Source organism: Hemicordylus capensis, chromosome 1 (assembly GCF_027244095.1).
Source record: "Hemicordylus capensis ecotype Gifberg chromosome 1, rHemCap1.1.pri, whole genome shotgun sequence".
Lineage (NCBI taxonomy): Eukaryota > Metazoa > Chordata > Lepidosauria > Squamata > Cordylidae > Hemicordylus > Hemicordylus capensis.
Genome location: NC_069657.1, coordinates 453,593,259 through 454,723,062, shown reverse-complemented (window position 1 = coordinate 454,723,062; position 1,129,804 = coordinate 453,593,259). Strand labels below are relative to the sequence as shown.

Here is a 1,129,804-nt window from a genome sequence, read left to right as displayed (position 1 = left end):
TCTGCTCTGGGCCACCCCTTTCCTCCCAACATGAAGCTATACTTTTGCTAAATCCTCAATTCTTCCCTAAGTGAAAAATCCTATACTTCAAAAATTCACCAAAACCCAGCCTTTTGCCCAATTCCTCTGAAATTTGGGTGGTAGTTTCCACCCATTAGGCACTACCACCCCCACCCACTAGTTTTTCCCTGGGGCCATTTTTTAAAATCCAAAATGTTTTGGATTCGGATTTTGCAATTTTGAACAAAGAACAAAATTGGGGTATTTTGGATTGGCTGGTTTCGAACAAAGAACAAAACGGGTGTATTTCGGATTCGGGCCCAAAACAAAACAAAAGGGGGGGGGAACACAACCCTAGTTCTAGTGTTGTGTGAGAGGGAGGGAGGGAAACAGGAGTCACCACTTTATAATGCACTCTTGATATTCACGTAACAATGTCAATTCTTGTAAGGGATTCATAGCTTTCACTCCACAGGAAAGGGCCAAAAACTTCTCAATCGCAAGAATGACAAATGATGCATTCAAGTACAGAAGTCCTCACTAAGAGTTGGGTTTCCCTTCCATCCTGAGAGTCAAGTGTTGGAGAACTCTTTGCCAAGAGTCAGGAAGCAACCCGTCTCCTGACCTCACTATTCCTGTTCCTTCCGCAGGTTTTTGAGACCCGGCATCATGAGGATCCTTCTGTGGAGCATCTTGTCGTTTTGCTTGCTTGCACACGCACTCAGCGATTGCCGCAGAGACTGCCTGAACTGCCACAGACACTTGTACAGGCATCAGGATGACTTCAGCCTTCTTGTGAGTAGTCTGAGGCAGACAGCTGGTTCATTCACATAGCAGCTGGTTGTTGCCCACGATGTGAATAGAAACAACATCTTGCTGGTATGGCAGGTCCTGGTCTCACCTCCTTCTGTCCCACTCCATCAGAGGAGAACTCTGAAGACTCCAGTGATCCAAGGGAGGATACCAGCTCTTGTGGTAGCAGGCATGAATTGCTGCCTTTGCTAAGCAGGGTCCATCCTGGTTTGTATTTGAATGGGAGACTGCATGTGAACACTGTTAAAAAATCCCCTTGGGGATGGGGCCACCCTGGGAAGAGCAGCTTTTTGCTTGCATGCAGAAGGTTCCAGGTTCCCTCCCTGGCATCTCCATATAGGGCTGGGAGAGACTCCTGCCTGCCTGTCGCCTTGGAGAAGCCGCTGCCAGTCTGTGTAGACCACACTGAGCTACATGAACCAATGGTCTGACTCAGTATGTCGCTATGTTCCTATGATGGGGGAGCTCAGATCTTAAATTGTCTTGGAGCGCAATCAGCATAGGAGCTACTCTGCTGGGAACCTCACAGAGGAGGAACTCCAGTGGACAGTGAGGGCTCCGACCTGTGAGGGCTTCTGGTGGGATAGGTCTCCATCAGGTTCTCCTCAGGAGGACCTTTCTCTACCACTCCACTAAGCCGGAGAGTGAGAAATGAAGGGGTACTGCAGGCATGTAGGAGCCTGTGCCTGAAGGACCGTTTCTCTAACTCCCGAACAGGCTTCATCTAAGAAGGTGGAGCTTTGCACACTGTTTAAACTCTCCATTGGCTCCAGACCATTGCTGGAGGAAGCATCCTTCCAAGCCTTCTGCTTGACAACATAGGCCAAACTAATGTGATACAGAAATTCCAATTATGGACAGAAATATACTTCAAAAAGCAACCATGAGTGGGGGGCAATATGGATCGGGGAAGAGAGGTCTAACCTTTTCCCCCACCCTCACTTCAGCCCCTCATCCAAATTCCCCCTCACACTAAATATACCTTTAGCCAATTATGCCTGTAAGTTTCCCCCTCTGTAGCTAATAGTAGCTTTGTGGGTGTTGATTTAAGTCAGAGAATTAGGACAGGCTGCCCCCACTTCTTCCCCCTGACCACAGCCCTGGTCTAAATGGCCTGCTCCTCCTAGTTGCTTCTGAAAAGGCCATCAGAAGTTCAAGCCAGGGAATCCCACAAAACATCTCATTTGGCCTTGAGTCTCCGATCTGGCTTGTCTTGAAACAGGCAGTCTCGCTGTGAACTCTCCATGGTGCTGACCATCGAATCTGCACCTTGCGATGCTGTGAGTATCAGAATGCCTCTAGGTCAGGAGCTGGCAAATCTGGCCCTCCAGCTGTTGTTGAACTACAACTCCCATCATCCCCAACTCCATGATGGGAATTGTAGTTCAACAGCAGCCGGAGGGCCAAGTTTGCCCACCCCTGCTCTAGGTGCTGCAGCCTGAAACTTGGAAAATGCCTTGCCCGGACCACAGCAGCCCCTACGGCCCCTTGACTGCATGGACCTACTAGCCATGGACGGCCACCCACCATGTGCCTGACAAGCCTCAGGCACAGCAAGCCCTAATTGTTAGTTGAGCTCTTGGCAGTCCGTTTTACACACTGGTAGGCTGAGCTTGGCTTGATGAGTCAAGGAGGGGAGAGCTGGTCTTGTGGTAGCAAGCATGACTTGTCCCCTTAGCTAAGCAGGGTCTGCCCTGGTTGCAGATGAATGGGAGACTAGAAGTGTGAGCACGGTAAGAGATTCCCCTCAGGGGATGGAGCCGCTCTGGGAAGAGCAGAAGGTTCCTAGTTCCCTCCCTGGCAGCATCTCCAAGAGAGGGCTGAGAGAGATTCCTGCCTGCAGCCTCGCAGAAGCTGCTGCCAGTCTGGGTAGACAATACTGAGCTACATGGACCAGTGTTCTGACTCAGTATATGGCAGCTTCCTATGTTTTTATATTCTAGGCAGGGGGGCCATTCTGCAGCCCTAGTGCTATGTTTCCATAGGAACATAAGTAGCTGCCTTCTACTGTGTCAGACCATTGGTCCATCTAGCTCAGTGTTGTCTTCACAGACTGGCAGCGTCTTCCCCAAGTTTGCAGGCAGGAGTCTCTCTCAGCCCTATCTTGGAGATGCCGTCAGGGAGGGAACCTGGAACCCTCTGCATGCAAGCAGGCAGGTGCTCTTCCCAGAGTAGTAGCCCCATCCCCTAAGGGGAATACTTTACTATGCTTACATTGGTAGCCTCCCATTCAAACGCAAGTCAGGGTGGCTCCTGCTTAGCAAAGGGGACAATTCATGCTTTCTCCCACAAGGCCAGCACTCCAGCTTGGAAGGGTCACGACAAGCCAGCGCCCGGGCTGCTGAGCCGAGAGATGAAGCCTCAAATGAGCACCATTCACTAGATTGCACCTTTCTTCCTTCTCTGTTGATCAATGGTGTCGCTTCTCCAAGGGACGTTTCTCCCTTTATTGTTCTTGCTCCTTCTCATTTGATGAGTATTGATTTCCCGCTCCCTACCCTGCCTTGCCTCTGTTTCTCGTTGAGTGGAGCCCAATGGACACATTAGCGCGGCAGTACTTGCTTTCCTCACGGGTCGCGTCACCACCTGAGCTGCCTTGGAAATGCCTTCCGCCAGGACTGATGAGCCCCCTTTTCTTGCTTGTGGCACCCATCTAATCAATCCTCTGCCAAGCAGAAAGTGGAAGCATCAAGCTAGGAAAGGGCACCAAAACTAAGGGACAAAGAAGAGCTCTGATGTTCATTTTCTTCCCTTTGTTAATCTTGTGTCTACTGCTGATGATCAGTTTCATTGGATGCCTCCATGTTCTAGGATTACAAGCAAGGGAGCAAAGTTTCTCTCTCTCCTCTTTCTCTACATATGCATAATTTTTTCAGCCTGTATCATGTCCCCACCCATAGTCATCTTTTTTCCTACACTAAAAAGCCCCGAATGCCCTAGCTGAGAGATTCCCAATCTGTCATACTCCAGATGTTAGGCACATCGGAAGCTGCCATATACTGAGTCAAACCATTGGTCCATCTAGCTCAGTTTTGTCTGCACAGACTGGCAGTGACTTCACCAAGGTTGCAGGCAGGAGTCTCTCCCAGTCCTATCTTGGAGATGCTGCTAGAGAGGGAACTTGGAACCTTCTGCCTGCAAGAAGGCAGATGTTCTTCCCAGAATGGCCCCATCCCCTAAGGGGAAGATCTCACAATGTAGTCTCCCATTCAAATGCAAACCAGGGTGGACCCTACTTAGGAAAGGGGACAATTCATGCTTGCTCCCACAAAACCAGCTCTCCTCCTCTAGCCACAAATTTATTGTGGCTGGGGATGATGGGAATTGTAGTCCAGGAACATCTGGAGGATCACAGGTTAGGACCCCCTGCCATAGCCCAGGGGTTCTCAACCTTGTGTCCCCAGACATTGCTGGATGACAATTCTCATCATCCTGCAATGGTCGAAGGAACACCTGGGGACTCACGTATAAGAACACCTGCCTTAGCCTTTCTTCATAGAGAAGATGCTTCAATCTTTCCTGGTCGTTTTAGTCATTTCCTGTGCCTTTTCTGCCCTGAATCTAGCTCTAAATATTGTTGTTGTTGTTTTTGAGGCAGTGACCAGAATGGTACACTTTGTCCCAAATACAGCTGCCTATTTCTAGGAAGGTATTACAATATCTGCAGTTTTGTTTTTGATCCCTTTTCTAATAATATTTAGCAAGAATTTGCCTTTTTCATAGCTGCCGCACACTGCGCTGATGTTTTCACTGAGCTCTCCCTCAGAACTCCAAGATATCTCTTTTGGTTAGTTACTAACAGCAAAGACCCCATCAGAGTATATGTGAAGCTTTTTTGCCTCAATGTGAATAGCAAGTCATTGTTGTGATGATGATGATGATGATGATGATGATGATGAATTCATACATTGCTTTTCAACCACAACAAAAAGTTCTCAAAGTGCTTTACATAGAAAAGGGAGTAAGATTTTTCCCTGTCAAAGAAGGGCTCACAGTCTAAAAGGAAACACAAAGGGAGATACCAGCCACAGCCACTGGAGGGATGTTGTGCTGGGTCTGGATAGGGCCAGGTGCTCTCCCCCTGTTAAATATAAGAGAGTCACCACTTTGAATGGTGCCTCTTTGCTCAGTTAGCAAAGGTTACTGACACTAAACCTCATTTGCTGCTTCATGGTCTGCTCATCAGAGGTGCACCTAGGTGATTTTGGAGCCTGGGCCTAAAGGCCTTTGGAGCCATCCTTCCCTGCCCACAAGTTAAGCATCATCCCCCTACACACACACACACACACACACACATCATAACACAGGCAGTATTTTTAACACGTGGATTATTGAGGGCACAAACAACAACTGAACTCACAAGTGTGCAAGACTATAAAACAGGTCTATTGATGCCAAGATGCCTTAGCAGAAACATTTCAACACACATCCCACAGATTTTTTTTCCCCACCCCCACCCCCTCTGGGTCCACCCTAGTTACTTATGAAAGGGAGACTAGAAGTGTGAGCACTGTGAGATCTTCCCCTCTGGGGATGGAGCCCCTCTTGGAAGAGCAGAAGGTTCCAAGTTCCTTCCCTGGCAGCATCTCCAAGAAAGGGCTGGGAGAGATTCCTGCCTGCAACCTTGGAGAAGCCGCTGCCAGTTTGTGTAGACAATACTGAGCTAGATGGACCAAGGGTCTGACTCAGTCTATGGCAGCTTCCTCTGTCCCTATGTTCCTCTGTCTCTAAAGCAGAGGTCACGCTTGGCGGCCCATCACAGGTCACGGTCACACTTCGTCACCTGGCATCATGCAGGCCAGCAGTGTGGTGACCACACCACCCGGGACAGACTAAAAGGGATTTGAGGGCCCCCAGAGGGTGTGGAGCCTCTGGACTTTGGCCTGGAAGTCATGGGGTAAGAGCACCTCTGCTGCTCATCCATTTTTGGCAGATCCTTTGGGTACTCTTCACCATTTACTTGCATTTTCATCAGCAAAAGGCAAAGTGAGGCAGTTCCCTGAGTGCCATCCAGAGCAAGGAGGCAGTAAGAGTGCAGCCTAACAGACATCCATAATTTGAATTCTTTATTGGAATTTAGGAGAGCCCTAAAGACCTACCTGTTCGGCCTGGCCTTCCAGTGCTCTTAAATTGTTTTAAAGGGTCTTTGATGTTTGTGAACCGCCCTGATCTATTTTGTAAGAGCGGTCTAAAAATCAAACAAACAAACAAACAAATAACGCAACCTCCCAGCTAACAGCACTGGTGCAGGTGGGAAGCCGCCATTTATGACACCCGCCCCATCCCCAGAAAGCCATCTGAGCCACCCAAACGTCTGTCACTGAGGGTTGCACAACCCTTTTTTGTTGTGCTAGTGCAGCATGAGTCTGGAGGTCAGCCAATTTCAGCCTGCCATCCAGATGGTGAGGTCCCAGAGAAGACTGTTTGCGGAGGCTCTCAGAGAGTATTGTAAAATTCTCATCTCTGGAGACATGTCGAAATGAGGACCCAATGTCCTATAGGAAGCTCAGGCTTTGGGGGAATGTATTTCATCATTGCACTTGTAGCTTGTTCTGATGTGGGGGGCCCAGAGGCCTCTAATCCAAGGGACCAATCGGATTCACATCTGCTCAGCTGCAGTAATTCCTCAACAAAAGCTGCTCCAAGACTTCCACAGAGTCTCAAACTAAGGTTTGCTCATTTGGCTTGGCTTTTGGTGGCCAGAGTTCAGGCAGAGTGAAGTCATTCTTCTGCTCCCATTTATGCAAATGGCTGTCATATCTAGATTATTTAGATATTGTATTCTTTTTCTGCTTCTGTTGTGTTTTCTCATTATCATTCATTCTGAAGCACTAGGGAAGTGGTAATCAAAATGTTAAAAGAGACATTTGGCCTTGGACAGCGCACATTTACTTCCTCCTGCTGTTATGGATGGACAGTGTAGTTTGTGAAGGCTGGAATGGAATGAATGAATGAACCCACAAAATGAACTCTACTTCAGTTCAGTGGGCCAATCTTCTGTGCCCAGTGCTAGCGAAAGCTCTCCTGTACAATTAAACAGTGTGCAATGGACAGGTCATTAAGATTCATTTGGAGAGCAATCCCTGTTCTGTGCCGTGCCGCACGGCCTCCTCATTTCCGCGAGATGACGAATTTCTTCGGTAATGGGCTCCACCTTGAATGTACTCCAAGGGCACTGCAGAAAGAACATGCCCTCTGCAAGCCATCAAGCAAGAGAGCGGAGGCACAAGGGCTGTGCCGGTGGGGGGGGGCGGGCAGAGACATCTGGCTACTCTCAGAATTAGGGGGTGCTGCTGAGAGTCACCTGGGAAGGATCAGTTCCGTGCATGTGCCAATGAATCTCGCTGAGTAGGCAGGCTCATGGACGGCATCTGGTGGAACCACCTCTTTGCACGTCCAAAAAGCTTGCACGAGCCTAATCCACCTGGAACAAAAAATGATCCAGGCAAATACCTTGTTTTATTTTCCTGACTGCAGTGCTAGGCTCACGGCATCAAGTTCCTTATGAAAAGAGAGTGGAGGTGGTGGTGTTTGTGTGAGAGCGGTTGAGCATGCACTGACTCCCATCGAAGACCTGTTGTGCAAAAGCAAGAATGGCTGCCGCTCACCTTTCAAAAGGAAGTGGGGGTGGGGATTAGAAGACAGTCTGGATGAACTCTCACTCTCTTTCTTTATGTTCTAATTGCAGAATTATTCATATTTCGTTCATGCATCCATTTCTAAAGGCAATTCTTTTCTTCTGTTAGCATTAGGGTGAAATCATCTGGACCACTTGTTTTTTGATTCTGCACTCTGTGTGTGTGTGTGTGTGAGAGAGAGAGAGAGAGAGAGAGAGAGAGAGAGAGAGAGAGAGATTTCTTTAAATTCAACCTATGTCAAAAAGAATAAAACAACTTGCAAACAAAAATCTAGCATAGCAGAGAGAAAGAGGAGCTTGGTCTGAAGGCACATGATGCAGCCACCTTGCTGAAGCTAAGCAGGTCTAAGTCAAGTGAATGCCAGGATGGGTGACTGCCTAGGAACTTAGTGTACACTCCCCTGAGCCGCATGATGGAAGAAAAGCAGGATAAACTTGTAATCCAAAGTAATAGGAGGTAATAATGGGGGGCGGGTTACACTGAGGAGCATTAAAAAAATAGTATAAGAGGCAATTTATCTCCCTATATTCTTAAGACATAAGAAGCTGCAAGGTAGTCTGTAGTTCCTACCACTGGATACGTTTCACACAATGCATAATCAACTTGTGGAATTCTCTGCCACAAGATGTGGTGACAGCCAACAACCTGGATGGCTTTAAGAAGGGTTTGGATAACTTCATGGAGGAGAGGTCTATTGACGGCTATTGAGGGCTCTAGGCCACCTCCAGCCTTGGGGGCGGGGTGCCTCTGGGTACCAGTTGTGGGGGAGTAACAGCAGGAGAGAGGGCATGCCCTCAACTCTTGCTGTAGGCTTTCAGTGGCATCTGGTGGGCCACTGTGTGAAACAGGATTCTGGACTAGATGGGCTTCCTTGGGCCTGATCCAGCAGGGCTGTTCTTATGTAAAGGATATTTAGATGCCATGACATATCAAAGATTAGAATAGTTCGGAAAATGGGTTTCCCCATGACACTCTGTGGATGTGAAAGCTGGACTTTGAAAAAGCGAGATAGAAAAAGTATTGTTGCTTTTGAACTTTGGTGCTGGACAAGACTTTTGAGAATACCGTGGACAGCCCGGAAAACAAACAAATGGATCACAGAACAAATCAATCCCAAATTTTCACTCGAGGCACAAATGACCAGGCTCAAACTATCATACTTCGGATACATCATGTGAAGATGCAGCTCCCTTGAGAAGTCCATAATGCTGGGGAAAGTGGAAGGAAAGAGAAGAAGAGGATGACCAGTAGCAAGGTGGACCGACTCGATTCCAACAATGCACCACTGAAAGGCCTTCAAGGCCAAGTTGAAGACAGATCATCCTGGAAAGAATCTATCTATGTGGTTGCTAAGAGCTGACACCAGCTTGACGGCACTTAATCACTCACTCACTCAGTTTGTGAGGAAGAGCCAGAACAGGGTATTGATGGGCAGAAGGAATGTGAAATGTTGCACCGGGAGGGACTTGTCAGGACCGTTTTCTTTGTTTTTTTGTTTGGTATAGTCTATTTTGTTGCTTTCTTTTCTTTTTTTTAGTTTTTGTGTTTAGGATGTCCTCTCAGTTGCTGTGTTTGGCATTTCTTCCCCTTTTCTCTTTACAGAGTCTACATTTTCTTTATAACTCTGAACAGCAACTGTCACCAATTGCCAATGGTTTTCCTTGCTCCCCCACCCTCCCCGCTTCCCCCAATTCTCGCTCTCGTCCTTCTCCCACCAAACTTCCAATATATTGACTGTCCCCTGTTAAGAATGTAAGAACACAAAGAGCCCTGCTGGATCAGGCCCAAGAAGGCCCATCTAGTCCAGCACCCTGTTTCCCACAGGAGCCCACCAGATGCCTCTGGGGAGCCCACAGGCAAGAACCGAGGGTGTGCCTTCTCTCTCTCCTCCTGTTACTCCCCTGCAACTGGCATTTAGAGGCATCTTGCCTCTGAGGCTGGAGGTGGCCTGCAGCCATTGCTAGACCTTGCCTCCATGGGTTTGTCTAAGCCTCGCTTAAAGCTCCACTTGTGATCCTCAAATGCTAGGGTTATGGGAGAGACAGAAAATATTCTTGTTTCTCCAAATGATGAATTTTTGTAACTGTTCCTTTGTCTTCCCTCTACCCTAAAATTCAGCATTACTCATAAGTCTAGACCTTTTAGGGGGGAAATAGGTTGCCTCCCCCACTTAGAAGTCAAGAAAAAATAATTGCATTGGCAACCGCTGGAATGAGCAGAGGCAAAACAATTCATAAAGCCCAATAAAACAGGTATGGTGATCAAGTCAAGGCCATTTGTACATGAGAATATAGACAATTGGCATCTTAACTGCTTGTAATCATCATAATTAAAATGGTTATGAGTTTACAGCGACACTCATTGAAAGAACAGTTGCTGAAACTCCTAATTTTTGGCAGTTGTGCAAATGTTTAAGTGGGGAGCAATAAAAAATAAATATAAAAAACCCCACACTTCAGTTTAACAATCCCTCTTGCCTGTGGGCTCCCCAGTGGCATCTGGTGGGCCACTGTGCGAAACAGGATGCTGGACTAGATGGGCCTCCTTGGGCCTGATCCAGCAGGGCTGCTCTTATGTTCTTATGGATTCTGAGACTTTGTGTTTATGGTCTGGCTTCTTCTTCAACCATTAGTTTAAAAAGAAAAAGAGAGATTATTTTTTAAATAGCCTGCAGCTGATGGGGGGGGCACTTTAATAGCTTTTTGGTAGTTTTTCTCCCCCAGAGAGAGAGAAATGATTAATTTTACTCTTGCCGCGGACTTCTGAAATGAAAGATGCCCTTAATGGTTACTCTTTCCTCCCTGCAGATCTGTGTGATGGAATGTGAAGGGAGGCTCGTCTCCAGCACCACCTGGGAGCTCTGCAGCAAGGCAAGTAGGAAGGCACCTTTGCCTCTAGTTCCCGACAGCCTGGAAGGAGCACTGAATCAGCCCTTGGAGATGTGGGAGGATGGCCTGCTCAGAGGCAGAGGCAACCTCAAACATCTGGGTGACCTAACCGGGATGGTGGGTTTTGGCAAGGCTGAAGATGAGAAGCGAGTGTCCAAAGGGAGCAGCCCTGTCCACCAACTGGAGGCAGAAGATGGTACCAACAATGGAGGCCAAGTCCCAGTGGGGGAATTCCAAGACCAGCTGGATATCCCCAAGGGGTTGGGTGGCTTCCTGAGTGGACCATTCAGTTACGGGCAGATAGAGGAACCTGGAGTGCAAGAGCTCCAGAAACGGTTCGGAGGTTTCATCGGCGCCCGGAAGTCAGCCCGGAAGTGGCACAATCAGAAGAGGTTCAGCGAATTCCTGAAGCAGTACCTCGGGATGTCCCCACGTTCCATTGAGTACGACGGTTTGGCTGACGACCCGAAGGAACAGAATGAGATCTAGACGGATGGACTTCCTCTGGGTGTTTTTTTCGTACCACCACCATGTAGTGAATCAGTTTCAGATCTGTCATGGCTAAAGAAGTCAACCCTGTTTCTTGTCTCCTGCCTTGCCTTCCTCACTGCCCCACTCCAGACACACAACCCTTGCCATCAAAGAGGAGGTGCAGGGTTCATTTCCAGTGCATCCAAAAATTATGTCATATGATAATATTTTGTCATCCTTATTGCCCAGTCCTGAACAGATTTAATCTGAAGTGAGATCCAGTGAGGGCAGAAGACCTGTTCTACACATGCAGAAAACTGAAGTGAGAATGAGGTGGTAGAGGTCATAAGTGGTAGAACTGACTGTACCATAATAGACTTCAGGTAGAGGAATCACATTTTTTAAAGCTTCCTTACATCAAAAGCTCCCTGCAAGAAGAATACTAGCAGGGAGCAGGACTGAGCTAGAATCTTTCTTCTTAATAGAATGATAGTTTGGGAGTTAGGGGGGATTTTCTTTTCTTCTATGGGAGCTTGAAAAAATGGCATTCTCCCCCTTACCGTCTGAAATGGCACAATCCACTCTACCTCCTAAGCATTCTACCACCTGTTGCTGCTATACCCATACTGCAGAATGAGCTGGCAAAATTCTGTCATGTCCCTGGCTTCAAGATCCCTCTCAGTTGGGGAATGAGGTGGACAATTCCAGAGTTGAGACAGAGTGGAAAGACCCTATGGCTCAGGCCCCAGGCAAACCCATGCCATCAGGAGAGCCAGGGTCCACACCCCATCCAGTGTTCCCTCTAACAAGGATTCCCAGATGTTGTGGACTACAATTCCCAATAATCCCCAAGCAAAAGCCATTGCAGCTGGGCATTATGGGAGCTGTAGTCAACAACATCTGGGAATCCCTGTTAGAGGGAACACTGACCCCATCACAACCTTAGGGAGCAGCCCTGCCCTAATCCTCTAATTCAGAAGAGTCCCTTGAGGATTTGCTAGATCAAGTCAAAATCCCCCAGTACTGCCAAAGTCAGCATGTAGGGGGGAAAACTGACAGTCAGTTCCAGGCTTCTGCTGGAGCAACATCCATTATATATAAGTATACCCAACTCTTGCTTCTGTACTGTGAGCTATCCAAGGTGCTGACTCCTTTTTCCTTGGAGCTGTCCAAGGTCTGTATCTTCTGCTAACTGAACAAAGAGGCACCTTTCTAAAGTGGTGATTTTCTATATTTAGCGGGGGGGGGGAAGCAACTGGCCCTATTCATCCCTAGCACAGCATCCCTCCAGTAGCTGTTGCTGGTGTCTATCTTATGTTTCTTTTTAAGATTGTGAGCCCTCTGGGAACAGGGGACCATTTTATTTATTTATATCTATGTAAACCACTTTGGGAACTTTTGTTGAAAAGCAGTTTATAAACATTTGTCGTATTCACGTGTCCCTTCTAGATCCCTGCTTCAGTGGAGAGCCCAACTCAGCCTAGAACAGGATAAATTCTAGATGGGATGACTTCAGAGTGCAGGTAGAGGGGTCATTTCCACACCCCCACCCCATGCTGACCTATGTAAAAGGCTCCCAGGATACAGTAAACTAGTCCTTAAGGGAGAGGACTGCTCTAAATCTTTATCTCTGATATGTTACTCTTCTAGATTGTGGGGGAGGTTTCTGTTTGGGAGCTTTCAAAAATACAGCACCATCCCCACCTGCAGGCTGAATGTCACCACTTCAGTTTGTGGAATGTGTTGATTAGCTCTTACTTCCTCGAAGGTCTGCATGGGACATTTGTAAATAACTAGACATGGAGTTGGACTCTGGGATTCAGGTTTAGGACCTCCTTTTACTGAGAACAGAGATTTCACTTGGACAGAATCAAGAATCCTCTGCTGACGGAACGGAAGGGACAGGATATGTTGCCAAATGGGGTCGACTTCTTTGGCCTGGCAGTGCCATGGTGTTGTGCATTTTTGCTCCAAGTTTCTCCTCCTCCTCTCCCTCTTTCTCTCCCATGGCATGCATTTTGTCCAAGCCACTATCTCTGGGCTGTCACATTCAAAGGTGTATTTTTGTAACTGCCAGGAGGAGAAGCCAAATTGGCTCCCACTGCCGTGCTCCTCTCCACCCTGCCTGATCACGACCCTCAGACACGGCGACGCATGACCAATAATCAGCAATGTAGTTGGGTGGGGTACCTCCTCCTGTTAACTGTCAAGAAGCAAAAACAAAAAACAAAAATGAGAAACAAACCCTAACCCTGTTCTTTTTAATTGTTTCATATGCAAAGAGTTCTCCATTAAACTTGTACAGAGCAAAAAGGAAAAAAAGAGAAAAGATTAATAAATTAGTTTTCTATTTCTACTGTAGCATTGTGATCGGCACACCGTCAATGAGGATGGCGTTACTGTGCAGCCCTGAGTTGGCCCTCCCCACCCTGACTCTGCTGGGCAACCCTGCCCGCTCACCTGCCCCATGGCTGAATGGGAGATATGGGCCACCACTAGTCCCGCCTACAGAGATTCGCAGGCATGGACCTGCAACAAAACATAGCCGTAGATCCCTGGCCAGCGAGCATTGCCCAGGTTTGTGGGTGAGGGTGAAAAACCCAATGTTAGTGACCCAGAGAGGCGCCCCCTCCCCTAATCCGGGTCTTCCTTCATCTGCCATTTTTATTTTGTTCTCTTTCCTGGGGTGGGATTGTGGGGGGCACCCGTCTGGTGCTCAGGCCCAGCTCCTTTTCAGCCAGCCCGAAACTTCCAAGAGTTAATGGATGGTGAACGGGTCAGTGTAATCATCAATAGTTGCTGAGGCGGTAGAGACTGAGGGGGAGTTTGCTTTTGACTGGGGGACGGCAGGTGTGCAAGCACTGAAAGACATTCCCCTTAGGGGGTGGGGCTGCTCTGGGAAGAGCACTTGCATGCAGGAGGTTCCAGGTTCCCTCCTTGGCATCTCCAGATAGGGCTGAGAGACTCTCCTGCCTGGAATCTGGGAGAAGCTGCTGCCAGTCTGGGTAGACAGTATTGAGCTAGATGGACCAAAGGTCTGACTCGGTAGAAGGCAGCTTCCTGTGAATAGGTTCTACCTAATGTTGTTCGTTTTGTGCGTGCGCGTGTGTGTACGCACGCACACACAGGCATGTGCATGTGTGCACTCACATGCATCCAACGATCAGCAGATTAACAGATTCAGTGCACAACTTCCCCTTCATTCCCCAGGTGTGTTCACAAGCATACAGTTGTTTTTAGGTTATGGGGGGTGGGTCTAACCCTCCACACCAAGAGCTTAAATGTGTCAACCCCCTTCCCCTTCGGAAACACAGAAGTATGGCATGGCTGATGAGAAAACTAAAGAGTTTTAGACAACTTTCCCTCTTAGAAGCAGTAGAAAGGACTGTGGCTGTCCTGAGGGAGTATTCTCCAAACTCAGAAATTCCTTGTTCTTTTTGTCCAAGCCCTTCTTCCTCCTCCTCACCACTGGAAATGTGAAAGCCTGGGGGCGGGGGGAACTGGTGGGGAGGGGGACATGTTTTCCAGAAAAAAATGGGGGGGGGCTGTGTGGTTTTTCCCTGGGTTTTTCTTCTTCATTATTTCCCTTCCCCCCCCCCCAGGCCTTCACATCTTTACTCACCTTTGAGTTCCATCAGCTCCACCCACCTGCTTGTATGTTAAGTGTCCTCTGAGTCCACAAACATTCTGCTCCACTGAGTTAAACCCAAACTGCCTCAGTGCTTTTTTGCCCCCATATGCCCCCCCCTCCAGATTTTTGTGAAACCAATGTCACTGTAGGTTACTCCAAGCCTGGCAATACCTCCCTCTCACCCACAGGTGCGCCAGTTCTGTGTCCATAAGGATCACCACAGATATAAGTTCTACAAGGTGGAGTTCCACCTCGGAACCTTTTACGCGGCCGTATCACATTCTTCCACTTCCCTGAGCAGGAGAGAGTTTCGAGGCAACCTTTGGCAGGGTCGGTTTCCAGGTGAGGTGAGAGGACAGGAGACTCACTGGTGTCCGCATATATAGACATCAATTTCAGCAAGAGGGGAAAGCAGGCGAGCACACAGCCGCTGGTCTTCAAACCGAATCAGTCCCCCAAAAGCAACAACATCCCCACGCTTGCTTCATGTCAGCCGGCAGCAAAATGAAAAAAAAATTTCCCCTCTAGCCAAACACAGAACTGCAAAAGCTGTTTCCATCCCTTTCCACACCCCTTCACTCACACAGCTCAGGGAGATGGGGTGTGACACAGAGTAGTTAGCAAGCATCAAAAGCCACAAAGCAAGCGTTTCCTGCCATCAAGTTATGTGGAGACCTAGAGATAAGACGGTATCACCCAGGACGGCTCAGTCTTTTAAAGTCATGGACAATTCTCCCTAAAACAGGGTACATAAGAACATAAGAACAGCCCTGCTGGATCAGGCCCAAGGAAGCCCATCTAGGCCAGCATCCTGTTTCGCACAGTGGCCCACCAGATGCCGCTGGAAGCCTACAGGCAGGAATTGAAAGGGGCAGGCTCTCTCTCCTGCTGTTATTCCCCTGCAACTGCTACTCAGAGGCATCCTGCCACTGAGGCTGGAGGTGGCCTATAACCCTCCGACTAGTAGCCGTTGATGACAGACCTCTCCTCCATGAAGTTATCCAAACCTCTCTTCAAGCGATCCAGGTTGTTGGCTGTCACCACATCCTGTGGCAGAGAGTTCCACAAGTTGATTATGCATTGTGTGAAATAAGGGTAATAAGGAGTGGAGGCCCTTCCCTCGTCACTGAGTAACTCCTGCTGCCCCACACGCTACCACACACAAGTGATGCCAGATTCGGGAGCAGAAGAAATGCATATGGTAACATTTCATGATGGTTTTCAACCAGGACGGAAACCCTGTGTCTGACACCGAATGAACATACAGTGTATATTGGAAGCCCATGCTCTTCCCCTGTTCCTTCTCTCTCTCCGCCCTCCTCTCCTTGCTGTGTTTCCAGTTGTCACTTCTCTTTCTCTCTTGGGTCCTAGAAAGTGGTTAATTCCACTCCTGAAGAAGTTTCCTATTACAAAAGGCAGAGGAAACGCACAAGAGGAATTAAGGAATTGATTAAAAGACTAGCCCATCAGCAAGGGAGGGTTCATCTCCGACAGTTATTAGGCGTTATCTCCTGCAGGCTGACTTGGTGGGATAATAATAATAAAAATAAGAGCTAATGGCACAGCTTTCCCACAGCCAACCCCAATGTGGAGGACCTGTTGAGAAAAGGGTAGTCATGTTTAACCAGAAATCTAGAGAAAGAAAATTACTGAATGGTTCAAGCTGTTCTGAACTTGCAGATGGGCTGACAGAGAAATCCACATAGGAACATAGGAAACTGCCATAGACTGAGTCAGACCATTGGTCTACCTAGCTCAGTATTGTCTTCACAGACTGGCAGCGGCTTCTCCAAGTTCACAGGCAGGAATCTCTCTCAGCCCAATCTTGGAGATGCTGCCAGGGAGGGAACTCGGAACCTTCTGCTCTTCCCAGAGTGGCTCCATCCCCTGAGGGGAATATCTAACAGTGCTCACACATCAAGTCTCCCATTCATATGCAACCAGGGCAGACCCTGCTTAGCTATGGGGACAAGTCATGCTTGCGACCACAAGACCTCTCCCCTCCCGGGGCAATCATTGCAAGAGCTGTGCTGGACCCCTCACTCACTCCACCAGAATCAGAAAGGAGCAAAATGCCTTCTATTCCCACCCAAAGAACAGCGGCTGCCCACTTCTATAAGATGACGGGTTTGCTTCAGCACAAGGTGGATTCCCTTGGTTTTTCCCAGATGAAAAATGAAATTCAATATTTGGAATAAGCTCCTTGCTGAAATAAGAGCATCTCGTTCTTTGTTTGTTTTCAGGAAGAACCTCAAAACCCTCCTGTTCTCTCAGGCCTTTAATTAGAATTAAAATTAATTTTAATAATTTTAAAAAGTGTTTTAATAATTTTATTATATTGTTTTTATTGTCATGTATTTTAATTTGTGACTTTTAAATATTTTAAATTTTGTACACCGCCTAGAGATATGCATATCAGGTGGTATAAAAATATGATAGATAGATAGATAGATATTGGATCTATAGCACCTGCCCAAGGGGTCACCACAATACCCCTCTTTGTGGGCATTTTTAAAAAACTCTCAGCTTTCTGCCTAAAGCAGCTAACAGCATTTTAAAATAATAGTCATATTTTTAAAAATCACACACATTAAAAAATTCTAAAGGAGGCTCAAACTGCAGCAGGAAACACTAGAGAAAATGTAAATGCCTTTTTGCCTGCCACATGAATGCAGTGAGGATGGATGCCTGGCAGAGGCCTGGAACGGGGAATTCTGATGGAAAGGTGCCACCACTGAGAAGACCCTGCTCCACCGACTCACTGCACCTCAGAAGGGGAAGGTGTGATGTGCAAAGCCTCAGAAGAGGCAGTGTTCCCTCTAACAGGGATTTCCAGTTGTTGTTGTCTACAACTCCCAGAATCCCCAGCTAAAATGGCTTTTGTTTGGGGATTATGGGAGTTGTAGTCAACACCATCTGGGAGTTCCTGTTAGAGAGAAAACTGAGAAGAAGTACTCAATAGTTGGGCAGATTTGTGTGGAAGCAAACAGTCCTTGAGGTTCCCAGGACCCAGATTGTTCAGGGCTGTGTAGGTCAAACCAGCACTTAGAACTGCACTCAGAAACAACTGGTCCCCCAGTGTCGGTCTTTGAACCATGGCAGGATATGCTCTTTAGTTAGTTAAGTTTTTTGATTTTTATACTGTCCCATCTAAAAGCTATGGGTGATTTACAGTAATCCTTACTGGCCTCACTTCTGGGCAAGGGCGTAACTATAATAGGGCAAGAGGAGACAGTTGTCTAGCAGCCCACTGCCTTGGGGGCCCCCCCAGAGGCAAGTCACATGACTGACTCCCCCAGCCACGCACCCCCCCCCCTCCGGGGTTCCTTCAGTTGTATTCCTCCTCCGAAACTGATGTGAGTGTTAAGACCTGGAGCTACCAGAACAGCATGTCTTTCTCTAGGACCATTCAATGACTTGCATCGTCCACAATATATATATATATATAAATTTTACTGTGCTTTTTGTTACCACTATTCAGCCTCATTTAAGATTTCTTTGCTTCATGAGCTGAGTTTCGGGGGGGGGGCTTTTAAAAATCTTGTCTCTGGGCCCACTCCAACCTTGCTATGCCCCTGCTTCTGGGTGCTGCTGTTACAGGCTTCTTCTGATGCACTCACTCATCTCTTCCGGACCTGTAGGAGCGACATCTTCTCACAAGAGAGAGAAGAATGCCATACGAACAGGATTCCAAAAAGGACCTGGAAAATGTTATGAAGCCGGTGCTGTTTCATTTATGCATTAACTATCTAGAGTCAGGAGTGAGCCATGAAATCGCCACATTTGGGAATGACACCAAAAAAAATTTTTTAATTTAAAATATGTTTATACTGCCCAAAACTTGCATAACAGAAAAGTTAAAACATTGGTTAAAATAAATGACAGCAAAAACTTAACACATTACAACAATTTAAAATTTTAAAACAATATTTTAAAACAATGTTAAACTAATATTAAAGCGGTATTTAATTAAAAGCCTGGGTGAACAAATGCATCTTGACTGCCCTTTTAAAAGTTGTAAGAGATGGGGAGGCTCTTATTTCAGCAGGAAGCGCATTCCAAAGCCTCAGGGCAGCAATGCAGAAGGCCTGTCCCCAAGTAGCCACCAGAGGAGCCGGTGGCAACTGCAGACAAACCTACCTCTCCTAATGATCTCAATGGGCAGTGTGGTTCATAGCAAAGTTGATGTTCTCTTAAATACCCAGGGCCCAAGCCATTTAGGGCCTATTAATCAGGATCGCGAAAAGCCAAGTGGATTGCAAAGAGCTCCAAAAGGAAGCCTCTAAACTGGATGAATGCCTACAAAATATCAGCCCAAAGGAGTGACCAGAGGGCCCTGAACAAGCCCCACTCTGAGGGACTGCTTGGAAGCTCTGTCCCTGAAGTGAAGAGGGAAATATGGGGGCCATCATAAGGAGCGGTGGGGGGAAACTATGCAGGTACCGAAGCATTGCCCATTGACTCCTGGTGCCATTCACCAACACTGCCTATATTCCCACACTAACCCTCAGAACCAGGAGGACTAGCAACTTACTTTTAAACAGAAATTCAGCTGTAGTTCTTCTAAACTCCAAATTCTACTTCAAACTGCGTGCAGGTGGGGGAGGTGTTTAGCAGCCTGTGCAAAGCTCTCTTTTTCTTTTTTAAAACAATCCTATGTCTTGGATCCGATCCACACATGCCTGTGCAAAGTGCTGGCTTAGGTACTGGAGACACAATGCACCCCGGCCACACCCGTTGAACCAGGTGCAGTGGCCACACCCCTTGCACTGGCCACACCCCCTGATACAGAGGGGCTGGGCCAGCAGGACCAGTCTGACCCCACCGCCCTAGTGTTCCAGCTTCTGCTTCTCCCTTCTCCCCCTACTTACCTTCTGCCCATGCAGGAATCGTATCCCTGCGCAATCAGAAGGCAAGCAGCAGGAGAAGGGCAAAGTAACACACAACACACCACTGAGAACATAAGAACAGCCTGCGTCCTGTTTCCCACAGTGGCCCACCAGATGCCCCTGGGGAGCCCACAGGCAGGAGGTGAGGGCATGCCCCCTCTCCTGCTGTTACTCCCCTGCAACTAATATTCAGAGAAATCATGCCTTTGCTGGAGGTGGCCTGTAGCCCCCAGACTAGTAGCCATTGATAGATCTCTCCTCCATGGATTTGTTTGAAGCCATCCAAGCTGGTGGCCATCACCACATCCCATGGCAAAGAATTCCATAGATTTATTTGTTTGTTTGTTTGTTTTATTAGATTTATATACCGCCCTTCCAAAATGGCTCAGGGCAGTTCACAGCATGGTAAAAACAATTAAAACAAATTAACAATTAAAATCAAACTATTAAAACACAATAAAACAGCTAAAAGCCCTGAAAATCAGGGCAACAATCTAAACAATTTAAAACAGTTAATCATTTAAAACCCTGGAAGGCCAGGCCAAATCAGTAGGTTTTAAGGGCTCTCCTGAAGGACGGCAATGATCTCAGATTACGAATTTCTGCCGGGAGTGCATTCCACAGCCCAGGAGCAGCTACAGAGAAGGCCCACCTCTGCGTCGCCACCAGACGAACCAGTGGCAACTGGAGACAGACCTCCTCAGATGATCTTAACATGCGGTGGGGATCACGTAAAAGAAGGCGCTCTCTTAGATAGATTAATTATGCGCTGTGTGAAAAAGTACTTCCTTTTGTCGGTCCTAAATTTCCCGGGTGCTATTCAGATTACACACTGTTAAGCGGTAGTTTACTTCGGCGTGGCAGGCAGGATCGTCTTGAAACTGTAAATTAAGGGGTGTTGTGCAAAGCCACCAGCAGGTGGGGCAGTCTTTTCTAGCTTGCGTGAACCTCCTATAATGGGGAAATACAACTTCTTCTTTTTTTTACGTTGTAGTACTGTAATGCAAAGAGGGCATCAAAAATGTGAACGGCACCTTCCTGACAGCGCAGGGACTGTGATGTGAAAACACAGGCAGTACGGAAGCACACTTAACAGACTGTTGTAGGATATAATCTGGAAATCGCCATGGCCATCAGTTTCATAGGCACAACCTTGTTCTCTAGAGGGAGAAACATTTATCTCTGTCCACTCTCTCTATTCCATGCATAATTTCATACACCTCTATCATGTCTCCCTGTAGTCGCTTCTTTTCCGAACTAAAAAGCCCCAGGTGTTGTATGTAGCCTTGCCAAATAAGGAAGGTGCTCCAGGCCCCTGATCGTATTGGTCGCCCTCTTCTGCCCCCTTTCCAGTTCTACAATATCCTTCTTAAGGTACAGTGACCAGAACTGTATGCAGTACTCCCAATATGACCTCAGCATAGATTTGGATAAGGGCATTAGAATATTAGCATTTTTACTATCAATCCCCTTCCTAATGATCCCTAGCATGGAATCTGCCTTTTTCACAGCTGCTGCACACTGAGTCAACATTTTCAACGAGCTGTCCACCACGACCCCAAGATCTCTCTCCTTGTCAGTCACTGACAGCTCAGATCCCACCAGCGTATATATTGGGGGTTTTCACCCCAATATGCATCATTACACTTGCTTACACTGAACCACATTTACCATTTTGTCGCCCACTCCCCCAGTTTGGAGAGATCATTTTGGAGCTCCTCACAGTCTCTTCTGGATTTCACTACCCTAACGTGTCATCTGTAAATCTGGCCACTTCGCTGCTTACCCCAACTCCTAGACCATTTGTGAATAAATGAAAAAGCACTGGTCCCAGCACAGATCCGTGGGGACCCCACTTCTTTGTTCCCTCCATTGTGAAACTTTCCACCTTCCCCTTCTCCTTCCTCTCACCCTCTATGTGTGTCAGGATGGGAAATTAAAATCCCAACCCAAGGGGCAGCGTGGGGGGGGTGGCAGTGTGGGGAACAGCAGAGGGCCTCTGAACCCATTTGAATGTCCGGGGGTTCGGCTGGTTCAAAGGTGGGGGGAATCTCTTTAAGGACTGGGGCGGATGCTCTTACCCCCTCCCCCAACTGCGTTCCTCCCACCGGCACTGTCCTTAAAAACGGTCCAGCGGGGCTGCAGCCTTCCTCCTTGCCGCCTCGTTGCATCTCGGACCAGAAGTAACCGGAAGTGCCTGGTGCATGTCACGCTTGCTCGTGCACACGGTGCAATGCCCCGTTTTTAAGGGGCTGTGCCAGCGGGGGAAATGCAGCGGGGGAGAAAAGAGCACCCTGACCAGTCCTCGAAGAGATCCCCACACACACCTTCGGACCGGCAAGCGCCAGTTCCATGCACACCACTCCCTGGCGATGCTGCCAGGGATTGAACCTGGGGCCTTCTGCATCCACTGCAAGTGCTCTGCCCCCAGGAGCTGCAGCCCCATCCTTCTCTCCCTGAGTCCTGAGCAGTGTCACAAGGCTCCTCTTCCAAACTGGTTGCCACCCTAAACAGCAACATGCCTGTTAGGGCTGGATCTATGCCACCGCACTTTCTAGCCGGTCCTCGCTTCTATATGCCAAGCACGAATAGAGCCCTGCTTCACGCCTGCCCTGCCAGGGGCATCCTGTACCTCTCGTCACAGTGCTTTAAGAACCCTGATTCAATTAACCCAGTTTCCACCTCTGAGCTGCCGCTTACCTCCTTCATAACCTCATTAGCTACAAAGCCAATAGGTAATTGAGCCATAGTTTAATTTCGGGGAGAGAAGCCAGCTTGCGTTTTCCAGCACATTGAGCATAAAGAGAAAACCTGACAGGTCTGAAGTCTGCCGCATTAGCAAGATTAGCCCAGAGGTCATCAGCTTGCAGGAAGGAGAATTCCTCCAATTAATATTTCTGCCCACTCAGCACTAGCTGCAGAGTGCCGGAATGAGGCAGCGCTGCTGGGGTGTGGAGAGAGCCTCTTCCCAGCAGACTCTTGGTCCATTTTATCCGTCCATTCACAAGAAAGGTCCTCGTGGTCATGCAGCCGACCCTGTGCCGCCACCGTGCCATTCCAGGAACTTTTGTTGGGAGGCTGACTTCAGCGGACGAGAGGCCATGGATTGTGATGCAAAATGGCTTTCTTTCTCTGTAGGGTTTGAAATGAAATGATTGTATTCGGGGGGGGGGGGGGCTCCAGGAAAATATGCCGCTATTTGCACATAGTGGCTGACATGATGAGGGAAATTACTCAATGTAGTCCCATTGAAATTAAAAGGACAAGTTAGCCTAACTTACAAATACGACGAGTATTTAGCCTAACTTGTCATAGGAACTTAGGAAGCTGCCGTCTACTGAGTCAGGTCCTTGGTCTATCTAGCTCAGGATTGTCTACACTGGCTGCCAGCAGCTTCTCCAAGACTGCAGGCAGGAGTCTCTCCCAGCCTTGCCCGGAGATGCTGCCAGGGAGGGAACCTGGGACCTTCTGCACGGAGGCAGATGCTCTGCCACTGAGCTAGTATGGTTCCATCTCCTAAAGGGAATATGTGGCAACAGATAGCACTCACATGTAGTCACTCATCCAAATACAAACCAGAGCAGACCTTGCTTAGCAAAGGGGACAATTCTCCAGAAAACCAGCTCTCCTCACCCTTTTTAGCCTACTTTCTAGTAGGCTTATGAGATCACCCAGCATTCTGTGTGTCCGTGTATGTGTGTCCCCCCCACCCATCAACTTCGCAACGGCTGAACCAATGTGAACCAAATCATATACAGTTATAGGGACACCTCAACGGTGTAGTTTGTGAAGATGTCATCCACCCTGATCCAAGATGGCGGACATATAAATTTTTGAGGCACAAGTGGGCTAACTTGTGAACCACTTAACCGATTTGAACCAAATTTGCTACAGCAAATACCTGCATAGCCTGCAAATACCTGCAAATACTACCTGCATAGTTTTTCCCCACCCCTCCTTATGATGGCTGTAGGGACACATGACACATGATGGCTGTAGGGACACAGCTGTAGGGACACATAGGGATGCCCCAATGTCATAGTTTGTGATTGTGTCATTCAACACAATTCAAGATAGTGGATGTGTGAATATCTGAGACAAGTGGGCTACCTTGTGGACTTTCTTACCAATTTGAACCAAATAAGGTGCAGTTGTAGTGAGTGACACACAGGAATACCTCAATGGTGTAGTTTGTGATGATGTCATCCACCCCAATTCAAGATGGTGGACATGTAAACTTTTGAGATGCAATTGAGCTAATGTGAACTGCCTAACCAATTTGGGCCAAATTTGCTATGGCTGTAGGGACACATAGGGATGCCCCAATGTCATAGTTTGTGATGGTGTCATTCAACCCGATTCAAGATGGTGGATGCGTGAATATTTGAGACACAACTGGGCTAACTTGTGGACTTTCTAACCAATTTGAACCAAATAAGGTGCAGTTGTAGTGAGTGACACACAGGAATACCTCAATGGTGTAGTTTGTGAAGATGTCATCCACCCCAATCCAAGATGGCAGACGTGTGAACATTTGAGGTGCAAGAGATCTAACTTGTGGACCTCAACTTGAACCATATTTAGTCCAGTTGTAGAGATAGTGAAAGGAAAGTAGGCAGACCAGTTCTTACTAGAACAACTTTTAATTTCAGTGGGACTACTCAGCCATTTCCCTCCTCATGTCAGTCACTGCCTGACATACAGGCAACATTGCACCAGTCTAGTACCAGTGTGTGTTTGAAACTGCATGTTGGCAGTTTGTGAAAATTGTACAATAGGGGTTGTGCAAGAGTAATCCCATTGGAAACAATGGGTTTACTCTTGCACAACATTTGCATTTGTGTGAGCTGCAAGCACGTAGTGTTATTACTAAGCTGATGTAATGTTGCCTAGGATGTCCCACACACAGAGACCTTTAAAATGGGCTCTATGTTCTGAAGGGGCCCCAAAACAGAAGAGAGTTCAAATGAACCCAAAACAACATCAGGTGGAGCCTCCCACACAAAATGGGCTCTATGACCATTTAAATCCTTGGCATGTACTTGTACACCCCTTCTGACAGCCTGAAAGAACCATGCCAGAAACTGCTCTTTGGCTAACAACTGTGAGTGGACGCTGTGCCAACTGATAAACAGTCTTTTGAGATGGGGAATGGGGTCTTTTGATTGGCCTCTGTGGGAAATAGGATCCACATGCCCTCCAGCATTTCACCTATGAAAAGAGGGACATGGCTGTGAATGGGGCGGGAGGGAGCATGGCAAGGCAACCTACTGCATGCGTGCAAAAAATGGAAACTGGATAGCCAAGTACTTCCAGAGCTGGCCTTTTGGTAGCACGCGTGAATTGTCCCCTTTGCTAAGCAGGGTCCAGTCTGGTTTGCATTCAAACGGGAGACCACATGTGAGCACTGTGAGATATTCCCCTTAGGGGATGGGGCCGCTCTGGGAAGCTGGAATGCAGAAGGTCCCAAGTTCCCTCCCTGACAGCATCTCCAAGTAGGGCTGAGAGAGACTCCTGCCTGCAACCTTGGAGAAGCTGCTGCCAGTCTGTGTGTAGACAATACTGAGCTAGATGGACCAAGGGTCTGACTCAATATACGGCAGCTTCCTATGTTCCACATCATTCCAGATGGCCAAAGCAGATGAGCTGAGCCCAGACCCTCCAACATTTCACAGGGGGAAAGGGGGCTACACTTGTACCTACCAGTTCTCACACAAAAGGATGACTGCCCAAGCCCCCCACCCATTAGGACACTGCACTGAAGACTGGATTCCACCCACTCGATGCTGTGCACTGTTTAGTGCCTTCCTATTGAGCAATGGAGCCATGTTCTTCATTGCAGATTCTGTGGGCCAGTGGCAGCTTCCTCCACCCTAAATGCAGCTCCCTAGCTGATTGTTTATTGGGCCTGTGTGAAGTTCCGGCCGAAGCAGAATAACTCTGCACAGTCCTCCAGCACCCTGCTGAGATGACCATTCCCATCGTGCAGTGCTGTGTGTTGCCCCTTCCCGACTCCGGCTCACTCTTTGCACGCTCGCTGTGAAGACAATACTGAGCTAGATAGACCAATGGTTTGACTGGGGAGAAGGCAGCTTCCGAGGTTCCCCCTTAAAAAATAGTGAAGGTTGCTAGAGACACGAGACATTCACTCACCCACTTGAATATTTCATTTCTAGAGACTCCATCTGGTGCTGGATCTTGAAGAATGACCACTCTCACATGTGGGAGAAAAAAATGACCTCAGCATCCCCAAGAGGCAAAAATAGGGACAAAAAAGGGAAAGAGACTGACATTCAGAGAAGGCTGCAAGGATGCACTGGTGCCATGAGACAGCAGCCCAACAGAGGGCTGCATATCCCTCAGGGACATATTTCTGGGTGGCACTGAGGACTTCAGAACAGAAGAACAGCCCTGCTGGATCAGGCCCAAGGAAGCCCATCTAGTCCAGCATCCTGTTTCACACAGTGGCCCACTAGATGCCTCTGAGAAGCCCACAGGCAAGAGCACTGGCCTCTCTCCTGCTGTTGCTCCCCTGCAGCTGGGATTCAGAGGCATCTTACATAGGAAGCTGCCATATGCTGAGTCAGACCATTGGTCTGTCTTGCTCAGTATTATCTACACAGACAGGCAGTGGCTTCTCCAAGGTTGCAGGTGGGTATCTCTCTCAGCCCTATCTTGGAGATGCTGCCAGGGAGGGAACTTTGAACCTTCTTGCTTTTCCCAGAGCGGCACCATCCCCTGAGGGGAATATCTTGCAGTGCTCACACATCAAGTGTCCCATTCAAATGCAACCAGGGCAGACCCTGCTTAGCTAAGGGGACAAGTCATGCTTGCTAACACAAGACCGGCTCTCCTCTCCAGAGGAGAGCAGGTCATCTTGACTCTGAGGCTGGAGGTGGCCTATAGTCACCAGACTGTAGCCACTGATAGACCTGTCCTCCAAGACTTTGTCTAAGCCCCTTTGCAATCCATCCAAGCTGGTGGCCATCACCACATTCCATGGCAAAGAATTCCATAAATTCCATAGAATACCACTAGTGTGGAGACTAGTGAGGGAGCTACCACTGTATGCGCACTGTTGTCAGAAGCACACATGCAGCTGTCGTCAGGATGTCAGCAAATACCGATTATATACAGAATAACATAAACTAATTAATAATAATAAAAACAACAGCAACAATGACAATTTTTAAAAAAAATTTAAAAAATTAATTGTTGTAATGTTTTAAACTTTTTGTTTTTGATTTAACTAATGTTTTACTTTCTGTTTTTATTTTGTTGTAAACCACCCAGAGACATAAGTTTTGGATGGTATAAAAATACGTTAAATAAATAAACAAACAAACAAACAAACGTTATTTGTTAGCCATCCTGAAAAGCCTAGTTCAGAAACAGGTATATGCTCAGTATCCTCTGCCGTGAAGACAGATGCAAAGAACTCATCCAGCTTCTCTGCAACCTCCATATCCTCCTTAATAATCCCTTTCACTCCCTCATTGTCTAATTGTCCAACCGCCTCCCTGGCAGGTTTCCTGCATCTGATGTATTTAAAGAAGTTTTTGTTATTCCCCTTGATGGTTTTAGCTAAATGTTCCTCATACTCTCTTTTCACCTCCCTTATTGTCATTGCATTTCTTTTGCCTTTGTGTTCCTTTCTGTTCTCCTCATTTGGGCAGGCCTTCCCATTTCTGGCTCCTCGCCTCTCCCCAGTTGCCCCCCACCTGGCCTCAAATGGAGAGGCACACAAAGAAAAGAAACAGCACTCCCAAAGGAGACATTTGACTTCTTCTTCAGTCTCCTCAGCAGAGCTGGATGCTGCAGTCATCTCAAGTAGGGTAGCAAGCCTTGGAAAAGGAAAGGGCAGCTACATCTGATGATAAAATACTCCTGGGTTGCATTTTGGAAAGGAAAATGAATTTGCGGGCTGTGGCCTGCTTCGAATCAAGTCCTGACATTGTAAGTAAATGAAGGGAAAGGGAGTATATATTCTTTGTTAGTGTTTCTGTGTGTCACAAGAGCATGGATTCCCTGCAATCCAATTCTCGCCTGGAAGCCTTTCCAAAAGACAAATTATGTTATGCTGCTTTTGCTGGAAGGGAAATATACAGCAGCGAGTAAGCAGAACTGGCAGCCAAGATGAGCTCCATATTATCAGAAGGGCTCAGTGGTCTGGAACGGGTTGATTGTCCCGAACCAGAATCTTCCTGGGCCGGCATTCATAAAACAAGCTCTGGGAAGTACTTAGCACGCTGAATGATATGCCCGTCTTTTGTCAAACCGCAAAAAGGACTCTCATAAAACTCAGTGCCATGGAAAGCGAGCAGAGGGAGAGAAATGAGAATGATGACACTTCACTGTAGTTTGGGGGAAATTTATGTTTTGTGGGGGATGCGAGATGAGCCTGCAGCTGCCAGGTTAGAGGTTAAATTATTTTCTGTCACCAATTTCTTTTTTTTTTTTTTAATTTAACTGAGCAGAACCCATTTCGATCAGAGAAGCAGCAGCAGAGATGCGTCACTGCAGGACCCACGAGTGCCTGTAAGCGGTCTCGTTTGGTTTGGAAACCCTTCCTTTCCTCAAATCCAGAGGAGTACCAGACTAGTAGTGGTTAATGGTGGAGAAGAAAAAGCAAGGCATGCTGGCAGAGCATCTGCTTTGCGTGTAGAAGGTCCCAGATACAATCCTTGGCATCTCCAGGTAGGGCTGGGAGAGACTTCTGCCTGGAACCTTGGAGAGCCACTGCCAGTCAGAGCAGACAATACTGCACTAGATGGGCGAAGGGTCTGACTCAGTAGGCAGCAGCTTCCTGTGTTCCTATGTGAGTGCTCAGGGAACACGACTCCCATGGATATGCTTGCTTCTTTCCCACTGCTTTGGTCCACAATGTGTTGTGTACAGCAGATTAAAGGGATTTGAAACAAACAATGTATCAGTAAAACAAATATATAACAATCAGCAGGAGACAATAGAACATAAAAACACCCTTTGAAACCTGACCTTTTTTCAAAATTTATTATTATTTATTCAATTTTCGATTTTTTTAAAAAAAAATGTAGCTGACCATCTTGTGCCTGGCATCTCCCATGACATTCATTTCAGAATGAATGGGGCCCGAAAAATTCTATTCATTCTAAAGGTGAGTGCACACCTGTAGTATCTGGTGGAATTCCCTCAGAAAGGCACCCCATAACATGGAAGTAACCACTTGGAATAACAATTCCCAGCCTTGGGTCCCCAGAGGCTGCAGCATCTCCAGGGTTACACGCAGGGACGTAACAAGGCTGGAGTGGGCCCAGAGACAACATTTTAAAATGGGCCCCTCGCTGATAGACACACACACACACACTTCACATGTGACTTGCCTCTGGGGGGCCCCTCGAGGCGTGGGGGGTCCCCAGGCAGCCGCCTCCCCTTGCCTAATAGTAGTTACGCCCCTGGTTACACACTGTTCAGCGGTAGTTTACTTTGGCTTGGCAGAATCACACTGAAACCATAAATAAGGGGTGTTGCGCAAAGCCACCAGCAGGGGGAGCAGTCTTTTCTAGCTTGCACGAACCTCCTACAACGGGAAAATACAGCTGCTTTTTTAAAAAAAAAACGTTGTAGGACTGTAATGCAAAGATAGAATCCGAAAGAAGGCATCAGAAATGTGAACGGCACCTTGCACAGGTGCCGTTCAGCACAGGGACAGTGATGTCGTAACACAGGCAGTGCAGAAGCACACTTAACGGACACATAGTTGTACTACTGATTGATTGATTGATTGATTGATTGATTGATTGATTGATTGATTGATTGATTGATTAAGTGCCCTCCAGTCAGTGTTGACTCTTAGTGACCACATAGATGGATTCTCTCCAGGATGGTCTGTCTTCCACTTGGCCTTTAAGATCTCTCAGTGGTGCATTCATGGCTGTCTTAATCGGGTCCACCCACCTTGCTGCTGGTCATCCTCTTCTTCTCTTGCCTTCCACTTTCCCCAGCGTTATGGACTTCTCCAGGGAGCTGGGTCTTCGCATAATGTGTCTGAAGTCTGACAGTTTTACTACTATCTTACATACTACTAGCTGTATATAAATATCTGTACTGCTACAGATATTTATATACTACAGATATTTATATGCCGCTCTTCAACAAAAGTTCTCAAAGCAGTTTACATAGAAAAATACATAAATAAGATGGTCCCCTGTCCCCAAAGAGCTCAAAAATAAACATAAAGGCAGATACCAGCAACAGCCCCTGGAGTGGAGGGATCCTGTGCTGGGGCTGGATAGGGGGTAGTTTGTAGGGTATAATTTAGAAAGCGCCCAGGTTAGGTTGAGAAAAAAAACAGCCTGACACCTTGGAGAGCCGCTGCCAGTCAGAGTGGACAACACTGGGATAGACAGACCGACGGTTTGACTCAGTATAAGGCAGCTGCCGATGTTCCTATGAGGATCAGCCGCAACGGCAGAACTAGCATGCCTCTAAGTAGGGGGAGGGGAGGGTGCACTGCCAGAAGGGGAAGAAAAGTCTTGCCCAGGATGGGGTGAAGAGCCAGCAGCAGGAAGGGAAAGAGCAATGAGCGATAAGAACATAAGAACAGCCCTGCTGGATCAGGCCCAAGGAGGCCCATCTAATCCAGCATCCTGTTTCTCACAGTGGCCCACCAGATGCCGCTGGAAGCCTACAGGCAGGAATTGAAAGGGGCAGGCCCTCTCTCCTGCTGTTATTCCCCTGCAACTGCTACTCAGAGGCATCCTGCTTTTGAGGCTGGAGGTGGCCCACAGCCCTCCGACTAGTAGCCATTGATAGAAGTCATCCAAACCCCTCTTAAAGCCATCCAGGTTGTTGGCTGTCACCACATATTGTGGCAGAGAGTTCCACAAGTGGATCACGCGTTGTGTGAAAAGGTACTTCCGTTTGTTGGTCCTAGACCTCCTGGCAATCAATTTCATGGAGTGACCCCTGGTTCTAGTGTTGTGTGAGAGGGAAAAGAATTTCTCTCTCTCCACTTTCTCCACACCATGCATGATTTTATAGACATCTATCATGTCACCCCGCAGTCATCTTTTTTCTAAACTAAAAAGCCCCAAGTGTTGTAGTCTTGCCTCATAAGAAAAGTGCTCTAGGCCCCTGATCATCTTAGTTGCCCTTTTCTGTACCTTCTCCAGTTCAACAATGTCCTTTTTAAGATGTGGTGACCAGAATTGTACGCAGTACTCCAAGTGTGGTCGCACCATAGTTTTGTATAAGGGCATTATAATGTTAGCCGTTTTATTTTCAACCCCCTTCCTAATGATCCCTAGCATGGAATTGGCCTTTTTCACAGCTGCCGCACATTGAGTCAACACTTTCAACGAGCTGTCAACCACGACCCCAAGATCCCTCTCCTGGTCCATCACTGACAGCTCGGATCCCAACAGCATATACTTGAAGTTGGGGTTTTTTGTCCCAATGTGCATCACTTTACACTTGCTAACATTGAACCGCATTTGCCATTTTGTCACCCACTCCCCCAGTTTGGAGAGATCCTTTTGGAGCTGCTCACAATCCGTTTTGGATTTCACTACCCGGAAGAGTTTGGTATCATCTGCAAATTTGGCCACCTCGCTGCTTACCCCTGCTTCTAGATCATTTATGAATAAATTTAAAAGCACCAGTCCCAGTACAGATCCCTGGGGGACCCCACTTCTTACTTCCCTCCATTGTGAAAACTCTCCATTGATACCTACCCTCTGTTTCCTGTCTTTCAACCAGTTAGCAATCCACACATGTACTTGTCCCCTTATCCCATGACTGCCAAGTTTCCTCAGGAGTCTTTGATGAGGAACTTTGTCAAAAGCTTTTTGGAAGTCCAGGTAGACTATGTCAACTGGATCACCTTGATCCACACACTCGTTGACACTCTCAAAGAAGTCCAAAAATTTGGTCAGGAAAGATTTACCTTTGCAGAAGCCATGCTGGCTCACTCCGAGCAGGGCCTGTTCTTCTAGGTGCTTTACAATTTTATCCTTGAGGATGCTTTCCATCAATTTGCCTGGAATGGACGTTAGTCTAACCGGCCTGTAATTTCCCAGATCGCCCCGGATCCCTTTTTGAAAATTGGTGTTATATTTGCAACTCTCCAGTCCTCTGGTACAGAGCCCGATTTCAGGGATAAGTTAAATATTTTAGCAAGAAGGTCAGCAATTTCACATTTGAGTTCTTTGAGGACTCTTGGATGGATGCCATCCGGCCCTGGTGATTTGTTAGCTTTCATTTTTTCCAGACAGTTTAGAACATCATCCCTTGTCACTTTTATCTGACTCAGCTCTCTAGCCTCCATCCCTAAAAAGCCTGGTTCAGGAACAGGTATATGCTCAGTATCCTCTGCCGTGAAGACAGACACAAATAACTCATTCAGCTTCTCTGCAACCTCCAAATCCTCCTTAATAATCTCTTTCACTCCCTCATTGTCTAATGGTCCAACTGCCTCCCTGGCAGGTTTCTTGCTTCTGATGTACTTAAAGAAGTTTTTGTTATTTCCCTTGATACTTTTGGCTAAATGTTCCTCAAACTCTCTTTTTTGCCTCCCTTATTGTCACCTTGCATTTCTTTTGCCAGAGTTTGTGTTCCTTTCTGTTCTCTTCATTTGGACAGGCCTTCCAATTGCGGAAGGAAGTCTTCTTCCCTTTTATGGCTTCCTTGATGGTACCCATTAGCCATGCTGGCATCCTCCTAGACTTAGTGGTACCTTTCCTCCTTTTGGGTATACAATCTAACTGGGCTTCTAGTTTTGTGGTTTTGAGTAAACTCCACGCACTCTGGAGCGAAGTGACTCTCCTGATTTCCCCCCTCAGCTTTCTTTTCACATTACTCCTCATTTTGGAGAAGTTTCCTCTTCTGAAATTCAAAATGTCCGTGTTAAACGTCCTTGGTGATTCTCTCCCCGCATGTATGCTGAATTTGATGGCACTGTGGTCACTGTTCCCTAAAGGGTCGATGACCCTGACATCATGCACCAGGTCCTGGGTGTCACTCAGAATTAGATCCAAGGTTGCCTTCTCTCTGGTTGGTTCCATGATCAACTGTTCTAGGGCACCATCATTTAGCGTATCTAGAAATTTGACCTCTTTGTCCTGACCTGAATGTGAATTTACCCAGTCTATGTGTGGGTAATTGAAGTCACCCATAATTACAGCCCTGCCTCTCCTTGACGCCTCCCTGATTTCCTCCTGCAACTCCCAGTCACTGTTGGCATTATGATCCGGACGGCGATAGCACCTCCCCAGTAGCACGTTCCCTTTCCGGCCTTGTACAGTCACCCACAGGGTTTCTGTGGAGGACGACAGTCAGCCTAGGTTTTCTAGCTTGTTAGATTCTATCCCTTCTTTAACATACAGTGCTACCCCTCCTCCAAGGCACCCCTTCCTGTCCTTTCTATAGAGTTTATACCCAGGGATAACTGTTTCCCACTAGTTCTCACTGTTCCACCATGTTTCTGTTATGCCCACTATATCTATTTCTGCGTTAGCAACCAAGCACTCCAGCTCACCCATCTTGGCTCGGAGGCTTCTGGCATTGGCATATACGCACCTATATGCGGAATCTCTCCCCTGATGTATGCGATTCTTTTGACTCTTTGACCTGCTGGCACAGGCTCCCGTCTGCTCTTTATGCGGTTCTGCTCTGTCCCCTTCTGTTTTATCTGAATTCTTTGCAGCCTCGCACTTTAAAGGATGGCTTTTGCCAAACGGGATACTGACCAGCTCCCATCGGCTGTTCCCCAGGTGTCATTTTAAAAGCTGCTCTGCAACCTTTTTGTTTTTAAGCGCCAGTAGTCTGGTTCCATCTTGGTTCAAGTGCAGCCCGTCCCTTTTGTACACGCCTTGCTTGCCCCAAAATGTGTCTCAGTGCCTAACAAATCTAAACCCCTCCTCCCGGCACCAACGTCTCATCCACACATTGAAACCCCTCAGCTCTGCCTGTCTCACTGTACCTGCGCGTGGAACAGGTAGCATTTCTGAGAAAGCTACCTTGGGGGTCCTGGACTTCAAAATGCTACCTATCAGCCTAAATTTGGCTTCCAGGACCTCCCGACTACATTTCCCCACATCGTTGGTGCCGACATGCACCATGACAGCTGTCTCCTCCCCAGCTCTGCCTAGGAGCCTAACTAGACGCTGCATGATGTCCGCAACCTTCACACCAGGCAGGCAAGTCACCATGCGGTCAACATGCAGGTCACAAACCCATCTCTCTAATGATCGAATCACCAACTACAAGGAGGCCCCCACCCCCCAGAGGAGTATCCCCTGTGCGAGAGGATATGGGCTCATCATCCACGGAAGGGGTCCCTTCTAAAGGGGCATTTCCCTCTTCCTCAGACTGATGTCCTCCTCGCCCAAGACCTTCATTCTCCCTGACAGCAGAGGAGCTACCAGCCCTGGAGTAGGATGCCTCTATCACATCCCTGAAGGTCTCGTCTACATGCCTCTCTGTCTCTCTGAGCTTCTCCAGATCCGTCACCTTGGTCTTGAGGGAACAGATTTGTTCCCTGAGAGCCAGGAGCTCCTTGCACCGAGCACACACCCATGACTTCTGCCCATGGGGCAAATAGTCGTACATGTGGCAGTCTGTGCAATACACTGGGAAGTGCCCCTTCCCCTGCTGACCTTCTATCTTCATACTGTTTTAGTTGGCTGTTTACAGTATTTAGGGAGCTTATTATCCGTTTATTAGATAGTTTACTAGGATAGGTCTCAGCTGTAATGGTAAACTATTTAACTGTCCAAACAGCCTTTCCCAAGAATATGAGGGATACGAGGGAGGGATATGTACTTACGTTCTCTTTTCCACCAGGCTCCTTGTGATCCTTGTGATTGCAGGGGCTTGTTCCAGGCTCCCCCGCAGACTTCTCGCTAAACTCCTGAAAAACTCCTATGTCCTGTTTGCTATCCCTGTTCGCTATCAACTCCATGCGGTTCCAAGCGAGGTTCAAGAAGGGCTGGGACAGCAGGCTGCTCTAAAGCTGCTCAGCTGGGGCTTAGGAGTTGGTGATGCATCACCCCATCTGGAAGACTCTTTGGTCTAGGAGCAGAGCATCTTCCCAATCCTTGGGGGGGGGGGCTTGCTTCCTGTCCTGATGGAGAGCTCCCTGCCTTTGCCAGTGGAATGGGAAAGGGACACTTGGCTCAGGAAGGATCACCCAGAGGACTTCATGGTGCACCACAGTTTCTAACCCAGCTCTCCTTGCTGTAAGGCTAACCCTCTGGACACTGCACCCTGCTGGCTCCCAGAAATGGGGGCTGCCTTTTGCCTGCTTAACAGGACAAGAGAAATCCCAGGCTTCACCTCTTGAACAGTTCTCCACCATGCTGTCAAGCCCAGCTGCGCAGCTGGGAAACATAGAAGCACAAGCAGTGCCATCTGGTGGTTCGACCATGAAGTGTGTTACAGGTAAGCAAGAGGAAAGTGTGGATAGACATTGCCCTCTAGTGGGTATATGGCTGCAAGACATGCAGGCAAAGAACCAGAGATTCAGGGCTGAGGGAGAGGGCCAGAGTCCAGCAGAAATGAGTGCTAAGAGTTCCAGTCATTTCACCCTGTCTCTTTTTGTTGTATTTTAGCTTATGCACACCGCCTAGGGATGCATATGATACTAGCTGGGTGACTCTAGGACAGTCACTTCTCTCTCAACCTAACCTACTTCATAGGGCTGTTGTGAAAGAGAAACTCAAGTATGTAGTACACCGCTCCGGGCTCCTTGGAGGAAAAGCGGGATATAAATGTAATAGTAGTAGTAGTAGTAATTCAGGACTAGGACCAGGGAGACCCGAGTTCAAATCCCCATTCAGCCATGAGACTTGCTGCGTGACTCTGGGCCAGTCACTTCCCTCTCAGCCTAACCTACCTCACAGGGTTGTTGTGAAGAGAAGCTTAAGTATGTAGTACACCGCTCTGGGCTCCTTGGAGGAAGAGCGGGATATAAATGTAAAAAAAAAAAAAACTTGCTGTTTGCTCCCAGCAAGTGATATCCAGAGGTATACTGCCTTGGAATGTGGAGGGTTCATTTACTGCTGATTTGATGGAGGCTTCATTTACTGGCTAAGAGCTGCTGCCGATAGATCTCTCCTGCTCCACAACATTTGTCTAATACTCCTTTGAAGCCATTGGCCATCACCCCATCAGATGCTTGAGCAACAGCAAACCTTGCATCTGCGAGGGAAGTGAGTTTTCCAGTGCTCTGCAACCACCAGATCCTGCAGCTGCGGGGTGGGGTGAGGTGGGGTGGGGGGACACCAAGCTGAGCTGACTGCATTGCATTTCAGCCCTCTCTTGCACACATCTGTCACAAGGAGAACGGATCTGGCGAATCAGCCGAGAGAGTCTGGCAGCAAAACACACACCCAGTTCCATTGGGAAGCGCTGCCTCCGGGTGCCTGCTGTGGCTTGGCTTCCCTGCTGCCCTTTGAAGCCGGTACTGGCGGCATGTCATTCGATCTGGGCCAGGTAATGAAAGACGAGTTCAAAGCATTTCAGAGGCAACACCTGCATCCAGAGAGTTCTCCAGCCAGCTCCACTGAAGCAGTTGGGTGTAAGTGGATTTCCACCTCAGCCTGAACCCGAGACCTGGACATAAAGGTTTTGTGTTGCTGAATGCCTTCCAGCCGGAGAGGGCAAAGCCAAAATGGTTTCATCAGCAACTGCTACCTATTTACTCTGCCTCCAAAGAACACCTCTCAGAGTTGGCCCCAGGTGGGTCTACTGTGTTAACACTGCACGCAGGCCCCCAGCCGGCCCAAAAGTCCTAAGGTGGGTGAAGATCGCACAAGTGGAGGTGAGCCAATTTGAAGAACAGTTTGCAGCCTGTGGCACTGATGCAGAAATAGTGCAAAAGTCAGCAGAAATGGCAATTTTCTAAATCAAAATCTTGAATAAACAACAAATTTTATAAACCAATATTTAAATAAACAAACACACAACCAATTTAATACACTACAAATTAATAAATCCAATAGAAATTCACATGGTTAAAGCAGTGAGTTGGTCTCCTTAAGCAATTATCATTTATAACAAATGAAATCCACACAGTTTAGAACTGTGGAGTGTTTCCATTAATCAACTACCACAGAGTATTGTTATTTATAAATGATAAAGAGGCACACAAACTGTAAACCCAGCCTAAAAGCATGGCTGCTTGCTGTGTGACCACGGCAGACCGAGGCCCGGTCCAGCCAACTGTCATGGATTCCACAGTCAGCAGCCAGAGAGAGAAGCTGGGATGCTCATCGCTGGCTGGAGAGGGTTGTGGAAGCCCCTTCTCCTGCCCTGCTCCCCTGTAACTGGATCAAGGAACGGATTAGCCAGAAACACCACATTTCCTCCCCCACTCCAAACCCCGCCCCCTTTCTTTTGGTGGTTTTAATTTCACTTTCAAAAATTCATTCTAAGGCTGAGTTTCAAACGCAACAACAGCCGCTTCCAAGGGTCTGAGGGACAGCACAGCATCAGAAACAGACCTCTGCAACATGGCTTGCTTTCTTCCACTTCTGCTCCATTTGGACTAATTGTATGCAATTCCTTTTATGGGCTGCTTTATTCCATTTATTTTATTTTATTCCGCATTTATCTAGCGCCCCATATACAAGTCTTTGGGTGGTTTACAGGCTGAAACATAAATGAAAACACAGTTTAAACCCATTTAAAATAACTATCAATAAAACTTTTTAAAGCTCTGCCCGGAGCTTTGGAATGCACTCCCGGCCAAAGTAAGAGCTTCTCCGTCTCTGGTTGCTTTTAAAAAGACCCTCAAGACACACCTGTTTTCCCAGACTTTTAATTAATTTTAACCTGCTTAATTGTTTTTGTCCTATAAAAGTGTTTTAGTTGTTTGTTTTTGTTCTTATATTGTAATTTGAATTGTGTACACTGCCTAGAAATGTATATATCAGGCAGTATATAAATATCATACATTCATACATATTTGTAGTAGTAGGAGAAGGAGGAGGAGGTAGTAATAATAGCCTGATAAAATGGGTGTGTTTTTCAAACATTGCTCAAAAATAGCCAGAGATGTTTGGGAGCATGTTCTGCTTTAGAGCAGAAGTGGCCAACCTCTGACCCCCAGCTGTTGTTGGACTACAACTCCCATCATCCCCAGCCACCATGGCTGAAGGCTAATTTATTATCATGAGTTGAAACCATTGAAATCAAGTGAGTCTGGATGTCAGTCAAAATATGCAACTGCTTTGAGCATTCAAAGGATTGCATAGAGCTTAGTGTGATGACACAACCCTATAGTTGTGGGCTGTTTTTCCTGCTGGCTTCTCTGAGCAAGGTGGGCAGAACCAGGATCTCATCCTGTCTCACTTCTCTTCCATCCTGGGGCAAATGCCTGCTCAGGCTGCTTAGAGCTTTCCTGTCTTCCCCCTGAGAGATGTGGATTGGCTCACTCCTTGAGCCACCTTAATTGTTTTGCTAAACTGTCACCCACCCCATTCACACGGCCACATATACCTGGGTGCAGTCTTTGACCTGGGTGTGCTTGGTCGTGTGAATGGTGTGTTGTGACTAACTTGCATGGTCAGAGAATCTCTGCCACTATGGTGTCTGATTCACCCCAGCTCTTTGCAAATGACATCCAAACTAAGATGGTGGGATTTGTCAGCCTTGGAGTGGGATGCCTCTATCACATCTCTGAGGGTCCCATCCGCACACCTCTCTGCCTCCCTGAGCTTCTCCAGGTCAGCCACCTTGGCTCTGAGGGAACAAACCTGTTCCCGGAGAGCCAGGAGCTCATTGCACCAAGCGCACACCCAGGGACGAATTAAGCTTTTTCCCGCGCATAGGCGGAAAGGCTTTTGCTGCCCTTTTAGCTTAAACAAAAAAGGTTTGCCTTCTTTTTTAATAAGGCAAAAGGGGGGGAGAGACTTTCTCGTCACCCACTCCACCCTTGCTGCGGCTGTCTCTGCCCACAGAGAGGGGCAGCAAAATTTGAGGAAGGGCAAAATTTGCTGCTCCTCAAATTTTGCCGCCGTAGGCAATTTTGCCACTCTGCCTCTCCGTTGATCCACCGCTGCGCACACCCACAACTTCTGCCCCTCAGGCAACACTCGATGCAATCAGTGATGCACCTATGTACAATTTCGGCACCCGGACTGCTCCTGCCACAAGGCTCCCCCTGCCGTGTGTGACCCTGCCCCTGCCTGTTGAGGGGCCTCCTGTCGCCACCCCACGCCTGCCCCGCCAAGATTTACCTTAATGTTAGCCGCCAATGTGCGAGGCCAAGGGGCGGGGAGTGAGCTGAGCAGGCCTCCTCCCACCCCATGGTGGCGACTGTGGGAGGAGCCTGGGCCTGCCCATCTGGACCAGCAGCCCTTGAAAACTGCGAGGCGCTCCGGCACACCTGAGCAGTTCAGCGCCTCGCAGTTTTCAAGGGCCGCTAGGCCAGACAGGCAGGCCCAGAAGCCGCTCCGCCCACCGCCACGGGGCAGGGGGAGGCCTGCTCAGCTCACCCCCACCCACCCCGGCTGCGCACATCAGCAGCTAAAATTAAGGTAAATTTTGGCAGTTCGGCGCAGTGGGGCAGTGGTAGGGCGGGTGCGGGGTGGCAACAAGAGGCCCTCGGAGCCCCCTTGGACCCTTGGAGGACCCCCACGGACTGGGGCCCCAAGGTCCAGGGGTAAGAACGTCTCTGGGTGCAATACGCTGGGAAGCACCCCCTCCCCTGCTGGCATTCTACCTTCATAACTGGCTTGATTGGCTATTTAGAATGTATAGGGCTTGCAAGCTAGGTCTTCGGAGCAGTTGTCCTTTCCCCTTTGTTTTCTTGTTGGCTGGTTGATGGATTGATTTGCTTGCTTGCTTGTTGGCTTTAGAAATAAATCGTTTGCTGCACCACCACCCCCCGCGCCCACCTCTTGCCTCTAGCCTTTGTGGATAAGAGAACCAACAAAGTTTACTTCACATCAAAGAATCCACACGGAGGAGACACTCATATGAACCCTAAGCTTAGTTCAACAGCTGCAGGTAGCAGGACCTTTTTCATAGTCCCACCCTTTTTCTGAGGAACTCCCTGCCTAAGGTTCAGTGGTGGCATTAATTGCATTTTTTAGCTTGAATGTTTCCAGTAGTTGTAGTGTGTTTTGTGTAACTGCACCCACCCACCCCCGCCAACCAGATCTTTCAAGTTTGGCTGTGTAGTCATTATGTGTATAAATTCTAAATCTGTGTAAATGCTTGGGAGTGTGGAAAACTCTCATCTGAGCACTGCCACATTCTCATGAAATGATCCCACTGGAGTGTAGGGACAGACATGGGACATTTTTATTTATTTTTTATATTTGTAGACCACCCCATGTTTCCGTCTCTGGGCAGTTTACAACAACATAAAACAAACTACAAACCTTGAAACAATGTTAAACCACAATCAAATTAAAAAGCTTGGGTGAAAACATGAGTCTTTAGGGACTTTTAAAAAGAAGTCAGAGATGGGGAGGCTCTTATTTCAGCAGGGAGCATGTTCCAGAGTCTTGGGGCAGCAACAGAGAAGGCCCGTCCCTGTGTGAGACAAACCAGTGGCAACTGCAGACAAGCCTCTCTGGGGTATTTTCTGGACTATGAGATTTGCAATGGGTAAAGCAAAAGCATTGCAAAGTGTGGCGGAATAGTGCAACGATTTAAAACTGAGAGTAAAGCGTTATTCAGTGCTTCGTTGTAGGCTGGTGGCCATTCATATTTTCCATCCATTGCAACTGTGTTTTCAAGGCAGGACTGTCCATATTTTCCTTGAAACGTGTTTATCTGCCCCTCCTCCTGCTCCATTTGGGACAATTGAGTTACGGGGTGGGGGCAGATTGACGTGAAATTTTTTTTTGTAACTTCTCAGCTGCCTTGCACAAATCTGCCAACAGGGGGAAGCACTGTTCCAAAACAAAAGTCTAACTTTGTCTTGCATCATTCCAGTTTTGCACAAGAAAAACCAGGGAAATTTTTTAAAAAGAAAAGGGGAAGTAGGGGGAGTGAGGAGATCCTTTGGAGTGACAAAACAAGGGAACTATTTATTTTGGGGGGGGAGAGCAGAAGGGACTCCTGAGGTGAACCAGGAAGGGGGAAAGACAGGAACTGGCACGCAGCACCTCCAAATAAATAAATAAATAAATAAATAGGAGGGAGGAAGCGGAGGGCTATGAAAACTGTGGGACTGCACAGACGTAAATGAATCATGATTCAGTTCAATGAAGTACTTTTTCACACAACACATAATCCACTTGTGGAATTCTGTGCCACAAGATGTGGTGACAGCCAACAACCTGAATGGCTTTAAGAGGAGTTTGGATAACTTCATGGGGGAGGGGTCTATCATCGGCTACTAGTAGGAGGGCCACCTCCAGCCTCAAAGGCAGGATGCCTCTAACTACCAGTTGCAGGGGAGTAACAGCAGGAGGGAGGGCATGCCCTCAGCTCCTGCCTGTAGGCTTCCAGCGGCATCTGGTGGGCCACTGTGTGAAACAGGATGCTGAACTAGATGGGCCTTCTTAGATATTATTATCTATATAATTAATTCTCTTAGCTGGCATGTGTGTCCAGGATTTGGCGGCGGAACTCTCTTGACACACTGCAAGAGTTCTGGCGAGAGGCCCGGCTGAGTGAGGAGGGAGGAGGAGAGGGGAAAGAAAGTGGCGGCGGGGGGCGGGCGGAGGAGGGGGGAGAGAAAAGCGGAGAAAAGCAGCAGCAGGCAGGGGGAGGGGGGAGAGAAAAGCCACGGCGGTGGCAGGCGGGGGGGGGGGAAACAGCGGTGGCAGGTGGGCGGTGGGGCCCTTTTTGGCCACCAGCCACCTGGTGAGGCTCTGTGCGGGGGGAGGAACAGGAGGGGAGAGGCCTAGAGTGCGCGGGGCTGGAGGGAAGGGGAAGAGAGGAGAGACTGCGGTAGGAGGGGGGAGGGGGAAACAGCCGGCCCCAAAGCACCGCACAGATGCTCTGTGCAGGGTCGGCTAGTTGTTGTTGTTGTTGTTATTTTTATTTTTATTTGCATTTATATCCCATTCTTCCTTCAAGGAGCCCAGAGTGGTGTACTACATACTTAAGTTTCTTGAAGTAGGTTAGGCTGAGAGAGAAGTGACTGGCCCAGAGTCAACCAGCAAGTATCATGGCTGAATGGGGATTTGAACTCGGCTCTCCCTGGTCCTAGTCCAGCACTCTAACCACTACACCACACTGGCTCCAGCAGGGCTGTTCTTATGTTCTTAATGGGCTTCCTTTTAGTAAGTGACTGTTCTCTCTCCTTGCCCTTTGCCTTGTAGTAAGCAAGTGGGATTGCATAGAAGTAAATGTTTTAGTTCAATGGGCTTCCTCTTCAGTAAAATGTGCATGAGAAAGGGCTGGATTCAGAAATCTGCTCAGCTGCAATTCCCTCCCCTTCTGTGTTGACGAACTCAAGTTATATTGGAAGCAAGTGGAGGAGTTCCAAGCAGAGGAGGGAGGAACTCCGTTGCAAGCCTCCCTAGCACACAAAAATACAGCTACTTTCCTGCAATGCAATTAGCATATTATAGGGCCACTAATGTGTATTAAAATTCGAAACAAGGCATTAGAAATGTGGACTGCACCTTGCTGACAGTGCAGTGCCTGTGATGTCAAAACACTGGCAATACAGAGAGGCACTTTTGGGACATGTGGAAGAGTGTAATCTGAAAACACCTGGATGATCTCAATGAACAATGAGGCTTATAGTGAAGAAGATGTTCTCTTAAATACCCAGGCCCTAAGCTGATTAGGGCTTTATAGGTTATAACCAGCACTTTGTATTTTGCCCGGAAACTTATTGGCAACCAGTGCAACTCCTGTAATATAGAAGTAATATGGTCTCTTCGAGATGACCCAGAGACCAACCCGGCTGCCACATTCTGTACCAACTGTAGTTTCCGGACTACGTTGGCAGCCCCACATAGAGGGCACTGCAGTAGTCAAGTCTGGAATAGTCAAGTCTGGAGGTTACCAGCATATGTACTACTGTTTTGAGGTCATTTATCTCAATAAACGGCTGGCATATCATCCAAAGCTGATAGAAAGCACCTCTGGCCATTGTCTCAACCTGAGACACCAGGGAGAGGTTAGGATCCAGAAGCAACGCCAGACTATGTACCTGTTCCTCCTGGGGAAGTGTGATCCCATCCAAAACCAGCAGATCAAAATTGTCTCCTGAGTTCTGACTCTGCACAATAAGCATCTCCGTTTTATCTGGATTTGGTCTCTGTTATCCCTCATCCAGCCCATTACTGCCTCTAGGCAGGCATTTAGGGAGGTTATACTTTCACCTGATGACGTTGTTGACATGGAGAAATAGATTTGGGTGTCATCAGCATACTGCTAACACCCTGCACCAAACCTCCTGATGATCTCTTCCGTCGGTCACTGATTGAGCCAACCATCTTTTGTCATGGAGAGACTATGAGAAGCAGCATGGAAGATGGGAAGGAAGGGTGAGTGGGAGGAGAAGGCACGAGAAGACAAGCATGTGCAAAGCAGAGGAAGCCATGAAGAAGCAGCTGTGGGGTGCGGAGAGAGCTGGATTGCTGAGACCTAGAAACGAAGCCGTGCAAGCGCATGACAGTTGGAATAAGGACTGGAGGGAGGTGAGCAGATCCTAGGGCTGGGAGAGGAAAATATGTTTGGCAACATCAGTCTGAGTTTGGGCCAGGATAAGGGAGGGAGAGAAAGCAGGGGGGAGCACAGCACAGAGGTAGCTGATGCCAAGATCAGAGGTCAATTGAATGCAGGCAGGCGGGCGGTGCCGGGGGGTAGGAGGGTGGGATATCAAACAGCACTTTCCATAGTGGACAGAGGGGGAAATGTAAACATTGCGTTGCCCACAGCGGCTCTTGCCCTCTTCAACCTTGTACTGCAAACCCATAGGAAGCTGTTCAGTGAATGCAATGGCTACATCTTAAAGCAACAGGCAATTCTGGCAAATGCATGTCTGTGCCTGTCTGTGTGTGTGTACATACACACGTGACTGTGGATACTCTATTTACCTGAATCCAAGACTAGGTGTTTTGCAAGTTCTTAGAAATTGTGGGGTGGTCTTAAATTCAGAGTGCTGTTACTTTTGAGTAAATACAGGTACAACCTGTATGTAACCTCTATTTTTAAAGGGGGTTGTCTTAAGTTCAGGGTCGTCTTCTATTCAGGTAAATACAGTATCTTTGTAGACCAGGAACGACTAAAATATTCTAGCACAGGGCTGGCAAACTTGAGACTTTCCTGCTGTTGGAATACAACACTCCTCAGCCCCCACTACAGCTGCTGGAGAGGTGGCCTTATGGTAGCAAGCAGTAATCATCCCCTTTGCTAAGCAGGGTCTGTCCTGGTTTGCATTTGGATGAGTGACTACATGTGAGTGCTGTCGGCTGTAAGATATTCTGCTTAGATGGGGCCTGCAGCTCAGTGGGGAAACATCTACTTGCATGCAGAAGCTTCCTGGCATGCCCTGATAGGGCTGAGACTCCTGCCTGCAACCTTGGAGAACTGCTGCCAGTCAGTGTAGACAATACTGAGCTAGATGGACCAAGGGTCAGACTCAGTAGAAGGCAGCTTCCTTTGATGATGGGAGTTCTGATCAAACAGTGGGAGAGCGGCAGGTCGGCTCCCCTGTTTGAGAACTATTCCTCACTGGATGATGCTACTGCAGAGGCCTCATAGGATTTAGCAGAATGGATGAAGGAATACTGTACACTTGGTCTGTGCTCCTTGGAGCTTTGGGGCAATCTGTGTGCAGTGTGCACTTATTTCATTAAAATGTTTTTATATCCCATCTTTTGTGTTGAATGAAACATGCAAAGCAGCTAGTTAACATAATAGCAGTTTGTTTGATATCCTCACACACTGTCGTGATAAACCCATAGTTTGATGCTGCTGCAGAACTGGTTGAGGTGGGGCCCACTGGTGTGAACCCCTCCTGCCCATCATTAGGGAGCGATGCTCTGTATCAGCCGCCTCTGCTCAAAATGGCCTGTATGGGAGGAGAGCTGGTCTTGTGGTAGCAAGCATGACTTGTCCCCTTAGCTAAGCAGGGTCCACCCCGGTTGCCTATGAATGGGAGACTAGAAGTGTGAGCACTGGAAGAGATTCCCCTCTTAGGGGATGGAGCCACTCTGGGAAGAGCAGAAGGTTCCAAGCTCCCTCCCTGGCTTCTCCAAGACAGGGCTGAGAGAGAGACTCCTGCCTACAACCTTGGAGAAGCCGCTGCCAGTCTGTGAAGACAATACTGAGCTAGATAGACCAAGGGCCTGACTCAGGATATGGCAGCTTCCTATGTTCCAGCTTCAACTGGCAGGAGGAACACCCAGGAGGAGCGAGTACCCAGCTCCCTGTTTAATTAAACTCTTTGGAACATGGCAGGGCGGGGAAGCTACAAGTTTTCCCCCTCTGGGTGATGAGAACTACACCTGCGTGCTTTAGATTCCTGTGAAGTCATAATTCATAGCAATTGAATGTGAGCAGGTGGGAAATTCCTTTCAAGCAGCATCCAACAGATGCCCCACCCAACTCTACCGCCTCCAACTGACTTTATTATTTTTACGTCTCCAGGAGCTCGTTGCCAAGGGCTCAAGGCACATGGCCAAATAGATCTCCTTATCTTTGGGCTGGTGGCAACTGCTCCCATTTCGTGCATGAGGATCAGCATCTGGCTTACCCCAACTCCACTCCAGCTCCTAGAGAAGCTTGTATAGAGACAAGGAGAATGCCAACAGGTTGGGCTAGTGAAAGTTTTGCAAGTGGAAACAATCCCGCGCTTCTTGCATTCTAGTTACCCTTTCCCACTAAGGACGGAATGGAGTAAGAAGCCACTGGGAAAGGAAACAGAAAAGCCCCTGTCTGCAAGTGGACGAGCACCATGACCCTGCCCAGAGGCATTTGGGGTGCACGCTCTTTTAAGGCAGGGGTGCATCACTTGAGATGATAATGATGTACTACATCACCTGAGAGGATGGTGATGTACTACAAGCCCCACCAGCCCCAGATGACTGCCATTGTGGCTGGGGATGATGGGAGCTGTAGTCCAACAGCATCTGGCAACCAGGTCTGAAAACCCCCTGCCTTAAGGAGAGCTTGCACCCAGAACACATTTGGGCAGGATCAAAACCATCCCTGCCGCTTGCATCTGGGGGCTTTTCAGTTGTCTGCTCCTACGGCAGCACCACCCCACCCCACCCCACCACCCACCCACCCCTGAAAAGCCTTCCTAAGGGGCAGGCCTCTACTAGAGCAGCACCCCATGGGGGCAAAGGTGCCCTCTCGGTGGCCATGCAGGCAAGTTTACCATTTGTGCACAGAGCACCTTTTTTGCGTGTGTTATTTTGCGGACTCTCTGGCTTTTCAAAATGTGAGGAACCTCTGCAGTAGGGCCTGGCTTTCCCCCTCATTGCTGCAGGGTTTTGCCTGGGGAAGTCCTTAGCCCAGTGGTAGAACAGCACATGCACCAGGCCCCAGGGTCAGACTCTGGCGCCTCCACTGAAGAGTCTTTGGGGACGGGTGCTAGGAGAGGCCTCTGCCCGAGAGCCGCTTTTGGAGATTGCTCTCCAGCCGCTTTTGGAGATTGCTCTCCAAAGAGAGCTTTTTCACACAATGCATACTCAGCTTGTGGAACTCTCTGCCACAAGATGTGGTGACAGCCAACAACCTGGATGGTTTGAAGAGGGGTTTGGATAACTTCGTGGAGGAGAGGTCTATCATCGGCTACTAGTCGGAGGGCTACCGGCCACCTCGAGCCTCAAAGGCAGGATGCCTCTGAGTCCCAGTTGCAGGAGAGTGACAGCAGGAGAGAGGGCCTGCCCCTTTCAACTCCTGCTGTAGGCTTCCAGCGGCATCTGGTGGGCCACCGTGCGAAACAGGAGGCTAGACTGTAGATGGGCCTCCTTGGGCCTGATCCAGCAGGGCTCTTCTTATGAGTGGCTGCCAGCACAGCACACTCTCTACAGAGAGGGAAGTTGCCATGTGCAGAGTCTGGTCACCGGTCTCCCTACAGCCTTGGCTCTGTACAGGACAGCCTCCCCGTGTGGTGCGCAGGGGCCATCACCCGGCCACAGAGGCCCTGCTGAGCATGCAGAAGGCCCCAGGTTCAATTTCTGGCACCTCCTGCGAAGAGGGACCTCAGAGGGGAGGCTGGGATAGACCCTTCCCTGCCTGCGAGTCAGAAAAATATACCGGGACTGTACAGGAGGAGAGCTGGTCTTGTAGTAGCATACATGAATTGGGCCCCTTGCTAAGCAGGGTCCACCCTGGTTTGCATTGGAATGGGAGACCACATGTGTGAGCACTGTAAGATATTCCCCCTTAGGGGATGATGGGGACGCTCTGGGAGGAACTCCTGCCTGCTTGCATGCAGGAGGTTCCCAGTCCCCTCCCTGGCAGCATCTCCAAATAGGGCTGAGAGAGACTCCTGCCTGCAGCCTTGAAGAAGCCGCTACCAGTCCGGGTAGGCAATACGGAGCGAGATGGACCAAGGGTCTGCATGAGGCAGCTTCCTATGGCCGTCGGTTATGTCCTTGGCATGCGCTCCCCCCACCTTGGATTCTGTCTCAGTGCTTTTTAATGTTGCTCTCCCTGCACAGGCTTTTTTCCTTCCTCCCGAAAGCAGCAGCCTTTTGATCGTCCACGTCATCATCCTAATGACTCTGTGTACGTAGGTTTGCTTCTGCCCACTTTATGCCAAACATCCAGGCTTCAGCTCATGTGCAGAAGTGGTGCCTAAAGGCCCCTTTGGTGTGTGCCTTCCATAGGAACACAGGAAGCTGCCATATACAGTGACTGTTGCTGGTGTGTGTCTTATGTTTCTTTTTAGAATGTGAGCCCTTTGGGGACAGGGAGCCATCTTGTTATTTCTCTTTGTAAACCGCCCTGAGCCATTTTTGGAAGGGCGGTATAGAAATCGAATTATATTATTATTATAATATTATTATATTATATACTGAGTCAGACCACTGGTCCATCTAGCTCAGTATTGTCTACACTGATTGGCAGCAGCATCTCCAAGATTACAGGCAGAAAGCTCTCTCAGCCCTGTCTTGGAGATGCTGCCAGGGAGGGAGCCTGGAACTTTGTTTTGCATGCGAACCAGATGCTCTAAGGAATGTATTAAAATGAATGACAAGGGATGCCCACTGAAATGCCCGGAATTTCTGAATGGCTATTGGCCATCTGGAAATTCAATACATTCCATGGCCATATGGAAGGAGAAACATAGGAAGCTGCCTTATACCGAGTCAGACCCTTGGTCCATCTAGCTCAGTATTGTCTACCCAGACTGGCAGCAGCTTCTCCAAGGTTGCAGGCAGGAGTCTCTCTCAGCCCTATCTTGGAGATGCTGCCAGGGAGGGAACTGGGAACCTTCTGCTCTTCCCAGAGTGGCTCCATTCCCTAACGGGAATATCTTACAGTGCTCACACATCAAGTCTCCCATTCAGATGTGACCAGGGCAGACCCTGCTTAGCTATGGGGACAAGTCATGCTTGCTACCACAAGACCAGCTCTCCTCTCCGCTCTCTGGCGGTTTGGTGCGGCGGGGACCATGGACCATAGGAACAGAGGAAGCTGCCTTCTACTGAGTCAGACCCTTGGTCCATCTAGCTCAGTATTGTCTACACAGACTGGCAGCGGCTCCTCCAATGTTGCAGGCAGGAGTCTCTCTCAGCCCTCTCTTGGAGATGCTGCCAGGGAGGGAACTTGGAACCTGCAGATGCTCTTCCTAAAATGGCTCCATCCCCTGAGGGGAATATTCGACAGGGCTCACACATCTAGTCTCCCATTCAAATGCAACCAGGATGGACCCTGCTTAGCTAAGGGGCCAATTCATGCTTGCGAGCACATAGAGCTGTGAGCCACAGAAGTGGACGTCTTTCCACAGGCTGGCAGCGGCATGAATGGCGCAGCTACAGAAGCAGCAACAAGCATTCTGAGGAAAGGAATCAGAAACACAGGCACAGCCCTGGAGCCAGAGTTCTTGAACTTGCAATCTCCAGATGTTGTTGGCCTTTGGCCAGTGTGGCTGGAGAAGATGAGGGGAGTTGAAGTCCAGCTCCATCTGGGGACCCAAGATGGGGAACCCCAGTTATAGAGGCTTCTCACTTCAGTTTACAGAAAGGGATGGGTGGGGTGTGTGGAAACAGAAACATAGCTGCTTATCAGGCCATATAATTTTATTATAAAATATATTCCATATTGCTGTTGTAAAAATTACATTTCACATTTTTTTTTGTTTACAATAAAAAATAATACTTGGAAGACAATCAAAAAGAAAAGCTCCAATTAGACAGTAACTCACCGATAAGATATATTCCTCCTCACTTGGACTTGATGGTGTGTCACCTTCCAAAGGGCGGCAGTTAGCAAATTACAACCTTTTCCTCCTCCTTCCCCCCACCCCACCCCACTGCACTCTTCCAATTCAAAACATCTAAGGAAGCAGAGTGCTCGAGGGGATTGTCTCCCACCACACTCCCTAGCAACCAAGCCCACAAAACTGTTAAGCTGCATTAACCTAATGGTGGAGATCTCATCACACTGAAGTTAAAGAGGACTAGTAACTTGAACCTCCAGGTTGGCTAGTGTGATTCTCATTTGCTAGCACTGCAGAAGGAAAAGTGAGGTGCTCTGGCCCTGCCTCCCCCCGCCCCCCCCTTCTGTGGCTCTTTTGAAGAAGGGGGAAATGCTGGTGATGAACCTTGCTCCTTCTCCCCACCCCCAAAGCCCCTGCACCAGAGTACATATTTTTACTGAATGTGAGGGGAAGAGGCTTGCATCTGTGCAAACAGAACATGAGCTCATCTTAGAGGCTGAGCTCTGTGTGTGTGTGTGTGTGTACGCGCAGTGCACAACAGGGCATACAACTTGTGCATACACGCACTTACAAACACACATGTGAGCCCTTGGGCATCTCCCACAGCCAATCTCCTGGGGGTGGGAAAGCTGTTTTGCTGTTTTTGCAAGAGGGGCTTAAATGGGTTGGAGTGGGCTAAATAATGTCTGATGGGGGTCAAAAGTGCTGGTTTTCTGCACAATGTAGTTACGTCTTCCCCATTTGGGTTCCAGTCTCCCATCGAACACAAAGTTTAACAGTGCATAGCAAGAATAGAAAAAACAGCCTCCAGTTAGTGCCTAGTAAAAAAGATCTTATATACATGTGCACAAAATCCAACCCCGCCCTCCCCACTGCCCCCCACAAAAGGAAATCAGCCAAAAGTGGTACATGCGAGAGTCTTCAGCTCAAGTTACATTTTCAAGACACAGGTGAAGACTCACGAGTCAGCCTTTTACCCCGAGATAACAGAGAGCAGGATGCAAGAATGATGGTTTGCATCTGCAGCTTGGGTGATGATCTAAAACAGGGGTTCCCAACCTGGGGGGGGGGGGCGCCAGATGTCACTCAACTACAAATCCCATCAGCCCCAGCTGGGACTGATGGGAGTTGTAGTTCGGCAACATCTGGTGCCCCCACCCCCAGGTTGGGAACCTCTGTTCTAGAAAGAAACCAAATGTGCCTGCATCTTTAAAAGGTTAAAAGAAAAGCTCTCTCAGCAGCATGCAATTTGGGTAGCTGTAATCAGGCAGGTGGCTTCTCCAACCTGGACCATGGAGGGATGCATGGAGGTGGGGTACGCGGGGACCTTCTTCCCACTACAGAAAGGCTCAAGTTCTATGCAAGACCAGTGGGAAGAAGCAGAGGAACCACCACATTCAAAGGGGACAGGAAACTCAGGGTGGGAAAGAAAGCCAACCTAAACACGGAGGACAGTTTCCCCTCCTGCCTCACCAAGACAGAGGGAAATTCAGAGGAGTAAAAATTGTTGAAGGTACAGGAGGAGGGAAATGGCAATTCCACCCCCCCCCCATCCCTGTTCAGTTTATTTCCTATGAGGAAATAATGGATAATCTCTGTGTGGCTCAATTATCGACCATCAAATCTGGCGGCTCAGAAATTATGGGTTAAACGGATCTCTCGACATTCCAAAGACGCAAAAACCCGACGTTTTTGAGGAAGGAGTTGGTAGAACGGATGTCTCCTGGCTTCTATCAAGTTAGCGCTGAATAGAAATCCGGGTTAATGTGATCTCCCTCCATCACACGGGATGGTGGAATCCTCTCCCCCTATGCAGAGGATAGCCTGCATTGGGGCCCCCAAGTGGCCAGAAAGAGGGAACGGAGGAATTGGCAATAGCAGCTGGTCCTAATGAGCCAGAGCGGCACTATGGGTCGTGGTGGACAGCTCCTCAATGGAAGTGTTGACTCCATGAGCGGCAGCTGTGAAAAAGGCCAATTCCATGCTAGGGATCATCAGGAAGGGGCCTGAAAATAAAACCACTAATATCATAATTCCCTTAGACTAAACGATGGTGCGGCCACACCTGGAGTACTGCGTACGATTCTGGTCACCACATCTAAAAAAGGACATTATAGAAAATGGAAAAGGTGCAGAAAAGGGCAACCAAGATGATCAGGGGCCTGGAGCACCTTTCTTATGAGGCGAGGCTACAACACCTGGGGCTTTTTCGTTGGGGGTGGTTTATAAAATTATGCATGGTGTGGAGAGAGAGAAATTTTACTGATTGCCAAGAAATTTAGGAGTGACAAAAGGAAGTACTTTTTCATCATTAACCTATGGAATTCTCTGCCACAAGATATGGTGATGGCCACCAACCTGGATGGCTTTAAGAAGGGCTTAGATAAATTCGTGGAGGACAAATCTATCAATGGCTACTAGTCTGAGGGCTATAGGCCACCCCCAGCCAAAGAGGCAAGATGCCTCTAAATACCAGTTGCAGGGGAGGAACAGCAGGAGAGAGGGCATGCCCTCAACTCTTGCCTGCAGGCTTCCAGAGGCATCTGGTGGGCCCTTGTGTGAAACAGGATGCTGGACTAGATGGGTCTTGGGCCTAATCCAGCAGGGCTGTTCTTATGCTCTTGAGTTGCTCCTCTCTCTCTCTCTCTCTCTCTCTCTCTCTCTCTCTCACTCACACACACGCAGCCTGCAGGCTGGCCATTTGTCAGGTAGAGCTGCATGGTTAACCGCATACATCTACCTGATGAATGGCCAGCCTGCAGGCCATCCAAAGGGTAAAGGAGCAACCCAATTTCCCCCATTGGCACACACACACACGGCTCATTAGGACTGATTGCTACTAGGATCAGGCCATGCCAAGCTGCAACCTCCACTCCGTTCCCACCTCTCATCACTTTTCCCTGGTCTCTCATCTCCTGCATTCTGAGATCTAAGGCACACTACCCTCTGCATAGGAGGAGCAGGACTGCACCCCTTAGGTATATAGGCAAAAAAAAAAGATACTTCCTAAAACAACATCCTTCCCAGTTTCACAGGAATAGGGTGACTGTTACCAAAGATTTCCTAAAGCAAGGTATAAAAGACACAGATAAAACCCCTGACATATAATCTCCTGTCTAACTTGTACCACACAGCTCACAAAATGAAGTGTAAAAGGAAGCGGGTAGGGGATCCTTATCCCGTGTATACAAGACCTTTTAAAAATACTGAACAAATATATTTTCCTATGCAAGATTAGCTTTTCTTTTCACTTTCCAAAATTAAGTGCTATAAATTTTGGAACGAGGCATTTGAGCAAAGCTGGGAAGCATCCAGAGCTCTTTGGTGATGCCTTGTCCCCTCGATGTATCACCAAATGGCACGTGCTCCTTAGATAACTCGCTAACTGCAGAATCGCACCATGCCACAACGCACAGCTCAGCAAGGCAACACCAGACCCCACATGCTTCAAACACCGGACTGCTTATTCCAAAGTCCTTTTTACAATTTCTCCCTTTCCCCCCTTGTTAATCATGTTTCTGTGCTTGTCTTTTTAAGCAAACGTTAAAGTTCTCTCTGGACATAATCCAGACCAAGTTAGCCATGACTGCATCCCATTGAAATTAATGAGACTTAAGTAAGTTAGCCATGACTAACATGTCTCATGGATTTCAGTGGTACCTGGCCAGGCTTAACCGGTCTGGATGTGGCCTTCTCCGTTTCAGCACAAAACCCAGGCTTCTGTCAATAGAGAAAGTGACTGGCAAATCATAGACTTATTGGGTTGATCCACTGTGAATTTCTCCTCCAGAGGTTCCAGGGGCACAAAAGGAGGAGGGAGCTTTTTCACAACAGGAGAAAACAAAAGTCATTCAATCTCCACTGTTTTGAATCAGGAATGGAAACCCATAAACCAGGACCTCTTGACCTGGTTCCCTAGATGTTACTGGACTAAGCTCCCATCAGCCCTTCAACTACTGTAGCCTAGAACATCTGGGGAACCAAGGCAGAGAACTTGTCATTCCTCATGGGCAGAGTGTGTGCTCTGACCTGAGGACCGCCCCAGCTGCTTCAAAACTAGGGGACTGTTTATCACAATAGAAAGCAGAAGTTCTTTGAAATGCAGAAATTCAGCAGTAAAACGTGCTACATTTTCAAATCTGAATGTTGCCTTTTGGGACATATACGATTATTATTCATTATTATTTTTCAGCCAAGGGTGTGCGTCAGTGCAAGTCGATGACAAAACTGAACATCCAGGGTCTTGGCTTGGAAAATAAATAGTGTCGAAATAGTGGCAGGGGACTTCCTTTGCCACCCTGTAAAATTACTCCCTCTGCAAAACACAAAGTGGGCAAATCTATGCAAGTCTGACTTGGCATCCTGAAGCTGCACCCCACACACGTTCCACCCTCAGCCTGCCCGCTTTCAGGAGAGGGCCTAGGACCAAGGAGACCACCTTTTGTGGGACGCTGCTTTCCTCTCCCACTGAGCACTGCAGCACCCACTCAGAAGAAGTGGAGTCAGCTGTGGACTGCCATGGTCCTAGGAGAAGATCCCCCTTCCCTTCACGCTGCCCCAGAGGACTGGGGAACAGAAGCAACCACTTAGAGATGTTCATTTGGGAAGAAACGTTGATTCAAAAAGGTGGGGTTGGGAAGAGAAGTCCTGGTCCACTTTGTGCCATCCTACACATGAGGAGGCTGACTGCATCTTTAGAAGATGCCCTTCACCTGGAAGTAGACCAGAAGCGGCTCTTTTGTTTACTTTCCAAATTTGTAGACCACCCCAAACTTCTGTCTCTGGGCGGCTTACAATATAAAACACAGAAAAGCTTAAAACAATTTAAAACCACAATCCAGTTAAAAAGCTCAGGTGGAAAGAATTAGTCTTTAGAGACTTTTAAAAAGTTGTCGGAGATGGGGAGGCTGCTATTTCACAGCAGGGAGTGCATTCCAGAATCTCGGGGCAGCAACAGCTTATCTTTAAACATGAGACAAAAGGGGCCTCGATGCAGGCCAGGAGTGTGGCTCATGAGCTGGGACCTTCCCTCTGCACCACTCAAGCAGCCCTTTGCTCCCAAAGTGGCTACTTGCAGCAAAGACTAAATCCAAGGCCTCTCGCAGCCTGAGCAGACCCCACCAGTGACATCGTGGGCGTGGACCTGCAAGAGGTCTCTGAGCAGGCAGCAGCCCTACAGTACCTGCACCGGATGGGACAGGCTGGGAAATGTGCAGGCCTCCCTCTCATCCCCAGGCCGTGGCTGGATACACAGGCCGTGGCTGGATACTCCCTAAGAGAGGGAAGCAAGAATCCGAGCAAGAAGCCACGGAACCCAGGAGACCCTGCATCTAGCCAAGAGCCTCTCTTCCGCAACTAGTTTTATGGGGAAGGCTGTGCTAAGGAGGGAAGGAAGCCAGTGGACCGAGCCGCTTCTGCAAATTGGGTGGCCAGAAAGTCCTGGAGGCCCAACCCCCAGTAAGCTCCAGTCCACACATCTCTCTCCTGAGGTCTGGAGAAGACCACTGCCTCTCCTCAGAGGGTCAGGTCTGGCTCTGGCGCCTCCAGCTGCCAACCCCGATGGTTTAGAAGCCCTTGGAGTCTGCCTTTGTGGCACACGCAGGGGCACCTCGCCAGCCCCTTATTGCTCTTTCAGGGCACTGAGTGGGGTCTGGCAGGGCAAGCCAAGCGGGGCTTTGCTCCAGAAGTTCCTGTCTCAACATCCCCCAACAGCCCACTGAAATGGAAGAGACGAGGAGCATTCACTGAATGTCAGGGATGGGGAGGAAAGGACAGGATAGCCATTTCTGTCCCAATTGGCAATCTGATGATTTCCCCTAAACTTACAATAGTAAGAAACAGTATTTCGGGGTGGGGGTGCGCATCAGGTTTCCAACGTCATCCTGGAAACAGGATGCTGGACCTTTTCTGGTCTACTTATGAGGAATGGGCACCATCCAGACTAACTTCGCCATGACCAAGCCCCAACGAAAATCATGGGACTTAAGTTAGTCAGGACTAACTTGTCTCATTGATTTCAATGGTGCTTGGTCATAACCAACTGTAATCTGGATGTTGTCCACTGTAATCAAAATCTTACAATTACTGGAAGACCCAAGAATCCTTCCCATACTCATGAAATTTTAAATAGAAGTGTTCACAGAGCCCCAAATTCCACATTCAAAACTCGAACAGCAGAAATCCAAGATCAAATTTTAGCATTCCGATTCACCTGACCTCTAGTCAAAGGCTTAACAAGGTCCATTTGGATTCTACCAGTTTAGAACTCAACAAAAGCCCAGGCTGGGGGGAAACAAAGCTCCAACATACAATGCATTTTATACACAAAGATACAAAAAACAAACAAACGAAAAACCCCACAATTTCAACAAGCACCAAAAATGTACATAAACTCCTTTTTCAACTGCCCTACCCAACCTCATCCCAGTACCCTTAAAGCAAAACAGGGCTCACATTTTTCTAGAAGGAATCCATAACTCCCCAGGCCACATGGTTCAGTTGCTATTTCACAAGGAGAGGTTTGTGTCTTTAGTTTATGGCTCATGATTATCAACACACCGGGGACTCTCCAACAGTTCAAACTCTTCCTAAACTGCCCCTATTCTACCACCATCACCACTGCTACTACTACCTCTGTTGTACACTCTGCACCATATGGATCGGGGGGGTCAGCCTTATGCTGCCCAGCTGTAGTTGGACTACAGCTCCCATCATCCCTAGCTGCAATGGGCAGCCTCAGGTTGGCCACCCCCAATACAGATAATTGTAGCTGCCATTTTAGATTTGGAAAACCAAAGCCAGCCACACAGTATGGCTTTAGGAATTGACAGAGCCGTTTCCCCATCGCTCGAAATGATGGCTCATTAACAAAACGGTGCTGGGTGTATCTGTCTTGACGACAGCCACCAAATGCAATGGCACCCATGAGGTCTTCTGCTGGAGCAGTGTTGCACCCACAACTGGGGGGCATAGCACTTTTATCAAGACTGAGTGCAAACTTCTGCCATGATGCTTGAAGGGCTGGTTTGAATGAGGTCCAACTACGGCACTGCTGAGCGTGGGGGGGATTTGCACTCACCCCACCAACTGCAGAAGCCTGGACCACCTCTGGGCTCACCAGATGTCCACATGTTGGACATAACTTTTGCATGAAGCCTCACTCAGTTGAATTGACTGATTAAATGTGCATGCACTTGCCTGCAAGCAAAGCAATAATTCTGAATTTTAAAGAGCACTCTCTGCTTTTAGATGATGTGCACATTTGCTGCGTGCCTTTTTCTTTTGTTTGTGAGAAAAAAAGGGGTAACGGCATCTTTTAAGATGGTGCATTGCCATAATATTTAGTTTTTATAAATGCTTGCATTAAAAAAGAATTAAAATATGCTGGGGAAAACTGGGGGCACCTTTTTCATCAATCAAAAGCGTGTTGTTGTTTTTAATTTTAAAAAATGGATTAATCACTGCAGCCCTAAAAATCCCAGTGTTGCATAGGCCAAACTGCATAATTGTTAATCTGCAGAAAATCAAAGCAATAACTACTTGATTCAATCCTACATGCATTAGAATTACATTTGTAAACTTGCCATACGCAAGCATTATCACTAAAGCAGGACAAGTGTGGTCAGAATGGGAGGGCAGGCAAGTCCCATCTCTGGCCCTCTCACTGCATATAGGCTGTACGATAGTTAGAGCTCTTTGGAATGAGACATGTAAAAACCCAGAAAAGAAGCCAGGAAAACACAAACACTGCTTTTCCAAGTCCTGAAATGGAAAAACTGGACATTGGACTGGTGTGTGTGTGTGTCTACGATTTTTGTTGTTGTTGTTGCAGAATAAAGAGTAAAATTAGAGTGGAGCTTTCAAAAAATATTGTTACAGCCAATTCACATGTCTCCCTTAGATTCAAATTTCTTAGATGCAAGATGCCAAAGATAGCAATGTGAGCAGTAATAGCACTGCGACTGCATTTTATTTGGTATGCTAAACAAGCAACACTCTTAGGATGACACTGGGATACTATTTTCAAATGGCGCAGAAACATATCTGGACAATACACCTTTATTATAGGCATGTTTATTTTCTGAGTCTTTTCTCTAAAGATATGAGTTTCTTCTGTTTCTGTATGCAAAAATACCACCTCAAAGCTCAGAAAATAAAGAGTTCCTTTTGTTTACTAGAAGGTTGACAGTTTCTTTTTTCAACTTTTATTTCATTCTCTGTGTCCCCAGCTGGTAAAATTAAAAAAGCCAGCTGGTAAAATTAAGTTATACTTAAGTATCTAAGGGGGAAGCATCTCACAGCTCCATCTCTAACTGGATCTATTTGTAGTTTTTGTTTGAATAATATTAAGGGTATGGTTTTATATTTCATAGGTGTTCCACTTTGATATGCAAATACATTTAGGGTTGATAAGAAAGCTGCATATAATTTCATCTCCCCCCTCCAAATGTCTGGGGTTTTTTTCTGAGAAACAATCAGAGCTTTTGCCCCCTATGGCTTCAGATCTTCTGGAAATTTTACATCTCAAATTCAAAACCTGAGGCTACTTTGCACACTACCATGTCCAGCAAGGAGGTTAAACTCCACACCAAACTCACAGTGGTACTGTCAGCATTCGTAGGACACTTCCTCGGTCTTGTCCGGCTGCATGTCTCGAGAGCTCTTTTCTCAGGGCGAGAGACTCTTCGAGCAGCTCACAAAAGAGCAGAGCCAAGAAAGGTCACCCCAAGAAGCCGCCCCTCGTGATGTGGAAGTGTGCTTTGGCCTGCTCTGCCACACTGCAAGGGATCCGGGGCACAGCTCTTGGGTCGCATCCTGCTTGGACGGCTGGTGCAATTGGGCTTCCCTGGAAAAGCCAGCAAGAAGCATTCGGGGCCACGACGATGGCTCTAGTATTTGGCACCACGATTTCTTTGCTCCTCTTGTGATTAGAGCATCCGTGGAGCTGCCAAATAGGCCGTGCACACACAGACAGGCACATTTTTCCTTTTGGAAACCTTTTCCTTTTGACTTTCGGGGGCTAACCAACAAGACACTGTCTTACTCCAAGAAGCAGAGCAGTGCCTCAGGGCCATATTCCTACTCCAGCCCCAGGGCTGCTTCACATGTTATACCTTACAGGTAGCCCTAAAAATAATAATAATAATAATAATAATATGTGCATGCTCCGTTCAGACATGTGGAATGGCTGTGTATCATACTGGGAGCCAGGATCAGCTGCAGAGTTAAACGTGCACTCAGTGGCAAACTATAGTGTGCTGCCATATAATGCAAGGAATGGATCCAAGTGTTACACCAGACCGCTTCAAAAAATAAGAATAGGCACCATGTGTTGCAAGGGAAACCCCCAGGCGGTCCCACTGCACCTCCAACAGGGCAAGTGTGCCTTGCAACACACCAACAAGTCAATCACCCCTAAACTGCTCTGTACAGAAGCCCTCGACTGAATTCACCTTTCATGCCAATTCAAGCAAGTTTTGGTTTTCCTTCCCCAACCCCAACAGTGTCGGCGGGAGGAGCAAAATATTTTTAAAATATTTCAAATATTTTCCTTTCCCCACCACTACAAACAGCAAGTTGGGCGGGGGGGGGGAGTCAGCAAAATAGTTTAAAATTCCAAACATTCATGGTGGTTTCCAGTTTTTAAAAAAGCCCACAAGCACTCATTTGATTGTTGTTTAATGCAAATATGATTGTTTTCCCGACAGTGTCTGTTCAGTTTTTAAAAAGCCTGCACTCATGCACGCATACACACTCAAGGGGTGCAATCTGCTAGTTCCTGTGCTGGTGCGCAAACATCAACAAGTTATTTACTCGCCTACCGCTCCCCTCGTGCCTGAGTTGTGCACTTCCTAGATAGTCAAGCAATTTGGGAGAGGTGGGAGGGACATTCCTAGGCGCCATATTGCAACCCCTGATCCCAAACCCTATCCGCATATAGAGGGGACAGTTCAAAGTTCTTTGGTCCCTGGACCCCCCAAGAAAGAAGTCTATGTGATATATCAAAACAAGAGCTCCTTTCCCCCACGTTGCCTCTCTTATTTACAAATAGAGGCTTTTTGTGTGTTTTTTTAAAAAAGGAACAATGTATAAAAAACATCCCCACAAAACATGGAAAATTAGAAAAACTGGCAGACCCAGCCTGTACAGAGCTCAGGATGAAAGCGTGGCTCTCGAAATCTCCACCGAAGCTCCAGGAGTCACTTCCAAGGCCACTAGCCCCTGATGTGGCAAAGCCGAAGCGTTCTGGCCCCTTGCTCCCGGCCCATGGCAAGGGGGGCGTGTGTGTGTGTCTGGGGACCTTCCTGCTTCAAAGTGCGAGTGTGCGCTCAGTCCAGAAACCGCTGGCATGCTTTTTTCCACCGGCAGGCAGTGCACCACTGATCCCGGTGCTCAATGCCGTACACTTTGCGGCATTTCTTGGCCTCCCCACGGACTTTCCTGAAACAGGAGACATAAGCACATGGGAAGCAGCTTAGTCGCTATTTGTAGCAACGACAAATAACTGAGAGATCCCTGTAGTTATCTGCAGTAACGACAACTACAAACATTCATACACCACTTTTCAACAAAGTTCTCAAAGCGGTTTACAGAGAAATGATAAATAAGATCGTTTCCTGTTCAAAAGGGCTCACAACTAAAGAGAAACAAAAGGAAGACACCAGCAACAGCCACTGGAGGGATGCTGTGCTGGGGCTGAAAAAGGCCAGTTGCTCTCCTCCTGAGAAATATAAAAGAATCACCACTTTTAAAAGGTGCCTCTTTACTCAGTTAGCAGGGACCTAAGTGGGAGGGAGCACAGCTTAGTTTGAAAGAGCATCTGCTTTGCATGCAGAAGATCACAGGTTCCCTCCCTGGCAGCATCTCCAAGTAGGGTTGGAAAAGACCCTGCCTGAAACTTTGAAGAGCTGCTGCCAGTCAGTGTAGACAATGCTGAACTAAGTGGGCCACGGGTCTGACTCAGTATAAGGCAGGTTCCTGTGTACCCCCCTTCTACTATGCTTTCCCTTCGTCTCCCTGCTTGCTGTGTCCTCTTTTCCAGTCAGCTTCCTAGCACTTAACCTCGCCAGCATTCCTGCTTCTTTCCCCATCACCACCACCCACCCCTGGCCCTAGGTTGGCTTTTCTCCTACCACGCTTACATTTCCACAGCAATGCATCATCGGGAGTTGTGCAAGAACACGTTGCGAGGGGGATGGGGTTGCAGCTCAGTGGAGGTGCATCTGCTTTGCACGCAGAAGGTCCAAGGTCCCATCCCAGCATCTCCAAGTAAGAGTGGGAAAGACCCAACTGAAACCCCAGAGAACCATTGCCTGTCAGTGGAAACAAGGCTGAGCTCGGTGGACTACTGGTCTGCTCAATACCAACACCTTCCTCCGTTCCTGCTCTTGCAGTTGCTTCCCAACAGCTCAGGCTCAGAGGTCTTTCCTAACCCTGCTAGGCGAGATCCTTTCGATGACAACCACTATTTATATACCACTTTTCAGCAGTTTACACAGAGAAATAAAAATAAATAAAGAGGGATCCCTGTCCCCAAAGGGCTCCTGATGTGGAAAAGAAACACAAGACAGACACCGGCAGCAGCCACTGGAGGGATGCTGTGCTGGGGTTGGATAGGGCCAGTGGCTCTCCCCCTGCTCAAGAAAGAGAACCACCCCTTTAAAAAGGAGCCTCTTGACTCAGTTAGCAGGGGAATAGGGATCCATCTGCATGCAGGTCATCTGTTGAGCATGACACGGAGCTATGGCATCTCTCCCCCAAGAGATGCGCTCCACAGAGCTTAGAACTTGCAGCGGGACCTATTCTTATGTGGTGTTTGGCACACATAAAGCCAGGACCTAAAAAGCTGCCTTGTGCCGAGGGCAGACCAACAATCCATCCAGCCTAGAATTGTCTACTGTGACTAGCAACCGCTTTCCAAGTCCTCGAGCAGAGTTATATCTCCCGGCCTCTCCACCTGAAATACTTTTTAACTGGAGAAACCAGGGAACTGAAACTGTGGGGATGCAGGGTTGTCTGTTTAGCCACAGAGTGTGCTCAGAACACAAGGATGGAGGCGGCAACCACCACCACCACAACAAGACATTGAGACTGAAGCCAAGGAGTGGGAGGAGCTTGCAGACAACACAGGCAACAATCTCCTAGGTGGATGCAGCCATCCTGTCCCATCAGTCTCTCTAGCTCAGCACGATTCACTTGCACTGGGAGCAGCTCTGCGGGGTCTCGGGCAGAGAAGGGTCTTTTCCCGCCCGCAACTTGGAGATCTCTTTTTTTCCCCAGGCGATGTACAACTGTTACACAGCACCAACACACACACAGGCCAACTTCTAGATTGATGTTGTGCGAGAGGGCCGTATGGCTGTGCAAAGCCACGGGGATGTTTGAAGTTGGGCCCTTATGCAGGAGCAAAACATACCGGAAAGGGTCTCGCAGCAGGAAGTGTGCCACCTTTCTGTGCAAGCAGAAACGTATTTTGTGCAGGCAGCAAGACTAGTCTGGAACACAAGCTCCTGACCTGGTGCATCTGGCTAGCACACATGTCCGCCACAGAAAAGAATAATTTCTTATTTTCCCTTCCCTCTTTTTTACTCTCTTTCTTTTAGTTACAAAAAGTGAAGGGGCTGATGTACTGGGAAGCTGCTGGTACAGTTGGGGGGGGGGGGATGCTGGAATAAACCCTGAACCAAACCTAGGCTCTCCTGCATGAAAAGCAGTTACTCCACCATTGAGGTAATTCCCCCCCACTCCCCCCCGATGAACTAGCAAAAAACGGAGAATAAAAACACCCCAAACATTAAAACAGAGGGCAAAAGCAAGTTGGGGGGAAATGCAACAAGAAAGCAAGGAAGGAAATCAAGCACTTGCAGTCCACTTTCTTGCAGCCCCGCCCCCGACAGCTCAGCCTGCCCCCCCGCAGCTGCTCACCTAGTCCCACTGGGTGCCCGAGGAGGAGATGCCACGATCAGGTGAGATTTCAGGATGGGTGGAGGGGGTGGTGGCAGCGGCTGCTGCTCACTGAAACTCAGGGACCGGCTTCGAACCTGCAAGAAAGGATCTTCTGAGTTCTCTAGGACTGGTTAACCTGTTTTATCACTGTGTGCACATTTTAGACTCCTTGGGGTCCTTTTTGGCCGGAAACAGGTTATACCATTTAACTCCTCACTTTAAAAAAAAAAAGTTTTATTGATTTTTCAGCAACAATACAGAGCACAGTCTAAAAGGACTATCTGCAGAACTGGAAATGCTATTAATACGTACAGTCCCGCTCTGTGACAAGAACAATTTGTCCTGAAAATTGGGATCTTTGTCCTGAAAAACACAATTCCAGGAAGGTTGCCCTCACTTAAAAGCACTGCCACATCAGACCAGAAAGTCCATCCAGCCCAGAAGCCAAGTTCCCCAAATGGCCAAAGAACGCTGAAAAACTGGAATAGGTTCGGAAGAAGGCAACCCACATGGTGGGACAGCTGGAAATCAAGTCCTATGAGGAACCGTTAAAGGAGCTGGATAGGGGTGGGCACCAAACCGGTTTGCCCAGTTCGGTTCAAGGCCGAACTGGAACCGAACCGGGCATGTTCTGTCCCCCGCTCTCAAACAGACACACACTCCCTCAAATTAGAGCCAATTCGGGGGGTTCTATAGGTTTTAAAATAATAAGAATATTTCTTGACAACTCACTGCCTCCAGGGGTGCTGCTGTGGCCACAGGGGTATCTCCGGGAGCTCCCCCCCCCACCAGCCTCCCCCCGCCCCCGGTCTCAAAAACGGCCCAGTTTGGGTCAGGGTAGAGAAAATGGCCCGAACTGAGTGATTTGATACCGGGGGGTGGGGGGAGGCCGGCGGGGGGAGGGGGGCCCGCTGGAGGCGGCCAGTTGCCAGATATGAATAACTTAACCTACAGCCGCCGTAATAGTCCCCCCCGGGACTGCTGTGGACTTCAAAAGCAAGCGCCGACGCTACTCAGGAGCAGCAGATGTGGAAGCAGCATTTCCACAGATCTCGCCCTTCACAACAATGCAGAAACCTGCAGAAGCTGTTTCCTTGCTTTGAAGTGGATTACAGTCCCGGGGTGGACTATTATGGCAATGGGAGGTTGTGCCTATGCCATGCTAAACCCCAAAACAGGACACAGGCCTCATGGTCTTAGTCCATGAACTAGCTGCTCTTTGCCTCCCATCAACAAGTATTCAGGACACTGGCTGACATCAAGATTATGTTACTCACAAGTAGCCCCATTAACTTCAATGGGACCACATGAGGTTAGAATCACAGAGGGTGACGTAATGCACAACCTGTCGCCGCTGTAATAGTTCACATCCACTGCTTCTGAATAGCATCAGAGCTTGCTTTTGAAATCCACAGCAGTCCTGGGGAGGACTATCATGGCAATAGTAGGCTGTCCATCATGTGAGCCGTATCACGTTACAGTGGGAAGGGACCTTGGAAGTCTTCTAGCCTCGCTTTGAAAAACTCCAGCCAAGGAGAGCCCACCACTGTGCAAGGCACTGCTTCCACTGCTCTTACCGTTGAAATTCTTCCCCATGTCTAGCCTACATCTGCTTCCTTGGAACTTCAACCCACTGGTTCTAGTCGTGCCCTCAGGTGCAACCAAGAACAAGCCCATTTCTTCTTCCGTACAACTGCCCTTCAGGTATCTGAAAGCAACTGTCTTGGCTCCCCTTAGCCTAGACATGCCCAGCTCTAGGGATGTGCAAACTAGCTCGACCTTGAGCCGGTTCGCCATTGAACTGGTCCAACTCGAGGTCAAGCTGAACCGCCCGGGCCGGCTCGGGGGCTCTAGAGTACATACATATATAAAATTATTTTAAAACAACTCGCTGCCTCCGGCAGTTCTCCCTCCCCTCCGCCGCCAGCCTCAAACAGCCCAGTTCGGGGCAGCATAGAGAAAACGGCCCCAACTGGGCCATTTGAGACTGGGTGGGGGAGGGAGGGCAGGGCCGGCAGGGGGAACCGCCAGTGGTGGCGAGTGGTTTTTGAAACATTTACTTACTTACTGTAGAGCCCTCGAGCCGGCTCGACCTCGATATTTGAAATACTTGTTGATGGGAGGCAAAGAGCAGCTAGATCATGGGCTAAGAGCACGAGGCCTGTGCCCTGCTTTGGGGCTTAGCATCGCACAGGCACAACCTCCCACCGCCGTACAAGTCCACCCTGGGACGGCTGTGGACTTCAAAGCAAGCTCCGATGCTGTTCAGAAACAACAGATGCAGGAACCGCTTCTGCAGGTTTCTGCAGGGTTGTGAAGGGCGAGAGCTGTGGCAACGCTGCTTCCACATCTACTGCTCCTGTTCTTGCTTTGAAGTCCACAGCAGTCCCAGGGTGGACTATTACGGCAGCGGCAGGTTAAGTTATTCGTATCTGGCTGTTGGCACACGGCCTCTAAACATGGAGTTCCTAGCTAATAATCGTGAGAGACCTCTTTCCTTCCCTGTGAATTTGCCTAACCCATTTTAGAAGCTACCTTATTCAGGGACCCTCACTGCATCTTGTGGCAGCGGGTTCTGTAAGCCAGGGCTTCCCAGATGTTGTTGGGCTACAACGCCAACATCCTCATCCACAAAGGCCTTTGGGGAAGATGCGAGTCATAGCCCAGCAACATCTGAAGACCCAAGTCTGAGAACCCATTTGACTCGCAGAACTTGCAGAATCTGGACTGCCGTTCAGTTAATGAGGTGCTGGGTAACCTTAGTGATCAGGATTTTCTCCAGGTCACCAAAACATGCAGAGTAGCTGCCGCCCACCAACCTCCAGGATGCATTTCTTGAAGAGCCTTCTGAGCTTGCTCAAGATTCCACCCCCCACGCCCATGTAACCAAAAACCCAGACTCACCGGAGACAGGGTGGGGATGGTCGACGTGGCGGCAGCCCAGCTGATGCTGGTGAATATGTGCGGCGATACGGGTATCTGAATGGACGGCAACGCCTGGGAGAATAAATAGGGGTGTATTAAAAAACCTGGTGCATTCCAAAACTACTGTGTGTTTTGCAGATTCTGTTTACAAGATCCAGCATGGTGTGCTGTTCGAAGCATGAGACTTGGACTGGGCAGACCTGGTTTAAAACCCCCACTCAGCTATGAAACTTCCTGGCTGATCTCTAGCCAGCCGCGCTCTCTCAGACGAACCTACCTCACGGGGTTGTTGTGAGGATAAAGGGAGCAATCCCATCCAAGTTCCTTAGAGGAAGGATGGCAGAAACATCCGAGTGGAAAAGACCCAGGTTTTTCAATACTTTGTTTTTTTCTTCACGCAACTGAAGGAGTGCGGAGATTTAAGACAGAAGTCTGTAATTATCATAATTATTGACTGCAAAAAAGTGTTACAACCTGCCTCATTGCCACTGTTCTAAGTGGCATATGAATTAATGCAGCAATCCAAAAGGTTCATCAATCATCATTAAAACATCACAAGAGGACAGCTTTGCTTATTGCAACTAAAAACAATTCATAACCAGGCTATGGAAAGATTCCAAGAGAATCTACAAAGAAACTGGCCTTTCAAGTATTTGGGAGATTCCTATATTGCAGAAACTGGCTTTTCAAATAAAGGGAGCTAAACAATCCAATAGGAAAAGTGACTTTTTGGAAGAGTGCCACCCATTAAATTACACATTTAGAAGCCCACATTGAGTGTTGTAGTTTATAATTATTTTAGAAATAGGTCTTGCATTCCTATATGGTCATGACTTTGTACACCAGAAGAGGTAAGAAACCAGACGTAAAGCTACAAAGCTAGAGGCACCTCAAGTGTTTTGTGGGACGTGAGTGGCTAACAAGCTGTACAAGAGGAGAGCTGGTCTTGTGGTAGCAAGCATGACTTGTCCCCTTAGCTAAGCAGTGTCTGCCCTGGTTGCATATGAATGGGAGACTTGATGTGTGAGCACTGGAAGATATTCCCCTCAGGGGATGGAGCTGCTCTGGGAAGAGCAGAAGGTTCCAAGTTCCCTCCCTGGCAGCATCTCCAAGATCGGGCTGAGAGAGATTCCTGCCTGCAAGATTGGAGAAGCCGCTGCCAGTCTGTGAAGACAAAACTGAGCTAGACAGACCAACGGTCTGACTCAGTATACGGCAGCTTCCTATGCTCTGCAGATCAAGACTTCCCCGGTATGAATCTTGCCCATGCCACGGACTCGCTTAGTGGCCTTAGGCAAGTTGCTCCCTCTCCACCTCAGCTGAATGTGGAGGTAACACTCACCTTACCGCAGAGGTTCTCAAGCTTGGGTCCCCAGGTGTTGCTGGACTTCAACTCCCAGCACCCCCAACCGTAATGGCCAAGATCCTCACGATACTGAATTCCGCACCCAGGGACCATTTCTGTGCTTTTATAGTGCAATCACAGAATCACACAGTACGGTATACAGTACAGTGTACACTAAAAGAGCAGATATGATTAACAGAAATGAGGCTCCCGTTTTCCAGACGGGGAAATAGGCAAGGACTCGGTTGAACTTAGATTTGAACCCAAATCCAATTCCAATACATACTACCTAAGGAGCAGCCCATGCCAGCTCTCACGGCACATAACTCAGCTCCATAATCAGGATGGGGCCGCAGCTCAGGAGCAGAGCATCTGCTTTGCCTGCCGGAGGCTGGTCCCAGGTTCAGCCTCCGGTAGCACCTCCAGGTAAGGCCGGGAGAGACTCCAGCCTGAAACCGTGGAGAGCCGCTGCCAGTCAGTGCGGACAACACTGAGCCAGAGGGACCAAGAGCCTGACTCCGTATAAAGCAGCTTCAGAGGTTGGCAAACTCTCTGTCCAAAGACGGGCATCACTTACCTGGTATGCATGGTCAGCCTGGATGTGCCAAAAGGAGCTGGGGGCCGACTGGCTGAGGGCGCTGGGGGGCAGGTGGGGCTCCAAGGGGACAGCTTGATCCAGAACGAGGGTCTCCGGCTTGGGTGGGGCCTGCTGGATGACAATGGGAGGGGAGCCCGAGGTGGGGCTGGCCGGGGCTCCTGCAGGCTCCGGGGCTGCCGCCGCTGCCGCCTCCTCCTCCTTCACTTGCATTTCGGTGTAGTAGAAGTCTTCTTCCCTCTTCCGCTGGTCAGAGTTGGCGCCGTCTCTGCCGTGGTGGAGGGAGACGGGGATGAGGCAGGGGCTCCCGAGGAGGGAAGCTGCTGGACTACAACTCCCACCATCCTCTGGGGCAGGGTTTCTCAACGTGTGGGTCCCCAGATGTGGCTGGACTTCAACTCCCATAATCCCCAGATCCAGTGACCTTTGATTGGGAATTATGGGAGTTGAAGTCCAGTTACATCTGGGGACCCACACGTTGAGAATCCCTGCTCTGGGGCCTTCTGGCCATTGAGGCGGGGGGCGATGGGGGTTGCAGCCTTAAAACATCCTGGGGACCCAAACTGGAGGGCCCTTGGTGTCAGGAATACGCAGAGCCACCTAAAAAGCTCTGGTCCTGAGTAACTCAAGAGAGTCCCCGTTTTTAACACATCGGTCAAATTAGAAAGGCGGGGGGGGCGGGGGGAGAGGTGGTAGCAGCAGACCCACTGGGGGCAGATGGGAGTCCTGCACTGGCCACCCCAAGGCAGACTTAGGCCAGAGGCCAACCCAGGGGCGTAGCAAGGTTGGAGAGGGCCCAGAGAGGAGATTTTAAAAGGCGCCCCCACCCGCCACTGAAGTTCAGCTCATGAAGTAAAGAAACCCTAAATGAGGCTGAATAGTGGTAACAAAAAGCATAGTAAATTAATTTATACACACACACACACACATATATATATATATATATATAAATTACAACAATGTGCCACAATAGATCATCATCCTAAATTATTTTTTTAAAGGTTTTGTAAATTGTGGACGATGCAAGTCATGCAATGGTACTAGAGCAAGACCTGCTGTTCTGGTAGCTCCCGGTCTTCACACTCACATCAATTTCGGAGGAGGAATACAACTGAAGGAAGCCTGGGCGGGTGCGTGGCTGGGGGAGTCAGTCATGTGACTTGCCCCTGCCCCCCCCACAAGGCAGTGGGCCCCCAGACCACCGTCTCCCCTTGCCCTATGAGAGTTACGCCCCTGGGCCACCAGTGTGCCCCGTGGAAGAGGGCAAGCAGCCAGCCAATGGCATCCTTACGGCAAATGTCTCTTCCGCGGATGCAGGCCTGCCTTTCAGGGCTTGCAAAGAAACCAGCTCTCCCCACAAGAGGGCCCCACAACATCACAGCGGAAGAAACCGAGGACAGCCAGCTTGCTTTTGCACCAGACAAGAGAGGCTGCAGTTCAGCCACCTTCAGAGCAGGAATGAGGGCGGCAATACCCAAATCCCAGTCTGAAAAGGGTGCCCTCCAACCCGCAGGCACTGAGAGGAGGGCCAGCCCCAAAGCAGGAGGCTTCTTCCGAAAAAGGCCTCTGTTGATCAGAGGGGGTGCTTGCATTTCTAGTCAGCAAAGCAGTCTAGCATATGCTCTCATGGCTTCACGGAACGGGATCCCTCTTCGGGGGGCGGGGGAGCAATTTCCTGTGCACTTTAGCCCCATTTGGACCTTGCACCGTACATGCGTCCAGGTGCCTGTACACATGTACATGGCCTTGTGTGCAAGACTGTGTCGAAAATGTACTTCTGTGCATGCGTTCGACATAACATGCGAAGACAACTCCCTGAGACTGGGACCTTTGCCCAATAAGAAGCCCCTGGGGCTGACATGGTGGGTGTCTGGGCCTGAGGCCCCTTCAGGCTGGTCAAGTAACTGGGGTGTGCAGCATGAGCCCCTGCGACAGGCAGGCAAGATACAGCCTCTGGACTGGTCACACCTGGTACACATCCCAGGAGCGCAACGTCCTCCCTTCGCCTGGTCAACAGCCAGAATGTTTTTGGCATGGCCAGCCAGTCTTAAGCATGAATTGTCCCCTTTGCTAAGCAAGGTTGGCCTTGGTTTGTATTTGGATGGGTAACTACATTTAGAAATATTTCGTTTCTAAATACATTTAGAAATATTTTAAAGAATAAATAAATAAATACGTGTGAGTGCTATCTGCTGTAAGATATTCATTCCCCTTAGGGATTGGGGGTGTAGCTCAGTGGAATATAGGAAGCTGCCATATACCGAGTCAGACCATAGGTCCATCTAGCTCAGTATTGTCTTCATAGACTGGCAGCGGCTTCTCCAAGGTTGCAAGTAGGAATCTCTCTCAGCCCCATCTTGGAGAAGCCAGGGAGGGAACTTGGAACCTTCTGCTCTTCCCAGGGCAGCTCCATCCCCTGACGGGAACATCTTACAGGGCTCACACATCAAGTCTCCCCTACATATGCAACCAGGACAGACCCTGCTTAGCTAAGGGGACAAGTCGTGCTTGCTACCACAAGACCAGCAATCCTGTGGTGGGAGAGCATCTGCTTTGCATGCAGAAGGTTCCAAGTTCCCTCCCTGGCAGCATCTCCAGATAGGGCTGTGAGAGACTCCTGCCTGAACCCTTGGAGAAGCCACTGCCAGCCTGGGTAGGCAATACTGAGCTAGGTGGACCAAGGGTCTGACAGGAAGCAAACGTGAAGCAACCTCCTGCATTGCTATGCTCCAGCTTAGTCACAGGCGCCGACTGAAGTCCTAACTTAAGCTCTTCTGCTCAAGCAACTGGTCTCTGGGTTGGAGCCCACATGCATAGATTTGGATATGGGTACAGCCACCTTGAGTCCTGACTCTGATAAGCCTAGACCTAACAGGCTCTCACAGAGAAGGGAGGACTTGCTCTCCGTTGCTCCAGAGAGCAGGGCTAGAAACAGTGGGTTAGAGTTACACGGAAGCCGATTCAGGCTAGACTTCAGGAAGAATTTCCTAACGACAGGAGCAGCTCAACAGCAGAACTGTCTGCCCTGTGCCACGGCAGGCCCTCTTTCATGACATGTTTTCAAACAGAGGCTGGGCAGTGATCTGTCAGGGAGGCTGTAGCGGTTTCCTGCATGCCAGGAACACCCCCCCGAGTCCCATCTTCCTGAACCACCACTTCCCGGGGTTCTCTCGTGCCATTTGTTTCCATGCACGGGAATGCCGCTGAACTAATCCTGGAGACCCCTTACTTACCCCAGGTGCTGAGTCTTCACGTGTCTCTTGATTCCGACGATGGAGCGGAGGACCTTGCCGCAGCCCGGCCACAGGCATTTGTACATCACCTTCACCGAATTCTAGAAGGGCCACAGAACGAGGTCAGTCAGTGGCACCGGCGGCTACTGGGCTCCCCACAGCTGACCAAGGGGGAACCTGGATTCGGACCACAGCAAAGGATGTCAAGGGATCTCCCCCGCCCTGTCCCAGCCCCCAGGAGCCCTACCTTTCTTTTCCGGGGAGCAGGCTCCTCAAAGAGAAAAGGATCCGAATCCGTCTCAAAGCCGTCGTCCGCCCGAGGGGAACTGAAGGCCTCGCTCGAGTACTTGGGGCTGGCCTCGGAGTGGGGGGGCGAAGGGGTGGAGATGCCGCTGCCGCCGCTCCAGTGGCCACTGGTGGTACTGCTCCCCCCGTCAGACATGTCGCCACTTTCCTTCCACACATCGCACCCCGCTTGGGAGGCTGAAGGACCGAAAGACAGACAGGAATCGCCGTGAACCACTGCAAATCCTCCGGCAGGGACGCTCAGCCCTCGCCCACAACAGCACTCCATCGCTTCTTAATATTTACAGCATTCATACGGAGACATGCAAAAACATGCAGACAATGCCAGATAAAATATATCTCAACAAGGGCTGCACGAAACTTCTGGGGGCTAGTGGCCGGCGTCGGGGAAGCTCTTTATTGACCAGCAGAACTTCCAACTCTCCCACATGGCTAACCAGAAACAGAATGAAATGTGAGCAAGCAAATCTGTAAATATAACCCGGTTGTGCTTTTTAAAAAAGCACAGAATATATGCACCATTGGTTAGACCTCTAAAAGTTTAACAACACCCGCAATAATGGCAGCTGCCACCCTTAATCAGACAGACTGATCACATGCAAAAGCTTCGTAAACAAAACGAAAAAGGCATCTGCTGATTAACTGGGCAACATTTTTTATCTATTAAAAGCGGCTTGGGCCTCACTCCCTGAATAACTGCCATGAAACTCCCAGATCAAATCATGAGAAACAGAAACATGCTGGTTTCAGAGGCAGGTTCCAGCTTTCACCCAGACTACCAGAAGAATCTAAAATCCCGGGAAAAGTTCTTAATTTTCTGGAAAATGTGGAGGAACTCTCTCATTTGAAAACACATGGGGAATGATACCTTCTGACAAACTTTGGCAGCTTTCTTTTCTCGGGTCTCTCGCACATGCTAATTTCATTCTCTTGGCACTCAGCTTCACAAATTCACTCACACTTCCATGGTGCAGTAGTCTCCAGAGGAGAAGTGACGACCATAACTAGGGTTGGTCAATTCCAACATGACACCAGGCCACACTGAGCACAAACATGCTTTGCAAGCCTACTTCAAACCACAGTTTTTATGACTACACTACACTGCTTTTCAACCAAGTTCCCAAAGTGGTTCACATAGAAAAATAAAATTAAAAAAAATACATAAGATGGTCCCATTTCCCCAAAGGGCTCACAATCTAAAAAGAAACACATAGTAGGCACCAGCAACAGCCACTGGACAGGTTGGACAGGGCCAGTTGCTCTCCCCCTGCTAAATACAAGAGAATCACCACTTTAAAAGGTGCCTCTTGGCTCTCTCAGCAGGCAGTTTCAGATTCCAGTTTGCCAACCAAATGCAAACCACCATTAGTCAATTCAGACAACACGCCAAACTAGGATTAAGGTTGCTTGACCATAGTTTGCTGTAATGTCTGGATTAGGGTTCTTGGGCGGTGGCGGGGGGGGGGGGGATAAATTCACTGGTGCAATTCAAGCCTGCAGCCTGGGGAGGGGGTGGAATAGAAGAAACCCTCTTGCTCCTAGTTTCCACAGCAATCTCTCCACCTTCAATGTGAGCGTGCCTGTTACGGAGGCCTGTAGGGCTTTGCGTTTCCCACGCTGGCAGAGACCTATTTTTAACGCCCCGTGCCTTGCCAAGATCCAACGTGACTTCTAGAACCTAGGAAGCGCCTCTAAATAAAGACACCAACCCTCCAGTGCTCCCGTGCTCAGCACTCCCATAATAGGCCTGAGCATCCGACCAGACCCGGCAGCAGAGGGTCGGGTTACACGTGTGATGCTCGCGCTCGCTCGCTCTCACTCCGAGAATGTAGACGGCATCCCCGACTCAGCCAGCTGCCTTTTAAGCAGCTGTCTGCCGGCAGGGGTGGGGGCGGGGAGCCAATGCCAACCAACAGCAGCCTCAAGGGATTCAACTCACAGCCTTCTTGCCAATTGTTTTTCAAGGAAAGTTCTCCGCGCTCCGCTGCGTGGTTTGCAGTCGGGGTGAAAACTAGACCATCTGAAGTGAGCCCGGAACTCTCCACCCAGGGTGCACTTACAGAGACAACCTGGGTGCCGGCATATGGGGGCACTGAACACTTTCCCCACTTGCCAACTCTCCCCTGCAAACCCCTGCAGCCATTTAAGAGTCTCCACGCCCAGCAAGAAGCCTGGGAGGGGAAGAGCTGCAGGGAAAGCACCAAGCATGTGCATACACTGCCTTCTCACATGCACCCCAGCAAATGCTTTCCGCCACCCCCATATTATCACCGCATGTCTGCCACTGCCGGCATGACTCACACCAGGAAGGTCTGTGTTCAAATCCCTGCTCCGTCACGAAGTTCATGGTGAGAACATAGGCCTGTCGCTTTAACCCTAGTCAGATATGCGCATGTTGTGTGTGGATGACGGTAAAGGTGAGTTCATTGTAAAAGGGGATCTAGGGTTCCTGTTGTATCAAACATAATGTGGAGTAACTGTACATGCGTACAGAGGCGTATGCACATCCGCTGTAGACAAGAGGGCCAGCTCAGACGATATCTCACCAGCCCATGTGATGGGCTAGGAGGCCTCACTTCCTTGGCCTCCTAGGGGATGATCCAAGAGCGTGCCTCTTGCAACATTCTCCAGGACATCCCGACACTCTCCCAGGATGTCCCTTTTTCACATTTGGGGTCGGGGGGAGAGATGTTAGTTCAAATACCCTCTCTGGTGTGCTCCAAATACCTGTTTACACAAGTATTCGGAGCATGCATAGAGGGGCCATTTGGACATGCCGAGAGGGCCCTGGGATGTCCGCGGAAGATACCCAATCAGCACACTCTCTGCACTTCCCCTTTCTATTTGGCTGTGTTGTTAAGTATCGTCCAAATCGACCCAAGGGCTCAGGAAGGCCAAAGATGATACACAAAGGAACTGGATTTCCCAGATTAGTTTGGATTAAGCTGTCAAATGTCGCTGAGGTCTCTAGCATGCCTTAATAACACAAAAACAGCCCTGCTGGATCAGGCCCATGGCCTATCTAGTCCAGCATGCTGTTTCACACAGTGGCCCACCAAGATGACCCTGAGAAGCCCACAGGCAAGAGCCAAGGGCCTGCCCTCTCTCCTGCTGTTGCTCCCCTGCAACTGGAATTGAGAGGCATCTTGCCTCTGAGGCTGGAGGTGGCCCGTAGCCATCAGACTAGTAGCCACTGATAGACCCGTCTGCCAAAAATCTGTCTAAGCCCCTTTTAAAGCCACCCAAGCTGATGGCCATCACCACATCCCATGGCAGAGAATTCCATAGATTAATTATGTGCTGCGTGGAAAAAGTACTTCCTTTTGTTGGTACTAAATTCCCTTAGTTAACACTGTGCATGGGAGCCAGGCTTCCTTGGCACAGGACACTAAGCTGTCTTAAGGTGCTGAAGCATCAAGCTCACCTGGGATGCTGGCATCACTGTTAGGGGGGCTCTGCACCACAGGGCTACAGGACAGGCTGGTCAGGACCATGGCAGCCATCATCTCATCCATGTCCACAGCAGCATCCGATTTCCTGCAGTGGGAGAGAGGAGGGAGAAACAAGGAGTCCCCTGGAGCTCAACGCGGCAACATGTCCTGGAGAATACAGCACTCGGGTTGCACCTGAGAGAACCCAATTCAGTTCTGTTTTGCACAGCAGATGCTGGCTTTGATGGGTTCACGTAGGAGACTCTGTGGGCGGATTATGCACCCACATAATGTGGGGATGAGGCCATCACTCAGCGGTAAGGCACCTGCTTTGCAGGCAGAAGATGCAAAGGCTCAGTTCCAGCATCCCCAGCAGGGCTGGGAGAGACTCCTGCCTGAAAACACTGGAGGGCCGCTACCAGCCAGTGTCAAGAATACGGAGCTAGATGAACCAAGGGTCTGACTCGGTAGAAGGCCGCTTCATAAGTTCACGATGCTTGCAACTGTTTCCTCGGCTGCTAGGCCCAAATTAAAACTCAACAGTCCTCCGATATTTTTAATAAGCATTTAGGAACAAGCATGAAATCAAGCCCAGCCCAGCCAGACCCCTTTCCAAAATCCCTACGGGCAATGTTGTTGAAGCTGGGATCTGCGCTCCGCTCAGCATTCTTGCCTCTCGCTTCTCCAGGAAAGAGATCCATAAAGGGTGCTTTTAACCGGATGAATTATTTAAACAACCCCCAAGAGCAACGATTTGGAACCTGGAGTACCAGGAAAGCAGCAGACATGGCACTTCACTGTCGATTTTAAAGAAAAGGCATTAGAGGCGTCGAGGAAACGCCTTTCAGATTTCCAGGGGTGTCGACTAGACTGCAGTTGTCTGCCTTTGCATGCGGAAGGACCTAGGTTCCATTCCTGATATTGCAAGGACAGAAGGGTCTTTTAAGCAGCCAGTAGCCCTATTCACATAATGCATTCAGCGCCCACACAATCTACGCACACACATACAGATCAGTGTGTACCAGCGTTCCCTGTAACAGGGATCCCCAGATGTTGTTGACTACAACTCCCATTATCCCCAACTATAGGCCACTGCAGCTGGGGGTGCTGGGAATTGTAGTCAACAACATCTGGGAACCCGTTACAGGGAACGCTGGTATGCATGTACAGTTGTTCACACATTATGCCGAACACATGTACAGCAGTACACTTCCTCCTGCTACCTGTATTTGAGACAGTCTGTATCCCGATTCACTTTTTAAATGAATGCATATACAGCAATTCACACAAACACATAGACATGTGTACAGCCACCTGTGCAACCTAATGTCTGAATAGGGCTATTATGCCAGGCCAGTAGACCTGCTTTGGGTTCTGCTCTTTGGAGATGTTAGGTTAGCCTTCACCAAGAGCAAGGCTTTTTCAGTTGCAGCCCCAGAACCCTGGAATGTCATTTTCCAGGAGATCGACCTGTATTCCTCACTTGCCAGTTTGGGAAGGCGGATGAAGGAGCTTTCATTTTGCCAAACCATTCGGGCTAGGCTTTCAGGATCGCTTTTGCTGGCTTTTTCTGGTTTTGGTATTTATTTATTTATTTATTAGATTTCTATACTGCCCCATCCAAAGGCTCTGGGTGATGCACAAGTAAAATACAAGAACAAACACCATTTAAAACAAACAGGTTAAAATAACATAAAAACAAATTTAACACTGTTCAGAGCGATTTAAAACCAATTAAGAATACTTAAGAACAACTTGGAAACCTTGGAAGCCCAGGCCAAACAAGTCTTTAGGACTCAACTGAAAGCCCACAACGAGCCTAAACTACGGATATCTGCCGGGAGTGCATTCCGAAAGCCAGGATCAGCTACAAAGAAGGCCCGGCTCCGAGTCGCCACCAGACCGGACCTCTCCAGATGACCTGAATGTGCAATGGGGATCATACAGAAGGCGGCACTCTCTAAGCACCTTATGTAGAACTAGCCAACCCCACACAGAGCATCTGTACGGCACTCTGGAGCCGGCTGTTTCCCCCTCCCTCTTCCTCCTGCCTCGGTCTCTCCTCTCTTCCCCTTCCCTCCAGCCTGTACTCTCCAGCCCTCCTCCCCTCCCGTGCCTCCACACACACAGAGCCGCCGTTTTTCCTCGCCCCCATCCGCCTGCCACTGCCCTGGCTTTTCTCTCCCCCCGCCCGTTGCTGCCTCTCTCTCCCCCTGCCCACTTCCCGCCGCCGCCTTTCTCTCCCCCCTCCTCTACCCGGCCACCACCGGCACTTTCTTCCCCCTCTCCTCAGTTCGGAACTCTTGCAGCGTGCCGTGAGAGTTCCGTCGCCAAATCCTGGGCATGCATGTCCCAAGAGAATTAGATACCTGAAGAGGTCACATTACATCCATTTTAAAAGAACTACACCAGCTATCAATACATTTCCGGGCGAAATACAAAGTGCTGGTTATTACCTATAAAGCCCTGAACAGCTTGGGTCCGAGGTATTTAAGAGAAAGCCTTCTTCTTCATGAACCCTGCCACCTGTTAAGATCATCTGGGGAGGTCTGGTTGCAATTGCCACTGGCTCGGTTGTTGGGGTGATTTGAAAACAGGCCTTTTCTAGGGTTGCCCCAGGACTTTGGAATGCACTTCCTAACAAAATCAGAGCCTCCCCTTCTCTAGACGTTTTTAAGAAAGATCTGAAAACGTAACTGTTTAATCGGGCTTTTAGTTTATAGTTTTAAAGTTGAAAGCTTTAGAGTTCTTATCTGTATTCTAAACGGCTTTAATTTTGTTAATGTTTACATTGTTGTGTTTTTAGATTGTGAACTGCCTAGGGTCTTGCATATGGGGCAGTATAAAAATGTGTTTAAAAAGTAAAAATAAAAATAATATTTGTTTTATTGTAAGAACTTACTTGCAGCTGAAAAGCAGCCCGTAAAAATGATGCCTGTAAATAAATCCGAGAATGACAGAAGCAACCCCAACACATACCTTTTTGGCACGTCGATATTCCTAGAAACTGATCTTGGCGCAGATTCCATGGCTGCTGTGGTGGTCGGACTGTGGTCCATTGCCACGGGGACCGCACTGTAGCCCATCGGCATGGGAGCCTCATACTCCATCTCCAGGGCTGGGAGAGGCGATACCTGGGCCTCGGCCAGCCTCACTTCCTTGGCTTTCCTGCAGACATGAAACCCTTGTTCCACGAGGAACACTTTCACTTCGTTATTCACAGGGTCATGGTGGTCCACCAAAGCGGCATTTTCTTGCCCATTGTAGAAGACATAAACCTATACGGGAAACAATGATTGTTATTTATAGTTGCAGACCAGTCTACAACTCAGGTCCAATTTTGTAGCCCTACCTTTCCTTTTTCAACACCACATATCCTGGGTAGGAATGGGCCAGACGCATGGAAGTTGGGTCTACCAATGGCAACAAGCCTTCAAAGTAGAACCTCCATATTCAGAGGCAGTATATACCACTGACTGCCACACAATGAACTGAGGATACCATCAAGCGATCTTCTCAGAGACATCTGCTGCCCATCATTAAGCACAAGGGGCAGAATCCAGACTACGTTAGTCACGACTAAGTCTCATTGATTAATAGAACTTAAGTCAGTCATGATGAAGTTGCCTCATTTACTTCAAAGATGCTTAAACATGACTGACTAACTTAAATTGGAGCCTGACCAAGATGCTGAATCAGAGCAGGGGGCCCATTGCAGCTGCAGATGGTAGGAGTTGTAGTCCACCACCACCTGGGGAGCAATGTTTAAGAGCCCCTGGATTAGAGGCATAACTAGTACTACTACAAATATTTATATACCACTTTTCGAAAAAAGTTCTCAAACATGTTTATACAGAAAAACAACAACTAAAGATGGCTCCCTGTCCCCAAAGGGCTCATAATTTAAAGAGAAACATAAAAATAGACACCAGCAACAACCACCACTGGAGGGATGCTGTGCTGGGGTTGGAATGGGGCAGTTGCTCTCCCCCTGCTACATACAAGAGAATCATCACTTTAAAAAGGTGCCTCTTTGCTCAGTTAGCAGGGGTGATAACTGTTGATACAGCCAGGCAGTTCGGGGGAATCTTAGATAGTTTTTATTGTTTGCAAAGGGTGGTTTCAAAAAAGCAAAACACCTCTCCAAAGACCTGAACAAGGAGAAAAGACCAGGTTCCTATTCACACGGATGTTGCAGGGAACCATGGCAATTTCGACCTACGTGCCCCTTTCATACCCGACATGTGACACATGTATTTTGGACTCTAAGAGCTCAGTGCCCAAGTGAACAAGTATCCTGCTTCCAGCTACTTTTTCCAGAAACTTCAAAGCTGCTCCAGAGCAGGCTTCTCAAGATTCCCCATTAAACCAGTGTTCCCTCTAACAGGGATTCCCAGATGTTATTGACCACAACTCCCAGAATCCCCAGCTGCAATGCCTTTCACTTGGGGATTATGGGAGTTGTAGTCCACAACATCTGGGAATCCCTCTTAGATGAAACACTGCATTACACCCTTCCATGCACAAATGCTCTCATGGTCTCACAAGGCAGAAGATTGTGTATGGCCCGGGAGAAGCGTCTTCATATAACAGCCGGTGCGTTCCCTGCTCCTTGGTGGTGGGAGCACGATAGTCGGGCTCCAAAGGGGTCTTTCCTCTCCACTGTGAGCTAACTGGATATTGCCACTGCCTAACTTCCCCAAGGCTATTTTTATGAACGTAACCGTATCTCTGCTGAGATGTGCACACTTGTGTGAGCTATTCCTAGGGGCTATTTTTAGGGGAACTCCAATTACCGTATGGAAAGATGGGGGGGGTGGTGGCTGGATGCGGGAGAACAAATCCAAACAAGACGGAGGTACGCATTGAAGAGAGATGGGTTAGAGCTCCCTGGTTCTGGGAGGGTTAAGCTCTAGGAAGCTGCCCGGAAAAAGAGGACACAGCAAGCAGGGAGACCAAAGGAAAGCGTAGCAGAACGGATAGCAGAAGTGGGGTACATAGGAAGCTGCCTTATACTGAGTCAGACCCTTGGTCCACTTAGTTCAGCACTGTCTACACTGACTGGCAGCAGCTCTTCAAAGTTTCAGGCAGGGTCTTTTCCAACCCTACTTGGAGATGCTGCCAGGGAAGGAACCTGTGATCTTCTGCATGCAAAACAGATGCTCTTTCCACTAAGCTACGTTCCCTCCCACTTAGGTCCCTGCTAACTGAGCAAAGAGGCACCTTTCAAAGTGGTGTTTCTTTTATATTTCGCAGGAGGGGAACATCTGTCCTTTTATTTATTTATCATATTTCTAGGATATGTACATCTCTAGTCGGTGTACAAAATTTAAAATATTTTAAAGTCACATATTAAAATAAATGACAATAGAAACAATAAAATAGTTATTAAAACAAGTTTTTTAAATTATCAAAAATTCTAATTAAAAGCCGGCAAAAGCAGAAAAGTCATGAGGTTCTTCCTGAAAACAAACAGAGAAGGAGATGCTCTCAGTTCAGCAGGGAGCATATTCCAAAGCCCTGGAGCAGCCACAGAGAAAGCCCAGTCATGGGTCACCACCAAATGAGCCGGTGGCGACCATAACTGAACCTCTCCAGAACATTGTAACAGGCGGCAGGGTTCATAACAAAGGAGGCACTCTCTTAAATAGCCTGGACCTAAGCCATTAAGGGCTTTAAAGGTAATAACTAGCACTTTGTATTTCGCCCAGAAACATATCAGCAACCAGTGCAGTTCTTTCAAAACTGGTGTTATATAGTCCCTTCGTGTTGTCCCAGAGACCAATGTGGCTGCTGCATTCTGTACCAATTGTAGTTTCTGGACTACGTACAAAGGCAGCCCCACATACAGCACATTACAATAGTCAAGCCTGGAGGTGACCAGCATATGTACAATGTTTTAACGTCATTCACCTCTAGAAATGGACGTATCAACCGAAGTTGATAAAAAGCACCACTGGCCACCGCCTCAACCTGAGAAACCAGGGAGAGCTTTGGGTCCAGGAGCATTCCCAAGCTACATACCTGATCTTTCAGGGGGAGTATAACCCCATCCAGAACAGGCAGGTCTAAACCATCTCTCAGGTCCTGGCCCCCCATAGCCAGTACCTCTATCTTATTTGGATTCGACCACAGTTTGTTATCCCTCATCCAACCCTTTACTGCCTCCAGGCAGGCATTTAGAGAAGATATGCCATTTCCTGATTAGGTCGGCATGGAGAAGTAGATCTGAGTGTCATCAGCATATCGATAACACCCAGCACCAAACCTCCTGATGATCTCTCCCAGCGGTTTCATGTAGATGTTAAAGAGCATTGGAAACATATGAACATAGGAAGCTGCCATATACTGAGTCTAACCATTGGTCTATCTGGCTCAGTATTGTCCTCACAGACTGGCAGCAGCTTTTCCAAGGCTGTAGGCAGGAATCTCTCTCAGCCCTATCTTGGAGAGGCCAGGGAGGGAACTTGAAAGCTTCTGCTCTTCCAGTGCCTTGTGGAACTCCACATTTCAGCACTCGCTTATCCAACCCCAGCACAGCATCCCTCCAGTGGCTGTTGCTGGTGTCTACTTTATGTTTCTTTTTTAGTTTGTGAGCCCTCTGTGGACAGGGAGCCGTTTTATTTATATCCATGTAAACCACTTGGGGAACTTTTGTTGAAAAGCGGTATATAAATATTTGTCATATTCATATTTGTCATATAAATATTGCATGAAGCAAGAATACCACTGTGTAGGTGGCAGCTTCCTCCTCTAATTTTTATCTATTTATTTATTTATTTCACAACGGTGTCATTTGGTAGCAAGAGCAGAGGTCATGGCTGCCTGCCCCCAGCCCCGCACAGCCAGGGGCAAATCTAGCAGCAGAGCAAAGCTCCTCCTACTGGCCACCTGTGAGAACTGCAAGCATCTCCAAGCAGGGACGCAAGCCGCCATCAGTGGCAAAGGTCACTGCCTAGGACCGCCCCCAGGACTCCATCTTGCTTCCTGCAGGAACCCAGGAGTACCCTCTCCATGTGATTCGGCTGCCTATTGAAGGACTAACCTTGATCTAGAAACTTTTTCAAAGTTAATTTCCTTGTGTCACTCCAACAGTCAACTAACACGTTTTAATAATTAGCATAAGTATCATACCCAATGGCAATTAAAGAATTAATTTAGGTTTCTATAGTTCCAATAAAATTAATATTTACAAATATATTTGACCAATATTTAACTGGTCCCTTGACCAAACTTATATTTTAATCAAATGCTCAACCTGGCCCGGTCTCCAATTTCCAGTACCTTTTTTTTTTTTTTAATCCACAAGTTAAGTTTTTTATCTCAACCACTAAACCTTGACTTTTCTGTCCACCACTATGCATGGGAAGTTGCACAAACCACTTATGGGGAAGGAAGGAAAGAAAGGTGAGATGGTACCTTCCTATCACCTTTCACAAATGCCCAACCTGAGGCTCTCCAGCTATTGTTGAACTACAACTCCCATCATCCCCAGCCACATTACATTTCAGCTGTGGATGATGGGAGTTGTAGTCCAACAGCTGGAGCACCTTGGGTTGGCCACTCCTGCACTAGTGAGTCTAGGAAAAGTTAAAGCAAAAGCTGGGTCATAACGCCCCCTCCTGCAATCCCCTCCCACAGCACACCACAATAAAATTCTGCCACAACACTGAGCAAAATAGACCAGGGATGCCGATAGCTACTGGAGGGAGGAGTGTTAAATTCCAAACAGGCACACAGAGGACCAGATTTCTGCTCAATACTTCAACACTCCATGGCTCAGTCAGGCTCTCTCACTACTTCACAGGGATGCTGTGGGGGGAACCCATGGATGCTACTCCATATTCTTCGCAAGTAGGGTAAGATACAAACGTGAGAAATAAAGGAGAGTTCTATGTATGACAATGTCAACCACACGGATATTCTAATGCCCTTCCACAAACCTATGGTGTAGCCACATCTGGAGTACTGTGTACAGTTTTGGTCACTGTATCTTAAGAAGGTCATTGTAGAACTGGAAACGTTGCAGAAGAGGGCAACCAAGATGATCAGGGGCCTGGAGCAACTTCCTTATGAGGCTAGGTTACAGCATCCAGGGCTCTTTCCCTTGGAAAAGAGGCGACTAAGGGGAGACATGTATAAAAATATGCATGGAGTAGACAGAGAGAACTTTTTCTCCCTCTCTCACAATACCAGAACTGGGGCCATCCCATGAAACTGAAGGCCAGGAAATTTAGGGTCAACAAGAGGAAGCACTTTTTCACACAGCACATAATTAATCTATGGAATTCTCTGCCCAATGCATGTGGTGATGGCCACTAGCTTGGATGGCTTTAAAAAGGGCTTAGACATATACATGAGGACAGGTCTATCAACGGCTACTAGTCTGGTGGGCTATAGGTCACTTCCAGCCTCAGAGGCAAGATGCCTCTGAATCCCAGTTGCAGGGGAGCAACAGCAGGAGAGAGGGCAGGCCCTCGGCTCTTGCCTGTGGGCTTCTCAGGGTCATCTTGGTGGGCCACTGTGTGAAACAGCATGCTGAACTGGATAGGCCATGGGCCTGATCCAGCAGGGCTGTTCTTATAACCATCCAAGCCGATAGGATCCATTCACAGCACCGGAGTGAGATCCTGTCTGAATGTGAATGGGGACTATAGCAGAAGGTTTAGCTCTGTCCAAATTCAGCAGAAACTGTGCCCGTATTTCTACCAGAAAGCTGGTAATTTGGCCAGGGATTTTCTGTAGTTTGGCCTTCAGTGTATCCAGTAAGCCTTTGGACTCCCTAGAACTGAGTTTCCCTCGAACTGGGATTCCCAGATGTTGACAACTACAACTCCCAGCATCTCCAGATGCAATGGCCTTTGGCCGAGGATTGTGGGAGTTGTAGTCAACAACACCTGGGAATCCCTGTTAGAGGGAACAGTGCTTTGGACCCTGCTAAATGTGCCCTGCCTACTAGATATGGAAACTTTTTGTTTTCGTAGGCCTTTCTAATGGATGCTCTTATGTTCTTTGGTACATCTGCTTGTGTTTTATCTTTTATCTTGCTTGCTGTTCTTGCTATGAGATGTTTGCAGTTACTTTGATTTTTATTGCTATGATTGAGGGATAGATGCCTGTCTTGTGCAACAAAAGATGTAAAGGTGGGCCTTAAATAAATATCTGCAAGATTGGGCTTAGCTACGCCTGTGTCCAGAGTGTGCTAACCCAGGTTCTTCAGCTGGCAACAAAAGGACGCCAAATTAAAAACTAAGCAAGCCTCCTGGAGGAGGAGATTCCACAGACAAGTGCCACTACCAAGAAGGTCCTGTTCTCTCCAGTCGCCACCTGCCTAGTCTCTAAAAGTGGAGGGCATTTAGGGAAGGGTCTCCGATGATTATTTAAGAGGGGAGGGGAGGCAACTCCCAGTTGGCCAAGCTTTCAGGAGTTATTTCTATTCTGTAAAGTAAAGTGTGCCATCAAGTCGATTTCAACTCCTGGCGCCCACAGAGCCCTGTGGTTTTATTTTGGTAGAATACAAGAAGGGGTTACCATTGCCTCCTCCCGCACAGTATGAGATGATGCCTTTCAGCATCTTTTTATATTGATGCTGCCCGATATAAGTGGGGGTTCAAACCAGCAACCTTCTGCTTGTTAGCCAAGCATTTCCCTGCTGCACCACTTAAGGTGACATCTATTCTGTACAGCGCCTAAATACTTTCAGTTGTTACTTACTGAGTTTATGGATGGGTGAATGGTTTTTGTAGTCAGCTCCAGGTGCTGTGCTGTCTGCACAAGACAACTGGGGCTTTTCCACCTGTCCCACATCCTATACCCAGTCACGCATTTTCCCTGCACCAGACAACTTGACACCTAATACTCCTTGACCACACCCTAACCCTTTCCTTGTCAGTCAGCTCTTGCAAACGAAACATGAAATCAGCAGGAACAAAAACATAAGACAAGAAATTTTGTATGCAAAATATGTGTCTGACCACTCCATCGAATTTGGTAAAAACCAGTTAGTAACTTTTGGCGCTTGGATTTTATCGTTTACGGCTAAACTTACACTAATTTAACACAGAGAGACTCCAATTAGCGAAATACATGTTCATGGGAATTTACATTTTGTCTCTTGGGAGTATCAAAGCAGATGAACAGACTATGGGGAAAGTCTGGTCAAATTGCTTCTGGAAAAGTCAGATCATCATCCATTATTTCTAAGCCGACGACGACGACCCGAGTGGTCAAAACACAACTGACAAAATGAAAACTTGTCTATAATTTCAGTATCTTAGGGCAAAGGTTCCCAAATGTAGATCCCCCGATGTTGTTAGACTACAACTGCCATCATCCCCAGCCAGAACGGCCTTCGGCATCATCATGGTAGCTCTATCAAACACCACATCTATCTATTTGGTCAGCAAAAAGCCTTGTAAAAAAATTGTCTTAAAACTGGTGTAATGAAATCTTAACTTTTTATCTTCATTGTCTGGAGTGCTGTATTCATGCATGGATTCTAAAAATCTCCCACAGTGACATGATCTGAGTAAGCTGCTGTATATTTGTAATATAAAAACACTCTAGTTATTTCTTTACCCTGACCTTTATATTTGCGTGTCTATATGAACAAAGGCACCAACAACTGGATTTTGGTTCCTTCAAGTCAACATTCGCTCATGGAGACCACCCAACCCCTGTGAGATCAAACCCCTTTGGTACCTTTTGGCCTGGTTGTAGCACCAGCCAGCTTTGGTTTGGACTGCCAGCCTCTTCCACATGCTCTTTGAAGGGGCCATCCTCCAGTGCAGCCAGGTGAGAAGACCCTTTGCTATGCTCCGAAGGCTGCAAGGGAGGGACCTGGGCCGTCACCAGCATCCCGTCCCCCAGCAAAGGAGGCGCAGAAATGCGGGCACCCAGCAGGGACCGCTTCCCCAACCGCCTGGACAGCACGCTTGCCATCTCGGAGACACTGTCAATGACAGAAGAGAAGAGAGAAGACAATGGGCACTTATTATTTAAGAAATTTATATTCCACCTTTGCACCTCATCATGGAGACGCCCAAGGTGGCCAACAACAATTTAAAAGACAACAGTTACATTTTAAAGAGAAAATATCCAGGTACAGCATCGACACACACACATATCTGCTGGTTCAGGGTACCTGGAGAAGCATCCCTTCTCACATGAACCAGTCCATGTACTAAGGTACTCTTTAGACCCTTCCCTAGCTGCCTTCGCTGTCTGAGATGGGTGGCAATTGAGGAAAGAGGGCCATTTTGGATGTGGTGCCCCGTTCGCGGAATCCAGGTAGGTTTTCCCAGCACCTACATTAATGCCTCTTCGACACCAGAGAAAGACTTCTTATGCACTCAGGCAATGTTATGTTTTTATTGTTTTGTGAACTACCCTAGTAACACCTCCTGAAGTATTATAAACAAAGTTTATCAAATAAATTTAAAAGTCGGGGGCGGGAACGACGACCAAGAAGCAAAAAACTGGCGCATACCAAAAGCATAAAACAGTTCCACAGTCTGGGTCCCATAGCAGAGAAGGTCCTCTCACATGTATCACTGCTTGCAACTCTGCCAGCGGTGGTGCAGGGAACAAGACCTTCCCACGAGCTTCTAAGCAGAAAGAGTGGGTCACAGAGGAGAAAGTGGTCCTTTAAATATCCCAGCCTCAAGCCATTCAGAAGGGTCCACAGCTCACTGCTAAATCATCTGCCTTGAGGCAGACGATCCCAGCTTCAGCCCTTGGCAGAATCTCCAGGTAGCGCTGGGAGAGATTCCTGCGTGAAACTAGCTAGACAATACTGAACTAGATGGGCCAATGGTCTGATTTGATATGAGGCAACTTCCGGTGTTCCTAAGGGGAACGAAGACTTAGTTCAGGCAACTAAATTTGCACATAGTGATCACTAGGGACTTTTGCTAGAAGCTTCATAGGATCGTAGGAAGCTGCCATATACTGAGTCAGACTACGGGTCTATCTAGCTCATTATTGTCTTCACAAACTGGTAGCAGCTTCTCCAAGGTTGCAGGCAGGAGTCTCTCTCAGCCCTATCTTGGAGATGCTGCCAGGGAGGGAATTTGGAACCTTCTGCTCTTCCCAAAGCAGCTCCATCCCCTAAGGGGAATATCTCACAGTGCTCACACTTCTAGTCTCCTATTCATATGCAGCCAGGGCAGATCCTGCTTAGCTAAGGGGACAAACCATGCTTGCTACCACAAGGTCCTAGAGTTAGCTCTTAGAAGAAGCACAACATTGTGCAAGAGAACTTCCAGATTGTGCCTCAGGAGTCTGTTCTGCTTCCTCCCACTCCACCACCCTTCACAGAACCCCCCAAATGCTGCAAACAAAGGGCAGCAACTTCTCTGGGGTGTGCTCCAAAGAAGCTGAAGGATCCATAGCAAGCAGCCTTGATACTGAGCTCTACTAATTCCACCCCCCCCCCCGAATCAAAATCTCAGTTCCAATATGTTTGGCTAATGGGGGGAGGGACCCACTGGCAATATGTATCTTGATCAGGCCCTGCTAGGCCTGACCCAGCAGGGCTGTTCTTGCATCTGAGGGCTATATAGGCCACCTCTCCTCTCAGAGGCAGGATGCCTCTGAATACCAACTGCAAGGCAGCAAGAGATCAGCAGTAGGCGTGTGTGCCTGCACCTCTTGCCTGTGGGCTCCCCAGAGGCATCTGGTGGGCCACTGTGTGAAACAGGATGCTGGACTAGATGGGCCTCCTTGGGCCTGATCCCGCAGGGCTGTTCTTCTGTATGCAACAAGCTAAATTAACATGGTGTGTGGGGTGGTTGTTTTTGCCATTTTGTTTACTAAAGAGAAATCAAATAAACATGCTAAAACAGATCCTAATAAATGTAAGTCATTGGAAACAGTTCCAATTTTTTAAAATGGAAAATCCATCTCACTGACAGCCATACAAATGGAGGCCGTTGTTTCTAATTTCGAAGAGAGAGAGGTGCTGGGGCTGAAACCAGTCTGGAGACCACACCTTGGCCCAGGAAAGCCCTGGCCCCAGATGTGTGTGAGGGCAAGGTGTGTGTTGAAGAGCAAGATTTCATTCTCAGTGGAAGCTTTTTGTCCACAGCCAGAGCAGTGCTCTCTCTAATTTTTTTCATCTGTGTGCGGAATGAGTTTTGTTCTGGGCGGCAGTACCAAGGCAGTGTGTGCATGCATGCATTCAGAGTGGGACCTTCCTGATGCAACCTGAATGGGATCTAAAATTAACTAAGCAGAATTTTTTTTTTTTAATGCATGTGCGCACGCCTTAGAGGGAACACTGAGCCCGAGTTCTAAAACCTGGATCCCCAGAAGTTGTTGGATCACAACGTCTGGACTACAACAGCCTTTGGCCATTGCTGCAGGGGATAATAGGAGCTGTAGTTCATCAGCAAAGTTGAGAACACACAGACACCACATGTTTTACAGAGAGAAAACGTACACCCCGTTCTGCAGGCAGGCATCTACAAATCCACTTGCCAATGGCAAGTGTGCCCAGCCTTTTGGTGAGCACCAGCTATCTCATTTCCACTGCCATTTTTGAAAAGGTAAGAAAGATCAACAATCCCTTCTGAGCCGTCGGAGAGGGCTCCCACCCTCTCTTACCAACTCCATCTCTCAGTGTAAATGCTTCTCTCCCAAGTCCTCCGCCTGTGTGCCAGAAAAGGAAACGAGGGAAGAGAGGGGATTGGTGGCAACCACAAATAATGGCTGGCTAGTGAACCAAGCCTAAATTTGTGGATCCCTGTCTACAGGGCTTGACCAACGGCAGCGGGACAAGGAAGCGGGGGCGGGTGGTGGGGGAGATGTCCTTTGTGCAGATCTGCAGCAAGAGGTTCTGCAACGAAATCCAGGAGAGAAAGAATCTGTTTATTTTGCACTAACCAGAAAGTCTTTTTTTAAAGAGGACTTGGGATGGTAGGCAGGCGAGACCGATGCCCACACATCTCTCAGGGGACAGCATTGGCAGGAAACTAGTTACAAAGATGAGAGATGGCTTTTTCAAACCGGATGAGCCACTGCTGTGTACACAGAAGGCTCACTTCTAATTCAACAACAATTCAGTCTGTTGAAGCAAATAGAGAGCCCATGAACCACCACTGGAGAACCATGTTCCAAGCAGGGCTTAATCTGAGACCACCGCTCAGCTCCAAAGCTTGTAAAGGAACACTCCAGGTGCCTCTGAGGGTGCACAGAGTTCCCAAACCCTACAAAGTACATCTGGAGGAAGATCAACTGTCAAACCTCCATGCCACTTTATACGAAGACGACAAATATTTATACACCACTTTTTAACAATAGTTTCCAAAGCAGTTTACATAGGGGAATATACATCAATAAAATGGCTCCCTGTCCCCAAAGGGCTCACAATCTAAGAAAGAAACATATGATAGACACCAGCAATGGCCATGGGAGGGATGCTGTGCTGGGGATGGATAGGGCCAGTTGCTTTCCCCCTGTTCAATAAAGAGAATCGCCACTTTATAAAGGTGTCTCTTTCCTCTCTTTTAGCAGGGGATTTTGAGGATAAAATGGAGTGAGGCCCATACACACCACCCTGAGTTCCCTGAAGGATGGGTGGGATAAAAATGTAATATAGACAAATATTAGCATTATCCCCATATGAAGTTGAGGTAGCTTGCCTTAAATCACCTGCTAAGTTAATTCCCAAGCTGGAATCTAAGTCAAGGACTGCCGGCTCACACTCTTAACCTTTCTGCTACTTTCTGCCATTAGAACAGCCCTGCTGGTTGAGGCCCAAGGTCTATCTAGTCCAGCATCTTGTTCCACTCAGTGGCCCACCAGATGCCTCTGAGAATCCCTGCAACTGGGATTCAGAGGCATCGTGCCTCTGAGGCTGGAGGTGGCCCATAGCCACCAGACTAGTAGCCACTGATAGACTTGTCCACCATTAATTTGTCTAAGCCCCTTTTAAAGCCATCCAGGCTGATGGCCAGCATCAACACATCCCATGGCAGATAATTCCATAGTTGTGAGTTTTACACACACACACACACACACACACACACACACACACACACACACCTCTACCTGAATTAGGAGGTTTTCCAGAAATGTTTCCCATGGAATTTTTCTCACTTACATAAAAATTTACTACGCAAATGTTCCTGATGCCCTGATCAGTTCTAAACCTGAAGTCTATGGCACTGTTCCCTCTAGGGTGTGAGCATGTGCTTGTGCTCACAAGTTTTCTGATGTCTGCTCAGTTGATTTTATATTCTGCTCAGGTTGAATCAGGAGGGCCCCACTCTGAATGCATGTGCGCACACACTGCCACGATACTCCAGCGCAGAACAAAACTCATTCCGCACAGAGATGGAAAAAATTAGAGGGACCACTGGTCTATGGACTCCCTGAGGGTTTATGGGGTCAGTCCAGGGGGTTCGTGAAAAGTATCTGCTGCACTGAATTTGATTAAATTTCCTGGTGAGCCAGAATAAAGTTATTTTTGAAAAACTGTGTACTCATTTTTGCCTCTAATTTTTACTGGAGTCCTATGAAAATGTGTTACAAGAACAGGGTTGAGGGACAGGGGGGAGGTCCATAGGTGCAGACAGGTTAAGAAGCTCTGCCCTAAATAGACTGTGATCTGATCTGGCATGTTATTTGACCTATATATTTAAGTGTGTGTGTGTGTTTTTAAAAAAAAAACTTTTTTTAAAAAACCCACACACACATTACACTCCTCTTTACAAAGCAGCAAAACATATATGTACCTCTTGCAGACTTCCTAGGGATACTCTCCTGAGAAACACTAATTATAAGACAGCCAGCGTGGTGTAGTGGTTAGAGTGCCGGACTAGGACCAGGGAAACCCGAGTTCAAATCCCCATTCAGCCATGAAACTAGCTGGGTGACTCTGGGCCAATCACTTCTCTCTCAGCCTAACCTACTTCACAGGGTTGTTGTGAAAAAGAAACTCAAGTATGTAGTACACCGCTCTGGGCTCCTTGGAGGAAGAGCGGGATATAAATGTAATAATAATAGTAACAACAACAACTTGAAATTGCCAAGGCTGCTGAATATTGGATTGGCATCCATTTATTGTTGCTAATTAATTTTATGACACAATGTTCACACAACCAAAAACTGGATAGGCCAAGTGTCCTGCCCAGGTTTGGGAACTGTGTGTGCTCCCAATTTTTGGTGGTGTGGGAGCAAACAACTAGGTAGGAGGAGGGAGAGAGAAGTGATTGTGTGGGAGACAGGAACCGAGTAGGACACTGTCATCCTACCCAGCATTTGACCAAGGCAGGAGGAAAAGCTGTCCTATCCAGCTCCTGTCTCCCACACAATCAATCCTCTTAAGAACATAGGAAGCTGCCATATGCTGCCAGGGAGGGAACTTGGAACCTAGATGCTCTTCCCAAAGTGGCTCCAACCCCTAAGGGGAAGATCTTACAATGCTTGCACATCAAGTCTCCCATTCATATGCAACCAGGGCAGACCCTGCTTAGCTAAGGGAACAAGTCATGCTTGCTACCACAAGACCAGCTGGACAGGAATAATACAGAGCATCACTGCCCATAAAATCTGACCTTCAACAAAGGCACAGCAACACCAGCAAAGCCTCTCACAGTTCATATGCAGCCACTCTCCAAGGTATCCTGGCTCTACCCACCAACCTGCTCCAACAACACTTCTGCACAAGCCTCTCTCCAGCTCACCTCAAAGACAAAAAAAAATCTCGATTCTGCATGACCTCTGACAGGCAGGCAGCCTTCCGGCCTCAAAGCATCGCTTTCCACCAGGAGAGATGTTGCAAGCATCAGAGCTAGGACTGCAATGGAAGGCAGACACTGAGAGGCCACCTTCTAGTTCAGCAACCGCTGGAGAGACCAGGTGGCCTGATCTAGAGGCGAAGGGTCAGGCACAGGCTGGCCCGTACAAAGCCTTAACTGAGTCAGACTGGACAGACCCGGGTTCAGATCTCAGCTCAGCAATGCAGGACTGGACAACTTGGCGCAGGGTCCGTTCTTTCAGCCATGCACCCTCGTGTGCAAACAGGATCAGCAGGAGCCCGCTGCAGAGTACCCGTGCCCTGATCAAGGAGGACGACGGCAGTTCTTGCCTCCTCTGCACATCCAGGCAAAGCAAGGCTAAAAACCTTAAGAAAGAGTTGGAGGCCAAGGGACCTGGAGGAAATGGGTCCTGACCTTTTAAAAAACAAAACTCCACACACAAAAGGAAGTCTCGGCAGACAGAATCAACACTGCCAGACAACCAGGAAAACTCCCCGCAGCTACTGGTTATGGGTGCAATCCTGCTCACTCCTCCCAAAGGGTAGGGTACAGAGACCCATGCCTGTGTGGAAGGTGCGGCAAGCCAGAGGAAGAGGCCAGCTGGCCTGCTGCCCATCTGCTGAGCCACTGTGTGAACCAGGTTGCTGGACTCGATAGGGCTGTTCTTATGTTCAGTCTTCACTATCAGTGAGAGCACAGAAGATGAGGGTTGCCTATAGAGGTACCCAAGCGGCCGTCACTGAGGCCTCATCTACACGAACAACGAGGCAGAGTGGACTGAACCACTTCAGTTGGCAAGGGGTGCAGTCCTCTCCCCCCCCCACCCTGCACACCATTACTATACATATTCCTGCAAACAGAACAGTAGCACAGAAGGTAAAGAGCTGGCCTCGACTCTTTCTCCCGGACTGGCTACTCGGAGTGGTGCAGTCCGTTTGATGACCTCATTGTCCTGTATGCCCAGACCCAGTTTCAGTAGAAGTCTACTACGTCTGACCCAGTTCAAATTAAAATGTAACTTTCGTCAGAGACATTTGCAAAACACATTTCAAGAATATGTAACTTGTCTAATGCGTCACAGTATTTAAAATCCTAAGAGTACATGCAAGGAAACCTTAAAACTACAAATGCAGAAATGCACAAGGGGTCTTTAATCATCATTAAACATTATCAAAACTAAAAGGACATAGATGAACTAATGCAGGGGTTCCCCAGATGTGGGATTTCAGTTCCCATCATCCACAGTCACAATGGCCAAAGTTTATCTAGCCTCAAAATGTAGGACACTTCTCATAAATGCCAAATGTGAATTTCAAAACCCAAGCCTCGGTGCCAAAGTTTTATTCCTAACCCTGTCTGCAAATATTGAGTTTTGTCACCCACAAGCAGCTGCCAATGATCTGAAGTTCCACACTGAATGTCTGCCACAAAGTGTATTCCAAGGTTACATTTCCAAAATTCGAATCCCAACATGCAGGAGCTGCAGGGAATTTAAATTTGAGTCTCTGGTACAGAACGTTACCGTGCACATGTATTTTTTAGTTTGGGGGTGGATGGGCTGGTTTCGTTATTTTAAAGCCACCTTATCCAGATGGAATGGGAGGCTTTTCTGGTTGCATAACGCAAGACAGAGAGGGAACGTTATTCCAAAATTATGGTTCTCCCAAGCACCAAGCTACATTCATTCACACTAGTTTCTCATTAGCCAAGTCCAAAGATGAAAGATTGTTGCTCAAGTTAAGGTCTAGAAAGAAAGTACTTGTTAACTAGGCCATAAAATATCACCACTATTACTACTACAACAACAACATTACAATGTTACAACAATAGCTAAGCATCCATTGGTTGTTAAGCACACACCACATACAGGGGTATAGCAAGGTTGGAGTGGGCTCAGAGACAAGATTTTAAAAGTAAAGAAATCTTAAATGAGGCTGAAAAGTGGTAACAAAAAGCATAGTAACAACCTCCTCAATTATTTTTTTTAAGGTTTTGTAAATTGTGGACGATGCAAGTCATTGAATGGTATTAGAGCAAGACATGCTGTTTTGGTAGCTCCAGGTCTTAACACTCACATCAATTTCGGAGGATGAATACAACTGAAGGAAGCCCGGGCGGGTGTGTGGCTGGGGGAGTCAGTCATGTGACCTGCCTCTGGTGGGGGGCCCCAAGGCAGTGGGCCCCCAGACAACTGTCTCCTCTTGCCCTATTATAGTTACGCCCCTGACCACATACACATTAGTCATCCTTTCCACAATATTGCGAGGTGGGCCAGTACCACCATCTCCCCCTCAAGACTGCAAATGGAGCAGCTGACAGATAGTGTGGCTGCCCAGTGAAGTCATGGCTGTGGTGAAATTTGAACTCAGGACTTCTGGCTCATGAGTTGCACCCTTTTGATCCTAGTCATCAGACTTCTTAGTCTCACTGAGTGAGACAGGACTTAGTCCCAAGCAAGCACACAGATTTTAATTTATTTTACATTTATATTCTGCTCTTCCTCCAAGGAGCTTAACTACATAGCTAAGTTTCTCCTCACAACAACCCAGTGAAGTAGGTTAGGCTGAGAGAGAAGTGACTGGCCCAGAGCCACCCAGCTAGTCTCATGGCTGAATCATGGGGATTTGAACTCGGGTCTCCCCGGTCCTAGGCCAGCACTCTGACTGCTACACCACGCTGGCTCGTGACTGGGACCGTGTAGTACAATCCAAGGCTCCTGCTGAGTGCACAGCTGCTGCCGCACGGATAGATTTGCCAAGATAATGCATGCAGCACAACACATGATTTAGTTACGGCAGGGGTTTCCATGCTGTTGAAAAGGGAAAATAAAAATATTGGTAGTTGTAGCCGACTACAGCCCCCATCATCCACAGCCAAAGGTCACTGTGCCTGGGGATGATGTGAGTGGTAATCCTGCAACATCAGGGGACCCGGGGTTGGGAGTGCTTGGGTCAAAGCAAAGTGCTTTCATAGGACTGGTAGCCCTCCTGACTTGCCGCTTCAGTCACTGAATAGCCTCTCGCTTGGAGGGGGTCAGGGAGAGAGAGAAACAGTACAGACGACGCCGACGCGGCATCATGAAAGAATTAACTTTAGAAACTCCAGGAAGGAAAAGGCAAGGATAAGCAGCTTTCTGGAAGGAAAGCTTGTAAACTTAGCTCCGAGATCCTCAGCATATTCCTGCAAAGAGGCAGGGCGGAGATTCTTGCAGGGGGGCGTGGTGGCAATCTTGCCTAGGAGCCCAAATCAGCCTGCAAAGAGCGTCAGAGGAGAGCTGGTCTGGTGGTAGCAAGCATGGCTTGTCCCCATAGCTAAGCAGGGTCTGCCCTGGTTGCATATGAATGGGAGACTTGATGTGTGAGCACTGGAAGAGATTCGCCTTAGGGGAATGGGCTGTTCTGGGAAGAGCAGAAGGTTCCAAGTTCCCTCCCTGGCAGCATCTCCAAGATAGGGCTGAGAGAGATTCCTGCCTGCAACCTTGGAGAAGCTGCTGCCAGTCTGTGTAGACAACACTGAGCTAGATGGGCCAAGGGTCTGACTCAGTATATGGCAGCTTCCTATGTTCCTATGTCAGGGAAGTGCGTGATGGGGGGAGAGGAGGGCCCTGCAAGACACACACACACACACCCCCGGCCTCCTCCCTACAGCCCTTTCCAGCATGGAACCAAGGGCCAGCATGCCACAGGCCTGCCATTTCTAATGCCCCTTTAAAAAGCTTCACCATGCTTTTCTCTTTCTCCCGGCAGTAACAGGGCTGCAAGGCAGAACACTCTTTATGCCCATTCTACAGCTGAGGGGACCGAGGGCAAGATGGGCAAATCGCTCGAAGGCATATCCCGGGCAACTACAAACCTAACGAAAAGCAAGGGTTGGCGCGCTTCTTCTTTCCCCTCCCACGCCACGAGCCTGGCTCCCCATCCCCCCCCCACCTCTGCACAGCAGATGGCAGGCAGCCAAAACATTCGATTTTACCATCCCCACATAGTTCCGACAGTTAGCCCACTATTTAAAGTGCCACTTGTATGTTCATCCCTTTGATCCCAACTCAGTCCCTGTTCTGGGAAAGGGAGACCATGAACGCATGGGAAAAAGCCAATCAGTGGTGTGTGTGTCTGTGTGTGTGTCACTGTGGCAAAGGAGTTTTGAGCATCCTTCTTTTAGGCGGAGTGTGGTTTTCGAAAATGCAAATCAGCGCATACTCCAAGTCTGTTGTGCAAATTTTGCCATGCTCAAGCTGTGCATGGATGCTCTGTAGCTTCTGCAGAGAAATGCAGCCGATCCCCAAAGGGAAGCGTAAGAGGACATGCCCTTGGTCTCTCAGATTCAACTCAACATCTCTCCTGCTCATGGTTCACGGCTGGTCCATTTTGCTACAGAAGAAGGCCACAGAAATGCGGGAAAGGCACAAGAAGGGGTGCCCTAAAGCAGTAAGGGCATCTGATCAAAAGCAAGGAGAATGCACAGACAGGCAGCAGCAGGAACCGCCATCTGTGACCGCTATCTAAGCATGAGCCAATCTACACACACACACAGCTTCTTCACTCCTTGCTCTTCCTGGACGGTACCATTCCATGTCTTAATGCCTGACCACTGAAAACATCTGCCAGCATGTAGAAAACTAGCACGTCAGAGGGAAAGGCTCCGGACTAGCTTTCTGCCTGACATGCTTATTATCTGAGCACAAGGAGGGTTCCTTTCCCTGGCTTCAGGGAGCTTTCAGAGGTGGCATTCCCCACTCCCCCCATCCCTTGCTGTCGGAAATGGTACAACCCAGAGCAAGCGGCATTGCATTCCATGATTCTCCCGCCGTGTGAAGTCCGCCAGTTTCTAGCTCACAAGAATTGCCCACAACACACCCCAGCATCAGCCGCCTGTGGTGCAACAGAACCACCTTCCTGTAAAAGCTCTCGGCCTGGTTTCCTAGGAGGCGGTCCTGATTTGCGACAGGGCTGTTTTATAAGCAGAGGCGCATCCATCAAGCGCGGCCATGGAGAAATCGCAGCACAGGCGGCCACACAGGCACGGTAGCCAGGGACACGGCCTGCCGTTTAACGAAGGCCCGCCACGCAAGGGCGTGGTTGCGTCACGAGCCCGGAGGCAGGCATGGGATGTGACTCCAGAGGGGAGCATTCCCATGCCGCGGAGCCGAGACACCATCCCAGACCGTGCCGCGGGTTTTATGAGGCAGGGGGCTGAAGTCCAGCAAGAGGGGGCGTGGCAGAGGAGGAAGCCAGGCCCACGGGGATTGTGCCAGCAGTGGAACCCAGTGCGCAGAGAGGCTGCAGTCCTTTCCACGCCCGTGAAGCCAGCCGCGAAGACGGGTGGAGAGGGAGTCCGGCCACTCCGCCGCAGGAGAGGGCATGCCGCGTGCCCACACTTGGGCCAGCCTCCCCGCTTCAGTCAAAGCCTGAACAGGCAGCCAGCCAAGGTTGCTTCAGATGAAGGGTCAGCAACTGGAAGTCATGGGGCAAATGCAGAACCCAGCTTCCCCGCAGGAAAGAGGAGAGAGAGAAGTTTCCTCGGACAGGAAAAGGGTTAGATACAGGGCACTTTCAGCTCTGGGATTTGCCAAGCTAATATCCGCTTTCTCTTACAAGTTTCCCCCCAAACCCAATTTCTGCAGCAACCGTGGGTCCCTGGATGCTGTTTGGACTACAGCTCCCATCACCCCAGCCACGAAGGCCATTGTGGATATGGATGATGGGAGCTGTAGTCCAACAACATCCGGAGACCCAAAACTGGGAGCCCCTGCCCTACAAGGTAGTCTTTTCAGTGCTCCTAAAACAAGAGGTGTGGGGACATGGGTGTCCAAAGCATGGCACTTGCCCCCTATGGATCGGGCCAGCATTAATACTGCAAACAACCTGTTGAATTTTGATTTCTATTTGCCTACTTTGTGTATTTTTTTGTCTCACCACGATCCCCGGGGGAAAGCCCTGCTGTCGAGCCTGTCTGGAGGTCAGGAGGGCCCATAACAACCTAAGCTTGTAATCTCCACTCACTTTGTTGCATATAGAGAGGGTTTGTCCATGCTGCAAGCAGCACGGCTTATAAGCAACCTGCAAGGTTCCAGCTGTAATCTTGTGCACTCTTTCCAGGGAGAAAGCCCCATTGAGCTCGGCAGGGTTTACTGTGGAATAAACAAACTTAGGCCTGGACTGCACAGCGGGAAAGATGTTGCACAGCACATGGGAGCCACATCAGCATGCTGCTGCAGCAAGCATAACACAAAAGTAACCACACTGTTGTTACTTTTGCAAGTGTCTCCAGGAGAACATTTCTTGGAAGCGTGCAAGAAAAAAAGAAAGAGAAACGCTTTACAGCAAAGAGAGAATGCTGTGCGGGGAGGGGTGACAGACCGAGCCCCCAGCTCAGGGGGTGGATCACATGCTTGGCCAGCCACAGGATCCAGGTTCAGTTGCCAGCTAAAAGCTGCACAGAACCCAGGAAAGCCTCCCTCGGCTTGAGCATTTAGAGAGCTGCTGCCAGTCAGTGCAAGCTATGCTGGGCTAATTGAACCCATGGTCTGACTCAGTACATGGCAGCTTCGTAGCATTCCAAGCCCTTGTTTTGGGGAGGAGCCAGCTCTCATGCAGAAGATCCCAGGATCAGTTTGGGGCATCTCCAGTTAAAGAGGAACTCAATTAGCAGGGCTAGGAAAGATCTCTGCCCGAAAGAGACTTTGGGGGACTGCTGCCCACCAGAGTAGACCACACGGGTCTGGGTGAACCAATGCCCCTTCCCAATATTTGTAAACATACAAAGCCAATGCATCAGGAGGAGTCAGCCCTTCTGTGGTCAGTACTGTCTAGTGTACACTGACTGGCAGCAACTCTTCAGGGTCTCACTGCTCCCTGAATTCCTTTTCATTGGAGATGCCAAGGATGGCAGCCGGGTCGGGCTTCCTGCATGCAAAGCCTGCGAACTACAGCCTCTCCCTATCTTCCAGATCGTAGCATAAAATCGTTTTCTTAGGCTGCTGGAAGCCGCCTTGTGTCTGCAACTACAAATAAATGCTTATGTTCGGTGGGGAGGGCCGCCGGGGTGCAGGCAGGTCACATGATTTGCATGCAGCGGGGCTGAGTTCCTTCAGCCTCCAGGATCTCCAATAAAAAGCCGCCTGAGTCAGGACCCTGTGCCAGCGCCTGCAGAATTGCTGCCCGCCAGAGCCTGCAAGAGCAGACCAGGTAGTCGAGCCAAAGTTTGCCTCTTCCGCTCGCGGCGTGCCCCGCCAAGGGGAGAAGGGACCTGCTGGGAGAGGCGAGGCCCCAAAGTTCAAGATCTGGGAGGGGAGGACGGGAGGGGAGGGGAGGGGGCGCGACCCAAGCGCAGAGCGGAGGGAGGCAGCGCGTCCTGCCCACAAGGAGCGGGGGAGGGGAGGCGGAGGCGTGGCACCCCCCGCGAGCGCGGAGGGGGCGCAAAGAGGGCACGGAGGCGCGTCGCTGAGCACCGGAGGAGGGGGCGGCAACCAGAAGGAGAGGCTGGGGCGGCCGAAGCCGAAACAACAGCGGGGCTGGGGGAGCGCGAAGAGGCGGGGAGAGCGGAGGCGCTTCGCACTGCTGCTGCTGCTGCCGCCGCCTGGGCCGAAGCGACAACGCCGCCGCGCGAGCGCAGGGGATCCTCGTCTCCAGCAGGAGGCGAGGGAGGGAGGCGTGGCAAACACGCGTTGATCAAAACACAAGCAACCAAGTCCACCGCCGCCGCCACCGCCCCCGGGGGAGCCCGCCAGGGAGGGCAGCGGGATCCCGGGCGAGGACAGCACCCGCAGCCAGCGCTTCGAGAGCGGAGCGCTCCGGCGAAGGCGGCGCGGCGCAGGGATGAGCAGGGGAGGTGCAGGGAGAAAGCCGCCCCCGGGGGTCGGCGTTCTCGCCTGGGGGCCGAGGGGCGCACCAGGCGGCCCCAGCCCGAAAACGGGGAAGGAGGCGCGCTGCTGCTGCTGCGGCTGCACCGGCCCGTGGCGAAGACGACGCGCCGACGGAGCCCGACTCTGGAAGGAGTTGCGCTGCTCGCGCGGAGAGAAGCGCGCCGAGAGGGCGCCTGTAGCCGGCCAGCAGCGCCCCTGCGGCGGGCGCCGTGGGGCAGGCGCGTCCCTCGCGATCCGGTTTTGCACCGACAGCGGTTGCGCGCAGGGCGCATGGAAAGGTGCCCAGGGCTCACGGACAGGCGGCCGGGCTGCGCACACCCACGCCCCCTTCGCTCGCCGCTGCACAGCCGGGCCTGCTGCGACGCCGCCGCTTCTCCGCTTACCTCCCTCCGTTGGCCAGCTCCGCTCGGCTGCGCGCTCCCTCCTTCCCTCGCCAAGCTTGTTTTGAAATCTACCTTCCCCTCCCAGCTGCCCCCTCCCCTCCCGCGCCCGAGCGCGTCCCCTCCTCCTCCTCCTCCCCCTCCAGTCCCCTCCCCTCCGCTGTCCCCGGCACAGCCTGCCTCACGTACACGGCTCCAGGCAGCCCCCGGCCTGGACTCCCGGCTCGGAAGGGAGGCGCTCTCGCTAGCAGAAGCAGCAAGCGCTGCACGTCGAGGGAGGCGCACCAACGCGGCGGTAGCCGGCCGGGTTAGGGCGCCTCTACACGCGCACGCGGAGCTGCCGGGCCCAGGCACAAGAGGAGTGGGAGCCTGGCAGCGGAACCCGGGCGCTAGCCTCCGGAGAAGACAGACGCCGGGGTGCCCGGCTGCGGAAAGCAAGCCCCGAGGTGTCTGGTACTGTCTCCCGCTGTCTACTGGGGGAGGCAGTACCAGAGGCTCAGCCAGGTAATTTTGGAGCCCGGACCAGGTGGGTCACTGGGGCTCCCCTTGCATCCTCCTCCTCCACACTCACTCGCCCCGTAGTTTCACACAGCTTGCCATAAGACCAGGAAGGCAGGCACGGGCTGGGGCAGCGGCACACAGTGTTCTGCCTTGGCCAGCTCCTACTGAAGGATCCACACACCTCCTTGATCAGTCACCACAAGCCCACAGGGGTGTGCCAGAGCGCATTTGTTTTAAAAAGACAACAGTAGAGCCCCCAATGGATTCTTGACCATTCACAAACCAACTGGGACACCACAGGTGCAGTGTTCCCTCTAAGAGGGATTCCCAGATGCTGTTGACAACAATCCCCAACCAAAGGCCACTGCAGCTGGAGATGCTGGGAATTGTAGTGAACAACATTTGGGACTCCCTGCTAGGGGAACAGTGAAGAGGTGTCCCTTGCACCACAGTTCAAACACACACCTGGATCACAAACCGGCTTGGACAGAGTGCATTTGTAAGGAGGGGAAATAAAACCCACAACACGTGCCCCTTGCTTTGCAGTTCTCACTCCAACCTTCTGGATTGCAAACCAACTTAAGAATAGTGCATTTATTTATTTAAAAATATTTTATGTGTATGTTTACAGTTTGCTCCACTTTCAGGAGGTGTGAAGGAGTCTGGATAGAGAGAACTCTTTCTGGCAGCTTTACTTCTATAGGGGGGACATCATTAAAATAAAATTAAAATGACAGATCCACTTCAAATTAAATACACAGAGCCCTTGCACCCTGCCCTACATCTGTGCTCAACATCAAAGCCCTGTGCCAAGCCAGTCCAGGTGATCTAGAGTAGGGCAGAAGGGGAGGTGCTTTTATGACCGCAAAGGGCAGATTATAGGCAGAATGATGGTCCTGGGGGTTTCCGTTCCAGAAGTTTTTGTAATTTTCTGCCACAAAACAAGCCACTTTTAGGACTTTTTTATGTTTTTAGGGGGGAAATTAAGTATCAACAGATTGACCAATCCACTCCAAAATTATTAAACAGAGCCCTCCCACCCTGCCTGACACCTGTGCCTGATATCAAAGCCCTATAGGAAGCCATTCCATCAATATACAAGGGGGAGCATAACCAGCACTCTGGTGGGCAGCCAGCACTGGCCACGATGTGCCCGTAGGCAGCCTGCCAGCCAGCACTGGAGAGCTTCCGAGAGGCCTCTGGGAGTCCCGCCCACCCGCTGAATGAGCAGGTAGTCAGGCGGGAACTGCAGCCAGCAGCCTGCCCCAGCACTTGGGGAGCCTTCCAATGGGAGTCAGGCCTCCCGATCCTAGCTAGCCCCATGCACAGAGGAGGTATCGCAGAGCCCGTGCCCGCTGCAGCGCAGGCAGGCAGCTGTGCTGGGGCCCTCCAAGAAAAAGAGGCTACCAGGCCACAGACCTGCACCCCAAAGTCCGGGCCCAATGGCGCCTCTGAACAGCATGCTGTCTCAATGGCCACCAGAGCCACAGGACTTCCACAAGCAGAGGTACTATACTACTGGAGACCGGATGCTGCTGGGAACAAGCCACGGGGGGGGGGGCCTGAATATGAGCTTCTCAAAGGCATCTGACTGGTCAGTGCTGGAAATGAGGTGGGCGCCTCTGGTCTGATTTAGGAGGGCTGTTCTATTCCCAGACATGTGACCCTTACCCAACAGAGACTAGGGAAGACAGCAAAAGCAGGACTAGGAAAGGAGATGGTCAAAACAACCACACATGATGAGATATCCAATGCAAACAGAGACCGGAGAAAGGGCCAAAACACACACAGAGGGAAATCTATATGCCATAGCTAGGCACAATGCTGTACAGATAAAGGGGACCTCTGAGAAGTCATGGGCATTTTGCAGGATTACTAAATTGCAAATAATCAGGAGTCTTCAGTCATCACTCCACAATGCTGCAGAGTCACTACATTACTGCCACACAAGTTCTGCAAAGGTGTGCAAAACTTAACACTTGAACTGCTCCTAGAGCCCAAGGGTATCTTGACCAGGAGGCATCTTTATTAAGGGGGAAATTCATTTTATCCATAGAAGTTTGCCATCTTCTTCCACCTGGTTTGCAGGATCCACTCTGGGGCAGCGTTCCCTCTAACCGGGATTCCCAGATGTTGTTGACTACAACTCCCAGAATCTCCAGCTGCAATGGCTTTTGCTTGGGGATTCTGGGAGTTGTAGTCAACAACACTGGGAATCCCTCTTAGAGGGAACACTGCTCTGGGGAGATTTCCACTCTGCCCCAGTCCATTACTCCTTCTGGACCTGTGTGTGTGCGCATCACAATAAACCCTTGTACAGCCCTTCTCAAGTGACAGTGCACATGCATTTACTACACAAAGACTGTACCTGTGTGGTGGGTGGGGCAGGGAGAGACCTGTGTTAAATGCACAAATAACTAGGGCTAAATCACACTTGCAGGCACATTATTGGGATTGCTTTAATGAAAGGCGGTATATAAATTTAACAAATAAATAAATTATTCAACCTGCCTCCAGTGCGGCTAGATCTGCGATGGCCCATTCCAGTCACTGGATCTTGCAGTCACCCAGTGAGGGTCCTGTCTATATGATCCAGCCTGCAGTAGCAATTTTAGCTCACACCTGCAATATCAGAGCAGATAACCAAAGGGGCGTGGCCTGGCTTTAACAAGTCCTGAGTGCCTCCCAGGTATTTGCATTGCAAGTTTGTTTGCAGACATTTATTTAGAGAGACACACACCTACAGTGCAAACAGGAGGGTAAGTGCAGCTACAAAAGAGGAAGGGCTGCAGGAATGCCACATGGCAGAAAGCAATGGTTTCCCCTGATTCAGTCACACAATTCATGGCATCTTCACACATTCAAAAACTTAACATTGGGAAGCTCTCCACTTTCATTTTTAAGGGACTCTTCCCCCCCCCCAGTACTCCTGATGGCAAAACATGGAAAGCAAACCCATGGGTCTTCAAAAAAAACCAAGGAAGCTGGAACTTTTTAAAAAATGCTCGTTTGTATGCTTTCTTTTTAAACCCTTAGGTATAATAATTTGATTATCAGAAGGATGGGGAACAGCTGGGAGTTCTGGACAAAACAATCCCAGGCAAGGAATGGAGCGTGTGTGTGGGGGGGGGGGTTTGCATTTTAAATGACAACCTAGCTGAAGTAAGCCAAGCTATCACATGCAAGCAGTGTTTGAATAATCGTGTGAATCACTACTTAGTTGCATGGGGAAAGTTCAAACTCCCCCCCCCCGCCCCTGCCAACATACAGAAGACTAGCTACAACTGTTTTGAGAACTTCTCATCTAGCAGAATACCTGGAAGTTAAGGTGAAGATATTCACTACATCTCCATGGCAGGGTACCCATTTTGCATACCTGAACCTCTGGATTGGAGCCTGGCTACTGGTGTAGTGCTGGGTTCAAGACTCTCATAGGGGAGCTCATACAAATGCCTTCATGTGCTCAGATGTGGCACTGACCTTGTCTGCTCTGTCACTTGCTTCAGTTTCCCCACAAGTGGTGACGAAGAGAGACCAGTTTGGTGGGGGTGTGCATGCAAATTCCTCTAGATCAGTTATAGGGACACTGGTTGGGAGGCTTGCTAGCCTGGAGGCCGAGGATATGGTTCCTTCCCAATACCAAATAGAGATAACTGTGAGGTTAATAGAACGCAAAAGATGGTGTAGGAAAGAGTAGCTAAATGACCAAGGATACTATTCCTAGAAGGAGAACTTTTTAATGGGGGAGGGGGGTGAGCAGCCAACAGAAGAGGAGTGTGATGTAAGGGTTCTGAAATTATTCACAGTGTGAGAAAAGTAAATATTTCTGCCTCTTTCATGACCGAGAACTCAAAGTAATCCAATAAAGTTAACCAGCAAGCGATTCAGGACTGAGAAAAGGAAACATCTATCCAAACAGCATGTAATTAACTTGTGGAACTCACTGCCACAAGATGTGGCAAGAATCACTCAGATGGGTTTCAAAGAGGACTAGACAATTGTGTTGGGCAAGAGATCTATCAGTGGCTATTAGCCACGGGAGTCCAACAGAACCTTCCATGTTCCCTGCTAACTGGGGCAAGAAGCACTTTTTAAAGAGAGCATCTCTCTTATATTCAGCAGGAAGGAGGAGAGAGTAACTGTCTCTGACTGTTCAGCCCAGCAGAGCCTCTTTTGTAGCGCCTGGTGGTGGTGGGGCCCTTGTGCCGCGGTCGTCGTCTTCGTGTTTTAAAACGGTGAGCCCCTTCGGGGCAAGGACCTATTGGCGCCCATCTCTCTGCCGCGCAAACGGTTCTGCAAACTTTTTGTGGCCAAGGCAGCGTGAAAACATTCCAGGCGTAGAGACACGCCCAGAAGCGGCTGCCTCGCTCGCCCTCCCTGCCAGCTGCTGGGGGCAAAGACCGTGGCCCTCTGGGACGCCGTCTAGTCCAAGGCGGAGAGAAGCAGGGGCCGGCGAGAGCGCGCGGGGGGGGGGGGGGCACCGGAGGCTCTCCAGCGGGACGGGAGGAGGGACTCCCGGCGCTTCCATCCCCCCACCCCCTGCAAGTCCTCCAGCCACAGCTGGAGAGCCTCGGGGGCTGGCCAGCGCGGGGCCAGATGGCCCCTTGGCGACGGCGGCGGCGGCAGGGCGCCTGTGCAAGAGCAGCCGCCCCTCCAAGGCGCGCGCGCGTGCACCCCTCCTCCTCCTCCTCCTCCTCCTCGCGCTGGATTTACCTCTCTAGCGGCAGCCACCGCGGGGCCCTCCCATCGCTGCGGCTCCCTGTCCCTCCCTGCAGCCGACTCGCTCGGGCCGGGGGCGGCGCTGCTGCTGCTTTGGCGGCTCCTCCACGTGTTCCCAGCGCCGGGCTTTGCTTCTTGCCGGCCGGGTTCCAGCTCCCCGGGAAGGGCTGTTGTAAACAAGCTGCCCACGTGGGCCGGCCCCTCGGCGCGCATTGGCTGCGCGGCCCTCTTTAAATACACGCCCCCCAGCCCGAGCCCTGCTGCACAAAATAAACAGCCGAGCTCGCCGTGCTGCTGCTCGCTCGCCCGCCCGCGGCACCCGGAGGCTTAGGCGCGCGCACACACACGTGTGCGCAGCCGCGCGCGCTCTCGCTTTCGTCCCCCTCCCCTCCTCCTCCTCCTCTTGCTTTGCCTGCTCCTGCTGCCGCCGCCTTGCAGCTCCTTGCAAAGTGCGGTTGCGACGGCCCCCGCCCCCCCCCCGCGCCGGTCTTTCCTGCGTTGCTCCCCCCCCTGCAAAGGAAGGCCGAATTCCACCACACACACCCCCGAGCCGGAAGAGAGTGGAGTGGAGAGGGAGGGACGCGGCTCAGCGTCGTGGATTTGTTCTCCGGCGCATGATCCAGGGCTCCTCGGCGCCCGCCTGCTTGCATGCCCCCCTCAGAGAGGAGAGAGCGTGCCGCGGAGCCTTGTGGCACCTGGTGGCGAGCGCTCCTGGCGGCCAGGGTCTGTCCTCTCCCCTTTGTCGTGCGCGCCTCCGCCTCTCTCTCACACCTGCGAAATGGGGAGAAAGAGCTCGGGTGAGCTGCTTTTCCGTTCTGGTGCTAGGATCACGGAGAATTGCAGCCTTTAGAAAAGAAAGAAAGAAAAAGTTGGGAGGGACCTTAGAGGTCTTCTAGTCTGGCCCCCTGCTCAGTGCAGAAAACTGGCACAGCTTCTCTGACAGCTGGCCGCCCAGCCTCTGGAAACCTCCAGCGAAGGAGGGACCACCCCCACCCTGCACTAGGCAGACTGTTCTGCTGTTAAACTGCCTTTAGCACCAGGAAATGCCTCCTGCTTTCTTGCCCCAGAGGCACGCTTACCCCTGTACTTTGGGGACACGGTCTGGGGCCGCCACACCCCTTGGGGCCCCCCAAATCACCTTTGGTCTGTCTTGGGTGATGTGATTTGTGCCCTCAAGAACCTACGTGCTAAAATATGATGCTTAACTTGCATGGGTGGGGGGGCTCCAAACGCCTTTAGGCCCAGGCTCCACAATTAGTCTCACCCAGATCTGATTCCTGGTCGGTCATTTAAAGGCTAACCCTACCCAGCTCCAATCACTGCTCCTCATAGGACTTGGTTTCCAGACCCCTCATGTGAAACCTTTTGAACACTCCAAAGTATTAGGTACTTGCTAAATGTTATTAATTGCTTTTCTGCAGCCTGAGGTTGCATATGCAAAAGTCTGCCACATCAGATCAGATGCACTATGAAGTAAGTTCTTGCCTAGGAACACCCTGTGTCTTAAGACAATGTTTCATCTTTGTTTCTACAACCAGGGAGTCAAACCATTAGACATTTAGGTTCAGTTCCAGTTCAGTCACTCCCTTTCAAAAAAGGTTCAGCAATCAAGTCATACACTTTGAACATGTTTTGAACCAGTTTAGATCCATTGTATGCAGGGTAGTTTCAGACAATCGCTTGCAGATGCATGCAATTATAGCTATTTCACTTGAGAAAAAGTATTTATTATTTTCTGAGCTGTTTATTTTGGCATTTTTTGTTGTTTTTACAAGTACATCAGAATTTTTTAAAAAGGTAAATAAAACCACAAATAATCCAATTACAACTACTATACTACTCCGCAGAGGCGCTCTTCTTACCCCTGGCTCACAATCTAAAAAAAGAAAGATGGGAGACAGCAGCAAAGCCACTGGAGGAATGCTGTGCTGGGGTTGGAAAGGGCCAGTTGCTCTCCCCCTGCTAAATATCAGAGAATCACCACTTTAACAAGGTGCCTCTTGGCTCAGTTAGCAGGGGATTACAATTGGACCATATAGGCTGAAGAGATTGTTACCACTTCTTGTGTGGAGGTCAGGAGTTCCCGACTTTGGCACCCTAGAGATATTGCAGGACTGCAACTCCCCAGCTACAAGAAGAAAGATAAAAGTGGTGTTGATGAGGTAATTGTACTAGGTATATATGTTAAAATGTTTCTGATCCAGTCACAAACAAGTGTGCATGTGAAAGTGCCCGTGCATGTGAGGAGTATGTGATATTATTTGCACAGGAGCAAGGGGCAAGATGGAGAGGAGAGGAGAGCTGGTCTTGTGGTAGCAAGCATGACTTGTCCCCATAGCTAAGCAGGGTCTGCCCTGGTTGCATCTGAATGGGAGACTTGATGTGTGAGCACGGTAAGATATTCCCCTCTTAGGGGATGGAGCCGCTCTGGGAAGAGCATCTAGGTTCCAAGTTCCTTCCCTGGCAGCATCTCCAAGATAGGGCTGAGAGACATCCCTGCCTGCAACCTTGGAGAAGCTGCTGCCAGTCTGTGAAGACAATACTGAGCTAGAAGGACCAATGGTCTGACTCAGTATATGGCAGTTTCCTATGTTCCTAAGGGACAAAATCAGAGGAGAGCTGGTCTTGTGGTAGCAAGCATGACTTGTCCCCATAGCTAAGCAGGGTCTGCCCTGGTTGCATCTGAATGGGAGACGATGTGTGAGCACTGCAAGATATTCCCCTCAGGGGATGAAGCCGCTCTGGGAAGAGCATCTAGGTTCCAAGTTCCCTCCCTGGCTTCTCCAAGATAGGGCTGAGAGAGACTCCTGCCTGCAATCTTGGAGAAGCTGCTGCCAGTCTGTGAAGACAATACTGAGCTAGATAGACCAATAGTCTGACTCAGTATATGGCAGTTTCCTATGTTTCAGAAATGTTTTGCTTTTCACCATGTCCTTGCCGTTCTACAGCAAAGACATTTGTGGGGGGGGGGGAGAAGGCAAGGGGTTCAGAAGGGCCCATCTTAACTTCTTATCCCAGGGCAGACAAGGCTGGGTAGCCACCCAGCAGAGACGTACACTGCAGGGACATCTGGCAGCAAAGTTTGAGGTGGGAGGTCAGGTAGCCTCCCCTCATCCATCTGGGCCACAGATGTGGCTGCCCACTGAACTGCATTGCATAAAAGTCAATAGGCATCCTAGGTACCAGCCTGCCTGGCTGGTAATGCTAAAGCAGCAACAGGCATTTGGAGGGGAGAAGTTGTGAGCAGCAGTGCTTAACGCTTCTCTCGACCTGCAGCGTTTCTCCCCAGACTGTTTCTCTCTCGTTTCTTTCCTGCCATGCGGGCCAAGCGAGTGGGGAATAGTCTTGGGGAGGGAGTGGTAGATGGGGAAAGGTGTGTGGCAGCCTCTTCCCATGGGTCAATTCACCCCTGAAAAAGCACACCTGCCTACAGGCACACACACACACACTTTTCACATGAGCAGTACCATGCAGGCCCCGATGTTGAAGCCCGCCTTGCCCTCATACACCTTCTTCTAATATTTAGCATATATAAATATGCAAAATCAGGAATAAATATGGGGCTACAGCTCAGTGGCAGAAGAACCCCTGCTTTGCATGCAAACGGCCCCAGGTTGGGAAAGACCTCCATGCTGGATTGCCTGGGAAGTGCCTGCTGCCCGTCTCCACAGACAGTAGTGAACTGGATGGACCAAGGGTCTGACTCCATCGAAGGCAGCTTTATACGCCCAGCATGTCATTCAGCAACAGACAGAATGCCAAAGCTGACCTCCTGGGGCTGCCCGCAGACGGCATGCAAAAGGAAGCTGCCTGGTGGATGTGTCCTTGTGCACTCTGGCAGGGACCCTTAGAAGGTTCCTGTCCCTCTTTTGGGGGTTGCAAGGCCGTGGCTCCCCTGTGGCGTTCAGTCCACCAGACTGGCTGAGCCAGCTTCCTTGAGTTGACTTGATTCACACACACACACACCCTCCCCTCCCCACCCGATGGCCTCTCAGTCGGCTTGCGGCCCCTCCAAGCCGACCCCTGCAGTGTGCCAGTGCAAGAGTGCATGGAGCATCTTTTGCCTGGGGCGGCTCTGCCTGCCTGCCCGCTCGCAAGCACCATGTGATTCTCCAGTGTGCAGCGGAAAAGCAGGGTGTTCTTGCGTTGCCTCTGGCTGCCCAGGAGGGCTGCACTGGACTAGACAGAGAAAAAGAGCAATACGAGGGAGGGAGGGAGGGGTGGCCCCTGGCTGCTCTCTAGTCCTTGCTGCTTCCTAAAGGGCACTGGCCCAGAAAAGTGCTCTTCTTTACACGTAGGTGTGGGGTGAGCCTGGATTTTGTCCTTCACGGAAAGGAAGAGTAGAAGGACAGGCAGAGGGAGAACAGATGCATCTCTTGAGCCTGCCAGAAGCCTGGCTGGAATCCTGGCTCAACTGCATGGACTTCTTTCCATTTCCAGGCCTCCCAATCCTTAGGGCTCAAGGCAAGTTTATCATTTTGAAGACAACACCTACCCAGACCAAATTAGATACCATACCAAACATTCCCCAGCATAATGTATCTCCTGAGAATCCTTGTGAATTAAAGGCAGGGTTAGGGTATACCTGATTCAAATTTAAAACCTCACATGTTGGGGAAATTGTGCACGTCCTGGAAGCAGAAAAGGACACACTCTTCGTCCAAATCATAATTATTATGGCAACATGTAAACAAAAAGAACTCTCAAAAATCAACTACAATTATATACCTAAGAACCATGACAAGTTTATGAGTTCCCATTCACAAAAGACAGAAGGCCTTCTCTGTAGCCTCTCCTGGCCTGTGGAATGCGCTCTCTGCAGAAATCTGTAATTTGAACTCTTTATTGACTTTCAGGAGAGCCCTTAAGACTTATCTGTTTGGCCTGGCCTTCCAGGATTTTAAAATTGTTGTAAGGGGTTTTTAATGTACTGGGCTTTTTAGGGTTTTAAAATTGTTTTTTAACCGATTGTTTTATGGTATTTTAGGATTTTTGTTTTTGTTGTTGACTGATTTTGACTGTTTTTGTTTTGTTTTGTTTGGGCCAAATTGGGAGGGGCGGTATAAAAACGCAATCAATCAATCAATAAGAAAGATGGAACAGAAGTCCATCCCAGAATTCAATGCATGCATTTTTAAAAGACTACCTTGCATGAAGGCTGCCTGGCCTGCAAGGTATTATAGGATTGCATCCAAGTCTAGTTATATTATGGGCTGGCTTCTAGAGCTGGCAAGTGGGGAGTGCCTCCTCCTTAAAGACTACATGATGAAGAGCAATGACAATTTAACGTATCGACTTTTAATGTTAGAAATTGGCATTAACTACAATGCGGAGGAGGGAATCCTCCATTCGTAGTTAAAGTGCCTTGTGAAGCACCTGTGACTTCAGACTTGGTTCATAACACTGCCCCTCGGCAGCTACCCCAGGCAAACTTCACTTCTCTCTTCCCCCAGACATAGTAATGGTCCCGGCACCTTCTGCTTGTGATGAGCTTTGGTGGGTTTTTGCACACTTTTTATAACGTGCATGTGAAAGATATGTACACAGGGGCCGTGAATTAACAAGGTATGGCAGGAGGAGCAAGGTCCTCAAATAGTCCGAGGATGGTCTTGCCCCTCCCACAGTGTTTGATTAAATGCTTAACCCCGGCTACTGAAAAGGTTAGTGTAAAACAAGGCTACTTTGTTAAGAATGATTGTTAGGGATATAGCAATGACAGGGATTATTGGGAAACCAGTCTATGCATGCAGGTCTTATCACACTATTGCGTAAAGCTGGGATTCACCCACATTTAGAATATTAGGTGCATTTCCAGTCATACACTCACCCTCTAAGAGGGCATAGAACATAAATGTAGAAGATACTGACTAGAACAACTGAAAACAAACCAGGGACGAAGGCATTATGTTTCATATGAAGCATAAATAACGGGTCCCCTATGAATATTTAATTATTATATTTAAATATGTAATTATTATATTTATTTATTTAAATATAAATAAGCATAAATAACTGGGTCCCCTACTTTTAAAGCAGGGGACCCAGATCCAGCAATAATTAATCCTGATTAAAGCTGTAATCTTCTGCACACTTGTTACAGAAGAAGCCCCATTGAACACAATGGACTCATTTCCAAGTAAGCACCTATAGGTCATGGGTTCTCAGACTTGGAAACATAGGAAACATAGGAAACTGCCATATACTGAGTCAGACCATTGGTCTATCTAACTCAGTATTGTCTTCACAGACTGGCAGTGGCTTCTCCAAGGTTGTAGGCGGGAATCTCTCTCAGCCCTATCTTGGAGATGCTGCCAGGGAGGGAACTTGGAACCTTCTGCTCTTCCCAGAGCGGCTCCATCCCCTGAGGGGAATATCTTGCAGTGCTCACACATCAAGTCTCCCATTCAGATGCAACCAGGGCAGACCCTGCTTAGCTATGGGGACAAGTCATGCTTGCTAGCACAAGACCAGCTCTCCTCCTTGGGTTCCCAGATGTTGTTGGACTACAACTCCCATCATCCTGAACAGCCCTGACCTGTGGAAGGAGTAGCTGGAAGAGGTGAAGGGGATGGCTGACCGCATCATTGGCATGTCAGCTGCAGGGGAGCCACAGCAGCAGGAGAGAGGGCATGCCCTTAGCTCTTGCCTTTGGGCTCCCCAGAGGCATCTGGTAGGCTACTGTATGAAACAGGATGCTGGACTAGATGGGCCTCCTTGGGCCTGATCCAGCAGGGCTGTTCTTATATTCTTATCCCCAGGGGTGTGATGGGGACGATAGGAGTTGTAGTCCAACAACCCAAGTCTGAGAATCCCTGACCTATGATAGCAAACCCCGACCTATAGGATTGTTGTGTGAGTTTCAATTAAAAAAGAAGGCTTAAGTTGCAATTTGTGGCTGGGTTGCTCCCACACCAAATACATCCAAAGCAAGAAGAGGAAGAGGAAGGGGTGAGAGAGCAAGAGAACAAGAGAGAGAGAGCTGACATGGCTTTTATGGCCAGGGCTACATGGGGGGAAACCAGAAGTCCAGGGTCAACCCGTATTAACATTTGACCTGATTAAGAACAATAACAAGTTACGTTTCAAAGAATTCATGAAAGGAAGAGATACAGCCCTAACCTTTTCGCGAGGAGGGCAGGACAAGAAGACCAGCCTCCCGGAGGGTTTAGCATCCTGCCACGCCACAGAAAGCTGCTTCAAGGGCTGCTGCTGTGTTAACTCATGTCAGTTATCTAAAGGCAATAAGCATATTCACACAGGCCTTCTCCCTTGCTGCCCCTGGGCTTTGGAATCTCTCACAACTTTTAGAAAGACAATGAAGACACATTTGTGCACTGCCCAGGCTTTTAATTAGACTTATAGTTTTAATACTTTTAATGTTGGGTTTTACATTTTTTTAATGTTAATGATTTTAATGTTTAAATGATTTAATTGTAAACCACCCAGAGACGCATGTTTTGGGTGGTACAGAAATACGTAAAATAAAAATAAATAAATACATAAAATAATAACAGTACTTACTGTTGCAAGTCTCTCTGAGAGCTTCTCTAACTGAAAAGTGGCTAATATACCATGCCTTAAATAAAATAATGGCTTTCAGTTCTGCACATGTCCGACAGAGCACATCTAGTTTAGTGGCAGCTCAGAGAAGCAAATAAGCAAGTCACTGGTGCCACTAACTAAGGTCTTGTGGTAGCAAGCATGACTTGTCCCCTTAGCTAAGCAGAGTCTGCCCTGGTTGCATATGAATGGGAGACTAGAAGTGTGAGCACTATAAGACATTCCCCTCAGGGGATGGAGCTGCTCTGGAAAGAGGAGATGGTTCCAAGTTCCATCTCTGGCATCTCCAAGATAGGGCTGAGAGAGATTCCTGCCTGCAACCTTGGAGAAGCTGCTGCCAGTCTGTGAAGACAATACTGAGCTAGATAGACCAATGGTCTGACTCGGTATATGGCAGCTTCCTATGTTCCTCTGTTCACTCAGCCTCAGCCTCAGCAACTGTGCTCATGCACATGTTCACACACGGACCCACAATATGGGGATAATATTGATTTACCTTGCAGGATTGCTGTAAATATTACAAGACTATAATCGATAAAGAGCACACTAAACGCTCAAAATGCTGAGGAAAAAATAATACCTGTCAAAGCCCATTCATTTATTTTAGGTGGGCTCATGTTTTTAGGATGAGAAGTATTCTGGAAGAACAATAAAGAGTTTTGTGCCACTCTGAAGAAATTTAGTAGGGCAGAAACTTTCATGCCAGGATATACTAACATGAATGGAAGAGAATGACCATTGAAATGCATTGGTGCCTTCCAAATGGCCATAGGAATGAACTGAATTTCCAAATGGTCAATGGTCTTGGTCATTCAGAAATCCAGTGCATTCCTATAGCCACTTGGAAGGCACCAATGCATTTCATTGGTCATTGTCTGCCATTCATTTTAGTATAATCACTAGAGCCACTTTCATCAGATGCATATTATCCTCAATTGGCAAGTGTATGTGTGTACACAAACACATGGGGATAGAAAAATCGAATCAAAGGGCCATATAAGAGGTATAGCCACTACTCAGACATTACGTTGTACATGCATTTGTGTCTATACACATGTACATGAATGTATGAATTACTATACATGCATTCACTTTAAAAGTGAACCTGGGAACAGGCTTTCTCAAATGCAGGGTATGAAGATGTGTACATGTGTACAGATCAGTATGTGCATATGCTGAACACAGATTGTACATGTGTTGAATATAATGTGTTCATAGGGCTACTGTCTGTGTGACAATTCTATGTATGGAGGATATCAGTGTATTGGATAAGCATAAGAATGTCTTCTTCACTATGAACCACATTGCCCATTGAGATCCTCAGGAGAGGTTCGTCTGCAGTTGCCACCGGCTTGTCTGGTAGCTACTCAGGACAGGCCTTCTCCATTGCTGCCCTGAGGCTTTGGAACACACTTCCTGCTGAAATATGAGCTTCCCCATCTCTTACTTTAAAAGGCAGTAAAGAGACACAATTGTTCACCCAGGCTTTTAATTAGATACTGTTTTAACTGTGTTTTTAATAGTTTTAACGTTTTGATTTTTAAATTGTTGTGATGTATTAACCTTTTTATTTGTTGTTTTTATTGTTTTATTGTAAACCAAAGCCCAGAGACTTGCGTTTTGGGCGGAATACAAATGTGTTAAATAAATAATAAATAAATCATACAATATGCATATAGTGACCTGACCATTTACAGTAACTGGTGAGAACACAATTTCCTTGCTTTGCTATGTTCATTAATACCCCCAATGGGAGATGAAACCAAGTGCTGTGGAAAGAGTAAAGAAGGAAACATTATTCATTCTCGAAATATAAAAAATGCAGACTCATCAGATTTAAAATCTGCTGACCCGCGAGTATCTTTGAAAGGAGATAGTCACGTTTGGCTTTTGCAACCAGATAAGACTTTTTGACTTGCCTATCAAAGTCCCCCTGACATGTTTCCCCAAAACACAATTCAGTTGTTGAGCTGCTGCTAAACTTTCAATTCAGAGCCAAGGATTTAAGGCTAGTTAGTCCTGTCACTAAAATGCAGATGTCAGCTTCAGCTCTGCTGAGGTAGAGAACCTACCAATCTTGTTCCAGAGATAAACAAAAGTTTTTAATGAGTTGTTTGAGTTTGTCTATGAGAGGCATTGCTTCCCAAGGTGCCTATTTCTTTTGTCTCACTGTTGTCTCTTGCATGTTTTGAAACAGTATAAATACCTGTACCCCCAGTTTCCCAGAAGCAAATGTGGAATGGGTGGACACACTGCAAGTAGAGACCCCTTATCCAAAACCTTGTTAACTCTCTCTAAAAAAAAAGATTGTCTGTCACCAGCCCTGGACAGACCACTTGTGGACCTCACTGAGGGTGCGGGCAGTTGTCAGTTGGACAAAAGCTCACCAGGCAGGTAGGCTCCTGACAAAATGGCTAGTGAGGAGGAGAGCTAATACTGTGGTAAATGGTAAAGTGTGCCGTCAAGTCAATTTCGACTCCTGGCACCCACAGAGCCCTGTGGTTTTCTTTGGTAGAATACAGGAAGGGCTGATCATTGCCTCCTCCTGCGCAGTATGAGATGGTGCCTTTCAGCATCTTCCTATATCACTGCTGCCCGATGTAGTACCAGCGGAGATTCGAACCAGCAACCTTCTGCTTATTAGTCAAGCATTTCCCCGCTGCGCCACTTAAGTAGCAAGCATGAATTGTCCCCTTTGCTAAGCAGGGTCTACCCTGGTCACATTTGAATGGGAGACGACATGTAAGCACTGTAAGAAATTCCCCTTAGGGGATGGGGAGAAGAGCACCTGCAGGTTCCAAATTCCCTCCCTGGCAGCATCTCCATGATAGGGCTGAGAGGGATTTCTGCCTGCAGCCTTGGAGAAGCCGCTGCCAGTCTGTGTAGACAACACTGAGCTAGATGGACCAATGGTCTGACTTGGTATACGGTAGCTTCCTATGTTGCTATACAAAATCCCAAAGCCACATTTTGGTTACAGCTGGTGTAATGCATTGAGCATGGTTACAGCAAGGCTCCAAAATAGTTCATTGAGCTCTGGGAGTGGCGGGCGGAGGGAGAAAAGCATGTGCAGGCACGGCTGAGGAACTCATGCCAGAAGCGCAAAGCTCCACAGATGAGTGTCCAACCAGCTCTGGGCTACAGTCAGAGGGGAGAAATTCAAATATGACATATGATTACACTCTCCATCTACATGGACGCCTGCAGGAGCCCCCAGATAATATATGGGGTCTGGGGCAGGTATGATGTTGGGGGCCCCTCTAAAAGGATTGCTGGAGGCCACCTTCAATCTCAGAAGCAGGATGCCAGTTGCAGGGGAGCAACAGGAGGAGAGGGAGAGAGCATACCCTCCACTCTTGCCTGTAGGCTTCTTAGAGGCATCTGGTGGACCACTGTGCAAAAAAAGGATGCTGGGCGAGATGGGCCTTCTTGGGCCTGATCCAGCAGGGCTGTTCTTATGCTCTTCTGATTCATGCATGCGTGCTCCAAGTTGGGGGACCATGAGCTGAAGCAGGGTACCCTTGCTCCTCCCCCCGCCCCTGACGCCATCAGGCAGCCCTGGGCTTGTGTCCACTTAGTAGGAGGAGCCACATTCCAAGGCAAATGGCAGGCAAGACTAAATGGCCTTCAGGGTTCCCACCAGCTCCTGAGGGCAATGTTCTGAACAAACCTCCCAGAAGCCAACAAACCTCCCGGAAGCCAAGCATTTCTGGCCCATTACCATTTGCTTCCAGTGATCATATACATGATATAATCAGCAGAAGCAAGTGGTAAAGTTTTTTCTGAAGTGTATCATTTCAGGCTGCAAGAGGGGAGATTGCATGTTAGAGCACTGCACCGCAAAGTGAACTCCCTGCACAAAGAAAATTAGCACATCCGAGAGGAGATGTGGCCCGACATGCTAGTTTTCTACAGGAAGGGAGCTTTTTCATGAGGGGTGTTCCAACATGCAGTCCCCCATCTCACATGGGACCCTTGGGCAAGTGCCAAGGGCAGAGGCGTATCTAGGGGAAATAGCGCCTAGGGCAAGCACTGAAATTGCGCCCCCTGTCCAAACATCTGACACCCATCTTTCAGATAACTTTACCATACTATCAGCTGAAAAATACAAGTCAAGCTCATCAATCAATTAATATTTCAAAAACTATTTATCAGTGGATGTAGCCAGACCAAAAAATGCTGGAAAACTACAAATTTCAGTATGCTGGGGCTCATGAAATACCCAAATACTATGTGGAGGTGTACTTGGAAAACTAAACAGAAGTGCCTGTCTAATTCTCTACTATGCATTGTAGCATCACTATTACATAAGTTTTTAAAATAAATGGAGAATTTGACTTTTCCCAGATACTCTGAAAATAATTAAAGGATATGCAGAGTAAACTGTGTCACTGCTTGGGATATATTCTAGTCTTTCAGAAAGACAGTGAAAATGAGAGAAAGAGAGCAAGAAACTCCCAGTGGCCTTAATACTAAGGATTTCACACTGATTCAAAGACAAACTCACCATTAATAGCCATATTATTAAGACATCACATTTAAGTCACTTATCACAAGAAGCAAAGTAAGAGCAAATGAATCCAATTCTAGCTCATAAGCTTCAGCTCAGTATTCACAAGCCCTGATTCTCTGTACATAGTGCCAATCTGAATATGTGTACAGTGACATATTAAATTTAAAAAATATATTTTTTACCTTTGGCCCCTTTGGGGGGCTTCCTAAAGGTCATGGGGAGTCTGCAAAGGTTCTGCGTCCCCCCGCTGGCCTCTAGGGCCTCACAGGGACCATTTGAGCATGTGCGGTGGCCATTTTTAAAACTTATTTTTTTTAAATGACCGCTGAAAACAAAATGGCCACCGCGCATGCTCAAATGGCCTCTGTGAGGCCTAGCATGGCCTAGGGTCTCACAGAGGACATTTGAGCATGCACTGTGGTCATTTTGTTTTCGGTGGACATTTTAAAAAAAAACCAATTTTAAAAAATTGCGCGCCCCCCCTTCATTCAAGTGGTGCCCAGGGCATGTGCCCTGCCTGCCCTACCCTAGATACGCCCCTGGCCAAGGGGCAGGCCCAGCACCTTGGGAAGACCCATCACCATGACACCTGCACTGCCAGAGGCACTTTTACTCCTGGGCTTCAGGGCCAAGGTCCAGGGCCTCCACAGTCTCTGGGGGCCCCCAAATCCTCTTTAGTCTGTCCTGGGTGTTGTGGTCACCCAGCAGAGCATGATGATGCTTAGTTTGCAGGGGAAGGGGGGCCTCCAAAAGCCTTTAGGTCCAGGCTCCAGAATTACCTAGGTGCACCTCTGTGCACTGTGCCATTGAGTCCTTTCATTGTTTCTCCCTCCTTCCTGCTGGCGTGCTGGAGCAGCTGTTTGAATTCCCCTGCAATGTCCACAGTGGTGTTACATTACAGTCCTCACACCTTGTGGTGTGTGTTGTGGGGCCTTGTGGTGGGGAAATTAAAATGGTTATACCAGCTCTTCAGAGGAGTGCCACGGCTTGCTGCCCAGGAAGCCCACCATAAGTCTAGTTTTGCTGCCTGTCCTGACTAGAGACCATTTCACACAACACATGGGAAGAGAGTTGGTTTTGTGGTAGCAAGCATGAATTGTTCCCTTTGCTAAGCAGGGTCCACCTGGGTTTGCATTTGAATGGGAGACTACATGAGAGCTGGTCTTGTGGTAGCAAGCATGACTTGTCCCCATAGCTAAGCAGTGTCTGCCCTGGTTGCATATGAATGGGAGACTTGATGTGTGAGCACTGCAAGATATTCCCCTCAGGGGATGGAGCCGCTCTGGGAAGAGCAGAAGGTTCCAAGTTCCCTCCCTGGCCTCTCCAAGATAGGGCTGAGAGAGATTCCTGCCTGCAACCTTGGAGAAGCCGCTGCCAGTCTGTGAAGACAATACTGAGCTAGCTGGACCAAGGGTCTGACTCAGTATAGAGCAGCTTCTGATGTTCCGATGAAATCTATAGAATTCTTTGCCATGGGATGTGGTGATGGCCACCATCCTGGATGGCTTTAAAAGGGGCTTAGACAAATTCATGAAGGAGAGGACTAACAATGGCTACTAGACTGGTAGAAGAGCTAGTCTTGTGGTAGCAAGCATGACTTGTCCCCTTAGCTAAGCAGAGTCCACCCCAGTTGCATATGAATGGGAGACTAGAAGTGTGAGCACTGGAAGATATTCTCCTCAGGGAATGGAGCTGCTCTGGGGAGAGCAGAAGGTTCCAAGTCCCCTCCCTGTAGGGTTGCCATAGTCAAACTTCCCAAATCTGGGTGGCCTAATTTGCATATTATGCAGCAACTAATTTGCATTTATTTATTTGTTTGACAGATTTGTATACTTTCCCCTGCTTCTCTGCCTTCCCATGTGATCGGATCCAGAGTAAAATCCAGGCAGCATATTTGAAATCTATGTAAATCCAGGTGGAATTTAGCAGCCGGAGGGAGGAGCCAAAATCCAGGGGCTACCCTTAATTCCCGGGGACATGGCCACCCTTCCTCCCTGGCATCATCTCCAAGATAGGCTGGGAGAGACTCCTGCCTGCAACCTTGGAGAAGCCACTGCCAGTCTGTGTAGACAATACTGAGCTAGATGGACCAATGGTCTGACTCAGTATATGGCAGCTTCTTCTGTCCCTATCTCTTACAACTAACTTTACACATAATTAACTTCTATAATTTTCTATCGGCCAACCTTGGGTCCCCACATGTTGTTGGACTACATCATCCACAGTCACCAGCGGGGATCAAGCCGGTCTTGCAGTAGCTTAGCAAGCATTAGCAAACCCTTTGCTAAGCAGGGTTCACCTTGATGTGCATTTGGGTGCACTGCTGTGAGATATATGTTCCTTAGGGGACAGGACCACCGCTCAGTGGCAGAGCATCTGCTTCGCATGCTGAAGATCCCAGGCTCAGTCCCTGGCTGCATCTCTAGGTAGGGCAGGGAAAGACCCACCAGAAACCCTGGAAAGCTGTAAACGATACTGAGCTAGATGGGTCAATGGTCTGACTCACTAGGAGGCAGCTTCCGAGGTTCCGGGAGTGGGGACTCAAGGCAGGCAAGCCTTGTTTTGCAATGCTCTGTGAGGAAGCTGCCATATGCAGCATCTGCAGGGACTTTTGGCAGTGTGATCACTGCAAAACCGCCCCCCCCCCACACACACACAAACACACAAACACCAGCCTGCCTGGGTCTTTTGCAGGGGTCAACCCCCCACTCTGTGGTGCAACATCACGCTGAAGGAGACCTGAGACCAGAACTAGTCTTGTGTGCAACTTGTTAGCAGAGGCGCTCTTATCCCTGGACTTCAGGGTCGAAGTCCATGGCCTCCACAGCCCTTGGTGGACCCCAAATCCTCTTTAGTCTGCCTCGGATGGTGTGGTCGCCCAGCAGAGCATGATGATGCTTAATTTGCAAGTGGGGGGGTGGCCTCCAAAGGCCTTTAGGTCCAGGCTCCAAAATTACCTAGGTGCACCTCTGCTTGTTAGATCTGGGCCCAAATCCCTGCTCAGCCTGGAGCCTTACTTGCTAGCCATGTAGCACACAGACACCAATGCAAGTTTACTCAGAAGTCAGCCCAACTGCATGAGAGAATGGGCATAGGATGGCAGCCTTAGATCAGAGGCTCCCAACCGTGGTCTTCCAGACGTTGTTGGACTACAACCCCCCTCCTCTCCCCAGTCCCAATGGACATTGGAGCTGCCAAGGATGGGAGCTGTAGTCCAACCACATCTGGGGAAGCAAGTTTGGGATCTGCTGCCCTAGATAAGTCTCGATTGCTCAGCTTAACTGGTGGTGTTGTTATGAGGGGGAAACAAAGCAAGTTCTGAGTTCCTGGAGGAATTACTACCCGTGTGTCTGTCTTTATTAATACAGCCAATGGCCAGAATTACAAAAATAAAATCATTTAGAATTAACAACTTCATTCCGAATAACACCACAAATATAACAGAATTTAGCAACATTGAGTAAGTTCTCCTCTTTACAATCCTTTAAAATTAAATTTAAATAATCAGTTTCAGTTAATCCTGGAAACAGGATAAGTTGAGGTGAAATGTATTTCTTCCTAATATCACTGTAAAATTGGCAATACAAAAGAACATGAGCCGTCGTCTCAACTTCTCCCGATCCACACGGACAAACACGGCAATGATAAGGAATATTTTGGAATCTCCCCTGCAGCACAGCTGTATTCAAGGCGTTACAACGGGCCAAAGTTAAAGCCCTACGAAATTTAGGTACTGTAAGAAGAGATACATATCTGGCTGGGGAATAGCTTACAGTTTCGACATTCAGGAAAACACCCCTAGGAATTAAACTCCTGTCAATCTGAGATTCCATATCGAGAATCCTTTCCTTAAGTCTGCCCCTAGCCTCCTCATAAGGCAAACTAAGGATGGCTGCAGGTGAAAATCCATAGTACTGCAATCTCGCTTCAATAGCTTCCAACCAGGCTGAGCGATAAGAATCTTGAAAAATCAATGAGACAATACCAATAGACCTAAACATCAATTTGAGCCAATAGCTCAAAATGAAAAGCCATGCCCAGGCTTCAACTTTAATCAATCCTGCCTCAAGGCGCAGCACTACTCTGGGCACACAGCCAGGTACTTGAAAGATGTTTTTCAGAAAGGTTGATTGTATTGCCTCAACTTTCTCGAAATTGGAGTATAGCCCCAACTGAACACCATACAGTAGTTGAGCCCTTACCTTTGCATTAAATAGTTTGATGGCTGCTGGGACATACTGAGCACCTCTAGAGCGGAAAAAGGACTGGATCAAATTAGCACTTCTTCTTCCACTCTGGATAACATAATCTCTGTGCAGTAGTCGTGATCCAGTAGCAGAAAAAACAATCCCGAGATATTTGAATTGTTTCACTTGTTCAAGTTGGACTCCATTAAAAAACCAGCGATGTAAAATAGGACGTCTTGCAAATACCACAATTTTAGTTTTGGAACAATTAACTTCCAGCAGATTCAACTTACAATAATCATCAAGGGCACGCATAGCTCTCCTTAAACCCACTTGAGTTCTAGATAAAATTACCGCATCATCAGCATAAAGCAAAATGGACAAATGTCTTGTGCCTAACTTAGGTGGATGGTGATGCAGTTGATTCAAGTGAGCGATCAATGAATTAATATATAGGTTAAACAGCAAGGGAGCCAAAATGCATCCCTGTCTAACTCCTCTAGATACCAGTACTTCCTTAGTAAGATGCCCAACTCTAGAACAACGAACTCTGATCCTGGAATTATTATGAAGCTTGCGAATGAGGCATAGAAGATGACGATCAATTGTGGATTCAGACAGCTTAGACCATAATTTATCACGCGGGATCAGGTCAAATGCAGCCCTAAAATCGATAAAGGCGGCAAAAAGAGCAGCCTTATGAGCAAGCACATATTTCCCAACAAGATGTTGAAGGATTAAAGCCGGATCCAAAACTGATCGATCCGCTCTAAATCCAAATTGCTCATCCGATAGAATGTTTTCTCTATCGCACCAATCCACCAATTTGCCATACAGATGCCTAGCATAGAGTTTAGCAATAGTACTAAGTAAACTAATTGGGCGATAGTGTGAGAATCCAGGGGCATAGCCACCGTTGTACCAGGGGCAGGGGGTAAATGTCCCCAGCCACTGGTGTCCAGGTGCCACCTGGAGGTCCCGTTTCCCCCAGGCACCCCCTCGCCAGCCCTCCAGGGTACCCAGATCAGATGCCTGCTCAGGGTACCAGATGCCAGCTCAGATGCTAGATGCCAGCTCAGGGTACCCAGCTCAGATGCCTGCACCCAGCCAGCATCCATGCCTCAATGCCAGCCACACTCCCTGATCCTGCACATCAGGGGTGTGGCCCGCAGGGGACGCCGACAAGATTTTCAAGGCTGGAGGTCCCAGGGCCACCTACAATCTTGTTACACCTCTGTGAGAACCCATGCAAATACTATCTGGGGCAGGAGGGACTGCTAAAAAAATGCAAACCATAATTCTGTTGAATTATTTGTGAGCTGCTAAGCTCATGTCCAGTCAATATGTCGAAGAAGTGGCCAACCTGAGGCTCTCCAGTTGCTGTTAGAGCACAGCTCCCATTATCCCCAGCCGTAATAACAAATGGCGTTGAACTACAATTCCCGAGCAAAAAATATAGCACACTGGGATCTATACACATAGACCCCTAGTCTTTTTGGTTCTTTTTGTGGCATATGAACTACAATTCCCATCATAAAGGTAAAGTTGGGCCCCCGAGTTGGTGTCGACTCCTGGTGCCCACAGAGCCCTGTAGTTGTCTTTGGCAGAATACAGGAGGGGTTGACCATTGCCTCCTCCCAAGCAGTATGAGTGCCTTTCAGCATCTTCCTATATCGCTGCTGCCCGAAACATAACAGCAGGGATTCGAACCGGCAACCTCTGGCTTGCTAGTCAAGCCATTTCCCCACTGTGCCATTAGACGTCCACTAGCATCATACCCAGCCACAATATACTTTACAGAACTATCATGGCCTCATGTCATAATGTAGTATGAAGTCTCCCTTGCTGGCCATGTAGGGTGCACATCTCGCCATTTTGCATTTCCTTCTTTTAATTTCTCTCCACCATGACTCCTTCTGCATTTCTCCCCACTGCATATGGAGGGTCGGGGGCTCAAATCAGCTCAAATCAGCTACCTTTCCATTCGTTCATCGTTGATGAACGATTCTGTGTGAGTCAAAAATTGCTCTCACCCCTACAGAAACGGGTCCACTGACACTACTATGGATATTTATATAGATGGCTTTTTGACAAAAGATATCACTGTGTCCCTTTATCAGTCTCATTGCCGTTATGAAATAAATGCCCCCCCCCCCGCTTTTTTCTGCATGGAATGGGTTCCCATGACAAAAGTGATACAGTGCTTAAACAAGCAAGGTAAGAACAGCCCTGCTGGATCAGGCCCAAGAAGGCCCACCCAGTCCAGCCTCCTGTTTCCCACAGTGGCCCACCAGAGGCCTCTGGGAAGCCCACAGGCAAGAGAAGAAGGCATGCCCTCTCTCCTGCTGCTGCTCCCCCCTGCAACTGGGATTCAGAGGCATCCTGCCTCTTTGTTAATGAGACCGCAGGGCACAATACACCCAAACTTATTTGGTGTGCTGCTCCCATGCTCTTGCATAGATACCATTCCAGTTCGCACAACAGAATTTCATTTTGTACACAAAATAAAGTAGCGCGCGCACACACACACACACCACTGTTCAAACAACTGCAGCAAATATTTGCAGCAAGTATTAACCCAAGACAGCTTTTATGACTACTGTGTTATCTAACTTAATGATGCCTTAATTACAGATCCAATAATCCTCACATTACACTTCTTCTTTTTTAATGATTTTTGTGCCGTGGCAGCTTCTGCTGCCGCATTGCTAAAGAGTTTCCAGCCTTGGGGCACTTCCGAATGTAATTCTTTTCTGAAGTTATTGCACACAGTTCTGCTCCCTGAAAACTCCATTGGTTTGCTTCTCCCTCCCTCTCTAATTACTCCCCTTTTGTAGTAAGGGACTGTCCCTCATTTCTGCATTCTGCACGGGAGGAGAGGTATAAGCAGACAGGTCATCTTTTACCCAGATTGCCTATTTTAAGCAAAAGCAGCTGCGTGAAGCTACTTTCTGCTGAATTGGACCATGGGCCCTTCTAGCCCACTGCATGGCACTGACTGGCAGCAGCCGATCCTGTAGGGCTTCAGGCTTTCCCAGCCCTAACTGAAGCTGCTGCCACGAACTGAATCTTGAATCCTCTACATGCCAGATGTGCCCTGCCTCTACGTCAGGGGTTCTCCGCCTCTGGCATTGTGGCTGGGGATGATAGACCTTGCAATCCAACAAGGGTTGGGAGGATCCCTTGCTCTAAGTATTGGTTCTGTTGACTGGCAATGGTTCTCCAAGAGGCAGCAGTCATCTTACTCCTTTTTTAACTGGAAATGCTGGGGACTGGAATCTGGGGCCTTCTGCCAGCAAAACATACAGAATCATTGGCCTACAGTTCTGCTGCAAGTTTGAGTGAAGTACTGGGGCTTTTTAACCCATTTCCCAAAGCCATTTTTCCATTCTGTCTCCCCCAGATGCTTTCCTTCCCTCTGGGAAAAATGATTCAAGAAGTAACCATTAATTATACAATAATAATACTTACTATTTCTTGTTTACACAATCAGACAGGTGTTATTGACTGGTTTGTTTTATCCAGACATCATGAGTCCTTCCCAAGGACCTGGGAGGGCTGGATTTTATTATCAATATTGTTCTTCTTGTTTTTATAGATATCGTCGCAGAATATAGGCTGTTCGCAGTAAAGCTGCTTTTTGTAATTGGCTGATGGTGATTTCTGTGGCCCCTATGGTGTTGAGGTGCTCTTCAAGGTCTTTTGGGACTGCACCCAGGACACCAATTACCACTGGGATTATTTTGGTCTTCTTCTGCCACTGCCTTTCCATTTCAATTTGTAGATCTTTGTATTTTGTGATTTTTTTCTATTCCTTTTTCTTCTATTCTGCTATCACCTGGTATTGCTATGTCGATTGTTTTGACTTGTTATTCTTTCTTCTTGACTACAGTTATATCTGGTGTATTGTGTGTGGCAGATGTTTGTCTGTTTGTAGTCGGAAGTCCCCTAATATTTTTGCATCTTCATTTTCTACAACTTTTTCAATGTTATGGTCCCACCAATCTTTGGCTACAGGTAGCTTGTATTTTTTGCAGATGTTCCAGTGTATCATCCCTACTACTTTGTCATGCCTTTGTTTGTAGTCAGTCTGTGCAATCTTTTTACAACAGCTGATTAGGTGGTCCACTGCTTCATCTGCTTCTTTACAAAGGCGGCACTTGCTGTTTGTTGTGGATTTTTCGACTTTTGCTCTTATTGCATTTGTTCTTAGTGCCTGTTCTTGCGCAGCCAGTATTAAACCCTCTGTTTCTTTCTTCAAGTTGCCATTCTTAAGCCATTGCCAGGTCTTGGTGATGTCTGATTTTCCACTTATATTGTGCAAATATTGACCATGCAGTGGCTTATTTTTCCACTTTTCTGCTCGGTTCTTGACTTGTTCTCTCTTGTAGGCCTGCTGTGTTTCATTGGTGTTGAATAGTTTCTCGTTATTGACCATTTGAAGTGCATCTTCTTCACTATCCTTTATATATTCTTCAAGGGCTCTTTTCTCCTCCTCTACTGTTAAGAACATAAGAACAGCCCTGCTGGATCAGGCCCAAGGCCCATCTAGTCCAGCATCCTGTTTCGCACAGTGGCCCACCAGATGCCGCTGGAAGCCACAGACAGGAGTTGAGGGCATGCCCTCTCTCTTGCTGTTACTCCCCTGCAACTGGTAATCAGAGGCCTCCTGCCTTTGAGGCTGGAGGTGGCCACAGCCCTCCGACTAGTAGCCATTGATAGACCTCTCCTCCATGAAGTCATCCAAACCCATCAGCATATACTTGAAGTTGGGGGTTTTCGTCCCAATGTGCATCACTTTACACTTGTTTGATGGACTTTACACTTTTTTGATGGACTTGCAGCATTCCTCTTCCACCTGACCTGCGAGGGAGGTATAGCCGATCTACATTACTGCGGGGGTGCAGAGCATGATTGATGGTCATGATTTTCCTGGTCTTACGATCTAGCATCTCTAGCTCTGCCTGGGTCCAGTCTATTATTCCTGCAGTGTATCTGATAACAGGTATAGCCCAGGTGTTTATGGCTTGTATGGTGTTCCCGCCATTGAGTTTGGACTTGAGGATTTTTCTAACTCTCCTGATGTATTCAATTATTTATTATTCTTGTTTACACAGTCAGACAGGTGTTATTGACTGGTTTGTATTATCCAGACATCGAGTCCTTCCCAAGGACCTGGGATGGCTGAATTTTATTGTCAATTGTTATAGATATTGTCGCAGAATATAGGCTGTTCCCAGTAAAGCTGCTTTTTGTAATTGGCTGATGGTGATTTCTGTGACCCCTATGGTGTTGAGGTGCTTTTCAAGGTCTTTTGGAACTGCACCCAGGGCACCAGTTACCACTGGGATTATTTTGGTCTTTTTCTGCCACAGCCTTTCAATTTCAATTTGTAGATCTTTGTATTTGGTGATTTTTTTCTATTTCTTTTTCTTCTGTTCTGCTATCACCTGGTATTGCTGTGTTGATTATCAGGTGATATAATAACCTGATAATCGACATAGCAATACCAGGTTGTTGTTGTTGTTGTTGTTGTTATTATTATTATTATTATTATTATTATTATTATTATTATTATTTAGTTATGACCCTCCCCTCCAGTACACTGCTGCTCGGGGCGGCTCACAACATTAATAAAATAGATACAATGTAAAATAAGACAAATAAAGTTACACAAGTTAAAAGACCAGGCTAGAACCACATTTAAAATTACCATTTTAAAAAACCATTTCAAAATAAAAGTTATTAATAAAAAGCTAAAAACGGAGAACTATAAAAACTGAAGACCCTACCAGATATAAGCAGCAGATTTTTAATTGTTTTTTAAAAAACAACACAGAGGGAGGGAGCATAGCGGAGCTCTTCAGGGAGGGTGTTCCAAAGCTGAAGGGCCACAACCAAAAAGGCCCTGTCTCTAGCCCCTGCCAACCACATCTCTGTTAGCAGCAGGGCCATGAGCAGGACCTGAGATGATGAGCCCTGGCAGATTCATATGGGCGAATGCACTCTGACAGGTACCCCAGCCCCAAGCCATGTAGGGCTTTAAAGGTCAATACCAGCACCTCGAATCTAGCCCGGAAGTGGACTGGTAGCCAATGAAGCTGATGCAGGATGGGTGTAACACTCGTGAAGCAACTTGTACCCATGAGCATCCTTGCGGCAGCATTCTGAACCAGCTGAAGCTTCCAAACTGTCTTCAAGGGCAGCCCCATGTAGAGTGCATTGCAGTAGTCCAATCTGGACAATACCAAAGCATGAGTGACTGAGGTCAGGTCTGACTTCTCCAAGTAGGGTCGCAGCCGGCGCACCAGCTGTAGCTGGTAAAGGGCACCTCTGCACACCCCTGCCACCTGTGCTTCTAAGGGCAGCGTTGCATCCAGAAATACCCCCAAGTTGCGGACTTTGTCTTTCAGAGGGAGTGTGACCAGATTTACTTTGCTGATCTAAAACCTCACTGATCCAAGACCAGATTTACCTTGCTGCTCAGATGATCAGTTTTACCAACCCAGAGTACTTCTGTCTTATCTGGATAAAGTTTCAGCTTGTTTGCCCACATCCAGTCCAGAATAGCCTCCAAGCCCCGGTTCAGAACATCCACTGCCTCCCTGGTGTCTGCTGGCTTAAAAGATAGGTAGAGCTGGGTGTCATCAACCTATAGAGGCCACCGCAGCCCACACCCACTGATGGCTTCTCCCAGAGGTTTCATGTAGATGTTAAACAGCATGGAGAACAGACTAGATCCCTGTGGCATCCCCTAGGCCAAAGGCCAATGCAGGGAGCAGCACCCCCAGCACTACCTTCTGAGTATGACCCTCAAGGTAGGAGCAGCGTATAACTGTGCCCCCAAGTCCCAACCCAGAGAGACGACCCAGAAGGAGATTGATTGATTGATTGATTGATTGATTGATTTATTGCATGTGTAGACCGCCCATCCAAAGGCTCTGAGTGGTGCACAACAAATTTAAAAAGACATAAAACTAACACCATCTAAAACACGCTGCTTAAAACAATATAAAAACAATTCAAAACCATTTACAACCAATTAAAATACTCCAAAACAATTTTAAAACTTTGGAAGGCCAGGCCAAACAAATAGGTTTTTTAAGGCTCTCTGAAAGGCCGACAGCGAGCCTAAACTGCAGTTATCTGCCAGGAGGGCATTCCATAGGCCAGGAGCAGCTACAGAGAAGGCCCGGCTCCGAGTCGCCACCAGATGTACCGGTGGTAACTAGAGACAGACCTCTCCAGATGACCTCAACGAGTGACGGGGATCATACCATATTATGATAAATGGCATCGAAAGCCGCTGGGAGGTCCAAAATAATCAATGGAGTCACACTCCCTCTGTCTATCTCCCAGCGTAGATCATCCACCAGGGTGGCCAAGGCAGTTTCTTTCCTGTATCCAAGCCAGAAGCCAGACTGGAAAGGATCTAAGTAATCAGATTCATCCAGGGCTGCCTGGAGCTGAGATGTCACCACGCTCACCAGCACCTTGCCCAAGAAGGGGAGGTGAAAAACAGGTCAAATGTTTCTAACGATATTGAGCATGTATATAGCCCATTCCCTTGGATGTTCAAAGGGCTGCATGCACATCCTCTCAAGAATCCCTACAACAGCCCTGTAAAGTTGGCCAGTATTCCCACCCCCCCGCCACACACACATATTTGAGACGGGATGGTTCTTTCATGAGCCGTTGCCTCCGCTGGCAGATTATTGGGACACTGCCAGGGTGGCAAAATGCCCCCTGCCACTGCAATCAGACCGCTGGTCTGGTGGTAGCAAGCATGAGTTGTCCCCTTTCCTAAGCAGGGTCTGCCCTGGTTTTGCTTTTGAATGGGAGACTACATGTAAGCACTGTAAGATATTCCCTTAGGGAATGGGGCCGCTCTGGGAAAAGCAGCTGCATGAAGGTTCCAAATTCCCTCCCTGGCAGCATCTCCAAGATAGGACAAGATTTTTATTTTTTAATAGGACAAGATTTTTTTATTGAACCAACAAACTACCAAAGCATACAGTACGTTTCCAAAGCCAAGATAGGGCTGAGATGCCTGCCTGCCTGCCTGCAACCTTGGAGAAGCCACTGCCAATCTGGGTGGACAATACTGAGCTAGATATGGACCAGTGGTCTGACTTGGTAGCAGGCAGCTTCCTATGTTCCTGACTGTGTTCCAGCTTTTCAGGACAGATGTGAGTCTTGCAGGCTTTGGAAGGAGTGCCTTTCTCTACTTTGCAAATCTTACCAGCAACACAAGGAGGGAAGAGGAGGAGGCTGCTGGCAACCTCCCCCCAGCCCCCAAACCGCCTCTTGTGTCATTTTTCAAAGCTTGCAAGGGTCGGTTTTCAACATGGGTTGACTCCCAGCAGGGGTGTGGAGCAAGGCAGCATCTGAGCCCAGAGCCCAGCACAGCCCAGAGCAGGCTCAATAAGTACTGTGTGTGTTTTAGGAGAGGGACTGTGTTTGCTTTGAAGCAACAATGCAAACAGAAATGGGCGGCAGATTAACTCAGCCAGAGATCAGCTGCAGAAAAGGGAGAAAGTAAGATGTAACTCTCAGAGCCTGCCATCCAGGAAAAAACTCCAACAACCTGGAAATAATTTTTAAATCACTAAATTTGAGATCTGTCCAGGGCACAACACTTGCTAGTTACAGAGGTTTACAGATTTCAGTAATGATAATCTACAACCACATATTTGTTCTGCATGATGTTAACGTGTCTTGCGTTTGGGCTTTGTAATGTGTTCCTCCATTTCCTGCCTTGTTCACACAGTAAGAGTACCTAGAGAACTGGATCACAGAGGGGAGGGAGGGACTAACCTACATTAAGACTGACAGCTAGGTCGCCGATAGGGTTGCCAGACAGTGCTATCCCATAATCTGAATGTGCACTGGCCCCTTTCCATTACTCTAATCTGAGTTCCTTTCCCCCTCTCTTGTTCTTTTTTTGGCAGAATGAAAACCATTTTATGCCAAACAGTTATATGAATCAATCCACTCAATTTGGTAGGCAAAAACTGTGGACATTAGAACACAGCCTGACCTCAAACATAAACAATCCTGAATTGATTGGCAAATGAGACCACTGTGGTGACTTCAGGTAAACTGAACTCTGCTAACTGAGCAAAGAGGCGCCTTTTAAAAGTGGTGATTCTCTTCTATTTAGCAAGGGGAGAGCAACTGGCCCTATCCATCCCCAGCACAGCATCCCTCCAGTAGCTGTTGCTGGTGTCTATCTTATGTTTATTTGTAGATTGTGAGCCCTTTGGGGACAGGGAGACATTTTGTTTATTTATTTATATCTATGTAAACTGCTTTGGAAACTTTTGTTGCAAAACCTGGAACTCCCAGTACTTAAAAAGAAATAGGTAGCACTCAGGGACTAACTGAAAGGATTATACAATGATTTAATATTGCATAGGTTTTTGTGGGTGACAACCCACTTCGTCAGATACTGAGTTGTTACTGAAGAAACACAAGAAAACGGGGAATTGAAATCATTCTAAGATTCTTAAAGAGACAGGGGTTAAAGTGCATCAAGTACAATCCTTATAGTGTGAAACCAACAACATATGGGAATTTCTGTTTCAGGGAACACTGCCTCCAACATTAACATGTAGTTTGGCCTTTAAGCAATATCTTTTCTTGGGCCAAAATGGTGCACCAAAAGTTTTGAACAGACCAATATTGTATTTCCCATGCTAGCAGTAAGAGGGCTGTTTGGGCAGAATAGAGTTTTCTCATCAGGAGCATTAAGCATCAAATAGGAAGAAGGTTACCAGGTCCTGTTTTAAACTATAAGTAAGTCCATCATGATGATAGGTGTTGGAGGTCTGAAGGAGGGCTTCCTTTTTTGTTAATGTCTGCCCCATCCAGACATTATGCATCATGCATTGCAGATGCAGAGATTATCACTGAGAGATTGGATTGGGCAACTGGGCAAAAGCGCCACAAAACCTTTGGTAGTTTTTGTTAATGTCTGCCCCATCCAGACATTATGTTGAACACGCATTCAAGTTCTGTACAGGCATACATATTTTTGTGTGAATGATCACACGTTCACTTTAAAAGTGAACCTGGGTACCGGCCCCCTGAAATGCAGGATGCAGATTGGAAGTGTGCTGCTGTGTGAATATATGTGTGTGTGTGCAAATCTAAATATGCAGTCACTGTGCACAAATTGCACATAAGGTGTTTTGCTACCATACAGCTACCGGGTCTGGAAGTTGTTCATAGATGAGGAACATGAGCAGTTGTCGAATTATAAACACACACAAAACACAGGGGTGTGGAAACAGCTCCGCCTGCCACCCTGGACGCATTTACTCGGGAGGAAGCCCTATCGAATGCAGTGGGGATCGCTTCCGAGGAAAGACAGCTCTCACACGGCGCAGCGGGCAAATCAGGCTGACGGGGGCAAGAGGAAGCAAGCACGTGCAGCAGCCACCAGGTCAAGACACGTGTGTTATGGGTCCCCCGGGCAGCAGAAGGGCTTGCTCGCGCTAGAGACTTCCCCCTCTCTCCCCTTGCAATGCAGATGCAATCGGAGACAGAAAGCGGCAAGAAAAACTCAGCAACAAGAAGCAGCTTCTTCCACTTAAGAGATCCTTCCCCGCCCGCTCAGTTCGGGAGACCTCCTCTATCTCCCCCGCGCCTCCACTTCCCCACGTGACTGTGGGGCTCCTCCTCCCCGGGTGGACTGGGACTGACTACGTGCAGCTCCCCACGTGGAAAGCAGCCACAGCGCGCACGCGCAACGGGAGCCCCTCCCGCTCCCTGCGCCTTCCACAGAGAACAACCCGAGCTGCACGTTCGCGCCTTTACGAGGAGGAGGAAGAGGAGGAGGGCGGAGGTAGTGGCGGCCAACCAGAGCTGCAAGCGCAGGACTCTCTCACCCAATCCCAACCCAAAGTGAGGAGAATAGGAGGAAAAGCAGCCAATCCAAATCCAGAGCCGGGCAAGGCGGTGCCGGGGAAGAGACGTCAAGAAAGGGAGGGAGCCCGGGGGATACCAGAACCAATTAAGAATGAGAACGAAACGGCCGAAGCAGCGAGGATTGACCAATCCTATAACGAGAAAAAAAGGCGGGGAACAAGAAGGCGGGGCTGAGGGAGTGTCACGTGCTCCCCCCCCCGGAGCCTGCTTTGCTTCTTTGGTGGTAGTCACTGACTCCGCACTCCACACAGACGCGCCTCAGGCGTTGGTCGCCGCTTTCCGCCACTCTTTAGGCGTACGGCCTGAGAGGCCTGGCTTCCCTGAGAGGGCCAGCCTCCTGCCTGGATCCGGATTCCGGACAGCAGCACCCGCTTCTGACTCACGGGGTGGTGCGTGCCCGCCTCCGCTTAAAGCGGCCTTTGCCTATAGGCCCTCAGCCTCTTCACCTCAGCGTTTTCTAGAGTCGCCAGCTGACAGGCTATTCTGAGATTCCATCCACGCACATACACCCCTCCAATATTTTCCACAAGACCAAGCCGTTGGAATCAGGGTTTGATTTCAACAGTTACTTGGGATTTTTACACACAGCAGGCTTTCCTGGGAGGCTTTACTGTGAACTCGGAAGTTTCCCCCCAAAACCGACACAAATAGTGGATTTTTTTTAACCCCAGATATAAATTGGGCTACTACACGCTTAACACGAGGTGAAGAACCTGCATTGTGTGTGAACTGCTCCCTGATAATTCACATGGACTTCAGGGTAAATCTGACTGATATGTGAATGCACCCCCCTCCATTCCAGAGGAGATGTGATTATGGAAACTGAATAAATAAAAGGCTTTAAAAGCCTTGTATGACAAACTTCTTGGAGATGGATGCCGATCCAGTTTTCCTCACGTGGCCTTGCTATGGTACAGAGTTGGGACTTCCTTAGCCCAGAGCTTCTTCAAACAGCCACTCAACGAATCCTACATGCATTGGGGCCTGCCACTGGGCATGGGCATCCAACCATGGACTCTAGTCTTTGCAATATTTTGGATTTTGCAAAGCTTGGGGGAACACAACCGTTGTGTGCACATGCTGAAAAATACACAACATGCACATGGGAGAGAGCTGGTAAAGCTAAAGTGTGCCATCGAGTCGATTTTGACTCCTGGCGCCCAGAGTCCTGTGGTTTTCTTTGGTAGAATACAAGAGGGGTTTACCTTGCCTCCTCCCGCACAGTAGGAGATGATGCCTTTCAGCATTTTCCTATATCTCTGTTGCCCGATATAGTACCAGCAGGGATTCAAACCGGCAACCTTCTGCTTGTTAGTCAAGCATTTCCCTGCTTAAGCGATTTTCAGGCTTTTTTCCTGAGACTTCCTTGCACCCATGAATTACCCATGACACAAGTTAATCATTAGGAAAAGGCACTCTGCATGTACTTGGACATTACCTTCTTTAAGTTCACATCATGTGTCTTTGGGTTGAGCTTTGGCATTTGCCAGCTAATTCCAAAACTGCTGTACGACTTGAAGGAGCACACCTTCAACTTATCCAAAGTATTACTGCAAGGCATCCTGCTGCAAGATAGCTTCCAATGGTGAATGAGCAAAACAAAACAAAAAAATAGCATGAAGAAAAACTGCTGTGTGAAATCAAAATAATTTTGTTGAATTCAGAAAGGGCAACAACCTTACAAATCTCTCTTCAAACTAGACCTGAGGGCAAAGGGCCGTTATTATTTTGAAAGGAAAAAAAGCCAGCTTACATAGAGTATTAGGTGAATGTGTGTTTTAATGAAGCTAGAAGTTTAATTGCAGTCAGCATTAAGTTAAATCACAGCAATGTTTGGGGTGGAGGAAGCTATGAGGAGCACTGAAAAAACATAATAAGGAGAACACACTCTCCACAACAACTTTATGCAGATGTGTACACACATTGACAAGTGACAATGGTATTTTCTTCAGTTTTTAACTCTGTTTTGTTCATCTCTTTAAATGTGGTTATTCTTTAATGCAAAATACCACCAGCCGTAGCAAACAAAGCTCAGTTATGTATGTATGTATTTATTTATTTATTCATTCATTCAATTTTTATACCGCCCTTCCGAAATGGCTCAGGGCGGTTTACAATTAAAAACAGAAATCATTAAAAACAATTAAAACAGAAATACAAATATAAACACCAATTTAAAAACATCTTAAAAAATAATTAAACTATCAGAAAAATTAAAACCCTGAAAACCAGGTTAACATTAAAACAATTAAAATTAATTAAAAACCCTGAAAGGCCAGGCCAAGCAGATGGGTTTTAAGGGCTCTCTTGAAAGCCAGTAAGGAATTACGATTACGAATTTCTACTGGGAGTGCATTCCACAGCCCGGGAGCAGCTACAGAGAAGGCCCACCTCTGAGTTGCCACCAAGTGAACCGGTGATAACTGGAGACGGACATCCTCAGATGACCTTAACGTGCGGTGGGGATCGTGTAAAAGAAGGCGCTCTCTAAGATATCTCAGACCCAAGCCGTTCAGGGTTTTAAAGATAATAACCAACACTTTGTGTTTTACCCAGAAACATATCGGCAGCCAGTGTAACTGTTTCAAAACAGGCATCATATGGTCTCTCCGGGTTGCCCCAGAGACCAATCTGGCAGCCGCATTCTGAACTAACTGAAGTTTCCAGACTACGTACAAAGACAGCCCACATAGAGCGCATTGCAATAGTCAAGCTGGGAGGTTACCAGCTGATGCACCACGGTTTTGAGGTCATCCTCTTTAAGGAATGGGTGCAGCTGTCGAATCAGCCGAAGCTGACAGAAAGCACTCCTGGCCATGGCCTCCACCTGAGAAACCAGAGTGAGGCCTGGGTCCAGGAGTACTCCCAAGCTGCGCACCTGCTCCTTCTGGGAGAGTGTAACCCCATCCAGTACAGGAAGATCTAACTCACCCCTCAGATTCCGAGCCCCCACAATGAGCACCTCCATCTTGCTTGGATTCAGCTTCAATTTGTTATCCCTCATCCAGCCCATTACTGCCTTTAGGCAGGCATTTAGAGAATGAGTGCCATTTCCTGAAGATGAAAAGGAGAAGTAGATTAGACCTTCTGATCAAACCAAAGGTCCATCTGGTTCATCATTCTGATTTGCTCAACGGTGAGCTAAATCCCTCCTGAAAGTGCACAAGAAGGCTATGAAGGCAAAAGACTTGTACTGCTGCTGCTTCCCAGAAAGGTATGATCCAATTTCCTCTGCTAACATGGGGTTTTTCAGAATTTGAACCCAGGGCCTCTTGCTCCCATGTTCCCAAGGGTTCCCAACCTTGGGTCCCCAGGTGCTGCTGGACTACAATACCATCATCCACAGCTACAGTGGCTCAAGAGAGATCTGCAGGACAGCAGGCACCAGCAGAGATCTAAGTACAACTAACAAAAATATGGTAAGGCAGTGTACCAAAATTAATTGTTTGACTTTAATTGCTTGACTTTATTTTGCAAATGTATGCACTACCCTGAGCCACTTAATGGCAAAGTGGGGAAGCAACTTGCCTAGAGAGCAGGAGGCTGTTGGTTCGAATCCCCACTGGTGTTTTTCCCAGAATATGGGAAACTCTTATATCGATCAGCAGCAATATTGGAAGGTTATGGCTTGGGGGCTTCTGGCATTGGCATATAAGCACCTATACGCTGAATCTCTTCCGTGATGTCTGCTATCTTTCTTTTGGCTCTTTGACCAGCTAGCACAGCCTTCTGTCTGCTCTTTATGTGGTTCTGCTCCATCCTCTTCTGTTTTATTGGAATCGTTTACACCCTCGAACTTTAAAGGATGGCATTCATTGAACCAGATACTGCCCAGTGCCTGTCGGCTATTCCCCAGGCGTCATTTTAAAAGCTGCTCTGCAACCTTTTTTATTTTAAGCACCAGCAGTCTGGTTCCATCTTGCAGCCTGTCCCTTTTGTACAGGCTTTGCTTGCCCCAAAATGTATTCTAGTGCCTAACAAATCTAAAGCCCTCCTCCCGGCACCAACATCTCATCCATGCAGTGAGACCACTCAGCTCTGCCTGTCTCACTGTACCTGCGCATGGAACAGATAGCATTCTCAATTACACACATATAGATTTGGTAAATTCACAGTCAGGTAATGACAAATAGGTTAAATTTCTAGATATACTGAATGACTGTTCCTAGAACAATTGGTCATGGAACCAACCAGAGAGAAGGCGACCTTGGATTTAATCCTGAATGGCACCCAGGACCTGGTACATGATATCAGTGTGATCGACCCTTTAGGGAACAGTGACCATAGTGCAAACAAATTCAGCATACATGTGAGGAGAAAATCACTGTCTAAAACAGACACTTTGAATTTCAGAAGAGGAAACTTCTCCAAAATGAGTATGGTGAAAATAAAGGTGAAAAGGAAAATCCGGAGAGTTATTTCACTCCAGAATGAATGGAGTTTACTCAAAACCACAATACTAGAAGGCCAGTTAGACTGAATACCCAAAAGGAGGAAAGGTACCACTAAGACGAGGAGGATGCAAACATGGCTAACAGGTAAAGTCAAGGAAGTCATAAAAGAGAAGAAGTCTTCCTTCTGAAATTGGAAGGCCTGTCCAAATGAAGAGAACAAAAAGGAACACAAACTCTGGCAAAAGAAATGCAAGTTGACAATAAGGGAGGTGACAAGGGGGGCGAAGAGAGAGTTTGAGGACCATTTAGCTAAATGCATCAAGAGGAATAACAAAATTTATTTAAATACAACAGATGCAGGAAACCTGTCAGGGAGGCAGTTGGACCATTAGACAATGAGGGAGTGAAAGGGATTATTGAAGATATGGAGGTTGCAGACAAGCTAAATGAGTTCTTTGCATCTGTCTTCACAGCAGAGGATACTGAGCATATCTCCGTTTCCTGAAACAGGCTTTTTGGGGATGGAGGCTAAAGAACCGAGTCAGATAAAAGTGACAAGAGATGATGTTCTAAACCAGGCATCCCCAAACTGCAGCCCTCCAGATGTTGCTGAACTACAACTCCCAGCATCCCGAGCCACAATTTATTGTGGCTGGGTATGCTGGGGGTTGCAGTTCAGCAACATCTGGAGGGCCGCAGTTTGGGGAAGCCTGTTCTAAACTGTCTGAAAAAAATGAAATCTCCAGGGCCGGATGGCATCCATCCAAGAGTCCTCAAAAAACCAAATGTGAAATTGCTGACCTCCTTGCAAAAATATCTAACTTATCCTAGCAATCAGGCTCTGAACTGGAGGGCTGGAAAGAAGCAAATGTAACACCAATTTTTAAAAAGGGATCCAGGGGCAATCCAGGAAATTACAGGCCAGTTAGTTAGTTTAACGTCTGTTCCAGGCAAATTAATGGCAAGCATCCTCAGAGATAAAATTGTAAAGCCCACAGAAGAACAGGAGAGAACCAGCATGGCTTCTGCAAAGGTAAATCTTGCCTCACAAACCTTTTGGAGTTCTTTGAGAGTGTCAACAAGTGTGTTGATAAAGGTGAACCAGTTGACATAGTAATCCTGGACTACCAGAAAGCTTTCCGCAAAGGTCTTCATCAAAGACTCCTGAGGAAACTTAGCAGTCATGGGATAAGAGGACAAGTACATGTATGGATTGCTAACTGGTTGAAGGACAGGAAACAGAGGGTGGTGATAATTTGAGAGTTTTCACAATGGAGGGCAGTAAGAGGAGGAGTCTCCCAGGGATCTATACTGGGACCAGTGCTTTTTAATTTATTCATAAATGATCTAGAAGTAGGGGTAAGCAGCAAGGTGGCCAAATCTGCAGATAATACCAAACTATTTAGGGTAGTGAAATCCAAAACATATTGTGAGGAGCTCCAGAAGGATCTCCAAACTGGGGGAGTTTGCGACAAAATGGCAAACGCGCTTCAATGTTGGCAAGTGTAAAGTGATGCACATTGGGATGAAAATCCCCAACTTCAAGTATACACAGATGGGATCTGAGCTGTTGGTGACTGATCAGGAGAGGGATCTTGGGATTGTGGTGGACAGCTTGTTGAAAGTGTCGACTCAATGTGCAGCAGCTGTGGAAAAGGCCAATTCCATGCTAGGGATCATTAGGAAGGGGATTGAAAATAAAACTGCTAATAATATAATGCCCTTATACAAAACTATGGTGCAGCTATACTTATACATTGTAGAATTGGAAAAGCAGAAGAAGGCAACCAAGATGAACAAGGGCCTAGAGCACCTTCCTTATGAGGCAAGGCTACAACACCTGGGGCTTTTTAGTTTAGAAAAAAGATGACTGTGGGGAGACATGATAGAGGTCTATAAAATCATGCATGGTGTAGAGAATGTAGACAGAGAGAAATTTCTCTCACATACACATAAAACTAGAACCAGGGTTCATCCCATGAAATTGATTGCTGGGAAATTTAGGACCAGCAAACGAAAGTACTTTTTCAGCTTATGCAATTCTCTGACACAATGAGCAGGGTCTCACAATCAGTGAGACCCGGTTTTGGAGGGTGTGCGGGGAGAGCAGGCTAAGCCCGCTCTCCCTGCACACGAGCGGGGAGGGAGCCCTGGCCAGCCGGATCGGCCACCCACACAATTGCTGGCTCCGTGGTGGAGCCGGCGGAGGCTGGGGAGCTCGGGGGCTGCGTGCGCCCCGAAAACTCCAGTATGCCCTGCGCAAGCACGCAGGGCATACTGGGGAAACCCCTGGCGCCTGGAGGCAGCTTTTTGCCTCCCCTCCAGGGGTCTATTTGTGAGTAGGCGCAGAGCCGTGCCGCCACTACTCACGATCAGGAAGCCCAGGTTTGTGGAGCACTCGCTCTGCAAACCCGGGCTTAGGGGAGGGCTACAAAAGTGGGCTGGCCGCTTGTCAGCCACCGGGCTCGCCTGCGAGCCCGGTGGTTTACACGAGCAGCAAAAATCGGGCTAGGCTCTCCTAGCCTGATTTTTGCTGCTCGTGAGACTAGCCCAAAATTGGGGAGACAGCCAACTACCTGGAAGGCTTTAATAGAGGTTTGGCTCACGTCATGGAGGAGAGGTCTACTAACAGCTACTAGTCGGAGGGCTATAGGCCACCTCCAGCCTCCAAGGCAGGATGCCTTTGAGTACTAGTTGCAGGGGAGTAACAGCAGGAGAGAGGGCATGCCCTCAACTCCTGCCCGTGGCTTCCAGTGGCATCTGGTGGGCCACTGTGTGAAACAGGATGCTGGACTAGATGGGCTGCCTTGGGCCTGATCCACCAGGGCTGTTCTTATGTTCTTATCTCCCATGAACAGAGGTTTTAAATGTTGACTACCTTTTCCCATCATATAGTATAATAATTAATAAACACGGGCTGTGTCAAGTGCTAGAGTACCTGTGCACATGTCGAATAATGGCTTACAGGTCTCAGGATCTTCAGCTGAGCAACCAGGGCTAGAGACTGTAGAGCTACTGTAAGAACAAACTCAACTTCGAAAGTATACAGTCGCAGAAAATTGAGCGGCTCTGGAAAAAGAAAACAATAGTGGGGCCAATAGATGTTGGTGCCCTTGGTGCAGTACCAAAAGAACTTGAACACGATCTTGAAACCTTGTGGCATCAATAAAATTACAAGACTTCAATTACAGAAGGCCTCACTACTCGAGACATCACAAATACTACGACGATATCCTTAATTTTTCTTCAGTTACCCTAGTCCTTTGGAAAAGGCCCGATTATTAAAGAACCAAATCCAGTCAATAACATCTGGTAGACTGTATGTAAATAGCATAATAAACAACTTTATTTATTAGCCGCTCCATAACAAATTGTTCTCTGGGCGGTTCACAACAGAGGATTAAAACATACAATAAAAACACATAACACATTAAATCATAACAGACAAAAAAGGATATAAAATAACTTTAAAAACTGTATATGCATATATACTGAGGTTGCTTCCACATAGGAAGCTGCCATTTCCTGAGCCAGACCATAGGTCCATATAGCTCAGTATTGTCTACACAGATCGGAAGCGGCTTCACCAAGGTTGCAGGCAGGAATCTCTCTCAGCCCTATATTGGAGATGCCAGGGAGGGAACTTGGAACCTAGATGCTCTTCCCAGAGTGGCTCCATCCCCTAAGGGGAATATGCGCAAACATCCAGTCTCCCATTCATATGCAACCAGGGTGGGCCCTGCTTAGCTCAGGGGACAAGTCATGCTTGCTACCACAAGACCAGCTCTCCTCAGTGAAAAATAGGAAGCTGACTTTTACCAAGTCAGCTTGGTCCATCTAGCTCAGTATTGTCTACACAGACTGGTAGTGGCTTCTCCAAGGTTGCAGGCTGGAGTGTCTCTCAGCCCTGTCTTGGAGATGCTGCCAGGGAGCGAACCTGAAACTTTCTCCATGCAAGTGCTCTTCCCAGAGTGGCCCATCCCCTGAGGGGAATATCTTATAGTGTTCACATGTAGTCTCCCACTCAAATGCAAACCAGGATGGACCCTGCTTTGAATCTGGTTCAGATTTTAACTGAGCCAGGGAAACTGATTTTGTGCTCACCTCTACAAGAAGCATCTCCAATCTAGAGTGTCTGTCTTGTTAGTGCCATGTATGCAAAACCACACTCTCGTATTCTGAGTTAATTAGTCTGAAATAACAGACACTTCCTGAGTCCATACTCATGCTTCACACCAGAATTTTGCATGGAGCTCCTGGTCACTCACTGGCTGAATTCAGACATAACATGAAACCGGAGTTAAACAGGGCAGAGGTTGGAACTCCACTACATCCAAATTCGTGAAACCATGAGCCAAAACTAACCTGTGGATTGCCTCACCAAACTCCAATTTGAACCTTCCGTTTGCACAAAGGTTCGCCGCTGAGACCTCTGGTTTGGCCACCAAAATGTTACGTGCTATCCTAGACACTGCCATAATTGCAATTTTGTGCCAATTTTCAAACCACAATCATAGATACGGTGGCACAGACCTGCCCAGGAATGCAGCCGCTCTGTGGCTGCAGTACTTTTTGCTGGACGTCTGTCCAAACAGCAGCTCCATCCCTCCTGTCACCTATCCAGCTATGGAGTTTCCAGGCAACAGGGACACCACCACATCCCATCTCAAGCCTGTCAGTTTGTCAAGTGGCACAGTCACATAGGGGCATTCCCTCTCCCCATTCTGCTCCCCCTCACCTGGCAGGCAGGAGGGAAACAGGACAGGATGACAGGAAGGGCACTAAGTGCTTTGCTCCCCGAGAATGAAGCAACAATGATGTATGCTCACAAGAACAGACACTCCAGGTAGCAGCATAAGCAGGGCACCCCATCACTGTGCCAGGAGGGGAACAAATGGTTCGGGGGAGGGGTGACTGGGGTCAGGTTCTAAAGGTAGCCCCAACCAGGGATTCTTGAGCAGCCATGTTCTATTTTTTTCCACAGAAATGTTGGGGAAGGGGGGGAAGCCCCTTCCTCTTGGGGGTTTGCTAGGCTTACTCATGAGCAGGGCCAGTCACCGGGGTCAGTGTTGCTCCAGTCAGAGGAGCGATTTGACATATGTGATGATGACGGATAACACCCTGGACCAGAAAGTGCTCACTCAAGAGAGTGCCAGGCCATGAGGACACCTCCTCACAACTCATGAGAAAAACCATTAGAGGGGAAGGGAGAGGAGAGAATTACTGAGCAAAATATCTAATAATACGTGATGACAAAACAACCACTTCTCCCACAGACTGATCTCTCACGAGAGTGTCAGACCATTGGGGCTTTATATTAAGCCAGGTTGCTGTATGGAGGAAAACCACGGGGACTGGTACCCCAATGACTGCTCTCCCTGTCTTGGTGACTGCCACTTAGTAGCTGTCAAAGCTTTCCCCCTGCCAGCCCATCTGCCCACATGGGCATGTATACCCTTGTTTGTGCCCTGAAATAGCAGCCCCACTTTCCTGGGGCCACTGGAAACTGGGGCACCTCTCTCCCACAATTACCTGTGCTGGCAGATCTGCATATGGTGCAACGCTGGACCAAACCCGGGAATTTTGAATGGGAGTAAAGATCCATTCCCACATCCGGTGTTCCACCGGCCACACACGTAGCCAGGCTGACACATGAAGCACAAAAATCTCCTTGGGGTGAGTGCTAAGCTTCACAGGGAAGAGGGGGGTTGCAGCGCTTCTGTTCTATCTGTACCATGGAGAGTTGGGGGCCCCACACAAGCAGGGGCCCTGTTACTGGTTTAGCTCAATTCATGAGTGTGAAGTCCAGTGGGAGATCTAGGGGTTACAGCCACATGGTCCTCCCCAGTAGACTGGCCTTCTCATGAGAGAGATAGCCCACCAGCAGCAAGCTGCTTGCGGAGCAGGAGTGTACTTTGGTCTGCATGGAGTGCTTTGATGGGGTGATCCCTCACAACAGCATCCTAGGTCATGGCAGTACAGGACACCCCCCCCACACCCAGAATTCTTTGCCCTCCCTCATATACATACCCTCTCCTAGGAAGTCTTCATGTTCCCTTCCCTTTCCTGAGTAACAGGAAAATAGTGCCCCCTCATATCCCACCAACCCACCCAAAATTGTGTTTGTGGTCGACTATTTAGATGCCATCATCACTGTCTGAAGAAGCACTGGCATGGCATTTAAAGTGATTTAAATGCCCTTTCCATGCTGAGGGCGGGTGAAAGGCTCTGAAAATGCACAATCATGCTTGGCATGCCCCCTTTCAGGTTGTGGCCAATTATTATTATTTCTTGTTTACACAGTCAGACAGGTGTTATTGACTGGTTTGTTTTATCCAGACATCGAGTCCTTCCCAAGGATCTGGGATGGCTGAATTTTATTGTCAGTTGTTATAGATATCGTCGCAGAATATAGGCTGTTCCCAGTAAAGCTGCTTTTTGTAATTGGCTGATGGTGATTATTATTTACAATTAATTATTACAAATTACAATTGTGGCTGCTTCACTGCCATGCCAGTGCTTTGGCCATGGTTTAGCCGTGGAGTTTGCTGGGATCAGCCTCAGTGGCTGAACAGCAGGGAGGGGCTCCCCTTTCCTGGAACCAGAGGTTGCCGGACCGCAGTTGGACGAATATCTGCAGAGCAACTTACAGTTTAAAATTGAAACCGCAGGTCCGTCAACCTCCGGTTTTGTGTTACATCTGAATTTGGCCACTATCTGGCATGTAGGATTGTCTGTGGAACTCTCTTTTAACCACTTCACATAAAAAGGCCACAACACTGAAGTCTGTCCTCTGGCAAAATGCAACTTCTGAGTTCCATCTCTAGCAGAATCTGGAGCTTCACCTCCATAATCATTATAGTGGGAAGATTTTGAGCTCCAGAAAAATCATCTCAGAGTAACTCTTTTCTTGACAAGGCAGCTAATTTTAGTCAATTTTGTAACATCTGAAAACTAAAGCATTACAAGCCTACCTTATAAACCAAGAATCACCACATTCTAGGATTGGTTCAATGACCAACTTTCCTCCTCTTGTGCTATTCAATGAGAAATTGATCCTCTGCTAACATTCTGTGCTATAAGTAACAAAACCAACACATGCAAGGCATCTCAGACAGTCCCTGTGTACACCCTATGGTAAAATATTAGATGCCGGCAATAAACAGAAAGTCAGTACAGAGTCAGGCCTTTGCCAAGAGGCATCCAAGGGATAGAAGAGATTCAAACAGTTATTCAACATGGTGAGAAATCCCACATTTGTAGTTTTTAATTTAAAGTTTGTTTGGTAGTTTGCTGTGAAAGTTTGTCTTCTTTTTCCAGAAACTTGCTCAGTCATGTTTGCTGTCTCAGTGAGATATGCTTAGACAAGCCAGTGGTTAGACCAGCTCTATGCAATTGTGTAGCCTAATTTAATTTTTTTAAAAAAATCAACAAAAATCGTGTTGGACTAGGACCAGGGAGACCTAAGTTCAAATCTCCATTCAATCATGAAACTCACTGGGCGACTCTGGGTCAGTCACTTATTTCTCAGTCTAACCTACCTCACAGGGTTCTTGTGAGGATAAACATAACCATGTACACTGCTCTGGGTTTCTTGGAGGAAGAGCGAGATATAAATGTTAAAAATATTTTTTTACAAAGTTAACAGTACACTACACACCCTGCATAATAGAAGTATTTACTGCAGCAGAATAGTGTGTCACCTATAATTCACCTCCTAGCCCTTCCCCTGCTTCTAACACACTCCTAACCGCCCCTGCTTAGAAGAAAGAAAAAATTGGTGCATGTCTTAACTTTGGATGTTATCTGCAATATATTAGAAACAAGCCAACCCCGCACAGAGCATCTGTGCACTCTTTGGGGCCGGCTACCTCTCTCTCTCCACCCCCCGTCTCCGGTGGGGCCGAATGCGGCCAAGTCCCCCCGCCGCTGCCGCCAGTGGGCCGAGTCCCCCCGCTGCAGCTGCCGCCAGCGGGCCAAGTGCCCCCGCCGCCGCCAGCGGGCCGAGTGCCGCCTTAACATCCGCGGCTGGGCCAGGCGTTAATTCTCCTGGGTGCGCCAGCCAATCAGGCACCCCCGCAGCCCAGCCAATCAGCTGGGCTGCCGGGATGCATTTTTCCCTGGCACACCCAGGAGAATTATATATATAGATGTTCATGTATCAAAGATTAAGTACAAGGATGTAGCTAGCCTACACGGAGAACAGGGGGAAAGGGGGCAGAGGGGCCTGCACAGTCACAGTACTAGCCAGAATTTCACAAGCTCAGTCAGAATGTTTCCCTCTTGGGTGGTTGCAGAATTGGAAGATGCAAACCCCAACCAGCTGAGTAATTTTTGCTGTTAGTGTGAATGCATGTGCCGTCATAGGAACATAGGAAGCTGCCATATACCTAGTCAGACCATTGGTCCATCTAGCTCAGTATTGTCTACACAGACTGGCAGCAGCTTCTCCAAGGTTGCAGGCAGTAGTCTCTCTCAGCCCTATCTTGGAGACGCCAGGAAAACTCCTTGGCAACTAGGGAACTTGGAACCTAGATGTTCTTCCCAGAGCGGCTCCATCCCCTAAGGAGAATATCTTATAGTGCTCACACTTCTGGTCTCCCTTTCATATGTAACCAGGGCAGTCCCTGCTTAGCTAAGGAGACAAGTCATGCTTGCTACCACAAGACCAGCTCTTCACCACGTAGCACACACATGCTCACTAAGGCACTGCAAGAGGGCTGTTGGCTACATTTGTACCATAGTACAGTAAGCATGCATACACTGTGAACACTGCAAACAAGAAATTGGATCTGTCCCTTAATATATGTCCTTCACACTTAGAAGTGGCTGTTGTCATTTTGAAGGCTAACGGTTACTAAGAATGTATGTGAAGCACATTGAATGTTCGAAATGTATTACAGAAATGCAATTATTGTTAATAAACAAAACAAAGTAAAGTTATGGCTGCAATGTTTACTTGATCAAATTGGTTAGTGTAATAAATTAAAATTTTTATAGATTACAAAGGTGTTCTTGATTAATCAGCAAATTTGAAAATATATAATTTAATTAAACTACTTATAAAAACTATCTCTTGCAGTTTTTAATTACATTAAAAATAAACTACTTTCATAAATATATGCATTGAAAACAAAATGTTTTTCTATAAAGCAGCTTTCCCCCCTCACATGCATATATATTTAATTGCTCAATCGACTGAAACTAGTATGACTAAGTGACTAAAACTCTTGTAATTGAGAAACAGCCCCTGAAAAAACCCCTAAATCTAGAAACAGCACATTTACTCAAAATGATTAAAAGAGTAAAAAGAGCACCAGACTGACTTTGAAATATCTGCTGAAAGAGATGGATTTTGCTTTTCCTTCCAAAGGCCAACAAGGAAGTGCATCAATACAAATCCTTTAGCAACTTATTCCAACATCTCCCTGATGCTATTCCCTGATCTTAAAAGACAAAAGGGCTGTATTTGTAAATTGAGTGAAATTTCTCTCAGAAAAGGAACATTTTGTTTAAAAAGTCAGAAGAAATCTTCTTAAAACAGAGGTGAAATCCTCATTAAACAACAAGCAAGTAGCAGCCAAACTTTGCTAGTTTCAAAAGAATTGTACATGCAGTGCTCTCTCCTGTAGTGACAACTGAACAAACCATGGTTTGTTTAGTCATGGATGCACCTTGAACTGCTGCTGAGTGCACACACTCCCTCCTCCTGCTCTCCCTACTTCCTCAGTTACTGCATGGAGCTGTGAGGTTTCTCTCCTGGTTTGTTTAAGCCACAACTCTGTGAGGCTGGGGTCTACTCATATGTCGCTGTGACACAGAGCTGCACTGCAGCAGCACACGATCGGTAAAATGAGGTTAGCAGAGCGCTCACTCTGCTAACCTCGTTTAAGGCAGGGAACTTGAGCGGCTAACCGCTAGGAGCCACATGGCTCCTGGCGGTTCCCACGACTGCAGGAAAGCAGGCTGGGCTCCCTTAGCCCTCTTTCCTGCAATTGTTAGAATAGCGTTTGTGATTCTTCCAAAACTGGGAGCTGTTGTTTAACTATGGTTTATAAACCACGATTTGAAATCATGAGGCACTTCACACGATTAGTGAATAATGAGCAGAGCGCTCACCCCGCACATGAGCAGAGCGCTAATTTTGGCTGCGTTGCATTAGCCCTCCTGCAATCGTGTGAATAGCTTCCATGTTTTGTTTGGTTGTCTGAACCAGCCTACCTTGTAAACTCTTTTCAGACTGCAAACCATAGTTTGTTCAATTATTTGAACTGGCCCAGTGCCTCCAATGTGTATTCTGCTGAGCGAAAGCTGTTTTCCAGTCTCAATGCATTCTGCTTCCCTTCTCGTTTGACATGAAGTGCAAATTGCATTTGTCTTTTTCCCTCTCTCTCTCTCTCTTTTTTTTTTTTTTTTGCATCTTTTGCACATTTCAGTACATAAAACTTGTTCCAATAACCTCAGCATAGATTTGGAGGGAAATGTTGTTCCAGCAAGAGCAATCTTTATGTATGGCTAAGGGAACTGGAAGAAGAACACCTGTAATGGTGCTTTATAAAGTACAAGAGTACAGATCCCTGGCCCAAGGAGTTTACAGTCTAAAACTGGGCACAGGGGAGATGACAGAGGAAGAGGAGGAAAATAGAGGCAGAGGTAAACAGGAGAATATGCTTTGACTTTAGTTACACGTATTTAGACTTAGTTACAGTAGGGCATGGGAATTATAAGGGGCTGTACAAAAGGTTTCACATAAAAGGTGGGTTCTGAGGACTGAATATATTTATTTATTTTATTATTTATTTTGCATATTTGTATACCACCCACTACCGAAGTCTCTAGGCAGTTTACATTAAAACAAACCAAGAAACCCTTCATTAACTAATCGAGAATAGATACAATCGCCCTAATATTATCATCCCCCAATACTAGATTCATCTCATTAGCAGATTAAAAGGTAAAGTGTGCCATCGAGTTGGTGTCGACTCCTGGCGACCACAGAGCCCTGTGGTTGAGGCTATTCACACGACTGAAGAAAATTGGGCTAGCCTCCACTAGCCCGATTTTCTTCAGTTGTGAGAACCACCGGGCTCGGCTGCGAGCCCGGTGGTTCTTGAGCGGCTAACCTGCTCAAGTAGCCCGCCCCTTAGCCCGAGTTTGTGGAGCGAGCACTCCGCAAACCCGGGCTATCAGATCGTGAGTAGCCGTGGCACAGCTCCATGGCGTGGCTACTCATGAGGAGACCCCTGGAGGGGAGGCGAAAATCCAGCTCCGGGGGTCTCACCGATCGGCCCCAGCCCCCGCCAGTTCCATCACGGAGCCGGCAATCATGTGGGCGGCCAATCTGGCTGCCCAGGGCTCCCTCCCTGCTCACCGCCCCAAACCGGGACTCACTGATTGTGAGACCCGGTCCGTTGTCGTTGGTAGAATACAGGAGGGGTTTACCATTGCTTTCTCCCTCGCAGAGAACTCCCTCATCCTCACATGAGATGATGAGGCTATTCACACAATGGGAGAAAATCAGGCTAACATAGGCTAGCCCGATTTTCTCCCATCGTGAGAACCACCGGGCCCGGCTGTGAGCCCGGTGGTTCTTTAACGGATAACCCACTAAACTACCCCTGCCCTTAAAACAGTTTTTTAAAAATTGTGTGTTGCTGCTGCAACTCATGAGTAGACCCCCCCCCAACTGGGAGACTTAAAAGCAGCCTCCCGGCTCGGGGGTCTCTCCAGCATGCCCTGCGCACTTGTGCAGGGCATGCTGGAGCTTCCGGGGGTCACACAGCCCTCAAACTCCCAAGCCCCTGCCGGCTCCGTGACAGAGCCGGCAGTCATGTGGGCGGCCAGTTCAGCCGCCCGGAGCAGACTGCTGGGTCATCTGCAGGGAGAGCGGGCTAAGCGTCATTAGGTGGCTATTAGCAGATTAGGATCCCTATTTTATTACAGGCAGCATACACTGAATGAGTGGCGAAGAATCCTTCTCGTCATCACAGTGTAGTCATGGTGATTGCAAGTGTGAGAGTGTATTTAATAGGGATAGCTCAGCCATGATAGGTGGTCTTGTGTATCCTCCCTGATTCACCATTCCTGTGTTTAACAACTGCATTTAAATAAAAGTATTTAAAGTGCAAGAGGCAATTTTGAAAGGATGTGGCCAAAGTCAGTTACATAACCACTGTTTACAGTTTCTTCAAAACACCCTCAGGCACCATTCCCCTCCACATGAGAGATAGAAAACCTTCCATGTTTCATTCAAAGAGACCAAGACGTAAATTCACACAGGGTGGAGCGTTTTCTGTTGGACAGACAGAATGTTCTGGGTCACAGTTTTCAACTTGTACTTTGCAGCCAATGTGTTTTCAATTTTGCAAAGCAGATGTACTGGAACGCGAAATACTGGTAGCCACCTTCAGCTTTAACTCCAGCTAACAAATAGATGGAGGGGTTAGAAAAAGGGAAACTACCTCCCCCACCCACCATTGTTGTTGATGTTAATAGTTTTATTTCACTTAAAACACATTCAGCACAAACCTGTTTTCATTTAAAAGCTCTGGCATCTCCAGACAAAAGGTTAAGTTTGCCAGCTTTTGATTACTAAAATACTAGTCAGAGTAGCATCAAGTGATGGGATTAGAGTTGCCATGCCCCCCGGAATTCCAGGTTCCACCCAGATTTTAAGGATCTCACCCAGATTGCTTAGCCAACCCAGATCCGCCCGGATGTCAGCTTTCATTTAAAAGAAGAAGAAAAGGGCTAAGCTTTAGCCCTTGTAGAAGCGCTGTTATGGAGCAAAACATGCCCCGAAATTATTTTCAAGCCAATTTACATAGTATGCAAATTAGGCACCCGGATTTGGAAAGCCAGAATATGGCAACCCAAGATGGGATGGGATGAGGTCAAGGTGGAAGCTTTAAAGTCAAGGCCAGAGCCTGGTACATATAAGAGCTGGGGCTTTGTTGATACGATTCTAAGTTCATCGGTCTTTCAAGCCCTCCAAAGCTGGTTCAAGCACAAAAAATAGTGGCCGTTTGTCAGCCTACAGAGGTCCCCCTCATAAAAGTGGGCTCAGCCAATGCATTACATCCGTGGGGGAACAATGGGGACTCATCCAAATTTCTGGTCCTGGCACTGTTGGTTCCGTCCCTTAGCTCTAAGCTAGAGGTACAGAAAGCTATGCACTCACAGAAGAGGTAGAGACAGAGAGATGTAAATTCAGGGGGTTTTGATCATCAGTTTCGTTTATTAAGCAGGGAGCTGAACTGAGAGATCTGGTGTCAAGTTACACTCCTCTCAGGGCCAGGCTTGGGGTGGCTGTACCCAAATCCAGATGTGAATCATGTGCTTTCCATCTCCAGATCCATGCTGTCAGTTGCTGAAATGGGAGGAGATTTTAGCCAGAGGCTGAAGAGCAGCAAGTAGAAGTTAATATTCTGTCTTTACACCAGGTCTGGCCCAGTCCCGAATCTCCATGCTGCCTGCCTGCTGGGCCCACATTGCAGTTCCCTATTGCTTTCTATGCATGCAAAGGCTCTGAGGCCTGAGCACATAGTAGGAAGTCCTAGGAAGTTCATTAAAACTAATCCCACTCTGGCAAGCAGCCTGGACAACCTCTACCATCAGCCTCTTGTACTGCATTCTCTGCTTCAGTTTCCCCTTCTGTAAAATGGGTACAGCAGTGGCCTACCTCACGGAGTTATTTTAATTGTCAGGTCCTGGGCACAACTCTAGGTGCTACTGCAGGACTGTCTTGGGCTAGTGTGGGAGGTGCAGGAGGAGGGGGATGGCTCTCCCGCACTCTATTTTCAGATGAAAACATAACTTAAAGACATAAAGAAGCTCTTCTCACGATCGGTGCTTCTCACGAGCACTCACCCGTCACTGGGCAGGCAGATCGGCCACCCAGACGAGCAGCAGCTCTCCCACAGGCTGCCCACGCCTCGCCTCGCTCTGGCACTCCGGGTTTTAGGTGCAGGGAAGCGCCGCCATGCAGCTCCCTGCCCCCCCCGCCGAGCCCCAATAATTACTGGCAGCCCCCCTCCCTCCAAGTGTATCCGCCATGGCTGCAAGCAGCCACACAACCGCAAAGCCTGGTTTGGGGGCATGCTCATGCCCAAAACCTCAGTTAAGCAGCGGGCTACTTAAGCGGGCTCGCCACCATTCTCATGCGCAGCAGGAACCGAGCTGGGCTCCCTTAGCCTGATTTCTGCTGCGCATGTGAATAGCCTCAAAGAGTTCTTAAGAGGGCATGCTGCCAAAGGTCCATCTCGTCCAGCATTCTGTTTCCAATACTGGCCATCCAGATGCCTCTGGAAGCTGGATGGCCAGTGTGTTAACTCCTAGAACTCCAAGTTGTAACAACTCTAATCCATGCTGCAGAAACTTGGGGGTTTTGATTACATGATTTGCACAACACACCTGCCCTGTTGCTCTCTGCAATTCTTATTACATTGTTGGTGAGAAATACACACATTTGAGATTAGTAGACAGACTGGCACACGCACACATTTATTGCCCATTGACTGTAGCATTAAGTGATGATTTGCACGTGTGTAGTCTCAGGGTTTGACCTGAAGCTTGAAGGGTTTTGTCATCTTCTCAGGGCTTCCAAAATAAGAAGTAAAAGCTCAGAGTGAGTGGCCAGAATCAAGGAGATCAAGCTGCTTTCTTCTTGGATTGAATATTTTTGCAAGTATTTATGTATCAGGTTGTGTATATATAGTAAAACTTAAAGTCATTTATCTCTCTTCCAGGACTGCCATTTTACCATCTTAACAAACTGGGATGCAGATTAGACTGAGAAGCAATGCTTTGACAATGCCATCCAACTGATCTTCATAGCTGGCTGAGCAGGGATTTGAACCCAGGTCTTCCCTGCAGCCTAACCCAGGCTGGGGAAACCCAGCCTGTATAATAAGAGCCAGCGTGGTGTAGTGGTTAGAGTGCTGGACTAGGACTGGGGAGAGCCGAGTTCAAATCCCCATTCAGCCATGATGCTAGCTGGGTGACTCTGGGCCAGTCACTTCTCTCTCAGCCTAACCTACTTCACAGGGTTGTTGTGAGGAGAAACTCAAGTATGTAGTATAGTACACCGCTTTGGGCTCCTTGGAGGAAGCGTGGGATAGAAAATGTAAACAAACAAACATTAGGCTGCGTGTGAGAACTGCCAGGTTCAGGCCTGATCCCAGCAAGGCAGCACCGCCTAGCCTGGCTTTTTAGCCCAGTGAGCACTCCCTTCACCCAGACTACCTGCTCATGTGCGAGTTCAAGCTGTTTCCAGCCCAGCCACACACACAGACAGCCATCTAGGGCACCCGTCTCTTGGGGGAATGCCCCAATGCATTGAGCATGTTGCACAGTGCATTGTGGGATTCCCGGAGGTCGGGATGCGTCTCCCCGGCCTCTGAAGCTGCATGCTGCACCACACAGGACTGCTCATATGGGAGCATGGTCCGCACTCCCAAAACAAGAAGTCGCTTGTCTTGGGGGAAGGTGAGTATAACAAGCCTCCCTCACCCACCCCACCCGCCTGCCGCCCCGCCTGGCCATGTGAAGGACCTCACTGTCTTTCATCTACATAGCCATTTCCCGAAGTGCTCAAAGCTCTTCACATCTCTCTCTTCATGTGCCAACTCCAGTTGGGAGCTTCGGTGGCCAGAGCCATCTATCGTGCTCCCTGGAATCACGGATTTTATCTTCTGTGTCCATTTTTAGCCATTCTAACACAGATTATCTTAAGTGTTCTCTCATGATGAGGGACAGCAGCTTGCATAGTCCATCCTTGAGACAGTCCAGTTTTTAGACACAGCAGTTGAAACAAATTGCAGTCCACTGGCCTATATGCAGGAGAAGCATGAATGTTGTTAACGATTGTGATGGCTTTTCTCTTCTAAATTCTATTTGAATTGCCTTCTCCTTTTCCTTAAAGCCACTTTTAAAAAAGAAAGGATGAAAGCATTCTACAATGTGTCTTGAGAACTTTCACCAGCCTTGTGGTTAACAAGAGGAATAGGAACCAAACCCACACAGGCCTTTCTCCCTCTCTCTCTTGCTCCACAGCTGCCAAATATTTTCTAAGCCAGAGAGATCCAGTCTCAGCAGGCTGGATATATAAACGTGATGAGGGAGGGAGGGGAGGGGAGGGGATCTGGGTTGTTTGGCTTGGCTCTCTCTGCAGCAAAGACGCCCACATGGAAGCCAGGAGAGGGGACTGAGCTCTCTTCCCTTAAAGAGACAGTGCCGAAAAGGGATCTGTAAACACATAACCGGCTTTTGGATGATGTCAATGACTGAGCTGTATTTAGCTGGAAGAAAATTCACATTTTTAAATACTAATCACAGCCTACGCTTCCTCCTGGCTTTGCTTTTGAACAGTGGCCTAGACTAGCTGCAACCATTAGGTTGCTGTTTCTTGAAAACAGCAGCACCTTAAAGTCTAAGGGCTCCTAGACTATGGAGGAATTAAGGTAAAAACTGTAATGTTCAGTTTTCTGGACATTACAGTTCTGCAGTTTTCTCAGACTCTACGACAAGTAGTATGTGTCCCATATTAAACAAACAAGGAGTTATCCCTATGGTATTGAACAAATTAAATGAGTGAATCTTTTATAAGGACTTTGGTGATATACTTCAATCAAATTATATTTAATAGTAATTTCAAAATAATATACATGTTCTTTAAACACACATATAGACAAGACACACACAAGTGTGTATTCCTGTGCAGGGCTGGCTCAAGGTTTCAGGGGGCCTGTGGCAAACTACCCATCCATGGCCCCCTACCTGTTTCCACCCACCCACCCACGTTCATGGTAGAGCTTACCTTGGCAGATTGAATGAGATGGGAGAGTGGAGGAGACAAAAGAGCAGCTCTCTCTGCTGAGAGTCGGTCTGCTACCATCATACAAAGGCTATGGATGCAAAAGTGGTCTTCCAGGATGGCCCCTTGGCAGTCGCCCAACGATGCTGACCCCTGATGCCAGCTCTGTCTCTGTGGTCTCCAATGCCTGAACTCTTAAAATACTAAGATGTTCAGAACTTCAGTATTCAGTATGTGCATATATGAACAAACACGCTTTTGAGAGCCAGTTCACTAAGCAGACAAATATTCAAACTCTCTTCAACTAGTCCTGAACAAGAAAAACAAATCTAAAATTTTATGTTTGTCTCTGTATATCCAAAACAATATATATTTGTGTTTTGCATGGCCAGTTTGTAGGGGTGGGTTCCAGCTTTTGTTGAGGATGTGGACCCCAGTGCTCAGGTTTGGGGAGCATAATTTGTGTATTTGGCCAAAAGTGTCCCCCCCGCCCCGCCGCTGTAGCAGCTTCAATATTGCATCTCTACACAATGAGGCTGTTCTCACGCGCAGCCAAGACCAGGCTAAGGCGTCCAAGTCCGGGCTTGACTGCATGTGAGAACTGTCGTCAGCTGCCAGCAGCGCCTCAGCGGCAAACCCACCTGCAGAACTAGCCTCTTAAACAAGGTCAAGGGGGCAAGCGTTCCCTCTGCCCTGTTTCCTGAGTGGCTGCCAGCACCAGCTGCTTTTAGCAGGCGCTGAAGCCGTGATGGGTGTATGCACATCACTGGGCTGGGGGGGGGGTGTCCCCTCAATGCACTGCACATTCACGTGGTGCATTATGGGATTCTCAGGGGAATTCTCTGCACTGCCAGAGGCAGCCCGTGTCTGTCTGGGCAGGTGATCTCCATGCCCAGCATGGACCCAACTATCTTCTGTGGGAAGGGTAAGCTTCAGCAGCCTTCCTCCCTGCATACCCTCCAGCTCTCCTCGCTGATCATAGGAAAGGGCTCAGTATTTCACGAAATATTCTCATGAAGTTCACTGTGACATTTTAGTTTCCCAGTTGTGAAGACAGAGATATCAATTAGTTCTACTGCTATATTCTAGCTGTGCTCTAACTACCTGTTTCTATGCATGGGGCAGGTACTACATCCTGCTCCCCTGGGAATCAGGACTCCACATTGGCCTGGTTCACATAACAGTTCAAACCTAAATTTAATGTGGGTTACTGACGTTAGTGTGATTGTGTGAACACATGATGGAGGTGAATCTCAGATTCATCTCAGACCATAAACTACCTTGGCCTGCGTTCTCACAGTCACACTAATATAGGCAATCCACATTGAATGTTTGAATGATTATGTGAACCAGGCCAAATTCAAGGTCACCTGGAACAGTTGCTTAATCTTGTCAAACACTGGACTCACCTTTAATCCTGACCTGCCATGCTTGGCTTGGTGGTTATCCTCACTGAGCCTCTGAACAAGCTGATACCTGACTTGTTTTATACGGGACCATCTTAGAAGACATGCCTAATAATTCTCACGTTATTTATTTATTTATTTAAGGAGGGATAGCCTAGTTTTATAGCTTTAGGGACTCCCCAAACACCAGACAATATTAATCAAGAAAAACTGCCCAAAGCCTCACGTCTTATGTATTGTATTCTCGCACCCTTTCTCCAAAGAGCTCAGAAGAGTTTGCATGGTTCTCTTGTCTCCCCTTAATTACATCCCTGGGAGGTAGGTTAGGCAGAAAGCCAGTGATTGGCCCATGGGCACCCAGTGAGCCTAATGGTTGAATAGTAACTCCAACCATTCACTAAATAAATAAAAATATAGAAATATAAACAACTTTATTTGTTAGCTGCCCCATAAAAAATTATTCTCTGGGCGGCTTACAACACAACATTAACACATAAGATAAACGCACACAACACATTAAATCTTAACAGATCAAGAAGCGGGGGGAGAAAATACAAAATACAATACAAAACTATTTGAAAGACTTTTTTTTTAATCCATTAAAATCAGATCAAAATTTTAAAAGCCTGAGTGAACAAATAGGTATTCACCTGGCGTCTAAAAGAACAAAATGATGAAGCCAGGCAAACCACGCTGGGGAGGCTAGTCCATATATGGGTGCAACCACCAAAAAGGCCCACTTGCTAGTAGCCACCCGCCTCACCTTGTTTGGCAGGGGCACCTGGAAGAGGGCCTCCAAAGAAGATCTTAAGGTTTGGGTTGGGACATATGGGGCAAAGCCCTCTCTCAATATTGGCATAAACACTGGCATCTACTAGCCCACCCAGTAGATGCTTGATAAGAAGCAGGCCCAGCAGGCATTTCTGGGAAGCAAGTTCCATTTGCCAGCAGGCAGCTAATAATCAGTGTCTACGTTATTACATCGCCTTCCATGCCCACTTTGCACCATGGTCCAGGTTATGCCTATGGCATCATTGCCCCGCCATAGTTACCCTGCTATTTTCTAGGTGTCCCAGTCTTCTGATAATTGCCTAGTTTGGCACTTTAGTGTACAACTAGAAATGCAGAAAGCATTTGTACAAAGATGTACTGTTTTGTCCAAGGTTTTTCACACCCTTCTCCCTAGCCTGTGTATTTAGTCTGCTTTCTCCAGGGATCATATACGTGCAATGTGCAGATGCCTCATGGCATGTGGGAATTGCATACAGGAATAGCACAAGTTTCCCTGCACTTCATAAAAACCCTCCATGACTTCGAATTCTCAAATGTTAGCAACATTTTCTGGATGTTTTTCGATTCAGTGCTAACATTGTGTTCCAGCTTCAGTGCAAGAGTGGATTCTCTAGCTCCTCCCTGCCCCCCTGATTTCCCTGCTGTCCCACTCCCAGCCTGAAAAATCTTGGTTGACCGCCCCCCTCCAGTTTCCTGGCCTGCTTCCTGAATCTTCCCTTGCGGGTTTTCGCTCGGGGACATTTGTTTGCCACATGCTAAATTGATCTCTCTCCAGAGGCTAAATTAACCAACAGCCACTGACACAGTTTCGCAAAACATACACACACAAACACACAATCTTGGATTTCAAAAACAAGGCAGAGTAGGCTGCTGGAAGGAGTCCCTGCCCTACGGCCCAAGAACCTTTTGCATTCCTTTCTTTAGATCACTAGCAACGGAGTGAAAAGGAACCCCTTCCCAATTCATCTTTCCTTTTACAGCAAAAGCAGTCGTGAAATCCTCTTTCTCTGTGGCACTGGGAGCTTTCCCTTTGGCTGTATTCCTGGAATGCTACATTACCAGTCTAGCTACTTCTTCTTTCTGCCTGCCTCTGAACAGTCTCTGCAGAACAGTTGTGGGAGCAAAGCACGCCATGGATTGCAAGACAAGATTTAACTAAAGTTTACAAGGGTTACAGAGAGTGTTTATTCTGGTGCCACCACTGAGCCCTGGGGGAAGGGGGAAGGAAAGGTTTTTGCACTTACAGCTTAAGCACCACTTCTTCTTTTTCTCCAACTACGTTTTTCTTGAAAAGAAAAATCTATTTATACAATATTTTTTAAAGCACATATGAAAATACAACATTTATTATATATTGTGTACTCTGGTACAGCTATCAGAATATAAAGCCAAATGTATGGTGTTGCAATTATTAATGGCATAAAAAGGCATGTGTATAAAAACAAGAATTTTCCCCTTTAAAATACATATGTGTATTCAGTCCTGGGCAACATCTCCAGGTAGGGCTGGGAAAGACCCCTGCTTGAAAACCTGGGGAGCTGCTATCAGTCATAATAAATAGTGCTGAACTACATGGCCCCATGTTCTGACCCAGTATGAGACAGATTCATATGTTCATAGAGGGGTATGTTCATGTTGAGGAGGGGGATGTCTTCCATTCAAGACAATATTCAGATTCAACATCTGCCTAATTAAGGGAGAAACGTTTCTGTAATGCCCTAATGGCAGAGATTCTCAAATGTGGGCCCCAGGTGTTGCTGGACTAAAACTCCCATTGTCCCCTTTAGCCAGTGTGGCAGGAGATTATGGGAGTTGTAGTCCAACCACTTCTGGGGAGCCAAGTTTGAGAACCCCTGCCTTATGTACCCCTCTCAAGTACACATAAAAGGGTATGTATCCTTCTTACTAATTTTAGACCTGCTGAGGACTTGTTGCAGGTAGAAACTGTAATGTATTTATTTAAATATAGATGTTATAACAAAAAAATCTCTCCAAATTCCATCCCCAACCATTTTGGGGATACCAAAAGCCAACCTAAGTAGCAAAGCATTGTAGTGCCCATTTTAATTCATTTATTTGATAAATTTCTGCTCCGCTTTTCTATAGAGAACTATGGTCAAAGTGTACGTATGGAGCTGCCTTATAACAAGTCAAACCATCCAGCTCAGTACCAGCTACACTGGCTGACATCCAGACTAATGCTGCACTACTTCAAACATGTTCCACGACTAGTGCAAGGATGTTGCTCTAGCTAGTTCTGCTTCCTTAGTCCATAAATGTTTCAGGGAATGATGCAAAACTTCCCACTATCCTTGTTGTGCAAGCACAATGGTTGCACACACAGACCACAAAAGATTGTGCAACTTTGAGCATCCACTCAGCTATGCAAACCTTTTGCATGTGTGCATCTTTATAACATTGCACTAGTGCAGCAATAGTTGGAGGTCAGCTAATGATTGGCAACAGCTCTCCAGAGTTTCAGAGAGAGATTTTTCCAGGGCCAGTGTTGGGTTGGTATTGTTGGGCAGCTGCTGAGGGCCCAGGACACAACTGGTTGCACTGAGCCCTGTGGCCAAGTCTCACACTGGACCACTGATCCCCATTGCATCCTGGAGCAATGCAGCTTCTGAACTTTAGGTTTCAGCGGCTGCCTCACATAAGATATATTACAATAATCTAATCCAGAGATAAAAGTCAACAAATGCAATACAAAAATATAGGCTACAGAACACATAGCAGCAGAAAGCAGATAGATTAAACACTTCAGCACAGGAACCAGTAACTAATCAAAGGCCCACTAAAATATGTGCGATTTAAGCGCCTGCCTAACTGAAGGAAGAATGGGAGCCTGCCAGAACTCCTCAGGTAGTGCATGCCTGAGTTGTGGTGGCAGCACTGAAAAGGCCTTGCTTTCATGCCCACCCATCATTATACACATGCTCAGGCTGGAGTGGAACCCCGAGGACAGGGGAGTTATGGAGGTAGCCACCAATAACTGCTCTTGAAGGGCCATTTATATTCTACCTTGGCACACAGCTGATATCATACTGATATGGCACTCTTAGCTGTTCTCAGGAAAGGTAGAGAGGAAAAAGCAATCTCTTGGGTGTTCTCAAGCCCAAACGAATGCCCACACTGTCATTTATTTTGGCCCTGTCACCTCATACTGGATGCAGGATACATCCCTCAAAGAATTTCTCAGAATTTCTTTGCTTATGCATCTTACTCAGAACATGTATTTTGCAAATTGTCCAGTGATACACACAGGGGAAAGGGCACGAGGTTCTCGTGATGTTACATCATCAACTGCCCTGCCTTACGACTTGTCACGTAAGCACTGCTGTGTTCATCAGTGGTCCACCAGGGCAGCTGAAAAAGTGTCTTCAAGTTGACAGCGGTGATGTCTTAAGACCTTTTTTGCTGGCTCAGGATAACAACTTCCTCTTGTGACTAAAAGGAAGGAACACCACAGCTTGTGTGAGTGCGTGTGTGTGTGTTTTGGGAAGGTGGGGGATGCAGGTTCCTTACATGCAGAGAGGGCAAGACACAGACGATTACTCTAACTGCTGCGGAAATTGTGACATACCTTCAGGGCTAGTGGAGGCAAAGTGACTAAACTACGCTGGGATAAGAGATCTTGGAAATTTACAAGCGGCTTGCTCATAGTCTTGTGTCACTCCTACAAGACAGGTACGTGCATTTTTGACCGATCTTCACCCAGGGCTCAAGCCAGCTCTAACTAAAGTCATTGGATACTGGGGGATTATCTGGGTTAACCTTTGTATTACACACATGGGTATTTTCACACACAAGAGCCGCAGCCCTGGTCAGGCTGACCTGGGCTCCAGCCAGACACAAAAAGCACAGAGAAGCTATTTGTGCTATAACTAGAGGGCTACAGCCAAGGATCTGGGTGGATGTTTTGCATGCATGTGTGGCATTTATTTTATGTGTGTATTTAAAGCTATTTCTGTCCTGCCTCTCTAAAGCTCAAGGTGGCTTACAACAAAGATTAAGCCACAGAACAATTTTAATAAACTGCTAAAATACAAATACAAAACTCCCAACAAAACAGAAATAACCACAAAATGTGTATCAGCAACAGCAAGATCTCATTAAAACTGAGTGGTGACTTTAGCACCCTCCTCTGGAAACTAGTGCTTTTTTGCACCCACCCCAGAAGGCTACGGGAGAGGAACAACTCCACACCTCATCAGAGACATCAGTCCACAGACTTGGGGCCATTGCAGTCAAGGCTCTGTACCTCACTGCTGACATCCTCCCTGCAATCCTATACCAGGGAGTTAGCCCCATTGAACACAGGGATTTATTTCTGAGTGAATATGCATAGGCTTCTGCTGCAAGTCTGCATAACTTTGCATATGAGAAAAACAATAACATTCCCCCCCAAGAAAAATGTATATTGCCTTTGATTTTATCTGATGCATGCCTCAGCAGGAACCATCTTGGAAGAGTTTTTCTTTTCTCATACACACCACGGAATGTCACCTGCAGGCTTGTATTAAAAAAAAAATTGCTGACATTCAGCGCAGCTAAATCCAGGGGGTTGAACAGCGCCTGGGCTGCGTTTAGGCCTACAACGCGGCTGGTCCTGGACTTTATATTGCACATGTGCAGTTGTGCAATGCTGCCTCCATTGGAAATAATGGAAGTAGCACTGCGCAAATGTGCTTGCACAATTTAAGGTCCAGCAGAACAGGGCAGTTCCGCTACAGTGCTGGAGGCACAATCAGCAGTGCCGGTGGTGCTCAACAGCTTGTATTTCGCTGTGAACCTAAGAAGCAGCTTGCTGGATCAGGCCCAAGAAGGCCTATCTAGTCCAGCACCCTGTTTCCCACAGTGGCTCACCAGATGCTTCCAAGAAGCCCACAAACCAGGAGATGAAGGCATGCCCCTCTTCTTGCAATAGCAATAGCAATAGCACTTACATTTATATACCGCTCTATAGCCGGAGCTCTCTAAGCAGTTTACAATGATTTAGCATATTGCCCCCAACATTCTGGGTACTCATTTTACCGACCTCGGAAGGATGGAAGGCTGAGTCAACCTTGAGCCCCTGGTCAGGATCGAACTTGTAACCTTCTGGTTACAGGGCGGCAGATTTACCACTGCGACACCAGGGGCTCCTTGCTTCCCTGTAATGTTTTTGGAGGCATCCTACCTCTGAACCTGAGATAGCCTATAGCCACCAAGACCAGCAGCCATTGATAGACCTGTCCTCCATGTGCTGAATGTCACTAACTTTAAAAAAAAATGCCATTGCAACCACTTTTTTAGTTAATCAAAATGGTGTTTTACTCAATTAGGTTATTGACTTAACATTGCAGCCCTACTTACTTTGCATAATTTGTAATAATCATCACATAATAATAGTGTGAACTCCTGTAACTACAATAGCTTCATTGGCTGGCTTCCAGTCTGCTTCTGAGCTCCATTCAAAGTTTCAGCCTTTAAAGCCCTAAAACAGGGGTTCTCATCCTTGAATCCCCAGTTGTTGAACTACAACTTGCATCATCCACAATGACTGGACACTGAAGGCCATTGTGGATTATGGGAGTTGTAGTACATCAACATCCGGGGGGAGACCCAACTTTAGTTTTTAGTTTTTATAATTCTTAGTTTTTAGCTTTAAGATTTTAATTTGGACTTTTAAAAGCTAATTTTGATTGTGGTTTTAGCTTGGATTTTTAACTTGTTTAATTTGGTTATTTTATTAGCCTGATTTTATATTGTAACGGTTTTATAAATGTTGCGAGCTGCCCCAAGTAGTAATGTACTGGAGGGGTGGGGAATGAATTAATTAATGAATGAATGAATAAATAAATAAATAAATAAATAAATAAATAAGGTTGAGAACCCCCCCAAACAAACTGGACCTGGAATGTCTGGGGGACACCAGCTCTTGTATGAAGTTGCACACTGGAAGCTCCTTTCTGCAAGAGGGTCCTTTCTTCACACTCCATCAATATTGGAGGCCTGTCTGAAACAGAGTTGAGGACCTTTTCGATAGTCACTTCCAGACTCTGGAATTATCTCGCCAGCGAAGCTCTTTCTGCTCAGTCCTTGCTGGCTCTCCACTTACATAGTGAAAGTCTGTTTGTTCCAGCAGTTTTTATCTCACCAATTTTAGATTTTATTTGTTTGTTTTTTGTTTTGCCTGACTATTATTAATTTCTTTGTTTTATTTTTTGTTTTTATGTTTTATAGTATTTATATATCTTAAGGCTCTTTGTCAGTCATCTTGATCATTATTTTATCATGGAAAGGCAGGAATACATTTTCATTTAAAAATACTCTTTGTTTCCCCCATGCTGTTTTGTATGGGCTGTGTTCTTGCGACCAGACCAATCTCAGTTAAAACATTAACTGCATTCGGTGCACCCCGTGCACTCCAACAGAGTGTGTGGAACCCGGAATTTCTGGGTAATCCTGGTTAAATTGCTGTGGTTAACCAGCATTTAATCAGGACTGGATTCTGGTTAGCGATCAAAGTGCTGCTGGTTAACCAAATTGTTGTTGATGGGAGGGGCATGGAGAAACTCCCCAACCCAATCACTCGTCTAGCAGCTCAACTGGCTTCTTCACCAGTCTGTATCCCACCCATACTCATTTGAAATCATAAGGACTAGAAAGATGGTATATTTAAAAAAAGAACTTGAACTGAAGCTACTTGTGTATCCTGCAGCTTTTCTGCTCTCCTGCAAAGTCTTTCATTACAGTGGTCCCTCTACTTACGAAATTAATCCGTTCCGAATGCACATTTGTAAGTCGAAAAATTCGTAAGTCGAAAAGCGGTTTCCCATAGGAATGCATTGGGAACGGATTAATGCGTTCCGGAGCCTAGAAAAAAGACCCAGACCCCCAGTAAGGCTTGCAAACTGCACAGGAACATTTCTTTTCAAGAATAAACAGGCAGTAAACAGGCAGGCAAGTCAAGGAAACCACATGTAAAATTTGTAAGTCGAGGAAACCCCATCTAAAAATTTGTAAGTCGAGGAAACCCCATCTAAAAATTTGTAAGTCGAAAAAACCGCATCTAAAACCGGATCTAAAACTGCCGTTTGTAACTCAAAAAATACTTATGTCGAGTAGTTTGTAAGTCGAGGGACCACTGTAGATGCTTTGCTGACTAATAATTCAGGAGTCTACTTCAGGCCAGTTATTACTTTTTCATTAGGCAGTTTGCTGGCTAATAGTTCAGGAGGCCTCATAGTTCAGGAGGCAGGGGATCATTGTGGTGGGGAAGATGAAAGTTGTAGTCCAACAACATCAGGGGACCCAAAGTTGGGAACCATAGTCGCCAACGTGTCCCTATTTTCCCATTCAGGTGAATGAAAGAATAGGGACATGTTGGCAGGTATGGAGAACCATAGTTGTAAGGTCAGCAAATGGTAAAGGGATCATCCTGAAGTATCCTGAATGTGGGGAGTGGAAATGCAAAGAAATGAGTTATTTGCATCTGTCTTCACGGCAGAAGATTCTAAGCATATACCTGTTCCTGAACCAGTCTTTTCAGGGAAGGAGGCTAAAGGACTGAGTCAGATAGAAGTGACAAGAGTTGATGTCTTAAACTGTCTGGAAAAATTGAAGACTAGCAAATTGCCAGGGCCAGATGGCATCCATCCAAGAATCCTTAAAGAACTCAAATGTGAAATTGCAAAAATATCTAACTTATCCCTACAATCACATTCTGTACCAGAGGACTGGAAAATAGCAAATATAACACCGATTTTCAAAAAGAGATCTGGGGTGATCCAGGAAATTACAGTTCAGTTAGCTTAATGTATGTTCCAGGCAAATTGATGGAAAGCATTCTCAAGGATAACATTGTAAAGCGCATAGAACAGGCCCTGCTGGAAGAGAACCAGCATGGCTTCTACAAAGGTAAATCTTGCCTCACCAACCTTTTGGAGTTCTTTGAGAGTGTCAACAAGTGTGTGGATCAAAGTGATCCAGTTGACATCGTATACCTGGACTTCCAAAAAGCTTTCGACAAAGTTCCTCATCAGAGACTCTTGAGAAAACGTAGCAGTCATGGGATAAGGGGACAAGTACATGTGTGGATTGTTAACTGGTGGAAGAACCACTGAGTTTTCAATTGAGTTTTCACAATGGAGGGAAGTAAGAAGTGGGGTCCCCCAGGGATCTGTACTCGGACAGTAGGGTAAACAGTGAGGTGACCAGATTTGCAGATGATACCAAACTCTTTCGGGTAGTGAAATTCAAAACAGATTGTGAGGAGCTTCAAAAGGATCTCTCCAAACTGGGTGAGTGGGCAACAAAATGGCAAATGCAGTTCAATGTTGGCAAGTGTAAAGTGATGCACATTGGGACGAAAAAACCCAACTTCAAGTATACACTGATGGGATCTGAGCTGTCGGTGACTGACCAGGAGAGGGATCTTGGGGTCGTGGTGGACAGCTCATTGAAAATGTCGACACAATGTGCGGCAGCTGTGGAAAAGCCCAATTCCATGCTAGGGATCATTAGAAAGGGGATTGAAAATAAAATGGCTAATATTATAATGCCCTTATACAAAACTATAGTGTGGTCACACCTGGAGTACTGCGTACAATTCTGGTCACCACATCTAGAAAAAGACATTGTAGAACTGGAAAAGATGCAGAAGAGGGCAACCAAGATGATCAGGGGCCTAGAGCACCTTTCTTATGAGGCAAGACTACAACATCTGGGGCTCTTTGGTTTAGGAAAAAGACGACTGCGGGAGACATGATAGAGGTCTATAAAATCATGCATGGTGTGGAGAAAGTGGATAGAGAGAAATTCTCCCTCTCCCATAACAGTAGAACCAGGGGTCATCCCATGAAATTGATTGCCAGGAAATTTAGGACCAGCAAACGGAAGAACTTTTTCACACAACACATAATCAACTTGTAGAATTCTCTGCCACCAGACGTGGTGACAGCCAACAACCTGGATGACTTTAAGAGGGGTTTGGATAACTTCATGGAGGAGAGGTCGATCAACGGCTCCTAGTCGGAGGGCTAAAGGCCACCTCCAGCCTCAAAGATAGGATGCCTCTGAGTACCAGTTGCAGGGGAGTAACAGCAGGAGAGACGGCATGCCCTGAACTCCTGCCTGTGGCTTCCAGAGGCATCTGGTGGGCCACTGTGTGAAACATGGTGTTTATTTATTTTAATTTTATTTATTTTTACATTTAATATCCTGCTCTTCCTCCAAGGAGCCCAGAGCGGTGTACTACTACATCCTTGAGTTTCTCCTCACAACAACCCTGTGAAGTAGGTTAGGCTGAGAGAGAAGTGACTGGCCCAGAGTTGGACTAGTTAGGCCATGCGCCTGATCCAGCAGGGCTGTTCTTATGTTCTAATGGGGCTGGTGGGTCTGAATACGGATATGCATGGGCGTAACTGGGGTAGAGCAGCCAGGGCACGCACCCTAGGTGCCACTGGGGGGGGGCGCCACACCAGGGCCTGCCACCCCCACCCCATTGCCCACCTGCCCAGCCCCAAGGCCCCTCAGCCACTTGCCTGTCCACCTTCTCTCCTGCTTGCCTTGCCCTTTGGAGCAGCCTGCAAACTGGGGCACAGCAGCTCCTTCTCTCCCCGCCTCTCAGCTGATCGGCAGGTAGGCAGGGCTTCCAGAGAGGCCTCAGTGCTGGCCTCCCTGAAGCCTGAACTCCAGTGCCCGGCAGGCAGGCAGCCAGGAAGGAAGAAGGAGGCAGGCCGAGTGGCCATCTCCGGCTGCCTTTTACCCACCACAGTTCTCTCTGCCCAGTACAGACCAGCCTTTGCCTGCTTAATGGAGGTATGATGTGAATTCCTTTTTGTGGTTAAATCCCCCCCCCCGCCACCATATATAGGCATCTGCTTGCTATAGGGCTTTTATTGGGGTGGAGGGAGACTGAGAAGTCTCTGAATATTTAATTTAAAACAGATTGTAAAATTTGCTGGCTTTAAAAACAAAAACTATCTGAAAAGGCCTATAAGTGGCTTGTTTCATGGCAGAAAATTACAAAAACTTCTGGAACAAACAATATTATATTCATTCACTCATTCATTCATTTATAAATGCACTTATGTTCAAGTTGTTTTGCAACCCAGAAGGTCTGAGTGAGAACTGTGAAGCATGTGTTGTGCTTTTATTTTATTTTATTTTTCTTGTGTGTAAACTGCTCCCCAATAATTCGCAGGGACTTTAGGGTAAATCTGGCCAACATGTGAATGCAGTACCTCCATTCCAGAGATGTCTGTTAAAGGGCTTTAAAAGCCTCGTGTGAAAAACCTCCTGGAATCAAACTTTATTGAATTTGTTCAGAATTCTGAGAAAACATACATAGGCTCACACTGCATGGTTGAAAGTCTCCTTTGCTAATCTGCAGCGAGGGGCCCGTTTTAATAATTAGTGTTTCTAGTGTGTTCTAGGCATTAAAAGTAGAACAAATATATAGTATTCGATGTATATCACTATATATTGTGAAGTGTGCGTGTGATATGTAGTGAAGTGTGCATGTGTGTATTCAGTGAAATGTATTTCCAGGCAGCATACTTACTTTGAAATATCAGACTTAAATCCTTGGGGGCCTGGGGTGTGTGGAGGCCCTAGACTTTGAGGGGCTGGTGGCCCATTTTAAAATCTCATCTTGGCCCATTCCAACCTTGCTATGCCCCTGGCGGAATAGATACATATGTATTGATCACTACACATGGGTTTCTGCACAACACCCGCACAGAAGAAACTTCCATGTAGAAAATGTGTCTCTTGTAAACTGACCCTGAATTTTCCATCCATGACTGGGATATCTGAGAGTTAGAGTCAATAATAAAAGAACAGCACACTGCTTGTGACAGGAAGGGGCAAATTACAATGATTTCTTAGTCTGGCAGGGACTGGTTTTGGCCCTGACAGAACTTGGCTGTCTGCTCCTGTTGCAAATTCCTCTGTCTAGTGTGGCAACCTAATGTATCTTCCTGGTGCCAAAGTAAGCACTAGTGTGGTGAATGCATATATACCCCATCATGAACCAACAGTCATCACAAGACAAAGGGTGGCAGGAATCATTCACTGGTTTATAGACTCCCTCCGCCCCGCCACCTTCTTCTTCCCCTATTTTGCTGGTGGCTATTTGGGCAGGTGATCCTCTAGGACAAAGTCATGTTTTTTAAAAAGCATGAGATAAGACAGAAAATGACACTTGGAATCCTCACATAACTCCTGACTATTGTTCTTATTCTTTAACAGAGGTGGCTCATGTTTTCAGGTTTTGATCAACAACCATGTCTAGATGGTACAGTGTTCTAGTCTAGATGGTATGGTGTTCCTTTTAACAGGGATTTCCAGATATTGTTGACTACAAGTCCCATCATCCCTGTTTGGACAGGGGCGCAATTTCAGTGCTTGCCTTGGGTGCTATTTTCCCTAGATACACCCCTGCAAATATGACAAATATTTATATACCGCTTTTCAACAAAAGTTCCCAAAGTGGTTTACATAGATATAAATAAATATATAAATAAAATGGCTCCCTTTCCCCAAAAGGCTCACAATCTAAAAGAAACATAAGATAGACCCCAGCAACAGCCACTGGAGGGATGCTTTGCTGGGGATGGATAGGGCCAGTTGCTCCACTCCCACCCCGAAGAGAATCACCACTTTTAAAAGGTGCCTCTGTTCAGTTCAGTTCAGCAGTGAACTAAAGAAGCAGCCCGAGGCAGACAGCTTCTGAAAGAGACAGACTGAGTTTTGGAGAGATTGATGTGGAGAAGCTGGGCAGAGATTTGAGGTACCTTAGGGTGCAGGGTTCACTTGCTGGGGAAGTGATGTAACCTGTTGCTGTCTTGTAAGAGTGTGCTGTTATTCCAGATCCATCTAATGCTCAACTTCTATATTTGTAAACACATTTACATAAGTAAATGTTGTACAGTGTTCCACAGACACTGTAAGCCTGCAGCGGAAGCCAGAATCCAGGTGGTGCCACACCCCTGCTCTCACCAGTCAGAGAAATGGGGAGTACACTTAACAATAATATTACTTTTAAAATGTGATTTTCGTCATGTTCAGCATTTGGCACAGTGAAGGGTCTGTGTCTTCCAAACACCTAACCCTACCAATAAACTATATACAACACAACGATCTTCTTGTAAACAAGAACGTGTGATGTGCTATGATGTCTTTTTTGCTTCCTGTCCACAATGCACAATTGTACACAGGAACGCCTCAAATGGAGCAGTGCAAATTTGCACCCGGCAGCTGAAACAGCTCACCTAGGCCCACTTCCCCAACTGTGGAGAAAGCAAAGTTAAGAAGATGGTTCATTTTATCACACAGAATGTAAAAGCCCAAAACAGCTTAGGCCAAGGGTATTTAAAAGAATGTCTTCTTCCCCATGTACACCACCATCCATTGAGATCACCCAGAGAGGTTCATCTACAGTTGCCACCAGCTCGTCTGGCGGCTACATAGGGATGGGCCTTCTCTGTTGTTGCCCTCAAACTCTGCACGCCCTGATGAAATAAGAGCCTTCCCATCTTTGAGAACTTTAAAAAAGTCTTTGAAGACTTCTTTCCCACCCAAGTTTTTAAACTGGACTGTGGTTTTAAATTGTTTTATGGTTTTTATTTTTAATTTTTAATGTTGTTTTAAAATTCCTAGAGACGGACGTTTGGGGTGGTATACAGATTTGGGAAATAAATAAATAAAGTGAGTAGGTAAGTAAGTAAATAAAAGTGAAACAAGTTGCAGAAGGGAGGTTCATGCAGATGTACTAAAAACAAAGCACTCAATACATGGATCAGAGTAGCAGGATTCTTGAGCAGAGTTATGTTAAATTAGCAGAATGTTCTGCAAAGCATGGGCAATGGGGGAATTCTGACCTTGCTCATTAGAAAAGACAAGACCAATCAACACAAGGGAGAGATGGGGAACTGGTGCCCCCTTTCATTCTTCCCAGAGCTCTATAGAAGTAGATGGAGGGCCAGTTTTATTTTCCAGGCACTTCTGAGGACTTACGATGGTCGCTCAGTCCAAACATGGAGCTCACCAGGTGACAGGTGTGCAGATTCCCAGGGCCACCAGTTGTGCACCTGTGACTGGGCAGCCGTCATTAAGGCCCTTTTAGCAAACTATATTGGAGCCTACAATAGCTAAAAGTCTTAACCAAGTATGATTCGAATGCATTAAGTTAATTGAATGGCTGCAGTGCACTCAAATGCATGATGTGTTTCTATCATGGTCTGCCAGTAGGAGTTGCTGTTGCTTGTAGATTGACTCTGGTGAGGACCCTTAAAATGGTTCCAAGAACCGTGGGTGCCTTTGGCAGTTTGTTAGCTGAGTACACTTTTTTGTGGAAAAACACACTTTTGGCCCTCCTGTATTGCTTATCAGTGCATTCTTCCTGTGTTTACTTTTGCAGCTAATAGAGCTGCTAAGAGACCTGAACTGGTCATTCAAGGGTTGCTTCTTTTCCTAGGTTGCTCACACAGGGGCATGCCTGTTTTTGGCTAGCTTCTTGTTGCTGGCCTCCATTTTTTGTTCATCTAGAAGACAGTTAACAGGGACAATCCCCTATTCTGAAACAGCTTCTGACAGCTGTACTTTCAAACCACAAACTAGAGTGTCATCCTAGCGGGAAAAACCACACTGTGCACACACAACTGATTAGCTGCAGCACATCAGCACTGGGGTTGGGGAGAGAAAAGCAACTTTTCAAAAAGATAAATCAGGTTTCCATGGACAGGACACACAAGAACTTTAGTTATGAGCACATCAGGAATTGCAGCTGGTTGGAGGGCTTTTAAAATATCCTCCGTTCTGTGAGTTACAGTATGCACCCATATTCTGCAGCAGCAACCTTTGCCCCTCCATGCATGGCATTAGTCTGGATTGCAGCAACAGCAATATTCTGGCACAGTCTCTGCTGTGCTATCCTGTGTTCTGGCGACCTCCCTTTCTTACTGTTATATTGACTCTCCTTATCAGACATTATTCATTTACAACTGGGCAGCCTGATAAAAGTTTGGAATTTCAACCCCATTCAGGTTTTCCATTGCCACAGATGTGGCATACAATGTTGGCGGCAGCAGCATGAAAGGTTTTACAAAAGAACTCCAACTCAAAGCAAACACAGAGCTGTTTGGGGCACAATGGGACATTTTGAAAGACCTCAGGCAGTTTTGCACATGGACTTAAGAAGGTACTCAATATAATATAGGCGATCACATCTATAGAATCTTTAATTTGTAAAATTCTTAACAACTTTGATTGTGTTTTTCCCCATTTGTGGAAGAAACAAAGGAAGAGGAACTGAGCCGAGATATGCCAAAGGCTGCACAATATATTCGTGGCAGACTGGAAAACTGAATCCAGGTTTTACTTATCCAGAACACAACATCCATGGAAGGGATAATAATCAGAAGTGAAACACAGTGAAAAAGTAAACACGCCCACCCCCACATGCACAAAGAGTTAACATCACTTAATAGAAAATTTATATTAATTTGTAGAGACATGAAGCACATTTGCTTATGATAAGTGAGTTAAATGTGATGTCTTAATAATATGGCTATTAATGGTGAGTTTGTCTTTGAATCAGTGTGAAATCCTTAGTATTAAGGCCCACTGGAAGTTTCTTGCTCTCTTTCTCTCATTTTAACTGTCTTTCTGAAAGACTAGAATATATTCCAAGCTGTGACACAGTTTACTCTGTATATCCTTTAATTATTTTCAGAGTATCTGGGAAAAGTCCAATTCTCCATTTAATTTTAAAACTTATGTAATAGCGATGCTACAATGCATAGTAGAGAATTAGACAGGCACTTCTGTTTAGTTTTCCAAGTACACCTCCACATAATATTTGGGTATTTCATGAGCCCCAGCATACAGAAATTTGTAGTTTTCCAGCATTTTTTGGTCTGGCTACGTCCACTGCTAAATAGTTTTTGAAATATTAAAAGATTAATGAGCCTGACTTGTATTTTTGAGCTGATATTATGGTAAAGTTATCTGAAAGTTGGGTGTCAGATGTTTGGACAGGGGGCGCAATTTCAGTGCTTGCCCTAGGCGCTATTTTCCCTAGATACGCCTCTGGAGATGCATCCACACAGCTCAGACATCATGTCTAGTTTGGCCCTGACAAGAGAGAGAGGCAGAGAAGGGAGAAGCGGTAACAGAAGTAAAACAGAGGAAAGCCACCCTCTCTCCAACCATCCAGCAACACACTCCTCCACTCACACTCTTCATCAAGACTTGCTGGCCACAAAGTAAATCATGCTGTGCAGTTCAAAGATATACCACATTGTCTGAGGAACCATGGATTTTAATTTCCATTCCCATGATCTCTTCCCAGACAGCAAATTTACTTCAAAGTTCCCCAGCGGTGGTGGGTGGGTGTTCTCACATGGTGGACGGGATTTACCTCAGAGTCGCTGCGAGGTATTGGGGAGAACTCCATACCTGATTCAGGTTTTTACCTGCACACTGGAGCTTAGCACAAATTCTCCTTATGCTAAGAAGTTCCACTTCCTACTCTGGATTTTTTAGATACTTCTAAGTACCTCAACATTTCTTCTGAGATATATGGAGAGGCCATAGTGATAAAGCAGCAACCTTTTCCTTTGCATTAAAAAAAAATGCTGGGTGATCTTGAGGAACACCAGCAAGACCACCATCTTTGCAGAGTCTGTGGTCTTCCACAATGTTGGAAATTCTCTGTGGTGAGAGAATCCTTTTCTCATTATAGCAGAGTGCACAGAGGCACAACACAGCGGTAGTTTAGTTAGGCATGCGTGTTTGCTGAGAGTAAAGTAACTTGGAGCCAATTCATAGTTTCAAATCAATATATAAGGCATTTGTTAAGGAACTCCATTCTAGATAGGAAAGTGAGGAGTTAGGATCTCTAATCTACAGTATCTATCTAGCTGGATGCAGATGGATTCTGCATCCTCTCCGCACATATGGTGCAGGGAGAGAGGCTTGCCATGTTGCAAGGTAGGCGGGCAGGTAGGAAGAGAGAGAGAGAGAGGAAGGAAGTCCCTGAGATTAGGAATCTACACATCAAAGGGATAGCATCAGAGCAGTGGAGAAGTGATGACAAATGTCTTGACCCTCTAGCCCTCTGACTTACTAGTCTGTCCTCCACTGTCTGAGGCAAAGAGACAGCGCAAAGTCCTTTAACTTCCAACACACAAGACCACGGGAGTGGGGGGGAGATAAAAGAGGAATCAAAAAGGATCCACGTGCCCACCTCCACACTTCTAAGCCCACCTGGCTGGCTGGCTTGCTCTCCCTGCCTCTGCAGCTGCTTTCTGGGCAGGAGAGTGGGCTGGGTTGGGCTGGGAGGGATGGAAGGAGGCTGCCAGCTGGATGATCTTGCAGAAGACCCCCCCCCCACCGCCCCCCAAAAAACACAAGTTGTGTGTGTGTGTTTCATTCATTACAATGAAAGATTTTAGAAGTGCACACTGTGCATGTGCGGTAGGAAAAAAAGGAGGCGCGGTATCCCACCTGCTCTAGAAAGCCATCGGCCAGAGAAAGACCCAGGAGCAAGCAAGCAGTATGACTGGTCCATGGGAAAAATTAAAAGGAAAAGAGGGAACACTGCATCCAAGCAGCCCTATGTGAATGCCCCCAGAATTGTTATTTCAGCTTCAGGTTGTGGCTTCTATGCAACTGATGATTATCCCACGATTAAGCCTGCCATCTGGGAAAGACCCTGGAGGTGGAGCGGAAGCAATAAAACCCGCACAACCTGCAAACAGGAATTGTTTTAATTAAAAGACACAGGATCCCTTAAAAGGCTTTAATAGCACTTTGCCTGTCCACACCGGACAGGCTGGTGTTGCAACTGTGTTTTATTACCAAAAACATTGCCACAAATCAGGTATGAAAAAAGCATGGTGCATAATACAACGGGATGCAGCTGGCCAACCGTGACACCTAAATGCTCCATAAAAAGTGAGTGAACAAAGGATGGCAATCCCCGACCGAAGGGCTAGTGTGCAAACAACCAACGCAGGTGTGGTCAACATTAAGCTCGCCATCTGTTTTTGGACTACAACTCCCATCATCCCCAGCCACAAAATTGCATTCTGGAGGTGATGGGAGTCCAACAACAGCTGGAGAGACACAGGTAGATCGCATCCTTTTCAATTATGTGAAGCAACTGCTGGACCCAGTGAGTAAACAAAAACCAGCTTCTTCAGAACCCTGTAGCCTGCTTAGAATTCACCCCTCCTAAGCATGGTTGCTGGGTATTTTCACCTAGAGATGTTGCCTGCCTCTTTAAACGCTTCACCATCTCCATCATTTGATGGGAAAGGGCCTACCATGGCCAGAGTCATTTTTTAAAAAGAAAAGAAAGAAAACACATGCACTCACATCCCACATGGGAATATAATTTATCACTAATTGACAATAATGCCCCACGATCAAATCCAGCCAATTATGAAAGTACAGAAGGGCAGACTGAGGCTGAAGGCCAGCAGGGCAGTGAACCGTGGATGGACAAGAGAATCACAGGGGGCATCTTTTGATAATGGCCATCGCTTTCACGCCATGTGGTTGCTTCTCAGAGACAGCTTTTGCGCTGCTGCTGTCTTGCAGCCCATACTTTCCCCTCATTAGCTTTGCATCCCAAAGGCTGATCATACCAGCAATATGTAGGGCAATGCCACAAAGTTTGGCTAGTCCCAAACAATTCAGTTTAGTGTGTGTAAAAGGAAGAATAATTTGCGCTCAGAGAAGCCCATGCACTCCCACCCCAGCACACTGACACAAGTGTCCTACCCAGCTTTTGGAGCTGTGCATGCTCCCAGGATTCAACTGTGTGTGAACAAACAACTAGGGAGGAGGAGGAATTGCTCGTCCTGAAGAGAGTTCTCCTGCAAGAGAGAGGAGCTCTCCTGCTCAGTCCTACCCAGCTCCTCTCATATGATCACTCCCCAGTCCTCCTACCGAGTTGTTTGCTCACACGATTGAAAATTGGGTGTGCCCAACTCCTAAGACTGGGTACGATGCTTGTCCTACCCAATTTTTTGATCATGTGAACTGCCTTACTAGTCTGCATAGCCTATTAGCCAGGCACAGTTCTTTAATGGGCTGCCTTGGGAACTTCAGCTGGTACAAAATGCAGCCACTTGGATGCTAGTGGGGACTATACAGCACAAGAGGATAAGATCCATTTTGTACCAACTGTACTGACTGCTCGTTCTTTTCTGGGCCCAATTTAAAGTGGTGGTATTAACCTTTAAAGCCTTTATCAGGGGGGTTGAAACTTGGGTCCACAGAGGGTATTGGACTACAGGGACGACTGTGGGAGTTGTAATCAGTATTCTCTCTAACAGGGGTTTCCAGATGTTATTGACTACAACTCCCAGAATCTCCAAGCAAAAGCCATTGCAGCTGGGGATTCGGGGAGTTGTAGTCAACAACATCTGAGAAACCCTGATAGAGGGAACACTGGTTGTAATCCAGCAACATCTGGGGACTCATGTCTGAGAAACCCTGGCCTATGATGTGGTCTGCAGTCAGTTACCTGAAGGATCTCCTTCTCCCGTTGGAGCTTCCCTTGGCATTGAGAGAGCCTCTCAAGCTCTCCTCTTTGGTCCACCTTTGGTACACATTCAGTGTGTGGGTGCTTTCTCTGCTGTAGCGCTGCAGCCTTGGAATTCCCTCCCCAAGAAAATTCATCAGGCCCCCACCCTGGTAGCTTTTAAAGCTGCTGTTCAGAGTCATCTGTTCCATGTGGCTTTTAGCTGACTGTTTTTGGCAGTAGTCTTAATTTGGCTGCTGTCTGGTTTTATTGCTGCTTTTGATATTGATTTTGCTATGCATGTTATGGTTTTAATTAACTGTGTTTGCTGTGTTGGTCCTGAAAGGCAGGATATACATGATTTTCAAATAAATAAATACAATTTCCCAGCGGCAAGCAAGAAAGCCTGCAGTGGTAACTTTGACAGAGGCACACCAGGAAGTCTCCTCTGAGGAGGAGTAATTCTGCTGGGTGTCTGCATCAGGAAGGATACAAGTGCACCCAGTGCAAAGTTTCCACAGTTTTCTACCTTGAGCAGAGGATGATGGGAAGCACAGTCAGAACAGCCAACCATGCAGAGCTGAAGCAAGACAGCTGCAGACAACAGTACTTGTTGTACAGTTGAACCTTCCGTTGCTTCATCAGTGTCTTCCTCATGGCATGCCAAGTAGTTCTCTCCCAGCCCAAAGAACCGCCCACAGAAGAAACTGCCCATGGTCTCCCTGCACGATACTCTGCTCTGAGCTTGCCTGCCTCCAGTTCTTCTTCCTGCCTCTGAGGATGGGAAATTCAGTTACATCTCTATGTTGGATGTGACTGAATGGTCACTGCCAATGCAGACACAGTTGAAACACATTCCCAGGAGCCTTTTCTTAGCGTGGACACTGTCTGAATCTGCTACACGTGCACAGATCAGGATTGAAGCTATGGTCTCGCTCAGAAGCTAGAGCGAGACCACAGCTTGGCAGAGGGTCAAAGCTGACAGGAAACAGGCATTGTGATATCAACACTCATCTCATGGTCACCTCCAGGAGACCTGGCATCTAGGCTTTGGTACCTACCTTTTCAAAAACCTGCAAACCCTGTTTAACCAGATACAACAGCCGAGGACGAAAGAAATGTGTTTGTATGCCCAAAGCAATGATGCTCTATCATATTACTGCTGACCCTCTTAACACCTAGTCTCCAGCCAACGTTTCTTTTGCTCAATAGCAGCTGATCACCCATCAAGGACCATAACATCTGGATTATCCTGGGGCCCTAAATCTGAATGGCCATCCTTTGTTTCCAGCCCAGGGCCCAGCCAACATAGTCTCCCTTTGTTACTGGCAAAAGAGATAGTAGTCAGCCTTCAGAAAAGCAATTGGAGTGGCGGGGAGGGAATTAGAAGAGAGGGGAATTAGGGCAGAAGACAATGGCCTCATTGATACAGGGGGGTTGGGGGAAGGGCAATGCTGAGGGTGGACAACAGTCTGCAATTTATGGATTCATATTTGATTTCTTAACTGCAGCAGCTGAAAACTCATTATGAATTATTTTGTAAAATTATGAATCAAAGGACAACATCAAACCCGAAACGGTGAAATGTCACACACAAGGGGTAGGCTGCAGTGGTAAAGCACATGTCTTCCATGCAGAAGATCCTGGGTTCAATTCTTGGCATCTCCAGACAGGACTGTCTCACTGGGAGGTGTGTGAGGGGGCAGAGAAAGAAATCTGGCAAGTTGCTGTTTCGACCAGCAGACATTAAGGACTCCTATTGGTTAATCACAATTTTCAGAGACCTACAGACGTGGGGTGATAATATACTCTAGGTGTCTGAAGGTGTCAAACATTTTATGTTCTTGTTTCCCCCTCTGCTCGCTCTCTCAAGGAATAATTGCAATACTTCTACCGGGTTGCAAACTGGAATAGTTTCATTCCCTCTCAGGATGTCCATAGAATGGAGAGAGAAATATGCTGAGTTGTTGATGTTCTAAAAATGTTGCAGCATTCATTTTAAAGCTTTGTGAGCCAAGAATTAATCATGAGAAGGAAACTTTCTCAAAGTGGATGTCATATGTTTGCTGTGCATCTGACTCCTGTGGAAGAAGGGGGAGGTCCCCTGTTCCCATAAACACCAAGGCACAGACCCATGCAATCCTTGAATAGCCATTAATGTCTCAGCATCCCACAGAGCATCCAGCGACAGATCTTCCTCCCACCACCTCCATACAAAATGGCTCCAGGAGTCCCTTGGGCACGGCTCCTGGAATGCTTCCTGTGCCAGATGAAGGCTTGGGGCCTCGCCTCCTCCAAGAAGCCTAGAGGAAGCCTCAACCACTCTAGGGGGCTCCAGTCTGCTTCCAAGTGTGCCCCTTTCCCTCCTCTGCTCATGCATGTGGTGGGGTTAGGACGTCTCATCTCCCTGCAAAAAAGGGGGAGAGGAGAAAGAGTGAGCAAGAAGAGAAGGGGGAAAGTGTAGCCTACAGCTTTCTGTAATGTCTGCTGCTAGTTCTTTACCCAATCTGCCTTATACCAAATCATATATTGGCCCATCTAGCCCAGTGCTGTCTACTCTGCTGGCAGCATCCAATTGGGAAATTAGGGCAAAGGACCTTCCCCAATTTTACTACCAGCCTCTTCCAACTGGAAATGGCAGAGGCTCAACGTTTGTGTGGCTGCACAGGGCCTCTCTCTCTCACTCTCTCAATAGGCCTACTCAGGAGCAGGGGAAGCTATGGCTCCTTCCTTTTGTCTTTGTCCAAGCTACATGGTTTTATGTCGGTCCTATTATGATGGCAGCTTCCCTACACTCATGGCTTGCCACTGCAGAGCACACAGAGCTAAGAAAAGTCCCATTGAAAGTCCAATAGACCCTGAGCAGTCAGAGCATGGAACGCCTCCAACAGTTGCCTCCATGAAAGAGCCCTGGAGTTCGGGGGCGGCGGTGGGGGGGACGGGGACCCAGTGCTCCACAGAGAGGCTCCTGTCCTGTTCCTAGAACCTCCTGCTTCACCCCCAGGAGCAAAGGCAACATCATAGGCTAAGTATTCACCAGGCTGCTTGGGGCCTCCATCCCAATGGGCCTCCCAGTGGAGAGGGAGGCCAGCTCAGGCACCTGATTTGGATCAGTGCCAGGCACCTGAACTCCAGGAAGGGGTCAGCCTCTTGGCTCCTACTGAACCCCATCCATTTGCAGCCAGTCTTAATTATTATTATCTATATATTTAATCCCCGTAGACGTGCCTCAGCCTCTGTGGGGATGCGTCCCGGCAACCCAGCTGATTGGCTGGGCAGCGGAGAGGAGGGACGCACCTGATTGGCTGAGGCGTGTCTGTGGTGGAGGACAGAGGCGGCGGCGGGCCTTGCCGGGCCATGGAGGCCAGGGCGGTGGCGGGCCCGGCGAAGGAGGGGAGGCCGGCGGTGGCGGGGGCCCTGGCCTGGCCGGGGAGGCTGGTGGTGGTGGGCCCGGCCCGGCCGGGGAGGCCGCGGAGGCCAGCGAATGCGGAGGCCGGTGATGGCGGGCCCAGCCCAAATGCGGAGGCCGGCGGCGGCCCAGCCGGAGACTAGTATGGGGGGGAGAGAGGTAGCCGGCCCCCAAAAATGCACAGATGCTCTGTGCGGGGGTCGGCTTGTTATTATTATTTTGCATTTATATCCCGCTCTTCCTCCAAGGAGCCCAGAGCGGTGTACTAAGTTTCTCCTCACAACAACCCTGTGAAGTAGGTTAGGCTGAGAGAGAAGTGACTGGCCCAGAGTTACCCAGCTAGTAACATGGCTGAATGGGGATTTGAACTCAGGTCTCCCCGATCCTAGTCCAGCACTCTAGCCACTACACCACAACAGCTCCTCTTTTGAGCTCTTGTTTCCAGCTGCTGCCTTGTTAGACCTGGGTATAGACACTCAAGCTCAAGGAGGTTCCAGGTTCAGTCCCTACACCTTCTGTGAAAAAGACCTCTCTGTGCCCGAGACCTTAGAGACCTACTGTGAGCCAGTCTTGTTGACCAGAGGTTTGACCTAGTAATACAAGGCAGTTTCTCAGAATTAAGCATCCTACCCCTGTGAAAGCTGAAGACTGGCTCCTGCCCATCTTGACAGCTCACTGAATTTCGCTGAAACTGTCAGCTCCATCCAGCACCGATAACAATCCCACCCCTGTTTCTATCATAGACACTTAATTCTAAATGAAAGACAGGTGAGTAAAAACAAAAACGCAAGATTGCGCCAGGGGCTGTTGAGCCTTTTTGAGCCTTTGAATCACACACTGAGCAACAATCAAAGCAGAGGTTGAAATGAGTTCAGAGGATTAGACATACCCACACTAAACCAGTTTAACAATCATTCCCCCATCTCAGCAAATCCTGGAAACTGTAGTGTGGGATGGGCAAACTACAGAGAATTCTAGTCAAACCAGCAGAGAATTCTCTGTATATACCTCATCAAAACTACAGTTCTCAGGATTCTTTGGGTGGAAGCCATCAGAGTTACAGGCGATATAAAATCAATGTAAATCACATGGAGCCTTATTAGCGTGTCTGTTGTTCACACATGTACATCACATATGATTACTGAACTCTTGATGACTGAAAGCGGAATGTGAACCTGACTCCTTTGGAAAGCATTGAGTATCAATGTGAGACAAGGAGATGTGAAGTTGTTTATCTGTGCAGCAATTTATCTGTACTTGCCCATTCACACATGCAAGATATCACATCAAGCTGCTGCAGCCATGAAATGAAGATGAACCAGCCTTAGGTCTAGGGGCACAGGCTGGCAAGGACACCTACTTGCATCTCTGTACCGATGCTCAGGCTCTCATAGAGGTCCTCAAAACGTTTTTCTGGGATGGGCGGAGGTTCTTCCTCTTCCTCTTCTGTGGGTCTGTCATGGTTTGCAGATTGCAGTGGCTGAGCTGCCTTGGGCTTCTTGCAAACGCGAGCATACATCTCACTCAGCCTCTTCTCCATGGCAGACCCAGGCTGAACGGAAGCCTCTTCTTCCAGTGTCATTTCCTGCAATTGCTGATGCGACTCATTGCACTGTAGAGCTGCAACCAGCTGTGTTGGCATGCCACTAGACCACTCTGGAGTCCTTATCTCCTTCCCACCAGATTCCGCAGACTCTGCAAAGGGATTCCTTGCTCTGGCTGGCAATCTAGGGGCCTCCTTTGGTTCCGAACAACCACTGGTACATATTACCCCCTCTTCAACCTGGATGCTTTCGTACACTTGGCTATCCATGCTCTGAATCAGTGGCTCCATTATAGAGATGTGGGCCTCCTTTGGAGTCATTGGAAGCTTCCTAGACTGCAATGAGCCCGGGGTTGTTGGGTTCGGACATGCCATGTGTGGAGCCAAGCTTCCCAGAGGGTCCAAATCTGACATTCTGGACTTCTCTGTCCTTCGGTGACCTGGACTAGCCGCATTTGTGTCCCTTGGAAAGTTAGAATTTTCTGGCTGAAGGTCTGCAGCAAATCCATTTGTTTGCTTCTCAGCTTGATGATTGGGGAGTGAGCTACCTGTTGAAAGAAAGACTCAGTTTTAATTGCATGCCACTTTACCACTTTTGGTTAAAAAAAAAAAGAGTTGGAAAATATGACTCAAGCTTTACAAATGATAAAAGCATTAACCCTGCTAACTGAGCAAAGAGGCACCTTTTAAAAGCGGTGATTCTCTTTATTTAGCAGAGGGAGAGCAACTGGCCCTATCCAGCCTCAGCACAGCATCCCTCTAGTGGCTGCTGCTGGAGTCTATTTGTCATATTCTTATTTTATAACTAAAAAGTCTAGCTTTCGTGGCGGTGGAGGGGGGATCATCTCAATCCCTTGCAACAAGAATAACCTTGTATTTATTACCCAAGTGAAAACAAGGATAGCCAATGATGTCCTACTGATCCCTGCCAAAAGCATGAAGCCAGACCTGCCCCTTGGCCACTGTGACTGGAGAGATGAGGGGAGTTGTAGTCCAGAAGCACCTGGGGTCCTAGGGACTCAAAGTCGGGAACGCCTGCCCTTAGAGCTGCAGTCACGAGGCTGCTCAGAAAGGAAGCTGTACGATCAGCCACCACTTAGCAGTGGCCTGGTCAACACATGCTGCAGAAGAAGCTGGTACAATCTCAAGGTGGTAGAATGGACTGTACTACGTTGGACTGCGGGGGTCGGGGGGTCGTGTTTTTTAAAACTCCCTTTTGTAAAAACAAAGAACCTTCTTACCAGTAGAAAATTAGTATAGTAGAGAGTAGATTGTGTTAGAATTCTAGTCCCTGATTGGAGCAGCCCTTTCATGTCACAGAGAGCAGAGCTGGTCTTGTGGTAGCAAACATGGCTTGTCCCCCTAGCTAAGCAGGGTCCGCCCTGGTTGCAGTTGAATGGGAGACCACTTGTGAGCACTGTAAGATATTCCCCTTAGAGGGTGGAGCCGCTCTGGGAAGAGCAAAAAGGTCCCAAGTTCCCTCCCTGGCTTCTCCCAGATAGGGCTGAGAGAGATTCCTACCTGCAATCTTGGAGAAGCCGCTGCCAATCTGTGAAGAAAATACTGAGCTAGATAGACCAGTGGTCTGACTCAGTATACGGCAGCTTCCTATGTTCCTATGAAGCAAAGTGAGGCAGCAGTCACCTCAGGCAGCAGATGATTCGGGTGTCATAAGGGCAGCAAGACGCCCTCTGCTCCCACCATTGGAGCAGCTCTTTGGGACCTGCCTGATCCTTGCAAGCATGTCGCCTCTCCTCACACACTCCTTGCAAAACTTGCAAGAAGCACCATGAGAGGAGGAGGCTGCTGACACGTTTCCTCCCCCCTCACCCCCTGTGCCAGTTCCAAAGCTTTCCAGGGTTGGCTTTGAAAGGGGCCCCACCAGGGTTATGAGGGTCACCTCATTATGAGGGTCACCTCAGGCACCACTATACTTTGGGCTGCCCCTGTTGTGCTAATCGTGTTACTTGCAGAGTTTTGCTTTTAAGGGAAGCACCCTCCCACCAGCAGTCTGAAGTGGTACAATCCATACTGCCACCTCAAGTTTCTACCACAGCTCCAGTCACAGACTAGCATCCCCTGAAGAGGTAGAACCAGGGCCAGGGCTAAGCAGATGAAGGGGTGTTTCTATGCAGGTGTCAGGGTGTCTCTATTCTCAATGGCCACCACTGAATTCTATGGAGAAATTAAACAGGCTCTATTCTCAGACACAGTTAATCAAATTATAAAATTATCTCAGACACAGTGGTTATAAAATTAAGATATTTTTTTAAAAAAACCCATTGGGTTAATATGAAAATTAAGAGGCTTACTGTTTTTGCTCATGCTCCAAAAAGCATGGAAATTGCAACTTAAGTTGTCCTATAAGCACTAAAGGTGTCCTGTAAGTAGGACCTATATGTGCTGCAAGCAGTAAAAACTTTGTACAGCTTCATATAGTATCCTGGCTTTGCAGAGTAGGCTGTATGCGTGCACACCTTGAGTCTTTCCAGATAACAAAAAGATGTGGGATGTGCATACCTCCACACATTCCTGCAGGCTTCTGTACTACTTCCCAGCACTATCTCTCCATCTGATGACACTATTCCATATATGTGGGCGGCAAAGAAACATCTCCCACCCCACCACGCGTCTATTGCGTCTGCTCAATGAAGGCCAGTGGAGCTTTTTCGTGTAGCAAAGTTATTGCTTCACACATCCCCCTGCGTAATGGGGGAGGAACCATCTATTGCCCGCTGTGACCAGTTTGCATGCATCACTTTGGAGATAAAGTCGCTCACGTCTGTGCCAATTTGGACACCAGGGTTGTGGCAGTTCTGGCTGACATGCCTCGGGTACCATCCGGTCCTATTGTGTTGGGCTCTTTTCAGTTGGTACAGCCCAAAGTTGTGGATAAGATCCTGAGCAGTGTGCGGGCAACGTCATATGCTCTAGACCCCTGCCCTTCATGGCTAATAAAAACTGCCAGGGAAGGTATGGGCAGTTGGTTGAAGACTACAATCAATGCTTCATTAGAGGGCAGGATGCCATCGTGCCTCAAGGAGAGAGTGGTGAGACCACTATTTTAAAAGCCCTCCTTTGATCTCTCCAACCTGAAAATTACAAGCCTGTTTTGGGGCTCCCCTTTTGGGGCAAGGCGCTAGAGCGTGTGGTGGCGTCTCAGCTGCAGAGGGTCTTGGATGATACGGATTATCTAGATCCCTTTCAATCTGGCTTCTGTCCTGGATTTGGGTCTGAGACTGCCTTGGTTGCCCTAGTGGATGACCTATGCCAGGAGCTTGACAGCAGGAGTTCATCCCTGCTGATTCTGCTGGACCTCTCAGCGGCGTTCGATACCATCAGCCATGGTATCCTTCTGGACCGCCTCTCAAATATGGGGATTGGAGGCACTGCTTTTGAGTGGCTTCAGTCCTTTCTTGTGAGGAGGGTCCAGAAGGTGGTGCTGGGGGACTACTGCTCAACTCCTTGGCCATTGGCTTGTGGGGTCCTGCAGGGTTCGGTCTTGTCCCCCATGCTGTTCAACATCTACATGAAACTGCTGGGAGAGGTCATCTGGGGACTTGGACTGAGTTGTCAGAAATATGCAGATGACACTCAGCTCTACGTCTACTTATCACCTGATCCTAGGGAGGCAGTGGATGACCTGAATCAGGGCTTGGAGGCTGTGATGGGCTGGATGTGGGCTAGTAAACCGAGATTTAATCCAGACAAGACAGAGGTGCTGTTGGTCAGTAGGAGAGACAATTGGGGTGAAGGGATCTGACCAGTTCTGGCTAGGGTTGCACTCTCCTTGAAAGAGCAAGTTCACAGCTTGGGAGTACTGCTGGATCTGGCTCTGCTTTTGGAAGTTCAGGTGGAGGCAGTGGCCAGAGGTGCTTTTGCACAGCTTTGGCTAGTGCATCAGCTGCATCCCTTTCTCGAGAAGGCAGAACTGGTCACATTTACCCACGCCCTAGTCACGTCATGGCTGGATTATTGTAACCCACTCTAAGTGGGGTTGCCCTTGAAGAATATTCAGAAACTGCAGCTAGTGCAAAATGCGGTAGCTAGGATTGTATCTGGAGCTGCCCACTGGGATCATATTACACCCACTCTGAAAGAGCTGCACTGGCTACCAATTTGTTTCTGGATCCAAATCAAGGTGCTGGTTTTGGCCTTTAAAGCCCTTAATGGTTTGGGCCCTGGATATCTGAAGGACTGCCTGCTCCCAAAGGTTGCTGCCTACTTGACCAGATCACCAGAGGGGGCTCTGCTCCGTGTGCTGACAATGAGGGAGGCTCGGGTGTTGTGTACGCAGGACAGGGCCTTCTCAGTCATTGCCCCAGGCTTTGGAATGCTCTTCCAGCTGAAATCCGCTCCTCCGTCTCCTTGACAGTTTTTAGGGGAAAAGTAAAGATGTGGCTCTTCACCCAGGATTTTGAATGAGAGTATGTTTTTACTGCTGCTGCTTTGTGTTATGTATTATTATTATTTTATGGGTTATTAAATTTTTATAGCAAGATTTTTATATTCATATTATCTGTACTTTTGTATTATGTATTTTAATTATCAAGATCATCTGTACCTTTGTATTTTAATTATCTGTTGTTTAAATTGTATTCTAAACCGCTTTGAGATTATTTTAATGAAATGTGGTATATAAATTGAACAATAAATAAATCTTGAGATCAGGGGCCTCACATGATTTTCATATGTCAACTACAAGCCAGCTCTTGCTTTCCAATTACTACTTTTCAGGCAAATGGGGAAAAGGCTTGCTCTTCTTGGAGCGGGCCGGTAGGTGGCTCTGTGGAGATCACACAAGGTCTCTATTCTGCGTCTGAACGAAGTGTCCGCTGATCGTGAGATTGTGATGGGAAGTAGGACGGAAGCCTGTGGGAGTGTGTGGAGGATCAGGAAGCTCACACTTAGCGTTTACACACAGCTTCTCACAGCTTCATGCTACCTGGAAGGACTCTTTGCTTTGGTCTTTCAGCTCAGAGTGAAGCCAGGGGGACAGAGCAGGCCCTACCATAAGGGGAAAGGAGGCTTCCTCCTCAAAACCCCACTCTTTCTCCTGTGCTGCCCCTTAGACATGGGCAACTCTAGTTTGGGGGAGCAAAAGGGTGGCAAAGATTGGAGCGTGAGGATTAACTATACATTAAATACTTATAGAGATACAGTAATTAATGCTGTTAGTTTATTTACCTTATTAATAAAGCTTAAGCCACCTAATGGCGCAGTGGGGAAGTAACTTGCAGAGGGAACAAGAGATTGCTGGTTTGAATCCCCACTGGTATGTTTTCCAGACTATGGAAAACTCCTATATGGGGCAGCGGTGATATAAGGAGAAGCTGAAAGGCATCTTCTCATACTGTGCGGGAGATGGCAATGGTAAACCCCTCCTGTATTCTACCAAAGAAAAACCACAGGGCTCTATGGGCACCAGGAGTCGACACCGACTCGACGGCACAACCTTACCTTTACTTTACTTAACATTTTGAAACTTATTAAGAAAATGGGCCAGATTCCGCTTAGAAAATACAGAGGTTGTTCACACAACCAAAAACTGGGTAGGGCAAGTGTCCCAGCCAGGTTTGGGGGCTGTGCATGCTCCCAATTTTCGGTTGTGTGGGAGGCTGGAGTAAACAACTAGGCATGAGAAGGAGGGAGAAATGATTGTGTGGGAGACAGGAGCTGGGTGGGACATCCTTTCCTCCCACCTTGGTCAAATGTGGTGTATGAAAGCTGGATAGGACAGCACTGTCCTACCCAGCTCCTGTCTCCCACACAATCACTGTTCCCTCCTCCTACCTCTGAATACCAGTTGCAGGGGAGCAACAGCAAGAGAGAGGGCATGCCCTCAACTCCTGCCTGTAGGCTTCCAGCGGCATCTGGTGGACCATTGTGTGAAACAGGATGCTGGACTAGATGGGCTCCCTTGGGCCTGATCCAGCAGGGCTGTTCTTATGTTCTTACGTTCTTACCTAGTTGTTTGCTCCCACAACTGAAAATTGGGAGCGTACACAGCTCCCAAACCTGGGTAGGACGGACAGTCTGTCCTTTTGGATTAGGCCAACCTTGCTGATCTGCTTCCAGGGTAGTTTTCTCTTCCTGTCCAATACCACGGGGTGGGGAGAAAGGGACATTCGGTACCAGGCCCGCTGAAATCTACAGGGGAGATGACCCTGCACACATGGTCTTAGCCAGCTGGCCAGAAAGAAAGCTAAGGGGTCGGCCTGGCTCCTGAGAGGCTGGGGGAGCCTCCCACCTTCTGGCTTCTGCTGCTTGTTCTGGAGCAGAGGAGTGAGTGAATGAGGCTCCTTCAAACAATGGAGGCCTTTAAAATTAATTAATTCAAACGACAGCAACATATATACTGTAACTCAGGAGTGCACAACTTAAATGCCCAGGTGCGCTAGAACAAACCATGACTTGGTCTGCAGGGGCCAAGGTTGATTTTCCGCGCATTAATTATTACATTTAAAGGATTTAAATATTAATTGAAGCAGTTATTAGTTCCTAGTGTTCTGGTTGGCTTAAGGCTGTAATAAAATTGATTCTGATTCTAGTTACTTGTGAATCTTTCCCCCTCCCCACAACTTTAACTAAGAATAGCAGCCAGAAAATAGTCGGTGGGGAGCCTGGAGTGCATGCCAGCCGCCCCCCTCACCGCAATGCCAGGTCCTCCTCTCTCCCCAAGTCGCTGTTACTTTCAGGGTGCAATCCTAAAAGTGCTTACTTGGGAGTCAGTCTCACTGGGGACACCACAGGACACATTTCTGAGCTCATTCACAGGACAGTTCTTTAAGGCAGTTCCAGCTCCTACGTTGCTGCAGGATATTCCCACCTGGGAGCCAGTAATAAAAAGTCCCCGTGGACCAGATTTTGGCCCCTAGGCCTTACATTGTACAGGCCTGCTAGAACTGTATTGTCTGACACTTTGCTGTAACGTTCCAGTCTAGTGGATGATGGAGCAGAAAATATTGGGGGGGGGGGTTGTGCCTGCCACCCCTTAGAGTCACCGCTGCTCTTAGGCCTGGACAAACACCTTTGTGATGATGCCTCTCCAAACCCCTCTCAAACCCCACTTTTCCCAGGAAGCCTGTAGCAACCCCCTTTAGTCCCCACTCAGGGGTCAGCCACCTCTTCCTATAAGCAAGCCTAAAGTATATGACATGACTGCATATCCTTCCCGTTCACCCCCAAGCCTCTTGGTAAAGCATCATGTGTATGGGTGGCACTGTCTAAATAACAAACAATCATGTCAGGCAGCAGGGTGGGGGTGGGGGTGGGCGGACATTTCCCTGCCCCCCACCCGGGCTTCATTTCTGCATGTAAGTGCGTAACACTTAAATAACGAGCCACAGTCCAAATCATGGAGCGGGTGTCATTTTGACTTGTTGCATGTATGCAATTTACCGAAGGCCACTTGGGACGGGGTGGGGTGGGGGGTTTCTCATGGAAGAGCCTGGAAAAAGAGCCTGGGCGCATGATCACTGCAGAAGAAACGGAAGTGCGGGTGCACAATTGGGGGTGGGGGCAGAGGACCAAGGGGATATTTGCAAGGCTTCAGGATAGCTTTTTCCAACCGCCACAGAGAGCAGTAAAGAAGACTTTGATCTCTCGGTTCCCATTCAGGTTTTCTCCAAGGCCCGTGGCAGGCTGCGTGCCCCCTCACCCCAAAGCCTTGAGGGCGTCCCTGGCTCTTGTTTTTTTCCATGCCCCTCTCCATAGGGCACACACACACGTGAGAGTGGGGTGGGGTGGGGTGGTGCAGAATCGGGGCATTAATGCAACTGCTCTCACATTACAGAATCCCAGCCCGTTTGGCAGAACGCCAGCTCTGGTAATAATTTTATTCCTTTTGTCTAAGTGGAGTTTAAGTGAAGGAGCAGCAGGTTCCAACACTGTCTGCAGAAGCCGTTGATTGCTAGCCCTGGCACCGAGACTTGCTCAACAGGTTCTCTCTCCTGAAGATGAAATGAGAGCCTCTGTGTGTGTGTGTGTGTGTGTGTGTGTGTGTGTGTGTTCTTGTGGGCTGGCCCTGAACCAGAAAGGCTTCCCAGGCTGTTCCTGCACTTTCTCCCCATCCAGCTAACAGCAGCTTGGGCGCGGGGGGGGAGGGGGGAGGGGAGGGAGTGATTTAGGTCAGGGAACTGTGCAGGCGGTGGGGGAGGGAGGGCTAACCCCATCCCCCAGTGCCGCCATTGCTCCAGTCAAGAGACAGACACAGGACGCCTCCAACTCCGACTTCTCTACAGCATCAAGGGCCCTCATGGCCTGCGTAGCAGGGATAGCAAACAGAGCCAGTGCAAGGCAATTTGATACCCTAGGCCAGTAACTGAAATGGTAAGATCTCTTCCACTGTTTAGCAAGGGGCACAATGGGCGGGGAAGGTCTCCTGCACAAGCTCCAATAAAACTACTGGGAAACAGGCAAGAGCACTATTGTGCGCTTGCACGACTCCCAAGAATGTCAATGCACCTTGCACAGGAGAACATCCCTGTCCACTGTGCCCCATGGGCCAGATGTCTCTGTCTCTTGCTTGTAGGGACCGTTCCTAGCGGTGAGGTGTGCACGCACACTGAGGCAGGGAGAGTGACCAAAACCAAACATCTTCTGTTGCGCATCAGGGGGAAGGATTCACCAGAAATGATTTGATGCAAATAACACTCTAAAAATAGGCACCCACAACCTAATCTGGCCAGTTAACAACATAAACAGGGCAGGGATGTCCTGGGAGGAAGGAAGGCCAAAGGGCTCAAGCGCTTCCTTGCAGGCAAAGGGATTATTCCGCCTTGTGCTGCTTACAGCTGTCAGTATCAATTCTCTGCGCCTGCTCAGTGAACGAATGTCGTCCGTCCCCCCCCCCCCCCGCAGTGAGCGTGAAGGAAAACCTCTGCTCCAAACTGCTCTGTGGCTGCATGCATGACAATGCTACACATGCATGTGCGTGCAAACACACACACGCATGTACTGAGATTCAAGTTTGCAAAGTTTCAAATGCTGGTGACATTTTAGGATTTGAATCTAACTTTTTAAGTTATGCAGCTGCCTTATTCGAGGCAGGTCCCTAATCCGTCTTGCCCAGAATTGGCTGCATCTGACTGGCAACAGCTGAACAGACTCTCAAACATCCGCTTTCTTGCTCTTGCCCTTTTAAGTAAGGGTGCCAGGCACTGAACCTGGAGAGGAGAGCTGGTCTTGTGGTAGCAAGCATGACTTGTCCCCTTAGCTAAGCAGGGTCCGCCCTGGTGGCATATGAATGGGAGACTTGACGTGTGAGCACTGCAAGATATTTCCCTCAGGGGATGGAGCCGCTCTGCGAAGAGCAGAAGATTCCCAGTTCCCTTTCTGGCTTCTCCAAAGATAGGGCTGAGAGAGATCCCTGCCTGCAACCTTGGAGAAGCCGCTGCCAGTCTGTGAAGACAATACTGAGCTAGATGGACCAAGGGTCTGACTCAGTATATGGCAGCTTCCTAGGTTCCTATGTAACCTGGGACCTTCTGCAAGCAAAGCGGGTGCTCTGCTACTGAACTATGGATCACCCCCACCAAATGAAGTGAAACTGCCTTATACCTGAAACACGCTCTTTCTTGCTCAGTACAGTGTACTCTGACCAGTAGCAGCTCTCTAGGGCATTAAGCAGAGAGAGGGAGGTATTACCCAGCCCTCCTGTCGGCTGATCTTTTTAGCTGGAGATGTTCGGGATTAAACCTGGGCCCCTCCGCATGCAAAGGATGTGCTCTCCCACCAAGCTACAGGCTCTCCCCAGACACAGAGACAATTGCCCAACAGCACTTTGAAGGGATATGTACCCTTCATGATCCAAACAATCCTCTTTGCATTAATAGTTGCAAGATCCACACTGAGAATCAGCCAGAGCCTTCTTTACTCCTCCACTGTCTCAGTCAGCCGGCAGCTTCTGCTCTCTTAAAACCTCCCTGCCTAATCTCCTTTGCTGCCCCTATGCCTGGGAACGCCCTGGCAGAAGACTTATGTGGTGGTGGTGGTGCCTCCTTCCGCTTCTTTAAATCCCTCCTGAAAACTCACGGCTGCTGTGAGATTATTGGCTTAATGCAGAGAGGGCTAACCTAAGGCTCTTCAGCTCTTGGTGGACTACAGCGCCCATCACCGGCAGCCACGCTCTATTTGATGGGCGGGGTAGTCCCACACACAAGCTGAAAAGCCTCAAGTTGGCCACGCCTGGCTTAATGGCTCAGTCTTCATATCCCAACTGAACGGAAGCAGAAGTTCACGTTGCTGCATCGGCTGACACCCACCCCTTGTTAGCCCAGCCTCAGAGCCTCTCCCTCCCTTCCTGTGTTTGTTGCCTCTGCCACTGTCAAAAGTCACACGGAAAGCTCCTTGGGGCAAGGATCGCTCTTGTCTGCTCCTCTTCCAAATCAGTAGTATGCCAGGTACTCTGAAGTCGACTATACTACAACTACTAACACATCTCTTGCAGCAACAACTTTCTTCTCCCCTGCACTATAAGGTCACTTGTGAATGCAGATTTTTCACAGTTTTCTCCCGTATCATTCTGAGTTTTTGTTCTTGCTCTGCAGCCAGGGTGAGGAACTCATGTCAACACACAGCACCAAGTCCAATCAAGGCAGGGCCGTTTGCCCTGAAAGCGCGGCTGTCTTAACTCTCAAAACGACCTGGCATCTTCTCAGCAGAGCTGTTCACAAGCAAACCACAATGACTCATCCCACCCTGCAGAACTCCACTCTTTAGGTGCCTAAATCCACATTCATCCATCCCATGGCTGCACCCTGCAGAGAAACATTACAGCCCCAGCCTCAGGAGTCACAGACTCTCCCACCTCTCTTCCCATTCTCTGCCATGTCCATATGTGCAGGGAGTTTGGTATGAAACCACGGGGCTAAGCCTGTGTTCACACTAGCAGTTTGCAGCTAGGAATACTGCTAGCCGGCTGTGACTCTTCTGTTGCAGGCCTCTCGGACTTGGCCAACAACAGTTTGGTGTTACATTACTGCTGGAAGGCCCAAGGCCCCAAGTGGGGAATCAGCAGCAGAGTAAGAAATTGTTTTATAACTGCTTCCCTCGTAAACACAAAGCAATCTTATGTGGATTCAACTAAGACTTCATAGGGAAAAAACCTTCATTTTCTCCTTCTTCCCCTCCCTTTACTTTCTGACTCCAACCCACACACTTTCTACAGGATCCCCACTGGGAAAACATCCAAACAACAAAACACAAAAGATTACAAGATAGAACACACACACACACACACACACACACACACACACTATAACAACCTGCACTGAACGGATTTAAAATTTGGTGACAAAGACTAGAAGTCTTTTACGTGGTCTCCTGTCATGCACACTTCTCCTGATTCTTGGATTCTCTGGCACAGGAACTGTTTGTAATATTTCTTCTGGTACCAAGGACTGTCCGTTACATTCATCAGCCTCATCTGTAAGGTAGAAACTGGAGGCAAGATCAAAGTCCCCTCCAGTTCCTCTCTTGAGACCAGACTCCCTTCCCTCTTTTCTCACAGTATGCATGCTTACAAGTCTTGAACTGTTCCATTTCTTTCCATCACCCAATATGGCAGTATGCCCTCAGATTTTGATTATTTGTTTTTGTTGGAGATGGAGTTCCAGTGCATCGACCTTTTGCACCAACTATCCTCATGACCACTAGGGGCATTGGGAGTAGAAGTAGTTAGTGAGGGTCTCCTTACCTGTCCCTTCTTGCCTCTACTCTATGACCCCTGCCTTGACTCCTCAGGTACTTCCTGTAGGGAGTCAGTCCTCTTCCTTTCCTCCTAGAAAGAAAATGGAAACATCTCTCTCTCTCCACCTATTCATTATGTAGCTGATAGATAGGCTAGGTCTTTCCTATCCCAGATGTACTTCACCAATAAATCAATTTAGTTAGACTCTACAGTGATATCCATGCATGTTACTTAAACAGCTGTAGCAACTAAACTCTGCACTCTGTAACTGGAGTGGTTGCTTCCTTGGTGCTTTGCTAAAAAAACAAAACCCTAACAGGGTTACGGGCCCAGCAGCCCAAAAGTCTGCAGCAGATTTTTTTTCTTTTAAAATGCAGCTGAGATAGTTAGTAAGACAGCATGGATCCAGAGGTGAATGGTGCTGCCCTCTCCAAGCTGAATGGAAAGAATTACAATCAATGGGTCATGACAATGGAAGCCCTCCCGAAGGCAAAAGTTAATGGAGCCCTCGTTTAATGAAAAAAAGTTAATGGAGCCCTCACAGAACCAAGACCAACAGATGGGGCGGCTGCCCCAAAGGAGTGGGATTCAGAGAATGACAGAGCATATGGCTTGATTCTTCTTTATATAAGTGATGATTTACTAATGCATTTCAAGGAGACTAAAATTGCCTCAGAGGTGTTGAAAAGGCCCAAAAAGCAATATGGGAGAGTCTCTCCCAACGCTGCTGTCCTTTTAAATCAAAGGATTTCCAAAATGCAGCTGGAAAGGGGATCTTTCAACCCATATAAGTGCAATGCAGGAGACTCACATATTACTTTAAAAATATGGATCTACTTTGGATGATCAAGTGTTAATTGTTCACCTCACCGTTCACCTCTGCAGGTTCTCACTCAGCAGAGCTATCCCAGGTTGTGAGGAGTTTAGTCTCTGCTCCTTCTCCTTCAAATCAGTCCCTGGGGTCATTCTGCTGTCACGCTTTTAATGGGTTCTTTGCGAACAAGATCTCCTGTATTCGGGCCAACCTGGACTCCACTATTTCTGCAAGGTCTATGGAGGTGTTCAGCAATCCTTCTTGTAGTATTAGTTTGGACCAGTTTCAGTCTGTGACTCCTGAGGATGTGGACAAGCTGCTTGGAGTGGTGCTGCCTACCACCTGTTTTCTGGATCCTTGCTCGACTTGTCTGCTTCTATCTAGCAGGGAGATTGTTGGAGGTGGCCTAGTTAATATCATAAATGCATTGCTGAGGGAGGGTAGGGTGCCTCCTTGTCTGAAGGAGGCAATGGTTAGACCGCTCCTTAAGAAGCCTTCCTTGGACCCCTTAGCAATGGATAGTTACTGGCCAATCTCCAATCGCCTTTGGTTGGGCAAGGTGATTGAGAGGTGGTGGCCGACCAGCTCCAGGCAGTTTTGGAGGAAACTGATTATCCAGACCCATTTCAAACTGGCTTTAGAGCTGGCTATGGGTTTGAGACAGCCTTGGTGGGCCTGATGAATGACGTTTACTGGGGAACCAACAGAGGGAGTGTGACTCTGCTGGTTCTTCTGGATCTCTTGATGGCATTCGATACCATCAACCATGGTATCAGTTGGCATACCAACCATGGCACTGAGGGCCTTTTTCACCACATTTTGGGCCACTCCAGGTGGTCCTTATGTAGCAGTACATTCAGAAATCCCCCACTGGCAGTCAGAAATGCTAGTTGCTTTTCCCACCACCACCATCTGAACACTCCATCTTCTCCCACCTCATTACCACATTGCAGACAACAAACTGAGCATGAGCCAGCTGTGTGATGCAGCTGATATAAAAATGGATGCAATCTTCAGCTGCCTTAAGAGAAGTGTACTGTCCAGATCACAAGAAGTGTTTGTTCTACTCTATTCTGCGCTGCTCAGACCTCACTTGGAATACTGTTTCCAGTTCTGGATCCTGCATTTAAGAAGCATGTCGATTAAACTAGGATGGGTTCAGAGAAGTGCAACAAAGATGGTGAAGGGTCTGGTTACCAAGTTCCATGAAGAATGGTTGAAGGAGCTGGTTAAGTTTAGCCTGGAGCAAAAAAAAAGACTAAGGGGGGATATGGTCGTTAGCTTATGTGAGAGAGTGCAGACTTGTTCTCTCTTGCTGTTGAGGACAGGACTAGAGCCCATTGGTTGAAATTACAAAGAAGCAGATTTAGGCTAGACATTAGGAATAATTTCCTAATTGTAAGAGCTGTTTGACAGTGGAACGGTTTGCCTTGCACAGTGGTGGGCTCTCCTTTGCTTGAGTTTTTCAAACAGAGGCTGGACAGCCATCTGTCAGGGATGCTGTAGCAGTTTCCAGCACTGAGCAGTGGCTTGGACTAGACTATCAAGGTTCCTTCCAGTTCTATGACTGCGTGAGTCTAATCAGCCAAACAGGTCTCTATGCTGAAAAGCAAGACTGAACGGTAGTAACAGGTGGAATCCCAGGAAGTAAGGGCAACACTAATCTGTGGGTCAGGCCACAGCTAGAAGTGAGCTGCTAGTATTTATAGGTAGCCAGCACAGGTTAACCATCAACAGCAGACTCCAGCAGTCAAGAAATACGCCACGGACTAACACTTGGTAGGGTTGCAATGAAGGCCTTGGAAAAGATATTTAGATGCCGTGATGTGCCTATACCTACAAAGATTAGAATCGTCCGGAAAATGGTTTTTCCCGTGACGCTTTATGGATGTGAAAGCTGGACTTTGAAGAAGCAAGATAGAAAAAGCATTGACGCTTTTGAACTTTGGCGCTGTAGAAGACCTTTGAGGATACCGTGGACAGCCAGGAAAATAAACAGATGGATCATGGAACAAATTAATCCACAATTTTCGCTTGAGGCGCAACTGACCAGGCTCAAACTATCATACTTCAGATACATTATGTGAAAATCCAGCTCCCTAGAGAAGTACATAATGCTGGGAAAAGTTGAAGGAAAGAGAAGAAGAGGACGGACAGCAGCAAGGTGGATGGACTCGATGATGACAGCAATGACTGCACCACTGAGAGACCTTAAAGGCCAAGTTGAAGACAGATCAGCCTGGAGAGAATCTATCGATGTGGTCACTAAGAGTCGACACCGACTTGATGGCATGTAATCAATCAATCAATCACAGGTCAGGAGTTGCCAAGGAGAGAGAAGTCTGGGGCTCAAAAATGTGATGATTATGAACAGGGCACCCAGCGGGTCTTCTTCCAAGGAACAGTGGAGTATCAAGGTTGCAGGCTCAAGACCACTGAGTACTAAAAACACTATGTATGATATGGCTCAGATGGAAAGGGACCCTTTGGTGACAAGAGTACTTGACAAAACGAAGCCATCCTATCCCCGGCTTCCAACAAAGCCTGTTTTGCTTTAGTGCCTGGAGTCAGCTGCATAATTAAGAGGTTTTCTTCTCTGCTCTGTCAGTGTGAACTCAAGCCTGAAGATAATCAAGGGCTCCCTCACCTCCATGGGTGGGGAGATATAAAAGGAAATCCCTTTCTCTGTTCTAGAGGAAACTCCTTCCCCACCCCTACTCTATAGCCTCTGTCATGAAACCAGCATAGCTGGAAAACCCCCAGATGTCCCCTTAAAACCACCATCTCCATCTGGAGGATAATCCATGTTAAATAGATTCCAATCGCCTTATGCACACAGCAGACAGCGGCATTTCAGGATTTAGACCAGGGAGACCCTCAGGGAGAGAGGGACCCCCCATATCACTGGCATTAGAGTCCTCAAGGCCATTAACTCAGTGGGAAGCACCACATTTGGCTTAGCACTACCAGAACCATATAAACCAAAGCAAAGAAGAGCAAAGATAAAAATGGCTGGGATGGTTTAACGGCTTTGTCTAAATATAGGCCGGCTGTGGGCGTTCACAGGAGTTGTTACGCAGCATTCTGAATGGCCACAACACACTTGGTAGCTATTTCAGGGCTCCAGGTTGCCTTGAACCAATCTCAGTCCTAGTGTTGGCCTTAACTACAAAGGCAGAAGGCAACAGTCACCTCAGTCAGCACATTCAGGGTCCCCTTAAAAAGGGGGCAAATAAATTTAGTTTTCAATGGAGCTTATTCCCAAGTAAGTATGCATGGGATTGCAATCATTCATTCATCTATGTAAACTGCTTTGGGAACTTTTCTTGAAAAGCGGTATATACAGTAAATATTCATTGTATTCGCATTTATTGATTGATTTGATTTGATTTTTATACCACCCTTCCAAAATGGCAAATCGGTGGGACTTACTATCAAATAATCATTCACAGGATTGGGCTCTTAGGCAGGTTTTTGGTGGGGTTTTTTAAAAGATGGGAATGGCACCATTTAGATTTTCTGCCTCCGGCATTAAAATATTACAGAAATTGAATCCAGGTACTTGGATTTTTTTAAGGCAAAGTTCTTAGGGATACACCACCCCTCAAGGCTGGCCAAGGAAGAAAGGTTCAGGGCATCAAGCTCCTTCTGTGGCAGATTCCATCCAACAAGGTTCTCTAACTTCTAGGGCTAGTCCTCCCATTGGATAGGCCAGGGATTCCCAACCTTGGGTCCTCAGCTGTTGTTGGATTACAGCTGTAGCAATAGTCAGGCTTGAGGGAGGACTATTATATATATAGACTCAATTAGAGTAACTGCTTGGAGGGTGGGCTTCTCCAAATCCCTGTGACCCAATCCAATATGAGGGGCAGGGTTTATGGACAACAGCCTATAGTGGAGCAGGGGAGGGATGTGTTCGAGTTCAGTTCTTCCCTGGAGGCTTTGGAGTGAGGTCTGATCAGCAGCTACTGTAGGGAAAGGGGAGACTAACAGCCGAGCTGGGAATCAACTGGAAGTTCCTTACCTGGAAGTAAGTAGGAAGGATAGGAACCTGTTTTGCTAAACATGTCAGGGAATTTATCTTTAAGTGCTTGGATCTGACTGTTGATACCTTTATAGTTTCCCTTACCATCCAATTATTATAAATCCTTGTTGTTGTTACTGAGTGTCACTCCTTATTGGGTCCTGCCCTAGTCACATGCTCCTGAAGGCCTGAGACTGCTCAAGCCTTTCTTGTAGGGAGGGGCTTTCCACTTCACTCTCCCAGAATATTGCCCTGGGAGGGTGAATCTGCTTCTATTAAAAAGTGGATGGTGGCAGCCTACCCGGGATTCTTCACTGCTAGAGGAGCGATTTTGTACTCCCCCCCACCTCGATCATTACAACAAATCCCATCATCCTCAGCCTCAATGGCATCTGGCCATCATCCCCAGTCACAGTGACCTACATCAAGTCCCAGATGCAAGCAGTGTGCGCGCATGCTCTCAGTTTTGGATTGCGAGAACCCATAAATGTAGGGCTTCCAGTCATGTCCAGCCCACCTCAACCCTAGAGCAACCACCCCAGATCAATCCTAGGTCACCAATCTGGGGCTGATGTGGACTGGGCACAGTGGCAAGCCAGGTACTCCCAAGACAAAACTGGGAGTGTGCAGGCAGCTTGGAGCGAGGATTCCCACTTCCCCTCCATCATGAGAACGCACCCTTAGCAAACTTTTTCTTAACTCCTCATTAGCTCCTTTGTTAGCAAGCTAAATGGGAGACTCCATGATTAAGCTCTACCAACTGAGTTGTTTGTAGATTGAAATCCGCCAGTCAGCTTTTATAATTGTGAAATGCATTTGCTTTTGGTATACATTATTATCTGAATTAATGAACACATTAAAACATATACCTTTGTTTTTACTTTAATTGTGGGCCGCACAATGGAACTGAGGCCAAGCCTAAACCTCAGCCTTTTCAGTTTTCCAAGGCCAACACGCCTGCTGCTTCCATGCTCACGCCAGAGCTGGAAGGGAAACCTCCACCTCCACAGAGCGTGGCCTACAAGGCATAAAGCTATTCACAGATGGCGAAGCTATTGTTCCAACAGGAAGGCAAGCTTTCCCCTCTGACTGCTGCCCTGCTCTCCCAGCCCAAGGTGAGGGGTGGGGGCAAGCGACAGCAATTTCTCACGCTTAGGGTTGCCAACTCTGACCGAAATGATTCCTGGAAATTCATTTTCCCCAATTTTTTTTTTGAATACTTTGCACAATATCAAGCTCTTAAAATCTCCCGGATTGTTTTCAAGAGTCACCTGGAGATCGATGCCGATTTTAGAAGCTCCGGGTCACTTCTGGAGAGCTGGCAACCCTACTCACGCTCCTGCGGAAAGAAAGAGCACTCAGTCCAGGGCAATTGGGCTCCATTTCAGAACCCAAGAAAAACAGCATCTTTAGGGACAGCACCATCAGCTCTTCAACAGACACTTCCATATGGATTTGCCAAAGGACCGAGAGTTGAGGCGGGGAGATGCTCAGAGGCATCTAACACTTTATTACCATTTCACACATTTTAGGATTGAGGCCTGGCTGGGGTGGGAGATTTCAGGTCCTGCCATTAAGGGCAGGAACCCCAGCAAAGCATCCCTCCAGTGGCTGTGCCTGTTCCTTATGTTTCTTTTTAGATTGTGAGCCTTTTGGGGATAGGCAAGTATCTTATTTATGGGGGGGGGTTGTGTGTGTGTTTTTTCTAAAAGTAAACTGCTTTGAGAAATTTGATTGAAGAGCAGTATGTATATAGTAGTAGTAGTAGTAGTAGGGGTAGCAGAGCATGAAAGAGGCCACTGGGCACAATCTCCTGGAGGTTTTACAGATAGGGCTTTCGCCCCCCGAATCCACTCCTAATTGGAGTGTGCCAGTCCACATATTCACTGGATTTAACCCGACCTCCCTGCAGGCTATCAGGGACCAGGACAGACAGGGCTTTGCTTTTCTCTGAAGGGAGACTGCAAATTCTGGCTTCGCCCGAGGTATGCCCGGGGTAAAAAGAATCCTCTATTTCCAACAGCTTTTGAAAAAAAAAGCTCCGGGGCTTCTGCTTTCTCCAAAGGTGTTGCTGGAGGTTGTTGTTAAAAACCTCCTGGAGATTCAACTGCCCTGTGAGCCGAAGAAGCAGGAACCACAGAAGTGGTTGAAGGGCCTCATTGCCAACTCTTCCAGTTGTTCTATTTAAAAGCCAATCTCCTGGAGGTTTTTCACACATGGCTCTATGCCTCAGGGTATCTGAAGAGCAAACCTGCTTTGCATCAGATTCAGAGAAAGCAGAACCCCCGGAGTGTCCCCCACACACACAAAAAAAAAGCTGCTGGAAATGGAGGGTTTTTTTTACCCCGGACATAACTCAGGCTAAGCCAGAATTCGCAGCCTCCCTTTGGAGAAAAACAAAGCCCTGCCTGTCCTCATCCCTGATAGCCTGCAGGGAGGTAGGGTTAAATCCAGCAAATATATGGACTGGCATACTCCAATCAGGAGTGGGGGGTGGGGAGGGGGCCTGTCTGTAAAACCTCCTGGGAAGTTCTCTCCCCCAAGCCTCACTGCCGTCAGTGAACAGGAACTCTTGCACAGCTCCCATTCATTCCAACAGGGCTTGGGCAGGAGAATGTCAAAAGAGATTGTGGCCCATGTTTGCAGAAGGGTAGCATTTGAATTTTTCATCTCATAGGAAGCTGCCTTATACCGAGTCAGACCCTTGGTCCATCTAACTCAGTATTGTCTACACTGACTGGCAGCGGCTCTCCAAGGTTTCAGGCAAGAATCTTTCCCAATCCTATGTGGCTATCCCAAGGATGGAACCTGAGACTTTCTGCACGGAAGTAGATGCTCTACCACTAAGCTGCCCTATCCTCCGAGCGGAATATCTTATAGCAGACAGTGTTCACATGTAGTCACCCATCCAAATGCAAACCAGGGCAGACCCTGCTTAGGAAAGGGGACAATTCATGCTTGCTACCTAAAGACAAGCTCTTCTCCCACTAAAAGGTATAGTGTGCCATCAAGTCGATTTTGACTCCTGGCGCCCACAGAGCCCTGTAGTTGTCTTTGGTAGAATACAGGAGGGGTTTCCCATTGCCTCCTCCCGCGCAGTACAAGATGACGCCTTTCAGCATCTTCCTATATCGCTGCTGCCCAATATAGTACCAGCGGAGATTCGAACTGGCAACCTTCTGTTTGTTAGTCAAGCATTTCCTGTTGCGCCGCTTAACCCACAAGAACATCAAAATATCCTAGGGGGCAGAAAAGATTTTGACTCAGATTTGAAAGAGTAAAATAAATTTAAAGACGTATCAACTCCCCACTGACTTAATGGCACTGGACATGGCTTCAGATGACTCAAGTAAGTGAGCCACGCCACAGGGTAGCAGAAGCAAAAAAAAGAACCCAACTCACAACCAAAACTTGCTTTGTTACACAGTTAACAGTGAATGCCACACAAACCATCTCACACTCAAAAGGCCAAAAGATCACTCTGTGCTGCCTGCAACAACAGTTGCGCCTCTTTGCTCCATGACCTCCACTCCAGAGTTCATTTGGAGGAAGTCCCAATTACAGCAAAATTCAGACAGAAGCCACAACCTGGGCAGAATGTGACAGTGCCTTCCTAAAAGGGATTACACGAGCTTAACCGAATGCGAGGACAGGTGCTTGGATGCCCAGCCATGAGCAGATATGATCAATCCCGACCCCTTGGCCCAGCTCAGGCCCAGTCCGATTACTGGCTGCTTGGCAGGTGTGGGATCAAGGGTTTGGCCCGTCACGTGACCTGGTAGCAATACAAGTGATCCAGCTGCAGTTGTCAGCATTGTCAGAGACTCATCCCAAAACGGAAGAAGTCTCCCTGCCAGGAAACGCTTGGGAGAAATGTGGCAATTGCACACACATTAGCAAATCTACAAACAGAACGTTAATGTTGCAGAAGGCTGTGGTAAACCTCTTAATCGTCCCTCTGTTTCCGAACAAGGGGAGGGCTGCTTCTTGTCTTCTGGGGCAGCAGCTAGAAAAGGCAGGATCTGTCAGCAAACTGCTCACTGAAAATCAATGTTGATCCACACAACTCTTTCAAATTATCTGATTTGCACTGATGTGGAATGCAGGATTCTGCAATGAGGCGCTTGGACTGCCTTTCTTACCAGGGAAAAGTCAAGAGTTCGGAGCCATTTCATTTAGCAAAATTACAATTAAGTGGGGCGGGGGGATAATACAAGTTTATATAACTACTATGTTCATCATTATAATGATTCACATAGTGCCATCTGTGCACATGGCACTTTTGCAGCAGATGAGAATGAAGATCCCTGCCCCAAGAGGCTTACAATCTAGAAACAGACAGACAAACAGGGAGATGGGGAGGGGGAAGGCTGGGAAAATAGGGGAAAAATGGGTTATTACACATTCTTATTTAAAAGAACGTCTTCTTCGTTATGAACCCCACCGCCCATTGAGATCATCAGGAGAGGTCCGTCTGCAGTTGCCACCAGTTTGTTTGGTGGCTACTCGGGGACAGGCCTTCTCCGCTGCTGCCCCAAAGCTTTGGAACACGCTTCCTGCTGAAATAGGAGCCTCCCCATCTCTTACAGCTTTTAAAAAGGCAGTCAAGACACATCTGTTCACCCAGGCTTTTAACTAAATATTGTTTTAATAGTTTTAACATTGTTTAAAATGTTTTAAGGTTTGAACTGTTGTAGTGTTTTAACTTTTGCTGTATCATTTACTTTGTTTTAACTGGTGTTTTCATTTTTGTTGTCATTTATTTTAACGAATGTTTTAACTTTTCCATTTGTTTGTTTTGTTGTAAACCGTCCAGAGACATGAGTTTTGGGCGGTATAAAAATATGTTAAATTAATAACAACAACAACTACTTCACATACTTAAGCTCAGCGGCAGTAGGTCAGGGGTTCCCAACCTTGAGTCCCCAGATGATGTTGCACTACAACTCCCATCTTCCCCAAGGAGCTGGAGATTGTGGCCATTGTAGCTGGGAATGATGGGAGTTGTAGTCCAACATCTAGGGACCCAAAGTTGGGAGTTGGTGTGAAATTAACCAGAACACCCCTTATGGAGAGAATTTAAATCCATCTGAGAAAGTTAGGCATAGAAACCACCCAGAAATAAATATACCAAGTGTTGGGAGCCCTGCCCTCCTACCTTTGTGCATTTTTCTTCCTTCAACAGGCTTCTCTTCTGGACTCAGCTCAGCTTCTAGTTTAGTCTGTGTAAGAAACCAAACAAGGTTGAAGGCCACAGCGAGGTCTCTCAGACCCTCAAGATAAACCTAAATGGAATATTCAGCTGAAATAAGACCCTTTATTATTTCATTTGGGGGGGAAAGTTCTGTCCTTTCTTTCACGGCAGGTTGCTGTGGCATGTCGTGTTCTAAAAGTATAATAAAATACAAACCAGAGACATTCCTAAAATGGAAAAGAGAGTCGAAATCAGGGGCGTAACTATAATAGGGCAAGGGGAGACAGTTGTCTGGGGGCCCACTGCCTTGGAGGGCCCCCCAGAGGCAAGTCACATGACTGACTCCCCCAGCCGCGCACCCACCCGGGCTTCCTTCAGTTGTATCCATCCTCCGAAATTGATGTGAGTGTTAAGACCTGGGGCAACCAGAAGAGCATGTCTTTCTCTAGTACCATTCAATGACTTGCACAATTTACAAAACCTTTAAAAAAATAATTTAAGATGATGTTCTATTGTGGCACATAGGATATATATTTACTATGCTTTTTATTACCACTATTCAGCCTCATTTAAGATTTCTTTACTTCATGAGCTGAGCTTCAGTGAGGGGAGAGCATTTAAAAATCTTGTCTCTGGGCCCACTCCAACCTTGCTATGCCCCTGGTCGAAATAAAGGCACTACAAGCCATCCATTGGTTCGTTTTTGAAAAAATATCCAATTCAACCATGTGTATTTATCCCTTGTGAATGTGGACCATTGCATGTGTGAACAGGCCACACAGGTTAATCTCCACAGGCAGAACTATCCAAGTCAGCTCAAAACATAATCCTTTCCCACCAAGACAGTTCACACACTTGGCTGAGTGCTTGTCAAGTGATGACCCTATATATACACAACCAACTCCTCACAGAGTCTCCTCTTCTTCCACCGTCCCTTCGCCTTCTGCCATCCCTCTTCCATCAAAGGAAGAGGAAGAGGTCAAACTCCTCCTCTTCCTCTGGCAGCTGTGAAAGTGAAAGGGGGCTCTCTAAGAAATGGAACATATGCATTTAGTCTTCCTAAAAATGGCTGCCATCTTTCAAAATGGCTCCATTCTAGAATAAATGTTCTAGGGAAGCTGAAGTTAATGCCTCCATCAGCTAAGCCTGATGCCATTTTGTCTGGTGAATTGAGAGCTCAGAGGCAACAGCCATGCTGGATCAGACCCAAGGCCCATCCAGTTTCACAGTGGCCCACCAGATGCCTCTGTGATGCCCACAGGCAGGAGGTGAGGGCATGCCCTCTCTCCTGCTGTTGCTCCCCTGCAACAGGGATTTAGAGGGATCTTGCCTCTGCGGATGGAGGTAGCTCATAGCCACCAAACTAGTAGCCACTGATAGACCTCAGACCCCATCAGTGTATATGTGAAGTCGGGGGGGGGTTGCGGTTTGCCCCAGTGTGAATCACTTTACACTTGCTAACAATGAACTGCATCTGGCATTCTGTCGCCCACTCCCCCAGTTTTGAGAGATCCTTTTGGAGCTCCTCACAATCTGTTTTGTATTTCACTACCCTAAATAGTTTTGTTTCATCTGCTAATCTGGCCACCTCCTCACTGCTTACCCCTGCTTCTAGATCATATATGAACAAGTTAAAGAGCACCGGTCCCAGTACAGATCCCTGGGAGACCCCACTTCTTACTCCGCTCCATTGTGAAAACTGTCCATTTATCCCTACCCTCTGTTTCCTGTCCTTCAACCAGTTACCAATCCACACATGAACCTCTCCCCTTATCCCATGACTGCTAGGTTTACTCAGGATCCTTTGGTGGGGAACTTTGTCAAAAGCCTTTTGGAACTCCAAATATACTATGTCAACTAGATCACTTTTATCCGTATGCCTGTTGACACTCTCAAAGAACTCCAAAAGGTTAGTGAGGCAAGACTTGCCCTTGCAGAAACCAGGCTGGTTCTCCTTCAACAAGGCCCAGTCTTCTATGTGTTTAGCCATTTTGCCTTTAATTATGCTTTCCATCAATTTACCCAGCACCAAAGTTAAACTAACTGGCTTGTGATTTCTCAGATCTCTTTTCACACCGGAGTTACATTAACTACTCTTCAGTCCTTTGGTGCAGAGGCTGACTGTAGGGACAAGTTGCATATTTTTGCTAGGAGCTCCACAATTTCACATTTGAGTTCCTTCAAAACTCTCGGGTGGTTGCCGTCTGGCCCTGGAGATTTGTGAATTTTTATTTTTTTCAGAACAGTTTAGAACATTCTCTCCCATCACCTCAGGGTGGCCCAGTTCTGCAGCCTCCAAGCCTGAGAAACTCAGTTCTGGAGTAGGTATATGGTCTCTATCCTCCGCCGCAAAGACAGCTGCAAACAAATCATTCAGTTTCTCTGCAATCTCCTTATCCTCCTTAATAATCCGTTTCACGCCGTCATCATCTAAGGGTCCAACTGCCTCCCTGGCATGTTTCCTTCTGGCATGCTATATTTGCCCTTGCTAACTGGGCAAAGAGTTACCTTTTACTGTGGTGATTCTCTTTATTTAGCAGGGGGAGAGTAACTGGCCCTATCCACCCCCAGCACAGTACTTCCAGTGACTATGGCTGGTGTGTGTCTTACGTTTCTTTTTAGAATGTGAGCCCTTTGGGGACAGGGAGCCATCTTATTTGTTTTATTTCTCTTTGTAAACCACCCTGAGCCATTTTTGGAAGGGCGGTATAGAAATCGAATTAATAATAATAATAATAATAATAATAATAATTGAAAGAAGTTTGTTATTCCCCTTGACACTAATAATAATATTAATATTAATATTAATATTAATAATAATAATAATAATTCAATTTCTATACTACCCTTCCAAAAATGGCTCAGGGCGGTTTACAAAGAGAAATAACAAATAAGATGGCTCCCTGTCCCCAAAGGGCTCACATTCTAAAAAGAAACATAAGACACACATCAGCAACAGTCACTGGAAGTACTGTGCTGGGGGTGGATAGGGCCAGTTACTCTCCCCCTGCTAAATAAAGAGAATCGTCACGGTAAAAGGTGCCTCTTTGCCCAGTTAGCAGGGGTTAGGGTTAAGGTTAGCTATATGCTCCTCAAACTCTCTTTTTACATCCCTTATTGTCTCCTTGCATTTCCTTTGTCAGAGCTTATGTTCTTTCCTGTTCTCTTCATTTGGGCAGGACTTCTATTTTCTGAAGGAAATCTTCTTCCCTCTTGTAGCTTACCTACTTGTTAGCCACGCTGGCGTCCTCCCGAACTTGGTGGTACCTTTCCTCCTTCTTGGTATACATCCAACTGAGCTTCTGTTATTGTGGTTTTAAATAAGTTTCATGCTTTCTGGAGTGATTTGACCTCCTGACTTTCCCTTTCAGCTTCCTTTTTACCAGTCCCCTCATTTTTTAGAAGTTTCCACTTCTGAAGTCCAACACATCTGTCACTATTCCCGGATGGTTCTACAACTCTGATATCATGCACCAGGTCCTGAACACCATGCAGGATTAAATCCAAGGTTGCCTTCTCTCTCTGGCTGGTTTCATGACCAAATGTTCTAAGGCGCAGTCATTTAGCATGTCTAGACACTTGGCTTCTCTGTCAATATACACATGAATTTGCCCATTCTATGTGGCGGTAATTGAAGACACCCATTATTGCAGCCCTGTCTTTCTTTGACATCCCTCTGATTTGCTTCTCCAACTCCAGTTCATTCTCAGCATTTTGATCCAGAGGGCAATAACACGATCCAGAGGGCAATAACACATTTCCTTTCAGACCTCATATTATCAGCCATAATGATTCTGTGGAGGGTTTCTCTCCTAGGTTTTCTAGCTTGTTGGAACCTGTCTCCTGTTTAATGTACAGTGCTACTCTACCCCCAGTCTTCCCCTCCATGTCCTTTCTCTAGTGTTTGTATCCAGGAATAACCGTGTCCCACTGGTTCCCATCGTTCCTCCAGGTTTCCGTTATGCCCACTATATGTTTTCATTAGCAGCCAGCTCTCCAGCTCACCCATCTTGGCTCGGAGGCTTCTGGCATTGATATATACTATAGACACCTATTCGCCAAGTCTCTTACCTGGCGTTGGCGTGTGCTATCTCCCTTGCTGTCACTTGACCTTTTTGACCAGCTGTCCTGTGTTTCCGCCCTGCTCTACTCCTGGTTCTACTCTGTCCCCTGCTGCTTTATCTGGAACGTTTGCACCCTTGCACCTTCGGGGGATTTGGCTTACCGAACCAGATCGCACCCAGTTCCTGTCTGCAGTCCCCCAGGTGTCATTTTAAAAGCTGCTCTGTGACCTTTTTGATTTTAAGCTCCACCATCCAAGATGGTGCCATCTTGGTTGATGTGGAGCCCATCCCTTGGGGCTCCGCTTGCCCCAAAATGTATCCCAGTGCCTAACAAATCTAAACCCCTCCTCCAAGCACCACCATCTCATCCACACACTGCCTAGCGTTGCCAACGTTTCATTGCCAGAATGAGGGACACACTTTGTGGGGGCTGGCTGGGGTGGGGGGCTGGGAGGTCTATGCAGTGGTAATCAAGAGCCTGAGTATCACTGACGTATATTATTATTATTATTATTATTATTATTATTATTATTATTAATTCGATTTCTATACCGCTCTTCCAAAAATGGCTCAGGGCGGTTTACACAGAGAAATAATAAATAAATAAGATGGCTCCCTGTCCCCAAAGGGCTCACATTCTAAAAATAAACACAAGACAGACACCAGCAACAGTCACTGGAGGTCCTGTGTTGGGGGTGGAGAAGGCCAGTTACTCTCCCCATGCCAAATAAAGAGAATCACCTGGTTAACATGGTGCCTCTTTGCCCAGTTAGCAGGGGATTATGTAATTGAATTGTATGCTATTGAATAAATGAGGGACAAATGCTGTCCCTCGAGGGACCAACATTTCATCCCTGAAATGAGAGACGTAATGAGGGCCAGTTGGAAACCCTAGCTCCGCCTGTCTCGCTGGCCCTTCACATGGAACAGGTAAGCACCTCAGAAAATGCTGCCCTGGGGGTACTGGGCTTCAATAAGCTACCTATCAGCCTAAATTTGGCTTCCAGGACCTCCCAACTACATTTCCCAACATCGTTGGTATGGACTTTCTTGGGCTTATTGGAAACATTTGGTGGGCCACTGTGGGAAACAGAATGCTGGACTCAATAGGCCTTTGATGTGATCCAGCAGGGCTTTTCTTGTGACTTTGGGACAGTGTTTGCTGTACCTAAATAAATCACATCCCAAATCAGTCCACCTTGACTTAATTTATGAATTACTGAGCAAAGATTCTACTGGAACCCCCCGCCACCCAAATGAAAATACAACCCAACATAAACAAGCTAGTATATGTTTAATAAAACCCAATAAAGCTATCTAGAACACCTACTCTAATGAATTGTTTCTAAAAGAGTTAAATTAAAATACGTGCATAATTGTATGTTTGTAAAGTAAAGTTCTGCCATTGAGTCGGTGTCGACTTCTGACGACCACAGAGCCCTGTGGTTTGCTTTTGGTAGAATACAGGAGGGGTTTACCATTGCCTCTTCCCACGCAGTATGAGATGATGCCTTTCAGCACCTTCCTATATTGCTGTTGCCCGATATAAGTACAGCAACAATAATCTGGTTGTATGCAGCTCAGTCCAAAGGCAAGAAAGAAGTTCATGCATTAATAAACTTAAATAATAATTAAATCATGCACCGAGTCTATCCAAAGTTATAGCTCAAATCCAAATGAGTAACTTTAAGGCTTCAGACGAATCTTCTCTGTGCTAGTAACTTTCAAAGGTGTGGTTGAATAATCCAAGCTGCCAAAGGTGCCAAACACATTTCAGCCTCTTATTGGTCTTTGTCAGTGGCAATCATATACAGACATATAACTCCTTGCGATCAGTCAAGAGATTTCCAATACTGGATTAATATATGACCAATATTCATTCCTAGTTTTTCTTCTCCCAAGGCAATTATGTTATCAGCCCCCTAGTATCAATTCCCTGTCTGGCCATCAGCTCATGACCACTGTTTCCTCACAGAGTAAATTAATTTACCACCAAACATGAGCTAGGTGTTGCAGATGGGAAATCTCTCACCAATATAAGTCAAACAAGGGATCCTTTCCTCACAAAACGGAGACAGACACATTCCTAACTCTATCATTTTAAAACCACAGTGCTGGAAGACACCTAATCCAATCACCTAGCCTAGCTGCACACACACCCCAAGATAAGACACTCCCAAAGCACGTTTGTATATGTGTGTGTGTGTGATAACATGTCTGGCAAGACCTGTTTCTAACCATAGACCATCAAAAGGAAAAACACGGTTGAGTATCTGCTGCCACCTAATGGGCAAGGATATTTGCAACTTGTGTTTTTAAGGCCCCCGGCTGAAAGCTACTTTTACCAATGGGCTCCTTTCCAGTGGGAGGGGCACAGCACACTTTATGAGGCCCTGCTCTGGGTTATTAAGAGAAAGCGTTTTTGCCTGTTCAGGTTATCAAAGGAATAGCTGAGCTCACTGCTCAGAGATGTTGTGCAGGCACACATTTGCTGCTTTCATTTTATTCTTCCAGCCCTGCCTCCAAAGTTTAAAATAACTTACAAAACTGCACATTTTGGAGCCAGTGTGGTGTAGTGGTTAGAGTGCTGGACTAGGACCAGGGAGACCTGGGTTCAAATCCCCATTCAGCCATGATACTAGCTGGGTGACTCTGGGCCAGTCACTTCTCTCTCAACCTAACCTACTTCACAGGGTTGTTGTGAGGAAAAACCCAAGTATGTAAATATAAATGCATGGAGTGGAAAGAAAAGCACAACAGAACTGAAAGAGAGAAAGAGAACAACTCTCCATAAAGTCCATATCAGGGCTAATGGGGGCGGGGGATATAATAAATAAATTAATTAATTAAATAGATGAACAGCATGGAACTACCATAGCTTTGGGACTGCCATTGAAAGGGCCCCCGCTTGTTCACACAACTGATCCAACTTCTTTTATAGATTGGTTTCTGAGCAAGACTCACTCTGCTCATCTTCTTAACACTTGTAGGACTGAGACTGCAAGAGGTGCTGTTTGAGATATGCAGCTCCCAGTCTCAAGAACAGCCGTGCTGGATCAGGCCCAAGGCCTATCTAGTTCAGCATCCTATTTCACACAGTGGCCCACCAGATGCCTCTGGGAAGCCCACAGGCAAGAAGTGAGGGCAAGCCCTCTCTCTTGCTGTTGCTCCCCTGCAACTGGTATCTGGAGGCATCCTGCCTCTGAGGCTGGAGGTGGCCCATAGACACCAGATGTAGCCATTGGTAGACCTGTCCTCCATGAATTTTTCTAAGCCCCTTTTTAAAGCCATCCAGGCTGGTGGCTGTCCTGTCACCACAACTTGTGTCACAGAATTCCATAGATTAATTGTGCGTTGTGGAAAGAGTACTTCCTTTTGTCAGTTCTAAATTTCCCAACCTTCAGTTCCATGGGATGACCCCTGGTTCTTTTATATGTCTGTGTGAGAGAGAAATTGTCTCTCTGTCACTCTCTCTACTCCATGCATAATTTTATACACCTCTATCCTGTCTCCCCATAGTCACCTCTTTTCCAAACTAAAGAGCCCCAGATGCTGTAGCCTTGCCTCATCAGGAAGGTGCTCCAGGCCCCCCGAGCATCTACTTGGGCTTTAAAGATCAAAACGAGCACTGCAGATCGGGCACAGAAACCTTGACCAGCTGCCCCAGCATGGATTGCAAATGCTCCCGCCTCCTCAACCTCTTAGGAAGCGGGCAATGACATTCTTCCCCAGCTAAAATTCCCCAACTGCCCTCAAAGGAAGCCCCAAGAAAGACTCACCATGCGGATGAGCTCTGATGTGTTCGAGTCCATCTTAAAAGATCTGGTCGACAATTGCCTTCTATTCCTGCAAGAAAGAGATGCAGACATTCATTTGCCTTTTGTCTCAAGGGACTTCGCCACACACTCCTTTCCGTTCCACTGAAGTTTCAATACTAGGTATGAAATTTATTAGCAAGATAAAACAGAAGCATCCCAAGAGATATTCTAAGACAGGGATTCTCGGCCTTGCATACCCAGACGTTGTTGAACTACAGCTCCTATTATCCCCAGACACAATGGTCAAAGCATGATGAAAGGTGTAGTCCAATATCTGGGGATCCAACTTTGAGAACCTATCCTAGGATGTTCAGCAACCAAGCAAGAGGCTATTTATAGGCCAGATCTGCCTCAACACTATAATAAGCCTCTTCACACAAACATCTAAACCTGGACTATCTGCCTCTAATCCAGGCTTGCATGCTCATGTGAACTACGGCAAAACCCCCAAGCCCTGGTCGTCTGAATCTGGGTGAACCTGCTTCTAACACTGGGTCTTGACCCATGTTAGTGCAGAGCAGGGGGCCCGGTACCTGAATGTGTTAATTGTGTGTCCACTTTCTACTTTGTTTGTGGGTCTTGGCAGCTGGCCGCCATGTTTTTTAGAGAGCATTGAGGCTGGAGGCAGAGGCGTAGCTATAATTGAGCGAAAGGGTTCAAAGAACACTGGCCCTCCAGCTCCATCCCTCCCTATTTTCTTCATTATCTCCCTCATTCTGGGGGGCAGCCAGAGAGAGGGGTGAACACAGGCCCCCTATCCCCTAGCTACGCCCCTGGCTATTGGGGCTGTGATTGCTGTGACTGTGACTATGACCGTGCTGCTCTGCACAGCCCACTTTATGATCACTTGCTTGAAATGGCTCGAATGAGGGTTGCCCTGTCTCCATCACCCTTGTGGCCAGAGGGAGGCTGTGATGTAATGAGAACCATTCTAGTGATGACACTAGAACCAGGGATCATCCCATGAAATCGATTGCCAGGAAATCTAGGACCAACCAATGGAAGTACTTTTTCACACAATGCATAATCAACTGTGGAATTTTCTGCCACAAGATGTGGTGACAGCCAACAACCTGGATGGTTTTAAGAAAGGTTTGGATCACTTCATGGAGGAGAGGTCTATCATCGGCTACTAGTCAGAGGGCTGTGGGCCACCTCCAGCCTCAGAGGCAAGATGCCTCTGAATACCAGTTGCAGGGGAGAAACAGCAGCTTCCAGTGGTATCTGGTGGGCCACTGTGTGAAACAGGATGCTGGACTAGATGGGTCTCCTTGGGCCTGATCCAGCAGGGCTGTTCTTATGTAACTAATAGCACACAACAAGGAATACTCCCTGACTGCACCTGCATTACGGAACTACCACAGACACTGAACTGAGCCTTCCAATGTTTCGAAGATGAGGCAAAAGATGATTTCTTTTTTATATTTGCATTTATTTATTTATTTATTCATTCATTCATTCTTTCATTTCATTTATTTCATTTATATCCAGCTCTTCCTCCAAGGAGCCCAGAGCGGTGTACTACATACTTGAGTTTCTCTTTCACAACAACCCTGTGAAGTAGGCTGAGAGAGAAGTGACTGGCCCAGAGTCACCTAGCACGTCTGATGGCTGAATGGGGATTTCAACTCTGGTCTTCCCGGTCCTAGCCCAGCACTCTAACCACTACACCACGCTGGCACTCTTAGAAGATGGTTAAAAGCAGAGTAGCCATATCCTTTGCTCCCACTAACCCTGGACCTCTCCCTGAACATGTACATGGCACAGAGCCTCTGACTACAAATATCTCCTCAAACCTCACCTTTTCTACAAAGCTTTTTGGCTTAGCCAAGGGCTTATCAAGTGTGGGTAGTCAGATCTTGTTGTACTACAAATCCCATAATCCCCAGCCACAGTGGCAATGTTGCTGGGGAATTATAGTCCACCCATATTTGGCCACCCATGCTTGAGAAACCCTGGCTTAGCCCATAGTCCTCACTCCCAAATCCATGAAATTACCTTTCCTGTTTCTCATTCCATCTTCCTTTTGCATTTCTCTTTCTCCCCTCCCTTTGCTGTCTCCCCTACAGTCAAAATGTAGATTGTAAACTCCTTGGGACAGAGAACTCAATGATAATCCACATCAAAAGTACAATTTAAAATCACCGAACCATTATAACCAAAGCCTTATTGTACTGCCTGCCTCTATTCTTAGTTAGTTGTCCACTTGTTTCACTGCAATGTTTTAAGGTTGTGATTTATCACACTAGTGTCTTGGCTTGTTTCGTCCCTGAGTCACACAACTGGATGTCTTTAAACAAGCTGATAAAATCTTTTTAAAACATAGCTAACTCTGATGCTGTCTTAAAGCATTCTGGACTGTCTTGCCAAGGCAAAAGGAAAATTTCAAAGCAATCTGGAGGCGATCTGAAGATCATTGAGCGCCAAAAATTAATGAGACTGTTAAGTGGCTTCACTTTCATTCAAGAAAACAAACACATGAGGAAGAAGTCTTTGAAGCATATTTGGCAGAGATAAAAGGAATATATGAGCCAGACTCATAACGATGGTACCCTTGAGAGGACCTGTAATCTAAGACTAACCTAGCAGCCAAAATGCACCAACTCAAGGACCCCTTTACCATAGCCTCTTAAAGGCACTCAAAGTGGGGGCAACAAGATAAAGAGGCTTGCACATAGGTAAGAGTGGAATGGAGTTCTCCCCTCAGCTGGTGTACCTTCACATAACACCTTCCTCTCATCATAGCCAGGCCGTTTGGACACCTGCAAAGGACTTATGAGAGCTGACTGTCCTTGTGGGGCAGGGCGAACGAGAAAGAGCCTTGAACCTCCGTGACATAAACACCCCCCCAAGAATCTACAGGCCCCTTCCGATAACTGGCCCCTACAGGCAGGAGGGCTGGGAAAGATGCCCACCCAAGCATCTGAAAGGGCCTGCTGTCGGCTGAAGCGGACAGCGCTGGTTAGCCCAGGGATGGCCAACCTGTGCTTCTTCGACTGTTGTTGGACTACAACCCCCATCATCCCTTGCTGCAATGTATAGTGGCAAGTTGTAGTCGAACAACAGCTGGAGAGCCACGGGTTGGTCGCCCCTGCAAGAGTCCCTTTTAGACACAATATGAACACATGGAAGGAGTGGAGTCACACACCCTTGACTGCCACAGGGTGGTAGCAAGGTGTTGACAAAGCACAAGAAGCTCTTTAACAAGGTCTTTGATGGGCCACAGCGGGGCGGGGGGCGGGGGGAAGAAGCCCAATGTGGCTCATTCCCACACATGGTTCCTGCACTGAGCTCTGGGTTGGCATAGAAGATTCCAGGTCCCCGAAGATTCCTGCGCATACTAGGGATGTGCACAGAACCGGGTCCATGCGCTCCCAGGAGGGTGAGGAGGTTCCTTTAAGGGGCAGGAAAGGGTGCCGCCTCTTACCTGCCCATCTCTGCCCCACCACTCTCCCGCCCCTCACTGGCACTCTGCTAAAAAGTGTGGGTGCGGGGCTGCAGCGTTCCTCCTTGCAGCCCTATAGTGTGCATGCGCGTCGGCCATTTGCGTGGTGACCCTGAACGGGGCTGCAAAGAGGAACGCTGCAGCCCTGCATCCATGCTTTAAACCAGGAGAGCCAGCAGGTGAGAAGCAGCAGGGATGGGCAGGTAAGAGGCACCCTCCCTGACCCTTCAAGGAACCCCATCCCCACCTCCGAACCAGCTCAAACGGTGGAATTTTGAACCGGTTCAGCACTCCAGAAAAGGAGCAGCAAACTGGTTCCATGGACATCCCTAGCGCATACCACTATTTTATTTATTTATTACATTTGTACACCACTCCAAAACTTTCATCTCTGGGCAGTTAACAATAGTATAAAACAAGTTAAAATATATACAAAAACTTTAAAACAATTTAACAATTTAAAATCATCCATGAATTAAAACCTTAAAATTTAAAGAACAGAAAAAGCTTGGTGAAGAGGTGGGTTTTCAAATGCTTTCTAAAAATTGTCAGAGATAGGGAGGATCGTATCTCAGTAGGGAGCACATTCCACAGTCTCGCAGCAACCAAGAAAGCCCGTCCCCGAGTGGCCACCAGCCGAGCTGGCGGCAACTGGAGATGGACCTCTCCGGACGACCTCAATGGGCGGTGGGGCTCATAATGACGTTCTCTTAGATACCCAGGGCCTAAGCCATTTAGGGCTTTATAAGTTATGACAAGCACTTTGCATTTTGCCCGGAAACCTATTGGCAGCCAGTATAACTCTATCAACAAAGGAGTGATGTGGTCTCTCCGAGATGACCCAGAGACCAACCTGGCCGCCGCGTTCTGTACCAACTGAAGCTTCCGGACTACGTACAAAGGCAGCCCCACGTAGAGCGCACTGCAGAAGTCCAGTCGGGAGGTTACCAACATATGTACCACTGTTTTGAGGTCATTCATCTCAAGAAACGGGCGCAGCTGGCGCATCAGCTGCAGCTGATAAAAAGCACTCCTGGCCACCACCTCAAGCTGAGAAACCAGGGAGAGGTGTGGATCCAGAAGTACTCCCAGACTGCGAACCTGTTCCTTTTGGGGAAGTGTGTCCCCATCTAGAACAGGCAGATCAAAATCGTCTCTAGAGTTCTTACCCCACACAATAAGTACCTCTGTCTTATCTGGATTCAGTTTCAGTTTATTCTCCACTATAGGTGTGCAGGGCGTTTTCTATGGAATTAAAGTAAAATTAAAGTGTGCCGTCAAGTCGATTTCGACTCCTGGTGCCCACAGAGCCCTGTGGCTTTCTTTGGTAGAATACAGGAGAGGTTTACCATTGCCTCCTCCCGCGCAGTGTGAGATGATGCCTTTCAGCATCTTCCTAGATCGCTGCTGCCCAATATAATAGCAACGGGGATTCGAACCGGCAACCTTCTGCTTGTTAGACCAGCATTTCCCCACTGCACCACTTAAGGTGGCCCCTTCTGTGTAATTAGGACGCCTGAAAAGCAGAGGGCCTATTTGTGAAGCAGTCTCCAGTCCAGTGAGGGCTCTTTCCAGACCTTGTTAGGTACATGCAGAGGCGAGGTACGTGCAGTCCTGCTCCCTCTCCTCCCCACGTGATCAGATGGCTTTGAAAGGGGCCAGGGACAAGGCTTTCAGATGCTGTGTTTTATATGTTCTTGTCTAAGAACCTGAACTATGTGTTGGGGAGTTACTAGCAGTCCCCTGCTTGGAGAGACACTGCCTGATGGCTCCCCTTGGTGGCTTAACTTGCTGGAAAGGATCCCAGACAGAAACAGGCCAGGGCAAAGCAAGGAAATAAGACACTGAACATTAGTTGGGCAAACACACGCTTAACCCATCCCTGCCTGCCCACGGTGTCCTGCAACAAGTCCCCCTTGGCCTTCCCAAGCCCACCACCTACCTTTTTAAGCGGAAGCAGAGAAGCAGTAGAAGGATCATGAGGACCATGAGGACCACAGACCCCACAGCCCCGATGGAAGGGGAAGAAAGCTTCAGGGATGCTTCCAACTCTGCTCTCATTGGCAACGGAGGAGCCATTGATGCAGCGAGGTGAAAGAGCAGCGAAACTGAAAGGAAAACAGAATTTATATTAAAGATAATAGGCTTGGGGGAATTTCAATTTGACAGAAATGCACACCCGCCAACATTTCACAGATGAAAATAGGGACTGTGTGCTTGTGTACTTGAAACCAATGGATTGCTGCCAGAAGCTTCTATCCAACTCTATTAATAACTGCTGGACATGGTTCTCTTGACGCGGTATGCTGAATTCATATATTCTCCAATATCCCATCTAAAAGGAAAGGAGGTCTTTGTACTCCTGGCTAAAATGTGTTCTAGGAAAGCACAACTGATTTTATCAACCACTCAAAGTGAAAAATTATCTGGGCGCTTTCCAGATTAGACCCTGAAAAGGCCTCATGACGAATCTCTGAAGTGTGCTTCCACACTTCCTGTGTTGTGACACCACAGTCCCTACGCTGGCAGCAGGGTGCCGCTCACATTTCCAATGCCTTGTTTCGAATTTAATTGCTGCGATATAGTGCTATGGCATCATGTATCTGACGTAAAGAAGTTGCTGTTTTTTCGGGTTATTCGTTTCCGCGAAACTGCTCCCCCTGCTGTTTACGTTTTGAATGTGATTTGCCTGAACGGAATCATTTTGCTGCTGTTAAGCAGCTAATCTGGAAAGCGCCCAGCTGCAGCATGCAAAATGGGAAGCTGACCATGCCAGCACACACACCTCAGTGTTCACACACACACACACACACACACACACACACACACACACGCACTGCTGTCAAGATGCATCCCTAGAAACTTGCAATAACAAAGATTTTTTAAAGACATTCACCCCCTCCATTCTTCCTCACCACAAATCTTTCAACAAGACAAGTTAGAAACTAAATAAGGACAGTGATTTACTGGAAACAAGCACTAGAAAATTGGAACTGTCCCCAGTAAACTGAAACTTTGACTTCTGCATATGTCTTGTAAAAGGATACACCCTCAAATCCATGCTTCTTTCAAGTGGCCTTTATGGCAAAAGGAAGGTGCAGACAAGCTCAAATGGGTAAATGGGGCTGGGCTCCAAGTATTCCAACAGGCAAGACATTGTAATGATGTCCTACAGCGGGGGTTCTCAGCCTTGGGTCCCCAGATGCTGTTGGACTACAACTTCCATCTTCCCCTGCCACAACAACCGTTGTGGTGGGGTGATGGGAGTTGTAGTCCAACAATATCTAGGGACCCAAGGTTAAGAACCCCATCCTATAGTGCCTACACCTGGGATTAAGGAGCAAAAGCATAGTTTCCAAAACAGCTTGAGCCCCAGTACTCTTTTCTTTCAAAACTGTAATATTCTCCTTGAGTCTATTGATTGATTGATATTTATTGTTATATTTCTATACCGTCTTTTATTAAAATAACTTCAAGACGGTTTAATCTCAAGTCTATGTCTACTGAGAAGTAATAACACAAAAACTAACCACTAGAGGGCATGTATTGCTCTCTCCCAGGAAATAAATTAGTAAATTAGGTTGGCGGCTCACTTTTCTTTCAAGATGACAATAATCAGGAAAATTAATGCTGGAGAAGGAACCTAGGCAAGGCGGCACATACGCAGTGCATTGAGGGAAGCAGCGTTCTTGGGACATTGTCAGCACTTGAGAGAGAAAAGGCGTGGATTCCTTCCTGCAGATGGTAGAATGCCACAAAGGAGCACAATGCAGAGATGAAGCCGCAGGAGTCACCCAAGTAAGTCGCGCCTGCTACAAACGTCAAACACAACAAGCCAGTTTGGGCGAGGCGGAGGGAGCAGGATACGAGTCCCAGCTGCAGCCTGGAGTCATTAATAAGCTCTCCCAGCTCTAGCTGGCTGGAGAGCTCTACTTTAAACAGGAAGAAAAGGAACAGAACAAGGAAGAGCAGCTTCCCAACATGGCTGTGTCCCGCCCCCCCTCCGCCCGGCCTGATGGATGAATCACATTGCTAGCCTTCCTTTATCCCAGAGCAGGTAACCACGTGTGAAACTGTCACCCAATCACTCCCACATCAGTCAAGTGGGTGTCTTAAGCACATGGATGTGCTCAGGGGCTGGGTGGCAAAAGGGGAGAAGGGACAATACCAGAAGAGATCCTGCACATCGAAGGCACCTATTGTTCACACATGGCTTCATGCTGCGGGGTAAATGTTGAGCAAAGCCACTTCGAAGCACACTCGCAGCATTGAGGGAAGCAGCCCCTCCCCTCTGCTCTCGGGTTTTGTTTTGGTGCAAGTTCACATGGCCTGCCTCCGTGTTTTCCTTTTAGCCAATGGGGAGGGGAGTACTAAAGAGCTACATCTGCTTTTCTAAAGAGAGTATCCCTCTTATCATGCTAATGATTCTACTGGCCCACACACCACGCCAGGGCCTGGGACACTAAGGAGGGCCAACTGAGAAGACCTCACAGGACAGGATACAACTGGCCGAGAGAGGCAATCCCAGAGATATACAGGTACTAAACCCAAAAGGTGTTCTGGGTGAGAACCATCCAACCCAGAAGTAAACAGGCAACCAGTGCAGCAACCATAAAAGAGGTGTAACGCTATCATAAATAGTATGCATAAATCTACAGCCACCCATGAGGAGGCAGGCCGCTGCATTCTGGACTAGTTGAAGCTTCCGAATCATTTTCAAAGGCAACCCTAGGTAGAGCATGTTACAGTAATACAAGTGAGAGGTAACAAAGGCATGAGTTACTGTTGCCAGGGCCTGCCAGTTGAGAAAAGGCCGTAACTGGCGAACCAGCCAAAGTTGGCCAAAGGCACCCCTGGCCACAGCCTCCACCTGCTGTTCAAGCAGGAGCTGCAAGTCCAGGAGGACCCCGAGATCACGAACTATCTCTCTCAAGGGAAGCGCAACCCCGTCAAGAGGCAAACTCACACACCGCAACTGGCCAGATTGCAAACTGAAGAAGAGGAACTCAGTCTTGGAGGGATTGAGCCTGAACTTGTTTTGGCCCATCCATGTCCTGACAGCCTCTAGGCACTGAGCCAGCACATGGACGGCATCCCCTGTTTCACCAGGGGTAGAGATATAAAGCTGAGTATCATCAGCATATTGAGGAAAACGTACCCCAAACTGACAGATGACCAGGCCCAGCAGCTTCATGTAGATGTTAAAAAGAATGGGAGCGAGGACTGAGCCCTGTGGAACTCCACCAGAAAGGGGCCAGGATGCAGAACACTCACCCCAAATAGACACTGACTGGACTCGCCCAGTGAGATAGGACCAGAACCCTTGAAGAACAGTGCCTCCAAGGCCCAGCCCACTTAGGCATTCCCAAAGGATAACATGGTTGATAGTATTGAAAGCTGCTGAGAGATCAAGAAGAACCAAGAAAGGTGCACTTCTCACATCAAGTTTAGAATAAAGGCCATCCAACAGGGCGACCAATGCCGTTTCAGTGAGTAAGTAAAATAATAACTACAAACAAAGGCATGACAAGGTAGCAGGGATGATACACTGGAACATCTGCAAAAAATACAAGCTACCTGTAGCCAAAAATTGGTGGGACCATAAAATTGAAAAAGTTGAAGAAAATGAAGATGCAAAAATATTATGGGACTTCCGACGACAAACATCTGCCACACAATACATCAGATATAACTGTGGTTGAGAAGAAAGAAAAACAAATCAAAATAATCAACATAGCAATACCAGGGGATAGAAGAATATAAGAAAAAGAAACAGAAAAAACAACAAAATACAAAGATCTACAAACTGAAATTGAAAGGCTGTGGCAGAAGACCAAAATAATCCCAGTGGTAACTGGCACTCTAGGTGCATTTCCAAAACACCTTGAAGAGCACCTCAACACCATAAGGGCCACAGAGATCACCATCAGCCAATTACAAAAAGCAGCTTTACTGGGAATAGCCTATATTCTGCGATGATATCTATAATAACAACAGCAACAACATTGACAATAAAATTCAGCCATCCCAGGTGAAGGACTCGATGTCTGGATAAAACAAAACAGGCAATAACACCTGTCTGACTGTGTCAATCATCATCATCATCATCATCATCATCATCCCCCAGTGAGGCACTACCTTGGCGTGGTTGTGGGGCTTGCATGCTCTGAGGAAGGTGAGAGCTATGCCAGAGGTCCAACCATACTGGACAGGTCTCACCAGAGGAGCCAGACAAAGAGTGCCTCTCCCATCAACAATATGGTGAGACCTAACTTTAATAAATCTATACCGGATCGGTCGTCACCCGGGTCAACAAGGACCGCGCCAGGTGCAGGAGTCCCTGGACATCTGGTGGCAAGTGGGCAACAGGACTCAGGATCTTCAGTTGAGCAACCAGGGCTGAAGACAGCAAAGTTACTGGAAGAAACGTCGCTTAACCGAAAAAAATATACGAAAAATGCCAACAAGGAAATAATGATCTGCTATTACAAGTCTAGTCCAACTAGAAGAGGTTATTTAAAAAGAATGTACCAGATTTGGAAAGAGAAGCATCCAGATACAGAAATAACAGAACAAAGGCTAGCAGACCAGAGAAGATTCATAATAAGAAATAAAGTATTCACAGGAATTGAGCTGGAAGAACTGCAAAGAGCAACACAGGCTCAAGATATGGAAGAAGAATTACCACCAATTGAAGAAGTTGCTCAGACGCAGGTGGAGGAGGTGTTGGAAATAGAGGATGCCACTGTTGCTGTACTGTTTCAAAATCAAAACCAGGCAACCGCCCCTTTGCCTTCACCTCAAAAACCCGAATGCCATTTAAAAGAAAAGCAACAAGAACTAAAGCAAAAAATAACTGAGCGCATGAACCAAACAACCACCAGGGTTCGACTTCCAGCTCTAAAAACAGTTGCCAAAAAACAACTTGCTCAGGTATTAAAAAGATGTCAATGCTGCACTTGCAGAAATAACAACCAATAATTTGCAAGAAACAAACCAACTAATGTACAGTGCAGCAACAATAACAACACAAGAGATCGGATATAAGATCAATGGACCTGTCAAAAAAGAAAGCAGTACATCACCTAAATGGAAGATTCGATTAGAAAATAAAATCTCCAGGCTTAGATCAGATGCTAGTAAATTGAAAGATATGAAAGACAAGAAGCTGAAGAATGAAAACACCAAACAGTATCTAATCCAAAAATACCACCTAGATTCAAGGAAAATTAGAGAAGTCCTGGAAATAATAAAGCAGCAAATAACAGCATTGTCAAAGAAGATTAGCAGATATGAAGCCAGAACTACACAACACAGGCAGAATCTCCAATTCCAGTCGAATCAGAGACATTTCTACCAAAGCATAGAAGGAGAAACTGCAAGAAACCTAGAAACACCAAATAAAGAAGAACAGTGCAATTCTGGGGGAAATTATGGGACAATCCAATAGATTATAATAAAAAAGCAGTCTGGGTGAAAGAGGTCAAAAAATGTAACCAACAAATGCGAGATCTAATAATAACACCAAAATTAATAAGTGAAAGAGCAAAGAAAATTAAAAATTGGACTGCTCCAGGTGACGATGAACTGCATGGCTTTTGGCTTAAACACCTAACAAGCCTTCATAAACAACTATCAAAACAGTTCAATCACATTTTGCAAGGAGGGGATATTGAACAATGGCTAACAACTGGGAAAACTCATCTCATCATGAAAGACCCAGCAAAAGGTGCAGTTCCAAGTAATTATAGACCGATAACCTGTCTGCCAACCATGTTCAAATTATTAACTGGAATAATAGCAGATGAAGTAATGCAACACTTATTAACTAACAAACAGCTTCCAGTTGAACAGAAAGGAAATTGCCCGAACACTAGAGCCACAAAAGACCAGCTGCTGATTGACAAAATGATTTTAGAAAATTGCAAGATAAGAAAAACCAATCTAAGTGTTGCATGGATTGACTACAAGAAAGCCTTCGATTCATTGCCTCACACATGGATACTAAAATGTTTAGAAACAACTGGTGTCAGCAAAAACATTCAGATGTTTATTTTTTAAAAAGCAATGAGCATGTGGAGTACACAGTTAACAATCAATGGCGAGACACTTGGACAGGTTAGCATTAGAAGAGGCATTTTCCAAGGGGACTCACTATCCCCTCTGTTGTTTGTAATCACCATGACCCCACTTTCACGAATACTAAACAAAACAGGCCTCAGATACCAAACATCTAAAACATCAAGTCAAATCAACCATCTGCTGTACATGGACGATCTGAAGTTGTATGGAAAGTCCCAGTCAGAAATCGAATCGCTGCTAAACACTGTCCGTATATTCAGTAGCGATATAGCAATGGAGTTTGGACGAGACAAGTGTGCTGCATTAATAATGAACAGAGGGAAAATAACAAAAACAGAAGGAATAGAACTGCCCAATGGAAGCAAGATCAAGAACCTGGAAGAGAAAGAACATTACAAATACTTGGGCATTCTCCAGGCTGAAAACATCGCACACACGGCAGTCAAAAGAAAAATTGGAAGTGAATACATCAGGAGAGTTAGAAAAATCCTCAAGTCCAAACTCAATGGCGGGAACACCATACAAGCCATAAACACCTGGGCTATACCTGTTATCAGATACACTGCAGGAATAATAGACTGGACCCAGGCAGAGCTAGAGACACTAGATCATAAGACCAGGAAAATCATGACTATCAATCATGCTCTGCACCCCTGCAGTGATGTCGATAGGCTATACCTCCCTTGCAGCTCAGGTGGAAGAGGAATGCTGCAAGTCCATCAAACAGTAGAGGAGGAGAAAAGAGGCCTTGAAGAATATATCAAGGACAGTGAAGAAGATGCACTTCAAATGGTCAATAACGAGAAACTATTCAACACCAATGAAACAAGCAGGCCTACAAGAAAGAACAAGTCAAGAGCCGAGCACAAAAATGAAGAAATAAGCCCCTGCATGGTCAATATTTGCACAATATAAGTGGAATATTAGACATCACCAAGACCTGGCAATGGCTTAAGAATGGCAACTTGAAGAAAGAAACAAAGGGTTTAATACTGGCTGCACAAGAACAGGCACTAAGAACAAATGCAATAAGAGCCAAAGTTGAAAAATCCACAACAAACAGCAAGTGCCGCCTTTGTAAAGAAGCAGATGAAACAGTGGACCACTTAATCAGCTGTTGTAAGAAGATCGCACAGACTGACTACAAACAAAGGCATGACAAGGTAGCAGGGATGATACACTGGAACATCTGCAAAAAATACAAGCTACCTGTAGCCAAAAATTGGTGGGACCATAAAATTGAAAAAGTTGAAGAAAATGAAGATGTAAAAATATTATGGGACTTCCGACGACAAACAGACAAACATCTGCCACACAATACAGCAGATAGAACTGTAGTCGAGAAGAAAGAAAAACAAGTCAAAACAATCGACATAGCAATACCAGGGGATAGCAGAACAGAAGAAAAAGAAATAGAAAAAAATCACAAAATACAAAGCTCTACAAATTGAAATTGAAAGGCTGTGGCAGAAAAAGACCAAAATAATCCCAGTGGTAATTGGCGCCCTGGGTGCAATTCCAAAAGACCTCGAAGAGCACCTCAACACCATCGGGGCCACAGAAATCACCATCAGCCAATTACAAAAAGCAGCTTTACTGGGAACAGCCTATATTCTGTGACGATATCTATAACAATTGACAATAAAATTCAGCCATCCCAGGTCCTTGGGAAGGACTCGATGTCTGGATAAAACAAACCTGTCAATAACACCTGTCTGACTGTGTAAACAAGATAATAATAAGATATATAAAATCAGACTACATTTATACGCATTTGATTTATCATATAACAATATTTGGCTACAATATGAATAATATCCAAATGAAGATTAGTGAGCAAATAGTTTAAATAAAAATCATCTCCACGGCCCGGAAAATTAATCAAAAGTGGGGCAATTAGTTGGCTTCTTAAGTCTCAGTAATAATCACAGTACAGAAGAACATGAGCAGTTGTTTCAACATTACCAGATCCACAAGGGCATAATCTTGATGCATATGATATACCCTGGAATCTCCCATGGAGCATAGCTGTTGGGAGAGCATTTACACGGGCAAGTGTTAGAGCTCGTCTAAACTTTGGAATTAGGATGCTACTTAAATATGTAGCAGGCTTGAGCTCGATGCTCTGACTTCCTATGTAAATGTTACTCAATAACTTTGCATGTTCCATCTGCAACTCCACATCATGGATACGTTGCACAATTGTTCTTCTAGCCTGGTCGAAACCTAATCTAATAAGATCATCTTGAGAGAATCCGTATAGTAATAATTTTTTTTTGTAATTTCCAATTTCCATTTGGATTTAAAAGAGTCTTCCAAAATTAAATGTACTAAACCGACTTTTGTGAATACCAATTTTAACCAGTAAAGTATAACAAATCTCCAATAACATGATTCGAATCTAACCAAACCCACCTCCCTTCTAATGACAGTATCTGAGACACAGCACAGCAACTGTAATATAGTTCTTATGAACTTAGTTTGAAGTGTTTCTAACAGAGCAAAATTACTAAATGGGCCCAATTGTGCACCATATATAATCTGAGGATACACTTTGGCCAATAGTAGTTTTATTGCAACAGGGATGTACAAACTCCCCATGAGAAATGAAATGATTTTATTAGATTCATTGATATTTGGGTGTTCTAAATAATATGTTTTTGATGCGCAATATGGGAGCCAGATGAATGGAATACAACGCCTAAGTATTTATAAGATTTAACTTGTTCACTTGTATTCCTGTTCATGTGCCAAGTATATCTCTTCAACTGTTTAGCAGACACCAAAACCTTTGTCTTTTGGTGGTTTACCTCTATCATCTCTCTGTTACAAAATAAACTTAATCGTGCCAATGCTCGACATAGTCCTATGGGCATCTGGGATAAAAGCATCATATCGTCTGCATACAGCAGGACTGCAATATATTTCTGTGCCAATCTTGAGGGGTGCACAGACATGTCGGATAAACAGCTCACCACTGAGTTGATATAGATGTTAAATAAAGTAGGTGCCCAAATGCAGCCCTGCCTTACTCTGCTAGTTTGAGTGCTGTGCTGTGGCCTAAAACCCAACTGGCAAGGATCCAGAAAATCAGTTTCCTCCAGGACTCTCATCAGCTGATCACACAGTTTACTCTGCATATCCTTTAATTATTTACAGAGTATACTGAAATTTGTAGTTTTCCAGCATTTTTTGGTCTGGCTAAGTCCACTGCTAAATAGTTTTTGAAATATTAAAAGATTAACAAGCTTGACTTGTATTTTTGAGCTGATATTATGGTAAAGTCATCTCAAAGATGGGTGTCAGATGTTTGGACAGTAGGCGCAATTTCAGTGTTTGCCCTAGGCGCTATTTTCCCTAGATATGCCTCTGTTCAGGGCTAATGGCAGAGGCGGATTAACGTAGTAGCAAATGTAGCATTTGCTACGGGCCCCGCGTTTTTGAGGGCCCCGCATGCCCGGCTTCCAACTGGGAATTAAAGTTAAAACTTTACCTGTTTAATTTGGTCCATATTAGATAAAATATCCCTTTCCTGCTATATATGCCTTTTAAGAGAAGGTCCAGCACAGCATCTGTCCAATGGCTGTTGCTGGTGCCTACCACATTTTTCTTTTTAGAGTGAGAGCCCTTTGGAGACAGAGAAGCATCTATCCACTCTTTATTTTTCTATGTAAACCACTTTGAGAATTTTGATTGAAAAACGGTATATAAATGTTCACTGTTGTTGTAGTAAGTGTGAGTTTGTGGCTTGGTCTCCCATACTCCAAAATACAGCAAATGAAAAAAATTGAATTACTTTACTATGCAAGTAAATAATTTACGTTTTAATATTTATGTGCATTAAAAAAAAAATTACGGCCCCTTTATAACATATGCTACAGGCCCTGCACTGGCTTAATCCAGCCCTGGCTGATGGAACAAACCCCTCCTGAAGAGAGGAATTAACCATCTCCCTAAGCCAGGAAAGAACATTCCCCCTTGCAGCTCTAACAAGTCAGGAGGGACAAGGGTCCAGGCTAGAGGTCGCTGTGCCCATGTTGGTGAGAACCCTGTCCACATCACCAGCCTCAACGAGCTCAAAGCTATCCCAGATAGTATCACAAGACCCAGCCTCTATTACCTCAATAGATACCGAGCAATTGGAGTCCAACTCCGACCAAAGGCGAGCAACTTTGTCAGCAAAAAACCTGGCAAACATGTCACAGCAGCCAGATGGAAGATCACCAGAATCATCCTTTCCCAGCAAAGAGCGGGTGATTCAGAAAAGGGCCACCGGATGGGAATCTGATGATGCAATAAACATGGAGAAATGAGCCATTGTATACTCCTGAACATGGGCAAGCAAATTCTGTCTTAGTATTCCTCCAGTGGCGCTCTAGGCATCTTTTGGCTTGCTTCATCTCTTGAAGTTCCTCAAAGAACCAAGGTAGTCAAAATCCACGAGCCCTAAGAGGTCGCCTAAGAGCAATCTCGTCAAGCGCCCTCATAGCCTCGATGTTCCAGGCCTCAACGAGTAGGGCTAGTGAGTTGCCTGCCAGGTTGCTGGGAAACTCCCCAAGCGCCCTCTGAAAACCATCAGGATCCATAAGAAAATAGGCTGTCCCTAGGCATGCTGGGTCTAAGCCAGTTAGAACCTTATGAATCCATGCCAATGCCTTGAATTGTGCCAACAAGCACTACAAGAACCAGTGCAGGCCCTGGAGCACTGGGCTGAAGAGCATTGCCTTCAGGAGACAGCACAGTGCATCTGACAACTGCTGATGCCACCAAGGGCCGCTCCCTCTAGAAGACACTGCAATAGCCTAGTAGTAGTCACTCCATCGCTGTGGTGCTTGGTGTTCTGAAAGGCCGCAGGTCTCTCAGGTTCAACTGAGAGACCATTCTCGCTATTTCCATCTGTGTGCCAAGGAAGGGATGTCAGTCCCATGGCTGGTGATCTGGCGGAGCGGAGGAGGAAATGGGGTTCTGTGTGGCAGCCTCACCTTTGGGATCAGCACCCAAGGAAGGCCTGGCAAGCCACCTCATCCCCACAAGTAGGTTGTGTTTTGTTTTTTAAAACATTTTGATATTACTTTCTGGTTTTATTGTTAGTGCTTAGTGATTTGAGTTTCCCTGGTGGCGCAGTGGTAAAACTGCCGCCCTGTAACCAGAAGGTTACAAGTTCGATCCTGACCAGGGGCTCAAGGTTGACTCAGCCTTCCATCCTTCCGAGGTCGGTAAAATGAGTACCCAGAATGTTGGGGGCAATATGCTAAATCATTGTAAACTGCTTAGAGAGCTTCCAGCTATAGAGCAGTATATAAATGTAAGTGCTATTGCTATTCCTATTTCTAAATTGCCATCAGTGCTTTTCTCCACTGTGTTTCAGGCATCTGCCCTGGCTGACTCAGGGCCAAACTAAACATTACACAGGAGTTCCATTAACGGAATGCCCAATGACTGTTTCTTTTCCAAAAAGGTGTCATGGAGGTGGGGGTGGGGGGCGGTCAGTTTGGATCAGGGACATGCACAAAGGAGTGGGGTCTTATTGTCCTCCCCACCACCAGTGGTCCCCGTCAAACTTGCTCCTCTGGAGCCTGGGCTGTCAACTCTGGAATTCCTGGAATCCTGCCCCCCCCCTGCCAAATTTCATACGCGATCCAGCCCTTAAAACCTCCAGGATTGCTTCCAAGAGTCACCTGAGGAGAGATGCCATTCTTGGGGGCTCTAGGCCAGTCCACCCAGAGGGTTGGCAGCCCTACCTGAAGCTTCTATGAACCATGGAGAGGGGAAGAATTCAGGGCACAAGTTTTCCTCTCCGTAGCTATGAGCAGCAGGAGAGGGGACAATTTAACTGGCAGGAGTGATGCAGGGGCAAAGAGTGGCACCCCCTTCTCCCAGCACCGCAGTCCCAACCCAAACCCCACATCCTGTGACTGCCATTTGAAGGACAAGCAAATGGAACGCCTGTGTCATGTCCCACAAACACGAAGTATGATACAGGTCCATTCACTGCCCACGAATGATGAATTACTTTGCATCTGACATTGCTGAAAGGCCGTAGCCCTGTTCAGACATGATGTTGTAGGTGCAAGGGCTCCTCGCTAGCTCCGAGGCCACAACTGGGATATCAGGCTTTGCCTAACAGACTGATAATTACCTTAAATTATCTCGCTAACATTATATTGAGCATTCTGAAGGAGATCCTTTTCCCCTGCCACTTGCCAGCTTTGTGGGGATTAATAAAAACAGACCGAAATTAGAGGCAGCAAAATTAGCTTGTCAAATAGCAAGGCCTGGCGATAAAATGCCAAGCAGCAAATAGGGATTACATTCCCCTTTAACTACCTATTCCACTAGGGCTCCTTCCAGACTAGTTGCTCAACAGCAGCGGGCAAGTCGCATTGAAAACTTAAACAGCAGGGGGAGCAGTATCGCAGCTACTAACCACCCGAAAAAAACAGCAACTTCCTTATGCCGGATAGACGACACCCTAGCTCTATATCGCAGCGATTAAATTCGAAACAAGGCATTGGCAATGTGAACAGCACCCTGCTGTTCATGGAGGGACTGCGGTGTCACGATGCAGGGAGTGTGGAAGCACACTTCCAAGATCCAACATGACCCCATTGCAGGGTCTAATCTGGAAAGTGCCCTCTAGGAAAGTACCCCATCAATTTGTATCTAATATACCTGAACACTCCACCCAACAGCTGTTTTCCTGTGCAGCTACCACAGCACAACCTTGTCCAAAGCCCTGGAGATCCACTGCTATCCAGTGTAAGCAATGTTGAGCAGGGTGGACCAAGGGTCTGACTCAGTAGGACAGAGCTCTGTGCTTTGCATGCAGGCATCCTTGGCATCTCCAGTTAAGTATACAAGGTAGCAGGTAACGGGGGAAAGATTGCTTTCCCCCAGTCAGAGTAGATGGCATTGGCTTAGACAGGCTAACAGTATGACTTAATAGAAGGCAATTTCATGCTCAGAGGAGGGGGTAACTCAGTGGCAAAACATCCATTTTGAATGCAGAAGATCCTAGGTGCTATCCCTGACATCTCCAAGCAAGGCTGGGAAAGACTGCTGATTGAAACCATGGAGAGCTGCTGCCAGTCAGAGGAGACCACACTGACTCAGTTGGACCAATAGTCTGACTCAGTATAAGGCAGCTTCTCACGTTCATGTGTGATTATAAATCATTGATGCCGGCTGCTTGGTAGTTTATGCTGCTCAGTTTTTCATTTTGTTGGCTGAAAAGTGGAACATGCATTTTATAAATAAGTGAAAATGATACGTGTCAAAAGGTTTGAAAAATTCCCTTTAAATATTGTAGATGGGATTAACTATCCAGATGGGATAGTGCATCTATTGGATCCACCCTGACAACCACTGTTCCCTCTAACAGGGATTGCCAGATGTTGTTGACTACAACTCCCAGCATCCCCAGTTGCAGTGGCCTTTGGCTGAGGATTATGGGAGTTGTAGTCAGACATGTCTACACCTACAACGATTAGAATCATTCAGACAATGGTTTTCCCTGTGACACTGTATGGATGTGAAAGCTGGACTTTGAAGAAGCAAGATAGAAAAAGCATTGACGCTTTTGAACTTTGGTGCCGGAGAAGACTCTTGAGGAGACCATGGAGAGCCAGGAAAACAAACAAATGGATCACAGAACAAATCAATCCAGAATTTTCACTTGAGGCACAAATGACCAGGCTCAAACTATCATACTTCGGACACATCATGTGAAATGCAGCTCCCTTGAGAAGTACATAATGCTGGGGAAAGTGGAAGGAAAGAGAAGAAGAGGACGACCAGCAGCAAGGTGGATGGACTCGATGATGACAACCATGAACGCACTGCTGAGAGACCTGAAAGGCCAAGCTGAAGACAGATCATCCTAGAGAGAATCTCTCTATGTGTTCGCTAAGAGTTGACACCAATTTGACAGCACTTAATCAATCAATCAAAGTCAACACTATCTGGGAATCCCTGTTAGATGGAACACTGCTGACAACTGCCCCATACAGAAGAGGTGCAAGAACCAAACTATACATTACACTTAGTGTTTTTAAATAGCATGCTTCACACTGGTTAATTTTGCTGGCCACACCTCCTTTTAAGAGAAAGAGGGGGTCAATCAAGGCTGGGACCGCAGCACAGGGTGAGTTTTTTAGCCCTTTCTCCCTGGGCCAATACTTTCCCGTGGAAGGCAACTGACCATCCTGCTACAACTTAGAAGTCCAACAAAGGTATCAACTTCAAATTAACCAAGTGCTGCCTTTTCATGACTGCTTCAGATTCATTTCCAGTATTAATGAGGTTCTTCTCTACACCCATATGTGTTCTCTGGAGACTGAAACAGAACTCCTTAAAGTACTGTATCGAAAAGCTAATGGGCCTGAAGGACACTGGAAAGAGATGGCCAGGTCTCCCAAACTCCCACATACTTCTTCCATCAGAACTGTGATCCCTTCTTCCTTTGAACATCCATTTTTCCTCTGGAATGATCAGAGGTATTTGCCCTTTGGTATCGTATTCTTTTATTTGCACCAAATGGAAATTAGTATCTCCCCACCTTTGCAACACCCGCCTCTACAGGCAACTAAACAAATCCCCCTTTGTGACCCAAATACACTTTGCCACTCTTGCATTCATCACACCAGAATCCCCTATTCACTTCTCCCTTGTCTGAATACTGGCCAGATAGAATACAAGGAGGATCAGCACAGTGCTTAATTTCTATAACAAGAGAAACGTGGGGTTCAAGCCTCCCTGGAAGCCATATGATCCTGCCTGAATGTCTTTAAGAACATAAGAACAGCCCTGCTGGATCAGGCCCAAGGAGGCCCATCTAGTCCAGCATCCCATTTCTTCTCAGTGGCCCACCAGATCCCTCTGAGAAACCCACAGGCAAGAGGTGAGGGCATGCCCTCTCTCCTGCTGTTGCTCCCCTGCAACTGGTATTGAGAGGCATCTTGCCTCTGTGGCTGGAGGTGGCCTATAGCCACCAGACTAGTAGCCATTGAAAGACCTGTCCTCCATGAATTTATCCAAACTCCTCTTAAAGCCATCCAGGCTGTTGGCTGTCACCACATCCTGTGGCAGGGAATTCCATAGGTTGATTATGCATTGTGTGAAAGAGTACTTCCTATTGTTGGCCCTAAATTTATTGGCAGCAGTCAGTTTCATGGGATGACCCCTGGTTCTAGTGTTATGTGAGAGGGGGGAAATTTCTCTCTATCAACTTTCTCTATTGCATGAATGATTTTATACATCTCTATCAATTCTCCCCTTAGACGCCTCTTTTCCAAGGGAAAGAGCCCCAGATGCTGTAGCCTTGCCTCATAAAGAAGGTGCTCCAGGCCCCTGGCTATCTTGGTTCCCCTCTTCTGCATCTTTTCCAGTTCTACAATATCCTTCTTAAGAAGATATGGTGACCAGAAGTGCGTGCAGTACTCTAACTGTGGCCGCACCATAGTTTTATATAACGACATTATAATATTAGCATGTTTATTTTTAATGCCCTTCCTAATGATGCAAAGCATGGAATTTGCCCTTTTCACAGCTACCACGCACTGAGACGACACTTTCAATGAGCTGTCCACCACAACTCTAAGATCTCTCTCCTGGGCAGTCACCAATAGCTCAGACCCTATAAGCATAAATGTGAAGTTGGGGTTTTTTGCCCCAATATGCATCACTCTACACTTGCTTACACTGAACTGCATTTGCCATTTTGTCACCCACTCCCCCAGTATGGAGAGATCCTTTTGGAGCTCCTCACAATCTGTTGTGGATTCCACTACCCTAAATAGTTTAGTGTCATCTGCAAATACGGCCACTTCGCTGCTTACCCCTGCTTCTAGATCATTTATTAACAAAGAGCACCGGTCCCAGTACAGATCCCTGGGGGACCCCACTTCTTACTGCCCTCCATTTAGAGAACTGTCCGTTGATGCCCACCCTCTGTTTCCTGTCTTTCAACCAGTGTCATCTTTCCTAGAGGATGTCAACCTCAGCATCATCCAGGCAGGATGAACCTCTTGGTCGCTGGCATCACACCAGAACTCTGGCATCAGCCACCAGAACTCCCGACAGGCTCTGTTTTTATACTGTGTGTGTGAGAGCCAATTGCTGCAGCGATCTAGTGCAGAAGGAAAGACTTGGCCGGCTCCAATGGGCACAGCAGACCAATACCATTCCCCAGCTTAGCAGGGCTATGGTGGACAAGTGCCTAGTTGGGCCTGGAGGCAGTCTAAAGGGTCAAGGGGGCAGGGGTGCAAAAAAAAGTAGGGGGCAAACAGCTTTCAGGGGGCGGGGGGGAGAAAGGTTAAGGGGGGCTATGGGTCTGGGTTAGGGGGGCACAGTGCAGGGCTGGGGATGGACCCCCAAAGTCCACTCTCTGGAACCATGAAGCTGCCTTCTACTGAGTCGGGCCGTCCAGCTCAGCATCATCTACTCTGACGAGCAGTGACTCTCCCAGGTCTCGGGCAGGAGTCCTTCCCAGTCCAGTCAACTGATATCCTTTTAGCAGGAGATGCCAGGGGCTGAGCCTAGGCCCTTGTGCATACATGCAAAACATGGGTTCTGCTACCGAGCGATGGGTCCTCCTCGGCAGTGCACTACGTGGGAAGCTGCCTTTCGCTGAGTCAGGTCATTGGTCCGTCTAGCCCAGAACTGTATACTCTGACTGGCAGCAGCTCTTCAGTCTCAGAGCAGTCTTTCCCGCTATCAACTGTGTCTTATCTTTGTAGCTAGGATGGAACCTGGGACTTCCTGCTTACAAGGTATGTGCTCTTTTGCTTAGTGATGGCCCCTCCACTTGCTGCTGAATGGCTTTATAAGAACAGCCCTGCTAGATCAGCCTGAAGGCAAATCGAGTCTAGCTTCCTGTTTGCCACAGTGTGACCCACCAGATGCCCCTGAGAAGCCCCCAGGCAGGAGGTGAGGACATGCAATCTCTCCTGCTGTTGCTTCCCTGCAATTGGTATTCAGAGGCATCCTGCCTCTGAGGCTGGAGGTGGCCTATAGCCTCTCCTCCCTGAATCTGTCTAAGCCCCTTTTAAAACTATCCAATCTGGTGGCCATCACCACATCCTGAGGCAGAGAATTCCATAGATTCAGTATGCACTGTGTGAAGAAGTGCTTCCTCTTGTAGGTAATACATTTCCCAGCTTTCAGTTTAATGAGATGACCCCTGGTTCTAGTGTTGTGAGAGGGGGAGAAAAATGTCTCCCTATCCACTCACTCTACTCCATGCATAATTTTATGCACCTCGATCATGTCTCCCCACAGTCACCTCTTTTCTAAACAGCCCCAGATGCTGTAGCCTTGCCTCATAAGGAAGGTGCTCTAGGCCCCTGTTTACCTTGGTTACCCTCTTCTGCACCTTTTCCACTTCTACATGCTGAGAGTGACCTGGGGTTTTCCAGACTACAAGATTTGCAACAGTTAAAGTGTTGCAAAGTGCAGCGGAATTAGGCAGTGGTTTGAAGTCGTGGGCACAGCTGCTTTGATGCAGTTTTCTATGCAACGCAACAGGGTTTTGGCCGTCTGTATTGCCCGCCACTGCAGCAGATTTTCCAGGCAGGAGGTGTCCATATTCCACCTGGATCACATTCACTGTCCCCCCTCCATTTCCAGCCAATAGGGTCGTGGACGGGGTGGGGAACAGCTGCCTGATGCTCAGAAATTTAACAGAGGAAGCTTTTCTCATCACTTTTATCTCCCTGCCAAGAAAAATTTCTCCTACTAGATCTTTGCTGGTTTTAAAAGCAGAGGCGCAAGGCTGGTAAAAAAAGGTGTTCGCCCTTAGTTGAGCACCACCGAGTCCTGCTAACTACCTGGGGGTCTGACTCTGAAAGGTGTTCAAAAGGGTCAAGGAGGAGACGCACAGAGCAGTCTTGAGAAGAACTCTGAAGAAGGGAATGCAGAACTTACTTTAGTCCAGGGTTGCACCCTAAGGCTGGAGTGATATAAACGTTTACTCCAGGAGGAGCAGGTGACTCCATATCTGAGCAAACATTTGACAAACTAATTGTGCCTATTTTAAAGTTATAAGTTAAGAGGCAGTTCACAATATTGCAGTGAAGCCAAAGTCAAACTTACAAGTCATTTCTATGGTGCCTTTAGCATGCAAAGAATTTTTGAATTAATCACATTTCTGAACTACCCAGAAATCACATTTAGATCAATTCCTTGAACCTTTCCTCAAAATCTTTTCTGGTACAATCCTTTAGTCTTCCTACTCTACTCTACTGTAACTCAGCCAAAATAAACAGATGCCTATTCTTCCCTTGTTTATTCCAGCCTCCATTTTCCACCCCTTCCCCTGCTGTCTCCCCTGGGTTCAGATTGAAAGCCCTTCAGGGCAGGGACCTGCCCTCTTGAGACAAAATTAAATTTTGTAGCGTGCAATGCACATGGTAGCACCCCTATACAAATTAATAATAATAATATCACATGTGTCAATGTTACATCATCTCTCTCCACAAAGACTACGCCTTTTCCAGATTCAGTTCACCTGCATGCAGATTGCCATATTTTTTCCTGGGACTTTTACACACAGCAGACTTTACTGCGAGTTTACGGGGAGGCTTTACCGAGAACTAAAAGTTGTCTCAAAAATCCGACACAAATTGTGGGTTCTTTTTACCCCAGATATAAATCGGGGCTTGGGCTCTTAAGACCCATATCTTAAGAAGGATATGGTAGAACTGGGAAAGGTGCAGAAGAAGGCAACCACAATGATCAGGGGCCTGGAGCAACTTCCTTATGAGGCAAGGCTACATCATCTGGGGCTCTTTACTTTGGAAAAGAGGCGACTAAGGGGAGACATAACCGAGGTGTATAAAATTATGCATGGAGAAGAGAGAATGGGCAAAGATAGATTTTTCTCCCTCTCCCAGAACACAAGAACCAAGGGTCATCCCATGAAACGGAAGGTCGGGAAACTTAGGACCGACAAGCAAAAGTACTTTTTTACACAGTGCATAATTAATTTATGGAATTCCTTGCCATGGGATGTGGTAATGGCCACCAGATTGGATGGCTTTAAAAGAGGCCTAGACAGATCAGTGTTGATTAGACAGGCATAATCAACTTGTGGAATTCTCTGCCACAAGATGTGGTGACAGCCAACAACCTGGATGGCTTTAAGAGGGGTTTGGATAACTTCATGGAGGAGAGGTCTATCAACGGCTACTAGTCGGAGGGCTATAGGCCACCTCCAGCCTCAAAGGCAAGATGCCTCTGAGTACCAGTTGCAGGGGAGTAACAGCAGGAGGGAGGGCATGCCCCTTTCAACTCCTGCCTGTGGCGTCCAGCGGCATCTGGTGGGTCACTGTGTGAAACAGGATGCTGGACTAGATGGGCCTTTCAGTCATATTTTTTCTAAACTAAATAGCCCCAGGAGTTGTTGCCTGGCCTCATAAGAAAGGTGCTCTAGGCCCCTAATCATCTTGGTTGCCCTCTTCTGCACCTTTTCCAGTTCTACAATGTACTTTTTTAAACGTGGTGACCAGAATTGTATGCAGTACTCCAGGTGTGGCTGCACCATAGTTTTGTAAAAGGGCATTATAATATTAGAAGTTTTATTTTCAATCTCCCTCCTAATGCTCCCTAGCATGGAATTAGCCTTTTTCACAGCTGCTGCACATTGAGTCAACATTTTCAATGAGCTGTCCACCATGACCCCAAGATCCCTCTCCTGGTCAGTCACCAACAGCTCAGATCCCATCAGTGTATACTTGAAGTTGGGTTTTTTCATCCCAATGTACATCACTTTACACTTGTCAACACTGAACCATTTCATCGCCCACTCACCCAATTTGGAGAGATCCTTTTGGAGCGCCTCACAATCCATTTTGGATTTCACTACCCGAAAGAGTTTGGTATCATCTGCAAATTTGGCCACCTTGCTGCTTACCCCTTCTTCTAGATCATGTATGAATAAATTAAAAAGCACTGGTCCCAGTACAGATCCCTGGGGGACCTCACTTCTTACTTCCCTCCATGGTGAAAACTCTCCATTGATACCTACCCTCTGTTCCCTTTCCTTCAACCAGTTACCAATCCACACATGTACTTGTCCCCTTATCCCATGACCGCTAAGTTTCCTCAGGAGTCTTTGATGAGGAACTTTGTCAAAAGCTTTTTGGAAGTCCAGGTAGACTATGTCAACTGGACCACCTTGATCCACACACTCGTTGACACCCTCAAAGATGTCCAAAAGGTTGGTGAGGCAAGATTTACCTTTGCAGAAGCCGTGCTGGTTCTCTCCCAGCAGGGCCTGTTGTTCTATGTGCTTTACAATTTTATCTTTGAGGATGCTTTCCATCCATTTTCCTGGAACAGACGTTAAGCTAACCGGCCTGTAATTTCCTGGATCGCCCCTGGATCCCTTTTTGAAAATCAGTGTTACACTGGCTACTTTCCAGTCCTCGGGTACAGAGCCCGATTGCAGGGATAAGTTCTATATTTTAGCACGGAGGTTGGCAATTTCACGTTTGAGTTCTTTGAGGATTATTGGATGGATGCCATCCGGCCCTGGCGATTTGCTAGTTTTCAGTTTTTCCAAACAGTTTAGAACATCATCTCTTGTCACTTCTATCTGACTCAGTTCTTTAGCTGCCATCCCCGAAAAGCCTGTTTCAAGAACAGGTATATGCTCAGTAAGTATCCTCTGCCATGAAGACAGATATTGATGAATATCACATTAATATATTGATGAATATGACATTAACATGGCATACTTTTTAGTTGTGTTCAGTGTTCCCTCTAACAGGGATTCCCAGATGTTGTTGGCTACAACTCCCAGAATCTCCAGCTCTCATGGCTTTTGCTTTTGGATTCTGGGAGTTTTAATCAACAACATCTGGGAATCCTTGTTAGAGGGAAAACTGGCTGTGTTTGCTACTTATTATGCTTTGTTTTATTTATGCCCTGCCTTTCCCAACCAAAGTTACCTCAAGGCGGCTTACAGTGAAATACATTGTAATATATACAAACATAACATGAATTCATATAGCAATCCAAGCATTATTAAAATCGCACTAAAAGCACTCAAACAGCACACAGATTAAAAGCCATCATAACTGAGCTGGTAAAATGCCAGACACAATAAAGATGTTTTTAACTTTCGCTTAAGCACCAAGAAAGAGCGAGTCCGACAAATCTCTCTCTAGGGCAGGCAGTCCAGAAAGAGTCACCAAAAGGACTAGTTCTGCTCACCTGTTACATTCAACTGCAACAGATATCACTCTGTACACAAGTAAATTTACTCACATGTCATGTTGAACTCAGGTATAACAGTACACATCCTATCTGTATCCTGCATTTTGGGGGGCCTGTACCCAGGGATACTTTAAGAATGAACACAGTTACATTCATTCATACAAATACAGACACCAATATAATGTCTGGATAGGGCTTGTGTCTCTAGTTCCCACCAACCCAATCTCCCCAAGATTATTATTTATTTATTTATTTTACATTTTATACTCTGCTCTTCCTCCAAGGAGCCCAGAGTGGTGTACTACGTACTTAAGTTTCTCCTCACAACAACCCTGTGAAGTAGGCTAGGCTGAGAGAGATGTGACTGGCCCAGAGTCACCCAGCTAGTATTGTGGCTGATTGGGGATTTGAACTCGGGTCTCCCCGGTCCTAGTCCAGCACTCTAACCACTATACCACTCTGGCTCTCAAGATGTGGACCTGTGAACAGGGCCTCCAAATCCAGATTTTGTTTATTCCTTACACCAGGGTGTCTCAAACATGGCTCCCCAGATTTTGATGGACTACAGCTTCCATCACCCCCAGCCACAATGCCCAATATGGCTTTTAACAAGAACTACATTTTGCAGAAAACAGGTCCACGACTGCTGAAGAGAACCTCCAGGTTCACAAGCAGTATACCCTGAAATACCAGAGATCAGGGACAAACAAGACAGGAGGGTTATTGCCTTCATGCCCCACTTCTGAAAACATCTGGCTGGCCACTGCTGGCAGCAGAATGCCCGACTTGGGGGCCTTTAACTCTGATCCAGCTGGCTAGTTCTTCTTTTAATTGTGGCTCTGGAATAGACATCAGGAAAACTGTAAAGTGCAGGAAGGCAAGGCAGGATTGTCTCAGTGAAGGAGGAACTGTAGTTGTCAGGTAAACTCCAGTATAAAGACACTGGGAGAAGACCAGTACCGTGCCTATGACATATACAATGAGAAGTTCCACAGAGAGGAGGAGGACGACGACAGAGAGAAAGAAATCACTCTGGATAGGAAACACACACACACACACACAGTTTGTCTCTCTAGGGAGAAAGGCCACAGCTGTGATTACCTGGCAGCCTATCTCCCCATTCATTCCAACCCAAACAATCTCCCTGTGCAGGACAGCCAGAAACACTCACCGTAACTGCGAAGAGACTCCTCCAGGCTAGCCAAGCATTTTGCAGGCGCTGGTCTCCGAGCTGGGCTGCAAGCAAGGCGAGGGCCCTTTCTCTAGAGGGCAAAGGCGCGAGAGCCTCCCTGAAACATGCCGGGAGCAGAAGTGGGGGTGGCTGGCTGGCTGGCTGCTTGCTTGCTTGGCCAGGTAGGAAGGCAAATACTTCCTGGTTGCAGCTCCTCCACCTGTCTCGAGACAGGGAAGAGGAGCCTCCCGCTGAACTTTCCCTCATTGTGGGCAGAAGAAATCACCCTCTGCAAAGCCAAGGAGGGAGTTGGTCCCTCTCAAAGAATTCACACCAATGAAGGCTCCTCTGATCCTAAAGCAAACCTCTTGGGAAGAAGGCGGCACTGAAATCAGCGCATGTTCACTCTGAGTAAACACTTAGGAGTAGGGTGCTAAGGGATTTTGCCCTTCACCATGGCTCAGTTCAGAATGACATTCGCTGTCACAGCATCCACCCTGCTCTCAAGAGCGCCTGCTTGTTTTACTGACCTTGAACAGCAACTTGAGACTCGGGAAGTTACACTGGCATGGAGAAAAAGGGATGCAAACGTTTCCCCAGTTTAATGCCTTAGTGTTAGGGTGCTGTTAAAAATGCAGGAGCACCAGCACCAGTGAAAAGGTGGCGTTCCTAGCACTCACGCCTCCTCCAATGTCTGCTTTGGGTTCTTCCCTACGTTTTCCTCTCTCCTTACAGTTACTATTTTCTTTTAGCAGGGTTCTTGTGCTGGGGCAAAACTAATAACGGAGAGAAGAGGACAGCTACTTAACATGCCAAAGTTTAGCCAGTAGCTTCTCCCATAATTTCATCTCCAGCAGCAGGAAAAGCTTTATAAGTAACGTTTCAGGGTGTCAGCCAATTGTAAAAAGCAGAGGAGCTCCATTTGAGAAAAAGGTGGCAACCATTGGCTGTATAAGCCAGGGGTTCCGGACCTCCAGTCTTCATGTGTTGTTGGACTACTATCATCCTCAGCCACCATACAGACCATTTTATTTATTTATTTATTTTTATTTGATTTATGTATCATCCTTTCAAAAATGGCTCAGGATGATGAGATTTGTAGTCCTACAACATAGGAAGCTGCCATATACTGAGTCAGACCATTGGTCTATCTAGCTCAGTATTGTCTTCACAGACTGGCAGCGGCTTCTCCAAGGTTGCAGGCAGGAATCTCTCTCAGCCTGATCTTGGAGATGCAGCCAGGGAGGGAACATGGAACCCTCTGCTCTTCCCAGAGCGGCTCCACCCCCTGAGGGGAAGATCTTACAGTGCTCACACTTCTAGTCTCCCATTCATATGCAACCAGGGTGGGCCCTGCTTAGCTGAGGAGACAAGCCATGCTTGTGACCACAAGACCAGCTCTCCTCTCCTAAGGGGGCCTAAGGCTGAGAACCCCTTGCTGTAGACAATACCGGGCTTGATGATTCAACTGTCTGACACAACATAGGGCAGCTTCATATATTCAACAACAGCTTGATCTGCAAATATTAGCAGCTGCTAATGCTTATTTCTGTGCTGGGAAAAGCTTCATTTAAGCTGCTGTTTAAAGGAACAGGCAGGCCTTGTTTTCAGGTCACTTGACAAGCCTAGGAGCAGGACAACTTAAAATTTTGGCAGCACTAGTAATACACAGGAGTTAGACAATGTCAGAGAATGTTGCATAAGTATGACATTAAGGCCAATGTGGTGGTTCAGTCAGTTAAGACGATGAAACAACTGGTGAGAAGGAGGTTATATACGACAGGCAGGCGCGTAACAATGATAGGGCAAGGGGAGACAGTTGTCTGGGGGCCCCACTGCCTGGAGGAGCACCCCAGAGGCACCTCATGTGACTCCCCATTGCCCCCTGCCCAGCCCCAAGGCCCCTCAGCCACTTGCCCTCTTCGCCGTCTCTCCTGCTTGTTCTGCTGGCCCGCAATGGAAGCAGCAGGCAAGCTGCCAAGAGCTCCTTTTCTCCCGCCTCTCAGCTGATCGGCGGGTGGGCGGGGCTTCCACGGAGGCCTCCGTGTAGGCCGCATTGAAGCCTGAACTCGAGTAGGGCCCAAGCAAGCCAGGAAGGAGGAGGCAGCCAGAGTGTTCTCGGCAGCAGAAGACCCCTTGCTGCCCTGCTCAACCCAGACCAGCATTTGCCAGGTAGAGTGTGAACTCCTTTTTGTGGTTACCTTTCCCGCCCCCCCCCATATAGGGATCTGCTTGCCATAGGGCTTGGATGCGGGGGGGGGGGGGGGCGAGAAGTCTCTGAATATTTATTTTGAAACAGCTTGGAAAATTTGCTGACTTAAAAAAAACTATCTAAAAAGTCCTAGAAGTGGCTTGTTTCATGGCAGAAAATTGCAAAAACTTCTGGAACAGTATTTTATTAATTTTATTTATTCATTCATTCATTTATAAATGCACTTATGTTCAAGTTGTTTTGCAACCCAGAAGGTCTGAGTGAGAACTGTGAAGCATGTGTGGTGCTTTTGTTTTATTTTTCTTGTGTGTGAACTGCTCCCCAATAACTTGCAGGGACTTCAGGGTCAATCTGGCCAACATGTGAATGCAGCACCTCCATTCCAGAGGAGATGTGTCTTAAAGGGCTTTAAAAGCCTCCTGTGAAAAACCTCCTGCAATCAAACTTGACTGCATTTGTTCAGAATTCTGAGAAAACAAACATAGGCTCACCCTGCATGGTTGAAAGTCTCCTTTGCTAATCTGCAGCGAGGGGCCCATTTTAATAATTCATCTTTCTAGTGTGTTCTAGGCATTAAAAGTAATACAAATGTATAGTACTCAATGTATATCACTATATATTGTGATGTGTGTGTGTGTATTCAGTGAAATGTATTTGCAGGCAGCATACTTATTTTGGAATATCAGACTTAAATCCTTGGGGGCCTGGGGTGTGCGGAGGCCCTGGACTTTGGGGGGGGGGGCATTTTAAAATCTTGTCTCTGGGCCCACTCCAACCTTGCTACGCCCCTGACGACAGGAGATGTGAGAAGACAGATGGCCCAGTATGTGACATGGGGGGGCGGGGGGAGAGTTGTGGATTAAAAGGAGTCGCCTATCGAATAACTTGTAACGAGTGTGGGGAGTTTTATACTGGAGAAACAGGAAGAGAGTTAATCACCAGATCTAAAGCACATTTGGCAGATACTAAGTATGTGAAGAGAGAGAGGCCATCATGGTCAGTAAAGGTAAAGTCGTGCTGTTAAGTTGGTGTCGACCACAGAGCCCTATGCTTGTCTTTGGTAGAATGCAGGAGGGCTTTACCATGGCCTCCTCCCACACAATATGAGATGATGCCTTTCAGCATCTTCCTATATCACTGCTGGCCGATACAGGTGTTTCCCATGGTCTGGGAAACATACCAGCGGGGATTCAAATCGGCAACCTTCTGCCTGTTAGTCAAGCATTTCCCCACTGTACCACTTAAGGTAGTATCATGGTCAGTACATGGTCCATACATATGACCAAATATAATGAGGGAATAACAATGCCTATTAAGGTGGATGTATTGGAGGTGGAGTGTTGCTCACTATGAAGAAAAATTAGAGAGGAGATATATATATATACACACACAGAGTGTAAATGGCAAGGGAGAGTTAAAGGGCAAGCATGGTGTAGTGGTTAGAGTGCTGGACTAGGACCGGGGAGACCCGAGTTCAAATCCCCATCCAGCCATAAAACTAGCTGGGTGACTCTGGGCCAGTCACTTCTCTCTCAGCCAAACCTACTTCACAGGGTTGTTGTGAAAGAGAAACTCAAGTATGTAGTACACTGCTCTGGGCTCCTTGGAGGAAGAGCGGGATATAAATGTAATAATGATGATGATGATGATGTGATGCAACACTTATTAACTAACAAACAGCTTCCAGTTGAATAGAAAGGAAATTGCCCGAACACCAGAGGCACAAAAGACCAGCTGCTGATTGACAAAATGATTTTAGAAAATTGCAAGAGAAGAAAAACCAATCTAAGTGTTGCATGGATTGACTACAAGAAAGCCTTTGATTCATTGCCTCACACATGGATACTAAAATGTTTAGAAACAACTGGTGTCAGCAAAAACATTCAGATATTTATTAAAAAAGCAATGAGCATGTGGAGTACACAGTTAACAATCAATGGCGAGACACTTGGACAGGTTAGCATTAGAAGAGGCATTTTCCAAGGAGACTCACTATCCCCTCTGTTGTTTGTAATCGCCATGACCCCACTTTCACGAATACTAAACAAAACAGGCCTCGGAAACCAAACATCTAAAACATCAAGTCAAATCAACCATCTGCTGTACATGGACGATCTGAAGTTGTATGGAAAGTCCCAGTCAGAAATCGAATCACTGCTAAACACTGTCCGTATATTCAGTAGCGATATAGCAATAGAGTTTGGACGAGACAAGTGTGCTGCATTAATAATGAACAGAGGGAAAATAACAAAAACAGACGGAATAGAACTGCCCAATGGAAGCAAGATCAAGAACCTGGAAGAGAAAGAACATTACAAATACTTGGGCATTCTCCAGGCTGATAACATCGCACACACTGAAGTTAAAAAAGAAAAATTGGAAGTGAATACATCAGGAGAGTTAGAAAAATCCTCAAGTCCAAACTCAATGGCGGGAACACCATACAAGCCATAAACACCTGGGCTATACCTGTTATCAGATACATTGCAGGAATAATAGACTGGAACCAGGCAGAGCTAGAGACGCTGGATCGTAAGACCAGGAAAATCATGACCATCAATCCTGCTCTGCACCCCCGCAGTGATGTCAATAGGCTATTCCTCCCTCGCAGCTCAGGTTGAAGAGGAATGCTGCAAGTCCATCAAACAGTAGAGGAAGAGAAAAGAGGCCTTGAAGAATATATCAAGGACAGTGAAGAAGATGCACTTCAAATGGTCAATAACGCAAAACTATTCAACACCAATGAAACAAAGCAGGCCTACAAGAAAGAACAAGTCAAGAACCGAGCAGGAAAATGGAAAAATAAGCCCCTGCATGGTCAATATTTGCACAGTATAAGTGGAAAATCAGACATCACCAAGACATGGCAATGGCTTAAGAATGGCAACTTGAAGAAAGAAACAGAGGGTTTAATACTGGCTGCACAACAACAGGCACTAAGAACAACTGCAATAAGAGCAAAAGTCGAAAAATCCACAACAAACAGCAAGTGCCGCCTTTGTAAAGAAGCAGATGAAACAGTGGACCACCTAATCAGCTGTTGTAAAAAGAGCGCACAGACTGACTACAAACAAAGGCATGACAAGGTAGCAGGGATGATACACTGGAACATCTGCAAAAAATACAAGCTACCTGTAGCCCAAAATTGGTGGGACCATAAAATGGAAAAAGTGGTAGAAAATGAAGATGTAAAAATATTATGGGACTTCCGACTACAAACAGACAAACTTCTGCCACACAATACACCAGATAGAACTGTAGTCGAGAAGAAAGAAAAACAAGTTAAAATAATCGACATAGCAATAGCAGGGGATAGCAGAATAGAAGAAAAAGAAATAGAAAAAATCTAATCACCAAATACAAAGATCTACAAATTGAAATTGAAAGGCTGTGGCAGAAAAAGACCAAAATAATCCCAGTGGTAATTGGCGCCCTGGGTGCAGTTCCAAAAGACCTTGAAGAGCACCTCAACACCATAGGGGCCACAGAAATCACCATCAGCCAATTACAAAAAGCAGCTTTACTGGGAACAGCCTATATTCTGCGACGACATCTATAATAATAACAGCAACAACATTGACAATAAGATTCAGCCATCCCAGGTCCTTGGGAAGGACTCGATGTCTGGATAAAACAAACCAGTTAATAACACCTGTCTTACTGTGTAAACAAGAGAATAATAATAATTAATAGCCTCAGTATATGGCAGCTTCCTATGTTCCTATGAAGTTGGGAAGGTACCACTATGAATATTTATACAGCGCTCTTCATTCTAAGAGGTCAGCATCTCAGCCGCCTGCAGAGAGGCCCTTGCATCCTTTCAACTGCTTCAGCTCCTGCCTGGACACTTCCAGCACACTTCCAGCATAAAATCTCTAATCTCTTCCCAAACAGCTTGCCTGTTCTTTTCACACCTACTTAACACAAACCTTGTAGGCTGGAATGGCTCAACCTAACCAGGGACTTTTACGCACAGCAGGTTTTACCGCCAGTTTACAGGGAGGCTTTACTGCGAACTGGAAGTTGTCCCCCAAAACATACATAAATAGTGGGTTTTAAAACTCTGGATATAAATTGAGTTACACCCTAATGCACAGTGAAAAACCTGAATTGTGTGTGAACTGCTCCTCGATAACTTGCAGGAACTTCGGGGTAAATCTAGCCAATATGTGAAAGCACCCCTTCCATTCCGGTGGAAATGCGAGTTCAAGGGCTTCAGAAGCCCCATGTGAAAAGCTTCCTGGTGGGGAGAGCACCAAAGGAGGCACAGCTAGAACACAGGAAGCTGCCTTCTACCGAGTCAGACCATCTAGTTCAGGATTGTCTACACAGACTGGCAGCAGCTTCTGCAATGTTACAGGCAAGAGTCTCTCTCAGCCCTACCTGGAGATGCCAGGGAGGGGTCTTGGAACCTTCTGCATGCAAGCAGGCAGGTGCTCTTCCCAGAGCAGCCCCATCCTCTCAGGGGAATACCTTGCAGTGCTCACACATGTAGTCCCTCATTGAAATGCAAACCTCGGTTGACCCTGCTTAGCAAAGGGGATAATTCATGCTTGCTGCCATAAGACCAGTGCTGCCTCTCCATCTCGGAGCTCCTCTCTTGCCTATCCCATCCCACCCCAGCATTAATGAGTGCTATGCTGCCTGCAGGCCGGCCATTCATCAGGTAAGAGCTGCAGTTAACTGTCGAGGTCTACCTGATGAATGGCCAGCCTGGGGCAGGAGAGAGAGGAGCAAACAGAACTCAAGAGAGGAGAGGCAGATGTGCCTTCTTTGGGGTCCACTCCCTGGCACGTTAGGACATGTCACTCCTGCTTGTAGGGGAGGAGGGATTCAGTTTAAGAGATTCAGTATATAGGTGCTTATATGCCAATGCTAGAAGCTTTGAAGCCAGGATGGATGATCTAGAGTGCTTGGTTGCTAATGAAAACATATAGTGGGCATAACAGAAACATGGCGGAACAGTGAGAAATAGTAGGACACTGTTATTCCTGGATATAAACTCTACAGAAAAGATAGTGAAGGTCAAATTGGGGGTGGAGTAGCACTGTATATTAAAGAAGGGATAGAATCAAACAAGCTAGAAACCTAGGTGAACCAGAGTCCTAGAACAGGGTTTCTTAACCTTGGGCCCCCAGATGTTGTTGGACTGCAACTCCCAGAATCCCCAGACATGGCCTTTGTGGCTGGGGATTCTGGGAATTGTAGTCCAATGACATCTGGGGGCCCAAGGTTAAGAAACCCTGTCATAGAACATTTGGTATGGAACCAACCAGAGAGAAGGCGACCTTGGACTTAATCCTGAGTGGTGCCCAGGACCTGGTGCAAGATGTCAGTGTCATGGAACTTTTAGAGAACAGTGACCATAGTGCGATCAAATTCAGCATGTATGTGAGGAGAGTCTTGCCAAGGAAGTCCAACACAGACATTTCGAATTTCAGAAGAGCAAACTTCTCTAAAATGAGGTGTTTGGTTATAAGAAAAGTGAAGGGGAAACTCAGGAGAGCCACTTCACTCCAGAATGCATGCAGTTTATTTAAAACCACCATAATAGGATCCCAGTTAGAATGTATACCAAAAAGGAGGAAAGGTATCACCAAGTCTGGGAGGATGCCAGTATGGCTAACAGGTAAAGTCAAGGAAACTATAAAGGGGAAGAAGAATTCCTTCAGTAATTGGAAGTCCTGCCCAAATGAAGAGCATAGAAAGGAACACAAAAGAAATGCAAGGAGACAATCAGGGAGGGGGAGAGAGTTTGAGGAACAAATAAATCTTCAGGACATTATACAACACCCACCATTTCATAACACTATATTTAGTAGTGAGAGAAATCTAAGCAGTATACAGAATATTAGAAGGTGGCCTTTGACAAAAATTACTCTCCTTCTGCCATTGATCTCTACCTGTGAAATGGGTATGATAGTCCCCTTCCTCTCCGGGTTGTTGTGCAAACACAATTGAAGTGTTTTGCCACTTTAAAAGCAGGGGCGTATTTAGGGTAGGGCAGGCAGGGCACATGCCCCGGGCGCCACTTGAAGGGGGGGCGCCATTTTGTGAATTTAAAAATTTTCTTAAAATGGCTGCCGAAAACAAAATGGCCACCGTGCATGCTCAAATGGCCTCTGTGAGGCCCTAGGTCATGCCAGGCCTTGCAGAGGCCATTTGAGCATGCACGGTGGCCATTTTGTTTTCAGTGGCCTTTTAAAAAAAAAAAGATTATTTTTTTAAAATGGCCACTGCACATGCTCAAATGGTACCTGCAAGGCCCTAGAGGCTAGCGGGGTGAGGAGAAACCTTTGCAAAAAAAAATCCACAGCCTTTAGGAAGCCCCACAAAGGGGCTACAGGTAAAAATAATAATAATCCTTACCCATAAAAGCCTTGGGCGTGCGTCCGTGCCGCCCGTGTCTTTTTCGCCCGTTCTGGGCATGCGCGGAGATGGGCGGCCATGTTGGACCCGGCCGCCGGTGGGCGACTGGTCCCGATGGCGGCCGCCGCCGCCACGGGAGACCAGAAGGAGCAGAAGCAGCGGGCGGAGAGTGCGGCCGAGGCGGCGGCGGAGCCGCGGCCTCGGCCAAAGGAGTGCGGGCCAAGGAGGCGGTGGCCGTGGCGGGGCGACTGGTCCGATGGCGGCGGCCGCCGCCACAAGAAACGGCGGGCGGAGAGAGCGCCCGAGGCGGCGGCGGAGGTGTCGGCCCAAGGAGTGCGCCCGAGGCGGCAGCGGGAACCCCCCCCCCACTAGAGCCTGTTATTACAATGGGCTTACACATACTAGTAATAATATAATATAAGACAATGTACACATATTCAGATTGGCACTATGTACAGAGAATCAGGGCTTGTGAATACTGAGCTGACGCTTATGACCTAGGATTGTATTCATTTGCTCTTACTTTGCTTCTTGTGATAAGTGAGTTAAATCTGATGTCTTGCTAATATGGCTATTAATGGTGAGTTTGTCTTTTAATCAGTGTGAAATCCTTAATACTAAGGCCCACTGGGAGTTTCTTGCTCTCTTTCTCTCATTTTAACTGTCTTTCTGAAATACTAGAATATATTCCAAGCAGTGACACAGTTTACTCTGCATATCCTTTAATTATTTACAGAGTATCCAGGAAAAGTCAAATTCTCCATTCATTTTTAAAACTTATGTAATGGTGATGCTACAATGCATAGTAGAGAATTAGACAGGCACTTCTGTTTAGTTTTCCAAGTACATCTCCACATAGTATTTCGGTATTTCATGAGCCCCAGCATACTGAAATTTGTAGTTTTCCAGCATTTTTTGGTCTGGCTACATCCACTGCTAAATAGTTTTTGAAATATTAAAAGATTAATGAGCCTGACTTGTATTTTTCAGCTGATATTATGGTAAAGTTATCTGAAAGATGGGTGTCAGATGCTTGGACGGAGGCGCAATTTCAGTGTTTGCCCTAGGCGCTATTTTCCCTAGATACACCTCTGTTTAAAAGTGCTGAATCAATTATTAGGAGTTGTGTAGTGGAAGCAGAACTGCTCAGTGTGTACAGTGAACAGTTTTGCTTCCAGTTCTAGCCCCAAACCCAACACAGCTGTTGCTGGGCAGAGGGAACCATCTTATTTATTATTCATTCATTTTTCTATGTAAACTGCTTTGGAAACGTTAGTGGAAAAGTGGAATATAACCCCTCCTGTATTCTACCAAAGAAAACCACAGGGCTCAGTGAGCACCAGGAGTTGAAATCAACTTGCCGGCATACTTTACCTTTAGTAGTAGGAAAGGAAAAGAAAGGAAAGGAAAGGTTGTGCCGTCGAATCGGTGTCGACTCCTGGAAACCACAGAGTCCTGTGGTTTTCTTGGTAGAATACAGGAGGGGTTTACCATTGCCATCTCCTGTGCATTGTGAGATGATGCCTTTCAGCACTTTCCTATATCACTGCTTCCCAATATCGGAGTTTCCCATATTCTGGGAAATAAACCAGCAGGAATTCGAACCAACAGCCTCCTGCTCTCTAGGCAAGTTGCTTCCCTTCTGCACCGTTAAGTGGCTAGCAGCAGCATGTTTGAAGAATGAAGGTGGAGAGATCGGGGGTCACAAAGAGCGAGAAGGATGGGAGAAGTGAGTGATGGTAGAGGAACAGCTGGAATGGCCAGATGCAAAAGAGAACAAGGTTCCTCTGCCTAATTTACACAATTGTTAAAAACGGAAGAGCCTAATTTCATTTGGCCTTTGCTCTCCCAAAGTACAGGTAAGAAGATGCAAGGATAGTGTCCAGGGGCTCCGGGAGTTGTAGTCCAACAACATTGACAGGACCAAGTCTGAGAAGTTCTGGATTAGACAAACTCTGGTTTATTAACAGCTATTAGCCATAACAGCCAAGCAGAGCTACCACGTTTAGAGACAGTGTATGTCAGAATACCAGTTTGCTGCAAGGGTGGGCTATTGCTTCAAAGCCCTTCCTGTGGCTTCCCAGAAGCATCGCTTTGGCCATTGTTGGAAGCAGGATGCTGGGCTAGATAGACCCAGTTTGGTGGGACCCTTCAGAGTTCTTCTTATCCGCCAAGGAATGAGTGGAACCTCCACATTCAGAGGGAGTCTACTGCAAAGCACAAGGTAGCGGGACAAGGACTACTGCCTTCAAGCCCTGCTTGTGGGCTTCTCAGAAGTGTCTGCTTTGCCACAGGATGCTGGACTAGATGTATTATTTTATTTATTGAGCTGGGTCTCACGATCAGTGAGACTCAGTTTTGGAGAGTGCGTGAACACGAGCAGGGAGGGAGCCCTGGGCGGCTGGATCGGCCGCCCACACGATTTCCGGCTCCGGATCGGCTGGGAGGATCGGGGGCCACACGGCTCCCGCAAGCTCCAGTATGCCCTGTGCCCTCCGGGGTCTACTCGTGAGTAGCCGCGGCTACTCACGATCTTTAAAACCAGGTTTGCGGAGAGCGCTCGCTCCGCAAACCTGGTTTTAGGGGAGGGGTACTTAGGTGGGTTACCGCCTCCTCTAGCCCAGTTTCGCCCCATCCTGTGAATAGCCTCATTGCATTTATACCCCACCTGTCATCCCTAACAGAGCTCAGGGGGTGGTGCTTAGTCTGAGGGCTATAGGCCCCCTCCAGCCTCAGAGGCAAGATGCCTCTCAATACCAGTTGCAGCGGAGCCACAGCCGGAGAGAGGGCATGAACTCACCTCTTGCCTGTGGGCGTCTCAGAGGGGCACTGTGGGAAACAGGATGCTGGGCTACAGGATGCCTTGGGCCTGATCCAGCAGGGCTGTTCTTACGTTGGTGATTTCCCAGGTGGTCTCTCACCCATGCCCTGACCAGGCACTTTAGCAAGGCTGCTGTACCACATGCTCCCAGACCATGTCTTGGGGTCCCCAGGTCTGTTCCAAGCAGGGCTCTTCGGCCAGAGGCAAAGACGGTTGGATCCTCTGTACCTTTAACAGTTGTGTGTCATGGAGGGAATTACAGCAGATACTGCTTCTTGCCATGACAAGCAGCACACCCTCTATCCATGCCCCTATGGAGCCCTTAAAGAGTTTGCTGTCTTCCTTGGCGTCGGATTCCAGCCAGAGTTAGCTTATGCCAGTCTTGCTTGACCTGGCAGTTTCGTGGGTGTGGTGACTTTATATTCGTCTAATAATAAGTAACTTTGCGCGCATGACAGTTCTTAAGCGTCTTGCTGTGCTGCAAAATACACGAAACTGCTTTCTGTTTGTTTGGATATACTGTAACTATGCATGTTACATCACCACCAGCAAACATTGCACAAGTACAAACACACACTCTGAGTAACATATTCAATATGCAGTCATACAGGTCTACGCGCTTTTGATGTATGGTCTTTGGAAATGGTTTAAAAGGAGATTTGGGCTGTCACCTGATCAAAGTATTTAAAAAATCAGTTCATTGCCTGACTTTTAACAGCCATTAAATAATTAATCCATTAGGGTTAAAGTTTAAGACCTGGGATTTGAAGACTTTTAAAAAATTTAGTACCCAAGAGGTTGATTGTATTACAGGGGAAATCTGTAAATCCCAAATTGATTCAGGTGTGTGTGTGTGTGTGTGTGTGTACACGTACAAATACAAGAGTGGGGAGGTGGGGTGCAAGAGAACAGTTACTCTGCAGCAAAGGAGATATGCAGGATCTCAAGCATAAAGAGATGGGATTAGCCAAACTAATATTACATCGCACCACATGTTTATAGTTTAGCACACTTGGGATAACCTCTTTTGTGCTCAGAACAGACTTGTGAGGTAGATCTGGCGGGGAGAGAGAACGAGAGAGGGAGAGGTTCAAAGTTAACCAGTGAGCTTTGTGGTGCAGTGGGGATTTGAAGCTGGGATTCTCCAGTCCAACCCACTAACTAAGACATACCACAATGCCTCTCTGGAAAATAGTGAATCTGGTGTTCTGTTTTCTTAACTATAAAGCAACAAAGTTTAAACAGAAAAAAACTAAGATTCTTATACACTGCAGGAGGTCAGTGAGGAGAAATCTAATTTTGCCCTAATGGCTTTAGCATAGGAACTTAGGAAGCTGCCATATACTGAGTCAGACCATTGGTCTATCTAGCTCAGTATTGTCTTCACAGACTGGCAGTGGCTTCTCCAAGGTTGCAGGCAGGAGTCTCTCTCAGCCCTATTTTGGAGATGCTGCCAGGGAGGGAACTTGGAACCTTCTGCTCTTCCCAGAACAGCCCATTCCCCTAAGGCGAATATCTTACAGTGCTCACACATGTAGTCTCCCAATCAAATGCAAACCAGGGTGGACCTTGCTTAGCACAGGGAACAATTCATGCTTGCTACCACAAGACCAGCTCTCCTCCTTGGCCACCAGGGTGCTTTCCAGATTAGACCCTGCAATGGGGTCACAACGAATCTCTGCAGTGTGCTTCCACACTTCCTGTGCTGTGACACCGCAGTCCCTACGCTGACAGCAGGGAGCCGTTCATATTTCCAACTCCTTGTTTCGAATTTAACTGCTGCAATATAGTGCTATGACGTTGTATACACGGTGTTAAAAAGTTGCTGTTTTTTCAGGTTGTTCGTTTTCACAAGACTGCTGTTTACGTTTTGAAAGCAATTTGCCTGAACAGAAGCATTTTGCTGCTGTTGAGTGGCTAATTAGGAAAGCACCCAGTTGCAGAGTCTAAATTTCAAGGCATTAGTAGCAGGTAAGCAACTAGTTATTTACACTCCTGTTTATAAATTGATAAGCTGGTGATGCAATTTGCATATTTAAGATGACTCCCAAGTACTCCTTTAAGACTTCAAATTTATTACATAAAAATAGATAATATCTTGTAAAAACATTGTTTAAAATGTTGTTAAAAACAAACATACGTTTTGGTGTCAAACACCAGCCTCAGTGTTGTTCCTTCATCTTCTGTGGATCACCTGCTTATATTGTTCACAACTTTACACACACACTGGCAGTAATTCCAGTCAACAAATGTGGTAAAAAGGTGGGGGTGGGAGGGAGAAGACAAGAGATAAAGGGATTGGAACCAAGATAATGTCTGTATTCCTATGTTACATAGGAACTTAGGAAGCTGCCATATACTGAGTCAGACCATTGGTCTATTAAGCTCAGAATTGTCTTCACAGACTGGCAGCGGCTTCTCCAAGGTTGCAGGCAGGAATCTCTCTCAGCCCTCTCTTGGAGATGCTGCCAGGGAGGGAACTTGGAACCTAGATGCTCTTCCCAGAGTGGTTCCATCCCCTGAGGGGAAGATCTTACAGTGCTCACACACTTTCATATGCAACCAGGGTGGACCCTGCTTAGCTAAGGTGACAAGTCATGTTTGCTACCACAGCAAACTTATTACTTGTTTACACAGTCAGACAGGTGTTATTGACTGGTTTGTTTTATCCAGACATTGAGTCCTTCCCAAGGACCTGGGATGCCAGAATTTTCTCATCAATACTGTTGGTTATTATAGATATCGTCGCAAAATATAGGCTGTTCCCAGTAAAGCTGCTTTTTGTAATTGGCTGATGGTGATTTCTGTGGCCCCTATGGTGTTGAGGTGCTCTTCAAGGTCTTTTGGAACTGCACCCAGGGCGCCAATTACCACTGGGATTATTTTGGTCTTTTTCTGCCACAGCCTTTCAATTTCAATTTGTAGATCTTTGTATTTGGTGATTTTTTCTATTTCTTTTTCTATTCTGCTATCCCCTGGTATTGCTATGTCGGTTATTTTAACTTATTTTCCTTTCTTCTCGACTACAGTGATATCTGGTGTATTGTGTGGCAGATGTTTGTCTGTTTGTAGTCGGAAGTCCCATAATATTTTTACATCTTCATTTTCTTCAACTTTTTCAATTTTATGGTCCCACCAATTCTTGGCTACAGGTAGCTTGTATTTTTTGCAGATGTTCCAGTGTATCATCCCTGCTACTTTGTCATGCCTTTGTTTGTAGTCAGTCTGTGCGCTCTTTTTACAACAGCTGATTAGGTGGTCCACTGTTTCATCTGCTTCTTTACAAAGGCGGCACGTGCTGTTTGTTGTGGATTTTTCAACTTTTGCTCTTATTGCAGTTGTTCTTAGTGCCTGTTGTTGTGCAGCCAGTCTTAAACCTGCTGTTTCTTTCTTCAAGTTGCCATTCTTAAGCCATTGCCAGGTCTTGGTGATGTCTGATTTTCCACTTATACTGTGCAAATATTGACCATGCAGGGGCTTATTTCTCCATTTTTCTGCTTGGTTCTTGACTTGTTCTTTCTTGTAGGCCTGTTTTGTTTCATTGGTGTTGAATAGTTTCACGTTCTTGACCATTTGAAGTGCATCTTCTTCACTGTCCTTTATGTATTCTTCAAGGCCTCTTTCTCCTCCTCTACTGTTTGATGGACTTGCAGCATTCCTCTTCCACCTGAGCTGCGAGGGAGGTATAGCCTATTGACATCACTGCGGGGGTGCAGTGCAGGATTGATGGTCATGATTTTCCTGGTCTTACGATCTAGCGTCTCTAGCTCTGCCTGGGTCCAGTCTATTATTCCTGCAATGTATCTGATGACAGGTATAGCCCAGGTGTTTATGGCTTGTATGGTGTTCCCGCCATTGAGTTTGGACTTGAGGATTTTTCTAACTCTCCTGATAATAATAATAATAATTCACTTCCAATTTTTCTTTTGACTGCAGTGTGTGCGATGTTATCAGCCTGGAGAATGCCCAAGTATTTGTAAGGTTCTTTCTCTTCCAGGTTCTTGATCTTGCTTCCATTGGGCAGTTCTATTCCTTCTGTTTTTGTCATTTTCCCTCTGTTCATTATTAATGCAGCACACTTGTCTAGTCCAAACTCCATTGCTATATCGCTACTGAATATATGGACAGTGTTTAGCAGTGATTCGATTTCCGACTGGGACTTTCCATACAACTTCAGATCGTCCATGTACAGCAGATGGTTGATTTGACTGGATGTTTTAGATGTTTGGTATCCGAAGCCTGTTTTGTTTAGTATTTGTGAAAGTGGGGTCATGGCGATTACAAACAACAGAGGGGATAGTGAGTCCCCTTGGAAAATGCCTCTTCTAATGCTAACCTGGCCAAGTGTCTCGCCATGATTGTTAACTGTGTACTCCACATGCTCATTGCTTTTTAAATAAATATCTGAATGTTTTTGCTGACACCATTTGTTTTTAAACATTTTAGTATCCATGTGTGAGGCAATGAGTCGAAGGCTTTCTTGTAGTCAATCCATGCAACACTTAGATTTGTTTTTCTTCTCTTGCACTTTTCTAAAATCATTTTGTCAATCAGCAGCTGGTCTTTTGTGCCTCTGGTGTTCGGGCAACTTCCTTTCTGTTCAACTGGGAGCTTTTTGTTAGTTAATAAGTGTTGCATCACTTCATCTGCTATTATTCCAGCTATTATTGTTATTATTATTATTATTATTTCATTTATATCCCGCTCTTCCTCCAAGGAGCCCAGAGCGGTGTACTACATACTTGAGTTTTTCTTTCACAACAACCCTGTGAAGTAGGTTAGGCTGAGAGAGAAGTGACTGGCCCAGAGGCTATTCCCACAACCCCTGGAAAGCGGGCAAAGGGAGCTTAGCCCACTTTCCAGGGATCGTGGGAACCACCGGGCTCGCAGGCAAGCCCGGTGCTCCCAAGGCAGCTAGCCCACCTAATTCGTGATAAGAGCTTCATTGAGTCAGACCCTTGGTCCACCTAGCTCAGTATTGTCTGCACAGACTGGCAGCAGCTTCTCCAAGGTTGCAGGCAGGAATCTCTCTCAACCCAATCTTGGAGATGCTGCTAGGGAAGGAAGTTGGAACCTAGATGGTCTTCCCAGAGTGGTTCCATCCCCTGAGGGGAATATCTTACAAATAGCTCACACTTCTAGTCTCCCTTTCATATGCAACCAGGGCAGACCCTGCTTAGCTCAGGGGACAATTCATGCTTGCTACCACATGACCGGCTCTCCTCTCTAAGCTTCATCTAGTAGTGCTTAAGCTGTGTATTTGTGGAAGTAAACCAAACATTGCAAAAGTGCTGCCAGTCTGCAGTGACTCTGCTTCCAAAGGAAACTAGAATCCAGAGCGTGCTTGCAGGGCCTTGGGCCTGGAGCTTCTCAGAGAAGTGGGGCAACTGAGGCAGCATAACATAGATTTCAAATCTGTCAGAGTAGTCTCCCTGTATTTCTGGGCTCTTCCAGATGCTGATTTAGTCCAACTGCAGCAGAAATTACTATGAAAAATATAATGGAAAAGCCACTCAGCAAAAAATAAAAAAATAAAAAAAAATGACATCATGTAGTATCCTTAGTGCCATCTGCTGGCAATCCATGAAACTGGTTTTTTAAATTAAAAGGATTTTTGTAAACGATGATTGTTTTCATGTATTGCCAGCAGATGACGCTAAGAATATTATGTGGTATCCTTCTTTGCAGTGTAAATTTCCCATTTTTCATAATAATTTGTGCTGAATATATCAGTGTCTGGAAGAGCCCTCTGACTGTAACGATTGCTTCATTTCTTAAATGAAGTCTGCAGTTGCCACCAGCTGGTCTGGTGGCTACTCGGGGATGGGCCTTCTCCATTGCTGCCCTGAGGCTTTAGAACATGCTCCCTGCTGAAATAAGAGCCTCTCCATCTCTGACAACTTTTTAAAAAGGTAGTCAAGACACATCTGTTCACCCAGACTTTTAATTCGATACTGTTTTAATGTCTTACGATTTGTATAGTTTGATTATTTTTAGCCTACTTTCCAGTAGGCTTATGAGAGCACCGGGCAGTGTGTGTGTGTGTGTGTGTGTGTGTCCGTGTGTTCCCCCGCTATCAACTTCACAACTCCTGGGCCAATATGAACCAAATTGGGTACAGTTGTAGGGATGCCCTAATGGTGTGGTGTGTGATGATGTCATTGTTGTGATCAGTCAGGAACAGCTTTTCCTTTTTCCCTAAAGAGTGAACTGTCTGAGGGGACTGGGGGTGGCAGTAGCACAAAAAGAATGAAATCTAGCACAAGTAAGCTAACAAACTGTTCCCTGGCTAAACCCTTCAGAAGTCCAGAAGCCCTGGCTTCCTTCCCCCTTGAACTCACCCCAAACTCCAGGAGAGAATTCAAGCTTCCTGCAATCCTGTCTCCCAAGGATCTGCAGATGTCCTTCCATGAGAGAGTTCTTCAGGTTAGCCTTTGTGACCATGAGGCGCAAACTCCATTGCTCTCCACTAAACCTTCTGCCCACCCTCCCTCTCTCCCTCATCTCCTGCCTGGCTCCAACGGAAGGAGAACAAAAAACCTCTTTACTTCCTGCCTCAAGGCCCCTCTAGGTCTTGGTCACCATGTGCTGAGTGGCTGAAACCTAGAGGTCACTGCCTGATGGAGTGCAGTTCCTGGCAAGGGAGATGTTGTTCTTATAGACCACAGCCACTCCACTTCCCTGCCCACATCCCTTCACCTGCTCCTCAACAGAGTACCCTGGAGGGAGAAACTGGGACCAGACGGGGCCACCAGCCTCCCCCAAACAAGTCTCTGTAATTTTTGAGGTGCAAATGCACTAACCTGAGGACTGTCTAACTGATTTGAACCAAATTTAGTCCAGTTGTAGAGACAGAGAAAGGAAAGGAGTCTGATTAGTTTGTAATCTTGTAATCACAAGATTACAACTTGTAATTATTGCAAAAAGCTTCAAATGTTCCCTGTCACTTTTTAAAGTGATTGGGATTAATCCAAATTGGTAAAGTTTGGGGAGGGGAGAGAAATTTGGGCAGTACTACCATTTTTATGGCTGATGTTCTCCCTAACCAAGAGAGATTCAGTCGAGTCCAATTTTTAATATCCTTTTTGATTTGTTGAAAAAGAGGGTCTATGTTTCTTTTCCTTAATTTCTTTAGATCCTTTGGAATAATCACCCTGAGATATTTGAAGCTTGAATATTGTAAGCTTAATATAGACGTCTGCTGCAATATTCTTTGTTATTCCATACCAATGTTGGTGCATATAAGCAGAAGGTTCCAAGTTCCCTCCCTAGCAGCTTCTCCAAGATAGAGCTGAGAGAGATTCCTGCCTGCAACCTTGGAGAAGCTGCTGCCAGTCTGTGAAGACAATACTGAGCTAGATAGACCAATGGTCTATCTGGGGCGGGATTCCATCTCCCTCTGGGTCTTGTGAACAGATTTCATCCCCCCCCCCCATCCTGCACTTGCACATTTCCGGACGCATTTTGCCTGATTCACCACCTGTCTTACCCCCAAAGGCTACTCTGTGAACGAAGGTATTCTGGAGGAGCTGTGTTCAGTGTTCAGATATACCTCATTTGATGAAGCGGTGCAGGTTGTGAGGGGTTGTGGCCCTGGGGCTCTCCTATTGGGAACACCGACCCCAACATTAAACCCAGAATTACCAACCCAGAATTGTGTAGAAATTAGACCTGTGTCTGAATCCCATTTTATTAAGGAATCAATTAATGCTTGAACTCAAGGTGAACTGACCAGTACATGACTTGCCTCTGAGACCGATGGTAATTGCTCTGTGAAGGAAGAGGCAATCCAGCATTGTATTCTCAATGCTTGTGAAATGGGTACTCAAAAGAAATACAATAGCCAGGCTTGGTCTATCCAAATGCTAAAATTTAACTTACTATCAGATAATGGGGCTATTCTCACAATCGGGGGAAATCGGGCTAGGAAAGCCTAGCCCAATTTTTCCCGATTGTAAGAACCACCGGGCTCGGCTGCGAGCCTGGTGGTTCTCGAGCGGGTAACCTGCTTTGGTAGCCCTCCTCTTAGCCCGGGTTTGCGAAGCGAGCGTTCTGCAAACCCAGGCTATCTGGTCGTGGCGCAGCTCCGTACCGTGGCTACTCATGAGGAGACCCCCAGAGGGGAGGTGAAAAGCCACCTCCCGGCTTTGGGGGTCTCACCAGCATGCCCTGTGCGCCCGCGCAGGGCATGTTGGAGCTTGCGGGAGCTGATTGGCCCCTGCTCCCCCCAGCCCCCTCCAGCTCTGGCTACTGCCCCGATCGTCTGCAGGGAGAGTGGGTTTAGCCCAGTCTCCCCACAGTATCATCAAAAACGGGTCTCACTGATCGTGAGACCCGCCTCAATGTCTGTGGTGAGGAGCTGAGCTCCCATTTCCTCCTGCAAGAAGTCTATGTTAATCCTTGTCAATGATTGATCTGCTCTGCCCCAAGGGGATACCTAATTGCTGTCTATAGAAATTCCATTCTAGGTAGATGCACACAAAGAAAACAGATTTAGATTTAACTCTTCTTTTATTAACAGCTTTTAACACCTTCTGGGACCAGGGACCAGAAATCTGGGGACAAGAAAAGATGCCCATTTGCAGCTCAGAGATGCAGATTTGCTTTGGGCAGAATAGAACAGTTTCCTCCCAAAAATAGCAGCTAACAGAAGATGGGATTGAGATCTCCCTGGACTGAGCTAATGTCCTGAACTAATATCAATAATTAAAAGACAATATCCAGAAGGTAACAGCAAATTGTCACGTTTTTGGGATCCAGGAAGGATGATGATATGAGGCTTACTGAACAGAGAGCTAGCAAGCTTTGCCTAACCAGCAGATCTGTGCTCAAGAGCCATCCCAGTGTAGGGATGTGCGTTTCGTTTCGGATACAAAATGTTTTGTGCACAAAACAGGCCATTTCGGCTGTTTTGTAGCCAAAACAAAACACCCAATGCTCAAAACAGAAAATTTTGCAGCCAAAACAAAACGTCCCTGTTTCGGATACAAAACATTTTGTTGTTTCGGCTGTTTTGGAACTCCATTTTGCAATTGCAAAAAGTCTTTCTCCTTCAGTCTCCATTTTGAGTTTTGACATCTGTTCAAATTTCTGGCCCTTCCAGACTGCAGATTGGCCAGCGAAAGCATGGGCTGATCTGCTGGCAATTGCCTCCTTATTCCTTTTAAGCAAATTTAAGGGTAAATTTTACCCTCATTGGCTAGTGGGGCACTGTGCATTTACCCTCATTGGCCAGTGAAGCAGTGTGCATTTCATTGTTGTTGTCACACTGTTGTGTGTAGATCAATTGCATTTCGGGCGGGGGGATGTGGATGTGCATGACCTTTGGAAATCTGCCTGATTTTTTCCAAAGCTCTGCTGTTGTTAATGTGTGATGTTGATGTTATTTGGGGTGGATTCGGGGCAGAAAGGGGGCTTTGGGGGCAGAAGAGTGGTTCAGGGTGGTAGTGTCCCAATGGGTGCTTGCTGCCACTCAGATTCCAAAGGAATTGGGAAAAGGGCTGATTTTTAAAGAATTTCTGAAGTTGACATGTCTTTGGGGCAGAAAGTGGGCCTGAGGGGCAAAACAGTGGGTTGGGTGGCAGTGCCCCAAGGGGTGCCTGCCACAACCCAGATTCCAAAGGAATAGGGCAAAGGGCTGATTTCTTAGGAATTGTTGAAGTTTACACTTCTCTAAGGTCCCCCCCCCAGGGAATAATGGAGGTTTCAGCAGACCCATAACTCCACCTGGGGGGCACTGGGGTGGCTGGGAGCAAATGGTGGTGTAGTGCACATAGGGTGCCAACCACCCCCATGGGTTGCTAACCCATGAGGTGCTGGGTTCTGTTGTTTCTGATCTGAGTGTAGATTCTCTGGTGGCATAGGAGATTTTCAACGACAAACCATGAATCCACTCTCATATGCTGCCAGAGAATCTGAATCTACACTCAAAACATCTCAGAAACAACAGAATCCAGTACCCCATTAGTTAGCAACCCATGGGGGTGGTTGGCACCCTACGTGCTCTACACCACCACTCGCTCTGGGCCGCCCTGGTGCCAAGTGCAGTTATGGGGCAGGAATTATGGAGGTCCATCATTCCCTATGGGGAAGAACTTTACAGATGCGCAAACTCCATTACATCTTTAATAATCAGCCCTCTGCCCAATTCCTTTGAAATAATTCTGGCAGCTTCCTTGCCCCCACTGGGCACTACCACCCAGCCTACTCTGCTCTGGGCCACCCCTTTCCCCCCAACATGAAACTATACTTTTGCTGAAACCTCCATTCTTCCCTATGGGAAAAATCCTATACTTCAATAATTCACCAAAAATCAGCCCTTTGCCCAATTCCTCTGAAATGTGGGTGGTAGTTTCCACCTATTGGGCACTACCACCCCCACCCACTAGTTTTTCCCCGGGGCCATTTTTTAAAATCCAAAACGTTTCCGATTCGGATTTTGCAATTTTGAACAAATAACAAAATTGAGCTGTTTCGGATTGGCTGATTTTGAACAAAGAACAAAATGAGGGTGTTTCTGATTCGGGCCAAAAAAAAAAAAAAACGGGGGGGGAAACACACAACCCTATCCCAGAGTTTGCTGCTAAAGCCGTGGGGCTAAAAGCAGGAACTCTTTCCATGGACAGGAACTGTCTTGACTTCTGCTGCACAGTAAGCAATCAAGACTACCCAGCCATGGTGCTCTCTCTCTCCTTGCTCTGAGCAGCTGCCCCCAGCCTGCTTGACTGCTTGAAGCTTGCACCCCAGGCTCCTGTTCTCCAGCACCCACGTTTCTCCTCCATCTGAAGTCTGCATCGCTCCAGCTCCTGCTCTCCAGCTCCAGAGTCTCTTCTTCAGCTGAAGCCTCACCGCTCTCAAGCCTCTGACCCTGGTAATATGCTGCTTCCACAAGCTTTGGGTCCCTCTTCCCTCCTCCCTACTAATCACTGCCATCCCTCTCCTAAATCCTCCCTTCGTCCTTCTTTCTCTGTATCTCTCTGTTTTATTAGGAATGGTTGGACAGCTGTGATTACTGAGTACACACACATATGTTAGTTAGGCACATTACACTACACCTTGATTAGGAAACATGTTTTTAATTTGGCTGACTTGTTTGAATTTTATCCTGATGAGCAACTTTCTATTTAAAAAGCCCATTGAACTTTCTGAGTGTGTCTCCCTCTATTTCTGTTTGTGTGCCCAGATCCTACATGGTCACCATCTCCAAGAACCAATTCAGTTTGTGTATGATGTGACTTTCCCTCTTTCCCTCTGAGCATATAAAGAGTGCAAAACCAGGTGTAGTTCACAACACTCCTTGCAAAATGTGGCATTAAGTCAGCCTTCCACCTGCTGCCCATTCACCCACGAGATTTCGACCTACTGACTTTGCCTTCAAGGGCCATTTTTATGTGGATAGGGTGCTCCCTATGTGGTGCTCGATTTAATGTGCCACTTTTGAGGCATCTAGCACATGTTTGAAATGGGCTGTGCAGCGTAGGGCTGACTGCCTTGATGACTGACTTTTTGTTGGTTCCCGAGATAGTGGTCGTTGCCACATGCTGTTTGTTTTCCCCCGCTTGACTCAGGAATTAGGGGTTCCCCTTGCTAAGAGAAGACCGAGGAACCACTCTCAAAGGTGGGCATCTTCAGTTTTGGGGTGAGTTTCCGGGGGTGATGGTGTTCTGCCCAATGGCCCCACCAGTGGTTGGAGACTGGGGTGATGAGAGATCTTACCTTCCTGGAATTGTTTCCCATCATTGTGACAGTCCACCAGTGGGCTAAGGAGTTCAGCGGCTCTACAGTCCACTTCTGGTGTGGCAAGGTGGTGAATTCTCAGACTTCCCGTTCTGCTCAGGTGATGGGGTTGTTGTGGGCTTTTGTTGCGGGCTTTTTGCCCAGCATGTTCCTGGACTTCAGAATGACATTGCCAACACTGTGTCTCGTTTTCAGGTATGGCGGTTCAGGGAATTGGCTCCGGAGGCCAAGGTGGAGCCAGAACTGATGCCGGAGGCCCTCTGGAGACTAGGCGAGTAGAAGCCCTCTGGGGTGTCCCTTGCTCCCAGTACCAGGGGTAGCTATGCAAGAAATGTAGCCTCTTTCAGTTCATTGAGGCTGCAGATGGGCATGCAGGAGCACTGACCTGTCCCACCCGATTACCTTATGCGGTATTTGGTGCATCTACACTCCCTGGGGCGGGCGGCTCCTACCCTTTTGGGTTATGTAGCCCCCTTGCCATTTGAGTCTCAGGCCCATGGGGTTCGCGACTGCACTGGGGACAGCAGGGTGTGGCGCATGTTGGAGGGGTGGGCCAGAGAGCTTCCCCCGATTGCAGACCGAAGACAGCCTGTTACACCTGACCTGCTAGAAGCCATCCTGGGGCTTCTCCCCTCTCTGTGTACCTCCGCCTGGAAGGCAACTCTTTTCCAGGCAGGAGTGGCAGTCTTGTTTCTTGGAGCCTTTTGGCCTGCTGAGTTGTTGCCATGCAGTGGGCGTTCCCCTAGTTGTTACCCCTGCAGCGTAGGGACTTTCCCTTTTCTAGTGCAGGGGTGACGCTGCTGCTGCATCATCCTAAGACCGACCAGAGAGTTAGGGGCCAGGAGATTTACCTGGCTCAGTCACCTTATCTGCCCGGGCCAGGCCCTGCACAAATACATAGCCTTGGACCCCCAGCAGTGGACAACTTTGCTACCATCTGCAATTGGTTGCCAGGGGTGGCAATATTGTGGGCAGACTTGTTACAACATAGAGTTTGGAGGGGTGTCCAAAGTGTGAAGGGAGTTGAGAGGGCCAGGAAAAGGGTTAATGTGGCCATGGGTCGTTACGTAACAGCTCAAGGGGGCTGCTTCATCTCGCAGCCTGGAATTGAAGATTCAGATGCTCACTTTTTTCACCCAGATGGAGTCTATTTATTCGTGAAGGGTGGTGACATTTACTTGGCCAACCTGCAGTGGGGGTTTGCTGAATGCTTGGATAGGTGGGGAGGGTAGGCCAAGCTAGGCTGATCTTCCCTTGTGGCAGGTGCAGTGCAGGCTGGGTGGATATTTAGTTGGGTTTGGGTACTGGTGAGCACCCTAGGGTGTTAAAAGAGAGGCTTTGCGACTCAGGGGCTGTGATTGGCCATCACTCCTGTTTGGGGGCTTCACAGATCTTAAAGGCTGTGCGGCTTGGGGGAGGTGAAGCCCTGGAAGTGGCCCTGACTCCACGGGTTGGCCAGGAAGAGAGCTGGTCTTGTGGTAGCAAGCATGACTTGTCCCCTTAAGCTAAGCAGGATCCACCCTGGTTGCATATGAAAGGGAGACTTGATGTGTGAGCACTGTGAGATATTCCCCTCAGGGGGTGGAGCTGCTCTGGGAAGAGCAGAAAGTCCCAAGTCCCTTCCCTGGCAGCATCTCCAAGATAGGGCTGAGAGAGATTCCTGCCTGCAACCTTGTAGAAGCCGCTGCCAATCTGTGTAGACAATACTGAGCAAGATGGACCTATAGTCTGACTCAGTATATGGCAGCTGCCTATGTTCCTATGAGGAGGCAGCAGGTTTGCACTGCTTACACCTTTGAGCCATGGTGTGTCGCCCTGAGGGGGCTTGGGGGAAGACCTAAAAGTCTGACCCCAGCCTTGTTAGGCCCACACTGCAGGGGGTGGAGTTTTCTGTCCACATCCAGTGGCATGGGGGCAATATCCTTTGCGCTCTGGCTAGGCACACTTGTGTCCCCATATGCCACAAAGCTGGAGTCTTGACTTGGTCAAGGAAGCACCAAATAATACATTTCTTTCCCACCAGTGGACCATTCTGGCTTCCTGCTTAGGGGAGAGATGGCAGGCATAAGTAGCTCCTGCCCCATCCAGCAGTACAGACGAGGACCTGGCTGTGTGCTTTTCTGGATTCTGGAACCGTGCTGTCTGAGTGGTCCCTCCTGGTCTCTTTGGAATGACTTTCTGCTGTTTGCCGCCTGAGTATTTTTCTGAGGTAGCCTCCTGGCATGACACCCTGACTGGTGGTGTTCCTCACTTCCACCATGATTGCCTGTGTCCCCTTGGCCAGTCTGCAGGCAGGATCTGCAGCCCCTTCTTTGATACTGACTACCAGGGTGGCTTATATTCCGATAGTTTGCATGTTGGTGGGCACTCTGAACAGCTTGCTCGAAAAGGTTGACTTCAGTTTTAATAACCTTTTAAATTTCTTCAAAGTTGGCTTCCAGCTCCTTCAGCTCATCCAGCAAGGGATTGCTCTCTCTTTTGCTAGGGTGGTATGAAGACTGCACTCCCCTCTGGCTCAGGTTCTGCATGCAGGTGGTGTTGTACAGTTAGAGTTTTCCCAGGTTTAGCCAGTTACAGATAGGGCACTTCCACATTCCTGGTTCTTTTCTCGCTCCCAACTGACAGCCAGGTTTTCAAATAAAAGGTCATCAGTGATCTGGCTGTCCTTTAAATGAGGTTGAATCAAAATCCAGATATTATCACTCTGTCAGGAAGGAGTGGAGTACCATTTTGTAGAAGGGTACGGTCACACTTTAAGCCAATAGCTTGGTCTCATGATCAGTGAGAAACGGTTTTGGGTGGTGAGCGGGGAGGGACCCCTGGGCGGCCAGATTGGCCGTCCACATGATTGCTGACTCCGTGACGGAGCCGGTGGGGGCTAGGGAGCTCGGAGGCCTGCGCAAGCGCGCAGGGCATACTGGAGAGACCCCCGGAGCCGGGAGGTGGCTCTTCACCTCCCCTCTGGGGGTCTACTCACGAGTAGCCGCAGAGCCGCACCGCAGCTACTCACAATCGGATAGCCCGGGATAGCACTCGCTCTGCAAACCCAGACTAAGGGGAGGGGTACTTGAGCGGGTTACCCGCTCTAGAACCACCGGGCTCACAGCCTGGTGGTTCTCACGATCAGCAAAATTCAGGCTAGCAGAGGCTAGCCCAATTTTTGCTGATCATGGGAACAGCCCCGGAGTCTGTTTCTTGTGAAGCAAACAGAATATTTTGTCTCAAATCCATTAGTCAGTCTAGGAAATCCTGGGGTGTGTCTTGGGGTTCTCACACTGCTGTTGACAAGGATAAATACAACTCTGTTGCATCTTTTTTCTGGAGCTTTTACAGACAGGGTCGTTACTGCGAATCTCCTCCAGACAATAGTGTGTGCATTCACACACCAGTCAAACTTACCCCGAAGTCCGTTTGAGATCCTTGGAAGCACTCCACACACAAATTGGGCTTTGTCTTCCGAATTCTAGCTTATCTCGATGTATTTCCAGGTTTTTAAAATGCTGGCTTTAAGAAAGTTTTCTAAAAACGGTGCAGCAAATAGGGAGAGGCACTGATGAAGAATCACTAACATGATAAGAGGGAGGCAACATTGTGTTCCTACCCCAAGGAGCTCTCTCTCTCTCTCTCTCTCTCTCTCTCTCTCTCTCTCTCTCTCTCTCCCCATTGGCTAGAAGGAAACCACGGAGGAATGCAATGTGAACCTGCACCAAAAGAAAACCCGAAAGCGGAGGGAAGGGGCTGCTTCCCTCAGATACCGCGAGTGTACTTCAAAGTGGCTTTGCTCAACATTTACTCCACAGCATGAAGCCACGTGTGAATAACTCCCTGGTGGTAGGAACTCAGTTTTGCTAGGCTGAGATCTCTTTTCCCTTCCAAATAGCTTCTGAGACTAAGTGCAGGGGAAATAGTCTTAATTACAGCGTCTAGTATTTCTGTCTCACTGTAACCATTTTGGATTCAACCCTCAATCTGACAGGCCAAGCTGGTGAAATTCAGTCTGTCCTTTTGCAGAGGGTAACCTATCTATCCAGTTATCTTAAAATCTTTCCTGTTTTGGTTCCACTCCCATGTGCAATTTTCTCTCCTCCAGTTTCCTGTCTATCTCCTCCATTTTTTTCTGGGGCTGATCTTCTAATAGTTTTACATTCTCAAGATATTACTTCTGTAGTTTCCTTCTCTATTAGTTACAGTTCTGAACTCTTCAATCTAATCTTTCACTTTCAAGAAGTGCTGGTTATTGCCTTTAAAGCCCTGAACAGCTTAGGTCCAAGTTACCTTAGAGAGCGCCTTCTTCTGCACGATCTCCACCGCACGTTAAGGTCATCTGAAGAGGTCCGTCTACAGTTACCAACAGCACGTCTGGTGGCGACTCAGAGGCGGGCCTTCTCTGTAGCTGCTCCTGGGCTGTAGAATGCACTCCCAGCAGGAATCCATAATCTGAGTTCATAGTTGGCCTTCAGGGGAGCCCTTAAGACCTCTCTGTTTGGCCTGGCCTTCCAGAGTTTTTAAACTGTTTTTAAACCATAAAGGTTCAACCTGGTTTTCCAGGGTTTTAAAAAACTGTTTTAATTATTTTAATAATGGTTTTATGTTTTTATAGTTTTCAGTTTTAATTGTTAATTGATTTTAGTTTTGTTTTAATGTAAGCCATTTTGGAAGGGTGGTATAGAAATAAAATGCATATATACATACTGTGGATAAGCCCTTGTTTTCTGATTGTCTTTGTTCAGCACTATTCAAATGTTGCACTACCTATTTGAGTAAAGCAAAATGGCTCTTGCTTGCAGTCTTCGAACGACTTGGCCCAGGGATGCCCAAGGAGTCACACACCTTTTAAAACTGCTCCTCCTACAGTTGATACAAAAGTCCTCCCACCTCCATAAGCAGACTTGCTCCATCATTACCAGCCATAATGCCTGTGCAGTCCCTAACAAGGCCCCTCCTGGTGTATTATGGTTTTCAGAAATTCCCTCTTGTAGTACTTGGTCCTCCAGAACTGGATAGCTTCGTCTCTTGGGGGTGAGGTCTGTTAAATTCACCCTCCTGGCTGGCTCGCCAAAATGTTACACCACATTGCAAGGAGATTGGGCGGGTGCAGGTGTGTGTGTGGGGTGGCCAAACTTTTATTGCTTCACAGCTTGGCAGACACTTTTTGCAAGCTTGTTGTTCTCCGTCTAGCCCAACACTAGAACTATTCTGGGGGTTTTCTCTCCCTTTCCCCAGAGCTCTGCTAGGCTTTCCTTTTTAAAGTGACAGTACCATAGTAACAATTAATGCCAACAAAGCCTTAACCAAACTGGATTGCATTTCGATTCCTTGAGGACAGACTGGTCATTCACTCCGGGCATCAGGCAGTTCTCCCGTGATTTATGACAGGGGTGTCATTAACAAGGGACACCGGAGGAGATTTGTCCTGGGCACTTCCTTGCCAAAGCCTCCCAGGTGAAAGCAAGAAAGGGAAGCAAAACAATTGCCAGTCCACCCTTAAGGCATTCATGTTTTCCCAGGCTTTTAATTAAAACCAGTTTTAAACTGTTTAATTGTTTTATTCTGTGATATTGTTTTAATTGTTTTACTCTGTGAGTTGTTTTCAATTTGTGAAAGTTTTTAAATTGTTTTTATTTTTATAGTGTAGGAGGAAAGCTGGTCTTGTGGTAGCAACCATGACTTGTCCCCTTACCTAAGCAGGGTCCACCCTGGTCTCATATGAATGGGAGACTACATGTGTGAACACTGTAAGACAGGGTTTCTTAACCTTGGGCACCCAGATGTTGTTGGACTACAACTCCCATTATCCTCAGCCACAAAGGCCATATCTGGGGATGATGGGAATTGTAGTCCAAACATCTGGGGGCCCAAGGTTAAGAAACCCTGCTGTAAGATATTCCCCTTAAGGGATGGGAAGAGCATCTAGGTTCCAAGGTCCCTCCCTGGCATCTCCAAGATAGGGCTGAGACTGAGAGAGACTCCTGCCTGCAACCTTGGAGAAGCTGCTGCCAGTCTGCATGTAGACAATACTGAGCTAGATGGACCATGAGTCTGACTCAGTATACCGCAGCTTCCTACATTCCCGCAAGTCCAACCCAGCCTCCATATTTCTCTTCCTCCTCCCCCATTTCCCTTACATTACAATAAATCCTGTGGTAGGCCTGTGTTAGGAGCCCTGCTAGGAAGCTGAATATATAACCTTGCAAGTACATCAGCTAAGTTACTGACACCTACATGAAGCCTGAATGGTCAAGGTTCAATGGACAAGACGTTTCTTACAACCCCTTTTTTGGTTTCTTTGACACTTGCTGCACTGCAGTCACAAGTGCATCTCCTTCTGACAGCAGCAATATGGCAGCAGAACTGGCTCAGTATAAAAACCTTCCCAAGCATGGCTAGTCCATTCCTGTAGCACAAGAAATCTCTGTAGAAAGAGGGTAATAATTTTGCTGTCACCTCATTACTGCTCTGTAATTAAAGGCACATGAAACCATTTTAAAAGTTAAAAGCCACCACAGGACACAAAATATATATCAGCAAAACCCCAAGCTAAATCATTTAGGGCTGCGGTTATGGGCAGTAAATTACTGCATGTTATTCAATTTAAAAAGTGAGAGAGAGAACTTCAGAGGCCTCGTAGTTTTCTTCAGAATAGCAAGCTACCCATTTAGCAAGCTTTTATTTCACTAACTGCAACACACTGCATTTATTTTTCATAGCAGAGGCAAAAACCAGTGGTTTATCTCTGTTCAAATAAAGATGTTTATGAGGTTCAGATCTACCTGGAAGCACTTTCTTTAAATTACCTCTGCATCTCTCATTTGGGATGTCTGCTGGTCATATGGGAGTTCACCAGTCAATGGGAGCCTCATTGCACCAAGAACACTACTTCCACCAAGAGATGTTTGCCTCTAGGCTGGCTGCTTTTTCCTGTAGTGCTGTCCCTTATGCTTGCAGCTCTGTCTGAGATTGCCTCCCCTCTTACCGCCTTCAAATCCTTCCTCAAAAACCCCCTTTCTTGAAACTTTCGATATAACCCATTCTGTGCAGTAGCTGAACTTCCCTACAGCAAAAGGCTAAAGTATTCAGGGTCGTCTTTCACTGAGAAACACTCTAAGAATGGAACTAGGGAGATATCTAGATATCACCGCCTAGAGATGTACATGTCAGGCGGTATAAAAATATGATAAATAAATACATAAATATCTGCGGGTGTGCAGGGGGCGTGGCCAAGCAACTTGGGGGAGTGGCAGTTATGACTGCCACCAATGGAAAGCAGGTAAAAAAGGGGCATGTAGAGCACATTGTTGCAGGTTATCCAAGTAGAGGAGCCGAGGCCATACCCTCAAATATTTTGCGGATGAAAAGAGAGTTGCCCTTGTATCAGCCACTTCGCATTCCAAGGACAGCTGTCCAAGCCCCCCGCCCGTTGCTACGCCTTGCTGAAGAGGAGCCCACCTGTGAGTTGCTGTGCACCCACTGACAGGCAGATGCCCTGGGGTGCATCTACCTGCCCCTGCCCCCCCGCCCCTCCTTGGAGACTGAATTTCTGGACACTCTGGGGACAGAGGCCAATTCCATGATAGGGATCTTTAGGAAGGGGATTGGAAATAAAACGGCTAACATTATAATGCCCTTATACCTATAAAATCATGCATGGCGTGGAGAAAGTGGAGAGAGAGAAATTCTTCTCCCTCTCACACAACACTAGAACCAGGGGTCACGCCATGAAATTGAATGCTAGGAGGTCTAGGACCAACAGACCGAAGTACTTTTTCACACAAGGCATGATCCACTTGTGGAACTCTCTGCCACAGGATGTGGTGACAGCCAACAACCTGGATGGCTTTAAGAGGGGTTTGGATGACTTCATGGAGGAGAGGTCTATCAATGGCTACTAGTCAGAGGGTTGTGGGCCACCTCCAGCCTCAAGGGCAGGGTGCCTCTGAGTACCAGTTGCAGGGGAGTAATGGCAGGAGAGAGGGCATGCCCTCAACTCCTGCCTGTAGGCTCCCAATGGCATCTGGTGGGCCACTGTGTGAAACAGGATGCTGGACTAGATGGGCCGCGGGCCTGATCCAGCAGGGCTGTTCTTATGTTCTTATGTTCTTAGAGTATCACATTACTTATGGCACTATAATAATAATGTATTCATTTTAATATGAATCTTATAAAAAGCCATTTCAAGTGCTGGTAGGAAGAAGGAAAGGACGAAAGGTAGAAAAGCTTCTCCTTCTTCTCCCCCCGTTATCACTACTGAGGTTTGCAAGAGGATCGGGTAAAGAATAAAATGAGATCGAAGCATAGTTTTTCCAGTTCTACGGAAGAATCCTCCTCACTACCCCCTAATGGAGGAATCTCCAGAGAAGAAGACGAAAGCCATTACTTCTCTTTGAATTAGGGTTGAGGAAAGGTCTCCTATTTTTCCACAAGATGATGGAGTTCATTTTTACTGAGGCCAAAACTGGGATTTCTCTCATGAAGGAGCAGGGAGAGAGGGAGGGAAGGGGTTGGAGAGGAATGGCTGTTGTCTCCAAAAGGCATCTGAAACCGATTTGCTCGGTTCCACTAACAGCTGAAGGGGGAAGGAAGTGTTTCCAGATGTGCAAGGGAGTTAGAAAGCCAAGGAGCAGAAGAAGCAACAGCATCCCTTCCTATCACCCACCCCCTTCCCCAGCTTGCCGGGAGAGGGAGAGAGAAAAGGAATCCATTTCTTCCAGCAAACACTGTGTATATTAGATACTCTTCTACATAAGAATTCAAGAACAGTCTTCTTGTCTTTGGGCAGACTAGTGGTCCACTGGACACAGCATGCTCTCGAGTGATGTGTGCAGTTTGACTTCTGTTGTTTCAAAGGACTTCAACTGTTTCCTTCCTTTTGCTGTTTTGCTGTTTTCTTCTGCTCAGCGCCCACAATCTGATTAGTGGCAGTAGCAACTTAAAACCCTCCGCTTATCAGCCAGATGGTAGATGCCAAATTTTATTAACAGTCTTACCGGCCCTGTACAGTTTTCTGCACTGGGTGAAAGGATTTTAAAAGACTGAAAATTTATTTTTTTAATAGTTGTAAATAAAGGAACAAAAGTGTATGTTCCTTTCTATCATTTTGCTGGTAAATACTGATAATGAATGAAAGAATGTCTTCATGCAGTATATAATTCATTTACCTATGGCTATTAGTTATGATGGCCCAAGGGAGCCTCCAGGAGAGAAGGTTGTTTCCTTGACAGTGGACGTCCTGGAAGTATTTGCCTGGGCACTGTTGGAAACTGGAGTCTGGAGACTTGATGGACCGATGATCTGATCCAGCAGGACTCTCTTATGTTCTTTACAAACCTTGTGCGACACCCTCAGTTCTCAAAGTAGAGAAGGAGGTTCTCCAACTTGGATCCCCAGATGTTGTTGGGCTGTTGCTACTCCCACCATCCCCAGCCACAATGGCTGAAGGTCCCCAAAGGATGCCTCCAATAGTTAAGGTTTTTCCCAGACAGAAAGCTGAAAGGTGTTACATGTTGCCCAGGACACTCCGGTTGCTAGGAAAATCTGCATAGGGGACGTTTTTATAAAGACAATCAAGACTCGAAATACTGGCCAGCAGCAGCAGACCAAGAAGCACTTGGTGTGGAATTCTGTGACCTCTTCAGTTTTGGACTGGGGAAAGAGGCATTTGCAACGGCATGCACATCTGTGCTTGCATATATATGCAAGCTTCCTTTTCATTTTTTGAGTGTGTGGAAAGTACTAATGGAGAGTAATCACTGTTATGTCCAATAGTGATTATTTTGACAGCTGAGGCTGAATTAAAACTCATAAAGCTCAGACAAACCCTTTCTCTACGGCCTTGGGCAAATCATTTTCTCTTATCTCTGATCCCCCTCTTTTAAAAGGACCAAAATACATAGCTAGCATATTTGACCAGGCCTGGCCTATGGGATAGGGTGGGTTAGACACTGCACAATTAACTATAGAAATAAGTGACCCATCTGGTCATCTTTGGCTTCCCCTGACCAAGTCCTTTTTTCCATCTGGAAATTAAGCACCAGAGACACACATTTATGTGCATGTATTGCATGCTTACAATTCTCCAAAGACCAGTTAGAACAACAGATTGGAATAAAAATAAATTATATTATCATCATCATAATTAATGATCAGCTCTGCAAATGCTGGCTGCAGGCAGAGTTAATGACACCTGGATATAGCTAAACTAGAGGAACTCTAGGGGGGAACTAGAAAGCAAAGTCTGCCCAATGCTGCAAATGTTTCTAAAAAAACAGATTTCCTTGTTTGTCCAAGGTTCCAAGCTCTGAGAAATACATGATATAAGCACATTCTTGAATGAGCAAACCTTGGAAGAACGGTAGTAGAGGGGAGTTGCTTGTCTTTGTTGGGGTGCTGCACAATCAAGCCTACAGAAAGACCTACTTTGTTAACAGGCAGAGGCACTCTTACCCCTAGACCTCTGGGCTGAAGTCCAGGGCCTCCACACCCTCTGGGGACTCCCAAATCCTCTGAAGTCTGTCCTGGGGGGTGTAGGAACAGTCACTGTGCCACCATCGGTGTACATGATGCTTTACAGAAGAACATGTACCAAGTCAGATCCTTTCTCCAAAGGAGAAGAGACGTACAATCTATAGAAAGCAAGGCCAAGTGAAGGGAGAGGCAGGGCTAACAAAGGATGAACCAAGTCATAGGAACGGAGTTTTCTTATGATGAGTCAGACCCTTGATCTGTTTAGTTCAGTGCTGTCTCTACACTAACAGCAGCTTTCCAGGATTTTAGATGGGGTTTCCACCCCAGCCCTACCCAGAGATGCATGCAGAGCTTGCATCCGTCCCCAGCTCACTGAGCAAAGAAGCACCTTTTAAAAGTGGTGATTCTCTTTATTTACCAGGGGGAGAGCAACTGGACCTATCCATCTCCAGCACAGCATCCCTCCAGTGGCTGCTGCTGGTGTCTATTTTATGTTTCTTGTTTGGACTGTGAACCCTTTGGGGACAGGAGGCCATTTTATTTATTTATTTATATCTATGTAAACTGCTTTGGTCACCTTATGTGGCGTAGCAGGGAAATGCTTGACTAACAAGCAGAAGGTTGCCGGTTCGAATCCCTACTGATATGGGAAACACCTATATCCGGCAGCAGCGATATAGGAAGATGCTGAAAGGCATCATCTCAGACTGTGTGGGAGGAGGCAATGGTCAACCCCTCCTGTATTCTACTAAAGAAAACCACAGGGCTCTGTAGGCACCAGGAGTCGAAATCGACTTGACGGCACACCTTATCCTTTATGCTGCCTTGGGAACTTTTGTTGGAAAGCAGTATATAAATAGTCATCATATTCATATTGGTCATAAAAGCTGACACGAGTACTTTGAATTGTGCCCAGAAGCTGGAGGAAGCCCTCTTTTTGGTTCCAAAAATTGTGCCCAGAAGCCCTCTTTTCGGGCTGAGCTCTAGATACTGGTTCTTCATGAGCAAGAGAGGAAGTTTTTTTATGGCTGCTGGAACCTGCAACGTCACTTGGGAAGCATTAGAGCTAGAAGAGCAGAGGTGGTGCTACTGCCTACGGACAACATGTTTACAGAGTGTGCTGGTGGGTGCTGAAGCCAGCCAAGGGACTCTTCTAAGCAAATGCAGCTCCTGGCAAAGTGGGCCAAGCATGCCAGGCATGGACAAAATTCCCTGTGATTTTCCAATCCACAGCAGTGTACTTTGCTGTAGTGCTGCTATGACTATTGACAGTCATAATAAACACGTTTGATTTAGTGTCCCCAGGAATGGAGCACTAAGAATCTATCTATATAATACACTAAGGTCGTACGTGGCAAGCCCTGCCCACACAGTGCTTTACCAAGCGGCAGCCGTAGCACACGCATGCGTAGTACAAAGAAGAGCAGATGAGAGGCTGAGACGGAGACTTCCTCACCAGCTCTTTCTTGAAAGTCATGCCCTGAGGGAGAGGCGGCAGGGGTCTTCTTGACAGCCCTTGCAGTGGAAGAAGACCACAAAGAGGAGGAGGAGGAGAGAGGAGGTATGTGTCTGTGCTGACTCTCCCTCAGACAGAAGAATGGGGGCGACAGTGAGGCCCCAAAACAAAAGCACATGGCCCTCCCCGCACCCTCAAGGGAGGGGGGTTACTGGGGCTGCAGGAGAGCAGCGGAGCTGAGAATGCCACTGCGCCAACTGCCTTCTGAATTATTATTATTATTTATTATTCACTTGATTTCTATACTGCCCTTCCAAAAATGGCTCAGGGCGGTTTAGCAAGAGAAATAACAAACAAATAAGATGGATCCCTGTCCCCAAAGGGCTCACATTCTAAAGACACACACCAGCAAGAGTCACTGGAGGGATGCTGTGCTGGGGGTGGAGAGGGCCAGTTACTCTCCCCCTGCTCAATAAAGAGAATCCCCACGTTAAAAGGTGCCTCTTTGCTACGTTAGCAGGGGTTAACTACGTTCCCTCTCAGCGCTTGCACCAACACAAGCCCCCCTGTGCACTCAGAGGAGGCCTTTGCAATTGCCACTTTTCCAAGCAGCACACTTCCTAGGGGGCTAAAGAGAGCAGACAAACCAGAGAGGTGGGGGGGGGAGAGAAAGATGGGAAGGGAGGGGGAGGAGAGAGGAGGTACCAGACTCTAAGAAACAAGGGAGAGGATGAAAGAGGGGGAGACAGAGGGAAAATAAACGGAAGAGAGAGCCAATGGGGAGTTTGGAGACCTAAAAAAGGAGGAGGAAGGGAAATGTGGAGGCTGCTGGAGTAGGAGAGGGGGCTGAATGGCACATGGAGGCCAGAGCTGTGGGGATGGCATGTTGGAAGCAGCAGAATGGAGGAGGAGGAGCTGGTGGAGCGGGGCTCAGGTGAGGGGGGGGCAGGTCTCTGGGGTAACTTGGGGGCTGTGGTGGCAGGGCCGAGGGGAACAACCGAGTCATAGCCACACGGATGCTCTGTGGAGGTTCCACTAGTTCTTTATTAAAAGGCCGCTAGAGCAACGTAAACCACTCAGCAAACCTTTGTTGAAAGGTGCATTGTATTTGTTGTATGCAGAGCAGGGTCACTGTCCTTACAAGCCCCATCCCATAGCCCACTGTTTCGTTCTCCACACACTTTGGGCTTGTTTCAGCCAGGGATGAAGAGCGGAAAACGGCAGAGATGGCAGAGCTGAAAATGGAATCCCTTCATCTTCTCAGGCTAGGCCTAGAGAGGCCGTACCACATCGGTGTTTCGGGAAGTCTCCCCAACCCTGATTCCCTTCCCCACTCTTACAAATTCACCGGTGGGAAGGTGAATTTCTTAGAATTCTCCTCTTTCCAGACTGCCTGGAAGTAGCTGGGCCACAGCAGTCGAAATGTGTTTTGCCTGCTTTATTTCCATCTCTCACATATTCCAGGCCATGTCAGTCCCAAGCAGAGACAAGCCTGGAAAGGCTGGTCAGTTTGTTTGCGTCTGGTAAGCTTCTTGCAGCCGGCAGAGCACAACGGCTCAGCTGAAGGGGGCTAAGGTCAGGGATGGCATTCAGATGGCTGTGGTTGCTCCTTTGTCTTTTCTGTTGTTTGCAGAGCAGTGTCTTCTCTGTTGGCTCTGCCAAGCTGTGAAGGAGGGAGGAGGAGTTGGTACAAATGGCACGGCTAAGGGCACTCAGGTAGGTTGGAGAAGGGAACTGCCGCTCCTGATGGGCTCTGGAGTCGCAAAACGCTTGGCAGGATGTAGCTGCCCTGCAAAGAGACACAAGAGCCAGACCAGAACCACAGGTAGGAGGAACACACCTGTGGTGACGACGATCCCAGGCCTGATGGTCAGGGAGAAAATGTGGCTTATTAACGTTCAAAGTGTTTACGTTGGTTGATGTTTTTTTAATTGTGTGTCAGTTTCAGCTTCATTTTGTGAGCCACCCAGAGAGCTGTATGAGGCGGCTATATGAAGTTGTTGTTGTTGCTGTTGTTGGTTTTTGAGCGTCCAGAGCCACTGACTCACGAGTTTTGGAACTGGAAAGCTAGACGAGATGGACCTTTGGACTAATCCAGCATGCCAGTTCTTGGGTTCGCAGCATAGACAGCGCCTTACCATAGATCAGTGGAGACATAAAGGAAAGGAAAGGTTGTGCCGTCGAGCCGGTGTCGACTCCTGGCGACCGCAGAATACAGTAGAATACAGGAAGGGTTTACCGTTGCCTTCCTCCCATGCAGTATGAGATGATGCCTTTGCCATTGTCCCTGAGGTGAGCACCTGCCCCCAGCACCTTCCTTTATCACTGCTGCCCAATATGGGTGAGTACAAATACAAAGTCCTACGTTCAACCTCTGGTATTGCCAGTTAAAAGGACCTCAGGTAACAGAGTCGAGAGACACCCCTGTCTAACCCTTGGGAAGCTGCTGGCAGACACGCCAGTGAGCGCCGTCAGTACCGTATAAGGCAGCTTCATACTGCAGGAGCTTCCAAACTTGCATCCCCAGATGATGCTGGACTACAACTCCCATCACCCCAACCACAGTGGGGATGTAGTCCAGCAACATCTGGGGACCTGAGTACGAGAGTGCATATCAGACCACATCTGGAAACAGGGAAAGCGCCAAGGTACTGAGAGAGAGAGTGATTAAAGCAGAAAACATCATTGTTCTAGGAAAAGTCAGTAGATTGAGAACAGCTTTAATAGATGTGGTAAGGCAGAGTTTTATGATTCAGTGCTAAAATGCTGGGTTTCACTGCTGCTCTTTCTTGTTTGGTGGATTTTTATTTTAATGTATTTTATGGAGTAATGTTTTTAATGTGCTATAATATGTTAACTGTCTTGAGACCCTTTTGGCTGGAACAGGGTAATAATAGTGTCAAGACACTGTATATCAGGGTAGCCAACCTTTCCAGCTGCTGTTGGACTACAACTCCCATCATCCCCAACCACAATAAATTGCAGATGGGTGGGCACACCTGTTATATACCATATGTTTAGGATTAGAGTTGGGTTTTTCTCCCTGCTTCATCTGTAGCTAGAGCTCCCTCTAGAGGAGGCACAGAAGACGGACCTTTAAGAAGGATGGACCTTCCCGCTTCTCGCCTCCTCTGCGTGCAAAGGCAGAAAATGGGAAACTTCCCTTTGCAGTTTGTAACAAACTCAGGTTTCCCATCCATTGGTTAGCATGCAAGCCTGAAACTTCTTATGGCTTGTTCTCATTTATTGTGACAAAGTGAACAAATTTTTATTTGCAGCTGCTCCGGCTGATGGCATTATTCTGTGATCAGTTAATGCCCTTCTCCATTCTGAGTGGTGGTCTCAGCTAATGGGTGCAGCTTATAGGAAATAAATGACATTCTCTCATACAGTACATAGGCTAGGCTTAAACAGAAATAGTGATTACCATTGTTCACTACCAGTACGAATACAACAAATATTTATATACTGCTTTTCAGCCAGAGTCCATAAAGTGGTTGACAAAATGAATGGATGAATGAATGGATGGATAAATAAATAAATATGGCTCCCTATCCCCAAAGGGCTCACAATCTAAAACAGAAACATAAGAGAGACACCAGCAACAGCTACTGGAGGGATGCTGTGCTGGGGGTGGACAGGGCCAGTTGCTCTGCCCCTGCTCAGTAAAGAGAATCACCACTTTTAAAAGGTGCCTCTTAGCTCAGTTAGTAGGGAGGATGCTCTGATGCTCTCAGTGGTGCCATGGATCACAATCCTGCACCCTGTGCTCACAGGGTGCAGAGCTTCCTCTAGGATGCGGTGACCAATCTGAGGGTCTCCTGTTGTTGGACTACAACTCCCATGATCCCCAGCTTCTGTTTCTGGGGAGTTGTAGTCAAACAGCAGCTAGAGAGCCACATGTCCATTGTCCCCCCACTCTAGGAGCATCAGGCAGTTTTTTCACTCCTCACGCTGCTATGTGCAACTCTGCTCCCCTTTTCCCTGAAAGCAGCCTGTGCACCAGTGGCTTGCAGAAAACAGGTTGCCAGGTGGTCCTTGGGGAGCAGTGAGGGGCCTCACTTGATTTTAATTACCTAGCTATGTCACAGCGTGTTTGGGATGGTAGTGGTCCATCGGCGAAGGAGAGCTAGTCTTGTGGTAACAAGCATGATTTTTCCCCTTAGCTAAGCAGGGTCTGCCCTGGTTGCATATGACTAGAACTGTGAGCACTGGAAGAGGTTCCTCTCAGGGGATGGAGCCACTCTGGGAAGAGCAGAAGGTTCCAAGTTCCCTCCCTGGCAGCATCTCCAAGATAGGGCTGAGAGAGATTCCTGCCTGCAACCTCGGAGAAGCCACTGCCAGTCTGTGAAGACAATACTGAGCTAGACGGACCAATCATCTGTCTCAGTATATGGCAGCTTCCTATATTCCTATGACTCAGCTGTGGCTTAGCAGCAGAGAGGAAAGTTATTTATTCATTCATTCATTCATTCATTCAATTTCAATGTTTTCAGTTGTAACAGAGATCTTGGCCCGGCCCTGTACCCAGTTCTCTGCCTGTAGCTGTTGGGTTGCTGCTATATGTTCATCATTTTGGTGGACTGTCCATCTGAAAATCCCTTACAGAGAGAATTTGAGATGGTTCAGATGTGCACACCAAACCAAAGTTTGTCATAATGTCTGAAACAACACCATCTCACATGCCACAGTTTTGTGGGTTGACAGCTTGTGGCCAGTTTGCAAACCACAGTTTGGTTTGGCATAACATGGGCTCCAACAAGCCTCAGAAGTGTTGGGGTTTATGTTGACTTCCCTTTCCCTTGACAGTATTCAAGGGGAAGTATTCTAGCAGAGTGATGGGGAAAGATTCCACTCCGGTTACAGAGTGTGGCATCTGGCTGCTGCAGCTATTTAAGGAACATGCATGGAGGTTGCTGCAGAGACTAGATTACTTAACTAGTTTATTGGTGAAGTACATTAGGATAGGAAAAACCTAATCCTATCGACTAGCTACATAATGGATAGATAGGGAGAGAGAGATGTCTCCATCTTCTTCTAGGAGAAAAGAAAGACTCACTACAGGCAGTACCTGAGGAGTCAAAGCAGGGGTCATGGAGCAGAGGTAGGGAGACCCTCACTAACTACCTCTGCTCCCAATGCCCCTAATGGTCATTGGTGCCAATGGTCGATGTCACTGGAACTCCATCTCCAACCAGAAGCTGCTGCTTGGAGTAGCAACCAGGGATTCTCACGGGCGCTGGGGGAAATCACCCAGGCCATGGTTTGCTTGAACATCTGGACTCAGAGCTTGGAGTCGGGACTACAGTTAGTGCAAATTGTGGGTTGGCATTGTTGTGCTGGAAGGGCACGATAGAAGTATTTTAAATAAATAATGTCTGAACTGATGCTTTGTGTCCAAACCAGCTTCAACTAGCCGTACCTTCTGTTTCATAAAAATACAGTTTCTGGAGCTTGAGGGTGGGAATGGACTTTTGGAGGCAGCAGTAAACAGTACCACACGCTCTAAATATTCTAACCTAATGGAAGTATAAGAAACAGAATGCTTACTGCATTTTTGTTTGCCATACCAACTCTGAAAACTGAAATTGCTGTGTAGGAAAATAAAGCATGACCATTAAGCAGGGGTGACCGGTTTTCCAGCTCAACATTTAATTAACATAATTAGAACAATGTGCTCAGCTAATATACTCTGGCACCCTGCTAGTTTTGCCTCACTTTGATGTGGATTATCCATAATTCCTCAGGTTAAAAGCTGACAAACCTAAAAAGACATTCACACAACCAATATTCCATGCAGCCGTCTGGATTGTAGTGGCCCTGTCAGATAGGAAATTAATCATATTTTTCTAGTGAGAAAATATTTGCAGTTTGAACACGGGGGAAATGCGATATCCCTAAAAGAGAGCCATCACTGATGCCAGGAAGCGAGGAGGGCAAAGTGTCATGTCCACAGATAGGACATCATCAACAACAACAAAAATAATAATACAAAACAGAGGTGTTTCTTTGAGAGAAGACGCCTGGATTCTGCACAATAAATTAACAACAGCTTCACATTTGTTGCTAAGGGAATGGAATGTTGTGGAGCAGGGGCGTAACAAGGTTGGAGTGGACCCAGAGACAAAATTTTAAAATGGGCCCCTTCCTAATACACACGCGCGCACACACACTTCACAATATATAGTGAAGTGGGGGATGTAACCCAGCGATCTCATCTCTTGATCCTTCTGGACTTTTCAAATGTGTGGGAAGGAAGGATCATTCAGAATAATGAAGGAAGCTCGGCGGGTGTTGGAGAGTCATGTGACTTGCCTCTTGGGGGGCCCTGGAGGTGTGGGGGCCCCCAAGCAACCGCCTCCCCTTGCCTAATAGTAGTTACGCCCCTGTTGTGGAGTATGTGGGCTCTCGAACAGGAAACTCTAGCAGTGAGCTCCAGGCAGGTACCTTACTCTCCTCCACACTGCTGTGCTGAAGGAGGGAGCTGCTGGCTTTTTCTCTGCTGCACTGCAGGTGCCCAGAGGGTGGTCGTAAAGCCATCAAAGCAGCAGGAATTGGGTACTGCAAGGGGCCCAGTAGGGTGCCATCTAGTCCTATAAAGGACTCCTGAGTCAGAACCACACTGGCACCCTGCCAATTTTGCCTCTTTTTGATGTGGATTATCCATAGTCTGCCCAGTCTGCCCCTGGGTCTAGCAAGGCAGCAGCTGGGGGCAAGAGCTTCAAGGAAGAGCTGTTGAACCAGCAAAGGGTGGCTGCAAATGGAAGGGGCTATCAAGACAAGACCAGGTCCCCAGAGCTCCAGGCTACCTATGAAGGGGTGACTCCGTCAGGTGGTGTAACACGTTCTGGAGGCTCAGGGTCCGTCAGATCAACAGAGTTTTTCTCTGGGCTGAGCTCCTCCTCCTCCTCCTCCTCCAAGAGGGTCTCCTTTGAGTCAATGTCCGGGTGGGCCCCAACACCCTGTTTGCCTCCTGACTCCAGATCCCCAGCCTTTGCACTTGTCTTTTAAATATTCTCCTTAAGCACGTCTTCCTCTGGCTACTTCTGCAGTTTGGGTATTTTTAAATGCATCACATGGTTTACTATTCATGTTTTATCTATATATTTGCATAAATATCTGCCTTTGCATCAGTATTAAGCTACAAGGAAATGGACCAAGAGCAGTTTTATTTGCTTTTTTAAAGTATCATTGTGCTGCTGATCTGCACAGCCCATTCCACATGGCCAAAAGTTTTCAGAAGAGAATGAACAGGTTTGGAGGAGGTGGAGAAACACATGCAGAATGCAGCCCTTTGCCAAAGCATCCTTTTGTACAAGTACCCAAGAGAGTCGCAGACGTGGGAGTGTGCGACGTGAGTGGGACTGAATGGCTAGAGAGAAATGTTCCAGTACAGCTCGGCATGAAAAAAGAAAATAGACAGGACCAGAGAGACATGTCTAGAAATGAAACCATGCTGAAAGATTCAGGACAGACAAGAGGAAGCACTTCTTTACACAATGGATAGTTAACTATGGTATTTGCTGCCACTTGATAAATAATAATAATAATTAATAATAATTAATAAACAACTTTATAAACTTTACCAATTATCTGGGCGGCTTACAACACAACACTAAAACATGAAATAAAAACAGAGAGAGACATTAAATCATAACAGACCAAAGGTGGGGTGGGGGGGGAGAGAGAATACAAAATATAATACAAAGCAATTTTAAAACTCTTTTAAAATCAGTTCAAAAACAAATTTAAGAACTGAAATTGAAAAGGCCTGAGTGAACAAAAATATCTTTACCTGGTGTCTAAAATAAAGTGATGAAGCCAGGCAAACCTCACTGGGGAGGCTATTCCATATAGAGGGTGCCACCACCCAAAAGGCTCTCTCCCTGGTAGCCACCCACCTCACCTCATTTGGCAGGGGCACTTGAAGGAGGGCCTCCAAAGAAGATCTTAAGGTTCGAGTCGGGACACATGGGGCAAGGCTCTCTCTCTGGTAAACCAGACCCAAGCCATTTAGGGCTTTAAAGGTAATAACCAGTACTTTGTATTTTGCCTGGAAACATCTCAGCAGTCAGTGCAACTGAAAACAGGCATAAAATGGTCTCTCCGGGTTGCCCCGGAGACCAATCCAGATGCTGCATTTTGAACTAACTAATGTTTCTGAACTTCGTACAAAGGCAGCCCCACGTAGCGTGCATTACAATAGTCAAGCCTGGAGGTTACCAGCTGATGCACCACTGTTTTGAGATCGTTCTCTTCAAGGAACGGATGCACCTGTCGAATCAGCTGAAGTTGATGGAAAGCGCTCCTGGCATGCCTCTTGAGCCTGTAATGACAATGTTGGATCAAAGAGCACCGGCCAAGCTGTGAACCTAGTCCTTCAGGGGAGTGCAACCCCATCTGGAACAGGCTGAACATTATTCACCTGGGCAGAGGATGTGGTGATGGCCACCCATCTAGATAGCTTTAAAGGGGGATTAGACCAGGGATTCTCAGCATGTTATTGGTCTTCCTCCCATAATCCCCGACTAAAGGCCACTGGGGCTGGGGATCATGGGAGATGAAGTCCAATAACATCTGGGGACCCAACTTTGAGAATCTCTGGATTAGATAGATTCATGGAGGGCAGGGCTACCAATGGCAACTAGCCTGGATAGCTGTATCAGGATCAGAGGGTGCTAGAACACCAGGTGCTAGAGAACACCAATGGGAGGGGGCACTGCCTCCCCCCACACACACACGCACTTGTGGGCTCCCCAGATGCCCTTGATGGGCCACTGTGTGGAGCAGGATGCTGGACTAGCAGGGCCTTTCGCCTGAGCCAGCAGAGCTTTTTCATTATGTTCTTAAACCAGAAAGGAAAAGTACTGAACACTTGCTCTAGGTTTGTGAACCTAGAGCAAGTGTTCTAGGCACAGCCCTCTAGGCACAGCCCTCTTGGCACAGCCCTCAAGCCCCGAAAAACAATGTTGGAAGAAACACCCCAAGACTACATAAAGCTGCTGGCATTTCCACTGCCCCGAAGAGTAACTGTGCAATTCAATGTAAGTGCATAATTCAAGGAAAACCCTCTTATGAATCCACAAAATTGGTAACAAATTGAGTGGGGGAATGTCTACAGGCTGCTGTCCTATGCACACTTGATACTCTTATTTCAGAGTATCCAGCTATGGCTGACATCCAGACTAATGCTGTAGTACTTCAAATATGTTGTAGTAGTGCAAAGATGTTGCACCAGCTAAGTTCTGCTAAGTTGAGAGCTTGCGTTCCAGGCTAGTGTTGCACTGGTGTAATAGGTGTGCTTGAGGAACCTGGAGCAGCACACTTCCTACTTTGAAACCTCTTCCTCAGTCCTTCTATGTTGCAGGGAATGATGCAAAGCCATCCACTTCCTTGTTGCAGAAACACATTGTTTGCACAAGTGGACCAAGAGTGCAAGAGATTGAGCAACCTCGAGCATCCGCTCAGCTATGTGACCTTCTTGCCTGGGCACATCTTTGTTCGTTGAACTAGTGTAACATTCGTCTGGATGTCAGCCTGTATTTTTTCCTCGTAAATATGGTGCTTATTTTTACTAGCAGCCTTAAAATATGATTAATCGGATACCATTACCACTTGTAAATACCACTTGCTAAGTTCTGGTCTCCTCATTTGGATTAAACTTCAGTTTATTCTCCTTCATCCAGCCCATTACCGATTCTAAGCAGGCATTTAGAGAGGTTAAGCCATCTCCTGACAAAGTTGATATGGAGAAATAGATCTGGGTGTCATCAGCATATTGATAGCACCCAGCACCAAATCTCCTGATGATCTCTCCCAGCGGTTTCATGTAGATGTTAGAAAGCATTGGAGATGGAATGGAGCCCTTTGGGACTCCAAATAATAGCTTACACTTTGAAGAGCAACAATCTCCACCATCTGGAATCTACTCGAGAGGTAAGAGCAGAACCACTGCGAAGCAGGACCTCCCATCCCCAACCCCTTCAGGTGGTCCAGAAGGATACTATGGTCGATGATATCCATGGACTCAGCTGTCGAATCAGCCTAGCTTTCTATCTCACCACTTGCCACCACATGTGGAGAAATGGCCCTCTATTCATCCTAACCTTTTGCCTCTGTCACCAAGAAGACTTTTTGTATGACTGAGTCCACTGCAACAAAAATTACCAAAAACCCAAAACCCTTCAAAAATTACCAAAACCCAACACTCTAGTAGTTTGGAAGGGCTTTATAGGCATGGGGTGGAGACAAATCAACCAGCCTCTAATTTTTATATAACAAGTAAGTTTACTTTTAGAGGAAAAATCAGTTCAATTAAAACATTTCTTTTACAACAAAAAACACAAACTCAAAACAATTACTTATAGAGCAGGTCAGGGGAACGAAAAAGCTGGGAAAGTGCTATAGAGCTCTATCTGGCTCTATACTGGTCCCTACTCAGAGTTCTTTGCCCTTTCTTCTCAGCTTCTGGCTTGCTGGGCAATCTCTTATCCTGGTTACAGCACAGGTCTGGGTCTCAATCCAGCCTGGCTCTTCCTTTTCTTCCAGTGATTTCAGCTAGGCTTCTTTCACAACTTCACTTCTGCAAATGGACCAACTGCACGGCAGACAGATTCTTCTTCTTGCTGACTGCTCACTCTTGACTCCTCTGGACTCACTCCCTGCTCTCCTGGACTCACTCTGACTTCCTTCTGCAACCTCCAGCTCTGCTTCTCTCCAGCAGACTACCTCTACTCTCTCTCTCTCTCTCTCTCCCTCTATCTATCTATCTATATATGTACATTTTCAGTTTCTCAGCCCAGCCAATCAGAACAAACAAAAATTCCCTCCATTTTAAAAAATATCTTCCCCTCCAAAAAAACCAACTATCGAACTGCTGAACCAAATGTGAAACTACAGAAAAACAAGAATGAACTGTTGACCCAGCCCCTTCTCCATGCATATGGATTTGCAAGCACAGAAATCCTATTTACAACTTACAGTGATGCAGAGGTTTTAGGAATATAATATAATACAATACATTTATTAGGGCTTATTTACAAGAAGAGGTTTGGGAATATTAATAACAAGGGTTTATTTACAGAAACCCAAAATGTCTAGGCCTTGTTCCTCCACCGTATCGAAAGCCACCAAGAGATCTAAGAAAACTAAAAGGGTCACAATCCCCCTGCTGATTCCCAATTGGAGATCATCCATCAGGCCGAACAAGGCAGTCTCCATCCTATAGCCCATTCAAAAGCCAGTGTGAAATGGGTCAAGATAATCTGCTTCTTCCAAAATTGCCTGGAGCTGAGAAGCCACCACACTCTCAGTCACCTTGCCCAACCATGGAAGATTGGAGACAGGCCTATAATTGCCTAGCTCTAAGGGATCCAGTGCAAGTTTCTTCAAAAGTGTTCTAACAATTGCCTCCTTGAGAGGCATCCTTCCCTCCCTCAGAGAGGCATTGATGATCAGAACCAGATCATCAGACCCTCTCCAATAATTTCCCTGCTAGATTGTATGAGCCATGCAGGGCAAGGGTCACGTGAACAGGTGGCAAGGTGAACTTCTCCAAACAGTTTGTCCATGTCCTCCTGAGTCACAAACTGAAACTGATCCAACCTAACCATACAAGAGGAGTTGCTGGACACCTCCATCATAGACTCTGCAATAAGCGTGGAATTCAGTTCAGCTTTAATCTGAGAGATTTTGTCCACAAAAAAACTCAAGAAAGGTGTCACAGCCAGTCACCGATGGCTCTGAATTCTGATTCAAGGGAGGAGGGGGACATACCAGCCACCTCACAACCCTAGACAACTCTGCTGGATGTGAGCTTGTGGATGCAATACGCACAGAAAAGAACTGCTTCTTTGCTGCACTTATTGCCTGAACATAGAGCTTCATATGCACTCTGTGCTATAATCCGTCGGATTCAAGTTGAGTCTTTCTCCACCTGCACTCTGACCGTTTGCCCTGTTGATTCAGCCCCCGTAGTTCTTCCGGATACCAAGGGGCTAATTCAGAAGCGGGCTGGGAGGGGCACTTAGGAACAATCGTGTCTACTGCCCTAGTTAGTTCATTATACTATTTCTGAACCAGGGCGTCAACAGGATATTATTTGTTTGTTTGTTTATATTTTTACTTTTATTTAACACACTTCTATACCGCCCAAAACTCACATCTCTGGGCAGTTTACAACAAGCATACAAAAAGTTAAAACATTCGTTAAAATAAATGGCACACACACACACTTAATGAGTAGTTAAAACAAAATAAATGACATAGTAAAAGTTAAAACATTACAACAATTTAAAATTTTAAAACCACATTTTAAAACGATGATTAAACTGTTAAAACAATATTTAATTAAAAGCCTGGGTGAACAGGTGTGTCTTTAAAGACTTTTTAAAAGTTGTCAGAGATGGGGAGGCTCTTATTTCAGCAGAGAGCGTATTCCAAAGCTCTAGGGGAGCAGCGGAGAAGGCCCATCCCCAAGTAGCCACCAGACGAGCCAGTGGCAAATGCAGATGGACCTCTCCTGATGATTTCAATGGGTGGTGGGGTTCATAATGAAGAAGACGTTCTCCTAAATACCCAGAGCCCAAGCCATTTAGAGCTTTATAGGTTATAAACAGCACTTTATATTTTGCCCAGAAACTTATCGGCAGCCAGTGTAGATCTTTCAGTACAGGAGTAAGAGCTAGTGCAGCCAACTTCAAAACCCTCCAAGGCTTCTTGGAATCCTATTGGATCCAATAACCTTCTCAGGTGGACCATCCTAATAGGTCCTTCACCCCTGCAGAGATGGGTTGTGGTTGTCAGTCCAACCTTAACCAGGTGGTTTCCCCATTGTCCATGACAATAGGGAAATCACAGGAGTCCCCATCCATGGTCCACCAACCTGTCAAGAGCAGAAGACTAGATCGAGCATGTGACCAGCAATGTGCATCGGTCCCGAGACAATTTGGGACATTACGGGGACCATCATGGCCACTACAAACTCCTGAGCTGCTCCTGACAAAATGGTCCCAAAGTGAACACTGAAGTCCCCAACTACCATCAACCTGGGAGACTCCAATGCCAACTCTGTAACCAAGTCAGTCAGATCAGTTAGGGATTCTGTTGGGCAGTGGGGTGAACGGTACACTGAGAGAAGTCCCAATCTGCCCCTGGTCTCCAGACTTGGGTACAAACATTAAATACAGGCTAATTCCCTGACAGGGATCCTGGTAATGGAGATATTATTCTTATGGCCCACAGCCACTCCACCTCCCCACCCACATCCTCTCACTTGCTCCACAACAGAGTACCCTGGTGGGAGAAGCTGGGATCACTAGCCTCCCCCAACCAGGTCTCTGTGATACACACCAGGTTGGCTCCAACATCCACAATCGAATGGATTATTTCTATCTTATTCGGAAGCAACCTGCCATTACAAAGAAGCAAAGGGTGGTTGTGTGGGTGGCTAGTACTGCTCCCCAAAGTCCAAGAGCTGGCAGAAGAGCTGGAAAGGGTAACAGCTATTAGGTTTCTGATCTTTCTTCCCCTGAAACAGCCTGCTGCCCTGCCAATGCCATATCTCTTTCTGTTCCTCACCACCACTGGTATAGCCACCCCAAGGGCACCGAACACCACCCCCATCTCCCCATCTCCAGATAAGCCAAAACACAGACCTATATCAGGCCCAAACTACATGTAACAGAGGAAGTATAACTGGTGACAGCAGGCAACCCTCAGCCCCACCCCCAAAGGCCACCACCAAAGGGCAGCTCCCTTTGGCAACTGGCTTTGGTGGCCACCTAAGTTGGCCCGCTATTGGCTGCGCTGTCTGCTGCACCCAACTTCCGCTTTTGAAACAATAATAGCTGCAGTAGTCCTTCGCCTCCAACCAACAAGCCCAGTTGGAAAAAGGTCTTGCAATCAACCAGGAGAGGGAGAGGCCACAGACCAGGACAGGAGACACCAACCAAGGACAGAACAGAGTCTGTGTTGCTAACAGGTCTTACAGTTTTCTTGATGTTCCAGCAGGCGAGATAACAAACAGAAAGTGAAAACGAAGTTCCTCCAGCCCTGCTTCCAGTCGTTTCCTCCTCGGCTGGACAGGAGGGAACGAGTGGAAAATATTGGCCATATTCAAACTGAATGCCCTGTTCCTTGTGGTTATTTTTTATTTAACTCTTTCTCACTCCTTCCTACACTATGGTGCTTTCTGAAGCAGAAGAGACATGAGTGGACAATTCGGACTCGCTTTACTGTGGCAGTCCAGTTTTCCCATGAAACGGATTGCCAAGAAATTTAGGACCAATTGCCAAGAAATTTAGGAAGTACATTTTCACAAAATGTATGATCACTTTATGGAATTCTCTGCCACAAGATGTGGTGACAGCCAACAGCCTGGATGGCTTTAAGAGGGGTCTAGATACATTCATGGAGAACAGGTCAATCAAAGGCTACTAGTCTAATGGCTATAGTTGCAGGGGAGCCACAGCAGGAGAATGAGCATGCCCTCAGCTCTTACCTGTGGGCTTCCCGGAGGCATCTGGTGGGCCAAGGTGTGAAGCAGGATGCTGGACTAGATGGGCCTTATCTAGCACTTTTCTTAGGTACCAATTAGAATAGTCATTAATGCAGCCTTCCCTACCACTTATCCTGTTCAGGGCTAAGCTGGAGTCTCTATCAAGGCAGGGATGCCCAGAGGGCCACAGACTGTGGACAGCTCAACGTGCAGGGAGTCTGCAGCTCAGCTAGAGCCAAGCAGGGCCACAGGAGCTAGGTATGGCAATGCCGCATCAGTAGACAGTTCCTCCAGCAGTATCTCAGTACAGACTGCCAGGGTTTTAGGCTACTGCTCCATAGAGTGCCTTAGGACCCCGATTCTTTCCCTAGGGAAGGATCTATTCCTTAAAGAGACCTGCATGGATTCCCGCAGTACTGTGATGGGGGATCTGCTAATATTGGTAATCAGTGTTCTCTCTAATTTTTTCCATCTGTGTGCGGAATGAATTTTGTTCTGGGCAGGAGTGTCAAGGCAGTGTGTGCACACCTGCATTCAGAATCGGGCCTTCCTGATTCAACCTGAGAAGAATCTAAAATTAACTGAGTGGATATCAAAAAATGTGTGAGCGCACGCACACGCGCATGCCTTAGAGAGAACACTGTTGGTAATCCTCAATGAATTCCTCCAAGTTGGAGAACAAAGGCAGCACAGTGTCCTTGGGCTATGGGGTGGGGGTGGGGATTATGATACTTCTAGCACAACTTTAACCAAAATAGCACACACCTTGGCTGTTAAAACACCTTGGCTCTTGCAGAGTAAATGGAGACAGCCGATGGAGCGATGTGCCATGAGGTGCAGGGACCGTGCAAGTGGGGGTGATGGACCCTGATCCTGAGAAAGAGTGCATTACAAGACTATCCCTATTTTTGTCTGTGAAATGCTGGAGGGGAAGGCTTAGCACATAGGTGGAAAAGTCACAGAAGCACCTTTCCTTGAAATGTTAGCGTTTGGGTTGAAATCCATGTTCTAACTAGGCACACTGCATCTTTTATCACTATTTCGTTAATTTAGCCCTTGCCAAATTTGAAGATGGCGTGTTTAACTTTTCCAAAGTCACAAGGATGTTCTGAGGCTGTTTGGAGTTGAACTGGGCTACTAAAGTGGAGCCTGTTGCGATGCTAAATGTTCAGTCAAAGCAAGCTGGCTCCCTTTCAAACATGTCTCCAGGTAGAGGGCAAGGGATGGGGCTGGAGGAGGGGGAAGGTGGCGAGAGAGAGAGAGAGAGAGAGAGAGAGAGGGAGGGAGGGAGGGAGGGAGGGAGGGAGGGAAGGGGTTCTGTGATATTGAAACTAGTTCCGAAAGTTAAAGTGCCTGCCCCAGGTACATGAATTTCTCAGGATCTGTGGACAAGAAGGTGTTTTTAATTTCTCTCAAAGTGTTATCTTGGACACCTTCCAAGGCCTAATCAATCACCAATGTCCTAGAGCTGGGAGGGTCCAAGTATTTAGAAGAGGTTTCTCGACTGAAGGTTTTTTCAAAGGCAAGTAACCTATTATAGAACGAGACAAAAGGAACATGTAGAACTTACAGCACAGGGATGATGCAAGAAAAGAAGACTGGGAAGGGAAGAACATCCAACAAACTCTGTGATGGCTTCCATTTAAATACAGCTCCTTTTTCTTATTTATGTAGATTCTGAACACTAACATCACGCAAACCCCAGGTTGGGTTACAAGGTTTAAAAGAATGTGTATATTTTAGGCCAGGGTTTCCCAATCTTGGGTCCCCAGATGTTGTTGGACTACAACTCCCATCATCCCCAGGCACAATGGCCAAAGATTGATGGGGGTGGTCTTATTGTTAATTTTGACTTTCGTAAGCTGTGGGATAGTAATCTTTTAAATAAACAAGCAAGCATTATTTTAGGATCACATTTGAAAATGTTTCTGTTGCACAACAGCCTCTCCTCAGTGCAGCAAAGGATTGGGCTATAAATGTGAGGTATTTGGACCATCTTCTTCATCGAACCCCGCCTTGGGATTATTTAAACCGCCTTGGGATTATTTTAATGAAAGGCGGTATATAAATTTAACAATAAATAAAAAACTTCTGGCTTTGCATTAACAACATAAAAGAGGGAAAGATAAAGGAAAACATAAGCACCAGGGTTTAGAATTCTGCAGGCATCCCAAATCTGACACTGAACTCTTCTGCAGGCGCATGGTCTTATTCATTGCAAAGGAGGAAAAATAGATGCACACATCAGGAGGAAACACATGTAGGGCAGACCCATCACATCCACTGAAAGGAATTTGGATTGGAAGCCTTTGCAAGACTGCTTTCACAAATGATCCTAAAAGTTCCTCAGTTGATTGTTATCTCATCCAGTACATTCACTGTAATGGTGCTTTTGCTGCATAAGGGGGAGAGGCAAGGTCCCTGCCCACAGGAAGCTTGCAATCTAAAGACAGTGGGGAAAGGAGTGTGCTCTTAGGAACTGAGGAATTGAGGAAGCAGTGTGTGTGTGTGTGTGTGGGGGTGTTTAAGTGGAAGGCCTAAAGAAAAGATGGGAAATGTTATCTGAAAGAAAATAGAATAGCAACCATAGAATGGTGGAGTTGGAAGAAGCCTTCTAGACCAACCCGATGATCAGTGCAGGAAACTGCAAGAGTATCCCTGACAGATGACTGCCTCTGTTTGAAAACACCCAGTCCAGGAAAGCCTTACCACTGTCCAAAGCAAACTTTTCCATTGCCAGACAGCACCCCCAACAGTTAAGGAATCCATCCTAACACCCAAGCCGTATCTGCTTCCTTGTAATTTCAACCAGTAACAGCAGGAGGGAGGGCATGCCCTCAACTCCTGCCTGTGGCTTCCAGTGGCATCTGGTGGGCCACTGTGGGAAACAGGATGCTGGACTGGATGGGCTTCCTTGGGCCTGATCCAGCAGGGCTCTTCTTATGTACTTATCCCATTGATTCTGGCCCTGCCCTCAGGAGCAGCAGCTGCAGCAGAGTCCACTTCTCCTCCTCTATGATGGCCCTTCAGTCTGGAGACAGTTCTCATCTCTCCGCTTGGCCTTCTCTTTTGCAAGCGAAACATACCCAGCCCCTTCCATTCTTTCTTGTAGGACTTGGCTTCCAGACCTCTCTGAACCCCTTCTTGAAATGTGGGGCACAGAACTGGACACCGCTGGATTCCAAGTGAGGTCTGACCAGGGCAGAAGTGGCACTATATCCCCAACTGCCATCACAGAGCGTCCAGGGACCATCTTGCTCCGAGCGGGGAGGAGAGGAGAGGAGAGGAGAGGAGCAAGAGAGAGACACATGGGCTGTGCAGCTGCCAGCATCCAGCCCCCTTGTTCCAGCAGCAGCAGCCCCTCCCTTCCCTAATTGCCCCCCCCCAGCAACCAGCGGCCACCTTCCTCTACAGAGAGGAGAGGAGAAAGAAGTGACCCTAAAGAGCACACCATGTAAAGGTCTAAACATGATGCATTGTTCCTTACGTAAGTTTTTATATAACCCGCTTTCGGAAGTTTGCCTGAAAATTGGTATATAAATGCCAAAAATAAAAACAATTACTTCTTGTATCCAGGCACCAAGGCTGAATTCTCTTTAGAAAGGTAGTGCCATGTAAGAGCTCTAGGAGGGAGTTCCAGCCATAAAGGGAGGCATGGCTTTAGCCTCTCTTGTATCCACGCGTGAATGCCTGCAATGCAGTTTACCAGTTTAAGAGACCAGTTTTCAAGTCAGCTGAGGGAGGTTCAGGAATGCAGGTCTGCAGCTGGAGTCAGCGTGGTGTAGTGGTCAGAGTGCTGGACTAGGACCGGGGAGACCCAAGTTCAAATCCCCATTCAGCCATTAAAAAAAACTAGCTGGGTGACTCTGGGCCAGTCACTTCTCTCTCAGCCTAACCTACTTCACAGGGTTGTTGTGAAAGAGAAACTCAAGTATGTAGTACACAGCTCTGGGCTCCTTGGAGGAAGAGCAGGATATAAATGTAATAATAATAATAATAATAATAATAATAATTTAAACCTCCGTGTGCTTTTTCTGTCATCAGGTCCCTGATTCCTGCCAGCCCCAGTTTAAGTCCACCTCCCTCTGTCTTACGTGTGAGTAGGTGTACTGACAATGGAGCACACATCCTGGGTCTTCCAGTCACCATTATCCCTACAAAGCTGTATAATCTCCTTACTATATTTACTTTATTACATTTGTCTGCCACCTAATGGCACAGCGGGGAAATAACTTGAATAGCAAGTCAGAGGTTGCCGGTTCGAATGCCTGCTGGTATGTTTCCCAGACTATGGGAAACACCTATATTGGGCAGTGGGAATATAAGAAGGTGCTGAAAGGCATCATCTCATACTCCGTGGGAGATGGCAATGGCAAACCTCTCCTGTATTCTACCAAAGACAACCACAGGGCTCTGTGGGCGCCAGGAGTCGACACTAACTCGACGGCACACTCTACCTTTACCAGTTAAATATGAGTGATGCAAATCAGCTGGAGTAGTTGTGATCTAATCAAAGACTTGTTGGCTCAGAGCAATTTAGCTGGGTTCACCAAGGAACGAATGAAGCTGTAGAGGTTCGTCAGTCTAATGAAGCTGCCATATACCAAGCCAGACCATTGGTCCATTGGCATTGGCTCGCCAAGGTCTTGGGCAGAGGTCTTTCCGGGACCAGCTACGTGAGCTCATTTTAACTGGAGATGCTGGAGAGTGGATTGGGGAATTTATACCTGCAAAGCGTGTGCTCTGCCTTTGAACTGTGGCCTCACTCTTGAGCGGGTTCCTTCACGCATCACAGGTGCGAAGGGGTACATTGAATAACACAAAGTATAAAAGCAGCCAATGCAGCTAGGGACTCAGACACCATGCAGGCACACTGGTGAGAGAGCCAGGATTGGTCCAGGGTATGCCAGTTGGCAAATCTGGATTGGCTGCTACATGATACGCGGAACATCCTTCTGAGATGTGTTGTTACCAGGGGGAGGTAAAGAACCCCAAGGGAGGCGAGCTTTGAGTTGCACATTCTGGAACAGGAGCGGGGGGGGGGGGGCATTTGGGTCAGTTTCCCTGCTTGCTGGCTTGTTGCCACTCAGAATTCAGCAAGTGCAGCGAGCCGCTCCATTACTGGACGTTCCGCACACAACAGATAGTTCTGCCTTTGCTGAATCCTAAGCAGAAACTGCTAAGCCAGCAAGAAAACTCATTTTTCATTGTCCTTGGGCTTGCCAGCACTTCTCCAGAGAAGAGATCAGAGCTTCCCAGGGGAGGCCAGCCTCGCCAGCAGAAGTGGGAGCACTGCCGCTACAGAAACCGGGGCGGCGGCGGGGGGGGGAATACAAAGGTATTTCTGAGATGTGAAGTGTTAGATTAACTTGTCATAAGAACAGAGTTGACAGAATCGAGCGGCTGCAACAGCAGTGCCTTTCTGAAGTGGGAGATCAAGTGTAAGAGCCTGTGGAGGGGAATCTTTGGAGCAAGTCCAAACATGTGGGAAGGCTGGCAGGGGGAAGGAAAGAATTTTTGCTCAAAATGTGAGCTGGAGAAAGATGACTGTGAGCCTTACAGTGCCTGGGAAGGGAAGAGGTGGACTGCGGCTGCTTCACATGGTCAGGAAAAAGCACCCTGACATTGCAGACTAGGCTCCTCACGCTAAAAAAACTGACTTGGAATCACACCCAGTGAGATGGGTGCAGCAGTGGGCTGGGCAACGGTGCCATATGGCAAAGCCTGGTGGTAGCCACTGCCAACTGGCAAACAAGAAGGGTGGGGCTGGCCTGACCCCAGCCGTACACAGGCCTATAACAGCCTGAGCCAGCATAAAGGCCACTGTAAGACTTGGCACAAGTGCAGTGGGAGAGTTCCTGCAGTGTGTGGACAGGATTCGGCCCCCGGATCCCAACTGGCAGCCAGTAAACAGCACATTCTATGGTGCATGTGCTGCTGAGTGAAGCCATCACTGCCAACTCTGCATAAGAACATCCCTCCTGGATCAGGCCCAAGAAGGATCATCTAGTCCAGCATCCTGTTTTGAATAGTGGCCCACCAGATGCCACTGGGAAGGCCCCAGGGAAGAGGTATATGCAGGCCCTCGCTCCTGCTGCTGCTCCCATACAACTGGTATTCAGCGGGCATCTTCAGCTCAAGGTTGACTCAGCCTTCCATCCTTCCGAGGTCGGTAAAATGAGTACCCAGAATGTTGTGGGCAATATGCTAAATCATTGTAAACCGCTTAGAGAGCTTCGGCTATAGAGCGGTATATAAATGTAAGTGCTATTGCTATTGCTATCTTGCCTCTGAGGCTGGAGGTGGCCTATAGGCCTCAAACTAGTAGCCATGGATAGACTTGTCCTCCATGAATATATATAAATCCCTCTTAGAGGCCATCCAGGCTGTTGGCTGTCAACACATCTTGTGGCAGATAATTCAATAGGTTGATTATGTGTTGTGTTAAAAAGTACTTCCTTTTCTCAGTCCTAAATTTCTTGGCAACCAATTTCATGGGATGAAACCCTGGTTCTAGAGTTAGGAGAGAAGGATTTCCCTCTATCAAGTCAGAGGGCACAGGAGGCCAGCAAGGTTCAGTGTAGTCCTTTACAGCGGCTGACTCTGGCTGAGCTCCTCCGTCTGAGTAACTTGTTACTCAGGCATAGATTGAGTTGCTCTCAGACTGTCTCCCCTGGATAGCACCTGCCAGGGGTGTAACGAGGCTGGAGTGGGCCCAGAGACAAAATTTTAAAATGGGCCCCTCGCTGATACACACACACTCACTTCACATGTGACTTGCCTCTGGGGGGGCCCTCGAGGCGTGGGGGCCCCCAGGCAGCCGCCTCCCCTTGCCTAATGGTAGTTACGCCCCTGGCACCTGCTTGCCTGCCAACCTAGGCTGCATGGATCATGAATCATCTAGCCATTACTCTCCCATTGATTAATTAATCATTAATTCACTAATTGTCTAACTATACATCACGGAGTCATACAGCAGGATCCATATGAATCTAGTCTTGATTAAGTCCCATCGATATATATAATTCTCGATATATATATAATTCTCTAAGGCGTACCCGTGGCTAATCCTGTGTGTGGCAGCTCTCGCAAGAGTTCTGGCGAGAGAGAGTTGCCAGAAGGGCAGCTGCGGCCGAGGAGAGAGGGAGGTCAAAGTGGAGGCAAAGAAAGAAAGAAGAGACATTGAGCAATGGCATCCATTGCTGCCGAGTCTCCTCGCAAGAAGGATGGCCAAGCTGGGGCATAAGAATGCATTGAAGGCCATCTGTGAAGGCTGAAAGGGAAGCCTCGGGGCCGTTGCTCAATGTCTGAGGGGAGACTGGGTGAGGGGAGATGACTGGCTTTGGGGTGACTGGGTGAGGGGAGATGACTAGCTGAGGGGAGACTGGCTGAGGGGGAGGGGGGACGGTGAGGGGAGATGGCTGGCTGAGGGGGTGAGGGGGACTGGGTGCGGGGAGATGATTAGATGAGGGGAGCCTGGCTGAGGGGAGACTGGCTGAGGGGGTGAGAAGAGTGGGCGGAGACTGGCTGAGGGGAGGGGCTGAGGGGGTGGGAGGGAGACTGGCTGAGGGGATGAGTGAGTGAGCAGTAAAGTCCTAGAGTGTAGATGCTCTGCATGGGATAAGCTAGTTGAAATTAATGTCCATAGGTCCCCCTGCAATCCAACAAGCAATGGTTTCCAAAATGGCTAGAGGCTTTCCCATTGCCAGCCATGAAACGGCTTGTGTGTGCAGGTGACACCGAGAGCCAATTATACATTTGCTGGGTCAGAGCCACAGAAGTTAGGACGACTCTCAATTGCTACAACTTTCTGCAACTTCGGGATTCTTTTGACTTTGAGCCACCCAAGACAAATGCTCACGACGCCTGTAGCTATGCTCTTACGTGCCTAAATTGTCTCCCTCTCTCTTCTCTTTCTCCTTTTCTTAGAGAAGGCGGGGGGGAGAGAGACACGATTTCTCTATATTTTAAACTTGGCCTATGGCCCCACGCCTTTAATTAATGAAGACAAAATTAATTAAGATGACAAACTCCACACTCCCATTCTGTACAGGCGCCACCGGTTTCAATTCAATCTGTTGCCAGATTAAAAGGCAAAATCCGAATCGACATCTGTGTGCTTCATCTGTTGCTCACATTTCTCTACCCTTGTGGGAGTATAGTGTGTGTATGTTGATGGGGGGAAGGAACAATTAAGAGGACCAAGCTTGCTTTAACTTTGCCGTTGATTTGTGATTGTGTCATTATTATCTTCTTGTAGCTAAATGTGAATGTTTTGCAGCCCCGCAGTGGAAAGGGCCCAGACTGAGATTTCAAGCAATGCAAGGAAAAACAGAGCAAAAGCAGCCCTGGTGCAGAGCCCGCCAGAGAGACTTGAAACACGGCCACAGATGGAGCCCAGCTCTTGACAGAGAAGCTGCTGTTCCATTTTTCAGCCACATCACCACTTCCACGATGGATGCTGCCAAGGTCACGGGTGGACCTGAATAGCAGGTTTTCTGAGATCTGGGCCAGGTCCCTGTGAAGCTGCTGGGGTTTGGGGTGGCAGCCTTGCAGCCAGGGATGAGGAACCGAGGGGAACTGTCCTGGACCGCTCAACTACCAGCTCAGTGGCCAACCAGTGGGAGGCCAGAGAAGGTGCCAATCTCTGCTGGGCTCTAGTACCCCAAACATCACTGCACCTGGAGCCAGTGGGCAGAGTCTGGCCCAAGATTTCTCCCCTCTTAAGTAAGTGGGATGGGGCAGTGAGAGAGGACAAGGGCTCAGACCATGCCCTGCAGCAAAAGGTAGAGGGTGGTGCAGAGGAAAAGGGAAAGGCCTGGTGCCACGCTCTGTAGCCCAGCTAACCGATGAGCAGCAAAGGGAGTGGGGATAAACCATGAGGATACGAGCCCCAGAACCATCCCCCCAGGGGCACTTGGGGTAAAGCCTAACCACCCTCCGATTCCCCCCACATAAAGACCATTTGAACAAGCACCCAGCTACAAGGCGCTGATTCATGGAGGGTCCCAGAGACCCTTGTCTTTGAGCCAACCAGTGCAGCTCCTTGGAAAATCCAAGGCCTTCTTGGGCCCAAGGCCCTGGACTGCCTCTTTGCCTTGCTCCACTCCTCCCGACTGTCTCAGGTGGTCCTTCTATATTACACCCACCCCCTCCTATCAGCACAAGGCCTCCCAGTACAGCTCACAGACTAAGCTGCAGACTCTGTCCTGCTGGCTGCTCCTGCTCTCTACATTTGCCTTCCCTGTTCAGACCATCTCTTGAACCAAATATTTTTCACCCTTCAGCCTAATGCTGCACGGAAGGTATAGAATTTTTTTTTTAAATGAACTTCAGCAGTGACTCAGTTCTACTTTTCTCAAACAGCCCCACACCCTCCCCACCATTCTACTGACTGCACCGGCACAAACTCCTTGCATGAGCATCAGTAGATTTTCAGATCCCTCCCATGATCTCCAGGCTGAATGGCACCAGGCAACCTTCAGCCATTGTGTCTGGGGATGATAGGAGTTGTACAGGAGTCTAGCAAGGTTGGAATGGTCCTAGAGAAAGACATGCTGTTCTGGTCGCTCCGGGTCTTGACACTCACATTAGTTTCGGAGGATGGACACAACTGAAGGAAGCCCGGGCAGGTGCACGGCTGGGGGAGTCAGTCATGTGACGCCTCGGGGGGGCACCCCAAGGCAGTGGGCCCCCAGACAACTGTCTCCCCTTGCTCTGTTATAGTTACGTCCCTGGAGTTGTAGTCCAACATCTGATTGGGAACCCTTGGTTTAGACAGCCACCAATTCCTGTAAAAAGATAAGATGTGCATCATTTGCTCTTGAACTTAAAAGTATGTCTCAAAGTATGGTATACGTTTCAGCAAGTCTGAGGACATGGGAGTTGTGGGGTGGGCTATCCATCTTTCATGCCCAAATGTTCACCTTGCTCCCTGCCGCTTATTGTTGCCTTGGTTTGTTCTGAGCTGAGCAGAAAAAATTAACCAGAAGTTAGAAAGTTCTAGACCAGGAGTTAGGCCACAGTGGTTCTCCAGCTGTTGTCGAACTACAACTCCCATCATCCCCAGCCACAATGAGGATGAGGAGCATTGTAGTTCAACAACAGCTGGAGAGCCCAGGTGGCCTAACCCCTGGTCTAGAGCAAGAGTGGAAAGAAAGGAGATCAGGACCCAGATCTAGTAGATCACTAGATGATTTATAGTTGATTGGCAAGGGTACATGACTCCTCATAGTTTAACAATTGCAACCACAAAAAAGGGTTGCCTTCTGCAACAGTTAGGCTGCTGGAAACCCTGATCTGCAGTAACTCAAATGCAGATTTCCACTTGAGTATGCAGGGGATTCCACTGTGTGCTTCGGGGGCACAGGAGGTAATTGGCCCCACTCCCTTGGAGAGGAGGCTTGGCACTCTGGTAAAAACAAAGTAGATCCTACATGCTTGCTCACCCCCTACTCTGTAGCACTTAAAATAAATAAATACATAAATAATAGTCCGAGTGACATCTAGGATCTTAATTTACACGTGCACTCAACGTGTCCAGATTAAGTCTCCCTTGCCTGTGAACGGTGTTGCAGAGCCCACAGCCACAATATGCTTATCCTCGAATTTCTCTCGAATTAGGTCACAGCGAAAAGGATGCTATATCTTTAAATATTACTCCTCCGCTGATCCCAGATTATGATGAGTTACGTAACTAGTTAGGCGAGAGAGGCGTTTTGCCGTTGAGACTTCCAACATGTTGGTTGCCCTTTCAGCCTCACAACAGGAGAGGGCGCTGCGTCTGATTGTTTCCCTGTCTCTCTCCTAAGTAGGGAGAGCACATTTTGAAACGCTGCAACAACCATCTTAGCAAAGGGTTTATTTAAATGTAGACAGCTACTTTTCCTGTAAACCGTGCAAGTCTTACAAATCCTCTGCATTGCCAAAAACTCGCATGAATTATCACAGAATAAGTAGCTGTGGAGATGTAAAACAAAATTAATGGAATTCTACATTAATCTTGGCTAAAAAAAAAAAATACTGTATTTGCACGCTGTAAAAATAAAAAGAGACATAAAAGATACTAAATTGGTGCATTAATATAAAAACAACAACTCCACAACTATGTATGCATTTAAAATATATCATCGCTTAAGAACTTGGGTCCCCAGATGTAGGACTACAATTCCCATCGTCCCCAGCCACAAAAGCCTTTCTGAGAACCCCTGGGCTATCAGGTCAAATCAGTGCCCTGGCCAATACCTTACATCAAACTCAGGGGATCCCACAAAATGTCATGGGCCTTTGTGGTTGGGGATGCTGGGGAAGGTTGTCAAACAACATTTGGGGACCCAAGGCTGGTAACCCACCAGGGGCGTAACTATCATAGGGCAAGGGAACACAGTTGTCTGAGGGGGGCCTGCCTTGGGGGCCCCCCCAGAGGCAAGTCACATGACTGACCCCCCCAGCCGCGCACCCGCCCGGGCTTCCTTCAGTTGTATTCATCCTCCGAAATTGATCTAAGTGTTAAGACCGGGAGCTACCAGAACAGCATGTCTTTCTCTAGTACCATTAAATGACTTGCATCGTCCACCATTTACAAAACCTTTTAAAAAACAATTTAGGATGATGTTCTATTGTAGCACATAGGAGATATATATATACATATAAACTATGCATTTTGTTACCACTATTCAGACTCATTTAAGATTTCTTTACTTCATGAGCTGAGCTGCAGTGAGGGGGGCAGGCATTTAAAAATCTTGTCTCTGGGCCCCCTCCAACCTTGCTACGCCCCTGTAACCCACATCTAACTAATGCTAGCTATAGAGGAGCTTTTCAGCAGCAGAGGTGCATCTGACTGTTGTAGCAGTTCCAAGAGTCAATGCACTGCAAATGGTCAGAATTAATACTCTCATACATTATAAGCAGAATCCAGCCCAAGTCTTATTGATTTCAGTGAAAAGATTTAAACACATGCCTCATCCTCCCACTGAAAGCAACGGGACTTAGAGGGGCTTAACTTTAGCTGGCTTGTACTCCATGACTTTACTATTGGGTGGCAATGCTGAGTTGAAATTGGTTTAACCAGTTTGCAGCAACTATTGTTTGTTTAATTGAATCATAATGTGAATTTTAACTGGGTTTTTAATTTCCTTTTAAACCTATTGTTACCCCCTCCCAACGACTTTGGGGTGGATAACAATAGACCAAAGAGCAAATTAAAGTCCCTGTTAAAATTCACATTGTGATTCCGCTCAACAGCTGAAACATTACCGATAGTACTCCACCCTCTCTAAATGCCTACTTGCTTAATTCCAGACTCTAAAACCCTTCCAAAGAGAAAACTGAAAGTTCTTTCCTGTGTTGAAAGAACTACGCCGGCTGCCGATATGTTTCCAGGCAAAATACAAGGTGCTGGTCATTACCTATAAAGCCCTAAACAGCTTAGGCCCTGGGGATCTAAGAGAGCGTCTTCTTCGCAATGGGCCCCACCACCAATTATTAAGATCATCTGGAGAGGTTCCTTTCCATTTGCCGCCAATTCATCTGGCAGCTACTCGGGTACGAGCCTTCTCCGTTGGGGCCCCTGTACTTTGGAATGTGCTCCCTGTTGAAATAAGATCCTTCCCATCTCTGGCAACTTTTTAAAAGGCACTGAAGACACGTTTATTCATCCAGGCTTTTAATTCAATCTATGGTTTTAAATTTTAATATTGGTTTTAAATGATTTTAACATTTCAATGAGTTTGTTTTGTTTTTATTTTGTTGTAAACCGCCCTGAGCCATTTTTGGAAGAGCAGTATATTAATTAATTAATTAATTAATTAATTAATATAAGTAAATTTTTAGAATGCTTATGAACTCCCTAGTTTTCTACTTGTGGGATTTCTTACTTTACATGGGAAATCATTCAATCATACAATCTCCCACCGTAGTCTGAAATGGTACAATCCTCAAAGGGTTATGTCATTTGATATCTCTGAACATATAGATTGCTTTTAAATGGGGGTATGTGTTAGATGTGGTGTGAAGGACTCATCATTAGGATCTCCTGCATAAAATAATAATAATATTTTGCAACCTGCTTGAATGGCAGGGGATTACAGAGGCCCAGTCCCCTAGCTTTAGTGTCAGTGCTGTTAGCTACAGTTTTAGAAGGCTCTTCCAAGCAGCCATATGGGACTTCTAAGCTGTTAAAAAAAAGTGATACTTCTTGTAAGGCTTGAGGGAGGACTAGGCTTCAATTAGAGTAACTACTTGGAGGGCGGGCATCTCCAAATCCCTGTGGCCTAATCGAGAGTGAGGGGCAGGGTTTACTGTCTGGACAACAACCTATAGAGGAGCAGGGGAGGGGTATGTATGAGTTCAGTTCTTCCTTGGAGTGAGGTCGGATCAGCAACTACTGTAGGGAAAGGGGAGACTAACAGCCTTGGGCTGGGAATCAACTGGTAGTTCCTTATCTGGAAGTAAGTAGGAAGGATAAGGACCAGTTTAGCTAGGCATGTCAGGGAATTTATTTTTGTTTAAGTGCTTGATTCTGACTGCATGGTCCTTGTAGTTTTTCTAGGGAAGAGTTTTTACTTGAATGGAAGCAGCAATTGTTGATGCCTCTATAGTTTTCCCGATTATCCAATTATTAATAAATTGTCATTGTTGTTAGAGATTCATTCCTTATTGGGTCCTGCCCTAGTCACATGCTCTTGAAGGCCTGAGACTGCTCAAACTTTTCTTGTATGGAGGGACTTTCCACTTTACTCTCCCAGAATATTTCCCTGGAAGGGTGAGTCTGCTCATGTAAAAAGTGGACTCTTCACAGCCAGAAGAAGGATTTTGTTTTCCCCCATCACCACTTTTGATCCTCACACTTCCCTGTTACTGATGAAAGATACACCTTTTAAAGTGGTTATTCTCTTATATTTAGCAGGGGGAGAGCAACTGGCTCTATCCCTCCCTTGGCTGTTGCTGGTATCTGCCTTACGTTTCTTTTTAGATTGTGATTATGAGCTCCCTTTGGTGACAGGACCATCTTATTTATGTATTATTTATTTTTCTATGTAAACTGCTTTGTGAACTTTGGGTGAAGAGCAGTAATGTAAATATTCATAGTAGTACAGTAGTAGTAGTAATCATGGATCTCCTGCATCAAGGCACTTACTCAACAGTTTCAAAATGCTTCAGTTCAGGCAAATTGCATTCAAAATGTAAATAGCAAAGTGTCCAGCAGAGGGAGCAGTCTTGCAAAAACTAAGCACATGAAAAAACAGCAACCTTTTTACACCGGACATACAACGTTTTATCAATAAATCGTAGCGATTAAATAGGAAACAAGGCATTGGAAATGTGAGCAGCACCCTGCTGTCAGCGTAGGGACTGCAGTGTCACAACACAGGAAGTGTGGAAACACACTTCAGAGATACGCCGTGACTCCATTGCAGGGTCTAATCTGGAAAGTGCGCATGATTCATTTGGATCACATTTAGCAATGAAACATTAAACTTTCAGGCTACTCCTGAAGCACCCTTACTTAGAAGTAATTCATTTACCACAGGGTTTCTTGAACTTGAGTCCCCAGGTGTTGTTGGGCAACTTTCATCATTCCCAGCCAAAATGGCCATCATCCCCATTGGTCCAATCACATCTGGGGACCCACGTTTGAGAACCTCTGACTTGGTGGCTGCCTTCGAGGATTTTGTAGCATTACAGATCTCTGAGTGGGAAACAGATTAATCTGCTCTATGGGTTCCTGTACAATCCACCAAGAAGTTCTCCCACCCAATCCTTTTTGGAATGAACAGGAGGCACACCTGGGTGCATGGTGCTCTTTCATACTTCCCATTCATTTCATATAGATTTGTGCATGCAGATTTCCCAGTGGATTGTATCCCAGGTTACTTACTGGGATGCCAGCCAGTCCTTCTTCTGCTGCCTTCAGCAGCCAGGAAGGGCAAGGGTTGAATATAAGAACATAAGAGAAAGCCCTGCTGGATCAGCCCAAAGGCCCATCTAGTCTAGTATTCTGGATAGCCAACCAGGTGTATCTGGGAAGCCCACAAGTGGGGAAAAGATACCAATTGCTCAGGGGCGGAGCCACCTTTGGGCCAATGAGTTCAAAGAACCCGGGTCGCCGACCAATCAGGGGCCACGTCTTGCAGCCCTGACATGCCCCCCGCGTCTGACGTCAGATGCGGGCGGGCTAGTTTAGCTCCCGAGTGGGGGCCACGTGGCCCCTTCAGCAGTTAAATTAAGGCTGGTGCTGCTTTCACAGTGCCAGCCAGGAGTGGCTCTTCCCTGCAAAGGCAGGGAACAGCTGCTCCTGGTTGCACACTGCGAACACAGCACTCAAGGCTCCGTTCAGCCAGACCACGCCCCCGCGTCTGACATCAGACAGGGGGCGTGGCTAGCCCCAGTGTCTGATGTCAGACGCGGGAGAGGGGTCAGTAGGGCGGCAGTGGCGGCCTCACACAGGCCGCCAGCAGCCCCGCTCCGCCAGTGCAGTTGCTCTTTCCCTTTGGTGTTCCCTAACACCTGGTGTTCAGGGGTTTGCCACCTCTGATCCTAAGTGCACTTGTGGTCGGCCTTGAGACTTCCAAGGGTCCTTTCCAGGGGTGTAGTGAAGGGGAGGAACGGAGCGCCGGTACTTCTCTGGCTGTTGGGGTGGGCATGGCCTTGGGGGCTGTCATGGAGAACGCCTGCACCTGAATTTGCATCACTGGCCCTCCATATCCTCAGGCGACACCCACTGAAAGGCAACTCTCAAAAGAGAACAGATCGTGGCATTATATTCCTGTGGGAAACTGCTGAATTACTGCTTGTCTTGTATCCCCACACATAAACCAAGTCTACTCTTGCTGATGCAGCTTTTTAAAGCACCTGGAAACCCTTTGATGAAACAAAACAATTTTTTCCTTTTCAAAAGAGTACTGCAGGTTGAAACAGTTTGAACATAATGTCAGATTTCCAAGCTTTGCTTGTTAAGTAGGAGATACCTTTATTCTGAAATAAGTGTTACCTCTTTATTTTAAAGAGTTATTGACTTTTATAGAATTCTTCCAGCTTCTTGCATTCCAGCAACACTCAAATATTGTTTCAAGTCTCTCTGATTCAGGCTGTCACAATCTGATAGCCCTGTAATACAGTTAAAATTGTGGCATTGTTTCTACCTGCATTCCAATCAAAAAACCATCAAGCTGCAACATATAATGTTTCATACTCCCCTACATAAATGCCATGGAAAACCTAAACGCACATTTATTCCATTTGACCAGCCAATATATTATTAGTATTGTGCTTGAACTCAAAACCTGAAAGAGGGAGATATATTCGTCACAATATCAAGTGGCTATATAAAAGAGTTGGGCAGCTCATCATGGAACATCCTGGGGCTAATTTACACATGCATATTAATCAAGCAGTAACTGCAACATCAAGTGATGATCTGCTGCATGTGTGAATGAGTTACTGGAGATCAGAAATAGGTCATACTCGCCTATCATGCAATGATGTGATTGCACCAATATGGAATCATTAAACTTTTCTGTGATGTCAGTTCAAATTTATTTATTTATTTATTTATATTAAAACATTTTTATACCGCCCAAAACTTACGTCTCTGGGCGGTTTACAACAGAATAAAAACAAAATAAAACATTCGTTAAGACAAAAATTGGGGGGGACATTACAACATTTTAATTTTTTAAAAATACTTTCAAACAGCATTAAACCATTAAAACAACATTAATTAAAAGCCTAGGTGAAGAAATGTGTTTTCAAAGACTTTTTAAAAGCTGTCAGAGATGGGGAGGCTCTTATTTCACTAGGGAGCGCATTCCAAAGCCTAGGGGCAGCAGCGGAGAAGGTCCATCCCTGAGTGGCCGCCAGACGAGCCAGTGGCAGCTGCAGACAGAGGCGTATCTAGGGAAAATAGCGCCTAGGGCAAGCACTGAAATGGCACCCCCTATCCAAACATCTGACACCCATCTTTCAGATAACTTTACCATAATATCAGCTCAAAAATACAAGTCAAGCTCCTTAATCTTTTAATATTTTAAAAAATATTTAGCAGTAGACGTAGCCAGACCAAAAAATGCCAGAAAATGACAAATTTAAGTATGCTGGGGCTCATGAAATACCCAAATATTATGTGGAGGTGTACTTGGAAAACTAAACAGAAATGCCTGTCTAATTCTCTACTACGCATTGTAGCATCACTATTACATAAGTTTTAAAAATAAATGGAGAATTTGACTTTTCCCAGATACTCTGAAAATAATTAAAGGATATGCAGAGTAAACTGTGTCACTGCTTGGAATATATTCTAGTATTTCAGAATGACAGTTAAAATGAGAGAAAGAGAGCAAGAAACTCCCAGTGGGTCTTAATACTAAGGATTTCACACTGATTCAAAGACAAACTCACCATTAATAGCCATATTATTAAGACATCACATTTAACTCACTTATCACAAGAAGCAAAGTAGAGCAAATGAATACAATTCTAGCTCATAAGCTTCAGCTCAGTATTCACAAACCCTGATTGTCTGTACATTGTGCCAAACTAAATATGTGTAAAGTGACTTATATTATATTAATTTTTAAAAAATTTAATCTGTAGCCCTAAAGGCTTCCTAAAGGCTGTGGGGGGGGGGTGTCTGCAAAAGTTCCCCCTCCCCTCCTGGTCTCTAGAGCCTCGCAGGGACCATTTGAGCATGTGCGGTGGCCATTTTTAAAAATATTTTTTTAAATGGCCACTGAAAACAAAATGGCCACTGTGCATGCTAAAAGGGCCTCTGTGAGGCCTGGCATGGCCTAGGGCCTCACAGAGGCCATTAGAGCATGTGTGGTGGCCATTTTGTTTTGGTGGCCTTTTTTTTAATTTTTAAAACTGGTGCCCCCCTTCAAGTGGCGCACGGGGCACGTGCCCTGCCTGCCCCACCCTAGATACGCCCCTGGCTGCAGACAGATCTCTCCAGCAGATCTCAGTGGGCGGTGGGGTTCATGACGAAGAAGGCGTTCCCTTAAATACCCAGGGCCCAAAATGTTTAGGGCTTTATAGGTTATAACCAGCAACTTGTATTTTGCCTGGAAACATATCGGCAGCCAGTGTAGCTCCTTCAATACAGGAGTGATATGGTCTCTCCAAGATGACCCAGAGACCAGCCTGGCTGCTGCATTCTGGACCAGCTGTAGTTTCTGGACTACATACAAGGGCAGCCCCACATAGAGTGCATTACAGTAATCCAGTCTGGAGGTTACCAGCAGATATACCACTGTTTTGAGGCCATTCACCTCAAGAAACAGACGCAGCTGGCGTATCAGCCGAAGCTGATAGAAGGCACAAATAGTGAGGAAGGCCATAGCTCAGCTATCTAGTACATGCTTTGCATATTCAGGAGACCATGCTCAAACCCTGGAACCTCCGCGTAAAAGGATCTTAGGTAGCAAAGTTAGGAAAGACATCCACTTAAGATCTTAGAAAGCCCTTGTAGGTTAGAGTAGGCCAGGTCTTGACAAATGTTCTTTGGTTCTAGGAGCCAAACATTGGAAACTTGACAAAACTACAGGACTTAGTGATGGATACTGTGGAAGGGGTGGGTAAATGTGCTATTATTACATAACTCTACCTCTGAATATCCTAGTCTAGGTGCCACAGTTAAATCTCTAGGTCCTATGGCTCCTGGTGTCTGGGATTTGTCACACCCTAGAGTAGACAATAAGGATTTAGCCTTAAAGTGACAGTTCCATTGTGCAGGGATGGTGGACCTATTAAAACCGTTAATCCCTGGATGCTGAATGATGGATCCAGATGGATTCCTGAGTAACTTCAAGAAGTTTCTCATTGGCTGAACACTGGCAAGAGCTCAGTACCAAGTCTTCTCTGTGGTGGTGATGGCAACAGAGGAACAATACTTGTCTGCCACAATTGCATCCTCACAGTGCCGTCTTACAGAGCTGTTAACAACATAAGAACATAAGAACATCCCTGCTGGATCAGACCCAGAGCCCATCTAGTCCAGCATCCTGTTTCACACAGTAGCCCACCAGATGCCCCTGAAGCCTACAGCAGGAGTTGAGGGCCTGCCCTCCCTCCTGCTGTTACTTCCCTGCAACTGGTACTCAGAGGCATCCTGCTTTTGAGGCTGGAGGTGGCCTAAAGCCCTCCGACTAGTAGCCATTGATAGACCTCTCCTCCATGAAGTGATCCAAACCCCACATAAAGCCTTCCAGGTTGTTGGCTGTCACCACATCCTGTGGCAGAGAATTCCACAAGTTGATTATGCGTTGTGCGAAAAAATACTTCTGTTTGCTGGTCCTAAATTTCCCGGCAATCAATTTTATGGGATGACCTCTGGTTCTAGTATTATGTGAGAGGGAGAAGAATTTCTCTCTATCCACTTTCTCCACACCATGCATGATTTTATAGACCTCTATCATGTCTCCCCACAGTTGTTGCCCCAGGTGTTGTAGTCTTGCCTCATAAGAAAGGTGTTTTAGGTCCCTGATCATCTTGGTTGCCCTCTTCTGCACCTTTTCCAGTTCTACAATGTCCTTTTTTAAATGTGGTGACCAGAATTGTACACAGTAGTCCAGATATGGCCGCACTATCGTTTTGTATAATATTAGCAGTTTTATTTTCAATCTACTTCTCTAGCATGGAATTGGCCTTTTTCACAGTTACCGCACATTGAGTCGACACTTTCAACGAGCTGTCCACCACAACCCCAAGATCCCTCTCCCGGTCAGTCACCGACAGCTCAGATCCCATCAACATATACTTGAAGTTGGGGTTTTTTGTCCCAATGTGCATCACTTTATACTTGCCAACACTGAACCGCATTTGCCATTTTGTCGCCCACTCCCCCAGTTTGGAGAGATCCAGTTTGGAGAGATTTTGGCGCTCCTCACAATCCGTTTTGGATCATCTGCAAATTTGGTCACCTTGCTACGTACCCCTACTTCTAGATCATTTATGAATAAATTAAAAAGCACCAGTCCCAGTACAGAACCCTGGTTACCCCACTTCTTACTTCCCTCCATTGTGAAAACTCTCCATTTATCCCTACCCTCTGTTTCCTGTCTTTCAACAAGTTAGCAATCCACACATGTACTTGTCCCTTTATCCCATGACCGCTAAGTTTCCTCAGGAGTCTTTGATGAGGAACTTTGTCAAAAGCTTTTTGGAAGTCCAGGTAGACTATATCAACTGGATCACCTTGATCCACACACTTGTTGACACTCTCAAAGAACTCCAAAAGGTTTGTGAGGCAAGATTTACCTTTGCAGAAGCCATGCTGGTTCTCTCGTGTTCTTCTGTGTGCTTTACAATTTTATCCTTGAGGATGCTTTCCATCAATTTGCCTGGAACGGACGTTAGGCTAACTGGCCTGTAATTTCCCGGATCGCCCCTGGATCCCTTTTTGAAAATCGGTGTTACATTTGCAACTCTCCAGTCCTCTGGTACAGAGCCCGATTTCAGGGATAAGTTAAATATTTTAGTAAGGAGGTCGGCAATTTCACATTTGAGTTCTTTGAGGACTCTTGGATGGATGCCATCTGGCCCTGGAGATGGAGATCTGCTAGTTTTCAGTTTTTCCAGACAATTTAGAACATCTTCTCTTGTCACTGCTATCTGACACAGTTTTTTAGCCTCCATCTCTGAAAAACCTGTTTCAGGAACAGGTATATGCTCAGTATTCTCTGCTGTGAAGCCCAACACAAAGAACTAATTTAGCTTCTCTGCAACTTCCATATCCTCCTTAATAATTCCTTTCACTCCCTCATTGTCTAATGGTCCAACTGCCTCCCTGGCAGGTTTCCTGCTTCTGATGTATTTAAAGAAGTTTTTGTTATTCCCCTTGATGCTTTTAGCTAAATGTTCCTCAAACTCTCTTTTCGCCTCCATTATTGTCACCTTGCATTTCTTTTGCTAGAGTTTGTGTTCCTTTCTGTTCTCCTCATTTGGACAGGCCTTCCAATTTTGGAAGGACTTCTTCCCTTTTATGGCTTCCTTGACATTACCTGTTAGCCATGCTGGCATCCTTCTGGGCTTAGTGGTACCTTTCCTCCTTTTGGGTATACAATCTAACTGGGCTTCTAGTATTGTGGTTTTGAATAAACTCCATGCATTCTGGGGCGAAGTGACTCTCCTGATTTCCCCTTTCAGGTTTCTTTTTACCACACTCCTCATTTTGGAGAAATTTCCTATTCTGAAATTCAAAGTGTCTGTATTAGATTTCTTCGGTGATTCTCTCCCCACATGTATGCTGAATTTGATGGCACTATGGTCACTGTTCCCTAAAGGGTCGATGACACTGACATCCCGCACCAGGTCCTGGGTGCCATTCAGGATTAAATCCAAGGTTGCCTTCTCTCTGGTTGGTTCCAAGACCAACTGTTATAGGGCACAGTCATTAAGCATACCTAGAAATTTGTCATTACCTGACTGTGAAATTACCCAGTCTATGTGTGGGTAATTGAAGTCACCCATTATTACATCCCTGCCTCTCCTTGATGCCTCCCTGATTTTGTTTTGCAACTCCCAGTCACTGTCAGTGTTTTGATCTGGAGAGCGATAGCACATCCCCAATAGCACATTTCCTTTCAGGCCTCATATTGTCACCCACAGGGTTTCTGTGGAGGACTCCGGTCCACCTAGGTTTTCTAGCTTGTTAGATTCAATACCTTCTTTAACATACGGTGCTACTCCACCTACAAGGCGCCCCTCCCTTTCCTTTCTATAAAGTTTATATCCAGGGATAGCAGTGTCCCACTGGTTCTCACTGTTCCACCATGTTTCTGTTATGCACACTATATCTATTTCTGTGTTAGCCACCAAGCACTCCAGCTCACTCATTTTGGCTCGGAGGCTTCTGGCATTGGCATATAAGCACCTATAAGCTACCTCTCACCAGATGAGAGATTTTATCGTCTTTCTTTTGACTCTTTGACCAGCTGGCACAGTCTCCCGTCTGCTCTTTATGTGGTACTGCTGTGTCCCCTTCTGTTTTATCTGAATCCTTTGCACCCTCACACTTTAAAGGATGGCTTTTGCCGAACAAGATACTGCCCAGCTCCCATCGGCTGTTCCCCAGGCGTCATTTTAAAAGCTGCTCTGCAACCTTTTTTATTTTAAGTGCCAGCAGTCTGGTTCCATCTTGGTTCAAGTGCAGCCCATCCCTTTTGTACAGGCCTTGCTTGCCCCAAAATGTATCTCAGTGACTAACAAATCCAAACCCCTCCTCTCGGCACCAACGTCTCATCCACGCATTGAAACCCCTCAGCTCTGCCTGTCTCACTGTACTTGTGCGTGGAGTGGTCCAAGTGGTCACTCCGGCTTGGCTCACAGGGTGATGTGAAGGACCCCTTGACTACCCACTGTGACTGCCTACACTTTGAGAACAAAGTGCCCTGCACTTTGAGAACAATTATGCTTGCACCTCTCAACTCTGACATTATCAACCCTATGGTGCAATCTATAGATGTGTCCTTTGCACCATCTCGTCCTATTTTGTTGAATGAATTTCAGTTGCTGTGGCCTGGCTGAGGGTATGGACAGTGTCTGGTGAAGTGTGGCTGGCCACATCTGCTTGACCCCTTGCCCTCCATGGCTCATCACATCTAGCAGGAGGGGACTGACCAGTTGGATCCAGGTAGCAATTAATATCTCTTTAAGAGAGACTGTGATCCCAACTGCCCTGGAGAGTTGTTAGACTACTCTTAAAAAGCCCTTCTTGGATCCTGAAGATTGCTACAACTATTGGTTGGTCACAAACATCCCCTTCTAGGATTTTGAGCAAATATCCCTGAGCTATGTGATTAAGTAGGTGGTTGTCATGCAACTCGAGGTACTTCAGGATGAAACTGATTTGGTTTCAGTGCAGAAATTGCCTTGGTCATTCAGCTAGATGACCAGTACCAGGAGAAGAACAGGGGAGTACAATCCTGTTTATTCTCCTGAACCTCTTGGTGCTACTATCAATCAAGATATTATTTGGGATAGACTGTGTGGGTTGGTGTTTGGGGACATTGTGCTTCAGTGGTTTTGCTTTTATCTGGATGGCCAATTCCAAGTGGTGGTACTGGTAGACAACTGCTTGATTCTGTGGCACTTATGCTATAGGTGCTTTCTATTCTGTTCCCCAATAACTGTATTAAACCACTGAGTGGAATAATTTTGGGATCTAGGTTGAGGGCACCATCAGTACATGGTGACATCAAGTCTTTCTCTTTTTCATCAGATTCCAATGAGGCAATAGAAATGCTGAATTGGTGTCTGGATGAGGGCCAATAAACTGAAGTTCAATCCAGATAAGACAGAGGAACTGTTGGAAGGTAATTTGTTTGACTGGGGAGGTGTGTGCATTATTTTCTGGACATGATTGCACTATCCAAGGGATGAGGTTTGCATTCAGGGGTTACTGTTCTACTCACGTGGCATCTGTGTTGTGGCATGCCTTTTCTAGCTAAGATTGGTGCTCCAGCTTGACCCTTCCTGGGCAGAGATAATCATAGTTATCTGTGCCCTGCTAAATCTTACTTGGATTACTGCAATGTCTTGTATGTAGGGTTGCCTTTGAAGATTTCTCAGAAGCTTCAGCTAGTATGAAATGCAGAAGGAACTGGATCTGTGTTGCTAGTTTTGAAGCAGCTACAGGTTGATGGCCTGTTTCTAGTCATCATTCAACGTGCTGGTTGTTACTTATAAAGCCCCAAATAGCTTAGGACCAAGTTATTTGAAGGGCCACCTTTCTCCTTTCAAACCTGCCAGAATGCTTCATTCTTCATTTGGATCCCCCCATCATCATTGGAGGTTGGTTGGATGGTGAAGGCAGAAGGTCTTCTTACTTGTGCTACATGGAACACCTTTCCAGAGAATCTTTTCTGGTGCAACTTTGATGCTTTTAGCACCACCACTACTATTACTACTAATATTTATATACCACTTTTCAACAAAAGTTCCCAAAGCAGTTTACATAGAGAAATAAATAAACAATACATAAATAAGCTGCCCCCTGCTAATTGAGTAAAGAGGCACAGTGGGAGAGCAATTGGCCCTATCCAGCTCCAGCACAGCATCCCTCCAGGGCTTGTTGCTGGTGTATGTCTTATGTTTCTTTTTTAGATTGTGAATCCTGTGGGGACAGGAATCCATCTATCCATCCATCCATCCATCCATCCATCCATCCATCTATCTATGTAAATAAGGTGAAGAAAGCTGGAAAAGTTGAAGGAAAGAGAAGAAGAGGGCGAAAAAAGAGGAGAGAGACCTTTAAGGTCTCTCAGTGGTGCATTCATTGCTGTCATAATAATGTCACCACTGAGAGACCTTAAAGGCCAAGCAGAAGACAGATCATCCTGGAGAGAATCTATCTATGTGGTTGCTAAGAGTCAACACCAACTTGGCGGCACTTAATCAATCAATCAAAATGTAAATAGATATATTTGGGAACCTTTGTTGAAAAGCGCTATATAAATATTCGTCATCATCCGAATAAGCACCCAAAGGGCTTACAAACTAAAAAGAAACATAAGATAGACACCAGCAACAGCCACTGGAGGGATGCTGTGCTAGGGAAAGATAGGCCAGACTCTCCTGTTTGTTCAGCAGAGAGTCAAACTGAAGCCAAACTCAAAAACTGGTTCAGAGAGAGGGTTTTTTTTTGGTTTTTCTTCTTCTTCTTTTTGTTTAGAGTAAACTGGATTACTGGAACAAACCCAAACCTAAAACCTGTTGGTTGCCTTGAACCCAAACCAATAAATACCCAAAGTGGTAACAATTCAATGATCAATGTTTGTCCATAAAATCAATGTTTTTATGCTGTTGTATGCATTTTGTTTTTTAAAACCTTTACAAATTCAAACACAGGCTCTCTGTGTGTGTGTCTGTGTGTGTGTGAGAGAGAGAGATGTTGTGCATTCTTCTCCAGCTTCTAATCACATATTTTTGAGGTGGCATTACAAGCCCCAACATTTATAACTATGCTTCAGTCTGGTAAGCTTTGCCTGTATCTCTAATAGGAATTCTAGAGTTCTGTAAACGCTGCCACAAGCAAATACTGCAAATAACTCAACATATTTGATTACAATAAATGAATGTTATCTCTGTTTATCATCTGTCTAAAGGCAGTGTATGGTCTAAGGTACAGAATGCAGCAACCTTGCTAAAGCAAAGCAGATTTGGATCTGGTCTGTGCCTGAAAACAAGACGTGCTGGAAACCTGGGTGGAAAGGAAGACTCATGTAATAAATAAAATCCATCCTTTACCTTATGCCAGGGCCCCAGAGAAATGTGGAACTATATGTTTTCACTTCCATTATGAAGTGTCTCCAAACTGGAGAAAAATGCCTTTCACAATCTGTAATATTTTGGCAAAGACTGAGATGGTGGGTGCAGAATGAGAAAGGAGGCCTGGGATAGTGTTGGGTGGCGTGATCTTGGGTAGGGAAGAAGCCAGTGATGCGGGGACATGGGGAGGGATTATGATTGGTTGCCACCTTCTTCTGGCCCTGTCATTTAACAACTACCTGACACACAACATTAATCAGGTGAAGCCTTTCCTTGGCATGAAGAGATAAGGCATGGCCTTTTGGTTGTGGACCCTTGGCTTGGAACAAACCCCCTGAAGAGCTTTGCCATGCTCCCTCCCTCAGTGTTTTTAAAGAACAACTAAAAATACATCTTTTTAAGGAGGCCTTTTAATGCTCCATCTTTGGTTATATCTGGTAGGTTATTTAGTTTTTATAATTCTTAGTTTTTAGCTTTTAAAATAACCTAATTTGAACTTAATACTGTCTGTAGCTTTTAACCTGACTTTTAAACTTGTTTACACAATTTGGTTGATTTTATTAATGTATATTGTATCTATTTTATTGTTGTGAGCCGCCCCAAGCAGTAGTATACTGGAGGGGTGGGGTATAAATATGTTAAATAAATAAATAAATGGGGGAAGCATCACCTGCTTAATGTTTGCACACCAGATTGCTGCTAATTGCATTGGAGCAGGACCTGAAAAAAGGGAGGCAACCTTAGGCAAGGCTCTTGTACGTTTAATAGCTGAGGGACTGGTTAATTTTTATCTCCATCTCTATGGTAGGAAAGGCTTCACCTGTTATATTTCTGCTTGTCCTGCAGCTGTTAAAGGCACAGTAGCTTTTCCACCAAAAAAAGTGGCAGTCCTAAAGGGAGGGGGAATTGTGGTAGGTGGAATGGATACCTGCACAGTGCACACACCTCATAAACGCCCTCCACCATATACTCACAAGGAAGACACTAGCAGCCACTAATTAGCACACAGTATTTCATTCTTCTGAACATATGTCAGCAGCTATGGGACAGCCTGAGTCCCTTGCTCTAGCCTTTTAATAATAATTCTTAGTGCTCCATTCCTGGGGACATTAAATCAAACGTGTTTATTATGACTGTCAATAGTCATAGCAGCACTACAGCAAAGTACACTGCTGTGGATTGGAAAATCACCTCGCAGGGAATTTTGTCCATGCCTGGCGTGCTTGGCCCACTTTGCCAGGAGCTGCATTTGCTTAGAAGAGTCCCTTGGCTGGCTTCAGCATCCACTAGCACACTCTGTAAACATGTTGTCCGTAGGCAGTAGCACCACCTCTGCTCTCCTAGCTCTAATGCTTCCCAAGTGACGTTGCAGGTTCCAACAGCCATAAAAAAACTGGCTCTCTTGCTCATGAAGAACCAGTATCCAGAGCTCAGCCCCAAAATAGCTCCACTGGTTTCTGGGCACAATTCAAAGTACTCATGTCAACCTTTATTAATATGAATATGATGAATATTTATATACTGCTTTTCAACAAAAGTTCCCAAAGCAGTTTACATAGCTATAAATAAATAAATGAAATGAAATGAAACGGCCTCCTGTCCCCAAAGGGCTCACAATCCATAAAAGAAGCATAAGATGGACCCCAGCAGCAGCCACTGGACTGATGCTGTACTGGGGGTGGAGAGGGCCAGTTGCTCTCCCCCTACTCAATAAAGAGAATCACCACTTTTAAAAAGTGCTTCTTTGCTCAGTTAGCAGTAGGGGAAGTCCTGTATATCTTAGGACCCAGGCATCTGAAGCAAGCTGCGTGACTTCAGGCTCCTGGGATCCAATTGGCTTTTTACTGCAGCCTCTAAGATTCACCAGGACAGCAACGTGCAAAAGAATGGCCCAGAGAGAACAGAACTAGGGGGGGAAATGAATGGACCCAGTTCTTTACTATATCCCATGAGTCATATGCTGGATAACCTGCATATGCAAACACAAATCAACATCTACAGCGCAGAGATTCTAACTCAAAATTTTAAAATTGGCCAGCAGAGCTGCACAAACACCAGATAAAAAGAAGCCAGTTTTACAGGCAGGGAACATGAGGCTAAGAAATTAGCACAAAGCTAGCCATGGCATATGGCTAGAGAGCCCCTGGTGGCGCAGTGGTAAAACTGCTGCCCTGTAACCAGAAGGTTACAAGTTCGATCCTGACCAGGGGCTCAAGGTTGACTCAGCCTTCCATCCTTCCGAGGTCGGTAAAATGAGTACCCAGAATGTTGGGGGGCAATATGCTAAATCATTGTAAACTGCTTAGAGAGCTCTGGCTATAGAGCGGTATATAAATGTAAGTGCTATTGCTATTGCTATATTAGTGGTTGTTATTTGCAATTTGATTTGCTATTGTTAAACTACTGGGAGTCAGAAACCCTAATAAACTTCCTGCAAATGACGTGGAGCTTTTCAAGATTAGACCCTACAATGGGGTTGTGATGTATCTGCTAAGTGTGCTTCTGTACTTCCTGTGTTAGGACACAGCAGACCCTACACTGTCAGCAGGGTGCCGTTCACATTTTGGATGGCTTCTTTCAGATTTAATCACTGCGATATAGTGCTATAAAGTTGCATGTGCGGCACAAAAAAACCAGCTGTATTTTCTGGTTGTGGAGTTTTCGCAAGACTGCTCCCCCTGCTGGTAGCTTTGCACAACAGCCTTTATTTAAGTTTTGAATGTGATCTGCCCAAACTGAAGCATTTTACTGCTGTTAAGCGGGCAATCTGGAAAGTGCCCAGGGAAGTTTGCATGCTGCCAACTTTACCAGCTCTCAGCATCCGGAGAAGACATTTATTTTCTCCAGGATTGGTTCAAGGTTTGAGGGGCCCTTGGCAAAGTGTGTGTCAATGGATCCCCTCCTACATGGATGCACCCCCACCCCACAAGATATGGGGACTTAGTTTGGTGGTGGGGCAGTAGCAGTAAAGATATTTTCAGTAGTTTTCAGTACTGGTGGCTGACATTCTTGTTCTACCCATAATGTCCCTGTCAGAAGGGTCCCAGGCATCTGGGGCACTGTTGGCAAGAGAAAAATAGCAGCTGCCAGAACAATCACTGAAAAGAGTGCTATTATTATTATTATTATTACATGTATATCCCGCTCTTCCTCCAAGGAGCCCAGAGCGGTGTACTACATACTTAGGTTTCTATTTCTCAACAACCCTGTGAAGTAGGCTAGGCTGAGAGAGAAGTGACTGGCCCAGCTAGTTTCATGGCTAAATGGGGATTTGAACTCGGGTCTCCCCGGTCCTAGTCCAGCACTCTAACCACTACACCACTGCAGCCACCACCAGCCTGATGAAAGGGTGGCAGAACCTGCCTTAGTGGTGCGTGGCAGCAGCACCAGCAAGGGGTTTTTTTTGCAGCCACAATGGCAGCCATTTGTTTTTTAACCAGTGATGTCCCCAACACTATATTACCTGAGCATTGTGGGTAAAAAGATGGCTACTCAGAACAGAGCTCCAGGGCCAGCAGTGAGTCAGTGAGGCCACACATTGTCAGTGCTGGGGCCTTGGCAGCTGTCCAAGGATGTCATGTGGCAATGTCTGCTTTTCTCCAGAGATTTCAATTAAAATAGTGATGATGTTTTATGGCTGCTTTCCAAATCTTTGTGTGTTTGGTGGGTGCTATTGTCATTTCCACTTATTTTGTGCAGCTTTTGCTGTTTTATTATGATGCGTTATTGGTTTATATCCCATAAGGTTATGATATTTGTGAGCCACCTTGTGAATTTAGTATATAAATGAAATGACAGGCCATAAATATCCTAAATAAGGACTTGTTTTCAGTCCCAGGCTTATCCTTGGAATTTATAAATTGAGAAGACAGGGTTGTTGGACATGTGTTGAAACCCCTACTAACTAGGGGCATAGAGGCACTCTTTAAAATGATGGGTCTCTTATGTTTAGCAGAGGAAGAGTAATTGTCCCTATGCAGGACCAGCACAGCATCCTTTCCGTGCTTGTTGCTGGTGTCTATCTTGTGTTTCTTTTTAGACAGAGCCCTTTTGGGACAAGGAACTATCTTCTTTTTTCTATGTAAACTGCTTGAAAACTTTTTTGTTATTGAAAAGCAGTATGCAAATATTTTCAATAACTTTCTTCACTATTCAGGAAACAGCTGCCTCCCCTCACAGATAAATTTTCAGGGCTGCTCAACTTAGGCCCCCCTTCAGATGGCTGCTGACCACTGTGTTGGGGATTATGGGAATTGTAGTCAAAAACAGCTGGGGGGAGGGTAAGTTGAGCAGGCCTGGATAAAAGAATAAAATTTTGTAGAGTGCTTTTGACTGTTCAAAGCATTTCTTGTGAATGATCCTTATAATGACCCTGGAAGGTAACTACGTATTATTATTGCAACCAAGGAATTAAGGCTGAGGGGGACTGGCTTGCCTAAGGCCACTAGTAAGCTCATGGCAAATGTGAGATTCAAACTGGGAAAGTCTCAATTCATAGCTCTGACAGACTATTTAATTAAAATAGGGAAGATGTTGCTCCTATGCCGCACCAGCTCTGTCATATGGGGTTAGTGACAGGGGCTTTAGACCAGAGAGAGATATTTGGGGGGTAGCATTTTAATTTTAAAATCAGATCTACAATCCTTGCTGTGTTCTATTGCCCAGCTGGGGCAACAGAATACAGCCAGCCCCCAAGTCCTTGTTACTTTTACTGCCTTGGTCTATCTCCTAGGTCTTCAGGCTCAAGACTTCCTTCAGATTTCAAAGGTAAAGGAGGAACAGAGTAGGTGACTCTCCTCTAGGTAGACTTATTTGTGGCCTTATAAAAAAGCGGTGTTTTCCAATATATCCCCCTTAGTTGGTTTGATTAGAAAAGTTGAGATGTTGTATTTATTATAATCATATAATAATATTAGATAATCATAAATATTAGTGTAATATCTACTGGTACCACAGAATCTCTGCTCCTAGGATTGGATGTGCACAAGTAGTGCCTTAAAATGCATGTATGCTCTCTGGCTTGTATCTGCACACATTTTAAGAGATCAGTATGTGCACACCACTGGTTAAAGCTGTTGCTATAGTATCCTCCAATGAGACTCCCTTTTTGTATCTGGAAAAAAACTGACCTGAAAATCATCTCAGCTTGTGACTGCAAAGCAAAGCTATTCTTGCTCCTTTTAGGATTATTATTTTTAAATAAAAATTAATCCATAATGTTTTGAATAAGTGACAGATTTCTTGCTGAATGTCTACTTTGTCACCTAATGAAACATAGGAAGCTGCCTTCTACTGAGTCAGATCACTGGTTTGTCTAGTTTAGTATTATTTCCTCTGACTGGCAGTAGCTCTCCGGAGTCTCAGGCAAGGGTTTTCCTCAGCCCTGCTGCCAGATATCCTTGTAACTGGAGATGGGAAGATGGTGCATACACAAACATATCGTGCTTTCTCTGATCTATTGGCCTGGGCTATTGTTGCCACAGACCCACCTTTCCAATTTGCAGGAATGATTTATTTGGGGTAAGCAAAAGAGAGTCCTGGATTTTTTCCTGAACTGGTCAGTAAGGTAGCTAAATATGCTTCTTTCATGCATTCAGTTTCGACTGTCACAAACATGTATTTCAGGTAAGAAACACAAAAAGGAAAATCAGGTCTATCTCCAAACCCCAGACAGAACACCACTTGTACTTAAGTGCAAATAATTTATGTATCTTTGCTTAACCCAGAACTTAATTATAACAACTTATCCACAAAAAACTAATAAAAACAAAACACACCCAGGAAAAAGTGGGAGAGAGAGACAGAAGCAAGTAGCTCAGTTATACTGTAGATACACAGTGTAGAACTGACCTCATGTGAAAAAGGCTATTGTTAGCAGTGCTGTTTCATATCCCTACAACAGGTGGTAGTTGGACTCTTTCTCTGTAAAGGAAGTGATGTATTTGTTGTAACTTCTAGCTTGCTAATGAGGTCTTAGTTGTGGATTTGACACCACTGGAAGGACAGTGGAGAAACACTTGCACCTGTTAGAAATCAGGAAAAGGACGGCATATGGTTTTGATTAATGGGGTGGAATTGCCTGGGCTGCTCAGTACTGGAGGATGCAGCACAAGCTCATCATTCATTTCTTATGAGATATGCACCCAACTCGTGTGGAAAAAAAGTAACATGATTAAAGTGCTTCTGTTTGATATCGATATTGTTTTTGAAGTCTATTTCATACTGGTATTAGTTTTGATTCTTTCTTTTGTAAGCTACTTGACTGATTCTTTAATGCTGAAAGGTGGGATACAAACTTCTTTAATAATAAAAGTCATTTATTTTTATTTTTTTACTCCATCTTTCTTTTGTAAAACTAAGTGCAGCTTAAGGAACAATGTATAGAATAACACATAAAATAAAATAAAAATGCTACCAGTTAATTAACAGTAGGAAGGACCATCAAACAAATCAAATGCTGGAAAAAGTCCTAGCTAACGAATACTCCCAGGAGGGGGTTAATCTGATGTCTTGGGGAAGGGAGTTCCTCCAGCAAGGTGTGGGCAGCCACCACAAAGGTCCTCTCTTGTATGACCTTCATATGAGCCTCGAGCAAGCAGAGGTACGTGCAAGAGGGGTTCTCAAAATGTTCTCACAGGGTGGGCAGATTTGTTCTCTTATGAACAGTGGAACTCTGGAAATCAGGCTGAAATGTGTACATCTTGAAAACAGATGTGTGTGGTGCCATATGAGATCTGTGTGATTGAGTGTCTGTATTCTACATCTCCCTTCTTGTGGTTTTCGGAATAGCAGTTCTTAAACCTTGAGCAAAAGTGAGGGAAGAGTTATAGGGATAAAGACCTAGTGGTGGATGGAAAGTATTAGGGTTTCTTGGCACCTCTTATCTGCTTTATTATATATAATTTTTAACTTCTTATTGGCCTGCTCATGTGTAGAAGTTTTTATTGATATGGAAATTGAATGGTGGAATCAGTATGCAAGTTACAGGTTGCTGGTTGGTACCTTAAATGTATGTGTTTTAATATCATACTAGTTGAACCCATACAGAGCAACTGTGCAGCAGTACACTCCCCCTGCCCCCTTCTGCCCCAGTCTCCCCTCCCCCCACCCCCTTCTGCCCCAGTCTCCTCTGCTTTCTTGCTGTCACGATTATTTATCTTCCGCCCGCCTGCTCAGCCATTATTTATTGCCTGCCCGCTCCTCTCCCCCAGCCCCCTTCTGCCCCAGTCTCCCCTCCTTTCTGCCCCAGTCTCCCCTTCCCCCCGCCCCCTTCTGCCCCAGTCTCCTCTGCTTTCTTGCCGTCATGATTATTTATCTTCCGCCCGCCTGCTCAGCCACCATTATTTATCGCCCACCTGCTCCTCCGCCCGCCCCCTTCTGCCCCAGTCTCCTCTCTCCGCCCACCCCCTTCTGCCCCAGTCTCCTCTGCTTTCTCGCTGCCACCGCCATTATTTATCTCCCACCTGCACATAAGCACTTAAGACTGGAGGCCCAACCTACACAAATCTCCTGCTTTGAATATTTGAACCAATTTACTACTGTGTATTTCACAGCATCTGGATTACTCTGGGACAGGGGGTTCCCAACCTTTTCTTTTATGTGCACCACTACATAGTTGTCATTTTTTTGCAGATCACCACAGAAGCAAGGCATTTTAAAGATTTTTAACACAACCTATGCCTGACGGGAGTCAAACTTTTATATCAAGGAGTATTATAAACACGTTTTTTTCTAATCTATGTTCACTCACAAATATAGTGGATTACATTGTGAATAATCATTGAACAGCATTGTATTAAATGATAACACTGGATACAATACATGGATTATTATTATTTACACACACACACCACAGACCACCTGCAGTACCCTCTTGGACCACCAGTGGTCTGTGGATCACAGGTTGGGAACCCAACTGCCCTAGGAAATTGATGCCTACAGCTTTGCAAGCATTAGCTGAATTTGAGTCTAAAGTGTTACTACAATTATTAGGCATCTGCTACTTCTACTAATATTTATATACTGCTCTTCAACAAAAGTTCCCGAAGTGGAAAGATAACAAATAAAATGGTTCCCTGTCCCAAAAGGGCTCCCAGTCTAAAAGGAAATATAAGACAGACGCTAGCAACAACTACTGGAGAGACACTGTGCTGGATCTGGATAGGTAGTTGCTCTTCCCCTGCTAAATATGAGTTGCTACTTCAAAAGCTGCCTCTTTGATCAGTTATCAGGTTAACTCAGACAAAGAAGATGCTAGCTATGTGCTGAATTGCACAAAAAATCAAAATATAGAAGTGTGTGGTGGGCTGTGTAAGGAAAGATACCTTTGAAGTTACTATTGAGAGAAGTTCTCAAGCAGCAGATCTCTCCAAATCCCACACACCACAATTAATGTCTTAACGTATGTGTGTTGGGGATTATGCCTCAGAGTGGGTAGGTTTTTTAAAAAAATATGGGCCACGCTGTGACTTTTGGGGTGGTGTGTTATTTGAAATAGGCATCTCCCACTTGCACTTGTATGCATGGTGAGGAGCAATGTGTGCGCCAAACCATGGAACTCATGTGTGTGAAGCGCATGAGCTTGAGGCTGATCTATGGGCTGTATGCTTATGGGCTGAGCAGCTGTGTGGGCTGAGTTGTGCTTTGCACCAAGAACTGATCAACACATGTTATCCAGGACATGGTCTGAACTTAGGTATGTGATGCAGCAGTTTTGCTAGAACTGAGAAGGTCTTGGTTTGGCCACACTACCTGGGTAGATCACCTTGGATCCCTACATATGCTCACTTGAGGGACATCCTGGAGGAAGGGTGGCATCTAAATGTCATAAAATAAAAACCACTACTCTACAGCAAAACTGCTAACAGTGGGTTGAGTGGTGCCACTATTAATACAAGTTGTACAATTACTCAGCTACAAATACAACTTGCATGTTGTTTGGCAAGGGTATTTGAAATGGCAAACACATTTATAAATGCTCAGCGACAGTAGGGATGTGCATGGATCTGGGCACGGGTGGCTCGATGGCGGGGCTATGTGTCTCACTTTAAGGGTGGGGGCGGGTGCACTTACCTCTCCCTCTGCTTCCCCCCCCATTGCTGGCGCCTGGTATTTTACAGGTCCTACAGGGTGTCAGCGTACTTCCCTCCCACCCCGTTTGCTCTTCGGCTGGAAGTAGCTGGCACACGTGTGCCCGCTGGGTGCGCATATTGCGAGCACATGTGCATGAGCGTGACATGAGCACACGCACCAGCTACTTCCGACCACTTCCAGCCAAAGAGCAAATGGGGTGGCAGGGAAGTATGTTGTTGTCCCGTAGGATCTGTAAAATACTGGGCGCTGGTGGAGGGAAAGCGGAGGGAGGGGTAAGTGCACCCTCCCCCACCCTTAAAGGAAATCTCCCTCCCCCTTTCTGTAAACCGCCTAGAGATTTTTATACTAGGCAGTATATAAATTTAATAAACAAACAAACAAACAAACAAAAGTGAGAAACCCACTAACTTCGAAACCACCCCCCCCCACACACACAGTGTTCGAACCTGTTTGGAGGCCCGTAAAAGGGCCTCCAAACAGGTTCGTGCACAGCCCTACTAGGGGTTGAAACAGTAATGCAACTGGCACAGAGAAAGCAGTTGCCCATGTTAAGTGTGACCTGTTGCATATAAACACACTTGCTATGTGAGCCATGTTTAGAGCTGGTATGCCAGAGACTGGTGGCCCAGTTGTTGTGCTTACACGTGAGTGAGTGTGTGTGTGAGACAAGGCATGTGTGAAATGTTTACGGGGCAAGCACTCTACCAGTGGCCGTTGTCACAGCTGTTTTGGTCATTAGACCTCAAGTGGCATGCTGTAACTGACACATGCGCTAAATAATCTTGCGGTGCAAAATACCTGTTATGATGGTGGGCAGAATTTGAAACTAACAAAATAGAGGTGCTGGGGTAGGGCAAGCCTGCTGAATGAGAGAGGGCTGAAGCCAGGCCTCTCTCCCTGGAAATTAAATTGTCCTTATTCTGTTTTCTTGTTCTTTTTGCTATGTAAACCAATGAGAACATTTTGTTGAAAAGTGGTATATAAATATTTCCTCCAGACTGCTTTGGGGGTGGGGGCAGGGAAGAGGCACTCTTCCTGCAAGTTCTGCTTGCAGCCCAATCGTATGCTGCTGCTTTTGGATTTATTAGTTGTAATGGCGCAGCAGGGAAGTAACCTGCAGGTTAAGAGAGCAGGAGGCTGCTGGTTCTAATCCCTGCTGGTGTGTTTCCCAGAATATGGGAAACTCCTAATTGGGCAGCAGCAAAACAGGAAGGTGCTGAAAGGCATCATCTCAGACTGTGCGGGAGATGGCAATGGGAAACCCCTCCTGTATTCTACCAAGAAAACCACATGGCTCTGTGGTTTCCAGGAGTCGACTTGAGGGCACAACCTTTCCTTTCCCTTGTCTCCTGACTGACTATTTTAGTCTGCTGCTTATATATTGGTTGCTTGGGGTGCTGGTTTAAACATTTTTACAGTATTGATTTTTTTAAAATGTAGTGCTGTTAATTTTCAATTGTTTTTAGTCACTCTGGAGATTAATGGCAAATCATCTAATAAATCTTTTTGCAGATGTAGGCCCCTTTTTAAAATCAGTGGCATGCACTGCAAAGTAAGCATGCCCAGGACGGCATCCTTAGGCTTGCCAGCTTTCCCCGCTTCCTTCTGGCCTTAGGGCTTTGATCAGCAGTGCCAGTGCAGAAATTAAGCAGGTGGCAGCTCCTCCCCCACCCCTCTGCCCCCCATGCATTTTTGTCTGCTTGCCAGGAAAAACTATGTTGATATATTTATTGGACTGTTAATAGTTGCACCTTGTTTTATTGTGTTTTTTTTAAAGTTGATTGTGTTTTGAATTTGTGTGTCAACTTCTTTCAATCTTTGAAGAAAACATGGGATATAAAGTTTAAAAACAATACCATTGTTAGCTTAAACAATGTTTTGTTACTGATAAATTCATCGGGGTTGAACAGATCTCTTGTACGTTTTGATACGCTTATAAAAGCCATATATATATATAGAGAGAGAGAGAGAGTTTGGTATTTTACAAGGGGTGTGTGTGTGCGTTAGCCGCTTTGCGTTTTCGTGGGGGTGGAAAAGTGGGACCTTCCCTCCCTCCCTTAATTCCTCCTCCGACTGACCTACCTCACAGGGTCGTCGTGAGGCTAAAATCGGCGGGGGGGGGGGTTTACAATCCTGCTCAGTGGCGCGTGCTGTGCTCCTGGGAGTAGCCGTGGGATTAAAATATAAGACGCGGACCTGTGCGCCTCTGAACACGAAGCGGGGAACTCTGCCCATGCTCAGAGGGGCTCTTTTTGCTGGGGCTGCCGGGGCCTCCCCTCGCGGCGGCGGGGGTCCAGGAGGAGGTTGGGGGGCGCCCCCCCGCCCCTCCCCCGGGCGGGCCCCCCACCTGCCGCCGCCACCCGCCGGGCTCCCAAGATGGCGGCCGCGCGCGGCTGAGGCGAAGCCGCAGGAGGAGCAGCGCGGCGGGCCACATCGCCTCGGCAACGGCGGAGGGGCGGCCGGCCGGCCTGCCTCAGCCGCCGCCGCTCCTCCGCTCCCCTCCCAGCCGCTTCCTCGGCGGCGGCGGCGGCCGCTCGCTGGGCGCCGCCCCCCGCTCCTCCCCGTCCCCGCCCGAGCCAGCAGCCAGCCAGAGAGCAGCCGAGCAGGAGGACCGAGGAGGAGGAGGAGAAGGAGGACGAGGAGCCCCAGCAGCCGCCGCCGCCGCCAGGGAGGCAGCAGGCAGAGGAGCGCGCAGCCTGCCAGGGGGCCCCGGGCGCCCAGCAGCCCCACCGCGGCAGCCGGGGCCCCAACAGCCGCAGCGGCAGCCCGGCCAGGAGCAGCCCGCCGGGCCAGCCCCCCCCGCGCCTGCCTCGGCTCTCCTGGCAGCGGCCTTGGCCCGGCGGCCTGAGGGAGAGGGAGAGGGAGACGCCGCCGCGGCAGCGAGCGGAAGGGCCAGCCGGCGGCGGAGGAGGAGGCGACTGTGCCAGGTGAGGGCAGCCCGCTCGGGGGCGGCAATGGCGGTGGCGGCAGCAGCTGTCAGGGGCGCCGCCGGGAGGGGCGGGGGGCGAGGGGGCGTGGCGAGGGAGGGGGAGGGGCTGTCCCGTGGGGAGGGCAAGGGGGTGGGGCAAGGGACATTGGGGAGGGGGTCCCTCATGGAAACGAGGGGCCTGCTCGGGGCTGCCCGCAGAAGGAGCAAGGGGTCCCCTAGGGGGCTGAGGGAGGCCCAGGGAAGGGGGAACTGCTGGTGCCTCCCTCAAGGGAAAGGGCTGCTGGGGGGGGGGGGGGTCCCAGCCAGGCAGGGCCCTCAGGAAGGGGCGGGGGCGGCCTGACAGCTGTGGGACCTGGCTGGGGAAGAGCCTAGCCTTGTGCAGACGGCAGGGTGCTGAAGGGGTCCTCCTAACTATGTTACGAAGCCCCCCCCGAAAGGGGGCTGTGGGTGGGTGGGTGGGGGGGTACAGGAATGGAGGTAGAAGCACACTCCCAAATAGAGGGGTGGGAAGCAGAAGGTCCCAGGTGGGAAGGCGAGTCCAGGATGGTGGGGCAAGGTGTGTAGAGGGTCTGTGTGGGGGGTGGGTGGGTGGGGGGCATTGTAAGTTGGGGGTGCCTGCCAGGGGGTGATGAGATGGAGGGTTGGGAAGGGAAGGGAAGGAGCTTGTAAGAAGAAGTGGGAGCGAGGCTTGGGGTAGGAGTGGGTGGGGGGCTTCCCGTCTTCTCCCCTCCCAGCCGGGGAGGCTGATCCCAAGACGAGGATGGGCTGGGGGGGGACCTGATCACCTGGCGGCCTCTCTGGCCTTGGAGGTTGTCTTCTCTCGCACACGCCCTGTTAGTTGGAGATGGCCGTGGACCTGGCCGGCTGTCCTCCTCTGCAGAAGCCTCCCAGGCCAAGGAGGAGGAAGGAGGGGTTGGGCATCTGGTGTTGCCCTGTGTGTGTGTGAGTGGCACTGATGCCTGTGGCATCCCCCTCGCTTCCCAGAGACCAGGGAAGCCTGGCTGCAGAGCTTTGGGGCAAGGGTCCGCCAGGAGGTTTGGTGGTCTCCAGGAGGATGGGCAGGTGAGGGCAGAGGCAGAAAGAGCTGTGCTTTGGGAGGAAGTTTATCGGAGTTCCTGGCAGCCAAACAGGGCTGTGCCTAGTCTGACAAAAAGGGCCTCCTGGGGGGTGCCCCGCTTCTCTCTGGGTGCTGTCCAGGGCCACTCCGCCCTTGTATCCGAGGTGAAGAGCAATGAAGTGACGTTTGGGAGGCAGGAGGTAAACTTGGCCCAAAATGCCCCTCCCCTTGGCTTGCTTAAGGCCCTTGACTTCTGACAGCGTTGGTTGGTTCTTGTTTTATTGAAAAGAAAAAAGAGCAAGTGGAATGGTAACACTGTTGTCCTCCATTGAGAGTGAAGTCTGCTTTGGCTCCTTAAACATGACTGGGGCCGTGTGTGGGGGGAGAATTTGGTGGGTGTGTATTGGGGCAAAGCTGTGCAGGGAGTGGGGTCTTGGTGGTTGCAGAATAACAGGGATTTGCACACTAAGGTCTCCACTGCACAGTGGATGGAGGGGTGGTTGTCCTACTGTGTTGCTTTCAAATAGCTTTTGCGTGCTGCATTTTCTCACCTGTTAGATTTTATTAAATATACCAGTTGCTGTAAACTGTTTTTATCCACACCAATTGTTCACATGTTCCTTTTCTGAGAGCTAGGGGGAAATACATAATATGCTTATGTAGCTTTACTTATTAAAGGAAATCAAGATGGTAATGAGGTATCATATGGCTTCTTGGGTAATTTTGAGCTGAAGAGAAATCTCAATTGTTGAGGGCAAAGGATGAAGCGGTATTTGAATGAAGGCTGTGTGTGAGTGATGGGGGCATCTGACTTGATGCTGTGCTAGCATTTACGTTAAGAAGACTGTCTGTACTGTATTGGCCTCTGCATGGTTTGGCTTCATATAAATTGTTTTTCCAGTTACTCGGAAGATCTGTGCTTGAGTGTCATCAAATTAGCTTAGTGAATGTGTTTATGGATAACATGGTTTAGCATTTACACCTGGTGGCGTTGCTTGGCATTGCTAACTGGCATTGGATTGTATGTTTCCATATGTGTAATCCTGTGCACACGAAAATTGCCAACCGTAAGCATTCAGTCTCCTCTGTAGGTGACTTGAAGTTTCTTAAGCTCACATCCTGACAGCAATACTCCTCCTCTTGAATAAATCCTATGGGTAGGAAAGGAGACGAGTTTTTGTTGAATATGACATTTAGCGTGGAAAGAGAGAGTGGCTGAAAAGAGACCTTTCCACTGTGGGCTGATAAGAAATGCACCTTTCAGTGGGTGTATGCTGATGTTTCGGAAATTGAGAACTGGGTCATTATCCTTATTAAGCTGTACTCTGATTAGTTTATTGATTGATGCTACAAAAAGAGGAAAGCGTGTTGTACGCTTTTGAGTAAGGATACTTCTTGTAATTTAGAGGCAGGCAGGGGCTTTCACTTCCTTAAAACCTTTGCTGGGCAATCCCCAGCCATGAGAGAGGCCCCTGCTAACTGAGCAAAGAGGCACCTTTTCAAAGGGGTGATTCTCTTCTATTTAGCAGGTGGAGAGCAGCTGCCCCTATCCAGCCACAATGCAGCATCCCTCCAGTGGTGGTTGCTGGTGTCTACTTTATTGTGAGCCCTTTTGGGACAGGGAATCATCTGGGGTTCCCCCCCCCGCCCGTGTAAACTGCTTTTAGTACTTTTTGTTGAACAGTGCTATGAATAAACATTCATAGTACTAGCAGAGAGAGCTCTATTTAGGATTTCTGTTCAGGTGCATGTGCTTTTGTATGACTGTATGTGCATTTGTTTTAAAAGCAAACCTGGTACCAGCTCTGTGAAATGCAGGGTACAGATAGCAAATGTACGGCTGTACGTGTGTCCAGCATAACATGTAAATAACTGTGTGCATATAGATATGTGTGCATACACTATACAAAAATTGTATGTCTGTTGAACATAATATATGAATAGGGCTAGAGAGAATGAGTTACTATTTCTTTTTGTGTTTCGTTGTTGCTTTGGTTTCATGTATATTGAGTGGTGTTTGTGTTTTCCATAGTAAGCTGTCTTGGATTGCTTCAGCAAGGTAGGCTGGATACAAATGTATTTAAATAAGTTTTCCTGGACAGGAATAGCTGGATTGACATCAACTTGGTCCCTTTTGAATCCAACCTTTATTCAACTTCATTTCTAACTTTAAGAGCCTTTCTACTTTAAAAGCCACTCAGTAAATTTAAAATCAGTTAGAAAGAAGATCACATTAAAACAATAAAAGACACTAAACATTCCCCAAAATAATAAAAACAGAGGCCAATGGGACCGGCTTGGTTTCAACCCAAATAATTTGGCTTGAGACCAAATTATTTATTCTGTGTTTAAACAGAAATTTTGTGTTGAAACATAAAGAGGAATTGGAAAAGGAAAGTGGACAAGAACTTGAAATGGCTTTATGTTGGGATGTTCCTCTCAACCTGTACACTTCTAGGAAATTTATTGCAGTGTGAAAAATCCTGTGTTGTTGAAGAGAAATATGAAGGAATAGACGGAAGTCATCACAAATCTTGTTGTGTATTTAACAAAGTAAGATTTACTGATCATTTAAGCTTTCCCTCTTAAATGTCCATGATGCATCTCCTTTCTGTTCATCTTAGGAAGTAACTAATCTGATGCTTTTTATGTTTTCCTTCTTGTCTGTTCCCTCATCTGGATTGTGTTGAGTGATTGGTGGTGGTGGGTGCCTAGTTCTGCCTAGGAGAAGGGGTGTGTGTATGCATGTGTACACTTTGGTACCTCCCAGGTCTGCTCCTGTGTGCAGAACCCATCAAGGACTGTAGAGAGATGGACTTTCCTACTTATGGAGTGCTTTTTTGCTAAGCAGCATAGAGGAAAACAGTTTCATACAGGAAAACATGGATGTAGGACCATATTTTGGTGGTGCTGAAACATATTGCTTACTTGAAAAGAATTAGTAGTTGAAAAACTGACATTATTTGCAAATAAGTTCAACAGCTATTGATAGTAGATGATAGAGGATTGTGATTTTTTTGCAGTTTTTCTTGAAGCCAGCTGCCATTGTTTATGGGGAAAATATATTTGGTTTGACTAGATGGATCTTTTCAACTGTGTGGAAGCACATTATCAAATATTGCAATATCACCCTTGCTTCTTCCTCAAGAACTCAGCATGTTGTCTGAAGATTAATTAATGAATAGAGATCTCAGGGCCTTGGTTGAGCCTTGCTTTTTATGCACAACTTTTCTTTTGTGGCAAACAGATGAATATTCATAAGTGTGACTAATTCACAGTTTGTTATGCAAATGTGAATTGTGACTTATTAGAATAACTCTCTTGTTTTTCAACACTGTTTTAGAAATGTGTATATTGCCCCAGTTTCTGGGCATGATGCATTTATAGCGTTTAGTTTTTAGGATTATTATGTGTAAACTACACAAAATATATTTGTAATGAGCTGATTTGGAGAAAAAAGTTGACTGCTGCTGACAGCTGGGAGAATTAATTCATACAGGTGCTCAGGATATTGTCAGAATTTAAGGTGCACATATGAGACATTAAGAACATCCCATCTCTTGTATAAGGAAGACATATCAAGATCTCATTCAGATCTTCTGGAGAGGTTCGTCTAAAGCTTGTTTGGTGGCTAGCTGTGGATGGGCCTTCTCCGTTGCTGCCCTTGGGCTTTGGAATGTGCTCCCTGTTGAAATAAGAGCCTCCTCATCTCTAGCAGTTTTTTAAAAAGGCACTGAAGACGTATTTGTTCACCCAGGCTTTCAATTAGATTTATAGTTTTAATACTATTAATATTGGGTTTAAAATGATTTTAATTGTAAACCGCTCATACACAAGTTTTGGGTGGTATAGAAATTATGTTAAATAAATAAATATCAGTCATGAAGAAAAGGACTTAAAAAAAAGTTATTTCACTTAATATACCATGTTTCCTTGAAGCTGTGAGACTTAGCTCTTTCATCATGATATTTTTTAACATTAGACTGACATTTTGGTTTTTTAAATAGAAGGCTAAACAAAAGTAGTTGAATATTAAGCCAAGATACTGAAGAGGGTAAATGCAGTTTTGATTGGTATGCAGGGGAGCGGCGGGTGGGGGCACTATTTTCTTGTAGCATAAGATTTTGAGTTGGCAGAAAGAAAGATCTAGGGGACTATTTTAATAAGCTGAAATTAGGAATTCTGATCAAGATACTGGCCTAGATGTAATGATGATGTCCAAAATGGAAATTTGAATGAAATATATAATAGAACTGGGAAAGTAGTGGCTAGAACTCTCATGCTCAAATTACTAGAGGTTTTCCATGCAGAAGGTTGTCAGTCTTCAATTAGGCAGATTTTTAAAATAGTTATTCTTATGCTAAAGCTGTTGGATATATCTTCACTTGTCCTGATATTAAAAAAATGAATGTGAAAAGTAACCATAGCATATAAGTTTGGGAATATAACTTTGCAAATTACTTATTTATAGGATTGTGTGCACCAGTATTCGTGCGCCAGGCTGGTTGTTGGACTTGGAGTGACAAGTAAAATTGAGACATCTTAGATTTACATTTACATTTGGGAAGAAGGAGTATTCAAATGAGTTGCCTAATGATCTGACTTTGAATGTATCTTTGTAAATACATTTTGTTGCAATCAGTTCAGACCTGTCCTATGCAGTACTCTTAAGACAGTTCTGCTTCAAAATGTCACCATCTATCCCTTTGTGGTGTACAGTTCTCCTAGTTAGCTTCATTATTGTTCCTTCTTGCATATTTCTTTAACACTTTATGTGTTGATTAATGAGAAGCAGAGATGAACTCTGAAAGGATGGAACTGCTATTTTAAATGAGAGCTTCCTATCAGAGCCCAACTCAGAGCTGGGGCACTGGTCAAATATTGTCAAATATTCCACACACCAAGAATGTCCTTGGCACCATTAGGCTGCCTGCCTTTTTAATGGCATCATGATAAGAGTTCCTGGCTTTTCAGCCTTTCAGAAGTCTTTTCCCTCCAGTTTGTAAACATATGCCATATTTGTATTTATTGTGTTGTGTATAATTATTGTTAACCATCTAGAAAAGAGTCAATCAAATGCCCATTGAAATAAACACCTTAAAATATATTGATACAAAATCTAACAATCTGATTCAAAAAGACGTAATACAAAATTTGCAGGCTTAAATAAAGTCTCTTTAAAAATTCAAAATGTAACTATTCTGAGGCACTCTGAACTCTCTTGTCAATCCTTTGTTCATCTAAAGCTTTGAAGATGAGTCAGATGTGTTTCGACCCGTTATCTTCATCTGTGACTTCTTTACTAGCGCTTCAAATATACAAAGGATTGTAATGCAGGTCCATTTTTTGAAAGGTAGAAAATTTATACTATACATCCTACACAGTGGGAAAATGCTTGACTAACAAGCAGAAGGTTGCCAGTTTGAATCCCGCTGGTATTATATCGGGCAGCTGTGGTATAGGAAGAGGTTGAAAGGCATCATCTCCTACTGAGTGGGAGGAGGCAATGGTCAACCCCTCCTGTATTCTACCAATGAAAACCACAGGGCTCTGTGGGCGCCAGGAGTCGAAATCGACTTCATGGCACACTTTACTTTTACTTCCATTAAAATTAACAGGAGAACTAAACTTGTCCCATTAATTTCAGTGGGAGTAACTTATAATTTAGTTTGTTACTCATAACTTAGTTTGAATGTAAGCCAGTGGCTGAAGTAGCCTTCTCATAACTATCATTTAAATGTGTGTGTGTATACGCGCGCGCACACACACACACACACACACACACACACACAGTACTTGAGCTTAAACCTCTGTGGGGTACACAAGCTCAAGGTTTGTGACAGAAGGGGTACCCTTGTTAAAAAAAGGTTGCAAACCTTTTGATGAACAAAGGATCTACAAGATAGTTAGGAGAACCTCAAAATCTGCCTACATTTTGAAATTTTTTAGAGACTTTATTTAAGCTTGCAAATTTTATATTATGTGATTATGAATTAGATTGTTGGATTTTGGATCAATATCTTTTAAGGTATTTATGTGGGTGGACATATTTATTTTTATTATTTCTCAAATTTGTAGACTGTCCCAAACCTCTGTCTCTGGGCGGTTTAAGACATAATTAAAAATGAAAACCTTAAAACCATTTAAAACCACAGAAGCTAAAAAGATTGGGTGAAAAAATGAGTCTTTAGGGACTTTTTAAAAGTTGTCAGAGATGGGGAGGCTCTTATTTCAGCAGGGAGTACTTTGCAGAGTCTCAGGGCAGTAACAGAGAAGGCCCATTTCTGCATAACCACTAGACAAGTCACCATCATATGACACCTTTCTAATTGATTAACAATATTTATACATAATGCAATTAAAGTTAATTTTTAGTTAATATGTTTGTAGATTACATTCTGGATCTTCTTTGTGTTCCATTTCTGTTGGAATTGGGTATGCATCCTGTTTGTTTTCTTCTTCCACCCTGTAATGCTGGAGTAGAGACCCTGCCTTGCATGAAAATGAGAACTGTATTTATTCTAGGAATGTCAACTGGTAACTGTAGATTGCTCAGTAGATCAAGGACATTCCTGCACAAGCTTCTGTGTTCCAGCTGGACTGGGATGTTTTTCATAAAACGAACTCCTCAGTATTAGCAGTGGGTTCTCATTTTGGTTTGGGGCCACATCAAGATTTACGTTTCTTGTGCAGAAGGTATTTGGGGGAGGGAAAAATGGACAAACGATGGATTGTCCAATATATTGTTTAAACTGGTACTTTAGTTTGCATTATTCACCACCACTACCAACCAGCCTTTCAGCGTGTATAACTCCAGGTAAATAAACAGTTACAGTTGATTTACAATAGGTTATTATAACCAGTAAATATCTTAAAAATAGGTTTCACAATGCTAAACTTATTTAAAACAGTTCAGAATAGTTGTGAATCATACTTGACAAATATCACCCATCCATTTTCTATCCTACTTGACAGTTCTTCCTCACACTGTTTGCTGCTTCTTATTAAGAATGTTTGTAGACCACTTTTGAACAGAGCAGAGTCTCAAAGCAGTATGCAGAGTAAAATATTATATAGGCAGCTGCGTCATATCCAGAGTCAGACCAGTGGTCCCTAAAGCTTGGTGTTCTCTGTGCTGACTGGCAGCAGCTCTCCAGGGTACCAGAGAAGGGTCTGTCTTAGCCTTACCTGCGGAGGCTGAAGGTTTCCACCGGGGGGCCTTTTTATGCAAAGCATGGGCTCTGCTGCTGAGCTGCAGCTATTTCCCCTGCAACCAATGGGAAGATGGTTCCTTGTCCCAAAAGGATTTGCAGCGTAAAAGAAACACAGTGGGGCAACAGTCAGTGGAGGGATGCTACATAGGGACAGTTCAAACCCCCCCAAATATGAAAGGGTCAGCACTGTAAAAAGTACTTTTGCACCAATTTAGCAGGAATATTATAATTCAGTTAACTGTAATGGGGATCAGACCAATGCCCACCATAAATGAATTATATACACTAGTTCTGTTTGTTTTAAAATAGCATTGCACCTGTGAATAATAGATTCCTGATGCCTTGGATGTGAGACACACATACCTCTCGGTAGACCTCTCAAATCCTTGAAAACCATGGTTGAAATTCTGCACACAGTGATGCATTTGAAATCAGTAGTACTTAAACATGTAAAACTTTGTATTATTTAAGGATTTTGCTCAAATGTCTTGGCCAAAAGAGATATTTTGTTGTCTGAATTTTGTTTACTTTCATCCAGTCTAGCATAAAATATGAATGACTTGCACAGCACTTCATTGAGTGTGTGTAAGTTGGTTGTAGTTGCAATGTCACTTTCATTGTGTATGGAGGCAAATCTTCCTAATTCACAGGGGAAATGAGCACCTGAATTCTGCTTTCAAAATAAATATTTAATTTTTAAAATTTGCAAGAAAATGGACCAAATCTCTCTTGTAGCAGGTCTCTTGCTGTTCAGTGTATATATTGTCATAGTAATAAGCAGAGATGTGGGGTAGAAAACTTTCCATGAAAAAATTTCCAAACAGGAAGGTTTTTTTTAAAATTCCCATACTTATTTTTCCATGAAAAAGTTTCTATTTCTAAAATTTCTGTTTGACTGCTTGAAAAGCTTTTGAGATACAGTGAGGGGAACCGTACTGGAGGTGGTTTTTTATACTATAAAAATATATCAAATATTATTATTTATTATTTATTTAGTACATTTATATACTGCCCCATACAAAAAGATCCAAAAAGGTTCACAATATAAAACCATTAAAACATTAACATAATTAAAACAATTTAAAATACAATCAAAGCTCTAAAACCAAAGCTTTAAAACTATAAACTAAAATCCTGACTAAACAGGTATGCCTTTAGGTCATTTTTAAACATTCAGAGAAGGGGAAACTCTAATTTCATTAGGAAGCATGTTCCAGAGTCTCAGGGCAACTCTAGAAAAGGCCTGGTCTCGAGTTGCCACCAACTAAGCCGGTGGCAACCGCAACTGGACCTCCCCAGATTATCTTAACAGGCGGTGAGGTTGATGAAGAAGTAGGTGCTCTCTTAAACACCTCAGACCCAAGCCATTTAGAGTTTTATGGGTAATAACCAGCACTCTGTATTTCGCCCAGAAACTTTTTGGCAGCCAGTGTAGTTGTTTTAAAATGGGTGTAATATGATCTCTTCGAGCCACCATGGAGACCAACCCAGCTGCTGCCTTCTGTACTAACTGCAGTTTCCAAACTGCATACAAAGGCAGCCCAACATAGAGCACGTTGCAGTAGTCAAGCCTGGATGTTACCAGCTGCACCACTATTTTAAGGTCGTTTATCTCCGGAAATGGACATAGCTGGTGAATCGGCCGAAGCTGATAGAAAGCACTCCTGGCCACTGCCTCAGCCTGAGAAATCAGGGAGAGGTTTGGGTCCAGAAGTACTCCCAGACTATATACGTGCTGTTTCTGGGGGAGTGCCACCCTGTCCAGAACAGGCTGATCTAAACCACTTCCTAAGTCTCGACCTTCCACAGTGAGTACCTCCATCTTGCTTGGATTCAGCCTCAGTTTGTTCTCTCTCATCCGACCCATTAGGCAGGCATTAAGGGAAGCTAAGCCATTTCCTGATGAATTTGACATGGAGAAATAGATTTGGATGTCATCAGCGTACTGATAACAACCTGCACCAAATCTCCCAGCGGTTTCATGTAAATGTTAAAAAGCACTGGAGAAAGTATGGAGCCTTGCAGGACTCTGGAGCTCTTGTTTTGAAGAGCGACAGTCCAAGCAACACCATCTGGAACCTACTCAAGAAGTAGGAACAGAACCACTGCAGAGCAGTGCCTTCCACTCCCAACCCCTTTAGGTGTCCCAAAAGGATATCATGGTTGATGGTATCAAAAGCCACTGAGAGATCTAAAAGGATCAACAGAGTCACACTCTCCCTGTCAATTCCTAATTGGAGATTCTCTAACAGGCCAACCAAGGCCGTCTCATCACCATAGCCTGCCCAAAAGCCAGTTTGAAATGGGTCCAGATAATCTGCATCTTCCAAGACAGTCTGGAGCTGAGACGCCACCACCCTCTCGATCACCTTGCCCAACCATGGGCAATAAAATGCCAGATCAGATCACAATCTGTTTAGGGCATCAGGAAAATTTGTGTAGTAGTATTTTTTTAAAGGAAAGGGTTGATGCAAATTTCATGCAAATGAGGCGTGGAAACATTTCTGGAAAATTTTCCAATTCAGATTTTTCTGGAAAACTCGCATTTCTGTTAAAAAAGAAATCTATGATCTCAGTGGCTGACAACCGTAATATTGTTATGCATGCCAAATAATATTTTGCTTCAACGATTGGGCAGGGCTGATTTGCACCAATCTTCCCTTTCATCTGCAGCCCTCTGTGCTACCTGCAAGTATGTCCCTGAGTTGGAAGGCACAGAAGGCTGTAGAAAGAAGGAAGGGTTAGCAAAAAGTCAGTGTCTTCAAAATGAAACTGAAAGTTGAGTATATGTTTTATGTATTTTATTTCAGATTACTTTTTTAGTCCTGCTGTTTTTGTAAGTAGGGAGAATATGCTATTTTCCTGTTCACTATTTGAAGTTGGTCAGTGTATTATAGTGGACCAACTAAAGAGTTGTTGCATTGGTTAGAATATTTAGTCATACTTGCAGTGAAGAATATTTTCCTGATCATAACCAATATCTAAAACTCTGTACTCATTTGTACTCAAGAATAGCATTAGCACTCTTCCACAGAATTCTTAGGAATTTAGAATAAATTTATGCAAATTTCAGATGACTCGATGAGTGATCTACTCCAGCCTTCCATTCTGCATTATTATAAGATATTCATAACTGGAGCATCCCTAGCAGTTCGCCCCGCTAAGTGAGCGAAGAGGCACCTTTTAAAGTAATAACACTCTTTTGTTTAGCAGGAGAAGAGCAACTGTCCCTACTCAACCCCTGCATGTTTTTCCAATGGCTGTTGTCTGTCTTGTGTTCTTAGATTGTGAACCCTTTAGGGATAGGTAACCATCTTTTTTTTCCCCTATGTGAACTGCTTCAAGAACTTCTTTTGTTGAAATGTGGTATGCAAGTGTGCTTATCAAGTGTATTATGCAGGTGTATTCAATAAACTCCATCTCCCAAGAAAGGAGATCCCACAATCTTCCAGTTAAATTCTGAGATCTTGGCCTACTAAATGTGTGTGTTGCCAAATTCAGATTAGGAGGAAGGGATTCTGGAGAAGAAGAGAACATGTGTGTTGTAGGGCAAAGGTGTAGTCCAGATACCAGAGTTGAGTGAATTTCAACCTTTTTGGCTTTAGGGAACCTGTTGTATTCTGGCAAGTGTTCCAGGGTGCACACAGTTCCCCAAGGATGCTACCAGGGCCTCAGTTTTGTGCCCTATGAACTGGGATTGCACACTATAGCACAGGCAACTCTTTCCTGCAGCTGCTCATGAAGAACATTTTTAGATGAATCACGCCCAGATGCCCTGACTCCTCTCTAATGGAATGTGCTTGATTTTGTGGACTAGCTTCTCATAGATTCTGATTGTTTAATTGCAATACTTTAATACTCTATTTCTTGCCACTAATGTGCTAATTATAGCAATATTTGCATGAAGCTGATATTTTGCATGGATCATGTGGTTGCATGTTTGCCCAGTTAACCCCTGCTAACTGGGCAAAGAGGCACCTTTTTAACGTGGTGATTCTCTTTATTGAGCAGGGGGAGAGTAACTGGCCCTATTCACCCCCAGCACAGTACCTCTGGTGACTGTTGCTGGTGTCTATTTTATATTTCTTTTTAGATTGTGAGCCCTTCGGGGACAGGGATCCATCTTGTTTGTTTATTTATTTATTATTTCTCTATGTAAACCACTTTGGGAACTTCTTATGTTTGATAAGCAATATATAAATATTGGTGGTTCTTGTTGTTGTTGTTTTGTATGCGGATTGCTTTATAGTGAAGTATTTTTCAGATCTTCTTGAACCAGGGGCTTTCTGCGAGCTGGTTGGGGTCTTGCTCCCATAGCTACTGCTTCTCCCTTGTGAAAAATATGCCATCTGTACCTGCCTTGTTTCAGTCACTTAGGGCCAGTCTCTCTCGTGCTCGCTCTCTCTCTCTCTCTCTCTCTCTCTCTCTCTCTCTCTCTTTTGCAGGCCTATGCTAATGGAAATCCCTCTTCCTTACCACATTTGGAGCAGCATAATAGCATGTTAAATGATCAAGAGTTGAAAAGGATACTTTATAATTTCTCATTTGAAACATCTGCCACCTATTTATTTCCCCTTACAGCTAAGTCTGTTCTCTAGAGATCTTTTGCATCCTTAGTCATCAGGGGGTACTACCCAGCTGATGACCTGGCTCTGTAAGCCTCCCATCCAAAGTGTAGGCAGTGACTGTCTAAGATATTTGTATAGCTGAGACAAATGGCCCTGGAATTCTGACATTCCAGGCAGCTGCCTAGTGGTGCTTCTCTATGATTGGGCCTGTTCTCTACCCACCCACTTCTCCATGTATGGGTGGTGCCTATTCCTGCTTCATATAGATCTTCCCTGCCTGTCTGCAGTCTCTTGGTGCAACCAAGACGTTATTCCCAGGTCATGATGCCTATTCTGCTGTTTGCTTGCTTGCTCCCCTGGTTCTGTTTGGATTTTGGTCTGCTGTCCAGCCTTGCCTGTTGCTCTGCTTTCCCTTCGTGTGCTGCTTCAGACAGTTTCTACCAGTTGCATCTGTCTATCAGATATGTGTAGGCCCATGGATAAGGCACCTCAGCATGACTGTAGTTCCTGGGAAGGGCTTGTGTATTGCTGCCTCCTCCCCAAGAGTCCTGCAGTGAGATGCTAGATTCTGCTTGATTCTCCCAAACCATGACAGTACTACTAGCAAATATCACATTTCTTGACTGAGTCCACTTTTAATATACCTGGTAATTCCCTATGCTGTTGGCAGGCCTTAGAAAATTCTCTTTGACTTGCTTACAGAAAGAAATAATATAAACTGTTGTTAATTACAGATTGAAGAATACAGTATTAAAGCAGAACATTATTTCCTTCCCCCTCCCCAAGTAAAAATATCTTCTGACTTGCTGCTGACTCAGAGTAGTCACTAAGGCTGCTTGGAGGCTGTAGAAATTGTCAGTCACTGGTGACCCTGTATTTATGAGAGGACCACTTCTCTGGTTGCTCTCCAGCAATGCAAGATGGCAGCTAGCACCCTGGTTTGGAAGCCTTTGGAATAAACACAATTTTTGGGCCTCCTTTTGGGCTACGAGTGGAGCTAAAGCTTTGGTAGGAGTCAGTCAGAAACTTGGCCAGTTGGAGGAGAGAAAGGTAACTGAAGTATTCAGTGTGTTCATGATGGTGTCAGTCATCAGCTGTTTCCTCCTGCTGACTGACTGCATGCATGGTGTTCTCTCTCCTACCCATTCTTTCAGCTCAGCACTTCCTCATATAAGCATGTTTGTGGATTTTAGCAGTATTTACTCCTAGCTTGTATGGTTTTTCCCTTCCCTTCGTCTGTTTGAAGGAAGTTGCTTTTGGTCTTTGGCCTAGCAGTGGTGGTAGTGGTGGGGTCTGAATGATTGAGCACAAACAGATTGTGTGCCTTCTGTTATTCTTAAAATGAAAATGAGTAATCTTAAAATGAAAATGCTTTAACATAAAACTAGTAATGAAGGTAGAAGGCCAGCAGGGGAGAGGGGTGCTTCCCAGTGTATTGCATGGAGTGTTGCATGTATAACTGTCTGCTTGAGGGGCAGAAGCCATGGGTGTGTGCTTGGTGCAAAGAGCTCCTGGCTCTCGGGGAACAAGTTCTTTCCCTCGAAGTTAAGGTGGCTGTTCTGGAGAAGCTTAGAGAGGAATGTGGATGAGACCATCAGGAATGTGATAGAGGCATCCCACTCCAAGGCTGACAGCTCCTCTGCTGTCAAGGCGAATGAAGGTCTCAGGGAAGGAGGACATCAGTCTGAGGAAGAGTGGAATGCTCCTTTTGAAGGAACCCATTCCTTGGGTGATGCGCCCATATCTTATCGCACAGAGGATATTCCTCTGGGGGTTGGGGGCCTCCTAGTAGTGAGCGATTTGATCATCAGGGGCATAGAGAGATGGGTTTATAACTGGTGTGTAGACTGCATGGTACTTGCCTGCCTGTTGTGCAGGTTGCATATATCACACAGCATCTAGATAGGCTGCTAGGCACTGCTGGGGAAGAGTCAGCTGTTGTCGTGCACATCATCACAAACAATGTTGGGAAATACAGTTGGGAGGTCCCAGAAGCCAAATTTAGGCTGCTAGTTATCAGATTGAAGTCCAAGACCCCCAGGTACCGTTCTCTGAAGTGCTACTTGTTCCATGTGAAGGGCCAACAAGACAGGTGGAGCTGAGGGGTCTCAATTCATGGATGAGACAGTGGTGTGGGAGGAAGGGTTTAGATTTGTTAGACACTGGGATACATTTTGGGGCAAGCAAAGCCTGTACAAAGGGGATGGGCTCCACTTGAACCAAGATGGCACCAGATTGCTGGCACTTAAAATAAAAAATGTTGCAGAGCAGCTTTTAAAATGTCACCTGGGGGATTTCCGACGGGAGTTGGGTGCTGTCTGGTTGGGCAGACAAAATCCCCTAAGGTGCAAGGGTGCAAACATTTCAGATAAAGCAGTAGGGGACAGAGTAGAACGAGGATTAGAGCAGATGGAAACACATGCCAGCTGGTCAAAAAAGGTCAAATGACAGTAAGATAGCACATGCCAACGCCTGGTAAGAGATTTGGTGTATAGGTGTCTATATACCAATGCCAGAAGCCTGCAAGCCAAGATGGGGTTGCTGGAGTACTTGGCTGCTATTGAAAACATAGATATAGTGGGCATAACAGAAATGTGGTGGAACAGTGAGAACCAGTGGGACACGGTTATTCCTGGATACAAACTCTAGAGAAAGGTCATGGAGGGGAAGACTGGGGGTAGAGTAGAGTACATTAAAGAAGAGATAGGGTCCAACAAGCTAGAAAACCTAGGAGGACCGGAGTCCTCCCCAGAATCATTATGGGTGACAATACAGGGACTGAAAGGAAATGTGTAGCTAGAGATGTGCTATTGTGCCCTCTAGATCAAAATGCTGAGAGTGAGCTGGAGTTGGAGAAGCAAATCAGAAAGGCACCAAAGAGAGAGACTTCAATTGCCCTCACATAGACCCTCATATAGACTGGCAAATCCATGTGTGAGTATTGACAGAGAGGCCAGATGCTAAATGACTGTACCTTAGTTGGTCACAGAAACAATCAGCGAGAAGGTGACCATGGATTTAATCCTGAGTGGTGCTCAGGATCTCGTGCGAGAGCTGTAGAACCATTGGCCACACCAGTGACCATAGTGTGATCCAATTCTATGTCTGTCTGTCTGTCTGTCTGTCTGTCTATCTATCTCAATTAAACCACTTTGGGAAGGGGAGCATTCTTAAGGAAATCCAATTGCGTTGGACTTCATAAGAGGAAACGTCTCAAAAAAATGAGGGGACTGGTAAAAAGGAAGCTGAAAGGGAAAGTCAAGAGCGTTAAATCCCTTCAGAAAGCATGGAACTTATTCATAGGAACATAGGAAACTGCCATATACTGAGTCAGACCATTGGTCTATCTAGCTCAGTATTGTCTTCACAGACTGGCAGCGGCTTCTCCAAGGTTGCAGGCAGGAACCTCTCTCAGCCCTATCTTGGAGAAGCCAGGGAGGGAACTTGAAACTTTCTGCTCTTCCCAGAGCGGCTCCATCCCCTGAGGGGAATATCTTGCAGTGCTCACACATCAAGTCTCCCATTCAGATGCAACCAGGGCAGACCCTGCTTAGCTATGGGAACAAGTCATGCTTGCTACCACAAGACCAGCTCTCCTCTCCAACTTCTCTCTCTGCTCTTCAAAACCACAATAATAGAAGCTCAGTTGGACTATAAATCAAGAAGGAGGAATGGTACCACCAAGTTCAGGAGGACACCAGCGTGGCTAACAGAGATTGCAAAAAAGCTGAATGAGTTCTTTGCATCTGTCCATGGCAGAGGATACTAACCATATACCAACTCCAGAATTGAGTTTCTTTGGCTCGGAGATTGAAGAACTTGGCCAAATTGAGATGACAAGAGAGGCTGTTCTAAACTGTCTTGGAAAAACTAAAAATTAACCAATTACCAGGCCCAAATGGCATCTACCTAAGAGTTCTGAAGGAATTCAAATGTGAAATTGCTGATCTCCTAGCAAAAATATATCATTTGTCCCTATAGTCAGGTTCTATACCAGAGGACTGGAAAGTAGCTAATGTGACTCCGATTTTCAAAAAGAGATCCAGGATGGTGGGGGGAGCAATAGCAGGAGAGAGGGCATGCCCTCACTTCTTGCCTTCTCAGAGGCATGCAGTGGGCCACTGTGTGTAACAGAATGGTGGACCAAGTAGGCCTTGGGCCTGATCCAGCAGGGCTTTTCTTATGTTTTTAAGTTCTGCTGTGAGAGAGGATAATATTTTTCTGAACAAAAATAAACATATGAATCTACCTTTTACTGATTCAGGCCATTTGTCAATCAGGCCTAATAGTCTTCTCTGACCAGCAGTGGATCTCTGGGGTCTCTAGATGGGTCTGTCTTATTTCGTGCTGTCTGAGATCCTTGAAGCTGGATTGAGATAAATACAAAGAATGTTTTCTGTCACTGAGCAGTGGCTTCTTTCTTCTTTGGGATGATGCTATTTTGCAAATACCACATGAAGGAAGCAGTATTCTGAGATGGTATAATCAGCGAGACAGAGGAAGATGAGCAGCAATGAAAGCAGGCATTGGTACTTAGTTTTAGTACCAATTTTATCACTATAATGGTTTAGCATGGTTTATCACTATAATGGTTTAGAATTCTATCGTTATAATGGTTTGGTTTGGTTTTAGAATGGTTTAGTACCATTCTATCACTATAATGGTGATAGAATGGGAAATTGAGAGAGGGGTTGGTTGTGGCATTTGAAATAACAACTCAAATGGGGTTGCCTTTGAAAACGACTTGGAAGCTTCAGTTGGTCCAGAATGTGGCGGCTTGCCTGCTTATGGGTGCTAGAAGATATGATAGTGTGACACCTCTTCTCACTGGTTACCTATTTGCTTCTGGGTCCAATTCAAAGGGCTGGTTCTTGCCTTTAAAACCCTTCAGGGCTTAGTGCCTGTTTACCCTCAGGACCGCCTCTCCCAGCCAGTCCTGTCCCGTCCTGTGAGATCTTCTCAGGTTGCCCTTCTTTTGGTCCCTGGTCTCAGAGAGGTCCATAGTACTAGGGCCTGTGGAAGGGCTTTCTCTGTTGCCGCCCCTTCACTTTGCGTTTATCTCCCTGGCCAGATTTTGTCTTCCTCCTCCCTTTCAGCCTTTAAAACCTTATTGCAGACATTTCTTTTCCACTAGGCATTTGCCCTTTAAATTGTGAAAATTAAAAAAATCTTGGATGCTGTTCTTGCTTTGTACAACGCCCCGAGTCTCTGGATCGAGCAGTATATTAAAGCTTTTCATAAAATAAATAAAAATAAATTCCTTCTACTGGGCTTCTTCTTCCCCAAGCCTATATTTTCTTTTAGAAACACTTGAAATATGCTCCAACGTGGACTGGCAGCAAACATATTGTAGTGTAGTGGTTGGACTAGGATTGGAGAGATCCAGGTTAAAATCTCCACTCAGCCATGAAACTTTTACTAGTAACTTTGGGCCAGTCTCTCTCTCTCAGCCTAACCTATCTCACAGGGTTGTTGTGAGAATGAAAGGAGAAAGGGAACATAGTGGAACATAGGAAGCTGCCCTATACTGAGTCAGACCATTGGTCTATTTAGCTCAGTGTTGTCTACTCAAACTGGCTTCTCCAAGGTTGCAGGCAGGAATTTCTCTCAGCCCTATCTTGGAGAAGCCAGAGAGAGAAGTTGAAACCTGCTCATCTCAGAGCAGCTCCATCCCCTGAGGGGAATATCTTACAGTGCTCACATGTGGTCTCCCATTCAAATGCAATCGGGGCAGACCCTGCTTAGCTAAGAGGACAAGCCATGCTTGCTACCACAAGACCAACTCTTCTCTCCTTGCATGCTCCTTGAGCTCCTTAGAGGAAGGGCAAGAGTGAGTGAGTGAGAGAGAGAGAGAGAGAGAGAGAGACTTGATTCATGTATCATCATGCAGATGATGCTCTTCGCAAGTTATAGTATATGCCACATGTATTTTCCTAAAGTTACAATATCTGAATGTATAAAAGCATAATGCTGGAAATGTGTGGTGGTGTGTGTATCCAAAAACATGCTGCTGATAGCTGTCTACCATTTATTGCACCTCTTAAATGCCCATCTATGTTTATAGATGTGCATTTGAACTCAGCTCTTTGAAGTAAATATTTCTTAACAATATATTGGTTTTGTTAGATCCTGCAGTTGCATGATGAAATTCAGTTGGTAGCAGTCCTGGAACCGACATCCAGTCATTGGAGGGCGAAACCATGTGCAATAATAAAGTGCTGCTCTTAAGCTCAGGCTCATTAATGCTTGTTAAACAGGCTTGACAACTCTGTTACAAAGGTCAGATGCCAGTGCCTGTGGCTGTTTATTGTCAGAGTCCATGTTCCAACTCTGTTGCTTGCTTTCTTGGTTTGGAGCAGTGGCCCTTAGCTTTTCCGAATCCAGGATTCACCCTTTCTCCGTGACCATATTTTTAATTGTATTGATTGCTATTACCACTTGTCTTTGTCTTTGTTTTCCTCCCACAAGGAAGGAGAAAGACAGTTATAGTGAAACTGTCTCTCTCTGCTGATCTTCCTCCTTTCCACTCTTCAAAAGGTGGTAATAGTGCCACTGATATGACTCACTCCAGCTAAGGCCAAGTCATGCAAACCACCGGTTGAAGATGTCTTGATCAGGTTGTCTGCCTCTGCTTGTGGAATTCCCTGTCTCCTAAAAACGTAGCATGAAGACATTTTCCATTGCTCAGTTTTCTCAGTACTTTTCTTCCTTTTGGTGCAGAGTACTTCTGTGATAAGCTGTTTATGTTCATTCGCAGTGAGATGATAGGCATGTGATAGGCTTACTTCACCTTCGATTCTTCGGTGATAGAAAGTAACCTGTGATAGTAGTTGTAGCAAATAGTGGATTTAAACCCAGCCTTTGTCTCAAAGCAAGTCCACATGGGGCGGGGGGGATGCTGATTCATTCCCTCTATGTTTGCTCAACAAAGGCTATTCCTTTAAAACTGAACCGTTTCTTGGTAATCGCTGCCACCATACCCTAATTACAGAGCTTTAACTCCTCCCTGGATTTGGGTGAATGTCCAGGGAGACTATCTTCATAAGAACAGCCCTGCTGGATCAGGCCCAAGGCCCATCTAGTCCAGCATCCTGTTTCTCACAGTGACCCACCAGATGCCTCTGGAAGCCACAGGCAGGAGTTGAGGGCATGCCCTCTCTCCTGCTGTTACTCCCCTGCAACTGGTACTCAGAGGCATCCTGCCTTTGAGGCTGGAGGTGGCCTGTAGCCCTCGGACTAGTAGCCGATGATAGACCTCTCCTCCATGACGTTATCCAAACCCCTCTTAAAGCCATCCAGCATGTTGGCTGTCACCACATCTCGTGGCAGAGAATTCTACAATTCTTCCTCTTTTATCAATGGAAAAATACAAAAACCCCTCCACGTGAAGCTTCCACGAGGTGGGAAAACTTGGTAGGTTGCTGAACAATTAACCTTGAGACCTGTTTTCACCAGAATAAAACCTCTTTTCCTGAGTTACAAAGAACAATTAACCTTGAGACCTGTTTTCACCAGAATAAAACCTCTTTTCCTGAGTTACAAATCCATTCAGAGGCAAGTAAGATATGAAGAATCAAAAAGAAAAAAAACTTTATTCAAAATACTACAGATTGCTTCAGTCTGGGGCTTTCCCAGCTTTTTATTAGAGGAAACAGAAACACTCCGTACTTGCAAGAATACTTCAAAAAGCACTCCGGGTAGTATTTGGAGTGGCACACTTTAAAATCATGGTTACCCAGTTGCATGGATGATTTAAAAAGCACCTCCAGTTGCAAGGAACCTTTAAAAGCCCATTAAGGCCCATTTAAGGTCTTCTACAATTCCCTAGTTGTAAGGAAAGGGCAGAGGCTCAGTTTCTCTTAGTTTGTTACAAATAAACAAGTTGTTCTAGTTAGAACTAATCAGCCTACTTTCCTCTCACTGTCTCTACAACTGGACTAAATTTGGTTCAAATCGAAGTTCATAGATCTCTTGCACCTCAAATGTTCATGCATCCACCATCTTGGATCAGGGTGGATGACATTATTACATACGATACCATCGAGGTGTCCCTGTGTGTCACTCACTACAACTGTATCAAATTTGGTTCAAATGGGTTAGACAGTCTTCATGTTAGTGCACTTGCACCTCAAAAGTTCACATGTCCACCGTCTTGGATCAAGGTGGATGACATCATCACAAACTACACCATTGGGACATCTGTGTCCATATAGCTGTAAGAAATTTCGTTCATAAGTTAGACTGTCCACAAGTTAGTGCACTTGTGCCTCAAAAGTTTACATGTCTGCCATCTTGAATTGGGTTGGATGACGTTGTCACAGTCTAGGCTGTTGAGGTGTCCCTATGTGTCCCAACAGCTGTAGCGCACACACAGAGAATGCTGGGTGTTCTCATATGCCTACTGGAAAGTAGGCTAAAAAATACATAATAAACCAGTTGTAAGGATTTTCAATAGCCTGAAATCAAAGAAATCTGACACAGGCTACCTAATACACAGTTCCCTGGCTAAACCTTTCCCCGAAGCCAAAGCCCTGGCTTTCCTCCTGAACTCACCAAATCCATGATGGAGCCTTCAATCTTCCTGCAATCCTGTCTCTCAAGGATCTGCAGATGCCCTTCCCCTGAGAGAATTCTTCAGGCTAGTTTATGACCATGAGGCAGAAAAAGCTCCATTGCTGCTCTTCACTAAGCCTTCTGCCCATCCTCTCCCATTTCCTGCCTGGCTGCTTCTCCAAACAAAGACACCCTTCACTTCCTGCCACCAGGCCCTCTAGGTTCCACTCACCGTGTGCTGAGTGGCTGATCCCCAGCGGTCACTGCCTGACAGACAGGACAGGGTTCACTTCCGGTTCACTCTTTAGGGTAAGGGAGGGGCCGATTACTGCAGTAGTTCTGCACATTCAGATAATGGATAAGTCCAATTACTCTATGGGTAGTTAAGACTGTGAGCTTGCACCCAATGTCCATTCCATATAGGTACAAACAGTGGTGGAATGGTTAATTTGATAAATTAATAAATAGTTATTTTTAACAGCGACAAATATCAAAACAAGTGTTGCATTCTTTTCTCAACTTCTGTGAAATTGAGTTTGTCACTTTTTTAACATGACAGTTCTCAAGATTTTAATGTTGTGACTCATTACATTTTCAAAAGAGTTAATTTCATTTTCACAGTAAGTTAATCAATTTGTTTTCATAATTAGTATAAGTTTTAAACCTGTTGAATATAGTAACTTTTTTTTTGTTCTACTAGAGTTAATACTTTCAGAATATTTGGCCAATCCTTGACTGATCAGTTGACCAAATATTTTTTGGCTTTTCAGATTCACAACTCAAGGTACAGGATTCAACTGTTTTACCTCTTCCCCTTTCCATACTTGTAAGGTGATTTTTCTCTGATGGTACTTTGTGGTCCCTATGATCTCCTCCCCTCATACATCAGTCTGAGGCTTGCTGCGATGTGTGTTCATCACAAAAATACTCCTCCTATCCAGGCAAAAATACATCTTCGGAGTGGTTTGCAGCAGGATAGCAACGGTTCCTATTCAGTGCAATATACCATCTATTCAGTGGCTGTATACAAAAATGGTATAAAGATATTTTTAATAGTAATTCAGAAAATTGTGATATCAGTATTCAGCCAAACTTTCAGTATCTGAATAAACATTGTAGAGTAATCTTAATGCATCTGTCATATTTGCAGTATGATAGATAGTTTTCATGCTTCAGTTCAAAACTAATTACAGTCTCCTGAGGTTTATGGTATGTTTTCATTTTGGACCTCAGAGCTGAGCAGATTGCCCAGCCTGAATTTGATCATGTTTATGGGGCCAGCTTTTGTTTCATGTGTGAGAAACTATATGTATAAAAAATGCAGACTGTATTAAATGTTAGCAATGACTTGGCCTTATGTTTGCCCATGTGCCAGTCCTCATTAAAACCCCACTTTCTAGCACTTAATAAGTCTCCACCAGGAAGTAGGTTAGTGTGTCCGTGTGAAGTGTTGAGTTGCCTTCTGCTGAAGTGGTCATCTCTGGTTACTTAAATAAGAGCCGATATTTTGCATGAGCACAACATCAAGAGTTTTGAGATGTAGTGCTTTGGGGTGTGCCCTTTACTCTTAAGTTTATAATAATTGCAGCTCTTGTTTGCCTGAAACTCAGGGATTGGATTGTAGGGGCGGTCACACCCTTGTGTCTGATTTGCTGGACCAAAGTATTTCCTGTTTAGCTACTCTGAATGACAGTGACCAAAATTATCGTTGGCTGTGCTTGGGTGGTTCTAGATAGTTGGCTTTATTTCTAATCCTTGCTTTCTCTTGCTTGGTGTCTTGGATTGGTCCTTGATACTAAGCTGTTGGCAGAAACTATTCTTCTATGATAAACCATGATACACACATTACAATAATGCTTTGTCCATAGGTTTTTGCTAGTGTTACGCATTTGTACTGGAGGCAGGCAGAAAGTGGATTAAAAGGGAGAGATGGAGAGCACCACAGTTGGACTGCTGGAAAGTAGATGAGAGCTGGAAGCAATTGCTGAAGGGTGTAATATAGCAGTCTAGAAGAAAATTTTGTGAAATGGAACCCTCTTAAAAAATCACATAAAATCTAGAAAAAAATCTTATCGCTTGGATTCAGGTTGCAGGAATTCTTCCCTGTACATCATCTTCCTTCCTAAAGATGCATGGGGAAATAAGTCCAGACCACTCTTGCTTTCTTGTAACTTGCATATGAGTCTTTCCACCTCCTTGGGGTCTTGCGTGTTCTCCTTCACAAAACAGAGAGTGGTCAAATTCATTGTTTTCTGAGGAACAGAGATTCTGTGATCAATACTATATTTTCTAGTAGAGCTGTCTTTTTTGTGCTGATCTGGATCAATTCATATTTTTATCAATTAATGTGTGCCTACCATTGAAAGTTACTTCTCTAGATGCTCTGCAGGAAATCTAATTAAAACTAGTCAGAGTCTGTGTCTCTCTTTCTTTACTATTGCATGTGTATGAAACTCCAACTCTTTCCATTCATACTTTTTGTTTTTATGGTTCATCAGTGTTGCTCAGCCCCATGGTCATTCGTTTGTGGGGTTCCACAGGGCTCAGTTTTGTCCCCCTTGCTGTTTAATATCTCCATGAAACCACTGGGGGAGATTTTCAGTGTCAACAATATGCAGATGATAAAGCTCATCTCTATCTCACTATGTCATCTGTTCTCAGGGAGGCAGAGGAGGTTCTGAGCCGTGGTTTGGAAGCCATGCTGAGCTGGATGGGGGTTAATAAACTGAAACTTAATCCTGACAAGATGAAGGTGATGGTGGTTAGTAGAAGGCCTGGGCAAGGTATAAAGTTTCAGTTTATTGTGAATGGGATTGCACTCTCTTGGAAGGAACAAGTTCAAGGCTTGGGGGTTCTCCTGGATCCAGCACTACTCCTTGAAAACCAGGTGGCGGTGGTGGCCAGGAGCGCCTTTGCTCAACTTCGGTTGGTGTGCCAGCTGTGTATTTCAGAGGGCTGATCTGTCCTCTGTCACCCATGCCTTAGTCCTGTCATGCTTGGATGATTGCAATGGGCCCGCCTTTGAAAAGTATTTGGAAACTACGGATGGTGCAGAATGTGGCTGCCAGATTGATTTCTGGGACTGCTCACAGTGCACATATTACTCCAGTCTTGTAGGCACTGCACTGAATGCCAGTCTGTTTCCAGATACAAATCAATATGCTGGTTATTACCTTTGAAAGCTTTAATGACTTGGGCCCCAGGTACCTTAAGGACTGCCTGTTCCCAGCTGAATCTGCCCACTGTCAGGGAGGGCTTTGCTCTGCCTGCTGACACTTCTTGAGGCTCATTTGTCGAGCACTTAGGACAGGGCCTTCTCAGTGATTGCTAGGGATGTTCATGCAATTGACTTTGTGTTTTGTTTCACGCTTGAAATGAAACGTGAAACAGTTGAAACATTTTGTCAAAACAGCAATTGACATGGCTGTTCTGACAAAATAACTTGAAATGTTTCAAGTGTTCTGGCCATAGGGAACAATGGGGAAACCTGTAATACCCTATTGTTCCCCCTGGGTGGCTCCTAGGGATACCAAAGTGGTTTATATGGCAGGGCAGGGCATGATGGGTGCTAACTACCATCCAACCCACAAAAGAAATGGGCAAGCAGGTGATTTTACCTATGTGGGTTTGGGGGAAAGGTTAAAATTTTGTTTGAAATTTTCTGCTTGCCCATTTCTCTTGTGGGTTGGGTGGTAGGTAGCACCCATCATGCCCTACCTCACAACCCACTTTGGTGTCCCTAGGAGCTACCCACAGGGAACAAATGGGGTCTTTCGTGTTCCCCAATTGTTTCCTATGGTTGGAACAAGCTGCACTAATAGAGTGCACACAAGTTTTGCACTGCAATTTGCAGTGCATTGCAGAAGCACACGGTAGAAGGCAATCTGTCCCTCCCAACACAGAACAAACATTTCAAACACAGTCCAAATGGCCAAAAAAGAATCACTACTCCAGAATCCATTGCCAGCCACAGTGTCTGTGCTACAGTAACATCATGGGCACAGGTTGCTCTCTCACACACAATTATGACTCCTTATGTTCCTAGAATTGCAACAGTTGCCACAGCAGCACCCTTTAGCAACAAGCATAGCCATAAGCTCAACTAGAGCAACTTCAGCCCCATTTTGGCTGAGTATACCTTGCAATGCAGATTGCAGAACATTGATTGATTCACAAGTTTGTCTCAAGGCCAAACATGGAGTTCATCACAGCAATCACCAAGAAATATTACACATACACCCCTGCCACTGTCCACTTCTCACAGTACTATCTCACAAACAAAACAAATGACAACTCAAGGAAGGCAAGTACGCAGGTTCTGCCCTTGTCAATCTGAGATCCAGCAAAACAATATAGCAGTAACAGCACAGCATATACTCGGTACTGAAAAAAGAAAATCACAAAATCAAACCTGCCTTCCTCCTCTCCTGATGTATCCTCTTTTTTCAAGAGAGGCACATTATAAGGGCTCTCTCTGCCTCCCAGTCCCTTTGAATACATTTTGAAATTCCCTCCTTTTGTGTTCCCCTTTCCCTCCCCCCAGCCAATGGAGGCAGAGTTGCCCATGACAACACTTGATTTGTACGATGACAAGCCAATCAAGAAGCAAGGAAATTGCAAGCCAGTCGGAAGCCATTGCCAGAAAACCAATCAGCAAGGGAAAAACAGGCCTCCAAAATGGAGCTCAAAACGTTTCAATTGAAACCTCAAAATATTTTGATCGAAACAGGGATGTTTTGTTCCAAGCTCAAAACAGGCCCTTTTAAAGAGGGTGTTCTGTTTTGAGCTCGAAACACACAAAAAGGCACGTTTTGAGTTGAAACATTTCCCTGTTGAAACGTTTCTCACATCCCCAGTGATTGCTCCCAGGCTGTGGAACTTGCTCGCAGCTGAGATCTGCATGGCTCCCTCTCTCCCAGCCTTTAGGAGGAAAGTGAAGACTGCCCTTTCTGCCAGTGAGTTACCCCCTTCTCTCTTTAATTTTTTGGCTGCATTTGTTGTTGAAATTCTATTGGTTTTATCTTGTTAAGAGCCCTGGGCTCCTAAGACAAAGGGTGATATATAAATATAAACAAATAAATTATTGCCGGGTGTTGAATTGGCAACAATGTTCATGTCTCTTTTTTGTCCCTTTATATATGAATCATAACATACTGAAATTCCTTCTTTTAAGTTAGACATACATCATATATGTTATGATTTATACATTATATAAAGTATAATGTATAACTTATTTATGTTCAGTATTCATTGAAGTTATTGTAGATAGCTATTTTGCATAGACCCAAATCTGAACATAGGTCACATGAAATTGCTTGAGAGCCTGTTTTGCACGGCAGAAATCCTGATCTTATATAGACAAGTTGGCCACTCAGGGTTTGCTTTCTTCTTCTGTTTTGCAGTTGAGCAAACTAACTAAGATGAGTGTTTTTCATTCTTCAGGGAGCTAGTAGAAAAGTCTTCATCCTTCTGGGGTGCTTGAGACTGGATTGCCAAACTTTTATTCAAAAACTGTAAGTCAGGCTTCCTGAGAGAATGAGTAGACTTGCTTTTGTTGCTTAGGAAGCTTCACATTGGTTATCCTCTGCAGTAGGTAAAGACAGCTTATTCAGTACGGACAGTCACGTCTTCAGCTTGGTCAGTCACCAAGAGGGCTTAGAAACATCGCTCATATCATAGGCTGGCTGGGAAAGCACACTGTACTATCAAGCAGTAAGATTCACCTGGGAGTTATCCGCACGTGGCTTCATGCTGCGGGGTAAATATTGAGCGATGCCACTTCGAATCACACTCGCAGCTCCTCCCCTCTGCTCTTGGGGGTTTTTTGTGTGCAGGTTCACATTGCATGCCTCCATGTTTTCCTTCTAGCCAATGGGGTGGGGGAAGATTTCTAAAGCCTATATCTGCATTCCTAAAGAGGATTTCCCTCTTATCATGTTAATGATTCTATATCAGTGCCTCTTCCTATTTGCTCCGGAGTTTTCAGAAAAAGTAGCTTAAAACCAGCATTTAAAAAACCCGGAAATACATCAAGATAAGCTAGAATTCGGAAGATAAAGCTCAGTTTGTGTGTGGAGTGCTTCCAAGGATCTCATATGGACTTTGGGGTAAGTTTGGCTGGTGTATGAACGTGCACACTCTCTTCCGAAGGAGATTCCAGGTAACAGCCCTGTCTGTAAAGCCTCCTGGCAGTTGTAGGTAGCAATTGCAGTCTGGTGTGAATGGTCTTGAGGAAGAAGGCTAAAGGAGGAAATAGGGAAGAAATTGAGCTGGGGCTGAAAGCACACACCAGTGGCATTAATTATATATTACATATTTTGAATAATTTGTGTAAATAAAAGTCATACCCTGATTACCTACAGATACTAGGAATGTGTACAAAAACATTTGGTGCTGCCTTTCTGGAGCACTGGACCTGTTCGAATGCCAATATTCGAGCTAGCTTGATGGGGGGCGGTGGTGGCATGTTTTGCCTTTAACGAACGGCTAAGGAGCTCCTTACCTGCTCGCCCCCTCCTTGCCATTTTCCTTCCGACAGCGCTTGTTTTAGAAACAACCACGCGGGACTGCAGTGTTTCTTCCTGCAGCCCCATTCGGGGTCAGCATGCAAATGACCAGTGCACCCTGGTTATTTGCATGCTGGGGCTGCAGGGAGGAATGCTGCAGCCCCGCATGGCTGTTTCTAAAACAAGCGCTGTCGGAAGGAAAGTGGTGGGGAGGGGGCGAGCAGGTAAGGAGCTCCTTAGCTATTTGTTAAAGGCAGCTCTCCCTGCCCTGCAAGGGAGTGCACGAATATGCTCATCTCAATAGCAGGTGTTTTTTTAATGAATAATTAGCTGAATGCACTACTTCTTACAGAATATGTTTGGGGACATGTTTAATTGTTTTTTAAAGTGTGTTTTTTTTAGCAGAAATTCTGAATTAATCACCATATTTTAACTGTTGTTCTTAACAGATTTTTAACACCCAATAACCGGATTAATAATTTCAAAATGACATAATGCCCAAGAAAAGCAGAAGATCTTTCTCAGATTCAAATTTACTGATTCAAATTTACCATATATGGTCATTATACAATAAATGAATAATGTTTGAAGTTGAAATCCTGCAAATTTAACTTCCTTTTACTTCCTTTTTGCAAGCACATCAGTAAAAAAATTCTATTTCAGATATTTAATTTCTTGTACTTTTCTAGAAGTGTAATTTATGTAAAGTGGCTTTGCCTTGTCAACAACAGGCCTCACCTAGTTCAGATGGCTTTGAAAGGAGATTAGGCAATTTTATGGAGGCCAATAGAAGCTTGTCAAGGAAAAGAAGGCTGCCAGGTTCAGGGGCAGGAGGGAAGCGATGGTGAAAGATGGGGCATCCCTTCATCTTCTGCTTGTGGGCTTCCCAGAATCCTCTAGTTGGCCCCTGTGGGAAATGGGCCTTTGGTCTGATCCAGCAGGTCTTTTATCTTTTGCTTTTCTGCTGAAAGCATTCTAAGTGCCTAACAAAATATTAATTACGTACATGAAAGACAAGAAAAGCAGTAAACAGTCCTAAAAGATAACTATTCATGACCTGCCCTGTTAGAAGACCATGAGTGAAGGGGCCAGACAGATCTCCTGGGGTACGGAGTTCCCAATGGCTGGAAAGGCTGTGCTCGATTTACCCACCTGACTATCCTTGGACACGGAGTTGACTTTGGGCAATCTAAAAGTCGGCAGGCTCAACTACCATAGGCGAGGGCAGTCTTTAAGGTACTGAGGTTGCTCTCTGCCAGCCAGTCTCAGAATTGCACCCTGCAGCTGTGTCTGCTCTTCTGAAAGGGGAGGAGGTGTGAGTATGTAAGGTGTGTCCCCTTAGATGCAGCTACTCTGTGTTAGTTAGTTAGTTAGTTAGTTAGTTAGTTAGATTTATATGTCGCCCTACTCCCATAGGACTCGGGGCGGCTTACAAGCAATAACATACAAAGCGACACAGTTCTATAAAATACAACATACATAACATCATAACCACAACCCCATACAGTAGGGGTTAGCAGAAAGCTGTTATGTGAGCGGATAGCAAGGCTGAAAGCAGGTTTGCAAATGTGGTTGCTGTAAATTCCCTGCTGTACCCCTTTACAAGACGTAGTTTTCAATGCTGCTTGCTTTTAAGATGATTGCTATGGTTCTTTGTACCTTAACAAAGCCCCATGGGGTTGGCATACAAAACTCTTAGGGTAGGCGGAGAGCTGTGTGCTTTGTGGTAAAGCCGATTGCTATTGTGATCTGGCTCCCAGGCTTCTTTATAGGCCTCAGGGCCTGGAATGAAGCTTGAGGTTCTCCCAGGCTTAGGCGAGTTCTGTTGCTCTGTTGCTTTCCAGACCTGAAGAGAATACCTCTGTGGGCTATATTTTAAGAATGGCAAATGCCACTCGGTGAAAGCTAAATGATGATGTTGCCATAGGTAAAAAGACTCTTGGAGGCCATTGATAGAAGAGGCTTTCTGCCTATAATGGAAGCAAAAGAGCAAGTCATTTGGACTGGGAGGAGAGCTGGTCTTATGGTAGCAAGCATGACTTGTCTCTTCTGCTATGCAGGTTCCACCCTGGTTGCATATGAATGGGCAGACCACATGTGTGAGCACTGAAAGATATTCCCCTTAAGGAATGGAGCCACTCTGGGAAGAGCATTTAGGTTCCAAATTCCCTCACTGGCAGCATCTCCAAGATCTGGCTGAAAGAGAGGGTGTGCCTGCAACCTTGGAGAAGCCACTGCCAATCTGTGTAGACAGTACTGAGCTAGGTGGACCTATAGTCTGACTCAGTATATGGCAGCTTCCTATGTTCCTATAGCAAAAGAGCCAAGGCTCCAGGGAGGCCCCCCGGGATCTGGATTCTGTTGCAGAGCTTCCCATTACTTTAGGGAACGTAGACCACATGAAAATGTCAGCACTGGGTGGCATACAGAGACTGTGGCCCCATCTGTTGTGGCCTGCTTGAACTGGCTCACAGGATACAAGGCTGTAGCAGACTGAGAGTGGTCCCTGTGAGGACTGGTCCTTTGTGTGGAGGAATAGAAGCATCTGTGTTTCATTCCCTATTACAGTTGTATCTGATTAGAACCACAGGGCTTTTGTAAAATGCGAGCATCGCAAATGGAGATGCCGACTCTTGCAACAGCAGCAGCAGCGATGGAAGTAACAGGCGTTAACAGGGCACGGGCCTGTTAACGCTGCTTGTATTGAAGGAAAAGAGCAAGGTGTGCACTTCATATTTCGGAGTGCATACAAGTTTCTTCTCTCTTTGTGTCATCTTAAAGCGGGAGCCTGGAGAACAGGGGTTGTGCTCTGTTGTGTGGGGATGTTTTGCTGTATTGAACACCATTTTTTGTTTTGTCCTTAATGTTGACTTTCCTTCAGTAGTCACAGGGACTAACTGTTCCCAGGTTGTTACCTTTGTGTAATTGCATAGAAGCAGTTTGTGCTGAGGGAGGAAAGCAAGCCCTTTGACAGAGACAAGAATGAGTAGGGAAAGAGCCTTTTGACATTGATCACCTGCCTGCAGCATAAAAAAAAGTGCAATAAAACAGGAAGTTGTAGGAACAAGTTAGATATGTAAATATTGTCTGATGGTATGTACTTGAATGTGTATAGGGTTTTTAAAATTATCTAGTTTCACAAAGGCCTTGTGAAATGTTCCCTTTTAAAATTCCCATTTTACAGATGAGGAAACCATGGTTTCCAAATAGTTACTTTCCTCATCTAATTTAGCTTTTCCTTTTTGAAAGCAAATTTCCATCCAGTTTTCCTCTCTCCTGATCCACTTCCTATCCCAGCCACACTGACTCCATCTTTTCCAAGAGCACCTACTGAGTTAGATGCTAATTTCAGTTATTTATCTAATTCCAGTTATTTATCTTATGAGTGTTATCCTTACAATCAGAGGTGTAGCTACAAATTTAGAAGTGTGGGTGCTCACCATGACAGCCCTCATAGCCATGCCCGATAGCCCCACCCACCTGGGGGGGTCACACCCTCAGTTTAGAAGCAGTGATTTCTGTGGGTTCTGTTTCAAGGAATCAAAGATAGTTTCCTAATCCTACATATTTTGAATCTTGTAGTCCTGTCCTACTGTTCAGAAAGGATTCCTGCTCTATCTTTCTCAAAAGTGGGAGTGAATATTTGGCCATTTATATGCAGAATTTACAGTTAACATACTGGAAAAAATGAAGTCAGAATTTGTGCTTAGAGATATAGCCTCCCTAAGGCCACCCATGGCTGAACTGAGCTTTGAACCAGGCACTTTCCACCTTGCATGTTTAATCACTGTACTAGCCCTCAGTTCAACAGTAACTTGTACATTCCTCACTGAAACCCACTTAGAATCACAGAATTTTAGTGTTGGAAGGGACCTTGGGGGTCTTCTAATCAAACCCCTGCCTGGTGCAATAATCTGTTACAACATCCCTGACAGATGACCAGCCAGCCTCTGAAATTTAGTAAGCCTCTTTGAAAGCCTCTGAAATTTAGTAAGGTCTGAAGTTCTGATGTTGTCTGCTTGACTCTGTCCCATGAGAGACAAGATACAGGCCAAAGGCATTTTTCAACCCCAGTAACTACCACCACAGTATAAATAGAAACAGAAGCTGTGGCAGAGAACCTCCCTCCTGCACCTCCGCTGCTCAACCAGTCTCCGGTAAGAACAGCTTTGGTGGATCAGAGCAAAATTCCTGGTCTGATCCAGCATGTTTTCTCCATCCATGGTCAGAGAAACCTCAACGGGAACTCACAAGCAAAGTGTGAAGACAGCAGCACGTCCTTGTTACTGGTTTCTCCTTCCCCCACACCCACCGACTGGAACTGCCTCTGAACATGAGGAGGTTCCATTTGACTATCAGTTGTGAATGATTTGCCAGTTGACCAGCCCCATTTTTTGCATTAATTTCTGCAATCCTTTTTTAAAAGCCATTTAAGCAGGCGGCCACATTGCCACAATAGGATAATTCTGCCTATTCCCACTGAGCAGGAGGAGGGTGTGCATTTACTTTTTCTGCACTGTTGAGGAGTATGGAGGTAGGGGAAGTGTGGGTGGGTGGGTGGGTGGGTGTGGGTGGGTGCGCGCATGCGCCAGTTGCAGGCCTGCCCAACCCCCACTACACCCCTGCTTACCATCTCCAAAATATGGGGAAATCAACTAAAGATTTTTAGAGCCCAAATGGAATGCAAGCCAGTTGGCAGGTTACTTTACTAAGTGAATGTTTCCTGTTACAGTTGTATAAAGTTTGTATTATACTATGATAAAGGTGAAGTGTGCCCTCGAGTCAGTGTCAACTCCTGGTGACCCTTGAGCCATGTGGTTTTAGAAAATCCTAAATGCCCCCCCCCAAAAGTGAAATACCAAGTATTACTCTCATTATAAGCTGCATGCCCTGTTACTTTGCTGCTAGTACTATAATTAGGTACCAGAACTATGTGTGGACATCGATCAATTGATCTCACTCTTGTTCATAACTGGAAGCAGCCTTGTAACACCCAAATGAATTTGGCCGTATTTGGGGGGTTTTTTGCCTTCAGGGCGATTTATGCATCTCCCCCACGAGAGCTGGCTCCATACAAGGAGTTCCTGCTTCTCCCCACAGTGTAAGTACAGGATGAATGATTTTCAGTAGTCTGAAAAGGATGCCTCTTGGCATCCCTTAAAATAAACCAGTCTTTCCCAGTTTCATAGCAGAGGGTGTAGCAGTCATTCATGTTAATTCTGTCTGCACATTAGCATCAAATACTGTACTAATGCTGACTTTGTTTAGTTGGCAGCTGCCTTGAGTGATAACTGCTGTTTTCCTACTTAAACATTCATATATGTGTAACCACACTTTTATATGTGCCTGCTGGGGGTTATCACTCCCTTTGGCCAGAAAAGCCCTATTACTTAAAGAGCAGTTGGTGGTAGTGAATTCAACCTACCAGAGATTCTTTTAGTTAATTTAAGACCGGGTCAGCTCACAAGGCACAGGGAGAGGTGACTCAGCTAAAATTGGCTTGGTCCCTTAAAGTTACAATAAAAGTTCTTTGCAGTCCTTTTGCGGCAGTGTGAACTAAGAGCTTCCCCTTGTTCCAGGGCCACTCAAACACTCAGAGATAACATTTAATCAAGAATAAACCAATGTATTATTGTTTTCCAAAAATAAGCATGTTGATGATTTAAAAACTTAATAGTTGCAAATGAGGTTGTTCTCTTAATGGTTACAAAAAAGGGTTGCTGGGTACACAACACAAACGCGCGCGCACACGACACTCCTAACATGGTTCTTACTAACACTTTCCCCAATTTTGACTTCAGAAGCCTCGGCCTGGGCTTCTCCCTTCTCTTGGAACTCACCAGGACCTTGGTGAAACCCACCCAGCCGTCCCTGGCCCTGGGACCGACAGAACTCGCCCGGAGAGAGCCTTACCAATCTCCTTTTCATTTTCTCTCCCTTGGGGCGCACACTCCTTCCCAGAAGCCCCTGGGGAACACGTTAGGACCCACCCATCTTGTCCATAGATTGGTTCTGCGTCAGGGTTCTGCCAATCAGGGGGAAACAGGCTGTTGCACCATTAACCCAGTAGTGGCTGGCTGTTCACTACAGTAAGACTGATAAATTTTAAAGTATGTGATTAGAAAGAGGTTGCAAAATCACCATTCTAGAGTTAGGAGATCTCAGTACTAAGAATTGCTTTGCCATCTTGAACCTGCTGTTTTAATACATTAAAAAAAACCCAAAACATATTGTAATACTGTACATGTTATAGTTTCTGTATATAGCCAAGTGTTAGGCTTGTGTAAAGTTAAACCTCCATATTTGAAAGGTTAGACTTTGAATGGGTGAAGATTCAGAGTCAATTCATGCGCGCATGTGCTGGTGGAGTTGCTGTTTATATTTTCTGTATAGTAAATTTGATAGCATGAAGATGAAGAGTTGGTCATAGGAGCTTATGCAGCTGTCTTCTACCAAGTCAGACCATTGGTCCATCTAGCTCAGTATTGTCTTCACAGACTGGCAGCGGCTTCTCCAAGGTTGTAGGCAGGAATCTCTCTCAGCCTTATCTGGAGATGCCAGTGAGGGAACTTGGAACCTTCTGCAAGCAAGCATGCAGATGCTCTTCCTAGAGTATCCCCATTATCCCCTAAGTACATGTAGTCTCCCATTCACATGCAAACCAGGGTGGACCCTGCTTAGCAAAGTGGACAGTTCATGCTTACTACCACAAGTGGCACAATGGGGAAATGTTTGACTAACAAGGAGAAGGTTGCCGGTTTGAATCCCACGCTGGTACTATATCGGGCAGCAGCGATATAGAAAGATGCTGAAAGGCATCATCTCAAACTGCGCAGGAGGAGGCAATGGCAAACCCCTCCTGTATTCTACCAAAGAAAACCACAGGGCTCTGTGGGCTCCAGGAGTCTAAATTGACTTGACGGCACACTTTACCTTTACCACAAGAACCTGTAGCTTTTTCCCCTGAAGCCCTCTTATAGACTGCCATTTCCCCAAGCATTTGACCCCAGCAACTGGTAATTGTAAGCATTTGCTCTTTTTCTTCTTCTTTTAATACCTTGTAAGTCACTTAATGGCACAGCAGGGAAGTAACTTGCCTAGGGGGCAAGAGGTTTCTGGTTCGAATCCCCGGTGGTATGTTTCCCAGACTATGGTAAACCTATATCCCAGTTTCCCAGACTATGTTTCCCAGACTATGGGAAACACCTATATCAGGCAGCAGCGATATAGGAAGATGCTGAAAGGCATCATCTCATACTGTACAGGAGATGGCAATGGTAAACCCCTCCTACCAAAGAAAACCACAAGGCTCTGTGGTTGCCAGGAGTCAACACCAACTCGACAGCATAACTTTACCTTTAAGCTTTGCACACTGACAAAAAACTTGCATCTTAAAGATCAAGTTAAGGGTCTTGTGTGCAAACCCAATTTCCACTGTAATATATAGATGTTGGACCTTGACACGATCAAGTTTCAATATAGATGTTGGACCTGGAAATCTACCAAAGATACAGAAAGATGTTCAGTGCCTCCGAAAGCAAATGCCTGAGGAACATTCTAGGGATTAAATGGAGCAAATTCATAACAGATGCTGAGATTAATCAATAGGCCGTTATCTTCACAGCCATCCAGAAAAGAGAGAGCATTGTAGCAAATGGCACCAGAGCTTCTGTCACAAAAGGCACATCCTTTGGGTATTAAAAAGAAGAATGTAGAAGGAGCTGATGGAAAGAATCACTTCCTTTGCATAATGCTGGGAGGGATAAAATGTGGGATTTTTCAAAAAAGAACTGGCAACTCTAGGATAGGTGCAGAGGGACATGATCCGGGAGAGAGGCACTTTTCTGGCAGGTATGCTATGCTGGCTGAGGGTGGAGTTGCATCCAAAATTACCTCTCTCAATGCAGCTTCTTGTACTTTAGGCAGGCCTGTGGGCCCAACACAGTTTTATGTGCTCCTGCCTGGCATTCCTAACAAATGTTAATTGATTTTAATCAGGAATCTCTCTCTCTCAGATTCTGAATCCCATTTTCTCATTCCTGCTTGCTGTATAAACTGCTTTGAGACCCTTTTTGTGGAAAGCAGCATATAAATTTATTCCTAATAGTTTTCTGCATTGCTTTTTATTGAGTGTTCTTGCTCTTAAATGCTTTTTCTCAACCCCTAGAAATGGAAATAAAATAAAACCAAGAGTGGTGATTGTAGATTGGGGGCAAAAAAGTAAAAATCCCCACTTCTCTGTAAAGTTGGATTGTGGCCTTGTTCAAAGCCAACATGCTTATCTCACTGCCTTTTGTTTCCTATCAATAAACTCAATTGGGACAGAAGTGCTCTTGGTCAGGAGAATGGCTGATCCAGGGGTAGGGGTTCAGCCTGTTCTGGTTTGGGTTATTATATTCCCCTTGAAGGGCCAGGTTGGCAGTCTGGGAGTACTTTAAGACCCAAGCATTGGGTCTAGATGTTAGATGTTGCCAGGAGTGGTTTTGCCCAACTTGGGTTGGTGCTCCAGCTGTGCCTGTTCCTAAGGAAAGTGCACCTGGTTATGGGACCTTGGTCGCCTTTCATTTGGATTACTGTAATTTCATATTCACCACTGCCTCATTTTAGCTCATGTTAGCCAACACGGCCGACAGCCTGCCACTGACAATAGGGATCCACTGGGATTGTTGTGCAACTTAAAAGGCAGCTGCGATGGTGTAGTGATGACTGGGCTGCTAGCTGAGCAAAGAGGCAGCCTTTAGAAGTGGTGATTCTCTTAGTTTATTGAGCAGGGGGAGAACAACTGGCCCTCTCCATCCCCAGCACAGCATCCCTCCAGTGGCTGTTGCTGGTGTCTATCTTCTGTTTCTTTTTTAGATGTGAACCCTGTGGGGACAGGGAGCCATTTTATTTATTTATATTTCTCTATGTAAACCGCCTTGGGAACTTTGGTTGAAAAGCAGTATATAGATATTCGTAGTAGTAGTAGAATATCTCAAAACCATTTCCCAGCTGCAGCGCAGTGCTCCTCTCCACACAATGGCAAGGGGTGCTGCGCTGCTGTCTGAAGGCTGTTGTTACTGTCAAGAGGTTTGTATTCACATAATTGCTCCTTTATTGATCTTCCTGCCTGGCGGATCACCCAAGTCCTAGGTTGGATATTGGCTGTGACAGATAGGCTGCCACAAGTTACTCTGGGCACTGCAAAATGTCTGTCCTCAGCTGTTAAAATACAGCCCAGTTGATCAGTAGTGGGGGAAGAGGGGGACTCGTTGCTGATGTTTGTTTCTAGGTGGATAGGACTTGCAGTTTGTCTTTTGATTTTATTTAATGTATACTAGCTGGGCTGGGTGCAGAGCATCTGTCCTCCGCTGCACAGCCAGCCCGCTTCTCCCCCACCCCTGCAGCTTCTGACTGGTGCGCCAGCCCGCTTCTTCTCGCCCCCCACCCAGAAAGCTGGCCCGCCAACTCCTCCCGCCTGCCCGCCAATTCTTGGCAGGTGGGCTGGCCCTCCGCTGCCTGCTCCCGCCGGTGTCCAGCATCCCTATTTTCTTGCCCGTTCCTGTTGCTAATCGGCAGCTGCTTGCGAACTCTCGCGAGAGCTGCCACACATGGGATTAGCGACGGGTACGCCTACGAGAAATATATAGATAGATTCTGTGTATAAAAATGTTGTGAATCCTTTGTGTATTGGCTCTTTCTTTCAAATTGTCTTTGACTGTGCCTGTTTTGCTGCACTTATTCTCTCCCCCCCCCCATTTTAATGAATAAGGATGACTGCAGTGGATATAATGGAAGACTCTGCAGAAGCTTCAGTTGGTACAAAATGCTGCTGCTTAAGTTTTGACTGGGGCCAGTTTTTGGAGCATGGGGCAATACAATACAATATAATACAATAATACAATATTGTATTAGCTACATAGAGTTCTGGTCAGTTTCTGAGTGTAATCCAAAGTGTTGATTGTTGCCTTTTAAACCTTTAGACATCAAGGACCAGCTGACCTAAAGGACTGCTTCCTTCATATGAGTCTGCCTTCCCTTTAAGATCTAATGGAAGTGGTCTTATGCTGTCCTTGGAGGTGTGGTTTGAGGACTTGCAGAAAGGCCATTTCTCCACAGTCCTGCCCAGAGATTGGAGCTCCCTGTCCGGGGATGGGTGGGGGGGGGAGCTCTGTGGTGCTCCCAATCTGACTACATTTCACAATTATTTGAAAACTTGGCAATGTCCAGGAGCATTCAGTTAGCTAGTTCTTATTTCATTGGCTCTTTGCTGTTCTTACTTAGTTTTTATGCTGCTCAAAAACGTCTGGTGCTTTTTGTCAGCTGTCCTGAACAGGCTGTTTGGTATGGAAAGGCAAGGTTTTTGATAAGTGTGCATGTGACATTCAAAGGTTTCTGCTGTTTGGTTTAAATAGTGGTTAGAGTGTTGGTCTAGGACCGGGAAGACCCAAGTTCGAATCCCCATTCAACCATGCAACTCACTGGGTGACTCTGGGCCAGTCATGTATCTCTCAGCCTAACCTGCCTCACAGGGTTGTTGTGCGGATAAACATAAACATGTACACTGCTCTGAGCTCCTTGGAGGAAAAGCGAGCTGTGAATATTAAATAAATAAATAAATAAATAAATAATTGTTTCTCGCCCTGCACCACAGAGTCCTTGAGATATGTTATTCTTGCTATACCTCTGTGACTTCTGCTGGACTGATTTATTGGGAGTTGCCCAGGACCCATTCAGTGAGTTTTACGGCAAGGATCTGAAACTGGGTTTCTCTCGGGCAGATTCAACGCTTCCTAGCTGCTGCCAGCTTTCAGGGGCTGAACCTGGTGTGTATGTAATGCTTTCTATCAATGTGTGCTTAACTGTAATGTTAAAGTTAGATAATTTTAGATGCTGTGGAAGATTTGTTAATGAACTGTAGCCATGGGCAGGGGAAGGGAAATCAGTTTATGACTGTGTCATTCAAGTGGCAGACTCCTTATGCCCTCTCTCCCTGCTGAATGGGATCCATGCTGATTTGGGCTGGGACATGGGAGGACCTGGTCAGTGCACTCACACGCTGAAGAAGCCAAAAGCCACTCCAGGCAATAGGCAGCAAAGAAGCAGTTGTTCTTTTCAACCGAAAAATGTAAGGAGGAGGAAATATTGCTTAGGTCTCTGAAAGCAAAGTTTAAATCGAGGCAGCAGGAAGGGTGTGAAGAGCCTGGAGAAATAGAATCGCAGCTTCTGTGGCTGCTGAGTCACGGTCACACATGGAGTGCTGTATGTAAACGACACTCCACACATTTTGCATCTTGTCTCTCCAAGGTGAAGGAGCTTTAGCAGGCTGTCAGAAGTGCGATTTTTCCTGCCTGACGTAAAAAACCCCCAAACATTTAATTTAACTGTTTTGAGGGAGATGAGCATGAGTAAATGTGAACTTTAAAAAGAAATTGAGTGTTTTTAAAAATGCATGACTTTTATGGCTTACTGCTTTTACAAACAAATGAAATAGTGAGAAATAATACATCCAGTTGTGGTGGCAATGCAACAAGATAAGCTTAATTGATTGGCTTTGGGTTTGTGGGAGGAACCCACATGCATGACACCGCGGAACAAAGGAACAGTTGATGTGTGGCTTTTCCGTTTGTGGTTAGACTGTGTTGTGCATGACTTCTATCAGGTGGATCTCATTCATGGCTCAACGAGAAGGTGGCAAGTAGTGGTCCCTCTAACTTTTTCCACCTCTCTGCAGAATTAGCTTTGTTCTGGGCAGCGGTATCAAGGCAGTGTGTGCGCACCTGCATTCAGAATGGGGCTTCTTGATTCAACCTGAGTAGGATCTAAATTAAACTGAGCAAATGTGTGAGCATGTGCATGCGCACTCGCCTTAGAGGGAACAGTGGTGGCAAGCCATGGTTTGGAAAGAGAGGAATTCGGGTTGCTTCATTCATTCATTCATTCATTCAGTTTTATACTGTCTTTCATAAAGCATCCTAAGGCTGTTTACAAAAGTTAAAATGCAATAACATTCCACAAAAATAATTTACAACCTTAAATCGGTTAAACAGTAAAAACCATAAAACAACCACCATAAAAAAGACAACAGAAGCAGGAGAGCTGACAGACCCGGCAGTCCCGAAGGGACAAAAGCCTGAACAAATAAAAAGGTCTTTAGTTATCTTTTTAAAATTAGCCACAGATGTCAAAGAGTGGGGAGAGCATTCCAGAGCCTGGGGGCAATAACAGAAAAGGCCCTGTCCCATGTGCATGACAATTTAGCCTCTCTCAATGTCAGCACATGGAGCAAAGGTCCCCCGGGTAACCTTTTTGGGTGGACAGAAATCCTTGGGAGCAGATGGTCCTTCAGGTATCCAGGGCCCAAACGGCTGAGGGCTTTAAAAGTAATAACCAGCACCTTGAATTGGATCTGGAAACAAATTGGCATCCAGTGCAGCTCTTTCAAAATAGGTGTAATATGCTCCAGGTGAGCAGTTCCAGAGAGAACCCTGGCAGCTGCATTCTGCACCAAATGAAGTTTTTAAATATTCTTCAAGGGCAGTCCCACGTAAAGCACATTTCAGTAATCCAGCTGTGATGTGACTAAGGCATTGGTAACCAGGCCCAGATTTGCCTTCTTGAAAAAGGGATGCAGCTGGCGCACTAGCTGAAGCTGTACAAAGGCAAGCCTGGCCACTGCCCCCACTTGAACATCCAGAAGCACAGCTGGGTCCAGCAACACCCCCAAGCTGCACCTGATGACCTCTCCCAGGGGTTTCTTGTAGATGTTAAACAACATGGGGGACAATACTAAGCCTTGTGGGACCCCATACCGAGCCTTGCAGGACCCCATAGGCCAAGGAAGCCCTCCAACACCACCTTCTGGAACCCCCCCTCCGGAAAGATCTGGAACCACTTCAACCCCCTATCCCTCCCTATACCTGAGAGGCAGTCCAGAAGGATACCATGGTCAGTGGTATCAAATGCTGCTGAGAGGTCCAGCAGAACCAACAGGGATGCACTTCCCTTGTCTAGTTCCCAGCATAGGTCATCCACTAAGGCAGTTTCAATCCAAAATCCGGGGCGAAAGCCAGATTGAAGAGTGTCTAGATGATCCATATCATACAACCCTTTGCAGCTGCACAGACACCACATGCTTTTATCACCTTGCTTAGAGGGAAGATTTGAAACAGGCCGATAGTTATCAAAGTTGGTGGAATCAAGGGAGGGCTTTTTGAATAGTGGTCTTACCACTGCTTGTTGCTTGAGGCTTGATAGCATCTTGCCCTACCTTTAGTGGAGCATTAATAATTGGCTCCAACTACCTACATGTTCCTTCCCTGGCAGATTTTACCAGCCATGAAGGGCAAGAGTCCAGAGAACATAATGTTGCCCGCATACTGCCTAGGATTTTGTCCACTTCCTCAGGCTGCACTAACTAGGGGGGGAAAATCCATCACAATCAAACCAGATGGTTAGAACTGCCAAAAGACTGGAGTCCGAATCAGCATGGATGAGAGCGACTTTATTTACAAAGTGACAAGCAAACTGATCACAGTGGGCTGCTGATGGTTATTCTCCTGTTATACGGGGTCCTGTGTGAAGCAGTGACTTTGCCACACAAAACAGTTCCTTTGACCTACACTGGGCAGACGCAATGGAGGCGGCTTAAAAATGTTTCTTTGCCCCCCTCTCCCATGGAGTAGTCCCTAAAATGGACTCCAGCCTGTGTTTGGTCAGATTCGTTATGGGTCGTCTTCCAGCTTCACTCTAGCTGTCCGAGTTGTTTCATTGCCCTAAGCTTCAAGGAGAACCAAGGAGCAGAACGGGCTTCACCAAGCTGGAGGGGGCATTTAGGAGCAACCTTCAAGCTAGTCCCTCTCCCCTGTATGTTTCTTCAACATGGGGAGTGCTAAATAGGGCTAATCTGTGAGCATTGTTGGTGCAGTTAGATTTGCCACAGAGATTAACAAAAACAGGAATTTGGGGGTCAAATATTATAACTGCAGCATTTCCCAATTCTGGTGGCCATACAGAAATGTGCCCCATTTTCTGCAAATCCATTGTGTGTGTGTTGAACCAGGAAGGCACTGTTGCCATATGTACAGCAAAAAACACGGTGTGTTTTCACAGTATTTAACATGTTTATGTACAGAATCTTCATTTGTATAACATTTTAACCCTTCAATGTCATAACAACATAAGAAAAGCCTTGTTGGATTACGCCAAGGCCCAAGGTGCATCTGGGAATTCTGCAAGCAGGAAAAAGAGGAGCAGTGCCCCCGCCCCATTGGTGTCCCTAGAATCTGGTGTTCAGGGGCACTCACACTCTGATGGAAATATACAGCTGATGGAAATCATCATCAGCTATTCAATCCTATTTCCATCGGCTGGGTGGGTGGGTGCTCAATTTGTTTCAGCAGCACTTAAATTATTTTTAGCTAAATCCTGCCATCGGATGTTGTATGGATCGTAATTGGGTCCGTATGCTAATTTTGCAGCTTTGGAGGTCGTTCAGACAACGTTTTTAAGATCTATTTTGCAGACCCCTAGATGCATCCCAAATGTGATCCTGAGACTGGAAGCTGATATTCCTAAAGTGGAGGCCCGGGTATGGCTTTCCATTTTAAGTTACTGGTTGAAGTTACATCTCTTTCCTACAGCCCTTGCTCATCTTACCCTTATGGATAGTTTTAACTCCCATTGGAAATTGTCAGTTTTTTGTAAACAAAGCCTTTATGGCTTTAGCTTAGATGCCCTGCTGAAGATGGGATTCATCTGTGCGAGGTTGGCACTAAAACAACAGATATATGATATGAAGGTGCAAATTGATCGGTCTTTAATCCCCAAGGAAGTTTTTTTGGGGCTACAGTCCTATAACAACAAACTTGCGTGTTATTTAGATAAATTTACAGTTGCTAAATATCGCAGGATGTTCACATTGGCCCGATTTAATGTATTACCTTTGGCTGATTTGGAGGGTAGATTCAGAAGGATTCCTGTAGAACAGAGACTGTGCCTATGTGATTCTGGAAAACGGGAATTGACTTTTCATATTTTACTTTACTGTTCCCTTTACAGGGACTTTCCTCAACGTTTTATTGCTCCTCTGTTGGTCGATTATTTATTTATTTATTTATTATTTTTTACATTTATATCCCGCTCTTCCTCCAAGGAGCCCAGAGCGGTGTACTACATACTTGAGTTTTTTTTCACAACAACCCTGTGAAGTAGGTTAGGCTGAGAGAGAAGTGACTGGCCCATAGTCACCCAGCTAGTTTCATGGCTGAATGGGGATTTGAACTCAGGTTTCCCCGGTCCTAGTCCAGCACTCTAACTACTACACTGGCTGATTATCCAGAGCATACAGACATATTTTATGTTAATTACTTGCTTTCTGATCAGAAGAAGGAGATAACAACTAATATCGCAAAGTTATGTGTGGTGGCTAGGAAAGTTAGGCATCCGATAGTAGACCAGCTTGTGTAACTTGGGTTTTATTTGTTTTGCTGAGACATTATACCAAACTACTGGAAGCACTGTTGATTCTTATTTGTACATACGTTTTCAATTCTGGTCTTTGACCATAAATAAACTTCACTGACTATGTGAAGTTGGGGTTTCTTGCCCCAATGTGCATCACTTTACACTTATGTATATTGAAATGCATATACAATTTTAAAGCTCATTCACTTAGGTAAGAGATATTCTTTTGGAGTTCTTCACAGTCTTTCTTTTTGTTTGGCTACTTCACTCCTCACCAGTATCTCCAGGCCATTTATGAACAAGTTAAACATCTCTAGTCCCAATTTAGGGGGATCCTTGGGGGATTGCACTTTGCACATCCCTCTGAGAAAATTGTCCATTTATTCCTACTCTCTGCTTTTTTGTTCTCCAACCAGTTAGTTACTAATCCATAAGAGTAGCTGTCCCCTTATCCCATGGCTGGTCATTTGCACAGGAGCCTTTGGTTAGGGACTTTGTCAAAAGCTTTCTGAAAATCCAAGTATACAGTATCTTCTGCATCACCACTATCTATATGCTTGTTGTCTCACTAATCTCCTAGATTTCTTTGAAACTGTCAAGATTTATCCTTGCAGAAGCCATGCTGGTTCATCCTCAGCAAGGTCTGTTTCTTTATGTGCTTAGTAATTTTCTGTTTAATAACATTTTCTTTCAGCTTACCCAGAACAGATATTAAACTAAGGCCTATAAATACTTGCATCCCTTTTTAAAAACTGGAGTTATGTAGACCGCTTTTCAGTCTTCCAGTACAAAGGCCGATTTTAGGAACAAATTACTTATTTTTGTTAGGAGATCCACAATTTCACATTTGATTTATTTAATAACTCATGGGTGGATACTGTCTAGATTATTTTTAATTTACCAATAAGATCTTGATCTCTCATCACCTCTATTTGCCTAAATTTTTTAGATTCCCTTCTTTAAAAGACAATTCCAGGGACAGGTATCTGCCCTACATCTTCAGTAGTGCAGACAGATGCAAAGAATTCATCCAGCTTCTCTGCAATCACCTTATCCTCCTTTAGCACACCTTTTACTCCCTTGTCATCTAATGTTCCAACCCCTTCTCTGGCTGGTTTCTTGCTTCTAATGTGTACTCTCATCTTGCCAATTTTTGTGGACAGTATCTGGTACAACCTAGAGCAAAATATGTGTGCTCGCTGATCAAAAAGTTTATCCTAAAGGCTAGAACCAATGGTGCTGTGCGATCTAGAATGGAATTTGCATGCATGAAGACATCATGAAGACAGCCATTAATTGAAATAACAAATTGACTATGTTGAGGGAATGACATCGTGTATGAGACTGACTGAAATCTGAATAGGCAGATGGATTTTTCTGCAGTTATCTGCTGTCTAGGACTAGGGAAACAGAACTGAAGATGGGGTTCTTTGTGCATACTTTGCATATTGTGAGTTTCATTAGTGGATGCTTGTTATCTAACCATTGCAACCACTTCTGCAAACTTGCTATGTATATAACCAACCTGGCTGGTTTTCCCTTTCAGGAGCTTGCATAATAGAATGCTTTCCTCCTTTAGTAATAACTACTTTGGAGGCAATGCCACCACTTGCTTGAGAAACAAAAGGTTTCAGTGGGTAATGCCAACCCAGAGCAATGAGTTACAATTCTGAACTGCCCAGGTGTCCTTGGGCAAGCTACTGTCTGTGTCAGTGCTCCTTTCTGTGAAATCACAGTGTGGGTGACCACCGGATGCAGATCAGGACAAAGAGTGTAAAGAACTCCAGACATGGACAAAATGTCACATAGTTAAAATTCTGCATATGGGAATCTTTTCATTATCTTCTCCCATTCATCACAGAAGCAGCTGCTACTTACTTATGTCTTTCAGGTGCTCCTATCCAAGCATAGAAAGTATGTGTAGGTGGTACTTTAAAAAGTCAATATAGAAAGTTGGGCCAACTAAAAAAAAGCAACCAAATCTAGAGTGTCCATCACTTTGAAGGACATTTGAGAGGTATTCCACTGCTAATAATTGCTTAATGGCTGGGTGCTTTGTCATATAAATACTTTGAATGAGAATGAATAATATACCTGCCATGCACAAACAGTGCTACATAATCACCTTTGACAGAAGGTGTACATCAGAGCTTTGTAAACTTTCTTTTCTGTATGGCCTCTTCCGCCCCCTCGCCATGTATTAATACCCATACACCACTCAGCTAAGTATGTAATGTTCCATCCTATGGTAAGAATGCTGTGCCATCTTATTTTTAAAAATGGTGTTGGGTTTTGTGATTATTTTAGCAAAGCGCCAACAAAAGAAACTACCCACTCCAGTTACAGAGTAGAGTGCAGAGTTTAGTTGCTGCAGCTATTTAAAGAACACGCATGGAGATTGTTGTACAATCTAAATACTAAGTTGATTTATTGGTGAAGTACATTTGGGATCGGAAAGACCTATCCTATCTATTAGCTACATCATGAATAGGTAGGGAGAGAGAGATATGTTTCCACCTTCTCTCTAAGAAGAAAAGAAGAGGGCTGACTCACCACAGGGAAGTGCCTGAGGAGTCAAGGCAGGGGTAATAGAGTAGAGGCAAGCAGGGACAGGTAAGGAGACCCTCACTAACTACTTCTACTCCCAGTGCCCCTAGTGGTCATTAGAATAGTTGGTGCAAAAGGTCGATGCACTGGAACATCATCTCCAACATCATCCTATGGTAAGAATGCTCCACCATCTTATTGAGTGTTTACACAGATAAATAAAAGGCTTTGAGCACTTTTGTTGAAAAGCACTATAGTAGTGTTGAATGCTTTGATTAGCACATGCCACTGCAATACTTTTAGGACTGGTAGAATGCCCTTGTGAGCTTCTCTACCTAGAATTCCCCAGGCAGCTCAGTTGGAACTGCATAGTTCTTTAAGTTTTGCTTTTTTGATGGTGGGAAAATACGGGGAAAAAAGTAGAATGTAAAGAAGTAACTGCAGAAAATGTGAGAACAATTATGGACATGAAACATGTCAACATGGAATCATACAAATGTAAAGCACATGGCCAAGGCTCTGGCCTGACAGCTGGCTTTCATCTTCTTGGAATGAAGCAAAGATGGTGCTGCCATGTAAAATGTGGTTTGTTTTGCTCTGTGTGTGTGTGTGTGTGTGTGTGTGTTAAATTCATAAGAAGCTCATATCAGCTTTTGTGAAATTGGAAAGAAGGCAGGAAATCAGAGGAAGGCCCTGAGCTAATGGAGCATGTGTCGTGTCACTACAGCTGTGTTTCCAGAGTTTTCTTTTAAGAAGCTGCTATTCTGCCAATAAGTTGTGTGTGTGTGTGTGTGTGTGTTGGGCTGGATTCAGTACCGGTCTCTTTTCCTTAAACAACTGACTTTGCTGCAATTTTAACTTTAGAAAATGACTCTGTGTCTATGGCCCCACTTTCTGGATCAAACACACAGCACCTAGCTGAGTGATTCCCCCATGCAGCTAGGAATATGGGTGTAGCACTGTTAGTTGAATTGGAGTAAAAAATATTTAGCACCCATGTGATCCCCATGTAGTCAGAAAGAGAGTGAGTGGTAAGACATTGTGATACGTTTTCAACGGTTTGTGTCTGCTCAGGGGCAAAGGTGACTTTCCAAGGGGATTCTTGTTTACCTTCCAGTTTAAATAGGATGACTCTTACTTATACCATTTGTCCCAAAGGCTGCAGTTTTGGTCTTCTAGTAGTTAATCATTAAACATTCTTTTGTACAGAACTTAACCAGGCATCTATATAACTTTAAGATTGGTAGGAGTTTGGAACAAGAGTTCTGTATCATTGGGCAACATTTGAACTGTCTGTAGTATTTGATTTTTAAAATATGCACCCTTTATTCCTTAAAAAACAAAACTGTGGTACCTAACAAAATCCATATAAAATATCAGAAAAGTAGAGATTATAAAAGTAGATTAAATTAATTTCTTAAAAGAATATGGCAGTGGAGAAGAAGCATATCAAACCAGTTCTTGGGATGCCCAGGAACTAGGATCCCTGCACATAGGAGAAATGTTCATATGATGGGTATTGTGAATCAGTCACACAGTGGTTTGTGCTGTAATGTGTATAATGTGAGTGTGAGACAGACAGCTACAGCACTGGTCAGGGACTTTCAACCTGTTTCACCTTGAAATAGTTCACTAGGGCACAGTTGCAGCTGAAGAACTCCATCATTCCTTTTCAAAAGGAGTTGTATGCACATTTATGAGATTATATGCTGGTCTACGGTCATTTGCACTATGTACTTTTTGGTGCCTCCTGATGACTTTCCTCCCCTGCTAACATGTACAGTATGGATTATTTCCTAAAAGGCCAAGTGTGGGAAATAACACCAATTCTCCAACTTGTAAATAGTTTGTAACCAAAGCTATGTCATCTTGCAGAACAGTGCTAGAGATCTGGAAAAGGGGAGTCTGTGATAGAGACCCTTTCTGGCTGCCTGTTGTGCTTTAGTGGAGATGTCACTCCAATGCTTTGTTCTGCTAGCAGTTGCTTTTCCTTTCTCCCTCAGAACAAGACTGTGAGGTAGGTTAGGCTGAGAGATAAGTGGCATGCAAGGGGAAAGGGCTTGAGGTTAGTGTTTGCATGTTGGATGTGTGTTTAATGGTGGGTCAGGTATGATGAATTCTCGCTTTATTTTAAAATGGATTTTTTTAATTGGTCTTAGTTCTTTATCTGCTGCCTTAAGCACAGCAGAGGTGCACTTAACATTTTAAAAACAGGAGAGGTGGACTTACACAACGATTGCTAATTAACCAAGCAAATGTGAGATTAGAACATGCTTGGGTTCTAGACACAGAGCTCCTTAGGCCATCGTGTGATAACCACTGATTTATGTTGGAGACTTTCTGTGCAGTTTGTCACTGCAAAGAGATTCCTCCAGACACATTTGACAAGGCCTGTCCCCCTGTGCATGCACCCCCCCCCCCAAGACAGGTGATCTATTCTCAGTAGCTGTCACTTTAAGTAAATGCTTAAGGAGGTTAAATTTCCATCTTTATTGCTGTAATAGCCAAATGCACTATGTAACATGATCCAGCAGTCCCTTCAAAGTGAAGGTAAAGCAGTTGGGGCACCTCTCAGAAACTGCAAAGTGTGTGTGTGTTCCTTTAGTGCAGAAATAACATGGCCTGTTCTTTGCAATTGTAGACTTTAGAAAATGGAAGTTCAGTATGTCCTTTCTCGTGCAGGTTTGAAAGTTGTTACTTGAGTATGACTACAGATTACATGATGGATGCCATCAAAGTAGGGGGGAAATAGGGAATTTGGAGATGAATGAGGTGTAGAAAGTGTGGGTAGTCATAAGAATGTAGTTGTCTTTGTCACACTCTTGCCTTATTTTATCTGTTGCATTTCTTTGCTGCCCCATCTAAAATCTCTGCACTGTTTACAAATTAAAAACACAACAATTAAAACTTTAATTCTATCCAATGAATTAAAATAATCAATAAAACTTTAAAACATTATAAACTAAGGGCCTGATAAAATAGTTGGGTTTTCAAGTGTCTCTTAAAAACAGCCAGAGACGGGGAGGTTCTGGTTTCATTTGGGAGTGCGTTCCAGAGCCCTCTGGCAAACCTAGAGAAGGCCCGGTTTGGAGTCACCACCATAATTGCAGCTGGACCTCCCCCGACTATCTTAACAGGCAGTGGGGTCCGTGAAGAACTCATGCCTAGGGCAGGAATAGAAAGTTGCCTTCAGACCATTTGTACATCAAGCTCAGTGTTGTCTTGACTGGTGGCCTCTTCACCAGGATTTTAGATGAGATCTTTTCCAACCCTACTGGAGATGCTAGGGTCTGAACCTGGGACCATCTGCATCAAAGCAGGGGCTGTGCTACTGAGCGTCTCCTATGAAAGGCAGATGAAGGGGTGCAGCTAAGCACTGGTTCAGTTACCAGAAGCAGCCACTGAGTTTTGTAGAACCAAATCAGCAGGCTGGGCAGGGGCATAACTGGCGGGGGGCAGGCCGCTTCATTCGTGCCCCTTTATTTCCTTCCATGCAAATGAATATGTTTGGTTTTTATATGGGAAAAGTGAAGTGCTGTGCTATGGAATAACGCTGCAGTGCAGCCCCCCTTCCTCCACGCTTTTGTCCCTCCGTTCTTGCAAGAGGTGGGGTTACTCTCCAGTTATCTCTGCTCTGTCTAGCCTTAGCTCTGGCTCTAGGCTTTGCTTCCCCCTGTCGGTTGCCCCTTCTTCCTGCCATGACTGCATTGGTTCACTAGTTGCTGCTTCTCCTTGCTACCCTCACCAGTTACTCTCCACCTCTGGGCAAGGAGAAGAGAGAGAGTGAGGAGGCGGTGGTGGGAGTGAGGAGCAGCAGCAGTGTTTGGGAGCTCTTGGCTGTGAGCTCCCTGCTGCGTGTAGGTCTTTGCAGATGGCTGACCATGCCAGCCTGAGCAGCCAGCCCTGCACTCAGTACAATGACTGCTCCTTTGCTTCTTAGTAAGAGCAGAAGCAGGCTTTGCTTTCTTGTTAATTGCTTTGGCCGCCCATTTGAAGATCGGGAGACAAATGTTGCTGAGCAGGCCGCTTAAACCAGTAAAGCCAGTATCCTTCCCAAGAGAGTGGCAGTTTGCTTTGTAGAAGCAGCAGGGGAATGGCTGCTTGCTTGCTGTGCAGAAATAGTTTGTGTCAAGCTGGGAACCACCATTTATTGTGTACATACCCCACTCCATCCACTGCTACTAGCGGTGTGCTTTTCTAAAAATAAAAATGTCCAGCCCTGTAGGAATAGCCATGTTCACTGCCAAAAAGAGCATAGCCAGGGCTTGACGTTTGAGACCCGCAAAGGGAGCAAGGCTGCTACTGCTACCTCCTTTAAAACTATGTGCAAGTTGGGCCATCACCCGCAGATTGCATGAACATGATCATTATAGGACAGATATGACCCCCCCCCACCCTCCCAGTATTGGCAATGGTAACCGCTGACTTTGTAAACCTGCCTAACGGGGTCATAGTGACTTTCATTTTCCTCCTAAAGCCAAAATGATAGATGAATCAGCCCTTTTGTGTATTGCTGCAGAACCTAGAGACTCCATGCCAATTGCTGTAAATGGGAATATCTACCCAGATCAATACAACTGGTCAGGGTGACCGGTTTCTTATAACTCAGTGACCTTGTTGCAATGTCAGGACTCGAAATCTGCAGGGAGAAGAGAGGAATGGCAGCTTGCACCCGTCCGAGTACACTGACCCCTCTTCCCACCTTGACTCGATGTGGCCCTTCCCAGCCCGGACCATTCCAGGAATGAAACAGGCCACTGTAGCTGGAACCAGTGATTTTTCTTGTATACCTTTATGCTAACAGAACTGTGGCAGTGCATATTGGCTGTTTCAGCTGGGCAGTTATGTAATTGTTACACTGTGATCGCTTAATGGAGTGAAGAGAGACCTGTCCTATTAACCTAGTTAAAAGGCTAACTGCAGGTATAGCAGCTGTGATCCGATCCCTCCGTGGAAATGTTATTCAGAATATCATTGAGTGTGTCTGTTTCTTGTGGGGGTTTTGCTGTCTTCCAAATCCCTGGAAGTAACAACAGCTGTGATAGTTTGTTTGCTTGGGAGAGTCAATTTCCTCACAGTTTACGAAGCATCTTAGCTCATTTCTTTGTGTTCAGTTGTCTCGTGCCTTGTCCTTCCCCCCACCACCTCCTTTTCTTTATCAGGTACTCTTCTCCTTTCAAGTGAAAGGTAGGTGAAGAAGTTCAGTTTTGCTTCCCAGCAAGGAACTCCTTTCCATGGAATATCTGTGGTTACTTTTGCTTCTTGCCATGGCCTGTGCTGTGTGGTGAGGTCCAGTTCCCACATGCAACCCATGCACCAGGGAGAGCCACTTGCAGTGCAGATGTGCCAGCTGCTTCACATGTGGCAGTTGCTTCACTACACAAGAACATAGAACAGCCCTGCTGGATCAGGCCCAAGAAAGCCCATCTAGTCCAGCATCCTGTTTCACACAGTGGCCCACCAGATGCCTCTGGGGAGCCCACAGGCAAGAGGTATGTGCATGCCCTCTCTCCTGCTGTTACTCCCCAGCTGCACAGAAGAGACTTGTCAGGTGGAGCAGCCTGTAGACAGTTGTGTTTAAGTTGGTATGTGTGCAGTGAGCCTTGGGCACAGAGTTGGTGGTGCTGAAAATACTCTCCTCTGCTTTTGTGACCTCATCGTTGTCTTGCTTGTTTTCCACAAACCAACTAAACTGCAGTAGTTGTGTTGGATGGGATCAGACTACACAGATGGCTATAGGGCAGGGTCCACAAATACTGGCTGGCCTTGGTAGCCATTCACATTTTGTGTTTGCCCCTGCCCAGGCTCAGGGCAGAGCTCGCCATAGGTTTGGAGGCTATCAAAAGCAGTATAAAATCTTGCTGCTTCTCCGCACCTCTGAAACTCCACCTCATTACAGGGACCAGCCTTCTTCTTCTTCTCCAGAAATATTTTTATTTATTTTATTTTATTACATTTATATACGACCCACTACCAAAGTCTTGAGGCGATTTACAACAAGAAGCATGGCAAGTATGTTTGTGTACCCCTGGTGGCAAGGCAAGATGAAACTGCTTAAGCAAGGTTTAGAAATTACGTTACATTGAAGAAAGATGTGTTGGAGTCAACTGACCAGGTCGTGTAGGCGAAGAGTGAGATTGCTTGAGAGGGGATTTTGGGTGAGTGGATTTGGAATGGCAGGAAAGTTGTCTTTTTCCCCAGTGGTAGGAGATCCTCATAATGGGTTAGGAACTGTGCATGCCCGAGACAGAACTGGTCATGTGACTCTTTGTAGGCGTAGCTGCCTCCCCAGTTCCAGTTCTGTCTCGCTCGGGACTAGACGTATTGGAGAGAGCTCTTCAATTTCACGATCAGATTGTTCGAGTCTCTGGTCTGTTCTTCTGGTTGCCACTTTTAACTTTGATTCTTTTCTGCTTGAGGCATTCTGCCGCCTTCCTATCTCCTTACTTCTCAATGTTGGAAGCTTCTCAGTTGCCGCAGAACCTGGGCAACGCGTGGGGAAATCACTCCGCTTCGGCAGTAGCTCCCGCTGCGACTGTTATGCCTGTAGTTTCTTCCTTTGCTGCGCCGGTGGTGCTGGCAATAGAACCCTCGACTTCAGAGCAGTTACCAACAAAAGCCCCAAAGAAGTCAAAGCATTTAGGGGAGCAATCTTCCAAAAAGAAGAAGAAGCGCAAAGAGTCCCTAGTAAAGGCGGAGGGACACAAGCGCCTTAGCGAGCGCTTGCTAATTCAGGCGGTTTGCTGCCGCTCTAAGACTAAAACGCTTGGAAATGGCGCCAAAGGCAAAGATTCAAAGAAGCGCTCACAGTCTAAAAGAGCCGATCGGCGCCCGGTGGGCGACTTTCCGGATACGGCTCCTTTGCCTAATGAGGGATTATCTGTTGAAACGACTCAGCCTGCAAGCTCCAAGTTACCGCCACTTGCAGAGGAACCGATTGGTACGACTAATTTGAGTAAAGACCGTTTTCCCCGGGTGCCACTCAGTGGCTGAGAGAATTCTTTAGGCGGGAATTGATGGCGCCTTCTACAGATGTTACAGTAGCTCCTGAGGTGCAAACTGCTGCAGCTCCTCCTGACGTACAACCTTCTATATTGGGACATCAAGGGCAAAGAATTGCTCGCAGGAGGGAGCTCAACTGCCAAGTTTCTGAGCACCTTTCATCCTATTCACCAGACTCTAGTCCTAGATGTAGGGCTATTCCACTATCTGAATGGGGCTTTTTTATACCCAGACCTCTGCCCCAGAGACAGGGGGGGAAGCGCAGATTTTCTCCATCTTCATCTGCTGACAGTGAAGCAGGGAAACATGCTCAACCTAAACGACCGGTCCCTTTACCTCCCACTCACCCAGTTCCACCCTCCCCGCCCCTTCCCAATGTCATTCCTCAACCCGCACCCATAAGACCAGACAATCCCGTGGCTCCGACATGCATCCACTCTTCCTCAGAAGGGGGATCTCCGCATGAGCCGGAAGGGCCCATAGAATCAGACAGGGAGGAGGGGGAACTGTCAGAGGAGGACATAGCCCCAGTGATTCCCAACTCGGCTAGACTGTTCTCCCCACTGGATTTTGAAGTCCTTCTTTCTAAAGCGAAGCATACCATCAATGATATCTCTCCTCAGAACCTGAAGGGCTTAATTTTACGCTTGACCAGCAGGTTTTTCCTGCATCCGAACCAGTCACTCCTGTGGTGCCATTCCCACCGTTATTCTGAAGGGTAATGTGCGCAGAGTGGCAATGTCCAATGGCACCCAAACCCATTGGTAATATTCCCAGGAAGCATTATATGGTACCCACTGATATTACTAAACTACTGGCTAATCCCAAGGTGGATTCCCCGGTGGCCCAGTTGGTCTCGGGAGCAGTAGTACAGGCTGAGGGCCAAAAGCAGCTTAAATCTCAGGAGGATCGGCGCTGTGACACCCTGTTTAAAAAGGTGCATGAAGCAGCAGCGTCGTCCATTAAGATCTCAGCAACCAACTCCATTTTTGCCAGAGCGTCCCTGCTCTGGGCTAAGGAGCTGATCAAACTTGTTCCACCTGAGATACCTAAACTACAGCAGAGCATTAATAAAATGGTCAAGGTGGCTGCCTTAATGGCAGATTCCAGTTTAGATAGTATCCAGCATTCTTCTAGAGCCATGGCGGCGGGAGTGGCTGTTCGCCGGTCCATTTGTCTTAAGACGTGGAATGTGGACTTTAAGTCAAAGTTAGCCATGATATCTACTCCTTTTACGGATGCGGATCTATTTGGTCCGGCCTTAGAACCAGTGTTAGTTGAATCATGGGACAAGAAAAAAGTAATGCCTTCCGCCTGCAAGGGTTTCCGCGGTTCCTTTCGAGCCTCCTCACGTCCTTTTCAGCCATACAGGCACCCTTATAACCAAGCATCCTCATCAAATTACAACCAAGGTTATGGATCCAGGGATGTCCGCTTCTCTAATTTTCGGGGCGCATCCAGGCCACAGTGGAGACAGCATTTCAGGGGCACTTCGAGAGGCTTCTCCTACAAACCGTACAGTTCCTTTCCCAATTATAAGAAACAATGACGCCACTCCAGTGGGTGGCAGGCTGTCGGACTACTGCACCACCTGGATGTCCACAGGGTCTTGGACGTAGTGACCAATGGTTATGACATCGGGCTTTCTTCGTCACCCCCAGATAGCTTCATCCCCACACCAAGGTCTTCCAATCCGGACAAACATCTCCGGATGCTTCAGGCAGTACTACATCTGATCAACATCAAAGCAGTAGAACCGGTATCTCCTGCCCAAAAGTCCAAGGGTACCTACTCCATACTGTTTCTGGTTCCCAAGAAAGACCGCTCGTGGCGAGCTGTACTAGATCTGAAGAGGTTTAACCGATACGTCCGCAAGAGAAAATTCAGAATGGAGTCATTGCACACCATAAAGGAGACTGTACAACCCGGGGATTTCCTGGCCTCAATAGACTTATCAGAGGACTGCCTACATATCCCCATAAGGACCAGCTCACGCAAACATCTATGTTTCGCCTACAACGGAATACACCTCCAATATCGCGCCCTCCCCTTCGGGCTCTCGTCCGCTCCACGTGTATTTACCAAGGTAATGGTCTCCCTGATATCTCCGCCTACAAGGGGTGCACATCCACCTGTATCTTGACGATCTACTCATCAGAGCCCACTCAAGGGAACAGGCCATCAAGGACGTTCACACATCACTAAACTCTCTCAGAGATCACGGGTTCGTAGTCAATTTTTCAAAGAGCCACATAAAACCATCCCAAAAATTGGTTCATCTGGGAGCCCTATTCGACACGGCTCGAGGGGTCATTCGTCTCCCACAGGAAAGAAGGTACAAGATCGGTCAACAGCTGCGCCCTCTACTGTACAAGACATCGGAGGATGTTATGACCCTAGCCCAAGCATTGGGCTCCATGATAGCTTGCCTGATTTGCACTCCCTGGTCCAGATGGCATTCCCATCCTCTACAGTGGCTTCTCCTTCCTTGGCAAGACGACATCATGGCTTGCAAACAGACGAGGGTACCACTTCCTCAGGATGTTCGAACTTCTCTGCTCTGGTGGCTGTCCCCAGCTCTCAGACAGGGTCATCCGTTGGAGGAACCTCCACGTGTGGTGCTCACTACGGATGCCAGTCTATCGGGATGGGGTGCCCATTGTCAGAACCAAGTGGCACAAGGTTCATGGTCTCAGGAGGAGACGGAATGACTGATCAACTGGCTGGAACTCAGAGCGGCCCGTCTGGTACTCATAAAGTTTCGGGATCTGATCCAACACCAACACGTCCTACTCAGAACAGACAACGTCACGGTGAAAGCTCACGTCAACCGGCAGGGGGGCACCAAGTCCAGGATGCTGATGGAGGAATCAAATCTTCTTTTCCAGTGGGCAGAAATCAATCTACTGTCAATATCAGCAGAACACTTGAAAGGGGAGGAGAACGATCTTGCGGATTGGCTCAGTCACAGCCACATCGATCCAGGCGAATGGTCGATCCATCCCGATGTATTCCTCCTAATGACCCATCACCTAGGCTGTCCTCAGGTGGACCTTTTTGCCTCGGACTCGAATCACCAACTTCCTCGTACCACTCTCCACTGGCGGAAGCGATGGACGCTCTTCACTTTCCCTGGCCAACGACCCTTCTCTACGCTTTTCTACCCGTTCTCTTCATGATGAAGTTTCTCAGGAAGGCAGTACAGTAAAGGGCAGAACTCATCCTCATGGCACCTCTCTGGCCCTGCAGGCCATGGTTCTCCAGCATCATAGAACTGGCAATCAGCCCACCTTGGCATCTGCCAACGCGCCCGGACCTCCTCCGTCAAGGCCCTCTTCTTCACTCGGAACCCCAGTGGCTGCAACTCGCCGCCTGGAGATTGAGCGCTCTAAATTAAAGGCACATGGATACTCCGCAGCGGTGCAAAATACTGTCTTGGCATCCAGGTGCCAGTCTACGCATAGAATATACCAGGCTACATGGGCCGCATTTCTCCGATGGGCTAGCAGTGGCAGTATAGATCCACTATTGGCAGGGGTACCTCAAGTGCTGGCTTTTCTTCAGGCCGGTCTGGACATGCAACTACGACCTGCCACCTTACGTCGGCAAGTGTCAGCACTAGCCTCCGTCATAAACCTATCTGACAACCTTCAGTCTCTCCATCCACACCTCTTGAGATTTCTACAGGGCGCTACTAATTTGGCGCCCCCTCCAATTAGACACTTTCCTACATGGAACCTCAAAAAGGTGCTCAATGCCTTAGCCAAGGACCCATTTGAATCCATTTCGACAGTTCCCCTGAAGATTTTGTCGTACAAAGTTTTATTTTTGGTGGCAATAACGTCCGCTCGGCGGGTGTCAGAGCTGGGCGCCCTGTCATCCAGAAAAGAATTCTGTACCTTTCAAAGCGACTCTGTAGTCCTCCACCTGGACCCCACCCTCTTACCAAAGGTGAATTCTCTTTTTCATAGAGCCCAGGTAGTTGTGCTTCCTTCCTTTTGCCCTTCACCTAGCCACACGAAGGAAAGGTTGTGGCATAAGCTAGATGTCCGTAGGGCTCTACGCACGTACTTGAAGAGGACTAGAGACATCCGTAGGACAGATGCCCTTTTCGTCTCCTTCCACCCACCATCATCGGGGAGGAAGGTAGCGGCCTCTACACTGGCAGGCTGGATTAGAGCATGTATTTTTCTAGTTTACTCAGCCCTCAACCTGCCTCCTCCAGGGGGAGTTTCTGCTCACTCAACTAGGAGCACAGCAACATCTGCAGCGTTCTCCGCTCACATACCATTGTCTGAGTTTTGTCGAGCGGCCACCTGGTCCTCGTCAACACCGTTTATTAGGCATTATAAGATTTCAGACTTTTCCGAACAGCAGGCAGCCTTCGGGCGCACGGTACTGAAGCAGGTTCTCTGAAGACATCCTACCCTACCCTGGGACCAGTGTCTTCTGCTTGGGCACGTCCCATTATGAGGATCTCCTACCACCGGGGAAAAAGGAACATTGGTCTTACCGTGAAGGGTTCTTTTTCCTGGTGGTAGGAGATCCTCAGCCCCTCCCTGATGTCTTCGTTGGAATTTCTTGGGGGTAGGGGACAGTGGATAGCAATGTTTTATGAGAGACGTTTCTCTCTGGGTTACAGTTTTTCCAGTGTTGTCGCTGTCCTGTTTTTTCTTGTTACTTACCTTTTCTGTTTTCAGTATTCTACGCTTTCCATCTGATCAGACCATGGGTATGCAGCTCTCTCCAGGTACTCAGGCGTGCCTCACTCTACAGCACTGGAACTGGGGAGGCAGCTACGCCTACAAAGAGTCACATGACCAGTTCTGTCTCGGGCATGCGCAGTTCCTAACCCATTATGAGGATCTCCTACCACCAGGAAAAAGAACCCTTCACGGTAAGACCAATGTTCCTTTCTATGATCCTCAGAATTAGTGCAGAGATAATCTGTTCTGAAGTCCTGAACAGGGGGTTTTATTGGCTGGCCAGCATCTCTACACAGGTAGAGAGCTAATCCCAACTTTAGTTATCCCGGCCTGGTGCAAAGAAGGGCCTTGGTCTCCTCTCAAGCCTAGTGAAATTCAAGTTGTTTACCCTACCAGTCTGTCTATGCCTGCGAACTCTACAACTGATTGGTTCCTTTTGGAATTGGGCACAGACTCTCATGTGGTCCTCTCATGGTTTCCTCACTCTTGCTCTTTCCTCTGTCAGCATCTTCTATAAATACAGGAAGTTGGAGAATGCCAGTGTTTATAGTCTCCCGTTGATTTGAGCTATTTCTGAGTGTGTGGTGTGTCTTTTTCGTCCACCTGCTTTCCCATCCAGGGCCGGACTAGGGGCACTGAGAGGGTGGTGGAATGTATGTGGGGAGGGCACTGGGGTTTGAGCAGAATGGGTACTTAAGGGTGGGAGTATTTACTGCTGCTGAGTACAGCGGGACGCAGGGGCGCCCTGTGGATGGGGCGCACTGGGAATATGCCCTGTTGCCCTGTGGGCCAGTCCGAGCCTGTTTGCATCTCGTGTCTTGTCTGAACTCCTTTGCCTTGGTTCAGCCCCACCACAAAACAACCACCTGTTCTCCAGCCTGTGGCTCTGCACACATGACTCCCAGCTGCTTAGAAACAGAAACTAAAAGCCCAGAAAATTCCAAGAGCAAGAACTGGTAGTTGCTGGATACTGCTGGGCAAACTGGAGCCATTTTTGTCAAACGAAACTGAAATGAATGCCAATGTTTGATTGGTAGGGAGCTCAGTGTCTGCAAGAGTGTCATGAATTCATTTTTAGGAGACTGTATGTGTTGGTGTAGCATGTTTTTTTAAAATGAAATTTAATTTTAACCATGTTTTTTGTATGAGAATATTACTTTATTTACATTTTTAAATACCTGATTTTAAGTAAAATCCATTCATATTTTTTTTAAAAATGATTCACTCTCGTTTTAACCACCACATGTTGATTTAATGCAGTCTTTGACTGACAGAAGCTAACTGACTGGGTCCAAATGTTCCTTTTCAAATTCCAGTAGCAATTAATGCAGTATATGTGTTTGTACATACATATTCTCTAGGCCACATTTCCAAAACACTCAAAGTAGTGTACATAGAGTAAAAATCCAATTAAATAACATCACATAGTATCTAAAAACAAGTCAATAAACTTACAGATAAATTGACCACATGTAGGTTGAACTAAAGCTACATGTGAACATAAAGCAGAAAGAAGACAAAGAGCACTTCTTCACCTTAAGAATCAGAATCTGATTCTGATTCACCTTAATAGGCAGACTATTCTAGGGCTTGGGGCCACAGAGGTCAAGGTTGTGCCACTTGTGGTCATCATTCCAGTCTTGACATAAATAAGGCATACAGATCAAGGCCTGATTTTCCATCCACAATGGCTGATAGCAAAAAATCTCTTTAAGTAGAATAAATATGATTTTTAGTTCTTAAGCTAAGAGATGATGGTAAAAAAAACACCCAGAGAATTCCCTTTATTTTTTTTTTAACCTTTTTGTATTTGTTGATTTAAACTTCAGTAAAGATTAGGAATGATGTCAGTCAGGATACAGCTTGCTGTGTCTGTCACCAGAATGAGATTCCATTGTGTTTGGTAAAATCTCCACATTTATTGGAGACTTTAACAGACTTCCAGTCTGTTTATTGGAAAAGCAAAGTTTAGAAACTCCCAGAGAGCTGCTTGGGAGGTATTAAGAGCCACCTCTGAAGATGAGAAAGAACTGAATTTTGAAGTGGAGCCACTCCACTTTACCATGGTAAGACTTCTTTTCTTTTCTTGCTGGGCCTTTAGTGTCTCAGCACCATTTTTTGCTGTGGCACTAATCGTGTTGAGCCCTGGCAGGTTGGCATGACCTTGTAGTGTAGGTCTTAGTAAGGGTAATGGGACCATGAAGTCTGAATCACTCTCTCTCTCTTTCTCTTTATTTGCAAATATGGACACAGTGGGGTGGACAATATGACACATGAATAGCACATCAAGAAGGCAATGTTATACAGATCACACAGCTGTGAAGATGCACGTTATTGTTAAAAGAGACAACATAATAATGGTTCTGAAGACCCTAGACTGGAGGAATCTCAAGGAAAAAAGTACTTCACAAATGCGAACTGGCTCAAAAAAGTGATGGGGGGGTAAACATCAGCTGCCTCTTTTACAGTAGTATTCGACTTCAATATTTAACAAGGAATGTATATTGTTTTTAATGCATAATTGCTTGAAAGGTGTTTGTTCTGTTGTATTCTTTGCAGTTCTGAAAGATCTTGCCTGTCTTGAATGTTTACAAAATCCCAGGTTGGCCACAAACTTTCATTTGATCCGTGGAGATGTAGTGTTGGAACATGTGCTTGTGATCAGGAGTGGAGCCAGCTTCAGATTGTCCAGTCCTATGTTGTTTAAATTGAATAGGTTGGGCATTTGCGCATATCTTGAAAAGTATTTTGTAATCTTGATATGTGGTTATGGTTCCTCCCTGCTACAATTAAACCAACAAGAGGCTTCAACCTATTGTGTGATTCCTGAATTCCAAATTTTGGTCATATGTGTCTGACAATTAGCGTAGCAGAGATGCTACCTTGTAAGACCTGCTAGTATGGAAATGTATGTCCTAAAGATTTTGTAATAAAACCTATTAACATTGATATATTAGATGGCTCTAGCACTGGAAAAATCTTTCATCTGACTTCATACCATTATTGTGTGATTGCATTTTTTTTAAAGTTCATTAGTTGGTTTCCATTATTTGATTGACTGATCAAATATTCAACCCTGAAATGCCAAGTTGCGAGTTTAAGCACACTTAATGGTTCATATATTTGCGACTTGCTGCTTGAATAAATTTGTTTAGACTTGTGATGTATATTAGCTAAACATTGATACTAATTTTAAAAAGTTTTAGTCTAATGATACCCAAGAGGGCAAACTCATCATCATAGAATCTGTAGTAGCTTTATAAACCTCCTTCTATTAGATATCTGAGGTGTGTGTGTGTGTGTGTGTGTGTGTGTGTGTGTGTGTGTGTGTGTGTGTGAGAGAGAGAGAGAGAGAGAGAGAGAGAGAGAGAGAGGTGGGTGGTGGTACTGAAGGGCATAAAATTTGGATACGCATTGGCTGGAGCTGCACTGTAGACAGCCTCCATAGAGTTCTCCACACAGCAGGCTTTTCCGTGAGTTTTCTGTGAGGCTTTACTGCAAACTCAACGCTATCCAAAAAACTTGATGCAAAAAGTGGATTTTTTTACCTCAGATATAAACCGGGTTGCACTCTAATGAGCAGTGAAAAACACCAATCGTGTGTGAAGTGCTCCCTCATAGCTCGCAGGGACTTTGGGGTAAATCTGCCCAATATGTTAATGCACCTGCTCCAGTCCAGAGGAGATGTGGGCAAAAAGCCGGTTGTGGAAAACCTGCATACACAGAGAATTCTCAAAATAGTAGAATCCTGTTCATATGTGATCAACCCCCTGTGACAGTCTAGAGTGGTCCAGTCTAAAGAGGACTGTACCATGCACTAGTTCTGTACACTTGAACTGGTACTTGGTTTCAACACCTATGATTTCTCGACCCTACTTAAATTCCCTGTCCAAATGCCTAGTCCTCCTATCTTAACCATGACCAGAATCATCTTCATGACATCATTACTCTAAACAGAGGGGTGGTTGCAGTTCTCCCTCTTTTTTTGGTCAGAGGAAACTGGCCTATAGATTGTCCTGTCCTTTCCTTTGCTGCACATTTGCATTAACTTGTGATCCACTTCTGTAAAAGTAAAAAGATTATTAGGCAAGGTACCTATAGCATCAAAATTATTTTTTCATAGAAGATTTTTGTTACTATCCAGCTGAACCATCCAGATCAGTGAGAGTTAAGGTTTGTTTGTTTGTTTATCAAATTTGTACACCGCCCCAAACTTTCATCTCTGGGCGGTTAACAATAGCTTAAAACAAGTTAAAAACCTATACAGAAAATTAAAACAATTGAACAATTTAAAAATCAACCACAAATTAAACCTAATTTTTTTTTTAAGCTGAAAAAGCTTGGGTAAAGAGGTGGGTTTTCAAATGCTTTTTAATATTTGCCTGAGATGGGGAGGATCATATATATGGTCATAATGAAATCAATTTAGCTTACTTGCAGAAATAACTGCGAGAGCAACCAGGGTGAAAAGCACAGAGATGATTACCAGCCTCTCTTAAGGCAGTGTTGGCTGTTGTAGGAGTTAGTCTTTTATTTCAGACATTAATGCAACTGGGCATACTATGTGTATAAGGCACAGTTAAATCCCCCTATATCCGCTCTTTTAAAAAAAGTGCCTGCGGATTCAGAGTGAGAGGGGAGCATGCAGTTGTCCTGCTCCCAGCCCTATTTGTTTGGCTTTAGAGCTCCCACACTAATTAAATATAAAGGCAGTGCAAGTACCTGCGTTCAAGGCTGACTGCATTGAGAGTTCTTATAAAAGATCTACCCTTTGGGGATAGCAAGCCCATGAAACATCCAAAGGAGAAATGAAAGTGCCTCTTGAAGCCAAGAGGATGCTGTTAGTGGCTTATTTGCTTCTAATGTATTTGAGCAAAATATTGCTGACATATTTTGCCTGGTTTAGGGTGATGTAAAACCTTTGCAGAGATTTACCTGCCAAAGACGAAAAGCGGTGAAAATCTGCCCAGGTGTTTCACAGCGCTCTGTATTACTGGGGGAAACAGTCAGATTTGGGTGGGGCAAGTTTGAGGCTTTTAGAATGTTGATGAGTGCAGAAAGAAGAGACATCGCTGCTAATGTTTTGAGATGGTTGTGCACCCTAGGAGAGAATTCCCCACATGTTTCTATCCCACTTGTCCGCACATATCTTTGACCCTTTGAGGCCTTAAAGGAAGGACTAAATATTAGACTAAAACAAACTTAAGGGAATCTCTTTGGTGGTTTTCAGGATATGGATTTTAGGCACAAGGCATGACTTATCAGAACATGTATAAAATCCCAGGAGAAGTATTCCTATGCAGAGGAGCACTAACCCCCACACCTTGGGGATCTGGTCCTCCAAGGTCCGGGGGGGGCGGCCTTGGCAGCCACCCCGGCCTGCCAAACCTCCTCTGTGTGTGGGTTTTTAAAAAAGCTTCTTTCTACGGCTGAGGGGTGGCTGTGTTGGGGAGAGCGGAGCAGTCCTCACCCACTCTCCCGCCAGAGGAGAGAATAGAGGAACACTGGCGAGGCGCGCCTGTGCAGTTTAGAGATTGTCACAAGCCCAAGCTTGCTATGATCTCTAAACTGCGCAGGCAGGCCTCACACTTTGTTAAAGACGCTGGCCCAAATGGACGTGGACAGCGTCCCTCTGGTCTCTACGCCACTGAGGGAGAGGGGAGAAGGGATGAGGAGTGCTCTGCTGCACACACTCCCCCCCCCACCCGCAGCCACCCCTCAGCCATGGTAAGAAGTTTAAAAACAACAAAACAAAACAAAAAACCAGCAGAGATTGGTGGGGTAGGCCCCCCAAAGGAGGTTTCTGGGGGCCTCATGCGCATTGGGTCCGGGTGCCCAAATTATCTTGGTGTTCCTCTGTTCCTATGGCAAGACTTATTTTGGAAGAGAGAAAGAAATGTATCCTCTGGACCCTCTACAGTAGGGGGGTGCACAAAAATGTTTTTGCCCCACCAAACACCCCCCCCCCGTGCAGCTCTGCTTGTATTTGAGGCAATTTAGGGGTTCTAAAGTACTACTACCACCACCACCACCACCACCACTACTACTACAACAAATATTTATATACTGCTCTTCAACCAAAGTTCTCAAAGCGATTTACATAGAAAAATAAATACATAAATTAGGGAGTTAAAAAACCCAAAAACAACACTCACACCTCCGGGGGGTGCTGCTGAGGTTTGTGTGTGTGTTTCTTCAGCAGTTTTCCCTCCCCACCCCGCCGCCTCCTAGTCTCAAATGCTCAGTTCATCCTGTTCCAGGCCACTCTGCGTGATACAGATGCCCAGTGTGCATGCGCAGCGGTCTCCAAAATGACTGCCACCAGCACAGAGAGGCCTGGAACTGGCCGAAAATGGCCCAAACCAGGCCATTTGAGACTGGGGGGAGGTGGTGGGGAGAGGGAATCACGGGAGGTACCCCCCTCCCATGGCCACAGTAGCACCCCCTGGAGGCGGCAAGTGTCTTTAAAAAAGATTTTCCCCTACTTTAGAACCCCCGAACCAGCCCCGAACCGGGCTCAGTCCAGCTCAAGGCTGAGCCCTCGAGCCGGACCGGTTCGATGGTGAACCGGCTCGAGGCTGAGCTGGTTCACACATCCCTACTCTACGGTGTGTTGGCCGTCTTTGTGACCTTCTCTTGGTCCCTCTACTTCTCAGTGTAGTTTTATCCTGTCTTTATTGTGTTTATTTTTGTAAACCTCCTAGGGGCTTTGAAGTCAGGCAGTGTTTAAAATAAATAAATGTATATTGTGCTGCTCAGGCATGTCTTGTCAGCTCCCCCACTTTTTGTCAATAACCCCCCAAGTCCAAATCAGCAATATAAATCCGGAAAGCTGCGACAAATGTATGTCATATGCTGTTTGCCAGAATGGATTCTGGATGTGGCATATGTGTCCTGGTTACAGAATGACGAAACTTTTTTTAGTGCAGAAGGGGCTCTGTGTGTGTGTGTGTGTGTGTGTGTGTGTGTGTGTGTGTGTGTAAAAGTATGGTGTCTCTCTTTCATCCCAAGGTGCTGGGCAGGGGAGGCTAGGCCATTCCGGGCTGCAGAGCTGTCAGTTCCCCACCACCCACCCACCCACCCACCCACACAAAGGAAGAGCCGTGTCCTGCTAGCAGCCACCGAACGTCTCCTGCCGGTTCCCGCTGCTGTGCTGTCTCTTTCGGATTCCCGCAGGGAGGGGGAGGGGGGGGAAGCGTACCGTCATTCCACTCACCAGCCCTGTTGCTTTCTTCATTGCTCTCCTCCTTGCAGAGAGAATCGCATGGCAGGGCTTCTCGCCTGGCTCAGCGGCTTCGCGGTTCCTGCTGCAGGTCTCCCTCCCCGCCGTCTTCAAAAGCTTCAGTCCGCCACTCTAGTCCTTCCAGCAAGTCTTCTCCTGGCCTTTCTACTGTCCTGAAGGGGCTGTGAGGGGGCTGCCCTGTCAGAGCGGTTTGCCTTGGCCTGCTGGTGTGCCTGTGGTGTCAGCTTTTAGAGAGCACCAAGCCGAGCCGAGCCTTCTCCGTTGTGCAGAAGGGCCTTGCGAGAGTCTGAGCAACATGCTTGTTAACCGCCTTGGGTGTCTGCTCTTCTCCATCCAGAGACAGACATCTCTGAGCGTCTTCTGAGTTTAAGGGATTTGCAATTGTGAGTACTCACTCTTTAACTACAATGACAAGAAAAACACTTCCATAGTGTGGAAGGGAAGAGGGAATATTGTACGTGTTGCAGGGAGGAAAAGGGGATGCCTTCCATTATGTTCTTGTTGGTTTTATCCCCACTCTTCTCAAAGTCTTCTCTCTGGTCCTCTAAGTTGTGGCCATTGTAGTTGGCTGATGTTGAAAGAAAGGCACACTGCTCATGCTCAGAGGTTATATTTTTGTGACTGAGCCGTAATATTCAAACCAGGTTTTGGCTCTAAGTGTTGGTGATTCCTGACTGAAACTAACTTCTTTCTTGGGTTAGCTAGAAATACAGATGCTAGAGACAGAATCTGGGAACTGCTAATTTTTTGCGTTGCCAAAGTGGGAATCTGAGAGAACACTTCAGAGTAAATGCTGTTGAAACTAATGGGTCTTGTTTTAGATCGGGGTGCAAAACCCGAATGCCCTGGTGGGCTGGAACCAACCATGACTTGATGTGTGGGGGTTGAGGTGAGTTTTCAGCACATTAATTCTCAGAGTTTCGGGCCCAGGGGAGGTACGTGGGGTCCGGGCTCATGGGGAGGGCCTTCTCTGTTGCAGCCCCCTCCTTATAGGACACTCTGCCTCCTGAGATTATTATTATTTTATTATTTATATAATGCCCCTCTCTTCTGTCCTTTAAGAAGCTCCTGCCAGGCTTTTAGTTTTTAATGTCTGTGTGTATGTGTGTGTGGGGGGGTCTTTTTCTTTTTTCGTTTTCCATCTCCCCCCCCCCTTCTCTCATCTTTGTTGTTGTTTTAATTTATGTAAACCACCTCGAGTCTAAGGAAGTCAGGCGGTCAATAAATTTGCAAAATAAAATAAAATAATTTCTACATTAACATTAATTGTTGAGAGTTAACATTAATTATTAAAAATATTAATGAAAGTTGAGGGGGGCAGAAGGTTGGGGTTGGGGTGAGGGAAGGCAAGGGAGGGGAAGGATGGTGTCAGTGGGCTCCAGCCCAGGGTTGGAGGACATCTGGTCTCAAGCAGCAGCAGCAGCCGCCAATTGCCTTGAGTCCCTGCTGCTCTTCAGCAGGACAGGCCAAGAGCTCTTCTGGGCTCCTGCTGTGGCTGCAGGCTATTCCGACCTGGGGGGGCCAGCAGAAAAGCCCCCGTGGGCCAGCTCTGGCTCCTGGGCCTTAAGTTGTGCAGGTCTGTTCTAGATATACATAGGATCATGCTCCTAATTTGCATTTCTGGCCTAGCATGCCTCTGTGATCAACTATCATTGATCTCTTTATGTAAACAGATTTGAAGAGCTGCCTTGATAAAAAGCTGTATAGAAATAAATAATCTGCAGTTCTTAATTAGTCTGCATGCAAGAACTTTTCTACTGCCATTTTAAGACTGCAAGATTGCAGACAGGGCAACATGCTATGCCTTCTCCCAGAAACATCTCTCTCCCCCACCCCCGCCCTGCCCCTTTTAATTGCATCCAGTCTGAGGACAGTGTTGGCTGTTCAGCAGGGGAGAGAAATGTACTCTGCATACATTAGAAGCAATTTCCTGCCTGTAAAGTCCCAGCTAAGGCTAATGCAGCTAGTGACTGGGTATGTGTGATCCCCGAAGTGGGGTGGAGATGGCTGTGACTATTCACTGGGGGATACTGATGTGTCCAAGAACATACACGAACACAAGGAAGATTCACAGAAGTGCTGAAGTGCTGTGCTCTGTGTACACAAACCATATAAGATGTGCTGAGGTGCTGTGCTCTATGTGTACAAGAAACGCACCTCTACTACATCCCCACTGCCAACTTCAAAATTCACTGGCTGCCACTGCAATTAGGAGATGCTGGTCTACCACAAAAGGGATGTCATATTCAAAGTTAGTACCTTTCTCACCTGAGTGTGGGAGGGATTGTGTAAGCAGAAGCCATGCTCTGTGGAAATTAGTCAATGACATGGGGGTATTCCATGTGGTGAAAGTACTTTTTAAGTATGCACTCTTTTGCAGTAATTTTCATTGTTTGTGCACATAGATTTAATTTTGAGGGCCAAGTGATTGATGGCGGGTTTTATTTTTTAATAGCAGAAGTTTCGTTTTAAGTCAATGTGAGCATCTGTGGGTTTACTGTAAAAATCACTAACAATCTTCTTTTGCTCAGTGGTGAGAATATTAAAGCAAAGGATATTCTTTCACATAACTTTACACTTACATACACACTCTCTTATGTAGTTGTGATGCAAGACCAAACGAGAGAAAGCTCATATAGATACCATTTGTTTGGATTTCTGTCCCACCCTATGCTAGGAGCTCAGTAGGCAAGAGATAAAAATGAACTCTGAGCACATCAGAAACAAGATCCAAACAAGATTAAAATTCCAGCAAATGTCCCCCACTCCTCTGCTGTAATCCCAGACACTCATAGCCAGCCTGCAGTATTCTCGGAAGATGCTGGGTCCTTGACAGGTCTCCAGGTCGAGTCCACAGAACAGACCCACACAACTTGTGACCACCAAGGTTCACATCAGCTATACTTTGTGGCTTGCTGGGTGCTTTAGAGTACTGCCTGCCCCCCTGGGGTGTTGCAGTCCCAAGCAAGCAGCAAAACTGGGAGGTTTATTAAATCCCTGGTGGGTTGCATTGAGTTGGTAGGAGGACCACCATTTATTCAAGCCTGCCGCTGAGTCATCTTTGTAAATGTAGGCCATGGGTGCTATGCTCCAGGAATGGTGGGTCTTGGACTGTTACAGGTTTTAGGAGGGTGCTCTCTGGGGATGTGCAGGCCCAGGTTTTTAAAGATAATAAGGTGTGGAATTGAGCCTTCTCAAACTTTTCATCTCGGAGCTGTGAAACTTGCAAAGAACTAGTACAGCCTCTGGGCTTTATTGGAGTCCATGTATGGAGTAGTACACTTTCTGCTTTAGGGCTGGGAGTACATCAAAGCTTTTGTTGTTTTCATCAGGGGTGGGGTGTGAGAAGGCAATGTTGCTGTCTCTGTAATCCAGGGTGGGCTGCCTTTAATGCCACAGAGCAAAGGGAAAGTAATTTTTTAAGCATCAAAAGCCCCTTTTATCTTACAGCTGCAGGTCTGAGACATACATTGAAGAGTGTTTTGGATTGTGGCCCCTTTAAAAAGGGGGGGAGGGGAAAATCTATCTATCTATCTATCTATCTATCTATCTATCTATCTATCTATCTATCTATCTATCTTTTAAAAGTATGTAGGAGGGATTCCACTTTTGTACTAGAATGTCAGGAGATGTATCATTTAAGTATTACATGAGATATTGTAAGCCTGAGGTGTGGATTCTCTTGAATTTAACTCCAGAATTTTCCCCACGTCAGACATTTGTGGAAATAGGCCTGGATACATCCTGAAATGGACATATATATACAGCTAAACACTGGTGCGAAATGGCTTTGTGGCCCCATGGCAGATGTTTTAACAGCCATTCCTCCCTGGATTCTGACATATTGGCTCCTGAGGGACTTTAATAAATATGATAAATAAATATTAGCAGATCAAAATCAAGAACTTTGATTCGGCCCGTGGTGTACCATCAATAGACTAGTAGTATGCAAATGCAGCTGGTGGAAGCAGTCTGGACTGTGAGCATGTGTGCATGTAGATTATATAACATGCATACAGTGTTAATATTCTTGGCCTGCATTTGTGTTTGGTTTTGGGGAAGGATTTCATATGCCTGCTCAAACCTGTCATTCTGTAAAATATCTTTTCCTCATCTCTTTGAAAGCTGTGACTGAATCATATACAAAAACATATTAGCATACTATCTGATAGATTCACAAATGTTACCCTCAGGTACCCCCAGGGTGGATTTGATTTAAATCAAACTGATTTAAATCACGATTTAAATCACTAGCAGGGTGGATAAAAATAAAAAAATCCGATTTAAATCAAAAAAATCCGATTTTTTTGATTTAAATCGGATTTTTTTTATTTTTATCCACCCTGCTAGTGATTTAAATCGTGATTTAAATCGTGATTTAAATCAAATCCACCCTGGGTACCCCCCAGATTACTCAAAATGTAAAAAGAAGCATAAGGTAGACATCAGCAAAAACCATTGGAGGAATGCTGTGCTAGAGTTGGATAGGAACCATCCAACTCCAGCACCTAGCTGGATAGTTATCTGAGATCAAAGGGAGCTTTCTTCTGCCGAGTCAGACCATTGGTCCATCTAGCTTAGTATTGTCTACACTGACTGGCAGTGGCCTCTCCAAAGTTTCAGCCAGAAGTCTTTCCCAGACTTGCCTGGAGAGGCTGCCAAGGATTGAACGTGGGACCTTTGTCGGTCTGTCTGCCTTTCTGTCTGTCATATTTATATACTGCCTGATATGTGTTTCTCTAGGCGATATACAAAATTAAAACTCAACAAATATAAGATAAAGTAAAAACAATTTCACAGAAATAAAAAAGTTAAAACAGTTTAAAATTAATCTCAGTTAAAAGCTTGAGAAATAGGTATTGAGGGTCTTCCTAAAAGCAAGCAGAGATGGAGATGCTCCTATTTTGACATGGAAGATATTCCAAAGCCCTGGAGCAGCTGCAGAGAAGGCCCTGTCCCGAGTGGCCACCGAATGAGCTGGTAGCAACCATAACCAGACCTCTCCACTGAGCTATGGCCCCATCATCAAAGGTGTCATACATGATTCTCCCATCCAGGCACTTTCCACACCAAGACCTGCTTTGCTTCAGCATGGTGGCTGTATCGTGTGCCCTTAGACCATGCTCTGGGAGCATGCGGGACTCTTTTAGCTAGAGATACTAGGGACATTTTGTATGCAACATATGTGCCCTGCCGCTGAGCCATGATCCTTTTCTACCATAATGTGTGAGTCCTTGCAATGGTAGTTCTGTGAAGCCGCCTTTTACTAAGTCAGACCATTGGTGCATTTATCCCTAATAGCTCTGATAGGCATTGGCTCTCTGGCAAATGTCTTTCCTACTGCCTGCTGTCTGACCCTTTAGTTCAGGGTGCCAGGGATTGAACCTGAAACGTTCTGCACGCAAAGCATGTGCATGAACACCGAATGATGGCCACTTTTGGTTTGAGGAAACTAATATTCCAGTAGCTCCTAGTACCTTTTGAATGACCTTAAAACACCATGCTGCATTTGTCACTTGATAGCAGTGAGGTGAGTTTACTTTTGGTGCCGTGTTTGCGCTGATGATATTTAAGAATGGAGCAGCTTCAGTTCGGTGATTCATTCTGGTCTGGAGTTTGGTGGCACATTGGACCCTGTTGATGATGTGGTTTGATATTTGACTGTCATTTTGTGTCAGATGACATTTTCACATTACAGTGACAGTTTTCCTTTGGCAAAGGTTGGCAGTATCCGTTTTTAATTGCACGTGTGGCATGTGGATTTATAAGTGCTTTAAACAAATGTTTCTGCGTCGGGACTCCTTGGGGGAATATCTGTCTTCCTTGTTATGAAATGGATCTCTCTCCAAGGGTTAGTTTACATAATATCTGATCAGTGATGTTGGAGGACTTTTGTAAATACGATAAGATGCTTACTAAGCAAGTTGTCTCTGCTGTGAAAGCAGACTGGCTGGGAATGCTGGGCTTGTGCAAGAGCAAGGAGGAGTGTAGCGGGGGGGGGGGGGGGGAGGGCTTGCTGGATGCCACTCTTGGCTCTGGGCACCTGGGCTCCGCCAGTAGCTTCCGCCCTGGCGGCAGCTTTCTCGGGCCAAGGCCATAGTTTAATGTGCATTTTGCAGGGTTTTTTAAATCATGTATTTTCAGGCTGAAATGTAGTTTAATGCAATGGAACCCAGAGCTCTGTATGAAGGTCTAATTGATAGCATGGTATCTTTGCTTCTGCAAATTCTTTACTTCTGTCAAACTTCTTGTCATTGATAATGTGAAATGGCCTTTTCAAAGCAGTTCAGTTTAATGTGTTAGCAGCAGCCCATGCAAATGGAAATAGTAGCAATTAGCAATGTAGGGCAGCTTCTTTTGGTTCTCTTCGAAAGGCTGACCTTGTGCGAGTGGTGGAATTTCAATGCTTAATTCATTTCTTTAGCCTTGCTTCAGATCCGTATGCTGTTAATGGCAAGAGTTTGTTGAGAACTGCATTTTGCTGGTTTTCAGAGTTAGCTTTCTCAACTTCACTTTGCTCAAGGGGCACTGAAGAGGGGAACCAAGGGAGCTATTAAAAACCTCGACTTTCCAGTGGATCCTTGTCACAGTCACTGATAAGGGCCGGTTTTTCAGCAGGTTCTGAGAGGCAGCAGTGATCAGCTTCTCCGTTCTTTCCCTTGTTTTCATTCTTTCTGTCTCTCCTTAGCACTGCTTTTAACTCTCCTGCTGGCAACACTGCCTGCTTCTGCTGACTCATGCCAGGCCTTCCTGCAGCACGACAGCCTTTCAAATGCGAATCTAGATTTCCCATAAAAGCTGTTTTTCAGATGTTCCTAATGTTTGGCCCCTGTGAATTTTTTTTTTTTCATTTACACAGCCAAAGCCAGCATAAAAGTAACTTATTGCTGGGTATCAAATCAAAGCAAACTGCTGCAATTGGTCTTCAAAAATTATAATCCCCGATTGCTGTCTCAATTAGAATGCCAACGGGTAAATACTTCAAACCTCTAGCATTTACAGGGGAAAGAATTCAGAGGCCTAGAACACCTTGGGGTTTTTAGTATTTTTAAAAGGGACTGGGGATGCAGGATAGGGGTCTATAAAATTATGCATGGTATGGGGAGAGTGGATAGAGGTAAATTCTCTCTCTCTCTCTCTCTCTCTCTCTCTCTCTCTCTCTCTCTCTCATATAACACTAGAACCAGGGGTCATCCCCAAGCAATTTAGGATCGACAAAAGAAAGTAGTTTTTCACACAACACATAATTAATCTATGCAATTTTCTGCCACAATATGTGGTGACAGCCACCAGCCTGGATGGCTTTAAGAGGGGTTTAGATAAATGCATGGAGGACAGGTCTATCACTGGCTACTAGTCTGAGGGCTTTAGGCCACCTCCAGCCTCAGAGGCAAGATGCCCGCTGGATACCAGTTGCAGGGGAGCAACAGCAGGAGAGAGGGCATGCCCTCGCCTGTGGGCTTCTCAGGGACAACTGGTGGGCCACTGTGTGAAGCAGGATGCTGGACTAGATAGGCCTTGGGCCAGATCCAGAGCAGGGTTGTTCTTATGTTCTAATTGACTTGCTTTTGTTATGTGCTTCTAAGTTTAAAAGCATTTATTGGCCAAATACAGTTTTTATTTTGCTGTTCATTATTGTATTTCTGTAACAGGCACTGTCTTGTATGTAGTATGGCTTTGAAAGTATTTGAACTTGTGATCTTGTGTTACCCACTGAACTGCTTCATTTTTCTATCCTTGAAACAGTATGGACTTTTTTGTAATTTCAGTTTTCTGAAAAGTTTGTTTATTTTCTGTTCAAAATACCATGCGTTCATATTATTTCTGCTGCATCTACCACCTCTTTCAAGTTTTTACAACCCCTCAAAAAACCAATTCCACCATTTTATAAAAATGAGGAAAAATCAAGTTTCTGAGTTACAACAATTGGTTTTCTAGAAGAGTGTACAGTTTTGTTTTACTTCCATGCTTCATAAGTTTGCTTTAGAAACTTATCCAAAAGAGAATAGTGCTCCTCTCCTAGGCGCATTATGCAGTGCCAAGGAAAGGGGCACAATACAAATCACAATAAAATCACCACAGAGCAGTGTTATGGATATGTATATTTGTATATACATACAGATAGAGATGGAAGGAGTATACTGAAAATCTGTACAGAAGGGACGTCAACATCCAAGATACTCTAGAAGATATTCCCTATTTGCAAGAACCTCTAGTATGGGAAAATGAAGTTAGGTCATCACTCCAGTCATTACCAAGTCGGAAGGCTACAGGAATTGATGGAATAGCTACAGAAATATGGCAGGCAACAGAAGAAGAATTAATCAAGGCTCTAACCAAACTATGCCAGCAAATTTGGAGAACACCACAGTGGCCAACAGATTGGAAGAGGTCAGTCTACATACCCATACCAAAGAAAGGAGACTTAAGATTGCGTAAACCATCGCACAATATCCTTAATTTCACATGCTAGCAAAATAATGCTCAGGATAATCCAACGCATATTAGAGCCCTAAGTGGAAAGGGAAGTTCTGGATGTTCAAACTGGTTTCAGAAAAGGCTGAGAGACAAGAGACATCATTGCTGATCCCCGCTGGATAATTGAGTCAAAGAATAATTGATATTGATAATTGATAAGAATAATGGATAACTGAGGTCAAAGAACACCAAAAAGAAGTCAATATGTGCTTTATTGACTGCAGAAAAGCGTTTGATTGCGTCGACCATGTCAAGTTGTGGAATATCCTTAGGAAAACAGGCATCCCAGAACATCTCATTGTTTTCATGAGAAAACTATAAACAAGACAGGAAGCCACAGTCCAGATGGAACATGGTGAAACAGACTGGTTCCAGATCGGCAAAGGAGCAAGAGAAGGCTGTATACTTATTTATTCAACGTATATGCTATGAACATATACTCAGAAAAGATGGATTGGAAGAAGATGAGCATGGTTTTTAAAGTTGGAGGAAGAAACATCAATAACCTGTGCTACACTGACACCACTCATAGCTGAGAATGCAGATGATCTGCAAGCTCTAGTAATGAAAGTCAAGGAGCACAGTGAAAAAATGGGACTACAATTAAATGTAAAGACTAAACTAATGGCAACGGGTACAGCAACCAGCCTCAGAATTGATAATGAAGACATTGAAGTGGTAGATAGCTTCTGCCTTTTAGGATCGACCACCAACAGTAAAGGATCCAGCCATCAATAAATACACCGTGGACTAGCACTTGGTAGGGTTGCAATGAAGGCCTTGAAAAGTATATTTAGATGCCATGACTTATCTATACCTGCAAAGATTTTAGTTCGGACAGTGGTTTTCTCCATGACACTCTATGGATGCGAAAGCTGGACTTTGAAGAAGCAAGATAGAAAAAGCATTGATGCTTTGGTGCTGGAGAAGACTTTTGAGGATAACATGGACATCCAGGAAAACAAACAATGGATCATAGAACAAATCAATCCAGAATTTTCACTCGAGGCACAAATGACCAGGCTCAAACTATCCTACTTTGGACACATGATGCGAAGACCCAGCTCCCTTGAGAAGCCCATAATGCTGGGGAAAGTTGAAGAAAAGAGAAGAGGACGACCAGCAGCAAGGTGGATGGACTCGATTCCGACAGCAATGAATGCACCACTGAGAGACCTTAAAGGCCAAGTTGAAGACAGATCATCCTGGAGAGAATCTATCTAGGTGGTCACTAAGAGTTGACACCGACTTGATGGCACGTAATCAATCAATAAATCAATATACATATACAAATATACTGTGCAGGTATATTTGTATATGTATATAACTTGTAGGAATGTTCCTGTTTTGGTTGTGTGATTTTTATTACTGCTGCCAGTGTGCTAACAAGGTTGCTCTTGGTCAGTCTCTTTGAAAAATATACACTTGTGTTTTAACTTTGCAGGCTGAGTTAAAAGCAAGGTAATGAGCTAACATCTGATAACACTTTCACATTTTAAGAAGACCCTTGCTTTATCAGGCCAAAGGCCCATCCCGCCCATCATCCTGTTTCCCACAATGGCCAGTGTGATGCCTCTGGGGGGTCCATAAGTGAGGCATGAAGGCAAGACCCCCTCACCTGCTCTTGCTTCCTAGCTACTAATACTAAGAGGCAAATTGCCTCTAAACCTGGGATAGCCTTTAGACATCTGGCTAGTAGCCCTTGGTTTGGTCGTGGTGCACATGCCTTACATGCAAACATTCTCTGGTTTAATCCCTAGCATCTCCAGGTAGAGCTGGGAAAGACCCTTCCTGAAATCAGTGTAGCTGGGATTTTTAACCGCACTTGCAACTTGGTAGCCCAGTCACCAAGTTCGGAGAGATCCTTTTGGAGTTCTTTGCAATCAGTTTTGACTTTCAGCACTCTGAATATAGTGATTTATTCCAGGGGGTAGTCGTGTTAGTACATAGGAACATAGGAAGCTGCCATATACTGAGTCAGACCATTGGTCTATCAAGCTCAGTATTGTCTTCACAGACTGGCAGCGACTTCTCCAAGGCTGCAGGCAAGGATCTCTCTCAGCCTTATCTTGGAGATGCTGCCAAGGAGGGAACTTGGAACCTGGATGCTCTTCCCAGAGTGGCTCCGTCCCCTATGGGGAATATCTTACAGTGCTCAGATGTAATCTCCCATTCAAATGTAACCAGGGCAGACCCTGCTTAGCTAAGGGGACAGGTCATGCTTGCTGCAGTAGCAGCCTTGTGGCACCTTAAAGACAAACCAGTCTGGCCACCTAACTGCTCACCTGTATCTCCAGATCAAGGAGGCATCCACATCTTTCTTCTTTTTCCTTGTGAAATATGTCAAATGAATCATAATCTCTGCATCCTGAACTTTAATTTGTTATCATTTTGTAGTGGCACCCACCCTCTTATCCCATGATTACTAAGTTTATTGAAGAGCCTCTGGTAGGGACTTCATCAAACATTTTTGTCCTGTGCATCATCTACTGATTCACCTCTGTCCACATGCTTGTTGACACTTGCAAGGAACTCTACAAAATTAGTGAGCTCAGGACTTTCCTTTGCAGAAACAATCCTTATTCTTCATTGGTAAGACCTGCAGTAAAAACTGGAGTTTGTGTAGAATGCTCTCATTACAGGGGCTGGGAGCACAAATTGGTACTCCTGATGATGGCTGTAATCCAGATGTGCAGGGGCCTGCTGTTTCAGCAAGATTTTGAAACACTTTCTTCATATACCAAGCTTTCTTCATGCTTTTGGGGGTGTTTTTTTTAGTAACCCTTCAAGGGCTTTTTTCTCCAATAATTGCTTAAGGGCTTTAGTTCACATTAGTATTAATGGTCATTAACCATTCCACATATACGTGTTGCTGGATTATATGTATAGATTGCAGTCTTGTCAGCTGGACAGATGTAAGCCTTTTTTAAATCTGCTAAGGCTGCAGTTCCCAACCTTGGAACCCCTCAGATGTTGGTCTACTGTTTGTCCTTTGGCCATTGCGCTGAGCCTGATGGGAGTTGTACTCTCACAACATCTGAGGACCCAAGGTTGGGACCCCCTGCACTAAGGAAAGAGTGACGAGGGCTGCGGACAATTAAAGGTAAAGTGTGCCACTGAGTCGGTTTCGAGTCCTTTGGTAGAATACAGGAGGGGTTTACCATTGCCTCCTCCCGCTCAGTATGAGAGGATGCCTTTCAGCATCTTCCTATATCACTGCTGCCCTATATAGGTATTTCCCATAGTCTGGGAAACATACCAGCGGGGCTTCGAAACAGCAACATCTGGCTTGATAATCAAGTCATTTCCCAGCTGTGCCATTAAGTGGCTCCACAGACAATTAACTGCTCCTAAACGGCCTGCAGCTTTCAGAGCAGTTTTCTGTGGCATGTTTAAGTGACCTTGCTTAGACTCTTGAGAATGGGAGCAATCTATTAAAAATGAAGTCTCTGTTTTTTGTGATTGTTAAGATGAATCTTACTGTGTGCTGTTCTGACTGAAAAGCTTGAGGAAGCTGGCTAGAGATAATTTGGTCCTTGCCCAAAGTTGGCTTTCTGCTTGACGAACCTCTCCCAGCAACACCTCTCTGCAGTTAGCTAGAGTCAAAAACTGGTTTGCATGAAGGGTTGGGGCATTGGGAGGGAGGGAGGGAGGGAGGGACGGGTGTGTGTGTGTGTGTGTGTGTGTGTGTTTGTGTGTGTGTGTGTGTGTGTGTGTGAAATATGCCTCCCTCTGCTGCTTCGAGTCTCTCCCACAAGCATGAGAGAGTGCAGGCAGTTGCTAAGCAACTGCTCATGTGATTTCTTAAGTTTGTCTCTTTGAATAGCCTTCATGCTAGTTGGAGTGTTAAGTCCTAATTAGATATCAAAAGGAGAACCACATCAATAGCTGGTCTCAGAGGGGACTTCTGTGGGCCCCTTATTGGCTATGGGGTCCTATCTGCATGCACCTTTTGCTCAGAAACTGGGCCATGGGTTCTTGTCTTCATGGACAGGAAGTGTGTTCTTTGCAAGTACTATTTATTTTAGAGGGATATAACTGCAGGGCTTAACAAATTCAAGGCACCAGGGAGCCATGGTGCCTAGAAATTTAACCATGGCACCTAAACTAGGATATTCAGATGCAGAGTTGTTTAATAAAATCTTTATTTGCCCCAGGCGATGCAAATGGCCTCTTTGCATGCGTGGAGGTCTGTGTGCAGAGGCCCGAAACAGGCCCGTAGCCTTTCATTTGGAAGGCAGGTGGGCAGGGGCATAGCTAAGGGAGAGAGGGCCTTTGTTCGCCCCCCCTCCCTGACAGCCCCGCGGAGTGAGGGAGATAATGAAGAAATAGGGAGGGGTGGAGCTGGTGGGCCCTCAGGAGCTGGGGGCCCCGGGTACTTTGAACCTATCTGCTCAGTTATAGCTACACCCCTGCCGGCAGGGGTGTTGGAGGAGATCGCCACTGCCTGCTTCTTTTTAAAGGTGTAAAGACGACTACCTTTTTTCTTGCCTTGTCCCTCCTCCCCCCAAATTTCCTTTCAGTAAAGCCCTTTACTTCTAAAGGGGAATCCTTGCCAGATTGCCCATACCAATTATACCCCTCAAGCCGGCTCCGGTGGCTTGATGGCCAGGCCCGGCTCAGTTGAGTCCGAGATTCGAGCCAAACTGGGGAAAGTGGCTCGGTGCACATCACTCGAATATTCCTGCAACAGAAATGCTGTCCTGTGGAAAGATATCTGGAATTCCATGTTTATTGCACAGGGAGAAAAATGCATGGCAAATCTTTAAAGCATTCTCCTCGAGGGTAAAATTAATGTGACTCTTTGGAGTTAGAGTTCTAGGTATATTGGTTGCTTAGGTGCTAGCTGTCTCTGTTGGCAGCAGCCTTTTCAATATTTAAGGCACTGATACCTTCAAGAGAACTTGCTCTTTAGCACGGCATGTATTCAGAAGAACACACTTTCATTTCCAGTCCTTAATACAATGTGAAAATTGAAATTTATTTATTACATTTACATTTATTTATTTCAGCTGATAATTACCTCCAAAACTACTTTTTCTTGGGTCTCATTGGAGGTGCCAAAAACATCATCCCAGATTACTAGCTGCAGCTGGGACTCACAAGATCTTCATTTAAATATACTCATCAGCTTTATGATCAAACTTGCATTTCACACTATGGTTTTCTGGGCTAAACATGTTGCCTATCAGAGCTAAGGCAATGATGGCATGTTGGGGGAGAGAGACCATGGAGAAGTACTCTGTTTTTTAACTTAATAGATTGTGTCACATAGCATGAGCATTGTAAGAAGAAGTCCTCACTTACTGTTTTTAGTTTGTGGACAGGGGGAGATATTGGGGCCAGGGACTTAAGTCAAAAGCAAGTGAGGGCTTTGTACAGGGATCCATACATCTTGGCGTGATGTCATAGTCTATTGTTATTATGAAACCCCTCCTTTTGCTTTCCCAGTGGCTTGCACAGAGGGCAGGAATGGGGTTACGGTCTCACTGCACACCAGAAATTACAGTTAGAAAAGACTGCGACTTTCCTTCTTCAAAGCCCAGCATGAAGTGTGACAGGATCTTTTCCTTCCTCTTGTTTTCTTTGTGTGCCAGAAGTCTCAGAAGTGGGTTGATTCTTCTACCTGGCACAGTGAAATACCCCTCCTCCCAAGTTCTCTGTAATTCACAGATAAATTGGGGGAGGGAATCTTTGTGCTGGACACCCAAAGTGGGGATAGTTGCCAGTGACAATGTGGCAACAAGATTTGTGGGCCTATGGTAAGGTAAAGTGTGCCGTCAAGTCGATTTCGACTCCGTTCCTATGGTAATAACACATTATAACATGATGTGTTGACATATTGAAATCAAATTCATATATAATTTAACCTATGTTGGATAACTTTTAGATCACAATAAAACAACTTTGAAAAACAGAGAGCTTAGCTGGAGTCTGAGATTGTGTTTGTGTGTTCTGAGATACAAGGACTCTTAGTAAAGCCATGCAGCTGTTGGAAGAGAACCACTTTGCATGCGACATTCTTAGCTAGGGCTTCTAAAATAATTATAATTAAAGAAATTGAAAACACATTTTATTTATTGATTATCACAGCTTTGCACAGAAATAGCTATGTTAAGCTTTGTGAATGTACCTACCTCTTTTCGTTAGAGTCAACTTACTCCCTTAGTTCTCTCCTACCATCACACTCTGCCTTTCCTGATACATGGTGCTGTTAACCATAGTGAAGCAAGTCTTGCCTCACTAACGTTTTGGAGTTCTTTGAGAGTGTCAACAGGCATGTGGATAAAGGTGGTTCGGTTGTAGACATTGTAGAATTGGAGAAGGTGCAGAAGAGGACAACCAAGATGATCAGGGACCTGGAGCACCTTCCATATGAGGCAAGGCTACAGCATCTGGGGCTTTTTAGTTTGGAAAAGAGGTAACTAAGGGGAGACATGATTGACATGTATAAAATTATGCATGGAGTAGAAAGTGAACAGAGAGAAATGTTTCTCCCTCTCTCATAACACCAGGGGTCATTCCATGAAACTGAAGGTTGGGAATAGCTTGGATGATGTCAAGGGGGCTTAAACAAATTTGTGGAAGACAGGGCTATCAATGGCTACTAATCTTGATGACTATAGGCTGCTCCCAAACTCCAGGTAGGCTGCCTCTGAATACCGGTTGCAGTTACACTAGGAGACAGGGGCATGTCTTTACCTCTTGCCTCTGGGCTTCCCAGAGGCGTCTGATGGGCCACTATGTGAAACAGGATGTTGAACAAGATGGGGCTGATCCAGCAGGGTTGTTCTTATGTTTTTACATTCATTTACTCAGAGCACTTGGAATTTTCATGAAGGTTCCATGATGTCTTGTTACACTGTCAGTATGTGGGGTCAGGGGTTGATGTTCAAATATAATAAGATGACTGACAACAGCCAGGTTTTTCCTATTTGTGTACGACTCCTTCTGGAGGAGGGGTGGGGGTAGAAAGTATAGTTGTAGGTACAAACCATAAAGTTGTGTGATACAATTCTCTGTGTATATTGAGAAGTTGTTGAAGTGTTGTGTAAGACTGAGTTGCTTCCACAGTGTCCACTACTTTCATTTGTACAGTTTCGTTTCTTTATCATTTGATGCTCTTGTGTGGAGAGTATGTGGAAATCTTCACCTTGTTAATTCTCCTAACACCTCTGTGAAGTGTCATTTTTCTGAACTGAAACTAGGAGGCATAGTAGGAGACTACTCCCAATAGTCCCTTCTGGGCTGAGATTTTGAGTGAGGTGTTTGAGTGTCTAATACCATCTGTTGTACCACAGTAGCCCCTGGCTAGCTTCTCCTGCCCTGTTTGGAAAAACAGGAATCCTTTTGGAAGCCAGAACAGGGTCTAAAAAAAGCTTTCTCCCCTAAATATTGTGTTCCAGTGCCAGTTTAATCTTTGTGTATTATTCCGACATATCCTTGTCCATTGCCAGAAAAATAGCTGATCAAGGGAGTGCGACAGTGGAAAGGTTTGCTGAAGCTGGAAGAGATTTGTTGGTGGGGTAGGTCCCTTACTTCCTTTTAAAAAATGAAGAGAGCTTGCATAAGCATGCCAGTACTGGTTGTGCAGACAAGCACCTGTTCAAGATTCAGCCAATGGAAGTCAAGTGTAATAACAAAATAGGAAATATGAAACCAGAACACTAATGGAAATGAATGGAACTTCAGTGGCTGTGGTCCAGAAATTGTGATGAAGTCCTAATGAAATTGAAGTTAATCAAAATAGAAAACAAATGTCCTTGGTACAAATATGTACAGTTTACTTGAGGTTCTTCATCAGAGGTCCATCTTGTAGCTTACCAACAAGCTAAAATGTGTGGTCACCACTGACTGCTTCTTTCGGAGGCGTGTGTGTGTGTGTTTCCTCTCCCTTGTAGTGAGCCTTGCTGATGCTTTCTGCTAAAGCCCAACAGGAATGGGATTTTGTGTTGGATGTGCGAGAAAGGGAAGAAGTGATTGATGGATGGGGTGGGGGAACTTGCCGCTGAGAAGTAGGCAAGTGGATTTATGATTTTCAGAAATATCTCAAGAAGCAGCTCTAACTTCCAGCTCTGATTTCCAGAGATGTTGCCTCTTCCATGTACACTGTCTTGTTTGTGGATCCCTATCTCCCCATCGTGCATCAATGTAGTCTTTTCACTTTGGAATAGGATCCATAACTTTTTATTGCAGTATTCATCATACACTTATTCACTTAACTACTTAATCACTTTTCAGCACATTTGTTGTTCAGTCACAAACAGCTCTATTTTTCTTGTTAAGAGTGTTTAGCAGTCTGGAAATCATTTAAATGTTCAAGATGTACACCAGCTCCAAAATGTAAAATATTAATTAAGTTCTGCTGCACAAAACCTTTCTTTAAAAATAAAGTAGCTTTATAACTGGTCTGAAAAGGATAATGTAGAATGAGTTTTCCCCCACACTGGAGAACTGTAAAACACATGTTCTGGTGGTGCTTTTTATTTTTGTTTTTTAAATAAGCTTTTTTTATTAGATTAAGCAACGAAAGGATGCTATAAAATGAATGCATGCCAAAAGAATATTGGCACCAGAATTAAACCTCAGAACTCTTCCCCACTTCTGTAATCATCAGTGCACATAAGAAACTAATAGCTTTGGTGGGAGGCAAGGGAAGCAGCCCACTGTCTCTTTAAAGTACCAAACCAACAATTTTTTAAAAAAATTATCAATCGGCTATCTGTGTAAGGTCATCCATGATTTAGAATCTGCGTCTTGTATCTTTCTACTTTCTCATTCTTTTCCATGCGGCGGTCTTGCAAACTAGCAGAAATGGGTACTATGCAAACTAGATTTTTAAACTTCAGCTCTGTTTCTACCTTGGCTTCCCTTTTGGAAAGTACCTGGCAGGTGAACAACTACAAAAATCAACAGGTGTTCTGTACTTCTGAGCTTAGGAAGTTGAAAGGCGCTAGTTAAGTGATTTTATTTTAATAGACTGCATTTGCCATTGTGTGTGTGTCCTTGAAAATGTATCCCTTTTTAAAAAGATGATGGGAAAACATGCTCTTCTTTCCCCACCTTTACAAAAAATATATAGAAAATGCATATCATAAATATGATATTAAAATGTATAGTCTATGCTCAGTGATTTATTTCCTGTTACTCAACCATCCTCTAAAGGAATGTTATTTCGATGCTTTTTTGTGTGTGGTCTGTGTGTCAAGGACTGTTTGGACTGGCACAAGACTACTGAGGGATAGAGAACATGGAAACGGGTATTGTGAGAAATGCAACATTGCTAGTTTTGCAGTCACAGGGTTGCTTGCATTAGCATGGATGATTTTAAGGTTTCTTGATTTTGACTTCTGTGTGGTTTCTTGATAGGCTTATTTGACCACTAGATTGCATCCTGTGTCAATACACTGTTGAAATCTTCTGGGGTGGTGACATTGTTGGGAATGGCTGGCTATTTCTAGACTTGATAGCCTTACTCGGATTTCTCTCCATTTTATCTTCCCACAGCCATCATTTCAATTCTGCACTTTCATTGTGACTGGTGCTGGATAGGAGCCAGCTGTGCAAATGCTCACTTGGAGAAACCCTACAGGCATTTTGTGCTAAAGAAGAAGGGCAAGGCCTGATGCAAAAATTCCAGAATTTCTATCCCAAATGGTATAACTTCCTCTGTGATGCAGGATAGGGTTGGACATTTGAGGTCCAAAAAATTTTGTCACTTGGGCAAGTATTTTTTAGAATATTAACTTTGTGATAACGGTACTCCTGCCCAAATACTTCAATCATCAACAGGTTTGATATTTATGCTAATTACAAAAATAAATTAATTGAGGGTTTCCCACAGTATCTCATGTGTATTATTTGAACCAGTATCTTCCATTTTTATTTCAACAGCTATTATTTCTCGAGAGGAATCTAGTTTCTCACAGGAACTTTACAGAGCACACAGTCAGATCACATGAAGGGGGTACTTCTTGGTTCCTGCAGCAAATAAGATCGACTCATGAGTCTGACTCTTAAGAACATAAGAACAGCCCTACTGGATCAGGCCCAAGGGCCATCTAGTCCAGCCTCCTGTTTCACACAGTAGTCCACTAGATGCCGCTGGAAGCCTACAGGCAGGAGTTGAGGGCATGACCTCTCTCCTGCTGTTGCTCCCCTGCAACTGGTATTCAGAGGCATCCTGGAGGCCTATAGCCCTCCAACTAGTAGCCGTTGATAGACCTCTCCTCCATGAAGTTATCCAAACCCCTCTTAAAGCCATCCAGGTTGTTGGCTGTCATCACATCTTGTGGCAGAGAATTCCTCAAGTTGATTTTGTGTTGTGTGAAAAAGTACTTCTGTTTGTTGGTCCTCAATTTCCTGGCAATCAATTTCATGGGATGACCCCTGGTTCTAGTGTTATGTGAGAGGGAGAAGAATTTCTCTCTATCCACTTTCTCCACACTATGCATGATTTTATAGACCTCTTATCATGTCTCCCCACACTTGTCTTTTTTCTAAACTAAAATAGCCCCAGGTATTGTAGCCTTGCCTCATAAGGAAGGTGCTCTAGGCCCCTGATCATCTTGGTTGCCCTCTTCTGCACTGTCCTCCTTTAGATGTGGTGACCAGAATTGTATGCAGTACTCCAAGTGTCGCTGCACCACACTTGACTCTTGCCATTGACGTCTGCTTGTGTCCCTGGTCCTATGTTGAGATGCCTATAGTTATAGCAGGTGACTAGTAAGAGAAGCTTTGTGATGCTGCTAGATTTGCCCATGACTGCTGCAGAGCTGGTGGGCAAGTAGCCCTCACCTCTGTTCCTGTTAACAAATCTATTGAAAAATTATGCCTGACGAGTAATGTATCAATGTAGCTTGAGGAACTATCTGATGAGTAAAATATTTTGTCTGACTGGTGAACTGACCCATCATTTCTTGACCTTTGGAAATGATGATTTTAAAAAGTACTTGCTCTCTTGGTAGCAATCTTGACTTTTTGGACTGTTTGACAATATTTGCCTATAATTAAAAAGATAATCAGTACTGGTCAGTAGACATTGTATCAACCCTAGTTGAAGGATAAACCTTGCCCAGTCAGTTTCAAGGACCTGATTAAATACAAACTCAAAGTGGGTGGATGGGTGGGATACAGGAAAAAGAAAGGCATGCTTTAGAAATGGAAGCAGAACAGTATCTGTTGGTCAGGTACCAATGTGTTCTAAGCATTGCAAGCCAGAGCTGTTCAGTTATGAGGCTCTCCCTTAGATACAAGATGCTTCTGTCTTTCTGTGTCTGCAAAATGGATGCTAGCTATCCATGTGTTAGTATTTGTGTTTGAAAACCATGCTGAAATTTTGGGCACCTCTTTTAAGGCACTTTCTATGCCAAATTTTGTTGTACCCTGCCCAGAGTCCTTGGATGAGGTGGCTTATAAATTTAATAAATACATAAATTTCACTGGGGTTCAGTCCTGGTGCTGTGTCTGAACTGTGAGCATGCATGGGTTTTGAATGTGCTGTGTTTCTCCAGGAAAGATTGATTGGGGCAAACTCCGTGATGGGGTTATTGGTAAAGGGCTGAGAATAAAACTTTAAATATTGCAATATCTTTATGAGTTTATAGAAGGAAATCCAGGTAGAGGAAAACTTATTCAAGCCTTTCCAGCTCTGTCTGTTTGGTCTCTTCCTTCAGTTTACAGCGTTTCTCATTGAAAGCCGCTTCTTGTTAGCACCTTCAGTATGAATTAGGATTGTTGTTTTTTTAAAAATATGCAGGCATATAATAAAAAGGCACAGGTAATGTGTGTTCTCATAAACACACTAGGGTCATTTAAAACATGTAAACACTTTAGGCTCCCTTTGATGAAGAGGAGCCCGTTGGTATTTTGATGTTGCTTTTGTAGCCTCTTCAGTTCAGACCTCCCAGCTGAGGCTGGAAATGGGACACATAACAGTGTAGCTGTTGGGATGCCACATCTACATGGAAAGGAGGGAGCACAGAATTAGGACGCTGCAGCAGACTGTTCTTATTACCACAACAGAAATTCCTTTCTTCTTCAGAGGAAGACACTGAATGCATGCAAATGGAATAAAAGGTTGGAGGGAGGGAGGAACAGGGCGTCGGGGTGGGGGACTGACTTGCAGATCTTTCAGATTTGGTTTATAGGATTTATGTTATTTCTGATTTGTCTCCTGAACCTGTTTGGTATGTAGACTCTTCTTTTAATCATTGACTTGATGGAGATGTTTGGAAAGCAAAGGATAATACAGATTTGGTGGAGAAAGCTAAAGGGTGACCTTGGATCACAAGTGTCCCTTATTAGGTTAAGACTCAGATCTTGAGTCTCCTGTATCAAGATAAGATCCCCTCAGTTTAATGTCAGCCTTGGATTTCTTTGTGTGATCCAAGTATCATTCCTGGATTGTGACCAGTTCAATGCGGGGAGGTCCAGTTGGGAGGAATAAAGGACGGAGCTGGTTCAAGGAAGTGGCTAAGAAACTGTGATCCAGAAGGCACCCCCCCTGAGTCAAATCTTGCCTCTACCTTGAGCTCAGTAGGCAAGCCACCTTGCTCAGCCTCCAGCTCCAGATATTGGGGGGATGCTATTGGCCTCCCTTCCTGGGCTATTATATGGGTTGCTGGGATAATGTGTGTGAAATTGTGCACAGAATGCACAAAGCACTCTGTAAATCCTCTATAATAAAAGCCTTGATGTCTGTCCGTGGACACCAAGGCGTGTGTTCGTGCCTCCCTGGCCTGTACTGGGCATGCGCGAAGCGCATGCCCAGAACAGTGCAAGGGAGACACGACCGGCGGCCATCTTGGGCGGCCAGAAGCGGCCGCCCCGAAAAGGCTGGGTGTGCAGCGGCGGGGGAAACTGGCCGAGGTGGCGGCAGAGCCGCCACCTCGGCCAAAAAAGACGGAGCAGAGGCCGGCGGCGGCACAGAGGCCGGCGGCGGCCGGCGGTACAGAGCCGACCGCGAATGGCCCAGCCCGGCCGCGGAGGCCGGCAGCGGCGCCCCCAGAGTCTGCCCGGCCGCTGAATGAGGGGGAAAAAGGCGGCGGGGGAAGCCGGTCACGGCTCCACCGCCGCGCCGGAGCCGGGAGGGAGAATTTGGGACCTGAAGCCGGGCAGGGGGGAGAAGCGGAGGGGGAAGCCGGCCGAGGCCTGGCGGCGACGGAGCCAGGCAAGAGGGCGAATATGGGCCCCTTCCCTTCCTAGCGCCTGTTATTCAACGGGCTAAAATTAACTTGTACTAAATATTGTCATAAAGGGGTGGTTGACCTGCCTGGCTGTCCATTTCAAGGAGCTTGAGTGTCTCTGAGCATTAGCAGGACTGTTGCTTCAGCTGGGTGGAGTTTGAGAGCTGTGTAAAGATGCTCAGTAAGTTGTCTATCGGGGCACACGATAGACAGGTGTCACTTGAGCAGATAAAGGGGGCATTTATTTCCAGGCTTATTCAACCTTTGCATCTTGCTCGTGTGGACAGATTCTCAATAGCCTCCATTGTCAAGAAATGCATTAAGAATGACATCTATTATTTATCTTTTTGGTGGCTCTTGCATTCTGCTTTTGGGGGAGGCTGATGCACAGCCTAGGGACTGGGTTTCAGTTGTGGTTTGTGGCTTTTTTTGTAATTGCCTTTGTATTTTATGGTGTTATAATGTGTTAGTAGTTCTGACTGTAAGCCACTTTGGATTGTGTCAGCAAGGAAGGTGGGATAAAGGTCTTTCAAAATCAGATCCAAACTTTCTCTCTCCTTCGCTCCCTTCCACCCTCTGCATTAAGTCCACACTGACGCTGAGTAGCCTGCCGCACACACAGGGCATATGAATGATGTGCCTTTTTCTGGGAGGTGAGCAGAGAATTTTTCTGCTAACACTAGAATCCCCCGTGAAACTGATTGGCAGTAAATCCAGGACTGATTGTGGAAAGTGCTGCTACTTCACACAGCACATAGTTAAACTTATTGGAGTTTGTGGCCACCTGATGTGATGGGCACTGACTTGGGTGGCTTTAAAAGGGAATTTGACTCATTCATGAAGGCCAGGGCTGTCTGTGGATATAAACCACAAGGTAAATGTGCCAGTGTGGTGTAGTGGTTAAAGTGCTGGACTAGGACCAGGGAGACGCGAGTTCAAATCCCCATTCAGCCATCAGACTTGCTGGGTGACTCTGGGCCAGTCACTTCTCTCTCAGCCTAACCTACTTCACAGGGTTGTTGTGAAGAGAAACTTAAGTATGTAGTATACCATTCTGGGCTCCTTGGAGGAAGAGCGGGATATAAATGTAATGTAAAATGTAATTTTATTTTATTTATTTTTATTTATTTTTACATTTTATATCCCGCTAAAATTACATTTTAGTCCAGCACTCTAACCACTACACGACAGACAGATAGATAGATAGAAGTGATGTGTTCAGAAGCAGTAATTCTCCACATACCTGCTGCTGGGGTTGGGGGAAAAACTGGAGGGAAAGGTTATCTCTCAAAAGTGTGTTCCCTGTTGAAATAAGAGCCTCCCCATCTCTTGCAACTTTTAAAAAGGCACATTTATTCACCCAGGCTTTTAGTTAGATTTATGGTTTTAAATTTTTAATGTTGGTTTTAAATGATTTTAATGTTTAAATGATTTGATGTTAATTGTTTTGTTTTGTTTTGTTTTGTTTTTTATGTAAAGCACCCTGAGCCATTTTTGGAAGCGCGGTTTGTTTGTTTGTTTGATAGATAGATAGATAGATAGATAGATAGATAGATAGATAGATAGTGTCTAGCTGGCCACTGTTGGCAACAGGATCTTGGACCCCATGGGTCTTTTTTCTGATGTAGCAGGACTGCTCTTTTGTTCTCCTGCAGGTCTTCCTTGTTTGTTGCCCTGAGCTTCAGAAGGTACACCAGGTCTAACTTTAGGACAGTGCACGAGCATGGAACGAATTGAAGACCATGTTAAGAGCAGGAGGACACAGTTACCCTGCTGGACTGGACCAAACGTATCTTGCTCATTATCTTGTCTCCAGTAGTAGCCAGGAAGATGCCCCAGGTAGCTCACTCTCAGGGTACGATAGGAGTACCATTTGCTGGTTATTCCTGTCATGTGGTAATCGGGGGCATATTGCCACTCGGCATGGAGGTTCTCTTTTGTGGCTGCTGCTAGCTCATAGGTACTTTAGAAAAGTGCATTGTGGGAGAGCGTCAGATATGTTGACCCTCCTCTGGAGCTCATGAGGCTGAGCTTGAGATAGCTGTAGGGGGGGGTGTTGCTGCCGCCGCCGCCTCTGCCTTAATCAGGCTCGAGGCGCCTCTGCTGTCTCTTCTGAGTGAAGGGAGTGTTCCTGAGCAGATGAGAGGGCAGCTCTTTAGAAGCGTCTCTGGAAATGTGCAGTCTTGTACACTCGATTACTTTCCCTTCTCTCAGGACAAGAATGAGCTCAGTTGGCACAAGCTGCTGCTTGTATATGAACAAGAGGCAATTATGATGAAGCAGGTTTGCTTCCAGACTTCAAACACCAGGGAGTTAATTTGCTGTAGCCTGATTGAAAACACAAATAAAACATTTGTAAATGGCTAGCCCTGGGATAGAGAAAATGCAGCCAGTGTGCCGGGCTCTTTTTAAAAGATGCAAATGCTCAGCCATGATTTCCTTCTGCTTCGAGTGTTTGACCCTGCAGAATTTAATGCGCATCTACTCTCTTTGGAAGCAGCTCTTCAGTTGTTGGTTTACGCATTCAGCTGCTAGTTGTCAAAAGCTGGCGCGCCCACACACACACACACACACACACCCTGAGCAGGGATGCTGTATTGCCTGGTTAGGAGCTGGTGCCCCCAGCAAGGTAGTGTGGTGCAGTTGATTGCTGCTGCACCCATTTTGCATACCGTCCCTGACCGCCTTTGAGGGGAAGGATTGGACTTGCAAGCATATGTGACATTACTCCTCCTTTAGCCCCCTGTGTGACTTTTTTTGGGGGGGGGGCAAAGGTAGGGATGCTGGGCTGGTTGATGGGGCAGCCACTCAACCCTGAGCAATTACCCCAGTTGGGAGTGGGAATGCCAAAACCCTGGGGAAGGTTGGTGGTCAGGGTCAGCAAAGCTAAAGTTGCTGGGCTTTTCTGAAGTGAATCTAGTGATTCATAAGAGAGCCCCATGCCCAAGGATGTTTCTGGTGGGTGGGGTCCTGTGCTCTTCCATTCATCAGGATTCATGGAGGCTGTCTGAACAAGCCATACCATGCACACCTTGAGAAGGGACAGCTGTGTGAGGAAGTGGGGAACAAACGAGGAAAAAAGGGTGAGTGAGAAATATCTGCTGCATGCGCCTCATTGCTTGCGCTCTCATCTTGAGGTCCTTCTGTCCCTCCTGGGGTGCAGTGTAACATAGTCTAGCCACCATGACATTTGTGCTTTACTACAGGAGGCTTTGGCAGTGAATCCCATAGATATATATGTGGGCAAACTTCCTGTCCCTGTTCAAAAACCATTGTGCAGACTGAGGCTGGATTCCTGAGGGATTCCATGCACAATATTTTCCCCAGACTGTTTTGATGAGATACAACCAGGGCGCAGGAAGCAACCAACTGGCTGAGCCCTTGTGAGCCTGTGCAGGCCAGATGTTCTGCCAAACCTGAAGATAGCATCTCCTCTTTTAGCAGTTCTCTAATTTGATGGAAGGGAGAACAAGTCAATGAGCACTGCTTATGCAGCGTCAGGGGGCCAGCCAAACTCTCCCTTGCACTGCGGAACCCGCTTCCAGTTGCACGGGCCTGATCCCAGGGCAGAGGGGACTTCGACAGGATGGTGTGGTGTGTCCAGTCCACTCCAGTCCAAGAGCTTTTCAGGACAGTGCAGGCAATGGTCAAATGCCCTTCTTGTAGCTTTTAATTTAAAAGGTCTGCTGCTGCTTTGCAAAATTAATTTGGCATCTTTAACAAAGATGCTTTGCAATTAAACAGACTATTCCTAATGTAGGTGGTGGGATGCCAAAAAGTCTGAATGCTAATAATATGCTCGCTCTGCTTGGCTGGTTGGTCAGAGAAGCTTTGTAGCTTAATGGTATAAAATGCTTCGAGATGGAAGTGGAAAGTTTTATTAGTCTTGCAAAGTGGATCACAGAAGGAGCCCCATCTGCCCTGTCGGTGTTGGGAGAGACTGGAACTGATGCAAATGTTTTTTGCCAGCCGATAGCCCTAAAAGCTTTTAACAGTTGTAAAGCAGCCGAAAGTATAATAGCCTTATTATCATGATGCGAGAGGCCGGCCAAACAGGTCTCAAGTCCTTCCTCCCCACCCCCACCCCACCCTGCCATTTTCTTAATGGCCTTACACATTTCTTATTTAAAGATCAGCTGTTGTCAGCTTAAATGGGACACAGATCCCCTGCTGTCTGTTTCTTTCAGTGATGCTCACGCAGAATACAGAAGTAGGCAGGGGAAGCACCTTACAGGAGAGGTACCGGCTTGCATGGTTGGCTGGGTACTACTGCCATCGTTGTGCCTCCTGTGCTGGTTCTGCTCGCCCCTTTGGACTAGCAGTGACTAGCATAGGAATGGATGCTGTTGCTCTGTGGGTTGCAGGTGGGTTCCAGAGCTCTGGTAGGACTCGGATGTCTTCCTCCTTGGCCCTTTTGCCAACTTTCAGGCTTTGAGAGCTGCTGACCTGATCTGTCTTTCTACGTGTCACCACTGCAGATGGCCAGAGGGTGGTGCTTGCAGCTTCCAGTCCAGCAGCGCTGGGTAACCCTCGGTCCTCGTCTTGCCCTACAAACCTGCAAATTATCCTGGTTGCTCAGGACAGGCCGAGCTACTTACAGACAGGCTCTCTGCTTGACTCTAGGCCGGCTGACCCTTGCAGTGCCTAATGATTGCAGAAGCGTCTGCCTGGAAATACACCAAGGATGTTAGCATTAGACTGTACTTGTCCAGTCCAGATGCAAACAAGTTAAAGAATTGTTTGTTTAGCTTGGAAACATCACGCCAGGTTTGGAGCCACCCCAGCTTTCTTTCTGGAGGACTGAGGGCAGAGGTTGGCCCAGTTATATATGTAGCTTGGTTGGTTTGCCACTTTGATGCTTACGGGGGGGGGGGGGTTGCTGCTTGTCCCAGAGGAGTGATACACTGCAAGCCTTGTTCACTTCAGCATTGTGTAAGATTTGATTTTAACAATGTTTGCCATCATGCGAGGTGTTGCTAGGGTTTTGTAATTTTTCTGTATGTAGAACTGTGTGTCTACGTGTTGGCCTTCTTGACTGCATTAGAGAAACAGAAAAGGCATTTCAAGATAATGTTCGTTTAGTGAAGGCTGCATGAACATAGTTGACTAGGCAAAGAGAGTCCCCAGGCAAAATGCAGGGATGCAGAGACCAGAATTCTGACTTTTCCCCTGATTGCACATGCTGGCAGGTATAATTATTCTGATATATTTTATCCATTTAAAGGGTGCCTGGTTTTTTTTGTTTTTGTTTTTAAAGAAAAAAACAAACAACTTGCAATTTTAGAAGCTATTTTATAAATTCCCTTTGTGTGGTTCTGCTTTGCTTCTTTAATACTTTACATGAAAAACTTTTGAAAGGGTCTTGGATTTTCTGTTTTGATTTGTTTTGGTGCCACTGCCAAATGTTCTCAAGCCTAGATCTCATGTTCCCTCCCCACAGTGTGGCTGTGTTTAATGTGTAAAGGTGAAGTTGTGCCATAGAGTTGGTGTCAACCACAGAGCCCTGTGGTTTTCTTTGGTAGAATACAGGAGGGGTTTACCATTGCCATCTTTCATGCAGTATGACATGATGCCTTTCAGCATCTTCCTATGTCACTGCTGCCCAAGATAAGTGTTTCCCATAGTCTGGGAAACATACCAGTGGGGATTCAAACTAGCAACTTCTTGCTCCCTAGGCAAGTTACTTCTGCACTGCGCCATACTTTAATGTGTACTAAATTCATATTATGCTGGTCATTACATTTCTCATTGTCCTCTTGTGGGAAGGGGGAAGAGGTGGGGCTATGGAAGAGATTTCAAACACATGTCCCCTGTTGCTGGGGCAGCAAGGATGCTCAGCCCAAAGAAGCTTGTTGGAAACTAATTTACACCAATGGGGTAATCATTAGGTCTTCAGTTTAGCACCGGCTGGTTGGTGGTAGACCAGAATGTGTGCCTCAGTCTCTCTGCTCTTATATCCCAATATATTCCTGCCCATTACCTTCTGCTCAAGCTCTATCACCCTCAGTCGTCTGGAGCTCTTCTCAGATACCTCTGCCCTCTTCCTCTTGCTGTTCCTTGTGTCTGAAACTCTCTCCCAGATGTCATGCTGTCTGCTTTTCTTTTCTTGCAATCCTTCTTTTCTTGCAATCATGAGTGGGCTTCCCTGTAAAACTTTTTACTTTAGATCACCAGTAGAGTAAAATGCTGTCGTCACCACCACCCTTTATTGGCAGAGCCGGAACCCCCCTGGGCCTTGTGTGTAATATCCCAGGGAAACTCTCTTTACTTTGCTAACAAGTAAAGTATGGGGAACTTAGTTCCACATGCGTAGGTGGCAAGCGATCTGTGGAGACTGGTTTTGCACCAAAGGAGCACCTGCTCTCTCCCAGAATTAACTAAGCACTCTGTAAGGCTTTAGAAGAAAACAAAACAAGAGGTTTTCTTAAGGGTTGTCTTAAGCTTAGTTTTAGGTTGCATTTAAGAATGCTTTTTCAGTTACTACAGACTGGTTCCGTCTGAGGCTTTTGGCTTGTTAGATAAACTTAAAAATACTTAGTTGGTTACAAGAATACTTCAAAAGCACCCAAAATGATACTGGGGTGGCATCCAGTAAAATCTTAGTTTCTTAGTTGCAAAGAACAGATATTTAGGAAAATGCAAAGCACACACACACACACAAGCAAAATAAATTCCTGACACACAGTCTGACTAAACAAACTGTTCTCTAGTTTAAATTCCTGAAGTCAAAACTCCCGTCTTCTGTTTCTTGACTCACCAAACTCCTGATGAGAATCAAGCCCTTGTCATTCTGTCTCTCAAGAATCTACAGTCGACCTTCAGCTGCAGTAAAGCTCTATTGCCGCATGTCCTCTGCACTCCTCCAACGCAGACTTCCTTTCTTCTTCCCAGGAATACCAGCAACAGCTCTCTAGGTCCCACCCCCTTGGAGTACGGATTGGTTGAACCTTGGAGTTCACCAGCCTGTCAGTCAAGACAAGAGGTCACTTCCTGTTAACTCTTTAGAGAGTGGGGAGACTGGTCACTACAACCTTATTTACCCAAATGGATGACAACTCTGAATTTAAGACGACCCCCTTAAAATAGAGGTTAAATACAGGTTATACCTGCATTTACCCAAAAAGAACATAACCCTGAATTTGAGACAACCTCCTGATTTCTAATATAACAAAAACTTGGAAAAACCTAGTCGTGGATTCAGGTAAATACAGTATTTGTCATGCTCAGCTTTACTGGCATCAGGACTGGAAGCTTACCTCAGTTCTGTAACTTGGGCTCCTAATGGGAATCTGCAAGCTATACAGTTTTGCCAGGGATCACAAGCAGCCTGCTGTGTGACAGAATTATAGAATCTTTCCTCTTTCCCCGTCCTCTTTTGAGGCAGGAGGAGGATGTTCAGCTCACAGAAATGAAAAAGATTGTATGAAAAGTTGTGATATCAAAATGCTCCTCCTCAGCTTCCTTGATTATTGCTTGCTAAGTTTCTGCTGCTTACGCCTGCTCCTTCCTCTTTGGTGCTGAGTCTCCTACCTTGGCTGTTTTCATTTCACCACATTGCACAGTCAGCAGAGGTATGGTTAGCACATAGTTGCTGTCATTATTGAAAAGTTAATTGTGAAGACTGTTCATTTAAATGAATGTGTTTGAGAGGAGGTGACAGCCGAGGTGTATCTTTGCAAATGAATAGCTTGATTGCTGTAAGGTGGGGGAGTGGAGTATGTGAGGAGAGGCTAATATTTTATAACTAGTAGTTGAGGCCTGTCGTTGACTGGGCAAAGTCATTTTCCATAGATGACACTTGCAGTCAAATTCAAGAAATTAAATACATGTAATCGAATGTTTTAGTATTGTGCTGGGGAAAGGGAAGTAATATAAGAACTTGAAATTTGTAGGATTTCAACTTCAAACTTTCATTTCTTGACTAATTACCATATATGGTAAATTTGAATTATAGTAAATTTGAATCAAGAGAAAGATCTTCTCTTAGGCATTATTTTGTTTTTGAATTATTGATCTGATTATCTGAATTATTGTTGTAAAAATCTGCTCAGAACAATAACAACAATTTAAAATCTGTGGATTATATTCATATTTTCTGCTACAATTTTAAAAACAACAACAACAACTTTCTCCCCAGCATATTCCGGTGTAAAAAGTAATTCATTCAGCTAATTTCTATGCAGGATTGTGTATGAAAAATTTGGTATCTGTAGGTCATCAAGAAGTATGACTTTCTTTTGCACAAACAAACCCACAAACTCTTCAAAATACATAATAGGTGTGTTTGCTGACTTTGCCATAATGTCATGGGTCTCCCTGTTGGGTTCGGGCCATGTGCCTGAGAGGTTGTGGCATTGCTGGCTCGTGAAGAAGTGCAGCTGACCATCAGAGAGAGCTGATGATGTCCCAACTATTGCAAAATGCAGGAATCTGCATGGAAAAATAGCCTCCTATCCGGAGGGTGAGACTTCATTTATTCCTTTGCTGTGGGCAGGGGAAGCAGGAAGTCACTCTATGAAGGACACAGGTGGGTGGGGTGAGGATAAAGACAAAACTTGGCCTGCTGTATCAATATGTACGTTTGCTTTAACAAATTAGTCATTTTTCAGCTTACTTACAAATAGAAATACATAATAACCTCAGTCAAAGCAGTACAAAAACATTAGCAGTACTGAAAATCATTTCCTGGGAGCAATTGCATTAGTGAAGATGAATGAAGACAGTCCAGAAATGTCAAGTGATTCAGAAAGTGACTAACAAGGCTCTGATTGAAGCCATTTAGTTGGATCATATTACACCAATAATCTACGACTAGGTCCGCTAGTCTTTGCACCCTTTTTGCTTCTGGGTTTGTAATAATCAAAATGGGGGGAGTGGAATACAAAATCCCTCCTCTAGCTGTGTGAAGTCCAGGATAGGCTGCCACCATTCACTTTTTTATTTGAGCAGATTCACCCTTCCAAGGGAATATTCTGGGAGGGCAAAGTGGAAAATCCCTCCCTACAAGAAAGGCTTGAGCAGTCTTAGGCCTTCAAGAGCATGTGACTAGTGCAGGACCCAATAAGAAGTGACATTCCCCAACAACAACAACAACATTTTATTAATATTTGGATGATCAGGAACACTGTAGAGGCATCAACAATTGATGCTTCTGTTCAAGTAAAGCCCTTCTCCAGGAGCTTCAGGAACCATGCAATCAGATCCAAGCACTTGATGTGTCTAGTTAAACTGGCCCTTTTCTTTGTACTTACTTTCAGGTAAGGAACTTCCTGTTGATTCCCAGTCCAAGGCTGTTAATTTCCCCTTTCCCTGCAGTAGCTGCTGATCGGACCTCACTCCTACTCCTCTATAGGCTGTTGTCCAGTAAACCCTGCCCCACACTCTGGATTGGGCCACAGGGATTTGATTCTCCTGGAAATTCTTGCTTACTCTCATACTGCATGGGAGGAAGCAATGGTAAACCCCTCCTACCAAAAGAAAACCACAGGGCTCTGTGGGCGCCAGGAGTCAAAATCTATTTGATGGCACACTTTACCTTTACCCTCCAAACAATTACTCTAATTAAGGTCTAGTCCTCCCTTAAGCCTGACTGTCACTAGAGGGTTTAATTCTTTTTTTAAAAAACTTAAATTTTTATTGATTTTAACAATATCTTAACATTCACATCACATTAACAAATATTGACTTCCTGCTCACACCTCCTCGTGAAACACCAATTATAGAATTAACCCTTGCTATAATAATAATTCAAAACATATATCTTAAACCTTACAAACTCAATTTTGAACTACCCAACCTGCTAATATTACTAAATTTCAAACCCTGTTGTAAAATCAATATTAGGAAAATAGTTCTTTAAGTATAATAAAAATGGTTTCCAATCTTCTTTAAAGCATTCCAAATTTTGGTCTCTTATCAGTACGGTAAGTTTTGCCATCTCCGCATATTCCAAAATTTTTATCAGCCTAGAGGGTTTAATTCAAAGTACTTCTTTTCAGCTTATAAAAGGCCTGGGAGCCAGTATCTCAACCATCACACACCCACACACCCACACACACATATGAGCCTGCTGGAGAAAACTGTTCTGCTTCAGAGGTCCTCCTCCAGGTCACCTCTGCCATAGGAGGTACAGGCAGTGAGTACCCAGACGGAGCTTTTTCAACAGTGGCACCTCAGATTTGGAGTAACCTGCCACACCTGCTTCTAAACATGCAGTGAAGGCTGTTGTTGTTTTCCATTGAATGTTTTCAGAATGTTCTCATTAATTGTGGTTTGCTACTGTTCTTAGTCTGTGTTCTTGTTTTTCAGATTTTAATGCAATTTCACCTTATATGATATAGTTATTGTGATGTTGTCTTATTACAGTATTGTAAGCCCCCTTGAATACTTTTGTAGGAAAGTGAGATAAAATCAGTAAAGAAATCTCTCTCCATAAAAAAGTATAGTTGGGCAAAGTCAAAGTACTTCTACTGTTGGCAGAAATTGTGGAGAAAGAACCTCATCCCAAGCATGGCTGCTGTGGCAGAAGAGGCCCTGCTTCACCAGTTGCTGCTGGTATTCTTTGGAAATTGGGGGGGGGGAACGGGGGGGGGGTTGTCTGACCCAGGTTCTCTGATTTATTTAGTTTGCTGCAGGAGAGGGCAGAAAAATTCCTAATGTGCTGAGCAGTGCAGTGGCATCTTCAGCTGAGAGTTGAAGCAAGCTGCACATCTGCTTCACGTGCTGCGCCAGAGGAGGAGCTGTGGCCCTCATCGGATTTGGCCCTGAGCTCCCATCTTCTCTTCCCTAGTCCATCTCCTCTCTCTCTCTCTCTCTCTCTCTCTCTCTCTCTCTCTCTCTCTCTCTCCCCCACTCTACTGCCTGTGGTAAGTTTTTTGGGGGGTGAGTTGGGGCCAGGGGCTGCATATTTAGAACACGGGGCAGAGTTTAAAGGGTATGGGTTAATTTTAAAAAACCCAAAAGAAATGAAAACCAACTCAGAATACCTAGTCTATTTAACAAATCAGTGGCTGAAATACCAAAGGTCCAGCAATTTTAACAGCCTCTCAGAACGCTGGATCAGTAAACTCCCTTTTGTAGGATTTGCATCCCAGAGGGAGGTGATGGCAGACAGAGTTCTTAGTCCCCTTACAGCATCAACTCCTGGAGAAAATAGCCTACCCATAGCCTGCTGAGCATGTCCGATCCCACTCTCTCCTATGTATTTGGAGCTTCTCTGAGGAAACCTGTAACTATCTTTTGAGTGGCAATTGCACTGGAAGCTTCATGTTTCGGCCGGGTGGTAGAGTTCAACACATGACAGAATGGACAAGTTCAGCAGACTCATCGAGAGCATCTCCTGATCTGTGCTCTGTCGTTTGGAAATGACTGAGCGTTTGCCTGATGAGTGAAGTCCCACTGGGGCCTCCAGTCTCTTTCTCCTCCTCTCTTCTTCAGATATGTATTTTACACACTGTTTGGCTCTGCTTCAGCCCATGTGCTCTCATTGACTGCCCTTGGAATATAGATTTTTCTTTTAAACTTAAAGCTTGCAGTGCACAGATGTTGGCAGAAATCCTGCTTGTTTGGGGAGCTCCACTGGCTACTTCATCTGTTTCATTTCCCTTTTGAGTAGGTGTTTTTTGTGGGGGTTTTTTAGTTAGGTGTAATTATCTTTTTTAATTCTACACTTTTAATCATACACTGAAGCCTTTCAGTGTTGCTGTGGTGATGTATGGGCTACATTACCTTCACGGAATTATGCAATATCATTGTTTGCCTTGGTGTGTTTAATGGTCACCCTAGGATTATAGTAAACAAGTCTGGTTTGTGTTCATATTCTTTCTGTTTATATATTTTGTCCTTCACATTACTGTATTATCAACTTGTTTTAAAATGTAATTAAATTGCTAGGTGGGGATACAAGAACCAAGATGAACCAACTAAAAACTTCATGTAAAATGTTTACCACACATACTCTTATAACTCAAAAACTGTATCAAGTATACTCCTTTTTCAATAACGGGGTCAAAAGAACTGCTTTGGGGTTGGGGGAGAAATATCATGGCGGGGGTTGGGGGCGGCTTTGAGAGAACCTGCTGGGTGATGCTGGCTTATTCTAACCAGAGTTTTCAGTAGAAACTGAAGCTGGGATAAAATTTCTCCACCCAAAGCAATGCTTTTGACTCCATCATTATTGAAACAAGAGTATATTTGGTACCGCCGTTGAGAATATGAATGGTAAATATTTTGTACCATGCTTTTACTTGGATCGTCCACCCATCCCTACCTAGCAATTTTATTCTGTTTTTAAAAGTTTGATCAGTCTTAGATCTTAGTTTATTTAGAAATTCTGGCTGGACCAGGAGTCTGGTACCACATCCTATCTGATTCAGACCGTAGTGAACAGGATGACATAATAAAGGATACCCTGGGACTCTCTAGAATATGGTCTGTGCATTTCTAACCCTGGGATTCAGCCGAGGCTGCCTGATTGCACAGCCCACCTGTCAGTCTAGTCCTGGACAGCCCCTTTCTTCCTCAGCTTGGTCCCCCCACTTACTTGGGTGAAGTGCAGGCCGACCTGGCCAAGTGTCCCATGGCAAGCAAGGGTTTACTGTGCCTGCTGTTCACTTGGAACTCGCTCCTGTACCCTGGACTTGCTGATGAGTTACAAAGCCCTCCAGAGATTGTTGAATGTGACCAAACGTGGTTGGAGCTGCTTTGGCCATCCACTCTCTCATTGGGGCCAGTGGAAGCGTGTGTGGTGGACGGCCACCCACTCTCTTATTGCGGCCACTGGAAGTGTGTATGGTGACATGCTGAAGGCTTTCTGGGGTGAAGGGTTGCTTGGACTCCATGTGGGTCCCTGGAGGCTAATGGCTGTTGCAGTCCATGCCCCCAAAGCTGCTACTAGGATTGTGTGGGGACTGCAAACCAGCAACAAAACTGATTGTGTGTTGGGCACACCCGCTGGTTCTGGTTATGTTCTCGGGCCAGAAAAGTGGTCATGAGAACCCAGCCTAAATATCCTTGGTTTGCAAGTGCTAAAGCTTCCTGCGAGGAGAGGGTCTACATGCCCTGACCTCCTGCTTTCACTGCCCTGCCCAAGAGAACGTTTAGAGAGCACCTCGTCCAGTGCTGTAGCACCAACTCTCATCACAGCGCAATGTAGGGGAGGCAGGACTTGGTGCCCCAAGTGGGCAGCACTGCATGGCCACTGCGGAGGGTTGTCCTGCTTATGGTTCCTGTGGCATTAGTCTCATGCCCTTGCAGTAGGGCTGGAACCCACTCTTTCCTTGCAGACTGCCAAGTGTTGGTGGCAGAACTCACTGATGTGGCTTGATGTGCTAAGAGGTATTGGAGAGCTACGATGAGATAACATTTTGGCTGGGAAGTTTCCTCTTGCTACTGATGTACTGCAAACCGGTCCTTGTGATGTAGGATCAAGCAGTTTTTAGTGTATAAATAATTGCCTGTAGCAAGGGGTCTTTGCTCTCGATTTGGGTTTGACCCCAATAGCCTATTTTCTGCAAAAATAAACTTTTGGAGCTTTTCCGCTGTGTGCGTGATTGGCGTGTGATTGGCGTTACACCACCCAGACAAGGACCAGTTTGTGGTACATCACTACTCATGAATAAAATGGTTTATTTTGCGATTTGCCATAACACTGGCCAACCTACCAAGGCTTTTAGTTAGTTTTTTGAGACCTAGAGTGGGGACATAGCATAGTTTTCCAGAGAGTTCTTAGTCCTTGAGAGAGCCCTCACTTTCCATAGTGTCCATGTACATGCATGCATTTATCCCACTGCCACCTGCAGACAAACAAATTGTGCAGGTTTTAAAAGTAACACCGATGCTGGAGAAACCTGTTCACCAGTGGCAAAGGTGGGATGAAGGTACATACTCAAAAGCTGCAGCCACTCCTTCAAACTTCCTTCAGCTGTGGAGTGGCAGGGTTGGGGGAAGAGAGGTGGCAGTCCTCAGCCTTATCTGTTCCTAGTTTCCATTTGTCATCAGTTACAGCTGTGTATTAGTCTAATGTACATAATTCTCTTTCTGGGGTAAACTCCTTACAAAACCAATCAGTGGGGAAAGTGCTGTGCAAAATCTGTCCGGCAAACAGTGTGACTTAATCTGACTTGTCCAGTTTTTAACAGGAATGTAAACGCACCACTTGGTTGGAATGTTTTCGAGAGAGCTCTTGCTTGTGCCTGGGGCATCAGAAGGCCAGATTAAGTAACCGAGGACATCTCCTGGAAGTTTTTCACACGGGGCTTTTAAAGCCCTTTAACTCGCATCTCCTCCGGAATGGAGGGTGTGTGTTCACATATCGGCCAGATTTATCCTGAAGTCCTTGCAAATTATTGCGTTCACATATCGGCCAGATTTACCCTGAAGTCCTTGCAAATTATTGCGGAGCATTTCACACACAATTCGGGTTTTTCACTGTGCGTTAGAGTGTAGAGTATAGATTTATATCCGGGGTGAAAATTATTAGCGGCAGTTCTTTGGGACAGCTTCGGGTTCGCAGTTTGCGGTAAAGCCTGCTGTGTGTAAAAGTCCCTGGTGGGGCTAGAAAAGATCTCCTTTTGAATCCCGGGTATAGGCAGTAATGTGCAAGAGAGGCCAAGATCTGACTCAGTAGAAGGCAGCTTCCTATGCTCAGAATAGAGTGCTTGCATTTCAGACCCCCTGCAGTAAAAATATAAGCCAACAGTTGTGTCTGGTAAGTGACAACTAGAATCCTGGGATAATTTGGTTAATGGTTTTAATTCACAGTAGCCACCATTTTTCAGGATTTTAGCACATTATTACAATTATTCTTTCATTTTATTATTGCTGGCTGTGTTGTTGTTTTTAAACCACGTACTACTTCCCATCAAAAGTTATGAATTTTGGCAGGCAGAATGACAGTGACATCTGCTCCAGGCTGTTGGGATTCCTGTTACAAAATATCAGGTCTTAATAGTGGAGGGAGAGGGAAGAATTCCTCTTTAGAGTGCTTTACCATATTTGTAATACAAAATGCAGCTGTTCAGATCCTTAGCAGGTTGAATTTCAACACTGCACATGTAGAGACTGAGGTTTGCATTGCCCTCACCCACCCCATGCCTGTCTCCTGGACATCATTTCTCTCAAGAGAGCAGTTAACACAGCCAGGACTGATTTTCTACTTTCATTAGGTGGTCTTTGTATCCCGCGGGTGTCAAAATGTTGTTTTTTGCACATGAAAGTTGAGAGTATTGGGTAAATTTGTCATTGCAAAACAGCCATGAAGACAGTAGGGGTTATTTTGCTTAGATGTCAACTAATTTGCTTTAATAAAACTATATATTAGAGGAGTCCTGATCCGTTGGATATCGAGTTGATTCAGAGGAGTCTGGCTTCACGTGGCACATCTGCTCTAGGCTCATTGCATGGTCTCAGATTAGTGGAGTAGTCAGAGTTCACCAGGTGGTTTGAAAAAAGGGAATAATTGTGGCTTGGTGTGTGGGGTTGTGGTGAGGCAAAATATAGTATGAGACTATAAAACACTTAGCAAAATTGAAAGCGCTATATAAAATAGTAGTAATTAACTTGTAGTAGGCTAAAGTTCATTTTCTGCCAGAGTCTTGCCTCTTGAAGTAGATGGAAGCAGCTTTAAGATGCCTCTTAAAACCACTCAAGTCCTTCCATGATTGATCACCTCTGCTGAATCGCTTATAGGCAGATGACTCTAGAAGCAGCAGCCTGCAACAGCATTAAGAAAGCAAAGACCTTGGTATCCCTTTATGACTTGTGGTCTAGTAGCAGTATAAAGAAAAATCTGCAGATGACAAAAACATCTTATGACAAATGTGTGGGCCTTGGGCAGGGAAGAGAAATTGAAGCCCAATAGGTGAATTGTCTGTGAGAACCGTTTGTGGGTGTTAATTAGCTTTGGATGGCTGTTGCTTGTATAAGAAGATCTCACTGAGCTCTGTGAGAAGAAGCCTTCCATCTGCCCTGGAGGTTACTGGTCTTGAACTCCATTGGCTGCTCCAACAATCACGGAAATGAGCTGCCCTGCTTTGTTGGTGGAGGGGTGTGTGCTATTGGGTGAGGGAAAGGGAGTTTGCAAATAGCCCCAGTCCTACTCTAAGGGTACTGTTTGCCTGTACAGCACACACCTCTTCGGTGGTCATAGCCTTTCATAACTAGCTCTTTAGGAGCTTTCTGGCAGAGATAGCATATGCTACCCAGTGTTCTTGATTGTAAGGCCTTGGAGGCTGGAGCCAATGGTGGCTTCCATCATCCCTGGGGAAAAACACAAAGATCAGTGGGAAATGGCTCTGATACTGAAGATGGTTCCTGGGGTTTTGTTTGTTTTCCAAAGTGGCTCTTGCTTGAGGAAATAATGGAGATCATTGTGCTAGCCAGTAGGCCTGTGTCAGTACCCTTGGAGTGTGGAATAGCATTTTAAAAATGAAACTTTACACGAATTTGGAATAGTCTAAAGCAGGGATCCCCAGCCTGTGATACTCCAGATATTGCTGAACTACAAATCCCATCATCACCAGCTATAATTTATTGTGCCTGGGGATGATGGGAGTTGTAGCTCAGCAACATCTGGAGAACTACAGGTTGGGAACCCCTGGTCTAAAGCATGGCTCAAGACTTAAACGTTACACTAACTGAAGACTATGCATGCATCCATGCAGCTAGTGTTGTTTTTGTCAATAGGTAGCCTTACAATGTAGCCCTTGGTGGATATTTGTATGAGCTCATAGCTCAGTGATAGAGCATCTGCTTTCCACATATGCTTTCCATGCAGAAGGTCCTGGGTTCAGTCACTGACAGCATCTCCAGGGCTGGAGAGACTCCTGCCTGAAAACTTGGAAAAGCTACTGCCAGTCAGCGTAGACAATTCTGAACTAGATGGACTAAGGGTCTGACTTGGTGTAAAGCAGCTTCTGCTGTTCCTAGCCCATTGTATGGTGTACCTGCCCCCACATCCTAGCGTTTTTCTTGCCCTTTCAGGAGCAAGATCATGCCACTGATGTAAGGGTAGCATAGAGGTCTGCATGATTCACTATTTACAGATAAGACACTAACTTGGTGGAGCCCTGTCCATGTGAAAGTGGTGTTTCTTGGCTAACGTTGTGCCTTGCCTGCTCCACAGCTCTGCATTATTTATTTATTTATTTATTTATTTAGACAGGTGTTATTGACTGGTTTTTTTTATCCAGACATCGAGTCCTTCCCAAGGACCTGGGATGGCTGAATATTTTTTTTAAATTATTATTATTATTATTATTATTATTATTATTATTATACAGTCAGACAGGTGTTATTGACTGGTTTGTTTTATCCAGACATCAAGTCCTTCCCAAGGACCTGGGATGCCAGAATTTTATTGTCAATCTTGTTGCTGTTGTTATAGATATCGTCGCAGAATATAGGCTGTTCCCAGTAAAGTTGCTTTTTGTAATTGGCTGATGGTGATTTCGGTGGTATTATTATTATTATTATTATTATTATTATTATTATTATTATTATTACATTTATATCCCGCTGTTCCTCCAAGGAGCCCAGAGCGGTGTACTACATACTTGAGTTTCTCTTTCACAACAACCCTGTGAAGTAGGTTAGGCCAAGGGAGAAGTGACTGGCCCAGAGTCACCCAGCTAGTTTCATGGCTGAATGGGGATTTGCACTCGTGTCTCCCTGGTCCTAGTCCAGCCCTCTAACCACTCTAATTTATCACAACTCCCAGTGGCAACTGTCCTCATTGCATTCAGGCCCTTGGGCTTTGTAACCCTCAGCAGGCCCATCCCAGTCTTCTACTCATTGGCCAGCTCACTGGAGCAGGAAGTATAAAAGAGACTTCCTGGCTGAGGTAGCCTTGCCTCAGTATCAAGGTTTACCTGGTCTGATATACATCTGCTGCTGACTTCTCCTGACGACTCAGTGTGACTCTTGACCTGCTACAACTCTTGCCTCTTGATCCAGCACTGACCTTTGGCTCCCGTCTCGACCCTCTGCTTGGACAGTCATTCTGGCTTGACCTCCCTGCCGGCCCCTGGATCTTGTTTCCTGCTTTTACCCAGGTTCTGCCTTTCCCTGGCATGACCTTCTTGCACATGCCCAACTCTGGACTGCTTTCTTGGCCCACAGCCCCGGTTCATCAGTCTCTCCAACATCCCACTCCTGGCACTCCCAATCCTGGCTTTTGGAACTACATTCTTGGGAACCGCCGCCTACAGCCTGACAACCCAGAGAGTTACTAACCTTGCTTGCTTGCTTAATTAATTAATTAATTAATTGCTTTATATGCCGCCCTTCCAAAATGGTTCAGGGCGGTTTACAGCACAATGAACAATGTCCTTTTTAAATTGAGTCCCAACAAAAGCAAGGGCTGACCATTTTCTCAGCAAAGGGAATCTGAATATATATTATGGGCTGCATCTAACTTGCGAGTTAAGATCAACACAGTTAATGACTTTTGTATATCACGTTTCATAAACATGGCAGGTAGCAGAATCACACTTATCATGCAGGATTTTTATTCCGAAATTGGTGTTGGCCAAAGCAAAATATTTTTGAGTCTGTTCTGATAAATCTTGAAGTGGAACTTTTTTCTTTCTGCTCTTATTTTTCATCTTTGTTTAACTGATTTCTGCATCTATGAAGGGTAGAAAGTAACAACAAAAGAAATACGCCATCTGCATAATTTTTGCAAGCTCCTCAAGTCTTTACCAAATGAGTCACTATTTACCTACCACTGGTCTTGAAAACACTTAATTGTTTTGAGTGCTTCCAAATGTGAATCTGATTGTACTCCACTTGTCTAAACAGACTAGGGACAGGAAAGAGACTGTGGCTTCCAGATCCAAACTCTCCTGTTTGTCTGGTACCATGCATAGTGTTTCTTATGGAAGGCCTAGATCACCCTGAGCCGGGTTTGAGGAACTGGATAGAGATGCTCACACAAATCTTACTGCTTCATGGAGTTGTATTGGAAGCGGGAGCAGACTTAGGACGGATGCAGAACTGGGGATTTGGCCTGTTGCTGTTTTTCAATATGCATTCTACATTTTCTTCTGCCTACAGAGACGGACCTCTCTCGAAGACCTCAATGTGCAGTGGGGATCATGCAGGTCTTGATCCACCAGTTGAGATGCAGTGGGTTAGCTCGATGATACGATGCCAGATGGATCATTGGCCTGATTGAGTATATGCAGCGTTGTATCATTAGTGTGCAAAAAAGAATGCTCTTTAAGAGCGGTCTTCTCATTGGCCCACAGCTGCTCCTAAAGCATTTCTTTGGCCAGTTGCACCACACATTGTTGAGGGAACTTCTGTGGATAGATTGGGCCCTATGAATGTGGAGGGTGAAAATCATGTTCTGCAATCAGAAGGGGCTTCCCCCTCCCAGAAATTGAGAGCTGCTCCTGTCATTGGCCCTTGCCAAGGCTGCTGCCCAGGAGGCTCTCCTGTTCCTTCACGTAAAGTGAAAGGAACTCTTGCTGTGTCACACCCAAGAGAGCTGAGGACTTGAACTGAGCCAAGCAAAAGAGGGAAGGTTCCAGCTTGGTAGGTTAGGCTGAGAGAGAAGTGACTAGCCCAGAGTCACCCAGCTAGTATCATGGTGGAATGAGGATTTGAACTCAGTCTCCCTGGTCCTAGTCCAGCACTCTAACCACTACACCACGCTGGTATGTGTATTCCTGCATGTGCGTGTGCCTTGATCTCTAAATTAGTAGTTGTGCTTGGTGTCTTGCCAAAATTTGGCTCCCGAACAATTCTTAGAACTGGACTTCTTACGAAATTTTTAAAGCAGGGGTACGTAATGGAAAGACTAATAGGCACATCTGTGTGGCTGGCAGTGTAGTATACTCTGGGAGTACATTTTAGGAGGATTATGAAAACTCCCTAAGAATGCCATATTCAGTAATAAGCAACTAAAACGGATGAGCCTGTTTATTATAAGGTATGGGGCTTATTTCAAAGTAAAGACCTCGGGTGACTGACTTGCTTCTATCTTTCACCTCTGAGACTTCAGGATGCTTAAGCAGTTAGGCTTGGTCTATAGCAACCAAGGAGCAAGCCTGAATCTTCTCGTGGATTCCTCTGCCCATTCTTCCAAGCTCACCAAGTTGTTTCAGCACAACTGTAGCCCTCTTGATGAAACGATCCTCACACCCTTCCTAAAACTTGCCACAAAAGAATATAGTTGGAGTGGGCCTGGCTTTGTTACTATGACCTCTGCCTGTGTTTCAGTCAAGGGCCCCACAGCCAACTGTGAAAGGGGAAAGCTGCCTGCTCTTGCTCTGTTCTCCATTTTGGAGAAGTTCAAGGGTTCCTGAATTGGCCACCTTATATCAAGTTGGACACATGGCCATCTAGCCCAGTCCTGTCTGCCAGGACTGACAGCAGCTCTCCATGGATTCGGATAGGGGTCTTTCCAGCTCGGCTACCTGAGATAAGTGGATGTGGCACACCCATTTACATTTTCTGTGCAAATCATGTGCTCTACCACTGAGCTCCAGCTTTTTGCTGCTTGAATATATTTTCATGTCTGAGCTAAACAATGACTTTTCATCATTGCCTGCAAGTTTAGTCACACACACAAGTGCACAGAGACCTTCCTGGTGACTGCTGCACAGTTGTAGTACTGTCTTTTCCTTGGAGACTTGCCATAGTCCAAGCTTAAGCAGCTTTCAGAAATGTCTTGAGACCCATTTTTGTGTAGGTAGCTTTTGGTGACTGGAGCTAAACTCATTTGAGAGTGATATTTTTAAAGTTAACGTGTTTATTTGGTTTTGAGCTATTTTATGCCCCCCCCCCCGCACATTCTCTGATGGTGCTGGCTTTTTCTTTTTAAAGGAATAGTTTTAATGTTAAATGACATGTTGTGCTCTAATTAGTTATGTCTGCTATCTGCAATGATCCCTATATAAAAACAAATCCTGGCAAGATATCCTCTTTTCAGACAGTTCACTGGCAATACAGTCCCAGCTCATCAAGTGCATGAAGTGAACAGTGAAGGTGCTGGAGGCATGGTATCGAAAGGTATAGACCACAGCTGCACAACTTTGCCCCCCCCCCAACTGCTTTTGGACTACAGCCACCACAGAGTGGCCACCCACCATCCTGCTCTGAGGAAAGGAGAGGAGCGAACACAGGCTGGGGAACTGCCACCATCCAGCCCTCCCCGGACTGCACCCCAGAGCAACCTAAGAACCAGCTTGCTGGGAGGGGAGAAGAAAGGAGTGGCAAAGCCTAAGGTGCTCTGCATATAAACATGTGTGGTTCTTTATTAAAACCTTTATGTAAACTGCTTCAGGAGGTTTGTCATTATTATAAATGCCTAAAATAAACAAACTCCCATCATCCCTGGCTACAGTGGCTAATGAGGATGATGGGAGTTGCCCAACCTCTGCAAGAAGGCCAAAGTTTTGCAGTCCTGGCATATATACCCTTGCTTCTAAATCCTAAAATGCTCAAATAAAACATTTTTATCATGGGAATTTTTTTAAAAGCTTCTCAGGTGTAGCTATTTGAGTTTGTTAGTTCTGTTTGCCATCTCTCCTGAAAACCTTTTATCTCAATCTCAAAGTTTATATAAAGTAGTAATGCTAATGTAGAACTAAGCAAGCTTTGGTTAAAAACAAAAACAACAACAAAACCAGTCTGGATCCATGCTGCTTGTAGCTGGAGGGGAAAAAATACTATGAAGAACCAAGCGCCACCCCACCCCCCCAAAGTGCCAAAAGCCAAATTGGAATAATTCCAAGATATTTTGATAGGAGGAGCACTTTGTTGGGGAGAAGGATATAGATGAACCAGCCACTTTTGCTCAACCTGGAGACTCTACTGCAGGTAGAGAATCACTTGCTAGTCCTCTTCTGTACTTACTGACTGAGTGCGTGATGCCAGCTGACCTTACTGATTTCTGAAATCTGTTAAGCAAAACTTCTTAGCTATAACTCTTAATGTGAACCTTCAAATAGGAATGTGCACAAAACGGATTTTGCATTCTGTTTCTAGCTTGAAACGAAATGCAAAACAGCCAAAATGTTTCATTGAAGCAGTGGTTGAACAGTGGCTGTTTTGGCAAAACAACTTGAAATGTTTTGAGTGTTTTGGCTGTAGGGAACAATGGGGAAATGTGGAACACTCCCATTGTTCCCCATGGGTAGTTCCTAAAGACACCAAAGTGGGTTGTGAGGTAGGGCATGATGGGTGCTGCCTACCACTCAACTCACAAAAGAAATGGGCAAACAGGCAATTGTTAACAAATTTTTAACCTTTCTCCAAAATCCTCATAGGATCCCCTAACAGCCCCCATATGTGGTTTGGGGAAAGGCTAAAAAATTATTGAAAATCACCTGCTTGCCCATTTCTTTTGTGGGTTTGGTGATAAGTAGCATCCATCATGTCCTACCTCACAACCCACTTTGGTGTCCCTGAGAGCTGCCCATGGGGAACAATGTGGTGTTTCAGTTTCCCCATTGTTCCCTATGGCCGGAACAAGCTGCACTCACAGAGTGCACACATGTTTTGCATTGCAATACATTTAGCAACCCTGCCTTGAAAAACACTGCAAAAGCACCCAGTAAAAGAGAGTCTATCCCTCCCAAAACAGAAAACACATTTCAAACACAGTCTAAAAATGGCCAAAAAAGAATCACCGACCCAGAATCCATTGCTAGCCACAGTGCCTGCACTGCAGTAACATCATTGGCAAAGTTGCGCTCTCTGTCACACAATTATGACTCCTTACATTACTTCCTAGCATAGCAAGAGCTGCTACAGCAGCACCCTATTTAGCAGCAAGCATAGCGCAACTTCAGCCACATTTTGACCAAGTACACTTCAGTGAATGAAACACAAATTAGCCTCAAGGCCAGACATGGAGCTCATCACAGCACTCACCAAGATAACAAGCCAACCAAGAAGCAAGGAAATCACAAGCCAGTTGGAAGGCAGTGCCAGAAAACCAATCGGAAAAGGAAAAACAGGCCTCCAAAATGGCACTTGAATTGTTTCAACTGAAATGGGTTTGTTCTACTCTGAGTTTGAAACAGGCCATTTATGTATAGAGTGTAGAGATGTGTTAATTGATTTAACTTGAATCTGAATCGAATCAGCTTGAATTAATCTGAATTGATTCAGCATGTGTGGAGGGGAGAGAGGAGGAGGAGAGCCTCCTTTCAGACGTTTTTAATTTTTTTTTTAAAGAAATAGGTGCCAAGGTGCTGGGAAATTACTTTTACTGTACAGAGCCAGAGCCCACAGTGGGGTGGGGGGAGCTGACCTGACCTGCCATCCCCTGGGGCACCCCAGCCACTGCTTTTAAAAATAAGAGGCATGGAGGTACCTTTGAACCAGTGGTAACGGCAGAGCTTGCAGTGGGGCGGGGAGGTGGTGACCCAACCTGCCATCCCGCATAGAGGCCATTTGAGGGGATAGTTCTCATGCAAAAACACCGGTGTTCTAGCTAAAAGAACACCTTTAAAGGGCTGCTGCACACATGTGCAGAGGACATTTAAAGGGTTAGCCTGGTTCCGTGGGTAGGGATGGCAGGTTGGTTACAGTTGACGCCAATTTGTTTGGTGGCGACTCAGGGCCGGGCCTTCTCTGTGGCTGCTCTGGGGCTAGGGAATATGCTCCCTGCTGAAATAAGAGCATCTCGTTCTCTGTTTTTTAGGAGGACCCTATAGACTTGCCTTTTTTCTCTGGCTTTTAATTGAAATTGAAATTTTAATATGTTTTTTACTCATCATGGTTTGTTTTTTTACTGTTTTTATGAATTGTAACAGTTTTTTTTATTATTTTTATATTGTGTGTTAACATTTACACTGCTTGGAGATTTCTGTATCAGGCGGTATACAAATACGACAAATAAATAAATAAATCTAAGTTGTATGAAGTAAAGAAAGGAGATGACTTTCCAGCTTTGTGATAGGAATATGATTATTACTAAGTACAATGGTTTGTATTGTGTGTTTTGAGTATGCAAGGCACTCTACATGTTTTATTTTGATGTAATCTTTAAAATGGATTTTAAGAGCCAGCGTGGTATAGTGGTTAGAGTGCTGGACTGGGAAGACCTGAGTTCAAATCCCCCTTCAGCCATGATACTTGCTGGGTGACTCTAGGTCATTCACTTCTCTCTCAGCCTAACCTACTTCAAAGGGTTGTTGTGAGGAGAAACTTAAGTATGTAGTAAACCGCTCTGGGCTCCTTGGAGGAAGAGCGGTATATAAATTTTTTTAATTTTTAAACATAATAATAATAATAATAATAATAATAATAATAATAATAATAATAAATAGCCCCCAGTGAGGCACTAACTTGGCGTGGTTGTGGGGCTTGCGTGCTCTGAGGAAGGTGAGAGCTATGCCAGAGGTCCAACCATACTGGACAGGTCTCACCAGAGGAGCCAGACAAAGAGTGCCTCTCCTATCAACAGTATGGTGAGATGTAACTTTAATAAATCTATACCGGATCGGTGTCGCCCGGGTCAACAAGGACTGCGCCAGGTGCTGGAGTCCCTGGACATCTGGTGGCAAGTGGGCAACAGGACTCAGGATCTTCAGTTGAGCAACCAGGACTAGAGACTGCAAGATTACTGGGGGGAAACATCGCTTAACCGAAAAAAATATACGAAAAATGCCAGCAAGGAAATAATGATCTGCTATTACAAGTCTAGTCCAACTAGAAGAGGTTACTTAAAAAGAATGTACCAGATTTGGAAAGAGAAGCATCCAGATACGGAAATAACAGAACAAAGGCTAGCAGACCAGAGAAGATTCATAATAAGAAATAAAGTATTCACAGAAGTTGATCTGGAAGAACTGCAAAGAGCAACACAGGCTCAAGATATGGAAGAAGAATTACTACCAACTGAAGCAGTTGCTCAGGCGCAGGAGGAGGAGGTGTTGGAAACAGAGGATGCCACTGTTGCTGAACTGTTTCAAAATCAAAACCAGGCAACCTGCCTTCACCTCAAAAACCTGAATGCTGTTTAACAGAAAAGCAACAACAACTAAAGCAAAAAATAACTGAGCACATGAACCAAACAACTACCAGGGTTCGACTTCCAGCTCTAAAAACAGTTGCCAAAAAACAACTTGCTCAGGTATTAAAAAGATGTCAATGCTGCACTTGCAGAAATAACAACCAATAATTTGCAAGAAACAAACCAACTCATGTACAGTGCAGCAACAATAACAACACAAGAGCTCGGATATAAGATCAGTGGACCTGTCAAAAAAGAAAGCAGTTCATCACCTAAATGGAAGATTCGATTAGAAAATAAAATCTCCAGGCTTAGATCAGATGCTAGTAAATTGAAAGATATGAAAGACAAGAAGCTGAAGAATGAAAACACCAAACAGTATCTAATCCAAAAATACCACCTAGATTCAAGGAAAATTAGAGAAGTCCTGGAAATAATAAAGCAGCAAATAACAGCATTATCAAATAAGATTAGCAGATACGAAGTCAGAATTACACAACACAGGCAGAATCTCCAATTCCAGTAGAATCAGAGACATAGAAGCATAGAAGGAGAAACTGCAAGAAACGTAGAAACACCAAATAAAGAAGAAACAGTGCAATTCTGGGGGGAATTATGGGACAATCCAATAGATTATAACAAAAAAGGCTGGGTGAAAGAGGTCAAAAAATGTAACCAACAAATGCAAGATCTAATACTAACACTAGAATTAATGTGAAAGAGCAAAGAAAATTAGAAATTGGACTGCACCAGGCGACGATGAACTGCATGGCTTTTGGCTTAAACACCAAACAAGCCTTCATAAACAACTATCAAAACAGTTCAATCACATTTTGCAAGGAGGGGATATTGAACAATGGCTAACAACTGGGAAAACTCATCTCATCATAAAAGACCCAGCAAAAGGTGCAGTTCCAAGTAATTATAGACCGATAACCTGCCTGCCAACCATGTTCAAATTATTAACTGGAATAATAGCAGATGAAGTGATGCAACACTTATTAACTAACAAACAGCTTCCAGTTGCACAGAAAGGAAATTGCCTGAACACCAGAGGCACAAAAGACCAGCTGCTGGTTGACAAAATGATTTTAGAAAATTGCAAGAGAAGAAAAACCAATCTAAGTGTTGCATGGATTGACTACAAGAAAGCCTTCGCTTCATTGCCTCACACATGGATACTAAAATGTTTAGAAACAACTGGTGTCAGCAAAAACATTCAGATATTATTATTTTTTAAAGCAATGAGCATGTGGAGTACACAGTTAACAATCAATGGTGAGACACTTGGACAGGTTAACATTAGAAGAGGTATTTTCCAAGGGGACTCACTATCCCCTCTGTTGTTTGTAATTGCCATGACCCCACTTTCACAAATACTAAACAAAACAGGCCTCGGATACCAGACATCTAAAACATCAAGTAAAATAAACCACCTGCTGTACATAGACGATCTGAAGTTGTATAGAAAGTCCCAGTCAGAAATCGAATCACTGCTAAACACTGTCCGTATATTCAGTAGCGACATAGCAATGGAGTTTGGACTAGACAAGTGTACTGCATTAATAATGAACAGAGGAAAAATAATAAAAATAGAAGGAATAGAACTGCCCGGTGGAAGCAACATCAAGAACCTGGAAGAGAAAGAACATTACAAATACTTGGGCATTCTCCAGGCTGATATCATCGCACACACTGAAGTTAAAAGAGCCCCTGGTGGCGCAGTGGTAAAACTGCCACCCTGTAACCAGAAGGTTACAAGTTCGATCCTGACCAGGGGCTCAAGGTTGACTCAGCCTTCCATCCTTCCGAGGTCGGTAAAATGAGTACCCAGAATGTTGGGGGCAATATGCAAAATCATTGTAAACCGCTTAGAGAGCTCCGGCTATAGAGCGGTATATAAATGTAAGTGCTATTGCTATTGCTATTGCTAAAAGAAAAATTGGAAGTGAATACGTCAGGAGAGTTAGAAAAATCCTCAAGTCCAAACTCAATGGTGGGAACACCATACAAGCCATAAACACCTGGGCTATACCAGTTATCAGATACACTGCAGGAATAATAGACTGGACCCAGGCAGAGCTAGAGACGCTAGATCGTAAGACGAGGAAAATAATGACCATCAATCATGCTCTGCACCCCCGCAGTGATGTCGATAGGCTCTACCTCCCTCGCAGCTCAGGTGGAAGAGGAATGCTGCAAGTCCATCAAACAGTAGAGGAGGAGAAAAGAGGCCTTGAAGAATATATCAAGGACAGTGAAGAAGATGCACTTCAGATGGTCAATAACGCGAAACTATTCAACACCAATGAAAGAAAGCAGGCCTACAAGAAAGAACAAGTCAAGAACCGAGCAGAAAAATGGAGAAATAAGCCACTGCATTGTTAATATTTGCACAATATAACTGGAAAATCAGACATCACCAAGACCTGGCAGTGGCTTAAGAATGGCAACTTGTCGAAAGAAACAGAGGGTTTAATACTGGCTGCACAAGAACAGGCACTAAGAACAAATGCAATAAGAGCCAAAGTCAAAAAATCCACAACAAACAGCAAGTGCTGCCTTTGTAAAGAAGCAAATGAAACTGTGGACCACCTAATCGGCTGTTGTCAAAAGATCGCACAGACTGACTACAAACATGACAAGGTAGCAGGGATGATACACTGGAACATCTGCAAAAAATACAAGCTACCTGTAGCCAAAAATTGGTGGGACCATAAAATTGAAAAAGTTGAAGAAAATGAAGATGTAAAAATATTATGGGACTTCTTACTACAAACAGACAAACATCTGCCACACAATACACCAGATATAACTGTAGTTAAGAAGAAAGAAAAATAAGTTAAAATAATTGACATAGCAATACCAGGGGATAGCAGAATAGAAGAAAAAGAAATAGAAAAAAATAGCAAAATACAAAGATCTACAAATTAAAATTGAAAGGCTGTGGCAGAAAAAGACCAAAATAATCCCAGTGGTAATTGGTGCCCTGGGTGCAGTCCCAAAAGACCTTGAAGAGCACCTCAATGCCATAGGGGCCACAGAAATCACCATCAGCCAATTACAAAAAGCAACTTTACTGGGAACTTTACTATATTTTGCGCCAATATCTATAATAACAGCAACAACACTGATAATAAAATTCAGCCATCCCAGGTCCTTGGGAAGGACTCGATGTCTGGATAAAACAAACCAGTCAATGACACCTGTCTGACTAAGTAAACAAGAAATAATAATAAAATGTCACCTTAAGTGGCACAGCAGGGAAAGCTTGAGAAACAAGCGGAAGGTTGCCGGTTTGAATCCCCGCTGGTATTGTATCGGGCAGCAGCGATCCAGGAAGATGCTGAAAGGCATCATCTCACACTGCATGGGAGATGGCAGTGGTAAACCCTTCCTGTATTCTACCAAAGAAAACCACAGGGCTCTGTGGGAGCCAGGAGTCGAAATCGACTTGACGTTACACTTGACTTTTAATCCTTAAAACAACCCTGCAGGGCTAATATGTTGTTGGTTTGTTCGATTTCTATACCGCCCTTCCAAAAATGGCTCAGTTACACAGAGAAATAATAAATAAATAAGATGGATCCCTGTCCCCAAAGGGCTCACAATCTAAAAAGAAACACAAGACACCAGCCATAGTCACTGGAGGTCCTGTGCTGGGGGTGGATAGGGCCTGTTACTCTTCCTCTGCTAAATAAAGAGAATCACCACATTTAAAAAGGTGCCTCTTTGCCAAGTTAGCAGGGGTGTTTGCCAAGTGAGCAGAGGTGACTGCTAACTGTTGTGTTCTCCCCATGGAGCAGAGGCTGAGAGGGAGTGGCTCACTTAAGGTCACCTCGTGGTTTCATGGCAGAGGTAAATCTGGGGGCGTCCTGCTTCACAACTCGGTCTCTTAGCCAGTATGCTATACCAGTTTACAGAGGATGTAAGCTTTTGAATTACACAACACTTTTTATCAAGCAGAATTGGAAGGTAGCTCATCTTTTGGCTTTAATGAACAAAACTGATTTTCAGCTGCAGATTTATTTATTTATTTTTAAATATGAAGCCTTGTGGTCAGGTATAAACTTTGTTCTTTTGCAGCCTGAAATTCAGCAAAATTTCTGTCCAGTTAAGAAGCTGTATGTGACTTCAGAGCTGGCAGTTCTCTAGTTTTTATAGTTCTCAGTTGTCAGGTTTTTATCAATAACTTTTGATTTGAACCTTTTTTAAAAGAACAGGAATTGTAATTTAAAATGTGGTTTTAGCCTGGTCTTTTAACTTGTTTGACTTTATTACTCTTTTATTTTACATTGTATCTATTTTATTAATGTTGTGACCCGCCCCGAGCAGTAGTGTGCTGGAGTAGCGGGATATAAGTATTCCAAATACATTTTAAAAAGCAGAAGCTGAAACTTTTCCTATTTTTGTTAATCTTAAACCTCAGAAATAAGAAAAGAACGTTGTTAGTATCAGGGCACAAGTTCAAATAAGGCCATTTGTAACTAGACATTTGAGTAATGTGTGTTTACACCTTGCTGAATCATTTAAGAAGATGGCAGTTTATGCTTTATTTGTTTTCCAACTTTGAGACTTGCTGATTCTTCAGTTGGGTACATGTGTATTATTGATCTTTGAAGAAACTTTTCAACCTCTTATTGATGAACATACAGTAGCTTAGACCAGGGGTGGCCCACCTTGGCTCTCCAAGCTTTGCGGAACTACAACTCCCATCATCCTCAGCTGCAATAAACATGTGAAGAAAGCTGACGATTAAGAACCCTAATACTGGATTATGTAGGGTGGTGTGTAGCTTGACTGTCTTCTGGCATCTGAGGCCTTTCTCAGACTCAGTGCAGTTTAGAACAATCCCACTTCTAGGAATCTCAAGAAGAACGCTTATTTATTTATTTATTCATTCAATTTTTATACTGCCCTTCTGGAAAGGCTCAGGGCGATTTACATTAAAACAAAACCAGGTTTTATTGATGTGCTGCAGTGATACAATGTTGCATCTGCATTGCAGGAAAGTAACAGTATTCTTCCATTGTAGGAGGGTTGCAACAATGTTTCCACGGTGTAGCTTCCGCTTAGAAGCTTTTAGTGACCACATAGACTAACCCTAACCTGGCAAAAGTTTTAGGCCAGCAAAAAGGAATGAAGCTGCAGATTTTTGTCCATTGTTGTCAGCAAAAACTTTGTAACCATAATTAGGGGACACGGTGGGAGAGAGTGCTGAAAAGGAGGTGTTAAAAGCCAGTCTGCTAAGCATACCTCAAATTTAATTTCTTCTCTTTTTGGGAGGAAGGAGAGCAGCTGGACTGTCTACAACAGGCTTCATCTGGTGCCTTTGGATTTTTAGTGTTTCTGTTGTTAACCCCAAGGGTCAAGGCTTCTTCTTCAGGCAGCCTTCTTACAACTTCCAATAGTTTGCCAAGTTAATTTCTTGCGAATATATCGATCTTTACAGGGACCTACTGACAGATGGAGTACGTCTTAGCATAGTCTTGTTTCAGTGTTTTCCTTGCAGATGATTCTTTGGTTCCTGAGTGGGGAGGATAAAACCAGTGATTATTTATGGGATACTCTCTGTAATGGATGACTGGAACCAAGATACAAAAGGCTAGTACACCAGGGGAGCCCTGCTTTGGTTACTTTATTTTCTGAATGAACTGTTTGGAGGTCCACTGAACCACCACTGGTGCCAGCTGAATCGTCAGACTTCAGCAGGAGCCTTGCTGGTCATGAAATCGTGTAGGCTTTGCAGCTTACTGACTGCAGGATATAGCTGAAGAACCCCATTGTAATATTCTTGTGCACACAGATTTGTTTTTAAACTTTGTAATTGTAGGCCACCTTGAATGTGTATGTTAATGAAAAGGAAGGATATGAATATCTGCATCTCTTTTGTCTTCAGTGGCCTATGCATCTCTGACTGCTGTGCAGACCGATGCCTTGCCTGTGGCACCAGACTGTCAAGAGCGAATGCTTGGAGCAGTGATCTGTCCAATGTTTAAAGGGAGTTGTCTTGTGGTCACAGTGTTGACAGGCCAGATAGGTCATGAATAAAGCTGATGTTTCAGTTGAAAAGTCCCCTTTAGAAAAAGCTTGGGACCACCAGACTTGGAGGACCTGGCCTCCAAGAGTGTTGTCCTGTATCCCTGCTGTATGATTATTTCATTTTAATTTTGAAATTGGCATATTAGTTGGAGGTAAGAAACTGCTGTATTTTGTACCAGGGTGGATTTGATTTAAATCAAACTGATGTAATTCACGATTTAAATCACGATTTAAATCACTAGTCAGTAAGGCTTGATTTAAATCATAGTTTTCTACATAAAGACTAATTCTTGCTGGTATAACTTTAATATGCAAGTAGATGAAGATTGTTAGAATAACCACTTTTCATATTAGTTTTTTTATCCCCAGTTTAATAGGTTAATCATTCATATTTGGACAACTTTTCTGTTGTATTTAGGAAGGAGAAAAATAATCATTACCTTAATAATAACAATTTAAATAGATTTATTCAACTGAAACAATAACATTACAGCATATGTTATTTGCTTAAACAAACATCCATGTTTGTTAACTAATTTGGCTAAACAAAATATATATATTTTAAGAAACTTAGACTGTCAGCCCAGCCTACACATGAAAAACTTAAATACTGTCCTCTGTAGCTCACTCGTCATCTTCATCATCTTCTTTGTTCATAATCTGGAAAAGAAAAACAAGCTTTCCTGCTTTATCGGGTCCCAAACGATTTCTCAGTTTAGAATGAATGAGTCCAAAGGAAGAGAATATTCTTTCAAAGCCTGCAGAAGAAGCTACTGCTGTTAAAAGTGAAATCATTACTTGAACAGTCTCTAAATCCAAGTGCTTAAGTGACTTCCACCAGTTCACTGGTGTGACTTTCTTTAAAATATCTTCAGCAAACATATATTTCTTGAATGGTTCCCCCTTAGCTTTGAAGTTTATTATGGTTGGCATTACAGATGGATGATTGCTGGATACCCATGTCATAGCTAACTCCTCTTCCTCAGCACTTAAGTTTTGACCCTGGTACTGGATATTGACAATATTTGCCAAAAAATGAGCTGGAGACAGTACTTGTCCCATTCGTTTTTTTAATGCTTGTAATTTAATTCTGTCCATGTGTAGTTCTGTTTTTAAGTGTTCACTCAGTTCCTTCCAAATTTCAACAGCATCAGCAATAAAACAGCTATTTTTCTGTATTTTCTTTAAAGATTCAGAGATGGGTTTCAGGATGCTCAGCATATGTTCAACATTTCTCTTAAGCCCAATGTTGAGGATTTTGGCTGTGACAGTGCCATCTATTTTATCTCGATTTTGTTCACAAACTGTCATCAGAATAGGCCAGTTCTTGATATACTGCTCAAAACAGTCCACCACAGAGTTCCATCTAACATCTTGTGGGAGTGTTAGCTTGGTTCCACCCATCTTTTTCAGAGCTGCTGCAGCAAAGTGATTGTTACAGAAGTATTTAGCAATTTCAACAACATTAGTCTTTATTTCTGGAACACTTAAGTCTTTGGCTAAGAGGTGCAGCAAATGAGCACTGCAACCATATGTTATTAGCTTTGTATTCCCTTCCTGCTCTTCTAAATTTCTTCTCATCTTGGATACATTTGCAGCATTGTCTGTGACCAAACTGCGTACTAGACATTTGAATTTTTGTTCACATGTTATTATAGCTTTTACTGCCACTTCTTGTAAGTATTCTGCTGTGTGTGCATTTCCTGACGTATTAATTGTTTGTGCAAGGAAGACTTTCCTTTCTTCTGTTGTTATACAAGCACATACAATAGGATCATTGTGGACATTACTCCACCCATCAATACTTAGGTTAACAATTCTACCCTCCAGAGCTGTTGCACATTGCTCCATTTCTCTGTCATACACTTTATCCAGCAGTTTCCCTGCAACATCTGCTCTGCTGGGTGGACTGTATCCTGGTCTCAGTGACTGAACCATATTAATGAAATGTGGGTTCTCAGTCAGACGGAAAGAAGAGTTCGTTGCATAAACAAACTGGGCAATTTTTTCATCAATTAACTCTTTTTCTAATCTGCTAGTTTTTATCACAAACTTATCTATGGTGGTTCCAGGAGGGAAGGATTTTTTCTTTCTTTTAGGTGATAGTGATATGTGGCTGTGGGTGTCTGATGATGATGCTAATGAAGCACTATCCTGGATGGATAACTCTGAAACTGTAGAACAGGAGGATGGTGATCTTGAAGGTGGATAGTTTCCAGAATCCATGAATTCCCCTAAACAAAAAAGTCAGTGCTGTTATTTTATTGTTTATACAATTTCTGCTTATTGTACACAGCACTGCCCCAAAAGGAATATTTGCTTTTCTTCATAACTGTACCAAATGACAGTAACATGCAGTAATAATAAGAAATATAATTTTGTTCAAACATGACAGTTCAAGGCAGTCTTTAGAAATATTATATGATTCAATAAAAATGTTTACCAACCTGAAGATCCTGCCTGTTCAAATGTGTTTCTTTGGTCATCTTCATCACAGCACTTCTCATGATGTTGCCTCATTCGGGCCACCAGGCCTTGCATTTCTTTGTTGCAGTGTTTGCATTTTGCACGCATGCCTGCCTTACCGATAGGTAAAGGAACTTCATTAAAATATTGCCAAACTGGGTCTCTTTTACGGCCTGCTGCCATTATAGGTTTTTTCCGCCAAGGAAAGAATGTGATAAACCTCAGGTCATACACACAAAAAGATCCAAAGACTTGTCTGTCTGTGGCTATGCAGTATTGTGCTCAGAAAGTTTCACTTTCATTTTGTACTGCTTGTCTGCTTGCCCCTCCCTCCTCACACTTAGTTTCACTTTCTTCTTGTGCAGATCTATTCCACTCCAAACAATCAGAAAAATAGTGTTTCTATTCTATTTCACTGAACTTCTTGAAACTTAGCACTGAAGGGGTTGATTCTGTATTCATAGGTTTGTAGAACAATAGGATTAAGGTCTTTTTCTCAACTCTGTTCATGTCATAACATTTTTGCTGTGAAGAAGAGGCATGTGATCTCTGCTGAGTCAAATTCAGTTTTGAGAACTGCAAAAGTAAACCAAGCATCTGTGATAATATCTTGTAGGCAGAGAAACTGCCCAATAATCTTACAAAAACCTCTGGAAGAGTATGACATTGTGAATGGATTAATGGAATTTATTTACCAAAAAAATTAAACATATACAGCCTTATTCTACATAATTAACTAATTTTTATTTCATGATGGAATAACCTTTGGATGGTAATATATTTTCCTCAAAAAGCATTTTATTTTAAAAAATCTGATTTAAATCAAAAAAATCCGATTTTTTTTTGATTTTTTTTAAAAAATCATTGATTTTTATCCACCCTGTTTTGTACCAGAATGGATGAGGTGTTGGAGAGCAAGGCAAGCACATCTGTAGCCGCCCTGCTATAATATCCTTCCATCGAGGGACGGCCTTCTATTTGAGGCATGTTTTGTCAGGCAGAGGCCAGCAATGGTTGAAGTGCTGCCTAGGCTTGGACTCAGAAATGCTAAAGAGTCACTTCTGATCTCTGCAGTTGACCTCATCTGGAAATTCCGCAGGTGCTATATTTCTGTTTATAACATAATTAACAAATGTAATGACTAGGCTAGAATTTGAAGACTTGGTCATTGAGCTAATTGGAAGACTTCCATTTTCCTTTCCAGAATCCAATAATCGATGCTTGGCCCTTCATCAGGGGAGTTAATCTGCTCCCTGAAGATATATGCGTGTGTGTGCTGAAGTTCTAGGATTCCTTTGCTCAGCTTATTTGACTTACTGAGGAGCCTGATTTTTCGTTTCCTCATGAATTATCTTCCACCTCAGGCAAGGTAGAGGTAAGTTAAGTTGCTGTTCTCAGATATTGTGTGTGTGTGTGTGTGTGTGAGAGAGAGAGAGAGAGAGAGAGAGAGAGAGAGAGAGAGAGAGAGAGAGAGAACGGGAGAATTGCTTAAACCTGTCAGAGATGCCTTCTGCAGAGACTTCTGTTCATGTGGAACTAATCTCTGGAACTGCCCAAAGCGGGAATCCTTCTCTTTCTTCTTTGCTCTGCATTCTGTGGGTTTGTTTTCAGTGTATTTACTGAACACAGAACCAGGCTATGCTGCATTTGCTGCTACAAAACCTGCCTTCGAAGTGCATTGTAACAAAAGATTAGGCTGGATTTGGTGGGTGTGGAAAACAGGATCGGTTCCTTTCCACAACTGCAGTGCAAATTGCTGCCTGGCATTGAGTTTGAGGAGGCTGAGGTTTACAGGGTTGACTAGAGTGATTAGAGCTCTTGTAACCAGAGAATGGCCTGGTGGAAAGTGCATTTCACAGTAAGGACTGGGAAACCCCACCCTTCCTTTCCCTTGCTGGTAGCTAGTCTTTTATCCATACCAGCGCTTGCTAACTCCTCGTTATTAGAGGCAGCATTCCAAGAGGACAGGGTGTGTGTAGGTACTTCTCTACTCATTCCTTCCTTTTTCCTCACTCCACATGTAACTTATTACATAACTTACTAATACATCTAATAATATACCAAATCTGCCCATCTCCCCTTCAAAGTATCACTTGAACATAGTTAGCTTGCTAGTGGCATTTTCTTTTCTGGAGAGTTGGGAATATTGGTAAAGTTTCACAAATTACGAAACAATGAAAGTGAAATTCGTATCTTAATTCCTTCTATAGTTTCTGGGGGGTTTCTCTAAGTCTGCAATTAACAATTCTAGAATATGTATGTCAGCTAAGGCACTACAGGCTGATGAGTTTTCAGTCCGATTTGCTTTCATTGCATCTTCCTTCTCCTGCCCCTACCCTTCGGCAAGGTAGCTTCCTGAGAATACAGAGCTCATCTCACGGAACTACACAACCATTAAACTATTTAGCTTCATAGTGGATATACCCTAAATTAGGGGTGCCAAATTCAAATGGGATGGAGGGCCATATTTTCTTAAAAGGTTGGCCAGGAGCCAAACCATTATTTTTCACCACAATATCAATTCTACCTACACTTGACACCTCAATGCATTGCTAAGATTGGACAGAATAGAAATGATCCCTGTTGCTTTGTCAGATGCTCTTCTTAAACCTTCCTAGTGTAGGATAACAAGAAGCTGTTAGGTACATATAACATGTTTGCTGCTGTACATATAGCAGACATGAGTGAGTCATCACCTTCTTAGGGCTAGAGATGGCTCTCGATGGAATGTGGCCGGATGGGAGCCATGGCCTGCATCGGCGACATGAGAGCCTCTCTCCCCAGGCTGACATTTGATCCCATGTTTCCCATCCTGGGAAAAGGTGTCTGGGAACTTTGCCCTGAACTACATATACAGAAAGGGAGAGAGTTACAGTGCCCCAAAGTATATGCTGTATTTCCTTCCGAAAGGCAAGTTCTTAGATGTTTTAGAAATACTATTAGAATGGATGGATACATTTGGAGCCAGAGCCATTTGTATTGTATTCATATTTTTCTTGCCTGCTGCCATTATTATTGTCTTAATGTTGTATTCTTATAGTATTTGACTTGTAAACTGCCGTGCTTATTTTTAAGAAAGGGAGGATGAAATATTTTTAAATAAAATGCTTTGGACAATAAAAATGTTTTGCAAGCATGGTCCTGTTTCATTAGTAAGCCCACCAGATGTAGGTAGCCTTGTTCACAGACAGGTCAGACTAAAAGGTAGAGGAATGTCAGCTTTCCATCATCCTTCGGGCTCTTACTCCAGCAGTGTCATCTGCAGAGGTGTTCTTACCCACGGACCTTGGGGCCCCAGTCCCAGGGGACCTCCAAAGGTCCACAGGGGCTTCCGAGGGGCCTCTTGTCACCACCCTGTGCCCACCCCACCGCTGTACTGAACCGCCAAAATTTACCTTAATTTAGCCACCAGAATGTGCAGCTGGGGGGTGGGGAGATGAGGAGTGAGCCGAGCAGGCCTCCCCCTGCCCCGTGGCGGCGGTGGGCAGAGTGGCTGCTGGGCCTGCCCATTTGGCCCAGCGGCCCTTGAAAAACTGTGTGGCGCTGAACTGTGCAGGTGTGCTGGTAAATGGGCAGTATTCCAATCTTGAGCCTTTTCTGTGGCTTGAATAGGTCTAGGAATCATTTGATGTGTTCGTGGTCAGTAGTAGATATGATGATCAGGACTCCCAGGTTTTCATCATCAGCGGCAGCACCACCATCATGTGGTGTATTCCCATCCCTTTTGCAAGCCGTTATATTGTTAAACTGGCTGAATTGTTTTGCATCCTTAGGAAAAGGTTTTTACTGGTAAAAACTAAATAAATCCAGATTTCCCCCTCCCGCTTTCCCTCCTTTCCTTTAAAATTTTACAGGTTTTTTTGTCCTGTGTTTTTCTCTCCTATTGCAGTGACATCAAGAAAATTTATTTTATATCACTTAACTGTAACTTCATTGGGGAATGCTGCCAAATGCAGAAATGAAGCAAAGTTCAAGGATAGACTGCCAGGACAATCACTCATCTGTACCTTCTTGCAGCCTATTTTAATGTGGAGCTAAACTAGCATGCATTGGTATTCCTTGATTACTGTGTGTGTCTGGCTGTGTTCTAGGTGCATCTGTAGTAGGTTTCAGAACCAGTAGGCAAAAGCTCAGATCTGAGGCAAGGGACTTGTCAGGGTCATGCTTGGGGTGAAGGCAGGAGGACCAAGAACAAGACATGCATTGTGGGGAAGCCAGATTAATGGAGCTCAGAGAGCAACTGCTGGAATCTCTCTCTCTCTCGTGTTTGTGTGTGTGTGTAGTGTGTGTGTCTACACTGGAAGTACCATTTTGCTCCCACGGTCGTACACTGGGCAGAGCAAATTGGAGAGAGGATGCAAGTAAAAGGCTTGTCACTTTACCTCTGATGTGAGAACAGAATAAATTGCCCAAAGGCTTTGTTTAGACAACCTTAAGATGTGTTATAAGGTGGATAACAAGACACTTTCTTCTTGGAACAGTCCACAGCTCAGCGGTGAGAATAATTTGGTTAGTATTGAAAATAGCCTCCCTTTTCCTTGTGTGTGTTCATGTCTCATTTATGAGAACTGGAGGTGACTGCTCAGCTTAGATCACAGTAAATACTGGAAAGACTTCAAGGTTGGCAGGAGAAACAACTCTGGGGGTTTCAGTAATCTGACAGAGCGACTTAACACAGTGAAAGGTTTGTTAACTTCCAAAGAATAAGACTTGAGTGAAAAATTTGATTTCAGTTGCAATCCTGGGCATTATGTTTTTGATGTGCAGTGAGAGAGTTCTTGTAACTAATGTGAATCTGTGGGCTTCTGACTCTAATGATGGTCCCATAGTTTGCTTCTGCTAGATATGTGCTTGACTAATTATTCTAGGTGTCTGTGAGATTAAGATACTGTGTTAAACACTTAGTATTAATTTTTGTTTACCATTATTATTCAATGGCCAACTCTAAAAATTTGGCTGGCTGACACATTGCTACCTTGCATATATATTTTATTGCATAAAGGATATTGACCACAGAGTCTTAAAGCTCACTATATTATTTTTATCTGACAAAACTTCCCGATTTGAATAATTTGCTTCACATTTTTCAGCATTCAGACGTGCAGTTACAGATAAAAAGCACCCTAAGAGTGTATTTGATAAAATAGGTTTGTGAACTCTCAAAGCACCTTTCTTTCTCTCTGAGATGATGTAGCAGTCTGTCTCACTGTCGCACCGTCATGTAAGAAAGGCAGAAAAGGACTGTGGATCAAAATGGAATTAAAGGTCTGCCTTGGGTAATAATTATCTCTGTGATCCTAAGCACACAGACTGGGTAGTAAAGGGCTGTCTAATCAGTCAAAACAGCTGCACCACAGAGGTCACTCTAAATTGCTCCTTCTGCCAAATGGCAGCATGGAGAAAGTTGCCTAATCTGTATGGTGAGCCAAAAGCAAGCATTTTAAACATGCTTGGATGGAATAATTGTAGCAAGTGGGAGAATGTTTTTAAAGTTTCAACCTCCCCACTTTTTAGCATTTTAAGGTGTGTTTTCTTGGTCATCATTTTCTGTTCATTTGCTTTTTGAGTTCTAGTAGAAATCAGTGGAACTCCCTTCCCACTTGATGTCAGTACAAGATACTTGGTTCTGTGAACTGTGGTTTTTCAAAGGTGTGCGCCTTGCATGATGACATAGAGGAGTGGTCACAATGTGGCTTGTGTGCTGGGCATGCCTTAATTTAATGGATTGCAAAGGACCTTGAACTGCTGTGTTCCCCTGGAAGGAACTCCGGGGCAACTTGGGGATTTCTAATTGTATGCTGGCCTTTCCAGGTTCAGAAGAAGTAGCAACATGCTTTTAAAAGTATGTGGCTGGAGACGGTCTCTTTGAATGTGTTGGGCCTAAGCCTTTGAAGGCTTTAGGGTTAAACCTAAACTTTGAACGCTTTGCCAAAGGATGCAGGAGATACTGACTATCCACAAGCGCTGACGTCATGCACTTCTGATGTCCTGCCCTTTTAATGTCATGATTGAAAACTGGTTTAGCTTGTTAGCCCATCTCTTTTCTTAAAGTATATGACACATGTGTTGTCAGTGTGCATTCCCTTGCTCATAAAAATGTTTAATGGTTTACGTTTCCCTTCCCCTGAAACCTAGGAAAGTCTAGCTGCCAACAGACTGTTTATAGCACAAGCTTAGAGAAGTTTTTGCCCAGCTGTTTCTCAGTGGTTTTAATGTTCAGGACATGGTTTTAATTCACCAAATGACCGGAGGGGCTTTTATACTGATTTTTCCCAAGGGTTCCTTTCTCTGGGTTGAGAACAAGCATGGGAAATTCTGTCTGATAGGAGGAACTGCGTGTTTCGGTCATTTTTCAGGCCTTTCTGTTCTCTGTAGTCCTGTTTGCCTTTTGAGAAGCACACAACCTAGCTGCAGATCTTGTTTTCTTGAGTTACAGTACAAATTGTAATAAGCATTCATTCTACCTGGCCCTCCCCGCCGCCTACTGTTGGGGATCATTCTGTTCTACATGGTAGAAGCAGGAAGGTAGACAGGTGCTAGTTCTTTCCTTAGCAACAAACATTCAGTACTGTAGCACTTGTAAAGTCTCCTGAGCTCAGTCATGCTTACCTTGTATGTCTCCCCTGCCCCCCTCAACCCCCACCTCAGCATCATATAGGATGGGACACTGCAGTTTCCAGTCTTGCAGAGTAGGGCTGAGGATAAACACCATTTTTTTAAAAAAATTATTATTACATTTATATCCCGCTCTTCCTCCAAGGAGCCCAGAGCGGTGTACTACATACTTAGGTTTCTCCTCACAACAACCCTGTGAAGTAGGTTAGGCTGAGAGAGATGTAACTGGCCCAGAGTCACCCAGCTAGTCTCATGGCTGAATGGGGATTTGAACTCGGGTCTCCCCAGTCCTAGTCCAGCACTCTAACCACAACACCACGCTGGCTCTCACCATGGTGAAAACACCATGACTGAGAAGGGATATAAACCTGTGTTCACAGATCCAAATTATTTATTTCTTCTTCGTGGTCTCTGTGCATCACACATGGGATTTGTGCCTGCGCATAGTTTCCAAGCAGACTCCTATCCAGGCACTGGCCAGACCTTATGGGCTTCAGCAAGTGTCTTCAGATGAAGTAATTCACTGGACCTTTGTAATTCAAAACAGAAGACTTCATCATCATAAGTTTTATTACGGCCATTGGCCAGCAAAAATGGTAAACAGAAGACTTTAAATGCAAACTCTTGACCTAACTGCTGACATGATTAGGCTGGAGCTATCCAAACTATTGTCTTGTTTCTGGTGGCAGTTTCATGATTCTTTCCATTTGGTTATTTCAGATTTTTATTCTGTCACACATGCTAGTCAAATGTGACATAGTCACAACTGGTTTAAGAACAGCCCTGCTGGATCAAGCCCAAGGCCTATCTAGTCCAGCATTCTGTTTCCCACATCAGATGACTCTGGGAAGCCCATACAGACAAGAACTAAGGGCATGCCCTCTCTCCTGCTGTTGCTCCCCTGCAGCTGGTAGTTAAACCTCCCGGCTAGACTATTGCAATGCGCTCTATGTGGGGCTGCCTTTGTATGTAGTTCGGAAACTTCAATTAGTTTAGAATGCAGCAGCCAGACTGGTCTCTGGGGTAACCCGGAGAGACCATATTACGCCTATTTTGAAACAATTGCACTGGCTGCTGATATGTTTCCAGGCAAAATACAAAGTGCTGGTGATTACCTTTAAAGCCCTGAACGGCTTAGTCCTGAGTTACCTCAGAGAGCGCTGCCTTCTGCGTGATACCCACTGCACATTAAGGTCATAAGAAACATAAGAACAGCCCTGCTGGATCAGGCCCAAGGCCCATCTAGTCCAGCATCCTGTTATGCACAGTGGCCCACCAGATGCCGCTGGAAGCCACAGAAAGGAGTTGAGGGCGTGCCCTCTCACCTGACATTACTCCCCTGCAACTGGTACTCAGAGGCATCCTGCCTTTGAGGCTGGAGGTGGCCCACAGCCCTCCGACTAGTAGCCATTGATAGACCTCTCCTCCATGAAGTCATCCAAACCCCTCTTAAAGCCATCCAGGTTGTTGGCTGTCACCACATCCTGTGGCAGAGAGTTCCACAAGTGGATCACGTGTTGTGTGAAAAAGTACTTCCGTTTGCTGGTCCTAGACCTCCTGGCAATCAATTTCATGGCGTGACCCCTGGTTCTAGTGTTGTGTGAGAGGGAAAAGAATTTCTCTCTCCCCACTTTCTCCACACCATGCATGATTTTATAGACCTCTATCATGTCTCCCCACAGTCGTCTTTTTTTCTAAACTAAAAAGCCCCAGGTGTTGTAGTCTTGCCTCATAAGAAAGGTGCTCTAGGCCCCTGATCATCTTGGTTGCCCTCTTCTGTACCTTCTCCAGTTCAACAATGTCCTTTTTAAGATGTGGTGACCAGAATTGTACGCAGTACTCCAAGTGTGGTCCCACCCTAGTTTTGTATAAGGGCATTATAATGTTAGCCGTCTTATTTTCAATCCCCTTTCTAATGATCCCTAGCATGGAATTTGCCTTTTTCACATTGAGTCGACACTTTCAACGAGCTGTCCATCACAACCCCAAGATCCCTCTCCTGGTCCGTCACCGACAGCTCGGATCCCATCAGCATATACTTGAAGTTGGGGTTTTTCGTCCCAATGTGCATCACTTTACACTTGCTAACATTGAACCGCATTTGCCATTTTGTCGCCCACTCCCCCAGTTTGAAGAGATCCTTTTGGAGCTGCTCACAATCCGTTTTGGATTTCACTACCCGGAAGAGTTTGGTATCATCTGCAAATTTGGCCACATCGCTGCTTACCCCTGCTTCTAGATCATTTATGAATAAATTAAAAAGCACCGGTCCCAGTACAGATCCCTGGGGGACCCCACTTCTTACTTCCCTCCATGGTGAAAACTCTCCATTTATACCTACCCTCTTTCAGCCAGTTAGCAATCCACACATGTACTTGTCTCCTTATCCCATGACTGCTAAGTTTCCTCAGGAGTCTTTGATGAGGAACTTTGTCAAAAGCTTTTGGGAAGTCCAGGTAGACTATGTCAACTGGATCACCTTGATCCACACACTCGTTGACACTCTCAAAGAAGTCCAAAAGGTTGGTCAGGAAAGATTTACCTTTGCGGAAGCCGTGCTGGCTCACTCCCAGCAGGGCCTGTTCTTCTAGGTGCTTTACAATTTTATCCTTGAGGATGCTTTCCATCAATTTGCCTGGAACGGACGTTAGGCTATCCGGCCTGTAATTTCCTGGATCGCCCCTGGATCCCTTCTTGAAAATTGGTGTTACATTTGCTACTCTCCAGTCCTCTGGTACAGAGCCCGATTTCAGGGATAAGTTAAATGTTTTAGCAAGGAGGTTGGCATTTTCACATTTGAGTTCTTTGAGGACTCTTGGATGGATGCCATCCGGCCCTGGTGATTTGTTAGCTTTCATTTTTTCCAGACAGTTTAGAACATCATCCCTTGTCACTTCTATCTGACTCAGCTCTCTAGCCTCCATCCCTAAAAAGCCTGGTTCAGGAACAAGAATATGCTCAGTATCCTCTGCCGTGAAGACAGATGCAAACAACTCATTCAGCTTCTCTGCAACCTCCATATCTTCCTTAATAATCCCTTTCACTCCCTCATTGTCTAATGGTCCAACTGCCTCCCTGGCAGGTTTCCTGCTTCTGATGTACTTAAAGAAGTTTTTGTTATTCCCCTTGATACTTTTGGCCACATGTTCCTCAAACTCTCTTTTTGACTCCCTTATTGTCACCTTGCATTTCTTTTGCTAGAGTTTGTGTTCCTTTCTGTTCTCTTCATTTGGACAGGCCTTCCAATTTTGGAAGGAAGTCTTCTTCCCTTTTATGGCTTCCTTGACGGTACCCGTTAGCCATGCTGGCATCCTCCTGGACTTAGTGGTACCTTTCCTCCTTTTGGGTATACAATCTAACTGGGCTTCTAGTATTGTGGTTTTGAGTAAACGCCATGCACTCTGGAGCGAAGTGACTCTCCTGATTTCCCCCCTCAGGTTTCTTTTCACCATACTCCTCATTTTGGAGAAGTTTCCTCTTCTGAAATTCAAAATGTCTGTGTTAGACATCCTTGGTGATTCTCTCCCCGCATGTATGCTGAATTTGATGGCACTGTGGTCACTGTTCCCTAAAGGGTGGATGACACTGACGTCACACACCAGGTCCTGGGTGTCACTCAGAATTAGATCCAAGGTTGCCTTCTCTCTGGTTGGTTCCATGACCAACTGTTCTAGGGCACAGTCATTCAGCGTATCTAGAAATTTGACCTCTTTGCCCTGACTTGAATGTGAATTTACCCAGTCTATGTGTGGGTAATTGAAATCACCCATAATTACAGCCCTGCCTCTCCTTGACGCCTCCCTGATTTCCTCCTGCAACTTCCAGTCACTGTCAGCATTATGATCCAGAGGGCGATAGCACGTCCCCAGTAGCACGTTCCCTTTCCGGCCTTGTATAGTCACCCACAGAGTTTCTGTGGAGGACGACAGTCAGCCTAGGTTTTCTAGCTTGTTAGATTCTATCCCTTCTTTAACATACAGTGCTACCCCTCCTCCAAGGCACCCCTTCCTGTCCTTTCTATAGAATTTATACCCAGGGATAACTGTTTCCCACTAGTTCTCACTGTTCCACCATGTTTCTGTTATGCCCACTATATCTATTTCTGCGTTAGCAACCAAGCACTCCAGCTCACCCATCTTGGCTCGGAGGCTTCTGGCATTGGCATATACGCACCTATATGCTGAATCTCTCCCCTGATGTATGCTATTCTTTTGACTCTTTGACCTGCTGGCACAGGCTCCCGTCTGCTCTTTATACAGTTCTGCTCTGTCCCCTTCTGTTTTATCTGAATTCTTTGCAGCCTCTCACTTTAAAGGATGGCTTTTGCCAAACGGGATACTGCCCAGCTCCCATCGGCTGTTCCCCAGGTGTCATTTTAAAAGCTGCTCTGCAACCTTTTTGTTTTTAAGCGCCAGTAGTCTGGTTCCATCTTGGTTCAAGTGCAGCCCGTCCCTTTTGTACACGCCTTGCTTGCCCCAAAATGTGTGCCAGTGCCTAACAAATCTAAACCCCTCCTCCCGGCACCAACGTCTCATCCACACATTGAAACCCCTCAGCTCTGCCTGTCTCACTGTACTTGCGTGTGGAACAGGTAGCATTTCTGAGAAAGCTACCTTGGGGGTCCTGGACTTCAAAATGCTACCTATCAGCCAAAATTTGGCTTCCAGGACCTCCCGACTGCATTTCCCCACATCGTTGGTGCTGACGTGCACCACAACAGCTGTCTCCTCCCCAGCACTGCCTAGGAGCCTGTCTAGATGCTGCGTAATGTCCGCAACCTTCGCACCAGGCAGGCAAGTCACCGTGCGATCAACACGCGGGTCACAAACCCATCTCTCTATCCCTCTAATGATTGAATCACCAACTACAAGGAGGCCCCCACCCCCCAGAGGAGTATCCCCTGTGCGAGAGGATATGGGCTCATCATCCACGGAAGGGGTCCCTTCTAAAGGAACATTTCCCTCTTCCTCAGACCGATGTCCTCCTTGCCCAAGACCTTTATTCTCCCTGACAGCAGAGGTGCTACCAGCCCTGGAGTGGGATGCCTCTATCACATCCCTGAATGTCTTGTCCACATGCCTCTCTGTCTCTGAGCTTCTCCAGATCTGCCACCTTGGTCTTGAGGGAACAGATTTGTTCCCTGAGAGCCAGGAGCTCCTTGCACCGAGCACACACCCATGACTTCTGCCCATGGGGCAAATAGTCATACATGTGGCACTCTGTGCAATAAACTGGGAAGTGCCCCTTCCCCTGCTGACCTTCTATCTTAAATACTGTTTTTGTTGGCTGTTTACAGTATTTAGGGAGCTTATTGTCCGTTTATTAGATAGTTTATTAGGATAGGCCTCAGCTGTAATGGTCAACTATTTAACTGTCCAAACAGCCTTTCCCAAGAATAAGAGGGAAACGAGGGAGGGATATGTACTTACGTTCTCTTCTCCACCAGGCTCCTTGTGATTGCAGGGGCTTGTTCCAGGCTCCCCTGCACACTTCCCGCTAAACTCCTGCAAAACTCCTACGTCCTGTTTGCTATCCCTGTTCGCTATGCTCTCGGGCCTTCACCTCATATGTAGAGTAGCCTTCCAACTGTCACACAGGATGTGAGTCAAAGGAAAGGAATTTGGGGCCTCTCCCAGCCCTAGCTGACTCCACCCCCTCCAGGCAGCCACTAAGTAAGCAGTGGAGTTAGGTAACCCTAAGAACTCCTAGCCCTGTGATATCTTAATCCTAACAAGTAACACACACACACACACACACACAGAGAGAGAGAGAGAGACTAAGACCTACCCCTTAAAGAGAAACAGCCCCTGCAAAACTCCCCTCTTCCTGTTAGTTTGTTTGAAGGGGAAAAGGCGAGATGTTTAGAAAGGCTTGCTCACCTTCTCAGCTGTGTCTGCTCTGTGTCATCTGAGGAGGTTCATCTCCAGTTACCACCAGCTTGTCTGGTGGCGACTCAGGGACTTCTCTATAGCTGTTCCGGGGCTGTGGAATGCACTCCCTGCGAAAATCTGCAATTTGAATTCTCTATTAGCCTTCAGGAGAGCCCTTAAAACGTATTTGTTTGGCCTGGCTTTCTAGGGTTTTTAAATCTGTTTTAATATTCTAACCCGATTTCGGGGCTTTTAATCACTGTAATTGTTTAATTGTTGTTTTAAAATGTTTTAAAATTGTTTTGTTTTAGCTCTTTACTGTTTTAGTGGTTTGTTTTAATTGTAAACTGCCCTGAGCCATTTTGGAAGGGTGGTATATCAATCAATCAATCAAATAAATAATCTGCAAATTTGCTTGCTGCAACTTCTAGATCATTTTATGAATAAATTTAAAAGCATGGATCCCTGAACAGATACCTGGGGGAACCCACATCTTACTTCCCTCCATTTAGATTGTTTAAAATACTGTACAGTGAATTTAATACTAAAAGCATTGCTAGTCTTCATTTACAGCTTCTTAAAACTGGAAGCTGGATGAAATAGTTGATTTGAAGTCAAGCATGATAAAACTGTAAGACAAATGGGCCAGATTTATTTGTGGTAAATCACCATTATTTGTCAACCAAAGATACATGTGCATTCCATGTCATAGAGGAACACTGTTCTGCTAACAGTTACCCGGCCTTTTCTTCTGAAGAGTAACAATCCTGCATTAACTCTATCTTCAAGTAAGTTATCTTGCTTAGTGTCCTTGGGAGTGTGCAGAGAGTCAAAAACCAGTATGTTTTGTTTTACTCAGCAAACAGTTAGTAAGCATTGTTGAGAAAAAATGTAAGCGGAAAACCTTGATTTGCTTTAAATCACTGATCTAAAATAGCCTTGAGATAAACTGGTCTACCTGTTGACTCTTGACAAGGCTGAGTATGGAGAGGTTGTGAGGAAGGAAGCCCAGCAAGCAGTCTGGGGGCTGACGGAGAGAGCAGGAAGTAGACAGGTAGGTCCAATCCCAAGATCAGGATCCCAAAGAACAAAAGCAGTTGGAGACATGTCTTTCAGAACCTTGGACAGATCACAGGGAGCAGACAAGTTGTTCTGATGAGTGGTTTCAATTGAGCCTTCATATTCCCTGGGCCATACTACCATTTTAGACTCTGCCTCTTTGATGAGGAGATGAGATGCTTAAAATCATCTTTCCTGGAGCAAAGCATTCCATAGTCTCTGAATATGTTATCTGTGTTGGTGAACCGGCCTTGGGGAGCATGAAGCCCTTGTGGGTGAAGATGCTAGCCCTTCAGGCAATCTCTGGCTTAGGTGCTTCAGAGGTTCAGTGCCTTGAACATCTGTGCAGCTGGTCCTTCTGACTTAGCTGGTCCCTGTTTCTCTATGTCAGATGGCTGCTCATACTTGTGATCATGTAAGATTTCCTACATTGTGCTCCAGATCTCCATCAGCTTAATGTTTTAGGAACATTCCCTCAACATTGTGACAAATGTCCTTAGCAGTATGTTGATTGTCCCATTATCCAAAATCCTGTGGAAATACAAAGGCTGGTTCCATTGACACTGCACTGATCATCTCTACAATGGGAAGGTCCTTGTTTTAACCTCCTTGTAAAATATTTCAGGACTGCCTGGGGAAGTAGGACTGTCATGACATCATATTCCATTCAAGCCTCTTTCTGGTACTCCATTGAGTGGTGCATGGTGGTAACAAAACAATATGCTTTGCTTTTGTCTTGGTAGCTTTTCTCTATTTAATTTTTTTCCAGCAGTCTTTTCTGTTTTCACTTTTGTGTGGATATTTTGAATGACATTTTATTGTTGGTTAAGAACCAATCAGTATGATTATCTAAACCCATTTCAGACTGGCTTTAGAGCTGGCTGTGGGGTTGCGACAGCGTTGGTCAGCCTGATGGATTACCTTTACCGGGGAATTGACAGAGGGAGTGTGACTCTGCTGGGTTTTCCGGATCTCTTGGTGGCATTTGATACCATTGACCATGGTATCCTTCTGGATCGCCTGGGGGAGTTGGGGATAGGGGGCACTGCTTTGCAATGATTCCACTCCTATTTCTTGGATAGATGCCAGATGGTGGAGCTTTGTGACAGTTGCTCCTCAAAATGGGAGCTGTTATAAGGAGTCCCTCAGGGCTCCATTCTGTCACCAATGCATTTTAATATCTACGTGAAACTACTGGGTGAGGTCATCAGGAGATTTGGTGCTGGGTGTTATCATTATGCTGATGACACCCAAATCTACTTCTCCTTTTCATCATCCATTATCATCATCATCATCATCATCATGAAATGGTGTTCATTCCCTAAATGCCTGCCTACAGGCAGTAATGGACTGGATGAGGGATAACAAATTGAAACTGAATCCAAGCAAATGGAGATGCTCATTGTAGGGGCTCAGAATCTGAGAGATGAATTAGAGCTTCTTCTGTTGGATGGGGTTGCACTCCCCCTGAAGGAGCAGGTACTCCTAGACCCAGGCTTCACCCTGGTATCTTAGGTGGAGGTTATGGCCAGGAGTGTTTTCTGTCAACTTTGGCTGATTTGACAGTTGCGTCCATTCCTTGAAGAAGATGATCTCAAAACAGTGGTGCATCAGCTGGTAACCTCCAGGCTTGATTATTGCAATGCACTCTACGTGGGGCTGCCTTTGTACGTAGTTTGGAAACTTCACTTAGTTCAAAATGCGGCAGCCAGGTAGGTCTCTGGGGCAGCCTGGAGAGACCATATTATGCCTGTCTTAAAACAGTTGTACTGGCTGCTGCTATGTTTCTGGGCAAAATACAAAGTGCTGGTTATTACCTTTTAAAGCCCTGAATGGCTTAGGTCCGAGTTATTGTAGAGAGTGCCGCCTTCTGCACGATCACTGCATGTTAAGGTCATCTGAGGTCTGTCTTCAGTTACCACCTGTACATCTGGTGGCGACAGAGGTGGGCCTTCTCTGTAGCTGCTCCTGGGCTGTGGAATACACTCCTGGAAGAAATCTGTAATCTTAGTTCATTATTGGCCTTCAGGAGTCCTTAAAACCTATCCATTTGGCCTGGCCTTCCAGGGTTTTTAAATGACTGAAAAATGTTTTAAATTGTTTAAAATGTTTGCCCTAGTTTTCTGTTAGGCCTGACCTTCCAGGGTTTTTAAACTGTTTTTAAATTGTAAATTGTAAATTAAATTGTTTGGCCTGGTTTTTCAGGATTTTAAAAACTGTTTACATTGTTTTAGTAATGGTTTTATGTTGTTTTTACATTTTTCGATTTTAATAGTTAATTGATTTTAGTTTTATTTTAATGTAAAATTGCCCTGAGTCATTTTGGAAGGGTGGTATAGAAATCAATCAAACAAACAAACAAACAAATATGCAATAGAACAGAATATACCAGCTTTTTATACGATTTATAAATGTAATCTTTTTTTAAAAGCCTTGTTAATCTGTTCTGTGTAAGATACATGTTCATCTTAAATGTTTCCAACTTCTGAGTTCTACTTGAATAGTATTTTAACACATCTGAAAAATGCTAAGGATATTGCTGCTGTTTAGCTAACTTAACTCCAAGAGCTCTGGAGCAGCCAGCTAAGCTATGCTTCTATGGGCCCTCTTCACTTGCCACTTGTGCTTGACCTGATGCTTGTGGTTTGCGGGCCGGGGTTGCACTTGTTTGGTGAAAGACCTTGTGACAGAATGTGGCAGAGGAAGGGAATCGCCTGTTTCCTGAACTTGTGCTATCTGAACTTATAGCAATAGGATGAATTCTAACAGTAAACTAACATGAAAGTATTCAGCCATTTTTATTAGTTTGAAACAAAAAACCTTAGCCTTCCCTTGCAGCTTTCAAAGTAGTCCCGAAAGTTTAATGGACCTCTGGGTTATGATCTCATCTATCCTCCCCCCCCCACCGCACGTCCACTTTGATATGATTAGGTGAAGTTATTTTACAGAGCATGAAAGGAACATACTGATGACTCCAAGGGTTTGTGGGTACTCCCCACTCCCCACCGCCCCAATACAGGTATTTCCTACTCCCCCATCCACCAGACTAGAACTTTACAGCAAAGTGTCAGATAATACAGTCATAGTATATCATGGTCCTTTAGCTTGATTTGATTATTTTAAAAGGCTTCCATTGTTTTAAAGAAGCCTCGGTCACTCATTCTTCTACTCCAGAATGAGCTGCAGAAGCCAATGCAGACAGGTGGTAAGGTCAAGACTCCTCCAGCCTCCCAGGAACCAAGTCAATGCCTTTGCTTCCTCGCCAGCCAGGGTATTTAAGAGAACGTCTTCTTTGCTATGAGCCACACCACCCATTGAGATCACCAGGAGAGGTTAGTCTGTAGTTGCCACCATCTTGTCTAGTGGCTACTCAGGGATGGGCCTTCTCCATTGCTGCCCCGAGGCTTTGGAACACACTCCTTGCTGAAGTAAGAGCCTCCCAATCTCTGACAACTGTTAAAAAGGCAGTCAAGACACATCTGTTCACTCAGGCTTTTAAATAGATGCTGTTTTAATTATTGATGTTTTTAAATAGTTTTAACGTTGTTTTAAATTTTAAATTGTTGTAATGTTTTAATACTATTCTTGTTTTTATTGTTTGTTGTAAACCGACCAAAGACTTGGGTTTTGGGTGGTATACAAATATGTCAAACAAACAAACAAACAAACTGGACTGGTTGAGACCATGTGTAGAGGGATTAAGTTTGAAAATGTCAAGCAGCTTCATTAATAAAGTAAATAAATAAACAACAGAAATTACGTTACCTCTGTAAGTATTTAATGTATCACAAAATCCTAACTCCCCTAATAATGTTCTTTGCAACCCAGCATGGTGTAGTGGCTAGAGTGCTGGACTAGGACCGGGGAGACCCAAGTTCAAATCCCCATTCAGCCATGATACTTGCTGGGTGACTCTGGGCCAGTCACTTCTCTCTCAGCCTAACCTACTTCACAGGGTTGTTGTGAGGAAAAAACTTAAGTATGTAGTACACCGCTCTGGGCTCCTTGGAGGAAGAGCAGGATATAAAATGTAAAATAATAATAATAATAATAATAATAATAATAATAATAATAACAACCCCTTTGCTTCCCCAAACTAGTTGTTCTAATCTAGACAATAATCCCTGAAGGAACACCTAATGATAGAAGCATCACAAGCCACAGCTTTGATTGTGTTCTATGCAAATGTCAATTAAAATATACTTGGAGCAGTTGTAAACTAATTTTAATATCAGTGGAAAATATGTTCCCTTGTGCCTTCTGCAATTCACATCAAAACATCACCTGAGAAAGAGACACACGTTCTTATTAGAAGAGGGAACCGCTTGCTAAAAGGGGCTTGGTTTGAGGAACCAAGCCCCCTTTTTATTACATTTATATTGCATTTATTGGGGAGACTGAGGGCCCCAACCTCAGGTTGACTCAAATATTGGGCTGAATAAGAGCATAGGCTAACTAGAGAATTTTAATAACAAAGTCACAGTATATCAGATAGAAAACATCTTTTAGCAGTAGAATATTGAGCTGTGGATTTTGTGCATTTCAGCGCAAGTTCAATATATCCTGAATGAAGCCACTGAAGGCAAAATTGTTCACTTTCTTTGGAATCTGACAGGAATATATTCAAAAGAATTTTCTTCTTAAAGTAAAGGCTCTTTGTGTTTATAACAAAAATGACAAGTGAGAAGCCAAATCCCCCCCCCCAAAGAAACATCGGTTCACAGCTGCAGAGAGCAGCAAAACAAAATTAAGAGGGCAAACAGTGCTTGCCAAAAAATATTCAGGAATGTATAAATATGTCAAGGCTGCAGGATCAGCCATAAACTGGAAATGCAGTTGTGACGTGTTCCAGTTGTCACTAACTGTAGGAAAAGCCGTCTTCGCATTGCTTCTCTGAGCCTGCTCTATTTAGGGCTTGAGGTAGGGGGTGAGGTGGGAGGGGAAGAAAAGGTTCAATAAGCTGGATGTGCCATCATGGGAGACAAATGGAAACATCTCATTGCAAAAGTGCATAGCAAACGAGACCAATAAATCATGACCACCCCTGCACACATACATCCCTTTTGTAGCAGGGAAAAATATTATGTTAGCAATCATGTAAGTGGACTGCAGCCTAGTTTTAATTAAATGAATTCCTGCCGGAAAGAGCCTCTCGGTTTATTACATCGTAAAATTATTGTGTAACTTGCATAGCCCATTGTGGACTGTGTAGATTTTTTGGAGGAGTCTAAACCTTAGCGATAAACAAGAACGATATCCTTAGCTTGGTGGCTGTGTCAGAGTAGCAGTTTTCTAGAAAGTTGTTTTTCTGTAAAGGCAACAGCATTGCATCTTTCTCTTTGGCCTGCAGTGTAACCCCTGTAAGCTCACAGCATGGCCTGAAGGCGCAAGCAGCAGCAAATTTACTTTGTTGAAGCTGAGCAGGCCTGAGTCTGCTCTGTGACTAGATGGGAGGCTGCTTAGGAATCCCGTCCTTTAAATGCTTCTTTGAGTTGCATCATGGATGAAAGGTGGCATATACATGCAGTAAAGAAATGCCTTGGCTTCCTGGCATGGTCTGTGGTAAACAGGGTTTTTTTTAAAGGTGGCCAACATACTGCTCAGCTTTCCCTCTGCCTTGTAGTGAAGGTACACACGAGCGCTCTTGTGCAAACACAGTCGCGTGTTCAACAGCCATTGGCTGTTGATCACACAACTGTGTTTGCACAAGTTCCCATGTTTGTACAAGAACACTCTCGCACAACTGTGTGTATGGTTCGTTACAAGGCAGATGTGCCTTGTGCAGTATGTCAGCTGGTGAGCTTAAATTAGTACATTAATTTAATGGTTGCATTTAATGGTTGCAGAGTGCAGACCTGGGCAATGTACACATTAAAACCTGTCATGAGTGAAGAAGCCCCACAAATGGCAAAAACTGTGATGAAACCAGAATGATCTTTGGTAGCCATGCACATTTTGGTTTTGCCTGCTTGCCTTGCAGCTCTTCCTTGTAGCTTTATGATTTCCGTGGAAACTTGCCAAATGTAAGTAAAGGTAAAGTTGTGCTGTCAAGTTGGTGTTGACTCCTGGCGACCACAGAGCCATGTGGTTTTCTTTGGTAGAATTGGTACCATTGCCTCCTCCCGCGCAGTATGAGATGATGCCTTTCAGCATCTTCCTGTGTTGCTGTTGCCTGATATAGGTGTTCCCCATAGTCTGGGAAACATACCAGTAGGGTGGCTCAAATTACATTTCAAGCAATTTTAGCAGACTCCAGTTACTTTTTCGTCAGGGTATTTCAAAAGCAGGTGGTTCATTTTTTACTCCTTTCCAAAAGAGGAGCGTTGTTGATGATGTATTGTGGGGAGAAACTGAATCAAAGGATGCAATCAGGTACTAGGTAAAGGTGGCCGGCTTTCATTGACAATGTGGTTTTGGAGGGATAATTAGTTAATTCTTTGACCAGGGAGCTCAGTGGGCAACTGCTGGCTGTGCAGAATGTTTCAGTTGGTTGCCAGCTTTAATGTGCTTTAGGGATATTGGTTGATCTTGGTTCTCTTGTTCTGCTCTGTGGAAGATATTGGAGAAACTAGCATTTTTTAATTTATTGACCACCCCCACCCCACTACAAATTTTTAAAACTGCTTCTCAACAGAAAGGTCCCTAAAGCAGTTTACAAAGAAAAAAGAATAATAGGAAGAGGATGCTTCCATGTCCCCAAAGGGCTCACCTTCAAAAAAGAATCATAAGATAGACACCAGCAGCAAGCACTGGAGGAATGCTGTACTGGTGCTGGATAGGGACGGTTGCTGTCCCCTTCTGAATATGAGAGAATCATTATTTTAAAAGGTGCTTCGTGGGGTCACCCCCCACAAGAGTTCGAGGCAGATAACATGTTAATTGGAATATAATCCGATTTTATACAATCTACATTGGTCACCTGATTGACTCTGGGATCATTCCATGGTGCGGAGGGCCAGGGTATCGTAAGAGCCGCCTTCTTCCATATTCCAGGCCCAGTGGATTTGGGGAGCCTTGGCCAAATGTCTTGATGAGTTCCCCCAGGTCCTAAGCGGGGACTTAGCTGTGTCACTGCTGTGCAGCCCTCTGGTCTGCTGCCATCCCTGCAGCCACCCTTGGAAGCACCCACCGTACCTGTAAATCGGCTTCCTTGAGAAGCTCCTGTATCACTCCCCATTTCAAGATGGGGAAGATCCCTGGGAGAGATGATGCTCAGTGGTAGTTTCTTCCTGCGCTCCCCATCTCTGCATGGTTGCTGTGACCCAGGGACCTCTGAAGTAAATCTTCCCATTCAATGAGGAGGAGGACAGGATAGGGCTGCAGTAGTGACTCTTTTTCAGCTGAGGGAGTTCACACCACCGTTGCCATCACACAAAGGTGTGTGTTTGAGTCTTCCAGGGTCAGTCAGGCGGGCCCCCGGACCAGTACCCAACCGATCCCTGAAAGCAGCGCTGCCCGAGGTTTAGACTCTGCCTCAGAGAGGCCCCATCCAGGTTGGTGGAGTTTTGGCAGGCATGCAGGGGCACAAGGAGGAGGGCCTTCTCAGTGATGGTGCCTGCACTGTGGCACATCACTTTGGGGTGATCCTCCGGGCAGGCTCTGGACTCATAATGTTAAGTCCCTGTTCATTATCCTGCTGCTGTAGTCTGAATTTTGCTGTGATTCACTTTGTGATCATTTTAAGATGTTGTTCTTTTTGTTGTTCTCCTTCAGCCTCTTGGAATATAATAAATACAAAACTGGGGTGGTGGTGGTGGTGATGATGAAAAGTTGCCTGAACAATGTGTTACTTTTGTTAGTTTTAAGATTGTCCAGCGTTATGAGGACATTCCACATGTTTCTGAAGATAAATTCCTTGCTTACGTGGGTTTGTGACGTTATCTTGATGGATGCCTTTGTCTGGGTACCGTGCTGCAACAGATAGACCATTTTTGTTTTCTAAGATCTGCATGAAAATTGTACATAATCATTGGGTTGTAATATGCAGAGTGAGTGAAATACTGCTTTAAAGGTTTTAAAAACAATTCTGTATTTATGTTTGGTCTTTCTAAACAAGCCTTGCTTTTTATTTCACTCACCCTGGGTTCGTCTACTCTTGCCACTCATGATGAGTTGTTGGGCCCTTAACTTGCATTATGCTTCATGTGGTACAAGGCATAAGAACACCACTGAATTAAGGTTTGTATTCGAATGCAGGTATGTGTCAGCTGAACACTTTATGATGCGTGGCATCTATCCAGAGTTACTCTGGCATAAAAACCAAAGGTGCAGTCTCACTTTGAGGTTGCTGGAACATTCTGCAGACCGATTCTGAGAATAATAAGCAATGTGGGTCACTCTCATTAGCCTCTGGGCCCATAACAAGTCCAACAACAAGAAGAATGCCCAGAGATAGGGCATTTTTGAAGGAATCTGGCAGCTTGCTCTGTCATATTTCCACTGGAACTTAAAGGATTCTCTTTTGCTTCCCCCTGTTGGTTGGTTTTAATTAAAGGGTGGGAAACAGCATGAGGTAATTGCTGGTTCTAGCATTACTTGAATCTGATAAGCTTGTCTAATTTTTCGCATTGTGTGCTGCATATTGGCGCATTCTTTTATTCCTCTCAACTATTCTTTTAATCCTCTCAACTATTTTTACTTTGTTCTGGTTGATTCTCCATTTGTTTTCTTTAAATTAGGTTCAGGTAATGGCTTGGTCCACAGGCCAATCGTACGCTTTCTGTATGTTAAGTGTATATATACAGATGCAGTGAAAGAATAAGCTTCTTTTTGATGTCTGTTTCTCTGCTCCACCAGCATTTAAAATTGAAACTGTGAATCTAGGGTGGTTTTCTGTACACACACTTAGAATTCAGAGCACTCAGCTCAAGGGTTTTCTCTTAAAGTGGAGAAAGAGAAAGCAGAGAGTGCATGTGAACAAGTGCATGCACACAGAATGGGAGCATATGGGGAAAATTAACTTTGCAGTTCAGTGCATGCTTAATTGAGAGTAAACCCAGTTGAATACAGTGGGTTTTACTTCCAAGTAAACCTGTGTATGATGGGCTGCACAAGTAGATCCCATGGTTTGAAGCTGGGTTCCAGGACTGAAAAGATGAAGGTTTTCTTGTTTAGAGAGGTTGTAAGGTGATCTGGGTTTTGTACAGTTCCCCACAGGCATTGCCATAGCATCGCACCTGCTATCAGCATTCTGTTTTTGTATGACAAGAGTCCTTGGAAGCCATAAGCCGCTGCATTTCTTCACTCTCCATCTCAAGTGTCAGAAGAAAACCACAGCCATAAAAGCTTATGCCAGATTGTATTTGCTGTAAATTACTGACATGTTATTTTAATCCTTTATTGACCAGGAAGTATTAATGCTGCTATCAAGAGCGTACTGCTTGACAAATGTCTATTATTAACACACAGTATTTTGTCTCTCTCTGTTTGCCTTGTCAATAGTTTGTGCGATTACTGTGCGTATTTTAAATCTAGAGAAGGACTCCTCCAATCATTACCCAAGATTAGAGCATTTGATGAGTCAAGTAAGTGAGGCATTAAAAAAAAATCATTCCATTCTGTACTTGCCCATCTATTATCGACGCCAGGCACTGTAAAGTAAATAATTCTAGTGTGCCATTAAAGGCCTTATTTAAACACTTTAACTACCACATCAACCAATTAACAAATACTTAATGGCAGTTATCTAAGTCTGTTTAGACTTCCATGAAACTCTGTCTCTAATGATTTATCAGAGCTCAAAAATGGATTTCATGATGTTGGCCTTTCTGCACATGGTTTCACTTACAGCCGGGGCTAAGTAGAATATTTACTCAATGAAAGTTTGAACTCAGTGTGGCAGTGAAGGTTTTGTAGTCTCTGTGGACCACAATTTCTGGGGTGTGTGGGCAATTTGGAACCCTGGAATACCACCTCCCTTCTACTGGATTTCCCAGGACTTCGAGGAGCTTGTGTGAGCTCCTGGAAGTGAACCCTGTGTATTATGGGGTTTATTGTAAGCTGTTACTGCTCAAGCTTCTAGCAGTCAACTGTTGGTTTGAAATGCTTATACCCCACCCCTCCCATACACTACTGCTTAAGACGGCTCGCAACAATAAAATAAATACAATGTAAAATAAAAGTAGTAAAATTAACCAAATTAAGTAAACAAGTCAGGCTAAAAACAATAATCAATATTAAGTTTCAAATTAAAAGTTATTTTAAAAGCTAAAAATTGAGAGTTATAAAAACTAAATAACCTACCAGATATAACCAAAGATGGAGCATTAAAGAGCCTTGCTTTTAATTGCTTATCCTGTTTTGGCTGTTATTTTTCTCTCTGTATGCCTTTCCCTCAGTATGACAAAGGTTGGTTATCGTCTTCTCCCTCTGCCCCCCACTGACCCAGTGGAGCAGAAGCCAGGATCACTGTGTTGTGGGCTACCATGTTAGTTTTGTTGATGTTTTTCAGAAGGGCCTTTGTAATCCTGTATGGCCTGAGCACACATAAGGCAGCTGCTTCAAGGACACCAAGCTAGAATACATCTTTGTGTCAACAGCATATCCTCTAGTCCAAATGAATTAACAAAGATTGTCCACAGGAAGCACGATACTAGTGCCGCAGTTGTACGATCTGTATAATCCAGAGGGTATCTTCTGTTGATCTTGGTGAGATAAAATGGGAGACAGCAGTAATGGTTTGTTACCTGTGGAAGGAGCAAGCAATTGAGAGCTTTGAAACTGACGAGCCTGTTGGAATAGGTTTGGTACTTGTTTGAAATTGCCAGGAAAAATGGAGGCAGGTAAGAGGAACTGATCTGAATCTTAAGTAGATTTCAGTCCTCCTTCAAAATTAGGACATTTAGCTCTGAGAGAGTCTGAGAATGCCCTGTGGAGCTGGCTAGCCATCTGAAAAAACATGTCTCTAATAAAAATTGTCATCATGATTTTGGCAGTCTTTGCGTTCACTTACCCAGCTGTGACAACTGTAGAAGGTTCACGAAAAGCCTCTGTGTTGTGGTGTGTGTTGCAGTTCATTTCCCCATGAGCTTTAAACAACAGACAGTCTTTTGTGGGTTTGCTGAAACAGACTACCATGGCTACAGCTCTGGAACCCTCAGGTCTAATTCCTTGGCACTCTGAGACATTCCACTTTCATTGTGTTCCCCTCCTATGCTTGCTTCTCCCCCCCACCCTTATTTATTTTACATATTTTTATACCACCCAAAACTTACATCTCTGGGCGGTTTACAACAAAATAAAAACATTAAAACATTAGTTAAAAACAAAAACAAGAAATTTAAAATATGACAATTTAAAATTTCAAAACAATATTCTAAAATAACATTAAAAACAATCAAAACAGTATCAGTTAAAAACCTGGGTGAACAGATGAGTCTTTAAAGACATTTTAAAAATTGTCAAAGATGGGGAGGCTCTTATTTCACTAGGGAGCGCATTCCAAAGCCCCAGGGCAGCAACGGAGAAGGCCCGTCCTTGAGTAGCCACCAGACGAGCCGGTGGCAAGTGCAGACGGACCTCTTCTGATGATCTCAATGGGCGGTGGGGTTCATAATGAAGAAGACATTCTCTCTTTAAGTGTGGGTGAGGGAATAGAAGGATGGGGGAAGGCAAGAAACCTTAGGACAAAGCTGTGTGGTGCCTCTTCACCAGGCGCAAACATCTATCTATCTATCTATCTATCTATCTATCTATCTATCTATCTATCTATCTATCTATCCTTTCCCCAGGGAGATTCTTCTCTGTGCCCATTGCAGAAAGCTGCACATTGCATGGGACCATTTGTGGCTGAGCTCAGGCTGATCCAAGCCGGGAAGAATTGGGTAGTACTGAAGCAGATCAGGCTTGCTAGCTACTGTAAAGCAAAATACCATCTAAAATGGAACTTTGACGACATGGATTGCTCAGGGCTGCTGCCTCTAGCACTTGCTTGCTCAGTTTTAAATGTGTTGCAACAGAATAAGCAACTACTGCATCATAAAATGCTGATGAGATTTGCCTGTCAGAGTTGAGTGCTGTGGCAGAAGCCTGGGCTGCGAGTTGTAGACAGTGTGTTGTCCCCAAAGGCCAAACGGATAGGTTTTAAGGGCTCTCCTGAGTAATGATCTCGAATTACGGATTCCTGCTGGGAGTGCATTCCACATCCCATGAGCCACTACAGAGAAGGCCCGCCTCCAAGTCGCCACCACAGATGACCTCCTCAGATGACCTTAATGTGCGGTGGGTATCATGCAGAAGAAGGCACTCTCTAAGATAACTTGGACCTAAGCCATTCAGGGCTTTAAAGGTAATAACCAGCACTTTGTATTTTGCCCAGAAACATATTGACAGCCAGTGTAAAGGTTTCAAAACAGGCATAATATAGTCTCTCCGGGTTGCCCCAGAGACCAATCTGGCTGCCACATTCTGAACTAACTGAAGTTTCTGGACTATGTACAAAGGCAGCCCTATGTAGAGCACATTGCAATAGTCAAGCCGAGAGGTTACCAGTTGATGCACCACTGTTTTGAGGTCATCCTCTTCCTATGCAGAAGTTACAGATGTATAAATTAAAATAGTATGTAATAATCACAGTAATGAAAACATAAAACAGTACTTTGAAGCATGTGAGTAAACATGTGAGTGTTTATTGTTGGGAGTTCCTTTTATGCCTTCTTCACTACAGCTGCACTTCAGCATGAAGATGGAACCAGACTTCTGGCACTTAAAATCAAGAAAGTCGCAGAGCAGCTTTTAAAATGACGCCTGTGGGATTGTGGGCAGGAACTGGGTAGTATCTGCTTCGGCCAGCAAAATCCCCGAAGGTGTGAAGGTGAACATGTTTCAGATAAACCAGAAGGGGACAGAGCAGAGCCAGGGGTTGAGCAGAAGGGAACACAGGACAATTTGCCAAATAGGTCAAATGATGGTAAGGGGGATAGCACATGCCAACACCAGGTGAGGGCCCCGGTGTATAGGTGACTATATACCAATGCCAGAAGCCTCTGAGCCATAGGAACATAGGAAGCTGCCATATACTGAGTCAGACCATTGGTCTATCTAGCACAGTATTGTCTTCACAGACTGGCAGCAGCTTCTCCAAGGTTGCAGGTGGGAATCTCTTTCAGCCCTATCTTGGAGAAGCCAGGGAGGGAACTTGAAACCTTCTGTTCTTCCCAGAGCAGCTCCATCCCCTGAGGGGAATATACCTTACAGTGTTCACACTTCTAGTCTCCCATTCAAATGCAACCAGGGCAGACCCTGCTTAACTAAGGGGACAAATCATGCTTGCTACCACAAGACCAGCTCTCCTTCCCTGGTCAAGATGGGTAGGCTGGAGTACTTGGTTACTAATGAAAACATAGATATAGTGGGTGTAAGAGAAATGTGGTGGAATGGTGAGAAACAGTGGGACACAATTATTCCTGGACATAAACTCTATAGAAGGGACAGGGAGGGGAGGATTGGGGAAGGAGTGGCACTGTATATTAAAGAAGGGATAGATTCCAATAAGCTAGAAACCTATGTGGACTGGAGTCCTCCACAGAATCATTATGGATAACATTACGAGGACTGAAAGGAAATGTGTTACTAGAGATGTGCTATCGCCGTCCAGATCAAAGCGCTGAGAGTGACGTGGAGTAGGAGAAACAAATAAGAGAGCCATCAAAGAGAGTCAGGGCAGTAATAATGGGTGACTCCAACTACCCACATATAGACTGGGTAAATTCACTTTCAAGTAATGACAGAGGCCAAATTTCTAGATGTGCTAAATGACTGTACCTTAGAACAGTTAGTTGTGGATCCAACCAGAGAGATGCCGACTCTGGATTTAATCCTGAGTGATGCCCAGGTCCTGGTGCGAGATGTCAGATTTGCAGAACCATTGGGTATCAGTGACCATAGTGTGATCCAATTCAGCATATATGCAAGTGGAGAATTGTCAAGGAAAGCATATATGCAAGTGGAGAATTGTCAAGGAAGTGGAGAATTGTCATAGATGCGTCGGACTTCAGAAGAGGAAACTTCTCAGAAATGAGGGGATAAGAAGAAAGTTGAAAGGGAAAGTCAGGAGGGTCAAATAATTCCAGAAAGCAGGGAACTTATTTAAAACCACAGTACTAGAAGCACAGTTGGAACGTATACCAAGAAGGAGGAAAGGTACCACCAAGTTCAGGAGGACGCCAGTGTGGCTAACAAGTAGAGTCAGGGAAGCTATAAAAGGGAATAAGAGTTCCTTCAGAAAATGGAAGTCCTGCCCAAATGAAGAAAACAGGAAGGAATATAAACTCTTACAAAAGAAATGCAAGGAGACAATAAGGGATGAAAAAAGAGAGTTTGAGGAGCATGTAGCTAGAATTGTCAAGGGGAATAACTAAAACTTCTTTAAAAATATCAGAAGTAGAAAACCTGCCAGGGAGGCAATTGGGCTCTTAGATGATGAGGGTGTGAAAGGGGTTATTAAGGAGGATAAGGAGATTGCAGAGAAGCTGAATGAGTTCTTCATGGCGGAGGATACTGACCATATATGCTCTCCAGAATTCAGCTTTTCAGGTTTAGTGGCTGAGGAACTGGGCCAACTTGAAGTGACAAGGGAAGATGTTCTAAACTGTCTTGAAAAACTAAAAATTAACAAATTGCCAGGGCCAGATGGCATCTACTCAAGAGTTCTGAAGAAACTCAAATGTGAAATTGCTTCTCTCCTTGCAAAAATATATAAATTGTCCCTACAATCAGGCTCTGTACCAGAGGACTAGAAAGTAGCCAGTGTGACTCCGATTTTCAAAAAGGGGTCCAGAGGGGATCTGGGAAATTACAGGCAGGTCAGCTTAACTTAGGTGCTGGGTAAATTGATGGAAAGCATACTTAAGGACAAAATTTTTAAGCATGTAAAAGAAAAGGCCTTGTTGAAGGAGAACAAGCATGGCTTCTGCAAGGGAAGGTCTTGCCTCACTAACTTTTGGAGTTCTTTGAGAGTGTCAACAGGCATGTGGATAAAGGTGATCCGGTTGACACAGTATAATTGGACTTCCAAAAAGCTTTTGAAGTTCCTCACCAAAGGCTCTCGAGTAAACTTAGCAGTCATGGAATAAGGGGACAGATTCATGTGTGGATCAGTAACTGGTTGAAGGACAGGAAACAGAGGGTAGGAATAAATGGACAGTTTTCACAAGGGAGGGAGGGAGGAAGTGGGGTCCCCCAGGGAACAGTATTGGGACCAGTGCTCTTTAACTTGTCCATAAACTATCTAGAAGTTGGGGTGACCAGTTAAGTGGCCCCATTTGCAGATGACACTAAACTATTTAGGGTAGTGAAATCCACAATGGATTGTGAGGAACTATTTAGTGAAGTGAAATCCAAAACAGATTGCAAGGATTTCCAAAAGGATCTCTCCAAACTGGGGAAGTGGGCAACAAAATGGCATATGTGGTTCAATGTAAGCAAGTACAAAGTGATGCACATTGGGGCAAAAAACACCAACTTCACATATACATTGATGGGATCTGAGCCGTCGGTGACTGACCAGGAGAGAGATCTTGGGGACCTGGTAGACATCATTGAAAGTGTTGTCTCAGTGCGCAGCAGCTGTGAAAAAGGCTAATTATTAATTCTTGTTTACAGACAGACAGGTGTCATTGACTGGTTTGTTTTATCCAGACATTGAGTCCTTCCCAAGGACCTGGGATGCCAGAATTTTATTATCAGTGTTGTTGCTGTTATTATTATAGATATCGTCGCAGAATATAGGCTATTCCCAGTAAAGTTGCTTTTTGTAATTGGCTGATGGTGATTTTTGTGGCCCCTATGGTGTTGAGGTGCTCTTTAAGGTGTTTTGGAATTGCACCTAGGACTCCAATTACTACTGGGATTATTTTGGTCTTCTTCTGCCACAGCCTTTCAATTTCAATTTGTAGATCTTTGTATTTGGTGATTTTTTTCTATTTCTTTTTCTTCTATTCTGCTATCCCCTGGTATTGCTATGTCGTTTATTTTAACTTAATTTTCTTTCTTCTTAACTACAGTTATATCTGGTGTATTGTGTGGCAGATGTTTGTCTGTTTGCAGTCGGAAGTCCCATAATATTTTTACATCTTCATTTTCTACAACTTTTTCAATTTTATGGTCCCACCAATTTTTGGCTACAAGTAGCTTATATTTTTTGCAGATGTTCCAGTGTATCATCCCTGCTCCCTTGTATAGTCTGTGCAATCTTTTTACAACAGCTGATTAGGTGGTCCACTGTTTCATCTGCTTCTTTACAAAGGCGGCACTTGCTGTTTGTTGTGGATTTTTCTACTTTTGCTCTTATTGATTTGTTTGTTCTTAGTGCCTGTTCTTGTGCAGCCAGTATTAAACCCTCTGTTTCTTTCTACAAGTTGCCATTCTTAAGCCATTGCCAGGTCTTGGTGATGTTTGATTTTCCGCTTATATTGTGCAAAAATTGACCATGCAGTGGCTTATTTCTCCATTTTTCTGCTCGGTTCTTGACTTGTTCTTTCTTGTAGGCCTGCTTTGTTTCATTGGTGTTGAATAGTTTCCCGTTATTGACCATTTTAAGTGCATCTTTATATATTCTTCAAGGCCTCTTTTCTCCTCCTCTACTGTTTGATGGACTTGCAGCATTCCTCTTCCACCTGAGCTGCGAGGGAGGTATAGCCTATCTACATCACTGCGGGGGTGAAGAGCATGATTGATGGTCATTATTTTCCTGGTCTTACAATCTAGCATCTCTAGTTCTGCCTGGATCCATTCTATTATTCCTGCAGTGTATCTGATAACAGGTATAGCCCAGGTGTTTATGGCTTGTATGGTGTTCCTCCCATCGAGTTTGGACTTTAGGATTTTTCTAACTCTCCTGATGTATTCACTTCAAATTATTCTATTTAACTTCAGTGTGTGCAATGTTATCAGCCTGGAGAATACCCAAGTATTTGTAATGTTCTTTCTCTTCTAGGTTCTTGATGTTGCTTCCATTGGGTAGTTCTATTCCTTCTATTTTTGTTATTTTTCCTCTGTTCATTATTAATGCAGTACACTTGTCTAGTCCAAACTCCATTGCTATGTCGCTACTGAATATACGGACAGTGTTTAGCAGTGATTCGATTTCTGACTGGGACTTTCCATACAACTTCAGATCATCCATGTACAGCAGATGGTTGATTTTACTGGATGTTTTAGATGTTTGGTATCCGAGGCCTGTTTTGTTGAGTATTTGTGAAAGTGGGGTCATGGTGATTACAAACAGTAGAGGGGATAGTGAGTCCCCTTGGAAAATGCCTCTTCTAATGCTAACCTGTCCAAGTGTCTCGCCATTGATTGTTAACTGTGCACATGCTCATTGCATTTTTTATAAATATCTGAATGTTTTTGCTGACACCAGTTGTTTCTAAACATTTTAGTATCCATGTGTGAGGCAATGAGTCGAAGGCCTTCTTATAGTCAATCCATGCAACACTTAGATTGGTTTTTCTTCTCTTGCAATTTTCTAAAATCATTTTGTCAATCAGCAGCTGGTCTTTTGGGCCTCTGGTGTTCGGACAATTTCCTTTCTGTGCAACTGTAAGCTGCTTATTAGTTAATAAGTGTTGCATTACTTCATCTGCTATTATTCTAGTTAATAATTTGAACATGGTTGGCAGGCAGGTTATCTGTCTATAATTTCTTGGAACTGCACCTTTTGCTGGGTCTTTCATTATGAGTTTTCCCAGTTGTTAAACCAGTTATTAACCCAGTTGTTAAGTTGTTGTTATTATTCAGGCTAATAATAATTATTATTCCATGCTAGGAATCATTAGGAAGGGGATTGAAAATAAAGAGATGAAAGTTTGGGCGGTATATGAGAGAGAGAGAGAGAGAGATAAATAAATAAATAAATAAATAAATTTATTTAGAAAATGCTAATATTATAATGCCCTTGTACAAATCTATGGTGGAACCACATCTGGAGTACTGCATACAGCTTTGGCCACCATATCTTAAGAAGGATATTGTAGAGCTGGAAAAGGTGCAGAAGAGGGCAACCAAAATGATCAGGGGCCTGGAGCACCTTCCCTATGAGGCTAGACTACAGCATTTGGGGATCTTTACCTTGGAAAAGAGGTGACTAAGCAGAGACATGATTGAGATGTATAATATTATGCATCAAGTAGAGAGGGCAGACAGAGATAAATGTTTCTCCCTTCTCACAACACTAGAACCAGCATATTTAATCTGTGTAATTCTTTGCCACTGGATGTGGAGATGGCCACCAGCTTGGATGGCTTTAAAAGGGGCTTAGACAAATTCATGGAGAACAAGTCTATCAATTGCTACTAGTCTGGTGACTGTGGGCCACCTCCAGCCTCAGAGGCACGATGCTTTGCAATACCAATTGCAGGGGAGCAACAGCAGGAGAGGGGACATGCACAACCCTCTTGCCTGTGGTCTTCCCAGAGGCATCTGGTAGACCACTGTATGAAACAGGATGTTGGACTAGATGGGCCTTGTGCCTGATCCTGCAGGGCTGTTCTTATGTTCTTAAGCAATTAACCTAGGGAGACAGATCTAAGTAAATGTATGTTGGAAAAGAACAGTTTTCACTATCCCAAAAGCAGGCAGCAATACACACTGGCATACCTCCTTGGGGGAGAGTGTTGCAGAATCTGGGTGCCACCACTGAGAAGGTTGTCCCTCTTGTGCCTACCCATCTTCCTTCTGATGGTAGAGGAACTGGAGGAGGACCTCCAAAGCAGCTGGTTCGTACAGGAGGAGGCAGTAACAAACATATTCTGTTCCAAGGCCATTTAGGGATTTATATTTTATGCTAGAGGAAGGAATTTAACCAGCTATTAGATTGAATTGCAATAGCTGATGTGGATCTATTTGAAAATAAAACAGACTTCAAGCACACATTCAGAATAGTTGAGAGGTAGCAGAGAGAGATCGTATGGAGAAAAATGATATTAGGCTGGGTAATCTAAAGAAAACCACAGGGCTCTGTGGGTGTCAGGAGTCGAAATTGACTTGATGGCACACTTTACCTTTTAATCTTAATAGAAAAATTTCTAGAGGAGGAGGTGGGGAACAGTAGCTGCTCTTTCCTCCGTTTCACTGGAGTCACTCTTAATAGGGTTTCTGGAAGGACATCGCCAGTTATTGACCCAAAAGTACTTGTTGTTTTTCTGGAATGTTTTTGTCAGTCTTGTTATCAACCCTCTTCCTTCAACAATTATTTGAAAGCCTGTCCATTGACATTTTCTTTCCAGTGTTGAATTGGCACATTGAATTGACTTCACTTAGGAACATAGGAAACTGCCATATACTGAGTCAGACTATTGGTCTATCTAGCTCAGTATTGTCTTCACAGACTGGCAGCGGCTTTTCCAAGGCTGCAGGCAGGAATCTCTCTCAGCCCTATCTTGGAGAAGCCAGGGAGGGACCTTGAAACCTTCTGCTCTTCCCAGAGCAGCTTCATCCCCTGAGGGGAAGATCTTACAGTGCTCACACTTCTAGTCTCCCATTCATATGCAACCAGGGCAGACCCTGCTTAGCTATGTGGACAAGTCATGCTTGCTACCACAAGACCAGCTCTCCTCTCCTCTCACTTCTACTCTGTGATCTTACACCAAAGCCATACTTGATTGGCCATGCATCATGATCACGACCAATCCATGATGGGGACGTGAACAGTAATGGGGGCGGGGGGAGGTGTTTCAAAGCAGCAGCATCTAGGGAAAATGCCTAGTACCAAGCAGGATTTTTAAAAGGCAAAAGTTTTCACAGTGAAACCATTTTTCAGGAAATACTGTAGTCCCCTCTGTACCAGCTATGGTCAGCAGAATAAATCAGAAGTGAAGGAAACTTAGGTTTGCCAACCTTCCAGGACGCAGAGGATGTGTGTGTTTTATTCCCTAATGCTGATTTCTTTAAACCAGGCAACATTTTCTAGTTAAAAATACTTTATTTTTATTAGTATTGATACACTTCATTTACAACAAAATAAGGCAAAAGTCACCCAATTAAAAATCCACCCTTCTTTCCCCACCCTACTTTACATCTTGCATTATTTTATAAACTCCAGCAGTTTAGATCACATGATAATATAGAATGTTTTTGTGACTCTGTATGAATTTTAATCTCAATTCCTAAATATGTAATCAAAGTTCATCTATTCAGTCTCCCCCCCCCCCCCCCGCACGCCGCCCTTTTGCATTAGTCCATTATCAGGCTATCCCTTAGTTTATGTATGCAACTGGTCTCTTCCAGTGGTCAAGAAGACTTCCATTGTTGCGCTATAAGCAGTGATATAGTAAGAAGCCATCCTTAATGTTGATAAACTTGATCAAACTTGATTGGTTGTAACAAATGTCCTGATGCATATGCATTGTTAAATAATAGGACAAGACACTTTTAAAATTTATATACTGCTTGACTCCAAAGGCTCGAGGTAGTTCACAAAAATAAATACAATAAAGATAAAATAAAACAAACTGTTAAAACAACAATTTAAAACATCCAAAGATTACTAAAAGACAGGCTAAAAAAATGCATTTAAGGGCTCTTTAAAAGCTGGTAAAGATGTTAAACCATGAATGTCTATAGGGAGTGCATTTCACAGCCCAGGAGCAACTACAGAGAAGGTCCACTTCTGAGTCACTGCCAGACAAGCTGATGGCATTGAGAGATGGACCTTTCTTGATGACCATAATGTGCAGTGGGGATTATGCAGAAGAAGGCGTTCTCCCAAGTAATGTGGCCCTAAGCCATTTAGGGGCTTTAAAGGTTATGACCACCACTCTGTATTTTGCCTGGAAACCTATTGGCAGCCAACACAGTTGTTTTAAAACAGGCATAATATGGTTTCTCCAAGAAACCTCAGAGACCAATCTAGCTGCTGCATTTTGGACCAACTGAAGTCTCCGAACTGCATACAAAGGCAGCCCCACGTAGAGTGCATTGCAGTAGTCAAGCCTAGAGGTTACCAGAGTGTGCACCACAGTTCTGAGATCATTAACTTCAAGGAATTGATGCAGCAGTCATATCAACCAGAGCTGACAGAAAGTGCTGCTGGCCAATGCCTCAACCTGAGAAACCAGAGCAAGTGCTTCTGGCCTGGGTCCAGAAGCCCTCCCAAGCTATGTACCGGTTCCTTTGCGGGGAGTGCAGTCCCATCCAGAACAGGAAGATCTATTGTGTCCCTCGAAGTATGACCCCTTACCATGATTACCTCTCTCTTGCTTGGATTGAGCTTCAATTTATTATCCCTCATCCAGTCCATTACTGCTTGTAGGCAGACATTTAATGGGAGTTATGCCATTTCCTGATGATAATGATGATTTCATGGAGAAATAGAATTGGGTGTCATCAACATATTGATAACCCCCTACTTCAAATCTCCTGATGAGCTCACCCAGGGGTTTCATGTAGATATTAAAAAGCATTGGAGATAGGATGGAATCCTGAGGGAACACAATACTATAGCCCTCATTTCAGAGAGCAACTGTCTCCAAGTGATACCATCTGGAATCTGCCAGAGAGATGGGAACAGAACCACAGCAAAGCTGTACCACCTACTCCCAACTCCCCCAGTGATCCAGAAGGATACCATGTTCGATAGTATTGAAAGCCACAGAGAGGTCCAAAAGAACCGACAGAGTTACACTCCCTCTGACCATTCCTTGGTAGAAATCATCCATCAGGCCAAACAAGCCTGTCTCCACCCCATAGCCTGCTCTAAAGCCAGTTTGAAATGGATCTGGATAATCAGTATCTAACAAAACTGTCTGGAATTGATCAGCCACCACCCTCTCAATTACCCTGCCCACCCATGGGAGATTGGAGATTGGCCTATAATTATCCATTACCTTAGTATGTGATTTGAAGGATCCTGCTATGAGCAGGTGTGTTTGCCTGCTTGCCCATAGCAGGAACTTTCAAATCACTCTAAAAGAAAACTCAGTGGTGGAAATGAGCTGAGAGAGTTGCAGGCAATGTGGGAAGAGGCCATGTTTGTCACACATGCAAGACTCTCCTCTGTCTGTGTTCTTTTATTTCCTTTTTTTTTTTTTTTAGTAAACTGATATTCTCCAAGAGAAGGTTGTGTATGACTTCCACTAGTTACAGAGCATTGGGATTTGTGTACTTTACAATTCTTATTCTATGCTTAAAAGCCTATTAGACTGAACACTGCATTTATGTCCAAGTTCTAATGAATGGGTGGGACTAAAAAGGATCCTGACGTTCAAGTTATTGGCTTTCATGGTGCCAAGATGAAAGTCCAACTCCTATGTTACAAAGACTGAATTGCTGATTTGACTTGCAAAAAGGAATAATAATAATAATAATAATAATAATAATAATAATAATAATAAATAATAGGTGGGACCATAAAATTGAAAAAGCTGAAGAAAATGAAGATGTAAAAATATTATGGGACTTCCGACTACAAACAGACAAACATCTGCCACACAATACACCAGATATAACTGTAGCCGAGAAGAAAGAAAAACAAGTTAAAATAATCGACATAGCAATACCAGGGGTTAAAATAATAAAAATAAAATAATAAAACAAGTTATAAAAAATAATAAAAATAAAATAATAAAACAAGTTAAAATAATCGACATAGCAATACCAGCAGAATAGAAGAAAAAGAAATAGAAAAAAAAAACCAAATACAAAGATCTACAAATTGAAATTGAAAGGCTGTGGCAGAAGAAGACCAAAGTAATCCCAGTGGTCATTGGCGCCCTGGGCGCAGTCCCAAAAGACCTTGAAGAGCACCTCCACACCATCGGGGCCACAGAAATCACCATCAGCCAATGACAAAAAGCAGCTTTACTGGGAACAGCCTATATTCTGCGACGATATCTATAACCATTGACAATAAAATTTTGGCATCCCAGGTCCTTGGGAAGGACTCGGTGTCTGGATAAAACAAACCAGTCAATAACACCTGTCTGACTGTGTAAACAAGAAATAATAATAATAATAGCACCATTACTGCAGTTGGCACTCTGCAGAGTAAAATAAACAAGAAAGACCAGTCTGGACCTTGAGGAGCTTTCAGTCTAAAATGGCACTGGGGGAGAGCAGGAAGGGAGAGGCAAGGATAACAAGAATGAATATGAGCAAATGTTCTTAAATCTTGTGGAGGTGAGAGGCAGTGGTTGAAGCCAACAGCTTTGCAGTAAAGGTAAAGGTGTTGCAGACTTAAGAAGGCATTAATGGAGAACAGGGTTGGAAAAAAAATGTCCTTTTTTGGCTGGACCATTTCACCCAGTGTCACTCCACCTGGGTGGAATAAACAGTCTCTACTAACTTCACACCAAAGCTTCCTGTATTCCATTTCCCACCAGATTTCATGACTACAAAGACGTGCTTCCGTTGTCTTTTGCTTTCCTATCTGTGCTGGTTTTCCACTTGTACCCACCTACAATCTGAAGTACAATCCACTCTACTACCTCATTCTTTTGCTTGTATAGACCAGGCCATAGTGACACGGGATGGCTCAAAGTTAGCAGGGGAGTGCAGTCTGAGAGCATCTGAAATCCACTTGTTCATATAGGTAAATTGTAATTTTTCTAGGGCAGTCTGGCATAACAACCTCTAAATTGTAACTTAATAGACAAGCTTCAAGGCAGCTTCTGGAGCCCTTCAATGGAGAGCAGCATGAAACACTAGCTCAATTACCGGTACTTTTATTTACTTTTTTGTTCTGTTCCTTCTCTTACAATAAGACTTGGGCAAAAGCCTTTTTCTTGAGTGTTCTCAGTACAGCATCAAGTGCTCTCTGGATGCTTTGAAGACGTACATTGCCCATACCTGGGAATGAAGTGCTGTGTTAGTAACTGAATAAGCATTGGCATGCCTGGAAAGCTAAGTGAATGCAATATTGCATAATCTCCTCTTTTGTGAAGGGCATATCTGAAGACATATCATTATTAGGAAGTTGTTATGAAGTCTTGGCTCCAGTCTCTGGGTTGTCCTTGTATAGTCTTCCTTAATTAGGTTTTGAAACAGAAGTTGCTTTCCACAAAACTTGCATGAAGTCAAGACTTGGCTAATACAGTGTTTATTCAAACCTGCTCTTTACTAGTAATTACTACAAGAATGCATGGAATGAAAAGCTGGAACTAGCTTGGATTGATTTAAAAAAAATAAATCCCATGTAATGACCTGGATTAACATATATTCCAAGTTGGACTGGAGTAGGACTGTAAAGAAATATGAGCTTCAGCAAAAAAACATAGCTGTATATACAACCCTTGCCTCACCCTACATATTCAGTTTGCAAAGCTTAAATTGCATCTCACATCGCAGTAGTGGAATGCCTTAGATCTGACCTTTCTCCAGTTAAGGCTTCACCTGTTTTTTTCCAAACCTGCAGGGGAGGAGACCTACACAGCTTTTCTAGGCAAATTTGTTCCATTGTCTCACCAAAGTGCAAAATAATGTATTTGGGGAAATGACCAGATTCCGTCCCTAGGCGTGTTCCAAAGAACAAGCTGCTCCACATCAGTTGCTGTAGCAGATTCCGACTCCAAGCAGGGCTGGGACCCCAAGAGGGCCTCCAAAGTCCCTCCCAACTCTGACATTCTGTGTTTGAGTTCTTTGTCTAGGTCAGCGTTTCTTAATCTTGGGCCCGCAGATTATGTTGGACTACAACTCCCATCATCCTCAGCCTCAAAGGCCATGTCTGGGGATGATGGGAGTTGTAGCCCAACAACACCTGGGTGCCCAAGGTTAAGAAACCCTGGTCTAGGTGTACTCCAAGTCTTGATAAATTTTTTTTAGAGCTAAGTGCCAACCCAAAACTTAAGGAGCCAGACGATGGACACTTGGCAAAATGATCAGACTTTGTGGCAGACATTGTGGAGGGGAGGGCGAATGAGCTTCTCTTTGTCCCCTTTACAAGTAACATACTTAGAACAGAAGCAGGGCTGCTATTAAATAATCTACCTCTGAATATCCTAGTCCAGGCGCCATGGTTAAATTTCAAGCTACCATAACTCCCTGGTGCCTAGGATTTGTCAAGCCTTGGTGTATTGACACTTATGGGTTCTCGCCTGTGCAAAGCCTTGTTCGGAAAGTTCTAGAGTTCAATCTTGGTGCAAGCCATTCCTCCTCTCTGTTGCATATGCTAAGATTTCTTCTCTACATTTTATTTCATTTGTGCCTCCCTTCTTTCCCACTACTGTTTCTTGGGCTGTTGTCCAGATCCAAACCATCTGGCCACATCAAGCATACATGACTCCTCAGACTCCTCCCCCTTTCTTCTCACATTATTTCCAGTTTAGCAACACATAATCTGAAACAAGCGGGTACTAACCAGCTTCTGTCTTGACTTGTGAGTTTCATACCTCCCCCTACACACAGAAGCCTCCATCTTCTTTACCCATCTGGGCCTCTCCCTAAATGGAAAAAAGTAATCTCTAAAATTGCATTCACTTCATAGGACTGTTTCTCAACTTCTCTGTGGCCAAAATTTTCCTTCCTATCAACCATTCACTTGTCCAACTTGTGACACATGGTGCATCTCACCCACGTCTGTGCCCTGCCCTTACAATCCAGTGTCACTTTGGACTCAGGTCTGCCATCATGTCTGCGATTCCTTTTTCTTGCCTTCATATGTGCTTGTTATAATGCTGGTTCCCAGATGTTTTCTATCTAGCCTACCACCCTCAATCCAAGACTCTCTGCATCTCAGTAAGAGCCTTACAGTTCCTCTTCTCGTGGCAGTCTCTTTCAGTCTCTTTGTGAGGATATTCTTTGTGGTAGTTGTTTTTCTCATGATCAATACAGATAGTTCTCTCCACAGCTGGGGAGTCCATTTTTGTGCCTTCTGGGGAGTCCATTTTCACACAGTGTCTGCCATGTGGCAAGATCTTTTCAGAGGAAGCACCCATTATTTGGGGGGCTGTTGAGAAAGGAAAGTATTTCCTGAGATGCAGTCTCATGTTTCTAAATTGTAGAACATTCGTGTCTTCTTGAATCATCCTTTCACTTGTCTGTCTTTCTGCTCAATATAGTGTGTCTCATCTTGCCTTGGCTGACTTTGGGAAACTGCAGATTGGGCCTCCTTGTGAGCAAAGCCAGCCCTGCAAAGAGCGTTGCTCAGCTAATCAGTGGTTCCTCCTCCTGCTCAGTGGCTCTTGTGGCAGGATAAGCCAAAATGTTACTTCTGGCAGTCGGTGTGTGCTCCATTCTTGCCTATCCTCTTGGCCGATTTGCAGAGTTCACAGGGTGGGTGTTCACCACAAGGGAAAGTCTTGTGTCTTTTTCCCCCTCCACAAGTTCCCCTTGGGGAAGCACATGTCCTGTGGGTTTTAAAAGCTGAGGCTTATTTGAGCAACTCACTTTCAGTTCTCTTTTTTTTCTTTTCTCGGTCTCCTCCCCCTTTTGGGAGGAGACACAGCAGTTTGGCTCAAGGGAGTGGTGCCCCAAAGAACATTCTCTGGGACTCGCTGCAGGCATGTGACATTTCCAGGCATTGCAGCAGACCATTTGATAAGGTATAGAGGCCCAAATGTTTTGTGCTTAAGAAATCCCCATTTGTTCCTCTTACAGCTAGATCACAGGGCCCAGTTGCAGAGGCAATGTTTTGTTGTGCGTCCCCATTTGGAATGTAGGAGAGGTGGGAATTGGCCTTTTGGAGGCCACAACTTTGCACAGCATCCTGCGGATTTAAGCATTAGAATTCACAGTCAAGATTCAAATGTTGTCATCCTGATGTGACCCTGAGAGGACAGCATTCATTGATGTGGGCAAAGAATTCTGGAATGTTTCATTGCTTGATTCTCTTGGGTCACTCGTGGCTTGGGGTTTTTTTGCCTCCCCTCACTTAATAATTTAAGCCATAATAGATTTCCTTGCAGTTAGAGTCAACATCAGTGAGGGCCATGAAATTTCAGAAGGATACCCTGTCAATCCCCAAGACAACTTCTGTGCCCTTTATGTACCAGTGACAAAGCAACCATTTTGGACTGGAGTACCTTGAGAACCACTTTCTCCCCTGCTAACTGAGCAAAGAGGCACTTTAAAAAAGTTTTTTAAAACTGTCCCTATCCAGCCCCAGCACAGCATCCCTCCAGTGGCTGTTGCTGGTGTCTGACATGTTTCTTCTTTAGATTATGAGCCCTTTTTGTACAGGGAATCGTGTGTGTGTGTGTGTGTGTGTGTGTGTGTGTGTGTGTGTGTGTGTGTAAACTGCTTTGGGAACTTTTGTTGAAAAGCGGTATATAAATATTCATCAGATTTGTATAATTCAAATTGGTTTACCCTGGTATCAGTCCTCCTGCATTCAGATCTTTGGAGACCCTGAGCTCCCTTGGGGAGTTGTCGCAGGCTAGGGGTCAAGGTGCTAGCTAGAGCACTAAGAGGTCCGTGAGGAGGGGATCTTCCACTGCAGCCTGCAACCTGCTGCAGGGAAGACCAGGGTTGATTTGATTTAAATCGAATTGATTTAAACCATGATTTAAATCGCTTCACACAAGAACTCAATTTTAATGACTTAAATCACAATTTATATAACTCTAATCAGGAATATTCGATGTAAGCATCATTTTCTAGAAAAAAGTGCATTCTTGTTCTATAACCTTAACACATATGCAGAGATTTAAGTTACTTTAAAAAAAACATTTATATTCCGCTCTTACTCCAAGGAGCCCAGAGCAATGTACATAGTTTAAGTTTCTTCTCACAACAACCCTGTGAAGTAGGTTAGGCTGAGAGAGAAGTCACTGGCCCAGAGTCAGGTAGGTACACGCTATAATAGGTACACACTTCTCATAATGCTGATTCATTCAGGCAACCAGGCCTTGCATTTCTTTGTTGTGCTGTTTGCATTTCGCACACACGCCTGCCTTACCCACAGGTACAGGAACTTCATTGAAATATTCCCAAATGGGGTCTCTTTTACAGCCTGCTGCCATGATGGGTGTTTCCCTTCTATAATGGAGGATGCACTCAGAAAAGGTTCCCTAAGGATAAGGACTGCATGGATATGTTCTCTTCTCTTTTGGTTTCACTATCTATCCCATTCCCCATCCCTTGCATTTATATCCAGACTCCTCCTCCTTGCTCAGATCTACTCCATCCCCCCAAATTCTCTATTCATTCATTAGCCTTCTTTAGCCTGGTTTAGACATTATGTTGTACAAGTGTACAGGTGTTTGTACACTTGTACACATGTTTCTGTGAATTACTGTTCATTTTAAAGGTGAACCTGGATGTAGGCCCCTCAGATGCATGGTACAGATAGGAGGTTTACTGCTGTAACTGCATTCAGCATAACATGAATGTAAATGTAAGTGAAATACACTTGTTGTATGAGTGTTGAAAATAAATGTGTGAATGGGCCTAATTCACTTTGCACTTTTAGAGAGAGAAAGAAAGGGGCAAGGACTTCACTGTGTGTGTGTGGTGCTGCATGTACAATATAACAGGATTGATCAAGTCTCTTCTCTCTCAGCCCCATATAATGCTGTTAACACGTTCATAGAATATAATTAGAAGTTATGATTAACATTCATGATGATATATTTGACCTAGGTTCTTCTTTAAAAATTGTGTTTTTAACATTCTGATTTCAATTTAAACAAAAAACAGTAAATTTTATCAGTCCTGGGGGAGACAGAATCTCAGTTTGGGACCTTATTTACCAGGTGAGACTTGCCCCTCAGCCGGTTGTCCTTAGTACCTCCAACTCATCCATTCTGCTTTTGCGCCCTCTTACCTCAGGCAGTGCTGAGAGATTCAGGAGGATGTGGTTTGGCTCCCTTGCCAATGCACCACTTAGCCCCATCTCTCTGTTTCCTTTCGTTCTTCAAGGTGGCTGGTCTTTTAAGGCCGATTCAAGGAATATGATTTAACATAGCAGTGGCTTGGCGAAGGCCCTTTCAACATGTCCAAAGGGGACCAGTGGTGTAGGGTCTCTCACACTGCTTAGCCTCCCACCAGGATTGCAGTAGAAGGTGGGAGGGCATTTGCATGGTGTTTTGGTTTAGAGAGAATAATTTGCAAGGATATGAATTAATGAGATTGGAATCTGCAGAGGTCAGGATGACTTATCTGCCTTAATTAAGGGAAGTTTTCCAAAAATTTAACCTGGGAAGACTTTCTTCTGAACACTGGAGGAGTAAAATGCTAAAGCTGACTCCAGTCCAGAGAACAAGAGAGCCAAAGAAAAGATGCCCATGGTCTCTGAGATTTTGACAGATTTTGGTTCTTTAAGCAGGGTTTACTTCAACAACTGCATATGCAGAAAGTCTAGTCTTCGAAAGGTGTTAATGTCTGGAAGGCAACAGTTGATGCTTAATTGGGTGTCATTTCTTTCTTTGGAACATAGTATGGAAATAGGTTTATGATGGAGCAGGGGCTGCAGGCCAAAGCTCTTGCTTCTCACCCTCTACAAGCTGCTTCCCTTCTGTGTCTGTTCTTGCAAGGCCTGCTTTGCAGCATTTTATAGGGTTGACTTATTTGGTTATGCTGATTTATTCATCTATAGAATACAGATGTGACGCAGACTGGTAGCATTTACATTGGTCATGAAGAGGGCCAGAGGTCATACTGTGGACAGTAGGGATGTGCAAAACATTCCAATTTTGAAGCATTTCAACTCAAAATGTTTCGAGCTCGAAAAAAACTACCCTTTAAATAAAGGGCCTGTTTTGAGCTCAGAATAAAATTAACTGTTTCAATTTGAAATGTTTAGAGCGCCATTTTCCAAGCCTGATTTTCCCTTGCTGATTGGTTTTCTGGCACTGGCTTCTGATTGGCTTGTGATCTCCTTGCTTCTTAAGCTTTTGTTAAAAATCAGCTGCTTGCCCATTTCTTTTGTGGTTTGAGTGACAGGTAGCACCCATCATGCCCTACCACCCAACCCACTTTGGTGTCCTTAAGAGCTACCCATGGGTGTTACAATAGGGTGTTTCAAGTTTCCCCATTTTTCCCTATGGCTAAAACACTCAAAACATTTTGAGTTTTGTTTAGTCGAAACAACTGGCTCAACCGCTGTTTCAATGGAGCATTTTAGTCATCTGCATTTTGCTTCGAACTCTAAACAAAACGCAAAATCTATTTCGTGCTCATCCCTAGTGAACAGGGTTTTATAAGAATGACAGTAACTAGGAAAAAGGACATGGTGCCTCACCATTTCAATTTTGTGTTGGCAGATGGCATAGAACAGGTAGATCTGTGTCTAGGAAATGTTTTGTGGATTTTGTGGAGTGAATTGGAGAAGTTAAAGGAGCTGATGATGAGTGAAAAGCAGAAGTCCAACCCAGTCATAGGATGTACTCTGGAAGGCGTCATAGAAGCAAGAGTGGAAGAAAAGGAGCCAATAGATGAAGATGTGCAGAGCTGAGAGGAAATATGAGGGGTGCACAAGAAGAAGGGGGAGATGTTCAGTATTGAATGATGAAGAAGCTGGTGATTGGAGAATTCAGTTTAAATGCAGGAAACTCATATTCAGATGTCTCTTCAGCTGGGAGAAGCTCATATGACAGCTTTGGGCAGGTTGTGATTTCTCAGCCTAAAATACTTTCTAGGGAAGCTGTGAGGCTAAACCACTCTGACTGAGGTCCTTGGAGAAAGGTGAGGCATATGGGGGTAATATGGAGTGCAGATCTTTGTAAATCATGGATGTGAATTTTTTTGTCTGGGGGGTGGGGGAGGGAAGGCATGTGTGTAATATCTCCTCTGTGTTTGTTCCCCCGCTTCTCTGATGCACCACCCACCCATCATTTGCAATACTTGCAGGCAGCACTTGCAGAAAAATGCTATTGTGCATGCTTTATCATCTATGCTGACAGTTTATTTTTTAATTTTCTGAGCTGTTGGAATGTTCATAAATATTTTGTAATACCACATCCACTGAGCCAATGACTATCTGCTAATGTCAGAATTCTTCAGCTGCAAAGACTGATTTGGGGGACTGACTTACTTACTTACTTGTTTGTTTGTTTGTTTATTTATTTGAAACATTTAATATACAGCCCACTCCGAAGACTCCGGGCGGTGCACAAAAACGTGAAAAAAACCCATTAAAAATTACATTCTAAATTAAAAACTAAAGTAACTAACAAAAAACAAATAAACTAAACTACAGGGCAAAAGCCTGGCGAAAAATAAAAGTCGTCAGCAGAGATTTGAAGATCAGTAAGGAAGGGGCTAGACGAATCTGAACAGGAAGAGAGTTCCAAAGAAGTGGGGCAGCAACTGAAAAAGCCCTCTTGCGGGTCCTAGAGCCCCGAACCTTTCGGAAATCAGGGACCGACAAGAGGGCCATCTGAGATGATCTAACCGGATGGGATGTAACTGGGTGGGAGAGGTGGGTCTGCAGGTAGACAGGCGCCAAGCCCCGCAAGGCTTTGAAGGTCAGAACCAGGACCTTAAACTTAACTCGGAAGTGAATGGGCAACCAGTGCATCGACTGCAGGAGAGGTGTTATCCTGTCATATTTTCTGGCACCCATGAGTAGGCAAGCCGCTGCATTCTGGACCCATTGTAGCTTCCCAATTGTCTTCAAAGGTAACCCTAGATAGAGAGCGTTACAATAATCTAAGCGGGAGATAACAAGGGCATGGGTCACTGTCATTAATGCCTGCCGATCAAGGTAAGGGCGTAATTGGCGAACCAGATGGGCAAAAGCACTCTAAGAAGTTGGACGCCGATATATTGACAAGCATGCAAAGTTTTTGCAAATTGGTATGTCATATGTGTTAATCTCTGAGGAGTATATTCAGTGTCCTAACTATCCACAACTGACTTTGACTTTAGATAGCTATACAGGAGAAAATGAGATTGAATCAGTGCAGATACTTAAAGGGAGAGGAAAAACATGTTTGTGTGGATGGAAACATAACCAAGTGAAATAGATGCCTCTGTTGCACAGCCCCACTTAATCTGAAATATCTTAGAACTGCCTCCTATTATGGGCATTAAGGACCTACCTCTCTACACTGGTCCTGACCTTGGGGCTGTTTTCTCTGTTGAAGTATCATTACTGCTCTTAAAATCCAAACTTTCCATCACAGTCCAGAAGGCTTTTGCTGATATAGTACCCAAAATATTGCTTGATTCTTTTGCATTAGCAACGCTTTCAAAAGTACACACATCAGTGAAAGATGACTACAGCGTTGGCTTTGTACAGCCTCCTCTCATTGTCTGGCTGATGTGTTATTCCTAAAAGACTTCAGCGCTCCAGTTTCGCAGATGTCCTTGAAAGCAGGGTTCTGCTGATTCCAGATCTTCAGCCTAAGTTGGTCAGATAAGTGTTGCTATAGTGCAAAAGTATTTTTACTGGCTTTTTTCAAGACGGTAGAGGGCAAAGAGTGAGTTGAACCAATAGACAAGTTTTACAACTCCTTTTTAGGAACATAAGAGCAGCCCTGCGGGATCAGGCCCAAGAGGGCCCATCTAGTCCAGCATCCTGTTTCGCACAGTGGCCCACCAGGTGCCTCTGGGAAGCCCACAGGCAAGCGGTGAGGGCATGCCCTTTCTCTTGCTGTTACCCCCCCCCCCCCCGCAACTGGTATTCAGAGGCATCTTGCCTCTGAGGCTGGAGGTGGCCTGTAGCCATCAGACTAGTAGTCTGATCATCAGACTAATCATTTAAATTATTTTGTTCTGTTACTTCTCCACATACACGTGCCCGGAAAAAGAAAACTGTGCTGTATAAATCAGCAGAATTGATCCATAAAGTATAATGCTTTCCTAATAGCCCTGGCCCTTTCCTCTCCATACTCTACCAGTTCCATCATTTATTTCTTAACCGAAACGACGCCCCCAGACTGAGACAATCAAGCTCTGGAGCCAACTGCTGTGCTTTGTTTGCATAGACATTGGTCTGCCAAAGTACAGTAGGCTGGATATTTCCATCGTCTTCCAAGAACCATATGGAATCTACATCACCTGCAGTTGAGGGGAAAGTAAAATATATTATCTTGCGTTGGCTTCCCATTGCACGTCTTGAGCCTTGCTTTCTTGGCTGACTTCCTGCTTCTCAGTTTCAAACGCAGCCCGTAAAGCATGAACTCATATGTCCAATGTCAATTACAGCAGTGAGTTGTCTCAGTAACTGGACATAATCTAAATCTTAGGTTCCCATATTCTGGAGCTGAGCTTTCTTCTTGATGTGCTAGTCATCAATTTGAAAGAAGTTTTTTGTTTTTTTTCATAAGCAGCATTCACAAATGCACTTCCCCAGCCTGCTGTGGAAGTGGTGTGCAGGAGGGACTCCATGGCAGGAGTTTGCTGCATTTGCATAGCTTGGCTGAGATTCTTGGCTTTTTTCTTTTTCTTTTTCTTTTAAATCTCCCTCTCTTCATGTTCTTGTGAAGCCTGTGTCTTGCCTTGCCTTCGATAGATGTTGCTGAAATTAGCAGGGTGAGTGCGTAGTCTCTCTTGCCGAAACTTGGTTTGCTTTTGTGAAGAAGTTGCATATTTTGTTCCCAGTGATGCTTTGTGCTCTGTTTGCTTTTTGTTGTTGTTTAAAACTAGATATGCTCTGTGTGTGTGTGTGTAGAGGGTGGCACACGTGACCTTCCTATTTGTGGTGTTGTGTAAGCCCCAAGGCGTTCCTGCATTTGACTTTATGTAACCATACTTTGGATAAACTTTGAGGAACTGCAGCAGTTTCACATGTCTTTGTTTGCTCCTTGGTGTATAAACTTGCGGTGGTATCTTTCTCTATTCTGCTGGGTCTTTGTGAAAGTAACAATAACAGCACAAACATTAAATGCTTATTGGTGCTACCTTTGCTTTATATTGAGGAGGACCCAACTCTTGATTTCAGGATACTATTTTATGAGTAGGAGAAGCAGCAGCAGCAGAGGTAGCATAATTTTAATCAGCAGACTAACTTGAGCTGGGAGTGTCTTGTCTTCTCTGGCCATTCAATTCTTTCTGTTTCTGCAGCCCACCTGTTCCATGCACCTTCCACTTCAGACAGTAGGGCTTGTTTGGGCATGTTTCTCAGGAATGACTTGATAGTGTGTTAAAAGTGGGAATTAATGCACTTCAGCTTAAAGGCCTTACTGTGGTTGCATTGGCATTACAGGCAAACACTGAACATTTTTCTAGCAGTAATTGGGGCAGCGGGGAGAGGTGCCATATTTCTGTCCTGCACATACTTTCTGCATAAGAATAAATCTCCTCCCCTGTTTCTCCCACAAGGAAGAGGCTGTTCATGGAAGCCTTCGCTCTGGGAGGACTGCCCAGAATGCACAGGGAGCAGTTGCTGACTCTGTCGTGGGCAGAGGCTTTCCGGGCATGCTGGAGAAGCCTTGCAAAATAGTTCAGGATGGGCTATGCACTCTTCTTTTGCTTTGCGAATACTTTAGAATTGCCTCAATTTAAGTTGTCCTTTTTGCCATTCGGGCAGCAACACAACTACTCCTGTTGAGTTTGCTCTCCCAAAATCCTGCCCAGTTTAACAGTCTCTTTAGGGAGTGTCAGTTTTGTCTCAAAATGCCAGAATAGTTTTACCACTTAGTATGTTGAATCGTGATCTCCAGAAAACAGGGAAATTGCTGGTAAGAACACACATCCCTAGAATGAGGCTTTGGCAGGATTTTAGGGGAACCCACATGCATTTTTCTTTTGCAATATATACCTGGTGCATATCTGTCTGGGAGTGGCAGCTGTTTGTCCCAGAATGCTGATAAATTTCAAGCTTTCATTTCTCTTTTAAAAATCCAATCTTCTTGCTGCAGGGGTTGCAGAGAGGAGGCTGAAAACCGGGACAGAGGGCAGTGCTGCATTGCATATTGTGCGCCTGGCTTGCCCCTCCCCCACCCCCAGTTGCCCTTGCTTCCTCACCAGTTACTGCTGCTGGAACTGAGAAGCTGCACTTCTAAACTCGAAAGTCTAACAAGCAATTGGAGCTGGTGGTGCAAGAGCTGCTGCAGGGAACCGTAGGGGAAAGTGAGGTGGGGGTGGGGATAGCCTCACATTTCAGTTGCTCTTGCAGAATCCTCAAGCACACGTGCACGAGGGGGGGGGGAGAGCCTCTTTAAAACGGCAAACAGAGCTCCACGCAAGTATTATCTGGATCCCAGGAGCATGCAGTTAATCAGAAAGAACAGTATAAATTTCAGTCGTATAAATTCAGCTTCTGGGCTGGATTAAGCTAGTGCCGGGCCTGTAGCATATAAAGGGGCCCTAAATTTTAAAAATGCACATACATATTAAAACATAAATTATTTAATTGCAGAGTAAAGTAATTCACTGAGTCGTGAATGAATGAATAAAGCAAATGAAAACAAATATTCTTGTTCAAATTCATCCCCTGAGTAAATCTTGCTCTGATAAAACAGCAGATGGTTTTTCCTTGGATCGGCTTTTTAAAAAGCTACTGTTTTAATGTGCAAACAGTGGATAAGGCTATTAGCAGCTTTCAGGGTACCGCAGGCGGGGCAGTGGGACATGGGCATCACCATCTCATCCAGCATCGTAATGAATGTGAGTGTGACAGGAAATTTCCAAGAGCCAATGGATAGGCTATTTCCTTCGGGCTGCTGCAAGAGCGCTTTGTTTGGAACACTGCCTGGGCAGCAAAGCAAACTTCCCTTCAACAGGAATGAGTGAAGCTGCGAGGGCTGGGTGACCGGTGAGCACTAAGACCGCAATGGCTCTTTTCCCACCTAGGGTGGATTGCAGAAGCAGAGAGGAGGAAAAATCTCCAGACACAAGAGGAGGTTATAGGAATAGGAGAAAAGCTTGCAAACACATAGAGCGAGGCCCTCGAAAATGTGGGGCCCGTAGCAAATGCTACTTTTGCTACTAGGTTAATCTGACTCAAGGTACAGTTGCTGCAGAGATTGTACCTTTCCTGTAACATCAGAGCAGCTGAAGAAGGTGGAAGCCAAAATGTTTTGCCCGTTATATTTCTATTTGTCAATCAGCAAAGCGCTCTCTCTCTCTCTCTCTCTGTAGGCAGTTGTTCAAAGGAAAATGCTGAGAAATGGTTGTGCGGTAGCCAGATTGGATAGAGAAGGTGAAGAGGGCTGGGAGCAGGAGCCACAGAGCAGGATGTTTGGTCTGGATTCTTCCCCTGAAGGTCTTCTGGAAAGCAAGGAGGGCAGGAACAGTAGAAACAAAACTAACGTCCTTTCATCTCAAAGGATAGTCCAGGCAGGTACTCCAGAAGAACCCAAAGCATCTGGTCGTGGACTAAAAAGGGTCTTATAAGGCTAGAAGAGAGAGCGTGGCCATGTGCTGTAAGCTTTGGGAAGGGCTGTAATTCAGTGCTAGAGCACCTGCTTTGCTTGCAGAGGGTTCCTGATTTTAGTCCATTGTGTCTCAAGTTCAAGGATCTCAGGCTAAGAGAGACTCCTGCCCCAGGCCCTGGTCAGAACAGAGAGGACTGGACTAGGTGCACCAAAGGACTGATTTGTATAAGGCAGCTTCATATGGGGAAGTGAGTTAAGCTAGATGTGGCTTCAGATCTCCATGGTGATGGAAAGGGATGTGTGGATTGCTGTCTTGAGAAATGCTTGCTAGAGGGGCTGGTGCATTCTCCATTTCCTATGCTGCTGCTTCTTTCCTCATCCCTTTTCCACCCACTGCGCGTGACACAGCCTGTTGCCTTGCCAGGCTCTTAATCAGCAAGAGCTAATAACCACATAGATAAGCATGCACTATTTTCTAGTGCCAGTTATTAGATCAGCAGATGCTGTAGGGAGTATTTATTAGAGCATACCATGTTAGTAATCCCAAGGTGTCATTAGACTTGCAGATTCCTCCTGCTTCCAGCATGCTGATAACATGGTCCAGATGTTTAGACAGAGCATGTGTTCATGGTGGTGGTTGGCATATTAAACGTTTTGCATAATCATTCTTATCAGCAAGATTTAGAAATAAGGTGCTGTTATGTAACCAAGCCTTTGGGTTTGGACTTCAGATTGTTTGTGTGGGAATAAATATTGGTCTTTGTAGAATGTGTGAGTGCCATAGTTTAAGTTTCTCCCCACCCTTCCTTGTTACAATCAGTTGGCACTGACCTTTCATCCCCTGTAGTGTGTTCTCTTTAAAGTGCTGTTCTAATTGCTCGCTACTCAAACATCATTAAAATGTTAGGAAATGGCATCCTGCATTCCCTCTCGAATTGGGAGTGTTTGCAAAAGGCTACAACCCTAATTATTTTTCAGTTGGAAAGATTATGATTATTAAATCACTTCTCTGGCACTTTTCTGGCTCCATAGTGCGCGCCATTGTATTTATTTATTTATGGGACTTGTACATTGCTCTTTCTCCAAGGAGTTCAGAGCAACTTCTGTATGCTTCGGGTGGTCTGCCTTCTCTGCAGCTGACAGGACATACAGAACTTCAGCAGTGGAATTGCGTGACAGTCTTTGTACTGTTCCTGACATTTCTCCCTTGGCAATAGTTGGTCTCAAGAATATCTATCTATCTATCTATCTATCTATCTATCTATCTATCTATCTATCTATCTATCTATCTATTTGTTGTTTAACATATTTGTATACTGCCCCAAATGCAACTCCTCTGGGCAGTTTACAACAAAACTATTTTTAAAAAAGTAAAAATGTTAAAACATTACAACAATTTAAAGATTAAAACTATTAAAAATCATCAAACTATTAAAACAGTATCTAATTAAAAGCCTGGGTGAACAAATGTGTCATGACTGCCTTTTTCAAAGTTGTAAGGGATGGGATGAACATAAGAACAGCCCTGCTGGATCAGGCCCATCTAGTCCAGCCTCCTGTTTCCCCCAGTGGCCCACCAGATGCCTCTGGGAAGCCCACAGCCAAGAACTGAGGGCCTGCCCTCTGTCCTGCTGTTGCTCCCCTGCAACTGGTATTGAGAGGCATCTTGCCTCTAGCCCTCCAACTAGTGGCCAGTGATAGACCTGTCCTCCATGAATTTATCTAAACCCCTCTTAAAGCCATCTAGGCTTGTGGCAGATGTTCACCACATCTTGTGGCAGAGAATTCCACAGGTCACTTATGTGTTGTGTGAAAAAGTACTTTATTTTGTCAATCTTAAATTTCTTGGCAATCAGTTTCATGGGATGACCCCTGGTTCTAGTGTGATGTGAGAGGGAGAAAAATTAAATCAACTTTTCCCACACAGTGCGTGATTTTATAGACTCTCCCCTCAGTCGACTATTTTCAAAACTAAAAAGCCCCAGGTGTTGTAGCCCTACCTTATAGGGAAGGTGCTCTAGCCTCCAGATCATCTTGGTTGCCCTTTTCTGCACCTTTTTCTGTTCTACAATGTCCTTCTTAAGTTATGGTGACCAGAAGTGTACACAGTAGTCCAAGTGTGGCCGCACCATAGTTTTGTATAAGGTATAATAGCAGATTTTTTCTTTCAATCGCCTTTCTAATGAGTCCAAGCATGGAATTGGACTTTTTTTTTTTTTTACAACTGTCACACACTTTCAGTGAACTGTCCACCACAACCCAAAGATCCCTCTCCTGGTCAGTCACAGACTGCTTGCAAACACTGAACCGCATTTGCCGTTTTATTGCCCATTCCCCCTGTTGAGAGATATTTTGGAGCTCCTCGCAATCTCTCTTGGATCTCACTACCCTAAATAATTTGGTAGCATCTGCAAATTTGGTCACCTCACTATTTACCCCAACTTCTAGATCATTTATGTATAAATTAAAAAGCACTAGTCTCAGTTGCAGATCCCTGGGAAAACTGTTCATTTATCCCTACCCTCTGTTTCCTGTCCTTTAACCAGTTACCAATCTACACATGTACCTGCCCCCTTATCCCTAAGTTTTATCAAGAGTCTTTGATGAGGATCTTTGTGGAAATCTTTTTGAAAGTCCAGGTATACTATGCCAACTGGATCACTTTTATCCACACACCTGTTGACACTCTCAAAGAACTCCAAAAGATTGGTGAGGCAAGATTTGGCTTTACAGAAACCATGCTGGTTCTGCCTCTGCAGGGACTGTTCTTCTATATCCTTAACAATTTTATCCTTGAGAATGCTTTCCATCAATTTGCCTGGCCGAGGTGTTAAGTGAACCAGCCTGCAATTTCCTTGATCCCCCCTCCCCCGCATGCCTTTTTGAAACCTGTACCTTAAGGATTCTTGGTGGGTGCCATCTAGCCTTGATTTGTTAATTTTTAATTTTTCCAGACAGTTTAGAACATCATCTCTCATCATCTCTATCTGACCCAGTTCTTTAGCCTCTGTCCCTGAGAAGCTCAGTTCAGGCACAGTTATACACTCAGTGTCCTCTGCTGTGAAGACAGATTCAAAGAATTCATTTAGCTTCTCTACAATCTCCATATCTTACTTAATCCCTTTCACTCCCTCATAATCGAATGGACCAACCACCTCCCTGGCAGGTTTCCTGCTTCTGATGTATTGAAAAAAGTGTTTGTGTGTTCCCCTTGATGCTTTTAGCTAAATGTTCCTCAAGCTTTCTTTTCACCTCCCTTTATTGTCACCTAAACCAGTACCCCTGCATCTGATGTCAGATGCTGTGGGTGTGTCAGGGCTGCAAGGCGTGGTGCCTGATTGGCAGTGGATTGGGTTCTTTGAACCCATTCGCCCAATGGTGGCTCCGCCTCTGTGCTCATGTACTTAGAAATGTGATGCTGTTGGTAAGAATTAAAATAGTTTTATCATCTCTATACAGGGTGTAGCACCTTTTAAAAAAAAAATCCCAGCAACTAAGCCTCCGCTGCTCCCACTGCCCAGGGACACGCAGGCTGATAGACCCAGTGCTAAACTGGCGCTGGGCTGATCCGGATGTAACACAGAATTAGTGTGAAGCCTGGTCCTGGGCGACATCTTCAGGCTCAGAAGTGCATGTCCCTCTTCACCCGTCCCCATGTGAGTGTCTGTTTTCAGTTTAGGATAGAATAAACCAAGATCCCTCGTGACATTTGACCCAAACCAATCTCTTTATTCTAGCCCACTTACTTGAAATAAACTGCAATCTGTACCCAAGGTTTGAAGTGAGTTACAGAATGTGATTTATTTCAAGGATGTAGGTTAGAATAAACTGAGATTGGTTGGCTTGGACTGATCCTGACTGAGTGATCCTTGCTGATCTTGGCTTATGTTCTCCTAAATCGGAAATAGATGCTTGTGCAGGCGTCGGAAGGGGACAGTCCTCGCTCCCACTATTGCATGGAACCATGCTTAACCATGGCTCTTCGCGACTCTCAGTAGGCTGGTTCAGATTATTTTCTGTCTAATTGCATGGGAGAGAGCAGGCTTTCCATTGCACAAGTAAAGTGGCAGGTAAGGTTTCATTGTGTGTCACTAGAGAAGCAGAAAAAGTGACAACTTGCTTTGAGTGCTGAAAAAAGTGAGTGGCCACAAGATGGTGCAATCTGATGAGCACTTTGCTGCGTGGTTAACTGTTGTGTGCTTGGATTTAGCTGTGCTCTCAACGCTAATTTTGGCCCTATGTGAGTCAGTCCAAATTTAGAGTGGAGAGGGTGTGGTCTTAGGATATAGACGCTCCAGGCTTCATATGATTTGACTAGTGGGATGTGTCTTGCAATATGTGGTTTACAGACTCCTAGAAAGGCTTGTTGAGATTTGAGTTGAGGCAGAGGTGGCAAGCTATAATCTTAGTATGTGGAGTATTCACAAAACCAAATAGATTGATCGATTTATTTATTTGAAACATTTGATATAACGCCCACTCCAAAAACTCTGGGCGGTGTACAAAAACATAGATAGATAGATAGATAGATAGATAGATAGATAGATAGACAGACAGACTATAAAGTGAGACCATTTGAGACTACAGTGTGAGACAATAGTCCTGTTCAGACTTTATCAAATAAACTGTTCTACACATTGTTAGTGCTGAAGCAGATCGGAAATCCCACCCTGGCGTCTCATCACCCCCTCCAGCTTGCCCCTCATGGTTAAGACTGCGTTTGTGTGAAGAGGGAGTTGCCGTAACGGTGATGGCCAGCTTTTCCATGATCGGCAGCCTGGATCCAGGGGCCCTTGGTGGCCTCTGGGAGCAGGGGAGTTGTGTGCTTTGAACATGTCTATACAATTACAATTATGCTTCTGGAAGGAGAACAACTCTGCAGGTTGTGCCTCTTTGGCAAAACCTGCTGGCTTTAATGGCACCCCATCTCCACTGCCTCTCCTCAGTGCATGGCAGGGCCACCTCTGACCCAAATGCAACCATGGACTATCTTTACCTGCGCTTCTCTCATCTCTTGACTTTTTAATGGGGCGTGCCAAAGAGAATGTAGTTCTCGGTGGAATTAGTCTTCATGGCTACATCTCTAAGACGGTAGAACGCCATGGGTGCAATGCCATGGCAGCCCCTGGCACCCTAGCCACGCCCCCTGCCTCTGACATCAAATGCAGAGGTGTGGCCATATGTGGAAACGGAGCCACGGGGCCCTGTTCACAAGGCGCTTCAGCCAGCCAGTGCCAGGTTTTCAGCAGGGCTGGGCATGCCCTTCCCTGCCTGGAAAACCAGAGACGTGTTGCCAGCCAGGCTGGGAACCCAGTGCTGGCTGCAGCTTCTCACAAATGGAGCTGCGCAGCACCACCAAATGGAGGGTCCCTAGCTCAGTGGCAGAGTGCATGCTTTGCATTCAGAAAGTCCCACGTTCAATCCCTGGCATCTTCAATTAAAATAATCTTAGGCAGCAGGGCTAGGAAAGATCCTGGAAAGTTGCTGCCAGTAGACTGAGCTAATGGTCTGCCTCAGGGGAAAGCTGTTTCATGTATCCCTTGTGTACTGACAGCAGCCTCACTGCAGTGTTGCAAAGCTTGACTCTGTTGGCAAATGTGCCAATGCAAGCATTTATGATCTGGGCGGTAGATCCTGAATCTCTGCACCGTATATGTTATGCAAGTTCCTTGAGTGAGCAATCCTATCAAACAGTCTTTATAAGCAAAGCAATTAGGAATGTTGTTTCAAACCAGTTGAGCTTTTATAAAGGTCAGGTCGAGTGTATTGGCATGGAATTGAAGAGTTGGTAATACTAGCTGAGTGGCATTGCTAAAGGTAGTAATGTTGGTTTGCGAGAAGAGAGGAAGTGAAGGTTTGAAATTGCCATTTGTGAGAATGTGAGCTCATTAAAGAGTGGGAATCTTGACAAGCCAACATATTGAAGCTCCTGTGTTTTCTCTAAAAGAAGAAAAGGCGCCATATGCAGCATGTTATATCTCTAATTATCAGGCAAGATGATAGCTAATTAACAGCTGAAATAACATACTTTTAAAATACATGTTTAAAACCCTTTTTGGCAGTTTCCAAAATTGCTGCTGCTAAGCATTTGAAAGGAACACTTAGCATATAAGCATTTTACAGTTCCTTGCCTTGTTAATTTCTGTATCTGCCTGCAAAACCCGTTGCTGCAATTCCCACTTTACAGACAGAGAGCTGAGGTTAAGTGATAATGACTTGCTAGAAGCCAGGCAGCAAGTCCTGGATTGGCCTGATTGAGCTCTCCCACAACTTCTGCTACTGTGTTTGCCAAAAAGCAACGTCTTAAGATGTGTGGTGGAGGAAGGCAGGTAAATGTGACTTGAGAATGGCCTGTTTGGGTGGTGCCAGCATGGTGTAGTGGCTAGAGTGCTGGACTAGGACCGGGGAGACCTGAGTTCAAATCCCCATTCAGCCGTGAAACTAGCTGGGTGACTCTGGGCCAGTCACTTCTCTCTCAGCCTAACCTACTTCACAGGGTTGTTGTGAAAGAGAAACTCAAGTATGTAGTACACTGCTCTGGGCTCCTTGGAGGAAGAGCGGGATATAAAATGTTAAATAAATAAATAAATATTCAGTGAAACAATCCAGACTAGCTGGGCCTATCTGCACCTCTAGTTCTCCTCCCTCTTTCCCGCCCACCGCTGTCATTTTATTTCCCTCACTGCCCGCCGCCACTGTTTTCTTGCCTGCCCACCTGCCCTCCCGTTTCCGCTGTTGCTATTCCCCCCCCCCCATCTTTCCTGCCTTGGCCACAAGTCTGTCCGCTGCCGGCGACACTTTCCTCTCCCCCTGCTGGTAGCTCACTCACGAACTCTTGTGAGAGCTGCCATGCATAGTATTAGCGACGGGTATCCTGGAGATTGAACCTGGAACCTTGTGTGCAAGGCGTGTGCTCCACCAGTGTGCTGTGGATCCCATTCCATGCTGGCATGACATGGGGATCAGCCTGGACTCTCAGTGTTCCTTGCTACTTGGTTGGTCTACAGAGAGTACAGGCACTTCCTGTGTTGGCAACAAAATACTTACCTCATCAGTGTGTCCGTGTTCCGCCCACCCAGTCCAATGAAGCAGAGACCCCCACTCAGCCACCTGCTTCTTCTGCCCTCCAGCACTGAGTAGTCGCCAAGCACGTGGTTTTACCACCCCCTCCCCAACACCTTGGTCAACAGCAATTAATACATTCACTCTGTCCTCTGGATGCTTTTGCTCTCAGTGTCCCAGTTGCTCTTCACTTGAAAAGTTAGTGGGTTAATTATGCATTGTCTTGCCCAGTGCTACTTACTTTAATCATCCAACAAGTTGTATAGTTGCTCATTGAATTGTTAGGAAGGGGTAACATGTCCACCCTTCCTCCATGCCAAATGTTCCCTATATATATCCCTGATAACTGAGCAAACAGGCACATTTTAAAAGTGTGATTATTTTGATTGAGCCAGGGGGAGAGCAACTGCCCCTATCCATCTCCAGCACAGCATCCCTCCAGTGGCTGTTGCACAGTGTCTCTCTCATGTTTGTTTTTTAGTTTGTGAGCTCTTTGGGGACAGGGAGCCATTTTATTTATATTGATGGGAACTTCTGTTGAAGAGCGGTATATAAATATCCGTTGGATATCCTGTCCCATGCTCACTCTTAAATGTGCTGTTGTCTCTAATTTCTAATTCATTAACATTCCCTATAACATTGGACATAGTAGTGAAACTTTGGCTAGCTTCAGTTTATGTAAAAATGTTCTGATTCACCCTCTCTCACATGAAATTCTGGTTGCCATAGCTGCACTGTCAGAAATATGATGGTAAAATAGTGAGATTTGAAGACTGACTTGAGCAGTTGGCGTTGCACACTAAATTGTATATGAATGCATGGACCCGTGATGATTTGCAGAGGAGATGGGGCTGCTTCCTCTCGTGGGTTCATCTTCCAGGCAGATCCATGGGGCCAGCAGTAAGAATTTATTTGTGGCTCTGAGGTTGCTTCTGTCTCCCCACAATTCAAATGCCCCAGTGGGCTGGAACCAACCATGACTTGGTGTGTGGGGGCGGAGGTAAAGGTTCAGCACATTAATGATTACATTAAAATTAATTATTAAATGTAAATGAAAGCAATTATTTGTTACCCGCAGCATGAGGAGAGGAGGCTGCTAGCAACCTTTCCTCCTCGCTGTGCCTTGTGTATTTTCAAAGCTTGCAAAGATTGGTTCCAAATGGGGCTGACCCAGCCAGGGCCATGGGGCAAGGCCCTGAAAAACACAGAATGTGGCACCTCACCTCAGGTGCTACAAAACTTTGGGCCATTCCTGGGGCCAGCAAAAAAGTCCCCATGGGCCAGATCTGACTCGTGGGCACTAGATTGAACAGGCCTGCCCAAGGAGATACATTGGTTTTTATTTATTTTATTTAAAATATGTATATCCCGCCCCTCCAGGACAGTGCTGCTTGGGGTGGCTCACTACAGTAAAACAATATAAGTAATATAAAATTTAACACAACAAAACCCAATGTAGAATAAAAACAATACAAACAAACTGAATTAAATCCATGAGTGGGATAGGCTTGTAGTAGCAGCAGGAAGAGTTCTTGTTCCTCCTCCTTTCCCCAGAGAGAGGGTCCCACTTTCCTCAGACCTAAGATGCACAGCTTTCTTCCCTTCCTGTGGCTGGTACATTCTGATTAGACAGGCCAGCATCTGTGAGGAAGATGGATTTGGGCTTGCGGGTGTGTGTATCCATTCATTCATATCTCGCCCAATGTCCCAAGACTCCCAATAGAAGGATGAAGTGTGTGTGTGTGGAGGGGGGGATGCTTATATAACCCCTAAATAAATAAATATGTTCTGGATAACCACTCTGAGAACCCCTTTTGTTGAAAAGTATATAAATAATAGTAATAATAGGGTCAGTTCCACACACACCCCTTCAACACATCTTGAAATGCTCCTCCTGCCTCTGGACTATCCATAGCAATAGCAATAGCACTTACATTTATATACCGCTCTATAGCCGGAGCTCTCTAAGCGGTTTACAATGATTTAGCATATTGCCCCCAACTTTCTGGGTACTCATTTTACCGACCTCGGAAGGATGGAAGGCTGAGTCAACCTTGAGCCCCTGGTCAGGATTGAACTTGTAACCTTCTGCTTACAGGGCGGCAGTTTTACCACTGCGCCACCAGGGTCCATGTACAGTACAAGAATGTATATATTAAAAAATAGTAGACAGGTGAGGCACAATGGCCCTCTGCTTTCAGGATCTTTTTCTGATGTAGTTTTTAACCAAAAATACCTAGGTATTTCTGGAACCCGAACCACCCTCACCATGAGCCCCCCCCGAAACCTACTTTGTGGGGGTCCTCCTGCTGTGGCAAACCTACTTTTTTTAAACATATGAGCTGTTGTGTGGCCAAGGGGCAGCTGCTGGGGTGTGTGTGTGAGACCTAAGCAGTCGTCCTCCCCCCACCTCCTCCGGCAGCGGGTGGGGGGAGCAACCACTGGGCCTGGACTTTCGGCCCAGAGGTTGTTGCTAACGGTGAAGTGCACCTGCGCAGTTGGGAGAGATTGTTGCAAGCCTGTGATGTCATGGGCTTGCAGCAATCTCACCCAATTGCGCAGGTGCGCCTTGCTGTTAACAACAGCTGCTGGGCTGAAAGGACAGGCCCAGCGGTTGCTCCAGCCACCGCCCGGCGGTGGGGAGGAGGACGACTGCTTGGCTCCACCCCTCAGCCGCACAGTGGCTGAAATAAAAAACAAAACACCGAAGGTTTGGTGGGGTGGCTGCAGGAGGCCCCCCTGGACCTTGGAGGTCATGGAGTGGGGACCCAAGGTCTGGGGGGTTAGAGTGCCTCTGGCTTTCAGTGTTGAAGTATGTGTGTATAAACTTTTCATTGAACAAGATGCAGTGTTTTGATATACTTCTGTGTTCATGCTGGAGTAACTGCAGGTGGGGAGGAGCACAGGTGACTGGGGAAGGAGGACCAATCTGGTGGGACCCTCCAGGGTTCAGATGGTGCAACTGTTGCAGCTGTTGGCTAGGCTGCAATTTGTGTCTGGCTAATTAGTCCCACGGTGAGAGGTGTGAGTGTGTTTCCATGTGATGGTACCTAGGAAGACAGGAGAGAATTAAAATGCAGGAGCAGTGGGAGAAAAATAGCTCAAGATTGCAGGTTGTGGGGAAAGCAGCAAAAATACAGTTGTGTAGCAACATATTTTTCTCCTGAGCTTGCCAGCAGTCCCAGGTTGGAAGACGGGACACTGCTAATTCATGTAATTCAGTACATGCTAATCTATGTAATTTAATGCAAATTTAAAATAATACCTTTTGCAACTAAAAATAGTAACATTTAAAAAACCTCTCTGTGTAGTGTGTTAGGAGTTTTTACACAATGTACTGAGCAAAACTTTAAGAATGAAAGCATGCTGGCTCAGGGCCTGGATTAGAAAATCCAAATGTCTCCATTGCAGACACTCATTAACATCGTGTTCAAATTATTCCCCAGTGAAAGAGCTTTCTCTCGGGTCATGGCCATTAATGGAACTCAGAAGTCCATTGTTTTAACAACCTCTCCCTTTCTCATGCCACGTTGATTGGTAAATGTGTGTAAGCTTCCATGTGCTGCTATGATGCCATATTTAAGAATATGGATTACAATGTAAGATATAATTATCTACTGTAGCTTTATGTAGGGTTGTACACAACCCTAGGGTGTTTTTATAGGGTGTTTTTGTGCACAAGCTATTGAATTAGAACACAGACTCCTGATATTTCAGAATGTACTGAACAGAAATATAATCGATCATTATTGTGTGTTTTTCAACTGGAGCAGCCATTCCAGAGTTATGTAAGGATAGATAACTGCATTCAGTCAAATGTTGGCTTGGCCAAAGCCAGCTGTTCATTCTGTCATTTTGGCACAAACCGAGTAACAATTTAGCAATTACTGGGTGTTACCTAAAATAGTGTAGCACTCAGCCAGGCTATCTGCTATAAATTTTGATGGCATCTAAGAAACAAAGGGTAACCAAGGAAATGACAGCTGATTTCAAACAGCTTTAAAATAGTTGTTTAGAATTATTATTAATAATAGCAGGAAACTGTCTTAAGGCAGAGTCAGACCACACATAGCTCAGTATCTTTCCCACAGCCTGAGGAGGTCATCCTCCAAAAGTATTGGTTGTGGACCAAGCATGCTCCAAAGAACAGGACCAATCTAGAACCGAAGGCGTGGTTTTTTGGTGGTCTTTTTTAGAGACCTTAGCTGTGGTGGTGGGAACAGCCAGCTGATCCTGAGTGTAGCATTCGTGGTGTGGGGAGTTAGATCAAACACGCTCGGGGGGTGGTGGTGTCATGGCGAAGCCATCTGCCTCTATAATCAGAAAGGGGTCCTTCCAAAAGAGAACCCTCTAGCGGGGCCCCCACATGAGAACACTCCATAGTCTAAACAAAAGAGGCGAAAATTTCACACAACGCATAATCCACTTGTGGAATTCTCTGCCACAAGATGTGGTGACAGAAAACAACCTGGATGGCTTTAAGAAGGGTTTGGATAACTTCATGGAGGAAAGGTCTGTCAACGGCTACTAGTCGGAGGGCTGTGGGCCACCTCTAGGCTCAAAGGCAGGATGCTTCTGAGTCCCAGTTGCAGGGGAGTAACAGCAGGAGAGAGGTCATGCCCTCAACTCCTGCCTGTGGCTTCCAGTGGCATCTGGTGGGCCACTGTGCGGAACAGGATGCTGGACTAGATGGGCTGCCTTGGGCCTGATCCAGCAGGGCTGTTCTTATGTTCTTATGAAAGTAAAGAGAGACGCTGATCAGACCAAATTGACAAAACAAAGGCGTAATTTAGAATTTTTGGAGAGATAATTTTGACTTCTTTCCCCTCACTTGCACAATACTAAGATAGGGAAGGTAAGAGGAATTACAAAGATATGAAAACTAGCCAGCCAAGCTCAATTGAGCAAAAATGTTGCAGAAGCAACTGAACCGGCCTGTTTGTGGAGCAAAAACAGGACCAGAACTGGGGTTTGGTTGCCTCCCACACAGGAAGCTAGCCATGCCTTCTCTTGTAGGATGGTTCTGTCTTAGGAGCATGCTCGGTCCACAACCCATTCTTTGGGAGGATAATCTCCTTGGCTGTGAAAAAGGAACTTTTCACGGTAAGTCCAACATTTCTGTCTACTAGGATAGATTGATTTAAATCAGCAGTTAGCATTACTGAGCAAAAATTTAAACAAATGAAAAAATGCCATTGCTTCCTAAAGTACAGGAAGAAAGTCCTACACTAGTACCCAGTTTAGGGTACTGATTCTGAGCCAGTTGTAGAGATCAGGTAGTTACAAGGCATAAAATAGGAGTAAAGGGTTACACAGTGGAGGACAGCTGTGGTTACTTGCCAGTCCCTGGCCCCCAGCATCTCCCCGTAAGGTAAGTACATCAGAACTATGGTGCTGTATGGGGATTGACGGAGGCATTTCCCCCACAGTTCTTCTTTCACAAGGAAAAACCAACCTTTTATAGGAGAGTTGTATGCTCAGAACTACACCATTATATATTTGCATTATGTTCAGATTTTATTTCTAAAAGAAAAATATACATATGATTCTTCTTGGGACATGATCTTTATTTGTTTTAATCCACCTGTTGATTCTTCTGGCTTGCAGCTGCTCTGCAAGGTCTTTCCCAGCTCTGCTACCTGTATTAATTGGAGGTGCTAGAACTTGAACCTGGGACCTTCTGCATGTCGTGCCACTAGACATTCCCATTGTATATTGATCAATTGACTTGTATCCTGTCTTTCCACAGAATTGTGGCTAACATGCCTTACAATAAATCAAAAATAGAACAAAACAGTTCAATAATGAAGATAATACCTAGCAAATACAACATCAGCATCAGTGTATCAAACAGTTCAGCAGCAAATAAATGCATAGGGAGAAATGTAAGACCACCAAGTCCATTCAAAATTTTATAATTTTCCAATAATATAAATAGTTCAACATCTCAATACAGCTGGAGCCACTCAAGCCAAAGTGATATGGCAATCTCCCTCCCCAGCAGAGCAAACAGGTCTTGTAGGGTGCTTTTCGGAGAGGTGCAGGATGATACAGCAGACATCCTTCAAAGCAAGATAATAGGATTCAGATGTGAAGTTGCCTTAACACCAGGTCAGACCATTAGTCCATCTAGCCAGTGTGTCTTATTGACAGCAGTTCGCAAGGTAGCAAAAGTTCTCCAGCATTACTATGTGTGACCTGAGTCTAACTGAAGATGCCCGGATTGCACCTTGGATCTTCTCCATGCGAAGCATCTGCTTTGTCCCACTGATCTATGGCTTAAAAGTCAGAAGACCCAGCTAGGAGAAGGTGAATGAGACTATTCACAGATGGAATAATGAGACAATTATATTAAATGACAGCAATGTGGATCTAAAACAGCTATCAATAACCATTTCCTAGTTATAGGAGTGGGATGCAGAATAAATATAGGGAATTGTTTTGGTGTTTGGAAGGAAATGTGCCTTTCTAAGGCTTTATTATTTTTATTTATTTATTCAATTTTTATACCACACTTCCAGAATGGCTCAGGGCGGTTTACAATTAAAACAAAACCATTAAAATCAGTTAACAATTAAAACAGAAATTATAAAACAGCATAAAACAACAATTAAAACACTCTGAAAAACCAGGTTGCAATATTAAAACCATTTACAACTATTTAAAAACCCTGGGAAGCCAGGCCAAACAGATAGGTTTTAAGGATTCTCCTGAAGGCCAATAAAGAATTCAATTGCAGATTTCTGCAGGGAGTGCATTCCACAGTCCAGGAGTGGCTACAGAGAAGGCTTGTCTCTGAGTCGCTGTCAGATGCACCAATGGTAACTGGAGACAGACCTCTTCAGATGTCCTTAACGTGAGGTGGGGATCACGCAGAAGAAGGCGCTGTCTTTAAGCATTTGGAAGAATGACTAGTTTGAGGAATAATTAGTTCTCCCCTATATCATTCCCCTTTTCTGGTGTAGTCCTTTGGAGCAGTTCTACATCCTGTGGTTTCTTCACTCTGGAATGCAGTGCTTTTACCCCCTTCTTCTGGATTCAGGGGTCTTGCAGGGTCCCTGTTACATCACAGTGAACACCGTCTGCTTCCCCCAGGGAGCGGGGAGTCCTTTCATGGCTTCCATTCCTCTTAAAAAGGCTCCTTTGCCTCCTGGTAACTTCTCAGCCAGTGCTCTTGAGGCTTTTCTTGGGAGAGTTGGCCCTCTTCTTCCGAGGTTCCTTTTAATCTTCCGCTTTACTGCCCCACCCACCTAAAGTTTGTAAGCAGTCTCCTTCCCCCCACCTTGGTCAGGTGTGCTTGATGAGCCCGAGAGGCAACTGTTCTTCCTTTTTGCATAAAGAGGAAGATAAAAAGGCAGCTGCTTCCAGCCAGGTATCCACCTCACTCCCCCACCCCCCAACAATGGCCTTTTCCATGGGTTGGTATCAGAGGCGTAACTAGGGAAAACGGCTCCCGGGGCAAGCACTGAAATGGCACCCCCCCACCTCCCCCCCCAACATACTACATTATACTTAGGTTTTTCCTCACAAGCGCCCGCCGCCGCCAAGCCAGGCCACTGACTGGCCACCAGGTGCCAGCAAAGCAATGGGGGGGGGCACAGGCGGCGCGGAAGGGACCACTCATGGGGAAGGGGGCACCGACGCGCTCCCTTGACTGCTGCAGCGCTGCTGCACTGAGCAGGAAACATTTGTATTAACAAAAAATTAAAAATTTAAAAAAAATTGGTCATGACGGCGCCCCCCACGTGACCAGAAAAGATGGCGCCCGGGGCACGTGCCCCCCCTGCCCCCCCTATAGTTACGCCTCTGGTTGGTATAGAAGATAACCGAATCTCTGCTTCAATGCCTCTTACATCCCCACCCTGTCTCAGTGGGTGGAGATGGGCTTGGAGAGGCTGCATTGGTTGCATTAAGTTTTTACTGTTATGGAAAAGGCAGGGAAGGTAGAGTTGCTTCTTTCAGAGTATTCATCTGTGCCATAAATGATAACCAGACCAAAGATTTTAATCACTGGGTTGCCTGACTTGTGTAAAACAACCCATCAAATCTAAGCTGTTCTGCCACCGGAGTGTTTAGACTCTAAACTGTGGTGTGTTGCAGGCGCGTCAGCATCTTGGCAGCATTAATAGACTGTCAATCTGATGTCCAATTGAGCATAAAAGTCTACTCCATCTTCCAAAATAAAATAGTAAGCTAATAGGTGGATTGCAAACACTGTCAGTAGTTGCGAGATCTTTCTGGCACACCCTGAACTGCATCCAGACCATAACTCTGAAACAGGTTGTGGCCGTCACCATGATACAAGTGGCATGTGTATTAAAAATTGCTAAAAGAAATGTGATTTCAAGAGACTATTATAAAAACATTTTCAGTGCCCTGCATGGTCCAGAGAGGAGTCTGCTTATAAAATCATGTGTATATCTTGCCCATCTGAGTGGCTGACAGTAAGGTGAAAATCAGCATCTTAGAACTCAACAAATTAAAGCAGACGGAGGAACTAACAGAAATGTGGAATAACGAATAAAAAACAGAGACCAGAAGGGAGTCAGAAAGACCCTCTGCTTTTCTTAGCGGCCTTCCGCAGCTGACCTCAGTCAGTGGACAGGCAGGATTGCAGAGGAGGAGCTGATTCTCTAGGCATCTTAGGGGCTTCAAAGCTTCTGGCTGCCTCCCAAACCAAGAGCAAGGTGGCATTGAGCATGGCCAGATATCATGCGAGGCTGCACCTTGTAATTGGTTTCCAGGTCCAATCATTCATTTCCGGGTCTAATTCAAGGTGCTGGTTTTGACCTTTAAAGCCCTTAACGGTTTGGGCCCAGGGTACTTGAGGGACTGCCTGCTCCCAAGGGTTGCTGCCCGCTTGACAAGGTCATCTGAGGGGGCTCTGCTCCGGGTGCTGACAACGAGGGGGGCTCGGTTGTCATGCACGTGGGACAGGGCCTTCTCTGTTGCTGCCCCCAGACTCTGGATTGCTCTCCCAGTGGCCATTCGCTCCTCTGACTCCATCACAGTTTTTAGAAAGCTTGTTAAATCTTGGCTTTTTATCCAGGCCTTTACATGATTGTTTTATTGCTGCTTCTAAGTGTTTTACTTGCGTATAGTTTTTATGTTTGTTTTTTATAGATTTTAAATTAGATTGGTTTTATACTTTTAGCTTAATATTGTTGTTGTCATTTTTATTGTAAGTTTTTTAAAATTTGTAAACTACCTTGGGATTGTTTTTAATGAAAGGCGGTATATAAGTGTAAAATAAATAAAAAAAATAAAATTGGGGAATGTGTCTGAGAGTCATGCTCACCTTGCAGCTTCATAGTTCAGGTTTTGTGGACAACTGGAGCTTTGGTATTGTTTGTTGTGTAGACAGATTTTTTCAGCAAAATCCCAGAAAACTGTCACAATTGTCTTTATGAAGCCAAAGACAAAACTACTTTGGAGAGCCCAAAAGCCTTTCTAAGCTGCCACCACATTTCTGGTAGCAAAACGAAAGGCAAAATCCACTGGGATGTTTTCTGAAGTAAACATCAGAAGTATGGATATCCTGAAGGAACGTGAAATATGAGATGCATATTAAAAGTTAATAAACAAAATGTACTAACCATTGTGAGGAAGAAAGACTGTATATTCCCCCCCTCCCAGCAAATTATAGTTGCACATCAAGATAGTTTGCAGGGGGCGGGATCAGAATCCATCATTATCATGGAAGATCCAGATTTACAAAAGGGCATTGTCATTTGGGTTTGATTCCCACTGAGTAGTGGCTGAGGAGTAGAGTCTGTCTGTCTTGCGGGGTCATCAGCTGTTATAGGCACCTGTTTCCAGTGACTGTTGGCATCCTAATCCTGGTTGCCATTTCCCCTTTATTTTAGACCATTCACGAGCTACCCTTCAGCATGACACATGGTTTCAAACCAAACAAATACAACAAACTTATCATAAAAACAATAAAACAGATCATTTACACAATCAAAAATTGTGTTCTATCCAGCTTTGGGAGTTGTGTGTGCTCCCAGTTTTTGGTTGTGTGGAAGCAAGGTAGGAGGAAAACCTGGGTAGAAGTGATTTTGTGGGAGCAAAGGAGGAAGAAAAGCAGGGGCGTAATGAAGGTGGAGCAGGCAGGGCACGTGCCCTGGGTGCCATTGCAGGGAGGGCGCAAACTGCCTGCCATGGTCCGCCCCCCCCCAACTGAGGTCCGGAGAGGCACCCGCCCCAGCGAGCACTTGAGTTTATTTTGGCCAGCATTTGCTGGTTGAAAGCGTCTATTCCCCTTTCTCTTGCTCCAGAGAGGGAGCGAAAGGTAGAATAGATGCTTTCAGCCAGCAAGCTCGGACTGAAATGACTCCGAAGAGCTTGCTCATGCTCTTCGGATCTCAAGGCCACGCCCCCTTTGCATGTGGTGTCAAGGGGGCGTGGCCTCAAGCTCCAAAGAGCCAGAACTGGGAGCTTGAGGCCACTCCCCTTTGCATGTGACATCTAAGGGGGCGTGGCCCCAAGCTCCGAAGAGCCTGAGCAAGCTCTTCAGAGTCATTTGAGGGCTTGCTTTCAGGCAGCAAACACTGGCAAGTGCTGGGGAGGGGGAATCCTAGTAACCTGGGCGGGGTTACTTGTTCCCATTTGCAAGCACTGAGGCTGCCTGCCCTGCTGGCTCATCTTATGTTCTTGCTGCAAGTCCTGACCCACCCCAGAGTCCAAAGTAAGTAAATTGCCTGTGCCCCACCTGCTCTCAAGTAGTCTCAAAGAAATTATATCTGACTGGTGCTTTCTCAGGCTGATGCTTCCCCCCTGCCCCCGTGGAGGATGTTTGTTTCTTTTTTTAAATGTATACAATAAAAGAAATGTAAGAGAACTGCAACCAACTAGTTTTTCAGGAGAGGCTGAAAGGGTTAAATAAACAGAGTGTTCATGCCTAGAGAGGTCCAGAAATGTGAATGCTCTCCAGGTTCCATCCTGTCCCGCCTCCTTCTTGTTAAAAAAAACAAACTAGTGTTTGCATTTTCCAACCTGTGAGCAGTTGTGGCTTGCAGTTTGCAACGCAGGAGGTTTTTCAATGGAAATCCTGCAAGAAGAGGGTGAGTTCAAGGAAGAGAAAGGAAGCCTTGACTGTATAGAAGAAGGGAAAACCCATTGCTGGTGGGGAAAAGGAAGGAACAGGGCTGCAGATCGAGTGCTCAGCTGCAAAGGAGGAGAGAGTGCCTTCCTTTTAGCTGTATATGGAGGAAGGGAATTTTGGTAGGTGCAGCTTTTAAACTGAGAAAGTGATTTACATTTTCATTTTTATGAATTCAAAATTCTCTACATCCAACACATTGTACTAAATAGCCATTTAGCTCTAAAAATACAAGATGTTTGCAACTGATGTAAACATTTGCTTCCCTCAAACTGCCAAAAATTTATATTCAGTGAAACAGAATTAAAATTAACTAATTTCCTTTGCTGAATTAGATATTATTCTGAACTTCATATGATTTAAAAAATAATTGAAATGTAAATAGTCATTCAGTTAAATAAAGCCAGCTTTACATTTATATTAATGTAATTTCATTTCAAAGGAGCAGGTTAAAATTAATCTAGATTCAAATTTTGTGTGTTCAATATTAATCCAAGCAAATTGATCTAGATTTAGATTTTGAAAAATAACACACCTAGCTTGCTTCCACTAAGAGTAAAATTCAGTAGAAAGTTATCCATAAACATAGGAGATATTCCAGTAGAACATGACCCTATTCTGGTCATAGGGGAAAGAACTGGGTGTGTGGGGCTCTGCTTCTTAAACACTGTACTTTGCTTATCCTTTAATTAAATATATGTATATCATAAAGTGAAATGACTTGCTTATCCTTTAATTAAATATATGTATATCATAAAGTGAAATGACTTTCAGAGACAGGAATTTCCTTGCAAATATGACAGTTCCTTGCATATAGAACAACATATAAAAGACCTTGCTGTTGCCCAGGGTCTCTGATGCACTTCCTGCTTTATTGTATCCAGCTTTATGCTTACATTGTCTGCGTTTCTTGGTAAATAGAACATCATTTTATTTTATTTATTTAACATATTTTGTACAACCCAAAACTTATGTCTCTGGGAGGTTTACAACAAGATAAAAACAAATATTTTATTTATTTAACATATTTTTATACTGCCCAAATTCTTTTGCCAAATTCTTGTCCATTGCCTATAACCCAGAACTAGTTAATGTGAAGCAAAATTTCCTGTGGGAATGTCATTTTTGTAAGAAACTGTGCAGAATAGATACATATGTATTGATCACTATACATGGGTTTCTGCACAACACCTGCACAGAAGAAACTTCCATGTAGAAAATGTGTCTCTTGTAAATTGACCCTGAATTTTCCATCCATGACTGAGATATCAGAGTTAGGATATCTGAGAGTCAATAATAAAAGAACAGCACACTGCTTGTGACAGGAAGGGGCAAATTACAATGATTTCTTAGTCTGGCAAGGGCTGGTTTTGGCCCTGGCAGAACTTGGCTGTCTGCTCCTGTGGCAAATTCCTCTGTTTAGTGTGGCAAACTAATGTATCCTCCTCCCTCCTGGTGTCAAAGTAAGCACTAGTGTGGTGAATGTACATATACTCCATCACGAGCCAACTGTCATCACAAGACAAAGGCTGTCAGGAATTTGGGCAGGTGATCCTTTAGGACAAAGTCATGGTTTTTAAAAAGCATGAGATGAGACAGAAAATGACACTGGAATCCTCACATAACTCCTGACTGTTGTTCTAAGTCTTTAATAAAAATGGCTCATGTTTTCAGGTTTTGATCAACAACCATGTCTAGATGGTACAGTGTTCCTTTTAACAGGGATTTACAGATGTTGTTGACTACAAGTCCCATCATCCCTGTTTGGACAGGGGTGCAATTTCAGTGCTTGCCCTAGGAGCTATTTTCCCTAGATACACCTCTGAAGAAAAGCTACTCAGGTTTTCCACCTTTCTCCTACCTGGCTTCTATACAACCAAAAACGGATCTCACACAGCTCCCAATCCTGGGTAGAACACAGTTTTTGATTGTGTGAATGATCTCACTGTGTGATAAAGCTTACATGTGTGGTCTTGCATCATACGGAAAATATGACAGCTGGGACCAGGTTGCTAGCAGCCTTTTCAGGCAGCAGAGAAAGGTGCTGGCATTGGAGGTGAGAAGGAATGAAACGCCTTTGAGCCTCCTGTAACAAGACTCAGCAGTGCTGCAAGAAATAGGCCCCGAGACCAAAGTTTGCAAGCTTGGAGGAAAGGCAAGTAGAATCAGAGAGAAGCTTGTGTGTGAAGGTCTCCTGTGGGAGTAGAAGGCAGAGTTCCTCATAAGAACATCAAGGTTAAGTGCCTGTAGAATCCTATCTCTCTCCTGCCTTTTACAAGATTTGGCTATTAATAACCATGAATTAGTTTGTGTTTGCAGCTGTGGCTCTGGTGGCTTCCTTGTCCCAGCCCAAGCTCTTGCCGAAGAATCTTTTTATCCTCTTTGCTCCCTGGGAATGTAAGCTTATCGTTTCTGGGATCATAACTCTTGACACACAGATCTAACAACCTCTCAATTATATGCTGAAGCCAGTGTGGCTGCTTATTCCGGTCTCTGCTTTCAACTGAGAAATATCCGTTAGCTATCTAAAGCCTGCTAGCTGCGCAAGTCTTCCTCAATAAGGAAAGTGCAGCTTGAAGTCAGCCATTTTCCCCAGAAATGTTTCTTAACTTCTGGGAATTTGCAGACTTGGGTAATTGTGCAAGTCAGTATGGGAGTAAAACAACTTTTGTGCTGAACTCTTGACCACAGTGTTGCTGATTTCTCACTGTGCAAATTTGGTATTGAAAGAGATCACTTGCTGCTGGTTTCCTTGTTGGAAACCACAAGCTAGACTAGACACCTGTAGTCTCTGTGGTTATGGGCATGCCATAAATGAACATTTGATGCATTGTGCGGCCCCAGGACAAGTTGTCAAATCAGCTCTGGAGAGAGCGAAACAAAGTAAGACGTTCTGAGATGCATTCATTCATATCCTGCACAGAGTGGTAGACATGGTTATGGTTATCCTTACAACAACCCTGTGAGGTAGATTAGGCCGAGAGATAAGTGACTGGCCCAGAGTCACTCAGTGAGTTTCATGGCTTCTCTGGCCATAATGAGGCAGAAGTGAAAGGGAGCATCAGTGCATGTTTGGATGCCAGGTTCTCCCTTTAACCATGTACCAAGAGATAGTGTGTGTGTGTTGAAGAACTTGAAGGCCTGGTATTCCGTTATAAAGGCACTGTAAGGAAAAGGAAGTTGCATCTGATTGTGTGTTTTAAATATGGCAGAAATTAATTAGATATGAAGTGCAAAGCAAGGGGAAGGTTGTCCTCCAGGACCTCTGTTGGGAATTCGACTGAGAAATAGTAGGGTGGTGGACTGGAGGAGCAATCGAAAGGAGCCACGTTGTCACATGTGCAGGCTTGTCCGCCCTCCTCCCCACCCTCTGCTGCTTTTGGTTGTGCTGTCCTTCAGCAGCTGCTGCTCCTCCTCTTCTTTGTAACTCTTAAGTAGTATATGCTTGTGCCTTTTGAGATCTGTTCCTAGAGTACTAGATGGCATACTATTTTGTGTTTCTTTCTTACATACCTCATTCATGATATTTTCTTGATTAAGTATTTCAAGTTGTTAAATAGCTTTGATTTGCTTCAGGTATGGTCCTGCCAGCCACAAAGTAAGGGTGGTAGTGATGATGATGATGATGATTAATAATATGTTTAATAACAAGCATATGAGATTGCCCAGAGCAGTCTCTGAACTTGTAATGGACTAATCTATTTTTCCAGGTGAATGGTTTTAAACTTACACAACCGGCATGGATTTTTGTAGTACATCTAGATCCCTAACAAATGGCTGTGTTCTCTGAGCTCTCACTTTGGTCACACTGCTCAAAAGACTGCACACAGCTGCTTCCCTGTTCCCAGCAGCCTGCATGTGGCGTGGGCATCCACATGCCATCCACACAGTGGATTGATTGGAGGCTCCCAAATCTGTCTAAAGGATTAATTGAAGCACCCCCTACATGGCGTCAGTGGTAGGGTTTTCTCTATATAGTGTTCTTTCCCCAGCTGGCATCTGTGTATTTCTCTGCATTTCTACATTTTTCTCTGTTGAGAATGCATGTAAGGGTGAAATCTGGACTTTGTCAGAATGGCTGAAGTTTGAACATAATTGAAATGTTAAAAACAAAGCCAGCCTCACAAAGTATTCTGGCTTGCAGAAAATGAGAGATCATGTTCTGTTTATGTGTGTATACTTAAATATAATTAACCTCATTCTTTTTCTAAACTCTAAAGGCTTCCAGTGTGTTCAGCCCTTACAACATGCCTCCACTTGCCACCTCCTGCCAGGCAGAGTTCACCCTTCTCCTCTCACTCAGCTCTTCCGAAAATCTGGCTTGTTGGTTGGCTCGGATTTAATTGTTGTTGGCAGCCCTGCAAATGAGGGACAGGAACATGCATATGCATCTGAATAGTAAAACACCAGCACCTGAAGCCAGAGAGGAGAATGGGGAAACAAAGCTGGGCTGAGTGTTTGGAGTGTGGATTTGCTTTTGCAAACTGGCTCCCCCAGATGATCATATTTTATTGTTAAATGTCATATGAAACTGTCTCCTGATGCTCTTTTGACCAGTTGGTTGTGCAGGAGTGCCTCTGAGGCTGCCCTCTCAAACTAGATTGGTTTACTTTTGGACCTGAGGCGGCTGCTGTGGAGATCAGAGGTGCAGTCCCATGAGGACAGGAGTCCTCAGCAGATGCAGCACCTGGGCCCGAGAGATGTTGGGCAGGAATTTGGGCTGTGTGCCACCACTGAACTCTGGCCAAAGGAGAGATCTCCTGGCAGCCCAGCAAAGAAATCTCTTATTTCCTTTTTATTTTCTGAAATGTTAAGCCTGCCTTTCTGTATAATGCAATCAAATGGGCTTACAGAAAAGATTTTGCATAAAACATATCATCAGAAATGGCTTTTAAAAAAAAATGCTTCTTCAAACTGCAGCAGATTAAATCACAAATCCTGGAGGCAGTCTTCAGTGCCTGTCTCGAGTTGGGCAGTGATGGAGCCAGGGGTTCCTGTTTAGGAAGGTCATTCTGCAACTTGAGTACCACGGCAGAAAAGGCCCCAACTCTTGTGCACCTCGGCTGTACCTCTGGCAGCAGGGAACAGGAAGAACGGCCTCGGTCGTGGAACAGAGTCCTTGGGCAGGCGCAGATAGGCCAGAGTGAGGTCCCGACTTTCTGAAGTCAGTCAGAGCTTCTGGCGCAGCTGTGCTCTCTGAGCAAGAAGGGACTCGGCTGTTGTGTTGTCCCTACCTTCTCCTTCTTTCTGCTCTGCCTTGCCTTGTCTCGGCTTAGACTTGAAGGAAGCTGGAGCTGACATTTCTTCTCCCCTCAGGAAAAGTGGCTTGTGCCCTTGGTTGTGGTAACCGCAGTAAAAAGCTGCTCTAACTGTCAGTCCCCACACTTTGGCAGTGGTGTTGTGAAGCCTCAGCCTGGGTCCTCATCTGGATAGCAATTAAGCCTGGTTACCTAAGCCCGTCTGTTTAGAGAAGAATAACAAGAGAGGTGTGTTGTGGAGAGGGAGAGCAAACCCAGGGCGCCATCTTCATTGTTTTCTCTTGTCACTTAATTGAACCCTGAGGTCTCCTTAGCTAGTCTGCAGGAAGCAAGCTCCTTTCATCACTAGCTTATAATTATTTCTGTTGTCAAACCCCCTCATGAGGCATTAAAATCAAAATAATAAGGGCAGTGAGATATTGATCCCTTGGCAGGGAAGGGCTTGGCGTAAGGCAGGCAGGCGGCTGTTGCTAGATAGCTTTGTTTGTGAGGTGCCTGAGAGTCACCAAGGACTCTTTGTGCTAATGAGAATAATCACCATCATTGCCACTGAGTAGCTGTAGAATTTATGCTGAGCAAAGGTTGGAGAAGGAGCATATAATTGACTCAGACACAAATCTGATGTTTAGAGGGGGAAAGGAAAGTGGGTCTACAATGCCAGGGCAACCCCTATAAAAACCAAACCAACTCCCTATGCTCAGCCTACCGACATTATTAGCTACTTCTGTAGAGAAGGAAGATTTGCCCATGTACTTTGTAACTTTCAAATAATGGGTGGTATGGTCAGTAGTTGCAACTGTAGGCAGTAGTTGAACTGTTATGTTGATGTTGAAGTCAGTAGTTGCATCTGAGCAGGGGGTTGGGCTGGAGGTCTGCAGAGACCTATTCCAGACCTGATGATTCTATGAAAAGCTTCAGTCCTTTGTTCACTCAACATTGATCCGGCGCCCCCGGCAAAGCCAATCTAAAGGGAAATTGATTATGATAACTTGTGAAACATGCTCAGTTGGGCAGCTTTCTGGAGAGGGGGGTTCATAGTTGTGGGGTAGCCACTGTGAATGTGGTGCATGGATGTTCTTGGTAAATGATGTGTTCATTGGAGGGCAGACGAGATGATGAGGGGTCTGGATACCAAATCCTGTGAGGAACGGTTGAGGGTGCTGGGTATATTTAGCCTGGGGAAGAGAAGACTAAGGGGGGTTTGATAGCCATCCTCAAATATCCGAAGGGCTGTCACACAGGAGGAGGAGCGGACTTGTTCTCTGTTGCTTTAAAAATGCAGGACTAGAACCCATGGGTTGAAGTTTTATTCATTCATTCATTCATTCATTTGATTTCTATACTGCCCTTCCAAAAATGGCTCAGGGTGGTTTACACAGAGAAATAATAAATAAATAAGATGGATCCCTGTCCCCAAAAGGCTCACAATCTAAAAGAAACATAAGACAGACACCAGCAACAGTCACTGGAGGTCCTGTACTGGGGGTGGATAGGGCCAGTTACTCTCCCCCTGCTCATTCAAGAGAATCACGACGGTAAAAGGTGCCTCTTTGCCAAGTTAGCAATGACAAGGAAGAAGAGTTAGGCTAGTGATTAGTAAGAATCTCCAAGCTATAACACAGAACACAGTTGTGGGCTCTCCCTCTGGCTGGACAGCCATTTATTCAGGCACATTTTGTGTGCATTTCTGGGAGTTCTACCCCACCTTTCCATATACAGTATTGCCCACATTATTCAGGAGTCTGGAAACCATCAGTCTAAGCCCCTATAAATATTACAGAAACTCTCCTCCCTGCTTCTTTAAATCACAGCAGTACTATTGAGATGTTCTCTGTGGCTGTTCCGTGATTGTGGAATTTCCTTCCCCTGGAGGTCAAAGTATGAACCTGCTCCCCATTCCCCCACCCCCCCACCCCAGAAGAGTTCTAAAATTTTCTTCTTTCAATGGTCAGGGTTAAAAAGGTGTGGAGCAATCTTAATGCAATGTGTAGGTGTGTAACAGCTGTCCTCTTCCAGTCTTAGGAGAGGGTTAGTGTTTGCAGTTGGACTAAATGAATGCATCTATCTTTGCTGTCACAAGTTGACCTTTGAGCAAGTTGCTGTCTCTTCCACCTGCAGTGCAGAAGAATAACAACCCCTTCCTCTAGTGTGTCAGAAGCCATGATATTGTGCTGTTCTACCTGACAAATATAACAATGTTTTGGAATTTCAAGGTATATTATACCTTAGCACTCTAGCCACAAACATTCACAGTGTTGTGTTTGCCAGGTAGCCACATCTGCTATGCAAATGAATTAGTACAAGCACTGTTGCTCCTGCAGTCCATAAGCTGTGTAGGGTGATGGGTGGAGGTGCATGTGCGGCTTTTCCTTCTCTTTCACTGTGACACTTTGCAGCCATACGTGGTTGGTGTTCAGAAGAACATCCACACGAACACTTCCAGATCTTGGTCTAGCACATTTCATCCTTTCCCCCACCACAGTAAGCCCAAGTGCAGTTAGTTCTGCCTCTTGGTAAGAACAAGAGTATACTTCACAAGAGTATAAAAAGGGTGTCTGGCAGCTTCTTCAACTAGGCCCATTGGAAGAGCTTTTTACTTTATGTCCCTTACGTATGTAGTTGAGCAGGTAGCCATTTTTGAGAACTGGCCAGTAGCCTTGTCTCTTTCAAAAACTCAGGGTGCAAATAAATTAGACATCCCAAGGAAAGCGTGTTTTCAGACTGCTGACCAGTGAGTGAAAAACTGCATCGCAACACCAGAAAACAAAAATATGTATGTTTTTCTACTTGGTGGTCTTTAGTACATTGGCCAGTCTTAGTTGTGAAAGCTAGTTTTCTCTCTCTCCTTTGTTGAACCCTCCACCAGATTTCTCTCTTGGACCTTTCTCTTCAGAAACTTGGAATTCTCATTGAGAAGTGGACATCTCATTCCAAGTGGCTGCTGGAGAGGTCTCTGGGTGTTGAACATCTGGGCAACTCTTTACCCTTCAATGTCTGGGCAGACTTGTTTTTCTTTTTCATAGCCTCAATATAAAAGGAAGACAATGTCTGAATAAGTCTCCTTTATTCACCAGACATCGTGGTGGAGAACTGGTACAACTATAGCACTTCTAGACTTGGAACTGAAACCTAAGAGGCTCCATATGTGCGTGTACCTGCCACCTCCATTAAAGTTGTTTGCAGAGGTGTTGCAGAGGGTGAAGAGTTAGAGTTGGCCAGGAGAAGTGTCTGCATTCAGTGGCCAGTGCTAGACCAAGACATTTTGCTGCCCGAAGAGGAGCACCAAATGGCCTGTCTGTCTTTTGTCATACCCCCACTTCTTTCTTTTCAAATCCTCTCCTTTGTTTTCTATTAAAAAATCAGTCTCCTCTTCCTTTATACATGCTATGGTGAGCAAATGTGAAATTCAGGATTTTGATTTGGTTTTCTCTATATACACATAAGGATACTAAGCAAGTTCATTTACAAATGAGTAAGTAGACAAGCATGCCAAATTCAAATAAATTGCCTGGGCCACAGAAACTGTTTATTTCCAATTTGAAAGACTGATTATTTAGGGTAATTATTATTACTGAAGGAGCTGGATGATGCAATAAAGCTAAACCTTGCCTTTCCCATCTGGGAAGCCCTTTTTGACTTGCCCCTTTTGGTCTCAGGGTGTTTTGACACACTATCCTAAACTGGTGTTTGTATTTTCCATATCTGTAATGTCACAGTAATACTTGCAGTGGTAAGATGTACATTTTGATTTTAAAAATGATTCTTCTTCACTTTCTATCAACTAATACACGCGGGGAAATAACATGAGAGAGGCTCAAAGATATGTTCTGTGTTTCAAACACTGTAGGTAGCCTGTCTTTTTGTGTATTTCTTGTGGGATAAGAATGTGGTGCTGCTTCTGTTGAGCATGCTGATACCTTAGCCATCCCTACTGTCTTCAGAGGCTGAGAATATTGGAAAAACCCTCTTGGGTTGAATTGTTTATACAATAAGTGTTGACTTGTTTGTACATCGCCTGGAGATATCAGGCGGTATTTCTATATTGCCCGATATTGAAATCTCCAGGTGGTGTACAAATAATTCAACAATTATTGTATAAAGGTCCATTTAGTCCAATATCCTGTTCCCATATCAGCCACTTAGGCACTGCAGGCCATGAAGGCATTACCCCGTCTTTGTTGTTGCCCCCCTGAAAGTGATACTCAGTGGCATACTGCCTCTAAAGTTCATCTTCGGCTCCATTTCATTGTCATGGTTAATGACAATTTCATGGGGCCTTTCTTCCATGAAATGGCCTAATGGTCCTTAAGCTAAGATCCATCAGCACATCTAATCTTTTTAGGGTTAACTCTATAACTTGATTATTAGGCTAAAGAAACCAAAGTTATTAGCTATCATTTCTTTTGAGATTTTTGCCTAAAATACTGATGAACAAGAGCAGTGGACCGTGGACCAGTACAGGGAAAATCCACCCTTTCCCCTAGAGAGAGGATGAAGACATATTGAGGCAATGGTATTTTCTCCCATACAGCAAATGCAGCTCTGCATGTTTGCACAAGGTGCTGGCAAAGGTTTTACTGAGAGAGGAGAAGCGAGATTAATGCAGTTTATTGAACTAATATTTGCTGGTTAATTTGTGTGATATTTTGATCTCCATTATGCTCCTCTAAGCCTATAATATAGCTGGTGATTTTGCCTCAGCATTTTCAGGACTGTAGGATTCCCCCACCCCCAGGACTTGCTTCCTCTGGAAGATAGTCTTCTAAACATTAAAAAATGGCTTTTCTTGGGGGCCAACTCTTAAGTCTGCTTTCACAAATCATATTCTTCCTTTCCCCCTCCCATGCCATGTCTAACTTAAATTAATTTCTGCATTGATAAATGAGCACATGATTTCAAAATGGTGCTTTTCCATTTTCTTTGCTTTAATAACACCGACAAGGAATAAATTGCATACTAAAAAAAAATTTTTTAATTGAAAATGCTTGAAGAGTCAGCCCTATATAGAGGGCCGTTTTGAGTGGTTCAAGCCAGTTCGTTGACCTGACGGCACAAGCAGTGGGTTCGACTGAACCAGTTCAGGGACACGTGGTTTGGTCAGAATTTGGTTCGAATTCGGATCAAACAGCCTCAACTGGTATGTGCACACCCCCTATATATGTATCTCTGGAGCTTCTTTTCCTTCACAAGATAGAAAGTATGAGCTTCCCAAAAAGTCTCTCAGCCCCCGCCCCTGAGGTTTACAGGAGAATTGATGTTTAAAGTATGCATTCTGAAACGGTAGAGTCCATTCTGCCACCTCAGGAAACTGCCACTATGTTTGACTGTAAGCTTGCACTTCCTAAAGTGCTCAAAAGGAGCTGCAAGGCTGAACAGGAACTGGAGTCTCCATTGCCTCATGGCTAAGACAGGGATTCTCAACGTTGGGTCCCCAGATGTTATTGGACTTCAACTCCCATAATCCCTAGCCCTAGTGGCCTTTGGTTGGGGATTATGGGAGTTGAAGTCCAATTACATCTGGGGACCCACATGTTGAGAATCCCTGGTCTAAGATGAGGGCACTACATCAACCCATTTTGTAGGGGCCGGGGTCTGTACAACTGGGTGAATGTTTGAGCTAAACAGTTAAAAACATAAATGCCAGGCTGCAAATGTTTTGAGTGAAGGCTTGATCTGGGAATCTGGATGTTGAGCCCTTGCATTGAACATCTGGAAGGATAAATGAAGGTTTCTTGCTTCACCGCTGGAGGGGTGGGGTCACGGCTGGGATGAAGAGGCAAGGCTTTTAAGTGAAGTGAGCCCTTTGCCTTTCCTAGACAGTAGTCAGGAGGTTAGAAAACTAGTGGAGAGTGTTGGAAGCTACATGCGCACGAGACAGAGGCCCACTGTTTGGATTAAGAGATGGGGAATCTTGAGGTGGGTTAGGGCCAGCAACTACCATTCCATTGGCTTGGTAAGGAAGATTCTTCTTTTAACAAGCAGATGCACTGAGCCAAGGCCGTGAGTGTGTGTGTGTACACACACATTCCCACACCTTTGCTTTTTGTGTTTCAAGCCAACTCAGCTAGGCAAAAAGCCATTTCGGCAGCACTGTGGTCATTTTGGAAGCAGTTATTCTTGGCAGCCTTCCTTTCTGCAGTCCCTTCTCTGTTCACCATAATCAGCCATGTGGGTGATTGATGAGTGGCAAGCCAGTTTTGGGACAAGGGACTGCGGGCGGGAGCTGGGTCCCTTCCGTTTCCTTGGGCCTTCCAGTCCTGATAATTAATCACCATGCCCGAAGAACAAGACTGAAATGTGAGCTCCATTCACGGTGTCTGTAGTGCATTTCTTCTGTGCCAATCCAGAGCCCCTGCCCTTCCCTGCCATATATCTCTGTGCTGGAATCTCAGGTTTTTAATATCCTTTTCTTTTTAGCAGCATTGTCAACTTTCAACCACTTTTATTATTGCAAAGCTTGTGATATTCTTGGGCGGGGGGTGTGTGTGTGCTTGAAATATGCAATTCCTGCCCCTGAATATTGAGTTTCTGTTTGTTTCCAGAAGATAATTGCTGCCCTTGATTCAGCTCTCCCAGATGGCCTAATAACCTTTTGATACAGGATATTTTTATACAGTGCATGAGATATGAAATGATCCTGCAAGTTGAGGCTCTCAAACTTGTGTCCCCAGATGTTGTTGGACTACTGTTCCAGGTTGAGATTTGCTCAGCTGGTTTAATTTTTTGCAGCTGCCACATGTGTACTGAATGTAATACTCTATTGTGCATGTTTGATTCTTTTGTAAGCCAATCAGGTTACTTGTTATGGCAGGTTATAATGTTTTATTCAATTAATAAGTGGAAGAATGAATTTTTGGCATATTTTATGAGAGCATGCCCCATCAACTTAAAAGGAGCTGTGTACGTTTAACATAGATAATTCTATAACATGGATATACAGTATAGTCCCTTGCGGCGGGGTGCACTGTTCACTCTAAGGCGTGCACATGTGCATCTGCTCACAAGTTTTTGGATGTCTGCTCAGTTCATTTCTAATCTTGCTCAGGTGGAATCAGAAAGGTCCCATTCTGAATGCACATGCGCACACACTGTCTTGATACTGCCGCCCAGAACAAAATGCATTCCACACAGAGTTGAAAAAAATTAGAGGGATCACTGGCAGGTTGGGTTCCTTTTCCAAACATAAGACTTCATCCTGTGCTCAGTTCCTCTCTTTCATTCCAAACAGGATGATGTTTTATGTTTGGAGGAGGAGCCTCTGGTGCAGAGCTCAGAGAGGAGGGGGAAAGCCTGATATGTGGTGGCATACCAGAGCCGATATAGTGTACTGGTTAAGGGTGTGGGCTGTGAACCAGGAATCCTTGGTCCCTACCCCCCTCCCATCATAGCAAGTTAGGGATACCCTCTCTTTACTCCTCCTCTTTTCAGGGCAGTTGTGAAAAGTGCAGTTGTCTTTGGAGATTCTTTGGAGTGAGGCAAGGGGCATTGGAAGAGAAGGCCTTTTTGGTTGTGGTTCCCTTCTTCTGGGGTGGCGAACCTCACACAGACTGCAATTTTCCCCAGTCCAAGACAAAGACCTTTTAATTTTCCTGGGCATTTCACATCTGGTGAGATTTTAATATTTGGTTGTTTTAATGCTGCCTTTTATCCTGCTGTTGCTTGTGTTTTAATGCTTGTTTTACTGTTCTTTGCGAAGTGCCCTGGCAATATCTTTATTGAAGGGCGGTATCCAGATTTGTCAAACAAATAAAAAGTGTTGTACAGCCAGTAAACACTGTCGTGTGTGTGTGTGTGAGAGAGATTCATAGATTTTGGGAGTGGAATCTTTCTCCTGTGGTGGTCTTAGTTCAGCTTCTCCCTAATCAGCACCATTCCACAAGGGGAGAGTGCTGCTGATATTGCAGACCTGTTGGTAGACTTCCCCTTTATCTGGAGTGGAAGAGATGAAAGTCAGTGGAATCTTCCAGGAAGTCATAGAAGCTGGTATCTTAAGTGTAAGGAGGTGAGGTCTCTGTAGAGTACAGAAAGCTGCAGAGAAGCACAGTTTTGCTGCATTCCACAATCAGAATTTAGCAGTTAGGGCCTGGCAGTGGCGACTGGCTCTCCTCTTGTGAAATGCTCTGTTGCTGAAGAGACTGCTAAGATTCTCTTGGCATCTGCTTATCTCTTAGCCATTAAAGAGGCAACAGTAGTGTGTGGGGTTGAAGTGCATCATACACTCTGCTTTTAATGTAGTAAAACCAGGCAACCAATGGCATTAAATAGGCTGATCATACTTTGCTTCTTTTCGGGGGGGTTTTCTGGGGGGGGGATCCTGGAGCAAACTCCTTCACTTGAGTACTCTCTTCCCCAACCCTTCCCCCCCATAGAGCAAAATAGAGAAGTTCAGAACAAAAACTATTTGATATTTGCTAAATACAGTGCCGCTTCAGTCTTCACGAAGGGCACCAAAATGCTGCTTGATTTTCACAACAGATTCCACAGATGTGTGAATTGCAGGAAAGCTTAGGCCATTTTGAGACTCTGCCTCCCCTTTTTCTTGAGTTTTAACCACCACCCCGCTGCTCCAGTTAAAGGCTGTTAGGGAGTAAGCCTGGGAAAGATCTCTCCATTTGGGACCAAGAGTCACTGTAAGCCAGTGCAGACTGTGTTGAGTGAGATGGACGACTGTTCCATATCAAGCAGCTTTCAGATAAACCTACAGTGAGGGGCCATATCTTAATTAAAGCTTCCGTGCTTTCCATGTAAGAGGTCCCAGGTTCTTTTCCAGGAGCTAGTTTGCCTCTGTCGAAGGCAGCTTCAGATGTTCCTATGAAGGAGTGGGTACAGGCTGGATCATATTGGGAAACAGTAATAACCAATGATGTGCTGCCTGGAGACACTTCTGAGACTGTCAATTAACGGGTCGGTCTTTGGCATTCTCTCTTAGTAGGTCTTCACTTAGCTGGCTTCCTTGCATCCAGGTAGCAGTCCCTCCCACTTCCTTGAGTAGTTTAGTGTTACCCCAAAGAGTGTGGGGTTTTCCACAGCTATGCCTGAGCACTCCCTCATTGGCTGTGCCACCAAAAGACTTCCATACCATCTTTCTTCGGCTTAGATCTGTTCTGAGTCATGGATCTCTTGTGGGAAGTTGAGGAGGTGAGGGCTGTGCATTGACCTTCCTGTTTCTTTGCAAGCTTTTCTGGTCACCTTTGAACGTTCATGTGATTTTTTTTTTTTTGATTTTTTTTTTTTACACTTCTGTCCCGCTCTTCCTTCGAGGAGCTCAGAGTGGTGTACATGGTTATTTTTATCCTCACAACAACCCTGTGAGGTAGGTTAGGCTGAGAGATACATGACTGGCCCAGAGTCACCCGGTGAGTTTCATGCACAGAGACCCCTTTTAAAGTAGCGACTTACTTACCAATTTAGTAGGGGAAGAGTAACTATCCCTATCAAATCCCTGCAAAATGTTTTCCCAGTGGCTGTTGCTGATGAGGTGTATGTGTGTGTGTTGTAGATTGCAAGCCCTTTGGGAACTAGGGATTTATCTCTTATTTCTTTTTCTATGTAAAAGAAAACGTTCACTTTGTGAACGTTGCGGTGATATTTGTTAATATTGCATAATGCAAAGGGGCTCCAAACCATGAGAGGATGGGTGGGGCCTCAGAGTGAACAGTGTGCAGAGACCCCTGCAACCTTTTCTTTGTGGAGCTCAGTCCAGCACGCCCCTCTCCTGCCCCACCTTGGAGCAGCTCCTTTGAAACAGGGCTGAGCCCCCAGTGTGCACACACAGCCAAACTTGCATCAAAATAACTTTTCTAGGAATGGCATGGAGTAGTTGTAGTAAACTTTATTTGTTAGCTGCCCCATAGCAAATTGTTCTCTGGGCGACTCACAACAGAGGATTAAAACATATAATAAAAACACATGACACATAAAGGTAAAAAGAAAATACAAAATACAATACAAAACAGCTTAAAAACTCTTTTTAAAATTAATTAAAAACCAGAACAAATCTAAAAACCCAGATTTAAAAACCTGAATTTAAAAGGCCTGGGTGAACAAAACGGCCTATACCTGGCGTCTAAAAGAACAAAGTGATGAAGCCAAGTGAACCTCACTGGGAAGGCTATCTCATAAACAGGGTGCAACCACCCAAAAGGCCCTCTCCCTGGCAGCCGCCCACCTCACCTTGTTTGGCAGGGGCACCCAGAGGAGGGCCTACGAAGAAGATCTTAAGGTTTGGGTAGGGACATATGGGGCAAGGCGCTCTCTCAGGTAACCTGGTCCTAAGCCATTTAGGGCTTTAAGGAGGGGTTTTAAAGGGCTTTTAGGAGTGGGGGGTGTCTCTGGATCCTGACCCCAGAGAACAAAGGCGACAAATTAGAACTGGTTCTAAGGGAACCAGTTCTAATGTGAGATCGAAAGGCCACCCCAGGCTGAGCAAACATATAAGAAGAGGACATGGGGTTGGGTTGTGCTCATCATCATGCTAGACTCCGCTGGCTGCAGGTTCTGAATGGGGCACAGCATGGTCCATCTTTGTGTCTTACTCTATGAGCAGTGTAGATTTTGTAGCCAGACAGGATTAAAATGCTAGATGCCTCTGATACATTGTGGGGCTGGGCTATAATTGTGTTTGATCACGATTGTTTCACGCTTCCTCCAAAGAGTGGAAGACAGCTGAGAGACCTTGACAAGCCTAAAGTCATCCAATGAGGTTTCTTACTGAATGGGGATTTGAACCCAGGTCTTCTGGGTCAAAGTCCGATATTCTATTCATTGTGCTGCGTTCTATCATCTTTGAATATAATAGCTTCTCTCTAGTAGCTGTGATCTGCAGTCACTTTCTGTGCCCATTAATACAACGTGTTTAATCTCTGTTTATTTATTTAACACATTTTACACCACCTATAACTAGGCCTCAAGACTAATAAAGACATCTATAAACTTTAAAATAAACTATTAAAATGTATAAACAAATAAAAATAAAAATTGGGTTTAAATATCAGCTAAAAGCTGACTGAATAGGGGTGTGTTCAGTGCTCTCACTTGTCTTCAGCTGCCAAACTGTTTATCAGTTAAAGCGTAAATCAAGAGCTGAAGTGGGTTGAAGGAACGTTGTAAACCTTCTGGCAGAATTGGGGCCTTCTCTTGAACTGCTGCTTTTTTATCCCAGGAAGATGTTGGATAAACAGCCGTGTTGTTCTCTGATGGGTAGAATTCAGAGCTCCAGAGAAAAACAGGCTGTCTTGGAAATGACCCAAAGGAATTGGCAAGGAACTTGGTACCTGTGTGAAAAGCGGGGGGTGGGGGGGTGGGAGTGAGCAGGAAAACAGCCAGCAGTGAAAGGGTTCAGCATCTTCTCTGGACTCTTTAATCCTTAGCTTAGCAGTTCAGCTTCTTGCAGCAGTATTTTTCTTGGTTGGGGGTGGGTGTCAGGTTTTTGTTTTAGGTTGGAGAAAAGTTACTTGGAAGTTTGCATAACACATCATTTGGTCTTGAAAGTCCTTTTGATTCTTTGTTGGGATGATAACCCCTGAGAACGAAACCTCTGCCTGTCAGGGTTCTGCATCTCCTTGTCCAGAAAGCTCCTCAAACAGCATTTGTAGCCTTGCTTTGGGCAAAAGCTCCCTCCCCCCATTTATTTATCTTTTTAATTTTTTGCAACAAAAGCCGGAGCAGTCTTGCCACATTCCTAAAGCTCACTTCACTTCATTTTTGTCCCTCCTCTCTCCCTGCTACTTGCTGTTTTTGCCTGCAGAGCCTGCAATATTTAACTTTCCCTTAAGTGTTTAGGGGCACAAGGAATGATTTCTTGACTTAGACAAGGAATGGATTGTATATTTATGATTTTAATTATTGTTGTAAGCCTCCCCAAGCACCAAGTTGTTGCCCTGGCTTGCTTAGGGGAGGGACCCATAGCTCAGTGGTGGGGTGCCTGCTTTGCATGCACAGAGTTTCAGGCTCAGTCTCTGGTAAAGCGGTGGCCACCAGAGGCTCTCCAGCTGTTGGACTACAACTTCCATCATCAATGTAGTCCAGCAATGGCTGGACTAACCCCAGTCTGATAGTGTCATGTGGTGCTGTGTCATTTTCTTGAATGCCGCATAAGTTGTTGGAGTCTGCTGGGATAGGCCTAAGTTCCCTCAGCTGTATAAACTTCTGGCTGAATAAGATGGCCCCTGTAATTGTGATGTGGGCTGATGAAAGATATTCTAGAGGATGGAATATCTTTCTTTTTGAGCAACTGGGCTTGGGGCCAGGTAGGCAATGTAAAGCTGATGGGCTGTATCTACTACTACGACTATAGGAACATAGGAAGCTGCCATATACTGAGTCAGAGAGCATTGGTCTATCTAGCTCAGTCTTGTCTTCACAGACTGGCAGCGGCTTCTCCAAGGTTGCAGGCGGGAATCTCTCTCAGCCCTATCTTGGAGATGCCACGGAAGGGAACGTGGAACCTTCTGCTCTTCCAAGAGTGGCGGCTCCATCCCCTGAGGGGAATCTCTTACCGTGCTCACACTTCTAGTCTCCCTTTCATATGCAACCAGGGCAGATCCTGCTTAGCTAAGGGTACCAGTCATGCCTGCTATCACATGACCAGCTCTCCTCTCCTAGGCTACCCGTCAGACTATGGATATTTATATACCACTTTCCAACTAGAGTTCTCTAAGTGGTTTACCCAGATAAATAAATAATACACAAGATGGTTCCCTGTCCCAAAAGGGCTCACAGTCTAACCCTCCCAAGTATTCCTCTGTCCCATTTCTCCAAAGCAAATGGTTTGTGGGTGAGTTGCCATAGGGTCACTCTGGAGAGCTGCACAATTTAGGTGGAATACTGTGGCAGGTCAGAGCATCGGTGGTCCAGCCTTGTCTTAGGGCCAGACAAGATGTCACCTGAGAGACCACTGATTGCCTCTTCTAGTGTCTTTTTTTTTTTAAACCCACTTAAAAGCAGCCATGAGTCTCCCCTAAACTGGATCAAAGCTATGATACAGGGAGGTGGCTGAACCCTTTCCCTCCGCACCATTTTCCCAGCAGATGTTTCCCTTCAATGTTATTAGCTGTAGAACGGGGGTGTAAAGACAGGTAAAGACAGGTCTCAACTCCTGGTGACCACAGAGCCCTGTGGTTGTCTTTGGCAGAATACCTGTAAAGACAGGTATCCATGTTATTATTATACCAGTCTCCCCACACCAAGCTAATAGCAGTGGTGTTGGGTTAATTTAAATAGAAGGAATAGCAATAATTAACATCCCCCCTGCTGTCCGAAATGTTGCACCTCTGATCCAATTTGAGAGCCCTCCATGGCTGTTTGAGATCTTATCACAGTTATCTCATATCTGGTTTGTCCCTTAAAGCAGAATTATAGGAGGCATGGCAGAGACTTATAAAACCACCAATCAGGGGCGTAACAAGGTTGGAGTGGGCCCAGAGACAAGATTTTACAATGCCCCCTGCTCACTGAAGTTCAGCTCATGAAGTATGAGGCTGAATAGTGGTAACAAAAAGCAGAGAGAGAGAGAGAGAGAGAGAGAGAGAGAGAGAGAGAGAGAATATTATATATATAATAACCTATGTGCCACAATAGAACATCATCCTAAGTCATTTTTTAAAAGGTTTTGTCAATTGTGGACGATGCAAGTTATTTAATGGTACTAGAGAAAGACCTGCTGTTCTGGTAGCTCCAGGTCTTAACACTCTCATCAGTTTTGGAGGATGAAGACAACTGAAGGAAGCCCGAGCGGGTGTGCGGCGGGGGGAGTCAGTCATGTGACTTGCCCCTGCCCCCCACAAGGCAGTGGGCCCCCAGACCACTCTCTCCCCTTGCCCTATTATAGTTACGCCCCTGTCACCAATAGTGGGGTGAGAGTAACTGCAAGGAAATCATTCTTTCACTCTACCTTAAAAATATAAAAACTCGATCATCAACTGAAATTGATAGGCAGTAGGTTTAAGACCAAAGGAAGTACTTCTTGCTACAATGAATAATTAACCTGTGGAAGTTGGTTACCATGGGCTGTTGTGATGGCAACTGCTATAAATGGCTTTTTAAAAAGGATTGGATGAATATATGGAAGGGTGGGCTTATTTGTGGTACTAGCCATGATAGCCATGTTAAAAAACAAAACAGTAAACCCCTGAATACCAGGTGCTGGATGCTCATAATAGGATCTGAATTGATGATCCAACCCATTACGAGGAAGAGGGAGAGACTCAAAACAGGGATGGACTTCATGTTGCCTGTAATCTGTAATGCCACCCTCAGTTCCTTGACTTCCCACTGCAGTCTCGGAGCAGTTGAAAGTGGGCATCAGGTGATGGAATGATGTTTGTGTCCCCAGGGGGCCCATCTGGGCCCAGCCGAACCCCTGCAGTTGGAGTCTTGCAGCTGTGAGGGTGGCCTAGCTTATAACCAGAAATGAGCTTAGCTCTGAGGACCAGTGCTGGTCAGCTGAGCTTGGTGATTGACTCTCTGATCCCTTGTCCTTTGGACAACCTATTGTTTTATTTGTAGTTCCCCATTTCTTTAAAATGTCTACCTTACCCCATCCTCTATGCTCAAGTGCTTACAGTATTTTAGGAGGGAAAACTGCACAAACTCTAAATGCAAGGCTAGAAATCATCCCATGCTTATCTCCTGCCTCTGAATGCATTGGAAAAATCTCACCTTTCTCAAAAAGATGTTCCAGTTGAGTTGACTGCATTTCTACGTGCTCCCCTATTGTCAGAGTTGGGTCAAAATGGGACCACAGGGGATTCAGTGACAGCCTTGCCAGAGGAGTTGGGACTGCCATTAGATGGAAGTGCTGGGACAGATCCACAAGAGGGGCTCAGCAAGGTATTTGAAGGCCAGGGTCTGATCCATCTGAAGGAGGAGCGGAGTACTGTGTACAATACAGGTCACTACACCTAAAGAAGGACATTGTAGAACTGGAAAAGGTGCAGAAGAGGGCAACCAAATGATCAGGGGCCTAGAGTACCTTCCTTATGAAGCAATGCTACAACACCTGGGGCTTTTTAGTTTAGGAAAAAGACAACTGATGGGAAACATGATAGAGATCTATTAAATCATGCATATTGTAGAGAAAGCTGATAGAGAGAAAATTTTCTCCCTCTTGCATAACATTAGAACCAGGGGTCATCCCATGAAATTGATTGCCAAGGAATTTAGGACCAACAAAGGGAAGTACTTTTTCATACAGTGCATAATCAACTTGTGGAATTCTCTGCTACAAGATGTGATGACAGCCAACAACCTGGATGACTTTAAGAGGGGTTTGGATAACTTCATGGAGGAGAGGTCTATCAGTGGCTACTCATCTGGTGGCTATTGGCCACCTCCAACTTTGGAGGCACAATGCCCCTCAATACCAGTTGCAGGGAAGTAACAGGGAGAGAAGAGCATGCCCTCAGCTCTTGCTTGTGGGCTTCCCAGAGGCATCTGGTGTGAACTGTGTGAAACAGAATGCTGGACTAGATGAGCCTTGGGCCTGATCCACCAGGGCCGTAGTTATGTTCTTATGTTCACTTTGCAGCCTCAAGCGCCTCACCATAAAGGGCAGTAGCTCCTGGCTGGTCATATAGGAACAAAGGAGCATACATAGGAAGCTACCTTATATACTGAGTCAGACCATTGGTCCATCCAGCTCAGTATTCTACACAGACCGGCAGCAACTTCTCCAGGGTTACAGGCAGGAGTCTCTCTCAGCCCTATCTGGTGATGCTCCCGGGAGGGAACTTGGAATCTGCCGATGCTTTTCCCAGAGCGGGGCTTCATCCCCTAATGGGAATATCTTACAGGGCTCTCACACATAGTCTCGCATTCACATGCAAACCAGGGTGGACGCTGCTTAGCAGAGGGGACCATTCACGCTTGCTACTATAAGACCAGCTCTCCTCCCAAATGTACCCATCAAGAGGCCACCATAAGCACACTCTAGAGAATGCCACAGGAAGTAGTGGGGCATTCTTTATAATTATTTTGTTGTTTAACATGGCTATCATGGCTAGTACCACAAATAGGCCTGACCTTCCATATATTATTCCAATTCTTTTTTAAACGCCATTTATAGCAATTGCCATCACAAGGGCCCATGGTAACCAACTTCCACAGGTTAAGAAGCATGGGGTCCAACATTTGAGGCCTTGATCAGATTTACTCAACATCTTACACTTGTGTGCAACAGACAACGGAAAGTCAGCACAGAAGATTGATGGGACGTGCTCCCAGAGGCTAAGGGCAGAAGGGACCATTTTGGTCCTTCTGTTCCTGGGATTTCGAGTTGCTGCCTTGTATTTGTGGTGCCTCCTCAGCTGAAGGAGGCAGTCACTAGGCCCCTCCTAAAAAAGCCCAGTTGATTTAAATAACTTTCGACCCGTTTCTCATCTCCCATTCTTGGGCAAGGTGTTGGAGAGCATGGTGGCATCTCAGCTCCAGGCAGCCCTGGACAAATCTGATTACTTAGATCCTTTCCAGTCTGGCTTCTGAACTGGATACAGGTGGAAACTGCCTTGGTCACCCTGGTGGATGACCTACAGTGGGAGATAGACAGAGGGAATGTGACTCTTTTGATTCTCCTGGACCTCTCAGCGACTTTCGATACCATCAGCCATGGTATCCTTCTGGGTTGTTTTTTTGGGTTGGGACTTGGGGGCATGGTTGGGATGCCACAAGGATCTATTCTGTCCCCTATGCTGTTTAACATGTACCGGTGTTGTGAACCAAGCCTGATTTGTATACTAGATATGCTCTGGAGCTAGCATATGAAATTAGACTGGCTTCACCAGTGTCACAAAGTGACCAGTTCTTCTATATGGTGGCCATGTATAGTCTGGGCGCAAAGGTAGAAAGAAGATCAAAAACACTCCTAAATGATTCAGTGGGCTTTATTATAGAAAGTTGTTCATCAGGTTAAAATTCAAAACAAGTCATCTAAGTTAAACATGTCTCTTATTCAGTGTGCCTAGCTATCATATGTGTGTGCAATCAATAATTGCAGCTGTCTAATAAATCCTAATAAAGCATTTAGAGAGAAACAGAGAGGAGGAGGAGGAGGAAGAGAGCTGGTCTTGTGGTAGCAAGCATGACTTGTCCCCTTAAGCTAAGCAGAATCTGCCCTGGTTGCATATGAAAGGGAGACTAGAAGTGTGAGCACTATGAGATCTTCCCCTCAGGGGATGGAGCCACTCGGGGAAGAGCAGAAGGTTCCGAGTTCCCTCCCTGGCAGCATCTCCAAGATAGGGCTCAGAGAGATTCTTGCCTGCAACCTTGGAGAAGCTGCTGCCAGTCCGTGTAGACAATACTGAGCTAGATGGACCAATGGTCTGACTCAGTATATGGCAGCTTCCTATGTTCCTATGGCTCAGGAAGGGAATGGCAGTAATTAGTAGGAAGGGGAAAAGCAGGCTGGGCTGTGCGTTGGATGGGCATCTCACCAGATTCTCGAAGAGGGCTTCAAGGGATTTGTCCATTGCTGGAGCTCGAGAGCAATGCAGGCTTCAGCTGCAAGAAGGCTGGTGCTGGATTGCTGGAGCTTGGAAGGGATGCAATCTTCAAGAGGTCAAGCAGGCTGGTGGTCGATTGCTCAGAGCGAAGTGGAGAGTGAGAGCACCATGGCTGGGGAAGTCTTGACCTCTCACTACACAGCAGAGGTCACCAACAGTCTCTGTCCATGGAAAGAGTTCCTGCTTTTAGCCCCGCAGCTTTAGCAGCAAACTCTGGGATGGCTCTTGAGCAATGATCTGCTTGTTAGGCAAAGCTTGCTAATTGCCATGTCCAGAGACTCCCTCCTTATAGTGGTTTCATCCTTTGATGTCCATTGAGTCTCCTGGATCACAAAAGGTGTCCATTCTTGTTATCCTCTGGATATTGTCTTTTAATTATCAAAGTTAGGTGGAGGGTGGTAGCAGTGGATGCTCTGAACTGGGGCTTGGATGCTGTTCTAGACTGGATTGGGGGCAAACAAGCTGAAACTTGATCCAAATAAGACGCACATATTCTGGGTTGGTAAAACTGATCATCTGAGTAGTAAGGTAAATCTGGTCTTGGACGGGGTCATACTCCCTTTGAAAGATAAAATGTGCAGCTCAGTTTCTGGACCTGATGCTGTCATTGGAAGCACAGGTGGCGGCAGTGTGCAGAGGTGCCTTTTACCAGCTCCAGCTGGTACACCAGCTGTGATCCTATTTGGAGAAGTTGGACCTGACCTCAGTCACTCTTGCTTTGGTAACATCCAAATTGGACTACTGCAATGTGCTCTATGTGAAGCTGCCCTCGAAGAGGTCCAGCTGGTCCAGAATGCTGCTGCAAGGATGCTCATGGGCGCAAGTCACTTCATGAGTGTTATACACATCCTACGGCAACTTCATTGCTTACTGGTCTGCTTCCGGGCTAGATACTGGTCTTGACCTTTAAAGCTCTGCACTGCTTGGGGCCAGGGTACGTGTTGGACCACATTTGCCCATATGAACCTACCAGGGCCCTCCGCTCGTCATCTCAGACTATACTTATGGCCCAGCCACTAACAGAGATCTGGTTGGCACGGGACCAGAGACAGGGCCTTTTCAGCTGTGGCCCCTTGGCTTTGGAACACCCTTTCTGAAGAACTCTACCATGCTCCCTCCCTCGGTGTCTTTAAAAAACAATTAAAACATCTTTTTAACGAGGCTCCTTAGTGTTTTATCTGCTGCTTATATCTGGTAGGTTCTTTAATTTTTATAGTTCTCCATTTTTAGCTTTTTATTAAGTTAATTGGAAACTTTTTAGAAATTGTAATTTTAAATGTGGTTTTAGCCTGGTATTTTAACTTGTTTAATTTTATTAATCTTATTTTACATAGTATCTGTTTTATTAATATTGTGAGCTCCCCGAGCATTAGTGTACGGGAGGCATAAATATTTCAAATAAATAAATAAAATATTATTGGATGTTTGTTGCTGGGCAGGGATGTCCTCTGAGTGTGTGCAAATAGAAAAGTGGGATTAAAATAATATGCATTTCATCTAGGCAATCTATATGACTACCCCAGGCAGTGGTGTATGATGCAAAGGTCCTGATGTACGCACCCAGGATTTTTCTTTTGCTTGTTCTTCAGCAGTGTTCTTTACCAGAACTGTGAAAATTTCTAGCAGGGCATAGCATGTCTGTTGGTAAGAAGAGACCAGGCATTATTGTCCATGGTAACTAAGCTAACTGGAGCCTCTTTGTTCAGAGGAAGTGTACCTTTGAATACCAAGTGATGCGCTAAAACCAGATATGACTATTGTCTTAATGCTTTCCATGTGGTGTTCCTGGTAGGGTTGCCAACATTGTGTTGGCCAAAATCAGAACGCAAGAGGGGATGGGGAGTCTTGGGGGTGGGGCCATCTAGGGGTGGGACTTAGCCCCAGGTGGCACGCTTACTGGTGGTTGTCATGCAGCACAGCGGGGATGGCAGGCAAGAGTTCCACACCCGCCTCCCAAACTATGACAGCCCAGCCAGGTGAGGTTGCGGCGTGTGCAGAGGCCTGAAATCAGCCCGATCTGCCTCATTGGGGAGGAAGGCGGGCCCGAGGGAGAAGCTCCCTTGCCGTTGTCTCTCAGTCAGAGAGTCTGCCTGCCAACGCGTTCACCCGCCCGCTGCAACCTCGCCTGTTTGGGCTCTCATGCCTTGGGAGGCGGGCGCGGAGCTCTCACCCACCATCCCCACTGTGCCCCGGCTTCAAAAATTTAAAAAAAGTGGGAGAGATTGAGTTCAGAACGGGATGAGAATTTCTCCCCAGGAAATAGGGATATCCGCTCAATGCAGGACAGTTGGCAACCCTAGTTCCTGGAAGTGTATGGCTGAGTGCTCTTGGCGATTGCATGGTGGACTAGATGGACTCCCAGGGCTGCTCTTAAGACCAGTCTAGTCCAGCCTCCTGTTTCCCACAGTGCAGTGGTGGCTGGTGCAGGCACCGCGGAGGAGCAGCAGGAGACACCTTTTAAGTTTAAATTAGCAGGTGCCTATCTCTCCTACTGAGTGGCGTTCCTGTACCTGGAAGCTCTTAGCAGCAGCGCACCGCCCAGCACCCGCTGAGGGGGAGGACTGGCTCCACCACCCAGCTGGCTTTCACACATGTGTAGAGGCCATTTGCTAGCCAAGCAAATGGCCTCTACCAGCTGAGTGGTGGAGCCAGTCCTCTGCCACAGCGGGTGTGGCTGGTGCGCTGCTGCTGCGAGGAGCCACAGCTGGGTCAGGTGCTTCCAGGAGGACCACACCTCCTTTCATCCCCATGGGTTCTAGCCCTGCCCTTGGAGGCAGCGTCGAGCAAATCAGAGATTCTCTAATTTGTGTCCCCAGATGTTGTTGGACTACAGCTGCCATCATGACTGGTGGTTATGGCTGGGGATGATGGGAGTTGTACTCCAGCATCATCTGAGGATCCCTGTTGTAGAGCCATCATGACAAATAGCCAACTGGCTAACTCTCTCCCCCCCCCCCTGCATTTTAGGTAATCTCCCTTTAAAGCCAGCGAATGTACCAAAAAGCGTGGGTTTTTCATTGTTTGTGGTCACTGTAAGCCGGTGCCCAAATGGTGCTTATTTGAACATGGAAAGGCTGGAGAGAGCAAGTATGAAACTAGTGTGTTGTGGCAGCAGGTTCTGTAAGCCAGCGGTTCTCTGGGCCTGCAGTACTGCCCCTTCATATTCTTGCAGGGAGCCATCCTGGGACCCTAGTTGTAGGTGAAGCAGGAAGGGGGTGTGGGTGCGATGTGCGTGTGCTCCTGGGGCGCCCACCCCCACCCCCGTGGCCTCGTGGGAATCCTCTCACCTGCCACCCATGTGGGCGAGCAAAGGGACTGCCAAGTCCCTCGTGTCTCCAAAGGCGGCCTTGCTTGTGTGCCCCAAGAGAGCGAGACGGGCCCTCAGTAGGCAAGCCCGGTCGCTTGCCGGCGCCCACCGTGGCCTCTGGTGGCGAGCTGTCAGTTGCGCTGACCTCGTGGCCCTCTCCCCCTCCGGGCTGCAGGAGGCAGGTGCCGTGGTGTGGAGGGGCGGAGGAGGAGGTGCTGCTGCTGCGTGGGCAGCGCCGTGCTGCTCCACGCTCGTGTGCCGCCGTCCGTGAGGGTGGCTGGCTTGCACAGGCGGCGGCGGCCCTCTGGAGGAGACCCCTTTCGCATCCTTCTCCTCCTCCTCCCATTCCGAGGAAGCCGCCGAGAGGAAGCGCCCAGAGGACTCGCTTGGCCTCCGCTCGGTGCCCCCCCCCCCGCGGGACGTTGTTGCCAGAGCGCGCGGTCTGCCGCCCAGTTCCCCGGTGCGGCTCCCTCGGCCCCAGCCTGCCAGGTGGCCCCCGCCGCGATTCCGCCAGGAGCAGCGCGGCGCGTGAGTGGCTCTGGCAGCCCGTGCGCGGTTTCATTAGCCAGTCAGCCGGGCTGGGGGCCGCCGCGCAGGAGCTCGGCTCGCATGCCGGAGCCGCCGCCGCTGCCAGGAGGACGCACACGCGGGGGCCAAATGCACTGCGAAGCGCCCGGCGCACATGGAGCTGCCGCCGAGGGTGGGCGAGCGAGCCGCGCCGTGGAGGAAGCATGCTAGGCGCCGGGCTGCCGCGGCACAGTCCCGGAGCAGCAGCTGCACACGTGCCGCCCCGCTGGAGACCGCCCAGGTAAGCCGAGGGGGGGAGGAAGCCCCGCTGGTTTTGGCGGCGTCGTCGTCTCTCCTGGTTCTCCTGGAGTACGCGCGGGAGCTGCGCCTGGGCCACGCCACCCCGCCTCGAGGAGCGGCCTTTGCTCCTCCCGCTTGCCGCTGCCCTGCTTCGCCGCTGCGGTTTCCCGGCAATGCTCGTCTCCCTTGGCTGGAGGCGCGGAGGAGAGGAGCCTCTGGTGCCTGCGCGGGCGGGAGGGCGGGCGCCCTCTCCCTTTATGTAACCGAGCCAAGAGAAGCCCCTCGCTCGCGGCTGCTTCTGGCCCAGAGGCTCGTGCGCTTCCCTCCCGCGTTGGGGCTCCGCCGCGCTCGTTCTTCGGAGGCTGCGCTTTAAATTGGCGTTAGCCTCTCGCCTCTCTTCCCCTCCCTCCCTCCTTCCTTCTTTGCCCTCCGAATTCCATCCGTGGTGCGGCTGCTGGGCAGTTTTTTTGTCCAGTGCCATCGGCCAACTTTTACATCGGCAGTGACCTTGAAAACCCGTCTGTAAATGTTTGAGGTTGGTCCTGCTTGGCTGGGACCTGCCTCTGGACGGCTTGCAGAGGTGGTGGTGGACACAAGGTGGAGTTCCCCGCCTTCCTTTTTAGGGGCGGGGGGGGCGGGGGGGGTGTGAAGTTCTTAAAGGGAAAGAAAGTGAGAGGGGGAAAGGGCTTCGGCTTAATGAAGACAAATGCTGATTGCATAACAGTTGCTAATCATTGACAAGCAGTGAACGCTGCAGAAAAAGTTAATTATTTCAGATGGTTTTCTACTAACAGTCGCACAGTGCATAGGAAGTCTTTGGAGACTGAATTTCTGCCATTTGTATCGGCGAGTTCTGGACGTTGCTGAGTGGGAATACTGGGATCCCGAAATCCTACATTTCAAAATCACAAGGGATCTTTTTCGTTTTCTTCTTTTAATGCGGCCCTCTTGTGTTGAGGGACTTCTGTGGACTTGAGCAGCATACAGAATGTGTTGGCAACACTGACTCTTGCGACTAAGCACAGCATGCCAGCGGAAGCACAGTGGGCAGCTTTCTCCGTAAGGGCCCGTGCGTGCTGCTTGCGTTATGCTAACGTGATTCCGACAGAGTTCCATGTGCTGAGGAAGCAGAATTGGCAGAAATGGCTGTACATAACAGTTGCTGCACAGCATGCAGGGAAGAGCGCAACTCGATATACCTGCGCCGTGGCAATTATTCATTCCAAATTTGGAACTGTAAGCGCCTGCAGTCTGATATGATGCATTAATGCGCGTGTGCCATATTGTGTAGCAGTTTAGCTTGTTCACATCTCAATTCTGCATTAAACTTCCACTCTTCTGATGCAGAATGTAGGTGCCCTGTGTGTGACATCCAGTGATCATGTAACCTCTTGATCCCGTTTAGTGCTCTGCAACCATGTTTTATTCTATTTGCCCCCAAATCTGTTCCACACTAAAAAGGTAAAGACCTTCCTGTGATTGGTCTGGACAGAAGTTACAGAGTTCTTCTCCCTGGCTATTGTTTCCCTCCTACTACTTTATTATTAAAGGTAAAGTGTGCTGTCAAGTCGATTTCGACTCCTGACGGCCCACAAAGCCCTGTGGTTTTCTTTTGGTAGAATACAGGAGGGGTTTACCGTTGCCTCCTCCCATGCAGTATGAGATGATGCCTTTCAGCATTTTCCTATATTGCTGCTTCCCAATAGAGGTGTTCCCATAGTCTGGGAAGCATACCAGCGGGGATTTGAACCAGCAACCTTCTTGTTAGTCAAGCATTTCCCCGCTGTACCGCTTAAGGTGGACTTAATTATTAGAGCTTATTAAAAAAAAAAGTAGTTGTTATTGCACCCTTTTCACAGTAGGTAACTGGCCTGTCTTCTGATTTCTTTTACCATGTATACCTTACTCACATCTCAGGGTTCACCCCCTCCAATCATGGGCACACCATCAAATTACATGTGCTGTACACAGCTGTGCAGAATATGTGGTGGGGGGATGCAAAGGAGCCTGCAGTTCTGGAGGAGGAAGCATGTATGTGTAGGCAGTGCATGGAGATGAGCACAGGGGCAGGAAGGGGCGAAACTGGAAATGACTGTGATCCTATGAAGTTGCCTTATTCTGAATCAAGCTCTTGATTCATGTAGTCCCACACTTTCTAGTGTGACTGGCAGCAGTTCTCCGGGCTCTTGGGGAGAGGTTCCTAGTCCTGCTGTCCAAGATTCTCTCTTTATTGGAGAAGCCAGGGACTGAACTGACCTTCTGCATGCAAAGCAGGATCTTTACCTTAATGCTGATTACTGGAATGTGAAGTTGCTGTATGTGGAGTGGGACTGCTGGATGTTGAAAAAATGGTGTAGACACACCTCAAGTCTCTCCTCCCCTCAGGCTGGCAAGCCAGCCCGGGTTCCACTTCCCCTTATTTTCCGAATTGAGAACTTTAAGAATGGCAAAGCAAGGCTCTTAGTTGCAGTGCCAGCCTTGTGGAGCAGCGGATCACCCTAAGAGGGATTTTGTTTAATTATTTTGGTTTGGTCCCACCTTCCTTCCATCACACAACACAAGGCAGCATATGTCTGCTTCCAGGCCGTCCGCCCTGGCTTTGTCACTGTATGAATTTCACTGCCCGGTCAAAACATTCTGATGGAGGAAGGCTTTTGATGTCACTGACAGGAGCACTTTTGTTTTTACTTGGGATTCGCTGCTGTTCCTGGTGTTGCCGTTGCTGGTTTGTTTTTAAGGAACTGTCACTGGATCCTGGATGTTTTGTGAATTACATGTTTTTAGTACTTCATAGCCAGGGAACACTTGCGTTTTATAAATTGAGGCGAATGATGTTAAAACTGAGCTTGAATTGATGACAAATAATATTTGCTAGAGTGTAGGGGAGGTTCCAGCTGTGGTTGACCACCATACAGATGCCACAGCTTTCCTCAAAGTCGCCTTCGCCATGAACTAGGCACATGCATGGAACCGCGGTGTGGAGGCTCGAAGGCGACGGGGGTGCCGCTTTAAGAGCGGGGGAGGGTGCACTTACCCCTCCCATGCACCCCCGATGGCTTCCATTTCTCTAACAGCTAGTCGGGGTGGCAGCATATCCCCCTGCCGCTCTGTTGGCTGGATATAGCCTTACGTCCCCGACGTGCCTGCACGCGCCTGGAACGTCCAGCCATATCCAGCCAAGGGGGCGGCAGGGAGGTATGCTGCCACCCCTATTAGCTGTTAGAGAAATGGACGCCATCGGGGGGGGGAAGTGGTGGGAGGGGTAAGTGCACCCTCCCCCGCTCTTAAAGCGGCACCCCTGCTGCCGTCGAGCCGGCAGAACCGCCAGCTCCTCGAACCAGTTCAGAGGCCCATAAAGGGCCTCTGAGCCGGTTCCATGCACATCCCTACCATGAACCCCAGAGACTATCTGGAGAGATTTGTCTGCAGTTGCCACTGGCTCATCTAGTGGCTACGCAGGGACGGGCCTTCTCTTTTGTTGCCCTGAGACTCTGGAATATGCTCCCTAGGACTTTTACACATAGCAGGCTTTACTGTGAACTCGCAGTTGTCCCAAAAAACCGACGCAAATAGTGGATTTAAATCAAGCTACATTCTAACACGCAGTGAAAAACCCAAATTGTGTGTGAACTGCTCCCCGATAACTCTCAGGGACTTTGGGGTAAATATGGTGCATATGTGAACGCACTCCTCTGTTCCAGAGGAGATGTGAGTTAAAGGGCTTTAAAAGCCCCGTGTGGAAAACTTTCTGCTGAAATAAAAGCCTCCCCATCTTTGTCAACTTTTTTTTTAAAGACACATTTATTCACATAAGTTTTAATGTGGCCATATTTTGTTCTACTGCAGTATTGTTACAGCAGCGAGTTTTTCTTGATTAATTTTATAATTTTTATTTATTATCCATGGATACTTATGCACTATTTACTTATGCAATTGTATTTTCCTATGTTATGAGATATTTTGTTTATGTCATGTTATGGTGACCTTGGGTCGTAAATAAATAATTCATTCACCCAAGCTTTTTAACTTGACTTTAGCTTTAAATTGTTTTAAGGTTCCCCTTTTTAATTTGTTTTACGTTGTAAACCCCCCCAGAGATGGAAGTTTGTGGTGGTCTACAAATCTGATAGCTAGATCAACAGATAGATCAGATACCCAGCAGAAGCCACCCTAGAGACCAAGGGCATGTTTATACTTTACCACACTTAAAACTGCTTTGATTCAGACTGCTACAGCTCTCAAGATTGCTAACTAGGGAATCCTGGGAACTGTAGTTTTCTAACTGTATGAGGAATCACAAATAATTCTCAGCTGCTTCACGGAACTACAGTTACCAGGGCATTTTGGGAATCATAGCTTGAAACCTGTTTCAAACCAGTTGTACACAAGAGTGGATCCACCATTGAAAGGACAGGTTCAAAGAACACGGGCCACCATCAATCAGGGGCCATGCCTGGTACTCCGGCCACACCACCTGGGTCTGACATCCGACACGGGGTGTGTGGCTTCACTCTCAAATGAAGCCCCATTTGAGGGGAAATACCGGCCAGTGCTGCCTTCCTGTTTGGGAGCAAAGCCACGCCACACTGCATCTGATGGATGCAGGGGGCGTGGTGGTGGGGCTGCCGGTGGGAGGAGCATGGGCCGCCAGCTGGCTTCCTTCTCCAGTGGTTGTACATGCACAATGTGTAGAGAGTCCAAGCAGAGTGTGTGCCTTTGTGTGGCCAGCAGCCAAAAAATCCCACTAAAGCTGGTGTGTGTGTGTGTGTGTGTGTGTGTGTGTGTGTGTGTGTGTGTGTATGTATTAGAGAGAACATGTGTGTATGTCTGCATTTGTGCATTACAAATTGCAATGCTGTGGACTCTTTCTGCCACCCCCTTCAAATTGCTTGCTTGCTTTACTATCTATCTATCTATCTATCTATCTATCTATCTATCTATCTATCTATTTATTTATAATTTCTGTACCACCTGATATAGAAATCTCGAGGCAGTGTACAAATTAAAATCTATATATATAATTCTCTTGGGTGTGCCCAGGAAAAATGCGTCCCGGCAGCCCAGCTGATTGGCTGGGCTGCAGGGGGCGCCTGATTGGCTGGCAGCACACCCAGGAGAATTTGCTTGCTGGGCGGCTGCGGAGGCAAGGCGGTGGGCCCAGGGCCGCGGCGGCGGAGCCCAGCGAGGCGGTGGGCCCAGCAAGGTGGTGGCGGCCCCGGCCGTGAGGCGGGGCGAGGCGGCGGGCCCAGCACGATGGCGGCGGGCCAGGCCATGGTGGCAGGGCCCAGCGAGAGGCGGGGCGAGGCGGCGGGCCTGATGGCGGCACTCTGGGGCTGGCCAGGCCCGCTGGCGGCAGCGGCTGCACTCTGCCCCGCCGGAGACGGGGGGCGGGAGGAGAGAGAGAGGTAGCCTGGCCTGGCCGGGCCCGGCCGCGGAAGCGAGGCGGTGGGACTGGCCGGGCCGTGGAGGCGTGGCAGCGGTGGCTGCACTTGGCCCCCGCAGGGCGGCGGCGGCCGCACGGGTCAGCTAGTATAATATAAAATATAAAACATTTAAAATTCATAACGCAGATAATAATCACAATAGATAAAAACATATTAAAATTTAAATTTCAGTTAAATGCATGGGTAAACAGGTATGTCTTCAGTGTCCTCCTAATAACGAACAGAGAAGGAGATGCTCTTATTTCAGCAGGGAGAGAGTTCCAAAGCCCTGGGACAGCCACAGTGAAGGTCCAGTCCCGAGTTGCCACCAAATGAGTTTGCGGCACCCGTAGTCAGACCTCTCCAGATGATCTTAATAGGCGACAGGGTTCACAACAGAGAAGGCGTTCTCTTAAGTACCCTGTTCACAAGCCATTAAGGACCTTATAGGTAATAACCAGCACTTTGTATTTCGTTCGGAAATATATCGGCAGCCAGTGCAGTTCTTTTAGAATTGGTGTTATATGGTCCTTTTGGGTAAACCCAGAGACCAATCTGGCTGCCGCATTCTGTACCAACTGTAGTTTCCGAACTACGTACAAAGGCAACCCCACATAGAGCGCATTGCAGTAATCCAGTCTGGGTGTCATCAGCATACTGATAGCACCCTGCACCAAATCTCCTGATGATCTCTCCCAGCGGTTTCATGTAGATGTTAAACAACATCGGAGACAATACGGAGCCCTGAGGGACACCATACAAAAGTTCAGATTTTGAAGAACAGCAGTCTCCAAGGGACACCATCTGGAACCTGCCCGAGAGGTAGGGGTGGAACCACTGAAAAGCAGTGCCTCCAACTCCCAACCCCCTCAGATGCTCCAGAAGGATACTATGGTCGATAGTATCGAAAGCCACCGAGAGATCCAAAAGGACCAACAGAGTCACACTTCCTCTGTCAATTGCCGGTTGGAGATCAGGCTGACCAAGGCAGTCTCCACCCCATAGCCAGCCCGGAAGCCAGTTTGAAATGGGTCTAGATAATCCATTTCCTCCAAGACTGTCTGCAGCTGGGAGGCCACCACCTTTTCAATTACCTTGCCCAGCCACGGAAGGTTGGAGACAGGCCTGTAGTTACTCAGCTCCGAGGGATCCAAGGTAGGCTTCTTTAGAAGCGGTCTAATAATTGCCTCCTTAAGACTAGGAGGCATCCTACCTTCCCTCAGAGATGCATTTATGATCTCTACCAGGCCTTCTACAACAACCTCCCTGCTAGATCGAACAAGCCATGTCAGGCAAGGGTAAAGAGGACAGGTGGTGGGCCGCACCGTTCCAATCAGCTTGTCCACATCCTCAGAAGTCACAAGTCAGTAGTGAAGCCTAGAGGTTACAAACATATGTACCACTGTTTATTATAACAATGATATATCTAGGAGGGAATAATTACAACAGGGTTGATCATTTATATACTGCTTGCTGGTTTTCCACAACAAAAAGTTCTCATAGCAATTTCCATAGCAGAAGGTAGGAGAAAATGGTTCCTTGTCCCTGCTAACCTGGCAAAGAGGCGTCTTTTAACGTGGTGATTCTCCTTATTTAGCGGGGGGGGGGGGGAACTGGCCCTCTCCACTCCCAGCACAGCACCTCCAGTGACTGTTGCTGGTGTCTATCTTGTGTTTCTTTTTAGATTGTGAGCCCTTTGGGGGACAGGGATCCACCTTATTTATGTGAGTGTAAACCACCCTGAGAAGAAAGAGAATCACCACGGTAAAAGGTGCCTCTTCGCCCAGTTAACAGGAGTTATTGCCATGTCTTCAGTGGGTTTCATATGACAATTTTGCTGGTGGTTGGTATCTGTTAAAAGCTTCTGGACACTGAGCATTGCACATCTACAGGGAACTTGTATTTGAAGCAGATGTGTAACCAGGTGTCTCTCTGTCACACACACACACACACACGCACGCACGCACATGTAGAATGGGATATTGATTTTTGGGGTGCATGCATGCATGCATGTATGTAAGTGCAATTAAGATGGACCACTTGTTTTCCCCATGTTGCTACAGTGAGACACTTGCTACACCAAAAATGAGTGCCTGAGATCCAGCTGTTGAATGCACTGCCTCATGAGCCTACTCAACGACTTTTTCTAATGTTGGCTGTCGGGCCAACAATTTGTGTCTTGGAATTGCTCTCTGGTTGGTTCCCTGTAGTACCAGTTTGGCTTATTGCTTTTCTGCACTATCTTGATGGCTTCCACATGGCAGTGTGAAAACCATCCTAGGACCAGGTTGTCTCCTCTCCGCTCTTCGAGTGTTTGCGTGTTTCTTCATTTTCTGAACTGTGAGAATATTCTCTGTTTAATTCATTTGATTTCCTTTATTTTTCCAGTGATAACATTGGAACCCAAAGGTTGTCCAAAGGGCATAGGATGATGCAACTGCTGTTTCGCTTTTCTGCCTGCCTTTTAAAACAGGAATCCCTATCCACCATTAGTACTGTTCTTGAAGCCAGATGCCCGAAGATCTTTCCCACTTCGATTAGCAGTTATGCTAATCACATTTTCTGTGGCATGCTGTGGAAATGCTTATTTGATGTTTGCCTAGTATTATGCTGAGCTCCCCTAAGTGTAGTCGTAGCAGCCTCAGTCCGCTTCTTAGAATGCGGAGAAGGTTAAAGCTGATATTAGCTGTGTTACTGGTCTGTAATGAGCTACCACTACTTGTTAGGTGCAGACTTCCTCTCTCCCAAAGTGCTCTTCTAGTGACCCTGGGGCTTTGTTAGCAGGCAGTGTTTGGCGTCACTCAATCTCAATGGGGTGGGGTGGGGGGTAGGGGGAGATCTGGAGACAGACTAGGGATGTGCCTTTTTTAACCTGCCCCTTTATTTTCATGGGGTTTGCAGTTTTGCCTCTCCACCCTCTCAGATAGACACAAAAAGTGTGTGGTGTCAGATATTTTTGTTTTACTGAACAACTTTTGTGCATGTGGGGTCCCAACTGTTGGCTGGTTACTTCAAGGGTGATGGCATTCTACATTTGTCATACATTGACAAATGCATAAGCAACATGGATGGTTGTAGTGATAGCCAAGGCTCAGTTAGAGTGTTTGGAGAGTGGGCTTCTCCAAATAAGGAAGAAAGCCTGGGAGAATCTCATCTCTGGTTGAGAATCAAGCCCCTGCAGTCCTATCTTGCAGGATATGCAGCCAAACTCCATGGCCACATGTTCTGCTTTCACCCCAGCCTGCTGCTTCTAACAAAGGAACTCTTCCTTTCCTCCCAACGGCTCTCTAGGTCCCATCCACCTGGTGTGCTGATTGGCTGATCACTGGAGTTCAGCAGCCTGTCAGTCAGGACAGGGTTCACTTCCGATTAACTCTTTAGGGGAGGGCTGGCTGGTCACAACACATGCATACAGAAGTATATAAGCTCAGGAGTGGCAATTTTACAGCTGAATATACCCTCAGTTTCCAGGCTGGCAATTTAAAATCTGACATCAAGGAGGGAACCCACTCAAAGACATTGTCTCTTGAGGGTCTTGCATTCAAACTAACAGGGAGCTGATGTGGTTTAGTAGCAAGGATGCTAGAATTTGCAGACCAGCATTCAAAGCCAAGTTGATGGACTTCAGTATCTCGAGAGTTGGTTTTGTGGTAGCAAACATGAATTGTCCCCTTTGCTAAGCAGAGTCTGTCCTGGTTTGTCTTTGAATGGGAGACTACATGTATGAGCACTATAAGATATTCTGCAGGGATGGGGCTGCTCTGGGAAGAGCATCTGTGCACTTGCAGGCAGAAGGTTCCAAGCTCCCTCCTTGGCAGCATCTCCAAGATAGGGCTGAGAGATACTCCGGCCTGCAACCTTGGAGAAGCCACTGCCAGTCTATGTAAAACAATACTGAGCTAGATGGACCAATGGTCTGACTCCATATAAGGCAGCTTCCTATGTTCCTGAATCCCAGTTTCCAGTCTGTAAAATGATCTATTGTGAAGATAAAGAAGGGATCCACACTTTGTAGTAAAAACTCTCTGTTCCCTTGTTAACTTAGCATGAAGAACCTCCTTGGTACTGTGTTGTAATATTTAAGTGTTTGACTTACCTATCAGTATGTGAATGGATAATTAACCAGCAATGGTTTTACACATCCATTGCCAGTTTGCCTGACTAGGATGTCTTTTGCGATGTCAGGGTTTATATTGCTGCAATATTTGGAGTAGTATTAAAGTTCTTTTGATGGTGTGCAAAAATTCCATGCCTTGGTGCCTGAAGAGCCACAGCCAGTCCCTACCACGAGTGAAACTGGGAGGTGGGCATCCGGGGAGGATTATGCCCCTCCCTCCACCCCCTCTAAATGAAGGCACTGCAGAGGCTGTTTCCCTTCGGGGCAAATTTAATCTCTCTTAGCAGCAACTTAGGAGCCTGAACAAGTGGCAGAAGAAAACCTGCTAAGCTTCATTCTGAGTCTGTTTTTTCAAGTACTTACTTACTGTACTTAAGTGCTTACTCATTGCATTTGTCACTAATCGGAGGCTTCTATGAGACATTCTTCCTCTGCCACCTGCTTCTAAAGCTAGATATAGATGAAATTGGAATAATTGTAGCAAGTTAAGAATGATCAGTTCCACCGCTGAGACTTTCTCAGACTGGAACTCCGGCAGGCTCCTGCTTGAAGCTGTTGAGTACAGATAATTTGCTTCGCCTCCCACCCAAGCTGTCACTGAACTAGAATGATGGCTGATCACAACACAGCTCAGGTTTAAAATGATGGGATCTGAGTTTTACGAAATGGGCTTTGTGCAGAACCTCATAGCCCATCTATGAGTAATGGACTGATACACACGAGGGGATAACTGAGTGATGGCAACTTCACAGCTGAGTTTTGCTAAATGCAGAAAGTTTTGAGGCAAGCCAAAGTGCCAACAGCACTCACCTGTTTCCCCTCAGAAGTGAAGAGCAATATTGCTGCAATATTTGGAGTAGCATTAAAGTTCTTTTGATGGTGTGTAAAATTGCATGCCATGCTTCCAGTGGAAATAGGCTGGCATCCTGCATTCTGACATATCCATTCACACCTTGCATAATCAACTTGTGGAACTCTCTACCACAGGAGGTGGTGACAGCCAACAACCTGGATGGCTTTAAGAGGGGTTTGGATAACTTCATGGAGAAGAGGTCTACCAACGGCTGCTAGTCGAAGGGCTATAGGCCACCTCCAGCCTCAAAGGCAGGATGCCTCTGAGTCCCAGTTGCAGGGGAGTCACAGCAGGAGGGAGAGCATGCCCTCAACTCCTGCTGTAGGCTTCCAGCGGCATCTGGTGGGCCACTGTGTGAAACAGGATGCTGGACTAGATGGGCTTCCTTGGGCCTGATCCAGCAGGGCTGTTCTTATGTTCTTATGCCTTAGAGTACACAGACAACTTACTGAATATTGTAAGTGGAACCCACCCTTTTCAGTGGCATTCAAATTTTTCAAACATTGTTTTCTTACTGCTGCAGAGACTCTTTCTGTATCGGACCCTATACCTTTAGAAAAGGCCGTCTTAGCACAGTGTTTTTTGTATTTTCACGGTACCAAGAAGATCCTTCTAATGGCATAGGTTCTGTGAGTTCCAAGACTAATATATTCCTACCTGGGGCAAACATTCTTATAGAAATCTACTGAACCAGGCAGAAACGTTAGGGAGCAACAAGTTTGAGAAATTACCAGTATTTGGTTTCAAATTATAGGCAGTGTTTTCATTCGGTTAGAATTTTCATTCAATAAAAAGCCTTTATCTCAAGGTGAACACTAGTATATAGTTTTTGAATGGACACGGAGGGTTCTGCACTTATCGTGTGAACTCTGGCTTTGCAATTTCTGTTACAGATGTATACACCAGTAAGCTGGACAAGTTCTCAGTTTTCCCCATTCCTTGTGCATTGGAGGGAAGCTGTCCAGCTTTTTTTTTTTAAAGGGTGTGTGCATGTGCACACATGTGCACAAATGCACACATTCATCAATAACGTTTTGGGGTAAGGTGGTTTTTAAAAATCCAGATTTCGTGATGATACAAGTGCTAGCCAATAAACACTTGAAGCCATGCAAAAAAACCCAACCCCTACAAAACTGTGTTCCCACACCCCGATCTGGATAAGATTTAAATGTGATTCGTAAAGTAGCTAAATAAAGCACAGGAGTGGGCTCTTGTCCTGAGCATGCTCTCGCTCTGTGCGGGGTGATGGAGAAGCCCAGCAGGGGAATGTGTGCCAGTGCCTTGTGTGTACTGAGTGAGCATTCTAAATACTGCAATATAGAAAGCTGCCTTATATGGAGTCAGACTATTGGTCCATCTAGCTCAGTGTTGTCTGCACTGACTGGCAGCAGCTCTCTAAGGTTTCAGGCAGGAGTCTTTCTCAGCCCTCCCTGGAGATGTAGCCAGGGATTGAACCTGTGACCTCCTGCATGCAAAACAGAAGCTTGACCTCTGAGCTGCAGCCCCAGGCTGAGTTCCTCACTAGACAAATCAATGTGGAAAGAGTGTTCTGTAGGAAATTTTGAAAAATCAGTGACTCTGAAAGGGGATTGCAGGCAGGCATGCTGACCGAGAGTGTGTGCACTTGGAAGTGTCTAAAATAATACAGAAAAGAAAAAGGTGACTGGCTATTGAGGTCTGTAGTAAAAACGATTTCTGCAACATAGCATGGAGGTTGTTTTTGGCATGTATCATGTGCCAACACATGTAGTAGATTATCTTCATGTAGGAAAAATATCACATGTGAAGCCGTTTAATGGAAGAATAGAAAGCAAACTGCAGCCTGTTCTAAGGGTGTTCTAAAGTGTCCAGCCACATATGACATCAGTGATTGGATCTTTTAATTTAAATACTACTACTACTTTAAAACAGGTATGGAGGACTCCAAATTTTATGAAGGCAGTAGTGCTTGGGATGTGGGGCGTCTATACCTTTATACACACACACACACACACACACACACACACACACACACACACACACCATAGACTGTACCTGCTGTTGCCATGTGTAGTGCAGAACCTGATTATCATCATCATCATCATCATCAATTCAATTTCTATACTGCCCTTCCAAAAATGGCTCAGGGCGGTTTACACAGAGAAATAACAAACAAATAAGATGGATCCCTGTCCCCAAAGGGCTCACATTCTAAAAGGAAACATAAGATAGATGCTATCAACAGTCACTGGAAGTACTATGCTAGGGGTGGAGAGGGCCAGTTACTCTCCCCCTGCTAAATAAAGAGAATCACCACGGTAAAAGGTGCCTCTTTGCCCAGTTAGCAGGGGTCATTGTCCTGAATGCTCTGCAACTTAGTAGCTTAGCTTGCCTGGGAATAATAACCTTGACCCTGATGAGGTGTTTAGATGCCAATGGAGGGATCCAGTCTTTGCAAGACTGCTGCCTTTTTAGCCTGCTCTCAACAGTGTATTTATTAATGACACCCCACATTGTAGCCAAGACTGACTTGCCATTACACCCACACAAAGTTTCAAGGTACTATATTTTTATGGTGCATGGCAGAATCTTCTGACCCCTGGCAGTTGGGGTTATAGCCCAGATTTATTTGCTGCTTTACCCAGGTACTTCTACCTGGACCTTTTGCCCTAAAAAGCCCCCCAAGTCGGCTGACAATTTAAAATACAAATAAAAAATTAAATACCTAAAACAAGAATAATAAAGCTTATTGCAACCAAAGAACCAGAGGGCAGAATCCAGACTCTTCCCTTCATAGGCCGGGGCAGATGGAACTGCAGGCTGCCTTGGGGGTGGCCCTCCCATGAGGGGAGGGGAAGCTGTTGCCGCAGGCAGTGGATTCTTGGAGCACCTGCAAGGTGGCAAGATACCCTTCTTCTCCCTGCTTTTAAAAGGCGGGGGGAGAATGGTGTACCCAAAGGGTGGAGCGTATGGCACCCTGTCTCAAGTGTACAGAGGCCTTGGGCAGCCCCTGGACTGGCTGATGGCAAAGATGCCCACCCCACAGAAGCAGCCCTTCCATTGGTCTGCTGAGTCTTCTGGGCCTTCAGCTCCACAAGACTCGATTGGAGAGCAGGTATCCTCCCGAAGTGGCTCTTTCTGCGCTTGTGGATCTGTGTGTGAGCCAAGCTGGGCTGGGGAAGAGGAGCAACCCTGAATGTCTGGAGTGTGTGTGGTAGAAGTCATCCCCCTCAGCAACACTTCACTGACCTGGGGCCTTTGTCTCTGGCATTTTGACATGAAACCAGCAGGAAGGACTGTCTGTGTTGACTATGCAAAGGAAGAAGGCCAGGCTTTTAGGATGTATGTGTACAGTAGGTACACCCACTCCCCTCCTAGACCTGGCCAGTCCAGAGCCTTCACGCTGCTAACCAGTCCTGGGAGCTGTTGTTGCATGCCCCTTTCCCTTGGTGTGTGTAAAGGAGGCTCTGAAGCCTGAGGACCCAGCCCCAGGTGGCCTATTACGCTGAGTCCCAGCCAGCATTAGGCCATGGATTAATTGGTTCAAGCCCTAGCGTCCCTGCCAGTCTGGTCCCTCAGCACTGCCACCTTTAGCTACTGCAGCTGCTGCTTCTCTTGGGTGGGATTCTGTTCTCCTTTGCAGTAATCTAAAAAGCTCACGGTGCTGTGTTTACCTTGCTCCACACACCTGCTTGTTTCCTTTACAGAGCTGACATTTAACTTCTGATGCATTGATATGGCATGTTGGGACACACTGCTGGGAGGGAGCAGAATAGCAACACTGCAAGAATATTTCCTAAGTTTTTGCTTTGGGGGTGGACTAAGAGGAAATGGGGTGGGGCTCAGCATGAAGTCCCTGAAGTTCTTATCAGAATGTATTAACTACTCTGATTATGCAACACTAGATCTATCAAGGAGTCCAATGGGAGCATGTCAGCATTTGCCTGCAGTTCCCATGGTTACATCCTGTTCTCCACAAATGAGGAACAAGTGGGAATTCAATTGTTTTGAACACGGCGGTGCAGCATCACTTATCCAAATGTGTTTTTGGGAGGCTCATAGTGGCCGCAGAGGGAAGGCGGGATCACCAAAAATCTCCTTTTATCCTCCTACGTAAGCAGACGTGTTCCCCACAAGCAACCCTTTGTCTGAACGTTGGCCAATTTGCATAGGGCTGAAGCAGGGGGTTGTGGTTGTGGTTATAGTAACACAATGAACTCTGACTATCCAAGGCTCTACGTCTCCCCCTGCCCCCGCACTTCCTGTGCTCCATATCCTGAAGTCAACTCAAAGGCCTGAGTTCTGGGGATGGACACCATTTTGCTTCCCCAAGCAGCTGTACCACATAGACCCCCAAGTATGCCCTGCTTCCAGGGATGCAGATGACCCTAGAACTCTGATGTCCTGCTGTTTCACTGAGGCCCCTAGGGTACTGCTGTCCAAAGCAATCACTTGGGGTAGCTTGAAGTCAACTCACCTTTACTGTAGTGTGGGCCCAGGATCTCCAAGAAAACAGGTGGAGAGCTGGACTTGGAGGCTGTGACTGACAACAGAGCTTTGCAGTTGGATCTTCCTGGCTTCTTTTCCTAACCTTCCCTCTTTGGTCTGAGTGCTGTAACTCGTTGAGTAGGGGTGGAGCAAATACTACTACTGCTTTCTCTCATGCTTTAGCACACAGCTTTAGACTGCAGTGAGTTTGTAGTATATTTCCTCAACAAGGACTGCCATCTTGAAGATGGCCAGAACGTGAGCTCTCCATTGTGAGCTTTGAGACAGCTCAGTTGCCGTCCTAGAAAGCATGAACATTCCCTTTCTGTAGCCCAGCCTGTGGAACTTGTGACCTGCCCAGCCAAATGTGAGCTTTGGAAAGGGATCAGCAATCATCCAGAATTGGAGAGCCCCATGGGGGCATTTCCTGCAGACAAATCAGGGAAAGAGTACTGAAGGGAGATGATGGTAAAATGCAAAGGCAATAAGGCATGAAAGACAAATATCAGTCTCGCTTGCCTGCAGCCATTCTTGAAAATTAAGTCTTGGCCTGTAAAACTGCTTCTAAGAGCAGGTACTAGCAATGCAAGTCAACAGGAGGCACAAAGAGAAGCCAAAAACAAGACAGCTGGAAGAGGCAAAAGGGGATTGGTCACTTCTTCTGCCTTTTCTTGGCCTTCAGGTCCCCTTTCTGGACTTCCCAGGATGGCTATGAAATCTGTCACCAGATATGAGGTTCTAAACATCCAAAACAAATTTTAGTCTGGCATTTTGTTGGTTCGTATTTAATGGCAGTGGATGATAAATATCCATGTAAGCCTTCAGCCTGCACTTCAGATCCAGAGGTCATAAGTCTCTTTAAAAAAATTCCGGCATGGAAAGTTCCTGCATGGGGTGGGCAGAGGAGTTTGCATATGAGGCAGTGTTCTATTATCCGTCCAGGCTTAGCCCCCACAATTGCTAAAATGAAGTAGAACCTCTGCTTCATGTGTACTGTTGCTGCCATGTGGACCTTTTAAAAAACTGCCCGCAGTTGATGCTAGTTGAATCTAGTTCTAGTCGGTCTGCTAAGCACTTATGAACTGCCAAAGTGGGACCTGCCCATGGAGATGCTTTGCCTTGTGTTGCTGGCTGCCACAGTTAGGGTTGCAAATGGCCATAGGTTCCCCCCAAACGCCCATGGCTAGTGGGGATTCATTGACAATGGCAAGTGAATGTGACTGGCAGTAGGATGGTCAGCAGCAGAAACTGGGGGAGCCAAGTTGAACCCGAGCATCATGGGAGTTTGTCCTGGGGTCCAAAATCCTTTTCAATTTGGTTTGGTCTGGATTATTCATCGCTTGAGAGCTTTGTTTAGTCTTGTGAAATTGTGTTATGGTGGGCTCCTTCAGCAAATCATGCAAAGAATGGGTAGGTGCTTTGGAGGTAGGCAGGAGTGATGCCAGTTGCATGTAGAGGAGCCAAGAAGAAAATAAGACGGGGGCAAATCGAGAGAGAGAGAGAGAGAGAGAGAGAGAGAGAGAGAGAATGCCTTGAAGATAGGAAAGGCTGTACACAATGATTGGCAGGCAGGGGAGGGCACAGGGTGACTTAGGACCCTGAAAAGTTGCCAGGTTGTGGCAGCTTCCCTTGGCTCTGCAGCGGTGTCTTGCACCTCTAAAGGGGTCACAGTCGCAGCTACCACTGGCCACATCTAGCTTTGTGAAAGTGCCCGTGGCGTTCTGTAGATGGAGTTGTGCAGATGAGAACTGCTGTCCCCTCTTCATCCTAGGCAGAGTGTTAGGAAGAAAGCTGCTGCCTACCCCGGGTTTTCTCAGGCTCCTTTTGTCATCTAAATATTAATGCAACTCAATGTATCCGTATCTTAATGCACAGACACCACTCCAGTCTGTCAGGGGGATTTAGTAGCATGGTTTTGACGAGGTACTCTGTTTTATAGTCAACAGGCCAGCCTTGTGATCCTGGTCTTGTGGGGAACAGAGCGGGTGGCCAGAATAGAAGGATATGGTTCCTGCTGGTGTTCAAGCTTTGCTCCATATTGCTGACTGCTTGTGTTTGGTCTCGATTCAGTGACCTTAAAGGGGGAGTTTGGGGCCATTGCTAACTTTTACAAGCTGGGGCACTAGGGGAAAGATAAAAATTAGTGGAGTGATGCACATTTTAAATGATCTCAGCCTAACCTTACTCACCTTTTTGAAAGGAAGTCTTTCTTGCCTACCATTCAGTTTTCAAATTGTTCATTTGTTTCTCTTAACCTTGCTACCAGCTCAACTTCTCCCGAGGATTTTTTCTTTTAAAGGCACGTGATCTCACCTTCAGGGAGACATCAGGGTAAAGTAGCTCTGGCTGTGTTTTGGTCCTAGTTGTTGGAAACAATCAGTGGAGCAATTCAAGGAAAGTCGTAGATGCTGACAGTGTGAGGGAGAGGCTTGAGCAGCACCTTGGGGTCTCATTCGTTTGGTGGAAAGATCACCTTAATTTGATCTGAAACTCCACCTGGAAAGCATGAAGGCAGCGTTGGGGAAACATCTGCAAAGTGGCGCTGGTGCGGTTATTCAAGGTTTTTCTTGTTGGTTGAATGTCTGTCTGAGGTTTTAAAAGACCACTGCCTATAATTGAACATGAGTCATCTAGCAAGGCTCCCATGGCCACCTGGCCCCTGGCCCTCTGAAAGGGGAACTGGTGCTGTGACTTGAGGTTGCCTTGCAGCTTTGATCCCACTGAGCTGACTTGGCCACTCAGATCGAAGATGAAAGAGAGCTGCAAAACAGAGTATGATAAAATGCTGCTTCAGAATGAGTAATTCCTGTTTGGCATCATCTTGAATTGTTCTCTGCAGTGGCTTGTGCTTTGGGATGTTGGTTCCCTCTCTGTCTTTCTCCCTCCCTCCCTTCTTCCCTCTGGCACATGCTTCCCAGTCTGCCATGGTCATACATCTTTTTAGAAATCTTTTTGGTGTGTTTATTTAAGAGATTTAATTAGCCAACTGTCTGTTCTCTTGGGGAAAGTAGCCATTTCTCCCAGGTGACTGATAAGCTCACTTGTAGCCGCATATAGAGCTGCACGGTTCTTTCCAGGCAGGATGCTTACGTTTTGGCATCAAAACTGGATCCCTTCCTGGATCAGAACAAACAGCGTCACTGCTGCTGTACTGCAACTTTCTCCACTGGCCTTATTTTATTTTGGAAGTGGGAAAAGTTATCCAGAGCATCCCTATGGTGTTCTTTCCAGTTCGTGAAAAGGGCATTTTGCCTTTCGACAGACAAGAGATGCTGCTTCTAGATTTTATCTGTAGGAATGTGGGCATTGTTTTTCAAAAGGAGATGCTGGACCCCTCCTCTTGGCCTGGGAGAATAGGGGACTTGTTGGGCATGGGATCAGGTGCATCAGTAGTGGAGGGAAAGGGTGCTGCTTCAGCTTGCTGGGTCAGCCAAAAATCTGAGGGCCACTTCTCCCACTGTGTTTTTCAGGGCTGCACTGCAAATGTGTTATGTGTGCAGCCCAGAATGTGAAGTGCAAATCTAACAAGCGTGCTGGTCAACGCTTCTACCAGATAGTGCCCTTCAGACACCTGCAGTTGGGCGCAATTCTGTGCTGAGTCTACATTCAGTGCCAGGCCTGGGTTTGCCTTTACCAGCCTTGAACAGAAATGGACAGTAATGACAAGATGATGAAAATGGGAGGGAGGGATCTTTGAATAATGATCATCCTGGTTTGCGTGCATGGAGTTGCCATTGGGAAACAACCCACACTGCCTTCCATGAACTGTTGCTAGATATGTTCTGCTTCTTGGCAGTGTAGTGTGCAAGATTTCGTACCTCATGAAAGAAGTCCCAAGTTTTTTCAGTTGCTGATCAGGTCTTGAGAGGAGAGCTGGTCTGGTGGTAGCCAGCATGAATGGTCCCCTTTGCTAAGCAGGGTCTGCTCTGGTTTGCATTTGAATGGCAGACATGTGTGAACACTGTTAGATATTCCCCTCGGGGGATGGGGCCGCTCTAGGAAGAGAAGGTTCTGCATGGAGAAGGTTCCAAGTTCCCTCCCTGGCAGCATCTCCAGATAGGGCTGAGAGAGACTCCTGCCTGTGACTTTGGAGAAGCCGCTGCCAGTCTGTGTAGACAATACTGAGCTAGGTAGACCAATGGTCTGACTCAGTATATGGCAGCTTCCTATGACTTAGTCACACTGTCTCTCTTCCTGGCTATTGTTTCACACATGTTTTAAATTATTAAAACCACTTTTAATCCCACCCCCATAAATTTACATTATTGTATCCCTTTAAACTGCTTAGTAGAAGCTAATAATCTGACTAATCTACCATTCCCAAACCAGGTTACTTCCTGACTGAAGGGGCTCTCCCTGCCTCCTCCTCCTGCTGCTGCTGTACACTGCATCCATTTATTGGAATTGAGTATTGGTGCTTGCATGGGAGGGTGCTTCAACGTGTGTGTGTGTGTGTGTGTGTGTGTGTGTGTGTGTGTGTGTGTAGGAGGGGGTGGGATTCCTAAGCCTGTCATTCTGGGAGGAGAATTGAGTGTACACTGGAAACAGGTGAAGGCTTGTTCGAGGGCAGCAGCTGACAAAATGGGATGGGACTGAAATGGGATGAGAGTCAGTGTAGCCGTCTCTTCCGGTGGTTCTGATGCCAAACCGAATAGAACCCCAGAGGTGCATATCATGCTTTAATGTTACTTTTAACCCAAATCTCTTGTGGATTCCAAACTCAGAATATCATTTCCACTCACTGTGCTTAGTTACTAGCAAAGAATTGTAGGTTGCCTGAGCTGCTGGACAGGCTGAAGTCGGAATAAAAACTAAGAAAGTACCTCTTTGTCTGTAGTGACCTACTCTTGGATCCTGGCCAAGTTGCAGCTGTTGACTCTTCCATACTTAAAAATACAAATCAAACCATTAGTGGTGTAATACTGCATTGCTCCTCCTGTAGTTGCCACATGATCGGAACATCTTTGAGTGCTGCTGTCCAAAGTGCAATGGCTGTTAGGGCTGCAGAGTGGGAGAGGTGGGTAGTGTTTTTGTGCAGCTCCTGTTCGCTCCAGTGATGCTTGGGTGGGAAAGCTCCCTTGTCTGTCAGTGTGAATCAGGTAAGCAGGAACCCTTTGAATGGTTCTGCTTCAGGCACCAAAGTTTCTTGAGCCGCCTTAGCAATGCCACAGAGGTGTCCTGTCCATGAGTTGTGAAGCGCTTAGTTGTGACCAAGATATTACCAGAAAGGTATACTTGTACTGGTCTTTTTTTTTTTTCTGTAGGAATTGGTGGCTTTGAAATATTAGCTTTAGCAAGGTTGATGTTTCTTGTGGGGAGAATTAATACCTGACTTCAGGAAGGAATGTTGCTGTATTCGTCTGAGAGTCCCGGACTAGATAATGAGAGACATCACATTGAACCATTTGGCACTGGCAAAAGAGAGTGCTGGTGGTGGGAAAAGAATCTCAAACTATGCATACACTGGAGGACTTTATTTATTTATTTACTTAATTTATATACCGCCTAGTATAAAAATCTCTAGGTGGTATACAGAATTAAAACATAAAATATAACACATTTAAAATGTATAAAAAGATAAAAATATGTTAACACATTAAAACTTAAAAATTGAATCTCACTTTGACTCTCTGGGAAAACAGGTATGTCTTCAGGGTCCTCCTAAAAGCAAACAGAGATGGAGATGCTCTTATTTCAGCAGGCAGTGCATTCCCAAGCCCTGGGGCAGCCACAGAAAATGCCCGGTCCTGAGTTGCCACCAAACGGGTTTGCGGCACCCGTAGTCGGACCTCTCCAGATGATCTTAATAGGCGACAGGGTTCACAACAGAGAAGGTGCTCTCTTAAACACCCTGGACCTAAACCATTAGGGGCCTTATAGGTAATAACTAGCACTTTGTATTTTGTTCGGAAACCTATCGGCAGCCAGTGCAGTTCTTTTAGAATCGGTGTTATATGGTCCCTTCGGGTAAACCCAGAGACCAATCTGGCTGCCATGTTCTGTACCAATTGTAGTTTCTGAACTATGTACGAAGGCAGCCCCACATAGAGTGCATTACAGTAGTCAAGCCTAGAGGTTACCAGTATATGTACCACTATTTTAAGGTCACTAGTCTCCAAAAATGGACATATCTGGCATATCAGGCGAAGCTGATAAAAAGCCCTCCTGGCCACAGCCTCAGCCTTAGAAACCAGGGAGAGTTTGGGATCCAGGAGCACTCCCAGACTATAAACCTGATCTCTTAGGGGGAGTATAACCCCATCCAGAACAGGCAGATCCAGAGGCGTAACTAGGGAAAACGGCGCCTGGGGCAAGCACTGAAATTGCGCCCCCCCCCTTCCCCCTGGAAATATGGAAATGTGTCACAGTCATAGTCAAATGTGGGTTGTGGGCTGCATCCGTTCAAGTATACTGGGACAGGAAAAAGGAAACATGAGGCTACAAGGCTCTTTAGAAATATATATTTTAAAGAAATGTCTTGCATACTAACAGCCTAAGTTTGCAGTCCTCATGGCCAGAAAATAAATGCTTTTAAACATAGTAATAGGTTTTGTGTCCCAAAATGGAAAAGACAAGACAGGTATTCTAGTCTTTTCCATCATAGATATTCTAGTCTATTCAAGATGTATGCTTATATTATAATAGAGACTTAAATTATAATAGACATATATTCTAGTCTATCATAGATATTCTATGTTTATTAATTCTATAATAATGTCTATTTGTAGCACACTTTACGTTGGTTGTATTCCTGGGAAACTCAATGGCCACATTCAGCCACCATTATTTGAGCCATGATCTCCTCCTCTTTCTGCTTCCCTCTCATACACAGTCTTAATAAATAACCTCCTGGTTTAATTAAATCACCGTTTGCCTATGCACCTGAACAGCAAAACTGAGGTTTGGGCCCTTCATATACCAGAATTGCAAACCACACTGTGTGATCCTAGTTTGGAGGGCTTACTCAGCAGTTTATTGGATGTAAGCTGTGAATGTGAATGCATCCAATTGGACTGAACGTAAGGGCAAGTTATGGTTTGATTACGTAGGAAGCTGTCTACAGAGTCAGATATTGGTCCACCTAGCTCACTATTGCCCACACTGACTGGCAGCAGCTCTCCAAGGTTTCAGGCAGGAGTTTCTCCCAGCCCTACCTGGAGGTAGGGATTGAACCTGGGATCTTCTGCATGTTATTTGCAATTACATCTGACTTGCTTGAAATTACACAGGCAAATCAAAAAGATCATGAATAAGTAGGGGTGAGATTTTTCTTTGTTTTAAAAAAGCCTTCCCAATTTCCTCTTATTTTTAAAACTCTCTCAAAGGAAAATATAAGTTTAATATGTAAAACAAAATACACATTGAATGAAAAACCGTGATTAACTTTTTAAAAACTATTAAGTATGTAATTAGAAGAATTCCATTACATTAAGATACCAATTTCTTTAAAGCCAGAAATAATACCTACTGAAACTTTAATTATTTAAACAAGGAGAGAAAAAGGTATGTTATCTTCCCTAACAAAGATTAAAATCAATTTAATTGGTTCTCCACTGCCTTGACATGATTCTCTCTGTGAGTCAAGCAACCAAAAAGGGAAATTAATATCGCAGCTGTTAATCAAGTGATATTTGTGCACTCTATCTTATTAAAGCTACAGGGGCAGAAAGAAAAACTTCCCATTGCTACTTTTTGGACCAATTTGTTCACACTGTATTAAATGGGATTCCCCCCCCCCTTCAAAAATATAGATGCTGTACTTATGTTTTGGAGACAGAACATACTTATGTTTTGGAGACTGAGATTGAGGAGGAGATTGAGGAGGAGATTTTTTACCGTACTTCCCTCTACCGTATGCCTCAGCTTGCAGCCTGCCACCCCTACCGGTATCGTTACGCCCCTGTCTCTCTCACACACCCCACACACCAGCCCCCCCACACACCCCTACCGGTATCGTATCACCCCACACACACCCCCACACACACCCCTACCGGTATCGTTACGCCCCTGTCTCTCTCACCCCCCACACACACCAGGGGGATAGGGGAAAAGCTTCAGCAAGCAGCCTACTACTGAGCCAGGAGAGATCACCACTATGTCTTATTTTCGGGGTATGGCTTATATTGCACAACTGCTTAGAAATCCTGCTACGGCTTATTTTATGGGTATGTCTTATTTTCGGGGAAACAGGGTAGTACTACTAGTTTCCTTTTGCAATCCCACCTCTGCAAAAGGAAACTCATGCATGCAAGCCAGGAGAGTGACTTGTGGCTCCACTTGCATTGCATGAGTTTCCTTTTGCAGAGGTGGGATTGCAAAAGGAAACTCGGGCAATGCAAGTGGAGCCACAAGTCGCTCTCCTGGCTTGCATTGCGTGAGTTTCCTTTTGCAATCCCACCGGGACTCACACAATGCAAGCCAGAAACTGCAAGCCAGAAACACATTGCAAGCCAGAAACACATTGCAAGCCAGAAACTCACACAATGCAAGCCAGGAGAGCGCCACTGGATCCACTTGCAGGCAGCTACCCTCGGTTTAGGGGTGGGGGGGGGTGAAGCCTGCTATGCAAAGCACAGAAGAGCTAAAAGGAGGACGTTATGCAAGGGAGTAGGGGCATTCTCTCACACACAACACACACAGGGGAGAGAGAGAGATTTGAGCAATGAAACTTACTTTGTTAATGCAGAACAGAAGAATAAAATGCAGCCAGAGGGCAGTGTGGTGGGCAAACGGCAGGCAGGCAGAGTCAAGGAACGTCCCCAGCAGCGGCAGCAGCTCTCGCAAGCTACTCCGCTCCACTCCTCCTGCGTGCAGCAAGGAGGGAGGGAGGAACTGAGACAACCAGCATGGTGGTCATGTGTTCTCCGGCAGCCAATGGGAGCTCCCGCCCACCGGAGATCTCCGTAATGACGGAAAAAAAAATCACACAAAAATTTTTTTTTGCCAAAAGCAGGGGACTGGCAGGGGCACTTTTTGGCGCCCCCTCCCAAGTGGCGCCTGGGGCACGTGCCCCCCCTGCCCCCCCTATCATTACGCCCCTGGGCAGATCTAAACTATATCTCAGATACCGACCCCCTACAGACAGTACCTCCGTCTTGTTTGGATTCAGCTTCAGTCTGTTATCCCTCATCCAGCCCAGCATCGCCTCCAGGCAGGCACTTAGTGGGGTCATGCCATTTCCTGATGAAGTTGGTATAGAGTCTAGTTCAGCGTGAATACAAGATATTTTATCTGCAAAAACGTTGTTAAACACATCACAGTGAGTGATAGATGGTTCCAAATTCAAGGCAGTGGGGGCATGAACTATCCCCTTTACAACCCTAGACAACTCAGCTGGACATGAATTTGCAGAAGCAATGCGGGCGGAGAAGAACCGCTTCTTTGCCGTCTGCACTGCCAGAGCCAGGGGATAGATCCTCAAATGATCTCTGTGTTGCAATCAATCAGATTCATGCCGAGACGTCCTCCACTTGCGCTCTAGACATCTACCTCGCCTCTTCAGTTCCCACAGTTCGTCTGAATACCATGGGGAAGACTTTAAAGCAGGTCAGAGAGGACGCTTAGGTGCGATTATGTCTAATAATGAATAAGTTCATTATTCCATGTTTGCACCAGAGCATCGACAGAATCACTCGCAGAGCCAGCTGGAAACCCTTCCAAGGCTTCTTGGAATCCTATTGGATCCAATAATCTTCTCGGGCGGACCAACCTAATGGGTCCTTCACACCTACAAAGGTGGGTTGTGGCTGCAAGTCTTACCTTAACCAGCTGGTGATCCATCCATGACAGTGGGGAGATAACAGGGGCCCCCACCCACGGAACACCACCCTGATCAGAACCAAAGACCAAGTTGAGCGTGTGACCTGCATCATGAGTTGGTCCAGAAACCACTAGAGATAGGCCCATAGTCATCATGGCCGCTATGAACTCCTGAGCTGCCCCTGACAACCCAGTCCCGAAATGGACATTGAAGTCCCCCACCAACAACAACCTGGTCCACCCCAATGCCAGCTCAGCAACCAGGTCCATCAGCTCAGTTAGGGACTCTGTTGGACAACGAGGTGATCCGTATACCAACAGAAGTCCCAATCTATCCTTGGTCCTTAGACTTAGGAACACACATTCAATATAGGCCAACTCCCTGACTAGGATCCTGGTAAGGGAGATAGTATTCTTATAGACCACAGCCACTCCACCTCTCCGCCCACATTCTCTCACCTGCTCCACCACGGAGTAAGCCATTGGCCTGCAAGTGGAAGAGCAGCAAGGTGGGAAACATTCTTTGTTAACCACTGCATGTGTTTAATGTCGCATTCCTATTTATAACAACTCTGTCATTTCCATAAGCACAACAACTCGGGAGTAATGGAACCATTTGGCATGCTGAAAGGGAAACAGCCGCTGGAAAGGAGTCGATTTGAATCTTCAGTGAATTTCCTAATAAGTAATATGGAATAAGGTGCTCTTCCTAACACAGAGACAAGATGTTTAAGATAGTTCTCAACAGTTAGACTCTGTTCTCCTCAGTGTTAGATGTTTCTGGAAGCTATGTAAAAGACAGAATCTCTAGATTTGAGCTAAGCCATGTGGTTCTAAGCTGAAATAAGTTGGAGCTTTGGTGAAGATCTAGGCATGTGTCATTAGTGACTTTATGGTGCTTTGTCAAAACTATCTTCCTGTGCAGTAATAATAATAAATGAAAGGGCTGCTGTCTTTCCAGCCACGTCGCTAATTTGTAGAACCTGGTGGCTAATCAATACACAGTTCTTTTGTTCTGTTCCTTTGTTGCTCTGCACATGTCATGGTGGCTGGATCAGTTTGTGCTTGCTTGCTTGCTTACTGGACATGCCCTCTGTTTGCAATCCAGAATGTTAATGTGAAGCTTGATTTTTTAAAATGTTAAATTGGGTGGATATGCTAATGTTGACCCAAATTCAGGAGCAGCCTTTTCCAGGTTCTAGTTTTTACATTCAAAACATCAAACGTCCTTTCTGTCTTTGGTTTCTAGGGAGATCACACAGGGCAGATCCTCTGTTACAGACTGTATATCTTTCAAGAGTGCTGGAGAGCTTTATGAGAAAAGCTGATCCAAAATCCAGTGAGATCCAAGCTGTTTCCTTCCTGCTGATTGTACTTGGTTTTACAGACACCAGAGCCATTGTGGGATGCAATTGAGCTCTTGTATTATAGGGGATATAATGCCCCTTTGGATAGACTATGTAAGGCATCGTTTACTGTGTTCTCAAACTCGCAGACTTCATTGCAAACTGTGATTCTTATTATAGTGGAGGGAGGGGCTATAGCTGAGCATTCCATGCGGGAGGACCTATGTTTGATTCCTAGCATCTCCAGGCAAAGGATTTTGGGTATCAGGTTGGGAAAGACTTGCTACCAGTCAGAGAAGTCAATACTGAGCAAGATGGACTGGTATAAAGTAGGTTCATTTCAGAGAATGGGCCATAGATCAGTCAATACAGCACATGCCTTGCTTGCATTAAAGACTGAAGGTTCATTCTATGGTATTTTCACTTTTTTAAAAATTGGATAACAGTTAGGAGAGAGACCTCTTCTTGCCTAGAGAACTGCTGCCAGTTGGAGTAAAGAATACTGGGCTGGAAAGACCAATAATCCAGCTCAGTATAAGACAGCTTCATAAGTTGAACAAAAGTTATTTACTAAATATTTTTCTCTAATACATCTTCCACATATCAGGGGTTAGTTAATGGTGATTCTTCCTTTCTCCCTTCTCTTTCTGCATTTCTTCTGATTTTGAGCAGTTAGTTTCATACAAGAGAGAATGAAGTGAATGCAAGCTGCAAAGAGAAAGGGTGGGGTGGGGGAGAAAACAAAGAGCGAAAGCCGCCCCCATGTCAGGTCCATAGTCAAGGATGAGTGAAGTTGAAACAAAGAACAAAGTAAATGGGGTGGAGACTCAAATAATGCCTCTTAATAACAGAGTGATCTGAAAATCAGCAGAAATGAGAGGAAGCTCAGTGCTAATATTTGGCGGGATCAGTAGTAGAACGGGCCTAACTTCTAAGCCTAAGCTTGTATGACCACTGCCCTCACTCAGATTCATCGCTCGCCTGCCACTCCTTTGTTGTCAACAATTTAGGTTACCCTAAGCATCATGTTTAGTGTGGCACTACATAAATAATAGTACCCTTTCCACATGAATCCCACTGCAGGAGATTCCTAAAGCTAAAGCCATAAATCCTGTGGCCTCTTGCAGTGATGCACAAAGTATAGTTAAGGAATGGGTCACCTTTCCTTATAAGGTGCCTTTTACTGAGTCAGACTCTTGGTCCATCAAGCTCAGTATTGCCTGCACTGACTGGCAGTGGCTCTCCAAGGTTTCAGGCAGGAGCCTCTCCCAGCCCTACTTGGAGATGCTGCCAGGGAGTGAACCTGGGATCTTCTACATGCAAGCAACTGCTCTTCCACTGAGCGACAGTCCCCATCCACTAAGGGGAATATGTTATAGTGCTCACTTGGAGTCACCCATCCAAATGCAAACCAAGGCAGAGCCTGCTTAGCAAAGGGAACAATTCATATTCGCTACCACAACACCAGCTCCCTTCCCCAAGATGGGTCCCTGTTCCACCTGACTGCTCCTTAAGGAGAGATGACACAGCTAGGAGCCACGACCATTCGCCTCTCTCCAGAACTACATTCATCAGCAGCCATTCCAGCTGGCTGCCTTGGAGGGCAGATGCATGAGCCCCCCTCCATTGGCCTGGCTGGAAAGAATGTCCATTTGTTGTTTCAAGCAAAATACAAAGGGTTGGTTACTACCTCTAAAATCCATAACAGCTTGAGCCCACACTATTTAAGAGAACGCCGCCTTCATTATGAACCCTGCTACCTGTTAAGATCTTCAGGGGAGGTTTGTCTGAGGGTGCTGACAGCTTGTCTGGTGGCAGAGCCTTCTCTGTGGTTGCCCCGTGACTGTGGAATGCACTTCCTGCTGAGATTAGAGCTGCTCCATCCCTGTTGGCTTTTAGGAAACAAGGACTCATCTCTTCCAGTCTCTAATTTTTTAGAGCAATTTTTTAGCATCTCTAATTTTTTTCATCTCTGTGCGGAATGCGTTTTGTTCTGAGCGGCAGTATCAAGGCAGCGTGCCCGCACATGTGTTCAGAATGGGACCTTCCTGATTCAACCTGAGCGGGATCTAAAATGAACTGAGCAGACATCCAAAAACTTGTGAGCACACACATGTACGCACGCCTTAGAGGGAACAATGATCTCTTCAGCCAAGCTTTTTAGTTAGTTGGTGTGCTTTTATGGGTATTTTCATTTGATCTTTTATATGTTTTAGCTGTTAAATTCTTGGTTTGTTTGACATTGTAAACCGCCTACAAATTTGCTAAATAAATAAATTTTGGCTTCTCTGCTCCCAGAACTGCCTTCCACAGTGGCCATCCCACCTGATTATGATGCCGTTCGGTGACTTAAAGGAGTTGGTACTTCCCTCCCTATTCCTTTTTCCGTCTTTATCATGCCTTCTACGATACAGTCCGTGGTTATAACATGCCAGCTGCCTTGAGTGCTTTAGCAGGAAGGCAGCATAGAGAGTGAGTGAATACATGATGTCGCTACAGAGAGTGACTTCATTCCCTGCACGCAGACGTCACCTGGGCAGGCCAGGCTCTTTGCTTTGCCTGCCTAGCTTGGTGGCCACCAGTCGAAAGGGACTCTTCAGAAAACAAAGCTCCCTGCTGCATGAAGCAAACAGGACCAGACAGAGCATGGTGGTTGTTAATGCTGAACTTTTAAAATTGCTGTTGGAAAGGTTTTTTTTAAAAAAGGATCTTGCTCTCTTCTCAAGCAACAGCAGTATTTTAGTAGTCACTTCTGCTCATTTCTTGTCTTGAAGCCAGGCAGATACGTCTAACGTCACCACTTAGAATGGTGATCATTTCTGATACACTGAGTCAGATATGGGAATCATCTTGTGAGCAGTCACCTTCTGGGGAAAGGATAGGAGAGCTTACAAGACAGGGTGTTTCAGCAGAAAGCATTAGAGTTGACGCTCCACATTGCTAGTAATTAATCCTGAGCATTGCCTGCCTACAGAGATGAACGCGGAGAGGCTCAGTCGATGAGTGTTCCTTTGAAAGCCTCGTTTGGGGCAGATGGCCGCCTTCTCTGCTCAGAGGGTTTGATTTTTGGAAGTGTGGGATTGGGAGGGTGCCACTACTCCTATTGATTGATTTTTATTTATTTATTTAACATTTTTACACCACCCAAAACTTGCGTCTCTGGGCGTATTACAACAAAGCAAAATAAATGACAACAGAAAAATTAAAACATTCGTGAAAATAAATGACAGTAGAAAAAGTTAACACATTACAACAATTTAAAATTTTAAAACAATATTTTAAAACAATGTTAAAACTATTAAAACAGTATTTAATTAAAAGCCAGAATCCCTAGCTGCAGTGGACTTTGGCTGAGGATGTTGGGAGGTGTAGTCAAGGACATCTGGTATTTTCTGTTAAGAAGGAACACTGCCTGCTTCCCGCATGATATTTACACATGGCCTACTCTTATTCCATAATGTTTGGAACGGCCTGCAGAGAGCATGCCTACATGTGGCATTTTGTGCAGATCAGGTGTGCTCTTTCAGTGCAAGGTATGCCCCATCTACACTGGGTTCCTATTTGCCTATGCTGCTGATTTAGTAATTAATTAAATCTTTATCAGCCCCCCTTCAGTGTAAAAACTCCCAGGAGGGTATGCATAATCATAAAAACAGGAAGAAGAAAAATAAAACCATTTCTTAGAGTGCCATCCTTCAGTATCAGTACAAATTGTCTGCAGGTTTGAAAGCAGCCAGATGACATACTGAAAGGTTTGGCCAAGAGGGGGGGAAAGTCCTCACCTGGTGCCAGGTGAACCTTCTGGGGAGGACATGACACAGATGGGGTCCTCTCCCTGGTCACCACAACCTTCAGAAAGCAGAGGGGGGACCCAGAGAAGAGCCTCTGCTGACGAATGTCACATCCAGTCAGGCTTGTGTGGGAGAAGGCACTCCTGTAGAGAATCCTAGTGGCCGTGTGGGGGGAAGGCGGAGATCTTGCATTCCCTCCTACCTATTCTCGGGAGAATTTCCTCCAGCACATCCAGTTGGCTATTGGTTCGTTCACTATGAGCCCCCTGAGGTCTGGCCAGGCAGGTGTCCCAAACCACCATGCCAGCATGTTTATGTGCAGGCAGGTAGCTTTCGAAAATATTTGGAGGCTGGTAAATCTATAGTTGTCTTCATGACTCTAGTAAGGTATGAGAAACCTTACTGTAGATGCCTTTCAAAAGGAGGAGAACTTAGCTGGATTATTTGGTTCTGGATTGGTGCTGCTTCTGAGACCTGGAGGAGTCCCTCTGAGCAAAGCTCGCTCATTTGCTGAATGTCAGGCAGGATGTCTGCTCTTCAGAGGGGCTTTGTCCACATAGCGGTGCTAATAGCTCCATCTGTCAGCATCACCCTAATACTCAGCCTGGGGCAAAGGGAAGAGCAATGCTGCTTAGACAACTGTTTGATTTTAATCTGGAGCCTGGCGTTAACAATTGGGCCACAATCGGGTAGTGCTTTTCAAACTACAGTCAAGAATCGGCATCCTGTTATACAGCGGGAAGTCTGCATTTGGAAGATGCTGGGATAGGTTGCATGCAGCCGGTGAGATGAAAACACAAGCAGAATTTGGCATGGAGACAGGTGGCTCTCATCCATCCAATGACAGATGGATCCCAGGATTATCCCGGCCTCCCCCAGGCAACGTCATGCTTGTTTTCCTTGGCTGGTAACTTATGTGATTCTCTGGACATGAACTGTTGGCACTTTCCTCTGTGTAAGATGTCAAAGGCAGAAAATTCCACCTACAAAATCAAGTCACAGCCGTGCCCTTTCTGGCTCAGTTGAGGCATTTCGTCAAGAACTTGCTTTTTCTTTCTTTCTTTCAGATTACAGAAACCAATTGTTGGTGTGGCGAGGCGTTACATAAATTTATTATGTGTTGCCTTGCCCTTGCCACACCAACAAGTGGCTTTGGTAATCTGCAAAACCTGAAGAATGGAGACTTAAGTTCCAGGCATGAAGGTTAGTGCCCAGTGGGCTGCTTGTTAGAGGCGCTGAGCAGAGGTGTAACTCTGCCTGCATCCACCCAGTTGGAAGGTATTTGGATGATGGTTACAGGAACAATAATTAACTGTCCAAGAAAACCTTTTTAGTATTGAAAGTGTTAGCAACAGCTTCCTAATGTGGCTTCTCACCACCTGTGGTTGCAGGTTAAATGTTTGTCCTCTCAGTTCTCCCCAGTTCACTGATAAACTAATCTGGGACGTGTCCCTGTGGGCTGTAGCGTTTCCAATGGCCAGCTGCAGCTTGGGGTTAAACTTCAGCCATAGTTTCAAGGATCCCAGGAGAACCAGTTACCCAAGAGTCACTGTAGACAGTTCTGGAGTCCACAATAACCGCTTTTCTTCTCCTGACAGAAACAGTTGCGTAGAGGAACCTTTCGAAGGCAGAGCCCTTCGCACTCCACCGGCTGTTGTATCTGGGTTTAGGACGGAGGAGTTGGCAGCTGAACAGGGCTGTAAAAATCAGACTGGAGCACCTGAGCTCCAGGGAATGGGCTGTCGCTCAGTAGCAGAGCATTTGTGTTTGGTATTTCCAGGTAGGGCTGGGAAAGGCCCTGCTGGAAGTTTTTCACACCCAGCTTTTAGTTCGCATCTCCTCCAGAATGGAGGTATGCATTCACATATCAGCCAGACTTACCCCAAAGTCCCTGTGAGCTATCGGGGAGCACTTCACACACAATTCAGGTTTTTCATTGTGCATTAGAATGTAGCCCAATTTATATCCAGAGTAAACAAAAAAATCCACTTTTTGCGTCAGTTTTTTGTGGCAACTCGCAGAAAACCCTTGGTGACATCTGCTTTCTGGGAAAGTTCTTGGTCTGTGCAGGCAATGCTAGGTGGACCCAACGGTCTGCCTCAGTTGAAGGCAGCTTCCTATGACCCTGTGATCCAAAAGGGAGTTTCCTCTTCTCGCTTCCGGGCCCCAGTCATTTTCTCCTAGCTCAGCTGCCAAAAGCCTCTGAAAACTCAGTACACAGAGAGGGATGAAGTGGAGTGCCTAAGTGAGGAGGGGAAAGCTTCCCTTTAGGTGTCTCTCCCTGCTCAGTTCCTGAGCAACACAAGGGAGTTTGTCGCTGAATGGCTGGAGCATGCGCCTGCCGAGAGGGTTTCTCACTCATCTGTGCACATTGTGGCAAAGGCAAGAGTGCCGCTTCAGCCTATGAAATACCCCACTCCTGGCTCACCCGCTCTATCCTTGCCTCTTTGCACAGCTTGCTCCTGGCCCTGCCCACTGGTTCAGCGGTGGAGCACATGCAGGGCATGCAGAGGGTCTTAGGTCCAGTCCCCAGCTAGTAAAAGGGATCAAGTAGCACATGACGAGGAAAAACTCTGCCTGATGCCCTGGGGCACTATAATCCATGCTGGGCTAGATGGACTGATAGTCCAACGCAGTCTAAGGCAGTTTCATATGTTCCAAGGGGCTGGAATTACAAGGAAGTGGATTCAAGTGGTACATTGGGAAGCATTTCCTAACTGTAAGACAGTGGAAGAGTTTGCTTCATGCTGTCATGGATGTTCCTCACCTGGAGGTTTTCAAACAAGCCGGAGGACCCTTGGTGTCAGGGATGCTGCAGCAGTCTCCTGCTCTGAGCAGGGGGCTGGCCTGGAAGACCTCCAAGGTCCCTTAGGAACATAGGAAACTACCATATACTGAGTCAGACCATTGGTCTATCTAGCTCAGTATTGTCTTCACAGACTGGCAGTGGCTTCTCCAAGGTTGCAGGCAGGAATCTCTCTCAGCCCTATCTTGGAGAAGCCAGGGAGGGAACTTGAAACCTAGATGCTCTTCCCAGAGCGGCTTCATCCCCTGAGAGGAATATCTTGCAGTGCTCACACATCAAGTCTCCCATTCATATGCAACCAGGGCAGACCCTGCTTAGCTATGGGGACAAGTCATGCTTGCTACCACAAGACCAGCTCTCCTCTCCTCTCCCCTTCCAACGTCAACATTCTGTGCTTCATAACTAGGGTAGTACCAAGAGATACACTTTTGAGGTGGACCCCCTGCCTTCTATCTGGGCAGCTGAGATAGAGTATGGTTCCTCATGCCCATATAAATTATTATTATTTATTGAATCCTTGGGTGACTGCAGGCCTCTCGGGTCTTCTGGCTCAGAAAAGGGTTGTTACCAGCCTAGTGGCAGAATGTTGTGTCGTGTGATAAAAGTGACCACAAATTCAGATCCATTCTTGTGGAAGCTGCTTTCAAGACCACCTTTTGGCCTACTAGTTTGCAGTACAGGTAATATCTTCCTTGCTCATCATGTTTCTCATCTTCTGATACATTATGGTTCTGCATTTGCACCATAGCTCACAGAATACCGCTGCTCATGCTACTGCTACATTTTCTCTTCCTCTCACAGTTCTTTGGTGCTAAGCCTCTGTCCATAGACAGTATATGGCAGCTTCCTATGTTCCTATAGACCATACTGGCTGTGGAGCTACTGAGCAAGAGGCGATTTTCAAAGGGCTGATGCCTTTATGTTTAGCGGGGGGGGGGGGGGACAGTGCCCCTTGTGTGACTGTTGCTGGGCTCTACCTTGCATTTCTTTTTAGATTGTGAGCTCTATGGGGACAGGGAACAATCTTATTCAATATTGCTTTGGGCAATATAACAATGTATGTTGGGGTTTCTTTACTTTCCAGTGTATGTGCCTTTTAACAAACATTTTTCAGCCTCTGTGTGGGGAACAGCCTCTGCCCCAAAGCCCCAGTACCCGTGAGGATGGAGAGACAATCTCTCTCCAGGGCAGACTGGAGAAGCCCGGCTATCCGGCAGGGCAAGGTAGGAGGCCATGCCAATGAGAGTGCAGCCGTGGCAGGTGGCGGGAGAGTCTGCAGCGGCATGAACTGATGATGCGGCAAGAGCCGCTACGAACAGAGCAGCCACAGCCTCATAAAGCCCAGTCAATGCCAACAGTCCAGAGCCGGGCTTAGGGAGGAGTGGATGGGGAAGCGGGGGGGGGGGCTCAAGGAGGGATGGCAGAAAGGGGAAATGTGAGCCTCTATGGGGAAATAATAAAGGCTTGGGTGACGGGAAGAGCCGGAACAAGTTAAAGAGCACCAGTCCCAGTACCTATCACTGGGGGACCCCACTTCTTACTTCCCTCAGTTTAGAGAACTGTCCATTTATTCCTACCCTTGGTTTCCTTTTTCCTGTCCTTCAACTAGTCTTGGTTCAGGTTGGCCTCTTCTGCACTTTTTCCAGTTCTACAATATCCTCCTTAAGATATAGTGACCAAAACTGTACTCAGTACTCCAGATGTGGATGCACCATAGGTTTGTAAAAGGGCATTATAATATTAACAGTTTAATTTTTAATCCCCTTCCTAATGATCCCTAGCATGGAATTGGCCTTTTTCACAGCTGCCACGCACTGAATCGACACTGTCAATGAGCTGTCCAGCACGACCCCAAGATCTCTCTCCTGGTCAGTCACCGACAGCTCAGATCTCATCAGTGTATATGTGAAGTTGGTGGTTTTTTGCCCCAGTATGCATCACTTTACACTTGCTTACGCTGAACCGCATTTGCCATTTTGTTGCCCAGTCCCCCAGTTTGGAGAGATCTTTTTGGAGCTCCTCACAATCTTTTATGGATTTCTCTACCCTAAATAGGAACATAGGAAGCTGCCATATACTTAGTCAGACCATACACAGACTGGCAGCGGCTTCTCCAAGGTTGCAGGCAGGAGTCTCTCTCAGCCCTGTCTTGGAGATGCCAGGGAGGGAAGTTCAGTGTCATCTACGAATTTTGCCACTTCGCTGCTTACCCCAACTAGATCATTTATGAACAAGTTAAAGAGCACTGGTCCCAGTACCGATCCCTGGGGGACCGCACTTCTTACTTCCCTCCATTGAGAAAACTCAATTTATTCCTAACCTCTATTTCCTCTCCAGTTACTGATCCACACATCATCATCATCATCATCATCATTATTATTATTAAAAAATTAGATTTATATTCCGCCCTTCCAAAAATGACCCAGGGCGGTTTACACAGAGAAATAATAAATAAATAAACATGACCTTATAAACAGAGCCCCTGGTGGTGCAGTGGTAAAACTGCCGCCCTGTAACCAGAAGGTTACAAGTTCAATCCTGACCAGGGGCTCAAGGTTGACTCAGCCTTCTATCCTTCCGAGGTCGGTAAAATGAGTACCCAGAATGTTGGGGGCAATATGCTAAATCATTGTAAACCGCTTAGAGAGCTCTGGCTATAGAGCGGTATATAAATGTAAGTGCTATTGCTATTGCTAAACATGACCAGAGAAATAATAAATAAATAAACATGACCTTGTCCCCTTATCCTATGACTGCTAAGTTTACTCAAGAGCCTTTGATTAGGAACTTTGTTGAAAGTTTTTGAAAGTCCAGGTACAGTATGTCAACTGGATCACCTTTATCCACATGCTGATATTTTCAAAGAACTCCAAAACGTTGGTGAGTCAAGATTTGCCTTTAAGAAGCCATGCTGGTTCTCCTTCAGCAGGGCCTGTTCTTCTATATGCTTAACAATTTTATCCTTGAGAATGCTTTACATTAAGCTAACCAGCCTGTAATTTCCCGGATCGCCCCTGGATCCCTTTTTGAAAATTGGCGTTACAGTGGCTACTTTCCATCCTCCGGTACAGTGCTTGATTGTAGGGATAAGTTACATATTTTTGGAAGGAAGTCAGCAATTTCACATTTGAGTTCCTTAAGAACTCGGGTGGATGCCATCTGGCCCTGGTGATGTATTTTTTTAAAAAAAAATTCCAGACAGTTTAGAACATCATCTCTCATCACCTCTATCTAACCCAGTTCTTTAGCCTCTGTCCCTGAGAAGCTCAGTTCAGACACAGAAGCTCAGTATCCCCTAGCATGAAAACAGATGCAAAGAACTTGTTTAGCTTCTCTGCAGTCTCCATATCCTCAATAATTCCTTTCACTCCCTCGTCATCTAACGCCTCCCTGGCAGGTTTCCCGCTTCTGATATATTTAAAGAACTTTTTGTTATTCCTCTTGATGCTTTTAGCTAAATCATCTTCAATCTCTCTTTTCACCTCCCTTATTCTCTCCTTGCATTTCTTTTGCCAGAGTTTGTGTTCCTTTCTGTTCTTTTCATTTGGGCAGGCCTTCCAATTTCTGAAAGAAGTCTTCTTCCCTTTTATACTTTACTTGTTAGCCATGCCTTGTCTGTGTGCAAAAAACTCAAGTGCCTCTCTGCCTCCCTCCCACCTTAGGCTACACCACTGCAAGGAGTCACATCACCTCTGCAGTCAGAAGCCTCCTTTGGAGCTCTCGGGGTCACATCATTTTCCAACCGAACCATCAGAGTTATTTTTAGGATGGTTGAAATTGTTTTTGGCTTGTCAGCCTTGGCAAGGGATGTTGCAAAATAAACTGGATTTACAATTAAAACAAAACACAACCTGAACAGATTACATCAAGGGTCTGAATAGAGCCAACGATTTCAGCTAAGCCTGCAGTTCTGTCCATAGCCCTACTTTGTTTTATTGGACATGCAGGCGATCCTGCCAAGGTCACAATCTTCTTCTCTTGGAATGGGGCTTGAGCACGGTGGGGCCACAAATTCTGTGGCCCTGATTCTGGAAAAACTTTCCTTTTGAACAAAGGACCTAGCTTCCATTATGTTTTTCAAGACTTTTATGAATGATTTTGTGGCCTGCGTGATCCTGAAGTCAAGTTTTCACATGAATGTAGTACTTTCTGGTGTGAATTAAAAAAAATTTTTTTGAAGCTGAGCCAAAGCAGGATATAAATAAGTAGCAGATTAAGCAAGCTGGAAACCTCCGAAGGAAATGGGTGAAAAACATGCTAAAGCTAAGTCGTAAGATGAATGCACAGCTCTTGTACCCAGGACAGATGAGTTTTGCAGTCCTCTTTCGAAAGAGCCAGGATTTCCCCCTAATTAAGTTTGCTTTTGCATCGTTTTAGTCTTCAGATGTGCCAAAAAAGAGGAATAAATTTAGATCTGTGGTCATCGCCTGGGTGGCTGGTTCCTGACCAGTGGTTCTCTCATTCTCGATTATTTCTTCCTTCATAAATTAGGGCAGCTGACCATGGACTGGCACAAGGCGGAGAGGCTTATTGACCTGCTAAAAAGATCTCTGGAACAAACTCTTTTGTCTTGATAGCAGTGACTTCAGCATTAACAAAAAAGTGACGAGATGCCGCATAAAGGATCATTTTAGACCAATTAGGTGATTGAAATGTTAAGCATTTAAGCTGAGAGTCTGGAGCCCAGTTATTTGAGCAATGCAAAAGGCACCTCTTGAGATGAGGAGTAACTGAGTTGGCTTTTAGGAATCAACACAAGCTGCCATCCTAAGTTTGCTTACTCAGAAGTAAATTCTAGTGTGGTCTTTGAGATTTGTTTTTAAGTGAAATGTGCTTAGAGTTGGAGTCTTTGTGTCTGCAAGGTCAACTTCTAGTGGGGGAAGATGCAATCATAGCCATACAGGCATCTTACCAGAAATGTGTTGATGATATTGAAAGCAATAGGAGGAGTGTTGTTGAGGAGGTAGTGGGCCTGTTTGCTTTTCCCAGTGTTTTGCATTAAAACAAAAACAAAAACAAATAAAGGTACCAACACTTGAAATTTAGTTTTAACAATGTGTGGATTGCACTAGCTGGAGATGAGGGCTGAAAACAGCATGGAATTCCGCCCTGGGAACAAGTCCACTGCAGTGTTTCCTCTAACAGGGGTTCCCAGATGTTGTTGACTACAACTCCCATGATACCCAAACAAAAGCCATTGCAGCTGGGGATTCTGGGTGTTGTCAACAACATCTGAGAATCCCGGTTAGAGGGATTCACTGGTCCACTGAAGCCGTTTTTTGCTCAGGTTCTGATTGGTTACTTGGGAGATTCTTTCTGCCTCCTTTCCTTGAGTTATTCATGGCCTGACTGACTAGCTGGCATGACCCAGGGCTTTTTCCTCCACAGGGACTATGGTATGGCAGTGCACCTCACTGAACACTGAGATCTGGGTAGAATGGCTATGTCTATGGGAGACTGAGCAGCATTGCTAAGGGCGGGGTGGGGTGGGCTCTCTCTTTATTTTAAAATAATGGAAAGGTGATGAAGGGCTGTTCACCAACCATACCCTTTGTTGCTGGTGAAGGTCAAAGGAAGGGCTTCCTGCAAGTCATTGCTTGTGTTTTTGTGGGAGGCAGCCCAGGGCAGTGTGGCAGGTGCTGGGGTCAGAGGCTCTCATATCCCACCGAGACGTGGCGCAGACTCACTCTCAGGTGCAGAGTTGGGTCACCAGGTGGAGGTCAGGCTGCAGGGGCCAATCTCTGAGAATCACGTTTAGCCGTGGTCAGCAGGCCAAGGTCAGGATCCAGGAAAATCGGAATCTGAGTTGAGCAGGCCAAGGTTAGGAACTGAGGAAGCCACCAAGGAGCAGGCAACAAAAATGTTAAACAGGCCAAGCTCAGGAGCCAGAGAATCAGCTCCATGCAGGAGCAGGACTAGGACAAGTCAGGGCTTCTACAACGATGTTGCTTCAGCAACTGCTCCTTCTAGACTGAGGCCTTATATAGACTTCCCTTCAATATCCAGTCTCGGTCTCCTCCCTCTAGTTCCAGCAGCAGTAGACATTTAAAGGGGCCATGACCTGTTCCTTAACCATAGGCCCCAGCGATGGGATGCTGATTCCCTCCGGCGGAGTTCCCAGGGGGTCCTTGGAATCAGATGATATGGGTAGAGGGGTGTCCTCAGGGCGTGGGGGGGGGATGGTTCTTCCAGCTCAGCTGTCTCACGTGGAGCCTGTTCTTCTGAACCTCCTCTTGGTACCCCAGTACTGATGGCTGTCCTTTTGAGTCCATTGTTGGCCCCTTAGAACTGAGATGTGCTGGTACTGCAAGGGTGTCTGTGATCCACTCTGCATTCTCATCTTCTGAGCGCTCTTCACTTGAGCCAGATGTGTAGGATGGCAGGCTCAGGTTCATGACGGAGACAGATTTGCTTCCCTCCTGACCTTTTGTTGTGTGCTTCAGAAGGTGTGCTAAAGTTTAGCAAAGTTCAGAGGACAGCATAGGGTGTGGGAAACGTTTTGAGTTAAAGCCTGACCAGTGTTTGCTTGCAGTGTACCATAATGACTGCTGAACGAGAGGGAAGGCTGTTGGGCAGTAACTGGCTTCCCCCAAACCCGTGCTGGGTCACTTGAGTCATGTTTCCTGAAGCTGCTGGTGATGATTCATTAATGATCTTCTATCTGCTGTGTGCTGTCATGTTCCTTGATCCTGGTATTTGTTTGCTCCTCAGGTGTGAATTAACTCAACATGAGCGGCCTCGGGAACAGCTCGACAGACCCGGCTAACCCAGATTCCCAGAAGAGGAAGGGGTCGCCTTGTGACACCCTGGCCCAGAGGTAAGGAAGGCTTGGGGGATTTGTTCCTCCTCAGGGGTGGGGGCTGTTCTGCTGTTCTCAGTACACAAACAGATGGGAGCAGATTCCATACACTCAAACAAGTTCCCACTTCCCACCAGGGTTTGGCTCTGTGTCTGAATAGCTACTGTGGAAGACAGAGCACAGCTCCCCTTCTGCTCTTATTCACTCCCTCAAGGCAACAGGTGGCTTGTTGTTGAAGCTGTTTAATTGATTGATTCAGGCTCTAGCGCACTCCACGCTCTACAGTTGACTGGATTATGAAATAAGAAACATTTTAAAAATCCTGTTAAATATAAAGATAAGTAAATCACATCCAAAAGCAAGGCTGCTCAACATTGGCCCTCCGACAGAAGACTATTGGTCACTGTGGATGGGGATTATGGGAATTGTAGTCCAAAAACATCGGGGGGGGGGGCAAAGTTGAGCAGGCCTGTCCTAAAGTCTCACTGCTAATTTAAAAGCTTAGAAAATTAATATTGTTCATCTCCTTAGTATTGCAGGATATATATAATAAAAAACACACATACCCCAGAAGTGATAATTTTGCTTCTACCTGAGAAGGCAATGGTATTCAAATGGCAAATGGAATACAGGAATACTCCTGTAGTCTACCAAAGAAGATCACATGGCTCTGTGGTCGCCAGGAGTCGACACTGACTCTTTGACAGGCGAAAGAGACCATCTCATCCAAGAGTCAGGTTTTTAGCTAGGGCTATAGTGTTAGCTGGATGATGATGATGATTAATTTTACATTTTATATCCTGCTCTTCCTCCAAAGAGCCCAGAGCGGTGTACTTCATACTTAAGTTCCTCCTCACAACAACCCTGTGAAGTAGGTTAGGCTAAGAGAGAAGTGACTGGCCCAGAGTCACCCAGCAAGTCTCATGGCTGAATGGGGATTTGAACTCGGGTCTTCCCGGTCCTAGTCCAGCACTCTAACCACTACACCACGCTGGCTCTAATTGGTTAGATTAATTTATTAAGCATCTTTTGCTCAGTTAAAAAGTTGCCTCCCCAGCTTAATTAAATCACATTTTTATTTTGCATTTTAAAAGGTTGGTTATTTTTAATATAAATATTCTTTTTTTTAAAATCACGATGGGCTGGCACCATTTCAGAAATGGGGATGCTTCCCAAATTCTCCCGACTTTTGGAAAAGGAGCTTCCCTTCGAGACTAGTGCTAATGCATTTGGAATCCACCTTTCTTCGGGATATGATTTCTAGAATTTGCAGAGAAAGCATAAAGCAGAAACAAACCATTGTTTCCTTCTCTCCAGTACTTTCTTTTCCTATTTCCCCTCCCTTTCTGAGTAGTTTAACAGTATTGCCCATGTTTATGCAAGTGATTTATTTTGATAGTAGCATAGCACAGAATAAATCTATCTATCAATCTATCTATCTAATTTGTACAGCACCCCAAACTTTTGACTCTGGGTGGTTAACAATAACATAAAACAAGTTAAAACAGACACAAAAATCTTAAAACAATTTAAACAATCTAAAAGATTAAAATTTAGAAATTGAAAAAGCTTGGGTGAAGAGGTGGGTTTTCAAGTACTTTTTAAAAAATTGTCAGAGATGGGGAGGATTGTATTCCAGAAGGGAGTGCATTCCACTGTCTCCAGGCAGCAATTGAGAAGGCCCGTCCCTGTGTGGCCACAACAACTGGGGACAAACCTTTCCAGACAACCTTCATTGGCAGTGGGATTCTGGAAAAGGACTGGTCCTTTTTCTCCCCAGATGATGTAATCGCTCAGCCTTTGTCTTGTTGTAAATTAATCTGCACTGCAAAAATGGGTTTGGGTTAACCTCCAGGACTTCCCCAGTACCATAATGATGATTATAATAATAAATAATTAAACAACCGCTCCTTTGTTAGCTGCCCCATAACAAATTGTTCTCCGGGCAGCTCACAACACAACATTAAAACATGAAATAAAACCACATAACACATTAAATTATAACAGACCTAAAGGGGGGGGAAAGAAAATACAAAATACAATACAAAGCAATTAAAAACTCTTTTAAAATAAAATTTTAAATCAAAATCAAAAGGCCTAGGTGAACAAAAATGTCTTTACCTGGCATCTAAAAGAACAAAGTGATGAAGCCAAGCAAACCTTGCTGGGGCGGGTATTCCATATATGGGGTGCAACCACTGAAAAGGCCCTTTCCTTAGTAGCCACCCACATCACTTCATTTGGCAGGGGCACTTGGAGCAGGGCCTCCAGAGAAGATCTTAAGGTTTGGGTTGAGACATATGGGGCAAGGCACTCTCTCAGCTAACCCAAGCCATTTAGGACTTGGAAGGTTAAAGCCAACACTTTGAATTGCACCCGGAAATTGGAGCCGGTGAACCAACCTTTCATTGCAGGACCTGAAAACTGATGAGGATCAGTCCACATGACCCCCAGATCTTGCTCAGCATTGACCATTCTTGTTCTGTTTTGTTTGACAGTGGCAGGCAAAGGAGGGAAGCGGTTGCAGGGTTCCACAGAACTGTCCTCTCATGCAGGCTTCTGTTAACATTTGCAACCCTAAAACAAAGAGAGTGCTTTTTCTCCATTTATATCTGTGCCATCCTGATTAAGCAATCAATCAATTAAAACCTGTCCACTTAATCTATAATTTTGTAATGGGTTGTCAGCTGTAATTTTATCTTTTATGTTTTTTACTTTCCCTGCATTGGAGTCTTTAAAAGTGTTAACAGTTGCTGATGATGGTACTCTGGCATAGTAGAAAGATCAGCCCACTGAAATCATCATATTTTTATTATGCTTTCTGTAAGTTAAATTGGCTGTTCTTCCCTCTCCTACAGCTTACATGTTGCCACAGCAACAAGGGCATTGAGTTGTTGGATGTGTTAAATCCCTGCATGAATTCATGTAAATGTTGCCTTGCTGCTTCCCCTCCACTCCACCCCCTTTCTCTGACTTCAGCCAAAATACTTATACCACTCTCCTCAGAAGTACTTGGCCATCCCTTCAATAATCAGAGCATAATAATAATAAACATAATAATCCATCCATCCAAGGGCCTTTGGGGGAGGTGACGCTTAAAACAAACAGATTTGTTTTTCTACAGCCCAAGGAGGTCATCTTCCATTGTATGGGATTATGGACTGAGGCATATTCCAGACGGGACCAATCAGAGAACTGAAGGCGTGGCTAGCTGCCTCTGCAGGTGGCGACCCTGCCCCAGTTCCGGTCCTGTCTTTGCTCCACAAACAGGTCGATTCTTTTGCTCTGGCAAAATCCTTTGATAGTTGGCTTGGCAAGCTAGCTTATCTTCTTTTTTCTGATTCTTAAGTTTCCTCTGTCTAGCATTGTGCGAGGGGGTGGGGAGAAGTTGCTCTTTCTTATCCTAAATTCGTGCCTTTTATTTTGTCCATTGATTCAGCCTCATTATTCAGCGTCTCTCTGTTTTACTTTCATTTTTGCCACTTGTGATTTATGGAGCACTCTCACACGGGCACCTCTCTCGAAGGCTCCCTCTTTGAGGGACCTGCTACTGAACGAAGGGCACTACAACCCTTCTGTGTATCCGCCCCTCCCGGGGACGCCGACACTCCTATCTGTCCTCCAACCAAACACTGTCCCCAGTTACAGACAGCCGTTCCCGCGACTTCCCCTAGTCTCTCAAAACATGACCAGAAGAAGGCTAAGAAAAAGTCTAAACACCTCAAAGAGGAGACGTTTCAGAAGTCCACTGCCACGAAAACGCACTCGGTGCCTGCTTTGGCTGTGTGCCTGAATGAAGAGCTTCTGCTGCAGGCTGTCTGCAAGGACCACCCGCCCCGCCACTTGCCGGACACCGAGTGGGGACAAGCCGACACGCTGCCGAACCAGGGCACGTGGCCCCTATGCTTGTCGCTGATCCCTCTTCCTGCCTTGTTGGAGGAGGTGATCATGCTGACTGGAAGAGAGGCCGAGCACCCTCCTCCCCAACCTTTGGAAGGGGAGATGGAGCTGCTGTTAAAGGAGGCTGCACCCGAGCTACCAAGGACGCCTCTCCCGCCTCCAGCTCTTGAGCCTGCCGACGCGGGAGCGTTCCCCGTCGCGGTGGCCCAGTCTGCCCACACATGCTCCACCAGTGCAGCCCGACTCCCTGCCGGGACCCTCGCTACCAACTGGGGACATGAGTACTACATCAGCCCCCAGCAGTAACTCCTTCCCGCCTGATATCGCGGCTTGGCTGGGGAATTTATTAGCAGACAGTGCACTAATGTTCTAAAGGCTCATGTTCCTGTTCCTGTTCTCCTCCAGCCATTGGTACCTTAGGCCAATTGCCATTACTCACACTCCTCGTCACCAGTCTCATGGTCGGAGAGAGACCCTATTCCTGATAATGAAAAAAGCTGTTTTCAGCCTTGCCGTAGGGCCCTTAGGCGAAAGAAAATACCCAGATCACCTTCTCCTTCATCATCTCTGGAAGGAGCCTCTGCACCAAAACATGCTACCCAACCCCAGCAACCTGGGCCGCCAGCCAGGCCCCTTCCTTCGCCCCACTCCGGCGCCGGTGCAGCCTGTGCTCCACCCCCACCCCCCTCACAGGCCACCAACCCTGCCTCTGATCACGAACTGGGTTTGAGTGGCAGTCATGGCGATAACACTTCCCCATCAGCCACGGAGGAAGGCAAACTCTCAGGTGAGAACACAGGGACCCCGCTCCCATCCTCCTATCACCTATTTTCCTCCTCTGATTTTGAGGTGATACTCTCTAAGGCGAGATGTGTCATTAATGATGTAATGCAGATTGACAATCCTGATGGCTCTCTTTCCCTTGATCATAATGTGTTTCCTTCCAGCTGAGCACCTATGGCAACAGTTCTGTTCCCTCAGCTGTTCAAGGATGTTATGACTGCAGAATAGGCTTCCTCCGCTTCATCTAAGACATTAGGTTTGATACCTAAGAAACACTACAACCTACCACCGGATGTCTTGTATCTCCTGGCAGTTCCCACGGTAGACCCTCCCATGGTGCAGCTAGTGTCACCATCCATAGTAATTTAGGAAGGTGAGCGGCAGCTAAGATCCCCCGAGGACCGTAAGGCAGACATGCTCCTCCGCAAATCACATTCTGCCTCGGCCACAGTTATCTAGGCGGCCACTACAAACTTTATTTTCACCAGGGCATCTATGCTCTAGGTCAGGCTTCCCCAAACTGCGGCCCTCCAGATGTTGCTGAACTACAACTCCCAGCATCCCTAGACACAATTTTATGAGGCTGGGTATGCTGGGAGTTGTAGTTCAGCAACATCTGGAGGGCCGCAGTTTGAGGAAGCCTGCTCTAGGTCAAAGAAATTGCAGCCTTGATCCCTCCCAAGCTGAACAAGGTTCGCTGGGAGTTGAACAAATTAGCAAAAGCTACCACCCTTATGGTGGATTCCAGCCTGGATTGTATCCAGTATGAGGACCGGTCTATGGTGGCGGGGGTAGCAGTCCGCCATTCCTTGTGGCTTAAACACTGGAATGTGGACATTCCGGACTTAACCTTTCAGCCACTTCCTTCACAGGGTCCAACTCTTTGGGGAAGTCTTGGACCCGATTTTGGTAGAAACTAAAGACAAGAAAAAAGCTCTACCCTATTCTCGTCGGGATTTTCATACGCCTTTTCGCTCAAACACTCAGTCCTTTCGTTCCTTCAGGGATAACCAAAGATCCTCCTGGGCCTCACCCAGAGACAATAGGGGTTTTACCTGTCTTTCTTCCTGGTGTAACCAGTGGCAGCAACAGGGAGGGGAATCTGTGAGGGTTCACTCTTCCTGCTCCTTTACCCAGCCCTCCAACACCCCGCCCCCCCGGAAGCAATGACTACCCCCCCCCCCCCGCCGGTGGGTGGCAGGCTTCTTGAGTTATCTGCACAATGGGAAGCCATGACATAAGACCATTGGGTGCTCTCCACCATCAACCATGGGTATTCTATAGACTTCGTTGCCCCTCCGCAGGACCATGTTACCAGAACCCCAAGGTCAACACTCTCAGACAAACATCTTGCTATTCAGCATCTCCTGCAAATCAGCGCCATCGAGGTACTACCCTTGATTGAGTTATGGCACGGCGTCTATTCGCTTTTGTTTTTTGTTCCAAAAAAGGATGGAACCTGGAGAGCGGTCTCTCAATCGCTTCGTACGCAAGTGGAAGTTCCGCATGGAGTCTCTTCACTCCATCAAGGAAGCAGTATCACATCTGGATTTCCTGGTGTTGATCGATTTGTCAGAGGCATACCTCCACGTACCCATTCTCCCAGAACCTGAGGTTCCTCAAGTTCGTGTACGATGGCTCCATTATCAATACAGAGCCCTCTCCTTTGGCCTGTCCTCAGCCCCAAGGGTTTTTACCAAGATAATGGTGGTTCTGGTCGCCCACCTGCAGTCCAATGGAGTCCATGTGTACTCATTTCTGGATGATCTGCTTGTCTGGGCATCTTCCTTTGCTCAAGCCCAGCTTTCTGTGCAGACAACGATCCAAGTCCTCACCACCCATGGGTTCCTGGTGAACCAAAAGAAAAGACATCTGATTCCTTCCCAAACTCTCCAACATCTGGGTGCCCTATTCGATACCCGGGGTCCGTCAGTCTCCCTGCCTCCAGACCGCTGACAAAAGCTGGTGTCTCTTATCAGTCTCCTCCTCCATGTCCCATCAGTGGACCTCATAGTATTGGCTCAGGCACTGGAGTCTATGATCTCATGCCTGGAGTGCATCCCGTGGACTCGCTGGCATTTGCACCTGCTTCAGTGGCTCCTCCTCCCGTTTCAGGACATCATGCCGGCAAACACAAGAACATTACATTGACTCCAGAAGTCCGTTTTTCTCTACAGTGGTGGCTCTCTCCCGCCATGTCAAAAGGTCTTCTGCTAGTCATTTCCCACTGGCTTATAATCACTACAGACACCAGTCTGTCTGGTTGGGGGGGCCACTGCAACGACCAGTACACCCAGGAAGTGTGGTCTATGGAGGAGAGCCAACACAGCATCAATTGGCTAGAGTTAAGGGCGGTTCGACTAGCTCTGCTACATTTTCTCCCTGTAGTCGGGCACACCCACGTCCTGGTGCGCACAGACAATGTGACAGCCAAATCTCATATCAATAGGCAGGGCGGCACCAGGTTCCAGACGCTCATGGCAGAGACCAACAGGCTCTTTTTATGGGTGGAACATCACCTATCTTCTATAGTGGCAGGACATCTTCAGGGCACCTCCAACGTACAGGCCGACTGGCTCAACCGCCAATCAATAGACCCAGCGGAATGGTCCCTGCACCCGGAGATGTTTCAGCAGGTGGTGCATTGTTTCGGCCTATACCTGGTGAATCTGTTCCCCTCAACTTGCAATCATCTTCTCTTCAGATTCTTCACCCGCTTCTTCTCTCCTCAAGCGGAAGCGATGGACGCCCTGGTCTCATCTTGGCCCCTGAGCCTTCTTTTCACCTTTCCCCTGACTCTCGTGCTGGGCAACCTGGTGCAAAAACTACGTCTAGAAAGGGTAGAGCTGATACTGATCGCTCCATTCTTGCAACTCGCTGTCTCCCCTCCATGGCATCTGCCAGCTGGCCGGATCTTCTACTCCAAGGTCCACTCTGACACCCAGAGCCTCAGTGACTCCACTTAGCCACCTGGAAGTTGAATGTGCGTCGTTAGTGAAGAAGGGTTACCCTCTGTCAGTTTAGAACGTGATTCTGGCCTTGCGCTGACCATATACGACGCGTATATACCAGGCCCCATGGGTGGCCTTTTCCAGGTGGGCGTATGGGAAACGTTTCAGTCCCCTGACGGCGGGCATGCCTGAGGTCCTCTCCTTTCTTCAAGTGGGCCTCAACATGGGTTTTCGACCCAGCACCCTTAAATGTCAGACCTCGGCCCTGTCCTCTGTACTCCGCCTACAATCTGGGACATCTTCACATCTCCATCCTCATCTTCGGCAATTCCTAAGGGGGGCGACCAACCTGGCTCCCCGCGTCTATCCACAGATTCCCTACCTTGAACCTAAACAAGGTTCTTAACGCTTTAACCAAAGTCCCCTTTGAGCCTCTCTTGGAGGTGGACCTTCATTGTCTATCTCTTAAAGTCTTTTTCTTGGTACAGATCATTTCCGCTCGTAGAGTTTCGGAACTGGGAGCGCTTTTGGCAATTAAGGAATTCTGTGTCTTTCAATCCGATGCAGTGATTCTGAATCCTGACCCTACCTTTCTTCCAAAAGTTAACACCACCTTCCACCGGTCTCAGGACATCTTTTGTCTTTCTCCTTCCCATCCTAAGGAGAAGCTTTGGCATTCTCTGTATGTCAGATGGGCTCTCTGCATCTATTTGCGCAGGACTATGGCCATCCGGCACTCCTTGACCATAAGGTGTCCAAGGCCACTCTCACCTCCTGGATAAAATGCATTTCGGTGGTCTATGACTCCCTTAACATTCACGTGCCGCCTGGGATCACGGCTCATCCTTCTAGGAACGCGGCTTTCGCAGCAGCTACCTGGTCCTCTATTACACCCTTTATCAAGCATTATAAGATTGCTTCCTTTCACGAACTGCAGGCGGCAGTAGGCCGCACTATCCTGCAAGAAGTGGTTTGATCCACATCCTTTCTGTTCCCACCCAGTGTTCTCCGTCTTAGCTTGGGTATGTCCCATACAATGAAGGATGACCTCCTCGGGCTGTGGAAAAAGAAACATTGGTACTTACCATGAAGGGTTCTTTTTCACAGCCAAGGAGGTCATCCAGCCCACCCGAGAATGTGTTCAGCTTCTTTATTGGTCATCCTTTTTTCAGGGAGGGCACGGCGTGTCTGGGCGGAGGCTACTTCTAGGGCATTTAGCTTTGCAGGCTTTGCGGGGCTCACACTGTTCTGTGACCTTGTTACTTGTTCTAATCTCTCTAAGCCTTTTCTCCTGTTTTGTGAGTGCACTTCAGTCCCGGAACTGGGGCTGGCTTGCCTCCTGCAGAGGGAGCTAGCCATGCCTTCAGTTCTCTGATGGGTCCTGTCTGGAGCATGCTCAGTCCATAATCCCATACAATGGAGGATGACTTCCTCGGCTGTGAAAAAGAACCCTTCACGGTAAGTACCAATGTTTCCTTCTCTTAGCACTATATTGACACTAGCCCTTACCTAGCAGTAGGTGCCAACATTCCAGTGGTGGGGAGCTTTTCTGTGGAAGACTGCTATACTCAGTGTTCAGTGAGCTCAGGTGGCTTCTAGTTTCTGAGCAGGACAGTGTACAACCTTCAAGCAGCCACCCAAAAAGAAGTGAAAAGAATAATGAAATGGCAAGGCTTTGCTGAAGGGTAGGGAAGATCGCCTGGTTGCTGTTGGGGCTTCATTTTTGTAAAGGGGTGAGTACTTTGGTTCTTGAGTGGTGTAGCAGGGAGTGTATGTCAGGGTGGGGCATGAGTTGTGTGTTTGGCACTGGCGCTGTCCAATAGACTGCCGTGACACTTGTGAACCACCCAACACACTCCGTCATAATGGACCCAACTAACGAGGGGAGGGCAAGACTGAATGGAAATGCAAAGATATTGAAGGTAAAAGGCAGCTTAAAAAGGAGATCCTGCAACAGAAGTACAACCTTGGGGAAAGGCATCTGAAGCCTGCTCAGCAACTAACTGTGCAATCATTGCAATGTCTATTTAAAAAAAGCCTCTGGAATATCACTATGAGAGCATTTTGTAAAGTGCAGAAGTGAATAATTGCAGCCAAAGGAAGGTTGCTCACTCTTCATCTGCATAATTTCATGGCATGTTGGATATTTCTTGGACTTGCTTATAAAGCGATTGCTTTAGCAGCTATTGCAAACAGATTGATTGCCTTCCTTTTCTTTTTTCTTTTAATTCACTTCTGCCTTTTAGCTTATTAACTCTGTTTCTTGGCATGCTGCAGTCACAATTTCTTCCCATTGGCAATATGCCGATTTCTTTTTGCCTTTACTGGCTTCCTAATAACTTGATCAACTGCGTGACTGCTGTGCGTTAATAGTCAAATGGATGGCGTGGGAGGAGAGAGCAGCAGCAGCAGCAGCACAAAAGGGAGAGAAAGAGGAGGCCAGGCTGTTGGGAGAGACTCTTGTGTGGCCGTCTGGGCTGTTGCAGCCAAAACACGCTAGATCTCAAGAGCTGACTTAAGAATTAACAGTGGACTCTCATGCACCGCCCCACCCCCGCTCCCAAAGAGCGCAGGATGTGATGATGATAATGAATGTATTACAAATACTTGGTGAGATAGTACTAGCAATAACAATTGTGAAAATAGACATCATCTGTGTTACAAAGAGATCATCTGTTCATGATAAAATGTAACAATAAGAAGTCTACAACATTTTGACATCTGCTAACAATAAGCATGAAAAGCAATCCTACACCTGGAATCCCTCTAAGGATTTTTAAATATATATTCTACCCCTGATTCATACCATATGGAATGGGCTAGCTGACCAGCCTCCTGTTGAATACTGAGCTGTGCAACAGTTGGATATGTGAACTTGCATGTGGATTCTTTGCAATATGTAGACTTTTTATTATTGCATAGTATTATTGCAGTTGTGTATTTCAGGGGAAGGGGAAGGGCCCCCACTATCAAGTCTGCTGACACTGATCTAGCTGTTTTGATTTTGCTGACATTTGTCATGGAACAAGGCTGTGGTTAGGAAGGAGCAGGACCAGATAACCTTGCAGAATTGGTAAATGGAACCTGCCACTATGCCCGTGCCTGTTAAATGTTTGGCTGGATTAGATTGCAAGAAGGATTTCTGCTTAGTGCACCTTCTCACAACCTCCAGTTTCTCAAGAAACGTACATCCTCATTTGGATCATTCTTGGTGTCAAATTTGGATTGTCTTGGATCAAAGTAGGCATGGGCTTTGATTATGGAGAAGGGCAGTAACTAAAATTGGTTTCCTATAACAGCAATGAGAAACGGCGCAGGGAGCAAGAGAACAAATACTTGGAAGAGCTGGCAGAGCTGCTTTCCGCCAATATTGGAGAAATTGACAGCCTGAGTGTCAAACCTGACAAATGCAAGATTCTGAAGAAAACTGTCGACCAGATCCAGCAGATGAAGAGACTCGAGCAAGGTAAATCTTCAAAGCTCTTGGGACTTCTGTTTTTTGAACATACAGTCAGAGGGAGTGGTTTGTAAACTGTGGGGCACACAGTCTTCCTAGGAAGGCACAAAAGAGCTGAAGCAGGAACATGTAGGAAGGGGTAGCGACCTCCCACCAGTCAAGACTTAAGTGTGTTGAATGACCCCTAGCAGAAGACCCATATTGATTGACAATGGACTGGGGCAGGAAGGAGGGTAACCAGGTTCTCAATGACTCATCATCATCCCAATCACATGTAAAGAGGAGAAAACTCGGGAGGAGCTACTGCCTTGTTCTAATGATCCTTCCTTTGTGTGCGGCTTGAGGAGGAAATCAGGCAGGTCTCTCTCCTGCCTCTTCCCCCTTACAAGTAAATATACAATCTGCAAGTCTGCAGAATATTTTTAGAAGTAAAACCATTCGAGCTTATTAGGGAAGAATGGGGATAATTGGAACATTTATCTGTAGATGAGTGTTAAATATGTTCTTGTAAGTGTATAGTGGGTTTCAAAAATGTGGTCAGGAAGCTTTCAAGAGCTTTTCTTAGCAAAAGAGTATACAGTCAACCCCTTTGACATTAGGTTATAGGAAAATATAAATACTACTTTTGTTACTGTTTGGTTTTCATCGTGGTTTGGAGGTTCTGATTATTTTGGTCACCTGCCTTTTTAACAAGAAGGTGGTTTGAATTCCTTGAATACTGTGCAGATTTTTGAATAACATTTAATATGCAATTATTTTTTACTGTATAGATTGTTTAATGTTATGCAGTGCATTTGGACTACAGGTTGCTAAATTATTGTTGTCTTGAATCTGTCTTACAATTGCCTCTGAGTAAGAGATATTCTGTTCTAGCTGAAATGCATCAGGCACAAGCACATTATGTTGGAGCATTTTATAAAAGCCCCACTTTTTCCTGGCACCTTGCGGTTTGCCGGTTTTTCTTGGAAGGTACCTAACCCTCCCCTCATTGCTTACCTCCACCTTGCAAATGTTGAAGGCTGTGCAGAGAAACAGTAAAGTCCTCACACAGCAGAGTATGCTCTGGTGGTAAAGAAGTTCAGGATTATCTGGAGACATTAGGTTGAGTCTTAATAAATCTTTATTCTGAAAACCAAAACATCTCATATAGAGAGAGCCATTGCGCAACATACACAAGCAAAATCTTGCACTAGCAAAATCTCATCATGTCTCTAGTGGCCAGACGAGGTTCCTGCGGGTGCTAAGAGCAATGCTTTAGAATTCTCACTTCTCACACCAATGCCTCCCCGCTCCACAGATGTTTTTAAAAGGAGATTGTGTTTTGTAGGGGTGTCAATAGGTTCAACAAGGGTTCCCTCTCGCCTCCTGAATCCCTTCTACAGATGACACTCTTGGCCTTGCATTCATTTTTTAAAAATATGTTTGTTTATTGAGAAAATAAAAAGTAACATGATTGCATTATCATCTCTTGAACTTCCAGCAGTTACATGTGACATATTACGTTCAAATGTCTTCTGCAAATGGACAGTTGTGGGAAAAGGCATTCGCCAAGCTAAAGCGTGACTCCACCCTGTCACTGTGCTCCTGGGACTCAGTTTAGGATGCTGATGTTCCACTGTGTTTCTAAGAGGTCTGTGAAAAATTGCCTGTGTTCTTGCAACTTGAACATGAAGTTGTGAGAAGAGAGAACTTTCAGGGGTGCTCTCCCATGCTGCGGACAGCTCCTCCGTATTCCTGTGTGTAGGGCAGGCTGAGAGAGTGTGACAAGGAGTCACACATTTGATAAACAAATTCTGGGCCACTTTACACATTACATATTCAGGGGCGGACTTGAAACCTTAGGCAAAATGGAACAAATGCATTATCATACACACACCCTGGTCACCTGTCTCTGATTATCAGCAGCTCCCAGTTGAGTGCATACAGGATGGCGAACCCAGGTGTGTTGTGTGAAATGGCAGAAGTATGTCATCTTCCAGAATCACCTGAGCTTTTCATTCAAGGTTTGGATGCTTAAAACTGCATTGGATAAAGAAGTTGTTGTTTTTTAAAGTGGCATTTAATGTAACTTAAACCTTTTAAAAAATGCTTTCAGTTAGCCAAACTCCCATTTTCCATGTACGTCTTAATAACAAGATCACCTGTTTTTATCTACACTATTCACATAAGCAAGTATGAGGAAGAAGCTTGCTGTCCTGGGAATTAAGTTGCTGAAGGTGTCTCTGTGGTTGTGATGGATTTCCTCCAGGCCACATTTTGTTTTGTTTTGTTCCCATGACTATAAACAGCGCATAAATTAGTTCTGGACATGCAAATTTGGGGTATAGCTTAAAGACTAGAATCCTTTCTTCTGTCAGGGCTTATTTATACTGACCAAGAACTGTAGTGCTGATATCCAACAGATTCACCTCCCAGGATGTCTGGACTCAGGTCATTATTATTTCTTGTTTACACTGTCAGACAGGTGTTATTGACTGGTTTGTTTTATCCAGACATCGAGTCCTTCCCAAGGACTTGGGATGGCTGAATTTTATTGTCAATTGTTATAGATATCATCGCAGAATATAGGCTGTTCCCAGTAAAGCTGCTTTTTGTAACTGGCTGATGGTGATTTCTGTGAGCCCTATGGTGTGGAGGTGCTCTTCAAGGTCTTTTGGAACTGCACCCAGGGTGCCAATTACCACTGGGATTATTTTGGCCTTTTTCTGCCACAGCCTTTCAATTTCAGTTTGTAGATCTTTGTATTTGGTGATTTTTTCTATTTCTTTTTCTTCTGTTCTGCTATCCCCTGGTATTGCTATGTCGATTATTTTAACTTGTTTTTCTTTCTTCTCGACTACAGTTATATGTGGTGTATTGTGTGGCAGATGTTTGTCTGTTTGTAGTTGGAAGTCCCATAATATTTTTATATCTTCATTTTCTTCAACTTTTTCAATGTTATGGTCCCACCAATTCTTGGCTACAGGTAGCTTGTATTTTTTGCAGATGTTCCAGTGTATCATCCCTGCTACCTTGTCATGCCTTTGTTTGTAGTCAGTCTGTGCGATCTTTTGACAACAGCTGATTAGGTGGTCCACAGTTTCATCTGCTTCTTTACAAAGGCGGCACTTGCTGTTTGTTGTGGATTTTTCTGCTTTTGCTCTTATTGCATTTGTTCTTAGTGCCTGTTCTTGTGCAGCCAGTATTAAACCCTCTGTTTCTTTCTTCAAGTTGCCATTCTTAAGCCATTGCCAGGTCTTGGTGATGTCTGATTTTCCACTTATATTGTGCAAATATTGACCATGCAGGGGCTTATTTTTCCATTTTCCTGCTCGGTTCTTGACTTGTTCTTTCTTGTAGGCCTGCTTTGTTTCATTGGTGTTGAATAGTTTCGTGTTATTGACCATCTGAAGTGCATCTTCTTCACTGTCCTTGATATATTCTTCAAGGCCTCTTTTCTCCTCCTCTACCATTTGATGGACTTGCAGCATTCCTCTTCCACCTGAGCTGCGAGGGAGGTATAGCCTATCGACATCACTGCGGGGGTGCAGAGCATGATTGATGGTCATGATTTTCCTGGTCTTACGATCTAGCGTCTCTAGCTCTGCCTGAGTCCAGTCTATTATTCCTGCAGCGTATCTGATAACAGGTATAGCCCAGGTGTTTATGGCTTGTATGGTGTTCCCGCCATTGAGTTTGGACTTGAGGATTTTTCTAACTCTCCTGATAATAATAATAATAATTCACTTCCAATTTTTCTTTTGACTGCAGTGTGTGCGATGTTATCAGCCTGGAGAATGCCCAAGTATTTGTAAGGTTCTTTCTCTTCCAGGTTCTTGATCTTGCTTCCATTGGGTAGTTCTATTCCTTCTGTTTTTGTTATTTTTCCTCTTTTCATTATTAATGCAGCACACTTGTCTCGTCCAAACTCCATTGCTATATCGCTACTGAATATACGGACAGTGTTTAGCAGTGATTCGATTTCTGACTGGGACTTTCCATACAACTTCAGATCGTCCCTGTACAGCAGATGGCTGATTTGACTTGATGTTTTAGATGTTTGGTATCCGAGGCCTGTTTTGTTGAGTATTTGTGAAAGTGGGGTCATGGCGATTACAAACAACAGAGGGGATAGTGAGTCCCCTTGGAAAATGCCTCTTCTAATGCTAACCTGTCCAAGTGTCTCGCCATTGATTGTTAACTGTGTACTCCACATGCTCATGGCTTTTTTTATAAATATCTGAATGTTTTTGCTGACACCAGTTATTTCTAAACATTTTAGTATCCATGTGTGAGGCAATTAATTGAAGGCTTTCTTGTAGTCAATCCATGCAACACTTAGATTGGTTTTTCTTCTCTTGCAGTTTTCTAAAATCATTTTGTCAATCAGCAGCTGGACTTTTGTGCCTCTGGTGTTTGGGCAATTTCCTTTCTGTTCAACTAGAAGCTGTTTGTTAGTTAATAAGTGTTGCATCACTTCATCTGCTATTATTCCAGTTAATAATTTGAACATGGTTGGCAGGCAGGTTATCGGTCTATAATTACTTGGAACTGCACCTTTGGCTGGGTCTTTCATGATGAGATGAGTTTTCCCAGTTGTTAGCCATTGTTCAATATCACCTCCTTGCAAAATGTGATTGAACTGTTTTGATAGTTGTTTATGAAGGCTTGTTAGGTGTTTAAGCCAAAAGCCATGCAGTTCATTGTCGCCTGGTGCAGTCCAATTTTTAATTTTCTTTGCTCTTTCACATTAATTCTGGTGGTGCTATTAGATCTTGCATTTGCTGGTTACATTTTTCGACCTCTTTCATCCAGCCTGCTTTTTTATTATAATCTATTGGATTGTCCCATAATTTCCGCCAGAATTGCACTGTTTCTTCTTTATTTGGTGTTTCTAAGTTTCTTGCAGTTTCTCCTTCTATGCTTTGGTAGAAACGTCTCTGATTCGACTGGAATTGGAGATTCTGCCTGTGTTGTGTGATTCTGGCTTCATGCCTGCTAATCTTCTTTGACAATGCTGTTATTTGCTGCTTTATTATTTCCAGGACTTCTCTAATTTTCCTTGAATCACCGAGCTCTTGTGTTGTTATTGTTGCTGCACTGTACATTAGTTGGTTTGTTTCTTGCAAATTATTGGTTGTTATTTCTGCAAATGCAGCATTGACATCTTTTAATGCCTGAGTAAGTTGTTTTTTGGCAACTGTTTTTAGAGCTGGAAGTCGAACCCTGGTGGTTGTTTGGTTCATGTACTCAGTTATTGTTTGCTTTAGTTCTTGTTGCTTTTCTGTTAAATAGCATTTGGGTTTTTGAGGTGAAGGCAAAGGGGAGGTTGCCTGGTTTTGATTTTGAAACAGTTCAGCAACAGTAGCATCCTCTATTTCCAACACCTCCTCCACCTGCGCCTGAGCAACTGCTTCAGTTGGTGGTAATTCTTCTTCCATATCTTGAGCCTGTGTTGCTCTTTGCAGTTCTTCCAGCTCAACTCCTGTGAATACTTTATTTCTTATTATGAATCTTCTCTGGTCTGCTAGCCTTTGTTCTGTTGTTTCTGTATCTGGATGCTTCTCTTTCCAAATTTGGTACATTCTTTTTAAATAACCTCTTCTAGTTGGACTAGACTTGTAGTAGTAGTAATAATAATAATAATAATAATAATAATAATAATTCAATTTCAATAGCAGATCATTTCCTTGTTGGCATTTTTCGTATATTTTTTTCGGTTAAGCGATGTTTTTTACAGTAACTTTGCTGTCTTCAGCCCTGGTCCTCAACTGAAGATCCTGAGTCCTGTTGCCCACTTGCCACCAGATGTCCAGGGACTCCAGCACCTGGCGCGGTCCTTGTTGACCCGGGCGACGACCGATCCAGTATAGATTTATTAAAGTTACGTCTCACCATATTGTTGATGGGATGTCTGGACTCACATCATCATCATCATCATCATCATCATTATTATTTTACATTTTATATCCCGCTCTTCCTCCAAGGAGCCCAGAGCAGTGTACTACATACTTGAGTTTCTCCTCACAACAACCCTGTGAAGTAGGTTAGGCTGAGAGAGAAGTGACTGGCCCAGAGTCACCCAGCAAGTCTCATGGCTGAATGGGGATTTGAACTCGGGTTTCCCCGGTCCTAGTCCAGCACTCTAACCACTATACCACGCTGGCTCATTGGCACTGCCTGTCCAAGGTGTCTCTCATTGGGGTGACCAGGATGTTGATGGTAATCCTTATGGCTGTGTTGTGCCCGCACCAGCTGAAGCAAAGGGAAGGCTAACACAGGCCTAGAGCAGGAAGATCTCAAAGGCAGAAACACAACTGATGGTTGTGGGAACAGCTGAGGTTGCTGCTCTGGGGTTTAGCAGCCAGTAACTGAAACGCAAGGGACCCAGTCTCTAGTCTTGTCCTATGCTGGACTCTGGGACCGGGTCAGGTGGGTTCCTGACAGACAGTCCCTTATGACAGCTCCTTAAGATGGGCCAGGACTGTCCAATACTATAGACAGTGGGCCAAGGCTGAGAGCAAGTGGCTTGCTAAAGCCCCCTTTGAATTCCCAGCTGAGTTAAGAGTTGAACTGTCAGCCTCACAGATCACAGCTCATTCTCTTAGCCTCTATGCCATAACCAGTTTTATGGCATCATAGAGTTGGAAAGTACCAGCAACCATGTGGTTCTGCATCCAGAGGCAAGACCACTTGTGGTCCACCCACCAGCCTTCAGTAGGTCAGACTGTGTGAACCCAGACCTGAACAAGGGTGTGGACTGCTGGAAAAAGCCTGGAGAGCAAATGAGTGGTATCAGTTGCAGCTCTTTTGGAAGTCAAAAGGCGATGTCATTCTCCTGTTGGCTGGCCAGTTGACGAAGATTCTGCTGAGCATCCCAAGGAAATCTTCCGAGCTGGTTAGACATCAAACATCAAGGAGCCTGGAGGGTAGGCTCATTACTAGGAGCCTATTTTAGCAAGAGGCACTTAAAATCACCTCTGTATTTTTTGCATCTGTAACAAGCAATGTGCAGATGTTAATGTTTTCTCAGTGTTGCACCTGTTGCATCCCTGGAGGGAGAGTCCACATTCTGTGCTTGTCTTTTGGCCCAAAAGGAGATTTTTGGTGATCAGTAATGCACATTTGTCTGTGTCCGTTCATAAGAACAGAACAAAATATCCATCTTTTTCTTTGTAAATAGCCACACTCTGAATTATTATTACTGGAAATTAAATGGCTGTTTTCCATGTTAAAAGCCACATTATTCCTCTTCCAGGTTAAATATAAATGTGCCGGAAACAAAATGTGTTTTGTTACTTGTGAAAGAATCCTAAGATTCTAGCTATCGATATTCAGCACTTCCTTCTACTCTATATTGTAGAGAGTTCACTAATTATTTTTAACAAGTATGTAGCTATATAGCTTTTGACATTTTCTATAAATACTTGCCCACAACATTTTGGAAATCTAGCTCAAGCAAGGCTGTGAACATGAAGGGTTTTAAGTCCACTTTCTGGCCTCTCCAGTTAAAAGATCTCAGGTAACAGGGCTGAGAAAGACCTCTCTTTGCCTAAAATCTTGAAGAGCTGCCTGCTCCTCAGCATGGACAACACTGAGCTTGCCGGATGGCAGCTTTGACTCTCCAGCTGTTATTGAACTACAGCTCCCATCATCCCCAGCCACACTAAATACACACAGGTGTGGGGCAGAGCTTAGGGATGGAGCACGTGCATTGCATGCAGAAGGCTGCAAGCTGAGTGCCTGGAATCTCCCTGTTAATATGCGATTTCTGGCAGCAGAGTTAGGGAAACCTCTCCCTGAGAGAGACCTTGGAAAGCCACTGCCAGTCAATACCCGTCCAGATGGCCTGGTGGAGTGATTCTCTATTAGGCGGCAGCTTTTGAACATTAAGTTATAATCTGCTGTTAATGGTATCAGGTAATGAAGTCTTTCAACTGCTGTCATTGCAAGGCTATGTCACTGCCAAGTTTCACAAAGTTCTTCTTTGGCTTGATGAGGCTTGCATATGAGACAGAGAAACTTTGGAACATTTTTGATTAAGCAATGTAAACTTGTAAGCTTTTTCTAAGTCTTCTCCTAGGGCATCGAAGTAAATTCTGCCTTTTCCTCTGTAACTGTAGGGGATAATGATACTTACATAATAGAATATTTGGGAAAAGACTGAAACAGTCTTGGTTCTCTCTGTTTTCCACAGCTGTTCAGACTAGACCAGTCCATAATATCAGGATGCTAGTTAGAGATGAAAAAGCTCTTTTCTTTCACTGCCTGTGTTCCTGTAGTCACAAGTATCCTCGTTAAAACGTTAATCAGGATCAGCAAGCCCCACAGAGCTGATTGTGAGAATGCAGAATTTCAGGGCAATCCTGCTCAAACTGCTCCAATTAACCAGGATATATAACTATCCTAGTTATCTGTCCTGGTTAAATGCTGGTTACCCAGAGTGGTTTGACCAGGATTACCCTGAGATTTTGCATTCTCACAATCAGCTCTGCAGAGCTTGCTGATCCTAACCACCACTCTGTGGGTGTTGATGTTTCTCTAGAAACGTGAGATCCATGCACCATTTTAAGCTGTATATGGAGGCTCGATTGGTATGGATATCTGTAACTTGCTATTATTTTAGGAGTGATGACTGCAGAACACAAATGCCTTATAGCAGTGATGGGGACAGGGTGGTTTGGAAGCCTCTGCTGAGAGCTGAATGGCATCAGATTCCATCCACTGCATAAATGGGATCATCTGAAGGTGGCTTCCTAGCTGGCCAGAGCTCAGGAGGCTCCCTGCTTCCTGGCATTTGAGCAGTCATTGGTTTTCTTGGCAGTGCATAGCTGAACATTAACTAGGACAAGTGCTACTTCAATGCGTGGTTCCTTGAGCTTTGCTCTCAGTTACCAGCTTATCTGCTTCTGCTGACCATGTTGTTTTTGGGCACGGAGAAAACACCACCCTTTCATTTTCTCTCCATTTATCTCTGGACCATTAGGCATGAGAAGATAGCATACTACAAGTTTCCAAAACCAGTGCCTTTGTGCTAGAGTCAGTGATGCTCTCTGAGCTTCTGCCTTTGTGTAGAGTGTTATGATGTTTGTGTCTGGCTTCCAGGATTTTTTTGTTGTGGGAAACAGAAAATGCTTTCAAGCCATTTGTGCAGTAGGTTTTCAGGCCTGTCTTGTTAGTGGTCTCTGTTATACCTAATGAGGTATAAGTGACCTGTTAGCACATGCGAAGCGGGATCCATCTCGCCCAGTCTTGTCTACTCTGACTGGCAGCAGCTCTCCAAGGTCTTGGGCAGAGAGAGAGGCTTTCCCATCATCTCCTACCTGATCCTTTTGACTGGAGGCAGCTGGGCTCTTCTGCATGCAAAGTGTTTGCTCTTCCTCTGGGCTGTGGTCCCTCTCCTGTCTGCCACAGGTGGCTTTAGCTGAGGATCTGGAAAGGCAAATGTTAGTCTTGGTGGGCGAGTGTCCAGGTGAAGGGCCAGTCAGGGGCGTAGCTGGGGAGAGGGGGCCCGTGTTCATCCCTCTCTCTGGCGGCCCCCCAGAGTGAGGGAGATAATGAAGAAAATAGGGAGGGATGGAGCTGGAGGGCCCTCAGGAGCTGGGGGCCCGTATTCTTTGAACCCTTTCTCTCAGTTATAGCTTTGCCCCTGGGGCCAGTGCCTCTTCCTCCCAGCCCCTTTGCAGTAATCTGCTCAAAAGGCAAAGGCTGTGAAGCCAAGAACTTGTGACTCAGCAGCATCCATCCACGCCCACTCCTGTGTCATGATTTGGGGGCAGTGGGGGAGGGGGAGAAGATTTTTGTTTTAAAGCCCAGATTTATTTAAGAATTTCACAGGAATTTAGCAGATGTGATTGCTTACTGGGGGCACTCTGGGTGTGGTCAGAAGCATTCCCTTACTTGAAAACAGAGACTGGCAGCGGCTTCTCCAAGGCTGCAGGCAGGAATCTCTCTCTCAGCCCTCTCTTGGAGATGCTGCCAGGGAGGGAACTTGGAACCTAGATACTCTTCCCAGGGTGGCTCCATCCCCTGAAGGGAATCCCTCGCAGTGCTCACACATCAAGTCTCCCATTCATATGCAACCAGGGTGGACCCTGCTTAGCTAAGGGGACAAGTCATGCTTGCTCCCACCAGACCAGCTCTCTTCTCTAACTTCCTTAGGAAGAGTCTAAAGGGCTGGTTCCCTGGCACAGAGAGTGCTAATTGGAGCTCTCTGCAAACAGCAAAGTTGTGGAACAGCAGGTGGAAGTGAGCAGTGAATGGAAACGATCCACAGCTAAGCTGTCTCTGGCCAAGTCTTCACTCAGGGCAGTTCCTCCTGTTGACGGATTTCTAAGCTTGCCTCTCCTGAAGATGTGAGAGGCCAGCTCTTCCTCGCCACCCTGAGCATCTCATTTGTTTCTCCCTGTCAAGAGGAGCCCCAGAGCACAGAGGAAGCCTTCTGAATCCGCCCCGCCTGTCCATAGATTAGCCGGCTAGGGGGCCCTCCTTTGCCCCCTTTGGCGCACTGGGCTGCTGTTGTTTAAAAGCATCAAGCGAATGCTTTGAGAGCTGGAGCCCTTCCAGGCCTAGTAATGTACAGTTGGCAGGACATGCTGTTTGCGGCTGTGGCAGCAGCCTGGAGATCATCTGCCAAGGCAGCCAGAGACGCAGCAAAGGAAGAGGCCAGGCAGTCAATTTTTCAGCACTTCACCATCCCAAAAAAATTGCAGGATGATTTTTGAGCCAGTCCTGCACTCTGAATGCTGCTTTTCAAGCACTTGATGCCCAGGAGCGAGAGACAGGAAGAAAAGCTCTCTCGATGAAGTCACCATTTGTTGGGTTTTGTTACAAGTAGATGAGGAAGAAGGATTAAATTAAATCCCTACTTCTCGAGGAAAGTAATGTTAACTTGCCGTTGAACAGTTGGTATAAGACCATTGGAGTGCTTTGCTGGTCCAGGCCAAGATTGGTCTAGTCTGCCATTCTGTTTCCACTGGCAGTCAGGTAGATGCCTTTGGGGTGCTCATGAGCAGGCACAAACATGATGACCTTCCTCTGTTGTGGGTCCCAGCATCTGGCATTCAGAGGTAGACTATCTCAGAGCATGGAGGTTCCATTTAGCTATTATGGCTGGTAGCTGCCACAGGACTCCAAGAGTGGGCAGGCACGCGGATATATAATCTGTAATCAAATGCCACTTTAGGGAAGTGAAATCCAAAAGAGACTGTGAGGAGCTCCAAAAGGATCTCTAAACTGGGGGAGTGGGCAACAAGATGGCAAATTCCATTCAATGTTAACAAGTGTAAAGTGATGCATATTGGGGCAAAAAAACCCAACTTCACATATACACTGATGGGTTCTGAGCTGTCGGTAACTGACCAGGAGAGGGATCTTGGGGTTGTGGTGGACAGCTCATTGAAAGTGTTGACTCAATGTGCGGCAGCTGTGAAAAAGGCCAATTCCATGCTAGGGATCATTAAGAAGGAGTTTGAAAATAAAACGGCTAATAATATAATGCCCTCATACAAAACTATGGTGCAGCCACATTTGGAGTACTGCATACAGTTTGGTAACCATATCTGAAGAAGGACATTGTAGAACTGGAAAAGGTGGAGAAGAGGGCAACCAAGATGATCAGGGGCCTGGAGCACCTTCCTTACGAGGCAAGGTTTCAACACCTGGGGCTTTTTTTTCCCTTCCCCCCCCCCCTTTTTTTTTGCATTTTAAATTTTTCTTGGCTTTTACAATAGCTTTACATTCAAATTACATTCATTCATTTAATTAAGTAAATATTGACTTCCTGCTTACCTATCTGTGCGGTTCACGTTAACTATACATATAAACCATTGCTATAACAATTCAAAACATAGATACTCCACATTACAACTCGATTTTACCCAACCCAACCTGCTGTTATTACTGTATTTCAAACCCTGCTGAAAAGTCCATATTAGAAAAATAGTTCTTTAAGTAAAGTAAAAATTGTTCCCAATCTTCTTTGAAAGATTCCAAATTTTCATCCCTTATAAGTGCTGTAAGCTTTGCCATCTCAGCATATTCTAAACTTTTTATCAACCAGTCTTCTTTTGAGTGCATTTTAGTGTCTGTCCATTTCTGCGCATATAGTATCCTAGCTGCCATGGTAGCATACATAAAAAATGTTAAATTTCTTCTGGAAAACTCTCCTTGGGTTATTCCCAGCAGGAAGGATTCTCGCCTCTTAGGAAATGTCATTTAAAAAATTTTCTTCAACTCATATCATATCCCAAAATGCCTTTGCCTTCTCACGTGACCACCACATATGGAAAAGCGTTCCTTCACATTGTCCACATTTCCAACATTTGTTTGAAACATTTTTATACATTAATGCTAATTTTTTCGATGTCAGATACCACCTATACATCATCTTATAATAATTTTCTTTTAAAGTATAACTTGCGGTAAACTTTAAATCAGTTTTCCATAATTTTTCCCAAGCAGCCATATCTATATTATGACCCACATCTTGAGCCATTTTATCATAGTCGTTTAAACTGCTTCATCTCTTGTCTCCTCCAAAAGCAACAACTTATACATCTTAGAGACTAATCTTTCGTCATTTTTACACAACTCCTTCTTGAATCTCTACATTTGATCCACAAATCCAACTTTAAGATCCTTTTTATAAATTTCATTTAGCTGATGATACTAAAACCAATTACTAACCAAATTTTGTAATGCCTGGGGCTTTTTAGTTTAGAAAAAAGATGACTACAGGGAGACATGATAGAGATCTATAAAATTATCCTTGGTGTGGAGAAGATTGATAGAGACAATTTTTCTTCCTCTTGCATAGCACTGGAACCAAGGGTCGTCCATTTGAACTGATTGCCAAGAAATTTAGGACTGACGGAAGGAAGTACTTTTTCACGCAACCTATAATCAACGCATGGCATTCTCTGCCACAAGATGTGGTGACAGCCAGCAGCCTGGGTGGCTTCAAGAGGGGTAATTCGTGGAGGACAAGGTCTATCAGTGGCTACTAGTCTGAGGGCTAAAGGGCACCTCCAGCCTCAGAGGTGAGATGCCTCTGAATACCAGTTGCAGGGGAGTAGCAGTAAGAGAGAGGGCATGCCCTCACCTCCTGCTTGTGGGCTTCCCAGAGGCATCTGGTGGGCCACTGTATGAAACAGGATGCTGGAATATATGGGCCTTGATCCAGCAGGAATTTTCTTATGTTCTTATGTCATACCTCCCTGAGACGGTCCTCCCTTACATGCCAGTGGGCTTGTTAGGGAAAAGGGGAAGAAGAGAAAATGTCAAAAGGAAAGCTTTGTGTTCTAAAGACACTCTCTAGAGCAGATATTCTCTGCCCTAGTGGCCTTTGGTCGGGGATTATGGGAGTTGAAGTCCAATAACATCTGGGGACCCAATGTTGAGAATTGCTGTTCTAGAGTATCCCTTTCTCTTTACATCTTCTCTTCCACTCCATCCCCCTTCTCATAACAAGCCCAGTGGTATTAGGGAGAACAGTCTCAGGGAGGTAAAGGTCCTAGATCAACAGCTGGCCCTATCCACCCCCAGCACAGTACCTCCAGTGACTGTTACTGTTGTCTCTCTTATGTTTCTATTTAGATTGTGAGCCCTTTGTGGACAGGGATTCTTTCTTTCTTTCTTATTTATTTATTTATTTCTCTCTCTCTCTCTCTCTCTCTCTCTCTCTCTCTGTAAACCACTTTGGAAACTTTTGTTGAAAAGCAGTATATAAGTTGTTGTGGATTTATAGTCATATAGATCAGGCTGCTGCTGGGAACCAGTCAAGTTGACTGAGTGCAGATGGCACTTGCCTGAGTAAGACTCCTCCATGCTGGAGTGTGCATTTTGAAGAAAAGTGCCACTTTGTTGATTCGCGTATCAAATTGGTGTGGTGTCTGCTCTTTGGCACGGTGTCAGCTTTCTGCCATTGAGGACCTTGGAAATGTGTTGCGCAATAGACCCAAAGAATTACAGGTCAAAGAGTGTGTTGCTCAGCCAGAATATTTTTGACAAATCTTGTGTGGGGTCCCCACCCTCTAGGTGTGTCGTGCCCACTGGGTTCCCACCACTGGCCCACATATCAGTGGCTGGAATGCGCAGAAGCAGCCCTCCCTCCAAGCAGTGGCCCTTCCCTCATTGCGCTTGTGCAGGAGAGCAGGCCAGTGGGATGGTGCTCATGTTAACTAGTGTGGTGGGTGGAGGTGCCATTTGGATTTTCCACCTAGGCAACAGAAGTTGTCTTTGCTGGCCCTGGGAATGCCCAGTTCCAAACCTCAAAGATGAGAAACCACCTTGTTAACCAGTTTCTGTCACGATTCCTCCCTGCATTGAATAGGGTGGATGTGTGCATCTCAGCATATATTTGCGGCTTCTTCTCCTCCCCTCTGTTCATGGGAGAGGCCCAGAGGTGATCTTGCCCAGCCTCCAGCCCGAAGGCAGCATTCGCCTGCTATCTCCCATATGGATTAATCCACATCCTCCTAATTAAAGTGGGCCACTGTTTGATTTAATTAAATTTCTAGGACTATTGACAAATTTAAAATCAATCAAATAAAACCAGGCTGAAACAATACACACTGAAATCCTAACCCCTGTAAAAGCTTAACCTTGGCCACTGAATGCCAAGAAGATGACAAAATTGCACCAGTCAGGTTTATAAGACTTGCCCTGCAGGTCCAGACCAAAGGGTCCTCCTGGGCCAACATCCTGTTTCCCAAGGTGGCCTCCAGAGGCTTCTGGGAAGTCCCATGAAGGCCAGGAAAGCAACAGCTTTTGCCTCATGTTTGTCCCCTGCACTCCATGTTCTTTAATATACTATGTAGTCTCAGAGCCTAAGTAATCACAACGGCGACCTTCTGCCTGTCTCCAAGACCCCTTTACAGCTACCTCCCTCTGCTTATCTTCTGATCCATGGGGAATAAAATCCTGTGTGTCTTTTCAGGTGGCTATGAACCCGTTGTCTAATGCAGTGTTCCCTCTAACAAGAATTCTCAGATGTTGACTATAACTCCCATAATCCCCAGCTCAAGGCCATTGCAGCTGGGAATGCTGGGAGTTGTAGTGAACAACATCTGGGGATCCCTGTTAGAGGGAACACAGGTCTCGTGTCTAGAGCAGGCATGCTCAACTTAGGACCCTCCCAGCTGTTTTTGAACTACAGCAGCCATAATCCCCAGTCACAGTGGCCAATAGCCAGAGGTTATGGGAATTGTAGGCCAACATCTGCAGGAGGACCAAAATTGAGCATCCCTGGTCTAGAGCAACGCTTTCTCTTGCTGATTTTGCTTGGCTGCCTTCCTGTCTCTTTCCTCTGGTTTTTACCTTCAGCTCTTCAAGCTGGCCCCTCAGAAACCTGTTTCCCATTGCATTGTATATAAAGAAGATACTTAAATATAGAACATCTCTAGGCTTTCGCCCAACAACACCCCCCACACACACACACACAAACAGATGCTCATGTTGTCTCTGAAAACCAGCATGGGTTTTCCAGCAGTAACTGAACCCCCAACAGCCATGGGTCATGTGTGTACCCTACAGAGTGAGAGTGTATCCACCAGAGTCCCAGCAGTACATTCTTAGCGCATATGTGCCCAGCGTTAAATCAACTGTTCCCCTTTGCTGCCTTTGGAGGAAATGTGTGTGTGGGGGGGGTCATTGTTCTGCAGCCAGCCAGCTACTTTGCATGCAGAAGGCCTGTGTTTGGTTCCCGGCATCTCCAGTTAAAAAGGATCTCAAGCAGCAGGGCTTGGAAATCCCCTGAACATGAGGTCCTGGAGTGCCACCTGCCAAACCGTCCTGGATTCAGTGGGCCAGTGGTCTGATGTGGCACAAGGCGACTCCTTATATATCCGGCATTATATATTCCTCCTTATATATTTTAGGAAGGCCTAAAAGCTTCTGAAAGAAGTAGGCATAAAAGAGAAATGCAGTGTTCGCACACACACGCCCCTATGTGGGGGGGACAGAGCAACCTTTGTAATTCTACTTTTCTTTACTTTTCTTTTTTAAAAGGAAAAAGCGGGGGAGGGAAACCCTCACTCTTGAACTAAGGATGTTTGAATATATCGGATTATTCATTTGGAAAGAATCAAATTTGGGCAGCCAGATAACATCTGACAATTACTTTTCACAGTTGTGGATTTGCATGCAGTTTGTTCAGCAGTGTTAATCCCATTTAAATTCTCTGCTGGAACACAACTGCTTTTGTTAAATTCTGGATTTCACACCTGATCGGTTTTTTGCCAGAGAGAGAGAAAGAGAGAGCACTCTGTGGAAGGAGGCTCTTTGCCTAAGAATGAGCTGAATTTGGAGCTTCAGATTATTCCCAGCTGTGTCTCTGTTCTGCTCAGTGCAGAATTCCCTGGTATTCAGGATAATAGTACATGTGAAAACACCAGTGTTCCCAACTCTGTGGTGTCCCCCCCCCCCGTAGCAAATAGAGGCAGGGCAGGGGACTTAACTCTTACTCTTTTCCTTGGTTCTCCCCTGCAACCCGCCCACCCAACGGCACACACACACACACACACACACACACACGTGCACACAAACTCTCTCTCTCTCTCTCTCTTTCTACTTTGGAACTTTCCTGCCCAAGTAGGCTTTGAAACCAGAACTTCAGCTGGGGAGGAACCTTTGCAGGGGGAAATCCCTGGATGGAGGGGAAGGGTTAAGCACTCTTCTGTCCACTTGCTGCTTTCCCCTTGCAAATGCCCTGCCCCTGTGTTCCCTTTGCTGTGGGCTTGGGCAGTAGTTCCAGCTTCACTTTAGATTGGAAGCACAAGTGGGAATGTGGGGCAGGAGGAGAATTGGACATTGGTGGCTAAAGAAACTGCAGGTGAATGATTTTGTCCTAATGAAAACCCCAGCACAGTGATTATTGCGGTCTCTAATATTTATTTATTTATTTGTTTGTTCGATTTCTATACTGCCCTGCCAAAAATGGATCAGGGCAGTTTACACAGAAAAATAATAAATAAAAATTCATTTATTTATTGTTAAATTTATATACTGCCTTTCATTAAAAACAATCCCAAGGCGGTTTACAAAAGTTAAAACACATATAATAAAAATAACAGTTAAAAGTAATTAAGCTAAAAATATGAAAAACAAATCTGATTTAAAATATATAATATACAAGCACAAAAACTATATATGAATAAAAGCACACAGAAGCAGTAATAAAACAATCATGTAAAGGCCTGGATAAAAAGCCAAGATTTAACCAGCTTTCTAAAAACTGTGATGGAGTCCGAGGAGTGAATGGCCACTAGGAGAGCATTGTCCCCAAATGATTTGAAGCATCTTCCCTCAGGCTCTGAAAAGCAGGGACCCACAGATTGATGCTCGGCTCACTAGCCAGCAGCACAGTCCAGTGGCGTAGCAGGGAAATGATTGACTAACAAGCAGAAGGTTGCCGGTTCGAATCCCCGCTGGTACTATATCAGGCAGCAGCGATGTTGGAAGATGCTGAAAGGCATCATCTCACACTGCGTGGGACGAGGCAATGGTCAACCCCTCCTGTATTCTACCAAAGACAACCACAGGGCTCTGTGGGCACCAGGAGTTGAAATTGACTCGACAGCACACTTTACCTGCCAGCCATTATTTGTGGCACACTGTGCCTGCCAGCCACACTTTACACTTGCCAGCCATTATTTGTGGCCGCCACTGACCCCCCTCTTCCCTCAGATCCTTTTCTGGCATGCAAGCTGAGGTCTTAGGAGAGAAGCAGGTCTTCTGTCTTTTGCACTGGGAGATGGAGAGGGTGAGAAACAGTGGGAGCCCTCTCCTGCTGCTCAAAAATGGCAGTGGAAAGGAGGCCTCCGGTGAGGACTCTGCAGAGTGCTGGCTGTCCTCCTCCCCAGAGGGCCACGGCCACTCTCCACTGGCAACCTGGCACGTGGTTTTGTAAATGCCAGCTGGAAAGGTTACCACTCTTTTCTCTAGAGCAGGGTTTATTCTATCTATCTATCTATCTATCTATCTATCTATCTATCTATCTATCACATTTTCATACTGCCCAAAACGCAAGTTCTCTGGGTGGTTTACAAGACAATAAAAACCAATGAAAAGATTAACACATTAAAATTTAAAATGTTAAAACTATTAAAACACAATTAAAACAGTTAAGACAATATCTAATTAAAAGCCTGGGTGAACAAATGCGTCTTGACTGCCCTTTTAACAGTTGTAAGAGATGGGGAGGCTCTTATTTCAGAAGGAAGCGTGTTCCAAAGCCTCGGGGCAGCAACGGAGAAGGCCCATCCCATCCCTGAGTAGCTGGCCACCAGACAAGCTGGTGGCAACTGCAGATGAACCTCTACAGATGATCTCAGTAGGCAGTGTAATTCATAGTGAAGAAGGAATTCTCTTACAATACCCAGGGCCCAAGCTGTTTAGGGCTTTTTAGGTTATAACCAAAACCTTGTATTTTGCCTGGAAACTTATCAGCAGCCAGCGTAGATCTTTTAAGATGGGAGTGATATGGTCTCTCCGAGATGACCCAGAGACCAATCTGGCTGCCGGATTCTGGACTAACTGCAATTTCCGGGCTACATACAAAGGCAGCCCCACATAGAGCGCATTGCAGTAGTCAAGTCTGGAGGTGACCAGCAGATGTACTGCTGTTCTGAGGTCATTTATCTCAAGAAATGGACGCAGCTGGCGTATCAGCCGAAGCTGATAAAAGGCACTTCTGGCCACTGACTCAACCTGGGAGACCAGGGAGAGCTTTGTGTCCAGAAGCACCCCCAGACTGCATACCTGTTCCTTCTGGGGAAATGAGACCCATCCAGAATGAGCAGATCAAAATCATCTCCCGAGTTCAGACCCCGCACAATAAGTACCTATGGATTCAGCCTCAGCTTGTTACCTCTCATCCAGCCCATCACTACCTCCAGGCAGGCATTTTGGGAGGTTATGCCTTCTCCTGATGATGCTGACATGGAGAAATAGATTTGGGTTCCCAAGCTTGGACTACAACTCCCATCATACCCAGCCACAATGGTCAATTGCTGTCCACTATGTTCATGAAAGAGATTTATGGAAGAGAATTATGAGCACTAAGTGCAAGTGAGAAAGCAGAGTTGTTACAGAACTCTGACTCATGAGTTTAAAGGATTTAGAATGGAATAAAGAATTTTAAATACATACATTCCATGCTGCCACATTAAAGGGTATGTTATATCTAAAATTAGATCATGATCTCATCAAAGCTTGGTTTTCAGCCTATATCTGATCTTGTCTGTTTAGCCACATTGAATTTTAATGGAGTTCCTCTGTTTCCCTGTTGGTTCAAGGGAGATCAAACTCATGAACTAATCAATGCATTTTGTAAGAGGGTACTCAGCACTCCCATGTGTGGAAATGACCTATTGCTATTAATGCTACTTTGTTCCACAAATGTTAGGTGATGCCTAGAGATTCTTTAAAGGGTACTGAGGCTTTTTTTAGCTTTGAAAAGGGAAAAGAGGCTGAGGGAGATGCAACATACACTTAGTTGATATGCACATTATTTTATCTCTCAGAATGCTAGAACTCTGCATCTTCCAATCAAAATGAGGGGTAGAAAGTTCAGATCAAAAACTGAAATAATTCATGCAAAATATCATTAACTTGTGAGGTTAATTGCCACAAGTTGTGAAGAATGCCAACACAAAAAAAGGCAAGTCTATCCATGGCTTTTGACCATAGTAGAGGGAAACAAGCCTCCATGTTCAGAAGTAGTTAGTCATGCAGAAAGCACTCAAGGGAAATTCACAGAATGTAGATTTCCTCACCAGAAGAATGGATTCCCAAAACATACCTAGCGTATTAAAGGCATGGTTGTAACTAGACTTGCTGTGCCTTGTGTAGGCTAAAACCTGTGTGTGCCTCACTTCAGTTTATGGACAAAAATGCCAGTTCAACGCTTTTAGTTTTTTGATGGACCCTGCTACCGTGCACCCCAGCCCAGCCCCAGAGCTGAGTCCCTGGCTGGTGCACTGTCTTAACTGCCTCTCTGATTAAAGATGCCCTCCCCTCGAGCAGCACGAAGGCATCCGGTATTTCATGGAAAGGGCTCCTAGGGCTGAGGGTGTGTCTTTCAGGCAGCCATGAGTCGGCATCTCTCCTTTCAAAAACTGGATGCTAATATGAGCAGCCCTCAGACTGAAGCATGAATGCAAACTGCCCAGGACTTGGGTTTTACCAGCATCTTGGGCTTTGCAAACATATCCTGTTTGTGTAAAGCTCCAGTTGGCAGTTGCTGGCTGTGGCTATGCATTGCGGCTTATCAAGGTGCCACCACCCACCCCATGCAAGCAAGAGACTTCTTGGGTGTGAGAGACTATAAGGCAGATCCTGTGTGACTAAGCCATAGGGATTTTCCCTGGAGTGTACACTCTAGGGAAGTGTTCCTCTCCACCCCTTTCTTCCAGTAGGGCTGAGCTGCTGCCATCTTCCATTAAACTGGTCTCCCAGTAGCCTCACTTTGAATCTTGTTCCTATTGGGGATTGATTTCAGATACCAACGCTCTCGACAGCACTGCCTGGCCATTGCGCTCTGCATGTGTTTATGGAGCTGGAGCCTCCAAAGTCAATACAATTCTAATTCCTTTGCTGACAGTTTCAGTCTGGTTGACAAATATAGAACAAAGGGAAGCTGCAAAGGAGCAAGATTCATAACCCCTGTATTTTCCCTCTTCCAGGCCTGTGGCTGAAAATCCACCGTTCTCCTAAGCAAGGATGAAACCGGATAGATGCTACCAAATAGGGCATTTGGGGGACTTTGTTGTTGTTGAAGCAAAGTTTCTGGTCTTTTCATGGCTGTAATGCAAAAAATTGGAAGCGGCTGGGTGATGTAAATACATATAAATGCTACTGTAAATGTTCAAAGCACTTCACATTCATTAATCATTCTTTCTTACATCTCTGTATATATAGCAATAGCAATAGCACTTACATTTATATACCGCTCTATAGCTGGAAGCTCTCTAATCAATGATTTAGCATATTGCCCCCCAACATTCTGGGTACTCATTTTACTGACCTCAGAAGGATGGAAGGCTGAGTCAACCTTGAGCCCCTTGGTCAGGATCGAACTTGTAACCTTCTGGTTACAGGGCGGCAGTTTTACCACTGCGCCACCAGGGGCTCTGTAAACCAATAGTATCTTCCCCATATTGCGGTGGAGAGGACAACTAGGGCTATCTAGGGAATTTGTGGCTGAGATGAGATGTGAACAGCAGACTCTCATCCACTATGCTACATCACTTCTTGGTCAGGACTGGAGAAGTCCCAGAAACTAGCTGGACTTGATTCCAGCATCCTGTGGGCAAGTTTCAAAACCATGCTCCTCTTCTGTGACATTTGTATGATCATCCCATCAGCCCTGCTTGCCATACAATTTCAATTTCCATATCACTAGGGGTCTTCACTCCTTCCCCTTCATGTTTGGAAGGGAGGCAGGACTTCCCTTTCACACAACACATAATCAACTTGTGGAATTCTCTGCCACAAGATGTGAAGATAGCCAACAACCTGGATGGCTTTAAGAGGGGTTTGGATAACTTCATGGAGGAGAGGTCTATCAATGGTTACTATTCTGAGGACTATAGGCTGCCTCCAGCCTCGGAGGCAAGATGCCTCTGAGTACCAGTTGCAGGGGAGTAACAGCAGGAGAGAGGGCATGCCCTCAACTCCTCCCTGTAGGCTTCTTGGAGGCATCTGGTGGGCCACTATGTGAAATGGGATGGTGAACTAAATGGCCCCTTGGGCCTGATCCAGCAGGGCTGTTCTTACATTCTCTCTTACATTCAGCAGAGGGAGAGCAACAGCCTTTATCCAACCCCAGGACAGCATCCCTCCGTTGGCTGTTGCTGGTGTCTGTCTACCTTATGTTTCTGTTTAGGTTGTGAGTCCTCTGGGGGCAGGGGATGATCTTATTTATTAATTAATTTTCTATGTAAACCACTTAGATAGTATTTGTTGAAAAGTGGTATATAAATATTCAAAGTCACAGTAGCCGTTGTTCCTGCAGTCAGACTACTGGCAGTGACTCTCCAAGGGGTCTCGAATGAAGGCCAGTTTTTCAGTGTAGACAAGCACACCAGTCGTGCTTTCCCCAGCTGGAAAGAGCACCGCATGCAGCCACTGTAGCCCCCTGTGGCTTCCCTTCCTCTTCCTGCTTGCTGGGCTTGAATAAGCACTAGAGAGCTGCTCCAGCTGCTTCTGGCTGGTCCCGGGATACACTCAAAGCTCCAAAGGTGAGCCAGCCCTTCCTGCTGGCTACGGGACATCTGGAGCAAACCTAGGCTGCCTGCAATGGTGCCTCTTTCCCTCTCGGCAAGGACTGAATGGCATTGGTTAACTTGTGGTGGGGACCTTTGAGTAGAGCTTCTAGCTTGAAATGCTGGATGTTTACATTACCCAAGTGGTTTCTTATCGGAGCCGGAAGTAATAATGAAAGGACAGATAACACTGAGGTGACTGAGCTTTGAAATAAAACAAGCTGTGCCTGTTGGAATGCAGGAGGTTGGCTGGGGCCAGGCTGGGACTTGCGACATAGGAAGCTGCCATACACTGAGTCAGACCCTTGGTCCATCTAGCTCAGTGTTGTCTTCACAGACTGGCAGCGGCTTCTCCAAGGTGGCAGGCAGGAATTTCTCTCAGCTCTCAGAAGGCATGCACAGAGTGCTGGGAAGTGCAGCCCTTCCCAAAGCTTCCCCCACAGAGCTCTGAAGAGACGGCTCCATCTCTCTTAAAGGGCCCTTCCAGCACTGAGGAAAGGGCGGTACCGCCTGGTTGGGATGTGCATGGAACCGCAGCGGGGTGGTTCGAAGGCGGGGGGCGGGTGCACTTACTCCTCCTGCCACCTTCCCCCTAGCGATAGTGGGGGGTTTTAAACAGCCCATTGGGGTGGCAGCATACCTCCCTGTCGCCCTCATCTTCCGGATATGACTGGGGCTAGCATGAGTGTGTGTCTGTGATGTGCACGCGCCCATGCTGGCGTGCGCAGGCACGCCAGCAACTTCCGGTCATATCCGGAAGACGAGGGCAACGGGGGGGGGGGCAGGGAGGTACGCTGCCGCCCCGATGGGCTGTTAAAAAAACGACGCCGGCAGGGGGAAATCAGCGGGGGGGGGGAGTGCAGTGTTCGGGCAAGTGCACTCCAGTGCCGTGTTCCCTCTAAGGTGTGTACACACTTACACATTTTTTGGATGTCCGCTCAGGTGATTTTAGGTCCCGCTCAGGTTGCACCAGGAAGGGCCCACTCTGAATGCATGTGTGCACACACTGCCTTGATACTCCCGCCCAGAGCAAAACTCATTCCGCACACAGATGAAAAAAATGGGAAAGAACACTGCTCCTGGCCCTCGCGTCTACTGGGGCCTGCATGGGTCTTCCTCCACCGCACAGACTCCAGGGACCCCAGTGACTTAGCCCTCCCCTCTGAGAAGGTCCCTTCTAGACCAGGCTGTGGTGGGACATGATGGTTGTTACACCCCTTCATTTATCATCGTTCTCTTCTCTTCTTTCAGCATGTCAATGAAATGTGGATGTTGTTGGTTCCCAAACCTTGACAGATCCACAACACCCACGTGGAGTTGTTTTTCTGCCGCTTGCCCTTTTCTGTCGGTTATGCTGTGTTAACAAATTCAGTGTTGGGTGCTAATTAATGGCATGGCTTTTTGTGTCAAGTTCTCAATCGATGGTCACACCAGAGTCTATTACATCTGATTTTAATTAACTAAAAATCAAAGCTCTGCATCAAGGAAGCCGCAGCTGTGTGTGTTCTCTTGTCTCCCCAGTTGCTTGGGGTGAGAAGAAATGCCAGCCCTGGACTAGGGCCTCTGTGATGCCTTGTTTCGGCAGCGGGCGCTGGGAAGGGGGACTACATTGCCTCTCGAGCCCATGCCCGTGCCCAAGGAGGGATGCTTCCATGGATTCTGCTGCCATCTTGTTTCTTGCAGCATCTCCTCCTGTCTGTTTGCTTTCCTTGATTTCAAGAACATTCATTCATCAGCACTTGCCAGTGCCGCCTGGGGTACCTCTCTTGGTATAGGTGTCCAGTCACTGCTGTTCCACATGTCTGTGTGTCTCAGTGTGGCCCAGTTCTCACCAGCAGATACGTTGGCAAGCTTGTCAGAGTGCAGCTGAGGCATATGCATGGTCCCACTCAGAAAGGCAGCAAAGGGGTTAAGAACATAGGAACAGCCCTGCTGGATCAGGCCCAAGGAGGCCCATCTAGTCCAGCATCCTGTTTCGCACAGTGGCCCACCAGATGCCACTGGGAGCCTACAGCAGGAGTTGAGGGCGTGCCCTCTCTCCTGCTGTTACTCCCCTGCAACTGGTATCTAGAGGCATCCTGCCTTTGGGGCTGGAGGTGGCCTGTAGCCCTCGTGACTACAATCTCTGGGTTGGCCTGGCTCCTGAGAGGCAGGGGGAGCCTCCCACCTTCTGGCTTCTGCTGCTTGTTCTGGAGCAGAGGAGGGAATGAATGAACTGAACCTTCAAACCACGGAAGCCTTTAAAAACAATGGATCCAAGCTATAGGAACATAATGTACGATGACTGGATTGTCTGACACCTTGCTACAAAGTTCTGGTGGATGCGGGGAGCAGGACGTATTTTGGCGGGCGGGCCCTCTGCCCCTTGCTATCCTTTGGAGTCCTCCCTGTTTGGATGGCAAGCCTGGCCTCTCCTGCCTGCTGTGCAGGGGAGAAGCAAGCACTTGCTGCTGGGAGAGGGGGCTGGAGTTGGTGCTCCCTGCTCGGGGGGGGGGTCTCCTCCGGTTCTAGGGGCTGCTTCCGCTCAGCGCCTGGAAACAAGTCCCCCTCCTGTCCTGCATGTGACACCCCTGGGGGGTGGGGAGAAGGCTGTGCCTACCAGGAACATAGACTATCCCAGTCGGGCCTCTCGCCCCAAAAAGTGAACGCCTCTGGTCCTAGGCTCAGCTAGGCCAAGGGTAGTCCAGGCAAGCAAAAAATGAAGCAGCAAAAAGAGAAAAAGCAGCTTCGAAACTCAACCACTGACATCATGTCCAGCCACACACTTCATTAGAGGGTTTCAGTCGCAAAAGAAACAGTAGCAAGTGCAGTAAGTGAAAGAAGATACAAGAACAAGCTCCAAAATGCAAAGGATTGCCTCTTCTCCCCTCCCCACAGGGCAGGGATTCTCAACGTGTGGGTCCCCAGATGTAATTGGACTTCAACTCCCATAATTCCCAACCAAAGGCCACTGGGGCTGAGGATTATGGGAGTTGAAGTCCAATAACATCTGGGGACCCACACGTTGAGAAACCCTGCCCCAGGGGGTCTCTAACGGAACAGCTTGCAGAGATGATATTTCCATCCCAGATGTCTCCAAGCCGCCTTGGGATTTTCTTAATGAAAGGCGGGATATAAATTTAACAATAAAAAAATAAGAATTTAACCATAAGCCACATTAGGACTCTAGATTTTTCCCTTCTGCCCCAGCACACTGTTTCGGGCCTTAGTTGAAGGGTTTTGCTCCCGCTCTCCCTCCTCCCAGTTAAAAACAAAAAGCCAAGTGCTGGTGACCTCATTGCTTTGACAGGGAGGGAAGAAGTGAAGGCCATACACAGAGAGGCACAACAACAGGTGTTTGTGCTGCTCTGCTGTTCTCAGCAAAAACAGAGTCTCGCACCACCAAGACTGCACAAAATGGCTCTTCTCGGGGGGGCCCTGCCCATTTTGGATCACACACACACACACACACCCCAAAAATTGACCGCTGTCCAGCACGCTGCTTTCAGGGAAGACTTTTCAAGGGCCGTCTCAGTTTGAATTTTGTGGCTAGTGAGGGGATTTGGAAAGGACAGGATGAAGGAGCAGGGAGCGAGGAGGCTGTGTGGTTTTGATTTATGCTGGAAGTCCTGGGCAAGCCAGCCTCTTTCCTTCTCCTTTGTCACAATCTGAAACAATTTCTCCATAAAGGACCGTGAAGGCAACATGCTGTGTTTCTGGCCGACTCAGAATGAAGCCATTTCCCCCCAAAACACTTCCTTCCACTTTATAGAAGCTTCTTATTTTCCATTCCTTTTCTCAAAAAGCCCCAGGAGAAAAGGACTCCCAGCGCTGGCATACGTCTGGGCTGTCCTCTCTTGGTATTGCCCTGTTGCGATTCATCTGCATTCTCTTCTCCAGAGCCGCTGTACTCAGCCAGGGACATTTTGCCACACACGCTATTCCGGCTGCCCCCTATAGTGGCTGACTTCTAGGTTTCACATCTTGCCCTGCTTCTGCAAAGATGTCCCCGGAGTGACCATGGAACAGTTCAGGTCTTTGGGTTGTGGCTGGGAGTCCCTGCCTATGCTATGGAGATGGCTGTAACATATTTCTTTGTTTCTTTCAACTGCTTTTGTTCCACGTCGTCTGCTCTTTAAGATGGCTTACAAAATAGTAGGATAACAATAAAATGGTATAATCCCAAAAACTCCACCAGCATTTCTTAAAAGGCAGCAAACTTGGCAGAGAAAATAAAAACAATAGAAAAAATAAAGAGATAAAGTTATTGGTAAAAAGCCAACATGATCCTCCTTTCCTTGTCCCCCACCCACTCAATTGCCAATTCTCCTCCAGAAAAAGTGGGCCTGGCACTTCTTATGCAAAGCTAATAGGGAGAGGCCATGACAGATTTCACCTAGGAGGCCATTGCTTAGTCTTGGGGTAACTACTAAAATGGTCTTGCTTCTTAAATGGCAGGGGGCTGTTCTTGAGTCCCCAGAAAGAGAGGCTTGCCATCTTTGCAGGTGCCTCACCAGAGAGAAGACGATTTGTAATCACTCCAACCTAGAGAAGTTTTGTCAAAAAGTATATATCCACTTTTGAAGTTATGTTGGCTGGAACTTTTACAGCTGGCCAAAATGGTCAAAAGGCATAAATGGCAGCTGGAGAGGGAAGCCATAGCGAAGTGGTAAGAGCCCATGCGTTTCATGCAGAAGGTCCCAGGTTCAAGCCCTGCCATCTCCAGCTGTAAGGATCAGGTAGCAAGTGATAAGAAAGACCACTGCCAGAAACTCTGGAGCCATGGTGGCTCGAGGGCTCTGTGCCCCTGAGGCAGGGTGCCAAATGCCATCTCCTTGCATGTACCCTTCTCTCCCTTTTTTAAAAAGTGGAGGGAGGGGGAAAGAAGAGCATCTCGCTGGCGCCCCAGTAATCTGCGGCCTGAGGTGACAGCCTCACCATGCCTCATGGAAGATCCGCCCCTGCTCTGGGTGCTTTCCAGATTACACCCTAGAACAGCAGTAAAATGCTTAGGCTGGGGCAGGATTGTATTGAAAACGATCCCCAGAATCTCAAATCATCCCCAGAATCGCCTACAATGGGAAAATACAGCTATTTTCCTGCAATGGACTTGCAGCGTTGTAGCACTAAATCGCAAAGATAAAATCCGGAAATATGAACGGCACCTTGCTGTCAGTGCAGGGACTGTGGTGTCACAACCCAGGGCGTATGGAAGGAAACTTTGCAAATCCGTAGTGACAGTGTGGTCGGGGTTAGTCTGGAAATTGCCCCGGAGAGCCACTGCCAAGCCGAGTAGGCAGTGTTGAGCTAGATGGACCAATGGAGTGTGGCATCGTGAGAAGCAAAACCCAATCCTGGGGTGCTCTGTATTCTGAGAAGCATTGGGATTCTTTCATTGCTTAAAAAAAATTATCATTTGAATGTGTGAAGCTAAAACAGAGGCCCAAGCTGGGAAGGTGACTGGGGTGCTGCAGTGTTGGCGACTTGTGATTTTAATTCCACTTCAGCAAAGAAACTTCTGTGAATGCTCCCGTGTTCCTGAAGCGGACAAGGGGCTGCGGGCACAGCAGCGGAGGAAGGCCATGGCGCCTCATTCCGCCTGCTAATCCTTGGGAATAATAGGCTTGGAACTGCTGCAAGAAACTATTTTGCTGAAGCTGGAGGAGGATTCCACAGGCCAATTAAAGGATTAGAATGGAAAGCCACTGTGTTACTCGTGAGTCCATGAATGTATGAAGTTGGGGAGGGAGCCGAGAGAGAAATCAATGTTCATCCCAAGGCAGCCTTAGCCTAGATTGTGTTCTTGGCCTGGGGGCTGGCTTTTAGAGAGGCAGCCCTTTTGTTCTCTATCGTGCATTGTGCCTCTGCTCCTTCAGTGTGTTTTCTGCAAACTGCTCTATCCACAGCATGTGCAAAATGCTCCGAGCAGCAGCTGGAAGTTGAGAGTGGCAGTTAGCTGTGCTCTTTATACACGCACGCCACCAAATGATAGATCGGGGAGGCCCCCCCAGCTCCCATCCCGCTGGTTCGTTCTTTCAGCCCCCCACACCTGTGCAGTTCAGTCTACCACATGTAACAGAAAATACATGCAGGTAGGTGGCTTGTGCAGTTGGCCAAACCACATGCTGAAGGAGAAGGTGGAGCTTATATAAGAAACTAGTATTTTTAAGCCTGTTAAAATAACGGGCGCTAGTTGCTGCTGCACCACCACGGGACTGGCTGCTTTCCCTCTTTCTCTCATTTATTAACAGCAGCCACACATATGTACCAATAGCGTGATGGAGGCCCACGTGTGTTTTGCGGGCATTTTTGCACAGACACCTGGTATTAAAAGTGCTTTTAACATTTTGTTTTTTAAAAAAATTCCCAATTCTGTAATGTGAACGTAAAATTAAACAGTGGCTGCTTGAACGTCTGTTCTGCTGAATGGCTCTTCTGTTTCCTATCCCAGCCCCCTGCCAGGGATGTAGCAAAATTGAGCGGATGGGTTTAAATAACCCCGGGGGCCCCAGCTCCTTAGGACACCCCCAGCACCACTCCTCCCAATTTTTCCCCATTATCTTCCTCACTTCAGGGGCAGCCCCTCACTCCGAGTCCGAACACGTCTCCCTCTCCCCTAACTGTGCCTGGTTGCCCCGGCATTCACACATCCACGCAAGTTAGATGGAAGTCTGGAAGCACTTTCCGCGGCCGGCGTGAAAAAGAAGATGATGCTCTTCGCCGCCTGCACATGCCAGCAGGCGATGGCTGATGGGGAAATCCATGCCTGACCCTTCCTCCCCCTTAAAGCGACCTCCCTTGGAACGCCAGAGTTTTACACGTGCTCGCAGGGCGGCTCGTTGTTGCTTACCGTCGCAGTGCCGCGTGGACATCTGCGGGCGGCAGCAGGCACACCTCTCCCTCTCTCTCTCTCTCTCTCTCTCTCTGAGGGAGCTACGGAGGGAGAGGTGTAGCTGTTCGGGTGGCACGTTAGGGGCTGGATCCCAGCAGGCTAGGCTCCCCGAAGGAGGAGCAGCAGGAGGTGTGGAGCTGGCTGTTCGCCGGCTACTGCGGGCAGGCACCACCTGGGAGCCCCTGGAGAAGGACACGGGCAGGGCGCCTGGGGGTGGGGCTGCTAGCTTGCCTTCCTCACTGCGGCTGCGGCCGCTGGCTCCCCTTCCCCACTTCGTCCGCCGGCTCCCTCGTCCGCCGGCTGGCCTCCACTGCTGCTGCGGCCGCCGGCTGGCCGCCGCCGCCGCTGCAGCCGCCAGCTCACCTGCGCTGCCGATGGGGCCGCCGGCTTGTCTCCGCCGCCGATGCGGCCATCGGCTCGTCTCCGCCGCCGCTGTGGCCGCCGGCTCGCCTCCGCCGACTTCCCCTCCTGGCCCCCTCCCGGTTCCCACATGTCGCCATTTGAGCTCCATACGGCGTCTTCAGTGGCAGGGCCGGCCCTGCCGCTGTCGCCTCCGCCCTCCCCGTCCCCGCTTCTCCTCCTTTCGCGCGGAGAGGCAACATGGCTGCCTGGTGCCTGCAGCCGTATCTTTCTCGGATGTTCTGGGCATGCGCTCCGCGCATGCCCAGAATGGCCGAGAAAGACACGGGCACAGAGGCACGGGCACACACCCAAGCCTTTTATTATAGAGGATGTGTTTGTCTTTAAAGTACCACAAGAGTATGTTATGTTTTACAGCAGTGTATTGTGTTTTATAGCTCCAGGCGGACATGGTTGCGCCTCTGGAAAGGCAAAGCGCAGTGGGGAGGTGTAATAATCTAAACCGAATATGTTCCCTTCCAGGTTCCGATTGTGTTGACCAGTCAGGCCCTGAACATGAGCAAAATACCTCCACCCGAACAGTATATGATTGGCTGCATGCTTCTTAGGCCAGCTCCTCATGCTCAATCATGCTCAGTGCCAAGCCATGGCTCCAAAATGTGCCTAGCCCCTCCCTCTCTCCCTCTCCAGCTGGCTTTCCAGTTCCAGGTCCTGCTTCTGTTTGGGGTCCCCCCTGCTCCCCTACTCGAGCGACTTCTGACACACTCCAAGAGCAAGGGGTCTGCTCTTTTTGTTACTAAGCAAGGGCTGCCTCTAACTGTATCTGGATGTCTTTTCCTTCGCTTCAGCCATGTGATGTTCTCCAGGGTTTGTTTTCTCTTTTCTTTGGCATGTTCCTAGTCCTCGGCCTGATTGGCAAAAGTGATTTAAGCATTTGTTCTGCTTTCTCTACATTCTCTACAGAGTATTTGGAACAGTTCAGATGTACTCCAAACTGAAAGTAAACTCTCTTTGGCTAAAAAAGTGCTTCCCCCCCTCCCCTCTGTGTTGCAGAAAAAACAGCTGATGATGATGTCCAGAAGTCTGATATCTCGTCCAGCAGCCAAGGAGTGATCGAAAAGGAATCTCTGGGGCCTCTTCTTTTGGAGGTACATATGAAGGAGGCAGTTTGTTCACGTTGCCTGGAGTAATACACTTTCCTGTGTTTGTAATGCCACAACTTTTTAAATATCAGGAAGAATTGCTCCTTCAAGATTAGCCATAAAGCAGACATCAGGGCTCTCAAATGAAGCCATGTAGATTCAAGTCTTTGGAACCTTCTTTTTTTTCTTTTTTTAATGGGTTGGAAAACATATTTTGAATAAATGGATCAAATATGCCTTAAATATAGGGAACCATTTGTGTGTGCTGCACTTGAGGCAATTCTTGGGTAATTCTTCTTTATGAATCCCAACTCTAATTTTTAAAAAAAAAAAAGTTTCTAGCCTCATGGGGGAGGGAATTTTTTTAAAAATGACAGGGGAAGCCAGGAAATTGCAGGCCCATTAGCCTAATGTCTGTCTGGGTTATTTGGTAGAAAGCATTATTAATGGTAGAATGACTGATCATAGAGAAGAATAAGACTTGCTGAGAAGGAATCAGCATGGCTTCTGCAATAGGAAGTCCTGCCTCAACAGTCATCATTCTGGAGGTCTTTGAGAGGGTCAATAAATATGTAGATAGAGGGGATGCAGTTGACATTGAGGCTGTTCTCACGAGCAGTCAAGACCGGGCTTGGCTGCCCATAAGAACCGTCAGGAGCTCTGTGGCCTCCAGCAGCGCCATGGCGGCAAACCCACCTATGTGGAGCCTGTGGGTTAGCCGAAGTTAAGCTTGAGCATGACCGATTAGTGCAAACATGCCCTTAACTCAGGCTAACTGCTTATATGCAAGTGCCAGCTGCTCCCTTGAGTGGGCTCTCGGCCACCGCTGGGTGGATCCCCACCGTGCACTGTGCATTGTGGGATTTCCAGGGACTGGGACAACATGTCCCAGCGCCCGCACCTCCACGCTGCCTGTGGCAGCAGCAGGCCGTCTGAGCACGTGATCCCTGCACTCAGCAACGTTTTGGTGATTGTCTGTGGGGAAGGTACGGTTATGCAGCCTTCCTCCCCGCCCACCCTCCCAAACAGTCGTGTGAATGGGCCCCTTATTTCATGTTTGCCTTCACCCTAACTAATCGATGCTGTGCGATCTCTGGTGCATCCTCAAGTTACTCACACATTAGCCAGCTGGGCTGTTGGAATTTGTTAATTGGAGATGGTGGGGACTGAACCTTGGATCTACAAAACCTGTGGCCTTCCATTTGCTATGGTTGCCTTCTCTGGGAAACTCTGAATGTGATGTTTTTGCACTTGGGAGCATGGACAAGGTGGAAAGGATTTAGAGAGAACCTGAATGCATTACAGGCCTGAAACGAAGTGTGTATGTTTGAACTCATGGAGAAGTAGAACTAACTGGCACCCAGCTCAGGCTATGCAGGGCACTTGCGTATAAAAACAAGGACTCTGTTCTGGAGGCTGCTCACTGGGCAGTTAAAAAGCCAAAGCCAAAAAGACCGCACAGCTCTCCTGCGCCCCATTATCATTTCAAAAAGAAAGGTCATTCATTTTTGATCAAGTCCTCTGAAGTGGCTTATCCACACTTTCAGAAATATACTGCAGTTGTTTTCCTGGGGACACAATCTGACTGAAGCATAAGTAACTTGCATTAAGATGAAAGCAATCTGCCGTGGAAAGAAAACAAAACATAAACCGCAGTATTGTATATACTGACTTGAAGTGCATTGGCCCAAATATCAGATGCAGACAGACTCAGGTCGGCTGGAAATTGTCATCAGTCTTAGTAGCACTGGCCCTAGACACATTGGTGCCTGAGGCAGAACATCCAAATTGCAGCCCCCTCTGTAGGGACACAACCCAAATCCCCTCCAGAAAGTCCTCCTTTGCAAGCCCCCTTGGAAGGAACATGAGAAGGTGCCTTGTTACCAAGTCAGACCATTGCAGAGGTATTGTGACATGCACCTATTGGATGATGCCCAGGGCATCACTACATCAGAAGGAGCCCCATTTTGTTTTATTTAGTTCGTTATAATTCAATTTCTATACCAATGACGACGAATATTTTTATACTGCTTTTCAACAAAAGTTCCCAAAGCAGTTTACATAGATATAAATAAATAACATGACTCTCTGTCCACAAAGCGCTCACAATCTAAAAGAGAAATATAAGATAGACACCAGCAACAGACATTGGAGGGATGCTGAGCTGGGGCTGGAGAGGGCTAGTTGCTCTCCCCCACTCAGGAAAGAGAATCGCCACTTCTAAAAAGTGCTTCTTTGCTCAGTTAGCTGGGGGACTCCAAGCCTTTCATAAATTAAAAAACAATAAAACTCCGTTAAAATGCACATTACAACATTAAAATCAGGTAAAATAGTCGCCCCGAGCAGTCGTGCACTTGGAGGGGCAAGGTATAAATATTTTAAATAAATAAATAAAAACTTTAAAAACACCAGAAAGCAACAGCCCTTAAAAAAAAGAAAATTAAAAAGACAAGGACAAAGCACTAGGGGTGCAGAGAAACCCGGCAGCCCCGAAGGAGTAAAAGCCTGAACAAATAAAAAGGTCCGTAGTTGTTCTTTAAAAGAAACCACAGACGTCTAAGAGTATTCCAGAGCCTGCGGGCAGCCACAGAGAAGGCTCCGTCCTGTATGCCCGGCAGTTTAGCCCCCCTCAGCCTTGGCATGCAGAGCAAAGCCCCCTCTGACGACCTGTATCGGACAAAGGACCCATCTAGGTCAGCATCCTGTTTCTGTCTGTCCCTCAGCAATGGGGAGACTGAGGTATCCTGCTGCCTCTGAACATGGAGGTTCCCTTGCACTCTCTTGGCTCCTGATCAGTGATGGAGAATTGTCCCTTCTCCTTGAATTTGTCTGATCCCCTTGTAAAAACGGACATTCTTGAGTCATGGCCTCAGTCCCTCCTCCACATATAGAGTGGCCACGCCCCCCCCGGAATGCCGGGTTTCACCTGGATTTTAAGCATCTCACCCAGCTTGCTTAGCCCACCCAGATTCTCCCAGATTTCAGCTTTCTTTAAAAAAAAAAAAAAAAGAAGCTAAACTCTAGCCCTTGTAGAAGTGGGGTTATGGAGCAAAAGGTGCAGTCACTCTTCTCCTCAAAAATTATTTTCAAGCCAATTGGCCTAATATGCAAATTAGGTGCCCGGATTTGGAAAGCCAGAAAATGCAACCCTATCTGCATATCCACGCCATTTTCAACGCTTTGCCAATTTCCTCTGTTGCTTCCCCCGGCCCGGCTTCCTTTTTGTGCACCCCTGCGCTCTCGTCCAGTGCTCAGGCACACAGCTCCTACAGTGTTAAAATTGCATGGCTTCCCTCCCACTAGACAAGGGGCCGCCCGACTGGCAGATCTGGCAAGCCGGATGGAAATTGTGGCCCCCGTGTGGCCGCCTTCTTCTGGGAAAGCCCCGTGGCTCGTTAGCTTGTTGCCTCCGGTGCTCCGTGTCCTTTGCTCACTTGCCTTCTTTTGAAAACCAGCAGGTTTCCCTTATTCTTGATTCTTCTTGCTCTCTGATTTAGGATACTCGGGAGAGAGGTAGGGGCCCGGCTCCTAATTTCCAGGAATGGATCATTCAGCACCACTTGCACGCTGGTTAGGCATCAGGCAGGCTGCGTTAATGGAACTGAGATTGATTTACACCCAGTACTATTTCTTAGCTGCTGATTCACTCTGTTCCCTTTTGCCTGCTTTATTTCCTGCCTGACTTATTCATGCTGCTCCTAAATACCGTTTTTTTAGGGTGTTTGTGTTTCCTTTTTATGGTGGGGCTGGAAGATGTGCTGAAGTGGGCAGAATGTTGCGGGGGGGGTGGTCCACACACACACACAGGAGCCCGCCTGACTCTGTGCTGCAAGTGTGTGGTGTGGAAGCCACCGGTTGCTCAGCAACAGGCAGCGGCAGCAGCAGCTGTGACTCAGGGGACTGGCAGGTCATGGGCCAGTTGCAGGGGGGCGGCGGGGGGGGGGGTGCTGGAGTTGGGTTTGGCTGGAAATGGCTTCCTGTTTCCAACAACTAATGTAGCAGGACGGAGGAAAACACAACTCCAGTGAAAAAGATAAAGAGTGTGAAGCCAAGAAAATGATGTTTGCAAGGCAGTCACTTTTGCAGCAGAGGGGAGCTGGCGTTGCCTGCCAGATAGGCACAGGTGACTGGTTGTGCCCACGCATACACAGTCCTGAATGATGAAGAGGGCCTCCATCAGTCCCTCCAGCCATAGGCAGCACTGAAGCCTCCTTGAGAAGGTGCAGCCATCGGAAATCTGCAGCACCTCTTTCCTTGCCACAGCAGCCCTCGCTCTGATTTCCAGTTGTTCTAGGTCTCCCATCTCACTCCAGAGGCTTCCCGTGTTGCCTATTATGGAAGGGTGCTGTTTGTTTTTTATGTCTGTAGCCCCAGAATATCTTGGGCTGGCCTCATCTAGATCTTTTCTCCGGTCTGAATGCTTGGGGAGTAGATCTGCCTTTTGTTCAAAAAAAAGATGCAAGCTGGAATTGTAAAAAAAAAAAAAAGGATAACAAAAGTCTGTGCTTGAAATCCAAGATCTACCCAATACTGGCTGAAGGTGATTGTGGGGTGGGAGTGCCCTCCCTGGGGGGTCCCATGCACCTGATGGTTGACAGTGCACCAGTCTCAGCAAGACATGTTTCCTCACTCCCCTGGGCGGCATGTTCAGTGTTGCAAGGAAGCATAGTAGCTACGATGGAAGCATTGGCCCAGCCATCGTGAGCAGCAAGGAACAGTCTGGGTGTGATGGAGAAACTGGGAGGTGGGGAGGAGCAAAGGCTTAGCAGGCTAGTTGGGCAGGTTCAGCAGGCCTGGTTCCATGCAGACCAGAGCCATGGGCATCTGCATCCCAAAGCTCCCGTCACTGCCATGGACTGTGGACAGAGTTAAGTAGGAGAAACAAGATGGCCTGGGGAGTTATGCTTTACTGCTCTTGCTGCATCATTATGGCCCACTAATGCACGCACATCCCTCCTTGAAATCAGGGTCGTGGTTAGCATTGGTTCTCCCAGCTGCCCTTTTAAGATGGTGGCCACAGAGCGAAATTGTCACATCTTCTTGCGGGGCCCTGATGGAACCACGATCCCCATGTCTGCTTTCCTTCCTTGTGCCAGCCCCTGATGCTGGTGGCACCATCTGAGGAGGGACGTGGCCACAGTGCCCCGTTGTCCCCAGCATTAAACCGCGCTTGGTCTTGACATTGCTTCTTGGTGTTCTGGGCCCTGCAGGCACTCGACGGCTTCTTCTTTGTGGTGAATCGTGAAGGGCGGGTTGTGTTTGTGTCTGAGAATGTGACCGGCTACTTGGGCTACAATCAGGAGGAGCTGATGAACACGAGCGTCTACAGCATCTTACATGTGGGAGACCATGCGGAGTTTGTCAAGAACTTGCTGCCCAAGTCACTCGGTAAGCCACTTTGCCGTCTCTTGTCTGCTTCCCCAAATGCAGCAGATCAGTCAAGCAGCTGAGGAGGTCAGTGCACTTCGAGTAATGGCGATGCAGTCACACTTCTAGAGGTAAGACGTGCCTGTGCCTTCCTTCAGATAGTTCAGTGACTATCACCGTTTTTCAAGTCGGGGGGGGGCACTTTGGCAAAAACCCTTCTATGTCAGCGTCCTTTCCCACTGTGCTGACCTCCAGGCGGCAGGGATGTGCACGGAGAAGAACCGGTGATTCCACCGGTTCGAAGGCAGTGGGGGTCTCCCTTTAAGAGCGGGGGGAGGGTGCACTTACCCCCCCACTGATTTCCCCCCGCCGGTGTCATTTTTTTTACAGCCCATCGGGGCGGCAGCGTACCTCTCTGCCGCCCCGTTGCCCTCGTCTTCTGGATATGACCGGAAGTTGCTGGTGCGCCTGCGCACGCCGGCACGCACGACTGTGCTGACTCCGGTCATATCCGGTAGATGGGGCGGCAGGGAGGTATGCTGCTGCCCCGATGGGCTGTTAAAAAAATGACGCAGGCGGGGGGAAAGCAGTGGGAGGGGTAAGTGGTCTTGTGGGAGCAAGCATGACTTGTCCCCTTAGCTAAGCAGGGTCTGCCCTGGTTGCATATGAAAGGGAGACTTGATGTGTGAGCATTGCGAGAGATTCCTCCTCAGGGGATGGAGCCACTCTGGGAAGAGCAGAAGGTTCCAAGTTCCCTCCCTGGCAGCATCTCCAAGATTAGGCTGAGAGAGATTCCTGCCTGCAGCCTTGGAGAAGCCGCTGCCAGTCTGTGTAGACAATTCTGAGCTGGATGGACCTATGGTCTGACTCAGTATATGGCAGCTTTCTATGTTCCTATTTGTGCTGTGAACTCCAAAGACCACTTCATCTCAGATGTTTTTAGGGTTTTGGTCTCTTCCAGCTCTTTGAGGCCTCAACTTGTCAGTTTAATGTTATTCAGAAGGTGCAGGAGCGGAGAAGGTACAAGCGACACTCAAGACCCCAAGCGGGCGGCTGGGCGGATTAGGAGGTGGCTCCATTTTGCAAGCAGGATCCAATTTAATCCTGTCGATGACTTGCTAGCTGCCATTCCAAATGTGTGTCATTTAATCTGCATTTAAGCTCATTTTGTTTAAATAATATGCTTACTCAAGAGCATCATAATGTAATTCCAAGTAAGAACCTCCATTGACTATTCAACCAGAAACCCTAACCGCTGTAAAGGTTTTGCCTTCTACTGCTGCAGAGTCCAGGAGGCCAGAAACATTAGCAGCTCACTCACTGCCTGCCGGAGCCTGGGACTGCACGCACCAAGGGTACTCTTGGGACCGGGCCTGACTGCCGTGGCCTGCTGAGCCCACGGCTCGTTTCCATCAAGGGGGCGGTGGCGGCTGCTCTCGAATCAGTGTTTTGTGCAAGGGAGGTGGCCCGCCAACCTTGCCGGTGTTCAGTCGACTCGGCGATGAGGCTCTTTGTGTTCAACACTGCTCTGTTTGTCAGAGTTATGGCCTGAGTTTGTCAGAGTTAGGTTGTTAGCTAAAGCCTTATTAGTTGGCGAGCCACTGACCCAGTAAACTCTTGTGACTGTTACGACTGCCTTGAGGCCGGAAGGGTAGGCATTCCAGGTCTCTGGGGGTGGAGGGAGCAGAACTGTCCACACACCAAGCATGTTGTGTAAAAGGCGTGGGGAGGGAGTCGCGGCCATTTGCAGAGAGCATCTCCATTTCTCTCTGAGCCCTCACTTTCTACCCACCTCACAGAACCCCCAAGCACTGCTGCCGAGTGGATGGAGTGGGAGGGCACAGGCAGGCAAGACCTCCGCCTCGTTACCTCGGCGCCTCTGACCCTCACAGTCATACACGTGCCTGTAGGCACTCCGCTCAGGAATGCGCCCACTCTCTGGCTTGGATGCACCCACGCAGTCACGTTTATTCACATGCATGTATGCACACTGCAGACACACACCTGCCTCTCGTTCTTGCTGAGCAGAAAGAAGCCCAGGGAGAGTGGAGGGCAGCACAGACCTCAGCGAGCAGGAGCAGAGGGGGCTGCCCCTCAGGGAGGGGGAGTGGATGAGCGGCGGAGAGGGCTGGGCTGCTTGGGGCCAGCGGGCATGGCCCCGGGCTCAGGACCATGCAGGAGGAGCTCCTCCTGTGACTGAGATGGCCCAGCGTCCCAGCCCGGGAGGCCCAAGGCATGCGGGAGCAACCGCCAGAGGGAAGGCAGCTTCCCAGAGATCAGTTGAAGCAGCACCCACTCAAGTGGGGGGCAGCCAGCCTCAGCGCAGGGATTGCTGCAGGCCTGTTGGGCTGGCGGGTGCCTGCATGAGGAGCTTCCCCAAGAGGACTCCACTGCTCTACCCTCGGGGACAGAATGACCCACCAAAGGCCTTGTGGCATGGTCGGTAGGAGTCAGTCTGGGGGGGAGTTGTATGAGCTGCTGGAGGGGTCGGAACGTCTGCCCCCCTCCTGCCTGCTGTGTGGCCCGAAAGGCTTGGACAGGGACCCTCCTTCTGGGACTGGAGAAGCTGAGCCTCTCAGGCCGTGCTCCCTCCTCCTCGCCTGCAAGCTGCTCCTTTCCTGGCTGAGTGGGTCATCGGGGCCAGCTGGGCCCTGCTGCTGAGAGCCCTGGGGGGGTGGCTGGCCCAGCTATAAAGCCAGGGCGGTGGCGCAGGCGCTGGCTGCTGGCTCCACCCACCTGCAGGTGGCTGCCGGAGGGGGTCGGCCTTTGGGGCTGAGACTGAGGGCTGGGGCGGGATGTTGGGCTTCTGGATCTGTCCTCAATATATTGTTGATTATGTTAGGTCTTGCCTTGAGACGGCTAAATATATTGTTTCATTTTTTATTGTGATTTTGTTGTGACTTTATTGTGAGTCTGTTAAATTTTGTTAATTTTTGTTGTTTTGTTATGCTTTGTGCTCTGCCCAGTCGTGAGTTGTGCAGTATATAAATGTAATGTAGTAGTAGTAGTAGTAGTAGTAGTAACAACAATAGCAATAATAATCCAAAATTCAGTTTGTATTTGGATGAGGAAAGCTTGGGTTCAAGTCCCAGCTTAGCCATGAAGCCTGCCTGGTGACCTTGGGCCAGTCAAAGATTTTCAGCCTCCCTGTAATTGACTTCCCTCACAGGGTTGTTGGGAGGAGAAATGGACGCTGCCTTCGGGTCTCGGAGGAAAGGCTTGCTTTCTAGTGTGTGGCAATGGCGGTTGCTCCTTCGCCAGCTCACTGAGCCACTAGTGAGCCATGCTCAAGTGACGACTGTCCTGGCAGGTGCTGGGGCTCTGAAGCCGGCTTCTCCATGGGGTGGTGGGTCTTTGGGCAGCCGGGCAGCCTCTTGCAGATGGGGGAGTCCTCCCAAGCGCTCTCTGGCGCACCTCCCCTGTAGGCTCTGTGAGTTCATCTTTTGGAGGCTCTCTTGAGCCAGCCACGCAAAGGGGCTCCGTGGCCTCGGGCCCTTTCAGCTGGACAGGGTCTGAGTGCACACACAACAGCGCCCTTTAACAAATGCTACAGTTTTCAAAATCGATTCAGTTGAGCCAGCGCCAGCCCTCCGCGTACAGCACCTTTGCATTGATTGCAACGTGGCTTTATATCAAATTAGCTCCGTTCAATATAAAATCGACTTGGGCTAATTCAATGCAAGCCAGGCTTAAATCAATATCTCACTTAATCAGGTCTTAAACTGATTTTAGCTTACTGCACTGCAGGCTTGTATGTAGATGTGGATTAATGCTTTGCGAAACGTCCTTTCAGCATTAAAACATAAAAACCTTCCAGTGTTCAACAGAGAATCTTAAAATCTAGGTTTCACTTAACGTTTAAGAGCTGAACCAGATTTCTCTCATGCCTCTGCTTTGGAGAGCGATGCAAAGACTCTTCCATATTTGCCCTAACATGGATTTCTTTTAAACCCGTGAACATAGTTGCCAAGGGAAACCACTGTACTTAATCCAAATGTGACTATCCGTCAGCCCCAAAGGACAGAAGGGAATTGTGGAAGGGCCGTAGCTCAGTGGCACAACACATCCTGTGCCTGCAGATGGTCCAAGATCCTGTCCCTGGCGAAATCCCCCCCTTTAAAAGGGTTTCACGGCGCTGCCAGGAGGGGGACCACAGCTCTGCCCCCGTGTGGTCGAGCACATGCATTGCATGCAGGTGGCCCCAGGTTCATTCTGCAGCATCTCTAGCTAAAAGGATCTCAGGAGGCAATATGTCACTGTATTAGGCAGTTCCAGATATGGGCAAGGCTCACGTGTTAATTGTTGGTTAAATTTAATTTGAGCTCTCCCTACAGAAATAGGGGGAAGGTCCTAGGGCCACGTGCCAAGAATGCTCAGGAGGGCTTCCTAACTCCAGTGGGTCACAACTTGAAGCATTGGACCACTTAAAGCGCTAGATAAATTGCATGATGATCTTGGGAGGCAGGAATTAGTGGTGCTTTTCTGCTAATGTGATCCAGAATAGAAAGAGAGAAAGAAACTAATCAGTTCTGCTGTGGGTTTGAAAGCCCATCAATTTTACCATAAGTTTCACTTCCTCTTTGAACAATATAATCAGTTGACCAGAATGTTGTCATGGCCATAGCTAGACAGAGAAAGGGCTGCAGCTCCGTGGTAAAAGCAGAAAGTGCTAAATTCAGTCCTTGGGCCTTCAGTCACAGCATTGAGAGAGGCCTCCGCCAGTGACCTTGGAAGAGCGGAAAGTGAGAAGAGATAAATGGACCACTGCCCTGACTCCCCTGTGTGAGGCTGCTTCGTATGTTCATAGAATCACAAGGAGAGTTTGTGGGGTAGCCTTGACTCTGAGTCTGTTGAGGTTCCCAGGTGCTGTTTCAATCGGATTCCCTGTTCGTTCCCTCCCTCTGTAGTAAACGGAGTTCCTTGGCCCCAAGAATCCACCAGACGCAACAGCCATACCTTCAACTGCAGAATGCTAATCCGTCCCCCGGACGAGCCAGGTGTGGAGAACCAAGAGGCCCGCCAGCGTTACGAGGTCATGCAGTGCTTCACAGTGTCTCAGCCGAAACTGATCAAGGAGGAAGGCGAAGGTAGGACAAACGGCCGCTTGTCTGGAGAGGGAGAGAGTGCTTGCTCGTGCTGCGTTGCATTTCTGGGGAGGGGGAGCGGCAAATTGTCCTCGGCTGTCCTCTTGCAGGACTTCTCTTGCAAGGGGACTGCAGATCTGGAAGGCTCGATTTCTCCCTGCGGCATTCCCTGCACACTTTGCCGCAGCATCCAGCTCACAAGCTCCTGAGAGAGGTGCCTTTGCTCTTTCCACTGGGAACGACTTGCGCGGAGTGCGGGTGCTTCAGTCCCCCAGTTCCCCGTTCTCTGGTGCCTTGCTTCCAACTTATTTCTGTGTGTACGGCAGCACCAAGTCCTCTGTCCACTTATACTTGGGGTTTACCACCCACGTCTGCCACCTGCGCCGCAGAAGGCTGTCATTGCTAGTACAGTCTTGGCGTTTGTCCTCTGTCGCCAGCAAGACTGTGGCTCAGTTTTGTGGGCGACGCTTTTCCTCTCCAGAGGCTGCCTTCTGGAACAGCACGAGACTGACGGCAAGCGCTGGCACAGGCTGAAGACGCAGGCGGTGGCCTGGAGCCAGACTTTCCCCACCCCCACCCCCCCCAATTCATTCCAGTGCCTTAAAGAAGCCATTTTGTCTTGGCAAACTAGTTTGGCGCCAAATTTCAGGAGGGATGGGGAACTGCCAGCACTGTTCCCTCTCACAGGGATTCCCAGATGTTCACTTCAACTCCCAGCATCCCCAGCTGCAGTGGCCTTTGGCTGGGGATTCTGGGAGTTGTAGTCAACAACATCTGGGAATCCAGGTGAGAGGGCACATTGGTGGCCCCATCCCAATACCCCCTGCGTTTCCCCCCCAGACAGGTTCAAAGTGAAGGGAAGTGGCGTCTTACTAGCCAGTCTGGTTGCTCACCAGCAGGTGATCCGCGGATCTGTCCAGGAGCTTCTCTCTGCTCATTTAATGTTCTGAATTAAATGAGAGAATCCCACTGCGGGCAGCAGGGAGGAAAAACAAACAATAAAAATGTTATTCAGGATAACCTCATGCTGACTTCATCTTGGGCAGAGTGTGGCACATACACACCTCCTCAGATTGCACACATCCAATTCCTGTGGGTATATCACAGGCTGAGTGAAAGGAAAGTTCATGGAGGTCAGGTCTCTCAGTGGCTACTAGTCTGGTGGCTATAGGCCACGTCCAGCCTCAGAGGCGAGGTGCCTCTTCCAGGCAGAATACAAGGTGTGGGTTATCACCTGTTAAGCCCTAAATAGTTTAGGCCCAGAGTACTTAAGAGAACGTCTTCTTCACTATGAGCCCCATTGCCTGTTGTGATCATCTGGAGAGGTTCGTGTGCAGGTGTCAATAGCTCGTCTGGTGGCTTTGCAGGGACGGGCCTTCTCTGTTGCCGCCCAAAGAGTCTGGAAAGCGCCCCCTGCTGAAATAAGAGCCTCCCCATCTCTAAAAATTCTCCAAAGACACATGTATTCACCCAGTCTTTTAACTAGACTTGTTTTAAATTCCCTTGAGGTTTTAATTCCTGTTCTAATTTGTTTTATGTTGATGTAAACTGCCCACAGATGGAAGTTTGGGCACCTTGAATGTATAGATAGATAGGTCTGTCTGTCTGGTGGGCTACTGTGGGAAACAGAGCGCTGGATTAGATAGGCCTTGGGCTGGATCCAGCAAGGCTGTTCTTGTGTTCTTAAAGGAGAACGGGGCAAGTGTAGGAGCGATGCTTCCATAAGAGTCTCTCGTGCCACAGTGTCCCTGCTCCAAAAGGGAGATGCTTCCTGTCCTCTCAATTTAAGGCTTATAACTAAAGTGGGAGTATCAGAAGGTCCAGTGCAGAAGCGCATCTTCCTCTTGCTAGTTGTAAGCAATGGTGTCCTTTGTATCATCCTCAGTATCGGAAGGGACACTAGTATGTTTCCTGATCTTGACAGGCCCCTCGTTCTGGCAGGATACTCACCTATTTGGGGTGAATCGGCCTTTAGAGCTGATTCACACACATTTCGGGTGAATCATATTTTGTGTAAATCAGCTTTCAGAGAAACAAACACACAGTCGGTTTGATCTTCCTGCGAAACAGAATCCTCCCCAGAGATACGAACACAAGCTTGTGATCTGAGACAGCTGAACATGGATTGGGAGGTAGCAAGCACCACCCCCCGATCCCCAGCCCAGTGGCGCTCAGCTGTTTCCCACGCTGCCTCTCCTCTCCTCACTTTTCTCCAGCACCCTTCTCACTCCCGTCTCCAGCTGGCCTGGCACCAGGAGCATTTGATCAATATTGCCGTGCTGAAGTGGGTTAGCCCCTGCCTGGATGCTGTGCATGGGTGCTAGGAGACCAGGATTCAGGACCAGGGTCTTAATACATCTGCACCCTGGCTCAGCCCCATGATGCAAAAGAGACTTTCCAGCAGAACTCTCTGGGCTCATTTCTCCGTAGCTGCCGTTTCGTTCCAGTGCATTAGCTGAATTAATCCATTGCAGCTTACACAGGAGATCATGACTGGAAGGAATAAATCACAGAGGGGTTTATGAGCAGATACTTTGCCTGGAGCTGATAGTTGTTGGCTTTCACTGTTGCCTTTTGTTTTACAATGCTGCCGGATCCAAATGGCCTTGGAATTAATTCTACCAAACAGTAGAACGAACACACACACACCCCTGTGCCAATCCCAGTCCCCCAGGCAAACTTTCAATAGTTTATGGAGTCTTTGCTGTGAAGGGTTTAACTCAACAATGCTGCTTTTCACAGCAAAAACGTAGCAAAGCATTGCTTAAGTGTGGCTGTAGCGATCTGCTTTGAGCCAGGAACAAGCCTGTTTGAGCTCCCCCAGAACTGGCAAAGATGAGCGACTCGGGTGTCCAGTCTTCCTTGCGTTCTGAGACTGGAAGCAGTAAAGTCCAACCCACTGAGAAATTCTGCTGTGCAAATCCCATCTCTGGGCTTCCCCCTCTTACTCCCAAAGCCCCACTTCTCTGATGCTGCGTTGGCCGCCTGTGGGTTGCTGGGAATGCTGGGACACATGCCAGGAAGAGCTCACGCTACTCACACCAGATCCCGGATAGAGTGGCTGCATAGTGCTCAGTTTTCAGGCTGCTTGTGGCGAAAGTGAGTCCCTTGTTAAAGAAGAGTCCCAGGGAGAGCTTGTGCCCCCTTTGGCAAATGTCTGCATCCCCTTTGGAGGGACTCCTTCCCTCGTTGGAGGCTGTGCTTTGCACGCTGTGAAAGGGATGCGAGCTGGCTGGCAAGCAGAGGTGGTGGGGTTAGGGGTGGGTGGCACGAGGCAGAAGCAAGGCCATACCAGTTGCGGGTGGTGGGGTGGGGGGTGAGGAGTTGGGTATGGACGATGCAAGTGAAAAGCGGAAGATTTCCCCCCTCCCGCCCCAACTCGTACAGGTCTGTGTCTCTTCCTCCTTGCTTCTCACCCACCAGAGTGCAGCTCGGGGGGGGGCGGTGTTTTGCATGCTCCCATGTTTAGTCCCTGGCAGGTGCAGAAAGGATCACAAGCAACAGGACTTGGAAGGCCCCCACTGGAGACTCCGGAGAGCCACTGCCAGCAGAGTCCGCAGCACTGAGCTAGGTGGAGGGATGCTTAGACTTACTCGGTCCAAGGCAGCTCCACATGCTCAGGCGATCACTTGGCTGCCCTGTTTCTGTTCACGGCAGATTTGCAATCCTGTCTGATCTGCATCGCGCGGAGGATCCCTCGACCCACAGCCCCCACCACTTCAGAATCCTTCATGACCAAGCAAGATACTACAGGTACCGTTCAGGAGGAGAACCAGGCGTTTGGTCTCAGGGTGCTGGGGGAGTGTTGACCTTCTGCAGGCTGCTTTGTCCCCCTGCATTCATCCACTCTGGAATGGGGAGCCGTTGGTTTCTGGGGGTGAGGTCTAAGAGCCCTCACTTGGGCACAGCTCAAAGCCATGATACATCTGCAGAGCTCTGCATGAGCCGAAGAGCCTCCACTTCCTCCAGAAGAGGAGTAGGCTCCCCGATCACAGTAAAAGAAAGCAGTAAAAGAAATTGGGCAGAATCCTTTACAAGAACGGGATATCTGGGGGCAGCTCAAGGTGATGGGGAGATGAAGCGAGGCTGTAAACTAAACAGGCAAACCAAGATCATGGGCAGAGAGCAGAAAGGTGAGTTGTCTCAGCCGTAGAGGGCTGTTTCTGCTAGATGTAGAGAGCCCACAGACATGCCCCAACGTAGCAATAAACTCTGCTACTGAATCCATTTGTTTTGTTCTTGATCCATGTGGTTTCCCCAGTTCTCACGTGGCCTCTTCCTTTCCTTTTCCTTTCCTCTCCGCTCAGGTAAAATCATCTCCATCGACACCAGTTCCCTGAGAGCGGCAGGCCGGACCGGCTGGGAGGATTTAGTGCGGAAATGCATCTATGCTTTCTTCCAGCCTCAGGGCAGGGAGCCATCGTATGCCAAGCAGCTATTTCAGGAAGGTAAAAAGGCTCCTCTCTTGCACGCACTGCCATTGTTGCTGGATAAGTGCTTTCCGGACTGAAAATAAAAACCCAGCAAAGGAGGCAAAGGCTGCTGCCAAAGGAAACGGCTGAAACCGCCGAGTAATGCCAGTGGCCCGCTGGCTGGCAAGGGGAGCCTGCTTGCCTTGTCAAGAGCATTCCGGCCAGCCACCGAGCCTCCCTCCCCACTGCTGGGGCAACCTGGCTGGGGAGGCACTTGGCCTCTAGTGTGGCGGGAGCGTGCCAAGCCAGAGGCCGCCTTGCAGACCTTCCAGGAAGCAAGGACAAAAGTGAATGAGTCCAGTTGCTCAAGACCGTTGCCCCTGTTGGCCCCAAAGGGTACACAGAGGAGCTCCGAATGCTCCATCAATGGCACCTTTTGCTAAGCGAGCCAGGGCAGTGGAGTGGCTTGAGCATTTGTCCAAGAAGACCCGGCTTCAAATCCCCTTTTAGCCATGAGACTCGTTTGAGTGTGTGGTCCCAAGTCACTGCCTCGCTTTATCTCTCAGCCTCGCCTACTGTATGAGGTTGTTAGGGTAAAATGGGGGAGTGGGGATGATGCCTGCCATCCAAGCTCCTTGGAGGAAGGGAGGGCAGGATGCAAAACAGAGCCCAGAAATGACGAGAATTCTGCGCATTTATATAGCCCTTTTCCAAAGCGTTTGAAACATTTTGCATATGGTGGGAATCCTTACAGCAGCTCTGCAAAGTGGGCCAGTGCTGTCACCACCCCAGATTGCTGAGAAGCTTTGCCTGTCCACGAATCATCGTGTTTTTAGGCAGGTGAACATTTGGCATCTTATGCTGATGAGTTGCTTAGGACACCGGGGGTGGCGGGGGGTGGGGGGGTGGGCAGTCATCTTCCACATCAGTGCTCAAATCCTAAAAGATTGGATCCTTGTCCTCCTTGCCTCTTTCATCTCGTTCGGTCCACTTTGTCTTCGTGGGGAAATAATCTATTTGGGAGCCAGTGTGTTCCACTGGAGAGGGTGGGACATCTGGATTCAAGTGCCTGCTCAGCCTCAAACTCACAATGATAAACTTGGAACCATCACTGCCTGACTCAGTGCTCCCCTTTCTAAAAGGGTAACACCATTCACCACATGCACAGAATTGATGTGAGAATGAAAAACGGGTGAATGGCTGCAAAGCACTGTTGAGTCAAAGGCCTGTTGGAATTATGACTGCAGCTGACAGTAGAGGAGAAAACATCCCGCTCAGTTAAGGCGCCCTCTTCTTTCCCTCCCCAGTGATGACACGGAGCACAGCCTTTAGCCCATCTTATCAGTTCACCCTAAGTGATGGGACGGTGCTGAGCGCCCACACCAAGTGCAAACTCTGCTGCCCTCAAAGCCCGGACATGCAGCCTTTCATCATGGGCATTCACATCATTGAGAGGTGAGTTTGGAAAACTCTTCCATTCCATTGGTTGCTCCTCCCTTTGAGTCTTTGTTCCTCCCCATTCTCCTCGGCTGCCTGTTTTGCCAATGCAACTCCCTTTAAGGCTCCACACACCCTAATGGCATGGTCTGCATAAGTGAGCAAAAACCATGGTTGCCATTTCTGGGCTCCTTTCACAGTTTTCCTATGCAGAGATCATCTCTTGATCGGTAAATAGGGGTTTCCCAGACTTGAGTCCCCAGATGTTGTTGGCCGAAGACCATTGTGGCTGGGAGTGATGGGAACTGTAGTCCAGCAACATCTGGGGAGCCAAGTATGAGAACCCCTGCCATGGTATGTGAACTGTGGTGTAACTGGGATTTGTTTATTGGTTGGTTGGTGCCATGAGTTCGCAGCCGGAGCCTCTGCCTGCATGCACAGCCATGTTGAAAAAGCAGAGGAAGAAAACCGAGGCTTTATGTTTTGGGCTTAGCTGCATGTTGGTTTGGAGAATTGTGTGAAATATGTCTTTCTCCTTCAGGTCCTGAGCAATGGCTCCGTTGCCTCTGAGGAAAAGATCCTTTGGAACAGAATTTCATGTTGAGGTTCAAATAATCTTGACCAAAACCAATGTAGATCTCTCCAAAGAACCATGGAGAGAAACTCTGTAGGAGTTCAACCTTTGTATTATCTCCTCCCACCCACCCACCCAGTCCTTCCAAAATGCCTGCTTTTCTCCTTCCCACTGTTCTGTGGGGCTCCTTTTTCCACCCCAGGGCCCACTGGGTGCCATAAGCGGATGTGCAGGAGCCTGATGAGGACAACAGCTTCTCCCCTTGCCCCAACTTCTTTGCCACTATCTATGGCAAAAAGTATGTGGGTGCGGGGATTTCAAGAAGGGGTGATGACTCTTTTTTCATGTCCACACTCCTTGGCCTTGGCCACAGGTGGCAGCGGGACAAAAGAAATATGTGTGTACACACAGTGGGAAGTCAGTGTGCTCTCATCCATGCTCAGCTGCCTTAAAAGAAGGCCTGCCTCCATTCTAAGAGAAGCAGAGGCCATGTGTTGGGCAGAGGCCCCTGTGGGTTTGGGTGGTGGCTTTCCATCCCTTTGGGGTAGAAGAGAAGTCTGGGAAGGCTGGATTTGAATCAGCCCCTCGTGTAGATTCTGCTTTCAAGATTTCTCGAATCGTGAAAGCAGATTCAGGAACAACGTCAGGCATTCGTTAGGGGAAGCGGCAGCCCGTTGTAAACCTTGAACAGCTTCATGTAGTGGGCTGTAGCCTACCGGTTGTCTTACAGAGGTTTGCAGGTTGGTTTCCTGCCTAAGGCCCCCCCCCCCCCCGCCGACCAGCCAGCCCCTGACAATTGCAGCAGGAGGAGGAGCTGCTGTCCGCACCAGTCCTGGCACCAGGCTTGTTCAGTACATCACTTCCGGGTTTTCTCATGGACAGGAGAGGAATTTCTGTCTTATTAAATGGGTGCAAACTTTCCTGCAGTTGGTCTGGATAGAAATCTCACGCTGTTTGTTTTTCTGGCTGTTGTCCTAACCCGTTTCTTCACAAGCACCACCTTCCACTCTTTTTTCTTACTATTTGTTCTCTGATGAATTTGCACATTGATGACCATTTAATTACGTTGACCATTTAGAGCCCCCCCCCGCCCCGGCCAATTCCTTTTCAAGGAGAAGCTGCCACCACACAGTCTTGGAAATAATCTACTTCATGGTCCCATCTCAGGGTGTCCCCCCCCCCCCCGCACATCCATTTTTGCTGTTGAGCAGGTTCTCACGACCCATTTTTGCTGTTGGGCAGGTTCTCACACCAGGCTGCCCAACCAGGAGTCAGGAGATTCTCACACTGTGCGCATCCCGATTTCCCATCGTAAGAATCTGGAAATTTTCACCAATGTCAGGTTGGCAACGCAACAACCTGACATTTCGCTAGAAATAGAAATCGAATAAATAAATAATTTAACCAGGATCAGCAATCTAGGTTGATGCGGTGCCAACCTGACACCAGCAAAAAAAGTTACGTTTTTACAATTAGAAATTAGAAGGACCCATAGTGTGCAAACCTCCTGATTCCCAGCTGGGCAGCCTTGCATGGGTCATAAGAGCCCACCCATTGCATGCAAAGGCTGGATGGGTGGGGGAGTAAATGAGCGCAACTGTGTCAATCCACCATTATTTAGAAACAAACTGGAGCTAGAAATCCTGGGAGGGGCAGCATGTTTGAATGAGAAAACTTGCCCAGTGTATGTACCAAGGCAGTGAGGGAAACTGAAACAAACATGAGGCTACTATGGACACAGCTTTAAAGAGATACCTTAGAGGCCATGGATTAGGCTCCAAGTTGCGCTCAGTCAAATTTCCTAGACATTATGTAGAACTGCATACAGGCGCAATACCTGTACTATTCTCATACTATATGCATTCATTCACTCATTTAGCACATTCCTAGATCACACCATAGACCAGTCTCTGGGCGCTTTACAATCTACAGCCACCAGGCCCATATTCATCCAAGTTTCCATTGACCAAAGTTCACCTTGGCCTTTGGAGATTCTTCTAACAATGCCCCCACCGGAGTCCTTTTGGAATGATTATCTCAGATGTCCCCACATGAAGAAGAAGAAAACGTGTTGGACTTGGCTTGGATTTTCCTGAGGCTATCACAGAAGCTGCGAAAAACTCTGACCCTGTTTTCTGACCTTCCCCATAAATCCCCATAGAGAGGACTAGTTTTCAGGTCATGCTTTTCACGTGTCTGCCTGCACCCTCACGAAAGTCTATGAAAGGAGAGAGCCAATTCTTAGGCAGGGCCAGAATCTGGCCAGTCTTTTCTGTACCTTGCCACCCACTTCTTTGTTCTCCCCCCGCCCCTTTTCTTTTCTTGCTTCAGAGAACATGGCACCCTCTTGCCTCAAGAGAACACTAGCCCTGGGATGCCTCTTCCTCGCGTCGGTCCTTCGCTGAACCCCACCATGTCTCCGGGACAAGGCATGGCTCTGCCCTCGGCCCTCCCTCACTCCAACGGCAGCCTGCTGACAGCCAGTGGAAACCACCCGCCCGGGTCCGGCCTGCATGGCAGCAGCAATGCCGGTGCTGGCCAAGCCAGTTTTGGATCCGGGAGCCAGGTGGGGGCGAACGTTGCCTTAAGCCAGGGGCAGGCCGGTCCCCAGAACAGTAACCACGCTCTGACCTTCAGCAGCTCCCCCATGAACAGCCCCGGGGTCGCCTCGCCACAGTTCATGTCCCCCAGGCATCGGGTAAGTCCAGGACTGGCCCACAAGCCCAGAGTGCCAAGCAACCCTTTTTCCCCCACCATGCCCGCCACGCACTCCCCCGGGGGCATGGGGGGCAGCTGCAGTGCCAGCAGTGCCATCAGCAACCGGCCTTTCCCAGGCACCCCCCTGAACTCCATGCAGGGGCTGGCGGAAGGGCCCAGCCCCCCGCTGGGCTACCCCACCCCACCTCCTGCCCTGCGGCAGCTGAGCGGCCAGAACTCACCCGGCCGCATGGGCCTGCCGCCCCTGAAAACGGAGCCCAAAGACAGCAAGGAGATCAGCTCCATCCTGTGCAACATGGTCCACTCCGAAGGCGGCCTGGGCGACAGCAAGCCCCTAGACCCCGGCTTGCTGCATGGCAGCGAGAGGCTCTCGGAGGGCGACAGCAAGTCTTCGCAGGTCAGCCACAAGCTAGTCCAGCTCCTGGCCACCACCGCCCAGGAGCAGCTGCGGCACGTGGAGGGAGACGCCGGCTGCAAGGAGCCCTTGTCTTGTACGGGGGCCTCGGGGGCCCCAGCCTCCGGGAACCCCACCGGCAGCGCCTGCCCCTCCTCTCACAGCTCCCTCACAGAGCGGCACAAGATCTTGCACCGGCTCCTCCAGGAGGGCAGCCCTTCTGACCTCACCGCCCCTTCCCTGGAGCAGGACAAGAAAGAGGGCGGGCCTGGCGGAGGAGGCGCTGCTGCCGCCACTGCCGCCCCTCCTCAGAGCCAGGCCCCCGGGACCCCTGACCTCAGGCTGGAGGCGGAGGCGGCGAAGAAGAAGGACTTGAAGGACCACCAACTCCTCCGCTACCTGCTCGACAAGGACGAGAAAGAGCTGGCGTCGAACCCCACCCTGAGCCTGGACGATGTGAAGGTGAAGGAGAAGTCCGACCACATGGACCCCTGCAGCACCGCTCCAGGCCCGCTGACGAAGCCCCCTGCGCAGGAGGAGCTGAAGCTGCAGCCCCAGGGCCAGGTGGGTTGGTTCAGGAGTGGCAGAGTTGCCTCTGTTCCTTGGGCAGTCGGGCTGGGGCTGTGGGCGCGTGCAGCTTCCCAGGTGGAGCTTGAGCAGCTGGCTTAGCACAGCGCTGAGGGATGAGCTGGAAACACAGTGTGGGCTGGACGTTACTCTTCCCATTCCCAAGCGCCATCCTGGCCTCTCTGCTGGAGGAAGCAAATAACTCTGTGAGACCAAAGCTTGTGGGCCCACAGCCACAATGACTTTGGGTTTTTGCAGTGAGATTTTCAGTGCCTTACCAGCATCTCCTCCCTCTCTGGCCTCAGCTACATAAGGAGGGGCCTTTGTCAATGGCAGGGCACCTGCTGTGCATGCAGAAGGTTCAGGCTCAAAGTTCCTCACCTCCCGTTAGAAAGGCACTCAAGGAGCAGGGTTGGGTACCTGAGATCTTGGGGAGAAGTTGGCCATCAGAGAAGATGGTACTTGGCAGGATGGACCAATAGTCTGACTGACTTGGTATAAGGGAGCGTCACATGTTAATCAGAAACCGCGTTAGTAGAGAGAGTGAATCGGTTTTCATTTCACTCACACGCAAACTGTCACAGAGTGGATTTGGCTGGCCAAGAACAGTGGATGGTACACAGAGACAGAAGTTGCCTTCGTAGGCTTACTTGGATAACGTTTATTTTATTTGGTGTGTCTCCTTCACACCACAAGAGGAAAGTTACCAAAACTCAGATCCAAGATAGTGAAATGCACTGATGGCCTAAGAGATGTGTCCCTCTCCTCCTCCCAGGTGGGGTCTCTCCAGTTGGGGGACAGTGGGAGACTGTGAGCTCAGGATGCCGACCGGCTCGGACTTGGCCCTGACGTGGGCCTCTCTTGGTCTGCCTGCCTTAAGGATGCTCAGCAGGCCGTGGTCCTCTGTCCTCCCCTTCTTGATAGATTCAAGCCCCATTTCTGACTTCAGCCATCAGTCCTGGGAGCAGCCCTGCCTGCCCCTTCCCTTCCTTTCCCTTCTTCGCTTTCCTCTTCTTGTTTGGCTTTCTTTCTGCCCAGCCACACCCCGGGGCTCCTCCCTTTTACCAACTGCATAATCCATGGATCCTTTCTTTTCCTGAACTGGGCAACTTTTGCTCTTCTGCCTTTCCCTTGTAGAAACATGGTGCTCGCTCTCTCCCCGCCCCGCCCTGCCCCACATGGACAAAATTTATATCTTGGTGAAGGAGGGTGAACAAAACTGCAGTGTAGATTACAGAAATAAAATAAACTTTAGCCAAGGGTCAAGACAGCTGTGGACTGGAGTGGCCATTTTCTGGGTGTGCTCCAGCACAAGTATCCACAGTGGCTTCCACGATTTCTTATGCTTTGCGTATATGTTGACGCTCCCAGAAGTCCAAAACGCAGCTCCTGGCTCGTGATGTGTTTTGATGCATGCCATGCCCCTAGTTCTGAGTGAAGGTTGCAGCTGATCCATTTATCAGACTTTAAAGCAAAGCGCCTGAAACTGGGATTTCCTTTTGGGCTCAGGTACCATGTACATGGATGGTGCTGTATGAATAATCAAGGCATCTGCATGATGCCAAGGTCATTCTTTGAGGATTTAGATTCAAGGGTGAAGGTTTGGATATTTTCTTCATCCAGTCATTTTATACACTTACACCCTGCCCTTTAATAAAAATATTTCCAGGGTAGCTTGCCGCAATCGATTCTTAAGAAAGAGAAAGGAAAGAAAGAAAGAAAGAAAGAAAGAAAGAAAGAAAGAAAGAAAGAAAGAAAGAAAGAAAACCTCTTAAAGCAGCAAATAAAAACAAGTATAAAGAATAAAACACTGGGTTCATCTAAGACTGAAAGGGGCAGGAAAATAAAAAGGTCTTTGTCTAGCACTGAAAAGACCTCCCGGTGGAACCTCCCGGTGGAAAGTGTCCCTTAAGCAGGGCTGCCCCGTTACTGACATGTCAGACGCTGAAAATTCCCCTTATGATGGCTGTTACTGTTCTTGCTATTGTGTGTTAGGGTTCAAGAGTAACCCTGTAACCAGAAGGTTACAAGTTCGATCCTGACCAGGGGCTCAAGGTTGACTCAGCCTTCCATCCTTCCGAGGTCGGTAAAATGAGTACCCAGAATGTTGGGGGCAATATGCTAAATCATTGTAAACCGCTTAGAGAGCTTCGGCTATAGAGCGGTATATAAATGTAAGTGCTATTGCTATTGCTATTGCTAAGAGCCTTTTCAGAGAGTCTCTGGCAGCAGATGGGGGTTCACTGCCCTTTACACACCCAATAGGGGGCTGCAGCCAGTCCCAGCTCTCTGACAAGCGTGCCTGCACCTGAAAGAGACGTCATGTGTGGAGAGGCCCACTGTGTGGACAGTTTGCTGGGGGGGGGGCGGGGGGGCTGTGCCGTGCATGCTCCTAGCTGTGTGTGTCCCTGTAAGGCAGGCTGCGGGAAGAAGGTTCCTTAGGTGGGGGTAGCATTGCCACGTGTTTTTGCAACGCATGATCCTTCCCCAACATTTGTGCATTTCAAGCCGTGGCATTTTGCTACAGAGCCTGCAAGCTGCAGCCCAGCCCCTAGCCAGCTGGGTTGTAGATCCTGCTGGTGGCGGGGAGGGGAGAGAGAGACCGGTGGGTTTAGAAGCCACCCTCATTTACACCCCCTTGAAAATGCCTGGCGCTTTGGAGGGGCCGCAGCATGTCTGACTCTCAGCAGCTCCATTTCTGCTGCACAAGCCGGTGGAGTGGGCTAAGCACCTCGGAGAGAGTTTCCCGCCTCCTTCCTGTGTCTTGGCTGGGAACTGGCAATGCTAAGGTGCCGTTATCTCTTGGGATAGAGTTATCAAGTGGCAAGAACCGTTTCCTGCAAGGGAGATGTTGGGGCATAAATATTCATTACAAGAGTCTATGAATAGGAGAAGGTGCTTCCCCCTCCCTTTTAAACTGGGGCAGGGAGAGCGAGGGAGGAGGAGGAGAGATGACAACCTAGATAAAGCTGTTAATCCTTTTTATCAAAGAGACCAGGGAGACCTTGACATTCAAGAACAAACGGGAGAGCTCACTTTACAGGCTGGTGTCAGAGCCGGTTGCTGCCTGTGAGCGTCCCAGAGCCCTTTAAACAGCCTCTGGTGGTTTTTATTGAGACGCTTTCTGGCGTGATTTGCTGAGGGATCTCTTCATCTAGGAGAATCCCCCTCTTTCTGACCGCTGCTGCATGGAGACTTTTGCTGCCCTCTTGCCCTTAGGCTGGGGGCGGTTGGAGAGGAAGGCTGCTGCTGAACCAGGGAGGAGGCCCCCAGTCGGTGACTTGGTCCATCCAGCTGCTTCCGGAACAGAGGTGGTGCGTTGGGGAAAGATCTCTGGGGCACCCCGCCCTCATAGCAGGAAGGTTAGCCCTGCTGGTTGCTTTCAGCTGTGGGGACCAGAACGGACCAACGGGCTTGAAATGTGAGGATTAGGAGCACTTTAAACCGCCCCTGAGATTATCTCAACTTGGAAAGGACTAAGGAACTATTCTGTGATTGATTGACTGATTGATTGTTTGAGTTATTTATATACCACCTTTCATAGAATATATCTTTACCATCTGAAATACTACAGAGATACTAAAACAATCACGTTGACTCTGGATATTAAAAACAATAATAAAATCAATAACAAAAACACACCACAATAAAACCATAAATGGCCATTCACAACACAGCACCGGTAATAAAAGTAGCACCCGCTAAAGGCCAAAGGCCTGTCTAAACAACAGCTCTTCATTTCCTTTTTAAGGTAGTGCAGGAGGTTGAGGAGCAGATGTCCATGGGGAGCGTATTTGAAAATCTGAGGGCAGTGGCTGAGAAGGCCCTGTCCCTTGAGCACACCAGTCAAGCCTCTCTCAGCACTGGCACGAAGATGAAAGGCTCTGATGATCTTGTCGAGCAGGCAGACTATATATGCAATCTCTCTCACTCTCTCTCTAAGTTAATCTAATAGATAATGTCTGATTGATAGGGAGTCTCAAATTCCAAAGAAAGTACGGTATTGCATACTCATGCCCGCTCACAACATACATACATTTAACAACTTCGGTTTTACATAGCTTAGTTCAAGTTACCTAAAACTCACAAAAAGAGGTGGCCCTTCCAAGAGTCGAGGTGAGCTGCTCTCCTCAAGTGGCAGAATGTTGGGTTGCCAAGAGGGCAACAAGGTGCCTGCTGCCACCCCACCTGCCTCCCCCCCCCCACCACCTGAGCAGCTCTGCCCTGGGTGGTGCGACAGCCCCCACTTGGCCATTCCTTTCATTCATCTGCCCTCTCCTCGCCACCCCTGCTGCTTGGCACAGGGTGGGAGCACCCTACCCCGTGATTGCCTCCTCTCTCATTTGCTGCTGTGCTGATTATGAGGAGGGGAGAGAGAGCAGAAGAGAAAAGGACAGAAGGGCATTCGAATGCCATAGACTGCCCTTTCCACACAGCACTCTGGATGTTCTGTAGAGGGAATCCAGTATTCTGATGCCCCTTCCTCATTTGCGTCCTCCCACTTGTCATCTAGCCCAGTGGCCAAGAGAGAGGAGGGTGGGTGGGTGGGTGTGAGAGAGAGAGATGGCAGTGGCCATAACTATTGCAGAGGAGGCAGAACTGAGTGTGAGCACACAAGTGTGCCTGAAATCAAGCCGCCGCTATTAGGGATGTGCACAGAACCACACTGGGTGGCTTGATGGCGGTGGGGGGTTACCCTTTAAAGGGGGGGTCCACTTACCCCTCCCTCCAATTTTCCCCTGCCGGCGCCCAGTTTTCCTCAAGTCCCACGGGGTGGCAGCGTACTTCCCTGCTGCCCCGTTGGCTCTTTGGCTGGATGTGGCAGGTGTTTTGTTTGTCTGTTCTTCATTTATTTGTTTATTTAAAATATTTATACCTCACCCCTCCGGTACACTACTGCTCAGGGTGGCTCACAACATTAAAAAAATAGATACAATATAAAGTAAAAATAATTCATAAAATTAAACAAGACAAAAGACCAAACTAAGACCACATTTAAAATTACAAATGTTAAAGGTTTCAGTTTAAAAGATATTGGTAAAAAGCCAAGAACTAAGAACTGAAAAACCTACCAGATATAAGCAGCAGATAAAACATTAAAAAGTCTCCCTAAAAAGATGTCTTTAATTTTTTTTTAAAAAAAAAAAACACCGAGGGAGGGAGCCTGGCGAAGGTCTTTGGGCAGGGCATTCCAAGGCCAAGGGGCTACAACCAAAAAAGCCCTGTCTCTAGTCCCTGCCAGCCAGATCTCCATTTTGTCGGTCTTCTTGGTTATTTTTGTTGTGTTTGGGCTGGTTTTATCTGCAGTCTATATTTTATTAAGTTGGTTGGTTTTAAATGTTTTTTTTAACCTTATTGTTAACCACCTGGGGTACTTTCATAAGCAGGCAGAATAGAAACACCTTAATTATTAAATAAATTATCTCTCTCAGCTGTTCCTGGGTTGGAGTTCACCTTCACCTCTACTCCTTCTTTACTGCTGGGGATGTTTTTAGCTTGCACAAAACCCTGCTGTTACAAAGGGTTGGAGTTGCTGATCTTTGGTCTGCAGTCCAACCCCCTAGACTTTTCTACCTCCTTTTCTAGTTAGTTACGTTTAGTTCAACTTTGAGACAGAGAGACTAGAACTGTGGGCCCTCACTTAAGGTGTAGCTAGCGTGTTGGGGCATCCAGGAGTGGATCCCTCTAGGCACGGCCCATGTCCTTTGTCTTAATGGAAGTGCAAGTCTGGCTGAAGTGGTATCAGTATCCCTGTGTAGAGGGGAGCTTCTGTTGTGCTGCTGCAAAGTGAACAGGCAATTCCAAGGTCATAGTTCTAGCAACATGCAGACTGCCCAGTGACCACAGCTTAGTGTAGCACAGCTGTGATGGTTGTCTCGGGTGGAAATTGCTCTGTGCTTTACTGTTGGACATAATAGAATATTATTGTTTATATACCACTTTTGACAGAAAAATTCTCAAAACGGTTTACAAAGAAAAAAGAATAATTGGAAGAGGATGATTCCCAAAGGGCCTATGTTCTAAAAAGAAACATAAGATAGACACCAGCCACAGCCACTGGATGGATGCTGTGCTGGGGGTGGATAGGGCCATTTGTTCTTCCCCTGCTAAACAGAAGATACCACCATTCTAAAAGGTGCCTCCTTGCCCAGTTAACATGATGTAAACAAACTCTTCTTTCTTAAGATGTAATGGTGTCACTTTCCCCTCTAATCATCTCACTAGATCACTTTTCCATCTAAAAGCACATTTCTCAGACTTCCCTTTTGTTGGGAGATTTGCTAAATTGGGGGACTTGTGTCAGCAAAGAGACAAGGAGGGAGAAAGAGAAGGGATGAAATAATCGAAGCAGACAGGGCTGTCTTTTGCAGTTTTCCCTTCCGCACTTGAATAAATATGGAGAGAAGTATGAACGTTCGATCTCTGAAGAAAGATAACCTTGAATCTGAGCTGATGAGAAAGAGCAGGCCTGCATCAATGCCACTTTAAAGGCTCCTCTTTAGCTGATGAACACTCTGGGAGAGAGAGGGCTTCCGTGGAGGCCAGCAGGTGGAGGGGGCCTGGCCTTCCCGGCCACAGCGAGGTGCTTGTTCTTCTCTTGCTCAAGACCAACAGGAGGGATTAAGCCTCTCCTGTTGGCCAGCCAGGGGATCCTAGCAACGTTGGGTGAGGGCCAGCTCAGGTGCAGAAGCAACCGAAACATTTGCTTGGGGCAGGAGAAGTCCCAGGAGTTCATCCCAGGGGACTCTGTGGTGTGGTGGTTAGAGTGCTGGACTGAGTTCAAATCCCCATTCAACCATGAAACTCACGGGGTGACTCTGGGCCCATCATGTATCTCTCAGCCTAACCTACCTCACAGGGTTGTTTTGAGGAGAAACATAACCATGTACACCACTCTGGGCTCCTTGGAGGATGAGCGGGATATAAATGTAGAAATGAAATGAAACTCTTGGATCTTGTAGCGCAGCTGCTTGGAGCAGGCAAAACATTGAGCTGGCCCCATTTCAGGAGGGAGATTTCTGAAGAGTCTAGTAGGTATTATCTATTTTAATAAATTAGATTTTTAACAATTTATTGTGCACTTAGGTATCAGCAGATACAGAGGAAGCATAGCAGAAACAATATAAATTAAAAATGTGTTAGGGCGAGGCTTCTCCAACAGGGCCCCAGATGTTGCTGGACTACAACTCCCATCACCCTCTGCAACAATGGCCAAAGGCCATCCCTGTGTGAGGGAGATGTCACAGATATTCCTTCATCGAGAACCAGGAGAATGCAAATGTGCCATTTCAGTCAAAGAATTATCCTGAAAGAACCTGTATCCAGGTTTAACCTGGCATCCAAGTTCAGTGGTTTTTGGGAAGCTGAAGAGAACCGTGCTTATTGTTCGTTCACAAAAGCCATTTAGGGTGACTGATTGCCAGGGCTCAGGAAATCCACTAGTCTACAAGTCTGAACCAAGTGAAAAGTGATGCCAGATGAGCTAAGAAAATCTTGACGAGTCCAAACTAGCTTGAGGAACCATCTGGCGAGTAAAATATTTTGTCTGGCTAGTGAACTGAGCCAACATTTCTTGACCCTTGCATATTGCATAGAACGTGTCTGCTTTTGACCATTCCTCTCAGAAGGTGGGGGGGCAGGATAGAATTTGTAGTTTTCCCTTCCACACCTGAATAAATATGGAGAGAAGTATGAAAGATCTGTCCTTGAAGAGACATATAAATAAAACATTAGACTTTTAAAATGTCTTGCATTCATTAATTAGACCTCGTTCCCAGATGAAACTAAACCTAAGCCCATGCCACTATGTTTGGGTGGCTCCGTGTTCTTCGAAACCTCTTGATATGTGGGTATGAGAGCAGAAACCTCTGGTTTCCACCATTTATTATGGCTGGGAAAGATGGGAGTTGTAGTCCATCAGCAGGTGGGGAGCCTCAGGTTGGCTACTCTTGCTCTGTTTTCCCCTTACTGTCAAAAAGTGGATAGTTAAGATCTTCAGGGCAGGAATTTTATTATTATTGTTATTATTTTCCCACACAGTGACTCTGCAAAGCACCATTTACACTGATGCTAGAACAGGAAATTAATTGATTGATTGATTGATTGATTGATTGATTTTTTTAAAAAAATGACCAGCCCATAGATGAGCAATTTGCTACATGTTATGAAACATTATACACAAATACTTTCAACAAAACTTGAATGGCTTTTCTTTTCCTTTGTTAAATAAGTGAAAAGCTTCTTTGGAGTGGCTGATTTAGAGCAGGAAAGGGGTGCCACAGCTCAGCCTGTCATTTATCTGCTCCAAATTGCACCCTCAAATTAAAAGAGGTTCCATATATTACTATACTTAGAATATTTACAGGTGAAACTCGGAAAATTAGAATATCGTGCAAAAGTCCATTAATTTCAGTAATGCAAATTAAACGGTGAAACTGTTATATGAGACAGACGCATTACATGCAAAGCGAGATAAGTCAAGCCTTAATTGGTTATAATTGTGATGATCATGGCGTACAGCTCATGAAAACCCCAAATCCACAATCCCAGAAAATAAGAATATTACATGGAACCAAGAAGACAAGGATTGTAGAATAGAACAATATCAGACCTCTGAAAAGTATACAGTGTACTGTGCTTGATTGGCCAGCAAACTCGCCTGACCTGACCCCATAGAGAATCTATGGGGCATTGCCGAGAGAAGGATGAGAGACATGAGACCAAACAATGCAGAAGAGCTGAAGGCCGCTAATGAAGCATCCTGGTCTTCCATAATACCTCATCAGTGCCACAGGCTGATAGCATCCATGCCACGCCGCATTGAGGCAGTAATTGCTTCAAAAGGGGCCCAAACCAAGTACTGAATACATATGCATGCTTATACTTTTCAGAGGTCCGATATTGTTCTATTCTTCAATCCTTGTCTTCTTGGTTCCATGTAATATTCTAATTTTCTGAGATTGTGGATTTGGGGTTCTCATGAGCTGTACGCCATGATCATCACAATTATAACAAATTAAGGCTTGACTTATCTCGCTTTGCATGTAATGCGTCTGTCTCATATATCAGTTTCACCGTTTAATTTGCATTACTGAAATTAATGGACTTTTGCACGATATTCTAATTTTCCGAGTTTCACCCGTATATACACTTTTCCACAAAAAAAGTCTACAAAGCAACTTCTAAAGCAAAATAAATGGTGGTGCAGGGGGAGAGGGACTGTGTTCTCTCTAAAAAATTTTCATCAGTGTGCAGAATGAGTTTTGTTCTGGGCGGGAATATCAAGGCAGTGTGTGCACGCATGGATTCAGAGTGGGACCTTCCTGATTCAACCTGAGCGGGATCTAAAACTGACTGAGCGGACATTTTAAAAAAAAGTGAACATACGCATGCCTAGAGGGAACACTTGGGTGCGGAGGGGGCTTTTTCCCTGTTCCAAAGGGGCTCACAATCTATATATATATATATATATATATATATATATATATAAGGGAAACACCAGCAAACAGTCACTAGAAAAGCTCTTATGCTGAGAAGAAAAAGGGCCAGTTGCTCTTCCCTTGCAAAATATAAGAGAATCCCCACTTAAAAGGTGCCTCTTTATCCAGTTGGTAGGGGGTAATGCATACGTAAGTTTTCAACATGAAATATTATATGCAAATATTTATAATGAATGAAATAAAACATTCCATGCAGAAGGTGTAATATAACTTTGGAGTTGAGAAGCAGTAGATGAGGGAGAAGCTACCCGCTCCTCCCTCTAAACTGGGACTCTCTCTGCTCAAAGCAAGCTCTTCTCACCTTGCAAATGTTTTCACTCTCAAAACGTTTCTGGGTGTTCACTTTTTTGAGTCGCAGAAGTGCAGCTGCTTTCAGAATGGAACAGGCTGCAACGAGTTGCCCTTATGTACTTTCTCTCTCTGCTGCATTATTATGGCGGGGTTATCTGATTCTTTCCCCAGGCACTGTGTGTACCTGCGACAATGCAGCGCAGTTGCCAAATCCATGCTCTGGATTGTGCTTCGAGTCCGGTAGCACTGGATATCGCGGTTGTAACTGTAGCCCTTAACTCCATCTCTCCAGAATCAGCCTCTTGCAGCACCACTGAAGAAACTGGTTAGGAGCTTTTCTGCCCATCCAGGCAACCACCAAACCAGCGTTGAGTCTTTTGGGGTGTACAGCAGCTTCTAGGTGCCAGTGCACAACTGTAAAAAAACATTTTTACATTAAACGGCATTTGAAATATTGGATGACAGGAAAACCAGAGGTTGCATAAAACCAATGGCTACTAGTCTGGTGGCAGTAGGCCACGTCCAGCTGCAGAGGCACAATGCCTCTAAATACCAGTTGCACGCAGCTTTCCCTCTAAGGGGGGATCCCAGATGTTGTTGACTGCAATTCCCATAATCCCCACATAAAGACTTGCAGTTGGGGATGCTGGGAATTGTAGTCACCAACATCTGGGAATCTCTGTTAGAGGGAACACTGGTTGCATGCCCTCACCTGTGGGCTCCCCAGAGGCATCTAGTGGGCCACTGTGTGAAACAGGATGCTAGACCTGGTCGGCCTTGGGCCTGATCCAGCAGGGCCGTTCTTATGAATGTTCCAGAGGATCAGGATTCTAATAACACCATAATAGGGAGCAGTAGCGGGAGAGTGGCAGGAAACAAACAGGTCCTTTTGGCAGATGAAATGACCCACTGGTGTGTTCACACTGAAGAGGTGTGTTCAGCTCCCCCCTTCTCCAGGAAGAATGATTTCAGTGGGGAATGGACTGGGACCTGGCAGAGTTGCTGCCAATGGGAGAAGACAAAGCCACTCAGCTGGCAACCCATAGCAGGAAAGTGTCATCTCTGGGTAACTGAGCAAGGGCAGCTTGTAAAGGTGGTGGGTTCCCCAGACCCACCGCTTCTGAAGGCACACAGAGGTAACATGAGCTAGAAAGGAGTCAGGGATATTAATTTCACATTACATAAGAACAGCCTTGCGGCATCAGGACTATCTAGTCCAGCATCCCGTTTCACACCATGGCCCACCAGATTATTTATATCTATCTATCTATTTATTTATTTATTTACACAGTCAGGCAGGTGTTCTTGACTGGTTTGTTTTATCCAGACATCAAGTCTTTCCCAAGGACCTGGGATGGCTGAATTTTATTGTCAATGTTGTTGCTGTTGTTATTATAGATATCGTCGCAGAATATAGGCTGTTCCCAGTAAAGCTGCTTTTTGTAACTGGCTGATATTATATTATATTATATTATATTATATTATATTATATTATATTATATTATATTATATTATAATTATACATTCATTCTATTTCTATACTGCCCTTCCAAAAATGGCTCCGGGCGGTTTGCACAGAGAAATAATAAATAAATAAGACGGCTCCCTGTCCCCAAAGGGCTCACAATCTAAAAGAACACAAGATAGACACCAGCAACAGTCACTGGAGGGGTGCTGTGCTGGGGGTGGAGAGGGCCAGTTACTCTCCCTCTGCTAAATAAAGAGAATCACCACGTTAAAAGGTGCCTCTTTGCCCAGTTAGCAGGGCTGGGGAGCCCACAGGCAAGAGGTGTGTGCGTGGCCCTCTCTCCTGCTGTTGCTTCCCTTCAATTGGTATTGAGAGGCATCATGCCTCTGAGGCTGGAGGTGGCCCACAGCCACCAGACTAGTAAATCAGTCCCATGCTTTGGACTTGCTCTGCAAGGTTGGCTTGCCTCTTATCCGAATGGTATTAAGCGGAGTGTTTCTCTTCCATGCCCACTAGCAGTAGCCCATTAATACTGAGTGGGATGGGTTGGGATCTATAGGAGTAGTATCATCAGGTGGGTTGTACAGTATTATGGAGATGAGTGCAGCACAGCTTCTGATTTCTAGTGGCAGCCCCAAGTTCTATCGTGTAGTTTTGGTAAACGGATCTGCCAAGTTCCTATAGTGCTTCCTGCAAAACTGTATTGGACCAGAGATGGTGATGATTATGATGAGACTAAAAAAAGTGTGCCACCTTTAGTTTTCTCTTAGTGCTTCTAAGGCAGAGTTATCCTGTTTTCCCAGTACTCAAAGCACAGATCTTTTGCCACTGAGGGAAAAGGGTTCTTCACTGGTCTTGTGGTAGCAAGCATGACTTGCCCCCTTAAGCTAAGCAGGTTCCGCCCTGGTTGCATACGAAAGCGGGAATAGAAGTGCAAGCGCTGTAAGATATTCCCCTCAGGGGATGGAGCTGCTCTGGGAAGAGCAGAAGGTTTCAAGTTCCCTCCCTGGCAGCATCTCCAAGATAGGGCTGAGAGAGATTCCTGCCTGCAACCTTGGAGAAGCCACTGCCAGTCTGTGTAGAAAATACTGAGCTAGATGAACGTATGGTCTGACTCAGTATATGGCAGCTTCCTATAGTCCTATGTAGAATGTAGTTGCAGCATGCGTCAAGGAGACCTTTTGGGCAGTGCCTGCAATGCTGCTAGTGAGTGACGAGCCACAGAAGTGTTGATTCCATTAGTGGCAGCACCACACCGGGGTCAAAGGGCTGGTGACGACAATACCTTGTTCTGGCTGTAGCAGTCCTCAAAGACTCACCGGCTGACTTGTAACCTCAATTTCTTCCTTCAGTTTGCATCTGACCTTGACCAGATCCTGCCATCGCTGGAGAAAGCAGCCCAGCTGCCTCCTGGCCTATGTGGTCCGGAGACAACGGAAAGTGGGGGCATTTCCATCAAGACCGAGATCCTGACACCATCCCACCATCCCAGTACTGCTGCAAGAACTCCCACGGCAATGAGCTGTACGTACCAGTTCAAAAAAATCCTTTTACTCCTGAGGAGAGTTCCTTATCTTCCCATTTCGCTGGAACTGGAATCCTTTTGACTCTGCTCAATCCACTGTTAATGGTGCTTCCTGTGTTTGCTAAACTGGAGCCTAGTTGCTTTGCATTGATATGCTGAAGGCCAGGCATTGGCTGAGAACAAGTGAAAGTTTTCCTTCCAGATTCTGTGCCTGCCTGCCCCTCCCTGCATAAAAGCAGGTTTGAGTTAGTAACATGTAGGATGGACTCTGCCAGCTTGCTGCTTATGGGTCACTCAAATCCCAATGTAGTTATTGGCTGTTAGTCTGGCAGATGTTAGGCCTCCTCAATCAGGAAAGGGGGTGCCAGAAGCCCAGTGAGGTTTATGAATCACAACTGTGCTGGCACAAGTCCACTCAAAGAGGCAGGTTTTGCCTTCCCACAGTAGTGGGAAGCATCAGGCAGTGTGAAAAGGAGCTGTCAAATCCCTAATTGCACCGATTGACTCTCTCTGATGAATTCCTGCTGAAAACATCAGACAGCTGCTTTTTGCTCAAGCCTATTATTTGCACACTTGAAGAGGCTTATTCCGAAGACTCAGATGCTGCTGCCTTTTATGGATCCTGCCTTTAAGGCCATTCAGAAGGCAGTGACATGTTATGACTTGGCTGATGCTCACGGGAGAAACAAGAGGACATCAGTGAGATAGAAGGTGGCTGTATTGATCCCAGAGAATAAGGATTGCAAGATGAGGAAGTTCTTGTCATGGCCCTTTTGTTTATTAGAGTGTCTTCTGTTGGTAGGAAGCTTGCAAGCTTTTGGGTTAGCATAAAAGTTTTCTGCCCGGCAAAGAACCCTGTGTAACGCAAAAAAAAAAAAAAAAAAACCCTTACACAGCTGTCTTGGAAATTGTCCAGCAAAGAAGATCAGCTTAGCTGTTTTTGGACTTCAAGGTTACAGCAAAAAAGTTTGTAGGAGGTCAAGATAAAACACGTGTCTGAGGCTAGATCTCAACATCTAGTTAGAAACCTCCAAGTAGCTAGTGCATTCAAGTAAACCCAAAGCTCTTACTGATGGCTGCATTTAAAACTTGAATCTGATATGCTGGCTTCTGGGAATTGTCAGATTTTGTGTTTAAACTATGAGACACTTAAAGAACAAAGTAGTAGTAAATTTTGGGTTGTGATTAATTTCTAGGCAATAATGGCAGATATTAACTTGTCCAATGAAATGTCTTGCTTTTTTCTGAAAACTCTAAACAAACACAAACAAATCAAGTTAGAAAGTATAGATTTTTTTGCATTTTTAACCCAGATATGGGTTCAGCAGCTTGTCGTTTCAACAGATCCCTGCATCATAGTTTTAACTGCATGAGCATTCCTATAATTGAAAATTGTAGTGGGTCAGGTTGCCCTTAAATATGTGTGCAAAGCAATCTTTGACAATTCTGTACTTGGCTGACTGAATTTTGAGGAGGGATGGGGAGTGCCCTCTGGTGGATTGCACGGGAAGTCCACCCTAAGGAGGAAGCTTCTGCAGGGCTTGAAGTTTGCCTGTGGTCACCTGAACCATGCAATTGCCCTGTGTTGGTTTGAGCTATTTACTTTAGTAAACAGTATTTAGTAGCCACTGAGTCACTGCCACTCCCCAGCCCCGCCCCACCACTCTTTTTTTCTTACAAGAAAATTTTCAGTGGCAGGGGGTGGGGAGAGAAAACAGCATTGTTTGTCTGGAGTGAGCCATCTAGGCTTTTGTGACTCTAGTGCCAATATGCACAATCTGCTAGCCCCATCTTGATCCCTCCGTGTCTAGTATCCGTGCTTATTACTCCTTTGGGCTACTAAACACCAGGAAAGCTACAGTGATTCTCCTGTACTGACCTCTGAATTCTACTCCTCTGTTACATTTACTGCTTTCTAGCTGTTAACGGCGGGCAAGGGATGCAAGCCGGACGGTCCCCCTTTGAGTTCTGTGACCCCATGGAGCCCGTTCAGCTCAGGACGGCGCCTTTCCCTGTGACGAACGGCAGCAGTCCTCACCCTGGCTTGCCATCCGAGCAGGGCAGAGGAGCAGTACCTGGACCAAACCCTTTCCAGCCTGACACGGGTATGTATTTCCATGAGGATGAACACATGTGCACACACAGGCTCCTCTGAGCAGCTTGAGGCATGGAGGAAGGGTTGATAGCGAAGATTTCTGTGGTACTCTTGGCATCCTCAAAACGTATGTATTCCCCCATCAGCGTTTTGAAACAGATTAGCCTAACGATTTGATTAAGTCCACCCAAGGAGCTTCACAGCTGAATAAGGAGTTGAACCCTGAAGTCGCATTTACTTACGTGATACCCTACCTAAAGCCGCCCTCCCCCAGTTTAACCCATTACATGCTTCACCTGCTAAAGAGCGATCAGCACTGCCAGCCCGTCATTACTTCTGACATGTAAGCAAATGCAGTCTAAACCTGCCAGCTCAGTCTTTCCCCCTAAAGGGGAAGGCACAGGAGAAAATAACAGCCATGCTGAAAGTCACTGGGGAAAGTGTCTTTGCTACGGAACCTAGAAAAGTCAGCTCATATCATTGTCCCAGTGGCAAAATAGGAGGATTTGCACGATAGTGTTGGAAATGGGAGTGTGGAGTTCTAGGAGGAATTATCCCATCTCTGGCAGTTTAGGTGCATTCCAGAGCAAAGCCCCTGGTCTTCTAGCCAGCAACGCCATGCCTGAGATACGGGCACTCCTGTTCTTTGGAACCAACAAGAACTTGTTTTGCATCTAGCACAGCTTCCAGAATTAAAGAGCAGCAGAATGGGTGTCCAATAGAGATGATCTGGCCATTCCACACACTGCAAACCTCATGTTGCCATGAAGATGGTCAAATTTGCACAAACAAATTTGCAGGTTCTGTACCAGAGGCTGGAAAGTAGCCAATGTATATCTCTGATTTTCAAAAAGGGATTGGGGGGCGGGGGGGCAGGGATCCAGGAAATTGCAGGCTGGTTAGCTTAACTTTGGTGCCAAGTAAATTGATGGAAAGCATACTTAAGGGCAAAACTGTTACACACAGATAAGAACAGGCCTTGATGAAGGAGAAGCAGCATGGCTTCTGCAAGGGAAAGTCTTGCCTTACTAAGCTTTTGGAGTTCTTTGTGAGTGTCAACCGGCATGTGGATAAAGGTGATCCAGTTGACATAGTATACCTGGACTTCCAAAATGCTTTTGATAACGTTCCCCACCAAAGGCTCTTGAGTAAACTTAGCAGTCATGGGATAAGGGGACAAGTACATGTGTGGATCAGTAACTGGTTGAAGAAGAGGAAACGGAGGGTAGGAATAAATGGATAGTTTTCACAATGGAGAATGTGGGGTCTCCCAGGGATCAGTACTGGGACCTGTGCTTGTTAACTTGTTCGTAAGTGATCTAGAAGTTGGGGTAAGCTTTGGGGTAATCAGCGAAGTGGTGAAATTCGCAGATGACACTGAACTTCTCTCCCTGGCAGCATCTCCAAGATAAGGCGCTGAGAGAGATTCCTGCCTCCAACCTTGGAGAAGTTGCTGCCAGTCTGTGTAGACAGTACTGAGCTAGATGGACCTATGGTCTGACTCAGTATATGGCAGCTTCCTGTGTTCCTATTCAGGGTAGTGAAACCCACAAAAGATTGTGAGGAACTCTAAAAAGATCTCTCCAAACTGGGCAAGTGGGTGAAAAAATGGCAAATGTTCAATGTAAGCAAGTGTAAAGTGATGCATATTGGGGCAAAACCCAGAAACTTCACATATATGCTTATGGGATCTGAGCTGTCAGTGACTGACCAGGAGAGAGATCTTGGAGTTGTGGTAGACAGCTCATTGAAAGTGTCGACTCAGTGCGTGGCAGCTGCAAAAAAGGCCAGTTCCATGCTAGGAGTAATTAAGAAGGGGATCAAAAACAAAAATGCTAATATTATCATGACCTTTTACAAATCTATGGTGCAACCACATCTGGAGTACTGTGTGCAGTTTTAGTCACAGTATCTTAAGAAGGATATTGTAGAACTGGAAAAAGTGCAGAAGAGAGCAACCTGAACCAAGATGATCAAGGGCCTGGAGCACCTTCCTTATGGGGCAAGGCTACAGCATCTGGGGCTCTTTACTTTGGAAAAGAGGCGACTAAGGGGAGACATGATTGAGGTGTATAAAATTATGCATGGAGAAGAGAGAGTGGGCAAAGATAGATTTTTCTCCCTCTCTCAGAACACGAGAAACAGGGGTCATCCCATGAAACTGAAGGTCGGGAAACTTAGGACCGACATGAGGAAGTACTTTTTCACACAGCCCATAATTAATCTATGGAATTCCTTGCCAAGGGATGTGGCGATGGCCACCGGCTTGGATGGCTTTAAAAGGGGCTTAGACAGATTCGTGGAGCACAGGTCTATCAATGGCTACTAGTCTGGTGGCTGTGGGCCCTCTAGCCTCAGAGGCACGATGACTCTCAATCCCTGCTGCAGGGGAGCAACAGCAGGAGAGAGGGCATGCACATGCCTCTTGCCCGTGGGCTCCCCAGAGGCATCTGGTGGGCCGCTGTGGGAAACAGGATGCTGGTCTAGTTGGGCCTTTGGCCTGATCCAGCAGGGCTGCTCTTAAACTACCACTGTAGAGGCTGAGTCACAATTCTGTTATTCTGTATCTTTAAATACCACAGGACACGTGCTGTAGTGTGAGCTCAAGGAAATACTGGGAGGAGAGCTGGTCTTGTGGTAGCAAGCATGACTTGTCCCCTTAGCTAAGCAGGGTCTGCCCTGGTTGCATATGAAAGGGAGACTAGACGTGTGAGCACTGGAAGATATTCCCCTCAGGGGATTCAAGTTCCCTCCCTGGCTTCTCCAAGATAGGGCTGAGAGAGATTCCTGCCTGCAACCTTGGAGAAGCCGCTGCCAGTTTGTGAAGACAACAATAAGCTAGATAGACCAAGGGTCTGACTCGGTATAAGGCAGCTGCCTATGTTTCTCCTTCCATATGGCCATGGAATGTATTGAATTTCCAGATGGCCAATAGCCAATCAGAAATTCCGGGCATTCCTATGGCCCTTGGGAAGGAATCGGGGCTTTTCAGTGGGCATCCCTTGTCATTCATTTTAATACATTCCTTAGAGCATCTGGTTCGCATGCAAAACAAAGTTCCAGGCCCCCTCCCTGGCAGCATCTCCAAGATAGGGCTGAGAGAGCTTCCTGCCTGCAACCTTGGAGAAGCCGCTGCCAGTCTGTGAAGATAATACTGAGCTAGATGGACCAAGGGTCAGACTCAGTATATGGCAGCTTCCTATGTTCCTAAATACGCACACGGACTTCCGGTTGGACTGCTAACGAGGCTGCATGCTTCCCAATAGGGGAGACCAAGGAGGAGTATTTTGGGGGGTTTTGAGCTTTCATAACCCCCCCCCCTCACCACCCTGGATTAAAGGGTTTGGATCAAGATTGACCACTGCATCCCCCCGGAGCCTGCTCCTTATCTCAAGGCTGCGCTGGAGAGTACAGCTTTGATTTAAGTCGAGCGGTGGGGGCTGGGATTCATCAAGCTACACTCCTTCATCGGAAATCCAATGGACAGAAGCTGGTCTGGCGTCCAATTTCTTTCGGTTTGGATTATAATTAATGGTTAAAGTTCAAGAAGCTCACCTCTCAGCGTGATTAGTGATAAATTGCTGGAATTCTACCTGCTGTTGCTGTAAAGAGTGGACAGATCTCAAGCCGATGCTGTGAAGATGTTGTAAGTCTGCTAACCATAAATTAAGGATGGCTATTCAATCTGTGTATTAAATGTTGGAACTTAAAAATTGAATGATGGCTAAAAGTTTCAAAACTTTAAAAAGCAAAGCAGTAAGAATTATTAGTATTTTTTTTTAGTACCTCTTGAGAGAGTTTAACTTAAGGGACAAGTGATTTGCTGTTTGCTGTTGAATATGTCTATCATGAAGTGCACCAATTAGAGGAAGAAGGCGGATTATTGAACTGTGGGAAAAATTAAACTGGCGGTGATAAGACAGAAGAGTTGCAGTCTGGAGCTGAGTCTATTTGGAAAATAATGGCAGGCCTCTACTTTCTTGGACAGCAAGGAGGCTGAATCTTGCTGTAAGAGCTGTGTTGCTGGAGGAGTTGTAAATAAGGCAAAAGGCAAAGCAGCAGAGCCAAACACAGACCCAAACACAAACTAGGAGACTTTCTGTTCCAAACCCAGGCCTGGGTGAAGGGAAAATGTCTTCAGGGTTAAATGAGACACTAGTTGCTATGAAACAGTTACTAGAAGCTAATACTGGCACTCTCCAACAAGTAAGTCAGGATATACAAACACTTAATAAGAAAACATCAAATATTGAGGAGACAGTGAAAAAATTGGCGGAAGATAACAAAGAAGTTAAAAGAAGGGAGGAAAGCCTGGAGCAAGACGTGGGATCACTAAGAGATGACAGGGGAAAATTATTAGATCAGATGGCTTTGTTGGAACTGAGGCAAAAAGAAGGTTTCCTGAGGTTTAGAGGAATCCCAGAAAAAACTGATCAGGATATTTAAAAAGTGCTTAGGGAGGAACTTGCATTACTTTGGGGAATTTCAAGTGAAGAGATGGAGAACCAGATAGATGCAGTTTTTCGTCTGAATTTGCCACAACAAACAAATTACCTAGGGATTGCATGGTTCAATTTAACTCCAAATCAATTACAGAGCAGACACTGCAAGCACATTTTGCCAAAGCCCTTACCATTGAAGCTCAACAGGTAAAAGTTCTGAAAGAAATACCATCCAGGATTTTAAGGAAACGTAAGGATTACAAATTTTTAACAGATGCTTTAAACGGCAATGGAATACGTTTTAGATGGGAAGTACCTGAGGGGCTCTCCTTTTTCTACAAAGGGAAGAGGAACAGATTTACAGAGCTCCTCAAAGCTCAAGAATTTTGGCGGAAATACAAAAAAACGTTAACCTCTGAGCACCCAGTGCCTTCAACACATAATTCTAACTAGCCAAGATGGATTACAAAATAGCTTCATGGAACGTTAATGGGTTAAATAACAAAATCAAAAGGGCAAAAGTTTTCCATTTTCTTAAAAAACAAAGCTTGGACATTGTATGCTTACAAGAGACACATATTAGAAAACAAGACAGAAAATATTTGGTTAATAAGGCCTTGGGACAAGAATTTGTTTCCTCTGATAAGAAAAAAAAAAAGAGGGTTAGTGTTTTATGTGAAACAATAATTTGAACCCAAGTTGATTTTTAAAGATGAAGAAGGTAGGGTGCTAGCTTTGGAAATCTTAGTTTCCGGAATCAAAACAGTGATCATTGGAATTTATGCACCCAATGAAAAAAAAGTAGAATTTTATAAATATCTAGAACAGAAGATGGCTGAGTTATCAAATGCTAATTTAGTCCTACTGGGAGATTTTAATGGAGTTGACTCTACATCCTTGGATAGAAAATCTGATACGTCTGAAAGGAATCTGCAAGGCAGGCTACCTAAAGCTTTTTTTGATTTAGTAGAACATATGGATCTCTATGACTTGTGGAGAATCAAAAACTCAAATGCAAAGGAATATACATATTTCTCTGAAAGATATAAATCTCATTCAAGGATAGATATGCTCTGGACATCTAAATCTATTACGCCATGTATAAAAAGAATGGATATTTTGCCCAGAACCTTTTCAGATCATAATGCAATTTGCTTTACATGGAAGAAGAAGGGAACGTTTTCCTTTCGCTGGAGACTGAATGAATACTTGCTGAAAAAAGCGGAAGTTGTGGAGAAAGCCAAAAGGAAGTTAAAGGACTATTTTGAATTGAATTTAAACCAAGGAATGGACAATAAAATAGTTTGGGATGCAGGAAAAGCAGTTATGAGAGGGTTTTTTTATACAACAAAATGCATACCTTAAAAAACAAAGGGGACTGAAAAAAGAGGGATTATTGATGGAGATTTCTAAAAAAGAAAGAGAACTTCTATGAGCTAAGGACAAGAAGAAGACTATTCAAGTCATTAAAGTGCTTCAGCAGCAGCTCTCTATGTTATTATTAAATGAAGTTGAACGGAACCTAAAATATGCAAAGCAAAAGTCATTTGAATTTGCAAACAAACCAGGCAAGTTGTTGGCTTGGAAAATTAGAAGTGAGAAAAAGAATAAGTATATATCCAAGATATTAACAAAAAATGGGCTTTCCTATGATGAAAAGGAAATAAAAAGGGAATTCTTTAGATACTATTCTGAATTATATAGCAATAGCACTTACATTTATATACCGCTCTATAGCCGGAGCTCTCTAAGCGGTTTACAATGATTTTAGTATATTGCCCCCCAACATTCTGGGTACTCATTTTACCGACCTCGGAAGGATGGAAGGCTGAGTCAACCTTGAGCCCCTGGTCAGGATCGAACTTGTAACCTTCTGGTTACAGGGCAGCAGTTTTACCACTGCACCACCAGGGGCTCATATAAAGGAAACAAAGCAGAAGATATAAAAATCGACAAATTTCTCAAGACACAAAATATTCCAAAACTTTCTAAGGATCATATAGAAATTATGAAGGCACTGATATCAATAATGGAAATAACAGAAGTAATAAAGCAAAGCAAAGCTAATAAGGCGCCAGGGCCCGATGGGTTACCAGCTTCGTACTACAAATCTTTTAAAGATCAAATATTGCAGCCTTTACAATGGACGATGAATGATATTTTGCAAAGAGGAATTATGCTGGAGTCTTGGAAGTATGCCAATATTGCAGTAATTCCAAAACCGGATCAAGATTTAACACAAGTCAAGAACTACAGGCCAATCTCACTCTTAAATAATGATTATAAACTTTTTGCCGCCTTTTTGGCAAGGAGAATGAAGGTTGTATTAAAATTTTGGAATATGCTGAGATGGCAAAATTTACAGTACCATTCTTACTATACTTAAAGAACTACTTTTCTAATATCGATTTTTCAGCAGGGTTTGAAATTTAGTAATAATAGCAGGTTGGGTAGAGTAAAATCGAGTTTGTAATGTGTAGGATATATGCTTTGAATTATTCTAGCAATGGTTGATTTGTATAGTTAATGAATCGCACAGATTTGTGAGCGGGAAGTCAAGATTTACTTAATTAGATGTAATGGGATTGTTAAGATATTGTAAAAAGCAATAAAATTTAAAAAAGCAAAAAATACGCACACACAAACACACACACACACACCAGGTATTAAGACCTGTGTGTGCAAGCATTATGTAATGATGGGCCTGCTTCTGATAAATCCCACAAGATATCCAAACATTCTGGGGTCTTGGTAAACTGTGTGATCATTTCCCCAAAGGTTTCAAGCCAATATTAGATGACTTCCATTTCATCCGGCTCACTATAGCATACAAATCTCTTGGGGAAAGCTCCAGAATGAAAGGTTCCGTGTGTTTTTGCAGAAGGCTGATGGCCAGTGCATGTAGCAGTGTTCCCCTGCAGCCAGTGAGTGGCCAAGAGCTGCAACGGTGCCTGGGATGCAGGGCCCATCGTTGAGAAGCAGCACCCGCCGACAAGCTTTGGCCTGCAAAATCTCTCCCCGCTAGATGCAGTAACTGCTCGTAGGTACATCGGAAACTGGCCTTATAAGTCAGACCCTTGGCCCTTCTTGCGCAGTCTTGTCTACACTGATTGGCAGCAACTCTCCAAGGTTTCAGGCAGGTGCCTTTCCCAGTCGTGCCTGGAGAGGCTGCCAGGGAGTGGACCTGGAGCCTTCTGCATGCAACAGATGCCCCATCCCCTGGCTTACAGACTGGTGCTCACACAGGGTCACCCATCCAAATGGAAACCAAGGTGGATTCTTCTTCACAAGGGAGACAATACTAGGAGACAGGCTCTCCGCAAGAGAGCTGCTTGTCGAAACAGGATGGACTAGTCTCATGCCCCATCACCTTGTCTGGGTGATGGGTTACTTGGATGGGTTTCACAAAGGAGCAAGCTTTGATCTTCAGAATGTTAGGAATTAGCAACTCCCCTGTTGGCTCGTGAAGCCCAGGAGGGGCTATAGCTCAGTGGCAGAGCTCCAGGCAGCATGGCATTTTGAAAGCCCCAGACTCAATCCCCATCCTCTCGGGTAAAGAGATGCTGGCAAAGGCATAGGAAGCTGCCATATATTGAGTCAGACCCTTGGTCCATCTAGCTCAGTATCGTCTTCACAGACTGGCAGTGGCTTCTCCAAGGTTGCAGGCAGGAATCTCTCTCACCCCAATCTTGGAGATGCTGCCAGGGAGGGAACTGGGAACCTTCTCCAAGCAAGCAGGAAAACCAGTTTGAGGCACATCCCCAGCTCACACATGTAGTCTCCCATCCAAATGCAAACCAGGGTGGAGCCTGTTTAGCAAAGGGGACAATTCAGCTTGGACTACAGAGCCTGCCATCCACAGTCACAATGGCCAAGCCAACAACATCGGGTGACCCAAGTTTCAGGCAAACACACAGTCAGAGTCAACTGGATGAATGTACCTGGACTTACTTAGATTTCCCCCTGCACCACCTTTTCAGCGGCTTACCATGGACATGAGGGGTTTTTTGTTTAAAACAGATTTTTCCATTAATAATAGGCCTTATTAACCCTAGTATAGGCTTGGAAATACTCCTCCTCCCATGTGTAAATTTAAATCCCTTGAGAAAAAGGGAGGTCCCTGAAAAGTAGGGGGCAGGAATCCCCACAGTTCTGTAGTTCTTCACCAGCAGCTCCCGCACAGGACTACTGACGTCATGTCTGTGGTTGTCCTGGATGTCTCTGACCTAAATCCGTGGTGTTGTGTTTAAACTTCTTGTGGTACCACTGCCTGTGGAAAGTGGAGATCTTAGTATATTGGAGTAGTGTGGTCATATTGAAACCACCAGCTCTGAACCATATACATGGCACTGCATACATATTCAGAGAACAAGCATTATTCTTATTAACTGAAAGTAATCAGCCAGAAGTCTCTCCCACTCGGTTGGAGGTCTGTTGGTAGCTATCATTCCCCCCGCCCCGCACACACACGCACACACACACACACCCCTACCTCTCTCTCTCTCTCTCTCTCTCTCTCTCTCTCTCTCTCTCTCTCTCTCAGTGTCCTCACTCTGGTCATGTCACCCCGGCCAAACCTCTTTTTCAGAAGTATTTTTAAGTACTGTATTATACAAAGAAGTGGGGTTTTGTTGACTTGTGAAAATATATATTGTTCAGAGGGATTTATCTGCAGCATCAGATTCAAAATCTGAAGGGATTTATCAGCAGGATTAGATTCAGTCCACTGTTGGTTCCCCCTTGGTCTTTACGAAGACAAGATGTGAAGTTATTCAGCATCACATGTTGGTTTGGTTTATATATTATTATTCTCTATGGTATATTATGCCAATTGACTGCATTGGATTTTATGCATTTATTAATTTATATTCATTGTATTAAAGCTGTTTTTCCTTTCATTATATTTAAAGGGGTTTTTGCATTTTATAGCACTTAGTGTAGTTGACTTGTTTGTGAGATGCAGACATACAAAATCCTCATCCTTGGGTCTACTGGCTCAGAAAATAACGTGTCTGATTATTTCTCCTCCCCTTCTCTCTTTCTCAGGATTGCCCGAACTGGAATTGGGAGTTACAGAACACTCGTTTGGGCAGCCAGCAGTGGGGGAACAAAATCCGTGGGCAGACACCACCATGACTTCCATCAACCGAGGACCTATAAGCAAGCCAGACGAGTAAGTACAAGCCTTGGCTGGGTAGACAAGTGGTGGGGTGTTGTTCTCCACCACCACCCCCAGCTCAGGGGCAAGTTATAGGACCACTCCCCATTGGTTCCACTTCTGGAGAGCTGGCACGGGAAATCTGGAGGATTGCCAAGAGCAAGGGTCCAGGGATCACCAGGAGTAGAGCCAGGCACACCCGACCCATATGCAGCCAGAAAAGCCGGTCAGAAAGCTTTAGGTCTGCTGGCTGGAAACAGGCCCCCAGGAACACAGCCTCAGGATCTGCCAAGTGAGCAAGAACAAGGCCAAGAGTGTGATGGGCAAGGAGAAGAGATGTAGAGGCAAGGTCAGGAGGAGTCTATGGTGGGTGCTGGGAAACTACAGCCAGGCAAGCTCTTGAACCAGCCACTGCTCTGGGCCAGAGCTGAGCTTAAAGGGGAAAGTCAGTCCCCCTCCCCACCTTTTGACTCCTCAGGCTGTCAGCAGTTGCACCTGGTCCTGGCTCTGCTTCTATCGCCCGAGGAGACCCTTCCTCGCGAGGAGGCCCTTTTAGGCTGCCAGGCCACTCATGCTCACAACACTGTTGTCAAGTGTTGACGCTGGCGTCTCTCCCTGGGTTCTGGCAGGGATGAGGGTGGATCTCCCTTGGAGGAGGGTTCCGAGGCCAGCGTCCCTTCCCCCAAGGTGAAGCAGGGAGCAGCAGCTCGACCCCCCTGAGTTCTTCTGCAGGCATGCCCAGGGAGTCGGGCCCAGGGGCTTCCCGGCCAGTAGCAGCCTCCAGCTCTCCATCAAGGGATTCCCTGCCAGACTCAGGGAGGGCTTCACAAGCTGGCCCTGCATTGCCTGCCTTCTGGCCCCTCGTCGGACGATTCATCTTCCCAGGAGACCTGGTAGCCTTGGGGAGGGTCCTCACTGCCAGGCAGAGTGGTGTCAGAAAGAAGCCATCCGTGGCTCTTAATTAATCATTGGTATCCTGGTGGCTTGAGGGTTTGTTTTTAGACGGCTGGTTGGGTTAATTCTTTAATCTATTTATTTACATTTATTTATTTATCACATGTGTACACCGCCCCAAACTTTCGCCTCTGGGCGGTTAACAATAGCATAAAACAAGTTAAAAACATACAAAAAACTTAAAACAATTTAACAGTTTGAAAATTAACCGGAGATTAAAAAAATAGGAAGCTGATCAGCTTGCATGTTGGGGAGGGACTGTAAAATTATGGTTTTACTGTGTTATCCAGTTTTAAATGTGCTGTGCACCACCTCTTGGGTTGTTTTAACAAGAAGCAGTAAGACATAACGGTGTAAATTTAAAGGTAACGGGCGCAGGGTTTTTGTGTGGCCCTTGCAAGGTGTGCAGTTTGGGGGATGGAGTTCCCAGACACAAGTGTGTGTTCTGTAGGCAGCTGAGGCAGACCTTGGGTGCCTCTTCTCGGTCCAAGCCCAGGAGCACCCAGAAGCATGGGTGACTCTGGCCGCAATGGCTTAGGAGTCACCATTCCTTGGCACACTGCGGTTGAAATAGGAGGGTGGGACGCTGGGCTCATGATGAAGGACAGCACAAAATAGGACCTGTGTGTGTGTGTGTGTGTGTGTGTGTGTGTGTGTGTGTGTGTGTGAATGGAGAGAGAGGTGGGGGTGGGGCTAGATAGGCCTCCCACGGGAGGGAGGTCCAGAGTCTGGGTGCTGCATTTGAGAAGGTCCCGTCTGATTTATCCACCTTCAGCTGCTTTTAACATGATGGTGGGATACAGAGCAGGGCCTCCTGTTACTGCAGAAACCTGGAGTCCATGCCGTTATCCAACCCACTGGCTCTCAGCTTGTGTGGTGCAAGAGGCTCCATGGCCCACAGCTTCCAAGGCTGGTTCATTCCAAGGACGGAGGAAAAGGGGACTTCTTCTTCAGCATGCTTTTGTTCCCTAGAACAACGTGTGAGCCATAGTGGCCCTCTCTTACGATCTGCCCAGCTACAACCCAGCCACCTAGAGAAGAGCAGGAGGTTTCTTGTTCCCTCCCTGGCAGCATCTCCAAGATAGGGCTGGGAGAGACTCCTGCCTGCAACCTTGGAGAAGCTGCTGCCAGTCTGGGCAGACAATACTGAGCTGGATAGGCCAAGGGTATATGGCAGCTTCCTTTATTCCTATGTCCATACCTCTGTGTTTGGCTCAGGGTGGATTGGCACATTACTGCTTGATCCCTATTCAGTATGCATGGGTATCTGTGCAGCAGCCGCTATTAACACATGCAACATTGATGCACAAATCTCGCTTGTGAGCTGAAGTTATTGTGGGTTAGAACCATCTCTTCCTGCTGCTGCGGCTGCTGCTTCCCTGTTGCCTTTTTTGTGAGCAGGCAAACAAGTGAGTCAGCCTTCGTAAGGGCAGCCTGTGGACTTGTGTCTCTGTTGTCCTCATGACAGCTCTGCTCGTCATTCTGCTGACTTGGGCCTAGTTCACGCAAAAATCTGGGCGAGGCCCTGAAACTGTCCCTGAACCAGAAGCGTATCTAGGGTGAGGCAGGAAGGGCACATGCCCTAGGCGCCACTTGAAGGGGGGCGTCATTTTTTAAAATGAAAAAAAAAATTAAATGGCCACCGAAGACAAAATGGCCACCACGCATTCTCAAATGGCCTCTGCAATGCCCATGCCAGGCCTCACAGAGGCCATTTGAGCATGCGTGGTAGCCTCCAAAATGGCCACCACACTGATGTTTGCAGGCCCAAACAGGCCTGAAAATCAGCCCGAGATGGGCTGTGGTGGGGAATTAAGAGGCCAGCGGGGGAGGGGGTACCTTTCCAGACCCCCCCCCCAAACAGCCTTTAGGAAGCCCTCCGAAGGGGCTACAGGTAATCTTTTTTTAAAAATTAATATAATATAAGTCACTGTACACATATTCAGTTTGGCACTATGTACAGAGAATCAGGGCTTGTGAATACTGAGCTGAAGCTTATGAGCTAGGATTGTATTCATTTGCTCTTACTTTGCTTCTTGTGATAAGTGAGTTAAATGTGATGTCCTAATAATATGGCTATTAATGGTGAGTTTGTCTTTGAATCAGTGTGAAATCCTTAGTATTAAGGCCCACTGAGAGTTTCTTGCTCTTTCTCTCATTTTAACATGTCTTTCTGAAATACTAGAATATATTCCAAGCAGTGACACAGTTTACTCTGCATATCCTTTAATTATTTTCAGAGTATCTGGGAAAAGCCAAATTCTCCATTCATTTTTAAAACTTATGTAATAGTGATGCTACAATGCATAGTAGAGAATTACACAGGCACTTCTGTTTACTTTTCCAAGTACACCTCCACATAATATTTGGGTATTTCATGAGCCCCAGCATACCGAAATTTGTAGTTTCCCAGCATTTTTTGATCTGGCTACGTCCATTGCTAAATAGTTTTTGAAATATTAAAAGATTAACGACATTGACTTGTATTTTTGAGCTGATAATATGGTAAAGTTATCTGAAAGATGGGTGTCAGATGCTTGGAAAGGGGGCGCAATTTCAGTGCTTGCCCTAGGCGCTATTTCCCCTAGATACGCCTCTGCCCTGAACTCCAGCACTTCACACTGCAGACGAGAGGATTGCGTGTCTAAACTTTCATCAGGAAGGAAGGAAGGAAGGAAGGAAATTGCCTTGCACTTGATACTTTCAACCAGAGGTTGGGACAAGCGGCCTGCCGGGGTGGGGGGCGTGGGCTCTGATGTAGGTACAGAGGGGTGCTGCCCCTTTCTGTGGTGCTGCCACACTCCTTGAGCCAGACTAGATGTCTGTCTTCCATCCACTTAAAAGACTGCCCTCTAGTGCCTGAGGTATTGCAGGGAACAGAACTCTATACTGCTTTTTGTAAACTAATATTGGACTCTGACCCGAATTGTGCCATTACAAAAGATGCTTGTGCAAGCCGCTCTTCTCAAGCCCCTAATTCCATGTTCTTCCCGTTTCTTGTCCCCTCTCATGCCATGCCATGGCCTCCCACCACAGTCCTGCAGAAAAACTCTCCCCGCCGTTTTTGTAACTGCTACAGGAAGTGAGAAGGGGAGGGATTAAGGCAAAGATGCCTGGTGTCTTGGGGTGGCAGGATTTGGAGGACTGACATCTCAGGGGTTGGGGGTGGGTGGGGATTACTTCTGCACATTCAAGCAACATGAACCATTTCCGGATTCCTGCAGGCCCCAGTGAGCGATCTCCGAATGAACGCGGACCTGCTTTCAGGCTTCTGGCCTGCTGCCCCAGTCTTCCACTAGGCAAGCCGCCTTGAAGCTGAATTGGAGCTGGAGACATCAAGCATATTATGGTCCCATTTGTTATTCACTGAGCTTTCCCTAGAGGGCTGTGATTGCTGCTCGCTCACTGCAAGATGTGTGCTGAGCAGGATCTGAGAGAGCGCCTTCCTTCCTTCCTCCGGCGGCGAACTCGAAGGACCAACAGCAGGCCTTCATCCCAAGGGCCTGCTGCAGCAGCCACGTCATGGTCCTTTGGGTCCACTTACAGTGCTGATGATTCTCTTTTTCTCTAGTCTTTGGCTTTTGCGGGAGGGAGGAAGTCAAACTGATGCTGCTGTATTTTGGGGACAAGGGAGTTGTGTAACTGAGACGTGGGAATGTAAGTAGGTAGAGGAAGGAGATGAAACTTGTTTACCATATTTAATTTCACATTCTTTGTAACGTACAGTGTTTAAGTTTCTTGCCATTTTATTTTGTCTGGCCCTTTGAATTAGGGAGCTTTAATTCCCCCAGTTATTCAGGTTGTAAGCACTCATGGTGCAGGAAGGCATTTCTTTGGGAGGTGGGGTTAAAAATAACGCATGCTTTTCTCTGAGCTTATAGGACAGGGTGGGCTATAAAATATAAATCCAGGGCTACACAACTTGGGCTTCTTGCAGAAGTTAGACTACCGCTCCCATCATCCCTGACTACTGAACACTGTGCCTCAGGGTGGTGTGAGTTGTAGTCCAAAAATTGCTGGAGGGCCGAAGTTGTGCAGCCCTGATAGAAATGGGCAGGTCTCTTTGAAGAGCCTGACAACTCTGTGGTCTCGGAGACCAGGAGTGGGTAGGACGTGCTGCTGCACCAGGAGAGAGACCTTCCTGTACAGTGTGTCGCTTGTTGCTCGAGTCAGCCGGGGCTGCTGGCCCTTCGGGCATTCTCTGGCAGTCCACCTCCTCCCTGCCTGTGACGTTTGGTGACCTGCATTGTGTGGGTTTGCCTGCGAAGCCGGGGAGTGGACAGTTGCTCTGGGTCTGCTGTGGCCTCTCTCGGCTTCGAGATCAGGGCTGTGTGTCTTAAAAAGAAAGAACATTCTGCACCAAGGGAAACAGGATTCTGTGGCTGCAGATTTAGGCTCACTCTTGCCTTGCACGGTGTGTTCGGCAGTTTTGACTATTTTGCACATTTTTTTCTATTCATTGCTATTTCCGCTGCACTCTTTACTGATGTCCATTGATCGTATCACGAAGGGCAATGCAGTTGGGGCTGTGGTTTAGCCCTGCCCCCAAGAAAGTGTGTTTGTGGAGGGACTGTCTTGTTAGGGACGAGGCAGAAGTCCTTCTTGCTTTCCCTCTGCCTTTCTTCCCCTTCCTCGAGAGCATTGCCTTTCCCCCTGCCCCTTGAAATGTGTGCATTGGCAAGCATGCATTTGGTTAGATCAGTTCCAGTTACTTCCATGTGGTGCTCATCTGGAGCTGAACGGGCAGACTTGCTGACTCCTCTGGAACTGCTGGCCCAGGGCCACCCTTGTCCTTGTCTGGCTGCTTCCAGTGAGAGCGTGAGGCTGATAGGCCCAGGACCAGCAGTCCCCTGGATTTCAGTTAGGCCTGTCACCAGGATGCGTCTCCTGACACATTCACATGGAGGAGATGGGAAACAGCTCTCCTCTGCTGGTCACGCTTGCTTTTCCCAGGCATCTTTTTAGGCTCTGGCTTCTCTCGTCTCTTTAAATGTTGTTGTTAACATCTCCTGGAGCCAGCTAGGTGTTATCCTGACCATAAAGGCTTCCAAAGAAGCCTGCCCACCCGCTCACAACAGATGACGGAGTAGAGTGGCCATGCCCCCTGGAATTCCGGTCCTCACCCGGACTTTAAGCATCTCACCCAGATGGCTTAGCCCACCCAGATTCGCCTGGAAAGTCAGCTTTCATTTTTTTACAAAGAGCAAGCGAGCTAAGCTCTAGCCCTTGTAGAAGTGGAGTTATGGAGCAAAAGGTGCCGTCACTCTTCTGCTCAGAAATTATTTTCAAGCCGATTGACATAATATGCAAATTAGCCCCCCCCTCCAGATTTGGCAAGCCAGAATATGGCAACCAGAGGGAAGGGAACCCAGGTGCAGAGGGGGGTGAAAGAGCTGGCTAGGTGGGGGGCGCAGGATGCCTGGCAGGGGCCCTTAATTGTGACGGGTGAGGAGGGGGGTTTGGACTCGGGAGAAGCTGTAGGCCGGAGGGGGGACTCTGGGGCGCGCACTCTCTCTCGGTGTGAGGCCCTACTAGGTCAGAGGCAGCCTAGGCTGAGTAGGCAATGCTGGCTCTTAAGTCAGTAAGCCAGCCTCTGGCTCTTGCCAGTGGGATACCGAGAAGGAAAGACTAGGAATCCAGGGGAGCTGCCTTATCCTGAATCGGGTCATCTAGCTCAGTCTTGTGCCCTCTGACTGGCAGAAGCTTTCCAAAGCTGCAGGTAGAAGTCTCTTCCCTACCCCTGTTAGGGTTGATCCTGTAACTGGCGGTGCCAGGGAGTAAACCTGGGTGGGCTTGGTGCGTGCAGAGCATGCCTGCCACTGAGCGGTGGCCCCTCCCCAAGTGGAGGAGGAAGAGCCGGGAAAGGTCCTGTGGGAAGAAGCGGGTTCCGCCTCTCTGCAGCCCCCACCCCATGTGAAGTGGAAGGCTGGACTTCCAAGGCCGTTCTGATGCCCACCAGCCAGACCTCAGCTGGCTGGCGTGTCTTTGGGATACCACCGAAATGTTGGCCGATAACGTTCATTGGTCTCTCTGGAGTAAAGATTTTTAGAAATCTTGTGCTAACTGGGTGTTCCAGAGCACTGGTGCTTTCCCCCACTGGCCCCCCGCAGATGACAGAGAGAGGCGTGTTTGTATCGGCGCGTTTTCTCGGGGCAGGAAACCAGAGCCCAGTGGGTGTCTTCCTCACGCCTTGCCTTTGCGTTGCTGTCCCTGCAGCCAGTGCATCACTTCCCAGCTGGACGAGCTCTTGTGCCCTCCCACGACCCCAGAGGGACGCAACGACGAGAAAGCCCTTCTGGAGCAGCTGGTCTCCTTCCTGAGCGGCAAAGACGAGAACGAGCTGGCGGAGCTGGACCGCGCCCTTGGCATCGACAAACTGGTGCAGGTAGCAAGCTGACTCCTGGCTCTCAGGAGGTCTGTCAGTCCGGTTTGGCTCAGGCCGTGGGCTTCCTTCAGCCTGGGTGAAGAAACGAGCTTATCCCCTTCCCCCCTGCATGGTTTCCCTGCCCAACTTCTCCCTCTCCCCACAGCCCCAAAGCAGCTGTTTGCAGCAGATTTCTGCTCTGAGGCCATATAACTGCCTGGGGAGGGGGACATTTTGGGGGTGGGAAAACGGTGCAAGGGAGAAGATTTGCTTTTGCCTTGTTTGGCGTTTTGTGGGGCAACCCTCCCTGTACGCCGCGGTCCCATTTCCGCTTGTGCCACCGTCACGCAAGACGGCTCTCTTGCATCGAAGGGCTCCCTCCGGTTTGCTTCAAGCAACCGGGCATCAGGGTCTGGGACTCTGTGGGGAGATTCCCGCAGCACCTCCAGCCACGTCAGAGCCGAGAGGAGGGCTGCTGCCACCACTGGAATTCCGCAGCTGCTCTGGAGGAGCTGACACAGTCCCAGGCCACCCTTGGAAGGGACCCCTCCAAGCAGGATTGGCCCTGCAGCATGATGCACCATCATGGTAGGTCTGTGGAACCAAGGAGCTGTGATGCTTCCCTTCGCTAGCATTCAGCTCTATACAGTGGGCAGCATCCTGAGCATTGCTGGTGCAACGTCTGCCCACACCAGGCACCTTCTCGCTCCCTCTGGAAACATCCTGAACGCCCTGGAAAGCCATTGCCAAAGGTTCCCTGCAGCTGCCCACACCCCACACCCCATGCTGTTGCCAAAGGCCCCCTGACCCTCAGCGGCAGCTTCAGGGGGCTTGAGGAGCTTCCGGAGGGAAGAGAGTCGGAGAACGGGCCTTGCGCGGCGGTGCGGTGGGCCTCCAGTCCTGCTGCCCAGCACTGGCAGAGTCAGCAGTTGCTACATCAGGGAACTGCAAAGCTAGTAAAGCCTGAAGAAATAATACGCGATTCTGTTCTATTCTGGGAGGAAGGTCTGCTCGGCTAGTGGCCAGAGGGAGACGCTTTAGGCCCAGCCACCCAGGGAGGACTCCTTGGCCAAGTGGTTAATAGAATAATCGGTTAAAACTGCTGAACTCACATCACTGCTCTGTCTCTCTCTGTGATTCCCTCGCTTACTTAGTCTCAATCCTAATTGTTCTGTCCTCTCCTACTCTGTCTCATTGGCCTCTTTATTTATTCATTCATTCATTCCTTCGTTTGTTCGTTTGTTGAATCTCCCCCACCTCCCTCAGGGTTTATCTTTTCTTTCTTTATTTATTTTTTAACTCCACTCATTTATCAAAAAAATAATAATAATAACTTGCCCTGAATTGCATTACCAAGGAAACCCAAACAAATCCTACCCCCATTCAGGCATTTTCTGCCCTGAGGCCTTGTCAGTGGGCATGCCTCTCCTTGAGCCCAGCGCAGGGCCACCCCTTAGTCCTAATCCCTGCCTGCCAGTCATGCTTCCTCCTCCTCCTCCTCCTCCTCCTCTTCTTCACATAACTCACGGGGAAGTAGTTTCTTCAGATACAGGTGGAGAAGAAAGGCACCCCCTCCAAAACTGAAAAAATGCCCGCATGCCTGGCTACTGATTTCTCTCTCTCTCTCTCTCGCTCACTCACTCACTCCACCGGTTACCACTTTAGGGGCTTGAGGGCTCAGTTCAGGGATAAAGAGATTTCAGGGTCAGATTCAGTTGTGGTCCAGGGACAGAATCTCAGAGCAGCGGGTGGCGCTGGGTTTCGCTGGACTCCTCTTACGCAGCAAGCCTCTGTGCTTGCCAACACTGACCCCGTCCGGCTCCACTCATCCTGGCATCAAGGCTGACTGCTTCTCTCTCCCTTGGTGGTCCACTCGGGGTTTGCTGCTGTCATTCAGTGGCGAAATGGCCTCGAGACTCACGCCAGGAGTGCTTGAGAACCTTGGGGAGCCAAGTCCGAGAAGGGATGGTGACTGTTGCTGATGTCTATTTTATGTTTCTTTTTAGAATGTGAGCCCTTTGGGGACAGGGTTCCATCTTATGTGTTTGTTGTTTCTCTTGTAAACCGCCCTGAGCCATTTTTGGAAGGGCGGTATAGAAATAGAATTATTGTTATTGTTATTGTTGTTATTATTATGGTGTTCCTGTGGCTTTTTAAAAAAGGCTTTTGGCTTGTGTTGATGCTCAGGAGATCTCACGCTCGTTTCCCTCTCTGAACAGGGGGGTGGCCTGGAAGCGCTGACCGAGAGGTTCCAGCCGCAGCAAGTGACGCCGCCCCCTTCGCCTCTGGTGATGGATCAGAAGCCTGGCATGTACCCACAGCCTTATTCCTCGGCCTCCCCCACCACCAACCTCCCCAGCCCCTTCCCAGGCATGGTCAGGCAGAAGCCGTCCTTCGGGCCCATGTCAGTCCAGGTCCCGCCGCCGCCCCGTGGGGCCTTCCCCACCACCATGGGGATGCAGCCGCGGCAGGCGCTCAGCCGGCCTCCGCCAGCGCCCAACCAGTTGCGGCTGCAGCTGCAGCAACGGCTGCAAGGGCAACAGCAGGTGAGTGCCGATGCGGCTTGGCGGGTCTCCCCCTCTCCCCACCCCCTGTGCTTAGCTGCTGGGGTCTTGCTGCCCTCCGTGTGGCTGGGCTATAGAGCCCCAACCTCCTCTGCTGCTCGCCCTCCACCACTCCCCATGCAGAGGCGGAAGGACAGCTTTTGAGTGGTGGTTTCCTCATGAGCCAAGGGCCATCTGGAGAAGCCCTCCACCCACTCTGCTGGATGCAGCGCGGCCCTGCTCCCCTGCCTGAGCTGATCAAGAGGAGCTGCCAGCCTGCTTGGGTGACTGGGCTTTCTCCTGACAAGTAGTAGTCTGGCCTCTCGTGGGCATCTCTTGACCCCAGAAAGGGGGGCCTGGGAGAAAAGAGAGCATCCCATGCAGGAGGAGACCTTGTTTGTTTTTGCTCCACCAGTCCAACATTGCAGGGGAACAGAAGGGCACCCCTCCCTCCCCCCCCCCGCTTCTCCCCACCCCTCGAGATGCTGTTTCTGGCTATGCAGACTGCCAGTGGCTCTCCCGGCATTTGCAACGAGTGCTTTTCGCAAAGGGGGGCGGGGTGTGCAACTGTGCCAAACGCTGCCGTCTGTCGAGCGGTAAGCTCTCCCTCATTGCCTCCTCTCCAGTTGATACACCAAAACCGGCAGGCTCTCCTGAACCAGTTTGCAGCGAACCCCCCAGGTGGCCTCAGCATGAGGGCAGGCATGCAGCAGCAGATCACGGCGCAGGTAAATGTGGTGGGGTGGAGACCCCTTCTGTCACCGAGCTTTCTCCTCCCAGAGGAGAAACTAAACAGCTGGCCTGTCGAGATTGGGCTTCTGCCGACTTTGGTGCCAAGGGCACTTTCTGGGCAAGCAAGTGGGGCCTTGGCTTGGTGGTGCTGGTTTTTTCCCCCTGGTCCTCTTTCAGTGTGGAACTCTGCGGGTTTTGTTCTTGGTGTGGTGGTTTTCCTGCTTACAGAACAGTGGGCTCACCTGCATGTCAAGGATCGTGAGGATCTCTTCTCATCCCAGCCTTGGAGACTCTGCTCCCAAGATCAAATGCAGGGCTGCACAGCGTCGGCCCTCCTGCAGACGTCGGATCACAACTCCCATAATTCCTGACTATTGGCCACAGTGCCTGGGAGATGGTGGCAGTTGTAGTCCAAAAACATCTAGAGGGCCCATGTTGTGCAGTCCTGATCTAACGCATGGGGGCTGATCAGGATGGCTGAGAACCAGTTCACAAGCTCCACACATCGCGCAGTTTGTCTTGGGTCCGCCGGGAGTCCAACACCCCGTGCAGCTGGCCTTGGAGTAGAACAGCCCCCTGGTTGCTCTCTCTTGGGGCCTGGTGGCTTTTCTGTGAGATGAATGGGGATGGAAATGACCTCACTGGGCCTTGAAACCCAGCCTAGTGGGGTGAAGGAGCATGTGGGCTCCTGCTTCCCTCTGTCATCTGCACTGGATTTTGCTACATGCTCGGAATGCACAAAAAGCCGTTTTTGAGAATCCATTTATGGCTTATTTTGGATGTTCCGGGTCTGAACTGAGTCACTGAAAACTTAGTAGGGCCATTCACACAATCAATATCCGGGTGGCAGGCTTCTCCTACCCTAAAGTCGGTCGTGTGAACTGCCCTACTAATCCTACCAGTACTCATTCTAATTCTGCTACTCATTTGGGAGCTCTGCGCACACCTGATTATCGGCCGTGTGTCAGTTAAAAACCAGGTTGGAGGCGGGGAACTTGATTGTGAGCTAAGCCCCCCAGCTGGGTCAGACGAGCAGACCCTCCCCAATTCCATCCCCAGCTTTGGAACGAGGTTGGACAGAAAACCGCCTTACCCAACTGGGGCTTAGCTTATGATCGAGCTTCCTGCCTCCGACCTGGTTTTCAATTGACACGCGATTGAAAATCAGGAGTGTGTTGACCTCCCAAATGTTGATCGTGTGAACCGCCCTCCTGTTGCAGGGTGGAGCCTTGTCTTGGGCCTTAAGCAAACCCTCACGTGTTCTCGCTTGTTTTTTTCTAATTGCAGTCAGTACAGCACAGATTTAATGTCTGCCTTATGGGAGTAGGGGAGCTGCAAGGGGTAAGCGCTTATAGTAGCCTCCGTGACTTTTCCACTTGCTGCCACACTGATTGCTGGGCATCTCCTCCACATTCTTCTGCTGGGGTTCCTTTGGACTCAAAGGTTGATCTTCAAGAATTTGTAGAGGTCTTCACTGCAGGAGCTCCAAGTGCACCTGCAGGCACATGTTGGAGAGCTTTCTGAAGTGTGGGCTAGTGGTTTATACTCCTAGTGGTTTATACCCAGCGAGCATCTCAACGCTCAGTATCACAACTGCTGCGTCAGGGTCCTCGGTGGAATGATCCTCCATGAGCCAGACCTGCCTAAGAGAACTTGCAAGAACAGCTTGATTTCCAGCTAGTCTGGTGTGATCAGCTGTCACAGCAGCAGCGAGAAGAGCCATTGCATTCTCAGGAGTGGCTGGGAAAGGGCTCAGAAATCAAACCACAACGAGGATAATGCCATTCCACACACCTGTGCCTCCGTGTTTAGCATGTTGGTGCAGCCCTGGTTGCTCCTGAGGATATTGTAGGGCCAGGAAGGGTATGGCTAAAGCAAATCAGGCGAAAGGCCACCTTGATGATGGTGAAGAAAGCCTTAGGACAGGGGTTCTCAGACCAGAGTCCCCAGATGCTGTTGGACTACCACTCCCATCATCCCCAGCCACAGTGGCCTTTGGCTGGGATGATGGGGGTTGTAGTCTAACAACATCTGGGAACTCTTGCTTTGAGCAGTTTAGAAAAACGACTGAGGAGCTCTTGAATTTTATGGAGAGCGATGAGGAAAAAAAGTGGATTCAGTCAGAATTCAAAAATGCTGCAAGAAGTTGTGATGCCCACTATCATAATTGTTTGAGGTTTCTTTAGTTTAAATGGATGCATGGAGGATAGAGCCGATTATGTACAGCAGCGGCCAGACCAGAAGAGCAGCCTCCACATGTGGTGACAACCAAGTGGTGGGTGTCACCACCCTGCCTGGCTTGTGGGTGCTGTCCTAGGTGAGGCATCCGTCCGGTTTCCCATTGCTTCTTCCCGTGCAGTATGAGATGATGCCTTTCAGCATCTTCCTATCTCACTGCTGCTGTTGCCCGATAGAGGTGTTTCTTATAGTCTGGGAAACAAACCAGTGGGGATTCACAACCGGCAACCTCTGGCTTGCTAGTCAAGCCATTTCCCCCCTGCGCCATTAGGTAGTTCCTCTGACTCCATATGTATGTCAGCTTAATAAAGTTTGCAAGCCAGGCGTGATGGTAACGGCTTCCTCCTGTTGTCTGGCAACCCTAGAACAGAGGTGCCCTCTCTCAAAATATGGAGGCACCATTGGCCATTATGCCTAGTAGGCGTGTGTTAGATCTGTCCTCTATGCGGGGCAGGAAAGTTTTTGCCTCTCTCCTGCGGCTCAGTCGCTTGGCTGGCTGGATCTCATTGAATTTTTTTAGTACAAGCATCACTTACTTTAATCTTACCTGACTTACTGGAACAAATCAATAATTGTATTAACATTTTACACGCATTGCCTTTCTCCTCCTATGTAAGGGGATGTGCACTTTAACGTGACTGTAATGGGGCTTTCTTGTTTTCGCCTCTCTCTGCATGATGGTTTGGATGAAGAGGTGAGGGAGAATCTATCGAGAGGCAGAGTTCTCTGTAGCTGTCAAGTGCCTGGCTGGCTGGCATTCTGGCAGCCACGGCTCTGAGTAGCCAAAGAGGATTCTCCGGGTTCCCCCGTCCGGAGCAGGAGCCAGGACCTACTCCACAAAGAGTCCCTCCCTGGCATCATGTGGTAGAGCATGCCGGAGGAGACGGGAGCTGAATGCAGAGGCGGGTGGATCACGGGCCCCTGGAGAGTCAGAGGAGAGGCAAAGAAGTCTTCAGTTGCAGGGCGGAGAGGTTTCTGGAAGCAGAAAGGGGGTGTTGTGCTCCCTGCCACTCAGGAGGCCAGCTGCAAGCGCCAGTGCAGGGTAGCGGTCAGTGTCGGACCCAAGAGGCCGAGGTCCAGATCCCTGCAGAGCTGATGGGGCCCATCGCCCTCTCTCAACGCAGCCGACCTCACGGGATGGTTGTATGAGGATCAGATGTGGGGACTATGCAGCTGCCCCCTTTAGCTCCTTGGAGGCACTGCGAGATAAAAAAAGTAGTCATCGTAGAGCCTGTTGTGGCCGAGGAATAACGCCATAGCAGTCGGTAGTTGGAAGGTGAGCAAGACATGCTTTGGCCGAGAGTTGCAGTCCAACGCGGGGTGGCCAGCTCTGCTTTGGGTGGGAGGTCTTCTGTGTCCCTTTCCGCCCCGTGATCCTCTGGGCTGCTCTCTGGTGAGCCTTTCCAGCAGCAGCAGCATGAGGGGCCTGGCCGGCTGCTGCCTCCTGCTGACCCTGCCGTCTTTGTGCTCTTCCTCTGCAGCCGCCCTTGAACGCGCAGATGATGGCTCAGCGCCAGCGGGAACTGTACAGCCAGCAGCACCGGCACCGGCAGCTCATGCAGCAACGAGCCATGCTCATGCGGCAGCAGCAGAGCTTTGGAAACAACCTCCCTCCCTCGGCCGGGGTCCCTGTGCAACTGGGGGCCGGGCGCCTCCCCCAGGCCCCCCCACAGCAGTTCCCTTTCCCTCCCAACTATGGTACGAATCCAGGAAACCCCCCTACCTCCACCAGCCCCTTCTCCCAGCTGGCATCGAACCCCGAGGCAGCACTGGCCAGCCGCGGCAACATGGTGAACAGGGGGATGATGGGAAGCATCGGAGGACAGTTCGGCTCCGGGATGAACCCGCAGATGCAGCAGAACATCTTCCAGTATTCAGGGTCAGGTGCGTGCGCCTTGGGCCTCCCCTGCGGCTGTGTCTGGCTCGGGCGGGGGGGGGAGATAGCCAGGGCCACCAGTGTGGTGGCTCAGTGCTCCCCTGCAGCTTTGGGCAGATAATGTGGGTTGCAAGGCAGTCGCTGGGGGGAAGCCAGCAAAAGAGCGGCTTCTAAGGGTCGGCGGTGGTCACTGTTGCTCTTGATGTCTGCACCTGATTGATTTGATTGATTAAGTGACTCTTAGCGACCACATAGTTAGGTTCTCTCCAGGATGATCTGTCTTCAACTTGGCCTTTGAGGTCTCTCAGTGGTGCATTCATGGCTGTCGTCGAGTCCATCCACCTTTCTGAAGGTCGTCCTCTTCTTCTCTTGCCTTCCACTTTCCCCAGCGTTATGGACTTCTCAAGGGAGCTGGGTTTTCACATAATGTGTCCGAAGTAGGATAGTTGAGCCTAGTAATTTGTGCCTCGAGTGAAAATTCTGGATGGATTTGTTCTAGGATCCATTGGTTTGTTTTCCTGGCTGTCCATGGTCTCCTCAAAAGTCTTCTCCAGCACCCAAGTTCAAAAGCGTCAATGCGTCTGCACCTATTCCACTGTCATCTCTGGCTTTGCATGTTTTTGTGGTCCTTTGAAAACCTGCAGTCTGGCAAGGAATGACAGTGTGGCAAGAGAAATGGGTGTCTGTATCACGGGAAGCACTGCCTCCATCACAGACACTGCCTTCTTCTCTCTCAAAAATGTATCATTTTCTCCAGCCTCTTGTCAATGATTAGCAATGAACGTCCCATGCCCCAGGCTTGAGCCCTGGTGTTAGGATAAGTCCTGCTGAGCCCCCATTACAAGTCCAGGCATGGGTTATGCTGATGGTCTCAACCAGCCAGGCCGCCTGGTGTGTGTCCAGTTTCCCCAGGCGAGCAACAGAGGAATGCAGGGGTTACTGGAACCAGCATGTCTCAGTCAAACTGAACAGAACTTCCAGCCCCTTCAGCTCTCAAGTCCAGCAATGGCCTGCGAGCACCTGCCGTCCTGTAGGTCCACCCTGTGAACCCGCTTTGCTCTCTTGATCCTCAGGAATGGGTCAGCAAGGCGAGGCCACTTTCGCACCTTCGCTCAGTCCCAGCAGCCCCTTGATGTCGCCGCAGATCCCCCCTTCACAGAGTCCCATGCTCCAGTCGGCCCCACCCACGCCTGGGTACCAGTCACCAGATATGAAGACCTGGCAGCAAGGAACCATGGGGAATAGCAGGTAAGCCTAACTCTGGGATGTGGTCACTCAGCAAGGAACTTGTAATGTTTATGTCCCAGATCAGCAAAGCTGGGCGGGCTGAAGAGACACGCAGACCTTGCAACTGAATTATGCTGGAGGGACCATTTAAAGTTTGCGGAGGTGATAGAGGGTGGTGAGCCAAAGTCATCTCCCTTCTCCGAGACAGACCGCTGGCAAGTCCCTGCGCTACTCTGACCACACAGGGTCTCTTGCCTCTGGGTTGCCCCTGAAAAGGGCTTGGAGACAACCCAGAGCGCACCTCTACTGCTGTTGGGAGCCCAGCACAGAGATGGAGGGACTCCCTGGCTGGACCACCTTCCTGGACTGCTAGATGCACTTCTGAGCACAGTTCGAGGTGCTGGTTGTTGACTAGTTGGGGGGCGGGGTCTGACTTGGTGCTCAAAGTCAGCCTGCCCCAGTGTGCAACTCCCCTCTCGTTTTCCGGCCGTAGTGTCTTTGGCCAAGCTGGGCAGACCCAGCCTCCACCGGCCCAGCAGGGGATGTACAACAACATGAGCATCACGGTCTCCATGGCTGGAGGGAACGCCAGCGTCCAGAATATGAACCCGATGGCCGGACAGATGCCGATGAGCTCGCTGCAGATGCCTGCCATGAACCAGCTGTGCTCCGAGCAGGTCAGTGTGTTGCCAACCAGGCCTTCCTGCTCCTCAAGCCATCTGCTCTCACGGACTTCCTGGGGAGGCTAGCTCCTTCTCTGTTCACAGAGAGCAGGAGGGTCACCCTAAGAACATAAGAACAGCCCTGCTGGATTAGGCCCAAGGGAGCCCATCTAGTCCAGCATTCTGTTTCACATAGTGGCCCACCAGATGCAGCTGGAAGCCTACAGCAGGAGTTGAGGGCATGCCCTCTCTCCTGCTGTTACTCCCCTGCAATTGGTATCTAGAGGCATCCTGCCTTTGAGGCTGGAGGTGGCCTATAGCCCTCTGACTAGTAGCCGTTGATAGACCTCTCCTCCGTGAAGTTATCCAAACCCCTCTTAAAGCCATGCAGGTTGTTGGCTGTCACCACATCTTGTGGCAGAGATTTCCACAAGTTGATTATGTGTTGTGTGAAAAAGTACTTCCCTTTGTTGGTTCTGAATTTCCTGGCATTCACCCTGAGAGTGGGTTGGCACCAAGGCTGGGACTATATTTCTGATGGAAACAAAAGCATACGCACACATCCAGAAACGGTCACTAATTAATTACCTTAAGAAGGTCAAGTACTTGTCCTGGAGCCAAACCAAATGATGATGCTCTGTAGTTGTTTTTTAAAAAAATCTAAGGTGGGCAATGCCGTTTGGAGGTGAGAAGGAATACTAGACGGTTCCCCCACCCATCACTCCTGCCCTGGACTTCCCAGCTGCCAGCTAGGGAGAAAGCAGGGGAAGTGGCAGGTGGGGGGAGGGGCCCCCCCCACCATGGCTGCTCCCTTCCAAACCACACACGGGCCCCCTTTCAGTTGCTCAGTGCGGATCTGGGCTCCCAGTTTAGCCCCAAGACCAGGACGGCCACCCATTCAGCATGTCTGAGGTCACTGTTCCTTGGGGCTTTCTTCTTCTGCTTCTTCATAGCTTTGATCCACACCTGGTGGGGTGAGGGAGAGAAAGCGCACTTTGCACCCTGAGGATTCAGGCAGTCCTCACACTTGGTTTTCAGTCCAATTTGCAGTGCCTGTACTGGACAGAGTGCTCGCTCACATTACAAAGCGGCTTACATGAGCATGCAGAAATGGGGCCATTGCTCAGAGGAGGAGCATCTGTTTTGCATGCAGAAGTGGCAGCATCCCCAGGCAGGTCAGGGAAGGATTCCTGCCTGAAACCTCAGAGAAGCCGCTGCCAGTCAGTGTAGACAATGCTGAGCTAGACAGATCAGTGGTCTGACTCGGTAGGAGGCAGCTTCCTATGATCCTTCTAATGAGATCCATGCTTCTTAAAAGGAGGGCTTCCAACCAGACGTCCTGCAAAAGCAGCCACAAGTAATACCAATCCTGACCGGGACTGTGGTGCACAGAGGGAAGCTAGCTTTCCCCCCACATGCTGAAAATCCCCTCCACACACAGTTGCTTTTTGTCCCCCCAAACAGCTGTTTGCTAAGTAACCACTTTCAGACAGAAAACCTATTGGGAGGTAGAGTCTTCCAGTAGGAAAACAGCACACAGGGAGAGAGTTGGCAACTTGCCCTGAGTGCATTGCTGTCCTGATCTGGATTGGGGCCCACTACAGTTTTGCCTGTTTATTTATAGAGAGGCAGTACTTCTTTTTCTTCTTCCCTTTTTTTATTTAATTTTTTATTAGTTTTTACAATATCTTAACAATCCAATTACATTTAATTAAGTAAATATTGACTTCCCACTTACCAGTCTGCGCAGTTCATATTAGCTATACATATAGACCATTGCTATAATAATTCAAAAACATATATACTCCACATTGCAAACTCGATTTTACCCCACCCAACCTGCTGTTATTACTAAATTTCAAACCTTGCTGAAGGGTCCATGTTAGAAAAATAGTTCTTTAAGTAGAGTAAAAATGGTTCCCAATCTTCTTTGAAACATTCCAAGTTTTCATCCCTTATAAGTGCTGTAGGTTTTGCCATCTCAGCGTATTCCAAAATTTTTATCAACTAGTCTTCTTTTGAGGGCATTTCCTTGTCCTCCCATTTCTGCACATATACTACTCTAGCCGCTGTGGTTGCATACATTAAAAATGTTAAGTTTCTTCTGGAGAACTCTTCTTGAGTTATTCCCAGCAGGAAGGATTCTGGCCTCTTAGGAAATGTCATTTTAAAAATTTTCTTCAGCTCATTATATATTATATCCCGAAAGGCCTTTGCCTTCCCGCATGACCACCACATATGAAAAAAAGTCCCTTCACATTGTCCACATTTCCAACATTTGTTTGAAACATTTTTATACATTAATGCTATTTTTTTCAGTGTCAAATACCACCTGTACATCATCTTGTAATAATTTTCTTTTAAAGTATAACTAGTATAACATGCAGTGAACTTTAAATCAGTTTTCCATAATTTTTCCCAAGCTACCATGTCTATATTATGACCCACATCTTGAGCCCATTTTATCATAGTCGTTTTAACCGCTTCATCTCTTGTCTCCTCCAAAAGCAACAACTTATACATCTTAGAGACTAATTTTTCATCATTTTCACACAACTCCTTCTCAAATCTCGACATTTGATCCTCAAATCCAACTTTAAGATCCTTCTTGTAAATTTCGTTTAGCTGATACTGAAACCAGTTACTAACCAAATTTTGTACTTCAATTAAATTTTTAAATTTACAGCCCTTCTCTTGAAAACATAACAAGTCCCTATAGGTACCCCATTCAGATTGCATATTTGTCTCTTTACATTCCAAAGCTTCAATCGGGGATACCCATAATGGAGTTTTAGATTCCAGCCATTTTTTGTATTTTACCCACACTCCCATTAGACTCCTCCTTACATCGTGATTAAGAAAATCTTTATGCACTTTGCTTTTATCGTACCACAGATAGGAATGCCATCCAAACCTTCTATCAAATCCTTCCAGATCAAGTATTCTGGGATTTCTTAATGTTAATCATTCCTTTAACCAGTCAAACAAACAGCATCAAAAGACAACCTTAAATCTGGCAGGGTAAGACCACCTCTTTCTTTAGCATCTGTTAAATTTTTAAATTTAATTCTTGGTCTTTTCCCTTGCCAAACAAATTAAGTTATGTCTTTTTCCCATTGCTTGAAACAGGTTAACGTATTATTCTAGGAATAGTCTGGAAAACAAACAACATTTTAGGTAGAACATTCATCTTCACAACTGAAATTCTTCCCATTAAAGATAAGTTCATTCTAGTCCATCTTTGCATTTCAATTTTTACTGTATTCCATATTTTGATATAATTATTTGAAAACAACAAAGAGTTTTTGTTTGTCAGCCAGATGCCCAAGTATTTAATTTTCTTCTCCACTTTCAATTCACTTATTTCATAAAGTCTATCATTGGATTTCTGGTCCATATTTTTTGTCAACACCTTCCTTTTACTCTTATTTATATAAAACCCAGCCAATTGGCTAAATTGTTCTGTTTTTTCATAGAGCCTTCTGATCTTCTCTAATGGATTTTCTAGAAAAAACACTACATCATCCATCCACAAAGGCTCTAAGTTTATACTCCTGTTTCCCAACTTTTGGGCCTTGTATTTGTTCATCTTCTCTAATATTTCTACAAAGCACTTCCAGAACCAATATAAAAAGTAATGGCATTGGCATTTTGTATTTTACAAAGCCTTTCCCAGTCCCCCTGCCCCCGCCCCCGAGCCCAGCCCTCCCAGAGGCAGAACTTCTTAGTTGGAAACACCTCTTTGAAATGAGTTTGCACACACCTCTGGTTTGACTCTAGGGTTCATGTGCAAAACATCTCCCAGAGGTGGCCATTAGTACATAGGACTGTTCTAGGTTGCTGGGGTCAAGGCCATCTCTACGGGTTATCCTCATCACGTGCTCCAGGGGCAGGACTTAAGTTAATTAGCTGAAGAAAGACCCGGGCTGAGGAGGGTGACCTCGCCCAGTTCTTTCAGTCCTGCGTAGCTCTAGGCAGGCTTTCCTCTTCTCTCCGTGTATTCTAGCCCTTTTCCTTCCACATTCTACTTTCTATTCCTTGTGCCCACTGCTACTTGTTGTCTCCTCTGCCCTCTCTCTCCTACCAAAAAAAAAAAGAGGTTCATTTTTTCCTTGTTTGTCTCCCACTCCACCACCACCCCCGCCCCGTATGGAGCTACCAGGAACGTCTCTAAACATTTGCATTCCTGCGGGGAAGCCAAAGAAGAATTTTCCAAGGGGCACTAGAGCGCCCGGTTCGGCTCTTCCCTCACCGCCACCTGCCGGAGCACTGTCCAGAGGGGAAACGGCCTCAGCCGCAGCGCATCCCACCCTTGGGCACTGGAACTCGCCTCGCGGTAGCTCAGCAGAACTCCTCCTGCCTGGGTGAGACGGCGGAGCCCTTTCCTCCCCGGGTTCTGCGGAGCAACGCAACAGCAGGGCACCTGGTGATCTACACACTACCGCTGTGGAGTGAGAGAAGGGCGACACCAGAGGCCAACATGGAAGCGGCGCCTTCCCCGGTGCTCCAAGATGGCACCCACGTCGAAAAGCCCGCCAAGAATGCGGCTGCTCTGACAGAGGCCCCCTCGGCGCCTACTCTTCTGAATGTGGTGAACTCTGCCCAAGGGGGGGTGCCTCGACCGCGGTTTTTCCGTTTGCTGCATCCTCTGCCTCTATGCCCCCAGAATGGCAGGCATGGCTAAAAAACGCTATGGTGGATACCGTTTTGCAGTTGCACCCCCAAAAGCGTAAAAAACATTCCAGAAAGAGAAAAAGGGACTCTTCCTCTGAGGAGTCCTCTGAGTCTAGCCCCCCCCTCCATTCCCCAAAAAAGCCAAAAGGAAAAAGAAGCACACGAAGGCTTCATCGAAACAATCGAAGTCCTCGCCCCCTCAGGCCACCAGGGCCCACTCATCTGAACTATCAGAGCAGGATTCTGGGGATCCAGACCCCTTAAAGCGTAAGTCCGCATTTCCTTTGCAGTATGCCAGACCTGTAGCCTCTGGCGGGGGCTCTAACATGGAGGAGGTTCAGATGGACTGAGGAGAGGAGGCACAGACGCCAGCTACTCTTTTGGATAAGGAGGAGGGCGAATGGTCGGGGGGCAAAGGGCCTGGACCCTCTCATGTCTCTCAATGCCTGTTTGGCCCAGAGGACTTTAACCCTTTAATGACAAAAATATAGGCTTGCAATCCAAGCTTCAACCTGACTCTACTCGCTCTTCTAAGGGTGACTTAGTGTTTCCCAAGGCAAAACCTAAGGACATGCTTCTCCCCTTGCCTGACTGTTTCATTGAAACCATTAGGGAGGAATGGGCCTTACCCGCCTTGGTGCGCAAGCCCATGGCAGCGGCGGCACGTTTTTACTCTCTTCAACAGCAACCAGCGTCTCTTCTGAAGACTCCAAATACAGATGCGCCAGTAGCTCAGCTGGTCTCGAATTCACTGCTTCCTTGAGATGGAGAAGTCTCCCTCAAAGATCCATCTGACAAGAAAGCAGACATGGCCCTGAAGCGGGTACACGACAACTCTTCTTATGCTACCAGAGTTTTAGCAGCCGCATCCATGGCCGCCAGAGCCAGCCTAATCTGGATTGATGACCTCCTTGCTGCTGACTCCCAGATAGACCCCACCCACCTTAGACAGCAGCTAGTTAAGCTGCAGAAGGCCCAAGCCTTTGTGCCGGACGCCACACTCGATGCCATAAGATTCTCTTCCAGAGCTTTTGCCGCATCGGTCATGGGAAGGAGGCATTTATGGCTAAAAAGCTGGCAAGCGGACGCCACCTCTAAAGCTAATCTATCGGCAGTACCTTACGACGCCAAGAAAATTTTCAGGGAGTCTGCCCTTCAAGAAGTCCTTGTGGAATCCGCTGACAAGCGGAAGACCATGCCTTCCGCTCCCCACAAACAGGACAAGCCAGCATTCAGACGGTCCTCCCAGTCCTTACGGCCCTTTTGCTCCTTTTACAGGCCCTGGGATCGGGACCTCAAGCCGCAGCGAGGGACCTGGAACCGGCAGCATTTCTCCTCCAGAACCCAGGGAAATAGGCAGCCTTCCTCTCAGGCAAAACAGTCCAAGCAAAAGCTATGACTCGGGCCAGGCGCTCCTGAGAGGTCACCTTTCCGCCTTCCTGCACGCCTGGGAGCAGACCACTACAGACAAATGGGTGCTCAATGTGATCGAGCAAGACTACAGAATACACGGCTCTCCTCCCCCCAGGTTCCTACCTACCCCGCGCTCAAACTCTTCTACCAAACACTCAAACCTGACCCGCGCCATCCAACACCTCGTGGATATTGGAGCTGTGGAGCGGGTCCCTCAGGACCAGGTGGGGAGGGGCGTTTATTCTATTCACAGTGCCAAATCCCTCCGAGCGGTGCTGGACCTAAAATTTGTAAACAAGTGGGTGCGGTACAACAGATTTCGGATGGAGACACTCAGAGCCATCACAGAATCCCTCCATCATGGGGATTTTCTCTCATTAGTCGACTTGAAGGAGGCTTATCTCCGTATCCCGATCCACCAAGACAGCAGATCCCTCCTGAGATTCAAGTACGTGGGCATCGATTATCAATACACCGCCCTCCCATTCGGGCTGTCTTCAGCCCCCAGGATTTTCACAAAGGTCCTGGCCCCCCTCCTAGCGAATCTTTGCCTGCGGGGGATCAGGGCCTTCACGTACTTAGACAACCTTCTTCTGCAGTCTCGCTCCAAGGCTCTAGCATCCTTCGATCTGTAGACTACCCTACTCACTATACAGCACCACGGCTTTATTATCAACACTCAAAAAAGCCAACTAGTCCCAGCACACCGACTACGTCATCTTGGAGTGATAATCGACACTCAGCAGGGTCGTTTATTTCTCCCACACGACAGATTTCTAATACTGACTTCAGAAATCCGACAGGCACTGGACTCCCATGCAGTACCCCTGATGTCTCTCACAAGAATCTTGGGTCTTATGGTTGTCACTCTCGAGTCGGTCCCCTGGGCCCGGTTCCATCTTTGAATCCTTCAGTGGTTTCTCCTACCTCACCAGACAGCCATCTCTCTGAAGAGACCAGTCATGCTGATTCTTCCTTCGCTGGCACATCACTCCCTCCTCTGGTGGCTGGCACCCCAGAACGTCCTGAAGGGCAAACGATACATGGAGTATCCGTGCCTGATAGTAACCACGGATGCCAGCACCAGGGGATGGGGAGCCCACTGTCTCCAACACTCCGGTCAGAGTCGATGGTCTCCTTCAGAGTGGAAGCACTCCATCAACTGGATGGAGCTGCCGGCCATTCACTTGGCGCTCACCAGCTTCCAGGACATGGTAGTAGTACTTTATTACAGCCAACGGCCACTCAATACAACACAATAACACACACAACAGTACACAACACATCAGAAACATCAAGAGAAACTGCAATTAAAACAGTACAGTAAAAGTATCATATATGAAGAATTTTGTCTAGATAAAATCAGTTCATCCTCCTACTATACTATGCCCGCATCTAGCCTCTCAACATGTCTTCTGCGGAGTTTACTTGCAATACAAAGAAACTTGGCTACTTTTGTCGAGATGAAATCATCCAAATCTGCAAGTAAAAACTCCACCTTCTCCTGACCTGAGGTCAATCTACGACCTCTTAAAAGGGGAAAAATTAATTCTGTTCTTAGCTCCTTATAGAAACAACAATTCAACAACACATGTTCAGTAGATTCAGCCTCTCCTGCATGACACGGGCACAATCTCTGGCGCTTCCAGGACATAGTTCAGGGAAAGGATGTCCTTGTGAAGACAGACAATATGACAGCAAAGGCCCATGTGAACAGACAGGGAGGCACCCGGTCCAGATCACTACATCAAGAGACAACCCTCCTGCTCTTGTGGGTGGAGGAACACCTCCTCTCCATCATGTCAAAGGCGACCTCAACTCTCTGGCGGACTGGCTCAGCCGAGAGGACCTCCTTCCGGGGAGTGGTCCCTACACCCCCGCGTTTTCGATCAATTGGCACACAGGTGGGAGACTCCGGAGGTCGACCTGTTCGCAACCCCCATCAATGCAAAGCTCCCGAGATTCATCTCAAGGTTTCCATGCACGACCGTGGAGGACACAGACACCCTATCCACAACCTGGCCTCCGGGAGTCCTTTACACGTTTCCACCTATCCCTCTTCTAGAGTGCTTCCTCAGATGCATCAGGACCTTGAAGGCGGAGGTGATACTGGTGGCACCTCACTGGCCTCGTCGCCACTGGTTCGCCGAGCTCCTCCATCTCAGTGTCACGGAACCTTGGCACCTTCCAGTCTCACCCGACCTCCTATCTCAGGGACCAGTAAACCATCCAGATCCAGGTTGGTTTCAGCTAGCCGCATGGAGACTGAGCGGAGGATTCTAGCAGAGGAGGCGCTTCCCCAGAACGTCACCACTACTATTCTGGCCTCACGCAGAGACTCCACTAACAGGATATACCAATGCACCTGGAGAGCCTTCCTACGCTGGTCCTCCCGCCATCATATCAAGACGGGCACGGCCTCTATGACGCATCTTCTACAATTTCTCCGGGAAGGCCTGGATAAGGGGCTCAAGCCCAACACCTTGAAGAGACAAGCGGTGTCGCTGATCAGCTTGATTGCTGGCCACTCTAATAGGTCTATGCTTGGCCATCCTCTCCTTAAGCGTTTCCTCCGTGGAGTGACGCTGCTATAGCCTCCAACATCTCACCATTTTCCCTCTTGGGATTTACACACTGTCCTTAGGGCTCTTCAGCGGGCACCATTCGAACCTATGAAATCAATCTCGCTTAAAATGCTTTCCTTCAAGTTAGCCTTCCTGGTGGCTGTCACTACCGCCAGACGTGTGTCAGAGCTACGGGCCTTGTCGGTTCATGTGTGTTTGCAGAGGACTCCGTTCACCTCATCCCAGACCCCTTTTTCAGACCTAAGGTCTTGTCACAATTCAATCTCTCACAGGATGTGTTCCTGCCTACCTTCTGTCCACGCCTTTTACATGCCTAAGAAAAACTGTGGCATAAGCTGGACATCCAGCGTTGCCTTGAAACATACATAAAGAGGACTACTTCCTTTAGGAAGTCTGAAGCTATGTTCATTTCCTACCTACCTGTCTCCATGGGTGAGGTGGTCACCTCAGCTGCCATCGCTAGATGGATTCGAGCCTGCATCGTCTCAGCATGTGAATCACAGCAACTGCGACCCCCAGCTAGAATCACAGCTCATTCCACTCGAGCGGCGGCGGCTGCATCCGCCGCGTTCTCTACAAACGCTCCTCTACATGAGATATGGAAGGCCACAACTTGGAAGAATCCATTGACTTTCACACGGCACTACAAGCTGGACACTTTCACCTCTGCCCAGGCAGCATTTGGCCGACGTGTCCTTCAGAGCGTTCTCCCCCAGGATTAGTCTAGTCCTGTCCCCCCCGCGAGACATACAGCTTTGGTATGTCCCGTAGAGATGGCCTTGACCCCAGCAACCTAGAACGGAGCATTGGTTCCTTACCGTGAAGGCTTCTTCTGGTTGCTGAGGTCAAGACCATCTCGACCCACCCGTTCTGTTCTGGACTGTGTCTGGGGGAGACATTCCTGATCTCGGCATTGCATGGAGCCGCCACCTGAAGACTTGAACAGTGGGGGTCTCTCCCTTCTCACTGCCTTTTTTCTACTTGTAATACCTTTTCTGCTACATTCTTACTGGGCTTGTAAGAACTGGGCAAGGTCACCCTCCTCAGCCCGGGTCTTTCTTCAGCTAATTAACTTAAGTCTTGCCCCTGGAGCACGTGATGAGGATAACCCGTAGAGATGGCCTTGACCTCAGCAACCAGAAGAAACCTTCACGGTGAGTAACCAATGCTCCGTTCTCTTTCTGCATGGATTGAGAGTTCCAGGCTGTTCTTCCTCACACTGTTGTGCTGATTGTCTCCATTCATTCATGGGTTTTAATGTTAAGCTGTGAATTGCATCCTCCAGCAATAACACACACACATACCTGCTGCTGCTGCTGCTGCTTACATGAGGGTACAGGAGAGACCAGAGCCCCTGACCTTTTCAGGAGGAGTCTGATTCTCTCAACCTGCTTCGACTCTGATTCGCCCCTTGGAAGTGTAAGACTGAAGGAGGGCCAGGTGTGATTATTCCAAATAACTGAGGGTGGAAACAAAGCCTGGAGGAAGAGATCTGTCTGCATCAAGCTGGCTGTAGCCCTTGGAGATTTTTCAGACCACTCCTACAATACGGATAAGGGCATGTCTTGACATTTACATTGGTTTTGTGACCAATTGTGGGTTTCCTCTAAGAATCCTGGAGATCTTGTTTTGGTGAGGATGCTAAGAATTCCTTTGCTAGAGAATCCCAATTCCACCCCGCTTTCAGATCTATAGTTATCTGGGTTTCTGTGAGAAAGGGAGTTGTGACTAAATCCCTCTTCAGTCTACGGTGTATCAGTACCCTCAGTGTTTATGAATGGCAGCTGGGAAGAGGTGGCCCCGAGAAGCCCTGAGGGACCCCGAGAAGCCCTAGGCTGCCCAACGGCAGGACACCCCAGAGGCCAGGAGGAGCCTCTGGCTGGGGTACCCATCAGGGCGTGGGATGCCGAGGCTGCAAGCGGCCTTCGGTCTCTCCTTCAGTGTTTGGCTTTTCGTGGAGCTGCTTGGGAGGGAGAAAGGGGAGATGAAAAGCTGCCGACCAGTCTCTGAAGTCTCTGCCCTGTCTCCCCCCCACCCCTGCCCTCAGGTGAACGACCCAGCTCTCAGACCCTCAGGTCTCTACTGCAACCAGCTCTCCTCCTCTGACCTTTTGAAAACGGAAGCAGACGGCGCACAGGTCAGTAGCACTCTCCTAAGCCTGGGAACCTCCTCAGGTACTCACTCTGGGGAGTCAGGAACAGCTGGCCTGGCTCACCTTGGGAACCCGATGGTTCTTGGCCTACCCTGCAAGTGACTTAGTACAGCTGAGAGCAGTCTGACTGTGAGCAGGTTGGACATTGCTACTGTCCGGAGCAGTGACCCCAAGGCTGGCCCAGAATGTGGACCGGAATGTGAGTGGCGTAGCCCACCTTCGGGGGTATTTGGTTTTGCCATTGAGGCCTGCCTGCCTGAGGTTTTTGTTGGATTCATCAAGCTCCCTGTGTAACAGGCCCTGCAAGTCCATGTGGTGAGAGAGCTGCCACAAGGGGCGCCACACACGCCATGGGGAGCCTCTCTGCTTTCCAGGTAGTGCTTCCTGCACTTAGCATTCAAGGGCCAAAGTGGCCGCGGGGGAAGCTGTGTGCCCTCTAAGACGTGTGCACGCTCACAATTTTTGTTATGTCCGCTCAGTCAATTTTAGATCCCACTCAGGTTGGATCAGGAAGGCCCCACTCTGAAGGCACGTGTGCACACACTGCCTTGATACTGCTGCCCAGATATGAAAAAAATTAGAGAGAACGCTGGCAGGTGGGCTCCTTTGGAGTTGTACCCTTTGCCACTTGCCCTGGGCATGTAGAAAGACCCTCTGAGGGAGTCATTTCGGAATACCTTCAGCTTCTCTTTAACATCAGAGAAAGGGAAGGGCAGGCTGAATGCGGAGATTTTTCCGTCAGGACCTCTTTATCTGCGCAACAATTACAAGCCACCAGATGTTACTGGTTACAAGCAGAGCAGTTTCCGTGTACAGACACTATCTTCAGCTCCTAACACAGATGGAGTATCTCAGCAGTTTAAATTCCTTCCCATGAGATAAGCAATGAGCAGGAGAAACACATCACAGCTGCCAAGGACAGAATAATTAACACAGCTTGCATCGTTCAATGGCCAGGGCCATTTCATCCTTAACATTTATATCTGGTTTTAACTTCTCTATGAACATGCCTCCTTGCTTTTATGCTTCTGCGAGTTTCTTTCCACCGTCTACACAGAAATTTTAGTTCCAACCACTCACCCAGCATGCCTCTCTTTCATATGATAGACCACAGTTTGGCCTGACTCCCATTATATCGCATAGCAGACCAATGCTCCTTATATCCGTCTCTTAAAGGTCTTCCCGTTTCACCTATATCAAAGGAGCATTCCAAACACTGTAGCTTATAAATCATCCCCTGAACACTACACCAACCTTCTCCCCTTTCACAAATCTTTGAACTCACACTTGTTGTCATACTGACCAGTTGGTTTCAACGGTGTGGGTGCGCTACACACTACATCAGCTTTAACCCCACATTTCTCCAGAAGCTTCTGAGTCTGCCAGAAGGAATTTAAATTGCCGAGATACTCCGTCTGTATTAGCAGCTGAAGATAGTGTTTGTACACTGAAACTATTCTGCTTGTAACCTGTAACATCTGGTGGTTTTTTAACTGTGGGCAAATAAAGAGGTCTTGGCAGAAAGAACTGTTTGGAAGTCAATATGTGCGTAGCATTGCCAACTTATCAGCTGAATGTGGAGAGAAGGAGGCACCTCCTGCTTAGCAAAGCTGAACATGTCCTCTCATTCTCCAAACCTCATCCAAGCCCAGTGGCACCAAGCAAGAGAAAATCAGCATGCCGTGTGGCTGGAAACCCAGCCCATGGAGACACAGGTGCCCCAGAAAGGTGCTCAGCAGAACAAGCTGGAGCAGCTCTAAGGTTGCTAGGTCTTCTGTGATTTTGGGTCAAGCTGAGCTGCTTCTGATAGGAGGGGTGGAATGTCCTCTGTGGCTGTGAAAATACCAAATGCATCTGCCCACAGAGCTGTGAAATGGCGCCTTCTGTTTGAAAGCAGTCCCTGCTTGCCCTCCACCGTAACTGTTGTCATAAGAACACTTATATCCCACCTTTATGTTTAAAAAGAAATGTCCCACGCTGCTTTAAAAGCAACCAGTTAGAAAACATAAAAAGAAGACAAGGAGCAGGATATTAGCAGCAGCTGCAGCCAGAGGAGGCCAGCTGACAGACAATTCCGTTCCAGGTGTGCATTGGCCATTCAAGCCGCCCCATTTCCTAGAGCCCCTTCGCTTTGTCCTTCACACTGGGAAGGGCCTCAAAAACAGCACAAACCAATGGCAACATTAGCAAGAATCAGTGCTGTCTGCTAGGATTGTTGGCCTTCCATCGGGACCAGTTTTGGTTCCTGTTCATGGGTTCCATTTGTAGGACAAGATTATTCCCGCCACTTCATCTGGCAATTAGTAGTCACAGATATGACTACCTAGGAGGCCAGGGGTTCTCCAAGGTGGGTCTCCAGATGTTGTCAGACCACAGTTCCTACCATCCCCCCAGACACAGCAGCCAACAGCTTTGGCTATTGTGGCTGGAGAGGGTTGGGGCCCCAACAACATCGGGGACCCACGTTTGAGAACCCCATCCTAGGGCAGTCAGACAGTGCCCAGTCTTCCTAGTTGGCTACTGCAGATCACATGCAACCTCTCCTCATGCCCTTCCAGATCCATGGAGAGCTGGGGAGTGAGGAAGGTGGCTTTCTGTTACACCAGCAAGTGGGAGGAATGCTCTGAGGGTTCATTTTTAGCCAGAAGGTGGATGCTGCTTCTCCACCAATACAATGCTAGGTGATGCCACCTCACCCCCGTAACCAGCCATCAGCCTGGCTGACCCTTCTGCTCAGAATCCCAAAGCTTTGTTTACTTGAGATCCTCCCTTGTGCCACCGTTTCAGAGAAAGAAGGCATAATGGCTGACCAGACACACACACCTGTTCTGCCTGTAAATATGAAGTCAGGGGGTCAGGGGGCAGGGCTGCTAAAAGCATCAGAAAGCCCCACATAATTCAGCCCCACATATAAACAGAGGAGTGGTTTTTATCCGCAACAATCTTTAAAAGCTGGGAGGTGGCTCAGAAGGGGGTCATGCAACTTGGTTTCACTTCACAGCTCTTACTTTCAGCAGAATTCTATCAAGGGTAGCCATTGAGAACCAGATGAAAAAAATTGACTTTAATCATTTGAAGCAAATGTCCAACTTGAGCCTTTAACCTTTCCTTGCAGCGAGAGCAGAATGCTTGACCATTTGGACAAGGAACACGTTGACTCTGGAACTGGAGGGCTACGTACGCAAAGGGAGAGGGGTATATGCATCTTCAAGCCCCCTGCTTAAATCATAGTCTGGGGGCAGTCAGTGTTCATGGGCATCTGCAGAAAACAAGTGGTGCTGTGGGTATGCAAACTCTCCAAGATCAGAGGAAGCAGGCCGGAGTTCTGGAGATAGGCGATATTGTGGAAAGCTGGGAGCTCACCAGAGGGATAGGAGAACTGTGGGTATTGGGAATATCCTGTTTTAGATATCTTTTCCAATTCTTCCAGAGGGGTAGCCGTCTTGTCTGTTGTAGCAAAAACAACTATGGGTCTTGTGGCACTTTCAGGGTTAAACATAGGAACATAGGAAGCTGCCATATACTGAGTCAGACCATTGGTCTATCTAGCTCAGTATTGTCTTCACAGACTGGCAGCGGCTTCTCCGAGGTTGTAGGCAGGAGTCTCTCTCTCAGCCCTATCTTGGAGAGGCCAGGGAGGGAGCTTGGAACCTTCTGCTCTTCCCAGAGCAACTCCATCCCCTAATGGGAATCTCTTACAGTGCTCACACGTCTAGTCTCCCTTTCATATGCAACCAGGGTGGACCCTGCTTAGCTAAGGGGTCAAGTCATGCTTGCTACCACAAGACCAGCTCTCCTCTCCTAAAAAAAAAATGTATTCACATTCTAGGATAACGTGCTTTGGCATAAGAGAGTTGTTTTAGATGTGGGATACCCAACTCTCTAGCTGTTATTGGGAGCTGGAAGATTATGCTGAGGACTCTGAGAAGGCGAGAACTGAGAGAATGGAAGGGGGATGGTTGTGATCTAGTGTCAGAGGTGTGTGTGTGTGTGTGTGTGTGTGTGTGTGTGTGTGTGTGTGTTGGGGTGGGGTGGAGTTGTTTCCAGGAATCTGCACTGAGCTGTTCCTGCTTTCACACTCTGTTGCTGCCGAGGTCTCCCTGCTGCTTCCGCGATAGAAGTCACTTGGCTGCCATTTTGCCATCTCAAGGGTCAGCTGCAGTGAGACCACACCTCTTTGTTCTTACCCCTAGGCGAGAATTTGCAAAAGGGGGGGTGCAGAGCTGTGTGTGTGTGTGTGTGTTGTTTTTTAAGGAGGTAGCAGCTGGGGCTGCTGAGCGCCTTGTTTCAGGATTCCTTCCGGCTGCATTCTTGCCTCATCCATCTTGTCTGCCTGGCAGAAGGGGGAGAGCTTGCCAGTCTCCGGCTCCCATTTTACTGCCCGTGCCTGGAGACTCCGGATTGCCCCCCTCCTTTTCTTAATTAACCTTTCCTAAGCTCCGATCCAAATGAGTGCAGCAGTTTTCTTTTTGTAGGGCAAGAAGACAGAAGAGTTCTTCTCTGTGGTGACTACAGACTAGAGGAATTCTCTCTAGTGAGTTTCCACTTAACCGTAGTACCTGCTCCGTCCGCCAGGGGGCCCCTTCCCGTTCCCGGCTAACTGCCTCTCTCCCCTCTTGTGTCCCGGCAGGTCCAGCAGGTCCAGGTGTTTGCAGATGTGCAGTGTACGGTCAACCTGGTGGGCGGAGACCCTTACCTGAACCAGCCAGGCCCGGTGGGCGCCCAGAAAAGCTCGGCCGGCCCTCAGAACCCTCAAGCCCAGCAGAAAAGCCTCCTTCAGCAGCTACTGACGGAATAACCTGCTTTTCAAAGGAATGTGAAATTTAAATAATAAGACAGAGATATATATAAATATATATATATTATATATTTTTCTGAGATTTTTGATATCTCAAACTTGCAGCCATTCTTCAGCTCTCGTAGTGTTTGGAGCAAAAAGAGTTTTGCTTTTTTTTTTTTTCCCCCCTCCCCTTTCTCTTTTTTTTTAAAGGTGTCGGCAAAGTGACAAGTTGAGCCAAAATTACAGATGATCCTTATTTTTGTAATCAGTTGCTGGCTTCTTATCCCTGATGGAGGTTTACTCGCAGGAGGGCGTTGTGAAAGCAAGGAGAGGCATTGAGTGGGGCAGGGGGAGGAGAAGCCGTGTTCTCAGTTTCAGCTGGATCTGTCACTGATTATTTGCATCTTCAGCGAAGGAGGAATTGGGTGAATAATCACAGGTCTCTCTTCTCTGGGGAAGGGATGTTTCTAGCTATTCTGAAAAACATACACCCTCACCCGCTGTCGCCCTCCCCCCACCCCGCCCCGCCCCAATCCGTTTGTGCAATCAGCTTTTTCTAGCAATCGTGAGTCTGTCAGTTTTAAAGAAAAATAAGAATAATAATGAGAGAGTATTTTGACCCACCATTTTTTCCATATTTTATGCTGGTATATAGACAGCCTCCTTAGTGAGAAAGAGGCTTCTGTGTATATGACACTTGGGTGGGTGGGAGCTCGTACAAAAACTAATATAATAATTTTTGAAAAGAAAACACAAAAGTACCGTTTGGGGGATAATTGCAATATTTTTAGGGTGGGGAGGGAGGGAGAGTCAGCCCCGGGAGCAGTCGACCAAGTCCCACTGCTAGGATTATTTCATTTCCATGGGATTTGGGGAGGGGGACTGCCCCACAAGCCCCATCAACACGAAATGGGGGATGCACTTGCAGAAGCTCTTAGCACGCTGCACCCTTTGGCAATTATTGTAGATAAAAGGAAAACTGATTAAAATTAAGCACTTGGTTCTCTCTGCTTTGATTGTTTAACAGCCAAGGTAGCGTAAAACTATTTAATATTGATTATGATTATTATAATAAAAAGGCGATTCTCTGTGAAACAGGAGACAAGCTCTTCTTCTTTGCCCCCTCAAACCTATCCGTGTAAATAGCTCAAGACCTCTTGTACAAATTGGTTTCCTTCCTTTTTTAGTTGGGGATTGCTCTTAAATAGCATTGCTTTTGGATGGGTAAGGCGGGTTGGGGAGTTGTTATTTCTTTCCTCTCTTTCTCTTTCTGAAATTTTGTTGATGTGTGAAAAACTGTGTAGCTTTTGTTAATTGAATTTGCAAGAGTTTAAAAAACAAAGAGACAAAGTTGGTGGCTAATGTTGCATTATTGCTTCCAAAAGGTAGCAGGGAAGGCAGCACACATGGATGTTTCATGGGCTGGAGCAGATCCATGGGGACGGGAATAAAACAAAACCCTACTTTTTTATTAGACCCGTAAGCTGCACAAGCCAGACCTCAATGCAGAGTCGGGGTGGGGCGAGGCGGCAGCCAAATGCAAGAGGGTGGTTCAGAGGGAGGTGCCAATACTAACTGCATCCCATGGGCCTTACTTTGGGATGACCTGAATATGCACATACTGTATTTACCTGAATCCAAGACTAGGTTTTTTCCAAGTTCTTTCATGTTAGAAATCAGGGGGGTCATCTTAAATTCAGAGTCCTCTTCCTTTTAGGTAAATATAAGTATAACCTGTATTTAAGCTCCTTTTAAAGAGGTTTGTCTTACATTCAGTCATCTTGTATTTGAATAAATACGGTACAGTTGCCACAAATCTGGGATTCACACACAAAACTCTAGAACTGGCCAGCAGAGCTGCACAAAGACCTAGTCAAAAGCAACCAATTAATTCCTCAGGTGGACCAAAAGGAGGAAAGGTACCACCAAGTTCAGGAGGATCCCAGCATGGCTAACAAGTACAGTCAAGGAAGCTATAAAAGGGAAGATTTCCTTCAGAAAAGTCCTGCCCAAATGAAGAGAACAGAAAGGAACAAACTATGGAAAAAGAAATGCAAGGAGACAATAAGGGATGCAAAAAGAGAGTTTGAGGAACATATAACTAGAAGTGTCAAAGAGAATAACAAAAACCTCTTTAAATATATCAGAAGCAGAAAACCTGCCAGGGAGGCAGTTGGTCAGTTAGATCAGGGATTCTCAACGCTGGGTCCCCAGATGTTATTGGACTTCAACTCCCATAATCCCCTGCCCCAGTGGCCTTAGGTTAGGGATTGTGGGAGTTGAAGTCCAATAACATCTGGGGACCCAATGTTGAGAATCCCTGAGTTAGATGATGAGGGCATGAAAGGGATAATTAAAGAGGATAAGGAGATTGCAGAGTTTTTTGCATCTGTCTTCGTGGCAGAGGATACTGACCTTATACCCGCAGCAGAACTGAGCTTCTTAGGCTTGGAGGTTGAAGCACTGGGCCAGTTTGAAGTGACAAGGGAATATGTTGTGTCTTGCAAAATTAAAAAATCATCAGGGCCAGATGGCATCCACCCAAGAGTTCTGAAGGAACTCAAATGTGAAATTGCTAATCTCCTAGCAAAAATATGTAACTTGTCCCTACAATCAGGCCCTGTACCAGAGGACTGGAAAGTAGCTAATGTAATTCCCATTTTCAAAAAGGGATCCGGGGGTGGGTGGGCTGAGAATTTACAAGCTGGTTAGCTAAACCTTTGTGCCAGGTAAATTGCTGAAAAACATACTTAAGGACAAAATTATTCAACTCCTAGAACGGGCCTTGCTGAAGGAGAAGCAGCATGGCTTCTGCAAGGGAAAGTCTTGCCTCACTAACCTTTTGGAGTTCTTTGAGGATGTCAGCAGGCATGTGGATAAGGTGATCCAGTTGACATAGTATACCTGGACTTCCAAAAAGCTTTTGACAAAGTTCTTCACCAAAGACTCTTGAGTAAACTTAGCAGTCATGGGATAAGTGGACAGGTTCATTGTGTGGATCAGTAACTGGCTGAAGGACGGGGAAAGGGTAGGAATAAATGGACAGTTTTCACAATGGAGGTAGGTAGGAAGTGGGGTCTCCAAGGGATCGGTACTGGGACTAGTGGTCTTTGAACTTGTTTATAAATTATCTAGAAGTTGGAGTAAACAGCAAAGTGGCCAAATTTGCAGACAATGCTAAACTATTTAGACCAGTATATTTCAAAGCAGATTGTGGGGAAGTCCAAAAGGTTCTCTCAAAACTGCATGAATGGGTGACAAAAGGGCAAATGTGATTCAGACAAAAGGGCAAATGTGATTCAGTGTAAGCAAATGTAAAGTGATGAATATTGGGGCAAAAAACCCCCAACTTCATATATATGCCGACAGGATCTGAACTGTCGGTGACTGACCAGGAAAGAGATCTTGGGGTTATGGTAGACAGCTCATTGAAAATGTTAACTCAGTGTGCGGCAGCTTTTAAAAAGGCTAATATCATGCTATTTATTTTTATGTATTTAACATATTTCTGTACCACCCAAAACTTGCATCTATGGGTGGTTTACAATTAAAATCATATAAACAAACATTAAAATCATTAAAAAACCCAATATTAATACTATTAAAACTATAAATCTAATGCCTGGGTGAACAAATATGTCTTCAGTGCCTTTTTAAAAATTGCCAGAGATGGGGAGGCTCTTATCTCAACAGTGAGCACATTCCAAAGCCCAGGGGCATCAACAGAGAAGGCCTGTTGCTAAGTAGCCACCAGACGAGCTGGTGGCAACCGTAGAGGATCTCAACCGTAGAAGATCACAACAGGCGATGTGGCTCATGGCAAAGAAGACATTTTCTTTAAAACCTAGGGCCTAAGCTGTTTAGGGCTTTATAGGTAATAACCAGCACCTTGTATTTTGCCCGGAAACCTATCAGCAGCCAGTGTAGCTCTTCCAACACCGGAGTAATATGGTCTGTCCAAGATGACCCAGAGACCAACCTGGCCACTGTATTCTGTACCAACTACAGTTTCTGGACTATGTACAAAGGCAGCCCCACATAGAACGCATTGCAGAAGTCCAGTCTGGAGGTTATCAGCACAGAGGCGTAACTATAGGGGGGGCAGGGGGGCACATGCCCCGGGCGCCATCTTTTCTGGTCACGTGGGGGGGGCGCCGCCATGACCAAATTTTTTTAAAATTTTTGTTAATACAAATGTTTCCTGCTCAGTGCAGCAGTGCTGCAGCAGTCAAGGGAGCGCGTCGGTGCCCCGTTCCCCACGAGCGGTCCCTTCCGCGCCGCCCGCGGCCCCCCCCCCCCATTGCTTTGCTGGCGCCTGGCAGTCAGTCGGTGGCCTGACTTGGCGGCGGCGGCGGGTGCTTGTGAGGAAAAACCTAAGTATAATGTAGTATGTTGGGGGTGCGGCGGGGGGGTGCAGTGGGGGGGTGCCATTTCAGTGCTTGCCCCGGGCGCCGTTTTCCCTAGTTACGCCTCTGTATCAGCATATGTTCCACCATTCTGTGGTCATTCATCTCAAAAGGACGCAGCTGGTGCATCAGCCAAAGCTGATAGAAAGCACCTCTGCCCACTGCCTCTACCTGAAACCATGGAGAGTTTTGGAGCCAGAAGCACCCCCAGACCGTGTTCCTGTTCCTTCCAGGGGAGTGTGACCCCATCCAGAACTGGCAGATCAAAATAGTACCTCCATCTTATCTGTATTCAGCCTCAGTTTGTTATCCCTCATCCAACCCATCACCGCCTCCAGGCAGGCATTTAGGGAGGTCATGCCTTCTCTTGATTAGGCTGACGTGGAAAAATAGATTTGGGTGTCATCCGCATACTGATAACATCCTGCAACAAATCTCCTGATGATCTCTCCCAGCAGCTTCATGTAGATGTTAAACAACATCGGAGACAATATGGAACCCCGAGGGACACCATATGAAAGTTCATATTTTGAAGAACAATAGTCTCCAAGAGATACCACCTGGAATCTGCCCGTGAGGTAGGAGTGGAACCACTGCAAGGCAGTGCCTCCCACCCCCAATCCCCGCAGATGTTCCAGAAGGATACTATGGTCAAGAGTATTGACGGCTGCCAAGAGATCCAAAAGGATCACCCATCAGGCTGACCAAGGCAGTCTGCACCTCATAGCCCGAAAGCCAGTTTGAAATGGGTCTAGATCAGGCCTGCTCAACTTAGTCCCCCATCCCATCTGTTTTTGGACTACAACTCCCATAATCCCCAGCCACAGTGGGGATTATGGTGCTCATAATCCAATAGTCAGGGGTTATGGGAATTGTAGGCCAACATCTGCAGGAAGGCCAAAGTTGAGCAGTCCTGGTCTAAATAATCAGTTTCCTCCAAGACTGCCTGGAGCTGGGAGGCCACCACCTTCAATCCCCTTTCCCAGCCATGGAAGGTTCGAGACAGGCCTGTAGTTGCTCCAAGGGATCCAAGGCAGGCTTCTTCAGAAGAGGTCTAATAATTGCCTCGAGACAAGGAGGCATCCTACCCTCCCTCAGATAAGCATTTATAATCTCTAAGCGGTGCAGCGGGGAAATGCTTGACTAACAAGCAGAAGGTTGCTGATTAAAATCCCCACTGCTACTATATCAGGCAGCAGCAGCATAGGGAGATGCTGAAAGGCATCATCTCAATCTGCGCAGGAGGCGGCCATGGTAAACCTCTCCTGTATTCTACCAAAAGAAAACCACAGGGCTCTATGGGCACCAGGAGTCGACACCGACTCGACGGCACACTTTACCTTTACCAGGCCCTCTACACCAGCCTCCTGACCTGATAGTATAAGCCATGTTGGGCAAGGACCAAGAGGGCAGGAGGTAGGCCTCACCATTCCAAGCAACTTCTCACATCCTCAGGACTGACAAACTGAAACTGATCCAAGGTCACCACATAAGTGGAGCTGCTGGACACCTCAACATCAGACACTCTAACAATTATGGAGTCTGGATCTAAGTTGGCCTGAATACGAGAGATTTTGTCCACAAAAACTCATTAAAAATGTTGCAGCAAGGAATAGTTGGTTCCAAGTACTTGGCTAAGAAGCCTAATGGATCCACAAGCATAATGGATCCACAAGCGAATGTAGCAACTATCTGGACCCTAGGAGGCAATTGAGTACTGGGTGTTTGGGGGGGGGTGTATCTCTCCTCCCCCACCCCCCAGTTTACAGTAGATTCTCTCTCACATTTTTTTGGATACGTGGACCCACCAAAAAAGGTAAAGCAGTACCTTAAAGAAATTGCCTGCCTTTAAGGTTCCCCAGAAAAGGCTACTCAAGCCCCAAAGGAGAGTTGAAGGTTCCTGCTTCAGGGCACACCTGACCTGGCTAACTCTCTTGCCTCACTCAACATTGGTAGTTAGGGAGGTTGCTGGAAGGCTACTGAGCAGGAGCAGGAAGGATCACAGCCGAAGGCCAACCACAAAGCCATTCCTGCCTAGCCCCTTGCATCATAGAAGGTAGTGTGTTGTTTTCTTGCTCGCTCTTGGGTCCCACCACATGTGACCTCGCACAGGTGCAAAGTCATACTGCAAAACCAGGCCCTGAACCTGAGCGTCAGAAGCAAGTCAATCTCGGGACATCAGGTGCGGAAGGCAAGGCAAACGCCACTCTTCTGCGTGTGCCTTGCACAAGAGCCCTCGGAACTCTCTCGCTGGTGGCCAAGGCCATGCTGCAGTGCGGGGGGGCAGGGCAAAGGAGGTGCTCACAGGTGCTGGCGCCCCCCAGGGGCAGGGCCACTCACTCTACCTCCTTGGCCTCTGCTGTGGGAGCAGCTCTGGGAAGTAGCAAGGTGGGCTGTGGGGCACGCTGCACTGGCTGTCCCTGCCCCTGCCCTTCTTGAGCTGCTGCTGCTGCGGTCTGAATAGCACTGGCTGATGGGTGCAGGGAGCCAGCTGGCAGCACAGAGGCCCCCAGATTCCAACAGAAGAGTCACCCACACCCACCATCAGTGCCGATGGCACCACATCCAGGTAGGAGCCTGGCGGCAGGGGCATGGGGGCTGGGTCGAGTGCCTCGATTCCCCCCCTGCAAGGGACACACACACCCCAGTGACTATTCGTAACAGCAACAGGGGTTCCCTACCTTTTAAAACAAATGTACCGTAGCTCGGGTACCCCAGAGAGAGAGAGAGAGAGCATGCACTCTTAAACGTTAGTTATAAGAGGCTAATCCAGTCATTGGCTTACATCCAGACGGAGTTACTCACTGGTCCTCCCACTGAGTTAATGGGCCAAGTTTACTTTTAATTTCAATGGGTGTACCAGTGCTAATTTTCTGAAGCCTGTCAGTCAGGCGGAGGGGAGGGGCATGCCAAGCTTCAGTATGTAGCCAGCCAGTCAGGAGCCAAAGAGGAAGGTCTCCACCCTCCTCCCTCCCCTTCTGCAGTGGACACATCAGCTTCCATCTGGCAATCCTCAGATGGGGAACAAACAGTGCAGCTGCAGCATGGGGAGGCAAGGAGGCTGAGTACCCCCTGGGAGACCTTCAGGTCTCCCCCTAGGGGTACTTGTACCCCCTGCTGGGAACCCTCAAAGGTGATGGACCTTTTCATCTGCTCTAGCAGGACTCTGATGTGCTTCTGAAGAACAGACCACTACCCCACCCCCTGGTTCCTAAGCTTTAGCAAGAACTACTTTCTCCATCCTGCCTCTGTTCCTAGCCCAGCGCTCAACCGTAGTAGTCAAGCTTTGTTTTCAAAACATTTATAGTACTCCCCTCGTGCCCAAGCCTGCACAAGCTAGATTACAATGCGACTGGGCAAAGAAAGCAGGGTCCCTAGCTAATCTACCCTGGGAGAAAGAAATCTTCCTTGCTTGTATGTATGTATTGTTTTTATATTCTGCTTTTCAGCCAAAGTGGGCTCCCAATGCAGCCTACAATTAAATGCACAACTGCCATATTTGCAAGGCATATGGCTTGGCAATTAATACGGTTGTCAGATATTTAGCATGAGTAAAGCTAAGGAAATTTGTTAGGCTCCACACCACACAGAATCTTGCCTCCATTTGTGTTTTATTCCATCTTTAAATCCATCAGGCTGTCCCAAGTGCTGCTGCTTAGTCTAGAGAGTTTTGTGCAAAATGCCAGAACCTCAGCTCTAGATCAGTCTCTACAGAATCTTTAATAGTCAAATCTTTAATCGTCTCTACAGAAGCCCTTCGGCTGAACTGCACAACTGCCAACATCATGCAGTGATGTGAAAGTTCCTGAGCCCGTTCTTGTGCCTTCCCATAGTGCTGCTATACCATGAAGGAATTGTATGGTTCCCAAAATCACAGCTACCGAGTCCCAGGGGAGGCCCTTCTTTCCTAGTCAACCTTGTGCCTGGGCTAGAGAGGAAGCCGGTCATTTCAGCAGTTTGAATTTCTTCAGGTACTGGTGCACTTCCTCCTTGGGGTATGGGCGGAGAGCAAGGCAAGTGATGATGTGCTCTGGCTCTTCTATCCACAGCTTATGGTCAATGCTGTTTTGCTGCAGTGTCGTCGCTAATGTAGCCAAGGCACACTCATCCGGGGCCTAAGGAAGCGGGTGGGGAAAGAAGCCAGATCACAAAGTGGTTCTGCTGCTTTATTACTCCAAACACACAACAAGGTCTATCAGCGAAAGAAGAAGTAAACTTTATTAATCCATCACCAAGCATCGACATAGGAAGCTGCCATATACTGAGTCAGACCATGGGTCCATCTAGCTTAGTATTGTCTTCACAGACTGGCAGCGGCTTCTCCAAGGTTGCAAGCAGAAGTCTCTCCCAGCCCAATCTTAGAGATGCTGCCAGGGAGGGGACTTGGAACCTTCTGCAAGCAAGCAGGCAGGCGCTCTACCACTGAGTTATGACCCCATTCCCTCAGGGGAATATCTGAGTGCTCATACATGTTCCCCATTCAAATGCAAACCAGGATGGACCCTGCTTAGAAAAGGGGACAAGTCATGCTTGCTAGCACAAGACCAGTTCTCCCCTAAGAGGCTTGTGATCAGCTGAGGTGCTCCAGGGCCCATGATCTGCACACCACCACAGGGCACCTCCCCTACGTTCAGCAACAGCTGGAGAGTCTGGATGGCCTATCGCCACACTATGGGAAGAGGTGGCCCACATTTAGGGGGAAAGACAACTCCTGATAGAGGTGGGAGAGGCAGAGAGCAAACATTCCTACTGCTGCAACCACCAAGGAAGCAGGTTTCAAACTGCTTAGCAAGCAGAGGTCTGTATATTCTGGTTAAGAGAAAGTCACAGATGATACGGACCCCACCACTGCAAGGCACTGTGTAAGTGGCCTGGCGCCAGTGCATTTCATATTTCAGCTCTGGGTACTACTACGACTAGTTACATACCTCTCTTTAACCAAAGTTCCCAAAGTGGTTTACATAGAAACATCAATAAGATGGCTCCCTGTCCCCAAAGGGCTCACAATCTAAAAAGAAGCATAAGGTAGACACCAGCAACAGTCACTGGAGGGATGCTGTGCTGGGGTGGAGAGGGCCAGTTGCTCTCCCGCTGCTAAATATAAGAGAATTGCCACTTGAAAAGGTGTCTCCTTGCTCATTACCAGGGCAGAGTGAGCCTGGTCAGTGGTCCCCTTAAGAGGCAAGTTTCCCATATTCACAGGCTGCAGGGGTGCCAAACTGAGTCTCCAGCTGCCAGACAAGTCTAGAATTCCCATCATTCCCCATCCGTTGCAGCTGGGGCTGATGGGAGTTCTAGTCCAATGACTCAGCTTGGCCAACCCTGATATACAAATGCAAGAAATTAAAACGTTAGAACACTGTCATTTACTGGGGCATAGCCATTACCACAGCAGAAGTACAGCAAGCTAGGTCCTCCCACAGGAAAAACAGTCAAAGGCAATTGGTTCAGTTAAGAATACACAAACCGTTTTTTGGGCTCACCACAATCGCAGGGACAGAAAACAGCAGGCAGGGCTAAGCAGGCAATTGTTTCTGGAGGACCTGCCTATTTAAGTCTCACTGTACGGTGGTGTTGCCCACACCAGGGGGAGAATAAGTGGATGTATGTAATTTTATCAATCTAAAATCTCAGGTGTTAGAGGGGAGAGGTTTATTTTACCCCAATTATAGCAGAGCAAGCATGTTTTGATAGTTTGGGTGGCAAGATCCAGGATTCTGTACCCTTTACTGCCTTGGGCATTTCCAACCAGAATCCCTTTTTCACATCTGCAGTTCAGTTTGGTCCTTTTCTAAAAGGGGGATGTAGGCATATGCCTTAGACCTGAACACGCTGACATGCCCCATGCTGGGCTTGTTCCCCTGCCATAATTCATATTATTGTTGAATATGGTGTTGCCTCTGTGGCCACGGCTGGCAGCCAGCTCTGCAGATTGGTGGCATCCTCAGAGTGCTTCTCTTTCCCCAGATCTTGCTTGCCAATCCTGCATCTTGAAGCATCCCTATGGTCAGCTACATCAGGACTGGCAAACAAGTGCGAGGGAGGGAGAAGCAATCCAAAGATGCCACCGACCTGCAGCTACATCTGAATGGGAGAGTACATGTGTGAGCACTGTAAGATTGTCCCCTCAGGGGATGGAGCCGCTCTGGGAAGAGCATCTAGGATCCAAGTTCCCTCCCCAGCAGTATCTCCAAGATAGAGCTGGGAGAGACTCCTGCCTGCAACCTTGGAGAAGCCGCTGCCAGTCTGTGAAGACAATCCTGAGCTAGATGGACCAAGGGTCGGACTCAGTATATGGCCGCTTCCTGTGACCCTAAGCCACTTGGGAGCCCTTCGGGGAAAGGGTTCTGCGCCCCCTCCCTGGCCATCTCCATGGCAGCCAGCCAGTGATCTCTCTCACTGAGATTCCCAGATGTTGATGACTACAACTCCCAGAATCCCCAGGCAAAAGCCCTTGCAGCTGGGGCTTCTGGGAGTTGTAGTCAACAACATCTGGGGACCCCTGTGAGGGGCGGGGACACTGCAGCCAGCCAGCCCGGCCGCCCACCCCCGGGCACCCCCTCACCTCCAGGACGACGGTCCTCATGCTGCCGCCCTGCGCCAGGTAGGCCGCGGTGTCCGGGTGCTGGCGGTGGCTGTGGGTCACGGCCAGGGCCGCGTGGCAGGCCTGCGCCACCAGGGCCCCCAACGGCCACGCCAGCGGCTCGCGCCCCAGGTCCCCCCTCAGCACCACGTACTGCACCAGCACGCGCGCCGCCATCTTGCCGTACGGAAAGGGAGAAGGCTGCGGCGGCAGGCGGCGCCGGAGTGGGGGCGGGGGGCGCGGCTTCGGCAAGCCGACGGGTGCCGCGCCCGCGCGGAAAAGAGGCGGTGTCACTCAGCGGCGAAGGAGGAGGACTCCGACAGAATCAAGGAGGAATCCGGCGTCGGGCGCGGGGCAGGCCGGGAAGGGGAGAGGAGCGCCGCCGGTGCCGTCGATTGCGGATGACGTATTTCCGGGCCGCCGGGAGGCGCGGGAAGTTTGACTGCGCGCTCTGCCGGCCGGCCGGTTGCCCGGGCGACAGCGGTGAGTCCGCGCGAGGCCTTGTTTTCACCTCCCTCCCTCTCGAGAGGGTCGAGGCGGCTCTGCAGGGTGGGCGGTGGTTGGGATCACTTCTTCGGGCTGCTGCTGCTGCCGCCCTCGGACCCGCCCCAGGGATCGTCCTCCGAGGCGCCCCGCTTTGTCTGCTGCTGGAGGCCGCGGGGTGGCCAACCTCGGTCTCTCCCGCTGTCATTGGCCTACCGCGCCCAACATACTGCAGCTGATTATCCCTGGGGATGATGGGAGTTGTAGTCCAACAGCCTCTTAGAGTCGTTCAGGTTGCGTCCCGGGATAAAGGGACAGCCAGGCTCGACATGACAGGAGGAGAGGGGCAGTCTCCATATTGAGAAGCCACCCTCTGCAGCAGGAGGGGCTGTGGATGGAACTGGCCCCAGATGTTGCTGGACTACATCTCCCATCATCCCCAGCTGGGGCGTAACTATAATAGGGCAAGGGGAGACAGTTGTCTGGGAGCCCACTGCCTGGGGGGGGGGTTGCAGAGGCAAGTCACATGACTGACTCCCCCAGCCGCGCACCCGCCCGGGCTTCCTTCAGATGTATTCAAACTCCAAAATTGATGTGATTGCTAAGACCCGGAGCTACCAGAACAGCAGGGGGGGGGGGTTGCATTTTAAAATCTTGTCTCTGGGCCCACTCCAAGCTTCCGGCTGCAGGCTGGAAGTCTCCACATCTGGGGACCCACAACCCCAGTGGGGCAGAGCCTGAGAACCGCTAGCCGGGAAGAGCTGCTGCTGCTGCTTCTTCCAAGGCCCGCCCTCCCTCCTGGCAGGATAAGACCCGTGGTGCCCATCCACTCTGCTTCGTGAGGCGCCCCTGGGTGCTTGTGGCCGAGCCCTCTCTTGTCTCCCTGTTCTAGTTCTGCAGGAACCCGAGGAGGCCGGCCCAAGTCTGAGAACCAGGGAGGGCCGTCTTGCCTTTTGCGCTGCAACTTTTTCCTTCCTCGCCGAAAGTTGGGGGTGAAAATGGAAGGCCCTCCCGCTTCCTCAAGGCAAGGTAGGTTGGCAGCAGTTGGGGTGCTGCCGGTGACTTTTCTCTCCTTGGCACAAGGGCTGAGGAGCGGGATGGTTTCTTCCAGATCTAAAGGCAGCTATCTGAGTTTCTGTACTTCCTATCTGGAGAGGAGATTTGGGAGCTGAGCTCAGTCCTGTGAACTACGGAACTGAACCAGTTAAGGACATGAGAACAGCCCTGCCGGATCAGGCCCAAAGCCTGTCTAGTCCAGCATCCTGTTTCACACCCACCAGATGCCTCTAGGAAGCCCACAGGCAAGAGCTGAGGATATGCCCCCTGCAACTGGTATTCAGAGCTATCTTGTCTCTGAGGCTGGAGGTGGCCTATACCCACCATTGCCATTGCCATAGCCATTGATAGACCTGTCCTCCATGAATTTGTCTAAGTCCCTTTTAAAGCCACCGAAGCTGGTGGCCATCACCACATCCAGTGGCAGAGAATTCCACAGATTAATTATGTGCTGTGTGAAAAAGTCTTCTCTTGGTCCTAAATTTCCAGGCCTTCAGTTCAGCTAGGGATGATCCTTAGTTCTCGTGTTGGGAGAGAGGGAGAAAAATTTCTGTCCACTCTCTCTACTCCGTGCATAATTTTATACACCTTTATCATGTCTCCCCGTAGTCGCCTCTGTAGTTGTAAAGAGCCCCAGGTGCTGTAGCCTTGCCTCATAAGGAAGGTGCTCCAGGCCCCTAATCGTCTTGGTTGTCCTCTTCTGCACCTTTCCCAGTTCTACAATGTTCTTAAGATATTGTGACGGGGGATGATGGGAATTGTAGTCTAATAATGTCCCCTTCACCCACTGTGGCTGGAGCAATGGGTGTTGTAGTCCAATAACATCTGAGGACCCACAGTTAGGGACCCCAGACCTATTCCCATCCTCTGGTTCTTGTGTTTGTAGGCCTCTTAGCATAGTGTGGCTCCCTTGTTAGGGCATACTGGGGACTGGGTTATGCAAGTTAATTGTGCAGGAGGTAGGTTAATAGGTGCCGGATCCTGCCTTGAAACAGGGGATTGGAAATTATCTAGGCTGCTCCGGCCTTCCAAATGTTCTTTCTCTCACTGCCCAGAATTGTTTTTGTTGTTCCTCAGTTTAGTTATTTATGTGCTGGAGAGACATTTACCCTAGAACACTAGTGGTGCTGGAGACCCCTGGGTACATGGTTGATGGATAATTAGTTTGAAACTGGGAAAGGAGGATTTAGGATTGTCACCGTACTGCTGCAGAAACAGGTGAACTGTGGTCTCTGCAGCAGACACGGGCACAGGTTGCCTTTTTGTCTGCTCCCGTTCTTTGTAGGTGTCTTATCCCACCTGGAAAACCTGGAAGCTCATGCCCATAAAGCAGGGTTGAAACAAGGGGAAACCAGAGAACATCAGGAGAATGCAGTCAGGCTGAAAATGAGGATCCAGGAGCTGAGATGCCAGAGAGATGAACTGAGGGCCAAACTGAATATGTGTCGTTCTCAGGTAGGTGTGGCTGTATGCATTTTATTGTTCATCACGCTGAGTGCAATGGTAAAATTTATCTACTTATTTATTTAACATATTTTTATACCGCTCAAAACTTACATCTCTGGGCAGCTTACAACAAAATAAAAACAGAAAGTAAAACATTATTTAAAACAAAAACAAAGAGTTTAAAACATTACAACAATTTTAAAAAAATTTAAACAATATATTTTAAAACAGCATTAAAACCATTAAAACAATATTAATTAAAAGCCTGAGTGAACAGATGCATCTTTAAAGACTTTTAAAAAGCTGTCAGAGATGGGGAGGCTCTTATTTCATTAGGGAGTGCATTCCAAAGCCTTGGGGCAGCAGCAGAGAAGGCCCATCCCTGAGTGGCCACCAGACGAGCCGGTGGCAAATGCAGACAGACCTCTCCAGATGATCTCAGTGGGCGGTGGGGTTCATGACAAAGAAGATGTTCTCTTAAATACCCAGGGCCCAAGCTGTTTAGGGTTTTATAGGTTATAACCAACACCTTGTATGGACAAATATGACGAAAAATATGACAACATGGACAAATATGATGAAAAAAGAAGAACCCACAATTGTCTCTGAAATAACTTGAAACTGACAAACGTAATTGGCACCCATCTTTGTTTATTCCGCATTTAACAAAAATCAGACTTTGCTTTAGAGCTTTGTTGCAACAGAATATTTCAAATAATAACAAAAATGAAAATGGCATGGACAAAAATGATGGGACCCTTAACCTAATATTTTGTTGCACAACCTTTAGAGGTAATCACTGCAAACAAACAATTCCTGTAGCTCTCAATGAGACTTCTGTGCCTGTCAACAAGTAGTGTGGCCCACTCTTCCTGAGCAAACTGCTCCAGTTTTGTCATTAAAAAGCCAGACTGGAATTTGCTAAAATGCATATTGACAAGCCACAATGCTTCTTCAGAATGTCTTTTGGACAGATGAGACGAAACTGGAGCTTTTTGGCAAGTCACATCAGCTCTATGTCCACAGATGAAAAAATGAAGCTTTCAAAGAAAAGAACACCATACCTACAGTGAAACATGGAGGAGGCTCAGTTATGTTTTGGGGCTGCTTTGCTGGATCCGGCATGGGGTGCCTTGAGTCTGTGCAGGGAACAATGAAATCTCAAGACTATCAAGACATTCTGGAGCAAAACGTACTGCCCGGTATCAGAAAGCTCTGTCTCAGTCACATGGATCCTCCAACAGGATAATTATGCAAAACACACAGCTAAAAGCACCCAAGGATGGCTTAGAACAAAACATTGGACTATTCTGAAGTGGCCTTCTATGAGCCGTGGGGGGAATCCAGGCAAATCAGGGGGAAATCCAGGCGCCGGGAGGAGCCCAAATCCGGCAGGCGCTACCTGGAATTCCAGGGGAGATGGCAGTGCTACTGATGATCTCTAGTCCGATGCCTCAACTGTGGTGATCCTTTGCAGTTCTGAAGAACTTTTCTCTTCCTTTCCCTTTCCTTGAGGCATTCGGTGCTGCCACCGCTATTTTGTTATCTAGGTTTGTTTCTTGCTTGTCCCACTGGGCTTAAGATGGCTCATGGCCACGTTAAAACATTTGAGACTAAAAATGTCTGTCAAAAACGAAAAATCTCAAAATGCAATGCCTAGAAGCAGAGCGTTGTGTGGTGAGCTGAAGCCAGCCATATTTCTTTACAATGACGAGGTGGATGGTTTTGTTTTGTTTGTTAAACCCTTGAAGTTTAGCTGATTGCCATAAAGGCAAAATGTGCCGCTGAGTCATTGTCAACTCCTGGCAACCACAAAGCCCTGTGGTTGTCTTTGGTAGAATACAGGAGGGGTTGACCATGGCCTCCTTCCACGCAGTATTGCCATACTTGGTCACAAAGGACTTTCCCCCCTGCATCTGACTAGCTTGTGACCAAATCGGGTGGAGTGCGGTTCAGCCGTTCCATAGAGCTTTTTTTCGTTGCCTATCTGGAGTGGGTCAGTGGATTTGTGAAGAGAAGAGGGCTAGTAGATCAACAGAGGTGCCGGCCTTTGGAGCAGCTGCTTGGAACAGCTAGCTGACTGCTATCTCTTCTGCTTTGTGATTCATTGAGTTCCAGCCTGCAATTTCAGTGCCACAGTCAACCCGTAATATGCTTGTCACCAGCTATCCCAGTTGGCATTGTTAGATAATCGTCTGCCCTTACAACTGGAAATCATCTGAGATGACTCATCACATGGCAGTGGTGGTGCTTGTCAAGTGGTTATATTGGTCACATGAAAACTACAGTAAAGTGTGAATTCTCCTTTAGCTAGGCAATGGGAACATGGTGGCAGTTCTCTAGGGCATTTGGTTGAGTTCTTGAAGGTGGATTTCCCTGGGCACTCTGTCTGCAATTTTCAGACAGAAATCTGGTCCTTGACTGGAAAATGTCACCTTTCTCCCCACACCCCCTGCCCATGGTTGTTGGAGTGTGCCTTATCTGCACTGTCCCAGTGGAGCAGGGAGTTGAGCATGAATTCTTGAATTTATTATTCATACTGCACTTCAAAAAACTGAGCACTCTTCATCAGATGAAACAGATAGCAGCCTTCTCTCTCTCTCCCTTCCCTCCCCCTGCTAAGTCTCTACACTGGCTTCTGTGAGTCTCTGCATCAACTTCGTGCCCAGTCTTTAAAGCTGCCAGCGGCTCTGTCTCCTCTTCCCCCTGCTCTCGTTCTTGCTCTCTCTGTTCTGCGCAGATTCACTTGCTGCCTGCCCCTTGTGCCTCTTTCTCCCAATGTTGTTTCTGCCCAGCAGTCTGCCTTCAGAGGAAGCAGTGATAGTTGAACTGCAGTGTCGACATACCCATATGTAGTAGCCAAGCCCCACCCTTCTTGTCTTCTTGCAGCTCGCCAGGAGCAAAAACACCACCAAAAGTGGCCCACAGACTTCCCAGGCGACAGAGACCAGCAAGCAAGCCCTCTTGGAATGGAAGATGGAGAATGTCAAGGGGCTGCTGCGTGTCTTTCACCTGACAGGTACCTCCCTCAGAGATGTGCAAGACTCTTCTCCTGACCTAGTGGTTAGTGGCCTTGCAGTATCCTCCCCCACAGGCCTTCCATGTACTCTTTGTTTGAGCTAACTCAGCTTTTTGCACATTTGCTGCAAGACATAGGCACTGTAGGGTGGCACAAAACATGACGTTTCCACACCTCTGTTTCCGCACTTGAAGATACGATCACATATCTGGCCCTCAGTGTTGCAGCTGCGAAATACAAAAGAGAGGGTCCACATGAGTCTGGGTGTCTGCTTTCTGTCTCTTTCCCAAGGACAGGGCCTTATGCTGCCCTCTACCCTCATTCTCCTGCACCCACCCACCCCCACCCTCACATTGCACTGATTATATTTTGCAAAAGGTTTCAAATAAACTTGGTGCCGTTTGTCAACGTCTTGTTGTTCTAGAGGGCAAAAAGAGAGAAAATGGCTGGGGATTGAGAGTACATGGGTCATAGTAAACTGCCCTGGGCATTTTACAAAAACATATTATGAGATAAAAATTACTAAAAAAATAAATAGTAGCAAGGATTGGCATGCCTGTGCTCATAAGAGGGAACCAGAAACTCTGTTCTCAGGTTTAATGCTCCTTCTCGCAGAGCCATAGCCCACCTGGGTCCCTTGTCTGCCCTGCTCTGAAGTTCTAATTTTTTTGTTCTGAGGCTGAGTTTAGGATGCCTTTCTGTTCGCCAGGCCTCAGCGGGAAACTGACCAAGCAGGGGGCCTGTCTGTGCATCAGCACCGCCTTTGAAGGCACCTACCTGGATTCCTATTACCTGGACCTCCTTCTGCAGCAGCCAGTCCGGATTCAGCACCACTCAGTCCCGGCCTTCATCCCCTTGGAGCAGATAGCTCAGAAGTATTTGCAGGCAGACATCAAGCGTTTTTGCTCTGTGCTCTCTGACCACCTGAATGCTTTCGCTGGGAGGAAATTCCAGGCAGATCAGTTGCAGGTAGGAGGTCCCAGCAGGGAAAGAGGAGCTGATGTCCTTTGTGTGCCTTTGGGTGAATCAGGAAGGAAGACTTTGGTTTAACTGTGCTCGGAGTGGTCTTCCCAATAGAGGCAATATCGCTGCTGAGAGTCAGGACTGCAGTTATTCTACAGTCTTGGGACATCAAAGAGGCTAAGTGAAAGCTGAAGGACCATGATTGGACACTCCTGGTCAGCAATTAATATTTTGAATTGAGCCAGCAACTTTAACTGAGCCCACAGACCTTGCAAATGCAAGAACTGTTAGTTACTAGTCAGAACAGTGGTTCCCCAGGGGACTGGAAGTAAATGCCTATATTGTTTCGACTGAGGGAGTCACTGTACATTCAACATATATTCTTACCCTCTTCACCATCTCCATTTCCCTCCCCTTCCTCTATTCCCTGGTGACTTTATTCTGGATTGTAAAGCCCCTTAATGATGTGGCGATGGCCATTACCTTAAATGGCTTGAAAAGCAGGTTAGATTTATGGAGCACAAGACTGTCAATGGCTGCTAGTCTTGATGGCTATAGACTGCCTCCAGGTTCAGAGGCAGGATGCCGCTCAATGCCAGTGGCAGGGGAGCAGCAGTAAGAGGGAGGGCATGTCCTCAGCTCTTGCCTGTGGGCTTCCCAGGGGCATCTGCTGTGTGAAACTAAAAGGGCCTTTGGCCTGATCCAGCAGGGCTCTACTTATGTTCATATTTATTCATTAAAAACCTCCGAAGTCCCACACATTTGCTCCCCGTTCGTTCTTTTATTTAGAAAAGCAGGCCGAGATCTAATGTAGTTGACAGTGTGTCATGGACTCGGTTTGAAGAGATATTGGCCTAGTTCAGAAATTGCACAGATTTGCAGAAGGGTGGATATTCTGATTTGTTTTCAAAATCTGATTAGCTCAATATAGGATCTCAAGTCTTCAGACATTACAGTAAAGCCTGGCTTGTTTGAAACTAGAATCAGGAATAGCATCTTGTGTACCTGAGCTGTGTGCTCCCCTGAGGCAAAGTTTGTCGGGTGGGAAGTAAAAGAGTCACTTGCCTGTGTATCTGTTTGAGAGAATGCAGTGGAGGAGCATAAATATAGGTGGGGGGTCTGCAGGAGCTATGCTGGGGCCTGGACGGGAAGCCCTGGATTGGGCCTTGGGCCACCAGTTGCATGTGCCTAGTTGACTCTGTGTGCAGTGGCCCCCTGTGAAGCACTTACAGTGGTAGAAACAGACTCATGTCCCATTTCAAAAGTCACCACCATGTCTACCCATTGTACACTCTTCTTCTGCAACATGGAAAGTGGCCACTGGGTGGCCTGGAGCAAATTAGTAACTTGTCTTAACATCCTCATGCAGAGTTGTTTGTAGGCAAATGAAGATTTGTAAAATGCTTTTAGGCACTGAAATGGTAGTCATGAGGACTATTAATTTATTTAATGACTTTTTGTATGCCGCCCTCCATCCTGGGACCTCGGAGTGGTGAACTGGTTTTAAAAGTCATAAAGAAGATAATGAAAGCATTGCCAAATCAAATAGCAGCAGCCACAGTATAACCCCTTGCCCACAATAGCTGCCTGACTTGAGGATTTGCTTGATCCATGCAGATGGATCAAGCAAGTGAGCCATGCAGCAGGAGAACCAGCAACCCGGTCACTAAACTGGCCTTGGAAAACCACTCCTCCACAATACCAGGATGTTGCAAATCAGTTAGCTCTGATGTGTCAGGCAAAACCCATGCCTGGAGCACACCACCCTCTAGAAAGGATTTTTTTAAAAAAATGTGCTAAAGTATTCTATACAGCCTATTAGGATTAGATGGCACAACTATTATCTTCTTTCCTCACTGACCTCCCCACCGCCACAGGAAAGGCTCTGATTTGCACTGTCTTATGTCTGGTTACAAAAGGGGAACCTCGCACAGGCTCTTCCTACAACACTAGAGACCCCATGAATAAGGGAAGCTGATGCTCTGAGCATGTTTTCCTCTTAAAAGCAGAGCAAGTCACAAATATTGGAAGCAGGACCTTCTGCCTGTCCCAGTGATTGCCCTCTTTGAATGCAAAGGGTCCTATATACAGAGCCAGGCTATGATTTTCTCAAAGTCTGAAAATTACACGGTGACAGGAGTTTCTTGGCTCTTCTACAGTTGTCTCCTTTGCTTGCAGGAGGGTTTTGCTGCTTTTCTTGAAGGACCCTTGCAAGGAAACTCCTTGTACAACCTGCTGGAGTTTAACTACAGTCTGGAAGGAGAGGGCAGGACGTTTCTGTTTACAGCAAAGCTAGTGTATGGAGACCCAGTGCGCATCCTCCCAACTGAGGCTACGGTGACATGTAAAGGTGAGAAAATAGCAGGCTGGGGCTGCTAGAATAGGACATAGAATGGGCCTTTTTTTGTCCTCAGGGGACATTAACCCACCACTAACCCTATAACACGCAAGACATTAAACTAATTGGTCTCCATGGAACATTATACATGCATTCAGAAACAGGACTTTCCCTCCCAGACATGGTTACAGAATTCAGAGCTCCCTGCTTCCTCAAATTTCCTGTGCCTGACCTTGATATCCAGATCCAGCAAGGCAAATTGTAAGTGGCCCTTGACAACGTCTCTTGCTTGCAGAGGAGGCAAATAAATACACATCTTCTTTGCACCCGACCTTATCTACAGCAATGCAAATAATGGTCTCACACCCAAAATCCAGGGGAGAGTTAGAGCGGTGGGGAGCCAACTGTTTTCTCATGGATTGATCTGCTAACTCTTCTCTCCCCCACCCCCTTTTCAGAAACAGATGATGCTCCGGCGGCTGTGTCAGAAATTGCAGCTGCTCATATGGCCTTTTTCCGCGAGAAGCCCCTTCATGAGGCCTTCAGCTCCATCATAGACTTGACAGCAAACCTGAGCCAAGCAGTTTCTCTCGCCTCTCAGCCTCCACCTTCTCTGTAGACCGCCGAACGAGGGACATCTCTCAGTCATGGAGAATAACAGGTTGTTCCTACTCGGCAAACCTCTCTCTCTGCTGTCTGAAGGGCTGCCTTCAGCATGACTGGATGCTCCTTAGGAAGGCTCTCTAGTTCTAAAGTTTACTACTAGCTAGTGAAAAAGTGTCTGTTTTCAAACATTGTACTTGAGGCAAGGACTAGTGAAACTGGTCGGATTAACTCAAGCACAGTCTGTCCAAATGGGGCAAAGTGGGACTGGCCACTTGTTCACATTTGGACCCACATCATGAGAGTGCTCCTTGGGCCTCTTTCTTGCCTGCCAGGATTCCTCTGCAGGGGCTCACAATGGGCATATGCGGCAGCATTTGCTTTGTAAGTGCTTCTGCTTTTCTAGGACTCTTACGATGTCCTGTTATGTTGCTTTTACAATAGAGACTGCCCGTCTTGATTCTGTAGCAATTTGAGAGGGCTCTTGGGCATGGGGGCAGCGATTAGAGCAGCTCTTTTCACAACCTAGGCACTTTATCCACAGAGAACAGGGCTTGAACTGGGACATGCTTAGTCAGAACAGGCGGTTAAAAAGACACCTCCAAAGCAGCTAGTGATGGAGCCAGTTTTAAAGCTAGCAAGACATTGTGGAAAACCTTTATTGTGTGATGTTGGCCTTCAGTCTCTTTATTAAATAATTCTACTAATGTATACATCATAACTTTTAATAGTACATTCAAACACAAATTAAATTGTTTGTATGTTCGTGGGAAGCAATAATAAAAGCAGGTTTAATTGGAAGGCTGGCCATGAACAAATTCATAGCATTAAAGTGTTGCAAAGCACATGCTTATTTACAATGCATTGTTGTTTAGAAAAGTTAATAAGTAGCATCCAAGTTAACTTAGGGAGGGAGGGAATTCTTTATTTGGCTGACTTGCCAGATAATGACTCGGCCGGGGATGTGTCTGTTCCCTAAATGGGGCTTCTGAACTGCCCTCAGGGGCCTGTGTGTCCCCACTGCCACTACCCCAAACCTCTGACCAAGTCTTCCTTCCAAAAGAGTCTGCCGCTTCTTCACAGACTGGGCACAGCTTCTGTGTAACATGCCAGGCTCTCCCCATCACCACCTCCAGGTTCACTTCGGCTGCCTACTGCTGCCACAAGAGTTTAAATGAAGTCCTTGGTGGGGAGGGGGGTGTTTCTCTTCTTGTACTTTCTGCACATTTTGGCTCTCTTTCAAGGTCTGCTGTTTGCTGTTCAATAATACAACTTGATTAAAACTCCAATGATAGTCACGTTAATGTGTTTGCTCTTTGGCCTAAGGTTCTTTTCCACCCAACCACCCTTTACTTACTTCTAGCAAGCGCAAAAAAGTGCTTCCACAAAGGTGGTGTGAGCCGTAGTGGTTCCCCTTGCAATGTCTACATCATTATGAACGTTGCATGTGCTTAAGAGTCTCTTTTTGAATTTGAGCAGGCTTCTGAGTGCATGCTGGGTCTGTCACCACCAGAGCCAACCCTCCCAGCACAAGACAGATCTGGCCGTCAGGCAGGCTTGAGCTCTACTGTCTGTCTCGACAAACTCCAAATGCGTCGGAGTAGGTTCTAAGATGCTGCTCCTCTGTATATCCTACATTTTGTAGAGTTTTTGATCATGTGTGACGAGCGTGGGCCAACTTCAGTTTTGCACAGTTTGTTCTTTATTATTATCCCCTCCCATGGTCCACCAACGTGTGTGAGATTAATCGAGAAAGAGCAAGGCCCATCATTCTGCTGACATACGAGTGTTTACTTATTTGCTTGCAAAGAGTTTCAGGTTCAATCCCTGCCACTGCTAGTTAAAATCATGTGTCCCAGGACTAGAAATGGCCTCTCTCATTGCCTGACCTTGGAGGGCTGCTGCCTGTCTGAGCAGACACATTGGATAACATACAGAGCAAGGATGCGCCAGTGCAGCAGAGAAGTTGCCATGGTTGCTACGGCTTCCCCTTCCCCAGGAAGCACCCTATTGCCACCCAAAAATATGTCCCCGAGGCTTGAGCTGGGCAAGTCCTGATTCAGAGTTCAGTCTCTTCAGCACCATGTTACACCAACTCTCTCATCAACCGTCTGATTTGGTAGAGGCGACTTCATACACACTCGGCATCTCTTAACAGTTAAGACCGAACTGAGGTGTGTCCCATGATCCAGACTATGCACCTTTGCTTAAGGACGGAAGCCGTGCTTGGCTGGCTGAGGGCTCAGTGCAGCAGTCTGAGCCACAACCTCAGAAACAAGCAACACTAAACAGTCCACCTGGAACTGGCCTTTGGCTCATGCTCTTTCTTTGCCCACTCCTGATATATTATACGCTTATAAAATAGCTTTTGAAAAGAGCACCCAGTCGGTCTTTTAGGCTTCACTCTGCCACCATGAGACCTGGAAACCTGTTGCTCTTTAAATGAAAGTTGGAGTGCTCAGGTGACTGCCCTAGCCAGCTGAATTCCTCTCCAAGGGCCTCGGGAATCCCGACTCAGCCCCACCTCCGCAGCATCATTTCAGCCCCCACTTAAGTGACTGGGCTCCCCCCATTTCCCAAGACAAGACATGACACAGTGTAACTCTTTAAAATCCAACTGGTTCTATTTGAGAAACTAGAGAAATAATTACATTTTTTTGTATTTCAATATAACAGATGAAGGCATTTATAAAAACAGTATTTGACCAGACTTTATAAATCTCTTCCTTTAAAGCAACAGCTGAAGTGAGAGCAGCAAAAGTGACAAGGTGCTGTCTCAAAGAGGCACCTTGCTTTCAGAAGTAAGACACGATTAAAAATATAAAGTTAATCTGTATCTTTTTATATATATATATTTATATATATTTATATATTTGAAATAGGACATCTTTTTAGAGTCAGAAAATACATTGCACTCAGTCTTTTTCCTCGTCCCTACTTTTGATGATTTTGTGGCAAAGGTGAGCTCCTTCTGAACTAATTTTTTAAAAACACCCTAGCATGCCCTCGTGTGGCTTTCTCTGCCAGCCCTTCTACCTGCTGTTAATACCCACCCTGAGTTTGCATTTATTTTAGCAGTAAGCTCTACATGGAGGTGATGTCTGTGGAAAATTCAAGCCACAGCACCATCCCCTCACTTGGACTAAAAAGATACGCAGCCAAGGGGACCCCACTGGAGCGAGCAATGCTGCTTTGGGGATTCTGCCTTCCTCTTTCCAGACCCAGATGGGCAAGGGTCCGCGTCTTTGCATGAGAGGCAGGAACTTCCCACCAATATTACTCCCCCCTCCCTCGTCTACATCAAGATGCAAATGCAGATGCTGATATCAAAGGGAGTCCTTTTACACGTAATAAAACTTCAAGAAGATAGAAGCGGGCAAAGGGGTCAATTTCCCGTAAATCTAAACAGTGTACATAGCAATCTCTCGCCCAAAGGTGCTGAAAACGGTGTGTGCCGCTGGGTCTGGCAGAGGTGCCTGCTCTCTTCTGTAACCAATGTGCAGAACCCGAGAGCCATCACGAGCTGTCAACTACCTGGTGGGGCAGAGTCACGGAGGAGCCATTAATGAAAGAGCCTTGCTTCTCACGCCCTTTCATGAAGTAGGTCAGCAGTTCTCCTTTGCCCTTGACAAAGATGGGCCCTCGGCGTACAAAGCGGAAGCCGTACTCCTTCAGGATGAAGTGAGTCTCCTCCACTACCTGCGGAGAGAAGAAACAGCTGCAGCCGTCTGCCACAATCAGGGCTCCAGACGTGGGTGGCTCCCTCAGCCTGCTGTGTCCTGTCTTGGGTCAGTTGCTTGCCCATCTTGTCTCCTAACTGACCAGCCCAGAGTGCACTGTGGGCTTACAGTCAGGCTGCACAACTTCTGCCCTCCAGCTCCCATCATTTCCAGCCACAGCAACCAATAGCCAGATCTAGAGGTCATTTAATTGTAAACCGCCATGAGCCATTTTGGAAGGGCAGTATATTAAATAAACTAACTAACTAACACACACAATCAGAACTGTGTTCTACCTGGGTTTGGGAGCTGTGTGTGCTTCCAGTTTTTGGTTGTATGGAAGCAAGGTAAGAGGAAAACCTGGGTAGAAGGGATTGTGTGGAAGCGAGGTAGGAGGAAAAGCTATTCCGGTTTTCTCCTACTTTGCTTCCACCCACCTGAAAATTGGGAGCACAGACAGCTCCCAAACCTGGATAGAACACTGTTTTTGATTGTGTGAATGACCTCATAATGGGAGTCATGGTCCACTAACAGCTGGGGACCCAAGGCTGAGAACCCCTGCCTTCCATTATGGCATTGTCAGCACACACTCTGTTCACGCAAGGAGCTGTAAGGTCCAACAGGCCTTGCAGGACCTGAGCGTGGGCCCTGGGACCTCCCCTGGAATCCTTTGTAAGACTTGGGAGGTTTTCTGTAGACCAGCCAGTGTGAAAAGTGTCCCCTGAAGGCAGAATGCTTGAAAACCACGGTAGTACTTCTTCCAAAGGCCGGCTAGTCACGCAGTGGCCATCAGCACTTGCTTCCACCTCCATGCCTAGCTTTGGAAGCTAGCATGTGCCCTGCTATGTATGAGCAGCCTTCCCCATTCATGTTAAGGGGGGCAGAAGCCCTCTATGCTCAACCAATGGACATGCCTCCTGCTCTGAAAAGGATGGAGAAGACTCTGCAGGTGGCCTGCACCATGCATGTATGGGAGTGTCCTGGAGCACAAGATCAGAGGCGGCTTCTGACTGCACTGGGGCCTCCGTCTTCCCTCACCCCACCAGCAACTCCAGTCTCCTAGCCATTCTGCTGTCGCTAGGCAGAGAAAGCAGTCATTTCCCCTGCTTCCCTTTCACTTAGTCCATTTTTTCATTTCAGACCGTCTTGCTGACCCCACCTGTATATTTCCCATGACGCCTGTGGACTCCATCCGGCTAGCCACGTTCACGGTGTTCCCCCAGATGTCGTAGTGAGGTTTGCGGGCCCCAATGACCCCTGCCAGCACTGCTCCTTTATTCATACCTGCCAACATGGAATGTGAAAGCACAGAACATGGTCACATTCAATGCTCTGGGTCACTTTCTGCAGGCCAGTCCCTGCCCCCATTTGCAGAGCCAGATTAACATTGGGGAGCGTTTTAAAAGTTCAAGAGACCCCTCTTGGAGCAGCCTAACACTCCATCAATCCAGCCCAGGATTGTGTTTCCCAGTGTGACCAACCAGATGTTTCTAGAAATTCACAAGTAAGCATGAAGGCGCTAGGCCGCTCTTGCTGTTTCAACCCAACCGTGCCTGTGGTATGGGGGCGTAGCTCAGTGGTGGAGCATCTGCCTTGCATGCAGAAGGTTGCAGGTTCAATCCCTGGCATCACCAAGTTGTCTTGAGGGAAACTCCTGCCTGCAACCTTGGAGAGCTGCTGCCAGTCAGTGTAGACAATCCTGAGCGAGATGGATCAATGGTCTGACTCAAGAAGTATTCAGAGGTCTCATGGAGGACCAGTATAACCATAATGACAAACCGTCATTGACTGAGCACTCCTCCTCCTCCATGAACTTGTCTAATCACCTTTTGAAGCCAACCAAAGTCTGAAAATGAGTCACGTTTAAAAGCTGGTTGCCATCACCACATCTTGTTACAGCAAGTTCTACAAATTAACTGTCTGAAGAAGTGCTTCAGTAGAAGTACTTTCTTTTGCCTGTCCTGAATCTATTATCAGTCTTCTAACATTATGGCAGAGGAAGAAAAATCACTTCCCCAATGGCATGGACACCTCCTCTGCTTTCATTTCGAGGGTGCTGGCCAACCAGAGCTAATTCAAATTCCCGCATTCGCACACACCAAGCCCACTTGCCTATTCGCAGCATGAAGTTATTGAAAGATTGGTAGTTAATGTTCATCAGGGTCTGTTTCATGGCCAAGGCAAAGTCAGCCAGATCCGCCAAGTGCTGCCAGCGCTCCTTTTCTGAAAGGTCCTCCTTCTGAGGAGAGCCGGAGACGAAAAGCAGAGAAGTTAAGCATGCCTCCCCTCTCAAATGGCTTCACAGTTTCCCATGTCTGAGCAAAATAATCCACCTCTCTCCAACTCCATCAGTGCAATGAGCTGTTCTGCATATGTTTCAAACTTACTAGGGGACAAACCCTTAAATATAATTCATTCGCTTTATGTACATTCAAAGCCCATTTTGTACTTCAGAGATTTGGATGCAGAGCAACCTGCCTTTTGTGTTTTGTTAGGAACTAATTACGAAGGACCTCCTCTTCCACCTCCTCCATAAATCATGTACACCTATAGAGGAGAAGCTGGAAGAGGTGGTCTTAGTTTCTAAAAGGACACACAAGGCAAGCTGCGCTGAAGTACAAAACAGGCTTTTAAAAATGTGCCAAATTCTAGTATTTAAGGGTATCTCCTTACAGAGGTTGGAACACGGACACATGCACAATATATTAACACTTTGTGGCTCCATCCTCTCTAATAAAAGCCTTGGTGTCCGTCCGTGGACGGACACCAAGGCGTGTGTTCGTGCCTCCCTGGCCTGTTCTGCGCCTGCGCGAAGCGCAGGCGCAGAACAGGGCAAGGGAGACACGCTCGCCGGCACCCGGCAGCCATCTTGGGCGGCCAGAAGCGGCCGCCCCGAAGAAGCTGGAGAGGAGGCGGCGGGAAAGTGACCAAGGCGGCGGCAGAGCCGCCGCCTCGGCCAAAATAGATGGAGGCCGGGGGCGGAGCGGAGGCCATGTAACCTTAACAAAAGATTTACTCCCGCGGCCGCCGCCGCCGACCGCCCACCCTCCCTCCCAGCTGCCGAGTCCCCCTTACCCTGGCCGACTGCTGTCGGCCGAAGACAGCCCTTAATTTAAGAGGCCGAGAGGAGCTCGCAAGCAGAGCTCCTCTCTGTGCAAAGCCTCTTGCCGAACTGCCGCTTTGGGCGCTTGCGTCCCTTGCGCCCAAAGCGGCAGTTCGGCAAGAGGCTTTGCACAGAGAGGAGCTCTGCTTGCGAGCTCCTCTCGGCCTCTTAAATTAAGGGCTGTCTTCGGCCGACAGCAGTCGGCCAGGGTAAGGGGGACTCGGCAGCTGGGAGGGAGGGTGGGCGGTCGGCGGCGGCGGGAGTAAATTTTTTGTTAAGGTTACATGGCCTCTGCTCCGCCCCCGGTCTCCGTCTCCCCGGCCTGGCGGGGGCAAATGCCTGGGCCGATTTGGCCCTTAAAGGTAGGGGGGGAACGGCGGAGGGAGGGGGAATGGCGGCGGGGGTCCAGGAGCGCCGTTACTAGCGCCCGTTATTCAACGGGCCAAAATTCACTTGTGAGATATATAAAATGGCAACACTATCACATAGCTCTGCACAAACATGGTCTCCCACCCCGTGCCTAACGTTGGGCAATATGTCAGCCACCCTTTTTAATTCAGTTGCTACAGAAGCTTTAACATGCCATTGTATAGCTAACCTGCAGCTGTAGTGACTGGATTTGTGAGTTCTTGACTTATAACTTTGTGTACGCATTTAGGTGTCCTGTTTGGGGGGTGGGAATCGGGGAAAGCCAGCTCCATCACTGAGGTGAATGTATCATTAGGAAGAAGCTGGCCATCTGCATGATCCTGCCAACTGATGAGAAGTATCTTACTGCACTTCCAGGGCTGATGGGAAATCTGCGGAAAAGGAGTAGTGTGGAAGTGTTCTAATGCGGCAAGCCACCACTTGGTATACAATTTGTCTGCATTTACCCTCTACTCTAGTGGGTTTCTCCATTTTTCAAGTGGGAGCTACTTTGCCAAAAAACTTTTGAAATGAGACTCATTTCCTACCCAACCTCTGTGCACTTCTGCACTCCTTCCAACACCAGGCAGATGAGAGAGGCTTTAAGAGAACCCAGCCATGTTGAGTCCCTCAGTACTGTCTTGGAAGGTGCACAGGAAAGTGTAGCCCCCATAGAGCTCTAGGAGGAAAGTGCTGGAAAGGACTCCCTCCCAGCACTCCGTGTGTGACTTCCAAGATGGCACTGGGGCTTGAGAGGGCTCTGGTTCCCGGGAAGGAGCCTGCCCCCAGCACTGAGCTGTGGGAATGGCCACCTCTGCATGGTGCTGGAGGCATGTGTGGAGTATCCAGCTTTGGCCACAGCTTCACACAGCCCTAAAGCCGAAGACTCCACTGCACAAGGAGCTGCACAGAGAGTCTGTTATCTGGGAGCCACCACTGGCTTCTGGCCTTGCAGTGAAGGGCATCTGCACTCCTCCATGTAACTTTGCCCTTCAGTTCTCAAGCTGCCACAGACATTTGTGCCAATTTAGTTTGTAAACAACACAATGTTGTTATGCTGTTGCTATGTTGTATTTTTAGACACCGTGGCTTATTTTTCAGAAACGCAACATAATTTTTAAAATAAATAATAGGTGTCAACACACACTTTACTGTACTCTCGTCATTCTGGGAAAGTAGCCGTGTCCGGCTTGTGAGAGAGAAAATATCAGAATTTCCTGCTCTACAGACAGCCTCTGTCCCCAAGTGGTCCATGTACTTTCAATAAAATCTAGGAGTAGCCATATCTGCTTTCAAAATGGCAGCACTCCTAGCAAAATCACATCACTAAATGTAGATTGTTTCACACACGTATTGCAACAAACTGCCTAAACAATGCAAGATGGTGGGATCCATCACAAGCATCCAGCTGTATGTTATTTTAACAGACCACGATGGAAGTGCACTCATCACCTTTTGTACAATTAGACACATTTCTTGTGCTCAGAGTAAATCAATTCTGCATGTCTGCAGCAGAAGCAGCTGTGCACAGCACAGATGGACTAGAACAGGTGTGTCACTAACCTTTTGCTTTTTCCCAAACCATTTTTTCAGTGATTTGAAAACTGCTTCTGCTTTTTGCTTTTTTTTTTTTTTAAATAGAAGAGAGGATGAAGGTGCATTCAGCTGAATAAACATACACGGGGCGCTTAATATTTTTTGATGTTCAAAGCTGAAGTCCATCTTAAGCATGAACTGAACTGAACTTTACAAAACAGACTTCTGAAACGGCATCCTGTTCATTGGTGCTTCTGTTGCATGGTGAAAGCTGAGTTGGGGGAGGAAGGAAGAGCAGCAAGCCTCGTGCAGCAGGTGTGTGTGGGGATATCCTCCAATCCCTACAGCAACATTAACTGTCCCATTCCCATCTTGCTCTACTTACCTTAACAGTGCTGTTGTAACCATTCATGTTGACATCTGGGGTCACTCCAGAAGCTGCCATGTAGGTGCTACCAATGGTTTTGATTTTGGTGATGCATCGGAATTGGGGGTCGTCTAGGAGCTGTGAGAATTGCAAGGCAAAGAGACCACCCCCACCCCCCGCCATGCCCCATCATTATTATCAGGGTCAAAGAACATAGGAAGCTGCCATATACTGAGTCAGAGCATTGGTCTATTTAGCTCAGTATTGTCTTCACAGACTGGCAGCAGCTTCTCCAAGGTTGCAGGCAGGAGTCTCTCTCAGCCCTATCTTGGGAGATGCCAGGAAAACTCCCTGGCATCTAGGGAACTTGGAACTTAGATGCTTTTCCCAGAGCGGCTCCATCCCCTAAGGAGAATATCTGACCATGCTCACACTTCTGGTCTCCCATTCAAATGCAACCAGGGTGGACCCTGCTTAGCTAAGGGGACAAGTCATGCTTGCTACCACCAAACCAGCTCTCCTCTCCCAGACTGAGACTAAGAATGGCAGATGGGGATGCTGGGTTTTTTTTTTGGGGGGGGGTCACCTGCTCACCTGGCCAACAGCCCCCTTCCTGTGGCAGAGGGGTGGGTTTGCCTCCATCTCCCCCTACTCCACCAGGCATATAATGTACCATCAGTTCTTGGAGAGACCGCTAGCACTCTGAGGGAATTTTGTTGCTTTGTCTTGAGTCTCTCTTTTTTCCATTGTTTTACATATTGTAAACCGCCTTGAGTGTATTGGCAGAAAGGCAAGATAAAAATGCAGCACTTACGCAAAACCACCATGAAATGATGTGGGCACCTGGTGTCTGCACTACAGTCGACTCAAAATATCGCCTCTCTTTCACGAGAATGCTTTCTCTGTTGTGATCTCCGCTGCCTACTGAGGTCACCTGGAGAGGACCATCTGCAGTGGTCACATTTGTCTGGTGGCCACTCAGGGAGGGGCTTTCTCCATTGCTGCCCCAAGACTTTGGAATGTGCTCCCTGCCAAAATAAGAGCCTCCCCATTCTGACAGCTTTTTAAAGGGTTGTTAAGACACATTTATTCACACAGGCTTTTAAGTAGACTTGTAGATCTATCATTGTTTTAATGTTTTAACTTTGTTTTTAGTCTTTTGTTTTATTGTAAACTGCACACAGCCACGAGTTTGGGGCGGGTACACAAATATGCTAAATAAATACATTTTCACCATAACATTTTGGGGTGTGTGTGGGAGAGAAATTGTGCATTTTCCTTTGCATTTGGGGAGGTACAATGGCAGGCTTACTGGTGGCAGTAAGTGGTGGCATCTTTCGGAAGGAGAGGGGGAATGCTGGCACCGAGAGAAGTGTTGTGGCCACTGCAACAAAAGAGACAGCAGGCAAAGAACTGTAAGGTGGGCTCACCCTGCTCTATCCCTTTGCCATTCCCAAGCCCACCCAGCTCTCCTTCCCCAAGGGCACCTGGCTCAATCGTGCTGTTGTCATAGCACTGCTGATATCCAACTCCCCACCAGTGTTCTCTCTGGGTTTTTTTAATCTGTGTGTGGAATGAGTTTTGTTCTGGGTGGCAGAATCAAAGCAGCCCTTATACAAAACTATGGTGTGGCCACACCTGGAGTACTACGTACAATTCTGGTCACCACATCTCAAAGGGATATTGTTGAACTGGAAAAGGTGCAGAGGAGGGCAACCAAGATGATCAGGGCCCTAGAGCACCTTCCTTATGAGGCAAGGCTACAACACCTGGGGCTTTTTAGTTTAGAAAAAAAAGATGACTGCGGGGAGACATGATAGCAGTCTATAAAATCATGCATGCTGTGGAGACAGTGGATAGAGAGGAATTCTTCTCCCTCTCACATAACACTAGAACCAGGGGTCACCCCATGAAATTGATTGCCGGGAAATCTAGGACCAACAAATGGAAGTACTTTTTCACACAACGCATAGTCCACTTGTGGAATTCTCTGCCACGAGATGTGGTGACAGCCAACAACCTGGATGGCTTTAAGAAGGGTTTGGATAACTTCATGGAGGAGAGGTCTATCAACGGCTACTAGTTGGAGGGCTATAGGCCACCTCCAGCCTCAAGGCAGGATGCCTCTAGATACCAGTTGCAGGGGAGTAACAGCAGGAGGGAGGGCATGCCCCTTTCAACTCCTGCTGTAGGCTTCCAGTGGCATCTGGTGGGCCACTGTGCGAAACAGGATGCTGGACTAGATGGACCTTGGGCCTGATCCAGCAAGGCTGTTCTTATGTGTGCGCACACCTGCATTCAGAGTGGAGCCTTCCTGATTCAACCTGAGCGGGATCTAAAATTAACTGAAGAGACATCAAAAATGTTGTGAGGCAACACTGCTCCCCACCACCACCTCTGGGGTAGGCAATCTTTGGCCCTCCAATCTGGAGAGGAGAGCTGGTCTTGTGGTAGCAAGCCTGACTTGTCCCCTTAGCTAAGCAGGGTCCACGCTGGTTGCATATGAATGGGAGACTAGAAGTGTCAGCACTACAAGATATTCCCCTCAGCAGGGGATGGAGCCTCTCTGGGAAGAGCATCTAGGTCCCAAGTTCACTCCCTGGCAGCATCTCCAAGATAGGGCTGAGAGAGATTCCTGCCTGCCTGCAACCTTGGAGAAGCCGCTGCCAGTCTGTGAAGACAATACTGAGCGAGATGGACCAAGGGTCTGACTCAGTATAGGGCAGCTTCCTATGTAGCTGTTGTTTGAACTTCAGTTCCCATCGTACCCTGCCTTGCAGGTGGGATTTAGGAAGTGCAGCAGCATAAAAGGAGAGCAGCCTGATGGCTGCAGCACTGCAACAGACGCATCACAGGCCTCTCTCTCCCCTAAGAGCACCCTTGGAACAAGGAGCTGGGGGGGCACTCCGACCCATCTTCCGTGTTGACGAAAGGGACTCACCGCATCAAAATCCGAGATGATCTCGTTGAGGAAGCGCAGGCACTCGATCCCGCCATTGTTGATGCTTTCCTCTGTGTAGAAGTCAGCGAAGTTTGGGAGGGAGGCAAACATGACTCCGATCTCATCGTAAGACTGACTATAGAGCTCCTGCATGGGCAGAGAAGAAGGAGAAAGGCCGGTTCACTCACAGCCAGTTCAGGTGCTGCATTGAAGGAGGCTGAGAACGGCCTGCTAAAAAGCAGATTTTTGCAACTCTGAGACTGGCTCCTCAGCCACGCCCTTCTCTGAACTGTGGAAGACAGAACTCCGTACCTGTGTGCCAGCCCACTGGACATTAGCTTTTTGAACCGGGACTGAACTATGAAGCAGCTTCATGCAAAGTCAGACCACTGATCCCTTTAGCCCAGTGCTGTCTACTCTGACGGGCAGCAGTTCTTCAGGGTCACAGGAGGGGTTCTTTCTCATCATCTGCTAGCCAGTTCTTGAGATACCAGGGGTTCAGCTGGGAGCTTCTGCATGCAAAACATGTGCCCCATCACTGAGCTATGGCATCTCCTTGATGCTGGGCTATGGCTTCAGAAGTGTGAGATCTGCAGCTCCTTCCCTTAAAAACTGCCCAGTATTCTGTTACCATCAGTGGCCAGCCAGATGACAGCCACCCGCTATTGTCTGACCTCAGTCAAATGTATTCAGGTACACTGTGGTAGTACATGGAGGTTCTGTTCAGCTCAGATTCAACTGTAATCTCTCTCATGAAGATGGGACCATTCCTCGCACCAGTGGCCTTCTCTTCGCCCATCAGTACTTGCCTCATCCCGTTTCTTGGACCCAAGGAAGTGCCGAGCGACATGCTCTGGCAGCATGTTGGTGACCAGGGCCTCGTTCCAGCGCCTCATCTCATACACACGCTCTTTCTGGTCGTGGACGTCGATCTTCCACAAGAATAAAGTCCTGGCCAGCTTTTCCACCTGCCACGGGGGGGGGGGGGGGACGACACTACGATTAAAGGGTCTTCTTTAGAAAAGCGGGAATAAAAATAAAGCAAATGGACTGCCAAGCAGCAGCCCATCTCGACACAGGAAGCTGCCTTCCTTCTGCAGAACAGGTGCCCTGTTACCACTAAGCTAAGGGCACTCTGCAAGTTGTTTACTTGCCACTTTCATGACCTTGCCAGTCTCTGTAACCAAAGTCTATTCCTTTCAGTCAAATTCAGAAAAGCAACAGTGCCATGTACCTCCCATAGCACTGAACAACAAGAGAACTGCTTTTTGCAAGCACTTGGGACTGGAGCAAAGTCCCTCCGTTCTTCAGCCATGGAACACCCCCACCCCACCCTTCCTGCTTTCTCGCTGGAAGAAAAGAGCCGGTCCAAAACCAGAGTGCAGCCACGCCGTGGGGTGGGGCCAGCTGCAGCTTCCCAAAGCAGGAGGCCTGTCAGAAAGGGCAATTGCTCTGAGATGCATCAATTGGTTCCACTGGCTAAGGCCTAGTTCTGCCCCCATCAGCACCAGGATCTTCCAGGCACAGTCCAGAGCCCTGAGGCCATGATTCCAAACATGCTTCCCTACTGGAAGATGGCTGGGTTCAGGGCTCTTCAAACACAGATGCAACTGAAAATAAATGTCCCCAAGGACGATGAGGCCACTCACACCAGCAGGGCCAGCCCTATCTTAAGGGATGTTGTTTATCCCTGTCTTAAAGCTCTCATTCCCATCTTAAAGGCCCTTAATTCTTCAGCTGGTCTAGAGTAGGGGCTAAAACGCCCCTCTCTGGGCTTAATAACAGCATGAGGGATGCAATTTTCATCTCAAACACGGCACAAGGGGGAAGGTTTAAGTGCTCCCTCCAGAGGTGCCATGGTCCCAATCCTGATCACTCAAAGATCATCACCATTTACCCTAAAAACGCCAAACACACAGACCAGTGCCACATTTCATATGACCTGTAGTTTGGCCCTATGTATCAGTTCATGGAACTGAAATAAATGCATCTTCCTGCATAGAGAGCCAGCGTGGTGTAGTGGTTAGAGTGCTGGACTAGGACCGGGGAGACCCGAGTTCAAATCCCCATTCAGCCATGATACTAGCTGGGTGACTCTGGGCCAGTCACTTCTCTCTCAGCCTAGCCTACTTCACAGGGTTGTTGTGAGGAGAAACTTAAATATGTCGTATACCGCTCTGGGCTCCCTGGGGGAAGAGCAGGATATAAATGTAAAAATAAATATAAATAAATTCACCCTGCCTCTATTTCTCTCCCCTTCATCATGTCTCCCTTTGTGGATTTCTACACTGCAAACCCCTTGGGACAGGGACCTAGCCTCATATGCTTTGTAGAGTGTTACGGACAGCACTAAATAAATACTTGCATGGCGCGAGAAATAGTAGAAACTGAGCATCATCACAAAGATCATGGCTGTCATGGAATACTTGGATGGAACCAGCGATGACCTGCGGGGAAGAGCAAAATGACCAAGGCTCACAATCCAAGAGCAGGGCATGACTGAGAGCTGATCTGCACATTCAGCCCAAGTCACATGGCCAAATCCTTCTTGGCCTTTACCCTTTCGGTCTGCAAGTGGAGGGCTTGCCCCATGTGAGGAAAATCCCCCTGCATATAGAAAACGAACACATCAGGGCAAAAGGATACAAATCTAATTTTTTAACTCAACAGCTAGTTTTCTAAATTCAGGGGGTTGTTTTCCATATGGGGGAGCATTCACAAATGTGATCCCACACCTACAGTCCAAAATGCTGCTGTCTAAGAAAGCCTCTCTACAACATGGTGGTGTAGTGGTTAGAGTGCTAGACTAGGACCAGGGAGACCCAAGTTCAAATCCCCATTCAGCCATGAGACTAGCTGGGTGACTCTGGGCCAGTCACTTCTCTCTCAGCCTAGCCTACTTCACAGGGTTGTTGTGAGGAGAAACTTAAATATGTAGTACACCACTCTGGGCTCGTTGGAGGAAGAGTGGGATATAAAAGAAGGTTTTAAAAAAATGAATCACTACTGAATGCTTAGCTCAGTTCCAGTGCCAGATAAACAGTTATTTATTATTTTTTAACAGCATCCCAGCTTTGACACATGGCAAGCTGCAAATCCCACTGGAGAGTTCAGGAGCTAAACTGAGTTTTCCAGACTGTCCAAAGTGTCTGAGATTGTGACCTCATCAGCATCCTCCAGGACAGCAGAATCTGGGATTTGGACCTGACCTCCTGGTCCTCTGAGGGGCTGGGTATCCGCACAGCAACCCAGCCTTCAGTTGGCATTTGCATGGGTGTGTCTTTGGAATTTTTTAAAAGAATATTTACCTTTTTAACATTTTAACGCATACTTTTATATTTATAGATATATATATCTATTATATACTTTGTGAACCGCCCAGGGACCTTTTGTATAGGGCAGTATATAAATGCACTGAATGAATGAATGAATGAATTTTAAAATGTTTTGAGGAATTTGTTTATGGGTGTGTTTGTGCAACAGAAAGTCACCTGATTACCTACAGATACCAAATTTTGCACACACAATCCTGCCACTGAGAAATTAGCCAAATGAACTACTTTTTGCACCAGAATAAGCTGCGGGAAAGGTTTAAATTTTTTTTACTCATTCTGAATATACAGTAATCATCAGATGTAACTGTTATTGTCCTGAACAGATTTTTAACACTCAATAATCAGATCAATAATTTAAACATGACATTGTGCATGAGAAACAGAAGATCTTTTTCAGATTCAAATTTAGTATTATTCAAGTTGACGATATATGGTAATTATTCAATAAAACAAAGGATGTTTTAAGTTATCATCCTACAAATTTTAAACTGTTCTTTTGCTTCCCTTTTGCAAGCACATTAATTTTAAAAACTTCTTTTACTTATATAAAACATTGTATCTATTCTATATTTTGAAGATCTTGTGGATTTGTTTGTGCAAAATAAAGTCACACTTCCTGATTACCTACAGAAACCACATTTTGCATAAACAGTCTTGCCACTTAAAGTAGCTGAATGCACTACTTTTTATTTATTTGATTGATTGATTGATTGATTGATTGATTGATTGATATACCACCCTTCCAAAATGGCTCAGGGCGGTTTACAATTAAAACAAACCACTAAAACAATAAGAGCTAAAACAAATTTAAAATAATATAACAACAATTAACAATTTAAAAACATTTTAAAACAACAATTAAACAATTACAGTGATTAAAAGCCCCCAAATCAGGTTAGAACATTAAAACAGATTTAAAAACCCTGGAAGGCCAGGCCCAAACAAATATGTTTTACACCGGAATATGTTGAGGGGAAAGCTGTAAATAACTTTAAAAAAACAACAAAACCACACAAAATGTCTTTGTCTAGCCAACAACAGGCTTCACCTACTGGTTTAGGGTAATTGCTTTTTTCATAAGGTTTACATTTTTCCCCTAGTTTTCCTTATTGATCACAAAACAAAAAACGGGGGGGGGGGTGTCAAATACAGCAGGAAAGATGACATGAAACAGAAACCAGTGTTCAGCTCAAGAAAAGAGTTTGTTCTAAACTGCTACATCAAAAGAAAAACGGATATAACTTACATCTTTGTGGAGGAAACTATTTGTATTTTGCTATAGAAAAACCATTCCCGTTAAGAGATCCCTGCCCACCACCTTTGCTTTAGCAGCTCTGCCACCTCAGGTCTCCGGCCCCGTCTCCCTTGCAACCCTTCATCCGGGAACACCCTCCCAGAACCTCTTCCTGGCAGCACCTCCACTTCTTCCAAGTCCTTCCTCCAGATCCCCTTTCGCTGTGAAGCCTTGGGTTTAGAGTCCCAGGGGTGTCAACAGCAGCCCTCCAACTGTTGCTGGCCTACAACTCCCATCATCCCTGGATACTGGTGATCATCGGGACTGGGTTGCAGGCCAACCACAGCTGAAGGGCCAGCGTTTGACAGCCCTGACGGACTGGTGAAGCGAAGCCTCTGTATGTGCCACTGAACGGAGCACAGATGCTTCCCATTAACCCTTTCCTCTGGTTTCTTCCCCTCTATCCCCTCTGAGTCTGAAGCCTTCCCCTGAACTGAAGTTTAGATAGTCATCTCCTTGGAGCAGAGACCCCACCTTTTTGCTGTGACTCTGCAAAGCACATGCACACATACATGGGTATACTGTATTTGCCTGAGTCCAAGACTCGTTCCCCCTGCCCTCAAGTTATTTGATGTCAGAAATTGGAGCAGGGTGGGGGGTGGGTGTCTCAGATTCAGAGTCTTGTTCCTTTTGGGTCAATACAAATGCAACCTGTATTCAACCTCTCCCCTTAAGGGGGTCATCTTAAATCCAGAGCCATGTTCTATTCAGGTAAATACGTTATAGAGATGACAAGATTACATCCCAAATGGCCTTTGGCAGAGGAGCCACAAATCCCCTCTGAGTGTGCTTCTGCAAGAGTGATGGGCTTTCCCTTCCACTCAAATCCTGGTCTGCGCCACGGACTTCCCACCTCCCCCCCAATTCCCCCACCCCACTCCCGACCCTGAGGCTCTTACATGTTCTCATGGAATCGGTCCTCGTCATACTTATCGAAGATCTGCTGCCAGGCCAGGATGTTGACCATGCCCACTGCCCCAGTGATCATCAGCATGAGGGTGAGCTTGACCATGTGGCTGACCTGCACCAGCATGATGGTTGCAATGAGGGCCAAGACAGCGATGTAGCTGTAGTACTTGGGGTTCTCCACGCAGCTCTGCTGTGACTGTTCCGTACCATTGACAAAAGTGTAATACTGTTGGCAGCTGAGCTGTGGAGACAGGAGACAGGGTGTCAGGATCTCGGCTTGCTTGGGAGACCACTGCTGCCAGGGATGCTGCAGCAGATTCTTGCACTGGGCAAGGGGGCAAAACTGGAAGATCTCCAAGGTCCCTTCCAACACGAACATCCTGCTCTAGGGTTATTCTGCCCAGAATCCTGTCCAGTGAAGAGAAGCATTAGTTTCGGAGCACCCAAAGAGCCTCACTCGACCGAAGACAGCACTCTGATGGGTTTACCAGTGAAGGGAATCTGCAATATTTATCCTGGTGCCTCTGTGCTGTGACTCATTTGGGTTATAAGCAGGCTCAGTTCACCAGCCAGCCAAAAGTTTTACTAGTCAGAGGATTCTTCAAGCTATGATGCTACACACCTGCTATCGGGAAGAAGCTGCAGCAGCCTGCCACAATGCACCCCCCACCCTGCCTCCCGGGTCACGTCTGAAAATGAACAAAGGAACTGTCATTCACACACAGATATGCACGAGTGTACAGACATCTGAACACTCATACCGCATAATGTCTGGATAAGGTTCCTATCTGCAACTGACAGTGAGTGAGTGAGAGAGAGAGAGAGAGAGAGAGAGAGAGAGAGAGAGAGAGAGAGAGAGAGAGAGAGAGAGAGTGTGTGTGTGTGTGTGTGTGTGTGTGTGTGTGTGTGTGTGTGTGTGTGTGTGTGACAAGCTCTCCTTATATATCACAAACTCCTGCCTGGTTTTTTTCCTCCTCTCTCTCTCCTCTCTTCTCCCCTCCCTGAACTCGGCTGTCTACCTGGACTCCCTCTATCCCAAGGAAAGGACATCTATTCAGTTCTACATTTTGTTTCAAGCAGTTCAACTCCTTTGGCGCATAGCAGTGCTTTTGGCAGGAAGGCACCTGCTACTATCAGCACATCTCTGTCTCTCTCACACTCAGAGAGAGCCCAAAGGTAATTGGGGTGTGCAGGAACTCCCCAACCACTGCAACCACCTCCTGTTCCTGCTTAGTCCAGCTTTGCTGGGACTCCTGGATTGCTTCATCAGCCCATCCACGGCCCTCAAGCTCATAAAGAGCAGCAGAGACAATAATTCCTGCCTCCTGCCCTTGACTCCATCCACGTTTCTGCCAGGCTCACCTTGCTGCCTGCTGCAGGTCCTCCCTCTCCACGTTGCTGAACATCCTCCAATGCCCCTTTCTCCTCCACCACCCGTCTCCTCCGCTCTCTGTCTCACTTTCTGCTGCCGCCCCGTCCTCCACTACCCTCCACCCCACTCTGGTCCTCCTCCTCCTCCGCTCTCAGCACGGGGCCCTACAACCAACCCAACTTGCGTGCTCTCTCAACGGTAGCAGTCAGGGCCGGATCAAGGCTTGGCGGGGGGCAGGGCACTTAAGGCAGGTGAGGCTTGCATAAGAGCATAGGTTGATAACAAGAGCCACACAGTATTGATTCAACACTGGTCCCGGGGAAGCCGCTTGCCTAGGGAGCAAGAGGCTGTGAGTTCGAATCCCCGCTGGTGTGCTTCCCAGACTGTGCCTAGTAAATATATATTTGTAATCATGTATATTGGGCAGCAGCGATATAGGAAGATGCTGGAGGCAGAAGCTCACTTCAGTGACAACAGCAAAGGCATCAGCTCATACTGCATGGGAGGAAAGCAATGGTGAAAAAAACCACTCCTGTATTGTTCCCAAGAAAACCACATGGCTCTCTGGGCGCCATGAGTCGACGCCAACTCGACAGCATCATCTTTCCTTTTCCTTTTCTCTCTTTCTTTGTTCAATTATAGCTATGCCCCTGACATATGTATGCCATCTTTTTGCCAAAGCACTTGTGGACTGCTTTTTGGTGGTGATTAAACATGGTGGGTTGAAAAGGGGTGGGAGGAGGCTATGCTACTCATGCAAATTGCCACGGGGAAGCATCGCCTCTCAATGGAGTTGCACTAGGCCTGATATTGCTTCCTCCATGCAGGGACTCCACATGTGGAGGGTTTTTTAGAGTACCCGATCTGGGCCTGAATCTCATAAAAGGCTGGTCACAGCAACTCACTTCATGATGCAATCTAGCTCCCATTGAAGTCAATGGTGAAACATCTGTTAATTATAATGAGTCTCAATTGCAGCCTTGTTTGGAAATATGTTCCCCTTAAATCAGTGGGACTGGCTTCTGCATAATTCTAAGGCTAGAGGTCTAAATCAGTGTTTCTCAACCTTTTTGGAGACAAGGACCGCTAAATTCTTCGTGCAGAGTTTCAAGGACCACTACATTCTTCATGCTCAGGTTCCCAGACCAGCAGTTAGTAAAGGAGTTTCAAGTTTAAGCTTATCTATCTATCTATCTATCTATCTATCTATCTATCTATTTAACAGACTTCTGTACAGCCCAAAACTTGCATCTCTGGGCAGTTTACAATTAAAATAACATAAGCATTAAAATCATTAAATTTGGAATCTTTTGAAAACATGAAATATTAGGGGTTCTCAACCTTGGGTCCCCAGATGTTGGTGGACTTCAACTCCCATAACCCCCAACCACAATGGCATTTGGCCATTATGGCTGGGGATTGTGGGAGTTGAAGTCCACCAACATCTGGGGACCCAAGGTTCAGAACCCCTGAATCTAAAATCCTGGGTGAACAAATTTGTCTCCGGTATGTCTTCAGTATGTGCAGGGTGGGGGTGCCTGTAGTTACTCAACTACCCAATGGAGAGGGGATGTTGGGCCATTAGAAAAATTCAAAAGCTACATGGGGCCAACGAAAACAACACAAAAAAAGCAAGCTTTTGAATTCCCCAAAACTCTTCATCAGGCTGGATGTCAAGCAAAGCAAAAAGGAGGTCAGGAGAGGAGAGCTGAGCAAGTTGTCAGTAGAGCCCGAAGTCTACAGTTTAACCCTTTCATGATGGAGGTGGAGTTTTAGCAGAAATTGTGTAGTTGCAAGGCCGGATCCAGGATGACATTAATTTAGTCATCTCTCATTTGTGTCAATGCTGCTTGGTCATGATCACCTGGCTTGATCTGGATCCTGCTCTTAGATGTGCACTTTGTGAGGCGGTCAGGTGGACCTAATGAAACCCGCGCAGCTCCTCCAAAACTCCTTAAAAACAGTTATGTGCCAGGTGCTGGAATGATTTTTTTTTACTGGTGAAAGAAAATGTGAAGAAGAGCAGTGGGGACCTGGCATTAAAGGGAAGGGGGTGATTCTGAGATGGCGGGGGCATGGGGCGTTGTAGTGGTGGATGCCTCGTCTTCCTCGCTGGGGAGACGAGGCATTGTTCAGGGTGGGCAAGGCAATGGTGCACCAGATCGCGCTCGGAAGGTCGCCTGGGTCCAAGAGGTGCCGCCGCTGTGCTTGCACACCAGAGCGTAGCAGGTGTTCCCCCATCATCTCTCGCAGTGTGTGCCTCTGCACCCCCTCCCAACTCCCCTGTGTGTGCCAATCACACCAGCCTGCCTTTGTGGCCATGCAGCTCACGTGGTCCCACATGCTGCCCGAGCGTTGCTGCGAGACGAGCCAAGGCAGCTCTCCTCCCTCCCTCCACCACTTAGCCCTCACCACAGCATGATCCCGGCCAGAGGCTGTTCCCCCGCCCCGCGCCCAGCGAGGTCATAAAGGGGACCGCCGTCTTCCACCGGCGGTGCAGACCAGGGGGTTATAGGGGGGCCACAACGCCCCACCAATGCAAGAGGGAAATGGCGTTCCCTCTCAAGGTGCCTTGGCAGCAACAGGCAGCTGGTTTTAAATTGGCTGGGATCGGACACGAACCACGCTGGGCATCAAATCTCCAGGATCACTTCATTCCAGTGCCATTCATCCAATGACCCTTTTGCATGAACGCACAAAATGGTCTCTTGCCTCTCCCCCGCAACACGCCGCCTCCCTCCACCACTTAGCCCTCCTTGGTACGCGTGCTTGCTCCCCTTCCCCTGAGGAAGGTCCACCTGCACTCCCTTTCTGCAAAGCCCAAGCCAAGGCGGCCCTCCCTCCACCACTCAGCCCTCACTGTGGCATGATCCCGGCCAGAGGTTTCACCCCCTGGCGAGGTCACAAAGGGGACCGCCGTCTTCCACCAGCAGTGCAGACCAGGGGGTTACAGGGGACCGAGGGTCCACAACGCCCCACCGATGCAAGAGGGAAACAGCGTTCCCTCTCATGGTGCCTCGGCTGCAACAGGCAGCTGGGTTTCAATCCATCAACCTTTGGCTCGCACATCAAGTCTCCCTTTCATATGCAACCAGGGCGGACCCTGCTTAACTAAGGGGACAAATCATGCTTGCTTCCACAAGACCAGCTCTCCTCCCTAGACCATAAGGATCAAGGAAGAGAAAACTCGGAAGCTGAAGGAAAAGGTCATGACACCCCTATTCAAAGAAGAAGCTTGTCAATTAATTAATACACAATCTTTCCAACTGTAAGAGTTTGAAGCCAACTGAAAATCAAGTGTTGCAGTTCTCTCTCTCTCTCTCTCTCTCTCTCTCTCTCTCTCTCTCTCTCTCATTCTTTCCTTTTTTTGAGGTGGAAACCCCAACACACAAAACTCAAGAGGAGAGAGTTATTTGGAGAAATCCCAAATAAAAGAGAAGAGGAAATAAAACTTCCCCTTTTAACACTAGCAATGTCACAGACATCTGGAATTCCCTTTATGTAGCTGAACTGGTGCTGGCAACCCATGCTCAAACCAGTAACAAAATCTGGATTGAGGAGCAGGATAGGCAACAACAGGCAGGGGTGGTGGCGGTGAAAAGAAAAGTTAAAAAGGCAGCCATCCTAAGTATAAGCAATTCTACCTCATCTTAAGACCATTCACTTCCAAACAAGTTCCACTGATTTCAATGACACTTCTTTCCAAACAAAGCCACCTAATGGCGGAGTGGGGAAGCAACCTGCCTAGAGAGCAGGAGGCTGTTGGTTCGCATCCCCACTGGTGTGTTCCCCAGAATATGGGAAACTCCTATATCGGGAAGCAATTATAGAGGAAGGTGCTGAAAGGCATAATCGCTTTCTGCATGGGAGATGGCCATGGTCAACCCTCTTGTATTCTACCAAGAGAACCACATGGCTCTGTGGTTGCCAGGAGCTGGCACAACCTTTCCTTTTCCTTCGCTTTCCAAACAAGTGTGGCTAGGAGTGACTGGGAAGTAAGTTCTACTGAACACTCAGGGTTGCTTACAAGAATCCCACCATCCCCAAATACATGTAGTGGCCAATTCTGGACATGTTTACTCAAAAGTAAGCCCTACTGAGTTTAATAGGACATTCTTCCTGGTAAGTATACTGATGACTGTAGCTGAATAGCAAAGCCTTTTGGATTTCATTTCGATGGAACTAATTTGATTAATTTAAAAATAAACCTGCTGAGACGGAGGGAGAGGAGAGGAGGGGAGTGAGTGGATGGAGGAGGGCTGGGCAGGAGTCACAAGAGTCTCCCACACTCCCACCAGCTGCACCACGGATGGTGGCAATGGGCTTCTCACGTGGTGGCAGACATTCAAGAGGCCTTTTCCAGTGAGCAGACAGGCAGGCTCAAGTGGCCCGCTAGGGATCCGGGGCCTAAGCCACTGAGGGTGTTCAGGGTTATAACCAGCACTTTGAATTGTGCCTAGGAACAGATCTGCAGCTGCTAAAAAGGTTCTGCCGTTGAGTCGGTGTCAACTCCTGGCAACCACAGAGCCATGTTGTTTTCTTGGTAGAATACGGGAGTGGTTTACCATTGTCTTCTCCCGCACAGTTTATGAGATGATTCCTTTCAGCCGGTATAAAAGAGGCATCCGATGTTCCCAGAAACCAGCCAAACCTTAAAACTACTTTAAAACAGTGGTTCCCAACCAGGGTTCTTCCAGATGTTGCTGAACTACAACTCCCATCACCCCCAGCTACAATTTATTGTGGCTGGAGAAACTGGGAGTTGTAGTTCAGCAACTTCTGGAGGAAACCTGGTTGGGAACCACTGCCTTGAACCAACGGAAGTTTCTGGACATTTTTCAAAGGCAGCCCCAAGTACATGGCAGTAACCCAGCCTTGTGTTTGGACACATTATTCCCAGTGTCCCTCCACCCTGGACATGCTGCAGTGTGATGGCTGCAAGAGCCACCCCCCCTCCCCCCGAGGGGAATGACTGGAGCCAATGACCTCTTGGGGTCTCCTTTCACCCATGCAAACCGGTGTCTCCAGGAAGGTACATCTCACACTCAGAGAATTCTTATGAAAGATGGGGAATGCTCAGCAGTATAGTGAAAGATGACCCTTTCGTCGTGGTTTTTACCACAAGCACTAAATTACAGCCTCTTATCAGGCACACATAAGCAGAGGGACAGGAAAGGGAGTCAGGGCCCCACTTCCCACCCACCTCAAGGTTTACCACCATGGAAATGGCAGCCTTTTCCTATCAGCTTCAGTATACAAGGGTTCAAGGTCTGGCCAATTATTAACAGGTTCTAAAAATAATCGGCTGCAGCTGGCCTTCTGCTAATTTCGCTTAATGATCTGCACTGCACAGTTCTGTAAACAATTATCAGCTCGCCCACAAGAAGGGAGGTCAGGTCGGACGTCAGACGCATACCATACAAGAGGGTGTAAAGAAAGAGGCGGCAGGACAAGCTTAGGCCAAGTCGTGTTTTCCTCCAAAGGGACTCGCCGCATGTTTATAGCTGGAGACAGGGTCAAGCTGGATGCGACTCAGAGCTCCATCCATTTTCTCCCCTAGCTTTTTTTTTTTTAATGAATTGAAAGCATTCTTAGAGGGCTGTTATGGGGAATCGGGGCAGCTTGACCCTTTCTCCTCCTGCCATTTGTCTGCTAAGAATCCCCGTCAAGAGCCCAGTGTTCAACATGAAAGACGGGGAGCAGCCAGGCTGAAACAACCAGCCCCAAGCCCTCAGCCAGGCAGGAGAACCCAGAGCCAGAAGCTCCAGAGGGGGAGATCACCAAGCCTCCGAAAAATCAGTGTGGTCCGGTCCACCCTCCTGTTCCACCCACCCCCATCCCGCCTGCACACCAGCAGTGGGCCAGGAGGAAGGTGATGGAACAGAGGAGGATTCCTGATTCATCTAACAGCACATTTAAAAACAAAACAAAACACCCTACTGTCTGCCTTCAGCCTAGATGTGAAACCCTCTCGCCTTCTGGAATGAAGGCTTTTCACAGCGCTTTGGGCGCTACTGCTAAGATGCAGTGGAAACAAGAGGCTTTGTGTTTTTGTTTTAAGGCTTGCTCACCATCTCCACAATGTCTGCCATGGTGAGGATGAAAATGGCTGACATGGCCCACGTGTTCCTGGCCCACCGAGTCCTGTCGATCCAAGTGGAAAAAGCCACCAGCCTTTTAGGGAAGACCTGAAACAAGAGGAAGGTTGAGAGGCACATTTCACGAGTCTCCTACACCTCAGCACTGAGGAAGGGTGGCAAAGGGGGCTCCCACTTGGTTCAAAGATTCCTAGCTGCCATGTTGATCATTGGAGGTGATCTTAATGCTAGGATTGGCCCCAGTGATGAGGAGAGCTGGTCTTGTGGCAGCAAGCATGACTTGTCCCCTTAGCAATAGCAATAGCACTTAGCACTTACATTTATATACCGCTTTATAGCCAGAACTCTCTAAGCGGTTCACAATGATTTAGCATATTGCCCCCAACATTCTGGGTACTCATTTTACCGACCTCGGAAGGATGGAAGGCTGAGTCAACCTTGAGCCCCTGGCCAGGATCGAACTTGTAACCTTCTGGTTACAGGGTGGCAGTTTTACCACTGCGCCACCAGGGGCTCTCTAAGCTAAGCAGGGTCCGCTAAGCAGGGTCCGCCCTGGTTGCATTTGAATGGGAGGCCACATGTGAGAACTGTGTCAGATATTCCCCTCAGGGGATGGAGCCGCTCTGGGAAGAGCATCTAGGCTCCAAGTTCCTTCCCTGGCATCTCCAAGATAAGTCTAAGAGAGATTCCTGCCTGCAACCTTGGAGAAACTGCTGCCAGTCTGTATAAACAATACTGAGCTAGATAGACCAATGGTCTGACTTAGTATATGGCAGCTTTCTGTGTTCCTATGTACCCTGGCAGATAAGTTCCAATACTGTCCACCTGCTATTGAGGGTGGTCATCCTCCCCCCACCACGCCACTCCACTCGGTACTTCTTTGGACCCTTTGGCAAATTTGGCTGGCTTATGTCTCGTTCAAGGCAGCTAACAATTTAAATTTAGTTATCCTTAACGGAGCTGCCCCTGGTGACCACCCTGGTCAATTATCGTTTTGGTCTGGATCTAACTCATCTACTATAGACTATTTGATGGTCTCACGCGATCTGGCTATTAGGATAACTAACTATACTATTATACCAAGGCCTGAAAGTGATCATCTGCCACTTACCCTCTTCTGTGATCTTGGAAACCAATCTGTGAGACGTACTCCCCACACCCACTTAGATTCGCTTGTTGAACCTGGGAGACTTTTAAAATCAAATGGAGTATGCAACTAAATAACATAATCTCTGAATGGGCAAAGGGGGCCAAGAGGAACGGGCAGTGCATGTAGGGAATGTGTTCACGGCTCACCTCAAACTGTGACGTTCTGCAGAGGCTGGACATGTTCTGGAAACTATGCAAGACTCCCACGCTGGGGCTGGCTTCCAGTGGCTGGAGTCAAGTTGATGTTGGGGTGTGGACCTGAGATTCTAACCTTTGCGGCTTATCCATGGGATAAACTATATGGCAGTGATCTTCAGTAACGGATTGGCAGAGCCTTACAGTATGTCCATACTCTTGCCACTGATACCAAGAGGAGCAAAAGGATGTTCGTATCAGTCCTCATGGCTTCTTTTGTCTTTGGCAAGCTTATGTAACTGATCAGTGAATCCACGGCCCAACTGCTTTTTAAACTTTGTGAGACAGTTTTCCAAATACCAGATCAACACTCACAATGCACTATCCAGTCCATGAGTAATGAATTGATGCACATGGGAGGAGGTGATATTCTTTCTGCAACAGGAAAGGAAGAGTGTCCCCACCCCCACACACAAATGAAATCCAGCTAAGTGAGGGAGTGCAGGAAATTGTCCTGTTTCCAATCGGTGAAGTCACAGTCACTATCCAAGAGGGCAAGGGTGGGCAAGCTTGGCCCTCCAGCAGTTTTATTAGCTAAGGAATTTATCAGAGCTGAGGATGATGGAAGCTGCAGTTCAACAACAGGTGGAGGGTCCCACCCCTGCAATAAGGGCCTATGACAGTCATGCCACAATATTCCACGCATAACTCACAGTAGCAATGGAAGCACTAGCTAGGAGAAGTATTACATTTTTCCAGAGGCACAGGCTGTGTGTTGTGGTATAACCACAACAGGACTACCTTGAGAGAGGGACTACTACATGAAATGAGCACATATTGCAAGAAGGAAATAAACCATTGTGAAGAAAGCCCCTTACCCTGGGAAAGATGGCAGCCAGTGAGCAAAGGGTCAGGATGAGGAGAAGGATCTCACCAATAATGAAGGTCATGTAATTTGCCATCAGCCTACAAGGGAGAAGAAAGAGAAAGAAAATACTGTACACTGAACGGTACCAGCAAAGGAGGAAGGAAAAACTTAAATGCTTTCAACCCGGCTTTAGAAGCAGTACAATTCTCTGCTACAAACAAAGTGCTATAACTCACACAGAGATTTTTAGCCTATCAATCTTAGCAGCAAGTTCTACTGCACTGGAAAACAAGCGGAAAGATTCTCAGACTCCACGTCTGAGACTCCAGTTGCACCCACCGTGGATCGATGAAGACCTCCACGAGGAAAGTGAAGAAGAGGACGACACACGAGCAGCTGAAGGCTGCCCCACTCTGCTTCTCCTTCTCCACAGAGTAACGCGTCTCCATCTCGGGGTCAACGAAGCGCATGGACAGGCGGAATGTGGATTTGCCCTTCAGTCTGCCAGAAACACAGGATATATTGGCACCCTCCAGGAGAGATCAGGCTTCTAAACGTCTACATGAGGAGAGACCCCGAGTCTGTTTCATTGAGACCCCAAGCAAAATTTGAGACCATGTGAAGATGCTTTGTATGACCATGTCAAACCTCTGGTCCATCTAACCCAGGCCTGCTCAACTCCGGTCCTCCTGCAGATGTTGGCCTACAACTCCCATAATCTCTGGCTATTGGCCACTGTGGCTTGGAATTATGGGAGTTGTAGTCCAAAAACAGCTGGGGACCCTAAATTGAGCAGGCCTGATCTAACCCAAGCACTCTCTCCTGTGACTAGTGGTGTCCGTACAACCCCAGGGGGGCCTTCCATGAGCAAGGAGTGTTGGCTGCCTTATGCACAGGGACAAGGAGGAGCACAGGGCAACAACCCACTGTGCATCGCCACCAACCTTCCTTCATTTCCTCCTCCTCACGCCACAGAGGTGCAGCCTTTCTCCCTCTCCCCACCAACCTGAGCTAAAAATTGTCCCTGCCTGAGTTACAGTGGTGGCATAGTCTGAGAATGCTCACAGGTTGCTGAGCACCCACCCACAGATGTGGGGTATTTGCATAATACTGTCCTTTGCCTCGGGCAGCAACATGCCTTGCACCTCCCCCCACCCTGCTAAGGAGCATCTTTGACTGGAGATGCTGAGAACTGAACTGCAGAGGGGTCCGGGCACCACCCCTGAGCCCTTGACCCAATGTCTTCACTTCCTGAAAAAACTCCCTCCGCTATAGGCCATGCTGGCAAGAGCACACGGATGAAAGCGGGGTTCTGAATTGATATTATTAGTGTTTTATTAAAGGCCAATTTTTAATATGGCGGAGACCAGAGACAGGGCCTTTTCGGTTGCGGCCCTTCAGCTTTGGAACGCCCTCCCTGAAGAGCTTCGCCATGCTCCCTCCCTAAGTTTTTTTAAAAAACAACTAAAAACACATCTTTTTAAATGCTCCATCTGTGGTTATATCTGGTTAGGTTCTTCAGTTTTTATAATTGTCAATTTTTAGCTTTTAAAATAACTTTTGATTTGAATCTTAATACTGATTGTGGTTTTTAACCTGACTTTTAACTTGTTTACTTAATTTGGTTAATTTTGTTACTTTTATTGTATATTGCATCTATTTTATTGCTGTGAGCCTCCCCAAGCAGTAGTGTACTGGAGGGGCAGGGTATAAATATTTTAAATAAATAAATATTCCTGGTGGCATTTTTTTCATAATCACCAGCAAACTTTCAGCTGAAATTTAAGGAGGGCTATATCAAGGCCCGTGTTTATTCTGAAGTTCTCTGCAGGAACACACTAGGGCGGTGGTAGGAAGCACCATACCAACAGGAACAAAATAAGAAAACAGGAACGGTGCCCTGGCAATTTATTAAAAGGAAGGTCCCAATGCATTTCAAACAGAACTCTTCTTCAAGATGAGAGATTCACGAAGCACGTGAATCTCTTCCCCTGTAGAAGAGTTCTACTCAAAACGTATCGGAACCTGCCTTTTTAAAAACTGCCAGGGCACCGTCCCTGTTTTCTCCTTCTGAAGTTCTGTGCAAACACCAATGGGCAACACAGAACGTGCCTACTGGATACATCTGCTAGGATGACCTGAAATAGCTTTCTCTCCCATGCAAAGTGAGGTGGCAACTTTAGGAGGAGGAGGCAGATCCAGAAGGGGAGGAGCCGTAAACAGGAGTTTGGTATAATTGTGTAGGCAGATACAGTACTGTTCAAAATGGCAGCTAGAGAAAGGAAGAAAGATACCAGTCAGTGGTCAGGGTGAGAATAGATAGATAGATAGATTATTACATTTATATCCCGCTCTTCCTCCAAGGAGCGCAGAGCGGTGTACTACATACTTGAGTTTCTCTTTCACAACAACCCTGTGAAGTAGGTTAGGCTCAGAGAGAAGTGACTGGCCCAGAGTCACCCAGCTAGTTTTATGGCTGAATGGGGATTTGAACTCAGGTCTCCCCGGTCCTAGTCCAGCACTCTAACCACTACAACACGCTGGCGGTGGAGTGGACCCTGCTCACAGCTAAATTCTTGCTTGATTGGCTGACAGCTATCCTTGTTTCGACAACTATCCTTGTCTGATTGGTTGTTTCAACTACTTTAATGTGTTTAAAATATTTTTTTACCAGTTTTAATGTTTGGTTTTAATTCTGCTTTTAATGTCTATTTGTAAACCACCTTGAGACATTTGTATGAGGCAGTATATAAATGTAACAATTAAATAAAACTCAGCACCGAGAGGGGACTTACGCCTGCACGGACTCCCTCTCCAACAAGGCTTCGTTGAGCAATTTATTCAGCTCCTGCTCGTTCTCTGAAGCGTCCACCACTCTCTCTGCCAGGTCACGCAAGCGCAGACGCCGCCGAGGGTTGGGAAAGGAGGGGTTCACCACCTGGGCAGAAGAGAAGAGAACCTGACATTCTCAGCACTGAGGTTTGACAACTGGGGAACGGGAAGGACAGACCGCTCTTGGCCAGCATAGTCGAGAACTGCATTCACCAGCCTCGATTAAGACCTCTGTAGAACACAGATAAAGGAAAGCCACCCGCCGGGATGGGTTTAAGAGGGGCTTAGACAAATTCATGGGGGACAGGTCTATCAATGGCTACTAGTCGTAAGATGCCTCTAAAAAATACAAGTTGCAGGGGAACACAGCAAGAGAGAGGGCATGCCCGCAGATCTTGCCTGTGGGCTTCCCAGAGGCATCTGGTGGACCACTGTGGGAAACAGGATGCTGGATGAGAGGGCTGTGCTTGTTGGGAATTCTCTCTGGTAAGAGATACCCTTCTATTACAGCAGAGTGCAAAGAGACACAACACAGCGGAGTCTGCCTAGGCATGCGTGTATGCTGAGAGTAAAAGAAACTCGGAGCCAGTTCATGGTTTCAGATCAATATAAGGAGCCTTTATTGGTGAACTCCATTCTAGATAGTAAAGTGGAGAGATAGGATCTCTAATCTAGCTAGCTGGCTGAATGCAGAGGGATGGTTTCTGCATCTCTAAACACATGGTGCAGGGAGAGAGGAGCCTGTGTGTTGCAAGGGAGGAGAAAAGGCAAAGAGGAAGCGACAAGGCAGGCAGGAAGGAAGCCCCTGAGAATAGCAATCTACATATCAAAGGGATAGTGTCAGAGCAGTAGAGAAGGGATGGCCAATGACTTGACCCCTCTAGCCCTCTGACTCACTAGTCTGTCCCCCTCTGTCATTGAGACATGAGACAGCACAAAGTCCTTCACTTCCAACAGGTCTTATGTTCTTAAAGGCTGCTCTATGCTCACAAGCGGTTCCTGCTTTGACTCAAGCTGATGGAAAAGGAGGAGAATGAATAGCTTGTCTTTAAACTGGCACTCGATAAGAACTGTGCAGCCCTTTGGATGCTGAAACATGCTGTAAAAGGGGTAGATTATTGTGAACAAGCAGCAAAATCTAGGAGGGTGTCTAATTTGCATACTATGTAAATTCGCCTGAAAATAATTTTTGAGCCAAATAGTGACCACACATTTTGCTCCACAACTCTGCTTCTACAAGGGCTAGAGTGTAGCATTTTTTTAAAAAATGAAAGCTGAAATCCAGGTGAATCTGGGTAGGCGAAGCAATCTGGGTGAAACCCGAAATTCCGGGGGGCACGGCAACTCGACTCTCCCTTGAAGCAGGGTGGATCTTATCTATGGAAAAAGTGGATGGCGCTTACCTTAAATTTCTCAGCCAGCCATGTTGTCAATACTTCCTTTTTGTGTGCCTGCTGCCTCCCTCTGTTGTTCCCTGCTGCACTTGCCTGCAGCTGCTTTAAGAATTGTGAGGTGGGTAACCTCAAAGAACAAATGAAAAGCCCCAGATTTTTAAAAATATCTATATTATATTAATTCTCGTAGACGTGCCTCTGTGGGGATGCATCCGGGCAACCCAGCGGATTAGCTGGGCAGGGGAGGCGCCGGATTGGCTGGGCAGCGGGAGCTCATGCACAGCAGGAGGCCATTGAGTGGAGCTGGGGGGGGGGATGGCGGCGGCCCCAGCCGCACGTGAGCTCCCACCGCCCAGCCAATCCGGCTGCTTATTGGCCAGGCCGCTGTGAGGAGGTGGCGGCCACAGGCCTAGCCCGGCCACAGTTGCGAGCCTCGCGGCAGTAGCCTGGGCTTGGAGGAGGTGGGAGGCAGTGGGACAGACTGGCCCTGGCGGCGCCGGCAGGGGTGAGTGGGGAACAGGCGGTAATGGCGGCGGCAGGGCCCTTTTTGGCCGCCGCCCACCCGGTGATGCTCTGTGGGGGGTGAGGGGGGAGGAACGGAAGAGGGGAGGACTAGAGAATGCAGGGCTGGAGGGAGGGGGGAAGAGGAGAGACCGGGGCAGGAGGGAGAGGGAGGGAGAAACAGCCGGCCCCAAAGAGCACAGATGCTCTGTGCAGGGTCGGCTAGTTGACATTAATAAGGCAGAAGCCAATAAGCATGCCCACTTTTGTTTTTGCAAAGTGGGCAGTCCTAGGACTGCCCATAAACCTATCAGAGAGGGACTAAGCTGATTGACTCCTCAGGCAGCCAATCAGAGTGCCCAGAGGGTGGAGAAGTCTTTTTCTTTTAGCTACTCTGAAGAATCCAATCTCCATTTTGGTAGAGAGCAGGTAGGCTACCTGGCTGTTGGTAAGTCTGATCTTTTGCTGGCATCTTTGCGTTTGGAGAGGAGGAATGCAACCTCTGCTTTCTCGCCCTTGCTCTCTGATCTGATCTGTATGCAAAGCATTATGGCTCATGATGACATAAAACCATGGAAGGAACAGCAAATTGTAAGGCTGGAATAATTAGAGTAGAAACTGGCATAAGAAGCCAGAAAGTGTTTTAATGGCATATGCATAGATTTCTTTCAAATAATTGCAGAAGTGTCTTTCCATGTGGGTGTGGTGTAGAGAAGGAATGGATTCTGTTGGAAGGAAAATAATGTTGAAAATCAATTTGCTATGCAGAGAGGTAACCAGGTTTTTCTCTGGATTGTGGCCAGTATCTGTAACATTAATATGTCCACTGGCAGTTATGGTTCATTGGGCAAGGATTAAGAAAGTGATCTCTATTAAAAAAAACATGTGTTGCTTGCTAAGACAGACACCCAGGCTAACTGGTGAGCACCCAAGGAGGGCAGAGAGAGGTACCCAGGTGTTCAGCAAGCAGGGAGTAGGGAGAGGGTGTCCCCAAACACCTTTGCTTCCTATGGTGTCCTCTAAGTTACAGGCAATGGTTCATAGCTGCAGCAAGCTTCATTGAAAAAACTGTGGTTTTTCTATTATTTATGTATGCATTTTTTAAACAGGCAGGCAGAGCTGCCCTTGTTACTTCAGAAAGCATTTGTTCTCCACTTTTGTAGCTGATCTCTGCTTTACCTGTGGCTTGTATAGATTTATTTACTTTTACATGTTGTCTGTGCTTCCTCCAAGAAGCCCAGAGTGATGCATATGGTTACATTTATCCTCCTAACAGCCCTATGAGGAAGATTATGCTGGGAGATCAGTGACTGTCCCAGAATCACCCAGTGAATTTCATGGCTGAAGGGGGATTTGAACTTGGTTTCCCCCAGTCTAGTCCAGCACACTAACCACTGTACCACTCTGGCCCACAGTTCTTTCTTCTTGTTTATTATTATTAGTATTCATTTTTAAAATAATCAGGTAGACAGAGCTGCCCTGGTGACTTCAGAATGCATTTACTCTCCACAGAAACAGTCTTTTGTAGCTGCTCTGTACTTTACTTGTGGGTTGTACAGTTCTTTTCCTGTGTATGTGCATGCTTGTGTTTTGATCATGCCATGAGGTACAAATCTACACACTACTGCAGTCCTGTTAAGCACTATAAAGCAACTCATGTTTTCCATATTTGGAAATTGTGTCTGTGTTGTGTGAGTCTGTGTGTTGTGTGAGTCTGTGTGCGTGTGTTTTGATCCCACTTGTTAGCTGCACTTTGCCGGTTATTGCTGAGGCACCCGCCTATTCCTGGCTCCACCTCCACAACTGCCCACATTTGGCTCCACCTCTCACTACCTGTGGCTCCACCCATCACCTGCCATGCCTAGTGCCGCCTCAGTACCAGGAACCACCAGCCGCCACTGGCCACAACCACTCATCATCCCATCATCACAACCAACCTACGTTATCGGGTCTGTGGGAATGCACTCATCATCATGCAACTGCATCATACAAGACCATAATTTTGTTTTGGGTCCAGTATCTAAGAAACACTCTAAGAAACTCAGCTTTCATTTAAAAAAAAAACCCACAAGTTTCTAGCCCCTATGGTTTGAAAGCATGTGGTCAATGCTTGCTGCGATCTTAGAAAGTTGTTGGAAGAGAGAGGTTGAGCAGATTGGGGGATGCATCTTCTGTGCCCTGCATTACAATTTTGAACCTAGCAAAAGCAGAACAGATTAAGCAAAAATGTGTAGATATTCACAGTTACTTCTATAATTTACATGAGTCACATAATTCTGTTTTTCTTGAAGCAGGATTTGTGTTACCTTCATGCAGAATTTTAGAACGTAAGAAGAACCTTGCTGGCATCCTGTTTCCCACAGTGGCCCACCATACGCCTCTGGGAAGCACGCAAGCAGGAGATAAAAGCAGGCCCTCTCTCCTGCCATTGCGCCCCTGCAGCTGGTATTTTGCCTTTGAACTTGGAGACAGCATATAGCCATTATTTTGCTTAACTGTTTCCAAAGTTGCTCAGGTATCTATACCCCCTTCCCATAACCCTTCTCTGCTCCTCCACACACATAGACCCTTACCCTGGTGTCCAGTTCCTCTGCCTCATCTGGTGTTGTGCAGGTGGTGTTAATGCTCCCATTGCATTCTTTGGTGTTGATCAGTGGCGGTGAGTTCCCATGGGATGATGAGACAGATAATTTCTGCAGCATAAGACAGAAAGGGGGTCAAGGAGGTCAAGGCAGATGCTGTGAGCTCCTGAGACTTTCCACGACTAGACTGAAGGGGAGGGGGAGGATGAGTTTTGGAAAGAGGGTACCTGATTCTGCACCATCCAGACTGTGACCCTCTCCTTCCTGCTGAAGGCACAAACGACTACTACTACTACAAATATTTATAGTATTCAACTGCTCTTCAACCAAAGTTCACAAAGTAGTTTACAAAGAAAAATACATAAATAAGATGGTCCCCTGTCTCCAAAGGGCTCAAAATCTAAATAGAAACATAAGGCAGATACCAGCAACAACCACTGGAGGAATGCTGTGCTGGGGCTGGATAGGGCCAGTTGCTCTCCCCCTGCTAAATATAAGAGAATCACCACTTTAAAAGGTGTCTCTGCTCAGATAGCAAACACCACCTGAGCTCCATGGATGGCTTGTTAGGACTCCATTTTAGCTCCATTCTGACAGAAGGGTCTATTGGGTAAACTGGATCAGCATTTATTATGTATTTATTATAAAAACATAAATAAATATTCTTGATTTATCTCTGTTAATTGGCCAAAAGGACATCTTTCTAAAGTGGTGGTTCTCTTCTGCTTAGTGCAAGAAAGAATTCCTATCGAGCTCAACATAGCATCTCTCCAGTGGCTGTTGCTAGCTCTCCCTCTCTCTCTCTCTCTCTCTCTCTCTCTCTCTCTTTATATTGTCATCTCTTTGGGGACAAGAACCATTTTCTCATACTTTTTCCTATGTAAACCACTTTGAGAACCTTTTGGTTGAAATGTACTATATACATATTTTTAGTAATTGTTATTTATTTGTTTAGATTTTTCCCTCTTCTCTGCCTACTCTACAAGTTCCAAATTCAGCATTAAGCGGCAAGGGTGGGTCCAAAACGAAAATGCAGTTCACTTGGAATGCCTTGATAGCCAAGCTATTTCAGCCTTTCAGGCAGCTAGAATAACACTCCCTCTCCCCCAGATACAAAAACCAAGACTCCAAGCCAAATTCGATGTTACAGCATCAGACATGCATGTCCAAACTAATATTCCTGGCACATGGGAAGTTAGCATTCCAGGGAGAGCTAGACAAAACCTCTCTGATATGCTCGTCTTCTGTGTGGAGGGAAGCAGATAAAACAGATAAGAGGGAGTGCTGGACAGCAAAAGGAGTTGTGAGACATCAGAAAGCACCTCAGCCCAGAAGTACAATGGTTCAAAAATGTTTTCAGCTGTCAATCCCAAGACCACTTGGGATGGGGTGACATGAACCTCTCAGTGGCGGCAGTTCCAACTGCTGGGTGCCCTCACAGAGAAGGCCCTGTCCTGCAGCTTTGCTTCGCTCGAGTGTGACACACCGAGCAAGACCCTACTCAAAGAGCACAACAAGCAAACAGTCTTATGTGGGAATATGCGATCCTGATAGTACCTAGGGCCCAAACCATTTAGGGCTTGAAGAGTTAATGGCTAGCCCTTTTAATTGCACCCAGAAATGGACCAGCAGGCAGTGAAGTTACTTTAATAGCACCGTCATAATAGCGCAGCTCCCTTCACAAGGCACAGCAAAGCCGGCAAGCCACATTTTGGTACCAGCTGCAGCTTCCAAATATTTTCCATGGGCAGCCCCACGTAGAGCATGCTGCAATATTCTAGCCAGGGTGGTGCACCTTGGAATGGGTGCTAGGGCCGGCTTTAGGCTTCAAGAAGCCCTTGGCCACCTGCCCACCACAGCCCCCCTGCAACCTGGGTGGGCCCCAAGAGAATTTCCCCACCACCTCACACAAAGCCTCTGGGCACAGAGGTGGCCCCAGGCATCTGCAGTGGGCCCTTCAGAGTACCCCAAACCCTTGGCATCTGCCCAGTAGGTGCTGACACCTGATGGCAGCCCTTGGGACTGGGGCCAGATCTGCTTGCCCTAGGAAGAGCCACAACTGGCACACAAGCCAAAGCTCTTCAAAGGCACACCTGGCCACAGCAGCACCTGGCTTTCCAGGAGCAAACCTGGCTCCACTGTCAGCCGGTTCCTTCAAAGGGAGTGCTGCTCCGTCCAGAACAGGCTGAACTCCACCCCGCAGACTGGCTGTCCTGGCTTGACCTCAATCCAAGCACCTCTGTCTTGCTCTGTATCATTTATCTATTTGTGTATTTGTATACCACCCCAAACCTGCATCTCTGGGTGGTTTACAACAAATACAAACATGAATTAAAACAGCAAATAAAACACTAAAAGCAGTTTGAAAACAAACTCACACTACTAATTGAAAAGCTTGAAAGATCATATGTGTTTTAAGAGATTTTTCTTAAAGCTGGCAGAGATGGGGAATAACCAGGGAGTTATTTGCACATGGCTTCATGGTTCAGGGTAAATGTTGAGCGAAGCCACTTCGAACGACACTCACGGCACTGAGGGAAGCAGCCCCTCCCCTCTGCTCTCGGGTTTTTGTTTTTAAACAAGTTCACATGGCATGCCTCCATGTTTTCCTTCTAGCCAATGGGGGGGGGCACGGAGAGAGAGCTTCCTAAAGCACGATATCTGCATTTCTAAAGAGAGCATCCCTCTTATCATGCTAATGATTCTACGTCAATGCCTCTCCTTATTTGCTCCAGCATTTTCAGAAAAAGTAGCTCAAAACCAGCATGTTAAAAATCCGGAAATACATCAAGATAAGCTAGAATTCACATCACAAAGCCCAATTTGTGTGTGGAGCTGGTCTACGAATCTCAAAGGGACTTCGGGGTAGGTTTGGCTTGTGTGTGAACACACACACTCTCTTCTGAAGGAGATTTGGGGTAGAAGCCCTGTGTGTAAAGCCTCAGGGAACACATTCCAAAGCCTCAGGGCAGCAACAGAGAAGGCCTGTCCCTGAACAGCAACCAGACAAGCTGGTGGCATCTGCAGACAGACCTCCCCGGATGATCTCAATAGATGGTTGGGCTCATAATGAAGAAGGCACTCTCTTAAATAGGGCAGGTTTATATGGAAGAGAGCAGTCCTTCAGATACTCAGTTAACACTTAAATAGTAAACTTGGTAGTACTTACCGTGAAGGTTCTTTCTCCCCAGTGTACAGAGGGTATCCATTACAACAGGTGGTCACGCCCACTTGCTCCCAGCAGGCAGGACCGTATGTAAATTCAGAGCAGTCCCATCATGGTGCCCTGGGGGCAGGAACCTCCCAGTTCCGGGACTGTCTGGCAAAAGCTGCAAGTAAGGAAGGCTCCAGAGGCCAAGACAGTAACACCAAGAAGAGAGCCAGCGTGGTGTTGTGGTTAGAGTGCTGGACTAGGACCGGGGAGACCCGAGTTCAACTCCCCATTCAGCCATGAGACTTGCTGGGTGACTCTGGGCCAGTCACTTCTCTCTCAGCCTAACCTACTTCACAGGGTTGTTGTGAAAGAGAAACTCAAGTATGTAGTACACCGCTCTGGGCTCCTTGGAGGAAGAGCGGGATATAAATGTAAAAATAATAAATAATAATAATAACTATGAGGGGGGAAACTGCAACACTGGAGAAGGAACCAACTGTGAACGAGAGGCCATAACAGAGGACAAACAGTAGGTGTTTCGCTATTCAAAAAGGGGGAAGCCAATATGGCCAAATTTCAGTGTATTGTACCTCACCCATAAACCTAGGATGAGTCGGAAACCATCCATACACTGGGGAGAAAAGAACCTTCACAGTAAGTACTACCAATGCTAATTTCTCCCCCAGTGTAGGAGGGTATCCATTGCAATGGGACCTACATACTGTACGAATGCTGTTTGTGCTGAGTGATGTACGTTCAGTTTGTAATGTTTTACAAAAGGGGATACAGAAGACCAAGTAGCAGCTCTGCATATTTCTGAAATAGCAGTATTTCCTAAAAAGGTTGTAGAATGTGTTGTGCTTCTGACTGGCAGACACCATGACAGGGACGCATAAGCAATGGATATGCAAGCTTTTATCCAGCTTTTATCCAGCATGCTAAGGTAGCCTTTGGTGGTTTAGAACCATTGGTGGCAAAGTAAAAGGAGATGAATAAAGCTGGTCTGGTGAAGATCCCAAGTGTGTTTAATACAGATTTTAAGGGCTCTCTTGATGTCGAGAGTATACCAATTTTTCTCTTTTGGACGTTTAGGTGAAGGACCAAACGATAAGGAATTTTGTTCTGATTCCTGTGAAAGGCTGTATCCACTTTCTGGCAGAAAGTGAGGTCTGTTTTTAGCACTACGGAGTCAAGGTGGAAGAGACAGAGATGTTTGCATACTGAGAGGGCTCCTAATTTGGAGACCTTGTAAGCGGATGTGATGGCCACCAGGAATAACATTACAAGGATCAGGGTAATAGTTTAATTGGTGCTGTTTTAAGGGGTTCAAATGAAACCCTGGTGAGCGCATTGAGCACCTTATTTTATTTCCATGATGGGAACCTGTGGCCTATGGGAGGTGCGATATTGATGGGCCCCTTAAGGAATCTTCTGATATCAGGGTGAGCAGCTAGAGATGTCTTGGAGGAAGAGCAAAGCACCAAGGAAAGTGCCAAGGTCTGTCTCCTTACTGGGTCTCAACCCCTTGTCCAAAACAGTCTGAAGGAAGGGCAGAACTTGTGGCATGATGGCCTTAAGGGGTTGCAGCTGTTTTAGTTTGGACCACTTGAGAAAGTGGTCTGGTAAATCCATATTGTACATTGGTGTCAGGAAACCAGGATAGTATCTTGAAGTAGCCCCTGGAGGCTAACAGTGCACACTCAGTCTCCACATGTGAAGATGAAGCTATGATGGCTCTGGGTGATGAAGAGACCCTTTTGTGAGGAGGTCCGGGCGGTCAGGAAGAGGCCAAGGCAGTACTACTAATAGATCCATGAGGTCCGAAAACCATGGCCTCCTGAGCCTGAAAGGGGCTACAAAAATCATGTCGGTTTCTTCTTCCCTGAACTTCTGGATGATTTTCTGTATCAGGGCAAATTGGGGAAAGTATATAGCAGTTCCTGGGGCCAAGGGGATGTTAGTGCATCTACCCCTTCTGCCTGTGGACAGTGGTACCTTCTGAAGAACCTCGGAGTCTAATTGTTCAGTGGGGACAAGCAGAGGTCAAGAATCGGATGTCCGAAGCAGCAAGCTATCCTATCGAAAACTGCAGAGTGTAACTTCCTCTCTGCCTGGTCTATGTTGTGTCTGTTTAAGCAGTCCGCTTCTACATTTTCTATTCCACTGAAGTGTTCCACCGTGATGGATACAGGATGCTTTTCTGCCCAGAGGAAGAGTTTGTTGGCTTCCTCCATCAACAAGCGGGAATGCATGCCCCCTTGGCAGTTAATATGTGCCTTGGTAGCCACATTGTCTATTCTGATTAGTACATGCCAGCCTCTCACCACATCTGTGAACTGGAGGAATGCCAGGAAAGCAGCCCTGGGTTCCAACTAATCTATGCTGTGGTGAGCCTTGGAAGTGGTGCCCTGGGTGATCAAGTTGTTGCCGTGGGCCCCCCACCCCATGTTGCTGGCATCCATCGTGACTTGGATACAGAGGGGCTCTTTGAGGGGCATCTCCTGATCAATAGCTGTTGATGTCCACTATCAGAGCGACTGGCGGAGAGGGTCAGATATTGAGATGTCCATGTGATCCCTGGCCATGATCTGGTCCTGGTGAGGAAGGAGGAGCCATTACAGTGGCCTGGAGTGCCACTGAGACCATGGGATGGTTTCCAGGCATGAAATCATGCACCCCAATAGCTGGGCCAATGTCATGAGGTCTACTGCTGGTAGAGCTTGGATTTGGTGAATTTGAAAACAGAGTTTGGCTTTGCAATAGTGTGAAAGGGTTACTTTCCCATGCCAGGTGTCTACTGCTATGCCTAGATGGTCGATCTGTTGAGAAGGGGTAAGCGAGCTCTTTGATGGATTCAGGAGGAAGCCGTATTCTGATAAGATCGTGATGACGCGGCTTATGTCTGACTTTGCCCTCTGGTATGATGATGACCTGACCAGAAGATCATCTAAATAAGAGTATATGTGCAACCCTTGTATTCTCATGTGTGCTACAAGTGAAACCATTACCTTCATAAACACCCGGGGAGCAGATGACAAGCCGAAGGACAAGGCTTGGTATTGGAAGTGCTTCTGAGCATACGAGATGTGGAGAAACCGACAATGTGTTGGTAATTTAAGGATGTGGAGGTAGGCCTTCGACAGATCGATGGACATGAGGAAGTCATTCATTTGGATTACCCATGCTATGGTAAGTAGAGTTTCCATTGGGAATCTGTGTTTCCTAATGGATTTGTTCAAACGCTTCAAGTCCAACACAGCCCTCCAGGAACCATCTCTTTGGGGCGCCAAGAATAAAATAGAATACACGCCCCGACATCTGTTGGTTGAGGGTACTGGTTCAATTGCTTTGATCTGGAGCAGATGTTGAATGGCCCATGTCATGAGGCGATGTTTCTTGGGGTTCCTGGAGAGGGTTGTTGTCCTGAAGTGTTCTGGTGATATCATTTGAAAGTCTAGGAAGTAGCTATCTCTGTCAGTGGAAATGACCAACTAGTCATGGGTAGATTGTTGCCATGTTGTCAGGAATTTGGCTAGCCCTCCTCCTACAGGAGTGTGTAGTTATATTTGCTGTGACTTCTTTTGGCTGAGGTTCCTGGAGAATTGGGCAGTTCCGTAGGTGTGGTTGGACAGTGTGTGCCAGAAGGGCTGTCTAGGTCTGGAGTTGCAGGCGAGGCACCAAGCTGATCTTGTGAGTCTTTTGTTCCTGGAGCGAGGATATAAGTTCCTGTTAGTACTAAAATTAAACTGGTTAGGCCTATAAAGCATTCTATTATCCCTTCTAGTAGAGGGCATCGCCTTTTTCTTATCCCTGATTTCAACCAGAACAGGGTTTAAGGCTAGCTTAGATCCAATGAAGGTTGAGGAGGCTAAATTGATTTTTGATTTAGAGTCTATGTTAGAGGATTTTAACCAGAGACTCCTCCTCACGGTCATATCTGAAGCTAGAACTCTGGTAGAAAATAGTAAGCTATCAAAACTCACATCAGCCATGAATGTTGCAGCTTTGACTATTATTTATTTATTCGATTTCTATACCACCCTTCCAAAAATGGCTCAGGGCAGTTTACACAGGGAAATAATAGAAAAATAAGATGGATCCCTGTCCCCAAAGGGCTCACAATCTAAAAAGAAACGTAAGACAGACACCAGCAACAGTCACTGGAGGTACTATGCTGGGGTGGATAGGGCCAGTTACTCTCCCCCTGCTAAATAAAGAGAATCACCACGTTAAAAGGTGCCTCTTTGCCAAGTTTGCAGGGGTCTAATTTGTTAAGTCCTTGTTTAAGGTTGGTCTGACCCTTTGGGAGGTCCCTCAGTAATTCTTTTGCACACAAAATAGAAGCCCTTGTAAAGATAGAGGTGGCTGCTGGTGCCTTATTGGAAAGGGTTGAAGCTTTGTGTGATTTATGTAGCAAATAATCACTCTTTCTGTCCTCAGGAAATCTTAGCCGTTCTTCCCCATCTTTGGCTAAGACTGTTCCAGAGACTAGGGAAGCAACAGAAGCATCAACCAGTGGAACTGAAAGCTTGGCTGTTTCATTTGCAGGTAAATAATAAATGCATTTTAGTATGGAGCTGAGACCCCCCAGCCAAGACTGGGGACTTCCATTCATCTTGAAGAACTTCTCTGAAGAGGGAGGGGAAAGGAATGACAGGCTTGGACTGAGTAGATGAAGGGAACACTTCTCAAGCAAATAACTCAGTGGTAGTAGCGCAACGGCTACTTTGCGCGAAGGTAGTAGGGTCAGTAATTTCCAAGATGGTGGAGGTCTCTGGCTGAGGTGGAGTCATGGGTTCCACTGGGGGATGCAAGGCCTTATCCCTGATTGACCCAGATGGTTAGAAGGCCTCTGGGCAGACTCAATTGCACTTCTCACGGCTGGTGTATTTCTCCGAGGTTGGGCCATTTGGTTGCGGTCCCTCTTTCTGGCGCAGTCTCTGCCCCATTCGGTGTCCACCCGCAGGGCCTGCTCTTGGTCAGACAATAAGGTGGTAAGCTCTGTGCATTGCATGGTGTGAAAGTAAGGAAGGAGAAAGCAGGAGTAACTTTTGTTTTTTAGGGAAATGAGAAAGGATTGCAGGATAAGAGAAGAAAGAACGAACAAACCAGAAAAGGGAATAAAGTATGAGGTAAAGACTGGAGCTCTTCCCAGGCCCTGTGCATGGGAGCAAGACGGTCATGGACCTGGGAGGCGCCATGAGACTGCTCTGAATTTACATGCGGTTCATACATATATATGAGAGCAAGTGGGCGCAACAACCTGTTGTAATGTTTACCCTCTTACATTGGGGGGAACAACAGGTTCTCAAACTTGAGTCCCCAGATGCTATTGGACTACAACTTCCATCATCCCCAGCCACAATGGCCAAACCCTTGTTCAGTTCCATGGAATCCCAGCAAGTGCCCAGGCATGTGGGAGGAGGCAACTGTGCAAATTCAGCAGACCCTCTGCTGTGGAGTATGCAGAGAGGGAGGTGAAGCACAAACCCCTGCCTGACATTTAAAGGGGGGCAAATTAGAATGAAGACGCCTCCTCTATAGCCCTGAGAGCAATTAGCCTGCTGGGCCAGGCTATTTTAATTCCCAGCTGAATGGAGGGTTTATTAATTGACCAAGGGGATAGAAATGCAAATGTCCCGCACAAAAAGAATGAGAGGGAGAAACTGGGGCCTCAGCCACTCCTCCAACTCTTGGAACGGTCACGTGGAACAGAAACATCAGACCTGCCAAGTATCCCCCTTTGAGTGAGAGATAAGAGGCTAGAGGGCTGAGCATCCTCCTTCCCTCTTCGAAACATATTTATTTATTTCCGTTATTTTGAGTATGTATATTCTGTCTTTCTGCTCAGGAACCCACAAGGTGACTACGAGATAATCTGAAACCCACCCCCATAATTAAAGCACATTAGTAACCAGTCAAAACGAAAAGCAGAGAACAAAGCTAACAACATACGCAGACATAAAGGCCATTAGTATCCATTAAAAGCCTCCAGGCCTCGCTAATTCCCAAATGCCCGTGGGAAGAGAAAAGCTTTCACTTGGTGACATGCAGGAGGCCAGCAGAGAGGGGCGAGGCATGCTTCCTGTGTGAAGGAGTTCCACAGAGAAAGCCGTCTCTCATGTCCACACTACAGCCAGGCCTTGGGTATCGGCAGGACACAAGGAGGGTGTCTCCAGCAGATCTTAATACACAGGCAAGTTTGTTTGGAAGGAGATAGCCAGCCAGGTCCCAAGCTGTTTAGGGCAGGGACTCTCAACCTTGGGTCCCCAGACGTTGCTGGACTACAACTCCCATCATCCCCAGCCACAATGGCCTTCGGCTTTAAGGCTCAAAGCCAGAACCATGAATCAGGACCTGGAAACAAAGCAGGAGCCAGTGCAGCTGTTGTAACAAGGGAGTTGCATACTCCTGGCCACAGGCTTCTGTCAGGAATCGGCCTCAGTTTCCGTTTCCAAATATTTTCCAACAGCCTCCCGCCCCATATTGTCTGGGTTCCAGTCAATTTTGCCTTCTAATGGCCAACGCCATTAGACATAATGCTGGCTCCCTCTTCACGGTGAATGATGAAGAGGTCAAGAGCCGTCCATGAGAAGAGCAGCCATGTCTAAGACAGGAAATGGATAGAAGGAAAGAGAGGGGAAGAAATCTGCCCAGTTTTGTTCCTGGTTCTTCTGGGGGCTGCCTCTGAGGAGATGAAGACAGTGAGTGCATCTGGACTAACACTGCACTAGTGCCACAAGGATGCCACCTCATAAGCAGGCCGTGTAGCTGAGCGGATGCTCAAAGCCACTCAGTCGCTTGCGATCTGGATCCTCTTGTGTAGCAGGGTCTGGAGCACAAAGAGCTTTGCAGCATTCCCTGCAAAATATACGGACTGAGGAAGAGAAAGGCCCTGTGGCACCAGCACCAGTGCAACACTCGTCTGGAATGCAAACTCCCGACCCAGTGGAACTAGCCAGAGCACCACCCTTGCACCAGGGCAGCGTTACTTATTCATTTATTTTATATTTGTATTTATACCACTCTTCGTCCTAGGACCCCAGGGCAGTTAACAAGAAGATAAAAACAACTCAATGAAAACATGAAAAGTTTTCATGTTCTCATGTTTCAAATGCAGCTGGAAATTAAAAAGAGCAAGCGAGAGTTCATTGGCCAAAAGCCTGGTCAGAAAGGGCATCCAGCGTTAGTTTATGTGCTGCGACAGAATCGGCAGAACTGAAACCCAGAATTCATGAGCAATGTGCTCTGGCACTACTCTTGCAACAAGGCCAGTCTTGGGGGAACTGGACTGGGGAGAAGGAGGGCAGGGCGAGAGTGTAGCGTGGCAGCCAAAGCTGGCTGACATGCTGTCCTGAATTGTCTCTATAAGATCGTAATAAATTTTGATTGATTGATGGTGTCCTGAGAGCGCATGCATAGGAAAGTTATGACACACCCCTTTGGTTGTTGCAGTAAGTGCAAAAATGCTTAACCCAGACAGGGACAAGTGTTGCCCCGATCTGTCAGAGTTTTCCGGAAGATTCTGCTCCTGTACACTGTACAAAGAAGAACCAAAGGAACACTCACCACACCATTGATCCCATTCTTGAGTGGCTGCTTAGGTACCAGTATAAGATAGGTTACAATCCCCTTCTCCTTCAGGTATTCACACCGGGATCCACCATCTCCTGGCTCCACCTCAAACTCTCCCTTCAAGCAGTCCATGGTGTTCTGGGAAATGTGTACGCGCCTACAAGGGCCATATAAAAGGTAGTCAGCCATTACTGGTTCAGAGACTGGAGAAGATCCCCAAATTCACACCAAACCCCTAAAATGATACAGAAATGGAATTTTATCATTAGAGTTTTAAAAACAAGAATCTTTGAAGAGAACTAGAATCTTTTCTGAGCATGGGCATTTATTTAAGAAGACGGAGCATATTTTTAAACAATACATAATTATGTGTGGTCATTGGAGCATTCTCTGGCAACAGTTATAGTTCTTTGCTGACATCCAGACTAACAAAGTGCTGCTCAAGAGCAAGGATGCTGTGCTAGATAGTTGCGCAACGTCAGAAGCTTGCGTTCCAGACTAGAGATGCACAAAAATCCTTGCACGTGCACAAGAAGATGTACAATCTGTGGTGTGCCAGCTGCTGAGAAACTGCTTTCTGGGTCTGTTTATATTGCAGGGAACATTTGAGCATGAAAGCAACTTCAGAATTTTGTGCAGCTGCACAGTTTTCTTTCAAGTACACAACTTTGTTTGTTTCTCAAGTGCTTCGTTAGTATGGATGCCAGCCTTTGTCTTTAAGATTTAATGAAGGATGAAGTCACAAGGCTTTTCGAAAATAGTTTTCCTGTATTTCTTCAGAAACTGGAGTTGGAGTCACCTTTTCCCAATTCATCTTAAAGTTATTTCAGAGTGATCTTCTAGTTTCAGTAACACAAAAAATAGGCTTTCTTATTGTCCCTTTGATAAAGTTATGAAATGAAATAGAACGACACTGTTGGTGCAGAGGTAGTTACATCAACCAGTGGAATTAGTCAGAAAGGAATGAAATCAAGGGAGAAAGGAGGTATTTCCCTGATCAAGAGTAAACCAAGGATTACTGTATAAATTCTCCTTTGCTTCCTCTGATGTTTGGAAATCTCTCACAACACACCCCTATAGTACATTTTCCCTCACTTCAAGCCTTTCTTCAAAACCCATCTTTCTCTGAAATTTCCCTCTCTTTTATTTCTCTGAAATCTCCCTCTCTTTGCCCCTCCTTCTCTTTTTTTATCTCCCTCATTGGCAAAGTTTAGATTGTAAGTGCTTTGGGGCAAAGACTTCTCTCTGTGTGTGTCTTTCTCTCTCATTTAGGTTACATTTGCTCTCTGAAGTGTTAAATACATTGGCACAACTGGAAGAGGAAGAGGGAAAGGAAGAAGAAGGAAAAAAATCAGAGTGACCCAACCCCACAATATGCTTCATGTTTTTGCTCCCTTCCAGCATGCACTGACACCGACATGGAATTCCCCCCAATCTGGCACTTAAGGAAGTCACAATGGGACAAGACTTATTTTTTTAGGGTTGTGGGGGTAGCATTGTGGCTTCTAAAAAAAGCATAGTAATTGTTATCAAAGCCAAACCCCTTTGCCTCAGACGACACAGACCAAGAGCCAAGTCCTTGACCCACTTAGAAGAATGTAGAATTATGAGCTCCCCCTGCTTTCTGGCTGGCTGCGCTTTGCTCATGGGGCTGATCCTTGCACCAAAGCTATCACTTCCGACAAGACCAGACAAAGTGTGCTCAAATTGGTTTGTATTTCATCAGAGCTGCTGGGAGACAGAGAAAGCCCAGTTGAGAAGATAGTCCCTAGCACCAGAAAAAGGCCCTTCCAAGAAAGGTCTTCCAGCTCAGTTCCTATGTGCCCGCCAGGATACATGGGAAATCCATCCAATCCCTTTTTGAAGCAAACTCCATGTTTACAAGCCCATGTTTTGACTCAAGTAGTCGTAACCCAAGCGGAAAGATCAGAAATGGTCCCCTAAATTAGAGCTATCCAGACATTTCTGAAATGATCCCAAATAAATACCCAAAGAATGGACCCTTGTTCCCCTAGAGCAGGGGTAGGCAGCCTTGGCTCTCCAGCTGTCGCTGAACTACAAGTCACATCATCCCCTGCCACTTTTTTGTGGCAGGGGATGATGGGAGTATTAGTTCAGCAGCAGCTGGAGAGCCAGGGCTGCCTACCCCTGCCCTAGAGCCTGAATGGAGGAACAGACAAAACCTGAAACTATGTTCCGTGCGACGTAAGGACACTGCTCAGAACAGCGGCTGACATGCTCCCTGTCAAAGCGCTTGCTTAATGAGCAAAGCTGCACTAGTGTAAGAAGATCCCACAGGTGGGCTACAAAATGGGGATGTCGGCAGAATTGCGCTCTTGGGCAAAGGTTCCACTTGAAACATGTGGAGGGAGCTATAGTTTGCTCAACGACTGTGCAAGGCTAGTCTGGAATGCAAGCTCCAGACTCAGCGTGTCGAATTTGCACTACAACTACATCCTTCTGCAAGCGATTTGTTGGTCAGGATGTGAGGCACTACCCATGTAGGAACAGCCAGAATCTTTGTAACATGCACATAAAGAGCCAGGTTGGATGATACCTTACCAGGGAGTTATCCACACATGGCTTCATGCTTCGGGGTAAACGTTGAGCGAAGTCACTTTGAAGTACACACTCGACAGAGGGAAGCAGCCCCTCCCCTCTGCTCTCAGGTTTGCTTTTGATGCAAGTTCACGTGTTTTCCTTCTAGCCAATGGTGGGCAGTAGGGAGAGGGAGAGAGTACTCAAGAGCTACATCTGCATTTGTAAAGAGAGTATCCCTCTTATCATGCTAATGATTCTACGTCAGTTCCTCTCCCTATTTATTCTGGTGTTTTCAGAAAACGTAGCTTAAAAACAGGATTTTAAAAACCCAGAAATACCTCGAGATCAGCTAGAATTCGCAAGACAAAGCCCAACTTGTGTGTGGAGTGGGTCCAAGGATCTTGAAGGGACCTCGGAGTAAGTTTAGCTGGTATGTGAACGCACTCACTCTCTCCCAAAGGAGATTTGAGGTAGAAGCCCTGTGTGTAAAGCCTCCAATCGACCCTGTTAGAAAGGGGGTGCAATGAAAGCACAGTCATCGTGATCCCGCCCCCACCAAGGAAGTCCCTTTATCGCGTGGGGAGGGCTGTTCATCTGGATGGCCACAGAGCAACCATTTGGATGAGCAGCCCACCCATATGTGATAAAGAGATATGTGGGGTGGATCCGAATGATCATGCTTCCAATGCATCCCCTTTCTAACAGTGTCGGCTGGTAAGGTATCATCCAAACCAGGCCCAAATGAACTTCAAGACAACCCAGTTCCCAAGGAAGCACTCACCCTGGGATGCCACCTGCTTCCATCTTGTTAGCCACCGTCACATCCGTGGACCACACATCATACTGCCAACGCTTCTGTCCAAGGACTCCGCCCAGAACAGTGCCACTATGTACACCCACACGCATGTCCACGTCTGTTTTGGTCTTCTCTCGCACATAGCTTTGAGGGAAGGGGTCAACAGCAACAAACAGTGATACATCCGCATCCTCAGAGACAATCCACCACACCAGTCCGCAGACAATCAGTTCAGAGTGTATTCAAATTATCAAGAGATGTGGATGCTTCTGCTGATTTGTCTGTGTGATATTAAAAGTCTGAAATGGGTTTTTAATTACCACTGCAGCTAATCGGGAAGGACACACAACCCTTGTGAAAATCACCCCCCTTTTGTGTTTATAAAAGGACTTTTGCTTAAGCAAATGGAATGTATCTATCAGGCATGGGAAAGACCTCGGTCTGAGATTCTGGAGAGGTGGTGCCAGCCAGAGTAAGCCAGCCTGACTCAATGGACCACAGTTCTAGCTGCATATGTTACTGGAGGGGACGTGGTGGTTGCTCCCCTGTAGCTGAATTCAACATTTCTCAGGTAATGTTTGAATAACAAGATCATGTCAGAAGTTCCATTGTCAGTGCTGCTGAGGCCCAGGGTGTTGGTATGGTAGCCTGTGATGTGGTGTACCCAGACCACACAACTCTGGAGAAGCAGCAGCCATACCATTCCAATCATATTTGAATTAATCCTCAATATAACCCAGCTCCTTATGTCTTATCAGTAAACTTATGTTGTATTCTGCAACCACGGATAAGATCCAGAAAATCCCCCCTCTCACAATCCAAGTATGGTTAATGTGAAAAAAGGGATGTCCCAGACACCTGTGACATCTTTAGACTTGTCGTCATACTGCTGCCACTTCAAATTTCCTGTCAAGGCTTGGCAAGGGTCAGGCTCCAGGCCCCAAGACTCAGGGACAGTTCGACAGATTCAAGGATGGATCCAAGGCAGCAATCAGGGAAAGGGACCCAAGGCTTAGGCAGTGTCCACACACTACAAGACACGTTGCTCAGACTGAAGAGTAAGCTCTGAGGCCTGGGCTATATAGGGCTTGGTGGGCAGGGATTGGTCCTTTGGGGGTCAGGTGACAGAATGTTCAGTCAGGCTGGTACTGCAGCCTAGATGGCGCCCTTGAACCACAGAGCTCAGCGCCTGCCAGATGTGCAGTGTGGAAGCTGAGCTCTGGTGGCACAGAAGGGGCTAGAGCCGAAGCCTGAAGACCAAGCGTGGATTAATGCATAGGCAATATCGGCACTTGTCTATGGCGGCAAATTTTCAGAGTGGTGTACAAGTTAAGGGCTTGGGGAGGAATTAAATCTTCCTTCTCTACCTTTTAAAAACCGCCACTGCACATCGGGATGGCGGAAGGATGGTGGTGGCGCAGCAGAGATGGCAGCGAGAGCTCCTCCCACAGGCCCACCTGCCTCCCAAATGACAGCTTGGGCTATTTTCGGCCCATTTCAGGGCTCTCTGCGCATGGGGAAAAGATTTAACTCCTCCCACCCAAGCCCTTTACTTGTAAAAGGGAATTCTTGCTGGATTCCCCTTTACAATCAATCAATTTATTACAGCCATTGGCCATACAGAGAACATACAAAGATTAAAACAAGATTAAAAGCAAAATATGCCAACAGTAATATAATACATAATAATCAGGACAAAACAATAGCTCCTAAGCATTAGATCTTAAACAAGATCTTAGTCTAATAGCGACATGAAAGAATTTCGCCACCACCTTAGTAACCTCATTATCTTGATCCTCAAGACAGAAATTCAAATAAAAGGAGTCAGCTCTTCCTGGGAATTGCTCTAACAGAGGGAATATGAGTTCTTTCCTAGTATCAGAATAAAGGGAGCAATATAACAGCACATGAGAAACTGTTTCAGGGAGGCCTGCACCACAAGGGCTTAGGCCAAAGTCTGGCAATCCCTTATTAAATCTTTTTTCCCAAAGGGCTGAAGGCAGCACATTCATACGGGCCCTAGTGAAAGCTATCCTAAACTTTTAAAAGTGTAGGGAAGCTAAATATTTAGCACCTCTATTCCCCAAAGGGGGCATGATACCAAAAAATAGAGGAGAGCAGGTCCTATTTCCCCTAGAAACAAGATTCTGGTGCTCAATGTCATGAAGGCGTTGTATAAGTATAACCTTCGCCTTCTCATTTCCCATGAGTAAAATTTCAGAAGGAGATAGACCCATTTGCAATTTTTTGTTATTGACATATCACAGCCAAGGGCTAGGAAAGGAGTCTCTCCATAGAAACCAAAAATAGGGGGGCTCCTGAATATCCAAGCAAAGTTTAATCCATCTGGTGAAAGTAAGTTCCCATGCTTAAAAAAAAATAGTAAGGGATCCAGATTCCAAACATAATGCTGAATAAGGTACACATCTGGGTACCCCAAAGATAGCCCTAAGGAATAATGATTGAACCGTTTCCATCTCTGATGTTACTCCCTGAATCCAGAGTGGGACGCCATAAAGTAATTGAGCTACAATCTTTGCTCGAAAAACTTGGAGAGCCATGGGTATATACTAGCCTCCTTTGGAGTAGTAGAATCGCAGAAGAGCGTTGAGAGTTTTACGAGCAATAGAGACAGAATACAGATTCCCCTTTACAAGTACAGCTGTCGAGCCCCTCAAGCCAGGGCTGCCAATGTTTGCTTGTCTAGAGGCAGCAAAAAGCTTAATCCGCCCCTGCTGAAGACCCAGATCAAGACCATCACTGTCACCTCATAGTTCCAGGCTGATTTAAGCATGTGGGAAGGCAAGAGAAGTGCCACGGACCCACATTTTGCCCCAGCTACGCTTTGGCTTGCTTTGTACTGAAGCACTGGTTTCAATTATGAATTATATTTCAAGACTTGAATTTCAACTGACAGATTTCTCTAATACTTAAGAGTGTCTTGGATTACATGGATATTACATGTCAACATTCTGTCTGTTATAGATAGTAGTTTGTCTAACCCCTGCTAACTGGGCAAAGAGGCACCTTTTAACGTGGTGATTCTCTTTATTTAGCAGGGGGAGAGTAACTGGCCCTATCCACCCCCAGCACAGTACCTCCAGTGGCTGTTGCTGGTGTCTGTGTTATGTTTCTTTTAGATTGTGAGCCCTTTGGGGGCAGGGAGCCATCTGATTTATTTATTATTTCTCTGTGTAAACCGCCCTGAGTCATTTTTGGAAGGGCGGTATAGAAATCAAAACAAATCAATCAGTCAATCTATTTATTTATGGGGGGAGGGGTTCACATCACGTCCTCTGTTTTGATGGAAAGATAAACCTTGCAGTTGCAGACTTATACAGCAATCGGGGCGACTTAGGCTATAGACATGTCAACTTTACATCTTGCATGGCAATACTTCAGCCATTTTGGAGGATGACGCCATGAAGCCACCTTCTACCAAGGCAGGGGCGTAACTACCATTAGGCAAGGGGAGGCAGTCGTCTTGGGGCCCCACTGCCTCGAGGGGCCCACCAGAGGCACATCACCTGACTCCCCACCCGCCCATGTTGCACCCCCTATGAATTCTGTTGAGTCTCTTGGAGCAGGAGCAGAGAGTAAAAAAACTAGATTCAATGTGAACTAGATATTCTCCATATTCATAATGGGGATGTGAGTGTGAGTGCACTATATATTGTGAAGTGTGTTTGTGTGTGTATATCAGCGAGGGGCCCATTTTAAAATCTTGTCTCTGGGCCCCCTCCAACCTTGCTACGCCCCTGTACCAAGTCAGACCCTTGGTCCATCTAACTCCGTAGTAGCTGACAGCAGTTCACCAGGGTTTTCAGCCAGGGCTCTTTCCTAGCCCCACCTGGTGATCCCAAGGATGGAACCTGCGTGCAAAGCATGCGCTTTACCACTGAATTATAGCCCTTCCACTTCATGCTCCACCCGTTTAAGGGGAGAGCCATTTTCAGACTTTTGGACAACAGACCATTTTCACTTGCTATGTATTTTGGAAGTCACAATTCTGATACTTCTGCCCATCAAAGAAAAAATGGGGCCTAGCATCTTTTTTCTAATATGTGTATATATGGATACCACACAGCAAACAGAGCACCATGGAGTAGCTTTCATGTAGAACTTGCCAGACTCTCTGTTCTCTTTTCTGTACACCTCTTTCGTTTGGTTTGTTGCACTGTGTTTACTTAAGAAGCTGCCTTATCCCAAGTCAGACCATTGGTCCATCTAGTTCATACTGTCTATACACCAGAGCTGCTCAAGTTTGGCCCTCCTGCAGATGTTGGCCTACAGTTCTCATAATCCCTAACTATTAGCCACTGTGGTTGGGGATTATGGGAGTTGTAGTACAAGGCTTCAGGCAGGAATCTTTCCCAGCCCTACCTGGAAATGCTGCCAGGGATTCAATGTGGGACCTTCTATATGCAAAACAAATGCTCTTTCCCTGAGGTACAGTCCTTCCCCCAAAATGGCTGAGGTATGGCCACATCAAGTTAGGGCCAGGAGCACCACTTCTGACCTCCGCTCTGAATACCCTTTTAGCTGCTAGGAACAGCAGAAGGACAAGATTAAGCTGCTAAAACGTTTATGCAGATCTGGCTGACTGGCAAAGCTTATTCCGAATGCAGAAACCTGACTTTATGGCTCAGGTTTCAAAACCGAGCTGGGGAAACTAGGTTCCAGCCCTCCTCTCTCCCCTAGAATATGAACTATAGCTCCTTGTTCCTGTAACTGAGCAAACATGTCAGCTTTCATTTTCAGTAATTTTCCATAAACATCCTCTCTAAGGACCAGATTTTTCCATCCCTGAGACCTCAGCTCAGTATTAATTTTTATTTTAGAAAACTGAAGAAATAATTAGCTGGAGAGTTATTATAATTTGGGCATAATGCTATGCATGAAAAGAAAACTGGGATAGATTTTGTTTTCTTCATTTGAAAAAGGTCACTAGCCACCAATATCTGAAATTCAAGATTAGCCATTATTTAAGGCAGGGGTTCACCTTCAGCCATTCTGTCTGGGAATGATGGAAGTTGTAGTCCAACAGCATCTGGAGACCCAAGGTTGGGAACCCCAGATTTAATGGGAAATGTTCAAACCTTTTTAAATTATGTATTTGCAGATTTATATACTGCTGGTTACTAGTGACTTGAAGCAATACACAACCTCAGAAGAACTATTATATACCGGTAAAAGCATTTGTTCTTGCTCAGAACACTTGCTCAGATCAGGGGACTGTAGAAAGGGACAGAGTAATAACTCTACCAAACAGAGTGCTCCTTTGGAGGAGGTTTCTACCTGTGCGAGATCCATAAACAGCGAATTTAACCAGCCAGATCACAGGATCCAATATATTTCACAAAAGAGCACCCACCCCAAGAAACAAGCCTGGGAGCTCCATGAAAACAATGGTTCTCTGTGGAAAGGTCACAGACATAACCACCAAAAAAGGGCCTCAGGCTCAATGCAAATAAGGATGGAAGAAATGCTTACGAGATTGCCTCCACCATGGCAAGACCCATCATGATGGAGCAAACAGCATGGTCATCGCGATAGTCTGGCAGTCCACAGATGCAGTAGTAACAGTCTCCCAGGATCTTGATACGCAGTTGGTGGTATTTCTGGAAGGAGCAGAATAAAAAAATGTAATGCTGGCATTTTAGAGTTCCCAGGTCATAACTCGGGCATTTGAATTGTAGCTTTGAAATCCACTGTCCAGGCAGAGAGAAGGAGGCCGTGCATCCTCCCACCCATTTTAATGCTGCTCCTTTCACCCATACCCCTCTCCCTGCAGGAAAAGAGGGAGGGGGAGGAGACGTCATCTCCAATTGAAGAGTAAATTGAAAGATGCAAGGCAGACCTCTTGAATGTCACCTGGCAATTCAACAACGTTTCAGGTGGCACCATTGCTCTCTCCTCTCACACACCCATTCCAACAGTAATCCCTGTTAACTTGGCAAAGAGGCACCTTTTAATGTGGTGATTCTCTTTTATTTAGAAGGGGGAGAGTAACTGGCCCTGTCCACCCCCAGCACAGGACCTCCAGTGACTGTTGCTGGTGTTTATCTTATGTTTCTTTTTAGATTGTGAGCCTTTTGGGGACAGGGATCCATCTTATTTATTTATTATTTCTCTGTGTAAACCGTCCTGAGCCATTTTTGGAAGGGCGGTATAGAAATCGAATGAATGAATGAACGAACGAATGAATCAGTGCAGTCTTTTTTTTCCTGTTAAATTTTATACTTTATAGTTATTTACACAGTTGCCACAATAAATATTTCTACATATGAGGAACATACCTACATGTACATTGAAAGTCATGTAACATAAATACAAAACACACACTTAATTAGAAGGGGGAAAGGGTCTAAAACATCAAGATGTTGCAGAACTCCTACACTTGTTTAAACTGAAACTATTTACCAAAAATTAATAGATGCAAACAAGGCAAAACTTTGTGTTTTCTTTCTTCCTCCCCTTACTTGTGCTCATTTAATATTAACAATTCAACCATTTTCCAAATATTGTGCAACCATTTCTTGGATAAGGGGAGTATTAAAGAAGACTTTTCATAAGCTCTAATCATTTTAACCACAGTTTTAAAATTCCATATGATGTTTCAATAATATTGCTTATATAGAGCTATTCATAAAACAGATTATATTTATTGAGTTTAAGAGAATGTCATAACTGATCATCCACTGAATAGCACAGACTACTTTCCCTAAAAAATCTTTTATTTCAGGGCAAACAGTGGGGTTTTTTTTTGGGGGGGGGCTATTTTTGCTTTGTAGTTTGTATTACCTTACATATTTTCATACCAGCAATACAGTTTTTTAAAAGATTTTTTTTTCTGATTAGCAATGGTGGATGTTGCTGAGTCCTTGGTGAAAATGCATTTCCAAATGTCTTCTGGAATATCTATATTAGTCATTATTTCCTCATTTACGCTAATTTAAATCTTATTAAGTCTTCTAATTCTAGTAAACAGGAATATAATTTTGACAAGGGCCCCTTTGTTGATCAAAGTGGTTTCTAGGTTTCCATTTCTTCTACTGCTTTTAATTGGAAAAACTGAAAGCATAAAATATCCTTATTATTCACTTGGTGTCTTCGTTTATTTCAAGAAAAGCTGCTTCCATTCTGAATTATACCCATGAATCTTACAAACCCACATGTAATTCAACTGTCTTTATTTCCCAACAGAACAAAGCTTTAATTAAATACAAAGGAAAGTAACAATGACATTTTGCAGCTCAGTAATTTTTAAAAAATTTATTCCAAGCAAATCATGCTGCTAGCATAACAGCATTATCTCATGAGTTCAAGCAGGATTAAAAAATGCTCTTTAGAACCAAGGCAAGTATTCAAGCGGTACTGGGAGAAGTTCTTACCCCAGTGTTCACCATGGCTTATTCTTATCTGTCATGACATACACAAATATGGATTTCAAACAGTTGGCATAATAATATATCACTACACAAGGAGCAGCAGGGGCAGGAGGCCTAAAGAGCCATCGCTTTCCTGCGCCCAGGTCTCTTTGTCTTCTGACCACAACAGCAGCAGTGACGGATACTTTCCCTCTTCCTTGCAGGCCAGGCTATCCGAGCAGTGGTGGGACCACTGTGCTGCCGCTGCCACTGCCACTGCCACTGCCACTGCCACACCCAGCCGTCCACCTGCCGGAGAGTAGCTGGCAGGCCGGGCCTCTAGGAGAGCGAGAGGCAGCTGGCTTCCAGACTGGGAAAGGTGTTGCCCTCCCATTACACTCCCACTGCTGCTCCCTAACTTGGCTCCTGGTTTGTTGCTGGGGTGATGGAGCCTTAGAGTCCCCCGTCTCTGCGATTTTCTCTTATACACTTACACACACACACACACACACATACACACACACACAGAGCGCCAAAAATGGCGGTACTCTGTCATGTTGGCCTTTGCTGATCCATAGACTAGAGTAATTGCCCCGCTTTGCCAACCCTTGCCAACCTCTGGTGCTGGCCCTATTTTATTTGCAAGTGGTATATAACTGCAATTAGGTAAGTAGGTAGGTAGACAATGTAGGGAAAGAGAGAGAGAGAGTAGGTCAGATGGTCGGTCGGTCGAGCAGGTAGATAGTGTAGATAGATAGATAGATAGATAGATAGATAGATAGATAGATAGATAATAAAAGTAAGCAATTAGAAACAGAAGGTACAATAGAATTTAATAACTGAACCAATCACTTAAAACCAACCAACCACTTAACACCAACAAAACATAACCAACCACATACAAAAAGAGCACACGAACACCAGAAATATGTCAAGTTAAAAACTGAACAGAACAGTAGAGACATAACTTGTTTGTGAAAGAACCACAGAGTTGGGGCTTGGCAAACCTCAAGGGGCAGGGAATTCTTAAGTATAGGAGCCTCCACTGAGAAGTCCCTGTCACGGGTCACACCGAGTCGTATCTTAGAGAGGAGCGAGACCCAGAGCAAGGACCCTCCAGAAGGTATAAATGATCAGTAAGGCACCTGTGGGAGGAGGTGCTCCCTGAGGTACCCTGCCATTTATTCTACCAAAGACACATGATGTGCCGTCAAGTAAGGATGTGCACAGAACTGGCGATTCCACTGGTTCGACAGTGGGGTGTGTCTAGCTTTAAGAGTGGGAGAGGGTGCACTTACCCCTCCCGCCATTCCCCACCCCCCACCACTGGCGTCCATTTTTGTAAAAAGCTCATCAGGGCAGCAGCATACCTCCCTGCCACCCTGTTGCTCCGGTTTTCCGGATACGACCAGAAGTCCCCGACGCACCTGCTCAGGGAGGTACGCTGCCGCCCCTATGAGCTTTTACAAAAATGGACGCCAGTGGAGGGAAAGCGGCGAGAGGGGTAGGTATACCCTCCCCCACTCTTAAAGCTAGACACCCCCCGCTGCGGTTCCGTGCACATCCCTACCTGACGGCACACTTTACCTTAACTTTTCATCCAGATCAGATGTTGTTATTATATAACCGTTGGCTTCAACAAGGAAATGAAAAGCACTATGAAATCTATACTGAACAATTCATCCCGACTAATTCAAAATACAGTTTCTACCATCAAGCTCCATTTCTCCTAGGCACACTGCGGAGAGCAGGGCAGAAAGGAGAATTGAGCAAGGTATACAATCTCCTGAATGCATCTATTAGTATTTGCATTCCTCTGAAATTTTGCTCCAGTTTTCCTAACAGGATCTTTATAAGCAGGAAAATAAAGGGCGTACAAAACAATATCTTCTGTTTTTCTTGAGCCACAAAAACAGACACTGATCTACAGGAATCTATATAGTTAATTCTCCTGGGTGCGCCTTGGAATGTGCGTCCCGGTGCCCAGCTGATTGGCTGGGCAGTGGAGGCACCTGATTGGCTGACACACATCCAGGAGGATTGGTCACCGTGGCGGCGGCAGCCTGGCCGCAGAGGAAAGGCCCGGGGGGGGGGGATAAGGGGGGGCAGAAGTGGCGGTGGGGAGTAGAGGAGGCTGGGCCCGGCACCGGCCGGCCATGGTCAGGAAGTGGAGACTGGGGCAGAAGGTGGGCAGGGGGAAGAGGAAACCGCCAGCCCCAAGGCACAGATGCTCTGCGCGGGGTCTGCTAGTTCATTGATATTTGCTCTCCAACCAGGCAGAGGCTGATCCTCAATTCTGTAAATGCTGTCAAAGGGGACATAAGTCAGATTCAAAGTATAAAGTATCATACTTAAATAGATTGATAAACCAAAGAGAATGGTCAACTTGTCTGAATTTATGACTGTTTAAATCATAATAATCTTATCTTATTTTCAGGCCTTTTAATGTAAAACTCTTGGATCTGTTTTATGCTGAAGTTTTATTGAGATTCTGCTAATGCTGTCGTATTTAAATTACTAATGATGTTATTTATGTTTTTAAACAGCAAGACACTGGAAAAGTCTTTGAACTGAAGAGCAGATTATTATTGTAATAAATAAAATAAAGGAGTACATTGAAACAGCTTCTCTGAAAAACCTAATCCACGGCTTCTTAAACCATCAGATTTTGTTGTTTCAGTTAGATTAATATCCAGCAATTAATGCATCCTGCTTTCTAATGTGAGTATTAATAAATGTGTCCAAAAAACAATATGAGAATCAACCCTAAAGATGTAACTGCAACGTACACCTCAGCCACATACAGCCTTTGGATATCTGTGGGAGAAGTACTTTAAAGCAAAGAAGAAGCAGATGTGCTTATTTCTTCCCCACCAGCTATTTCCCCCTGAAACGACCCACAACCACTGCTTTTACCCCAGCTGGTGTTCCAGATCCATATTTACCCCTTCCCCTCCCTTTCTTACCTGCTTCAATTTGTGCCCCACAGACATTTTGCAAAAGAGACAGGTCTACCAGTGTGTATTTAAGTTGCTTGTCCCAAAGATACTCGGGCTCTCCAGAATAATGGTGGAAGAGACATACAAGAGATAATCAAGGAACATCAAGGCAACAGGTTAAGCAACCAACTTACTGCTGCTAGTTTATCGAAGCGAGCAAAGAGCTCATTCAGAAGCTTCACCAGTTCCTGGGCACTGCAATATGATGATAGCTGAGTGAAACCTACGATGTCAGCAAAGAGGATACTGGGGAAAGAAAGCCACAAGAACCAGTTAAGATGGTAGACTCAAGACTATGGTCAACTAGTATGGTCAACAGCAAAGAAACTACTATACCCGTCTGGGGACAAATCAACTCCCCACCATCAGTGTTCATGTAAAACCGTCACATAATATCACCTGCTACAGAATTCATCATTCTTAGAATCTCAGATCTCATTCTTTTTCAAAATGGGTTCTGAGCATGAGCTTGAACAAGGTGCTTCTACTCTAAAATGTGATGATTCCTAAGTTTCTACCTCTTAGGAATTCAGAAATGAAGTTGAAGGCGTGTGGGCAGGCCCCAAGCCAGAGAAAGGGAGTCATGGTTCAGCCCCACTGAAACCAATGAGGACGGTTAGATGCAATTATTTTCAGTAATGTCAATGAAACTTAAAGTGTGGCTCACTTTATCTGGATTGGAGACCCAGGACTCAAGGTAATGGAACTTCAGTGTTCTGCAACACCCCGCCCCCCTGCTATGCAGAAGGAGAACAAAGTAATCAAAATATGCAAACTGGTTCAATTTGCAAAATCCACCAGCAACTAGTCAGCAGAAGAAAGACAATAAGGACCAATGGCTTGGCTTACTTATTATTTTTTCTGTTCTTATTCTCCTTGATCTTTCATCCGTTGTGACACAGTTGGTCACTCTGCTTCTTGGTCCTCTTCATTATTTGGGTTTGTTTTCTCTTGATTTTGCCACTATCTTCTGAATCATTCTCGTCTCTGTCTTTACAGCTCTTTTTCCTCCGTTTCCTCTTTCAGCTTGGGGTCTCTTAGGGCTCAATCCCTGTCTCTTCATTATTATATGCTTATATGCTTCCACTTGGCCATTCCAGTTTGGAGATGGAGCTGCAGCTCAGTGGCAAAGCATCTGCTTGGCATGCAGAAGGTCCTATCTTCACTCCCTGGCAGCATCTTCAAGCAGGGCTGGGAGAGACTCCTGCCTAAAACCTTGGAGAAGCCACTAGCCAGTCTATGTAGACAATACTGAGCTGGATGGGCCAATGGTCTGACTCAGTCTGTGGCAGCTTCCTATCGTCTTTTGACTTGCAATATAACTCACACTGATGACATCCAGCCTGCTTTTCTCCTTCTGTCCTTTCTGATGTTTCCAGTTGTCTGCCTGGATGTCAGATTCTCTCAACTCAATATGCAGGAGTCAGAACGTATGCCATTTGTGCCTAAATTTTCACGGTCACTTTTTCATTCATTCAATCAGCAACATTCACTCCTTTCACCAAGTTAAGAAGCTTTAGTCCCTCTTTCTCCCTCTGCTCACATGACTGCTCTAGCTGGGGTTTATTGGTTCTTGTTGTTGTTTTTGTTGTTGTTAATTTGATTTCTATACCACCCTTCCAAAAATGGCTCAGGGCGGTTTACACAGAGAAATAATAAATAAATAAGATGGATTCCTATCCCCAAAGGGCTCACAATCTAAAAGTGAATAAATAAAGCCATTAAATGTGAAATATGCTATGTGATAAAAAACCTCTGTATCTTACAATGCAGGGTTAACAGCTATCCCAGAATGAGAAAGACCTACTATATGGTAATGTCATGGCTCAGACTTCTGACTCAGAAGAGTCAGAAGAGGAAGGGGAGGATTCACCTGGTAGTGAGGGCTCAGAGGCACAGCAACAGGATTTGGCAGGGAGACCAGACTCTGGAGCTAAGGAATCGGAACAGCTGCCAGACATGGAGGCTGATCAGGAGGAGGCTGGGATTTCACCTGTCTTGAGAAGACATCTCAAGAGGAAAGCTCAGTGGGAGACATGCAGGCGCAGGAGATCACAAGAGAGGAAGCAGAAGTGCTGACTCAGGGAAGCCGGATTGACTGCTGGTTCTCTTGAGCTATATATTAAGCAGTCTGTGACTTGCACAGATGCTGTTAGCAACTATCGCTGACCACGGACCATGTTTCTGTGTTGAATTCCTCAACTTTTTTGAGTTCCAGTTTGCCCTTGTTCTGTTCCTTCCTGCTCTGTGTTCTTGTTCTGTTAATTCCTTGCTCTGGTATCCTTTGTTCTATTTCATTCCTTGCTCTGTTGTTTTCTTTTCAGTTATTACTCAGTTATGTTAGAGTAGGGTACCTAGTTCAGTTCAGGGGACTTGATTCGTTTACTACTATTTTCTTTGTGAGCCTTTCGTTTTCTTTTGTGCAGCTTCGCTGCTACTTTCTGTTTAACTCATGGGGGAGAGCTGAAGGGTTGTAAATCCTGTTGGGTTAGCCAAGCTAACAGATTTACGATAGGTAACTAAGTCACAGAGGGAAGAGGAAAGCAAGAGCATGACACAGTGGGTCACCAAGACAGCTCAACCAGCAATCAAAAGAAATACCAGGTGCTCTTCAGGTTCTCACTCTGAAGGGTTTATTTTCAGATCTCAGTAGGATACAAGGTCAGCCCTTCTATGGTAAATGAAAAAGGCACAGCCCATTTTACAGACATGTACGTAACAGAACACACCAACTCCCTTATCGCAGAAGAATCATATTGTTGGATGGACTCTCTGGATTATCGTAAGAAAGGTCATAGGAAGTAGCCACCACTGGTCCATCTAGCTCACTAATATCTACTCTGACTGGCAGCAGAACTTCAGACAGGAATTTTTCTCAGCCCAACCTGGAGATGTTGCCAGGGACTGAAGCTAGGATGTTCTGCATGCCAAGCTGATGCTCCACCACTGGGCCATTGCCCTGTCTAGCCTAGCACCCTGTTTCCCTCAGTGACGAATATGATGTCTTTCCTCCAATCCAAGAACTCCTGAAGCCTTTCTTACCTGGCTGCTGCAAAGGGAGAGACAAGACATATATTGGCCTGGCAAGGACCAGTGCAATACTGTAACTTTTAATATGTGTGCATATTAAAAGCACACATCCTTTGTGTGCTTTTCCACACCTTTTCCCCTGGTAGCCTCTTTTGTGTGGAATTCTCTCCAGATATTTGGCTGATCTCTTCCCTACCTCGCTTTGATTGAAAGCTCATCTCTTTGGTATTGTTTTTCCTTCTTTATGCTCTTTGATTCTTCTCCTACGTAATTATTGTATAGAATTTATAATACTACTTCTATGCTCACTCACTGTGTGCAAAAATTTTCCCTTTTCCCTCTACTTTTTCTTTCCACGCCTCTTATATTTCCTAACTTATACAGTCACTGGTAAAAACCTGTTCATACTAGTTTTCCACAGCACTTAACATATTTTAGATCCCTTGATAAATAACAAATGATAATTTCAGAAACATTTATTTAAGACCCATCTCTATTTGTTAATGCACTTAGGGTCAAGAATGTTTCTTCAAATGTGTCAGTTGGCCCTGCAGATTTCCTTCTTGTTTTCTAAATAGTATGCGTGAGGTACTATATCAGCATAGTATATCACACATAGTATGTGTGAGGATACAATGAATGCACCATTGAGAGACCTTAAAGAAAAAGTTGAAAACAGATCATCCTGGGCGCTTGCCAGATTAGACCTTGCAACGGGGTCACGTCGTATCTCGGAATTGTGCTTCCACATTCCTGCGTTGTGACACCGCAGTCTCTATGTGGACAGCAGGGTGCCATTCACATTTCCAATGCCTTGTTTCAAATTTAATCGCTGAGATATAGAGCAAGGATGTTGTATATCCGGCGTAAGGAAGTTGCTGTTTTTTCGGGTTGTTAGTTTCTGCGAGACTGCTCTCCCTGCTGTTTACGTTTTGAATGTGACTTGCCTGAACAAAGGCATTTTGCTGCTGTTGAGCAGCTAGTCTGGAAAGTGCCCTGGAGAGAATCTATCTATGTGGTCACTAAGAGTGGACACTTGACGGCACTTAATCAATCAATCTGTCAAATCAACATGTGAGGACTTGCAAACCAGACTGGAACCACAGTGGGAGAGAGGGGGCTTTAATACTTAAACCTTGCTGCAGCCCTGATCCGAATCACATACTCCCACATATGCTATTTCCCTCGGGGTGGAAAGCTTCCAAGCTGATGGAAGGTTTTTTCCTAAGGCAAATGACTGTTTCTTGAGACAATAACTCTCAGTCCCAGATCCTCATCCGGAAACTTGTGAAACTTGGGTCCTTTCCTGGGTTTGCTGAGATTGTTTGTTTGTTTGTTTGTTTGTTTGTTTGTTTGTTTGACGACCCATGGTCAGCTTACAAATCAATTACAGATAATAAAATACAGAAAATCCTGCAAAAGGTTAACAATTGCTAGAAAGTAATAAAACATCAATCACATACAGTACCAATCAGAAACTTAACTAGCAATTGCTAACAATAAAAGTATGAATATAAGACTAAAAGTTCAGGGAGAACATACACATAAAATAAAATGCTGATGTAACCACATAACATTAGAGCAAAACTTCACCACCGTATATGTAACAGGTGGAAATTGATCTGCCAGAAGATAAGAAACACAAAATTCTTCTGAGTGTCCTAGAAAAGGTGCCAGACAGGGAGATATCAGGGAGCATCTTAGCTCTCTGTAAAACGGGCAGTGGAGCAATCCATGTTGGATGGATTCAATCTCCACATAGCCACAAGGGCAGATCCTATCTTCCCTAGGTATTCTCTTTATTCTCCCCGCAAGCACAGCCAAAAGGAGCATATCATACCTTGCTCTAAAAAAAGCCCTCAGTGCGGGTTCTCTAAGGTATACAAATAAGTAGTGGGACCCCTAACAGTAATACATAAACCCAACCTCCGTCTTAAGCATTCAGGGATCATAGAGAGCTCGTGTTGATTTTCAATATCCAGGATTCTCTGCTTCAAGGCCAGTAGAGCTTGATTATGGCTCAGCAAAAATCGATGGAAAACCCATGGAAAATCCCAGTGCAAGAATTTTAGCATGAATTGCCTGGGCCCATGAGGACTGAAAACCATCAGCCAAAATCCCCGAGATCCATCCTTGAGGAAAGAAGTTTATCCTATAAATAACTCTCAGTCCCAGATCCTCATCCGGAAACTTGTGAAACTTGGGTCCTTTCCTGGGTTTGCTGAGCATGAGGTGGAAGGTTCATAAGAATATCTTCTGATGAAGTACAATCCAGCAAGGCAAAGAGCAGGAAGGGACACCTTGATGGAGTGTGCTTCATAATCCTGATGGAGTGTGCCTTTAGTATAGTGTAGATCACATGTGGAACTCCCCCCACCACCCACAAAAGACACCATGCTCATTACCTGACATTTTCATGGCGGTACATGTACATGGTATTAAACTGCTGCATTTCTTTCTGGCTTGCGTCCTTCGTCATATCCTTCAGCATCTCATCAGCCACATGCTTGGGCAAAATTGAAAGCATCAGCCCTTCCTGATGGGAGTGGGGGAGAGGAGGGGAGAAAAAAGAGAAAAGCAATGTTAAGAGGATGTGAAAGAGTTACCAGCAGGGCCGTGGGCATAGGAAGTTGCCTTATATACTGAGTCAGGCCACTGGTCCATCTAGCTCAGTACTGTCTACATAATAGGAAGTGGCTCTCCAGGGTTTCAGAGAGTGATCTCTCCCACCCCTACCTGGAGATGCTGTCAGGGATTGAACTTGGGACCTTCTGCATGCAAAGCAGATGCTCTGCCACTGAACTATGGCCCACATCTGGGACATGGGCCAGACAACCTCTGCTTTAAATACTGGTGAGCCACTGCCAGTTGGAAGAGCAAACACTGGGCTATATGGAGGATAGATAGGATATACTTTATTGAACATCTTTGTATGTTCATATTAAAAACAATAACTGCATTTTTAGAAACCCTAAAACGGATAGGCAACCTTGGCTCTCCAGGTGCTGTTGAACTACAACTCCCATAATTCCCAACCACATTATAGTTGGAGATGATAGGAGTTGTAGTTCAACAACACCTGGAGAGCCGGGGTTGCCTACCCCTGCCCTAAAATACACCAAGAACTAAAGTATTCTGGAATGGATTCTGGCTCCCCGCTCTGTCCCCTTTCCTGCTACACTGACCCAGATGTACGGTACTGTTTACAGTGAATCACCCATCACCCTTGTTCAAGTGGCTAACCAGGGCTTCCTGTCATAGGTACATCATATACTCCAGCTGTTCCTATTTTCTGGTCCATATGCCTGGGAAATCACTGCCTCTCCCTTAGTCCTATTTTTGCCTTTTGCAGACACCTTGTTAACATTTTGTTAGTGTGAGTTGCTGGAGTTGTCATTCTTTACAATCTAGCTTGTTGTTCCCTGAGGCCTCTAGAAGATAAATCTCAGAGAGAGGAGCAGATGCATCATCTTTAGTGACAATGCATGCAAATGAACAGTAACACACCATATAGTGTGAAGTTCTCCAGTTGCAAAGGAAACGGTTTTAGACCAAGTCAGATCAATTAGCTTGGTATTATTAGCTTAACTAACAGTTAGCTTAACGGCTTAGGTCCAGGGTTCATAAGAGAGTGCCTTCTCTGTCATGAACCCTGTCACCTATTAAGATCATCTGGAGAGGTCCGGTTATAGTTGCCACCAACTCGTTTGGTGGCAACTTGGGACCGGGCCTTCTCTGTGGCTGCCCCAGGGCTTTGGAGCTCACTCCCTGCTGAAATGAGCATCTCCTTCTCTGTTTATTTTTAGGAGGACCCTGAAGACATACCTATTTTCCCAGGCCTTCAACTGAGACCGAATTTTTCAATTTTAATGTGTTTTTATCTATTATGATTTTTATCTTTTTATGAATTTTAAATGTTTTATATTTTAATTATGTTAATTCTGGATTAAAATTATATTTTAATTATGTTAATTCTGTGCACGGCCTATAGATTTCAATATTAGGCGGTATATAAATAAAATAAAATAAAAATAAAATAAAATAAAAACTGTCTAGACCAGGGCTGCTCAACTTTGGCCCTCCTGCAGATGTTGGCCCACAATTCCCATAATCCCTGGCAATTGGTCACTGTGGCTAGGGGCTAGAGGAGTTGTAGTCCAAAAACCGCTGGGGGGGCCTAAGTTGAGCAGGCCTGCTTTACAGTGACTGACAGCAGCCTTCCAGAGTTCCAGACAGGGATCCTGCCCAGCCCGACCTGGAGATGCTGCCGGGGGTTGAATCTGGGACCTTCTGCAGGCAAAGCAGATGTTTTACCACTGAACTACAGTCCTTGCCTGAATTAACATACTGCAGTTGCTGAGGTCTATTTTGAACCGTTGACAACATATTGGAAGACAATAATGTTCCAACCAATCACCCTTCTAGCTTTTAAATCAGTCGCAGGGCACCTGTTTTGCATGTAGAAGGTCCCAGATTCAATCCCGGGCATTTTCTCTGCCTACCTGAGCCCTTAGAGAGCTGCTGCTAATGAGAGTAGACGATACAGAGCTAGATGGAGCAGATCTGACTCAGGAGGCTTCACATGTATTGCACTGGCATGAGAAACGGCAAAAGCATTTGGGACTTTTCAGCTGAGGAAACTCCCGGGTCTCAGGGACGGTTCTCTCTTCTCACCTACTACCTGATCCGTTAACTAGTGATGGTAGGGATTGAACCTGGAATCGCCTGCATGCAGGTGCCCTGTGACCCCTCCACACTGGAGCCAGAATTCCCTCTCCTCCAGGTCCTGCACTCTTCACACTGTGCAGCAAGAGCTCTCGGTGGGGCACCATGCTTTGCTTTCAAGCTGCCACCCCCACAGTATTTTGCATGTATGAATCAGTCCTAAAATATGCCAGGGAGTTTCAGGTTAGCTATCATAGCCCGTGCAGTTTTATTTTTAACAATAAAGCCACAAATGACTAAATATAATGCACAACCCCCCAATAACACTGCTGATAAAATGTTTTGATAGGATCATCCCACTCATTCTCCGCTGCAAGAATGAAACATGGAAACTAACTTTCAATAAAGAGTACATTATCTAGGATTAAAATCCCCACGGACACCCAAGCCCTGTAGGTTTGCAACCAAATTTTTCAGGTAAGTGAGAACAGCAAGTGATACGAGGCAGAACACTGATGCTTCTATCTACTAAAAGCACCTCCAGTTCACGGCTTTAACTCAGGAAACCAGGTTGGAGCCCACGTCTTTTAAACCATAAACGTTTAAAACTACATCGTGTGGGGAGCTGATAGGGATGTGGAAGAGGGATGGCTGCTTGGGGTTAGTAAACTCACCCCATTTTTGTCTCTGGCCTGGCAGAGGCCTCATACCTCAGCAGTAGAGAGTCTGCTTTACAGGCCTCAGGCTCAGTCGCTGGTATCTCCAACTGAGGCCGAGAAGGACCTTGGAGAGCTACTGCAAGTCTGTGTGGATGATACTGAGCTAGATGGACCAAGGGTCTGACTCAGTGCAAGGGGGCATCACATTAGGGATGTGCCCGAAATGTATTCGACGCCGGCAGGGGTGGTACTTTAAGGGCGGGGGAGGGTGTACTCACCCCTCCAGCCGCATTTCCCCCACCGGCACTCCGTTATTTGTAAGCCCCTTGCATTCCTCGCTGCCGCCCCGTTTCCCTCATCGGCCGGAAGTGGCCGGAAGTAGCGACCATGCATGCACCTGTTGCGTATGTGCGCCCATCTGCCGTGCACACGCACGACGGGCGCATGCATGGTCGCTACTTCCAGCCCTTTATAATGGCCTCCGAAACATTTCGGGCTCAAGCCTACTTTACACGTTCAGCAGGCTGTGCAGGCTTTCGAACTGTTCCAAATACCTGCAAAGCCTGCTTGACCAGAGGGGGCAGTGCAACAAACAAAAAGCACACACGCACCATAGAAAGCAATGCTTCTCTCCAACCACATTTCTCTCTTCGGTCACTGTTCCACTTAGGGCCCAAACAGATGACACGTGGCAGGAGATATGTGATCGGGTCTCCTGACACTTCAAATTTTTAGTTACAGACAGTCACAGGGAACCCTGCCTGAGCTGGGCTAGAGATGCACACAGCCAAACTCTGCACTTGGGTAGAGCAGGGGAGGCAGTGTCTTGAGAAGGCATTAGCCCAGGGACAATCCCCCAATGCACTCTTGAGGATGCTCAGCTCAAGTGCAGTGTCCACAACTACTACGACAATGACGACGGATATTTATATACCGCTCTTCAACAAAATTCTCAAAGTGGTTTACATAGAAAAATAAACATGACATAAATAAGAGGGGGCCCTGTCCCCAAAGGGCTCAAAATCTAAAAAGAATCATACGGCAGACACCAGCAACAGCCACTGGAGGGACGCTGTGCTGGGGTTGGATAGGGCCAGTAGCTCCCCCGCTGCTAAATATAAGAGAATCACCACTTTTAAAAGGTGTCTCTGTGCTCAGTTAGCAGGGGCCATGCCCCCCACAAGGAGCATGACCCATGGACAGGGCTTACGATTCAGCAGCTAGCCAGCCCTATAGTAGGTTCCAGGTGAGCATGAGGGCAACTCCTGCTTCATCTGTATGTTTTCCCAACGGGGCAAGCAGCAGTTAAGGATTTATATTGGGGAGATGGTGCACGAGGGAGGGATGAAAAGACTCTCCCCCAGAAAAGCTACTCAAATAAAAAATGGCTGAATGCAATTTTTAAAAAGAAGCATTAGAAGATTTGATCAGGCATCACCCCCATCTCATTGGTTTTGGCCTTTAGCTCCATGCAATCCACTTCTTGGCTGCGGGAAGGGTTGGGAGTTTATCTGGACTGAGTTTGAGTCCCATTCTTGGTACCAAATGCCAACTGGCTGCTCTACAGAAGACAATACAATACACCGGATATTTATATACTGCTTTTCAACTAAAGTTTCCAAAGCGGTTTACACAGGTAAAAATAAATACATACATGCATACATACATACATACATACATACATAAAAATGGCTTCCTGTCCCCAAAGAGCTCACAATCTAAAAAAGAAACATAAGGCAGACACCAGCAACAGCCACTGGAGGGATGCTGTGCCGGGGACAGATAGGGCCAGTTGCTCTCCCCCTGCTAAATAAAGAGAATCACCACTTTTAAACGATGCCTCTTTGCTCAGTTAGCAGGGGATGAAGGCAAAGGAGTCAGCCTGCATTCAGTGCCTCGCCCTGCATTTCCTGAAGATACCTAGGTTATCTAACTGTCCTCATTAAAACTGAAGCACCAAATTATCCCCAGTCGATCCCCCCGAGTAACTCCCAGAAGGATGAGAGTGGCAGCAGTATCAGTAGCAACAGCAAACATCCTCAGTAGTTCATGCTCCCGGCAGAGCTCGCCTCCTCCCACAGTCTGGCAAGAGCGGTAGCCATTGCCATGGAGGCTGCTCTCCACATCCCAGCTGTGACTCAGCTCAGGCACCAGAATGTCCCAGGCTGGCCCTGGCTTTATGAGTGCCAGACATGCTGATTTAGCAGCCTAGATGCTGGCAAAGTTGCCCATCTGGAAGCAACTTAGTGTTTGGTGTTCAAAAGGCCGCATGCAGCCGCAGTGCTGCTCCCAGCAGCCTGGGAACAGGCCATGTGCATGCTCCCAGACTGTATGGCGACCATGTGCAGGCCTGCTAACACTGTGCACAAGCAGCTGGGAGCTGCGCTGCAGCTGCATGCAGCCTTTTAAACAGCGAATGCCACACCCAGAAAAGCAGTGGGGCGGCAGAGGAGAAGGTAAGGTCCTGCTTGCCTGCTCTTAAAAGGAACCGCCCCCTTCCCCACCCACACAGGCCATTCATGCACATCCCTAGCTGCCAAGTGGAAGAGAAGCTACAAAACAGGCTCTCCAGATGTTTTTGGACTACAACTCCCATCATTCCCAGCTGCACGGGAGCTGCAACCCAACAACAGCTGGAGTGTCTCAGAGTGGCCATGGCTGCTACAGAGGATGAAGCAGGAGCGGGGAAGGAATAGACAGAGGCTCCCTGGAGCTGCCTGGCTCTAGATAAATTTCTTCAGGCAGGTTTGAGGGGAGAGAAGAGTTTTCCAAGCATCCCCAGAGCCAAACATGCAGTAGTTTTATATCGATTATTAAAGGCTTTTTAAAAATTATCACATTCAATATCCAGTTCCACAAAGATTATATTATCAAGAAAATTCATATTAGTGAACAGAATTTTGCACTTCCTCATTTCAGTTAGGGGTGTGCACGGAACCGCCACACTGTGGTCCGGCACTGGAGTGGGGGGTCGCTTTAAGAGCGGCGGGAGGGTTTACTTACCCCTCCCGCCGCTTTCCCGATCTGACGCCGTAAATTTTAGCGTAATTGGGGCGGCAGGATACCTCCCTGCCGCCCCTTTCCCACTGCTCCTCGGCAAACTTCCCAAGAGTCCTTTGCACGCGCGCGCACGTCTTCACATCTCTGAGCGTGCGCTCAGTCTTCCCAAGAGTCCTTTGCACGCGCGCGCACGTCTTCACATCATCCCAGCTTGAGCTTGCAACGAGCATCCCCCGCATCCCCCGTCAATTGTGAGAGCAGCCCTTTATTTATTTATTTATTTTTATTTATTTTTATTTATTTTTGCATTTATATACCGCCTTTCGTTAAAAAGATAACCCCAAGGCAGTTTACAAAAGTTAAAAACATACAATAAAAAGACAATAAAAACATCATGTTAAAAATATAAAAACATAAGAACAGGCATAAAAACAATACAACAAATACAACAAATAAAAACACAAAGAAGCTGCAGTAGAAAACGATCATGTAAAAGCCTGGGTAAAAAGCCAAGTATTTAAAAGCTTTCTAAAAGCCGTGATGGAGTCCGAGGAACGAATGGCCACTGGGAGAGCATTCCAGAGTCTGGGGGCAGCAACAGAGAAGGCCCTGTCCCAAGTGCACGACAGCCGGGCCTCCCTCATTGTCAGCACCCGATGCAGATGTTCTTGTCAAGCGGGCAGCAACCCTTGGGAGCAGGCGGTCCCTCAGATACCCCGGGCCCAAACCGTTTAGGGCTTTAAAGGTCAAAACCAGCACCTTGAATTGGACCCGGAAACAAACCGGCAGCCAGTGCAGCTCTTTCAAAATGGGGGTGATATGTTCCCAACGGGCAGCTCCGGATAAAACCCTCGCTGCCGCGTTTTGCACTAGCTGCAGTTTCCGGATATTCTTCAAGGGCAGCCCCACGTAGAGCGCGTTACAGTAATCCAGCCGCGACGTGACTAAGGCGTGGGTAACTGTGGCCAGATCTGCCTTCTCGAGAAAGGGACGCAGCTGGCGCACCAGCCGAAGCCGTGCAAAGGCACCCCTGGCCACCGCCTCCACCTGAGCTTCCAAAAGCAGAGCCGGGTCCAGTAGTACCCCCAAGCTGCGTACTTGCTCCTTCAAGGGGAGTGCAACCCCATCCAGAACCAGTAAAATCTCCTCATCCCGATTGGCTCTCCTACTGACCCACAGTGCCTCCGTCTTATCCGGATTCAATTTCAGTTTGTTAGCCCACATCCAACCCATCACGGCCTCCAGCCCCCGATTCAGGACATCCACCGCCTCCCTAGGATCAGATGACAAGGAGAGATGGAGCTGAGTGTCATCCGCATATTGCTGACAACTCAGTCCAAATCCCCGGATGACCTCTCCCAGCGGCCCCATGTAGATGTTAAACAGCATGGGGGACAAGACCGATCCCTGCGGGACCCCACAGGCCAACGGCCACGGGGCCGAGCAGTAGTCCCCCAGCACCACCTTCTGAACCCTCCCCTCAAGAAAGGGCCGAAACCACTGCAACGCAGTGCCTCCGATTCCCATACTCGAGAGGCGGCCCAGAAGGATACCATGGTCGATGGTATCGAACGCCGCCGAGAGGTCCAGCAGAACCAACAGGGACGCACTCCCCCTGTCTAGTTCCCGGCGTAGGTCATCCACTAGGGCGACCAAGGCAGTCTCAGTCCCATACCCGGGGCGGAAGCCAGATTGAAAAGGGTCCAGATAATCCGTATCATCCAAGACCCTCTGCAGCTGGGACGCCACCACACGCTCCATCACCTTGCCCAAAAAGGGGAGGTTAGACACAGGTCTATAATTGTCCAGGCTGGAGGGATCAAGGGAGGGCTTTTTTAATAGAGGTCTTACCACCGCCTCCTTAAGGCACGATGGCATCCTGCCCTCCCTTAATGAAGCATTAACGATCACCTCCAGCCATCTACCTGTCCCCTCCCTGGCAGCTTTTATTAGCCATGAAGGGCAAGGGTCAAGAGCGCACGAAGTCACCCGCACACTGCCCAGGATCTTGTCCACATCCTCAGGCCGCAGCAACTGAAAAGAATCCAACACAACGGGACCAGATGGTACCAAAGGCACGTCTGCCGGAACTGCCAAAACTCTGGAGTCCAGGTCAGCACGGATGCAAGCGACTTTATCTGCAAAGCGACAGGCAAACCGATCACAAAGAGCTGTAGATGGCTCCTCCCCCATTGTCTGGGGGGATGTGTGGAGCACTCCCTTAAGAGGGAGTTGCTCCCCATGCTGATTGCTCCTAGTTAGCAAGACGCAGATCTGCCAGTGCACTAATCTCCAACATCATATATTACGCAGCTCCATCCTGGAAATGCAAACAGGTGCTGGGGTTCAGCCCTGGCTGAGGCTGAGCCTTTCTAGCTCGCACCTCCCCTGATCAACTACCCAGGCGGCCATAGGAGGACCTAGTGCTACTTCTCACTTTGAAATCCAGGGCCTTGGTGAAATCAGGCGAGGCACATGGAAATACTGACAGGAGAAGCGAGCCCGGATCGGGAAGGGGAAACCCAGCCCTCTGCCTAGGAAACAAGGGGATGTTTGCTTGAGGGGTTGCACGTGCAAGCAAAGGTGCATGTGTTTCGTGGCACCAACGGGGGCAATCTGTCTAGAGGAGTTTATCATCTGCCGTCATGGAAATGGGTTGCCATAGCGACTCCACCTGACATCCAAGTTGAATTGCAGGAAGTGAGGAGAAATTATTGGAATCAAGGGAGGGAGAATATGTTTTTTGGGGAGAACAGAAAGTGGGCAAGCACATCAAAAGCAGCTCAGAGAGGTGTTTTGTTTTTCCCCAGTGAATTGCAACTGAATCCAAACCCTTGGTTGCCTTGGACCTGAACCTAAACCAAAGATGCAAACAGTGGCAATTGGTCCACGAAATAACTGGCTGCGTCATGCAATTGCCGTGTTTATGCTGCTGCTAACTCAGCAAAGAGGCAGCTTTTGAAGTGGAGATTCCCTTACATTGAGTAGAGCAGGGAGCAACTGTCCCTATCCAACCCCAGCACAGCATCCCCCAAGTGGCTCTTGATGGTGTTATGGTTTTATTTTTTAAAGAATAGTGAGCCCTTTTAGGGCAGGGAACCATCTTTATTTATTCTTCTATCTATGTAAGCCACTTTGAGAATTTTTGTTTAGAAGTGGTATACAAATATTTGTAGCAGCGGCAGCAATGTTTTATTTTCTCATATTTTCATCCGGTTGTGTGTATTTTGCTTGTAAACACCCTATGGAAAATGCAAACGTAAGACAATAAAAAGTGTCCCCCCCCCCACCCCTTGGGTTCATTAGTATTGTATTCAGTTTACAGAGTTAATGGTAAGCAAAAAAGTTTCACATTATTTTGTATGAAATGCCGGCTGGCTTCCAGGGTGGGCGAGCCAGGCAGTAGCCCAGAGCTCCTACCTGAAGGGCAGGCTGAGCTGAGATTAGTGCTTGCTGTGGTTGGACGTATTGTCTGCAGTGAAGCTGCAAAAGGCCCGTAACATCTGGAGTGTAGGAAGGCTGGTGGCGACCCAGGGACAGAAAGTGTGGGCCACCCTCCCCACTGCCGCTGTCACCATCCTCCCCTTCCCACCCCCAACCAGGTGCACGACCCACAATGGCCACACGCCTTCTAGCGGCATCATCATGCTGACGCAGGGGGCATGGCTGGGGCCAGGCACAGACGGACAGCCCATCCAGCTGTCGAGCACTTGCTCCCCGCTGCCCAGCTGGGTGCTGTTTTCTCTCCCTTACTTAGGAAGGAGAGAAAAGAAGTACCCAGCCGGGCCGTCACAAAGTGTTAGACAGCGGGATGGGTCCTGCACAAGGAGCTCGGTGGCAAAGGGGAGGGAGGGTGGGGCGGGCATGGAGCTTGACCGCGGGATGCAGGGGCGGGAGCGGAGGTTGGCACCGTCTGAAGCAGCACTGGGCACATGGGGGTGCCCTGGGGAGAAGCAAGGGGTTGCTCCCTTAAAGGGCCCTGCAGCCTCACAGCCCCCCTTGTTCAACGGAGGCTAGGCCACTGTGTGCCACTTCGGCAGGATCCCGGAACAAGAGCAGGAGAGCACCGGCAGCACCTCTGGGCCCTTGGGCATGGGCACTGCTAGGAAAGGCTGGGAAGAGTCTTGGGCTTGTTACACGGCTAGGATTTGCAAACCCACTCAAACACCACCACTTGGCAGCACTGATAAACTAACTGGGAGGGAGGTGCCCGAAGCATCCCTCACCCAGGGCACTATTGACCATAGGAGCAGCCCTGCTGGATCAGGCCCAAGGCCTACCCAGTCCAGCATCCTGTTTCACACAATAACAGCCCATGACTCGAAGAGGTGAGGGCAGGCCCTCTCTCTCTCCTGCTGTTGCCACTGGGATTCAGGGGCATCTTGGCACTGTAGCTGGAGGTGACCCACAGCCACCAGACTAGTAGCCATTGATAATCCTGTCCTCCATGAATTTGTGCAAGCCGCCTTCAAAGCCATCCAAGCTGGTGGCCATCGCCACATCCCGCGGCAGAGAATTCCACTGGTTAATTAGGTGCTGTGTATCCTAGGGCTCAGCGCCCTGGAGAAATGGGTCTCAATGGGTTCAAGGTGTGCGAAACAGTTATCGAAGTGGTTTTCAAAGTTAGCATCTGAATTGGAAACGAACCAGAGAGTTAAAGAGCCACAAAGGGTTTGAAGGTAAACACCAATGTTTTGACTGGGGCCTGGAAGCAGGCGGAGAGTCAGTGAAGCTGTTTCAGCACCAATGAGAAATAATTCCAGCACCAAGTCCTGTTAGCGGTTTTGCAGCTGCATTGTTCCAATTGGCTTATTTTGTACCATTTCTTCTGTTTTGGCTGGGGAAGGGTAACGAGCTAGGCAGTGTGTCAAAGCCTGGCCTGCCACTGGATGACTAACCCTGTCCCATTTATTTCATTTATTTCACGCGGCACTCCGCCCCCCCCCCGCAACAGCAGCAGTATTTCTGCCACTTACTGACACTTGCCAATGCCTGTTTCCTCCTCACGACACCGCGGAGGCCAGGCAGGCAGGTGCGCTAGAGGGCAGTAAGTGTGGCAGCCCGCTCGCTCGCCCTCTGCAGCACACAGTGCTTGCTTCACCAGCATGAAGCAAGTCTTTCATGAGCTGCAGAGGGCGAGGAGGCCAATGTGCTTTTCTTCCCATCCTGTGTTTGCATGCCTGGCCTCTGCCACAGGGGGGCAGTGCAGTGAGCGGGGGAGGAACAAGGTGACAAGAAGGTGGTAGTGCAGAGGAGAGCAGAAATGCCGCAGGAGCAACATGTGGGGGGCGAGGGGGGGGGAGATGCAGGCAATGCATCGGGGTGGTAAGGGGCAGTCAGTCAGTCAGTCAGTCAGCTTTTATTTCGATCACCGACCAGAACAGAAAGAGAAAAGAAAAAGACATCATCAAATGGCGACACGCAACTTGCATGCAATATAACAAAACTTGGCCACAGAATTAGTACTCATAAGGTCAAATTTAGACAATAGTAAATCAAAATAAAAGTCATCCGAACAGCCAGGAAAAGACTTCAGCCAGGGTGAAATAAAATTTAAACGAACATCCCTGTAGAGGTCACAATAGAGAATAAAATGCACAGTAGACTCAATAGCACCTGAGCCACAAGGGCAGAGGCGCAAAGAGTAAGGAGTCCCCTTGAGCCTTCCCTTAAGAACAGCTGTTGGAAGAGCATTAAGACATGCAAGAGTCAAGGCACGCCTAAATTTAGGAAATGTTATATTACTTAGGTAACCAGCAGGCATGAGACTGAAAAGCTGGTTGCCTATATACAAACCTCTAGGTATTTTAGAGGCTTCAACCTGTAGGTCAGTATTGATTATTCGCTGTTTAATGACTTCATAGCAGTGGTAAAGCCCTTCCTAGCAAGTTCTTCAAGCGGAATCCCATGAAGTTGAGATTTTATCTTAAGGGACCATTTCCATTTCGAATTAAAGGAATCAATCATGGTGAGAGGGGCTAATCCCACTTGTAAGAACTTCAATTTTAACCAGAATAGGAAAATACATTTCCAATAAACCGATTCCAAAGTATAAAGGCCTGCCTCCCTTCTAATAGCGGCATTTGCAACACTATTTGGGACCTGAAATATGGATCTGAGAAATTTTGTCTGTATTGCCTCCAAAGGTGAAAAATTGCAGAAAGGGCCCAATTGGGCACCATACGTAAGCTGTGGGTGTACTTTAGCTGCAAAGAATTTAATGGCAGCAGGAATATATGCAGCGCCCTTTGTAAAATAAAAAGATCTAATTGAGTTGGCCGATTGCTGGGCGTTCTACACAACATAGTTCAGATGGGCCTGGTGACCTCCCGAAGCACGGAAAACTATACCAAGATATTTAAATATTTTAACTTGTTCAATTAATTGACCATTTATTTTCCATACGCGGGGCTTAGGGCATTTGGCAAATACCAGTACTTTAGTTTTCTGGTAATTTACCTCAACAGCCTCTTCTGCACAGAAAGAGCTGAGTGATGCAAGCGCCCGCCTTAGACCGATTGGAGTCAATGACAGGAGAACCATGTCATCGGCATACAGCAAAATTGATATATGTTTATGTGCCAGTTTGGGCGGGTGGATAGAAGGAGCATTCATATGGGTTACTACAGAATTAATATAGATGTTAAACAAGAGAGGGGCTAAAATACGCCCCTGTCTGACTCCTCTATGTGTGGGAATTTCAGCAGATAGATGACCTCGTGCACTGCAACGGACTCTTAGGGACGTATTTTCATGTCGCTTATAGATTAATAATAGGAGACGCTTCTCTATAGATAAATCCCTCAGCTTTACCCAAAGGTGGCCCCTAGAGATGGAATCAAAAGCAGATTTTAAATCAATAAATGCTGCATAGAGGGCAGAACCAAGTTTGCAACTGTATTTCTCAACCAGGTGTTGAAGTATAAAAGCTTGCTCAATGGTCGATCGGCCTTCGCGAAATCCAGCTTGTTCGGGGGCCAGGATGTTACAGGCATCAATCCAGTTGACCAATTTTATCAGAAGATGTTTCGCATATAATTTGGAAATAATGCTCAGAAGGCTAATTGGGTGGTAATTTGCGGGATCTTACCTGCTGCCTTTTTTGTAAATAGGAATAATTAAAGCAACCCCCCCAATCCTGAGGAATTTGGGCAGTATTATCGATAAATGAATATAGTGAAGCAAGAACAGGGGCCCACCAATCCAAGATAGAGCGTATAATCTCAATAATGATGAGGTCGATCCCGGGAGCTTTACCGGGTTTAGTTTGTTTGACAAGGGCCTCAATTTCTGAGCATGTAACTGGGTTCCAATGGGAAAGGTCAGAAATATTTAGTTCTAACTTTGCTTCTGTAGAATCAATTTGACTATAGAGTTTATGGAAATGAAGCTCCCATAACTCCGTGGGGACAATAAAGGTCGGCAAGGAGGGAACTCTCACATGAGATGAAGAGATCAGTCGCCAGAACCTCGATTGATTCCTTGATTTAGCCGCATCAATTAGGTCAGACCATTTTTCTTTAGTGAATTGGAATTTCTTGAATTTCAACAGTTTCTTATATTGATGCCTCAAATTAAGTAAATCCTGCGAGCTAAGTACAGAGGCACCTTCAGCATGGGACTGAAAGGCCTGAATGAGGGCCCTCTTGGCTAAACAGCACTCAGAATCGAACCATGAGCGGGAGGGGGCTCTATAGCGCTGACTAGCTGGAGGGCAAGAATTGATAAGCAGAGGTGAAAGAAGACCAATTAGACTGTCATAAAGATCTAAGATAGATGGAGAGGAAGTCTGCAATCCACTCCCAGTTAGATCATCTCGCAGAGAGATGGCATCATGAGAATTTAGGAGCAAATTGACTCGGTTAAGCAGGAAAGGGGACCATCTCGCTCGCTGGAGTATAGGTCCATCATTCCTGCAGAGAACTTGTCTGCAGTCTAACCTAACAAGACCTTTCCAACCAATATTCAGAAGCAGGGGGAAGAGATCGCTCTCTGGTCGATTAACAACTTGAAAGTTCCTAACAACTGAGGCCAGGCCACGAGAAATAGCCACATAGTCAATTAGGGAAGGTCTAGCTCCCACCCAATGTGTAAACTCTGCGGGGAAATCAGTGGGGACAGCTCCACTGAGAAGGTACAAATCCAGCTTATTAAATGACTGGAGTAAATTTAAACCAGGGGCATTACTCTAGAGTCTTGAGAACACCTAACGAGTAAAGGGAATGGAGGTTCCACAGTTGGAGGGTAACAATGGAATTTGGCATAAAGAGCACTGTCATCCAGACCAATACGAGCAGTGAAATCTCCCGCCACTACATAATGTAAATCATGCTGTGAAATCTGCGTATGGGAGATGAATGCTTCTAAGTTTAGCCAGATCTCCTTAACAAGGGTGTGTGAGCCTGAAGATGGAATATAGATATTTATCAGCACAAAGTGAAAATCCCCGGAAGTGAGTAAAATAGCTAATGCATATGGGTCAAAAGAGCCAAGGTAAGTCGATTTACATTGGAGAGATGTAGATACAAGGACCGCAAGGCCATTCTGGTAGGCATGAGAGCACCTTGGCGACCCCATGGCCTAAGGCAGGCGTCCCCAAACTGCGGCCCTCCAGATGTTGCTGAACTACAACTCCCAGCATACCCAGCCACAATAAATTGTGGCTCGGGATGCTGGGAGTTGTAGTTCAGCAACATCTGGAGGGCCACAGTTCGGGGAAGCCTGGCCTAAGGGCATTCATCTCCCTTTGCTCCACGATCCCTTCGTGCCTGGAAAGTTGGGTTATTCTTCTTTGAGCAACCTGGGCTGAAGAGATTTTTGTGAGTACACACAGTCACACAAACCGCCTACCTCCTACTCTGATTTTGATTATTGTGAGAACCAGCCTACTGAATAGCAAGCCTGAAGCAACAGAAGCAGCAGAATAAGATGGGGTGCTGGAAAGGAAGATACCGCTATTCTGCCTTCAGAATATTCAGAATGGATACTGCATTATTTATTTATTTGATTTATATACCGCCCCTCCAAAATGGCTCAGGGTGGTTTACAATTAAAACAAACCACTAAAACAATAAAAAGCTAAAACAAATTAAAAACAATATAACAACGATCAACAATTTAAAAACATTTTAAAACAGCAATTAAACAATTCCAGTAATTAAAAGCCCCAAAATCGGGTTAGAATTTAAAAACCCTGGAAGGCCAGGCCAAACAAATACGTTTTAAGGGCTCTCCTGAAGGCTAATAAAGAATTCAAATTACGGATTTCCACAGGGAGCGCATTCCACAGCCCCGGAGCAGCTATAGTGAAGGCCCGCCTCTGAGTCGCCACCAGACGAGCTGGTGGTAACTGGAGACGAACCTCCTCAGATGACCTTAATGTGCGGTGGGGGTCACGCAGAAGAAGGCGCTCTCTAAGGTAACTCGGGCCTAAGCCATTCAGGGCTTTAAAGGTAATCACCAGCACTTTGTATTTTGCCCGGAAACATATCGGCAGCCCGTGCAATTGTTTCAAAATAGGCGTAATATGGTCTCTCCGGGTTACCCCAGCGACCAATCTGGCTGCCGCATTCTGAACTAATTGAAGTTTCCGAACTACGTACAAAGGCAGCCCCACGTAGAGCACATTGCAATAGTCAAGCCGGGAGATTACCAGCTGGTGCACCACTGTTTTGAGGTCATCCTCCTCAAGGAATGGACGCAGCTGTCGAATCAGCTGAAGCTAATAGAAAGCACTCCTGGCCATGGCCTCCACCTGAAAAACCAGGGTGAGGCCTGGCGCCAGGAGTACTCCCAAGCTGCGCACCTGCTCCTTCTGGGGGAGTGTAACCCCACCCAGCACAGGAAGATCTAACTCACCCCTCAGATTCTGAGCCCCCACAATGAGCACCTCCATCTTGCTTGGATTCAGCTTCATTTAAAGAGTGAGTGTCATTTCCTAAAGATGAAAAGGAGAAGTACATTTGGGTGTCATCAGCATACTGATAACACCCAGCACCAAATCTCCTGATGACCTCACCCAACCCAGCGGTTTCATGTAGATATTGAAAAGCATTGGTGACAGAATGGAGCCCTGAGGGACTCCATATAACAGCTCCTGCTTTGAGGAGCGACTGTTACCAAGCTCCACCATCTGGGATCTACCCGAGAGATAGGAACGGAACCACTGCAAAGCAGTGCCCCCTATTCCCAACTCCTCCAGGCGACCCAGAAGGATACCATGGTCGATGGTATCGAACGCCGCCAAGAGATCCAAGAGGACCAACAGAGTCACACTCCCTCTGTCGATTCCCCGGTAAAGGTCATCCATCAGGCCGACCAAGGCTGTCTCAACCCCATAGCCCATTCTAAAGCCAGTTTGAAATGGGTCTAGATAATCAGTTTCCTCCAAAACCGCCTGGAGCTGGTTAGCCACCACCCTCTCGATTACCTTGCCCAGCCAGGGGAGATTGGAGATTGGCCTATAACTATCCATCGCTGAGGGATCCAGGGAAGGCTTCTTAAGAAAAGGTCTAACTATTGCCTCCTTCAAACAAGGAGGCACCCTACCCTCCCCCAGCGATGCATTTATGATATTAACTAGGCCATCTCCAACAATCTCTCCGCTAAATCGAAGCAGCCAGGTCGGGCAAGGATCCAGAGAACAAGTGGTAGGCCGTACTGCTCCAAGCAGCTTGTCCACATCATCAGGAGTCACAGATTGAAACTGATCCAACCTAACACTGCAAGAGGGATTGCTAGATACCTCCCTCACAGACCCTGCAGAAATAGTGGAGTCCAAGTCGGCCCGAATACAGGAGATTTTATTTGCAAAGAACCCACTAAAGACGTCACAGCAGAGTATCTCTGGGAATTGATTTGAGGCAGAAGGAGCAGAGATTATACTCCTCACCACCCAGGATAACTCTGCCGTACGTGAACCGGCAGACGCAATGCGCACTGACCAAAAACGCTTTTTCGCCGCGCGCACTGCCATTGCATAGGTCTTCAAATGGGTTCTATGCTGCATCCTGTCAGATTCGAGCCGAGTTCTCCTCCACTTGCGTTCCAGTCATCTACCAAGCCGCTTCATCCCCCGCAACTCCTCAGTGTATCAGGGGGCCATCTTAGAAGCAGGTCTGGAGGGACGCTTAGGAGCAATAATATCTACTGCCCTGGTGAGTTCCCTATTCCATGTTCTCACCAGGGCATCAACAGAATCACCGGCCGCACCAACAGCGAAACCCTCCAAGGCCTTTTGGAAACCTGCTGGGTCCAATACCAGCATTAAATGCTATTCCACTGTGCAACATCCTCCTTGCAAACAGAAACTAAAGCAGCAGTCAGAGACCTGGGCAGGAAGCTTTCTCTGCTTGATGTGCTAGATTTCTTTTTGCAGGTAACTTTTTAAGTAGGCAAACAGTCACAACCAGTATTGTTTAGCTGAAAGATTAGAATCGTTCGGACAATGGTTTTTCCCATGACACTCTATGGATGTGAAAGCTCGACTTTGAAGAAGCAAGATAGAAAAAGCATGGACACTTTTGAACTTTGGTGCTGGAGAAGACTCTTGAGGAAACCATGGACAGTCAGGAAAGCCAACAAATGGATCATAGAACAAATCAGTCCAGAATTTTCACTTGAGGCACAAATGACCAGGCTCAAACTATCATACTTCAGACACATTATGGGAAGACCCAGTCCATAATGCTGGGGAAAGTGAAAGGAAAGAGAAGGAGAGGACAACCAGCAGCAAGGTGGATAGACTCGATGACGACAGCAATGAATGCACCACTGAGAGACCTTAAAGGCCAAGTGGAAGACAGATCATCCTGGAGAGAATCTATCTATGTGGTCGCTAAGAGTTGACACCAACTTGACAGCACTTAATCAATCACTTAGCTGCAGTCTTAAGCAGTACAACCGATTCTAACCCCTCACGATCTGAAACTTCATCCTGCTGTCTGTGAGGACCAGGTTCCCAAAGTACGGACTGTCATCTTTTGCTACCCAGTCTTGCTCTCACATATTTTATCCTGTGGTTACTGTAACTACGAAGAGGCTGCTGCTTTTACTTCTGTCGCCACCCACACAAGGTCACACCCTTAGGATAGAACTAGACATTACAAGAGAAAAGGGGTTCCCAGCACTAATGCAAGCAGAGGGAAACCAGCAGGCAGGAGGAGGGTATTTAATCTTCCCATTCTCTCTGCAAGGACCCCTCCCATGCAGTTTGAAATAGTTTCTCTCTCTCCACTCTCTCCACTCCATGCATAATTTAATACACCTCAATCATGTCTCCCCTTAGTTGCTTCTTTTCCAAGCTCATAAGGTAGGTGCTCCAGGCCCCTGGTCATCTTGGTTCCCCTCTTCTGCACCTTTTCCACTTTCACAGTATTCTTCTTAAGAAACGATGACCATTGCTGAACACAGTACTCCAAATGCGGCCGCAACATAGGTTTGTATAAGGGCATTATAATATCAGCATGTTTATTTTCAATCCCCTTCCTAATGATTCCTAGCATGAGATTTGCCTTTTCCGCAGCTGCTGCACGATGCATCAACACTGTCAGTGAGCTGTCCACCATGATCTCCTGGTCTCTCTCCTGGTCAGTCACTGACAGCTCAGACCCCATCAGTGTATATGTGAAGTTTGAGGTTTTTGCCCCAATATGCATCGCTTTACACTTACACTGAAGTGTGTGTGTGTGTGTGTGTGTGTGTGTGTACACACACACACACACAGCAGAAACAAAACCCGCAAATCAGTTCTTTAGAAACAGTCATTACAGAACCATTTTAAAACAATGTAAATCCATTAACAATTCAAACATTTAAAACAGTTTCAAAACCCTGGAAGGCCAGGCCAAACAGATAGGTTTTAAGGGCCCTCCTGAAGGCCAACCATGAACTCCAGCTGTGGATTCCTGCCGGGAGTGCATTCCAGAGCCCAGGAGCAGCTACAGAGAAGGCCCGCCTCTGAGTCGCCACCAGACGTACCGGTGGTAACTGGAGACGGACTTCCTCAGATGACCTTAATGTGCAGTGGGGATCATGCATGCCATTTTGTTGCTCACTCCCCCAGTTGTGGATTTCACCACCCTAAATAGTTCAGTGTCATCTGCAGATTTGGCCACTTGGCTGCTTACCCCAATTTCTAGATCCACTCCCATCATCCCCAGTACAATGAATTGCAGCTGAGGATGATGGGAGTTATCATCCAGCAACAGCTGGAGAGCCTCAAGCCGGCCACCCCCGCAGCAGGATATCAACATCCCTTAGCTTCCTTTCGTGTTTGCATCTTACAAAGACTGAGCTTCTCTTGCTTACTTCAAGAGCAGAGCCGTGTCTTGCTTTTTCTTCCTAGTAAATGTTGCCCCCAGCTTCATCAGCAACTTGGCCAATTAGCCAAGCCACAGAAGAGCTCATTAGTCTGGCAGACTTCATCTTTAAACACCATAATAATGGGGTCTCTAGAGAGTCAAAGGAAAGCGGGGAGGGAGAGCTTTGCCTCTCACATAATCTGAATTATTACTCTTGTCATCTGGAGCTTTCTACAGTTTGCAGCTGCTGCAATTCTCTGCTTCAGGAGGGGATGCTTGGAGTCTCTGATCCCTCTTTGCTGTAACATCTGAAGGCCCAACCTTTTATGCATTCCCTTTGCTGCTGTGAAGATTATCAGATTATCAGAAAAAAGTATCTTGTATATGCTATTTCCTCCTTTCTGTCTAAATGTTTATTATGTTAAAAGGCAGAAAGATAAAAAGGCACGAGAGAGAAAAATGCAGAGATGAAAATAAGCTGTGTGGATCAAGATTGATATCCCAGCTATTGCAGAACTTAACCCTGTCCAAACCCAGCAATTCTCCCCTGCACCCATCCACCAATGCCATTTGCCCCCTAGCCAGTCTGCATTCAGTTGCAGAGCCTGGATGAGGGGGAAAATTTTCTCCCTCTCTCACAACACGAAAACCAGCGGTCACCCCATGAAAATGAGGGCCAGGAAATTTAGGACCAACAATAGGAACTATTTTTTTTTACACAGCACATAATTAATCTGTGGAATTCTCTTCCAGAGGATGTAGCAATGGCCCCTAGCTTGGATGGCTTCAAAAGGGGCTTAGACAAATTCATAGAGGAGAGGACTATCAATGGCTACTAATCTGGTGGCTATAGGCCACTTCCAGCCACAAAGGCACAATGCCTCTCAATACCAGTTGCAGACGAGCAACAGCAAGAGAGAGAGAGGGCATGCCCTCATCCACCTCTTGCCTGTGGGTTTCTCAGAGGCATCTAGTGGGCCACTGGAAATGGAATGATGGACGAGAGAGGCCATGGACTTGATCCAGCAGGGCCGTTCTTATAGCAATAGCAATAGCACTTACATTTATAAAGAGCTCTATAGCCGGAGCTCTTTAAGCGGTTTACAATGATGTAGCATATTGCCCCCAACATTCTGGGTACTCATTTTACCGACCTCGGAAGGATGGAAGGCTGAGTCAACCTTGAGCCCCTGGTCAGGATCGAACTTATGTAGTCCAACAGCAGCTGGATAGCTTGAACTTAGCCACCCCAAGTTGAAATGAATACAGATTTCTAGTAGCCAAGCTGTGCATTATTATTAATTTTAAAAACATTGCAATGTGTGATGTTTAATTAAGCTGCCATACTGAGTCAACCAGTGGTCCATCTACCCCAACATTGTGGTCTACTCTGACTAGCAGGGGCTTTCCAGGGTTTCTGCTATCATCGACTTCCTAGTCCTTTCTTAAACTAGAAAACCCAGGGATTTAACACATGAGCTTCTGATTGCACACTTTTTTATCCTGAATTCCAAAACATCAGATTCATACTTTTTATAATAAAAATATCACCCAGCAGAGAATACCACATAATGACTATTCACACATTACATTCTAGGCAGGGGGGTCTATACACTTGCACATGTTTTATATGAATGACTATAAAAATGATTGCATTCATTAAAAATCAACAGGGGGGCTGGACCGCTAAAAAATGAAGTGAACAGGTTGTATATAGTGTTGTATGTACATTGAATGCAACGTGTGAATAACTGTATGCATGTACACAGATTGTACACACAATGAACACAGTATGTGAATAAGGCTATAGGTGGGCCATAGACTATAGCCCTATTCAGACATTACATTGTATGATTGTACAAATTTGTACACTCATACATGTTTTTGTGTGAATGACTATTCCCGCTGCATTCATTTTAAAAGTGAACCTGGGTACAGGCCCCCTGAAATGCAGGATACAGATAGGAAATGCACTGCTATACATACCTGTGCACACTGTACCCTAATGATACAAGGGTTGAACACAACATATTAACAGGGCTTATAAAGTCACAACGTTCTTATGATACTGAAGCCCTATGCAGGCATATTGAAGCCCCCCTATTCAGGTTATGTTGTACCTGCATTCAGATGTCTGTACACTTGTACATTTCTTTGTGTGGATGACTAGACCTGCATTTATTTTAAAAATGAACCTGGGTACAGGCCCTTTCAAATGCATGGTGCATTTAGAAAACATGATGAATATTTATATACCACTTTTCAAGAAAAGTTCCCAGTGCGGTTTACATAGAGGTCCCAGGTTCAATCTCTGGCATCTTCAGGTAGACTCCCGCCTGAGGCCTTGTAGAGTCGCTGCCAGTCATTGATGACAATACTCAGCTAAATGAACCAATAGACTGACTGAGTATGTGGCAGCTTCCTACGTTCCTATAGAAGCTGAACACTTTCTTGTTTAAACTGGCTTTTAGTATCATGTCAAACTGATTGTTTACTGATTTTATTTGCTGCTTTTGTTTGCTAATAGGGGAAGAGAGATGGTCTTGAGGTGCGTATGAATGATCCTCTTTCCTAAGCAGAGTTTGTCTTGGTTTGTATTAGACGGATGAATACATGTGAATGCGGTAAGATATTCCCCTTAAGGAATGGGGCCGTAAGCTCAGTGGTAGAGCATTTGCTTGTGTGCAGAAGGTCCCAGGTTCCCTCCCTGGCAGCATCTCCAGATAGGGCTGAGAGAGATTCCTGCCTGCAACCTTGGAGAAGCTGCTGCCAGTCTGTGTAGACAATGCTGAGCTAGATGGACCAATGGTCTGACACAGTACATAGTAGCTTCCTATGTTCCTATGCATTTTTAATTGTCTCCAAGCCTTTTGTAATTTGCTTTGCTATATGAAAAGTGGGATATAAAAAAGTAAATGCATGTTTGACTTTAGATGCGTCTCTTTCACACGTGGCATTTTCAAATTTGGGAAACTGGTCAAAACATTCTCAGGAGTAGCCATATTAGTCTGTAACAGCAAAAACAACAAAGAGTCTTGTGGCACCTTAAAGACTAACAAATGTAAGGAAGTTGTCACAGCTTCTAACTAAAACCACTCCAGTTTATCACCATCAAACAACCCCATCTCCTTGTATAGGAGAGCTGGTCTTGTGGTAGCAAGCATGACTTGTCCCCATAGCTAAGCAGGGTCCACCCTGGTTGCATATGAATGGGAGACTAGAAGTGTGAGCACTGTAATAGATTCCCCTTCTTAGGGGATGGAGCCACTCTGGGAAGAGCAGAAGGTTCCAAGTTCCCTCCCTGGCAGCATCTCCAAGACAGGGCTGAGAGAGATTCCTGCCTGCAACCTTGGAGAAGCCGCTGCCAGTCTGTGTAGACAATACTGAGCTAGATGGACCAATGGTCTGACTCAGTATATGGCAGCTCCCTATGTTCCTATGACAGTGACTCCTTTCTCTCATTGGGTGGTAGACCTGTCTTTGCTTATAGACAGACCCCAAATCTTAAATGCTATGAGGGGTTCCCCACCTCAGCTCCTCAGATGTTGCTGGACTACAGCTCCCATAATCTTAGACGACTGTGGCTGGGGATGATGGGAGTTGTAGTCCAACACATTTGGGGACCGGTGTTTTGAAACCCCTGGTTTAAACCATTTTACAATCCCCTAAAGAAGATAATAGTCTGAGAAGATGTGAAAGCAGCTCACCCTTGCAGAAGTGTGCCCATTTTGAAGCCTCAAACCAGCCTACAATTTTACAGAAGTTCCCCTGCCCAGAAAGAGAAGAGGCTTTGCTGCAAACCTTTAAAAGTAATTTTCACAAGGCGTGTTCCAATTTTATTTTGGGATTTGCTCTGAATGTAAATAACTTGATTAATTAAGTGGATTTTAACCAAGAGCCTACAGGGGTTATGCTTCTGTAGCAGAGTCAGAGAACGGGTTGCTATGGAAACTGCACTGTCATCATGCCTCCCTCTTGCTTTCTCTGGGAACGGCCAGTCTAGAAATATAAACAAGGAGAAATCCTTCCACGAAGGAGCAGCTGCAAACGGAGAGACACAGACTGGGGACTCCAGGACAGAAGTTTGCTCCCTCCACATAGAAGAGCCTCTGGCCAGGGCTGTCTGTGTCAAAAGGAAGCCAAACGGTGCACCGAGGAAGCCCAGCTCCTGTTGCAAAACTCCAAGTGGGGATATTTATCCTCAGGCAAATGATCTCAGTAACCTTTACAACAACCCTGGATGCTAGATCAGTACTATTACAATGGGTCCACAGAACCCATTTGGTGGCTTCTGCCCCCGCCCCGCAACATTAGGGTTGTGCCACGGGCCTACCTTACAGGGCCGTCGTAGGAACTGAGACCTCTTACAGGGGTGTTGTAGGAATTATTGAAATAAGGTGCTTTTACATGTCCTATTGAAATAATGAATTGAAATAATGTACTTTCACATGTCCTGCTGCATGCACAGAGGTAAGGTCCACTGGGCATGCCTCAATTCCCCTCCATACATTTGCTGTTTGCCCCTGGAAAGGAAAGGTCCCTTCCAACTCTAAAATGCTAAGATTCGATTCCTTCTCTAGAGGTTTTCAAAGAGGCCGGGCATCCATCTGCCAAGGATGCTGCAGCAGATTCCTGCAGAGAGAAGGAGGCTGGACTAGACGAGCTCCCGGGGTCCCTGCCACCTCTCATGCTCTATGAGTGGTTTCTCTCACTTAAACCAGGGTTCCCGAGCCCCGGCTCCCCATAGCTATTGTTCTGGATTCAGCCATTGTGGTGAGAAGATGATGGGAGATGCAACAGGTTGGGGACCCCGCTGGCTTAAATAGCCCTCCAAATGCAACAGCCAGGGAATTCCCTCAAGCCCCTGCCTTTCCCTTACTCTAACAAAGGGCTGCACAACTTCCGTCCTCCTGCAGATGCTGGACTACAATTCCCATCATCCCTAAATTTTGGCTGCCATGGCTATGGATGATGGGAGTTGTAGTACAGCTGGGCTATGCAGTCCTGCACTAACACAGCCAGTGGGCTGAGAGAGATTATCATTGGTCGCTGAAGCAACTGTTGAGGGTTAGGCTGCAGCCTACTGCAGGCTTCTTCCAAGCCACCCCAACCTCTCAATTGCTTTGGGGGCAGACGGAACAGGGTGCCACTTTCATTCTACTTTCTCTCACAAAGCAAATACATCTCTGTATCTCTGCTGAGCACTCAAAGGCGATGCGGAGCACTTGGGCTCTTCTTCTTCTGCTACTACTACAACTTATATACCACTTTTCAACAAAAGTTTCCAAAGTGGTTTACAAAGAATGAATGAATGAATGAATGAATGAATAAATAAATAAATAAATAAATAAATAAATAAGATGGCTCCCTGTCCCCAAAGCGTTCACAATCTAAAAGCCGGGGCTACTGCGCAGGGACAGAAATGTGAGGGAACATGGACCACCTCAGAGTTCCCCAAGGGTAGGGTTGCCATGTCCCCTGGAATTTAGGGTAGCCCCCGGATTTTGGCTCCTCCACCCGGTTGCCAAATTCCACCCGGATCTACACGGATTTCAAACGCACTGCCCAGACTGCCCGGATTTTACTCTGGATCCGATCACATGGGAGGGCAGAGAAGGAGGGGGAAATAGACAAATCTGTCAAAGAAAGAAAGAAAGAAAAATGCAAATTAGCTGCCCCATAGTTTGCATGATATGCAAATTAGGCCACCCGGATTTGGGAAGTTTGAATATGGCAACCCTACCCAAGGGAAGAGCGCAGTTCTACTGTCTGGGCCCAAGCAGCATCCCTGACATCACCTGGATTGCAGAGGTCTGCTGAGAAGCACACCCAGTCAGCACTTCCCTCGGAGATCACAGAGTTTTGGATAAAGTCAACTTTAAAGGGTGCCCTCACGTTTAGCGGTTAGGTAGGCAGGTAGTAACCAGAGATAATGGTTGCAGAATCCTCTCCCCAGAGAGACTCACCTTTCTGGCCCTACTCTATTGAATTTTGGATGCCAGGTCAGAACGATTTTGTATTACCAGTATTTCACCGAAGGGTGACTTTTGAGTTTTGCTGCTGCATGTTTTCATGACCTGGGGCACACATGACTTAAAGATGACCTCTCCCTATGTCAACCCCCATGCCAGATATTCCCCCGCCCACACTAAGCCTTTTAAAGTGGTGGTTCTCTCACATTTAGCGGCAGAGAGAAGAGCCCAGCATAGCATCTCTCCTTTTAAAACATTCACAGGCTGCTTTCACAAGCCCAGAGTGACTTATTGTGAACTATATATGGATTATACAGTACAGCGGCGACCAGTCAAAGGCTTCACTGGCTGCTGTCAGTGTTGCTCGTGTGTGTGTGTGTACTTTTAGATTGTGAGTCCTTCGGGGACAGAGAATCATTTTCTTAAACATTCTGCTATATAAGCCACTTTGAGAACTTTTTTGTTTGAAGGGCATTATATAAATATTTTTATAATAATCATTATGCTAATCAAAGCAGATTCCGCTTTACTTTCCATCAATTATATATTTGTTATTTTGTTTATTTAGCAGACAATAACCAGGACTGCTTAGGAGCAGGGTCTTTACAGTAATTCCGGGCCCCGAGGCTGTGGAATTATCTACCCTCCTTCCTCCTTCCCCAAGGTACAAGGATGCAGCTTTTGGGCTGCTTTTAACCTGTCTGATTAAGGCTACGAACTGAGCTGTGCTAAACTGCACTGCGTGACCTGGGAGTCAACTACTGCTTCTTATCTCTTGCAGTTGTGCACATATCTCGTTGCGTGCAGTATACAAGATAGCAACTAGTCCCACATCAGCATTGATCTCTGCATCTATTATATCAGGAGTGGACGACCTATGGATTACAATTCTCATCATCCCCAACTGCAATTGCAGCTAGGGATTATGGGAGTTGAAGTTCAATAGCGGCTGGAGAGCCTCAGATCGCCCAACCCTGCACTATACAATCCTCAGTAAATCACTCTGATCATGCAAAAGCATCCTATATATATTTTAAATCATAAACGACCTCAAAACGACCTCAGAACAATGGGATATATGCTCATCACCTCCAGACTTCACTACTGCAATGCGCTCTATGTGAGGCTGCTTTTGTACATAGTTCGGAAGTTGGTACAGAATGCGGCAGCCAGGTTGGTCTCTGGGTCATCTCAGAGAGACCATATTACTCCTGTGTTGAAAGAGCTACACTGGCTGCCAATAGGTTTTTCCAGGCAAAATACAAGGTGCTAGTTATAACCTATAAAGCCCTGAACAGCTTAGGCCCTCGGTATTTAAGAGAACGTCTTCTTTGCCATGACCCCCACCACCCTTTGAGATCATCTGGAGAGGTTCGTTGCCATCAGCTTGACTGTCTACTCAGTACTGGTGGCTACCACTGCTGCCCCGAGACTCTGGAATGCACTCTCTGATGAAATAAGAGCCTCCCCATCTCTGGCAACTTTTTAAAAAGGCAGTTAAGACACATTTGTTCACCCAGGCTTTTAATTAGATTTACAGTTTTTCATAGTTTTTAACAATTTTAACATTGTGTAAACTTTTTAATTGTTTTAATTGTTTCAGTTTGTACTATTTTATTGTAAACCACCCAGAGACATAAGTTTAGGGAGGTATATAAATTTGTTAAATAAAATTTAAAAATAAACAAACAAACAAATAAAATGTTCTGAATATAGATATTTGGAAACAAACACCCATAAACTTTTGTTTCTTATAAATACAAACTATTATTGCATGCAGATTGTGACATCCCCCCCCCGCCCCAAGCATCATCTTACTTGGGATACTAAAACTAAGTATACACAAAATGTATCCTGCCAATTATGTCTCTGAAATGTCTGGGAACCTTTTTTTTTTTTTTTTAATGAAATAATATTGATAAAAACACACCAGAGGAGTTCAATTTGGTTGTTTCCATTCTCGGTAGGAACAAAATGTCACCATATATGGGAATGACTGGGAGAAAAATAAAATGTCATCCCAACTTCTAGATGTGTGTATTGTTTTGAAAGAATCCACAAATCAAGTTATTTTGAATGTTTTTCCTTTTCATATAATTTTAGAGCTGGAAGAGACTTTGGAGTTCTGCAAAATGATATTTTTAACATACATCCTCTGCTGTTTTTCTGCCTAGGTTATCTATGCCATGTGGAGCCTGATCACAGGAGAATGGTTTGTCTGCTATGAACACACCATTGCACAGATGTGTAAATAAGGTCTGATAAAGGATAATTTGCATATCTAGACTGGGGTTCATCCAGACCAAACCACACAAAGAGAGTGTGGTACCTATGCAGGAATAGGGGCACTGCTCCCTAAGAAGTCTCCACAACATTTGCAAGGAACATGAAATGAGTAAGAGCACAGACTGTGCCCAGGTTCAGCAAAGGTTTGGGAGAAAACTCCCCACATACGGGCATCAGTTGAATCTAAGTATAGAAGCATAAAATGCTCCAAAAGTTGTGTAACCCTATGAGTATAGCCCCTGTTGGAACACACCTATGGGGTTACCATGGTGTGGACTCTGAGACAGAGAGAAGAGAAGGGAACAAGAGAAGAATGGAGTGAGAAACAGGTCTGACCCAACAGAATTGTTGGGCTCTGAGGGTTTGCCATAGTATGTGTGGCTGAGGGGTTTGTTGTAAATTATATACAGGCTGGAATCATTTTTATCATTTCTTCCGGTTCCCCGCCTCCTCCCTGCCGCTTTTGTTGAATCAACCTCAGTTCTGGTGATATAGACTTGAAAGCAGCTCACTGTATTCCTTTCCCACCCATGCCCCTGACAGAATTAGAGCAGGGTGGAGCTGAACCACATTAGTCTGGGGTTTCGTAGTATTATTCCTCACCCCTCCCACCCCAACCAAGCTCAGGCCCTACCACCTCATTCACAACTGGACTGGAGAGGTGCTGAGTGGGAAGGTGAGGGTTACAGTTGCAGGGGTGCAGCCACAATAGAACATCACAAAAGAATGTGGCACATTATATGTGCCACAACAGAACATCCTCCTAAATTGTTTTTTAAAAGGTTTTGTAAATTGTGGACAATGCAAGTCATTGAAGGGTACTAGAGAAAGACATGCTGTTCTGCTAGCTCCAGGTCTTAACGCTCACATCAATTTCGGAGGATGAACACAACTGAAGGAAACCTGGGCGGGTGCGTGGCTGGGGGGGTCAGTCATGTGACTTGCCTCGGGGGGGGCAAGGCAGTGAGCCCCCAGACAACTGTCTCCCCTTGCCCTATGACAGTTACGCCCCTGTACAGCTGCATGTCTAATAGTTGCTGTTAAAACCCGATTTGATCCATTCTATCCATTTGCAAAAAAGAGTACTGAACGCAGAACAACAACATGCTGTGTCAATGTACTGAAGCCATGATCAAGGAGGGAGTCAGTCAGGGCCAGCTCACTCAGGCACTGGCTGAGGGCTCAGGGCTGGCCTTGTAGTAGCAAGCATGAATGGTCCCCTTTGCTAAGCAGGGTCCACCCTGGCTTGCATTTGAATGGGGGACAACATGTGAGCACTGTAAGATATTCCCCTGAGAGGATGGGGCCACTCTGGGAAGAACATCTGCCTGCTTGCAGGCAGAAGGTTCCACCAAGTTCCCCCCCTGGCAGCATCTCCAGATACGGCTGAGAGAGACTCCTGACTGCAACCTTGGGGAAGCCGCTGCCAGGTTGTGTAGACAAAAATAAGCTAGATGGGCCAGTGGTCTGACTCCTATGCTCCTATGGCATCAAAGGGCCCATGCTGATCCCTGAGGCCCTAGTGGGAAAAACTGGCAGCTTTTTTCAGTCATGTAGCCTTCAGGGACATATTTAGAAGTGTTAAAGAGCACTTGCGGGGGGAGGGAGGAGACATCGGCAAAAATGACCCTGTTCCCCCCGCCCCATACGCGCACACACACACACCCATCAGGATAGTGGATTACTAAACTCTGCAAAGGAACTTTGCATGTAGCACCCCCACACCATTAGGGAGATGTCAGTCAATATTTATTACTGATATCCCAAAACTGAGCACTGCATGAGCTCAGCTTCTGATTCCTAGCCCTAAATTCTTAATGTCCCATTTGTCATTGCCAAAGGGAAACTGTGCAGTTGCCCCCAAAAGCTGCATTTGCTGTTCTCAGGCTGTACCTCTTCAGCACAGGACTGTCCAGGAAATGTAGGCGCGAAAAAAAGAAGTACTTTTTCACACAGCACATAATCATTCTATGGAATTCTCTGCTACAAGGTGTGGTGATGGCCTCTAACTTCGATGGCTTTAATGAGGGCTTAGACCAATTCACGGAAGATAGGTCTATCAATAGCTACTAGTCTGGTGACTATAGGCCACCTCCAGCCTCAGAGGGAGGATGCCTCCAGATACCAGTTGCAGGGGAGCAACAGCAAGAGAGAAGGCATGCCTTCACCTCTTGCCTGTGGGCTTCTCGGAGGCAACTGGTGGGGCACTGTGTGAAATAGGATGCTGGACTGGATAGGCCTCCTTGGGTGTGATCCTCCAAGGCTGTTTTTATGTCCACTGCAGTGATCAAAAGCAGGCATTTCTAATATGACAGCTGCTTTATAAATGGATAGTCAGATGCCATAATGTCACATGCTCTGTGAACCCACCTCAGAGAAATCTGCCCTGCACAAGGCACAGCATCAGAGCAGAGTGACTCAACGGAGCTGGCAGAAAAGAGAGCTCCGTCTGCTTTGTGGGGTCATTACTACTTCTGATTCCAGGAATACTCTGTATGTAGGATGGCATTGATTTTGGCATCTGCTGGATGCAGAGACTGACCTTTTGAAATCAATGTTGGGTGAGTGAGGAGATCTGGATCTCCCCTCCCAGATCTGGACAAGTGAGCAGAGACAGTAAGGCCTCCCCCCAGGGGCCTTTTGCTGACAGTATCGAAATGCTTTTGATTGTTTTCCCACAGCCATGAGGACTAGAAACTAAGGAAACCAGAGACTCTATGCAAAACTTTGCAAAAGCGAAAAACCAAAGAGACAAAGCAGTCCTGGCCCCAATCCTCAATCCTTCCTACTGATTAACTACTGCTTCATGCAAGTCTGTTGCCTCTCTTTGGCTGAGCCAGTGTTAATTATTTCTACTAGACAAGTCTGTCCAGAGCTGAGGCTAAAGGCACTTCCTGACAAAACAAGGATTCCCTCAACACTTCACATCTCTCCATAAATCTTCCCTGTTTCTTTCAGCTCATGCGCCCTTCGCAGGAGACCCTGGTCGGCTTGTCAGACACATGGCACAGGCCTTGAGTTGTGCCCTCTTTCTCAGCAGCACATAAATCCCTCTGCAAAGACCTGCACAAGCACGCTTTGACGACAGGAAAAGTTTATCTCCCCATGAACCCACAGCTCAGGATGACATCAATAGCACTTTGGTGATGCTAATCAGGAAGCTGTTATGAACCGGCTGGGGTGGGACAGGCCGCAGAGCTGTCGGCAGGGCCGGCAGCTGTGAACTGGATGCAGCAGAGTCTATTAAAAGGATGCTGTGTGTATTTTTAACCGCTTTCCCAATATACCCAGAAATGGTGTGCGTGCATTTCTGAAGCTGCACTAACACAGGAGGAGGTGGGGGGAATGAATGACCAGAATGAACTGACTCACTTTCTCGAGGCCCAGACAATGGTCTGAAGGCACGCAGCACACCCCTACTGCTGAACCAAAGCAGGCCTGGCCTCCTGAACAGCCTGTGCGGGAGACCACCTGGGACCATACAGAAGCCCCATTCAGCTCTGTAGAGAAAGAGCGGGATATAAATGCGATAAATACAAGAAATCCTGCTGCTTCTCCTGTACATCCCTTCTCAAGACCAGCTCCGTCTGCAAAGCCTGGTGCTAAGTCAAACTATTGGTCTATCTAGCTCAATATTTCTCTACCTGCTCTCTGGGGTCTTCCCCATTACCTGCTACCAGCTCCTTTTAACTTGGGAGGTGTCAAGGATTGAACCTGGGATCCTCAGCATGCCAAACATGGACTCTACTGCTGAGCAATGGCCTCTCAGTCCTGATCCCCCTGGACAGGGACTGCAACACTTCTGTGTTATGGTCAGAGCTCCGCATGAGATAAACAGTGGGCGTGGAAGGAAGGAAGATCCTGTTTACAAAAGCCTAGCTGTACACGATGCAAAGCTAAACAGTTTAGCATCTGGAATCCCATGTCAACTCTGCAATGCCAGGTGCACATGCTAATTCCTCAGCCAGAAGCTGACTACACTAGCCCTCCTCCACGGGTATCCAACCCAACTCCTGAGCTTCTCCCGTGCATGCGAGGCAGGAAGACCACCTCAGTGACCACTGTCATTCTTCCACTCTTACCTGCTGCTGGCTTTGCTCCTCCAGATTGAGCTTGACCTCCAGAGACTGCCTTGCTTCCAGGAAGGCTTTGCGGTGTTTACGATCTGCCATGTAGTACGACATGATGCCCACGCAGATGGTACACAGGTAGATGGCAACGTTGGACAGGATCTTGAATTTAAAAGGAGAACATAAATTATCAGTCTCTAGAAAATGGAGGTAGGTAAGGTGCAGTGCGGAAGAGGAGGGCAATTAGGTCCACACCCTCATTCGTGAGAGACATTAGGTTATTCTTCCTGTGCTATACAGACAAAGAAATGGCACAGATTCTGCACCAGAGTGTTACATTCCAAACACATCATGCTACTTCATGAGTCAGTCAGTCCTGTTTGGAATAGCAGCAGATCTCCAGTGCTTTGGAAAGAGGCCCTTCCTAACAATGAAGCCCCAGATCTTTTTCACTGGAGATGCCAGGGACTAAATCAAAGGTCTTCTCTGGGCAACGTGCAAGCTCAACCAATGGCTCTCGCTTTAAAAAGCTAAATAAAGCTGCTTTCTGTTGAGTCAGACTTTGATCCATCAAACTCAGGAGTAGCCAACTGGAGAACTTTCCAGCTGCGGCTGGACTACAACTCCCATCATCCTCAGCTGCAACTGTTGTTGGACTACAACTCCCATCACACCCAGTTGAAATTGCGACTGGGAGTGATGAGAGTTATAGTCCAACAACAGAAGAGCCTCAAGTTGCCCTGGGTTAGCCCAACCTGTAATATTCCAACTGGCAGCAGCTGTCCAAGCTGGTTTCTCCAGCCTCAGAAATGTGAGATCTCCAGAGCACAGCACATGTGCTCTCCCACCAAGATATGCCCTCCTGTTTTATTTTACTTATTTACATTTATATCTCAATTTTACTCCAAGGAGCCCAGAGCAGGGTACAGGCTTATGTTTATCCTCACAACCACCCTGTGAAGCAGGTTAGGCTGAGAGATAAGCCATTAGTCCAGAGTCCCCCAGTGAGTTTCATGGCCGTATCAGGGATCGAACAGCACAGTGCTTGGAGCAGGGTGCAATGGGAAGGGATGAGATGCCATCCCACTTCTTTTCGGGAGGAACGAATACGAAGAACACAACCACAACTATTTAAGGTGAATATTTATATACCACTTTTCAACAAAAGTTCCCAAAGCAGTTTACATAGATATAAATAAATAAATAAATAAAGGCTCCCTGTTCCCAAAGGGCTCACAATCTAAAAAAAAGAAACATAAGAGAGGCACCAGCCACAGCCAATGGAGGGATGCTGTGCTGGGGCTGGATAGGGCCAGTTGCTCTCCCCCTGCTTCATAAAAGAGAATCCCCACTTTAAAAGGGGGCCTCTTTGTTCAGCAGGGGACTAAAGCCATCCGAGTTCTTAGCATCATAAATAATTCAATCTAACCAAATTTGGAACTTAACTATCCAACTCCCTTTCTTCTCCAAGTTTAAGCACCGGGTTAGCAAGCATTGAAGCTGAAGTAGAGGGCAGAGTCGTCATTATTAATCAATTAATTCAATTTCTATACCGCCCTTCTTCTGAGTCATGGCAGAGGAAACGCAGGCAAGATAATTATAACAATAATAATAATGTTTGTATACCTCTTTTCAAAAGAAAGGTTTCCAAAGCAATTTACAAAGAAAAAAGCATAATGGGAAGAGGACAATTCCCTGTTCAGGGCTCATAGTCTAAAAAGAAACAGAAGGTAGAAATACGAGCAAAAGGGCTGGATAAGGCCAGCTGCTCTTCCCCTGATAAATATAAGAGGACCACCACTTTAAAAGAAACACTACTTTGCCCAGTAAGCAGCAGCAGCAGCTGATGAAGCCAAACTGGCAGCTGTGAAGATGCTGGCAGGAACAGGTTCTAGACTAGATAATGTCTCTATTTCACCAGTGCTGAAACAACTCCACTGACTTGCCATGAATTTCCATTAAAGCCCTATATGGCCTGGGATGAAGACATCTCCAAAACTGTCTACACTTATATGAACTTGTCTGTGTCCCCAGCTACAAAAATTCATCGAATGGGGATTGGAGGAAGGGCCTTCTCTGTAGCGGCATCCCAGTTGTGGAATGCTTCTCTTCAGTGCCAGGCAAAGACATTTTTGTTTACTCAGGCTTTTAAACCAGTGTTATGGTGTTTGGTTTGGTTTGGTTTTTTGCTTTTGCTGTGTTCTTAGTGTGGATTTTACTATTTTGTTTTGTATTTTAAGTGTTTGTAAGCTGCCTCGGACATTTTATAGAAAGGCAGAATAGAGATATACAAAAATAATAGACAAGGATGTTCAAGAAAGGAATCACTGAAAAAGTGAGAGAACAAATGATAAAGAAAAGCAGCAAGCCTTATGAGCAGGAAGGTGCTCCAGAGTTTGCCACTTGACTTAGCAGGGTGTAGCACACCCATCTGTGGCTCCAGTCACTAGGGGTGTGCATGGAACTGTCTGGCCCGGTTCGGTACGAGGCTAGATCGGCCTCAAACCAAACCGGACCAGTTCGGTCCAGCCCCCCATCGAACTGCCCCCAGTCCAGTCCATTTCCCGGACCGGTTCGTGGATTTTTTAAAAAATTAAATTATTTTTAAAGTACCTTTAGCCCCTTCGGGGGGCTTGCTGAGCCCACGTTGGGGGGGGTGTCCACGTGGGTTTCCTCTCCCCCTGCCGGCCTTCTTCATCACCACGGCGGCCCGCCGTGGCCGGGTAAATGAACATTTTCGGCCCTTTGGGGCCTCTGTAGGAGCGCGCAGCCGCCGCGCATGTGCCAATGCTCTGAGGGCATTGGCGCATGCACGGCAGCCGCCAAAATGGTGGCCGCGTGCTCCTACGGAGGCCCAAAAGGGCTGAAAATGTTCATTTACCCGGCCACGGCAGGCCGCCGTGGTGATGAAGAAGGTCGGTGGGGGGAGAGGAAACCCAGCTTAACCCAGTTTTCAGGTGCGAGAGCGCCCAAAAAGCAGGTTAGAGGATCGTGTGTCGTGCCACAGTGACTCACGAGTAGGCCCGCAACGGGGAGGCTACAACAAGTCTCCCAGCATCGGGTGGCTTCCCAGAATGCCCTGTGCACTCACACGGGTCATTCTGGGGCTCCCGAATCCTGCCGCCCCAGCCGGTTCTATGACGGAGCCAGTAATTGTCTGGGCAGCCGATCTGGCCACCCAGGGAGGGTTCCCTGCCTGTCTGTGGGGAGAGCGGGTGGAGTCTGCTCTCCCCGCAAAACCCCTTCAGGCTCCTCACACTGCTCGTGTGGTGGTTCATCTACCTTTGCTCAAATGCTGGGGACAGAAGGTGGGTTGGCCGACCAGCTCCCACACGATCGCTTTACCCCCTTCCTCTCTATGGCTCTCTGGATTCACACGACTGCCGATCAGGAGCATCAACAGCTCTCCTTCCCAGCCTGGGCACTCCTCCTGTCCTGTTTAGGGCCATGTGAACGAGCGACAGTGAGGTGTGAGGAGCCTCAGCTATACCCGACCCGTCCTGGAGCACAGACACAGAGGAGCGACTCTCCATTGGCTGGGCTCGCCTTTTAGTCCTCTCAGTTGCCCTCGCTCTTATCTTCCCTTCATTAACTTGTTGAGGTGTTTTGGAAACTTAAAAAAAACAACACCTTGTCAAGTCTCTAAGCACCTGAGTGTCGAGGGGCAGGGAGGCATCTGGGGAGAGCAACTTCTTCAACAGAGCTGGCATCCGATAGGCATGCAGCGAACTGTTTTCTATACCCTACATTCGGACGAGGAGCCCAGACCCTGCCTGGCTTGGTTGAATGCTGTTGAGAGAGACCAGATTTTGAGGATTTGTGTTTTTAGCCAACTTTCCGAACGGAAGGAGGCTCGCGAGATCTCTCTGTCTGTCTCATAATAACTTTTCTTTGATACAACCCAAGTGTATAGGACAGGAGAGCAGGAGCCCTGCTAGGGGGTCTTGATGGGGTATTTTTATTTTGATCTGCCATCTTGAAATACGACAGCGGCCATTTAAGTCATTAACAGCACCATCCCTTTACAACTCATGTGTTTACAGTGACTTTTCTAATGGAACATTTTTTCTCTAATGGACTTTTCTAATAGAAATGAGGCACCCAGACCAGGGGAGGGCACAACATCAGCTCCCATAGAGACCGGCTCTGGCCTGTGAGGCCTGTCGGAGCAGCCCTTCCTCCACCTTCCCAGGCGTACTGAAAGACCTGTGTGCCCTAAGAGGAAGGCAAGAAGGGAGGCACCCAAGAACATAGGAAGCTGCCATATATTGAGTCAGGCCATTGGTCTATCTAGCTCAGTATTATCTTCACAGACTGGCAGCGGCTTCTCCCAGGTTGCAGGCAGGCATCTCTCTCAGCCCTGTCTTGGAGATGCTGCCAGGGAGGGAACTTGGAACCTTCTCCTCTTCCCAGAGCGGCTCCATCATCCCCTGAGGGGAATATCATGCAGTGCTCACACATGTGGTCTCCCATTCAAATGCAACCAGGGCAGACCCTGCTTAGCTAAGGGGACCAGTCATGCTTGCTACCACAGGACCAGCTCTCCTCTCCAAGAAGTTTCCCACACAGGGCTTTTAAAGCCCTTTAGCTCACATCTCCTCCAGAATGGAGGGTGCATGTTCACATACCAGGCAGATTTACCCCCAAGTCCCTATGAACTATCGGGGAACACTTCACACACAATTTGGGTTTTCCACAATTCGGGTTTTTCACTGCACTCTCAGCCCAGTTTATATCCGGGGTTTAAAAAATCCACTTTTTGCATTGGGTTTTGGGGATAACTTTGTGTTTGCAGTAAAGTCTCATAGAAAACTCTCGGTGAAGCCTGCTGTGCGGAGAACTCCCAGGCAAGCAAGCTCTTGTCCTCAGCTCCTGAAAAGACCAACAGCCTGAGACATTTTATTGATCTTATATCATTTCCTTGTTTTAATACTGTAAAACTTGAATGCCTTTGTCAAGGCAGAAACGCGGTATAAAAATGCAACAAACAAATACCTTTGTCATAAATCCTGGACCTGCTGGAATCCTCGTTCATGTTGAAAGAAATGGAATGTGGGCTCCATATCTTCTGCTTTGAACTTCTTGTTTTTTAAAGTTATGCTTACAAGACTAGTAAAGTTGTGCCGTCGAGTCGGTGCCGACTCCTGGCGCCCACATAGCCCTGTGGTTTTCTTTCTGTAGAATAGAGGAGGGGTTTGCCATTGCCATCTCCCACGCAGCATGAGATGATGCCTTTCAGCATCTTCCTATATTGCTGCTGCCTGATATAGGTGTTTCCCATGGGAAACATACCACCGGGGAGTCAAACAGGCAACCTCTTGCTCCCTAGGCAAGTTACTTCCCCACTGCACCATTAGGTGCATTAGGTATGAGCCTAGTATATTAACATAATAATAATTAACTGAGCACAGGAAGCTGCCTTCCAGGGTCAGGGGCTTGGCCCATCTAGGCCTGTATTGCCTGCTCTGACTGGCAGCAGTTTTCCAGGTTCTCAGGCACAGGTCCTTCTCATTGCCTGCTACTGGATCCTTTTCACTTCGAGAGGGTGGGAACTGAACTGTGTGCAAAGCAGCTGCTGCAAAGCAGCTGTGTGCAAAGCAGCTGCTGCACCACTTAGGATATGGCTCTTCCTCATGCATACATGTCTGAGAGAAGCAAATCCCTCCTTTGCAGCATTCCCAAGAGCTTCCCTTTCATCTTCTGTACCAGCAAACAGCCCTGCTCATGACTTGGCCATCTCTCTGCATGCAGTCATCTTCTTCTTGTGGCCATCAGCCCAACTTTAAGAACCTAAGAACAGCCCTGCGGGATCAGGCCCAAGGAAGCCCATCTAGTCCAGCATCCTGTTTTGCACAGTGGCTCACCAGATGCTGCTGGAAGCCACAGACAGGAGTTGAGGGCATGCCCTCCCTCCTGCTGTTACTCCCCTGCAACTGGTATCTAGAGGCATCCTGCCTTTGAGGCTCGAGGTGGCCTGTAGCCCTCAGACTAGTAGTAGCCGTTGATAGACCTCTCCTCCATGAAGTTATCCAAACCCCTCTTAAAGCCATCCAGGTTGTTGGTTGGCTTGTTGGTTGTTTCTCTTTGTTCAGAATGCCTTTACTGTACGGGCCCCTGCCATCGCTACAATCACATTTCCGCTTTTCTTATGCCCCTCCGCTGCCTTCCTGTCAAACCTTGCAAGGTTCTAGTCCAGGCCAACTTAGCCTGTTGTTGAACTACAACTTATTGTGGCTTTGGATTACGGGAGTTGTAGTTCAACAACAGCTGAAGGGCCAAGTTGGCCCACCTCTGTTCTATGGGGTTCTCCCCCTTTTCTCACTGACAGAGAACTCCACAGTTCTCCTCAATTTCTCACTGACAGTGGCTGATATCCAGAGCAATGGTGAGTGTTTTTGTAGAACAAGCAAATTTCCACCAGCGCAGGAAGATTGCTTTCCCTGTTGCACTTAAAAAAGCAGGCATTTGTGTTCCCATTAAAACAAAAGAGACGTGCTGCACTTGTACAACTGCAAGCACGCTTGTGGCAGTGCAACACTAGTGTAGGGCACAAGCTCCACATTTTGTACAACTAGCTAGCACAACAGGGAGGAGAGCTGGGCTTGTGGTAAAAGTGTAAAGTGTGCCGTCAAGTCAATGTTGACTCCTGGCAACCACAGGGCCCTGTGGTTTTCTTTGGTAGAATACAGGAGGGGTTCACCATTGCCTCCTCCTGCGCAGATTGAGATGATGCCTTTCAGCATCTTTCTATATCGCTGCTGCCCGATATAGTACCAGCGGGGGATTCGAATCGGCAACCTTCCGCTTGTTAGACAAGCATTTCCCCACTGTGCCACTTGTGGTAGTAAGCATGAACTGTCCACTTTGCTAAGCAGGGTCCACCCTGGTTTGCATGTGAATGGGAGACCACAATCCACATGTGGGCACTGTAAGATGTTCCCCTCAGGGGAGGGGGTCCATAGCTCAGTGGAAGAGCATCTGCATGCAGAAGGTTCCAAGTTCCCTCTCAGGCATCTCCAAGATAGGGCTGAGAGAGATTTCTGCCTGCAGCCTTGGAGAAGCCGCTGCCAGTCTGTGTAGACAATACTGAGCTAGATGGACCAAGGGTCGGACTCAGCATACAGCAGCTTCCTATGTTCTTAACAGCTTTGCACTAGCAAACTGTCCTCCCGCAGGCGCTCCATTGCTCTGGATGCCAGCCAACACCCCCCGCACTGCACTCCAGCTTCCGCCCTCCATTTCTCACTCCCTTCTCTGTGCTGCTTCTCGTCATCTTGCTCCCAGTGCCTGCAACCGCCTCCCACTCCAATTTGTTAGGCTGAGTTAATGTACACGAAGCCCTCAGGAGGAAAGTGCTATATTAAGCATTATTTATTAGGAGGGTTATAGGCACAGGCTTGGCGGACTGGGGCTATTTCCAGACCGAAGGCTTTTTCACACAAGCCTTCGTGACTTGTGCAAGGAACTGCACAGGAAGTCATAGCTGCGTGTTTATACCCAGGAGTTCTTGCACTAGGTCAGGGCTACTCGACATCTGCCCTCCAGCTGTTTTTGGACGTCAGCTCCCAGCATTCCCAGCCGCAGTGGCCAAATAGTCAAGGATGATGGGAGTTGTAAGCCAACATCTGCAGGAGGACCAAAGTTAAGTAGCCCTGCACTGGGTCATCCCAATATTTTCTGTCTGCACTCTGCACCAGTGACAGAATGCTGGGGAACCTTGCTGATTGGGTTTAGCACACTTCCATCTCACCAAACTTCTACACCATTTCTCCCCCTCTACTTCTGCCAAAACTCTCAGGGAGCTTGGAATGGAAGGTCTCCTGCGAGCAGAGACACTTTTTTAAAGTGGTGATTCTCTTATATTTAGCAGGGGCGAGCAACTGGCCCTATCCATCCCCAGCACAGCATCCCTCCAGTAGCTGTTGCTGGAGTCTCTCTTATGTTTCTTTTTTAGACTGTGAGCCCTTTGGGGCCAGGGAGCCATCTTATTTATTTATTTATTTATTTATTTATTTATTTATTTATTTGATTGTTTTTATCTATATAAACCGCTTTGGGAACTTCTGTTGAAAAACAGTATGTAAATATTAGTACTTGTATTCAAAACCATGTTTGAATGTCGTTTTCAGCATGTCCTTGTTCTCCTAAGAAAGGGGTTCCCAACCTGTGGTCCTCCAGATGAACTACAACTACAACTCCCATCAGGACCACAGGCTGGAAACCCCTATCTTAATAACAGTTCGGAGTTCTGGGACCCGCGAAAGGGCTTTTTTGGTTGCTGCCCCACTCTCCTTTGGAATTCTCTTCCCCTTCAGATTCATCTAGCCCCCTCTCTACCAGTCTTTAAATCCTTACTGAAGACCTTTCTTTTCTGCTGGGCATTTGCCCTGTAGTTTACTTTATTCCCTTTCCATTATCTATTTTAGTTTGTATTTTTAATGTAATTTTTGATTGTGATTTTTAATGTTACCTTATTTACATGTCATTGTACACCGCCCAGAGTCTTTGGAGTGGGCAGTATATTAAATGCTTCTAATAAATAAATAAATAAATAAATAATTTCCCTGAAACTTCAGCTTAATTCCTGAAATTACACTGAATTGTTCCGCTTTCCTCCTGCACACATGATGCACACATTCCTGGAAATAAGTCCCAATCAACCTAGTGAAATTTACTCCCAAATATACATGTACCTATTCTACTCTTGAGATCACAATTTCCTCCTCTGTTTTTTAGGATTAATTCACTGCACTTGTGCTTTTTCAGTTACTGGAAGGAGATACAGTATAGTATAAATACTGGTTTATAAAAATAAGGAGGGAACTCAATAGGGGGGTAGAAGAAATAGAAAGAGTGTTGAGCCAGAGCTGGATGGCACAGATGGGCGGAGAGCTGGTTTTGTGGTAGCAAGCATGAATTGTCCTCTTTGCTAAGCAGAGTCTGTCCTGGTTTGCCTTTGAATGGGAGACTACATGTGTGAACACTATAAGATATTCCCCTGCAGGGATGGGGCTGCTCTGGGAAGAGCACCTGTATGCTTGTATGCAGAAGGTTCCAACTCCCCTCCCTGGCATCTCCAAGATAAGGCTTAGAGAGACTCCTGCCTGTAACCTTGGGGGAGCCGCTGCCAGTCTGGGTAGACAATACTGAGCTAGATGGACCAAGGGTCTGACTCAGTAAAAGGCAGCTTCTTATGTTCCTAGAAGCTATTGCTTCTCCACTTGACTGTCTTCACCACTTTCACTGATGCTTCAGCTATTACATAGCCTATAACGGAAAATCACTAAAATGCTTATATAACTGTCAGAATGGGATAGAGTTGCATGCATGGGAGACCTTTGTGAGGACATTAGGCTACAGAAATTTCACGGAGATATAGCCTGAGGTTTGTCTGCACAAAAAGTTTTGAGGCTTGATGTTCGCCATTTAAATCCATGCACAATTTGCTGCAAGATGGGAACAATGAGTTTGAGAAGCCCTGCTTTTAAAAAACAAGAGAAATGTAAGGAGGATTGGACAAATTCAAGGTCTATCAGTAGTCATTGGCCATAATCTGAAGGACTGTGGGGGGGGGGTCCATCCCCGAGCCTCCAGCACCTTATTTCCTGCACCATTAAGCTATCTTAAAGAGGGAGAGGTTGGCAAGCCTGCCCCTTCCTGCCCCACAGCAGCTCCCCATCCCATAACCATCAGCACATTGCAGCCAGGCGGCAGTCCAATGGGAACCCAGTGACCTAGGAGCCAATAAGGCCTCTACTGGTCCGATCTCTAGGAGCACCCCAAACTTGCTGCCCCATTTTGAATTTGGTTAGTGACGTCTGGAAGTTGTGTTCTGCCAAAATGCAAGCCCCACTTTAAAAAAAAGGGGGGGGGAGCTATTTTCTGAATTTTAATTTAAGCCCATATTTTCTGGCATTGCTAAAAACGGATATTTATATACCGCTTTTCAACGAACGTTCCCAAAGTGGTTCACATAGATAAATAAATAAAATGGCTCTCCGTCCCCAAAAGGCTCACAATCTAAAAAAAGAAGCATAAGATAGAGACCCCAGCCACAGCCACTGGAGGGATGCTGTGCTGGGGATGGATATGGCCAGTTGCTCTCCCGCTGCTCAATAAAGAAGACCACCACTTTAAAAAGGTTCCTCCTTTGTTCAGTTAGCAGGGGGTAAACAGAATGGCATGTTTATCTTCCAAATACTGTAGTGGAATCATGGTTTGGTTTTGTTTTGTTTTGATCTATCTATCTATTTGAAACATTTGATATACTGCCCACTCCAAAGACTCTGGGCAGTGTACAAAAACATGCAAAACAAGACAGCATTAAAATTACATTCTAAATAAAACTAAATTAACTAACAGCGGTGGCGGGGGGACAGATAAACTGCAGGGTAAAAGCCTGGCGAAAAAGAAAAGTCTTCAAAAAAGATTTAAAAATCGACAAAGAAGGAGCTAAACGAATCTGCAGGGGAAGGGAATTCCAGAGAAGGGGGGCGGCAACCATACTATATCATTATCACACCGTACTATATATCATCCCACAGTGATAAAACCATTTTTGAAAGACAACACAAAGGCCACCTCTGAACCCTCTTCCACTCTGCTTGGGCTGGTACCTTACACCCACAACTTCGGAGCAGACATTTATGTTCTGTGTGTGCAGCCAACATTCAACTAAATTGTGAGCAGAAAACTTTCCAAACATCGTGGCAAATGGAAATCTCCAGAGTTTGATTTCTAAATGAACAGTAGCTGAACCTGAAACTTGGAAGCCACACAAGCTCTGCACTGTAATCCAAGGATTCTTAGCCCTTTCCCAGTTATAGATCCTCAAGTATCACCCATGGATCACAACCTTAGTTACACAATGGCTTGGTTCACACCAGGCCTGTAACCAGCCTCAAAAATGGGGGGGTGGGGGGATTTCAGGTAATAAAATGTTCAGTGGAAGCAGTCAGTGAGGCTGGGAAGGAAAGAAAAAATTTTTGGTGTGGCACGTACACACCATGCCATCTGGCTATGGGTCCAGTTCACACAATCATCCAAATCTAGGTTTAATGTGGGTTGCCATCATTATCGTGACTGTGTGAACCCACGCCAAAATGGTTTATGGCCCAAGATGAATCTGGGATGCCTGCCTTGGCATGGGTACACATAATCGTACTAATGTTGGTAACCTACCTTAAACCTAGATTCAAATTAGTGTGTGAACCAGGCCAAGATCCTTTCATTAAATACTGTGGGACTTCAGTGGGATCCCAGAATTGGATCCCCGGAAAGCATGGGCAGCAAAGCAGCAAGTTGAAAGAGGTAGCTCTGAGCACTTTTCATGGGCATTGCTGAGAAAGGATGGAACACCAGAGCCTGTCAAACTCTGGTGTCTCTTGCCAACAGTTAAGGTACAATTGAAACTCAAGAAAAATTAAGGATGTACCATATTTGATTATAAATGATGCTTGCAGGGAGTTATGTTCAGTTATATATTTACTTTCCTATGGACCTCCTGGACCTATCCCCCAGAGAGTCCAGGGACCCCAAGCTAAGAACCCCTGCCCCTAAACTTAGATATGTACATAGGAACACAGGAAGCTGCCATATACTAAGTCAGACCATTGGTCTAACTAGCTCAGTATTGTCTACACAGACTGACAGTGGCTTCTCCAAGGTTGCAGGCAGGAATCTCTCTCAGCCCTATCTTGGAGAAGCTGCCAGGGAGGGAGCTTGGAGCCTCCTGCATGCAAGCAGGTAGGTGCTCTTCCCAGAGCAGCCCCATCCGCTGAGGGGAATCTCTTCCAGTGCTCACACTTCAAGTCTCCCCTTCATATGCAACCAGGGCGGACCCTGCTTAGCTAAGGGAACCAGTCATGCTTGCTACCACAAGACCAGCTCTCCTCTCTGGTCGTGGTTATGGTTATCCAATGGTGATTGAAAGGTGTTCTGCACATGCCTAGAGGCTTTGATTATTCAGACCCAGCCCTGTAAACTTAAAGGTTCTGGAAACCCTTGGCTCAAACTAAGACCTGGAAGATTACCACTATTACGAGGAGATTACGACATATGATCAAAAGGACAAGGTTAATGGAGTGCTTACAAGCCCAGTAATTCAGACGATCACTGAAAACTGGGCTGGGGGCCCCTCGCCCAGTTTTCAGTGATCGTCAGAAGAGCGTCATAATATGGGATGTAATGTGGGTTGTACAAACCCTCCTTCCTTGCATAAATATTGTCAGCAGATGATCACCTGGACACCCCCCCCCCAAAATGCTCATTTGGGTGCACAACCATTTTCCTTGTTCCTTTGGCACAAGGAAAGTCTGAAGAGCCTCACTCCAAGCCTAACGGCAGAGGAAGATTTTAAAGCAGAGAGTTAAACGCCTTCCACTGGCCCAGCTGTGTGTTTATTGTGCTGCTTCTGACTCAGGAGGCATCTGACTCCCCGCGGAGGCTGTCCAGGGCTTCAGTTACCTGCATTAAGCACAAGCAATTAGCTTTAAAGAGGGCAGGGAGTCGGAGAAGAAGCTCAAAACACAAACAAAGCCCAACAGCCGAGAGGCATCGCAGATGGAAAGCAAGCAAGTGGGGCTGACAACCTCCAAGGGTGCTCACGTATTGCACCAGTAACTTTGTGTACACAGTGTGGTCCTATAAATAGACCAGGACTGGCCTAGCTAGGCAAGCCCCAAGGAGGTTTGTGTCTAAAGCAGGAGCAGCAGCATTTGATCTGAGCTGGCCCTGGAATTTTACAAGAAGAGGAATGGGCTCAGAAGAATTTTCTTTAGACAAAATGTCCTGGAATCTGTACCTTGCACAAACCAATAAGCTTCTCTGCATCTGTAGGCTGGCTCAGAAGCAAGGTGCTTCTAAGTATGTGCATTCAAAACATGCATTCCCATTTCTGTCCCTTTGTCCATGTTGCAATCGCTCCTACCAGAGTAGGAGTGTGTGTGTGTGTGTGTATTGGGAGGGGGGGGTGTTTTTTCCACTGGAGTGAATCCTTGACTGTAAGGGATTCATGCTAAGGGATCCACCCCTGCTAACTTGGCAAAGAGACACCTTTTAACGTGGTGATTCTCTTTATTGAGCAGGGGGAGAGTAACTGGCCCTCTCCACCCCCAGCACAGGACCTCCAGTGACTGTTGCTGGTGTCTATCTTAGGTTTCTTTTCGATTTTGAGCCTTTTGGGGTCAGAGATCCATCTTATTTATTTGTTATTTCTCTGTGTAAACCGCCCTGAGCCATTTTTGGAATTCACAGGAGGCTGCCACCATCCATTTTATTTTAATGTGAGACAAACCGCTAAAGTGGCAAAAGCCCTCCCTAGAAGGGGCTGAGCATTCCTAGGCCTCCAGAGGCGTGTGAATAAGGTAGATTCAAAATGAAGAGTAGCTCACTTCATCAACAAGGGTTTATTATTAGATCAAAAGCAAAAAGCAGAGTTTGCAATAAGAACAACTGTCTCTTTATAAAGCAGATTGTAAGAGAGAGTCTTCATTAACCTGGCAATTCGGATTCAAGCAACACAATAAAAGAAAATAACTTCCCTCACACATCTAACTGAATTGGTCCCTATCTTATTAGTCACAGAACGTCTCCTTCCTGCTATCTCCAGGCTGTGGCCTCCCGTTTCCCCAGCAGTTTCTCAGGCAAATGCTTCCTCAGGGCCCTCTTGCAACAGAACTAACAAGGCTTTCTCTTCTGCTGCTGGTAGCTGTGTGTGTAGTCAAAGAGCCAGCGTGGTGTAGTGGTTAGAGTGCTGGACTAGGACCAGGAAAACCCAATTTCAGATCCCCATCCAGCCATGTTACTAGCTGGGTGACTCTGGGCCAGTCACTTCTCTCTCAGCCTAACCTACTTCACAGGGTTATTGTGAGGAGGAACTGAAGTATGTAGTAGAGAGGAGAGGAGAGCTGGTCTTGTGGTAGCAAGCATGACTTGTCCCCATAGCTAAGCATGGTCTGCCCTGGTTGCACATGAATGGGAGACTTGATGTGTGAGCACTGGAAGAGATTCCCCTCAGGGGATGGAGTCGCTCTGGGAAGAGCAGAAGGTTTCAAGTTCCCTCCCTGGCAGCATCTCCAAGATAGGGCTGAGAGAGATTCCTGCCTGCAACCTTGGAGAAGCCGCTGTCAGTCTGTGTAGACAATACTGAGCTAGATAGACCAATGGTCTGACTCAGTATTTGGCAGTTTCCTATATTCCTATGTTCTCAGCAAATGGTATTAAGTGGCACACCCAAAGATCCCGCACAGCCATTATGATTCCCCTGCCCATCCTGAAATGGACGTTTATCCCAAAGGCCCTGCCGTGCTGGGAGAGAGGGGCTGGCAGGCCAGAGCACCAACTTCTTTTTTTTTTTTAAGGGTATACCACCAGGCGTGGTGTTAGCAGTGGGCTCTCCTAGAGGGCTAAGGCCCTGGCAATTGCATAAGGGCAACAATTTGGGGGCCAGCCAGGACCTTGGAGTTCTAGCAAGGAATGAAGTAGATCCTGCAAGACTGAAGCCTGCCCACCCCTGATTTAGGGCACAGTACATGCGGGGTAGTGGTGAAGCCTAAGAGGACTGAGCACCTGTTGGGCTTCAGCGGCACATTCAGTTTAACAAAATATAAGAACGTAAGAACAGCCCTGCTGGATCAGGCCCAAAAAAGCCCATCTAGTCCAGCATCCTGTTTCACACAGTGGCCCACCGGATGCCTCTGAGGAGCCCACAGGCAAGAGGTGTGTGCATGCCCTCTCTCCTGCTGTGGCTCCCCTGCAACTGGTATTGAGAGGCATCTTGGAAGTAGTCTATAGCCACCAGACTGGTAGCCGTCGATAGACATGCCCTCCATGAATTTTTCGAAGCCCCTTTTAAAGCCATCCAAGCTGGTGGCCGTCACCACATCCCATCTGCGTGCATTCTACAATATGATCCCAGACTCCCCTGCAGGGAACAGGAGTCCTGTGGCAGATGTGCAGGGATTTGTCAGCAGATTAATCAATGTGGATAGAGTTACCTGGAGACGGGCTGCTGGAGGCCCTGGTGCAAAGCCCAGCACTAGCCTCACTCCCCCTCCATAGCCTCTGCAAGAGTCGTAACTGGTACCAGTTTGGGGGAGAATAAAACTCCACTGTTACATTGGCTGGGCACAATTCAAAGTTCTGGCTATCACTTTAAATCCCAATAGGTGCAATCCTATACCTAAAATAAAAATAAAAAAGGTTGGGTGGCATAGGATCATAGGGCCATCCCAGGAAACTGATTGCCAGGAAATTTAGGACCAACCAACGGAAGCACTTTTTCACACAGTGCATAATTAATCTATGGGATTCTCAGCCACAAAATGTGGTGATGGCTACTAGCTTGGATGGCTTAAAAGGGGGCTTGGGCAAATTCAGAGAGGATGGATCTATCAATGGCTACCAGTTTGGTGGCCATAGGCCCCCTCCAGCCTCAGAGGCAAGAGGCCTCTAAATACCAGTTGCAGGAGAGCAATAGCAGGAGAGGGTATGTCCTCAACTCTTATCTGTGGGCTTCTCGGAGGCATCTGGTGGGCCACTGTGTGAAACAGCATGCTGGACTAGATACGTCTTGGGCATGATCTAGCAGGGCACTTCTTTTGTTCTTATCTAATTAAGCCCCTTACCACCAGCAGAACCAGAACCCAGACAAGCTTTCACTGTTTCTGCTACAATCCTGTGCCAGCAGAATGCTATGCCAACATATCTGTATTACTGACATAACTGGCCAGCAGAGGCTGCAAAATAGGGCAGAAACATGGGCATGATAGGAAGGAACTCACTCCAAATCCTATACCCTTTCTGAACACACCCGATGGCCTAATGGTATGTACATAAACCAACCTAAGACTTGTGTTTGGGCAGTGTGTGTGTGTGTGTGTGTGTGTGTGTGTATAAAAATAAAATTCCAGGAGGTAGCCTAGTTAAAACAAAAACAACTACTGAAATCACTGAACCCACTTTCCCTACACTACCTCCTGCTTCACCCACTCCTCTATGACTGATTCAGATATTTCTGAAGTGCTTTGACCCCCTAGCAGGAAGGTTATAACCCTAACACTGAGTCCCTGGTGGCGCAGTGGTAAAACTGCCGCCCTGTAACCAGAAGGTTACAAGTTCGATCCTGACCAGGGGCTCAAGGTTGACTCAGCCTTCCATCCTTCCGAGGTCGGTAAAATGAGTACCCAGAATGTTGGGGGCAATATGCTAAATCATTGTAAACCGCTTAGAGAGCTCCGGCTATAGAGCGGTATATAAATGTAAGTGCTATTGCTATTGCTAAGTGCTAACACTAACCCTGCTAACTGAGCAAAGAGGCACCTTTTAAAAGTGGTGATTCTCTTTATTTGGCAGTGGGAGAGCAACTGGCCCTATCCATCCCCATCAAAGCATTTCTCCAGTGGCTGTTGCTGGTGGCTGTCTTAAGTTTCTTCCCCCCCTCCCCCCGCGCGCAATTGTGAGCCCTTTGGAGACAGGGAACCTTTAAAAAAAATGTATATCTATGTAAACCACTTTTTGAACTATGGTTGAACAGCACTATATAAATATTCATTGTATTCGTATATTTATATTGATGTGTCAAGCATGAAACTATAACTTTGCTCATGCCACGCATACTCCAAGCACCCAAAGGCTATGGTGATGGGAATTCTGGAGAAGAGGCACTTTATATAAAAAAGGCAGCCCTGTGTGCAAACCACCTGCTAACCCCAGCTAAGGAGGTATTGGTGTGGTTAGTGCCTGGATGGGAGGCTCATGCATGTCACCTTTGGGAATGGGACTAGCTCACTGGTAGAGCATCTGCTTTGCATGCAGAAGGTCCCAGGTTCAATCCCTGGGGCTGCCTTTGAATGTAGTTTGGAAACTTCAGTTAGTTCAAAATGCGGCAGCCAGATTGGTCTCCGGGGGAACCCGGAGAGAACATATTATGCCTGTTTTTAAACAGCTGTACTGGCTGCTGATATGTTTCCGGGCAAAATACAAAGTGTTGGTTATTACCTTTAAAGCTCTGGACAGCTTGGGTCCAGGCTAACTTAGAGAGCACCTTCTTTGGTATGATCCCCGTTGCTTGTTGAGGTCATCTGGACAGTTCCATCTCCAGTTACCACCAGTATGTCTGGTGGCAACTCAGAACCAGAACTTTTCTGAACTGCTCCTGGTCTATGGAATGCACTCCTGGCAGAAATCCGCAGTTTAGGCTCGCTATCGGCCTTTCAGAGATCCCTAAAAACATATCTATTTGGCCTAGCCTTCCAAGGTTTTAAAGTGTTTTTAAAACTGGTTTTAAATGGTTTTAATTGTTTTTGAATTGTTTTTATATTGTTTTTCGCACTGTGTTTTTATGTCTTTTTAAAGTTGTTGTACACTGCCCAGAGCCTTTGGATGGAGCGGTTTATAAATGTAATTAGATAGATAAAATACCTTTCTCCCAAATGAAAGAGGGCGTGCCGGCATGCACAGAGGGCCGAAATCAGCCCGACCTCTGTCATTTGGGAGGAAGGCGGGCCTGTATGAGGAGGTAACTCGCTGCTGTCTCCGCCACTGTCCAGGCAGGCAGCGCCCTGAGCCCGGCAGGATTTGGGGGACAAGTGGGCCCACTTGGAGCTCTCACCACTGGCGCTGCACATCAGCAGTTTTAAAAGTTTTTTTTTTTAAAGATTTAACTTCTCCCCTTCCCAAGATTTGCTGCCGTAGGGAATTGCCTCTATTGCCAATGCGGTAATCTGCCTTTGCCCATCTCACAAATGTGGCCCACCAACCTGGCTGTGGGCATAGAGATTCTCCAGTCTTTCTCGTGCTCCTCAAACCCCATCCTTGCTGGTAACCTGTTAACTGCAACTCCCCAGAGCGAACCATCCAAAAGGCTATAAGAACAATGATGCTTATAACAAAAGCAGCTCAGTAACTGATATTTATTTCGGGACATAATGTTCCTCTTTTTCCAATATGTAGAGATTCAGGCATGTTGCGTTGCTAAGGTTTTGCTGGCCCCGTACACCCTGTACCACTGAAAGGATTAACTCACACAGGACCAAGAAGCAGCCAGTGAGGCTATTGTTGCTACTGCAAAATTAGAGGCTGTGTTGTAGCTCGGATGCATCCTTCCAAGGGTGGGGTGGGGGCTGGAAATCCCCTTTGCTTACCCCCGTAGGGTTGTCACCTCTCTCAAAAGGGAACTTTAACCCCCTGCATTGTCTTGTGAGTTAATTTTAATGAATACAAGCTTTAATTTAAGAGAACATCTTTATTTAAGAGAATGAATTTAAGAGAATGTCTTATCCGCTATGAACCACACCACCCATTGAGATCATCAAGAGAGGTTTGTCTGCAGTTGCCACCGGCTCGTCTCGGGGCCATTGCTACCCCGAGGCTTTGGAATGCGCTCCCTGCTGAAATAAGAGCCTCCCCATCTCTTACAACTTTTAAAAAGACAGTCAAGACACATTTGTTCACCCAGACTTTTAATTATATACGGTCTTAATAGTTTGATGGTTTTTAATAATTTTAACGTTTTAAATTTTAAACTATTGTAATGTTTTAACCTTTTTATTTGTTGTTTTTATTGTTTTGTTGTAAACCATCCAGAGTCTTGCATTTTGGGGGGGTATACCAATTATGCTGAATGAATGAATAAAATACCGCTGGGTAAGGTCATCGGGAGATTTGGTGCAGGGTGTTATCAATATGCTGATGACACCCAAATCTATTCCTCCTTATCATCATCATCATCATCATCATGAAATGGCACTCACTCCCTAAATGCCTGCCTATGGGCAGTAATGGGCTGGATGAGGGATAATAAATTGGAGCTGAATCCAAGCAAGATAGAGGTGCTCATTGTGGAGGATCGGAATTTGAGGGATGAGTTAGATCTTCCTGTGCTGGATGGGGTTACACTCCCCCAGAAGGAACAGGAATGCAGCTTGGGAGTGCTCTTGGATCCAAGCCTCATCCTGGTATCTCAGGTGGAGGCTATGGCCAGGAGCACTTTCTATCATCTTTGGCTGATTCGACAGCTGCGTCCATTCCTTGAAGAGAACAATCTCAAAATAGTGGTGCATCAGCTGGTAACCTCCAGGCTCGACTACTGTAATGTGCTCTACGTGGGGCTGCCTTTGTATGTAGTTCGGAAACTTCAGCTGATCCAAAATGCAGCAACCATACTAGTCTCTGGGGTAACCCAGAGAGACCATATTATTATGCCTGTCTTAAAATAGTTGCACTGGCTGCCAATATGTTTCTGGGCAAAATACCAAGTGCTGATTATCACCTTTAAAGCTCTGAACAGCTTGGGTCCAGGTTAACTTAGGGGTCGCCTTCTTCTGTATGATCCACATCACACGTTGAGGTCATCTGGAAAGGTCCATCTCCAGTTACCACCAGTACATCTGGTGGCGACTCAGAACCGGGCCTTCTCCGTAGCGGCTCCTGGCCTATGGAATTCACTCCCGGCAGACATCTGTAGTTTAGGCTTCTTGTTTCCCTTTAAGAGAACCCTAAAAACTTACTAGTTTGGCCTGGCCTTCCAAGGTTTTAAAATGGTTTTAAAGTATTTTAATTGGTTTTAAATGGCTCTGAATAGCTTTTAAATTGTTTTATATTGTTTTAAGCAGTGAGTTTTTAAATGGTGTTGATTTTTATGTTTTTTAAATTTGTTGGGCACCGCCCAGAGCCTTTGGATGGGGCAGTCTAGAAATATAATAAATAAATAAACAAACATTCCTCATTGTCTAACACTGGCTGATATGGAACAAACAGAAACGGCAGGGAGGTTTTAGGTAAGGTAATCAAGTGGGAGGGAGGGCTTTTCTGCACTGCCACGGATTGTCTGCAGTGCATCTGTGACCCACCTGTAAAAGGTAAAGTGTGCCATCAAGTCGATTTTGACTCCTGGCGCCCACAGAGCCCTGTGGTTTTCTTTGTAGAATACAAGAGGGGTTTACCATTGCCTCCTCCCACGCAGTATGAGATGATACCCTTTCAGCATCTACTTATATCACTGCTGCCCGATATAGTACCAGCGGGGATTCGAACCGGCAACTTTCTGCTTGTTAGTCAAGCATTTCCCCGCTGCGCCACTTAAGGTGACTGTGACCCACCTGTAGTGCTTCTTGGTGTTTACATTTCACATCCCAAGTGCTCAAAGAACTTCACATATGCTCTCTGGCAAGTGCCACGATACGGTACACTCTGAACTTATTTATCATATTTTGAACTGCCTGATATGTACATCTCTAGGCGGTGTACCAAATTTAAAACAATATACAAAGTAACAGATTAAAAGCGGTATGATCCCCATCGCTCGTTGAGGTCATCTGGAGAGGTCTGTCTCCAAATGCCACCGGTACGTCTGGTGGCGACTCGGAACCGGGCCTTTTCTGCAGCTGCTCCTGGTCTATGGAATGCACTCCCGGCAGATATCTGCAGTTTAGGCTGGCTGTCAGCCTTTAAGAGAGCCCTAAAAACCTATTTATTTGGCCTGGCCTTCCAACGCTTGTAAAGTGTTGTTGTTTTTAAAAAGTATTTTAATTGGTTTTAAATAGTTTTTATCATTTTTGAATTGTTTTTATATTGTTTTTAGCATTGTGTTTGAATTGTGGGTTGTATGTCTTTTTAAAAAGTTATTGTACACCGTCCAGAGCCTCTGGATGGGGCGGTTTATAAATGTAATGAATGAATGAATGAATGAATGAATGAATAAATAAATAAATAAAATCCACAAAACACAATAAAAACAATTGCATAAAACAGTTATTAAAACAAATTATTAAAATTAATTCCAATTAAAAGCCTGCGAGAACAGGTGAGTCTTCCTGAAAACAGAGAAGGAGATGTTCTTATTTCAGCGGGGAGCATATTCCAAAGCCCTGGAGCAACAGCCACATAGAAAGCCCAGTTCTGGGTCGCCACCAAACGAGCTGGCAGCAACCGTAATCGGACCTCTCCAGAAGATTGTAACAGGTGGCAGGGTTCATGACAAAGAAGGCGCTCTCTTAAATACCCTGGGCCCAAGCCGTTAAGGGCTTTATAGGTAATAACCAACACTTTGTATTTCGCCCAGAAACATATTGGCAACAAGTGCAGTTCTTTTAAAATCAGTGTTATATGGTCCCTTCATGTTGTCCCACAGACCAATCTGGCTGCTGCTTTCTGTACCAATTGTAGTTTCTGGACTACATACAAAGGCAGCCACATGTAGTGTGCATTACAGTAGTCAAGCCTGGGGGTTATCAGCATATGTCCCATTGTTTTAAGGTCATTTATCTCAAGTAATGGATGTAGCTGTCGTATCAGCCGCAGCCGATAAAAGGTCCTGGCCCTGCCTCAACCTAAGAAGCCAGGGAAAGCTTTGGGTCCAGGAGGACTCCCAAGCTACGTACCTTATCTTTCAGGGGGATTGCAACCCCATTCAGAACAGACAGATCTAAAACATCTCTTGGGTACTGACCCCCCCCCCAGTCAGTACCTCCTTCTTATTCAGATTCAACTTCAGTTTGTTATCAATTATCCAACCCATTACCACCTCCACAGGCATTTAGAGAAGCTATGCCATTTCCTGATGACATCGACACAGAGAAGTAGATCTGGGTGTCACCAGCATATTGATAATACCCTGCATCAAACCTCCTATTGATCTCTCCCAGCGGTTTCATGTATGTGTGTATGTATGTATTTTATTAAATTTATACCCTGCCCAAACTTCCGTCTCTGGGCAGCTAACAAAACACATATAAAAGTTAAAATAGATGTTAACAGATGTAGATATTAAAGAGCATTGGAGACAGTACGGAGCCTTGTGGAACTCCACACTTTAGTTCTCGCTTTGCAGAACAACTGTCTCCAAGAGACACTATCTGAAATCTAACAGAGAGGTAGGAACAAAACCACTGTAAAACAGTTGCAATCCCACCTCTCTCAGGCAGTCCAAAAGGATACCATGGTTGATGGTATCGAAAGCCGCAGAGAGTTCCAAAAGGATCAGCAGAGTCACACTCCCTCTGTTGATAGCCAACTGGAGATCTTCCAACAAGCCTACCAAGACAGTCCCAACCCCATAGCCCACACAAAAACCAATTTGAAATGGGTCTAGATATCTGCATCATCCAAAACTGTCTGGAACTGATTGGCCACCACCCACTCAATCACATTGCCCAACCACGGAAGACTAGAAACAGGTCTGTAATTAGCTAACACTGAGGGATCCAATGCAGGTTTCTTCAAAAGCTGCCTAATAATAGACTCCTTAAGACAAGGAGGCATCCTGCCCTTCTTCAGAGAAGCATTTATAATATTTACCAGACCCTCTTCGATAATATGATTGCCAGATGAGAAAAGCCAAGTTGGGCAAGAGTCAAGAGAAGAGGTTGTAGGACACACAGTCCGAAGCAGTTTGTCCACTTCCTAAGGTGTCACAAACTGAAAATGATTCAATCTAATCCCATAAGAGGAGCTGCGGGAAATCTCCACAGTGCTTGGTTCGGATATGAGAGATTTTATCTGCAAAAAAAGTCATTAGAAACATCACAGCAAGTGACCGATGGTTCCAACTTTAAATTCAAGGGGGAGGGGTACATACTAGCCCCTCACAGCCCTAGACAGCTCAGCTGGACATGAATTTGGGGAAGCAATGCAGGCAGAAAAGAACTGCTTCTTTGCCACACACACTGCCAGAACACAGATCTTCAATTGTGCTTTGTGTTGTGCCGAACCACGCTGAGTCTTCCTCCACTTGCACTCTAGTCGTCTACCTCACCACTTCAGCTCCCGTAGTTCATCCAAACACCACAGGGCTGGCTTTAAAGCAAGTCGGAGGGGACACTTAGGAGTGATTGCGTCTACTGCTCTAGTGAGTTCATTATTCCATATTTGCACCACAGCATCAACAGAATCACTAGCAGAGCCAACCCTAAACCCTTCCAATGCTTCTTGGAATCTTATTGGATCCAATAACCTTTTTCGGACTGACCAATCTAATAGGTGGGCTGTGGCTGTAAGTTCTACCTTAACCAGGTGGTGATCCGTCCATGACAATGGGGAGATGACAGGAGTCTCCACTCACGGAACACCATCCTGATCAGAGCAAAAGACCAAATTGAGCGTGTGACCAGCATCATATTAAATGTCTAATGTCTTATTTGTATGTTGTTAGCCACCTTGAACTGCTTATATGACAGGCAGAATATACATATTTTAAATAAATAAAGCCGTAAAGGTAAAAGAACCATAACAAAGAATAGATTTCCCCAAAGGCTGCAGATAATGCCTTTATCTTACTGCTGATAAACACTATATCTTCTATGCATGCAGAAAAGTCACATGGTACAGAGTTCCCTGGAGTACACCATTTCAGACTGGGAGGTTCAGAAAACATGTCTGAATGTCTTCTCACCTCAACATTTCCCTGCCTGTGAAATAAATGGCATGTCAAGGAGAGGGAACTAATCCATCCTTCTCCCGAGTGTGGCAGCTTTCTTCATATCAAAATACTCCCATCTCTTCCTTGTAATTGTAAGCCCACGGTATCATTGTGATTTATCCGCAGGCTCAGAATCAGACCCCACAGTAGCCCTATTCACATATTAAGTCCAACACGGGTACAGTAATACTCCAGGGAGCCTGCACGTGGTTTTGCCTTTACAGTGGTCACATGTATGCTAATTCACACAAAAGCATGCACATAGGCATAAATACCTGTATGCATGTACAATGTAGTGACCAAATGGAACACAGGAACATAGGAAGCTGCCATCTACTGAGTCAGACCATTGGTCCATCTAGCTCAGTATTGTCTTCACAGACTGGCAGTGGCTTCTCCAAGGTTGCAGGCAGGAATCTCTCTCAGCCCTATCTTGGAGATGCTGCCAGGGAGGGAACTTGGAACCTAGATGCTCTTCCCAGAGCAGCCCCATCCCCTGAGGAGAATATCTCACAGCGCTCACACTTCTAGTCTCCCTTTCACATGCAACCAGGGCGGACCCTGCTTAGCTAAGGGGACAAGTCATGCTTGCTACCACGTGTAGCAATGTGGCAGAGGAGAGACCAGCTCTCCTCTACACAAGACCAGCTCTCCTAAATGGGGCTAGTGCTTCAAGGGAAGAAGGGACCGTTTCAGGCCTAGCTTGGACAGCTACATTGTGGCTGGGGGTGATGATGGGAGTGGTAGTCCAACAGCATCTGGGGACTTAAGGTGGGCAAACCCTGAGCTACAGAAAGTCAACAGCTGTATGCCAATTGGAGGCCTGCAGCCAAATAGCTGATTCAGTCATTTAAACCAACATATCTGAACTTCAGCCTCCCCCACCTTGGCAGCCCTGCTTTCTCCAAATTCCCCTACTCTCTAGACACCCTCCTTCAGCTTCCTCGGCTGCATCTTCATCCAACTGCCTTGTCCTAAAGTGCCCTGCTTCCCTCTCCCCTCAAGTTTGTCCCCTTCCTCTTGCTCCCCTCCACTCAGTCCCTAGCCTAGTATGCTTGCCCTGCCTCAGTAGAGCAATTCAGCCAATGGGAGACAAAGGCTCTTCTGTTTGGCCCTCCCTTCTGTGACATCAGTTCAGCTAAGCCAATCACTCAAGGCTGGCATAAAGGGTTGGCATCCAAGGGCACATTGCTAGGCTGGAGACCACCTCTGTGCCCACAGCCTTCAACTCTCTCAGGGGGGCCCACCATCGCAGGAGGGGGCCTCTGGAGGGCACTTTGCCAAGGACCCCCTGAAACCCGGAGTCAGCCCTGTAATCACTCCCTGAGGATTTATCATCACCACCACCACTACAAAAATATCAGATGGGTCAGCCCAAGGACGATTCACGAAGCTGAAGGGAAAGAGAGCTGAGAAAGAGTTTTGAGAGGCTTTGTTGCCCAAGCATTTCTTTTGCCTCCATATTGCTTCACATCAAACAGGTCATGCAGGTTTTTGAAGCCATACGAAACTTGCAAACTTGCTTATCCGATGCGAAAGTGGATTGAGTACAAACAATGAGCAACAGTCCCTTTTTCAAACCAACTTTCTGGGGGGAAACAGTCCATCTCCAACTAATGAGATCCCCGCAAAAGTGATTCCTGATCCATGTTTTGCAAACCTGCTATGCAGTTTCGAATTGCTGGCTTTTCAGAACACCATACGCGTACACAAACGCTCACATGCCAAGCACCAAAGGGAGAAAGAGAGCACGCGCTCCATCTGTCACAAAGCACTAAAGCTCCAGAAATAGCAATGTGATAAACACTCCATGCTTGCTTGGTGACACACTCAGATCTCAAGTGTTAGCATCCACGGCTGCGATACAAACAGTTTCATTAGAAAAACCTTTAAAAGGCAAAAGACTGTCTTGCAGAGGGGAAAGACACTGGCTCACTTCACATATCACACCAAACTATGGTTGCCTAACTATAGTTTGGCATACTATCTGAATTGAGAAATGATGGAACATAGAAAGCTGCGATCTACGGAGTCAGACTGTTGGTCCAATTAGCTCAGTATTGTCCACACTAGTTTGCAGCAGCTTTTCAGGGCTTCCATTAGTAATTTTTCTCAGCCCTACCTGGAGATGTCAGGGATTGAACCTGGTACCTTCTGTATGCAAAGCAGGTGCTCTAGCACTGAGCTATAGCCTCATCCCCAAAAGGTGACAATTAGGGGTCTCCCATCCAGACACTGGCCACACCAAGATCTGCTTAACTTCAACAAGGTGGCTGTGTTCATTTATTTATCTATCATATTTATATACCGCCTGATATATACATCTCTAGGAGGTGTACACAATCCAAATTACAATATAAAAATAAAAACAAACAATTAAAACACTTTCACAGAATGAAAACAATTAAAAACAATTCACAGAGTTAAACCATTAAAATAATTTCACATAAAACAATTCATGTATCATGAATAATGCTCTGGAGCTAGAGACTAAACAGGCACACCCCAGTGGTTTGCAATCATCCTTCCAACCTGAATGAGAAATTATGGTTTGTTTTGCAAACCATGCTCTACACAGCCTATGGTTTAACAGGATGTCTGAATTGACCAACCCTTGTTTACAGCCATTGATCTGCTTCTGGAAGTTCCTGCACCAGATAAATAGGAACGTTGAACAGACAGAAAACTAGGCAAGCAACTCTAACCATATTGTCCTGTTTGTTTAGTAGATGTTCTTCAACTGTCAGAGTGGTGTACATCAGTAAAAACAGTAGAATCAATAACATGGCAATAAAACAAGTCAATAAAAACAATAAAACTGGTAAGCAGATTTTTTTTTAAATCCAGTTTCTAATAGATGGGAAGTGGAAGAATGACCGAAAGTCTTCCACAAATAGCTTAAGCATCTTCCCATGAGTTCCTTCCCTTGCACTCCGATTGACATCAAATGTCCTGCTATGGTTCCCCGGCCAAATGAGTACAAGGAATAGGGCCTTTTCAGTCATGTCCCCAATATTGCAGAAGGTCCTCCTTAGGCAAGCCTGCCTGGCCCCATCACTGTGCTGTCTCATCAAGACACAGCTGTTTAGTGAATGTTTGGCTGATTGGGTGGTGCATGCATTTGACTTTCTTCTGCTTCTTGGGGTATAAGATCTGGACACTTGTGTTGCTTGTTTAATATTGTTCATTTTTGCTGTTTTTTCTTCCCCTTTTAAACTGATGTTTTGATTATTTTTATTCTTCTTATTACTGTTCATTAACATAAATAAGATCGTTTATATGCATTGGTTATGGATTTTCCCTTCACTTTTTTACATGGAAGTCTAAGGGCAAAGCAGGGAGTTTAATCTGTTTTAGGTGCTTGTTTATCTCATATTGCTTATATAAACCAGTTTTCCACAGAAAAATATCTAATGTAGTGTCACAAAAACTAATTAAAACAAATTAATTCAAAACAACTAAGACCGGCAATAAAGACCATTAGAAGAGCAGCATCAGAATAGCAAAAGCAATAAAATGAAATTCCAAATGCCTCTTTAAGTTAAAAATATCTAGAAACTGCACCTACAGGCAGGAAGAGAGGGGCCTGTTGGATCTGTCCAGGGAGGGCATTCCTCAACTGAAGGGACACCACTGAAAAAGTCCTGCACCTTGTACCCACCAACCGTATCGTCAATGGTGACGTGACTGAGAACAAGATCTCTGAGCTGATCCAAGGGATCGGGCCGGTTCATATGAGCACATTAGGAATTGTGAAAATAAAACCCATGTGTTGGTTATTATTTCTGACTCATCGATATAAAGCAGCAAGGGCACTGTTCTCTCCAAGGCGTGCGCACGTGCACACACTCACAAGTTTTTGGATGTCTGCTCAGTTCATTTTAGATCCTGCTCAGGTTGAATTGGGAAGGCCCCATTCTGAATGCAGGTGCGCGCACATTGCCTTGATAATGCCGCCCGAACAAAACTCATTCTGCACAGAGATGGGGGGAAATTTGAGGGACCACTGAGCAAGGGTGGGGCGCACAATCATCTCATTGTTTTTCTCCATATGTGAATCCATTTCAATGTATGCTCATTTAAAATGGCCCACAGGCTAGCATTCGGACTTGGGTCACAGTCCTCTACACACTTCATTGGGAATAAGGCCCATTGGGATCAGTGAAACTTACTTCCGAGGAAACATACACAGGACAAGGTGGGGCAATATTGGAAAATAAAGCCGAAGGGCAAAGGTACAGAACCATACAAATCAGTGTAAAAGCCAACGTTGTGGAATTAGGAATCCTATAAGAAAAATCACCCGCAATTCTGCATGCACACCGGCACCCACACCTGCCTTTTGACAGCTTTAGCAATCTGTCTTCCCCTCCTCATCCTCAGCACAACGGGAATGCGGATTCAAAACAAGTGTTGCATATCCCATTCAAGTGCTTTAAAAACCTTTGCTGCTTGCGTTAAACACTCGGGGGTGCGAAACTGCTACTTATCCTCTAAACCAGGGATTCCGTTGGGCCCCCAAATGTTATTGGACTTCAGCTCCCATAATCCCCAGCCCCAGTGGCCTTTGGTTGGGGATTATGGGAGATGAAGTCCAATAACATCTGGGGGCCCAACATTGAGAATCCCTGCTCTAAAAAGCTCTTTGAACTTTGAAAAGTATCATTGGCCCTAAAGAGAACCAGCTGGGCTTATACCTTAATGCAGGGGTTGTTTAAACTTTGGCCCCTAGATGTTGTTGGACTACAGCTCCCATCATCCCCTTTCAGCCACTGTGGCTGGGGATGATGGGAGTTGTAGTCCAACATCATCTGGGAAACCAAGTTTGACAAACCCTGCCTTAAGAAGTACTTCTTCCCTATGTCCCTCCTAGGACTGCCAGTTTACCTCCCATTTATAATATCTGTGGACTGTTTATATTTCAGGAGCTCTTCCATAGTAAACAGGAAACCTATTACAGACAGAGTCTGCCCATATATCTTGTGAAGACACAGTTGTGTGTGAACTTGTTTAGTCAGCCAGGCTCTCATTTCAAAAATACATGTTTGAAGAGGAAGGCTCAACTCCATCACTTTACGGCTGTTTGGAGGCAATTTGTGTTTCAATATATGCATCAGTGGCCATCACATGAATTGTAGCACTTTATTAGGTTGGGGTTTTTAGAAAGTTGACTCACTGCTATGAGGGTAGCCAACCTGAGGCTCTCCAGCTGTTTCTGGACTACAACTCCCAACATCCCACAACACAATTGCTGTTGGTGGACTGCAACTCCCATCATCCCCAGCCACAATTGTGGATGGGGAGGAAGAACCCACCCCCACTAAAAAACACATATTTCTGGAACTGGAGTTAGGACTAGTTTAATTTCAGCTGGTCACTCAATTCCACAAACCCCAAAAAATCATTTTTTGCCTGTCTAAAGCTTTCAATGTGTAATGAACTCGGCTTCTGAACTACAAACAGCCCATAAAACTCTAAATAGGTAACTCTATCCTCCTCCTTCCTCCATATAACTGAATGGAGAGTGGCACGTCTTGTTCCACCGATTTCTACTAAGAAAGCTCTATGGTTAGAAAAATTGTTTAGGAGGGAGACACATCTGTGGCCACAACTAAATTACAGCTTTAACAATCCCTGGCATGAAACCACTAGCCTATAAAATCATGCATAGTGTGGAGAAAGTGGATAGAGAGAAATTCTTCTCCCTCTCACATAAGACTAGAACCAGGGGTCATCCCATGAAATTGATTGTGAGGAAACTGAGGACCAGCAAATAGAGGGACTTTTTCACACAACACATAATCAGCTCGTGGAATTCTCTGCCACAAGATGTGGTGACAGCCAACAACCTGGATGGCTTTAAAAGGGGTTTCAATAACTTCACAGAGGATACGTCTGTCAACGGCTACTAGTTGGAGGGCTACAGGCCACCTCCAGCCTCCAAAGCAGGATGCCTCTGAGTACCAGTTGCAGGGGAGTAACAGCAGGAGGAAGGGCATGCCCTCAACTCCTGCCCGTGGCTTCCAGCAGCATCTGGTGGGCCACTGTGTGAAACAGGATGCTGGACTATAGATGGGCCTTGGCCCTGATCCAACAAGGCTGTTCTTGTGTTATCTTGCACTGGCTTTCCAGAGCCTTCAGGTCACTCTGAACAATTTGAGGCCGGCATGCAAAGGTAATAACGGTTTGTCCCTCTTCTGTCTTAGTACAATAAATGTCTATGATTTCACAAATCCCAGAAGAGTAGCCAGGATGCTAGTCTGCAACATCAAAATAAAGTAAAATGCAATACAATAAAAAGTACAGCAGCATCTTAGGGACTAGCTTAGGGTTGCCACATTGGCAGGAGAGAATTCCTGCCCACAACCATCAAACAGGGGTGAGAGCACAGATTTTTAAAACCCGATTGTTTTGACTGGGATTAGAAAGAGTGCTTGACAGTGGAGCGTGGTGGGTGTTTTGTGCATTTCCCCCTGTAGAGTTCTTTGTACAGAAGAGGGTTAGGAGCATTTCACCTCATTAAACACAACCAAATCTGCAAAATAAATAACATGACAGGGAGCAGGCTGTGTTTTGCCTAGCAGTGTCGTGGTGTAAGATGGATACTGCTGTGCAGTCTTCCAGGGGGGGCTGTGGTTGGTGCTCAGCTCACACCGTTTTGGGAGCAGCAGCTGGGAGGGCAGTAACTATAAGGGCCAACTGCAGGGGCCTAGCTATAACTGAACGAAAGGGTTCAAAGAACACGGGCCCCCAGCTCCTGAGGGCCCTCCAGTTCCATCCCTCCCTATTTTCTTCATTATCTCCCTCACTCTGGGGGGCCACCAGAGAGAAGGATGAACACGGGCCCCCTCTCCCCTAGCTACGCCCCTGGCCAATTGTATTTTAAGGCCTGCTGCTCCACATAGGAGATACTTCTTGTTGGCTAGGCAGGGCCCTCACAAGCTGGTCTAAAGAGAGCCCACCCTGGTTTGCATTAGAATGGGAGACCACATGTGTGAGCACTGTAAGATATTCCCCTTAGGGGATGGGGCTGCTCTGGGAAGAGCACCTCCCTGCTTGCATGCAGAAGATTCAGAGTTCCCTCCCTGGCAGCATCTCCAGATAGGGCTGAGAGCGATTCCTGCCTGAAACCTTGGAGAAGCCGCTGCCAGTCTGTGTAGACAATACTGAGCTAGAGAGACCAGTGGTCTGACTCAGTATAAGGCAGCTTCCTATGTTCCTATGACTGCAGGCGCTGACTTGTGAGGGTCCCTCCCAACAGTGCCACTAGAGAAAGGGGGCAAGCTCTGTCCAGAGCTAAACCCTGATGCCCTCACTATCTCTAGGGAAGATCCAGAAAGGATATTCGACAGCTATGCACCATCAGCCTCAGTTTCTGCAGTAGAGCAAGCAGTTTGCTGTCCAACCTCTCTTTCACAGAAGGCATGAGGCCCATTCACACGTTATCTTCAACACTCGTACAATGAGTGTACAGTATACACAGGTACAGATCCTTACACAAGCACAGTCATTTACATGTTATGCTGAACGTAAGTACAGAAGTACAGTTCTTAACTGAAGGGCCCATTTGAAGGGCCTGTATCCAGGTTCACTTTTAAAATGGACACAGGTACAGTCATTCACACAAACTTGCATACGAGTGTACAGACATCTGTACGCTTGTACAGCATAATGTCTGAATCGAGTTATGGTCTTCCTCCTTAGCACTGTGAATTCCAGTGGGCTAGGTGAAGACGTTGGATTAGCCCTTGTCTAAGTTAAAGGAGAAGACTGGCTGAGATAGTCAGCACTTTCCCAGAGGGAATGACAGCCCAATAAAGAAATGATGGATATAAACAATATATTGTTTACCTTTTGCCTGTTCAAGCTTTCTTCTTCCCTCCCTGCCTTTATTTTACGACCTTTTTCATTGCACTGGATCCTTTAATATCCCCAGAGATACACACACACACACACACACACACACACACCCCTGCAAGGCCACTAAACTACTGCCATCCCAAAAGCACAACTAATATTGTCAGATCTGGGAGGACCAACACCCTATTATTATCCCTGGATCTGGCCTTCAATGGTGAATAGCGCATCAGAAGAAAGTATACAAGGCCACTTGACTGAGCCTTCCCTTTTCTTACAACAATTATCATAATGCTCAGTCACTTATTAACCATGAAGAACTATGGATTAAGGAGCTGCATCAGGTCCATGTCCAAACTGTGGTGTCAAGAAGATTGAGAAGGGAGGAAGGAAGATCTTTTAGGATGGTTAAGGAAGAATTAGCAAGTCCATTTCCAACCACCCTACAGGTTTTTGCTTTAAAGGATTCCCTGTGGAAATTTAAATATCTCCCTAAATTGGAATCACATGCCTATACCAGCATCCCTTGGATTCAGTTCTTAACATTGCTGTATTTGCTTCTCAAAGTACTCACACACATTTCTCCAAATTACCATGGTAGCCACTCATAAAAGCTTTCATGCATTGTACAATTAAGATGGATATATATATTAATGACTGTCAAAATTATTATTTCTAATTGATCATCACTGGCAAACCAATAAAAAAAATTTTTAAGTATGGGTACACAAGAACCTTAAGTGGCGCAGGGGGAAATACTTGACTAACAAGCAGAAGGTTGCTGGTTTGAATCTTTGCTGTTACTATATTGGGCAGCAATGATATAGGGAGATGCTGAAAGGCATCATCTCATACTGCGCGGGAGGTGGCAGGGGTAAACCCCTCCTGAATTCTACCAAAAGAAAACCACAGGACTCTGTGGGTGCCAGGAGTCGAAATCAACTTGACGGCACACTTTACTTTTACACAAGAGCCAGGTGTTGAACATCACCATCTTCTCTGACATTGCAAATGATCTGGTGGGGGGGGGCTGCAATTATATCAGCTCTGGACAGGGGTGTAGCTATAATTGAGCAGATGGGTTCAAAGAACCCGGGGCCCCCAGCTCCTGAGGGGCCCCCAGCTCCACCCCTCCCTATTTTCTTCATTATCTCCCTCATTCTGAGGAGCCACTGGGGAGAGGAGCAAACACCGGCCCCCTCCCTCCTAGCTATGCCCCTGGCTCTGGACAAAATGGGGACAAAGCAAGATCAGGGCAACAGTGAAGATGGACGTGAATAACCTAGGAAACCTGAAAGTGGCAAGCCAGCCATATGCACTGTGGGGAAAGGCAAACTGCAGACTTCTGAGTTTTTCCAAAACCCTGAGGCCCGTTAACCTCAGCCAGAGGCAAAATAGCAGCCAACTGAGAAGAGGTAACAGATGCAAAATGGTAGCAGAACTAATTGCCTCCTGCATTCTGCAAGCCGTGTGTGTGTGTGTGTGTGTGTGTGTGTGTGTGTATCCCACGTTGTTTTTCAGCTTCTTTTATTATTGTTTATTGTTATGTTGTGTTTTGTATTATGGTTTTATTATAAGCACCCCAAGGAGCAGTGTGCTGGAGAAGCGGGATAGAAATATTTTAAATACACATGAAATGACCTGCATACAGACACACGGATCTGCATGTTACTACAAGTCAGGGTTTTGAACACAGGACTCTACAGCTAGCCGGCAGATCTGCACAAACCTGGTCAAAGGTGAGCAATTAAATACAAACAATAGAAAAAGCATCTAAACCAAATATCCATCCATTTTCAATAAGGTGGAGGTTTGCCAACTTGGGAGTGCCCAGATGTCGCAGGACTACAACTCCCATTATCACAAGGGAGTGAAGGTCACTGCAGTTGGGAATGCTGGGAACTGTAATCCAACAACACCTGTGGACCCAGGTTTGAGAAACCCTGCCATAAAGCGGTACTGACTCACACAATGCAGACTTTCTTTAGGAAAAAGATTACTCAAAGGGGTAAAGCCCAGCTGCTCCCCAGACAAGGAAGCAATCCCTGAATGATTGACCTTCTCATGGAATAAGAGGAAGGCGTACTCTGCTCTGGCCTAGATTAGCAGAGGAGCGCTATTCAGTGACCAAAACCATCTCAATAATGTTTTGAACATTAAGGCTGTTCACCTTTTTGCTCATATTGTATATTCTGAACAGATTACACAAACCAATATTTGTGCACAATTAATAATTCACATGCCTTACTCTTGGACCTAATATCTGGGGAGTTTTCCCAAATTTGCCTTCTTCCAAACCCACTCCAGCAATATGAGGGGAGGGGAGGGACGGGAGGACGACTCCAAATCAATAAAACAAGATGGGGACCGTTACAAGAAGCAAGAGAAAACGGCAGCTCTAGCCACGCAGAACACCAAAACTCTATGCACCTTTGCAATGGGACGTAAGGCAAGGCCAGGCGGGGAAGAAATCTGTTTGGGATGACAGCACTGACCGGGCGGTTCTTCCGAGACAGAGTGTATCGCGAGCCATTCTCCAAACCGGCTTGCACAAGCTCAACCATCTCCCACGCGAAGCATCCTGGGACCACCTTCCCTTGACTAGCCCTCCATCACCTCACAGGCCACTTTGGCCAAAGTTACTGACAGCAACCCTTACCTGCCACAAGAGGCCCCCTCGGATGAGAGATTCCTCCTGCTGCTGCTGCTGCACAATGGTGACCCCCAGGACCAGGGTGTGAATGCCGCAGGAGACCGCTGAGATCAGCACAATGGGCGTGAGGCGCAGGGGGAGGGTGATGAAGAAGGAGAAGATGAAGAAGGCCTGCCAGCCAACTGTGTCACTGGCCTCGTGGAAGCGGGCAAAGTTCAAGCCCAGGTAGCAGAATATCTGGGCAGCGATGAGTAGCCACAGGAAGTAGGGCATGAACTTCCGGGTGACGCGGTCCGGCAGGAGTTTGTACTTGCATAGGATGAAGAGGAGGATCTGGGCGGCCAGGCCCACTGAGGCCGCCAGGGTGGGTGGCAGCTTCTCTGAGGTGTACAGCACAGTGCACATGATGATAACGTAGCAGTCGAAGAGGGCGGCAAAGACCACCAAGACCAGCAAGGTCTCATGGCGCTGCCGCCGGAAATAGGTCTGGTAGAGGTTCTCCAGGGACTCTGGGGCAAAGGTGAGGCGCATAAAGCGCGGCAGGCAGAGGCACGAGCCAGAGTTCCTCACCGTCACCTCATGGGTCCGGCCTACCCCATGCTCAGGGTCAGAGGGCAGGCTGACCGAGTAGTCTGCCGAGTACTCGGCCGAGTATTCCGGCTCGGAGAAGGCCCTGTTCCGAGGCATCTTGCCTGTATCGGCCAACGGATCCTCAGTGAATTTGTTAAGAGGACCTGCTGATGGCCAAAAGTTACCTCAGTGAAGGCTCAGCTCCCATTAACACAAGGCCACCGGCAGGTCAAGGCATAGAGGCACCAGAAGCGGTTTCTCAGTTCCTCCTTCCAACGCCAGGCTTAGGAATGTCCTTTGCAGTCAGTCACACACGCAGGCCCCTGAGGAGAGAGGAACGCATTGCCAGAGCGTCACACGCACGGCCTCCATTTACCCCACCTTGAATGTCCACACACCAGCTGTATGAACCCCACCAAACCCTGCTCCAGTGTTCCCTCTAACACGGATTCCCAGATGTTGTTGACTGCAACTCCCAGAATCCCTAAGCAAAAGCCATGATAGCTGGGGATTCTGGGAGTTGCAGTCAACAACATCTGGGAATCCCTGTTAAAGGGAACACTGCCCTGCTCTTACTTTTCTTTCCTCAGCTGCCCCTGCCTTACAAATCCCTTTGTGCTAATAATAATAATAAATTATAAAAATATGAGAAACATATTTTGACAGGCTCTAGAGAAATGCTACTAGAAAGATGAGGGAACCATGATCTGGATGATTCCAGACTGTTCCCACCTCCATTTCAACAACTGAAACCTATATTATATTATTATTATATTATATTATATATTATAAATTATAAACTAGCAAGACAGAGAAGGTGTCTGGACCTGGGGTTATAATAATTATTATATTATTTAAAAAATAATAACAGAACACATAATGCACTTATGTCAAGAAACTTCCTAAAGTCTTCAACGTAAATAATTCCCGACGCCATGTAGAGAAGCACAAGATACTTGAAGCCGAAAGACCGCCAGAGCAAACATGGGCACCCAACGCCATCAGCGCTTTGAAGTGCCAGATTCTTCTCTCCGGCACAGTTGAGATGTGAAATTGGGCTCCACCTTGCTGAAGTATTTGTGTAAACACAAACATTGTCCACCTAGTTACTCTCCTATCTCTACGCCCTGAACCTGAAGTGAGTGCAGAAATGCAACCTCTTGGGCAGGTGACTGTTGGATTCATCCCTCCCCGCCTGTTTTCAGTAGTGGTGGAGGTTTGGGGCTTAGCCTCCAGATGTTGTAAAGACAAGCCAGCAGACTAATCAGCAGCTTGGACCCCCAAGCTGGTACTGGTACCCTTCCCAGAGTCTCCCCCTCCCACAGCCCAACCTCAATTCCACAGAAAGCGACCATCTCCCTTCTTACCATCTTGATGGTGTGGCAGAAGAGGGCTGAGCAAAGTCTTTGGATGAAGTTTTTTTTTTTAAACAGCAGCAGCAGCAGCAGCGACGAAATGTCCCCCACCGCCGTCAACTCTTCTTTCCCCCAGAGAGAGGGAGAGGCGGAGGTGGGCGCAGAATCCACCCAGCGCCTTCTGGCATCCTTTCTCGGGCTGCCACTTGGAGGGCTGGAGCAGGAGAGGGCATCAAGCAGAGAGGAGGAGAAGCGGCATCCGTGCCAGCGAGTCAGTCCAAACTAAAGCAGCATCCTTGCTGGGGAAAGCAGCCAGTGCCCGGCTCAGCCAGAAGCCCCGCCCGCGCGAGTCAGCTTCTCAGCCCTTCTCTCCGGGCCCCGATCCCCGCCGCGGGGCATCTCCGGCTCCTTCGCCCTGGGGTGGATCTCCGAACGTGGCGGGGGCGGCGATGCCTGTCACCTGAAAGACCAACCAGGTGCCTCGCTGCTGGGACGCATGCCTGGGCCATGCGGCAGATGGGCAGAAGATCCCCCCAACCCCAAGTGCACCGGGAGGAGGAGGAGGAGCAGAGCAGGGCGGTCTGGGCTGGGGGAGAAGGAAGAGGAAGCCCAACCAGGGCATGGGAAGCCAAGGGCGGCAGCAGGCGGCACACACTCCGCGTGGGAGTGGCCCCAGGGCTGGGAGGAGGCCCTTCCCACTCGCCCTCCGGGCGGTGGGGGAGTGGGCAGAGCAAAGGAGGAGAAGGGAAGCCCACCCACCTCCCTCAGGGGTCAGCGGTGGGGCTGGGGGCTGCTTTACCTCTTCGGACGGAGCCTCACTCAGCGCAGGGGCCGAGCAGGCGAGAGGCGCCTGGCTGGATCGCCAGCCGCCGCCGAAGTGCTCCTCCCCAGAGTCACGGTCCTCCTAGAAAGAGAGCCGCAGATGCTCTGGGAGAGGAGCGGCAGGAGGCGGAGGAATCCTCGTCGGTGCCCCCCTCCTCCCGCAAGGACCCCCTCCTCCTCCCCCCTCGCCGGCCCCGCGCGCGCCTGCCTGCCCGCCCAACTTTGGCGGCTCCTCTGTCTCGGCGCAGCTCAGCGGGCTCCCGGCGGCTGCAGAGGGTGGGCGGCAGGCGCAGCAGCAGCAGCAGCGGGGTGGGCGTCGGAGCTGCAGCCGCCTTCTGGGTGGCGTCGGGCGCGGGGCAAGAGGCGGCCGGGCTGGCCCGCCGCGATGCGCCCCGCTCTCTCCGGCTCCGGCCCCCGGAGAGAAGCGCGGAGGCGGCGGCTGCAACCGGACGGGCGCCGCTGCTGCTGCTTCTCTTCTCCTCCTCCGCCGCCGCCGCCTGCTGCTGCTGGCATGGCAAGCGCCGGCGGAGAGGAGGCTGAGCCGCTGGCAGCTGTTTTTGCTGCTGCTGCTGCTGCTGCGCGTTCCTGCCCTGCAGCCGCGGGGCCGCCGCTACCCCACCCCGGGCGGGCTCTCCCTCTCCCCCGCGCTCTGCTCCAGAGCCCGGGCAGGGGCAGCAAGGCGGGGGGAGAAGCGAGGCCCCCCCACACACACACCCGCGACCGCCCAAACCCCACCCAGCTCCCGCTTGGAGAGGTAACCCTTTCGGCCCCGGCCTCCATCACCCTGCAGAGAGACCCGGCTGCCCTGGTTGGCTTCAGCTGCCACGGAGTTCTTCTTACCACGGGATGCAGGCCTGGCAACTGCGGGGCTCCAGTCTGCCAGTGTCCCCCCGCCCCGCGATGATCCCAGGCACTTTGCGCATGTTCAGGAGTTCCTGACTGTGGTGCCACGTGTTCTTTGGAGCCGAAACCCAACGGTTTAAAGCAGCAGGATCGGTTTCAACCCGGTTCTGAATTTCGCAGAAGCTACTCCCAGCCTGGTTAGGGCTAATCCTAGGAGATAGGGGGTCACTCGTGTGTCCCTGACTGGCAAGTCAATGTGCCTTGGGGGTTTCCGCACACTCATTGCAGGCTACCACTGGGTAGTGCTGAGGTTCAGGATTCTGGTTGTGCCATGCCAGCCCTAGAAGAAGTACTCGAAAAGGCAATGATGGGGCAATGCAGTTTCAAAAAGCAAAAGCAGCACAAGATGGGTTTTTATTTATTTTCTAAATTAAAAATGCCTCTCACAATATAAACATATAAACATACACCAATCCAATAAAACAATAAACAATCATTATAACAAACCTGTTATCGATAGAACCTAACAGTGTGATCATCTGTTCAATCAACCTAAGCACAAATTCATTGTTATAATCAAAGATGGCTTTTTAAAAAGCAGTATTTAAGGTCAGTTTAGAAGCAGAAGGGAAATGACTTGACTAGCAAGCCAGAGGCTGATGGGTCGAATCCCTGCTGGAAACACCTCTATCAGGCAGCAGCGATATCAGAAGATGCTGAAAGGCATCATCTCATACTGCATGGGAGATGGCAATGGTGAACCCCTTCTGTATTCTACCAAAGACAGCCACAGGGCTCTGTGGGCGCCAGGAGTCAACACCATCTCGACAGCACACTTTACTTTTAGAAGCACAAAGGGTGGAGGTTTCATATACCACCCCTCATAAGAGTTGCACAATTGCTGCAACAGCACCAAAAATGCCTGGTTTATGAGCAGGTCTTTACGGTTTAACAGCAGTGACGCAGATGAGGCTGGCAGGAATCAAGGTCAAGGCCTTCTCAATATCTTTGGAATGTGTTCCCAGAGGTCCTTTGTCAGTCTCCCTCTTTTATTAGTTTTTAAAAGGCATAGAAAACCTCTCCTTTTTAATGAAGCATTTTAAAGTTGGGTTTAGTTGGGTTTCCAGTTTTAAAATGTTTTAGTCCTTTCTGCTATTTCATGCTGTGGTTATTTTGTGTTTATGCTTCTTTTGTTGTTGTTGTTGTTGTTATTCTATTGTGTTTTTATTGTAAGCCACCCTAAATAGCAGTATACCAGAGGGACAGGATAAAGATATTTCAAATAAATAAATAAAAGAACATGTTCCCAGACATCAAAGCTACGGCTTGTTTCTTTTTAACTGTTTCTTGTTCATCCTCACTAATAGTAACACACCTTAGAACTGATACAGACTACACAAATCCATATCCCTTCCTTCTCAGCTTCTCCAGTGAAAACTGGCTTGCACTAATTAATGTTCATTGCTTAATTTATTGATAAATAAAACAAGTTGTTCTAGTAAGAACTAATCAACCTACTTTCCTTTCACTTTGCACACTTTACCTTTACAACTGGACTAAATTTGGTTCAAATCAAGATCCAAAAGTTAGATCTCTTGCACCTCAAATGTTCATGCGTCCACCATCTTGGATTGGGGTGGATCACATCATGTGATGTGACATCATGTGATGTTGTGGTGGGTGTCATCACAAACTACACCATTGAAATGTCCCTGTGTGTTACTCACTACAACTGTACTAAATTTGGTTCAAATTGGTTAGACAGCCCTCAAGTTAGTGTACTTGTGCCTCAAAAGTTCACACATCCACCATCTTGGACTGGCGTGGATGATATCATCACAAACTACACCATTGGGGCATCCCTATGTATGCCTACAGCTGTAGCAAATTTGGTTCAAATCGGTTAAGCTGGTCACAAATTAGCCCACTTGAGCCTCCAAAGTTTACATGTCTGCCATCTTGAATCAGTGTGGATGACATCATCACAAACTACGCCATTGTGGTGTCCCTATGTGTCCCTACAGCTGCAGCAATTTTGGTTCAAATTAATTAAGCAGTTTACACATCTGCCATCCTGAATTGGTGTGGATGACATCATCACAAACTACACCATTGAGGCTCTGGGTGTCACTCACTGTAACTGTACCTAATTTGGTTTCAGTTGGTTAGACAGTCCACAAATTAGCCTGCTTGAGCCTCAGATGTTCACATGGCCACCATCTTGAATTGGAGTGGATGATGTCATCACACACCATGCCATTTAGGCAACCCTATGTGTCCCTACAGCTGTAGCAAATTTGGTTCAAATCAGTTAGGCAGTTCACAAGTTAGCCCACTTGCGCCTCCAAAATTTACACATTCGCCATCTTGGCTCAGGGTGGAGGACATCATCACAAACTATGCCATTGAGGTGTCCCTATGTGTCCCTACAATGTGTAAATTAAGAGAGGTTCAGCATCCTCTCGAGATGATCAGGGGCCTAGAACACTTTTCTTATGAGGCAAGGCTACAACACCTGGGGCTATTTAGTTTAGAAAAAAAGACAACTGCGGGGAGACACGATAGAGGTCTATAAAATCATGCATGGTGTGGAAAAAGTGGGGAGAGATAAATTCTTCTCCCTCTCCCATAACACCAGAACCAGGGGTCATCCCATGAAATTGATTGTGAGGAAATTGAGGACCAGCAAACAGAAGTATTTTTTCACATAATAACACATAATCAACTTGTGGAACTCTCTGCCACAAGATGTGGTGACAGCCAACAACCTGGATGGCTTTAAGAGGGTTTTGGATAACTTCATGAAGGAGAGGTCTATCAATGGCTACTAGTCGGAGGGCGATAGGCCACCTCCAGCCTCAAAGGCAGGATGCCTCTGAGTACCAGTTGCATGGGAGTAACAGCAGGAGAGAGGGCATGCCCTGAACACCTGCCTGTGGGCTTCCAGCGGCATCTGGTGGGCCACTGTGTGAAACAAGATGCTGGACTAGATGGGCCTTCTTGGGTCTGATCCAGCAGGGCTGTTCTTATGTTCCAGGAGGCTTTCGGGACATCCACGGAGGATATCCTGCATGAGCGCGTCCCCCTCCTATTTGGGGTGAGTAGGTCAGTGAGATATCGTCCGAACTGGACTCTTGGCAGTATTTCTCTGCCCACCCTGCTCTTCCCACCAGGAAATTAAGCACTACCGGGCCAAATAAAATCTGTTCTTCTAGGATTTGCACTGCTATTGTGTACTCCATGTTAAAATGAAGAACTATAAAATGCACTAGAATGACAAGTTGGTTGCAAGTCAAAAAATTATAATGCAGTTATTGGCAGGTATAGATGAAAGGGCACACTATGCTGAGGTACGTTTCTGGGCACCAAGCCTCTAGGACCTGTCAAAAGAGGACGCTGGCTCATTTGTCAAACAATCCATCCAACTGTGACCCGCAGCAGCCTCTGGGGGCAGATGGCCCAACCACCCCCTCACTGTGCTTCCTTTTGCCCCCTGGCCACTAATCCCTGTCTTCTGAGAAGGTGGGAGATGGGGGGAAGAGCAGCAGGAACTAGTGTGAGTACACACATCCTTTTGCTCATTTCAAAGTCAAAGAGAGTGGGGAGACCAGTGATGATGGAGCAGTGATAAAAGGGAGGAGGAGCAGGAGGAGGAGCAGGAGCAGGAGCAGGAGGTGTGGAGAAAAAGGGCAGCGATGTCTTGCTGGGAAGGTGGAGGAGAGTTCTTGTTGGCTGAGGGAGAGGGAAATTATTCGGTAGTCCACTTTGCATGCAGTGGGGAAGGAGAGGAGGAGAAATGCTTCCATGGTGCACTATGTGTGTGCCACAAATATGGGGGTGGGGGTGGCTCACTAAGCTGACTCAGGTGCTGGCAGGGCTTGTGCCAGGCCTGGTTCTGACTGGCAGCAACTCTTAAGTCAAACTAAGTCTTGGGCAAGGACCTTCCCCAAGCCTGCCATCTTTTTAAACGGAGATCAGCAACATAAGAACATAAGAACAGCCCTGCTGGATCAGGCCCATGGCCCATCTAGTCCAGCCTCCTGTTTTACACAGTGGCCCACCAGATGCCACTGGGAGCCTACAGCAGGAGTTGAAAGGGGCATGCCCTCCCCCCTGCTGTTACTTCCCTGCAACTGGGGCTCAGAGGCATCCTGCCTTGAGGCTGGAGGTGGCCTATAGCCCTCCAACTAGTAGCCGTTGATAGACCTCTCCTCCATGAAGTTATCCAAACCCCTCTTCAAGCCATCCAGGTTGTTGGCTGTCACCACATCTTGTGGCAGAAAATTCCACAAGTTGATTAAGCGTTGTGTGAAAAAGTACTTCCATTCGTTGGTCCTAGATTTCCCAGCAATCAATTTCATGGGATGACCCCTGGTTCTAGCTTTATGTGAGAGGGAGAAGAATTCCTCTCTATCCACTGTCTCCACACCATGCATGGTTTTATAGACCTCTATCATATCTGCCTGCAAAACATATGCCCACCCATCCCCCCAGCTATGGCTCCTCCCCACATCTGCTATGAAGCAATGCTCCAAAACCACCTGCCACAAGGATGGTTACAGATATGTCCTCTCCACTACTTTCAGATTCTCCAGACCCTGCACTCTTTCGCAAGAGAGTATTCTCACACTAGTCATGACCAAAGGATTATAAAACTGTGCAGCTGAGAGCCTGGCCATTGCTTCTCTAGTGTGAGATAAGACAATAACTTGCCCCTGTCATTTTTTGTATTTCAGTCAATTTTAAAGAAATTCATGGCCAGAAAAGAGCCAGAAAAAAAAATCTTTTGCATATTACTCCGTTCTACTGTGGAGTATTTCATGATGGTTAATCCGGCCCTGAATATTAGGTCCATTCCTGAATGCCACCTAGTGGCACAGTGGGGAAGCAACTTGCCTAGGGAGCAAGAGGTTGCTGGTTCAAATTCCCACTGGTATGGGGGACACCTATATTGGGAAGAAGCAATATAGGAAGATGCTGAAAGGCATCATCTCATACTACGCGGGACATGGCAATGGTAAACCCCTCCTGTATTCAATTTCTATCAAGAAAACCACATGGATGGCTCTGTGCTTGCCAAGAGTCAACACCGACTCGATGGCACAATCTTTCCTCTTCTTCTCTCCCCCCACCCACACCACAAAAGTTAGGAACTGACTGTTTAGCATAAAAGCCTCCAAACTTTGCTGTGGGCCTGTTGAAGTGTTTGTGGTGCAATCTTTCTGCAATTCATTACACAAAACCATATCACCATTTTAAAAAATTCCTTTAAACTGGAAGAAAATTCTGCACCTGATCTGATCTGATGTTTTCAGTCACTTCTTTTTTTTTTCATGGTGAATTTTCAATATGTTATCTGTATAATGTTGTTGTTTAGGACTGGTGATTTTGGGTGGTGTGATTCCATGCCCATCATCAGATTTCTGGTTCAGTGGTGAATTTCCTATTAATCGGTTATGAACTGGCAGTTCCTTGCTCAGTATTCATTAGTTCACTTCTTTAAAATTTACATTTTCCTCTTCAGTATTCATATATTCTGGGTTATGTAACTCATTTATGTAACTTGTGGCTGATCGCTGGTGGTACCCCATGTACCATTTATGTAAATTGTCAAAGGGGATTAAACGGCTGGAGCTCTCAAAAGACAAAAAATGAATGCCGGCATTTGCAGAGAAGCCCTTTTGTTAGACCTCATCTGTAAAAAACCCCACTTGGTAAATACTGGATTGTCAGTAGCCGCGTATCCCCACCTGGTAGCCTATCTCTCTGAGCTTCATGCCTGGCTCCCTTTCTTCCTCTCTGACAGCTTTGCTCCTTGGTTATTTCCATCCCTCAGACCCTGCAGCTTCCTGACTCCCCCTCCTAACCTCTTCCTCCTATCTCCAGCTTTGGACTGACTCCATTCTCATCCTCATCCAAATCATCAACCTCTTCTTCTCCCTACTGCAATCAAACACACCACTGTCCTCCCTGTTCATCCACCCTCCCTCTCCAATGATTGCTCAGTCTCTCTTCTGCCCTTCGCCTCCAAACTCCTGGAGCCAGTAGCAGCTCAAGACCTCTGTGCACCTGAGACGGGGTGCCAAATGCTGCCCCGCTTGTGCACACTCCTTTCCCCTTCCTTGTTTTAAAGCAGGGGCGGGAGGGCCTCTTGCTGCCTTGCAGGTACCCCAGTCATCTGCTGCCTGAGATGACTAATTCACCTTGCCCCATGAAAGGGCCGCCCCTGGCTGCTTCCTCCTGCTGCTTCTGTCATTCAGGTCCACTCTGGATCTCCTTCCATCTGGCTTCCCCTCCTAGCACACCACTAAAACTTCCTGTCCAAAAAATACACCCCAGATTTCCCTACTGCCAAATCACAACTTTCTACACTATCTTCCTCTTTCTTGACCTCTCTACTGCATTCAACACAGTTGACCACTGTCTCTTGCTTAACCCTCTTTGTGGCCTAGGCCTCTATGTTTCTGCTCTCTGATTGCTCTCTGGCTACCTGTTTGTTATTTAAATGTTTCCACAGCAGGAAACTTTTCTGTTCCTTTGTCTCTCTCTGTTGGGGGTCCCTCAGGGATCTCTGCTCAGCTTCCTGTTATTTTCTCCTACATGCTGCTCTTGGTGATCTCATCGAATCCCATGGCTTTCAATACCACCGGTGTGGTGATGACAAGAAGCTCTACATCTCTACTCCAGAACTTTCTTCCTCCCCATCTCTCATTTGACATTTCTGCTTGGATGCTTCATTGTCATCTCAAACTTAGCATGTTCAAGGCAGAACTTCTCAGCTTTCCTCCCAAGCCCTCCTCTCTTGCTAATCTCTCCATAGGCATTGGCATTTTATCATCCACTCTGTAGAACAGATTTAACATCTTAGTCTTTGACTCTTTGTCCTCCTTTATTCAATCTATCCTGTCTGTAGCCAAATCATGTTGCTTCTCCCTCTGCAGCAGGGATTCCAACGTTGGGGCCCCAGATATTGCTGGATGACATTCCCATCATCCTCAGCCACAATGGCTGAAGGGACCCACCCAAGGCTCTAAGAGGGAGAACCTGGAACTTTCTGCATGCAAAGCAGGTATAGCACCTCCCTAACAGATTTAAAATGGACATAAAAGATATAAAAGAAAACAGGATGGAGAGGGCTCTGCTGTGTGCTGATCTCAGTCTTTGTGTCATAATTTCCACTGCCCACTACTTAGTTTGCAAGAAAAGGAAAAGGAAAGGTCTTGATGTCACCCTGCTGTTCTGGACATTTATAAGGCGAAGCCCACATGTGCAGAGGATGGCTACCTCCCGTGAGAGAAATAAGTGCAAGACACAGTACCCATGTTTCAGAACACTTTCTTCTCACTTGAAATGTTCCAGGGTTGAGCTGTGGCACTGAAAACCAGGTTTGGAGCCTAAGCTTGCCTTAAACGGAGCCTATGGCAAGGGCTTTCACACTTTGAGTCCCCAGATGTTGGACTACAACTCCCATCATCCTCAACCACAATGGGCCCTTGTACTAAAGTCACAAGGTGGGCCTAACATTTTAATACACTCTCTAGTTTGGAAAATCTCCCTCATGGCATACAAATGTAAATACTGCAACAGTTGCTTTAATGTAAATATTACATTTTAGCTCACTTGCATTCAGTTTCCAGAGCCTCTTATTGGCAGAGCAAAGTGTTTAAACGTTTGAGTCAAATTTTTGTTTAACAAACCAATTCTTTGCCTTTTCAAAATGGATATTTGAATCCACCTGCTTCTGAACTATTAATAGCTGGACTATTAATAGCTGGACTCATTTGTTCAGAGGCACTGCTTTTAATTCACACCCTCCATTTGGAAAATTGTATATCCATGTGCAGACATGTACCATATCTAAATGTGGGGGAGGGCAGGATATCAGAGGGTCCTGACCTTTCAGCCTCTTGACTTATCAGAAAAATATTGCACAGAGGTCAGAATCTCTCCTCCAATCTGGCAGGAGCTGAATTGGGCATGCACGCTGCCCAGGAATGTTTTAACTAGGACATAATCCAAGCCCAGGTCACCTTCCCCCCACATACACATACTATCCTGTAAGTAGGGAGGGGGCTGCCCCTTTGCCATGGGGATGAAAATGGCCCTCAAAGGATATGCTGCCTGCCTCTGAGGCCAATTGCCCTCCCCTTCCGCTGTGATTTTTTCCCTCAGGTTCCACTTTGTCATAGTATATTTTCTCATATATTTGGGGGATTGATTTTGTTTTTAATATCCTGAATAATTAAATTAAACTAGTATAGGGTGGAGAAGGAAACAGACAAAATGCTACCCCAAGACTATTGTGTTTTTAAAAATGAACACTGTAGATGTCCCTGTGAAATTTATTTTACATTTATATTCTGCTCTTTCTCCAAGGAGCCCAGAGCAGTGTAAGTAAAGGTTCTCCTCACGACAACCCTGTGAAGTAGGTTAGGCTGAGAGAGAAGTGACTGGCCCAGAGTCACCCAGCAAGTATCATGCCTGAATGGGGATTTGAACTCGGGTCTCCCCAGTCCTAGTCCAGGACTCTAACCACTACACCATACTGGTTCTTTTTTTGCAGAATTTTCTAGTTTAGAAGGAAATATACTTGCAAAGCAGACCAGGGTGGGCCAGCGTGTGAAGAGCCAGCAAAGAATGCTTCTGCTTTTGCACAGAAGAGTTGGGTTAAATTGTAAATGGCCCAGATGCAGAGCAGACACCATAGAGAGCAAGGTTTGTGGCACGTCTGAACAGGGGCAGGATGCTCTGCCAGTCTAGCTAGGAGGAAACAGGCTTGCCGTCCTGCCTGTGCCACAGCCGAGTAGCAGCAAAACCACCCTCATCTACAGAGAGCAGCTCTGTATGAAGTGAAGCCTGAGCTAGAGTGGCTGCCTCTTGCACTTGGGACTTGATGTATGGCACATGTTCCCTCAAGGCTGAACTTGACCGTGATTGCCTTCTGCACCTTGTCATAAGAAGAGTTTGTGCAGAAGATCAGAACCGTGCAAAAAGGAGGAGAATGTGTGATCTGGAGAAAGCAAGTTAGTCAGAGCCATAAGATTTCTCCACATTTATCCATCTGTTGGATGGCATGCCAAAGCTGGGCATTTGTTCCACTTCGAACTGGGAGTTTTCAGCATGGCAACACCATGCCAAGAGTGATATAATAGAATAGTGGGCATCTGGCACATGTTTACAGATGCTTGTCAAACTGACAAATGAAAGAAGCAAGCCTTTAGACAAGAAATGTGTTCAAAGCCAACAGAGCACATCCCTCAGCAATGCCTTTGCTTTTTAGGAGCAGCTGTGGGCCTACAGTGGCTCCCAGTGGCCACTGCTGTAAGACTCAGATTGCTATTCTAGTACGACTAATTTTTCTAGAAGAGAACCGCAGAGATTTGAATTAAGCTTAGCTTAAAGTATACATGTGTATATTCGTGATATTGCTGAGTGTTCTCAACAAAGCATTCCAGCACAAAGGCAGGCCGAACACTGCTGACATCCTGACTAAATGCACTTACTTAAAAGTCCTTTTTCATCCTATAGCTGAATCAGAGCACTGAGAGCATCTGGAAGCACTCCTCATCAAGGGCAATAGTAAAGGATCAGTGACCAACATCCTAAAGCAGGCATCCCCAAACTGCGGCCCTCCAGATGTTGCTGAACTACAACTCCCAGCATCCCTAGACACAATTTTTTTTGTGGCAGGGTATGCTGGAAGTTGTAGTTCAGCAACATCTGGAGGGCCACAGTTTGGGGATGCCTGTCCTAAAGTATTCAACAGTACTACTCAGGAGCTGTTTGAAAGGACTGCTAAATCCCAGCAAGTATGGACTCACAACAAAATATCAAAGTATATCCCTGGTATGCACAAGTTACCTGCAGCTGGGCTTGGGGGGCGGGGAGTTAGTATCAAGGACAGGAGTGCCTGTTCTAACATGTGTCTCTACTTCATGTGGGGAGGGGAAAGGATTATTATGGAACAGATTCTATATAAAGGTGTATGTTGTTAATTTATTGTGTGACTGTGTATGCGCACATGAAATGATCAGTGTGCAACATTTTCCTTCCATTCCTCAGAAAAGTTCACATACATACAATGTGGGCCTCCACAGAAAGAGCTGAAATGTACCAAATCCCTTCTCCCTCAGAAACACAAGTGTGTAAAATGACCAGTGAGAAAATGAAAGAATTGTAAGCACCTTGGCTTCTCAGAAGCCAAAGGGGTTGTGACTGTCTTCTTCAAGCTGAGAAATTTTCTGCACTGTGTGTTCAAGTCTGCCTTCCCTAGCCCACCACCAAATTCCATTATCTCTGTCCACCTGCTTGTCTGTTAACTGCAGACTAAGCCCAAGAACATTCTGTCCTATTGACTTGCATGTCAATGCAAAGCAAGGGGGCAACTGGGGCATCTTTGGCCCCCTTAATTTTCTTCTTCAGATATTTTGACCTCTCTATGGGTCACCCCAACTCTGCCACTATCTCCCACTCACCTGCAGGCATGCTGGTTATAGGTCCATATGGATAAAAAGAGTCCAGCCTTTTTTGGAAATTGCTTATAGATAGCCACAGACACCATGGAGAAAGCCTAGTAAAGCATCACATGCTTATCGTTTTTTCTTACAGATTTGGAAAAAAGTTAGGCCTGGTCTGGGGCAACATCCATATGAAACAAGTAGCCCGGGCACAGGGCAAGTTAATGTGACTGAAGGCAATATGAATATGATGAATATTTATATACCGCTTTTCAACAAAAGTTCCCAAAGTGGTTCTCATAAATAAAATGGCCCCCTGTTCCCAAAAGGCTCACAATCTAAAAAAGAAACATAAGATAGAGCCCAGCAACAGCCACTGGAGGGATGCTGTGCTGGGGATGAAAAGGGCCAGTTGTTCTCCCTCTGCTAAATAAAGAGAATCACTATTTTAAAAAGATGCTTCTTTGCTCAGCAGACAAGAAATCATGGGGCACACAGGAATTGTGACTTGCTTCAACCTACTCAGTCAATCTAGGGGCTGAAGTGGGTGTTGAACTCAAACATGTCCCAGATGGATCTCCAACCCTCTATTGACTAGATCACCCCACTGCAGCTCAGGTCAACACATTTAGCCCTTCACTTCCTTTTCAACCCGCTCCTTCATCCTCCCAGATTAATGTATCAAAACTTTTTGCCCAATTAAATGGTTCCAATGAACTGGAGAAAAGGTATGCAGGGGTCCCAAACCCCAGTTACAAATTAGGAAAAGAGCAACTCACATACACATTGGACAGCAAGAGGAGACGCGGTTTTAAATCTGATTTAATTTTGTAAAAAAATACAGAACTTCAAAAGAACAAAAGGTTTCCTATACAAGAACATGCAGGTGTCAGCATTCCAGTATTTTCCATTGGCTTGTTAGGTCGGCCTATACCTTCAGCGGATCCACAGTGAGGGCCCTTTTGTGTAACAGTAAATACTGTACAGTGCATTCACATCCGTGTCACATAAGGAAGGTTGGGCCAGTCTCTGAACAATAGAAAATGCTTCTGAAAGAGCTCCCTGCCTTTATGGCTTGGAATTTATCTATCTGGCACTGGGGCTTTTTTCTCTTTCAACAGTAAGGATTGGGAAGGGATCATTTTTGCATGTAAATCCTGATAGAGGGCAGGAAATTCCCTTACAAGGTCATTACCACTCAAGGCTCTGAAAGGAGGGCGGATGCATGCCTGACACACACAAACACACACCCAGCCCTCTGCTTGCACTAGTGCCCTTCTTGGCATGCTGATTCCCTCTCTGCCCATCTAAGCCTCAGGCGGATTGAGCATGCAGGCTGGACAGCTGAAGCAGCCAAAAGAGGTCAGCAGCCCTTGAGCAGGTCCCCATTTCTCTGGCTTCCACACATCCAGCTTAGCATGCCAGCGTCAAATCGAGAGCACAGCTTCCCAGGCACAGGCTCTGTCCCAGCGATATCCCTGTCATAATATTTGCTGCTCTGCTCTCTTCACACTGGGTTTTTTTTCCCCCCCAGATGAGGCAGCATTTTGCCACCTTAACCAAGCAGCTTCACATTACAGAGCAGAGAGTTCCCAATGATATTTGCTCGGCAAAAACAACTGGATGTAGCTTAAACGGACTTGCAGAGATGAAGCTGGAGAGGCTCTTGCACCCAAAAAGGAAGGGAAAGAATGCAAGAATAGAACCAAGGAAACATCTGCCTTCAGGTGGAGAAACACCCACATTATCATTTGTATTAGCCAAGATGTCTCATTTCATTTCTCCAGTTTATAGTTTCAAGCATCCTGGGCAGTGTTGATTGTCCATTTCTATAAGTGCACAACCCAGGGGTGGGATGGTGGTAGGAATATTGTCAGACCTGAAAGAGGCAGGGATGTGGACAGCTGTTTCCCGGGGTCCAAGAAAAAGAATGGCACTTTTCCTTGGGGCAGCTCTGCATTTAGAGCAGGCTCAATGGCCAGCTCCAGTCCCTTGTCAATTGCACCAACTATTGAGGTAACCAAGAAGGGCTGCAATGCCCTTGTATGTCCAGATTGTAGGGACTGGAGCGTACATACAGCCTGCTCAGAGGACGGGCTGCAGATGGGAGCTCAAGGAGTCAAAAGCTCAACAGGAGGTAGCGTCTGAGGGTGCAGGGGTGAAGGCAGACCTCAATAATGCCACACAATATGCACAACACAGAAGGCAGAAAAGTGCAAATGCAAGAAAACACAGCAACCCATCAATTCACAGGGAGTTTACATTACAAGGCATTTACAATGGTCAGACGATCAAGCTCCATTTTTAAAAGGGGGAACACCAGGGGGAATGCACAGATGTCTACAAGCTTAAAACCCTTGCCCAAAGTAAGAGATGGCATCAGTGTTTTAAAGTGCAGATATGGATTAATATCTATTTATACAGAACATTGCAGGGTAGAGCCTCATTTTGGCTGGAGATGGGGGGGGGGGGACAATTGCATTGTCCTGAGGGAGGGAAGACCTGCCTGGCAGCGCAGCCCACAGGGCTCATCCATGACCATCTCTGACCAAAGGTTGGGAGAGGAGAGAACTTCCTCCCCCTCCAGCTCAGAGAAATCTCAGGAAAGAAGGCTGCAGAGAACGAATCGTAGGGCCTCTCCTGAGAGAACCTTTGGTGCTCTCACAATTGCTTTCTGAAAGTCATCCTCTGAAGCTCGCAGGTGGCAAAGGTCACTTCATTAGACTGAGGGGAGGCAACTGCAGGGCCTCAGAGCAAGTCCCCTCCCCTCTGAAGTGCCAGATCTCCGCCTCCCCAACAAAGACCACGGTCAATTCCTTTCCCTTCAGCACATTAATTCATTGTAAGGACGAGAGGAAGCAAAACAAGCATAAGAGCAGGAGGAAGAAGACTCCAAAATTACTCACTCGGGTGTGCCTCTCCCTCTCTCTTCCCCACTTCCAGTTCCACAGTTCTGAGATGTTCCAGATAGCCCGGGGGAGGGGGGGGAGAAAAAGAGAGGTAGACTTGCTGGTCACACACACACACCCAGTCAAATTAGCCCATCAGCAAACAAGGTGCAAACAAAGAAGATATAGACATACGTCTTCTACCATGGTGTTAGGTACACTTGATTCTGGGGGGAAACATGCAGCCAGCCAACCGTGATGCAATTCCACTCATATTACTTACTCAGTCTCTATTTTATAAAGGCAATCTTGAGAATGATAATTTTTACACTGAGTTCCAACACTGACAAGGCTTTTTTTTTTTAAAGTTGCCTAGATTTGGGATAGCCACACCTTCCCCCAGAATTTGGGGTCTTTTGGGCACTTCACCCAACCCCACCCCACCCCACCCCTGATGGATCTCCTTTGCCAAGTTGTTATACTGTGAAATCTGAAACACCAGTAACCAGTAAATAAAGGGAGGGCTGTATGTGAGTTGTGCCACAAAGTAGGATGTGAATGCCTCAGCCCACTCACCCATCCCCAATTCTTCCAGGCGTCTATGTCTTGTGTTGGGACAGACTATCTCCATGGCAAGGGATGCCATGACAGGGGCGGCACTGCAGGCAAGTGAGGGAGTGGAGAGAAACTCCTTTCCGGTCCTACAGACAAGTCCCAATTCCAGGAAGCATTGTTCATTATGTACCCTGTCACTTTTAGGATTTCCAAGCAAACAATAAATAAAAATAAAAAGTGACAAGAAACTCGCTTGATAAGCACTTAAGGAAGTTTCCTGCAATTCAAAGATTGAGTCATAAATCAAGAAGCAGGCAAGATTCTAAATCCAGCCTCCTTCATCTCAGGGACTTCCTGAATCCAAGCTCGACAGCTTTCCCTAGTCTGTTGTGGAGCAGTACCTGGCTTAGAGCAGATGTCTTCTGGAGACAATCTAGGAGCTTGGTCTGCCTGGGACTTAACCACTAACATGGAGAAGGGGAAAAGCCCAGAGGTCCGGAGAACTCTCTGCTGGCCCCAGGGCTGGAGGGGTAAACACACCAAGTGGCAAGTGGAGCAGCCCTCCAGCTGAGCCCCAGCTCCAGTGGTCCCATGCACGTTCTGCTCATGGAGGCTCCCACTGCTCCCCTCCCAGTTGCCACGTGTGCCCATGCCACACATACAGTACAGAAGCCCAGAAAGGGCCCCAGGCAGCCACCATAAGCCGCTCTGGCAATGGGAAGAGCAGAGGCCTGGCTGGCCTGACGTGACCCCTTTAGAGGAAGAGGGTCCAAAGGCAATTCCAATGGAAGGGGCAGGAAAGGGAGAAGTCAGAGGAGGCTGAATGTAAAGGACCAAGTCTGGGACAACAAAGCACAGAGAGAACCACAGAAACAAGCCTCTCTACACATAAGAAACATCTTTAAGTGTCAACTCAATTCAAGGCCACCTTCTCTGTGGGCAAAAGGAAGGGACATTATAGCTGCCATTCGGATGGACTTGGGGATCCTTCACAGGAGAGCAAACTGCACTGGGCCAGTTGCAACAGTACAGGAAACCATTCTTGGGTGAAGAAGGTGCACACAGTGACAAGGGGAGTCGCCTCTCATGGTTCATCCGGGCTTGCTTCCACTGTGCTTGCATGAAGCAGAAGGCAGCCCTCTGATCTGGACAGGAAGTGGGCAGGCTCCTCAGGAAGGGTTTTGATCACCTGCTCTCGAGGGTGGGGAGGAGAGCCGCCTCCTCCCCACCTTACTTTATGTTCTTGAGCAAAGCAGTTCGTGCGTTGACCACAGCTTTAAAGGCGTCCTCGCTGCCGGGAGCCATGCACTTGTCTGGATGGAGCAGCACCGCCAGCTTGCGATAGGCTTTGTTCACCTCATCCCTGCAAGGCAAGACAACAAGAGTTCAACAAGAGCTGCTGCCACAATTCCAGACATAACCAAGGGGCTGGGACCCTGGCAGACCATCCAACTCAACCAGGAGGGAGGGGGGTGTCCTGGCCCCACTCTCTGGGCCATGGGTTCTAAGCAAACGCTCGGAGCCTGAGGAGGAGGAGGGGCCTTGGCCAAGAAAAGCCTGCCTGAGGGCTGGCGTGGGTTGAATAGTGAACTTACAAACTTATTATTTCGATGGCAACAGTTATTCGGTTTTAAAGTCAACCATGAAATCAAGTGGCCACTGTTTTTAAAGACATCTTAGCCGATTCATTGGATGTGTTTTAGTCAATATAATTGATAAGTTATCTATTCTATTTGCATACAGGTAAAACCAAATAGTTCTGAAGCAAACAGTATTCTTGCTTTGCTTTTAGAGGATGCAAGCGTGTGTCACACACAGGCATCATCATAAAGGAGGCATTCCCTTCTGTGGAAGGGAAAACGGAGAAAACCTTTCCTAGGCCAGTGACTGCCATAAGTACTCATATGAATATATACATTTTTAAAAGAAAATCTGCTCCCAATTAAGCTTTAGTCAGTGAAAGGCTTTCTGATTGTATTAGTCTAGTGATTAATCAATCCAATGTGGCAGCACTAGCTCTCCCACACCACCATCCCTCAAGAAGGTGGACAAATGGAGAATCCCCACTCATTACACTAGGGAACTTTCCTCTCCTCCTCCTTGCAAGCCTCAACGCAAGCTGAGGAATCAGCCTCCTTAAGGAAGCAACCTTCATTGTTCTAGGGCAGGGCTGCTCAACTTCAGCCCTCTTGGAGATGTTTGCGTACAACTCCCATAATCCCTGGCTACTGGCCACTGTGGCTGGGGATCATGGGAGGTGTAGTCCAAAAACAGCTAGGGAGGCCTGAGTTGAGCAGGCCTGTTCTCGGGCGTGATGGCAGACAACAACCATCACTGTCCACCAGCGTGAAAGGGAAGGGACAGGATGCACAAGCACGGCACCCCCTGCTCGTCATTGTGGTGATGGTGGGCATAGGAGCACAGGCTGCAGCCACAAGCAGCAGCAGCAAAAGATGCCATGGCACTGGCACCGGGAAGGACATGTCCAGCCTCTTTGGGAAAAAGGACATTATTACTGGTCAAACTTCCCACAGAGAATAACAAGCTTCCCCATACCACTTCCCATGAATAATCAAGACATCTTTCCTTCCACAGTGCCCAAACCCAGAGGCCCCCACAGTCCCTTCCCACTGCCTCCAGGCTGAATATTCTTGCTGGCATCTCCACCAGCAGCAATTGCTTCTGGTCCAAAGGCTAGAGCCCCCATTACCTTGTAGCCCCTGGCTTGACGCCCAGCATATCCCAGCTGTCCTTGCTACTACGGATTCTCCTGATGGTGTCTGCCTGCTCCTTGGTGAAACTGACACTCATGCTGGACATGGGGCGCTTTCCACCATTGTCACACAAATCAACAATGGCAGAGTAGAAGGTCTGCAAACACACAGAAGGCAAAGTGAGCACATTTCTGGACATGCCTGTTGCTTCAAAATCCCCGTATCACTCACGGGATCAAGTTCAGAGCTTGCAGAAACTTGTTCCCTGTGTCAGATTCAGAAATGTGGGAAAGGGAAAATTGTAATCAGAGATTACGATTCTTAATCCTCCAAACCAAAGATCTGTAAATGGCAAAAAGGCAGGAGACCCACCATCCCATTCTGTCGCCCTGCCCTCCAATCATGCCTTCTGCCTTTGCAGCCTTTAGACCTCTGGATATAGTTCCCCGACTGCCTCCCATTCAAGCAGCTCACAAGGTCAGCAGCAGACCATTCTCTGGGCTACTGATTTCCCCCATCTCCAAGAGCCCCATTCCCATAATCAGTTGTCCTCACCCATATCTAGCCAGGCTGTTGCTCCCTCCTTCTCCCACCCCCAAATCATGATCTATTTTATGCCTCCCCATATCACAATGGTGCAGTTCCTCTGGGACTCTTTCAGTTCCAGCATGCAGCTCAGATGGGGAAAGAGAAAGGCCTTGTGCACCATTAGCTCTTATTTCTTCAGTTATTTAGGATCTACATAACTGGTGCATCATGGAGCGCTAAACTCCAAGCATGAGGAGTCTGAATCCCCAACTCTGCTCCACTGTGCAAACAGCTGGCCAGCCATGCAGCACACCAACCAGGGTCCTAAGGCACACCGGTTGGGAATCCCTGATTTAGATGTATGGTCTGCCCTATTAAAAAGGCTCAGGGAGAGTACCAAATTAAAACATAGAGAACCCTGCAAATAGAGAGTAAAACAAAATGAAATGCAAGTAAAATAAAATCCCTGAAGTTTCAAATTGGGTGTGTTGCGGGGGCGGGGCTGTTATGAACAATCCACAGCTTCAGAAGGTTTGTATTGTATGAGAGGAGCATACAACTATTCCTAGGGGAGAAATCTCTGGCCTCTTGTTGGTTTGGAGGCTTGCCCTCCTGTATACCCCTCAGTCTAGACCCAGAATTAGGTAGACAGAACATCTGGGTTTGGCCCAGCCTGTGTTCTTTGACCCAACAAGGTACTGGTGTGACACTTGAGTAATACAAATAAAACCTGAGTTAATAAGAATGATGGAGCAATAAGAGGACCTGTTGAAAGTCAGGTACAGCTCAGAGAAAGAGAGAAGGCAGCTTGGCTTGGGAGGACTAACCTCCCAGTTGTCTTGGAAGCCAGTCCTGGGCAGTCATTGCCCCAAAGAGCAACAGTGGATTGTTTGACTTTGTATTTATTGTCTTCATGTAATGACTTTAAGCATCTCATTGGGATGGAAGCAGGAAATGAATATGTAGATAAACTAGGAGTCTCTCTCATGCAGAGGCCAAAGTGCACCTTAGGGCTCAGATTATGGAGAGTTTATAGGGTGGAGACCACTGGAAGCCAAGGAGGAGGGCTGCAGGAGGGTTGCCATATTTTGGATAAAAGTTTTCACCTGGAACATTTCATTGATTCCCTCTCCAGTCTGTGCTGAGGTCTCAAAATAAAGGAAGCCCCTACTTTCTGCCCATAGCCTCCCTTCACTCTCATCCACAGATCGGAGCTTGGCACAGTCAATCTGAAACACACAAGTGGGAAAAGAGCATGACCCCAGGGTCTAGGAGACGAGGACATAGCTCAGGGGTAGAGTACCTGCTTTCCATGCAGAAAGCCCCAGGCTCCGTATATATGTTCACCCCAAGTCAGTTTCCCTTTGTGAGAAGGGCATCACACTCCAACACATAGAGCAGACAAAGGTATACAGGTGCACAGTATGCAGAAAATCCACCTGGTGCCAGAAAACTCCAGTTTTTGTTGAATTAAATACATTTGCAGCCCTCTTGGTTACAAAATAAGTTAGAATTACTATATTGTCACACAAATGTGGGCACTGTACTTTGCTTGGAGGACAAGTCTAATTAAGGCTGCTAGTCATGATGGCTGGAGGCCACCTCCAGGTTCAGATGTAGGACACCTCTGAACAACAGTTGCAAGGGAGCAACAGCAAAACAGGAGAGGGGGCTGCCTTCATCTCCTGGTTATGCTGGATTAGATCGGCCTTGGGCCTGATCCAGCAAGACTCCTCTTTTGTTGTCTCTTAACCCTTGCTAACTGAGCAAAGACGCACCTTTTAAAGTGGTGATTCTCATATTTAGCAGGGCAGAACAAATGACCCTATCCAATCTCAGCACAGCATCCCTCCATTGATTGTTACTGGTGTCTACCTTGTGTTTCCTTTTAGATTGTGAGCCCTTTTAAAGACATAGAAACATCTTATTTATTACTTATGTTTCTTTGTACACCACTTTGAGTCTGAGAACTTCTGTTGCAAAACAGTAAATAAAAGTTCATCGTACTTATGCTTACTGAGCAAATTACATACAGACTATGTAAAATGGACAGACTAACATTATTTCCAATTTGTGATTTTCAACTGGTCATTTATCTCTGCACCAGTCAAATACAAGAAACAGCAGAGGGAAAGGGTATCGTAAGATAGGACTGCTTTTAACTTGTAAATATTAAATATCAGAGAACCTATATAGTTGATGTGAAGACATCAAGGGGAAACAGATTCGTCTGCAAGGGTACTGTGGGTGGTCTGTGGCGGGGGGGCATAATGTAATAATAATATAATCCCATGTACCTCTTGTGTATCATATTTGATATTATATTAATATTTAATTTGCTTCACAAACATCCTTGTGTAATATAACATTCTTTGAATTTAAACAGTGGCATTTTCCTGATCAATGTAAAATGGATCAGTAGCTTTTGTCTGAACATAATAAATTAGAAATAGCTGCATTTTTAATACCCCTGATATATTTTTGACTCCCAACAGCCATAGTAGGTTATGTTAAAAATGTTTAAAGCAGCTTGCTCATGTGGTGGTCCACAAAAGCTTTTGATGACAATGTAGTATTCCACATTAAAGGCTGGGAACTGCTGTTTTAGATAGTCTATGCTTTCCTACACAAGCTGCCTAATTCTTTATAGTTGGCCCTCCCCATCCTATATAATAAAAGGCTAAGTGAGTGGCCGTGGCTTTGGAACGTTGGGGATCTGCGTCCCTGCCTCCCTGGGCTGTTCTGGGCCTGCGCGAAGCGCAGGCCCAGAAGAGCCCAAGGGACACAGGACCTCAGACACCAGTGTCCCACAGCCACGGGCGGCCATTAGCTGGTGTGTGGCGGCGGGGGAAAGTGGCCAAGGCGGCGGCGGAGCCGCCGCCTCGGCCATGAGCTGCAGCACGGCGAGAGGCGGCCGAGGCAACCAGAAGTGGCCGCCCTGAAAAAGGCGAGGGCAATGGCGACGGGGGAAGACCAAGACGGGGGACAGGGAAGCTGGGCGAGGTGGCGGCGAAGCCGCCAACGAGGCCCCCGCCCGCTCACAGCCGTCGCCCCCGCCTGCTCACCCGCCCTCCCAGCTGCCCAAAATGAAGCTGGGCGAGGTGGCGGCGAAGCCACCAACGAGGCCCCCGCCCGCTCACAGCCGCCGCCGCCTGCTCACCCGCCCTCCCAGCTGCCCAAAATCACCTTCCCCGCTCCCCCCCAAAAAAGATTAAGGGCCAAAATGGCCCATGAGAAGGTTGCCGCCCCCGCCTATCGCCCTCCCAGCTGTCGAAGACCACCTTACCCGCTCCAGCCCGAGGGAAAAGAGAGGAGCTCACGAGCAGAGCTCCTCTCTGTGCTAAGTCACTGCTCAAACTGCTGCTATGGACGCAAAGACGCCTATTGCGTCCATTGCGACAGTGTGGGCAGCAGCTTAACACAGAGAGTAGCTCTGTTCCCGAGTTCCTCTCTTCTCCTTCGGGCTGGAGCGGGTAAGGTGGGCTCCGGCAGCTGGGTGGGCGGGAGGGCGATAGGCGGGGGCGGCCACCTTCTCATGGGCCACTTTGGCCGTTATTCATCCACCCCCCCCCAAAAAAGTAAAAGCAAAATAAGAGACAAAAAACAGAGACAACAACAAAACAAAAAACAAAAAGAGAGAGGGGACAAGGGGGGAAAAAAGAGACAGAAAGAGAGAGAGAGAGAGACAGAAAAGACGGGATAGAAAGCTAGCGCCCGTTATCATAACGGGCTTAAAAATACTAGTTTAAAGCATAAGAGTCTGAGATAATATTGAAAACATTCCGCTCCTTCCCCTTCTCATCATCTTAGGCAACATTTTTAAGTTTCGCAGATCCTGAACACAAAGAGGAGGAAGAAGCTGGAAGGCAGATCATACAAAAAGACTGAGGAGGCAGCCTACTTGTTACTCCACAGCCTCAGTGATATTTTCAGATTATCAATCCAATATGTGTAGCTCGATAATTGCAGCAACAAAGCTAGAGAAGCCAAGTCCTCACAGCAGAATTGCAAAACATGAAAAGAATTAAAGGAAACCAACAATCAGGAAAGAACAGAAAGCAACAAAAATACATAACTAAACAAATATCTCCCCCCACCCTGCAGATAAGAACTGCTGGATAAGATCAACCCATTAGTACTGAAGGCCACAAATCCAGCATTCTGTTTCTGACACTGTCTAGTCAGATATTCCTTAGTTTGCAGTCATGAAAGCAGGACATGACAACAGATACCTGCGGTTCCCAGCATCTAGCAATCATAGATATACTCTCTCTGAACATGGAGCATTTAATTTTGGCTAGAACTGCTAAGTTATTGACCTGTTGCCCATTAATTTATCCTATCCTTTTTCAAGTCCAATAATTCACATCAGTAGAGGTGCCAAACTATACACTACTCCCCGCACTACTATGTAAGGACCTCTGTAAGGAACCCCGTGTCACAAAGCAGAAACATCTGACACTTTATCCTTCTCTTGAGGATGGTTACCTTGTTGGCACAAACCACAAACACAAGGTTCTCCATGTTTCCATGTGGTCCAAGTTCCTGTTTCATCTCAGCAAGCCATGTATCAAGGGCATCAAATGACTCCTTCTGTCCAACATCATACACTAGGATCACGCCCTGAGTATCCTTGTAAAATTCATTGCGAACCTACACAAAGCACAAAAATAAAATTGAAATCACTGAGTTTAGGTATGTCTAATTCTGCATGGGATTGGTCTGTAAGCTTAACAATAAAGAGTCTTCTGCTTCCAAGGGATTCTTACTGACCAGGATGAAAGACTTACTCACCTCTGACAGGTTGGTGAGCGCTCTTGTTGATGACTGGCCAATGCACAGGTTTGAGTTCTATGGGTCCATTTCCTATCATACGTATGACAGTGCACAACCAATCTGATACAATCTGTATAGCAGATTGGAGGACTGATAAGAAACATCAGCATCTGCACTGTATCAAGGGTGGTGGTGCCAGTGAAGAGTAGTCCCTGCAACCTGGCTTGTGCTCCTTAAGGTAGAATCTGCCCTAGGATGGGCATAATAAGAGCACACATCCCTTCCATCTTTAGAAGTGAAGAGGATATGGTAACATGAAATCCATGTCAGCCCACATACACAAATGGAATTATGCTTGTACAAGGTTACAGGGATAATATTATCATTGTGGGTGGTCAACCAGGTATCCTACAGTGGCCAAATGTTATGAGGTGGTAGCTGACTGTCACACTTGACAGTAACAGAGCAACCACTTGGCATATAAATGTACAAATATAGTCTATTTGGAGAATGTTGTACAATAAGAATGCTGTTATTTCCTATTCAACATGCAGTTTTGGCTCAAATTCACGTTTCAGTGAGAACAAAGACTACAGGTCATGTCCTTTGTTTCAAAGCAGTTCCTGCAGCTACACTTAAGGCAAACGACAATTAGCTTCCAAGGCTCTTCCGAGCCACCAACAGGTTGCTGCTAACTTAGTGGTTCTCAAATGGTGGGAGGGGCCCCTGGGAAGGCCCAGAACTTGAAGGGAGGCCATGAAGTTCCAAGGAGGGAAAGCTCCTGCAGATCTTATTAATCCCATGTCGCGTGGGATTACTGAGCACTGCTCCCATCACTCCTGGCATTTTTCTTCCAGCAACGGAAGTTTTGTGTTGTAGTCAACTAAGCTGCTGTGCTAAACACAGAAGCTGCACAGAGTAAGCCTAAAGGGGTTTCCTACCTATAACAGGTCCTCCCCAATCCTGCTTCCTTCCCTGGCTGTCTAGTTTTAGAAGGGAGTCCAAGATGCCCGGTTCTAGCCCTCTTCTAATGCCAATTTTGTATTAGTGCCTTAGTACACAGATTCTTACACACAGTAACAAGCTGCATATCTGTATGTGCAAAACTTCCATTTTTTTTTAATCCGAGCGGTTTTCAGTTTTCATAGCTGGAAATACGAGTTGGAAAACATGGGGGTGGAGGAAGAGAAATTCAGGCAATGAACATCTTATCCAACAGTGGACAGCCAAAATGCTTCTGGCAAGCAAGGCATGAAGGCAACAGCCCTCCCCTGCTGTTCTCCCATCAATTGGAACTCAGAGGGACATTTAGCTATCATGGCCAGTTGCCACTAATGTCTGAATGTATCCCCTTTTAAAGCCATCTAAGATAATAGTTCTGTTTAGGTGTTCAGAAAGAACGCCAATGAACATGCTTACAAGGCTGAAAGGGGGTCCAAGGTCCTGCCCCATCCTGTCACTCCCTCTCCCATCATGCTTTTCATGCTTAGAGCAGTGTTCCTCTGGTATAACCCTGCTCTGTGAAGAGAGGGATGAGAGTGACAGGATGGGGGGTGGGACTTCCAACCCCCTTTCAGCCTTATAAGCATGTTCACTGACATTCACTGAACACCTGACTAGGGCTACAGAGGAATACACTGAGAACAAACAAGCAAAAAGAGATGAGACTTTCCTACTCTCATAGAGAGACTCAATTCTGGCCACCCACTTTTAAGAAAATATGTCTACCAACTGTCCCTGAACATTTGCTATGTGCCTCAACATAATATGCAGGCATCACAAATCCTCGAGCTCATGACAGAATTCCAGCAAGGGTCTCAGCAATAAATAAAAGTTGTTTTTATTTCAATGTACTGTATATTCTAGCCTCATTCCATACTATGAAGCCATTTAGATTCCCAGGGCTAGAAGTCTCGGAATCCATGCCGACCTCCTCACCAGATATCGGCTATCATTTATTGTCTCATTTACCTCATAGAAGAAGGGGTGCCCAGCCATGTCAAAGATATTCACTTTGATTTCTCGGTCCCGGACCTGCACTCTGACAGAAGGAGAAAGAGAGCCATAAGGTCCAGACATAGGCATCTCAAATGCCCGCCCACCACATTTGGCTGTTCTGAACTGCAGGGATTAAGGAGCACCATGACTTGGAAGCCGAGGCACAAAGACAACCAAATTTTGATGTACTCGGAGATTGCTAGGAAGCTCCAGGATTCATTTGTAAAGAGGAGCGGCCGTTGTGGAAATGACCAGTGGAAGGAGACACCAAAGCGAGCAGATGACCTACTCTCTTTCCACTGAGGCTTCCACAATCATCACAGAAGAAGCTTGATCTGACATTCAAAGTTGTCTCAACATAATGTGCTCCGACTACCCTCAGACACACATTCCTATGGAAAATGGGTGGTGCCACTAACATAACAGAAAACGTTTCCATTGCTGCAACAATGAAGTTATCACTAGAGCAGATCTTGCAAATTCTTGCTAACACATATACAAACTTTTCCTTGATTCCAGAACAGACTTTTCACTTCTAGGAACTGCAGTGTCTGTGGTGAGAGAAGGGTACTTACTTGGTGACACCATAATCGATGCCAATCGTTGCAAGGTATTTGGGCACAAACCTCTTCTCACAGTATCGCTTTATAATGCAGCTCTAAAACAAAACATAATTGTGAATGTTACCCAATTGGCAAAGCTGTCTATATAGCCCATGGTCCTTTGTGTTTTGCAGGATTAATTCCAACGCACATCTTTTAAAAATATACATTTCCTGTAAGCAAATGTGTGACTGATGTTCGCTACAATTTAAGCAACTATAAACACTGAAAATGCAAACACTGACTATATGTTTTTTCATTTTGATACAACTATAATCAACACTCTTGCAAAACTTCAGACGACAGCTTTTCAACATTATTTATTAAGTTAATACTGATATCCCAACTTTCCCTGTTAACAAATGGAGCACAAGAGAGCTCACAATACAGAAACATCTAAACACAACAAGACACAGTATTATATACATGCTTATAAAAACTATCTAAAAGCAGCAGTTCAGAAACAGATAACAGTGTCAATATTCTAATCAGTTTACAGTTCAAAAGGCAGATGAAACAAATGGTCCTTAACTACTGTTTAAAGATAGCTGTCTCTTAGTACCTATGAAGTGTAATCCAGATTATTTTAATGAAAAGTGGTATGTAAATAAAATAAAATAAAATAAAATAAAATAAAATAAAAATAAAATAAAATAATAAATAAAATTTAGATGCAAGCCAGACAGCAAGTTCTCCGAGGTCAGACTAAGGGTTTGGGCAGGTTCCTACTATAGCAGGTGGTCCTTAAAGTACGTAATCTGGCCCACTTGTACAGGGCTTTAAAGGCTAAAACCAGCACTTTCAATAGAGCCCAGAAGCAAACAGACAGACATCATAGCTGGTATAATATATAACATTTTTCTGGTCCCAGCCAACATCCTGGTTACCACATTCTGCACGAATTGAATTTTCTGATCTGTCTCCAGGGGCATCCCCATGTAGACAGTATTGCAGTAGTCAAGAGCATGAGTTGCTGTAGTCAGGTCTGCTGCGTTCAGGTGGGAAGACAGCTGGTACACCAGCCAAACCTGGGCAAAGGCACTACTGGGAACAGCAGCTGCCTGCACATCCAGGGATGGCTGTGGATCCAGAAGCACCTCCAAGCTGCATACTTGCTCTTTTAGTGGGAGTGCATCCCTATCCAGGACAGACCAGCTGGAGATCTTTCACTGAGTACCAAGACTGTGCATGCTGCCTTACCATTTCGTAGGCAAAAACAGACAGGCTCTGAGGCACCTGAGGAACTTACAATCTAATCAAGGGAACCCCACCAAAAAGACAGAAAAGGAGGGGGGGAAGCTGCCCAAATTGGTCAGTGTTTTTAGGAAAGAAAATGTTATTTATATTGTTTCTTTTTTGCATACACAGTCCAACTGTGAAGAGAGACAATACAAAACTGGTAACTCAGAACAAATGACCCCTCCCTCCCATCTCCTTCTAGCCAATTTGTTTGGTTACACACTGAATGACTAACAACCTAACTGGTCAATCATTCCCTTTACCTGGAAAAAAAGGGAAGGCATTATTTAGGCCTAAATCTAAACTGTGTATTTAGCCCTAAAAGGTATGAAAAGTGAGAAGATGGTTCCTAATCTCAAAGGGGTTTCCAATCTAAAAAGAAACACAAGGTTGACGCCAGCTGTACGCATTTGGTGGTGAAGGCAGCGAGATACTATGCTGAATTACACAGTTGCTTTCCCCTTGCTAAACATAAGAAGGCCACCACTTTAAAAGGTAGCAGGGACTACAAATCTCATCTATGAACCTTCCAGAGTACCAAGATTATCAGAGACCCTGCTCCAGGTGCCTCTAGTGTCAGAAGTAAGAGGCAGCAACCAAGAGAAAGCCTTTTTTACAATGGTGTCTAGACTAAAATACTTCAGAGAAGTCTGCCTGGCCCCTTCCCGCCTTTCTTTTCGATGACAAGCAGATGCCCCATCAGCTTGGGTCATCCTTGTCACTTCTTCAAGTGCCAGCATTATCTGATGTGCGGCTCGATAGCACAAGGGGTGCTTTTATTATGGATTTCCCTTTCACAAAATACCCAGTAGACCCACTCTTGTTTTTGGTTTTCAGGAGTTCAGTTAAGACTCTTAGTCCAACAAGTTTTGGGGAAAATATAATAAAAATTAATGTAGCATTTATTTTAAATGTATTGCCTTCCATAGAACATTTTATCCCAGACTTGTGATATTTCATTAAACCCTGCTGCTATTTGACTATAATTTTATTTACGATACTGTTGCTTTTGAACAGTTTTTACTATGTTGTATTGATTCAATGCATTTGTTATTGGCCATTCTGATACTTTTTAAGCACATACATTGAATAAATACATCAAGCAATTTTGTTTAGTTTGTGCATTTAATAGAGGTTGGTGAGATAAGTGGCTCTAGGCAGCTTTGAATTTATGTCTTATTAATGGATCTATTTCTGCTGTTTGTAGTTTTAAAAATCCCAAATTGATTTTGTTAGCCACTTGGAGTGCTTTTAAGTGGAAAGGTGGGACATAAATAAATGAAATAAAGTTGATTAACATTTTAAGGTTAAGAGAAGACAGAATCAAAGACACGGGCAGTGCACAAATGATGGATAAATGCATCCAGGATTATGACATAAGCAACATTTTGGCACATCGTAACTGGATCAAGACCACCACTTAACCAGAAGAGCAACACTTTTTAGATAAGCAAAGCCTGAACAGAACAAGAAAAAAGTGAACAGCTGACCTCCAGACTAATGTTGTATGTGCTGAAAAAAGCTGCATACATACAATAGGGAGGAGTGACTTTTGTCAGACACGCCTTCACTGCAGCCCACTGTGCACTGCCTTCCAGGAAAAAATATGTAAGACCCGCAGGACCCTCTGAGACATATTTTCAGGAGGCACAGTGGGTTTAAAGAGGGAAGGGGAGGTCAGCAAAAACGGCTTCTGCTCCATTGGGAGTGTATAATGTTAGGCTGAATGTTAACCAGTCATAGTTAATGGGTACATATTAGAGATGGGCTTGATTAACTGTGTTGGCATATAGAGAACAACATGCAGTTGCTTCTGCAGCTGGGACTGGAACTTTCCTCCACTAATATAATAGAAGCCAGTTGAAACCCAAGGTGGCCTGTGACGAGGAGGAGAAACAAAAAAGGCAAAACATTGTGTCATGTGATTTTGTACCCCACCTAGAGATGTACTTATCAGGCAGTAAACAAATAAATAATACACATATCCCCCTCACCCCCACTACCTTTTATTATTTTAGTAATTCACTATTTTTACATAGGCCACTCTGGGAGTGCTTGGTGGCTGAAAAGCAGGGTATAAACATTTTAGATAACAACATCTTTATTTATTATCATTATTATTATAAAAAGTCACACAAACCACATATCAATTTTAAAAACAAATCATAACAATATGATAAATCACATTCCATCACATGGACAAAACAGCAATAATATTCATTTATTTTTGTTTTGTGTCTTTTATACCACCCAATATACACATCAATGATTATTATTTGTTATATGTTTATATATTATATAAACATATAAATTATATGTTATTAAACATTATTTAATATTTCATATTATTTATATGTTATTAAACAATGAGTGGTTCATTGTTTAACAACAACAACAATAATAATGGTGGGGGGAAGGTAGGAGATGAAGCCCCCCCACACACACCCCACAGTCCCATCTCTCCTTTCCCAAAAGCCTTTGCGGTTGGCCATAGCATCGCTGCCCATCGCCCCATTCCTCCTTCAACGGTCTTAACGGTCGAATCTGAACGAAGCACCTGATTGGTTGCTCGCCTTGTCACTCGGCTGCCTACGCGCCAATAGCGCGCCTCTGCTCCCACCCCCTTTTCTTACCTTGCCCACCTCCGCGTTGCCCATAGAGATGACTTTGATCCTCAACGACTTGCGCGTTTCCTTCCGCTTCGCCTCCATCTTCGGGTGGGGAAAGCCCAGCTTCCTAATGCCCGGCGAAAAGCAGCTTACGGGGACCCGGCAAGGACGCCATGCGGAGCCCCAGGCCGCGTCTTCCCCGGCACGACCGCTCTCCCGCGCCCCATGGCCCTCGCACTTAGCGCTGCCTGTTGCCACCCGCGGTATTGCTCGGGCCCGGACGACGCCTCGCGAGTCTTGGGGCGTCTCGCGAGAGTTGGTGCGGAGAGCGCTGGAGTCGCGCCAAGCGGGAGCTGGAGATGTCGCGAGACTCCGCCAGAGTTTGCTCCCCTTTTTCCAAAGGGAGAAGAACAGACGCCAGGAGGAGGATCACCTGGAGTTTCCTGGAGGAGAAGAGCTTGCAGTGCAACCTGCGGCATTGCGCACATACGTACACTTGCACTGATCATACAATATTGCTTTGGAGGAGAGCTGGGACAGGCCGCGGTTTCTTCTGTCGTCGGGACTGCAGCAGAGACAGGCAAGGAGCAGAGGTGGTCAGTCAGCCTGAGCCTGGCCCGCCTGTTGATGTTGGACTACAACTCCCATCGTGCCCGGCTGCAGTGTATTTCTTGATGATGGGACTTGTTAGTGCAGCAACAGCTGGAGAGACTCCAGTGGGCCACCGCTGATTTGCATGCTGCTCTTCCACAGACGGACGATCTGCAGTTCTGCTGGAGGACCTCGCATCTCAGTGTCTCCAAAGCAACACAATAGTCCTCTCTAATTCAGAGGGAACTCATCCTAAAGGAAATCGATTAAAGCTTCTCCAAAGCAGAAAAAGAAGAGCACCTGACTTGGCAACCTGTTAATCAACACTAGTCCACTTCTATTGCACTATAATAAACAAGCAATAAAATAAGTTCATTTAAATAGCACCAGTAACAGATGTAGAACAACATTTCAGATTCATTACAAATCACTAAAAATAATATGAATATTTATCTACCACTTTTCAACAAAAGTCCCCAAAGCAGTTTACATACATATAAATAAGATGGCTAAATAAAATGGCCATTATTATTTCATAACCACTCATATATATTATTGTATAATTTTATTTATTAAATAAAATTAAGCATCATTTATTTAATTAAAATGAATGAGTTTTAATTAATTAAAATTAACTAGCCGACCCCGCACAGAGCATCTATGTGATGCCTGGGGGCCGGCTGTTCCCCTCTCCCTCTTCCTCCTGCCCCGGTCTCTCCTCTCTTCCAACCCTCCTCCCCTCTCATTCCTCCCCCCACAGAGAGCCGTGGTGGGCGGCCAAGAAGGGCCCCGCCGCCGCTGTTTTCTCTCACCCCTCCTCCACCTGCCCGCTGGCCGGCCGGCTACCGCTGGCACTTTCTTCCCCCTCTCCTCCTCAGTCCTCACTTCGGAACTCTCGCAGCGTGTTGCGAGAGTTCTGCCGCCAAATCCTCGGCACGCATGTCCCAAGAGAATTAAATATATAGATTTTATTAAAATTCATTAATTAAAATGAAGCATATTTTTAATTATTTATTTATTCAATTTATATACCGCCCTTCCTAATGTGGGCCAAGGAGGTTTACATTAAAATTAAAAACACATAATAACTCAATTTTTTTTAAAAAAACACACATTTGAACCAGTTTAAAATTAAAATTAAAAGTTAGATATCATTTAAAAGGTAAAGTAAAATGTGCCATCAAGTTGATTTCGACTCCTGGCGTCCACAGAGACCTGTGATTTTATTTCGGTAGACTACAGGAGGGGTTTACCATTGCCTCCTCCCATGCAGTATGAGATGACATCTTATCTACATTAAACCACTGGTCATCTGGGGACTTGGACTGAGTTGTTAGCAATATGCAGATGACACTCAGCTCTATCTCTCATTGTCATCTGATCCTAGGGAGGCAGTGGATGTCCAGAATCGGGGGCTGGAGGCTGTGATGGGTTGGATGTGGGCTAATAAACTGAAACTGAATCCGGACAAGACGGACGTAATGTTGGTCAGTAAGAGAGCCAATCGAGATGAGGAAATTTTACCAGTTCTGTATGGGTTGCACTCCCCTTGAAGGAGCACATATGCAGCTTGGGGGTATTGCTGGACCCGGCTCTGCTTTTGGAAGCTCAGGTGGAGGTGGTGGCCAGGGGTGGCTTTGCACGGATTCGGCTAGTGCACCAGCTGCGTCCCTTTCTCGAGAAGGCAGATCTGAACACAGTTACCCATGCCTTAGTCACGTCACGGCTGGATTACTGAAATGCACTCTACGTGGGGCTGCCCTTGAAGAATATCCGGAAACTGCAGCTAGTGCAAAATGTGGGAGCTAGGGTTTTATCTGGAGCTGCCCGTTGGGATCACATCATACCCATTTTGAAAGAGCTGCACTGGTTACCAGTTTGTTTCTGGCCCAATTCAAGCTGCTGGTTTTGACCTTTAAAGCCCTTAACGGTTTGGGCTAGGGATACCTGAGGAACCACCTGCTCCCAAGGGTTGCTGCCCACTTGACAAGGTCATCTGAGGGGGCTCAGTTGTTGTGCACGCGGGACAGGGCCTTCTCTGTTGCTGCCCCCAGACTCTGGAATGCTCTCCCGGTGGCTATTCGCTCCTCAGTCTCCATCACAGTTTTTAGAAAGCGTGTGAAATCTTGGCTTTTTACCCAGGCTTTTATATGATTGTCTCTACTGCTGCTTCTTTGTATTTTGTACAGTTTTTATGCTTGTGTTTTAAATCTTTTTAGTCAGATTTGTTTTATATTTTAGTTTAGTATTTGTAATTGTGCAATTTTTATAGTCTTGTTTTAATTTCTGTGTAAAATGCCTTGGGATTGTTTTAATGAAAGGAGGTATACAATTTTATCAAGAAATAAATAGAATGATGCCTTTCAGCATCTTCCTGCTGCTGCCCAATATAATACCAGTGGGGATTTGAACCGGCAACCTTCTGCTTGTCAAGTATTTCCCCACTGAAAGGTGGATCTTTAAGCCTCTCCTGAAAGCCTCCAAGGAAGATAATCCTCTCATATCCACGAAGAGCATGTTCCACAACCTATATCAATAAACAATATTATTATTTTATTTTTACTACTTTATAATTTATTCAAAATTATACCTTGCCTTCTTCAGGGGAAAAGCGGCTTCAAAGCAGCTTCCAATCATTCATTGAAATACAAAAAGCCAACAAAAACACAACAAAAGTTATAAAAGTGTGCCAGTGCAAGGAGAGAACAACCTTCTAGGGAAAAAACACTGACCGAACAGGAAAAGCTTTCCTCCTGCTAACAAAAAGCTGATACTGTGGGCACCAGGGTGAGGAGTTCCAGAGTGCTGGTGCCATCACATCTGACTGCCAAATGAACCTCAACAGAGTCAGGCTGCACACACACGGGTTCCTGATCCTATTAGCCGAGCAGACATAGGAGAACTTAGTCCTTCAAACACCCTGGACGCAAGCTGCTTGGGGCTTTAAAGGTAGTAACCAGCAGCCTGAATTGTGCCTGGAAACAAACTGGTGACCAGTGCAGCCACAAGAACATTGATGTAGTGTGCTCAGAGTCCCACACCAGAGATGCCTTCTGGACCAGCTAACATCCAGCTTCAATCAATATATCAATCAATATATATACCTGATCTGCACCCCAGAATGTGAGGAGGGCGGATGAGGAGAGACCTAGCAGGAAAACTGCTGAATGGAAGAGGGTTTCTTCTCTTTCTTTCTTCAGTCTGATTATTTCATTATATCCCAGCTGTCTGTATAATACACATTTTGAGATTTTATCTTATAACAATAAATAAATAAATAATAAGCAATGACACCTGATGCAATGATACCAGAACTTGCTTCCATGCCTAATTCAAGATTTTGGTGTCAACCTTTAAAGCCCTAAGTACCACCTGACTCCATATTAAACTGTCCATCGGAGTCTCTGAGTTCCTCCACCAGCAGAAGTGTGGCCAGCAGAAACTTAAGACAGGGGCTTCCCTATGATGGCACCCGGACTGTGGAACAAACTTGCCCCACAAGATCTCCCTGGCTTCCTCTATCATGGGCTTTCAGAGGGTCATTGAGAAAACCCTCTTGTTGGACATACAACTTGTTATGACTGAAGAGTTCTCACTGTAGGATTGTCTGCTGAACATTTTACTACTCGTCAGTTTTACTACTAGTCAGTTTGTTTTGATGTAGATTGTGGACCTGGATTCTGCCCTGGATACAGGTAGAATGGTGCTGTAGAATTTAAAATAATAAAATAAGTTATGCATCAGATGACAACAAATGTCACAAACACTTCGAAACAACTTTTCAAAAGCCTTAGAAAACTCAGGGAAGCAACAGCACTTTATCACCCTGGTGAAAGTAGGAGCCATGCATGACTTGAAATGCCATTTGTACCCTAAAAGGAGTAGAGCATGCTAAGAACATAAGAACAGCCCTGCTGGATCAGGCCCAGGGCCATCTTGTTTCACACAGTGGCCCACCGGATGTGCTGCCATAAAGTCCAACATTTTCAAAAGTCTGTCATATTTCTCAGTCCTCAGTATTGTGCTTTCAGAGACCATGGTCCCAAATAACATCAGGAAGAGTATACGTATATCTGTATGTGTAGATATGTATATATATGTGTGTATGTGTGTGTGTGTGTACGCACACACAGACACACACACACACACACAGAGATACTGTAGGGATACTCTTCCGGATGTTATTTGGGATGTGTGCGTGTGTTTGTATGTGTGTGTGTGTACACACACACATACACATACAGACACATTTATTCTTTTATTCTTTTTTTTCTTTCACCCACTTTGGACTGTTGGTTTTTCTTCCAATGAACCAACATGGCTACCTAAGATCATAAGGAAAAAACAGAACTTTCCTATAATCTAAATTCTCTCCAGTTCTCCATTCAAATGGACAGCACATCATCCTTCAGCACTAACTGCACAATGATTGCAATTTAATTTAACCACTGCAAGGTGAGAACAATTCCTGAGAGACTGGATGGGGGAAGCAATCAGCAGTAACAAAGGATGTAGAGGAGATGAGAATATACGTTCTGTGTGTTCAGAAGGCCAGTGCAATTTTAGGATAGATCTGCAGAAGATGGGACAGCCAGGAGCTACCGAGGCAGTGCAGCTGAAGTAGGAACCAGGGGAGAACATGTGAAAGCTGAGAGGAAGTTAAAGGAGGAACAAAAGTTAACGTGTGCAATAATTAAGCAGCCATAACACAACTACTGAAATCATCAGAGAGATGTAATTAATGGAAAGCCTAACTGAATAAACACCTCTTTATGGTCTGTCCAAAAGTGGGAAGGGAGAGAGTCTGTCAGGTCACTCTTAGAAGGACATTCTGGTGGGGCCATTACCAAGGCAGCCTCAGTTCTTCTCTGATACCAACCAGTCTTCGTAACCCTCTTCACATGTTATTCCCTGAAGCAGCGCTCATCATAATTACAGTGCTGAAAGCATGTACATAGGGACATAGGGAGCTGCCATATACTGAGTCAGACTCTTGGTCCATCTATCCCAGTTTTGTCTACACAGACTGGCAGCAGCTTCTCCAAGGTTGCAGGCAGGAATCTCTCTCAGCCCTATCTTGGAGATGCTGCCAGGGAGGGAACTTAGACGCTTCTGCTCTTCCCAGAGCGGCTCCATCCCCTCAGGGGACTATCTTACGGTGCTCACACATGTGGTCTCCCATTCAAATACAACCAGGGCGGACCCTGCTTAGCTAGGGGGACAAGTCATGCTTGCTACCACAAGACCAGCTCTCCAGAGATGGAGGGAATCCCATCTCGGACTCACCCCTTCCAGTTGGCTGTTCACAGTTACGGCAATGTTTGTGTGAAGAGGGGAGTGTTGTGCGGTGCTGCAACCTATGAGCGCCACTTCAGGAAGTAACGTATGAAGTGGGCCCAGCTCTTCATTGGAGCAGGACCAGAGGTGGGGCCTCCCAAACTGTCTTCAGGCTTGAGTCAGGTTTACTTCCAAGTCCACATGCCTAGGACTGGGGAATAAGGGAGATAAGAACGGTGAAGCACTTAGTGCACTGAGGAGTAACCAAGAAGTGGTTAGTGCTAATAAAAGTTAATAGAGGCAAAATGCAATTTACAAAGCACATAGTTACAAAAGAACACCAACAAACACTTCCACAGAACCTTGACTATAACCACCAACTGACACAGCAGGAATAAAAAAATATGTTTTTGTTTTTAAGCAATGAATGCAGAGTTCTTTTCTTCTTTTGCCTATTGTCTCTATTGATGCTGATCACACCATCATTTGTTCTTCCTTTTGTTTCTTAACTTAATGCTTCTCTGATTCTGTTTGTAATGGTTACAAATGGCTTTGGTCGGTAGCTGTTAGATAAGCCTGGTGCGTCTCCCAAATTGCAGATATGTTTTAAATTAAATCAGCATAATGAGCCTGCCTCTAATTCTTCCACTTCTGCAAGGCATGCTTGGGAATACCTACATACTTTCTTTTCTGTTGCAACGGGAGCAAGGAAGACTCAATACAGTCATCCCTTGCCAACCGGCCTCTAGGGTTCTGTTCTGGCAAAACCTCGCCATTGGCAAATTCGTGGTTGGCGAGACATTAAAGTCTACAGGGAACAGGGGACTAGGGGAACCAGGACCGCAAAAAGACTTGAAAATAAAGGGAAAAAATACCCCCAAACATGCTTTAAAAATCACAACAAATCCTGTAATTTCACCAAGCATCACCAAGAAGAATGAGCAGATTCAACCTCTGGAAATTTTTTGAACCCCTCAAACTCACTCAAAGGGATTTTACATTGGTAAGGGATAGCAAAGTCAGCAAGAGTCACCAAGAGATCAAACCTCTGAACACCACCCCCCAACACACAAATTGCTGGAAACCACCGCCGCCGCCGCCATCACTATAAAAACACCTCACCAACCACAGAGACTTGGGTCACACTTGGCAAGACCTGTCACCATTTTTGATTTGCATATACAGTTGGTAAAACGGTAGTTGGCAAGGGCTGACTACACGCGGAGGCCATCTATTCATACCCAGCCAGGTGCTTTGCACAGCCTGGTTGGATTTAGAGCCAAAGGAGGATGTGACGGAAGCCGAGTGTTTAAAATAAGATCTGTCCCAATGGCTTATCAAGCCAGGGGCTGGGGGGTGTTTTTACAACACAGGGGGTGCATGACTGAGAGGGCGCTAGCCTCTCCCTGCTCTGCTCCACGTGGCTTCCCTTCCTGCAGTCCTCCCTCCCCCAGCCCATTTCTCCTCATCCAAGCGCCCCCACCCAAAGTGAGTATGGCTGGTTGCTCCAGCTGTCCTCATCCACACATTCCATCTGCTCTGAAAGTTTGCTCCCGGCTTCTTTGCGTTTGGGCCAGAGACTCCAGTTTCAACATCCGGGTCTACCACAGCCGTGACTGGGCTAACCCTTAGCAGAGGCAGGGACGACGCTCCTTTCAGGGGGCGAGGTGAGGCCATCACCCCAGGCAGCAGATTATTGAGGGACCAGCAGATTATCGGGATTCACCATCTGAGCAGCTCTTTGGGATCAATTCTGATGACCTTTGCAAGCTTTGCAAGGAATATGGCTCCTGATATTTATTGCAAAGCTTGCCGGAAGCCCAAAGAAAGAAGAGGATACTACCTGCAACCTTCCTGCCCCCCATATCACTTTCAAAGCTTGCAAGTGTTGGTTTTGAGAGGGGGCTGGCCCTAGCATTGGATGCCTTGCCTCAGGCACATGGCAATCCGTTTTGGCCTGCCCTGAAATGAGGCTCTCCAAAGGGGGCTGTGTATTCAGGCCTAAAGGTATACTTGTGCCGTCGAGTCAGTGTCAACTTGTGGTGCCCACAGAGCCCTGTGGTTGTCTTTGGTAGAATACAGGAGGGGTTGACCATTGCCTCCTCCCACACAGTATGAGATGATGCCTTTCAGCATCTTCCTATATCTCTGCTGCCCGATATAGGTCTTTCCCATAGTCTGAGAAACATGCCAGCAGGGATTCGAACCAGCAACCTCTTGCTCCCTAGGCAAGTTACTTCCCCTCTGTCCCATTAGGTGGCTTTATTCTGGCCTAGGAAGCCCTAAATTGCCCGAAGGGCTCTGGAGAATTTGAAATCAAGTCAAACCTTATGTGAACAAGCTGGATTCAGGGTGCTCAACAAATCGGCTGAAATGCTGAAGAGCCACTCACCATCATCTTGGAGGCTATGAGGGAGTCTTAGAATGCAGAAAACGAGCAAAAGCAGCACACACACACACCCCGAGCATTTAAGATCTGGCAGGGCACTGCTCCAAGGAGGCTAACTTAACCTCTAATAAGAGCAGGGCTTCTGGATAGCAACCCCAATGTTCTGTAGCTTTCAGAACAGAGATTGAAACCAGAGATTGAAACCTTGGTTTGAATCTAATTTGCAAATTGGGGTTAAGAGGGGATTAGTTAGGCCCCTGCTAACTGAGCAAAGAGACACCTGTTAAAGTGGTGCTTCTCTTATATTTAGCACGGGGAGAGCAACTGGCCCTATCCAACCCCAGCACAGCATCCCTCCAGTGGTTGTTGCTGGTGTTTACCTTATGTTTCTTTTTAGAGTGTGAGACCGTTGGGGTCAGGGGACCATCCTATGTATGTTTGTTTTTTCTATGTATACCGCTTGGAGAACTTTGGTTGTAGAGCGGTATATAAATATCAGTAGTAGTAGTAGTAGTAGTAGTAGTAGTAGTAGTAGTAGTAGTATACATGTACCATGGTTACTGATGGTGCACACATCATATGAAATGGGTGCTTGCACACCATCCGAAGGGGATGGTTTGGGGCTTGGAAAGTCCTTACTGTGCTGACAAGCAGAACCTCCGTTGGCCTCTGCAACCAACTCCTGCTCTCAGATGACCGCTGCAGGATCGAGCTTGAACCAGGAAATCTGCTTTCGCACAAAGCACTGTGTGGCCAAGAGGTGGGAAACACCATTACATCAGCAGTCACGCTCAAATTGGCCATGAGGGGACAGGAGGCAGACCCAGCCCTATTCAAGCCATTTTTAGCATGGGACCATAGAGTGGGCTGTGCAGAGCAGCTCATTCTCAGCTAATAGCCCATCAAGCTGCAGTGCTCTCTCAGCAAGATGGCAGCCACCTGCAGAATTTGGAAGCACAGGAAAAAGTGTTCACACGATTGACAAGCCCAGGTACCAAGAACCTTGCTGTGCATGAACTGGGATAAGACGGAGAGTTAGAAGCATAGTTATCCAGATTTGGACTACCAGACTTGGGGTGTTTACCCTGGTTCACACAAGCTGAGCTGTGTGACTGATCAGGAGAGAGATCTTGGCTTCATGGTGGACAGCTTGTTTACAGTGTTGACTCGGTGCGTGGCAGCTGTGAAAAAGGCAAATTCCATGCAAGGAATGAAATGTGTGCCGTTCTGGTCATCGTATCCAATGAAAGACATTGTAGAACTAGAAAAGTTGCAGAAGAGGGCAACTAAGAGGATCAGGGGGCTGGAGCACCTTCCTTCTGAGGCTTGGCTACAGCATCTGGGGTTTTTGAGTTTGGTAAAGAGATGACTAAGGGGAGACATGATCAAAGCGTATAAAATTATGCCTGGAGTAGAGAGAGAGAGTGGATGCAGCCACTCAGGACATTTGCAGACTAATTAGCATTTTGTAGCACAGCTCATTACAGAGACCAGACTGGAAAGTAGGTAAAAGTTCAGGAAATAGGTTTCTACCAGCAGGTACTGCCTCGTGTAAATGATGGTAACACGACCTCTCAGTATAGAGTCTTGAGTCAGTCTGCCAGCTCATGTTGCTCACGTTGCTTTTGGCAATAGATTTGTCACTGGGAAGGTTTAGGGCGAGACAGGAGCCTGCAGGAAAAGGGAGAAAAAGAGAAAGATGGCATGCCAGAAATCAATTAGTGACGTGGCCTGCATTTCAATGAAAAGCCTTCTCCAGATCATCACTCGTGCAGGAAGCCAGATCAAGAGACTTCAGAGTGGGATCTCACAGCCACAGGCAGCGTTTACACGAAGAAATCCTGTGGTCAATGAACAATTGGAGGCCTAGGGAGTTAGGTTGCCTTTAAAGATCACGTCTTTAAAGTTCACGTCTGAGAAATCTGAACAGCTATTTTAATCATATTTGGCTGCAAGAACAGAAGGGCAGCATTTCCTAAATCTGAGTTAGAAACGGCCTTGATGGGCCAGGGCAAAGGTCATGTTAGCCTAGGATTCTGTCTTCAGTAGTGGTCAAAACACATTTAGTATACCACTATTGATGTGTTTTAGAAAACCAAAGTAACTCCACTTTACTTAGAAAACCTCAGTCTGACTTAAAGTAACCCCAGCCCAGCTCAGAGCCATCACGGCCTCTCATGATCAACGTCATTATCTCTCTCCACTAAATTGTATCTAAGGAAACTTGGTTCTCACAAGGTTCTCACTGTTCTTTGCTGACAGTTAAGAAAACAGGATGTAACCAAATAAGGAGTAATCACCAGATGAACAATGAATCATTTGCATGCGTACTAGATACTTAGTCCACCATTTTGTTGCCACGTATACTATGTCTAGGGTGTCAGCATCATTCAGATTGTCTGTATAAATGTAATATGCACCTATAACCGATTTGTAATCAGTTTGAGAGCGTAAAGCCCACTGATTACCTGTTGCAACTGCAGTAGCAATAAAATGCCTCTAAGATGATCCCCACTGAGTCTGTTTGATTGGCTAAAAGGCGGAACCAGGGACGAACCGAATTCACATCACTATGATAAGCACAACTAATATTATACAGTTACTGTTATTATTATAAATAACTACAGCAAAATAATCCACTTATTACTAATTATGACTGTGGATACGTTTATGTTGTATACACGTTTTATAGGACAAATTAAGGCCGTTCACACTACCTTTTTGGCCGTGCAGAGAGGGCTAGGGGGGAAGGCAGAAGCACTCCTACCTCCCCTACACTCAGACAATCTTCTTTTCTTTGTGGTACGTGCTGCTCCCACTGCTGCCAGTCTGGGTAGACAACAGAGACGTTCTTAACCCTGGACTTTGGGGCTGAAGTCCAGGGCCTCCACAGCCCCTGGGGGTCCCCAAATCCTCGTTAGTCTGTCCTGGGTGGTGTGGTCGCCCAGCGGAGCATGATGATGCTTAATTTTCAGGGGAGGGGAGGCCTCAAAACACCTTTAGGCCCAAGCTCCAAAATCACTGAGGTGCACCTCTGGTAGGCAATACTAGGAAGCCGCTGCCAGTCTGTGTAGAAAATACTGACCTAGATGGACCAAGAGTCTGACTCAGTATAGGGCAGCTTCCTATGTTCCTATGTTGGAGCAACTCTGGGAAGAGCATCTGTCGGCATGCATGCAGAAGGTCCCAGTTCCCTCCCTGGCAGCATCTCCAAAATAGGGCTGAGAGAGATTCCTGCCTGCAGCCTTGGAGAAGCCGCTGCCAGTCTGTGTAGACAATCCTGAGTGAGATGGACCAATGGTCTGATTTGATAGAAGACAGCTTCCTATGTTCCTATGTAGTACACTTCTCAATATATGTGGACTTCATAAGGACTTTGCAAAAGTTTGCAATACATGTGGACTTAATAAGATGTAGATTACTTTAGACTACTTATTTATAAAGAGTAACAATAATTGTATAATATTAGTTATGCCTAACATAGTGGTATATTAAATGTGTTTTGAACATCATTGGGATCTGTTCGTTTTGCATTCACTGAGCAGAGATCTCAATGCGGATTGCATTATCTGGTTTTCAACAATGGTCAGCCAAATATCCCTGGCGAAATATCTGCTCAAATCATCATATAACACCAGAGCACGGCAGGCACTAAGATCCCACAAACCTGTGGGCCAGCTGCACATTGGATGAGCACTGATGCGCATGCAGTGCACAATGTCTGCACTGCAGGTGCCACCTGTTGTGATGTGGTGCACTGCCTCAGGAGCAGGGTTGATACAGAGACTTCTATTGCCAGATCATTCCCTGTTAACAGCGACACTATCCTGTTTATCTGGGCTAAATTGTAATCTCCACCAAGCAGGGGTGTAGCAAGGTTCCCCATGTCTGGGAGACAAAGTTTAGCCAGGGGGCCTCTGCTCGCATGCAAAGTGTGTATGCACCCCAGAGCCCCAAGCCACACCCCCTGCATCTAACGTCAGACGCAAGGGGGCAGGGCAACCTTACCCCCCCCCACCAAGCCTTCCCCTCCCCATCGCATGAACTCACTGTTCAGTGAGTCTTTCGGGAGGGTGGCCGCAGCAGCGCCAGCTCGATAGCATGGATTGGGGCTGGGCGCAGGGCCGCCGGGGATGCCGTCCTCTGTTTGGGGGCGGTGGAGGGTCAGGGCTGGGAAGCCGTTCCTCTGGTGGCTCCAGCATGGCGGCCAGGTCAGGGAGTGTAGCAGCAGTGAGGGGCTGGGAAGAAGAAATGTGGGGGGATTCACTGTGCACCCTAGCAGCACCTGGTGGCAGCCTTGTGGGCCCCTTGTGGGCCTCCTTCCCCTCCAGGCCGGGAGACACTTGTCCCCCCTTGTCCAATGGACGCTATGCCCATGCCACCAAGGAAGGGATGCTGGAGCACCGCAGATCTTGAACACAGACAGCTCTGAGTGCAGGTAGTCAGCACCTTGGTTAGAGCCAAGCAGGGTCTCAGGAGCTGGGCAATGCAACACTAGCAGAAGGTTGCTCCAGCAGCTTCCTGAAGCAGACTGCCAGATCTTAGGGCTCCTGCTCAGGCAGAGGAATCTGGTCTTTTCTGTGGTGCCATCTAGTATGGATCTCCAGATGGGAGTCCAAAGCCCCACTCTGCCCTTAGTGTGAGAGGGAGCCCCCAGCAGCCTACTCAAAGGGTAATTTCCAGAGATATTCGCTGGGATTGAAGAGAAGGGGGCGGGGGAAGGCATATCGGTCAGATGTCTGGTTCCCTCTTGAACATTGCTCAATGCAGGGAAGGAGCATGAGTAGCTCCTCCCACTGTCTGCATTGTGTGACCTGCCCCTCATTGGAGGCTATTCACATGGGAACCAAGAGTCAGAGCTGTTAGTCTTTCTCTCTCTCTCTTTGATGCCCAGAAAGCTTGCCTGGAAATTGATCTTCCAAGTTTAGTTTGGGAGGGACTGTAGGCTGAGGTATGCCGGAGGAGAAAGAAGGAATCAAAGGTGGGGGTGAATGGAAAAAGAAAGACTAGGGGATGGACGGAGAAGGAACTGCTTCTTGGGGACATGTCCTATCAAATGAAGAAGCCCCTACACTCCCTCTGTCTGTGCTCTCATTGCAACACATGCCCCCTCCAGCCTCAGAGGCAGGATGCCTCCGAATCCCAATTGTAGGGGAGCAACAGCAGGAAAGAGGGCATGCCCCTTTCAGCTCCTGCCTGTGGGCTTCCCAGAGGCATCTAGTGGGCCACTGTGGGAAACAGGAGACTGGACTAGATGGGCCTTCTTGGGCCTGATCCAGCAGGGCTGTTCTTATGTTCTTGTGCCTCTTTCCACGGAACAATCTTCCTGGTGTTTGTTCTGCTACCAAAAGTGCACATGGGTATATGTGTGTTTTAATTATTTAGGTATTTATTTTTAGAATGTATTAATTGCCTTTCCTGTCATCCTGAAGTGATGTACATAACAACTTACAATGAAAACAGACATATAAAATCCTCAGTATACTATAGTATAAAATGCAGCGGTGATATTCAAAAGTAAAAGAACCAATCTAAAAAACAGATGATTCCAAGTGCTGTTGGGGTGTGTGAGTGAGTTAAGCATTGGAAAGAGCTGCTGCTGCTGCTGCTGCTACTACTACTACTACTACTAATAATAATTATTATTATAACAATAACAACTACCTGAACAGAGCGCAGAGCATCTGAGGCTCTAGTTCTCCCTTGTTCTCTCCCCGCCACCCCCGTCCCCTGCTTTCTTCTCCCACCTGCTTGCTGGCTTGCCATTTGGCCAGTGGGTGGGCCATCTTTCCTTTGGGCCAGCAGGTGCACCTCTTGTCCATTGCTGCGGCTTCCCGCCTCCACACCGCCTGCTCCCCCACCTGCCTGCCCACCCATCGTTTCCTCTGCCCGCCCCCCCACCTGCCGCTGTCTCCCCCCCCCGCTGGCCGGCCGCTGCCGCCGCTGCCATTTTCTTCCCTCCCGCCTGTCCCCACCGCTATCTGGTAGCTGCTTACGAACTCTCGCGAGAGCTGCCACACATGGGATTAGTCACGGGTACATCTCAGCAAAATATATAGACAGATGGATACTTATATACCGCTTGTCAACAAAAGTTCTCAAAGCGGCTTGCATAGAAAAATAAACAATACATAAGATGGCTCCTTTCCCCAAAAGAGCTCATAATCTAAAACGAAACCCAATAAAGACACCAGCAACAGTCGCTGTAGAGATGCTGTGCTGGGGTTGGGTAGGGACTGTTGCTCTCCCCCCTCTAAATATAAGAGAATCACCTCCCTCCCCCACTCCCCACCCTTTTGTGCTTTTAATGTCAACTAACTTCTTTTGCTCCCGCCGCCCTCCCAACTCCTTATCCTTGGAGAAGCAAGATCCAGCTGCTATAGTTTCTTTCGACGTGGAGACGGCATTTGACACGAAATCTGGGGTTTCTGAAACGTGTTGTGATTAAATTTGGATTTCCCCCAAGTTTTTGTACTTGGGTCACTATGCTGTATGCGGCTCCTTACTTAGGGGTCATCATCACCAATGGGCTATTGTCCTCTTCCATCACTACTTGAAAAGGCGCCTCTTTGCTCAGTTGGCCGGGAATCAGAAACAGACTAGGCTCTTCTTCTCGCTGTTTGGAGCTCAGGATTCAAGGGATGCAGAGAGTAGGGAAAAGGCCTCTCAGGGGAACCCAATGCTGCTTCCCAGGGGAAAGTTGACTAGGGGATTCTCTTGCCCTAGTGCAAGACCGTGGTGCAGCTGGATTAAGTTACGGACATGTTTGAAGTTGCATTCTTGCACTATATAAGGAAAAAATGGCCTCCTTGTTGTGCCAATGCAAACACAATTGTGCTGGCACAAGATTAGTTGGGGACGCAAGCTCCTTGCTTAAGCACATCTGCTGGTGCAACAGCCTTGCGCTCGCACAACATGATTGCACATGTACAGCGTGAGTATGGATGCCGGTCGCTGTTTTACTTCAGTTATTGTATGACGATTATCATACAATTATATGATAATCTGTTAGTGAGATTATTGGTGCCATTTGTTATTGCTTTATTTCTCTTGGTTTATGATTTGCAGCCTTGGAAATCTACAGTAGAAAGGCAGAGTATAAATTCTGCTAACAAATAAGCTGGAGTGCCTGTGTGGTGGGGAGGGAGGAGGATACAAATCGCACAAAGACTTGAAGTCATTACCTCCAGCTCTTGTTGGATTTTAATTCCAATTTCTCTGTGCAATCCTTCTCCCTGCTGGTTCCACTTTATCAAGGAAGGAGAGTTGCTTGATGCTCCACTTTTCGCCACCTTGAGCTACTCTGGGGAGTCAGCGTCACTTACAGAGACCAGGAGAACTGATGTTTTTTTAAATGTATCTATTTATAGCCATTTATTTTGGTGTCCCATAGTACAGTCCAGGGGAAAGCAATTATTCCAGACACGTATGAAATAATAGGCTTTAACACAATGCCAGTGCACTGAATGGACGTAGCCATGGCAACCACAGGGGCACGGATAGATGGATGACTTCATGGCGTTAATTACATCACAGAGCAGCTGTCTTCATCAGCAACATTCATCATCACGTTCAAACTGGGCCTTCTGGATCATGTGTTCGGAGGAGTTGCCCCCTTTCTCAAATCCACTGTGCTGGTTTAAAAACAAAAAAAAGCAAACAACCACCTGTTGGGGAAGTGTAAAATGGAAATATTAAATCTCAATTCATTCACAGGCCAACAGGTGTCATTGCTAGAATGTTCCTGATGAACTTCCATCCACTACTAATGCAGGATTGAAAAGGGATTGTTGTTTTTCATTAATTGTCAGCAAATGGCCAACAGATGGCGCTAAGAAATAGTGCAACATCACTTGATGTCATCTGGATCCTGTCCATGGATAAGCTCTCTTATTTTATTTGTGCTCATGTTAGAATAAATAGCTGTCTGGAAATCTTCCTACTCTGTGTGTAAGGCTCCCTTATATTGAGCAAGATCCATGCTTCTGCAAGCTCAGTACTGGCCTGATTCACATGTTGGTTTGAATCTAGATGAGGGATTCCAACACTAGGGTTACTGTGTGAATCCATGACAAGTTCTGGGAAACCTCTACTTGAACTGGCAGGTCCTTGAGGGCCTCCTCTGAGTCCGAGGATGAAGGCAATGCTGTATCCTCAGGTCATGGTGGTGAGTCTCTGGTCCCCTGGTTCTCCTGGAGGTCCGGCAGTGCAGTGTAGACTGGGTATAGGGTCTTCCCACTCTGTCTCATCCCCTGAATGGTCTGACTTATCTTCCAGTTAGTGAGGTCCCAGGTTTAGGGTCATGACATGTCCTTGCACTTGCTGCACCTGGCTTCTGGAGACCCTGGTTTGAAAACACACACATACAGGTGAAACTCGGAAAATTAGAATATCGTGCAAAAGTCCATTAATTTCAGTAATGCAAATTAAAAGGTGAAACTGATATATGAGACAGATGCATTACATGCAAAGCGAGATAAGTCAAGCCTTAATTAGAATATTACATGGAACCAAGAAGACAAGGATTGTAGAATAGAACAATATCGGACCTGTGATGATCATGGCGTACAGCTCATGAAAACCTCAAATCCACAATCCCAGAAAATTAGAATATTACATGGAACCAAGAAGACAAGGATTGTAGAATAGAACAATATCGGACCTCTGAAAAGTATACAGTGTACTGTGCTTGATTGGCCAGCAAACTCGCCTGACCTGACCCCACAGAGAATCTATGGGGCATTGCCAAGAGAAGGATGAGAGACATGAGACCAAACAATGCAGAAGAGCTGAAGGCCGCTAATGAAGCATCCTGGTCTTCCATAATATCTCATCAGTGCCACAGGCTGATGGTATCCATGCCACGCCGCATTGAGGCAGTAATTGCTGCAAAAGGGGCCCAAACCAAGTACTGAATACATATGCATGCTTATACTTTTCAGAGGTCCGATATTGTTCTATTCTACAATCCTTGTCTTCTTGGTTCCATGTAATATTCTAATTTTCTGGGATTGCGGATTTGGGGTTTTCACGAGCTGTACGCCATGATCATCACAATTATAACAAATTAAGGCTTGACTTATCTCGCTTTGCATGTAATGTGTCTATCTCATATATCAGTTTCACCTTTTAATTTGCATTACTGAAATTAATGGACTTTTGCACGATATTCTAATTTTCCGAGTTTCACCTGTACACACCCCTCTCTTTATCACCGTGGCAGCTTGCCAGAGGAAGGAGCTGCTGGTTTGCTCTGTGTTGCACCACAGCTCCACCACTTCAGATGGCCAGCAGGGGAATTGCAGCTACCATCTAAGCAGGGATCAGGTGATGCAAGAGGAGATGATGTCCCACCTAGACAGCTGGCCCTGTCCTGCTGGCCCTGTCCTGGCTCCTGGCCCTAAGCTGCCCTGCTTGACGTTGATGACCACCTGTCACAGCAGTTCCTCTGAGTCTCAGACTGAAGTTTTTCCCTTGAGAGACTTTTAACACTTACAGTTACAGTTACTTTATTTACAGCCATTGACGAAAACATTGAGAGGCTTTTAACTAAACTCGAGATCTTACACACTCACACCATGTGCTCTGCAACTGAGCTATGGCCCATTTGTGTCTAGGTTAGAAGCAGCTACTATCAGCTGCTAGATAACTCCAAGATGAACATACAAAGCTGCTTCGCACTGAGTCAGATGTCAGTCCACCTAGCCCACTATTATCTGCTCCGACTGGCAGCAGCTTCTCAGCAATTGAGGCACACTGATTTTTGAGATCCTTTAAATGAAGAAACCAGGAATTGAACTATGCATGTCATGTGGTTGCTCCTCCACTGAGCGGGGGCCCCTTCTCTTGTGCTAAAATTGGGCAAGAGGGGGAGGGAGGAAAGCAAGTTTATGACTGAAGTAATGCTAGGCATCACGACCCTATGGTGGATGGCTCTACGGCTGAACTCATTATTATTATTATTATTACTATTACATTTATATCCCGCTCTTCCTCCAAGGAGCCCAGAGCGGTGTACTACATACTTGAGTTTCTCTTTCACAACAACCCTGTGAAGTAGAGAAGTGACTGGCCCAGAGTCACCCAGCTAGTTTCATGGCTGAATGGGGATTTGAACTCGGGTCTCCCTGGTCCTAGTCCAGCACTCTAACCACTACACCACACTGGCTCTTGTGCAGCTTATCCATTCTAAGCTTTCCCTTGCTACAGGAAAGGGTTACATGGCCCAGAAACTGCAAAATAAATACATACAATTCACAGAGGGAATTGCAGACCATCTCTCTGCCTTGCTGAGTGCGACATGATAAACTGCTGCTAAGATTGATTAGTTGCTGAAGTCAAGCTGAAGAGTAATCCGCACGAAAGGCAGGATTTCATGAGCACCACCGTGTACTGCAAGCTTGCAGAGAACAAGCTGAAATGCTAACTTAGAAAGTGCTTTCAGCTTCTCTCACGGATTACTGCAGGGTCTTATAACTGTGGGGAAGAATTCACATTCAACAGCACAGTTGATCCATGAGTCTTTTTGGAACAGCCTGTAGCCTAAATAGGGGATGGTGGTAGGGAGCTTGGAACTTGATGGCCGGATCACTTTCTTGCAGGGTGCATCACTGATTTCAAGCTGAAACTGTCCTCCGAAATAAATGCTTGGTAGCTAAATTGGCTTGGGGAACCCGGATCTCCAATGAACAGCTGCAAAGTTGAGGGAGGAAGTGATCTGCAGAAAAGGGAGGGGTGTTTAACCTTTCTCCATCCCTCTCTCCCCCCTCCCTCTATTGCTTTCTTCTGAAAGCTCTACTACATGATTGAGGAAAACAATGGGGGTGAGAGTAGGTTGCCTCTAGTTTGTTACTTCTCCACTACAAATAATCCCCCCCCCCGCACTGTGGTTCTACGACGACGACGAAGAATATTTATATACTGCTTTTCATCCAAAGTTCTCAAAGCGATTTTCGTAGAAAAAGACATAAATAAGATGGTCCTCTGTCCCCAAAGGGCTCATAATCTCAAAAGAAACGTAAGGAAGACACTAGCAACAGCCACTGGAGGGATGCTGTTCTGGGTTCCCAGGTCCAGTGTAGCTATTTCAGACCACAGTTTCAGCTTGAAATGAGTGATGCACACGGCAAGACCCATATCTGCTGTTGTTGAACATGGCTTTCAGTGTCCTTTATTTCCCACCATGCTGAAAATATGGCTTGCTGCATGTGCCTCTTTCCTCTTTCCTAAGGGAAGTGATTTTTAAAGGAATCCAGACATTAGTTAGATAGGGAAGGGCTGAGAGAAGGGATCTGGGTGAGCTTCCCTTCAACCTTTACATTCAAGCAAGTGTTCCTAACCTTGGGTTCCCAGATGTTGCTGGCATCAGGCGACCAAGTTTAGGAGCCCCAGAATTAGAGGGAAGAGAATGACTGTTGGAGATGAACTTCCAGTGCATCAACCTTTTGCACCAACTGTCCTAATGACCACTAGGGGCATTGGGAGTAGAGACAGTGAGTCAGGGTCTCCCTATCTGTCCCTACTCTATGACCCCTGCACTGACTCTGCAGCACTTCCGGTGCTGAGTCACAATTCTTCCTTTCCTCCTAGAGAGCAGATGGAAACATCTCTCTCTCTTTCCTTACCTATCCATTATGTAGTCCTTTAGATTAGAGATAGGTCTTTCCTGTCTAAGTGTATTTAACCAATAAATATTTAGTGTTTAGTCATACAAGGATCTCCATGTGTTTTCTCTAAATAGCTGCAATATCCAAACCATCCTCTGCTACCTACTCTGTAACTGGAGTGTGTGCTCATTCCTTAGTGCTCTGCTGTTTTGCCTATTGTGGGTAAAAATCAACAACCTCTAACAGTGACTGGGCAGGGGGTCTTCTCAGTGGTGGCCCTCTGTCTGTGGAAGGCTTACCCAAGGAGGCTTACTTTGCTTATCAGGCTAAGAACGTTATACTCTCCCGTGCCTTTTAATCTGTCTTTAACTGCTGTAACCTGGGGTGTAGCTATAACTGAGTGGATGGGTTCAAAGATCCTGGGGCCCCCAGCTCCTGAAAGCCCCCCCAGCTCAACCCCTCCTATTTTCTTCATTATCTTCCTCACTCCACCCGAGAGAGGGGCGCAGGTTCGGACTGGCCCACAGGGCAACAGGGCATGTTCTCAGTGCGCCCTACCCGCGCGGTGCCCCTGTGCCCCAACTCCCACCATTAATTTCCTATTCTGCTCAAAACTTGGCACCCTCCCCACATACATTCCACCGCCCTCTCAGTGCCCCCGGTCTGGCCCTGGAGGGGCAAACACAGGCCCCCTCTCCCCTAGCTACACCCCTGGCCATAATGCTGTCGTTTTAATCCCTTGTTCCATTTTGTATTATTTGAATGTTATTGTTTTTCACTTGTAAGGTGTCCTGGGGCAGCTTTGAACAGAACCTTCGGAACCGTTAAAATAAATATACAGATGCATTGGCACCAGAAATGGGAGTCACCCATGATGTCTCACACCCATTTCCCCCACCCCGCCAAGAACCACTTCACAACTCTCCCACATCACAACTCTCCCACACATCCCCAGCACACACACCCCACCCAATGAGATAGTCATATATCCTCTTTGTTCTCCTTTGTGATCTTCCAGAGGCATCTGAATGGTGGGTTAGTTTCACTTTTGAATTGCAGAACAATTCATGTGTGTTTCATTAAAGCACCTGCCTAACTTTCAAAGGCACAGAAGCACTCAGTGGCAACAAATACAATATGATTAAGCTGGGGGAGCCATCTAAATGCCTCCAAACCAAGGGAAAGTCTAGCCAAGTCGTTTCTGCCCTCCATGGACAAAGTAAAGCAAAGCAAAGCAAAGCGAAGTGAAGTGAAGTGTGCGATCGAGTCGGTGTCAACTCGTGGTGCCCACAGAGCCCTGTGGTTGTCTTTGGTAAAATACAGGAGGGGTTGACCATTGCCTCCTCCCACGCAGTATGAGATGATGCCTTTCAGCATCTTCCTATATCGCTGCTGCCCGACAGAGGTATTTCCCATAGTCTGGGGCAACATACTGCATAGTCTGGGAAACATACCAGCAGAGATTCGAACCAGCAACCTCTGGCTTGATAGTCAAGTCATTTCCCCACTGTGCCATTAGGTGGCTTCCACAGACAACGAGGCAGCCTCAAATCTGTACTGTGGCACCCATGCGAGAAGCAAAAGGAACAGAGTCAGGATCTGAAGGGGGGTGGGAAATAGATACAAGCACTTCAGAAACAGTCTGGGGATGTGGTTATTGGTTTCTTGTTAAAATCAAAGCACTGAGACTTGTAATGAGAAGTGTTTATTGATCTCATCTGCACTGCATGGAGATCTGCTGAATAAACTGCCCAGGTTCTGTCTCTGCTGCGTGGCCTAAAGCCTGGGGTGGATTCCCAGGAAAGGGTCTGAACTTGCTTTCACAGACAGGAACGCAGAGCATCAGCTTGAGAATAGGGCTTCACTGACTCCTGGGGTCTATCCCAATCAGATCTGGTTTGCTTTGACTATGCACTAATGGGTCGTTGAAGCAGGCCACCTAGCTGAATTATGCTGCGAGGTCCTGGAAGTCTGTATTGAAGGGTTTGATTGCTGGTCTGGAGGTAGCAAGCATGAATTATCCCCTTTACTAAGCAGGATCTGCCTTGGTTTGCATTTGGATGGGAGACTACACGTGAGCTCGGACAGATATTCCCCTTAGCTTAGTAGGGGAGCATCTGCTTTGCACACAGAAGGTCCCAGGTTCAATCTCTGGGAGGACTTCCAGGTAGGGCTGGGAAATACCCCCCAGTCATCACGGAGCCGGCAGGAGCGGTGGGGATCGGGGGCTAGCCGGCCCCTGGAAGTTCCAGGATGCGCAGAGCATTCCAGAGAGACCCCCGGGGCCGGGAGGCAAGTGTTAGCCTCCTGGCGGGGGTCTCCTCGTGTGTTGCTGCAGCGCGGAGCCGCAGGGCAGCAGCACACGACCCACCAAACGGGGTTAGCGGAGCACTTGCTCTGCTAACCTCGTTTAAGGGGAGGAGCGGGAGCTGTGTGGCTCCAGCGGCAGCAGACGACCAGGAGGAATCGGGCTAGGCTCCCTTAGCCTGATTTCTCCTGGTCGTGAGAATAGCTGCACTGAATAACAAAACACCCAGAATTAATATTTAAAATGCATGGACACATATACATCCAGACCAGAAATAAAAAATGAAAATAACTCATAGTGGCATTAAAACCCTTTTTGCCAGTAAATCTATGCAATTTGTATACCTTTGTATGCAAATCTTTGGTTAATAAAACATCATCAACATCTTCAGTGGCCATCAGTTATTTCCTCCAGACATTTATGCCTAATTACAGAGGATTTTGCAACAAATAACACTCCCCTCTGAGTCACAAATATCATTATTGGTATTTTTATCTTTCCCTATCCTCAGAGGCTCAAGCTTGGTAATTTAGAAACAAAACACTTACATTTAAAAAAAATTATTATCATCAACTTCCCCATTTTCCCAGCCACAAAATATTTTATGCAAAGAACTTTCTTTGTGACAGTTATTAGAATCTGGCCAGCTTGATCTTATGGATGCCATTTTAAAAGAATAACATCCTTTTGGGAAACGGTCTGGGCCAGGCCTCCCTCCCTGAGAAACTCAGTTCAGATGTGGGTATACACTCAGTATCCTCTGCTATGAAGACAGATGCATAGAACGAATTCAGCTTCTCTGTAATCTCCATAATCTCCTTAATAATCAATTTCATCCTATAATCATCTAATGGTCCAGCCACCTCCCTGGCAGGTTTCCTGCTTCTGCTGTATTTAAAGAGCTTTTTATTATTCCATACTTTGAGCTATATGTTCCTCAAACTCTCTTTCTGCACCAAGAACAAGAAGCTTCCAGCTTCAGTTCAAGATTCCTCCCCACAATTGCTGGACAGCAGCCTGTCAGTGGGCTAGTCTTGGCTTGAGCACCAGTCCTAGGTCCTGCCCCTTGATTTCTCCTGCTGATACATTTCCTGCCTGTATGCCAGGCCCTTAGATCTTGTTGGACTTAACTCCCGTGCTGGCTGGGGATGATGGGAGTTGTAGTCCAACAACATCTGGGGACCCAGTCTTGAGAACCTCTACTAAACAATATGTGTGTGACCTACCGTGGTCTTGACCAATATTCCTAGACCATTCTTAGCTCAGTTCAGAGAGGGTCCCGTCCCCCCCAGTGGTTCAGAACAGAATCTGGGCATCAGATCTCTTGGTTGTCTTGAACTTGAATTTGAACGGAACCCCTAAGGACAAGAAGTGGAACCCAGTTCAGTAAGCAGGCACTCAGGAAGGATATTCTTCTGAGGGATTTTCCTCTCTGCTTCTGCTTATTTGAAGAAAGAATATTTTCTAGTGAGAAAAGGAGAAAAAGAGGAGAAGGAGGAGGAGCAGGAGAGATCAAGGGGCAGGACCTAGGACTGGTGCTCAAGCCAAGACTAGCCCACTGACAGGCTGCTGTCCAGCAATTGTGGGGAGGAATCTTGAACTGAAGCTGGAAGCTTCTTGTTCTTGGTGCAGAAAGAGAGTTTGAGGAACATATAGCTCAAAGTATGGAATAATAAAAAGCTCTTTAAATACAGCAGAAGCAGGAAACCTGCCAGGGAGGTGGCTGGACCATTAGATGATTATAGGATGAAATTGATTATTAAGGAGATTATGGAGATTACAGAGAAGCTGAATTCGTTCTATGCATCTGTCTTCATAGCAGAGGATACTGAGTGTATACCCACATCTGAACTGAGCTTCTCAGGGAGGGAGGCTGAAGAACTCCGCCAGTCTGAGGTGACAAAGAGATTATGTTCTAAGCTGAAAAAAAATAAATTTTAAATAAATCATCAGAGCTGGATGGCATCTACCCGAGAATTCTTAAAGAACTCAAATGTTAAATTCTTGATCTCCTAGCAAAAATATGTAACTAATCCTTACAAATCAGGCTGTGTGCCAGAGGACTGGAAAGTAAGCAATGTGACTCTGATTTTCAAAAAAGAATCCGGGGAAATCTGGGAAATTACAGGCTGGCTAGCTTAACTTCTGTGCCGGGTAAATTTATTTATTTATTTATTTATAAATTTTATATACTGCCTTTCATTAAAATAATCCCAAGGCAGTTTACAGAAAAATTTAAAAACAAGATTGTAAAAAAGACACAAACTATTAAGTTAAAAATATAAAACAAATCTGATTAAAAATTTAAAATAAAAGCAATACAGAATACAAAGAGGAGCAGCAGAGACAATCAAATAAAAGCCTGGGTAAAAAGCCACAATTTAACATGCTTTCTAAAAGCTGCGATGGAGACTGAGGAGTGAATAGCTACCGGGAGAGCATTTCAGAGTCTGGCAACAGCAACAGAGAAGGCCCTGTCCCGCATGCATGACAAATGATCCTCCCTCATTGTCGACACCCGGAGCAGAGCCCCCTCAGATGACCTCGTCAAGTGAGCAGCAACCCTTGGGAGCAGGTGGTCCCTCAGGTATCCCTGGCCCAGACCGTTAATTGATACTTAAGGACAAAATTGTTAAACACAGATAAGAACAAGCCTTGCTGAAGGAGAAGCAGCATGGCTTCTGCAAGGGCAAGTCTTGACTCACTAACCTTTTGGAGTTCTTTGAGAGTGTCAACAGGCATGTGGATAAAGGTGATCTGGTTGACACAGAGCCCTTTATCACGATCATGGAGAAAGGGCTACAATCTGCAGGAGAGGAAGTCTTGAAATGCTTACTTCCCTGGCAGATGAGTGAGGGCTCCTTCGTGGTTGGGCAGATCGCTCGCCCAAATGATTGCTCGCTACTGCTGGTCGCACAGAGGCTTAGGGGCTGGGATGCGTTTTCCAGTTCCTTGGAACTCCTATAATGCATTGTGAGAGAGCGCAGAATACTCCAAGCACTGGCTGGAAGGCTACTTGCATGTAGGTCATATGGCACTAAGACATGATTGGTGGCCAGGGGTGCTTTCTATCAGCTCCGGCTATATGCCAGCTGCATCCGTTTCTTGAGATCAATGACCTCAAAACAGTGGTACATCTCTTGGTAACTTCCAGACTTGACTTCTGTAATGTGCTCTACATGGGGCTGCCTTTGTACATAGTCCGGAAACTTCAGAATGTGGAAGCCAGTCTGGTCTCTGGGTCATCTCGGAGAGACCACATTACTCCTTTGCTGATGGAGTTACACTGGCTGCCAGTAGGTTTCCGGGCAAAATACAAAGTGCTAGTTATAACTCATAAAGCCCTAAACGGCTTAGGCCCTGGGCATTTAAGAGAGCGTCTTCTTCACTATGAGCCCCACCGCCCATTGAGGTCATCTGAGGAGGTCTGTTTCCAGTTACCGCCAACTCGTTTGGTGGCTACACAGAGACCGGCCTTCTCGGTCGCTGCCCCGAGATTGTGGAATGCGCTCCCTGCTGAGATACGATCCTCCCCATCTCTGGCCATTTTAAAAAATATATGAAAACCCATCTTTTCACCCGAGCTTTCCCAGCTTTTTAAAATTGTCTGTTTTAATTTTATGGTTGATTTAAAATTGTTGAATTGTTTAAACTTGTTATAATGAGCCCCTGGTGGCGCAGTGGTAGAACTGCCGCCCTGTAACCAGAAGGTTACAAGTTCGATCCTGACCAGGGGCTCAAGGTTGACTCAGCCTTCCATCCTTCCGAGGTTCAACCAGAAGGTTACAAGTTCGATCCTGACCAGGGGCTCAAGGTTGACTCAGCCTTCCATCCTTCCGAGGTTCAACCAGAAGGTTACAAGTTCGATCCTGACCAGGGGCTCAAGGTTGACTCAGCCTTCCATCCTTCCGAGGTTCAACCAGAAGGTTACAAGTTCGATCCTGACCAGGGGCTCAAGGTTGACTCAGCCTTCCATCCTTCCGAGGTTCAACCAGAAGGTTACAAGTTCGATCCTGACCAGGGGCTCAAGGTTGACTCAGCCTTCCATCCTTCCGAGGTTCAACCAGAAGGTTACAAGTTCGATCCTGACCAGGGGCTCAAGGTTGACTCAGCCTTCCATCCTTCCGAGGTTCAACCAGAAGGTTACAAGTTCGATCCTGACCAGGGGCTCAAGGTTGACTCAGCCTTCCATCCTTCCGAGGTTCAACCAGAAGGTTACAAGTTCGATCCTGACCAGGGGCTCAAGGTTGACTCAGCCTTCCATCCTTCCGAGGTTCAACCAGAAGGTTACAAGTTCGATCCTGACCAGGGGCTCAAGGTTGACTCAGCCTTCCATCCTTCCGAGGTTCAACCAGAAGGTTACAAGTTCGATCCTGACCAGGGGCTCAAGGTTGACTCAGCCTTCCATCCTTCCGAGGTCGGTAAAATGAGTACCCAGAATGTTGGGGGGCAATATGCTACATCATTGTAAACCGCTTAGAGAGCTTCCAGCTATAGAGCGGTATATAAATGTAAGTGCTATTGCTATATATGTTTTAATCCATTTATGTTAACCGCCCCGAGATGAACGTTTGGGTGGTATAGAAGTTTGATAAATAAATAAATAAAAATTAGCCTGGGTTCTGGGTGCCTTCACACCCAAAGCCTGGGCTAAGCAGCAGGCTGGCTAAGTGGGTTTGCCATGGCTCCCAGCACTTCACACGCACCAGCAAAACCAGGCTAGGCTTCCTTAACCCGGTTTTGCCTGCACGTGTGAATAACCCCGTAGCATACTTGGGCTTCCAAAGAGCTTTTGACAAAGTTCCCCACCAAAGACTCTTGAGTGAACTTAGCAGTGATGGGATAAGGGGACAAGTTCGTGTGTGGATCGGTTACTGGTTGAAGAAGAGGAAAACAGAGGGTAGGAATAAATGGACAGTTTTCACAGTGGAGGAAAGTCAGAAGTGGGGTCCCTAGTCTTGATGGCTACAGGCTGCCTCCAGCCTCAGAGGCATGATGCCTCTCAATACCAGTTGCAGGGGAGCAACAGCAGGAGAGAGGGCATGCACATACCTCTTGCCTGTGGGCTTCCCAGGGGCATCTGTGTGAGACAGAATGCTGGCCTAGATGGGCTTTGGGCCTGATCCAGCAGGGCTGATCTTATCTTCCATGGCACTGAGGTTCTTCTTTGCGGCTGTACACCATTAATCTTAAACAGCTTTTCTTCCTGTTTTGTAAAGTACTTTTATATGTATTTTGTTTGAAAAAAAGACCTACAATTAAACAAAAAACAGATAAAAAAGAAATATTTTCTCATGTGAAATGGTTATCAATATCATTTTACAAAATTGCTTTGTAGGCAAACCCGTTCTAGACTATCCCAAATGAATCTCTTCTAACTAGTTTAAGTTCAAAGTATTCATGAACCACATTTAAAAGTCAGGTCTGGTGGGAGCGTGGAAAAAAAGATGGATGAACCTGATCCAAAGCAAATCACATTTTTTAATGGTTTGACTCCCTGATCACCAGTTTTGGGAAATGCCTCTTACTGGTTATGTGGATAAAGTTTGTTAAGGATGGGGTACGCATGGTATTTGAATGCAAGGTTTAATGCTAGTGGAGATCAGAACTGCAGGAGAAGAGAGAACTGTTTAAACTCTAATGATGGAGAGGATATGAGATCCAGAAGTGGCCTTGTTGATGATCTTTAATGACTTCTTTTAATTGGCATTTAACTAGTAACATAAACTGGTGTGTTGCTCCTTGCAGCTGAAGGTGGAGATGTGTTTAGAGGGCCTTTAATTTCTCCTGCTAGCCGGCGTCTGGCACGCTATCCCAGTGATGGATGGCCAGAGAGCCAACACGCAAGAATTATATTCCACACAATGGCACGAGCAGCAGCATAAAAGGAGAGGAGTAGCTGGAGTAGACCTTGTTCCAGGCAATGACACTAACTCTTTAAAACAGACTTAATTGCCTGTTAAAGTGAAAAGCAAACAGCATATAGAAAACCTCATCAGCGGGGCTTGTGGGCTTCCCATAAAAAGACGGCCCTGTCCTCTGCGTCCTCCTGCGGTATCATTAATATTCTTTAACGAGCTAGCTTGCGAAGGGGGAGCGGGGGTCAGGAAACAGGCAGTGCCAGGTTAGAAGCCGGTCTTCCCCCAGGCCTGCAGTGGGTGATGGGCTTCCTTCCACCGAGGAGAGCAAAGAAAATTAATGATACAACTTGGGAGGGGGTGGCTCAAGAGCAAAGGGCACCCTCTTCTCCTAGATCAAGGTTGTGAACGAGGGTCCCCAGCAGAACTACAGGGTGGGCTTGCATATTTGCTTGCGTATTTATTTATTTATTTATTCATTCATTCATTTTTATTTATTTTTTAATGACATTTATAAACCGCCCCATCCAGAGGCTCTGGGTGGTGTACAACAACTTTTTTAAAAGACATAAAACTCACAATTCAAACACAATGCTAAAAACAATATAAAAACAATTCAAAAACTATTAAAACCATTTAAAACCAATTAAAATACTTTAAAAAAACCAACAACACTTAGTGGGGCTTTGAAGGGTCTAGGCCAGGGGTGGGCAAACTTGGCCCTCTGGCTGTTGTTGAACTACAACTCCCATCATCCCAAGCCAATATTTATTGTGGCTGGGGATTATGGGAGATATCGTTCAACAATAGCCAGAGGGCCAAGTTTGCCCATCCTTGGTGAATTAGACCCTAGTGAGACCCAGCAGCACAAGTTCAGTCTAATGGAAGCTGCTGAACCAGCAAAGAGCTGGTAACACCTGGATGCCCTTATGTCCTGCAAGCAGTGATGGTGTGCATCGTCAGGGCGGGCAGGGATGCAATCCTGGTACTTTCCCCCCTCCAGGGTCTCAGCAGGGATGCAAAGCCCTTGGCTCTCCATGTGGAAATAATGTGATGCTCTTGCTATGCCGGCCCTTGATTACCACCCTTTCCTGTCTTAGGGACATTGGAAGCTGCCCCATACCAAGTCAGACTGTTGGTCCAGCTAGCTCAGTATTGTCTACACTGACTGGCAGTGGCTCTCCGTGGTTTCAAGCTGGAGTCTTCCCCAGCCCTACCTGGAGATTCTGCCAGGGATTGAATCTGGGACTGTCAGCATGCAAGTCCTACGGTGGACTAGTATCAGGGCATCCTACAACGAATGGCAGGGAATGCCCACTGAAATGCCCTGGTGCCTTGCAAATGCCCATGGAATGCATGGAGTTGCATGCATGGGGAAAACGGGTCATGGGGTGCTCCCAGTGGTGCTCAGTGGCCATCTTGGTGGTCCCCCCCCCTGCATCATGGAATGCATGGTCCCATGGAATGCATGGAATTTGGAAGGAAGCCGTGCATTTCAGTGGGCATTACCTGCCATTCATTCTAGCCTATTCGGAGTCTACATGATCCTGGGCTTGTAACAGAACCGCCCCCCCCCCCATGATTGCATCTGTCTAAGAGATACGGGGGTGACCATTGGGATGTGCGTGGCTATGAGGTGTGACCGCTAGGGTGGGTGTGACGATGGGGGCTGTCATGGAGAACTCCTACCCTTCTGAATTGGCGACGACATCACTGCCTGCAAGCCCTCTCCCTTCCAGAACTTATAGGGCAGCTTTCCTCCCAAGGAGGCACCAGAGGCAATCTCCCCCTCCTCTCAAGTAGACCCATTGGGAGGAAGGCCTCAAGCAGTCAGGCATGTGCTTCACTTTGGGAGTCATAGCTCAACCCTGCTCAGTATTGCCTACTCCTGAGGACTTGGGGGTGATGAGGGGGGGCCCCTAGAGAAGGGATGGGACCTCCCAGTGGGCACCAAGTCCTTCGTGTTCCACAACTCCTCCAAGGGGGCTATCGGATCCAGGCCAGGCTGGATTCCCTCTCTTCCTCCACTTCAGTCTCCTCTAGGTTGCTGTCCAGGCAAATTCAACAAGAAGGCTCTACTCAGACCATAGTGAGGGTCGCCGGGGGAATATTTTGCACTTTTGAGATGGATTGCTATCGATGCCGTATTTACCTGAATAGAAGATGATTCTGCATTTAATACGGCCCCCTTAAAAATACAGGCTAAATACAAGTTATACTGTATTTGCCTGAGGGGCGTAACTATAATAGGGCAAGGGGAGACAGTTGTCTGGGGGCCCACTGCCTTGGCCCCCCCAGAGGCAAGTCACATGACTAACTCCCCCCAGCCGCGCACTGGCCCGGGGTTCCTTCAGTTGTATTCCTCCTCCGAAATTGATGTGAGTGTTGAGACCTGGAGCTACCAGAACAGCAGGTCTTTCTCTAGTACCATTCAATGACTTGCATCATCCACAATTTACCAAACCTTTAAAAAAACAATTGAGGAGGATGTTCTATTGTGGCACATAGGTTATATGTATATAAATCTCACTATGCTTTTTGTTACCACTATTCAGCCTCATTTGAGATTTCTTTACTTCATGAGCTGAGCTTCAGTAAGGGTGGGGGCATTTTCACATCTTGTCTCTGGGCCCACTCCAACCTTGCTACGCCCCTGCTGAAAGGAAGACAACTCTGGATTTAGGACGACCCCCTGATTTCTAACATCAAAGAACTTGGGGGGAAACTCATCTTGGATTCAGGTAAATATAGTATGTTAATAATACGAATGGGATCTCCCACCCTTCCCAGTTTATAGTTGGATATGTTTTAATGGCTGTCTTACTGGTTGTTTTCGATAGTGCTGTTTTGTGCTTGCCCCTCATGTTGTATTTTCTTTTTGAAAAGAAAGAGTGGAGTAGAAGTGTGAATGGAAGTGGAAAGAGAAGCCTTGGGCTCAGCCATGTGTGTGGAAGACATTTCCAATCCCAGAAAGAACAAGCCGGGTTCTCTACATTCCCACATGTGCTGAGGGGCTGGGACCAGCCGTGCGGGGCTGCATGCCCACAGACGGCCGCGGAAGAGACTGGAACACCCGAGACCTTCGCCTTTCTGACTGAAGAAAAATCCCTTGGTTTCGGGAAAGAGGGCATTTTCTTTCCAAAATGCAGACTCTCTCCAGGACGCATCCTGATGAGGGATGGCTACTCCCCAGCCACCCTGTAACTGCCTTCCTGCTCCTCTCAGGCCTGGTCTGGCCACGCAGCGGAATGAAGTGTTTGAACCTTGAGGCATAGGATGGACGGTCTCTTTTCAGACCACAGTCAGGAAATGCCATTTTGGCTTGTTCTCGCATTTAAAAAATAACCCTGCAAGTCAAAACAAAACAAAACAAAACAAAACAAAGACCTAGCACATCAGAGAAGGGGGTTCTGGCCTTGCTTGCTCCCTGTTATGCTAGTTTTCTGCTTGTGGGGAATATTTCCCCATAGGGGGGCACTCACAGATAGTATTCCCCACCTGCTCTCTGGAGTGGTCTATGGGCTGCCTTCCTACCACCCAACTCTCCCTGCTAGGGGCACCCACGGTGTTATGGTGTGCCTGAGGTAAGGTGCCAAATGCTGCCTTGCCCCAGGAGCCTGTCGGGCGTGGGGGGGGGAGCCCCATTCCAAAAAGCACCCTTGCAAGCTTTGAAAGTGGTGTGTGGGGTAGGGAGGAGGGACCCCAGTTGCCAGAAGCCTCCTCTCCTCGTGCTTCTTGCAGCCTTTAGGAACATAGGAAGCTGCCCTATACTGAGTCAGACCATTGGTCCATCTCGCTCAGGACTGTATCCTGAAACCCTGTCCCGTGTGGCTTGCCTAAGAGCGCTTCCTGGCGGATGGTGCCCCGTGGGCCAGCTGTGTCCATCTCCCATGCTGCCGCACTTAATGACGCCAGCTTCCCATGCCAGAGGCTGCCTCAGCTGGTGGAAAAACGTCTAAAAATATTCCAGTCTCTTTAGCGCTCACCTGGGCAGATTCTACTCCAATTAGCTAACCAAAGACTTTCCTTTCAGGCAGGTGCGGCTTCTTCGTGTGGTGCGTGCTTTGTTGCTTCTCATGGTCCTTTCCTCCTTTTCAGGCCCTGGGATCTTTTGTTGTTAAGTTATGTAAGTACAGGAAAGGTCTGCATCTCTCCCAGGAGATTATGCCGCCAGACAGCCAGTGACGCATCCACCTCCCATCAGGTGTCCTGCATCCCTGGAAAGGCACATAAACTCTTTTTTCTTTTACTTATTAAAAAAGGAATCAACTGATTTTCCTAAAATAGTACCTCAGAGCCTTTTATCCCAAAGCGACTACGTTTTGCTTTCTTTGGGGATCTGATTACAAGCCACTTTGAATAAGAATTAAAATTCTACCTAAGACCCCTACCTGAATGCTGGTTATATTTTTTGAGAAAAAAGTCTCTGCCTTGTTGGATGCTGTTTCTATTCCCACCCCCACCCCTATAGAATGAAGCAAAAAGATGCAGAATATTTTAAACTATTGTTATAGCACACAAGCTGACTGTCCATTCATCAGAGAAAATCCCAGTTTTCTAGTCCCTAATAAACCACTGCCCTGTTTTCTTCCTGTTTTGCTTTTGCAGAAGATTTTGGAGATGCTTAAAAAAAAAAAAAAGGAAGTTGGTAGCTGCCAGTATACATTTTCTTACTGACTGTTTTTATTAACTTTTTGTCTAGTCACCATTCTTCATGCTGCAAACCATCATCCCCACCCAGGTCTCTAAAACCTAAAGATGGTTCGATGTGCAACCCTGGTGTATGGCCCTTTAAACTGAGAAAAGGGAAGGGGAGGTACACCCTAGAGTTGCATCTGCTCAGTGCGAGGGGGTGTCTTTGTTTTTATGGCTTTCTGATTCCTCTTATGTGGATGTTGCTGGCCTTGTTCCTGAGAGGCAGCCCAGAGAGAAAGTGAGACATTGGACCAGGTCTCATGATCAGTGAGACCCGGTTTAGGGTGCTGAGCAGGAAGGGAGCCCTGGGTGGCCGGATCGGACGCCCACACGATGGCCGGCTCTGAGATGGAGCCAGTGGGGGCTGGGGAGCTCGGGGGCCGCATGGCCCCCGGAAGCCCCAGTATGCCCTGCGTGAGCGCGCAGGGCATACTGGGGAGACCCCCGAGCCGGGAGGCTGCTTTTAAGCCTCCTGGCCGGGGGTCTACTCACGAATAGCGGAGGTGCGCCACGGCTACTCAGGAGCAGATAGCCCGGGTTTGTGGAGCACTCGCTCTGCAAACCCGGGCTAAGGGTCGGGCTACAGGAGCGGGTTAGCCGCTCCAGAACCACCGGGCTCGGCTGCAAGCCCAGTGCTTCTGACGATCACAAAAATCGGGCTAGGATTTTCCTAGCCCGATTTTTGTGATCATAAGAATAGCCCCATTATTTCCCAGGATCGTTATTTACAAACCCTGAATAGTTTGGCTCAAGTGCCTTGAAATTGGCCCACTCTGCCAATCGATTGTCGCTGGGATGTTGTACCTGTTTAGTCTCTAGAACCAGAGCATGTCGCCTTGTTGAAGCTAAGACCTTGGTGTGGCCAGTGCCTGGATGGGAGACCCCTATAGGCCACCTTTGGGGATGGGGCTGTCGCTCAGAAGTAGAGCATCTGCTTTGCGTGCAGAAGGTCACAGGTTCACTCCCCGGCCGGCAGCATCTCCAGGTAGGCCTGGGAAAGACTCTTGCCTGAAACCTTGGAGAGCCGCTGCCAGTCTGTGTAGACAAGACTGTCTGAGCTAGATGAACCAACCGTCTGTTCCTTGTTGTTATATCCCAGTTATATTTGTGAACTTTTTGGTGTGGGTTTTTTTTTGCAAACTTTGGGAGAGATTGCCAGGGACTGACATCCCCCTGAAAGGTGACCTTGTTCAATCTGAACCAAGACCAAGAAAAGACGGCCGATTCAAAAGCAGAGATTCCAGTACTGCAAGTGGGTGTGTTATGCTGCTTCCGGATGTCTGCAGGAGACAGTGAAGCTCTTCTCACAATCAGTGAGAAGAGCTTCTGGCGGGTCTGTGGGGAGAGTGGGCTTTGCCCGCTTTCCCCGCAGACAATCATGCCTGCAGCCCTGGCTGACTGGATCGGCCGCCCACACGGCCCCCCACTCTGTTATGAAGCCGGTGGGGGCTGTGTGGCCCCCGGAAGTTCCAGGATGCCCCGCACAAGTGTGTGGGTCATTCTGGAGAGACCCCCGAGACTGGGAGGCTGGCTGCAGCCTCCCGGTCAGGGTTCTACTCATGTGTCACCGGCCACCGCGGAGGCACACAAGCAAAAAAATGAGGTTAATGCAGCGCCCGCTCCATTAACCTAATTTAAGAGGAGGGGGAATTAGGTGGGCTAGCCGCTTTGGAACCACTGGGCTTGCCCGCCAGCCCAGTGGTTCTCACGATCAGTAGAAAGTGGGCTAGGCTCCCTTGGCCTGCTTTCTACTGATTGTGGGAATAGCTTCAGTGTCAGCCAGTGTGTGCCGATTGTGATGGTTGGTGTATCCCTGTCAAGACTTGAGACAAGTATCCCCCCTGCCTTCAGGTCTCTGTGTGAAGATTTTTCATCTCTCGGCAACTGAGCAACAGTCAAAATAGAAGCCTGGAACAGACAGAGGCTGGCCTACCGAGTAATGTGAAGTGTCCCCAGAAAAACCCTCAAGAACTCCCCAGGGATACACAAACAATCCGTTGGGAATCATGGGGGTAAGCCAAGGGGTTTTTGTATTTGTTGCTTCTTGAAACCTGAGCATAGATCATCCGAGTCTACTTCCCCATTCGTCTCCAACTTTAACCTGACATAAATATCAAGAATGTGAGTCAGAACATTCACCTGCAGGGATCTTTCCCCAGCCCTAGCGGTTGATGCTGCAGAACTGATGCAGGGCTAAACAGGGGTCTTCTGCAGAGGAGAGCTGGTCTTGTGGTAGCAAGCATGACTTGTCCCCATAGCTAAGCAGGGTCCGCCCTGGTGGCATATGAATGGGAGACTAGAAGTGTGAGCACTGGAAGAGATTTCCCTCGGGGGATGGAGCCGCTCTGGGAAGAGCAAAAGGTTCCAAGTTCCCTCCCTGGCAGCATCTCCAAGATAGGGCTGATAAGAGAGATTCCTGCCTGCAATCTTGGAGAAGCCGCTGCCAGTCTGTGAAGACAATACTGAGCTAGATAGACCAAGGGTCTGACTCAGTATATAGCAGCTTCCTATGTTCCTATGTACAAAGCAGGCTCCTTCCTCCCCACGAACTGGAAGTGTAAACAAATCATGGCACCTCAGCACCCCACCTAGGCTGGCCTTCAGACAGGGCTCAGCCAAGACTGGAAGTAGATCACTCACAAGTGAAAGCAGTATATGTCGATGAACACCAGGGGTTCCCCACCTTGAGTCCCCAGATGTTGTCTGGGGCCATTGTGGCTGGGGATGATGGGCACTATAGTCCAATTCAGAGTTGGGACTAAGAACCCCACTGCACAATATTCTTCTTGCGTTGTCAGTCTGTCACCACTAGGGGGCAATTCACATCCACTTTGTATCATTTCCTCTTTCGACTGGATCTCGTTTAATCTGTGATCTGTCTAATATTGCAATCCTCTCCTTTTTTTTGCTGGGTCTTCTGGCCTCACTTTACAATAACATCCTCCCCTCTTCTGTTTGTACCAAGGTATACACATTAATAAGCAAACTTGCAACTTAAAATGTGAGTTAAACCACTTACAGTTTCCACTCATGTCCTAAATAGAAAGTTACATGGGGCACCTCTGTGCCATTTAAGTGGCAAAACCTCGCACTGTCTTTGTCCAGTTTTTTTAATAGTTTGCTGACTTTAGAAATGAGGCTCCATGCATCCACCCTTTGCCTTGGTCTTTCAGCATCACATTGGGCTGGGAAGGGCTGCATCCAAGCAGAAATTCAACAGATGCAGCTTCCCCACACACTTCCCAGAGACACCCCAGATGAACGTCTGTCTGCTGCATCTCCAAATGGAGAAGCACAATGCTTCTCCAAAATCTCACCTACAATGCTGTTGGTAAAGCACAGGACGGGAAGAAGCTCACATTGCCGTGATTGTTCTCACACTTGTATAATCTGTATTTGTCAAAGAGAGAATGTTACTTCATGTACCTGTCAGTGGGCTCCAATTTCTGCTGCTAGAAGTTTGTTGGGCTCCACAGTGTCACAAGGCTCGTTGCCGGCTTTGCTGCAATAGACTCACACATGGCTAAAAGGGGGAGTGTGGCTTGCATCAATGCAAGGAACAGGAATAGCTGGAGCATATGGCATAGCGTCTTTTTCTGGAGGTGCTGTGGTTCTTGCTTCCAGTTTTGTGACTGAACTGGGCTTCTGAGGGAAGGTGGGAGGCTGCTGTTTGGTTGTCTGTCAGGCTGACAAGGGAAGCACAGCCTGCACTTTCCTTCCTGTGTGGGCCAGGATGCAGGCAAAACTCGAATGTGCGCTATTTCTGTGCCGGGCTGCCAGATGGCTTGAGCTCCAGAGCCTGCGATGCTGGGGTGGAGCTTGCAGAACCAAAGCTGGGGGCATGTGGCAATTTTTGGAAAAGAGCTCTCAAGCCCCTGCTTTAGCTGATCTCCCGGGCGGGATGACTGCACTCTTCCCACGTGAGTTTTCATTGGACGTTTCATGAAGCTTCCATAGGTGTCTGCCTCTCAGTCACTCTTTCCACCCAGAGAGAAAGATGCTAAGTGGGAAGGATATGCTGGGGAAAGGGGGGGGCTTTCGGCTGTAGAATGGGGGTGAAGGCTGGAGATGGGCATCCGGCGTGAACTGCAGGTGATAGCAGAATGGAGCACAAGTGGAAGGCAAGGCCAGCTTCAAGAGCCAGAGGACAATCTAAGAGCCAAGACCAAAATGCCAACTGAAAGCATGCAGAGTCCTTTGACTAAGGACAAAGGAGCCCTTTGTCTAAGCAAAGAGTTTTTCCAGACAGCAATAAACCGCATGATGTTATAAGCTTTTGCACAAGTTTCTAGCGCAATCTTACTCGCTGTACCACATGATTTTTGCAGCACCCCCTGCTGGTCATTTCTAGCATTCCAAGAAGAACCTGCCACCTTTCCCCCCAGTCTCCAGAAAGTGGTCATGAAAAAGGGTGGGTTTTTCTTGGAATGCCAAAGCTGGCTGGCAAGTGGTGCTATGAAAACAGTGCACGGTCCCTGCTTCGCACGTGTGCAGAGGGTAAGATCAAATTAGGAAGCAGCACAGAAGAATGCAGCAGCAGCAGCAGCATATGTACAGGGAGTAAGAAGATCATAGTTCACACTTGCATGAAAGTTTTGGATATCCTGCAGTTTATTGCTGTCTGGAAATGCCCAGAGTCTCAACCAACCAGGAATTCTGGGTGGGCCAGGCCACTCCAGAGACCTGCAAACACTTTCTGGCCTGCGAAGAGGCTCCAGCCTGCACTCCCACGGCTCTAGATTTGCTCATCCTCTAGAACTGGACTAGAACCTCCAGGCATTGGCATCAATCTTCAGAAGGCAATGGAAAACAATCCCAGAACTATGAATGGCTTGATAAGGTGGAGAATATTGGAGTGGGGGGAAATATCCAGGAATGGCATCTGTCACGGCTGGCAACCCTAGGTGGCTCAACATATAGCGGGTTTGAGCCCTGGGGATGCCTGACTGTGTGACCCTGGTGCAGGGGTGCACAATTAGACCATAAGAACATAAGAACAGCCCTGCAGGATCAGGCCCAAGGAAGCCCATCCAGTCCAGCATCCTGCTTCACACCGTGGCCCACCAGATGCCTCTGGGGAGCCCACAGGCAAGAGAGATGAAGGCAGGCCCTCTCTCCTGCTGATGCTCCCCTGCAGCTGGGATTCAGAAGCATCGTGCCTTTGAGGCTGGAGGGGGCCTATAGCCCACCAGACTAGTAGCCGCTGATAGACTTGTCCTCCAGGAATTTATCTAAGCCACTCTTAAAGCTGCCCAAGCTCGTGGCCATCACCACATCCTGTGGCAGAATTAAAAATGCTCCAGTGGGCTGGCTGCCAATATGAAATACGAAGTGCTGGTTATTACCTATAAAGCCCTCAGTGGCTTAGATCCAGGGTACGAAGGCAGCACCTTCTTTGCCATGAACCTAGCCAGCTATTAAGATCATCTGGCGAGGACCAGTGATGGTTGCTGCCGACTTGTTTGGTGTTGGCTCGGGACTGGGCCTTCTCTGTGGCTGCCCTGGGGCTCTGGAATATGCTCTCTGTTGAAAGAAGAGCATCTTGTTCTCCGCTTGCTTTTAGGAAGACCCTCAAGATGCGCCTGTTGTTTGTTTTTATTTTGTGAAATTTTTGACTGGTTTCTTCTTCTGTTTTATATTTGTTGTGTTTTAATTGTGTATACCACCTAGAGAGGCATATATCAGGTTGTATAGAAACATGAGATATAAGCAAGCAAGCATAAATAAATAAAAGGTGAGGGGGGGAATGGAGGGATGGTGCCAGTGGATTATTTGGCCCTGGGGTCGGAGGACATCTGGTCTCCAGCAGCAGCAGCCGCCGCCAATTGCCTTGAGTCCCTGCTGCTCTTCCGCAGGACAGGCCGAGAGCTCTTCTGGGCTCCTGCTGTGGCTGCAGGCTATTCCGACCTGGGGGGGCCAGCAGAAAAGCCCCCGTGGGCTGGCTCTGGCTCCTGGGCCTTAAGCGGTGCAGGCCTGACCTTGCTTCTGGCTCCTCACTGACTGAGATAGACGCCTTCTTCCCCCTGCAGACCCCAGGGAGGAGGCTGAATCTTCAAGTCAAACCCTGAGACGGGATCACTTGCTCTGTTCTGAGAGGTGCTGGTTGCTTCTGTGGCCCTTGTGGATGGACTTGGAAGTGATTTGGAAGTGAAGGTTGGCCCTCTAGGCTCCAGGGCTCTCCATGGACACCGCTAGAAGAGCCAACTGTGAATCCTCATCTTGGCTGCATCTGGCAGTGTAGTCATCAGCTGGCTCAGAACCATGGCACAGCCACTCAGAGGACAGCACACGCACTTGAGATAGTAGTTGCGGCCACTAGTCAACATGCTGACCCAGTGTGACTCACAACACAAGTCAGAATAGACAATCCTGGGCAGGATGAACTAATGGTGAGATTTAGCTGAAGGCATTTTGTTATGTTTCCTAACCCATGCAAGAGAAATCAGCATGTATTTACTGACTGAAAAGTTTATTTGCTGCATGTTTATCTCATCCTTCTTGCAAGGAACACAAGGTGGCATACAGCCCCCTATTTTATCATCACAACAACCTTGCGAGGTAGGCCACACAAAGAAAAAGCGACTGGCTTAAGAGCATCCCGTGAATCTAATAACCACCGAGTGGGGATTTGAACTTGGACAGCCCCAGTCTGAGTACGACACACAATGCATCATTAACCTATGTAACTAACTGCGACTGGGTGTGGTGATGGCCAGCCACGTGGCTTTAAAAGGGGCTAAGACAAATTCATGGAGGGCAGGCCTATCAATGGCTACTAGTTTGAGGGCTATGGGCCCCCTCCAGCCTTGGAGTCAAGATGCCTCTGAATCCCAGTTGCAGGAGAGTAGGGCATGATGCTCTCAACTCCTGCCTGCAGGCTCCCAGCGGCATCTGGTGGGCCACTGTGTGAGACAGGATGCTGGACAAGCTGGGCACGGCGCCTGGTCCAGCAGAGCCCTCCAACCAAGACACCACCATGCAGCTCTTCAGAAGCCCGGCGGGGGGGACTGGAACAACTGGGCGAAGGGGAAGCTTGCGCACGCACCGACCCGACTTTTGCGCGCCCAGCATGGATTGGCGACCATCCAATTGATCGCCCGCCGGCCTCTTGGGTCACTCCCCTCCCTCCCTCCCTCCCTCTCCCCTCTAGGGGGCGCCTCGCCCTGTTCCGCTCCCCCTTTTAAGAGCGCTGCTTCCCACAATGCACCGAGCAGTGGTCACTCTCCAGCTCCTGCCTGCTGCGCTCCTTGGGATTTCCAGGAGCGGAGAATGCAGCCGCCGCCGCCCGGAGGAAGAAGCAGCGGCTCCTGCCCGGCGCCTCCCGCTCGCGGCCAGCTCCGCGCACCTTCCGCTCCGCTCCCGGGCGCTGCGAGCAGGTAAGCCCTGCGGGGGCGAGCTGGGTCCTCCTCGCCTTGCCTGCCGGCTTGTTCGGGAGCGCGCTCCTGCCTCGCTCGCTGCGCGCTAGTTCGCAGCTGCAGCCGGGGCTGATGGCTGCTGCCTCGGATGGGGCTTCTTCTCAGCCCTCCCGGGGGGTGTCCGTGTGGGGCGCGCTGGCTGCCTGCGCGGCTGTGGTGCCGCCGTGTCGGGAAGGTTGCGCCGCCTCTGGGTCCCGGAGAAGGGCGCTTCACATGGCTGGGAGTCAGGGTGGGGGTGCGGGGGGAGGGTTTCCGGGCGTCCTGCCCAGGCGCGGAAGGAACCGGCGGCTCGCGTCGGAGGAGCCGCTGTGCGCGGCGCTGCTCCTCGGGCGAGCCCGGTTGCCTCGCAGGGTCCCGGTGCGCGCGGCGCAGAAGTATGGCGCGCAAGGAGGAAGCCGAGCAGGGCGGCGGGCAGAGGTCCTGGGCAGCAGCCGTGCCAAGGGGCCGGCGGGGCCGGGGGCGCCCCTCGCCCCACATGCGCTCGGCGGCGCGTGTGGCGGGCTCTTCGCTGGGGGAGCCGCGCAGCCAGCGGCGCGCTCCTGGCGCTTCAGGGTTCCGCCAGGCGCCTTGCCCGAGGGAGCGGCGTGGGGTGTGCGGTGGCTCTTCCCCGCGGCAGCAGCTTTCACCTCTGCCACCACAGCGACCCCCGCACGCCCCTCGGAGAGCCAGGGCTGGGCGGGCTTGGGTCGGCTGCCTTGTGGCTTCGTGCGATCGGACGTGCTGCTGATCCCGAGATGCTCAGATGCGCACTTCCCCCGCTGGAGAGGAGTTCCGAGCGGGTGCTCTGTTGCTGCTCTTCGGAAGGTCTGGGAAAGCCCGTGAGAAAGGAAGGGAGCCTGTGAATGGGGAGCCGCTTGCTCGGAAGTAATCCCAAAGGGGATCGCTGTACGCCCCGCAGACTGTGGTTCTGTCCGGCTCTGTGCTCTCTCGACTTTGAATGGCCGCCACAGTCTTTCCCTGGCCCTGCTCCCTGGAAAGCCTCTTGGCAAGAGGTGCCGTGAGTCAAACGGAGGGCTCCTCATGCGCCAAGCACATGTCGTCTTGCACAAAGTAACCAACCACCTTTCCCCATTGGCCATGTGCATGCAAGTCGTCTTCCAGCGGCAGACTCTGCCTCTGAATGCTCCCGAATGCAATGTGTATAATACGCTGGGGTGGGAGAGAAACACTTTCCACGTCTTCTGTGTTGAGATTGTGTGCCTTCCTGATTTATGCAGCAGGAAATGCTGAGAAGGGATTTGTTGATCAGATGTACTGATGCTGAGTTACTCATATATTTCACTCCGAGGAGGAATGCTCAGGCAGTGCGAATGTGTTGAAGAGATGCAGGCACATCATGTTCATCGCATTTGTTTTCTGCTGTTCCCTCCAGTGAACTCAGGGTAGCATGATCCCATTTTTATCCTTACAACTGCTTTGCGAGGTAGGCTAGACCAGGGCTCCCAACCATGGGTCTCCAAATGATGTTGAACTGCAACTCCCATCATCCCCAGCCATAGTGACCAGAACAGATTGGGGGTGGGGGTGATGGGAGTTGTAGTCCAGCAACAGCTGGGGACCCAAGGTTGGACTAAGGACCCATTCTGATGTTCTGTTCAGCACGAACACAGTTTCTGGGAGGGACAGTGTGGGGAGGGAGGGAGCCCCACTGTGGATTCCTCCTTCACGATCTTGGACTTCTGGCTTTAGTAGAATGTGGTGAACATAGGAAGCTGCCATATACTGAGTCAGAGCATTGGTCTGTCTAGCTCAGTATTGTCTTCACAGACTGGCAGCGGCTTCTCCAAGGCTGCAGGCAGGAGACTCTCTCAGCCCTATATGGAGATGCTGCCAGGGAGGGAACCTGGGACCTTCTGCATGCAAGAATGCAGCTGCTCTTCCCAGAGCAGCTCCATCCTCTAAGGGGAATATCTCACAGTGCTCTCACATGTAGTCTCCCATTCAAATGCAAACCCGGACAGGCTGTGCTTAGCAAAGGGGAAAATTCATGCTTGCTACCACAAGACCAGCTTTTTAGCTGTATCTATTTTCATTTTTATCCTGCCTCTTCTTAAAGGAGCACAGGGCTGTGTACATAAGTCTTCCTGCCTCCTATCTTGACGGCAACCCTGTGAGGTTGGCTCGGCTGAGGGAGATGGCTGACTCAGGCTTCCAGTTACGTTTAGGACTGTGTGTGGATTTGAACCCGGGTCTTGCTGAGTCTGGCACTCTTAACCACTCCATTGTGCATGCATTGCTCAGACCCCATGCTGCTGAGGTGTCACTGGCATGGACCCTGAGACGGTGAGTTCTGAAGGCCCTCCAGCTCTGCATCTCTTGGCATGCTCTCTGGTCTGCTGCCTGCACAATGCTAGCTTTTGAGCACATATTGCTCAGTGTATTGTCTCTTCCATCCTGGCCCCATCGGACACCACTTCCTCTGGGGGAAGCTTGCAGACAGTTTGATGAGATATCCAAGAAGGCACGGAGAGGCTGGTGGACTTCTCTGTTCCTTCCATAGTCTCCTGAGCAGTTCAGAAAAGGCCAAATGCTTCAGGCCTGTAGAACTTAGAAGGGGGTTAAATGAATTAATAGGAACTGAGAAAGCTGCCATATACTGAGTCAGAGCATTGGTCTTTCTAGCTCAGTATTGTCTGCACAGACTGGCAGCGGCTTCTCAAAGGTTGCACGCAGGAGTCTCTCTCAGCCCTGTCTTGGAGATGTTGCCAGGGAGGGAACTCTTGGAACCTTCTACATGCAAGCAGGCAGATGCTGTTACCACAGCAGCCCCAGGAGTATATCCTGAAGTGCTCACATGTAGTCTCCCATTCAAATGCAAACCAGAATGAACCATACTTAGCAAAGGGGGCAATTCATGCTTGCTACCACAAGACCAGCTTTTTCCTTTCATGGAGGAGGTCAGGACCAGGGTTCCCTCTAATCTTTTCCATCTGTGTGTGGAACGAGGTGGCAGCATCTAGGCAGTGTGTGTGCATGTGCATTCAGAATGGGGCCTTCCTGATTTCAATCTGAGCAGGGTCTAAAATTAACTGAGCGTACATTGCAAAACTTGTGGGCATGCACACGCCTTAGAGGGAACACTGGTCAGGACTATTGATGGCGGCTGTCCAGAACTGTCATAGCCATAAGCCCTATTCCAACATGACTCTCTATGTGTGTTCAGCTGGTTGTCCACACACGTGTCTGTGTGTGACTACTATACATCCATTCATTTAAAAATGAACCTGGGTCCAGACCCCTTCAAATGCAAGTCTGGGTTGGCAGTGTACTGCTGCAGATGCATTCAGCAGACCGCAGTGTGTGAATAGGGTTACCGAGGCACTTAATGCCAGTTGCTGGGCAACAGCCGTGTGGGGAGGTCATTGCCTTCGTCTGCTGCTTGTGGGCTCTCCTGAGGCATCTGGTTGGCCATGGAGGGGGAACGGGATGCTGGGAATGGTGGATTGACCCAGCAGGCCAACTTTTATGCTATGTCTTATTCCAAAACAAATAAGTTTATTTGAATTCCTCCTGGGAGAAAAAGAGGAAAAAATAAGCCCAATCAACGAAATGCATCCATTTCTCCCTGGTGATGAAAGTATTTTCCTGGAAGGAAAAAAGAGAGCAATAGAAAGGTGCACTCTCGCTCTCCATCTTTGTGGGATAACAACAAATAACTCTTACCTCCTAAATAGCCTAGACTAGGTCCTCTGGCTAAATTAATAAGTGCCATGGCTCCCTGGCGCCTGGGATTTGTCAAGCACTGCCTTGACCTGCACTGGAAGCAGCCAGGTGGGCTGCTGAACAAGCCAAGCCTTGGGTGGGGCCACGGGAAGCACCAGTCGCTTTGCCTCCCAGTCCCTGGAAAGGGGAATCTGCTCTCCAAGATGGTGGCTCCTCCCTAAAGGCTCAGGAGTCCCCCTAGCTTTGGTTCTCCTACCTTCTTGTGGCTGGCCCTCCGTGTGTCTTTTGTTTTTGACCCCCCCCTTTAAAAAAAAAAGCAGACTCACTCCTTATTAAAAGGACATGGCGGCTTTACCCTGTCCTGGGTCCTCCAAAGGTCTCACCAAGCTCTCTAGTGGACCCCAAAGCACCTCAGCCCACATTAAATTGTGTGCCTCATGGAGCTCCACCGGGCACACAACCCTACCACAGGTGATTTGGACCATCTCTGTGAAAACAAGCCCTTGTGTTGGAGCCACTGGCACTGCCCGTCAGTGTTCAAGCCCAGGCACCAGGAAATGCATCAATTAGACTATTTCGTGTAACTGTTGCTGATCTAAAGGTGCATGGCGGGAGCTGCTATGAGAGTAAAGAGAGCTGGAATATAACTACTTAGGGTAAAAAAAAAAGGGGGGGGGAAGTGGAGTGCATACACTTCCAAAGACAAGAAAAGAAGTGCATTCCACAAAGATCAAGAGCAATCCGTACAAGACCAAAACACACACATACAACCCCAAATCTGGAAACAAAAACAGTCTGGAATGTTTGCGTTTGTACAAGGCACCGGCAGCCCTGGTGTGATGTGAGAAAATACGAGGCAAGGCTCTGTTTGTTTTAACTTTGGCCTGGCTTCTCTCTCCATGTACTCTTCCAACTTCAGGCATTCTGCCTGGTTTGTGAAATGCATTTTACAAAATGAACTTCCTACTGGTTATGCAGCTAGGAAGACATTGGGTGTCCTCTAATATCTCTGTGGCTGCACTCGTGACTGGTCAGCATCTCTTCAGCGGGAAGGATCTGTGCATTCAGTGCCTGTAGAGTGCTGTAGTGTCTTCGGTACCCCTGCTAACTGGGCAAAGAGGCACCATGTTAACCAGGTGATTCTCTTTATTTAGCAGGGGGAGAGTAACTGGCCCTATCCAGCCCCAGGACAGTATCCCCAGTTACCGTTGCTGGTGTCTGTCTTATATATTGTGAGCCCTCTGGGGACAGAAAGCCATCTTATTTAATATTTATGTAAACCGCTTTGGAAACTTTTGTTGACAAGCAGTCTATAAATATCTGTTGTTGGTTGTGGTATTAGTAGTAGATCAGGGCGTGACAAATCCCAGGTGCCAAAGACCCATGGTGTCTAGAAATTTAACCATGGCGCCTAGACTAGGATATTCAGAGTTATTTAATAAAACCTTTATTTGTCCCAGGAAGCCTGTTTCTAGGTTACTTGTAAAAGGAGTGAAGAGAAGTGCCCATTTATTATTATTTATTATTATTTTACATTTTATATCCCGCTCTTTCTCCAAGGAGCCCAGAGTGGTGTACTACATGCTTAGGTTTCTCCTCACAACAACCCTGTGAAGTAGGTTAGGCTGAGAGAGAAGTGACTGGCCCAGAGTCACCCAGCAAGTATCATGGCTGAATTGGGATTTGAACTCGGGTCTCTCCGGTCCTAGTCCAGCAATCTAACCGCTACACCACACTGGCTTTGTACCTTCCTCCTCTACAATGTCAGTCACTAAATCTGGTAATTTTGTCAAGTGTTCATTGTCTGGCTCCTAAATCTCTGAGCTCCTTGGAGGAAGAGCGGGTTATAAATGTTAAAATAATAATAAATACTTGGGCTGGCACCTAGATCCAAAGAAAAGTTGCCAAGGCCTGGATTACTGGTTCAGTAATCTGCAAAACCTCTGGAAAGAGTGCGAACAGGTCTGGAGAGGGAGAGAGGTTGCTGGGATGGGGAAGAAGGGGGCCATTGCGGTTGCATCTGTGGCCCATTTTCCCACCACCACCACCACCCTGCCTTTTTTGTACTGGTGGCTGCTGTGTGGCAGCTTCCTCCAAGCGAAGAGTTAGGTGAGAAGACCTCCAACTCTGATGTTTTATACTGTATTTACCCAAATAGAAGGCGACTCTGAATTTAAGACAATGCCTTGAAAGATAGAGGTTTTTTACCCCCCCCCCCCCAAAGAGGACTCTGAATCTAAGACGTCTCCCTCATATTTAGCAGGAAAGGGCAGGAGGGGGAGGTCATCCTGGATTCGGGTAAATACAGTAATTCTGTGAAGGAGGAGACAAGCAAAGGCTTTAATGGTTGGGCAGGAGAGTACCTTTAAAAAGGAGGAGACTGCACATCTGTGCACACACAGAGAGGAAATGGAAAGTCAACATGCAGAAGGGAATGAAGATCAAACACAGTGCGAACCGAGAGGAGACATTAGGCTTCCGTTTCTACCGCCCCCTCAGTGTCATGTCTCTCTTGCTTTGGGCAGAACTTTCTCTCTCTTTATTTTCAGCATCAGCCCAGGGCAAAAGCCTCTATAATTAAATGAAGATCTGTCTCTCCTGCATTTCAGAGTTGTACCCCATCAACATCTGGGGACCCAAGGGTGGAACTCCTGAACTAGCAGACCTTGTTTTGCATAAGGCAGCTTCGTAGCATGTATTCAGCTAAAGCAGATTATTGTTTTATTTATTTAAAGTATTTTAAATGGCTGGGGGGTTCTGTACTCTCCACAGAGGAGAGTGCAGAGGGCCCCAGAAGCCTGGGTCTGCTCCCTTTCTGAAGCTTGGATTTGGGGGGGGGGGGCATTAGCCATTCAGACATGGGGAAGAGTTGGATGCTGCAAGAAGAGGAACTTGTTTCTACCATTGGGGCCAATGCAGCATGAATTGTTCCATTTAAGGTGTGTGCATGCACACAAGTTTGTTTGTTTTTAATGTCCACTCAGTTGATTTTAGATTCTGCTCAGGTTGAACCAGGAAGGCTCCTCCCTGAATGCATGTGTGCACACACTGCCTTGATACTCCCACCCTGAACAAAACTCATTCCGCACACAGATGAGAAAAAATTAGAGGGAACACTCTTGTGCTCCCAAACTCCCCGGGGAGAGGGGAGTAATTAATCTCAAGTATCAGTTAATTATCGGCTTGATTATGTGCACATTGTTTACACAAAACATGCAGTTATTATTACTTATATACTACTTTTAAAATACTTTTGGATATCCAATCCTATGGAAGCTTATGTGGAAGTCCCACTTCAACTTTTGTGTAAACATGCACAGGATCGGGCTGATGATTAATTGTGTGGCCAAGTGATAGTTGCTTAAGAAAACAATGATCCTGCTGTTAAGGACATTGTTTTAACAATGTCTGATGGCACTACTGGGTGGAAGTAACACTGGGCTTTTCCCATTCTGCTTTTCAGGATCTCTGTATGTTTTTAGTGTTAGCATTTTGTGGAAGCAATCGTTGGCTAGTGCTGAGCCACTCCCTGTTTACTTGGAACTTGCAATGAGATCATCAGGGAGGCATGGAAGAGCTTGCAGAGAAGTTGGGGGAGAGAAAGGATTGTGTCTGGCTTGTGGGGAGAGAAAGGATTGTGTCCAGGAAGTCTTGAAATATCCCAGGGCAACACACTGGAGTGTGTTTGCGTACACTCTGTGAACCGGAGATCATATACAAGTAGAGGGGCACATTTGGGGGTACCATTGGGGTGGACCATAAGAAATGGCTTTATACCAACTCAGGCCACTGGTCCATCTAGTTCAGTATTGTCTACACCAGGCCTGCTCAACTTCCTCCCTCCAGTTGTTTTTGGACTACAACTCCCATAATCCCCAGTGCTGTTCCCTCTAACAGGGATTCCCAGACATTGACCACAACTCCCATAATCCCCAAGCAAAAGCCATTGCAGCTGGGGATTCTGGGAGTTGTAGTCAACATCTGGGAATCCCTGTTAGCGGGGACACTGATCCCCAGCCATAGTGATCAATAGCCAGGGGTTATGGGAGTTGTAGGCCAACATCAGCAGGAGGGCCAAGGTTGAGCAACCTTGGTCTACACTGACTGGCAGTGGCTCTCTCCCTTGGCATAATGGCACACCAGGTGGATGGGTGGAGATGTGCTCGTACATGCTTCTCCCCCACATGATTCTGAGGGCCAGCCAGCTTTGAGAACTCCTTTGTTGAAATGCAGCATATAAATAACATTAATATTGTCTGAACAGGCCCTCTGTAAAAAGGAAATGTCAGGTTTTTGTGGGTGGTAGAAGGAATGTAATTTCAAAAGGCAGACACTTAATGCTTTTTCTTGGTGGACAGATTGTGATAGGATTTAAAGCTGTCTTTGCAAATGCAGCTGGGGATGCTGGGAGTTGTAGTCCAACAACAGCTGGAGAGCCTACATGGTTGGTTGGTTGATTGATTAAGGGCTGCCAAGTCGGTGTCGACTGTTAGTGACCACCTTGATAGATTCTCTCCAGGGTGATCTGTCTTCCACTTGGCCTTTCAGGTCTCTTAGTGGTGCATTCATTGCTGTCGTCATCGAGTCCATCCACCTTGCTGCTGGTTGTCCTTTTCTTCTCTTTCTTTCAACTTTCCCCAGCATTATGGACTTCTCAAGGGAGCTGGGTCTTCTTCGCATCATATGTCCAAAATATGATAGTTTGAGCCTGGTCATTTGTGCCTCTAGTGAAAATTCTGGATTGATTTGTTTGCTTGTTTTCCTGGCTGACCATGGTATCCTCAGAAGTCTACTATGCCTAGTTACATAGTACTGTAGTGAGGTGGTGTGGTTCACCTGCTGTCCAACCCAGGGCAGGTCTGATCAGAGGGAGTCACTCCGGCCTGGTTCCCTGACCTTGATGAAATCTCTCTGGAACCATCAAGGCCAGAGCTGGTTGCCTCCCTTGAAGAAGTCCTGGGGAGCTGGTGACCCTACAGTGGGGTTTTAGCCCCTTTCCTAGATCGAGGGGCCAGAGAAGAAGCCAAACCAGAGCTGAGCTGTAGTTCTGAAAGCAGAGTGCATGGCTGGTTGTTTGTGGCTTCCATCCTGATGGGTCATCTTGGGAGGAGTGGGGACCTGCTTGGGTGACTCCATGGGAGGAGGGCTGTCCTAGGAGACTGGGATGGGGTGGGAGAGGAGAGCTAGTCTTGTGGTAGCAAGCATGACTTGTCCCCATAGCTAAGCAGGGTCAACCCTGGTTGCATATGAATGGGAGACTAGAAGTGTGAGCCCTGCAAGATATTCCCCTCAGGGGATGGAGCTGCTCTGGGAAGAGCAGAAGGCTTCAAGTTCCCTCCCTGGCATCATCTCCAAGACAGGACTGAGAGATATTCCTGCCTGCAACCTTGGAGAAGCCGCTGCCAGTCTGGGTAGACAATACTGAGCTAGATGGACCTATGGTCTGACTCGGTATACGGCAGCTCCCTGTGTCCCTTGCAATGCATACATGTCTTCAGTTCTTTCCAGCCCTAGAATGCTCCTGCTTCTGACCTGTCCAGCAGTCTTGTGCCTTGCCAGACTTGGACCTGGGCATGGATGTGAAGGGATGTGGTGTTGGTGGGATGGTGCCTGCCACCCCGAAACAGCTGCTAGTAGGATAAAAGGTGACTTGGAGGGAGCTTTCACCCCTTCTCCCTGATGATGAGCTGAAAGTTCAGTGGATAATCTCTGGCCTTAAACCAAGTAGAAAAAGTCAAATTCCAGCAGCCGTGCCCCAGCCAATGGGTGTGCCTCCAAGTAGCTCGTTGGATCCCAACCAAAGTGTATTGAGGGTATTGCATTGCCAGGCTGTGTGTGTGTGACCACACATCACCAGGGCTGTTGAATAATGTGTGTGTTCAGCCTTCAAGCCCACCCGTTATTTTTTGTTTCAAATAAACTCTTTGAGCCGCTGAGAATTCCTTTTTTCTCCTTCTCCACTGACAGAAAACTCTCACGCTTGTCATGGTTTCTCCCTTCCTCCTCATCACTAGCAGCATCTGTTGTGCCATCAAGGAGAGAGACGGGGGAAGAAAGCAGCAATTCAGAGTTTCTTTTTGGCGTCAACAGTCAGTAAGCAAGATGAAGTCATGTGGTTCTCTTGCCCTTTGGTTGTGCCGTCTCCCAGTTGACCTGCCTGGCCATTGAAGTGGAAGGGAATGTTTTATACCTTACTGCAGGGTTTGTCAGACTTGGGTCCCCAGATGTTGTTGGGCCCCATCATCCCCAGAAAACCGCCCCCAAAACCCATGAAGCATTCACTAAAATGTCAGCAAGAAGGAGACCACGTCTCAAGGTCCTGAGGCAATGGATTGAAGCCAACAAACAGTAAACTTAAAAGATCGACACTGGTTGCTGATAAGTTTCCAAGCAAAATACAAGGTTTGGGTTATAACCTATAAAGCCCTAAACAGCTTGAGCCCTGGGTGTTTAAGAGAACGCCTTCTTCGCTATGAACCACACACCCCATTGAGATCATCCGGAGAGGTCCGTCTGCAGTTGCCACCGGCTCGTCTGGTGGTTACTCGGGGATGGGACTTCTCCGTTGCTGCCCCGAGGCTTTGGAACATGCTCCCTGCTGAAATAAGAGCCTCCCCATCTCTCACAACTTTTAAAAAGGCAGTCAAGACACATTTGTTCACCCAGGCTTTTAATTGAGTTTTTAATAGTTTTAATGTTTTAAATTTTAGTTGTTGCAATGTTTCAATCCTTTTATCTGTTGTTTCTATTGTTTTGTTGTAAACCGCCCAGAGACTAGCGTTTGGGGCGGTATACAATTGTGTTAAATAAATAAAATAAAATAAATAATAAAACTTGAATCTCTTATAAGGTAACAGCATGTAATTTCCCCTGAAGAAAGCGGTGTGGCTGAAACATGTTGGGCATAGAAATTGTCTAAAAATATTAAAAGGACCTCCTACATTCCGAAGCATCTTGAGACGTGGTCTCCTTCTGGCTGGCTACAGTCACAGTGGCCTTCTCTATTGAGCTTCCTCTTGTTGGTTGTGGCTCAGTGTTGAAGGCTGACTAGATCAGACTAGCTAAGCCCGTCTCCTGCTGTGCTGGCTGCAGATCTGATGAGCATCCCCAGGACACCCTCATCCAGGTCTTTTACAAGAATATTGGACAGCACGTGGCCAAGCGCAGAGAGCCTGGGTCTTCCTCTTCCCACCACTCTGGGAAGGAAAGCCAACATTGGTGCCAGGGATGGCCCAAGGAATTGCAGCCACCAAGGCTAGGTGCAAAACGGCCTTACCCCATGCTTCTGGTGGGGACCAACCCCCTTTCAAAACCAAGCCTTGCAAGCATTGAAAGTGCAGGGGGTGGGGAGGAACGAAGTTTGCTAGCAGCTTCCTCTCCGTGCAAGCAGCACAAGCAGAGGAGAGGTGTTGCTTGCAAAGTTGGCGAGGGTCAGATAGGTTCCAAAGAGTTGGTGATGGCCACTGCCTCAACTTGGCTAATGAAAGGGCTGCCCCGATTGGTGGCAATAGGCATTTCAAGGATGGTTTTGTTGAGACCACAGCACAAGGGGGGAAAGGCTCACAAGGAGAGGAAGAGCCCCTCTCCTGTAGGGGATTACCCCTCCACCTCTGTGGCCATTAAAAAAAAAGAACAGGCCAGGCAAAGCACACATTTAACATACAATGTAATTTCTGTTCCCCTCCTTCCTGTCACCACTCTGCAGCATGTCGGTAATTCATCCAAAAGGCATTGTTTTGAATTCCTTCTGTGATGAAAAGCACTAGACTAAGGATTGTGTTTTTATAGTGTTGCTTTTTTATGGCTGACTTTATGGGTATCCATGCCAACAATTGTCTTCCTCTGGTCTTCTGTAGCTGCTCTATTTATCAATGGAGTTACACTAATTTGTTCTGAGGGAGGTTTAGCTAAGAGTATTTTATTTGCTGACTGACCCAATAAGCTAGATCTCTTATTAGGTTTATGAGATTCCCTTTTTATCGATGTCCTGTCATGGCTTGCACCCAATAAATCCAGTTTTATGTTTTGGCTCCTTCTTGAGGATAAACATTTTCAATGGAGTACGTCTTCTTAACCAATTCCATTGGCATTTCTTTTTACGATGCACTAAACCAGATGGAGAGTCTTTCCATCGCTCCAAATTATGCGATTGCTGTTTGAACCTACTCTTGTTGACAACATCAAATGTAAGAGTTAGGAATAAATAAAAGAAGGAAAAAATCAAAGAAAGATGTTTTTGGATCCATACTGCACACCTCTAATCCAATAGTTGTCCAGTAAATGATATAGTTTATACTTAATTCAGTGGGATCAGCTTCTAACATCCTAATAGCAGTGATATTATTAAGGGGATAATTGAGAAGAGAGGTCATGGCATGGTGACAGAACACATCATTAGCATCTCCATTTGAAAATACCTTGAGTAGTGGGCTGGACATGGCCCTCGCCTGGGACCTAAGAGCATAAGAAGAGCCCTGCTGGATCAGGCCCAAGGAAGCCCATCTTGTCCAGCATCCTGTTTCACATAGTGGCCCACCAGATGCCGCTAGGAGCCTACAGGCAGGAGCTGAGGGCATTCCCTCTCTCGTGGTGTTGCTCCCCTGCAACTGGTATTCAGAGGCATCCTGACTCTGAGGCTGGAGGTGGCCTTTGATAGCTGCTGCTGGTCAGAGTGGAGAATTTGCACTGGGCTAAATGGACCAATATTCTCACTTGGGCAGCTTCATGTGTTGCTCAAGAATTGCAATTTCTAGGCAGGGAGACTATTACTGTCTTAACAAAGACTGTGGAAATCCCAGTTTGAAACCAGTGGGATGTTTGCAAGGGCACAGTCCCTTGGGGCACCAGCAGGTGGCAAGATGCCCCTGCCACCAGCATCGAAGTGGCTTTTCGAGGCTGATCATCTGACCATTGCAGTCTTTGCAAGGAGACCTTTCCATGCACAGCTTGCAAGAAGCTTGAGGAAAGAAGAGGCAACCCTTGTTGGCAACCCTTGCACCACTTTAAAAACTTGCAAGAGTTGATTTTGAAAGGGGGCTGGCCACCACCAGTTTGAAACCAGTGGGGGTGTGGAGCAAGGCAGCATTTGGCTCTGCAATACCTTGGCCGGCCCTGGATGTAAATACAGGAGACCCCCGTTACACAAAACGGCTGGTGGAGAACTTGTATCTGTGGTCAGGCCATAGAATCCTGCTTTCTTTAATCGTGTGTTCCTGAGTGTCCGGAAATGACTCCCGATGTGATTTCCGGCCACCATTTTGTATCGTGGAGCTATTTTGTGGCTCTTTTCTCAAAAAACATCACAACCCACCAAAAAACCTGGATGAAAATCAGAGGTTTTGGGGGCATCGCTGCAGAATATTCCAGTGGAGAGGAGAGCTGGTCTTGTGGTAGCAAACATGACTTGTCCCTTTAGCTAAGCAGGGTCCGCCCTGGTTTCATATGAAAGGGAGACTAGAAGTGTGAGCATAGTCAGATATTCCCCCTCAGAGGATGGAGCCATCTTCCACTCTGGGAAGAGCATCTAGGTTCCAAGTTCCCTCCCAGGCGGCATCTCCAGACAGGACTGAGAGAAATTCCTGCCTACAACCTTGCAGAAGCTGCTGTCAGTCTGTGAAGACAACACTGAGCTAGATGAACCAATGTTCTAACTTGGTATATGGCAGCTTCCTGTGTTTCCTATTTCTGTCCCCTACTTTTTCTGGTGGATTTTTTTAGCACCCTTGAATGTGCTAAAGAACCTCTTCCCTGCCCCCTCCGTATCCAATAGGGTTAAGGTCTCTTTATTCACAGCTTCGGTATCTGTGGCAAAAGCCCAGAACGGAACCCCCCACCAAGAGGAGGGCCTCACAATATTCCAGCTGTGCTCGGGATTGTAGTCCATGTAGATGTCAGCTGAATCAATAGCTCTGATGACTGGCCTCGTCAGCAGTCAGCTCCAGGCTGTCTGTCTAGGGGGTTGGTGAGAAGAGTGCAGTCCCAAATGGGCAAGGCTGAGTCTTGGAGACAGCGGACGAGGATCAGAATTTCGAGTTTCCGAACAGGCAGATGGAGTTCAGAAGGGCAGGAGGAAGAATTGGGCAGGGGTTGCTATCTAGGGCAGCAGCAAAGTTGGAGGGTCTAGACCAGGGGTACTCAACCTGGGGTCCCCAGGTGTTGCTGTCAGCCATCGTGGCTGGGGATGATGGCGGTTGTAGTCCAGCAACATCTGGGGACCCCAGGCTGAGAGTTCCTGGTCTAGATCAAGGGTAAGTAAAGCAAAGTGTGCCGTCAAGTCGATTTCAACTCCTGTCACCCACAGAGCCCTGTGGCTTTCTTTGGGAGAATACAGGAGGGGTTGACCATTGTAGGCAATACGAATACAATGGCTGTTTTATATACAACTTTTCAACAAAAGTTCCCAAAGCAGTTAACATAGATATAAATAAACAAAATGGCTCCCTGTCCCCAAAGGGCTCACGATCTAAAAAAGAAACATAAGATGGACCCCCAGCAACAACCACTGGAGGGATGCTGTGCTGGGGATGGATAGGGCCAGTTGCTCTGCCCCTGCTCAATAAAGACAATTGCCACTTTAAAAGGTGCCTCTTTGCTCAGTTAGGAGGGGACTCTGGCTTTCCGGCTTTCCTTGCTAACGGAGCAAAGAGGTGCCTTTTTAAAATGGTGATTCTCTTCTATTTAGCAGGGGGAGAGCAACTGGCCCTATCCATGCCCAGCACAGCATCCCTCAGGTTTGAAATGGGTCTAGATCATTGGTATCCTCCAAAACTGCCTGCAGCTGAGAGGCCACCACTCGCTCAGTCACCTTGCCTCACCATGGAAGACTGGAAACAGGTCTGTAACTGGCTACCTCCGAGGGATCCAATGCAGGTTTCTTCAAATAAGGTCTAATAATAGATATTTCTCTTAGGGGATGGGACTGTAAGCTCAGTGGAAGAGCATCCTGGCATGCAGAAGGTGCCAGGTTCACTCCCTGGCAGCATCTCCAGGTAGGGCTGGGAAAGACTCCTGCCTGAAACCTTGGAAAGCCATTGCCAGTAGACAGTGTGTGGAGCTAGATGCGCCAGTGGTCCGACTAGGTAGAAGGCAGCTCCTTGCTGATCCTAATACCAGTTGCTGGGAAGCCACAGCTGCAGAGGGTTCTTGCATGCATGCCTTGTGTGGGTGGTTCCCATGGGCATCTGGTTTCCCATTGTGGGCCCTGGGATGCTGGACTAGATGGACCTTGGGACTGATGTTCATACACTGGCCAACTGTATGGCGGTGCAAACTCCTGCTCTGTCTCACTACCACCTTGATTGCTCTTCCAGCCATCCTCACCATATCTGACAATTTCTGAAATCCTAGAAGAGAAAATAAGAAAAGGCCCCTGGCTTTTGTAGACTAGAGAGAGGGAAGGAGCCAGGAGAAGACCAGAAAAGTGGTGTTGGGGTGTGTGTGTGTGTTGAGACCATCTACCATCTGTTGGGAAAAGTACAGAGGCTGGGCAAAGGAGGAATAGTGCAATTTGGGATGCAGCTACTGGAGAAGGAGGAGCGGCTGAGGTCAGTGTGGGAATCGATACAGAGGAAGCCGTGATTTTGAGAATGGTGTTTCTTATGGCTATGTAGAGGCTATTAGTTTAATTAAAAGTTATAAGTAAAAAGCTAAAAATGAAGAACTAAGAAAATTATTATTATTATTTATTTGATTTCTATACCGCCCTTCCAGAAATGGCTCAGGGCGGTTTACACAGAGAAATAATACATAAATAAGATGGCTCCCTGTTCCCAAAGGGCTCACAATCTAAAAAGAAACACAAGATAGACACCAGCAACAGTCACTGGAGGGGTACTGTGCTGGGGGTGGAGAGGGCCAGTTACTCTCCCCCTGCTAAATAAAGATAATCCCCATGTTTAAAAGGTGCCTCTTTGCTCAGTTAGCAGGGGTTGCCAGGTATAAGCCATGAATGCGACTATAAAAAGTCACTCTTGAAAGATGTGTCTTGAATTGTTTTTTGAAAAATGCTGCTGGGGGGAGGGAGCATGGCAAAGCTCTTCCGGGGAGGGCATTCTGAAGTCAAGGGGCCACAGCTGGAAAGGCGCTGCCTCTAGACTCTGCCTGCCGGAACTCTGTTAGTGGCAGGGCCATGAGTAAGACCTGGAATGCTGAGCAGAGGGTCCTGGCAGGTTCATAGGAAGCTGCCATATACAAAGTCAGACCATTGGTCCATCTAGCTCAGTATTGTCTACAGCACAGTTTCTCAACCACCGGTCCCTGGACCGCTGCCAGTCCCCGAAGGGTTGAGTGTCGGTCCCTGACTGGGAGTCAACCCCCCCCCCAACAACAACTGCAGTCAAGGCACTCACTTCCTTAATTTTGCACATGGCACGGAAGAGGAAGAGTATCCCGGAGGCGTGGGACCCTTCTTGTGCCTTGCCTCCATGTGCTACTGAGATCTTCCTACAGCTATCTTATTCCCTATCTTTACAGCTTCAAACTGTATGCAGCGCGGGGGCATCAAGGAAAAGGTATGGCATTGGGTGCCACTTGAAGGGCTGCTGGTTCTTGCATGCTCATTGTTTGCAGCCAAAGGTTGATTGATTGAAACCCAGCTGCCTGTTGCGGCCGAGGCGCCTTGAGAGGGAACGCTGTTTCCCTCTTGCATCGGTGGGGCGTTGTGGTCCCTCGGCCCCCTGTAACCCCCTGGTCTGCACTGCTGGTGGAAGACGGCGGTCCCCTTTGTGACCTCGCCAGGGGGTGGGGAACAGCCTCTGGCCGGGATCATGCCGCGGTGAGGGCTAAGCAGAGGAGGGAGGGAGGAGGGCTGCCTTGGCTCACCTCGCAGGTATGCGTGGGCAGCATGTGGGACCACGTGAGCTGCGTGGCCCCCAAGGCAGGCTGGTGAGATTGGCGCACGCAGGGGAGTTGGGAGGGAGGGGCACAGAAGCGTGCGTTGTGAGAGAGGATGGGGGAACACCTGCTACACTCTGGTGCGCAAGCACAGTGGCAGCAGCTCTTAGACCCAGGCGACCTTCTGAGCACAGTCCGGTGCACCATTGCCTCACCCACCCTGAACAGTGCCTCGTCTCCCCAGTGAGGAAAATGAGGCATCCACTACTACAACGCCCCACGCCCTCCGCCATCTCAGAATCACCCACTTCCCTTTAACGCCAGGTCCCCACCGCTCTTCTTCACATTTTCTTTCACCGTAAAAAACCCCCCCATTCCCAGCACCTGCCATGTAACCGTTTTTAAGGAGTTTTGGAGGAGCTGCGCGGGTTTCATTAGGTCCGCCTCACAAAGTGCACATCTAAGGCCAGGATCCAGATCAAGCCAGGTGATCATGACCAAGCAGCATTGACACAAATGAGAGATGACTAAATTAATTTCAGTGGATGGTCCTGACTAACGTTGTCTGGATCCTGCCCTGCGACTACACAACTCCTGCTAAAACTCCACCTCCATCATGAGAGGGTTAAACTGTAGATTTCCGGCTCTACTGAACTTGCCCAGCTCTCCTCTCCTCTCCTCACCTCCTTTTTGCTTTGCTTGACATCCAGCCTGATGAAGCGTTTGGGGGAATTCAAAAGCTTGTTTCTGTGTTGTTTTCATTGGCCCCATGTAGCTTTTGAATTTTTCTAATGGCCCAACATCCCCTCTCCATTGAGTAATTACAAGCACCCCCTGCCCGCACATACTGAAGATATACTGGAGACAAATTTGTTCGCCCAGGATTTTAGATTCAGGGGTTCTCAACCTTGGGTATCCAGACATTGGTGGACTTCTACTCCCATAATCCCCAGCCATAATGGCCAAATGCCATTGTGGTTGGGGGTTATGGGAGTTTAACTGAGGGACCCAAGGTTGAGAACCCCTAATACTCCATGTTTGCAAAATATTCCAAATTTAATTATTTTAATGCTTATATTATTTTAATTGTAAACTGCCCAGAGATGCAAGTTTTGGGCAGTATAGAAGTCTGATAGATAGATAGATAGATAGATAAACTTGAAACCCCTTTACTAACTGCTGGTCCGGGAAACTGCGCACGAAGAATTTAGCGGTCCTTGACTCCAAAAAGGTTGAGAAACACTGGTACATAGACTGGCAGTGGCTTCTCCAAGGTTGCAGGCAGGAGACTCTCTCAGCCCTGTCTTGGAAATGCTGCCGGGGCAGAACTTGGAACCATGCTATTCCCAAAGCAGCTCCATCCCCCAAGGGGAATTTCTTACAGTGCTCACACTTCTAGTCTCCCATTCATATGCAACCAGGGCAGACCCTGCTTAGCAAAGGGGACAAGTCATGCTTGCCACCACAAGACCAGCTCTCCTCCCCATATTTGTTCTTGTGGGTGAATGCAGTCTGACAGGTACCTCTAGCCCAGGGGTGGGTAAACTTGGCTGGGAGCTGTAGTTCAAAAACAGCTTGAGGGCCAGGTTTGCCCACCCCTGGGCTAGCTCCAAGCTGTGTAGGGCTTTGAGGCCAGCACTCTGAATCTAGCCCAGAAGCAGACTGGTAACCAGCAAATGCTTATGGATTAAAGCTTGTGTGGAGACAAGGAAGCTATGTTTTGTCTAACAGAAGCCTATTACAAATAAACTTGATTTGTCTCATTTAGTCATTGCCGTGTGCTTGAATGTACATGCATGTACTGTATAATATACCAGATTACATAATTCCAGCCTTCAGTGCTAGTTGTATGGATTGAGCAGGGCAAATAAATATTTTGTCAGACCTACTAATTCTCTGCAGGCACGCACTGTGGGAGCTCAGAGGTTGCATGTTGGCCATGCAATGACAGAACTAAATTAAATTTTGTTGCTCATCTCGTGTGTTGTAGTATTTTAAGCTGAGCAAACCGAGCTGGAGTTTGCCCGCTTTGAGTACCGCAAGTTACTGGACGCTTTGATATTTATAACTTTGCCATCTGCTGCGAGGTGGATTCGAAAGGGTGGGAATCTACTTGGGTTTCCCTAGTGGACATTCCTGCTAAATTACGACGAGTGTGGGAAATTACAAGTGGCTGAACTTGGGGAGAGGAGTGGAAAAAAGACAAATGGCCTGCAGTTGGTGACATGTGGTATGCACACAAATGATGGAACCGGTTCTTGGAGAGGTGGGATCACTTGGAATGGACCAAGCACATGTATTTTAAATTTGTACAAAAGGAGCATTCGGCAGAACCAGCCTATATTTTGGATAGAATCCGCAACCAAATATATGCACTACAGAAAATTGGCGGGTAAGCGGAGACAGCACCTTCACTTGCCACAAAAAAGGTCTGTTACAGGGTTTTGATAGTTCCTGGGACCCTTCTGTGTATAAAAGCCTTGAGGTTTGTGTTTTCAATGGCCTTGATCACACATTTCTTGTGTTCAGAGCTTGTAGTAACTTGTATAATACTGTAAGTATATTTCTGCAGGACTAAAATCTTTTGGGCTGGTATTCATGATGTTTCTGAAGTTATAGTCCTTGGGATTTTGACTGTGTGTGTGTGGACTCATTGAAAAGCAAGAAGACCAGTATTCCCCAAATTTCAGGAAACATGGGGTTTCTGAGAGAACGATAGCAACCGTCCATGCACCTCATAGCCACCGTATTGAACCAGCTCTCCCATCCAAATAAGAGCCATTTCACATTTTATGTTGTATTTGCCACATGTACGCTGGTGTTTCCTGCAGCACAGATGTCAAGAGTGAATGACAGGGCTGTGGCCTGAAATCTTGTGTTCACACATTGGAAAGCCTCCCTGCTTGTCCCCCGGCTCCCTGTTGCATCCAGGCAGGTGTCGCACACTGAACATCTTTGCTGTCGGTAAAAACAGCAAACGCGATTTGAGAAGTGAGCCTAAGCAGTCTTCCAAAGAAGGAGAGGTCAGAACTGTACTTGGAAAACCTCAGGACAGTTCTTAGTTCATCTCATTGTGCATCTAAACAACACACATCACTTCCTCTTTAGCCTGACTCTTGCACTGTATTGTACATGCATACAGCATCTGTCTGCAAAAAAGGTAAAGTTGTGTCATTGAGTCAGTGTCGACTCCTGGCGACCACAGAGCCCTGTGGTTTTCTTAGGTAGAATATGTGCATTTCTTGTGCAAATGACTATACATCTGTTCTTCTTAAAAGTGAGTCTAGCTAGAGCTCCCCTCCAAAAGCTGCATACAGATAGGAAATGCGCCTTGAACGTTAGGTGTGACTTGGACTTATATTTGGAAAAGTGGCTGTACTATCTGTAGAGCCCAAATTGGAGTAGGGAGTGGGAGGTGGGGCAAGAATGGGTCTCCACTGAACCCCCTACTTTTCTGAAGGCTGTATATGTCCTCCACTCTCATATTGCCAGGGAAGATTGGCAGCAGACTGCCGTGTGCCAATGTGAACCCTCTGCCAGCTGGACCTGGGAATTGGCTGGAGGAAAGCAAGCTTGCTACCTGCTTTTCTCCAGTTTGAGACCTTGGTCCTGGAAGTTCCCAATCCAATTCCTTCTGCCTTCCCGATCCTTTAACCTGCAAGTGCGGTTGGGGGGATGCTTCTTTGCAGTTTAAAGGATTTCAGTGAGAGGTAGATTGACCTTGCATGATGGACTCTGGAGGAGGCTCATCTTCTGGCCTCGGATGGCGAGAATTTTCACTTCAGAATTCTGAAGAATGGCTTTTGGGGGAGCATTAAAGGAGCAAGTCTTTTTTTTAGGGACGTGCAAAATGTTTTGTGCTCGATACCCACAGTTCTGAATGTTCTGGGCTCAAAACAAAATGCCCTTAAAATAAAGGGCCTGTTTTGAGCCTGAAACTGATGTGAATTCGGTTCGTCCCTGGGTCCGCCTCTTAGTCAATCAAACAGACTCAGTGGGAATCATTTAGAGGCTTTTATTGCTACTGCAGTTTAGCAATAGGTAATCAATGGGCTTATGCTCTCAAACTGATTACAGTTTGGTTACAGGTGCATCTTACATTTATACAATCTGAATGATGCTGACACCTTAGACACAGTATACGTGGCAATAAAATGGTGGTCTAACTATCTAGTACGCATGCGAATGATTCATTGTTCATCTGGTGATTACTCCTTATTTGGTTAAATCCTGTTTTCTTAACTGTCAGCAAAGAACAGTGAGAACCTTGTGAGAACCAAGTTTCTTAGATACAATTTAGTGGAGAGAGATGACGACGTTGATCATGAGAGGCAGTGATGTCCCTGAGCTGGGCTGGGGTTACTTTAAGTCAGACTGAGGTTTTCTAAGTAAAGTGGAGTTACTTTGGTTTTCTAAACACACTTCAAGCACCATTTTGGAGGGCTGTTTTCCTGGGGAGAACTGGTCTACTGTCTGGGGTTGTCAGGCAGGGCCGACTGGGTGGGGGTAGCCGGTACAAATTACCGGGGTCTGGAATGAGTGTGTGTGTGTGTGTGTGTGTATCTCCGAGGCCCGGCTGTATTGCATATGTTTTTGTCTCGCCTCCTGCCGCCACCCCACGCCTGCCCTGCGAGGCTGAACTGCTGTTTTCTAAAATAATTATAGCTGCCATGTGTGTCGGTGTGGGGTGGGCCAGTCTGGAGTGGAGGCCTGGTCTACCCACCAACAGGGCCACTGAGAGTGGGCATGGGCCCCGGTGGGGAAAAAAAAACAGAGCGGCCCTCTCTTCAAACTGCACAGGCACACTGGAGCGCCTTGCCATTCTCAAGGGCTGCTGGGCCAGACGGTCAGGCTCAGTGGCCGCTCCTGCTCTGCCCGCCAACTTAGTGGGGGGTGCTCAGCTCACCCCCACCCTCCCGGCCGCACACGTGGCAGCTAGCATTGTTTTAAAGACTGGTGGTTTGGCCTTGCAGCGGCAGCAGCAACAGAGAAATCCTCATGTTGGGGGCCTGAATTTCTTTCTTTCTTTCACTGAGGCATGTACCCGCTCTCAGTGGCCCTGTTGGCGCATAGCTCAGGTCTCCACTCCAGACTTAGCGCATTGACCTGCCTGGCAGGACTGCTCTACCCACTGCATGAAGTGGGTAGACCAGGCCTCCACCCTGGACTTAGCCCGTAGACCAGTCCTCTGAGGCGGGCTGACGTGCCAAGTCTGGAGCAGAAGTCCGGGCTACCAGCTGACCCCTGGGGGGGAAAGCCCTCCAAAATGGCACTTGAAATGTTTCAAGTGTCTTTCATCGAAACAGCCTGCTTGGCCGTTGTTCCGACGAAATGTTTCAAGCATTTTGCATTTCATTTCAAGCTCAAAACGCAAAATCAGTTTTGTGCACATTTGTCCTTCTTCTTATGTTGTCAGTGATGGCCACTAGATGGCTATAGGCCATCTCCAGGTTCAGGCTCAGGATGCCTCTGAATACCAGTTGCAGGAGAGCAACAACAAGAGAGGGGGCATATCCTCAGCTCTTGCCTGTGGGCTTCCCAGAGGCGTCTGGTGGGCCACTGTGGGAAACAGGATGTTGAATGAGAGAGGCCTTGAGGCTGACCCAGCAAAGCTTTTATGTTCGTGGCTTAATCCTGAGCCAGTTCTCAGAAGTAATCCGCCTTTGAACTTGTTTTGGATCATAGAGCTGCAAAAGACAATGGAGTCCAACCCCTGCCCCATAGTTGGGTCCATTACCATCATCCCCTACAGATCATACACCTGTGCACTGCAGACCATGCCTGAGCCCTGGAAAACTTGAAGTCTCAATAAGGAAGATGTTGGCTCGGAGCATGTGTAAAGTGCATTTTTCTTCTTATCACTGAGTAACCCACACCGTCTATGGTGGCATGGCTTCTCAGCCAGTGATTGTGGCAGATGTGGTAATGACAAGTGTTCCCTCTAACAGAGATTCCCAGATGTTGTTGACTACAATTCCCAGAATGCCCAAGCAAAAGTCATTGCAGCTGGGGATTCTGGGAGTTGTAGTTAACAACATCTGGGAATCCCTATTAGAGGGAACACTGGTGATGACCACTAGCTTAGATAGTTTTAAAAGAGGATGAAGCATCCATCAACATTTATTCACCATTCTGGCTATATGGAACCTTCATATTCACTGGTATTGTGCTACTGATACCAGTCCCTGGTTGAAGAGAGGGCTGTTTCCTTTTAAGCAGGGACAGCCAAGGCAGGGCACCAAATGCCGTCTTGCCCCGCTCTCCTGGTGGGGACCAGCCCCCTTTCAAAACTGAGTCTTGCAAGCTTTGAAAGTAGCATACAGTGCTCATATAACACTAGAACCAGGGGTCATCCCATGAAATTGATTGCCAGGAAATTCAGGACCAACACACAGAAGTTCTTTTTCACACAACGCATAATCAACTTGTGGAATTCTCTGCCACAAGATGTGGTGACAGCCAACAACCTGGATGGCTTTAAGAGGGGTTTGGATAACTTCATGGAGGAGAGGTCTATCAATGACTACTGGTCAGAGGGCTGTGGGCCACCTCCAGCCTCAAAGGCAGGATGCCTCTGAGTGCCAGTTGCAGGGGAGTGAGAGCAGGAGGGAGGGCATGTCCTCAGCTCCTGCCTGTAGGCTCCCAGTGACATCTGGTGGGCCACTGTTGTGAAACAGGATGCTGGACTAGATGGGCTGCCTTGGGCCTGATCCAGCAGGGCTATTCTTATGTTCTTATGATGGAGAGGAGGGAAGGTTGCTTGCAGCCGCCCCTTCTCTTCTTGTGCTTCTTGCAAGCTTTTCAAAGCGTGTGCAGAGAGCAGCTCCTTGAAAAGCTTGCAGGGATCAAATTGGTCTCAAAAAGCTGCTGTAATGGTGGTGCCAGGTGGCATCTTGCCACTGACTGGCACCCCATCCATTTGCTGCCTGAAGCAGCTGCCTGACCTGGTCTAATGAAAGGACCGCCCCAGCCTTCATCCCCTGCTTGTGAGCTTCCCAAAGGCATCTAGTTAGCCACTGTGAGCAGCAGAATACTGGGTTACACAGAACCTTTGGTCTGATCCAGCTCTCTTCTGTGGCTTCCAGGTAGGCCTCAGTGCCGCCCCTTTTCAAGAGTTGGAAAAGTGCAATAATCTACCTTTCTCCTTGGATAAAAATAGGATATACATCTGTGAAATAAATAGGTAATACGTTTAGAACATTTTTGTAGCTTCACAGTTGCTTTTCTTAGATATTTTTTTAAACCAAGGTAATATTAGCTATGCATGCCATTGTGGGTGCATTAAGAATGATAAAAGGGGTGAAAAGATTGTGGGCAAAGGTGTTTGTTTCCAAGAGGAAAGGATGCGTGGGTGTATTCAGTCGTTTCAATGACATTTTGCCTAAGTCCCACATAATGCAGTAATTGTCTCTTTGGGAAATGCACTTTGATGTACAATTTCCAATTGCTCTCTGTAGGTGTGCACCTATAATACTGCTTTTGTCTCTTTTTCTAAGCAGCTGGTTCCCCAGTTCTTGATCCTGAATGGCGTGCCACCTGACAAAGAGGAGATTGAGAGTGGTTTTGGATGTCTTAAATAAGTGGAGAAAAGAGAGTTCGAGTGAATTCCAGGGATTGTTCCTGGAGGGGGGTGTCTCCCAGATGTTGCTGGACCACAGTTTCCCTCACCTCCGGCCACAATGGACTTTCAGATCTTCTAAACCAAGGGTTTAAATAGGAGATATAAATAGAAAGAGACAAACCAGGGCTTCTAATGCCAGCCATAAAACCTGGGTAGATTCCCAAGTGGATTAAGTTTTTTTGTCTGTTTGTTCTCTATCCCACTCTTCCTCTGCGGAGCCCAGAGTGGTATACATGGTTATGTCTTGTATCAACACAGCAAAGAGAGGAGAGCTGGTCTTGTGGGAGCAAGCATGACTTGTCCCCTTAGCTAAGCAGGGTCCACCCTGGTTGCATGTGAAAGGGAGACTAGAAGTGTGAGCGCTGTGAGATATTCTCCTCAGGGGATGGAGCCGCTCTGGGAAGAGCAGAAGGTTTCAAGTTTCCTCCCTGGCAGCATCTCCAAGATAGGGCTGGGAGAGATTCCTTCCTGCAACCTTGGAGAAGCCACTGCCAGTCTGTGAAGACAACACTGAGCTAGATAGACCAATGGTCTGACTCAGTATATGGCAGCTTCCTATGTTCCTTTCCAAAGGGCCAGATGCAGGTGAAGTGGACCTAGGCAGGCCAAGCCAGGATCCACAAAGCACCTTCTCTCACAGACAAGTTGCCTAAACTGAAAGAGCCAAACCCAGGAGATTTCTTAGGTAGCAGGGACTCTGCTGGCTCCAGTTCACCTGATTCTTCTTGGGATGAAGAATTCTTCTTGCTGCAGTTCTCCTTCCTGCCACTGTCAGGGAGGTGCTATGGAGCACCAAGGCTCAGGTCATCCAGTCACTTCCCTCGCCGTAAACTGTCTTACAGGAACCTGGGCCTTGCATCCCTGGCTTGAGTTTACTGGTGCCATACAGTTCCATGTTGAGAGTACTCCTCTGGTTACTAATTGCTGGTGGTCAAAGAATAGGGGAGAGCTGTTGCATTCGTCTTCTGTTTGTGGGCTTCTTGGAAGCATTTCTCGGGAGACTGTGGCAAGCTGGATGCTGGACTAGCTGGACCTTTAGTCTGATCCCAAAGCACTCTTCTTATTTCTTCTGGCTTTAGTGGCCTGTTCACAACTGGGTTTTTTTTTTAACCTTTTGGTCACCTCTAATTTCCTTTAGTAGAAATCCATGTGGATGTTGGAGAAAAAGAAATAAGCACATTTCAGAAACAAAAGAAAAAGAATACCTCTTAAGATCCACAAGGTATCGGTTTATGTCTGTGTTCTGATTTAGAATCTCTACAGGTGAAACTCAGAAAATTAGAATATCGTGCAAAAGTCCATTAATTTCAGTAATGCAAATTAAAAGGTGAAACTGATATATGAGATAGACGCATTACATGCAAAGCGAGATAAGTCAAGCCTTAATTTGTTATAATTGTGATGATCATGGCGTACAGCTCGTGAAAACCCCAAATTCACAATCCCAGAAAATTAGAATATTACATGGAACCAAGAAGACAAGGATTGTAGAATAGAACAATATCGGACCTCTGAAAAGTATAAGCATGCACATGTATTCAGTACTTGGTTTGGGCCCCTTTTGCAGCAATTACTGCCTCAATGCGGCGTGGCATGGATGCTATCAGCCTGTGGCACTGATGAGGTGTTATGGAAGACCAGGATGCTTCATTAGCGGCCTTCAGCTCTTCTGCATTGTTTGGGCTCATGTCTCTCATCCTTCTCTTGGTAATGCCCCATAGATTCTCTATGGGGTCAGGTCAGACAGGTTTGCTGGCCAATCAAGCACAGTATACTGTATACTTTTCAGAGGTCCGATATTGTTCTATTCTACAGTCCTAGTCTTCTTGGTTCCATGTAATATTCTAATTTTCTGGGATTGTGGATTTGGGGTTTTCACGAGCTGTACGCCATGATCATCACAATTATAACAAATTAAGGCTTGACTTATCTCGCTTTGCATGTAATGTGTCTATCTCATATATCAGTTTCACCTTTTAATTTGCATTACTGAAATTAATGGACTTTTGCACGATATTCTAATTTTCCAAGTTTCACCTGTAGTTGCTAAGATTTGGCTCTGGTTCTCATGTCTGCGAGTTTTCTGGGTGTCTCGTGTCCTTGTGCACATGAAGTTTAAAATATCTGGAAAATTTCTAAGTTGATAAGTTAGGAATTTCTCATCCTATTCAGTTAACAAATCTAAAATGATTGTGGAAATGAGAAGAGGTAGGGAGCAGCAGAACAAAACATAAAGCCTGGACATTTATGGGGAGTCTGGCATACAAAAGGTTGTGTCGGGGCAGGTGGAAGGATCTGCAATTGTGTCTTCATTTAGTGCCGGCTCAAGAGTTTGTGGTGCCCTTGGCCAATTCTGCTCTTGTGCCCTCCCCCCCTTTTATATAGTTAAAACCTGTAAATTTTATGTGGTGTTATTGCTTAGGAACATAGGAAGCTGCCATGTACTAAGTCAGACCATAGATCCATCTAGCTCAGTCTTGTCTTCACAGACTGGCAGCAGCTTCTCCAAGGTTGCAGGCAGGAGTCTCTCCCAGCCCTATCTTGGAGATGCTGCCAGGGAGGGAACTTGAAACCTTCTGCTCTTCCCAGGGAGGCTCCATCCTTAAGGGGAATATCTTCCAGTGCTCACACTTCTAGTCTCCCTTTCACATGCAACCAGGGTGGACCCTGCTTAGCTAAGGGGACAATTCATGCTTGCTACCACAAGACCAGCTATCCACTCTATTACTTACTCTGTTTACTTTGTTCAGTACATTTTAATAAAATATTGAAATATATTTTAGTAACTTCCAGGCATCAGGTTCTGTGTAGCAGGAGTCAGAGAATTTCCACCCCCTCAGTCTACCTGAACTCACTCATAAGAACAGCCCTGCGGGATCAGGCCCAAGAAGGCCTATCTAGTCCAGCATCTTGCTTCACACAGTGGCCCACCAGATGCCTCTGGGAAGCCCACAGGCAAGAGCTGAGGGCATGCCCTCTCTCCTACTGTTGCTCCCCTGCAGCTGGCATTCAGAGCCTGGAAGTGGCCTATAGCCACCAGGCTAGTAGCCATTGATGGACATGTCCTCCATGAATTTGTCTAAAGCCATCCAAGCAAGGATCACCACATCCTGTGGCATAGAACTCCATAGATTAATTGTGTGCGGTGTGAAAAAGTGCTTCCTCTTGTCGTTCCTAAATTTCCTGGCCCTCCGTTTCATGGGATGACCCCTGGTTCTAGTGTTGTGAGAGAGGGAGAAAATATTCTCTCTGTCCACTCTCTCTTCTCTATGCATAATTTCATACACCTTTATCATGTCTCCCCTCAGTCTTTTTTCTAAACAAAAAAGCCCCAGATGCTGTTGCCTTGCCTCCTAAGGAAGGTGCTCTAGCCCCCTGATCATCTTGGTTGCCCTCCTCTGCACCTTTCCTAGTTCTGCAATGTGCTCCTAAGATATGGTGAGATAAACCCATGCTGAAAGAAATGGAGGACCAATCTAGACAGGCTGGTTTGCCTGTCTTGTCATAGCTTCCCGCAAAGATCCTTGGTAAGAGGCCAGGAGTTCCCCTTTAGGGGTTTCTCTCCTCCAAACCCCAGGCCAGGCTCACTATTAACAGAAATGCTCTTGGTGGGCATCTGAGACAGGATCCTTCTGCACAATGCTGCCACAGCTGTGGGGTGATCTCTTCCCAGGGAGATCAGCGGGGCTCCTTCTTCCTTTCCTTGAGATGGCTAGGAAAGGCAGTTTCGCTCCAGAAGGCTGTTCGTTCTGTGACATCCTCTCAATAGGTGGGTTTATTTTCTTATTGCAGGGTTCCAAATTCTGTGTTTATTTTTTGTAAGCCACTCTGGCATTGCTAACTTAAAAGTGGAGTATAAATGCATTTGTTAAACGCATAACATATACCCCTGCTAACTTGGCAAAGAGGCACCTTTTAACGTGGCGATTCTCTTTATTAATAGGGGGAAAGTAACTGGCCCTATCCACCCCCGGTACAGTACCTCCAGTGACTGTTGCTGGTGTCTATCTTAGGTTTCTTTTTAGATGGTTAGCCCTTTGGAGACAGGGCGGCATCTTATTTATTTATTTCTCTGTGTAAACAGCTCTGAACCATTTTTGGAAGGGCGGTATAGAAATCAAATGAAATGAAATGAACTGAACCAACTTAATGGCAGGGCAGAATTTATAAAAGTGACCCGTCCTAGACATACAAGCAAATATTACCGCAAGTCTGCCCTTAAGGAGACCTTCCTGCTAAGAGGTGCCAAGGCAGTGCATTTCCTAAAGAAAAGATGTCCCAAGAGGAGCAAGGTGTGCATGTGGGCGCACACTCACACGTTTCTTGATGTCTGCTCAGTTAATTTTAGATCACCCTCGGGTTTAATCAAGAAGGTCCCGCTCTGAATGCATGAGTGCGCACACTGCCTTGATGCTGCTGCCCAGAACAAAACTCATTCCGCACACAGATGAAAAAAACGAGAGAACACTAAAGAGGAGGTCTGGGTGCAACCAGGGCCCAGTCTAGCAGCCAACGATGTGCTGGCTGGTCTTGGAAATCGAGGATTTTTGTAGCCTCACCTCTTGCACTTCTTTCTGTCCATGGGCTCACCCTCGGTGCTAGATGCTTCCCAAATCCAGCCTTGGCAAATAATCTTGCTTTGGAATGCAAGAGGGTGCTTCTCCTTTTGAAGAAACATCTGTGCTGGTCAGGAAATGGAATTCTAAGCAAGGCTAATTAGTTCTTGCTAATTGGCTCAGGAAAGAAAATGGGGGCTTTCCAAGGTTGGGGGATGGTGGGCACACATACCTGCTCAGCCTGTCAGAAGAAAACACAGACATAGATAGGCTTCCCCTCACCTGTTGCTGGGCTCGTTTTGTACAGTTTGCCTGCTCCTCTCTGCTCTGTTTCTCCCCCAGACTGTCTGATTCTTCCTGATTGCTAGATAAAAAGAAGCCTGAGCTCAGATTCTCTTTGCATACTAAATTGCTGCTTATAGTGCCGGCCTTTGGTTTTACAGACTGGAGTAGCAGGGAGAGGTGGAATGAAACACTACAGGGACATACACCACCCCAGGATGGCTCGAGATCTTGCCCCACCCTCTCCATCAAGTGTAGAATTGCTTATCCCATGACATGCATCCATGATGCAGTATCTGGCAAGTAATCTCCTTTACTGGCAAGCCGGAGGCCTTCTTTATACCACATGTATCTTATGGAACTCATTGCCACTAGTTCTAGTGATGGCCACAAGGCTTTTAAGTGATGGTTGCCGTGGCAAACAAGGCGAAGGCCATCTTGGGTCTCATTAAAAGAACCATAGTGGCCAAGTCGCAAGGAGTTAGCATTCCACTCTATTCCTCACTAGTCAAACCTCATCTCGAGTACTGTCTCTGGTTCTGGGTGCTGCGCTTTAGAAACTGGAACATGTTCAGAGGAGGGCAAACAAGCCCTGTGAAGAAAGGTTGAGGGAACTGCGTATGTTGAGCCTGGAGAAGAGAAGGCTCGGGAGGAATACGGCCCCACTCTTCACATCCGTGAAGGACTGTCCCATAGAAGAAAGCAAGAGTGTGGTGGCTCTCTGCTGCCCCAGAGGGCCGGACAAGTTTCTAATGGGCTTAAGTTACAGAAGGGCAGATCTTGGATGAACAGTGGGAGAAGCTTCTTAATGGTCAGAGCTGTCCAGCAAAGGAATCAATCAACAGGGGAAAGGGTGGGTTCTCTCTGGCTGGAGGTCTTCAGGCAGAGGCTGCTCAGCTCCTGCTGGGATTGCTCTGCTCTGGATTTCCTGCACCGAGCATGGGTTGGGCTAGATGGCCTCCATGGGCCCCCTCTAACTCCCAGGATCAGGATGCATGAGGGGAAAAAAGGCCTAGGCAAATTCATGGAGGACTCCATGAGTTATTGGTGGCTAAATGGACCCCCCCCCCATATGTTCAAGGGCAGTATACCTCTGAATGCTGGGTGGAGGGGTGTGTGTGTGTGTGTGTGTGTGTGTGTGTGTGTGTGTGTGTGTGTGTAGGGCAGCAGTAGAGAAGGGAGGCCTCCGCCATGCCAGGCGTGTGAGCTGCCTGGAGACCCTGGACTGGGCACCCTTGGACAGAGAAGCCTGGCCTGGAGGAACCAGAGTTCTCCTGAATCGTCTGCGGAGTCGGTGAGGGGCCCTTGCCCAGGCACTGCAGCCCGTAAAAGAAGACCTTGCACACTGTCCTGAGGATGAACCAAGGGGCCCAGCAGCAATCCTGGCTGGGGTTGGGGGTCTCGCGGCAGGCAGCCTCCGCCCTCTCAGAGCCCAGGATGCTCAACTCGGCAAGTGGCGCCCCGCACACCTTTTTTTCCTCCCGGGGGAGGGAAACGCCTGCCTGCCCACCCACCCACCCACTCACCTGTGGTGGCACAAGGCCGAGTCGGGCAGGAAGGAGCTGCTGGTCGGAGGCGGCAGCGGCAAGGATAAGTTTTTCTGCCCCTTCCCGTTGTGCCCTCGGGCAGCAGCCACTTGGTCTGGCTGCCCCCCTCAGGTGCTGAAAACCACCCCCTCCCTTCCTCCCTCCCGTGAGTCAGGTGTGGTGCAGCCAGCGAGGCGTGCAAGACCCCCACTTCTTCTTGGCCACCTCCATCAGCTCACCTGGTGTTTAACTTTCCTGCAGAATCTTTTTAACTTCGGTAAAAATCAGGGTGGATTTGATTTAAATCAAACTGATTTAAATCACTATTTAAATCACGATTTAAATCACTAGCAGGGTGGATAAAAATAAAAAAAATCCGATTTAAATAAAAAAATCTGATTTTTTTTATTTAAATTGGATTTTTTGATTTAAATCGGATTTTTTTGATTTTTATCCACCCTGCTAGTGATTTAAATCAGTTTGATTTAAATCAAATCCACCCTGGTAAAAATGTTGGAAATGTTCAAATTAGGCCAGCAGCAGTGTTCCCCCTAACAGGGATTCCCGGAGGTTTCCCCTACAACTCTCACCACCCCTGGCCTTTGGCTGGGGGTTATGGGAGTTGTAGTCCACCACAACTGGGAATTCATGTGAGGGGGAACATTGGCCAGCAGCAGGCCAAACGGCCCGAGGTCATCTGCTCCTCCTTCGCTCCTTCTCCGGCTGGCTCTGATGTGATGGCACGACGCGTGTGTGTGTATCGGCTTGTACTGCACAGGGGAGCTGCCTGTACGGGCCAGGCTGGGGAGCGACTGCTCCATCTCCTCTACCTCACCCCTGACCAGACCGAACGAGCAGGAGGGGGTGGCAGGTGGCTGTGGGCTGGCCTGGCCCCACGCGGCCCTCAGTCCCGGCCAGTGGCAGTGTCACATAGGGAGCATCACGGGAGTATCACGGCATGCGCAGGCGCCCCTAGACAACTGCTCCCCTGGCCGGTGCCATTTCGGCCCCTGGCTAAAGGCGGCCCGGTCTTCATTACAAATGTTTGCTACCGGACACTTGAGTGCGGTGAGCATTAAGAATATAGACACAAAAAGCAGGGGACTTGAAGGAGATCAGGGTTGCATTCAGACTCGTATGAGAATATTTTAGCCTGTATAAAGTTGGTGCCTAGCATCCTGACTAACTTTACTCGAGAAAGTCCTGTTAAATTTAGTAGACCTCAGGAGTTACTCTAAAGTAGTACTATTGAGTAATTTAGTCATGATGTCCGCTAGTATCTGAGACCTTTGGCAGTTGTCGGCCAGCTTTCCTGATTTTTTCCCCCAGACCAGCTCCAGCTCCCCTCATCGCTCATTTATCACTCTGTTGTATTCTGCATTTATTATTCCAGATTATTTGACATCCCCTTTCATACTCCCAGTTACTAAAACTCTTTTTGAAGTACTTATGGTGCAGCAGGGAAATGACTTGACTAGCAAGCCAGAGGTTGCCAGTTCGAATCCCTGCAGCTATGTTTCCTAGACTATGGGAAACACCTATATCGGTCAGTAGCAATATAGGAAGATGCTGAAAGGCATCACCTCATACAGTGCTGGAGGAGGCAATGGCAAACCCCTCCTCTGTTCTACAAAAAGAAAACCACAGGGCTCTGTGGGCGCCAGAAGTCGACACTGACTCAACGGCACACTTTACCTTTACTTTATTGCTGCTGTAAATATAGGTTGAATGGCAGGGGGAATATATACTCTTTACTCACTGATTGCAGGTACAATGGTGTTGGAAGGATATTACAGATGACTAACTATGCTGTTGACTTGCTTGTACATGCACTCTTAGGCTTTTTCAGTAAAAGGGAGAGTTCCATTCTTGTTCCTGAACTGGGGCTTCTGTCTAATGCCTTTAATAGCTACATATTATTAATAAGAGGATTACCAAGTTCAGTATCGCACAGGAGTCTGTCCTGAATGTGTTCTTGAAGCTCTGGTTCTCCGGGCTGATCTAAATGTGATGACAGCTAGGCAGAAACTGCTGAAAGCTCTTATCGGTCTTGCATCGGTCTGCCTCCTCCTGACTTGAGGCTTTCTTGGAGAGACAGGCACAGGAAGCTAGAATTTCAAGATGAGCCTGAGGGCGAAGGAAGGCTCCATAGGAAAGAGATTAGTTAGTGGAGGAAGTTTGGTCCTTTCCCCAGCACTTGATTTGGTTTGGCTTTCTTTTGGGGGTGGGGGGAGGCTTAATGAAATCCACAGCCCCAACCATAGGCTGAATCATTCCTTCTTGTGCTCTTCTGCAGTAGCTGAGGGGGCTGTCACAAATGGTAGAGGGACAAACTCATGGAATGACTGATTGCCAAGAACTGATTGCCAAGAACTGATTGCCAAGAAATTTAGGACTGACAGAAGGAAGTACTTTTTCACACAATGCATAATCAACCTATGGAATCTTCTGCCACAAGATGTTGGTGACAGCCAACAGCCTGGATGGCTTTTAGAGGGGTTTAGACTAATGCATGGAAGACAGGTCCATCCGTGGCTACTAGTTTGAGGGCTATAGGCCACTTCCAGCCTCAGAGGCAAGATGCCTCCAAACACTGGTTGCAGGGGAGCAACAGCAAGAGAGAGAGGGGCATGCCCTCAGCTCTTGCCTGTGAGCTTCCCAGAGGCATCTGGTGGGTGAAAGGTGAAGTGTGCCGTCGAGTCGGTGTCGACTCCTGGCGACCACAGAGCCCTGTGGTTATCTTTGGTAGAATACAGGAGGCGTTGGCCATTGCCATCTCCCGCACAGCATGAGCCACTGTGTGAAATGGGCTGCTGGTCTGGATAGGACTCTGGCCTGATCCAGCAGGGCTGTTCTTATGACCTGGCCCCCTCTAGCCCCTGTTATTTGAGCACTGCCTGACTTCCCTGCTGTCAGAAGCTGAACCATGGACAATGGGGCCAGAGAGCATGAGTCCAGAAGTCGGGACTGGAAGAGGCAGGGACACTGAGGCTGGCCAGGCAGGCAAAGCAGGGCTGGAGGGTTGACAAATTGGGATACACCAGGAGACATAGGAAGCTGCCATATATTGAGTCAGACCATTGGTCCCTGCAACCAGGGCAGACCCTGCTTAGCTAAGGGGACAAGTCATGCTTGCTACCACCAGACCAGCTCTCCCCTCCAAGAGTCAAGTAAATCCGCCTGGAATTGGATAGCTGGGGCAGGAGCCAGGGACCTAGGTGTGTAGAGGTGAGCATCCATCAGGTCAGAGTTAAGACCCTAACCTGCCAAAGGTCAAGCCAGATCAACAGCCAGGAGCCAAGAGGATCAAGCAGGAGTCACAAGAAGGCCAGAGATTGCACGGAGGAGTCGGGAGATGCAGCAAGGGCATATGCACCAGACCGAGGAGACCTGATGAGTGAGGCCTGCCCCGGACAGAGAGCCTCTCACATCATTCCTGTCTGCAGAGAGGCCAATGGCAGGCATCTGCGGGCAGGGTCAGTTTAGGGCCTGGAGGCTGGATGAATGCTGCAGTGATGAGGAATGGCCCCTGGAGTGTGGAGCAAAGTAGCAGAATCCCTTGCCACAAGGTGTTCCAACACCTGCCTGAGGTCAGACATGCAGATCACTAGCTGAGACGTACTGTGAACAATAACAGTGGGATGGGGCAGCGGTGGGAATCCTTTGCACTGGACAGCCTTTCTCTTTCCAGCCTTCTCTCTCCACCCCTTTACACCTGACGGTCCTGTCCACATATGTATTAAGCAGGTGTGGCGGGAACAATGGGTCACTCTGGGGAGGGCTGTCACCTTCATGTGCTGCTTGTGAGTCCCCTGGAAGCACCGGGCTGGTGACAATAGGAGTTGCCTTGTACAGAGTCAGACGCTTTGTCCATCTCGCTCAGTACTGTCTACACCAGGCCTGCTCCACTTCAGTTCTCCTGCAGATGTTGGCCTGTAACTCTCATAATCCCTGGCTATTGGCCACTGGCTGGGGATTATGGGAACTGTAGTCCAAAAACTGCAGGACTACAGTCACTTGGCCCAGCTGGAGGCCAAAGTTGAGCAGGTCTGGTCTACACAGACTGGCAGCGGCTTCTCCAAGGTTCCAGGCAGGAGCCTTTCTCAGCCCTATCTGCAGATGCTGCCAGGGATTGAGCCCGGGACCTTCTGCCTACTTTGCCACTGAAAAATGACCCCATCAGCTCTGCAAACGAGCTGAATGCTGGACTAAATTGACTTTGGGTCTGACCCAGCAAGGCCCTTAATATGCCGCCAGCCCCAAAAGAGAGACAGAGGTGGCTAGGAACAGATTGACTTGGGCCAGTCTTGGATTCTCTGATCTCTGCACTTCTGCTATCACTTGACTGGCTCCAGGGCTTGTGCTGCATGGTTCGTCTTTGTCTCCAAGGGAGCAGTGTGAGCATGTTTTGGATGAGGTAGGTGACTGCCAAAGGGGAAGCAGAGAGGAGTAAAACAATGCCTTAACTGCGTTCTTGTTCTCCAGCTGTCTGTCTGTCTGTCTCCCTCCCTCCCCTCTGGCTCTCAAATGGAGCTGAGCAAGGCAAGTACAAACCCCTTTTGAGTGATCCGCGTGCTTGCAGAAGAGGGCTGGACAGAAACCTCTGCTTGTTTCCCTAACTATGTCTGGCTTTTGGAAATCTATCTGGCTGCCGAACATAGATCTTCAATTCCTGTACTGTCCAGGTCAAAATGGAGCGATGCCAGCTGAGGATGGAGCCGCAGCTCAGAGCATCTGATTTGCCTACAGAAGGTTCCCAGATCCATCCCTGGCAGCATCTCCAGGCAGGATGGGGAGAAACCCTTCCCTGAAACCTTGGTGAATTGCTGCCAGCCAGTGTAGGCAATACGGAGATAGATGGACCAGTGGTTTGAGTTGGTGTCAGTTCCATCTCAGCTGGCTTTTCCCCCTCTCTGCCCGCACATATGTGTGTGGTGGTTTCCTGTCTGCAGTCTATGGCTGAGGTGCATTCTGTGCTGGCATGAGAACTATGAATGTGTATGGATCAATGCTGCACAGAATAGAGGCTCTTTAGATGTGAAGTGCCAGCATGGGTCAGTGCTTTTTAGTGACCTTTTTGTGTCTTAAATTAGCTGTCAATATGTGTTTCTTCCATACATGCACTATAGACATTAATGAAGCCCATCTTGTGACATTTTAAAGATGGAAATGGTTGGTTATAGTTTCCATCATGGGCTAAAGGCTGTTAACCTGCTTCTGAATGCCTGAAGCGAATTCCTTCATAGAATGGACCAGGATGTCCATGGACCGGGCGAACACTACTGAGCTAGATGGTGTATATGGCAGCTTTCCTATGTATGTTCCTACTCCCTCTGTTTTAAATTTATTCTCTCAAATGTACCCTTAAGACACTTATTAGCTAACTAACTTTTTAAAAATAAATAAATAAAAGGGATTTTAACTTAAAGGTGTCAGTTTGATGCAATTTTTTGGAGGGGGGGGGAAGAGAGAAATATTACATAAAAACCTCTCCTTTTCCCCTCCGGAGATCATTTGCACATCCCCCCCCCAGCCTAATTAGCTAGTTTTTCCTCTGTTTGTTAAGAAGGTAACCAACCCAATGGTAAGAAGAGCCTTTTGTTAGCTGCTTTGGGTTTTCTTCAAGGAAAAAGGATATATGAATATGATCCCAGATGCTGTTGACTACAACTCCCAGAATCCCCAGCTGCAATGACGTTTGCTTGGGGATTCTGGGAGTTGTAGTCAACAGCATCTGGGAATCCCTGTTGGAGGGAAGACTCCTGAGCTGGTAAGATTGCAAACAGAGACAGCATGACAATTGATGTCGTCAAAGTCAACGAAATCCTATCCAACCCTTACTTTAAAAAAATGTTTTGTTAAACTTTGCTTGAATTTTTTAATAAGCATCTCAGAGAGTTCAACGTGAAAGCTCAAATGTGTCATCATCAACCACATAAACGCCTAAAATGATTACAACCACAAGCGAATCCTATTTTGGCGGGAAAGCCTGTCTCGTATATTGCGCACGCGCGAAACTTGGTGGGGTGGGCGGGCATTAAGGGAGAGAGAGTCGGCTGTTTCCGCGCTTTTCCGAATCTTTCCCCCTGTCGGACGTCTCCTCCTTCGTGTTTCTGCTCCCGACCTCTGGTGCGTCCCGCTCCGCCCTCCGCTCTCGCCAATTTCCGTTAGTCTTCGTCTCCTCCCGCGCTGTCCTCGTCCCTTTCCGCCCACCCTTCGGCCGTTTCCGCCGCCTCTTGTCGGAAATGACCGAAGACGCGTTGAAGGAACCGGCGGCGGGCGAGGTGAAATCGAGAGGTGAGACGAGGAGGACTTGCGGGTTGGATCGCTGGCCCCGTGGAGCGAACCACCTGCGGCTAACTTGGAGGGGAAGAACGCAGGAAGCGAAGCTTTGACGGAGGGAATAAAAGGCGAAGGCGATAGTCTCACTCTCCACCCCCCTTTCCCTAATGGTAGTTGCCTACGGATCCCGGGAGCAACTGGCTTAACGCAGTGGCGTCCGTCGGGCGGGAGGGTTAAACTCGGAAGGTAAGGGGGAGATGGGCCGTACCATGTGTGGTGGGGAGAGGGGCTGTAGACCTGTGTGCAAATATGCGACCTTTGGGGGCTGTTTCATATCAGACTTAGAAGAGGAGGGGCAGAATGCGCTCCCTATTCCCTGCAGAATGGAATAGTCTGAAGATCGGGAGACCCCTCCTCTTTAAGAGATGGGAAAATCACTCCTGGGTGGGTGGTGGGGTGCTCTTACTTGGGAACCCCCAGGGACCTGGGGGGCTGATGAAAGAGCTGAGTCCAGGGACCCCCTACTCCAAAGGGGTCAGGGAGTGGACAGTGGAGAGATGCAGACCCCCACCCCCATCTGGGGAGTGTTACTGGGGTCTTCTAAGTTTTTGGCTTTGCAAGTGCCACTTCAGGGTCCAAGTACTACAGTTAAACTGGCCACCAATCTGTGTTGGTTGAAAATGACAAATGTTCTGCTGTTTTTTCTGACTTTGTAAAATTTTATCCTGCCCTTCAGTGTAAAACATTTCCAGGGCAGCTTGGCAACACAAAAATGTGTGTCTTAAAGATGAAGTGACAGGATTAAAAACTGCATGAATTAAAAGCACATCCCAACAAAGATGAGAAAGCTGGGGAAGAATAAAAAGGTCTTCACCTGGTGCCCAAAAGGACATCGGAGTAGGTGCTTGAGGAGAGCAGCCACCATGAAGAAGGTCCTTTTTTTTGCAGTTGCCATCTTTTTTGCCTCTGGACACCTGGCAGAGGACCTCAAAGATGCCTTAAAAGTCCAGAGAGGTGCCCCCCCCCCCGAGTTGGGGATTCTTCAGGTCCCCAAATCCCAAGCTGGGTTGGCATTTAAGGTGGCTTAGTAAAATCTCTCATAAGAACATTAAAGCAATAGAAGCATGTCAGCAGATAAAACTGGATTGTATACATATATAATAAGTGAAGCAATTGGTCAGCAAGCAGACCAAGCTGAGACTGAAAAGGGAAAGTAATAAATCGAATGCAGCAGGTCAGTTTACCCACCAAAAGTCCACATAAACAGGACAGGCTTTGCCTGGTGCCTAAAGGATAATCCTGGAGGCTCTGGGTGGATCCCTCTGGAGGGAGAAGTCCCACAGTCATAGTAACCATAGAATGGGTCCTCTTTCTAATAACCATCTGCCTCCCTCCACAGGCAAGGCACTTGGAAGAGGACCTCCGATTATGCTCTCAGCTGCTGGGCAGATACATGTGGGAGCAGCTGGCCCTTCAAGTGTTCACTTTACTTGGAGGATTGTCTGCTCCCACACGAATCTCCTCGTCCCAGGCGGTCCAGCGGTTTAAAGGTCTGAACCAACAACTTGAATAGTGCCCAGAAACAAACTGCGAGCCAAGGAAGCTGCTTGAGTACAGAACACGGAGGATGTATGTTTGACTAGTTTAATTGTAGCATTATAACTGAGTGTGTGCTGCCAGTTTAAACATAACAGTTAAAGAGAGGTCTCCTAGAAACTGGAACCCACCTAGGTGCACCACACCACCAGTGTCTCATGGAAAACGTTTGTATCCTGTGTGCTGAATAACTGCATTTTTATCCTGTCCTTCCTCCAAGGGGCTCAGAGGGGGTAGTCATAGTTTCTTCTGCACCCTTTTAACCTCACAACAGCCGTTTGGAATAAGCTAGGTTGAGCAACTTGCCTAGGGTCAACAACTAGCTTCATTGTCAGATGGAGACTTGGAAATTGGGTCTCCCTCATCAAAGGCCAACACTTTGCAGTGCAATATACTGGACTGGACAGATAGATAGATAGATAGATCTTTATTGTCATTGTCCTGTGCAGAACAACGAGATTGAAAAGAATCTACAACCACTACTACAGGACCTAACAAGAATAATCTAAACATATACCCATACGCCCCCCTCCCATCAACCCACTAAAAAACTCTAAAAACTAAATACAAAAAACCCCTCAGAAGCTGTGTTTTGCTGCGTTCAAAGCTGAGACCACTTTTGGGTAGAAGCTACTCCTCAAGCGGCTGGTCCTGGTCTTTAAGACCCTATACCTCCTTCTCGAAGGCAGAAGCTGAAAAAGATCATTTCCAGGGTGCGTGGGATCCTGCGCTATCTCTACAGCTTTATTATAACACCTAGTGGCATATAAATTATGCCACTAGGTTATGGTGGAGAGTGGTTTTATTTAATTTTGTGGCCTGCCCTCGACCCGCTGCCCACCCTTCTGATATAGCTCTGGTGTCACTAAGTGTGACAGGCATAAATTCGACAAGTGAAAGCCTACTCTCTTTGCTGTATCTGCTGTGCAGGGGGCACATAAGCAAGGACTTGTGACGCTGCCTTATCCCAAGACAGACCACTGGCCCCTGTAGGCCTGTATTGCATACTCCAGACTTTGGTGACTCTACAAATTCTTGAGCTGGGATCTTTCCTAGACTTGCTAGCTGACATGATTCTTTTATTGGGGGTTGAACCAGGCACCCTCGAGTGCAAGGAATGGGATTCACCCCTGAGCTGTGTCCCCCTCTTCAAAGCACCTGTCCCTTTCTAACCTACTTGTGTTCCAGTTTGAAAATATGATGAGAAGGTTGTGAGTAAAGCGCTGATTTGTATGTGGAAAACATCTGCTTAAATCTCCTGTTTGGCTGTGAAACTCGCCTTGTGGCCTCAACCCAGAGATGTTGAGAAAGCTGTATGGTGATCAGAAATGAAAGCATTTGTAATGCTAAAAAGTGCCATAGAAATTGCATTGGATTAAAATAGTGCTGTTGACTGGTGGTGATGGCCTTTGAAAAATCAGTTTACTTTGTGACTTTTATCTGACTTAAATGAACTAAAGAGAGCTTCCCCCCATTAAATTTGGGGGCTGTTTTAAGACCAGAACCATGGCTTCCCTTTAATAAAGTTGAAAGCCAGTGTGGACTAGTGGTTAGAGTACTGTATTGATCTTAGATCAGAGAGGCCCAAGTTCAAATGTTTGCTTAGCTGTGCATGGCGTGAAGTGATCCTTTCAGCCTAGCCTACCCACAGCATTGTTGTGAGAGGTCAAAATGAGCTTTTTGGAGGAAGGTTGAGATAAACATGTAACTGTTAAAATTAAAAAGCATACAATTCCAATCAGCAACTCTGTTCACTGTTAGATCTAGCAATGGTATTATTTACAGACCAAAACAGCGTTATTTTCCTGAAATGCTATTGGTTTCACCTTGTATAAATCACCTGCTTTTAATGTTCAGGTTTGATAGAGTTTGAGGCAGTTATGATGAGAATGATGCACACGTTTATTCAGGTTATACAGTCTTGATTTGTGTGTTTCATAGGGGCTGTCACCCAGTTTAAAGGGATCTTGGTTGATCACGTTAAACTACATGAATTCTGAAGGTGATTGAAACAATTTCTGAGGAGCATGCTTCCTTTCTTTTTAGATGGTGTGTATGTGTGCCACTGCAGGCACCATCTTTGGCGAGACATTCCCTTGTGTGTGAAAGAAAAGGGGAAATACCTCTTTGAACATAAGAACAGCCCTGCTTGATCAGGCCCAAGGCCTTTCGAAACCAACATCCTGGTTCACACAGTGGCCCACCAGATGCCTCTGGGAAGACCACAGGCAAGAGGTGAGGGCATGCCATTTTCTCCTGCTGTTACTTCTTTATACTAGTTGCAGGGGAGCATCTTTGCAGGTGATGCCTGCCACCTGCCGTAGAATATTTGTGTATTAAAAACACATGCCATAATTTTCAGAAAGATGGCTGCCTTTTTAATCAGGAGCACTTTTTAAATTGACTTGTGCTAGGAGCAAGATGTGGTCTTTGTGTGTCCCGCTATTCCGTTCCTCTAGGGGTGGATCCTTGTCTTGGATTTGTTTTTGTCAAGACATATCAAAGAATTTATGACCCTAGACTGTCTTTGCTGTTGGATGTAATTGATATTAAATGAATGGATTCAACTGTTGTGATGACAGCCAAAGGCCCCAGACTGGGGAATGCTGTGTTCAGCAAGGAGTTCTGTGTGGGAGTTATGACTAACCTCTTTTGGTATTTACCACAATCTGCTGCGGAGCTTGTGTGTGTGTGTGTGTGTGTGTGTGTGTGTGTGTGTGCGCGTGTGTGTGTGTGTGCGTGTGCGTGCTCTTGAGTCTTCTCTCCCCAACAGTCTCCTGCATGGTGCTAAAAGTCTCATCATTCAACAGCAACTTTGTTCAGAGTTCTCCTTCTTGTTTGGTTCATTTCTGCTTTTTGCTGCAGCGGCTATAGTTTTATCTTCACTCAGAGTTCAGCTGCATGCAGCCAAAGCTTCTTGGCAACGTAACAGTGGCACAAACAGTCCTTGAACTGTTTGACATTTTATTACAAAATAGATGTCAAAACAACTTTTTGAAGCACTCTTGACTCTTAACAAATTATAGTTTATGGAGAGTTGGATGGGAAGAACTTGTACTGTGGTGTCCTGTCTTAGGGGCTAGAGCAAAGGTGCATATTGGAAGCAAGGTGATGCTGGAACTCGCTTGTTGGGAGGCTTTCTCAAGAGCAACTCCATTTGCGTGACCAGTGACTGAGTGTACCGTTCTTCTGTGGTGCTGAGAACTGCCAAAAATGTGGCGTTTGAAGGATTTAAGCCTTGGCAATAATGGCAGCTTGGGGAAATCCAAGTCAGGTACTTATTGAAATCATGACTTCTTCTGGAACTTCATTCTGGAAAGCATTTTTATAAGTTTACTTTTTGTAGACTCTGTAGAAGTGTTCTTTGTGGAGGTGGGTTTGTGTCTTTATGTATTTATTTACAATATCTGTGCAGTGCTTTTCAACCCAAGTGGCACTTACCTTCTTTAGCTCTTATGCTTTGCCATTTCCTTGGCAAAAGGGACCCATGGACTGTGCTCAAGTGGAGGTAACATACGAACCTACCTACACTCCTAGATTTTAAACTAAGGCCCTGATTTATGCCTTGCTGCTTCCTGAAAGCTCATCACGGACATACTCCCATGGCTTCACTCTCCCGAGAGTCTTGCCCTGCTTCATCCCTTTTGTGTTTAGATGCCGGATTGAAATGCTAGTTTTCAGGTAAACATTGAACTGGGTAGATGTAAAGTTTATGAAGATGATGAGCTTTCTGTGGGTTTGGTTGTTTTTTTGCCCTTACTAAGTGTTTCTCTGTGTTATGCTGCCTGTGTTTGCTTTCTGATTAAATTTCACTTGTTTACAATTAGTAATAGTAGTAATACTTTGTGTTTTACTCTGTACTTTTCAAGTGTTCCGAGTGCTTCCCATCTATCACCTTGCAGTCCTTTTTAGGGTGTTGCAAGGCTGCAGATAGAGGGCTGAGAAACAGTAGCTTGCTTAAGGCCACTGAGTTGAGTTTGTGGCAGAGAGGAGATCTGAACCAGGGGCTTTGTGATTCGTGGCTCAGTCTCTTGGCCCTGAATGATGCAAGCTCTCTTCCGTGGATTTTTATGATGATGTTCCTCTTGTGGTGGTCCACCACCTTGAGTGTCTCATTGGAGCCAGCGTGGTGTAGTGGTTAGAGTGCTGGACTAGGACCGGGGAGACCCGAGTTCAAATCCCCATTCAGCCATGAAACTAGCTGGGTGACTCTGGGCCAGTCACTTCTCTCTCAGCCTAACCTACTTCACAGGGTTGTTTTGAAAGAGAAGCTCAAGTATGTAGTAGACCGCTCTGGGCTCCTTGGAGGAAGAGCGGGATATAAATGTAAAAATAATAATAATAATAATTGGGACAGAAAAGCTGTGTCATCCCTAGGAAAAATTAAGCAAGGTACTGGACCATACTAGAACCAACACACCACCTCTGAGGGGCACTAGAAATGTTAGTTACTGGGGCCAGTATGTTTTGGGAAGAGGTTCTTCCCCAAGGCACTCTGTTCTACATTCACACCGAATACAGAACAGAAGGCCCTCTGGGCCTTTCCTCAACATGCATTGGGCCTAATAACGAACATGCTTCCATTGTGCCTCAGAGGTTGTCGCTCCTGTCTTTTTCTGCACAACTGTGCAGCCCAACATCTAGTCTCTGTGGTGGCTCGTGATGTGCCAGGAGATGGGGGTGGTGATGGATATCGTCCAGCACAAAAGTATTTTTTTGTTACAGTTGGAGCTTGCTTTTATGCAGTGATTGCTGCAGCTGCATTTGGCTGCTTCAGCACAGTTTCATGGTGATGCCTGTCAAGCAAATGAGTCAGGTTCTCTGGAGAACAGGCCCAAAGGCAATCCGGGGGCCAGGTTTTGTCCGGACTGGTAGAGGTGTTGGTGGGGGGCCACTGGGATGCAATAGCCCTGTTTATTTATAGCTGATGGTTCTGTAGGTGGTGATAGAAGCCTTGACTGAGATCCGGCCAGGTAAATGGATGTTGTTACAAAGCAGAGGAGAAGGGCTCATTTTTGGAGTGCAAAGTGAAATTCTATCTTTCAGAAATCGTTGCTAATTGAAGTCTCCTCCTGGTGCAAGTGGCTTCGTGGCCTGGCTAATCCACTGCAAATGGATTAAGTTCTGAAAATGCTGACGGGAAAATGAGTAGTTTGGGGCCAGTGCTTGAAATGGCTTCAAATTGCTGTAATTTAGTAGGGAATTGGGTTGCTTTTTCTTTAACTAGTTCAATAGCTTTGACTTCTTCCATCATTCTGCTTTGCAAGGATGTGTATTAAATATCCACTGTGCGGCAGAGGCACAGCAGTCAGTTTGGTGCTCCCTCTGCTGGTTTCTGATAAACCGGCTCACCAATTCTTGGAGGTGGATTGGCACACTGGAGTTTCGGGTGGCTGGGTGGGTGCGGGGTGCCGAAGAAGAATATTGCAGATGTGTCCTAGAAGATGCTGTTTAAAATGGGGCCCAGAATAGATTGTGTAATTCCTTTTGTCTAGTTCTGTTGAACTAGTCAACTACTGTCTTCTAGTCCAGTATTGGTCTGGTGCCTGGGCCCGTAGGAGGGTCTTCTCTGTGGCTGCCCCTCTTATTTGGAACACTCTCCCCCCACCTCCAGATTCGTTCAGCCCCCTCCCTGGTTGCTTTTAAGGCCCTTCTTAAGACACATCTGTTTCACAGGGTGTTTGCTCTTTGATAATTTATCTTTCTTTCTATCTGTCTTTATCTTTTTCTTTTCCAAAATTTGTTGTTGGTGTTTCTGTTGTTCACCACCTAGAGTCTTTGGAGGAGGCGGTATAAAAGAAGTTTCAATAAATAAATATTCTCCGCTCTGACTGGCAAAAACTCCAGGGTTCCAGGCAGGATTCTCCCCCCAACACACACACCCAGCCCTACCTGGAAGTGCCCACAGGCTGAACTTGGGACCTTCTACATCCACAACATCTGCTCTGCCTCTAAGGCACGGCTTCATTCCATAGGTGAAAGAGCTCCAATAATGTCGACATTTTGTAAAATTTTATTTCTGTCCTTGCTTGGGCCTTGGCTGGCAGATTCTGTGCAATTGAGGGGGGAGAGTTTGGTCAGTTGCTCAGTATTAAGTGTGCCAACCTAGCTCAGGCTTAGAAGGTGGCCTTCTGGGAATGAGGTCAGTAAACACAACTAAACCTTTAATGGAGTGTTTGAATTAATGTTCGTATGGAAGAAACCTGCTTTCAAAAGCTTAATTTCTGTTTGTAGGCTTGATTTTCTCATGTTTTCTGCTCTGACCTCTCTTGTATGGTATGTATGTATGTATTTAAAATATTTATACCCCGCCCCTCTGGTGCACTTACTGCTTGGGGTTCTCACAACTATAAGATAGACACAGATACAATAAAAGTAATAAAATGAAGTAAATTTTTTTTTAAAAGTCAGATTAATTGACAAGGAATCGGCATTGCTTGCCCATGGACCTTACTTGGAAGGACAGTACTTTGTAAAATGCAGCTGTTTGGGGTAGAGGTAGAGGGTTGCTAGAGGTTTGGAGATTGTGTGAATGTTCTACAGAGAGAGAGAGAGAGAGAGAGATGTATATATAGGCAAAGAGTTTTGTATTTGTTTACCAACAGGTTTTTAAATTCCAGTTCTTTGTATAAACAATATGAGGTTATAGAGGGGTGTGTGTGTGTGTGTGTGTGTGTGTGTGATGCACGCATGTGCATTGGCCACTTCTGGTAGGACGCTGACCGGGGCTTCAAGCAGTTACACTGCAGCCCCACGCCAGCGGTTTTGGAGAGAGCGCCGGTGGGGGGAGCAGCAAGGCAGGTAAGGGCATCTTCCCTGCCCCTTAAAGGACCCCCCCTGCTCAAATGCTGGACTGGCTCAAATGCTGGACTTCCGAACTGGTTCGGTGCCGCACAAAAGAAGCACCGAACTGGTTCTTGCACATCCCTGATTTGGAGTACTGTGTCCAGTTCTGGTCACAATACCCGAAGAAGGACATTGTAGAAGAAGGCAACCAAGATGATCCAGGGCCTAGAGCACCTTCCTTACAAGGCAAGGTTACAACACCTGGGGTTTTTTAGTTTAGAAAAAAAGACTGCGGGGAGACATGATAGAGGTCTAGAAAATCATGCATGGTGTGGAGAAAGTGGAGAGAGAGAAAAATTTCTCCCTCTTGCATAACTCTAGAACCAGGCAGGGGTCATCCCATGAAACCTAGGAAATTTAGGACGGACAAAAGGAAGTACTTTTTCACACTACGCATAATCAACCTGTGGAATTCTCTGCCACAAGATGTGGTGACAGCTACCAGCCTGGATGGCTTAAAGAAGGGCTTAGATAAATTCGTGGAGGACAGGTCTATCAATGGCTTCTAGTCTGGTGGCTACGGGCCACCTCCAGCCTCAGAGGCAAGATGCAGAGGAGCAACAGCAGAAGAGAGGGCCTGCCCACACCTCTTGCCTGCAGGCTTCCCAGAGGCATCAGGTGGGTCACTGTGTGAAACAGGATGCTGGACTAGATGGGCCTTCTTGGGCCTGATCCAGCAGGGCTGCTCTTATGTTCTTATGATACAGAGTTAACTTCTTTGTGTCCAGTGAAACCACAATAATTCCAGGACTCTCCTTAGATACTTATTTTTGGAACAGGGTTGACGGCAGTATGATATTCGTCCAAATGTACAAGAACCTGATTGGAGAGGCAGAGTGAAGCCTTGAACATGTGCCAGCACAACTTAATTAGTTAAGAGGTGTTCACCTATAAAACAAAACCTACTGCTGAGGACAGATGGAAGGAGGCTTCTGTATCTCTTCTCTGAGCTCTGGTACACATCTGTCTTTCTAGAGTATGTCCCTTAGTCTTACTGCAAGGATGAAAGCTGTTCAGAAAACAAAACATGGAGATGTAACTTTCCAGTGGTCTTAGTTGTAGTGGCCGTTTGACTGCTGGCTTATGTTTAAACATCAATCTGAATTCCAAGATTCACCAAAGACCCAAACACAACCGTACCTGGGATTAACTAAGAGGACTATACTGAGAAATAAATCTGCAGTGCTCTGTTCCATTGCTGCAAGATCTGAGGATCTGTCTTTGGCTTCTGCAGAACTGTAAAAGAGTTGGATCGAAGCTTCAGAGCCTCTAGTGTTGCCGCCATGCAGAAGATGCTAGGACCTCAAGAGACATATGGAGCAATGCCCATTTGAAAGCGGCATCCACCCACCCTCACCCCCACCCCAGGTTCTTCTGGTACCCAGCTTATGGGGAAAGGGATTCTAGCATAGCATGAGAGGATGTTTCTCAACCTCTTTTTGAATGAGGCACACTTAGAAAATAAAAATAAAAATTGAGGGATACTGCCCCCCTCCCAGGACAGACAGACACACCTCCTTTACCCCAGTGCCCATGCACACACTCTGTGTGTGTGTGTGTGTGTGTGTGTGTGTGTGTCTGTCTCTCTCTCTCTCTCTCTCTCTCCCCCTCTCCAGTGGCAAGCTGCTGCACAATATTTGATTTGTTTTTAATTGTATGTGCTGGGAGGAACAGGTCCCTTCGGGTGCATTATGCGGTGAGTTGCCTGCAGATCCATCTTCTGGAGATGGCTCACGCCCCTTAGACACCAGAAGGAGTGCCTCCTAGGTGAGTCGCCTGCAAAAGCAGGGAATCAAAACTTCCTGCTTTTGGAGAGGAAAGTCAGCACAGTGCAATGGCCAATGTTCCGCAGCCTACAGGTTGCAAAACACTGGACTAGCATTAGGATCTCTTTCTCTGCAAATGCTGAAGCGTGTGTGTGTGTGTGTGTGTGTGTGTGTGTGTGTGTGTGTGTGAGTAAGTGGTGGTGGGGTGGGGGAAAGAGAGATGAGTCGCTTAAAGCAAAGCACCTAAAAGTTTGCACATACTTGCCTGTAGAATGGAGCTTTACTAATAAGATACACTAGAAATTACCTTCTAGAAATTACGCCCTGCTCAAAGTTTTATTTTCTTTCATCATTTTCTAACTCACTATTCTTGGACTTCAGACTTTCAACACATGCCCTAATTTCTCAAGTGGAATTTTTAAGTGTGTGGAAATCCTGTAGGAGTCGGGTGTTACTTTGAGGCTTAAAACATTAACATCTCTCTCTTTTTTTCCTTCCTGAATATGTCAGTAACTCAAATACTTAAGGTAAGTTGGTATTTCAGTATTTTGTGGATCAAATGAGTGCTTCAGTGGTTCTGAAAATTGGTATTTTTAATGAGTGCTTCAGAGCATTTTCAGTGATTCTGTGCTAGATATAAAGACCAGTTTGTGTGTGGGAATTTGCAAGCTTTTGGGCTATGCAGAACTCTTTATTAGGCAGAATGAAAAACTTGCTGATCCTTAACTCTTAGTTTTACCTAATTAACATAGATAAACTTTTAATCTGTCTTAAAACAGCTGCACTCGCTGCCAATATTTTTTCCGGGCGGAATACAAAGTGCTGGTTATTACCTTTAAAGCCCTGAACGGCTTGGGTCCGGTTTACCTCAGAGAGCGCCTTCTTCGGTATGATCCCCATCGCTCGTTGAGGTCATCTGGAGAGGTCCGTCTCCAATTGCCACCGGTACGTCTGGTGGCGACTCGGAATGCGGGCCTTTTCTGCAGCTGCTCCTGGTCTATGGAATGCCCTCCTGGCAGATAACTGCAGTTTAGGCTCGCTGTCGGCCTTTAAGAGAGCCTTAAAAAACCTATTTATTTGGCCTGGCCTTCCAAGGCTTATAAAGTGGTGGTATTGTTTTTAAAAGTATTTTAATTGGTTTTAAATGGTGTTAATCATTTTTGAATTGTTTTTATATTGTTTTAGCATTGTTTTAATTGTGGGTTTTATGTCTTTTTAAAAGTTATTGCACACTGCCTAGATCTTCTGGATGGGGCTTCTAGAGCTTCTGAATGGGTAAATGCAAAAAGTAATAATAATAATAATAATCATTGAAAGTGAATAGTGATCTGTCTCGGGCTCTTTAGCTCTTAGATGGGGTGCACATCGCTCAATGAAGGAAATTACAAACTTCGGACCCGAATCTTCAGTAGGCTGTTAGCCTCTTGGAGCTCTTGCATATAGCTGGGGAATAGCCGAACAGTCTGCTCTTCTCCAGGAATATTTTATTTTTTATACTGCCTGATATGTATATATCTCTAGGCGGTGTACAAAATTTAAAACAGTTAAAAGTCACAAATTAAAGTATATGACAATAAAAACAATAGAATGATATTATTAAAACAAGTTTTTTAACATTATTAAAATTAATTCTAATTAAGAGCTTGAGAGAACAGGAGGGTTTTGAGGTTCTTCCTGAAAACAAACAGAGAAGGAGATGCTCTTATTCCAAAGCCAGCATGGTATATGCCCTGTTGGGAAGCTGGCGTGCGCTTCAGCAACTTCCAAATACATGTGTGCCTGCACTCTATGACACACACGTGTGCTTCAAGTGAAGGAAGGACATTGCAAATGAAGGAACCCTTCTTGTTGAGGACTAACAGACAGCAGCTTCACCTCTGCCTTCCAGAAGGTTTAAAATCGCAGCTTCTTAACCAAAACAAACTTTTTTAAAAAAAATAGCCTTGCAGACAGACTTCCATCCTTGGTACACTAAAGGCTGGGGCTGTCTGGAGAGGACAGGCCTGTTGGAGGCTGATTAAAAAGCCCTCCTTGTTAAAATGTTCACAGCGTGAAGTGTTGGTGTAATGAAAACGGCATTTGTGTTTTTCTTGTTCCTGCTGCTAATCTGATGCTGGGCCTGAGGAGTCTGTGTGCTGGATCTGCCAGCTCTCCTGCATGCCTTTGTTTCCTTTCCCCTCCAAAATGATTACCATTCTGTGTGCAAATAGCTCTTCAGAAGTGAAATGGTGTGTATCTAGGCACTCTTGCTTTCCCTCCTCTTCCTCCAAGGTCCACGCTGATTGGGCGATGACCCGGCAACCCCACCCTCTCTGCGCTGCACTGAAAACTGGGGAGTTTTCCAACTAGGATAGAAGTGTAGTGGTTAGAGTGTTGGGCTAGGACTGGGAAGACCAGAGTTTGAATCCCCATTCAACCATAGAACTCACCGGGTGACTTTGGGCCAGTCATGTATCTCTCAGCTTAGCTACCTCAAAGGGTTGTTGTGAGGCTAAACATAACCACATACACCGCTCTGAGCTCCTTGGAGGAAAAGTGGAATATAAATGTAAAAAATACAACAAAATCGAAAGCTTTACAGTCCATGCCAGCCAGCTGGTTTGTGCATTTTGCTTTTGTTTTGAAGGCAGCCATTAGCGTGGCACAGATAACATCTCATGCCAGGGAAAGGGGCAGAAATTGTCAAATGAGGCCCAACTTTGGCTCCCTAGTCTAGATGATGTTGGCCTTTGGTCTTTGTGGCTGGGGATGATGTCAGTTAAGCAACATCTGTGGGCCCAAAGTTGGAAACCTCTAGGAAATTTTATTTATTTAATACATGTATCATACTGCCTACCTGTTATAACTCCAGGTGGTTTACAAAAGATGATAAACCATTAAAAGGCTCAAAACCAGGTTTAAAAACAAAACAAAACCCAGAAATGTAACTGGGTGCAAACTATAAGCCCTGGAAGAGCTGCGTCGAGGTTTCAGAAACCTGCTAGGCAACAGATCTGCCATCCAGCCTCATACTGGTCACTGCCATACAGTGTGCTCAACAGGCTCTGATGATGGACCTGATGAACAGGCTCTGATGATGGTGAGCAGGCAGGACTGTTGCAGGCCAATAGGTGCCTGCCTTTTCCCAAAGTGGGCTGACCAGCAATTTCACAATCTCCAGAGCTGCTGCCATATTCTTGAGATACTGGCCCTGAGAGCTGGCAAGCATGCTGAGAAACTAAATTTCTAGGATTCCAGCATCGGATTTGTAAGAGCCTGGGGAATTGGGCCTCCCAGATTCCTTTGCCTCCAGCGCTGACTAGTGTTAACTTGTGTGTTTGTGTGGGACATGCCTTTTGGGGGAATAAGAGGATGTGGGGTCGGTAGCACAGCCTTTTCCCGAGGCTGCTAGGACCCTGCCTGAGGAATATGGATGGGCAGATGGTTCTTGGGGGCGTGGAGGCCTTCTGGGACAAATGCTCTTGAATAGCTCCTCTTGGTATTTGATGCAGTCTAGCTAATTTTATTTTTAGTCAGCGTTTTTACCCGCCTTCCTATAAAAAGAATATTCAAGAGCATTTATTTTAAGTGCCTGTGCTTAAGAGAAGGGGGGCGATTCTGTCTGTATCTATTGATAATCTATTTGTAACTTCCGTCTAAGCATGCAGATGTGGGAGGCTAGGAATTGGGTGGGTTTTTTGCGGGGGCGGGTAGGATGTGCTTTACTAACAAGCAGAAGGTTGCTGGTTTGAATCCTCGCTGGTACTATATCAGGCAGCAGCGATAATGGAAGATGCTGAAAGGCATCATCTCATACTGTGCAGAAGGAGGCAGTGGTCAACCCCTCCTGTATTCTGCCAAAGAAAACCACAGGGCTCTGTGGGTGCCAGGAGTCGAAATCGACTTGACGTCACACTTTACCTTTTACCTTTACTTTAGGATTTGTAAGGAGTCTCTGCCCACAGTGGAGACTCTCCACCCTTGCGTCCCTTCTCCAAATTGTGTGTATGGAGGGGTCAGAATGAGACCCTGCCAGTGTTCCCTGTAACAGGGATTCCCTGAGGTTGTTGACTACAATTCCCAGAATTCTTGGCCGAAGACCGCTGCAGCTGGGGATTCTGGGAGCTGTAGTCAACAGCATCTGGAAATCCCGGGTACAGAGAACACGGGACCCTGCTAGCCCACACACGTGGCTGTGCCCGGCAGGCTGCTCACATGTGCTGCTCTCTCTGGCATGAATACCCCTGGTGGAGACTTGCCTGTGAGCTTAGCCCTTGGGGCAGTCAGGCCTGAAAGGACGCAGGAGGCCTACTGCTTTGCTTCCCCTCGGCTCACCAAAAGCCTCTGCTATGAGTTGAGGCTCGGAGGGTGTAGGGAGCAAGCCTCCGGGAAAGGACTCTGAAAAGGCCAGGCACTGCATCCCAAGAGCTGCTTCCTTAGACGTCGAGCGGCTCTGGCATCTTGGCCCAAGAGCTCTTAGGATGCTCTGCAGACCACCCCAGGTTTCCTTTGCCCACCGGACTGCATGGAGCTGCTGAACATGGGGACTTGGAAAAGGCTGATGCGCATCCCGGGATATGGTGCTGTCCTCTCCAGAGTCTGCTTACCCACGAGGTAAGAATGTATAGGGGGAGGAATGAAAAGGGAGGGTGGAAACACGGCTTTCTGGGTGCCCTTCCTCTGCCGCTCTCAGCCCTTTGGGGACCTCTGGAGTAGAGGCTATCCTTGCTCCCTTCAGTATTCCTAAACCCAAAGCACCCAAGGCGAGTTCTTGGGCACAGAGAATTTCCCCCGCCCCCAGGCCTCTCTGCTCACACAGAATGACTGGCATTCTAGGTAAACTTCAGCCACTTTCCCACAGTTTCCCCTTCCCGTTCCCAGAGCTCCTTCTGCTCTCTTTTTGTGTGTTGCTTGTGTTTTTTCTCACTGGCAAAGCCTGCCTCCCCTGCCCTTCTTAAATTCAGCATTCATACTTCTGCCTAATTCCTTTGCATGTCGGTTTCCTCCGTGCTATTTCCCTAGCAATAATTGACCACAGCTGCTGATCCCGGCGTGGATCCACAAAAAGTAAAATTAACTTTCTTTCCTTGCCATTTCGGTTACTTGTGGCTTGGTTGCCCTGTGCTGTGGGCAGCTCCTGTCTGTCTTAACATGTCAACAGGAAACTGTTCAGATAAACTTGTATGTGTCGATTTGCGCTCGCTCGCTCTCTTTGTTTTTGAAAACCGAGAATTTTGTTTTTCTGCTGACTTGTTACTCGGCCTTTTATTCTTTTAGATTTGGCAGTGTTTCTGTTGGGTTTTGCCAAGGGACTTGAATATGCAGGAAAGCGGGAGCCAGTGGTGATCAAAGTTTTGTTTGCTGGTGGTGCAGAATTTGCAGAAGAGCTGCTACCAGAAGTGGGCTTAAAGCAAAACTGTAAGCAAATGTCCGAGTACCCCTTGAGTTGAGACAACTGAGGAATGTTCAGGGAGGCCAAAAGGTTCCCCCCCACCCAAGCCTAGCAGTGCTTCCTCATTGTGGCTTTGCATGTCCTTCACAACTCAACAGGTGGTAGGAAGCATCGGCAGATCTCTGATGTGGGAAATGGCTTTACTTTTATCAGCTTAAAGTTTAGCTCTTGCTAGCATAAACTGTCTCCTTAAGCCGGTCTGGGTAAAAATAATTCTAGACACCAGCTTTGGATTTTAGGCACATGCCCGAAACGTTTCAGAGGCCATTATAAAGGCCTCTGAAACGTTTTGGCACTGGGTGGGTGGGTTTCGGTGCTGGTGGGGGTAGTACTTTAAGGGCGGGGGAGGGTGTACTCACTCCTCCTACCGCATTTCCCCCGCCAGCGCTCCTGTTATTTTTAAGCCCCTCGGGGCGGTAGCGTTCCTCCCTGCCGCCCTGTTTCCCCCATCGGCCGGAAGTAGTAAGCCTCCTCCGCCCTTAAAGTACAACCCCTGCCGGCACCAAAGATATTTGTGCACATCCCTATTGGATTTCTAGTGGGCGCTGGGGCTTTCCAGTGCTGTCCTTGGGGAGGGTTGCCAGGCCAGGGTCAGAACATCAAAAAGCCCTGCTGGATCAGGGCACGGTCCATTTAGTCTGGAATCCCCCTTCCCACAGTGACTGGCCAGGTGCTCTCAGAAAGCCCACAAGGAGCAGAGCACGAAGGAAAGAGTCCTCCCCTGCCATTGCGCCCCCCCCCCCCCACGGCATCCTAGCACCTGGTAATCAAAGGCATACGGCATAAAGTAAAAATAGGGGATGGCTGGATGCAAACAAAAGCAGGAAGCGCTGGAGATGCTGGTACTATTCTACTGACTGATTGCAAGCCGTCTTCCTGCTGCCGTGTCTGTTGCTTTCGTCTGGTAACTTGAAGCCTTGCAGCCTCCGTTCTGACAAGCCGCTTCAGTGTTCTTCCTTGTAAGACCTGGGCACCGGCCGTGGTGCCCATGAACCCTAAGCATAGCTCCCTGGCTGATTCTTGTGGCCAAAGCTGAATACCCGGCACAGTCCCTCTGGCACCACACGGATGTGGCCGTTCCCACTGTGCTTTGCCCAGTGCCAGGGTGGTCCTCCTCCTAAGGGGAACGAAGCCCTCTTGAGCCCCTCCACGCTCTTGGAAGGCATGCAGTGCTGGGAAGTGTACTTAAGGGCTCCGTCTCCTTTCAAGGGTCATCCCAGCACTGAGAAGAACACAGTATTATGTGGAGGTCAGCCCGGTGGGAAATGGCTCTCGTATTGAAGGGTGGTGTCTTTTTCTTCTTCTTTTGGCCAAAGTGGCCCCCACTTAAAAAATAGTGAAGATCACTGAGCGACTTAATCTCATAGCTACATCCTAAATCATATTGGGAGTGTGAGGGGGGAACCTAATATGTAGGCTTGTGCCAAAAGAGGATAAGGAACACGTGACTGAACGTGTCCTCTTTGGTGCATGCTGCTGGACGGTACCTACATTTGGGGCCCTATGCGTCCACACCGTCTACCATCTGGCCTGTCTGGAGGGCTTGACATGCACCGAACTTCTCCGGACATTGTCCGTTGGCTACAGGACCTGTTTGCTGCTGCTTGTTTGTGGGTGCAATTCCGCTACAGCACTGTGCAAGCACAGAAGCTGGATTTGGGCACAGAGACCCCCAACTTCCTGGGAATCTCAGCTAGGGATGTGCACGGAACTGTGGCTTGGCGGGTCGACAGTGGCAGGGGTGCACTTCCCACCCGCCGGCGCCTGTTGCTGTTAAAAGTCTTTGGGGCGGCAGCGTACCTCCCTGCCGCCCCGTTGCCCTCCTTGGCTGGAAGTACCAGGCCCGTGTGTGCGCCCGTGCCCCTGTCTGCCATGCATGCACGTATGCGACCCGCGCATGCACACCCGGTACTTCCGGCTGAGGAGGGTAAGGGGGCGGCAGGGAAGCACGCTGCTGCCACCCCGAAGACTTTTAACGGCAACAGGTGCTGGCGGGAGGGGTAAGTGCACCCACCCCCGCCGTGCTCAAACTTGTTCAGAGGCTCGTAAAAGGGCCTCCAAACAGGTTTGTGCACATCCCTAATCTCAGCCGGAGCTTTCTGAAAATCCCCTTGGGCTTCAAAGATGGTCAAGTTGGAGCTGAAGCTTGACTGAAGGGCATTGTGTGCAGGCCTGGGTTGAGCGAGCTGCCGCCGCCGTTCAAGCTTCTGCATCCAAGGAATCGAACAACAAGTGCGCAGTTGCGAGCATCAGCTTCGCTCTCCTAGTGCCACCACCATTTCCAGGTTCTCATTCTGAGAAGCAATGGCTTTCCCTAAGGGCTGATTTCTAGCCCCTCAGTGCCATTCTTCTCGAGAAGCTTCCCGTTTTTCTGTGAGAATGAAGGGGACCCTTCCTGTAATCCTCGGAACCTGAAGACCTGGGACGTGCCAAAACACAGGAGAACATGAGTAACTGCAATGAGAGACACTTTTGCTCCAGGTCTGTGTGTCCTTCTGCAAAAGGGAAGGGGATGCTAAGACACCCCAAATTGCATTCCAAGAAAAGATGATGAAATCTGCAAACTTGCTCATTGTTGTTTTGCATAGTTCAGCTTCCACTGGTCATGGGGAGAAGCAAAGAACTAAGAAGCACACTGATGCCCCACCTCTGAGAAGTCCCCCCCCCCCGCCGGCTCCCTCCCTCCCCTCCTCTCCTCCTGGTTTCCGTGACTTCTGACTAGGCACTGCCTACATGTTGCTCATTGTGGCTACTTACCCTTATGGTTGGGATAGGAACTTGCTTTCAAAAAGAAAAAGTGAAAGCTAAGATGCACATTCTGAGTTGTGTGCCCAGTGCCAAACATCTTCATGGCACTGTGGAATCCACGCCACTGGAGAGCAGAGCTGGTCTTCTTGTAGCAAGCATGACTTGTCCCCCTAGCTAAGCAGGGTCCACCCTGATTGCATTTGAATGGGGAAACTACATGTGTGAGCACTGGAAGAGATCCCCCTTAAGCGGCGGAGCCACTCTGGGAAGAGCAGAAGGTTCCAAGTGCCCTCCCTGGCAGCATCTTCGAGACAGGGCTGAGAGAGATTCCTGCCTGCAACCTTGGAGCAGCCGCTGCCAGTCTGTGAAGACAATACTGAGCTAGATAGACCAATGGTCAGACTCAGTATATGGCAATTTCCTATGTTTACACTCCTGACCTTGTGTGACTGCAAATCATGCATCTTGAGAAGCGATGCTCAGGCTTCCTTTATTAAACAAGAAAAAGAAAACAAAGGAAGAAGGGTCTTATTTCCGTGCTTTTGCTCTCCTCTTGTGCAAAGCCTCCTCTGACTACCGTTTCGCTGATTGCGCTTGCAGCTTTGGCTGAAGCCTCCCTCTGATCCTTCCTCTGGGGGAGGGCTCCTTCATTTGTCTGCGGAACAGATGCTGCGTTAGCAAGTGTGCTTGTCGTCTTCTGATGCTGTGGGAGCACCGAGGCGCCTGGCTCGTGACTCCTTGACTGCGTTGGGAGCGCTGCAGGCTCTTTGCTTACCTTCTCAAAGAATCTCTCACTTTGGGGACAGCAGGCGCTGATGAGAGGAAGCTCTCCTGGGCCTCTGTTTGCTGGCTGCAGCCATAGCTTTGCCAGCTCGGTGCCAGCTGTTCGGCTGCTTGACCAGCCTGTTCCTCTGCTCTTGATCAGACTCTGCTTAGAGCTCGGGCTTGTAACAAACCTTTCGTTTATGAGATTTGCTGACGGGGATTTGGAAATTTATTCTACTACATTTTGCAGGATTAGGAGTGTCATGCTGGGCCTCAGCCAAAAAATGAGCTTTCTCTTCCCCCACTCCTCTCTCCTCTGGGAAGGCAGCAATTCTGCCTGGAGCCTTTAATTTAAGATTACCAATGCAGAGCACACGCCTGCCTTTGTGCTTAATGTGCACAAATGTTATTAAAGGGAGGCTGAGTGTCACTTGCAGCACCTAGAGACCTTCAGAGGCAGAAGCTGGAATCCAGCCGGAACTTGGGTGCAGATCCCACATCCAGTGCATGCCCTCTCCAGGGAAGGCTGGGAAAGACCCCATCTGAAACCCCAGGGCAGCTGCTGCACAGTCAGTGCAGACCATACTGAGACAGATGAACCAAGGATCGGGATCCGTCCGGGGCAGCTTCATACGTTCATCTAATAGACATGTGCAGGGCCTAGCACAAGAGAGGTGCACAGGTATGCACACGCATGTGGCGAAATGGAAACCTTTCTCATGGATTTGCATGCCAATGAACACCTGAGCAGAGGTTCACAAATTTTGACAGGCCTTGACGTTTGTGCTTGCCGTTGTGCTCCCCATTGGCTGAGTCCCTCCTCTGAGAGGAAGGGGTAGAGTCTCCTGTCTGGGATCATCAAGCTGAAGTATGTGTGTCCGGGCTCCCACTTTCCTGGCACTGTGCTTTAGAGGCTTGGTCCCAAGGAGACCCCGCACTTTCTTGTTGGTTGCTTTTTTGAAAGACAAGGAGGAGGGGAGGCTCTGGTCTATTAAGAGGCAGTGGAGAGGGAGAAAGAGCCCTGGGGGAGGGAAGAAAAGATGAACAGGGATGGAGAATGTGTTGCTGAGACACCCCCCCCCCGCACACACACCCCATCAGGGGCCTCAGAAGGTCTGCCCCAGCTTCAGGAGGAGGAGTTTTCTTCTGCTTGTTGGGCAGGAGATTCTGAGATCACCCAGACAGCACTATGAGAAGAAGACATGCATCATCAGGGTGGAGGAATTCTAGCAATACATACACTAGAAGTATTCCTTCTCTTTGGTGCTCTCTCTGGTTAGTTGTAATAAATTTGTTTCATGTAATAAAGCAGGGTATTTTTTATTTTATTTTTTAATGTGCAACTAGGCCACAGTGAGCCGTTTCAAGGGCAGGGGGATGTCTGGTTCCAGAAGGACAACTCTGCAGTTCAAAAATGCAGGTCATGAACAAGTGGCATTGTGTTACAGATGTGGGAAGTGAAAGAGTTCAGGCTCTTCTAGAACCCCAGATTTTGGTACTGCAAGCGAGTTCATTATCATGAGGGAATATGGGTGGCATAACTGCTTGCATGAGTGTGTTTCTCTCTCCACAACACCCTCAATGTCTGTCTGTCCGAGTCCTGCCCAGGACCTGACTCCCAGATGCTCGGGAATGCAATCTGCCTTCTTGATTTGGCACACCCAGTGCCTTAGATATAACAAAGGATTGTAATGAGTTGAGAACAGTGTTCTCTCTGATTATTATTATTTTTTCATCTGTGTGCACGGAATAACTTTAAAACAGCACACACCCCTTTTCAACCCCAAGAGGTGCTCGGGGAGTACAACCTTGACTGTGAAGCTGGAGCGTGTTGATGCCAACTTAGGATAGGCATTAGATTGTAGTTCGATCTCTTTTTATTCTCCCCGCCCCTGTCTCTCTGTGCTAGGGGTCTCTCCAGTTTGCATTAGTTAAGAACTAGATGCTCTGCTTAAGATCAGCATCTTGTAGTCCGCCACTTCTGCCTGGCCCATTGAGAGGTTGCTAACTCCCACTTTAATCTTGTGTTCTTCTATATTTAACTAATGTAAGCCACCTTTTTCAAAGAGATCTATCTCTTTTGAGTACTCTGACTCTTATCACCTTTTATCCATGTCCAGCTTTCCGGCTACATTATAAAATAACATTGCTATATGCCCATTTGCACGAAATTGGAGTTAATTTCCCCCACATCAATCAAAAGCATAGTCGTAGAGCATAGCAACAACCGCACTTCTGAACAAACATGATAAAAGTCTCTGAAACTAAACGGTAGTAGATCATGCTTCAGGAGGCTCATGCAAACTTATTTCTCTTTATCTTTGTATCTGTCAGTGTGCAGGCTTTATGAGATTAGTTGGAAGAAAAAGTCTCTGAACATCATAACAGTTCATTTTGAATATCCTGAATATCCATACAAATTTCAGTCACATACCACTGTGCGGTTCCATCTCTCCCCCCCTTTTTAAAAAAGCCCTGTAACGGAGTTCCTTTTCTTGGTAGTTTTTTTTGTGGGGCAGGCAGGATGGGCCTTGGGCTTCACTCTGTAAGCTGTATAGTACAGGACTACAGACAGGAATGAGTTAGTGTGGACTGCATGATGATGGAGACGAAGAAGTCTGCACTCCCCTCGCCCGCCCAGTTTGGCTTAAACCCCCACCCCTGAAAATTAAAAGGTCTATGCCCTGAATACTAGGCATGGCTGGTATAAGAGAGCTCTTAAAGAGGAATTCTAGAATGAGAATATAAGAACAGCCTTGCTGGATCAGGCCCAAGGCCCATCTAGTCCAGCATCCTGTTTCGCACAGTGGCCCACCAGATGCCGCTGGAAGCCACAGGCAGGAGTTCTTCTTTTAAAAAATTCCTGCAAAAGGGTATCAACTGACAATGTCTCAATATCTTACTAGAAACTGGACGGTGAGGAGGAGAGGTTGTGACCTTGCTTACTTGCCTAGTGTCAGAAGGGTAGGAGCCAGTAGTAGCATGTGGTTTGGGGGTTTTGTTTAGATTCTCCTTTGGCGGTTTCTCAGGCCTTGTTTTGGCATTCAGCTCAGCCTTCTGATTTGGCTCGGAGTCTTGTGTAAGCTTCCTGTGGTCAGGTCATGACTCTTCGCTCTCTTCTTCTTCCTCTTCCCCATTCCAAAACCTTCTGCCTGCTGTGTGCAGCCATGTTGGGACTTCCTCGGCTAGATCCACATGATCTTTTCCCACAGCCCGAGGTGGTCATCCTCAAACAGTCTGGGTTGTGGACTGGGCATGCTCGAAGACAAGACCAATGAAAACTGAAGGCGTGGCTAGCCCTTGAGTGTGGGAGGCGACCCAGCCCCATTTCCAGTCCTGTCTTAGCTCCAAGCTACGGGTTGGTTCGTTGGCTCTTCCAATTTTTGCTCATTGAGCTCTTTGGCTAGCCCTATTCTCCTCCCTTTGCCCCCATACCCTATTAGCATTGTGCAAGGTGGGGAAATAAGTCTATTTTCTCCTAAAACTTTTCTTGTTTTGTTTCTATTTGGCTGTTTGGGTTCTTCATTTTCCATTGGCCTTGATTATGGATCACACACATGCGGGTGTGCCCTTAGAGGGTTCCCTCTCCGAAGGGCCCCTCTCGGACCACTGGGGCAGACCAGACCCCCGCGGAGTCCCTTGATGCTGGGCTGATGGCTCCTCCTGCCCCTCTTCTCACGGAACGCTGTGCCCATTCTCGGCTAGCTGTTTCCGCCTCGGGCCCTAAACTGCCCAAAAAAGACCACAAGGAGGCAAAGAAAAAACAAAAGCATGCAAAGGAGGATGGAAGCAGAGCTGCATCTTCAAAGTCCCACTTGGTGCCCGCCTCGGCAGTCTGCCTGAGCGAGTGCTTGCTTATATGGGTGGTCTGTGCGTTACGCGAACCTCGCCACCTCCCAGATGCGCTCTCTGAAGACGCTGAGCTGCTGCTGGACCAGGGGTACTCGGCAGCACTCGCCAGTATCGATCCCTTCTCTAGGCTCGCCTGAGGAGGTGCTGTCAGCCCAAGGCGTGCCACTCAGCCCTCCTCCTCCTCCTCCTCCCGGTATGGGAGATGGAGATTGTCTAGCCAGAGCCCCAGCCCGCGCTGCCAGCCAGGGTGCCTCTGCCGGCCTCGCCGCGTTGCCAGCCTCCGGACCTGGAACTCCTGACACTGGAGCGTTCCGCCTCTCCGTGGCCAGCCGTGCCGAACCCCATTCAGCCAGGACTACCTAGCACCCCACCGGGACCTGCGAGGGACATGAGTAATGTGTTGCTTCCAGGTGTGTCCCCCCCCCCCGATGTATCCACGTGGCTGGGGGATTTTTTTCTCCAGGTAGCTGGCTGAGCTGTTCAAGGCCAATCTGCCTTCACAGGAAGCGCCTCCCCCCAAGCGCCCTGCTCCTCAGCACTTGCCAGCTTATTCCTCCTGGGCCTCCTCCATCCAATCCTCAAGGCACTCCCTGTGGCTCAGCCTTACCCAAGTTCCTACCAGGCCCCCTCCCCCCTCTAGGGTGGTTCTTGCAGATACTCTCCCCCTATCAGGAAGGCATCTAAACCCTCCCTCAGACCATGGGGAAGGATTAAGTGGCAATGATGAGGAAGGTGAACTCTCTGATGAGAATACTACTCATCCACTTCCGTCTAGAGCATTCATGCTCTAGACTCAACCTTTCGGCTACCCCCTTTACTTTTTGGTGACGTCTTGGTCCCATCCTTGTTGAGACAAAGGATAAGAAAAAAGCCTTGCCTTCCACATGAAAAGAGTTTCAGTGGCCCTTTTGAGCTGGCTCTCAGTCCTTTCGACCATTCAGAGGATCTCAGGGGCACACCTTCACTTCCCCCAGGGACACGCAAGGTATTGCCCCACCTGGTGCAACCAGTGGCAGCAGCATGGAGCTGGACTAGCTAGAGGAAAGTCTTCCAGATCCTTTCCTCCAGCATTCTCTCTCTCTCTGCCAGAAAGCAGTGACTACCCTCCTGTAGGGGGAAGGCTCCTCGCCTTCTCCCCACAGTGGGAGGCCTCTACCCATGACCGTTGGGTCCTGTCTACAGTTTCTCAGGGCTACACCTTGGACCTCCTGACACATCCACCAGAACATGTCGTCATCTCGCCCAGACCCTACAAACATCACAGAATGTGTCTCGCAATTCAACACCTCATTCAGATCAATGCTGTTGAACCCGTACCATCGATCAACTTATGCGCGGCATCCACTCGCTGTTGTTTCTAGTACCAAAGAAAGATGGATCGTGGAGAGCAGTCCTGAACCTCCGGTCTCTCAACCGGTTCATTTGCAAGTGGAAGTTCCGGATAGAATATCTCCGCTCAGTCAAAGAGGCGATTCTTCCCCAGGATTTCCTGGCTTCCATCGACCTTGCAGAGGCCTATCTCCACATACCAATCTTACCCACGCACTGCCAGTATCTAAAGTTCTGCTATAATGGCCAGCACTACCAATACAGAGCCCTTCCCTTCGGTCTGTCCTTGGCCTCGAGGGTATTCACCAAGATCATGCTGGCCTTGGTCACTGGTCTGCGGAGGAGCGGCATCCACATATACCTGTACTTGGACAACTTGCTTATCCGAGCATCCTTGGTCAAGCTTGCCCAGGAGTTGGTTCAGCACACTCTGTCAGTGCTTGCCTCCCATAGCTTCCTTGTGAATCACTTAAAGAGCCACTTGGTTCCATCACAGACCATATGGCTCCTGGGGGTGGTCTTCAATACTCAACTCTCGGCCGTCATTCTGCCGCTAGATTGTCAGCGGAAGCTGGACGCACACATCCATCCATTACTGCAGGCCTCATCAGCAGACTTGATGCTGCTGGTTCAACTGCTCAGGTCGATGATTTTCTGCCTTGAGTGCACTCCCTGGGCACGCTGGCACTCTCGGCCACTCCAGTAGCTCCTCTTCCCTTTCCAGGAAGACATCATGGCCTGTGTCCACAAGGAGATCTGCTTGCCACCCAAGGTTCACCTGTCTCTCCAGTGGTGGTTGTCTCTTGCCATGTGGAAGGGCCTCCCCCTCATGGCTCCGGAGCGGGTTCTGATCACTACTGACTCCAGCCCATTTGTCTGGGGGGCCCATTGCAATGGCCAGTATGCATAGAGCGTTTGGAATCCCCAGGAAATGGCCCACAATATCAATTGGCTGGAGCTCCGGGCCATCTGCTTGGCTGTTCTCCATTTCCTCCCAGTGATCCACCAGGCCGACGTCCTAGTCCGCATAGACAATGTGACCGCCAAGTCACGTACCAACTGCTAGGGGGACACACGTTCTTGAACTCTCATGGCGGAGACTGACAAGATCTTTCTGTGGGCAGAACAGAACCTCTCCTCCATAGTGGTGGAACATCTGCAGGGCACGGCGAATACCCAGGCCGACTGGTCAGCCACCGCACGATAGACCAAGCAGAGTGGTCTTTGCATCGGGAAGTCTTTCTCCAGATGGCACATTGATTCGGTCAACTAGTCGTAGACCTGTTCGCTTCACCACTCAACCATCTCCTCCCCAGGTTCTTCTCCTGCTTCCTGTCACCTCACGTGGAAGTGATGGATGCCCTGACTGCACTGTGGCCGCTGAGCCTCCTGTACGTCTTTCCTCCCACGGCAGTGACAGGATGTCTCATTCGGAAGCTGCGCACCAAAAGGGCAGAGCTCATCCTGATAGCTCCCTTCTGGCCATGTAGGTCATGGTTCTCCGACCTTCAACTATTAGTCGCCCGTCCATGGCACCTGCCCGCTCGTCCGGGACCTTCTAGCTCAAGGTTCTCTTCTGCACCCAGAGCCACAAATGGCTCCAACTAGCTGTCTGGAAATTGAGTGCGTGCTTTAAGCCCGTAAGGGCTATTATATTTCTGTCATGGAGACCATTTTGGCATCCAGGAGGTTGTCCATGAATCGCATCTACCAGGCCTCGTGGGCGGCTTTTTCCAGGTGGGCACACAGGAAACGGATCTCTCCCTTATTGGTGGGCATCCCTGAGGTTCATGCATTCTTGCAATCTGGTCTCCACATGGGTCTCTCACCCAGCACCTTAAAGCACCAGACCTTGGCCTGTTCTTTTGGGTGGAGGCGACTTCTAGGGTGATTTCGCTTAGCAGGCTTTCTTATGTTTTTCTGTTTTTCCTTCTGTTTTCATTCGTGCTCGTCAGTCCCGGAACTGGGGCTGGGTCACCTCCCACACTCAGGGGCTAGCCACGCCTTCTGTACTTTTATTGGTCCTGTCTTGGAGCATGCTCAATCCACAATCCAGACTGTTTGAGGATGACCTCTTCGGCTGTGAAAAAGAACGCTTTGTCCAATGTTTGTTACTTCCTTGGCTCTTGCCCTTTGCTAAAGTTCCCTGATTTCTGACACCAGATCTGGTTGGTGTGATCCACCCCTGGTAATGGCTTTATCCCCGAGTGCTGGTAGATAAGCTCACTGATCCAATGCATTGGTGAGCTTGACAGTTCCATGTGGCTTGTTGCGGTTCCTCCAGGTAGCTCAGTTGGTGGGGCATGGCAGGCATCCAGGCAGGGTGTAAATAATCTGTCTCTTCCTGTAGGGACTACATGCCCATAAATTTTAGTTCAAGAGCTGGTATGTCATCCCTTTCCATACGAACCAGTCCTTGAGCACAGTCTGAGTGCACGTGATGCAGCAACCTTGCTAAAGCCAAGCAGATCTGGTTGGTGCCTGGATCGAAGACAGTTTGGGGATCCTAGTTCTCGACCATGTGTGCAGACATGGAGTGATAGATACTTGGGATTCAGTACCTGGAGCTAGAGTGTGATTATCTTTCCTTTTGTTCGTCCTTCTTCTGCACCCATTGTAGTGGGTAGTATCAAAATGGGTTTTAACTATTTTGACAGTATCAAAATGGGTAGTCTTAGAGGAAAGCACAAAAGTTCCCTATTTCTTTTTCCCCATGACCATTTCTGGGTGGCTGTATCCTTGAAAATACCTAATGTTTGGTGTTAATGTTTTCCAGTGTGAATGCAGCTCCAATAAAATCTGCCTCCCTTGGGGCCCTGAAGAGGGTTTTGCATAGGCACTTGGTTGCAGAATCTGGATCCTTGGGAATAGGGTGCTTTATTGTTCACCCTATTATTTTGTGATAAATGCTCTTGCCTTTTCCCACTCAAAGCATTTCGAACATGGAACTGGGCATTTTAACATAACCCAGCATGAGCCACATTTGGAGGTATCCATGGGGAAAATTCTTCAGCAGTTTAAGAATTGTGCAGTTAACGTTCTCCCGTCTTCCTTGAAAGAGCAGTCTCATGTCTGGGCCTAGCTACTGTTGAACATCAGAAATGGACTTGGCGAAGAACCTGCAGCTGTTCTCAAGTGGCTCAGGATTGGTCATTCCCCATAATGTCGGGTGGGGTGGGGTGTGTGACAGAGTTGCGGACTATGAAAGGGCTTGCGAGGGAGCAATGGGGGACGGAGGTGAGGATTGGCCAGTCACTATTGTCTTCCTAGGCATGCTTGCTTGGGAGTAAGCCACAGGAAATACACTGTGCGGCGTATTTCTGAGTAGACATTCATGGGATGGCATCATAACCGCTTTTGGAGAGGGCAGAAGATGCGAGGGCCCCCTTTGGAGAAGAGGGAACTGCCAAAAGAGTGACCCTTTGCCGTACGGGGGTGTTCTGTCGTCACAACTGGCTCACTTGCATCTCCTCTGGTCTCAGGTGGCCAACTGCTTTGAAGAGGACAGGCAGAGAGCTCTTCATGGCTCCTACTGTTGCTTCCAACCTGGGGGCTAGCAGAAAAGGCCCAGATCCAGCCCCTGGGCCTTGGTTTGTGCAGGCCTACTCTATACCTTGGCCAGATTTTCGGGAGGGTCAGGGTTGTGGCAGCTACAAATTCTGGCAATTTGACTGGCCTACCAAAGCTAGCCAAAACTTGTGGGCCCTGATGAAGATCCGGTCACAGAACCAGAACTGCCCTATGGTGGCACATCGATGCAAACAGACTTGTTTTGCCCCCTTCCCCAACACTGATGATTACTTTAATCTTGTCAGAAATTAGTTTGTATTTCTTAGCTGGACTGAAGTCCCTGGGAAGAGATGGGAATCTCCAGAATAGGTAAGTCTGTCGCTAATAACTTTCCGTGACTGGCAAGTTTACGGGTGATGAGCAGCACCATATTTCCTTTGGCAAGGGACTTTTAAGGAGAGGAGGATGGATGACAAAGTGGGCAAATGTTCTTCACCCTGACTTAACTCCTAGATAATGGCGCTCTAGCCGAGTTCTCGCTGCCTGTTGTATTCTAGCATAATGATGAATCCAGCCCAGTTGGGATCTCTTGACCTATTCAGGATTATGTCTTCAAGTACTTCCTTTGCTGCTTTGACTGCGCCATTAAATTGTCTCAGCTGTTCTTCCCCAGTATTCTTGTTCTTTGCCCTCTTTCTTCTCCCAATTTGCATTTAGATTGGCTGCCTGGAGGGAGAGTAACTTGGACAGTGAATGGTGGGGCCAACCGGTTCATGTTCTTCTTGTGCTCCCTTATAACCGGGGCACCATTTGCATAAAACCCAGTCACTGTTATTGATAAACATGAAAGGCATCCATTTCAGTTAGCTTTCCAATGAGAGGTCCCTCTCTTACAGGTGCACAATAGTTCGGCAGAAGCGAAAAGCTGCACTCTTGGGCTTTAGTCATAATCCTTCTGTATTGTTGAAGCAGGATTCCGAGGAAACCGGGGTCTAGCATTATTACAATGCCCAGAGGTGAATGCATAGCCCTGCCGTGTTGTGGGCCAGGAAATATTTAATACTCGGCTTTTTACTCTGACTGGTAAAGATTTACCACCTGCAGGCGAGGCAGGCCTTGCTCGCTCTCTTTGTACCCAGTGCTATTTGGCTAAAAACCAAGGGGGGGGGGTGGAGAAGGGTTATTGGCTGGCTTTTCTGCAGGGCCAGATTAAAGACAGGAAAGCCTTGAGCTGTGTATATATTTTATGCACTATAAACTCCCAAAGCTGGTGGCAAGAATGAAGTACCAAAAATGCACACTTGCCAGGATTTGCTTAGCTTTGCTTAGGTTGTTGTGGTTGGGGTGTGTGTGTGTGTGTGTGTGTGTGTGTGTTTCCGACTCGTCTAACAGCCTCTCCAAAACAGTGTCAACTTCCCCAGTGAAAAGACTAACCCAGTCAGGCTCATGGACAGAGCAAGGAAACACTATTGTCAATGCCCCCCACCCCATTTCAAAAGACACACACATTCCCGCCGCCTTTGCAAAACAATCAGTTATTCACGAATCTCGTTGTCCAGCAAAGTCCAATTTAGAGTACAAGTTTCAGGTTACCAGAACTGGCAGTTTGATCACACCCATTCCAGAATACCCAGAGCGAAACAAGGCCACAACGTCGGATCATTTCCCCATAGCTCAGGTAGCTCCTTTCCCTTGCTCCAGGGACTCTCTGATATGCCTCCTTGCATTCCCACTGAGTACTGTATTATTAGCCCCCATATTCTATCTCCAAGAGCTCTGATTTGAGTGAATTTTTCTTGATTGCATTGCTACTCTTAAAATTGTAAGCTTTATCACAAGTCCCTCATTTTTTGGATTTATTGCATTATAGCCCGACTTGCAGGTTTAATCATCGTGTATACTTTTATTTTTCTAATAAACAGTAATATGTTTAGGAAGGAAAGTACTACTCCCTCTTATATATTCCCAGGAGAGAAGGTTTCAACTGTTGAATAGCTGACAACTTCAGCTAAGTCCTAACTTTCAAACAGACAATCCCTAAATACTCAAAACAGTCAACAAAACCAGTCATGAAGGTAGAACGCCAGCAGGGGAGTGGGTGCTTCCCAGTGTATTGCACAAATTGTGGCATGTATGACTATCTGCTTGATGGGCAGAAGTCATGAGTGTGTGCTTGGTGCAAGGAGCTCCTGGCTCTCAGACAGAAAGTTTGTTCTCAGAGTCAAGGTGGCTGATCTGGAGAAGCTCAGGAGGTACTTGGACAAGACCTTCAAGGATGTGATAAAAGCATCCCACTCCTAGGCTGATGGCTTTTCCGCTCTCATGGAGAATGGAGGTCTCAGAAAGAGGACATCATTCTGAAGAAGAGGGAAACAGTCCCTTAGAAGGGACCCCTTCTGTGGATGATGAGCCCATATCCTCTCACACAGGGGATACTCGGAGGTGGGGGCCTCCTAGTAACAGGTGATTTGATCACAAGGGTGTAGACAGATGGGTCAGTAACCCAAGTATAGACCACACGGTAACTTGCTTGCCTGTTGCCAAAGTTAAGGATGTCACATGGAGTCGGCTGTTGTGGTGCCCGTTGGCACCAACGATGCTGGGAAATGTAGTTCGGAAGCCTTGGAAGCCAAATTTAAGCTGCTAGGAAACATATTGAAGAGCAGGACCCCCAAGGTAACATTCTCTGAAATGCTACCTGTTCCATGCACAGGGCCAGCAAGACAGGCAGAGCTGAGGGTTCTCAGTGTATGGATGAGACACTGCTCCAGGAGGAAGATTTTAGATTTGTTGGGCACAGGGATACATTTCGGGACAAGATGAGAGAATAAGGGAGGTGAACAGAGTTTGAAGAACATTTAGCTAAAAGAAGCTAAATGCTTCTGATGTATTTAAAGAGGTTTTTGTTATTCCCCTTGATGCTTTTAGCCAGGGTGGATTTGATTTAAATCACGATTTAAATCACTAGCAGGGTGGATAAAAATAAAAAAAATCCGATTTAAATCAAAAAAATCGGATTTTTTTTAATTTAAATCGGATTTTTTTGATTTTTATCCACCCTGCTAGTGATTTAAATCGTGATTTAAATCGAATCCACCCTGGCTAAAAGCATCAAGGGGAATAACAAAAACCTCTTTAAATACATCAGAAGCAGGAAACTTGCCAGGGAGGTTGGACCATTAGATGACGAGTTAGTGGAAGAGATAAATAAGCAGTATATGGAGATTGCAGAGAAGCTAAACTAGTTGCTTGCATCTGTCTTCACGCCAGAGGATACTAAGCATGTACTTATGCCTGCATTGAGCATCTAGGACTGAGGCAAAAGAACTGAGTCAGACAGAAGTGATGAGAGATGATGTTTAAACTGTCTGAAAAATTTCTGCAAAGGCAAATCTTGCCTCACCAACCTTTTGAAGTTCTTTGAGAGTGTCAACCGAGTGTGGATGAAGGTGATCCAGTTGACATAGTATACTTGGACTTTCAAATAGCTGTCGACAAAGTTTCTCATCAAAGACTCTTGAGAAAACTTAGCAGTTGTTGTGAACTATACCTGGTTTTGCACTCTGTACATGCTCAGAGGGAAAGAGGCAAAGTCACATCATACACAAACTGAGTTGGTTCTTGGAGATGGTGACCATGTAGGGTCTGGGTGTGCAAACAGAGATAGAGAGAGACACGCACTCAGAAAGTTCAATGGGCTTTATTATGGAAAAAGTTGCTCATCAGGACAAAATAAAAACATGTTTCCGATTCAAGGTGTAGTGTAATGTGCCTAACTAACATGTGTGTGCAATCAATAATTACAGCTATCTAACAATCTAACAAATCCTAAATAAAACATTTAGAGAGAAGCAGAGAAAGAAGGAGGAGGAAGGGGGAGTAGTAAGGGGGAGGAAAGTAGGGATCCAAGGCTTGTGAAGGCAGCATATTTACCAGGATCAGAGGCTTTGAGAGTGGTGGATCTTTCAGCTGGAGGGGAGAGACTGTAGCTGGGAGCAGCAACAGAGCGATGGTCTGGCTTCTGGTGGTCAAGCAGACAGTTTGCTCAGAGCAAGGCAGAGAGTGAAGGTGCCATGGCTTGGGGAAGCCTTGACTTCTCACTGTGCAGTAGAAGTCACAGACAGTTCCTGTCCATGGACAGAATTCCTGCCTCTAGCCCCGCGGCTTGGGCAGCAAACTCTGGGATCGCTCGTGAGCAGATCTTGCTTGGAGGCACAAGATAGCTCAGCTGCCATGTCCAGAGACTCCTTCTTATAGTGGTTCCATCCTTTGATGTCCATTTGAGTCTTCTGGATCACAAAAGGCGTTTATTCCTGCTATCCTCTGAATATCGTCTTTTAATTACCAAAAATTTCTCAGGATATTTGGTCAGTTCAGAGAGATCTCCATCTCATCTTCTGTAAATTGCTACCTTGAGGAGGGGACATAGTCCAAAGCAAATCTGCATCCCAGATGTGCTAGCCTGGTCCCAAAAGGTGTTAAAAGTCAGGAGAGTTAGTGTGAGACTGCAATTACATTATTTCTTGTGTACCTCCTATCTAGTGTGTATTTATAAAAAAAGAATATTCAAAGTAACATCAAAAAGGGGCACATGTGAGTTAATCAACACATTTGGACATGGCAGGAGCATCCTGTTAGTGAGGTGAGGGGATTACTGGACAGCAGGTTAATTTCAGCAGTGTGCGACTGGTAATTAAGCCTGACCCATTGTCTCAGTGAGTTTCCACAGACGCTGATAACCAATGCTAGATTACCCCTGCCTCTACAAATCATTTACCAAGCATCACCCAGGCAGATCTGGGCTGTTCACTTTGAGTCCAGGCCTTAATTGAACTCTTAATATAAAATGAAATCAGACACAGGCCTATATTTCACATACTTCTGAGTTGGTACCTCTGGGTTGAATGTTGGGGTCAAAGGGGTCCCCCCAACACAGTCATGTGATAAGGGGACAGGTTCATGTGTGAATTGGTAACTGGTTGAAGGACAGGAAATAGAGGGTAGGATATAAATGGACTATTTAAATGTAAATGGAGGGAAGTAAGAACTCGGGTCCCCCACGGATCAGTACTGGGACTAGAGCTCTTTAACTTGTTCATAAATGATCAAGAAGTTGGGGTAAATAGTGAGGTGGCCAAACATGCAGATGACACCAAACTATTTAGGGTATTGAAATCCAAAACAGATTGTGAGGATCTCCACAACGCTCTCTCCAAACTTGGAGAGTGGGTGACAAAATGGCAGATGCAGTCAAATGTTGTCAAGTGTAAAGTGATGCATATTGGGACAACCCTCCCCCCCCCCAACTTCACATATAGGTTTATGGGATCTGAACTATTGGTGACTGACCAGGAGAGAGATCTTGGGGTTGTGGTGGACAGCTTGTTGAAAATGTCGACATGATGTTCAGCAGCTGCGGAAAAGCCAATTCCATGCATGGAAACATTAGGAAGGGGATTGAAAATAAAATTGGTAATATCATAATATTCTTATTCAAATCTTTGGTGCAGACACATTTGGAGTACTGTGTACAGTTCTGATCACCATACCTCAAAAAGGACATTGTAGAACTGGAAAAAGTGCAGAAGAGGGCAACCAAGATGATCAGGGGCTTTGAGCACCTTTCTTATGAGGCAAGGCTACAACACCTGGGACTTTTTAGTTTAGAAAAAAGATGACTGAGGGGTGACATGTTGGAGGTCTACACAACTATGCATGAGGTGGAGAGAGTGATTTTTTTCTCCCTCTTGCATAACACTAGAACCAGAGGTCATCCTATGAAACTGATTGCCAAGAAATTTAGGACTGACAAAAGGAAGTACTTTTTCTCATAACACACAATTAACCTATTGAACCCTCTGCCACAAGATGTGATGACAGCTACCAGCCTGGATGGCTTTAAGAAGGGCTTAGATAAATCCGTGGAGGACAGAACTATCAATGGCTACTAGTCTGGTGGCTATGGGCCACCTCCAGCCTCAGAGGCAAGATCCCTCTGAATACCAGGTGCAGGGGAGCAACAGCAGGAGAGAGGGCCTGCCCACACCTCTTGCCTGCGGGCTTCCCAGAGGCATCTGGTGGGCCAGTGTGTGAAACAGGATGCTGGACTAGAAAGGCCTTGGGCCTCATCCAGCAGGGATGTTATGGGCTTATCTATTCTTGAACCTCTGCATTTTTCTGCTCATCTCAGTGCAGTGTGCACTTCTTGAGGAGTCATGATTTTGAAACTGAAAATGGGACAGAAATTGGCTGCCAGCTACTGAACAGCTGGGCTTTGCTTAATAGGCCTAAATAAAGAGGATGATGCATCTCTGCCTCAGACACAGAATGTGCACTTCGACCATCTCCAGAAACATCTTGAATGGAAGCCCAGACTCTCCTCTCTCTTTTTAAAAAATTTCTTTTGAGATCATAGAGATGGCCAGGGACAGACAATGAGTACTGATGAAACTGACACCATATTTTATCTCCTCTTTGTTTTTTGTTTTTATTTATCTGCTGGCACAGATCTTACACTAAATTATTTTATCTGTGCTTGCCACACGGATATAATAGGGAAAGACCAGTTTTAAGGTTCTCTCCAAACTGGGTGAGTGGGCATCAAAATGGCAAATGCAGTTCAGCGTTTGCAAGTGTGAAGTGATGCATATTGGAGTAAAAAAAACCCCAACTTCACATATTCGTATGGAGAGCAAGCACAATGCTGTCTGATTTTTGTGATGAAAGCAAACCACCTACACAGTTCTCTTCAAAATGCCTCAAAGAATAAGAAAAAAAAACATGTTGGCAGCTTGAGAATCTTCTCTGTTGTGCTGATCTGTAAAAGTTGTTAATAAATGATAGATAATAAACATTTTGCATAAGTGACTTTTACTAAAAGTTTTGCATACTTTTTTTATAAATATGAACTACCTTACACCTAATTAATATTACAGCATATTAAAAATGTTCATAATTTAAAAGTTTTTTCCCCGCACTTTGGCGCATCACGTTATGTGTATCAACTTGCTTCTTCCTAGAGAGCCTTGTTGTCGTCTTCCTCTAGCTCCTTGTCCTCTGGATCTTAATTCTCCATCATGTTGTCACAAGCATCCTCTTGCTTCTGTGTATTTTGAGATGCATAGGAACACACGTCACAACAGATCAACCCTGCTTTACAACATCTGCATTTTCCTTGCAGTCATCTGGAGGTGGTGCATCCACACCTCACCAATTGAAGTACAGCCTTTGGACCTGGGAGTTGATAGGCCATTCTCCCTCAAAGTAGGAGGTCACGGCTCACAAAGGGTTAACTTCCACTCCTTGCTCCAGATAGACAGGAAATCTCAGGTGTTTTTCAAGTAGCTGAAGTCAGCCCCCCTTCTCCCAGCATGCTCAGGTGTGAGATTCCCCAGTTCCTTCCTGTCTTTGATCAGACATACATCTGGGCTCCTGCCCAGTTTCTAATCTGCATTCATCCTTCTACCGGTGAGCCTTTTCCCCTTTCTACAACTGGGCATGGGCCTCTAGCAACCTGAGGACACCTTAGCATGTTCCCGCAGAAAGCACAGGGGTGGGGGCGGTCAAAAGAAGGCCCTTAAACGGTGCCACCGCAATTCCCCTGCCTCCCCCCAAGAAAAGAAACCCCCCAAAGAAAGGGGGGAGGAGAAAGAAGGGGTCCTGCTTTTTTCAGTCCTCAAACTGAGGGTCCTGATTGCTCCTTAGAACGCCTCTGAGCATTGCTGTAGCTCCTTTCCTCCCGGTGAGTGCATCCACACCTCACCAATTGAAGTACAGCCTTTGGAGCTGGGAGTTGATAGGTTGTTTTTGGTATCCAGAAATCCACTTCCATTTTCCAATGATATTTTTCAGGTGATGGGATTACACGCTTCACATTCATGTATTGATGCATCACAAGTGTCAGAGGTTTGCTTACCATCTTTGAGTCAAACTGATTGATCTTTTTTTTCCTAAAACACAATATGATTTGATTGTCTCCTCCAGGTTTTTGTTTGCTTCTTTAATTAGCTCAGGATTCCCATCTGCACATTACTGATCAAGATTCTCAGTTGCAGCTGTAATTATTGGCAGTAGATGCGAAAATTCCTCAAAGAAGGCATCTTGGTAAAGGTTAAAAAGAGCTTCTAGTGTGACCATGTGAGCTTGTACTCCTCTCTTCGCATGCTTGCCTCTGATTATCTGCTTTACTCTGAGTGTTCCATACAGATTAGCCTCTGTCCAACATAAGAGAGAACTGGTCTTGTGGTGGTAGCAAGCATGACTTGTCCCCTTAGCTAATCAGGGTCTGCCGTGGTTGCATATGAGTGGGAGACTTGATGTGTGAGCACTGTAAGATATTCCCCTCAGGGGATGAAGCCACTCTGGGAAGAGCAGAAGGTTCCAAGTTCCCTCCCTGGCAGCATCTCCAAGATAGGGCTGAGAGAGATTCCTGCCTGCAACCTTGGAGAAGCTGCTGCCAGTCTGTGTAGACAATACTGAGCTAGATGGACCTATGGTCTGACTTGGTATATGGCAGCTTCCTATGTCCCTATAACATAAGAATATAAAAACAGCCCTGCTGGATTAAGCACAAGGCCCATCTAGTCCAGCATTCTGTTTCACACAGTGGCCCACCAGATGCCCCTGGGGAGCCCACAGGCAAGAGGTGTGTGCATGGCCCTCTCTCCTATTGTTGCTCCCCTGCAACTGTTTTTGAGAGACATGTCTCCCCTTAGTTGCCTCTTTTGCATGGTAAAGAACCCCAGATTCTGTAGCCTAGCTTCATAAGGAAGGTGCTCCAGGCCCCTGATCATTTTGGTTGCCCTCTTCTGCACCTTTTCTAGTTTTATAATATCCTTCTTAAGATATGGTGACCAAAGCTGTATGCAGAACTCCAGATGTGGCCGCACCATAGATTTGTATAAGGCCATTATAACATTAGCATTTTTATTGTCAACCCCCTTCCTAATGATCCCTAGCATGGAATTGGCCTTTTTCACAGCTGCTGCACCCTGAGTCGACAGTTTCAATGGGCTGTCCACCATGACCCCAAGATCTCTTTCCTGTTCATTCACTAACAGCTCAGATCCCTTCAGTGTATATGTGAAGTTAGAGGTTTTTTCGCCCCAATGTGCATCACTGAAAATTTGCCATTTTGTCGCCCACTCACTCAGTTTGGAGAGAACTTTTTGGAGTTCCTCACAGTCCATTGTGGATTTCACTACCCTAAATAGTTTAGTGTCATCAGCAAATTTGGCCACTTCGCTGCTCACCTTATCTTCTAGAGCGTTTATGAACAAGTTAAAGAGCACTGGTCCTAGTACTGATCCCTGGGGGACCCTCCCTCCCTCCCTTGTGAAAACTGTCCATTTATTCCTACTCTCTGTTTCCTGTCCTGGCTTGTAGAGACCCATGTCTAGAGTGATGACCGTTTTACGGTCAGGACCTATGACTTTTGCATTTATACCCTGTGTTTGCATGAGTATAGTCAGTAATATCTTCCACTCGTGTGCAGGTGCTGCGGTTAATGGTGGTGTACCAACTTGTGTTTTGGGGAGTCTATGTTCTAACAGTGAGTTGTATCCAGACCACGTGGGAATGTTGCATTTGCTAGTGTCCATTACTTTATCTTCATCATTAGCTTCATCACCTACTCAACTGTTTTTGCCTGAACAAGGAATGTTTCTTACATTCAGTGTGTGAGATCTTACCACTGATTGTCCCATAAGCCAGGGAATGTCTGCAAGACAGGATTCTAGTAATTATGGTTGGCAGTGTTCTTTTAAATTAAATGAGGTGTATAACATACTAATTGGTTTTGCTGATGGTTTATGAGAATCCGGAAGTTTAGTAGTTATACTTGGGTGTTTCTTCGGTGAGCGGTTTTGAGTTCTCCCTTTTCACTCAGTTATTGGTGCCCCATCTTCAGCCTTGCATCTCTGATATATAGCCATTGCTGTTCTATGAAGGGTTAGTTTACCATCAGGCGTATCTTCAGAGAAATCAATATTGTCTATTGCAAAGAATATGAATCTTGCTTCAACTACATCAGGAGGCAGATGGATGCCATCACTGGCATCTATAGAATCGAATAAATAAATAAATAAATAAATAATCACTGACCAACACACAAATCAAACTGATGCAACATGTTGACAAGCTTCTTGCTCCAAAAAGCTTGGCGAACTGCTATTGCAATTCCCAGTTGTTGAGGAATTTCATGGGTGGCCCTTATAATCTGTGATTTCTTGTTTTGGACCTGGTCCTGGGACAGAAACAAAGACAGTGTAGTCTGAGCTAAACTCATGGCATGCTGGTTGATTTCACAGTCTGATTTAAATTTTTATTTTTATTTTCCCCAAATCATTGTATATGCTCCCACTATATATACATTGATGGGGTCTGAGCTGTCAGTGACTGACCAGGAGAGAGATCTTGGTGTCATGGTGGACAACTTGTTGAAAGTGTCGACTCAGTGCATGGCAGCTGTGAAAAAGGCTAATTCCATGCTAGTGATAATTAGGAATGGAATTGAAAATAAAAATGCTAATATTGTAATGCCCTTATATTAAAAAAAAACCTATGGTACTGCGGCATCTGGAGTACTGCGTACAATTTGCATCACTGTATCTTAAAAATATTGTAGAACTGGAAAAGGTGTAGAAGAGGACAACCAAGATGATCAGGGGCCTGAAGCACCTTCCTTATGAGGCAGGGCTACAGCATCTGGGGCTCTTTAGTTTGGAAAAGAGGCAACTTCAGGGAGACATGATTGAGGTGTATAAAATTATGTATGGAGTAGAGAGTGGACAGAGAACTAACTAACTAACTAACTAACTAACTAACTAACTAACTAACTAACTCTCTCTCACTCACACACTCACACACCCCACTAGAACCAGGGATCATCACATAAAAATGAAGGCTGGGAAATTTAGGACCAACAAAAGGAGGTACTTCTTCACACAGTGCATAATTAATCTATGGAATTTTCTGCCACTGGATGTGACTATGGCCATTAGACTGATGGCTTTAAAATGGGCTTGGAGAAATTCATGGCGGACAGGTCTCAGTGACTGCTAGTCTGGTGGCTATAGGCCATCTCCAGCCTCAGAGGCCTCTGAATACCAGCTGCAGGGGAGTAACAGCCGGAGAGAGGGCATGCCTTTAGCTCTCTTGTCTGTGGGTTTCTCAGAAGCATCTGGTGGGCCACTGTGTGAAGCAGGATGCTGGACTAAATAGGCTTTGGGCCTGATCCAGCAAGGTTGTTGTTGTTGTTATTATTTATTATTTATTTGATTTATATACCGCCCTTCCAAAATGGCTCAGGGCAGTTTACAGTTAAAACAAACCACTAAAACAGTAAAGAGCTAAAACAAATTAAAAACAATGTAGCAACTAACAATTTAAAAACATTTTAAAACAACAATTAAACCATTACAGTAATTAAAACCCCCCAAATCAGGTTTTAAATTTTAAAATAAACCAGATTTTAAAACCCCCCAAATTTAGGATGCTGAGTAAGCTTGGGTGAAGAGATAGGTTTTCAGGTGTTTTTTGAAAATTGCCAGAGATGGGGAGGATCGTATCTCAGCAGGGAGCGCATTCCACAATCTCGGGGCAGTGACCGAGAAGGCCGGTCTCTGTGTAGCCACCAAACAAGTTGGTGGCAATTGGAGACAGATCTCCTCAGATGACCTCAATGGGCAGTGGGGCATGTAATGAAGAAGACGCTCTCTTAGATACCCAGGGCCTTTTGTATTTCGCCCGGAAACCTATTGGCAGCCAGTGTAACTCCATCAGTAATGCAGTAACATGGTCTCTCCGAGTTATGTTCTTAGTGGTTTTGAAAAATTGCTGTCCTCTTTTCATGCAAAATGTGTTTAATGAACTAGAGCAGTGATCTTCACTATTTTTCAAGCAGGGGTTACTCTGACAAAACACCTTCAATGTGACAATCATTTGCCACTGTGCTGATCTCCACATTGATTGATTAAGCCCGTCAAGTCACCACATTGATAGATTCTCTCCAGGATAATCTGTCTTCAACTTCGCCTTTCAGGTCTCTCAGTGGTGCATTCATTGCTGTCGTCATCGAGTCCATCCACCTTGCTGCTGATGTTTAGGAGGAAAGTACTGGAAAGGGCCGCACTTCGTGCATGACCTCTGAGATGGTGTAGAGGCTCAAAAGGGCTTTATTTCCCTTAAGGGGCCCCTCGGCACTGGACAAAGTGTATGAGAGTGGCCATCTCTGCATGGTGCTGGGAGACACTGCAGAGTATTCCGCTTTGAAGAATACTGAATTAGAGCCACATGTGGATGCAGTCGTGGGAAGCCCTAAAGCCACTACTGGGGAGGCTTTTTGTGGAGGCTGTTTGGACGAGATGCCACAGGCAACAGAGCAAGCTCTTTGCCTGATTGGCGCTTGTGATGGGACATCAGTTGGCAGGGAGCGTTTTGTTCCTTGCTGTTGCAGAATAAAAGTTTTCACCAAGTGTCTACAATTACTTGAAAGAGATTTCAAGCCAATCTTTCTACTAAATGCCTGCTGTTTGTGATTGTAAAGTAAAAAGAGGTAGAGGAAATGAGAACAGACATTAAGGATTTCCCTCCCTGGGATTTGGATTTCTCTCTTTTATAAAAATGTTCTCAAATGTGCCATAATTCACTTGGGACTGAATGACTGTCGACATGGTCTGGATATGTTTGTAGAATATGCTGAACTGCTGTCCTTGTGCAGGCAAAGGAAATCCCAGGAGCCACTGAAACGTTGATTCAAGCTGCTTTCCGCATTCTCCTGACCTCCCAACTCTCCCTTGCCTCTGTTCTTGCATGCTTGTCTTGGAAAATAGAATCTGACCCTTCAATGCCCTGGGAAGTGCAGGCAGGGAATGGATTGCAGCCTCTGTTCTCACATGGAGGATTTGGACTAAAAGCAGAGCAGGCGATGCTGGGAGAGAGAGGTTGATTCAGAAATGGTCCCCAAGGAAAATGAGGGCTCCATTTATTGTTGGTACATGCACTGCTTGAAATTCATCATAAAAGTGGTACACACCATGACCTTTGAGGGAAGGGAGCACACTTGGCCTGTCAGAGGTGCGGGAGCTGAGACTGATAAAGGATAAAATTGTAAAGCACCTAGAAGAACAGGCCCTGCTGGGAGTGAGCCAGCATGGCTTCCGCAAAGGTAAATCTTGCCTCACCAAGAAGTCACTTTTGGACTTCTTTGAGAGTGTCAACGAGTGTGTGGATCAAGGTGATCCAGTTGACATAGTCTACCTGGACTTCCAAAAAGCTTTTGACAAAGTTCCTCATCAAAGACTCCTGAGGAAACTTAGCGGTCATGGGATAAGGGGACAAGTACATGTGTGGATTGCTAACTGGTTGAAAGACAGGAAACAGAGGGTAGGTATAAATGGAGAGTTTTCACAATGGAGGGAAGTAAGAAGTGGGGTCCCCCAGGGATCTGTACTGGGACCGGTGCTTTTTAATTTATTCATAAATGATCTAGAAGCAGGGGTAAGAAGCGATGTGGCCAAATTTCCTGATACCAAACTCTTCCGGGTAGTGAAATCCAAAACGGATTGTGAGCAGCTCCAAAAGGATCTCTCCAAACTGGGGGAGTGGGCGACAAAATGGCAAATGCTGATGGGATCCGAGCTGTCGGTGACGGACCAGGAGAGGGATCTTGGGGTCGTGGTGGACAGCTCGTTGAAAGTGTCGACTCAATGTGCGGCAGCTGTGAAAAAGGCCAATTCCATGCTAGGGATCATTAGAAAGGGGATTGAAAATAAAACGGCTAACATTATAATGCTCTTATACAAAATTATGGTGCGACCACACTTGGAATACTGCGTACAGTTCTGGTCACCACATCTTAAAAAGGACATTGTTGAACTGGAAAAGGTACAGAAGAGGGTAACCAAGATGATCATGGTCCTAGAGCACCTTTCTTATGAGGCAAGACTATAACACCTGTGGCTTTTTAGTTTAGAAAAAAGATGACTGCGGGGAGACATGATAGAGGTCTATAAAATCATGCATGGCATGGAGAAAGTGGAGAGAGAGAAATTCTTTTCCCTCTTACACAACACTAGAACCAGGGGTCACTCCATGAAATTGATTGCCAGGAGGTCTAGGACCAACAAACGGAAGTACTTTTTCACACAACGCGTGATCCACTTGTGGAACTCTCTGCCACAGGATGTGGTGACAGCCAACAACCTGGATGGCTTTAAGAGGGGTTTGGGATGACTTCATGGAGGAGAGGTCTATCAATGGGTTACTAGTCGGAGGGCTGTGGGCCACCTCCAGCGTCAAAAGCAGGATGCCTCTGAGTACCAGTTGCAGGGGAGTAATGACAGGAGAGAGGGCATGCCCTCAACTCCTGTCTGTGGCTTCCAGCGGCATCTGGTGGGTCACTGCGCGAAACAGGATGCTGTACTAGATGAGCCTTGGGCCTGATCCAGCAGGGCTGTTCTTATGTTCTTATGACCGTGTCCTTCTTTTAGGCACCTGCCCTTGATTCCACTTCTATTGATAGAGGTATTGGCTACTAGTCTGAGGGCTTCTTTGATTTCATTCCACAGTTCCTCTGGTTCCCTATGAGTGAATTTCAGAACTTCAAAGCGGTTCCTGATGTTCTCCTTGAAAATGGTGGATGTATTCTCAAGATCATATTGTGGGAGCTGGATAGCTTTGTTTTTCTGCTATAACGCTATTACTAATTATAATGTTTTATGAAGCAGTGGGTTTTTAGAAATGAATTTTGTCCATCCTCTCTAATAAAACGCTTGGTGTCCGTCCATGGACGGACACCAAGTGTGTGTTCGTGCCTCCCTTGGTGGTTCTGGGCATGCGCGGAGCGCATGCCCAGAACAGGCTGCGGCAGAAACGAAGGCAGGGAACAGGCGGCCATGTTGGGCGGCCAGAAGCGGCCGCCCCGAAGAAGCCAGTGAAGCCTGGCCGAGGTGGTGGCGGAGCTGCCGCCGAGGCCTGGGGGCACCAACACGGACGGGCGCCTGGGAGACCTTGGGGCACTTGCCACAGCCGATAACCGCCCTCCCAGCTGCCCGACTTCCCCTTCCCCGCACCCCCCCCAAGGATTAAGGGCCTCGGCAGCCGCCGCCACAGCCAATAACCGCCCTCCTGCCCTCCCAGCTGCCCGACTTCCCCTTCCCCGCACCCCCCCCAAAGGATTAAGGGCCTCCGCAGCCGCCGCCGCAGCCGAAAACCGCCCTCCCGCCCTCCCAACTGCCCGAGCCCTCCTCACCCGAGTCAGCCCGCAACAGCCGGGCGAAGTGAAAGCATATTTTCCAAAGGTGAAGAGAGGAGCTCGCGAACAGAGCTGCTCTCTGTGCTAAGCCTCTTCCTGAACTGGTGCTTGGGCGGCGAAGGACGCAATAGGCCTATTGCGTCCTATTGCGTCCTTCGCTGCCCAAGCACCAGTTCGGGAAGAGGCTTAGCACAGAGAGGAGCTCTGTTCACGAGCTCCTCTCTTCACCTTTGGAAAACATGCTTTCACTTCGCCCGGCTGTTGCGGGCTGACTCGGGTGAGGAGGGCTCGGGCAGCTGGGAGGGCGGTTTTCGGCTGCGGCGGTGGCCGCGGAGGCCCTTAATCCTTTGGGGGGGTGCGGGGAAGGGCAGCTGGGAGGGCGGGAGGGCGAATTTGGGCCCCTTCCCTTCCTAGCGCCCGTTATTCAACGGGCTAAAATTTACTTGTGGTGAAATAAAGCAGCAGAATTCAAACCAACAACTCCCCTCCTGAATTACTGTCTTCTGTGTGGCTGCAGATGTGGTACACTGATTGTAGACCCTCTGCATTTTTTTGGTTCAGGTTAGATTGCCTTTCTACCCATCTGGCAAGTTCAGATAGTACATTGGCATCAATGTTCTCTCTAATTTTTTTCATCTGTGTGCAGACAGAGTTTTGTTCTGGGTGGCAGTATCAAGGCACACATATAATCAGAGTGGGACCTTCCTGATTAAATCTGAGTGGGATCTAAAATTAACTGAGCGGACACCCAAAACCCCGTGAATGTGCGCATACCTTAGAGGGAAAGCTGACTGGCATTTTCAATTCTAGATTGCCAACAGCCTGGGATGATGCAAGATTTCTGCCTCTTTATTGGGTGATGATAAGGGAAGGGAAGGGGTGTTAATTCTCTAAGAGAAAGTGCTACGTTTGGTTCCTCCTTCTTGGCAAGCACAGCAGGTGGATAGCACTTCAGGATTATGAAGGCTGCTGAAGAGTAGAAGGGAGCAACTGTGTCAGTAATGTGAATTCGGTTCGTCCCTGGGTCCGCCTTTTAGCCAATCAAACAGACTCAGTGGGAATCATTTAGAGGCTTTTTATTGCTACTGCAGTTTAGCAATAGGTAATCATTAGGCTTATGCTCTTAAACTGATTACCGTTAGGTTACAGGTGCATCTTACATTTATACAAACAATCTGAATGATGCTGACACCCTAGACATAGTATACGTGGCAATAAAATGGTGGACTAAGTATCTAGTATGCATGCAAATGATTCATTGTTCATCTGGTGATTATTCCTTATTTGGTTAAATCCTGTTTTCTTAACTGTCAGCAAAGAACAGTGAGAACCTTGTGAGAACCAAGTTTCTTAGATACAATTTAGTGGAGAGAGATAATGACGTTGATCATGAGAGGCAGTGATGTCCCTGAGCTGGGCTGGGGTTACTTTAAGTTAGAATGAGGTATTCTGGGCAAACATGGAGTTTCTTTGGTTTTCTAAACACATCAATTCCCCCCTGAAACACTGGATCATCCTGAATCTTCAGGATGCCCTTATCAAGGCTTGTAAGGGTACAGATGTATATTTGGGCCCTATACTGTGGTGGGGTCTAAAGGTTTTCATAAGCATTTGGATTAAAGTTGGAATGCATTGTAAGCAGCAACATGTGATTATCAATACAAAGAAAATACATGCTATAACTAGAATTATCTTCTTTGCCCATAAATCAATAGGCTCTCCATATTAGTTAAATGAAAGTTCTAACTGTTTGGAAATATTAATAATAGCTCTTTCTAACAAGCATTTGTGATGCATTAAGCATAGATTTCACAGAAATGGTAGGTGCTGAGTGGGCTGTACATATGGCAATAAAACTAGATACATTGCATACAGCATCCTAGAGCTACAAACATAATTAGTATAAATCTATAACTGTCAACGCACATATCCTTAACCACCCATATCTGGCATGATTTGATATAGATAAAAAGTTTTACACATAACAGCAAGGTGTACATATAAAGGTCATACAACTTATAGCAAGCAACATTGTTTTAACCCATCTTTATCCCAAATAAAGTATCAATAACAGTCTTGCATTGTGGAACCAGGTGCTTCTGGCGATTAATGGATTATCAGCTTGTGGAAAGTGATAGCAATGACAAGTCATGTACAATCACATTGATTAAATACAGGTGTCTATAAAATTAGCAGGTAAAGCTTGATACTTGGGCTAGCTTAATGTCTTGGAGCACAAAGGGACCAGTAACTTGGGGACAGGTGCAGACTTGCAGGTAAATGCTCTGGTTGAATCAATGAGATGATTGGCACAATATGTCAGCGAAACAAGGAAATGACCAGGAGCAAGCATGTGAGGTCCATGTCCTTACAGCACAGGAGATAGCAGGGTTTTTAACATAATGATAGCACATAGTCACTACAAGAAAGAAATATAAGAAAGTGGTGTAAATCATCAACTCCCACCCCCTTTAGTGTCCTCTAGAGTCTGTCATGGCCAAAAAGGAAGCCATGGAGAGCTTTAGAATAAAAACAAAAACTAATTGTCCTTGGTAAGAAAAAAATATTTTAGTCCTTCAATTGAGAACCAAATGCTCTTGTACAACATTGCAGGATTTTGGCTATCCTGGATGTTCTCTGATCCGTGTTGTTTTGGCTTGTTTGGCTAGTGTCCGTAGACAAGCTCGAATGTTCATGTGTTTTGGAGCCTTGACTCCCCCCCTTGTGGGCAATCTGAAATAGTGTTTTTGGCAGAATTTGAAAAAGTGTCTTTGGCAAGGTATCTTACCCAGGTAGGATGGTTCCAGGTAGGATGGTTCCAGGGTTTTACAGCTTGGGGAGATGCTGTTGCACGTATGACTCCAGAGAAAAGTGAACAAATCGGCTTGCCTGTTTGTTATCAGGCAGTCTTCAGGCATTTGTTGTCTATCCCTCTCCTATAGCACTTAGGAGCAGGAAGATGAACTTTGCATTAAGCCCTCTTCTTCGAACACAGGACAGGGTAGCAGATGGACGTTCTGTCACCATTGGGTTGGATCTGGAAATGCAGATAGGGACTGCCCTCGGGTTGCTGCTGCTGCTGCTGCTGGTTAGTTTTCCTGGGTCAGTGTTGATATCCTCTGGAGACTCCCTTGGGATCACGTTCTGGCGATGGATCCAGGTATTCCTTCAGTCTGGGGAGGACCAATCCCTCTTGGAAAGACAATTCAAGGCACTGTTGGTTGCAAACCTGTTTACTTGAGAGAAAGACAGGCAAGTGAGTTGCCAATTCCCTCCCCCCATGTAGGGACAGCGTCCTGAGACTAAGTCTCTGGGTGCTAACCATCAGCACAAAAGGAAAAGTCAAGTTTTCAAGGCAAATAATACAAAGGATGGATAAAACCTGAGGCTAATTTCAATTTGGTCTTTTGGCATCCCCCCCCCCCCCATTTATATATTTGTTTCCCTGCTTGCCCTGGGCCCCTCTTCCCCCAAAGACCAGAACAGGGGATGATGTCCTCATTTAAGGCTTGGTGGCTTGTGTTATAGGCTGGTTTCTGATCACGAGAACAAAATGGCAATCCTGGGCAAAAGCAAAGCAATAACGTCAAAAAAGAAAAAGGCATTCACATTTTTCACCCCCCTTGTGAGTTTGGGGTTTTGAGGAGGCATTAAAGCCTTTCAGGTCAAACATAGTCTTATCACTCGTGAGGCTGCAACATAAAACTTCAGCGCTTGAATTTCACCAAGGCCCTTTGGGTGTAACAAAGTCCTGTTTCCATGTGGCATCTCACATTCTGTTCTGTCTTCCTCCTTACAACAACCCTGTGAGGCAGGCCAAATCATTTGAGTGGCAGGCTCTGTGTCACCCAGCAAGTGTCATGGCTGAATGAGGGTTTGGACTCTGGTTTCCCCGGTCCTAGTCCAGCACTCTAACCACTGCACCACGTTGGCTGACAATCATACTTACAGGCCTTTGTCAGGGCAATCAATCTCCATCCAGTATAACTGACTTCATTCTCCATAAAGGGGTGATTCGTCAGTAACATCTGGCTTTGGGATCTTCATCTAGGTCACGTGTAGATAGTTGTGGTGTTCCAGTTCTCCATCTTTAGCCTCATAACTTAGCAAATGACCAATGAGTAAGGGTTTGGGGTTTGACATCCTTGTAGGGTAACAATATCTTCTTGGGGGAAAAAACACCTATATAAGAAAGAAACAGTCCATGCCCCCAGGCAAAATACTATACCTTGTTGAAATAGGATTGAGACTTCTGGACGAGGCCTAATGTCTCATGAAGCAAATTAGGGATTAACACATGGATCAAGCATGGGGCACTAGGCCAGAACATAAAGCAAGGACTCGAAGAAATATAGGAAAGTACCTTCTACTGAGTCAGAACATTGGTCCATCGAGCTCAGCATTGTCTACACAGTGGTTTCTCCAAGGTTACAAGCTGGGTGTTTCTGTCCTATCTGGAGATGCCAGGGAGAGAACTTGGAACGTTTTACACGCAAACATGCTCTTCGCAGAGCACACCATTGCCTGAGAGGAACATCTTACAGTGCTCGCACATGTCTCCTATTCAAATGCAAACCATGGTGGATCCTGCTTTGCAAAGGGGACAATTCATGCTTGCTAGCAGAAGACCAGCTCTCCTGGTGTTCTGGCTGCTATGTTTATACCCGTTGTGCTGCTAAGCTCTGCTTAGGAGTCCCATCCAGTGCTCCCTCTAACAGGGATTCCCAAGTGGTGTTGACTACAGTTCCCACAATCCCCAATCAAGGACTCTTGCAGCTGGGGATTCTGGGAGTTGTAGTCACATCTGGGAATCCCTGTTAGAGGGAACACTGCTTCTGAAGTTTGGCTGGTGGGCAAGTGTTTTCTTCAGCTTAGGAACTTCATCCTCCAGGAAGTTTATGCTGCGCCTCCCATCTTCCTGGTGGTTCATGAAGACATGGTTTTTCCATCTGACTTCTGGGATGGGATAGGGAAAGTTTTTAATCTGCTCCAAGCTGGGGTGTCTGTGTTTTTAACTGTGTCCTTATTCTATGTTTTCCTTTTTATTTGATTTTTATGCTGTCTTAATGTGTTTTTAAGTGGAATTTTTAATCCTGCTTTTTGCTCCAGAAATACAAAGTTGACTTTTAAAATTTGTTTAAGGCAAAGAAGAGAGAAATCAAAACATTAATTGTAACAACTGTACTCCCCACCCAATAGCATGCAACAATTATACTGATTATAGTAAAGAGAAATAAATATAACTATAATCTCACTTGATGATTCTTCCAATAAATAATAGAAACTATTTTTCAACAAATCTGTTAGCTTTAGTACTATAATAGGATATTGAGAAAAGTATTAACTTTGCTAAAAATGCAGCATCTTGACTACCTTGCAGCAATCTACCAATGGCAGCACAACTGCCTCCTGCAGTACATAATAATAGATATTTTAGATGCAGTTAACACATTTAATGCATTTTATTGTGTTTAATGCTAATGTTAAATACAGAGTTTATGTACAGTTTTCCAATAAGCCAGAAAATATTTCCAACTCTGGAAAGAAAATACATAGGACTAGAATGTAAGAATTTTATGAGGTTGGCGTTAATGAAGTGTGATTTACAATATCTGCTGGCAATCTTTGGTTCATGTGCAAGATAAATGGAGTTCCAATCTCTTGGAATAGGGCTGGAACTGTCTCCTGTCCTGCCCACTTTCTTTAACACGGAGTGTTTATGTGTTAGTATTGTATTCAAAGTACTGCATCAATCAATGTAGAAAACTCTCCTCCATGATTGCACAATTAATTATCTTGCTGTCACAGTTAAATTAGCTACTAAAGACTGATGCAGTACGCTTATGTGTTTCAAAACAGCTTTAAACAAGAAGTTCTGGAAAGAACTAATCTGCCTACTTTCCTTTCACTATAATCTTAATTGATAATTGACATCTTCACAAGTTAGCCCACTTCTGCCTCAAATGTTAATGCAGCCGCCATCTTGAATTGGGATGGATGACATCACAAGCTATGCAGTTGAGATGTCCCTATAGCTGTAGCAAATTTCATTCAAATCGATCCAGGCGTTGCCAGGTTGATAGAGACAGGGACATGCATGGATGGAGACGCAGCTGGGTGAGTTCATAAGCTTACCTTCCTTAAGGAAATTAGGCTACAAACTGACATTATTGGAAATACATAGCCAATTATATCTTCAACACATCTGACTATATCCTTCCAACACATGGTCAAGGCATACGTGTGCTGGCCATTTGTAGTGTCAGCTATGCAGTGCTGACCACGCACATGGTCAGTGCGCCCCGGCCATGTGTGTGTGCTGATGCCACGTGGGGCTGCAGCCCTGCACGGCTGTTTCTAAAAGGAGCGCCAGCAGGGGGGAAGCCGTGGGGTGGGGGCATGCAGGCAAGGAGCTCCTTACCTGCATCTTAAAGGGACCCCGCTCTGCCTGTCGAAGTGGCTCGAATGGTGGCATTCGAGCCTGTTCAGCGGTTCAAAAGGAAGTGCTGAACAGGCTGGTGCTCATCTCCGATAGTCACACCTCTACATACGCGATTCCACTGCTGCTGTAAGAATTCTCCTTACTGTTTTTCTTTTGGATTGGCAGAAACCGGGAATCCGTCATCACAAATAATGCCCCCTGCTCACTAACTTACTTTGACCAAGTTCAACACATAGAATTATAGAATGTTGGAGTTGGAAAGGGACCTTGGAGGTTATCTAGTCCAGCCTCCTGCTGAGTGCAGGGAACTGCTGCAGTAGGGCCTGATTCAAAGATTCAGTCTCTAAAAAACAACCCTCCTCTGCTAGTACAATTAATTTAATGCCGACCCATCCTTAATCCAGGTTAATAATGATCAGCTCATCAAATGGATGAAAATCGAACTAATTCCGAATGGCTTGTATGTGTGTTATTAGTTTTCCAAAACAATAGGGTGAAATAAAATCTTCTTTGAAGGAAGTAGCATGTTAAGAGATTGCAGCCTTTTCAATGTCCATCAGATTTGTCCACTCCTTGGTATTACAATCTGGCCCTGTGTAGTCACTGCCAAAGGGCCTTCTAGGGCTGCTTTATGTGGTGCCCTGTATGTGCCTCAGGTGTGATTGTCTGCCACAAAAAGATATCCGCAGTATCCCCACTTGCAGTCTGGGTGGATCTGGGTGCTTCTGGCCGGTTTTTCCTCTCCCTCCTGGCAGGAAATAGCAGGCATGATGCACAGGACATTTCTGGGATGGTGGCAGAATCAACAGCTGCAAAGCTGGGGGATCTGGGAGTGGTGATCTGCCCTACTCTGTTCCTTCACATCTTAAATTTTTCATGCAAGTTCTAAATCACTTTCCTTCTCCAATCAAATAACAAAATCTTTGTAGTCATGGGCTTAATGTAACATAATTAATGAGTTATTTCCTCCCAGAACAAGACAGGACCAAAAAAATTTATAGAATCATCTGTATTAGAGGCACCATCTCCAACAAGTATCACAAGGAATAGAGTATATTTTACTTCAGCTATGAGGGGTTAGATAGCAGAAATGGCTAGCCCTAACCCTAACTCTTTTTATTTTATTTTTGGCCAAAATTAACCACCTCTGTTTACGGTATATGGTATTAGTCAAAACTAGACTCCATTCACTCTCCGCCATTTGTGTGCTTGACTCATTTCTTGAATAAAGTAATCAATTCATCCATACACATAAATAGGTTATATATTTTGCTAATTAATCTGTTGCTAGTATTTCTATAGATAAAACTGAATGCTATATATTCCCTTAAAGATAACTAGATTTTCCTCCTAATTATGTTTTTCTTTGTAGCTTCTCATGGTTATAATCAGAAGGTTGACGTGTATGTTTTGTTATCCAGACCCCTAAATACTCTAGGATTATCTGTCCAAGGAATAGCATGCATATGAGACACCCCACCCCCCCGGAGATTTCTGCTTTGCAATATTCACATATATTCAGGTGGACCTCATTATCTGTGGGGGTTCCATTCCCACCAGTTTCCAGGAATACATCTTAATGTGTTTTTATTTTTTGAGATTTTACCTGTTTTATTAATTTTAACTGTGTTATGTTGTGTTATGTTTTAATTTGTACACCGCCTGCCGTTTTCTATATCAGGCGGTATAGAAATACAATAAATAAAATAATAAATAAAATAACAAAACTGTGGATAATGAAAACTTAAGTCAATGGCAATTGAGGGGTTAGGTACCTGTAGGGCAACCCCCCCCAAATTAAAAGGCACAAATGGGAGAAATAATGTACCGTGCCATGCTCTGTAGGTCTCCATCTGTCCAGCAATGCCCCCCAACCCCCAGTTGTGCCAATTTTCTATGAAAAATCACAGGTGTGTGGGATGTTTTTTGTTTTTTGTTTAGGGGAGAGCCACAAAATGGCTCTGATCAGCAAAATAGTGGTGGCCAGAAATGATCTCTGAGGTAATTTCTAGCCAGCTAATGGCACAGCAGGGAAGCAGCCTGGCCAGAGAGCAAGAGGCTGTTGGTTCGAATCCCCGCTGGTGTGTTCCCTAAAATATGGAAAACTCCTGTATCGGGCAGCAGCGATATAGGAAGGTGCTGAAAGGCATCATCTCATACTGTGTGGGAGGAGGCAATGGCCAACCCCTCCTGTATTCTACCAGGCAAACCACATGGCTCTGCGGTCTCCAGGAGTAGACACCGACTCGATGGCAGGCACAACCTTTCCTTTCCTAGGAGCTGTGGGTAGGCAAATTTTAACCTGTTTTGTATCCACGAATGATGAGGCTGGGTGCACATGGCCCAGCCGAGGAAACGCGAAGCCGTGGGTGCCGGGACTGCGGATAACAAGGTCCTCTTGTCTATTGAAAAGGAACAGCGTTTCTTTTAAATCCATATCTAGATAGGGCAATACTTTTACAATCAAAGTGTCTTCTACTCCTTTCCCCCCTCACCCTGGAAGAAACCGATCCTCGGTGATGTCTGGATTTATTTATTTTTGCCAAAATGTAGATGGTTGCAAACACCAACAATAAATAGAAATTTAAAAGAGCCTCTTTGTGTAGAAATGGTTTCACGCTCTTGTCTGCGTGCAAAGTGGTCTAGATGCGATGACTGTATTTGAGGAGTGTGTGTCATCTTTCTTCCGAATTGAGGGCCCTGCAGTGCTTGACGGATTATGTCTGGACGTAGTCCAAAAAAAGCTCTCACCTTGGTTGCCTTCTCACCAGTCTGCATCTGATATCTAAAGTTCTCCTTCCTGGTATACAGCAGCTGTAAGTTTCTCCCTGCTGCCCTTACTGAATTCATAGCATGATGTTTGATTTTCCACTCCTTTCAGAACCCATTCCTTATCCTCCGATTCACTGCTTAACATCGGTTTTCTTTGCTCTCCAAATGTCTGTTTAGAGGGATGACTAAGCATAAGGAGATCTTCTGCCAAAATTAGTCTAGCAATCCCAAACCAATATGTCCTCCACCATGAAAGGATGGCTTGCTTCCATGCAGTTACTGAAACAAGATCAAACAGGGCTGAATGTCTGGCCTTGCCACTAGGCTGTGTTTAAAGCAAATATCTGTCATTTGTCTGAAAGGAACCCTGCATTTTCAGAGGAGGAAGGAGTGCATATGCCTTGTGTCTGAACTAGGAGAAGAAAACCCAGCTCTGCATGAATCTGTTAACTGGCTTTTGGCATCCAAGAATTAGCTACTCGGGACTGTTGTCTTGTATGCGTGTTGGTCGGTTGGTTGGACATCTCCAAGGAAAATGATTTGTGGCAGGTAGCCTTGCTTAGGAAGGTAAGTTCTAATCTCTCCAAGCTGAACTAGGTAGCGAGTTCTTGTCTTAAAATACGGAGTGCTTCCACATGTATGTATACAAGGGAGCCCTCCTTTCCTGCAGTGCAGCTTAAAGCAGTGGGGGCGGATGGTGTGCTGAACTTTTTCTCTGGCAATCACTTTCCCTCCACTGTACCCCTCCCCAGCCAGACTCCATTTCTGGTTCCAGAACCTGATTAGAAAAATATTGGCTGAACGGGGAGGGAGTGGCGGAAGGCAGCGTTGGGCAGAGGAAGAGTTTGGCACTTTGCCTGATCAACACATCCTCGCCTGGGATTTCCCCTCACTCGACTCCTGTAAACTTGTTGAGCAACCCACATTCTAAGACATGGCTCTCCTGCCAAGCAAGTGTCTGCCTATACTGCACTAGTAGTTGTAAGCATCTCCCTAATTGCTTTTTACCCTCCACTATGTGTAAAAAGCATGTTGCCAAGGCCATCCTGGGGTCAAATAGACCCCAAGTAAGTCCTTAAAAATGTTTTTTAAAATATTTTTCCCTTTTTTACTGCATGGCAAAAGCTGCTTGAAGAATAACTATGCTGGCCTGTGGCGCCTTAAAAATGCAGTGAATGCAGCCTGAGCTTTTGTAGGCAAGACGTGACATCTTCAACAGCAGTGAGAAGATACACTTCCTGTATTTTATGAAATAGAGTCTTGCCTATGGAAGTCAATGCTTCCGAAAATGCTCCAACCTCTCACCAGATCTTTGGTGTTTCAATAGGGGCAAATAAAATAATGCGCAGTGTGCAGAATGCCATTGAGAGTGGATTGAGCATGGGTCGCAATTGCTAAATGGAATGCATGTAATAGGAACATAGGAAGCTGCCTTATACTCAGTCAGACCCTTGGTTCATCTAGCTCAGTATTGTCTACACAGACTGGTAGTGGCTTCTCCAAGGTTGCAGACAGGAGTCTCTCTCAGCCCTATCTTGGAGATGCCAGGGAGGGAACTTGGAACCTAGATGCTCTTCCCAGAGCAACTTCATCCCCTGAGGGGAATATCTTACAGAGCTCATACTTCTAGTCTCCCTTTCATATGCAACCAGGGTGGACCCTGCTTAGCTAAGGGGACAAGTCATGCTTGCTACCACAAGACCACTCCCCTCTGTATTCAGAGACAATATGCCTACTAGGAAGTTGGGATCAAGCAACAGTAGGGGTGGACTTCTGCCTTGAAGCTCAGCTAGTAGGCTTCCCAGAGGCATCTAAATTGCTCCTGTTGGGAACAGGATGCTGGACTAAATGGCTCCTTGGTCTGTTCCAGAAGAAATCTTCTTATATCTGTATGCTTTTATGTATGTGCCACATTGGTGGCAATAATGTACCTACTAATCTTGCCTGAGTGATTTCTTCTCAGAAAGAGACAGAGAATTCCCAAAAGGGATGTGGGGTTTAGATTTAGTATTCTGTTAACAGCTGCTAGACTAACTGTTGTCAAACATAGGAAATCCAGGAGACTCTTTATCAGCAGATGAATAGTTGTACAATGTGTGGGAGTTTTGAATAATGGCAATCCCACATGTGCATAGAAGTGAGAGAAGGAACATTAAAAGGAACCTTATCGTTACTCGGACTCTTGGTCTGTTTAGCTCGGTCTTGTCTACACTGACTGATAATGGTTCCCCAGGGTTTCAGAGAGGGGTCCTGTTCTGTCTCTACCCAAGAACTCCAGCTATTGAAGCAGAAGACCCACTGCATGTAAAAGGATTGAAAATAAAAATGCTAATATTTATAATGCCATTTTACAAATCAATAGTGCATACTTGGAGTATTGTGTACAGTTCGGTCACTGTATCTCAGAAGGGACATTGTAGAACTGGAAAAGTTGCAGAAGAGGGCAATCCAAGTGGTCTCGGAGGAAACTTAATTATCTAGAACCATTTTAAACTGGTGGCAGGGCAGGCTGTGAGGTTGAGACGGCCTTGGTCTGCCTGATAGACGACCTTCATCCGGGAATTTATAGAGGGAGTTTGACTCCGCTGGTTCTTTTGGATCTCTCGGCTTCCGATACCCTCGGCCATGTTATTCTTCTGGATCGCCTGAGGTATTTGGGGATAGGAGGCACGGTTTTACAGTGGTTCTGCTCCTATGTCTCAGGTAGATTTCAGATGGTAGTGCTTGGTGACAGTTGCTCTTCTAAATGGGAGCTACTATATGGAGTCCCTCAGGGCTCCATTCTGTCACCCATGCTTTTTAATATCTGCATGAAACCGGTGAGGTCATCAGGGGATTTGGTGCTGGGTATCCTCAATATGCTAATGAGACCCAAATCTATTTCTCCTTGTCAGTGTCAGGAAATTAAACGCCTGCCTACAGGCAATAATGGGCTGGATGAGGGATAATAAACTGAAGTTGAATCCAAGCAAGATGGAGGTGCTCATTGTTGGGGGTTGTAATATGTAAGACAGGATAGAACTTCTTGTTCTGGATGAGGATTCTGGATGTTCTGGATGTCCTCAGAAAGAACAGGATAGTAGCTTGGGAATTCTCTTGGACTTGGCTCTCACCTTAGTGCCTCAGGTTGAGGCTGTGGCCAGGAGTGCTTTATACCAGCTGTGATTGATTTGACCTGCCCATTCCTTGAGGAGAATGACCTGAAAACAGTTGTACACCAGCTGGTAACCACTACTGCAATGCACTCTATGTAAGGCTGCCTTTGTATGTAGTTCGGAAACTTCAATTAGTCCAAAATGCGACAGCCAGATTGGTCCCTGGGGTATCCCAGAAAGGCCACATTATGCCTGTTCTTAAACAGTTGCACTGGCTGCCGATAGGTTTCCGGCCAAAGAACAAAATGCTAGTTATGACCTTTTTAAAGCCCTGAATAGCTTAGGTCCGGGTTGCCTAAGAGAGCACCTTTCTCTACAAGATTCCCACCACTCATTGAGATCATTAGGAGGGGGTCTGTCTTTGGGTGCCACCAGTTTATCTTATGGCAACCTAGGATTGATCCTTCTCGGTTGTGGCCCCCAGGTTGTGGCACGTGCTTGCCATGGATAAGAGAGGATGATCTTCCTTGGAGGCCTTCAAGAGAGCCTCCAAGACCCATTTTATTATCTCGGCTTTTACTGAAATCCAGTTTTAGTTTTAATCTGGTTTAAATGTTTGTTGATTTTACGTGTGTGTTTGTGTGTGTGTGTGTGTGTGTGTGTGTGTGTGAGAGAGAGAGAGAGAGAGAGAGAGAGAGAGAGAGAGAGAAATGTAAACTGCCCTGAGCCACTTTCTGGTATATAAATTGAATGAATGAATGAATGAATAAACCAAGATGATCGACAGCCTAGAGCACCTTCCTTACAAGGCAAGGCTACAACACCTGGGGCTTTTTAGCTGAGAAAAAAGACAGCTAAGGGAATACATGAGAGGTCTATAAAATGATGCATGGTGAGGGAAAAGAGTTTTCCTCCACACTCCAGAAACCATCCCATGAAACTGATTACTGGGATATTAAGGACCGACAAAAGGAAGTATTTTTTTCACACAGTGCATAATTAATCTGTGGCATTCTTGGTCATGGGATGTGGTGATGGCCTCCAGCTTAGATGGCTTTAAAAGGGGCTTAGGCAAATTCATGGAGGGCATGTCTGTCGACAGCTACTAGTCTGGTGGGTGTAGGCTGTCTCCAGCCTCGGAGGCCTCTAAGTGCCAGTTGCAGGGGAGCAATGGCAGGAGAGAGAGCAGGCCTTCAGCCCTTGCCTGTGGGCTTCTCAGAGGCATCTGATGGACCACTGTTCAAAACGGGATGCTGGAGTGGATGGGCCTGATTTGGCAGGGCTGAGTTGTGGTGCCCCTTCACAAGAGCATATAGCAAAGAGTGTGTTTGTTTCTAACTAGACTCCTGGAAGACTTATCCTCATTAATTTCAATATTATCTTTGTGTTTTCCTTAGAGTGGTTCCTTTAAAAAAAAATGTATGATCTGGTTTTTCTTAACCTAAGCATATGACTTGATTTGTAACTTTTGTATATAATACTACTAATAAAAATGTGAATTAAACACCATAAGCATCACCATCAAGAGAAACACTGTGGGCAGGATCTGGGTGGAGCTCAAAACTAGCAATTTTCTTTGCTGCTTTGGAGAGACTCAACACATGTTTTGCTTACTGCTCAATTAATCCAGTCTGACTCATTCTAGCTGGCATATTGTTTTTCTGAGACTGTACTCTTACGATCTTCTCTCTTTTTCTCCCCCTTCTTCTGCAGCTGGTCCTACTGATCACTCATGAAGCCCTTTTCTGGTTGCAAAGGAATCTGAAGACATTCGTATTAAATTTTGCCTGGTGACTGACCCGATCCACAGATTGGAGACTGGATCATGGTGGCAGGCTGGCCACAGAATTGAGGGTAAGGTGTTATCCATGTGTGCTTACTTCACTTGTTTATTAATTGTTGCATATATCTGCTGAACATTGTTCTGTTTTGAAAAATTATGATCAGTAGGTGAATTGTGAAGGTTATTAGCAGTACTATTTTTTAAGGACACCACCTTGGACAACTAATTGGAAGAGTGAAGTATAAATGTCTTGCACAGATACATAAATAAAATAATTGGATTGGATTTTGACTATGTCATTAATGACAATGGATGAATTAAATTTTTGATTTTTAATTAAATTAAAAATTAACAAAATCACCAGGGCGAATTGGCATCCACCTCAGAGTCCTTAAAGAACTCAAATGTGAAATTGCCAACCTCCTTGCAAAAATATGGAACTTATCCCTACAATCGGACCCTGACCAGAGGACTGGAAAGTAGCAAATGTAACATCGATTTTCAAAAAGGGATTCATCGGGTATCCATGAAATTACAGGCCATTGCACCACTGAGAGACCTTAAAGGCCAAGTTGAAGACAGATCATCTTGGAGAGAATCTATCTATGTGGTTGCTAAGAGTCGACACCGACTTGGTGGCACTTAATCAATCAATCAAGGTACCATATGGAGAAGCAAAGAGAGGAGAGGAGAACTGGTCTTGTGGTAGCAAGCATGACTTGTCCCTTTAGCTAAGCAGGGTCCACCCTGGTTGTATATATAAGGGAGACTAGAGGTATGAGCACTGTATGATATTCCCCTCGAGATGGAGCAACACTGGGAAGAGCAGAAGGTTCCAAGTTCCCTCCCTGGCTTCTCCAGGATATGGCTGAGAGAGATTCCTGCCTGCAACCTTGGAGAGGCCACTGCCAGTCTCTGAAGACAATACTGAGCTAGATAGACGAATTGTCTGACTCAGTATATGGCAGCTTCCTATGTTCCTATGTACTTGCTTGAGTGAACAAGGGGTATCTGGGGGGCTGCTGTTGGAAACTGCATGTTGGACTAGTACATTACAGCAAGGCAGGTTCTTATGGGTTCCCAACCTTGATTCCCTGATGTTTGACTACAACTTTCATCATCCACTTTGTCCATTGTGGCCAAGGATAATGGGAGTTGTAGTTTAACAATATCTATGTAGTCCAGCAGTATCTGTGGACCCTATGTTGGGAAGCCTTGAGGAGTAGAGAAGAATGCCAATCAACTTTCTATTAATATTTTAAACTTTAGTGCTGACAGTATCTGCCGTGCTATACAGTACACAGAACTGACTTTGTTCCCTACCCCAGAGGGTCACAGTGCAAGCAAAATGAACTGGGCAAAGAGGAAGGGTTGGCCTTTTTGGGGGTGCCCTTCTAGCATTGTTATTTTAGACGCAAGGTGAAGACCTTTCTGTTTACTCAGACTTTTAAAAATTGATTTTTTAAAAAAGTATTAAGCTGCCCTCTTTCTAGTCAGGCCATAGGAAGTCCAAATAACTGTTTTCTGTTTTCTGTTGTAACTTGTTTTTGTGTGTTGTGTCTTAATTGTATGTTTTTACTGTTGTGGTGTTGAGCTGCCCAGAGAATTTATGGGGTGGCTAAGAAAGGTTTTTGTTAAATAATATTTATTAGGTGGAACAGAACATTTGTGAGGCGTGTGATGGGAAGAGGCTGTAATAGTTCAGGAAAAGTGATCGTAGCAGATGTGGATTTAAAGGAGTATGTTGACGACTGATGGTTTGGTTGACGACAAAGAGGAGGATATTCAGGCATGGCGAACAGCATCCTGAAAAGCATGGCCGGACGAGTGCAAATCAAACTGACCAGAGAGGAGAGAGAATGAGGAGACAACAAGTGAAGGTTGATGTGGAGAGAGGAAGTCTGCAGTGGAGAGCATGAAGGCTCTCCAGGTTAACTGGGAAGTGGTTGGCTGGAATGAGATTGCAGAGCTCTGGGCCAAGAGTGTGGCTGAGGTTTAGCAGCAAATGCAGAGATGCACAAGCTTGGAAATGTAATGGAGAGAAAAAGCAAGACTCGGCAGCAGCCAAGCTGTGGGAGGGAGTATGAAAAGGACACCCACTAAGGCTGTTCTGTTTTGTTGTTTGCTTTTTAATCTTTTCTGAAAGAGAAGAGGGTTTTTTCTTTATATAGTTTAGTTTATTGCAATCTTTGATCAAATACACAATCCAGATCAAATAAATCTACCCTGAGGGAAGATATCAATATAAACACATACATGGATATACATATGTAGAATCAGTTGCATAGAAGATTGAGATAAAAACATATAGGATAAAACAAAATTAAAAAGAAAAAGGAAGGATGATTAAAATTGACCATTTCTTCTTCTTTATATAGAAAAGGACCACTATAACAATAAGCAAAATTTTGAGGCTGCTGCTGCTACTACTAATTTAATTAATTTTTATTTAACATATTTATATAACACCCAAAACTCGCATCTCAGGGCGGTTTACAATAAAATAGCACACACTAAAACAATTTAAAATTATAAAACAATGTTTATAGGTTACCAGCTGGGCTGGGTGCAGAGCATCTGTGCCTCTAGGTTCACCCACCCACCACCGTTTTCTTCCCTGCTCGCGACCGTCGTTTTCTTTGTCCACCCGCCACCGCCTTCCCCCTCCCGCCGGTGCCACCATCCCCCCCCCCGGCTGTTTTCTTTCCCACCTCGCCCACCAGTGCTGCCCTTTTCCTCTCCACCTTCTGGCAGTTTGCTCGCAAATGTTTGCGAGAGCTGCCACGCATGGGATTAGGGCGATGGGTATGCCAGAGAGAGAGATAACCAGCCCTTTGTATTTTGCCCGGAAATATATTGGTAGCCAGTGCAGTTCTTTTAGTATAGGTGTAATGTGGTCTCTTCAAGATGACCCAGAGACCAACCTGGCTGCCACATTTTGCACCAACTGCAGTTTCTGGACTACGTACAGACTGCTGTTCTGAGGTCATTTATCTCAAACGGACACAACTGGCATATCAGCTGAAGCTGATAGAAAGCACTTTTGGCCACTGCCTTAACCTGCCATAGATAGGTTTGGCTCCAGAAGCACACCCAGACTGTGTACCTGTTACTTCTGGGGGAGATTGAAGATTTCTCTTGAGTTCTGACCCTGCACAATAAGTACCTCTGTCTTACCTGGATTCAAACTGTTTGTCATCCATTATACAGTCCATCACTGCCTCCAGGCAGGCATTTAGGGATGTTATGCCTTTTCCCAATGATGCTGATTTGGAGAAAAAGATTTGGGTGTCGTTGGCATACTGATAACACACTGCACCAAATCTCCTGATGATCTCTCCCAGCAGTTTCATGTAGATGTTTAAAAGCATTTGAGACCATATGGAGCCTTGTGGGACTCCATACTGGAGCTCTTGGTTTGAAGAGCAACAGTCTCTAGGCAACACAGTCTGGAATCTGCCCAAGAGGTAGGAGCTGAACCACTGCAAAGGAATGCCTCCTATTTCCCACCTCCTTAGATGGTCCAGAAGGATACCATGGTCAGTGATATCGAAAGCTGCCGTGAGATCCAAAAGGGCCAGCAGAGTTGCACTCCCTCTGTCAACTCCCAATAGGAGTTGGTTGGCCAACCAAGGCAGTCTCCACCCCACAGCATGCCTGAAAACCAGTTTGAAATGTATCTGTTTCCAGAACCATCTGGAGTTGAGAGGCCACCCCTCTCTCAATTGCTTTGCCGAACCATGGAAGGGTCTAATGTAGGTTTTTTCCAAAAGAGGTCTGATGACTGCCTCCTTAAGACACAGGCATCCTGCCCTCCCTCAGAGAAACTTTTATGATGTCTACTAGGCTCCCTCCAATAACCTCTCTACCAGGGAGTATAAGCCATGTTGGACAAGGGTCAAGAGAGCATGGGGTTGGCCGCACCACTCCAAGCATCATGTCCATGTCCTCAGGAGTCACAGAATGAAACTGATTCAAGCTCACCATATAAGAGTCACTGGACACCTCCACTATAGGTTCTGTGATAACTATAGAGTCCAGGTTGGCCCGAATACGAGAGATTTTATCCACAAAAGCCTATTTAAAATGTCACAACAGGTAACTAATGGTTCCCAATTCAGATTCAGGGAAGGAGGGGCATGTACTCGTCCTCTCACTACCTGAGATAACTCCGCTGGCCATGACCTTGCAGATGCAATGCGGACAGAAAAGAATTGCTCCTTTGTCTCATGTATTGCTGGAGGATAGGTCTTCGATACTACTTATATACCACTCTTCAACAAAAGTTCTCAAAGCAGTTTATTATTTATATTTCTATGTAAAGATGTCACCTGTCCCCAAAGGACTCGCAGTCTAAAAAGAAACACAAGGTAGGCACCGGCAACAGCCACTGGAAGGGTGCTGTGCTGGGATTGGGTAGGGCCAGTTGCTCTCCCCCTGCACTGAATATAAAGAGAATCGCCACCTGAAAAGGTTCCTCTTTGCACCGTAAGTGGTGCAGTGGGGAAATGACTTGACAAGCAAGCCAGAGGTTGCCAGTTTGAATCCCTGCTGGTATGTTTCCCAGACCATGGGAAACCCCTATATTGGGCAGCAGCAATATAGGAAGGTGCTGAAAGGCATCATCTCATACTGCGTGGGAGGGCAATACCTCTCCTGTATTCTACCAAAAGAAAATCACAGGGCTCTGTGGGCGCCAGGAGTCGAAATCAACTCGACGGCACACTTTACCTTTTACCTTGCTCAGTTAGCAAGCATAACATCCCAGAGAGCAGTGCCTTCTGGACAAAGAGTTCAACTTCCACGATGGTTCCCACGTAATCCTTGACTGAATAGAAGGAATACCAAGTGAAGGGAAGGGGTGGTGGGTTGGTTTGTTTTTTAAACCCTCTGTACAAGACAGTTTTAACTTTTTCAGCTGGAATACCTTACCAGTATTTTGAAAACTATCTTGTGAAAAATCGGAGAATGTGCGAAGGAGAGATAGGGAGACAGGGCTGAAGACTGGAAACCAAAGCCTGATGAAGTATGTCTGGTTTTCTAGATCAGTGGCTCTTAAACCTTGTTGCATTGCGGACCGCCATTCTGGTTTGCTTGCTTTTTGTGAATTTCTTGAGAGGATACTTCAAAGGCTTCCAAATGTAAAACTCATCTTTGTAGCTGTGATTATGGATAGGGCTTAAGTGCAAAATGAAAATATAATAGAAACGCATGAGGCCACAGGAGAAACCTAGCATTTAATGTCAAAGGGCTATAGCTCAGTATTGTTATGGGGTGCTTTCTTATTCTTCTCATATTTCAGTGTAATTGGGATGCAAAAGAAATGGTGAGAAAGGAGTCTGGCCTGGGTAGCCCCTCTCCTAGGAGATGCACCATCATTGCTTCTCCTGACCTTTTCATCCAGTTTATCAGGGTGTGTGTGTGTGTAAACTGAAGTGTGCCAGATGCCCTATAAAGCATAGGAGTGTCATGGAGCTCTTTTCATTAACTGTTGAGCTGATGCTCTTCTATGTGTGTTTGGTTTGTTTGTCTATTAAGCTTACTGATTTTATCAAGGTAGAATTCCCTCTTGTTGGCTGGACAACGGGCCAGAGCCACTGACTTGCCGCAGTCTGTGATGGTTTACTTTTGGCTTTGTGTCCCTGGGTGGCTAGTTCTGAAAGGAAGGAAGCTGCCTGCCTCCTTCCTGTTTTCCTAGGAAATTCTATCTGTATGGGGTGGGGGGAGGATTGCTTGAATGGCCGTGTAGAACCCAGATGGTCCGTCTTGAGGGAGGAAGCAGAAGGGCTTCCTGTGACCTGCCTCTCTGGAAAAGGGCAGCTTCTTGGCTTACAGCAAGGCTTCTCCAACTTGGGCCCCAGGTGGTGTTAGACTAGAACTCCCATCATCCCCAGCCACGATGGCCAAAGGCTCTCGCTTTCCGAAAGGCCGCTTGCGGCTGCAGTGCTGCTCCCAGCAGTTTGCGTGGGAGCAGCGCTGCAGCTGCATGTGGCCTTTTGGAAAGCGAGTGCTGCACCCGGAAAAGAGGTGGGGCAGCAGAGGAGCAGGTAAGGACCAGCTTCCCTGTTTTTTTTAAGGGACCGATCCCTGCCTCCGCTGCAGCTGCTGCCGGAGCCATTTCGGGCATACCCCTAATGGGTGGTTCTGCTTGGAAAGGTGTTTTAGAATGACCTCCCAGTTTTGTTGTCTTATTGTTGATACTGCAGCAGTGATAGGCAGCGATCACTCTGTGACATTAGACTTTATTAGAATCTGTCTTTTAGGAGATGATTCCTGCCCAAATAACTTGCACTTAGACATTTTTTTTTTTTTTTTTAAGAAAAGACTCAACATGGCAATGGGGAGGGGGGAAACCTGAAATGTATTATGATATAGGCTAGATCTAGAAATGAGCTAGCCAGTGAAAGAATGACTTGTTGGCCATCATATCTGGATAGCCAAAGGTGACTTTGCTTCCAGTGTTGGGCTGGACTCCGGTGAGATGGGGCCGCAGTCTGAGAGCATCATTGCCCCAGTCAAAAACAGTCCCACTCTCTGGATTCCCTTCCAGCTGGCTGCTGTTCCTCTCAGAAAAAAGGGCGAGGATGCCCTTGAGACTTCTGCATTATTGTAGAGCCTCTGGCACAACCTCTCCTTTGGAAGATCCCCAGCCAAGGTGCAGTAGGCGGGAGATGGCTGTCTGCCTCCAAGCAGCTTGGGTGGGGAGGATCTGGCCTCTTGGCTCCCCCTCCAGATCCAGTGGAGGAAGGAGTCAGTGTTTCAGTCTTTAACTCTGTTGCGTTGATGCACTTGTTCAAGGACAGATGGAGGTTCTTTTGTGTTCATTGGGCTTGAAATTAAATAGCTGAAACTGGAGTCTATGAGCTGGCCTGGCTGCATCCTGAAGTCTTTGGGAAGCTGAAATCCATGTTACGGCCCATACGCTTTTGTTCCTTTATGGTTCCTGCCTGCTTCAAAGCTCATTGGAGTTGAGGAGCTCATATTCCATCTTTGAACAGACCAGGAGAGCGATCTTGGGGTCATGGTGCACAGCCCATTGAAAGTGTCGACTCATTGCACAGCAGCTGTGAAAAAAGCAGATTCCATCCTGTGGATCATTAGGAAGGGGATTGAAAATAAAAATACTAATATTATAATGCCCTTATAAAAAGCTTTGGTGAAGCCTACCCTTATACAAATCCATATCATAATGCCCTTATACAAACCTATGGTCCTGTGTTCAGTTTTGGTCACTCTAGCTTAAGAAGGATATTGTAGAACTAGAAAAGGTGCAGTAGAGGGCAACCAAAATGATCAGGGGCCTGGAGCACCTTCCTTATGAAGCTAGGCTACAGTATCTGGGGCTCTTTACCTTGGAAAAGAGGCGACTAAGGGGAGGCATGATCAAGGTGTATGAAATTATGCATGGAGTGGAGAGGGTGGACACAGAGAAATATTCCTCTCTCTCACACACACACACACACACAATACTAGAACCAGAGGTCACCCCATGAAACTGAAGGTCAGGAAATTTGGGACCAATAAGAGAAAGCACCTTTTCACACAGCACATAGTTAATCTACTGTATGGAATTCTTTGTCATGGGATGTGGTGATGGCCACCAGCTTGGATGGCTTTAAAGGGGGCTTAGGCAAATTCATGGTGGACAGGTCTATCAATGGCTACTAGTTTGATGGCTGTGGGCCATCTCCAGCCTCAGAGGCACGATGCCTCTCAATACCAGTTGCAGGGGAGGAACAGCAGGAGAGAGGGCATGCCCCCACCTCCTGACTGCGGTCTTCTCAGAGGCATCTGGTGGACCACTGTGTGAAACAGGATGTTGGACTAGATAGGCCTTGTACATGATCCAGCAGGGCTGCTCTTATGTTCTTATCTAGGCCATGAGTACAGAATAGGTGGCTACATCCCTGAGAGCAGTGCCTTCTGGACAAAGGGCTCAGTTTCCCATGGTGGTTCCCAAGTACTTCTTGAATGAACAGAAGTAATACCAAGTGAAGGGACGGGGTGGTGGGTTGGTTTTTTAAAAAACCCTTACAAGGCAGTGTTAATGTTTTTTTCAACTGGAATGCCTTGCCAGGATTTTGAAAATTATCTTGTTTAAAAATTGGAGAATGTGCAAAGGAGAGATAGGAAGACGGGCTGAAGATGGGAAACCAAAAGCCTGATAAAGGATGTCTGGTTTTCTAGATCAGTTGGCTCTTAAACCTTGTTGCATTGATTGCTTTTGTCAACCTCTTAAAAGGATACATCAAAGGCTTCCAAATGTAGAACTCAACTTTGTCCTTTGTAGCTGTGATCAGCTACAAAGCATGGGAGAGATCTACGTTCCTAGCCAAGAGTTTCTTTTAGGTTTCCAGTGTAGCCTTTTGCATTGTTGAAAAGGCAATTTGCCTTCCAGCTTAAATGTAAAACATTTAAACGAAGATGTGGGTTGTCTCTTCAAGTGGTAAAATCGTCAGACAAACTTCCAGCTCTTCAGCATTTTTCTTTTATAATTTTTGTGATCTTGGAGATCACTTGAAAATGTATCAGCTACCACAGTTTAAGAGCCGTTGTTTTAGATTAGCAGATACCCAAGGTAGTTAGTTCACACAAGTATCCCCCCCCCACCCGAATTATACTAAGTTGTGTTCCTATACAAATGATTGCATCACCACCACCACCACTTCTCCACTCTGACAAAAGGCATTCCTTTGGGGCATTCTGTAGACCAGAGATTCTCAACCTTGGGTCCCCAGATGTTATTGGACTTCAACTCCCATAATCCCCAACCAAAGTCCACTGGGGCAGGGGATTATGGGAGTTGAAGTCCAATAACATCTGGAGACCCAACGTTGAGAACCCCTGCTGTAGACCACTGAAGTGGCAAGGAGGCCATATGGCTCTCATCATCATGATCATAAAGTTGTAGCCCAGCAACATCTGGAAGTCCAGGCTTACTGGCTTCAGCTCCCAGATACACACTGCTCCTCAAAGGATGGTTCTACTTGGAAGAGTGTTTTAGAATGACCTCCCAGTTTTCTTACCTTATTATTGTAAGATTAACTTCTCGAGTTGGCTGTCTGGTGGCAGTATTCTTTCACCACCACCACTTTCCCAACATCTCCAGACCATAATGATCCACAGTTGGAGGGAGGTCTGAGTTCTGAGTTCTGAGTCTGAGGTCTGAGTTCAAACCGAACCAACCCCCGGTTCAAAGAACCAGCTCGCGAGCTGATTCAGACAGTATACTTGTAAAGAGGAATCCAGTGAGAAGAGGTAGTTTTTCCCCTGAAGATTCAGGTGGTGGGGATGGCATCAGGGCGGGGCCTCCCCCAACCCCCCACCGGGAGCTGGGAGTAATTCCTTCTGGCCTCCTGAGCAGGCACAATTGTGCAAGATATCCCTTTTCTTTTATGCAAGATATGCAGAAATATAGGGATAGGAGCATCATGTCCTCCCTCCCCACAAAATGTGCATTTGGGTTTAAAGTAGAAGGAAATAGAACTGGCTAAACTTAGTGGAGTGTGTGTGTGTGTGCGCGCGTGTATGCGTATGCACACATGTTGTGCGTACTGTGGAAGTGAATTAGCTACTGTCAAAGTTAAATCATGGGAAATTCAAAAATAAAGGAAAGGATGTGTAGGTGGAGTCTTGTAATGGTCTGAAAGTTTGACAGCGAAGGAAGTCTCTTATTAATGGCTGCAGGCGGAGTGTGAAGTGTTGGCGTCGGATCAGATTGATAAGATGGAGTGGAGAGGAGGAAAGATTTGAGTGCAGTGGAAGCGAGAGATTCTGAGAGCAGCGTCAATTGGAGGAAAAGGAAACAGCATTGCTTCTCTCTCTCTCTCAAATCATTCTCCCTAGAGTGTCATCCAATGCTCTCTCATTTCCACTGGATATCCTAGTGTGTAGCGCCTGGGGGATTAATTTCAGACTGCTCGCAATTCTTAATGGCGCGGCGGGGAAGTAAGTTGCTTAGGGAGCAAGAGGTTACTGGTTCAAATCCCCGCTGGTATTTTTCCTATGGGAAACGCCTATATCAGGCACCAGCGATATAGGAAGATGCTGAAAGGCATCATCTCGTACTCTGCGGCTCTGTGGCTACCAGGAGTTGACACCGACGCGACGGCACACGTTACCTTTACCAGGATACATAAATAAGTACAAGACCAAGATTGCTATAAACTAAATTTTTAGCAGAAAGAATGAAAACCAAAGGTCACTCCATTAAACTGATGGCCAGGAAATTTCGTTCCAACAAAAGAAAGTACTTTCTCACACAGCACATAATTTATCTATGGAATTCTCTGCCACGGGATGTGGTGATGGCCACTAGTTTGGATGGTTTTTAAAGGGGCTTTTAAATGGAGTTTTAAAAGGGGCTTAGACAAATTCATGGTGGTCAGGTCTATCAGTGGCTACTAGTCTGGTGGCTATAGGCGACGCCAGCCTCAGCAGCAAGATGCCTCTAAATACCAGTTGCAGTGGAGCAACTGCTGGAGAAAGGGCCTGCCTTCATCTCTCTTGTCTGTGGTCTTCTCAGAGGCATCTGGTGGGCCACTGTGTGAAACAGGATGCTGGACTCGATAGGCCTTGGGCCTGATCCAGCAGGGCTCTTTTTATGTTCTTATGACTTACTTTTTAATGAACTGCCAGTGCACCATGACTGTTCTCTTCCTTTGTTTCTATAAAAGTGGCCCGGGGGAGATTTAAAGTGGGGGTGGGGGCCTCTGCTTGTGTTTGTTCTTTTTTCTTGTTTTACATGAAACGTTTACTACTTAAATAAAATGATTGCGTTATGGCCTTGGCTGGTGAAATTATTTAGAACATTCAGTGGGGATTTCAGTTAGGCTAGATCTAGTTCTACTGTTGTGTGAGAGAGAAAGATTTTTCTCTCTCTCTCTACCGTCTCCACTCCATGCATAATTTTATACACTTCGATCATGTCTCCCCTTAGTTGCCTCTTTTCCAAGGTAAAGAGCCCCAGATGCTGTAGCCTTGCCCCATAAGGAAGGTGCTCCAGGCCCCTGATCATCTTGCTTTCCATCTTCGGCACCTTTCCCAGTTCTGCAATGTCCTTCTTAACATATGGTGACCAAAACTGTACACAGCACCATAGGTTTGTATAAGGGCATTGTGATATGGGTTTGTATAAGGGTAGGGTGCTTTAGCCTTGCTAATCAAGTCATTTCCTCTTATTTATGTATTCACCTGAGCTGAAGCTCAGCCATCTTCTTGTTGTGCCTGCCTCCAGCGTGCCTCTATCTCTTGCCTCCACCCCCAGAATGCTACTATCTGCTCTCAGTCTAGCTGGCATGGAGCCAATGATGGCTAAAATGGTGCCCATCATGCGCACGGCACCACAGAGCCAGGAACTGTCAGCGGCCCACCACACACCAGTCCACATCTGATCAGGATGGGCATTTGACTGTACCCTACCTGTCGCCCTGCGACAAATATCAGACGCTGACATGTATCCTTAATATGATGCTCCCCCTTCGCCTCCCTGATGAGCTTGCAAGGCTGACAGGAGCCAGCTTGGGACCCACACCAGTTGTGTGTAGCTGTACAGCTGACTTGCCATGCAGAGACATTTTATAATTGGAAAGGCAGGAGAAGAATACTGCACTATAGAGACCCGGGCATTGATTGCCTGGGATCTCCACTGGGAAGGAAGTGGGGCGTGTGTGTGTGTGTGTGTGTGTGTGGTGGTGGTGGTGGTGGGTGTTTTCTTTCCACACTTGTGTTTTCAAAACAAAAATGCCAGAGGGTGTTGTGTATATATCTGCATGTTAAAGTGAAGGAATGACACATCCAATACTCATCCAGATCCCATTTGGAGCTGAGCAGTGGCTGGGAAATTAAACCTGAGAGACTCATTTTTCCTGCTTTGGGAGATGGTGCCTCGATGTTTTTGACACCTGTTCTGATGAACTGGGAGATGGCAGGATGTCCAAGTACTGTGCTGCATATTGAGTTTGTGCGAATGGACTGTAGAACTCGCCCTGCTGAAGTAACTGCCCGCAGAGTCCAGGGTGTCTCCTCCTTCCCTGATCCTCTGACTCCGTGGGGCTGTTTCTCTCCCCTCCTCCTTACTGGGCGAGAGGGCGGGAAATTTCCCCCGATGAAGCTGTTTCTCCTTGGCAGGAAGAAAAGCTGCCAGGCTTAATGAGCCGCTATGACAAGCCATGTCAGCTCAGATCAGCATCCCAAGTGCATCTCACTCGGCTTCTGTTTTGCTGTTTTTGTCTTTTGTGGGTGAATTCCCTTCCAGGTTGCTCTTGATTAGTCTGCCCTGGGATTTTCCTTGTGTAGGGATGGGACCAAAAAAAAAGATAGCAGGCAACCACTGAGGATCTTGATGCATTTTCCCTCCTGTGTTCTACCTTCAAAAGCCTTGCCGGCAGGGAGAACCTTCCCCCATTCCCCAAGGCCATCTGTCCTCCAGTTCGCATAGGAGATTTCTCCTCTCCCCGACCCCCACCCAAGAAGTCCAGAATGAGCAAGCATGGAAATCCTAGTGTAATGCTCCAGGACGGAGAACATTCATGCCTTCACCACCTGTTGAGAACGTGCCCTGAGGAAGCAGGGGTGACCTGCAGGGAAGCTTGGCCATGAAACCCCATCTTGAAAAGGAGCGGCGTTGTAATCACGCCAGGGACACTGCAACGATCAGCTTCTTCCAGCTTCCAGGCTCCTGGATCTCTGCAGCATGACTCTGTCTTTAGTTTGGTGCGTTGTGCCCTGACCCAAAATAGGCTGCACCAGCGGCATTATTGTAATTTTTAATTCTGTGGCTTAAAGAAAAATGCATAGAAGAAAGAAGGGGATGGGGCCGGAGCATCTGATTTGCATGCAGAAGGTCCCAGGTTCAACCCCTGGCACTTCCGGGTAAGGTGGGGGAAGACTCCAGCCTGAAATGTCGGAGAGTCATTGGTGGTCAAATGTGTAGCCAGTACTGAGCTAAGTGGACCAATAGTCTGACTTGGTATAAAGCAGCTTCCTATGTTCCAGTGGAAATACACTTTAAAAAACAACCACCATCAGCCACCCACAGGTTAGAGTTGAATCGAAGTCTTGGGCTGAAGGCTAGAGGCCTGTTTTACAGAGAACTGAAAAATATCTTCTGGTCCTTGAGTTGTGTGACCTCTGCAACCCATGATGGAGTCCTCCAGTGAAGTGGTCAACCGCTGTAACTCAGGGCTGGTGTTGGCTTAGCAGCACTGGACAAATGCCAAGCGTCCAGATTTGGAAATTACAGATGAACCCAAGTGTCGCTATATGGAGTCCAGTTCTTAAAGGCAAGATAACCCAGACTTCGCCTTCCATGGGTTAAAATTCCAGGCTGCCTAGCCCCACCTACACAAACCATATGACATGTGCCAGCACTGAAGAGTCTTTTTAAAACATGCAAAATGCTCTGGTTGCCAGATTCTGCACTCCTGTCGCAATCCCTTGGATCCGGCTATGCACGTGGCTATGGATATCACAACTTGGGCAGTGTTAGCATTTGCTGTGTGTGAGAAGGATATTGCCTTTTAGCATACTGGCCTCCTGTTTTTCCCCTACCCTCTAATTGAAAAAAGCTAATCTGCTCCTGTTTGAGAGTCTTCTATTTAAAAAAAATTTTTTTTAATGATTCCAGTTGGTTTAGGGTGGTAACAGGCACATTCACACTTAACCTCTTGCCTTTCTGCAGCTACATCTGATTCAGGGACCAATTCTTTATGTTCTTGATTCCCAATTATGTGTTCCTCCCAGGTGCAATTTATTCCCTGTGAGCTTGTGCATCTGTCTTCTCACTGTGCATTTTGGACGTAGCTGTCTCTACTGTATCTGCATCGTGCAGAAACACAGAGAGATGGCAGACGGCTACGTTTTGATAAGTAAATATTTGTCAACTATTTTTCAATCCTGGAAAAAATAGAAATAGCATTTGCAGATCAGGAAAACATTGGCACTCTTTCAGTCCTCCCCTTCTCCTGCTTCTTTTGAAATGCTGTGGAAGATATGCAAGCAGTAATTCTGCCATTTTCCTGTCCTCTTCCTCCTCCCTCTTCCTGCTCTGTAACTCCATTTTCCTCAAGATGCTCAAAGCTAAGACAAGACCTTCCAGTGGGAACGATGTCTGACATCATTGGGAGTCACTGTGGTCCAGCAGAGGCAGCATTGGAACACCCGGGTTCCATATTTCCCAGTTTGTGGTCTTTGAAAAAGGTACACTTGGAGGAGTGAAGTGACCCTACGTTAGGGTGGCCATATTCTGGCTTTCCAAATCCGGGTGCCTAATTTGCATCTTATGTAAATTGGCTTGAGAATAATTTTTGAGCATGTTTTGCTCCATAACTGCACTTCTACAAGGGCTAGAGCGTAGCTCCCTGGTGGGCTAAGCAATCTGAATGAGATGCTTAAAATCCGGGTGGAACCTGAAATACCAGGGGGCATGGCCACTCTACCCTACGTCAACAAGGTTTACCACGAAGGCTGTAAAGCATTGGCAGATTGTTAGCCATGAGGGTGCTGGGAACGGCGGTCCCTACTCCCTACAGGGTAAGGATTCCCAAACTGGGGTCCTCGGATGTTGTGGGACTACCATTCCCATGGTGGTGGGGAATGGTGGGAGCTAGTCCAACAAGATCTGGCGACCCAGGATTGGGAGCCCCTGCCTTGTAGGGATTGCCGTTCCGAGCACCTTCATTTCCGACCCTGCTTTGAGGGCACATCCAAGAGTGACTCCAGGGATTTGTAATCCAAACTAAAGCGTGCAGAGGGGATTATGGTGGCCATCTGAGGTGAACCTGCTGGGCCAAGAGCAGTTCTTCGAATCCCAGTATTTTATTACAGCCTGTCAGTTATTATTGGCATCCGCACCCTTTGCATTTTCTTGCATGAAATGCTAAAATCCTAACTTTAGTAAAAACAGTAATCAATTTCAGGCGAACCTGTTTCTTTTGCCTGTGGCTGCCCTGCAGTTACCGTTGCTAAATTATCAGTTACCGTCACCATGGTTCGCAGTGTGGTTGATTGCTTTAATGAAGCATGAACAGTTGTTGTTTTTTTTCCTGGCTGTACGAGGTCCTGGGTGATCTGCAGGGATCGGTAGTTCTTGGCTGGCCTGGGTAGCCAAGGCAAAAACTGAAGTTGCCAGACCGTCTGCAGCCTCACTGCTGGCCTCTCAGTGTGCCTCTGCGTGAGGTCAGGGAATCTGCCCAAGGAATTCCACATCATTTTCGGGAAAAGAATCAATGTCTATTGACTTCTCCTCCCCTTCTCTTTCTCTCTCTCTCACACACACACTCACACACACCCGTTACATTTTGGGAAAAGAATAAAATTGGTCCTTTTTGCAGCAAGAAAATGGGACTCAGAAGAAGAAGAAAAAGCTTTAGAAACAACTTTTTGCCACTTTCCCCAGCATTTGGAAACCAAGTGGTCCCTCCCACACTGATGCTGGACTTGTTAAAGGCCACGGGGACGTGCAGCTCCCCAAAGAGTAACACATCAAAGGAGCAGCTCTGGGCCCCCGGAGGAGCTCAATCTGCCCCATCCAGATGGTGATCGCCAAGAGTTCACGGGGCTCTTCTGGGAGCAGATTGACAATCTGGCAGGCTCTGCTGAGTTTGTAAATAATGTACGTGTGACCTGGATTTTCTCCCTCTCTCTCTTTTAATTAAAGGGGAAAACAGCAACAAAAATAATTCAAGGGCTGCTTGCAGTATATCTGGCATCACACTAAGTAGCCGTTGGCATTTCCTTGGAGTGTTTAAAGTGCTTTGTTTAGAACATCTCGGTAAACATGACAACAACAACAACCCTCTAAGGCAGACCCGTATTATCCATAATAGAGCAAGGCAGTGCTGGCTTGCTCCGTTTTGAGTTTTCCTTTTGTCTGTGCTGGGTTCAGTATCCTCACTAATTTTTTTCATCTGTCTACGGAATGAGTTTTGTTCTGGGTGGCAGGATCAAGGCAGGGTGTGTGCGCACGTGCTTTCAGAGTGGGGCTTTCCTGATTCAACCTGAGCGGGATCTAAAATTAACTGAGCGGACATCAGAAAACATGTGAGCGCACGCCTTAAAGGGAACACTGGCTGGGATGCTTGGTGCTACCCTCTTACTTGGTTATATGGGTGGTGTTCTCCCCATACATATTGCAGTGGGCACACTAAGGCTGAAAGAGAGAGGCTTGCTGAAGGTGACCTAGTGAGTTCATACCTGAGTCAAGGCTGAATGCTGGCCTTTCCAGGTCACATTCTTGGCCATTACATCACATACTGATGCTGTACTTGACTGTGCAGTTAATTACTCATAGCTTGCAAGAACTGAACGATGTATTAGGCTTGACCTCTGTGTTAGGGGTTTCTGCTGAAAATGGCATCTCTGTGCTAGGTTTCCTCCTTTCTCCCCTCTGGCGTAGGATTGCTTATCCTAACTTGTCCTGCCTGACTTTGGGCATCCCTAGATGTTGTTGTTGATGCTTCAGAGATCTCATAAAACCTTTCAGACTTAGTGTGTGTGTTTGTCTTTTTGCCAGATATGCAAACCCATTGACTTCTTTGCTCACTTGGAAACCTGCCCTGTTGTCTGACTAGCTTGCCAAGGAAAAAATAAAGAGAAGGGCCAGGCTGGAGTTGTTGTGTTCACTTAAGTGAATACTTTCCTTGATTGTAGGAAGTCTGAAAAGGTCTCTCCCTCTGCCCCCTTTCTCTGTTAAACTTGGCTAGTGGAGAGGAATGCCTTTATAAGCATCTGCTGCTCCAAATATCTGCAGCAGAGAGAGAGGTCTTGGGGTGGGGTCAGACACCTGTGGGCAAGGGACGCATTAGGCTGCGTCTGTTACCACTGCGGCAGCTCTGATGCAAGAGGGAGCGGGTGTTGTAGGGGTCAGAGATAGGTTGTGTGGTGGTGTAGGACAGGGTTTCTTAACCTTGGGCCCCCAGATGTTGGACTACAACTCCCATCATCCCCAGACATGGTCTTTGTGGCTGAGGATGATGGGAGTTGTAGTCCAACATCTGGGGGCCCAAGGTTAAGAAACCCTGGTGTAGTGCATCGTGATGCTGCTCTGAGCCTCCTCTGGATGCCGGCTTATGTATTCATCTATAATGTTTAGTCCACTTTTCTGCAGAATGAAAGTACATAAGAAGAGCCCTGCTGGATCAGGCCCAAGGCCCATCTAGTCCAGCATCCTGTGGCACACAGTGGCCCACCAGATGCCGCTGGAAGCCACAGGCAGGAGTTAACGCCATGCCCTCTCTCCTGCTGTTACTCCCCTGCAACTGGTACTCAGAGGTGTCCTGCCTTTGAGGCTGGAGGTGGCATTTTTATTCATTCATTCATTCATTCATTCATTTAACATATCTTTATACCGCCAAAAACTTACGTCTCTTTAGCCCTCCGACTAGTAGCCATTGATAGACCTCTCCTCCATGAAGTTATCAAAACCCTTCTTAAAGACATCCAGGTTGTTGGCTGTCAGCACATCTTGTGGCAGAGAATGCCACAAGCTGATTATGCACTGTGTGAAAAAGTACTGCTGTTTGTTGGTCCTAGATTTCCTGGCAATTTCATGGGAAGTACATCTTAAACAGTTCCATGAATTCCTTGAAACGGTGGGGTGGGGGGATTCACACAGGCATAAAGCTATTCCTCAAAGATCAGACGAAACAAAGACTTTAATTTTCATGTGAAAAACCAGTAGTGAGTTGTCCCTGCGGATGTCCTAGGGTAATTGTTCTGTAATGATGCGCCACTACCAAAAAGACCCTTCTCCTTGCGATTGCCAGTCTCTCACGCAACCGTGAAGGCACCCTTAGCAGGACCCCACCCAGAGACCTCAGTACCCAGGGGAGCTTGATTGGGGGACGGTATTCTCTCCAACGCTCTTGCCACGGTTGCTTATTTTGTGCAGCGTGTGCTTTGCGTATGTTAAAGGTCCCAGGTTCAATACTAAGCATCTCCATTTTCAAAGAGGATCTCTGGTACCAGGGCTGAGAAAGGCCTTTGCTTCCAATCTCGGAGACCTACTGCCAGTCGCAGCTCCAAGTAGCGCACTGCGAGGGAGCTTCGACCTGCTCCTGCTGTGCCTAACAACGAGTCCAACTTGCTCCTCTGTGGCTGCTGCTTCCAAAAATGGGAGCACTTGAGGTCATCTTTGGGCTTCAGGGAGGAAAGATGGAGGTACACTGCAAGTGGCCGTGATGGTGGGGTAAAAGTATGGTTGTAGGGAAGGAGACATGAAGCAAGCCAGGGGAGGCGGTGCATGGCTTCTGGGCTCTGTGGGAACAAAGATGGACCAGCAGCAAATGGAGGAAGCCATTGGTGTAAGGATGGCTGCTTCCATGTCTCCTGTGCAGCAGTACTGCCTTGCAGGCTGTAAGACGGGTTGCTACCCTAGAAGGTTGAAGTGTGAAAGCAGAGGGTGCTGTGCAAAGGTCTAGCCCCAGGGAAGTCATGCTTGAGCCAGACTCTTGGAAACCTTGCCTGTGGATAATTGCGGAGGAGGAAGCGGGCCCGGGCAGTCTAGGGTGGCAGCTTCCTCACTCCAGTGCCTGAAAGAGAAGGATGCCGGCTGCAAGTCGTTAAATGCAGTGTTTGGTTGGGGTGTCTCATTTTATCCATCCAGCTGTCCTGGCGGGTAGGTCAGGCCATGACCGGTGTGGGCAAACTTGGCCCTCCAGCTGTTGCTGAACTACAACTCCTATCATCCCCAGCTGCCGTGTGTTTGCCAACTCCTGGGTCATGAGAAAGTGACTTGCCCAGAGTCCACGCAGTGAGGCTCAGCTTGGATTTCTTCTCATCTGTGCAGGCTAAGCTCTAAGCCAGGGCTGCTCAACTTCGGCTCTCCTGCAGATGTTGGCCTCCAACTCCCATACTCCTTGGCTGTTGGCCACTGTGGCTGGGAGTTGCAGTCCAAAAACAGCTGGAGGGCCTAAGTTCAGCAGGCCTGCAAAACTGACCCCAGCTTGGTGTTCCCCATAAGTAGCCTTATGGCAGACTCCGTTGTGTGTACAGGGTTGACTCCCAGCTGCCAATTCAATTGCACCCTGTGGTGGAGGCAGTTACGTTTTTTCCTGATGAGCTTGTGGATTAATTTAGGTGGAGGAGTGTGTGTGTGTGTGTGTGTGTGTGTGTGTGTGTGTCTCTTTCACTGTCACTCACTCCTGCTCCAGGATTGGACTGTCAGTTTCCATACTTGATCATTGAAACAGAGGAAGCCTCCTCCTACCCAGCTGGACCATTGCTCCCTTTCGCTCAGTAGTGTCTGCACCAGGGCTGCTCAACTTTGGCCCCCGCCACTGCAGATGTTGGCCTACAATCCCCACAATCCCTGGCTATTGGCCACTGTGTCTGGGGATTGTGGGAGTTGTAGTCTAAAAACTGCGGGGGGGGGGGCTAAGATGAGTAGGCCTGGTCTAGTCTGACAGGCATCAGCTCTCCATGGTTTCAGGCAGGATGGAGATGCTGCCTGGGATTGAACTTGGGACCATGTGCGTGCAAAACAGGTGTTCTGCCACTGAGCTATGATGGCCCCATCCCCCAAGTAAGCACAGGACTGTTTTCTGCAGTGCCTCCTCTCCTCTCCTCAACGTGTCTCTTTGGGAACGGAAGAGCCCCCTTCCTCAAAAGGCCTGAGAAATGAGGCCCTGCTGTCAAGGCCTGACACCTGTCCTCCCAGTAGAACAGAAGAACAGCCCTGCTGCTGGATCAGACCCAAGAAGGCCCATCTAGTCCAGCATCCTATTTCGCACAGTGGCCCACCAGATGCCTCTGGAAGCCTACAGGCAAGAGGTATATGCATGCCCTCCCTCCTGCTGTTACTCCCCTGCGACTGGTACTCAGAGGCCACCTGCCTTGGAGGCTGGAGGTGGCCTGTAGCCCTCCGACTAGTAGCCATTGCTAGACCTCTCCTCCATGAAGTTATCCAAGCTCCTCTTAAAGCCATCCCGGTTGTTGGCTGTCACCACAACTTGTGGCAGAGAATTCCTCCAGTGGATTATAGAGCCAACGGATACTCAGGCATCTCATGCAACCTCCATTGAGGGCGGAAGGAGCCGTCTACCCTAAATCAGGAGCTGTGCACGCTCCCATTTTGGCAGTCAGTTAAAAGCAAGATGGGCATTGTGGAGCTTGGTTGGGAGCAAAGCTCCAGTTTCCGGCATCCCCGGCTTTAGAATGAGGCAGGAAGAAGAATGGTCCTCCCCAGCTGAGGTTCAGCTCACGATCCAGCTCCTCGCTTCTGACTGTGGTTTCGTCTCGCGCAAAACCAAAAACCAAGAGTGTCCCAAATCCGAGTTGGGAGTTGTCTTCTGCCCTTGTGTCGATCGTGTGAACAGCCCTCCTGTTTTTCCGTATTCTCTTGGCAACGTGGGATCCCTACCTGGGCTAGTAGGTAGGGGCCAGAGTTTTCGCTAATTTTTTTCATCTGTCTGTGGAACGAGTTTTGTTCTGAGTGGCAGTATCAAGGTAGTGTGCGCGCATGTGCCTTAAGCGTGGGACCTAACTGATTCAACCTGAGCAGACATCAAAAAACGTGTGAGCGTGTGCACATGCGCACGCCTTAGAGGGAACACTGGTAGAGACACCGGTTGCCCCCCCCCCCTTCTAGCTGCCTGCTCAGAGTGTGGCAGTCCCTGTTTGATCCCCGTTGACTGGGCTACGTCCGCAAGAGCAGGGCATCGGTCCTGGTTCTGCGCCACCTTCCCAAGCAGAGCCGTGACGGGATGTGGGGGAATAATCTGCCACAAAACGTGCCGGTGTCAGCCCTGTTTGGATTGATGTGGTGGTTGGAGCATTGGACGAGTTCTCTTAAACACGCTGCTCTGGGAGGATGTAAATCTGATCGGGAGGGCTTCAGATCTTTGCACTGACAGCTCTTGACGGGGACCCTGGTGACAGTGTCTGCAGCTCCCTCGTGGTCTGTAGTGGGGGGGGGCCCTTGCTGGCTTAGTGGGTTTTGCTTTGCCATGGGATTCCCAGGCAACCTGTGCTGGACTCCTGGCTGGATTCTGATCGGTGACCTTCGTCTCCATCCTGTCATCAGCTCTGAGCGATAGCTGAGTTCGTGCGTGTGAAGGAATATAGGAAGCTGCCATATACTGAGTCAGGCCATTGGTCCATCTAGCTCAGTTTTGTCTGCCCAGACTGGCAGCGGCTTCTCCAAGGTTGCAGGCAGGAGTCTCTCTCAGTCCTGTCTTGGAGATGCTGCAAGGGAGGGAACTTGGAACCTAGATGCTCTTCCCAGAGTGGCGGCTCCATCCCCTGAGGGGAATATCTTACAGTGCTCACATATGCAGTCTCCCATCCAAATGCAAACCAGGGTGGACCCTGCTTAGCTAAGGGGACAAGTCATGCTTGCTGCCAACAAGGCCAGCTCTCCTTTTCTAGAGAAGCTTAGAGGGAAGTGGCCCTTTGGTTTGTCCAATACTTCTCTGCTTTGACTAGCAGCCACTTTCCCCCAGGGTCTCTGGGGGAGGCCCTTCTCAGCCCTGTTTCCCAAAACCCTTTCCCTTGAGGGTGCTGCCACGGATTGAGCCTGAGACCCTCTGCATGCATTTGGGGGGCAATTGTCCCCACCCCCTACCCCGCATCTGGGAGGATGGGGGGCTGAAAAATAGGAACCCATACCTAAGTAAGCACAGAAGAGCTGGGCGGCATTGTGGCGAGAGAGTCAGACTGGTGCTGGGGAGACCCACATTCAAATCTCCGCTCGTCAGCAGTGTTCCCTCTCACAGGGATTCCCAGATTTTGTTGACTACAACTCCCACAATCCCCAGCCAAAGGCCCTTGTAGCTGGGGATGCTGGGAGTTGTAGTGAACAACATCTGGGGGTCCCTGTGAGAGGGAACAGTGCTCGTCAGTTGAAGCTCCTTGGGTGTCCCTTTCTCTCTCAGCCTAACCTCCCTCACTGGGTTGTTGTGAGGATAATAAGAGGATGCAAGAGAGTTGTGTGCACTACCCTAAGCACTTGGTTGGAAGGGTGGGAGAGAGGCGTCCTAAAATAAACAGAATATCATGTAGGGTTTGCCTTACCATACTGATATGGTAGGGTATAGTTTGACTTGGCACACTGCTGATACGTCTCACACATTAAACTGTGTCAGTAGTGGTAAGAGTGATATGTCGACTAGCATCCTGACCCTCTCTCTGCCTTTCCCCTCCCATCACGAGTGACTCCTCAACTTTCTCTCCTGGCAGCCCAGTTCCGGCTGCTGCTTCCCTATTCGACGGTTAGTATCTATGCACTACTTTTCAACAAATGTTCTCAAAGCAATTTGCATAGAAAGATAAAGAAAGGAAGAAAATGGTTCCCTGTCCCCAAAGGGCTCACAATCTAAAAAGGAACAGAAGGTAAATACCAGCAGCAGCCACTGGAGGGATGCTGTGCTGGGGATGGACACGGCCAGTTGCTCTCCACTTGCTAAATATAAGAGAATCACCTGTTTGTTTGTTTGTTTGTTTGTCTGACATATTTTTATACCTCCCAAAACTTATGTCTCTGGGCGGTTTACAAGAAGATAAAAAACAAAAGTAAAACATTAGTTAAAAACAAGAACAAGAAATTTAAAACGCAACAGTTTTAAATTTTTAAAACAATATTCTAAAACAACATTAAGAACAATCAAAACAGTGTCAGTTAAAAGCCTGGGTGAACAGATGCGTCTTTAAAGACTTTTTAAAAGTTGTCAGAGATGGGTCCGCTCTTGTTTCACTAGGGAGCACATTCCAAAGCCTCGGGGCAGCAGCGTCCCTGAGTAGCCACCAGACGAGCCGGTGGCAACTGCAGACGGACCTCCCCGGATGATCTCAGTGGGTGGTGTGGTTCATAGCAAAGAAGGCATTCTCTCAAAGACCCAGGGCCCAAGCTGTTTAGGGCTTTAAAAAGGTGCCTCTTTATTCAGTTAGCAGGGGTTTATTCCTCATGTGCAGGATTTCAACAGGGAAGGAGGGTGACCGAAACCAGAGGTATTGGGGGGTATGTGTGGTGGCTCAGGAGTTGCTGGGTCGCTGGCCGTGAGACACCCCAGTTTTTAGCTAGAAGCCATTCCGAGGTGGTATGAATTGGAAATATAGAAGCGTTGTCACCTGCTCTGGTGCTCGCAGTCTTGTGGTGTTTAAGCGTACAGCGGCCCACTTCCAGGCAGACCTGCAGCTGGGCACCAGTTAGTTCAGCTCTGAATGGATGGTTGCACAGCAGGTGGGATTGTATTTATTTTATTTATTTATACATGTTATATCCCGCTCTTCCTCCAAGGAGCCCAGAGCGGTGTACTACACACTTGAGTTTCTCTTTCACAACAACCCTGTGAAGTAGGCTAGGCAGAGAGAGAAGTGACTGGCCCAGAGTCACCCAGCTAGTGTCGTGGCTGAATGGGGATTTGAACTCGGGTCTCCCCGGTCCTAGCCCAGCACTCTAACCACTACACCACGCTGGCGCTCTTCTGTATGGCGAGACTGCTCTGCCCAGTTAAAAACCACCCTGCATGTTGAGAGCTAGCGCATCTGCGGGAAGGAGAAGCTACCAGCCTTTCCCCCGATGTGCCAGTTTTCCAAGTGCGGAGCTGTATTGTTTATGGGCGGGGGGGGCACTTAAGTATGCCGCGGTCCCCACCTGCCATGCCCAGATAATGTCGAATTGCAGCATGCTTTCCAGGGTCACTAGAACGTGTGTGAGAGCCGAGGGCACACGGCGGAGAGGTAGAACCACGAATTGCCCTCCTCCTAAGATGCACCCTGTTTGCTGGGCATATCCAGCCTCTGTGCAGCGGGATGAGTTCAGCCGTGAAGGAAGAGGAGTGTGTCCCAACCCCGACCCTGATTTCCCTCTTCCTCCTCTTTGATGAAGTGCCTGTTGTGCTGGCTTCCGGCCGGCGCGTTGAGGCACAGCCTTGCGTGAGGAAGCCTCCAGTCTGCACGCTTCTGAGCGAGTGCCTTTTTTGTTTATGTGTGGAACAGGAGGCGAGTCCCTGGAGATGGGCATTCTCTGCTGCAGCGCTGTTGAATGACGAGGGAAACTCCCATCCCTGACGACGGCACTCTGTGGACCGGAGTCGGAGAGCAGAATGTGAAGAGGTACAGTGTGGGGACAGATCAGCCCTGCGGGTCCCAAATGGGCCGAGGTGGGGCTGTGAAGGCTCATCGGCAAGGTCAAATCACTGGCCGTGATCCGGGGACGGAATCGCAATATCTCTGCCTGTGCACTAACCGGGGTTCCCTGTAATGTGGATTCCCAGACGTTGTTGGCTACCACTCCCATAATTCCCAGTTGCAGTGGCCGTTGGCCATTGCAGTTAGGGATTATGGGAGTGGTAGTCAACAACGCCTGGGAATCCTGGCAGCAACCCACTCCTCCAGCAAGACCCCTGTATCAGCTCCACCAAACAGCTCACCAGGCTGCTGTTCTGCTCCTCTATACACACACACACACACACACACACACACACACACACACACACACACACACACACACACCCCTTTATGCACTCTTCTTTTCTGCTTTCAGTGGCTGCCATGTTTCTGTAGACTGCGCAAGTGTGCATATAAACACACAAAGAGCATCCCAAAGGAACCTGGGAGCTGGGGCCAGGTGTGGCCATGAGTAGCAGGCGTGTGGGGTATGGGCTGGCTGGTTTGGTTTGCTCAGCCATCTGAATGACACTTCCTGCAAATGCAGCTGTATGTCCAGCTCTGATCCCAGGTCTCGGCTTGGGTTGTTTCGGTACCGTAGCTTTGCACGCTCTCTCTGACTCTTCACCCTGCCGCTGTCTCTGCACCTCCACGGAGAAGGCAGGTGCCGCTCCAAGGAGGACAGCACGATGCAGATGCAGACCGTTCTGGTCCTGCAGATCCTCATCTCCAGCTGTGCAGACAGGCGAGGAACCAGGCGATGTCCCCAGCCCCTCCCATCATGGCTGGGACTGCAAGATATTTTAAAGGTTCCCACTACATGTAGCAGAAAGCACCAAGTCACCAGGAAGCACCCTCCAAAAGGCCATCAAGGGGGAGTCTGATTCAAGTTAAGGAGGCACAGTTTTAAGAACGATCTCTTGCCAGTTGCTTAGTTACCATAACTGCCTCCGAAAGAGGCCTTTTTGGATGAAACGTATTGGGCTGCAGTCACAAACGAGCCCTGGATTCTCCTTGCTGGCATCCCGGAATACGTAGGTAACCTGTGGGCACACGCTTTACATTGGAGAGAGCCTGCTAGGCACCTGCATCCCAGCAAAGCCTCTTTAGCTGGGCCACTGCTCTATGGGGGTGATTGGAGCCATGACCTCTTGGTCTTACCTGTGTTTCCTGTCACCTAGGAAAAAACGCGTCGGGTCTGGTTCACATGTGCAGCTCATGACTGGAGGATTGCGTCATCAAGTGATGACTTGCATGTTTGAATGGGCTGCCACCGATCAGAGCTGTGGTATTTCCTCGGGCCCCGTGCATTTCAGTAGTCTGTTCACTCATTCAGCCAGCAGCTATCATGGGGGGTGGAACTTGCACACGTGAGCCAGGCCTGCAAATGGTGTTCATTGGGTTGATGGGGATGAAGGGGGCAGAGTTCACTGATTTGCATGCGGAGGATCCCAGCTTCAGTCCTTGGTAGGGCAGAGAGAGACTCCTGCCTGAAATCTTGGAGAGCTGCTGCCAGTTGGTGTAGACAATCCTGAGCTAGATGGACCAAGGGTCTGACTCGGTAGAAGGCAGCTTCTTACGTCCATCCGGTTGTCTTGGAGGTATCTGCTTGGCAACTTGAATTCCAAGGCTGATGAGCACCCCCCTTGATGGCACTAGGATTAGAAAAGCTTCTTTTCAAAAAGCATTTTCTTGCAGTAGCTCTGCACTCAGATCCTTCTATCCTGTGCTTTCCCCCACTGAAACAGAACATCCACTTTCTTCCTTTTATTGTGTAGAGGCCTTGAAGCTCAGTTCCCAAGGGGCCCTGGCTCTCCGAGTTCAAAAGATTTTGCTTCTTTGAGGCCAGGTCGTGGTGTGCTCAAAGAGTGCGTTGCGGGGAGTGGAGGGAGAAGCACGTGGCTGATGAAGCAGAAAGAGGAGCGTGTCTTTGGCAAGGGGAGGTGAGCCGCACACAGCCTTCCAGATTTTTGAGTCTGCTGCGTTGGCTGGGGTTTTACGTTGAAGCACTTAGTGTGTTGCTGTGGGAGGCGTTGCACAGAGATAGAGGCTCCTTTTCGCTTTGAGCTGACACGGCCGGCTGGCCGGACTCCAGCAGCTGAGCTGCCCTGGAGTCACTGTTTTATAACGTGCTTTTACTGGGAAGGCTGGAAGCGCAGAGCCGGAAGCCAAAACCTGGTAGGGCTGCTGCTGGTTTGGTCACCTTAAGCCCCCATGTAGTGGTTTGCAAAGAGGAACCCAAAAGAAATTGGCTCCCAGGGATGCCAGGAGCTGTCCTTGGCCTTCCTTTGCCCCTTCAGTTTGGGAAGAGAGCTGGTCTGGTGGTAGCAAGCATGACTTGTCCTCTTAGCTAAGCAGGGTCCGTCCTGGTGGCATATGAATGGGAGACTAGAAGTGTGAGCCCTGGAAGATATTCCCCTCAGGGGATGGAGCCGCTTTGGGAAGAGCATCTAGGTTCCCAGTTCCCTCCCTGGCAGCATCTCCAAGAAAGGCCTGAGAGAGATTCCTGCCTGCAACCTTGGAGAAGCCGCTGCCAGTCTGTGAAAACAATACTGAGCTAGATAGACCAATGGTCTGACTCAGTATATGGCAGCTTCCAATGTTCCTAACCACGTTTTTACACATCGGGGTCAGGTTCTAGGTGGTTGGGTTCTGGGCCCAGCCCAAATGGCGAAGAGGAAGACGTGTGGTCCAAATCTGGCAGCGAGCGAGGTTGGAAGTTTGAAATTTGAAACCAGGCCGGGGTTGAATTCAGAGCAGCAGCTGGGGGCGGGGAAGGAGCAGGCCCTTGGGCCTCACGCAGGGGGTGGACGGCTCGTATCCTGCGGAGCAAACTGAGGCCAGGGCTTGATCGGGCCTGGTGGGCAGAGATTGTTCTCTGGGGTCACCTGGCTGTGTGCTCAGACCAGCTGGTGGCCTAGAGAGCCGCTCTGGGGCGCCAAGTGCTGGTGCTAGGCTTCCAGTGGGAGGAGAGCAGGTGGCCCAGGAAGTGAGGGGTTGGGCAGCGTTCCCTGCAACCGGGGTTCCCAGATGTGGCGGACTATAACTCCCATCATCCATCCCTAGCCAGAGGGCATTGCCGTCCAGATATCTGGGAATCCCGCCACAGGGGGTGCGGGTCCTGGGGCCTGGCTGCTGGGAGCCACCATCCAATCTTGCCGCCGTTGGTGGCTGTCCTGGTGTTGGCATTTCCCCCAGGAGATCTGTGTCAGTGTGAAGGCAGATCCCCGAACGTGCCATAGTCGGCCGCCGGAGAGCCCTGATTGGCCGTGACTCCCAGTACACTTCCCCTGTTCATTCGGGGATGAGCACCTGTCCTTTGCGCTTTCCATGTGCACCATGTAACTGGGGATAATGCCGTTGCAGGGAGCAGTTGCAGGGGCCAGGACTTGGGCTGGCACCTTGGCTCATAGGGGTGTGTTTGGGTGAGGGTTGCAGGGCAGAGTCAGACCACCTAGGGGAGAACCAAGTCCAGACTGGAGGAAAAGTGAGGTGAGACCCAATAGCGGCTTGTCCTCATGGGCCAGCGGGGCGCCAAAGGGGGCGCAGCTGCCACGCGGGTTGCTCTTCTTTCCTGCCAGACTAATGGCCAGCAGGTGGGGGGTGGGAGAGAGCAGACCCCCCCCCAGAGTTGCTGCCAGGAAGCAGAGCCAGCGGTGCCTCCTTGGGCAACCCCCCCACCCCCCGGCTTGTGCGGACGAGCTGCTACTGGTGAGATCCAAAGCAGAGACTTTGGGGGTGGGCGGTGTGGGGCTGGGAGCACAAAAACGGACGGCCCACCTCTGCTCTAGGGCTTTGCGTGCCTGTGGGCTGGAGTGCAAGGTTGTTTTACCGCATCTGGAGCCAGCGAGGCTTTCTAGGAGCCAGATCAGCGGAGAAATCTGCTTCTTGGCCTCTGCCGCATCCCGGAGGCCAGTCACCAGTCTCCCTTCTGCAGATTCCGGTGGCCATTTGGGTGCCTGGGGTTTTGCACCCCTGACCGGTGGGCTAGCTGTCGAAATGGCAGCTCTTGTGGGCATCCTGTTCTCGAACTGCCGTCCAATTCAGCTTTGACGGGAAGCTGCTTCATACGGCCCAGTATGCCACCCCGCCAGCCCAGTGCTCTCCACCTTGTTCTGGTAGCAGTCCTCCAGGGTCTAGGGCAGGGATCTCTTTCCGTCCGGCTGCCGATTTTACTTGGAGATACCTGGGACTCAAGACCAGAGCCACTATGGTTTACGCCATGGGTTCTCAACCTTGGGTCCCCAAATGTTGTGGGACTTCAACTCCCATAATCCCCAGCCAAAGGCCACTGGGGCTGGGCATAATGGGAGCTGAAGTCCAATAACATCTGGGGACCCAAGGTTGAGACTCCTTGGTTACGCTGACTGGCAGTGGCTCTCCAAGGATCCAGGCAGGCGTCGTTCTCATCCCTACCTGGAGATGCTGCCAGGGAATGAACCTGGGACCTTCTGCATGCAAAGCAGATGCTCTGCCACTGAGCTCTGGCCCCATCCGGTGTTCGCTGTAATACGGATTCCCAGAGCTTGTGGACTACAACTCCCACAACTGCCCCCAGCTGCAGTGGCTTTTGCTTGAGGATTCTGGGAGTTGTAGTCCGCAGCCTCTGGGAATCCCTGTTGGAGGGAACACTGGCCCCATCCTCAACGCTGTATTAGGCCGTTCCAGTGGCCGTGTGTTCTGGACGTTAGGCGGGGATTTGGCCTAAACACTGCGCCGTTGCTCTCTTCAAAGAAAGGAGCTGCAGTTGGAACAGCCAGGGAGCCAACCGTGGGTGAGAACTGGGTCGTGTGGTCCTGCCATAAAAGCTCCCTTAACTGGCTGGCCGGAGCCACAAAGGGACTCCAGTGCTGTGTTCCTTTCGAAAGGCTGCCTTCGTCTCTCTGCCTCTCCTCCTTCGTCTGCCTCCTCACTTGACAGGAACTGGGTCTGATGTGGGGGTCTTTGGTCGTGCAGGGAGAGCAGGGGACAGGGAGGCGGTCAGGGGACACTGGATCATGGCTCGCAGCAGCCCTTAGCGGGTGGCCTGGTGCCCGTTCTTGGAGCTGAGTAATAGAAGATTCAAGGAGAGCTGGCAACGGAGAGCGTTGGGACCCGATTCGTGACAAGGTCACTTCACAAGGGCATGGAACGCAAGTGCTTGCCAGGGTGTCCTCCTCCATCCCCTCTTGGCATGCACGGTGATGGGACCTCGGGACCTCTTTCAGCGCAACAATAAAAACCCTTCTGACAGCTCTTGGCAGGAGCCCCTATGCATAATTTAGCTCCTGCTCTGATGCATTAGCACATTCTGTGGCTCCTGGGGGGCAGGCGGGCGGGCAGGATGCCTAGGTGTGCAGGGGAATTTTGCTCCGCTGCTCTTTGTTGGTTAGCTTGACCCCTCTTTGGGAGATGTCCCCTGCGGGGTGGGTGCTGGGAGTGAAAACGCTGGAGACCCAGCGGCTAGCGCTGGAGTCATGGATTTGAAGGTCTTAACTGAGCTGCTTGTGTTGGAGGAGCAGTTAACTTACAAGGGTTTGTGTGTATGCGCGCATGCGCAAATATTCAACGGTGTGTCCGTCGTAACAGGGAATTTGGAGGGAAGTTCAAATTTATTATTTGTTTGCTACACTTATATCCCACTCTTCCTCCAAGGAGCCCAGAGGAGTGTACATAGTTATGTTTGTCCTCACAACAACCCTATGAGGTAGGTTAGGCTGAGAGATATGCAACTGGCCCAGAGTCACCCAGTGAGTTTCATGGCTGAATGGGGATTTGAACTCTGGTCTCCCTGGTCCTAGTCCAACACTAGCTCAATATTATCTATCTGGACTGGCAGCTCCGAGGTTGCAGGTAGGAGTCTCTCTCAGCCCCATCTTGGAGATGCTTCCAGGGAGGGAAGTTGGGACCTTCTGCCTGCAAGCAGGCAGGTGCTCTTTGCAGAGTGGCTCCCTCCCCTAAGTGGAATATCTTACAATGCTCACACATGTAGTCTCCCATTCAAATGCAAACCAGGGCAGACCCTGCTTAGCAAAGGGGGATTCATGTTTACTGCCACAAGACCAGCAATCCTTGTCTTGTTCAGAAAGCATGTTTGCAGCATGTGGTCCAGGCGTGTAAGGGCATGGAGTTCTTCTCTGATCTCCACACGAGACACTCAGTCTATAAAACTAGTCAGCAGCTTGATTTCCTGGAAGGTCACCCCGAGAATAGAGTTTGAGCGAAGGGCCAACGGTCTTCATTAACAAGTGCTGGGTATGGCAAGTCCTTGGAGAATTGCTGCCAGCGAGAGTAGAGTATTGAGCTACTGTTGGGCTTCTCCAGAGATTGAACTACAACTCCCATCATCCCCCTGGCCTTCAGCCATGAGTCTGATAGGTGACCAGCAACCTCTGGGGCGAAGCTTAAGAACCCCTGAGCTAAGCAAACCCGTGGTCTGACTTGGTATGAAGCAGTTTCATGTGCACGCACAACCACCCCATGCCTATCTCTGAGCTGGAGCAGCCGTGTGTCAGTGTAGATCGTACTTTCCTTGCGGAAGCACCGAGTTCCAGTCCTCAAAATCACCAGTCAAAAGGGTCTCTGGGGATGGTAGAGCTTGGGAAAGCCTCTTTCTGAGACCTCAGAGAACTTCTGCGTGCTGGAATAGAGAGCCCTGGGGTGGATGGACTAGTGGTTTGGCTCTGTGTCCGTTGTTGTCGGGATGGTAGATCATCTGCTTGCCTGCAGAAGGTTCCCAGTTCCCTCCCTGGTAGTATCTCCAGGTAGGGCTGGGAGAGACTCCTGCCTGCCACTTTGCCAGTCTGTGTAGACTCTCCTGAGCGAGACGGACCAAGGCTCTGACTCGGGAGAAGGCAGCTTCCTGTGTCATGCTGGACTCTTGTTTCTTGGCCGTCTATGCCCTTCCGGTGTTTCTTCACACCACTCTATAGCTCCTGGATTAGTAATCCCTGAGCGCTGGGTTTGCATGGCTCACTGTGTCTCTTTGCAGTCCTTTAGACAAGTTTCATTTCAGGCGAGAGCAGCGACCAAGAATTATGGCTCACTTTCTTTTAAGATTAAATGGGGAAATTCTGCTGGGTGGAAGCATGCACCGCCCTCCCAGCTCGTGCTGTTCCACTGTCCGATGCCAGAGGTGATTTTGCACGAAAATGCGTGCCTTGTGGAGCCTGGATCCAGCCACTTCAAGCTGACAACCAAGAGGGCTGTGCAGCTGCTTGAAGCATTGTCAGTAGCTCTGAAGCTCGGCCAGAGTCCCTCCATAACGACTTTTGTTGTACAAGTCTGTGCCTGATCACCCTGCCTCCTTTTTCTTGTCTTTTGTATATGGATTAAGGTGGGAGAGTAGAAAAGCATCCAGGTGGGGGAGGGAGTTTGTGATGGGAAAGGAAAGGAATGTATGGGGGGGAGGTTAGAGGAGGGGGCATTATTAAGGGGAAGGTGCTTATAATTAACTATAAAATTAACTTTTAAAGTTTACCTATAGTCTCATGGGTGTCTAATTGTGTATTTTATTTTCAGTTGGGTTTGTTTTAATTGATCTTATTCTGCGCTTTGTTTTGTTTTTTTAAAATTTCATATTACTTTTACTGTTGTGATCCACCCTGAGCAGTATTGTACTGGAGGGGTGGGATATACATATATTTTCTCTCTCTCTCTCTCTCTCTCTCTCTCTCTCTCTCTCTCTCTCTCTCTATCTATCTCTAAGGCGTAACCATTGCTAATCCCATGTGTGGCAGCTCTCGTGAGAGTTCGTGAGCGAGCTGCCGACGGGGAGAGGAAAGAGGTGGCGCCGGCGGACAGGCTTGCAGGTGAGGCAGGAAAGAAAACGGCAGGGTGGGTGGGTGGAAAAAACGGCAGGGGCGGGGAGAGAATTAGAGGCGCAGATGCTCTGTGTCCGGCCCAGCCAGTTAATAGTAAAAGCCTTCTGTAACCGTGAAAAGTCAGCCTCCTGGAGTCCCAGGATGAAGGGCAGTCTATACTAAGAGCTCTTTTTTTAGTTCTGGAGCTGCATTTGGGGGGTGGGGACAGGCCCAAATGGGACTTGCTGATCTGACCAGTACTTAAATGTGGCCCAACACACACAGGAGATACTCTTAGTTCTTCCTTTCGGCTGCTTCCATGAGTTTCCAACCTCCGCTACAAATCTGCTTTGCAGCCACACTGGTTAAATGCCTGAGAGAAGGAAAGCAGATCCCCTGCCAAGCTGTTGACGTGCAGGTGTTGTGCTGGTGTGTGAGGAGCGGGTGCCAAACCACCGATGTTCACCTTCACTGGCTGCAGTCTTGATCAAACAGCAAGACCTCCTTGAAGGAACAGGGCTCCCAGGCAGGATTGCCAACTGGCCCTCATTACGCAGGACGTCCCTCATTTCAGGGATGAAATGTCGGTCCCTAAAGGGACAGCGTTTGTCCCTCATTTTTGTGGTGGGGTGAGCAGCTCCTTATTTTGAGAAGTTCTTGGTTGAAATGTGGCACAACTTCAACTCCCATAATCCCCAGCCCCAGTGGCCTCTGTTTGGGGATTATGGGAGTTGAAGTCCAATAACGTCTGGGGACCCAACACTGAGAATCCTTCTTCCACATAATAACAATGCTGCCATTATTCGATAGCATATAATTCAATTGCCTATACGTCAGTGATACTCAGGCTCTTGATTTCCACTGCATACACCTCCCCCCCCTCCCGCCGCCTGCCCCCCAAACTTGTGTCCCTCGTTCTGGCAAAGAAATGTTGGTAAGCCTACTCCAACAGGGTGATATGGGGTCCATGAGAAGGGCTACCATGTTCCAGGGCAGGGTGGAGCCTTTGCTCTGGTCTCCAGTCAGAGCTCCACTTTGTGTTTGAGTCTGCTGTGATGCTGTTTGTATCACCGCTTCCTCCTTTTTGTTAAAAATCTCCCCTCTCACAACCCCTGCCTTCTTTTGCACGTGGCCTTTACGTGGTGGCCCCCTTTTCCTCCTTGCCTGCTGCCCGTTAGCTCTTCCTTGCCACTAGCCACCCTCCTTTATCGAACCCTCTCCACTGCTGTTCCTTGGGCCAAAGGTTCTTGGGGCCAAATTGCTGCTTTTCAGTACTGATCTGGAAGGTCTCTCTAGCCAGGGCTTGCAAATGGTCACATCTCTGGTTGCCAGCGAGAGGAAATCTGGCCTCCGGCAGCCAGGCAAGAGAGCTTCCTCCTAAAGGAAGCTTCTTCTTTGTCCCTTTTTAAGGTCCCAAACCACTAACAGGGGTTTATGTGTCCTGGGAGTTGGTAACTTCTTCTTCTTCTTATTATTATTATTTAAAGACCTTGCCTTCCTTGTGTTAAAAATTCCTGCCTTGCTTCCAGGCTCTCAAAGCAGTTAACAAAACAAACTGGACCAAGTCATGCGAAATGCAGTGAAGAGAACCATCAACAGCAGCCCAGTGAAAGAGCCATGAGCTGAAAGCAGCCCAAACGGCGCTGGCAGCCGATGCCACTCTGTCAAACCCACTCGAGAGCCAGCTTGTGGGGCTTCCTTAAGAGAGGGCCTGTCTCATGCTTGCCCCAGCCTGCTTTGTCTCTATGGGGCCTGGCTCAGGACCAGAACTCTTGCACTCCGACAGTCTCCCAAGTTGAATTGGTTCCCGACTGACTCCGTTGTAGTAACGCTTGTAGACAAAACTTCCACGGATCAGTTATGTGGGGCGGGGCGGGGTAGGGGGCTTAGGAATGGGGCTTTCCATTCCTAGCTGCTCCTTTTCATTCCGAGGCTGATGCTTGTGGTGGTTATGGGTCCCCTCCTCCCCATAAATGCAAACCTGCTGCAGAGTGGCTGTCTCTCCCCACCCCCGGGGCTTCTTTTCTCATAACTCTAGAACATGCGAGTTGTCCTCGGAAATTGCTGACGAGCAGATTCCGGACAGAAACCAAGAAACGTCTCTGCCCAGCGCACAATGAACTCACGGCGTTTGCTGCCATGATTTGTGGTGATGGTCAGTGGCTTTAAAAAGGGAACTGGGAACATGCGTAGAGGAGGAGGAGGAGAAGAAGCTCACCAGTGGTTATTAGCAGCGGTAGTTAAAAGGCATCTCCCAGATCCAGATACACCACAGTGCAGGGGAACGGCTGTCTAAAAGCCTTTGGCTGTTCACGGTGGGAAGTAGGATGTTGCAATGTTGGGCTACTCTGACCTAGTAGGGCTCTTGCTAGGCTCCTGCTCACATTTAGCCTTGGAAATCTTCCTGATTTCAGTAGCAACTTGTCCAAAGTCATTGGGGGGGTAGGAGGAGGTCAGTGGCCTGGGTGAGACTTTAACCCAGATCAGTGCAGCCAAGAGGCTGGACCCTACTGATGCAATCGGGATAAGAACACAAAAGGAGCTTTGCTGGATCAGCCCCACGGTCTATCTTGCCCAGCATCCTGTTTCCCGCAGTGGCCCACCAGACGCCTGTGCGAAGCCCATGGGCAAGAGGTGAAGGCATGCCCTCTCCCCTGCTGTTGCTCCCCTGCAACTGGCCGTTAAAGGCAGCCTGCCTCTGAACCCAGAGGTAGCCTATAGCAGACAAGACTAGTAGCCATTGGTAGGCTTTTCCTCCATGAATTTGTCCAAGGCCCTTTTATAGACTGGTTAGGAGAGGAGAGCTGGTCTGGTGGTAGCAAGCATGACTTGCCCCCTTAGCTAAGCAGGGTCCGCCCTGGTTGCAACCTTGGAAAACTCGCTGCCAGTCTGGGTAGACAATCCTGAGCGAGATGGACCGATGGTCTGACTCAGTATATGGCAGCTTCCTAGGTTCCTAAAGCCATCCAAGCTGGTGGCCATCTTCATATTACCATGGCAGAGAATTCTATAGATTAATTCTGCTCTGTGTGAGAAAATATTTCCTTTTGTCAGTCTTAAATTTCCTGGCCATCAGTTTCATGGGGTGACCCCTGGTTTCTAGTCTTGTGAGAGAGGGAGAACTACTCTCGCCACACCATGCATAGATTCTTAAGCTTCTGTCATTTCTTCCCTTAGTCGTCTCTTTTTCTAAATTAAAAAGCCCCGAATGTTGTAGCCTTGCCTTGTAAGGAAGCAATGTAGACTCATCTGTGTGGTCTCTCTGTGCATTGATTTAACATATTTTTTTACTGCCCAAAGCTCACGCCTCTGGGCAGTTTACAACTTACCTGGTTGGCAGAACTTGATCCATCCTGTGAGCATGTTTTTGGGTGTGCATGGGTATTGCTTCAGTTGCAGAAGCTAGCAGGGCACCCTGGAGTAGATCTGTGACATCAGCGCAGTTTGAACCATCAGCTGTGGGGGGAGATTCTGCAAGAGGCATGAAGTTTAGGGGTGAAAGTTGGTTGGTTTTTTGCCTCCTGTTGCTCTCCCTTTTGAACTCCACTTTGACTAGAGTTCATAATTGGAGTCTATCGATTCTTTTATTTCTTCTCCCCCCCCCTCCCCGCCCATGTTTTCCCACAACGCTGCAATTGTTCAGGTGGCTGCTCGTTTGGAACGATTGAATTGCCTGTTGCTAGAACATTATGTGATTTAGATTGTTGTCCTGTGAAGCTTGTATAAAGTTAATAGCCTGCATTATTTCTCTGTCTCCGGAATGTAGCTAGTGGCATGCCAATAATTCTGTGCACGTTGCTGCCCTCTGCTGGTTGGGAATGGATTTTACCTCTGACTCATGCCTAGTAAAGGGTCTCCCTCTTCCCAGGAAATCACAAGTAATGCCTACTAGGAGCAACCCCAAAGTAACTTGGCACCAAACAGCAAGCTTTCAGGTCACACAGAACCAGATTAGAATAGGCCGTAACCAAAAGGATAGAGGGGTAGAGAGTGTGTTGAAGACGGCTCAACACAGTTCATAAAATCTAAACAGACCATTTTTTGCCGCCTTGCTCCAAGCAGCCCTCTGTGTTCAAACCAGTTTGGTCCTTTTTAGGGAATGTTCTGAGTCTGTATAAAACCCTCTAAACATCATTAGATTATTAAAAAAACTGCAGAGTGTTCTGGTACCTCAGACATGTCCTCCTCTCCCCTCTCCGTTCCGTTTGCTTGCCTCATGAAGAGTTCTCTGGTGTATAAATATTTGTGGTCGACCTGAAAGTGCACTGCTTGGTGGTTTGGGGTTGATCCCTAACAAAAGCACTGCCTACTTTGGGCTGTGGGTTTCCCCTCCGTCTGGGGCTCCTAGGTGCTTCCTGGGTCATTGCATTGCACAAACACAGGATTTGATTCAGGACTAAGCAAACTCCTTGACCTCATGTTTGCATGTGTAAGCCGGGGAATGTGTGGGTGCCTGGGGTGGGGGGAGAGGGGGTGGCGTCTCAGCAGTTCTGCTCATCCGGCTGGGTGCTCATCCGGCTTCCCACCCCACATCTCCGCCAAACTTTTCTTCTTTATTTTGTCATGTTCCTCTCATGCACGCCACATGATGATAGTGTAGCAGCTAAGAGCATGTGAGCTGTGAAGCAGGAAGACCCAAAGTGGAGAGAGAGACATTCTTCTCCCTCTCACATAACACTAGAACCAGGGGTCATCCCATGAGACTGATTGCCGGGAAATCTAGGACCAGCAAACGGAAGTACTTTTTTACACAACGCGTGGTCCACTTGTGGAACTCTCTGCTACAGGATGTGGTGACAGCCAACAATCTGGATGGCTTTAAGAGGAGTTTGGATAACTTCATGGAGGAGAGGTCTATCAACGGCTACTAGTCAGAGGGCTGTGGGCCAGGGATTCTCAAAGTTGGGTTCCCAGATGTTATTGGACTTCAACTCCCATAATCCCCAGCCCTAGTTGCCTTTGGTTGGGGATTATGGGAGTTGATGTCCAGTAACATCTGGGGACCTAACGTTGAGAAACCCTGCTATAGGCCACCTCCAGCCTCAAATACAGGATGCCTCTGAGAACCAGTTGCAGGGGAGTAACAGCGGGAGAGAGGGCACGCCCTCAACTCCTGTCTGTGGACTTCTCAGGGTCATCTGGTGATCCACTGTGCGAAACAGGATGCTGGACTAGATGGGCTTCCTTGGGCCTGATCCCGCAGGGCTGTTCTTATGTTCTTATGCTTCAAATCTCACTCTAGCTATCCATCTGCTAGATGGCAGGTTTGGCAAGCTAACACCACACACACACACACACACACACACACACACACACACACACACACACCCCACCCTCTAAGACTCTAGTCTGGGGGGGGGTCCCCAACCTGTGGTACTCCAGGTGTTGCTGCACTACCATTCCCATCACCCCCAGTCAGAACAAATTGTAGTTGGAGTGATGGGAGTTGTAGTTCAGCAACATCCCCGCTTGGGAACCCCAGCTCTACTTCACCAAGCTTAAGTTGCAGTCAGTGTGGTGGTCTCCAGGGTGCCACCAGCCTCTCTGTTTTAATATCTGTGATGCTCTTTGGACATGCAAAAGCTGCTAAACAAATGTCATTGCCACCCAGTCCTTGCTGGAGTGCGGCCTAGTCCCCGAGCCCGCTTTCCGTGCTTGGCTCCTGCTCTTCTTAAAAAGCACCTTCTGAGGATAAGTTCAGGGTGCCTCTTCCAACGTCGTCGAGCCCTTTTGGTTTAGGGCCTTTCGGGGGCAGGACCCGGGGCTCGTGACTCTTGCTTTCGGCCTCGGGGACTTGGCCCCAACAGATCTCTTTCATGCAGCAAATGGCACATCTGATTATTTTGGTTCGCTCAGCAAATCTGTGTTAAATAGTGGCTCGTCATGGGAATTGTGCAGCGCTGGTAGTTAAGGAAACATTTTGATGAGCTTCTGTTTTATGGTGGCAGTTGTAAGAACCTGCAGAGTAGGAGAGTCTGCAGTGTTTGTGCTGGAACAGTGACAAGGCGTGCTTGGAGGTGTGTGGCTGCTTCCCGAGGAGCAGGAGCCCTTTCTGGAATGTGTGCATGGAAGCCTGGCTGTACTAATCCCCAGGGAGAGGCTCCCAGCCGGGGTTTGCAGCCTTGGGGGCCCAGATGTCGCAAGACTACAACTCCCATCAGCCTCAGTCACAGTGGCAAAGATTGAGAACCCGTGATCTAGGACATGTCTCCCCGCCTCCTGCTGGCAATGTCCATTACCTTAAAAAACAAACAAACAAACAAAAAAACCCCACAAACCTGACCTCAATAAATACTCCACCAAAATTTAATGCAAGAGAATTCATTTTTTAAAAGGGGCAAACCAGGGGTGTGGAGGCAGAAATGCTCTTAAGCACCTGCAGAACGGAGACATTTGCAGCTGTTTTTTTAAGGAGCGGGGGGGGGGACATAAATGGGTCCCTCTAGGGAGGAAGCTTCCCATCCTTACTACATCAGTGCAACAAGGAGCAACATGAAGTGAGTGCAAAGAAGTAAAAGCTGGAGCGAAGATCTCGAGAGGTGCTCAGGAAACCATTGTGTCTGGAAAAAGGTGCAGGAGCCCAACTCTGGCGGGGGGGGGCAGGGGGAGTGTCAGAACAAACAAGCAAGCAGAGTCCCACCCTCTCTCCAAACAATGCTTCAATCACAAGGGCTTAAAATTCCTGGAGGAACACCCAGTGATATTAGTTTATAACCTGATGTGCCAGGTTAAACTGCCAGCATGGTGCTCATACATTACAAATCTCTGAATTTAACAAGATCAACACTTGATCATGCTTCCCCCATCTGATTTTGTGCATTACGCCGTGGTGGGCATCTAAATCCCCTTCAAGGGAGGCTGCATGGATGATATTGAAAGGTATCCTAACGGTAGGCTCTGCGTAAGCAAAAGGGGTAGAATAAGGGCACAGCGGTTTCTCAGGCTTTTCGTCCAGCTGTTTTGGTCATCAGCTTTGGGAGGCAGCTGCACCACGCCACGTGCTCAGATCAGAGAGCGTCCAGCTGGCCAGAGATGGGTGCCCAGGCCGAGGCATTTTGTGCAGGCAGAAGGCAGCTTCATATCTCAGTGGCACCAGAATAAGAAGAATAACTCGTTATTATTGATAAATAATAAAGGTGACTACGGGGAGACATGATAGATGTCTACAAAATTATGCATGGAGTTGAGAGAGTGGACAAGGTATTAGGAACATAGGAAGCTGCCATATACTGAGTCAGACCATTGGTCTATCTAGCTCAGTATTGTCTTCACAGACTGGCAGCGGCTTCTCCCAGGTTGCAGGCAGGAATCTCTCTCAGCCCTATCTTGGAGATGCTGCCAGGGAGGGAACTTGGAACCTCGATGCTCTTCCCAGAGCGGCTTCATCCCCTAAGGGGAATATCTTCTAGTGCTCACACTTCTAGTCTCCCATTCAAATTCAACCAGGGTGGACCCTGCTTAGCTAAGGGGACAAGTCATGCTTGCTACCACCAGACGTGCTCCCCCCGCCCCCCCAACAGAAGAACTAGGGGTCACCCCATGAAACTGAAGGCTGGGAAATTTAGGACTGACAGGAGGAAGTACTTTTTCACACTGTGCATCATTAAGCTATTGAATTATCTGCCACGGAAGGCAGTGATGGCCACTAGCTTGGATGGCTTTAAAAGGGACTTGGACAGATTCATGGAGGACAGGTTTATCAATGGCTACTAGTCTAGTGGCTATAGGCCACCTCCAGCCTCAGAGGCACGATGCCTCTCAATACCAGTTGCAGGGGAGCCACAGCAGGAGAGAGGGCATGCCCTCAACCCCTGCCTGTGGGCTTCTAAGAGGTATCTGGTGGGCCACTGTGCGAAACAGGATGCTGGACTAGATGCTCCTTCTTGGTCCTGATCCAGCAGGGCTGTGCTTATGTTCCTAACTTTTTATTAGCTGCCTCATAACAATTATTCTCTGGGTGGCTCATGACCAAAGACTGTCCTTTGACTCTTTCCGGCCAGCTGGGCCCTGGGGTGCGACCCACGACTTCAGTGGCACAGAGAGCCAGTTTCTGCTCTGCCTGTTGCACAAGTGTTACTGGCAATATTTATTGTGCAAATTGCCACTTCCTTCCTGTCTGGATTTCGGATTGAGGGAGAGGGGAAAGATGGACGGGCAAAGTTGGCACCTTTGCTCCCCCTCTCTACCACAGGGGAAGTCATAGGACTAACTTTAAAAAGCAAGAGCATGTTGTCACCTGCGTGGTACATGTCTTTTGTGTCTCATTTCGAAGGCCATTATCTAAAATTAGCCTGCATCCTGGAGCCAGCTGTTAATGCTCTATTAAGAGAACCCTGTATAGAGCCCTTTAATGATTTGCTGACGGGCTCTTACTTAAAGTCTGAAGTGCAGGGCAGAAAATGAAAGGCTAATGGGCTGCGATCGCTCCTCGATGGAGAGCAAGATCTGCCAGCCTTTCTGGCAGCTTCCCTCCTCGCTGGCTCCAAATGGGTGGTTCTTAAATCTCTCTCTTCTTGCTCGTTATTATATTGTGTTCAGGGCTCCCCTTGGAAGGGGTACGCGGTTCCTCCAGAGATGCAGGCTCCTTTCTCCCCACCCTCCTGGGGCTCAGAGTGGATTACGACATACATGTAGAAGTCAGAGAAATTAAAGAATAAAAGGAGAACTCATGTGTGCAATAGACTCGAAACATCAGCCCTATTCAGACATTATGTTGTACAAGTGTACATCTGTACACTCGTACATGTTTTGGGGTGAATGATTGCACTTGTGTTCAGTACAGACCCCTTGAACGCAGGGTAGAGATCGGAAGTGTACTGCTGTATTTGTGCTCAACATATTGTGTGGATAATTGTAACTGTGTACAGATTGTACCTGTGTGCATTCATATGCGTGTTCAGCATAATGTCTGAATCAGGCTTTCATTGACATCAGATTAGTCCACATCCATTTTCTCCATGAATACAAGTAAAAATGACACCGTTCTATTCTCTCGCTCTAGCAGCTTGCTGTCCTTGGATCAGCCTGACACATTTTAGGTCTGGGGAGTAGACATCCTGGAGATGTACTCAGTAGGGCAAGAAATCCACCTGTTGTGTCCCTGAAAGGCCATGTGGCCAGCCTATCTCTGCTTGGCATCATAGATGGCCGATATTACCCCCTGTGCTCTGTCGTATTTCTTCATTTTGGTCTGATGGCCCTGAAGAGAGAGTGAAAACATATGCTTGCACAATTTTTATTGCCTTGGGTTCTGAACGTGCCTATCTAAAGGGCTGTGGAAGGATAAACAACAATAAAACTGATAGAATATAAAACTCACAAAATATCAAATGCTGCTTTGAAATTTCACCCACACTGCATTCGCCCTAGACACCCCAATCCAACCCAAACAAGAACTTATTAAGTATGACTTGCTATTTTTGCCTGTTCTTGGAGAGTGTATGTTATCTCCAAGGGCCAAACTCTCCTTGATAGAAGTGAGGCGGCGGGAGCCAGAGGCAAACAAATTGTTCTTCCTGGTCACACCATTTCCGGCACAACATGAGAGATCTATCTGTCTATCTATCTATCTATCTATCTATCTATCTATCTATCTATCTATCTATCTATCACGTTTATATACCGCCCAAACTTTCGTATCTGGGTGGTTAAGATGGTGCTTAAAACCCTCTGGAAACCATTTATGCATTCAAATTCTTCAAGTTACTTTTTTGTTCCTGGTGCCAGAAGTCCTGGGAACAGGAATATAGCTGTGTGGCTCTTTCTAGTCCTTCAGTTGAAATAAGTCTGAGAAGCCCGAGAACAAAGCTAGACAGTGGAAGCGAGTGGGTGATGAGGCCAAATGCTGTCTGGTCCCCCCTTTGGTGGATGGCCCGTTTTGGCCCTTATCTTTTTGTGCAGGTAAAATCGTAGCCTTGCATGGCTGTGAAGGGCCTGAGCCAATCATGGGATCCAAGGCAGGACATCCTGTCGGTAAAGCATCCTCTCTGCCATGTTCAGCGTGCAGAATTTGCTTGGAAACCTGTAAGGGAGCATCTCGCCCAGCGTCCCAAGGCACCCTGTTCTAGTGCTGAATAGCTCTGACAACACGGAACTCTTAACTGGATCTCCCCATTGTTTAAACTCATTGCGTCATCTCCTCACCGTGGTGGTGGTTTCTCCTGGAACATTTTGAAAGCTGTCAGATCACCTTAGCTTAGTGGGCTCTCCTTTAGGACAAATGCACCAGCTCTTTCAGCTTGGTTTTGTAGCATTTGTAGGAGCCCTTTCACCACCTTGGCATCTTTCTTCCAAATCCTTTCCGGCTTGTTCTTTTGAGTTGTGATGCCCGATCAAAACCGAACTCCGTACAATCCAGCCAACGTCTGGTAGGTGCTCAGCAACAATCTTTCTTCCCGAGACTTGAAAATGCAGCAGTTCTTTTATCCTGCAGATGCTCATTACCAGTTCCGTTTATGCCACGGGGGATTTTCTAGACCGTGATGCCAGACGCAGTGTTAATTGGCAAAAACGTCTTGAGCTCAGCAGAGCAACCTGCAAAACCCAGCACCGTCGCTTGGAGCCTTGGCTGAGCTGGAGTCAGTGGCCGCCCAGGACCCCTGTGTGCAGCTGGGGCGGGGCACCAAATACTGCCCCAGTTCACACACCCCTGCACCCACCTCTGCCTCCTTGGCAGCGGTAGTAGCCACGCACACCTGAGCGCCCTCCTCTCCTCCCTCCTCGCCAGTGGTCTACTTCAGAAAAGTGGGATGGGCTGGGAGAGGAAATGTTGAAAGAGCAGGCTGGAGACTCTCTCTAGAACATCTCCAGCATTTGGTGCAAGAGCAGGGTCAGTGCTTGGCTGCTCTTTTTGTTGTTTTCTCTCCTGCTCTGTTCTCCTTTTCTTAGCTAGACTAGCAGGATGGGGAGACAGGGACCAAGTCAGGTGCTGCTGTGGAGGAGGAGGAGGAGAAGAAGAATGACTGGTTTTTTGCCAAGCGGGGGCTTGGGTGGCAGAGGGCGGCAGAAGGGGTGGCGGGCAGCATCTGAGGGGCCTCTGCTCCAGCTGACGACAACGAGGGGGCCTCGGTTGTCGTGCTCGCGGGACAGGGCCTTCTCTGTTGCTGCCCCCAGACTCTGGAATGCTCTCCCAGTGGCTCTTCGCTCCTCCGTCTCCATCATAGTTTCTAGAAGGCATGTTAAATCTTGGCTTTTTTGCCTAGGTTTTTATATGATTGTCTCTGCTGCTGCTTCTTTCTGTATTGTATTTTGTATGGTTATTTTATGCTTGTACTTCAAATATTTTTAGTCAGATTCATGTTTTTATATTTTAGCTTAATATTTTAATTGTGTATTTTTATAGTCTTGTTTTAATTGTTGTGTGTGAATGGCCTTGGGATTGTCTTAATGAAAGGCAGTATACAAAGTTAACAATAAAATAAGTAGATAAATCTTGCTGGCGCCTGAATAACCCACTGCTGGAGGCAGCCGCTTTACGTTGTCTCATGGAAGGACCTCTCTTGGCTTGAACTGAAAAAATAACAGAATGTCTTGTGCTTTTGTATTCGTTCTAAGAAAAGCTTGATATCCAGCAACTGCACCAGCCTATGACTGAGGCCTCTGAGTATTAATAATAATAATATATATTTGCATACTGCTTTTCAGTAGAAGTAACTCAGTGCTAGGGCTTCGGCTTTGCAGGCAGAAGGTCCCAGGTCCATCCAGGAGACCTTCAGGGAGGGCTGGGAAAGACGCCTGCCTGCCTGAAACCTTGGAGAAGCTGCGGCCAGCCCCGGTAGAGAGGACAGAGCTCGATGGACCCAGAGTCTGACTCGGCAGGAGGCCGCTCCCTGTGTTCTCGAAGTGGTTTGTTTTTGTCATTTAGCTGGATCAGGTTGCCTAGATCAAGAAGCGATGAGCAGGATTCATGCTAAGTCCCACTGAAATTAAGTTTGTCCTGACTGATTTGTCTGTTTCAGTGGTATAATGGTAAATCTCAACAGTAATCATGAATAAAGAAATATAGCAGCACAGGCAGCAGTAAACCAGCCAGCCTCTGTCTCTTTTCCCCCCACCCGCCCCGCTCCAAAGCCTTCTGAAATAGTCAAATTTGCAATGCCTGCTAGAAGGAGAGCGATACTAGTGCTGGTGGGTCCTTCCCTGCCCCCACCCCCAAAGGCATTTTGCAGCGGAGGCAGAAAGATTTACCTGCAAAGACATCAGTGGTGGGGTTGACATAGTGATGGAGATTTTCTCTACATACATCACTGCATCTGACCGGCAGCATAAGCTACATTATGGGCATCATAATTATGGGATTATGGGCAGCAGGTGTGTATGTAGGTACACACAGATGTGTGTGTGTTGTAGTTGCACTTGCTGTCACTGCACATGGAGGGATGGGGGCACCGATTGGGAGGGCCCAGTAACTTGCAGCACACACAGAATTGCCAGACTGTGCTTGCCTGCCCAAAGTGAGCAGTGTGGGAATGAGGGATGTTCTAGAGCAGGGATTCTCAACGTTGCGTCTCCAGATGTTATTGGACTCCAGCTCCCATAATCCTCAGGCCCAGTGGCCTTTGCCTGGGGATTCTGGGAGTTGAAGTCCAATAACATCTGGGGACCCAACGTTGAGAATCCCTGTTCTAGATAAAGGCTTTTACCATATATACCCGAATACAAGGCAGCTCTGAATTTAAGACCCCTCACCATTTTAAAATAGAAGTTAATACAGTTCATACCTGTATTAACTCACAAAGAAGAGGACTTTGAATATAGGGTGACAACCCCCCCCCACCAATTTCTAACAGCAAAGTACTTGGATAAAAATCTGGTCTTGCGTTCACGTGAATGCAGTATGTTCAGATTCTGCCTCCCTCTCTGTATTTTGTCCATTTCGAGATGGTATTTAGGGCTATGAATCATAGCTCCTTTTTTCTGGTCTAACAACAAATCACTCCCTCCTTGGTCTCTTCGAAGTCCTCGCCAGCTAGAGCCACAGTTGTACTTGCTGAGAAGCAAACGGAGAGACCCCTGTGGCTGTCATTTCCTAGGCACTCTGCACATTTTGGAGTTGTCTTTGTAACATGAAGCACGTTGCAGTATTATGAAATCTGGCAACTTGCAGCTGGCACGGTCTCCGAGGGCTCCTTCTAAACCTCTGCCGTGTGGTTTCCTGCTTCCAGATTAGTTGGGTGAAGCAATTTGGCCTCCAAATGCTGTTTCTGACCCCAGTGAAAATAGATGCTCTCTTACTGCCGTCTTGGGTATAGGAGCTGGTACCAAGAAAGGAGAGGGGAGATTTAGCCAAATCACTTCTTAGCCCTTGTAGGAAGTGTGTGTTCTATTTATTTAGGTTATTTTTATTCTGCCTCCGTGCATGCAGAGTTTCCAAGGCAGTTTACAAAGTCAAATTAAAGCAACCACAATAACACAGACAAAACCAATGGCATGTTTAAGCTGCAATAAAGATTTCAAAAGTCGTTTGAAAGCCTCAGATCACTGAGTGCCACTTCCAAAAGCCTATTTTTAAAATGACTAAGAGCTTGGGAGAATGAAATTAGTTTTTATCTGGCACCTAAAAATAATCAAATTTGACTCCAAGTGAGCTGATTGATGAGGCAGTTCCATAACTGAAGAGCCACCACTGTATGGGCCCCGCCTTCAGCTACTTAAGATTGCTAACTGGTTGAAGGACAGGAAATAGAGGGCAGGGATAAATTGAGAGTCTTCACAATGGAGGGAAGTAAGAAGTGGGGTCCTCCAGGGATCTGTACTGGGACCAGTGCTTTTTAATTTATTCATAAATGATTTAGAAGTAGGGGTAAGCAGCGATGTGGCCAAATTTGCAGATGATACCAAACTCTTCTGGGTAGTGAAATCCAAAATGGATTGTGAGCAGCTCCAAAAGGATCTCTCCAAACTGGGGGAGTGGGCGACAAAATGGCAAATGCAAATGGCAAAGGTTCAATGTTGGCAAGTGTAAAGTGATGCACATTAGGACGAAAAACCCCAACTTCAAGTATACGTTGATGGGATCTGAGCTGTCGGTGACTGACCAGGACAGAGATCCTGGGGTTGTGGTGGACAGCTAGTTGAAAGTGTCAACTCAATGTGCAGCAGCTGTGAAAAAGGCCAATTCCATGCTAGGGATCATTAGGAAGGGGATTGAAAATAAAATTGCTCATATTATAATGCCCTTATACAAAAGTATGGTGTGGCCACACATGGAGTACTGCGTACAATTCTGGTCAGCACATCTAAAAAAGGACATTGTAGAACTGGAAAAGGTGCAGAAGAGGGCAACCAAGATGATCAGGGGCCTAGAGCACCTTTCTTATGAAGCAAGGCTACAACACCTGGGGCTTTTTAGTTTAGAAAAAAGACGACTGCGGGGAGACATGATAGAGGTCTATAAAATCATGCATGGTGTGGAGAAAGTGGATGGAGAGAAATTCTTCTCCCTCTCACATCACACTAGAACAAGGGGTCATCTCATGAAATTGATTGCAGGGAAATTTAGGACTAACAAATGGAAGTATTTTTTCACACAACGCATAGGCAACTTGTGGGATTATCTGCCAAAAGTTGTGGTGACGGCCAACAAGCTGGATGGCTTTAAGAGGTGTTTGGATATCTTCATGGAGGAGAGGTCTAACATCGGCTACTAGTTGGAGGGCTACAGGCTACCTCCAGCCTCCAAGGCAGGATGTCTCTGAGTAGCAGTTGCAGGAGAGTAACAGCAGGAGAGAGGGCATGCTCTCAACTCCTGCCTGTGGCTTCCAGAGGCATCTGGTGGGCCACTGTGTGAAACAGAATGCTGGACTAGATGGGCATTCTTGGGTCTGATCCAGCAGGGCTGCTGTTATGTTCTTAAGGCAGAAGTATGTAAAGCAGCTGAGTGTAGAGTCAGACCATTGGTCCCTCTAAGCCAGGATTGCTCTGGCTGGCAGCTGTTCCCTAGAGTTCCAGGCAGAGTCCTTTCCTATCACTTGCTACCTTATCCAGGGATTCTCCAACTTGGATCCCCAGATGCACATTGACTACAACTCCCATTATCCTCGGGCACAATGAGCTCTGGCCAGGAGCCCTCTCAAGCTCCTTCCAGTGTTCAAGGATTTGCTTCCCTCTGGGAGACTCAGTCATTCATGCACTAGTAGTCTCCAGACCTGGCTGCTGTTAGGAGCTCTACCTAGGCTATCTTAAAAAAGAGTCCAGAAATCCAGCTGGTTCAAAACGTTCCTGTCAGATTGCTGGCTGAGGCTGGGAGGTTGCAACCCATTTCTCTGGTGGAGTTTGACCTGCACTGGCTGCCTGTTCATCTCCAGGCTCAGTTTAAGGTGCTGATTCTTTGTTTGTGAGAAGCAAAATTGCCCGGGTTCCTTAGGACACACATGCCCACTTGTGCATTCCATTCAGCACCTGAGGTCCTGCCCTGTGTGCATCCTGCCAGCTAGAGGTGGGACAGGGCCTTCGCAAGATGAGTGCCAGTTGTGTGGAAGACTCCACCCAGGGAGGCCTTCCTGGCCCCAACCCTCTATGATCTGCGAAGCCTCGGTTGCCAACCCCAAGACCCTGGAATGCCCTCCCTGTTGAAATAAGAGCCTCCTTGTCTCTGACAACTTTGTAAAAGTCCTTAAGGACTCATTTTGTCACCTGAGCTTTTTAACTTGACTGTGGTTTTAAGTTGTTTTAAGGTTTTCTTTTTAATTTGTTGTTGTCAACCACCTGGAGACGGAGGTTTGGGGCAGCCTGCAAATCTGAGAAGTAAGTAAGATCATAAAAAGAGCCCTGCTGGATCAGGCCCAAGGCCCATCTAGCCCAGCATCCTGTTTTGCATAGCGGCTCACCAGCTGCCTCTGGAAAGCCCACAAGCAAGAGGTAAAGGCATGCTCTCTCTCCTGCTGTTGGTCCCCAGGATGCAGCTGGTATTCATAGGTATCTTGCCTCTGAGACTGGAGGTGGCCTATAGCCACCATACTAGTAGCCACTGATAGACCTGTCCTCCATGACTTTGTTTAAGCCCCTTTTAAATCTATCCAAGCTGGTGGCCATCACCACATCCCATGGCAAAGAATTCCATAGATTAATTATGTGCTGTGTGAAGAAGTATTTCCTCTTGTCAGTCCTAAATTAACCGACCTTCAGTTTAATGGAATGACCCCTGGTTCTCGTGTTGTGAGAGAGGGAGAAAAAATTATCTCTGTCCACCCTTTCCACTCCATGAATAATTTTATACACCTTGATCATGTCTCACCTTTGATTGATTGATTGATTAAGCGATTAAGTGCCATCAAGTCAGTGTCAACTCTTAGCGACCACATAGATAGATTCTCTCCAGGATGATCTGTCCTCAACTTGGCCTTTAAGGTCTCTCAGTGGTGCAGTCATTGCTGTCGTCATCAAGTCCATCCACCTTGCTGCTGGCCGTCCTCTTCTTCTCTTGCCTTCAACTTTCCCCAGCATTATGGACTTCTCAAGGGAGCTGGGTCTTCGCATAATGTGTCCAAAGTATGATAGTTTAAGCCTGGTCATTTCTACCTTGAATGAAAATTCTGGATTGTTCAATGTTTATTTTTCTGGCTGTCCATGGTATCTTCAAAAGTCTTCTTCAGCACCAAAGTTCAAAAGCGTCAATGCTTTTTCTATCTTGCTTCTTCAAAATACAGCTTTTGCATCCATAGAGTGTCATGGGGAAAAACATTGTCCAAACAATTCTAATTATTGTAGGTATAGAGACGTCACAGCATCTAACTATCCTTTCCAAAGCCTTCATTACAACCCTACCAAGTGCTAGTCCATGGCGTATTTCTTGACTGCTGGATCCTTTACTGTTGACAGTTGATCCTCAAAGGCAGGAGCTATCCACCACTTCAGTGTCTTCATTATCAGTTCTGAGGCTGGTTGCTGTACCCGTTGTCATTAGTTTAGTCTTCTTTACATTTAGCCGTAGTCCCATTTTTTCACTGTGCTCCTTGACTTTCATTACGAGAGCTTGCAGATCATCTACATTCTCAGCTATCCAAGTCTCACCCTAGTAGCCTCTTTTCCAAATTAAAGAGCCCCAGATGCTGTAGTCTTGCCTCATAAGGAAAGTGCCCTAGGCCCCTGATCATCTTGGTTGCCCTCTTCTGCACCTTTTCCAGTTCTAATATCCTTCTTAAGATATGGTGACCAAAACTGTACACAGCACCATAGGTTTGTATAAGGGCATTATGATATGGATTTGTATAAGGGTAGGGTTAGGGTTGACCAAAACTACATAGCACTCCAGATGTGGCCGTGTTGTTGTTGTTGTTGTTGATTTATGCTTTGGTTGCAGTGAGTATATTTATTCATTTGTCTCTCATTTTGCTGGTGAATATCTTTCTTATTTAGCTTATCATTTTAATTCTTTGAGTTATGTATACAAAAAGTGGGATATACAATAAAAATGAATACGTAAAATGTCCTTGAGAGTCGCCCACTTCCCTGCTGGTTGGGCACTCATTTGGGCTTCCAGTGATGATGTTAACTGGATAGGGCTTTCAAGTACCCAGGTCCTTCTAACCTGAGATCCTTTTTTTAAAAAATGGAGATGCCAGGGTCTGAACGTGGGACATTCTGCATGCAAAGCAAGCGGCCCCACCCTTGCTCCAGAATTCCTTTGTATTTCCTACCTAGCATAATGTTTGAGAATACTAATAAATAATGTATCCAGTAATGTGGGTTTTCTGGGGGGGGAAATAAATCTGGAATTTTCTCAGTCCCTTAAATAGATTGGGAGCTGATGTCACATATCTGACTTCCTTAAAATTGCTTTTAAAATAGTTTAATATATGTCATGCTTAATTTTGCTTTCTGTATAAATATCTCAGAAATCTTTCTCATAGCCAACAGTAGCTGAACTATCCAATTATGGAAACAGTTCAGCAAAGCACATTTAATGTGGTTTAAATATAGTCGAGACTGAAGGCACTGAAAACCAACCTACGGATTTTAGCTTGCTCAAGTTGCTTTGTGAGTGTGATCTATGCATTCATGCTTCCTGGGGCAAGTTGCCTGAAAACATAATTACAACTTTGAAGCTGTCCAATCTGACTGATGTTGTATCCATTATGTTGCTAATTAATGTGTTTGGAGAGAGAGAAAATCTTTAGAATTTTCGCCGGTGGAAAATATTGTGGCTAAAACTTCTACATGTGCTATATAGCGATTAAAAGATAAAACCAGCTTATGATACAATACAATACAATGAATATTTATATACTGCTTTTCAACCAACGTTCCCAAAGCGGTTTACATTCAGAAATAAATAAATTAAATGGCTCCCTGTCCCCAAAGGGCTCACAATCTAAAAAGGAAACATAGGATAGACACTAGCCACAGCCCCTGGAGGGATGCTGTGCTGGGGGTGGAGAGGGCCAGTTGCTCTCCCCCTGCTCAGGAAAGAGAATCGCCACTTTTAAAAGGTGCCTCATTGCTCAGTTAGCAGGCGGTGCGAGTACAAAGGATGGACTCGGAGCAATGTGATCAGAAAGGAAAGGAAGAGGCTCACCTGGGGAAACCAGGCTAAGGAGGTATCTGGAGATTGCCCTTCTTTGCCTGAGAGCCAGATGTCAGGTGGCGTTGGAGAGGGTAACCAGTGATAGGGAGCTGTGAAGGAAACCAGCATGGAGTTGTGGGAGGTAGTTGGATGCATCCCCTTCCCTTTCAGGAGTCGCCTTCTCCCCTGGCAGAGGGGCAGCTGCTAGAGCTACCTCAGATCTTCCAGACACTTGCAAAGTTCTGCTGCTTCGGCCAGTTAGGCACGGTGCACGTTTGGCATCCGATAACCGCCACCCTGGCCCCGGCCGCCCAGTCTGTTCTGGGAGGCATCCTGGCGGTTGCTTGCTTGACCCAAGGGGCTCAGTGATAGCCATGTGTCAATTTGAAGGCTGGAGAGAGTTTGACTGGCAGCTTCCTTCCCTACCTAGCCATTCAAGCGTAGGTGTAGAGGTGTCCTTCCAACACAGGGGATGCTGTTTCCTCCCTTCTGCCTGGCACAGACAGCCTGACCTGCCAGGAGTCGAGGAAGCTAATTGTGCTGCTCCTTCCCGGACTCTGTGCCCCTTTCTCCTCCCAGGAGTCTTCTGAGATTTATGCTAATGCTCTGGACTGGGCGGCCTTGTGAATTCACAGCGCTCCGTACTTACTGGTGACCTTGCTACCCTTCATTGCAACATCTGCAGAGGGTCTCCTTAATTGCATACTCTTGTGCTTGTCCGTGCAGCAAAGATGGTTTTTCAGAGAGGGCAGACCTTGGAGTCCTGGCCGGGGGTGGGGTAGGGGTGGGGGTTCAGGGAACATCGGAAGCTGCCATACAGTGAGTCAGACCCTTGGTCCCCTCAGTATTGTCTTCACAGACTGGCAGCAGCTTCTTCAAGATTGCAGGCAGGAATCTTTCTCAGCCCAATCTTGGAGATACCTTGGAGACTACCTGCATATACTTGTGTTGTAAATCCTTGTGTTGTAAATCTTTGTAGATATATCATGTACAAACAACCACTTTGTATATAATTGTGCTTTGGCAACGGACTGTATGCTTTGGTAGTTTGTTGGTTCAATTAAAAAAAAATCTTGTCCTATTAATCTATCTATCTATCTATCTATCTATCTATCTTGTCCTATCTTGGAGATGCTGCCAGGAAGGGAATTTGGAACCTTCTGCTCTTCCCAGAGTAGCTCCACCGCTTAAGGGGGATATCTTCCAGTGCTCACACATGTAGTTTCCCCATTCAAATGCAATGAGAGTGGACCCTGCTTAGCTAGGGGGACAAGTCATGCTTGCTACCACAAGACCAGCTCTGCTCTCCTTAGGTCTACAGTGCACGACTGTTAAAAGCCAGCCCAACTAGGCAGGTGCTGCAATGCTTCTGGAAGGCATACAGGCTTTCATGTTGTCAAACCAGCAGTCCAGGGGAAGGGACTCCTTCCACTGAGGGGCTGCCGCTAAGAGCTGGTCTCTGTGGGCTCTTGCTGTCCAAAGGTAGCACATCAGTGATACAGTCCAGCAAATCCTCACTTTGTGTATTTATCTAATACAGGGGCTGGGGTTCCCCAGATGTGGCTGAACCCCAGATCAACAGGTGGGAGCTCAGCAACATCTGGAAGACCACAGGTTGGGGACCCTTGATCCTAATGCTACTTAAAGGTGGTTTGTGTCCATCATCACAGCATCCTTCTAGCAATGCGTTCTATACGCTTGCTTTGTCATGTGTGGAGAAGCACTTTTCAGCCTACTGTCTCTCCATTTCAGGGGATTATTCTGAGGCTTTCTTGTTGCTGTTGCCCCCCCCTCCCCCGAATTGGAGAGAGCATGACTAATTTCCCCCTCCTTCAGCACTTGCATCCAAAGCGGCAGAAACCTCTGTTAATCTCTGTTTATAAGGTTATGGGGGCTGAGGCACAGGAAGATAAACTTGCTTAAGTTGGTAATAGATTCCGGGAAAGAAGTTCAGCTGTCTGCATCTGCTCTTCTGCTCTATTTATTTGCCAAAGATGGCTAAAGTCCGGTGACATAAATTGTCCAATGTTTCCTTCTAAAGCTGGTAGAGGATCTTCACCCGCCCTTCCCAGCTGCAGGGATGGATAGCAGGTCCAGGGAGATACTGGGTAGAGACTATTGCAGTATTTGGCGGGGTGAGATATACTTGGGAAGAAGCAGGCTTGGCAGGGGTGACTTTCTCAGTCGTACAAAGGAAAATCTTACCGTGCCTCAGGCAGTATCTGGTTAGCTCGGCTTTGCAAGCCGCAACTCTGTTTAGGAAAATAGGACAGTTAGCTCTTCTTCTTATTTTGCTGCTTTAGAAGGTGTCCCTGTGTTATAGCTTAATAAAAGAGCTGCTTTTTGCATTGTCTTACTACTACTGTTGTTGTCTTCTAGGGTCGCTGGTCTACTGGCAGCTCAGTGGCGGCAAGGGATACTGAAATGTGAGCTTCCTCCTGCTTGCCTTGTTAATTGGATGCTAATACAGAATGCGGAAAGTGACGATAAAGGTTGGCTTGCTCCGATTGTGTTTCTCTGGCCCAGAGGAGACTTCTTATTGCCATGACTACATTGCTCCAGCTCTCCTAGCAACACCTAGTTAACTGAAGGTCAAGGGGAAGAGTTTGGCAATTGGTTCCAGTCGGATCAAAAGTTGTATCCATCATCCCAGGGAGAAGATGAAATTTCCATTCTATTGGCCCTTTGTCAGACTGGCACAATAACGTTTTCTTCCAGGGAGCTGCCAAGGAAAGAACTGGTTTGGGTATGGCTACTGATCCAACGTGATTGGGCGCGCACCGGCTCTTGGACTCATGACTGCGTATACCATGTTGCGGAATGGGGGAGTGGGGAATGGAGGCCAGCCCTGGATGCTACGATGGTCCAGTCGGATTCGACTCACTTGGCTGAGCTTCACGTTGTTCATCATCCTGGTCTTCTTTCCCCTCATCGCCCACTACTACTTAACCACCATCGATGATGCGGATGACGCCGGGAAGCGCATCTTTGGTTCCCGCACGGGCAACGAGCTGTGCGAGGTGAAGCACGTCCAGGATTTGTGCCGCATCCGAGAGTCGGTGAGCGAGGAATTGCTCCAGCTGGAAGCCAAGCGGCAGGAGCTGAACAGTGAGATTGCCAAGCTGAACCTCAAGATCGAAGCCTGCAAGAAAAGCATAGAGAACGCCAAGCAGGACCTCCTGCAGCTGAAGAATGTCATCAGTCAGACGGAGCATTCGTACAAAGAACTGATGGCCCAGAACCAGCCCAAGCTCTCTCTGCCAATTCGGCTGCTACCAGACAAGGATGACTCTAACTTCCCTTTGCCAAAATCTAACAGGAACTGCCGGCTATACAACTGCTTTGACTACTCACGTTGCCCGCTAACCTCTGGCTTCCCCGTGTACGTCTACAACAGCGACCAATTCCACTTTGGAACTTCATTAGACCCTTTAATTAAACAAGCCTTTGAGTCCACTGTCCGAACTAATGTGTATGTTACTGAAAATGCAAACGTTGCTTGTTTATACATAATCTTAGTGGGAGAAATGCAGGAGCCTGTAATGCCAAAACCTACTGAACTAGAGCAACAGTTGCATACTCTGCCATACTGGAGAACTGATGGGCACAACCACCTCATCATTAATTTATCCAGGAAGTCGGAAACTCAGAACTTCCTTTACAACGTCAGCACAGGACGGGCCATGATCGCCCAGTCCACCTTTTTCGATGTACAGTATCGTCCAGGTTTTGACATTGTGGTTTCTCCTCTGGTCCATGCCATGTCTGAACCGAATTTCCTAGAGATCCCACCCCAGGTGCCAGTCAAACGCAAATATCTATTCAGTTTCCAGGGTGAGAAGGTAGAGTCTCTCCGGTCCAGCTTGCAAGAAATACGTTCATTCGAGGAAGAAATGGAAGGCAATGCCCCAGCAGACTATGACGACAGAATCATTACCACCCTGAAAGCTGTCCAAGACAGCAAGCTGGACTTTGTCTTGGTGGAATTCACTTGTAAGAACCAGCCTAAGCCAAGCCTGCCCACTGAGTGGGCCCTTTGTGGAGAAAGGGAAGACAGACTAGAGCTACTGAAACTATCTACTTTTGCACTGATAATCACTCCCGGCAACACCCACCTTGTGATCTCTTCTGGGTGTGCAATGAGACTCTTCGAGGCTCTGGAAGTCGGAGCTATCCCGGTGATCCTTGGAGAGCAAGTCCAGCTGCCGTATCATGATGTGATCAGGTGGAACGAGGCAGCCTTAATCATACCAAAGCCACGTATCACAGAAGTGCACTTCCTTCTGCGGAGCATTTCTGACAACGACCTTTTGGCCATGAGGAGACAGGGCCGCTTTTTGTGGGAGACCTACTTCTCCACCTCGGACAGTGTCTTCAGCACAGTCTTGGCCATCATAAGGACTCGAATCCAAATCCCGGCCATTCCCATTCAAGAGGAGACGGCAGTGGAGATCCCTCACCGGTCTGGCAAAGCTGCAGGCACGGATCCCAACATGGCTGACAATGGGGACTTAGACCTGGGGCCAGTGGAAACAGAGCCACCCTACTCTTCTCCCAAGTACCTTCGCAATTTTACTCTCACAGCAATGGATATTTACAGAAACTGGAATTCTGCGCCTGGGCCCTTCCACCTTTTCCCCCACACACCCTTTGATCCTGTTCTACCATCAGAAGCCAAGTTTCTAGGGTCTGGGACTGGGTTTCGACCAATTGGTGGAGGAGCCGGTGGCTCAGGGAAGGAGTTCCAAGCCGCGCTAGGGGGCAATGTCCCCAGGGAGCAGTTTACGGTAGTCATGTTGACCTACGAGCGGGAGGAAGTACTAATGAACTCACTGGAGCGGCTCAATGGCCTCCCTTACTTGAATAAAGTGGTGGTGGTCTGGAATTCCCCCAAGCTTCCATCGGAAGACCTCTTGTGGCCAGACATCGGCGTTCCAATTGTGGTAAGAACCATTCAACATTTTTCATGTTTTATATGAGAGAGAGAGAGAGAGAGAGAGAGAGAGAGAGATGGAAAGACTTCAGCACTCCTGTTGCTGCTGCTGCTGCTGTCGTTGTTGTTACAGAATGTGCAGATTTAGTGTGTGTTTATAAATCCTCATCAGTCTGTGCAATATGGTTTTCCTAGTTTGGATCTTATAGGATCTTTTCAGCTGGGTTGTTGGTGTGTGTGTGTGTGTGTGTGTGTGTGTGTGTGTGTGTGTGTGTGTGTAAAGGAGCTGTGTCAGCCTATGACGTGAGTGTGGGAATTGACCTTTTCCTCTGCTGGTTTAGTCCCACGGTCCAGCTTTGAGCAGAGGTATTTTTTGGTATCCTTAGCAAGGACCAGCAGGAGTCCTTGCAAGATTTGGAGCAAAGCAGATTGTACAGTCAGGTTGCTTTTGAAATCCCTTTATTCATGAGACTGTACATTGATGGTGCTAGGTTTGTGGTCAAAGCCTATATGAGGTCAGCGTTTGAGGAGTCCAAGGTCCAGGGGGAATTTTATAGACTCAATCATCGGCAGAGACATGAGTGGAATCAGGTACCCTATAGCAAGGAAGTGGGAACAGCCACTGTGCCATCAGAGACTTGTAGAAACGGATCTGATTTCCAGTAAATACAAAGTTGTGTCCATCCACCAATAGCTACTGACCTGATTTAGCCCTAGTTTGTTAGGGGAGCAGTTCAGCCAGTCTTCAAAGGTGTTGTGGTCACTTGCTCAGTTAGCCTTGGCTTCACCTGAGTTCAATGTCTTTTTCCCTGGGATGACAGGACAGCTAGGCTTTTGGAGGGCAATAGGAACCTGCCATATACCAAGTCAGACCCTTGGTCCATCTAGCTCAGTATTGTCTATACAGACTGGCAGTGGCTTCTCCAAGGCTGCAGGCAGGAGTCTCTCCCAGCCCTATCTGGGAGACGCTGCCAGGGAGGGAACTTGGACCCTCTGTATGCAAGCAAGCAGGCGCTCTTCCCAGAGCGGCCCCATCCCCAAAGGGGAACATCTGACTGTGCTAACATGTGATCTCCCATTCAAATGCAAGCAGGGCAGTCCCTGCTTAGCAAAGGGGACAATTCATGCTTGCTACCACATGACCAGCTCTCGTACGTTTTCAGTTATGTAAGCTTTCAGGCGTGGTGGGGAATCTGACTTTGCCCTTCCCCATCCAGGGCAAAGATTTGGACTTTAGGAGGTGAAGGAGGAGCCGTACTCCGCAGCAGTAAGTTAGTGCATACGAAAGCAGTGGCTACTACAGCTTGGTGCTGTAATAACTCATCCCCTTTTCTGTCTGTAATCAGAGGGAGGCTGCTCTATCTACTTCTTAATGTCTGGACAGGAACACACACACTGGGAACACCATGCGAGTATGTTTTAACATCTCAAAATTTGCAGCTTCCGAGCAAAAAAGAAAATTGGAAATTAAGAAAGCAGTGGTAAATGGGTGTTGGCTTTTAAAGCTTGAATGGGGAAGGTGACTGTTTCAGCTTTATAGCTTCGGTTGCAGAAACACTGGTTTTGGGGGCCTCAGGTAAGTTATTTAGGTTGCAGCTGTCAGAGTGCCGGTGGAGTTTTTATAGTGCAGTATAAAAGTGAGAAATTGTTTTCATTTTCACTACAGCAGAGAGTTCTTTGCTGTGGAATCTGCTCCTCCCCACACACACCCTACCTTGCAATGAATGGCCAAGTTCTGTAATAAAGCTGCTGTTAGACCCCTCGGCAGATTGTGATCCTTTTCCTTTCTGGAATGATGAGAGAGGAGTACAAGACAACTTTCATGAAATATACCCAGTGTCTTGCACAGAGATGGAGAGAGAAGTGTACATTCAAGGGTAGAATATTTCACAGCTTTTAAAAAACCAATTTAGTTTCCTTACATGTAAGATTCTGAACAAAATATATGTGTGTTACTCCTGTTGATCTGGTAAAGTTGCATGGTTGATGAGCAGATTGATATTTGAGCTGCTAGTTATCCAAAATCTGTGTGTCTAGAAGCCTTCATTATATATTTAAGTGCACATGCGCTCGTGCGTGCGTGCGCACGCACACATGCACACACACTTGGAGCGTGGTGTCGACTGTTCAAGAGATGAGTCCTGCAAATAATCCTGTCCTCATATGATTTTGATCAGACATGGTGTAGATGTTGTGGCACAGGACCATTGTTGCTGGGAATGAGGGGAGTTTTAGTCCCCATGCCTGAGAACTCAAGAGAATCTCTCCTGTAGCATAACATTTAAATAGTGTAGATCCATGATAATGCCAGTTTGTGTAGGGATGTGCACCCCATTGTAGGCTGTGTGTACAGCATTGTTCTCAATGGGATGTGCACCAAGTGCCTGTTTCACTGAATGTAACTCAAAGAAGACCAACAGCCTTTGTGTCAAATGTGTGTTTGGATGGATGTGGATGTACCATTTGACCTAGCCTTGCTTTTGGATTATTTTGTTCTGACTGCCAGCACGCACACAGTGCTTTGGCCATGCTAAAGACATTTACATATGACAGGTTCTAAATCTAAGAGATGGATATGGAAATTTTTCAACAAAAGGAGAAGATGGTGCTTTGTTTCAGAAAGAGAATGCAGCATTTACATGAGGCTGTGGCCAGATGCAGGGCCAGTTTCTTCCTTTTTGGCATCTAGCACTTCGCACCAAATGAAATGAGTTTATTTTTAGTATATTTCATCTTCCTGGCTGATATGCTGACTAATGAGGCACCTGTGCCAGTGTGGTACCAGGGCTTCTGAAGAGTTCCAGACTAACAGAGCCACAGTGCTGGTTGGTGTGCATGTGTGTGGGTGTATTTCAGTGACCTCCCCTTCCTCTGTGTCACCTAAAAATATCCTTAAAGGATGCATGGCCTTCAGGGACATATTTTTTGGGTGGCACAGAGAGCTTCCCGGGGATGGGGAGGGTTGTCAAAATGTGCCCCCTTCAATGAGCCAGCAACATAACTGAGTTGAACTTCTCAGTATCACCATTGTTTCTCCTGTCGCATCAATGTGTTGTCAGTCAGAATGTGAACCACTGTTTCTAATTATGCATCACACCATTCATGGACAGAAGTGAATGAAAACATTGCTTTCCCAGAGCAGTATAGTAAGTTACAGTTGATAATCATGCTGCAAAGTGAGCATTCACAAAAGTCCCTGCTGAGTCCTTGTTTCTTTATAAAAAAATAATAATCCTTGAAATACCCACTTAAAAAAAATGGTTAACACTTCCACTTCTAGAGAGTGGCAGCTATAAAAGGTTCTTCATGTGTGCATGAAAATGAGGCGATTTCTTAGGTTGCCTAACTGTCTTCTCCAAATTGCTCCTGCTTTTTCTCCAACCTTGAAATTTACTGCAGTCGGTGGAATGTTGGTGGAAACTCATTCTTATTTATTTGCAAGTTTTAACCTGCCCCATGTTAATGGGCAAGAAGCCATTAAAAGCACAGCGCAATAAAACCAGCGAGAGAAAATGCCAAATGAAAATTGGCAATAGATTAGGTCTAGCTGCATTTAAAAAACAAACATCTTATGTTGTTAGCTTGCAGAATTCATATTTGGTCAAATCCTTTCTGATGGCAACAGTAAACTAATATTTTCGTTATTGGGAATGGAAATAAAAGGCAGTAATTTCTGATAGAAGTGCTTAAGAGAGAAAAGTCTGTTTTGGTCTGTTATGATTTAATGTGTTGTGTGTTTTTATTTAATGTTTGATGTTGTGTTGTGAGCCTCTCAGTGAACAATTTGTTATGAGGCGGCTAACAAATAAAGTTGTTGGTTGTTGTTATTATTAAAAGTCCTCTTCGTTAAAATTATCCTTTGATTTTCAAGGTGAGGATCCCATTCCTACAGTGAGGCAAGGCCCCCTACTAAAGAACTCCTGCAGACCAGTGTTCATTCTGACAGGGATTCCCAGATGTTGACTACAACTCCCAGAATCCCCAGCTGCAATGGCTTGTGCTTGGGGATTCTGGGAGTTGTAGTCAACAACATCTGGGAATCCTTCTTAGAGGGAAGACTGCCACAGACCCCAGTAATGGCTCTCATGGGATTAGAACTTGGGTCCTTTGGGAATGGAAAGAGAAGCAGAGACCACCTTATGCCTGTGGAGAGATGCTTGACAGGATGTGGGTCATGGCTGGTGAAATTGGGAGGTTTGCTGAATCAGATTTCCAGGGGTCAGAAGGGTGGACTCCGGTTCTCTGCATAGATCTTTGCCCCTTTCATAGACCTTAGCAGAATAAATCAGATAAGAACTTCCATCTTGCCCTGAGGACTTTCTGATTTGTAGCTTATTCTCCTAATGACATTTCCACATTAGCAAATTATGCAAAATAGGAGAATGCATATTCAGTGTTTAATCTGAATAATATATACAGGTAACCAGAACCAGTGCAGAATTTTTATTTTTGTGTGTGTAATATTTTATTTCCCAAACAGTCCTGCTATGCTTCCACTTTCCGTTCAGTAATCCTGAACAGCTACATCTAGAAGAATCCAGGTGTCTGGGACACGGTTCCCTCCAAGACGTGCGAATGTGCGGACACCCACACATTTCCTGATGTCCACTCAGTTAATTTTAGATCCCGCTCAGATTGATTCAGGAAGGCCCCACTCTGAATGCAGGTACGCTTACACTGCCATGACACTCCCGCCCAGAACAAAACTCATTCCACACACAGATGAAAAAAACTGGAGATAACACTGATTTCTGGGAGGGAGCTTAAAACTGGACGCTGCAGCTCAGGAATGAAATATGTACTTTATGGGCTGCAAACAAGTGTCTGTTGTTTTACATGGTACTATGTGATTGCAGCCGCTTTAGAGCCAGGCGTGTGAGTTGGGGAAGCAAGATCTTTCTCCCATTAAGGATGGAAGGGGTGGGGGAGAGGAAATGTCCTTTAAAAATTGCTTTTTCTATTAGCACCAAAACAATTTCAAGACCACCTGGTGTGGAACAATGAGAATGCCACTGTGACCAAGTGATTACTGATCAAAGGGCCCTAAAGCAGACGGCTAATGAACTCCAACAAATTATAGCGTAATGACACACGAGTACCTTCTGCATTCCAAAACAGGCAGAGCTACCACCGCTGTAGCAACTAGTACATGGGCGCTGCAAGCCAAGGGAGGAAGAGTTGGTGGGATGGGGTGATTTGAGCGTCGGGGATAAAGGCCCAAATCCAGGTTGAAATCCCCTCACTGTCAGGGCCCTGGAGAATCGGGCCTGCAAGCGATTGTTTGGCAAGACCAGAGGCATGTATGCAGACTTGGTCAGGCCGAAACCGAGGGCCAAAGTAGCGAGCAAAGATTAGTGGGGTGGTGCCGCGGGAAGGACCGGGTCAGGGCAGATAGACACCCAGGTCCAGAGCAGCAAAGAGAGACCGGGGAGCTGGACTAGAGCCATAGGTTCCAATAGGCGGGTCAGGATCTCGGGGTGGAGGCAGCAACGTGGTCAGAGCTGGGCTGGAGGTAGAGTCGGGATAAAAGGGCATGTCCAGGTGAGCAAAGAGGCACATTCTTAGAGAGGCGATTCTCTTATATTTAGCAGGGGGAGAGCAACTGGCCGTGTCCAACCTCAGCACAGCATCCCTCCAGTAGTTGTGGCTGGTGTCTGCATTCTGTTTCATTCTAGAGTGCGAGCCCTTTGGGGACAGGGAGCCACCTTTCATTCATTCATTCATTTATATGTACATAAGAACAGCCCTGCTGGATCAGGCCCAAGGAAGCCCATCTAGTCCAGCATCCTGTTTCACACAGTGGCCCACCAGATGCCTCTGGAAGCCACAGGCAGGAGTTGAGGACATGCCCTCTCTTCTGCTGTTACTCCCCTGCAACTGGTACTCAGAGGCATCATGCCTTTGAGGCTGGAGGTGGCCCACAACCCTCCGACTAGTAGCCATTGATAGACCTCTCCTCCATGAAGTTATCCAAACCCCTCTTAAAGCCATCCAGATTGTTGGCTGTCACCACATCTCATGGCAGAGAATTCCACAAGTGGATTATGCGTTGTGTGAAAAAGAACTTCCGTTTCTTTGACCTAAATTTCGTGGCAATCAGTTTCATGGGATGACCCCTGGTTCTAGGCTTATGCAAGAGATAGAGGAATTGCTCTCTCTCCACCTTCTCTCCACCTTGCATGGTGCAAAGCATGCAAAGTGCTTCGTGGACTTGGTTGAGGAGCGGTGTATAAATATGTGTGGGGACAGCAGTCGGGGCAAGTGGAGTCTGCTGCACTGCTAGCTGTCTTGACGAGTGGCTCAGACGGCGGTGCCGGATGTGAAGCAACAGGTATAGAAGCCCAGCCAGGCAGCTCGTGACTCTGTAGTGCCCTGCTTGGATCCCCTGGTACCTTGTGCACTCACTAACTCATCCGGAGACACTCCAGCTGCTGTTGGACTACAGCTCCCATCATGCCTAGCCGCATTTTATTACAGCTGGGGGTGATGGGAGTTGTAGTCCAACAACTGCTGGAGAGCTCAGGTTGGCATTTGCCGGGGTAGAGAATACTGAGCTGGGCCGACCAGTGGTCTGATTCGGTAGAAGGCAGCTTCATGTGTCGGCATTCAGCCTTGGCTTCCTCTGCCTTTCCCTCCCACTTGGCCCCTACTTCTAACTCACCCCTGTTGGCTCAGTGGCAGAGCGGGTCTACAGACCTACCTGCAGGAGGTCTCGGGTTCAGTTCTTGGCATCTCCGGGTAGGGCTGGGAAAGGCTTTTCCCCCCTCTCTGAAATCCTAGAGAGCTGCAGCCAAACAGTCTTGAACCACCAGATGGACCAATATTCTGATTCGGTAGAAGACGTCTTCCTGTTTGGGGGGATTTACCAGGGTGCCAACCCAGATGAGACCAAGCCAGAGGAAGAGGGGGCTTCTGTCCCGGACTGGGTCCCTGCCCCTGACAATGGCCAGCATAGCGTAGTGGTTAGAGTGTTGGACTAGGACTGGGAAGACCCAAGTTTGAATCCCCATTCAGCCATGAAACTCCCTGGGTGATTCTGGGCCAGTCATGTGTCCCTCAGCCTAACCTACCTCACAGGGTTGTTGTGAGGATAAAAATAACCATGTACACTGCCCTGAGCTCCTCGGAGGAAGAGAGGGATAGAAGTGTAAAAATAAGTGTATAAATAAATAAAAATCCCACCGACACCCCCCAAGCTGATGAAGCCAGAGCGGCCCGCTCACTTGAAGGAGTCCTGAGCTGCTAAGGGAGGACCTGGTGCTTTTCGATCCCGTCCCCTCCCCGCCCTCCAGCTCCTTCCATTGCAAGCATGAATTGTCCCCCTAGCTAAGCAGGGTCTGCTGTGGTTGCATTTGAATGGGAGACCACATGTGAGCACTGTAAGATATTCCCCTCTTAGGGGATGGAGCCGCTCTGGGAAGAGTATCTAGGTTCCAAGTTCCTTCCCTGGTAGCATCTCCAAGGTAGGGCTGAGAGAGACTCCTGCCTGCAACCTCGGAGAAGCTGCTGCCAGTCTGTGTAGACATTACTGAGCTAGATGGACCAAGGGTCAGACTTGGTATATGGCAGCTTCCTATTTTCCTATGTATGAGGTGATCCAGTAGCCAAGCGCTTACCTGGCTGCTCAGTCTTCCCTCCTAATAGGTCTGCTTAGGAGGAGGGGAAGACCAGGTTGGGTGCCTCCTCAGGAAGAGAGCTGCCTTAGGATTGCAGGAAGGGGTGGGATCCCTGCAAGGCATGATGAAGGCCTCCTTCAGTTCCTGCCTCTAGCCTGCCCCACTGCCTCTGTGGTGGAGACACCTATGCACCTATGGCAGTATCACTCGGATTATTATTCCTAAATATATCAATGCACTGCTTTTCAACACAAATGTCTTTTTGGTAGCTTTTCCTGTCGCGAAACGGCTCTCGGCTCTTTGGAATTTGAACCTCTCCAGGTTGTTAAGAAGATACTGTGCTTTGAAATAAGTCCGTGTATGTGGCTGCTTTGACCTCCTTGGAGAAGGGGCAGGGTGTTCGTGAGGTAAGGGAAGCCAGTTGGTCGGAAAGGAGTTCTCTGACCATTTGGCCCCTCCCCAGGCCAGGTCATGTCGTTTATTTGTGTGCTGCCATCCTATGAGCAGGTGCACCATTCATTCATTCATTCATTCATTCATTCATTCAACACATTTGTATACCGCCCAAAAATTCAAGTCTCTGGGCGGTTTACACTAAAACAATAAAAACAACAAATAGAAAGGTTGAAACATTACAGCAATTTAGAATTTAAAACGTTAGAATGATTAAAAACACAATTAAAACAGCATCTCATTAAAAGCCTGGGTGAACAGATGTGTCTTGACTGCCACACTAGCTGTGTGGACAAGCATCGGTGGGTCTCCCAATGGCTGGCGAGGTGGAACATCGGGATGACAAGTCGCGGGGTCTGCCCCAAATGACCTCCGTACTGGTGTAAGGGCCAGGCTGGGCCGGTTGAGGGGGGCTCTGTGAATGTGCGTGGGGTGGAGACAGGACAGGAAGGGGGCTGGCTGGAGGCAGGAACTCTAGAGGAGCTGAGATGAGGAGTGGATGAAGGATGCCTGGCGAGGGGGGAGCTGGGAGGGGGCTGACCATGACACCGGGAGTAGGGCCGGGGTCCTCCCACTTGGGTCCCCAGATGGTGCTGGCCCCGGCCCCCGTCACCCACAGCCCCAAAGAACAATGGGAGTTTGTAGTCCAGCAGCCTCTGGAGGCCCATGTTTGAGACCCCCCAGTGGTCGGGGGCCCTGCTTTGAGAGGGCCCGGCAGTGCAGAGTGGACTGCAGCATCAAGGGCAGCTGCTTGCATGTGTGACCGAGCCATCATAGATTTTGATTTAATTTATTTTTAAAGTCAGATTTGTTTTTATATTTTTAGCTCAATATTTTAATGTGTCTCTTTTATAATCTTGTTTTTAAATTTTATTGTGAGCCGCCTTGGGATTTTCTTAATGAAAGTGTGTGTGTGTGGGGGGGGTATAAATCTAACAATAAAATAAATTAATAAATGAAATAAAAATAGATCGACCCCCAGACAGGCGCATTTATTTGCCCCTCCCTTCCCTTCGAGGCACTCTTTCTTGGGGGGGGGGCCTGGCTGGCTGGCTGGCTTCAGTTATTCCAAGGGTTCTCCAATGTGGGTCCCCAGATGTTGCTGAAATGCAATTCCCACGATTCCCAGCCTTGTGGCTGGGTATTGTGGGGGTCCGACCATATCTGGGGGCCCAAGTTTGAGAACCCCAGCTATTATGTGATTCTTCTGCTCGTCGTAATCCAGTGGCTTTATACATCAGTATTGGCTGACCGAATCCAGCTGAAGGGATCCAGTGATGGGAACCCATAGTGCCAACTTGCCCTGTGGGTTGAGAATTGCAGGGTTCACACATTTGGCCCCTTCAGCCTCCTGCCTGACATCATCCAGGGCCTGCTTCAAAACCTCAAGGAGGCTGCTGGGGCTGCTTGTCTTCTCGTCAGGCCTTCCTTGGTCTGATCTGAAGCTTGCAAAAGAATGAGGAGAAAATGGCAGGCTGAGTCAGTGGCTGCAAGAGAGAGCGTTTTTCTGGGAGGCTGTCTTGCTCTTTGGAAAGAGAGAGAAAAGGAAAACAGCTCTCCGGCTTGGCCCCTGCGCACGAGACTTCTGCATGGAACACAGAATGCTTGCTTTGGAAATGGCAATTATGATGCCAACTCCAATTAGAGGATGCCAAACAGCTGCAAAATCATAACCGTAGCAATTAACAGAAAAGCACACACATGCACCCCCCTTTTTTTGTTCTCTTTGGAAATGAACGGAACCAGAGCTTCACATTAGAAAGTCGCCTGGCCGTCAGTTCAGTATCCTTATGTGAGAGCAGTGGAGTACATTCATCCCTTCATCCAGTGGGTCTGGAACCACAAGTGGGTTGTGTGCTAATCAAAGGAGGAGAGATCATCTGGTCTAGGGAGGAGAGCTGGTCTTGTGGTACCAAGCATGAATTGTCCCCTTTGCTAAGCAGAGCCCGCTCTGGTTTGCATTTGAATGGGAGACTACGTGTGAGCACTGTAAGAGATTCCCCTTGGGGGATGGGGCCACTCTGGGAAGAGCCCTTTCATGCTTGCATGCAGATAGTCCCAGGTTCCCTCCCTGGCAGCGTCTCCAGATAGGGCTGAGAGAAACTCTTGTCTGAAGCCTTGGAGAAGTCGCTGCCAGTCTGTGTAGACAATACTGAGCTAGATGGATCAGTGGTCTGACTCGGTAGAAGGCAGCTTCCTATGTTTTAGAGGCGTGTCATCCAGGCCTAATTGCAAGGGCTGTTCAACAGTGGAACAGTCTGCCTCATGGAATGGTGGGCTCTCCTTCACTAGAGGCTTCCAAACAAGGTCTGGGCATCCCACCTCTCAGGGATGCTATGGCAGATTCCTGCTCTGAGCAGGGGGGTGGATTAGAAGACCTCCAAGCTCCCTTCCAACTCAGACATTCAGTGGTTCAGAATATATATGTATTTGAGAGAGAGAGAGAGAGAGAGAGAGAGAGAGGGGTTGACCAGATGCAAAGGAGGATAGGCTGTCTCACTTCTTAAAGAGGGAATTTCAAGATAAGCCGTTTTTCTCACCAGTGTGTGACAAGCTACATCTGGTGGGCGTGCCAATCAATTGACTAGTAAAATATTGTCTGTTGGCTGACTAGCCATGGCCAAAGGTTGTCAACAGTCTTCCCTCTAACAGAGGTTCCCAGATGTTGTTGACTACAACTCAGCAAATGGCTTTTGCTTGGGGACTATGGGAGTTGTAGTCAACAACATCTGGGAATCCCTTTTAGAGGGAACACTGAGTCAAATATTGCATGAAGCCAAGAACGCCACTGAGTAGGTGGCAGCTTCCTCCTTTAATATTTATTTATTTATTTATTTATTTATTTATTTATTTATTTATTTTACAATGGTGTCATTTGGTAGCAAGAGCAGAGGTCATGGCTGCCTGCCCCCAGCCCCACATAGCCAGGGGCAAATCTAGCAGCAGAACAAAGCTCCTCCTACTGGCCACCTGCGAGAACTGCTGGCATCTCCAAGCAGGACCATCAGTGGCAAAGGTCACTGCCTAGGACCGCCCCCAGGACTCCATCTTGCTTCCTGCAGAAACCCAGGAGTACCCTTTCTGTGTGATCTGTCTTTCTGTTCTGTAAAGTAATTGTGGATACTACCTCTAAAGCAAGAGACTCAATTTAGCTATTGTGATTATTAGCCTACTTTCCTTAAGGACAGTACGCATATGAGATCACCTGGCATTCTGTCCGTGTGTTCCCCCGCCCCCATCAACTTCGCAATGCCTGGACCAGTATGAACCAAATTGGGTACAGCTGTAGGGACACATAGGGACATCTCAACGACGTAGTTTGTGATGATGTCATCCACTCCGATTCAAGATGGCAGAGGCGTAAACATTTTAGGCACAAGTCGGCTAACTTGTGAACTGCGTAACCAGTTTGAACCAGATTTGCTGCAGCTGTAGGGACATATAGGAACTGTAGGGACTCATTGGCCTTGTTTGTGATGTCACCCACCCTGATTCAAGATGACGGATGTGTGAACGTTTGCGATGCAAGTGGGTTAACTTGTGGACTGTCTCTAACCAATTTGAACCAAATTTGGTACAGTTGTAGTGAGTGACACACAGGGATGCTCAAGGTCGTAGTTTGTAATGATGTCATTCACCCCAATTCAAGATGATGTACTCATGAACGGTTGAGGCACAAGTGGCCTGACTTGTGGACTACCTGACTGATCTGAACCAAAGTTGGTACACTTGCAGTGAGTGACACACAGGGACACCTCAACAGCATAGTTTGTGATGATGTCATCCACCCCAATTCAAGATGGTGGACAATTGAACATTTAAGGCTGAAGTGGGCTAACTTGTGAAGATGGTAATTATCAATTACAATTATAGTGAAAAGAAAGTAGGCAGATCAGTTCTTACCAGAACAACTTGTTAGTTTTTTGTGTTTATACTATCAGCTTGTAAAATCTCATGGCAGTTTACCCCTCTCCCTCCAAAAAAGGACAACATAATGATCAAAACAGAGCTATTAAAACTAACTGTGTGGCTCTTCCCAGAGCGGTCCCATCCCTTCAGGGGAATATCTCACAGTGCTCACACGTTGTCTCCCATTGAAATGCAAACCAAGACAGACCCTGCTTAGCAAAGGGGACGATTCATGCTTGGCAAAAAGTTGGTGGGGTGAGTGAGAGAGAGAACCAGCGTGTGCGAAAAGGGCACATCACTCTGCAGACAGCACACTGACCTAGCAAGCCTCCTTTTCTGCCTAGAAGCGGTCTTCACTCAAAACTAGGCTCATTCTGGGAATTAGAATGGTGTAATTACTAGGGCTTAGAAAAGAATGGTGAAAGGACTGCCCACACCACCTGTTGCAAATTGTCTTTCCTTTTCAAAACACCCCCCGCCCCGCCCCGGTGCTTATTCTGCCCATCAGTAGCTTTTCTTTCATGTCAAAATCATAGTCAGAGTAAAAGTCTGGTCCTTCTAAAGTTAGGAATAGCATAAAAAACATGCTTGCTTCTTACCAGCTGCAAAGTCTTTATTTTTATTAGGAAAATGAAGAAAAAGAAAACAACATCCTTATGGAAGATTTAAATTGCAGAATAGAAAAGAAGCCATGTGAATGGGTCTTATCCTGAAATGTGCTGTTCCAAAGCATGACAGATAGCTTTTCAATAAGCCCAGTTTTCTATTCCGCTTGAGTCCTGTCTGTAATAGGTCAATGTCGTAACTAATGGCATCATTCCATATCCTAAGGCAGGGGTTCACAACTTTGGGTTTGCAGATGTTGTTGGACAACAACTCCCATCATCCCCATTGGCCATTGTGGCAGTGGATAACGGGAGTTAATGTCCAGTGACATCTTTGGACTTATGATTGAGAACTCCTGTCCTAAGGAACCGTTCAGAGATTGTGGTTTTCTCACCCACCTCCCTCCACCCCACCCCAGTTCATTGCAGAACATATTTTAGAGTAAAGTTGTGCCGTTGAGTTGGTGTCAACTCCTGGTGCCCACAGAGCCCTGTGGTTTTCTTTGGTAGAATACAAGAGGGGTTGACCATTACCATCTCCCGCGCAGCATGAGATGATGCCTTTCAGCATCTTCCTGTATTGCTGCTGCCCAATAGAGGTGTTTCCCATAGTCTGGGAAACATACCAGCGGGGATTTGAACCGGCAACCTTCTGCTTGTTAGTCAAGCATTTTCCCCGCTGTGCCACTTAAGGTGACTAGTACATATTTTAGCAGCTATTTAATAAGTTTATCTCTAGCTCCATCTCAGTTTCAGCAATTACATCCTTAAGATACCATAACAACAATGCTATCTTGGGATTTTGTCGTATCAGTCTGCCATGTCAATAATAGTCAAAATCAAGATAGTTTTCCAGAATTTTTCTAATTCAAGGGAACATCCATAATAGGTGATAGAAACCAGCACGTGTTTAACTGCAGTATGCAGGAAATGGTGGGTTTGATCATAAATATGGCTTAACTGATGTGCTGTTAAGTCCCACTAGAGCTGCCCTTTAAAGACACTTCACATATTAATCTAGGCACAATATTTCCCCGCATCCATGGCCAGTCTCTTGCTGCTTATTACTTGGCTGAAATCTTTCTTTCATCTTCCCACAAAAGTACTCGGCGAGCCAGGTTTAACAGAACAAAACCCTTCTATCCTTTCTGTCAAGCAGACGCTGCCTATTAACAATTCAGAAGATGTGTTTCTCTCTCAAGCTGTTGTACAGCATTTCCTAAGCAACAGCCCAGCAATTTGCCTCGCATGAAAATATTGAAACACGGTAGGCGATTGTATACTGCTCATTATTTCCGCCACTTCCTCATAGGACACAATATGTCTATCACCCTGGATTTATGCAGCTCCAACGTTTTTAAAATTACACGATTTACAAAGGAAAAGAAACATTTAGTTTATTATGCATTTTATTGCACGTTCACTTGTATTGCTGTTTGAATTATTAACCTGTGAGGGAGGTCCTGTAAACCAAGGATTCCCAGTTGGGGTCCCCAGATGTTGATGGACAACAAATCCCATCACCCCCAGGAACAGTGGTCTTAAGAATTAGCAGCGGGCCCTTCTTAGAGTTCTAGGCCCTTGGCAGCTGCTCAGTCCTGGTGCCAGCCCCGAAACGAAGAGTTGTGGCTTGCCCAAGACCACCCGGCAGTTAAATGGAGTGTTTTCTTCTTTGCAAATCCCTCTTCAAAACCCACCGTTTTCATGAAACCTCTGGCTTTACCTCTGAGTTCCATCCCGAGCCAGAATGAAACCGAGCTTCTATTTCTCTCTTGTAGTTTCCCCCCTGTTGTCTCTCAGGCTGCTAAAAACTTAGATTGTCGCTTCCCCAAGGCAGGGAGCTGTTGTTGTCTTTTGTTTGTGTTCCTCAGTAAAGTGCTTAGTATGTTTATGGCATGGAGGCTGGTTTGTAGCTTGGAGGAGGTACCCGTGTTGGCAGCTCTGGTTTGTGCAAAAGGTCTGCCACGTTCTTGCAGGCAGGTAATCCTGCTGCAAGTAGTTGTGACTGTTTGTGTGGCTAGTTATGCATGCATTTGCTAAATTGAGGTTTTTAAAAATGGGCTTTGGGCCTCTTAATGTTAAAATGCGATTTCCCTTCCTCTCCGCAAAAGCATTCAGATTTATTCATGAAGTTGTCGTGATGGGTGAGCAATATACACACACAGTCTGTCTCTCTGTATTCCCTCTGAGCTTCAGGCGAATTCAGACGGGCCGGTACAGTCCTCCTTGGACTGCATCACTTCAGAGTGGAGGGAGGGGGTGGCACGTTTGAAGCTCCCCTTTAAAGAGCCCCCCCCCAAAAAAATGTGTGGAATAGGAAGGCATCAGGGAGCGTGCTGGCCCTTTCTGTGTGTTTTGTGCCACACCCAGCACGTTTCGCATGTGCCCCTCATTTTGCCACGAAGTGGGGCTGAAAGAGGGGCCCGTGGATTGCAAGGACCTGCTCACAGAGATGTCCTGAATCCTTTCATGGGGGCCCATCCATGCATGCAGAGCTGAAAGTACCTAGATTTGGCCCTCTCTCCGATAGCATCTTAAGAGGCAGGCACAGGCCCAGTTCACCTCTGTGGGAGAAAACAAAAGTGGGTCCTGGGGAAGGCCAACGATGTGGAGCTCAACCAGCCCCACTGGCTCCAGTTCCTTGGCGGGAGCCAATTCCGCCCCTCCCCTGCCATTATATAGGCTGAATATGTATGCGTGCATGTGCCCGAAAGTAGCTGTTCTTCGGGGGAATCTGTATGCAAAATCTGGATTAATTCTCCCACCTGCAGAATCCTGGGGTTTGTGCTAGAACAAAGCATCAGTCCCGCAGGAGGAAGTCAATCCAGCATCTCTTATTAAACCCGTTGGCAATGAATATTCAGCGTGCTGCTGCAAGTTCTCCCCTTTCGATTGCCTTCTCCGCTCCTGTGAGCCGTCGGTCGCAACCGCTACAGGCAGCTGCAGGTTGGAGCGTTTCCTGGGGGCCTCGTTGGCTTCCCTTGTCACCCAAGACCGAGCACTTTTGTGGCTTCCATCCCCCCCCACCCCGTGGGGGTGTTGTCTATATGCTAATCGGCATTCCCTTGTACAAACACACCAAGGGCCATGGGATGCCTGGCGGATATTATGCAGCGAAACCTGTATTTGTATGCCTGCCATTCTGCCTTGCCTTGCTGAGAAGCACAAACCTGCAAGACAGCCCTGCCTGCGGGTCACAGGGCCTCTTCAGCCGGGGGTCCATCCAATGGCATCTTTAGACAAAAACTTCTGGAAAAGCCACCCAATGGCGCGGCAGAGAAGCAATTTGCCTAGGGAGCAAGAGACTGTCAGTTCGAATCTCCGCTGGTGAAACACCTCTATCGGGCAGCAGCGATATAGGGAGGTGCTGAAAGGCATCGTCTCATACTGCACGAGAGGAGGCAATGGGAAACCCTTCCTGTATTCTACCAAAGACAACCACAGGGCTCTGTGGTCGCCAGGACCCGACACCAACTCGACGGCACAAGCTTCTGGAATGCGTTGCCAGAGGATGCTGTGATGGCCACACGTGTCCGAGGAGAGCTGGTCTTGCAGTAGCAAGCATGAATTGTCCCCTTTGCTAAGCAGGGCCTGCCCTGGTTTGCATTTGAATGGGAGATTGCATGTGTGAGCATTGAAAGATTTTCCCCTTAGGGGAAGAGGCCGCTCTGGGAAGAACACCAGCCTGCTTGCATGCAGAAGGTTCCAAGTTCCCTGCCTGGCAGCATCTCCAGATAAGGCTGAGAAGAGTGCCTGCCTGCCACCTCGTAGAAAATGTGCTGGTTTCTAGTCAACCCTATTACCCTCCCCAGCCCTCTGATGATAGCATTAAAACAACCATGTGATTCAGCCAGCGAGGTAAAACAGGCACTAATGTATGCAGTCGTGCATTCTATAAGAAATGACTATGTCCCCGGGCCTGCTTAACTTCAGCCATTTAAGCCATCTGGAATAAGAAAATATATTCTGGGAGCTCTGTATGAAGGCACTGGGAGCACGGCTGATTGGGACATAGGAAGCTGCCTTCTACCGAGTCAGAACCTGGGTCCGTCTAGTTCAGTATTGTCCTCCTACACAGACTGGCAGCAGCTTCTCCAAGGTTGCAGGCAGGAGTCTCTCTCAGACATCTTGGAGATGCTGCCGGGGAGGGAACTTGTGACCTTCTGCTCTTCCCAGAGCGGCCCCATCCCCAGAGGGGAAGATCTTACAATGCTCATACATAGTCCCCCATTCAAATGCAAACCAGGGTGGACCCTGCTTAGCAAAGAGGACCATTCCATGCTTGATACCACGAGGCCAGCTCTCCACCGCCTAGTTTCATTATATAAGCACCCTTCTCGGTTGAGAAGGGGCACTGAAAGCCTTTGGTCTAGGCAGAGAGGCGGGAAAAGATATTTCAAGCCGAAAGCCAGGGAATCTCAAGCTCGCTTTCTTTTGCAGGGGGTGGGGGGAGACGCACACACCTCTGTTCTCTGATGTGGCGGCTGGGAAGATGACTTGTTTATCTGGGCTGTTTGCCAGGGCGAAGATGGATTTGTGGAGCAACTGCCTGCCATGTTTCGTTGAGCAAGATCTGCTGCTCTGTCGTTCCAATCTCCCACTCTTTGGTCTTAGGGGGAATAGCGCCCTACCTTTGCATTCCTTTACGCCTCCCAGAAGGCATGAAAGCTGACAGACATTAGCTTGGTAAATACTGGCGTGTCCCTGTCCCTCGATGCTCTTATTCCAAAGACTAAACCAGCAGGATACTATCCGGAGGGTTGGAGCACTGGCATACATTCTGCATATTTATCGTAGCCGTCTGTTTCCCAGGGATTTTCTTTGGCGAATGTACATTCTATGGCCTCTTTGAACCTGGAAGAACTTGAGAGAGTGTTGCAGTTAGAAAAGATGGCTCTCCAAGTTTTTAGAGCTCCCTTGGGCTTACCTGTTGCATTTACATGTTATGCCTGGAGTAGTGGCAGGCGGTTTTCTCTCTACTTTTTTTCATCAGAGAGCAGCATGAATGTTGTTCTGGGCGGCAGTATCAAGGCAGTGTGTGCACATGTGCAGTATTATGTGCCACTATAGATAACAATGCACAGGTGCACACACACCATAAACATGGAAGGAAAGAAGGGTATTTTACAATTCAATTTTACTTGTTCTCACTTCAGTATAACAATTGCAAGGCAGATCTGAAAACAAGGCAAGTGGGGATTCTCTTATATTTAGCAGAGGGAGAGTAACTGGCCCTATCCATCCGCAGCACAGCATCCCTCCAGTGGCTGTTGCTGGTATCTGCCTTATGTTTCTTTTTAGACTGTGAGCCCTTTGAGGACAGGGGCCCCTCTTATTTATGCATTATTGTTAACCGCTTTGTGAAATTTGGTTGAAAAGTGCTATATAAGTATTCGTAGTTCTACCAAGTCAGACCATTGGTCCATCTAGCTCTGTACTGCACTGACTGGCAGCAGCCCTCCAAGGTCCTGGTGGGCGTCTCTTCCAGCCCTACCTGGAGATGCTGCCAGGGATTGAACCTGGCACCTTCTGCATGCAGAGCAGATGTTCTGCCACTGAGCTGTGGACCCATCTCATCTGCATCTCTCCCACCTGCAGCCCATCTCTGCCACATCTCTAAGCAACGTCTTTGCTCTTGAGAGTCTGAATACCTAATTTTCAGCAGAGTAGCACATTCTGCTTTATTGCACAGTCCTGTTTAGGGACAACAGTGAAAATCCAAACAGGGACAGTTAAGGAATACCTCTTATTAGGCCCTATAAAAATTTGCAAAGTGATTAAGAAGATTTTTCCCGTTTCACTTCACATTTGCAAAGTGATTAAGAAGATTTTTCCCGTTGCACAAACCAGAGGCTTTTCCCCCTGAATGAGGGTGCAGCTAGTAAGCCCTTATCTGCCACTATGAAGGTGGTGATGGAGGAAGGTCTTGGCAGACTGGCTAGGCTAGACTTTGCCTACAGTAAGCATTCTGGCTTGTCCTAGCGTGTAGGTGGGACAGAGAGTCTGTGTCTGCTCTCTTTCCGAAAAATATCAAAGCCAGCAGGGATGTGTGTATATATCCTACCCACTAAACTTGCAGGAGTGGGTACACTTGGCCCTCCTGCAGTGTCCCCTCTCATCACAGGGATTCCCAGACGTTGTTGACTACAACTCCCATAATCCCCAAGCAAAAGCCATTGCAGCTGGGGATTCTGGGAGTTGTAGTCAAACAACATCTTGGGAATCCCTGTTAGAGGGAACACTGCCCTCTAGCTGTTGTTGAACTACAACTTCCATAATGAGTACCCAGAATGTTGGGGGCAATATGCTACATCATTGTAAACCGCTTAGAGAGCTCTGGCTATAGAGCGGTATATAAATGCAAGTGCTATTGCTATTGCTATTGCTATAATCCCCAGCCACAATTTATTATGACTGGGGATTCTGGGAATTGTAATTCAACAACAGCTGGAGGGCCAGTTTGGCCCACCCATGCACTCAAGTTAACACCAATGTTCCCTGTAACAGGGATTCCCAGGTGTTGTTGTTGACTACAACTCCCAGCATCCCCAGGTGCCATGACCTTTGGCTGGGGATGCTGGGAGTTGTAGACAACACCACCTGGAATTCTCTGTTAAGAGAACACTGGTTATCGCTTCCTGTATTTGATCAAGTGGACTCTGGTCCATGAACGTTTCAGCCACCATTAATTTGTGGGTCTTTATGTCCCGACATCCAAACAAGGTTCCACAGGTGGGTGATGGAGGACATCTCTAATCTCCTTTGGAGCCAGGAATTTAAAATCCAAAATTCAGTTCCCCGAGAGCCTGTTGGGTTTTCTTAGCTTGCAGTTTCCGAGAGAGACCATGGAACACGTTGATTAAAACCTTTTCACATTTTGCTCTGCTGAGCGAACACATTTTATGTGTTCAAGCCAGTGGAAATGGTACCCATTTCACACATTGAATCATAATTGCATATGCCAGAGGTTTGTTTTACTGCTGCTGTGGAAATTGTGCATGATTAGATACCCAGCAACCAAGCAGAAATTCTGCTTGAAGATGCAATACCGAAGCACCGTGGAAGTCTCTGTGGGGTGGCTGGCCACAGAGTCTGTTGCAAAGAAAAGAGCCATGCTTCTTGCAAGTGGGAGGGATGGGGCGCTGAGTTTGATGGACAATCTCTAGTTCTCTTCTTTGCAGGTGCTTTAGTTTCCGAGCAGGGTGAAACGGCCTTCATGTCTCCAATGGAGCGTTTTGGCAAAGGACCTCCTAAACGGCTGATCTAATGATGGAGTCCAGAAACTGGCATCTGTGCCAAAGTCAGCTCACCAAAGCAAGCTCGGGATAGCATATTTTGAGGCTGCTGCAAAGTTTTCAGTATCCCCTTCTGCAGATGAGATGTGACAGAATTGTCCCAGATTCTTGGTGTCTTTTGAGAGGTTTGCTTTTGCCATCATGCCTGATAGGAAGATGATTTTGAAGAGCAAAGTGCTGACAAGGAGAGGAGCCTAAGCAGTTTGTTTCTGAGCTGGTGTCATCGCGTTTGCTGTTCTAGCTTAATAACATGTGGCACTCAGGTGCCAACTTTGATCCTACCCGCTTTTCAAAGTGCTTTCCCAATGGCTGTGTGTTTGCAGCAGCGTCTCTTTTTGCTTACATCATGGGGATTTTCTCCTTGTGCTGGGATGAACTGAAGCAAGCAGAGGCGGGGCAGAACGAAAGATTTAAGAGTGAGGTCAGTTCAGTGTCACTTGTTTGTCTGTGAATGAAGCGTTGGGGTGGGGTGGAGAGGAGGGAGGGAGGGAGAGATGAGCTTCCACAGCCTCTTCATCAGAGCAGGGACGGTTGTAGTCATTGCTACCATAACAACTCATTCGTTTTGCCTTTCCAGACAAACTGACCTTTCACTTCCCCTACAGAAGTTTAGTGTTTTTCAACATTCTGTTGTCAACACTTTCACCCTAAGCTATAAGCATAACATCCACTGTCAGCTCTGGAAAGCAGGGATCCACAAGGGCAAACTGCTTCCTTAATAAACCGAGAGAAAGCTTTGTATGCATCTGTGGCATTCAGTGCATTGAGGTCTTGCTAACAGAAGGTTAAAACTTCATGCTTATGCTCGGTTGTGAAGCATCCTTCTGCAGAACCTCTAGGCAATTTAGCCCTTGGGAGCATTTGCTTCAAACACTTCTTCCCATACCTTTTGCTACTTGACAGTTTGCTCTCTAGCACACATTGTGGGGAGGGGGCAAAGAGAGGTGTTAAGTGGGGCACACACTAATTTCCCTCACATTAGGAAAATTGTTTTATGCATTCGGGGAGAAAATAATTTTTTCAGGGGGAATGTGCCCACTCTTACAGTCATGCGAGACACAAACACTACCTATATTACCTCTTCTTCCACCCCATCCTCCAGAGAGCTTAAGGCGCAACATATGTGGTTCTTCTCTCCCCAACTTTGTCTTCTCAACAGCCTTGTGAGGTAGGTTACGTCTGACCCAGTGAGCTTCATGGCTGAGCCTAGGTCTTCTTCGCCCCAGTCCTCGTCTGACACGGTCGCTCAGGGCTGCACACCTTTGGCCCTCCTGCTGTATTCGGGCGGCAAGTCCCATCATTCCAAGCTCCAGGGGTCAAGAAGCAAGGAAGATGGGAATTGTGGTTCAGCCCTGCTCTAGCCGGTAGTCTGCACTGTCAGTCTGATGCACAGTGGGGAGCCTGTTCTCTCTCTCTCTCTCTGTCCCCCCGCCCCTCGTAACCATGAAGTTTCCCTGTGAAGGGAACAAAATTAGGAAGCCCTCCATTCAGGGCACAGCTGCTGAGGATTCCTCCTCTCCTTCTCCCCTCCCACTTGCAAGCTGTGCCCAGGTCCTTTTTCTCTGTTGCTTGTTCATGAGTAACTGTTGCTGCTGCTTCTACTTCTTCTGCGACTAAATAATAATAATAATAAGGTCACAGAAAATGAGGAGGCAAAAATCCTTTGGGGTTTTTGAATACCAACTGACAGGCATTTAGCGCACAATACGCCGGATCGGACAGTCATCGAGACGAATCGGGTTCTGATCATTGATATTGCAATCCCAGGGGATAGACGGGTTGGCGGAAAACAACTGGAGAAAACAACTACATACAAGGACCTTCAGATTGAAACTGAGCGGCTCTGGAGAAATAAAACAGTAGTGGTGCCAATAGTTGTTGGTGCCCTTGGTGCAGTACCAAAAGAACTTGAACACCATCTGGACACCTTGGGCATCAATAAAATTACAACACATCAGCTACAGAAGGCCACACTACTCGGGACAGCACAAATATTACGGCAATATCTTTAATTTTCCTTTAGTTGTCCTAGACCCTTGGAAAGGCCCAATGATTGAAATGCCAAATCCAATCAATAACATCTGGTAGACTGTATGAAAATAGATGATGATGATGATAAATAATATTGTGAAGCCTGCCCTTCTTATTCATTGGCCTTTTGGCCAATGACCTCTCCATTGCTCTTTTAAAATTATTAGCTGTATTTTCTCTGTTATGTTTTTATTGAATTGTTTTTATCTTGTTGTTAACCGCCCTGGGGTCTTAGGACAAAGGGCAGCTTGTAAATATAAATATAAATTATATAGTCTATAATAATAATATTTATATTCTGCTTTTAAACAGAAGTTCTCAAAGCGATTTACATAGAAAAATAAAGTAAGTAAATAAGATGGTTCCCCTTCCCCAAAGTGCTCGCAGCCTAAAAAGCAACATAAGATCAACACCAGCAACTCCCACTGGAGGGGTGCTGTGATGGGGATGGATAGGGCCAGTTGCTCTCCCCCTGCTAAAATAGAAGATAATCACCACTTTAAAAGGCGCCTCTTTGCTTACTTAGCAGGGGATAAAAAGGTAGCTTCTCTGGAACTGTCTGGGTACACCCATCACCCTTACCGTCAGGCCATCTCTTGGCCTCCCCATACAGCACAGACTGTTGTCTTGTGCCCTTCTCCCAACTTCCGCTCTGGATCAGGGCTTGCTCTTTGCAAGGTGTCCCATTCCTCAGCAATGGTGGAAAGCCATTGAGGAGAACTGGTCTTGTGGCAGCAAGCATGACTTATCCCCTTAGCTAAGAAGGGTCCATCCACCCTGGTTTGCATTTGAATGGGAGACTGGAAGTGTGAGCCCTGTAAGATATTCCCCTTAAGTGATGGGGCCGCTCTGGGAAGAACATCTAGGTTCCAAGCTCCCTCCCTGGCATCTCTAGATAGGGCTGCGAGAAACTCCTGCCTACAATCTTGGAGAAGCCGCTGCCAGTCTGGGTAGACAATACTGAGCTTGATGGACCTATGGCCTGACTCAGTATATGGCAGCTTCCTGTGTTCCTATAACTGAGTTGCACCTCTGGACTTCCGAAGCTGTCTTCTATGGAGTCAAACCATTGGTCAGTCTCAGTGTTTCCTCCATTGGCTGGCAGTGGCTCTCCAGCCAGTCCCCGGAAATGCCAGGCATCAGAATTGGGGCCTTCTGTGTGCAAAGCCTATCCTTTGCCACGGCACTAGAGGCCCGGCTCCCTGATCCAGGACTCCATCACCTGCTCCTGGCCCCTCTTTCAGCACAGAAACCTCCTGATTGAGTGCTGTGAAGCGGAAGACCCTGGAGCCTCTTTGGTGATGCTCTTAGATGAGCTGTAATGAGTGATTGTTCCGCAGCATTCATTTTGCTTTAAGCAACCGTGTCAAAATACTGTCTAAATATACTTCTTTCCATCTCTGCTGCAAACGCCCACAGAGAGACGTGGCGTTAATAGAAGGTGTGCCTCACTTGTCAGAGCCTAAGTCGCAAGTTGCTAACTAGTCTCTCTGCAACTCGGCTTCCCTGGGCTTTTGTGAGGGACGCACATGTGTCTAGGTTTCCTTGCGGGCGGTTGCCGGATGGGTCTCCATTCCAAATTCAGAGCGGGGAGTCTCTCTTCCCTCTTTGGAAGTTGCCCACATTTCCCCCAAATTCCAGCAGGGCTGGCAGCAAATGTCCCTGCCACCAGTATCCGTTTAATTCATTACATTAGCACACGCCTTGTGATCCGCACAGCTGAATGCATCCTTTCCATACTGGATTGGGGCCTGACAAGCCTTCCTTGGTAGTGCTCAAGGACAGGTGGCTTCCTGAGCCCCTGCTGGGCTGCGTTTTGGCTTGGTGGGTCACTCGTTCTCGGCACTGCCAGGGCCAGCATTGGAAACCCATCGCTCTGTGCACAGCTGTTGTGCATGGTGAGCCAGCAGGGCTGCAGGATGGAAACTTGGCTGCTCCGCCTCCTCGGGCTGGCTATTGGCTCCCCTTTATGGGAAGAGTTCTAAGGGCTTCCTGTTCAGCCTGGGACCTTGCCCTGGCCGTGGTGGTCTTTCTTGGCTCTGGCTCTGGGCTTGTTCTCTGGCACGGCTCCCTGGCTCAGCCTCTCCGCTTGACTCGGTCTCCGGCCCCCTCCTCAATGACTTGGCTCTGGAGGCAGTAACTTCTTGTGCAGGCCCTGGGTTAGCCCCAAAGGGGTAGGGTTGCCATAGTCTGGCTTTTCAAATTCAGGTGCCTAATTTGCATATCATGTCAATTGGCTGGAAAATAATTTCTGAGAAGAATAGTGACTGCACGTTCTGCTCCATAACCCCACTTCTACAAGGGCTAGAGCTTAGCTTCTTCTTCTTCTTTTAAATGAAAGCTGAAATCTGGGAGAATCTGGGTGGGCTAAGCAAGCTGGGTGAGATGCTTAAAATCCAGGTGAAACTCGGGATTTCGGGGGACATGGCAACTCTGCAAAGGGGTGCGTAGGTTTGCCTATCACCATTCGTCTACACAGAGGTAAAAGCAGCCCTCCACTCGAGACTGACAGAATTCGAGGTGGCAGTGAGCTTTTGTGATGACTGGCGGGGGCGGCGGGGGTGGGGGGAGGCTGCAGTGTGGTCAAAGTGAGAGGGGAAGCAGACACATCTGGCAAGAGCATTTCAGCAGAGGGGAGAGGGGCGATATGGCAGGCGATGAGAATAACAAGGAGGATGCAGATTAGGTGAGAGGCCCCCAGAGAGTGAAGCGTGAGGGTTTTAGCACTCATTACAGAGCTATGGGTAGATCCCAGACAATATGGCTGTGGATTTGTAGTTCTGGAGGAGGGCCGAAGCCACCTAATGGTGCAGTGGGGAAGTGGCTTGACTAGCAAGCCAGAGGTTGCCGGTTCAAATCCCCACTGGTGTGTTTCCCAGACCATGGGAAACACCTCTATCAGGCAGCAGCGATATAGGAAGATGCTGAAAGGCATCATCTCATATTGCACGAGAGATGGCCATGGTAACCCCCTCCTGTATTCTACCAAAGACAACCACAGGGCTCTGTGGTTCCCAGGAGTCGAAACCGACTCGACAGCACACTTTACTTTAGGTTGGCTGAAGCAGGATAGAACGAACGCTGACTTGCCTGCTATAGCTTACCATAGCCCGAGGTTCTCAAACCTGGGTCCCTAGATTATGTTGGACTTCAGCTCCCATCATCCCTGGCCACAATGGCCACTGTGGCTGGGGATGATGGGAGTTGAAGTCCAGTAACATCTGGGGGCCCATGTTTGAGAACCCGTGCCATAGCCCATGGTAGAGGCTTTTGGAAATTTCCTCTCCATGTTTTATCTCTCCTCTTATCTGAAAGTGGATATTCTTAACTGCCAGGTTTTATATTATCTGTTGTTTTTCATGTAAATTCACTCTGTATATTCCGTTCCCCTCTTCTGTTTAAAACTCACATTCTTATAATTGATCAAAGTAATGGCTTCCGGCTAGACAACAAACTGATCTAAGGGACTTTGTGCTGGGAGTAATCCTGCTTATTGCCCTCTCTGTTTAAATGTGATGTTGGCAGCTCCTGCATCTGTGCCCATTAGCACTCATTCAGAATTGCTGAAAGTGTCCACTCAAGCTGTGAAAAAGGCAGATTCCAGGCTGGGGAGTGTTAGGAAGGGGGTTGAAAATCAACAGGCTAATATTATAATGGTCTTATACAAATCTATGGTGCAGCCACCTTTGGAGTGCTGCATACAGTTCTGGTCACTGTATCTTAAGAAGGATATTGTAGAACTCGAAAAGGTGCCGAAGAGGGCAACCAAGATGACCGGGGGCCTGGAGAACCTTCCTTATGAGGCAAGGCTACAACACCTGGGGCTCTTTACCTTGGAAAAGAGGTGACTAAGGGGGGGGCATGATTGAGGTGTATAAAATTATGCATGGAGTGGAGAGGGTGGACAGAGAGAAATGTTTCTCCCTCTCTCACAACACTAGAACCAGGGGTCACCCTTTAGGCCGGGAAATTTAGTTCCAACAAAAGGAACTGCTTTTTCACACAGCACATAATTAATCTATGTAATTCTCTGCCACAGGATGTGGTGATGGCCACTAGTTTGGATGTCTTTAAAAGGGACTTAGACAAATGGAGGTCTATCAATGGCTACTAATCTGGTTGCTGTAGACCACCTCCAACCTCAGAGGCAAGGTGCAACAGCAAGAGAGAGGACATGCACATACCTCTTGCCTGTGGGCTTCCAAGAGGTGTCTGGTGGGCCACTATGTGAAACAGGATGCTGGACTAGATAGGCCTTGGGCCTGATCCAGCAGGGCTGTTACGTTCTTACCCCTCACTCTGCTAAGCAATACAGTCTCATAGAACAAGGGGAAATGAAGAGAAGGTGTATTGTGATCTGCTGGTTAGGCCAGGGGTACTCAAACTGGACCCCCATATGTTGTTGGACTACAGCTCCCATCATCCCCAGCCCTAATGGTCTTTGAAGCCAGAGTTAAGTTGAGAGTCAGTTGAGAATCCCTGGGCTGGTTTCTGGCAGAGCACCAAATGTCTGCTGGATGGCAGGATGCTTGCCCAGTTTCCTTGGGTAATTTCTGAAGACTACTTTGTCTTCATAACAAGCCAAAGACTACTCTGTCTTCATACCAAACATCATTTAATCAATCATGTTTTCTCCCTCTTCCCTTGTTCTCCCCCCATCCCCTGCAAATAAAGAAGGCCAATCAGTCTAAAACCTTTCCTTGTAACGAACGCTCCAATATCTATCTGTCTATCTAGTTCTCTAAGACGTACCCATCAGTAATCCCATGTGTGGCAGCTCTCGTGAGAGTTCACAAGCGAGCTGTGACAGCAGGGACAGAGGAAAGCGGCAGCGGCCAGGTGTGTGGTCAGAGGGGGGAAAGAAAACAGTGGCGGCCGCGGGGAAAAGAAAGCGGGGGGGGGAGAAAGTGGCAGTAGCCGGGGGGGGGCTTAGAATGGGAGGAGGGGGAAGTAGGGGGGAGAACTAGAGACGCACATGCTGTGCCAGCTAGTGTGGCACTGCTAGTTTCCATTTATTTCGTCTCTTGTTTCTGCACCTTTCCCAGTGCTAGCCTCTCTTTTTGTGTGCGCGAAACTCTGGTCCATTCCTTGCCAGTCCTTACCTGACCTTCTGAGCTCTCTGGCATCAAAGCGTGGAAAGTTTCCATCCCTGCCACTTGGTGGTTGCTAACATGGTTGTCATAAACCCATTGTGACAGTTGCTTTCTCTTGCGCAGTTACAGTGGTGGGGTTATTCTCTTGGGGCTGACTACTGCCACAGTAATAGATCCCTCCCAAATGAAATGCGCAGGAAACGGCCTGCTGTCTTGCTGCGTTGGCAGGGAGTAAGGGATGGGGTCAGCAGCAATAACAGGCTGATCAAATGCCAGAGGTGTGGGTGGTAGCACTCTAGGCTCTCTTCGCCTGTGGTGGAATGTGGGAGTTACAAGCTTGGATTTATTCTCCCTTTTCCTCTGGCTTGCTTGGTGATCTCAAGTTACTCCCTTATCCTCTCCTGGATTTAGCACCTGTAAAGTAGAGAGATTCCAGTGTGCATGCACAGAACACAAGACGGGTTGTTCACGCTGAAACATAACCTAAAATGGGTTGCTACCCAACCTTTGCCTTGGCTCCCTTGTCTGTTGGCTGAGTTCTTCTGATGACCTGGATTGTTCATGAACAGGCCCATTGATATGTTATGATCAGCACTCATACAACAAGTGTACAGTGTACCCAGGTACAGATCTGTACAGTCATTCACACGTTATGTTGAACGCAGGACCATGCATTTGAAGGGCCTGTAGCCCTGTACCCATGTTCACGTTTAACATGAAAGCAGGCACAGTCATGCACACAAACTGATAAACAAGTGCACAGACATCTGTACACTTGTACAGCATAATGTCTGAATCAGGCTAACATTAACTATTCAGGGGAAACTCAGGAAGGGAGTATTGTCAATCACTGCGTCTTCTAGGTGGAAAATGAAAGGTCAGATGAGCACAGGCCAAAGATCAGGAGGGGCTTTCAAGGTGGTAATAATAAATAAACTGAGTAATAATTAATTAATTAATTAATAATGTAGCCTTTATTATTTAAGAAAGGGATTGTTGTGGGAGCTCTTGTGGCTTGGGGACAGTGGATCTGGGGCCAAGAGGAAGCCGGGCTGAATGATTTCAAATCATAAGACATATAACAAGCCACATATTTTAGCTGCAGGTTTTTGGAATATTCTTGTATCTCGGGGGGCCTACAAACCCCAGGTGCCGGCTTGCTAGCATGCCTAGACATTTAACTGTGGCACCTGATTCCCAGTGACTGCCCACATATTCACATTTGCTCTTTTCCCCTGGACAAACCTCTGTCCTGTACCACAGCCACACACGTCGGCTTGCTTTGTGTTGGCAGACCTTGAAATGTGGGAGCATCAAGATTTGTGACTCTGCACCCTTCCCTCAAGTCGGTGTTTCCCAGACTTTTGATACTGGGGCACTTTCTCCCTTTCTACATTAAAACTGGAGGCACACTCACATTGGAAAAAGATAAATGCCCTTTCCCCATCTGTTCTTATTTTCTTATGTACAGTTTTATCCTGCCTTTGTAAGATTTTGTTTGTGAAACGGATTCCCGACATTCATAAATCATAGAGGAGACATCTGAAACCCTAAAGGCTGAAAAATGAGTCTGGCTCTGAGCTTTTTGGGTTGGCTGCTAGATCCAAAGACAACTTGCCAAGGCCTGTGGTATCGTGTTCCAGTCCTCCTCCTCCCCTAATGACCTGGCACAGGATGCAGTTGCTAATACTTGACACTTCTGAGCAATAATTTGCCATTCTTCTAAACATGGGATACAAATTGCAGCCATTGAAGGGTCTAGGAGGCATTCAGATTGTGCTCCCCTGCATCCAGCTATGCATTCTGACACATAATGGGGAGCAGAATCAAATGGTGGTTGCAAATGGTTGTCTGTGCTTTGACTTGTTAACTAGGTCGTATTTGCCTCCCCACATTTCTGCTCCAGGTGCTCTCATTTTTTCAGCAGGAGAGGCACGTGGCATCCTCTCTCCTCCTGGCAGAAGTCAAATGCAGCAGCGCATTGAGCCAGCCTGTCGGATTTCCTCCAAGGGTATAGGCATGCTTCGGGTTTCCAGCAGCAAATTATATTTGACATTTAATTCAAAACTTGAGTGTAAAACCTCACTCTGGTAATAGGGCCAACCAGAGCAGGGTAATGAGTTGTTTGGATTTATTTTCATTTTTGCTGGCACTGTTGGGCTTTATTCAGCGTCGTTCCTAAGCATGGGTTGGATTCCAAAATGAATGACAGGTGAAACAATAACCTGTGTGTTAAGCTGCTTGACTTGCTGCTGTTGACTTGCATATTTCTAGTGCAAAAGGGAATGTTGAGTCAGTCATCGTAATAGTCATAATTCAAACAAAAAATATATATTTTTTCTTGCTATAACTTGATTTAGGGTGCGGGGTGTGCGTGAGAGAGAGAGAGAAATATTGTTAAAATTGACCATTGGCAGCAAGAAGCTGAGCAAAGATCAATCATAAAATAATTTGCACAGAACAAAACCAGGAGTAGCCAATTTGAGGCTGTCCCAGCTGCTTTTGGACTACATTTCCCATCATCCTTAGCTGCAATCAAGTGTGGCTGGGGATGACGAGAGTTGTAGTCCAGCAACAGCCAGTCCAGAAGAGATTCTTGCATTGAGCAACCCTGTTTTAGACTGAAATAATTGCATATAACTAGATATATTTAACTAGAGTTGTGCCAGATTCTTTTATCCTTGCCTGAGCATCTTTGAGGTGAAAAGTGTGCTTTCGTGGGTACAAAAGACAACCATGACTCTTTTTCATATTCTTTTTCTTTTTCATATTCTGTTTGCAGCCATTTCCCCACAATCTGCTGCTGCTCTGTGCCTTTAAAAAAAACAAAAAACTTTTATGGGCTGCCGCAGCTGCTTTCTTCTTTACTTCCTGGATCCAAGCCAATCAGGGTTCACATACTGAGTGCGATTACATCATGGAGCCAATGAGCCAATCAGATCTGTGTACATGATAACACCAACAAGAAAAAAATGATATTGCATTGCTCTCACTCAAAACTTCTGATCTAGCGGTAGTCATTCCATAACGCACATTTACACCCAAACGCCTATGCCCATGTGCATCCCGGCCTGGCTAGATCAGGGTTGCGAATGAGGCGATGCAATTTCCTTGCTGCCACACAGCACAAACCAGGGAGCATCCGCCCAAATGGCAAAACAGTGGAGCTGCTTTCTTTCTCCTCCCCTGCTCAACACTTACAAATCATTTTGAGAACTCCCCCCAAGTCACTGAAAACGGGGTATAAAAATGCTTGAGAAAGCTGTTCCCCTCTGGGCTTGGCTTGGCTCTGCTCAGATCAACTCAGCTCCAGATATAAGTAAGCAACCAAGATTTGAGGACAGGAAATATGTGGACTTACCTGTAGCCAAAGGATTTAGTCGGCTCTCTCAGTTCAAAATTGAGCCATCTCTTCCCTCTTGTCCTTCTGGCTACCTGGGCAATCTGACCCACAGCCTTTGAGTCTCCGGAGCTCCCCAGCTTTTGTCCCACATCCACCCCTCCTGATTCTTGACATGAGCCAGTTGGTGTTCACATGAATGGGCAATGTGCATGCTCAGCAGCCGCCTCGGAAGGACTGAAAGAGCTCTGCGCAACCCTCTAGCTCCACCCACGCACTCATGTGCTCCCGCTAGAAAAGGCGGTTATAGTGTCGCATTCCTCAGTTCAGTAGTTCTTTCTGTCAAAGAAATTCCACTGTAGGCAACTTTGTCACTGACCCATCCAACCCAGCAGTTGGAATGCCCATGAGCATTTCATGACATCACAGCAGTTCGACCAATGACTGTGGAAATGAAGGGGGTGTGCTTACGGACAACAGTCACTGTTTTGCCTATTGTATATAACAGCTTATTCTGCTCTGAGTGTTGGGGATTCATAACAATTTAAGCCATTTCCAAGAAATTTACGGCTGACCAGAACTGCAGGCTATTCTCCCCCCGCCCCCCAGCAAGTGGTAATTAATTAAAATTTTATTTGGTTGTGTTGGCTAGCCAGTTTAACCAAGGGCAAGGCTGTTTAAAGCGCAACAGGGTACCTTCTTGAAGTACATTGGTGCGGTGTGGGTTGCTGTAACATCCCAAGCCACAGGAGCGCGTGGCTGAAAGCAATTGGTATTTTATTATTATTATTATTATTATTATTATTATTATTATTATACACATTTTATATCCCGCACTTCCTCCAAGGAGCCCAGAGCAGTGTACTGCATACTCAAGTTCCTCCTCACAACAACCCTGTGAAGTAGGTTAGGCCGAGAGAGAAGTGACTGGCCCAGCTTGTATCATGGCTGAATGGGGATTTGAACTCAGGTCTCCCCGGCCCTAGTCCAGCAGTCTAACCACTACACCACACTGGCTCTCTTTTAGGCAAGGGCTCTGTGCTCCGCAGATAATTTTTTTGTTCAACTCCAGGAACAGCAAGCGTCTCTGCAAGACAACCGTGGTTCTGAGGGCTTTGGCCTTACATTTAACTTTTCTTTCTGTCTTTTTTAGCCTCCAGGAAGAATGCAAACTCCGTAACTCTCTATTTCAAAAATAGCTAAGCCCTGCCAGGCTGAGACTGGCCCACAGGGCATATTCCCGGTGCGCCCTACCCGCACGGCGCCCCTGTGCCCCAACTCCCACCATTAATTACCTATCCTGCTCAAAACTTGGCGCCCTCTCCACATACATTCCACCGCCCCCTCAGTGCCCCCAGCCCAGCCCTGAGCCCTGCTGAGTGTGCCTGTGGGCTTCCTTTTCTTCTCTGCTTCAAAGGCATCGACATTCCTGGGTCTAAGGGTTGTTAGTTTGAATGCACAACACTTTGGTAGAGATCGCCAAAGAGTTTTGGAGGTGGTGGTTTCAGTACAAGGCCAGTTCCTACAATGCTTTCATGCATTTGCGGAGGCCAGAGTCCACCTGGTCCACCGCTCTCTTCCTAGCAGTAGACAGCCAGACTGCTGTCCTGAGGATGAAACAATCAGGGCGTGACGGTGACAGCCTCCCCTTGTTTGTCCCCCGCATCAGGTGTTAAGAGGTAGACTGCTCAGGCACATGGATGTTCTGTCTAGCTCTCATGGCAAAGAGCTGTAGGTAGACCAGTCCTCCTCTACTGCCCTCTTTGCGCCTGGCCATTGCTGCGTCTTGCGGCGGCAGATTCCATGAGCTTATTATGCACTGGGTGGAAAAGGAGGATGTCCTTGGGTCTGACCTGAATCTGTTGCCATTCTGTTTTGGAAGGCAACCCCGAGTTCCAGTTTTATGTGAGAAGGAAGAAAAGATCTCTCTCCACTATGCTTAATGTTATAAGCCTCTCTGGTGTCCATCCACTAAAAAGCCCCACAGGCTTTAGCCTTGTCCTGTTGGGAAGGTCTCTAGATAGAATTCCTACGCATCTGTCTTCCACAGAGTCACCCCACCGCCCCATTTAGCCCAGTAGCACCTGCTTAGCCAAGATCCTTGTAACTGGAGAGGGTGCTTGGGATTGAACCGGGGACCCTCTGCATGCACAGCAGGTCTGCTACCATTGAGCTGTACTGCACCGTGCAGCATCGGCATGCTCGGAAATGTAACAGGAGAACTGACCCTCAACCGCACACCCCTTGTCTTGCTCTCTTGGGTCACTGGCAGGTCATTTGGGGTTTGAGGTGAAACCTCTTTTGTTTCATCCATTTTCCCTTTAGAAGATAACTCTCCTTCCACTATTTATCCTGGGATGAAAAGGAGAAGGGATATAGGGTTACCCTGCTTCTAACAAGAGTAGGGATACCCCCAAGGGCTTGCGGCTACCTCTGATTCACCCTTTGAATGTGGGAACAAATTAAGAGGCGTCAATGGGCTAAGGCAGCGGTTGTCCGCCTTGGGTCCCCAAATGTTGTTGGACTACAACTCCCAGCATCCCCACTGGGGGCGACAGGAGCTGTAGTCCCCAGGGGGGATGCTGGGAGTTGCAGTCCAACAACTTCTGGGAGCCAAGGTTGACAGCGCCTGTGTTGAGCCATATTACTAGCAAAGGGCTAACATGTTAATAGCTGCTGCTGACTGGGCCAAGAGGCACCTTTTTGAAATGAGGACTCTTAGATTTCACATTCTCCGCATTCATCCCAACATAGCAAGGCAGAGCGAGTCCTCTTGAAACAGAATACCCTCTGCTCTCCTTTGTTGCTATGCAATCCACTCAGAGAACTTTTTTTGTTAAGTGCTATACAGATGTTGTTATTAATGATAATGAGGAGGAGGAGGAGGAGGAGGAGGAGGAGGAGGAGGAGGACCTTTCACAAGGTGACTGATACAGAAAGAAGATAATCCATAACCTCTGAAGAGGTTGAAGGTCATGTTTGTGTGTGTGTGTGTGTTCAGAATGCTTTAGAGGCACAAACACAAAATTTTATTTATTTAAATTGAGCGATGCTATAATATTAAATTATAAACGAAACCTGCAGATTGTTTCGTCTCGTGACTATATTTTTAAGTGGGGAGGGATTGTAGCCCAGTGCTAGAGCATTTGCTTTGCATGTAGAAGGTTCCAGGTTAAACCACTGGCATTATCTCCAGAAAGTTTTCCATACAGGGCTTTTAAAGCCCTTTAAATCGCATCTCCTCTGGAATGGGGTGTGTGTATTCACATATCGGCCAGATTTACCCTGAAGTCCCTGCGAGTTATCAGAGAGCAGTTTACACACAATTCAGTTTTTTCAATGCCCAATTTATATCCGGGGTAGAAAAAATCCACTATTTGTGTCGGGTTTTTTGGGACAACTTCGAGTTCGCAATAAAGCCTCCCAGTAAACTAGCGATAAAGCCTGCTGTGTGTAAAACCTGCTATCCCAGATAGGACTGGAAGAGACTCCTGCCTGAACCCTTGAAGAGCTGCTACCAGTCAGTGTAGACAATACTAACCCTGAAGAGTTGCTGCCGGTCAGTGTATGTAGTACTGAGCTAGAAAGGCAACTTCCTAAGTAAGCAAACAATCAAATATACATTTAAGCAAGAAAATGGCAAATCTAAAACTTCAGGTCATCAAACACATTTCAGCATTGCAGATTGCTTTAGTAGGTTACATTATAAAGAATAATGTTTGGGCTGCTCCAGATTTTAATGAAGACATTCAGGCTTGTGCTCGTCCATATTATGACCTGGATGTCAGGGGTGGGGGGGAAATAGGACTTCCCTCTCAAAATATTTTGAGTTTAGCTGGTGTTGAAGGGTTCTCTGAGCAATCCTGTCCCTTGAACTTTGAGCACACTGATCCCAAAATATGTTTGTTTGAAAGTAAATCCTGCAGATTTGAATGGAATATTTTCAATTACTTGCTCAGGGTTTTGTTGTTAATTAATCCGCTTCTCCCATCAGAGTTGCCTGTTACAAATACACTCAACAGGAGTTTGTTCTTGCATTTCTCAGGAGGTAACATTAGTATTACGGTCTTCGGCACATTTACAGGAAAATAGCAGGTGAATCGATAAAGCTGCTTAAGCTGCTTCCTTAGACTATATTGATGCTGAGGCTGTTTGCATCTTAAATACCTCCAAATAAATACTGTCTCATTATGCAGAAATCTATGGGTGCATAAAGACACGTATTATTAGAAGCAGCATTGATTGCTATCAAAGCTGTATGGAATGGGAATTTAAAAGCTATCTTAATGCACCATGAAGTCTGGACAGCTTAATATTTTAAGATCCAGGAAATGCAGAGGCTAATGTTCTGAATATAGTCCTTAATTATTCCCTCTTGGCAATTGAGAATAATAACTGCTGTGTACCATTGTGTTGTGCTTTCGGCATTATCACAGTTTCATTACCAAAGGTACACTTTAGAAGCCAGTAATTCATACACAGTGTTGCAGCTGATCCAAAGCTTTGCAAGTTGGGTGTGTAGCTTCTCACAAGCAGAAGCTCATCCATTCTCGTTGGTGTTAGGAAGTGTCCCCTGCTAACTGAGCAAGGAGGCATCTTTTAAAAGTGGCGATTCTCTTTATTGAGCAGGGGGAGAGCAACTGGCCCTATCCATCTCTGGCACAACATCCTTCCAGTGGCTGTTGCTGGCACCTTATCTTATGTTCCTTTTCTCTCGCTCGCTCTTTTTCCCCCCAGATTGTGAGCCCTTTGGGGACAGGGAACCATTTTATTAATGTATATCTGTGTAAACCGCTTAGGAAACAGTAGTTGAAAAGCAGTATATAAGTATTTGTATTGTATTGTATTGTATTGTATTGTATTGTATTGTATTGTATTGTAAATACTTCACATGTGCATGAGAGCGGAGTCCAGTATCATCTGCAGCCATTTCACCAACATCCAGCCAGTTTGGTTGAAGAATGAAGCAGAGAGTTCTATTGTAATTTGGATCTTGTAAGACATGTTGAAGACTTCTTAAATCAAGAGGTGGGGTAAAAATACTTTAAGTAAATAAAATGTGGAGCATTTCTGAACAGCAAAGAAAATAGTCACTGCCTGCACAGAGCTCTGTGTCTGTTAAAGCCCCTGCATAGCAGCAGAACTCTGCATAGATTCAGCCTTCATGGTCACTGACTGAGTTTTCTCAGTCTCTAAAAAGTCCATTTCAGCTGTTAAATGCGAAAAGGTGACAAGTACATGTGTGGATTGCTAACTGGTTGAAAGACAGGAAACAGAGAGTAGGGATAAATGGAGAGTTTTCACAATGGAGGGAAGTAAGAAGTGGGGTCCCTTGGGGATCTGTACTTGGACCGGTGCTTTTTAATGTATTCATAAATGATCTAGAAGCAGGGGTAAACAGCGAGGTGGCCACATTTGCAGACGATACCAAAATCTTTCGAGTAGTAAAATCCAAAACTGATTGTGAGGAGCTCCAAAAGCACCTCCCCAAACTGGGTGAGTGGGCGACAAAATGGCAAATGCAGTTCAATGTTGACAAGTGTACGGTGATGTTCACTGGGACGAAGAACCCGAACTTCAAGTATAGGCTGATGGGACCTGAGCTGTCCATGATTGACCAGAAGAGGGATCTTGGGGTTGTGGTGGACAGCTTGTTGAAAGTGTCAACTCAATGTGCAGCAGCTGTGAAAAAGGCCAATTCCATGCTAGGGATGATTAGGAAGGGAACTGAAAACAAAACGGCTATTATTATGATGGCCTTATACAAAACTATGGTGTGGCCACACTTGGAGTACTGTGTACAATTCTGGTCAACACATCTAAAAAAGGACATTGTAGAACTGGAAAAGGTGCAGAAGAGGGCAACCAAGATGATCAGGGGCCTAGAGCACCTTTCTTATGAGGCAAGGCTACAACACCTGGGGCTTCTTAGTTTAGAAAAAAGATGCCTGCGGGGAGACATGATAGAGGTCTATAAAATCATGCATGGAGTGGAGAGAGAAATTTTCCTCCCTCTCACACAGCTCTAGAACCAGGGGTCATCCCATGAAATTGATTGCCAGGAAATCTAGGACCTATGAAAGGAAGTACTTTTTCACACAACGCGTGATCCACTTGTGGAATTCTCTGCCACAAGATGTGGTGACAGCCAACAAGCTGGATGGCTTTAAGAGGGGTGTGGATAACTTCATGGAGGAAAGGTCTAACATCGGCTACTAGTCAGAGGGCTATAGGCCACTTCCAGCCTCAAAGATAGGATGGCTCTGAGTACCAGTTGCAGGGGAGTAACAGCAGGAGAGGGGGCATGCCCTCAACTCCTGCCTGCAGGCTCCCCAGAGGCATCTGGTGGGTCACTGTGTGAAACAGGATGCCTGACTAGACGGGCTTCCTTGGGCCTGATCCAGCAGGGCACTTCTTGTGTTCTCATTCTCTCCCCTAATTATCGTCTAGAGGCATCCATTAGAAGTGTTACTCTCTCTTCATGATGGGGGTGCACTTAGGTTGTGTGCTGCCTTTTACAAAAACAAGTAGCGTAGCAGTGATGTGAATTTGGTTCGTCCCTGGGTCCGCCTTTTAGCCAATCAAACAGACTCAGTGGGAATAATCTTAGAGGCATTTTATTTGCTACTGCAGTTAGCAAGGTATCCAGTGGGCTTTGGCTCTGCACTGAATACAAATTGGTTATAGGTGCATCTTACATTTATACAAACAATCTGAATGATGCTGACACCCTAGACATAGTATACGTGGCAACAAAATGGTGGACTAAGTATCTAGTACGCATGCGAATGATTCATTGTTCATCTGGTGATTACTCCTTATTTGGTTACATCCTGTTTTCTTAATTGTCAGCAAAGAACAGTGAGAATCCTGTGAGCACCAAGTTTCCTTAGATTTAGTGGAGCGAGATAATGACGTTGATCATGAGAGGCAGTGATGTCCCTGGGCTGGGCTGGGGTTACTTTGAGTTAGAATGTGGTATTCTGGGCAAACATGGAGTTTCTTTGGTTTTCTAAACACATCAGCAGGATCTTAAGTGCTGCAGGTGAAACAATCTTAACAGGAGAGAGCCAGGGCCATTTTGCATACCAGCAGATCCTGCTGACCAGATGCTTAGGAAGGAGGAGGGATTTTCAAGCCCCATGTGCTTGAGGAATGGTCAGCAGTACTCACCATAGTCTGCGCTGGGTGATATTGGCCATTGCCCATCGCCTCTGCACCCTGCACTTTGGCCTGCTGCCTTCTGCTGCATGCAGTATGCGGCAGTAAATTTTGTCTCTGCTTTTGATGGCTCTTTTGTAAAACCTTCTAACGCTCTCCTGTCAAATGTTCTATATAATTTCTCTCCCTCTCCCTCCTGTTAGCTATTGACAGGGGAAAGTACTAATGTTGGCTTAATGCGGGAATTTAATCATGCCAGCTGTCGCCCGGTTCCTTTCGACAAATACTTTCGACTGCTAATGGTTTCAATGCAGGAGATATATATATATATATGATTTATGATCCAAATGTAATCTTATTTAATGGCATTTTGTTGCCATACTGCTGCATTTTTCTATACCGGTTTGCCAACACTGCTCCCTTAAAAAAGTCCTGGAGCTTGGGAGAGAGGGGAGTCTGAATTTTGGAGCAGGAACTGAACATCTTAGTGGAGCTATCTGGAGTCAGACTACACATTGCAACATGGGAAGCTGCCTTATCCCGAGTCAGACCATTGCTTCATCTAAGCTCAGATTTGTCTACACTGACTGGCAGCAGCTCTCCAAGGTTGCAGGGAGGAGTCTCTCTCAGCCCTATCTGGAGATGCTGCCAGGGGCTGAACACAGGACCTTCTGCATTCAAGCAGGCAGATGTCCTTCTGCCAAGCTACGGCCCCATATCCTACAGAGCTCACATGATGTAGTCTCCCATGCAAATGCAAACTAAGGTGGACCCTGCTTAGCAAAGGATACAAGTCATGCTCACTTCCACAAGGCAAATCTCCTCCCCTCTTCCCTGGGGAGAGGCCAACGGGTAGAGGGCCTGGACTCAGCTGACCAGCCTTCACCAAGATGTTGATCGTTGATTGTAGGAGAGCTGGTCTTGTGGTAGCAAGCATGACTTGTGCATTTAGCTAACGAGGGTCCACCCTGGTTGCATATGAATGGGAGACTTCATGTGTGAGCACTGGAAGATATTCCCTTTAAGGGGTGGATCCACTCTGGGAAGAGCATCTAGGTTCCAAGTTCCCTCCCTGGCAGCATCTCCAAGAAAGGCCAGAGAGAGGCTCCCGCCTGCAACCTTGGAGAAGCCGCTGCCAATCTGTGAAGACAATACTGAGCTAGATAGACCAGGTCTGACTCAGTATATGGCAGCGTCCTATGTCACTGATTTTTCTCTTATAGGCTTACAAAGCTCTGCCAATCCCCAAGGACTAGTTCATACATCAGCACAGCCATGGAAAAACGTGTTTGTTTTTTTTAAAGTAGCACATCATGAAAAGGGGTTCTGGCTAGTCTTTTCTCTGCCGTGCTGTTTTTCTATGCGTGCAGAGAGTGTTTTGCTGGAGGTGTTGGCGGGTGAGCGGGGGCGGGGGGAGCATTCAGACATGCACTTGTCTACCTGAAGTGGTACAGTCAAGGAAAAGCTTTGTTCTTGATTCTAACTGTATAAAGTGATCCTTAGCAAGAGTGAACATAGGAAGCCAAAGCTTCTAGCTGCCTCCGTCCATTTGGGGCAGTTCTCTTAAGGTCTTAGTACACATTAGACTTGCGCATGTGCGCATATGCACACACACACCCCTCTCCCGAGTTGGAGTGCTGGGGGATTTGTAACAGAGAAGTTGAGGTGGAGAAGGGGTGCTTAACTCTTCCCACTCCAAATTTCATCCTCTTGATGCTTTATTGCTGAGGAAAAGCAGCTGAGCGTCTGCTATCCACTTGGGCATGTAATATATAGTTGAGCTTCTGTTTTCACACTGGTGCAATACCTTGAAGATCCCTGGACTAGGAAAATTTGACCTTGGAACACCCTCCCAGAATAGCTTCACCATACTCAGTGTTTTCAAGAAACTACTGAATTGTTGAATTTCTATACCACCTTTCATTAAAAACAACCCCAATGCAGTTTACAAAAGTTTAAAACATACAATAAAAATGACAATTAAAATATTAAGCTAAAAATATAAAACAAATCTAATTTAAAAACTATAAAATACAAGCATAAAAACTATAAATGAATAAAAACACATAGAAGCAGCAGTAGAAACAGTCATGTAAAAGCCTGGGGGAAAGCCAAGATTTAAGAAGCTTTCTAAAAACTGTGATGGAGTCTGAGGAGCGAATGGCCACTGGGAGAGCATTCCAAAGTCTTGCAGGTTTTTAGAGAAGCTTTTAAGTATCTTATCCTTTGCTTTTATCTGGTAGATTTCTTGGTGTTTAGTTTTTCATTGATACTTTTTAATTTCAAATTTTAAAGCTTATTTTAATTGTTTGGAGGAGATGGCTTAACCTCTCTAAATGCCTGCTTGGAATCGGGAATGGGCTGGATGAGGGAGAACAAACTAAAGTTGAATCCAAACAAGACGGAGGTACTCATTGTGGGAGGCTGGAATATAGGAAGTAGTTTAGATCTGCCTGTTCTGGATGGGATTACACTCCCCCTGAAAGATCAGGTACGTAGCTTGGGAATACTTCTGGACTTAAACCTTTCCATGGTATCTCAAGTTGAGTCAGTGGCCAGGCTTCAGCTGATACGTCAGCTGCGTCCATTTCTCGAGACAAACTACATCAAAGCAGTGGTGCACATGCTGGTTAGATCCAGGCTTGACTATTGCAATGGACTTACATTGGGCTGCCTTTGTACATAGTTCTGAAACTGCAACTGGTGGAGAATTCAGCAGTCGCGTTGGTCTCCAGGACCACCCATAGAGAACCGCATTACTCCTATTTTAAAAGAACTGTACTGGCTGCCAGTTAGTTTCCATGCAAAATACTAAGTGCTGGTTATGACCTATAAAGCCCTGAAGGGCTTGGGCCCAGGCTGTTTAAGGGAGCACCGCTGCCTTCATAAACCCCACCACCTTTTAAGATAATTGAGGAAGGTCTGGTTTGTTGTTTGGTTTGTTTGTTTGTTTAATATCCAGGCTTGGGTGCGTAACATGTTTGTATACCACCCAAAACGCATGTCTCTGGGCGGTTTACAATAAAACAATAAAAACAACAAATAAAAAGGTTAAAACATTGCAACAATTTAAAATTTAAAAGGTTAAAACTATAAAAAATCAAACAATTAAAACAGTATCTAATTAAAAGCCTGGGTGAACAAATGCATCTTGACTGCCTTTTTAGAAGTTATCAGAGATGGAGAGACTCTTATTTCAGCAGGAAGTGTGTTCCAAGGCCTTGGGGCAGCAACGGAGAAGGCCTGTCCCTGAGTAGCCACCAGACGAGCCGGTGGCAACTGCAGACGAACCTCTCCAGATGATCTCAGTGTGGGGTCTGGCTCATAGCGAAGAAGATCAGTACCCAGGGCCCAAGCTGTTCAGGGCTTTATAGGTCATAACCAAGACCTTGTATTTTGCCCAGAAACATATCAGTAGCCAGAGTAGATCTTTTAAGATAGGAATGATATGGTCTCTCTAAGATGACCCAGAGACCAACCTGGCTGCCGCATTCTGGACCAACTGCAATTTCCGGACTACATACAAAGGCAGCCCCACATAGAGCACATTGCAGTAGTCAAGTCTGCCGTAGACACTGGCTTGCTTGGTGGCGACCCAAAACTGGGCCTTCTCTAGGGTTGTCCCAAGGCTTCAACACACTCCCAAATGAAATCAGAATCTCCGCTGGTTGTTTTTAAATAACTTTTGAAAGCACATCTGTTTCATCAGGGTTTTAGTGTTTGATGTTTTAAAGTTCTTTATGTATGGTAATTTTAATGTTTTATGTGATTTTCTAGGTTTTAGTTGCTGTTTGTTTAAATTGTAAATCGTCCTAGGATTTTATATAGGGAGGTATATACATGTGTTGAATAAAATTAAAATAAATGGTGGTTTTAGCCTGGTCTTTTAACCTTATTACTTTTTTATTCAATAGTATATCTATTTTATTAATGTTGTAAGCCACCCTAAGCAGTAGTGCACTGAAGGAGCAGGGTATAAATAGTTTCTAATAATATTAATAATAACTTGCCTATTATGTAGGATCTTGCCAGGCCACCTAATGGTGCAGCGGGGAAATGATTGACTCACAAGCAGAAGGTCGCTGGTTCGAATCCCTGCGGGTACCTCTATCGGGCAGCAGCGATATAGGAAGATGCTGAAAGGCATCCTCTCATACTGCACGGGAGGAGGCAATGGTCAACCCCTCCTGTATTCTACCAAAGACATCCACAGGGCTCTGCGGGCAGCAGGAGTTGGCACCGACTCGACGGCACACTTTACCTTTAGGATCTTGGTGACATTTTTTTTAAAAGGCCTCTTGATGCCTTCTCTTTCCTAGGTTGTGCGCACGGAGAAGAATAGTTTGAACAACCGGTTCCTACCCTGGGATGAGATCGAGACGGAGGCCATCTTGTCTATTGACGACGACGCACACCTTCGCCATGATGAGATCATGTTTGGATTCCGGTGAGTAACACGCATGCATCCCTGTTCTCAAGCAGGGGCCACATCTGCCATAATAAGTCTTCCCAGCTAGCCATGAAAACCGTCGCCTCTTCTCCAGCTCTGCCCCCTTCTGCCTTTTAGATCCCTCTCTCAATCAAGCCAAAATAGGCTAAGCCAGAGGCCCTCAAGCTTGGGTCCCCAGAAGTTGTTGGGCATCACTGCCATCACCGCCAGCCTCAAGACTGTTGTGACCGAGGATGCTGGGAGTTGTAGTGCAACAATATCTAGGGATCCAACTTTGAGAACACCTGGGCTCAACTGATGCTCTGTGGGCTGGGACAGGGGCACCCAAAACGGCTGGCTAGCCTTTCTGTCCTAATCATTTAAATGTAGGGTCCCACCCTGTATTATATTACTGCCTTTCACTTGTAACTTACACACCACTTAACCTTGAACAATCTTTGTTGGGTATAAGTCAAGTTGCTCTTATTTGGAGGGGACAGGACTGAATCTGAGAGACAGTAGATTGCGAAGGTCACTCATGTGGTCCCTGGAAGAAGTGGGGCTTGAGCCTGTGAAACTCCAAGACCGAAGCCTAATTCTCGACTCACTGAATATTTCTCCCTAATCTCTTATTCTGAGCGAGACTATTGGGTTGTTTTTTGTTGTTGTTGTTTTGGGATTTTTTTTGGCTAATAATCTTTGTGTGGAAAGTCAGGAGAAATAAACAGAGGGCAGAAAGGCTCTCTCAGCCACCTAATGATGCAGCAGGGAAATGACTTTATTAATTGATTTCATTTTGATTTTAACTGTTAATTGATTTTGATTGTTTTTATTTGTTGTAAACTGCCCTGAGCCATTTTTGGAGGCTTAGATTTTTAGATTGTTTTATCAATCGATCGATAGCAAGCAAGCCAGCCAGCCAGCCAGCCAGCCAGCCAGAGGTTGCCAGTTCGAATCCCCTCTGGTATGTTTCCCAGACTATGGGAAACACCTATATCGGGCAGCAGCGATATAGGAAGATGCTGAAAGGCATCATCTCATACTGCGCAGGAGGAGGCAATGGTCAACCCCTCCTGTATTCTACCTAAGACAAGCACAGGGCTCTGCGGTCACCAAGAGTCGTCACTGACTCGACGGCACACTACTTTACCTTTAGAAAGGGTCTAGAGTGTAGGGGTAGGTTATTGTGTGGGAGACAGGTAGGAGGAAAAGCTGGATAGGACAGCACTGTCCTACCCAGCATTTGACCAAGGTAGGAGGAAAAGCTGTCCTACCCAGCTTTTCCTCCTACCGTGATTCCACAGAATCACGTCTCTCTCCCCTTACCTAGTTGTTTGCTCCCACATGACTGAAAATTGGGAGCACGCCCAGCTCCCAGACCTGGGTAGGACACTTGTGTGGATGACCTTTCAGCTTTCAGTTGTGTGGATGACCTCTTGGATTCACAAATGGAATGATAAGCTCACATACACATGTCCAAGCAAACAACCAGTTTCTGGTGAGGTTTTAGGCCTCCCAGATAGATAGATAGATAGATAGATAGATAGATAGATATTTATCAAATTTGTATACTGCCCCAAACTTTCATCTCTGGGTGGTTTACAATAACATAAAACCAATTAAAAACATATACAAAAACTTAAAAACAATTTAACAATTTAAAAATAACCAGAAATTAAAACCCAAAATTAGGAAGCTGAGAAAGCTTGGGCAAAAAGATGGTTTTTCAGGTGTTTTTCAGGTGTTTTTTATTGCCAGAGATGTGGAGCTGGTCGAGTTAGTTGACCAAACTTTTGAAAATCCCAAAGCTAACTTCCTTTTCACCTGCCCCCTGAAGTTCTTAATTTCTCACCTCCAGGGTCTGGAGAGAGGCTAGGGACCGCATCGTTGGGTTCCCTGGGCGCTATCACGCATGGGACATCCCACACCAGTCCTGGCTCTACAACTCCAATTACTCCTGTGAACTGTCCATGGTACTGACCGGGGCTGCCTTCTTCCACAAGGTAAGGGCAAGGTGAGATGGCCCCAGACCCTTGGAATGACCCTGAAGATGACTTCCTTCCTTCGGTGTAACTTGAATGCTGTTTACAATAGGGAAAGTCACAAGAAAGCCAGCGGCATGAGCTCTTTCTTTCTCGGAATCCCCAGACCATGTGCAATCCGGAATCAAAATGCTGCTGACCAGAGGTTGACCTCTGCATCTCAGGAGGCTGCAGAGGGGGGCCCTGAGCGATGGAGCATGGCCAGTGCCATGTCTGCATTTCTCTGGGCTGTGCGTTGCTATGCAAGCAGGGATGTTCTGCCTTGCTGATTCCATATTACTATGTGCTAGGAGTGAAGCAAAGGCAGCTCCTGGTAATATGTTTGCTGCTGCCGCCTAGAAGAAAGCAACCTGTCCTCTTGTGTGGTCATTGTTGCCGGCTCAGGGTGAAACCACCGTTCTTAAACCTGAGACTTTGAATCTCAAAGCCTGAATGTTTGATCCCAGAAATGGCAACTTCTGCAAGGAGCATGAGATGTGCTGTTGATAACCACCCATAAACTCTAGTGTTTTGTGGTTTGGATTAGATTTTGGATTCCAGCAAATAAACTCAAGCTCATGTGCTTTTGCGTGAGAGCCTCTGTGCCAGGGCTAAGAAGTTTGAATTTGTTTGCAATCCTTTAAGGCAGGGGTTCCCAACATGGCTGTCCTTAGGGCAGGGCAAGAAGGGTGACCTCCCTGGTCTTCCTTTTGCAAACTAGGAGTTGGACAGAAGCTGGTGCTGCTGGTCTAACCCTCTTTTGTGATAACCAACAATAGAAATGGACGTGTTTTGGCATATTGCTTCTCTGGACAATTTGGAGGGCAGATAACAAAAATATTAGCACTGTTCTTCCCTTCCTTGCTTGGAAAGAGCTGAGATCTAGATCCGCCGTGGCCTTGCCAACCCAGTGAGGTAGTTAGTCTAGAGTTTGAAAACTAAGAGTGGAGACCTGAATGGAACTTCCATGTACAAAAGCAGCGTGCTTATGAATCCTAGGAACAACTGGGAAGGATTTCATTTTCATGTCGTGTTCCTGAAGGCACCTTGGCTGGCCACTGGTGAAAAGGGCCACTGGAGAGTCCTGGACCAGGTGGACAAAGGTCTGATCAAATCAGTCCGGAAGAGAGGGCCTGACTGGGACAAGAGACTGATCCAACAAATCATTGTGGTTTTCTTGTTATGTGGGACGCGTTTGTTAGTTTGCATGAGACTCTTCCTTTTCCCAGCTTTCTAAATGTGTTGGGCTTGGGTGTTAGCTTTCTTTTAGAGGTTTCTCTGCTGGTTCCAGTGGCATTTTGTAGGTCCTCCTTTGACATTTCCCCAATCTTCTGTTTGCAGTACTATGCCTACCTGTACTCCTATGTGATGCCTCAGGCCATCCGCGATATGGTAGACGAATACATCAACTGTGAGGATATTGCCATGAACTTCCTGGTCTCTCATATCACCAGGAAGCCACCCATCAAGGTGAGTGTCTGGTGGAATACTTGGGGGTTCGGTCCTGTGAGGGCTGGGCTGCAGCTAGCCCTCAGTCTAACCATCTGCTGCCACCAAAAAGACTTTTAAACCTATGTGACTGTGCAGGCTTACAGCCACTGAACTCTCTGCTACTTGAAAGCAAGACCAAAACTTAGTCATTTAGGCAGGCAGGAGGTGGGACTAAAATAACTGACAGACACACCAATAAAACATAGTAAACACAAGAACAGGTTTACTTGAGTCAAAAGGTTTCAAACATGCAAAAACAGTACAGGAACAATAGCTTACAAAAGCATACAAATTATACAAACTCGCTAGCCTTCTGGTTCACGGCCTAGCAGGTTAATGGAATCAGCTCCCTCGCTGCTACCGTCCCCAACAGTTTCTGATCGATCCACCACTGCTAGTGTATCTGCCTTCTGTTCGCCTTCTACCACTACTACTATGGATATTTATATACCGCTCTTCAACCCAAGTTCTCCAAGTGGTTTACATAGAAAAACACACACCACATAAATAAGATGGTCCCCTGTCCCCAAAAGGCTCACAATCTAAAAAGAAGCAAGGTAAACACCATTGACAGCCACTGGAACATAGGAAGCTGCCACATACTGAGTCAGGCCATAGGTCCATCTCGCTCAGTATTGTCTACCCAGACTGGCAGCGGCTTCTCCAAGGTTGCAGGCAGGAATCTCTCTCAGCCCTTCCTTGGAGATGCCAGGGAAGGAACTTGAAGCTTAGATGCTCTTCCCAGAGCGGCTCCATCCCCTCATCTTACAGTTCTCACATTTCTAGTCTCCCTTTCGTATGCAACCAGGGTGGACTCTGCTTAGCTTAAGGGGATAAGTCATGCTTGCTACCACAAGACCGGCTCTCTTATGAGGGATGCGGTGCTGGGGTTGGATAGGGCAGGTTGCTCTTCCCCTGCTAAATATAAGAGAATCACCACTTTAACAGGTGTCTCTTTGCTCGGTTAGCAGGAGTTAGCTTCTGGCTCTTACATCACTCAGTAGTAATTCGTTGTATTCGTATACAGAAAATTTGTGGTCTTCGTCATCACTCTTACAGAGCTCTTCTCTCTCCACACTCCCATTTCCCAGTACAACAAAACAAATTCTCTCTCATGTCCAGTGACTTTATTGGACTCTGCAGAGTAACAAAGTGGCTGTCTAGGGGATAGTTCCCAAAGACAAGATGGACCCCAGGGGGAATCCGCCCACAGCCTTTATACATAGTTAAGAAAAAACATCAAAGCATACTTGATACAGATTGGTACCTACAAGCAAACCACCAGTCCCATCACAGGAGGTGATCCATCATCATACAGCACCTTGAAGTTCACAGCAGGACCATTGTAAGGGCCCTAAAATGTATCTACATTGGGTATACATGGCAATAGTTTATCAGCTCATCTCCCCCTAGTGAGAGCACCGGAGCCTAGTAATAGGGAGTGAAAGCAATAAACAGCTAAAGAGAAAGTGTCAGCCAGCCTAGTGGGCGGACATGACAAAGAACAGAGCATCCTGTTGTTAACACAGCAAAGCCAGCTTGATTAGGCGCTGACCTGATTCCCACAGTATACTCAGAGTCAGGCTATCAGGACTCCAAGATAGAGTCCCTATGGTTCAGACATGATCTCAGGTCTGACCATAGGCCCATGGTCTAGGCTCACAGGTGTCAATACAGCAAAGTGGGAAGGGGTGATTCCCTCACAAAGTCACTTCCATTTCCCAGTACAACAAAGCAAATTCTCTCTCATGTCCAGTGACAGTCGCATATACAGCTTGACCTCTGAACAAGTGTGCCAAGCTTTATGTTTTCAGACCCCAAGAATAACAAATAACTGTCCACCCCCAGCACAGTACTTCCAGTGACTGTTGCTGTTGTCTATCTTATGTTTCTTTTTAGAATGTGAGCCCTTTGGGGACAGGGTTTCATCTTACAGTAATCCCTCGACCTACAAACTACTCGACTTACGTTGTTTTCGAGTTACGAGCGACAAAAAAGACCAGAAGTAGTTGCCGGTTTAGATTCAGCTTACTCGACCTACGAGTTTTTAGATGCGGCTTCCTCAAATTACGAATGTTTTCAGACTTCCGTGGTGCGCTCCTCGACTTACGAAAATTTCGACCTCCGAACGTGTGTTCGGAATGGATTATTTACGTAAGTCGAGGGACCACTGTATTTGTTTGTTATTTCTCTATGTAAACCGCCCTGAGCCATTTTTGGAAGGGCGGTATAGAGATCGAATTAACAACAACAACTTCTTCCTTACATGAGAACAGCCCTGCTGGATCAGGCCCAAGGCCCATCTAGTCCAGCATCCTGTTTCACACAGTGGCCCACCAGGTGCCTCCGAGAAACTTGCCCCCTCTCCTGCTCTTGCTCCTCTGCAACAGGTATTTAGTGCCATCATGCCTCTGAGACCTTGACTCCAAAAGCCTAGTACACCCTAAGCAACCAGTTCTCTGGGGCTTAACAAGCGGCGTAAAGAAATGCAGCCTCTCATTTCCCAAGCTCTGGCTTAGTCTATTATCTCATTGCATTTTGGTCCTGTCCCTTGCCAAGGATCCAGGGTGGGTGACAGCACTGGTATTTTGTACTTGTTGTTATTTAGTCACTTTGAGCCCTTTTCAACTTGAGCTGAAGTGGGATATACCTTTTAAGTTCTTCGCCAGCCTTGCTGAGAGGACTCACTTAGATGGAGCGCACAGGGCAAAACCAGCATCATGCCTGAAGATCTGGGAATTAGTGCCACTGATCGAGTGCTGGCATATGGCTTTTTCGATGATCCTGTTGCTGATAGGTGGACCACCACACTCTGCACCAGCCAAAGTTTGCTTATTCATTGAACACACTTTTATACTTTCCCATATGCAAGTTCACAATTAAAACAGTAACACAATCAAAACAGTTTAAAATACAGATTAAAAGCTCCACAACCTGAAACTTTAAAACTATAAAATGCTCAAAGAGTCAACAAGGCAGACTGAGCGCCAGAAGTGGCCAGTTGTCAGGGTGGATTTGTGCAAATCGAGGGTCTTCAGAGGAAGGACCGTAGATGTGGCCCACTGTCGGTGGTTAGTGATGGCATCTCTTCCTGCTAGCGTCTTCCTGAAATTTGCATTTTTAGGACTACATGTCTCTTTTTCCCTTGAGCTTTTTGTTTGGTGCAGTAGAGCCTAGGCCTGTCAAACCCGGTGATTTGATCCTGTGCATGGCAGGGCAGCCATGTGTAGTAACAAACTCCCTGCCCATATCCTTGATGATAATCACCACCATCCCAACCTTGGGATACATTAGGCTCATTCACACGACTGCCAGCAGGGCAGAAGTGCCCAACCTGGGCATGAGAGGTGAGCACGCTCCTGGTTTTTGGCCGTGTGCTGGCAGCTGGGCCAGATGAGTATGCCCTATCCAGATCTCACCCCCAGCATTTTACTGAGGTAGGAGGAAAGGCCATCCTCCCCAGTGGCTGCCTTGCACATGATCATGCTCCCTGCCTCCTGGTAAAAGTAAAGTCTGGCATCGAGTTGGTGTTGACTCCTGGCGCCCACAGAGCCCTTTGGTAGAATACAGGAAGGGTTGACCATTGCCTCCTCCCACGCAGTATGAGATGATGCCTTTCAGCACCTTCCTATATCGCTGCTGCCCAATATAGGTGTTTCCCATAGTCTGGGGAACGTACCACCGGGGATTCGAACTGGCAACCTCTGGCTTGCTAATCAAGCCATTTCCTGCTGCGCCATTAGGTGGCATTATTATTATTATTTTTACATTTGTATCCCGTTCTTCCTCCAAGGAGCCCAGAGCAGTGTACTACATATTTGTGTTTCTCCTCACAACAACCCTGTGAAGTAGGTTAGGCTGAGAGAGAAATGACTGGCCCAGAGTCACCCAGCAAGTCTCATGACTGAATGGGGATTTGAACTCGGGTCTCTTCGGTCCTAGTCCAGCACTCTAACCACTACACCACGCTGGCATTAGGTACACTACTGAAAATCGGGAGCCTGCTTGTCTCTCCTGCCCAGGCTAGGCACTTCTCCTCCCCTGCCAGTGGGCATGTGAATGAGTTTTGTGCAAGGATAGATGTTCAGGCCTAAATCTAATGCGTATATCAGAGGTTCTCAAAGGTGTGTCCCCAGACCTTGTCTTTGGCCATTGTGGCAGGGAATGATGGGGGTTGTAGTCCAGCAACATCTGGGGCTCACCTTTTGAGAGTCCTGGCCGCAAGTTATTCCCATTTTGCCATGGAATCTGCCACCCACATTCCATTCAAGCCGGGCATGAGCCCTGCGAGTGGGTTGCTGGACGTCTGCTACTCCCAGTAAGCTTCGCCTCCAGACACCAAGAAGGGATAAATGTGTAGGCTGCCCATGCCCTGTAAGGGCCCTTCCAGCAGGGCAGAAGGTAGTTCTAGGTGCAGAGAGCTGGCCGGCTGGCCTGGTTGGATCGATCCGTTGCTGGCTGAATGCACGGCAGTCCTGGTTCACCCTCAACAGCGAGGCCAGTGGGAATAGCTTAGGCAAGGAAAGCCAGGCTGTTATCAGAGCTCAGCCCCCTTTGCTGCTGCCTTCTAGTAACTGAAAGTGTTTAAGCTCCAAAAAAGTAAGCTAAAGACAAGGAGGTAGATAAGGCTTGTGTAACAAAAGCCTACCCTGAAGGCACAAGGAATGACCTACTTTTCCACACCTTCCTCCAAGCCTCAAAGCACGGGTACCGGAGCTTGACTCAACAGGATTGCACAGTCCTCAGTTCACTTTCTAGAGTGGTGTACATGCCTTCTGTGCAATGAGAGATGGCAACCGTCTCTCCCTGATGAGGTCCCCTGAGCAACTCTCAGATGCCCAATTCAGACATTGGGCTGTACGAGTGTACAGCTGTCTGTACACTCATTCATGTGTTTGTGTGAATGGCGGCACTGTGTCCATTCAAAAAATGAACCTAGATACAGGCCCTTCAAATGCATGGTGCAGATAGGAAGCATACTTCTGTACCTGCATTCAGCATAACATGTGAATGGCTGTACCTGTGAACACTGTACACTTGTTGTACAAATGTTGAACATCATGTGTGAATGGGCCTGAAGTCACTCCACAAATCTGTGCTCCTTTATTTATTTTATTATATTTGTATACCGCCCCAAACTTTCATCTCTGGGCAGTTTACAACAACACAAAACAAATCAAAACAGAAATGGAAACTTCAAAACGACTTAAAATCACAAGTCCTAGTTGAAAAGCTTGGGTGAAAAAATGTGTGTCTCAAAAAGTTGTCAGAGATACGGAGGCTTGGTTATTTCAGCAGGGAGCATCCGGGGTCTCAGGGCGGCAACAGAGAAGGCCCATCCCTGGGTAACCACCAAGTGAGCTCCTGATCTCAGTGGGCAATGGGACTCATAGTGATGAAGACATTTTCTTAAATACCCAGGGCCTAAGCTGTTTAGAGCTATATAGGTCACAACCAGTATCTTGTATTTTGCCTGGAAACTTATAGCCAGTGTAGTTCTTTTAATATAGGAGTAATATGGTCTCTTCGAGATGACCCGGAGACAAGCCAGCTGCCACATTCTGTACCAACTGAAGTTTCCAGACTGTGTACCAAGGCAGCCCCATAGAGAACGCATTGCAGTAGTCAAGTCTGGAGGTTACTAGCTTATGTACTACTGAGGTCATTTATCTCAATAAACAGATGCAGTATCAGCCGAAGCTGATGAAAAGCACCTCTGGCCATCGCCTCAACCTAAGATACCAGGGAGAGGTTTTGTTCCAGAAGCACTGCGACTGTGTACCTGTTCCTTCTGAGTAAATGTAACCCCATCCAGAACAGGCAGATCAAAATCATCTCCCAAGTTCTGACCCCGCACAATAAGTACCTTAATCTTATCTGGATTCAGACTCAGTTTATTGTCTCTCATCCAGCCCGTCACTGCCTCCAGGCAGGCATTTAGGGAGATTATGCCTTCTCCTGATGATGTTGACATGGAGAAATAGATTTGGGTGCCATCAACATACTGATAACACACTGCACCAAATCTTCTGATGATCTCTCCTAGTGGTTTCATGTCGATGTTAGAGCCATTCCAAGCAGCTTGTCCACATCATCAAGAGTCACAAACTGAAACTGATCCAGCCTAACCACATAAGAGGAGTTTCTGGTCACCGCTGCATTGGACTCTGCAATAATTGTGGAGTCTAATAAAACTCATTAAGAATGTCACAGCGGGTAATTGATGGTTCCAAATTCTGATTCAAGAGGGAGGAGCGGCATGTATTGGCTCTCTCAGACCTGAACAAGAACTCCAGCATGAGCTTGCAGATGCAATACGGGCAAGAAAGCATAGCTTCTTTGCTGCACGTATCATCTGATCTTAGGTCTTCAAATGCACTCTGTGTTGTAATCTGTTGGCTTTGAGTCAAGTCACTTTCACTCTAGTAATCTACCTAGCTGTCATATTTCTTCCATATACTGGATTTCTTCCATATACCGAGGGGTCAGTTTTGAAGTGGGTCGGAGAGGACGCTTAGGAGCCATCGTGTCCACTGCCCTGGTGAGTTTCTGTTCCAGTTCTCCACCAGGCCGTCAACAGAATCACCGGCAGAGCCAGCACTAAATCCTTCCAAGGCTTCTTGGGATCCTATTGGATCCAATAGCCTTCTTGGGTAGACCATCCTAATGGGCCCCTCACCCATATGGAGCTGGGACATGATTGTGAGTCCAACCTTAACCAGATGGTGGTCTGTCCATGACAATGGGGAAATCACAGGAGTCCAAACCTCCCACAGAAACTACCCTCAGTGTAAAAAGATCAGAGTAAAAGACCAGATCAAGCGTGTGTCCGGCAATGTGCGTCGGCCCCGAGACCACTTGGGATAGGCCCATAGTTGTCATGGCTGCTATAACATGAGCTGCTCCAGACAGATTGGTCCTGAAGTGAACATTGAAGTTCCCCACCACCATAAGCCTGGGAGACTCCAATGCCAATCCCAAGACGAAGTCTGTCAGTTCAGTTAGGGACTCTCTTCGGCAGCGGGGTGATTGGAACACCAGCAGAAGTCCCAATCCATCCCTGTTCCCCAACCTTAAGTACACACATTCAGTGTGATCAGACACTTCGACAGGGATCCTGGCAAGGGAGATGTTGTTCTTACAGACCACAGCCACTCCACCTCCCCGCCCACGTCCCCTCCCCTGCTCCTCTACAGAGGACCCTGGAGGGAGAAGCTGGGACCAGATTGGGCCACCAGCCTCCCTCAGCCAAGTCTCTGTAATACATACCAAGTCGGCTCCCTCAACCATAATCAGATTTATGGATGATTTCTGATTTTATTCTGGCATTCTAAAGGAGCAAGGTTGCCACTGATCCCCAAGGTCAAGGCGCTGGCAGGTCAGCCAGAAAAGGAAACCGCTCGCAGAGTTCTGGTTTTCCTTCCCCTGTAATGGCCTGCTGACCTGCCAACATTACTTCTACTATTCCCCACCACCATCACCACCGGAATAGCCTTTCCGTGGCTGCTTTTTCCTTTGCCTCTTCAGCTCCACTATTCCTGCCCTCTCTGTCCCTCTGCTGTACCATAGTGGCTAAGAGACTGAGCGACCACTTGGGAAATCCCCGGATGCATCTCTCTTCCGTCATGAACGTGCCAGGTGCCCTTAGACAAGCTGCTCCCTCTCAGCCTCCGCTGCAACAAGAATACTTACCTACCAAGGTGGTTGTAAGAATGACACTGAGATCACGTGTATCAAGCAAGCATTCGGAGGGCTTAAAAGCACTATATTGGGGGTGCACAACTTCAGCCTTCCAGCTGTTGTTGGACTACAGCTCCCATCGTCCTCCGCCACCGTGGCCAGTACTCATGATGGGAGTTGTAGTCCAACAACAGCTGAGAGGCCGGAGTTGCACAGCGCCGCACTATATAAATGCTGCTTCTTTTTCTTGTTCTTATCATCCCCTTGCCAAAGCCTGGAGGAGGAGCAGATTTGTGCAGAACGGAGGCATTTGTGTAATACTAAGAGAGGTGGACAGCAGAGCCTGAGATTCCTTGGGTTGGTTTGGGAATGGGCCAAAAGTCTCCCCGTCCCTTGGCGTGGGGATCAGAGGCCCGCAGTGTGGGGTCAGCAGGGGTCTCCCGAGTCCTCTCCATTCTGCGTGGTCATTAGCACGCATTTCTCTAGAGCAACATCTAGCAGCAAGTCGAAGTAATTGCTTTGACCTTTGGCTCTGCACTCTGCAGCCCAGGAGGCTCATCGCTGAAGCCGGGCCTGTCGCACCGTCGGCCAGGTTCCCGGCAGGCTTGCTGTCGGTCCTCGTTAAAAATGAGCTGGCGTGGGCGAGGGAACCTGGTTGTCAGTGGGAAGTGGCCCCTTGGCATAATGGGGTCTCCAGTGTGGATCGACAAGGGGTGGACATCTCTTGTCTCTCTCCCCCCGCACTTCCTGGACACAATTTTCGGTTTGTGTCGCTGTGCAACCCTCAGGGGAAGGGCTCCAGTGAAGCTAAATGCTTCTGAAAGAGACGATTGGCCCCTGCACTGCCATGGGAAGAAGTGCCCTGGCAGAGAGGAGGAGAGCTGGTCTGGTGGGAGCAAGCGTGAATTGTCCCCTTTGCTAAGCAGGGTTTGCCCTGGTTTGCATTTGGACGGGAGGCTACATGTGTGAGCACTGCACGATGTTCCCCCTTAGGGGATGGGGCTGCTCTGGGAAAAGCACCTGCCTGCTTGCATGAAGGAAGGTTCCAAGTCCCCTCCCTGGCAGCATCTCCAGGATAGGGCTGGGAGAGACTCCTGCCAGCAACCTTGGAGAAGCCGCTGCCAGTCCGTGAAGACAATACTGAGCCAGACGGGCCAAGGGTCTGACTCGGTAGGAGGCAGCTTCCTCTGTTCATAGGAGAGTGCAGTCAAAAATGCACCCTGTGCAGGGAGGGCAGAGCTCTGTGATGGGGGCGACTTGCCAGCAGCTGCATAGGCCAAGCTGGGGTTGGTCAGACCTTCATCGAGGGCTGCTCTCAGTTGCCAGGTGCTGAGATGGGGGCATAGCCCAAATGGAGGCTAGAGCCACCCGGTCCGGCTCTCAGGGGCCTGGCCAGGGCTGAGCCCACCGTCTTTGTGTTTGAGCAGATCTTCAGGCCTCCCTTTCAGGCAGGGGTTCCCAACAGGGCGGCTGTTAGGGCAAGACAGCCACAGCTCTGCATGGCTTCTGCTGCTGCTGCTGCAGGATATTCCTGGCAGAAGCGTCCCCGTGGGCTGAATCTGGCCCATGGGCTCTATGCCCTAGCTGGGGGGCTGCGGGGTTTCCTGCTTCTCTGTGAGCAGGCCACCCATCCCCACGGCCGCTACACCACTTGTGGGCTCCTGTGCCACGGGTGGGCCACAAGAGCTCCAGCCCAGCTTTTCCCAACCTCCCCCCACTCCATAAAATAAAATAAAAATAAAAATGGGAGGCATACACTTCCTCATTCACCCTCAAGGCTGGAAGGAGTCACAGCTGCCACTTCACTGGGATCCTTTTCTAGTCCGGGATGCATCTCTCACGGCACACCTCGTGGTTCTTTGGAGGCAGCCTGGCAGGTACACAGTCTCCGTAGGATGGCTCCGGCTTGCCCAAAGGGCTCCTGCAGGAACATGCCGTTAAAATCCAATTAAGCAGAGGAAAATGTAGCCAAGCCAGGCTTAACTTCCCCACCCTTCTGTTTTCCTGAGCCACCACAAGCTAAGCCCAAATTCCCAGCGCCTGGCACTGCTTCCAGAATGCTCAGGCTTTGGCGAAGTTTCAAGGGAGGCTCTCCATCCTTTGGGGGGGAGGCAATTTCCTCAGACTGCTCCCCCCCTCCTCTTCTTTTTTTTTTTTTAACATCCTCTCTGTCCAAACATAGCTCAAAGGTGGCATTGCTAATGGCAGGCTCCCAGCTGATCATGATCATGGGTCATCCCATGAAATTGATTGCCAGGAAATCTAGGCCCAGCAAATGGCGGTACTTTTTCACACAATGCATAATCCACTTGTGGAATTCTCTGCCACAAGATGTGGTGACAGCCAACAACCTGGATGGCTTTAAGAAGGGTTTGGACCTTCCAAGAACGGCACAGTTAGATTCATGCACATAAGGGGACTCTGGACTCTTGTTTCATGTGGCAGACACACATGACTCATAGCAAATGGTTTCAAAAGCAGGCTGCAATATGGTGTTGGGAAGAGGGGAGTATGTTTTTCAAAGAACTCAAATTAGAAGTCCTACTGAGCACTTACAGAGCCTTGGATGTGTCTCTTTCAGTCTTGGTGCTTGTGCCCAGGACTACTTGGGGCTTTATTGATGGGAGCTGCATAGGGAAAGGTGCCCAGGCCTCTTAAATTTTGTGGATAAAATAGCTTGTATTTAGGCTGACTTGGATTTAGACCCCGCAACTACTGCAGTGTCTAATTTGGAAGTGTCCAGCGACTCCTCTTATGTGGTCAGGCTGGATCAGTTCCAGTTTGTGACTCCTGAGTATGTGGATGTGCTGCTTGGAGTGGTGAGGCCTACCACCTGTCCTCTTGACCCTTGCCCAGCATGCTTAATACTATCTGGCAGGGAGGTTGTTGTAGAAGGTCTAGTAGAGATTATAAATGCTACTCTGAGGGAGGGCAGGATGCCTCCTTGCCTTAAAGAGGCAATTATTAGACCTCTTTTGAAGAAGCTTGTGTTGGATCCCTCAAAATTAAGCAACTATAGGCCTGTCTCCAACCTTCTGTGGCTGAGCAAGGTAATTGAGAGAGTGGTGGCCTCCCAACTCCAGGGTCTTGGAGAAAACTGATTATCTAGACCCATTTCAGACTGGCTTTCGGGTGGGCTATGTGGCGGAGACTGCCTTGGTCGGCCTGATGGATGATCTCCAATTGGGAATGGACAGAGGAAGTATGACTCTGTTGGTCCTTTTGGACCTCTCGGCGGCTTTCGATACTATCAACCATAGTATCCTTCTGGAGTGTCTGAGGGGGTTTTGGGGGGGTGGGAGGCACTGCTTTACAGTGGTTCCACTCCTACCTCTCAGGAAGATTCCAGATGGTGTCCCTCGGGGACTGTCTTTCTTCACAATCTGAACTTCGGTATGGTGTCCCTCAGGGCTCTGTATTGTCTCCAATATTGTTTAACATCTACATGAAACTACTGGGAGAGATCATCAGGAGCTTTGGTGCAGGGAGCTGTCATTATGCTGATGACACCAAAATCTACTTCTCCATGTCAGCATCATCGGGAGAGGGCATAGCCTCCTTAAATGTCTGCCTGGAAGCGGTGATGGGCTGGATGAGAGATAAACTGAGACGGAGTCCAGATAAGACGGAGGTACTTACTGTGCAGGGACAGAACTCAGGAGATGATTTTGATCTGCCTGTTGTGGATGGGGTCACACTTCCCCAGAAGGAACAGGTATGCAGTCTGGGGGTGCTTCTGGACACAAACCTCTCCCTGGTGTCCCCGGTTGAGGCAGTGGCCAGAGGTGCCTTCTATCAGCTTCAGATGATACACCAGCTGTGTCCATTTCTTGAGATAAATGACCTCAGAACAGTAGTACATATGCTGGTAACCTCTAGGCTGGATTACTGCAATGTGCTCTATGTGGGGCTGCCTTTGTTTGTTGTCCGGAAACTGCAGTTGGTCCAGAATGCAGCAGTCAGGTTGGTCTCTTGGTTATCTTGGAGAGACCATATCACTCCTATCCTAAAAGATCTACACTGGCTGTTGATTAGTTTCCAGGGAAAATACAAGGTCTTGGTTATTTATTTTTTAGAAACCTATAAAGCCATAAACAGCTTATGCCCTGGGTATTTAAGAGAACGTCTTCTTCACTATGAGCCACACTGCCCATTGAGATCATCAGGAGAGCTTCGTCTGCAGTTGCTACCAGCCATCTGGTAGCTATTCAGGGATGGACCTTCTCCGTTGCTGACCCGAGGCTTTGGAACGCACTCCCTCCTGAAATAAGAGCCTCCCCATCTCTGACAACTTTTTAAAAGGCAGTCAAGACACATTTGTTCACCCAGGCTTTTAATTAGATACTGTTTTAATAGTTTGATGATTTTTTAAAATTTTAACATTGTTTTAAATTTTAAATTGTTGTAATATTTTAACTTTTTTACTTGTTGTTTTTATTGATTGTTGTAAACTGCCCAGAGACTTGCGTTTTGGGTGGTATACAAATATGTTAAATAAATAAATAAAATAAATAAAAAGAGGCAGCAGAGTCCAGCACTACAGTGCCACCACTGCAGATGGCCAGAGGGAGTGCTGCAGCTTCTGAGTAGTTCTTTGATGATAGAAATTGGGGTGGGGGTAATCTTGAATACAGAGTGCTGTTCCTTTGGGTTTAATACAGGTATAACTTCATTTAACCTGTTTTTAAAAGGGGTCTTTTAAAATTCAGGGTAATCTTCTATTTGGGTAAATAATTGGCAATAATAATGAATAATATTAAATAAACAATGGGTCAGAAACCATAACCCAGAAGGGTACTCAGAATACCGGCTGAAATCAGTGATGATCCTGCAGAGTGTTGAAGGCTCAGTTTCAACCTCAGCTTCCTTATCCCAGCTTAGAACTTGGGGTCATTGGATCCTGCCCTCTTTGGTGGTGCTTGCATTGGTCAGAGTGGGCTTCTGGGATGTAATCCTCTCTGCTGATTGCCTTCCTGCTGTCCTGTGCCCAGGTGACTTCCCGCTGGACTTTCCGCTGCCCTGGCTGTCCCCAGGCCCTTTCTCATGACGACTCCCACTTCCACGAGCGGCACAAGTGCATCAACTTCTTTGTCAAGGTCTACGGCTACATGCCCTTGCTGTACACCCAGTTCCGTGTGGACTCGGTCCTCTTCAAGACCCGGCTTCCCCACGACAAGACGAAATGTTTCAAGTTCATCTAGGTGAGAGGTGTTTGGCTACGGACTACTGGAATGGGGCCAGCTGGGGTCAAGGAAGGAGTCCTCTCTGTCAGGCTCAGGGAGGAAGGACCCTCCCTCCGCCCAGGACTAATGCCCTTTTCTGCTTGAACCTGGGACACAGTCATGGATCCCGCATCTGTGCATGCCCCACAAGGACTGTAACGGCAGGGGGCTCCACTTAAAAGACTCTGTTCGGAATCCTTTATTGAGAAAAAGAAAGGAGACTTTGGTTAGTCCCCAGCTAATGGGTTAGCCAAGGGTAAAAAAAACAACTGGGGTTTTTAAAATATTAATTATTATTTAAAATGGAAGTGTTTTAGATCTGCCTTGTGAGGCTTTCTATTTTTTCGGCACGGGGCGGGAGGGGTTGTTTTAGTTTTCGGTTTGGTTCTGGCCCATTCATCGCTTGTGGGGAGGGGACACAGAGACCCCCTTCCTCCTTGATGACGTGGTGTGCTCTTGGGGAAGGTGGCTTTGGCAACAGGATCAAGCCCCCCAGCCGTCTCTCTTGCTGCTTAGTATGCTCTCTGTAGAATCTCCTTGGGGTTTCGGGGAGGAGATGACAGGTCCCTCCCACGGAAAAGCTCCTTGCTTCTTCCCTGCGCAGGCGCGCGCAGGCGCACACACACACAGGGCCCCCCCTTGTGGCTTCTAAGGAGCCCACTGCTGCTGGCGAGTGTTCGGCTTCCCCCTCCCACCCTCCTGTGGTAAAACAGAGGACCTTCAGAAGCCCACCCTCTTCCACAGGCCTGCTGATGGGTCCCACTGGCACTCCCAGTTCTGTCTACACACAGAGTTCCTTCCCCATGGCACTGTTCCAGCCACTCCCGCTGCCCGGGAGCCCTTTCTGCTGCTCTCCTCTCCCGGCCGTGTGCAGGCTGTGAAGTCCCCCCCCCTCGCCCCCTGAATGTCTTGGCTCAAAGGTCTTAATGCAAGCACTGCCTTCTGCAACATGGAAATCTGTGGTCTTGGGGCGGAGGTCAACGCTGATAGTAGAGTGCTGTGCCCCGTAGCCTTTTTTAAGACGAGGTTTGCCGCAAATGAGGTGCTTTTTTGTTTGTTTGGCGGGGTTTTGGGGTTTTTGGGTTTTTTTGGCCTCTTAGGACTTTATCACAATTCTTTCTCGGGTGGGTGTGCGTGCATGCATGCACAAACACCCCTTGTAAGAGTTCCAGGGCTCCATGCTGTAGTGGAGATGTAGTTGGCCCTTGCTAATGAGATTGTACCTGATATCACTTCTTGGTGAACAAGCTGCAGACCACACCCAAGTCAACAAACCAGAATCTCATTCTCAGCCCCACCCGCCTTGCCTTGTTCTGCACAGAGTTTTGATTCCTCGGGATGCAGATTCTCTCTCGCACTGGGCCACCGCAAAGCTAAGAACCACAAATTCCACTGTGTGATGGTTTGCTAATTCCCTCCTCCTTCACTCCACCTTTTCCTTATTTCTAGAAAATGTGAAAATACCCACATTCCCTGAGCCATCCGTGAGCTAGACAACCCCATTAGCAAGTTCCTGCTGCCTCAGACCTTCCTGATACTATCTTGCCAATGGAGAATTCCAGTTTCTGGGTGCCTAAGGACATGCCACGTTTTGTGTCACCACAGCGACACCACTAAAAAGTGGCACCGCACATTTTTGCTAAACTGTATCAAAGGGATGCCATCTGTGTTTAATAAAAGTGCAGTTAGAAGGGGGTCTTTTTCCACTTGGGCAGATGTTAGTTAATTACCACTAATGGCCCCAAGAGCTTTCCTTCACTTGCTTCCCTCTCTGCACATCTAATTGCTGCTATTTGCAAATGTTCACCAACCTCCTCACTCCCAGAAACGGTCTTTAGGAACTGCCATCCACACATGGGCACATGCCTCCACCTGATCGACCCAACTGGAAAAAGGTTCACAGGCTCGGACACTGTAACTGCACCATCCAGGTCTCACATGGGTAAGATGGGGCTCAGGCTATTGACAGCCGCGAAGTGATGCATTGGACAGGACTGAAGGGGAAACCGGAGGCTGTAAGGCCTAGTGCTCCAGGCCCTGTGGGTGCATTTGTTCCACCTGCACACTCATGTGCATGCCGGCCACAGTGGACACCTGTGCAAGGGTTAAAGGACGTCTTTTCTCCAGAGGTGTGTTTCCTGGTGTCAGCGTATGCTGACGGCTTCTAACCTCCGTGCTGGGAACTGGCATCAAGGTACTGCTCTGAGCTGCCGTTCGCCACTCCTTCTTTCAAGCTGAGCTTCGGGGAGTTTCTTCCCAGTGCATTGAGACCACTGTTGTGCGTGTCAGTTTAGACCGCAGAGAATCCCCGCTAAAAGGAGTGTGTTTTCTCACAGCAGTAGCTCCTCCTCCTGCTGCTGCTGCTCCTCTCCGCTGTGGCGGTTGCAGCTAACTCAGCTTGGGCTCCCCATCCATGCAGGAGGCCATGCAGCGATGCATTCCCAAGCAGGCAGGCTAAGCTGGCCGATCGTTGGCCATGAGGGTGAAATACTCACTGCGCTCCATCGGGCAGAGATGGCACTGGGAGACCTCAGTCTCCTGGTCACTTCTCATCTCATGGCATGTGAGCAGGCGAAGACTGCTGTCCTCTGCCCCTCGAGGGCATCTCTGGGCTGAGGAGAGGAGACGGTTGATGCCTGGACCCATGGATGAGGCTGGTCATGGTGTGGCCCTTACAGACGTTGCTGCAAGAAAAGCGGTGGTGTGAATCCCACTCTGATCAGCCATTAAGGCAAAGCACCGGGTTTCATCAGCTCTCGAATGTTAATAACGTTCTGCCCGAAACCCTGCCGTATTCTTAGTTTTTTCTCAGCCCATGTGGCTGCTCTCTCTTTCATTCTGGGGGATTATGGCAGGAGGGGGGAGCCTTGGCCAGAGGGAGGGCTCCTCTGTTCTAGGTATTCTGGAAACCCAACAGTGGTGTGTGTGTCTCCCCCTCCTCCTCTCTGTTCCCCTCCACCTGTGTACGCTGTTGGCCCTCCGTTCCCTGACACTATGGCTGCGTTTAAAGGCTCTGTGAGCACCAAAAGGTTTGAATGGTGGTTTTGAAAAAATAAATTAAAAGGTGGGAGGGAGGAATTCAAGACCCTGACATGAGCACAATATTCATATGTTGGATTTTGTAAAAGGATGAAATAAACTCAGAGTTTAACTTGAAAGTGTCTGAGACTCTTGACTGCCTGGGAGAGAAGGAAGATCTTCACGGAGAGGACCGCTATGCTGGTGAAAGGAGGAGGGAAAGGAGGTCCATCCACTCCGTGCTGGATCAGACTCCAGGAACTGCTCTGTGCCACTGGAGGTCCTTTCAGTCTGCTGCAGTGGCACGCCTATGCAGCACCACCATGTGCTGACAAAACTAGGCTTAGATTTTCATCTTTATTTGAAAAGGATGATTGCACATTTCCCCCAAGGATATCTAAAGCAATAGGATGAACATGGAAGCCGTAGCCAGAGAAAATCCCAGCTGCCCCACAACCCCTCTCTCTTGCTCTCTCTTGCTCACTCGCTCGCTCGCTCTCTCCCTGTGACCAAAGGTGACATTCTAGCTACAATTCACTCCCTTGAGGAAGTGGCCACTCTTAACTGGAACTGGTCTCTAGTCGAAGAGAGTTTGGTCCTTCCCAGTTAGACCAGGAATCAGCCATTTTGAACCACTTCTCTCATGCAAGGGGGCAAGGAACTTTGGAAGCTGCCTTCTAACCGAGTCAGACCCTTGGTCCGTCTAGCTCAGTTTTGTCTTCACTGACTGGCAGCAGCTTCTCCAAGGTTGCAGGCTGGAGTCTTACCGGGAGATACTGCCAGGGAGTGAACCTGGGGCCTTCTGCGTGCAAATGCTCTGAGTGTGGAAGCCAGTATTCTGTGTCCGATGGGCGGTGTCTGTCGAGTCTAGGTGAGGGACATCTGATTTAGGTTTGTACGACTGCCTCGGGGTGGGGGGGAGTACTAAAACACAGGCAGAAGCAAGCCTATTTGAGGGGAAGGTGCCTTGAATCCTGGCAACACATTGCATTAATCTTGAGAAAAGGTAGCCGCACACAAGCTAGGCTAGGATTGCTGGAAATTCCCTGGAGCCTGAGAAAGCTGGAGGAGGCCACAGAGCTACTGTCTGGCTGCCTTTCTCGATGTATTGCTTTTTGATCTCTCTCTTTTTCCTTCTCTGCTATAAGCTAATGGCCCAGAAACGTTGAGAGGAAGAAGAGGGACAATTAGCCACTCAAGGAGGGAGACGATATAATGCAGGGCTAAG

General features: G+C 46.8%; 9 protein-coding genes and 1 long non-coding RNA gene across 28 annotated transcripts in view; 5 read left to right on the top strand and 5 right to left on the bottom strand.

Moving 5' to 3' along the window:
- Positions 1-13,171, top strand: part of PNOC (prepronociceptin) — a 57,599-nt gene extending 44,428 nt beyond the window's left edge. Inside the window, exons 2-3 of the mRNA XM_053249374.1 lie at positions 651-795; positions 10,259-13,171. Coding sequence (XP_053105349.1) covers positions 670-795; positions 10,259-10,828 — 696 coding nt within the window. The 5' untranslated portion in view covers positions 651-669 and the 3' untranslated portion in view covers positions 10,829-13,171. The remainder of the gene's footprint in view (positions 1-650; positions 796-10,258) is intronic.
- Positions 13,172-48,471: 35,300 nt separating this feature from the next.
- ZNF395 (zinc finger protein 395) lies at positions 48,472-103,800 on the bottom strand. 2 transcript variants are annotated; one of them, XM_053249364.1, is made up of 10 exons: positions 103,631-103,800; positions 84,111-84,360; positions 76,389-76,687; positions 73,403-73,515; positions 69,920-70,155; positions 69,673-69,773; positions 66,422-66,707; positions 64,479-64,571; positions 61,554-61,669; positions 48,472-59,069 (listed from the first exon to the last, which is right to left on the bottom strand). In XM_053249364.1, the coding sequence occupies exons 2-10, from the start codon at positions 84,348-84,350 to the stop codon at positions 58,958-58,960; spliced, it is 1,596 nt and encodes a 531-aa protein (XP_053105339.1). In that variant the 5' UTR covers positions 84,351-84,360; positions 103,631-103,800; the 3' UTR covers positions 48,472-58,957. The 2 variants fall into 2 exon arrangements, with proteins under 2 accessions (XP_053105339.1, XP_053105332.1); XM_053249357.1 differs by lacking the exon at positions 103,631-103,800 and adding an exon at positions 98,420-98,542.
- Positions 103,801-170,978: 67,178 nt separating this feature from the next.
- Positions 170,979-235,714, bottom strand: LOC128324584 (uncharacterized). Of its 3 annotated transcripts, XM_053249342.1 has the most exons (6): positions 235,232-235,714; positions 212,705-212,870; positions 207,279-207,345; positions 199,400-199,463; positions 177,529-178,259; positions 170,979-175,166 (listed from the first exon to the last, which is right to left on the bottom strand). In XM_053249342.1, the coding sequence occupies exons 2-6, from the start codon at positions 212,839-212,841 to the stop codon at positions 175,149-175,151; spliced, it is 1,017 nt and encodes a 338-aa protein (XP_053105317.1). In that variant the 5' UTR covers positions 212,842-212,870; positions 235,232-235,714; the 3' UTR covers positions 170,979-175,148. The 3 variants fall into 3 exon arrangements, with proteins under 3 accessions (XP_053105317.1, XP_053105299.1, XP_053105307.1); XM_053249324.1 differs by lacking the exon at positions 170,979-175,166 and having other exon boundaries at positions 176,961-178,259; XM_053249332.1 differs by lacking the exons at positions 170,979-175,166; positions 235,232-235,714 and adding an exon at positions 214,356-214,432 and having other exon boundaries at positions 176,961-178,259.
- A 1,595-nt stretch (positions 235,715-237,309) lies between these two features.
- Positions 237,310-263,070, top strand: LOC128340109 (uncharacterized). The gene is made up of 5 exons (XR_008313472.1): positions 237,310-237,403; positions 248,471-248,604; positions 255,155-255,360; positions 257,339-257,503; positions 258,565-263,070. It is a non-coding gene; the product is annotated as an uncharacterized LOC128340109 (long non-coding RNA).
- A 58,883-nt stretch (positions 263,071-321,953) lies between these two features.
- NCOA1 (nuclear receptor coactivator 1) lies at positions 321,954-696,413 on the top strand. 5 transcript variants are annotated; one of them, XM_053249244.1, is made up of 22 exons: positions 443,292-443,429; positions 576,036-576,141; positions 587,057-587,223; positions 617,743-617,837; positions 623,042-623,219; positions 628,106-628,285; positions 631,940-632,035; positions 632,590-632,730; positions 634,002-634,149; positions 637,037-638,381; positions 650,996-651,167; positions 653,088-653,273; positions 662,752-662,878; positions 670,034-670,202; positions 672,401-672,727; positions 673,351-673,452; positions 677,176-677,578; positions 678,644-678,818; positions 679,291-679,474; positions 690,179-690,268; positions 694,759-694,817; positions 694,914-695,053. In XM_053249244.1, exons 2-21 carry the CDS (start codon positions 576,053-576,055, stop codon positions 694,801-694,803), a joined length of 4,419 nt encoding a protein of 1,472 aa, XP_053105219.1. In that variant the 5' UTR covers positions 443,292-443,429; positions 576,036-576,052; the 3' UTR covers positions 694,804-694,817; positions 694,914-695,053. The 5 variants fall into 5 exon arrangements, with proteins under 5 accessions (XP_053105213.1, XP_053105219.1, XP_053105200.1 ...); XM_053249238.1 differs by lacking the exons at positions 443,292-443,429; positions 694,759-694,817 and adding an exon at positions 321,954-322,069 and having other exon boundaries at positions 694,914-696,413; XM_053249225.1 differs by lacking the exon at positions 694,759-694,817 and having other exon boundaries at positions 694,914-696,413.
- Positions 696,414-703,063: 6,650 nt separating this feature from the next.
- On the bottom strand, positions 703,064-706,229 carry PTRHD1 (peptidyl-tRNA hydrolase domain containing 1). Its single transcript, XM_053249315.1, has 2 exons — positions 706,035-706,229; positions 703,064-703,584 (listed from the first exon to the last, which is right to left on the bottom strand). Exons 1-2 carry the CDS (start codon positions 706,227-706,229, stop codon positions 703,414-703,416), a joined length of 366 nt encoding a protein of 121 aa, XP_053105290.1. The 3' UTR covers positions 703,064-703,413.
- Positions 706,230-706,398: 169 nt separating this feature from the next.
- On the top strand, positions 706,399-717,258 carry CENPO (centromere protein O). 2 transcript variants are annotated; one of them, XM_053249296.1, is made up of 7 exons: positions 706,399-706,535; positions 707,428-707,564; positions 708,877-709,046; positions 711,927-712,056; positions 712,766-713,025; positions 715,198-715,369; positions 715,816-717,258. In XM_053249296.1, the coding sequence occupies exons 2-7, from the start codon at positions 707,534-707,536 to the stop codon at positions 715,974-715,976; spliced, it is 924 nt and encodes a 307-aa protein (XP_053105271.1). In that variant the 5' UTR covers positions 706,399-706,535; positions 707,428-707,533; the 3' UTR covers positions 715,977-717,258. The 2 variants fall into 2 exon arrangements, with proteins under 2 accessions (XP_053105271.1, XP_053105278.1); XM_053249303.1 differs by lacking the exon at positions 706,399-706,535 and adding an exon at positions 706,559-706,601.
- Positions 717,259-718,559: 1,301 nt separating this feature from the next.
- ADCY3 (adenylate cyclase 3) lies at positions 718,560-849,527 on the bottom strand. 3 transcript variants are annotated; one of them, XM_053249264.1, is made up of 23 exons: positions 849,435-849,487; positions 848,572-848,676; positions 847,785-848,232; positions 845,854-846,740; positions 811,934-812,083; positions 780,374-780,504; positions 775,073-775,184; positions 770,063-770,190; positions 764,555-764,713; positions 761,227-761,389; positions 750,495-750,614; positions 745,990-746,132; positions 743,534-743,695; positions 743,205-743,292; positions 741,016-741,132; positions 733,563-733,813; positions 730,400-730,481; positions 728,844-729,002; positions 728,035-728,181; positions 725,112-725,231; positions 721,792-721,918; positions 720,839-720,963; positions 718,560-719,659 (listed from the first exon to the last, which is right to left on the bottom strand). In XM_053249264.1, the coding sequence occupies exons 4-23, from the start codon at positions 846,532-846,534 to the stop codon at positions 719,477-719,479; spliced, it is 3,348 nt and encodes a 1,115-aa protein (XP_053105239.1). In that variant the 5' UTR covers positions 846,535-846,740; positions 847,785-848,232; positions 848,572-848,676; positions 849,435-849,487; the 3' UTR covers positions 718,560-719,476. The 3 variants fall into 3 exon arrangements, with proteins under 3 accessions (XP_053105239.1, XP_053105249.1, XP_053105257.1); XM_053249274.1 differs by lacking the exon at positions 848,572-848,676 and having other exon boundaries at positions 849,435-849,527; XM_053249282.1 differs by lacking the exons at positions 845,854-846,740; positions 847,785-848,232; positions 848,572-848,676; positions 849,435-849,487 and adding an exon at positions 815,204-815,324.
- Positions 849,528-860,700: 11,173 nt separating this feature from the next.
- DNAJC27 (DnaJ heat shock protein family (Hsp40) member C27) lies at positions 860,701-878,116 on the bottom strand. 2 transcript variants are annotated; one of them, XM_053249208.1, is made up of 7 exons: positions 877,828-878,116; positions 873,929-874,011; positions 873,327-873,396; positions 871,068-871,232; positions 867,686-867,808; positions 866,048-866,208; positions 860,701-864,700 (listed from the first exon to the last, which is right to left on the bottom strand). In XM_053249208.1, exons 1-7 carry the CDS (start codon positions 877,903-877,905, stop codon positions 864,568-864,570), a joined length of 813 nt encoding a protein of 270 aa, XP_053105183.1. In that variant the 5' UTR covers positions 877,906-878,116; the 3' UTR covers positions 860,701-864,567. The 2 variants fall into 2 exon arrangements, with proteins under 2 accessions (XP_053105183.1, XP_053105191.1); XM_053249216.1 differs by lacking the exon at positions 877,828-878,116 and adding an exon at positions 877,640-877,711.
- Positions 878,117-917,742: 39,626 nt separating this feature from the next.
- On the top strand, positions 917,743-1,128,716 carry EXTL3 (exostosin like glycosyltransferase 3). 8 transcript variants are annotated; one of them, XM_053249169.1, is made up of 9 exons: positions 954,662-954,949; positions 1,007,376-1,007,580; positions 1,011,822-1,011,962; positions 1,035,826-1,035,942; positions 1,064,659-1,067,222; positions 1,109,035-1,109,162; positions 1,111,003-1,111,147; positions 1,112,507-1,112,635; positions 1,125,328-1,128,716. In XM_053249169.1, the coding sequence occupies exons 5-9, from the start codon at positions 1,065,075-1,065,077 to the stop codon at positions 1,125,535-1,125,537; spliced, it is 2,760 nt and encodes a 919-aa protein (XP_053105144.1). In that variant the 5' UTR covers positions 954,662-954,949; positions 1,007,376-1,007,580; positions 1,011,822-1,011,962; positions 1,035,826-1,035,942; positions 1,064,659-1,065,074; the 3' UTR covers positions 1,125,538-1,128,716. The 8 variants fall into 8 exon arrangements, with proteins under 8 accessions (XP_053105122.1, XP_053105144.1, XP_053105116.1 ...); XM_053249141.1 differs by lacking the exon at positions 1,007,376-1,007,580 and adding an exon at positions 958,346-958,534; XM_053249155.1 differs by lacking the exon at positions 1,007,376-1,007,580 and adding an exon at positions 958,346-958,534 and having other exon boundaries at positions 954,666-954,718.
- Positions 1,128,717-1,129,804: the final 1,088 nt, after the last annotated feature.

What these genes read in the sequence shown, in the direction of transcription:
- ZNF395 (XM_053249364.1), bottom strand. Translation starts at nt 84,350, where the DNA reads ATGGCAAGCGTGCTGTCCAGGCGGTTGGGGAAGCGGTCCCTGCTGGGT. An exon ending in CAGTGATGCCAGCATCCCAG is followed by an intron (nt 70,156 to 73,402) that starts GTGAGCTTGATG and finishes TCGGTCCTTCAG; the next exon opens with CCTCCCAAGCGGGGTGCGAT. An exon ending in AGGCTGACCATGCATACCAG is followed by an intron (nt 64,572 to 66,421) that starts GTAAGTGATGCC and finishes TTATTCTCCCAG; the next exon opens with GCGTTGCCGTCCATTCAGAT.
- LOC128324584 (XM_053249324.1), bottom strand. Translation starts at nt 212,841, where the DNA reads ATGGCTCCTCCGTTGCCAATGAGAGCAGAGTTGGAAGCATCCCTGAAG. An exon ending in CATCAGAGCTCATCCGCATG is followed by an intron (nt 199,464 to 207,278) that starts GTGAGTCTTTCT and finishes TTTCTTACACAG; the next exon opens with ACTAAACTAGAAGCTGAGCT. An exon ending in AGGAAGAAAAATGCACAAAG is followed by an intron (nt 178,260 to 199,399) that starts GTAGGAGGGCAG and finishes TTCTTTCAACAG; the next exon opens with GTAGCTCACTCCCCAATCAT.
- NCOA1 (XM_053249238.1), top strand. Translation starts at nt 576,053, where the DNA reads ATGAGCGGCCTCGGGAACAGCTCGACAGACCCGGCTAACCCAGATTCC. An exon ending in AGCAGCAGATCACGGCGCAG is followed by an intron (nt 673,453 to 677,175) that starts GTAAATGTGGTG and finishes CTTCCTCTGCAG; the next exon opens with CCGCCCTTGAACGCGCAGAT. An exon ending in ACCAGCTGTGCTCCGAGCAG is followed by an intron (nt 679,475 to 690,178) that starts GTCAGTGTGTTG and finishes CCCTGCCCTCAG; the next exon opens with GTGAACGACCCAGCTCTCAG.
- PTRHD1 (XM_053249315.1), bottom strand. Translation starts at nt 706,229, where the DNA reads ATGGCGGCGCGCGTGCTGGTGCAGTACGTGGTGCTGAGGGGGGACCTG. An exon ending in TGAGGACCGTCGTCCTGGAG is followed by an intron (nt 703,585 to 706,034) that starts GTGAGGGGGTGC and finishes CCGCTTCCTTAG; the next exon opens with GCCCCGGATGAGTGTGCCTT.
- CENPO (XM_053249296.1), top strand. Translation starts at nt 707,534, where the DNA reads ATGGAAGGCCCTCCCGCTTCCTCAAGGCAAG. An exon ending in GCGTGTCTTTCACCTGACAG is followed by an intron (nt 712,057 to 712,765) that starts GTACCTCCCTCA and finishes TCTGTTCGCCAG; the next exon opens with GCCTCAGCGGGAAACTGACC. An exon ending in GGCTACGGTGACATGTAAAG is followed by an intron (nt 715,370 to 715,815) that starts GTGAGAAAATAG and finishes CCCCCTTTTCAG; the next exon opens with AAACAGATGATGCTCCGGCG.
- ADCY3 (XM_053249274.1), bottom strand. Translation starts at nt 846,534, where the DNA reads ATGCCTCGGAACAGGGCCTTCTCCGAGCCGGAATACTCGGCCGAGTAC. An exon ending in GAGGGGGCCTCTTGTGGCAG is followed by an intron (nt 812,084 to 845,853) that starts GTAAGGGTTGCT and finishes TTTAAATTCAAG; the next exon opens with ATCCTGTCCAACGTTGCCAT. An exon ending in GAGGTCTTCATCGATCCACG is followed by an intron (nt 743,293 to 743,533) that starts GTGGGTGCAACT and finishes TCTCCCTTGTAG; the next exon opens with GCTGATGGCAAATTACATGA.
- DNAJC27 (XM_053249208.1), bottom strand. Translation starts at nt 877,905, where the DNA reads ATGGAGGCGAAGCGGAAGGAAACGCGCAAGTCGTTGAGGATCAAAGTC. An exon ending in GCAACGCGGAGGTGGGCAAG is followed by an intron (nt 874,012 to 877,827) that starts GTAAGAAAAGGG and finishes GTTTTGTTTTAG; the next exon opens with AGCTGCATTATAAAGCGATA. An exon ending in GTCAAGCCAGGGGCTACAAG is followed by an intron (nt 864,701 to 866,047) that starts GTAATGGGGGCT and finishes CTTGCCTTGCAG; the next exon opens with GGATGAGGTGAACAAAGCCT.
- EXTL3 (XM_053249147.1), top strand. Translation starts at nt 1,065,075, where the DNA reads ATGACTGCGTATACCATGTTGCGGAATGGGGGAGTGGGGAATGGAGGC. An exon ending in GGGCTGCCTTCTTCCACAAG is followed by an intron (nt 1,111,148 to 1,112,506) that starts GTAAGGGCAAGG and finishes TTCTGTTTGCAG; the next exon opens with TACTATGCCTACCTGTACTC. An exon ending in CCAGGAAGCCACCCATCAAG is followed by an intron (nt 1,112,636 to 1,125,327) that starts GTGAGTGTCTGG and finishes TCCTGTGCCCAG; the next exon opens with GTGACTTCCCGCTGGACTTT.